General features: G+C 39.8%; 9 protein-coding genes and 2 pseudogenes across 34 annotated transcripts; 5 read left to right on the forward strand and 6 right to left on the reverse strand.

Moving 5' to 3' along the window:
• Positions 1-859: 859 nt before the first annotated feature.
• Positions 860-168,123, reverse strand: KAT6B (lysine acetyltransferase 6B). 6 transcript variants are annotated; one of them, XM_068981769.1, is made up of 16 exons: positions 167,503-168,123; positions 66,840-66,948; positions 55,889-56,004; positions 55,564-55,645; positions 53,064-53,196; positions 50,093-50,148; positions 48,097-48,218; positions 46,124-46,239; positions 44,026-44,167; positions 40,691-40,852; positions 37,450-37,543; positions 11,748-11,979; positions 11,273-11,432; positions 10,345-10,683; positions 7,928-8,219; positions 860-4,786 (listed from the first exon to the last, which is right to left on the reverse strand). In XM_068981769.1, the coding sequence occupies exons 1-16, from the start codon at positions 168,121-168,123 to the stop codon at positions 2,274-2,276; spliced, it is 5,289 nt and encodes a 1,762-aa protein (XP_068837870.1). In that variant the 3' UTR covers positions 860-2,273. The 6 variants fall into 6 exon arrangements, with proteins under 6 accessions (XP_068837870.1, XP_068837869.1, XP_068837868.1 ...); XM_068981768.1 differs by having other exon boundaries at positions 49,766-50,148; XM_068981767.1 differs by having other exon boundaries at positions 49,217-50,148.
• Positions 168,124-196,626: 28,503 nt separating this feature from the next.
• On the forward strand, positions 196,627-199,512 carry LOC138087303 (translation machinery-associated protein 7-like; annotated as a pseudogene).
• A 57,755-nt stretch (positions 199,513-257,267) lies between these two features.
• Positions 257,268-762,166, reverse strand: ADK (adenosine kinase). Its single transcript, XM_068981947.1, has 11 exons — positions 762,062-762,166; positions 743,628-743,702; positions 717,396-717,449; positions 618,411-618,489; positions 534,042-534,214; positions 530,486-530,594; positions 423,962-424,132; positions 364,533-364,568; positions 352,420-352,534; positions 288,595-288,681; positions 257,268-258,059 (listed from the first exon to the last, which is right to left on the reverse strand). The coding sequence occupies exons 1-11, from the start codon at positions 762,073-762,075 to the stop codon at positions 257,935-257,937; spliced, it is 1,038 nt and encodes a 345-aa protein (XP_068838048.1). The 5' UTR covers positions 762,076-762,166; the 3' UTR covers positions 257,268-257,934.
• On the forward strand, positions 574,761-575,744 carry LOC138087239 (axin interactor, dorsalization-associated protein-like; annotated as a pseudogene).
• Positions 762,167-792,623: 30,457 nt separating the features above from the next.
• On the forward strand, positions 792,624-814,135 carry AP3M1 (adaptor related protein complex 3 subunit mu 1). Of its 2 annotated transcripts, XR_011145470.1 has the most exons (10): positions 792,624-792,658; positions 800,601-800,876; positions 801,578-801,749; positions 805,109-805,246; positions 806,698-806,783; positions 808,974-809,107; positions 809,944-810,151; positions 811,474-811,618; positions 812,090-812,255; positions 813,246-814,135. XR_011145470.1 is itself a non-coding variant. In XM_068981892.1 (9 exons), the coding sequence occupies exons 2-9, from the start codon at positions 800,604-800,606 to the stop codon at positions 812,188-812,190; spliced, it is 1,257 nt and encodes a 418-aa protein (XP_068837993.1). In that variant the 5' UTR covers positions 792,624-792,658; positions 800,601-800,603; the 3' UTR covers positions 812,191-814,135. The 2 variants fall into 2 exon arrangements, 1 of the variants encoding a protein (XP_068837993.1); XM_068981892.1 differs by having other exon boundaries at positions 812,090-814,135.
• A 1,678-nt stretch (positions 814,136-815,813) lies between these two features.
• On the reverse strand, positions 815,814-927,570 carry VCL (vinculin). Of its 2 annotated transcripts, XM_068981703.1 has the most exons (22): positions 927,351-927,570; positions 884,542-884,612; positions 858,738-858,888; positions 858,449-858,557; positions 856,157-856,279; positions 854,587-854,747; positions 846,837-846,927; positions 845,727-845,874; positions 842,378-842,531; positions 841,429-841,604; positions 839,197-839,387; positions 837,768-837,967; positions 836,385-836,513; positions 832,661-832,810; positions 830,992-831,100; positions 829,572-829,874; positions 827,974-828,098; positions 826,089-826,274; positions 822,757-822,960; positions 820,570-820,773; positions 820,062-820,166; positions 815,814-817,841 (listed from the first exon to the last, which is right to left on the reverse strand). In XM_068981703.1, the coding sequence occupies exons 1-22, from the start codon at positions 927,516-927,518 to the stop codon at positions 817,695-817,697; spliced, it is 3,405 nt and encodes a 1,134-aa protein (XP_068837804.1). In that variant the 5' UTR covers positions 927,519-927,570; the 3' UTR covers positions 815,814-817,694. The 2 variants fall into 2 exon arrangements, with proteins under 2 accessions (XP_068837804.1, XP_068837805.1); XM_068981704.1 differs by lacking the exon at positions 822,757-822,960.
• Positions 927,571-1,004,820: 77,250 nt separating this feature from the next.
• On the reverse strand, positions 1,004,821-1,010,731 carry PLAU (plasminogen activator, urokinase). The gene is made up of 11 exons (XM_068982384.1): positions 1,010,631-1,010,731; positions 1,010,239-1,010,326; positions 1,009,755-1,009,788; positions 1,009,511-1,009,618; positions 1,008,739-1,008,913; positions 1,008,463-1,008,554; positions 1,008,056-1,008,275; positions 1,007,698-1,007,846; positions 1,006,976-1,007,116; positions 1,006,474-1,006,622; positions 1,004,821-1,005,823 (listed from the first exon to the last, which is right to left on the reverse strand). The coding sequence occupies exons 2-11, from the start codon at positions 1,010,293-1,010,295 to the stop codon at positions 1,005,647-1,005,649; spliced, it is 1,302 nt and encodes a 433-aa protein (XP_068838485.1). The 5' UTR covers positions 1,010,296-1,010,326; positions 1,010,631-1,010,731; the 3' UTR covers positions 1,004,821-1,005,646.
• A 35,096-nt stretch (positions 1,010,732-1,045,827) lies between these two features.
• Positions 1,045,828-1,100,817, forward strand: CAMK2G (calcium/calmodulin dependent protein kinase II gamma). 12 transcript variants are annotated; one of them, XM_068982522.1, is made up of 22 exons: positions 1,045,828-1,045,946; positions 1,047,301-1,047,395; positions 1,058,397-1,058,456; positions 1,065,545-1,065,599; positions 1,066,632-1,066,697; positions 1,068,879-1,068,951; positions 1,069,101-1,069,203; positions 1,069,632-1,069,715; positions 1,070,151-1,070,245; positions 1,070,793-1,070,915; positions 1,074,317-1,074,400; positions 1,074,672-1,074,714; positions 1,077,209-1,077,271; positions 1,079,174-1,079,217; positions 1,089,494-1,089,562; positions 1,090,682-1,090,726; positions 1,092,646-1,092,694; positions 1,093,861-1,093,974; positions 1,095,935-1,096,010; positions 1,096,365-1,096,459; positions 1,098,147-1,098,391; positions 1,098,873-1,100,817. In XM_068982522.1, exons 1-21 carry the CDS (start codon positions 1,045,882-1,045,884, stop codon positions 1,098,377-1,098,379), a joined length of 1,734 nt encoding a protein of 577 aa, XP_068838623.1. In that variant the 5' UTR covers positions 1,045,828-1,045,881; the 3' UTR covers positions 1,098,380-1,098,391; positions 1,098,873-1,100,817. The 12 variants fall into 12 exon arrangements, with proteins under 12 accessions (XP_068838623.1, XP_068838627.1, XP_068838625.1 ...); XM_068982526.1 differs by lacking the exon at positions 1,093,861-1,093,974; XM_068982524.1 differs by lacking the exon at positions 1,089,494-1,089,562.
• Positions 1,100,818-1,101,507: 690 nt separating this feature from the next.
• Positions 1,101,508-1,109,750, forward strand: NDST2 (N-deacetylase and N-sulfotransferase 2). Of its 5 annotated transcripts, XM_068982826.1 has the most exons (15): positions 1,101,508-1,101,623; positions 1,103,770-1,103,809; positions 1,103,889-1,105,221; positions 1,105,422-1,105,509; positions 1,105,824-1,105,978; positions 1,106,164-1,106,349; positions 1,106,637-1,106,765; positions 1,106,895-1,107,077; positions 1,107,164-1,107,260; positions 1,107,898-1,108,021; positions 1,108,151-1,108,325; positions 1,108,509-1,108,679; positions 1,108,777-1,108,886; positions 1,109,084-1,109,186; positions 1,109,281-1,109,750. In XM_068982826.1, exons 3-15 carry the CDS (start codon positions 1,104,217-1,104,219, stop codon positions 1,109,404-1,109,406), a joined length of 2,652 nt encoding a protein of 883 aa, XP_068838927.1. In that variant the 5' UTR covers positions 1,101,508-1,101,623; positions 1,103,770-1,103,809; positions 1,103,889-1,104,216; the 3' UTR covers positions 1,109,407-1,109,750. The 5 variants fall into 5 exon arrangements, with proteins under 5 accessions (XP_068838927.1, XP_068838926.1, XP_068838928.1 ...); XM_068982825.1 differs by lacking the exon at positions 1,101,508-1,101,623 and having other exon boundaries at positions 1,103,689-1,103,809; XM_068982827.1 differs by lacking the exon at positions 1,101,508-1,101,623 and having other exon boundaries at positions 1,103,689-1,103,809; positions 1,108,560-1,108,679.
• A 272-nt stretch (positions 1,109,751-1,110,022) lies between these two features.
• ZSWIM8 (zinc finger SWIM-type containing 8) lies at positions 1,110,023-1,123,962 on the reverse strand. 4 transcript variants are annotated; one of them, XM_068982677.1, is made up of 26 exons: positions 1,123,755-1,123,962; positions 1,121,203-1,121,356; positions 1,120,860-1,120,954; positions 1,120,517-1,120,689; positions 1,120,233-1,120,340; positions 1,120,036-1,120,117; positions 1,119,794-1,119,914; positions 1,119,222-1,119,423; positions 1,118,898-1,119,073; positions 1,117,530-1,118,523; positions 1,116,654-1,116,785; positions 1,116,341-1,116,520; positions 1,116,056-1,116,239; positions 1,115,747-1,115,845; positions 1,115,093-1,115,217; positions 1,114,437-1,114,677; positions 1,114,180-1,114,338; positions 1,113,850-1,114,078; positions 1,113,380-1,113,669; positions 1,113,000-1,113,223; positions 1,111,999-1,112,484; positions 1,111,596-1,111,755; positions 1,111,292-1,111,468; positions 1,111,015-1,111,134; positions 1,110,581-1,110,691; positions 1,110,023-1,110,483 (listed from the first exon to the last, which is right to left on the reverse strand). In XM_068982677.1, exons 1-26 carry the CDS (start codon positions 1,123,960-1,123,962, stop codon positions 1,110,023-1,110,025), a joined length of 5,691 nt encoding a protein of 1,896 aa, XP_068838778.1. The 4 variants fall into 4 exon arrangements, with proteins under 4 accessions (XP_068838778.1, XP_068838777.1, XP_068838780.1 ...); XM_068982676.1 differs by having other exon boundaries at positions 1,111,572-1,111,755; XM_068982679.1 differs by having other exon boundaries at positions 1,110,144-1,110,483; positions 1,110,581-1,110,759.
• A 2,285-nt stretch (positions 1,123,963-1,126,247) lies between these two features.
• Positions 1,126,248-1,127,527, reverse strand: CHCHD1 (coiled-coil-helix-coiled-coil-helix domain containing 1). Its single transcript, XM_068982957.1, has 3 exons — positions 1,127,396-1,127,527; positions 1,127,152-1,127,270; positions 1,126,248-1,126,556 (listed from the first exon to the last, which is right to left on the reverse strand). Exons 1-3 carry the CDS (start codon positions 1,127,517-1,127,519, stop codon positions 1,126,443-1,126,445), a joined length of 357 nt encoding a protein of 118 aa, XP_068839058.1. The 5' UTR covers positions 1,127,520-1,127,527; the 3' UTR covers positions 1,126,248-1,126,442.
• Between the last annotated feature and the right edge of the window lie 11,827 nt (positions 1,127,528-1,139,354).

A 1,139,354-nucleotide genomic window follows, 5' to 3' on the forward strand; every position in this document is an offset into this window, starting at 1 on the left:
GAAGGAGGAGAAGTTTCCTTTCCTACCAGAAAAGCACCTTAAACGTTCTCTTCTCCCCTTGGTGACAACAGCCTTTGCGGAAGTGTCTTCTTGGAAGCCCTCCCTCCAGCTACTACAGATGTTCCCTCACTTGCTATACAGTTTTGGGGGAGGAGGAACCAAAAGATAAAATCTTGACACCAAGCCCAGACTGCTTCATAACTGTGGGAGAAAAATAATAAGGGTGAGTGAGTGCACGAGGCAAAGCCCTCTATCAGGACCCGTGACCCCGGGCTGTGTGCACTGTCCTTTCCACGCGGGTGCCGAGTCAAGCGTTCGTTTCTAGGCTTGTCACTTAATCATCAAATGTTTTAACAGTCAGACAGGGCTTTCTCTGAATGCCATAATGTTTGTGAACAATGACTTTTCCCCCCCTAAACTTCAGACTCTAAAAATAACATCCAATCACTCATTCATGACAGAGCAAAACGTGCATGCTTATTCAAGAAAATGTTATTTCAAACATTCAAGTCCAAATTGGGTGCTTTTTTTTTCCCCTGGTATTACTGTTTATAAAAATGAAGTTTGCTACCAATGGACTAGGCCCTGAGGGGATTTTATAGACTGTACAAACGAGGCAGCTGGATATTTGGGCAGGATCCCTTTGCAAATGAAGATCAAAGTCAAAAAGAAAAAAACAAATTCACTTTATTTTAAAGACAATGATTGGCATACAGAAGGTATGCACTAGCATAAAATAAACTTTCATGAAAAGCATTAAAATCCATTATAAATTAATTTATTAAATAGGTATTTGGTATATGTGATGGTTTTATTAGATATTACTCTTATTTATTGCCAACCCCTCCCACAAAGTCAAAACAAATCAGAAAATCTCTTAACTCCGATTTACACTAAATAATTTATTTTCCCAAAATGTGAATGTGATCTGAGATGTGACATGATATACAGTTCAGTTGGTCATTCTCTATCAATCATAATATGACAGGACACAAGAGGCTAAAAATGGCTCATCATAATTTATTTTATGTTAAAATGTACAGCTTTTTTTGTTTGTTTTTGTTTTTTTTTTTTGAAGTGACTGACTAAAAAGAGAACAGATAAATACAAGAGTGTCGCTGGCTCCTATTTTATACAAGGATTATGCCTCTCCTGCTTGGCCCTTACAGTCACCCTGTACAGGTACAAAGGCTACAAAAAAGGAAGCAATATAAACAGACACAAATAACTTTTTTTTGCTTTTTTTACATGCGATTTGTAAGCTTAGTTTGAGCTATTCACAAGCTACTTCTCTATTTTTCCTTAAAAAATAACTCCAATATTTTATAAAGATAGAAAAATCTACAGATGGAATGAAAATGTAAAGTTAGAGGCATTTCCATAAAATAGCAACTTTACACCAAATTCACTATTTTTTTAAATCCTGCCAAGTATTTGGACATATATGAAATGTTTCAAAACCTGACAGATAAACACTGAGATATGCTTCATTCAATAAACAGAAGTCTGCATTTATAAAACAGAAAGCTGCCTTTTTTTCCCCAAAGAAATCTGTCACCAAAATGGAAAAGGGTCTCAACTTTACACCAAACATTTAGCAATAAAACCCTTTGACTAACCAAATGGGAATAGCTTTTATAGCTCTTTACAGTTTTATAATTAACAAAAATATAGTTTTTTTTTTTAAACCCTCAAGTTAGGGCACCCTAATCAAGGCAAAAAACTTAAGAAATGGCTTACTGTTAGCACAACACTTGTACAGTACTACAAAATGCACTGTCACTAACAAAGACATTAGCGGCATGCTGAAGTGTCACCTCAAACAAAATATACAATAACTGAAAATGGCAAAGGCATTTACATGGAGTGGACAGGGAAGAAAAAAAAAAAGCTCTAGGTTCAGTATTAAAACAGATAATTTGGGGTGGGGCGGGGCTTGATATCCACATTATTTAATGGAAGCAGTCACAGCAAGTGGCTGCCTCCATATGTAGTCCAAAGAGAGGCCTTCCTTTGCAGAGAATTTCATATAAAAGTAACAGAAACAAAGGTACCAAAAAGGAAAAAGGAAAAAAAAAAAGGATAAAAAGAAAAACAACTTTATAAGGCTTTCTGCTGCATACAGCTTTTTTTTTTTTTTTTAATAATAAATGGTGCCAACAAATGTTTTTGCATTCACACCAATTGCTGGTTTTGAAATCGTACTCTTAGAAGGTATTTGTGCAGATCAATCCGAGAGAGATGCCCAGGGGTTCTGTGACTGCCCATGTTGCCTACCGTCTCATGTAGGACCCATTGAGAGACTGTTTGGACATGCCTGTGTTCATGTAGCCATGGTGTCCGGGGGCCGTGTACATCATGTTACCGTGGGGCGGGGTCTGCATTGGCTGCTGGGCGTATGGCTGGGTCCCCATCATGCCCATCTGCATCTGCATAGGGTACTGGGGCGTCTGATTCATGTAGCCATGGTTGCTGTGGTAGCCACTATTCATCATCGGCTGGGACATGCTGTACCCGTTCATGGCATTGAGAGTGTTCATGTTCATGTTCACAGAGTTGACATTGTAGGCTGGGGATGGCATCAGGTTCACGCTCATATTCATGCCCCTCTGCATCGTTAAAGTCCGTGCAGGACCCTGCATGGCTACAGTCTGGGAGCGCCCATAGATTTGCGACTGATGGGTGGCAGCGGCTGGTGACAGAGATGCCGATTTGGTTCTCATGGAGACGTGGCCCTTGCTGGCAATCTGGGTTTGCAGTCTTTGGCTGTGGGAGATGCCAATATTTGACGCAGCCATGTTCCGTTGCAACAGAGGTGGTGGCAGATTCATTGGAGGAGGAGTCAGGTTGGGGGGTGGGGTCATGGTAGCTTGTGCTTGGGGTCCCCCAGGGACGGAGTGTGGAGACTGAGAAAGCTGAACAAGCCCTGTGTTACTTAATGGTGTGGACAAAGAGGCACTGTTTGCATAGGAAGTTACAGCAGCGGAATGGCTGTAAGGCAATGAATGATCAATAAGTGTATTAGTTAACTGCTGTAGTTTGGCAAGGCTGAAGGTGGCTGATGGCTGTGGGTAATGCCCAGCCCCAAAATCACTCTGACCCATCCGTTCATATAAGCCAAGGTTGGCATTGCCAGTCTCGGGGATCTCGGCCAGCTGCATGGGCGGCGTGAAGTTCGCAGCCATGCTGCACTGCGCCAGCTGCTGGCTGCTGCTTGGCGGCCTCTCCACCACACAGCCTTGAGGAGACTTGACGCTGCAGGTCGGGGGGGAGCTGATGCTGGTCTGCTGCAGCATGCTGCAGCTCCCACTGATGTTGGACATCTGCTGCGTCACAGCACAGCTGCTCTGGGTCAGACTGCTGGAGGTGAGGTTGCTGTAGGAGCAGCTGTTCTGTGAAGAGCCATTTCCACAAATGCTGCTGCCCATAGTAGAATCATAGCTGCTGGGGTTTTCGTAGTTCTCGGTTGTGCTCTCGATACTGCCCAGGTCACTGAACCCGCTGTCCACAACTTGCTGCGAATGATCCGAAACGGACGGGACGTCCATCATCGGACTGGTTTCCATGTTCTGCAGAGACGGCACTGAGATGGCACTTTGATCCGGGCTGATTTGGGCATAGCTGTTTTCCAGGGCAGGGACGCTTGGGCTGTTGACAGAACGTACTGACTGGCCAGGGTGGGAATGGACGGATGAAACTGGGCTGCTGTGGTCTGACTGCTGGCAGTCATCTAGAGCGGCGGAGATCTGCGGGCTTTGGTCTGCATGGGTGTAGTTCTGTAGGCTTCTACAGGCCTCTTGAGTCTCGGCACAATCCTGAAAGGTGTCGTCCTGTTCACTGTTCTCCTGGGTCAAGGACTGAACTGCTTGGACGGTCTCAGAGTCTATTTCCAAGGTGGCTGTGTTTCCCTCTTTGAACTCAGAATCTGCTTCGTCACTGTTCTTTTGGTCCTGCTTCTGTGCCTGCTCTCCTGGGGGCTCCTCATCAGATTCAGGGGCAGTTTCAGTGGCTCCAGCAAGCTCCTTAGGTTCACTATTACATGAAGCTGGGAGGTCAACACCACAGTCCATTAGGACCTCTGGGTTTGAATGACTAGGCGGGACACTAAGGTCTAAAAAAGCCCCCTGGTTTTCCAGTACTTCTTTGAAGGCTTCTCTTGGGTGATCTTCCTTCACTTCAGCAGACTCCATGTGACTGTCATCCTCATCATCGGCATCATGCCCCTCGTTGTGAGATGGCTCTTCCTCCTCTTCCTCCTCCTCTTCGTGATCATCCAAATGCACAGGGTCTTCTTTGTCCATGCAGACTTCTGGCTCCTCTTTATCCTGACTCTTGGCACCACTGGGGTCTTTGTCTACATTTCTTTCCTCTTCCTCTTCTTCCTCCTCCTCCTCTTCCTCCTCAGGTTTGATTAACTCGTCTTCAGGTTTTCCACCCGGTGATTTATTTGGACTTATAGGTGCACACGTCTCCTCCCTTCCGTTTTCGTCCTGAGGCAGCAGGGGTTCCACGGCTTCCTTGACCCCCTCCTCAATCCTGGTGGAAGTGGGGCTGCTTTTGTCTGCTGGAGTCTCCTTCTGTTCTTCCCCTGTTACCTGGTCATCAGGCTCCAAGGGTGTTTCTGGCGGGGTGTACAAGTTCAGTTTAAACCCAGTCTTCCTCTCTTTGTTTGGCCTCCACTTAGACAGAGCACGCTTTGTTCCTTTTGGCCACTGTTTGCACTTCAGAGGTTCGGGATTGTCTCTACTGGCTTCTTTCAAGTTATTTGCACCATCATCCACATTGTCTTAGCGAGGAGACAGACAGAAAGGGGGAGGAAGGAAAATAAAATCTTAGAAAGCATCACCATAAACAATTTGAATTCATTCTTCTAAATAATTTATCAAATACTGCTTTTCAATTTAGCACTTTAAGCTTTGATGCTAAAGATATAATAAAACCTAATACAAGATAATATTGTGGTTAAAAAAAAAAACTGAGGAAATAACCTAGGTCTGGAAAATAATACATGCTGCACATACCATATACCCCCCCCCCCACATAACCCATTCTTTACAGAAGTTGTGCTTTTTTATAGGAAGCACATGAATAATAATGTGCTTATATTATTATATAATATAAGCAACTATAATAAGTTCATTTCAGTTTAACAAACAAAATATTCTTTAACACAAAATCCTGGAATTCCACAATGTGAAAAGAATCATTTTGAATATTTGCAAATTAGGAAATGCAGGGGAAAGGAGTTAAAGTTAGCTCATATCCCAATCACCACTAAACTGGAGAAATGAACAGAAGCCTAGCTTGCGTATTTATCCTGAGAAAGTGAACTTCTGCTTGTGGACATTGACTGGTTTGAAATGATCTCAGATGACATTACTTTCTTTGATTTGAATATTCTCTCTGGCATAAAAATAAACTATGTACCTCTGAAACAAATGAATAACTAACTAAATAACCAAAACGTAAATACATTTCTAATCTACTCCAGGATCGTTTCTGCCTGACACACACTATAATGTAATTACCTTGAAATTATTGAACATTTAAAATACAGGTATTCTTTTTATCACTAATTCTATCCACATTGCATTTTGGATCCATGTGCAAATGTGTGGTTTGAATATTAAATAAGAAACAAACCATAACTGTTTTAGCTCAGCTCAACCCTGGGATTTCTTTGGAAGGAATGATGCTAAAGCTGAAGCTCCAGTACTTTGGATACCTCATGCAAAGAGTTGACTCATTGGAAAAGACTCTGATGCTGGGAGGGATTGGGGGCAGGAGAAGAAGGGGACGACCGAGGATGAGATGGGTGGATGGCATCACGGACTCGACGGACGTGAGTCTGAGTGAACTCCGGGAGATGGTGATGGACAGGGAGGCCTGGCGTGCTGCGATTCATGGACACGACTGAGTGACGGAACTGAACTGAATCTTATTTTTACTGTTAGTTGTATGTATGTATGAATCTAAATATATTTCTATAAAATAAAAATATATATTTTTTTATATAAATATAAGCAAGCAAACAAGTAAATATATGAATAAATACAAATATAAAACACCCAAGTCTTAATATCTTTATACAATTAATGACCATATCGATCTCCTGCATGCATACTCAGCTGCTTCAGTCGTGTCTGACTTTTTGTGACCCCTTGGACTGTAGCCCACCAGGCTCCTCTGTCCATGGGACTCTCCAGACAAGAATACTGGAGTGGGCTGCCATGCCCTCCTCCAGGGGATCTTCCCAACCCAGGGATCAAACCCATGTCTCTTATGTCCCCTGCGTTGGCAGGCAGGTTCTTTATCACTAGCACTACATGGGAAGCCCCACTGATCTCCTAGAGGGTTCAATTTAAAGAAAAAGCTTCATAAAGAGAAATGGTCTTATTAGAAACACTGTTTTGGAGAACAAAACAAGATCTAATTAATAGTCAGTGAGGAACAGAGATCCCTTTTGCCAGAATGGAGTGGTTTCTAAACCAATCAGTGCAGAGCAGGGTAAACACTGAGCTCACTTATGTAATAAAAGGGTTACACATAAACTTACCTGTATGTATTACATTCAAATGGGCTAACTGAAAAGATATGTACTATAGACTGATTCCTTCAGAAGTGCAAAGTACAATACCCAGTTAACAGATCTCTCATGATGTTCAAATGGTTTCATTTCTATTCGCACAAACAGGGAGCAGGCAGGCCAGTGACTCTGGACTCCACGTTCTCATTCCACATGCTACTAAGTCTACTAGCATTTTTAGGAAAACTCTGCTAATCAGAAGATGAAATTTCTAATAACTATTTTTTAAAGAAAGAAGATCCTGAAAGGAATCAGGTATAATACAGCCACTTGGAATTTGTTAAGGCAAGTGGCACAAAGCAGAGAATGAAGGCAGTGATGAGTCATGTATAGACTCCTGAGAACACAGCTAAAAAGTGGAATAAGGTTCAAATTCCATGCCAAAAAATGACTAATGAACAGGCTTGGTTCCTCCATACCCAGAGTGAGATGTCACTGCCTCTGCAAAACAGGTGTAGCAATAGCACTGTTGTTAATTCAGAAAGTCAAGGAGCTGCCTGCTCATGTTCTTAAAATTGTGGCTTTTCAAAGGCAAGAGTGATAACCGGTGGTTTCCAGCAAAGTGAGATGGTCTGTTCTCTAGACTAAAATAAAGTAAGGTTTTGAATAGAGTCATTTCAACTGGAGAGTAGAGAGACTGTCCCACAAATCCTCATCATTCAGCTGGGAGCTCAAGTTCCCAGCCCAACAGGCAAGGGATGGTTTCTTTTAAATAGGGCATCAAAGAGGAGTCAATAGTGTTTCTTTTTTTTAGAAGATGGGGTGGGATGTCTCTGCAACAGCAACTGTTAAACTAATTTAAAAGGAAAGATAATTTCCTGATTTACACATTATCCTATATTATCAAAGCCAATACTGATGGTGTGGGTAGGTTTAGATGATTCTTAATAAGAACATCTCCGAAGACACCATTGATTATGATTCATCATCAATTTACTAATATTTGTTTTCCAGGGAAAAACATTCAGTGCTCACATCAATAATAATATATACCCTGATTTCAGAATTATTAAATGTCCAAAAAAGTACATATTAGAATCAAGGAAGTCCAATGGGTTTCTTATTGACAGACTTCAAAGTTTTTGAGGATAAGCCAATTTCTGCAAAGTAAGATAAACCCACCTAGAGGGATGTTCTGGCCTTAGAAGTTGTTTAACATAAAATCCAATTCCAGGAAGAAGGGATAGAACCTTTTATGAATGAGAAAGGACAGATGAGCACTTATTTCTGGTGGGTCGGTATCACCTCAGAGATGCCTTTGGGTAGAATTCAGGTGCCTGGTTTTTGGCAATAACAGAGAGAAATTCACAAGGGTAAGGTTTTTATAATTCCTCCACTTACTTCTACAAGGGTCAGTACTCTTAAAGCAATGATTGTCTTCTCCTTCCTCCTCCTCTGTCTGTCTTTTCTTCCCAGGCTGATGCTGGAACGCTCTCCTCGGCACTGGCTTCCTGCTCTCCTCCTCCACTTCCGTCTCACAGGTAGGCTCCAGCTGTGGCATTGGCCTCTCTTCGTCTGAGTTGTCAAAGGGCTCATTCAGTACTTCTGTCGTCTCAGAAATGGTCTCAGTTGTTACACTGCTGTTGATCCTCCTGCGTTTACGACCCCTTTTCTTCTTTACTACAAAAGGCCTCTGAAATTAATTCAAAACATATATACATCAGAGCTCATGAGAAATTACATTGCTGAGTTGATATGCGGCAAACATGTACTGAATGCGTGTCTGAGACTTACACGTAAAGACTTCTGTAATGCCTTTGTACTTAACCTTCCATTTGATGTTTAACATCCCTCTCGGGCGCCTACTACACAGACAAGTGTTTTCCAAATAAAACAGTTGTTTACCCAAGCAGATGCTTTGAGAGGGAACATCCTAGCAGCTGCACTGTGTATTTTTAAAAGCTAAGGTTTGCTTCCCTAGCATATTATTTTCGAGTAGTACCTGCTGGCTTCAAATCCTATATGTTATAGTGATTAAATCATCATGGACATCAGCGTCTCTATGAGTGTTTCAACAATCAACTAGCCACTGGGTCACTCATTTTAAATTTGGTAACTGTTCAAGGAGCACCTACTATGTGCACAGCACTCTAAGATACGTGATGATACACAAGACTAGCCTACTCATTCCCCAGTGCACAGGAATTCAGGAACAACGAAAAGGAAAGAGTGCTTGAGGAAAGAATTACTCTGCAGACAACGTTAGAGTCATGTACTGGTGGCTGCAAGGATTTTACAAAGTATTTCACATGGACGGCATCTAAAGAAAATGTAAAGACATGTGGAATGTGTCTTACTTATGTAAAATATAACAATTTTTTTCTAATTGCATTAGAAGTTGGCACAAATGACTTTCCATAGTTGAAAACATAAAATATTTTTTCTAAGCAAGATGTACTCAATGATACAAAATCCAAGTATAACAAGTAGATTTGCTGCTATGATGTAATCTGTCAATAATGGGTCTGAAAAATTATTGAAAGTACATTGCAAAGAAGAGTACAAAATGCTTGATTAAAACTCAAACTTTACGTAAACTATATCCAAGAATCACTGCATTTCACATTTCTGACTGTCTGGATGTTGACTGAAGTGCACATATACATTTTGATAGTCATATTCTGTATTTTAGTATTTATGATTATTAATCCCTTCAGTCAGCCTGCTCTCCCTAATCCATTAGAATTTTCCCAAACATGAGTTTAGCCAATATGCAGAACTGGTTTTCTTTAGGTTGAGTCCTTTTGTGTGATGGTAGGCACTTAACACCCCTTGGATAATTCTGGGGTTTGTTATTTTTGAAGCAAATTTCTTTTGTTATATACATAATACATGGATACATGTTCCTTGTAAGAAATCAAAGTATGAGTCATAAGCCTAAAGTCCACTCTGTGGGATGTTCTTCTTGTACCTCCCCCAGCTGCCCTTCCACTCAGACACGGCCAGGAGCACCAACCACCCTGGGGGTCAGAACAGCAGGTGCTTTGACAGAAACCACACAGCGGGGCCTTGGGGCAGAGCCTTAACTTGCATTCTGACTATTAGTCTCGGCTATCCGACACTATCTGGCCCCTCCGTATGTCACAGATAGACACTGAAGACAAAGACAGCAGATCTGGGTTGAGCGGTTACCTAAAGACAAAATCAATTTTCTAACTTCTGCACCGGGAATGTGTACCTAGAGAAACCACCAGGCTACTATGACCGGAGACATGTCAAGAATATGAACTTGCACAAATGCAAAATACCAGCATTAAACGTAAGGGCTTAAAATACCTTCTGACAATTCTGTGCCAAGGACAAGAGAAGGAAATAGCATCAGGAGCACTGGGCTTGGAGTCTGAGCATTTGTCTGGTTCTGGCTCCATCTCTAATGAGTTGTGTGACCTTGGACAAGTCTCCTATCCTCTCTAGGCCTTGATGTTTTCTTCACAATTGACTGGAGAGTGGTTAAGTGCTCCCCTGGGCCCTTTTCTGTTCCCACAGCCTGATTTACTCCAGGCCTGCAAACCAGCAGGTGGCAGTAACTACCAGCCGCCTGTCCCTGGTTTCCTGTCAGAGCACCAACAAACCTCAAAGAGTAAACACAATCATGGCTGTAAGATGAATGATGAGGACATATGATCAGTGGGACTAGACACAAATAAACTACATCTAAAGAATGGAGCGTGAAACAAATACTAATAGAATGTTTGCGATGACAAATAAGATTTGATTGAAACTGACTCACAAGACAGAAAATCTAAACCGACACATACCTTTCTCTTTATGGCAACTGACTGTGGTTTAGTCAATCTTGGAGGAGAGCTTTGGATATTTTCTTCCTCTTCCTCTTCTTCCTCCTCCTCCTCCTCCTCCTCTTCCTCTTCCTCCTCTTCCTCTTCCTCCTCTTCTTCCTCCTCCTCTTCTTCACTGCTCTCTTTAGACAGCTCCATCAGCTGCCCTCGCTCCCCTGCCACTGGCCGGCTCTCCGGGGAATGCAAATATTTATTTTTCGATTGTACTTTTGCAGGTGATTGCCTACTGTTAGCTCTAGATGACAGGATTTCTTGCTCCTCTTTTTCCCAGCAGCTAGCTTGTTCCATTAGCCGCTCGGCCTAAAGGGAAGGTAAAAATGGCGGGTCAGTGTGAGGGCAGTTACAGAGTCAGAGCCTCTAAGGATCAAAGGCAAAGGATCTCTAAGTCGTTACTGATCAGGATAATCAGCCAGTCAAGCAGCATTCCAGCTGCATCATCTCAGAACTCTTTTGCATCAGTTAGGATAACAAATCAAAGAAGATTGGGTTTCATGGGATATTTAGCAGTATTAATGATGCGGCGAATTGATTTGAGTCCTTATCGCTACATTACATGCTCACTGGCATGGAGCACTTTAAGTAAGTTCATAAACACAATGAATTGATTGACACTGCAGTCTTGGAGTTCAGCACCAAATCTGATCTGATTACATGCTGTCACTAGTGAGAAATGCTGCTTTGTGATCAATGATAAACGTTTCATTTTTCATACTCAATTCAATAAAATTATCATGTCTTACCATGCAACCTCACTTAGGATAAATTAGTGCCATATCATTTCACAAGCTCTCTCTACATAACCAAGCTTTTGACCATGATATTAATGACCTTAGCTTAAAAATGCTACAAGATTGAAATTACACAACTTAGGTTGATGAACCCAAATTACCTCTTTTTCGGCTTCTCGTTCTTCTTCAGAAACTGCAGCATTAGAAATTAAGATTGGGGTCCACCTCAGACTCTCTGGATCAAGTTCATTGGTCCGGGAACAGGTTTTCAACTTTTCCATGTGGCCCAATATCAACTTTTCCCGTCTAATGATGACAAATCTGAAATGTGAGGAGGCAGAAAAAGGTGCAATCAAAAGCTGAAATTTCATTTCACCTTCAGATATTGATCTCTGCTAGCACTAACATTACCGGGGTTAGAAAAAACCAGAAAGCTCATCAATGAAAACGTGGAAGAAACTGAAATTTGACTAGCAAAGAAGTGTCACTGCCTGTTTTCTTTTTGGGAGAAAAGTTTTTATAATGTTGTTGGGAACCTCTAATATTTAAATAGAATGAATCTGCCTAACTTTAGGGACCCTTTCTGGGGTAAGATGGTTACGAGGCAGCTGGGTTGCCCAGGACACGGGTGCTCACCGGCCATCTCTCTTGTCAATCATGTGGAGGTGCTGCAGAGTGGTGGCGATGTCATGGGGGCACATGCCCGTAGCTCTGCTGATGGCCTTGATGCTGATGTGCCGCTCGTGGTGGTGGTAGAGATATTCTAAGATGACACTCTTCCAGTAGGCCAGGTAGGAGAGACGACCTAGATCGGAGAGTGGCTTTTCAGGAGACCCTGCTTGGCCCTCTCTTCGAGAAAGCAAATAGCCTAGGGCAGAAAAAGCAAAAGTCGACCTCACTGTGGTGTTCTCAGACATTGGAACAGGGGCCACTCGAAATAATGTAAGATTTACAAAAAAAAATCAGGTAAGACTTACACTGTAAGTAGCAACAAGGTACATCACATCACAAAATATCACACAACTAACATCACACTGGAGAAGTGCATTAATTTTATGTATAGTCTCTTCCCAGTTATAGCGGTCTGACATCCACGAAGTTTATGCCCCCGAATCCTTTATAGGAGCCCTGTAAGTCAGTTCATTTAGCTGATGGCAGCATTTCAGGCATACGTTGTGGCATACTTAACGAAGCTAAAGTTGAACACATTACTTCTGATAAGTCTCAACGTCCAAGTCCCCCAGCTTCAGGTCCTTTCAAAAACTAAATGTCAGGCACTTACTCAGAAATCCTGTCAAGGGACCACCCCGAACATTAATTGGCGGGGGGGGGGGGGGGGGGGGGGGTTGTTTTCCACAGGAAGAACCAAATGACCCTTTAACAGCTGAGTCTTAATAAAAGACAAGGGCCTCTGTTGACTGAGATTCCGTATTGCTTGTTACATTTAACTAGCGGCGGATCTAAAGCTTTGTTTCAGGACTAATAAAAGAATGTCTTTTAAGTCAACTGCTGCAACTCCTATCAGCTCCACTAGCTCTATTTTCACCTCTTTCATGGAAATTAATTTATAATCCAACCGTTGCTCCTACAAATTAAAACAAAACAACCTCCTTAAAACAAACTGTTTCATGTAAACGCAGAAAAGCCCTGAGCATGGTAGGCTTTTGAACACATACCCAACAGCATTACTGTGAAGGTTCCTTGGCAAAGGAACTTTAAAATGAGAAAAACTTTAAATCCACTTGAAGGTAATGAATGAAAGCTGGCGGCTGTCTCGGTAATTAAGAGCCACTTACTGAGTAGAGAGGAAATGTTATAAACTAATGATGTCTACCTTGTTCTAATTATCTATTTCAACAGCCTCACCTTCATGAACTTCCTAAATTTAAACAAACATCAACTACATACAGTAGGTGGCAGCAATTACAAAATCATGCTGCTTTGTAAACCACCCAAATCTTCAGCATTTTTCTTCTTTATCTACATTTCCAAAATGGCTGCATTTTCAAGAATTTTCTCAATTTTGGATTTTTTGTTAAAAGGAGAAAGCAATGTCTCTGGTGCATTTTCCTGCCTCTCAGAATCACTGTAAATAATGCAGAAATATACAACAAGAAATCCAGCCTTACCCTAGAAGGGTATAACCACAGCATTTTGCATTTTGATGGTTTTAATCTGTACGCCATTATGAAGATCAGGCACATATTTAACTTTAGGTTTTGCTGAAGTCTTTTGACTTGTCTCTTTAACTCATGTTTAAGCGCAAAGTATCTGACTGAATGCAAACAAGCACCACAAAATCTGACTGTCGACACGTCACTGGGCTGCACACAGAGGCTTTCTACAGCAGTGTGTCAGGAATGCTAACAGTGATGGCCACTGTGCTGAACCCAGCCCAGATTACGCCCTGTCAGTGTGCAGAAGCGCCGTCACCAGAATACAAAGGGTGCCCAAACCTCAGGACACAGATAATCGGCACATCTGTCCCCGGCCTCCTAAGTGCTTGGTACATGCTGAGAAATTTACTGGGTCAGCTGGAGGTCCCAGCTCTGTACCTCCGGGGTGGGTGGGAGTCGGGGAGGGAGGGGGAAAAGAACCACAGTGTCATGGACAGGGAATGATCCATTTTTGTCCACAGGATCCCTCAAGTAAGTCTGATGCAGTGACTGTGAAGTTCCCTAGCTCCTCACTGGTTCTCATCTGAACCCCACAGCTGGGAACAGTAAGCACCCCCACTCTGAAGCCCAGCAGACAGATTTCCGTACCACCAAAGTTGCACCCTCCCAACCTCATGTCCCCTCTGCGACGAGCAACCTTATCCAGGGAGCGCATGTATTTCTTTGTTCTGTCTTCTCTTCCCATGAGTGCTTTGTTGGGCTAAAAGGAAGCAGCCAGAAGCCCTCCAAAAGACAGCTGACACAATTGTTCATGCTTTCACACCCCGAGAGAGCAGCATACACCTTCTCAGGGCCTCAGACCAGACGGGTTAGGCAACCTGGGGTCTGTGGCGAACATCCAGGAGCAGGCCTTTCAGCACCTGCTGCTCCCACTGTGTTCAGTGGCTGTCTCCCTGGGACGCTCCCTTGGACATAGTCTGTGATCTGTGTCTGAGCCCCACTCAGCACGTGCATACCAAGCCCGCTGGACGTTCACAGAGACCACCTCTGTGCTGTGCTAGCAAAGGCTGCAAAGGCTACCCATACCTGCCAGGAAGTGATACTTTCCCTGGTGTGGGAGAGAAAAAACTGCAAGCCCAAACTCCAACCAGAACACACCAAGCAGGTTTCCAAGGATGATGGGCCCGCCCCACTGCAGACCACACAATGCCGCTGTCCCAAGACATCCCGGCACCGTCTGCAGTTTTCCTGTCTCCTCTCTGACTCATGAGCCCCTCAAGGAACTTACACCAGTGGAAGGAACTCATATTTGTGCTAAGAGCCATTTGTAAGTTCACAAAGTCTTTTCTCCTGAAGGAGAAATTTTTGGTTTAAACGGAATCCATTTCAACAAACAAAATGACCAAGGACAAATTTGTGATTCCTTGGTAGTAAAGTCAAGTCACTGGTAATATGTTAAAATATACACAACAGTTTAGCAGGAAAAGTTGCCGTGTCTTTTCCACTCCATTTGTGCACAAGGTTGAAGTAATACATAATTTAAATTTTACCTGCAGCAGGCACTTTTCCTCAAAAAAGCTGTAGCTGGTGGCACTTTATGACTCTGCCCTTCATAACATGGAATGGTTTAAATCATGCATTTCGTGCCATCTTGTGTTTCCTTCTACTTTTTCTAGGCTCCTCAAATTATCATCACTATAGAGCCCAATGACAATAATTTTTAGTAAGAACAGTTACTTATTGAGTGATTATAGCGATGTGGTGGTTAAGTTACAGCTCTTAAGTTTAACTTACCAAAAAGATTCCAAATAATTGATCTAAGATGCAGGGAAATAAAAGGCACTTATCTTGGAAGCCGGTATATTATCCTGAAGCATCTGAAACAAGTACGATACACCCGTGGTGATGGACTCCTGTGGTGCTCTAATGCCTTTCTTCAACTCAGGATACTTTGAATCAGAAAACCTGAGCTATCCCTGGGGAAACCTGGCTGTTCAGACTGGAAACAAAGTGATGTTTGGAGGACAAATCCCAGTAGCTGCAGTATAATTAATCGCTGGTGAAATTATTCCCTGTAAATTGTGAGCCAGAGGTGCTGGTGAAAAGCGCTTAACTCTGCGAGCAGGAGGCTTGTGCTTTAAAGCTGACTGGCCAACACCCCTCACCCACATCAGCTATCTTGAGGAAGCTAGCTTCTTATTTTGCTTCACTGGAACTACCTACCCAAGAGAAAGTCAGGTCTAAGTTTTAGTGTATGAACCACGCACTAAATTCAAAAGATTATCAAGGTATTTGCTTAAAGGGAAAGGAAAAATAAGGCGAGGTCTGCAAAGAAATAAGTGTTTCTAAGCTGTATTGCATGGGACCCAAATTTACCTCACCTCTGTTGAGGCTGACCTACCTGTAGTAAGATAAGCAATCCTCATGTTAACTAGCTCTGATCCCCAGTGTTTGAAGAGGTTAATTCTCTCCTAAGGGCAGGGGAAAAAAAAGTGGTAGAGAGTTGCCTTCCTGCAGGCATTAGGATAAGGAGGGAACAATCTTGACAAGGTCAAGATTTGTTTTTGCAGCCTAAATTCCCAAATTAACTGAACTCCCAGCATATTAAATGCAAGGTTAACCCTTGATTAATATGACACGCTCTTTTCTTTTAAATCAGTAATGTAGTAAATTAGAATGCAGACTAAACCAGAGTGGAGTAATGTTTTCCAGCAAGGGGGTGGGCATGGGTAAGGATTTTCCTCTCCAAGGCAGCCATGCTTACCCTTGCACATCTTTATGTTCTACCACCTGGAGCCAGACCATATGAACTTCCTCAAAGACAAAAGGGCAGACTTTGGCAACGTATTTCCAACTCCCATCTATCTGGATTATATGGGTCTGGAGTAACCAGTTGCTTTTAGGGGAAAATAATCTTTAAGGATTACACAGTTTTCATCAGACACCTGTTTAGCTCAGCAAACCCCACTAAAGGGTTCCTATCGATAGAGAGCATTGGGTTTGCAAGCCTCGGAACTGACACCAGGCCAGGGATTTATGGCAGCTCTGGATCAGAGGAAATCCAGTGGCTCTAACCATGTATCTCAAAATTGTGAACGGAAATTCACTGGTCCACACTCGGAAATTCACTGGTCCACACTCATCTATTACTGGTTTCTGGGGTTAAGCAGCTCTGTGACCAAGTGGACAAATGGCATGTTATCAGTTTAAACAGTGGAGATAAATCAGTTTGACAGGCTACTTATGTCTCCTCAGTGAAATTTTGTGGTGATTTTGCAATTAGTAAAGAAGGAGGCTGAACCTTAGCCTTCTCACTGTTTGAAGAGGAGTATTCTAAATGACTTGTGATCTGCCTGAATTCTTAACTGCTCAGATGTGTCCTCAGCGAAATTGGAAATTTTTAATTTTAAAGATATTCTGTATTTTAGGAGATTGGTTTTGAAGACATGGAAGTTTACGGCAACATTCCCATAATTTTATGGGCTTGAATAAACACTGCCTGACCTCTCAGTCTACAGCCAAAGACCAGTGGTTTTCAGAGTGTGGTCCCCCAGACCAACAGTATCAGCTATCACCTGGGAAATTGTTAGGGCTGTAAATTCTCAGGCCTATTCATCAGAACTTTTGGAGGCAGGACCCAGCACCTGTGCTTTAACAAGCCCTCCAGGTGATTCTGATGCACTGAAGTTTGAGGAGCACTGGAATAAACTCTGCTATAGGGTCGCACAGAATCGGACACGACTGAAGCGACTTAGCAGCAGCAGCAGCATAAGGGTGCTGGCTTTGATGGGGATGTTACAATGGCCCTGCACAGGAGGAGAGCCAATGAAAAGACAGTGGCTGAAGAATCTCGGTGAGAAGACCTCACCCAGATCCTCGGTGGGAGAGAATCTGGAAAGCCCCACCAGATTGAAATTTAGCCAGGGTCACTGAGTTGGAGAGTGCCTTTGTCTGTAGCTTCTGCGCCTGTGCTTCCCAACCTTCACCGTGCAAACAATCCCCTTCTTGTTACAACTGGATTCTGATTCAGTACGTCTGGAGTGGGGCTTGAGAGTCTGCATTTCTAACAAGTTCCTATACCATGAACCATGCTTGAATAGTAAGGGTTTATACATGAAGCCAGTGATTCTCAAACGTTTGGGTCTCAGGACCTCTTTACACTAAAAACAAATTGTTTAAGAGCTTCTGTTTATAAGGGCTACATATATTAATTTTAGAAAAAAATTGACAAATATTTATTTAAACCCCCATTAAACCCATTATGCGTTGACATCATTTTCTGAAATACAAAAAAATTAAAAAACAAATAAAATAAAAAGTGACAAGAGTAGCACTGTTTAACATTTTTGCAAAATTCTTCTACAATTAGCTTAAGAGAAAACAGCTAGATTCTCCTATCTGTTTTGGTATTCAATCTGTTGTGATATCACAGGTCATGAAATTCTTGACAACTCCACTGTACACTCATGGGAGAATGAGAGTGAGAAGGACAAACAGTATCTTAGTATGACTTTGAAAACACTTATGACCTTGAAGACTCCCTAAAAAGGGCTTCCGAGATCCCCGGCGGTCCCTGGACCATACTATGAAACCATCTGCATTAAATAAAGAAATGAGAAGAATTTATAAAGATGGGCAACAAGGCCGCAAGTATGAGAAAACAATCTGGCCCTTACTGCACACAGCATGACAGATCGTAAGAGGCACCACGGGTTGGTTAAGGGCAAGGGCTCTAGAGCAAGACTGCCTGTGATGGAATCCAGAGTCCACGTGTAACAGCTACGTGGCTTTGGGCAAGTTATTTAATCCCTCTGTGCTTCAGATCCCTCATCCATAAAGTGTGGAGAGTAATCAATCATACCTGTCACCTGAGGGTTGTCATAATAATAAAATGAATGAATACAAAGCACGTAGAACAGTGCTTGGCATATTACAGAAACCCTGTATGAGTGTTAGGTATTATCATTATTATTTAGCATGGTGAATGAAAGGAATCTCAAGCTGGTCATTTGATGACTGCTTATCCTTATTGTAGGGGAAAGAAAGAAAACTGGGACAGAAGGAGGCAGAGAACAGCTCCCTTTCCTTTTTCCTACTTTTGCTTGAGGCACCTGAAAACCATTCCATTCTTCCTCCTGCGCCCATCCCCATCTAACCACCCAAACATAAATTAAATTAGAGGAAGAAGCTATGATTAAATAAAAAAAAAAAAAAGGCAAACATATTCTGCCTCGGGAACGATCTCAAGAAACTGGCGACTAAAAGCTCCCAGCAAGCACATTTCTGTGCCCCCAAATTCCCTTTGGTCCTCAAGTCTTTAACTTCAAGGACTGCCCTTAGGAAACAGCAAGCACATCAAACCACAGTAACAATGATGGCTGGAGGGCTTCAGCAAGAACCCAGGGATGGTCCCAAGAGATGAAACAAAAACCCAAATGTTCTAGAAGACTCAAGAGTGTCCCTGGGAACATGGCTTGAGCCAGTGAAACCCAGAGAATGGGAACAGCAAGTCTTTGGAGAGGGAAGGCTGGCTGCCCAGGGTCACACGCCAGTCTGTCTCTCTAAGGCGCCCCTTAAGATCTCCCTTTTCAAAGATCCCACAAGCTCCTCTGCAGACTGTGCTGATGCTGGGCTCTTCCTCAGTCATGTGGTGGGGCCACTGGTCTTTTTTACTGAACACCCCTGCCTTGCTTTCAAGACTATATGGAAGAGCAGTGGTATTCCTTCAAGCCACGCCCCCACCCCCACCACCACCCTGGGGAATGTGTATGTGGGCATGCCGCCGCTGCTGCTGTGGAGGTGTGCGTGTGTGTAAGCATACAGACCATACTGGAATTTACCAGATGAGTTCCATGAGTCTGCGAGTGGGTGTGGCCTCTCAAAGTGGGTGGTCGTTCTCCGTGTATATAAACTCATTGTGTATACAAACTCACAAACTCATAAACAGGACATCAGGTGGCAGGAACTCTCCTCCCTCTGCAGTGCCCTTGTGTTGGAGAGGGTGAACATCTGTGAGTGAGTTACCAAGTTGGGGATGACCAGGGCCAGACCCTTGTGAGACAGCCCCAGGGTAAAAATGAGTCAATGGTTTTTTAATAACTGATTAATTTAACTGAGTGACGCTGTCTCTTTATTTCTCCTTTTTCTATCTTGTGGTCTTGCCCAGAGGTTCTCAACCCTGGTTGCACACTAGAATCACTCAGCCTTTTAAAAGCTCCAGATGTTCATGCTTCATCCAATCACAACCCTTGCCTCTCAAGCCAGGCTGGTCTCCGAAGTGTTCGGGCTTATATTAGGCAAAGGATCTTGGGGACTACTCCTTGGCCAGAATGTTAAATAGAGGTGGAATACCAATCCCACTTCTCATTTCTGTCTTGCCCTGCAAAGGCTGTGGTGGTAGCAATGGTGCCTAATGAGAGATCCAAGTAGAAGGTGAATCCTGGGGGAATCAGAGACACCTGAGAGTTAATGGCAGAGAGGAGAAGGGTCACTTGGCAGAGAACTCCGTGGCAGACTTTGCAGAAGCTTCACCGATTTAAACATTTAACTGAGAAATATTTGTTTACATGTGCCATGTTACCACACCACCAAGGTCCTGGTCTGGTGTATTAGAAAAATATAATTTTTCTTAGAAGGTGATCATGTATGAAATAGATTCAGTCTCCCAAATTTCTTGTTAGGAAGATGAGGCACCTCTGACAAAGAACAAAATGATCAATTTGTCACTCTCACTTATTCCCAAACTAAAACCATTTGGGGAAGGCAAGAATTAAAAAAAAAAATCTTTCCTTAACTATATCTGGGAAGTAACTAGTTTTTTTTTTTTTTTTAAATGAGGCCCTTGCCTATTGCAAATTAAGTTCAGCTCTGATTCATCACTCAGAGGCACCCTTGGTTAGATAATAGTAATACAGTACCGGTACCATGACATCTGAGGTGACAGAAATTAGAAAAACATGTCAGAAGAATGTCCTCCTTTGGGACCTTTTGTGGGTTTCCACAGTTCAAACCACTTTTAAATTCTGGAAAGTTTTGGGAAAAACAAATTTACCAAAAAAAATTTTTAAGATGAAGTAATCTGGCATTTAAAAACTATGCCCTTTCTTGTAAATAGGCAAAAGTCCACACTGGAGATTCAATCTGAAAAACTATTTCAAAAACTAAATTTCTTCCAAGTTGAAACCTGGATACAATTTTTATATCGAACTTGCAAAATCCTAGTAACAAGAATTTAACTTTGAACAGTTACATTTTAATCACTGCATTAAACCCATACACATTTCAAATAAAGCATCTGCTCAGAGCACGTAACAGTATATATTCACAATGCTGCACCTGTGTGACCATTCTCTGTAAAACATTACAACTGAACTCTTCTTTAAATACTACAAAAAACAAAAAGGGGAGTTTCTTTTGACCACTGAGCTTCTGTGGAGGGTGGCTGAAAACGTTATTCTAATAGTCTGGTCGAATCCTACCCGGCCAACCGAGGGGGAGCATTTAAACCAACATGGACACTGGCCACTGATCTCAAACCACATTTGGGAGACAAGACAGACAGAAGAACAACTTGCCTTTCCATATGTTTCTTCTCTCACAACAGCCCCACAATACTTTGTGTGTGTGTGTGTGTGTGTTTCCAGTTATAATTTTCAAAAACCGGACAAAGTATGTTATAATTCCAATCATGAGTGATGAGCTTTCTGCATTGCAAATGTAAGAATATAGCAAGACTGAAAAAAGGAAAAAGTGGGAAGCAAAATCTAAAATTTTTCTTTGTTTTTAAAGTACATTTCAAAAAGGGTCTGTCTTTGAGACAACTTTCTAAAACCAAAGCATGGCCTATCACCCAAGGTGACTTAGACAAACAGTGCTATTTCACTGGTCTATAGAAGTCGGAAACGTCTCTTTTCACTTTTTATTTATCTCCTCTAAGCTTTCAAACAGGATTGGAAGTAAAAAGCCTCTGGCAATAAAAGGTGGTCTCCACACAGGGTTACTGATGAGCCCATTTTGACAGAAGTGCAGCTTCCTGCACCTGCAGGCTGGATGGGGCAGGAAGCTAGGCTGGGATGAGGTATTCAGTCAAGTCACTGGCTGCTTTGCCAGCGGACTTGGTGTCATGTAAGTTTCTAGCCGTTAATCCTACAGGGATCTTAAAGTCCAACTGGCTACAGTTAGATATTAGCTGTTGGAAAAACAAAAAGCTATGAAGCGTCATCACTAGCGGTATTAAAAGACATCAGTAGCTCCCCCTTCAGTTAGCAGGTAATTATCTCTCAAAGTCCACCTGTTAGATTGGCTCCCTAATTCAAGAAGTGCTTAACAGCTGAGACTTCAGTAACAATATGTTAATATTGGTGGTTTAGTTGCTAAGTCGTGTCTGACTCTTGTGATCTCATGGACTATAGCCTTCCAGGCTCTTTTGCCATAGGATTCTCCAGGCAGGAATACTGGCGTGGGTTGCCATTTTCTTCTCCAGGGGATCTTCCAACCCAGGAACTGAACCCAGGTCTCATGCATTGCAGCCAGATTCTTTACTGACTGAGCTATGAGGGAACTGTGCTAATATTAATATATTGTTATTATAAATATATAGGCTTACAGGTTTAACACTAGTAATATTAATACTGTAGCAAAAACTGTGCTAACAATATATTAGTATTAGCACAGTTTTTGCCACAGTATCACTAGTATTAAACCTCTAAGCCTTTATATTCTGTGGTCACTGGTAACCAAAGAATGTCCATCCAACTTTCAAAAGGTTGGGATTGTTTAACAGTGCGTTCAGCAGTGGAATGCCCACTGTGTTCTAGGCACTTTTCTAGTTAGGTTGTGGACAGACTACATTTTCCAAATTTAATAAGGAAAAAAGCTCTGGGAATTTAATTTGTTAACCAGTATACAACTGTTGAATGCAAGAACCACAAACTACGTAAATAATAGGAATTCAAATAGATATGTTAACAGCTAAAGTTCATTTTAAAAAATCAATTCAATATGCTACATGCAAGCAATCAATTACACTGCAATCATCATTTACAAATCAAAGTATAATGCGGATACTCATGGGGGTATATACAACTAGGTGGAAGTGTGTGATTATGGACGAACAGGCTGAAACTGTAAATTATGTAACTGTCTCTTGTAATTACCCTGCTTGAGAACCAAAAGAAACTTCCTGTATAATTTTGCTGGAGAATGGGGATCAAGACACAGAATTGCTTTTTAGCTGGTTTTAACCCTTCAACAGCTATTTAATTATGTGCGATGAGGTCAAAGAAAGTTTATGCTTAATTTATGAAAACTCGGCAGGGAGGTATTTCAAAGTAATCCTCTGAAAAGCTCCAGATTATTCATGAAAACTCATGATTTCTCTTCCTCTTCAAGAAAGATTTATCTAAATTATCTGGTAAAATAAACAACATTTAAAACAAATTCACAGGTGTCATTCAATTTATTTGCTCTCTAAAAACATTCATTATGGTCTGTAAGTTCTTAACTGGATGCAACTAAAACTTGCAGGGGTAGAAGGCTGTCAGAGTCCTCAGAGGCTCTTCTGCTTTGGTAGGGAAAAAAAATCTCATTAGCTTCCTTAAATTCATGGGGAAAAGCTCCAATACTGGGCAAACCACAGGGAAGGACTTCTAATCTACAGAGAATCATCTGCTTCTTTAGAAGGAGGAAGTCTGCTTTTGCAACAAATAATCAGCAGAATCTATTCTCATTTTAAGACATTCTAGCCTTTTTCCTTACCTTTCTTAAAAATCTAATTTTTAAACATCTTTTCTCTTCTGTAAGCACTGTTTCTAGTGCCTAAAAATCTGCCCCAAATATCAGAGTGCTGAACACTTCAGCATTCTTGGTGGAAGGGCAATTTCCTACACTTACACCATCTGCCAGTATTGCTTTCCCTTATTTTGGATCAAAAAAAGGGTGGGGGGCTTCCCTAGTGGCTCAGTGGTAAAGAATCTGCCTGCAGGACACCCAAGTTTGTTCCCCGATCCTGGAAGACCCCACACGCCATGGTCAGTAAGCCCATGTGGCGCAATGACTGAGCCTGTGCTCTGCAAGAGAAGCCACTGCTCCCCAAACAGAGAAAGCCGGCGTGGGGCAACGAAGACCCAGCGCAGCCAAAGATCAAACACAAAAAAGTAAATAAAATAAACAAATTAAGTTATTAAAAAAAAAAGAGCAAGGAAAGAAGAGAGGGAAGGTGGGGGTGGAGGAAAGAAAGAAGGAAGGAAGGGAGGGAAGAGAAGAGGAAAAAAAAATCCCGAGGCTGCAGTGTCTCTTCTTCATCTCTTTGGTCTTTCCATTCCATATTCTCTCCTCAGTTCACCCCTATTCTGCACAGGCATTCCTTGCCTGCATCCTCTATTTTATCACCTGTGTTAACATACAGCCCTTCATTTATGTTTCTCTAGGTTTAAGAGTAGAAACATAATTTACAGGAATGCTGTTTTTCTAACGGACTTAACATTTGAGAGGCCATGATTCTAGTAAATTTCAGGATATTTCCTTCACATAAAAGTGATTCTGTATAGCACTGAAATATATACATTACAATGTGTAAAACAGATAGCTAGTGGGAAGCTGCTGTATAGCACAGGAAGCTCAGTCTGGTGCTCTGTGACAACCTAGCGAGGCGGGATGGGAGGGAGACGCAGGAGGGAGGGGATATGGGTAGACTTACGGCTGGTTCATGTTGCTGTACAGTGGAAACCATCACAACATTGCAAAGCAATTATCCTTCAATTAAAAAAAAAAATGATCCTGCAAAGTCTGACATAAAGGTGATGCCAATATAACAAATACACTTGTAGTGTGCTAAGTTGCTTCAGCCGTGTCCGACTTTTTGTAACCCCATGGACTGCAGCCCGTCAGGCTCCTCTGTCATGGAGATTCTCCAGGCAAGAATACTGAAGTGGGTTGCCATGCCCTTATCCAGGGGATCTTCCTGACCCAGGGATTGAACCAATATCTCTTATGTCTCTTGCACTGGCAGGTTCTTTACCAGGAGCGCCACCTGGGAATCCCCTTATATTCATGTAAAAGTCTAAGCTCTAAAACAGATACCATAGGACATTATCTCCTATTTCAAGAATATCACTTCCTTTAAAAAACAAACAACAACAAAAAAGCAAAAATTAAACAGAGACATATTAAATAAATATACACAGCTTAATAGATTATCATAAAGCAACCGCCCTTGTAACCATCCTCCAGGATCAAGAAGTAGAAGCTTGCCAGCTAGCCCGCTACAAACCTCCCACCTGTCCCATCCTGTTTGCCCTCCTCCTTTCTTCTTCTTAAGTAACCACAATCATGACTAACAGTAATCTCTTGTATTTCTTTATACTTTTATCACCAAACTATCCCCCCCCAAGGACATATGCAAATATATTGTGTATAGTGAGGTCAACGTGCATTATATTTTCCTCAAGATTTCAGCAACTTTTTTCAGTACCTTCTACTATATAATCACACTGCATATTTTTTTTCAGTGTGGACAAATGCACAACTGAATTATTCTTAATCCACCAAGCTATTTTAAAGCACTTTATAAACATTAATTTAAAACAATTTTGTTGAAAAAAAGTAGCTCCTCTGTGGTGTTAGCTCAAAGCAGGACTCAACGTGAATTAAGTATAAAATAAGGTTTTTATATTGGTAAACGTGAAAATGCAGCACTAATATTAGAGCAGAATCACATGGAACACAAATCCATGAGGGAGGAAAAAAAAAAAATCATGAGGGAGAAAAAACAAATCAGGTTTCTTACTAGTATTTTCCTAACAGAATTCAAAACAAATGTAAGAAAGTTGCTTAACCCAAAACAAATTGATATAAAAAATTTCTGCTTTACAATCAACTGAAATTTTAAATATATTTAGAAATTTCCTGGAGAGAGGATGTTATCAAACTATTATCTTACAATATTCTACTTCAAACATACTACTACAAGCTGCAAGACATGTTTACAGAGAATAGCTCCCTTGAAACCAAAACCAGGTATAGCACTAATTTCAAACAACTGGAACAAAATCTTTCTTGCTCTTGGTTTAATAATGAAAAAATGCTTCCCTTGCATATATCTTAGCTGGGAAAATGGAAACGGAAGTGGGAAGCATTTCCTCCTCTGCAATGATGCAGCCCAAGTGTGCTTCACAGCATACACTGGGTGGGTGGGGAGCATCCTTGATGTGCCCATTTCCTGTGAGCAAGAACTAGATCATTTTTCCTGATGTTTTCATCACCAAGGATAACCCCGGCAGAGTCTGTGCAAAGCCTGCTGCTGAAGGAAAGGATGAAGGGATCAATGAATGAAAAAAAAAAAAAAAAAGGCAGAAAACCAAAGATGGAGAGGAGATCTGAGATCTGGCTGGGTCAATTGGATAGGTGCTGTCACTGACAGAGAAGAGGACAGACTACATTTGGGCATTCATTACTTCTCTCCCTCAGCAAACTTTTTGTGGGCTCACCTATGCGTGTGACACTGTGCTTGTGGCTTGGGGTAAAGCAGTAAACAAGTCCTGGCCCCTGTGATGGTGCTGCCAGTGAAGTGAAAGTCGCTCAGTCATGTCCAACTCTTTGCAACCCCATGGACTATACAGTCAATGGAATTCTCCAGACCAGGATAAAGTGAAAGTCGTTCAGTCGTGTCTGACTCTTTGTGACCCTATGAATTGTAGTCCATGGAATTCTCCAGGCCAGAATACTGGAGTGGGTAGCCTTTCCCTTCTCCAGGGGATCTTCCCAACCCAGGGATCAAACCCAGGTCTCCCGCATGGCAGGCGGATTCTTTACCAGCTGAGTCACAAGGGAAGCCCAAGAATGCTGGAGTGGGTGGCCTATCCCTTCTCCAGTAGATCTTCCCGACCCAGGAATCAAACTAGGGTCTCCTGCATTGCAGGCGGATTTTTTACCAACTAAGCTATCAGGGAAGCCCTGCCAGTGTTGCCAAGTTCCCTTTATTCTTGAAGGCTAGGTTTTCTCATACTAACTCCTGGAATGGAGCTTGCCCAGTAGTGGGATTCAAAACTACTTGCTGCAAATGCAGGTCAATGTAAACAATTCAAATGGGCAAAAGACTTGTTAAAAAAAAAATCCACCTGCATGCCAAAACTTGTAACATTCTCAGCTATGTAAGGCAAAATGGTAGTTGCAGGTCATATGTTTCATATTTACAATGTTTTCATTGATGCATGAATACAAACTATTCTATAAGAGCTATTTATTTGCTCTTATTTATGACAAGCTTAGTTAAAAATAAGATACATAAATAAATCGTTAGCTGCACTGCCTCATGCAACTCATTTCAATGCATTCAGTAACAGTCACTCTGAATAAATCACTGAAGAGCTCAATTTTCAACCTTGATGTTATCTTTAGCATATTAAAATATACTGTACTTCAGCCCAGTGTAATAAAGCAGTCATGACAAAGGCTTCTAGTACCACATATTATAATGAGAAAATAAGGAAAAATAGCCATTTCCCTTATTATATTATAAACTAGAATCCTATTAAAAGATATGTCATCATTATATTTGATTACACAGGTCAAAACATGTCTTCCAAAACCCAGCCAAAGTCTGAGGATACAGCTGCTGGTTCTATCTTCCAACAAGTGTCATGGTGGAGGTGGGGGGAGCAGCTCCTATCTTAGAAAAGGCCATAAAGGACTTGAGCACCATTTCAAAAGCATAATTTATTATTCCTTAATGGTTGCTCAGCCTGTGCTCACCATAGGAGAAGAGCTGCTGGGAAAGCTCTGCAAAGAAAGAAACTGCTGTGACAATTTCTTAGGACTAAAGTTGGAATTCTCCTTCCAAAATAAATGCATGGAGAAACGAATTATCTAATGAAAGCAGGAAAAGATAAATATCTCTTTGACCAACTGTGTGTAAATGTGCATTTTGTCACAGCTCTCAATTCTCTGCTCAAGTTTTATAGTAGATAACTGACAGCTTCCTTTCTGATGCAACTTATATGATCCTAAGACAGAGGCTGCCCTTAAACAAAAATACCAGACCTCAACAGAAGGCAGGGTGTACCCATCATGTGGAAGACAGCAAACCACACCTAATTATGTTCTAATAAGATACAATTCTTCTTCCTAAGAATCACATGTGAGAAGAGAAAGAATATTAAGAAAGTTCTTCCTGAGGTAATTCATTTAACATTTATTCAATAAATAATAAAGACCTATTCAGTGCCAGGGGCTTCTTTGATGGCTCAGCAGTAAAGAATGCAGTAAAGAACACCTCCCAATGGAGGAGATGGGAGTTCGATCCCTGGATTAGCAAGAGCCCCTGGAGGAGGGCATGGCAACCCACTCCAGTATTCTATCCCAGCCCACAGAGGAGCCTGGTGGGCTATAGTCCATGGGGATGCAACAGACTTGGACATGACTGAGCATCTAAACAACAATTCAGGGCCAGGCTCTTCTAGGGGTGAGATTACAGAAGAGAACAAAGACTCTACCTCCATGATGGACAATAACCCATGAATATATAAAAGACATCTGCAACTTTCTAAATGACTTTGCACTTACTCAGCCTAGAGCACTTTTTTTTTAAATAGTCAGTGCCGCTGAAAAAAAAGAAAAACTATTAAATAAAAATCACAAAAGTAGGTAAATAGCACATGTCAAACATACAGCTCCTTCATTCAATTTGCTTAACTCCTCACAGGCGGTCAGAGTGTTTCAGTCGGATCATGTACCCTAAGACACACTGCCATGGTCTCTTAAAACATCACTGATGCTTGGCTTGTGGGGCTCATAAATAGGGGAAAGTGAAATATTTATCCTGTAACCTACCCAACAGAGTTTATGCCCCCAGGGAGTGCTGCATGGCCTCCACCCAACAGGGAGAAGATAATATTCACATGCCTGCCAGGGTAAAAGGATGAGGCTGCTCAGGGTGAGGTGACTAGCACTAGAGCTCTGGAGACTGCAACATCTCTGGCTAGCTGGACCAGTTCCTGGGTCACTCGTTGGAAACTGTAGCCCTAAGTTAACCACAATGGCACAGAGATGCCCAGAGACCCTCACTAGAGCAGTGGGTGTCTCCCCAGGGCCTGCCACACTAAGGATCCATCTCTTGGGGAGAACCTGTTTGTCCTGATATGGTACTCAACTTGGCCTCAGAGAGAAGCTAGTGACTCCCGTCAAGTCCTCGTTCTTTAGAATTTACCAACAGGTAAAATGTGTCACACTGGAACCCAACCAACTCGATTCCTAAATTAAAACTCCTATTTTCTACAGGAGACAGGCCAGTCAGTATCAGAAATTTTGTTCTAAAAAAAGCATGCAATTTTCAGGTAGGATGAAGTTACTCTAAATTTTTGTTTAATAGTTTTCTTAAGTTTTACTTAAACTGTGTTCTGAAAAGTTTGTAAGTGGTAGCTCTTTTAAAGTAATCTATTGAAGGCTGACTGTTAAAACTGCAAGTTGCTAGCTGGTAACCAGAAATACTATGAGATGTATCCTGGTATTTAGATATATAACATTTAAGCTAGTGGCTAGCATCTAAGATCGGAGAAGGCAATGGCACCCCACTCCAGTACTCTTGCCTGGAAAATCCCATGGACTTAGGAGCCTGGTGGGCTGCAGTCCATGGGGTCGCTAAGAGTTGGACAGGACTGAGCGACTTCACTTTCACTTTTCACTTTCATGCATTGGAGAAGGAAATGGCAACCCACTCCGGTGTTCTTGCCTGGAGAATCCCAGGGACGGGGGAGCCTGGTGGGCTGCTGTCTCTGGGGTCGCATAGTCGGACACAACTGAAGCGACTTAGCAGCAGCAGCATCTAAGATACAGGGGAAGACATTTTCTCTTTGAGAGAGGTAATGTGGTTAACATCACCAACATCATGTTAACTTTCAACATCACAATATTCTAGGTAGAGATGCAGCATGTGACTTTCTAATTCTGCCTGATGGACCTAGAAAGGCAGAGTAGTAGGGAGAGAAGGTGCTTTCTTGTCTAGGTGGTGCTTCCTCAAGAAATCAGCCAAGAGCTATAAAGAGGCTAAAGGAAAGACAAGACTGGGACTGGACCGTCTGAACTACCTAAGAGATCTCTGTCACTAGAACCAGATCAGGGGAAGAATGAGGGCATGGAACGTTGATCTGTTAATTCTCAGTGAGGATGAAACTAGCTATTAAATGGTACCCAGAAGCATCCTTTCTTAAAAGTTTATTGTATTTCTTATTTTCCTTAAATCCAGGTGTGTGGACTCCTTAAGAATGAGACTTAAATCCAGTCTCATTCTTAAGAAAAGTGAGCAAGTATAAGGACACTGCTAACCACACTGGTGACATGACCAAGTTCATAACTTGTAGACACAAAACTGGGTCATTTGCACACATCTTCTAGCAGCACACACTAAAGACAGATTGAGTTTGTAAACAGTATACATTCCTCATGAAAGTTGAGGGGAAACCTCTCGACATACAAGATCACAGAAAAGATCAGCAACGGTGATTTCTGAAAATAATAAGTACCTAACTCATGCCATCATTCATATTTCCTCTAGAGCAAGGTCTGTTCCATGAAGGACAACCCTGATACATCGTACAGTATTTTAATACTCAATGGAGAAAGCCAAGAATCGAAGCTGCTTACAAACTTTTATGATTAGCCTACAAATAAACAGTCGTTTTTAAAATGACTGACTGAAGGTGAAGTTAACTGATAATTTATGTAACTGAAAAGCTTGTCATCTGTACACTAGTCTCAGGAAAACCGTAGATTTGTTTGTAGACTCCTGGACCCAACTGTCATCTACTCTTTATAGCTCCCTCCCCTAAGAGTAAGTCAAGTCTGAAACAAAGAAGAAAAAGTTAATATAAGATTTAGAACTCTTATGATTCAAATGAGTACATTTGATTATTTTAAATTAGGAAAGAATACTGAATTTCATCAAATGCCTTTTCTCATTTGTACTAAACAACCCCTCTGGTTATCCTTTGTTTTCTCATTGATTTTTCTCCATCAGTGCTCTAGTCTCTCTAGCTTAAAAACAAAAAAACCTACAGCCTTTGATAATTAAGCTTTTTAAATCTACTTCTTTAAATTTCACTTATACCACAGTCCTCAAAGTATAATTTTTACACCTTATCTTAGCCTTCTTCTATGGGGTACTGAACAGTGGCTCAGGAGTGATCTTAGACAAGTTTCCTAGTGTCTCTGTGCCATCAAGAGAGAGAGAACTGTGACTAACTTCTGAGGGTATCTGCAAGGATTAAGTGAGTGTGTAATTCGGGTTACAGTACCTCATATATGGCTTTCCGGGTGGCGCTAGTGGTAAAGAACCCACCCGCCAATTCAGGAGCCTTAAGAGATGCAGGTTCAATACTGGTCAGGAAGAGCCCCTGCAGGAGGGCATGACAGCCCACTCCAGCATTCTTGCCTGGAGAATCCCATGGACAGAGGAGCCTGGCGGGCTACAGTCCATGGGGTCACACAGAGTCGGACACGACTGAGGTGACTCAGCATGTGCCTGACACACAGTAAGTGCTTTAGAAACGTCAGCTATGACTATGGATACTATTGTCGAAATGCTGACCTCTTTTGGCTTACTTTTCCTACTTCTGAACCCTTTACAATGAGGCTAAAAGCACACATCTCAACATGTGACGTGAGGACAGACTCCTATGACGGTGACTGACACATATTAGGCACTTAATAAATGTCAGTGCTGTTGCTGCCATCGATGATTTTTCCTTTTCTGCACATTTTGCGTTCATGACTTCTGCTCATTTTCCCATTAGGGTTTATGTTTTAACACTATCAAAACCTTTACTTTTATATTTGTTTAAATACTACAGATAACAAAACTGCCTGGTATATTTGTTGCAAACATCTTTCCTATTATGTTTGCTTTTAAATATTAATATTTTCCCACATAGAAGTTTTACATTATTATACAGTGAAGTCTGTCTATTTCTTTCGTGTGATTTCTTTCATTCTCTTAATGCTCAGGATGTCCACGACCATCTAAAGACCAGATAAATAATTAGATATCCTTTCTTTTACTTTCTAAATGTTCTTTTTGTTGTTAATCTCTACATCTTTAGTCTACCTGGAGTTTCTTTTGTTGTTACCTAAATGTCTAACACGATTCTGTACATGCTCACACTTTTGAATATGCTCTTTCCTCAGCCTGGAATGCTTTCACTTTTAACTTCTCATGCCATGAGCTCTCAATATCTATTGTAGAAACATACTGTCCAACAATTGATGTCTCCTCAGTGAACTTAATTAACCACCCAGCAAGAGCTGTGTCTTCATTTCTCTTGCTTGCGTTTAGCTGAATGTAGACTATGGTTTCCCAATCGACAAGGTTGAAGAGGTAAGAAATGAATCTTTTCTCATCCTTCTTCATTATCCAGTTCAGAATCAGATAAACGTGTTTACATAAACACACAAGTACGTGCTTTTGCCAGCCTGTTTCACCACTACCTGGCACAATGTTCTGCAACCTACTGCTGAATCAGCTGTGCTCCCTGGGTCTCTCCTGGGTCAGCACAGGAGCCTGGGTTTTGTATCCTGCTCCCTAGGCAGGGTTTTGGCTCTGCAGGCCTAAGTAAAAGACAGTTTGTCACTGCCCATCCATTGCCCCACCAAGCACAGTCCTATACAACTGAAAGTATATACAACAGATTATCACTGCTCCATAAGTATTTGTACCAGAGGAAACAATGAAAGGATAAACAGAAACTAGTAAGATTGGTGACCTGCAGGAAAGGCTCAGGAATGGGTCTGAGGAGGCAGTAACACTTCTTTGAGTATACCCTTTAATTCAGTTTCAACTTTGAAAATCATGTTGTTCTATATTCTTAACATTTGAAAACAGTTGTACTCAGGGTGAAGTCGTGAAGAACTATGTACAAATACTGACCTCTCATTAGAAAGTCTGTTTTATACAGTGATGTGATTAGCAATCCTAAAATGATTTAATGTGTATTCTACGACTAAGCACATTAATAAATATACTGTAGGTAACAGAAGTCAGGTTTCTCACTACCAGAGAAGAGAGGTGCAAATACAGTAATATGGAAGGATAGACTAAAACTCTGCAGAGGTGTTGATCTGGAATGCAAAGCTCAGTGAACTCATAACAGGGATGTGTGTGTGTATACATACACACACACACAGAAACATTTATCTCTTCTTTCCTGGCTCTTGCCCCTTGAGAGGCCCTAGAAGCAGTGACACCCCAGTAGCAGTATGGACACCTAAGTGCTCAGATCTTGGTTGTTACATTGTTTTTTACCATAAAGAATTAAAGACTTTTAAAACAGAAATGTGTGATTTGTACCAGAAAGTAAGGAAGGATCAGACATGTCAGGCACCAGGACGCAGGCACCAGTCTGAAGCAGTTCGCACAGAATAAATCTGGGGCAATCTGAATATCAAAATAAACAATGGCAGCTACAAGTTATAATCCACAGAATAAAATAAAAATTCATTAAGTAGTCCATAATTATATAAATTAAAGAATAACGAGATAAATCAAGTGATTTAACTAAAAAATTAATAAAGGAAGCTCTGGGCTTCCCTGGTGGCTCAGCTGGTAAAGAATCTGCTTGCAATGCAGGAGACCTGGGTTTGATCCCTGGGCTAGGAAGAAGGGAACAGCTACCCACTCCAGTATTCTGGCCTGGAGAACTCCAGGGACCGTATAGTCCCTGGGGTCACAAAGGAAGGGCCACAAAGAGTCAGACACAACTGAGCGACTTTCACTTGCACTCACTTTCCTTACAGCAAATATCAACAAGAAGTAGATGATACACTGGGATTTTAAAAATCATTATTTGGTAACTACCAAAGTAGTAACTGTTTTAGATAAGAATCATGAATAAACACTAGAGGTAGTAGGTGAAAATTGGATGAGGAACAGGATATTTACATAATTCCAAAGTCTCTTCCTAGGATATTACTGATTACAAAGGGAAAAATGTTATTCTGTAGTGAAGAAATCTGAAAGGCACCATCTGACACCAGTAATGGGACAAAGAAATGATCACGTGATCCTGCTGGGAGCTGCTCGGGAGGACCCAGCATTCACTTCTGTGTCTTCCCGCCAAAACATGGAGAACTCCAGTCTACTCATGAGGAAACATCAAACAAGCCCAAACTGAGGGACAATGTGCAAAAAAAAATGGTCTGTATACTTCAAAAATGTCAAGGTAACAACAAAACAAAACAAAAAATGACTAAGGTGTCATTCCAAATAACTCTAGAGATATAATAACTCAACATGCGATCCTGGACTGGGGAAAAAAAATTTTTTTCCCCCTAGAAAGGACATAAGTGAAAACTGGCAACATTTGAAATTTGAACAAGATAGACAGATTAGATAACAGATAATGCTGAATCAACATTAATTTCTTGGTTTTGATAATTTATGGTTTTGTATGAGAGCATCTTTTTTTTTTTTAAAAAAAGAAAAACACACTGAAATGGTAAGGGTAAAGGTGCAACAGGCCTGTAATTTATGATTACATATGACTCTCAAATGATTCTGGAAAAGACATACAGAATGACAGAGGGGGATGGGAGGGAGCAAGAGGAAGACTGAGAATAATAAAGCAAGAAACAACTGTGACAAAATGTCAGTATCTGGGGATCTGGGGTGGAGTAGATGGGAACTTTCCTCTAAGTCTGAGAGTACTTCAGAATTGAAGGGAGAGCAGTAAGCTGGAAAGGCACTGCTGGGGGGGCTCTGGCAGCAGGGACAGGGCACAGCCTGGCAGGGACATGCTAATGCCTCACCCTGGGAGACCTGGAAGCAGGAATCACAGAAGTTTTGAGGGAAGGGGGCTCTCTGGAGTTCTGAGATGCCTGGTGTGGATGGAGAGTTGTATGTGTATGTGTGTGGACACAGAGAAGGGGAGGACTGAAATTTTCTAACTGAGGGAGAGAGGGAAATCTTAGAAAGCAGGAGAGAAAGAGAAATACAGTATCAGCTTCAACCCATGACAAGTCACTCCTTCCACTATCTACTTCTGACTGAAGTTTTGGGCAGAGTTACAAAACCTATGAGTTGGTTTATGAGCAGACTGGGAGTAGGTGCCCTTAGTCACTTGGGCCAATCTGCAGATGACTTCTGGGGAAGCCCTGCTCTGACACATCCCAGACAAGCTGTCCTAGGAAGACACACACAATAGCATTATTCTAAGAACAGCATTTGGTGCTGGGATGACCATTCCATCTGTTGAGAACAGTGTTCAGAGCTTTAGAGTCACAGTTCTTTACATTCACTCATCACTTTGTGCCCATGTCTATAATTCTGTGTGCCAGTGGGCAGCTGGGCAGTGAACAGCTTTCCTTCTATTGGTGTCTTGTTTTAGCTTCCTGAACCAGTAGTTATTATAAACCAAATAAAGATTTCATGCCTTAAAACCTTCTTTAAATTACTGAAAATACCTGCCCGGACCAAAAGACCCTCAGGCTCATGTACAAGTAGAAATAAAATAAATTTAACCCTTAAAAGCTTCCTTAAAAAAAAAACAAAAAACAGAGCAGATTTTAGAAAACTTGTAACTCCAGTTATCTATTTTGCCCTGAGTTCTGAATTATAAGGTCGATAAGGATTATGCAAGGTCGTGGGGTTTATCTCCTCCTTCTGCAAAAGATTGGATCTAATCATCATAGAAAGATATTTATATACTATTATTTTAAGTAACTCCAAACGAGGAGAGGCTATCAATTTTGGCAGCAGCCTACTCTATCTTCTTTAAAACGTGTGCAGCCAAGGAATTATTTTTTGGTTTTAAATTGAATTTCTGTTTGGTTTATACTAGTCCCCATTTTCTTTGAGCGCTATAAAATTCTTCCCCTGATCTCCTCGTCTCTGAAGAAACAGCACCAATCCCCTTTCAGCTTTATTCAAATCATTCACCATACTTCTTAACCCACTGCAGTGCAGGGTGATGCCAAGGGTACATGAACGAGAAAATCTAAAATGACACCTTTTAGCACTGCATTGCCTGGCTGCACCCTAATGGATGGCATTCGTCATGATGGCTTTGAGCCATCCAGATAGATTCCACTGTGTTCCCTAGTTGTTTCAAAAAACAGAGTAGACTCTAATACAGTTTTCACTAAAATGGTTAACATAAAGATTTGCATTTGTTCCTGGGTTGTTATTTTATGCAGAAGGCCTCAGTACCAGACCATGCTGAGAAAATAAGTGGCTACTATATTTAGAGACCTGCATTTTTACCTGGTAAGTACCAGTCCCTTTTAAACTTTAGGTAGAAAATCATCATGAGCAGTGACCGTATCACTTTGGAGATTCCGTTCAAACGAGCAAAAATACATCTGCAGATTACAAGCGCTCTGCCGTGCTGAATGAAAAGAAGGTAGCCAAGGAGCTTACAGCAAGCTGGAAGCATGACACTTGTATCAAATAATTACTACAAAAGAATGAATTGAATCTAAATGCTACACTGCAGAGATATAAAGCCAAGAAAAAAACAGGATGTAATTCTGGGAGATGGGATCAAAAAGAAGAGGCTGGAGGCTCAAAAGGGAGTGGATATATGTATACTTACAGCTGATTTACGTGGTTGTGCAGAAGAAACTAACTCAACATTGTAAAGCAATTATCCTCCAATTAAGAAAAAAATAAAAAGGAAGTTCTTGAGCCAGTTCTTAACAGCGGGTAGGATTTTGAATAGAGGCTAACAAAGGAGGAAGTGGTCATTTAAGGAAGGCAGGGCACCGACGATGGAAATATGGGAATCTGCTCAAAGTATTTGAGGAAATGGAGGTTAATATACAACATAATACATGAAAAAGCCCCAAAGAGAGGCTGGAACTAGCTGTTGCAAGATCACGAATACTGAACTAAGTAGTCTGCCTTACTCTGTAAGCATGCAAATACTATCCAAAATTTAAGGCTCAAATGGCTGCAAGGCATACCCAAAATTATTAGGAACAACTTGTGAACAGTGGCCACAAAAAACCAAAAATAAAACAATTGGATTTGCCTGTAGAACACATTACAACTGGGGCTGTAAAATAAAATGGTGAACTTCTGGTAAGATGACCTTTCATGGGACAACTAGATCAAGAAAGAAGAGTAAGACTAAGGTAATGAATTAATGACCAGAAATATCATCTGAAAATATAATCAATTAAAATACTTCAAAGAAGAATACGATCTTTCAATGTCAATAAATTATACAAATCAGTCCAACACTGCTATATAGTTATATTTTACACCCAAAATTTCATATTTCAACATCTAATAATATAGATTTAGACTCAACACGTCACTTCATGGTTTTCCTTGAGCATATTTACATTTTGGTTTTGCATCTGATGTACCTTATGACGATTACATGATTTGCTGTGTTTTCCTTCTTTCAGTTTAAACTCTGGTAATGAAGAAACACACAGTTCCTAGTGACAGATTTTCACATGGTCAGATTACTATCATGAGATACCTGGTCTTCCTGTTATCTGGATATTTTGAATAAAATCTCCAAATGCAGCCTTAATACTGTATTTACACATCCAATCTAATATAAACAAAGGAGGAAAAAACGACCAACTTTCTTTAAACATTATTTTATGCATACTTTAAAGTAGTATTCCGATTTTCATCGAGGAGACTCAGCAGATACAAATGTGTATAAAAAGTATTACTTGGGGAACCTCTAAATACAAACATTTCCATAGTAATTTCCATAAGAGACAAGGGAAATTAACAAAACAAGATATTTATTTCTACTAGAGAGGCTCCAAGAATAGGCTACCTAAAGAATTGGTTTTCTAAATAGACAAACCCCTGTTTCTACTCTGTACTGCACAAGATTATAGGCAGAATTTCAGAAAGCTGAAAATCCTTTTAAATAACACTTCCTCTGGCTTTAATCACAAATAATTGCCTCTTTTGGTGCTAATGAGCATGAGCCTCACAGAATGGAATGTAATTCTGCCGGTTCATTCAGGGTAATGGCTTTGTGAGCTGGTGACTCTGCGAGAGATGGGGTCTCAATTTCCTAGAGTACAATAGTGAGCAGCAATACATTTTTCACTTGAGGAAGATTTTCTAACCTATGTAAATATAAGTAGAAAACCCATTATCTATTGATAAAAACAACAAAGTAGGTTAAATAAAGTTTTAAGTACTACTCTCCTTTAATAGCCGTCAGCTCCCTGGATCATGAAAGTAAATAAAGTACTTCACTTACTGAAATCAATGAGAAACCGTCCAAATCCTTGCCTTTGGTGCTGGGGCATGATCATTATGCAGGAGACATTATACTTCTGCTGGCAAAGTTTTTCCTGAGGGAAGGAGAAACAGATCAAGTATGTCAGAGCGCTGCTAAAGCGGGCAATTCCCTGCACCTGCCGCTGTCCATATGCCACGGTCCACTAAGGTGAGCGGCGTGTTAGGTCAGGATCAAGCAGAATAATTCGACCATCTTAATCAATCAAACTATCAGCTAACAACAAACTACGCACTCCAGGCATGCCTCTCAATTACATCTTTATTCTTGAAAGTCAGCACCACGAAATATGAATAAAGAATCCAAGGAAATGTGAGTCAAATGAAACAGCACAGTATGGAAGAAAGGTTTTCTATCCTCAAACAACCTGGGAGATGGGCGGAGGGAGTGGGGGAAGATCCAGAGAGTCCCCCAGCGGGATCAGTTAAGAACACCTTGTTAAAGGCCACAGTGAAACTGTAACAGTGTCTGTGTGGGGAGACTTGCACGATACATTTCTCTTATGAATAAACAGTCAAAGTAAAACGCTGGAGAAATAATCTATATTTCAAAGAAGGACAACAAAACAAAAAAGACAACAGCAACAAGAAATCCCCAAGCCTGCAAACCAAAGTGAGGCCAACATATTACCAACAGTCTGAAACCAGGAGGAAGACTGGAGAGAATATAGTGGAAATGGTTCTTGTAGTTCAGGGAAAATTTGCAATGTTCATGGCTATGGTTTCTTCACAGTACATAGAAGCTGCCAAAACCTACACAGAGAAGACCTGGAAAAGGCTTTTGAGGTTGTGAATGCTCTGGCCAACTATAAACCACAAATTAGATTAACCACAAATGGTACTAACCACATCAAAGAATTACTTTGGAACACCCAGATCTTTAATGAACCTATTTGAAAGATCACAGGAAATGGTGGAGGAAAAAACACTACAGGGCAGAATTAAAGATTTTGTGAAAAAGATGTGCTCCCGACTTTTGCACATTTGGAGCTGTCTGTGGAGTCTCCAAGAAATGAGGAGTAAGAAATAATGTATGTCAATTTTCCTAAGAAACTGGACGGTCCCATCACTAGATGTGTACATCCACAGCAAAGATTCAAATAATTAGTGTGTTTTCCAAAGTCAGACAAATGGGTCACTGTATCTAAAATGAGGTGTACTCTGAGCTAAAGGATTCATCCTTGACACAAGTCTTTTCTTTATTCCAAACTATTTTTACCTGTATGATATTTTTGGAAATCTAACCCAAAAGTGGTCCTTTCTCCCCATCCTTGCCCCCTGCCTTTAAACACATGTTACCACAGCTAAACTCTAAACAACTGCTCCCTCTTTCCTTCCTGTTTTGAGTCTATTACATGCTTAGAAAGATATATGCATGTAATGATTTACACTAAACTTTTCTAGGTCATCTCGGCCATCCTTTGGCTATAACATCTAGAATTTGGTTTAACATCAAAGGGCCACAGTCCCTCAGACTCCAACTGAGATGTTAGAATATGGCTTAATTTGCATCTAGTCTTTTAACATGGCTGTTTTTTAGATTTTGTTTTACTGCACTTGCAAAGGATATTTTAATACTCCGAGTATGGTAAGAAATGACAGCAGTTGCTGCCATACTATAAAAGAAACAGTGACAAGATGAAAAAAGTTTAGCTTGTTCTAAGTAAAATGTTTGGCGAAGAAAATGGCAACCCACTCCAGTATTGTTGCCTAGAAAATTCCATGGACAGCAGACCCTGGCACCCTATAGTTCATGCGGTTGAAAAGAGTCAGACACAACTGACCATGCACGCAAATAAAAATGTTGGGCGCTCTGTGACAAAGAGAAGACTCAAACCCCAAGAGTTACTGTGAACCAAAGACCTAGAGGTCAACTCAACATAAGGCAGTACAATGTCAATGGGCATCACTATTTGTTTTAAAATGGAGATAAATGTAAAGAAACACCATTTTCAAACAGAAAGGACAGTCATGACCATTATTCTTTTTAATTCTTTGGAGAAAAAAATTAAAAATTCTTTTAAATTCTTTGGACACATCTATACAGAAGGTAAAATGTTCTATAAATTATATAAATTTCCTAGCTATTGCTTTCCCTTGTATTAATTCTCTATCATCTGTAATCTATAAAAGTTAACAGTCTTCTTTTTCATTTTAGAGCTTTACCGAATACATGGATTAAAATGGTGAGGCTGTTTCCCATGAGTGTTGTTACTTATTCCTACTTTTGTTTATGGTCTCTGGGTTGTTTCTTAAATTTGGAAAAACTTCTGTATACAAAGTTTTGACCTTCCATGAAAACGACAATTCCATTAGGCATTCCATTATGTAACAGTAGATTAATTAAAATTCACTTATCACCTAATATGTAAACATATATCATAAAATAAATAAGCTATAGGATTTGGAGCATTTCTATTCTGCCCTAGAAATCTTAAAATTACCATTCTGGCATATTAAACTATTTCCTAAGTACCTAAGAAAATTTAAGGTTAGCCTGATAAATAGCTCCAAACTCAGATTCCTTTTATTGCATACGAGTTAATGTATTTCAGAAGCCTCTGAACAGAAGAATGTGAGATAATTGCTCTGAACCACGTGAAAAAGACAAACTACAGCCACTCAATATGTCAAGGGCTCCCCTATATTAACAGCTGGAGATACTTAGGCTTTCTAAAGATGAGGCTACGTTAGATCTTAAAACAATAGCGCGGAGAGTAAGAGACGAAAGAGTAAAACCAGCCATTATATCAGTTTAACTGTCCAAATGCCAGCGTTCCAACTCACTGAGATACTGATGACCACCGAGGGAAGGCAACAAGGAGAAAGGAGAATTCTCTTTTAAATGCTGCGTTATACTGAAACCTTCATGTTGATACCACTTAGGGGGAAAGGGGAACTAAGCTTAAAATTTAGAAAATGAAAGACGGTAGGTGGTCTGCAAGGCAGCAATTATAACATTACATGAATGCTGACAGTCAACACAGCAAATAGTGCTGAGGTCTTTTACACACTTCCTAGGCACAATGCTCATGGTTTTTGTGTGTGTGTTTTTCTTAATGAGCTCTGAATAAGAACCTGAGCTTTTCAGAAACATGTCATTTATTCAAATTAGAGTCATAAAAAGGCCCTGTTTAAGGAATTGGACTCTACCAAAAACATTCGGAAAGAGAAAATGAAGGTCATACTGGCTCTTGTTTTACCTTAGAGAAGTATCCAACCAGATGACAGCCCTTTTCATCATTTTTTGTAAGGACATAAAAAAGGAAAGGCTCGACATCATAATACAATGTTTTGTGGTCCAGGAAGAGCTTGGCTAACAAGCAAAGGTTTTGGCAATAAATTTTGCTCATATTCCCATCAACCTAGCAAAGAGAAACAGACAACATTATTTAACATAAAAATACCACTCAACATAAAACTGTTTCTTTTATATGGTATTTTGGAATGCATTTTTTTTTTCCAAATCCCAAAATAAACAATTAACACACTCCATTAACCGAGAAAGTTTACCAGAAAATAGCTGTCATTTGGCAAATCAGAATTCCACCTTTTCTCTTAAATTGGGGTAAATTTAAGGTAGCTTAAATTTCTCTTTACACTTCCTGAAGAAAGGCCACACATTGCTAACAAAGGAGTAATTTTTATTTACTATTTATTACAACTAAAAAAAATGATTAGGCATTCCTTCTCTATTTGAACCAAGTAAACTTGAATTAAAGAAACATAAACCAATCAAAATGCTGCTTGAGTCAGTTAAACTTTATGTTGTTTCCAAAGGGCTTCACATTAAAATAAACTATATTATTCTGATTCCTCAGAAACATGGATGCACAAAAGAGGATTCCATTTTGGTTTTATCCCAAGCATCATTTTAAATATAATTGGAAAAGATAAAATTTCTATGTTGGGAATACTTACAGAGAAAGTGAGATGAATTTTAACCTACAGTAAGCACCATGATTACAGTCTACTTCTCTTCAAAATAAAAGAATCAAGCTGTGTTACTGATGGTTACAGACAGGAGGCGAGGCACAGATGCCAATTTCGTTGATCAAATGTAGTTACTTGTTGCAAACAGAAAGCACAGCAGATTCAAGAAGAATTTCCCTAGCACTTTTCTTATGGGAAATGGATATTTGCTAACCAGAGCTCTTGGACAATGAACTTGATCATTCTTGAATCTCCTGTGGACCATACCGGTTCTCATAATGCACAGATTATTTTTAGACTTCATATAACCATTTCCCTTGGATGATACCTCGGTCCCGCACATGGCAACATGATCAAATATGGGCAACAGGCACAGAGGATACAATTCTCTCTTTAATTAAAGGAAGTTTTTCGGAGTATGGTCCTTTTGGAAATGGTAGTATGTAACAAAAAGGAAAGACAGAGATGTATGTATCCCTGAAGCAGAAAAACAAAGAGATGACAATGCTGGAAAGTCTTACCAGTTGTGAAAGGTCTAATATGAGATGCTTTCAAGAGGGATATAGAAAAGATAGGAAAGTAGTAATCTGTGATTATTATTCATTTATTTTAGAAGTTACTAAGGACACTGCAAAGACAAAAGTTCCCCACATGCTATACTCTTAGTATTAACTCAGATTCTAAAATAGGGACCTTGGCACTTCTCCAATCCAATTCCTTCAATTATTTTTATGAATAAAAAATTTACAGATCTGCTTCTGATTTCTCCCTTCTTATCTATGTATGGTCCCAAATTAGAGCATTTGGTCCTGAATTAGAGCTTTCTCATTAGCCTAACAAGATTGATTCTCTTACCCCAGAAGACTTTTCCTGGATTTATGAGAGGTTCACCCCCTCTGGCAGAGTTATGCTGATTTATTTAACAATTACTTAAAGCCAACAATGTGTTCTGTTCTTTGAGAAACAATGAGACACTGATTTTCATTTTATTTTGGTTAGAAGAAAGCTTCCAAGGCATCAAGGAAGGAGCCAACAGTTAAGATGAACTTGTGACATTCATTAATTAAGCTTCAACTGAGAACAGCTCTGTTGTCTCAACTGGTTGGGGCTGGCCTGTTAGCATCCCAAGATGAACAACAGGACAGCGACTGGCATCCGCCTTTCCCTTTAGCCCAGTGGTCTCACTGCGGGTGATTTTTGTCCTTTAAGAGACATTGGCTATGTCTGGATATTCTGACTGGAGGGGGCTTGGTGCTACTGGCATTTAGTGCGTACAGGCCAGGGATGCTGCTAAACATCCTACAATGCTCCCTACACCGAAGAATCATCCAGCCCAAAACATAAACAGCCCCCAGGGTGAGAAACTTTGTGCCCCCCGTTTAGTAAGAACTAACACATCGAATCTTCTCAGCAACAAAACCCTTCTCCCTTCAAGCTTGCCAAAAGAGCCCGATTTAACCAGGAAGAGGGGCTTCAGAAAAATCATAAGTCACAATACATGTGTTCTCTGGTGAGTCTTGGGAAAAAGCAATGGGCCCAAGACTGTCTGAGAGAGGGAGCCTGATCCATGAGAGAAACCTAGGCATGACCCTCCCCTACATTAAATTTAATGCAAGACATTATAGACCAAAATTATAGAGAAATGTGGGGTAGAATAATAGATTTCTAATCTGAACAACTCCGAAAAAGAGAACCCTAAAGTAAAATTATTTCAGAGAAAGAGGAGATCATATCTGCTGTGCAGGGAAGGCTTCTTCTGAGCACTCCAGAATGAACCCAATGACTAAGATGCGTAATAGAAATGATAATAAGGCAGGGTGATGGAAGCGTGCAACCAGAGAGAGAGAATTGAGAAGGCCTGTGAATAGGCAATAACAGGAAAGAAAGGCATGGCCTCTTCAAGAACAAGTGGCCTCTTCAGCCAAACTGGATCCCTGAAACTGACAACAGAACATGATCAAACCACGAAACGATATACCAGCGAAGACCTTCTGCTACTAAATCAATTCTGAAAACACAAAGTGTCTTCAAGAACACACAATAACAGACACATGGCCACAAGGGGTTCCTGTGAACAGCAAAGTTCTCCAGGGGTGGTCACCCACCCAGATTGGGAAGGGAGGGAGTCCCAACATCTGCTGAGGTCTCACCAAAAGGATTAGCCACCCTGCCAAGAAGTGGATGGAAACACAGGTGGTTGTGTACTGAGGAGATATGTACAGCTGCTCAATTCCCTGGAAGAGTGAGCACCTGCCAGACACTGGCTGGAGCTGCTGAACAAAGCTAATTTCTCCTGCCAAAGAGAGTAGAATTTACAAAGAGCTAAGGAGATCATAAATTCACTGGTGAATATATCTGGTGCAGACAGGGATTTGGGAGAAGACAAAAAAGTTAATGTGATGAAGTAGGAATTCATCATCAATCTCAAAGGTTGCTTAACACGGTTAGAAAAACACTTCAAAATATGGAGATATTTGAAAAAGCAGTCTGAATTTCAGTGCCAAAATTGAATAAACATTGTACCTTCTATGAACAAATCAGTACATAGTCAACAATTAGAAGCACTAGGTTTCTAGTGCTGAGTTTTTTATTTACACATGCTTACCTCAAATACTGAAAGGTCTTTCCTTCTGTAAATTTCATTTGCTGGAGGATGAAACCATCCACATTTCTTTGAGTGTCTTAATAAAATATTTTTACTTTTCATATATTTAAGACAGAATTCACACAGGTAAAGCTTTGGTAATCTGTTGAAATTTTAAAACCAAAGAATATAATCTGATTGGTTATTCCTTTCAGGGGCAAATATTATAAACATTGTTCAATTCTCTCTAAGCCATAAAAAGGCAGTATAATAGTATTTGAAGGAAGTAGTTTAAAAAAGGAAAAAGAAAGCCAGTAGTAGACAGAATGTACAAACTTTACATTATTTTTCAATCTCATAGTATTTGCTGTCTTTACTGTACAAACAAATCATTTCTTTCCTTAGAAATGCCCTATCGAAAAAAGGTTTTCAGACTTGGAACTATGACTAATAAAAACAATGCATCCTGTCAACCATGTACATTTCTCAAATTTCACACTTAATGTCATGATTTCAATATTACATATAATCAGTGGTATAACGATAACAAATCTTGTCAGAGAGAAGTGAACTCATTATTTTAAAAATGATCTGTGTACTTATAAGACAGGGAAGTCCTAGAATTTAGCTGGTCTCCATTTCTTATGGATGAGGTAACTTTAAGGTTTCTATCAGTTATACACAATCTAAAGCACTAAGTGCAGTCAAGTCAAATGACCTTATCTGTTCCTACCAATTCCACTGACTCTGAGTAACATTAGACAATCAGCTTTCTCACTTCTGCTGACTTTTTCTCCACCTTAGAAATGACACCATTTTGTTAACCAGTGCTCTGTTATGCTTAGGTGGACACTGCTTGTATTTACAAGAGAATGCCTGGAAGCATTCTCAAGGGCTTTGGGATATAAACATGGGGAGAAGGGCTTTGGGGAGAACTAGACAGACTCATCATAGAAATCTCAAATCTTGGATTCATATACAAAATTTATCCAAAGCTCTCAGAACAACATGACTTATGATTACCTATACATATAAAAGCTCACTGGTGTTTGGTGTTTTTCAAAAACTGTTTAGGAACACGGAGCTGAGCGATGTGAAACCAAAAACCCTGACTCTTAGTCTGCCACTTCTAGAAATCCTCCCCATTTTCTCCAGTTAGATGACTGGACAGATGCCCATGAGAAAGAGAAAAGGGTGATATCTATTTTAGAAGAAAAGTAAATTTGTGATTACCAAACTTTGCAGGCTAAACCATTTGAGAAGATACTAATCAAGTATGCCCTGATATACCTGCAGGAAAAAAAATCGGTTCACAAAACACCCATTTTTAGATATATTAGTTCAAGACAATTTCACAGCTAATCTTAGTTCAGGACAAAAGAAAAACCTAGTACCGTTATTTTCTCTTCATTTTTAACAAGTTAGTCACAGATGCTCTAAAAGTCAAGACCTGGGGAAGAATCTCTGAAGGCTACCCACTCCCACCTATTTCCTTCCATATTTCCTTCTTTTGCTATGCGTGCTAAGTGCTAAGCTGCTTTAGTCGTGTCTGACTCTTGCGACCCCGTGGACTGTAGCCTGCCAAGCTCCTCTGTCCATGGGATTCTCCAGACAAGAATACTGGAGTGGGTTGCCAATTCCTCCTCCAGGTCTTTTGCTCTAATTTATGTTAAAAAAAAAAAAAAGAATACTTGACAATAAAATGCCAGAAATCATGAGATAAAACTAACAGGCCTAATTAGGAAAATGAAAAAGGCAACCAAAAAGAAACTACCAAGTACTTTACAACGGCTAAATTTTTTTTCTTGATTTGGTTTCTTACATAAACAATATTTCCCCAGTTAATTTACAGAATTTCCCCAGAAATTTACAACACTGGTGTAACTAAGGAGTATAAGGTGTTTGTACAGAACAATGACTACGATAAGAAGGTGCTGACAAAAGTGATAGTTTTGGAAACACCTGAAATTGAACTGAAATTGACACTCAAAATTTATGTCTTCTTTTTCTTTTTTTTTTTTAATTTATGTCTTAAAAAATCACCTAGTTTCAGTTCTAGAAGGCTCCTTCCTACATGTGAGATGTTAAGGCTGCACACCTGCCAGGCTTATTCTATTACCTTGCATATTCCTGTGGGTAAGGCGAGGAGTACCAGGTTTGGATTTCATATTTCCCAAATTCTATTACAGAAGGGTACCGGCCACAGTCTTCCACTCCACTTTCACACTCTATTTTCTGTCAGAAAGAAAACAAAACAGAAGTCTCAGAAGAGGATTTCTTCACTTACACTTTGGTTCTTTCACCAGTGGTTATGAAAATCTACCAATGCTTTACAATGGCTAAATTTTTTTTCTTGATTTGGTTTCTTACATAAATAATATTTCCCCAGTTAATTTACAGCAGAATTTTTTTCATGTTGTTGAAAAAAACATTATAGGCCTTTGTGAAACAACAGTCAACTTTGTATCATATACATATATAAACAAATACTCTTAAGAAACAGTATTACCAATATAGGAAAAAATGAGTACTTGTTAGAACATACAAACCTCTATGAACAGTCAAGTGATCTGCTACAATGTATTAAAACAGGAAATTCTATGATGTGGCTATTACACAGTTATACTGTTAACAGTTTCTGTTCTCCACCAAGTAACATTTACCCCAACTGTAATTAAATAATCAGTTTGAAGTCTGCAGTTTGATACCCATCTCCTTTTACTCTCAAGCAGGAGGTTAGAACTTTGCCTGCCTGATTCATCCTGACATTCCCAGGGTCTAGCCCAGTGCCTGACACAGCCAAGACATGTTCTTGAATGGAAAAGCCAGGGTTACTGGGTTGGATAGAACGGCTTTAGGTTTAGCAGTAACTTTCAGGTAATTGCTTGCTGTTCATCATGTTTAAATATGAATGCCAGATACAATCTCCCAAAGTGGTAATATTTAAGGACTTCAAATCTCAGTGACTGGGGGGTGCTGGGTGGGGTGGGGGGGGTGGGTGGGTGGTGGTGGGAGGATGGGATACATTTTATCTTAGCCAAAGGGGAAAACACTACAAAGAATGCAGAATGAGGAATGGAAATATCCAATGGCCCCTCAAGGAGAAATAAGCACAAGTATTTAGTCCAAGTGGTTTCTACTAAAACTAAAGCTCAAGAGCCTTCAGACAGATCCCTACTCCCCACAAAAGGAAGTGAGGTACAGCAGGTAATCTATCCATAAATATCGTGCCCTGAGAATGTGGTCTTGTTCAGCTGCTAAATCATGTTCGAGTCTTTGTGACCCGATGGACTGCAGCATGCAAGGGTTCCCTATTTTTCACTATCTCCCGGAGTTTGTTCAAATTTATGTCCACTGACTGAGTCAGTGATGCTATCTAACCATCTCATCTTAGGCCGCCCTCATCTACTTTTACCTTCAATTCTTCTCAGCATCAGTCTTTTCCAATGAGTCGGCTACTAAATGTGGTCTACTAACAGAAAAACTCGCAATCCATAATAAATTTGTTTCTCACAAGTCCAACAGCCCTTCCTTTCAATGTTTTGGTGAAAATAAGCTAAGTAGAGTTACTATCTTAGGGAAATCATTTAAAAGAAATTACTGGACATCGAAAATAAAAGTAATTACAACTGATCATGCAACACAATATTGTCTTCACCAATGCCCAGGAGTTAAAATCAGGAGACGTTTTTCATATTGCTGGCCATCTGAGCTGGAAGAAGCACTGGTCAATTTAAAAGTGATTTCTTCTTTCAGTGAGCTATTCAAAAGGGCTGTTTTCTTAATTTGAGCAAGAATAATCAGAACTCTATTCCTTTACCCCTAGAAGCATTTTTTAAAAATCTGTCTCAACAACTGCTACTCTGGCCTATTTTGTGAGACCAGCTGAGCCATTACCAACTTGTGAGAGTGAAGACAACTCAAAGTCAGGACTTTTGAATGTACAGTCCACAGAAATGATGGTAGCAGTTGAAGAACCATAAAGGATTTTGAAGGGGATTCTTTATAAAATCAAGGCAGTTAATTTCACAGTAGTCAGATACAAAAGTCATATATTATCTTAGTTTCTGGACTGCAGTATTCTGGCCTTACCTCCCAAGACAGTTCCTGGGCCTGCTTGAAAACATCCAAATCCTCTTCAGTAACGGTATCCTTGTTTCCAATCACATTTATATCTGTACTTTCCTGTTTGATGCTTATTTTGATTTCCGTATCTGTCATTTAAAACCAGCAGAAAGTGTATTTATTGACTTGCATCATGAATAACCACCGTATAATTACCAAAATGGTACCAAATTAGCACAGTGGGCAAATAGGGAATTTTTTTTTTTTTAAAGCTTTATAAGCTTTTACATCTAAGCGCTACTCATAGATCCAGCAGTACCTTTTCCCTGCCATACCCAAATTATTTGAATTATCATTGTCATCTTCTTTTAGCTTCAGTAAATAAACACGGGAAAGTAAGAGCAATACAAAAAAAAATCATAGTTTTCAACCAAGATTAGAAGGCATAGCAATGTCTAGGTATAGAATTCCCATGATCATGTTTGAGACAATAAAATCTATCATTCTGTCCCAATGACACATAGTTTGGCTTTTGTTTCATATAAAGGATAGCAAATGTAACGGGCCAATTTGTTAAATGAAATCATGAAATCAGTTTTCTCCCTGAGGTGAATACACACACAGACACACTCACATCCAAAAAAGCACACTTCACAGAATTACAGATCAGGCTCTGTTGATAAGGAAGCAGGATGAACTTTGTCATGAGAAAGCAATGGACAGAGGGAAATGAGAAGCCGACGTCCCCCCTGCCAGAAGCGCGGACAGCACGTGGCCACACAGCACTGTGGCTGGAGAGGTGGCACGGGGAGGGGCATGGCGGAAGCGCGACGGTGGCTGCTCATGCGGGACCACAGCGCCATAAGCAACGCTATGACAGCATCTGGGGGGGCCCTAGTGTCACTACAAATGGAAGGAAATCATCAGAGTGGGAGAGTATTAGTTGAAAAAACAGTGTTTTGGAGGTTTAGTCAGCATTAGAAAAAAGTCAAAGTTTCACTGCTTCTGTATGAAAGTGAAGTGGAGAACAAGAGAAATAGCTAAGACCTATGTGACAAATAGGAGTTGATTGATTCTTTTTTTTTCCGGGGGTTGGGGAGAAAGGGACGGGACGCAGGTTTGGTTGGAGCTTTGACCTTTTGCTTACCATCATCCTGATCAGGTTTAATCCTTCCGTCTGTCAAGCTCCCCTTCCCTGGTGAGGGGGTCCCCATCTGAGGGGTCACTTTATATTTTAACCTGCCTAGCATCCTGTGCTTTTTAAGGAAAGTTGTTCGCTTGAAGTGAGCAATTGCTTTAAAAATACGCCCTCTAGCCATCCCCCAGCTAGAGGAGGAGGAGTGAGAAATAAACCTACTTCTAATATCTCTTTTTCCAAAGAAATGGGCTTTAGATTTTGCTGTGAGAGGGAATTCGGTTTTACGACGCATACGTTTAGGTGGTGCATAACTTGGGTGTCCCTTTTGGCGAGACTGTCCCTGAGTGGTATAGATATGAGAGAGTCCGTCAAAGAGTGCCTTCAGCTGGCTGTTATTAGTAAGACTGCTAAAGGAGGGCACGCTGGACTGGCTGGAAGAACTCTGGGGAGAGGTAGAAGAAACAGAAGTGCTGGACTTTTGTGAGCTGGGGCTCTGACCAGAGATGGGAGTCAGGGGTGGGAGTGAAGAAAGTGGAGGTTTTAGCTTTTGTGTGGTACCTGGAGCCAACACATGAGAAGTGCATGACTGTTTCTGAGAGACCTTTTTCCTTGGACGATAGTGCTTTGAAAAGTCTATTATTTCACCTCGTGATCTGCGACCATCAGGTGATGGTGTAAAAAACTTAGTAAGGCCATCAATGAGCCCTTTGGTTTTCTTGTTAACTTTAAGTGTAGAGGCAGAAATGTAGGTGGAGGTGGTGGTGATTTTGGTGGTGGCACCAGGCCGAGTGGGGTCTGTAACAGCCAATCTGCTGCTTGAGTCCTTCCCAGATGCAGCATGACCGGATGAAGGTGTGGTACAGACTTTAGTCTTTTGACCCCTACCAGGTGACCCCCTTCCTGTGAATGCATTCATGGATCCTTCATCACTGGTTACAGACCTAGGCAAAAATTTAGAGAATAGTATCAGCATTTAATAATAAAATTATAAAGGTATCTAACACAAGTTTATAGCAACTAGATGCAGTCAATGGGCTTAAACTTAAAAAACTGAATTGCAACCCTAAAGCCCTGCTTGTGTGTGTGTGCCTTCACTGAGGTGTTTTTCTCGGTTGAAACAGGTTGCAGCCTCTACGCTGGCAAGTCATGATTCTCCCAGGGCCTGTCCAACAGGTACTGGAAGAATCATGTGGACCCAAGGGCATTATGAGTAAGAAAATTTTTGAGGAGATTAAAAGATCACCCCATGGTTTCATTATAGTTAAATAAAAACATGTTACCCCTTGTGTCATTATACATAATTGTGATTTTCTGAAATGCCTTTTAAAAAAAGTATTAAAAGAAAGAAGTCATTAAGTATCATCTCGAAGTGAAAGAAGAAATTTATGTAATCTCTAGTTAGAAGCAATTTTAACTCAAATGGAAAATTTATAGAAATAATTATTATCTATAGTTTTTTTTTTTAAGAAAACATTAAAAAAATACCCTCTTCCTCTTAGCATTTTATGCTTAGGATGATAAGATAACCAATAATATTCTCTAAGTAGAGGAGACAATTAATTGCAGCATAAAATATTGCTGGAAAAAAGGACAACAATAGCAAAAAACTGAAGAAATGGTTAAAGAAAAGCTACAGCAGGTCAGACATGACATGGAAAGTCTGGTGGAGAAGCAGCACATTTACCATGGTCATTATCAGACACCTGGCATAGGAATCTTTACACACTGGTTCTGACTGCTATTTCAGTTCCTGTGAGGCTGGTTCTGCTCATACAGCTGTGTGCTCAGTGGAGACGGGAGGTCACTCTGCTAGCACAGCTGCCTACAGGAACGGCAGCTGCCTGCCTTCGCCTCAGGCTAGGGCTTGGAAAGCCACCCATTTTGCAGCAGAATTTTATACAGCAGAAACATGTGCATGTGAATTATGGCAGTGCTGGGGCCCGAGAACGGACCGTAAAAATTATCAGTTGAGCTGACGGCTAGTAATGAAGAAATGGAAGCCTGAAAATGATATGACCTTAAATTATAAAAATATCTTTAAGTAATTACAAAAAGAAGAGCATAGCTTAGTGGTTATCCTGTACATAGAGATTTGATGAACAATTTCAGCAGTCGCCCTAAAGGGGAGGCTGGCGTAGGTCAATGGAGCAAGCTATTAAGGCTCATCTGAAGCAGCTCAACCGCCAGGAGCTTTGTCCAACACCACCGAGTCAGCCAAATCAGGTTAGAGCTGGAGATCTCGAGTGTCAGTGAGAGTCACCAGTAAACAACTCATCCAGGATAAAATGTTTTGCATCAGAATGTTACATTTGGACTGTATCTGGAATCGATTGCCCAGAAAGGATAGCATGTAAAAAGGAAAACTCCCCAGACTGTCTTAAAAATTCCTAAGCTCAAAGGACAATTTTGGACAAACAAAAAGTTAGGATTGGTGCCAGATGTAATTTTCAGCTGTGTCCTTTGTTTAGAAAGTTTATATCCTAATTCGGTTTTTTAAATTGGGCCCTGAGGATACAGTCCCATTTCAAGAACAACGCTTAACACTGGATGAACACAAAAACACATAATTCCTACTTCAAGTGATGCTAATATGAAAGATTTTATTTATGAATATGTTTCATGTTTGCCTCTACAAATTAACACAAATTCAGTATTAGAATGTCCACCAGTTAGAAGATTTTCATAAAGTTTCACAAAACACTCTAGAAAGGAACATGCATTTTCTATTTCTCCTTTGGGAGATAAAAGTGCAGGAGGATACTGTTTTCCTGAGAGCAGGTAATAATAAAATGAATTGCTTCAGATAAAACTAAGGGAGAGGGGAGAGTAAGCAAGTAAGACACCTGGTGTTTGTTCACTGTGTGTAGAGTTCCTGTTCATTTCTACATTATAATGACCCTTTCACTAAGCCCAAAGAGAAAGGCAATGGTCTTACAGACAGAGCTGTTTCAGATATGCAAGTATACAGATTTCATTTCTAAACTCCTTACCTAATGCTGATATTCAGTTCTATATTCTATATGGGTTAAAAAAACAAACACACTCATTACACCTCTTTTCTCTACTTCTCCAGTAATTCCAGCTAAATGTTCTATTTGGCTTTAATGGCAACCACATGGCCACAGGCTAGTGGAAATGGGGCTAACATAGCATTGGGTTGGCTAAAAAGTATATCGTTTGGATTTTCCCTAAGATGTTATGCAATAACCTGAATGAATTTTTTGGCCAATCCAATAGAACTGCATGCTACTGCAAATATATTATTTTGTCTATATGTTTGTATACATGTGCACATACCAAATGGTCCTGTCTAACTCTCTGGAGACAAACATTAGGACAGTCATTTGCAGATTTCTCAGAAGCTTCTATTTCATAAAAGGGATCTTAAAAAGTTGTAATACTACAACTGTAATACTACATTACAGAAACGAGGAGTATTTTTCTAAAATGTTATCTGGGGTAACAAGAGAGAGTCATTATAGATGTGAACAAATCCCTCTCTTGTTTTAAAAATTCCTATAAAAATATTTATATAATTAAGCTCTTTTAATGTTCAGCCAGTAATAAAGTAGGCACAATGAGTGTTTCCAATTCTTACATTCTGCTTCTATCCTGCTGGTCGAAAAATGTCACTAAGCATCACAGATACTGGCAACAGAAGACCTCAAAATGCCAATTGTAATTTTAAATGTTATTTTCAAAAAGATTTCCACAGCTTATGCAAAAGAAGAAATATTCCTCATCCCTTGAGTTTGTAAAAATGATGCTAAAAAGTTAATGGGATCTAAGGGGGTTACAATCAACTGCATTTTAAAGCACAACATAAAAGATTTTTTTTGATAAGATCTCAACCTACAACAATCGTTGCTTTAATTTATTTTTCGGTCGTCCAATGGGTTTTGCATATCGTCGTTTTATTTGTGCAGCTTTCTCATGAAGTAGTTTTCTTCCCTTTTTCTTTGGTCTGCAGACTTGGCAAATCCACATCCCTGAATTAATATATATATGAGAGAAATATTTTAATGTTTCATTTTAGGAGAGAGATTAAATATAAACTGCAGCTGTAATAAGCTGCCCAAGGATGCCTGTATGCAGAACTTTACCCTAGAAGGTGGATCGTTCCCTTTTGTCATTCTCCTCAGGAAGCTGTCACTAAAGGTCAGTTTTCCCAGGGTCAAGGTGATGAGAGCAGAGGGCTGACCCATCTGAGAATTCTTCCAGTAAGGTTTTGCCCAACATGTCACCAAGCCTCCCCACCACGTAAACACACGTGAAAACCCAGTCTTGTCAGATATATATTTTTGGATTTGAGGGAGACATTTTTAAGCCAACTGGAACATCTTTAAGTCAAGTGGAACTTCTAGGAAAAAGAAGTTTCATCTCTTTTGGGGAATTTTCTATAGTAAATAAGTTATAATTCTAATATATAGTTTTGAAAATGAAAACTTCAAACGTTTAAGTACTGTGGAGCTACAATAATTTGAAGTGTGGCATATGGAAGCAGGTCAATGGATAAGAACTAAAAGGCCAGAACAACGGAGAGGTTTAGCATATCCTAACAGTCATATTTCAAATCAGTGGGGAAAGGATGAAATGATTCAGAAAGGGGTGCTAGAACAAATAGATGTCTGTCTGGAAGGAAAATAATTACTTCCTATCTTTTAGAAACACAAATTCTAGGCAGATGAATATTATGTGACAAAATTAAATGTTACATAATTTAAGCATGACTGATACTTAAGACTGAAGCCATAAAGAAAAAGATTCATGGATTTGACTACATGAAAATATAAAGAGCTTCTGCAAATCAGTAAGAAAAAGGTGAAAACCCTTAATAGAAAAATGATTAATGGATAAAAACAGGTGCTTTACAAGATGATATACAAACAGCCAATAACCAAACACAAAAAAATGTTCAATTTCACTAAAGAAAATAATTATCAGACATATTTTTTCTATTATCTAACTGGTAAAAATTTTAAGTAATAACACTGTATTACATTGAATCTAAGCTATTTATGACTACAAGATGCATCTGATTTCAAAAATGTTAAAATGTTTTTTTAAAATGTCTGTCTTAGATTCAATGAAATATAGTAATGGTGAGTGTTGATCATCATACAGGGAAACAGGTATTCTCATGCACTGCTGGCTGGCCTGAAAACTGACATGACCTTTCATGGACATAGCCTTCAATCCAGAAATTCCTCCCTGAGGAATTTATCTTAAGGCAAGAATTGTTGATGAAAAAACTGGAAATATTTGTAATATTCACTAGATGAAATTGGTTAAATTTTTTTTTTTTAGAAGAACATGGGGTTGCAAAATCAGTTATGTTCAGGAACCACCCAGGTATAATATATGAGACTGAAGCAAGCTGGAATGTAAAGCAACAGGTAGCAGTGAGACTGAGGCAGGATGGAACACTGGCAAATTCAAATTCAAAAATCTTTAAATACAGAACCAGATCTTCTGTTACACAGTTAAGAGAAGTCTCAATAAAACATTTCTGTGGCCCACAGTCATCATGCGTATAATCTTGGCTCTATATACTACGGAGTTCTACACACTCATTAAAAACTATCTTTGGAAGAATATTTAATGATGTGGGAATATGAGAATCTATTGTTAAGAGGGAAAAACCATAAACATACAGAATTTTCCATTTCTTTTTAAAAGGGTGGGTGGGGCAAGGAAGGAATTTCTAATTGATTATTCTTTCCATTCCTTTATGTCAATCGGTATTTTCTAAATTTTTCACAATGAAAATGTATAAACTTTGTAATAAGAAGGCAAAGTTATTTATAATGTTCAATATATTATCATATGAGAAAAAGAAGGCTAAACTTGGCTGACTACCCAATAAATGGAGAAGAAAATCCGTATTCTATATGGATACACCCATGTAAGATAGTTCAGATCTTCATGTTCAAGATTACCAATCGACGGCCAAGAAAATGATAATGGCTCCTGTTATAGGGCTTTTTGGGGGTCATTATCACCATCATCGAAAACAGGTAATGTTTTACCTCTGAACACTATACTGAATAACATGGAGAATACTCTAAACTTTTGACCTACATAGTCTAAATTTATTCTAATGGGAAGTGGTTTTAGGAGAAGAATGATCTTTTTAGTCCTGTGTCTGAATTACAGTATTTATTATATACATTACCCCCAAATTATAAGCTTTTACACTTCTCTGCTCACAACCTGTACTAAACCCACAAGTATAAGGAAGGTGGGAGGGACGAAAAAATGCTTAAAGAACCTATATACTCCTGAGCTGTCAGACATTAGGACTAGGCTAATGTGTACCTAATAAAGCACATTTTTTAATAGGTTTAAAGGTTCACCTTTTGGCATTCTGGAAAGTGGGGGATCACAGCACTCCATATGGAATCCTCTATCACAGGAGTCACAGAAAAGCATATTATCCTGTAATGTAGCATATTAGAGACTAATTGAGACTGAAATCAACTGTAAAAGGCCACAAATTCTTTTGTTATCTGGTTAACAATAATAAAATATGATAAAGTAGCACCACGATCCCTACTGAAATTTGGTATCACATGTACCTAAACATTTAAAAAGAAAATAGCAGCAATCTACAAAAATGAAAAACCTTAACACTGAAAGCCAACAATTCACCTGGAGATGGATACTGAGAGCCATACTTACTGCATTTTTGCCTTGGATTCTACACGCACTGCACGTCTTGCATTCGATGCACTGCCACCTTAAGGCCTTTACATTTGTTGTTAATTCAGGACAAAATTTCAAACAGGATGGGTGTCCTATAAGAATAAAAAAAACAGACTGCTTTGTGGGAATGGTGCCTTCAATTTTTTAAACTCACTAATATTTAGTGACGATGCCAGCCAAAGAACCTTAGGAACTTGAAAATACGAAAAAAATCAAAGATTCCAAATTATATTTTCCCTTCTGCCCTTCCCCCCGGCACCGATATGTGACAGAGTGACTGTACAAATGTTTTCCCTAAGAGAAACTTGGAAAATGTATACCAATTCTAATCACAAGTCTTGGAGAACCTGAAGATAATGTATGCTCAGATCATGTTCTCATACCTGTGCCTTCTGTTAAATCTCTTGCCCTTGCCCCTCTTCATCAACCACCATCTACCCCAAAGCTTTCTGGCCTGCTGGCCTGTGAGGAGAGTGCTGAAGTTCAAATGATTCCTACTTTCTGTGCGTAATGAAATCATAAAACATAAAACAACAGTTAACTAAATAAAAATCTGACGCTGCTTAACATAATACAATGAACAAATGCAAAAAAAGAAAAAAACTCAGTAGTATACAAAGACTATCCCATTGCTGGGATATACAGAGAAGACACTACTGCCATCTTGCCCCGGGTTCCTGAATTTAAAATCTGTAAGTGGGAGTTGTCATTTAAGTCGCTAAGTCACGTCTGACTCTTTGCGACCCCACTGACTGTAGCTCACCAGTCTCCTCTGTCCATGGGATTTTTCTAGGCAAGAATACTGGAGTGGGTTGCCATTTCCTTCTCCAGGGGATCTTTCCAGCCCAGGCATCGAACCTGGGTCTCCTGCTTGGCAGGCAGATTCTTTACCACTGAGTCATCTGGGAAGCTCTGTAAGCAGGAATAGAAACAGTGAATTTGGGAGTTAAGAAGTTGCAAAGTCCAGGCTACACAGAACATGTCAAGAAGCATACCCTTAGCAAGCGTCCCACATTTTTCTGAGAGTTCAGCTTTTCCATCCTGTCTTGGACACACTTTTCATCTAGCAGCTCTCACCTCACACAGGAAAACTGGAGACCCCAAGGGATAGCACCACTTAAGAAAGTCAGCCAGGCTACACTGAGTAATAGATCTCTCTGAAAGGTTTGGGGAGTGTGAGTCCAGACTCTGGAAGTTTAAAATCTGATGGTCTTTTATCATGTAAACCTGAGACCTCCAAATTTGATTTTAGTTTTCTAAATCTGGTCTTAAAATAGTATGGATGTTAGTAAGTCCCATGTGAAAGAACTTATAACCAAGCTGCAAAAGAAACCTGAGGGGTAATAAAAAAAAAAAAAAAAAAAAAGCAGATTCTGCAATTTCAAAACTGTTTTATAATTTCCTGACTTTGGCAGGCTCATTGTTTAAATATGTATTTTGGGTGGCTGCCAAAAAGGTCCTCCTTCCTAAAGCTTAACAGGTGCTTCATAAAATTCTACCCACCAGGAGATTTGGCTTTTTGAAGTAAAAACATTCAAAATCAATCATCAATACTGTTAATAAAAGCACACTATTCCTGAGGTAAAAAAAAAAAAAAAAAAAAAAAACCTAAACATCTGTATTTAAGATGTTGAGCAAATAAAATGTTGTCATAGGATTATGACCTCAGGCAGTAGACACCCAGGCAGATGCATTTAACCTATGACACTTTTCTTTTACAAGGGCTTCTCTCATTCAAATGAATGTGTGGGGGGGGGGCAAGTTTATATATATATAAATGGTATCAATCACCTCTTTCTGCTCAGGAACAGCAAACAAAGACGGCTCGCTTTTAGACTTTAAGAAGGATTCTTTGAGGAGGGAGGGGAAGGTCTACTTTGATCAGGGCTTTCCCGCCCCCACTTACATAGTGAGGGGGGTAAAAATTCAAGTTTTAAGGAACAGCAATTTAAATTCCACCCTTAAAATGGGTCCCATCAGCTTAAAAGTATACCATTTACTTCTTTTTTCTCCCTTTTTATTACTTCCTGTAAGTCATACATCACTAGCACATATGACCTCAATTTCATGCACTAAATTTTTCTCTACATTAAAATCTGCTTTTGTACTTTGTAGCTTAATATCCAGCAACTAAGGTAATTCACATCATATTATAGCTTACTATTTTTTTCTCACAGATATCCTATAAAAATAATTTTTAATAATTAATTATACTTTTGAAAGTTAATGGATTTCAGCCACTTCTTCTTCTTATTGCTTCCTCTCACTTTAAGTAATATTATATTGTAACTACTACCATTTAAGCTACCCTATCAAATTCTAAAATCTTTAGTCTATCTTTCCTTCAGGCAGCAATCTTACCTTTATTTAGCTCAAGAGAATTGGCCATAGATTCCTTCCAGCTCTAAATTTATATGATTCTGTAAAGGATGCTGAGGGATGAAGAAATATTTCCATTTTATTTTCTCACTGCCAACTTTACACAAAAGACTGTAACTGAGTCTTGATATGCTAGTACACAATCTATAGTAATTAGAAAAAGGACAACAATGCTATTAATAATTCAATTCCTTACCTCCCATTTTAGCCATTCTGTAAACTCAACAATCCCCTCTAAAATTTGGGTTCTCTCTGCTGACACAATTCATGGTGGTTTACACACACACACACACACACACACACACACTCTCTCTCTCAGGTTTACACACACACACACACACACACTCTCTCTCTCTCTCTCTCTCTCTCTCATTCTTATAACAGCAGATTCTAAGTACTGATAACTTACAACAGTTTTGTCCAGCAAAACCAAAGGAGTACTGTTTAACATTAAACAAGTACCAATGAGACCAGAAGTCAGCAGAAGCGATTTTTGAGTCAAGTATTATGGGAGGAAAAACCATGGGCTCTGTAGTAGACTGAACAGTGCCCTCCAAATACGTCTATTTGTAATCCCTAAAACACACAAATATATTACCTGACATGGCAAAAGCGCCTTTGCAGATGTGACCAAGGGCACAGGCCTCGAGACGGGAGATTATCCTGAATTATCTGTGTAATTATTCCAATCTAATCACAAGTACTTAAAAGCAGAGAATCCTCCAGCTTGGTTAGTAACATGAGACAAGAGGAGGAGGAGAGGTTCAAAACGGGAGAAGGACTGCACCCAGCGGGGAGTGGGAGGCACACAAGCCAGGGAGGGCAAGCGTCCACGAGAAGCAGGGGATGCCGAGTGTGGGACAGCAAGAAATGGGGAAACTGGTCCTGCACATGCAAGGAACTGAACTCTGTTCACAGTTTTGTGGCAATTTGTTACAGCAGCAATGGAAAAACTATGAAAGACTCAAGACACTGGGTCCCTCAGATCAGTTATCTGACCAACTACCTGTCCACTGAAGACACAATGAGGAAAAGGACAGACATTTCAGACAGCATGGTCCAGCAGGAAAGACAACCATTAGACAAGAATTGGGATAGGCTGGCTTGGAGATGTGGGCAAGTCTAGCAAGAGATTAGAGGAAGGCCTTCCTAAAAAGACACCAAAGGATGAGTGAGATCAGAGGGGAGCAGAGGCGGGCAGGGTGGGAGAGGGCAGCATGTGCAGAGTGACAGGAGAACCCAGGGACGAACATGGGGACATTTAAGAAGAGGAAATAAGCTTGATATAACCTCTTTATAACCTCATATAGTGTGATAGCGGAGAAGGCAATGGCACCCCACTCCAGAACTCTTGCTTGGAAAATCCCATGGACGGGGGAGCCTGGTAGGCTTGCAGTCCATGGGGTCACTAAGAGTCAGACATGACTGAGCGACTTCACTTTCTCTTTTCACCTTCATGAACTGGAGAAGGAAATGGCAACCCACTCCAGTGTTCTTGCCTGGAGAATCCCAGGGACGGGGGAGCCTGGTGGACAGCTGTCTATGGGGTCGCACAGAGTCGGACACGACTGAAGCCACTTAGCAGCAGCAGCAGCAGAGTGTGATAGGGATGGTGATGTGCAAAGGGGTCAACAGGAGCCCAGTCCAGAAGAGTGTTTTGGGCTTGGATTTTTCCTAAGGTTAACTGGTGGACACTAAAAATTCTGTGATTAGATTTATGGTTTTAAAAAGTAATTTATGCTGAAGTATGCAAAATGGATGAGGAGAAAGAGTATGAAGATTAAAGCTAGCTTATTATCATGGCAGCTCTGAGCAGGTCTGGTGAAGGCTGTGGATATACTGAGGACGTAGAATACATATTGGGACCTACAATCAATGCATTTTTGGTAATTTCTTGCTGTGAGAGAATAGGACAGAGAAGGGCTTGCAGAACTGAATGCATAGCTGGTGTGTGTCATTTGCTGAAATGGGAAATCCCCGAGGAGAAGCAGGATGTCGTTGTTTGCTAAGATTTCTGTCTTTGCTAGAGTGGTGGTGGTTGTTTGGGGAGGAAGGAGCAGTGTAAGGTTCATAAGCTGTTTTGGATATTATCTCTGAGGAGCCCATGAAGTGTCAAGAAGAGGAGTCCTGGAGGTGCTTATACCTAAGGGTCTGGAACCCAGGAGAAGCTATGAACCAAAGTGAGGGCACATAGGGCCAAGGATGAAAGCCTGAAGAAACTCTGAGGTGATGAAGAGAGGGCCAAGGAGCTCACAAAAGATCTGGAAGAACTGAACTGATAGAAAGAAAACAGAGAATATGAAATCACAGAAGTCAAAAGATGAGAACATTTCACGGAAAAAGATTCTCAGCAACTCAAATATGACTGAGAGGAGAATCTGTTGTATATTGAAAGATGTCCACTAGACTTTTTTTTTTTTGCCACGCCACTGGACAGCATGCAGGATGTCTTAGTTCCTCCAAAAGAGATTAACTTGTGCCCCCTGCAGTGGAAACTCAGAGACTTAACCACTTGCCTGCCAGGGAAGTCCCTAGAACGTAGAAGGCACCTTTAGAGTTTGCTACATGGAGGTCACTGTTAATCATACCAGCAGAATTTTAGTGAAAGAACAGGTCAGAAGCAAGGCTTCTGCTTCCTGTTGCTCTGCTTGGACTGTCAATCCAGCTTTGGGCTTGTGGAGAGGGGGGCTCACCAATCCTTCCTCCTCCATCCCTGTCTAGTCCTCTTTAGAGTCCATCTCGAGGTTTCTTCCTGGTTAAGGGGCTTCTTCCAAACCTAGTTTTCAATCTGTGTATAGTCAGTGTGAAGCTGGACAACGAACCAACCAATCCCTGGGGTATTTTCTCACAGTAATCTCAAGAAGCTAGTGACTACATATATATGTATATTGCACCAACCAGCTCACTGGGAGCAGAAGGCAGGCAAGTTTTATTCAGGGTTCACACCAATAAAATAAACACAGGAGAGACTTCAGGTCTCCTGAGGACAGACTGGGGCACAACTCCATGTCTCTGGAGGAGACATACTTCACTGTACAAAGGTAATCTTCCTGCTCTCCAGCTGCATCTCAGCAGCCGCACTGTCTCCAGTGTCAATGAGCTTCCACTTAGAATGATGCTGTAATTTTGAACTGTGCACTTATCTTAGATTTGCTAATTTGAAAACACACATGCACAGAACTCATCTGTAAGTAAGATTTAACCACCCAGCAATCTGAGCAGCAGACACAAAATTTCATTTGGTATAATATCTAATACTTATGTGAAGCTAATTAAAGATAATTTGGTCTTAATGAGGCAAAGAGAATATAACAGTGTTAATTTCAAAGTAGGCTGATCCATGAAAGTCAAGTAACATCACTTCCTAGTCCCAACATTTCCAAAGACCTGAAGACTATGTGATGAGCCCCACAGTCCTATTAGTGTTTCGAACAGCCCTTCGGTGTTTGTGTGATGATTTATAGATGCTGATGATCTTCATAGCATTATCTCACTGGATCCTCACAACAGCCCTGTGGATGCAGGATACAGACATCACCCTCCAAATCTCACAGATGTGTACAGTTCCATAGCCAGCAAGTAAAGAGGACTGCAACACTGCATCTGGGGCTCCTTGTACTATTTACCTCCCTTCACAGTTTTACTATCTGCAAACTTGAATAATTTTTTTCAAAAGTTTTGGCAGAAAAAACACAGTTAAAGAAAATACTGCCCATCTGCAGCACTGAGCCATCTTAAAAATACAGAAACTTCTAATTGGCTTTACTTTATGATGTAAGCAGAAGGAAACACTTATTACCCAGGTCTATGAAGTCTAAGCAGTCTAAATGTGACATCATAATTAAACGATACTTCAGATAGAAAGAAGTGACTAAAAACCAACAGGCACATGTGGGAAACACATTTAATGGCAATCCTTATGAGCTATTATCTATATTTCCTTTTTTTTGTTTGTTTAAGGCTATGATTTTTTTTTTTCACAGAAACACCTTACATTAGGGATTCCTTTGATCATTACAAGCAGTCTCAATCCAATCCCAGAACCAACGGGCTCTACAGTATGAGATAGTGGTCACTTCTGTAAGGCCAACCGGGGCTACCAGCAGCTCTGTAGTTTCCACTTCTGAAACTGAACTGGACCATGACACCAGGGCTCCCACCACTACTGGGGGACACTGCTGGGCCAGGCCAACCTGTTTGATGCTTTTTCCCTATAATCACCAACATGTCACAACAGACCACTGTAACTACAAAATCTCCCCAAGCTTTCTAAGAAGAACCATATTTTTCTTCTAGTCCTTCTATTTAAAGACCACTGCTGCTAAGTCACTTCAGTCGTGTCCGACTCTGTGCGACCCCAGAGATGGCAGTCCACCAGGCTCCCCCGTCCCTGGGATTCTCCAGGCAAGAACACTGGAGTGGGTTGCCATTTCCTTCTCCAATGCATGAAAGAGAAAAGTCAAAGTGAAGTCGCTCAGTCGTGTCCGACTCTTGGCGACCCCATGGACTGCAGCCTACCAGGCTCCTCCGTCCATGGGATTTTCCAAGCAAGAGTACTGGAGTGGGGTGCCATTGCCTTAAAGACTAGCCAATAACAAAGTCCACTCATCTGATCTACCAGATGAAGTAAATGCTTACAGTGCATCTCCCCAAGTTAGGAACTTTTTTTTTTTTTTTTAAACTAAAGTAGGTAAATCCAGACTGGCACAGTACACTCAAGGGAAGGTTCAGTTCAGTTCAGTTCAGTCTCTCGGTCACATCCGAGTCTTTGCGACCCCATAGACTGCAGCACACCAGGACTCGCTGTCCATCACCAACTCCCAGAGCTTACTCAAACTCATGTCCAAGGAGTTGGTGATGCCATCCAACCATCTCATCCTCTGTCATCCCCTTCTCTTCCAGCCTTCAATCTTTCCCAGCATCAGGGTCTTTTCAAATGAGTCGGTTCTTTGCATCAGGGGGCCAAAGTACTGGAGTTTCAGCTTCAACATCAGTCCTTCCAATGAATAATCTGGACTGATTTCCTTTAGGATGGACTGGTTGGATCTCCCTGCAGTTCAAGGGACTCTCAGGAGTCTTCTCCAACATCACAGTTCAAAAGTATCAATTTTTCAGAGCTCAGCTTTCTTTATAGTGCAACTCTCACCTCCATACATGACTACTGGGAAAACCATAGCTTTGACTAGATGGACCTTTGTTGGAAAAGTAATGTGTCTGCTTTTTAATATGCTGTCTAGGTTGGTCATAAGTTTTCTTCCAAGAAGCAAGTGTCTTTTAATTTCATAGCTGCAGTCACCATCTGCAGTGATTTTGGAGCCCAAGAAAGTAAAGTCTGACACTGTTTCCATTGTTTCCCCATCTATTTGCCATGAAGTGATGGGACCAGATGCCATGATCTTAGTTTTCTGAATGTTGAGCTTTAAGCCAACTTTTTCACTCTCCTCTTTCACTTTCATCAAGAGGCTTTTTAGTTCCTCTTCACTTTCTGCCTTAAGGGTGGTATCATCTGCATATCTGAGGTTATTGATATTTCTCCTGGCAATCTTGATTCCAGTTTGTGCTTCTTCCAGCCCAGCATTTCTCATGATGTACTCTGTATATAAGTTAAATAAGCAGGGTGACAATATACAGCCTTGATGTACTCCTTCCCCAATTTGGAACCAGTCTGTTGTTCCATGTCCAGTTCTAACTGTTGTTTCTTGATCTGCATACAGATTTCTCAGGAGGCAGGTCAGGTGGTCTGATATTCCCATCTCTTGAAGAATTTTCCAGGTAATTGTGATCCACACAGTCAAAGGCTTTGGTGTAGTCAATAAAGCAGAAGTAGATGTTTTTCTGGAACTCTCTTGCTTTTTCGATGATCCAATGGATGTTGGCAATTTGATCTCTGGTTCCTCTGCCTTTTCTAAATCCAGCTTGAACATCTGGAAGTTCACGGTTCACGTACCGTTGAAGCCTGGCTTGGAGAATTTCGAGCATTACAAGGGAAGATTAAGTGAACTTTAACACTAGAGCCAGATCACATAGGGGAGTCCAGAGAAGCACGCTGAACCATCCATCCTCTGTCCTAAACAAAGGGACCTGACGACCCCAGTTTTGAATTTCTACCAGGACCCACAGCTCAACTCCAAAGCCTCTAGCTCATTCTGTGTGAAGGGGGGGCTCACAAAATGACTCTGGATATAAGTCTTTTAGACAGCATCCTCAATCCATTCTTCCCCATGTGTTAAAAGAGAAAATAAGAGATCATTTTTGAAAAAAGAAAACACAACACTACACCTACATACCCTGGAAAAATGAGAAACTTCAGGAGTAAAAATATTTCAGTCACCTCTAACTATAAAGGAACTCAAACCTCTCTTTTGGCAGGCTTCAATCTGGGAAAGATGAAAGGAGATTGGTTACATCAGAAAATCTAAGATCTACCTGTTTAGAATTATACCTTTATACCTTGTGAAAAAAGCCTTGAAGTTATGATCTGGAAGATAATGATCTCTTATCAACTTAAGTAAGTGTATCACTGGAGGTAAGGAAATATATGAAGGGAACTTTTCTTTCCAGATTTAAGTACGACTTTAATCTGTCTAGGTGCCCAGACAAATAGACACTCAAGAAATAAAACAGTTAAGAGTGTTTTTAAAGTACCACCTTAAAAATCACAAAGGGTAAACCTTAGACAAGAGAACACTACTAAACTGATCAGGCAGTTACACAAAACAATAATTCATTCAGAATGAGCCTCGTGAGAAAACCCAAAAGATAACTACAGAGTCAGAACTGATGAGTGAGGCACTAGCTCACCAGGATAAAACAAGGAGAGTGAAGGATTGAGATTTATTAATCTGAACATACAGATAATGTTTCCATGCCCTTTTGTCACCAGCCACGATATCATGGCAGGTGAAAGAGTTTTAATGAATCTGTAAAGCCCATCAAAAAGACTGTCAGAAAGCATTTCTCAAGCAGAGTTTGAAACGTCTCATTTCTAAGGCTCTCTCCTCCTAGTCAAGTCCTGAGAGCTGTAGAACCATTTAGGGTCTATCAGGTTAAACCTTCACAGGAGGAGGAAGAATCATTACACAGCAGTGTCATTCTTCAGTGTGAAACATTTCCTCTATCCAACCATCAAGCAGCTGTCATAAACAATAAGATTTTAAATTTCTTGCAGCAATCAAGGAAAACAATCTGATCCGCCAAAAATAAAAAAAGACCAACAACTGCTGATGTGTAGAGTTCACTTACCAGAGTGTAGACCATGTGTTAGGCTATTTACTCGTGCTCTCTTCTTTAGCTTCCATACAACCCAAGATATAAGATGGTACCTTTATCTCTATGTTTCCAATAAGGGAACTGAGGCTGAGATGGTTAACTCATTCGAAGTGAAGGGGCGATGGCCGGCTTTCTAGTTTGGTCTTAACCACTATACTATATTATTGACCTGCTAAACGAGAGAATGCTATTGTGTTTTGCAGATTTGTTGATGTTTTTAAAGAATTAACTATAACTACAGCAATACTTGGTGTTAATTTTAAAAATAACATTTTTTGGGGGAAAAGTTTCAGTAGGCTAGGAGAAGAAAATTTAAAGATTAATACAGAGGTTGATTTTTAAAAGCTCAGTAACTGCCACTCACTCTCTTGTGTACGTGTGTGTATATACACATACATATAACCATATATATCTCTAGGCAACTTAAGAAGGAAAGCTGGCTGGTAAGACACATCCTTTTTAATTATCTTTCTTGCCAAGCCTTGCAGCATGTGGGATCGAGCTTGAGTATGAACCTGCACCTGCCTTAGCAGTGAAGTGCAGTCTTAACCACTGCACCACCAAGGAAGTTCCAAGACAAATTCTTTTTGTATAAGCATAATGAGACTTAATTTCCAGTACAAAAGTGGAAATGTGTGCTTAAAGTCCTATGCTGAGAAAAAGAGGTGACAGCAATCTTGAAAGCTTTTTGGATATTGCAGTGTACCAATGACCCAGTCCTCGCCAATATCCTTGCCTGGAGAGTTCCATGGACAGAGTAGCCTGGCGGGCGGGGTTGTAAAGAGTCCGATACAACTCAGCAACTAACAGTATCCCTACCCAGTAGTTCCTTGGTTTCAGCGTCACTTTCTGAGTAGGCCACTCTTTTCCTATCTTACTCTGGGCAATCTGAGTTTCTTTTATGCCTGATGATTTCTGGATTATATCAGTGCAGTTGCCAGAATCCTGTGCATCCCCTTTAGTCTGTCACACAGAGCTGGGCTGTAATATTATATTTCACCAGTAGGTGTCAGGATATATTCCTACTCAAATGTATTAAATTGAGACTTCAGGTTATAAAAAACAAGTGATTCTAGCTGCAATCAGCTTGAAAATTTAGAATTTTCTACCCTGAATTTACCTTCAAGGTAGAATATTCCACGTTGAATTACCAATGCTGGCATGAAATCTACGGTTAGTTTAAAATATGAACACATAATATTTTATAAACATATATAGAGAAACTGCACGTAGCTATAATGGGGAGTCATTGTACACACATACAAAAATAACAACTTACCACTACTGCCACAATCTGCACAAGAGAGAAGTTCTTCTGGTTTCTTTTCACGATTTGATTCCTTTGTCCCCAGACAGAAGCTACATATTGGAATGGGATCGGCACGGGGCTATGAAAAAATTAAAATGAAAAAAACACTGTTAGCTTTCCACTTCAAAATTAAAAACAAAGTATTAAAATCAAAAGCGTCTTACATATTTCTTTACCAAAGAAAGAACAGGGTATTCATATCCATATTTTCTGCTGATTAAAAAACCCCTCAAATTATTTGATAGTGAAGTACTGCCTGAATAATACATATAAGTATAATGCATAAGACTCAGAAATAATTTTTATTAAGCCAATGAAATTTAAAACCTTTATATATATTATGTATTACCTTCCTGAAATGAACATTAAGAATTCATTTGAAGTCTCAAATCGTTTCCATAATCTATATGCCTACAATAAATTGATTCATCTATTCAGTATTGCAGTCTATGAATATCATCTAGTCAGACCAGATTGCTTAAATTTCATCAAATGTTTTAGTATAGGTTACTATTATCCATCAATTAAACATATGACATAAAATACTGGCATGTTAAAAGGTGACATAATAACAGCCTTAGAACTAAAGAAGGGGTTTTCCATGGTGATTCAGTGATTAGGACTCTGCATTTCCACTGCAGAGGGCGCGGGTTGGATCCCTGGTCTGGGAACTAATATTTCACATGCTGTGTGGCATGGCCAAAAAAATGTTAAGAACTTTAAAATTCTGTAGGATCATTTAAGATGATCAAAAGACCATTAACAAACCTTTTCTAACACCAATGTCTTCAAAAGTAAACCACACCATGCCACACAAAAGGGATAAACTCTCAATCTCTGACATTCCCCTTCAATAAAAGAAACAACAAAACATTTGTCTAATCCCTAGCACCCCTTTAACTCTCACAAAGGAAACTGCTTTTAACAATGTATAACTCTGCATACATTTTAGTGCCTTCATTGTTATTTATGACTACCAGCAACACTAGTATTCCCATCCATATGAAGAGCTGACTGTGCCTACAGGTCTGGTCACATTATTTTGCACAGCCAAACGGTATGAGAACTAAAATTTTACTGCATATTCCAAGCATCACACGTTGTCTGCTAGCCATCAGAATGTAACTCTAACGCATTTATATTTGAATCTCGTGAATCAAAAATTTAGGGCAAGAAAGCTTAGTAAAATCACAATTTTTTTAATTTAAATGTAAATTTAAAACAAGATTTTGCTAGGCCTAACTTTCCAAATATACATCAGTGTAGAATAAACCTCATTTGTTCAGCCACTCTATTCCAAAAGCCTGATGCACATAGGCACACAAAATGTTTTTTGCTAACTATATAAAAATACGTGAATAAATGAAAGAAATATATGCTAGTTTAAAAAACCTTATTCTAAAATAATACTTCAAACAGTAACAGTGATTCCAACAAACATCTTGGTTCAATGTGGCATGTCATCAAAAACCAGAACTCATCTCATGACCAAGCATTTGCAAACTGTTCGATACAACTGTTAATTTCATCTTACAATATAAGCTTTCATTATCTTGCCCTTATTTTCAGTTTAATTTGTTCTTTTAATACCGACAGGCTTTACTTTCTGAGGTAACTATGCAAATATATTTTTTGTAGCCCCAGTTAAAAAGCAGAGAATAAAACTCTGTTCTAGAAAAACCAAAAAAGACAAGCTACAACAAATTGGTCACTGACTCTTGCCACCATTTTTTAAATGCCAGATAATCAGCACTGCATAATTATGGATCCATAGTTATTACTTGCAAATGCTCAACTGCAGTACCTTGGGAACACTTCTGTTCCTTTAAATAGCAATTAAAAGAACAATCTGGTTTTCAAGTGACAACATTCCCCTGATAGATTCCAGCTAAAACCCAGTCCTTGTACTAATGGGATTCCTACTTTCATTTGATATAACAATGCTCGAGCCATTGCTGCCCTCCTTGCAGTGATAAATAATTTACAAAATGTCACATATCATTCACGCAATGAAACAAATCCAAATCTGCAATCCTATTTTTCTTCCCCAGATGAATTTTTCACTGTAAGAAGACATGGCCATCAGCCAGCATTCATGCTCATTTTTCGTTTTTAACTAAAGGTAACACAAAGGACAAAGGTTGCTAGTAGTTCATGGCCAGAAAGACCGATGGTTCACACTCTGCTCAATAATAGAAAGCACAGATGATATCACTTCACGCCACATTCAAGCAAGCCCCACCATGCTGATGTATGCTCACAACCATTCATTTTAGGGATAACTATCTCACAATACTCTATAAAACCACTGTATTATACAGAAATGTCTGCTCTGCTGAATTATTGATAATTCAAAGCACTTTTTGCCAACCTCAGTATAGCCAAGTCTAATTAACTTTAAAAAACTGTCACTTGTATGAAATGAAACTTTTACAGTAAGACATGTAAACTGGGTCATGGGATTATTATGATTCACTATTCTCAATCCGACTACATATAAACTGTTTCAAAAAATAATCCCTGGTAATAGATTAAAATGAATTCCAGTCAGAAACAGGTCTGAATAAATGGCAGCTCAACTCCACTATAGACAAATCATGTTTTAGAGGTCTGAAAATGGAACCAAACATCTTCCAGTTCTGAATTCCTTTCTTTGAAATTTCAAAAAGGCATCTTACCTGTTGATCATATTTTCTTATCAACATGCAAGAATATTTCAATCTCATCTCGAGAGCAAACACTCTTGGAGAGGTATAAACTCTGCAGGCTGCTGGGGAGGCATTTCTTCCTCACTTCATACGTGATGGTCCTGGGGCAGCTGCTAGGCCAGAGGCCACTCATACACTAGCTCATTTAATCATTTTAACAATACTGCCAGGAATGTATATTATTATGCCTATCGTAGGAAAGAACTTGAGACTCTAAGGAGTGAGGTAACTTTCCTAAAGTCACACAGGTTCAAGTGTGGAGCTGGGATTCAGACACAAATCTGCCTTCAGTAAAGCCCATTTTCTTACCTTTATTACCTCCCCTCCTGTCTCTCCTCTCTCAAGAAAAACGAATGTTTAAAAGTTATTTTTTCCATTGACGGTAATAATTCTCATGTGCTCATAATCTCTGCCATCCAATTTCTCCCATGACCAAATAGCATGCTTTTAAAATTATTTAAAAAGCAACCTTTAATATGCTACAGATTATTTATTATGGGGAAACAGAAAAGCTGGGAAAATGGTACATTTACAATGGAAAAATATGGCAGACACCCCCTTAATCAAGCAACCAAACCTAGAAGCCATTATGGGACAAACCGACATCCAGTGCCTTCCAAGCGTGGCGCTGAAGGACTCAGCACTGCCTGTGCAGTATCCTTGCTGGGAACATTTACTCTGACTCCAATCATAAGGAGATAATCAGGCAAACCCAAAGTCAGGGACATGATCTAATACAACTAGCCTGGGACACTTCAAAAAATGCCAACGTCAGGTAAGACCCCAAAAAAGGGCAGAACCAATTTAGGCAACTAAAGTGTCAGGAAAATGAAATATAGTTTGTGATCTTCACTTGGTTTTCAAATTTCTCAAAAATACCCATGACCATAAAGAACATTATTTGGATAAGTAGGGTAATATGCACTAAATAGACAATACACAAACCAGACTGTCATTGATTAGACAGGAGCTGTTCTTAGGAGTTATGTGCTGAAATATTTTGGAGTAAAGTGTCATGATGTCTACCACTTGAGGTCAAAAGATGCAGGGGAAAACCCCTATGTGTATTAGTGTGTTTGTGTGCAGGGAGGGAGCGAGCAAATGCGGCAAATGTTAATGGTTGGTGGATCTACATAAAGGTAGGAGGGTGTCCATGACATGATTCTTCCAATTTTTTCAATTATCCATTCAATGTTTACAGTTTTCCAAGAAAAAGGCTAGGAAGGCACTTAGGAAAAAAAAACAAACACAGGACCTAAAATGAGTTATTATATAGTTGGATTACAGCATTTTTAAAATAAAATAACTCAATCCAATCACTGCTTCATAGGAAATGGAGAGGACAGAGGAAGGTATCAGTCTACATAGCAGAGGGACGCAAGTACCAAAACTCTTGAGGACAAATGACCCAGTTTCTTCAACAAATAAATTAAAAGGGAGACAGAATGAGTGAGAGAGGCAGAGACAGAGAAACAGATATGAAAGAAGAAACAACAGATTAAGAGAAATTTAAAAGGCTTATCAGCCAATTATAATGTATAGTCCTTGTCTTGATCATGATTCAAATATACTGTAAAACAAAATGCAATGGCCTATTGAAGGAACTGGGGCTAGTTCGCTGGGAAGAGGCTGTTGGGAGGGGACAGTGAGTGTGCTCTTTCGGGGGAGGGGTTAGGTTTGTTCTCCATGCTTCCCATGCCCCAACCCTCCAGCAACAAAATGATTTTTTTTTCTTGTTTCTTTATTTTTCACATTGTGGTTATATATATATACACACACACACACACACACACACAATTTATCATCTTAACCATTTTAAAGTGTACAGTTCAGTGGCATTAAATATGTTGTACCACCAACATTGATCTCTAGGACTTTTTCATTTTCCCAAGCTGACACTCTGTTCTCATTAAATACTAACTCCTTATTCTCCTCTAGCCCCAGGCAAATGCCCTTCTGCTTTCTGTCTCCATAAGTCTGAGTAATCTAAGGACCTCATATAAATGGAATCATACGGTCTTCATAATCAGAAGAGGCCATGAGAGGCTGGGTGGACTCTATCAGGATGTCAAGGACACCAGGGTGGAAAAAGGAGTCTCCCGTAAGTTAGGATCTGGGACCTTTTCAGAGGTCCTTTCCAAATCAAATAGTTAAATGGTTCCGTAGCTAGATAATTTCAAAGGCCCTTCCCAGCTGAGCTCTAATTTTTTATTGCTTCTATTATACTTTAAAAGACATTTTAAGAGTCTTCAGGAATCCTCAATATCAAAATAAAACAGTCTTTTCTGAGGAAACATTTTTAAATTCAAGACAACTCATTTTAGGTAAGTTTTATATTTGTTTATGGTTACTTTTATTTCTGCCCTGAAGGAAAAAAAAAAAAAAGATGCTAGCCAGTCTTGTTAGTCTAAGTAACTGTCAAAAAAAAGAAAGTTCATGCACAGCTGGAGGCAAGAGGACCCAGGCTTACATCCTCGTTCTGACAATGACACCGAAAGGGGTTCTGTCTCCACAGTCACCAGTCACAGTGATCAGGGACACAGTCTTCTCTTTCCATAATCCCTTATGGATTCTTCTCCTGGAGTCACCTACAAAATTTCTTGAATCTACTTATAAAACAGCTACTCCCTGGTAGCTCAGCTGATAAAGAATCCTCCTGCAATGCAGGAGACCTGGGTTCAATCCCTGGGTTGGGAAGATCCCCTGGAGAAGGGAATGGCAACCAACTCCAGTATTCCGGCCTGGAGAATTCCATGGATGATTCCACAGGGTCGCAAAGAGTCAGACACAACTGAACAACTTTCACTTTCATTTATGAAACTTATCAATTTAGTAATTCCAAGTGCTGGAAACAATTCCGCATTTCTCATTCATATACTCACACTTGTGTCATGAAACGACCTGAATTTATTTTCTGTTCTCTGAGTCTCAGCTTCCCCCATTTTAAAAAGAGCACAGTAGAGTCCATGCAGTCTTGATCCAGGATTGCTAAAGTTCCCATGTGAGTGAGTGTGTGAAGTACTTTGTAGGCTACAAAGTTCTGTTCAAACATTGTTAACAATTATTGCAAAATTCACCCAGGCTATAAAAACAAGCAGGGGAAACAAACAACTTCAAGTCCTTAATAAACATCAGTGCAAATAATTTGATCTGGAGTCTAGAATTTACTCTATAAAAGGTGGATGTTGTGAGGCTCTGAGCCCCATGATAAGTATTCATCTTAAAGGGTTTTCTGGTTTTTGTTTTTAATGAGTTGATCAGAGAGTACAGGGTAGAAAACGCCTCAGCTGAGAGTGAAGAGGCCTGGAACCGATTTAATAAAAGGAAAGCTCAGAGGAAAAGGAAACAAAAAGATGTCAAAGGAAGGAAAGCACAAACAAACATAAAATCTTAAACAAATATGAGCACAAAGGCAAACAAAGATGAATATAAATCTTGTACACCCCTGTCTCAAATGGTTCATCTTTGGAGAATGTTCTCTACACTTCAGCTCAGACAACTCAATTTAAAATTTCACAACAAGCTGTATGAAAGGGCTGTTTTAAGGCTGCTGCATTTATCGCTTTAATTTGTGCCCTCTTGTCGTTTCACGCTGAAATCTGAAGTCAAGGCACTGCTTTCCTGTTTCCTGGTCTCCTCAAGTGTCTCTCTTGTGCCGAACACGAACCCTGGGAAACAGGCTTGGTGACTCTTGTCTGTCGTGTCACAGGTAAGTTAAATGCTCCCTCTGGTCACAAAGCTATTAAGACATGGCGTCTTGCTGACTCTAAGCTCTTCGCTCTTTCTGCTTCCCACGGCTGGTCCCTCGTTTCCTTCGGAGGTGGATTTAGGTACCACCTTATCAGAAGGGCTATCCCTGACAGCTCTCTCCAAAGGGCACTCCAGCAGCACCTCTGGATCCTCCGCGCTTTGCTTTACTTTTCTGCACAGTGCACAGCACTATCTGACATATGCTGTATCGTTTGTCTTTTCGTTTCACTTAGTAAACATTAAAAGAGCAGAGATTTGTTGCTGTTGCTCCAGCCTCAAAGTACATTTCCGGAATAAGTGAAAGAATAAATGAAAAGACTGCTTTTGGGTTCAGACTGACTTCTCTCATTTAACAGGTCCCTAAATACTGACTACTGTTCTTTATTTTAATGTATATTTTTAATGACTACAATATGAAGCAACGACTGGTGGCAAGGTGAGTGCCATAAAGGTCTAATCTGACTGCTTTTTTCCTATTCTGATCATTTACCCTGACTGATATTTATGTTTGGACATAATACTTCTGTGGGTCTAGTATGACAAGATAGAAAATTTTAAAAATCAGCTGGGAGGAAAACTGCCTCATCACTCCCACAAATATTAACTATTGGGGCTCACTCACTAATAGGCACTATAGATTGTATGCAAGATAGATTTGGGGCCATGCTCACGTGCTAGTACCTAACACACAAAAAAGAAGTCAAGAAAGATGAATACACTGTGGTCAGAGTAACAGAATTATAAAAAAGCATTAATCTGTTCAATCTATTTTAAAAAGTATTTTACAAACTTTGGTATTTTATTATTGGTAATGAATCACTTTCCACAAAACGAACAAGTGACAGCACTGGGACAACGGAGGATGACACTGTTCATGTTGTTTCGGGGAACATACTTCCTCTTTTTTTAATTTTTTGGCTGCTCAGCACTCTACTTGCCACTTGTCTAATAAAGAGCTAGACTTCATTTCTCACCACTTAACCCACTTACTCAACTGATATCTGTCTGAACAGATCAAGCCCACTCCTAATTAGGATACAGATCGTGCACATTCAGGACTTTCCTTTACAGCTATTGGCTTAAGTCGCGGTCTTGGGAAATAGCATATTTCAGAGTATAACTCTGACAGTTTTTCCGTGATGGCTGAAATCATCTTATTTTTTAAGAGTGTTATTTTGTCCCCCTCGGTGGTCAGTGCAGCCATCCCTCTGCAAGAAGAAGGTCTGGTGACCACACCCTCACAGCGGCACCGGGGCTGCTGCAGATCCTTGGGGCACAACAGAGCTCTGCTCACGACATGTCCACCGCCATCTTCTCTACGCTCACGTACCCTTCTGCTTTATTCTAAGGCCATTCTTGCATTTCCGTCATGAATCTTAACCTGAGCAGATGCCTAAATAATTTCTTTCGGAAAATAATTGGAGATATACTTATTACAAGACTTTTCATAGGCAACAGTTTTTACCATAATTTTCCTCTGGCCATAGAGGTTTTATTATATCACCTCCCTTGCTCATTATGCTTCTCTGTGGGTGATTGGTTTTGTGAGGGAGCCCTACATCTTCCTCACTGGCTCTGGATTGAGTTTCTGTTTTACTCAGGGCAAAAGGATTTATTATGGCTAATGTATGGAGATCTTGAATGTGACTGTTGTATTTCACCTCCTTGTCACAGTCAAGGGAGTTCTCTATTTCAAGAGTGACAACAAGCAAATTAAATCTAATAAAATAAAAATATTTAAAAGCATCCCTACACATATCCATAAATACATCACTTCTTTTTTCATTTAAGGAATAACGTAGAAACAGAAACAACATCAATGACCACATACCATGAAATTTCCACAACCAAAGGCAGAGTCATAAGTATAAAATAATAAAAAGCTTAGCCACAGAGGAATAAAAAGAGGAGAGAGGGGAAGACTTTCTAAGAACACCAGTCACAATAGCTATCAATTGTGTGGAGGTAACCGAAATCCTCACACTATATCCTGCAGTCTAGAACTTGTTCTAATTAGGCAGGCGTGCCATTTGTAAGAGTGCTGATTAAGGAAAGTGATTCTATTGGAAGGAAACAAATCTGATCTTGGACACAGCATTTAACAATAGCATCTCATTTGTTCTTTTTTTTACCCCCCTAGGCAGGGGTGGGAGTGGGTGGGGGGTGTAATAATGAGTCCTACAAACTGGGTGGGGGGGGGTGGTAGGATAAAGAAACAACTGCCTTTCCCAGGGTTTTAAATTTCTTATCTGGACTGGGACTTGGTTTTTGAGATTTCATTTGAAAGTCCCTCCTACACCCCTACCATTAAAAACTGCAGATACTGCATTTATCTTCTCAAGAGGGATCAAAGTCTGACTCAACACAACTGGAAATTCAACACATGGTTATAGGAAGTCAGCTTAGGATTTACAAACTACTATTTTCAGTGAGTATGTCACAATATTAGCAATATAGTATAAACCCTACCATAGATTTTGAGAAATGGAATTTAAAAATCAATTCATATTCACGTGTCACAAATCTTTCAGTTTTCTTTTCTTTTTTTCCCCGGAGCAGTTTTAAGTTCACAGCAAAATCCAGAGGAAGGTACAGAAATTTCCCATATATGCCCTTGCCCCCACACATACATAGCATCCCCCATTATCACATCCCCCACCAGGCTCATACATTTGTTACAACTGAAGACCCTACATTCACACATTATTATCACCCAAAGCCCACAGTTTACGTAAGGGTTCTTTCTTGGTGTTGTACATTCTGTGGAGTTGGACAAATTTATGATGACATGTATCTACCCTTATATTAATAGAATCATACACAGTATTTTTCACTGCCTAAAAAAAATCCTCCTGTTCTGCCTATTCATCTTTCCCTCCCTTCCTGTAATCCTGTTAACCACTAATCTTTTCTTTACAGTATCCATAGTTTTGCCTTTTCCAGAACATCACATAGTTGGAATCATAGGACTGGTTTCCTCAGTTGCCCCAAGGAATCCATTTTAATCTAGAAGTGGTGCCTACATACAAGGCCACCGAGGCATGATGTGAATGTAAACATTCTCATTACGTTTCACCAACAGAAACCTGCATCATCTGCTCAGAAACAGAGGCAACCGAGCTGACTGTAATTGGGTACAAACAGGGAAGCAGGGTGAAAAGATGAGGCACAGGTAGATGGATATTAACATGGTAGCTGGTCACCTTCTCAATAATATTATCACCACCACCAACTCCAACAATGTTCTGCCTTCACAGAGATTTATGTGGCAGCTGAAATGCTATGCACTAGTCAACATGTTTTCGTTTCTCTTTGGAGTTACATGTTTTCATTTCTTTTTAGGAGCTAAACTGCTGGGTAAAATGGTAAGTATATGTTTACCTTTATAAGAAACTGTCAAGAGTGGTTTCTGAAGTGCATTGCCTGGTTGCACTTGGGTTTTGCCAGTCTTTTTAATTTTAACCATTTTAGAGGGTGTGTAAGAGTATCTCACTGCGGTTCTAATTTGCATGGACTTGATGGCTAGTGCTCAATGGCCATTCATACATCTTCCTCTGTACAGTCTCTATCAGGCTCTTCTACCTGTCATCATGGTCTCTTGGAATATATTGCCAAACCTTCTTCCAGTTAAAAACCTGTTGCCCCAGCTATTGAAAATGCTACCAGCAGGCAGGTGCCAGCTGTCATTCCCTTCAGGGGCTGCTTCAGTTGCAGAGTCATGTCACCAAAGGATACTCTCCTTCCTGCAGTGGCCCACATCCAAGAACTGCATAAAAAGTCAGCCATGGCCGTTACTGAGCTGCATTGCTGCTCAACCGTCTCCTCTGCCCAATGCTGCTTCACTGCATTTCCTCCCACAAGCGTCGGTATTACTAAAGGCTTCCCTTAATAAATATCCTACCATAAAACTTTATCTCAGTGCCTGATTCCTAAGGAACACACCCTATAACATCTGTTTTTAAAATGGGTTGTTTGTCTCACTATTGAGTTGCAGGATATATGTTCTAGATACAATTCCTTTATATATATATAAAGGGCTTCCCTGGTGGCTCAGATGGTAATGAATCTGCCAGCAATGCAGGAGACTGGGTTTGATCCTTGGGTGGGGAAGATCCCCTGGAGAATGGAAGAGCAACCCACTCTGGTATTCTTGCTGGAGAATTCCATGGACAGAAGAGCTGGAGCCTAGCAGGCTACAGTCCATGGGGTCGCAAAGAGATGGACACAACTGAAGGGGTTAACACTTACTTATATATAAAAAATATATGTACTTTGACTATTTCCTCTAATTCTGTGGCTTATCTCTTTATTTTCCTAACAATTCTTTTTGAGAAACAAGTTTTTCATTTTTATGAGGTCCCATTTACCATTTTTTCTACTTTTCATGTCCACTCTAAAAAATCTTTGCCTAATCCAAAGTTACAATGGCTTTATCATATATTTTCATCTAGTTTCATGGCATTCGTTTATCAATTAAGTCTATGATGCATTTTTACTTAATTTTTGTGTATGGAGTGAGGTAAGGGTCAAGATTCACTTTTCTTCCATATGTATATCCAGTGATTCCAGGACAATTTGTAGAGATGTTCTTCCCACTGAACTAGTCCTTCAACTTTGGTCTTCTTTTTCAAAATTTGTTTTGGTTATTCTAAGTTCTCTGTATCACCATTTCAATTTTTCAATCAACTTGTCAAATTCTAGAACAAAGCTTGCTGTATCGTGATTGTGTTGACTAGGTAGACTAGTTTGGGGAGTGCTGACTGTAACATTACTGAGTCTTCCAATCCATGAGCAGGTATATTTCTCCACTTATTTAGGTCTTCTTTCCTTTCTTTCAATAATGATTATACTTTACAGGGTGCATATTTTGCTAAATTCATCCCTATATACTTTCATAGTGTTTGATGCTATTACAAATGGTACTTCAATTTTTGAATGTTCATAGCTACCAAAGAGAAATAAAATTGTGTTACCTCCTACTTTCTGAAAGAATTAATCTAACATTTGTATTGTTAAATATTTTATAGACTTCACCATTAAAGTTGTCTGTTGTCTGACCTTTACAGAGTTTCCTTTGTGCCATAGTTTTAAGTTTTGATCTCAATTTCTTCAACAGATATAGAGCTATTCAGAGTTGCCATTTTGTCTGTATGTATCAGCTGTGGTGATTTGGGCATTCAAGGAATTTTCTCATTTAATCTAAGTTGCCCAATTTATTGGCATAAAATTGCTCTTGCTGTTCCATTATTATTCTTTTTATGTCTTCAAGTGATATCCTCTCTTCCATTTCTGCTATCAATAATTTGTTGTCCCTTTATTTTCTTATTGTTCTACCTAGAGGTTTCTGAATTTTATTGATGTTTTCAAAGAATCAGCTTTTGATCTCCCCTATTTACTTTCAATGTTCTTTACATGCAGAAAAATGCTGATTCTTATGCAGAAACCTGATTTGTTATCATCACTATCATCATTTTTATTCTAATACAACAGATAAGAGTCATGTGGTTATTCAGAGTGCCAATCCCTTTTCCTTGGGATGTAGAGCAGAGACATTCTACCCAAACATTCTACTCTGAGAGGCAGCGGGGAGGGAGGAGGTAACAGCTAGTGCTTTGGCAGAAGAGGAATCCTACCAATAACTGCTCTCTAGACAGGGGTTCTTAAAGAGATGTGAATATTGGGATCACCTATGTAGTTTTAAAAAAATGTACATGCCTAAGCCACACACATGGATTTTGATTAAACAGGCAACTCAAACATTTTGATTTTTTAAAAGCTTCAAAGAGACTCTGTTGGTACCCCAGGTCGAGAATCAAAGCTCTGAATGATTAGGACATCAGGCAGTTTATGCTACGAAGAGTCTGAGAAGTACAAGAGTATACACAGAACTGAGAGGCTACTAAGAATTCACTGGATACTCTTAATTACTGTGTGTCTGGGGGAAGATGAATGAGTTTATGGACATGAAGTTGCTTTAAAAGTAAAGTAAAAAAAAATTGTAAGTGTTGATAGCTTCAGTTTCTTCAATACAAGGGCCATTTTGTCGATTTAAAGTTGTGTGTGTGTGTATTTTTAAAATTTAAACAGTATAAAGACATATGGAACGGGAAATAAGTCAGTCTCCATCCTACATTTAATCTCTGGACACTCAAATCCCCTTTCACAAGGTAAAGTGAGATACCTTCATCTTATACAAATTAAAAGTTGAGGTACATGAAACCCGTTTCATTCCAACAGATATTGAGGCTATTATTCTTTTGCTTCCACAAAAATATACATATGTACATTTGCATGTGCAAATATACCTATGTGGAATAAATGCCTAGATGTGAGACTGCTGGGCCACAGAATGCAGGATTTTTAACAGCATAAAGTTGTGCCACGGTATCACTCCTACCTAACACTTTAGCAAAATTTTTCCTTGACAACAGCTGAAAATCACACCATATTTTAACTTAAATTTGTTCTTCAAATTAACTTTAAACAACAGATTCTAAGGTCATAATTTAAGTAAAAAAAACTAGCAATTTCTTTTATTCCCTAGTATGTGATAATACATGGAGCTGTTCCTCCACAACCACCCATGATTCACAGTTAATTAAAGACCAATTTTCTTATATATCTTCACAATGTTTACATAGAGGAAACAAACCAAAGGTAGAAGTACTGGCCAAAGGACAGTAAGGACAACACATGGAACTCTACTCTCCTATCCACTGGTCTTTTAGGATCGGCACAGTGAGAACACCATCTCCATATTAAAAAGGTAAATGAAGCAGGATTATAAGATGACTGCACTGTATATGTATATATTTAAGAAAATAAGGGATGCACACTAATTTTTGAGACCGTGAGTTAAAAGGAGACTTTGCGCAGTAAGTTTGACAGATCACTGGAACTTACAGAGCCAAAGAAATTTGCTACCAGCTCATAAAATTTCAGTTACTTCTTTCCATGGTCCATGTCACAACAAAAAACAATCTAAAATCAGTGAGCACAGACTCATCTACAGAATTACAGTATTAGTACTGGCAGGCATGGTTTTTCTTCCTCCCTTCTTCCCTTCTTTCTAATTAACAGCCTGTCTGTTTTGAGGGCCTGGCTCATGTGACGCTGCTTGGTGGTCCACTGCTGGTAGTCATCTCTAAGTCATTCAGATGATTTTGAGGATGATGGGGAGAGGCTGGGAAATGATGGAGATACATACTTTTCAATCTTTAATAGACAGTCTCCCTAGGTAGTGCAGTGGTAAAGAATCTGCCTGCCAATGCTGGAGACTCAAGAGACGCAGGTTCAATCTCAGGGTCGGGAAGATCCCCTGGAGTAGGAAATGGCAAGCCACTCCAGTATTCTTGCCTGGAAAATTTCATGGACAGAGGAGTCTGGCAGGCTACAGTTCATGGGGTCGCAAAGAGTCAGACACAACTGAGCACGCATGCATAAAACACCTGGAGATCTTGTTAAAATGCAGGTTCTGATTCATTAACTCTGAAGTGGGGTCAGAGTCTAAATTTCCAAGAGGGTCTCCTGTGACACTAATGCTGCTGATCTGTGGTCCACACCTTTGAACAATAAGAATATAGGTACTTTTTTAAAAGAGTAACCCCCAAGTTACTCATATTCAACTTTGGGATATGTTTTACCATTTCAATATGAGGGCTCACTGAAGAGCAGAACCCTGGAGTTAATGCCCTGCCAGAGGAACTATTTCATTAGGCATAGTAACCAGTCTTTGGTGTGGTAGCAGTTGTAGCAGCAGGAGCAGGAATAACAGTAATTAGCAGCAGCAAGCATTTGAAAAGCACTAATAACAGATATTCAGGTAAGGACTTAATCAATCATTAAAATACCAGAAGGTAGGTACTATTATCTCTACACTACAGATCAGAAAACAGAAGTTAACTTTCCCTAAACAGTTGGGCTCCAGGATCACTGCAGTCTCCAGTTATCAAGTTCACCATCACTGTGTTCTTAGTAATGAATGTCATCATTTCTCAAGCTGACACATGGGAAAGGGCAATTGTTTAAAGGCCTTATTTTCTAGCTCCTGTAAAGCCCAGCTTAGATAAACAAACAGATCATTGTAACTGATCAGCCTGGGTCAAGGTCAGGAAGAATTTAAAACTGATTTGACACTACAGACAATCTACCCTTAGATAATCAAGACTGGCTGTGAGTTCAGAGGCCAAAGAGACGATAATGTTGTTGTTTTAAATCTTCTGGCTTCATTTGCTAACTAAGGTGTGACAGAGTGGAACAGCTTGCTTTTGAAGTTATCCAAAGACTAACACTGGTTACAATATGAATTCCAGCGTATTTGGCTTCGAAGCTACATTTTACGCTTTTTAAAAAGAGATCAAGCTAAATATACAGTTCTCAGTCAAAAAAGCTCTGTAGAGTAACCCGATCTGAGCAGGGGCACTTTAACTCACTGCCAAATAAAAGAGCATGATCGCCTTATTCCACACACAAATACCATTCTAGGATAGGCCAATTAATCATGAATATAACTTTTCAGACATTACATAATTTCACATAGACTTGCTCCTAATGCCTGCCAAGGAAAACAGCAATTTGTATCACCAGGAATAAATCTACATTTGAAAAGAAATGAAAGTTACAAATATTAAACTGTGTAACTCTGGTCACCTCTTTCATGCCACCCTTCCTCATAAGTTCTCAATTATTTTACTTTATAAAACTGACATTAGTAAGATAACCTAAAATGATGTAAGCTTTAAAATTACATAAATGAAAATACAGAAATTCAACTAATTTTTACATCTACAAGAGTAACAGCCTTAAAGATATGATAAATATTAACAGCACTATGCAAAGTCATGTGCACACTGCATACTTCTGGGTCCTCCAATATTATACAGAAAAACACTGGTATAGTAAATCATTTATTATTAGTTTTAAGACATTTAATTTTCATATCTAAAATGATTTCTATTTTCTAAACAAATGTTTCACTGATACATCTCTGGTAAACCAGGAATAAACGACTAATCTGACAGCAATCCAATAATATCTACATTCAACATTTTCCAATATAAACAATCAACATAAGCCTGGTAATTATTCTATTGGAAAATATACCCATCAGCCCAGGATTACTTTCAGTATGTTTAGGAAATTCATTAACAGAATATTACAAGTAGGAAAACTCAGAAAACAAAAGCAATTAATTATCCTCATGCTAAATAACTGCTGTACCAAAGATGCATCAGACTTTAAATGGATATGTGTAAACTCATGACAGACTTATCTGAAGCATTTCCTTCTACAGTTATTTTTAAAAAGAATGCTCTCCTTCACACTATTCTTTTTTAAAAAAACTAATTTCTCGTTCATTTACTTAAGGTTGGGGTGGACTAGCGTTTGAAACTTTCCTAAGAAAAATCAGTTTTTCTTAATCATTATCACTCAAAAGCAAACAAGTGCTTACACACGCATATGGGACTCTGTTGCACATGGAACTCTGGTGCTTTAAAACAAAGACCAAACCTCTAATGCCAGACCTTCAGTAGGTGTGCAGAAACAAATGCTGTAGTGCACTTCCCCACCTCTGTTGAAACCCTTGCCTCACCAGCCAAGATTTTGTTCAACTTTATGTGTTTTGTATTTTATAATATGTAATTTTTCAATTTCTAAAAGAGAAATGATATTCTGAATGTTTTTCTCAACTATGTAACTATGTAAGTGAATGCAGATGTGTGCACACATATGCATATATGTATATACACATATATATATGTACTGTGTAGATATACAGATATATTAATAAGGTGTGTTCTTCATTCTCTTTCCCTGTTAACAAAAATAACAGCTAATATTTATTGCATGCTAACCATGTGCCAGATACTGTGTGAGGTATTTACATTATTTCAACAAACTCAGCGAGGTGTTCTTATGGTTCCAAACTTATTAGTGAGGAAACTGCAGCCCAGAAAGGTTAAATAATGGACCCCAAGGAGCCCACAGCTGCAAGCGGCAGAGCTCAGATTCCGTGTCAGGAGGCCGACCTCAGAGCCTGCCTTCTTCACCCCTGTGTGAGTCTCTAAATTAGGAACAGTAACTAGAGCAGGATGGGATACACACATAAGTCAAGGGCAAGGGTCATTCTGGAAGTGGGAAGCAAGAGTAAGTTTATAACAGGGATGGATATTAGAGGAAGAAGCCACGTGAGGTCTTTTATTGTCAGAGGAGATGAAGAGGAGACCATTGGCAATTCTCTACTTAATTCAAAATGACTTTTACAGAAGATTGGCTTTCAGGGGTTATTTAGAACTGAAGGAAAAAGGACAGTTTGTTGAGGAGAGAATCTAAGAAAATGATAGTGCTTGGGAGACTGTTCAGAAGACTAGTAATGAGTTCACAGAGAAGGTGCTACCTAGAGGAACTGAAACGAATGGAGAGAGAAGGCTAGGGACCTGAGCAGCAGATGAGGGAAATGAGATAATCCAGAGCCTGCTAGAGACTGGCTTTGATGCATGGGGCAAAGAGCCAGAGGAGATGCAAAAGGAAATGAGAAGCCCCTGTAAAGATTTAAGGAAGGGGCTGGTGTGGTCAGGAAATTCACCCGGCAGGAGGTAACAGCCCATTCTAGGAACTTGGAGGAGAAGGCCAGGAGAGGAGAATGACAGGCCTAGAAGCTACTGAGTTCAGTGGATTTCATGATGATTTCATAAAGACGGGTGTTATTCTGGACAAGTCTGTATGTTGAAGAAGGAAAGTCAGCCAGAAATTGCTCTCTAAATTTAATAAAGTTTTCAGAAAAAAATTGCCAAGGCAGAAAACTTCCCAGTGATTCTGCCAGTACAGCTAATTGCTTAGCAATTACTGGCTCTGAGCATCACAGAAACTGTAGACATTTTTAAACCCTTACGCTATGAGGAACTATGTCTCAAAGCCCTTGAAATTTTCATTAGTATTTGGGTGTCCTCTGAGCAAATTCTCTACCCATGTCACCAGAAAAAAAAAGATAATTTCCCAGAGAAAATTGTTATGCTGTCTCCTCCATTAAGCCAGAGTTATCCTCAGCTAAGATGTACATATGAATAATTTATACTCACCTGGAATGGTTAACATATGAGCATACTGTTCCAAAGATACAGCTGGTTTCTTTAACAGCCCAGATCATAGACATTCCTCACAGTCCTTCTCATTTAGTTAAAGGATAAAATACAAACATTTATGGGAGAAAAACAACTTCAGTAGCTTATTGATTTAGCTCTAGGAGTATTTTCACAACTGAGTCCTTTTTAACAGCATACAACCAGGGGCATGTGTCTAATCAATACCGAACATCTACCTTGCAGTTGGGGCTCATGAATTAATCAGAATCTACTCCAACTCAAACCGTCAGACAAAAACAGCAGTGACCTCCATCTCTTTGAACACTGTTAGAACAACTCAAACAATGTTATCATTTACTATCATGACAACAAACTTGAACCCTAACCACAACCACCAAAACTAGTGTCTCTACTCATGAGTTATTTATTTGTAGGGTATCTCTTTTTCCAGGGAATTAATAGCAGGAATTCAGGTTGTCCCATGAAACATTTCCTATATGTATTTGCCACCACATCATGTAATACTACAAGCCAAAAGCTGAAAAAGCACCTGATAAACCCCAGACCACACAGCAAAATTAGAGAGTGTGGGGAATCTGCATCTCTCAGTCAGATTTAATGATCTATTGTTAGGCCAAGAAACCTGTTTCCCTGATCAGCAGGTGAAACAATAGAGGATAAAATGGTGTGTAAGCAGAAAGTCTTCCCTTGTAAGCTGCAAATTACCTAAAGGTTTTATTTCTAATTATGGTCATATAATTACAGACACTTTAAGGAGAAGAGCCTGTTTGTTCTCCCTGGTGTGAGCAACTCACTGATTTAGGCTCTCTTGAAGCCAGCAGCCAAGTGGCCGTGGCAGAGGCCCAGGAGTTCCTGGAGAAGAACAGATGGACGGCTATCCTAAAAAAAGAGCTTCCTGATGCCACCCAGCGATGGGATGTGAGAGCCTGATAACTCTACCCTCCTCACTCAGGTGATACATGGATAAAATGAAAGGGTTCACAACATTAAGTAGACACTGTTTCACTGGGTAGTAGACAGCACTATGCTTGGTCTCCCATTCTCTCATTTTCTGACCAGGCCTTCCCAAGGCCTTCCTACTTAGCATAAATTGGCTTCACCTGAGAATTAGTATTTCGTTTTCCATTTGGTTTGGTTAAGAAAATAATCATATTTCATTAAAATTTCAAAACCTGTCACAGAAGATTTCTGAAAGCCTGCTGACACCCATTGTAGTAAAGAAACTGAAGGCCTAGAGTCTGGAATAGACTCCCTGCGTTTGAGCCCCAGCTCTCCCACTTTCTGGTTGTGTGAATGCAGGCAAGACATTGACGCCTCCTTTAGGTTCTACATCTGTAAAACGGGAATAACAGAAGTTGCATGAATTAAGGAGACCACATATATAAAGTACCAAGTGCTGCAGCATGTAGCGACTGCTTGAAAGACATGGAGGTGCCGTTGTACTTGGTGTAGGCATTTTGGCCCCTCAACACTTTTTCAGCACCTGCTTCTTACTTCAATTGTACAAGAGCACAGAGTCTCTATCCACTGTGCCATAGAAAATTCAAAGAAGGAGAACATATGACCTGTGCTTTTGGAGAGTTTACAAATGACAGGGAAAAAAAGCATACATGCACAATTCAAGAACATGTTTCAGACAACATAACCCCATAGACACATGTGTTTTTTGCTTTCTTCAACAGTATGTTCTGTGGAAGGTTGGCAAGTCACATTCTAAAAGGCCATTTCCTCCACCTCCTTTAAAGGAAAGGTATGGTGAATACTTGAAAATTAAACATCTCAACAACTGTCACATCAATTATTTCTCAATAAAACTGCAAAGAGGATGTCCAGGGGAAGAACTGTCCTATTTTATTGGTTCATATGGCTAAAGAAATATTTGAGCACTTAGTATATATACAGAATACTGTATTTGATACCAAAATTCAAAGTGTTCAAAGTTTTATTTCACTAAAGCTATATAGATAGTATACAAATTATCAATAAAAGCATAAAAGTTGGGTAGAGTCAACCCACAGGGCTTATACAAGGGGCTGAATTTTGATGCAAAATTTCAAATGGAGGGTGGGAGGTAGACACAAATAGTAGAGGCTAATGGCAGCAGACTTGGGTGGAAAGGAGAGAGGTGGCAGCTGTAACAATGAAAATACACAAGGATTCATGAGGGAATGAATGACAGGAAAAAAAAGAATGTCCTTTAGATGGAGATCCAATTTGGCAAGAGCCTCAAATTAAAAAGAAACAAAGCTCTCCCTCACTGACCACCACATCACAGCCTGCCCAGTCCAGAGCTCTTGATTTCCCCACAAAATGCTCAACACCAGGGGCTAATAAGCTATTTTCTAGGACGCCCATGCACTTCTGCTTCCACCTGTTGAGGTCTGTGCTTAACTGTGTTTGTTTTCAAATTTGTTTATGCCTGTTACTATAATTAAGCACCTTAATTAAACACTGTTATCCAATACCCAATAAACTATGTATACAAAGAGAGTTGTAGTCTCTATGGACACTTTGTTGAATGTTTTTAGACAGATCTGACTAACAGTGAAAAAAATTATTCCAACACTTAGAGGAAATTACAACGAGGAGAACTCTGCATTCTAATTACTTCACAAGTGCATCTAAGGAAACTGAGCCTGAAAGTTGTGGAGAAAAGAGGTGGGAAACTCCAACCTATCCTCAAAAACAAGACTGGAAGCTCCACAAAACAAATGGCAAGTATATATACGATACATACTTTATTACAAGTTAAAATATTAATAAAATGTTGCCACATATATAATGATACAGTTTTTTGTTTCCTACTTTTAACTACCTTTTCGGGTTAACCGGTCAATTCTTATCACATCAAATAAGAAAGCTTCTACTGTAATGAAGTCAAGTGGACCACGCAATCACACTTGAATTAAAATTATCAAAAAACTGCACCTGCAAATAGATGGGAAAAATCCTATTCAAATACATAAGTTTTCTATCTATACTCACTATATCGCATCTGTGAAGGTCAAAAGAACAGGTAAATGAAGTACAAACATCGTTAAATATTTTGCCAACAAAATTCCAGTCTGAATATTGAATTTAAATATATATTTGCATTTGTAAACCTGACCTTAAAAATTTTAATTTTATTTAATGTAAAACATTTCTAATACAAAAGAGGTCTAAATAGATATTAAGTATTCTCAAAGTACCTTAAAATAATCAAGAAAGGATAAATGCTGCAAGGATCATCAGACTCTGAAAAGCAATCATTTTTCAAATAATATAATGTACTATTGACTGATTTTAAGATCTAAATAATATAAAGAATGGTAGATACCTCCTACTTGTGCTCATTTTCTTCTTCAGTGGGTTAAAATACAGGTAAGAACCAGCCTAGGATTATTAAAAAGAATTATTTAATTTACTGTGAATTATTTTGAATACACAATTACCACCAATAGATCTGAAACTAGCAGGCCAGGAGGAGCCACATAGACTTTCCCATTAATTACTCAGAGCAGGTTATTAATCATAATTGCAAAGAATTTGCCCAACTGATAGCTCCTTGGTTTTTTCTGACATGACCATTTCACAGACGATTAGACCATAAAACCACTAAATAGGGATTGTGTCTTGGACTACGTCCTGTACACGATGATGAATACACTGGTGGCGCTCAGTCAATGTATGACTAATGATAACACTGCCATTCGTTTATTTTTCAAATACTTTATGTTCACTGAAAAATATTTATCACAGGATTTCACTGTATGCAAGAGCATCTGTAACACAGGGTAGAAACGGAATGTTTTCAAAACAGAGCGCCTGGAAACATTAGCCAGAACTCAGGCGGCCAGTATTTTGGGATTTTTTTTGGCAGGCGCATAAAACAGATCAGACATTCTGGTTGAAAACTAAATCCCCCAGCAATAGACAGAAGAAACCAATTTCATTCAAGATAAATGATCTTTTTTCAAATTCCATTAAGAGGAAGAATCTCTGTTTGGTAGAGATAGGCATAAAGTCATGAAAGACACACATCCAGATATATTAGATTGAGGCCCAAACCACCACCACACCTCGTACGGCACAGCATTTTCCCATTGCAGAGCCTCACAAGCTTTGCAAATTTTTATTTCATCAATTATAAATCACTAAACAAACCCTGACAATAATGAGAATGTGGCTTGGACAGAAACAGTCTGAACATTTCTAACTCAAGTTCTACCACACAAGAAAAGAGAAATATATTCAGCAAGGGAAAACAAAGGTTCTTGGCTAAAAGCTCAACTCACCATCTTGTACTTATCAAAGTCATCTTAAGAGGCATTATTCCAGGGTTACACTACCGTTGTTTAAAAACTAAAAAATGTACATGCATTGGCCCAAGGTCAGTATTCAACAAATACTTGTTGACTTGACGTCTTAATTTTTCAAGAAAAAGACTATGAAAAATTTAACAATTATGTATAAAAACTAAAGATTCCTTTCTCCAAAAAGACATGTTCATATGTCAAATGACATAAATCAGATAAAAACTCAAGGTTCAGAATAAAACCTAGGCTCTCTAAATCAGTGATTCAAAATGTTCTTCCTGACAGAAGAATTAAAAATATTTATTTCTTCTAAAGTAGTGAATTTTACTAAATAATATCTATTTTTCATCTCTTCCTGCACACATTGCACTTAAAGCTAAAATTAACCATACACTATTACACTTGATTACTACTCAAAATATCAAGTATTTTGCTTCACATGCATAATCTTATCCATTCAATCATACCACTAGTTTCTTGGGAGAAGATCTTATAGTTTTATATCCTCTAATGCACCATCAGGATATAAGACTTTTTAAAAAAATTACTTATCTATCAAGTAAGTGACAATCTAATCAGGGAAAAGAGAAAGCAAACTCTTGCTTCTGACATAAACAATGGATATTTGCTTTATTCAAATATCCTGGTTCATAAAGTAGGATTAACAATTTCACAAATTTTAAGCAGAGTAAAAAATTTGATATTACAGCCACACAATTACCTTTGAGTTTTGCCTTGTATACTCTTGCATTATTATTACCCTTGATGAACCAGAACTGCCAGCTAAAAGAAACGCCCAAATAATAAAATGCCAGGTAGACCAACTGTTTTTGCTAGAGCATTCTTTGTTGATGAGTTCAGATGCCTGACTCTGATCTGGGTTAGCTTGCATAAGCCTGCGGCGTCCTCCTGAGTTAAGGGTGGCTTGGAGGGTCTCTCTACATGCCAGCACTGGAAAGCAGTGCATGAAAACCTGGTCTGCATACTTCGTGGCCGGAGAGCATAGCTTCCAAGGGCAAAGATGGCTGTGGAAGCCACCAAATGGTCTTCTGGCAGCACTGCTGTAAACAGCGAAGGACACCAACAAAGGTGACTGGGTAGGAAAAACAACATCCATCCCATGCCAGCAGGGGAAAGACACCTTCTGAATCAGGGTGAGGGGTGAGGAGCTGGGGAGATGGGCTTTGAGGGGACCCAGAGCTCTCTGTGGCTTCCCCCTCCTCCTAACCCCACCAGGGAGTAATCCAGCCGATCACCAATTGCTGACATTCGGAATCAGAAAGGATCTTAAATTATCTGTTTCTTAAAAAGGAGATTTTCAATTTCCCTAGTAAGTCTGTCAGAGCCAAAAAAAAAAAAAGGTTTCTTATGGCAGACTTTAGTCAGGCAAGGAGAGGTGCCTCCTGCTGAGCTGCTGGCTCCCCAGTTCAGATTTCCTGAATCATTCAGGCTCTCCTGAGAGGCTTCTTTATACCCACGGAAACAGCAAGGTCTCTACTCCACGGGGATCTGCTTTTAGGCAGCCCCTTGCCGGTTGACAGATATGACTCCTGATTCATTAGCAGTCAGGGCTACTGGAATGGGAGTCGGGGTGGGGGTTGAAGCGATGTACTGGAGCCTGAAAAGGGGCCTTGTCAAAGACCTCTGCTCGGCCAACACACTAATTGGTAGAGAATAGTTTATTACATTAACATCTAGGTCAAACCTAGAACACTGGCGTCCTCAGTAAGATTTTGTAATTACATTTCTGGAATGCATATCCTAAGGAACAACAGCAGTGTAGTGATAATTACTGTTGATTATGATGATTCCACTGCCTCACATTTACTCAACATGCCTGACTCCCACCTCATTACTACATTTAATCCTCACAACCTTGTGTGACAAGAGCAAGAATAAACACCTCACAATGAAGGAGCGAGGCACGGAGCTGACCGGACTAGAGGTCACTCCTTCCTGGGAACCAAAACAAGGTCTTCGGGGTACAGTGAGGAAGGTGCGGAAGCAGAGTCATTAGCTAAACAAACCTCTGCCCCACGCCTCTGTGGGAAGCAGTGGGCCAAGCTCTAGGATTTTAGATAAACACTGCACGGTCTCAAAGGAGTTGTGAGATGACACGGAAGGAACAAGGTGGCATTTAGGCTGGGTCTGGAAGGGCAAGTGCCTGGCATTACTGAAGAAGACTAGAACATATATGTGAAGATGTTCAGAGGCATGGCCCCAAGAAAGAGCTTGGGTCAAGTTAACCTTTTTTTCTTTTTTTTAAAGGGACTTTCTTGGTGGTCCAGTGGCTTGCAATGCAGGGTCCCTGGGTTTGATCCCTGGTCAGGGAACTAGATCCCATACGCTGCAACTTAGACTGCAACTAAGACTCAGTACAGCCAAGTAAACATTTAAAAAAGAAGAATACAAAAAAAAAAAAAAAGCCATCATAAAATAAATAAGTAGTTTACATTTTCTCTTACAGGCAAAATACATACAATGGTATTTCCCCCCAATGTTTTTTTTAACACATTTCGACCAGTCTAAAACCTCAAGTAAGTCCCTTACATAGAAACCTTCAAGTTGCAAACTTTCAAAGATGCAAACATGTGTTCACACGTCCAGTCATGTGAGCCAGTTCCCATGTCTGACATACACTGTCACATCATGCATCCTCCACAGCGGTTGTGCTTCTGGGTACTTTACGTACAGGACTGTATAGCGTATAGCAGTACAGTAGCCTCATTTCAAGCCCAGGCTGTCTGGAAGCAAGCATAAAAGCCGCACTGATATAGCCGGTACTGCTCCCAGCCCCTGGATGCCAGCTGTTGCACTGTACTATTATACTTTTGAAGGTACTGTACTGTAAGATTAAAAATTTTTGTGTGTGTGTGTATGAATTGTATGAAAACTATTATAAACCTATGATACTATAGTACCATCAATACATAACCAGCTGTGCTAGTTAGGTACCTGGGCTAACTCTGTAGGATGTATGAACAAACTGGACTTATGAACATGATCTCAGAATGGAACTTGTTTATATGTAGGAGGCTTAACTGGTATTCATTCAATTTCAAAACCAAATTCAACATTTATTTATTGAGTCTTCACAATATACATATTAGGTGCCCAGTTCCATGCTCACTGTGCCTTGTGCTTGCTATCACAACTGCACGGCCATCTGTCCAATTACTGGTTTGCTGCCTCCCATCCCTGGACCCCACCATGGGCTGTGAACCCCACATGGCACAACCTGCATCTGGTCTGCTTACTATTGTGCCTCCAGCACACATGCCACATACATGTCTGGCACATAGTGAGCACTCAGAACATTCTTCCAATGAATTGATGATGTATATTGGGCATTGTGTTATAAAAGAATTCTCACTCCACGGAATACAGACACCTAAAATACAGACAACACTATGCAATGAGTGTTAAGAGGTATTATTAAAGAGCTTTGAAAACACAGACAAAGGAGCAAATAATCTAGTTCATATATCCTCTTACACGTCACCCTGTATAATCAGTTTCTACCCTTAATAATTTGCCTTTATAACAAATACTCACCCAACAGAAACTATGTTATTCTGTGAAGGAAATTTAAGCAACAAAAGTGACTCAATTTCCAGGTATAGGTTTCACAAAATGCTTCATTCTCTGCCAATCACTGTGATTACCAGTATCTTCATGAAGATTATGAAAAAGAAATGTTATTATATAGAAAGACTGGAACAAGACTAACCTCTAGACCTACCGAGGAAATCCTCTTCATTGAAAATTTTCAGTGGGAGAGAGGGGGCAGCTTGGGGAGAGAGGAGGTATAGAGTGATTATTCCACAATATTAGGCCTTTAGCTTTCAGATGTTAAAACACAGTTTATGCCCCAAAGGCTCAATTAAAACACAGCTGGAAAAAAAATTCAATAGAGCAAACTGACAGATTTCATCATCTGATTTCATCACAGAGCAGTGAGAAGCACTTAACTGGCCTATGGAGAGAGAAGAGCAGTTCTCTTGGCTGGAAGGCACTAAATCCAGCACTGTTTTTCTTTCTTCCTTTTTTTTTTTTTGGCAAAAGGAGAAATGTCCAATCATCATAGCAGAGGGCAAGTCACAGAATTTCTAATTTTAAAAAGGCAATTTCATGGTTAAGAAATGATGGTTTGATGGTAATGAATACCTTCTCATTTTTAAAACCTGAACATGAGAACATCCAACTAAGACACTTATTTCCAAGGATAACGTCTCTTCCTTTCAAAGTTAAAACTCTTAATATTTACTCGGCTTGGAACATGTTTTTTAGTCATTCCCATTCTTTGAATCTCTGCCTAAAACAAGCTTACGTTTGGAGACACCACTCCCATTGATGTTTATAAGAATGTCTTGCTATTAACCTCTGACCCAGTTAGTCACCAAATTGGCAGAATACACAGCTATTTGGAAACCAATAGCTTATGAAGGAAGTTTAAAAAAATCTGCAAAATGAGCTATATTATGACTACTTTATTTATAGTTTTTAAGAAGTATTCCAGGAAATCTACAGTAACAAATCCGGAATAAAGGCAAGCACAGGTCCTTTGTGTGCAACAGGGCAGGGAGTTGTGGCTATTTTAAACAAAAATAAATTTAAAATGTAAAGGTACAGTGCACTCTGTACTTTCGTCGTTTTTCCCCTTTCCTCTCCTGCCACTGTCTCTCTGCATCTTGGTAAAAGAAAACTTCATCTTTCTAGTTACTCAGGCCAATAACTTTGAGGTCTCCTTTTTTCCTAACATTGTATATCAAAGTCCATCTACAAATTCTGTTGGCTCTACTTCAGACTATATCCAGCTGCTGATCACTCCTCTCCACCATCACTCCAGTCCAAGCCATCACAGCTCCTGCTTGGTTTGCAGCCCTGCCTTCCGCCAGCCTCCCTAGTGCCGTCGCAAAGTTTCTTCTCAGCACAGCTGCCAGAACATCTGGTCAAAACGAAGTCGCTCAGATCATGGCCTTCTTTGCTTAAAACCTTGCAAGGACTCCCCTTCTCACTCACAGAAAAGCCCGAGGCTTACCCTGGTTCCTGAGGCCTGGCATAAGCTGGGGTCTTTCTTCCCCTCTGTCGTCTCTAACTACTCTCCTCCTCCACTCCAGTCACACTGGCCTCCCTTCTGTTTCCCGAATAGGTCAGAACACACTCCCATCAGCAGGGTCTCTGTACTTGCTATTGCCTTTGTCTAGAACACTCTGTCTCCATGCACGGCATGCTCTGCACATCCTTCAGAATCAAATGTCACTTTCTCAGGGAGGTCTTTCCTAATCAAACTAATTAAAATAGCAATCTTGCCTCCCATTCCTGTCACTCACTAACTCTGCTTTATTTATCTCCACAGTACTCATCACCAGGTGACATACTATATATCTACTTGTTTATTATCTGTCTCTTCCCATTAGAATGTGAAATGAATTTCATGAGGGCAGAGGACTGTCTGTCTTGTTCTTTGCTGTATCCTCATTGCCTACAACAGAGCCTGACATATAGCAGGTGCTTAGGAAATACAGGTTGATTTAATGAATAAATTAAAATGCCAGACTTCTTCTTCCACGCCTTCTCCATGCTACTTCTAGTAATACAATTATTTGCCCATGATTTAGCATTAAAATTGTTCTGAGTTCATTTCTCAAAGATCCGTTTTAAATATAACTCTTATTAACCTACCTGAGGATATATCCAATAAATAAACAGGAACTTAAGAAACCAACTTATTCACCTTCTAGCTAAACATTAGAGACTCCAATCTTTCCAATAACCTCTGCCTGCTTCCAAAAGCCTACATTTCTTCTGTGGCAGAGCACAATTTAGACGTGTTTTCCAATCCTTAGTCACTCCCAGACCATCCTCAGCAATTCTGTTTCATCTACACATCAACTGTGCAATTATTTTCCTAACAATGTCTTTAACTTGGCTCACTTTTATTCTTTAAAAAAAAAATGAATGTAAGAAGAAACTCATCTTAAGCAGTAACAACTATGAAAAGAGAAGTCTGAAGCAGGTTCTGTCCCACTAACATGTATAAAAATAAAAGTAATGACTATAGGAAAGAAGGGTTTGTCCACGGTTCACCATCAGTGGTACAAACCATACTCCAGGATTCACTGATACAAGCCAAAAACTTTATACTGAGGCATTATCTTTAGGAAGAAACACACACACACACACACACACATGTTCCCCTTTGCTTTACACCATGTAAGTTAAGAATTCAAGTCCCAAAAGAATCAGATTATCTATGGATTCCAAATATATCATGAAGAAATGTCTAAATTCCTAGTCAGATTGATTCAGACCATCAAAGCTAAGCTCCTAAAGGGAAATCTATTCAACTATCTGTTGGGTCCTTTTCTAAGATGATTATCTGCTCAAATGCTCCAGTAAAGAGCAAACCTGTATACTTTTCTAGTTAAGTTTTTTTTTTCTTTTTGAACACCCAGTCTGCCTGCATGCCTGTTTGTCTTTTTCCTTCCTACCTAACTTCCTTCCTTGTTTTCTTTTAGAAGTGGGTGGTTGGGGTAAAAAGACCTGGGACACATTTCCTAAACTTGATGATTTCTTCCTAACAGCAATTTCACAGTTTATTTCTAGTGCTTTATCAAATTTGACTTCTAAAGATTACTTTTCTACTTTAGCGATTGACAGTAAGAAATTTCTGATTGAGAACAATGATCTTTAACAAACTGAAAGGCCATTCTTATATTCAAACACATTTTAAAATGTCAGTAGTATTCTAAACTTGCTTCAGACAGCCCATACAATCACAAGGGTTATTTTAAGAAAAAGACTTAGATGGACATATCCACGGAAGCTAATACGAATGTGCTGTTCTTCCAACAAAAAGGTTACTGACCCATCAGTAGGAGTTGTCTTTTCTGGCAGAGATGACAGATTTGCCTTGTCTTATCTACACCCCCTGCTCTGTCCCCATAATGAGCCACGGCACACATGTGCAAGACAGCTGGCAAGGGGAGTCGGGGTCTGTGGCCATGGGCCAGAGCAAAGCTTACCAACCCACTCAGAGCCCGGACCTATGACCCGGGTCTCATTAGCACCTTGCTCCAAGCAACTGAGCTGCCACAAAAATCAACAGTGGCTTAAGCCATTTTGTTTACAAGTGAAACAAATCAGGTCAGTCTGACAACCAGTAGTTCAAGCAGCCACTAGAGAATTGCCCAAAGTACAGAAGAACCAATGGTGAGGGGGAATTAAAAGGGTCTTGCTGTCCTGCTTTTGCCCCCCACCTTCCAAAGTAAGGATAAATTTGGAGGGGAAGTGAGAATATAATAGGCAAGTCCATTTGTAATACACTAGGTATTCAGTGCATGTTAACGAGATAGTAAAAGAAGAAAAGCACATCTACAACTTCCTAGGTTATACCCCTTCCCACTCGGTGGTTAGGACATACTTGAAAGATGCACAAAAAAGAGCAAAAGACAGTTTGTACTTGAGAACTGCAAACCTAAAAAATCTACACTCAAAAAATACTTAGATACATTTACATTAGGAAATCATTTGGTCTTAAGGAAAAATGAAAGAAACAAAAATCCACAGCAAATCAAGCTCAAAAGAAATCATTACATAAATATTTTCATTACCAAAACTTTGGATTTCTAAAACATCTAAACAATCTTTCCTTTGATAATACATACAAATTAAAACTAAGGAACGCTCCCTGGGTACCAGTTTGTGCCAGGGTTTTATCAGCTGGTTTAATTGGGGTTATCCCACCTTGGGATGGAAAAGCAGGGGAGAAGAAAAAAATCGAAGCTATTTTTAAATTATAATAAATCTCTCTTTGAGGAACAAAAACAGTCTTATGAACAAAAAGGGGAAAACACTGGAGGTTGGAAAACTGCCCTTTAATCAGCCAATCAACCAAGTTGTAAAGAACTATCTATCTACTTACCATTATATTAAATGCTATGTGAGATAGATAAGAAATATTAGGCAAAGTCTTATCCACAAAGCTTACGATCTGGTTAAAAATCAAGGATAAACAAATATTAAAAACAACAACAACAATCCAGCTAAAATACCGAACTGCATAGTTGAGGCAGTAAATGCTGGAGGCACTCTTCCGGCGATGGGAGAATAGGCAGTTCATACCAAACTTTCTGGTAAAGATAACGTAAGATGCTGGATAACAAATACATCTTCATAAAAGCACCAAAGAGCTAACTAGATAGGGTTAGATTTGGTGAGAACTGGATGCCAGAGAGATAAGCCCAACACTCAAGAGCTGCATTTGTCCTGCATTTTTTTTTTTTAACCTATTCAGGAAGAGAGGCGGAGGTGAAACTGTGGTGGCCTCTGGGGCCTAAGAAGTTGGGGTCTTTAGTAGTCTGACGCTTACTGTAAGTTGGGCCACGCATAAGCGGGGAAGGGAAATATAAGTAACCAGCCTACATAAGGATCTGCAGTCCAATTTACAGTGGCTCACTGGTAAAGAATACACCTGCTAATGCAGGAAACTCAGGATCGATCCCTGGGTTGGGAAGATCCCCTTAAAGAATGAATAGCAACCCATTCCAGTATTCTTGCCTAAAGAATTCCATGGACAGAGAAGCCTGACAGGCTACAGTCCATGGGGTCACAGCGAGTCGGATACAAGTGAAGAGATGAACACATACATTACAACGTCTGAATTGTGACCCTGGGTTGAGAAGGCCTCAGCCTAAGGCATTAAGGCAGAGCACATGAAAATTCTAGGCCTCAAATTATTTCTATAAAAGTGTTTTTTCAAAAACAGTATCCAGCATACAATCAAGCACATGGAGAGATAAGACACCGTAAGTCAGAACTACCCGAAACATTAAAGGACAGGGTCAGACCCGCGGAAATATCAGATACAGGCATACTTTGCTTCATTGTACTTCACAGATACTGCCTTTTCTACAAATTGAGGATTTGGGGCAAACGTGCACTTAGCAAGTCTGCTGCTGCTGCATCTATCAGAACCGATTTTCCAGTCGCATTTCCCCACCTTGTGCTTCTATGTCACATTTTGATAATTCTTGTAATATTTCTAACTTTTTCATTACTATTATCATATTTGTTAAGGTGACTGGTGATCTTTGAGGTTACTAATATGCTTGGCTCCCCACTCCAGTACCCTTGCCTGGAAAATCCCATGGACGGAGGAGCCTGGTGGGCCGCAGTCCATGGGGTCGCTAAGAGTCTGACATGACTGAGCGACTTCACTTTGACTTTTCACTTTCATGCATTTGAGAAGGAAACGGCAACCCACTCCACTGTTCTTGCCTGGAGAATCCCAGGGATGGGGGGAGCCTGGTGGGCTTCCGTCTATGGGGTCGCACAGAGTCGGACACGACTGAAGCGACTTAGCAGAGTATGCTTGCTGAAGGCTCAGATGAATGGTTAGCATCGTTTGGCAATAAAATATTTTTATTCAAGGTATGTACATCAGTTTTGTATATACATAATGCTATCGTACACTTAATAGACTACTGTATAGTGTAAACCTCTTATATGCACTAGGAAACCGAATAGTTTGTGTGACTCCTTTATTTCAATATTCATTTTACTGTAGTGTTACAGAACCGAACCTGCAATATCTCTGAGGTCTGCCGATGCTGAAAATACAAGCTAAGATTAAAAAACAATTACATTTATTACAGTCAAAGAGATAAAAACCAAGCTTAAAGATTTGGCAGGGGACTGTCAACTAAAAAATGTGACAAATGCGAAAAATAACTAAAAACTTCTATTACTGAAATCAGGAACTCAGTGAATAAGTGTACTGGCAGATTAGATACAGTTGAAGAGAGAACTAGTAAACTGCAGTTGAGAAGAAAATTCAAGTATGGCTCAGAAAAAAAGATGAAAAATACAGAAAAATACTGTATGCCCTGTATGCATAGGATATACAGTAAGAAATTATAACATGTATTTTATTAGAAACCTGAAAAGAGGGAGGAAGGTGGAGGAAGATTCAAGAGGGAGGGGCCGCACGTATAGCTACGGTTGATTCATGTTGATATATGGCAGAAACCATGACAATATTGCAATTATCCTCCAATTAAAAATAAAATAAACTTTTTTTAAAACAAAAGAAAGATCTTATAAACAGAATGTTCTAGGACTAAAGAAAAAAAAGAAAGAAACCTCACAAGAGAGAATAAAGAGGATGAAGCAGGAACAGTACGTAAAAAAATAATGGCTGAGAATTTATATGAACTAAGATCCCTAGTAGACACATAAAAAGATATTCATATCTAGACATAGCACAGCAAAACTTCACAGATAAAATTTGAAGAAAATAGATGAAAATGCAGATTCCTTAGTTTAACAAATGAAGTCATAAGACAATGGACTATCTTCCACATGTTCAAAGAAAATCGTTGTTCAGTTGCTAAGTCGTGTCTGATTCTTTGAGACTTCACGGATTGCAGCACCCCAGGCTTCCCTGTCCTTCCCCATGTCAAAGAAAACAACAACCCAGAATTCTATACGTAGCAAAAATAATCAAGAAAGAATGTAAAATAAAGATTAAATTATTTGTGCCAGCAAACTTGAACTCAACAAAACTCTTTTCCTCTACATGACCCAGTCATACAGTTATTCATTGTTTTAATCCTCTGCATTACATACCGTAGGCAGGAAACAAATGCTTGACAAACTGCACTGCCATGCCACTTCAAATACATTACAACAGAAACCTCTAAGATGTATTGAAACAAGGACAGGGATTTTCCTGTTTTCTTTGTTGCTATATCCCTCACCTATCACATAATAGGTGCTTAAAGACATTATAAAATAAATTCATAATATTAATAGAACTTTTGGAAGATTTTAGATTCCATTGTAAGAGTTGAAAATGTTTCCTTTGTTCAGACAATAAAATCTTTATGCTATATATTCTAAAATTAGAAACACTGATTACAAAGTAAATGCTTATAAGTATGGTTAACTTGAAACTATTTTTTAAAAAGCCAAACTTACCTCATAAATATGAGACTCTATCTACATAATGAAAAAGCAATGAAAAAAGATAGTTCTTAACTGGTACTAGTTTCATCTCTCACTACGTTCTCTGCATACCGTATGCTCCGTATTTCAATTAAGTGATGTGCCAGTCCATGCAGTCACTGTTTTGTCTGTTATGCATTCATGCCAATAATGTTGTCTCTGTCCATAATGTCCTTCTCTTCCATGCCAGTTCTCCAAAAAGAAAAATTCTCTCATTCTTTAACAACCAAATCAAACGTCATTTCTTCAGAAAAGGCCGCCTCAACACTGTCACCCAATGAGCTAGTATGAACTCTCTCCCCGCTATTCAGACGGAACAAAGGCTTTTTACAAAAGGTATTATATGCTACATGGTGCTCAGCACTTGCGTATACCTGTCTACCTTGAGAGCTAGAAGGGAAGGGCCCTGTCTTCTCCATTCTTTCATCTTTCTAGCCCCAAGCACCAACCTTAGTGTCTAGGACATAGTGAGTATCCAAAACTGTTTGCTCAGGAGACTGAAAGAAAGAACAGGAAAGTATAACAGGCTGGAGGAGACAAAGGAGAAACAGCAGCTAAAGGCAATGTGGGATGCCAGATGGGCTCTGAGACAAGGAAAGACAGTAGGTGGAAAACTGGTAAAATTAAAATAAGGTCTATAGTGTATTTTAATAGTGTTGTATTAATACATTTCTGGCTTTAATAATCATACTACAGCCAAGTAACTGGTAAACATTAGGGGATTAGGTAAGCACAGGCTACAGTCCATGGGGTCGCCAAGAGTTGGACATGACTGAGCGGCTTCACTTTCACTTTTCACTTTCATGCACTGGGGAAGGAAATGGCAACCCACTCCAGTGTTCTTGCCTGGAGAATCCCAGGGACGGGGAGCCTGGTGGGCTGCCGTCTATGGGGTCACACAGAGTCAGACACGACTGAAGCAACTTAGCAGCAGCAGCAGCAGCAGCTGGGGGGTCTAAAGAGTATATATAAACTACACTATTTGCATAATTTTTCTGTATTATTTTTTCAAAATAATTTTTTAAAGGGCTTGCTGGATTGAGTTATTTTCTCAAATGATAGAAACGTCACAAAGAAATGTTCAGTTTTATACAAAGTGTTCAGCCATACAATGTAAATAAAAATAATGAAATAGGTCAAAGGAACCATTACCAGATATACACTATCTGAATTTTTACCCAAAATAAATTCATATACAATGTGTCAACTAAAAAAAAAAAAACCCAAGCAAATAAAGTATATAAGAACTACAAAGCAAATTTAATAGACCTGAAATTTGTCTCTGGCTAGCACAGTCAATAAAGATACAGACTCTATAAGCACTCTCTAGGTAAGATGTAACGCAGTGATACACAGAACATGGAAATCACGAAATCCAGTACTACTGGGCAGATATTTCATTCTGATTCATCACTGCACAGGAAACGAAGCTCTACATAAAGCACTGTGCCATGCTACAGAATACAACAGGAGAATATGTCCTGAATAAAAACTGCTGAGATGGTAAAAATACGAATCTGAGAGGTCAGTTTAACGTAGAGAAAAAAGCAAATTATCAAAGAAAGCACCAATTCAATAAAACACGTAGAACTATAGATGTAAGTGAAAATGCAAACAGATCTACAAGATAGATTACCATTATGGCATTCTGATACCTCTCAGGGTCATAACAACGGCAACACCACTATAAAAAAATATAGATTTTTTAAAAAACAACCATTGCAAGCAATGTCAGTGAATTTTAAATCATCTTCGGAATATTGATAACAGTGGCAACAAGCAGCAATACTGAAGTGGTGGATTTGAATTGATCTGCTAGCACTTGTAACCTTTAAATTGTTTCATTTAAGACAAAGGTAACCAGTTAATTCTTTATCTGAAAGACTAGTGATAAAGAACAGAAACAGTCTTTCATTCTATAGATAATTCATTGCAACTTAGTATGTGCCAGGCACTGGGATAGTATCGGAGACACAGAAAGATCCAGTCCCTGCCTTATTGGGGTTTACAGTGAGACCACGAATAAATGTGATGATGTTATGTTAGTGAGAATGAGGAAGCACTGGAAGCTCTGAGCCTAGTCAAGGGAGGCCTCCCAGACAGATTCCAGTTATACTGACACTGAAGGCTAAAGGATGAGGGAGAGTCAGCTAGACAAAGGACGTGAAGGCAGGAAGTGAGGTTCTTGGTGGGTGAGGCACCTTATGGGAAGAAAAGTCTTGAAAACACATGGAGCATGGCAGATTAAGGAAGTGAGGAAAATGGAGAACACTAGAGTCCACAGTAGGATGGGGTAGTATATGCATTTATCAGCCTATATAGCATGATCCTCAAGATCACAGAGAAACTTACAAGGATGTTCTTCAAAGCTACATATATATATGGTGTATCAGTATGGTTATCACTACTTTGGCCAAAGAACAGGTTTTAATAAAAAGCTGTATCTCAAAAGATATGTTCTTTGCTTCTAAGGGAACTGGATAAGCTTGATAACAAAGCAGACTATGTCAACAGGGGAAAAAAAGGATCCATTTGCACTGAGGGTACACTGGAATCATAACCTAACTATGCAGGCCTCTTAAATTGCTGAATTCAAAACAAAAATGGCTCATTATTAAAGAAATTCCTAATTTCTTGTGCCAGTTACTTTGAAAAAGTTACCAAGTTTGGCCGAAGTTCCTTATTCAGAAGATTGTAAAATTTTCCAGAAGAAATAAATCGCTTTAACCTTGGCAGTAAATAATAACCGTGATAAGTATGAAATTAACCAAATCCAAATTAGTTCTACACATCTAATACCAAGAAAATTATGTTGAAAGCTACCCACATAACAATTCTTCAATTTAAGAAGAACTCATTTAAATAATAAACCTGATTGAGTTTTATTTCTCATTTTTTGGTGAGAACAGCATCTGTTTTCTGTCACAGGTCTTTTAATTTCTGGATTAACTAATTATATGTTGAGAAAGCACAGTGACATACTACATGAAAAAAAAAATGTTATGGACTTGCTAAATAAAATAACACTTAAAGCTCACACTGGGCTTGAGGGCAGATCTACTGTATTGGTTTAAGTAGCAGGTGACTCAGGCACTGGGTGTGGGTCTCTGCTGGGGAAGGCCTGGGTGACCCCCACAGGTCCGCTTGCTTTCTGTCTCCAAATGTAGATCTATTCGCTGGCCTCGAGCATGCACGTTTTCTTTCATCTATGTGCACTTTCTCAAAGGAGCAAATTTCTAACATACAAGTTCTTGCTTGACTAATGTTGAATAATGTGCTTCTGTAGCAAGATCCAAGTCTAATTCAATCCTTGTGAAATTCCAGAAGCAATTAACATTATGAGAATATTGTGAAATCTAGTTTGAAGTTTATGTATAGGGTGCTTGATTTCAGATTTCCCTAACAAAAGTTATCTGCAGAGTTCCCACTGAATAGCTTGTGACACCAGAGAAGGCAATGGCAACCCACTCCAGTACTCTTGCCTGGAAAATCTCATGGATGGAGGAGCCTGGTAGGCTGTAGTCCATGGGGTCGCAGAGTCGGACACGACTGAGCGACTTCACTTTGACTTTTCACTTTCATGCATTGGAGAAGGAAATGGCAACCCACTCCAGTGTTCTTGCCTGGAGAATCCCAGGGACAGAGCCGTCTAGTGGGCTGCCGTCTATGGGGTTGCACAAAGTCAGACACGACTGAAGCGACTTAGCAGCAGCAGCAGCTTGTGACACCAAACTTCTCCCACTGATTACTTGGCCTACCCCTTCCCTCTCTTCACATCCCCAAATGCAAGTAACACTTCACAAGACACTTACTTATCTCTAGGATTATCATATAACTACCATTTACAGTTAGATTCTTTTTTTGCACTTGACTGAACAACCCAATCAATAGCAACAAGGACACTCTGTTGTGAAAAGCAGATGCTGCTCCAGCTGCTGGCTCCCCTGGGGCTGATGCTGGGGCACCATGTTTGGAAAGCCCTGCCAGACTGGCCCCATGTGCCATGATCACTCTGCTCCATCACACAGACACAGACATCAGGCACAGCACTAACTCATATAGGTCATTAATGAATCTGACTGTAATTAGGCAATGTTATAAACCAATACAGTATAGCCTCTTTTGTAATTCTGAAAGCCTAAAAACTAGACATGGCTGCCCATATTATAAACTACACTCATAGCGGTTATGACTGAAATTAAAGAGGGAAAAATTAGAGAAAGCAAATGCTCATATAATATATAACCTTTCTGTAATACAGGCAGCGCTAAATACAAGATACATGACTGAGCAATGTTAACAGACTTACAATATAGGAAATTATACATCTGAATGGCTACTTAATAGAAAATCTACTGGAAGTTAGGATTCATCCTCCAACTCTATCCCCTTCAGCCTTTAACTATCACATAAACATATGCAAAACAGTTGAGTAACTTGCCCAAACAGCTTAGAAATTAGGATATTTGAAGGCTGAGCTCATTAGCTACTGAAGACACAATTAGAAGGAAACCAGTTTAGAAATCCTTTGTAATACAAAAGGGAATATAATTTCAGAAAATGGAATCTGCTTTTTAAAAAGTAGTCACAAACACCTACTGTTTTTTCCCCAGATTATAGACATACACAGTCATTCAAGAAAATGTATCAAAATATTTTTAAAGGAAAGGTAACTTGAAATGGATATAAGAATCACCAAAATACTACAAAATAATAATTTAAAAATCGTGATGAGAAGAAAGACAGGGAAGGCATCAAGGGAAAAAATGACATGGTTCTATAAAAATGGCACAGAACAGCAGGGGGCCTAAATTCTAAAGTGAATGAAGACAGTTAAAAATTATGTTCCATCAACTTTAAAAAATATGTTGATACATACACACAAGTCGCACACACACATATAGGCTGCCATGTAAGAGCGTGAACCCTGGAGGAATGCAAACAGTGTTTATCAAACATCTTCACACGTTATACTCTGCTAGGCTATTCAGAGTAATCAAAGAAAAATACAGTTGCTTTCAAGATTTCAGAGGAAAGATGTTGTACATAATAAAGTGCTTATTCTCAAAATATTTATTTTAAAAATATTCTTTCAGGAATGAAGACAAATACCCAAGATTCGCTAGCAAGAATCAAAGAAGAGGGTCTTGAAAGTGGCAAAGGATATGCTAGACAAGATTGTCGGCTCAAGCCCAAGATTAGGGAAGAAACGCTAAGAGAGGACCTAGCTTCTGTATGTATGTGTATTTACTCCCTGCCTTCATCCATAAAAGATAAGTGTTGATATCTGTTTTATACAAGGTCAAGTTTCCAAACCTCAGTAAACTTCCTCTTAAAGCTGAGATGACAGCTTTAAGTGAGGCAGCAGACGTACAGTCCATTAAGGTTTTAAAGTCAGGGAGAAAGGCTGAGACGCCAGAAGTCTGATATGAGCAAACGCCAACAACAACGATAAAGTTAAGGAAGAAAATTCAGAAAATAACAGGCAAGCAGACACTATACTCCCCCTGAGCAAAAACTTTAGAAAAAATTAAACAGCTTATTTCTAAGTACCCAGAAGTGAAGTATTTTTAGACCCCAAGGTGGAGTTACTTAAGCACTAAACCTCAAAAACTAAGTTCATTTCTCCTCTTTTTAAAATACTTATGTATTTATTCTGTTTTTGGCAGTGCTGGCTCTTCCTTGCTTCAAGGGCCTTGTTCTAGCTGCAGAGAGAGGGGGCTACTCTCCAGCTGCAGGACACAGGCTTCTCACCGTTGACAGCTTCTCCTGTCACTGAGCACAGGCTGAAGGGCACGCAGGCATCAGTAGCTGCCGCACATGGACTCAGCAATTGTGGTTCCCAGGCTCTAAAGCACAGGCTCAATAGTTGTGACGCAAGGGCTTAGTTGCTTAGAGGCATGTGGGATCTTCCTATGCCAGGATTGAGCCAGTGTCTCCTACACTGGCAGGCGGATTCTTTGCCACTGAGCCACCAGGGAAGCCCCCAATTCACCCATTAATAAGGTTGTTGGACACTCAGTCAGAGGAAAATGCCACAGACCCCAAAACAAAACAAAATATAAAGGCAGGTAATAAATTCTTTTCATGTTATAACTACGGACAGAGAGAAATACAAGGTAAGGTAGTTAGGCAAACTCACTAATTTACTGAAAAACTAGAGTCTAACCAAAGCAGACAGATTACTAAAGCAACAACAATGGGACGTATCCCTTTACCTCATCTTAATAAATATATGACCTCAAGAAAGCAGTTTTTTGAATGCTGAGTTTTAAGCCAGCGTTTTCATTTTCTTCAGGCTCGACCAAAATCACTATGGACAATGACTACAGCCATGAAATTAAAAGACATTTGCTCCTTGGAAGAAAAGCTGTAACAAACTTAGACAATGTACTAAAAAGCAGAGACATCACTTTGCTGACAAAGGTCTGTACAGTCAAGGCTATGGTTTTTCTAATAGTCATGTACGTATGTGAGAGTTGGACCATAAAGAAAGCTGAGTGCCGAAGAATTGATGCTTTTGAACTGCGGTGTTGGAGAAGACTCTTGAGAGTCCCTTGGACTGCAAGGAGATCAAACCAGTCCACCCAAAGGAAATCAATGCTGAGTATTCACTGGAAGGACTGATGCTGAAGCTGAAGCTCCAATACTTTGGCCACCTAATGTGGGGAGCCGACTCATTGAAAATGACTCTGATAGTGAGAAAGGCTGAGGGCAGGAGGAGAAGGGGGAGACAGAGGATGAGATGGATGGATGGCATCACAGACTTAATGGACATGTGCAAACTCGAGGAGATAGAGGACAGGGAAGCCTGGTGTGCTGCAGTCCATGGAGCAAAGAGTTGGACACGACTGAGGGACTGGACAACAAAGAAGAAAGCAGGAGTAAAATAGAACATTAGGGGAAAGAAGAGACAGCTGAACACAACACCACAATAACCTCCTCCCTTCAAGCAGTCTGGGATCTAAGTGCTTCAGGGTGGCGCTTGGAAGCCAGGTGATCTGCTCATCTTGTAAGTATGACAACTGCTCTACTCCTCTGAAACAAGAACAGGTGAAGAACAATAAGCAGTCACAAAGTGTGCACCAAAAACTTGGGGAAAGAAATTTAAGACTGCTATAGAACTCAAGCTAGTCCAAGCAAATCAGAAAGCATCTCTGGCCACAGAACCCTTTCCTCAGAAGGCCAGTATCCACCCAGAGCCCTAGAGAACTAAGGGGCAAGATGTTTGGCCATGATGGGGAGGAGTTGAGCCACAGCCTTATGCACGTGAGGAGATTATCCAGGAAGGATGTGGGAATCCAGTTTCGGCTTAATGCTAACCCAAATTTGAGAAGTGCAGCCTGGTGTCTAGCCAATAAAGAACTAAACAGGGGATAATTCCTCTGCACAATCAAGAGGATAAACTCCAAAACTGATTTGAGGGAACAGGCCTGGCCTCATTTACATACTAACAAGGCCAAGATGGCCACATCTTATTTTACTCCTCAGATCTCTTGTGTCCCCACTACTGACTACTGGGCTTCCCAGGTAGCACTAGCGGTAAGGAATCTGCCTGCCAGTGTGAGACATGAGAGAGACATGGGTTTGTTCCCTGGGTGGGGAAGATCCCCCAGAGAAGGAAATGACAACCCGCTCCAGTATTCTCGCCTGGAAAATTTCGTGGACAGAGGACCCTGGCGGGCTACAGTCCATTAGGTCACAGAGTCGAACCTGACTGAGTCCAGCACAAATAACTACCACCCTCTAACCTCATCGTATATATACTGTGGATATTGTGATTAAAAAACCTTGGTTCAGAGTCCAAAAAGAAGAGCAGTTTGGGGAGAATTTGCAGTTGATCTGGGGAAGAAGATACAAGGCAGAATCTGCGTTGCTGTGGGTCAAAACCCTGTGGTCTACCAGAGGAAGGATATACATAAATCACAAAAAAAAAATGTAAAAAGGAACTACAAACTTATATTAAGGATTTAAGTGACAGAAAGTTATTTAAACTAGAAGAATAAATAAACAAAAACAAACAGTCAGGAGGAATATACTGGGTTGACCCACATAAAATCGCTATTTTCACAGATCCAAAAAAGTGCAGTGTCAGCAATTTTATAAGGTTCGAATGTACTTTGCATTGAAAAATTCACTGAAACTGCACTGGACAGCACCAGAATTAAGAGGAATTTCAGACTCAGTATTAAGGAAGCACCTCTGACAAGGCAAACAGTGTGCAAACAGAACAGGGTGATCCCCTCTCAAGCGATTTCTGTATTAAGTTGCTTCTAAGATCCCTTCTCTTGCCCACTTAGTCTAAGCAATTTCTGGTGGATTCGTTTCCATCTGCAGTAAGAGTAGAGAAAACAGGTGACTCTGAAACAAAACGTGTCCTGAGAAAGAAAATGGGACTAGAGAAGTTCAGGAAGGCAACAGTGACCATTTCCAACCCGTTCAGCCCCCTCTCTGCAGAACCCAGGGATCATCCTGCCTTGACCACAGTGAGATCTCAGCCAACATCTGCAGGCAGGGGAAAAAATGAGTCCTATAAACAAATGCTATAAATTTAAAAGAAGGATTTAGGACCAGGAAAAAGCAGTAAAGAGATCTGGAGAGGAAGCCTTCATTGATGCAAAGAGACTTGACCTGCAGAACTGTGACTTAGGTAGTTTGGGACACAGAGCAGAGAGCACACTAGGGGCCGAAGCCCAAGAAGCAGAGCTGGATACAACGTATGTAAGTGAACAGAGAGTCTGGGTGATGAATTAGAGAAAGGGGGTTGCAGCCAAGACTAGGGACAGGGACTATCTTGACTGCCAAGTTCAGGCTGGCACTGTAAGTCTAAGTATGGTTTATAGACAAAACGGAAGACTGAAGTAATAAGTGAAGGGACAGCTCATGTCTTCACGTACAAGTTCGAAGCATTACAATGTTAGGGGCTCAGACAAAGAAAACAGCAAAGCTATGTTTTGATTTCAGTACTGCTTCATTTTTCCGTTATTCAGGTCAGATTCTCCTATATTTTGTTCTTAATGGCTTATAAACTGTATTCAAAATGCCTTATTTTTATAACAACAATTTGTTTACACTCTACAATCACAAATGTCATTAGTCCATGTTCACCTAGCAATTCCTCTCAAATGAAAACAGCTACCTTGGCTCAAATGTGAGAAAAGCGGTAAACATTTTGGGGGCATTTATTGGCAGTGGTGGTATTTCAAGGGGCTGGATGGAAGGAGTGGTCCACCCAGGGTGCAGGCAGTAACAGGGTCTGCAGAGAATTTAAAAACAGTAATAAACTGACTAAGGTCAGTCTGCTTTTTATTATCACTCTGCACTGGCAATTCTAAACAATTCTAACCCTCCCTGCTGGGACTGATGGCTCCCATCTCAGCCGTCTCTCCTGGGTCCACCACCAGTACTAGCGCTCAGCATCATAGGAAGTGTTTTACATGAACTCTCTTTTACCCCTCATTTTACAGACAGGCAAAGAGAGGCTCGGGAGACAGAGGTAAATAGAAAATGAGGGTTTACCCCAGGCAGCCTGATTCCCAGGGTTGCATGTTTAATCTACAAACTACTCTACTCAGGGAAAAATGAGCAAAACAGCAGAAATCCCCAGTTCAGCTCACTTAAGAGTCAATAGCCGAGTCTGAATGTCGTGTTTCATTAGCCTACCACCTACCTTTTCATCAGTGAATCAACAACTGACTGCCTATAGCTCAGAGAACACTTCTTACTTACTAATTCATTGCCCATTTCTGGACTTTTCCCCGGAGAGCAAGGTAGGTTAACTGCCATATTCCTGGCCACTGTGGCCTGAGGCAAAGATCTCTCAGAATAGCCGGGCAGTGGTAAAAACCAGCTTCATGAAAACACATTCTGGACTCCTTAGCATTCATTTTAATGAACAAGGACATCTATGTTTAGGTACCGTCAAAATCCTCATAATAGAATTTTATCTTAATTGCTTTAATTTTAGACTCTGCCTTTTACCAGGAGTCTTCATAGTGAGAGAATGTAGAATAGAAATAACAAACAATACACTGGCATTTCTTCAATGGTTAATAACTTAATTGTGCAAACAACTCATTTCCTCTCCCCAGCTTCTCCATCTATTAAGCAGAATGTTAAGCTATAGTCCTCAAAAGTTTGATGAGGGGACTTCTTGGTGGTCTAGTGGTTAGGACTCAGTGTTTTTCATTGCTGTGGCCTGGGTTCAATCCCTGGTTGGAGAACTAAGATCCCGAGAACGTGCCCACAAAACAAAACTGTTTGATGAGGGCAGAATTTCCCTAATAATATAAAATCTTCAGGCCATAAAAGAGGTCACTGTTGTCAGGATCTTGGCAATTATAGTGAAGACATTTCCCTTCATTTCATTCCTCAATTACTGAAGGGAAAAGGTTAATTAATCTGCTTTATAAACTTAAAATTAAAAATCAATACATACTGAATGTGAATAGAACTATGTAGCAGTTTATGCAAAACAGCTTCCAAGCCCAGACTTCCAAACACTGGATGTATTAACACAGCTAAAGAAGTAGGAACCAGAGATCAAACTGCCAACATCTGCTGGATCATCGAAGCAAGAAAGTTCCAGAAAAACATCTATTTCTGCTTTATTGACTATGCCAAGGCCTTTGACTGTGTGGATCACAATAAACTGTGGAAAATTCTGAAAGAGATGGGAATACCAGACCACCTGGTCTGCCTCCTGAGAAATCTGTATGCAGGTCAGGAAGCAACAGTTAGAACTGGACATGGAACAACAGACTGGTTCCAAATTGGAAAAGGAGTATGTCAAGGCTGTATACTGTCCCCCTGCTTATTGAACTTATATGCAGAGTACATCATGAGAAACACTGGACTGGAAGAAACACAAGCTGGAAACAAGACTGCTGAGAGAAATATCAATAACCTCAGATATGCAGATGACACCACCTTTATGACAGAAAGTGAAGAGTAACTAAAAAGCCTCTTGATGAAAGTGAAAGTGGAGAGTGAAAAGGTCGGCTTTAAGCTCAACATTCAGAAAACGAAGATCATGGCATCCAGTCTCATCACTTCTTGGGAAATAGATGGGGAAACAGTGGAAACAGTGTCAGACTTCATTTTTTTGGGCTCCAAAATCACTGCGGATGGTGATTGCAGCCATGAAATTAAAAGACGCTTACTCCTTGGAAGAAAAGTTATGACCAACCTAGACAGCATATTCAAAAGCAGAGACATTACTTTGCCAACAAAGGTCTGTCTAGCCAAGGCTATGGTTTTTCCTGTGGTCGTGTGTGGATGTGAGAGTTGGACTGTGAAGAAAGCTGAGCGCTGAAGAATTGATGCTTTTGAACTGTGGTGTTGGAGAAGACTCTTGAGAGTCCCTTGGACTGCAAGGAGATCCAACCAGTCCATTCTGAAGATCAGCCCTGGGATTTCTTTGGAAGAAATGATGCTAAAGCTGAAACTCCAGTACTTTGGCCACCTCATGCGAAGAGTTGACTCACTGGAAAAGACTCTGATGCTGGGAGGGATTGGGGGCAGGAGGAGAAGGGGACGACAGAGGATGAGATGGCTGGATGGCATCACGGACTCAATGGACGTGAATCTGAGTGAACTCCGGGAGATGGTGATGGACAGGGAGGCCTGGAGTGCTGCGATTCATGGGGTCACAAAGAGTCAGACACGACTGACCAACTGAACTGAACTGAACTGAAAATTACTGCAGATGGTGACTGCAGCCATGAAATTAAAAGATGCCTGCTCCTCAGAAGAAAAGTTATGACCAACCTAGACGGCATATTAAAAAGCAGAGACATTACTTTGCCAACAAAGGTTCGTCTAGTTAAGGCTATGGTGTTTCCAGTCGTCATGTATGGATGTGAGATTTGGACTATAAGGAAAGCTGAGTGCTGAAGAATTGATGCTTTTGAACTGCGGTGTTAGAGAAGACTCTTGAGTGTCCCTTGGATTGCAGGGAGATTCAAACAGTCAATCCTAAACTGGAAGGACTGATGTTGAAGCTGAAACTCCAATACTCTGGCCATCTGATGAGAAGAACTAACTCATTTGAAAAGACCCTGATGCTGGGAAAGATTGAAGGCGGGAGGATATGGGGACGGCAGAGGGATGAGATGGTTGGATGGCATCACTGACTCAATGGACATGAGTTTGTGTAAACTCCAGAAGTTGGTGATGGACAGGGAGGCCTGGTGTGCTGCAGTCCATGGGGTTGCAAACAGTTGGACACGACTGACCAACTGAACTGAAAGGTGACAGGAACAAGAAGCCAGTCAGCAGTGGACACTGAGACTAAAGCAGTGGTAGGCAGAATTCCAGGATGGCCTCTGGGTGTATACAACCTCTATAATTCACGCCCCTTGGCAGGACCATGGATATTATGGGTTCTCCCCAGCCCCCACGGTTATTAAGTTATGTGACCAAGGTAAGGAAATTCTGCAAATATAATTAAGTTCCCAAATCCACTGATCCTCAAGTCTATCAAGATAGAGATCATCTAAGGTAAGCCTGCCTTCATTAGATGGAGTTTTTTTCACATGATCAGAGATTGGAGGTCTAGAACAGATTCTCAAAGGATCCTGAAAGAGCGAAAAAGTATGTTGTGGAGAAGGGTCACATGGAAGAGCAGTCTCTAGAAGCGAAGTGCCTCAACCCTATGACCATAAAGACCAGAACTCCGCCCGCATCCAGTGAGCTGAGATGAGGAACTCAAATTTCAGAATAGATCATGGCCCCAGTCAACATCTTTATTGCGGCCTGGTGAGACCCTGAGCCAAGGACCCTACCAATCCATGCCTGGACTCCTGACCCATAGAAACTGTGAGATAACAAATGTTGTTTGAAGCTGTTAAATTACAGTGATTTGTTAACAGAGCAATTGAAAACTAGTAGAGTGAGTCTCCAGATAAGCTGGCAGCATTCATTTAAACACTGTCCAGGACACTGGCATCCCTGCTATGAGACAGAAAAACTAAAATCGTCTAACTCTTCAGGCTAGACGTCATGCCCACTGATACAAGCTTGGCTTCCTACACAGGTCTGCCTTCAGGGAGATAACAGAAATCAACTATCCCTGGGATAATTACTTCTTAGGCAAATAAACAAATATACTGGCCCCCAAACTTAATACATCAGTTCTTCAGCTAGGCTAATGTGAATCTGTGTGACAGAGAGCTCTGCCCTTGATATCCAGAAAAAATAAAAATAAAATCTGACTAAGCTAAGAATTAGCAAGACTCTGGGTTATATTAGTTCTCTATTGCTACCAACAGTGGAGTAAGCAACACTCATTTATTAATTCACAGTTCTGTAGGTCAAAAGTCCAAGCAGGCTGACTGGACTGGGTTCTCTGCTAAAGGTGTCACAGAGTCAAAATGAAGGCGTTGATCAGGCTCTTATTTTGAGCCTCTGGGGAATAACCCACTTCCACGCTAACTTGGGTTGCTGGTGGAATTCAGTTCCTATTGGTTGTAGAACTGAGGTCCCTGTTTCTTTGCTGGCTGTCAGCTGGGAGCCACACTCAGCTTCTAGAAGGAATGCACATTCTGAGGCATGTGTTCCCTTCCATGTTCAAAGCCAGCAAAACACAATCAAATCCTACTCAAGCCTCAAATCTCTCTCTCTTCCCATTATCCAGAGAGTAAGCTCTGCTCATAACAGGCTCCTTTGATTACATTAGCTCACCTGGACACTGCCCACTTTCATTGTCCAAGGTAATATAATCGTGGGCATGCCAGCTCAACACATTCACGGGTTGCACCCATGCTCAAAGTGGAGGGGCTTGTTCAAAGGCCAAAGGTCATTGGGGGGCATTCTTAGCCCTCTGCCTACCATACTGGACCACAGCAAACCCAACAAGACAAAGAATCACCCTGGAAGGCCTCCTGAAAAAGAACCAGCTAGCTTTCTACAGAAGACACAGATACTACAAGGACTGTCAAAATTCCCACTAGTTTTAAAGCAATTAGTATTTCCCTGTTCCTATTCCAGATCCTCAGCATATTAGCATATATACACACACATACTTTTTATTTCTCTGAGCTGGAACCTTATCAATGTATTTAGAGCATATGCAGAAATTATTTCATAAAACAAAGCAAAAGACACCAAATATTGGACATTTATTTCATGAGTCACTGTGTTAAACACAGTGAAAGCTGGAAATATATAAAAGTTAATGCCTCTGAAGGGACTGATAAATAATGCAAGTCAAAGAAAAGATAATATAAAATGATGAAGGATGCCACACTAATATTAGTCAGATGCCCAAGAATAACATATTCACACCAAACTGCATAGCTTTTAATACAAGTCTCACAGCCTGAGTATACCTACAAATGTCACTGGTGACAGCAGTACATACGAAGGCTTTTAAAATATTACCAATATGGTTCCAAATTTGGTGAGGGTGTTTAATGTGTACATAATTTTTATGCACAAATTAGAAAACGTATGAGCGGAGATATACCAAAGTGACTAGCTATTTGAATAGCAAGAATCACAGGAGATTTTAATTGCATTTTGATTAATTTTTAATATTTCTCATTTTTTTCCAATAAACATGTAAGAACACTCTCATAACCAGAATATATATATATATATATATGTATGTGCACATTTATATTAGGAAACTCATGGTATTTGGTCCAAACAAACTTTCTTTCAAGCCAAAACCAACTGCTGTACATGTTCCAGATAACACAGTAGCTTTGACATAGCATCCCACTGTGCAGAATCTGAATAAGGAACAAACTTGTTAATGACAGAAACCACATCAGAAAGGATACAAAAAGGTGAAACTCCTAAGGATCACTACAAACCGGTGGCGTGAGAGAAAAGAAACGCTAAGTAAACAGAAGCTATGAGGTAGAGGAAAAGGTGGAAGGAGAGTGAGGAAAGCAGCAGATGAGAGTGGAGAGAGGAGCTAGACTTGCTGTGGAAGGCAGAGACAGATGCCAGAAGGAAAAGAGAATGAGTGAATAAATGGGTGGGCAGGGAAGACAGGAGATGGAAGGACAGACAGACAGACAAAGAGCCAGAGCTGGCATCTGCTTCTCTTAGGGCTCCTCCGATTTCTGAGAATTTTCCAGCCCCCTTGGTTGGAATCATTCTTAATAAATGATTTTTCATTGTTTTCAACCAAAATGAGCCCAACTACAATTACATTAAAAATATTACTTCTGTAAGGCTAAAAACTGAAACAAAAGACAAGGTCTTAAAGGTCTTCTAAAAGACAATTTCTTAATTTAGACATTTTGTTTCTTCAAATCCAGCTCCTCCCCAAAGCTGGTGAGAACCTGGCTATCTCTGACCCTCCCCACCCTCAGCACTCACAAACAGAACAATCCCAGCCAGAAAAGGATTTGCCTATTAGCCACGCTATCTCCACCAAGACAGCAGCCTTATTAAATTACAACTGTTTGAACAAGGTCAAGCACTCAGAGTTTAATTCAAAGTGTTTCCAGGTATAATGCTGTCAGGTCAACTTAAACAAGCCAACAGAGGCTTGGAGCCTGATTAAATATTAAAACAGAATCTTTCACATCTGTTTTTACCCAAGGATGAAATTACTGTACATCACTTCCACCAGCTCATTAATACACTATACACACATCTTGCCTCAAAGGTTACAGGAATATCAATGCTTCAGAGGCCTGCAGTGAAGCCTGCCCACACAGCCAGAAGTGAGGTCACTATATACTTTACAGGACGTCAATATTTCTTTACAAAATGTGAGAGATAATCAGTTAGACACAGACACATTTTAAATTAAAGGATGAAAATCTCCATGAAGTTAAGCCAGTTGCTTTTGATTTGAACCTTTTAGTCATTCATTCAGTTGGCTTTGACAGGTAACTTAATAGCATCGGTTGAACAAAAATTCTGATTCAATAGTAATTATTTTATAAAATGGAGGGGTGTCACATCCAAAGAGATGGCCATGGTGATTACCTTTTTCAACTTATAAAAGCACAAATATAAAAGGTACATATAGATATTTCAAAGCACAAACACTTGGGACACTCAGAATATATATTTTCATGGGGTATTAGGGAAAAGAGCAGTGGACGGTTTGAAAGCTTTGAAAAGTACTGTAACAGGGAATGACACCTGGACCAACCGTCTAGAATTACTCAGAGTACTCCTCTGCGTTTAATACCCTGACCTGAACCCAGAGAACAATTTAAGAACTGTTTTACAGCCCTAAGCCACAGACGATGAGTTACTACTAATACTTGTGCTGCTGTGCACACATTTCCCACTCTCTCCTCTCCCTCTAGTACATCACCCCCTTTCTTCCGGCGAACCCACTTCCACTTCTGGTCCTGGAGAACTGTCAATCATCGTGTCCTCACCCCCAGCTCACAGGGATGATCCTCAAAACCGTAGTTCCCAGGCATCTGGTGACAATAGCTGGTCTAAGGGGTGGACACATGCCTTAGGAAGGCTGTTTGTATATATGTGTTGGGAGAGAGAAGTCTCTGCAGGCTGGAACCACTTACCTGGCAGGAGGTACGGGCGGCCATTTCCCCATCGCCAAGGAGAGGGCCGATAGGCACAGTGAGCCCATGCACAGAGGGGGCAGAGCTACGGATGCAGACAAACAGCCCTGACCACATCCTCTGAGCGAGGGCCGTCAACTGAGCCCAATCCACCTCCACTTTCTGTTTTGAACATTAGATGTCTCTAGATAACATTAACATTAGGTTAATGCCAGATTTATCTGTGTTTAGATATTTGCAATAAGATAACAGAAAAAATGTTATTCTAACCAAAATGCAGCTAAGCTCACACTTCCAGGAGGACATCCTACTGATCCTTCTTTTTTCTGAAGTTCTATAGAACTTCAATTTCTACAACATTACCTTGAGATTTTTATCTGGAACTGTTTTCTTACTGTCCCACCTGTGTAATTAATTTAAAGTGTTAAATCTCTCGTTGCTACATATTGAAAAGAATACAAAGGCTGCTTAGGTCTAAGATATTTGAAGTTAGACTAGGATAAGGATGATAATTCTAGCTATGTGAAACGCATTTGACCAAAAATAACGACGCTGGTATTGATGTGTGACTTGGTGAGTCTGTTTCAATGCAACACTGTCACACCTCATATAGTCAGGGTTTTTTGTTTTCTTTTTTCAAAGAGAACAGATGATCACTCATTTACACAGCAGTGGAGGTCAACTTCACGCCTAAAGAAGAGTGGAGACAATGCACAAACCCCGAGTGATAAAACCTTCACAATCCACCTTACATGCTTCAGGCTAAGAGGCATTCAAGAACCATTCATTGGATTACAGAGTTTTAAAAACTGCATTTAGAAAGGTGATATATTATCTAGTCTCTCAGAGAAATAGTGGCTGCTTCCATAAATATATGAAAAAATATTTTCTTTCTTTGGACTAATTGACTATAAATAAAGGAATTATTGGGAGATGAAAAATCGAAGGTTCATTTTTTTCCCCAAAGATATAATTACATTGGAAAAATAAAGTGACTCTCAGCAGAGAGCTGCTTTACGCTTCTTTTTTTCCCTGCCATTTCACAGTATTAAATAGCATTTCTGTGGGAAAACCACGGGACAGGGGCCGGGAGACACAAGCTGGAGTTCTTGCTCTGTCACTGACTGCCCATGTAGAGATAAAACAGACAGGGTGGTCCAGGGGTTAAGACTCCACCTGCCAATGCAGGAGACACAGGCTCAATCCCTGGGGTCCAGGAAGATTCCACATGCCACGGGGCAACTAAGCCCGTGCGCCACAACTACTGAAGCCTGCACACTCTAGAGCCCACGCTCCCCAACAAGAGAAGCCGCCACAGTAAGTCCACGCACCACAATGGGAGGGTAGACCCCACTCGCCCCAGCTAAAGAAAGCCAGCACGCAGCAATGGAGATCCAGCACAGCCATAAAGAAATATAATTTTTTTAAAAGATAAGACAGATACAGCATAAAACTTCTCTTGAACCTGTTTTCTTAGTTGCACAAGGAGAATATCTGCCTTACCCACCATCTAAATGGGCAGTAAAAATCCAATGAGATGAAGTTTAAAAAATAAATAAAATAGCATCACCTGAAAGCAATTCACAAATATAAGCTGCTGTCTAGAGAAAATAAATTACTTAGTATCATGTGCTATGTGCAAAGATTATGCTAATCCTCTTCCAATTTATAAATGAGAAAACAAAGCTCAAAGAGGTTAATCCTAATTTGCGAAAAGTTATAGAGTGGGTAGAAGAAGCAGGTCTGTCCACAGCCCAGGCCCCATTCTTTCCATCACAACCCTGCCTCCAGTTACTAAGAAGAGGAAAGCTACATACCTTGACTGGAAAGGACCCAAATTCTAGGTGACTTTGCCTAGTTAACAAATGCATTTCATATGTTTCGAGAGGATGAACATTTTGTAAGAAGCACTTTGTTCTTTTTTACTAAACAAACATACAGCTTATTATTGACAAAGAAAAGGTCTAACAAATACACATAAGCATCTATTGCATTTTACTGAACAAAGTAATTTAAAAGTGTCTGTCTTGGTATAGTTAAAATTCTAATTTAACATGGCAAAAATATCTACAACTGAATTATACTTAATTTCCTATGGAGTTTTCAAGTTCTAAAACATAATAGCTCCCAAATTTTCAATTTTCAAAGCCAAAAACACAACACAGATCCCTGTTTATAATGTTCATTTACTGAATGTAAGCCATGAGGAATACATCTAAATTTTTAATAGAATGTTTTATAGAAAAGCTGAAATTTTTTGACTAGTAATTTAAATCATGATGCAAGCTAAAATCATTTAAAAATCAGGACCGTCTTGGATGAAGTTCACTGCTAAGACACACAAAAAGATGTTGGTCTCATCTCTTACATTCTGGAGGATGTAAGCAGCATGCCTTACGAAAAGGTAACAGGAAAAAGAAAGTCTCCAAGTAGTGATGACCTAATGGATTTTCACTGCCCATGAGCTCATTGGAAGTAAAAGGAACTGACCAGCTTATTGCAGCTGAAGATAAGAGATCTCTGTCCATGGGCCACCACAGTGAGGAGGGGGGTTGCAATACCACGGCCACTGGAATTGGGCCACTGCTCTCGGTTCTGTCAGGAGGGGGTGAGGGGCAGGGGAGGCGGACGTGCTCAGGGCTGCATGCCAGACTGTGTGTCTGTGCCTGGGCTTGTTTCAAAGGTGGAGAAGAAGGCAGCAAAACCAGAAGGTTAGGTTGCAGGATTATAATAAAAGCACTTGAGGACTTATGAAGAAAAGGCTTTTTGAAATCTTAAACCATTAAACACCAGTCGTGAATAAAACACAAAGTAATTTAAGAGAAAATAGAATTCCAATATACACAATCTTATGCCACACACAAACTCACATTTGAACAATATAATTGAGCAGAGTAAACCACACTAAATGCAAAATCAATAAAGTCTTTTCCTACCCCCACCACTACCACCAAAGAAAAGATGCAAAGGAATTTAATGGAAGGAAATTAATCCTAATACTCTGGAATCTACAGTAAAATAATTTGGGCATTAGTTCAGTTTACTTGAAATAAGATTTAAAGCAGCACATTTGAAAGAAGCAGAATTCATTAAGCAACCTCTCAAAAGGATCATTTCCTCTAATTATTGCTTTTATAACAGAAGACAAAAGCAACCCAATGTAAGTTCATAAAATCTACAATTAGCTGCCAAAATTTTACCAGATAAAATTAGAAGAGAAAGGATACTTAGACACAAAATTGGCAAAAAGTTCTGCTACTTCTAAAAAGGCATTTGTTCTCTCTAGCCATAATCATTAAGGAAGCCAAACACTATGGGCTAGATATTGTGGCCGGTCCACGGGAATGAGGACTGAAGAGACAAGAACAAGCTGGGTGCTTTAGAAGTTTACACTGCTTGCCTGGAGTGGGCAAAGTATAAAAATCCTCATAATACCTCCAGATAACCTAGACTGTATAAGAGACTCAGGTTTGACCCCTGGGTTGGGAAGATCCCTGGAGGAGGGCTTGGAAACCCACACCAGTATTCTTGCATGGACAGAGGAACGTGGCGGGGTACAGTGCACAGGGCCGCAGAGAGTCAGACAGGACTGAAGCAACTTAGCACATGGGAGAAGCTGCTGGTTGACTGGCTGAGTCTTAAAGGAGCATGAGCATGAAAAGGTAGAACACGAGGTAAAATAAGGCTCGCCTTCCGTCATACAAAAGAAGCAACTGTGTGTGAAAGGGCACAGACAACAGGATGAAACGGCATTTTTAAGGCGTCTTTGGACAGAAGAGGAGTGGAGAGAATAAGGAGGAATGAGGGGGCAGTCCACAAAGCTGGAAAGGCTGACGGCAACCAGATTATGGGAGAAGAGCATTTTAGTCAAATGACAGAATTAATTCAAGTTTCCTGCGCTACTCAATAGGCCTACTGGGAAAATGTGGAAGATCTGATCAAAGTCTGTCATATTATTTCCTGAACTTTTCAGTATTTCAAAATATTTAATCATTATAATTAATGTTTTAACTGCAAAAAAAAATATGATTAAAGGACAGAGTGAAAAGGCAACCTATGGAATAGGAGAAAACATCTTCAAATCCTATATCTGATGAGAGGTCCACATCCAGAATATATGAAGACCTGCTACAACTTAAAACTGGGCAAAAAACTTGAACAGACATTTCTTCAAAGAACATATGCAAACAGCCAACAAGTTAAAGAAAAGATACTCAGCATCACTAATCATAAAAGAAATGCCACAATCACCTCATATCCATCAGGACGGGCACTATCAAAAGGACAGGAAATAACCAGTGTTGATGAAGACGTGGATAAATCGGAACTCCAGTGACCTGTTGGTAGGAATCTAAAATGGTGCAGCCACTAGGAAAAATGGTATAAAGGGTCCTCAAAAAATTAAAAAATACTTCCATGTGATCTAGCAATTCCACTCCTGGGCACATATTCAAAAGAATTCAAAACAGGATCTCAAGGAGATACCTGCACACCCATCTTCACCAGAGCACTATTCACAACAGTCAGGAGGTGCAACCACCCCAAATGACCACCAGCGGATGAAGGAGTCAGGAAAAGGTGGTGTATACATCAAACGGAATATTACTGTTTTTAAAAAGGAAGGAAATCTTGTCGTATGCATCAATACAGATGAACCTTGAGGATATTATGCTAAGTGGAAAAAGTCAGTCGCAAAAAGATAAATACTACATGATTATTCCACTTATATGAGGTATCTTAAATAAACTCTTAGAGAGCACAAAGGTGGCTGCCATGGGTTTTGAGGAAGTGGGGAGAGGGGTAGGGGAAGAGTGTTAAATGGGTACAGATTTGCAGTTTTACAAGAGGAAAAAGTTCTAGAGATCTGTGACATGGCAACGTGCACGTATTGACACTGCTCAACTATGCGCTGTAAAAATACACTATACTATGTACTTTACACTTAAAAATGGCTGAGACGGTTCATTTTCATGTTTTTCACACACTTTAGAAATAAATAACAGCAAAAACACGCCAAAAAAGCAATGAAAAGTTGCAGAGTTTCAGGCTACTTCATAAGGGGTCCCAAATGCCAATACAGGGCCATGACTTGTCCTAGCTATAAAATTAGTTAGCAAGTTTACAATGTTCAGTTTATAGTGAAATTTCACCTTTCTCAGTTGACAAAGTAACTGTTGGCAAGCTGTACACCTGAAATCTGCAGGACACAAAGTAAGTGAAACTGCACTTAATTATAAAGTCCTTCTCTAATCTACTGGTGCTGAGAATGCTGACTGTGTCATCATGAAAGGATTTTTTTCCAAGTTCAGTGACTTAGAACTACATATTTGTAGTTACGAGTTTAAAAAAGAAATTATCTTAAATACAGTCAAACCTTTAGGTACTAAAAAGTCCAGTCTAATCCATATCAAACCTAATTTCATCTAATGTGAAACTCTTCCCCTAAGACCAGCAGAGAGGAAAGTGTGGGGAGCCAGAGAATGAAAAGAGGCAAATGGCAGAAAAAGGAAAAGGAAGTGTCCATCTATTCGTCTGTGGTCCTCTGGCCTATAAAACACCTGCTGGAGTCCAAATGCCAGCTCTCTCCAGTGAGACCTCGTCTCTGGATCCTCCACGCCGCTGAGGCAGGCAAGGAGCCCTCTGGCTGGTCTCTCTCAGCTCCTGCCCGTGGCTCATCCGCAGCCTCTTTCTGCTGGGGTCCCACACCTGGCAGGCAGTCTCCACACGCAGGGAAGTTCTTTCAAGAAGACTCAGTGGTTGCCTCCAAGCAGACCTCCTGGCCGGCAGGAAGCGTCTGGTATTTGCTGTCCCCTCTCCATACACTGCTCCCCCAACTCACCACCCAAGGTAGCTCTGGCCACACAGCTAGTTCCAGGTGAGAGGAAGACGCCAGCCTCTGTTCACAGATACCTCCAAACTCCAGGAGAGGCATGCCACACTCCCTCAGGAGTTCTTCCTTAGGACTTCATCCTAAATCCATAGCAGCACCTGGCTGGTGACTGCGATTCAATAAAATGTCAATCTCTTTTCGCCATCATCCCAATCTTTCTGTTATTCTCTTGAGAGAATGACACACAGAGTGAAATTTTCCCTTCCCTCAAGGAAAAGCATTCTCTCCTCCTAGGAGATCCGTGCATGTAACTCATTTCCAGTCTTCCTGACAGAGGCTGGGTTATAGGATGGAGGGTGTAACAGTTGCTAGACCCATTTAGACACCCAATTACAAGTCCCATGATAGATGCTTCTAGAATCTCTCCTGAGAATATATGGGTGCCTACCACCTATCGGTTACAGCTCTGGATCTTGACCAGAATTTTAGGCAAAAGAAAAACTCCCATTTAATACACTACCATATATATTTCCTTACTAATAGGACAAAAAATGAGAAGCGCTATATCAAATTGAGGTACTTGGTTATCAGGTATTCAAGGTACTTCCATGAAGTCAAAAATTCCTCCAAGAAGAGTTTAAAATTCAACTCTATTAGATATTTAAATAACTGCACAAATAAGCACTGCTTTACAGAAAAAGAAGTCAACCCTGCTGAACCCAAGCTGTTGGCAGGCAAGCAGTGTCATCACACAATAGCTTGAACTGTCTGTTTGATTGTGTACACAAAAGCAGGTTTGAGGTATCAGTGCGAAACGTACAAAAGTAAAAGCTAAGCCCATCTGTATCAACGCTGATGTGTACAATGAGGGCTATACAGGGAAGATGAAATCCTGGCCATTTTAGTAGCTCTACTGCCATTACTCAACATTCAGGAAACGAAGATCATGGCATCAGGTCCCATCACTTCATGGGAAATAGATGGGGAAACAGTGGAAACAGTGTCAGACTTCATTTTGGGGGGCTCCAAAATCACTGCAGATGGTGACTGCAGCCATGAATTTACAAGACGCTTACTCCTTGGAAGAAAAGTTATGACCAATCTAGATAGCATATTCAAAAGCAGAGACATTACTTTGCCAACAAAGGTCTGTCTAGTCAAGGCTATGGTTTTTCCAGTGGTCATGTATGGATATGAAAGTTAGACTGTGAAGAAAGCTGAGTGCTGAAGAATTGATGATTTTGAACTGTGGTGTTGGAGAAGACTCTTAAGGGTCCCTTGGACTGCAAGGAGATCCATCCAACCAGTCCATTCTAAAGGAGATCAGTCCTGGGTGTTCTTTGGAAGGAATGATGCTAAAGCTGAAACTCCAGTACTTTGGCCACCTCATGTGAAGAGTTGACCCATTGGAAAAGACTCTGATGCTGGGAGGGATTGGGGGCAGGAGGAGAAGGGGACGACAAAGGATGAGATGGCTGGATGGCATCACCAACTCAATGGGCATGAGTTTGAGGGAACTCTGGGAGTTGGTGATGGACAAGGAGGCCTGGCATGCAGAAAGTCACAGGGTTGCAAAGAGTCAGACACGACTGAGCAACTGAACTGAACTGCCATTACTAACTGTCCCTGCATTTTACACCATTCTCTCCAGTTTCAAGCTCCAGGGTGAAAGCAGTCAGCAGGCTGAGCCTAAGGAGTGAGCCCAATCCTGTAACTCCTACGAGGCAAGACCAGGAAATGAGCATTTGACTTGCACCAGCTTCCACAGCAGAAGGCAGACCCTCCCCATGGCACACCAGTGGGCAAACCATAGTGGACGCCAAATGTCTGTTATAGATACTCCTAATCTTCTTCCTTAAAGAACTCAGAATATAAGTCAAAACAACACTAACAATGATAAACAATTTTATTTCTGCAAGTCCACATTACATGCTAATAGCATTCCAACTAAAAAATAATTTATAAAAGCATATCACTACCACAGTCTCCCATCATCAGTCAGAGTCAACCAAAAATGAAAGCTCCCAGAAGGGCTAAAATCATTAATGCAACGCTGATGACAAAGATGCCAGGAGATTATTTAATTTTTTATGTCAGATCATGTTAATTGTCATGTTTAAATTTGTAAATCGCTGCTTGTTAAACTATCCATTTACTAAAGTAATAAATAATGCATGTTGTGACATATTAGTGAAATTATTATTTCTAAAAACATCATAGACACAGATGAATAACCATTTCACTGCAACTCCTTGTACTATTAAGGGGAAAACAAGAGGATTTGATAAGTTATACTGTGGCAGAAAAAGCAAGAATTGTTACTGTATTTTCCTACTCCAAACTGACCCTCCACATTTCAGGCTAAGTCCTCCACATTGCAGATACGGTCAACTCAGCTCAGCAAGGTACCTGGGGAGCCAAAACCAGAATCCAGAAAAATGCCTGGAGGCTTTCTGCCAAAGACGCCCTAGAAGCAGCAGTACCAGCTAACATCGAGGTTAAGCTGGCAACGGAAGCAGGGCTGAGTTCAAAAGAAAGGCTGTAAAGAATTGCCAGGACCGGAAGAGCTGTTCTGAATCACATCACAGCAAAGGTACAGGGATCACAGCTTTCCCTAAACAATGTGCTCAGTAAATCTTGCATGTTCAATTTCACCTCTCATACAGGGCTTGGTTCTTCACTTTCACTGACTGGAGATAAATGCTAGGATCTCTTATGATCGCCTGTGAAAGAGAAGTGGTTATTTGCAAATGCTGGAAGGCAGAGAGTAAAAACAAAGTTTATAGAACACATGTAATTTTAAAATTCAACCATGTGCATGAGGGAAAAAAACCCAAAACACCCTGTGCTCTACACACAAGATCTGAATATTTATATTAAAAAAAAAACAACTCTCAGAAACTAAATCAGAAGTGACCACTTAAAAAAAAATTAACCAATGATGATACAAAAATATTTAATACTTGGTAAACAAAGGATTCAACGTAAAATATGTGCCTACTGAGTCAAAGTTAAACTTCTAAACTTGGCCTTCTTAGCTCTTCATGGCCCAGCTGTAACCTACCTTTTAAAATCTTACTTCCTCCTGCTTCCCTTTTATCTACCTTTTCCATCTACCTATTTACATGCCTGTACCAGCAAGCGGTACTGCTCCCAGTTCCTCACATTCTCCTCTGTGCCCTTGTTCATAGCAATGAGCCCTTCTTCCCTCCTCCAGCACCGCTCCTTAAAAGTCAAGGGGTTCAAATTTCACTCTTCCTCCAATGACTACCCCAATGACATCGTGGCCAAGAAATCTCCCTGGGTTTCCCAGGGAGTGCTCTTCCCTTCCTCTGGCTCCCAGAGCCCTGGCTGACCTCTTACAAGAAACTACACTCTGTTTCTTTTTAACAGTCATTTAGTTTACAGGGGGCTTCCCTTGTGGCTCAGCTGGTAAAGAATCAGCCTGCAATGCGGAAGACCTGGGTTCAATCCCTGGGCTGGGAAGATCTCCTGAAGAAGAGAAAGGCTACCCACTCCAGTATTCTGGCCTGGAGAATTCCAGGGACCACACAGTCCATGGGGTTGCAAAAAGTCGGACACGACTGAGCGACTTCACTTTCACTTTACCTTCACAACGCAGCTCTAACTTTATGGAGAGACACCCATACCATGCTCTGTGTACAAAGATCTCCTGCTTGGGCCTCCAGAAGAGGGCAGACCCTACCTGCACCTACAGTTCCTATCTGCCTTGTTACTCCCCTCAGGTACAAAAGCTCATTTACTCCTCTGGCTCTTCATCACCAGGACTTAGTTCTCCACCCAGACAATGCACTTTCTTTCAGTAGCACTGAGTGACACTTTGGGGTTTGACCTGTTTTCTGCTTCACCGTACCATTACCTTAACCACACAGTGGAAGGGACACCACTGACAAGGCTTGTGCCAGGGAACCCCTAGTTAGTAGATGAATAACCCCACAGTACTCAGCCCCGGCTAGCCTGGCACCACCGTGTGGATTGAGCCCTTCAACCTTTCACACTGACAGGAAGGGCGACAGTGCGGACTGGCCCTGGGCCGAGTGCCCTGCTCCACGCCTCTCTTGGACCTCAGTACTCAATTCCCTCCCAGTGCATCTTCACAGCTCCTTAACTTCTTAATGAGGCTGAACAAACTCTCAGCCATGCCAGCCGTACAGCCTCAGATGAGCTGAGTGTCAAATGTAAGATAGGGAAAAATGACTCAGATGACACAGATAACTAGGCAGCTCTATCTCCCCATACATATAGACACACTGATTTAAAAAATGTTAAAATGTGAAAAACATGTTTTGGAATCCATGAAATACGTATAGAACAGAAATGAATTTATTTTATATATAGATTTCATATGCATAATACATAAAGAATCTATGAAATGCAATACATGTAGAAATAGATCTAGTTCTGAGGTTTTTTTTTTAACATAATGTGATAATTTTGTAATTTATTTTTCTCACTAAGAATGTACTTGGGAGAGTTTACCCTACCAGCTGCATACAGATCCACTCCCACACTGTTATTAGGTGTGGCGTAATATTCTATATGCTGGCTACACCACTGTGTATTTAGCTTTTCCAATATTTCACCACTGCTAACACAGAGAGAATAAGTGTGTGCTCTCGTATACTGTACTAGACACAAAATTACTGAATCAAAGATATGTGACTTTATTTTCATAGTCACTGTCAAACTGCCTTCCAAAAACACCTGAACAATTTATATATTCACTATATATAAAGTGCATCCATTTTTTCCTGTCACCAAAATGAAATATTATTAATCTTTTTACCTTCTGTCAATTTAACAGGAAAAAAAAATATCTGATTGTTCTGCAGAAGGTTTCTCGTACTCTCTACATTTATCCTTTGTCTATTACACATGGTCTATTTTCTCCTAGTCTCTTACTTGTCCTTTAATTATACTTGTGATTTTGTCTTTGGTGATACAGAGGTTTCAAATCTTTGCAAGTCCAATTTACTCATCATTTCCCATCTGTACCTGAGTTTATTTACATATAGGGAATATTTTCTTCTAACAGTAACTCATTCTTTGCAATTCCGCTGGGTTCTGGCCTGGCAGTGCTTACGGGAAGAAGGCATACACTCCCACGACCCAAACACTGGAAAATTTCCATAGCTATCCTGAGCCCACCTCTGAAAGGGGCAGGTGCCAGCCAGTGGGCACCAGGAAGGACTAGCCAGTTCCCTTGCTTAATGTCTGAGGCAGAAGCCTAACCTATTCCAGGCTTGTGTGCCAAACCGGTCAGCCTGACTCCTGACCCAAGGCCAGAGACCAAGGCCCAGATACACAGAGGCGAGCATCCCACTCTCCATGGCTGAGTTTCCGAACCACCGGTGTCTGGACATCTCGTGTGAAGACTGCCAACCCAAGCCCACACACACACACCTACCACCACTGCAGCCTCCGATGTAACAGACACCCTGACCTGGCAAAAACAAACCCAGAGTGACAATGTGTACCCACAGCAGGTAACTCTGGTGACTGGATCCTGACAGGCCCAGCTGCCCAGACAGTCTGTGTAACAGGGACTCCTGTCCCCAGGGGAAAAACCGGGCCCTTCTCCCTCCACATCTGCACCATGAGACCAGACCACTAACTCCAGCTCGCCACTGTTTACATGGCCTCCCTCTCTCAGCCTATGACCTACTGCTCCCCGCCTGCCTGAGCTTCACCCTTCAGGCCCTCATGACTCACCCAACTGCCAGAAAGAGGGCCCAGGACAGTTAGGTTCCGAGTTCCCTGCCTCCCGAGCAGTGCCTAGTGGCTCACTGGGAAGACGCAGGGCTGTGGAGGGTCACAGATTGGTGGGAACACACACCCCTCTGCTCTAAATTCATGATTAATTTAGCTAAAATCACAGAACTTAATGGGCAAGTGAGGTGGCTACACAGAGCAGGAGCAGATGTAGCCTGTTTTTCTGCGGCTTTTCCTTTGCCCCTGAGTTTCCAACTAAGAGCACAGCCAACTGAACTCAAGATCTTGTCAGTTTAAAGGGGAAAAAGCTGAGTTCTTGCTGCAAGTTTTTAAAAAAATCTGGCTTTCTTAACACTCTATACTTCTGTTTAAGGGAATATTTATATACATTAGATAATCCCAGCTGTTGAGCCAAACTTGGCATTTATTAAGAATCCCTCCTCACAGAGGTGAGGAGAAATGCGTGTACAGAGGTGGGGTGGGGGCATGGAGGGATTCATGCCCAGTATCTCTCCCTCCAGCTTTCCAGAGTCTTTCAGAAACGCTGAAGACCTGAGGGGGCTGCTCAAACACATCTGGAACTCAGCAGAGCTTCTCACAGTGCACACCTGGAGAAATCCCAGTCCCACCTCAACCCTCTCTCACTCCAGATTAATCTTGTATGTCGGGATCTTAATGTTCCCAGATGTAAACAGTTCCTTCTTGGGCTGTTACAGCCCCAGCCAGGCTGCAAAGCCCTGAAGCCGAACCCTGACTTCAACAGTCTGAAGATAATACCCTATTTGGTTTGGCATTCTGGGCTCTAGAAGGAACCCCTTTGGACAGAGCTCACCCTCTCAGCTTATCAAAACCTCCCCAGTAAGACTCAAATAGAAAGCTCCTTGAGGGGACCACCTAAGTTTAATTCACTCCTAAGGCCTCCACATTTAGTATAGTTCTTTACACACAGGAAATATTTTCTAAATATTTGTTCAATTAATTACATTGGAGTTATTTTTGGACTCATTTGCTTTCTCAAAGAAGTTCATTTCTAATATATTTAAATCTGATAAACTTACTCCTTTGTTAAATAAGGCCAAAGTATTGGAGTTTCAGCTTCAGCATCAGTCCTTTCAATGAACACCCAGGACTGATCTTACTAACTTCAAATTTAACCAGTTGAGGATGGTTCCAACCCGAAACGAGAAACCTTGACAGCCCAAGATGTCATTATACTAAATAGTGATTTTCTACATCATCTAAATCTCTGTTGTCTAATATGATAACCACTAACCAACCACCTTAGACTGCAAGGAGATCCAACCAGTCCATTCTAAAGGAGATCAGCCCTGGGTGTTCTTTGGAAGGAATGATGCTAAAGCTGAAACTCCAGTACTTTGGCCACCTCATGCAAAGAGTTGACTCATTAGAAAAGACTCTGATGCTGGGAGGGATTGGGAGCAGGAGGAGAAGGGGACGACAGAGGATGAGATAGCTGGATGGCATCACCGACTCGATGGACATGAGTTTGAGTGAACTCCGGGTGTTGGTGATGAACAGGGAAGCCTGGCATGCTGCAATTCATGGGGTCGCAAAGAGTCGGACACGACTGAGCGACTGAACTGAACTGAAGAATCAACCACCTGTGACTATTTAAATTTTAATTTAAAAAAAAACTTAAAATTTAACTCTTGGGTCTCACTAGCCACATTTAAGTGCTCCACAGCCACAAGTCGTTAATATTGGACAATGCAGACATAGAACATATTTCCATCATTCTTTTGATCAGCATCACTCTGCTGCTGCTGCTAAATCGCTTCAGTCGTATCCGACTCTGTGCAACCCCAGAGACGGCAGCCCACCAGGCTCCCCTGTCCCTGGGATTCTCCAGGCAAGAACACTGGAGTGGGTTGCCATTGCCTTCTCCAATGCATGAAAGTGAAAAGTGAAAGTGAAGTCGCTCAGTCGTGTCTGACTCCTAGCGACCCCATGGACTGCAGCCTACCAGGCTCCTCCACCCGTGAGATTTTCCAGGCAAGAGTACTGGAGTGGGTTGCCATTGCATTTTCTGCAGCACCACTCTAGATGCAATATAAATCTTGAAAAACCGAACAATTCTAAGCTTGCATCCAACAAGTATCAGATCATCAAAGTGCCATGATTAAATTAAAAATATACTGCTCCTTCAATTAAATCAACAGAAGGAAACACTCACTGATCAGCAGAGCTTTTATAATAACAGATTTGTCTTATGACAATGAAAAATTTAAACACAGCATAGTTCTCATCTATCTCTGGTTGCCAAAAGTAATATGCTAGGCAAAGGGCAATGCATACTTTAAGTTACATGTCTCTGTCTGGCCAGATAAAATTTCTGGTTAATGGTCATTTAAGGAACTAATTTTTATACAACCCTTAATGTCTTGTGCCAAGTGTGCAAACACTTAGAAAATTTTTCAACCCAGGGTTTTCACCATGTGTGCATACAAAACCAAAGTATCTAAATACTCTAAGAGTTCAGAATCTGAAACTAGGAGAAAGGCTGCCATGAATATGTTAAGTATGTAAATTAGAACAAAGGAAGCCTCGACTATGTGGGTCAATCTCCCACCCCTGCCCACTAAATGCCGCTTTCCTTAACAGATAAAATACACGCATGGGGAGTGAGAGAAAAGTGATCTTCTGCAGACTTCTAGGAACACCGAGACTTCAAGGTGAAAGATCCAGAAAGCAAAGTCACATCACTGACAGAAAAGTCTTTTCCCATGGTGAAATCAGTGAGAGGGACGCTAAATGCACAACGAAGAAAAAAAATCAAAACCACGGTGGACAGTGGGCAGACAAAAGAGGCCTGAAGGCAAAGACAAGATCACAACTCACCAAGGAGATTCAAGGTATAACACGGTACATTAGAGTCTGAATTTTACACATTTTGAGTGTATATTTGTGACATTCTTACTGGGCTGTCCACCACCCTGTCTAAGAAATTGAGCTTTATCTACTATCCAAGGTCATTTATTTACCACTTCTTACTGAGATGTACTCTACCTTAAGGACCACTCAAGTGGGTCACAAACAATTTGACTGTCTTCAGGTCAGTTTTCTGCTCTATCCTAAGGCCAATGATTTCCAACTAACTGAAATACATCCCTAAAATTCTGCCAGGAGGGCAGCAGGAGGTATGATGGGCAGGCAACGGACTGGGAACTTTTAACTTTCATCTCCCTTGTCCTGCAGCAGCACATCACAGTCCTAAAATGGTGATTATCTTTTTATGCCTGACTCCTTTGCCCTTAAAGAGCTGTTTATCATCATGAAATAAAACTGTATTTTTTCCTTTGGAAATATACGTGTTCTGTGACGGGACAGGAAATACTTAAGACCATGATGGGTAGAACCATACTGGGCTCACAGTACTGATCTTGAGTTTACTGGAATTTTTTAAGGGGTTAACATTTCATCCAGGTAAGAGAGAAACAGATGAGAAACAACTTAATCTCCCATTTTATACATCCATTATTTCAATTCCATTGCTGTCTGTAAACTTTTTACAAACTCTCAGAAACTCAAGCAAAAACAGTGTGTGAGTCACTCTCTCAACAGTGTATAAATGATGAGGAATATGTTATTATATGCACACCATCATTCACTGAAATTTTTAGTTAGCTGTTTTTAATAAAGAAAATCACATGATTATCAAAAGTATATGTATTACAAGCATGTTACAGATTCTGGTACTGATTTCTTAAAATTCAGAAGGAGGTAAATCAAAAAAGCACTAATATATCAACCTTCAGAAACCAGGTTTAAAACATTAAAAAAAACTAATGTTTTAACCTCGATTTACCAGCTATTAGGGAAGAAATTAACTTTTTAAACAAAGATAATTTTTAAAAGTAAGCAATCTTATAAAATGTTTATATAACCAAATCCCGGCATACTGGCTACAGCATCTCTATTGACATACCTAAAGAACAACAAATTACTATGAAATTGGTCTGGAAACATGTGGCCCATGGAGAAAAAGTGTTTAACAAAGAAAGGTTTCTCTCTAAATTACATTAGTATTCACAGAGTGGAACAGCTTGTTACAGATGCATGCCATTAGCCTCACGTTCAGTAATACCTTTACTAATAAGAGAATATATCCGAATATCACACTTCTTTTTATAAAACGTAATTATCAGCGGCTAGAATTGAGAGGCCCAGGGATGAGTTCCAGGATGTCAGATAAGAAGATGGCGGCAGAATGAAATTATCATTAAATATTAAGTGAAAGTCAGACATGCAAGAAAATATAAAATATGCATCAGACAGTTTGAGGAAGAAGTTGAGGAAAAAAGAGAGTAAGCCAGATTACTTTAACAGCAAGAGGAGAAACAAGAGGAATTTCTATTTGAACAGGAAAGGGAGGACAGCACAGGAAATCTTGAAGAGGGGCAGGGCTCCAGGCTCTAAGTGAGGTGAAGGGGAGGATTCTGGAAGCCCCAGTAGACACATCCAGTCTGGGTCTCAGCATCAGGGAAAGGAGTGAGAGGGTCTTTCCAATCATACCCTTCCCCCTGCAGACCACCCAGCAAGGGCCTGTCTACATTAAGACTGCCTTCAAGGTCAACCTCAGCAGGAAGCCTAGGAGAGCTTCAGGCCTCTAAAGCTCCACCCCTGCACAGTGTGCTAGCCTGCTGCATAGAGTTTAACATGTAAATGATGCCTGAGATAACATACATTTGTTTCCAGTATAATCAATCAATAAAAAGTACCAGTGAAAGGTATCAAATTATTATGTTTTGACAGAAGGACAGAAGATGGAGTCTGGGATGTCTGAAGCTGGCCAGAAGGGAAGGCGGGGAGCTAAGGGCAGTGGAAATGCCAGAAGTGAGGGATGTGCGGCTACAGGCCAGCACTTCACTTTACACAAGTTGATCTCAGGAAAGCCTCATGATAAGCCTACAGATGAAGTGGAGAGAATCAATGAGGGGAATCCTAATCTACCCCTAATCTTGGAAAACTAATGCTATCTAATGAGAGTCAAACAAAATAAGTTATGCACAGTATCCTTAAAGAATCAGAGTAAGATTTGCCTGAAGACCCAACAATTCTACTCCTAGGTTTATTCTAGGAGAATATAGGTATGTTTCAGGTTTCCCTGGTGGCTCAGCAGTAAGGAGACATAAGAGATGCAGGTTCAGTCCCTGGATAGGAAGATCCCCTAAAGGAGGGCGAGGCAACCCACTCCAGTATTCTCGCCTGGAGAATTCTGTGGACAGAGGACCCTGGAGGGCTATATATAGCCCATAGGGTCTCAAAGAGTCGGACACGACTGCAGTGACTTAGCACACGTGCACATAGATAGATCTGTTTCGAAAGATCTGAAAACATGTGTCCACCCAAAAACTTGTACACAAATGTTCATAGCAGTATTCAAAACAGCCAGAAAGTAGAAACAGCCTAAATGTCTACCAACTTATAAATGGATAAACAAAATATGACAGATCCATACAGTGGAATGTTATTCAGCAATTAAAAGGAATGAACCACTGCTCCATGCTACAACATGAATGAACCTGAAAACATTATGCTAAGTGAAAGAGGCCAGACACAAAAGAGGCCACAAACTGTATGATTCCATTCAAATGCAATGTCCAGAACAGACAAATTCCAAACAGCCAGTACATAGACTAGAAGTTGCCAGGGGCTGAGGTGACTGCAAGTGGGTACAGGGTTTCATTTTGTAATGAAAATGTTCTGAAATTAGGTAGTGGTAAAGGTTGCATGGCTTTGTGAATATACTAATAAAACCACTGAACTGTATACTTTTAAAAGGGTGAATTTTAGGATATATGAATTATATCTCAATTTTTCAAAAAAATATTTGCTTGAAGACAATAAAATATCCAAAGACTGTCTATCAGAAGGGGAGACTTGTCCACAACAGAAGCTCAGAAAGGGTGAAGAAACAAAATGGCAGCGTCCAGAGGAGAAGCCTCACCCACAGAGAGACCAGGAACTTGGTCTGTTCCCGTTAAAAGGGCTTTTTTTTTTTGCCACATGTGGCTTGTGGGATCTTAATTCCCTGACCAGGGATCTTAATTCCCTGACCAGGGATCTAACCTGGGCCCTCAGCAGTAAAAGCGCACAGTCCTAACCACGAGACCACAGGGAATTTCTTCAGTTCAGTTACTCAGTCATGTCCAGCTCTTTGTGACCGCATGGACTAGAGCATGCCAGGCTTCCCTGTCCATCACCAACTCCCAGAGCTTGCTCAAATTCACGTCCATCGAGTTGGTGATACCATCCAACTATCTCATCCTCTGTCGTCCCCTTCTCCTCCAGCCTTCAATCTTTCCCAGCATCAGGGTCTTTTCAAATGAGTTATTTCTTTGCATCACGTGGCCAAAGTATTGGAGCTTCAGCTTCAGCATCAGTCCTTCCAATGAATATTTAGGGCTGATTTCCATTAGGATTGACTGGTTGCATCTCCCTGCAGTCCAAGGGACTCTCAAGTCTTCTCCAACACCACAGTTCAAAAGCATCAATTCTTCGGCGCTCAGCTTTCCTTATAGTCCAACTTCACACCCATACATGACTATGGGAAAAACCACAGCTTTGACTAGACGGACCTTTGTTGGCAAAGTAATGTCTCTGCTTTTTAATATGCTGTCTAGATTGGTCATAACTTTTCTTCCAAGGAGCAAGTGTCTTTTAAATTCATGGCTGCAGTCACCATCTGCAGTGATTTTGGAGTCTAAGAAAATAAAATCTGTCACTGTTTCCAATGTTTCTCCATCTATTTGCCATGAAGTGATGGGACCGGATGCCATGATCTTATTTTTCTGAATGTTGAGTTTTAAGCCAACTCTTTCACTGTCCTCTTTCACTTTCATCAGGGAATTCCTTAGAAAGGCTTTTCTGAACAGCATTAGCAATACAGAATTCAACCCAGGCTGGAGTGAACAGAGCCCGCTGGAGTTGAGTAACGCCACAGCCCAAAGACCCTTTGTCAAAAGCTCAGATGTACTAAGCAGCTTCTGCTTCCAGTATGCTCCATGGATCCAAAATCACTTATTTCTTGTTGTACATTATTAAATTATTATCTAATAGTCTGATAATTATTTTGTATAATTTACAATTAAATATTTGATACTATTACATTATTATTAAAATTAAATTATTAAGCTGCCTTTCAGTCTTCGTAAGCCCAGCCAAGGTGGTTTTATCCTCAAGAGATAACTCACTTCTGTATTTTTAGACCCAAGAGAATATGGTAAGACTAGGGCAACAACCACCCTGGTTTTCCTAGGACTGTCCAGGCTATGTAGTACTGAAAGCTCTGCATCCCAGGAAATTTCTCAGTCCCAGGCAAACCAGGATAGTTGGTCACCTAAATAAGACCCTGAAGTGAGTAACTACACCAAGACAACGTCACCCTATCAAGGGCAGATACTGCACGGAATGACTGACACAAACTCATTCTCACCATCTTTTCCTTTACCTTCCAACCAGAGAGACTGCAAAGTTAAACTTGTGACCTGCCAGAGTACTTGCAGTGAGTGACGACCATGTGACTCAGCTCAAGGCAACGAAATATAAGTACAGGCTCCTGGTGGAGGACAAGAGGCCTCATTTCCTAAACAGAAAGGAAGAGCCTTGTGCGGCTACCCCTGGCCCTTTGCCTCTTTTCCCTGGTGGAACACAGCAGTGGTGACTGCACATAAAGAAGCTACATTGTGAGAATGAGAGGAGTGTGAGGAAGGCCTCAGTGCTAAAGACGGCGAAGCAGAAAGATGCAAAGGCGGAACCATGGCATCCTGGCAGCCTTGGAGCACCCACCTTGGCTGCTGCAAGAGACAAAAACCCCCTGCCTGTTCAACCTCCACTGCAGCTCTTGACTCTCTACTATCCAATGTCCCTTACCTACAGTATCTGTGAAACTTGAGAGTCATCAGACTACTCCAGGTTTAAAGGAAATCATGAGAAACAATATTAAAAAGTGAATTGTCCTCATTTTTATACCACGTATGTATATTTTATTAAAAAAAAAAAAAGCTCAGGGATGGAGTACAGCATGGATCAGACCTAGGATAGGGGTATTTGCTGGTTTGCTCGGTGTACAACTAGGTAAACGTTTTAAAGCTGAAAGGTTAATAGTTTGTTTCATAGTCAGGCAACAGGCATGGAGTTCAAATCTACAGCATCAAAATGGCCTCTTCAAAATGTCATATAGTTTTCTTGGGAATATTCCATTTTGAATCAATAAATGTTTTCTAATTTTTAAAACTTCAATAGATACTTAATCTTTCTGCTTCATGGATGAGCAGACTAAGGCTCAGAGATAAAAGTGAAAGGCCCACATTCACACAGTTAGGAGGCAGAGGAGCCAGGACCTAGCACCACCCCAAAGACTCCCTGCCTCTGACCAAGGGCTGTCAGGGCTGGGGAGGGTGCTTTGAAAGATGCACCAGCTTGCCTAAATGAGGAGAAGACAAGATGAGGCTCCACATGGTGGCACATATAACTTCACCACAGTGTCTTTAAAAAAAAAAAGGTGTAAACAAGTCTGAGTTTATTATAAAGAGGCTTTACTCTATTTATAAAGATTTATATATTAATGTATATGTGTATGTATTAGATAATAAAGTATCTTGTGGATCAAAACAGTCTGTTGAGATATCTATAATACAATTATTCAAAATAAATAAAATGAAAAAAAATTTGCTGATCAGGGAGAAAATGAAAAGTAAAATTGCTCAAAATACCTAATAAAATGAAGACCAGGTCCCCTTCCTGGGCTAATCCTTGAATGTCAGTATTCCCGGAGACCTGCCCTCTCCTCAGCAACCACTGTTCCCCAGACTCTCCTCACTCGTGCCACACAACAGACTAGAAATGTCTCAATACTCTGGTGTGTCCTCTCGGACATTGCTCCACACCCAAGACCTCGCTTCTCCTTTACCTCAGTTGCACATTATTCCCTGCCTCCAATCTCTCTGCCCCACAATCAACCTGTCACACTTCACCGGTTATGTATCTGAAATACAAATCTCTCCTCCTCCGCTTAAAAGCTTACTGACAGAATAAAATCCAAGTTTCTTCACTGGACCCAGCTCTACCATCCTCTCAGCCTCACCTTCCCTCACACTCCCCCTCCTCCGAGCCATACACTCTGTTCGGCCATCTGCTGTTTATCTGTTGCCCGAATGTGCATTCTGGATTACACCTCCAAAGTTCTGGGTTCACTATACCCTCTGCCTATAATGCCATCCCCACTTCTGGGCTGTCTAGTGCACTCTGACACTAATCTCAACCTAAAATTTCCTTCCTCTGCAAACCCTTGCCCAGCAAAACAAGTTTTTCTCCTTCGTGCTCTCAAGGTAACTTCATGGCGAGCCCACTTACTTAGAACACAGCATGAGCATGAGTTGTATAGTTAGTAACCAATGTACCCAACTAGAGTCTCCCTGGTTGGCCAGTACATACTATACCCATAATAGGTAGCCAGTAAACAGATACGAAATATTTCATGTGTCACTGACAAAGCGGGAAGCCCATTTATCCTTGAGTTTCTTAAGGAAAAGAGTGGTGTCTTAACCATTTTTGTATCCCTAATACCAGCAAATCTGAGATGCCCAATAACCATGTGCTGAACTCGTCATCACGGCTCCTTACAAGTATTACCAGTGAGTTGTGATTTAAAGCCATCCCTCTCTGTGAACTGAGAATTGTCTACTCAGACAGAGGTGTCATTCAGAGAAACTTCATTTTGATAGATATATTTTTTATTTGTTTTAAACTTTTGTACAACCAGCATGCATTATTTTTATAATTGGGTATTTCCCTTTGAGGGGAGAGGAAAGAGTGGGCTGGGAGACTCTCAATGTTATTACTCACTGTTGATTATATAGGATTAGAATCCCCAAAAAAATTATCCTTAAGTTCAGAAAAGGCTGGAGAAATATTCTCTCTTCAAAGCTCTACGCTTTTGACAATGAGAATCTTAAAAACCATGTTTCTCTTTCTCCTTAGCGTTCAGAATGGTTAGAACTAACTTATTCAATCTAGACATAGGATTTATCTAGTCTTTCATCTTAATTATTTCTGTTACTTTAGAAAAGAAGATTCGTATATTACATATATTTTAATCACCTAAGTCACCTAAAATCATTTTTTCAATCCAGGCATAGTATAACCACCATATATAAAGGTGAAATTTGGCAGAGCCACTTTCAGAAGCATCAAAACCATAGTAAAGCCTTGGAAAAAAGTACATATCTCTCAAATCTTGGCAAAATCATTCCCCCCCTTTTCTAAATTATTTCAATGAATTTTAAAGAGCTTCTTCACTTCAAATGGGATCTTAAAACCACCACATATTTAAGCATCATTAAATATCTGGTGTAAAGTATTAGACTGCCCACACTGACACATAAAACCTTAGCACTACATTATTCTGCTCCCAGAAACCCTTGCATGTGGCTTACTTTCGCCGTGGAATACAAGGCCTCCTTAAATTGAGAAATAATTCTCTATGATATTTAACAAAGCAATAACTCCTCAAAATAAAACTTTGCCTTAGTATTTGGAGATGCCTAAGAAATAGTACCATGAAAAGCATACACACAAAAGCAAAGATCAGCTTTTGATAAACAAGTCTTTGCATGAGAAACAGTAACATTGGTCACCAAAAAAGAACACTTCTATGTATCTCCCACATTCCATACATAACAGAGGAGACATGATCCTAAGAAGTCAAAGCCTATTTTTTTATTGCCAAAGGGAAAAATTAGGAGATACATTTATATTTTCAGAGCTCTGCAAATAGTGGGCAAAGTTGACATGAAGTTGCAACTGCAAATATTTGTTCTTTTCTTGGTTTAAAACTTTCATGATGATAAAAATTCTGTATAAAGAGCCACTAATTAAAAAGGAATCAATTTGTCTTATAGGATGCTTGAATTTGTATGTTTTTTAAGATGAATAAAATGGTACACACTAGAAAGCAATGGGAATTAGAATATTTAATTTTATTGGTTTAACGAGTTCCTCCTGAGATTTCAATTGTCAAATCTAAGAAGCTCCTTTACACAATAATTTGTTCAACAAGGTAGCAGTACAGTATAAATTAATATCTCCCCTGACCTTGGAAGTACAGAGGCAGAGACTTCCCTGGCAGTTCAGTGGTTAAGACTGTGCTTCCAAGGCAGGGAGCACAGGTTTGATTCCTGGTCAGGGAACTAAGATCCCACTAAGATCCTGCATGGCACAGGGAAAAGAAAAAAAAACAAAAACAAAAAAAAAAAAGGAAGCATAATGTGTGGTGAAGAAACAGCAAATTAAATGTCTGAGAAAAAGACAATTTTCTATTACTTTGACTTTAGGGTCACTTGATAGTCCCATTTAATGGTAATCGAGTAAGAAGGTCCCCTCATTGTGCAAGACTCCTTAAATTTCTCAGAGAACTAGCTAAACCAAACTGATTATCGCATAGCACACACACACAGTCATTTCTGCTACTACTTACCTCTATACTAACCTGGAATATAGACCTTAAGCCTGAATTGATTTCTTATAGTAAACATCACTGCAACAAAAAACTAGGAGTTACTGAGTTCTTATTATGTGGCAAGTTCTTATTATGTGTCCAACAGGCCTCTGTCTGAAATACTCTGTGTGTATTACCTAATTTATTCTGTGAAATGAGTACTATTCTCCCTAATTTATCAGATAAAAAATTTAAAAACACATATCTCACACAGAGAAGTAACTTCTCAGAATAAATAAATTCACTTACTGCTAGGAAATCCAGGGCTCAAAAGCAGGGAACCAGCTGTTACATAAATTGATATTGGGCCCTTCCCCCTCCCTCTACAAAACATCTTCTCCAGGTGCTCACAGAGCTCTTCTCCACCTTTCTCTTAATTGCCCTTGGGCTCTGTCCCCAGGCCTCTACTCTTCTGATCCACACTCCCACCCACCCCAGGCCCATCTAACCTCCCAGCCTCACCCTGGGAAACTCATCAAATCTCAGTCCTTTTAATATCAGTTATATACTGCTAAGTCACTTCAGTCGTGTCCGACTCTGTGTGACCCCATAGTCGGCAGCCCACCAGGCTCCCCCATCCCTGGGATTCTCCAGGCAAGAACACTGGACTGTTGCCATTTCCTTCTCCGATGCATGAAAGTGAAAAGAGAAAGGGAAGTCGCTCAGTCGTGTCTGACTCTTCACAATCCCATGGGCTGCAGCCCACCAGGCTCCTCCATCCATGGGATTTTCCAGGCGAGAGTACTGGAGTGGGGTGCCATTGCCTTCTCTGAGCTATATACTAATGACTCTCAAATTCTCCAGTTCAGACTCTGACCTAAGACTTTGACCATCCAACTGACCACCCTGGGTCTCCACTTGTGTGTCCAACAGGCCTCTGAAACTCACGGCCAGGAACAGAACTGCTGAATTACTTTTCTCTACAGTCATATTTCTACATCAGCCTCTAGTCTTTCTTACCAGTAAATGGTTCCATCATCCACCTAGATTTATCCCTGCATCCCTTTCCTCCACATCAATCCATTATTTGGTCCTGTTAGCTTTTTTTAAAAAAAATTTTATTGAAGTATAGCTGATTTACAATGTATTAATTTCCATTGGAACACAAAGTGATTCAATTATACATATATGTGTGTGTGTGTGTGTGTGTGTGTATACCCATATATATATATATTCTAAATCACTTCAGTCATATCCAACTCTTTGCAACACTATAGACCACAGTGCACCAGGCTCCTCTGTCCTTGGGATTCTCCAGGCAAGGATACTGGAGTGAACTGTTATGCCCTATATGTATATACATAGACACACACACACACATACACACACCCCCTAAAAGGAGTACTGGGACCTCAGCTTAAAACCCCTGTACTTGGTGACCTCAAAGGCCACCTGCTACTCTAAAATGTTATTCTCCAGTTGAAACTACACAATGGTTGTACTACCCTATGGCTTCCCTGGTGGCTCAGACAGTAAAGAATCTGCTTGCAATGCAGGAGACCCTGGTTCAATCATCCCTGGGTTGGGAAGATCCCCTAGAGAAGGAAATGGCAAACTACTCCAGTGATCTTGCCTGGGAAATCCCATGGACAGAAGAACCTGGCGGGCTACAGTCTACGGGGCCGAAAGAGTTGGACATGACTTAGCGAGTAAACCACCACTGCCACTATATATGTGTTATATATTTCCTTTCCGTTATGGTTTTTCACAGGATATTGAATACAGATGCCTGTGCTATACAGCAAATAGGTCCTGTTAGCTTCGTCTCCAAAAAAAATATCCTAGACCTCACTTCCTCTCTTTCCACTCTCCTTTGAATCCCTTGCCACTGTTCTGTCCTGCCAACACCCTTGGCTTGTTTCCAACTCAGGACGTTGGCCTGAGCTATTGCTTCCGCTTGGGTCATTCTTCCCTGAAGCAAAGCTGCACCTTCAGTTTCACTTGGGTTTGAACTCAAATGTCACCTTCTTAGAGAGGCCTTCCTAGATCAGTCCTCCTAAACCTTTAGAGCACCTATCACTCAAAAAACTGAAGGAATCTTAAAGTTTCACTTGGTAACGTGTTTAAAGGTAAGCTCCTTGAGGGCCAGAGCTGTTCTGCTCACTGCTGTTGCCTAGAACAACAGCCTGGCACACAGCAGGCACTCAATATTTGTCAACTCCAAGGCTGGAAGGGGAGGATGACTATGAAGTCCACAAAAAACACACTGACTTAAAAAAGCCCATCAATCATTAAGAAAATAAACAACACAGGACAGCCAACAGTAGCCACCCAAGTGAGCTTATCTTCTGCTTTCTTATTCCCATGGGGATTGTAAGACCTGTTTACAATAATCCTGTGCGTGGTGCTTCAATTTTCAATGGTAACTCAAAGTAAATAACAAATTTTATATCATGACGAGAATATACATATGTACATATTTAATTAAAACTGAAGTTTCATGAAACATTACTTATCCTTTCCACACAGGACATGCTACAATGTTTCTTTTTCACTGTTTTTTAAAGCTGCTACCAACTACTGCATCAATTTCACAACCAACTAATGGCATAGGATTCAGTTTGAAGAACACTTTTAACTCATGCCTATATGTTGTTTCTTCTGGGTAAAGACAGTAAAATTTCTGCCTACATCTGGCAACTTCAAATGAGCCACTTCACAGCCCTGAGCCTCACCTCACCTGTAAAATAAATCACTATGTTAACTCTTCATAAAGTGGCTGCCTTGAGTAGAATGGATTAGAGGTGAGAGTACCTTGGGAAGAAGATTCTTTTGGAACTCGATCTGTTACCCTAAGGAGGCAATTTCTACCTCCTGCTCTTCCCCAGGCCACCACATCCACTCCATCAGCAAGTTCCATTAATTCTACCTCCAATTCACATTTCAAAACTGTCCTCTTCTCTCCATCCCACTGTGACACCGCAATCCATGTCTCCATCATCCCAACAGCCTCCTTCTGGACTTGCCTACCCCTACTCTGGTCCCCTATAATTCCTTTCACACACAGCAGCCTCAGAGACCTTTAAAGTTTTGTTTTGGGGAAAAAAAAAAATCAAACCCACAGAAAAGTTGCAAGGATATTACAATAAACAGCCATACGTCCTCTAACATATTTGTCACCTTCTGTTCCTTTTTTTCCCTGAACTATTTCAGAATAAGCTGCAAAGACCACGACTCTTCACCCTTCTTAAGAACAAGGACACTCTTTTCATAACCACAAGGAGTTACCAAATTTAGCAAACTTAATATTGACACAATACTATTATCTAATATGCAGTTTGTGTTCAAATTCTGCCATTTATCCCAACACTGTCCTTTAGAGTTAGCATTTCCTACCTCCCCCTCCTCAATCCAGGATTGCACATTTCATTTACGTGTCATGTCTCTGGATGATTTTAAAAACATAAATCAGATTCTGTTGTTCCCCATCTTTAAACTCCCTGCTGCTCTGGTTCTCCCACACAGCTCTGGTTACAGCCACACAAGCTGCCCTTTTCTTTCTCAAACACAAGTGAGGACCCTTCCCTCCTGGAGCCCCTCAGCTCTTCCCACAGCTGACCCCTCCTCATCTTTTCATCTCTCCTCAGGAACTTCCCAGGGCACAATGTCTACAGACACATCCTTGGTTTTCCTCTCTCTCACTCCACTCTTGATTACCTTCCTGTTACTTAACAGTCTGTATATACCTTGTTGGCTTATTCGCTTATCAGCACCTGATTCTGTGAAAGGAGAACAGTGTTTGGCTCAGAGTAAGCACTCAATAAATATTTTTGAGTGAATAAATGAAAGCATAAACAAACAGCTCTTTTAAAAAAGTGGCCTTGTCAAGACCTCACTGTGTAAGATTGCACACTGGAAGGGACAAGTCAGTGAGACCCGTTCTCCTCTGAAGGGACAGCAATCGCATGTGGGCACAGCTGGGGTGCAGCCAACGAGAATGTGCACCCTCAGGTAAGCACTGTGAAGGTTTCTAAGATCAAGGGTGACAAGAGGGGTTAGCGGGCCAGCACAAGGTGGTTTCGAGTGTTAGAAAGACCCACGTCTTCAGCTTGAAAGGGGAAGGCCACAATAGTTTAGGGAAAGGGCTGGCTCTGGAGTCAGAAGACGGGGTTGGCTTCCCATCTGTGTGGCCGTAACTCTCTCTGGGCCTCAATTTCCTCAAAAGTTTAGTAAGGATAATGCCCCGCTCTTGGCCCATCTGGGAGCAGAGGGTCCTGCAGGTACTTTGAAACAAAGGGAAACAGGCTCCTGAATGGATGTGAGGAGCAGTGAACCGGGGCACACAGCTGAGCAACAGTGATTGCTCACTGCTGAACCTCAGCCTAAGTGAAATGCCGGCACTGTATCTGGCAAAGCGGGCTCTCAATAGTTCCTTCTCACTGTTGTTCATCCCTATTTGGACCCAGAGCAGAGAGCAGCTCAAATATGCAAGCATTTAGATACCAACAGAACCTAGAACAAAAGCTGCTTCTGGGCACAGGGGCTCCCATTCTCCCTGTGGCGGGAACAGAGGCTGCATGACCACTTGGGAGGATTCTGCAGAAGAGATTCAAGCGCGGGCTCAGCCCCATGACCCACAAGGTCTCTTTCAACCTCAAGAGTCTGTGATTTCTTAATTGAATTAAGTATGCCCCTGTGGTAGGCAGCATGGATGTTATCAATTTAAGCTTTAGTCTCACTCTCCAAGGAATTGACAACGAGCCTAGAATGTCAGTGCCCACAGAACTGACAAGTTACAGACAGCGCTGAGGAGCAGAATGGACAATAAAGAGCACAGTGCTACAGTGGCTCAGAGGAGACCAGGAGACTGGCCAAGAAGAGGTGAAAAGTGGCTAGGATGCGAAGGCCGGTGCATAATGTAAGGCTGTTTAAGGAGTGTATTCTCCGTTAATGAATTCAGTGGTAGTTTTCCTCTCGTGGCGCTGGCTCTGGCCTCAGCTTGACATGTGTAGCCATGTACCAACACATCCAGGACAGGAGGCATGTACGTCTGATTGTTGGTTTAACATCCAGCACAGGTACCAGAGCATGTGGCTATCTGGCAAATATCCTGCTATGCGGGGTGAGGTGGCATGGGGTGGTGGGAAGAAGACAGGAAGGGCTGAAGCATCCTCTATGGGACCTGGAAGAGCGGGCTGAGCCTGCAGGAGAAACAAGAGGGCTCTGCAGCAGGCTGTGCCCGGAACACAGCCCCCAGAACGAGGGAGGGTGGTAGCTGGGAGATGGATTCCAGTCTGTCTGCTGTCCAGACACTCTAAAGGGCAACCTTCTACCCTAAACTCAAAACTGGTTTTTAAAATGTCAGAGATTGAAAATGAACTCTGCTTTTATTTGACTCAACTTTTTTCCAGTTGCAGGAGTCTACAGATTCCCTTGCCAAGATTTTTTAATTACCAGGCAGTTGGCTTGCTTACACATTTCGAGCATCTGATTTATTTTTGACCATCCTAATAATCACTATATATCCCACAGAGTTATGTATAACATACAGAGTCACTTCTTTTATCTTACTGAAGTATAGTTGGCTTACAGTGTTGTGTTAACTTCTATTGTATAGCAAAGTGATTCATTTATACACATATATTCTTTTCATATCCTTTTCCATTATGGTTCATCACAGGATACTGAATATAGTTCCCTGTGCTATACAGTAGCAGAGTCTCTTCTAACAAAATTCTAGCCTCAGACATCGACAGATCGTGTCTTTTGTACTATAAACACCTGCACTGTTTAATTTGTTCCATTAGATCACAAGTGTTTCACAGAAGAGAAATGGCAATTAAAATCATCGCTTTCATAAGACAATTCATGTTTAAAGAAGCAAAGTGAAAATGAAAAGATCAAATGGATCTATTTGAAATGAGCTGATATGTAACTGTGAGATTCAGTGGTCATCAATCAGAAAAGAGACTGCTGCTTGCCCCTCATTCTAGATTAAGATATGGAATAGCCCAAGTGAGAAGCTACTCAACTCTAAAATGTAAACCATAGGCTGCAATTCCAAGAACCCACCTGGAGGACTTTTGCTTTTAGGTCTCATTTCTTAAATCTCTGTATGCTATCTCAGACACAGACAGGATCAGGAAACATATGACACCTCTCCTGATCATCCTAAACACACTCTCCCACAGCTCTCCAAGTCTGGTGAAAATCTGTCCAACTGTTTTTGGACAGACTCTGTGTTCCTGCAATGGAGTAAAAGACAAACAACAATTTAATATTCGCTAATAAATAATATAACTCCTTGCACTCACTCAACAGAGGTGAGCAAAGAAAAAGGCCTCCATCTTCGTGGAGCTCTTCCACCTCGGGGGACAGTTAACCAGACAAATAAATACACAATTGTCAGCTGTCATAAGTGCTGATAAGATAAAGTATCGGGGACTTCGCTGGAATTACTTAAGGGACTTCATTTGGATGGGAGGTTCAAAGAGATTAGGAAAAATCTTTTAAAAGAATCACATTTAAAATGGAAAATATTTATGAATTAATAGTATTTTTTTAAAAAAGCAGAATATACAGCTATGGATATGATTTGACTATAGTTATATAAAACGGCATGCATAAAGACAAATCTGGAAGAGAAATACAAAATATATTGGTTATGTGAGGGTGGCAATGTTATGGACAGTGTTCACATTTCAAAATTTTTCCTTAATGTTGCTTTATTATTTTTACCATAATTAAGATAAGCACAGACAGAATCTAAAGCCTTAAAGAAGTTTTTGCTTACTCCAAGGCTTGACCAAAAATCCGCGGCTTAGATCTTCATTAAAATAGCAGCATGGCGGAAGAGAGGGCAAACCTTGGAGGCTGAGAGCCCTGGACACCATTAAGGCCCAGGCACTAATGAGCTGCGTGACACTGGACGAGCCACCCTTCCTGGGAGGCTGTTTCATCATCTCTTGAGATGGAACTAATGAGATCTACCTCATAAAGCTGTTGAGCGGATAAAAGAAAAGTGCGTATGTAAAGACCCAAGTCCAAAGCCTAGCACACAGTATGTGTTTAATAAATGTTAATAGACATCATGATCATTACTAGCATATAAATCCAAATGCAAAAGTGGGCTTTGAATCAAAAGTCTCCCAGGCCTAACAGATGACCAAACTAGAGAAATCAGACGACTCGTCAATCATTGTTAAATGACTTCTCTCAGACAACAAGGAAATCAACTAAGTGGCCAGTCACTTTCTCTGAGGCCCCCTATGCTGTACTCTGAGTAAAGGCAAAAAGATGAGTCCAAGAAAAATTTTCCTAAAGAAGAAATGAGCCACACAATTTTGGCAATTTACTGAAAACAATTTAGAACCCCTTTATTAAAAATAAAGCCTCCTCAAACAGTTTCCAGAAACTGAGACTAGAATTCATATAAAAATACGGCAGATTCAAAACAAAATAGCCCTACAAAAATTATACAGCCGGAATTTGCCAAAAGATGATATCACTAAGGCATGCTTTTGGTTTCCAGGATATCTGTGAAAATAAACTAAAAAGACAACAACTCCATTAGTCTACCAAGCATTTTCAAACACAGACTCTGCCCTAAAACTAGAATGCTTCTAACATCAAATATTATGATAGGATAATTTTTCCAACTTAAAACATTAGGTTACAAAAATGCACTCATCCAAACACTCAATAAATCACTGCTTTAAATCATTTAGTTAACTGAGCAAGAAGCAAAACTGTTTTTGTTCATTTGCTTCCGTCAGAATAGAAAACAGTGTCAAAGGAGGAAGAAGGCTTTCACTCTTGCTTTGTTGAATACCTGGATTAGACTGACCACCCTTTAAGATTGTCTTTGTGCGCTTCCAAACCCAAACCAAGCCACACAGAGCAGCTGCTCACTGACCAACTGGTCTGCAGAATTCAATGAATGACAAAAGGTTACCTTAATTCAATAAGATAATCGGCACACATTTACCCACCACCCGGAGTCTAACCATCTGCAAGGCGACAGAGCCAAATGCCTATAAAACAACTGGCAGTATGCAGACATGTCCTCATGTCCCTCATGTCAATGACGTTTCTCTCTTAGCAACAGCTACAAAGAAACTGAACTTTCAGAAAAATTTCAAGATTTCATGATCCAACAACTTGTTAGTAAGTTATTTTGAGTGCCACTGAGATTTCCAGGCCAGATGGGTAATATGTTTTATTCAATTGAGTCTTGTACTGGGATAACAAAATGTGAGACAGACACGATCTGGGTCCTTTCACTGCTCAAGAGGCAAAGCGACCTAGTGGCTTCCAAATAACAGCAGGGACAATGTAGCAGGAAAGAAAAAAATAGAGAGAGAAAGGAAAACAAAAAGATCAAAAACCCAGGAAAACCCCAACGACAAGAGCAATTTCAGAGCAAGAAACCTCTAACTATTTAGACTGCAGAAGCTGACATCTGCCTTTTAGGCCAAGATGCCATTCAGCTAAACATGCATCTGTAGTGATCAAAACTACCAAATAATAATGATGATGATGATGATTCAACACAGAAGGTTTAAAAACAAAGACATAATAGGAGCTATAAACAGCACACAAGTTTCTTTTCTTTCTAACACACTACTCTAAAATCAATGGATACAGCATTTCTCAAAGATTCAAGACGCTTTGAGGTGAGATTCAAGACAATTTGAAGCAATCTAAATCACCCAGAATAGGAAAGCCCTTGTTCCCTTTTCAATTTTCTCTCAGACCTCCTTATTAAGTCAAGAAGAAAGTCTCAGTTTGGTGCTAATATATATTTAACACCTCTCTAACGTTTGCTAAATCTTTGAGAGGCCAGCCTGGGCTCCCAGCAGATAACAGTATACAAATATATTTTTAATTAAAAAAGTTTTAATAATAACTTTCACAACTATCTTCTGTTTATGATATGGAATACATATTTTCCACTTATAGTAATGAAAAGTTTCCTTTTTCAGTAGATCAAAGTAAAGAAAATAAGGCCATTTAACTTTTAACAAGTACTATTCAGTTCAGTTACTTAGTCTTGTCCGACTCTGCAACCCCACAGACAGCGAGTACTGTAATTATATTTATTTTTTCAAATTTACATTTAAAAAAAATTTCAAGCCTATAGAAGAGTATAAGTACAATGAATGCTTGTATGCCCTTCACCTAAACTCACCAATTGTTAAGATTTTGCCTCATGGCTCTATCTACATCTTCTATCTATTTAAACATACACATATGTGTGAAAATGTCAGTTGCTCAGTTGTGTCAGACTCTGCAACCCATGGACTACAGGCCACCAGGCTCCTCTGTTCATGGAATTCTCCAGGCAAGAATACTGAAGTGGGTAGCCATTCCCTTTTCCGGGGGATCTTTACCACCCAGGGATCAAACCCAGGTCTCCTGCATTTGCAGGCAGATTCTTTACTGTCTGAGCCATCTGGGAGCCACACGTACTTTTGTTATGGCTGTTGATGAACCACTTGAAAGTAAGCTGCACCAGCATGACACTTTACCATTAAATACTTGAGAAGGTACTACCTAACTCATAAGGAGATAATCTTAGATGACCAAAATACCATTATCACATGAAGAACATTAACAGTAATGCCTTAATTTCCCCTAAGTGTATGTGTTAGATGCTCAGTCATGTCCGACTCTTTGCTACCCCATTGACTGCAGCCCTCCAGGCTCCTCTAGTCCATGGGATTCTCCAAGCAAGAATACTGGAGTGGGTTGCTATTTCCTTCTCCAGGCAATTTCCCCTAAAATCTGGCCCAAATTCAAATGTACCTAATTATCCCCCAATTTCTGGTACAGAATTCATGCATGGCATTTGGTTGTTACCCCTTTAGAAGGGCAATAAGAAAGAAAATATTAAGAAAATAATTAATAGATGGTATATGAAACTCGCAAAAATTGTAATGGAGACACACTTGGATTGGTAAAACACTGAACCAACCAAACACCTGAGGGGAATAGGGGATAAGTAATCTAAATAATTAATAAAGAAAAAAAAACATAACCTCTGCTATTAAACTAAACTTACACTCACAGAATGCAAAGCTATAAGGAAAACATTTAATACCTACTCTTTTTTGATTAGGCCTTGAAAAAGGACAGTCAAAAGATCACTGTCAGAAGAGAGAGGTATATGCCAAAATGGGCTTCACTAAAAATTTCAAAGCTACAAATAAAATAATTAATTAAAAAATTTTTTTTCAGAGTTTATACATGTCCAAAATAACTAGCTCATCTCTTTTATTGAATAGGCACCAAGTCAGGTGCTCCAATGCATTATCTCATTCAATCATAATCGACGTATCTACAAAAAAATAGACATGCTGATTTCAATTTAGTATAATATTTACATTGTTTTAGTAAAAAATTATTACATTATGGTTTGTTACAACAAAGATGTGGATATACCACACATTACAATTTATTATATCATAGCCTCTAAAACCCAATATTGTGTTATAACACTCTTCCTCAAGCACCCACGTGCATGCATTCCCCCTCTCTCTCACAAACACACACACACAATACTGAATACTGTCCTCCAATACGAGCTTCACAAAAAGGCACCAGGAAATGACTTACTAATAAGAATGCTTCTTTATGGAATAGACATGTTTCGAAAATGTGTGAATGAATTTACTAAGACTGAGAATTTTAAATATGCCAGGGAAATTTGCTGTTAAAATGAATGTCACTCTTTAAACAAATAACACACTATGAACATCTGCAATTCATACTCAGAAAGCAAGAATGGTCAATATTAGAAATTCATCATATTAAAGATCAAAGAAAAATCACTCTCTCCATAAATGCCAAAAAGATATGGAATAAAATAAAAAAATCTATACTTGATAAATTTCTTTATCAACACGATAAACACATAAGACAGTATCATATTTGAGAGATAATGAAGTATTCCCCCAAAACATATCCACTGTCACCAGTACTTTTTAACATCATTAAGGAAGTACTAAAGCTGATAAAAACAGACTATAGAAAAATCTCAGATATAGAAATTAGCAAGGAGGAAATAGAATTTAAATGATCATTATTTGCCAATACAGTATTATTTGACCAGAAAACCCAAGATAGTAACTAAAAACTATTATGAACAAAAAATGAACTCAGTAAGGTGGCTAAGTACAAAATTAATACATAAAAATTAATAGCTATCTTGTTTTTAAAAAATCAAAAACTATCTTGTATTTTTAAAAGAGTCAATTAGAAAGGGTAACAAGTTTCTATTTACAATAGCACCCTAAAAATAGCATATCCAGGAATTAATTTAACAGTAAGTTAAAATGGTTCAGTACACATTGCTCATACTCTATAGTCTACACACTCACATTCACACACAAGACTTTAAATGGATAATAATGGTTATATTACAAAAATATTTATAAACAAAATGTGTTTGGATTTGCTTCAAAATAATTCAGCCGTGGCGGGGCTAGGAACAATGTGTAGGGATGTAAATGAAACCTGAGTAGTCATGAGGAATTATTGTCATGGTAATGGGTGAGCACTGCTCTTGATTTTTCATATGCTTTAAATTTTCCACAATAAAGAAAACCTGAAGTAATAAAACATATTTAAAAATGGAAGTTACATCTGTTCTTTGGTATAAGCTTCAGTATTATTATAAGAATGCCATTCTATACCCTAAAAGCTCCAATAAAATTACAAGAGCTTTTGAGAACTAAACAGCTCATTCTAAAGTATATGTGGAGAACTTCCCTGGCGGTCCTATGGTTAAGAATCTACATTTCCAACGCAGGGGGTGCAGGTTCGATCCCTGGTTGGGGAACTGAGGACCCACAAGCCGTGTGGCACAACCAAAAAGAAAACAAAATAATAATAATAAATAAAGTCTATGTGGAAAAATAAGCACAACTCACCGTGAAAATTCTGAAAAGGAGAATAAGGGAGCACTAGTTAAGAAAGAGAGAAAGAACAAGTGTTGGTCAGAATGTAGAGAAACTGGAACTCTCTAAACATTGCTGGTAGAAATGTAAAATGATGCAGCCACTGTTGAAAGCAACTGGGGAGTTCCTCAAAAAATTAAACACAGTATTATCCTATGACTCAACAATTCCATTCCTAGGTATATATCCAAAAGAAAAGAGAACACAGATTCAAATACTCTTATTCCAGTCTTCAGGGCAGGACTGTTTATACAGTATACAAGAGGTACACCTTAAATTCAAAGGTATAAATAAATAGAAAGGAAAACGATAAACCACAAAAATAACAACCAAACAAAGGTGAAGTGGTTATATTACTATCAGAAAAAAATGTTTTAACATAAAAATTGTTACTGAAAGAAAATAAAGATACTGTATAATGATAAACGGGTCAATATATCAAGAAAATATAACAATTTTAAACATGTAGAGCCTGAAAATACACTAAGTAGTAAGTAAAACTGGTAATAATGAAAGAAGCAGACAATTCAACAGTAACAGTTGGAGTCCTCAATATTATACTTTCAATAATAAAATAATCAAGCAGAAGATCAGCAAGGAAACAGAAGTCTTGACCAGCACTACAAACCAAGCAGGCCTAACAGATAGCTACGGATGTCGTCACACGGCAATAGCGGAATACACACTCCTCTCAAGCGCGTACAGAACATTTTCAGGACATATGTTTTCAGCTCGTATGTTAGGCATAAATATAAAAGGACTGAAATCATATAAACTGTATTCTCTGATCACAATGGAACAAAACAGAAATCTTAATAACAGACGTAAATTTAGGAAATTCACAGTCCAGTATGAACTTTTGGGCAATACTGAATGACAGCGGGATAGTTCAGAATGACAGTGGGATAGTTGGAAAGATCCGAAGGCAGGCTAGGAGACAGTCTGATGGGCGACAGCTCAGGCATGCCCAAGAGGAAATCCACTCGCTTCCAACTGTGGCAGGTTGAAGACAGCAAGGGTCTCTTACAAACACACTGCATGTCATTAAAAACAATAGGTAATTGGGCAAAATACACTCTTTTTTGAACCCTCAGTTTCACGAAATAATCATAAGCAATTAGTGAAATACAGGCTGACATAATAGGGCTAGCTAAGACTCTCTAGAGAGGCACAGAATTTAGACAGCAAATGATTTCAAATGATATGTATTCCATAAGTTTTTGAAAATGGGAATACTGTACCATAGAGGCCACTTGCCTTTTACCTCCTCTGTCCTCCCCTACATTCCAAAGCAAAACTGGAAGACAGTTCCACAGGCTAAATGAGGTTAAGTGAAATAAATGTTACAAAGTTAACTGAACTAAAATTGTCAAAGGTAAAAATGAAGCTGAGTATTAAGAGAGATCTAGCTCTCAGTTCAGTTCAGTTCAGTCGCTCAGTCATGTCCGACTCTTTGCGACCCCATGAATCGCAGCATGCCAGGCCTCCCTATCCTGGGGTTCACTCAGACTCACGTCCATTGAGTCAGTGATGCCATCCAGCCATCTCATCCTCTGTTGCCCCCTTCTCCTCCTGCCCCCAATCCCTCCCAGCATCAGAGTCTTTTCCAATGAGTCAACTCTTCGCATGAGGTGGCCAAAGTACTGGAGCTTCAGCCTTAGCATCATTCCTTCCAAAGAAATCCCAGGGTTGATCTCCTTCAGAATGGACTGGTTGGATCTCCTTGCAGTCCAAGGAACTCTCAAGAGTCTTCTCCAACACCAGGCTGGAACTGAACTGAGCTTTCTGACAGATAAAAAGTTATGATGTGATTTTTTTTTTTAAGGTATCATAAATTAGTGGGGAAAGTAAGAATTTTTTTATATGATCCTGGAACAATGTCAGCTATTAAAAACAACACAACAACAAGAGACCCTTACACCATTTACCAAAATAAAAACTGCACATGATTTTAAGGATTTAAGTATAAAGATAAACAAAAAATTAGAAGGAAAAAACAGTAAATGTCTCTCTGAACTCAGGATGGAGAATTTTCTAAACAAAACAGAACAGGGCTTCCCTAGTGACTCAGGGGTCAAGAATCACCTGCCAGTGCAGGGGACATGGGTTCGATATCTGATCCTGGAAGATCCCACGTGCTGAGGAGTGACCAGGTGCACGTGCCACAACTACTGAGCCTGTGCTCTGGAGCCTGGGAGCCGCAGCTACTGAAGCCCGCCTGCCCTGGGGCCCACGCTCTGCAACAGGAGAAGCCCGTGCACCACAGCCAGACAGCGGCCCCACTCACCGCAGCTAGAGGAAAGCCCACAGAGCAACCAAGACCCAGCACGGCCATAAACAAACAAATCTTTACCTATTTAAAAAACAACAAAAATCACGAAAATTGATAACAGTATACTTCAAGGCACAAGTAAATCGTATTTGCACACTGAATACAAATACTTAGGCAGAAATGATGACCTAATTACACTGAGAGGAGAAGGGCAACGGGAAAGGGAAGGGCGTATGAGAGCTTTATCCTTATCTCCCCTGGCAAGGAGCCAATCGAAAATGTCTAAAACCGAAATTCAAGAAACAGCGTTATAAGAATGCTGTTTAAAAACCAAGAACTCTAACTTCCAGAAGAAATGACTAAATATGGTTGAGGAGTTGAAGATGGTTGCCTCCACGGCACAGGAATGAAGGACGGATAACCACAATACTACAGCTATTAAGCAATGACCACTAAACAAAAACGTGCGAGTCATTTGCAATCACAGAAATACCAAGTAAAGACAGAGATCCACTCTTCCGTCTACCACACTGGCAAGGTAAAAAGTAAGGATGAGGCTGCGACTTTCCTGGTGGTCCAGGGGCTGGGACTCTGAACTCCCAATGCAGGGAGCCGGGGTCTGATCCCTGGTCGGGTAACTAAATCCCACATGCCACAAGTAAGACTCAGTGCAGCCAAATAAATAAATAAATAACGGGTGAAGAAGCAAGTTTGAGCAAGCTCTGAGATTTGGTGATGGAAAGGGAAGCCTGGCGTGCTGCAGTCCATGGGGTCGCAAAGAGTCAGACACGACTGAACCACTGAACTGAAGAAGCAAGTGGATGGATGCCCAAGGACTCTATACTCTGCCCAAGAGTATAAACCGGTACTACCTTTTGAAACATTTTTTACCATATATTTCACAAGTCACAGAAGAACTAATGTGTATGCCCCAGTATTCTCCTCTAATAATCTATCCTATGAGAAGTAATTACCCATGCGTGCACAAATTTTTAGTAGCAGGATTACTTGTAATAGCAAAAAAGTTAGGAACATCTTAAACGTTAAGCAACAAAGACACATGAAATATTACCAGTCTTTTAAGGTCACACTTCAAAGAATTAATACGGGGAAAGGTTCACAACATGTTTTAAATGTAGAAAGCAAGACACAAAATTATACAGCTAACATCTTTTTATTTAAATAGAACAAATACACAGGTAGGGGAAAAAAGACTGGAAGGAAATACAAACTTTTAATGCTAGTTATCTTTGGAGGGAAATTTATGTAGTATTATCATCCCTGAACTTTTCTGTCTTCTCAAAACCTGTACAATAAACACGTGTTACTCTAGAAAATACACTCTTTTTCTTATTATTTAAATAAAAAGAAATGAGGGAAAAAACAACAAAGAAACGGAAATTGTAGCCATTGGTGGCCTGTGTGACTACAGCGAATCTCCAGTAGGAAAGGAGGCCTTCCTTATGAGGTGATGAGGGTATCACTTTTGCTTCAAATGCAGCGAGGCCACGGGCAACTGTGCCTCCCATAGCACTAGACTCTGTTCAGCTGCCCTTTCTAGTGCAGCAAAACTACCCCATGCAGTCTGTGCTTTTATCGTCCCCATTTGCCAGCTGAGAAAACCAAGACAAGGGCTACTTGCCCAGTGGAAAAGTCGGGATTTGAACCAAAGCATTCTGCCCCCAGAGCTTCTTTTTCCTAAGACTTCTTTCTCACATGATCTCTAAGATCTCTTTTAGCAACAGTGGGGGCCCTGTCCAATTAACATATTTAGATTGTTTTCTCAACCACAAAGTAGCGCCTGTTTGCTCATCTATAAAAGAAGAAAGTTAGCCTCAGGCAGTGATTCCTAAACTTTTCCTGCAGGCTGGCTTCCCTCCAGAGATTGTTAAAAACTTCTCATGCCTGCCTCCCACCCAGACACTGTGCGTTAACAGGTGGGATGAAGTCTGGGCATGGAATTTTTAAAAGCTCTTCCAATGATTCAAACGTGCAGCAAAGTTGGGAAACCACTGGTCTAAAGTCAGGTGACCTGCTGAAGGAGGGGAGAGATGACAGGCTTCAGAAAAATACTCATAAAACATGTAAGCCTAACATTCCGTATACAATTTCAGAAGTTCACAACCCCCTAAAAGGAATACTGGGACCTCAACCTAAAAGCCCTGAACTTGGTGACCTCGAAGGCCACCTGCTACCCTAAAATGTTATTCTCCAGTTGAAGAACTACACAATGGTTGTACTACCCTACGGCTTCCCTGGTGGCTCAGACAGTAAAGAATCTGCTTGCAATGCAGGAGACTCCGGTTTGATTCCTGGGTCAGGAAGATTCCCTGGAGAAGTGAATAGCTAGCCACTCCTGTAATCTTGCCTTGAGAATCCCATGGACAAAGGAGCCCGGTGGACTCCAGTCCATGGAGTCACAAAGAGTGAGACACGACTCAGCAACTAACACTTTACTAATTCATAACACAGACAAGGAATGAAAATGATGATTTGAGGGTTTCTCTTCTGAAGCACAAACCCAAAGTCAATTAGTCAATGGCTTCCCTTGGGATGAGTATTTGGGAGAAATGAGGAAAGGACTTGGCAGTATAACCTGACATTAGCACTATCCAAACTGTGCTTAACCAAATGTAAAGATTTCTAGACAAGTGAACAGCTACTGTGAGGAGTGAGGAGAAAGAGGAAGGCCCATTATCAAACCATCTGGAGAAACTATAGGCTAAGCAAGTCAAATTCCAGAATCTCAGGAACTTTAAAACGCAGAACGTTGTTAGCATCCTTATCATCTTAAAGAGTACCATTTCCTTCTACCTCAGGATGTTTCGAAAAAGCTACATCAGATGAGGTCACACTACAAATTTTAAGTCTTTTCAGTGACTCTTATTATAAACACTTAAAAGGCATTTAGAGGTCCAGGTTTATAAGAACTTAATGTGTACTCTTTTCAACACCCTTTCTTTAAAAGAAGTTTTCTTCTAGAGGAAAATATAAGGGAATACAGCATAAGCATTAAGCGTACAGACTGTGGAGCCAAGACGCCAGGACCTGAATCCTGGCTCCACCTCCCCACACAACAGACATGTGACTTTGGGCAAGTCCTTTAACCTCATGTGCTTCAGTCCCCTCCCTCGTAAGAAGGCAAAGAAGTACTACATCACAGGCAAGTACCTAAAGCACTTTAAGTAGTGTCTGACTCACAGTAAGTAGTATATAAACGGCTGCTATTACTCATTCCTGAAGAAAATAAATTCTCCATCACTGTGAAAATGAAGATCACCGCACTGGTCGTTTGAAAAGGTACCGCACAGCTGTATGTCTAGGAATGTTTCAACTGGTTGATCTAACTACAATTTGAATACAGCTTATACTATGTAAGTTTTATAGCACTTAGTACAGAGCTTTATATGTTATAAGAATTCAATAGGTATCTGCTGGTTCCATCCAAATAAGTGAGAAGACTGGAAGGTGTGAAGTGGCTGTACTCCAAGTTGTATGCCAGGTTGAAACACTAGCTCTGACACCTCCTGTGTCCTCTTGGGCAAGGTAACATCTCTGGACTGTTTCTTCATCTGTAAAATTCCATCAATAACAGTATTTATCTCTCAGGGTTCATGTAAAGTTATTTTGTATATATTAAATACTTAGAAATTTACCTGGTACATAGTAAGTACTGAGTATCAATATTTCACACTAATATCTTCTTGCATGTTTTCTGTACAGCCTTCAAATCTGAGCTGTTTATTATGCTATTTTACAAGGTACAAGTACCAAGTTTTAACCACATTCTTTTGCTTTTGTTGTGTATCACAGACAGAACTTGGAACTGAAATAGTCACAGGCACAAACAACGTATTTTAGGAGAGTCAAGGCACTTAACTGCAAGGTACACGGTGACGTTCTACTATGTCAGATTGTAAAACAAACAACCTAGAAAGTGGTGGTCTTGATGATAACTATTTATTTCATTTTGCTCTGAAATTTTTAGCAGCTGGAAAAATACATGTAATTTGCCCCTGATCAATGTTCTGCAAACTGCCTATAGCTTGTGTTCCTACCGTAACAAGATTTATTGCTAACCAACATGCTATGCTAAATTGAAATCAAGACATTACACAATTTTCCAATAAAGAGATGATTTTATATAAGTTGGTATAAATGTTCTGTGAGGAAGTACTTGTTGGCATCTTGTTGTATTTCAGTAGTTGGTGGAAAGTAAGTTGGAAGGGAGGTTTACAGAGGGTCAGAGCTCATCAGATGAGAAGATTATCTTTTTTTATCAGCTCTAGAAAGCACATTTACAGGCGGATAACAAACAGTTTTTCTTTAACAACTGAAAAGGTCAGCATTACCAATGCATGCCAACTAATTGCAGCTACTGCAGAAGATTCTACTAAAGCACTATGGAATGAAAGGAAATGAGGGCTCAATGCCTTTGTCAATCTTGATGTGATTTTTTTTCCTCCTCAGTTTTTACTAAGAACTGAAAGAACATAATAGACATTCACCTGAATATTTTTCTTTTTTTCCCCCAACTTTATTGAGGTATAATTGACATATAACATTGTGACCAAGATATTATTTTTTCTTAAATAAATCAGTTTCTTTACTGGCCTATTTAAGACTTCTCTAACTGAGGATTCAGATTTAAATAATAGACATAAAACTCTTCAAAATATCACCAAAGAGTCTCTCACATTAAGTTGTCATATATTTTCCTGTACTCTGTGAGTATTTAAATGAAACAGCCTTATCTACAACTTTAAATGTACTCTGTTAGAAAATATTTTGGATATCTAGACTCCTATCGGTAAAAACTCTCAAGCTATTACTGCCAAACCCATTCTTCAGTTCTTGGACTCAGAAGTAAAGAAACATTAAGTGGAAGTGGGGGCCAGCCCCTGGTTCCTGCCCTCATGGAAATGATTCAGGATGTACCATCAGACCTAGAACTCAAGCTGTCTGACTCCCAGCCTTCACTCTTTTCTAAGCAGACTTAAACCATGTTATTACACTACAGCACCAAACTCTTCACACAGCACCAAACTCTTCAAAGATTAGCAACCTCTAACGTAAAAGTTGATTTAAATGAGGTTATTGAAACCACTGTGCGGCAGGCAGAATAATGCCACCCCCCTCCCAAGAGCCATTTCCTAATGCCAAGAACTTGTCAATCTGTCACTTTACATGGCAAAATGACCTTTATGGCTGTGATTAAGTTAAAGACTTTGAGATGGGGAGATTATCCTGGATTATTCAAGTAGCCCCAATCTAACCACATGAGTCCTTGAAAAGCTGCCCAGGCTGCTGGTCGAGGACAGATGTGACTATGGTAAAATGGTGAGAGTGCTGAGATGTTGCTGACGCTGAAGCTGAAGGGAGAGGCCATCAGTCAGGAAAGGCAAGCAGCCTGTAGAAGTGGGGAATGGTGAAGGAACAGAGTCTCCCCCAGAGCCCCAAGAAAGGAACACAGAACTCCTGACACCTTGACCTCAATCCTATGGGACTCATGTTAGGCTTCCAACCAAGAGAACTGTAAGACAATAAATTTGCAGTGTCTCAAGCTACTAAATTCGTGGTGATCTGTCACAGCAAGTAACAGAAAACTAATATACACTGGATGAAAGGTTATTCACATGGTCTCAGAGTATCATGAGATACTGTACAAATTACTTATTCACTACAAAAGGAAAAAGGTGCCTTGGTAAAGAGAGGTCTAACAGACACCACCTTAAGCAACTAATCAAATAAGCACTGCCAGTAATAAGACCACCTTAAAGGATGTGACCAGAAAAAGGAAATACACAACATGACCCACGTAGAATTCTTCGCAAAAATATTGACGCTGAACTTAATCATAAGGACATAATCAGATTAATTAACCGTAACTGTGGGACATCCTACAAAAATAACTGGGCGAAACTGTTGAAAAATGTCACTCACAGGAGAAGTAAAAAAAGATGGAAAACGGGTCCCTATTAAAGGAGACATGATAACCAAGTGTGATGCAAGATGCTTAACTGGATTCCAACTCAAAAACAAAAGCTATAAACGACACTTTGGGGCCATCTGAAACAATACATGGGGTCGCAAAGAGTCGGATACAACTGAGCAACTGAACAGAACTGAACTGAAGCTACGACTGTCTATTAAATGTAATACTCTCCTTTCACTGTTGAATTTCTACATGAGATAATACCATTGTGGTTACACTGGAGAATGTTCCTTGATATATAATTGTTCTTATAATTTAACATCATGTTTGCTGTTATTTTCAAACGGTTCAGCCATAAGTATGAATATGTGTATACACACATACACACACAAATGGGGAAAGAGAGAAGGGGCAAATGTGGGACAATGTTAACAAGTGGTGAGTCCAGAGGAAAGAAATACAGCACTTATTGTATTACTCTTTCAACTTATCTGCAGTATTGCAATTTCATAAATTACAAAGTTAAGGGGGAGACGTCTTCCTGGCTCCCACTGAGTGTGAGTGCATGTGTGCTCAGGTGTGTCCTTACTCTCTGTGACCCCACAGACTGTAGCCCGCCAAGCTCCTCTGCCCATGGGATTCTCCAGGCACAATACTGGAGTGGGTTGCCACTTCCTCCTCCAGGGGACCTTCCTGCCCCAGGGACTGAACTGGGTCTCTTGCTTCTCCCAACTTGGCAGGCAGGTTCTTTATCGTTGCGCGACATGAGAAGCAGCAGGCTGCCTACACTGCCTACCTTTCCCAGCCTCCTTGTGCCTGGCCAGCATTGTAGCTGGAACAGCTCATATTCTTCAAACTGCCGGCTCTTCCACTAGCAGATTTTGCATTCTGCATTCTGCTGCTTCACTCACATCCCAAGGCTCAACAGCTGCAGTTGGATTTCGATATAAGGTAGAAGCTCCTACATGGTATTAAAATACCAGTTTGGGAAACAAGTTGACCAAATACCAAACTGGAATCATCACTGCATGTCCTTAAAACCGGATTTTAGTTTGTGAATTCTTTGCTTCTCTTACTATCGTTTCTCTTGCCCAGTATAACCCTTACTCTCCTTTTCTTGAAATTCATCATTCTCATTTATGATCCGAGACGGTCACAAGCATGGCAGTCAACCATGGACAAAACTCAGGACTGGTGACATCAGAAAGTACTACAGACACATTCAAGTGTTGCCTCTGGCTCGCAGCCCACATCACTGTGAGTATCATAGACAGCCCAGACCAAGGATCACCTCCTTCCTACAGGCCTCATTGCTTTCCATATGGCAGCTTACCGACATCAAAGAAGATGGAAGACATTATCTAAATTTACCAGGCTAGTCCCATTCCATCCCTTGAACTGTGGAAGAGTCACTGATGTCTCAATTACCAATTCTGCAATACCTTTTTCTGCATGCTAAGATTCTGTAATGCTAAAATAGCAGAGCGGGGGAGGGTGTACTGGACTAACAGATGGAGGATTAAGAACAGAAGACCTCCCTGACGGGAGGAACAAGAGCTAAAATGTTTGTACACCTACTATAACAGCACAGAGGAACAAAAATTGAACTTGTAAATAAAATTAAGTTGCTCTTCTGAAACGCCTGTCTAACTACAGACAGGAAAAGGCCCAGCATGGTTTCTATGTATGCTTATGCTGTTTTTAATAGAAAGGACACAATCAAGCCAAAACAAACATCTGTTAACCAGCTAAGTTTGTTAATGAAACAAAATTGCAGCTGGTTTTATCAAAGATCAAAAGTGAAGCAAATTACAGAAAGGATGTATGAACAAAGCTGGTTTCTAAAAAATAATAGCTAAAGAGTTCTAAACCCACTTGTCAAATTAACACAAATCCTTCCTGGATTTTGCTTACGCCACTGATTAGTATTTATTTTGTATCTTTGAAGAAAACCAGCCTCACAGTTTAATATCATTCCCTCTAAAATTTTGCCTGTCTGGTCCAGTTTGCAGTTTTCAATATACTATATTTCACCAAAGAAAAAAAAGTTACACTCTAATTAATACTGTTAATTAAAAGGTTCGCTTATAAAAGGAAAAACAACAGTATACTGTCTGCAACTCCTAGAGACTTCTGTGGGAAAGCAGTCTAGTCCAAAGTATAAGCCTGATAACAGTGACTAGCATTTCACAAGGCTCACTGCGAGGCCTCCTCCTTTTACTTATATAAACTCCCCATCACTACCTGAAGACAGTGAGATAAGGGAACCCACACACAAACAAAAACTCATGGCCCTGCTAACTCCAAATGTCACAAATTACATGCATGACTCATTTGCGAACTTTAATTCAGTGAGCTAATTGATGTTTCGGAGAAGGCAATGGCAACCCACTCCAGTAATTGATGTTTATGTACTTAGAAACATTAATAGATTGGAGAAATCAAAGTACTTAAGTATGCTGATTCACATTTGAAATGCTGGTGTAACCAGAGAAGAACTATTAAACTGTAGTTTCATTAAACTGTAGTTTAATGTATAGGCCAGAAAAATTAAGTTTATACGTTTATAAACAATACCCGAAGTCATGAATTTTCCAATCAAAATTTGCTATTGCAGTGATAAAACAATCACATGTATTCTTTTTATATTACCATGTACAAAGATAAAATACACAAAAAGAATGTAAACTTTTGTTCTGAGATACATTAAAATGTACTATTTATTAAATAAAGTTTGAAAGGAAAGGATGAATAAAAATCTCTGCCATCCAAGATACAGTCAGAATAAATCAGCAAACAGCACTTAACTGTTAAACAACATCAAAGCTATAAAAATCTAGATTTTTCTTAGCACTGAAAGAAATATAGCTGTTATAACCTAAATAGGTATAAGGAATACAATAGTAAATTCCTGAAAGCTGCTCAAAACATCCAAAATTAGTCAAGAAACTACAAAACTACACCCTTAGCATCCTCAATGCTTGAAAGAAAATATCATTAGGAAATCAAGGTCAGGAAAAGGCAGCTACAATATCAAACATATCTAGGACCCAAAGAGTTAAAAGGAGTATTTCACACTCATTTTAAGAGTCCAGAATCCTCTAAGGTTTATATTTTACCTGAAATGTATTTCATTAGAAGTGTACACAAGTCCCACCTAAATATAAGCTCAAAAGTGGAACATACTGTCACTCCTGTGAGTGCGAGAAAGACGCACGTGTTCTTCATTCCGTGCTCCCCTTGACCTAACTAACTAGTCTCCGACAATTCCTGGGCTCTCAGCATCACCTCAGTAACTAGTACTATCTGCTCACAAAAGCAGCTCATGTTATTCAAGAACTTCTGAAGCTTAATCACAGGAATAACATAACAATCCTTTTCCCTCCCTGACCCTGGAAAAGCACCTAGTATGGATTCACCTAGTCGTTCACATGACAGAGCAGCTTTCTGTCTGACTTCAGTCATTCTAAAACTGACCTTGATCCATACCAACTCCAATATTCAGGTGACGTGTAAGAGTACATTTTGGTGTATTCAGGGCTTTTTCCAACTTTCAGTTGAATGCACACAGCTAAGCACTCTGAGAAATGTGCCATCTGCAATACAAAGGACACCAATTCAAAGGAGGACTGAGCAGGACAACAGAGAGGACGTTTGGACTCCATAATTAGCAGATAAAAGATACACACATTTCTGTCAAAAAGATCCAGAGTTGTCTGCAGCCATGGACAATTCTACAGCTGAGAAACTTCTGGAAGCCTGCCACATCAAAGAACAATATGGACTAGTGAATGGTCCTTCACAGAGTACAGGCAATTGAGAAAAATCCCAGAAAGGGAGGAGGAGGGCAGGGAGAAAACTGAAGAAAAGAAAAAATTAAGTTATTTAAATTATGGCATTTACACAATACAGGAAATTGATGTAGGATATCCATTAACCTTTTGTTTATGAAAACTCAAAAAAAAAGGAAATAGATCTAATATGGAGTCAGATTTGCTCTTCCCTACCACACTTCCTTTAAAAAAAAATCCTTCTATTTAAGGAACTATTTCATAGTAATAAACAATAACCATAAATAAAACAGCTTCCTAAAAGGAGTGAGGGACAAACAGAATAAACAGCTGAATAGGCCAAGAGCACAAAAAGTGATTTTTTAATATAGTTTTATCTCTCAGCCCCATTTCTGATCATCTGTGCTCCTTCTGAAACTCATTTTTTTTTTTTTTTCTTTTTGACAGTATCACTGGTGTGGTAATTATGTTTGAAGCTTTTTCATAGTATTATAATACAGGTATTTCATTTCTTCAAGAAAAAAACATCAAAAGCCCTACCTGATATTAGAAGTGTCTCCCTTTCCAACCACAGCTGCCAAAAATGAGAGCTCCTATTATAATAATATGTACTGCACTAGAAACATACCAAGATTTGACACTTAATAAATTTTAGGAAGATATTACCAATAAAGTGAAATACCGAGGAATTTGTTTAAAACTGAAACAAACTGATTTTATAAAAATGCTAAAGCCCAAATGTTCAAATAGAATCTTAATGCTACAAAATGGATACTGATAACTAAAGTCTCTCTTAGAATATTTGACTTTTCCAAAGTCCTCATAATCTGACCTAATTGAGCTTTACCATTTTTAATGAGAAACTCTAACACTATCCTTTAGGAGTTCCCTCATCAAGTCAAAGATAAACTTTTATCTTCAGTGGTTTAATTCGTTTCCATATCACCTCACCAAAGAGAGCTTTCTTAAATAAATACAAAGAAGTTATGCTAAGGAGCCAGTATGGTAATATCCAGTTTGAATTCTAGACTATCAGAAGATGTGCAATTACATGTTAGAAAGGAAGGAGCCCTTCTATTTTAACTCGCATTGTATTCCTCCTAGCAGTCATGCGTAGGAATGATGATGATGTTAAATCTAATTAGACACAGATTTACTATTTTCCCTACTGCTTTCCCATACTGCTAATATTATAAATAGTACCTGCTTTAAAAACTGTAATAAGCTCATTGCAGCTGCCAAATTTAAAATGCCAAAAATCTACTGGTTGGGGGGAAAACTGCTTCAAAGCATTTGAGGACTTGAAAGAGATACTTGTATTGCTAATGAAAAGCCCCACCTGTTGCCCAGTATACAGCCCAGTGGTAAAGAGGTCTAGAGTCAGACTGTCTCAGAATCTTGGCTTCACTGTTCACCAGCTCTGTAAGTGACCTTGGATAAACTGCTTAGGTTTTGAGCCTCCGTTTTTCATCTATAAAAGGATAATAATCTATGGCCCTCACAGTTATTGTGATAATGAGACAATAAACGTAAAGCACTTGGAAGAGTGCCAGCGTTTAACAAGAAATGTTATCACTTTCACTCTTTTTATTTTCTTTTTTACCATTAAGTGAAACTGCTCAACAAAAGTAACTAGAGTACCAGCTTCTTAAAAGATACTGGTCAGCTAAATTGTGACTGAATGACTTCATCTCTGTACAGCGGCCATTTATATCATAAATGTCCTCCCGCAGTGTGAATTCTTCAGACTTCTAGCACAAGAACAATGATAATCTGCCTTTCAAATATATTAGAGCAAGTCCTATATACATGAAGCTATAGTAGAACTAGTTAACATACAGATCCAAGTTCAACAGCTGAAGCAAAAACAATGGAAAGGTAACAATTAGTGTATACACACACACACACACACACACACATACATATATATAGGTTTTTGTATAACAAACTTAAAAATATTTTCTACAGTATAAAAATGTTCACATTGGCTCTTTGACATTTTGGATCCCTTTGAGAATCTGATAAAAATTACAGACCCTGACCCTAGGAAAACATGTGGATACAAACGACTGTTCTATTTAAGAGGATTTGTTAGCCAACCTACCCCAAACTCATTCATGGACCCAGGATAAGAATTTCTATTACACTGACTTCGAAAGTTTACAGGGTTTTAAACTATTTACCCCTTGTAATCTCAAAGGGCAATATATTCTAATGTAGTTCTCATTACATTTTTCAAGGAAAAATGCCATTGTAATATACAATGGAAGCAATACAGCACATTCTGGCCAAAGTGACTTGATCTGATTTTCATTTATGTTTATTCGTCCTCTTTTAAGAATTCGATTATGATTACTCAATACAATTCCCAAATTTCATCAAATAAAAATTACAGGACACATTTTCTCAGCATTCCTTGTTATAGGATGATGCTAACTGGACAATTTAAAGAATAGCATCACAGAAAGAGCAGGAACAATTTGCATGCTAAGCAATAAATCACTCTGTTCTCAATTCTAGACACCTCCGGACAGGAGTCTTCCCTTAGACTAAAAATACTTTTGTGTAGATGCTGTATGAAAAAAATATGATAAGAATGGCAAAAATAACGATGAGCAAGGTTAAAGAGAAGGAGAGGAAAGGGACTGTGGAAAATCTATAATGATTTCTCTACCACAAGTTAAGATATTCCCCTGGATCACAAAATTATTAAAACATGCTATTAAATTGCCTAAAGCTGCCTGAATTAGTCCATGTACCTGATAATTATAAAGCTTTAATATATTAATGCCTTAGAGTAATGCATATATTTTTAAAACAAAGACATCCAAAACCATCAAGAAATGGCTCTACATTCCCTTAAGGAATTTCCTTATGGCGTAAGCTTTTATAAAAATATTTAATGAGAAACAGAAATGCTCAATGTGGCTGTGTCAGAAACAGAAATTAGGATTTAAGTCACCCGCTGTATTTTCTTGAAACAAATGTTATTAAAAAGAAAATTTCAAAGGTTTACTTATTTCTTTCTTTATGCCCACATTCTCTCACAAAGAACTGGGGATTGGTTACACAAACACAAATACCACCCAAGGATAAAATAAATGTTGAGGAAAATTAATAAAATAGAAATACAGTTAAAAAATAAATGCTAGGGTTTAGATTAGTCCATGGAAAAGCAAATCACCTGGTCCCACTTAGTTTGCAAGGATGAGCCTCTATCAGCTTAATGCAGTGAGGGAAGCAGGGGCTATCTCAAGGGCAACAATATCCCAAGAGGAAAAACAAGTCCTCAGGAGCACAGCTTTTCCTGACACTGCTTCTAGCACTTCTGAAAATGCAGTTCGCTCATACAACAACCACCCTGTCTATCAACAATGGCTAACAGTTTACAAGATGTAAAGTTATTAATAACTGGCATCAATACATCCACTCCCTCAAGGGATAGACAGATAAACTGGAGGGCTGAAATCATTATAAACAATTTGTTGCTGCTCTATTTTGGGTTTAGTTTGGGTGGTAACTTCAATAGCTTTGAAATAAAACAAAGGATAACCCTACATAACCAAAGACTTTAAGTTGCAGCAGTAACTTTAGGAGAAATCTGCCATAAATGTATAACTATTCTAGAAATAACAGAAAGCCCAGAGAAACCAAAGATTATAAGAAAGATACAGACGAGACAAAATAAACATTCACATTCACCAGATGAGAAAAGTGAACAAGTAATAAATGACTTTAAATTGAAACAGGCAGGATTTAGGTCATATACTGTAACACTTCCAGTAATGCACAAGCTATCAGTATTAAAATAATTAGTCTTAAGATTCTTCTTCTCGGAAACAACAATAAAGAGGAAGATAAATCAATTATACCTCATAAAGCTAAAAAAAAATAAGTAATAATTTTAAAAGAGAAAAGCATGCAATGGCTTTTCTTGGATTTTTGAAATAAATATATGATCCTGCCTTGAGTAAAGAGTGAAGTTATCTATCCTGGGCCCTTCAAGTACCCACGGATTAGCAATTAGAGTTTAAAAAACAAATCACATAATCATCACATTAAATTCTTATTCAACCAATGAGGAAGCCCTCAACACATTGTAGAACAATAGAGAGCAATTTGTATTGTAAAATAATATATATCTCTTAAAATATAAAAGACTGCTCAGAGGCAAAACATTTTGATTTTATCAAACTTAACTTGCGTCTGTGTAAAACTTAACTGAAACCATACAAGTCAAATGGGCAATACTTAGAAAGTACTGACACTTCTGTCTGCACTTACCTGATCTTTCTCGTGGGGTAGAAGGCTGACAGGTGGGAGTGAAGATGGGAAAGCACTGGGGTACTTGGGAGCCCCTTTGCCATCTAAGCCTCCGTAATTGACCCTGTACTGCGGTCCGTCTTTCAGTAACCTCCCATTGTTCACTGCGCGTTTGGCCCCCAGTCGCAGCCGCTGCTGAAAGGCTGGGTTGGTGGTGGTGCTTGTGAGATCAGTTTGACTTCTGAGATACTTCTCAATGTTCTTCAGGGAGGAGCCATTTGGCTCCTCCAGTCCTTCAATTGCTCTCCTTAGAAGTTTATTCCAATCCACGTTGCGCAGATCATTGCATGATCCTCTCGACCCCTTGGCTGACTTAGGGAAAGTGCCTGGTTTAACTGATGAGAAGCGCCCAGGGTTGTCTGGGTCCTTGTAGGAGGCAAGGCCTTTGTTGGTGACTTTGAGAACTGAGCCATCCTGAACACTGAGTTCCAGCTGCTCAGAGACAGTCTTCTTATCCAACCCATGGGAAGTGCTGACGGCATGGCAGATTCTCTCTTCGGAGGGCCTTTGCTTTTGCTTCTTTATTTTCTGTATAGCTTCAAGAATCCACTCTGTATAAAGTGGGTTTGCAAGTTTTACCATGGTTGACAAATGACTTCAGTACAAAAGTTACCCATAGAGGTTCTCCTTGTATTTAACAGAACTTGCACATTTAAAAGTCACTTACAATTCAACAAATGGGCCGACTATTCCAGACCATATTAAGCAACATCTCACAAATATCCATCCTTTAGAGATTAAAAAGAGGATGAACAGGCAAAGTTGATAGTTGTCTTATTTGACCAACAGGAAAAACTGCATTCGGGTGAAGAGCATCTTTAACCAGGAAATCAAGACCTTAAAAGATAAAAAAGAAGGAAAAACTCTTAATAATGAAACTTCTAAAAATAAAGTAAAAGACTTTTTCAGATGCAAAATGACCACAGAAATAATGACAAGCAGGTATTATGTAACAAAGCCACAATGATTATATTTTCCAACCAGAAATTGGGTCACAGTCTGAAAAGGAATTTCTTTTAGGATTTTTCATTTGTTATTTATACGAGTAGTTTAGGAGCATTTAAGAGATCATATCTAAGTTATCAATATATATTTAATGGCTAACCTTCATTGAAATTAATAAAATTACATGTTAGTGGTTCAAGATATGTATCTACCATAAACATAAAATCAACACCAAAATAAATCTGTGGCGCGAAACATCTGATGGTGGGGATCTCCCCGGTGGTTCAGTGGCTAAGACTCCATGCTCCCAATGCAGGGGGCCGAGGTTTGATGCCAGGTCAGCAAACTAGATACCACAGGCTGCAACTAAAGATCCCAAATGCCAGCACAGCCAAAAAATAAAATTTTTTTTTTAAAAAAGGAACTCTGATACATTAAACGTAAAAAGAATTTTAAACTTAAAAAAAAAAAAAGAGCAATAGTCCTGACTCTTCTATTTCAGCTAAACATTCTACATATTTCTCAAGTCTCACACATAAGAAAATTTCCCACTGAGCCTCTGCTACAGAACCATGTTCCCCCAGCCCTTTGAAGAGGTTCTGTAACACTCTCTCATCCACAGGTTGGAAGAAAACTGAAACTGATGTGGTAACATAACCCGTCACCTTTTGAATAACGGAGCCCTCGAGGTGTCTCTACCCGCTTAGCTCATGAAACTGCTCAATTCGAGCAAGATTTGTACACATCCTATTCCAGGTAGACACTGATACTGCTTTCTGAGAACCTCCTGATATACACAAAAATCCCCTAGATCTCCAATCTGGTATTGAGAACACCTGCCAAGAGCACCAGCCAAAGCACCCTGGTCTGGGAGTTGAGTCAGATCTGGGCCCTAATCTTGCTCTTCACAGATAAAATCAACATCTTAAAACTCTTTTTCAAACAGTCTGAAGTTTCCAGAGTGTGCTCACATATAACTTGTAATCTGCAGGATGACTCTATGGGTAACCTGACGCTCGGGGAAAGGTGCAACACAGGATAACAGTCAGTGGTAGACTCCAGGCTCATAGGCCTTTATTCTATACTTAAGTCCATTCTGCCTTCACTTGAGCCTCAACTGCTTGCTCCAGCTAGTTCTTCCTCTGCAATTAAGACTAGTAGTTCACACGCTGGCCCTACCCATGTCAAGCAGAGAAATCTGGGTAAATGACTTAAGTTTCTGTCACTTTACCTGTAGGGCAATAATAGTATATCCTTCCAGGACTGCTGAGAGAATTAAGTGAACACATTATCTAATATGCAGCACAGAACAGCTATCATCATTTCCACTTAATACAATGCCTAGACACTCTGAAAAACGGCTCATAAAATTATAAAGTTATCTCTGATTGTTTATTTACATTTAATGTACCTCAAAGAGTAAAATGAGCTTCCCTTGTGGCTCAGCTGGTAAAGAATCCACCTGTAATGTGGGAGACCTGGGTTCGATCCCTGGGTTAGGAAGATCCCCTGGAGAAGGGAAAGGCTACCCACTCCAGCATTCTGGCCTGGAGAATTCCATGGACTATACAGTCCATGGGGGTGCAAAGAGTTGGTAAAACAATAAAAATAAAATAAAAATGAAATAAACATTTTAAAAAGGGTAAAATAATGTTTTCCCCCAAAATTTAAGCAGATACACTGAAGAATTTAACATTTGCTTTCAAAGATTCTGTTGCTAAAAAACAACTGGACCACTGAACTATACTAGTTTGAAAGTGGCAGTTTCAAAAAGGATTTGTCCTTTTTGCAATTAGTATACTATAGTTTCATTCTATTTTTCTCCATTCAGATTTAGAAACTTGGGACTAAAGAGATCTTATAGGTCATCCAATCCAACTTCTAGTTCAACAGTAAAAGACCCCTTGTTCAATTCCCCAACAGATGGGCCATAAAGTCTCAAAATACTTTCAGTGATTGCGAATTTGTCACTTCTCAAGACAGCTCATGCCACTGCTGGACAGCTCTGACTGTAATATATCTCTTGCTCAGAGGAGCCAAAATCTTTCTTCCCATAACTTTCACTCACTAGCTCTAGTTCCCCTGGAACAAACTCAAGAAATTCTTTAATAATACACTCCTTCATATATTTGAAAACAAGTATCTTTTGAAAACCACTACAATCAAATCCCATTCTACCTGCAGTCCACCTTGGACCACTCATATCCCAATTCCTTAACATGCACACATTACAGGTTTCCAAGCACCTCCTTCTCATACTCACTCATTAAGTTTGGCTAATGCTCATCTTAAAATCTGGCAGTCCAGGCATTATCCAGTTATAAATGCAACCCAGGGTTACATAAACTTTCTTACCAGCACTGCCACACAACTGGTTCATGCCAAGCATGCAGTCCAACTAAATATCTCAGATATTCTTTCAAAAAAACTGTTCAGCTGAGGATTTTCATTCTCTACCCTGTAAAAATTTAATAAATGCTCAGACTTTTAAACTTATCACGGTTCATCTTATTGGTTTGAGTCTATCTTCCAACTTGTTAAAAACTGTTTTGAATCTTGATTCTGTCATCTATGTCATCTGCAAATCTAATAAGCACTCCCCTTTGTGTCATTACATAAATCATTGACAAAAATGTTAGACTTGGAACACAGTGTGTTTAAGAACGAAATCATTGGCTTTCATCGTGCAACCACTTTCAGGACAGAACACAGAAATCATGCTGCTTTAGTAAGTTTAGAACAGGAAGCTGATCTTTCCAAAGTAAAATGGTTCGGGGCAAAATTTCATTAGAAGACATTTCACCGTGTCCAAGTAATTATTTCATCTTTCATCATTTATTCAGGATGAATCAACTAATTTAATTTGATTGCACAAAATACAACTGCAGGAAGCAGGAAAAGAGGTCACAGAAAAGTATTTAATATTGCAAAGTTGCTTTCAGGCATTTTGGTTACACAGGCCAATGAACATACCTTAAAACAAAATACATTTCATAATTAATACTCAAAATACACCTTCATGACAAGCTATTACCACAATCCTAACCCACAATCAAAAGAACTGTTCATCTCCATGACCAACACATTTCAACCAGACTGACATTTTTACATCTGAAAAATACAATGAAAAAAAAGGGAAAATACCAGAATTGGAACTCCAAGTGTTTTAACAGTCCATGACAAAAAGAAGATTGTCCAGATCGTCAGGCAAATCTGCCAAAAGAAAAAAATGTAAATGTTAATTCGGGCGTTAGGACACCCCTTAAATTCAGCAACCATCTCTGGATCTCCATGATACTCAATCCAGACACGGTGAGTTTACTGGTACACCCTATTTGGTGATAAGTTAGCTCTCTTTGACAAGAAGCCCCACAACAAGTACCTCAGGAAGTAAATTTTCAGGCTTCTTCAAAGCTAGACCTGTCCAAATTTTAAAAAATCAGGTTTGCAATAGAGACTAAGAAAGAATTTCATCATTTAAAAAAAAAACAAAAACTCACTATAACTCAAGTAGTCAGGCAGGTATAACATTTTGTCTGGATGGAAGAAAAAAAAAATAGTCAAACACTGTTTAAAGGTCAATATTAACTTTCCCAGGCAACATTCTCTCTTTATCCCAAGGGTCATCTGGTATCTAAGTACTGATTGAACTATCAAGATATGGCCAATAGCTGCAACTAAGAGAAAGATGCACCAGTTTCCACAGTATGTCAGCACAGGACACATTTCAGGGCAGTGGTGGTTAGTCGCTAAGTTGTGTCTGACTCTTGCAAACCCATGGACCACAGCCCGCCAGGCTTCTCTGTCCATAGAATTCTCTAGGCAAGAATACCGGAGTGGATTGCCACTTCCTTCTCCAGGGGATCTTCCCAACCCAGGGGTCAAAACTGAGGCTCCTGCGCCGCAGGTGGTCTCTTGCATGCAGGAAGATTCTTTACCAGCTGAGCCACCAGGGAGGCAAAAGTAAATGTGAAACAACACTATGGACGGCTGTACTCTGATACCGTGCAGAACAACCAAGTAACCTTAGAGCCTCCTTCTCTCCTCCCCTAGCCACAGACACATACCTTACTCCTCAATTTAATCTCAAAATTAGCTCTCATCTGACATCAACCAACAGAGTTAATTAGGCAGAAGCAGATGTAACTCAGCAGCTCTTTGCTACAAGCTGAATCAGTGTTAAAAACAGACACACACAGAGCTAAGAAAGGAACAAAATCATAAGTCTCTTATCTGTAGCCAATTCTCAACTAGACACATGTATATTATCCACTTTGTATATTACCCACTGCATGTTTTTTAATCTTAGGCTGGTTTGTTTCTGACATCCCACTGGCCCCACTGTAAATTGGTATATGTTAAGAGAATAGACTGAAAACCAATTTTAGTCTAAGCAATATTTAACTAGAAAGACAAATCTAAGGCAAAAAAAAATGCATAATTCATTAAAAAGCCAGTTAGAAATGCTTTCCATCCCCTGCCTCCCCTGATTCAGAATTATCCACACCATTTCTCTCTTCCAAAGCCCTAGGATTGGTCCCACAAGTAGACAGCTCATGCTATTACAAGTACGACCCTAAAAACCATTATGCTGTTTTCATTTTTTTCTATAAAAGCTTGAAAGTTGGACTAAAAGGCTATCAAAACTAAGAATGAGTCATTCCAAATTAATTCTGGGGACTCATGCTACATCAAAATTAAATTACTCTATTTTCTAAGGTTTTGAATCACTATTTTTAACTACAAAGTAACATGAGTAAATTATATGGTTGTATCATACAGTTTTTAATAAAACACTATTTACATCATTCATTACAAACTATTCTAAACAAATCTAGAGAAATGCTTCGTCCAACACTGAGCTTTTGGCTTCATTAGTATTATAAAAATATCAACACTATTCAGAAATACTCATGTCAGCATAAGAAGAGTCAAAATACCCTGGATCATAAATTCTATGTGAAGCCTCCTCTAAGCTTTTACTAAGGCTGTGTGTTTCTTCAAAATCAATGTCATAACACTCGAGTCATGAGATTGCGGATGAGCCAAAAGCAGTGGTAGAAAAAAATAAAGATTAATAGTTGAGTTTACTCTTCCGTCATACTGACAAAACAGTTATTTTTAGCTCTCCCACTTTTATAGGCTCCTGGATTTTTTCATAGCCTATTATGTAACTGAGTCAGGATCCACAAATCTTAACAATATCGTCTGAAAAAGAATATAGACTGTTTAAGGGAAGGGAACTTAACTTCTCTTCTTCTATTACCACCCAGCACAGACAACTAGCACAGTTGCTCCAAACAGCATTCTTAGTGAACAAATTTCTGGGACATCAGACCTCATCCATACAGTAATACTGGTTTAACTTTCAAATCCTGCGTGCGATTACTTCTCAAAATTAATGCTCAAGGCCCAAAACCTGTGAACTGGGAGGTGAGGTTATAAACACTATCAAAGAACAACCAGCAAATTTAGTGAGATACTGTTCTGCGTGTGCAGCCCTCTGGTAGATGCTGTGGGGAAAAGAAGCAATTCAGCACAACTTGGTAGTTCTTCAAAAATATTAAACATAAAATTACTGTATGAGCTCACACTTTCACTTTCCAGATATACACCCCAAGGAACTGAAAACAGGGACTTAGATAAGGACATGTATACTCACGTTCAGGATAGTATTATTCCCAACAGCCAAAAAAAGTGGAAACAGGTCAATGTCCATCAACAGACAAATGGGTGAATAAAATATGGTATATCCATACACTAGAATATTATTCAATCATAATAAGAAGTGACGCAGTGGGGGCTTCCCTGGTGATCCAGTGGTGGACAGTCTGCCTTCCGATGCGGGGGACATAGGTTCAATCCCTGGAGGGGACGATCCCGCAGGCTGAGGGGCAACTACGCCCATTACCGTAACTCCTGAACGTGCACTGGGGAGCCCGTGAGCCACGACTACTGAAGCCCACGCACCCTGAGCCCCTGCTCTGCAACAAGAGAAGCCACGGCAATGGGAAGCCTGAGCACTGCCACCAAGAGCAGCCCTGACTCACCGCAACTAGAGAAAGCCTGAGTGCAACAACAGGGAAAAACAGCACAGCCAAAAATAAAAGTGAACTCGTCTTTAGAAAAGAAAAAGTGATGAAGTAGTGATACATGCTGCAACACAGACGAACCTCAAATTACGTTGTGAAAGAAGCCAGACACAAAAGGTTACATATCATTTAATCCCATGAATAGGAAACTCCTAGAACAGATAAAGCTAGAAACAGAACATAGATTGCTGGGACCTGGGAAGGGATGGGGGAGATGGTGAGGAGAAACTGCTTAATGGGTAAAAGTGAAAAGTAGTGAAAGTCACTCAGTTGTGTCAGATTCTTTGCGACCCCCATGGACTGTAGACTGCCAGGCTCCTCTGTTCATGGACTTCTCCATTCAGGCAAGAATACTGAATTGGGTAGCCACTCCCTTCTCCAGGGGATCTTCCCAACCAGGTGTCAAACTCAGGTCTCCCACACTGCAGGCAAATTCTTCGCCACCTCAGCCATCAGGGAAGCCTGGCTTAAGGGGTAAGTAAAGTTGCTCAGTCGTGTCCGTCTCTTTGTGACCCCATGGACTGTAGCCTACCAGGCTCCTCTGTCCATGGGGCTTTCCAGGCAAGAGTACTGGAGTGGGCTGCCATTGCCTTCTCCAGGCTTAAGGGGTAAGGGACTTTATTTTGGAGTGATGACAATGTTTTGAAAACCGCATAGAGGTCATGGTCACATAACACTGTGACTCCATTAAATGACAGTGTGGATCACAATAAACTGTGGAAAATTCTGAAAGAGATGGGAATACCAGACCACCTGACCTGCCTCTTGAGAAACCTATATGCAGGTCAGGAAGCAACAGTTAGAACTGAACATGGAACAACAGACTGGTTCCAAATAGGAAAAGGAGTATGTCAAGGCTGTATATCGTCCCCCTGCTTATTTAACTTATATGCAGAGTACATCATTAGAAATGCTGGACTGGAAGAAACACAAGCTGGAATCAAGATTGCCGGGAGAAATATCAATAACCTCAGATATGCAGATGACACTACCCTTATGGCAGAAAGTGAAGAGGAACTAACAAGCCTCTTGATGAAAGTGAAAGAGGAGAGTGAAAAAGTTGGCTTAAAGCTCAACATTCAGAAAACTCAGATCATGGCATCCGGTCCCATCACTTCATGGCAAATAGATGGGGAAACAGTGGAAACAGTGGCTGACCTTATTTTTGGGGGCTCCAAAATCACTGCAGATGGTGACTGCAGCCATGAAATTAAAAGACGCTTACTCCTTGGAAGAAAAGTTATGACCAACCTAGACAGCATATTCAAAAGCAGAGACATTACTTTGCTGACTAAGGTCCGTCTAGTCAAGGCTATGGTTTTTTCAGTGGTCATGTATGGATGTGAGAGTTGGACTGTGAAGAAGGCTGAGTGCCGAAGAATTGATGCTTTTGAACTGTGGTGTTGGAGAAGACTCTTGAGAGTCCCTTGGACTGCAAGGAGATCCAACCAGCCCATTCTGAAGGAGATCAGCCCTGGGATTTCTTTGGAAGGAATGATGCTAAGGCTGAAGCTCCAGTACTTTGGCCACCTCATGACAAGAGTTGACTCATTGGAAAAGACTCTGATGCTGGGAGGGATTGGGGGCAGGAGGAGAAGGGGACGACAGAGGATGAGATGGCTGGATGGCATCACCAACTCTATGGGCATGAGTTTGAGGGAACTCTGGGAGTTGGTGATGGACAAGGAGGCCTGGCATGCAGCAAGTCACAGGGTTGCAAAGAGTCAGACACGACTGAGCGACTGAACTGATACTAAATGTCACTGAATTGTTCACTTTAAAATGGTTTTATGTTATATGAATTTCACCCCCAATTTTCTTTTTTTTAAGAAGTAAACTATAATAATAGCAACCACTGCCTGACACCTACTGTGAGCCAGGCACTTTACATAGATTATCACGTGCATATGTATGTCAGGTCACTTCAGTTGTGTCCGACTCTTTGAGACCCCATGGACTATAGACGGCCAGGCTCCTCTGCCCACGGGGATTCTCCAGGCAAGAATACTGGAGTGGGTTGCCATGCTCTCCTCCAAAGGATCTTCCCAACCCAGGGGTTGAACCCGTGTCTCCTGTGGCTCATGCACCCCAGGTGGATTCTTTACCGCTGAGCCGCCGGGCAAGCCATAGATTACATAATTATCAAGTAAACCTCAGAACCACCCTGTAAGGTAGCATTGTTGCCCACATTTTGCAAAAGAAAAACAGATTTCTGACTGTCAAGACCTCAGACCAGTAAGTCATGAAAGATTCTAATTCAGATGCTAAATGCTTTCCTGTCTCTCCATTGGTTTTCAAACTAGGCTCCTTGGCGCTGCTGTGAGAAAGTGCCTGGGCTTTCAGAACCACCTGCAGATGCCCTTGTGGGTTACACACTAGGGCCACCATAATCCCTGCACCAAACAAAGCATCTCTGCCTTAACTATTCTCTATTTAATGGGCTTCTCTATCATATTCACTTCAAAGAAAGGGCTCCTCTAAATACGGAAGGAACAAAGCCTGAAAAAAACCGTGACTATTCCTCGGTGGTAGTGCGGATGGGAGAACATCCCTTGGATGGATGGGACTTAAACTGGACCCTGAAAGGCAGAACTTAGATTAACTGCCTGTTCTCTCCACAGATACCTCCTCAGAAGCCCGACATCACTTTGTCTAACAGGAAACTTATCCTTTGGCATTTCCAATCTGTATTTTGCTTACCTCATCTCCCCTGCTGCTGCTGCTGCTAAGTCGCTTCAGTCATGTCCGACTCTGTGCGACCCCAGCGACAGCAGCCCACCAGGCTCCCCCGTCCCTGGGATTCTCCAGGCAAGAACACTGGAGTGGGTTGCCATTTCCTTCTCCAATGCATGAAAGTGAAAAGTGAAAGTGAAGTCGCCCAGTCGTGTCCAATTCTTAGCGACCCATGGACTGCAGCCCACCAGGCTCCTCCGTCCATGGGATATTCCAGGCAAGAGTACTGGAGTGGGGTGCTCCTGGGGCATGCTAAGATAAATCAAACATGAGTCCTGTCCTTAAGAATTTTGCAGTTATCTCCCCTAATAGACTGCAAAATTCCTAAGAACAGGACTCATGTTTGATTCATCTTGGCATGCCCCAAGATTTCCAAGGACCACAACTTGAACGTAAGAGGGGTTCAATGTCTATTTGTTAAATGGATGCACCAGTGAATGAATGAAGGGAAATCTAGGAGAAGGCACAGAACAAGAATGAGCTGTCCAAATAGAGGGACACTGAGTCCAAGTGCATGCCTGGAGAGGGGACTTGTTGACTAGGAGTAGGAAATAAAGCTGGACGTGACAAGAGCCAGGCTGAGGCATGCAAACACGACAGATGAAGTAACAGAAAGCCAGTGCAGGAGTAGCAACACAACGAGGTAGAGTGGAATGCAAGCGCGCGTCTGCACGCACGCACACACACACGCCCACACAAATGTGCTCAACGTTTGAATAATCCTGGCCATGGTACCCATCCAGTGTACGCTGAAGGGAAGGATGACTGAAGGAACAAACAAAAGCAATCAGTATTTCATCTCCCCAAATATCAATCTTGTTCAACTTATATTTATGAGCCTAATTCAGCAGCAAGCCCAGAGTAGGCATTCCATAAATGTTAGTTGAACTGAATATTTAATTCCCATCTTTTTAGATAATACTAAGTCCTTTCTCACTACTCATTAACATAGAGTTTTCAATTCAAAAGCTAATAATGTTTTCCAAGGATTTCTAACAGGCTAAATCACCATGAAAATTATAATTTCAACGAATACATATTATATTAATTGGAAGTTTAATTTTTCATGTCATGCTCTCCTAGCTGACAGTATCCTTGTTATGTCATTAAACTATAATTGTGTAAATCTGCTTCAACAAACAATAACTGAACCATCAGTAAACTATTATGGCTTCCATAATCCCCAGCAAAGATTAGTTTCAACAGCACCATCGTAAGTTAGTAGAGACGCGTCCCCAATCTCCTGGTGAAGCCTATGAATCCCGTCTGCACAGTCATCCCTAAATTTAAGTGCTCAACAGTTTCGGTCTCTAAACTTTAATTGTTAGGAACCTCACAGGAAATTTGATCCCTTGTAAAACAGGATTTTAGAGACAAGATGAAAAGTCATTCAAAGTCATCAGGTCTTCGGAGCCAGGGTACATTGATTAGCAATAACGATATTATAACTAACCACTTTCACTTAAGAACTAATCAACTGAATTTAGAGTGACGGTTTTTTTCTGACATTTAAAAATTCCTATTCAATTCTAACATATGACAAAGGCAAAAAAACAATGTATTTGGGGAAAAAATCTGACATCTTAAATTTTTAAAGATTATTTTGAAAATACACATCATTTCAGAATTCTGTATTAACTTTATCACACAGTTCCAAGAGGATATCCTTAAAACAAATTAAAGCTGCTCTCTGAGAATCTCAAGGAAATTACAGATCTATTTCTAAATAGGAACACAAGTACATACAGACATTTGTATACAATTTCAAGGGTTTACAGAATCTCTGCTGCCCATCCAAGGACCTCTAAAGGTCCACTCACTAACTTTACTTACTTTAACACACAGAGAGGTTGATCGTTTTGTCCAGTTTCACAATAATTATCTCTATATGTGCTTAAAGTAAAACATGTTATACTGAAAAAAAGAAAGTTATTATCATCGGTTTGGGATACTGTCAAACAGGCTCATGAAATCTTATTCAACAAGGCAATGTGCTACGATGTGATGGATCTAGAGAGTTCAGGAATCAAGTCCCCACTTTGTCAGCTACCTAAGCTGTGGGATATAGGGCACATTACTGAGTCAATCTAAGTCTCAGTTTTCTCACCTGTAAAAATCAGAAAAATGTAGTTTTGCAGACCTGTGAAGAGGAATAACTGAGATAACAAATATGAAAGAACCAAGGAGGAGGACACATAGCAGGAACACAATAAAATGCTAGCTCATAAAAGGAAAAAGGGCAGTGCAGTCAGCTAGAGACCTGTAAAATCTAATCTAGCTGAACTTCTGTCTATATGACCATTTTCTCCTCTGAGATAGGGAAAATCAGCACCTGGCTTAGTTATAGTTGCAGAAAAGAAAAACTCAAGACAGAGAACAGAAAAAAGTGAAGAAGAGCAAAAAGAGATTTGAAATGGTGAGGATAGGGTCAAGAAGCGTGTATTTTCCTCATGATCATACATCTTTTACAGTCAGTAAAGATTTAGAAGATAAAATTGATAGGCGAATATCTACTTAACCTGAGGGCAGGAAAAGTCTTAAAACAAGACACAAAAAGCACTAACCATAAAGAAAATACCATTAAATTTGACTCCATTAAAATTAAGAAGTTCTGTTCATTAAAAGACACCACAGAGAGTGAAAAGGCAAGCCAGAGAATGAAGGCAGGCATTTGCAACACACACAAAGGACAGAGTTTCATATTTAGAGCAAGAACTACTAAATAGCTATAAAAAGACACAAGGACCAATTTACAAAAGGGGGAAGAGATGCGGGGACAGACTTGAAGAGGAACTTTACAAGTGAGGAAATCCAAGTAGCCAATAAATAAACGAAAAGCTGTTCAACCTCCTTAGTAATAAGGTAAAGGCAAAGTGTACCAGATTGGTAAGCTGAAAAACTAACAAGACTAAGTCCAGTTGGTGAGAATAAGAAGCCAGGGAACTCAGATATAGATACAGATACATAGATATACTGGAGGAAGCATCAGCTGGTACAACTCTGGAAAATAGTCAAACTGGTACCTAGTAAAGTTGCAGACAAGTATACCCCACAACTAGGGCAACCATACAGATCATCATTCAAATTCAGACGCTTCTGAGAATTAAAGGTGCGGAGGAGCCTGGTAGGCTACAGTCCACGGGGTCGCAAAGAGTCGGACACGACTGAGCGACTTCACCTCGACCTCGACCTCGACCTCAACACTAATTCCTGGAGGAGGAAACGGCAACCCACTCCAGTATTCTTGGACAGAGGAGCCTGGGTCGCAGAGTAGGACACGACTGAGCATTATACAACCAACACCGGGCCAACAGGCATAGGCAACATTAACAATCACGCTGCCTATGAAGCAGTTCATTCCCTGTGCACACCTCAGTCGGAGGCTGTGCACACGCACACCAGGTGATGAGCACGGGAACGCTGGCAGGGAACATTAGTTCACAACTTCCCCACACCAGAAACAACTCAAATACCCAGCAAGAGTGGAACTGAGGAGACTTCCCTGGTGGCTCCTGGTTATGGTAGAGAGTCTGCCTGCCAATGCAGGAAACAGTTCGATCCCTGGTCCTGGCAGATCCCACATGCCAGGGAGCAACCACGCTCACATGCTGCAACTATTGAGCCTGCGCTCTAGAGCCCGGGAACCACAACTACTGAGCCCCTGCAGCCTGCAGTCTGCGCTCTGCAACAAGAGAAGTAACTGTAATGAGAAGCCCATGTACAAAAGCCACCATTAACCACAAACTAGAGAAAACCCGTGAGCAGCCAAAAATGAAAATAAAGAAATACAATTATTTTTTAAATGGCCACTTGGACATATTACAGCCTTTCAAAAAAAAAGAGCGGAACTGATGATAGAAAAATTGTGGAAGATTATGGGAGTCCCATGAAAAGCTGCTTAATGGCGTTCTGGAAAAGAAAATCAAAGCACTACAAAGAGGAAGTCTCCGTTGCTCACACGTCTCCCATTCACTAGTCATTTACTATTCTACATGCAAAGACTGATCACTGTAGCTCACACATACCTGCTTTCATAAAACAATTCCTTTTCTCTCACTTGATACAAATACGGGGATCTGTATACAAGAACACTGAAACTATTGCACAGAGAACTAAGAGATGAAACGTCACTTATTAGGAACCCTGGCATTTAAAAAACTGTACCAGTTGGCTAAGTCTTCTTCTGACTGGTATTCAACAGTCCATGAAAGTTTCTGAAGTACATTATTTATCCAACTTCCTCAACTACCTTCCAATATTCACCTTATTTTAACTTTCCCTCCCCTGACACCTTATATCTGACAGTTCCCACCTTATCTGCACAAGCAGTGTGAGAGATAAAACATGTGGTGTAACAGCTATGACGTAACATTCACTCTACTCAAGAGGCCTGGGCTTGACTGGCAGGCAAAATTTCAACTGACCGTGTCATCACCACCGGCCAGTCATTCTCCTAAGTTCCTCCTTTAATGTTAAACCCTCCCTCTGTCTTTATCTTCTCTTTTTAACTATCACTTCACCATCTCAATCTTTGACCCTAAGTTCAAGTTCTCAGGTAAGAATCTTATCCTTTATTGAAAAATGCATTATCCTTTCCTTCTGGGAAAAGAAAAAAAAAAAATCCTGCCCAAGTTCATTTTGATAAGTGTGTGAAGAATTTATGAATAAAAAAGAATGGAGTGTTTTACTTCAAGGTTATCCCAGAAAATCAATGAACTTTACTCACAGTCATACAAAACACACACACACACCTTTTTTGGAGTACCACAGAACTAGAACATTGTCTCGGTGTAAATTATTCCCATTAGCCACTCCCACCTCCTGTCCATATATGGAGGAGTCTTCATGTGCTCTTTCTTTTGAATTTCCAGGTACGTCCACCCAAATCTTGGTTCACTGGTTCTCTCTTCCTATTTTCCACATTTGTAATCTAGCCCCTCCTCTGCCTTTGCCCTTTGTCTCCTACCACTCCCTGCACTCAACTCAGACCGAAACACTTACAAATTCAAAAATATGCAAACACAAGGAGCCTCTTTCAGAGACAGACACCCAGTTCCCCCTTGAGCTGACTCCAGTTCAAGTTATACCCAAGAAATCCAAAGTGTGTGCCAACTTGAGTACCCATGGGTTGTAGGCCATCAACTCCTCTGTCCATGGAATTTCCCTTCCAGGCAAGAATACTGGAGTGGCATGCCATTTCCTACTCCAAGGGATCTTTCAGACCCAGGGATTAAACCTGTCCCCTACCCTCCTGCATTGACAGGTGAATTCTTTACCACTGAGCCACCTGGGAAGCCTCTAACAACTGTCTCCCACACTAACATCTTTGCCCATATGCCCTCCCGACTCAATCCAAATCACATTCGCCCAGTCCCACCTACCCTTCTTCACACCTGTCTCCTTTCCCACCTCCTGAACCCCCTGGCTCCTAAGAGATTTTCTGTTAGATATATTTTGTTCAAGGGTCACCTAGGGGCAAAATATATCTAATAATTTAGAATATATTTAAATTCTAAGTAGGCTCCCTTGGAATTTAAGTTTGCTCTTCTGTCCTCCGGAGACTCTCTAAAGAATATCCGTTTCCCATCCCTCCATGTTTTTTCCAAGCTTCTATACCCCAAAGCTAGCAAACCTTTCTATTCAAGCATCCCAATTCACCCAGATACCTCCTTCCCCCCATAGTAAATGTACCTAACCCCCCGTTTCCTCAATACTTCCTCCAAACCAGCATCTACTCTGCACCGCTTTCTCAGCACTACTCCATATCCACCACACCCAAATCCATTCTTACTCTGCCTGCCCCCAACCCCCATATCTACAAGTTCACCCTTCTGCACCGTTTCACTTGCCCCTCGGTCCTCCTTCCACTTCTCCCAATTCTGCACTCTCTTCACCCTCTCTGATGCACCTGCTTGCACATCTCGTTTCCCCTCACACCCACCCCCTCCCTGGGAGTGCACTTCCCAGACACTCACTGGCCCCCTACCGTTCCTAGTAGGTCCCTCCCACTCAGAAAACCCCTACGAGCCCTCGCCTTCCGACCACCCGAACCCCGCCCCCATCCCGATATCGCTCCGCCCCTCTAACTCGAGCCCCGCCCCCTGCCCTGGAGGTCCCGCTGAGGGGCGGGGCCTGTCCCTCCTCCCCTTTCCCCCGCCCCCTACCGTCACGCTCAGGGGCAGCCTGACCCCGAGCGGCCTCGCGGTGACCCTCGCGCAGAGGCCTGTGGGAGGGGCGTCACAAGCCCCCTATTTCCCCCCCTCCCGCCCCCCTCCCGCCCAGTCTCCTCCCCCTGGGAACGCGCGGGGTGGGTGACAGACCTGGCCGCGCGCCACCGCCGCAGCGCCTGCCGGGGGCGCTGCCGCTGCCTGAGAAAAAAGCCGCGGCTGCCGCCTGGAGGAGGTGCCGTCGCCTCCGCCACCGCTGCCGCCGCCGCCAGGGGTAGGAGCTAAGCCGCCGCCATTTTGTGTCCCCCTGTTGTTGTCGTTGACATGAATCCGACATGACACTGATTACAGCCCAATGGAGTCTCATTAAACCCGAGCCACGGTCCCGCCCCAGCGCTGCTCCATTGGACTAGACCGCAGACACTTAGGGCCACCCGTTGGCCTAGGAGTCTGTCCGTCACCCACACACTAACCACTCTGCAGCCCATTGGGGCAGGATCCTGCCGGTCATCTCGCCTCCGCATAGGCACACCCCTCGACCCATCAGCCCCCCCTCCGGTACCACCCCGGGGGAGGGCCCACTGCCAGTACCAATCAACAGAGCGCCTGGCCCGCCTATTCTGGGCACCTATTGGTCCAGCCCTTTTTCTCTCGCCCAGACACCACGCAACCTCTACTTCCACCTACCCGCCCCCTCTACCTCTAGAAAGGGATTGGGTCTACTCGCAGGAGAGGTACTTGGCCTTATTGGCTGCAGACAACGCCAATCAGAGGGCCTTTTCCCTTTCCCCTCCCCCACTCAACCCCGAACCCCCTAGCCCGCAGCTAAAGTTTGTGTGAGAGCTGATCGCTGGCGGCGGCCGCAGGATTTAGGGGTGGGCGCGGGCGGGCGCGCGCGGGCGGGCACGCGAAGTTAAAATTCGAGGTTCTCAGTCGCTAGCTCCTGCGGTGGAGCGCGCGGACGGGCGCGCCGCCTGGAGCGTTCCATCCCGCCCCCTCCTCCACCTTCTCCCGTCCTGTCCCGGGCGACTACTCGCCCGCCCCCTGGCTCGCATCCTTACCCCCCACGCACCCCTACCCTGCAAGCCGAGGCCGGGTGCAGGCAGTATGATGTCGCTGCAGCCTCCTCGCCATCCCATGCCGAGGGGGAGCAAGCCCTTACCCGCCGGGCGTGCACCCCCCGGCTCCACACTCGCCCGTGTCTGCAAGCACGTGCACCGTTCGCCGCTGCCTCCAGCCACCCCGGTCCCGGGCTAACCTCGCCTGCAGCCCGGCCAATCGCTTGCTGCCCTTTGTTGCTGCAGCCCGGGTCTCCCCGCTGCCTTCCTCAGCCTCCGCCTCGTCCTTTGCCAGCCGCCCGGGTCCGCAGCGCCGCGCTCCCCCCGCCCGGGACCCACCGCCGCCGCCTCCTTCTCCTCCTCCGCCTCCTCCTCCTCCTCGGCTCCGGGCTGCAGCGCACAGAGCCCGAGGCAGCGCCGCCCAGCCCCGCTCCCCCCGCGCCGCCAGCTAGCCCGCCCGGCCCGGCCGGGGGCGCAGCCTGGACCCCGCCCGCCCCAGTCCCCGCCCCGGGGGTACCTGCCTCCGCCCTGGGGGGCTCCGCTTGCCGCCCTCGGGGGAGGGCGGGGATGCCGGTGTCCGCGGGAGGATGGGGATGCCTGGGCCGTTTGGGGCGGGGAGTGTGCCCTCCAGGGCTGAGACTGAGAGGTGCGGTCCTCGCCAAAGCGCCCCCCCCGCCCCCGCCCCGCCGCCGTGGGCCCCAAACTTCGTCCTCCTCTGGGCCTTGTACCCTGGGCGGTCGCGGCAGTTTTGGGGTGGGGGATGCTTCGGGAGCTGTGTCTACCCTGATCAGGAGGAAGAGGGAGCAGTGACATTCAGCGACTGCGGACAGGGCACGGCGGCGGCATCCTTGGGTGGGAGTGGGGATGTCAGACGCCGCTGGAGGGGGAAGCTGCCCCTCAATGCCCTCTCCCGGTCTGCGAGGAGCTGGAGAGCTCTGAGCTGCGTTCTCAGTGCTTTCTTGGGCGATGCAGCCGGGTGGCAGAGGGGCTAGGGGCGGGGAGAGACGGCTGGGGGGGCCCTTCCCCCTCTCTTCTAGCCAGCGCTCGAAGGAAGGCTGATGGCGAAGTTCGGTTTTCCAGGCTTCCCCTGGGCCCCCCGAGTTCCTGAGGCCCACAAGAGGGAGGCTGGGGGCTCATCTGGCCGCCCAGGCGAGGCCACTTTGACGCTGCCCACATGCCTCCCAGCGCCGTCCAGACTCTGAAGAGAGACTCCCTCGTTCTTCCCAGAGACCGGCGGGATGCTGACAGGGAAGACTTCAGAAAATAGTAAAAGTAGCCTTGGGAAATGGCTCCTAGAGAGTTTGAGTACGAAGTTTCCCTTCCGAGGCGCCATTTCTTCATGAGGGGGAGGAGAACTATGACTTTGTAAAAGAACCAAGTTTCAGGCATGGTGGCCTAGGTGGCAAGCCACCTGTTGACTCCAGTCTGCCCCAGGGCGATCTTGGGCCCTGGCAGGGTGACACATGGTACCAGGGAGAGGAATCCCCAGGCTTCCTGCCCTGGTTGACTCTAGCATCCTCATGGCAGTGACTCTGCAGCAGCAGCATCTTCAACTTCGCATTAGCAACCACTGTGTAAGCTAGGTAGGTGCTTTGTTAGAGCAACTTCTCTCAAACAAACAAAAGCAGCAGCACAGCGCAGTCATCGATTGCAGAGCTAAAACACACTTCACTTTTTAAGATGGCTTGCTTCTCTAGGGTGTGAGCTGCCCCTACTTAACATGCTTCTTGGCAGCAAGGTGAGAAAAGAGCTAAGACAAAGGGTGCAGAGTTGGATGAAAGGACAGAAGAGGGGAGAGGGGAGCAGAAGAGTTGTAATACTACACTCAAAACTGTCACCGGTTCCATTATAAATCCCTTTTATAGGTGTTTTATTACTTGGTTGTTAGTTTTTAAAACACAAACCTCTTTAGATTAAATCTTGGCATTCACCGGCTCAGCTTGGGGAAACAAAACACAGGGGAAGCTCTGGCTTGGCTACTTTTGAGTTACATTACTGATAAAACAAACAAACAGCAGGCTGGGTTTCCTCATAGCCTCTCCTACCTCTTTTATTTAATATCTTCAGTAGCTGGCTCAAGGTGAATTTTTACAAGCCATTAGTTTATAATTCAGTCTAGTTCATTTAGGTATTTCAAAGAGAAGGACATTTATAAGGTATGCTTTTTTTTTTTTATAATGCACTTGTTGGGATTTTTATTCTCCAAGAAATTACTAAGTAAATCTAAGAATCCTGGCACACACTTTGGCCTTTATGTTCTGGTGCCCCCCCGCCCCCCGGCCCGTGGTCTGCCCAGATGCACTTTATTTTGTAACTTAGATTTGAGCCTCCCAGGCTGCATTTTATCTTAAGCAATAAAAATAAACCATGTCTTAATTAAAAACAAGTTTCAAAACTCCAAATCTGTACAAACTAAAGTATGCTAAAGAAGCAACCAAAGACAATTAAAGCCAAAAGTCTGCATTTAAGATGTCTTCAGCCAATGAATTGTGGGAGATTTATGAGCATCTAACACTTGTTATCACTAATGAGTTAGCCAGATGGATTTCCAGTGCATCAAGATCTGAACAGACACCTTAGATAGAAAAGGGTCTCATTTGCCTAAACTTGTGCTCCTGTAACCCCAGGAGCTGGCAAACACAGAAGATGGAAGTATCTTTATCCAACAAATTGATGTGTTTTGTTTTGTTTTGTTTTTTTGAGGTTCTTTTCTTAATATAGTTCTCTAACAGGGCATGGCAAGGAAAGGGACTGTGTTGCTTTCCCAGTGATACTCCCCTCTAAGCTTACTTGTCCTTTGAGCAATCCTGGCTCTTCAGATAAGTGGGACTGGAAAGGATAACAGAGTCACAGCCAGAGATTCATACTTAATGCTTCCTCTAAACCTCTCTTTATCTATAGTATCTCAAAGCCTCAGCTGAGCTAAACAGCTCAATTAATAACTTAATCTAGAAATAACTTGAAAACCAAGCCCAGTGCAAAATTTGCAAGCTGACTGGACTGAAGGATTATGAATCCAGGGGCCCATCTGATGAGTCCTCCCCCTTCCCCAAAAGAGTTGCCAGTGGGCACCACTGACCAGCACTGCTCACAGATCAGCAGCATCAAAATGATCTGGGAATGAGTGCTTAAAACACAGATTCTTCAGCCTAACCCCAGATTCTGATTCAGTAGGTCTACAGTGAGTCTCCCAAATCTACATTTTTAGCCCATGACTTGGCGTGAAGCTTATGATCCCTGATTTGACAACCACTGGCCTAGGCTGAATCCTTGTCTTTCCCAACTGCAAAGTAATGTTTCTTTTGTGAGCTTCTCAGCCAGAAGGTTATAGTCCCTAGTATACTGAGATGATTCCATGGTCTGACCTATCTGTCCTTCAGTCCTGAGTAAGAGTAAAAAAGAATGCAGAATAGCTTCAGGAGCTGAAGGGAACTGAAGGGCTTGATCTTTGGGGTTTGTTTACTTGCTCTGCAGCAAGTCAAACAAACACTCTGATAAGAGGGATCATATCCACAGATGCACCAACAAAACCTTATGAAAGAAACCGAGGAAGGGAGGCAGCAGGCAGAGACCCTGAGCTGATCCGTCCAGGCCAAAGCTCAAAATGAAGTCTATTTACACTCACTTAGTCACTTAAAAAAACAATGGTCTCCACTGTCCTTCCACCTGCCACTGGGGACTGGAAATTGTATCCCCACAAGGTCACAGTGTCTGGTTATGTCAGTCAAGGGCAAAGGGGGTGAGGGATGATTAGTCAAACCATTAGTTTGAAATAGGCTAGCAAAGTCAAGCTATAGGTGTGGATGAAAAGTCTGCATTGTTTTAAATACCAATATTTTGTACTCTTACCCCATTAGTTCCAGCTTAAAAACTTTTAGTGTCATTTAAAAGCATTCTAAACCAAGTCTACACTCCTTAGTCTACCTCTAAGGCTCTGTACATCTGCACCCAACCATTATCTCATCTCCAGCTTCTCCCAGCCCCACATACTCCTCCGTGCCCAGCACACACTGTTCCCTCTGCAGTCATGCCTGCCCTCTCTACCTTATCTGATGAAGACCTTGAAAAAAAGACACCTCCAAATCCCTGCTTGGCTGCCGCCTCTTCTGTGAAGTTTCCCTGGTCTGTGTAGGGAGCCCAAAGGACTTGAAGCAAACCTGGAGCAATCCAGCCCTGCCCTTGTTGAGTGCTCTGTTATTGTTTGTCAAATTACAGAATGAAAGCACTGACACTCTGTTGTCACATTTTGCCAGTCTGTTGTCCTAGTTAGCTTTTCTACTACATGGTCCAGTTTTTCCATCTGTATAACTGCCCTAGAGCCTGGCCCATAGAAGCTCCTTAACAACCACCACGCACACCTGTGGTTCCCATCCCTGGCTGCACGCTGAAGGAACTTTTGAATCAGCTTAGCACCAAGTCCCACCTGAGGACACCTAAGACTGTTTGGGGTGGACTGTTTATTAGTATTAGTATTTAAGCACCCTGTGCAGTCAACAGTTCAGAACCATTGTTTTATATTTACCAGGAGGATGCCTCAGCATCAAGTGAGAAATTCTGAAGACAGGAGAATGGTAAAAGATTATAAAATTAGCTAAATGTTGCTGAGAGGACAGGGGACTCAGGATCTTTTTGGTTTTGTTTTGAGACTTAAGAGAGTCTTAATAAAGACTCAGTTTTTAGCACCAGACTATAAAAAAGAAAAATGAAACAATACCAAGATTTAATTTAATGATTCCCAGTCCTTTGAATTTTAAAATTGGGGAAAATGACAAAGCTGCCAACTTATAATTTTGATAATAAGGACATTTTTTAAAAGACCTAATGACCATCCACTGCCTGCATTATTGGGGCTTCCCAGACAGTACTAGTGGTAATGAACCCATGTGTCAGCACAGGAGACATAAGGAGATTGGGCTTTGATCCCTGGATCGGGAAGATCCCCTGGAGAAGAACATGGCAACCCACTCCAGTATTCTTGCCTAGACAATCCCTTGGACAGAGGAGCCTGCTGGGCTACAGTCCATAAGGTCACAAAGAGTCGGACACAACTGAATTGACTTAGCATGCATGCACGCATCTGCATCGAACAAATTGTGGAAAACTCTTCAAGAGATGGGAATACCAGACCACCTTACCTGTCTCCCGAGAAATCTGTATGCAGATCAAAAAGCAACAGTTAGAACTGGACATGGAACAACAGACTGGTTCCAAATCAGAAAAGGAGTACATCAAGGCTGTATACTGTCACCCTGCTTTTTTAACTTATATGCAGAGTACATCATTAGAAATGCTGGACTGGATGAAGCACAAGCTGGAATCAAGATTGCCAGGAGAAATACCAATAACCTCAGATACGCAGGTGACACCACCTTTATGGCAGAAAGTGAAGAGGAACTAAAGAGCCTCTTCATGAAAGTGAAAGAGGAGAGTGAAAAAGTTGGCTTAAAGCTCAACATTCAGAAAACTAAGATCATGGCATCTGGTGCCATCACTTCATGGCAAATAGATGGGGAAACAGTGGAAACAGTGACAGACTTTATTTTGGGGCTCCAGAATCACTGCAGATGGTGATTGTAGCCATGAAATTAAAAGACGCTTGCTCCTTGGAAGAAAAGCTATGACCAATCTAGACAGCATATTAAAAAGCAGAGACATTACTTTGTCAACAAAGGTCCATCTAGTCAAAGCTATGGTTTTTCCAGTAGTCATGTATGGATATGAGAGTTGGACTATAAAGAAAGCTAAGCACCAAAGAATTGATGCTTTTGAACTGTGGTGTTGAAGAAAGACTCTTGAGAATCCCTTGGACAGCAAGGATATCCAACCAGTCCATCCTAAAGGAAATCAGTCCTGAATATTCATTGGAAGAACTGATGCTGAAGCTGAAACCCCAATACTTTGGCCACCTGATGCGAAAAACTGACTCATTTGAAAAGACCCTGATGCTGGGAGAGATTGAAAGCAAGAGAAGGGGACAACAGAGAATGAGATGGTTGGATGGCATCTCCAACTCTGTGGACATGAGTTTGAGTAAACTCCAGGAGTTGGTGATGGACAGGGAGGCCTGGCGTGCTGCAGTCCATGGGGTCACAGAGAGTTGGACATGACTGAGCGACTGAACTGATGCATCTGCATTATTACAAAAAAGAAAGAAGTTTCCGAATAAAGGATAGTCCCGCCCATGAAATGAAAGTGGATGACTATATCAACATGTACATTTTCTTTCTTCCTCTTTTTTTTTCCATTTCAATGCAGACATTGAAACTTTACTTCTGAGTCTGGCTACCTGAGCAGAGTGCATTCAGGAATCACTGGACTATTTTACACTTTTCCAGGGGCAAAAAGTATAGATCATGTTCGATCTAATCATTCAATTTTCTCCAACATGCCCAACTCAATGTGCTCAACTAACTGAAGATGGTTTTCTCTTATTCTATCTTTATTTTTTTTTCTTTTTTCTTTTTAATTAATACAGAAAGAAAATATACAGCTCAGAGAGATAGTGGCAAAGGAATATGGAAGAGAGCACCAAAATAAAAGTAGGCACCAGATTTTTATCCATCTCTGCCAGCAACTAATGTGTGTCCTTGGACAAATCCAGAGTGGCGACATCTTGAAACTCATCTCTGCTCTTAGTAATTTATTGTTGGCTTACCTGTGATTCCCAAAAGGTCATTGTTCTTGTATATAAAGTTTCTAAAGAACTGATGAAAGAATGAAACTTCTAAATATGTTTTTTCTTACCTCATCTTTTAATTATATCATATTTATACATATTTGTCATAGAAAGTGTGGATAATAAAGAAAAAGGGGAGAAAAGTAAACAGAAATTAGTTGTAAGTCCTGACACCGAAAGATAATATGTTGGCAAGTATTCTAACTTTTTACTTCAATCAATATTTCTATTGTGGCTGAAGTTAGGGATAAATTTTTCAGCTAAGGAAACTGCAGTAGCAAAAAAAGTAACTTACTAGGACTTACTAGAATATTGCAACTTCTCAGACAGTTTGCGTATATGATAATTATGCATATTGTATGATAATCACTCCAATTTTTTGACAGAATTGCAGACAGAGGGCCTGAATTAGCCTTTCCAACCATAAGGTTCTCAGTGCAGCCCACATCCCATCATTCAAGTCAGCAAGTCAAAAACATCTTAAAGGCAGTCGAGAAGATCAGCCTGGTGAGCAGTTTCCCAGTATTAGTAACAAAACTGCTTGTGGGAGACCATGGTTGAGAGCCTGCTTGATCATAACAACCTTGGCCAGAAACTTCAGGGTTGGGATTGGGTTCATTTGTACAGTTCCCCAATTGCCCTGTACATGGTATTAATAAATGATGTTGAGTAAAATAAAAAGGATCTGTTATCTATTTGCTTATCTTAGAAAATTCGTAAAGCAGGCTGTAAACGTCCTAAGCTGAAGTATTTCCTGTATATGGTCATGTACATCGTGTGTGTACACTCAGCTGTTTCAGTCGTGTCTGGCTCTTTGCGACCCTATGGACTGTAGCCCGCCAGGCTCCTCAGTCCGTGGGATTCTCCAGGCAAGAATACTGGAGTAGGTTGCCATGCCCTCCTCCAGAGGATCTTCCCAACCCAGGAGTTAAACATGCATCTCTGCAATGCAGGCAGATTCTTTACCCACTGAGCCACCTGGGAAGTCCCATATACTTCACAGCCATTCATTCAATATATGAAGCTTGGATGAACACATTCCCTAACCACTGTAAAACTGTACTTTCTGCTACTTAATCTAAAACCAGTTTTTCTAAGTTATGTATGTCTGTTGGAGAGTTTCTGAACATTAACATTTTTTAAACATTAATATTAATGTTCTTAAACATTTAACATTTCAGCATTTGATCAATGGGTATGTTTTATTATATACTACATTTGGTTTTATATATATATATATACACACACACACACGGGCTTCCCAGGTGGCTCAGTGGTAAAAGATCTGCCTGCCAATGCAGGAGGCTCAAGAGATGTGGGTTCAACCCCTGTGTCGGGAAGTTCCCCTGGAGTAGGAAATGGCAACCCGCTCCAGTATTCTTACCTGGAGAAATCCATAGACAGAGGAGCCTGGTGGGTTACATACAGTCCATAAGGTTGCAAAGAGTCAGACATGACTTAACAACATATATATATATACACACACACACACACACACATACACACACACAGACATACACATACGTACACACAGGTATATATATATATTTATAATGACGCTAAAGCTGAAACTCCAGTACTTTGGCCACCTCATGTGAAGAGTTGACTCATTGGAAAAGACTCTGATGCTAGGAGGGATTGGGGGCAGGAGGAGAAGGGGACGACAGAGGATGAGATGGCTGGATGGCATCACGGACTCGATGGACGTGAGTCTGAGTGAACTCCGGGAGTTGGTGATGGAAAGGGAGGCCTGGCGTGCTGCGATTCATGGGGTCACAAAGAGTCGGACACGACTGAGCAACTGAACTGAACTGAACGTACATATACACACAGACTTGAAACCACACCCATCTCAGTTTCTAAGATCAAGAACACCATACTTTGAGGAAACCCTCCTACTCCCACAACTACTTTAGCTACCCACATCTGCAGTTTGTGACCTATTATAGTGCTCCCAGTGGCTCGCTTCAGTAGCCAATGTGACTTGGCATATCTACCAGCTGGGACTGATATCTTCCTTTTTTTTCCCATTGCAGTGCCACACATCTAATGATTACCTTTAGTAAAGAGTCTATAATGGCTCCTGACTCTGCTTCCTAAATCTTAATTGATGATCTAAAATAACAACTCCAAGTTCAGTTTATTTGCTGTTTGTAGTATCTCAATCTATGGCAAGGCAAAGAGATTACTGTTCACCAAGTATTCCCTATGTTCCCCTATATTTCATAGCCTTCCTTTCAGTTTGGTTAGATCGTGTGGCTAGTTTCAGCCCATGGACTCTGAGCAGAAGTGGTATGTATTACTTCTGGATCAAGAAAGTTAAGAACCAGGGTAGTGGTTCTCCATGCCTCTCTCTCCTTGCTGAAGCATCTCAGAAGCCATGTGTTACAGACAAGAAGCTGCAAGTTGGCAGAGCCACTATCAGCCTGGACCCCTGAGTAACTAAATGGAGAAGACTCCCCAAATCCCACAGTTGGGTTTAATGTGTAACAGGAGAAATAAATTTTGTTGTGTTAAGCCAAAGAGATATGTGTTGAAGTATGTCTATTATAGCAAGCAGTGGAGTTGCAGAACCTAAATTAATGTATTTCCTAAGTGCAGTACTTTACAAATACCGTTTTAAAAATCTTAGTATCTGTGTCATTGCGGTAAAAACACGTCCCTCCTCACTAATTATCCTTTTTCTCAAGCACCCCAGGTGACTGCCCATTGGCCACGGTTGCGATGGATATATCAGATCTATCATATTATGTTGGATTTCCCCCAGAATGCTTCAGTAAAACTGTTGATGAGATGAAGGGAATTAAACAGTGGATCCAGGACTTCCCTGGTGGTCCAGTGGCTAAGACTTTGGGCTCTCAATGCAAGAGCCCCAAGTACCTTCCTGATCAGGGAACTAGATGCCACATGCTGCAACTGAGACCCAGTGCAGCCAAATAAATAAATGGATATATTTATCTAAAATTTAAAGATACCATGCTTTAAAAAAAAAAAAAAGGTTCTGTTTCTTCATGTAAATAAAAACTGTGAAAAGTCTGGGGTGGTAGTGTCATTCTCAGGCTAGAATCTACTGTATTTCTGAAGACAGTAGAAAAATTAAGTTGGAATCACTTTATTACTTTAGCATGGCTTTGTTGGCTTCCAAATAATTAATTTTGTCACCACTGTAAGTTGAATTTTTTGAAATATGGGTGTTTCTTGGAAAAACTGCTGCTTCTTAAGAGAAAGAAATTCTGCCCCAGTCCATTCAGTGTCCTTTTTTACAGTTTCTCAGCCTAGTCTTGGAGCTCTAAGAAATGACAAATGATATAGGAGCTGATTTGCAAGGTGGCTAGGAGAAGTGCATTTTGTTCCTGTCAGTTAAAGAAGGGGGACTCATGTTGGGCACGGTATTGTGTAATTCTGTGGCTCCACTCAAAACCTCTTAGGATAAACAGCGTGGGAACACGGGATGCTGAAGTGGACTGAGGGAACATGTTGGCTGAGCATGGCTTTTAAGTGCTTGGCCTAACAATATTATTAATAACAGCTACCACTTACAGAGTACTTACAGGGCTAAGTGATTTCCCTGAATTGGCTCATTTGATCCTCACAAAAATCCTCCTTAAATACTGCTATTATCCCCCATTTTACAGACTAGGAAACTGTGGCCAGGAGGTGCTGAGTGGCTGGCTGGTGGTCAGAATTCCTTTTACCTGTCCCTTGATGAAGTATGAACTCAAAGCCAGGCCTCCAGCCACTGCCCATGGGAGTGGGGCCCTGTGGGGCTGTACAGGGGGCCAGGCAGCCACTGAGCAGCCTGCCCTCCTGGCACTGCCCACTCAGCGCCTGTGCAACAGAGACAACCCCTGAGGTGCACATGACCTCACCCAGGTGCCCAGGCCCAAGGCTCTTGGCAGAGAGGAAGCTGGCTCTACCAAGAAAGGGAAGGCACGGGAACGCTGCAGGCCAGGAAGGCGAAGCGGCCTCTGGGGCAGAAAGAAAGAGTCCTGGCACTGGATGGAGAGGAGAAAGTAACAGAGAAGAACCTCCAGGTCAGGCCTCCAGGAGTCCAGAGGCCGAACCACTTCCAGGCTGTGAGAACACAGGAATAACCACTTTCTGGCATGCCAAAGCCTCTCACTTAATTTCAATAAGAATACTTTTTAGAAAGAGGAGAAATGAGCGAGGATACTAAGCTTCCAGCAGGTGGGTGCTGCGGCAGAGACTCCGGGGCGCAAACCCGTGTCCGTGGCGCTGTCCCCCACCAGCCACCGGGAGACACTCTGCGCCTTTGTCATTCTGCATCCCATGGTGCCATCTATGTCACTCCGCTGTCACCGCCAAGCCCAGGGCCGCTGGATACAAAGTAACTCCGGAGAGACCTCCCAGCGAAGGGATGCAGCATCAGCTGCTAAACTAACTAAAGTTGCTTAACTAGCCCGGTGGCTGTTTTGTCTTTTAGTGTGAACTCACGAACAGGTTGCGGATGCCTCTGCAGCATGTGAGGGAGTCTCTTTCTGAAAGAATTCACCTTGCTGAAGGGCTGATGTCTGGCACAGAAAACTCACAGGGCTCACCTGGCTTTGACAGGAGCCTTCCCTTCCCTGCTCGGTTGCCTCCCGGGAACCCCACGCCACATGCCCCCACCTACCCACAAAGGGCTTAGCCAGGCAGGGCCTGGGGCTGGCATGGCCTTACTACAGTCTGGGATCCTGAGCCCAGCCTTTCCTCCTGACCCTCCCTGGTGGACATGACCCCACTGGCTTGCACAGACGGAAGCAGGGAAATCAGTCAGAAGGTTCTGGAAACTGGCAGGCACCCTCCCAGAAAACCTCTGCTCCATTCTGAAAATATGCCTGCCCCTGGCGGGGTCCAGCCTGAGCATCATCACCAGCCTGGCATCAGCCATCATGCAGAAAGGGTCATTTCAGGGAGGATGATCCCAGATAACTGTTACTCTAGCAGAAAGCAATTAACATGTGGATGGGACATTATCCTACGTCCTATGGGTTTGTTTAAGCATCACATCCAACTCCTTTCTCAATATGAATGTACTCTGTTTCTGCCACGGTCATCCCAGCTACCTCCTGGACATGGATCTCCAGTGTAAAGCCAAGGACACGGGAGCAGGCATAAGCCATCCGGCTGCCTGGCCTGCTGCTTTAGCCAAAATGAGCCAGTGTTCTGACTGAGACTAGATAGGAATTGATGTGATACATTTTAAAAGAAAGTTTGATATATTTTAAAGAATATATAGTCCAACACGAACACTTTCTAACAAATGACAAAGGGCTTCCCTGGTGGCTCAGTGGTAAAAAATTCACCTGCCAATGCAGGGGGACATAGGTTTAATCCCTGGTCCAGGAAGACCCCACATGCCAGGAGCAACTGAGCCCATGAGCCTCAACCACTGAGCCTGGGCCCTGGAGCCCATGCTGTGCAACGAGAGGGGCCACTGCAACAAGCGGCCCGCGCGCCGCAACCAGAGCAGCTCCTGCTCAGCCCACACAGCAAGGTGAACCCGGCAGAGCCAAAAATAAGTAACTAACCAAAATGTTTAAATGAGGAAAAGCATCAATAGCTAATAAGCATGAAAAATGTCCAGACTGAAGATGTGTGAGATCCTGTTTTTCCCTTTCTAAATAAGCAAAATGAAAGCATGGGGTCCCCCCACACTGGCCTTGGTGTGGCAAGTGTGACACTCTCTCTGGGAGCATAAATTGATGTGAAGTTTCTGGAAAATAGCTGACAGCGTTTATCAAGAGCCTTAACAACGCTCCGCGCAGATGAGTGGACGCTAAAGCAGGGGCGTGGGAGCCAAGCAAGTGTGAGTCCTGATCCCACCATTCCAGCTGTGTGCCCACGGACAAGCCTCTTTGCCTCGTTTACGCTCTTCTTCTCAAGTATGAGAACGGGCGCTTCTCCCTGCCTCACAGGGCTGTTATGAGGCTGAAGGGAAAAAACAGAGGGCTTAACACACAGGGAGGCTGTAGTGGCTGTTATTCTAAATTCTCTTTGAGCCAGTAATCTGGACTGTCCCAGAGAAATAATCTGACATGTAGGCAAAGATTCATGTACAAAACATGTCTATCCAGTATTACTTTTTTTTTTTTGTCCTCCCTTGCACCCTCAGCATCTGGGGTTCCCCGACCAGGATCAAATCCATGCCCCCATGCCGGGGAAGTGCACAGTCTTAACCACTGGATTGTCAGGGAAGTCCTTCCAGGATTACTTATGATCATAAAAACAAGGGCGCAATGCATCCAGCATTAGGGGAAAGTTAAGAAAGTTATGGTCCAGATATGTGGTTTCAGATAGAAACTCAGCTGATAGCCTATGATATGCACTGCTCTCTACCTTGCCTTTTTTCGCTTAACAGTGTAACATTTCACAAATTCTATGTGTCTGTAGGGTAAGTGCCTAGCATTGGGATTATTGAATCAAGAGATGTGTATTTAAAAATGTACAGTTATGGCCAACTTGCCCCACAGAGGTTCCAATGCACTCTTGGACAAAGATATCAGAAGGACTGTTTCTGAAGCTCTCCACATCAGTGTTATCAACCTTTGTTCTTGGCCAAGGTGAAAGTGGTATTCTATTGAAATTTCAATTTGCATTTCTTTTATTGTGAGTGAGGTTGAGCACCTTTTCATATGTTTAACAGCCATTTGTGTTTCCTTTTCACTGAATTGTCTGCTTTTGGCCTCACTTTTATTGAGTAGGTCTCTTTTTTTTTCCTTCATTTAGCTCTTCAGTTGAAACATATGCAAATTTTTTCCTCCGGTTTATCACTTATCTTTTAATTTTTTGTGGGGTTTTTGCCATTCAGCTTTAAAATAAAAAACATATTGTCAAGGTTCTAGGAAATTGCTCTTTCTCTGCTGTGACACGCTGTATTGTCCTAATCCATTGACTCTTCTTTCTGTTTGAGCTCCTTGAGGGCTGGGACCACGACCATCTGCCTCATCCCTTGAACCCCTGATAAGCGCCCAAAAGATACCTGTTCAGTAACTGTGGTTCCGCTTAGTGAGTAAGTGCCAAATGGCTGTGCCTCCTAGGTAAATCTGCATAGTACACAAGGGAAAAATATTCTCCTGCCCTATCTACTTCTGCCACAAAACAGTCATGGTCAACTTGTAATAAAATGTGTGAATTTTCAAGGTATTACCCCAGCCTCTCTGGTGTCTCAGACGGTCAAGAGCCTGCCTGCAATGCAGGAGACCAGGGTTTGATGCCTGAGTCGGAAAGATCCCCTGGAGAAGGAAATTACAAGCCACTCCAGTATTCTTGCCTAGAAAATCCCATGGACAGAAGAGCCCAGCGAGCCCCAGTCCAAGGGGTCCCAAAGAGTGGGACACAACTGAGCAGCTGACACTTTACTTCACCCCAGCCTCAGATGTTGGCAGCCTCAATATTCAAGGTCACACTGAGAGTCGACCAGTCCACCCCAGCCTCCCACCTGGCCCAGCCCACCATCCAAGTGGGACACACAGCCCCTCAGGGACTCACTGTGCTGTGGCTCCCAGATGAGTGGGCTGGGGGTGGGGGTGGAGGCAAGTCTTCCCCTACAGGGCCTGGGGCAGCTTCAGAAGACTCTCTACTTCTCTTCTCACGGACCTAGGAGGAAAAGCAGAGTTCCTTTCCAACAGCAAAGAACAGGACAGCCCAGATTGTGCTGTGCAAATGATTGACTCCAATCCATAGAAAATTCAGAGCATTCCTGGACTGACAAGGAAGAATCAAGAAAATTCAACATAAAAAGGAAAAAGAAGCGTCTATAGAACAACTGTCCACCTTTGGCAGAGGTGGGTCAGGTTGCTGTCAGGGTCTCATTTACTGCTTGCTGTTCAGGGGCAATACTGGGCAGAGGCAGAAAGTTACACCTTGGCTCCAAAGCTGATTTTATTTTGCAGCTCAGCCATTGGTATTGTTTTTTTCTAACAGCTATTCTCCAAGAGCAAGGGGCACAGAAGGGCTGTGTTCAGGCATCCAATTCTGCTTTACTCAAATGGTTAGCCTCTTCTTCCCAGAAAGCATGATGGAGCCACTCTAAATAAATACCATACCAGGAATATTGGGAATATCTTTCTATCTTTACAGACCCTAAAGGCTTTCTTGGGCAGGTGCCGTGTCGGGTGCAAAGGTGGCAAGAAGCCATCCCTGAAGCAGCCCAAGAAGCAAGCCAAGGAGATGGATGAGATGAGGCATGCAAGCAGAAACAGAAGGAGCAATAGAAGAAACTAAAGGAGCTAAAAGCCAAAGTCTCAGAGAAAGGCCCCCTGGCCACAGGTGGAATCAAGAAATCTGGCAAAAAGTAAGCTGTTCCTTATGCCTGAGGCAATGATGATTCTTAGTTCCATTCCTCTTTAGACCTCTGGATTGCCTGCCATAACATCTCTTGACATCTATAGCTAGAATGAAGTGTTGTCTTGGAATCTATTGTATATTTAAGAGTAAACTTGTGTAAAAAAAAAAAAAGGCTTTTTTAATTTTTATATTTTTGGCCATGTGTCACAGCTTACGGGATCTTAGTTCCCCAATCGGGGGTTGAACCCAGACCCTGAACAGCAAGAGCAAAGAGCACTAACTACTGGACAGCCAGGGAATTCCCAAGACTTTTTAATTTTTAACTTCTTATTTTGAAAAAAAAAAGTAAAATTTACAGAAATGTTGCAAAAACAAACCCTCCTCATCTATTTTCACCAATTGTTCTTATTTTTGCTACATTTGCTTTACCATTCTGGATACAATATATTAGGGGGTTTTCCCTTGTGGCTCATCTGGTAAAGAATCTGCCTGTAATGTGGGAGACCTGGCTTCAATCTCTGGGTTAGGAAGATCCCCTGGAGATGGGAAAGGCTACCCACTCTAGTATTCTGGCCTGGAGAATTCACTCCATGGGGCTGCAAAGAGACACGACTGAGCGACTTTCACTATTCACTATACACTACATACCATTATTATCTTTTTTTTTTATTATTATCTTTTAAATGAACTATTTGAAAGCAAATTGTAAACTTTTACCCCTAAACATTTTCATCTTTGCTGTTAACAGTGAAGACATCCTCTTATAGTCACAATACAGTTATTAAATTCAGGAAACTTAACATTGTTAAATTACTGATATCTAATCTGCAGCGAAATTCCAATACTTTGGCCAATTAATGCAAAGAACTGACTCATTGGAAAAGACCCTGATGCTGGAAAAGATTGAAGGAGGGAGAAGGGGACGACAGAGGATGAGATGGTTGGATGGCATCACCGACTCAATGGACGTGAGTTTGAGTAAGCTCCATTAGTTGGTGATGGACAGGGAAGCCTGACATGCTGCAGTCCATGGGGTTGCAAGGAGTCGGACACGACTGAACGACTGAACTGAACTGACCTGAATCTATAGTTCACACTCAGATTTCACTGTATGTGTGCTCAGTAACGTCTGACAGTTTGTGATCTCATGGACTGTAGCCCACCAGGCTCCTCTGTCCATGGAATTTTCCAGGCAAAAATACTAGAGTGGGTTGCTACTGCCTCCTCCACGGGATGTTCCCAACCCAGGGATTGAACCCATGTCTCCTGAGTCTCCTGTGTTGCAGGTGAATTCTTTACTACTGAATCACCAAAGAAGTCCCTCAAATTTTGCTAATTGTCCAAATAAAGCCTCCAATAGCTCCTTCTTTCGGAGAAGGCAATTGCACCCCACTCCAGTACTCTTGCCTGGAAAATCCCATGGATGGAGGAGCCTGGTAGGCTGCAGTCCATGGGGTCGCTAAGGGTCAGACACGACTGAGCAACTTCACTTTCACTTTTCACTTTCATGCATTGGAGAAGGAAATGGCAGCCCACTCCAGTGTTCTTGCCTGGAGAATCCCAGGGATGGGGGAGCCTGGTGGGCTGCCGTCTATGGGGTAGCACAGAGTCGGACACGACTGAAGCGACTTAGCAGCAGCAGCAGCAGCATCTCCTTCTTTGCCAGACCAGGATCCAATCTTGGTTGCATTTAGTTTTTCTCTCTTAATTTCTTTTAATCTGGATGAGTTCCTCCACCTAGATTTTATGATCTTGATGTTTTCAAAGATTGCTGGCCAGTTGCTTTGTAGAATTTCCTTTAGTTTGGATTTTCTGATGTTTCTCTGTGGTTAATTTCAGTTCATACATTTTTTATAAAAATATTTTTAATTGCTCATGATCCTTGTATATTATAACCAAGTTATCAAATGAGTCATATTTTGAAATAAGTTTTTTCATTATAACTCATATTCACTTGCGGCTGACTTCTTAAAACATTATTTCTTATATTTTTGAACTATCTCCTTTTGGTAATTTTAAACACGGTAATTTTTTTCTGTTTGCATTTAGTATTTGTTCTTTTGAACACAGATCAGGGAGTGTCTCTTGCTGGTTCATTCTCTGTCAGTTTTGTTTTTTATATCTGTTTATAATAGGGATATTAACATTTTATTTTGAAATAGAAGTCATTCCTCCCATACCATACCATGCATGCATGCATGCATATGTGCTAAGTCACTTCAGTTGTGTCTGACTCTTTGAGAGCCTATGGACCATAGCCCACCAGGCTCCTCCGTCCTGGCGTTCTCCAGGCAGGAATACTGGAGTAGGTTACCACGCCCTCCTCCAGGGGATCTCCCCAACCCAGGGATCAAACCAGCATCTCTTCTGTCTCCTGCATTGGGGGTGGGGTCTTTACCACTAGCACCATCTGGGAAGCCCATACCATACCATAAGTCTCTCTTATTCTCCTTTGTATCCCTTTATCTAGCAATAATACCTGGTACTACTCAGGAAAACTCTGGGGAACACTGGTTGACTCAGTGAATGAATTTAGTGGCTACATACTGAATTTTCTGAATCCAAGTCCTATACAAAAAATAATTTTGGTTTCTCTTAATTACTGTACACATTGAGAAGTACAGGAATTCAAGTATTACAGTTTTACAAAAATATCTTCTACTAATGATTTAAGTGTCTCAATCTTAGTATGAGCCCAAAGTCCACCATCTTTGGCTGAAATTCTGCTTGAGTCCTGGTACATTTGAGGAGGAAGGGTGGGACGAGAGTACTCGTGGTCTGAAGGCAGGCTTCTCTGGGGAAAAGCCTCCTTATAGAAATGAACACAGAAGCAGGCTGGGGGCTTTCAGGCTCTCCTCAAGAGCACCAAATCTTGAATGTAGAGAATTCGACTTAGTTACTCCTTGGTCTGAACCTTATAACTTGTCATATGGTCCAGCTACATTAACCTGAAGTTCAACACACCTGCCATTGTGAGAATTTGCCCACTCTCCAGGCTCAGGGTCCCTCTACCTTTTTCCTCTGTCAGTAACATGCCATCTCCACCTCCTCCCTGGAGTTTTGATACTTGGTTAATAGAAGGAAAGAGGCTCAACTTAGAATCCTATAAATTTATATCATAATGAAATAGTTTAAATTTATCAGTTTGGCAAAGACAAGACAGATTAATTATAGGTAAGAAAATGACAAAATAAGTACTTTTATATACTTTTCATATTTTACAGCATCTGTTTAAACTTGAGCAACTCAACTTCTGGGATTCTTTCCTATAAACATACTTGCACAAGTGCAGAAAGAAATATGTAAAAGCATGCTCACTGTAACCTTTTTGTAACAATGGAAAGATGGAAACTGCTCTCTCAACTGTCCACCCATAGGGGCTGGTTAAATAGATTACAGCAAAGCATATAATATAATATAATCTGATTGTTAGAAAGAATAAGGTGGATCTACATGATCTAATATGGAATCTGTCAAAAATATATTGTTGAATGGAAAAACAATTTGCAAAGCAGATTAAATACGGTTATTTATATCATATAATATATTCACAGCAAAAAAGTAAAAAAAATCTGAAAACGTACACCAAACTGTGAACAATGATTATTATCTGAGGAATGTGGGATTATGGAAGGCTGTCACATTCTTTGCTTTGTACATTTGTGATGTGTGACATTTTTATAAGAAATATTATTTGAAAATCAGGAAAGAAAATAAAGAATTGAAAAGCTCACGAACCAAAAAAAAAAGGTAGTGTGTGGGGAGCTGGAGGGGGTCCAGATGCAACAAAACTGATCATTTGCTGACAACTGGGACAGGTCGATAGGGGTTCCTTGTACTCTCCACTTTTGCATGTGTTAGAATATTTCATAATAAAAAGAAAAAAGGGAAAATAAACACCCCAAATCCTAGGACAGGCAGGTGAAGAGGAAGCACAGCCTGTGTAAGCTGGAAAAGGATAGAGTTCCAAGAGTTCATTAAACATCCAAGTTTACATTTCAGTAGGTAGAGAACGAGACATTGGTAACTTCTTTAAAGTATGAAAGCTGATTTTATAAAGATTACTTTGTATAATTTGGGTTGGAGGAGGGAAGCCTTACAGGTAAGGAGACAGACTATTCATAGAAATCACTTTGCTACAGCAATAAGGTAGAAAGGAAGGGTCTGTTAGAGGTGGGACGGAGGCTGCATGGAAATGTCACAGTGACTGCTGCGGAGTGGGGAGGTGAGAGAGGAGTGCCACGTAACATCTCAGTCCTTCTTCAGAGCCCCTGGGATGCTGCTGGGGCCAAGAGACCCAGACAGAGATCAGTTTCCTAAGCGCCAGCTTTCATCCACTTTCCCATCAGGGAAACCTCCCAACCTCTGCAGGGGCCTTTTAGCCAGCTCTTGCCTGGCTCAAGTGTGACTGGAACAACTGGCCTCGAACCTGATTCCACTATTTCCTCTCCATTTCTCCCAACACCACCTTCCACTTCTTACAGGGCTCCCTAATGGGCTACGCATGCATGTGCGGGCTAAGGCGCTTCAGGTTCTTATCACCAGCGCCACCTGAGAAGCGCCTAATGGGCTAGAGGAGTTAGCAGAAGGATTTGTTTTCTAACGTTCATTTATTCATCTAATGTTCATTTATCCACTATCTTTAAGTAGGGGGCTTCCCAGGTGGCGCTGGTGGTAAAGAAACTGCCTGCCAATGCAGAAGACTTAGAGACGCAGGTTCGATCCCAGGTTCAGGAAGATCCCCTGGAGGAGGAAATGGCAACCCACTCCAGTATTCTTGCCTGGAGAATTCCATGGACAGAGGAGTCTGGCAGGCTACAGTCCACAGGGTCACACACAGTCAGACATGACTGAAGTGACTTAGCACACACATACAACGAGACCAAGCATGGAGTACACTCAATAATGAACACAGCAGACAAGTCACTGGTCTCCTGGGGCCTGCAGTTCCTTCTTCCACCATCACATAAGTAGATTGTTTGCTCTCTCCTTTAACTATTATTATTATTATCGTGGTAAAATACATATAACATAAATTTTACTGTCAATGGCACCCCACTCCAGTACTCTTGCCTGGAAAATCCTATGGACGGAGGAGCCTGGTAGGCTGCAGTCCATGGGGTCACGAAGAGTCAGACACGACTGAGGGACTTCACTTTCACTTTTCACTTTCCTGCATTGGAGAAGGCAATGGCACCCCACTCCAGTACTCTTGCCTGGAAAATCCCATGGATGGAGGAGCCTGGTATGTAGTCCATGGGGTCACTGAGGGCTGGACACGACTGAGTGACTTCACTTTCACTTTCATGCACTGGAGAAGCAAATGGCAGCCCACTCCAGTGTTCTTGCCTGGAGAATCCCAGGGACGAGGGAGCCTGGTGGGCTGCCGTCTCTGGGGTCACACAGAGTCGGACACGACTGAAGTGACTTAGCAGCAGCAGCAGCAGCAGCAGCCACTTTTGAACATACAGCTCCGTGGCATTAATTACATTCCTATCTTTCAAGACTGATATTCTATACCTAGTAAATAGCGACTTTCTATTCTACCCCTCCCCCAGGCCCTCAGCAACCACTATTCTACTTTCCGAATGAAAAAATTTGATTACGGGAGGTACCTCATATAAGTGGAATTAAACAATATTTGTCTTTTTATGTCTGGCTTATTTCACTTAGCATACTGTCCTCAAGTTTCAACCACACTACAGCATGTATCAGAAATTCCCTCCTTCTAAAGGCTGAATTAACATTCCATTGTACGTATATGCCACAATTTCTTGAATTGCTTCCACCTTTTGACTATAGTGATAATGCTGCTATGAACATGGGTATACAAACATTTCTTTAAATCCCTGCTTTCAAGTTTTTGGATATATACCTAGAGAAGGAATTGCTGGAATGTATGGTAATTCTATTTTTTAATTTTTTGAGGAACTGCCGTATTGTTTTCCACAGCAACTACACCATTCTCACCCACAGGGCACCACGAGTTCCAGTTTCTCACATTTTTACCCACACTTGTCCTGTTTGCTTGTTTGTTTTCAGTCGCTATTTCCTAATAGCTATGAAGTGGTAGAATGAGTTTTAAAATATAAAAATTTTTTAAAACTAATATTGCTCAAGCATATTATTTTCAATTCAAAGGGTATTTTCCTCTCCTATTAAGCCACCTTAATCAGAGATAGAAAACTCTGAGAAGGACCAGCAGTTGTAGCACCTTTGGTCCGGGGGGTCTAATTCCGCTATTCCGAAAGCAACACAGCTGGAAGGTTCAATTCACTCAGTACAGGGCTGTCCTTTAGCTTAGTTTCCTCATCTATATAACAGGAATAATGAAAGTATCTACCTCATGGAGTTATTATGAAGAGGCAATGAGTTAATTAATATAAAGCATTTAAAACAGGACCTGACATATTGTAAGCTCTGTACAAACACCTATTAAATAAAATAATAAAAAGTTTTCCAGTTTTGTGGATCCTTTGGAGGTGCTGTCTATTACACTGGAAAGAAACAGGAACTGATCAAGCCTTTACCGAAAGCCTGTGTGTCTAGGATTGTTCTGGCCACTGGGAAGGGACATGGGAGATGCCTCAGGACTCTCTAGGCCTGTGGCCACTCAGTAAGAACAGTTTCTGAACTTCAAGTTTCAGCTTCTCCAGAATTAAACACACAGAAGCTCAGTTTGCCCACCACATTCTGGGTACTGTCCTGGGCACTTTATATGCCATTTCTAATTTTTCCAACAACTTCACAAAGTAGGGATTATTAATACCAGTTTACATATAATGAAATTAAGGCTCTGAGAGGTTAAGTGACTTGCCACCATGATGGGGAGCATGGTGGGAGCTGAGTCTAGGAGGGAGGCAGGGCCGGTTCACCCCAGAGCTTGAGACCTTCAGGGCTAGTGAAGATTCATCTTTTACTTAGCCCTGCCACATGCCAGGTCCAGGTCAAGTCTTCATACATGAGACTCATCATGAGACTCACCATTCATGGAAGAATTCTTCCAGGGAAATATTTTTATAAAGAGGAATCTGAGGCAAAGAGAGGCTAAGTCATTGGTTAGCAAAAACTGGGTTCACTGCAAAGTTTTCAGATACCTGGAAGGGTGGCTAAGCACTACCAGAGGTGTTCAAAAGGAGACTTTCTGCATCAAAATCACCTGGACTGCATATCAAAAATGCAGACTCCTGGGCCCCACTCCAGGCCAATCAAATAAAACTCTGCCTAGGATTTGGAAGTTTCAGTAAAGCTTTCCTTGGAGCCTGGAAATAAGAATACAATTACCCACAGAGAGTTAAACCATGAAATCAGCATTAAAGAATCCAGGCAAGATATGCCAAGTCACCTCTGAGGGGACATATCAATCTTCCCTTTCCCTCTTAACACCAACCAGACTGACTGTATTAGCAAATATAAAGCAATAATGAAGAGGAGAAGATATCATGACCTCGGCATAGAGAAGCACTTCTTAAACAAGATGCAAAAAGCATGAGCCTTGAAAGAAAAGAACTCAAATATTCAACTGTCTAAAAATTAAAAACTTCTGTACAACAAAAGATGTCATAAAAAAAGGTAAAGACAAGTCAGAGAAGGGGAGAAGATATTTGCATTACATATAATCAACAACAGATTGTGTATACTCAACAAAAGATTAGTATCTAGAACATATTAAAAAACTTTAAAAAATCAATTTAAAAAGAGGGAGAAATATCTCTGTAGAATAGTGATCAAAGGACATGAACAGGCAATTAGAAGAAAAGCCTAAACCACAAATAAACATGTGAAAAGGTGTTCAATTTTACCAGGGATAGGGAAATGCAAATTAAAACCACAAAGAGATATTTCAAGGACTGGTTAGGCTGTGCAGCAACTGAAACGTCCACATACACTGGGAGCCAGTGTAAAACGGGATGTGCTCTTTGCAGAGCAGGCTGGCAATAGCTAATAATATTTAAGAAGAAAATACTCCCACAATCCAGTAATTCCCTTCCTAGAAAAATTCTCCCACATGTGCTCTAAGGGACAGGTTTTTAAATTTCCACTGTGGCATTTTGTATAATGAAAAAGGAGGTAGAGAATTCCCTGGTGGTACAGTAGTTAGGACTCCATGCTCTCACTGCCGAGGCCCTGGGTTCAATCCCTGGTTGGGAAGCTAAAATCCCCACAAGCCATGCAGTGCAGTCCAAAAAAAAAAGGTGGGGGGTCGGGGGGGAGAGAGAAAAACAGAGACAGTTTAAATGTTCATTGTTAACCTAAACCAAAAAAATAGCCAATTATTTTTTACCAGCAAAATGGGTTTATCCAGGAGCAGCTAAAGAACTGCAATTCAGGACATGCAACTATGGGGAACTACATGCAAGTCCAGTAAGGCAAAGGAGAGGAAACTTACAGAGAAGGAAAAGTTGGGAGGGGCTAAAACAAGTTAATTGGAGGAAACAACAAGTTTGAGGTTTTTCATTGGCTGAATTATGACAGTCTCTCATTGGCTGAGCTGTTGCCAGGCGAGGAGAAAATCTTTATCCCTCCTGCCGGCACTAGTAAAGTCATGCTACTTTCTGCTGGAGACACAAGGTGCATTTCTTCCAGATGGGATTTGTGTTGACTTGAGTGATATGTGTGTGAGTGGCCCTCTTCCTGACCTCCTGATCTGATAAATACCCAGGTGGGTAATATGGTCGTTCTATTTTTTTATTTTTTGAGGAACTTCCATACAGTTTTCTATTGTAACTGCATCAATTTATATTCACATCAACAGTGCACAAGAATTCCCTTTTCTCTACATCCTTGCCAACACTTTTTCTTATCTTTTTTGCAAAAGCCATTCTAACAGGTGTGAGATGATATTGTATTGTGGCTTTGATTTGCATTTCCCTGATGAGGAGGGATATTGAACACTTTTTCCTGTATCTTTTGGCCATTGTTTATCTTCTTTGTAAAAATGCCTGTTCAGAGGCTCTGCCCATTTTAAAAATTAGATTGTTTTTCTTGCAATTGAGTTGTATGAGTTCTCTATATATTTTGGATGTTAGCTGCTTATTAGAGACATGATTTGCAAATATTTTCTTCCACTCAACAGGTGACCTTTTCATTTTGCTGGTGGTTTCCTTCGCTGCTCAGCAGCTTTTTATTTTGATGTGGTCTCACTTTTTGATTTTTGCTTTTGTTGGTTTTTGCTTTTAGTATCAAATCAAAAAAATAAATCACTTAGACAATATCAATGAGCCTGTTTTCTTCTAGTAGTTTTATGCTTTCAGGTTTACAGTCAAGCCTTTAATCCACTTTGAGTTAATTCTTGTGGATGGTGTAAGATAGTGGTCTAGTTTCATTCTTTTCATGTGGCTGTCTGGTTTTCAGTTCTTAAAAGAGATTGTCCTTTCCCCATTGTATATTCTTGGCTCCTTTCTTGTAAATTAACTGACTATTACATGTATGGGCTTATTTCTAGGTATTATGTTACATTGATCTATGTGGTGGTGTTGTTTTTAATGCCAATACTATACTGTTTTGATTGCTATAGCTTTGTAAATACAGTTTGAAATCAGGGAATATGATACCTTCAGCTTCGTTCTTCTTTCTCAAGTTTGTTTTGGCTATTTGGGGTCTTATGTGTTTCCATACAAATTTTAGAATTGTTCCGGTTCCATGAAAAATGCCATTGAAATTTTGATAGGGATTGTACTGAATCTGTAGATTGCTTTGGTAATAAGGATAATTTAACAATATTAATTGTTTCAATCCATGACCATGGAACGTCTTTTCATTTATCTGTTTTCGATTTCTTTTCTCAGTGTCTCATAGCTTATAGTTTACAAGACTTTTACCTCCTTACTTATATTTATTGCTAGGTATTTTATTCTTTTTTTGAAGCAATTGTAAGTGGGATTATTTTCTTAATTTCTCTAATTGCTTATTATTATTATTGTTTTTGACTGCCCCCATGCAGCATGTGGGATCTTAGTTCCCTTGCCAGGGATTGAACCTACACCCCCTGCACTGGAAGCATGGAGTCTCAACCACTGGGGCTGCAAGGGAAGTCCCCTGATTATTTGTTATCAGTGTACAGAAATGCAACCTATTTCTGTTTTTTGCATTTCTTTGGCATCACTACACAGCTTTTAGGATGTTAGTTCCCTAACCAGGGATGGAACCTGGGCCCTTGACAGTGGAAGTGAAGAGTCTCAACCCCTGGACCACTAGGGAACTCCTGATTTCTGTATATTGATTTTGTATCTTGCAACTTTACTGAATTCATTTATTAGTTTTAACTTTTTTTTTTGGTGGAGTCCTTGGGGATTTCTATTTATAACATTATGTCATCTGCTAATAGTGAGAGTTTTACTTCTTCCTTTCCAATTTGGAAGACTTTAATTTCTTTTTCTTGCCTGATTTCTGTGGCTAGGACTTCCAATGCCATGTTGAATAAAAGTAGTGAGAATGGGCATCCTTGTCTTGTTCTTGATATTAGAGAAAAAGCATTCAGCTTTTTACCTCTGAGTATGATGTAAGATATGGGTTTGTCATATATGGCCTTGCCTATGTTGAGGTATGCTCCCTCTATACCCACTGTGTTGAGAGTTTTTATCATGAATGGATGTTGAATTTTGTTAAATGCTTTTTGTTCATCTATTGATAAGATCAAATGATTTTTATCCTTCATTTTGTTAATGTGGTATGCCATATTGATTGATTTATGGATGTCAAACCATCCTTGAACCCTTGGAATAAATGGCACTTATCATGGTATATGATCTTCTTTAAAAATTTTTTTTTCATTATTAAAAAAAATTTCTTTGGCTGTGCTGGGTGGCATTGGGGATCTTAGTTCTTAGACAAAGGAACAAACTCGTGCCCCCTGAGGTGGAAGTATGGAGTCCTAACCACTGGACCACCAGGGAATTCTCTTTTTCAAAAGTCTTCATTTTATTTATTTTCAAATTAATTTGATCTTTTTAATTATTGTTGAATTTGGCTTGTTGATATTTTTTCCATTCTATATTCACCAGAGATAGTGATCTGTAGTTTTCCTTTCTTGTGTCTTCGGTTTTGGTATTTTTCTCATTTCTTAAGGTGAAATGTTAGGTTATTAATTTGAGATCTTTCTTCTTTTTAATATAGGAACTTAAAGCCATTTCCTCCAAAGCACTGCTTTCATCGCATTCCATTAAGTTTTGGTATATTGGGCTTTCATTTTTATTCATCTCAAAGTATTTTGTAATTTCCTCTGTGACTTCCTTGACCTACTTGTTTTTCAAGAGAATATTTATATTTTCCACATTTTTGTGAATTTCCTAAATTTCCTTCCACTATGGATTTGTACTTTCATTTCATTGTGAAATGAAAATACAATCAGAAGCATATTTGTATGATTTCAAGCCTTTCAAATTTATTGAAAAAAATTTTACGGCCTAACATATGCTCTAATACTGGAAAATATTCCATGAGCACTTGAGAAGAAAGTGTATTCTGCTATTGTTAGAGTATTTTATAGATGTGTGCAAGTTGATTTATAGTGTTGTTCAGTTCTTCATTTTACTTGATCTTCTACCTACTCTTTTCATTATGGAAAATAGGATATTAAATTCATCAACTGTAATGATTGAATTGTCTATTTCTCTTTTCAATTATGACTATTTTGCGTCATGAGTTTTGGGGCTCTGATAGGTGTATATTTATAATTATTATGTCTCCTTTATATATTGGTCATTTTTAAATTATGTAATCTGCTTTGTCTTTAGTAACAATTTTTATTATAAAGTCTACTTTGTCTGACATTTATATGGACATTTCAGCTCTCTTTTGGTTACTGTTTGCATGGTACGTCTTTTTCCATCTTTTTTCTTTTAACTTACCTGTACCTTTGAATCTAAAGTGTATCTCTGTTAGACAGTGTGTAGTTAGTTCTTTACTCTTTTTGAAAATCTTGGCCTATTGAGTGGAGTATCTAGTCCACCTACATTCAATTACCTTATAAGGTAAGGTTTAGGCTTCCCAGGTGGCTCGGTGGTAAAGAATCCACCTGCCAATGTAGGAGACTCAGGAGATGCAGGTTCGATCCCTGGGTTGAGAAGATCCCCTGGAGGAGGAACTGGCAATCCACTCTAGTATTCTTGGAAAATTCCATGGACAGAGGAGCCTGGCAGTCCATGGATTTTCAAAGAGTTTGACATGACTGAACAACTGAGCACAATCCCACACAGGAAAGATTTACACCAGTCATTGCGATTTGCTGACTATATGTCTTTTTTTTTTTTTTAATTTCTCTATTTCTCCATTACAGTCTTCTTTTCTGCTCAGTAGATATTTTCTAATGTACCATTTTAATTTCATTTCTTCTAATATTTTTTTTGAATTATTTTCTTAGTGGTTTCCTGAAGACTGTAATTCACATCTTGAAACAATCCAGTTTGGAACAGTTCCAAGTTAATTTCAAAATTATACAAAACTTTGTTTCTACATAGCTCCAATTCCTCCCCTTCCTTTGTGCTATCATTGTCAAGCAAATACATCTTTATCTAATATATGACTGTCAACATATATTTTCAATCTTTCACAGTTAGTTTATAATTAGTGCTTTATGCAGTTGTCTTTTAAATCAGATTGGAGAGAAAAATGGTTACAAACAAACTATACATATATACTGTCTTTCATACATACTTATTTAGTTACCTCTTCCAAAGCTCTTTATTTCTTCATGTGGATTCAAATTATCCTCTGGTGTTCTTTCATTTCAGCCTGAAGAACTCCTATTAGTATTTTCCATTAGCTAGGTGTGCTACTGACAAATTCTCTCAGTTTTTGTTTATCTGAGAATGTCATAATTTCACCTTAATTTTTTTTTGCTATTTTAATCTAACATTGTATTTTTTCTTACTGTGGCAAAATATACAGAACATAAAATTTATTATTTTAACCACTTTAAAGTGTACATTCTGTGGCATTAAGTATCTTTACATTATTGTGCAACTATAACCACCATCCATCTCCAGAACTTTTTCATCTTCCCCAGTTGAAACTCTGTGTCCTTTAAACACTAACTCCTCAATCCCTCTTACCCAGCCCCTAGAGAGCACCACCATTCAACTCCGTCTATGAATTTGCCTACTGGATGTACCTCATATAAGTAAAATCATACAGTGTTCTTCTGTGTCCAGTTTATCTCAGCATAATGCCTTCAAGTTTCTTCCATAGTGTGTGTCAGAATTTCATTCATTTGTCTGTATACTACATTTTGTTGTCCATTTATCTGTTGATAGGGGCTTCCCTTGTGGTTCAGATAGTAAAGAATCCGCCTGCAATGTGGGAGACCTAGATTCAATCCCTAGGTTGGGAAGATCCCCTGGAGAAGGGATAGGCTATCCACTCCAGAATTCTGGCCTAGAGAAGTTCATGGGGTCACAAAGAGTCAGACATGACTGAGCGACTTTCACATCTGTTGACAGACATCTGGTTTGTTTCCACCTTTTGGCTCTTATGATTAATACTGCTTGAACATTGGTATACAAATATCTTTTGAGTTCTCTCTAATTTTTGAAGGATAATGTTGCTGGATATACAATTCTTGACTGATGGTTTTTTCTTTTAGAACATTGACTATGTTCCCACTATCCTTTGGCCTCCATGGTTTCTGAAGAGACATTAACTGTTAATTTTATTGAGGGCCTTTTGTATGTTACTGTGTTTTTTCCATCATGCTATTTTCCAGGTTCGTTCTTTATTTTTGTTTTCAACTGTTTATTATGAGTCTAGATTTGAACCTCTTTGAATTTATCCTATTTTGATTTTGTAGAGCTCTTAGTTACGTAGATTATTGATATTTTTCTCAAATTTTGGAACTTTTGAGCCATTATTTCTTCAAATATTCTTTCTGCCCATTTCGTTCTCTCTTCTCCTTCTTGGAATATCCTTATGCATATGTTGATATAATTGAAGGTTTCCTACAGGTCTCCGAGATTCTGTTCTTTTTCTCTGTCATTTTTCTTTCTGTTCCTTAGGTTGGATAATTTCAATTGACCTATCTTCAAGTTCTCTGATTCTTTTTTTTTAAATAACAACTTTATTGAGATATAATTTACGTATCACAGTTAACCCAAAGTATACAATTCAATGGTTTTTAGTATATTCACAGAGTTCTACAACAATTACCATAATTAATTTTAGAATCTTTTTTATCACTGAAAAATAAACCCTGTACACATTAGCAGTCACCCCTCATTTACTCCAAAGCCTCCAGCCATGGGCAACCACAAATCTATTGTCTTTCTCTGTATATTTGCGTACTGTGAACATTCCATGTCTTCAATTTAAAGGATTTTGAACAATGGATTTGCATTGTCACCATACCCAGCCCACCCCCTGCCCGAGTTGATTCGCGTTTTCCTTAATTCCCCCATCGCTGAGATACAGGTTTTCTGCCCCTTCCTTTTCCTCTTTCTTTACCTGCTTTCCTATTCTTCTCCTCCATTCCTTGACTTCTTTTTCCTCTTTGCTTCTCCTCCCTATTCCTCCTCTTTGCTCCACACGTTTCTTCCACTTCCCTACTCTCTCCCTTGCTCCTCCCACATCTGCTCCAGTGAGGCAACATGACTTAGTGAGTGTGCTCAGGTTCTGGCAGCAAGAGGGGCTGAGTTTGAATCCCAGCACTGCTGTGTGAGTTTGAGGATGACTATTCACTCACCTGTAAGATAAATTTAATGACAAGGAACTAGCCGTGGGAATAAATGAAATAATATCTGCGAAGAGTGTTACATGCTAAAGGCTCTACACTGAAACATCATCTTTGTTCATTAATATAGTATTATACACCATTAGTTTTGCTATGAATATATTATCATTCTTTTTTCTGTTAAATCTTTGTATAATTTACTATCCATTGTTTTAAAGCATCTAATTCTTCTTGACTTATCCTTGATCCTTTTTTCTCACTTACCATGGCATATGGTCCCTGTCTCTTTATTTTTAATATATTTTTTAAAATATTTATATTTATTTGGCTGCACAGGGTATTCATTTAGGCATATGGGATCTTTTAGTTGTGGCATGCGGGATCTAGTTCCCTGACCAGGCATTGAACCAGAGCCCCTTCTGTTGGAGCACGGAGTCTTAGCCATTGGACCACCAGGGAAGCCCCCCACTGTCTCTCTAATTGTTTGTATCCCCTCTAATGCGGAGCTCCTCAAGGGCAGACCATTTGTTGTTCACCTTCAGATGCCAGTGAACAGTGTCCAGACATGACAAGCACCTAAAAAACACTAGCTAAAAGCAAAATGAATGAATGAAACTCTTCCTACTCAGGGACAAAAGGACATATCCAGAAGGTCCAGGAATTCTGTTTTTGTTCTTGTTTCCCAGACCTCACAATGGGGCATCAGTGTCTCTGTTTTACCATTAGCTAAGGGGTGACCATGCTATTATTTACTAAAAGTTTTATTTAAATGAACTTGGTGCTTTACTGAAATGTAGGAGCCTGGTAGGCTGCAGTCCATGGGGTCACTAAGAGTTGGACACGACTGAGCGACTTCACTTTCCCTTTTCACTTTCATGCATTGGAGAAGGAAATGGCAACCCACTCCAGTGTTCTTGCCTGGAGAATTCCAGGGACGGGGGAGCCTCGTGGGCTGCCGTCTGTGGGTTCGCACAGAGTCAGACATGACTGAAGTGACTTAGCAGCAGCAGCAGCAGCCAAAAGGAAAATTTTATGTCAATATCATAAGCTGAAAAGCCAGTATCACTTGTCTTTGTTCATTAACATACACATTTGAATTGTTACAAAATAAAAAAAAAGAAAAATTCCTGAAGAAGTATTTCAAAAAAATAAAACGAACCCCCTAAAAACAGATTCCTTTCTGTATCCCCTAAAGTGATCTTGGGTACCATATTTGGGGAAATATTACTTTTCATGCAGCATTTTTCCACATCCAACACACTGGCCATTTACATGACATATGAGAATTTCTGATTTTTTCCTGTCCTCTTTCCCCAGGGTTGAAATGCTATATCCTATGAAAAATGACATTTTTTTTGGTTTTACCTAATTTGAATTTATTGGGGTCAACTCAGGATGGTACAGTAGAGCCACCAGGCTTTAGTGCCAGATATGCATCCTGCTGCCCATGGGGGCTTGGCCCTTGATTGTTCTTATTTCACTGCACTCCTCTGTTGCTCACCCCTGGGTGAAGTTGCCATGGCCTGCCTCTGAGCACATGAGATTTTTAAGATTTCTAAATCTGATTACCCAGAAAGATCAAGATAAGGACTCAGATGAATACTTGGATTCACTGGGGGGAACATTCATTATTATATACCATGCCATTGTTTCCAATTAGCCCTGGATTTGTGTTTTATGTTATGGAACATAAAGTATCTCCAAACATGCTAAGAGAATTTTTTCTTGTAAAATATCCTTCATAATTATATCATTGGTGCTGATTTATAATTTCCATGATGCACAAGTTTGCTGAGAGGTTCATAACTCTGCTTTAGTTTCCATAAAGTGCCTTTTTGGCAGGTGGATTGTTGAATTGGATGCAAATCCTAACTCTATATTAAGTGAAAACTTGTTAAGTCACTTTATTTAGATCAAGGAGAGATTTTGATCTGTTTTTGGAGAGGGTACAGACACTTTTTGATCTCTCCACTTCTGACAGTTATAGACGGCTGTTTTACAAAGAGAAACTCAGGAGGTTTGTGTTCATTCACAGGGATAAGTAATGCTGAACACTGGAAGGCCCTCCTCCTTCTGGGGTGCAGAGGAGCAGAACCGCTGGGCCACAGGGAGCTTAGCACCTGTTCTCCCGTGCTCTGCCAGGGAAGAGACGAAGCCTGCCTGTAACTGTGTCCTCCACCTGGGGTCCTGCCCTTCGTTCTGCCCCCACTCCCTGGCCCTGGTCACCACAGTTCAGTTCTGGCATGGAATGGCCCCAGCATCATTAGTCCTCGCCTCCTGCATAATTTGTTTGGAAAATCTCTGAGATCTTTGTGAGAGGGACAGGGCCTCTGGCCAATCGAAGTGTCTGGTTACTCTGCCAGTGTCCCAAACCAACAAGTGACGATGGCAAATAAAACAGTCACTAATCGTGAAATATAAAATCTAAAAATTCCATCCAGGGGATCCCCCAGAAGTCCAGTGGTTAGGAACCCATGCTGTCACTGCTGAGGGCCCAGGTTCAATCCCTCGTTAGGGAACTAAGATCCCATAAGCCATGAGACAAGATTAAAATAAATAAATAAATAAATAAAAATTCCTTCCAGACTTTGAAAGACTGTGAGCCAGAAAGTGTTTCTTTTTTTTTTTTTTAGGGGGCCAGTGATGTCAACGATAAAGTGGTTTTCTGCTTCCCTCGTGTAGGTCTTAAGTGGCTGAGAAGGGGAAGGTGCCTCTTGACACCTTCTGTTTGCATCTGTCCTTTTGAGCACTTTTGCTCCCGGGTGACAGCAGCTCAGTGACCACACAAAAGAGCAGAGATACTGCCTGCGATCTGAGTCGTCCTTTTGTGCTCACATTTTGGTGTTCACACAGAGTAATTTCTATGAAGAAGAATTCGCACATTCCTCATTAACACACTAGTGATTCCTTCTCCCAACTCAAGACACTAATGACCCATGTTTCAGGAGGCCACGTTTACCTGGGCTGGTGCCTTTTGTCATTCTGTTTCATCTTCCTGGAAAATCCACTCCCTGTTTCAACTGCACATGTCAGATGCCATCTTTTTCAGGTTGGGTTTCCATCTCTCCCTACTTTAAATACCCATGGCACTCTGTGAGTTTCTTCTAGTGCTTCCCTGACTCTGATACTGGAGTTCTGTGTGGCCTGCGGTCTCTCCCCACTGGGCTGTGTGCACCCTGAAAACAGGACCTGTGTTCTCTCATATCCTGTATTGCAACCCCCATCTTCTCCCCCAGAGGGCTGAGTACATTATTTGTTGAATTAAGCCAAATTGCATCTATCTTTGTTTTCCTGTTTTCTACTTTTTCCTCCATTTGAAACCTTAGCTTCCGTCGTCACTAGTTCCTGGATATACCTTCTCTTTCTCCTCATCCACCTCTTCATTTGTTGGGCATTTATCTTGTGCCTTCTAAGTGTCAGGCACTGGACTAGGCACTGGGGCGGGGAGGAAGTGTCACAGTGAACAAAACACTGTTTCAGGTGCCAAGGAGCCCTGGTCCAAGGAGAGGGATGGGGAGGGGGGACCAGAGGCAGACTTCAAGAGGGCTGAAGGTGCAATTGAGGGAAGCCAGGGAGGGTTCCTCAGGGTGCCATGTCTAAGCTGAGACCCCCCGGCATGCTCATGTATTCCCTCTGCCTGGACATACCCTTTAACCCCTGGGACCAAACCCATATGGCTGCCCTCCTCTCCATACCCTTGTCCTGGACGTGCCCTCCTGCTCCTCTGACATCTTGATCTCTCTTTTCAGTGTCTGAGGCCATTGGCATTTGTCCTTGACATTTTTTCCTCATTCTTCCTGGCTTGGTTCTCAGCTCAATGCAGATGACTTCTGAACCTATGTCTCTAAGCCCATCTTTCTTGCCTGAAATACATCGCTACCTGCCTGCTGGATCCAGCCCTCTGGAAATTCTGCTTTCTCAAACTTTGGCACATTTAGAACATGGTATTTTCCTTTTGAATCCCAGTTCCTGAGACATTCAGAGGTCTTGGGCTGGAGCTGGGGAGAATGCAGGCTTTTTTTTTTTTGGTCTTTTTACATAAACTGATACAAAGTTTGCCCTGGTCATGTTCTCCCTCTTAGATGTTCTTAGCCTTCCCTTGTGGCTCAGCTGGTGAAGAATCCGCCTGCAATGCAGGAGACCTCGGTTCGATCCCTGGGTTGGGAAGATCCCCTGGAGAAGGGAAAGGCTACCCACTCCAGTATTCTGGCCTGGAGAATTCCATGGCCAGTCCATAGAGTGGCAAAGCCTGACATGACTGAGCAACTTTCACTAACCTGTGTGAAGGGCTTCCCAGGTAGCACTAGTGGTAAAGAACCCGCCTGCCAATGCAGGAGACAAAAAGAGACCTGGGTCCAATCCCTGGGTTGGGAAGATCCTCTGGAGGAGCGCATGGCAACCCACTCCAGTATTCTTGCCTGGAGAATCCCATGGACAGAGTAGCCTGGAGAGCTACAGTCCATGGGGTCAAAAAGAGTCAGACATGACTGAAGCAATTTAGCACCAAAGCACTCAACCTGTGTGAAATCAGAGCAGGTTCCACACTTAATGAGTAAATGCATTAAAGAGCCACTGTTGAGTTTGCCTTAAACTGCAGCTGTCTCTGCTGTCACACCACACACTACATCCCATGCTCTGTTCTGAGTCTGCATCCATGGCTCATGGAACCGGGCGGCAGCCTCGGGCTTTTTCGTGTCTGCTGTCGCTCACTTCGACAAGTCAGAAGTGGCGTTTCCACCGGGGTCAGCCCTTCCAATCTCTCTCATTCCTGTTCCAACCTGCCACCAGAGTTCCAAGTCAGAAAAGCTCCTAATGGTCACACCTCTCAAACTCCAAGACAGAGAAAGGAAAACCAGGTGGGCCCACTTCTATGTGGCAGAGGACAGACACCTCAATCCCAGCCAAGGTCAGTCCTTGCAGATCCTATTCCCTCCGCCCTGGAGACTGCTTCCTTTGCCTGAGGCTGGGTGGCTGACTCTCCCATCTACAGGGCTAGTCTCCCGAGTGCGTAACCCAGCCCCTGAGATTCAAAACTGCAACCAGCTCCTCTCACCTTTCCTAACACTCTGCATCGTCCTTGCCTAACATCTTTCCTCCATAGCACTTAGTTCCTTATCACATCCATCAGTCAGTCCAGACGCTCAGTCATCTCTGATTCAGTCACCATTTACTAATTATTGTGTTTGTTCTTTTTTTGTTCCTCCACAAAAGCACTGACATTTTTGTCTTTTGGGGGAGGGTCAGTCTTTATTCGAAGGAAACAGAACAGTGGCTGGCACACAAAAAAGATGCTTGCTGAACATTTGTTGACTGAATGAACAGGGTAGAACAGGTACCTGTGATTTTGACAGGATCCCTGAGTGAGTCCAAGCAGAGTAGGGTAGAGAACTACTGTCCCATAGTCCTTAGTTCACTGGTGATGTGTAGTAATTCTTGCTCTTTTCTCGACAAGGACCTCAGTGGCCAAGCATGTTCTGGCTTATCCCTGCTTGTCAAGGACAGCATTCCTCCCACAGCTTTGGCAGAGCGAGGAAAGAGAGTTGGTTCTGTGGGAGCCCGTGAGGGCTGCTTTCCCAGCGCTTGTACTCTAGATGGACACATACCAAAAAAGAACACAGATCACGGTGACACAGAATAACTCTTAGTGACTAGGAAGTTTGGAATGAAAGTAGCGAGTGCATTTTTTTCTCCTAGTTAAATTTTTGGAGCAGAGGTCTCCCTGGCTCCCTGAGGCTGTCAGGAGAGCTTCTGATGCCTATTGTAGTATTGCTCTTGTTCCAAACATCTGAGTAGCAACAAGGAGACGCACTGCCATGACATCATCTGTCCTTTGCAAGAGGAGACACATCATAGTTGGCAAGCACATAGACTCTATTTATAAAAACACTTTACTTAGATATGATTGACATGTAAAAAAAGCTGTACCTACTGATGTATACAACTCATTGAGTTTGGGGATAAATATACACCCCTAAAACCATCACAACAATCTAAGCCATAGGCATATTCATCACGTCCCAAAGGTTCCTCTCACCCCCCCTTATTTTTGATTATTATTATTTTTGTGGTAAGAACACTTAATGTAAGATCTAGCCTCTCAGCAATTTTTGAGTAAAATATTGTTAGCAGCAGGCACTATGTTGTGTGGATTTCCAGAACTTATCTTCATAACTGAAACTTTGTACTCTTTAACCATCGCTTCCCTATTTACCCCTCTTTCCAGCCCCTGGCAGACACCATTTGACTCTGTGCTAGCTTAGACGGTACAGAACCCACCTGCAATGCAGGAGACCCAGGTTCAATCCCTAGGTCAGGAAGATCCCCTGGAGAAGGGAATGGCTACCCACTCCAGTATTCTTGCCTGCAGAAGTCCATGCACAGGGGAGCCTGGCGGGCTACAGTGCAGGGGTCACAAAGAGTTGGACACGACTGAGTGACTAACGCTTTCACTTCTACGAGTTTGGCTCTCTTAGATTTCACATATAAGTGATACTATATGGTATTGTCTTCCTCTGCTGGGCTTATTTCATTTACCATAATGTCATAAATGGCTCCCTTTCTTTCTTTTTTAAAGGGTGAATAATATTCCTTTAGATGTATATACCAGATTTCATAATCTATCCATCCATTGGTGGACATTTAGATCGGTTTCATATCTTGGCTACTGTGAATAATCTCGTAATGAATGTGAAAGTGCAGGGATCTCTTTGAGATGCACATAGACTCTGAAGAAAACTTTAAATTCTTTTTAATGTTTTTAAAGAGTACCATTTGTTCATATTTTTTGGTCTGATTTGTACTAGTCTTGTGTATTTTTAATCTGTTTTCTGTTTTCCATATTCATTCCTTGTGTGAGTGTGTCCTTAGTCACTCAGTTGTGCCTGACTCTTTGCAATCCCATGGACTATAGCCTGCCAGGCTCCTCTGTCCATGGGGATTCTCCAGGCAAGAATACTGGAGTGGGTTGCCATGCCCTCCTCCAAGGGATCTTCCTAACCCAGGGATTGAACCCAGATAGAGGTGGATTCTTCTCTACCATCTGAGCCACCAGGATAGCCCAATAATACTGGAGTGAGTAGCCCATCCCTTCTCCAGAGGATCTTCCTGACGCAGGAATTGATCTGGTGTCTCTGGCATTGCAGGTGGATTCTTTACCAGCTGAGCTACCAGGGAAGCCCATATTCATTTCTATTTTTTCTTTAATCAATAGACAGTTTTTAGATTTATACTAAATTCGGCAGATAGTAGGGAAAGTTCCCATATATGCTCTTCCAGCACACAGTTTCCCTTATAATTAGCCTCTTGCAGTAATGTGGTACACTTGCTAAAACTGATAAATCAGTATTGATACATTATTATAAACTGAAGTACATAAATTACATTCCAGCTCAAGCTTTATGTTGTATATTTTCTATGGGTTTTGACAAATGCATAATATCATGCATCTACTACTATGCCATCATAGAGAATAATTTTAGTGCCTTAAGAATCTCCTGTGCCCCACTCATTTCTTCTCTCCCTTCCACCCCCAAACTCCCGGCCACCACTGATCTTTTTACTGTCTCCATGTGTGGCAGCGACTGTCGCTCAGTCGTGTTTGACTCTGTGACCCCAGAACTGTAGCCTGCCAGGCTCCTCTGTCCATGGGCTTTTCCAAGCAAGAATACTGGAAGGTTTTTGCCATTTCCTTCTCCAGGGAATCTTCCCGACCTAGGGATTGAACCCGGCTCTCCCACACTGTGGGCAGAGTCTACCATCTGAGCCACCAGGGAAGTCCCTACTGTCTCTGTATTTTGCCTTTTTCTTAACGCCAAATGATTGGCATCATATACAATGGTGCCTCCTCCAACTGGCTCCCCTTACTTAACACTATGTATCTCAGGTTGTTCCATGTTTTTTTTGAGGCTTGGTCAGTCATTTCTTTTTATCATTAGATGCTAGTCCATTTTACAGATTACCGTTATTTATCTGCTCACCTTTTGAAGGATACCTTGGTTGCTTTCAGCTTTCAGCAATCATGAGTAAAGTTGCTATAAACATTCATGTGCAGGTTTCTGTGCAGACATTAGGTTTTAACTCATGAGGTTAAATGCCTTGGCGTGTGACTGCTGGATAGTATGGTAAGACTATGTTTAGCTTTGTAAGAAAATGCCAAACTGTATTCCCAAGTGGCTATACCATTTTTCATTCCCACCAACAATGAATCACAGTTCTTGTTTCCCCACATCCTAGCTAGCATAGCATTTAATAGTGTCTGTTCTTTGGATTTTGGTCATTTTTAGAGGTGTGGAGTTGTTTAATCTGCACTCTCTAGTGACATATGATATTAAGCATCTTTTCACATGCTTATTTTCCATTTGTGTAACTTATTTGGTGAGGATCTGTTCAGATCCTTCGATCATTTTTACACTCGTTTGTTTTCTTATCGTTGAGTTTTAAGAGCTCTTTGCATATTCTGGATATAATTCCATTCTAGGTATGCGTTTTAAAGCTGTTAAAATAGAACAACTTTATTGAGATATAATTTGTAGACTTTACAATTCAACCTTTTAAAGTATGTAATTTAATTGTTTAGTATGTTTAGAATTGTGCAAACATAACCACAACCAATTTTAGAACATCATCACCTCAAGAAAAAAACCCATGACTATTAGCAGTACTCCCCATTTCCCCCAACACCTCCACCCTTAGGCAACCACTGCTTTACTTTCTGTTTCTGTAGAGTTGCCTATTCTGGACACTGCATATACATAAATCATATAATAGGTGATGTTCTGTGAATGGCCTCTCTCATTTAGCATAATTTTTAAGGTTCATCTGTGTTACAGCTTTTATCAATACTTTGCTTCTTTATATGGCTGAATAATATTCAATTGTATGGGTGTATCATATTTTGTTTATCATTCATCAGTTGATGGATATTTAGGTTTTTCCCACTTTTTGACTATTGTCAATAAAGTTGCTATGGACATTTGTGTACAACTTTTTGTGTGGACATATGTTTTCATCTCTCTTGAATATATACCTAGGAGTGTAACTTCTGGATCATATATGGTAACACTATGTTTAACTTTCTGAGGATCTGCCAAACTGTTTTCCAAAATGGCAGCACAATTTCATGTACCACTATCAACATGGGACAGAGAAGGCAATGGCACCCCACTCCAGTACTCTTGCCTGGAAAATCCCATGGATGGAGGAGCCTGGTAGGCTGCAGTCCATGGGGTCGCTAAGAGTTGGGCATGACTGAGCGACTTCACTTTCACTTTTCACTTTCATGCATTGGAGAAGGAAATGGCAGCCCAGTCCAGTGTTCTTGCCTGGAGAATCCCAGGGACGGGGGAGCCTGGTGGGCTACTGTCTATGGGGTCGCACAGAGTTGGACACAACTGAAGTGACTTAGCAGCAGCAGCAGCATCAACATGTAAGGATTTCAATTTCTCCATATTCTTGTCAACACTTATTACTGTCCATCTTTTTATTAAGGTCATCTTAGCGAGTGTGAAGTGGTATCTCCTTGTGATTTTGATTTGCATTTCCTAAGGAGTACGTCAAGGCTGTATATTGTCACCCTGCTTATTTAACTTATATGCAGAGTACATCATGAGAAACGCTGGACTGGAAGAAACACAAGCTGGAATCAAGATTGCCGGGAGAAATATCAATAACCTCAGATATGCAGATGACACCACCCTTATGGCAGAAAGTGAAGACGAACTAAAAAGCCTCTTGATGAAAGTGAAAGTGGAGAGTAAAAAAGTTGGCTTAAAGCTCAACATTCAGAAAACGAAGATCATGGCATCCGGTCCCATCCCTTCATGGGAAATAGACGGGGAAACAGTGGAAACAGTGTCAGACTTTATTTTTTTGGGCTCCAAAATCACTGCAGATGGTGACTGCAGCCATGAAATTAAAAGATGCTTGCTCCTTGGAAGAAAAGTTATGACCAACCTAGATAGCATATTCAAAAGCAGAGACATTACTTTGCTGACTAAGGTCCGTCTAGTCAAGGCTATGGTTTTTCCAGTGGTCATGTATGGATGTGAGAGTTGGACTGTGAAGAAGGCTGAGCGCCGAAGAATTGATGCTTTTGAAGTGTGGTGTTGGAGAAGACTCTTGAGAGTCCCTTGGACTGCAAGGAGATCCAACCAGTCCATTCTGAAGGAGATCAGCCCTGGGATTTCTTTGGAAGGAATGATGCTAAAGCGGAAACTCCAGTACTTTGGCCACCTCATGACAAGAGTTGACCCATTGGAAAAGACTCTGATGCTGGGAGGGATTGGGGGCAGGAGGAGAAGGGGACGACCGAGGATGAGATGGCTGGATGGCATCACAGACTCGATGGACGTGAGTCTGAGTGAACTCCAGGAGTTGGTGATGGACAGGGAGGCCTGGCGTGCTGCGATTCATGGGGTCGCAAAGAGTTGGACATGACTGAGCGACTGAACTGAACTGAACTGAATGACTAATGATGTTGAGTATCTTTTCCTGTATTTATTCACCATTTGTATGTCTTTTCTGGAGAATTATTCTCTGTCCATTTTTAAGCTGAGTTGTTTTTCTTTTTGTTATTTAGCTATAAGAGTTATTTATATATTCTGGAAACTAGACCATTATCAGATCTACAACTTGGAAACATTTTTTCTCATTTGCTGCATTGTCTTCTTCCTTTCTCTTTGAAGCACAAAAGTTTTTAATTTTGAGTAAGTCTAATTTGTCAATTTTCCTTTTGTTGCTTGTGCCTAACCTAAAGTCTTAAAGATTAACACCTATGTGTTATTATAAGAGTTTTATAGTTTTAAACTTTACATTTAGGTCAGTGATCGATTTTGAGTTAATTTTTACATGTGGTACATGAGAGGAAGGGGTTCAATTTCACTCTTTTAGATGTGAATACCCAGTAACCTCAGGATCATCTGTTGAAATGACAGCATGTAGACTCCTAAAGAAAAAGCGGGTGTTACATTTGAAAGAGGCAGAAGAAAACTTAGCCAGTTCTTCTGACTTCATGTTTTCCTTTGGGGCCACCTGATGAATAGTCACTCTGAAGCCAAGTGCTATGGTGGTCATGACCAACTGACCTCATCTTTCAAGGCTCATCTCCTCTATTTCACACCAATTTCCTTCATCTTCTAGTGCACTTAGAACAGAACAGAATCGCCATGAAAGGTCCCTATAGGTCTAGCCTGACCCAGTCTTTGAATATTTCTCATGGAATCCTGGATCAACTTCTGGCCTCTCTCTGTTTAGATTCCTCCTAGTAAGAGGAAACTCACTAGTTTCTAAGTTATAAAGTTCAACTGGTGGATGGCTTGATAATGATAATAATAGCAACAACAACACCAACAACTATTTTTTAAGCCCTTTAATTTTGATGATACATCATAGTTTAATTCTTATAACAACCACTCTCTTTTCCTGTTGCAGCAACTCTGGAAGCAATGGTTGGAAATGGTGGAGCAATAAGGTGAAAGGTGTCTGGATTCACTGCTATTTGCCCTAAATTCACTGCAGGGCAAATAGCTACTTTGGCCTGCATTTAACCTTGCTTGAGCAAGATACAAATTTCACGTTAGGCCTCTGAGGCTTCAAGGTTGTTTGTTCTTGTAGTGTAGACTAATCCCATCCTGAGCGTTAAAGCTGAGTGCCGTAACTGCTTCCATTTATTTTCCTCTTGATAAGAGTTCTGCTTTCTAGGGTTACACAGGTGTACACAAGCATAGGCCACATCATCTCAGTTTCTGGTTCTTGCCGTATTGTTTTATTTGTTATTGTCTCCTGTGTGCTGATCTCATGGCACTGATTAGTTATAATCTCCTTAGCAGGTCAGAGATTATGTTGTATATTTCTTCTTTATCCTGGCTGCTCCAGGTACAAAATTAGTGCTAAAGCAGTGCTAGTTAACTGTTGAATCTATATTACCCATGAAAAACTATTTATATTTACTCTGGCTTTAAAAGGTTAATATTAATTAGACTTTTAAATTCAGTTGAAGGCTTTACTCTATTTATAAGTCTAGCACATTTTAGTGATTACTTTAAAAATAATAATTTGGTCCCATTTATAGATTCTGTTAAATACTTTGAACTATTTAAAACAGCACTTATAAATGTAATATACTCTATTTCCTTTTAAAAGTACTTCAGTTATTTAACTGATAAACCCTTCAAAGTACCTAAGCAATTTTTACAAATCTAATAAATTAAAAAAACACATATGGTGAACTTAATTCTTCTGAAATGTTTCACTACTATATATAAACTTGGTAATATTTCTACTTAAAAATTATAAATCTAATCAATTACCTGATAACACATTTTTAATACAAACACAAACTTATAGAAACTTTGAAAGCACAATTTAAAGAACTTTTTTCCAAACCATTTGAGAGTAAGTTGCCAATCTGATGCTCCATCACTTCTGAATATTTAGTGTGCGTTTTTCTACAAACAAGGACATTCTCCTGTGTAACCACAACAGAGCCATTAACATCTGGAAATAAACACTAATATATTCATCATTAACTCCTCAGACTTCAAAAGAATTTTGTCCATAGTCCTAATGATGTCCTTTATAGCACGCAAATCAAACTCAGAATCATGTGTTCACTCCTAGCCCTAGAATCATTTCTTCCTCCAAGAAGCCATGGAAAAAGTAGTGTTTAGAAGCCAAGATCTGGGCCTTAGGTGAGCTCTATGCCACTGGGATGCTGCTGCTCCTGGGTCCTTGCAGTAGATAGAGGGAATTCTAGCTTCCATTATGTTTAATAGGTTTCTTTGACTCATACCTTGGTACACAATTAATCTTTCCCACCTGGGCTGCCTCTTCTATTCTCTGCTGAGATTCTGACTCTCTACCCTGAGCTTCCCCTGCAGGGCTCCCTGCTCATCCTGCTGGGGCTCTGATGCTCTACCTTGGGCCACTGCAGCCCCTCACTCTTTCTGAAAGCATGACAAATTCTCATTCGAGGTAGTTGTGCCTTATAAAGTTGGCACAAACACTGAATTAATGAACTACTCTTCAGGGAAATACAGAATTAGGTTCCCGAAAGCCTCTGGTCGTAATGGTTTGTCACCTGATCCATACATACCTAGCTTTATGTGTATTTCTGTTTAAAGTACTTTATTTAATAGATGCTGTTGATTCACTAACATTGAACTCACAACCAATGGCACTATAATCCATTCCTGCATTAAGTTTATCTTCATGTTTTCTCTGTGAGGCACAGCAGAGCCTTCTTGCTCTCAGGAAGAGTGAACAGCACTTCAGGACTACACTTGAGGAACCGACCATTTTAAAAAGAGAAAGCAGCAACCAAAGGGGTAAAAATGTAAAAAGTCGGCACTTAATACAGCCACAAAGGACACTTATTTAGAGTTGAAAGCTGAAACAAGGAGGCATCACACCAACTTGTTCAGCTTCAGCTGAGAAGGTGAGCTTGTGGTAACTCAGACTTTTCACCTTTGTAACCACTTGCCCAGACTCACAAGAGCCAGCTGCGCAAGCACTTCCCAACCCCACATTCTGAGCCTTCACCAAGTAGTTTGAAATTGACCATGGTGTCTGTATTTACACCACAGAAATCTGCAAATGCTACAAGCCAGGGCTTTTTTTTGAGAATTGGTTGTTAAGCTTTAACCATCACACCATGGCTGGAATCGCATTTATAGCTGCTATACCGATAACTTCAAAACCCCAAAAGGGACAGCTCACATAGCCAGAGACCCTTCCAGCCCCTATTCACAAAAGTCTCCAACCCTTCTATCACTTGTGTGGATACTGCATTTCTTTGTCTCTAAAGAGTGGTCTCCAACCTTTTTGGCACCAGGGACCGACTTTGTGGAAGGCAATCTTTCCAGGGACTGGGGAGGGGGGAATGGTTTCAGGATACTTCAAGTGTATTATGCTTATAGTGCGCTTTATTCTAATCTAATGCTGTTGCTGATCTGACCAGAGGTACTGGTCCACAGTCCAGAGGCTGGGGACCCTATCTTAAAATATGTAACCTTTGGAATTCCCTGGTGGTCTAGAGGTTAGGGGCCTTCCCTGGTGGCACAGATGGTAAAGAATCCGCCTGTACTGTAGGAGACCCTGGTTCGATTCCTGGGTCAGGAAGATCCCCGGAGAAGGGATGGGCTACCCACTGCTGTATTCTTGGGCTTTCCTGGTGGCTCAGCTGGTAAAGAATCCGCCTGCAATGCAGGAGACCTGGGTTCAACTCCTGGGTTGGGAAGATCTGCAGTATTTTTGCCTGGAGAATTTCCATGGATTCTCCTCCCCCAGAGGGGCCTGGTGGGCTACACTCCATGGGGTTGCAAAGAGTCAGACATGATTGAGTGACTAAGCACAGCACAGCACAGCCAGTGGTTAGGACTTCACACTTCCCACTGCAGGGGGCACAGGTTTGATCCCTGTCGGGGAACTAAGATCCTATATACTGCACGGTTTGGAAAAAAAAAAAAGTAACTTCAACTCTAAAGATTTGATTTGATGGATTCCCGTCTTCTTTCACCTTCCTAGGACTGCGCAACTCTTACAACAACAGAAATAAAATCTGATTGAGTCTAGGCCATTTTTCTCAGCTTTGTCTCATTCAGTCATGACCTTCAGGTCATTCTACTTCCCCACCCCCCTCTCCCCAGCATCCAGCTCGAATCCTCATGTTATAAACTTTCCTCATTTCTTTTTTCCTGTTTAGGATCCAGATGAAGGCTCCTTTTGCAGAAAGCCCCCTGGCTTGACAGCTTGCAGCACAGGCAGCCCCTCCCCCACCTGCAGGTCTCCTTAAGCAGAGTGAGCCAGTTCCCTTAACACCTGGCACCAGCATGTGGACAAAGAACTCATGCTGCTGTGCTAGCCTGGTGACTTAGGCTGTAAAACTGTAGTCCAAGTTGTTAAACCCAGATTCAGGTAGACAGCCAAACAGGGCCAAGGCTGCCCTGAATCTGGGTTTTGGCAGACAGAGCAGTTTCCCCATCTGTGGAGCCTTAGTGTGGCCTTTCTCTCTAGGAGGCAATGCCAGTATAATTTATTGGGCCATAATTGTTGAAAGGAACAGTCCTTCAGGCCATTCATTCAGGCCAAAAAAATGTTTCTTTATTGAGCATTCTCAGTGTTCTCAGCCTTGTGCTTTGTGGGGCGCGTGCGCACATGTGTGTGTGTGTGTTGAGGGGAGACTCACAAAAAAAAGGCCAAGATCCAGACCCTCTTCTGTAGCTTACCAGTCAAGCAACAACAGAAAGCAGAACGTGCTAAGGCCAGGTAAGTGGTAGAAACAGTAAATGCTAAAGAATTTAAAAGAACTTCTCACAGTAGACTTGAATTTCACAGGGTTTTAAGGATGAATGGGATTTAGTCAGTGAAGGGCAAGGTGAGGGCTACTTACCTGGGAGATGAGCTCACAGAATGAGTACAAAAGGTCCTGGGACACATCCAGGGAGTGGCAAGTTGTAGGTAGAGAGTTCCTACAGTGAAGACCCCTGGGGAAGTTCTCCTGATGGAAGAGCTGAAGCTGTGGGCAGATAGGAGGTGGGAGAGAACCTTAAATCACAGGCAAAGGAGTGTGAACTCCATCCTGCAAGAAAGAGGAAACATTGAAAGTTTTCAAGGAGAGGAACAGCATGATCTGGTGTGTGTCATATGGAGGCAAAATTGAGATTTCAACTCTCATCATTGGAGCTATTTTCTCTAAGAGGAGCTTTAGCAATATGCCAAGGTTTCCAGGCTGAGGGGGTCACGAGTGAAGGACAAAGGCTGGAGATATTTCCAACTTCCAACTGTGCTCACTGGGTTGTTCTTACTGTCCAGTCACTACCTATAGAATGTGTCAGATATAATAAAGTGATTCATATTAATAACAAAGTACTAAGTATATAACCATAAAAGTAATAAGTATAGTAAAATTTATTGAACAATTCCTATGTGCTAGACCCTGAGCTAAGCAACCTATAGCTATGATTTTGTAAAATACTTACGTTAACTCTCTTTAGTAGATGCTATCATCCTCATTTTACTTAGAGAAAACTAAAGCACAGAGAAGTGAAGGAATCTGCCCAAAGTCACACAGCCAGGAAGTAGAAGGGGAAAGATGAGATCCCAGCAATGCCTGAACTCTGCCTACACTGTATGTATTCCCTTCTGAAATAAAACACTTCCTCTATGGAGCAGTCCCCAGGGTATCTGGGCAAGATGGCAAATGAGGGCTGGATATCATTCCAGGTAGATGACTTGATAAGTGGTTGAAGAACCACATTCAGAGGGGGCTGGGGAATGAATTCGGAATGCCTCAAAGGGTAGTTTCTAGTGATGTCACAGCCTCTAACTGTTCAGTTACTTTAGTGTAGAATTAATTGGTTGCAAACTGATGGCCTACAGGACACCTGTTCTATACTTTTATCGCATATGCTGGTAAAAAATAGTCTGTGTTTTGAAATCAGTAGACTTAAAAAAAAATCCAGAATTCCAGATTTTGAAAGAAGCTGGTGATCAGGTCATAGTGTATTTGCATTCCTGTAGAGCAACAGTCAGCTGAAGTAAGTAGTAGCTGCTCCTCTGCCAAGGGACTCTTGCTCCCCTGCTCACAGGGCCCACATCACTCACAGCGTGTACACTTAAAACCAGCCCCACTGATCCACTCCTGGGCCTCTACAGGTATTTGACTTTTGAAGTCCTGATGACAGATGCTTTCCCAAATTATCACAGATGAAGTGAAGGTGAGAGGGATAGCAAGAAAATGGATAAAAACATCAAGATCCAGAAAGATCTAGTTAACAGATGTGCGTCTTTAATAGAGATAAACGTCTTGTAATTTTCCATTGCAAGATAAACCTTTAATAGAGATAAATGTCTTGGAATTGTCTATTAAAGTGACTGTATTAGTGGGGACACAGAGATATGGCTTAACAGGAGTAAGCTTTAAGAAAAAGCCCCACAAGTTTTAGCTGATGAAAGCCTCAATGTGAATCAATAGTACAATGTGAGAACCAAAAAGGCTGTGATTTTAGGCTACATTAGTAAGAGTATAGGACAAATATTTGGCTTCCCTGTAACAGGGATTAGATATACTGCATAGCCTCCCAGGAAGAGCATGAATTAATTTCACAGAGTAGAGCCTAAGTGAGGAGAGACATTGGCGCAGTGTTAGGAAGCTGCTCAAAGCCACTCAGAAACAGAAGAACTGTTCAGGGGGTAGCGTGTTCCCTGGAACCTGGAGTGTTCAAGCATGAACAGAATGACCACTGGGTAAAAAATGGGGCAGCAAGAGAACCATCAGAGGATGGTGGGTCTTAAAAAAAAAATCTCAGGTCCATTTTGATGCTCAACATTCCATGATTCCAGGTACTAGATGTCTCTTTAAAGAAGGGACCATTTGTGCCATTTCATATGTGGGTGGGTGCTAGTTTAGAAGAAAGCATTGGTTAACTGTGACAACATATGGCAATATCTCTGAGAGCCAAGCAGGCCCGGCCCTAATCTCATCATCTGAGGTCTTCAGATGTAAGTTGGGCTGACGGTGGCATTTTGTTCCATCACCTAGGTTTGTGGGATGGCTGAACTTGCAATGGAGATATGACATATACTGAGGAGAAACACAGGTTTTGAAGAATTGACAGCTGCCATGTACAAACAGTTTGCCAGTCATTGTGGGGCACGGGTGGGGGTGGGGGAGCTGCATAGTCTCAAACCAAATCTGGAAGTCTGCTCTCTGACAACACTTGGTAACCACTGGGCTAGCAATGAGTCTGTAGTATCCAATGCACGTAATCAGCACACAGGAGGTGATGGTCTGCAGTGGAAAAGAACACAGGCTCTGGAGTCAGACAGCCTGGGTTCAAAGCAGGATCCAGGTTACTCATGTGTAAAATGAGGATAATAACACCTATGTACAGAATGACTTATATGTAATATATATATATAATGCGTGTCTGTATTTAGTAATCAACAGAAAATAACCAAAGACTTATTTTTCTTTACAGATATTTTTAAGACCAGACTTATTTTTCTTTTTTCATTCTATTGTGGGCTTTTGCCTGTGAAGCAGCTTAGATTTTAGCAACTTTGGCACTTTGAAAAAACACATGCTGAGGAGACTGGATGGAGGGATTAGAAGATGTGTGTGCACATTATGGGTAGGAGCAACCCACCACCCACATGCAGAAAGCACTAGCAATCTTAGTGAGAAACCCCTTATTCACAGCCTAACTCAGTTACCTCCTGTAAGAGGCACCGCAGGAGGAATTTCTGTCACTGGCTCCTCCGAGTGTCACCTTTGGGTCCTCAAACATGCCAAGCATATCCCTAGCCAGGACTTCTTTCTTGCTGTTTCTTGTGCCTGAAACTCTTGCGTCAGATAAGTGTGTGAGTCAGTCTTCATTCAGATATTGCCTTGTCAGAGGAAACTTGTCTAAGCAGTCTATCTAGGATAGCATCTTTCCCCTTGTCCTGATTTTTCTTTCTTACCCTGAAAACCACACAATACATGATATGATTATTTATTATTGTTCCTGTCTCACTAAGTGTGTGCTCCAGGACAGTCAGGGGCCCAGCCCCAGGACCTGGAACTTGTTGGTATATATTAGGTCTCAAGGAACATTTTTTGGGTTGTGTGGTTTACAATGGCTTCCTGGATAGCTTGATTGCTTCCCAGAAAAGGTCTACCCTAAACCACCCTGAGTTCACTCTGAGTGATGGGTCTGTAGCCAAACAGCAATTCCTAGACAGAGAACACTACCCACTTGGCACTGGGACAGGCCTGTTTTGTGCTTGGCTCTTCCACCTTTTGCTTCTCTGCTGCTGCTAAGGCTAAACAGTAACGGGCAGAGACTGAGAACAGGCGCAGAGGCATCTGAAAGAATGAGACGCTGACTCACATAATGGGGGACAGGACCAAGTGCCTACTTTTACAGAGCCACACAGAACAATCCTTGGTAATAGGCAGAACTTACCATCCTCTCTTTCACTTGTCCAATTGTCTAGCACCACAGAGCTGGTAACTATTTAGAGACAGGCTTTCATACCCGAGCAAGGAAAGAGTCTACTTTTGACTGCACCACCGAAGGTAAGACTTGAATGCGTCTCATCAATATGCAGCCACTGCAGTTCATTCACATGGAAGACCATGTTTAGCCCTCTGGCCCTTTACAGGGCTGAGTCCCTTGAAGCAGTTCTTCATCAGCAGTTCACATTCTATCTAAACTTGTATTTCAAAGCTGTGTTTGGCATAGAGATAAACTTAACTGGTTTGAAGGGTTGTTTTGTGTGTTGGCATTTGGCCTTGCTGGGCAGTGGGCGCTTTTGAGCTGACAATTCAAACAGCTATCTTCTGATGGAAAGTGGTCACATGGATAGGGCTGTGGGTCAAATGAAGAAACATTTTTGGATTAATATGAATGGAATTTTTTTTTTTTACATGACGTTGATTTTAAAAATCTGATAAAAGAAAGCAGCTCACAGGGTGGGGGAGTGAGGGCTGAAAAATAACATTTGGACTTTAAGATGATTAACTCAGCACTCAGCTATATTATGTATCCTCCATTTGTCCTTCACAACTTGCAGCTTGTGCCACACGTGCAAGCATTTCTCCTTGTCACCAGGGCTTGCTGGCTCTGGGCACATAGAACAGACGGTGAGTACCCCCTGGAAACTCCTTTCCTTCAGGATGCGGGGTGGTGGAAATGTGGTGAAAATATGTATTTGGTGATTCAGTGCATTTGCTGCCCATTTACTGAACTGTAAAAATTACTGAGGCCCAGATAGGAGACAGGCGGAGATCATGACCTTTTATTAAGGACCTTCCGGCAGGTTATAAACCAACTCTGGAGCAAGCATACACACCTGTTTCCATCTTTGTGCCACCTACCCTGACTCACTCAGTAAGACAGTGGGTCCAAGAGTCATTCTCCTGGCCCTAGAAAGTGCCTGGCACAGGATACTCAATAATAATTGCTTAAAAGAATTAAATGATCACAAAACAGAATTTCAGAAATGGGGGGACTTCAGAGATCGAGTTCAAGAACCTGATTTCATAGAGAAGTGTGTGAAGAGCTGAAATAATCTGCCTAAGATCCCATAAGGCTGACAGCCACCAACAATCAGGGCTTTTGGTTCCTTGCCAGACCTTTTTCCACTAGAAAAACAAACATTTCAGAGCTGGAAGTGGTCTTGGCACTCGTGAAATATGTTTTGTGTGTCTGTGTGTAAATGTGAGTATGCTCTGGGTCACAACTGATTTCTTTCAGCTTGTGGTATAAAAAAAGAAAAAAAGGAAGTTGTCTTTCTAATGCTCTCATTTTATAGATGAGAAGACTGAGGTCCAGAGTCAGGACTCATTCTGCAGGAGCTAAACCTGGGGTTTTCCTGAGTCAAAGTGCCAGGCTCTCCAGAGCTTAGCCAAAGTGCCTGTTGGGAAGTGAGACTATGTCACCCAAGCACAGTAAAACACTCCACGAGGACCTTGAGCTTGCGGCAGTGCTTAGCACAGTCAGTACTCAGAAAGTGTTGAATGAACATCGTACTAAGGGTATTTTGAGGTGGGCCATGTACAAAACAGCTACAACATTACAATGTCAAAATATACTTTTAGCAGAACACTTACATCTAAATGTGTTTCCAGCTATCCAGGCTGTGTACATTTATTTCAATATGCTGCTGCTGTTCAAAATCCTTCCGAAAGCTTTCCTTTGGCATTTCCTCCTGAGTTCTTGAAGACCTATAAAACCAAGGTCTCATTACTTTAGAGCCACATCTTCTTTTTGACCTAAACACAACTTTTGTAGTAAAATTTCCTATCATGTTCATCATATTTTATTTATTCAAAGATGTTTCGTTTCAGTTCCGTTCAGTTCAGTCGCTCAGTCGTGTCCGACTCTTTGCGACCCCATGAATCACAGCACACCAGGCCTCCCTGTCCATCGCCAACTCCTGGAGTTCACTCAGACTCACGTCCATCGAGTCCGTGATGCCATCCAGCCATCTCATCCTCTGTCGTCCCCTTCTCCTCCTGCCCCCAATCCCTGCCAGTATCAGAGTCTTTTCCAATGAGTCAACTCTTCGCATGAGGTGGCCAAAGTACTGGAGTTTCCGCTTTAGCATCATTCCTTCCAAAGAAATCCCAGGGCTGATCTCCTTCAGAATGGACTGGTTGGATCTCCTTGCAGTCCAAGGGACTCTCAAGAGTCTTCTCCAACACCACACTTCAAAAGCATCAATTCTTCGGCACTCAGCCTTCTTCACAGTCCAACTCTCACATCCATACATGACCACAGGAAAAACCATAGCTTTGACTAGACGGACCTTAGTCGGCAAAGTAATGTCTCTGCTTTTGAATATGCTATCTAGGTTGGTCATAACTTTTCTTCCAAGGAGTAAGCATCTTTTAATTTCATGGCTGCAGTCACCATCTGCAGTGATTTTGCAGCCCAAAAAAATAAAGTCTGACACTGTTTCCCCTGTTTTCCCACCTATTTCCCATGAAGGGATGGGACTGGATGCCATGATCTTCGTTTTCTGAATGTTGAGCTTTAAGCCAACTTTTTCACTCTTCACTTTCACTTTCATCAAGAGGCTTTTTAGTTCTTCTTCACTTTCTGCCATAAGGGTGGTGTCATCTGCATATCTGAGGTTATTGATAGTTCTCCCGGCAATCTTGATTCCAGCTTGTGTTTCTTCCAGTCCAGCGTTTCTCATGATGCACTCTGCATATAAGTTCAATAAGCAGGGTGACAATATACAGCCTTGACATACTCCTTTTCCTATTTGGAACCAGTCTGTTGTTCCATGTCCAGTTAACTGTTGCTACCTGACCTGCATACAGATTTCTCAAGAGGCACGTCAGGTGGTCTGGTATTCCCATCTCTTTCAGAATTTTACGCAGTTTATTGTGATCCACACAGTCAAAGGCTTTGGCATAGTCAATAAAGCAGAAATAGATGTTTTTCTGGAACTCTCTTGCTTTTTCCATGATCCAGCAGATGTTAGCAATTTGATCTCTGGTTCCTCTGCCTTTTCTAAAACCAGCTTGGACATCTGGAAGTTCACGATTCACGTATTGCTGAAGCCTGGCTTGGAGAATTTTGAGCATTACTTTACTAGCATGTGAGATGAGTGCAGTTGTGCGGTAGTTTGAGCATTCTTTGGCATTGCCTTTCTTTGGAATTGGAATGAAAACTGACCTTTTCCAGTCCTGTGGCCACTGCTGAGTTTTCCAAATTTGCTGGCATATTGAGTGCAACACTTTCACAGCATCATCTTTCAGGATTTGAAACAGCTCAACTGGAATTCCATCACTTCCACTAGCTTTGTTCGTAGTGATGCTTTCTAAGGCCCACTTGACTTCACATTCCAGGATGCCTGGCTCTAGACGAGTGATCACACCATCATGATTATCTGGGTCATGAAGATCTTTTTTGTTTATTAAATGTTTTTTGTATACCAGTATTATTGACTTCAACTCTGTGTATGAGCAGAGCATATTACTGACTGCCAGGCATTGTGTTTATAAGTCCTTCTTATAACTGATTTATTTGATCTCCCTCAATAACTTTAAAGGGTCAGTACAGAAACTTAGAGAGATAAAACTGATTGTCCCATGACACAAAGCTGGGAAGAGATGGATTTAAATCCAGGTCTGACTCTAGAGTTCAATGGCTTCAACATTCTGATACTTACCAAGTTAGAACATACTCTTCAACATAATTTTTAAGGGCTCTGTGGTATTCCATTGTACACATGGACTGATGTGCCAAAACAGCCTTCTTCTGTAGAACATTTCTATTTTTTCCATTAATAACATTTTAAAAATTCTGTGATGAATATCCCTGGATATAGATCTTTACACATGTCCCTTGATCTTTTCTTCAGAAGAAAATTCTAGATACATGTTTTTAAGGCTTTTTAACTGCCTTCTGCAGTAAGTATATGAGGTCATTGCTTCCCAGTAGCTGTATTATTTTAATTACTTGGGATATATAAAAAGATAACTTCATATGTTTATTAGTGAGGAAAACATTTCTTTTTTCATTTGTATTCTACTTTTGTGAGTTGCCTTTTGTTGCATGTTTTTAAAATTGAGATATATGTCTTTTCCCTTCTGCTTTGCAAGTTCTTTCTTTTGTTAATACTTTTATTTATTTATCTTATTTCTGGTTGCACTAAGTCTTTGTTGTTACATCAACCTTCCTGCAGTTGTGGAGTGCAGGCTTATCATTGTGCTGGCTTCTCTTGTAGAGCACAGGCTTCAGTAGTTGTGGCACACGGGCTTGGTGGCCTCATGGCCTGTGGGATCTTCCTGGACCAGGGGTCAAACCTGTGTCTCCTGCTTTGGTAGGTGGATTCTTTACCACTGGGCCACTGGCAAAGCCCTGCAAGAGTTTTTATTTTTATTTTATTTATTTATTTTCCCACCCCCCTTGCAAGAGTTTTTAAAATTAAGGACATTTAGCCTTTGTCTAAGGATAACATTTTATCCTTGTTTGTGGTTTAGCTTTTCATTCTTTTAAATTAAATCTGTTTCAAAGTTTTATGCAGGCAAATCTATGTACCTTTTATGATTTTTGCTTTGAAAAACATTTATTACTCAAAATTATATAAGCCCTTTCTATATTTTCTTTAAGGTATTCTAAAAAAATAACTCTATTTGAAAATTTATCTTGATGATTGGTATGCAGTGGAAACTCTAGCTTAATTTTTGCAATGAGAAACTAACTATCCCAGAACTCTTTGCTTGAATAATATTTTCCCCCTCTGATTTTTAAATTGATATATCTCATTGTATTAAAGTATACAGCATAATGATTCAGATTTGTAAATACTGCAAAATGATCACCACAATGAGTCTAGTTAACGTCCATCACCATAGGTACAGATTTTTTTTCTTTTGAAGAGAACTTTTAAGATTTACTCTCTTAGCAACTTTCAAGTATGTAATACAGAATTATCAACTATAGTCAACATGCTGTACGTTAGTTACATCCCCATGACTTACTTATTTTATAACTTGAAGTTTATAAAGGTCCGTCTAGTCAAAGCTATGGTTTTTCCAGTAGTCATGTATGGATGTGAGAGCTGGACTATAAAGAGACCTGAGTGTCAAAGAAGTGATGCTTTTGAACTGTGGTGTTGGAAAAGACTCTTGAGAATCCCCTGGACTGCAAGGAGATCCAACCAGTCCATCCTAAAGGAAATCAGTCCTGAATGTTCACTGGGAGGACTGATGCTGAAGCTGAAACTCCAATACTTTTGCCACCTGATGCAAAGAACTAACTCATTGGAAAAGACCTTGATGCTGGGAAAGATTGAAGGCGAGAGGAGAAGGGGACAACAGAGGATGAGACGGTTGGATGGCATCACCAACTCAATGGACATGAGCTTGAGTAAGCTCCAGGAGTTGGTGATGGACAGGGAAGCCTGGCATGTTGCAGTCCATGGGGTTGCAAAGAGTCGGACATGACTGAGTGACTGAACTGATGAGTGATGATACCTTTTAACCTTCTTAACCAATTTTACCCACTGCCACTCTACCTCTGATTTAAATGCTATTTTTATCATATACTAAACACATGTATATACTAATACTTAATGTCTGTTTCATGGCTTTAAATTTTATTTTACTGATCTGTCTATGCCAAATTTTGCTTCATAACAAATTTAAGAATTAAAAAAGTAAAATATTAGTTCAAGGTGTACAACCTGTTGATATGATATTCATATATGGTAGAAAATTATCACAATCAAGGTAACTGACATAGTCATCACTTCACATAGTTACTTTTTTCTTTTCTCTTTTCTTTCTTTCTGTTTTTGTGGTAAGAAAACCTAAGATCTACCCTCTTAGCAATTTCAAGTGTAAAATACAGTACAGTTAACTACAGCCACATTGTTATTCATGAAATTATCTTTTTTAATGTACCTTGGTAAAGTTTTGTTCTTTCCTTCAGGTAGATCTTCATATATTTTAAGTTTTTTATAAAGTTTATTCCCAGTGATATATATACACATGTACATACCTGCAAATATATATGCACACATATATACAGGGATACCTTGGAGATACTATGCATCCAGTTCCAGACCACTGTAATAAAGTGAAAGTCACAATAAGTGAGCAACATTAATTTTTTTGGTTTTCTGGTACATATAAAATTATGTTTACATACTATAGCCTATTAAATATACAATAGTATCATGTATAAAAATGTATATATCTTTATTAAAAATACTTTATTGTTAAAAAGTGCTATCATCTGATCCTTGAGTGAGTAGTAATCTTTTTGCTGGTGGAGGGTCTTGCTTTGATGCTGATGGCTGCTGACTGATCAGGTTACTAAAAGTTACTAAAGGCTGGTGTGGCTGTGGTAATTTCTTAAAATAAGGCAACAACAAATTTCATCACATCAATGGACTCTTCCTTTCACAAATAATTTTCTAAAGCATATGATGCCATTTGGTATCATTTTACCCACAGGAGAACTTCTTTCAAAATTGAAGTCAATCTTCTCAAGCCCTGCTATCGTTTTATCAAGTTTATGTAATAGTCTAAATCCTTTGTTATCATTTCAAGTTTTACCATTAAGGTTTTATCATGAGGTTGCAGCAATTCAGCCTCATCTTTAGGCTCTACTTCTGATTCTAGTTCTCTTGCTATTTTCATCTGTAGTTACTTTATTGAAGTCTTGAACCCCTCAAAGTCATCTATGAGGGTACAAACCAAATCCTTTGAAACTCCTGTTAACATTGATATTTTGACTTCTTCCCATGAATCACAATGCTTTTAATGGAATCTGAAATGGTGAATCCTTTCCAGAAGGTTTTCAGTTGACTTTGTCCACATCCATCAGAGGAATCATTATCTATTGTAGCTATAGCCTGACAGAATATATTTCTTAAATAATAAGACCAGAAAGTCAATTACTCATTGATCCAAGCACTGCAGAATGGATGGTGTGTTAGCAGTCATGAAAACACTACTGATCTCTGTACATCTCCATCAGAGCTCTTGGGTGACCAGGTGCATTGTCAGTGAGCAACAGTATTTTGAAAGGGATCATTTTTTCTGAGTAGTAGATCTCTAGAGTAGACTTCCAGTATTCAGTAAACCACATCGTAAACAGGTGGGCTATCATCCAGGCTTTGCCTTCCACTTACAGAGCACAGGTAGAGTAGACTTAGCATCATTCCTCAAGGGCCTAGGACTTTCAGAAGGCCACATGAGCACTGGCTTCGACTGAATGACACCAGCCGTGCTAGCTCCTAACAAGAGCATGTCCTTTGAAGATCTGAAGCCAAGCGTTGACTTCTCCTCCCTAGCTATGAAAGTCCTAGGTGGCATCTTCTTCCAATAGAAGGCTGTTTCATCTATATTGAAAATCTGTGGTTTAGTTTAGCCACCTTCATGAATTATCTTAGCTACATCTGCTGGCTAACTTGCTGCAGCTTTTATATCAGGACTTTCTGCTTCACTTTGAATTAATGCTTTTATGTTACAGAGATGGCCTCTTTCCTCAAACCTCAAGAAGCAACCTCTCCTAGTTTCAAAATTCTCTTCTGCAGCTTCCTCATCTCTCCCAGCCTGCACAGAATTGAAGAGAGTTAGAGTCTTGCTCTGGATTAGGCTTCGGTTTAAGAGAATGTTGTGGCTGGTTTGATTTTCTATCCAGGCCACTAAAACATTCTCTGTATGAGCAATAGGCTGTTTTTCTTTCTTATCATTTGTTTTCTCCGGAGTAGCACTTTTGATTTCCTTCAGGAATTTTTCCTTTGCATTCACAACTTGGCTAACTGTTTGGCTCAAGAGGCTTAGCTTTCAAGCTGTCTCAGCTCTTGACGTGCCATCCTTACTAAGCTTAATCCTTTGATTTAAAGTGAGAGAAGTGACTCTTCCCTTCATTTGAACAGTTAAGAGGCAATTTTAGGGTTAGTAATTGGCCAGATTTCAATACTGCTGTGTCTCAGAAAAGTCCAAGAGGAGGGAGAGAGATGGGGGAATGGCCAATTGGTGGAGCAGTCAGAACACACAAAACATATTTCAGTGAAGTTCAGCATCTTACATGGGTGTGTTTGTAGCATCCCCCAAACAATTACAACAGTAACATTTAAGATCACTGATCACGGATCACCATAACAAACAATAATAATAAGGGAAAAGTTTGAGATATTGTGAGAATTACCAAAATGTGATGGAATAAAGTAAATTGCAATAAAACAAGGAATAAATTTTTATGTATTTATGTAAATTATATTTATATATTTATGTATGTTTTAATATTTATATGTATACATTTTATGTATTTATATAAAATTTCTATAATTGCTACTTGAATGGGATATTTATCTTCTCATTTTATTTTCAAATGGATTATTGACAGTGAATACTAATTTAGTCTTTCAGCAAATACTCTGTGCTAGGCACAGTGCTAACCACCAAGACTATACTAGCACAGGACAGACATGGTCTGTGTACAGTATTTATAAATTGCAAAGTATTGATCATCATCCTTGTGCTTCTGGGTGATGATGGTATGTTGGAATGGAATGTTATAGAATGCTTGGTGATGGAATGTTATTTTAATATATTGTGCTAACGGATTAGATTTGGCAGTATTCCATTTTGAATATATGTTTATAAATTCCATATAAGTAGCTTAAGTCAGACTAGTCTGATCTGGCCTGTGTGTGCGTGTGTGTGTGTGTGTGTGTGTGTGTGTGTGTGTGTGTATTTTAGCTTCGTAAAATAAATTGAGTATCTTGCTTTATTTCTATAGCTTATATAGCACTGGAATTAAGTGTTTCATTCTTATTCCTTGACAATCACATTAAATCATAAAGTTCAAAGTAGAATATTAGAACTGAGATAAAGCACTGGTTTCTTGAATATCAGACATTTGAAAGAATTTATAAAATTGGGTAAGAACAGAGATTTATACAACAATAACCCAGATGACAAGAAATGTATTTCTTGTTTTGGTTTGGTCCCCAAATGGGATAACAGTGGTCTTGTATGTTTACTTCCTGAAGGAGCTAATTTTTCCATCCAGGGAAGACACCAAATATGCTCTCATCCTAGAGCTGTTCATACTCTCTGCCAGTAAACACTTGACTGATGCTTTGGGACACGAGTGATCGATTTGCTATGTATGAGGTGAATAGAAAATTCTGGTGATGACAACTTTGGGTCAAAAAGCAGCATGATCATTGTTCCTTTCTCAAAGAATCTCTCAACATCATACACAAATTAGAGTCTTACTTCTTGTCTTCATTCTCTGAGTCCTTCTGAATTTGTACAACTATAGTTAAATCTATCAGGCCAGTTCCATCCCTGCTGCAGAGTCTAATACACAACCAGGCACTGAGCCACAAACCCTGATTCTGAGATATAATATCAGTTCATTTCAGTCGCTCAGTTGTGTCCGATTCTTTGCAACCTCATGGACTGCAGCACACCAGGTTCCCTGTCCAGCACCAACACCTGGAGTTTACTCAAATTCATGTCCATCAAGTCAGTGATGCCATCCAACTATCTCATCCTCTGTCGTCCCCTTCTCCTCCTGCCTTCAATCTTTCCCAGCATCAGGGTCTTTTCAAATGAGCCAGTCCTTTGGATCAGGTGGCCAAAGTATTGGAGTTTCAGCTTCAATATCAGTCCTTCCAATGAATATTCTGGACTGATTTCCTTTGGATGGACTGGTTGAATCTCCTTGCGGTCCAAGGGACTCTCAAGAGTCTTCTCCAACATCACACTTCAAAAGCATTAATTTTTTGGCGCACAGCTTTCTTCACAGTTCAACTCTCACATCCAAACATGATACTGGAAAAACCATAGCTTTGACTAGATGGACCTTTGTTGGCAAAGTAATGTTTCTGCTTTTGAATATGCTGTCTATGTTGGTCATAACTTTTCTTCCAAGGAGTAAGCGTCTTTTAATTTCACAGCTGCAGCCACCATCTGCAGTGATTTTGGAGCCAAAAAAATAAAGTCAGCCACTGTTTCCACTGTTTCCCCATCAATTTGCCATGAAGTGATGGGACCGGATGCCATGATCTTCGTTTTCTGAATGTTGAGCTTTAAGCCAACTTTTTTACTCTCCTCTTTCACTTTCATCAAGAGGCTCTTTAGTTCTTCTTCACTTTCTGCCATAAGGGTGGTGTCTTCTGCATATCTGAGATTATTGATATTTCTCCCGGCAATCTTGATTCCAGCTTGTGCTTCATCCAGGCAGGCATTTCTAATGATGTACTCTGCATATAAGTTAAATAAGCAGGGTGACAATATACCGCCTTGATGTACTCCTTCCCTGATTTGGAACCAGTCTGTTGTTCCATGTCCAGTGTTAACTGTTGCTTCTTGACCTGCATACAGATTTCTCAGGAGGCAGGTAAGGTGGTCTGGTATTCCCATCTCTCTCAGAATTTTCCACCGTTTATTGTGATCCACACAGTCAAAGGCTTTGGCATAGTCAATAAAGCAGATGTTTTTCTGAAAGTCTCATGCTTTTTCGATGATCCAGCCGACGTTGGCAATTTGATCTCTGGTTCCTCTGCCTTTTCTAAATCCAGCTTTATAATATAATCCTGCTCATAATGTTTTTCTTTATATCCCTGAATGTGTTTTCCAGTTTTTAAATTTACTTGCCTTCTTACCTTCCCCAAGAACCTTTTCAGCACGTGGGGTTCTGAAATCCCTTTCTAATAGCTATTGTATTCATTTTCTATTGTCATGTAACAAATTGCCACAAACATAACACAACCTCCATTTATTATCTTACTGTTCTGCAGTCAGCAGTCTGGTGGGCTTGGCAAGGTACTTGCCTCCAGATCTCAAAATGTCAAAAATCAAGGTGTTAGTAGGGCTTTGTTCCTTTCTGGAGACGCTGGGTAAGAATCCACTAACACGTTCACTTTAGCTGCTAGTGAAATATGGTTCCGTGTGGTTGTAGGGCTGAGGTCTAGTTTACTGTCTGGCTGATAGCCTGGAGCCCCTCTCAGCCCCTTAAGTTTTCTGATATTTCTTGTCACATTGCTTCTACATCTTCAAAGCCAGCAACGATGCACTGAGTCTCCATGCTTCAAGTCTGTCTGACTTCTCTTTCTGTTCTCTGCTTGTAGAGGCTCATGTGATTAGACTGGGCTCACCCAGATCAAAGAGAATAATCTCTTTATTTTAAAGTTTGTAACCTTAGTCATATCTGCAATGCCCTTTTACCATTTTATATAATATACTCATATGTTCTAGGGATTAGGGCGTAGGCATCTTTGTGGGATTATTATGTTTATCGAAGTTTTCATCTCTTTATTTTCTACACAGGATATTTTGGAATCATCATGTCCCTTGAAGAAGAAGTAGAAGACAATTCCAGCCTTTTGGAAAAAAATAAAACTACTGCCCACATCATGCCCCAAACTCACACAGACATCATGCTTTCAGCTTGTCATAAAGTTGTTTGATTCTGGCATCAGGCTCATTTGGTGGATTTCAATTTGAGATCACCAAATATTGACACACCATTAGGTGGCACTTGATTAGAAGGCTCGCTGCTGTCTAAATTTTTCCAAGGCTGAGATCTGCGAGATGCAGAGGAAACTCTTCTGTAGATGGTGGGCAGATGTGGGGATGGCATTCTTAGTGACTACAGGAAGATCCTTAAAGGCACAAACTATCCAAGACATGAATGTAATTAGTATATGCAAGCTGATTTTAGATAATTTAATTATTGCTTAGCAAATGTAAATGGAGTATTTAAAATCTTTCATACATGATATTTTAAAAAAATCCTGCAGTCAAAAAATTCCCTCTAATATATTTTTATTACCTATAGCCTTTGTTCTACATTAACAATTGAGTAAATATTCATGGAAAACATAATATGTAGGGTGGTCATATAATGAGCACCACTATGCTCTCCTATCTACCTTTGGCCCATATTTTGCACCAAGCTGTGTTTCTCTGAAATAGCACTGTCCAACAGAAATAGAATGCCAGCCATATATGTAATTTTTCACAGCATGAGACATAATTTACATACCATAAAGTTCACATGTTAAAGCATATGATTCAGTGTTTTTCAGTATATTTATAGAGTTGTGCCATCATCGCATAATCTAATTTTAGAACTTTTTCATCATGCCCAACAGAAAAGTTGTACCCATAAGCAGTCACTTCCCATTCTCCCCTACACAGAGGCCTAGCCCACTGGTAATCAGTCTCTGGAGAATTTCCTATTCTTGACTTTCCATACAGATGGGATCATATAATACGTGGTGTTCTGTGATGGCTCTTGCACTTAGTATAATATTTTTAAGGTTCATTAATATTGTAGCATCCATCAGTATTTGATCCCTTTTTATGGCTGAATAATATTCCAGTGTGTGGTTATACCATATTTGTTTATCCACTGATCAGCAGAAGGACATCTGAGTTGCTTCTGATTTGGGGCTATTTTGAATATGCTACTATGGAGTATTCTTTATGTAGAATGTGGATATGTAGAAGTGAAATTGCTGACTAGAGATAACTCCATGTTTAGTTTTTTGAAGAACTGCCCAACTGTGTCAAAAATGGCTGTATCATTTTATATTATCAACAAATATGCAATTTAGAAAAGTTTTATTGAGTTATAATTGATATACAATGAAATGTACTAATATGAAGTATATAACTTGGTAAGTTTTGACATGTATGTATCTGTAAAGTCATAACCATAATCAAGATAATGATCATAAGCATCACTCCAAAATTTGCCTCATGCCTCTTTGAAATGCATTTTCCCCATCCTTTCACACTCCATAACCCTGTTATTCCCAAGCAAACACTGATCTGCTTCCTGTCACTATGGTTTAGCTTGCACTTTCTAGAATTTTACATAAGTGGAATCACCCTTTGACAGGCTTTTTGCAGCATAAGTATTTCAAGCTTCATGTGTTGAACATATCAATGACTCATTCTTTTTTATTGATGAATAGCATATATATATATTTATATATATTAATTTGTCCATTCACTCATTACTGATGGATATTTGGGTTATTTCTAGTTTTTGTTGTTGTTCAGTTGCTAAATCTTGTCTAACTGTTTGCGACCCCATGGACTGCAGCGTGCTAGGCTTCGTTGTTCTTTGCTATTTCCCAGAATTTGCTCAAACTTATGTCCATGGAGTTGATGATGGTATCTGACCATCTCATCCTTTGTCGTGCACTTCTCCTCCTTAGGGCTATTACAAATAAAGCTGCTATGAACATTCATGTATAAACTTTGTATGGACATATGTTGTATTGTAGTGGGGAAAATACCTAAATGTAATATTTGGATTATGTGGTAGGTACCTTTTAGGAAACTTCCAAACTTCTTTCCAAAATGGTTTGATTTTGTATGATTCAATGTGACTTTCTTTGTGCTTACCTTACTTAAGATGGCTGATTTAAAATCCTTGTCAAGTTTAATGTCTGGGCTTCTTTAGGGATAGTTTTATATTGACTGCTTTTTCTTCCATGTATGGGCCATACTTCCTTGTTTCTTGCATCCCTCGGGGTACAAGAAATTGGACTCAGGCAAGTTAAAATGCCACAGAGCTCACTGGTCTTATCAGGATGCTACTGCTTTTCTTAAAAAAATGCTTCCCTAGCTGCTTCAAGCTTTTGATTACTGTCCAGAGTTCTGAAAAAGTTGATTCTGACAGTTTTTGCCAGTTTATAGTTGCACTTTAGAGGGGAACCTTTAGGTGTTTCTTACTCTGTTGTTTTCACTGATGTCACTCCTCTAAATTTTAAAGATCTGGTTTACTTTATACTTGCAACCCTACTCTTCCAATCAGCCACATTTCAAGTACTCAGTAGCTACATATGGCTAATAGCCACCATGTTGGACGGTGTAGGTTTATAAGAAAATTTCTAAGCAGAGTTATTTAAAAGAATATAAATGAAAAGTAAGGTCTTTAATTGCTTTTTTATAGTTTGCCATGAAATGTTTTTCATGGCAAGGTAGGGACCCTATGAACCACAGGTTGCAAATAATAATAGCTACCACGACTTAAGCACTTTACTTAGTGCCACATAACACTTTAAGATGTACATGTATTAACACTTTTATTCTTTATAACAACCTAATGGAGCAGATATTATTGTGCTTTAAGAATGAAGAAAGCAAAACATTAAGAAGTTAAACAACTTACCCAAAGTCTCAAGTTAAAAGGTGGTAGAGCCCAGGTCCAAACCTTGAAAGTCTGGTTTAAAGTTCATGCTGTTAGCTACCACTCCATGCTACTTAGTAGACCTTAAAGGAGGAATTCAGAGAAAAATTATTTTGGCCAAAAGAGGATAGGGTGGGGAGGAAATAGTACTATTTAGAATATTTAAAAATTAAGGAAGTCTAATAGGCACTTATAAGAAAACACATTCATTGAGGGCTATATATATATACCTGTACCTAACCTATTACTTGATACTTAGTAGGCACTTAGATACTCGATACTTTTTATATCAATTTAAAAAAGTATGAATACTTAGTGAATATTTGTTGAATAAATGAGTCATTGTTGCATATACATACATTGTACTAGGTTTTCACAAATGGCTCACTCCAAGTCATTTTTAAAGGAGAGACACTAAGCTCAGAGTTGTGGAATCATTCCCCCCCTCACTAGCTAGATAGTGCAGAGATTAGATTAGAGATCAGTGCTCAAATTCCAGATCTTCTACCCTCTAGCTTTTTCTGAGTTCAAAAAGGATCAGAGTTACAAAGGATAAAAGCTTATTCCGTATCACACGATCAGGTGTCACTTATGTGCATGCAGGTTTTGTGTCTGGGGAGGTGGAGAGAAGGTGTTTCAGCTGTGGCAATCTGGATACTCTTTTCACTTGCCTACTTAGTAGACAGTCTTCAAAGAACGGAGCTACAAAGAAAGGCAGGGAGAGTTCAGTAAAGGAAAATGTGAGAAGCATAACCAGATAGTAACAATTGATAGTTGTTGTAGTAGCTGGTATCCTTGGTGACCCTGCCATCTCTAAGCTCTAACTCACTGCAGAGATCTGGAGAACTGAGAAAGGCCTTCCTTGAGCAAACATTTATTGAACATGTACTATGTGGCAGTGGATAGTTCTTAGAAGAAGACATATACACCAATAAAAATCATATGATACATTGTGATTGTATAAACTACAATAAGGAAATATGCAGTGTAGTTTGAGAGAAAAAAAGGATGGAGCAGGAACTAATTGCCTTGGAGGTTTACAGAGAACTTTTTAAAGGACACACCTATTCCAGGAGTAGAATGGCTGAGTCGAAGAATAGGTGTGTTTAACTTTATAAGAAACTTCCATGCCTTTTCCCGAAGTGGTTGCTCCATTCTGCACTCTCACTGGCAGTCCTGCTTCACATCCTCTCCAACATTTGGTGTTGTCATTTAAACTTTAGACTTCTGAGCTTGGATTCTGACACACGAGTAGTTGTAACGGGAAAACAGCAATCTGCATAGAGGCAAGAGTGTAGTTATAAGGTATATTTGGGCTCAGGTGAAGGGTTATAAAGATGGATGGCAGTAGGAAGGCTGTTAAAGTGATTAAAGGGTGGATGGTCAATGACCAGATCATGGAGTGTGACTGTTTCTTCTTAGGAGGGCAACCCCCATGGTGAGAGAAGACTAATGGCCAATAAAGGGGAAGAACTAGAGTTGGGCAAATTAGTTAGATATGATGAAAGTCCAAACTACACCTGAGAGCAGGAGGAGGTGGGGAAGAGATTTCGGAGAGGCAGAACTGACAGAACTTGGTGATCAATTAGATAAATGGGCAAGGAAGGAAAAAGTTGGGAATTACTTCTATTAATGGAGATAGAAAAAGTAGAAATAGACTGGGCTGCAGACTTCAAGAGAAGGTGAGTTGTGTTTTGATCATTAACTTGCCTGCAGAATATCCCAAGGGGCTGACCTATATAGGTTTTGAGCCTAAAGCTGGGAAGGCGATCAGGGTTAGAAACAGAGATTTGAGAGTAATTAGATGATAGGTGAATTCGTGGCAGTCACACTGAACACCTAGGAGGAGCTTATAGTGACAAAAGGCTGTGGGAGTGGAGGTTGACACAAGAAAAGGACAGAGGTGTTCTGAAAGCACGCTAAGAGGAGGTAAAGGAGGCAAGATAATGAGGAAAAAGTGGCTGGGTGAAAGTTGAGGGAATAAGTCAAGAGAGCATGGTCCTCCAAGTCAGATGCTAAGGTGAGGTAGGATGAGGACTGAACACTGGCTCTCAGGTCTGACTATTAGGAATTTTCTGGTTATCAGAAGGGATGCTACAGAGAAGGTAGGGGCAGACTGCAGTGGGTTTATGAGTCTGGGTGGGAAGAGGTCTGGTTGGTGTTTACAGAGGTGCTTTGTGAATAATCCAATTGCTAAGTGGGTTAGGGAATGAGGAGAGGGTGTTCCATACTCAGAAGAGGAGCTTGGAGGTTGCAAAGAGCCCCAAAATTAGCTAACCTTGCAGCAGCCCAAGGATTGGCTAATTTTGTCAGAGAATTCATGTGAAACTTACATTTTGAAGTAAATAATATGTGGTTTTGCATCAGGTGCTGTTTTACCTTCTTCATGAAATGTTGCTATCAATCATATTTAATAGGCAAGGTAGAAACAATCCAAGTGCCCATCAACAGATGATTGTGTATTCCATACATAATGGAATATTATTACTCATCCATAAAAGAATGAACTATCGCCACTGTATCAACATGGATGGACCTAAAGGATATTATACTTAGTGAAATAAGTGACACAGAAAAAAATGAATATTACATGATACCACTTACATGTGAGTCCAAATACAAATGGATCAATATTCCAAACAGAAAAAGACTCACAGTTACAGAAAGCTAATTTATGGTTACCAAAGATTAAAGGTAAGGGGAGAGAAAATTAATATGGGATTAACAGATACAAACTGCATAAAATAGATAGGCAGCAAAAGATTTACTGTATAGCACTGGGAGTTATATTTATATTTGATGTCTTGTAATAATCCATAATGGAAAATAATCTGAAAAAACATATAACTGACTCACTTTGTTGTATACGTGAAACTAATACAATATTGTAAATCAGCTATAGTTATTTAATTGATTTTCCTATTTAAGTACTTTATATTTTTTTGAACATTAGGACAAATTTCGACCATAAGGAAACATTGAAAAGTATTATACAGAAAACATCCATTTCCTTCTATAGTCTACAACTAATATTTTGCTACATTTGACTTATCACTTGTTTACCCATTTAACCATCCCTCTTTCCGTTCATCTTATTACTCGATGCACTTCACTGTAAGTTAAAGACATTAATACACTTCATATCTATGCACATTATTAACTGGAGTTCAACATTAGCTTAGTTTGTGTGTATGTGAGAGTTTCAAAAACCATGCAGCTTAAGTGGGACATTCCCTGAGTTTTGACAAATGAATATACCTGTGTAACCCCTATTATGACATCACTGTCAGCTTAGAAAGTCCCCTCATTTCCCTTCCCAGTCAGTTTCCACTTCTCCCCTCTCCCACAAAGCAGCTCTTGTTCTGAACTTTCTCAGTCGGTTGGTTTTACCTGTTCTAGAAGTTGATATACAGGGAACCTTACAGTATGCACTCTTTTTCGTATCTGGTTTCTTTCACCCAGTAAAGTGTTTTTGAGATTGATTCATATCATTTTATCAGCAATTTCCTTCTTTTGCTGAGTATTATTCCACTGTTTGACTATACCACCATTTTTATCTCTTCTCTTGCTGTTGAACAACTAATGCAGTTTCCAGCTTTTGGCAACAATGAATAAAAATGCTATAAATATTCTAATACAAGTCTTTATGTAGACATATGCTTTCACTTCTCTTATGTAAACACCAGGAGTAGAATGGCTTCATCAAAGAATAGGTGCATTTAACTTTTAAGTTTCTTAAAACTCACACGTGTTTTCCCAAAGTGGTTGTTTCATTTTACGCTCTCACTGGCAATGTTGCTTCACATCCTCTCCAACATTTGGTCCTCTCATTTAAACTCTAGTCATTTTAATGCAGAAGTTACCTTATTGAGGTTTTAATGTTAATTTGTCTCATGCCTAATGATGTTGAATACTCTTATCATATACTTAATGACTATTCACGTATTTTCTTTTCTGTTTGTCTTTTCACTATTGAATTACTTTTTTAGTATATTCTGGATATAAGTTCTTTGTTAGATATATGTTGTATTTTATCCTAGCCTATAAGCTTATTTGTATTCTTAATGGCATCTTGATGAACGATAGGATTAAATTTTTTTGAATGTATCAGTATCTTTTCTTTCATGGTTAGTGCTTTCAAAGCCCTCAATAAGACACTTTTGCCTATCCCCAAGCTGTGAAAATATTATTTCCTTATAGAAGAGTAATAGTTTTAGCTTTTATTACAGCTGTGATTCATTTTATTATTTTTATGTATGGTGTAAGGTAAAGGGTGAAAGGTTCATTTTTTACCCCATAAAGGTATCAAGTTGTAATAGCATTGTATATTGAAAAGATTTTCCTTCCCTTATTCGGTTGCTTTGGTGCTTTTGTGAAATATCAAACCGCATATTCAAATTTATTTTACTGTTGATAAAATGGTCTTATTCTCCTATTAACACTCTCTCACTCACTATTCTCCTCATTTTGAATTGAGAAAACCAAGGCTTAGGGCAGTTCAAGAACTTGACCAAAGGGACAGAAAGTGAAGGACTTCTGGAACTACTCAGTTCAGTTCAGTTCAGTTCAGTTCAGTCGCTCAGTCGTGTCCGACTCTTTGTGACCCCATGAATCGCAGCATGCCAGGCCTCCCTGTCCATCACCAACTCCTGGAGTTCACTCAGACTCACGTCCATCGAGTCCGTGATGCCATCCAGCCATCTCATCCTCTGTCATCCCCTTCTCCTCCTGCCCCCAATCTCTCCCAGCATCAGAGTCTTTTCCAATGAGTCAACTCTTCACATGAGGTGGCCAAAGTACTGGAGTTTCAGCTTTAGCATCATTCCTTCCAAAGAAATCCCAGGGCTGATCTCCTTCAGAATGGACTGGTTGGATCTCCTTGCAGTCCAAGGGACTCTCAAGAGTCTTCTCCAGCACCACAGTTCAAAAGCATGTCAATTCTTCGGCGCTCAGCCTTCTTTGCAGTCCAACTCTCACATCCATACATGACTACTGGAAAAACCATAGCCTTGACAGACGGACCTTTTGAATCATAAAGAAACTGTTCATTTTAAACCTACTATAGCCAGTGAAAATATTATTAAATGGACACTTTTTCTGAGGGTAATGGAGTAACAAAATTGAGTAAGTGCATGTTTTTATATTTCAATACAGGTGGTATTTTCAGACTGCTAGCCAAACACATGATTCTTTTGTAGCCTTGTGTATATCTAAAACAATCTAGGACTGCCCTGGTGGTCCAGTGGTTAAGACTCTGTGCTTCCACTGCTTCCACTGCAGGGGGCTCAGATTTGATCCTTGGTTGTAGAAGTTCCTCATGCTGCATGGTGTGGGGAAACCCCACCCCCCACCCCAAACCACCACCACCAAGCCCCCAAATAATTATCCTCCTAAAAACCCAGACAAAATAAAACAAAATCCCCCCAAACTCATAAAAACCCAATCTATAATATGCATCCCTTTTTTTGAAAAGATATAGAATTATAACAGTTGCTTTACATAATTGAGTAAGAACAACAGCTTTTAGCAAAGGTTGCTTGGACTTTAAGATAAAAAATGTATTTCTTTCACCCTGATCTAAAATGAAAATTACTTTTCCACGATTCACAGAAAGAAAACAATACTTAAAGGTATATGCCATTAAGATAGATATAAAAATGAGTTGTTGTTGAGTTGCTAAGTCTTGTCTGACTCTGAGACCCCATGGACTGCAGCACACCAGGACTGTCCTCCACTGTCTCCTGGAGTTTGTTCAAATTCACATCCATTGAGTCAGTGATGTTATCTAACCATCTCATCCTCTGCCACCCCCTTCTGCCTTCAATAAAAATTAGAAGAAAGCTCAATAGCCACTCTTACTTTTTCTTTCTCTCCTATTCCGCTATACTAATACTTGGGGGCCCAGCCTGTTTCCAAACGTTTGGTATAATTTTCTTTTCCACATCATGGTAGCAGTTTTCAAGCAAACTTGATCATCTGCTGAGACTAGGCCAGCCTCAATAATCTAATTCTCTTACTCAAAGAAATACATTTGAGTCAGTTCGAATGAGGTGGATGAACCTACAGCCTATTATATAGCATGAAATAAGTCAGAAAGAGTAAGAAAAATACCATAGATGGTACTGACGATCCTACATACATGACAGCAAAGGAAATACAGACGTAAAGAACAGACTTTAGTATTCAGTGGGAGAAGAGGATGGGATGATTTGAGAGAACAGCATTGAAACATATACATTAGCATATGTAAAACAGCCAACCAGTGTGAGTTTGATGTATGAAGCAGGGCATCCAAAGGGTGGTCTGCGACAACCTAGAGGGATAAGGTGAGGAAGGACGTGGGAGGGGGGTTTAGAATGGAGGGGACACACGTATACCTATGGCCCATTCATATTGATGTAGAGCAAAAATCATCTCACTATTGTAATTATCCCCAATTAAAATAAGTATATATATATTTTTAATCTAATTTTCCAGATCACCTAGGTTCACCCCTGAGGCATGGGTTTCCTATGTCCACCCAATTCACCCAACTGTAACATGCAAATGAATGGCTTGTAAAGACCATCTTTTCCCAGATTCAGGAAGGCAGCCTTGTTAAAATCATTCATACATAATATCCTTTAGGAATGTCACAACCAAAGCATTTATATTTTCAGTATTAATGGCTTGACCAAAAAGTTTGTTTGGGATTTTTCTGTACCATTGAACAGAAATTCCAAATGAACATTCTAGCCAACCCAATACATAAAATAAGAGAGTCACTCAACTATTGGAAGCCAATCTGAGACCAGAACCCATGTTTTCTTGACAACTTCATTATCCCTTCCCCCATTCGGGAGTCCTGTATGTCTTTCCTCAACTATCTGCTAAGTCAAGATACTATAAAGTGGAACTAGGTTAGCTATTCATCATTCCAAGATAGAAAAATTTAGCCCAGAGAAGAGGATGCTGGACAACCAGTGAAGAGGCAGTTTTCCTGAGACCTGGTCAGCAAGGCTAGCCATTATTTTCCCCTTGTCCTTTAATAAAACAGAGAACTAAAAAAAGTATGCCATAAATCCAAGAAAAAAATACACACATCCCAGTGACTATTTTGCTAATACAAGAAAGTTATGTGATCTGTGTGCATGTTGTTACTTACTACCAGAAAGCATGCTTCTGGAACCTCTTAAAAATAGTGACTGTCATAAAAGTCTAGCCAGTGAGTGGTACTTATCAATAACCTTGGGGTGAAGGACTTTCTTATCAAAAAAAGAATAGGAAAGGTTTATCAGTGTCAGAACTACTGATCTAAGAGGAAGACATTTTGTAGTAGTTTTAATATGATAAAGATAATCTAACACTCAAAAACTAATTGTCCTTGAGAGACAAAGTTAGAGGACTTTGATTTCAAAACTTACTCAAAGCTCCAGTAATCAAGACAGTCCCGACTGGCATAAGGATAATATACAGACATACAGACTAATGGAACTGAGAGTCCAGAAATAAAACCTTATATTTATGGTCAATAATTTTTGACAAGGGTGCCAAGACAATACAACTGAAGTGAAAGTAAAAGTGTTAGTTGCTCAGTTGTGTCTGACTCTTTGTGACCCCAAGAACTGCAGCCCATCAGGCTCCTCTGTCCACGGAATTCTCCAGGCAAGAACGCTGGAGTGTTCCCTTCTCCGGGGGATCTTCCCGACCCAGGGATCAAACCTGGGTCTCCTGCATTGCAGGCGGATTCTTTACCATCAGGGAAGCCCCAAGACAACACAATAGTGGAGAAACTGGTCTCTTCTAACAAGGTACAGGGACAACTGCATATCCAGAAGCAAGGTAATTAGACCTCCCAACTCAACTATAAAACTCTTAGAGGGGAATATAGATGTTAATTGTTCATGACCTTGGATGAGGCAATGGTTTCTCAGACATGAAACCAAAAGCACAATTGACAAAAAAAAAAAGAGAGAGAGAGAGAAAGTGGCTCCCATACAAACTAAAAACATCTGGGGAACTCCCTAGTGGTCCAGTGATTAGGACTCCATGCTTTCACTGCCAAGGGCACAGGTTCAATCCCTAGCCAGGGAATTAAGATCCCTCAAGCCACACATGTGTGCACCGTTGTGTCTGACTCTTTGTGATCCCATGGACTGTAGCCAAATAGGATCCTCTGTCCAAGGGATTTGCCAGGGAAGAATAGAGGAGTGGGTTACCATTTCCTCCTCAAGGGAATCTTCCTGACCCAGGGATCAAACCCACGTTTCTTGCGTCTCCTGCATTGGCAAGTGGATTCTTTACCACTAGTACCACCTGAGAAGCCCAATCACAAGCTGCAGAGCACAGCCAAAAGGAAAAAAAAAAAATGCTTTACAAGCCATGCGGTGGAAGACAATATCTGTAAATCACATGACTGATAAGAATATATAGAACATACAAAGAATGCATACAACTCAACAATAAATGGACAAACCACTCAATTTAAAAATGGACAATAACTTTGAATAGACATTTCTCCAAAGGAATCCAAATGGTCAATAAATACAATACCATTAATAAATAGGAAAATACAAATTAAAAACACAACAAGATATCACTTTATACCCTCCAAGATGGCTATAATCAAACAGAGAGTAGCAAGTGTTGACAAGGGTGTGAAAAAATTGAAACTCACAAACCTTTACAGTGAGAATACAAGATGACGCAGTCCTTTCGGAAAGGTCTGGCAATTTCCCAAAAAGTTAATCATAGGGTTACCATGTGATCCAGCAATTCCACTTCTGGTATATACCCCAAAGAACTGAAAACATACATCCATATAAAAAACTTGGACATGAATGTTAATGACAGCACGATTCATAATAGCCCATAAGGGTTAATTGGGTCATTAACAACTGATATGTCCATCAACAGGAATGGATAAACAAAATATGGCATATGTATTCAAAGAAAGATTATTTGGCAATAAAAAGAAGTACTGAAAATATCATAGGATAAGTAAACTTTGAAAACATGCTAAGTGAAAGAAGCCAGACACAAAAGAAAACATTATTATATGACTCCATTTTTATGAACATCAAGAATAGGCACATCTATAGAGACAGGAAATAGATTAGTGGTTATCAAGAGGATGGGGAGTGAATTGGGAAGAAAAGGGTTTCCTTTTGGGGTGATGAAAGTGTTCTTGATTTAGATATTGGTGATAGCTACACAACTTTGTGGATATACTAAAACCTACTGAATTGCATACTTTAAAATAAAAAATTTTATGGCCTATGAATTGTATCTCAACAATGATAAAAAAGATTAGCGTAGGAGACCTAAAAGTCTTCTTAAACATAAAACAAAAACCTGAATGCTTTTCTATGAACTCAGTTTTATAACTATGATTTTCTTCTTCTTCAGTAACAATAATCATAACAATAGTAGGTTCTTATTAGACTTGTAACAAGCATTTTGTACCTAGAATCCCCTCTTGAATCATCTCAGTGACCTCATACAGAGGGGTTATGATTCTATTTTATAGAAAGGAAACTGACGTTCAAGAGGCTAAGTAATTTGCACAAGCTCTTATCAAGGTAAGTACGTCTGACTCCAGAGGTTCCATTTTTTTTTAAGATTTTTTTGGGGTGGGGGTTGTGCTACACAGCATGTAGGATCTTCATTCCCTGACCAGGGACTGAACCTGTGCCTCCTGGAGCAGAAATATGAAGTCCTTACCACTGGCCTGCCAGGGCATTCCCCAGAAGTTATATCACACTGTTCTGTCTTCCTGAAAACAGTGGCTTACTGGTCTCCAATACTAAGTTATTTTTTGATGTGTTATGTTGTTTTTTCTATCTCCATAAACAGATCAGATATTTCAGGACCCAGGATTAGACAGTTATCTTTCTACCTTAGTTTGCTGAGTACAGGACAAAGACAGAAAAAAAGCCCTTTATGACAAGTTTTTATTTGTATCAAATACAGAGTACCATAAGTAAATATAAGATTATGACTTGAATATTGTAATATAGCTTATAATTTGGCAAATTAATTATCCAAAATTTATTACATGTTTGAGTACACACTGATGAAATTACTTGGCATAACTTGTAAAGATAAATATTTCTGTACCTTATTTAACCACTTGTCATGTATATATGTGGTACATATATGAACAAATGTGTGTGTATATGTGTATAAACACACTTCTGAATTAAATATACTTGTATAAAAGCTAAAGATTTATGTATTATCTTTAATTCCTTTAAAAAAATCTATTATATTAAATTGCATCTGCATTCAAAGCAGAAATGTAAAAAAATGATCACTTTGCTTAGTACACATGAATTTACAGTGTAATGGAAAATGAAACAAAAATTTCAACTGAAATACTATATTCCTGTTTAATTGACATTTGCCTGGCACTATCAAACTATGGAAATAAACCTCCTACTTTAGGTTGTTGAGAGAATAAAGATTCTATTGTGCATTACTGTACCCCCTAAATTAAGAATCAACATTATTATAGTAGGAAAGGTGGCATTCAGTTTTCTTCTTGATTAATATGGGAATTCTCAGGAAACAATCCGGGCAGTGTCTGTACTCCTGGGATGCAGCTTCATGCTTTTCCATCAGTGGAAGTCAGGCTTCTCAGGAAAGGTGCAGCCAGTCCTCCTAATGATGACACTTGCAGCATAGTGGCCAGCACGGATGCATTCGGTTAGGGGCTTGTCAGAGACCAGCTGAGACAGAAAACCTGGAGCACAGACAGAAGGGAGAAACCTGAGTATTGTGTAATGGCATCAGAAATGTCAGATGGGCCAGAATAAAATATGGTCTACGTACCTTTAGTCTTGACAGTGAAGTGTCAAACCTCCAAGGTTAGAGGGTTCTTCCCTAATAATTCTTTTAAAGAGCTCAAGTTGGGACTTAACAACTCATCATCAAGTCAATCTAGTCTTTCTAGGCATAAACGATCATGCTTTCCTTTAACTCTGAGAGTAAAAGGTTGTAAGAAAGAATTACTGGCCAAATAGTATTATCTTTGGTCTTTACCAAAGCTGAGTAATTATGAGCTATACCTCTGCCTATCTCTCTAAATTCCTTCTGTATTGCTGTTAGAGAATTGTTATTTGGGAAAAACTCTATCATCTGGATATCTCTCCAAGAACAAATCTGAGAGTTGAAAAGTTATGAAGGACCTTTTATATACCTTTTTCACTCCCAGAAGTATCAGGGAAATAATATCTAGAGTCAAGCACCATGGAACAGTTTGACATTAAAATAAATATGATTAGATAATAATGCTGAGGCCTTTTGCTCCCGATCAAGATGAAATAAAACAATCAGATTTACCCTTTCTTCAGAAACGACTTTAAAATAAAAACAAAGTATATGAAACAAAGTTTTTCAAATATTGTACATCAGTCACAAAAGATACATGAAAGAAGGGAAACAAATGAGGAAAACTACCAGGCCACGATTCACAGAAGGAAAACCTTGGCAGAGCCTGACAGTTACCGAGCTGAGAAGATGGAAGTAGGAATCATAATACGATAAACATTTATACAGACTGAGAAGGAAAAAAAAAGAGGAGAGACATAAATGGTCACTATTGATAAGAAGAAACATCATATCACTAGAGCATCTATACACACTAAAAGGATAACAATGCCAACGAAGTGTTATAGAACTATAAGGTGTTCAGATCTGACAAGTAAGACAAACTTCTGGAGATACACAATCTATCAAAGCTCACTCAGGAAGAAATAGATAACCTGAATAGCCTTGAGTTTATGAAACATTTGATTTTAAAATTAAAAAGCTTCCCACAAAGAAAATTCCAGTTCAGACGATGTCACTGCTGAATTCTACCAAACATTTAAAGAAGAAAAATAATGTCAATGTTATCGCTTAGTCGTGTCCGACTTTTTGCGACCCCATGGACTGTAGCCTACCAGGTTCCACCATCCGTGGGATTTTCCAGGCAAGAATACTGGACTGGGTTGCCATTTCCTTTTCCAGGAGATCTTCCCGACCCAGGGACTGAACCCGGGTCTCCCACATGGTAGGCATTGTAGGCAGACAACTTACTGTCTGAGCCACCAGGGAAGATATACAAACTCTAGAAAACTAGAAAGGATATTTTCTGACTCACTCTTTGAGGCCAGCTTTACTCTGACAGTATAATCAGAAAAGATGCAAATATTTTAGCAAATCCAATCCAATAGTATATTTTAAAAGATAATCATTCATGATAAGGTAGCATTTATCCTAGAAATGCAAGGTTGGTTTAACTTTCAAAAATCAATCAGTGTAATCTACCATATTAACCAGGAAAATCATATGGTCATCTTCATAGATACTGAAAAATCATTTGATGAAACCCAAGATGGATTTCTAAAAAAAACTTTCAACAAACTAGTAACAGAAGGGAACTTCTATGAAAACCTTGCAGTTAATATCATTCTTAATGGAGGATGATGAAGTGTTATTCCCCTTAAAATGAAGAACAAGGAAAGAATGTTTGTTCTTAAACATTGTACTGTAGACTCTAGCCCGTGCATTAAGGCAAACAGAAGAAAGAAAAGGCATCAAAATTGAAAATGAGGTAGAACTGTCTTCATTTGCAGATGGCATGACCACCTATATCTATGGTTCTCAACAGTGGTAATTCTGCCTCCTGGAGAACATGTGGCAATGTCATACTCATGCCAGAGGGTGCTAATGGCAACTAGAGGGTAGAGCCCAGGGATGCTGCTAAATATCCTATGATGTCAATAATACCCAAACTGAGAAATCCTGGTCTATATAAAAATGCCTATGGAATCTAGAAAAAAGTTAACTTGAACTACTAAGTTAGTTTAGTGAAGTTGCAAGATATAAGATTCCTATACAAAAATCAATTGAATTTTTATACTAGTAATGTGTGTATATATAGCAATTGTATATGCCAGCAGTGAACAGTTAGAAATTGATATTAAAAATACTCTTCACCATACTACCAAACATGTGAAATACCTAAATCTGACAAAAGCTGTGTAAGACCTCAACACTGAAAATGACCAAAAAAATGCTGAGAAAACAACCCCAAACAAACAAAAAACAATGCTGAGAGACAAAAACAAGCTAAGTAAGATGAAGAGCTATAAACTATTAAGAGAACAGAAGACTCAATATTGTTATCAGCTCTACTGATTCAATGTAATATCAACCAAAATTCCAGCAAGCTTTTCTAATAGAAACTGACAAGCTGATTCTAAAATTTATGTGGAAATGCAAAGAATTTAGACTAATCATAACAGAACTCTGAAAACAAGAGTACTTGATTTAAAAATTTATTATAGAACTAAAATAATTTAGACACTGTGGTACAGGTATTAAGATGGACAAATAAATCAGTGAAACTGAACAGACAATCCAGAAATAAACTTACTTCTATGTGGCCAACTGATTTTTATACAGGTATTAAGCAATTCAATGGAGAAAGGATAATCTCTCTTTTTTTCCATGTTATTACAATAGACTTCTTTTTAAACAAATGTTCTTAGAGGAGCTGGATGGGCCATATGTGAAAACATAAAAAAACACATACACTTCTACCCTTCTTCACACCAACCACAAAATTAACTTGAAATGGATCACAGGTCTAAATGCAAGAGCTAAAACTATAAAACTGAGAAGAAAACTTATGAGAAAATCTTTGTGATTTTGAACTTGCCAAAGATCTTAGGACATAAAAAGTGTAAACTTTTATGAAAGAAAAAATAATTTTGACTTTGCTAAATTAAGCACTTTTACACAAACACTTTAGTGAAGAAGATAAACATGTCAGACAAGCACAGGAAAAGACGTTCAACATTATTATCTGTTAGAAACATGCTAATTAAAGCCACCATGAAATACCACTGCCCATCCACTAGAAAGGCTAAAATGAAAGAAAACTGACAAGACAAGTGTTGGCAAGAGTACAGATTAACTGAAACTCTCAAATACTGATTGCCTCTGTGTGTGTTCAATCATTCAGTTGTGTCCAACTCTTTGCGACCCCATGGATTGCAGCCTGCCAAGTTCCTCTGTCCATGGGATTCTCCAGGCAAGAATACTGGAGTGGGTAGCCATTTCCTCCTCCAGGGGATCTTCCCAACCCAGGGATCAAACCTGAGTTTCCTGCATCTCCTGCATTGGCAGGCGAATTCTTTACCTCAGAGACACCGGAAAGCCCCAAATACTGATTATGAAACTATAAGACTCTTTTTGAAAAACAGTTATCAGTGTCTTAAAAAGTTAAACATACACCTATCAAAAGACTCAGTCTTTCTATTTCAGGTATTTAACCATGGTTTGTATATGAATGTTCAGACCAGCTTTATTTGGCATAGCCCCAAACTGGAAATAATCCAAATAGTACGGACGCAGTAAATGTGTCCATAGTGATGGTCCATGGGTGTATACATAAGTCAACATTTGTAAAACTGTACACTTTAAACATGTGCAGTTTATTGTATGTCAATTATACCGTAATAAAACTACATAAAAAAACTGTTGTAGTTACAAATAAGATAGTCAAGAACAGAAAAATCTGGGGCTACTTCCCCTCTAAGGAAAACCAGAGATGCTATAGCAGTACTCAAATACGCAGAACAGATGATAATGAGAAACTGTTCTGTAGCCAGACTTTTAGGCCTCACAGGCCCTGGGCAGCTGGGGGGTTAAGGTTAATTTAAAAGCTGTGGTATAGTGACCTGTAGAGAGCATTATAAGAGATTTATGTTCTTTCTCTTCTACCATTCTGACCACACAGGCTTCTCCCTTGTCAGATTTGGGGAATGCCGTATCCAATAAAATAAATAAGTACGCCCAACCGAAGAATAATTAATTTGGTTAATGGAGTGATGTATTTTGAAGACATTTGCTTAGAATGTGAAATCACTCTCTCAAGAGGTTTAGTAAGAGTATTTTATCATTGAGTTTTCAGGTAACAGTCAAAGGTCAATATTAACTTTCAGCCAAACTGTGAGACTAAACTGTTCAGCCCACACAGTGAATGGAGCAGATGCCAAATTCAGTCAGATCGGCTTACAATGGAAACACGTCTATTAGAAAGACTTATAAGGAACATCTGTTTTCCTCATTCCTCCTGGTATGTTCTTTCTGAGAAAAAGAAAGCTTATGTTTATGAAATATTTTTGAGAAGCATAAGTACCAGCATCCTCTTTATAATAGAAGAGCTAGTTGATGATTGAAGTGAAGTCCCCTGAAGAGACATTTGCTTTGACAAGTGGAAAACCTGCATGGAGAAAAAAAGCTTAGACCTTTGCCCTGAGTGAATATCAGTTCTTTAACAATCTATTTTTAAATTCTAACTGAGATGAACTACAGATGTTATATAATCAGTTATAAGTTGAACCTTCATAAAGTAGCTGATATGAGTCTTCACAAGTTGTACAAAATAGTTTAAAAAAATAAAGGAGCTTATATTTAAAGAATCATAGGAAATTCTTTCATAATAAGAATTAAACATCCCCAAGATACGTTTTTTATTGCATAAAATATACATAACCTCAAAGCTACCATTTCAACCATTTTAAAGTGTACAATTCAAGCCATTAAGTCTATTTGCAATGTAGTGTAACCATCACCTCTATCAATTTCCAGAATATTTTCATTACTCCAACAGAAACTATATTTATTAAACTCTCCATTCTCTCCCACCCCTGGCCTTTTGTGTCTGCCTTACTTCACTTAGCATAATGTTTTTCAGTACAATTTTTTAAGTTTAGATTTTTATTATTAGCTGGCCTAAAAAGTATTTTTTAAAAACCACATTTGGAAATAATTTCAAATTCAGAAAACTTGCCAAAAAAAGAAAGAAAACTTGCAAATAATGCAAATAGTATCCATATATCCTTTACCTGGATGTACTTATTGTCAACATTTTGCTCCTTTTGGGCCCATCTGCTCTTGTATAAAATTGTATAACACAATTTTCTCCACTGAACTAATTGAGAAGAAGTGGCATTTGTCATGCCCTTTACCTTTAAATCTATCTATGCATCTTTCCTGAGAATAAGGCTAGTCTCATGGGTAACCATAGTCATCGACTTCAGTAGTACTGTTACAACAGTGTTATCTAATTGACTGTTCATATTCCAGTTTTGTCAATGACCCATTAATATCCTTCATAGCAGTTTTCTTCCATCTAGGATAGAATTTAGTCTAGGATTTGTCATATTTTTAGTTTCCTTTATCTTGAACATTTCCTTTGACTTTTGTGACAAGGACATTTTTGAAGAATACAGTCTTCCCCTACTCCGTATTTAACAGAGTGATGCTCATTTTGGTTTGTCTGATATTTCTTCATGATTAAATTCAGATTATGCATTCCTGGCCAGAATACTAGAAAAATTATGTTGTGTCCTTCTCAAGGGTATCACATTTAGGAACACATTATGTCTGGCTGCTATTCACTGGTGATAATTTTGATCACCTGATCAAGATGTTGTCCTACTTCTCCACTGTATAGCTATATTTTCCCTTGCATCTAACAAGGAGTCTGCTGGTAGACACTTTAATACCATGCAAATATTCTGCTCCCTATAAAGAATCCCAATCCCTTCTCCCAAATTTAGTATTCACTCATAATTCCTAACTGAAGCAACTTAAACCATGATGATTTTCTAACTCCAGCACTCCCTTCACATTTACCAGTCAGCTTTCAACATTCTATATGCAAGAGCTTATCTCTTATCTCATTTACTATTTTTCATCTATTTATGTATCAATAAGGAGGCACAGACTTTTGTTTTTTAATCAATGGTTTATAATTCAATACAGCTCTATATGGTGCTCAAAATTTCCCAGTTTTTACCAGTGGGAGCACCTTAAAGCTGGCTCAGGTGTCCTTGGATATGCCCCTCATACTATCTTTGAGTACTTCCTTACTTTTGGGAATTATATTACTGGCTCATCTTAAAGTCACCCTATCTCAGCCTTAGAACCTGCCATTTTTCCAAGGATACCTATTTCCTGTTAGGGTAAAATGGTGTTAGAGACCACAGTGTGGGAGGTAGGTGCATTCTTTGCTTCTAGACCCTGACAGCAAATGGAGCTAGGAAGTATGTACTTATACACATGTACAGATACAGATACACATACATACACACATAAATGTGTACGTATGCATATACATGTGTACACAAACCTATTTTAGAAATTGAATTGACACCAATGCTTCCAGTTCCAATCCATCCTTATAGCGCTCTTTCTTACCTTTCTCCAGTCCATTATTATGATTCTGTACTTTTTTCCATAGTGAAAACCCTAGCTTTCAACAATATCAAAATATTTATTGGCTCAGTTTTATACTATCTCCAAAACAGCTTCAAAATTGCTTCACTACTAATTTTACAAAACCCCAAAACTGTTAAAAACAGCTTAGAATCTGTTTGCTGTTCTCCAATGTGCTCTAATACTGTGTTCAGTATGCTCTTTAGATTGGTTCTCCTTTTTACTCCACTTCAGAATTGACAGGTTGTTGCTGAACCGCAAAAGACCCCGGGACTCTCGGCCTCCAGAGAAGAATTCAATCCGGGCCCAGAGACGAGGCTTGATCGCTCAGAGCTTTTGTGTAATAAAGTTTTATGAAAGTATAAAAGAGATAGAGAAAGCTTCTGACATAGACATCAGAAGGGGGAAGAAAGAGTACCCCCTCACTAGTGTTAGGAATGGAGTTATATACTTTTAATTAGCTATTACAGTGAATCAAAAGAATGTCTGGAGGTTGTAAAGATCTTACTAGACCCACTCCCATAATTTACATTTTAAGATAACAGGATTAGCCAGAAGGTTTTTTCCAGAAACTGTCCTTAAGCAGGATACATTATTGTTATATAATCCTAAGGAATGTAGAGGGAAAAAAAGTTTGTCCTTTCCTCCTCCTTGAGAATTCCAGACCCCTCTCTCCCTGGGGACCCCCAAACTTCTTATCAGCCTGCCTAGGAATTGACTCTCTCAGAATGGTTCACTTACTTAAGACCGAAAAAAATGTTGGGGGTCACGATTTCAATTTTCATCCCTCACTTTCATCCTTATTAACTTAATACTTTTTAAAAAATATGTAGAATATTAAAAATTCTAAAAAAGGTATGCTCAGAGAAGTGTCACTTTCTTTTACCCTATGCTCTTTCCATTGGAGGTACCCAATTTCACTGTTTTTTGGTTTGTCTTCATGAGAAATGCTGGACTGGATGAAGCACAAGCTGGAATCAAGATTGCCAGGAGAAATATCAATAACCTCAGATATGCAGATGACACCACCCTTAGGGCAGAAAGTGAAGAAGAACTAAAGAGCCTCTTGATGAAAGTGAAAGAGGAGAGTGAAAAAGTTGGCTTAAAACTCAACATTCAGAAAACTAAGATCATGGCATCCAGTCCCATCACTTCATGGCAAATAGATGGGAAAACAATGGAAACAGTGACAGACTTTTTTTTGAGGGGCTCCAAAATCACTGCAGAGTGACTGCAGCCATGAAATTAAAAGACGCTTACTTTTTGGAAGAAAAGTTATGACCAACCTATACAGCATGTTAAAAAGCAGAGACATTACTTTGCCGACAAAGGTCCATCTAGTCAAAGCTATGGTCTTTCCAATAGTAATGTATGAATGCGAGAGCTGGACTATAAAGCAAGCTGAGTCTCAAAGAATTGATGCTTTTGAACTGTGGTGTTGGAGAAGACTCTTAAGTCCCTTGGACAGCAAGGAGATCTAACCAGTCCATCCTAAAGGAAATCAATCCTGAGTATTCACTGGAAGGACTGCTGCTGAAGCTGAAACTTCAATACTTTGGCCACCTGATGCAATCAACTGACTCCTTTGAAAAGACCCTGATGCTGGGAAAGATTGAAGGCGGGAGGAGAAGGGGACAACAGAGGATGAGATGGTTGGATGGCATCACCAACTCAATGGACATGAATTTGAGTAAACTCCAGGAGTTGGTGATGGACAGGGAGGCCCGTCGTGCTGCAATCCATGGGGTTGCAAACATTTGGACATGAATGAGCAACTGAACTGAACTCTTGTGTTTATTTTTGTAAAAGTAAGCAGATATCTGTGCATTTTCTTATTTCCTCTTTTTTTATACAAAAGGAGTGGCATAGAATATATGCCGTTTTGCACTTTGCTTTTTTTTTTTCCACTTAAAATATCTCCTGGCATCACTGCATACTAATACATAAAGATTTTCCTCATTCTTTTTTACAGCTGCATAGCAGCTTATTGTATGGATACACCATAGTTCATTCACTCCATCTCCTATGTGTGAATGTTCACCAGTTTTTAATGCTTTGAAATGACAAATAATTCTGTAACGAATAACATTTTGCATGTGTGCTTTTATGCTGTTGTGTGTTTGTGTATCTTTCGGGTAAATTTCTAGAAGTGGCATTTTGGGGGTTGAAGGATAAATACGTAAGTAGTTTTGTTAGATACTGCCAAATTCCACTCTCTTGGGGTTAAACCTTTTGCATTTCCACTGGTAATGTTTAATGAGCATTTCCCCACAATCTCAATAACAGAGTACACTGTCAAGCTTTTGATTTTTTGCCAATCTGATGGGTTAGAAACATATCTCAATGTGAATTTAATTTGCATCTCTCTTACCATGGGTGAGATTGAAGACCTTGTTCTATGTTTAAAAAACTAATCTCTTTCTGTGAATTGTTTTTTCTGATCTTTTGCTTATTTTTCTGTAGAATTTTTGGCTCTCCCACCCCAATTTTTTAAAGTTCTCTGTATTTTTAGGATATTATTTCAATAAAGTATTTTTAGGTAGGAAAAATACAATATGATGTTAGTATATACAAATACTGTGCCAGCAAGTAAACAAAGTGCTTATTCATATTTCATTCACTGAATGTGATGAATTACAAATACTGTGGCTAGAAGACACTATAGCAGATAAATATGGCTTGCAGATAAATTAAAAAAGAATTTTGTACTCTTTCAGTAAAGACTCTGGGCCAAAGAAGAAGTAAGAAGCAAAATTTTAAATAACTGACTTGGCATGGGTGTTCAATATGAAAAAGTACTTTAGAAGCTCTTTGTGGGGAGGCCATTAGCTTATGGTCCTTGTCAGTATATCATGTTAAAAATGAATAGTAAGGCTCTGTGTATATGCCTTTCAAGACAGCCATGAGAACAGGAACAGGAGGCATACACTGGTGAACGAGAAACAGCAGTACAGGTTTCCGAATCAAGAACATGCTGAGGCAGTGGTTGTACCTTTTAACTTGAGTGCCTTCTTTCTGTGACTCCTAACTTCTCTTTGATCCTTTCATGGACAGGCTTATTCCAGGGCCTCTCCCACTTTTGGTCATGTCATGGACCTTAGGTCTCGGGCTGCTGAGGCACAGTGTACCTGAAGGCTTCTCACTGACACTGAATTTGGTTCCTAGGGCTCTGAATCTTGGAGCAATCACAGACCCAGAGTTCTCAGAATAAACCTCAGTCCATTAACAACCAGTATGGTTTATTATCTTCTGGTTAATTTCATTTGGACTTTTCTTTTACTGCTATTAAAGAGAGTGGTCAATTTTAGCATTCAGTCAGCATGAATTCAGTGTCCGAGATTAGACCTGACACATAATTTAAACTGTGCTGAAAGGAGTACCAAGTTTTTTTCCCTCAAAGCATATAGAGGTGTGATGGCTAGTGTGGGCAAAAGGCAATGAGATTTTCTAGCTCAAGTTGTCCATTCCATGTAGTTACTGTAGAAAACATACAACATGTAGAATTTTCTTAGTGGCATCCATAGAAAACAGAAATATTGTCAGTAACTATGAAAGTCTTAATAAAGACACTTAGGAGCCAGGAATAGTTTAGAAGGAAATGAATGAAATCTACAAGTCAGTATTTTCTTTTTCATATACAGTTCCTTCACTAATATTTTTCATGGTGGCTGGAACTAAAAACCCAGTAGACTCCATTCCTGTTCACTCAACATTCACAGTAAAAGCATGAGTTAGCTTTTCTGATTATCATCACATATGGCTACATGGTTTATGTTAAAAAAAAAAAAATCCAACAATTCAAAAAGGTGACCAGCTAAATCCATGCAAAGGAATTACAGAAAGCAGTTAACTAAAATGAGTTAGATCTTCATTAAGGTGCTATGAGACAATTTCCAAGATAAAAGTAAATGAAAACTCAAGTAAGCCCAGTATACTCTCATTTGATGAAAACTAGGATATGTATACATATATACACTTGTACAAACACAGAATATTTATGGGTGGATTCAATAGATACCAGCAACCAAAGCTACCTCACAGAGGGGAATTAGAGGACTGGGGTGCAAGCCATGCTTACCTTTCATCACATATAAATACAGTACTTCTATATTTCCTTTTTGTGCTGTTGTATTTTCTACTGCTTACAGGTATTATTTCTGTAATAAAAACTTTATTAGAAATATTTTCCTATATCTTTAAATATTCTTAGAGACCATGCATTTTAAATGTAGATGCAGTATAATTTACTTAATCCTATTACTGGATATTCAGGTGTATTTCTAATTTTTTTTACTACTATAAATAACACTGTAGTGAGTATCTTTATAACATTTTAATAACACTTATTGTACACAATTAAAAATTTTAATTTTCTTGGGATATATTTCTTGAAGGGTAATTAATTTTTTTAATTTATTTTTTTATTTATTGAGATGCACCAGATCTTGGTATATGTGGGATCCAGTTCCTTGCCCAGGGATAGAACCCAGGCCCTCTGCATTGGGAGCTCGGAGTCTTAGTCAATGGACCACCAGGGGAGCCCCAGAGGTAATTAATTTTAAGGATTTTTATTCATATTGCCAAACTCCTTTTCAAAATGATGTTATTAACGTATATACCCAATAGCATTCTTGCTATAAAAAAATCTGTTTGATAACAAAAAGTGAAAGGCAGAATTTTGTTTTAACTTAAATTTGTTTATTAGGGAGGTTGAAAATTTTTTTGCTCATATGCCTACTGGCCATTTGTATTGCTTCTTTTTATGAGCTGTCTGATGACAGCTTTTACCTGTTCTCCTACTAGAGGATTTCTCGTCTATAATTGATTTCTAAAAGATATTCTTCCAGTTTGTCTCCTATTTATGTTGAGAGTACTTCCTGTTATTTTGTCACTCGCCTTAGATTGCCACATCGATATATTTATCTTTTAATAGTTTTTTCCACTAAATTTGAGTTGAGACAGGTCTTCCATACCATGAATTCAGATAAATATCAGCTCGTATTTTCTTTAGTTCACTTATGGTCATTTAATTATTTACTCCATCTAGAAATTGAGTGTCATGATTGGTAGTAATCAACTTTCATTTTTCCCAGAGTTACATTTTTGTTCCACCACCGTATCTTAAGTAATCCATCTTGTTCCAAACATTTTAAAACATTTTATTTTGAAATAATTTTAGATTTACATAAGAGTTGCAAAGACAGTAGAGTACATCTGTACTCATTCTGATTTTATTAAATTCCTACATGTGTTTCCCTCCATTTTTACTCTTTGGTCAGATCTTTGCAATGTGTTTTAGAAACATGTTTATTCAAAACAGTAAAAAAGCAAAATTCTTCTATGTCTGAAGAATTATGATCATTTCCAGATTTTGGAAATGATTTTTACTTCCTGTTTCCTTTTATTTCCTAAATATTCTATAGTAAGTAATATTACTTTTATAATCAGAAAAAAATCAATAAACATTTTAAAGGATAACATGGAACATTTAATTATTCAGAAAATGTTTATGAACAACTCATTCAAGAATTTCAGTTAAGTGATGTTTTATTCTGATAGTTTTCCATTCATGCTTTTAGAATTTATTAATAATTGTAGCCAGTTGGGGAACAGCTTTCTGTAAAGTAAATCAGTATGAATGTTAAGTACAATGAAATTGGTCATTATTCTCAGAAAGATTTCTCAAGAACTAAAGATCTTCACTACCTTCTATATTCTCAGGTTTAGGGAAACACAGGCAATGTTAGAGGAGGCACCTTAGAGAGTTTTTGAGGCAACCTTAGTACAGTATTTCTTCCCCACATGAAGACTTCATTTGTAGATGGCATATGCCAAATACATCAGTCTGCATCTTTTGAAATGGAAATTCAGGGACCAATGCTTCCTTAGCAGGGATTCTGGGAGAATTCCTGCCAGAATTAAGCAGAAAGGTTCACTGTACTTGAATAGAGTGGTCATTATGTGGTATCAATAGAATAAGCTTTTTTAGTAAAAACGGTGAGATCACTGGCCATAGGATACTGGCCTTAGAATCTTAGAACACTGCAACTGATGAAGTTGGGAAACTTGAGGCACACGCACAAACTGAAGATACTAGTAAAATGAGGTGGGTGGAAGAAAGGTTTTTCCATTTTGGCCTTTTTTGTCTTTTAAATTCATAGACTATTTTTGGGAGCAGTTTTAGGTTTACAGAAAAACTAAACAGAAAGCACAGGGTTCCTATATACCCTCTCATTGCTACATCTCTTATTTCCCCTATCATTAACTGTTAACAATTAATGAGCCGATAATGACTCACTGAAGTCCACGGTTTATATTAGGGTTCACTTTATGTTGTTCATTCTAGGATTCTATGTTGTTCATATAGGATTCACAGACATATAAAAAGAAAATGTCTGATTTGTTACACACCATTACAATACTACATAGAATAGTTTCACTGCTCAAAAAACCCCTGTACTCTATCTATTCATACCTCTCACCCCCCCTCACCCCTTGACAATCACTGATATCTTTACTCTCTTCATAGTCTTGTCCTTTCGGTAAAGGATTCATACAATTTGTAGCGCTTTCAAACTGGCTTTCATTTAGCGTGGTATGTCTGAGTTTCTTTTGTGTCCTTTTCATGGCTTGATAGCTTGTTTCTTTTTATGACTGCATAATATTCCAAGGAATGGATATACTACAGTTTATTTATCCAGTCATCTATTGAACGACATCTTGACTGTTTATAAGTTTTGTCAATTATGAATAAAGTGCTATCAACATTTGTGTGCAGGGATGAAGGTATAAGTAGGTATAAGTTTTCCATTCATTTGGGCAACCAAGGATCACAATTGCTAGATCTTACAGTAAGTGTGTTTTTTAAGAAACTGTCAGACTGTTTTCCAAAGTGGCTGTACCATTTTGCATTTCTATCAGCGGTGAATGAATGAAAAGTTTCTGGTGCTGTACATCCTCACCACATAGTCTGCACATACAAACTCAAGATGCTGGCTTAATGATATGTGTAAAAGAATGTCTTTTTTCATTAAAAAATAAATCTTAATACTTACTTACAACTAAAAACCTCTCAAAACATGAAAGTATATGCCTTTTGTCCTATACTCACTTATCTATTTCATTGCTCACAGTAAACTTACTATATTTTACATATGTTGTCTTCGAAGCCACATGATTTATTTTAGACACTGATGGTATTCTCCACAGCTTTGGTTCAGATCCTTGAGGAGTAGGTCAATGATCTAATGAATCATTTGCATTCTAGATATTTATAATACTATGCTTTCTCTACTATCTTCATCCCTCATCCCACCCCAACTCATCCATTAAAGTTATCAATGTTCTTTAAACATGAGTAACTGTATAGTAGTGATGAGTTAATCACATAGTTATTAAGAGATAATATGGGAATAGTAACGTAAGTTATCATGTAATTACCTTTGTTCTCAGAGGCATTACCGTGTAATTAAAGCAAACCTGATATAATATTTTACAGCAACTAAGAGTGCTGAATTCTATATTCTCCCTGTCATTTTCTTTGTAAAAATTCTGCTGTCATTTCTAGGTCAATTTGATTTTCAATATTTGGTTATTTTCCATCTTTCTTAGGTATCCACACTTCAGTGATGATTTTATGTGCTCTCTTAGACTGGTCTGCTATACCTTCTAAACCAATGGTTATCAGATATATGCTGCCACATGGCAAATGAGTCAGTCAACTTAAAGGCTGTGCTTTATTTTTATTACCTGTGCATGCTCCAAGAGAGAGAATAAGCTATAAATTAAAACACTGACTAATCTGAATCCTCAATTTATTAGACTCATGCTACTATCATGCTAACACTCATATACTTATACAAATTTGTATAAGAAGCAAATGAAAATAAAAACCTAGAATGCTATCAAAAGTATTTTGATTAATTCAACCAACAGCTACTGAATACCTGCCATTACTAGGTAAGGTGCTAGACATCAAAGGATTCAAAGATGGATAAAACAGTGTTAATCCTTGAGGATTTTAGAGTTTTTAGGAAAGCCATATAAATACTTTAAAAATAATCCTGGCAGAAGTGTGTAACATGAATTCACTAGGAAAGAAAGTGCTGGCAGAGAGATCACACAGGCTTCTACTTCAATATTCTGGGAGTGTTTCTCTAAGTGCGGTTCCTGTACCAGCAGCTTTAGCGTGACCTAACCCCCATCCCCGACGTTATCAAATCAGAAACTCTGAGGACAAGACCCAGCAACTTATCTTTTAACAAGTCTTCCAGGTGATTCTGAATTCTGATGCACGCTCAAGTTTGAGAACCACAGGTCTAATGTGACTGATAATAAGGGTAGGAAGGAGAATAAACAGTGATTTGATGTGAGTGCTGATGCAAGTTAAAAAGTTAAGAACAATTCTGTGGCTTAAAGCTTAGGTAACTGTGTAGAAAATGAAACAAGGGTTATGCCCCAGGCATATATGTATGTTCATCGGAGTCTCATTGCTACTCCTGTGGAGAAGCTACATTTCACAACACTTTCAGTAAGAAATAGCAGTAAAGGTCCTAGGTAGGACACGACAAAGCCACTGTTACTGGATGCACTGGACATTCCACTAGGCATTTTAACAAATCGGATTTAGATATCTACTGGGTAACTTCAGTCCATTCTGTGATATCTTCCTGGGAGCCTCTGACTTGTATGCTACTGCCTATTAACATCAGGAACTGATGTTCAGGATTATGATCCTGAGAATCAGGTTTCATATTCTGGCACTAGAGGTAAAGAACCTGCCTGCCAATTCAGGAGATGTAAGAGACGGAGGGTTCAGCCCCTGGGCTGGGCAGGAAGATCCCCTGGAGGAGAAATGGCAACCCACTCCAGTATTCTTGGCTGGATATTCCCATGGACAGAGGAGCCTGGCGGGCTACAGTCCCTGGGGTTGCAAAGAGTAGTATACAACTCAGCAACTGAGCATCCACACACATAATAGCAAAGTTCAATCTTTTTTTTTTTTTTTGCTTTTTCACTTTTATTTATTTTTAAAAAACTTTTAAATTTTGTATTGTGGTATGGCCAATTAACAATGTTGTGATAGTTTCAGGTGTACAGTGAAAGGACTTGGCCATACATATACACGTATCCATCCTCTCTCAAACTTCCCTCCCATCCAGGCTGCCAAAAAACACTGAGCACAGTTCCACGTGCTACACAGTAGGTCCCTGAAGGTTACCCATTTTAAATATAGCAGTGTGTACATGTCCATCCCAAACTCCCTAACTATCCCTCTCCCCTGGCAACCAGAAGTTCATTCTCTAAGTCTGTGAGTCTGTTTCTGTTTTGTAAGTTAAGTTCATTTCTACCATTTCTTTTTAGATTCTACATATAAGGGATGCCATATAATGTTTCTCCTTCTCTGTTGGACTTATTTCACTCAGTACGATAATCTCTAGGTCTATCCATGTTGCAGCAAATGGCTTTATTTTATTCTTTTTACTGGCTGAGTAATATTCCATTGTACACATGTACATCTTCTTTATCCAACCTTCTGGCAGTGGTCATTTAAGCAGCACAGTTTAATCTTAGGTGAAGGTACTCTGATACTGAAGTATGGTCTAACCTGCTATTTCCTGACTCATTCCCTTTCTGACAAAATCCCTCAATAACCAAGTTCTTATTTATACTGTTTATTTGACATAAGAGGTAAGTTTGTTGTAACTATGCATGCGATTAACTGACTTTATATCGTACAATGAATATTTACTGGCTATTCTCTGCTAGGTACTGTGGTGGATCCTGAGGATACACTGGTGAAGAAGACACATAGAGACCCTATTCTCTTAAAGCTTGTATTTTAATGGGGGAGATTTTTAAAGCAGCAATAAGTCAGTGAGTAAGATAATAAATAAGTAAGATAATTCCAGACAATGTTAAGTGCTATTAAGGAAAATGACTATGTGCAGCAGTACAGAAGAGTGAATGGAGCCATGTTAGATAGAATAATTAGAGAAAACTGTTAAGCTGAGACTGAGGATGGCAAAGACATTGCCATGCAAAGTAGGGACGAGCATTCCAGGCAAAGGGAATTCCATGTGCAAAGTGTCTAAGGCCTGAAAGAAGGCTTGCATAGCTAGAGCATGCAAGCAAAGGTGAAATTTATGCAGATTTTCTTCAGAATGTTTTTTTAAAGGTGCAAAACCCTTTAAAATGTTTACTAGTTATATTAGTTTCCTTTGGCTGCTGTACTAAATTACCACAAACTAGGTGACCTAACATATCAGAAATTTATTCTCTCATGGTTGCTGTGGCCAGATGTCCAAAATCAAGGGCCCATGATCCCTCCAAAGGCTCTAGAGGAAAATCTTCCCTTGCCTCTTCCAGCTTTGGGTGGCTATTGGCATTCCTTGGGTTATGGCCACATCCCTCTGTCTGCTCTGTCCTCACATTAACTTCTGCTCTGTGTATTTAATCTCCCTATGCCTCTCTCTTATAAGGACACTTTTGTTGTAATTTCAAGCCCACTGAGATAATCCAGGATAATTTCATATGAAAAGCCTAAACTTAATTACTTCTGTAAGACCTTTTTGCCAAATAAGGTAACATTCAAAGGTTCTGGGCATTAAGATATGGACATATCTTTATGGAGGTGACCGTTAGCCCACTACAGTCTGCCTTCTGGACCCCCAAATTTATGTCTGTCCCCTGTGCAAAATACATTCACCCTACCCTAATATTCCCCAAAGTCTCAAACCTAAAGTTTAAACTCTCATCCAAACATCATCAGTTCAAAAGTCCCAAATCTCATCCAGATCATCTAAATCAGCAACAGGTCAAAACCCTGGGGTAAAATTCCTCTGCATCTGTGAATCAGAGAAACAAGACATCAATAGGGCTCCTGCTTTCCAAATGCAGTGGTGGGATAGGCATGTGATAATAGTTACAGACATTCCTATTCCAGAAGGAAGAAAATGGAACAGACACAGAAAGGAGTTCCTTGTCTTGATTTTCAGAATTTGGCCAGGCAGAATCCCCTTCCCTGGTGGCTCAGATGGTAAATGCCGAAGACCTGGGTTTGATCCCTGGGTTGGGAAGATCTTCTGGAGGAGGGCATGGCAACCCACTCTAGTATTCTTGCCTGGAGAATCCCATGGACAGAGGAGCCTGGAGGGCTACAGTGCATGGGGCCGCAAAGAGTTGGACAAGACTGAGAGACTAAGCACATAGGAAGCTACTGTAGTAAGTAAAAAACGGGCCTGAGTTAAAGCAGTAGATCTGATAAAGCAGAAAAACAGATGGATTTGAGATAAGTTGACATGAGATATATCCTTAAAATTGAGTCAAAAGAACTCACTGAAGGTTTGAACAGAGGGAAAGGAAAGTACTGAGTATGATCCCTAGATTTCTAGCTTAAGATATAGGGTGTTTGATGTTCCATGTGTTGTGTGATAGATGGATCATGCTGTAGGGAACATTTTCAGAACTCTATGAGAAAAGGGGTAAAGACAAGGCATGCAAACATACATGTACATAGAGCCCTTTAAAGGCTCCATCCATCACCCTTTTAAGAAAAACTGCTTCACCTTCAGCATTGTTGAGGGGGTCAGTTGATGTATTTTGAGCATACAAATCAACCCCTGGATCAAGGCCAGGACATCTGACCCAAGATATTCTTCCAGTGTCCTATTTATGAATGACACAAAAAGTAAATTGAGCTAACCTAGTGTTCTCTTTTAGGAGCCAGAATGGAAAAAAAAGAAAGACCAAGAAGGAAGAAGCAGAGATACAGTGAAGCTGAGTAACATTAGTGCATAAGCACTGGAGTAAAGATCCATGAATTTCTGCTGTTGAGGTCTCTAGAACTGATGGGTTCTAGAATCATCATCTGGCTCCATTCTCAGCAAAAACTCGTCCAGTCATGGTTCTTGCTTGAGATTCCTTTTATGACAGGTAACACTCAATGAGTCCTTACTAAGTATTACGTATTGTGCTTTGTAAACATTGTTACATTCAACCTTTACAATAACCCAAATGAGAAAGGTACTTTGTCCTCTGTTCATAGATGAGAAAACTGAGGCTCAGAGATGTCAAGTAACTAGTTCCACAACTAGTTAATGGCAGAACCAGGACTCATATCTGCGTCTTTTGACCCACTGTCTTAACCACAATGTTATAATGTCCCCTTTAATGCTAATGTGCTTCCTTAAAAAACAATCCTTATTCTGAGCTAGATGAAACGGGTTTCTGTTCCTTTGACCAAAGGACTCAGATGAGATAGTACCTTGAAGCCAAAGTATGGCTGCCCTACTAGATCCTGCACCCCTCCCTGCTTCCATGACAACAAGCTTCTTCACATAGCTATCATTCTCTAGAAATGAATAGAACAAAATTAATTACTGGATTGTAGGGATTTTGAAATATAAAAAACAGAATGATATAAATCTATATCCTTTCCCTCTGTCTTTGAATACTTGAACATAGAATAAAGATGGAAATACAGCTGTGAAGAACCAGTTTCCTTCTCTACCCTCTGAAAAATTAAAAGAAGAAGCTCTAGTGGTGCCCACTTACGTAACAAAATTTTACAATCTGCTACTTCAAGGTTTAGAAGTTTAACTCGGGGTAGAATTTGGCTGATAACTATATACCATTTCAAAGGCAAAGAAAACGCTTCAATATCTTTCACTGTTTTTTTGACAGAGTCTGTTACTCCTAGGCTTTAGAAATGGTCATTCCTCAGATATCATCATTTTAATGAGTCATTTAGGTAAGCTGGGCAGTAGTGCAAGAAAGCATGAGTTTCTTATAAGGCAGCAAATAAATGACTGTAGATGATGGGAAAAAGACTAATTTTAAAAAAATCTATAATGGTAAAACATATTTTTGATAAATTTTCAGTTTTATGTTCATCATCCTAGGTATAATTCAACTGTGACTTTTTCTAGTCATTTGCAAGGAGGCAAGTAAAGTGTTTATATGACTACCTTTTATCAAATTCAAAAGCTAATATAGTTTTTATAGAAGGTAAGTAACTTCTTAATCTAACTCTTGTCTTTCTCACAGTTGTGCAATCAACTTTTATCTTCAAGATAACGACTAACTTATAGCAAGCTAGAATATTTTAGAATCTTCTTTAATGAAGGAAGGTAGCAAGAAACAAGGGTGGCATTTACAGTTTTGTGTGTCTTGGTCATGCTGCACTACAAAACCATTTAGGTTTGCTAAAGATGCTAACTGGGTATTTTTTTCCTTAATAGGATGTTTTAATTACTTTATAATTGCTTTACTATTTCTTTAAAATTGATTCTTCAGAAAGACCACGTATGTCTTTTGATATGAGTACAGATCACTGTCTCCTTACATTGTGTTCTAATGTTAGCTTAAATTACAAAAATGAAAAAAAGTCTGAAAAACCCTTAGCCATTAAATTGATATATTTAACAAGTCACGACCTTGAAATCTTGCTCTATCTGAAAGCACCATTAAAAATGCTTGATTATTATTACTAGAGGAAATTTTAAATAAAAGTTAATTAATCTACAAAACTCCCAGGCGGTTAACTGATTTTAGGGGCTAAATTTCTGGTACTTCTAATTATCCTCTGATGGCTTTACTCAGTGTCTCACAACCATGGCAGATGACAATGAAAAACTGCAGTGAAATTCATCCACCCTGACACTGTGCTAAGCACCAGCTTCTCCCTCTCCAAGTAAAATCAATACTCTGTTTGAGTAAACACATTTACAGCTTTATTAGGATGTCTTGCTTGTTCTATAACAGCTACTTGAAGCTGTGGTAACAAATCGACTCAACTCAGTTAAACCTAGAGAGCTGGGTAAGAGGCCCATCGATAAGGTTGTTATAAAAATAAACTGCAGGGGATCAGAAAGCTGGAGCAAACAGTCTGGCAAATGTCAATATTTTCCCTTACAGAGGATGACAAAAACAGTGAGATCATGTGGAAAGCCTTTTTTTTCCCCCTTAAAAATGTCTCTTGTTTCAAATGGATAAAGCATTTCTACCTTTTGTGCACAACTCTTCTGAATGAAATTTTTACTTCCTAATTCCCATGTGCATCTGAATAGAAAGCTGATGTAAATACTTGATATTTCTTCTGCCTTTTCAGAATCTTTATTTTCCTTTACATTAAGTGGCTTATTTTTGTCTTCACTGACTTTATAAAATAACCTTATTCAAGTTATCTGGAATACCCACGGTGGTTCAGTCTTACCTTCTTTTTATTGATGAAACAAAACTATCACCAAAATTTGGGAGGTCACAGTGTTCAGTCTTACCATTGTATCTGAGACCTGATGTTCTACCTTCCAAATTAGGTCTTCCAAATTAACGTATTTAACAAGAGCAAACACTGTTAGCTATAGACAGACTACACAACCTCCTGATGAGTGGCAGTACATAAAAACGTCTGCTACCTATTAGGAGCAAGCCTCCACAGTGGCTACAGCTCTACCAAATAAGAACTCATATACCCTATTTTAGATGTTCACAGGTTGCTCAAAGAACTAACATATGGCAGGAAATTCCCACTTCAATTTGGCTGGCTTAGACTACCCAGATGTGACAAAGTAATGGTTTCCCCCTGCTGAAAAAGCCTGAGACATAAGCTTTTTTTTTTTTCTTTCATTTTCTATGTAGTTTAGTTAGTAAAATTTTGTTTTGACTTCATATTGACTACCAGCTAGTCATGAACTTCAACAACAACTTGTGACTCATATGTTAAAAAACACAGATTTTTCTGGAAAAAGGAAATCAACAAACATTAAGTTTTGAAATAACTTAAAAAGCTACTGTGCCTGTCAGGGTAAGGTCTGACCTAGCAGATATTTGCATAATGAAAACCAAAGCCTAAGTGGTGTCAGATGGTGTAGTGACTGACATGGACAGGAAGTCAATTCAGAGCGAAGGTTCCTTTATGATAGCTCAGCACAATATGCTCTCCCACACAAAGACAGCGACTGACCAGTATGGTATAACACACAGGCAGTGATCAGTGCTATAACAATGAGGATAACTTATTTCCTCTCTCTGGTATCTGAAAATGGAAACTTGTCAAACTCTATTAACATGGTGTGGGATATTACATTCAAATTATTAAAAAAAAAAATCCCAAACCAAGAAAAACCTTTCAATGCTCCTAATTCAGAAAAGAAGCTCCTAAAAAGTACCAGAAAGCAGTATGTTTTACTTGTATGGATAAGTTGCCCTTACACTCCAGCCCCTTTCAAAATACTGCTGTAATGATCATTACTCCTTAAGTAACAAAAATGTACAGGATGAGATTAGAATCTGAATTCTAAACCTAACCTGTGAGCTCTTGATGTGGTTCCCAAAATAAAAGTTTAGCACATGCTTCTGTTTATTGTGAAAGCTTTAACATCTTGGATACCCACATGCCAAAAACAAAAACACTACATCAAAGGCTTCTATCCATTTAGGGTATTGACTCTTGACCTGTATATTTCCAAAAGGCCTACTTAACTGACAACTTTCATTTGGCTTATGAACATATGTAATTACTGATCATGAATTAATGAGTTAGGAGATCTAGCTTCTAGTATTGCATATTTGCAATTAACTCCTTTTCTTTGGTCTCACTTTCCTCATCCATCAAATGGGGGCTTTTTAACAGATCATGTTAGGTTTTCATAACTAATATCAACCCATTCAAGGGAGCTCTTTTATGAACTGCTAAATAAAATGTGGATAAGGTCATATGGGGGATTTGTTTAACCTAATTTCATTTTGATTCAGATAAGACCTCATTTGAACATGGTTTCACTATTGAAAACCTGAAAACCAGGAAACATGATTTAAAAAAATTCTCCCTTTCAGCACTAACATCTTAAGCAATAATAATTAAAAACAAAAAGGCATATCAGGACAAAGTCATAGCTGTAGGAGTAAGGAGATGACAGTAAGATTATTTATGCTTCAATTCATATGCAAGATAAGTAATTTTGTTACATTTTAACTCAATTCAAAAACCTGTATTTGATCAACTGACAATTCTTCACAGCAGGGTGGTTTTAAAATTCTAAGAGCACTCCATGACAGAGACTGGTTTTAATTTGCCATTTATTTCATGGGCTAGAAATAAAAGGTACATATCTTAACTTCATAAAATGTCAATGTAAACTAGATAATTAAATGAAAAATAAATTAAGATCCTGTGTTCATACCCCAGGTTTGGGAACTCATATCTGATGGGATAATAGCTGTGAATTTAGTGATCATGTCGATAAATTTTTGTTTCATTCAGACCTCTGTTGACAGTAAACAGCCATTTGACAACACAGGTTAGACTTCATACAAATTTTCATATAGTTTGGACGTTGTTTCTAATAACTTATACACCATGGCTAAGACTCTGGCTAAGTCACAAGGTGGACCAGGCTAAGCATCAGTACCACCAACATGTGATTTCATTTATTTTGATTATACTAATAACAAAGCCAATAAAGGCACATGGTAACAAATTCAAACATCACTGAGACAAGATTTTCAACTGAATATATTCAGCTTTGTGAAAACTTACTACACTGCTCCTACCTTTTTTTTTTTTTTCATTTTGTCATTGACTGATGAAATCTCTGTAGACTGGCCCCAGTCTACAGACCAGTGGTTAGAAAGGCACTTTGGATATTTCTCCTCATTTGGAGGGGAAGACAAGAGGATATACTAACAGAATGGAGTATAACAAAATAATCAGAGTTAAGAACTTTGCAGTCAAACTTTAAGTTTGAATCCTGGCTTTCACTGTGACCTTGGGCAAATTACTTAATCTCTCGAACCTCTGAGACTAGAGGAACTGCCCAATTGAGCCTGGGCCCAGCTGTCAATTCACAGATTTGTGGAGCTAAATAAATGGTTGTTCTTTCAGGTCACTAAGTTTTGAGGGTGGTGTGTTACACAGCAAAACCTAACTGATACTGGCTGTATGAATCAGACAGATAAGGTAGATAAAATTGACCAAATACATGTAATAGCAGCATAAACCGCTACTGGATTCAAATTAGTTCTATGTGACTCACAAACTTGTTAAAGGTTGGAAAACTTACACACATATATTTTGTCATGTCACACTTCTAAGAAAATCAACTTCAGAAAGTTTTGCTTATGATATTTCTTCTGCCCTCTTCTACCAAATGAAATCTTATAAATACCAACATTGTTTCCTTAGAATAAGCATTTCTCAATAGCCTTCAAATACAGGAAATGTAAGGTTGATCTTTGGGCTTTCCAGGTGACTCAGTGGTAAAGAATCCACCCGCAATCCAGGAGACGTGGGTTTGATTCCCGGGTCGTAAAAGATCCCCTGGAGAAGGAAATGGCAATCCACTCCAGTATTCCTGCCTAGGAAATCCCACAGAGAGAGGAGCCTGCCAGGCTCTTTTTGGAGTCACAAAAGAGTTGGACATGACTTAGCAACTAAACAATAACAAGATTCATATATACGTTTCAGGATCTGATAGCCTACACGGCTCAGCCTGTCTCTAAATTATCCAAATCTCCAGAAGACAAAGTCCTTTGAATTCCATTATCTATTAACAATTGCTTCTAGATGGAGGCCATCCAAGATACTGTATCTTTGAGGGAACATTTCTAATGGTGAGAAATTTCAGACTTTATCTTAAACTCATCCTGTATCCCATGTGAATGAAAGTTATTTCTCTTTTTTGTTAAGGCTCGAGGATCATCTTTACCTCTTTAGACAAAGGCTTAAATAATCTTTGGCAAGGTTCATGAAATTTGGTCCTGGTCCAGTGTCAGCTTATAGAAATCTCTAGATGAGAAACATCAGCATAGCATGTCATGAAGAATCCTAGGACTGTGCAAGGTGTGAATCTCTTTTCCCTTCCCCCTTGCATGAACTTGAGCTGCTGTCTGTGTTGTATTTCAAATTCCTAATGACCAAGTCTGGTGTGCTGCCATTCATGGCATCACAAAGAGTCAGACATGACTGAGCAACTGTACAACAAATGGCCAAGTGTATTCTATACCTCATTTAATGGTTTTAAGGGAAACTGCTTAAGAAATTAAACACCAAAGATGTCCTCCTAGAGGTAAAAGACAGAGAAGGGATTCTTGTTGCTGTGGGACATGGTAGGAATATGCAGCAATCTTCTCGGTTACCATGCACAAATAAATCTGCATACAGTGGGTCATATGAAGGTTTTGATTTTTGAGTAAAGAAGTGTGAGAAATGATATATTCAACATGCACCAAGCTATTTTCTAGTCCTCTGAGTTGACAGCAAAAGAAGGGGGTTGTGCAAAAAAAAAAGAAAATCATAAGAATTCTGCACCACTTCTTTGCATAGCATGATGAGGCAGCAGTTTAGAAAAATGGGAGAGTAAGCTATTAATACAAATGTTTGGGAACAAAAAGCAAGGGGAGAATAGAGAATATAAACATAATTTAGATTCCCTATGATTTTCAGAAATGTAGACAGGTGCTACTTGAAAAGGAAGTAGTATCTCTGCTCTAGAAACTTAAATCTTTTTTTTAAAAACAAAACATCTTTTCTGAACATAAATTAGAAAGTGAAGCTAATGTTCCTTTTTATTAGATGAGAAATAGGATAATTATTTACAGTGTGATTGCTAAGTAGCTTTAATGGTCATTTGCATGTTGTAGGTAATATCTTTTAGGAAAATTCATTTTCCTTGCAAAAGCTGTCATGAGAAATTTGAAAATATAAATATTAAAGGCAGCACAGTTACTCTACTATCATTCAAAATAAACTGTTCTAACCTATATATGGCTTTTAACCATTATTTAATGAAGCTCTTTAAATCCTAAGAATGCTGGCCCTTGAGTGAGGTCTCTAGTCTTTTATCTGAGAGTTATATTAATATATATGTGCCTGGGAATAATGTGTCAAAGGTGTACTCAGTCTAAAAATGATTAGCAGATCTAGTCCATATTCCTACAGCTGCCATGAAACATATAACTAAATCATATTAGATTAACACAAGCTCGTATTGACAGCCCACTGGGAACATATTGATTAGGTCCCCTTTCATGGTATTTGTTATGATTTTTCTTCTCAGTTTCATTTACTGGGAAGACACAGGGGAAGAGATTTCACTGGGAACAATGACAGTGCCTGTCACAAAATGTTCTCAATGTTTCCATTTGTTACTATGGCAGTGACAAAGAGGGTTCCAAATGAAAAGGCAAACCTGCTGTGACAAAGCACAGCAGGACAACAGGAAGAAATTTTCTACTGACCTGGGAAATTAGGAAATCATACTTAGAGATTATAGAATTGACTCCATTTCCAAGGGTACAATCGTAGTGCTTGGGCTTTTGAGGGAGAATGTGAAAAGGGTAGTTCCATCAGGGCTGGCTAGTGACACATAAGAAAGTGCTTAAGATCTACAAACAGAACAAGGAGGTATGCTTGTAGAGGTTGGAGCTATTTGTCACTGTCACTAAACCCTGGAGATGGAACTATGAATTTAATTTATGTCTATTTGGGGTAGTCATTTTAAAATTATACATCAGTGATGTAGTCATGTCCCTCTTATGTGGTTAATAAGAATACATGGCACTCTGGTATTGTGATATGTAATATCACCACATGGTAGGTGAAGTCATCATTTATCTAAGAACTTAAATTTGGGACTGGAATACCGTTATGCAAATTCACAAAAGAAAGAAATACTTTTAAGCCAGCAAAACTTGAAAGTAATAGGAGGAATATATTAACCATCTAAAGATAAAATGTGTCAATCAGAAAGGAGGTATATTAATCAGGCAATAAAGCACAAAAAAGAAACTACATAAGACATGCAAATGTTGCCACTGCCTCTCCATTCATGTTCAAGCCAAAGGAATATGCTTTCCCAGGTACAGAGATGGAAGTAGGGGATTTTAACCAATGGATTTTTCACTTTTCAAACTAACAAGACCATCTCTATTGTAAGACAGACGCATCACCCTGGTGCTGTTAAACAGTTGATTCATATAACTCCCTCCATTCAGATTCCATGCTGGCCAAACAAGTTAATGATCTGTCTTTCAGTATGTAGCGCCATCAATTCCACTATTTAGCAAGAAGTTTCCGGTTCAAACTCACTGGGGATTCCAGTTCTTTGATTCTCTTCCCTTTCCCTTTCTCTTTCTTTTCTGCAACAATCTTACCCTAGAGTTCTCAGAATCCTATCAGATAACAAAAGCTCCTGTTCAATAAATGAAGTCATCTATGCAGATGACAGGAAAATTCTCTTTGGCAAAACCAGTTATTATTAGTAAGGCTGGTCTGTGGTTCTGAGTCCTAATGATGAGATTTCCCTAAACATTTAGAGAAGCAGAACAGTTCATACTGCCTATCTCTGCTACTTTCTAGCTATGAGACTTTGGGCAAGTTACCCAACCCTTCTGTGTCTCAGCTTTATTATCAGTAAAATGGGGTTAAATATAACTTATCTCCAGGATCTTTTATGAACATTAAATGAGTTAATATATGTAAAGTGCCTAGGATATCGATTGGCTTGCAGTACTACGTGTTACTAATTGCTATTACTGTATAGCTTGACTTAAGTAAACAGAATGTGCTGAACTAGCCAACATTAGTATTCTTTGTTAAAATCACATTATTTATCTCATTGCATGACTCAGTCTTTCAGGATCTGATTATCTTGTGGAGCAATGAGAGTAGGGTTAAATGAAAAAAAAATGGCTACCTAATTGAGATATGCAGATGACACCACCCTATGGCAGAAAGTGAAGAAGAACTAAAGAACCTCTTGATGAAAGTGAAAGAGGAGAGTGAAAAAGTTGGCATAAAGTTCAACATTCAGAAAACTAAGATCATGGCATCTGGTCCCATTACTTCATGGCAAATAGATGGAAACAGTGGAAACAGTGGCTGATTTTATTTTTTGGGGCTCCAAAATCACTGCAGATGGTGACTGTAGCTGTGAAATTAAAAGACACTTACTCCTTGGAAGGAAAGTTATGACCAACCTAGACAGCATATTAAAAAGAACAGATGTTACTTTGCCGACAAAGGTCTGTTTAGTCAAGGCTACGGTTTTTCCAGTAGTCATGTATGGATGTGAGAGTTGGACAATAAAGAAAGCTGAAATCAGAAGAATTCATGCTTTGGAACTGTGGTATTAGAAAAGACTCTTGAGAGTCCCTTGGACTGCAAGAAGATCCAACCAGTCCATCCTAAAGGAGATCAGTCCTGTTCATTGGAAGGACTGATGTTGAAGCTGAAACTCCAATACTTTGGCCACCTGATGTGAAAAGCTAACTCATTTGAAAAGACCCTGGTGCTGGGAAAGATTGAAGGCAGGAGGAGACAGAGATGACAGAATGAGATGGTTGGATGGCATCACCGACTCAATGGACATGAGTTTGGGTAAACTCCGGGAGTTGGTGATGGATAGGGAGGCCTGGCATGCTGCAGTCCATGGGGGCACAAAGAGTTGGACATGACTGAGCGACTGAACTGAACTGAATTGAGGTTTTACCAGTAAAGTTCTGCCTAGTTTCAGCCTGCCTTCCACTTTCTCTATACTGATTTCAACTCTCTGTAGTGAAATCCAGGGTATGATGAAAGTGAATCAAGTGAGGAAGCTGCCAACATATTACAAAAGGGGTTGGCAAACCATAGCTAAGGGTCAAACCCAGCCTGTGGTCTGCTTTTTTACAGTTGGAGAGCGAAGAAAGGTTTTCACATTTTTAGAGTACTGTAAAACATGAAAAAACAAAACAAGAAACAAGCAAGAAAACAAATGAGAAGAATATGCAATATAGCCTATATATGGTTTGCAAAGCCTAACATATTTACTACCTGGCCCTTTAGGATAAAAAAGCTTGCAGGTCCCTGCTCCACACTCTTTCCTTTTTATTTACCTCACTGTACCCCAACCATAAGTATATAATGAAGTTGAGTAAGAAAAACAAGATAAACAGGCTGAAAATCCTCTAAGAGCCCAAGTGCTTTGATGACATAGTTAACCATAATACAAATGGGTAGCTGGCTGTTCCTACTTCGTATCTTAAGAATGACTTTTCTCTTCCTCAGAAAGTCTACATATTCCTACCTTGTACTAGAAACATTATAGGAGGTAGGGGCCTATGGAGAAGGCAATGGCAACCGACTCCAGTACTCTTGCCTGGGAAGTCCCATGGATGGAGGAGTCTGGTGGGCTGCAGTCCTTGGGGTCGCAAAGAGTTGGACGCAACTGAGTGACTTCACTTTCACTTTTCACTTTCATGCACTGGAGAAGGAAATGGCAACCCACTCCAGTGTTCTTGCCTGGAGAATCCCAGGGACGGGGGAGCCTCGTGGGCTGCCGTCGGTAGGGTCTCACAGAGTCGAACACGACGGAAGTGACTTAGCAACAGCAGCAGCAGGGGTCTATAACGGAATTGCTGTTGCAAGGCTAGGAAACCCAGGCCTGAGGATCAGAAGTAGTGGCTAATTAGGTCACCATCATCATATTATCATCATTATATTTATGGTGGCCTCAGGAGGTACCAAACTAAACAGCAAAGAAAGAGAATTCTGTTTTAAGTATTTTTAAATGCTTAAATAATACACACAAAAGTTATAAGTTTATAAGTTTCTGTACTAAGATTACTGGTTTAACCAATTTTTAACCAGGAAGTCAATAGTGTCTCCTTAATGTATTACAGAATTTGACCCAATTCTGGATAAGGTGTTTTTAGGTTACATGGTATTAGATTTTACATGGTATTAGAGCTCTGAAGCAGCATGGAATAGAAAAAACAGCTGCAAAATAATCAATGGTGAAAACTTTCACAGCAAAGAAATAAAAGATACATGAATGACAGCAAAGTAGTACATTATTTGTTGTGTGCACATGTACTCTTTCCCAAGAACAGGGCATGGTGCATGCAACCAGTCTTATGTTAACAGTTTAAGACTAGTAATGAAAGTTTCAAAGAAGGAAACATGAAACATTTATGCTAGTGAAATAGAATATTAAAATAAAAAGAATATAAATATTTTAAACAATACTAAGTTAAAACCATTACATAATCTCAAATAAGTTTCCCATAATTCAAATTATACTCCAAGGAAAGAAGGACAAGTTCCATTTACCTTCCTTTCCTTGATGTTATGAGAACTAAAGATCAGGAGGGACTCTTTTGGGCTATCATTCAGGAATCTAAAGCTTTCTAGAGATCTTAACCTAGCTTAACTACACTTAGCTAGAAGGAGTTCAGAACTTATGAATCAGATTTTATATCAACCTAAGTCAGGAAGCCAAGTGAAAATGAAGCTGCTCAGTTGTGTCTGACTCTTTGCAACCCCATGGACAGCAGCTTGCCAGGCTTCTCTGTCCATGGGATTTTTCATGCAAGAATAATGGAGTGGGTTGCCATTTTCTTCTCCAGGGGAATCTTCCCAACCCAGGGATCAAACTGGGGTCTCCCACATTGCAGGCAGACCCTTTACTATCTGGGCCACCAGGGAATCCCTAAGTTAGGAAGCCAAGACTCTGCCAATTTTCTTGATTTTATTCTTGACTACTCACTCCAAAAGAGACTTAGTTCTTATAAATATCCAATCATGTGTTAGAAACAGATGATACAATCAAAGGATATAATCCAAAGACATCATCCTTAGTTATTAGCATACTACTAATATTCACAACTTGTTTTAAAGAACAACAATGTATTAACATTTCAGCTTGAAGGGCTATGAATATGCTATGTACTATACTTGATGCAGCTTGTTTATGCAATATTCTGACAGACACAATTAATCTTGTGAAAATGACTGGGATATAGCATAACAGTAAATTACCTTTAAGCCCCAAATATGTATTTTTCTATAGTGATATACCCTTCATAAAAATGATAGAAGCATATGGAAAAAATATCAGGAGTTAATTCTTTAAAAGAAGAAAGTGAAAGTTATTAAATTAAAAAATCTTGGCCATGTGGCAAAGATAGGGTTAAAGGAAATGTTTAACTTATAAGTAAGAATCATATAAATGAGTCTGTACCTCCAACAAATGCATCTCCAGCTCCATTGGTATCAACAACTTCTTTCTGGTCTTGATCCAAGACAGCAAAAGCGGTGACTTCATTTTCTGCAATTAGAGCCAAAGCAAGGCAGAATGACTTCTCTTTGTAACACTCAATATACAGACTAACCCAGAAAAGCTTAAAGCTCCTACAGCATTCAAAGAGAGCGACAGAACATGAGGTCCATATTCTGCACACAGCACTTGGGAACCAAGGTGAAAGGCCAACTGTAAGCAATGTGCTTTTGGTAATTTTCAGCACACAGATGCCATATATTTTGTCAAGAGTTACACTGAGGGTGGTTCACATTTTGGAGGAACGATTGCAAATGGTAGCAGTACCTTTTTGGACAGTAAAAATACTTGAACAGAAGCTATGAACTAAAGGAAGTGCTTTCAAGTACTACATCATGGATCTCTAATAAAACACCAAGGCTGGCCTACAGTCCTGCCAGTGAAATCTTATTGTTCAGTCACTTAGCCATGTCCGACTCTTTGGAACACCATGGACTACAGCCTGCTAGACTTCTCTGTCCATGGGGTTTTCCAGGCAAGAACACTGGAGTGGGTTGCCATTTTCTTCTCCAGTAGATCTTCCCGGACCAGGGATTGAACCCTCGAACCTTCATCTCTTGCACTGGCAGGCAGATTTTCTACCACTGAGCCACCAGCAGAGCCCTGGCAGTGAAATCCTGGATATAGTTAAAGAGCTATAAATTTAAAAAATAGAAATAATGAATCTTGGGTGTTTCTGTATAGAAAATCACAATGGCACAATAAAATATAACTACTGTTCTGAATAATACTTCATGCCAATGGCAAAGATTACTTCATGCCAATGGCAAGGATTACTGATATTAGTTGGCTTATTACAAATAACCTAATCTGGTTACTTTTTACAAAAGAGCCACTATTTCCTCCAAACTATCAGTCAAACAACAAAAGGAAAAGCTACCTCTGCCTGGGCAGAACAAAAGGGACAGTGCAATGAGCTCTTGTCTTACAGCAGTCTGGACTAGGGCTTGGTTGTTTTGACTACAGAGGAACTGAATACACTACTTTAATCCTGGCAGATGACAGTGGAATGACATTACAGTAGTCTCCCTTATCCACAGTTTTGCTTTTTGTGGTTTTAGTTACCAGCGGTCAGCTGAAGTCTAATGGAAAATTCCAGAAATAAACAATTCATAAATTTTAAGTTCCATATCATTTTGAGAACTGTCCCAATTTACCCTGCCCTGGATGTGAATCATCCCTTTGTGTGATATATGCCTCCCGTATGTCATTCAGTAGCCCCCTTGGTTACCAGATTGACTGTCACTGTACTGCAGAGCTTATGTTTAAGTAACTCTTATTTTACTTATTAATGGCCCCAAAGCACAAGAGTAGCGATGCTGGAGATTTGAATATGCCAAAAAGAAGCCATGAAGTACTTCGTTTAAGTGAAAAGGTTTCTAAGATCTACAGGAAGAATGAATCTTCTGTCTGAAATTGTGAAGAAGGAAAAAGAAAATCTGTGCTAGATTTGATGTTGCACCTCAAACTACAAAAGTTACGGACATGACTGAGTGACTGATCACACCCACACACAAAGGGTGGTTACACAGATTCAGGAACAGATCTAGACTGAAAAACATAAAAATTACTGGAGAGGCTGAGTCTGCTGATGAAGAAGTTACTGCCACATTCCTGACAGTGTTGGAACTGATTAAGGAGAAAGGATACCCAAAACACAAGTCTTCAGTGGCAATGAAACTGGGCTCTTCTGGAAGAAGATGCCCAAGAGAAGCTACATTCATGAAAGTGCAAAGAAGGTACCAGGGTATAAAACATGGAAGGACAGATGAACTCTGGTACTATGTGGCAACACTGCAGGGCACGTGAGAAAGCCCAGAGTAATAAGAGTAGTGTGCAGGGCAAAGAGCTCACTTGCTCTCAAAAACTGTCAGAAAGCAGGGGTGACAGTCACCTCATTTATTGGATGGTTTTTTTACTCATGTTTCATCCCACAAGTGAAAAAATATTTGCAAGAAGAAAGTTTGGAATTTAAAGTCCTATTAATAATGGATAATGCACCTAGCCAACCTGAATTGTTATAAACATGAAAATGTTGAGGCTAGAAGTTTACAACTTCAAATACAACTTCACTGCTTCAACCCCTTGACCAGGGCATCATTCAGTTTGTCAAGGCCACATACACCTTCCTGGTATTTGATAACATTCGACCAGCAATTGATGCAGACTCCAATCTAGACACAATGCCATACTGGAAATCATTCACTATTACATACACAATAATACTCATCAAAGCTGCAGAGGATTAATTAAACTAGATATTGTAAAGGCCTGCAGTCATGAGTGATTTTAAAGGCTTCCTGGGAATCAACAAAAAAGTTAGGAAAATCATTCATACAGTAAGAAGAATTTGCCAACATGCTTGATGAAGAAGCAGAACACATAGGAAACTATGGAGAAAGAAGTGTTACTAGATGAGAAACTGTGAGAAGTTGTTGAGTCATCGACAGAGAAAGAGAAAGATTACAAAGAAGAAAGTGAAACAGAACCAGCAATTCAGACGATACCAAAATTTGCTGAAGTCTTTCAGATTGCACAGACTTTAAAGGATAAAATTAGGGAACAAGATTCATGGATGGAATGCAGTATTAAAGTTACCCTTATTATCACTGAAGGATTCAAACACGGCAGCAAAACTTTGATGTGTTAAAAAGAGACAACTTCCAACTACCATGTTCTTCTAAAAGATTTCAGTGAAACAAACACAAACAAAAACAAATACCCTTCAACCATCAAGGATCCCCAATCATGGACATTATCTGCTGCTGACACCCAACCACTGACATCAGGGCTTGATATCTTCCTTCTGACATTATCATAAGAAGGTCAATGTTAGCTTAATAATACATAATAATATGTGTCATTCATCTCACCTCATTTCATCACACAGGCACTGAATCATTTCCTGTCATCATAAGAAGGGTGAGTACAGTATAATAAGATAACTTTGAGAAAGAGAAAGAGACCACATTCATATATATATATATATATATATATATATTTTTTTTTTTTTTGGTTGTGCTTTGAGGCTTATAGGATCTTATTTCTCCAACCAGGGATCTAATGTGGGTTTCCTGCAGGTGGAAGCATGGAGTCCTAATCACTAGACCACCAGGCAATTCCCATACCATAATTTTTATTACAGATTATAACTATTATATTTTATTATTAGTCATTGTTGTAAATCTCTTGCTATGCCTAATTTATAAATTAAAACTTTACCGTAGTTACGTATGTATAGGGACAAAAAACATAGTATATATAGGGTCTGCTACTATGCAGTCTCAGGAATCCAATTTGTTGGGACATACCCCCTGCCAGTACAGGAAACTACTGTATTTGTGATGAAATCTGGCCTAGAGGACATTTGTAAAAGATTGAATAGTGCTTTTTATTGGTGTCTGGAACTTCTCAAACCACAAATTTGCATCCTTTCTGGTGATAGATGTGCCCAAAAAACTGTAACCTTCAATCTCACCTAAGAAGAAAAAGGAGAGAAAAGGAGATTTTGGAAACTTTAAGGTTTTAATGAAGAAATTAAGACTTTCAAAAAGCATGTTCTGCCTGCTTTTTGCTACCTGCTACTAATGGATACTTTCAGCAAGAGATAAACAAAGTTAAGATAATGAGAAAAAGATCCTCCTGGGAAGACTGATACTCCAGAAGAAGACTCATTCACTTAATGATCCCTATAACTGTAGATGCTAAGAAGACTTCATGTTAGACGTATCCATCTAAAAACTGTAAGTACTACCTTTCCACACTTTATAACACAAGACATACATGAAGTTGACAAGGTTTTGACTAATTGGAAGTTAAGGCATAAATATCCAGGATTAAATTTCCTAGGGAGTATGTGGTATAGACTGCTATACAGGCCAAAAAAAGAGATATAAATAGAGTTTATTGGAAATAATTAGGAAAGGAAAGGGCTACAGTCTGCTTTATGGGAAGGTCTGTACCATAAATATTTATAAAGAAATCTGATTTTATTACTTCCAAGTACAAGTCCTACTATAAAGGGAATTAACAATTATAAACTAGAACGAATAGGCACTAAACAAGTAAAACGAGCTAAGTTAATGACACCATTACAATTTATAATAGGGTTACATTATGTAATAATATGTCTATAAAACATTTTAGGTAATAGAAGAATTAATATAAGAATTAATTACTGGATTAGAGATTTGAAAATAATTATCAATAAATGGTAAGTAAGCCACAATTAGATATAATTCCTTGATTTCCTATTTAAATAAGTTATTGATTTTTAATTGGATAAATCTTTATGAATAAAGCCTAATTCACAATGGGAGAGTTCATCTGAATTATGTTCTTAAGAATCACGACTTTTGGTCTACATTAGCAAAAATTCTAAGTAAATGAAATTTTACTATACTTTTTTCTGGATGTATGTGTAGATTCTTAAAATCTTTTATCCTTAGGTGTCATGTGAAGTTCAATTTCCTAAAACAAAGTAGAAATATTTTCTACCTTCTGTACTTGTTAATATAAATAAATATATGAGAATATGAAGAATGTATAGAGAGCTGTCGTAAACTGGTATAGACACAGTCCAGGCTCTACTATCTGCTGCACTGTGTGTGCTCAGTTATGTCCGACTCTTCGCGACCCCACAGAGTATACAGCCCACCAGGCTCCTCTGTCCATGGGGTTTTCTTGGTAAGAAAAATGGAGTGGGTTCCATTTCCTCCTCTAGGGGATCCTCTCGACCCAGGCATTGAACCTGCATCTCCTGCACTGGTAGGTAGATTCTTCACCACTGAGCCACCTGGGAATCTTTTATCTGCTGTATATGGAGAGCTATACTATGAGAACTCTTTTCAAAACAATAACCCCCAAAATTCCAAGACCTTGAATGGTGTTTCAAATTATTGAAAGGGGATTAAGCAATGTTCAGTAATATTCAATTATATTTTCAGTAAATTCTTATTTTGAAATACAATGATCTAAGCTGTTTTACAGAGCTATTTTTTTTTTTAATCCACAAACTAAGTAAATGGTTTTTTTGCCAGCATGATCTATTTCATAGCCATCTAGTCAATTTATTGCATGAAAATACAAAGTACTTAACTAAATCTGAAGACCCAATTATATGCATGGGCATTATTCAGCTAATGAGGCCGAAGAAACTCACATTACTCTAACTGGGAACTAGTTTTCAAAGGTGTGAAATGGGTCTGGAGTAGCTGTGGGAAAAGTAGTAAAAATAGCCGTTTGCCTTAGTTATAGAAAAATGACACTTAGTTCTGATCAAATACGAGCTTAAGTGCTACTGTCTCTCAATTCCTCCCAATTTTTTTTTATAAAGTGAGAAGGGAAAGGGCTGGGAATTATTACTGTTTTTAATTAATTTATTTTTAATTGAAGGATAATTGCTTTACAGAATTATGTTGTTTTCTGTCAAACCTCAACATGAATGAGCCTTAGGAATTCTTAAATCCCTTCCCTTTTGAACCGCCCTTCCATCTCCCTCCCCATCCCATGGGAATTATTATTATTCCTATTTTCCAGACTTCTACAATAGCACAAAATCATGTGCTTCCCTAAACAGACAGGAAACAAACACTAACAATTCAGTTGATACCAGATTTGTTTAGTGTCAGTATCATTTATTAGATAAGACCTTAGGGTATTTTCACTCAGAACAATCAAATTTAACATACTTAAAATACAAAGCAATAAAAATCATACATTCTCTGGACAGTTTATACAAGCAGATAATTTACTCCTCACTTTACTGTGACATATGCCTTACTTCTCAAGCACTTAAGAGGCCAGTCTGGCTAGAATCAACTATAATGTTAAGTCATTTATACTAGAGATGGTAGTTCATACAAATGCCAAAATATCTAACTCAAAAATGATAATACAAATTCAGTCACTCAATGCCACACAACCAGACTAAATGTTCCTGTAGCTTTACCACTACAAAATGAACTATATATTTTAGCACTATACACAAAGTCCCAAGACAGTTAATATCCTTAGGAAATTTTGTTCAAGGTATATTAAAAAGCCACGTGTTGTCACTGTATCAAAAATGTCACCTCTAAGTTGTAGTGAAGATACAACTGAAAAAGATAGAAAGCAGGATAAGAAGTAGACAGGCAGATGATTTTCAGCCATCAAGCAGACTGTAGTCAGTCACCACTTCTGCCACTGCCTCTGACGAGCATTACCAGTCATGGAAAAAACTGAAAACTGATGGCAAAAATTTCACCAGAAAGTGATAAGCACTACTGTTTAAAAACCTGAACTTCTAAGATTCTTTGCTTGTTTTTTATTAACCTTTTTTTTGGGGGGGGGGCAGTATGTGAAGATAATTTGAAACTGGGCTTCCCTGGTGGCTCAGTGGTAAAGAATCCATGATGTGGATTTGAATCCTGGGTTGGGAAGATTCTGTGGAGAAGGAAATGGCAACCCACTCCACTATTCTTGTTTGGAAAATACCATGGAAAAAAGAGCCTGTCAGGTTAGTGTCCATGAGGTTGTAAAGAATTAGACATGACTTAGCGACTAAAAGACAATTTTAAACTAGCAGAAAAGTTTGAAGAAAAGTACAGAGAATGTTTATTCAGATCTATTAGTTTTTCATTTTGTCAAAATTTATCAATTCTCTGATATGTATGTATATACACATACATACATATATTTATTTATTCTTTCAGGTCATTTGAGCATAACTTGCATATATCATGTCCTTTATTCCTTAATAATTCAGTGTGTATTTCTTAAGAACAAACATATTGTTTTAGGTTACCATGGTATAGTTGATAAATTAAAAAACTTGCTATTAAGTTTATTAATTTATTATTATTTATTATTTCCTCTAATCTGTATTCCACAATTGAATTTTATTAACTGTCCTAATAGGCTTTTTTTTTTTTTTTTTGCTGCACCAGGTCTTAGTTGCAGCACTCAGGATCTTCAGTTGTGGCATGCAAACTCTTAGCTGTGGCATGTGGGATCTAGGTCCCTGAACAGGGATCAAATCTGGGCCTCTGGCCTTGGGATCATGGAGTCTTAGTCACTGGACCACCAGGGAAGTCCCTTAATGTTTTTATAGCACTTTTTTTTAATCCTATAAGATGCAGTCCAGAACCACACATTGCTTTTAGTTATGGTTTTTTTTTTAATTTAACCTTTCAATTTTTGTTACAAATAATATATAACCTATAGACTCCAAATATTAATCTATGAAAAGAAAGACATGGTATAAATTCCACTCCCTAGTCTCTCCCATTTCCCATTTCTAGTCCTACTATTTTCCAATCTGGTTATCACTGTTATTACTTCCCTGTATATCTTTCTATAATTTCTCTATGCACACACAAGCAAAATACATAGTTATTATTCTTCTTTTTATTTTATTTGTTTTTTAAAAAAATTTTTATTTTTACTTTATTTTACTTTACAATACTGTATTGGTTTTGCCATACATTGACATGAATCCACCACGGGTGTACATGCATTCCCAAACATGAACCCCTCTCCCACCTCCCTCTTCTTTTTATTTTAAACAACAACAACAAAAGAATAACACTATGCAGCCTGCCCTGGACCGTGTTCTTTCACTAGGTGATCTTTCTATGTTGGTAAGCAATGTCCCCATTATTTTTTATGGCGTCATAATAGTCCATTAAATGGACAGTCCTTTTGTTTACTTAAACAGTCCTTTACTGATGGACTGTTAGGTTGTTTTCAATATTCAGTTATCACAATGTTTCAAAGCACTAATGTTTTTAAGTAGACTCTAAATCTAATTATTTGACTTAATAGCCAAGTCAATAATATCATTCCTACTTTATACTGGGAACTGACACAAGGGAATTAAGTTGTTAAACAAACAGCATGAAATATGCCTGTGTCACAGAATAGGAAAAGAAGAGAGAATCTAGGAAATAATTTTTCTTTTCACTGTGATACACAAACCAGGATATGAGCAAAGACACCCTGCTCAGACTGCTCTAATAAACAGGATAATGAAACAGATGACAAATTCTGCTAATAATACAGATTTATAGAACACTCCTAATTAACAGGGACTTTGGGGGGAATGAAGAACTCTGGGCTAATTTAATTTTCTGATTAAAGAAAAAGCAGAAAGTCTCTTTAGTTGGAAATCTTTCTAAATGTACTAATATAATAACATACCATGACATCCCTGCTTTAATTAGTTTAGTTTACTGAACTCAAATGAAAATTTTCTTTGATAATAGAGAATCTTATAGCACATGTTAGTGTTATTATTCTGAACATCAATCCTTATTGTAGTTCCAAATGTATAAGCGCTTTCATGAAAGGCAGAATAAATGGAATGATGGCAAGTACACTGCATTAGGACTCCACTGTTTGAGTCTGCTTTTCGCTCAGCTACTTTACTCAACAAATACTTGCTAAGAGCTTATCATCTGTCAGGACCTTTGTTAGAGAGGGGGAATACAGAGGTGAGGAAACATCTAGTGAGGAAACACAAAAATGAAGAAGATAACTTGAAATAACAATAAATGACATTAAGGAAACAACAGGATGAAAAAGTATGACTGGGGAGGAGAGCTAATTTAGATGGGTGCTACTTCCTCACTGAGGAGGTGATGTTTGAATTGAGACTAAAGTAGCAGGAAGTAGCCACATCAGGGGTAGAATACTCAGTACAGAGGACCTGGGCTATAACAAGCTTGGTTACCCTCCACGGGCAGTATTTTGTTACACCAGCCCAAATGGACTGAAATAAATATACTCATATACATATAAGAATATGATAAATGTAGAAGTTGTCATTTTACACTGGGAGAAGAAAGTTTGTTCAACAAATTGTGATGCAACTATTTAGTAACATTCTGGAAAAAATACAAACTTGTAGAATTATTTTTCTATACCCCATAGTTCCTATATAAGTTCCCCACCTGAAGTGTGCTTTATCTACCTTTGATTGGAGAAGCCCACTTATCCTTAAAAATTTAATTCAAGACTGCCCCCCACCTTCCCCTTCTCTCTCTTGCTGAGCAACTCATCCTTATAATTAGGTGAGATTGATCAAGACAGGGATCCATGACAAGGGGGCTTGGAGCCATAGTGGGCCAAAGTGATATTAGAGGTGAAGTAGAGATGAAGAGGCAGTGATCAAGACCATTCCCAAGAGAAAGAAATGCAAAAACAAAAACTGGTTGTTTGAGGAGGCCTTACAAATAGCTGAGTAAAGAAGAGAAGCGAAAGGAAGGCAAAGGAGAAAAGGTAAGATATATCCATTTGAATACAGAGTTGCAAAGAACAGAAAGGAGAGATAAGAAAGACTTCCTTAGTAATCAATGCAAAGAAATAGAGGAAAACAATAGAATGGGAAAGACTAGAGATCTCTTCAAGAAAATTAGAGATACCAAGGGAATATTTCATGCAAAGATGGGCACAAGAAAGGACAGAAACCGTATGGACCTAGCAGAAGCAGAAGATATTAAGAAGAGGTGGCAAGAATACACAGAAGAACTATAAAAAGATCTCAGTGACCCAGATAACCACGACGGTGTGATCACTCACCTAGAGGCAGATCCTGGAGTCTGAAGTTAAGTGGGCCTTAGGAAGCATCTCTATGAACAGAGCTAGTGGAGGTGATGCAATTCCAGTTGAGCTATTTCAAATCCTAAAAGATGATGCTGTGAAAGTGCTGTACTCAATATGCCAGCAAATTTAGAACACTCAGCAGTGGCCACAGGACTGGAAAAGGTCAATTTTCATTCCAATCCCAAAGAAAGGCAATGCCAAAGAATGTTCAAACTACTGCAAAATTGCACTCATCTCACACGCTATCAAGTAATGCTCAAAATTCTCCAAAGGGCTTCAACAGTACGTGAACTGTGAACTTCCAGATGTTCAAGGTAGATTTAGAAAAGGCAGAGGAACCAGAGATCAAATTGCTAACTAACATCCATTAGATCACAGAAAAAGCAAGACAGTTCCAGAAAAACATCTACTTCTACTTTATTGACTATCCCAAAGCCTCTGACTGTGTGGATCACAACAAATGGTAGAAAATTCTTAAGGAGATGGAATTACCAGACCACCTGACCTGTCTCCTGAGAAATCTGTATGCAGGTCAAGAATCAACAGTTAGAATTGGACATGGAACAACAGACTGGTTACAAATTGGGAAAGCAGTACATCAGGCTGTATATTGTCACCCTGCTTATTTAACTTACATGCAGAGTAAGCTGGGCTGTATGAAGCACATGATGGGATCAAGATTGCCAGGAGAAATATCAGTAACCTCAGAAATACAAATGACACCTCCCTTATGGCAGAAAGCTAAGAGTAACTAAAGAGTCTCTTGATGAAAGTGAAAGAGGAGGGTCAAAGAGCTGGCTTAAAACTCAACATCAAAAAACAAAAATCATGGCATTCGGTCCCATCACTTCATAGCAAATAGATGGGGAAACAATGGAAACTGTGAGAGACTTTATTTTGGGGGACTCCAAAATCATTGCAGATGGTGACTGCAGCCATGAAATCATAAGACGCTTGCTCCTTGGAAGAAAAGTTATGACCAACCTAGACAGCATATTAAAAAGCAGAGACATTACTTTGCCAACAAAGGTCCAGGTAGTCAAAGCTATGGTTTTTCCAGGAGTCATCTATGGATGTCAGAGTTGGACTATAAAGAAAGCTGAGTGCTGAAGAATTGATGCTTTTGAACTGTGGTGTTGGAGAAGACCCTTGAGAGTCCCCTGGAATGCAGGGAGATCCAACCAGTCAATCCTAAAGGAAATCAGTCCTGAATATTTATTGGAAGGACTGATGCTGAAGCTGAAGCTCCAATACTCTGGCCACCTGATGTAAAGAACTGATTCACTGGAAAAGACCCTGATTCTGGGAAAGACTGAAGGCAGGAGAAGGGGACGACAGAGGATGAGATGGTCGGATGGCATCACCTACTTGATGGACATGAGTTTGAGCAAGCTCTGGGAGTTGGTGATGGACAGGGAAGCCTGGTGTGCTGCAGTCCATGGGATCTCAAAGAGTCGGACATGACTGGGCAACTGAACTGAACTGTGTAGTGTTAGGAAAAAATTGAGCAATCAAACATCAATGGCTTTCTCCTTCCCTCCATCCTTCCTGTCCTTTTCTTGTGGTTTAGTCCTAATCACTGCAGTAGTGGGATACAGGATACTACTGGTATTCCAAATGGACCCCTTTCCAAAACCATGTATTTCTTCCTGAGGACAACAGCAAAGATTTTCAAATGGATGTGCAGGTACAAAGCTATTCTCCATTATCAATGAAGATGCTACTGATACCACTACTTCTAATCATAGGCTTCCTATTGGTAAGATTTCCTTTTGAATTGCTGGTGGTGGCAATGGTAATGTTGTTAAGTTTGCAAAGGAAAAGCTGCATCAGATATGAGGGAACCAATGTCTCCTTTGTAATCCTATGGATTAAGAAATCTTAAGAGCAAGAAAGCATTAACGAAATATCACTAATGTTTAGTGCAATCTGGTTTGCAGGGATGGTAATGCTTTAAGGTAACGTCATAGGTTTAAAAGGAAACAAAAAAAAATTAAAGTCTATACTATACAATAAAATTAAACTTCCTCAAAGTATGGAGTGAATTTCAGAGGGCTCCCTGACAAACATTGATAGAAGTTATGAGTACTATTTACTGTCCAATAAACTAAATTGGATTCACAGATCACTTGACTACTTGGAGTACAGCGATAAGCACTAGTAAACAACGATTTTATCCAATTTAAATAGAACACTTTTCTTTATTGAGGCATTTACCAATCTCTCTTGCACTTAAAACTAGATTAAAATGTATAAACGTATGGTTAATTACCTGTTTGAAGAAAACCTCTCAATTACAATATTTTATATTGCTTTTTAAACTTGGTTGTACTCCTCACTATTCTTTATGAGCAGAATTTGTAGCATCAGATTTTTGAAAAGTTGCAGGAATAGTTTAAGGATCATACTCATACCTATAAGTAGATTAAAAAGAATGGCACAACCCTATTAAAAAATGATAAAGACCCTCTTTCCAAACAGGCTAGTGTCTGTCATCTAATACTGAGCCGATTACTGCTCATTCCTCTCAGAACTGTTTCTACTAATAATACTTAGTTGCTGCTTCCATTTTCCTGTCCAAAGTGTCATTCTAAATGTCTATTACTCTTCTGAAGTCACCAAATAATTGTCACCATGAGAGGCTAGAATAGAAGCCATTAGATGTCAAGTCTTTATACTTTGCTAGTTAGGTTGAACCACTAGATAGTTCTTCAAATAATACCAACCCTCCTCCCCCCTCAAAACCCAGCATCTTTGTTTCTGAGACTGGAAGATGAGAGAGAATTCAATTTAAGAAAACCATCTCGTACAGCTTCGGCGGATACTATTGACACTCTAGTTTATGTAAATGGCATGTGCTAGCCTTGGTCTGTTTACAGTCCACAGTATCACTTATACTTCCTCAGATGACCCAGAGACAAGATACAAATTGGTCAGGCTACAGAGGTCAGTGCTGCATGGCTGGTGTCCTTAATTGTGTGGGGTATGACTTCTTGACATTGGTTACATCTGGACAGAAGAAATTTAGGCCTTGCTATTAAAAAAAAAGAGTCTCTGTTTTAATACTGACAAATTGCACTAGTATTCCCAAAGAAATAAAGAAGCGTCAATAGGCCAGGTATGAATTTATTCACCTATTTTAATAGCACATTTTAGATAATGTTAAGTAAATGTTCCCTGTGAGCAACATTTGGAGAAGGCAATGGCACCCCACTCCAGTACTCTTGCCTGGAAAACCCCTGGAAGGAGGAGCCTGGAAGGCTGCAGTCTATGGGGTCGCTGAGGGTCAGACACGACTGAGCGACTTCACTTTGACTTTTCACTTTCATGCATTGGAGAAGGAAATGGCAACCCACTCCAGTACTCTTGCCTGTAGAATCCCAGGGACTGGGGAGCCTGGTGGGCTGCCGTCTATGGGGTTGCACAGAGTTGGACACGACTGAAGCAACTTAGCAGCAGCAGCAGTGAGCAACATTTGCATCAGCAGTTTAGTTTTTATTTTACCAGAGTGGTAGCTGATAAGGAAAGGGAAAAGCCTTCATGTTTAGCATGAAGCACATTCTGAAAGCTTAGAATTTGAGCGTCTGTGGCTATGGTTCACATTTTCTGGAAGTGATGGCAATCCCCTTAATACTTTGAGAGTGAAGGGAACACATACTGGATCATACAGGTGCCTTCTACCTATATCCAGGTACCGTGGTTTGAAAGGGAAGCAGACAGAAACATCTTTAACACTGTCAGGGAAAGTCAGGGGCACACATTTTCACCTTATTTACAGAATAAATGCCATTAAGAAATATGAAAAAGTGAAAAGCTTCCCTAGCGGTCCAGTGGTTAGGAATCTTCCTGCTAATGCATGGCACACAGGTTCAGCCCCTCGTTGGAAAGATCCTGTATGCCACGAGGCATCTAAGCCCAATGCCTACAACTACTGAAGCCCACGCACCCTAGAGCCTGTGCTCTGCACCAAGAGAAGCAACGGCAATGGGAGGCCCACGCGCTGCAGCTAGAGAGGAGCCACCACCACTACAACTGCAGAAGACTCATGCACAGCAACGAAGACTCCCGCAGAGACAGAAATAGTTTTATTAAAAAGAAAGAAAATGTGAGCATTTTATCTAACATATTCCAAGTCTATGAAGTCACTCTAGACATCATATAACAAGTCTTTCTTAATTATATGTTTACACATTTAGTGGGAAGAAATGGAGATAATTATTGAAATGTAGCAGAAACCCATTATTAGGTACATAACAAATATTTGGTGATTGACTAATGGTAGAATTAAAAGACTTCTAAGCTAGGAAACAAATACATTTTCTCATAAACTAATTTTTAGATATTATTTTAACAAAATAGAGGAAACTTCTGTATTTCTCAAATATTTTCTTAGTGGGTACAACAGGGATTACAATTAACATTCTAAATATATAACAATCTAATTTGAATTGAAACCAAATTAGTTTCAACAACACACAAAACCTATGCTTCCATATTGTTCCTTTTCCCTATTATGACGGTGCTATAAATCGCATCTTCATGCAGATGTGTCCATTAACATATATTTGTAATTACTGTTAAATTTATTGTCTTTTAAATCATGTATGAAAAAAAGAGGAGTTAGAAACTCAAAATACAATAACACTGGCTATTCACCTACGTAATTACGTTTACTGGAATTATTTCTTTACATGGCTTTGAGTACTGTCCAGCATCCTTTCATTTCAGCATGAAGGGTTTCTTATAGGGCAGGTCTACCATTAATGACATCCACTGGATCATCGAAAAAGTAAGAGAGTTCCAGAAAAACATCTACTTCTGCTTTACTGACTACACTAAAGCCTTTGACTATGTGGATCACAACAAATAATGGAAAATTCTTAAGGAGATGGAATTACCAGACCACCTGACCTGCCTCTTGAGAAATTTGTATGCAGGTCAACAATCAACAGTTAGAACTGGACATGGAACAACAGACTGGTTACAAATAGGAAAAGGAGTACGTCAAGGCTGTATATTGTCACCCTGCTTATTTAACTTACATGCAGAGTATATATATCATGAGAAATGCCAGGCTGGATGAAGCACAAGCTGGAATCAAGATTGCCGGGAGAAATATCAATAACCTCAGATATGCAGATGATACCACCCTTAAAGCAGAAAGTGAAGAGGAACTAAAGAGCCTCTTGATGAAAGTGAAAAAAGAGAGTAAAAAAGTTGGCTTAAAACTCCACAATCAGAAAACTAAGATCATGGCATCCAGTCTCATCACTTCATGGCAAATAGATGGGGCAACAATGGAAACAGTGACAGTCTTTATTTTTTTGGTCTCCAAAATCACTGCAGATGGTGACTGCGGCAATGAAATCAAAAGACACTTGCTCCTTGGAAGAAAAGTTATGACCAATCTAGACAGCATTTTAAAAAGCAGAGACATTACTTTGCCAACAAAGGTCCAGATAGTCACAGCTATGGTTTTTCCAGGAGTCATGTATGGATGTGAGAGTTGGACAATAAAGAAAGCTGAGTGCTGAAGAATTGATGCTTTTGAACTGTGATGTTGGAGAAGACTCTTGAGAGTCCCCTGGACTGCAAAGGAGATCCAACCAGTCAATCCTAAAGGAAATCAGTCCTGAATATTTATTGGAAGGACTGATGCTGAAGTTGAAACTCCAATACTTTGGCCACCTGATGCAAAGACTCACTGGGAAAGACCCTAATGCTGGGAGAGATCGAAAGCGGGAGGAGAAGGGGATGACAAAGGTCGAGATGTCTGGCTGGCATCAACCGACCTGATGGACATGAGTTTGAGTAAGCTCCAGGAGTTGGTGATGGACAAGGAAGCCTGGTGTGCTGCAGTGCATGGGGTCACAAAGAGTCAGACACAACTGGGCAACTGAACTGACTGACTGACCAGTAATGAACTCCTCTAGCTTTTGTTAACTGGAAATATCTTAATTTCTCCCTCATTTTTGATGTAATATTTTAACAGATATAAAACTCCAGTATATATAAACCCTTGTTTTCAGATGGTGAATTACAAATTACCAAAAAAGCTAATCCACCAAGTAGATTTTCCATGATTCACATTGCCTTTTAATTTACTGAAGGTCCAGGAAGATAAAATTGTAGTGTGGGCAAAGATCAATGTTGAGCTCAAGCTAGGAAAGCTTTTCAGAAATTGGTTGCTGATTGTACTTTGATAATTAAATACACAAACCTATGATCCTTTTAGGCTCACCTAATTAGTATCAAATGAGTTTACTTAATTATAGTTGTAAATTAAATGCATAGGGTTTGCCTCATCTCAAATAATTACATGTGCATTGTAATGTGAATTATGGAACATTAATTTTTAGTTTATCGATTACTCCCTAAACAGAGAACAGGACTCATTATGACAGAGTTATTATCATAGCAGTTTTGATAAATAGCTCCTAGAAAAGGTTCCTGAACAATGTTTGCATATAAGTTCTTTAAAGGAAAGGTGTGCAAGTGTCAGAATTGGTACTACACATTTACGCAAAGCCCCAGCATAGACAAGTGTTTTCCCTGAGGTATTTTAAGTGAAAGACATATATATATAGATATGCATGTATATCTATATATATGCATGCATATAAAATCTCCACTCTCATTCTTCAGAGCTAGAACTTTTTCAAAGTTCATAGCAGAGGCTGTAACTACTTAAAACTTAAAAAAAAAAAAAATGTTTCTAGGCATAATGTTACGTAATTACAGGTCGAAGCATTACCTCCAGCACATCAGTTCTTGGAATCCCTCAGGTGGAGGAAATGATAGGTCAACTGTCATGTTAAGAAAGCTTCTGTTATGTTCACTATACCCAGAACAACCAAAAATGGGACAAAAACTCTATATATTCTTCTACTCTGTGGATACTTTACTATAGCAATTTATTTTCTTCCTTATGCAATCTTTAAAAAGAAGTGCTAGAAGATGAATGAAGAATTATTACAGGTATAAATACAGACTAATCAGGGGGAGAAAATATTCTAAATATTGAAATGTTTTAGACCTAATTTCATGAATAGGCTTTTGGTTTTCCTCATATACAAAATACATCGAAGTAAAAATATGAGATTTTCTTGTTTAAAAGATACAAACTTTTCAGACCAGTCCCTTGCCTGACTTACTTCAAATGTACCTCTTATTTTTCACATTGTCCTGCTCCTGTTTTATTATGAGACAATTCCCACTGACCACACCAATAACTGTAACCGGACTTTTATTATTTCCTCTCATTTTTCTTGGCTATTTTGCAATGTGTGCCAAAAGAAACTCCCTGCTTCCGCAGAGCCTGAAGAATGCCCTTGGTTGCTTGCTACAAACACTCACATTTTGCTAGTTAGGGACAGTGATGTTATATGGCTTCAAAAAGCAACAAAGGTGATTAAAAAAAAAAAAGGCAACAAAGGCGAAGACTGAACAGATATGTCAAGTCTTCCTCTGCATTTACAATTTCTAACTTTGGCCACCAGAGTTTTTTTCTCAGTATACTTGTAGTTTTCTGCCATTTCTCCCTTTGAGTATAGAGACTTGAGAGGAAGACCTCAGCATAATAATTCTGTATTAATTCAGCCCAATTTTGGCCTAAAGCAAACATCTAATTACTCGTGATTAATTCTGAAGAACATAACCCACTTTCATGTTCAGTGGATCTATGTTAGAATCTAACTAGTGGCTTCCCCTCATTTTTCACTGCCTTTCAGTCTTTTCTGTGTTAACTTAATCCCCAAAGTGACTGAAAAATCATAAACTGCCGTTCTCCTACTGCACAAATTATCTATATTATACAACTCACATTTCAAAGGACTTACATTATTAGTCTTGAATTGTGTGTTCAAATTCAGATTGAATTCAGACCTCTCTGTAATAAATGACAAGATGCATGAGGGTTGCCTATGTAATCTAGGCAACCATAATTATACAATTATTGATGAAGCTCCTGTTGATAAACAATGCAAACATTAGGAAATACTATTTTGCAATTAAATGGTGAAGAAAGCTGTTTATTGCCTTCCATTCTCTCCACTGTTAATAAGATTGAAGTTGCAGATGTTCTTGTATGCCGCATTGATGTTAAATGGTGCATGATGCTCTAGGTGGTTCCCATAACCTTGCTTTGTCTACTATGAACTGACTCAATTGATATGATAATAGAGAAAAGAGCTGGGCTGAACTGGCACAATTTGCATAGCCTTGAAATTTGCGATCGTTGGACAGCCAACTGCTCCTAAAAGTTCTTATTCAGTCGTCATTGACAACAATGTGTTAGACAAATAATATTTTGGAATTAACCACTCAGGTGGGGACATCAGTTTACTGAAGCTTTTATTCCATCAAACAAGTTACTCATCAAGGCATTTCTAGAGCTAATGACAGGGAATTTTATGATATTCCTTGGGATCATTTATTATTAGATTTAACACAAAGAAAGCAGACATCATTCAGGGGGTCACAAAACAGTGGTAGCACTTACAGCTTTTTGACACAGGAATTATATCTCATAAAGCCTGTATTTTCATCTCATTATTAAATAAATGTTGTATTTTAGAGTAAGGAATAATAAAATCCTAATGCTGCTCAAAACTTTCCTCATTACAAAAATTATATGAGAACCCATACAAATATAGTAGGAATCAGTCTGATGGATGAAAATAAAAGGACATGTCAGAGAACCTCAAACACTGAAGAAAATCCCAATATATCACAAAAACATTTTGAATAGTAACAGGAGAACAACTAGAGAAACACTTTAACTATAAAAGAGGACTGAGAATCTCTGAGTTTAGAATTTAAGAGCATACATGATGAATGAAAAGATAAGAGACAGTAAATGGGTGCACAATGAAATAATGAAGAACAGAGAAGATATGCAAATAAATGGGAAAAATGTTATTAAAGTTAAAAAAAAAACCATAAAAATAAAAATCCTAGGAAAGCTAGGATGAAAAATTTAGTGCTAATGAAGGTATAATACAAAACAGAGAACAACTGGGCTATGCTGTATGAAAGATTTAACTCCCTGGAAAACAAATTCCATTATCACTACTGGGAAAAGAGGTGGGGCAAAGGAAGTTAGAGAAACACCAGATGGAAGAAACTGTGCGCACACAGAATTAATGTTTTAAAGAAGAGCAATGTGAGTGGCTTTTAAAGTAATTAGCCTCCAATTAAAATAAATAAATCTAAATTAAAAAACTCATTCTCTACTTTAAGGTTTAAAGAATAGCACGTTCTGACTTTTTTGTTGTCAGTGTAATTTATGATAAATTTAGGATATAACCCCAAATTACAATAAGACCATTAGTTTTATCTCAAGAAGACTAGACTCTATTTCAAGAAGACTAGAATATAAACCTGGGATGGAAAACGGGTCCACGGACACACTGTATTCAGTGCCCCTCCTTACTGGGCTCATTCCTGTGGGGGAACTATTATACATTTTGTAATAAGGACTGTACTTCCTACCTGATTATTATCAGGCCATATGACTTGTTTCAGCTAATGAAATGTGAGGGGAGATGATGCAAGACATGTAACAACTACTGTGTAGTTCTTTCATCATGCCTTTACCCCTCTAATGCAACTAACATGTCCCTGATTGGGACTGCCCTTCGGTATTGATCCCAGACAGGAGAAAACATGGAGTAGGGCCTCAGCTACCAAGTAAAGAAAAAGAATGCAAGAGGAAAAGAAATATCTGTTATTGAATGTCATTAAGAATCTGAGGTTATTTGTTAGTAGGCTGCTGCCTTAACCTAATCTGGCTAATAAATATATATACAAAAAAAGGGTAGCACTGCATTATTTATCTTAACATTCCAAAATTATGAGATGAAGACTACAGAATAACTGCTTATTTGCATTTGATAATACCGTCACTGTGTCTGAAATGAAATGCAATATCAGATTAAACATTCAACATGTGCTCTTAAAGAGCATCTGGATAAATGTGGTACAGATGGTAAAATGCGTCTATGAGGATGCCCTTTCAGGGTTATCTCTACTCCTTAACAGTTTCTCTAGCAACCCAGAAGAATAGAGAAATATTAGTATGAGTTTAAGCAGGTTTTGGGGGCTTCTGATAGTAAAAGATTAAGTAATTTGGACCAACTATCTCATGAAGAAGAATCAGAATGGGCAAAAAATATCCTTAAAATGTGCTTGAAGGTACTGATGCCATAACAAAAGAATGAAAAATTACCAGGGTAGGACATAAGGGATAATAGAGCCCAGAGAGGTGAGTCTGATGTTTGATATTGCTGGAGGACAAAACTTGGAATCTAGACCCTATAAAGTGAGATGGCCCTGGTAAAACCTCTTCATATTAAGTCTGGAACCCAAAGGACTGCAGCTAGGTTTAGGGTATACAGGAGGTAGACAGGTCTAAGCAATGGACTGTGGTTTATACTCCAATCATCTAAATACCTAAATTTAGATCAAGATGCTTCTAGTATGCCAGTGGACTCATGCTTACCAAAAGAAAACATGAATTAGCTTATACCTTGAATTATTTCTATAAAGAATTTTCCAAATACAAAGTCTCAAACACAATAAAAAAACAATAATATAAGAAGAGCAAGAAATTAAAACCACCAGAAATTATACAACAGAAAGTAGACCAAAGTGGTCCAGATAATGAACCCATCAAACAGAAACTCTGAAATGACTGTACTTACTGATTACAAGTTAAAAACGGAAGATTTTAGCAGAGGACTATAAAATATGAAAAATAGATAACAATTTCATAGGTTTAAACAAAAACTGAAAATAAGAATTCAGTGAATACTATTTAAAGGAAACTCAGATGCAGCTTAGAAAATAATTAGTGAACTGGAAGATAGGTCAGAAGAAAATATCCAGGATGAGACACAGTGAAGATAGATAAGATGGATTCTACATAGCTACTGAAAGCGAAATTAGAACCAATGCAGAGATTTATAAGAAGGTAAATTTCTGTTTAACAGAAAGAAGAATTTTCTAACAATTTAGGGTTTATAAAACCAAAATGAACAATCTGCTAGGCAGTGCATGTTTTAGAAAGGATTCTTGAATTGAGTTGGGAATGAAATAAGATGATTCCTATGCCCTTTTAAAGACCTTAGGATTTTATAAGAATTCAGAGAAAAAGTATAATATAATCCTATATATATAAGATTATGTACTGTAGGCATGCAAGCACTCAGTAGAAAGATGTCTGAAAGGATAAGCACTAAATTCTTAACATCTGTTTGCTGAATGGGGAAATCTGAGTTGACATTTTATGTATGAAAATATGCTGAGATTGTTATCAGTAACTGGGAAATATACTTTTGGGTTCTAGGACATATATAATACTTTTAAAGATTGAGGACCCCAAATGGCATTTGTTTATGTGAGTTATATTTATCAATACTTACTGTATTAGAAATTTTAAAAGAGAGTGGACAAAATTATTAATATACCTATTAAATTTTAAAATATTTTAATAAAAATAATATATTCCAAATAAAAATATTATTGAAAATTTGCATTTGCATTTTTGCTAATCACTTTAATGTCTGGTTTAATAAAAGATAGCAGGGTTTTCATATTTACTTCAGTATTAAATCTGTTGCTGTTTTACACATTATGCACTCTCTGGAAAACTCTACTGAGACTGAGTCATAAAGACAATGTCTTAGTATTATTGTGAAACAGTTTTGCCTTCATGGAAGACACTCTGAGAGTGTCCTGGACACCTCCAATGGGTTCACACCTTGAAAACTGCTGTATCAAAGTAACGGCTATTGATGTGCCTATGCTGGGATGGTACAACTGCTCACTCTGGACAAGCTGTAACTCAAAGAATATGTCAGTTCTGCTGTGCTCACAGCTGTGTTTAGTGGGATAGGCCAGTAAGGAGTTCATGCTCTGCAGCTCAGAAAGTAAAAGATCTCAAGTGTTTAGATGAAAGCAAGCTGGCTAAGAAGAATGTTTTAGACTTCCCTAGGCAGATAACGTGTCACTGTACTGATCCCTTTATATAATAATAGGCCTGAGTTAATTAACCCAACCTATGATTTCTCTGTTGTTATAGCAAACAAAAGTAAAGTTTGCTATAAATGCTCTAGATAAAGTATACTGGATGAGGCCTAAAGTGGGAGAACTAACAAAGGTCTCCAAAGTGATCATACTCTGATTTCCATGTTAGAATCCTGGTAGCTTAAGACTGAGATACACAAGCCCAACACAAGACAGATGGAAATCTGAAGCCTGCCTAGCATGGCAGTTGCCCTTTTCTAGAAAAGTGCATGCGTGCACACACACACACACACACACACACACACACGCACACACACACACACGCACACACGGTCTGAAGTGTACACTACCATGAAAGGACTGATTTACCCTATTTTATAAGAAATTATATTAACAGGCTGTTGAACTTCTCTCCTACTAGGCTGACGTTTTGAGGATTTTAAAGAATCTAGTCACAAGTATTATAAATACCATTTCTTCCTTAATTGGGAATCACAGGGCTCCTCTACTGCAGATAATTTACTATAATAGTTTGATGAGAAGGTATTTTTATCCTTTTCTTCCAAGCTGTTAAACACTGACTTTGAAATATCATTTTATTTACTTATTTTTATCTCAGTTCCCCAACCAGGGAATGAAACCAGGACATGGCAGTGAAAGCCTGGAATCCTAACCACTAGGCCACCAGGGAAATCTCTGAAGTATCATTTTATGTTTCATTGATGCTTTTGAACTGTGGTGTTGGAGAAGACTCTTGAGAGTCCCTTGGACTGCAAGGAGATCGAACCAGTCCATTCTGAAGGAGATCAGCCCTGGAATTTCTTTGGAAGGAATGATGCTAAAGCTGAAACTCCAGTACTTTGGCCACCTCATGTGAAGAGTTGACTCATTGGAAAAGACTCTGATGTTGGGAGGGATTGGGGGCAGGAGAAGGGGACGAAAGAGGATGAGACGGCTGGATGGCATCACGGACTCGATGGACATGAGTCTGAGTGAACTCCGGGAGTTGGTGATGGACAGGGAGGCCCGGCGTGCTGCGATTCATGGGGTCACAAAGAGTTGGACACGACTGAGTGACTGAACTGAACTGAACTGAACTGAACCTTAAAAGTAAAAAGTCTGAGAGAATGGTCCCTCTGATAGAAGGTTTATGTTGTAGCCCCCTAAGAATTCTTTTAACACTTATATTACATTAATATATAGACCAGGGCTTCCCTGGTGGTCTAGTGTTAAGAATCTGCCTGGCAATGCAGGGGACATAGGTTGGATCCCCCGTTAGGGAAGATCCCACATGCTGTGGAGCAACTAAGCCCATGCACCACATCTACCGAGTCAGTGCACCAGAGCCAGACAGCTGCAACTACTGAACTCCCATGCCTAGAGCTCGTGCTCTGCAACAAGAAAAGCCATCTCAATGAGAAGCCTGCACACCGCCATTAGAGAATAGTTCCCACTCAGCACAACACGGGAAAACCCGCATGTAGCACTGAAAACCCGGAGCAGACAAAGATATATAAATCTTAACAAAAAATCTAGACCAGAGGTTGTCCAACTATGGCTTATGGGCCACATCTAGCTATTTCCATTTGATTATGTACTGTTATATAGGAATACTTTCATACTAGAGGCAGAGTTAAACAGCCTCAACTGAGATCATATATCTTGACCCTGTATAGAAAGGTTGCTGACTCCTGATCTAGACGTATAGACCATTAGAGCAATCTGGACACATAGACCATTAGAATTGAAAGATACAGTAGAGATTTTCTAGTCAGTCCTTTCATTTCATAGTTGAATAAAATAAAACCCAGAAAATAAAAAAAGCAGCACACGGAGCACACAGAAGACAAGTGGAAGCTTCCTAGCACACGGAATCCCCACTTTGCTATTTTCTAGCCTACTCATTCCACACTAGGAATGCTCTGCCTAAATCAAGAGTCCTGCCGAGTCTCTTAAAAGCCACATATGGTCTTGGCACATAAATTGTTTTTTTAACACCTGGGTAACCAGGCTGTGTCGGTCCCAGGAGTACAGCAGTGCCCTTAGCATCAGCTCTAGCTAACCCCTGAGGAGTCAGATCTGAGAGAGAGCTACTTTCAAGGCCCTGCCTCATTAGTCCCTGCTGCCACCAATCTAGCTCAGAGAAAATTGATCCTTCCCTCATGTCTGCTGAACCAAGGCCAGTCTTGGGGAAAGAGGTTTTGTTCATTGAGGATTTGTTAATTAAGTCGTCACTGTACTAATGAAACCCCAGAGCTTCAGACACTAGTAGTCTATATTACTTTAGGGTAACTAAATTTGTATACTTAATTAAAAGGCTTGTGTTCTTTTAAAAACAACATAATTTTAAAAATATATAGAAATAAGATATGGAAAACACACAGTACTTATCATCTTATCCCTACCTCCAACATAATCACTTTTGCTGTTTTGATTGTAGTGGCAGGTAATTTAATATTCTGATTTTTGTATACTATTGAAAAGTCCTCAAATTTTAAGTAATGATGTTTCACAAAATGAACAAACACTTTGCATTGTTCATCTAACACAATACATAAGGATAGTCTAAAATTGCTGTATCATTTTTAATGGTAGCATTAAGTAAATGATATATTTTATCCATTCCATCAAGGTTTTGTTTAATTTTTACTATTATGCATAAAAAATGATATAGCTGTCTTCACACACTGTCTTACTTTGATTAAAGTTTAAGAACTGAAAATACTGTATTAAAGGATATGAATATTTTCACTTATTTGTATTTTAGTAACATTATATAGGCATCTGATTGACTACACCCCCGAGGATCAAATATCAATTCTTTTTAAAGATCCTCTTATACCACATATCCTCAGCTGATCTTTTATCAAAGTCCTTATGTATTCTAACACATCTATGTTCTACCAACAGAATTAACCTTAAAAGCTAGAGTTCAAAGAAAGAAAAAAAGAAAAACCAACCCACCAATCTAGAGTTCACATTAGTCTCAACCACAACTAGGATGATGGACTTTCCTGGTGGCTCAGATGGTAAAGAATCTTCTTGTAATCCCTGGGTTGAGAAATCCCCTATAGAAGAAAATAGCTACCCATTCCAGTATTCTTGCCTGGAGAATTCCAGGGACAGAGGAGCCTGGTGGGTTACAGTCCATGGAGTGGCAAAGAGTCAGACATGACTGAATAACTAACACTTTCACTTTTCACAGCTAGTATGAAACTGTGAGAAATCCATTAATAGTTCAGTAGTTTTAAAAATGCTCATTAATAAAAGCAAAAGGGTATAAAGGTAAGAAAAGTATTTAAAATATTTATTATGATCTGGGGCACTTGACACATTGATCTTTCTGCATCTCTCATAAGGAAAAACTACTCAAATAAGGTGGTACTGATGTATTATAAAACCTGCTTGAAGGCCAATTTAAATATCCAGTCTGCAGAAATACATTCTCAAGAAAAAAAAAAAAATTATCCAGAATCAACCGCTAGGCTTCTCTGTCCATGGAATTCTCCAGGCAAGAATACTGGAGTGGGTTGCCATTCCCTTCTCCAGGGGATCTTCCCGACCCAGGGATTGAATCTGGGTCTCCTGCTTTGCAGGCAGATTCTTTACCACTTGAGCCACCAGGGAAGCCCCAGCACAGATTCACAAACACACAAATCTATACTTAATAAAGCATATTATTTTAAGACTCTAGTTAAAAAATCACTACACTCAATTCATTATAATTCAGGTAACCTAGATTAGTTCAAATTGTGTATATCCACTTAAAAATGACTAGATCTTTTAAAATATGAATAATGGTGCAGGACACCAAATATTCTATCTGACCATTCTAAGATTAATTTCTTTTAATAACAGCTGCACTAAGCTATGATTTGAGACATACTGAAACCTATGGCTTGGGACCCTCTACTAGAGTTTTTGTAAGTGGACAAATGTTTCCTAGAGCAAAAAAATACAAAGAAACACTAAGAAACTAAAAATAACTGCATGCATGCATAGCTGGGGCAAATTATGAACAATATACAAAAAGGCCAAGCCCCAGTTGCTACTTCTGAGGTACCAGAGCAAAAGCAGGGTAGTGCGAATGACCCCTGCCCACAGCACCACCAAGGGGGCGGGTAGACCACTTAAGCCACCCGTTGAGCCCAGCCACTGCCCCTACCCTCACTCCATTAATGGGACCAGCTCATCCCACACTGGGCACTGGGGAGTGATAAAGGGAACTTGTTTTCATTCCCTGTGCTGCGGTATGAGTCCCAGTAAACCTTGGCCTGAATTTCTCCTCTGACCTCTTATCAATTTCTACTGATTAAAGAGTCCAAGAACGTAGGTAAGTAACAGATTGACATCTGGTAAACTGCACATTTAAAGTGTATAATTTGTTAAGTATGTAGTATGTATACATCCATGAAACTATCACCATAATCAAGACAATAAACGTATCTATTACTTTCACAATTACCCTTGTGTTTTTTAATAAGCTTCTATCTCTTTCTGCCCCCTAGTTCTTAAACAACCACTCATAATGGATCCATATTATCAAACTTTGATTTGGATTTTTAATCAATTACTGTGTTATTTTTCAGGTAATACTGACTGTACTCAGTGGATTGTGTCTCCAAAAATGGATGTGTAACCTGAACAATAGAGGTTCTTTTGTAGGAAAATTTCTGAGCTACAGATTCATTGGACCAACAGCAGATTCAAGCATCTGCTAAATGCCAGTCTTCTGTGGAGACTGCCAGCCTTGTCATATATTAACACATAATTATAGATCTAGCATTAGCTGATAATTGGTGGTTCTTGAAACAACAGTATTTTAAAACAAATGAAAGAGGAATTAATTTGATAATTTAGATCCAAACCTTTGGAACACTCATAGCAGTTCTGTTTCTCATTTAGTTACCCTATTTCTTTTCTTCTGAGTTAAGAAAAATTCAGGTAAATTTTCCTTTATTTTACATATTGTAATTTTGAAAAAAAAAAACAAAAACTATGCCAATGGTCAATAATCAATTCTAGGTTGTTTGTTGGCTTTAAAAACCTATGATGAGTGTAGGATATTCAGAATTTCACTGATGAAACACATTTAGTGTTCAAACATACATAAAAAAATACTCGCTGGGTATTTTAGGTACACTCAGATGAAAAATATCTATAGGCTACATAATTCTTAACACGGAGTTCCCATTTGTCTGTATTATCATTCTTCTAGTTACTCATACTCAGAATCTTAGGGTAATTTTTGCCTACTTACATAGTCATAATTTCTATTAAGCCTTCTTTAATGGTACCTTTTGCCTTTAGCAATGGAATCCTTCTTTTGTCTTTCTAGCTCCTTGTGCCTGTGGCTTAGCCTGGACACACAGACATACTCTATCACGCCCTCAATGCAAGATGCTCTACTCTTGTTTACTTAGGCTTTTGCTCGCCAAACTGCAAATGCTCACCTAATGTTTAATCTTGTATAAAACACTTATTAGACTCTGCCATACAATTAGTTGATTCCTCATCCTGTGTCCTTAACACCTTAAGCATTCATCTGTTAAAACTCTCCTTACAACAAACTGCGATTATTTCTCTATACTTCTGTTTCATATATTGTGAGTTCCCTACCCAGTGCCTGGAACATAGTAGGTCCTCAATCCCTGTATATGGAATAAATAGATTTTATTACCTTCTTTCTCATTAAATTTCCACCATTCTAGTTCAAATCCTTATAGGTACACATCTGAATCGCTGTTTCCAAACAAGCCTGCCTGATTATAACCTCTTTCCCCTCCATTTGATCTTACACCCTAGCATGAAATTACATCCCCTAAACTACTGTTCTTATCACATGATTCCTCTGCTAAAAACTCTTTTAAAGCTTCTTACATCCTTTGAAGTTGGAGCCATCTAACTGTAACCTAAAGTTAAATATTTTCTTTGTCATCTATTAAGTTTCCTTACAAAAACTTTACACTAGACAGATAAGAAGTACTTGTTTTCTCTGAAACATTCTGTAATAACCATTTTTGCTACATTATTCTTTAACAACTAGGTTTTCCACTGATTATACCCCATTTGAAAGTAAACTTTTTATTGAAGTATAACACATATTTAAAAGGGGTATAAACTGTAAGCCTGAGGCCGGAAGTACTGACTCTAAGACTAAATGGAGACAGAGAGGGTTCCAGGCAACCCTAACAAATCCAGCTTGCAGGCAACGCACTAATTGAATGCAGTCATACAAGTGACTACTGTCAAGACCAGTAGAAGAATTACTCACTTGAGCCTATTCTTGATTACAGAATCATTAATAAAACTTTTTTTAAAGCTACTAATTTGTGCAGTGGTATGTTATATGGTAACATTCCCTTTTTGAAATTACTAATCCCCTCCAAAGATAACCTGACTTCTATCTCCAATGACTTTACACGCACACACACGGAATCATATAGTATGCACCCTTTTGTTTACAAAAAAGTGACTTTATTTCACCTTCATACTTGAAGAAAAATTTTGTTGGACACAAAATTCTGGATTGGCAGGTTGTTTGAGTACCTGGAAGATTTCCCATTCTCTTTTGACCCTCAACGCTTCTGATGAGAAACCTGCAATTATTCATTTAATGTTTCCTCTGTATGTAATGTGTTATTTTGCTTTAGCAACTTTCTCCTCTTTATCTTTTGTTTTCAGTAGTTTTATAATATGTTTGGTTTTGATTTTCTGTGTATTTATTCTGTTTGTGGTATACATTGAGCTTTCCAAATCTTTAAATTCATGTTTTTAATCAGAATTATGAAATGTTCAACTAATATTCATCAAACATTTCTCCTGCCCCATTTTCTCTCTCCCTTCCTTCTGGGATTTTAAATACACATACATTAGGCCCTTTGATATTGTCCCACAGGTTATAGAAGCTCTGTTCATTCTGTTTCAGTCTTTTTTTCTCTCTATTCCTCAGACTTGATAATTTCAATAGATCTGTACTCAAGTTTGCTAGCTCTTTTATCATTTCTAAATTGCTCAGAGCAGGTAGTGCATTTTTAATTTCAGAAGCTGTACTTTCAGTTCCAGAATTTCTATGTTTAAAAGTTTCTATATCTCTGCTGAGATTTTCTAATTGTTCATTCATATGAGCATATTTTACATCTTGGAGTATACAGTTAAAACAATTGCTTTAAAACTCCTTTCAGCTAATTCCACATCAGTGTCATTTCAGAGCTTGTCTCCATTGATTGTTTTTGCTCTTCAGCATGAATGTTTCTTTGCAATCTGAGACTATATCCTGAATATTGTGCACGGGATATGAAACAGAGGTTGGGCAATCTATAACCAGAGGGCCAGTCATTTACTTTTCTAAATAAAGTTTTAGTGGAATGCAGCCAAGTCCATTTGTTTACAGATTTTCTATGGACAGTTTTGCATTCCAATGGCATAGTTAAGTAGTTTCAACTAAGACCACAAGGCAAAGCCTACAACTCTATATTTACTCTTGTGCCCTTTAAAAATAGTTGGTTGACCTCTATTGTAGAGAGACTTGTCATTTATGTATTTCTGAAGAGGATTAATTTTTTTTTTTTTAAGTAAGCAGTTGGTGGTGGCGGTTTAGTCGCTAAGTCTTGTACAACTCTTGCAACCCCATGGACAAGAGCCTGTCAGGCTCCTCTGTTCATGGGATTCTCCTGGCAAGACTACTGGGGTGGACTGCCATTTCCTTCTCCAGGGGATCTTCCCGACCCAGGAATTGAACCTGAGTCTCCTTTAAGGAGGAGAATTCAGTGACTGAAGTCCTTATAACAAGAGGTGAAGTGAAGTGAAATGAAAGTTGCTCAGTCATGTCCAAGCTAGTCAAGTAGCTCGGTAAAGAATTGGTGGTATTCCCTGGTGGTCTAGTGGTGAAGAATCCACCTTCCATTGCAGGAGATGTGGCTTTGACCTCCGGTCTGGGAAGATTCCCACATGCCGCAGAGCAGCTAAGCTCGTTCATCATAACTATTGAGCCTGTGCTCTAGAGCCTGGGAGCCACAATTACTGAACCCCTGAGCCACAACTAATGAAGCCCACGTGCCCTGGAGTGCTCAGCAGCAAGAGAAGTCACCGCAGTGAGAAGCCCATGCACCAGAACCAGAGAGTATCCCCTCATCGCCACAACTAAGAAAAACCACTGTTCTTTACCGAGCGATGAGGGAAGCCCATCACTATTATTACCCCATTTTTTAAATGAATGTGCGGAAAGGACAAGACTTTAGTCCCCAACTAGTGGCACTAAAGCAGCGGCAGAAAGCAGGAAATGGGTGTGGCTGTGTACCCACTAAGCAAGCAGTTAAACTTAGCTAAACTCAAATTCTAAACTCCTGGTTCCAGCAACGGACAATAACAGAAATTGTCATTCATTCTTTTAGCTCTGGTTGAGCTGCTGGAACTTGTCTGTATATGTGTAATTTGGGGTCATACAAATGTCTTCCTTCTCCATGACTGCAGGACCTTTATGCAGTTTCAGGCTACTTTGCTATGGTTCTTTCCTTTCAGGAATTTCTTTGCTCACTTTCTGCCTGATGTAGTCACCCCAAACTCTTTCTCTGCTTCTGAAGTCTGTAAGACTCTTCCAGTTTTCACCTGATTTTTCACTGTTTTCCAGTATCTCCCAGTAAATTTTTTTAAAGAATATTCATTTATTTATTGGTTGCACAGTCTTTGTTGTTGCATGAACTTTTTTCTTAGTTGTGGTGATGAGGGGATACTCTCTGGTTCTGGTGCATGGGCTTCTCACTGCGGTGACTTCTCTTGCTGCTGAGCACTCCAGGGCATGTGGCTTCATTAGTTGTGGCTCAAGGGTTCAGTACTTGTGGCTCCCAGGCTCTAGAGCACAGGCTCAATAGTTATGATGAACGAGCTTAGCTGCTCTGCGGCATGTGGGAATCTTCCCAGACCGGAGATCAAACCCACATCTCCTGCAATGGAAGGTGGATTCTTCACCACTAAGCCATCAGGAACACCCTAGTATTTTCTTTTCTAATATTTTTCCAGAGTTATAATCGCTACGTGAGAAAGGATTGGTTTGATAGGAGCTACTCCTATTCTAAGATGAAAGTTAGTATCTACTCCTTTGAGCCTGACTATAATTGGTAGGACCTCTATGAAGTAGTATGGAGCAATATTCAAGTTATACCATTCACTGAAAAAAGCAAAGTGCAAGCAAGTATCAACAGTATGCCACCTTTCACATGAAAAGAAAAGAAAAAAATAAAACATTCATGTATCTGTTCCTTTGGGCATAAAGAAGTATAAAAATGAAATTTCCATCAACCAATGAATGAATAAATAAAATGTGGTATCTTCCCAACACAGGGATTGAACCCAAGTCTCCCGCGTTGCAGGCAGATGCTTTAACCTCTGAGCCACCAGGGAAGCTCATATTTATATACAGGTGGGTTGAATAGCACCTACCCAAAATTCACATTCATTTGGAATCTCAGGCTATAACCTTATTTGGAAATAAGATGCTTGCTGATTATTTAAAATAAGATCATACTACATTAGAGTAGGTCCAAAATTCAGTGACTGAAGTCCTTATATTAAGAGGTGAAGTGAAGTGAAGTGAAAGTTGCTCAGTCATGTCCGAATCTTTGTGACCCCATGGACTATATAATCCATGGAATTCTCCAAGCCAGAATACAGGAGTGGGTAGCCTTTTCCTTCTCCAGGGGATCTTCCCAACCCAGGGATCGAACCTAGGTTTCCTGCACTGCAGGCGGATTCTTTTTTTAAAATTAATTTTTTTTAAATGAAGGATAATTGCCTTATAGAATTCTGTTGTTTTCTGTCAAATCTCAACATGAATCAGCCATAGGTATACACATATCCCCTCCTTTTGGAACCTTCCTCCCTGCCTGCATTGCAGGCAGATTCTTTACCAGTTGAGCCACAAGGGAAGCTCAATAAGAGATGAGGATGCAGAGAAATACATACAAGAAGTCCACATGAAGACAGAGGCAAAGACTGGAGTGATTCAGCTACAAGCCAAGGAATGTTAGCACTGCTGAAGATTAATTGCCAAGAGCTACCTGAAGCTAGACAGAGGCAAGTAAAGATTTTTCCCTATAGTCTTTGAACATGGCCCAACTAATATCCTTATGGCTCTATATACTGATACCTGGAGACTTCTAAGTTTCAGAACTATAAGAGAATAAATTTCTGTTGTTTAAGCCATCCAGTTAATGGTAATTTGTTATGGCAGTCCTAGGAAACTAATATGTCACAGAATGCAATATTATATGGCAATGAAAAGGAATGAAGTTCCTTTAGAAAATTAAGGAAATGAAGCTCTACTTTTAGAATTTTAGAGATACCAAGGGAATATTTCCACACTATGGAAAATTCTGAGAGAGATGGGAATACTAGACCACCTGACCTGCCTCTTGAGAAATCTGTATGCAGGTCAGGAAGCAACAGTTAGAACTGGACATGGAACAACAGAGACTGATTCCAAATAGGAAAAGGAGTACGTCGAGGCTGTATATTGTCACCCTGTTTATTTAACTTCTATGCAGAGTACATCATGAGAAACGCTGGGCTGGAAGAAGCACAAGCTGAAATTAAGATTGCCGGGGGAAATATCAATCACCTCAGATATGCAGATAACACCACCCTTATGGCAGAAAGTGAAGAAGAACTAAAAAGCCTCTTGATGAAAGTGAAAGTGGAGAGTAAAAAAGTTGGCTTAAAGCTCAACATTCAGAAGATCATGGCATCTGGTCCCATCACTTCATGGGAAATAGATAGGGAAACAGTGGAAACAGTGTCAGACTTTATTTTGGGGGGCTGCAAAATCACTGCAGATGGTGATTGCAGCCATGAAATTAAAAGATGCTTACTCCTTGGAAGAAAAGTTATGACCAACTTAGATAGCATATTCAAAAGCAGAGACATTACTTTGCCGACTAAGGTCTGTCTAGTCAAGGCTATGGTTTTTCCTGTGGTCATGTATGGATGTGAGAGTTGGACTGTGAAGAAGGCTGAGTGCTGAAGAAGTGATGCTTTTGAACTGTGGTGTTAGAGAAGACTCTTGAGAGTCCCTTGGACTGCAAGGAGATCCAACCAGTCCATTCTGAAGGAGATCAGCCCTGGGATTTCTTTGGAAGGAATGATGCTAAAGCTGAAACTCCAGTACTTTGGACACCTCATGCAAAGAGTTGACTCATTGGAAAAGACTCTGATGCTGGGAGGGATTGGGGGCAGGAGAAGAAGGGGACGACAGAGGATGAGATGGCTGGATGGCATCACTGACTCGATGGACCTGAGTCTGAGTGAACTCCGGGAGTTGGTGATGGACAAGGAGGCCTGGCATGCTGCAATTCATGGGGTCACAAAGAGTCGGACACAACTGAGTGACTGAACTGAACTGAACTGAAGGGAACATTTCATGCAAAGATGGGCACAATAAAGGACAGAAATGGTAGAGACCTAGCAGAAGCTGAAGATATTAAGAGATGACAAGAATACACAGAAGAACTATACAAAAAAGATCTTCACGACCCAGATAATCATGATGGCATGATCACTCACCTAGAGCCAGACATCCTGGAATGTGAAGTCAAGTGGGCCTTGGGAAGCATCATTATGAACAAAGCTAGTGGAGCTGATAGAATTCCAGCTGAGTTGTTTCAAATCCTAAAAGATGACGCTGTGGAAGCACTGCACTCAATATGCCAACAAATTTGGAAAACTCAGCAGTGGCCACACAACTGGAAAAGGTCAGTTTTCATTCCAATCCCAAAGAAAGGTAATGCCAAAGAATGCTCAAACTACCGCACAATTGCACTCATCCCACACGCTAGGAAAGTAATGCTCAAAATTCTCCAAGATAGGATTCAACAGTATGTGAACTGAGAACTTCCAGATGCTCAAGCTGTATTTAGAAAAGGCAGAGGAACCAGAGATCAAATTGCCAACATCTGCTGGATCACAGAAAAAGCAAGAGAATTCTAGGAAAGTATCTACTCTGCTTCACTGACTATGCTAAAGCCTTTGACTGTGTGGATCACAATTGTGAAAAATCCTTCAAGAGATGGGAATACCAAACCACCTGACCTGTGTCCTGAGAAATCTGTATGCAGGTCAAGAAGCAACAGTTAGAAATGGGCATGGAACAATGGACTGGTTCCAAATTGGGAAAGGAGGACAACAAGGTACATCATGCAAAATGCTGGACTGGGTGAAGCACAAGCTGGACTCAAGATTGCCAGAAGTATCAATAATCTTAGATATGCAGATGACACCACATTTAAGGAAGAAAGTGAAAAAAAACTGAAGAGCTTCTTCATAAAAGTGAAACAGGAGAGTGAAAGTGGCTGAACATCCAACATTCAAAAAAGGAAGATCATGGCATCCACTCCTATCACTTCATAGCAAACAGATGGGGAAACAATGGAAACAGTGACAGACTTTATTTTCTTGGACTCCAAAATCACTGCAGATGGTGACTGCAGCCATGAAATTAAAAGATGCTTGCTCCTTGGAAGAAAAGCTATGACCAACCTAGACAGCAAATTAAAAAGCAGAGACATTACTTTGCCAACAGAGGTCTGTCTAGTCAAAGCTACAATTTTTCTAGTAGTCATGTATGGATGTGAGAGTTGGACCATAAAGAAAGCTGAGTGCCAATAAATTGATGCTTTTAAACTTTGGTGATGGAGAAGACTCTTGAGAGTCCCTTTGACTGCAAGGAGATCCAGCCAGTCAATCCTAAAGGAAATCAGTCCTAAATATTCATTGGAAGGACTGATGCTGAAGCTAAGGCTCCAATACTTTGGGCCACCTGATGTGAAGAACTGACTCATTGGAAAAGATCCTGATGCTGGGAAAGATTGAAGACAAGAGAAGGGAACGACGGAGGATGAGATGGTCGGATGGGATCACCGACTTGATAGACATGAGTTTCAGGAAGCTCCGCGAGTTGGTGATGGACATGGATGACTGGTGTGCTGCATTCCATGAGGTCACAAAGAGTTGGACATGACTCAGTGACCAGACTGAAAAAGGAATGAGGTGCTGATATTACATGGATAAACCTCTAAAATACCATACTAAATGAAAGAGGACCAATATAAAAGGGAATGTATTGTTTGAAAGTAGTATACATTGAGAATACAAATTTAAAAATTTACAAAAAAATATATTGTGTATATCTTTCCATGTTAATAAAAACACCTTCATTACTAAATCAATTTCTGCCATATGGATATATTAATAAATTTAAAAACTCCTAAGACAAAAGGCATAGATAGAGAGACAGGTTATTGGTTGCCAAGGGCTGAAAGAGAGAGGAACTGAGGAAAAATGGTATGTTTTGGGGTGAAGAAAATTGATTGTAAATAATATTAAAAGTGACTGTAGTGATGATCACACAACTTTATGAATATATCCCCAAGACAAAATTACACATTTTAAATGAGTAAATGGTATGGTATGTGAATTCTATCTCAATAAGCTATTAGGACGGAGAAGGCAATGGCACCCCACTCCAGTACTCTTGCCTGGAAAATCCCATGGATGGAGAGCCTGGTGGGCTGCAGTCCATGGGGTCGCTAAGAGTCGGACATGACTGAGTGACTTCACTTTCACTTTTCACTTTCATGCATTAGAGAAGGAAATGGCAACCCACTCCAGTATTCTTGCCTGGAGAATCCCAGGGACGGGGAGCCTGGCGGGCTGCTGTCTATGGGGTCGCACAGAGTCAGACACGACTGAAGCGACTTAGCAGTAGCAGCAGCAAGCTATTAGGAAAAAAAGATAAAATACAGGAAGAATAGTCAGAAAGTAAAGAGCTCTGCTGCCTACTGGTGGGTAGAAAAAGTATGAAAGAGAGTGAAAACTGGAATGTGGAAGAAAGGATGAGTGGAGAGAGACACTTCACTCAGTATCTATGTATTCATGGTAACTTTTTACATATATACACATACATACATATATATATGTACATATATATGTATGTACATATATATGTATATGTATAAACATATATATGTATATATATACATATATATATATATATAAAAGTTAACATGAACCAGGATGTGCAGGGAAGTCTCTGGTGTTGGACTGAAGTAGACAATACCAATATGAACCCATATTTTAAACATACATATACACAGATATAGAATTAGATAGACGTGTTTATATATTCACACATTTTCTAATCTCATCCACAGAAAATGAGACAATCCAGTAGAAATGAGAATGGCCAGTGCCAATAAAAGGATCAAAGGCTTCTTAGAGAAATGGCTGATCCCATGGCCAGGGCTAAGTACAAGATGATCTTGGAATATCTTGTGTCAGAACATAAGGAAATAAAGAAATGATAGAAGCATGTTGAAAGGGTACAAGAGACAACTTGGAGGTGCTTCCAATGGCCAAATCTAAAACTATCTGAGCAACAAATAATGATACTAATGAATGTGCATCCATAGAATAAAATAAATATTTGTAAGGTCATCCTGATATAAATAAGTAAATGAATAATGGGAGAAGAGAAAGCGCCTTCTGATGACAGAATTCCAATTAATAAATATACGATGAATAATAAAAATTTAAAAAGTCATTATTTGGCTGACACTACAGTAATCATTATTACTAATCAATCAATGGATGTTAAAATTTGAGGGCAAAAATGTAATGGGGGGGAGATGAAAGATACAATCTCAAAGTATCATCCCACAAAATACTTTGTTGATTAAGAAGAGAAAAACATTAATTTACAATGGAGAAATGTGAGAGGAACCATTTTATGTAAGTGATCAAAGTTAATGTCACCACCAATGAGGCAAACTGGTATCATATGCCTCCTGATATGATGTACTGAGGAGAGCAAAATATTATCTGTGTGGTATTCTTGCCTAAAAATACATAACATGAATTTTATCTTGAGGAAACAGTCAAACTCAAATTGAGACATTCTACAAAATGGCCGGGCAGTACTTTTTATGAGTGTCAAAGTCACAAAAGACAAAAGAAAGACTGCAAAACTATGCCAGACTATAAGAGAATAAGAGGAACTGACTAATGACTAATGCAATGTGGGATCCTGATTGTATCCTATGCCAGAAGAAGAACATTACTGATAACTGGCTACATATGAATAGGCCTATAGCTTTATTAATACTATTAAATTGGTATTAGTTTCCTGGTTTTGATGATTTTACTATAAATACATGAAATATTAAAGTTTAGGAAAGCTGGGTAATTAATATATGGAAGATCTCTATTATTTTTAACAACTTTGCTGCAGAAAATGAGAAGTTAAAAAATTAAGACCAATGCTGTTACAATCATCCTTGTGTATAAATCTTTGTGCATAGGCTAAATTATTCCACAGAATCACTTCCTATAAGTAAAGATACTGAGTCATATTTATACATTTTTTAAAGATTTTTGATATGTATTTCCAAGCTATCTTCCAGGAAAGTTGTACAAAATTTCTCCCACCAGCAGTGGGTCTCAATTACTTTTCAAATTTCTAAGATGTACCACATGATCTCTAAGATCATCTCTATTTCTTATTTGTATCAAAATCTTATTTACATTCCACACCTTAGTTTACATGTTCCCTTTAGAATATATTGTTTCCATGATCACTAGAATAAAATGAATTCATGCTTGCACTATTTCTACAGTGTATTTTTGGGTAAAATTCACATAATTCTTTCTTATTCTGTTTTCTTGTATATATCTCACCTGCCTTACTCAAGAATAAGCTCTGCCATAAAGGCCGTTTATCTTTGTTTCCAACATTACCTCAGCACAGTAGGTTACACATAGCGGTGGTTCAATTTAGTACTGTAGTAGTTAAACAAGTTGCAAGTTGCTTTCTGCCATGACATGTTCGGACAGCTATCTGCTGACATTTTAAATCCTGATTTTGCTTGCATGAGGTCCTTCTTCATTTTGCTCTGTTTATATCTTTGCTAGTTCTTTGTAGTTCAGGTTGCATTTGCAGAGCTGGGTACCAAGTTTCAGCTAATTCTAATAAGGGCAGGATAGTTGTCAAGATTAGAACATGGAATAACAGACATTCAGATGTAAGCTGTGGTGGCCCAAATGTGACCACAAACCTCTTGTTCTATCTTAATAAGTTGTCTTCTGCATTAGTTAATCCTAGGAACTGAACTGAGATTCGGTCTACATTCCCTATCTTTAGCCCTGAGTATTAGCCTTCCTAACACTCTAGGCTCTATCTTCTAAATCTAGATGGCTTTCACTCCAAGGTGTTTGCTAGGAATTTTAGTATGTGCCAGCTCTTGGGAACCTTCCATTTTAGAAGACCAATGCAGCTTTTATTGGAGAAGGAACTGGCAATCCACTCCAGCATTCTTCCTGGAGAATCCTAGTTAGAGAAGCCTGGTGAGCTTCAGTCAATGGGGTCACAAGAGTCAGAGATGACTTAGCGACTAAACCAGCAGCTTTTATTTAAAAATAAACCTCTATGAATGACACTGATTGACTTCTGAGAAAGAGTTCTTCCATTTTCCTGCTACCATTCCTAGCTCATATAATATGTTGGTGGATTCATACTAGAATTCCTCAGGCTGTTGTACTCCTGTGGAGACTATACCCAAACTGACTTGACACCAGATTTGCTATAAACTTGTGTAACCAGGACATCTTATTTAAACATCTGCCTCATCTGGTTAAAGTATTTTTTAGTCCTTATTGACTTGGCTTTCCTGAGTTTCCTATGTAACTGATCTACTGTGCCTCCTTCTTGGATCATTAATCAACTTCCTATAATTTAACTTACCACAGTTTTGGCTTGTGAATTACAAAAACAGCACAAGAGGTCAATGCCCAGAACCCTCTGGTTGGCATAACTCATCTGGAGAAAAATAATCATCCAAACAGTATCTACTCAATATTCCTGTTTTCCTCTGTTACATAAAATTCAGAATAACTTGATAGAAAAAGCTATGCTTTGAAGCTGAATTGAGACCACCATATACACGGAAACACATGGAAAGTTGAGCTGCAAACAGATCTCAGATTAAATGTCAGTACTGTCAATGGTGACAAATACCTCCATGCTTTACAGATAAGCTTACAAGTGGCATGCTGGATTGGGTTCTTGCTATCATGTGTCAAAGAAACCTATTGACTTTCCTTATGATCCACTTCTTAAGTTGATATACCAATGTACAGGTTTCAAGAAGTTTACTACAGCCAACTGTTCCATTAAGGTTGAACACACACACACCCCTCCCTCTCTCTCTCCCCTCTTTCTCTCCTTCCTCCCCCTGCCCCACCCACCCAATAGTTTTCTGTACGTACAAAACATCCAACCAAAGAAACTTGAATATAGAGATTCTTTATAGAGTAGTATAAGAATAGAGATTGATGAGCCTGAGGTCATTTCCAAAGAAATCTTTTTAAATTACTCTGTGTCAAATTTTCAAAGTAGCTAGAGTCCAGGTTCTAAAAGTTTAAATCTCTATGGATTTGCTATGAGGGCTTAATCAACAGATTCCAGAATAGTTTACTTGAGAACTGTTTATTTGATCCTAACAAATTGCACTGTTGATCTTTCAAATAATCACACTACAGTCTCTAATTTATGGTAAAATCTACTGCAAGATATAGAAAGTGAAGGCCATAGTTCACTTTCTAGAGCTCATGAGCACATTCAGTACAAACAGCAGCTTACATTGAAATATGAACTTTGCTAAGGGAACTATATAATTGTCCCAGGGAACTACACTTTTTGCCTAGGCCTCCATCCACTGTTCCTCACCTAACTCCTTAAGACCTACACATCCTCCTCTAGGTATCTAAACACCATCAAGAGGGAGTAAGAATTTTATTTTATTTTTTTTTAATTTTTATTTTTACTTTATTTTACAATACTGTATTGGTTTTGCCATACATTGACATGAATCCACCACAGGTGTACATGCATTCCCAAACATGAACCCCCCTCCCACCTCCCTCCCCATAACATCTCTCTGGGTCATCACTGTGCACCAGCCCCAAGTATGCTGTATCTAAGAGGGAGTAAGAATTTTAAAATAATTCTTTGATTAAAATTTGAGTCTCAGAAAGAAATATTTCACAGAAAATTCAGTGACAAAGATTTATCTGAAAAGTTTCACAAAAAATCTACTTTGAATCATAGAATATAATCACATTATACATCATATAAATGTAGACTCTCCAGTGAAGACATATTCCTACAGCTCTACATCTTAGGTGTTTCTACCATTCAGTTCTTTTCCTAAAAAAATTTTTTAAGTGTTTATTTATGGCTGTGCTGGGTCTTTGCTGCTGTGCATGGGTTTTTTTTCTAGCTGTGGCGAGTGGGGGATACTCTGTAACTGAGGTGAATGGGATCCTCATTGCTGCGGCTTCTCTTGTTGTAGAACATGGGCTCTAGGCACACAGGCTTCAGTAGTTGTGGCACATGGGCTTAGTTGCCCTGCAGCACATGGACTCTTTCCAGGCTAAGGATCAAGCCTATGTCCTCTATATAGCAAGGTGGATTCTCAACTACTGGACCACCAGGGAGTTCCTACCATTCAGTTCTTAAAACTCTTAAACCAAGAATATCTCCTGGAAATGGAGACATTTCTAAAATGCTACCTGCTGCTTCTGTGTGGGTTTAAACATGGAAAACATATAGCTTATCTTATGTTAAACACTAAACACTATTTTGACCTTCTATATCCAACTTACAGTAATTATTAATATTATCAGAATTTCCATCACTTTATTAACAGAGACAGTTTCTCCTAACTTAGTATCAATTGCAAATTTTATTAATGGGTTACTTATATTTCCCCCCTAATTTAAGGGGAAAATGGTTAATAAAAACCAGGCCAGCAGCAATTGTTTTTGAGAGTATTTTAGTATAAACTTTCTTCATGACTGAATTAGCCTCTTGCATTAGTCTTTGTTTATCATCTTTAAACCAAGCCAATCTTTATTAATTTTCTAAGGCGTTTTCCCTAGTGCTTTCATCACAGTTTATATATAGCTTGTCTTCTCTACAATTTTTCTAACCCTATCAAATTTGTCTCACTCTAACCCCATGGGATTGTTCATCACTAATACGTTTTAGAGGGATTATTGCAGCTTTTATTCTTTGGCATTTAATTAAAAAAAAAAAAAAAGGATCTTCATCTTTAGTATTTGTTGATCCCTCTGAAACAGAGCTTTATAAACAAGTGTAAGTATAGTTCCTTTCTTTTACTGAATTATGATAAACTGACCACAAGATGTTTCTCAGCCCAAATCTCTTTCTTCTTAGTATGTACTTTAAGCACTTAATCATGTCCTGTGCAGTACAGCATTCAAAGGCCTATTACAACTTACCATTTCATGCTTACCCACACCCATCTCCATGATATGTAACTTTCTTTGTGATACATCATACCCTTTAAGGCCTCTTTGCCTTTTGATCTTAGTGCTCCATTAACTTAAATTCTTTTGTAGTATCAACTTGCCAAAACTGTAAGTATTCTTCAAAGCCTAATTCAAACACCACTTCCTCTGTGAAACTTATAAATTTCTTCATTCTTTATCCTATAAAAATTTGCTCATAAAAGTTGTATACAACTTCTCATGTTGTATTAGTGGGTTATGTCTCTTCTAGATTCCAAGGAAAGGAGATTTTGTCTTATTTTATCTCTGTAACTACAACTTTTGACATATAGAAGGCATTCAATAAAATGACCCTGACTTGAATTCGTTTGTACTGCTACTTTACTGTTTTAATCTATCGGTATCTTGCCTCTCCAACTTGTTCTTCTTGGAGTTAGATTCTCAGACTTAAATTCTGTATTATCTGGCATATTCTTAGCACATGATCAAGAGTTTGTGAGTCGGAAGAAATGTTAGAAATAACATAAGTCCAAAACATCAACCAATGTAGTAATTCATTTTACTAAATACTTTTGTTTAAATATCTATAATGACTTGCATGATCACAGAGACTGGTTTGCCCAGGATAGTCCTATTACAATTAATAGTACCCCCTTCCATTTCCAAAAGTATGTAAGTTTTAAAGACAAGTTTTATGGTTGAATAATAACCATAAATAAACAATAAATAACCATAAATAAACTTAAATAATGAAAAACTATTTCCTCACAAGTACTGGACAGCTGAACAAGCCCTAATTATTATACATTTTGAATTCTGAACCACGCGAATGTACTGCCTACTCACGAGGCATTTAAAAAATTTTTCCCTTTGTTATAGGTGAGTATGGGTGAAATTCTAGGAAATCATTAAGAGTACAGCCAAAATTTATTACAATGAGTAAATTATATAGGAGTCCCTACCTCTGGAATCTAATGCCTGATGATCTGAGGTAGAGCTGAAGTGATAACAATAGAAATAAAGCATACAATAAATGTATAGTGCTTAAAACTAACACAACATTGTAAAGCAACTATCCTCCAATTAAAAATAAAATTTAAAAAAGGGTTCATCTAAATTTTAATAAATGGAAATTAAAATTAATGTCAAAAGAATATTAATAATTAAGGTTGTAGAAAATTAAAAAAAAAAAAAGAGTAATGCGCTTCAATCATCCCTAAACCACCCTCCCACCCCTGGCCACGGAAAAACTGTCTTCCATGAAACTAGTTTCTGGTGCCAAAAAGGTTTGGGGATTGCTGATATTAAGTGCAAAATAATGAGACAAAAAAATAGGCCACTTTCTTGGGACAAGAAAAGCTCTAAATATAGGAACTTAAAATAGTTTAATAGAAACAGGGAAAAGCTAAATAAACTTTATGGACCAAGATTAAACAAAGGGGGAAAGTCCTCAGGAATACTGGCTTCTATAGGGCTACTTTAAAAATCAATGATTTAAAAATGATGTGAGCTTCTTAAGACGTTTAACTGGGATAAACTGTCTGATCCTAATAACAGGAACAAGGCAACAGTTAAGTCTGCATTTAAATAAGTTTTTCATATTAAATGTAAAAACACTTTATTCCTTTTAACTGAGTAAAAATTTAGCTGTTCAATTATCTGAATTATATTTATCTGCTACCCTTCCAAAGATTTTTATCTGAGCCAAAAACTTGCATGCGGTGTTTAAGCCAAAATAAAATTTTGCCGCCAAGTTGTAATGATCTGAAAAATGAATTTTGGTGTCTAACTGAATTGCAGAAAAATAACTTACTGGGTATAATCAATAATTACTCTGAAAAATATTTGGTAATACACTTCTTAAGTAAATATCCATTTGTATACTTTCAAGAGCTTTAAATTATAGAAATTGATTATACAGAGTTTTAAAACACAACGGATACATTCTCTAAGAACTATTTAAGCTAACGTCTATCTATCTAGGGCTTCCCAAGTGACCCTAAGGTAAAGAATCCGCCTGCCAATGCAGGAGACACAAAAGACATGGGTTCAATCCCTGGGTCAGGAAATGACAACCCACTCCAGTATTCCTGTCTGAAAAATTCCAAGGACAGAGGAGCCTGGTAGGCTACAGTCCACAGGGTTGTAAAGAATCATACATGATAGAGTGACTGAGCTCACTATCTATCTATCTGTCAGTGTGTAGCTAAACATATCTATCATCTAGATATCCATTCACATACATGAAATGCATTTATATGTACATACTCTTTTTCATCAGAATGTTTTCTAGCTCTAACAAATTCTAACTAAAGAGTATTGGAGGGTATTTGGGAGAAACTCTAAAAAGCACAGCTAACCCAGTATGGACTAGTTCATACACAGATGCTTTCTTACATTAAGGGGCCCCTGGCTGTATTCCTATATGAAGATTTATTGTTATTGATCTTACAGTTCAGTGTGTAATGGGGAAGGAGACAGTGATCATTTAAATAAACATTCTAAGGTACATTGTGAGCCAGGGGTTTTCCAATCCAGGTGCTATCCATATTTTGGGTCAGATAATTCTTTGTTGTGAGTTGCTATCCTGTGAATTAAAGGATGTCTAGTGGCATCTCTGGCCTCTTTCCATTAGATACTAGTAGAATTCCCCAACCCTCCTCTACCTATTCCATTGTGACAACCAAAAGGAAAGAGAACCACTGCTCCAAGTTGAGAACCACTGCTCCAAGTTGAGAACCACTGCTGTAATAAATACATGAGGCACCATAATACGGAATGGATTATACTAGATTAAGAATCAAAAGGTTAGGTTCTAATCTAGCTGTTTTTGCCTCTAACTTTGGGGTCATGGGGAAATTACCTAATCCAGCAGTTTTCAAAGTGGATTATGGAGGGCAGTATTACCAAATCAGCTAACAACCTTACATAACAAATAGATCAGCCCACTTAACTTTCCAGGACCATATACTTTTCAAATTTACAATAAAAGATATTTACTAAGGACATTAGGTTCTATTGCTATTGCTTGTAACAAACCAACTCATACATCATAAACAGCTAGAACAGTTGAAAAAAAATTTTTTTTTAAATAAATGAAGGTATAAGAGCTGCCAAAGTAGACAAGACTTGATGGGAGAAAACAGAACCTTAAAGAGATATGTTGATGTACTAAAAGTTGACTTTCTCCTTCAAGGCCTGGTAATTCTTGGTTCTGGTGAATGGCTAAGAATCTGGGGAACTGGCTTATGCTAAGAGGGCTTCCCCTTAGCTCAGCTGGTAAAGAATCTGCCTGCAATGCAGGAGACCCCTGTTTGATTCCTGGGTTGGGAAGATCCCCTGAAGAAGGAGTTCAGTTCAGTTCCTCAGTCATGTCCGACTCTCTGTGACCCCATGGACTGTAGCACACCAGGCTTCCCTGTCCATCACCAACTCCTGGAGCTTGCTCAAATTCATGTCCTTTGAGTCATTGATGCCATACGACTATCTCATCCTCTGTCATACCCTTCTCCTGCCTTCAATCTTTCCCAGCATCAGGTTCTTTTCCCAAAGGTCAGTTCTTTGCATCAGGTGGCAAAAGTGCTGGGGCTTCAGCTTCAGCATCAGTCCTTCCAATGAATATTTAGGACTGATTTCCTTTAGGATAGACTGGTTGGATCTCCTTGCAGTCCAAGGGTCTCTCAAGAATCCTCTCCAACACCACAGTTCAAAAGCATCAGTTCTTCAGTGCTGTTTTTTTAATGGTCTAACTCTCACATCCATACATGACTACCAAAAAACCAAAGCTTTGACTAGATGGACCTTTGTTGGCAAAGTAATGTCTCTGCTTTCTAATATGCTGTCTAGGTTAGTCATAGCTTTTCTTCCAAGGAGTAAGTGTCTTTTGATTTCCTGGCTGCAGTCACCATCTGCAGTGATTTTGGAGCCCTAGAAAATATAGTCTGTCACTGTTCCCATTGTTTCCCCATCTATTTGACATGAAGTGATGGAACCAGATGCCATGATCTTAGTTTTCTGAATGTTGAGCTTTAAGCCAGCCTTTTCACTCTCTTCTTTCACTTTCATCAAAATGCTCTTTAGTTCTTCACTTTCTGCCATAAGGGTGGTGTCATCTGCGTATCTGAGGTTACTGATATTTCTCCTGGCAATCTTGATTCCAGCTTGTGCTTCATCTAGTCCAGTATTTTGCAAGATGTACTCTGCATATAAGTTAAATAAACAAGGTGACTATATACAGCCTTGACGTTCCCAATTTGGAACACTGTTGTGTTCCATGTCCATTGCTCCATGTCCAGTTCTAACTGTTGCTTCTTGACCTGCATATAGGTTTCTCAGGAGGCAGGTCATGAGGTCTGGTATTCCCATCTGTTGAAGAACTTTCCGCAGTTTATGGAAATGGCTATCTAATCCAGTATTCTTGCCTAGAGAATCCCCACGGACAGAGAAGCCTGGCAGACTACAGTCCACAGGGTTGCAAAGAGTCAGACACAACTGAGCGACTAAGTGCACAAAAGGCAACAAAGCCAATGGAGTTTCTGGCAATCTCCAGGCCTGGTGAGACATACCTGGAGTGAAGGCAATCTGAACTGAAGTGTCATGATCATGAAGGGGAATACAGTGGAGTAAGACTGGTACTCAGGAGTTTTCTCCTTTGAGGTATCTGCCAAATTTGTAAGGCAGCAGGACAAGAGGGCAACAGATTAAGTGGAAGATCTCTAAAAGGCAGAGTAATGTTTTGGGTAGTTATATGGTGCCAAAGAGAACCTACCAGTGAGTAGGGATCCTAGCAAATACCCCAGGATTTCAAGAGACCTGCAGAATTTCAGGAGTGAGGGGGAAAAAAAACCCAGAAATAGATTGAGCCTTATAAAAACTGCAACAAACCCTGTATTGGTTCACTTTCTGATCTAGCATTACTCTAGCTGCCTTTTACAAAAAGACAGTATCACCAACAGAAATGCTATAATTTATTAGGGATAAAAGAAACATCTGCTGATAACTGAGATATAGCTTTTGGACATGCAGTTGACTATTATTATTACTGTAATTAACATGTTTGAAAATTAATGACAAGGTAGAGGATCACATTATAAAACTGAGATCAATAAAAAAGAAAATTTAGAAAAAGAAGAATGTGATTACTGAAATAAGGAAATCAACAGATGTGCTGAAATGCAGATAGGAGAAAGCAAGAGAAAGGATTCCTGAACTAAATGCCAGTTAGTTAAGTCGCTTGGTCAGTCGTGTCCGACTCTTTGCGACCCCATGGACTGTAGCCACCAGGCTCCTCCGTCCATGGGATTCTCCAGGCAAGAATACTGGAGTGGGTTGTCATTTCCTTCTCCAGGGGATCTACCCGACCCAGGGATCGAACCCAGGTCTCCTGCATTGCAGGCAGACGCTTTAATCTCTGAGCCACCAGGGAAGCTAGGTCACTGCAAAACACAAGCTGAAGCCCGAGGGAAGAAAAAGGATAAAAGATACAAATGGGATACAATGAAAAAGGCCCAAGATATGTGTGATTGGTCTCTAATTGGAAAGACAGAAATGCAGTATCTAAAGAGATAATTACTGAAAATTTCCCCAAATTGTTAAACAACATTAAGAAGACGATCCAGAGTCAAAGATGAAAGAAGCACTAAAAATCCCAACAGGATAAATACAAAACCAAATACAAAATTAAAGTCAAAGACAGAGAACAAACTTATGCTTGCCAGGGGGTAAGGATCGAAGTAACAGATAGTCAGGGAGGTTAGGACTGACATGTGAACAATGCTCAATTTAAAATGGATAACCAACAAGGTCCTACTGTATAGCACAGAGAACTCAGCTCAATGCTGTGTGGCTACCTGGGTGGGAGTATAGTTTGGAGGAGAATGGATACATGTAATATGTATCACTGAGTCCCTTTGCTGTACACCTGAAACTATCACAGTATTGTTAATTACCTATATTCCAATATAAGATAAAAAGTCAAAAAACAAACAAACCAAAGTTAAGGTCAAAGAGAAATCCCAAAAAGCAGTAAGAGAAAATGAAGATATCATGTTCAAAGGACCAAGAATAAGACTAATGTCTGGTTTCTCAACAAATATAAAAGAATCCAAAACATAATGGAAAGTGATCATTAAAGAGCTCACGTAACCCAGTATATCGAGTTCCATATTTATTGAAAGGCAAAATAGAAACATTTTCAAGCAAAAACCAAAAGAATTCACACACTGAATGAAACACTAAAAGGGGAGCTGTTTAGGCAGAAGAAAAATTATGTAATAATTTGCAAATATTTAGATGAAAACATGGAAATACAAAAGGGAAAGAAAAACAATGGAAGGAGTATATTCAACTGGAGAAGATAACAGTATTTTGTCACTACAAGGCATTAAGATATATGCAAAATTAAAATGAATGACAACAATACAAAAGATTAAAAGGTTTAGATGGATTTAAAACTTTCTAAGATCCTACTATTGTATGAGAAATGGCAAAAGTTACAGTTTATATTTGACTTTAATAGGTCAAGGATAGATTCTGTAATCTTTCACTTCAGTTCAGTCGCTCAGTCATGTCCGACTCTTTGCGACCCCATGAAATGCAGCACGTCACGCCTCCCTGTCCATCACCAACTCCCAGAGTCTACTCAAACTCATATCCATCGAGTTGGTGATGCCATCCAGCCATCTCATCCTCGGTCGTCCCCTTCTCCTCCTGCCCCCAATCCCTCCCAGCATCAGAGTCTTTTCCAATGGGTCAACTCTTCACATGAGGTGGCCAAAGTACTGGAGTTTCAGCTTCAGTATCATTCCTTCCAAAGAACACCCAGGACTGATCTCCTTTAGAATGGACTAGTTGGATCTCCTTGCAGTCCAAAGGACTCTCAAGAGTCTTCTCCAATACCACAGTTCAAAAGCATCAATTCTTCAGCACTCAGCTTTCTTCACAGTCCAACTCTCACAACCATACATGACTACTGGAAAAACCATAGCCTTGACTAGACGGACCTTTGTTAGCAAAGTAATGTTTCTGCTTTTGAATATGCTATCTAGGTTGGTCATAACTTTCCTTCCAAGGAGTAAGCGTCTTTTAATTTCATGGCTGCAGTCACCATCTGCAGTGATTTGGGAGCCCCCCAAAATAAAGTCTGTCACTGTTTCCCCATCTATTTCCCATGAAGTGATGGGACCAGACACCATGATCTTCGTTTTCTGAATGTTGAACTTTAAGCCAACTTTTTCTCTCTCCTCTTTCACTTTCATCAAGAGGCTTTTTAGTTCCTCTTCACTTTCTGCCATAAGGGTGGTGTCATCTGCATATCTGAGGTGATTGATATTTCTCCTGGCAATCTTTATTTCAGCTTGTGCTTCTTCCAGCCCAGCGTTTCTCATGATGTACTGTGCATAGAAGTTAAATAAGCAGGTGACAATATACAGTCTTGACACACTCCTTTTCCTATTTGGAACCAGTCTGTTGTTCCATGTCCAGTTCTAACTGTTGCTTCCTGACCTGCATACAGGTTTCTCAAGAGGCAGATCAGGTGGTCTGGTATTCCCATCTCTCAGAATTCTCCACAGTTGATTGTGATCCACACAGTCATAGGCTTTGGCATAGTCAATAAAGCAGAAATAGATGTTTTTCTGGAACTCTCTTGCTTTTTCCATGATCCAGCAGATGTTGGCAATTTGATCTCTGGTTCGTCTGCCTTTTCTAAAACCAGCTTGAACATTAGGAAGTTCACAGTTCACATATTGCTAAAGCCTGGCTTGGAGAATTTTGAGCATTACTTTACTAGCATGTGAGATGAGTGCAATTGTGTGGTAGTCTGAGCATTCTTTGGCATTGCCTTTCTTTGGGATTGGAATGAAAACTGACCTTTTCCAGTCCTGTGGCCACTGCTGAGTTTTCCAAATTTGCTGGCATATTGGGCAGCACTTTCACAGCATCATCTTTCAGGATTTCAAATAGCTCAACTGGAATTCCATCACCTCCACTAGCTTTGTTTGTAGTGATGCTTTCTAAGGCCCACTTGACTTCACATTCCAGGATGTCTGGCTCTAGGTGAGTGATCACACCATTGTGATTATCTTGGTTGTGATGTTCTTTTTTGTACAGTTCTTCTGTGTCTTCTTGCCACCTCTTCTTAATATCTTCCGCTTCTGTTAGGTCCATACCATTTCTGTCCTTTATCGAGCCCATCTTTGCATGAAATGTTCCTTTGGTATCTCTAATTTTCTTGAAGAGATCTCTAGTCTTTCCCATTCTGTTCTTTTCCTCCATTTCTTTGCACTGATCACTGAGGAAAGCTTTCTTATCTCTCCTTGCTATTCTTTGGAAATCTTTAGGGTAATCTGTAATTTTTAGGTTACACAGTAAAAGATATACCACTGGCAAACATATAGAGATAGAAATGAGAATTATAAATACCCGATTAATCCAAAAGATGCAGGAAAGGACAGAAAAAAAAAACAAATATGAGAAAATAGAACATGAATCCAATTATATGAGTTATTTATATTTAATATAAAGATTCCAAAAGATAAAGATTGTCAGAATTGAAAAACAACAAAAACTATATGCCAACTGCAAAAAAAAAAATCTTAAATTAAGACCAAAAAAAGGTAGAAAGTAAAGGAATAGAAAGACATACACCAATGCAAATAATAAGCCACGGAAAGTTGGCATATTTACACTAATAACAGATACCACAGACACTGAAGCAAGAGGCATTATTAGAAGTAAAGAGGGACATCTCAAAATGATAAAACGTTCAATTTATCATGAAGATAAAAGAATTCTAAACTTATATACAGGACTTCCCTGGTGGTCTACTAGTTCAGAATCTACCTGCCAATGCAGGGGACATGGGTTTGATCTCTGCTCTGGGAAGACCCCACAAGCCTCAGAGCAACTGAGCCACATGCAGCAACTAGAGAAGTCTGCATGCCTAGAGCCCATGCTCTGCAAGGGAAGCCACCACAATGAGAAGTCTGTGTACCACAGTGAAGACTAGCTCTTGTTCACCAAAACCAGAGAAAGTTCGTGCATAGCAAAGAAGACCCAGCACGGTCAAAAATAAATAAATATACATTAAACAAAATAACTTATATGCATGTAATAGGATACCTTCAAAATACATAAATCAAAATTTGATAGTACCAAAAGGAGAAATACACAAATTCAAATCAGAGTAGGACTGTTTAATAAACCTCTCTTCGTAACTGATAAAACAAGCAGACAAAAATAAACAAGAATATAAATGGTCTGAACTACAAACTTGACCTAACTGTATATATAAAGACCATATATAAGAATATCAGCATTCACATTTTTTTTAATGCCCAAAGAATATGTATAGAATTAACCATATGACATGCAGTAAAAACAAAATTACAATAAATTTTGAAGAACTAAAATCATCCAACATACCTGATCACAATAAAATTAAAGTCAGAAACAAAAAGATAATTTGGAAATCTCCAGATATTCGGAAATTAAGCAAAACTTTCTAAATAACTTAAGGATTTAAATTTCAAAGATGAAAATTAAACAAGATAATTGAGAAAAATCAATGAAGGCAGACTTGATTCTTTACAAGAATAATAATAATTGATCAACCCTGTGGAGGCCATCAAAATGCGCCTCTCAGATCTGCCATGTGCCGTAACTGACTGGTGGAACTAGCTATGTTCTGAATCCATCACTGCTTTCATGCTGGGCCCACGCTTCCCAACAGCATGGGACTGAGCACAGCAGGAAGACAGAGGAGTTCTCTTTTTCTTTCTGCTGTCGCTTCATTTATTTATTTATTTTTTGGCTGTGCTGGGTCTTTGTTGTTGTATGGGCTTTTCTCTAGTTGCAGTGAACAGAGTCTACCCTCTGGTTGAGACGTGCAGGCTTCTCACTGCTGTAGCTTGTCTTGTTATAGAGCACAGGACCTTAAGCACGCAGGCTTTGGGTGGTGGCATGTGGGCTCAGTAGCTGTGGCTCCCAGGCTCTCAGCAGTTGTGGCGCATGGGCTTAGTTGCTCCACAGCACGTGGGATCTTCCTGGACCGGGGATTGAACCCAAGTCTCCTGCACTGGCAGGCAGATTCTTTATCACTGAGTCACCAGGGAAGCCCTGGAATCCTATTCTTGAGAGGTGGGACTCCGTTCGACAGCCTGGCTTGATGAACAACTATGGCTTGAGGAATCCTCACTGATATTGTCAAAACTTTACTGTATTACAACCTAAGCCTCTTCCTACTTCCCTTCTTTCCTACTTACTTTCCTTCTCTCTAACACAGGGAACAGGCCTGCATCACAGTTTGACAAGTCTCTTTGCCCCCTCTGACTGCCATCTTATTATCCTTCACAGGTGTTTCCTTCAGTAAGTCTTTTGATGTTTAACTTCATCTTTTCAAAAATGTAAGCAATTAATTATCTGTGGCTGGCTGCTCACCAGCTTCCTTCAGTTGAGGTGAGTGGGGGCTCCTCTCTTGTTGTGGTATGCAGGCCTCTGTTTACGGTGTCTTCTCCTGTTGATAAGCACAGACTCCAGGGCACGCAGGCATCAGCAGCTGGAGCATGCTGGCCCAGTAGCTATGTTCGTGGTCTCTAGAGCACAGGCTCAGTAGTCACGGCCCATGGGCTTAGCTGCTCTGAGGCATGTGGGATCTTCTTGGAGCAGGAATCTAATTTGTGTCTTCTGCATTGGCAGGTGGACTCTTAACCACTAGATAACCAGGCAAGTCCCTCTAACTTCATCTTGGCATCTACTTCTTGCAAAATTCTAACTGAAGTAAACTTCTAGGAAATGATCATGGAAAAGAGCAGAAATTTAATTTCAAGGTCAGGAATTTTAAAAAGGATATAGGATCATAAATCCTATAGTAAGCAGGAAGGTGAGAGAATAGTATGAATAATTTTAGGCTAACAGATTTTAATATTTAGATGAAGAAAATTCCCAGAAAAAGCACAATTTATCAAAACTAGCATAGAAAGAAATGGAAGCTACACATACTGATTCAATGAAAGAAGCTGAATCTGCAATGAAAAGTCATACAACAAAGTATTTCCTAGGCCAGGACATTTTGAAGGGTGAACTCTTTATAATATTTACATAAAACTAACATCAGTGTAATAAAACTCCTCTAGAACAGAAAAAGGCGTTTATCTAATTCACTTTATAAGATCATCATAATGTACCTACCCAAAGTAACAAAATGTTACAAGAAAGGAAAATTATAAGGCAAACTCTCTCTAAGCAACGCTGCAAAAATCAGAAACAAAACATAATTAGATCAAATCCAATGATCTAATAAAAGAATATCACAATTATATTGGGATTATCTCAAGAATGCGAAGGTGGTTTTACCACTCCAAAACCAAGCTATAATTCATACATTAAAAGGAAAAGAAGGAAAGAAATCATATAGCAATCTTAATAGATCAGAACAGGTATTGGATAAAACACAACATTCCTTCATGAGTCAAAAATAGTCTTACAACAATAAAATTCTTAGTAAACTATTACTGGAAGGAAACTTCCTTAATCTGATAAAGAATATCGACTAAGAGGCTATAGCAAATATCATTTTTGATGAAGTGCTGAAGGTTTTCCACCTGTTAGAAATGAGACAAAGATGCTCAAAATAACCATTTCGACTGTACTTATATTTGACATGCTGTACTGTGCTAGATAATACAGCTGAGAAAAAGTTTGAAAGAAAGCAAACATCTGTGGGACTTCCCTGGTAGCTCAGTGATAAAGAATTCACTTGCTAGTGCAGGAGACACTGGTTCAATCACTGACTGGGGAAGATCCCACGTGCTGCGGAACAACTAAGCCTGTATGCCACGACTACTGAACCCGTGTCCCAGAGCCTGTGCTCCATAACAAGAGAAGCCACTGCACTGAGGAGCCTGCACACCACAACTAGAGAGTGGCTGCCGCTTGCTACAACTAGAGAAAGCCCATAGGGCCAAAACAAAAAGTAAATATTTGGGAAAGAAGCAAAATTGTAAATCTGTAAATATTCACAGATGATATCATTATATACATAGAAAATCCTACAGAACCAACAGATACATTACTGAAATGAATAAAACAAGGTCACTATAAAAAATCTATACATTAATTAAAAACAAATAGAAACTGAAATCTAAAATGATGTCATTTAAAGAGGGATAGCACTAAAAAACAAAAAACTTGGAATATTACAAAGATAGATATTATAAGACTATTACACTGAAAATAATAAACATTTTGAGAAAAATTAAAGACCACTTTAAATATCAGAGGGAAATACTCTATGGATTAGAAAATACAATGTTACAAAGGTATCAATTCTCTCTAACTGAAATGCAGACTCAATAGAATCTCAAAAAAAATTCTATTAAGAATTTGACAAAAAAATAAACAGAGGGGGCGATAATAAACAGAGTCTGGAATTTATGTGGAAATGCAAAGGACCAAGAAGAACCAGGAGAGTCCTGAAGAACAAAGTTAGAAAGCTGATAATAATCAGATAATAAAGGTGATTATATAAACTAAGTAAATGACAATGTAAACCAGTATAAGCATAAAGAGACAATGGAATAGAATAGCCAAGGAAAAAGAACCACAGATATAAGATCATCTGAAATATGACAAAGGTATCAATTTAGTGCAGTTAGGAAGAGGATGATAGGTCAACTGGTTATTCACATGGGTAAAATGAACGGATCATGCCTTCTAGATCACATCATATATAAAAACTAGCTCTAATTCTAGATGGACTGTGGATCTACATGAAAAATTTTTAAAAATTAAAACTTTAGGAAAAAAGAATAGGAAAATATGAAGACATGAGCTTGGCATATGCAAAGATTTTCCTCAAAAGAACATGAAAGTTTATTTACCACAGAGGAAAACACTATAAATTTGACTATATTAAAGTTAAAGGCTTTTCTAAGATACTTGCATCCTAAGGTTCACTGCAGCACTATTTACAACAGCCAGGACGTGGAAGCAACCTAAATGTCCATCCAGAGAAGAATGGATAAAGAAGATCTGGTATACATATATATATATACACACAATTTGGAATATTACTCAGCAGTCTTAAAAAAAAGAATGAAATAATGCCATTTACGGTTACACAGATGGACCTCGAGAGTGTCAGTCTAGTGTCTAGTGTCAGCCTAGGGTCTAGTCTCTACTGAATGAAGTCAGTCAGAGAAAGAAGGACAAATATCATATGATATTGCTTACATGTAGAATCTAAAAAAAAAGCAAACTTATCTACAAAACAGAAATACAGTTACACACGTAGGAAACAAAACTTAGGTTACCGGGGGAAAGGGCAGGGAAGATAAATTAGGAAATTGTGATTGATGTAACACACTACTATATATAAAATAGATAACTAATAAAGACTTAACTGTAATTGAACTCTATTCAATACTCTGTAATGGCCTTTATGGTAAATGAATCTTTAAAAGAGTGATATATGTATAACTGATTCACTTTGCTGTACAGCAGAAACTAACACAACACTGTTAATCAGCAATATTCCTTTGAAGACTAAAGACAAAACAAAATATTACATTAGTTTCAGGTGCACAACGAAATGGTTTGATATTTACATACATTGTGTGTGCTACAGGGAATAAGAATACAAAATAGAATTTTACAGTAAATAAATAAATTGGCTCAGACGGTAAAGCGTCTGCTTGTAATGCGGGAGACCCGGGTTCGATTCCTGGGTCGGGAAGACCCCCTGGAGAAGGAAATGGCAATCCACTCCAGCACTCTTGCCTGGAAAATCCCATGGACGGAAGAGCCTGATAGGCTACAGTCCATGGGGTTGCAAAGAGCCGGACACAACTAAGCGACTTCACTTTCACTTTCAAAGGCTTTTCTAACCAAAGACTTGCATGTTGACTGTAAGAATTATAGTCAATTAGACAATCAAATAAGCACAAAAACTTCAACAAGAACTTCATAAAACTAGATATTCAAACGTTAATAAGCAGATGAAAATGTGCCCCACCTCATTACAACAGGAAAATTTCAATTAAAAGCACAATGAGATACTAGTACATACTCACCAGAATGACAAAATTAAAAAAGATGGATAGTATCAAATGCTGGTGAAAATGTGGGAGGAAAAAGTCATTCTATATAAACTGGTACCATCAGTTTGGAAAATTCTGAATTGTAACTATGGTAGTGGTTACATAAACATATGCATTTGTCAAAACACAGAGAACGTGATACTATGAAGAGTAAATTTTTTACTTACTTAAAAAACAATTATCTTTCAATTAAAAAATAAATTAAAAAACCCAGATATGAAAGGAAATCAAAGTAGAATACAAATGCTAACAAATATAACTATTACAAATGAATAATGTAACCATATTAAAGTTGATGGAATAAAAAGAACTAACTTAGATTTACTTTTGGATAACAGCATCTTGACTGCAGGGAGATTAAACCAGTCAATTCTGAAGGAAATCAGTCCTGAATATTCAATGGAAGGACTGATGCTGAAACTCCTACATTTTGGTCACCTGAAGCAAAGAGCTGACTCACTGGAAAAGACCATGATGCTGGGAAAGATTGAGGGCAGGAAAAGGGGATGACAGAGGATGAGATGGTTGGATGGCATCACCAACTCAACGGACATGATTTGAACAAACTCCAGGAGTTGGGGATGGACAGGAAAGCCTGGCGTGCTACAGTCCATGGGGTCACAATGACACTACTGAATGACTGGACTGAACTGAACTGACTAGATACTGCAAGGTCAAAGACAAAAATGACTGTAAACTAACACTGTATGTCAAGGAAATATGTTTCACACAAGGGTATGGGAAAGCAATTAAAAACTACTTTGTTGTTTAGTTGCTAAGTTGTGTACAACTGTTTTGCGACCCCACGGACTGTAGACTGCTAGGCTCCTCTCTCTATGGGATCTCCCAGGCAAGAATACTAGAGTGGGTTGTCATTTCCTTCCCCAGAGGCTCTTCCTGACTGAAGGACTGAATATGCATCTCCTATATTGGCAGGCAGACTCCTTACCACTGCGCCACCAGGGAAGCTCAAAAACTACTTTGCTGCTAAGTCACTTCAGTCGTGTCTGACTCTGTGCGATCCCAGAGACGGCAGCCCACCAGGCTCCCCCGTCCCTGGAATTCTCCAGGCAAGAACACTGGAGTGGGTTGCCATTTCCTTCTCCAATGCATGAAAGTGAAAAGTGAAAGTAAAGTCGCTCAGTCGTGTCCGACTCTCAGCAACCCCATGGACTGCAGCCCACCAGGCTCCTCTGTCCATGGGATTCTCCAGGCAAAAGTACTGGAGTGGGGTGCCATTAGGATGAAACAAATAGTAAGTATAGCTTATGTAACAAAACCAGAACTTTCAATATCAGAGTAAGAAGTTATAAATAAGGAAAGGAAGAAGGTCAGAAAGAACTTTATTGTTGGACTGGCATCAAAGGTTATCAGTCTGAACTCATAGAATTTAAATATATACATGGATAGAGAAATAAATATAAACAGGAGTAGAGTCATGGGTCAGAGAAGGCAATGGCACCCCACTCCAGTACTCCTGCCTGGGAAATCCCATGGACAGAGGAGCCTGGTAGCCTGCAGTCCATGAGGTCGCTAAGAGTCAGACACGACTGAGTGACTTCACTTTGACATGACTGAAGTGACTTAGCAGCAGCAGCCAATCTATTTGTAAGAGGGCCTAGAAGCAATGATTCTTAAGTAGCAATGAGCATATCTAGTACCCAGATTTGGGCTTCTAAAAACATTTGCTAGTAAAAGGAGCTGGGGTTATTTGAAGAAGTAGTTGAAGATCTTATGTTATCAGAAAGGAAGGTAGTGCTTAAAAAAGTATGGGGACAGAGCAGGATACAAAGTCTATATATTGGGTGATTCTATTTTAAAAAGAAGCAGAACAAATTGTTAGCAGTAGAAGTGAAAATAATGGGTAAATTTGGTGGGGGTAATGATTAGGAGGGGAGCACAAGGAGTGGGTTCTGAAGTGCTAGAAGAGTTCTTTTAATTGATTTGATGGTCACTGGCGTAGGTATGAAAATCATAGGTATGATGTGCCAACATAAGGAAAATCTGAACCAGCTGTGTGTCCATACTATATTTCAAAACCATACATTTTATATTTTCATTACAATGGCTGTTCCATGTTAATTGCTAAAATATATGTGCATTCTACCATATGTAATCCATACCTTAATAAACGTGAATAAAAGTCCTTTAAAAATAAATTCTATAATAAGGAAAACATTCGCCTAGTGTAGGCCGTCTTCCATTTTGCTTTCTAGCTTTGATAGAAAGGTGGGTGTTCAAAGAAGTCTCATTTCTTGACAAGCCTGAGATCACTAAACCACACAAACCATACCCCAAAGATAATACTTTGTCAGGAACACAACATTTTCACATATGTCATTCTAAATTATTTTGAGCCTCTGGATTAATTAAAGGACTTTGTCTTTTGTAGTTACAAAAAATTTTAATTGGAACATGAGTTAATAAGTTACCTCTTTACATTAATACTTAAGAAAAATACATATTGTGTAAAACCTTATCTGGTAAGAACTTTTTCTTAAGAATGGCATGCATAGATGTTCTGAAAGAATGCTACTTAATTTGGTCCATCCACATCATTACCAGTACCTATGCCAATAAGAACAAGATTTAAAATTGGTTTGGCTATAGTGGAAAACATTTTCAAAGTGATTTATAATAATATTTTATAGCAGTAGCAGTTGTGATGATGTGCTGACATTATTCTTTCAGCTGCTGATATTGTTTTTCCTTTAGAGTTCCCATTTTCTTTTGCACACCTTCTGTGGTTTATGCCTACCAGAATTGCAAATCACACTGAGCTTTTCTTAGAGAGTAATAGACAGCCTTGAGTGTTTTCAAAGAACATGAAAACTTAACTAGCAAATGGGGTGACAAGTTTAAGGACTCAAGAACAGGAAAACAAAAAACTTCAATAACCCCATTTACTCATAAGAAAATGACAGAAGACACTATGATGTGACTATCTTAAATTACAAACTTCCCAGAGGCAGGAGACTATTTAAAGTAGTATGTATATAGATTGCTTTTTATTGTGGATGAGTCCTTGTTACTTCGTGATTTATTGAGAAGGAGAAGGATTCAACAAGGCCTGACTTATTGAGGTATTAGATGCTTAGCTGCTAAAAGATTTTGTTTCTATTATCCCACAGGATCATAGAACTTGAAGCAACGTCATCAAATCACCTTATCCAATGGCTCTCAAAGTGAGAGAAGAGGATAGTAGCATTGCTATATCACCTAAGGGGCTTCCCTGGTGGCTAAAACAGTAAAGAATCTGCCTGTAATGCTGGATATCTGGGTAAGATTCCTGGGTCGGGAAGAACCCCTGGAGAAGGAATGGCTATTCTAGTATTCTTGTCTGGAGAATTTCATGATCAGAGGAGGCTGGCAGGCTACAGCCCATGGGGCTGCAAAGGGTCGGACTTGACTGAGTGACTAAGTGTACACACATTATCACCTAAAGAAGTTTTTTCAACAAATTCACAACCTTGCACTTCTCTTCCCCCATACTCTAGCACCTCCATTCTTATACATCTTGAGGATATATATTCTAACTCCTCACAGGGATGTATCAGATTGAGGGGAAGGTGTTTTTATGAAGGGAGGGCAATATTTACCAAAAGCCCATTAGGTGATTCTAATATAACAGCACCAGTTTTCCAGTTGAGAACCCCAGACCTAGTCTGTTTTTTTCTTTTAGGGCACAACTACAATTCAAACAGATCAGAAAGCACTCTGGAAGTATTCAGAAAAGTCTACAGTTTATTCTTCAGTGCACCTATTTTATTGTCTCATAACAGGTACTGTATAAAATGTGTTATTTTCAATTCAGAACAAAAGTCCTATTGCTTCTTCCAATTTTCAGTGATATATTTAGTACAGAAACTTGGAAAAACTTAAACTTGCTACAAAGATATAAATATGTATATATGTGCATATATGTACATATTTATACATGTGTATGTAGAAAATCTTTTTTTCCACTACAATCCTTATTTTAGTAAGATGTTAATATTTGAAGACCTTATTAGCAGCTGCTTTGCGGTAGGTAATCTTCAGTCTTAGTTTTTCTAAAGTTTATAGACACAGAAATGATTTCCCTAACCTGACTCCCATGTTACCAACAGGTTCATTCAACATTTATTAAAAGGATCAAAATGGATAGAATCAACTTTTCTTTCCTGCCTTCATCCCTAGTCTCTTACTCATTATTTTCCAGTCCCTCTCCAATCCTCTCACTCCCCCAAAAGCTCAGAACTCAATTAGCCTACAAGCAATGAACCAATGATTAGTATGTGACAAAACCTCTGGGCTGGAAGGATAGAGGATGGATTCCCAAATGAAGTGACCAAAAAAAAAAAAAAAGTGGAAAAGTCTTTAGATTCACAAGCAATTTATGGAAGAGGAATTCAAAGAATTACATTTATAATATAAAAGAAAACAGTTTATCCACTCTATCGCAAAAGGAGAAAGGTCTCCAGAATTAAATACCAAGGAAACTAATTTTGTTACATTATTGCTAAATGCCACAAACTTAGCAATGATCATTTAAAAGTACTTTACAGCACAAGGTTTAAGGAACAATGATTCCTAATTAGTGTTTTAATAAGTGTGTTAGCACTGCCTTGTGCCATTCTGGAATGTCACTTATAGTAAATTAAGGGATACTTTCTTTCCCCATCTTCCATTAGTATTTTAATGCTAGGAGGTGGGAAAAAGCTGATCCATATTCAAGAGGGAAGGAGGAAAAACAATAACAAATTGGCATCTCTTCTGTGAATTGCCCCACAGGCCAAGCATTTTTATGTTCTTAATCATTATTAAATGACTTAACATGACACCCAGAGCCTGGCGAATGATTGCATCCTGACATGAGAACGAATTACAAATGAAATGAAAGATCAAGCCGTATTAGAGGATTGCCTCTGGGAAATGAAAATCTTTAATTCTCTTTTATTATTGACATTTATTTGGCTGCCATGAATAACAACACAGCAAAGAGATTCAGCTATGCTTCTGCATTGAATAGCTTATCCCAGGGCTCAAAACTGCATTAACATTTATCATGTTTGCTTTTGTAGCTGACACCACTGAACAGATTCTCTATCCATCTTGTATTTATCATGCATTGCAGATATAGTGCATCCTCTAATTTAAGTTCATTTTCATAGAGTAGGAACAGCAAAGATTAGCCAGTGTCTTTCCTCAAATAAATGCCTGCTGGTAAGCATCCCTAAGCATGGTTTAATAGATTTAATAAAGAACAAAATGAGTTGACAAGGAAATTCAGTCATAGGAAGGGGAGGCTAATTTTAAAGGTTTCAATTTTGGGAAAATTGTGCAAATTCACAATGAGGAAGACACTTGTACAATATGTAGATCTGGAATATATAAAGCCTTAAAATAAATGTCTCCATAAAGAGCAACAAATTGCATGTTTTGAATCTGAAGGCAGTATACCAGTTCCTGTAAGATAAAAAAATCTGCATGTTTTTCACTTTTCCAAAAAGAGTTCATTGCTAAGACAGGAAGAGACCACATGGTATAGGAAGACAGCAATCAAGGTAGTTATCAATGCAGGGCCATCTTTTCATGACCCTCTTCTCCCCTGTACACATTTACAACATGGCTTTTCCTGTCACAACAATTAAAGATTATACACTACCTGGTGCCTTTGTTTACACGATTCTCTTTGACTGGACTGCCCTCCTTTCTTTAAGTTCCTTCTAAAATTCAAGACTTAGCAAGGATATCAATGCATCTTAGGAAAGGTCCTTAATAACTCTGAATTTTGTCTGAAAAAAATTTTTTTTTTACTTTTCTTTCTGTTTCATTCACTTTTAATTATGGAGAGTTTAAAACATATGTAGAAGTAGAAGTAATAACATAATAACCATCCCCCATCACCCAGCTTCCACAATTATTAACTCATGACAAATCTCAACCCATTTATCACCCCACTTCACTATTTACCACTCACTGAATTAATGTTGAAACATAATTTTAAGTAAACTTCTCAGTCTTGATTTTGACAATTCTAAATTAAGAAAGTTGAAATAAATTAACCGTAGGGTTCCTTCTTCCCATAATTTGACAACAGTTTCTCTTTTACCTATTTCAGGCTTATATATTTAATTCAGTAAAAAACCATCTACATATTCTCTATAGCATCTTTCTTCAAGGTTTACTGATCTCCTTCTTTGAGTCAATACAACCCATATAGTCTGTACCAATAAATACTTATACTCTGTTGTATTCATTGTAAACAATTATACTCTGCTGGATTCACTGAGTTTTCCATGTGGCACTAGTGGAAAAGAACCCACCTGCCAATGCAAGAGACATAAGAGACATGGGTTTCATCCCTGGGTCGGGAAGATCCTCTGGAGAAAGAAATGGCAACCCACTCCAGTATTCTTGCCTGAAGAATCCCATGGACAGGGGAGCCTGGCAGGCTATAGTCCATGGAGTCGAAAAGAGTTGGACACGACTGAAGTGACTTTGCATGCATGTATTCACATTTTGATGGGTACCAACTTTATTTCTCAGCTAGATCTTTAAGTCTATCTTAAATTTCAGTGTTCTGCAGAGTACTGAACAAACACAAAACTAATAATTGCTATTGTTTATAACAGTTATTAATGAGCTGATTGGATTTAATCCTAATGATTCAGAGAATATTTAAAGGATTTTATTTTGGCTTTAACAGTAGGCAGCATCATATTGATAATATTACTCATTTCAATGAATAAATGTTTGTTTATTAGATAAAATTCCTATTCTATTTCTATGACAGTTATAAAATAGATGGCTGAGTAAAAACAGAAGTGAAGTTTTCTTCTTGAAGTTTAAAAATAAGAAAGTAACTTACTTCTGAATTCTACTTGCTCATAATCAGATAAATTTATTTTATTCAAGCATGGTACTTGGTAAGTAAAATTTATTTATTTACTTATTTATTTCCAGGAAAGATATTTCTAGACTGACAATATCTCCAAAATTACAAAACAAATAAACAAAACCAAAGTGGATTTATTCAACTGAATTTTAATAAATGTAAGTTCTTGAAACTTTTTTTTAACTAGGAGAAGATAGCTGTATTTATTAAAATAAACAATACAAGGTACATTTTTACAGACATAGAACAAACAGTCCTAAAATTTGCAGGGGACCACAAACTATCCTGAATAGCCAAAGCAATCTTGAGAGAAAGAATGAGGCTAGAGGCATCACACTTCTTGATTCCAAATGGTATGACAAAGGCAGAGTAGTCACAACAGTATAGTACTGCCGAATAACACGCACACACAGGTCAAGAGAACAGAACAGAGCCCAGAAATGAACACGCATATAAGGTCAATTCATTTATGACAAAAGAGCCAAGAGGACACAAGAGGGAAAAGATAGTTTCTTCACAATAAGTGGTATTGGGAAAACCAGACAGCCATAGGCAAAAGAATGAGACTGGACCACCATCTTACAACATACACAAGCATCACCTCAAGGTGAATGAAAGACTGGAAGCTAAGACTTGAAATCAAACAACTGTTAGAGGGAAACAAAGGGAGTAAGTCCTTGACATTGGTCTTGATGATGAATTTTTGGATTTGACACCAAAAGCAAAGGCTAAAATAACAGTAACAAGTGGGAGTTAAAACTAAAAAAACTCTTGTATAGCAAAGGCAACTATTAACAAAGTAAAACACAACCTACAGAACGGGAGAAAATATCTGCAAGTCATATACCTCATAGGGGTTAACATCCAAAATATATAAAGAACTCACACAACTCAACAGCAAAAGAGCAAATAATCCAACTTTAAAAGGGACAGAGGATCTGAATATACATTTTTTCAAAAGAAGACAACAGATGGCCAGTAAGTACACGAAAAAGGTACTAAAAATAACTACTCATCAGGAAAATACACATCAAAATCATAATGAGGTATCACCTCAGACCTGTTAGAATGGCTAAACTATCATAAAGATAGGAAATACCTGTTGGCAAGAATGTGGATAAAAAGGTACCTTTTTGTACTGTTGGTGGAAATGTGAATTGGTGCCGCTGCTATGAAAAACAGTATGGAGGCCCTTCAAAAATAAGTAGAACTAACCATAAGACTCAGCAGTTCTGAATCATGAAGGAAACAAAAACACTAACCCAAAGAGATATCTGCACCCCCATGTTTGCTGCAGTATTGTTTACAATAGCCAAGACATGGAAAAAACCTATGTGTCCACTGATAGACATTTAGGACGGACAGACTTCAGAATGGATAAAAATAATGTGGTACATATACATCAGCTCACGCATGTGCGCACACACACGGTGAAATACTATTTAGGCATATTAAAAGGAAATGCTAGTATTTGAAACAATATGGATGAAACTTCAGTACTCTATACCAACTAAGCAAAATAAGTCAAATACTGTATGATCTCACTTGTATCTAGAATTAAAAAAAAAATAATTAAAAAACTCAAAGTCACAGATACAGAGAACAGATTGGTGGATGCCAGTGGTGAGGGTTGGAGTGGGGATGACAGTGAGTAAAGTACATGAAGAAGATTTTAGAAAGAAAAATGTACACTGTTTTGAGTAATTTATAATAAAAGTATATAACATCTTAAAATAATGATTAATCTCCATAATACTGGGTTTTTCCCACAGCTTCCCCAGGTACCTGTAGCCAGTATGGTATCTTCTCTCCCTTGGGTGAAAATCACGATTCGCTGCCTCTTTGAGTTGACTTTTGGCAGAGCCTGTGTCTTTCTGGCTATTTCTTTAATGTCTTCAGTCTATTAATAGAAAGGAGGAAAAATATGCTTATAATCAATATAATAAACTAAAATTTTATAGATTAAGGATTTAGTTTCTCATGCTCAAAATAAGAGAGACTTTATCATAGAATTATTACATAAAAATTTTAACTACATACAGAAGTAAACAGAATAGTACAACAATCTTCAAGGAACCTATCATCAAGCCACAGTGATTTGAAATCTATGAACTCTTACTTCTATTTATCTACCTACCTTTCATATTATTCTTAAGGAAATCTCAAATACTACATAATGCCACATGTAAAATGCTTTATTATGTATTTCTGAAAGGTAATGATTAAAACATAACCATCTATTATCATATTTTTAATTAATGATAATTCTTTAATATCAACAAAAGTCAGTTTTCAAATTTCCAATTAATGAGAGATTTGTAAAAAAGAGTATTACTGAATTATTTTAGAGGCTTACAGAGAGAGCATAATTATGCTGGTTCTGGAAATAATGCAGTTATTATAATAAATTTTTCAAAGAACTAAAATGAGATGCTAACCATTTTCTAGAGACTTAGCTTTTTTAAAGATAAAGTTTAAAAAAGTACAAATTAGTTCTAGAAACCCTCATGCTGTTTTATCATGATCATACAGGCTGCAGTTTTACATCATAAATGTTCTTCCTTGAAATCTATTCTTGAGCTATGGCTTAGATTTTTAGAATCATGTTTTCAACTTTTTTGAATTAAAAAATGTATTTTTATTAGCTGTTTAAAAAACTAATTTATTTTATTTTTTTTGGTTATGCTGGGTCTTCATTGCTGCGTGCATGCTTTCTCTAGCTGCAGTAAGCAGTTGTGGTGTGCAGACTTCTCACTGCGGTGGCTTCTCTTGTTGTGGAGCACAGGCTCTAGGCACATGGCTTCAGTAGTTGTGGCCCATGGGCCTAGAGCTTGTAGGCTTCAGTACTTGTGGCAGGTAGGCCCAGCAGTTGTGGCACATGGGCTCAGTAGTTGCAGTGAACAGGCTTAGCCGTTCCTCAGCTTGTGGCATCTTCCAGGACCAGGGACTGAACCTGTGTCTCCTACATTGGCAGGCAGATTCTTATCCACTGTACCACCAGGGAAGTCCTCAACAATTTTAGATAATTTAAAAACTCATGTTTGAATTTGGAGGGCTGCTAAAATTGTCCATCGTCTGGAGTTTGTTGGTAGCTTCCTCTATCACTGTGCAAAGTTTTAAAAAGTTATGGAGAGAGAAATATATACCTCAGTGGAAATATATCTAATAAAAGAAATTAATTAGGATATATAGGACAGAAACATTTAGGTAAGCAAAGCAGACAAGTCACAGTGGCTACAGACAACATCAGAAACCATGATGTTTTTAAAGGTATGACAATCTTTAATGAAATATTTGTATGCTGTTTAGTCACAAAATGCTTAAGAAATTCTGGATGTTATATGAATCTAAGCTTCTCCTAAACCTAACATCATGATTCCTGAGGACTGCTATTTCTGGAAAAAAAAAAAAAAGCCATTTGTGGTTGGACAATGCTGCTGACCTTTCAAACATGCTGACTATTTCACTTTTGTTTGCTTATTTTAGAAAAGAACTGTGCCTGAAACACTGATAAGATGAGAAAAGAAATTCCCTCAGTTTGAGGGGAAAGACTATTAAAATGACCACTAACATTTGAAAGTGAAGTGGCTCAGTCATGTCCGACTCTGCGACCCCATGGACTGTAGTCTACCAGGCTCCTCTGTCCAGGGGATTTTCCCAGGCAAGAATACTGGAGTGGGTTGCCATTTCCTTCTCCAGGAGATTTTCCCAACCCAGGGATTGAACCTCGGTCTCCCACATTGTAGGCAGATGAGACGCTTTACCATCTGAGCCACCAGGGAAGTCTATCCCCCCAAATGACAATGTTTTATAATAATAATGTTTCTAATAAATATATACATTAAAATTATATATATTCTCCAAATCTCTTTACTGCTACTGCTAAGTCACTTCAGTCGTGTCTGACTCTGTGTGACCCCATAGACGGCAGCCCATCAGGCTCCCCTGTTCCTTAAATCTCTTTACTACAGACATATTTTACTAATATAGGATTTTTGCTTATGATTGAGTACAGTTCATTTTTAGTAAAGATAGGAGGCAAACTCCAGAAAGACTCACTTTAGCACCTTAGGAATGGAATTTTATGCATGTACTGGATGATTTTTAAGTAGAGATCCTTCTTAAAAGTGGTATAAGGAATAAATTAAGAGTGAGATTTGGTTGTCTTATACCAACCCTGTGAAAAAAGAGAATGTTCTGTGGGAGTTTTGGTAACCTAATCAAAGCAACATTTTTTTCATGCCTCAAGTTAAACCTTATAAAAACAGCAATTCAAGATCGAAACAAACTTTTCAAATATAAAAGATAAATCTTCACAGAAAGATTAAGCTTTATTCTGTTTGTATCCATATCTATAGTTCCATTGTGCACCAAATCAAAGTATCCCACACTAAGCTTTGAGGAGTCATTGCTTTGCCCTCAACAGACGATTCCCATCTAGTATAAAAGCTTTTCTTAAAACTTCAATTTTGTCTTCCTAACAACATATATTTCGAGTTCTGTAAAACTTGAAAACATGAACCTCTTCCTTATCTCCTGGCAGTTCTTTCTCCCATGTATCTGCTCTAACATATCTTAACAGAATGATGAAATCACAAGGGATTTTAGAGTACGACACAACTGGATTCACTAATTTTGACGTTGTTGTTCAGTTGCTCCGTCGTGTCTGACTCTTTGCAACCCCACAAGCTGCAGCATGCCAGGCCTCCCCGTCTAACACCAACTACCGGACCCTACCCAAACTCATGTCCAACCATCTCATCCTCTGTTGTCCCCTTCTACTCCTGCCCTCAATCTTTCCCAGCATCAGGGTCTTTCAAATGAATCAGCCCTTCGCATCCAGTAGCCAAAGTATTGGAGTTTTAGCATCAACATCAGACCTTCCAATGAACACTGAGTATAGGAAAAACCATAGCTTTGATTATATGGACCTTTGTCAGCAAAGTAATATCTCTGCTTTTTCATATGCTGTCTAGGTTGGTCATAGCTTTTCTTTCTATTTGTGTGACCTCAACTAGTAAATTTTTATACATGGAAGATCTGTATAAAAAAGATCTTAATGAAGTGGATTACTACAATGGTGTGGTTAGTCACCCAGAGCCAGACATTCTGGAGTGTGAAGTCAAGTGGGCCTTATGAAGCACTGCTGTTAATAGAGCTGGTGGATGCAACGAAATTCCAGCAGAACTATTCAAATCCCTAAAGGATGATGCCATCAAGGTTCCACATTCATTATGAAAGCAAATCTGGAAGACCCAGCAGTGGCCCCAGGACTGGAAAAGGTCAATTCTTATCCCAATCCCCAAGAAGGGTAGTACCAAAGAAGGTGCTGAACACTGGACAGTTGCACTCGTCTCGCATGCTAGTAAGGTCATGCTTAAAATCTTGCATGCTAGGCTTCAGCATTATGTGAACCAAGACCTTCCAGATGTCCAAGCTGGGTTTAGAAAAGGAAGAGAAACTAGAGATCAAATTGCTAACATTTGCTGGATTACAGAGAAACCACAGGAATTTCAGAAAAACATCTATCTTTGTTTATTGACTATGTTAAAGCCTTTGACTGTGTGGATCATGATAAACTGTGGTAAGCTCCTAGAGAGAAAGGAATACCAGATCATCTTACCTGTCTCCTGAAAAAACTGTATGTGGGTCAAGAAGCAACAGTTAGAACCCTGTACGGAACAAGTGATTGGTTCAAGATCGAGAAAGGAGTACGACAGGGCTGTCTGCTGTCACCCTGTCTGTTTAACCTATGCACTGAGCACATCATGAGATATGCCAGGCTGCATGAGTTACAAGCTGGAATCAAGACAGGCGGGGGAAACATCAGCAACCTTAGGTATGCAGATAATATCACTCTAATGGCAAAAAGTGAAGAGAAACTAAAGATTCTCTTGATGAGGGTGAAGGAGGAGAGTCAAAGAGCGAGCTTAAGGCTAAATATCAAAAAACTAAGATCATGCATGGCATACAGCCCCCTTACTACATGGCAAATAGAAGGGGAAAAAGTGGAAGTAGTGACAGATTTCCTCTTCTGGGGCTCCAAAATCACTGCGGATGGTGACTGCAGCCATGATATCAGAAGACGACTGCTCCTTGGCAGGAAAGTGACGACAAACCTAGACAGGGTGTTGAAAAGCAGAGGCATTATACTGCGGACAAAGGTTCGTATAGTCAAGGCTATGGTCTTCCCAGTGGTCACGTACAGTTGTGAGAGCTGGACCGTAAAGAAAGTAGAATGCCAAAGAATTGATGCTTTTGAACTGTGCTGCTGGAGAAGACTCCTGAAAGTTCCTTGGACAGCAAAGAGATCAAACCAGTCAATCTTAAAGGAGCTCAACTCTGAATACTCACTAGAAGGACTGAAGCTGAAGCTGCAGTATTTTGGTCATCTGATGCAAACAGATGACTCAGTGGAAAAGTCCCTGAATGCTAGGGAAGACTGAGGACAGAAGGAGGAGAGGCTATCAGAGGATGAGACAGGCTGGATGGCATCACTGACTCAATGGACATGAGTGTGAGTCAACTCTAGGAGTTGGTGATGGAGAGGGAGGCCTGGAGTGCTGCGGTCCACACAGTCGCAAAGAGTTTGACATGACTGGGCAACTGAACAATAAAGCAGGTAAATATACCTCTCTGAAACTCCATTTTCTCATCTACAAAACTAAGACAATAGTAATTGTGTTAAAAGATTTTGAGAGTGAAGTATGCTAAAATTAGTGGGCAAAAGTCTGAAGAGAAATGGGGTATTTGCTTAGTCTTATGGTATCTCCCTCTAAACTTATTCATTACAGAAGAAAAAATAGACATGTTAATAGTGGAGAAGGTTGACAGACATCCCTTTACCCCAGTGATCAACTTTAGTGATGCTTAAATTAGTGGGTAAAATGGGATATCTGCACAGGTATCACCCCCAAGATATTTTATCAACTACAACGGGAAAATAGTTAACTTCATAGAGGATAAATACCACCTTAACCTAGTGATCAAAGTTAACATCACCAAGAGTAAGACATTGGGATATCATGTATATCCCTATTATGTGGCACTGACAAGGGCACAATGCTGCTGCTGCTGCTAACCACTTCAGTCGTGTCCGACTCTGTGCGACCCCATAGACAGCAGCCCACGAGGCTCTGCCCTCCCTGGGATTCTTCAGGCAAGAACAGTGGAGTGGGTTGCCATTTCCTTCTCCAATACATGGAACTGAAAAGTGAAAGTGAAATTGCTCAGTCGTGTCTGACTCTTTGCAACCCTATGAACCGCAGCACACCAGGCCTCCCTGTCTATCACCAACTCCCAGAGTCCACCCAAACCCATGTTCATCGAGTCGGTGATGCCTTCCTACCATCTCATCCTCTATCGCCCCCTTCTCCTCCTGCCCTCAATCTCTCCCAGCATCAGGGTCTTTTCCAATGAGTCAACTCTTTGCATCAGGTGGCCAGAGTATTGGAGTTTCAGCTTCAACATCAGTCCTTCCAATGAACAACCAGGACTGATCTTTAGGATGGACTGGTTGGATCTCCTTGCAGTCCAAGGGACTCTCAAGAGTCTTCTCCAATACCACAGCATCAATGATTGATTCAAAAGCATAAATTCTTCGGTGCTCAGCTTTCTTCACAGTCCAGCTCTCACATCCATACATGACTACTGGAAAAACCATAGCTTTGACTAGACAGACCTTTGTTGGGAAAGTAATGTCTCTGCTTTTTAATATGCTATCTAGGTTGGCCATGAATTTCTTCCAAGGAGCAAGGGTCTTTTAATTTCATGGCTGCAGTCACCATCTGAAGTGACTTTGGAGGCCTAAAAGATAAAATCAGCCACTGTTTCCCCATCTATTTGCCATGAAGTGACGGGACCACATGCCATGATCTTAGTTTTCTGTATGTTGGACAAACCTAAATTGAGGGACATTGTACAAAATGACTGACAGGCAGTCTTCAAAAGTATGAAGATCATGAACAACAAGGAATGCATGAGAAACTGTCTGATAAGAAGAGACTAAGAAGACAAATAGATGCAATGTGACCCTGGACTAGATTGTGGAAGAGAAAAAAGAAATTAGAGGAAAAACTGGTGAAATGAGAATAAATTCTATAGTTCAGTTACTAACACTGTACTAATGTTGACTTCCAGGTTTTGATCATTACAGCTTGGTTCTGTAAGATGTTTACATTAGGGGAAGCTAAGTGAAGGTATCCAAAAATGCTCTGTACTATTTTTAAAATTTTCTGAAACTAAAATTGTTTCAAAATAGAAAGTTAAAAATTGTTTTCTTTGTGTATGAGGAGGAAAAATAAGGTAAGTGAAAGAGCTGAATGCAGTATTTAGCACATGCCAAGTACTTAATAAATATTAATGTATTTCCTATATTTACTGTCATTTAAATATACTCCAAAACTGTCAAATCCTAAGTTGCCTGAAAATCTCTAGAAAGGACCTCAAGAATTTTTTGAGTGGGGCTGTGGTGGGTCTTCAGTGCTGCTCATAGGTTTTCTCTAGTTGTAGTGAGTGGGCTCATTACTTGTAACACATTTAGTTGCTTAGTTGCCCAGCAATAGGTGGGAACTTCCTGGACCAGGGATCTAACTGGTGTTCTTGCATTCCAAGAGGTGGATTCTTAACCACTGGCCCACAGAGAAGCCTTCTGAAGAGTTCTGAGTATTGAGAATTCAATTATGTTATCCAATAAGGGAGGAGAAAGAGAAAAAAGGAAGAAAAAGTAGAAAGCCCACAATTTAAATATGAGCCATGTATGAACAGCTATGAGCACTCTAAAATACTCAGTACCTCTTAACCAGTCTAGACAGTATGTATTATTACTATGTCGCCATTTTATAGATGCAGAAAGCAAGAGCCATGTACATAGCTCTAAAGTATTCAATAAATCTTAACTACTCTAGGAAATAGGTGCTATTACTATATCCCCATTTCACAGATAAGGAAATAAGTCACAGAGAGGTTAAGTAACTTCCCAAGGTCATAAACATACTAAGAAGTGGAGCCAGGACTAGCATCCACAAAGTCTTGATTCCAACTCTTCCCTGTTATCTACAGATCATACTGCATCTATGAATTCTGGTTATGTGATTTCTGTTGTGATCACAAAACTAAAGCATCTTCATGTTAAATGATTATATGCCACAGTCACAAGTCATTGCTGATCTTGCATTTAAACATGATATTTTTCTTAATTATTCTGGATTGTATTTTACCCTAGTGAATTTCAACTTCTGAATTTCCAGATATTTCTCATTTTCCAAGGTCATTTGAAAATCTGATTTCCTCCTCCAATATGTTAGACTGTGAGAAAGAAGTGTAGTTTATAAAGATCACCAGATTCAAGACAGCTGAGCTCAGATTCTGACTCCATTATCTGTTAGCTATGTGACTCTGAACATGTTATGTAGTTTATTTTTTTTTTCTGTTCAACTGATATGGCAATACATGCCCTACCTACCCCTCCAAGGTTTGTATGAATATTAAATGTATTAATGATATGTTAGAAAATGTTTTATAAACTTTGAATCATTTCATAAATATCAAATTATGCTTTTATTGTCACTGGTGCTCACACACTTTAAATTTAGCATTGTTTTCCAAATTAATATATTGTCTTCACTCCATTTTTAACAAACTGACGATACAAATGTAAAAGAATACTGTTACCACCTATCTGCTGCTGCTGTTGCTAAGCTGCTTCAGTTGCGTCTGACTCTGGGCAACCCCACAGACAGCAGCCCACCAGGCTCCCCCGTCCCTGGGATTCTCCAGGCAGGAATACTGGAGGGGGTTGCCATTTCCTTCTCCAAAGCATGAAAGTGAAAAGTGAAAGTGAATTCGCTCAGTCGTGTCCGACTGATATTTGTGTTTTTTTAGTTTTACTTCCTCAGAAGTCACTCCAATGATCAGAGTATCTAAAATAGGAGACTCCCATCTTTTCTTTTACTGTACACTTTCATTATTTCTATCTTGTCTTCAGGGTCTATCGAAGTGTTAGGCACAAAGTAAGTGCTCAGCAAGTGGATTTGTTGAATGAGTAAGTGATTAAATCAAGAGAATCAAGACTATTCTATCTCTTTCTGTTAATTCAGTGTTTCAAAACTGTTATCATTTGGAACTCAGTCACTTAGGGAAGCAGTACTGTACTCCATCAACAAACATGATCTAATTTAGTGTCTCATTTCCAGAAACTCTTGGCAATCAGTCACTGTGAATTCTTTATATCTGTGAGGAAAACAGGAACATCAGGAAAATCTTGGAGAACTCCTTGGTCATCAACACCTTCTGAAACTCTGTGGACTTACTATCCAGGGCTAATCAATGGAAGTTTCTGTGAGGATGTCACATTCTACATCTGCTCTGTCCAATATGGTAGTCACTATCTACGTAGGCATGCACTTGAGATGTGCCTAGAGACTAAGGAACCGAACTTGTAATTTTATTTAATTTAAATAGCTACACATGGCTTTTGGATGCCTATTGGATAGCACTTTCAATACTTTCTTCTCTCAGTGGTCTAAGATGATAGAGCTGTCATCGGTCAGAGAAAGACTATAAGCCTGGAAGTCTCTGGGCAGAGTCATGGGCTGTAGGGAAGTGGGAAAATGGAAAAGGATTGCTTTATTTCCCCTATGGTTAGAAGTATTGTATTTTAGAGCTCTAAAATAAGAAAATTATAATTTGCTGCTTGGAGTAAAATGGAGTAACTGATACAACAGAAAAGGTATGAATTCTCTTCATCATTTGGCATATACTCTATTGCACTGAGAATGAGAACACAAAGAATAGTTTTATTTAGGTTTTGGAGGTATGTTCTTCACCTTAATTTAAATCAATTTTCAATAGTGCTTTTAAAAGGTTTCATAATGAAACATATTGCTAATTGCCTCATTTCTATTTAGGTTCTAAAAATACAAACCTTTAATAAGGTTGGTTGAAAAACATACTGCAGTCTGAATCGATTTTCCAAAATAATAAAAGGCCCCATGAAACTTTTTACACCAAGAATTGTCATTTTAAATTCTTAGCAGGTCTGTCATTTAAATCAGGCACTATGCAATTTTCCATCAACCTATATATATATATATACATTCCTCTCTCTTCTGCTTTGTGTTCTGGCTAGTTCCAGTTTTTATCTCATTCTCCAGTGCACTCCTAAGCTGCTGCTTCTTACTGAAAATTGCCCAATTCACTTTAAAGATTAAAGATTTTTTTCTTAAAGATTATCTGAAATTTGCAGAGAAGCTAACCAGAATATCATAAACAATGTCACTGAGGATATTTCCTGATGATAAACACTGGTTATTTTTAGATGCATTTGGATTGGTCTCTTAGCAGACAGATCACTAGTGGCAACACTCAGTGGCTTTGGGAACTGATTGGGATTTATAACAGAAAATGAAGGCAGGACTTGTGGGAAGAAAAAGTGCCCACCTTTCCTTTCTCTTTAATTTTTTCACTTCTCTCCTCTCATTCATGTCTCAAATTAAGAGGTAAAATTAAAGTTGGGAGGAAATAGATACAGATCTTGTCTAGTTTGTCACAAGACTTGAAAGCACTGACACATTCCCACAGACATTAAACTGTTAAATGATTTATTCTTGTTAGAGTCTTTAAAAATACTAAGATTCAAATCTATGCCTTCATACTACTATCTAACCAACTAAGGAAACTGTAAATGACATTTTAAAATCATTCATTTTCTCTAGATAGCGTTCAGTACAAGGATTATATTTTATTAAAAATACCGACTTCAGGGTATTCTAATCAAGGGTTTTACAGATTCTGAAGTGCTTGCAGTATTTTAGGGAACCCATGAAGGGATACATCAAGACACTGTATACTTTATACAATCTAACACACCGTTGTCAGTTACCAACTGAGTTTTGCTATGTCAGGAGGTAATAAGGTATACTATTATAATCATCACTTTGTTCATATGTTGTAATCAGTTATGGCAGATTTATGGTAAAAAGAAACAACTTTAGAGTCAATAAGTAAGAACTAATGGAAAGGTTAATATGGTGTTGGTTAGTAGAAAACAGAAAAAGTAGCTTGTTGCTAAGACTGAATTTAAACCAGGCATATTCAAAGCATGTAAGCTCAACAGGACAATAAAACTGAATTAGTAAGGTTTAATAAATTATTAAAATTATTATCAGGTACTACAGAATCATTTGTTATACATGTTACATATCTAAGCATTTATAAAAGTGGTTATTTTTTAGAACTGAAATACATTTCTAAATGTTAGCACATAAAATAGGACACAAATTTATACTCTATATATGTTTTATTTGAAGAATTTTTATGTAACAATGGAGAATATTAATTGTTAACACTGAAATTTAAAATCAGTGACACTTTATAACATGACTTAAAATATTTACTTATAGTTTCATGATCAAAACATTTGTCTTTCTAAATTGAACGTTCCCCTCATTACATTTAGCCCTGTACAGCAATTGCCAGTTTGGGAAATTACAAAGGGAAACTTAAATTAGATAAAAATTACTTGGAAATCTTTATTCCTTCTTCATGTGACTCAACCTTATATTCATGAGAATATGTTAAAATAAAAAAAGCAAACTCCCAAGAAATGATGATAGTTTCCATTAATTGAGAGCTATGAGGCAGCTTCCTGCCCTGACACAGTTTTTATATAGGACCTTGAGAGTAGAATACTTATACCACATGCTCACTATCTTCCCCCAAGAAAAAGCAGCACCTTGGTTGTCAAGTCCTATGACATGGATAACATACACATGTATCACTTTGTTGCTTAATAACGAATCTGTCTTTAGTACATTTAAATAACATTTCCTTCACAATTTTTATAAAACACCTTTCTCTAAAGAGTTCAAAGTAAGCTTACTAATATATCCAGTCAACGCTCACAGTTTCTGTACATGGTAGACAATACTGAGCATGCAAATAAGGAAAGAGTTTCTATATATTCCAGATCTAGTCAGGTTAAATTTAAAAAACTTACTTCCATCACACATTCCAGTTTGCTATATAGAACACAATATTCTACAGAGTTCTGGCTAAATAAATAAGATAGTGATAAAAGTCACACACTCATTTAATCTCTGTCAATTAGCCTGGGTTTAGATTAGTCAGTGTTTCCCAACAATCTAGCGGAAGGTAGATACTATATATGTAAAAACATGGTCTTGGCTATTATTTTAATTTTGCCAACAACAACTATATGGAGTTTGGAATCTCAACAGGATAGTATTTCTATAAGGAAAACAGAACTGATTATCTGAAAATTAAAACAATTATCAATTTTGTGTTTCAGATAATGTGTATGTTTTATGCTATCAAAGAAATGAGGAAAAAGAAAGAAAAGAAAAAAAGATTCAAACAGGAAGTTCATATGAGAAGGATTTAAACTAGTCAGTTCCTAACAACAGTTAAGTATAACCTTTTGGAAATTAATTTACATAATGATAATCTACATGTGGTAAGGTTGAAATTATTTAAATGACATTATATTTCACTATTTAGTGTTGCTCCACCACTGCTTTAGCAGTGAATTCTTATGAAATGTAATGCAGCTAATGAGGTAGCTTTTTAACTGAACAAACTGACAGGCCCCATATCTGCAGAGGCAGCTTGAAACCGTGCCCAACCTCTTGGCTTCCCAAGAGGCTTTTCAAAATTCAATAAATAACATCTGTAGGCGATGTTGGGTGCAGACCTAGCAGAGTGCGTCATAACACTGTGCTGGCAGAACAAAGAAACCATGACGACTGCCAAGTTTCCATGGCAACTGCTGCGAGGCTCTGAGAGTATAATAGCACATCAATCACTGTCCAAAAGAACTTCATTATCAGCTAGAAAAAACCTTTAGGATCTGTTTAGTGTGCAATTGTGGGTTAACTCACCTCAAAGCCTTGCTCTCTAGCAAAAGTGGCAGCTTCCTGAAATAAAAAAAAAGAACAGTTAATTATAAAGTGCTAGGTAATGAAGAAATAATCCATTTTGAAACTCATTCAAACAGTCTTCTTTTTACACAATTATCTCAATATACTCACATAGTTCAATTTTTATTCTTACACGGAAAAAAAGATTTCTTTTTTCCTTGGCATAAAAAAAAGGCAGCAAATGTCAACACACTTCACAAGCTGAAATAAAGAAGATGTAGTACATGTTTTTACTGTAGCTGTCACCATGAGTTCAGGTGTTTTGACCCCGACAAAGAAAATCATTTGAAACCTAAGGAAGATGCTGATGGTTATGTTTTTAATTAAAACAATACCTTTCAGAAAACTCTTCTGTAAGAAGAATGTTTGCTAATAAATTAGATTCAGAAAACCCACCATTTTGCAATCTCTGATTTATTCAGGCAAAGGTCATCAAAGGATGCTCAATTCATTAGGTTAAAGAATGATGGGGAACTGGTTATTTCATGGAATCAAAGTATCAAAGATCACATGCTGGTCACGAGGAGCAAAGTATAACTTTATAGCGGAAGAATCAAGCAGTCATCACTTTAACCCAGTGATCAATCTTACTACCTAATATTCTGATCACCAAATAGTCTGTGGCTTCTGTCATAATGTAGTATAAGGTACAGAGCACCATCTATAAAGTTTTTAACATGAATTAATCAAAATTTTATTCAATAACTTGCAATCTATAGGAAATGTATAGAGGATAGAAGAACAAGTTAAATGATACACTGAGAAAGCTAATAAACAAATCCATAGTGAAGTGAAGTCGGTCAGTTGTGTCTGACTCTTTGCGACCTCATGGGCTGTAGCCTACCAGGCTCCTCTGTCCATGGGATTTTCCAGGCAATAGTCCTGGAGTGGATTGCCATTTCCTTCTCCAGGGGATCTTCCCAACCCAGGGATCGAACCCGGGTCTCCTGCACTGTAGACAGACACTTTACCGTCAGACAGGACAAGTATCTTGGTCTTTTTAGTAAGTCAACATCATGATAAAATGTATAGGAGTAATGTACAGATTTTAAATGGAAATTGTTTGAACAAACCAGTTGTAAAATACATTTTGGGTAAGTTTGATTATGAAATGGAAATCAAATAATATTAGGAATTATCAACTTGATATGAAAAAATCCTAGATTTTCAGGTGTATCCTGAAGTATCCTGGGATAAAATGGCATGGTATATGTAATTTATTTTAGAAAACTTAAAAACAAAAAAAGAAAGTGAAGCAAAAATGGTAAAATATTAATGTATCTAGATGTATTCAGTATTACTATTTTTTGCCTGTTTGAAAATTTGTGTAATAAAATGTTTATCCCCACATTTCTCTCTGATTTAAGATGACAGGGTAACAAATGCTGAATATTTTTTAAAATTTAGTTAAATTTAAAACAATGTTTTTCTAGATATTAAATATATCTTAAGGACACAATCTGATGAACATTATTATATAATCTAATGCCCTTATAATAGGCTATCAAATGACAAAAAGACATCTGTGTAACCAAATCCTTCCCCTTTCTTCATTCTCTACTTTGTGCATATATTTTCATTTTAGTACTGATACAGAACATGGAGGCAATATTACTTTTCAATTCCACTTCCCTCTTGAAGATGAAAAAAAAAAAAAAACTGCAGACAACTGTCAAGAGTCTCTACATCTTAACTTACATTCCTCCAGAATTATCTTTGCCAAGAGATATTAATAGAAGGATGGGATGTGAGCCTGAGTAGTGAGCAGATCCAACTTGACTAAAATGACTGCTGCACCAAACCATGTAAGGCAGAAACTACAGTTAATGTCTCCAGCACAAATCTGGGTACTATCTACATGTTAAGGAAAACATAGAGAAAAGAAGTATGTATGCAGTTATAGTCCAATATACTAATACCCTGTAAGTTTAAAGAACCACTTTGAGGGTCTGAGAAGAGTGAAACATACTATCACAATTAAACACTGAAGTTAATAGAAAGTGATAAGCTGAAAGTACAGCTCCTTAGGCTGTTCACTAGAGAAGCATAAAACTGACTGAGTTAACCTTAGTTGATACAGATAAAACAAATTAAATCATGATCTTGACAATTGGGGTAAGGATGGTTAGCCTTCTTGACAATTTACTTCCATCAGAATCTTGTATACCAGACAGTCAATAATATTTACTAGCTTGGATGTCAAGGAAAAGGATAGGGTTCAAAAGATAGCAATGTAAAATTTTTCCAAGTTGTCCAACTCAAGAATTAACCAAGCTAATTCTTATATGAAAAAAACAACAAAACAGCTTTATGAGAACTACTTATTTATATGGAACTTTATCAGAAGCATGAAAGAAACCTAAAGGAATGTAAGACAAAGTTAATATGACAAATCTGTACGACTAAAACTGTACTAAGACATAAAAACTCAAAATTCACATACAGTAGATAAGTTGCCTTTTTAATATCCAGTTTTGCTCCCCAAAGTAAGAAGCAATAGACTGTGATCCGTTAGGGTACAACAGAACTGACTAATTGCAAGAAGGCACATTTACCAATGTCAGATCATTATTCTTCAATGAAACTGAGCCCTAGGACTCTTCCACATCTGTAAACTATTCCAAGCACTAACATATTTCTGACTGAGGAAGGACATGCTGAAGAAAAGTCAACTCAATTTTCTATCTTAGCGCCCCCTCACACAGGTTTGCAGAGCTGTGCCCTATCACTGAAAAGCTAAGCACTTGTTCTATAGCTTAAAAAGATCTTATCTCCCGACTTCCTCCCACCTTCCTTTGATCTTGCGTTGGTGCCCCCAGTCACTCCATTAGTAAAGGCAGCTGGCTCACATCACTGCAGACTTTCCCACAGCTAACCTCTGATCTGAAGGTGTTTGTAGATACAACGATGGAACAACATTTATTTTTCCCTCACAGCAAAACAAATAAAACAACACAGAGGAACAGTTTGACCCAGTAAGAATTTGATGGAGAATTTTAGTCCTAAGATTCACTGCATGGAGGGACAAAAAGAAAAGGCATTAGGTCAGAAATCAGGGAAGAAAAAAGGCATAACTGGTGGGCAGAACAGTAAGGCAGGTTCCAAATATCAGGGGTAATTCCAAGTGAACTGATCACACTAAATTGAAAAGGACTTTTTAGCGTGCCTTCGCAGTAAAAGTGAGAAAAGAAAACAAGCAAGTCCCCATCTGTGCTGCCCCAGGGCGCCACGTACTGAGTTTCACAAATCTAATGAAGCAGTCAGGTTAAAATCCAACCGCAGAGTGGATGTGACATGTGGAGAACAGCTAGGGTTAGAATAGAGAAGCATGGCGGTCCCTAATGCAGGTGATTATCCATGTGATAATCATTATATTTACAGGCTTTCCATTTTAGATCTGACATCAAAAATCACAAAGGAGGAGGGATTAAGGAAATAAACAACCGACACAGAGGCTTTCCTGCTCCCCTGAGAGTGTAGCACTTTCATTCATGCATGACAAGCAACAAAAGCAAAACGAAACAGGCCAGGAAAGAGTATTTCTGAGAAGGCTGTATTTCACATTAACACTACTTTCCATTTTGATAACTTTCACTATTATTCAGTTTCTCATACAGGTCACATTTTCAAAATCAGTTCCCATTGTTGTCTAAGCTATAATACAGTATCATTTTTGGTTTACAATGAATGATACTCACATATGTCTTTTTACAACAACAAAGTCATTTTTTTCCTTCCTGGAATTGAGTGTTGTGAATAAAATGGCATATAATTAAAGTCTTAGGCTCTCATCTACACCACGCTATTTAGGATTTGCAGTAGGCTTGCTGCTTCACCGACTAGGCTAAAAGGATGCAGCAACAACCAAGAACAGTTTTTGAGTAGAGGTTTAAAAAATAAAGCTGAAATTCATGGTTAATGAAAACTATGGAATATTTACATGAAGAACTATTTAAAGGGATTAGCAAACCACTACTAAAAAGCACAGTTCTCAGGTTATATAGGAAAGGAAGGAACAACTCCAGTGTGTGTCTGTGTGTATGAAAATACAACAATTTCCTTTCTATCTAAGAAGAAAACTATTTTCTTTGCATTTTGCCTGATAACACCTTGATTTTATGTAGAATTATCTGTAGTCATTATAAAACTAAAACCATAAATAGGCCATATTGTTAATCTCATTCTAATTATCTGTTACTAGTTACACAGAAATACAAATGATTTCTGTATTATTGGCCTTATATCCTGAGACTTTGCCAAATTAACTTATTGGTTGTAGGAACTATCCTTTTCCTTTAGGGAAACAAGATGTTCCTACTAACCAAACCACAAAGTTATTTTAAGAATTTAGCGACATGCCTTAAAAAATCATCTCTCTTTTCTCCAGGGTAATCTGAAGGGTGTAACTACAAACTACCCACCACTATCATAGCTCGTAACCCTTGCTCTCCTACTTCTACATTTCAAGGCACTGAATCCATTTAGAGCTATTATCTGCTTGCTTATGTTACCACTCTGTTTTTCGACATAGGACATGAGGGATCTTGGGTGTTGACTGAAACTTCATGGACTGAAGTAAAAAAAGAACATCCAACTTAGGACCAAAGAAAGATAACTTCTGACTATCCACAGAAGGCAGCTCATCCATTCAAAATAAACTATTTTGCTGCTCCAACGCAAACAGGAAGCAGCAAACTCACTGGAGTTTGCATGGTCTTCACTCAAGTCATAGGAGTCCAGCCAGAGCTCTGGGAAAAGCCAAGGGAGAATAGAACCACCAAAACAGTTTTATTTTGTTTGTTCATCTCTCCATCCAACTAGTATTTACCCTGCAAGGATAGTTTTAGGCTAACAGATACTATAATGCTAGAGATACATCAGTGTTACAGCTGTTATACATCTTCTTGGACTTCAACTTGCAATATTTGAAACAATACTGTAAATCCTAAATGGTGTGGTGTACATGAGAGTCTAAGATGGAATGATATCTATGTCTGTCTCTATCTATATAAATCTATGTATAAAAATCTCTGCATATAAATAAAATCCATATATTTTTATACAATTATATGTATGAAGCCTTTTTTGAAGGTTTTAAATGCAAGATAGTATTGGTCAGGAAGCAGTTACAGACAAACAGAAAGAGTAGTTGGCTTAGAAGACCTTCACTAAGGTTACCATTTTATAGCTGATTTGATATGTAATCTTGGGCAAGTCACTCAGTATATATCAGTTTATATTAGTAAAACTGAGTCCAACAAAACTGACTGGATTATTACTAGGAATAAGGAAAATATTTAATGTGAACTATAAAATCATATCACCCATTAAATTCAAGCTTTTGGTAAAATCTTAGGAAAATTTAAGCAAATGAATTTCAGAGCATCCAGAGTACATTCCATGATTTGTCCTATCTATGGATCATATGTGTAGCAGGAAGCCTCTAAAATGGTTGCCTACTGTGTAGATCCCTAACTGGCGACATTCAAATCCTTTGTAAAATTTTCTCCCCTTTGTGTGTTGTCTGGACTAAGAGACTCACTTTTAACAAATACCTGACAAAAAGTGATGGGATGCCTTGTTTGTTTGTTCTTTTGCTCACACGCTCTCTCTCAGCTCTCGCTCTAGGGGAAATAAGCTGCCATGTTGTGAGTTCCCCCATGGAGCGGCCCATAACTAACCATCAGAGAGGATCTAGGGCTTGCTAACAGCCACGTGAATGAGCTTGGAAGTGGATCCTCCCCAAGCAGTGATAGGACTACAGCCCTGGCTGACATCCTGACTTCAGCCTTGTAAGAGACTCTGAATTGAGAGGCACCAAACTAAGCTGTGCCCAGATTCTCTATCCACATCTTATACATGAGGAATCTAAGCCTCTAAGAGGTTAACTAACATGGTCCAATTCAGAAAACCTCTCTATTCAGATTATGCTAATCCTTAAAAAAATCCTCACAAAAGTCAAACCAAACAAGCGTGGCTAACAGATCAATCACAGGTGAGAAAATAAAGGAAAGATAATTTAGAAACATACTATCTAAATGGTTTTCTATACCTGATTGTGATTAATCATTTCTTAGCTGTAGCAGTGATACATCTCTGAGTCATGCTGACATTTAATGATAAGGAACTATCTGCTGTTAATTTCTTTCCTATATTCAGCTGAGTTCAGTTGCTCAGTCATGTCTGACTATTTGTGACCCCATGGACTGTAGCATTATGAAGACTTATATTGCTTAATCAAATCCTAAAAGATGATCCTGTTAAAGTGCTGCACTCAATATGTCAGCAAGTTTGAAAAACCTAGCAGTGACCATAGGACTGGAAAAGGTCAGTTTTCATTCCAATCCCAAAGAAGGGCAAAGCCAAAGAATGTTCAAACTACCGCACAGTTGCACTCATTTCACATGCTAGCGAAATGATGCTCAAAATTCCCCAAGCCAGGCTTCAAAAATACATGAACTGTGAACTTCCAGATGTTCAAGCTGTATTTAGAAAAGGCAGAGGAACCAGAGATCAAACTGCCAACATCTGTTGGATCATGGAAAAGCAAGAGAGTTGCAGAAAAAGAAAATCTACTTCTGCTTTACTACTTCCAAGCCTTTGACTGTGTAGATCACAACAACCTGGAAAATTCTTCAAGAGATGGGAATACCAGACCACCTTACCTGCCTCTTGAGAAATCTGTATGCAGGTCAAGAAGCAACAGCTAGAACCAGACATGGAAAGACAGACTGATTTCAAGTTGGGAGAGGAGTACGTCAAGGCTATATATTGTCACCCTGCTTATTTAACTTACATGCAGAGTACATCATGTGAAATGCTGGGCTGGATGAAGCACATGCCGGAGTTGAGCTTGCCGGGAGAAAAATCAATAACCTCAGATACGCAGATGACACAACACTTATGGCAGAAAGCAAAGAACTAAAGAGCCTCTTGATGAAAGTGAAAGAGAAGAGTGAAAAAGCTGGCTTAAAACTTAACATTCAAAAAATAATACGATCATGGCATCTGGTCTCATCACGTCACGGCAAATAGATAGGGAAACAATGGAAACAATGACAGACTTAATTTTCTTGGTCTCCAAAATCACTGAAGATGGTGATTGCAGCCATGAAATTAAAAGACACTTGCTCCTTAGAAGAAAAGCTATGACCAACCTAGACAGCATATTGAAAGGCAGAGACATTTCTTAGGCAACGAAGACACATCTAGTCAAAGCTATGGTTCTTCCAGTAGTCATGTATGGATGTGAGAGTTGGACTATAAAGAAAGTTGCGCATCGAAGAACTGATGCTTTTGAACTGTGATGTTGGAGAAGATGCTTGAGAGTCCCTTGGACAGCAAGGAGATCAAACCAGCCAATCATAAGGGAAATCAATCCTGAATATTCATTGGAAGGACTGATGCTGAAGCTGAAACTCTAATACTTTGGCCACCTGATGTAAAGCACTGATTTATTGGAAAAGACCCTGATGCTGGGAAAGATTGAAGGTGACAGGAGAAGGGGAGATGGTTGAGATGGTTGGATGGCATCACCAACTCAATGGACATGAGTTTGAGCAAGCTCCAGGAGCTGGGATGGACAGGGAAGCCTGGTGTGCTGCAGTCCATGGGGTCCTCAAGAGTTGGTCATGACTGAACCAAACTAACTGATATTGCTTAAGCCTCTAAATATTTCTTCACACTATCCTTCACACTATGAGTTACTTTTACCTTGTACTATTTACAAAATGTACTTTGTACTTATTTATAAAAATATTTACATATTTTCCTATGAGACTGCATTAATGTTATACTACTTTTAATACTAAATTATTTGTGAAGAGGAAAAGTTTTAACTTGTAAATAAAGTAAACAAAGGCTGGAGAATATTTTTAAGTAAATATAAATCTGAGAAACCCCTTTTAAAATGTTTCATTCATGAAAATATCTGTACTGGTTTTTCAAAGAACATACAACTTCTGGGAGATTTTCAACCTGTGCTCTGGCATTTATTACCATATGCTTCCTGCCTGCAGAATGCTGAATATAAATGTTATTTAACATTTATTGAGTGTCAAAAACTCTGTGGGGCAATGTATAAGCTATAAAGACAAGCATGGCCCCTATCCAATGATAAAAATTAAAGTGAATAAAGTATACCTTCATAAACATGATTGAAAAAAATCACATAGCTGAATTATAAGCCAAATAAATTAGGTTCAGTTTAGAACATACTTAATCCTTTCACAAAATGATTTACTAGGTGATGTGTCTGTTTTACCAAGGAAAGCTGTTCATCACTCCCACTGTTATGCATATTTAATGATGGTAGGTAAAGGAAAGCAAGTTTAGGAAAAGTATTTCATCAAAATTTGATTGACTAGCTATTTGGGCTAACTTATAGACTAATCCAAGTTTTTCAGCTGCTAAAAAAAAAAAGAGGAGAGGTGATAGGATAAGAAAACGATTAGGGGAGTAGGCCTCTTATTGGGTGTTTTATTTCCATTTCTAGTGAGATACCATGTGCATGGCATAATGAAGACACTTAACAGGTGTCAATTATTTTCATTTCATTTGATCCTCATAAAAATCCCATAAAATACGTATTCTTCTCCTTTCATAAATAAAAATCTGAAGGTTCGGAGACATTAAAGTATATATTCAATACCAAATAAAATGTATTCATAATAGCTGGCATCTGGATCCGATGATTTCTGAACGGTTTGTGCTGGTCTGCTGAACTCTTTTAGCTGTTTTGTCTCTACCTCATTTTCATTTTTGAAAGATATTTTTGCAGGGTATAGAATTTGAGATTGACAACTTTTCAGCTTTTGAGATTGACAAGTTTCAGCTTGCACTGTTTCAGATGCATTCTTTCTTGGCTCCTGGGCTCTAGAACACAGACTCAATAGTTGTGGCACGTGGTTAGCTGCTCTGCAGCATGTGGGATCTTCATGGATCAGGGATCAGACCCATGTCTCCTGCACTGGCAGGATCATCCCTGAGTGACCAGGGAAGCCCTCAGATGCATTCTTATCTTTGTTTCTCTATATAGAATATATCTTTAAAAATCTGTTTTATCACTGATTTTATGCAATGTGATTATGATGTTCCTTGGTGTAGTTTTTTTCCTTGTTTCTTTTGCGGTTTGTTGGGCTTCTTTGATTTCTGGGTTTATAGTATTCCTCAAATTTGGAACATTTTCACTCTTTTTTACTTCAAATATCTGTTTTGTTTCTCCTCTCTAGGACTCCAAATATGAATGTTAGGTCACTTGAACTTGAGCAATCCCTGTATTATGCTATTAGTAGAATACGTATAAGTTTTAAAACAGACATTTTTCTTCTTTACTGAATTACCAGTGAAGAACTGAAGGCCTATGGAGACCAGGCTACAGCTTGTTAACCTTAAGATAAGTAAAATGTATCTTTAGACAGATGTTACTTCCCTCATTTATTGGAAAAAGAAAAAAATCTAAAACTTAAGTCACTTATATTAATAAAAAAACAGTAAAAGACAAGATAAATAATTGATTCTTACCAAGTTTAGATACATGTTTACGTGGGGCAATGAGAAAGGTATTACTGATCAGTGTTAAAAATTAGATCAAAAAAGGAAAGGAAGACCTTAGGATGGGGAGAGATTGGCATTTTTATTAAGTATCTTAATCTTTTCTCTCAAATGTGTACCAATATCCTTTATTTTTTCTATATTCCATGCATTAAGCTTCTTAAAGTTCCTAAGCTTCCTATCACACCTTCCTAAGGTCAAGGTATGATAATCACTGCTACCTTAGGGTCAAGGTGTGATAATCACTGCTACATAGTTTCCACCCTCTATGGCCACCCTAATGACCCTATCAGCAGAACCTATCATAAAAGCTCCTCTATTCTTTGAGTCTCCTGGTCTTTCAAGGGAGAAATCATAATAACATTCACAATCCAAAATATTACTGAATTAACTTAAAAAGAAACTTATAGGAACACACTGTGACTTAATAACATTAAAAAAATAGTTAAAAAAAACAAACAAAAAGAAAACAAAATGAGAAGCATCTAATCTCCTAACCTCTAGTTGGGGATGGGGGTCAGGGGTGGAAAAGGTTGTTCTTCTCAGGTCATAATTTTTAAACTATGGATGTGTATATAACACATTCCATCCAAGTATCACCAAAACCCAGTATTATTTTCATTCTTGCCAGGTGACTCACAATAATTATGCAGAAAGTGTACAGTAGCAGTATGCCTTAGAAACAAGTCTAATATAGACAAAACTACAACTTTCATAATGGCCAGTGGGAAGAAACAAGGTTAGGCATGGTGGTAACCATCAATACAGGTCTCTCAAGGAAAAGAAAAAAGAAAGCGAAGAGCACACTACCACCACTAACAAAAAAAACCTCACAACAAAAATGAAACTACAAAGAAGTCAACGGAAAAAAAAGTCAGGCTATTAAAAAAAGAATTACAGAAAGAGGATAGGAAACACCCAACATAATATGTATCTCCATAAATACTTAACTGAAAGCATAACTCCCTTACCCTTCCTCTAAGATAAATATGTTTAAAAAGCTACTTTTGAAAAGCCAGTATTGCATTTGATAATGAAATAGGAGACAATCATCTTAAGTCTACAAACTAGAACCAAGAGATATTTATCTACCTTGCAAACCTTTTTTTTTCCTTTTGGGCTGCCCCATGTGTGATCGAACCTGTTGCCCCCTTGCAGTGGAAGCGAGGAGTCCTAACCACTGAACTGCCAGGGAATTCCCTTTTTTTGCCCCCTCACAAACCTTTTGTCAGAATCTGAGATAACACATTTAATCCAAGTGCTTGCCTGTGTGCTTAGGAGTCTCTGTAACAAAGCATGAGTTTTCATTAGATACCAACAACACACTGGGAAATGAAGGTAATTCAGCACAGAGGTAGTAACAAAGTACTGGCATTTTTATTGTACTGAACATTATAAAGTGACTGGCTAACAAATGGGATTTTTGTTAAAAGTGTTTTTGACTTACTGTACATAGTATTATAAATCGGCCTCAACCTCTATCCATTGGTCACCAATCCTAGCTTTCTCCTTCACCTTTCTGAATAGGACTTGATCTCTTTTCTAGAGTGATGAAGGATTTCTCCATGGTATAAAAGTTAGGAATAATTATTTTAAGAAATATTTATTTTCTCCTATTTTAAGAATAGCCATTTCCTTCTATTTCTTCAGAAGCACAGTTTTAATCCCTGTCCAAATTTCTTTGCATCACCAATTAGTCTTCATTTCCTGAATAAATATTTTCCCTCTTTCTAGTCTTTGGTCAGACTTCCTACTTACTCCTACATATTTAAGCCCTCTTGCTTGCATTTTTCCAATTTTATTTTAATTTAACAGATGAAAAACTGAGATTCTTTTTTTTTTTTTGCTTTAGAGTGTGAATTTTTCCACCCTCTCCAAGAAACATTCCTCCCTACTTTTCTGTTACATATCATCTTTCCCTTTCACTCTCACCTTCCCTGTTGCTTATCTTCAAATTCATTAACTTCCCTAAACATAGTCTTACCTAGAAATTCAGATATCAACTTTTCAATCTTTTCTCTCTTTACATTTTTTGGGGGTAATTTCCTTTATTCCTTTCATTTGGTATCATCCTCAGATATACTTCCTCACTTCCAGAGTTCCTTTGACATTTTCTTTCTCTTCACATTTGACAGCTTCCAAGTTCTGCCAAGTACATTTTATAAGCACAATGCCTATATAGTCTTGTCGTCATTCTTACCCACAGAATCCTCGGTCAGGCCTGTATTACCTCTTGCCTAGATTACTGCTATAGTCTCTTAAACAGTCATATGCATATTTGAATGCATGCTTACACCCAATCATTAGATCCACCTTCCTAAATACCAACTCTGATTAGCCTTTGTTCAAAAAGCTACCTACTGCTTCCTGATAAAGTACGGATAAAAGTTTCAAAGCCTGACTTTCAAAGGTCCTCCATAAAGTGCCCCTATTTTTTCTTCCTAGCCTGATCTTTTACTATTCTCTTATACATGTACCAGATGCCACTCAAACTAGAATACTTGTTATTCTCTGAACATGCCTCAGGCTTTTTTGCCTTCATGCTACTTTGCACATGTAGGCACTAAATGAATTAGAATACCCTTCAACCACCCTTGTCAAAATCCTACCAATCCCTCCAGGGTTAGTTCAACCATCTTCTCCTTAATGGAAGCCTTCTTGAATTGTTCATGGTCTTTCCTTCCCATCTCCAGAAGTGGCTTTCTGCATTGCAGAAGAGTTTTGCTAAAACTGTAAAGGTTTCTTTTTTTGGCAGTTATGTACAGATTGGAAATCGTTATTTGTGTAGACAGCTTCTCTCTCTTACTAGATTATAAATTCTTAGCACAGAAACTTTTTTATTTTATATCCTCAAAACATCTGATATGTTGCTCTGCCCAGAACAGATAATACATCTTTGTTGATTTACCAAATGATAAGGATAAAGTACTCACCTACATTAAGCAAAGAAGAAATACCTCTACATTAGATCAATGACTTGATTTGTTGTCCTTCATACTTCTGTTTTCGAGATCTTGGTGCTCTGTATATTTCTCTGTTATTTCTTACACTGCTTTACAATTTATTTACGCAGTGTATTTTCTCCCCTACCTTATCGGTTTCTTTGAGAACTAATTTTTATATCGTATCTTAGAATTATGCCTCGCACAGAGTATGAATTAAACAAATGAGAGCTGGAATGAGTTAAACTGTTTTAAAAGAAACACATTTTAAAAGGTAAAAGATCTTTCTATTCATGTATATTGAGCTTTTCTGGAATGAGACCTAAGATTTGGCCAGCAAATTGCTGGCCTTATGTGTTCCGTGACAGTATTCATTCAATCTGTATATCATGCTATTTCTGCAGTTGTCCTGCTCTGGGAAGTTACCATAAAGGATTTTGGCACTTGTCTCTTTCCAAGCATCACACAAATAATTGTGGAAATAGTTTTTCCTGGAAGAATGGTTAACTCTGAAATATTAAACTATGTTTTCAAAGATAGGCACAGTCGAGACATCACTGCCAGATAGTGGATATCAAAGAGTCTAATACAGCTCAACAAAGATAAGCAGCAATATTTATAATGGAAGTAGCAAGAACAGCTACAAAGAAAATCAACAAAAATAACTAAACAAAACCCACAAAACAACCTCTTCCATACAGATTAAATAACAGGGGTAAATAGCAAGTCTCAACTCAGGTTTGAAGACTTGATAAGTTATCTACTAAGTGGTTTTATGATAAGCTACTATTTTACTTTGCTGACATATATGATAATTAGAGAATTTATAGCACTTGGGATAGAAATAGAAGTCTAAATGAGCTTACAACCAGCCCCAACCCATTATGGTAGAGTCACAACTTCAAAATGCCATTTTTTTTTCTTTAGTAAATGAATGCTAATACATATCATTTTTTCACTGTCAGTGCACATATCATTATAGATACAACCCCATACATGTGCAGCTCAAGACCTAATGTTAAATTTTCTGATTTCAAAAGAAGAGAAACTGATCTTCATAAATTGATCTTATGTGTTACGTTTTCCAAGTGTTAGCTGGTTAAGCATGTCCAACTCTTTGTGACCCCATGGACTGTATGTAGCCCACCAAGCTCCTCTGTCCCTGGAATTCTCTAGACAAGAATATTGGAATGGGGAGCTCTTCTCTTCTCTAGAGGATCTTCCCTTCCCAGGGATCAAACCCAGGTCTCCCACACTGCAAGTGGATTTTTTACCATCTGAGCCACCAGGGATGTCCAAGTTTTCTAAGAACAAGCTCTAATTTAGATAGTGAGCCTCTGGAAACAGAAGCTAGAAGCAATGATAACATATCTAAAAACTTCATGGTGAAAGGAATGATCTGAGTTACATTTCTAATTAACAGGCACTATACCTCACAAACAGGAAAGACAATTCTTCACTAGACAGAGCATATTAGACATGGTTTGGACAAAACAGGGGCCTGCCTGAGATGTGCTCACCAACCCAGAAGAGTCTGGTAATTAGGCAATATTGGATTAGCAGTTGCAGGATGAAGGCAAGGGGTTGGATTAAGGAGCACATTATTGTATCACCCACTTCCACTTCAGAGTAATTCACTTTATCACTGCCATGGTTAACATTCACTTGGACAACCAACACTAAACAATGGATTGGGTATTATGGAGATTTTCAGTTATCAATAACTTCTCTTCCCACTCTGCTACCTTTACATGCAGTTCAGTTCAGTTGCTTAGCTGTGTCTGACTCTTTGCGACCCCATGAATCACAGCACGCCAGGCCTCCCTGCCCATCACCAACTCCCGGAGTTCACTCAAACTCATGTCCATCAAGTTGGTGATGCCATCCAGCCATCTCATTCTCTGTCGTCCCCTTCTCCTCCTGCCCCCAATCCCTCCCAACATCAGAGTCTTTTCCAATGAGTCAACTCGTCACATGAGGTGGCCAAAGTATTGGAGTTTCAGTTTCAGCATCAGTCTTTCCAATGAACACCCAGGACTGATCTCCTTTAGAATGGACTGGTTGGATCTCCTTGCAGTCCAAGAGACTCACAAGAGTCTTCTCCAACACCACACTTCAAAAGCATGTCAATTCATCTGCGCTCAGCTTTCTTTACAGTCCAACTCTCACATCCATACATGAACACTGGAAAAACCATAGCCTTGACTAGATGGACCTTTGCTGGCAAAGTAATGTCTCTGCTTTTTAACAGGCTATCTAGGTTGGTCATAACTTTCCTTCCAAGGAGTAAGCATCTTTTAATTTCATGGCTGCAATCACCATCTGCAGTGATTTTGGAGCCCCCAAAAATAAAGTCTGAAACTGTTTCTACTGTTTCCCCATCTATTTCCCATGAAGTGATGAGACAGATGTTATGATCTTCATCTTCTGAATGTTGATCTTTAAGCCAACTTTTTCACTCTCCTCTTTCACTTTCATCAAGAGGCTTTTAAGTTCCTCTTCACTTTCTGCCATAAGGGTAGTGTCATCTGCATATCTGAGGTTATTGATATTTCTCCTGGCAATCTTGATTCCAGCTGGTGTTTCTTCCAGTCCAGCGTTTCTCATGATGTACTCTGCATAAAAGTCGAACAAGCAGGTGACAATATTCATCCTTGACGTACTCCTTTTCCTATTTGGAACCAGTCTGTTGTTCCATGCCAGTTCTAACTGTTGCTTCCTGGCCTGCATATAGGTTTCTTAAGAGGCAGGTCAGGTGGTCTGATATTTCCATCTCTTTCAGAATTTTCCAGTTTATTGTGATCCACACAGTCAAAGGCTTTGGCATAGTCAATAAAGCAGAAATAGATGTTTTTCTGGAACTCTCTTGCTTTTTCCTTGATCCAGCGGATGTTGGCAATTTGATCTCTGGTTCCTCTGCCTTTTCGAAAACCAGCTTGAACATCTGAAAGTTCACGGTTCATGTATTGCTGAAGCCTGGCTTGGAGATGAGATGAGTGCAATTGTGCAGTAGTTTGAGCTTTCTTTGGCATTGCCTTTCTTTGGGATTGGAATGAAAACTGACTTTTTCCAGTCCTGTGGCCACTGCTGAGTTTTCCAAATTTGCTGGCATATTGAGTGCAGCACTTTCACAGCATCATCTTTCAGGATTTGAAACAGCTCAATTGGAATTCCATCACCTCCACTAGCTTTGTTTGTAGTGATGCTTTCTAAGGCCCACTTGACTTCACATTCCAGGATGTCTGGCTCTAGGTGAGTGATCACACCGTGATTATCTTGATCGTGAAGATCTTTTTTGTATAGTTCTTCTGTGTCTTCTTGCCACCTCTTCTTAATATCTTCTGCTTCTGTTAGGTCTATACCATTTCTGTCCTTTATCAAGTCCATCTTTGCATGAAATGTTCCCTTGGTATCTCTTTTTCTTGAAGAGATCTCTAGTCTTTCCCATTGTGTTGTTTTCCTCTATTTCTTTGCACTGATCACTGAGGAAGGCTTTCTTATCTCTCCTTCCTATTCTTTGGAACTCTGTATTCAGATGCTTATATCTTTCCTTTTCTCCTTTGCTTTTCACTTCTTTTTTCACAGCTATTTGTAAGGCCTCCCCAGACAGCCATTTTGCTTTTTTGCATTTCTTTTCCATGGGGATGGTCTTGATCTCTGTCTCCTATACAATGTCACGAACCTCTGTCCATAGTTCATCAGGCACTCTATCTATCAGATCTAGTCCCTTAAATCTATTTCTCACTTCCCTTGAATAATCATAAGAGATTTGATTTAGGTCATACCTGAATGGTTTATTGGTTTTCTCTACTTTCTTCAATTACCCTCTGTTAATTAATAGGTAGACAGTAATTTATTTTTCTTTTTTGAAAGGATGGCAAGAAAAGTCAAGCGTCACAAAAAAGCAACAATACATTCTTAAGAAGCAAACTACATAAACTGCATATATGCAAAAATACTAAAATCAAGTTCTATTTAAGGTTTTTCAGGAGCATCCTAAATTACTCAGTGTATTATCACACACAGCATCTGAACACATAGCTGCCACAGAACATGGCATGATTTTATGTGCAACTGCAAAGAAAAAAAGGCCTCTGATTAGTCTCCCCAAAGCAAAATATAAACACTGTATATTCTACAGATATTGCATAAAATGTGAAATTTGGTGACTGTAATAGGCTCAGAACAGGCATTTCATAGCAGGTATTTTGTATCTCCAGCCTCCATGTGATCACCATGACAATGTTAGTCAGATACTATTGATTGCTGGATAGGCATGGGAGTTGTTGGACTTCTCTTGGTTCTAATGACCTGGATAGATTTTTGATTATCTAATGTAGGAATATAGGGACGGTAGTAATCCCTATCTTTCATAAGAATTTTAGCAACCAATGAGCATATTAGAGACTTTTTAGGTACTTTTTATTTCCAAAGTTATAAGGCACTGTGCAAGACTCATCTGATTAATCAAAAATAAGGAAAGAATGAAGATGAAAGCAAAAATTAAACTCGGACTACAGTATGTTACAGTGGAAGTGAAAAAGAAAGAAAACAAAAGAAAAGGCTTTACGGTAGAAGTAGAATTTGCTATAAATCTAAAAGACAGGCAAAATTTTAGGAAGGATAGGAAGGTACGGAAAATGACAGGTGCGTCCTGTCAGCAGCAAGTGGTCCAATGTGGGTGGATCATAAGCTATGAATACAGGACTCGAAAGCACTAAGATTTGAAAGGTAGATTTACACTGCAATGAGTTAGAAGACTGGATTTAATTCATTTAACTATGTGGTAGGCAGATGGAGGAGGTGAGAGATATTATGGTTTCTGAGTGGATAGGCAGCCTAATTAGTTCTATACTTTGTAAAGACTGATTTATCTAGTGGCAATATACAGACTGGATATAACAGGGAAGACAGGTAAAGATTTTTAGATAGCAGATCAGAGAACAGGTGATGAATACAAAATAATTTAACTCAAAAAGTAAAGTATAGAAATGACAAGTTATAAAATATACACAATATAATAAATTTTGGGCAAACCTTTTTATTCAGGTTTTCCTTCCAAGTTACATAAAATAATGAAATAAAATCAAAGAATCCTGGACTTGGAATCAAGAAACTTGGATTCCAGTTCTTTCTTTGTCTCTTTCTTTACCTCTAGTGTGACTGTGGGCAAGGCAAACTCTTGTTTCCTCATCTTGAGAATGAGAGGCTTAATACTTTCTCAAGTCCGTATAAATATATAATTCAATGACTATACAACTGAGTTTTTGGAAGGTACCTAAGAACAACAGAAAGCCTATTAGAGAAAGCTCCTTAAGCAGAAAGTCCAGAGATTCTACCAAGAAATGACTGGACTAAATCAGTGAGATTTAAATATCTGTCAGTTTTTACTGCTTATATCTTTTTGCTAAAGGTAAAGCAACATTTTAGAAGACAGTAAGGGGCTTCCCTGATAGCTCAGTTGCTAAAGAATCTGCCTGCAATGCAGGAGAACCTGGTTTGATTCCTGGATTGGGAAGATCTGCTGGAGAAGGGAAAAAGCTACCCACTCTAGTATTCTGGCCTGGAGAACTCCATGGACTGTATGGGGTTGCAAAGAGTTGGACAGGACTGAGCGACTTTCACTTTTGGAGAAGGTAATGGCAACCCACTCCAGTATTCTTGCCTGGAGAATTCCATGATCAGAGGAACCAGGCATGCTACAGTCCATGGACTCGCAAGAGTCCAATACGACTTAGTGACCAAACCACCAGAAGACAGTAAAAGATTCATTCCTTCTTTCTGAAAGCCAAAATTCAAGAAACCTTTTGCCTTATTCACGTACATGAAAACAAACTCCTGCCAAGAGAAACAAATTGCAAAATACAGAGGTTGGAAAATGTGAATCATCACTGGCATTAAAATCAACATTTAATAATTATGTTGCAGTTTCAAATGACTGCTGAATCCCATTAGGTTTAAACATAAATTCAATAAGAATTTATGACTGCATAAATGGCGTTTAAATGTATTCAGAAGTAGAAACAAGAACCATCTGATAGAGAAGTGATGGTGGTTAAAATGAAAAAGAAGGTGCAAGTAAAGACATAAGGAGGCCAGGTGAAGGAGAGGAAGGATATAGAAATAGGCTGCAAGTGAATGTACTACAGTGATGATTCTGAGGCAAACGCTTACAAATTTATCTTTTGTACTATGCATTTTCATACTGTATGGATTCTGAGTTAACACTACAATAAAAGATGGGACACCTGTCATTTAAGAAGCAGAAATTATTTTAGCAGAACTTTATGCCAAGTTCTTAAGGATTTTTAGAACATATGGAAATATGCACCACATGACTGAAAATAACAATTTGGCCTTTATTTCACATCCAATTTGGATTTTAGTTAACCGTTTTCTAAAGTTTTTATTCTATCTTATTTTTAATCATATTCATTAATCTGAAAAATAGAATTGCAAGTGGTGTCTTATTAAGACAAGATTTATGCTTTATTGTTGATATGATCACTTGTTTAAAAATCGCCAGTCTCATATTCAGCAATCTTGATTGTTAAAATATTTAACTCTCTCCTTCAGTTACCTGGGAACAGTATGGAACTCAACAAGCCCATAGAAAGGATACAGTAATGTTCCTGGAGTTAGGCTATACTCTAAGTCCCATCATTTGACTTTCCAGGCTCTAACCCGCCCCCTCTTCTTTTTGAACTCCTCTACTTTCACCTGACCTTGGGGCTCCCAGGGATTTAAAACCATATTTTAAAAAATTTAGGGCCTCACAAGGACCTTTTCTCTCCATGCTACCAATACTCAGCAATTTTCTAAGGACCTTCGGGCACAAAATAGGGAAGGGAAAGAGTCAAAAGTCAATCTTGAAGGGTCAAGAGAAAATATCCAACATAGAAAATTAAATATTAGCTACTAAAGCTACCAACCTTAGCCAAAACTTTCGTGCAGAGGAAGCAGCAGAGCCGCTGAACTTCCGAAGCTAACGGCTAGGGATCTCAGCAGAGCCAATGTGGACGGAAGATAGAGGGTGGAGACTGGTGGTAATTCCCTGAGTGCTATACTTTGGGTAACAACTATGGGGAGGTAAAGGAAAGCACCCCAATAATGATGTGCATCTAATTTCCCAGGAAAGCAATTTAAAATTGCACTAAATTTAAGGAAAATAAGATTCAAGCGACAACTTTTTGGGTGGAGACAAATGTGAAATTAACGAGTAAGAATAAAACAAACACAGAAAAGCCTACATCCAGTACAAAATTATGTTTATATAACCAAGTACACGAAAGTATAGTACATAAAAATTCAGAAATATATATACCAAAATGGTGAGAAAATTCAAAGAGCTTTAAAAAAATTAGAAAGGTTTGTTGGAGAAAAAGGATTTCCCTGCTCTTTCCCTGAAAGATCATCCTGAGAAGAAAAACAAAGTAAAAGCATAAAAATATGAAGTATTATAGAATTCTAAGAAAATCACAGGATGGGGCACATGGTCCAATAAAGAGAACAGATGAAATACCATTAGCTTTCCTAGGCTTGAGAAGGTTTTCAGGTTTTGAAAATTAAAGGTAGAATGTTATACAGTGTTTCCTTTTTTTAAAGAGGCTTTCCTCCAAATTTTGATGGGCTCCTTGAACTTAAACATTAATAGCATTTTCTGGGAGATTTCTGATTTTGGCTTTTGACTCTAAGCAAACAAATGTGAGAAGCCAAAGCTGTAGAAACAGAGAGATGCCTGGGGAAGTTGATAAGTGAAATAGATTGCTTTTCTGGAAATACTTGTTAGGAAATTATTACACAACAGCATCCACTAAAGTGGTAGCTTTCAAGGTTTCTTGACAGCAACCACAGTAAAATATTCACTTTACTTTGTAACATGCCATACACAGACATAGGTATACATGCATTTACATAAATGTACATTCTTATATCTTTATACTTATTCCATTCAGAACTGGTAATTTTGTCCCATAAAGTGAAACTAAGAATGTAATTTACAAAGTAACATGGGCCTTTGGAACTCAGACTTAAGTTCCTTGAGGGCATTTTATATTGATTAGAACATAATAAGTGCTCAGTATATTAATCCATCCTTTCATTTACCACTGTGTACCAGGAACTAATAGCAACTAAAAATACAGAAGAAACTATTAAGCAGGATCTAACTAAGATTTGGTGGTGTGAATGAAGAAGGAATCTTTAAACAATGAATAATTTAGTGGGTGAATAAAAGTTAATACTACAGGTCAAGGCAGAGGGAAAAGAAGATGAAAGGAGTCTGAGACAAGAAGAGAAATAGGTCAACAGTTTTTAAAACTGGAAATAGGCCACCATGACAGGAGATTGGTTAGTGGAAAGATGGTGTTATGGATTCTGAATTTTGTTCACAAAAAAATAATAATAATAAACCAAATCCTCACAACACAACATAACCAAAGAAAAAATGGTGTCTGTTGAATATAAAACCAAATACAGAAATCAAATTTAATTTTGCCTTTGACCTGGTTTGCAAGAACAGCTTTAAAGTTATAGAGCATAAAATATAATGCAAGTGTACTTGACACAAAGGCTGGTTTAATTTCTTGCCAAAGCAGGCATTTATTGAAAACACATGCACCACACTAAAAAGGATCCTAAAATTTTATGTGCCACATTTGATAAGAGATTTAATTTATATTTTGGAATTTAGCTAGAAGCCTGGATTAGTGATGCAGCAACATAATAAGGACTTCAACTTTTTTTAGTTATGTCCTATTCACTTGGTCACTGGCAGTTTCAATTAGTTCAAACCAATATACTGATCTCAAAACAAAGGTTAAAGGTCAGGAACAATGAGACTAAGAGCATGAATGAAAGAACCAGCCTGCCAATGCAGGAAGCTCAGGAGATGCGGGTTCCATCCCTGGGTTGGGAAGATTCACCTGAAAAAGGAAATGGCTACCCATTACAGTATTCTTGCATGGGAAATCCCATGGACAGAGGAGCCTGGCGGGCTATAGTCCATGGAGTCCCAAAGAATTGGACATGTCTGGTGACTCACACACACACACACACACATCAGGAAGTGGCCAAATTAAAAAACAAAAACCATGAATCATGTCTCTATACTCTCCCAGTACAGATACTTTCCATAATTAATGCTGGTGTTTCCTGTATCATTTTCCTACTAGACTATCCATCTTGCTCACCACTGCATCAAGAGAAGTGTTAGGCACATAACAGTCATCTACATATTTTTTGAATTAATATATGGTCTTTACGGACCTTTAGTGGGAGGTTATGCAAGTATTCAAGAACATCATGCTGCTGCTGCTGCTTCTAAGTTGCTTCAGTCATGTCCGACTCTGTGCGACCCCATAGACAGCAGCCCACCAGGCTCCCCTGTCCCTGGGATTCTCCAAGCAAGAACACTGGAGGGGGTTGCCATTTCCTTCTCCAATGTGTGCAAGGGAAAAGTGAAAGTGAAGTTGCTTAGTTGTGTCCGACTCTTAGTGACCCCACGGACTATAGCCTACCAGGCTCCTCCATCCATGGAGTTTTCCAGGCAAAAGTACTGGAGTGGGTTGCCATTGCCTTCTCCGCAAGAACATCATATATACACAATTAAGCACAAAAAAACTCACAACCAAATTTCAGTTAAACTTTAATTATACGTCATAATATCAAAGGGCAAACTAGGGATCCAGTATAAAAAATTACAAGGAAAAGGCAGCAGGCAAGGCAATGGAGAAATACTAAAACTGTGTCACTAATCCTTATGAGAGTGCTTAAAACATGTTTTTAATCCTCCAAAGAGGACAAAATTCATTCTCATAAAAGCCATCTCTACAAAGTTCATTAAATATCCAGATTTTAAGCTGTATACCCAAAGAAACACATTTCTAAGTACCAAGATCTCTCATATATAATAATATTACAAACTGATAACTGAACTAAAAATGGAGTATTTTCAGTGCTCTATTTATACTCTTAGATGAATCTTGCAGGACTTTAGGTGAAAGACTAACTCAATTAAAATATATCCCTAAATGAGATATTTCAAGTATTAAAACAAAATTAAATTTCACAGTTTTTCTGGGCCTTAGATCTTACACCTGAAAAACGAAGGGATAGACTGATTGCTTCTTAAGGAGATCTTTCTACTTTAAGACTAGCAACAAAGCTTAGTTTCTGAGTGTGAATGGTGCTAATGTAAATGATTCTTGAGGTTACCAGTTGTAGGGGAACTATTATTTTTGTGAATTACAGCCAAGGTAACAATTATTGCTTAATTATGTCTAAATGATTCTGATGGCTTTTGCGAGGCGCTGGGGCACATCATCTTGCTTAGGCTGAACTATCTTTCCCAGTTATTCAACCAAGCACTAATCTATCTGCTGCTGGGATGGAATTTTGCAGATGAAATTAGAGTCCCTAATCAGTTAACTTTAAGTAAATCCCAAGTAGAACATAATCAGTGAGCCCTACAAAAGAGAGCTTGTTGTTTAGTCACTAACTTGTGTCTGACTCTTTTGCGATCGCATGGACTGTAGCCTATCAGACTCCTCTGTCCATGGGACTGTCCAGGTAAAAATATTGGAGGGGTCGCTAATTCCTTCTCCAGGGGTCTTCCCGACCCAGAGATCAAACCCACATTTCTGGTATTGGCAGGCAGAAACCCAAAAGAGAGCCTAGGCTTTCCCTAAACAGAGACTCTATCCCACATACACCCATATGATTTTAACCTGCTCATCATCTTCTGTTCTTAAGTAGACTTTAAACTTTAGTCAGCCTTCAGAACTGTATAGGCCAATTCTTTGTAAGAAATCCATATTATCTATATGGTTCTACTGGTTCCGCTCCTCTGCTTCAACTCTGACTCATACAATGATGCTGTACAAGCTATAAAGAGTGAACACTTTAAAATATTCTAACTGTTCCATCAATTTCAATGAAATGTGTAGATATGAGGAGTAGACACATATATAATGTGCAGATAAAGGGTGTATTCAGATGTCACTGCAAGGTGTACAAAGGTAAACAAACCATCTTCTCCCGAGACTTTGAATTTTCTCATTGTCTCTCTCTTTCCCTATTCAAAACTAAGATGAGGAGAGGATTAAAAGTTATTCACACTGAAGTATTAATATTTTACAACAGTTGGTATTTAAAATTTCCACAAGGTACGTCTACTTTAATAAAGTGAAAGCTTCAACACAAAGGAGTATCTGGCAAACGGTGAAATAAGCAACAAATAAGGATATTCTCCAATACATAAATTCACAAACTCTCAAACGACCACATATTCTGCCTATCTATAAACTGGCTACCTCCAGGTATCTTTTTTTTTGATGATTTATTCATTTTGTGATTCTAGAAATGATTACAGCCAAACCTTTCACACCAGTAACATTTTCTTACCATATAGTACTTCTACAGAAGAAACTTATACTTTTTTATCATTCTGTATTATTTTGGTTTGGGTAGGGAGTCTTTGTATATTATTGGGCAATTATCATTTATTTTATTATTTAACTTTTGATGTACTTAAACCATATATTCCAAACTAGATCATGAGCTTCTTGAAGAGAGGGTTACAACTCAAACTGAAGAAAAAAAAAACACACAAAACACAAACCAACTAGTGTTTTTTCTTATAAGAGTGTAGCAATAAATCAATAAGTATTTATCAATTTGATAATTTGCAGAGTAGTATGTAAAATAAGGATAATTGTGGTTTGTCTCTTATCTGAAGGAATTTTTTTCCTGTTTATGAGAAATGCTAGTACTCATGTTTTCATAATAAGACCATAACTTGGAAAGACGTACATCTTTTAGCCACAAAACTAAGAGTAAATATAAAGACACATAAGAGACAAAATCAAATTTCAGTAAAGGACAGATCATTTGTTCCATATAGGTTTTTACTTTGGCTTTTACATGTTACATGTTACCTTAACTTTAAGGCAATATTCAGAAATGACTAGTAATAATTCTTGAGAATTTGATTATGTTACAAGTTACTCTGCTTTACCATAATATTTAGAAGAAGCTACTAGTCATTCTAGAGACTTTGGTCTACTGCTAGCCTAAAACCTCACTGCTGGAAGTATGAGGATATTCCTTGATTGTACATGCAGTACTGACCAACTGTTTCCAGACACTTGGTATACGATAGGACTCGAATGATTAGATTCTGAAAATAAGTGAATAAAATGAATACTTTAGACCCAGATGAACACGATACTAAAAAGGAAAACCAACAAATGTGACTACATACAAATGAAAAATTTCCACATATAAGAAAAGCATCAAAAATAAAGTGAAAAGACAAGCTGTGAGAAATATTTACAAGTGAGGAATTTATTAGGTATTATTTCCCTAATAAACAAAGCAGGGGAGGGGATAAACACTGTAGTAAAAAACGCATCATTCAAAGGCAAGCTGAGCAAAGAATTTGAGAGATGACAGATTAAAATAGAAACGGCTCTCAAACTTATGAACTTCAACAATAACTCCAGAAATGCAAATTAAAACAAAGAGATGTCACTTTTAGTTGATCATTTTGGCCAATCTTAAAAACACACTTAAATTCAGAATATGATTTGGTAGAAACTCTCAGGAGGGCAACTGGAAAAATTTAAGAAATCTAAAAATCATTAGCAATTCTACTTCTAGAGATTGATCCTAAAGAAAAATGCACACTTAAGTACACAGACATACATTCACTACAGCACTATTTATAACAATAAAAAAATAGAAGACACCCCAATAGCCTTCAATAGGAGAACAAACTACAGTGTATGCATACAATAATATGACTACTATAAAAAAATACCAAAGAGAAATCTGTGCTAACAGGAAAAGAGGTCTATGTATTTTGTTAGGCAAAAAGCTTTAAAGCAGAATTACAGTACAACCTCATTAAAATGAACATTTAGAATACTTTACATGATAAAATATGAAGGTATTTGGAAGGGATACCTAAAAGTAACAACAGAGATTATCTCACTATGAGATGTGGTGGGATTATGAAAGAGTTTCCTTTTGGCATTATCTAGTTTTGTAAAGCTCAATTTCTAAACAATGACTAAGAAAAAAGAAAGTTTCATATAACCATGATATCCTCAGTCATTTGTTCTACCTTGTTGTATACTATTTGGGTAGGGAAGTATCTGATACTGTAAAGCTTATGGAATACTAAATCACGTTTTTTAAATTACAAGGGGGATGAAAGGGCAAACGCAAATATACCCTCAACATATATCCCGTGAGTAATAGGTAGTCAAATATTGATATATATATATGCCTATTTAGCTTTTTAAATTGACTAATCTGTGTTTGAAGATCTGTGATTCACCTCCTACAAACTTCAGTCAATAATAACTTCCTCTATTAATTATGTGCTGTGTTCAGTCGCTTTAGTCATGTCCTATCCTCTGTGATCCCATGGGCGGTAGCCTGCCAGGCTCCTCTGTCCATGGGATTCTCCAGGCAAGAGCAATGGAGTAGGTTGCCATGCCCTCCCCTAGGGGATCTTCCCAACCCAGGGATTGAACCTGCATCTCCTGTGTCTCCTGATTCTTTACCTGCTGAGCCATCAGGGGAGCCTCTACTATCTATAGTATAGCTATTTCTAGTAGTTTCAATAAAGAACTTTAAAAATTTTTAATTCATACTTCCAGTGAAATAGGTGTAATGCAGTTGCCAGTTCATGTAGAAATTCATTTTCTTATTTTATACGTGTTAGAGGTTGTTATAGAGCAGCACCATTCTCTAATGTGTCATAGTTCTTGGGACTGTTGAAAATAAATATCTGGTAAGATCCATAGTAACAAGGGTGTGCTCCTATTTTATTTCTGAGGTCTGACAGCCTTCTACATACTCTAAAGAATGTGAGAGTAGGGGAGAAGTGGAGACCTGACAGCATCAATCACAGAAATCTGAAGTCCTTTTTTTTACAGATACACTGCTGTGTAACCTACACTTAAACCTCACAGAGCAATTAATGGTCCTAAAAGGGAACTAACTGCATGCCTCCAGCTGTGCCTGGCATCCTTCTCTTCTCAAATTCTAAAACAGACTCCATTTTTTTTTTTTAGACTTAATACATAAAAGAAGACAGTAGGAGAAAAGCTAAGATTGGATAAGGACTGGTCAATAAGACTGAAAAATGTTTCCATGAATGCTATATATATATGCCCTTCTGGTCAAATCTTCTGAGTAGTAGTGATGCTCCACAGAAGATACTTGGTTAAATATACAATAGCAGAGTCCCTGCTGGTCAGAGAGAGTGAAGCTGTTCTTTTAGCTCAGTGGCAAAGAATACAAACTATATAGTGCAAGAGAGGCTGGAGACTTGAAATACACTCCTGCCAACTGCTTTTTACTTTGAAAGATTTCTAAATCAGTGATAAGCTATCTGCACTGAGAAGGGAGTGGAATATCCTCTAGTTGTATATGCCGTCCTTATGTACAAAATAAGCATGGCTCATATGGCATATTGCTGTTCTCTATTTTAGAACTAGCACAGGAACCATGTGATGTGTTCATTGCTATGGTAACTACATTTCAGTGGCGAACAGAGCAAACAGGCATGTAAAACATGTATAAGTTGTCAATATATAAGTAATTGCTGCCCTGGAGCTGCAATAACTTAAATTCCCTGTTGCATGACTTATCAGAATAAAACTCTACACCTTTTTTTTTTAATCACATTTAATAAGTGTTCACTCTCTCTAATGCCTGCTCCGTTCAAGAAAACAAATGAATATTGTCTTTCATCCTAGGGTTTCAGTTGCTTCATAAAGAACTACTGATGTAACTATTACTACCACTATTATAGATCTATGCTTCTAAAAAAGAAGTGTAATGTCCTATGTGATTTAAGGATGGATGAAGTCTCAGTCTTGGTCAAGAGGGAAAATGCTCTAACTCTCTTCTCTAGGGTTTTGAGTCTACTGTTAGGACCAACTAGGTCAGGTTTTTAGCTGATTATAGGGGAAGAAATCTCTGATTTGGCACCAGTGTTATTTAAATCTTCCAAGTGCTTTCTTATCAGAGCAACCTAGAAAAAAAAGATCATCCAAAGATTTTGACTACTTTTAGAACAGTCCTATTGTCCTGTATTTTAATGAGATATTTATAATATTGTATACTTAATTTTAAACTTTCTGTATGATGTCACTTAGGAATGTAAACCTTAAGTTTCTCTGACAATTCTCTCTCCCTCACCCCTTCCCTTCCTCCCTTCCTCTCTTTCAATCCATCATTCTGACTTTGTGGTGTTTTTGCTGAGTCTCTAAGTCATGTCTGATTCTTTGTGATCCCATGAACTGCAGCACGCCAGGCTTGGCTGTCTTTCACTATCTCTCGGAGTTTGCGCAAATTCATGTCCATTGAGTCAGTGACGCTATCTAAGCATCTTATCTTCTGCTCCCCTCTTCTTTTGCCTTCAATCTTTCCCAGCATCAGGATCTTTTCCAGTGAGCCGGCTCTTTGCATCTAGTGGCCCAAGTATGGTAGTTTCAGCTTCAGTCCTATCAATAAATATTCAGGGTTGATTTCCTTTAGGATTGACTGATTTGATCTCCTTACACTCCAAGGGACTCTCAAGAGTCTTCCGCAGCACCACAGTTCAAAAGCATCAATTCTTCAGCACTCAGCCTTCTTTATGGTCCAACTCTCACAACCATACATGACTACAGGAAAAACCATAGCTTTAACTATACGGACCTTTGTCAGCAAAATGAGGTCTTTGCTTTTTAACATTTTGTCTGTATTTGTCATAGCTTTTCTTTCAAGGAGCAAGTGTCTTTCAATTTCATGGTTGCAGTCACCGTCCACAGTGATTCTGGAACTCAAGAAAATAAAATCTGTCACTGCTTCTACTTTTTCCCTATTTGCCATGAAGTGATGGGACTAGATGCCATGATCTTAGTTTGTTGAATGCTGAGTTTTAAGCCACCTTTTTCTTTCTTCCCTCTTACCTTAATCAAGAGTCTCTTTCCTTTCTCTTCACTTTCTGTCATTCGAGTGGTATCAAGTGCACATCTAAGGTTGTTGATATTTCTCCCAGCAATCTTGATTCCAACTTGTGATTCATCCAGCCCAGCATTTTGCATGATATACTTTGCACAATTATACAGCCTTGTCATACTCCTTTTCCAAATGTGAACCAGTTGTTCCATTCAAGGTTCTAACTGTTGCTTCTTGACTTGCATACAGGTTTCTCAGGAGATAGGTAAAGTGGTCTGGTATTCCCAATTTATCAGCTTGCTGTGATCCACACAAAGGCTTTCACACAGTCAATGAAGCAGAAGTAGGTGTTTTTCTGGAATTCCCTTGCTTTCTCCATGATCCAATGAATGCTGGCAATTTGGTCTCTAGTTCCTCTGCCTTTACTAAACCCAGCTTGTACATCTAGAAGTTCTCAGTTAACATACTGCTGAAGCCTCGACTGAAGGATTTTGAGCATAACCTCACTAGCACAAGAAATGAGTGCAATTGTCCACTAGTTTGAACATTCTCTGGCATTGCCCTTTTGAAGACTGGAATGAAAACTGATCTTTTCCACTTCTATGACCATTGCTGAGTTTTCTAAATTTGCTGGCACATGAAGTGCAACAGTTTAATAGCATCATCTTTTAGGATTTTAAGTAGCTCAGCTGGAATTCTATCACCTCCCTGAGCTTTCTTTGTAGTAAGGCTTCCTAAGTCCCACTTGACTTCACACTCCAGGATGTCTGACTCCAGGTGAGTGACCATACCATCATGGTTATCTGGGTCATTAAGAATTTTTTTGTATAGTTCTTCTGTGTATTCTTGCCTTCTCTTCTTAATCTCTTCTGCCTCTGTTAGGTCCTTACAGTTTCTGTCCTTTATCATGTCTATTCTTGCATGAAATATTCCCTTAGTCTCTCAGTTTTCTGAAGAGATCTCTAGTCTTTCCCACTGTATTATTTTCTTCTACTTCTTTGCATTATTCATTGAAGAAGGCCTTCTTATCTCTCTTTCCTATTCTCTAACTCTGCATTTAGTTGAGTATGTATTTCCCTTTCTCCATTATTTTTTGCTTCTCTTCTTTCCCCAGCTATTTGCAAAGCCTCCTCAGATAACCACTTTGACTTCTTGCCTTTTTCTTTAGAATGGTTTTGGTCACTGCCTCCCGTACAATGTTATGAACCTCCATCCAAAGTTCTTCAGATACTCCATCTACCAGATTTAATCCCATCTACCAGATTTAATCCCTTGAATCTATTCGTCACCTCCATAAAGGCTTTGACTTAGATCATATCTGGAGAGCCTAGTGGTTTTCCCTACTTTCTTCAACTTAAGCCAAAATTCTGCAATGAGGAGCTCATGATCTGACCCATAGTCAGCTCCAGGTCTTATTTTTTCCTGACTGTATACAGCTTCTTCATTTTTAGCTACAAAGAATACAATCAATCTGATTTTGGTATTCACCATTTTGTGACGTCCATGTGTACAGTCATCTGTTGTGTTGTTGGAAAAGGATGTTTGCTATGACCAATGTGTTCTCTTGGCAAAACCCTGTTAGCCTTTGCCCATTGTTTCAGGTATCTTCCTACTCTTGCAGTCCTATCCCCTGTGATGAAAAAGATGTCTTTCTTTGGTTTATGAGACAGCTAAAGGGATCTCACACCAATGACTTAAATTATGCTTTTATATAATACACACTTCGGGGTTCTTCTATAAAGAACCATATTCTATGGGAAATAACACACTGCTAAATATAACAAATACTAAAAACAAGATGGACTCCTGAAAAAACCCATCAGAACGGTTTATTATTCATAGTAAATGACAATGTTATAAGCTTAACCATATCTTATAACTTGCCATTAAGTTAGATCAGGAGGTTGTTTTTTTTTAATTGTAATAAACTTAGAAAATATAGTATAATTTTATTGGAACTTGGAGAAAAAATACAGGTTAAATAAAGCAGGTTATATTTATAATCAATATACTTTATACATACAACTATCATACATAAATTAAGTTGGAAAGACAATAAACTTGTGCATAAAAGAGTAATCCACTTTCTGCTATTTCAGCAATAGGAACATTTTCTTCAAACTCATTGGTTCAGTTGCACCATATGGAGCATACTGATATTCAGACACCAAGAAATGTCTCGAAGATACACTTCATTCTAGTGTGTTAAAACTTTCTACTCTGCAGCTATTGGTAGAAGTATATAATTCATATTCCACTATAAAAATGCAAATCATATAACTGACTATACTTACAGAAATAGAAAGGATTTCTAATGGTATCTATATTTCCAAGTCATAATTTCAACTTTGTTAGAAGTTTTACATATATGTGAAATCAGTCCTGATTTTGCTGATTTAACTACTACTACAGATGTAGTTCAGTCACTCAGTTGTGTTAAACTCTTTGCGACTCCATGAATCACAGCACGCCAGGCCTCCCTGTCCATCACCAACTCCTGGAGTTCACCCAAACTCATGTCCATCGACTTGGTGATGCCATCCAGCCATCTTGTCCTCTGTTGTCCCCTTCTCCTCCTGCCCCCAATCCCTCCCAGCATCAGGGTCTTTTCCAATGAGTCAACTCTTCACATGAGGTGGCCAAAGTACTGGAGTTTCAGCTTTAGCATCATTCCTTCCAAAGAAATCCCAGGGCTGATCTCCTTCAGAATGGACTGGTTGGATCTCCTTGCAGTCCAAGGGACTCTCAAGAGTCTTCTCCAACACCACAGTTCAAAAGCATCAATCCTTCAGCGCTCAGCTTTCTTCACAGTCCAACTCTCACATCCATACATGACCGCAGGAAAAACCGTAGCCTTGACTAGACGGACCTTTGTTGGCAAAGTAATGTCTCTGCTTCTGAATATGCTATCTAGGTTGGTCATAACTTTCCTTCCAAAAAGTAAGCGTCTTTTAACTTCATGGCTGCAGTCACCATCTGCAGTGATTTTGGAGCCCCAAAAGATAAAGTCTGACACTATTTCCACTGTTTCCCCATCTATTTCCCATGAAGTGATGGGACCAGACACCATGATCTTCGTTTTCTGAATGGTGAGCTTTAAGCCAACTTTTTCACTCTCCTCTTGCACTTTCATCAAGAGGCTTTTTAGTTCCTCTTCACTTTCTGCCATAAGGGTGGTGTCATCTGCATATCTGAGGTTATTGATCTTTCTCCCGGCAATCTTGATTCCAGCTTGTGCTTCTTCCAGCCCAGCGTTTCTCATGATGTACTCTGCATATAAGTTAAATAAGCAGGGTGACAATATACAGCCTTGACGTACTCCTTTCCAGAGTTGGAACCACTCTGTATTTCCATGTCCAGTTCTAACTGTTGCTTCTTGACCTGCATACAAATTTTTCCGCAGGCAGATCAGGTGGTCTGGTATTCCCATCTCTTTAACAATTTTCCAGTTTGTTGTGATCCACACAGTCTAAGGCTTTGGTGCAGTCAATAAAGCAGAAGTAGATGTCTTTCTGGAACTCTCTTGCATGATCCAGAGGATGTAGGCAATTTGATCTCTGGTTCCTCTGCCTTTTCTAAATCCACTTTGAACATCTGGAAGTTCATGGTTCACATACTGTTGAAGCCTGGCTTGGAGAATTTTGTATATCCTAAACTTATATAATAATAATAAACTATACACCCTAAACTCATGTAATTCTGTATGTCAATTCTATCTCAATAAAAATAGAAATGTTTACCTAAAGAGCAATTCAACTACATTTGAGTATAACACATTATAAACTAAGGTTCAAATGTATATTAATAAGCAGCAAGATGCAAATTAAAAAGACTAATATTGCTATTGAAAGTGAAAAGTGAAAGTCATTCAGTTGTGTCCAACTCCTGTGACCCCATGGACTGTAGCGCACCAAGCTCCTTGTTCCATGGGATTCTCCAGGCAAGCATACTGGAGCGGTAACTTTTCTCTTCCCCAGGGGACCTTCCTGACCCAAGCACTGAACTTGTGCCTCCTTCATTGCATGCAGAATCTTTACCATCTGAGCCACGAGGGAAGCCCAACATTGCTGTTAGTATTTTCCAAATCAATCCACATTGACTCTGTCCCTATACCAATCTATTAAATACAACATACTTCTGTCAAAGCATGATCTAATAATGTTACTATCACTGCCTTAAAACCTCTAATATTTTTCTGTTGTTGATGCAAGGTGTTAAGACCTGGCGAGTGGGGAGCAGTTACTGAGTCTATTACAATAATCCAGGAAGTGATAAGAGCATCATGAACTAGGAAGAAGTTAGAAGAGATGGTATAAGGTAGTTAGATTTTCAATATAGATTGACTGTAGATTCACACACAACTATTTTGATTAATGTGACAATGGATACAAAGCTCCTTGACTGCAAACCACTGGATAGATATCTCTGACCTAAAATTGCCACTTCAGATTTATAAACTAAGAATGACAACTAGACATAAACGTCTTCAAAGAATCCAGAAACAGTCTCAATCTTAATGTACCTGGCATATCTATGGCTATTAAAAGCTCCATTATAACTTCAATGAGTTAACATACAAATATACCTATTATAGGTATAAATTATACCTCTTTGTGACAGCCCAAAGAGAGTTCTATAAACTCAAGGGGAAAGTTAATGAATGAACGAAAACTTCACAGAATAAATTACATCTATCCCTCGAGACACAACATGTCCCTCAAGACACAATGTAGACACAACTCTACATTCATCATGGTCAGGTATTTAAGAATACACCCTTATTTTATATGAATTCAGAAAAAAGTACCTTCTCTCCATAATATTCAAGTCTATACTTATAAATTAAGAAGTACCTGAATAATGTCTGTCACTCCCACTAGACTATAAAATCCTTATGGGTAGGGACCATATCTCTTCTTATTCAACTAAGTATCCCTAATATTGGATGTAGTGGACACTTAATAAATCACTGTGAAATAAATGAATAAAAAAAGGGAGGAAGTTAAAAATTTTTTGCGAGGTTTTCCAGGATCATGGAAATTTGATCCTCATCCACTTAGTTGTAACAGGTAACTCTTGTTTAAAAAAGAAAAAAAAAAGTCCCAGTTGTATTCATCATGCAAATTCATTTATTTATTCAGAAAATACTGAGTGTCTACAGTGTGCAGATGCTGTTTAAGGGGTTGGGAATACAGCAATGAATGAGACACAATGTTTTCATCCTTATGGAGCATACTCCATTCTTGCATTCAGTGCCTTTCTGAAGCCATTTTTTCTGTGTAAAACATCTTTACTCCCTACCATGAAGGTTTCCTGAACATTCAATCTTCTGGTATACTTGCCAGGTAAAATACTAGATTACCAGTTAAATCTGAATTTCATATATGCAATTAATTATTTTTTAGTTTAATTATATCTCTAACATAGTGAATTCCATCTGAAATTCAAATTTAAATGGACATCTTGCATTTTCTAAGCTGTTTCTGGCAATCTTGTTAATTAGTAATTTTCCCCCTTTCCAAATTTCCATTCTAACTATATTTAGGATCACAGAGTTTAACACTTAATCATTCTCTTCTGTAGGAATTTTGTTCTGTTGCTATATGTTATAAGCACTTAACAAATACTTGATAGATAAAGACAGAAAAAAAAATTACACTGAATATTTATTTACAGAGATGTTCTTCCGAATGGTACTTGCAATACTGAAACAATCAGAAACAGTAAAAACGTTCAGCAATACAAGACTAATGAAAATAAATGACATTATACAGCAACCTAAAATGATAACTGAAAGAACAATTAATGATACTGGAAAATAATGAAAATTTAATGCTAAGCGGAAAAGGAGAAATAAAGTTACAATAATGGAAATAATTTCAATTTGTTAAAACTTTGCATATGCCCAACAGTTTGCGACATTCTTTAAAAATGCCAATGTCATGACAGGGAAACACCAAGGAACTGTTTCAGATTAAAGGAAACCGAAGACATATGACAAACAAAGGTGATGCACAATCTTGAACTGGATCTTGGAGTAGGGAAACAAAATTACTAGAAAGAACATTCCTGGAAGACAGGAAAAATCTGAATATACGCCGAGTATCATATGCAAAAAGAGAAGACACTCAAAGCTTATGGGAGAAATTTATTTGTATTCTTCTTACAGCTTTTCTTAAATTTGAAAATCATTTCAAAATGAAAACTTTAGGGACTTCCATGTGGTCCAGTGGTTAAGACTCCGTGTTCACAATGCAGTGGATCTGGGCTAGATCCCTGGTCAGGAAACTAGATCGCACATACTTCAACTAAGAGTTTGCATACCATAACTAAAGATCCTGAATGCTGCAACTAAAAGATGCCACATGCCAAAAAGAAGACTGAAGATCCTGAGTGCCACAACTAAGATCCAGTGCAGGCAAATAAAAAGCCAAAAAAAATTTAAGCTGAAACATATGTATGAAAAAAACACTGTGAGTAAACACACAAAAATTTTTTAGAATAAGTAATGCTGAAATGAAAGTTAATTTTAATTTTATCTTTGACTGTTTCTATATTTTATTCTCTATATGAGCATGCATTATTATTATAGTTGGAAAAGTATTAAAAGTCACTTAAAGGTCATCTGATAAAATATATAGTCCATGACTTGTTAATTTGTCTTATTTATAGACTTTCAGGATAAAAATTTATTTTTAACATTAAAAAAAGATCATTACAAAATACATTAGAAGACTGAACACATTCTCAATTCTAGGGGCTTCTTTGGTGGCTCAGATGGTAAAGTGTCTGCCTGCATTGCAGGAGACCTGGGTTCAATTCCTGGGTCGGGAAGATCCCCTGGAGAAGGAAATGGCAATCCATTCCAGCACTCTTGCCTGGAAAATCCCATGGACGGAGGAGCCTGATAGGCTACAGTCCATGGGGTCACAAAGAGTCGGACACAACTGAGTGACTTCACTTTCACTTTTTCACTTCTATTTCTACTCTTCTCTCTACTATCCAAGATGTTCTATTTTCTTACGACACAGCTTTTCTTAATTTTTAAAAGCTCTACTGTAAAACTAATCTAGGCATGAGCAATCTTTTTAGAAATGTTCCCTGGACTTGTTACCTATTATACAAAGGGATAAAGGGACTATGATAACTAAATCAATGACATCATGGTAGTAATGTTCTGATTGTTTATAATAAAGAAAAAGGAAATACAGAACTCAGTACAAATTTGAGAATAGCTAGACAAATAGAGATAAAAATGTTTCTAGGAAAGGCCTCTTTAAAAAATTTTTTATTTGGAGTAATAGTTACTTTAAAATTTGGTTAAGTTCTACAGTACAGCAAAATGGATCAGCTATACTTATACATGTATTCCCTCCTTTTTGGATTTCCTTCCCATTTGGGTCACCAAAGTGCAGCTATACAGTAGGTCCTCATTAGTTATCTACTTTATACATAGTATCAACAGTGTGCATATGTCAACCGCAATCTCCCAATTCACCCACATCCTATTTCCTCCTTGGTGTGGGGTGAATCGGGATCCTCTACAGTTCCCTAGGGCCTCCCTTGTAGCTCAGCTGGTAAAGAAACTGCCTGCAATGTGGGAGACCTGGGTTCGATCCCTGGGTTGGGAAGAACGCCTGGAGAAGGGAAAGGCTACCCACTCCAGTATTCTGGCCTGGAGAATTCCATGGACTGTATAGGCCATGGGGTCACAAAGAATCGGACTCAACTGAGCAAACTTCACTTTCACAGTTCCCTACTTCTGTGTCACTATCTCTTCCTATGCTCTTGCCATGTGGAAATTAATATATTAAAATCACAATTTAAAAGGCCCTTTCTAAATCTTTCCCTCTCCTAAAGTTTTCACTTCTTTCATTTGTTATTTGAAAACTAGTGCTAAGTACCATTCAGTTGTGACAACATTGCTTCGTAGGTTTGTATCTTTTCACCTATTTTGTAGCTGGTCTACATTTTCCTGAGCAACAAACAAAAGTTCTACTGATTTATTTTCTGGTATTCCTTGCAGTGCATTTTGGGGTTCAATATATCAAGAAATGTAGACTCTGACTTTACATAACAAATGTGAAATTTGATTAGGAAGGAGTAAACTGAATTTACCTCCAAGCCAGAATTGCCCCCTTACCTCTTCAGATACTGAAGAGGTCATTTTTAAACTAATACCATGCTGAGAGAAAGAAAACTTACGTTTCCCTATGCTATAAAAAATTAATTTTGTACAAATTATCAACCCTAGTTGGCATGATGTTGTAATAAAAGAATTTTACTTGTCAAATTAAATATTCTACCTTAATATGACTAATTAGTACTAATATGAATAAATTAGTACTAATATCCACTCTATTAACAAATGTCGCCACACTTAATATTTAGTTTCATTCAGATCAATTACTGAAAACACACACTGCTTCTTTTTTTTTTAAAATCTTTAATTCTTACATGCGTTCCCAAACATGAACCCCCCTCCCACCTCCCTCCCCATAACATCTCTCTGGGTCATCCCCATGCACCAGCCCCAAGCATGCTGTATCCTGCATCAGACATAGACTGGCGATTCAATTCTTACATGATAGTATACATGATAGAATGCCATTCTCCCAAATCATCCCACCCTCTCCCTCTCCCTCTGAGTCCAAAAGTCCGTTATACACCGCTGTGTCTTTTTTCCTGTCTTGCATACAGGGTCGTCATTGCCATCTTTCTAAATTCCATATATATGTGTTAGTATACTGTATTGGTGTTTTTCTTTCTGGCTTACTTCACTCTGTATAATCGGCTCCAGTTTCATCCATCTCATCAGAACTGATTCAAATGAATTCTTTTTAACGGCTGAGTAATACTCCATTGTGTACATGTACCAAAGCTTTCTTATCCATTCATCTGCTGATGGACATCTAGGTTGTTTCCATGTCCTGGCTATTATAAACAGTGCTGCGATGAACATTGGGGTACATGTGTCTCTTTCAATTCTGGTTTCCTCGGTGTGTATGCCCAGGAGTGGGATTGCTGGGTCATAAGGTAGTTCTATTTGCAATTTTTTAAGGAATCTCCACACTGTTCTCCATAGTGGCTGTACTAGTTTGCATTCCCACCAACAGTGTAGGAGGGTTCCCTTTTCTCCACACCCTCTCCAGCATTTATTGCTTGCAGATTTTTGGATCGCAGCCATTCTGACTGGTGTGAAGTGGTACCTCATTGTGGTTTTGATTTGCATTTCTCTGATAATGAGTGATGTTGAGCATCTTTTCATGTGTTTGTTAGCCATCCGTATGTCTTCTTTGGAGAAATGTCTATTTAGTTCTTTGGCCCATTTTTTGATTGGGTCGTTTATTTTTCTGGAATTAAGCTGCAAAAGTTGCTTGTATATTTTTGAGATTAGTTGTTTGTCAGTTGCTTCATTTGCTATTATTTTCTCCCACTCAGAAGGCTGTCTTTTCACCTTGCTTATATTTTCCTTTGTTGTGCAGAAGCTTTTAATTTTAATTAGATCCCATTTGTTTATTTTTGCTTTTATTTCCAGAATTCTGGGAGGTGGATCATAGAGGATCCTGCTGTGATTTATGTCGGAGAGTTGAAAACACACACTGCTTCTTAAAAGGCATTTTTCATTATAGTTCAAAAGGAACAGTAACATTTATAACAATAGTCATGGGGGATACCATATCTATTTGGCTTAAAAATTATCTAACATCAACCCTATGAGTATCATATTTTTGAAAAAACATTAGGACACTCTTCCAAAGAAAAAGAATTAAAAATTGGAGGAGCCAATCATTTCCTAAGTGTACAAAAAGATGATAGGTTTAAATCTTGTTTCTTAGGGAGCAAAATTTGACAAGAGGGAGCTGAAGTTTCAGTTCCCTTGTCTCCCTTCTCTACACTATGAACTGAAACCAGAGAGTGACCAGAGGGCTGACAAAATACTTCTGGTGGGGACTACAGTCCCCTGGGCTTGTGAAGTTAGTACAGCGTTACCACAAAACTGAGGCTCTTCAGACTATTCATATGAACTGGGACCCCTAAGCCAGACCTGAATTTCATATTGTGAAAACATGCTGCAGATTCTTATTTTCAAAAAATTGAGAGAAAAGTGATGATGATAAGCAAGTGACTGTGTAATAGCACTGATGACATTCTAAAAGGATTTTAGAATACAGATGTAGAACACAGGACCTGATACAGAATATTCTCTTAATAAATAGTGGTCAAATTGAAGGAAAATATTTAATCACCTAAAAATATTTTAAATGTGTCAAATATAGCCTAAAATAGCTAAAAGTTTAGTTTGGGGGATTCATATTTATGACCAATTCTTAAATCCTAAATCTTCCTAAGATCAAAAGTAATGATTAAAACAAAACAAAAAAACAGCAGTGACTAAGCAGGAAAATCGTATTTAAAAAGACAACCAGTCTATACAATTTGCAAAGATTCAAACTCCAAGCAACGGGGAAAAAAAAAAACCTCACCCATTCATTTATTAAATGTTTAGTAAACGCATATTATTTGTTAGACAGTAGGACTATAATAATGAACAGAAGTCTACTGTGAATGAATGTATTAGTGTAAAAGAAAATACATAAGCATGTAATTACTAAACTATGCAAGTGTTAAGAAAAATGTGTTATAATTACACACAAAATATCACTAAATCAAATTTTAAAAATGACTAAGTGAATGGGGATGGAGGAGAAGGAAAGGAGAACGTGAGGGAAGTAATGCAAGTTTTAATGGATAAGAAGAAGTTTGCCAGAAATAATTAGAGACATTAAAGATAAAGACAGAGGACTGAAAGATGAAAAAACATGAAGGCAAAAATTAAATGGTGCAGTCTGGAAAACCTGAGTAGTTAGGAAGTTCAGGAGAAAGAGGGATTTGTAGGAGAAAAGAAAATAAAGATAAAATTATTAATATATAATGAGGATTCATTCATATTCATTGAATGATTTTAGACAAGCAAAAATGAGATTTAAGTCTTTAAAGTCCATACCTTAAGAAATGATCATTTTTTAATTTACTGGATTATTTTTTATTATGCTCAAATGATAGGCTGATAGGTGCTGAGTTAATTATATTCTTAATTCAGTTTAATTCTCGTAGCAACCAACTTTTTGAAATAAGCCTAGACTCTGACCCTTCTAATGAATTCTATTTCATAGCAGTGCCTTACAAATAGTCAATAACCAAACATTAAAATAACTCCATTAGAAACAACATTCATGTATACAGCTGTTGTGAGTGAAAAGTATTCCAAATATGGACATTTAACATAACCGTTTTAGAAACATCAAAGCTAGGAAATTACTGTTGATAACATACTATAGAACCTATTAAAAATTCCCCAATTATCCTCCTAATGTCAAACAAGAAAGCTACAGAAAAAATTCAAGCTGAGTTAAAAACAGACATTTAAAAAATTCTAAATATAATCGTAGGCTCCTTTATATGTCATATAAATTTAGTTTTTATTTACAAGTAAGTCAGTTTCATTATAATTTTAGTAATAATATTAAAATTCATTAAGTAAAAGTTATTAAGTCATTGCCTTTATATCATGGCATACCAGATAAATAATACTATAATAGTGACACATTTATAGAACAGTAACTAAAACATTCTTTGGCATTGCCTTTCTTCCAAGCCAGGCTTTAGCAATACGTGAACCATGAACATCCAGATGTTCAAGCTGGTTTTAGAAAAGGCAGAGGAACTAAGGATCAAATTGCCAACATCCACTGGATCATCAAAGAAGCAAGAGAGTTCCAGAAAAACATCTACTTCTGCTTTATTGACTATGTCAAAGCCTTTGACTGTGTGGATCACAATAAACTGTGGAAAATTCTGAAAGAGATGGGTATACCAGACCACCTGACCTGCCTCTTGAGAAACCTATATGCAGGTCAGGAAGCAACAGTTAGAACTGGACATGGAATAACAGACTGGTTCCAAATAGGAAAAGGAGTATGTCAAGGCTGTGTATTGTCACCCTGCTTATCCAATTTATATGCAGAGTACATCATGATAACAATGGGCTGGAAGAAGCACAAGCTGGAATCAAGATTGCTGGGAGAAATATCAATAACCTCAGATATGTAGATGACACCATCCTTATGGCAGAAAGTGAAGAGGAACTAAAAAGCCTCTTGATGAAAGTGAAAAAGTTGGCTTAAAGCTCAACATTCAGAAAACGAAGATCATGGCATCCAGTCCCATCACTTCATGTGAAACAGATGGGGAAACAGTGGAAACAGTGTCAGACTTTATTTTTGGGGGCTCCAAAATCAATGCAGATGGTGACTGCAGCCATGAAATGAAAAGACGCTTACTGCTTGGAAGGAAAGTTATGACCTACCTAGACAGCATATTCAGAAGCAGAGACATTACTTTGCTGACGAAGGTCCGTCTAGTCAAGGCTATGGTTTTTCCAGTGGTCATGTATGGATGTGAGCGTTGGACTGTGAAGAAAGCTGAGCGCCGAAGAATTGATGCTTTTGAGCTGTGGTACTAGAGAAGACTCTTGAGAGTCCCTTGGACTGCAAGGAGTTCCAACCAGTCCATCCTACAGGAGACTAGTCCTGGGTGTTCACTGGAAGAACTGATGCTGAGGCTGAAACTCCAATACTTTGGCCACCTCATGCGAAGAGTTGACTCATTGGAAAAGACCCTGATGCTGGGAGGGATTGGGGGCAGGAGGAGAAGGGGATGAAAGAGGATGAGATGGCTGGAAGGCATCACCGACTCGATGGACATGAGTTTGGGTGAACTCCGGGAGTTGGTGATGGACAGGGAGGCCTGGCGTGCTGCGATTCATGGGGTCGCAAAGAGTCAGACATGACTGAGCGACTGAACTGAACTAAAACATTCAAATAAAAAGTAACTGAAGTTCTGAGTAACACAGAAAAGCATTACTGCATAAAATGCGATCATCTCCATAGTAATTCAAATCATTTCAAATCACAGGATTTTTTTTTTTTAAACAAACTATTAGTTTAGGAATGATTGAAAGACCTTTCATCCTTACAGAGGCAATGTAGTTTGGCGATGAGAGGGAAATGAAGGGAGCAAGTATGTTGGTGGGGATCAGAAAGAAAAAAGAGGAAAGGAGGAAAGGAAGGAAAAGATGCACAGAGCTTACAGTTAAATAGCTTTTGGCTCTTTCAAAATCCTTCCCATTGCCCATCTTTACAACATGCCACTGACATTAGAAGACTCCCTTGTGCTACAGTAAACCTCATTTTTTCCCACGTGAGTAAAATATATCAGAAAGACCCTGAGGAGAAAGTTACATCTAGGAGCTAAGCAGCATTACAATGCCACAGCATCATCTTAATTGAAATTTCATTATTCTTAACAGAAAATAAATCAGAATCTTATAAGAACACCATATGTTCTAATATTTATGAAGGGGTTATATATCTTCTCTGAAACATCATTTCCTACTTTCCTGGACTGACCTTATAATAACCTTAGATTTTGTCTGTATCTTAGGCACCTCTCACTTTCTTTGCTTATATTGATAGAAAAGAGACAAGAATGGAAAAACCTATACGAACAGTCAGAGGAACGTGACTTCCATCTTTCGTTGGAAGAAACTAGGCACTTTTGTATACTTAAAAGGGTAGGATTACCATTTTAGATAAAGCCTTATTTCCCACATTCATGTTGGAAATACCTTAATCTGAGGAAAGAAAAGACCATCTCTTACATTGTCAGAATATGGATCTGGTGACAACCTGGCTCTCTGAAAGTGTTTGGAAATCATGTTATCTTAAAGAATTAGATTTTATAAAAAGATACAAGAACTCAAAAAGGAATTCTTTGAGGATAAAATATGCACAGACTTGAGAGAGAAAGGAAATTTTCCCCCAAATTAAAAATAATACCTTTATAAAGAAAATATTCTAACCAAACAGAGACTACGTGGATGAAGATGAATGCATGCTGCTACTGCTGCTAAGTCGCTTCAGTCGTGTCCAACTCTGTGTGACCCCATAGGCGGCAGCCCACCAGGCTCCCTCGTCCCTGAGATTCTCCACGCAAGAACACTGGAGTGGGTTGCCATTTCCTTCTCCAATGCATGAAAGTGAAAAGTGCAAGTGAAGTTGCTCAGTTGTGTCTGACTCTTAGCAACCCAATGGACTGCAGTCCACCAGGCTCCTCCATCCATGGGATTTTCCAGGTAAGAGTACTGGAGTGGGGTGCCATTGCCTTCTCCTATGTATGCATGTATAGCACTTATTATATTTGGTGCACATGATTTAAAGATTTACACAGATTTTCATACTGAAATAGCAAATGATGTCTTTGCATAGACACTGACAGAATACTTCAGATAAGATAAAGTTTACCAAAAATTATTTACAATTAAAACTATTCCTGTTTTCCAATTCTTAATTTTTATAATGTAATTTAAAAAAGAATAAAAAAATAAAAAAGAATCAATGGCTATTAGAAAGACTGTTATTTAGTCGCTAAGTCATGTCTGACCCTTTGTGACCTCATGGACTATGCCTGCAAGGCTCCTCTTGTCCATGGGATTTCCCAGGCAAGATTACTGGAGTGGGTAGCCATTTCCTTCTCCAGGGATCTTCCTGACCCAGGGATCAAACCTGTGTCTCCTACATTGGCAGGTGGATTTTTTTCTTTTAAACCAGTGAGCCAGTGAGCCACCAGGGAAGCCCATTAGAAAGATTAAGAAGAATTTAATGGTGTAAACAATAAATGTCAATAAAGATCTCCTTCCTTTCCCAGCGAAATATATAAAAAAAGAAAGTTAGCCTATTCCACCTAGTTTAGTAAAAAAATGATCAGGATTTACTTATATGGTGCTATAGCCATTATTCAAGCTTAGAAAACATGGATTCAAATAACGAAAGTCAGTTTTACACTTCTTTCAGTGTCCTGATGCCTCAAGTAGCATTCCTATTTTTGGCTGCACATCACTGACATAATATGATTTAAGAGCTGGTAAGCCACAACAAAAAAAAAACTACAACAAAAAAGTGCAGAGCTGTGTTTATTGTTTTATAATTCATTGATTAATAAAATATTTTTTAAGTTAAATCATCACTTACAAAAGAGAGTCATTTCAATTTTCCTGGTCTGCACTAGAGATTTTTAATATACTGAATCCTCTGTAGGATCAATAGGTTTAAAATGGACTTCCCTGCAAGAAAATGTACAGTGTGGGAATATTGCCAGCAAAAGGATGGATAAAACAGAGTAACATAATCTTTATAAATAGAAATCATCTGTAAGATTCAAAACACTAGGTCTATGAGTTGGAGTTTTATCTAAAATGTAGCATTAGCAATATCTATGAAATAATTAAACTGAATTCTTCTGCCCAATTTTCTACCTGTATTTCATTATTTAAACTCTATCTTAAAGCACACTGTACCGGTAATGTGACGTTTCACTGTGGAATTAAGTGGTAACTCTTGACAAAGCAGTTATTATCATGAGATAATTGACCTTATTTGAGAGTTAAGTATCCTGAAGCAAAGTTGAGGGTACTTAATCCTGGCAGGTTAATTATCCAGTGATTACAGAGACTTGAAAGGTATTATTCTTAAGAACACTTTGCAAGATGACACTATTTTAAAAAAAACCCCTTAATTTAATAAAAATGAAAACAAGAAGAAAATCAAGTTCTTTAGTCATGTACTGCTAGATAATGACTACAAAGCAGACTGCATTAGCAGGCATCAATGAATATAATTACCTGCATGCAGAATGTCCTTCATTAAGCTGATTACATGTGACTCTAGGTAACAAATGGTTGTGGCTGAAGGGAAATGCTTTAAACTTTGAAGATATCAGAAAAAAATTAAAATACAAACATTAAATAATTTATATTTTAAAACTATCTTAACAAGAACAACCAATAAATTCAGGTGTGCAGTTTAAAAGTACAAAAGGCAATTTAACAGATTATCAATATTTTTAATTAAGGTACCACAGAAATTTATCGCTATCAATTTCTAAAAGTAAATCACACAAATCAAAATTACAATGAGATAATGAGATGCTACATTACACCAATAGGATGCTACTGCAAAAAAAAAAAGGAAAATAACAAGTGCTAGCAAGGTTGTAGAGAAACAATAACCCTTGTGCATTGCTAGTGGGTATGTAAAACAGTGTACCTGCTGGGAAAAACAATTTGGTGGTTCCTCAACAACTTAAAAGGAGAATTATTAGCATATGACCTAGAAATTCCACTTCCACATATCCAAAAAACCTGAAAACAGGGACTTGAACAGATACTTGTATACCAGCGTTCACAGCAGTATTATTAACAAAAGTCAAAAGGTAAAAACAAACTGAATATCCATTAACAGATGAATAAATAGACAAAAGGGAAACTCTGATACAACACTGATGAACTCTGAAAATATTACGTTAAATGAAATAAGCTGGACAGACAACTAAGGTGTGATTCCACTTTTTGAGGTACCTAGAGCAGTCAAATTCATAGAGAAAGACAGTAGAAATGTGATAACCCAGCACTGGCAGAAAAGAGGAATTAGCAGTTATTGTTTAATGAGTACAAAGCTACTGTACTGGAAAGGTGAAAAAGTTCTGTGACTGGATAGTGACAATGATTGCACACCACTGTCAGTGTGCTTAAAATCAATGAATTATACACTCAAAAGCAGTAAATTTGTTACGCATTTTTTACCATGATAGAAGGAAAAAAAAGTCACATCAGTTAATACTTTATACTTTTTTTTTGTCATATTAATGGAGCCCTGGTATTTTTGTGATCACTTTTACTTTGTTTCAGAATGAGCTCAACCAAATATTTTCAGATATCCCTTAGAGAAGAATATTCTTTTCCCAGGGCATATCAAACAGAGAAAAGAAATAGTACAGGTAAAAGAAGGGGGAAAATCTAGCTCATAAAGCACTATAGTCGAGCCTATTAACAATGAAAAAGACTATCGAAAGTTAATGTTTAGGACTGTAATATTCTAGATTTCAGAACAAGGACTTGCTGATTTATAGCAAAACTGGTTAGTGTTACTGAATATCAGAATGTTAGATTCATTAGAAAATGAATTCATGGTTTTTGAAAAAAACATTCTTAGGTTCTAAGAAAAAATTTGAAAGATCACCTAGTATTTCTATATAAATCCCTCACTTTACCTATCAGGAGAGGAAAGAACAGTGGTTGGCTAATCAGCAAATTGATTAAATTTAAAATTTTTAATTGAAAAAATCTATAAACATTTTCTTAATATATAAAGATACATCATTTGTTAATACTTAAAGTAGGGTCAAGGATTTCAGTGTATATGCTGACTGATACTCCAGAGTCTACCTTACAGAATCAGATCCACAATTCTTAGTTCATGAATTCCACTTTCAGTTTCTTTAAAGCAGAATCAAAACTTGAAGACTTCTATGAAACACCCCTGAATGCAGATATTTATGGGTTCTTCGTCCTTTACTCTTTCAAACTTTGCATGCTCACACCTAATTCAAGAAGCTTTTTAAAAATTATTTAGTTTTGGCGCCACAGGCTCTGTTCCTGTGTGCAGGCTTTCTCTAGATCTGGTATGGGCTTCTCTTGTTTCAGAGCAAAACTAGAGGTATATGAGTTTCAGCAGTTGCAGCAAGTGAGCTCAGTAGTTGCGGTACATGGGCTTAGCTGCCCCGTGGCTTATGGAATCTTCCTGGACGAGCAATCAAACATTGGCAGGTGGATTAACTATTGGACCACCAGGGAAGTCCTCAAGAACAATTTTTTAAAGCAATTTGTCTTTATTGAGTTTTGTACCTGAACTTAATTCATTAAACTAATTCACATTCAAATCATGAACTCCTTATTGCCAAATTCAGACTTAAATTGAAGAAAGTGGGGAAAACCAGTAGACCATTCAGGTATGACCTAAATCAAATCCCTTATGACTATACAGTGGAAGTCAGAAATAGATTTAAGATCTGATAGACAGAGTGCCTGATAAACTATGGACGGAGGTTCGTGACACTGTATATGAGACAGGAATCAAGACCATCCCCAAGAAAAAGAAATGCAAAAAAGCAACATGGCTGTCTGGGGAGGCCTTACAAATAGCTGTGAAAAGAAGACAAGCGAAAAGCAAAGGAGAAAAGGAAAGATACACCCATTTGAATGCAGAGTTCCAAAGAATAGCAAGGAGAGATAAGAAAGCATTCCTCAGCAATCAACGCAAAGAAACAGAGGAAAACAATAGAATGGGAAAGACTAGAGATCTTAGCATCAGCAGCAGCAGAGATCTCTTTAAGAAAATGAGAGATACCAAGGGAACATTTCATTCAAAGATGGGCTCAATAATATTTAACTTATATGCAGAGTACATCATGAGAAATGCTGGGCTGGAGGAAGCACAGTGGCTGACTTTATTTCTGGGGCTCCAAAATCACTGCAGATGGTGATTACAGCCATGAAATTAAAAGATGCTTACTCCTTGGAAGGAAAGTTAGGACCAACCTAGATAGCATATTCAAAAGCAGAGACATTACTTTGCCAACAAAGGTCCGTCTAGTCAAGGCTATGGTTTTTCCAGTAGTCACGTACTGATGTGAGAGTTGGACTATAAAGAAAGCTCAGCGCCGAAGAATTGATGTTTTTGAACTGTGGTGTTGGAGAAGACTCTTGAGAGTTCCTTGGACTGCAAGAAGATCCAACCAATCCATCCTAAAGGAGATCAGTCCTGGTTGTTCATTGGAAGGACTGATGTTGAAGCTGAAACTCCAATACTTTGGCCACCTCATGCGAAGAGTTGACTCATTGGAAAAGACTCTGATGCTGGGAGGGATTGGGGGCAGGAGGGGAAGGGGACGACAGAGGATGCTGGATGGGATCACCAACTCAATGGACATGAGTTTGAGTAGACTCCGGGAGTTGGTGATGGACAGGGAGGCCTGGTGTGCTGTGATTCATGAGGTCACAAAGAGTCAGAGACAACTGAGCGACTGAACTGAACCAAACTATATTTTATAACTGCATAAAAATAAAATTATTCTTAGGAACAAATAAATTGACTCTTGATCAGAAAAAAATATTTGTAGGAAAAAAAAGCTGGTCGATCAGAAAATCATCTAATAGCTTAACATTTTTTCCTCATTCACCTGGCACTACGTATGATGTTTTAACAGTGGAATGGAGAGTGCATGTTTTTCAAGAAAGTCAGTTAAGTGAAACTTGAGAGACAGAGTAGCAGTACTCCAAAAGACGCCTTCAACAGTACATACCAAGACCTCAGTACAGCTGACGCTTGAACAAGACTGCTTGAACTGTGCAGGGTTCCACTCAGGGGCAGATTCTTTTCAATAGTAAATACTGGACCACTACTCGATATGCCTTTGCTTGGAACCCTGGGTACAGTAGAACCATTAGGGTGGGGAGCCAACCATAAATTATAAGCAGAATTTTTATTGCCTTTACAGTTGGCACCCCTAACCCTTGTGTTTTTCAGAGGTCAACAGTACTTACTATGAATCAAGCCAAAACTTTATGTGCATTAGAAAACCAGCCACAGTACTGATATGCAAATTAAATGATGATTATTGTGGATGCCCAATGTAATTTTAAAGTACTATTTAATGATAAAGTATGATAATTTAAAATAATCTGTCCAAATTAAAAGTCAGGACTATCAAAATACTCCTCCTCTGACTTGATTCTGCCCTTCAAATACAAGAGATCTTCTATAGAAATAACAGAAATTTGGTACATGGTGAAGCAGACAAAAAACTGGCAATTCATTTTTTAGGCAGATACCTCAATTTCTTTCACCTATTTCATGCCTTCATTTTAACATTGATTCCTTAGAGCTTTTTATTTGAACAACTCAAGGTTAATTTTCTCCATTTTTAAACTTATGTAACCAGCATCAAACAGTACGTATATTTTCAAAACAGCTTTATAAGATATAATTCAAATATAATTATCTGCACAAATTAAAGTACCTAATGTTTTGAAACAAGCGTGAAATCCTGAAACCACAACCACAATCAAGATAGGAATAAATTCATCACGTCCATTTGTGATCACTGCCTTACAGCCTAACTCCTTTCCAAGCAACCATGAATCTACAAATTTTGAATTTTCTAGAATTTAAATGGAATCATACAGAATGTACTTTTTGTCTGGCAGCTCATCTTTCACTCAGCATAAATATTCAGATTGTGTTGGTGTAAGTATATTCATCTGTGTTGGTGTATGTATAAATATATTTCTTTTATAGAGCAGTATTCTACTGCATAGATATATCACAATTTATCTAGTCACCAGTTAATGAACACTAAATTGCTTCCAGACTGAATATAATAAAAATTCCTATAAGCATTTGTGTATGTGTCTATATGCACATATACTTTCACTTCTCCTGGGTGAATACCAAGGAATAATACAGCTAGGTCAAATGGTGGGTATATACCTAACTTTGTAAGAAACCATTTTTTCAAAGTAGTTGTACCACTTTACATTTTCATCAGCAGTATCTGACAGTTCAACTAGCTTGTGCAAATATTTGGCTTGGTCAAACTTTTAAATGTTGAACACTTGAATAGCTACTGTATGCTGTATTCAGTTGTATTTTGTATGGATTGAAGTTTACTTTTTTGGATATGGATATTCAAGTGGTTATAGTATAATTTGTTAAAAAGACTATTCTCTATAGAATGGCTTCTGAAATTTTGAAAAAAATCAGTTGTTGGTCTAATGGATCTATTTGCCTATCTTTATTCTATTTTAGCATTTCTATCAAGGAGTATTTATTTTGATACAGTTTCTTTTTAAATTATTTTTAATTGAAGGATAATTGCTTTACAATATTGCTTTGCTTTCTGTCATTTATCAATATGAATCAGCTATAGATATACACATGTTCCCTCCCTCTTGAGGAAAGTGAAAGAGGAGAGTGAAAAAGCTAACTTAAAACTCAACCTTCAAAAAACTAAGATCATGGCATCCAGTTCCACCACTTCATGGCAAATAGATGGGAAAACAATGGAAACAGTGACAGACTTTATTTTCTTGGGTTCCAAAATCACTGCAGATGATGACTGAAATTAAAAGATGCTTGCTCCTTGGAAGAAAAGCTGTGACCAACCTAGACAGCATATTAAAAAGCAGAGATATTACTTTGCCGATAAAGATCCATCTAGTCAGAGCTATACTTTTTCCAGTAGTCATGTATGGATGTGAGAGTTGGACTAAAAAGAAAGCTGAGCGCTGAAGGACTGATGCTTCTGAACTGTGGTGTTGGAGAAGATGCTTGAGAGTCCCTTGGACTGCAAGGAGATCAAACCAGTCCATCCTAAAGGAAATCAGTCCTGAATATTCATTGGAAGGACTGATGCTGAAGCTGAAAGTCCAATACTTTGGCCACCTGATGCGAAGAACTGACTTACAGGAAAAGACCCTGATGCTGGGAAGACTGAAGGCAGGAGGAGAAGCGGACTTCTGAGGATGAAGTGGTTGGATGGCATCACCGACTCAATGGACATGAGTTTGAGCAAGCTCCAGGAGCTGGTGATGGACAGGGAAGCCTGGTGTGCTGCAGTCCATGGGGTCACAAAGACTCAGACATGACTGAGCAGCTTAACTGAACTGAACCTCCCTCTAGAATCTATCTCCCACCTCCCACCCAGCCCACCTCTCTAGATTGTCACAGAGCACCAGTTTGAGCTCCCAGAGTCATACAGCAAATTCCAACTGGCTAACTATATTACACATGGTAGTGTGTACGTTTTCATGCTACTCTCTCCATTTGTCATACACTCTCCCTTCTAGTGTCCAGAAGTCTGTTCTCTGTCTACAGCTCCACTGCTGCCCTGCAAATAGGTTTGTCAGTATCATCTTATGTGTTCCAGATACATGCATTAATAAAGGATATTTGTTTTTCTCTTTCTGACTTTACTCTATATGATAGGCTCTAGGTTCATCCACCTCATTAGAACTGACTCAAATGCATATCAGTACCATCTTATGCATTCCAGATATATGCATTAATAAATGGTATTTGTTTTTCTCTTTCTGACTTACCTTACTCTATATGAAAGGCTCTAGGTTCATCCACCTCATTAGAACTGACTCAAATGCATTCCTTTCTATGGCTGAGTAATATTCCTATATATATATATATATATATATACACACACACACACACACCACAGTTTCCTTATCCATTCATTTGTTGATGGGTATCTAGGTTGCTTCCATGACCTAGCTATTGTAAACAGTGCTGCAATGAACACTGAAATACATGTGTGTTTTTCCATTTATAGTTTTCTCAGGGTATATGCCCATAGTGGGATTGTTAGATCATATAGTAGTTTTATTCCCAGTTTTTTAAGGAATCTCCATATTGTCCTCCATAGAGGCTGTATCAATATACATTCCCACCAACACTTTAAGAGGGTTCCCTTTTCTTCACATCCTCTCTAGCATTTACTGTCTGTAGATTTTTTAATAATGGAAATTCTGACTGATGTGAGGTGGTATCTAATTATAGTTTTGATTTGCATTTCTCTAATAATAAGAAATGTTGAGCATCTTTTCATGTGTTTATTAGCCTTCTCTATGTCTTTGGAGAAATGTCTGTTTAAGTCTTCTGCCTACTTTTTGATTGAGTTGTCTGTTTTCTGGCATTGAGTTGCATGAGCTGCTTGTATATTTGGGGGATCTTTTCTCAGTTACATTTGCTATTATTTACTCCCATTCTGAGGGTTGTCTTTTCACCTTGTTTATAGCTTCCTTTGTTGTGCAAAAGCTTTAAATTATATAAGTCCCACTTGTTTAATTTCTATAATTCTAGGAGGTAGGTCACAGAGGATCCTGCTGTGATTTATGTCATAGGTGTTCTGCCTATGTTTTCCTCTAAGAGTTTTATAGTTTCTGGTCTAAAACTTAAGTTTTTAATCCATTTCGAGTTTATTTTTGTGTACAGTGTTACGAAGTGTTCTAATTTCATTGTTGCACATATAGCTATCCAGATAAAAACCATGTGATAATCTTAACAGATGCAGAAAAAGCTTTCAGCAAAATTCAGCACCTATTTATGATTAAAAACTCTTCAAAAATGGGCAGAGGGGGACCTACCTCAACATAATAAAGGCAATGTATGATAAACCCACAGCAAACATTATTCTCAATGGTGAAACACTAAAAGCACTTCCTCTAAGATCAGGAACAAGACACTGATCCTGATCAGTGTCCACTCTTGCCACTATTATTCAGCATAGTTTTGGAAGTTCTAGCCAAGGCAGTCAGAGAAGAAAAATAAATAAAAGGAACCCAGATTGGGAAAGAAGAAGTAAAACTCTGTTTGCAGATGACACAATATGACTATACATAGAAAAACCAAAAGATAATGTCAGAAAAGTCGTGGGATACAAAATCAATACACAGAAATCACTTGCATTCCTATAGACTAATAATAAAAAATCAGAAGGAGAAATTAAGGAATCAATTCCATTTACCACTGCAACAAAAAAGAATAAAATACCTAGGAATAAACTTAGTTAAAAAGACAAAAGAGCTGTATACAGAAAACTGTAAGACACTAATGAAAGAAACCAAAGATGATATAAACAAATGGAGAGATATCCATGTATCCATGTTCTTCCAATATTGATTGGAAGAATCAATATTGTGAAAATGAAATACTACCAAAAGCAATCTACAGATTCAATGCAATCCCTATTAAATTACCAATGGCATTTTTTACAGAATTAGAAAAAAAAATTTCAGAATTCATAAGGAAACACAAAAGACCCCAAAGAGCCAAAGCAAGCTTGAGAAAGAATGGAGCTAGAGGAATCAACCTTCCTAACTTCAGACTATACTACAAAGCTACAGTCAAGACAGTATGGTACTGGAACAAAAACAGAAAGATGGACCAAAAGAACAAGACTGAAAGCCCAGAGATAAAACCACACACCTATGGGCACCTTATCTTTGACAAAGGAGGCAAGAATATACAATGGAGAGAAGATAATCTCTTCAATAAGGGGTGCTAGGAATCTGCCTGTCTTTAGGCAAGTGCCACATTGTGTTGACTACTGCAGCTTTCTAAGTCCTGACACCATGTAGTGCAGGTGCTCTGACTTTTTTTCAATCCTGTGTGACTATTCAGTCCAATGTTTTTCCACATTAATTTTAGAATAAGCTTGTTAATATCTACAAAACAAACAAAAAAACCTACTGGGATTTTAAATTAAATTATGCTGAATCCATAGACAAATTTGAGAACTGACATCTTCACAATTGACTCTTAAAATCCACAAAGAGGCCTTCTCTCTCCACTTACTTAGCTCTTTAATTTTTCTGAACAATATTTTGTAATAACTGGTATACAGGTGTTACATATCTTTTAATTTATCCCAAAGTATGTTATACATCTTTTTGGTAATGGAAATAGTGATTAAAAAATTCTATTTCTGACTGTTTGCTGTTACTGTAATAGAAACATAACTGCTATTTGTGTGTTTATCTTATATCCCAACCTTGCTGAACTCATTTTTATTTCTAAAATCTCTTTGTAGATTTCATAGGATTTCTACAAAGACAAGCATTATGTTTAATAATAGAGATAATTTCTTTCTTTCTAATCTGGATATTTTTCATATGTTATTAGCATTGGCTAAAACATATATGACAATGCTGAATAGAAGTGGAGAGAGCAAACATCCTTGCTTTGTCCCTGATATTAGAGAAAAGTACTCAGTTTTTAATTATTTAAGTATGATGTTAGCTGTATATTTTTTGTGAATGTTTCATATTGAGTTGAAGAAGGTCCCTTCTAAGTACTATGAGGGATTTTTATCAGGGACGGATGTTGGATTTTGACATATCTTTTTTAATGTATCTATTAAGATGGTAATGCTTTTTATTTTTACTAAGTTGAATTATATTGATCAGTAAATCAACTGAATATTCCTGGTCACAATGAAGTATCCTTTTTATGTATTATTGGATTGGGTTTTCTAAAATTGGGGTGGGGTGGCAATCTCAAAATCCAAATCCATTCTAGAAAAAAGCCCTCAGTATTCTGAATATGAATAGAAGGAAACTTCATACCAATACAGGAGACCATATGCATGTTGGGATAATATTGTTATAAGGGAGAAAAGAAGACATATTTTAGACTAATTTTGCCCCAGAGATGTTCTAAGTACTCTATCTGAAGCCCATGAATTATGATAAGGGTCTCTATTCTAGCTAGTAAAATAAGGATAGTTACAGGCTCTCTGTGCACTCTGAAGATTATGCCCTAGGATCTTCTCAAGTGTTGTTTTTTTTCCTCAGCCTTCATTAGTTTCCTCATAGCTGATCAGCACTCAGGCTCAAAGACTTGGGTGGGACTCCGCAAATCTCCTGTGTTCTTTGTCTATGTGCTCCTTCCTTTCTGGTACTATGAACTGCAAACTCGCTGGCTAGCTGTTACATTTCCCAAACTTGCAGCTCCATTTCCTCAACTGAAAGAGACTGAATTCTACGTGGGTTTTCCTCTGCAATGAACTGGGAACCCTCTCCAAGTGGTAAGCTGGGTTAATCAAAGGGCACACATCCTATGAAAGAAAAAAATGGCACTAGGTAGAAAATAAGAGCCAAGTGTATTTAGTTTTGGCTAGATACTGGCATTTTGAGAATTTATATTAAACACAGTAGATTTGGGGGAGAGGTTTGAGGGATAAAGAGGTAGGGGTAAGGACAAAGCAATCCTGAATGCATACCCTCAGAAATATATTTCACACTTCACTGCAATGTATAAGTTAGATGTCCCCTTTCTTCCCTAGAGAACTGAAGATAGTTTATTATTACTAGAATATTTGAGGAAAACAAAGAAAAATGAGATCAGAGATAAACTTTATAATACCATATTTTTTATAATCAAATATGATATTGTTTTTATTTATCCTTATTAAATTTCATCACTTAACTGGTAATTCTAATCTATTAAAATTGTCGGAAGTCTCATTTTGACATTCAATTTATTTGATAATTTATTAACATGTTCCATTATTTGCATTCTCTATATCTGCATTATCCACAAACACAAGTTTATCTGAATCACTTAATAGTTTTACCTGAGCAAAGCATATCAGTATTAATTTGTCAGAAGAATTTTTTGAGACTGGTTCAATAATTATCAAATATATCAAACTGCACTATATCCAATATTCATTATTCTATAATCCATATTATGACAAATCATCTCAAATATACTATATACATCACCGCTTATTGGACTGTCATAACAAGTACTACATATCTACTGAAATGAATTCATATGAATAGCAACCATATCAGAAAAGTTAAAGTCATCCTGACATGATTTGGAGTTCTGTTGTTGTGTTGTTAGGTTGTTGTGTTTGGCCCTTTGCGACCCCATCGACTATAGCCTGCCAGGTTCCTCTGTCCATGGGATTTTCCAGGCAACAATACTGGAGTGGGTTGCCATTTCCTTCTCCAGAAAATCTTCCCAACCCAGGAATCAAGCCTGCATCTCCTGCATTGCAGGCAGATTATTTACTACTGAGCAACCAGGGAAGCCCTTTTGGAGCCATGTAGTAGCTTGTAATTTGACTACTTCCTCTTCTAGGTTAGGAAAAATAATTTCCCTAATAAGCTATACTAAGTTCTAGTCAAACTTTAAAGTTTACTGATTTGTAGAATCAATTTTTAAAACTGTGATAAAATGTACATAATGTAGTAAAATTTTACCATTTAAACAATTTTAAGTGTTAAATTAACTGACATTATATTCACAATGTTCTGCTATCATCTCCACTATCCATTTACAGAAGTTTTCTGTCATCCCAAACAGAAGCTTTGTACTCATTAAATAATAACTAATTCCCCTTTCCCCTCAGTGCCTGGTAACCACTGTTTTGCTGTCTTTCTCTATGAGTTTTTCTATTTCAAATACTTCATTTCAGAGGAATTCTTATAGGAAAATCCAATATGTGTCTGCTTGTATCAGTTCAGTTCAGTTCAGTCACTCAGTCGTGTCCGACTCTTTGTGACCCCATGAATCACAGCACGCCAGGCCTCCCAGTCTATCACCAACTCCCGGAGTTCACTCAGATTCACATCCATCAAGTCAGTGATGCCATCCAGCCATCTCATCCACTGTCGTCCCCTTCTTCTCCTGCCCTCAATCCCTCCCAGCATCTTTTCCAATGAGTCAGCTCTTCACATGAGGTGGCCAAAGTACTGGAGTTTCAGCTTCAGCATCATTCCTTCCAAAGAAATCCCAGGGCTGATCTCCTTCAGAATGGACTGGTTGGATCTCCTTGCAGTCCAGGGGACTCTCAAGAGTCTTCTCCAACACCACACTTCAAAAGCATCAATCCTTTGGCGCTCAGCCTTCTTCACAGTCCAACTCTCACATCCATACATGACCACAGGAAAAACCATAGCCTTGACTAGATGGACCTTAGTCGACAAAGTAATGTCTCTGCTTTTGAATATGCTATCTAGGTTGGTCATAACTTTTCTTCCAAGGAGTAAGCGTCTTTTAATTTCATGGCTGCAGTCACCATCTACAGTGATTTTGGAGCCCAAGAAAATAAAGTCTGACACCGTTTCCACTGTTTCCCCATCTATTTGCCATGAAGAGATGGGACTGGATGCCATGATCTTCGTTTTCTGAATGGTGAGCTTTAAGCCAACTTTTTCACTCTCCTCTTTCATCAAGAGGCTTTTTAGTTCCTCTTCACTTTCTGCCATAAGGGTCTGCTTGTATAGGTAGGGCTAATTTCACTTAACGTAAGTGTCTTCAAGGTTCATTCAGATTTTATCATGTATCAGGTAAAAGATTTTATTTATTTATTTATTCTGTATTTTACCAGAATCCATTCCTTTTAAAGACTGAATAGTATTCCACTGTATTTAATACATCACATTTATCTATTCATCCATTGAAAAACATCTGGTTTGCTTCCAACTTGTGGCTACTGTGAACAACGCTGATAAACACTGGTGTAAAAGCATTTGAATCCCTGCTTTGAAGTTGTTTTTTTTTTTTAAATACCTATAAATGGAATTGTTGGGTTATAATGTAATAGTAAAAACAAAGACTATGGCATCTGGTCCCATCACTTCATGGCAAATAGACAGGGAAACAATGCAAACAGTGACAGCCTACTTTCTTGTGCTCCAAATCACTGTGGATGGTGACCGCAGTCATGAAATGAAAAGATGTTTGCTCGCCAGAAGAAAAGCAATGACAAACCTAGACAGCATATTAAAAAGCAGAGACAGTGCTTTGCTTACTTTGCCTACAAAGGTCTATCTAGTCAAAGCTATAGTTTTCCCAGTAGACATGAATGGATGTGATAGCTAGACAATAAAAAAGCCTGAGCGCTGAAGAACTGATGCCTTCGAACTGTGATGCTGGAGAAGATTTTTGAGAGTCCCCTGGACAGCAAGGAGATCAAACCAGTCAATCCTAAAGGAAATCAACCCTGAATATTCATTAGAAGGACTGATGCTGAAGCTGAAGCTCCAATACTTTGGCTACCTGATGCAAAGAGCCAAGTCATTGGAAAAGACCCTGATGCTGGGAAAGACCGAAGGCAGGAGAGGACAACAGAGGATGAGATGGCTGGATGGCATCACCAACTCAATGGACATGAGTCTGAGTGAACTCCAGGAGATGGTGAAGGACAGGGAAGCCTGGCATGCTGTAGTCCATGAGGTCGCACAGAGTTGGACACGACTGAGTGACTGAGCGACAACAGCGGTGATAACACCGCTTAACTTTTTGAGGAGCATCAAATCACTTGTCACAGCAGCCGCATCACTCACATTCCCAGCAACTATGCACAAGGCTTTCCATTTCTCAGCATTCTTGGCGATACTTGCTATTTTCCATTTTTTGACAATAGCCATCCAAAAGGGTGTCAAGTAGTATCTCATTTTGGTTTCATTTGCATTTCTCTAATGATTAGTGATGGTGAGCATCTTTTCATGTGTGCTTACTGCCAGTCTGTATGTCTTCTCTGAAGAAATGTTTAAGTCCTTTGATCATTTTTAAATGGGGTTGTTTCCTGTGTCGAGATATATTTGAGTTGCTGAGATATACATTCTGGACATTAATCCCTTATCAGATGTATTTATTTTCTTCCATCTGTGGGTTGTCTTTCACTTTCTTGATAGTATCCTTTGATGCACAAAAGTTTTTAATTTTAATGAAGTCCAATTGCTTTTTTTGTTGATTGCACTTTTGAAGTTTTTTTAAACAATAAAGAACATTTTGATATTATCAGCATTTTCTGCAAAACTAATCATTCTTAGGCCTCTATTCTTTTCTATTCTCCTATGTCTCAGTCAAATTTTCAGCCCTGCTCCTTCGTTCTATAAATGCTTTCCATCATTTTTACATATGTTTTACAAATGTGAGCTCCTATTAAACAGTATTCTGTGTGTTCTACAGTGCTTTTTATTTTTATTAAGGCTCCTCTTCATTTTCCTTTTAATTAAGGTCATTTGAGATTCTAAAGCCATAACTGAATTTTTTGCTGGTATTCAATCCTCTCAAGTTTTCTTTACTTTCCAAATTTCATTCTTTAGAATGACATTTATCTTTTTTAAAACTTTTAAAGTTTATCTTCTTAAAGTCTAAGTATTGCCATTCTACTGTTTCTGACTATAAACGACTCTGGATTCAAGTGTCAATTTCTCCCAAGCACTCTCAGACTACTATACTAATGACCAATTCTTTAACATTATTTAAAGAGTCTAGAATAGCACTTTTCTTAAGAGCTTCGCGTACCTAGAAAATAACATTGACAATACAGAAAATCTAAAACACAGATTTCAGTCAAATGAGGCCTCTAGCAGATACCTAGGAGATTAAGGTTTTTACCACTATTTCTTGCCATTATGTCCGTTTGTTAATCATTAAGAATGTAGCATGTCCTTCAATTGGTTAAGGGCCCTTAGAAGATACTCACACCATATGATTTCCACACCAATAACCCACAAGTTACTTCCAGGTCAAATTTTGTTATTCTAGGCAGACAATATAGTTATTTTATTTAGATATAAAATTGGTCAATATAATCAAACTAAGTTAGAATCACAGAATCTGAATCAGAATGGACTTCTGAGGTAATTCACACAACTTCACACATTCATAAAAGGAAGATACAGCAAAAGTCTCCTTTTTTCTATTTCAAGGATTTTTACAAGTATTTATGGATTTTTATAGTCTACAGGTAAGACAGAAGGTATGAATATTAAATAAGAAAAAAATTTTGTTTTCACTAAATTGGAATGAAAGAAATTATTAATTAAATGAAATTTCCTTTTATCACCTTCAAATATAACAGACAATATTAGCAAAAATAATACTATAAATAAACACATCTGACTACAAATTACAATATACAACCATATAGTCATAATTTATTAAACTGACTCAAGACCTTGAAAATGTACTTAACTTCATAAAACATTTATTTCAGCTACATATCACTTATCTTAATCCATGAAAATATCAAACGAAAACATGATTTTACAGGTCAGAAAACAGTTTATGTTAAGGGCTAAGGATTAGGGGAAGGCTTGACTGACAAAGAAGATGAAAATATTTTTTATCTTGCTTATGCTTACAAGTCATATAACAGGTATACATTTGCAAAAGCTCACAGAAATGTTATAGGAGCTCATAGGAGTAATTATAAACCTGAACAACCAAATTTTTAAAAAGACTAATTGCTTATTATGTAAGGAATTAGTATATTCCAAAGGAAATACTGAAAATAATGAACTATAGTGGACCGAACTGAGGCCATGTTACTGTGTAATTCTCGTGTACTTCTGCAGTTGTTTAAGTTTTTATTTATGTATTTCTAAACACATACACAAACAGAAGCCAAAAGCAAGGTACTTTTATTTAAAAAATTACTCACCACTTCGTTTCCAAAAAGTATGTCAACAAAAGGCATAACTTTCATCAATGATTCCTTGTAGAACTGACTAATAAATGGTGCAGACAGATTCAAAGTGAAAATTCTGTTGTTTTCAGAAGCATGGTGAGCCACTTTTAAAACTGACTCTGGAGAAACTGTGAGGAAAAAACCCTGGGTAAAGAAAAAAAGGAGAAATTAGAAATGCTATCTCCACAGAATCATTCTCAGTGAGAATACAAGAAATCTATACAAAATACAGATGAATCACAAGCTGGAATCAAGACTGCAAGGAGAAATATCAACAACCTCACATATGCAGATGATATCACTCTGATGGCAGAAACTGAAAAGGAACTAAAGATCCTCTTGATGAGGGTGAAAGAGGAGAGTGAAAAAGCTGGCTTAAAACTCAACATTCAACTGATGGCACTTCATAGCAAGTAACAGATTTTTTGTCCTGGGCTCCAAAATCACTGCGGACGGTGACTGCAGCCTTGAAATTAAAAGCTGCTCCTTGGAAGGAAAGTTATGACAAACCGGGACAGCATATTAAAAACAAGAGACATCACTTTGTCAACAAAAGTCTGTATAGTCCAAGCTATGGTTTTTTCAGTAGTCATGAATAGATCTGAGAGTTGTACCATAGACAAGGCTGAGCACCAAAGAACTGATGCTTTCAAATTGTGGTGCTAGAGAAGACTCGTGAGAGTCCCGTAGAATGCAAGGAGATCAAATCAGTTAATACTAAAGGTAATTAATCTTGAACATTCATTGGAAGGACTAATGTTGAAGCTGAAGCTTGAATACTTTGGCCACCTTATGTGAAGAGCTGATTCACTGGAAAAGACCCTGATGCTGGGAAAGACTGAAGGGAAAAGGAGAAAGGATTGACAGAGGATGAAATGGTTAGGCAGCATTACCAACTCATTGGACACTATCTAAGCAAACTCCACAAGACAGTGAAGGACAGGGGAGCTTGGCATGCTGCAGCCCATGGGGGTCACAAGGAATTGGATATGACTGAGTAACTTAACAACACCAACAACATACATAATACAAAAGCCTCTACAAGTGAAAGTGAAAGTGTGAGTCACTCAGTCGTGTCTGACTCTTTGCAACCCCCATGGACTATAAAGTCCTGGAATTCTCCAGGCCAAACTACCGGAGTGGGTAGATGTTCCCTTCTACACAACCCAGGGATTGAACCCAGGTCTCCCTTACTGCAGCTGAATTTTTTTACCAGCTGAGCCACAAGGGAAGCCCAGCCTCTACAATCTAAACCTTAAAAATGCAATTATAAAATGCAAAGCAGGAAACTATAGCATTTGATCAGGAGAAAAGTTTATCATCTGAGTACTGTATGCTTATTATGTGCCATTTCTTTAGAGAAGAGTTTTGGAGAAGGTGATGGCACCCCACTCCAGTACTCTTGCCTGGAAAATCCCACGGACAGAGGAGCCTGGTAGGCTGCAGTCCATGGGGTCACGAAGAGTCGGACACGACTGAGCGACTTCACTTTCACTTTTCACTTTCACGCATTGGAGAAGGAAATGGCAACCCACTCCAGTGTTCTTGCCTGGAGAATCCCAGGGACGGGGGAACTTGGTGGGCTGCCGTCTATGGGGTCGCACAGAGTCGGACACGACTGAAGCGACTTAGCAGCAGCAGTAGCAACCTTAAGTTACAAAAGAGCTATTGAAATGCTCACTTATAATTGAGAGACTAACTACGTCCCTCTTGCAAACTCAAAAAGTTTAAAGAGAAAATAAGATTTTGAACATTAAAAAATCAACTTTCTGGCAGAAGTCATGTGTACTGGGGTATATTTTTGAAGAGTATCTTTCCCTTAAAAATCTTGAAGTATTTAGAGAGAACTTTATAATTATCTCTTACTAAAGTATTGCTAATAAAATTATAAGAAATATGTTCTCCAATCAAAATAACACAAAACTTTTTCATCATTTAAAATTCTAATGCATTCATTCTTTACCAATAGTCAACTGTTTAGAAAGGTAACATCATTTATTATTAGGTAATATCATTTAATCTTTTCATCTTCAAAATACCATGTCACCTGCGAACTACGAGCATTCAAGCTGCTTTGCTATTTTTGTCACTTGGAGAATTAAGATGAACAGTGTATATAGCATCTTGTCTCCATAGTAATATGGATGTATTTGCTCTTTAGTCTTTCATTTAATGAGGAGAGTTTAAAACTCTCCCCTCCTCCTAATTCTCCCCAAACTGTTTCAGCATGAAATAAAAACCTCCCAGAGTTAGCACTCTGCCAGCTGTGGATTAACCACAGACAGGCATAGAATGGTCTACATAAATAGTAACCTGGTCAAATAATTAGGCTTCTCACCAACTTCAGACTGAAAATTTGATCTGTGCTAAAATACATCTGATTGTAATTTAAGGTACAGAACAGTATGCCCCTGGAGTCTAAATGTGGCCTCATTTCAAATGTGTATATGTTGTATGCGTGTTTAACTTTAAAATGCAACATAAGAGCATGTGATGTGGACAGCAGAACTTCCATTTTGTCCATTTTACAAAGAATATACAAAAAAAGGTCAGTTTTTAATTGAGGCAAATTCACAATTTAAATTAATTCCATTTTTTGAATTGTTTCTTGTTTCTCTTTAAGTAAATATTTAGTATTTGAGCAATTATGGATTTGTGCTCTGTTAGAGTGCAAAGAACTAAAATTGATGCCAACCATAATTTTTCTTTCTTGATTTATATCCATTGCTCAGCCACATGTTTCAGAGTATAGTATCACCAAAAATAAAAACAGTGCCAGTATAATTTTTTTTTTCAAGTAACAGGTTTTTAATGAAAACAGACCAATAGTTTAGAGAGCTATAGTTTAGAAAAACACTCTATAGAATCAACAAAACTTTTGTAATATTCTAATAAGGAATTTCAGTCAGCACAATTAGCCCTGCTACTCTTTGGCCATAAGAACAATGAAAAGCAAAGTAGATCCTAACTCTTAGAGACTGGTTAATATTAATCAGAATTGAGGGTGAAGTGAGACAATTTTATCCATTAAAATGAAAACTGAAGCAGAACAAAAAGGCAGGAGGAAAAGGAATGGGGAAAGCCTAAGGCAGAGCCAAAGAACCGTTTTTTATCAGAGACAGACATAAAATTTGGAAATCCCAAGTATGCAGATTTTTCAGTCAGCCACTCTGAGGATTTCTCAGGGTAGCTTAAATATGGAGGAGTGTAAGGAACTGAAGTGTTTAAAATACTAAAAGAAAAGAAAAGAAACTGCTCATTTAAAATCACATCAAAAATAACATACCTACAAATAAATTTAACCAAGGAGGTGAAAAAGCTATACTCTGAAAACTATAAAACACTGATGAAGGAAAATGAAAGATAATATACACACAATAAAGGAAAGATATTCCATGTTCATGGAATAGAAGAATTAAAATGATTAAAATGTCCATATCACTAAAAGCAATCTATAGATTCATTGCAATCTTGATCAGATAACTCAAAGCATCTTGTACAGAGCAAGAACAAATAATCCTAAAATTTACATGGAATTATAAAAGACCCCAAATTGGCAAAGCAATCTTGAGAAAGAAGAAGAGAGCTGGAAGAATCATGTTCCCTGACTTCAGATTATACTACAAAGCTACAGTCATCAAAACTATATAGTACTGGAACAGAAAGAGAAACATAGATCAACGGAAAGGAATAGAGGGCCCAAAAGAAACTCATGCATTGTGTTTAATTAATCTATGAGAAAGGAGGCAAGGATAAACAACGGAGAAAAGACAGTCTTTTCAATGACTGGCGCTGGCAAAATTGGACAGCTACATGTAGAAAAAAGAAATTAGTACATACTCAAACATCATACACAAAAATACACTCAGAATGTATTAAACACCTAACACCTAAATGTAAGACTGGATGCCATAAAACTCGTAGAGAAAAACAGAGGTGAAATATTCTTTGACAGATATTATTACAATTTTGGGGGAAGCTGTCTCCTAAAGCAAAGGAAATAAAAGCAAAACTAAACAAACGGAATTTAATTAAACTTAAAAGCTTTTGTACTGCAAAGGAAACCATCAACAAAATAAAAACACAATCTACAGAATGAGAGAAGTTTGTAAATAATATGACCAATTAGGAGTTAATATCCAAAATGTTATATAAACAGCCTATATACCTCAATATCAAAAATATAAGCAATCCAATTAAAAAAACGGGCAGAAGATATGAGTAGACATTTCTAAAGAAGATATACAGATGACCAATAGGCGCATGAAAATATTCTTAATCATTCAGTTCAGTTCAGTTCAGTCGCTCAGTAATGTCCGACTCTTTGCGACCCCATGAATCGCAGCACGCCAGGCCTCCATGTCCATCACCAACTCCCGGAGTTCACTCAGACTCACGTCCATCGAGTCAGTGATGCCATCCAGCCATCTCATCCTCTGTCATCCCCTCCTCCTCCTGCCCCCAATCCCTCCCAGCATCAGAGTCTTTTCCAATGAGTCAACTCTTATTCATTAGAGAAATGCAAATCAAAGCCACAATGAGATATCATGTCACATCTGTCAAAAGGGCTGTCATCAGAAAGTCTATAAACAATAGATATTTGGAAAATTATGAAGTAAAAGAACAAGTGCACATTGTTGGTGGGAATGGAAATTAGTACTGGCACTACATAAAACAGTATGGAAGTTCCTCAAAAAACTAAAAACAGAAATACCATATGATCCTGCCATTCTAGTGCTGAATATATATTCAAAGAAACCAAAAACACTAATTCAAAATGATAAAAATACTCCAAAGTTCAAAGCAGCTGAAAGCAACTAAATGTCCATCAAAAGATGAATGGATAAAGAAGATTACTCAGCCATAAACAGGAATGAAATTCTGCCACTTGCAACAATGTGAACAGACCTAGAGTGTATTATACTTCATGAAATAAGTCAGACAGAGAAAGACAGATACTTTTTATTATCACATATGAATGTAATAATTCATAGAGATAAAAAGACAACTGTGATTACCAGAAGTGGGATGGGGCAAGATGGCAGTATGGCATTAAGAGATATAACCTACTACATATAAAATAAATAGGCTGTAAATATATGCACTGTACATCACAGGAAAATGAGCCATCATTTTCTAATAATTTAAATGAAATATAAATCTATTAAAAAATAGAATCAATATGTTGTACACCTGAAACTAATATAATATTGTAAATCAACTATAGTTCAATTTAAAAATAAAATACATAGAATATAAAATCATTGTAGTAACTTAATGATGAAGAAAGGTTGCTGAAATTACTATATTAATACTGCTGATGGGAGTGCAACTGACACTTTTCCAAGAAAATAAATTGAAAATATGATGAACTATAAAATTCATATTCTTTGATGCAATAATTCTAAGAGTCTACCTCAAGTAAATAATTCAAAATATGGAAAATATTCATTTAGGAATATATCAGTATACTATACATGTGACTTTAACATAAATATTCAATAATAGAGGAATAAGTAGTCAAGTAAGAACTGGCATATACACTCATTCTAACTTTGGCTATGGATCATTTAAAATGTGGCTAGTTCAAATGAAGAATTGAATTTCAAATTTTATTTAATTTTAATTTAAATTTAAGAAGCCACATGTCGATAATGAGCATATGCAGTGTGGTTAGTGTGACTGTGGAACTGAATTTTTTATATAATTTTTTTGAAATTTCAAAATGGAAGGAATGAAAAATATTCTTCTATTAAATACATTTTTATTGTTTTGGTACGGTTACATTTCATTTTGACCGTTGACAATTTAGTGACTGCTGTGTTACAAATGTAAAACAGATACCAATTTCAAAGAAAAAAAGGTTAAAAATATAATTAATAATTTTATATAAATATGTGTTGAAATGATAATTATTTTAGATATTTGAAGTTAAATATATTGTTAACATTATTTTACTTGTTTCTTTTTACATTTTCAATGTCTGTATTAGAAAATTTTAAATTGTGTGGGTTTTATTGTATTTCCACTGGATAATGCTCTTCTAGAGAATACTTTGAAGATAATAAAAAGGATAATTATGAAACAAAGCGGCAAAGTGGAAAATGTTTATGCCACACAAGTGTTAAATGAAACATAAGCTATATAAGTAGTATATGCAAAATATGGTTATAAACTATATTACATCAGTAGGAAAAGAATCTAGTAGGGGATACTCCAAAAGCAAATATGGTCAAATTTCAGTAGAAAAATTATGGATGATTTTCATGTTTTTATTTTTCAAATTTTGGAGAAGTAGTTTGATTATTCTCTGATAAAACTCTTTAAAAGAGAGACTTCCCTGGTGGTCCAGTGGTTAACAATCTGCCTGCAGGGGACAAAGGTTTGATTTCTGGTCCAGGAAGATCCACAAGCCACGGAACAGCTAAGCACCTGAGCCACAATGACTGAACCTGCGCAAGCCACAACTACTGAAACTATCCCCCGCCCCTTCCTGCCCCCCCCCCCGGCCCCCCAGCCTGTGCTCCACAGTAAGAGAAGCCACTGCAATAACAACAAGCCTGTGCACAGCCACTGGAATAGTTCCCACTCGCCGCAATGGAAGTCTTCACATACCAGTGAAGACCCAGCGCAGCCAAAAATAAATAAATAAATATTTTAAAAAAGAAAAAGAATATACAATAACATAAAAATATTTGGACAACTAGAAGCCTTACCAAACACAGACTAGCACTGATGAGGGATGGCTGAGAGTACCAGATGCTGTATCTCAAGATGTACAACTGTTGTCTGTTTTAAAGAACATAATTAGTCTGTTTTCCACACCATAACGAAAGTGCCATAGTAACACCAGTCAAGACTAGTTGAGAGAGTGAATAAATAAGAAGCCAAAAAGAAAAAAAAAACAAAAATCATACAGCATGTTTTCTTTCTTTTAATGGGTCCTATGTGTTCTGCAAATCTCTTATAGAGTATAAAATGTAGTTCCTTGTAGGAGTGTGAGGATCAAGTATGAATTATTACAAAGCATAGTTCCTATATGTTTGTAAGGAAAATACTGAGTTTGACTAACATTAGGATAATGTATAAATTGTTTACAATTGCAATGTTATGATATGCACTCCTTTATAGCAATGACAGGAAAAGAATCACTAAAAGAAGAAAGTCAGAAAAAATATACTAGTGATGCTGTAACGCTGATGTTACCACTGACTAAAGGTAATCCAACAATGGAACAGGATAATTCACCTGGTTCTTCTTGCCTTTTGGAAGCATAAATAAAATCACTCATTCCACAAATATATTAATCTTTTTCAGGATTAAAAAAACATGAACAGGTGAAAAGATGTCAGGTTTTCTTCCATACAAAATAAACACCTTCAAAAGCATGTAATAGGAGGAAGCAATGTAGAAAGAACATGGATTTCAGGGAGATACATGCAGGGATATTTACCACAGCTTTGCTGAAAGTAAAAGGAAATGTGAAGCATTCTGAAAGTCCCTTTCTAGGGAAAAAGACACAGAAAATGTGGTGAATACATACTGTTATACAAAGATGTAATATACTAGAAACATATGCATCAGATTGCATATAGTTCATCCTTTTGTATACTGTGCACAATAAACACACACGTGCACACACCTAAAACATGATGATTCATTTTTCAAGCATGCAAGACACATATCAAACACACTGGAGTATCCACAGAGTGAAGAATTAGGAGAGATCAGGAATGATAGGGGAAAATAAACTAATAAAAGAGAAGCCATACCTAAGCCAAATAATAATAATTTGTCAAAATCTGAGATGGATTCACTCAATTCTCAGCGCCAGAGGTTAAACAAACTAGTATATTTAAACAGTTTGCCAGTCTTAGTACTTATTATGTGACCTGAGCTATGTAACCTCCCTAGGTTTATTATCTAAAAAATGGGAATACAAATGCCGATTAAGGTTGTTGTGAAAATTAAATGAATGCTTCATATAATGCCTGGCATGAAGCATGCACTCCACACATACTAACATTTTATTAATATTGTTTCTGCAGTAATATTAAGAGCATTACAAAGCTTTGTTTTTCTATTAATGTTGAGTTCTATTTTATAGCTCTTAGTTATAATGCTGCTCAAAAATATGCTTTTAAACTTGAATATAGAGCTTGGTATTTCCTTTGAAATACAAATACATAAAACAAAATCCATCATTCCCTTTCCAAAAGCTCCTTGCCTCCTATCTCTCCTTGATTTAATCATCCTATATCCTGCTGACAGATTAATCACACCAATCAGTCTTCTTTTACTAGTAAATTAAATCCAAATGTCTCACACCCCAGCATTCAAAGCTTTCCACAATAATATTCCAACTTTCAGAGTATATCAGCTGTAACCTCTATTACTCTACAAGGTATGTCCTTCCTTCAATCATATAGAATGAATTGCTTCCCCCAAAATAAATCTTCTCAGTCATTATGTTTTGTTTTGTTTTGTTTTTTTCTGTTTAAATTATCCACCCCCTCTACCTGTTAGAATTTTACCCCTCCATCAAGGTCCATTTTAAATTGAACATTCATCCCACAAAGTCATACTGCATTCCTACCAACAGATATACTCTTTCTTCTTTGAACCTCCATAATATATACTATAAAATAAATAACCAAGAGTATTTATTTTACTTAATAATTTTAACAATTTACATTTGTCTCACTTCCTTAACTTGATTATAAACTTAAGGCTAAGAATATTTTTTTATGTTTGCTATAGCACAAAGCACAGTGTACAGATAATTTTAAAATATCTGATTAAATTTTTATTGAGAGTCTACATAAAATCCCATGTAACGGAAATGTTATTTTTTCCCATCTATTATTATTTCAAATTTTTATCAGAGTATATTTGATTTATAATGCTGTGTTAGTTTCAGGTATACAATAAAGTGAACCAGTTATACACATATTCACATTCTTTCATATTCTTTCCCCATATACATCATTATAGCAGATTAAGTAGACTTTCCTGTGGTACACAATGCATGAGAATACCTAGTTGCTCAGAGTTCAACTCTTTGTGACCCTATAGACTGTAGCCCGCCAAGCTACACAGTCCATGGGATTCTTCAGGCAAGAATACTGGAGTGGGTTGCCATTCCCTCCTTCAGGGGATGGTACACAGTAGGTGCTGATTAATTATTTTATAGACAGTAGTGTGTATATGTCAATCTCAATCTCCAAATTTATCCTTTCCCCCTTTCCTACCTGGTATCACAAAGTTTGTTTTCTACATCTGTAACTCTATGAAATGTAATTTTAGAAAGAGAAATAAAAGGATTGATGCATTTTCACATGCTAAAGGAAGAGTATATTTATTTTAGAGTTGGACAACTCTTTAGTTCAAAGAATCTGAACTTTCTCAGTTCACAACACCCTTAGTGAACAAACAACTTTTTCATGGTGCCCTAAGAAATACTTAACAGTTCTACTTTTTATAATAGTCAGGTCTAAACAACTTAACAACTACTGATAATCTTAACAGTTTATTACATGGTTTGAAAAAAGAATACATATAAACTGAAAAGTTTTTCTTACTTCATTCAAAACCCAGCACAACACTTACTAATGGGATACGGTGCTTATGGGTATTGCACAACTCTTCAAGCCTTGGATTCTAACTGAATAGTGCAACTCTCATTTCCTATTCTGCACTAATTTTCAGGATTAAAAAAAAAAAAATCACAGCAACCATTCCCACAGGACATCATCCCAAAGGAATGCATCACAATCTGATGTTAGGACTATGCATTACCCTGATAAAAAATACCCTACAGAACTCTTGAATATGCTGCAACGGGACCACGGAGTATCTCAGTACAGATTCTGCAAAACATGGCTTTAGTTGAAGAAAATACTGTGATAAGAATTTTTATTTGAGAGAGCTAAAGCCCTTTTAGCATAATTCAGAGTATTTAGAAAATGTCAGTAATTTGAGACAACAGAAGTAAATCTGAGTGTAAGGGTAGAATTCTGGAGACCAAAAAAAAACCAGGATTTTATAAAGAGATGGACCCTAATTAGGTGATGGAAATGGGATAGGCTACAATTTCATTGGTAAATAAGGCCAATGAAAAACTGCCTTTGGCTGAGATTCCCTAATAACTTTGCTACCGCTGATACCTAGTAAACAATTTTGTTTCTTACGCTATATAATGTTATAATCTTTCTCCATTAACTTAAACCTTCCATATAAATCAGTTCATCTCTAAAATATGTATAAATAATTTTCTAATTTCCTGCTCAATGAAGTTTGAGAATTATTAACTCTTTGTCCTCAAATCAAATGGCCTATCAATTTTATCTCTAGAAATTATTACAACTATGCTCTTCCTCATTAATACATTAGTATTAATTTTCCACTAATACAATCCTCATTTGGCTAGTAAACATTACTGCAACAGTATTCTGTTTTGGCAAAGCTCCTTTGCTCAAAAACCTTAAATGGCTCATTTCCTAAACAATACACCTCATTTCTGACATGCCATCAAAACCAGTAAGTATGACAGGTATCTATCTTTCCTACATTTTCTCTGATGATTCACCTTCAAGAAACTTTTCTACTGACCACACAGAACTTCTAACTAGCTTAAGTACAAATTCTATTACACTTCCCCGTATCCTCTCATATGCTGGTTTTATTTGTTCATTCTGTAGAACCTATTCGTCACCTTTTACTTGAACAACAAAACTAAAGACTGGCAAATGTTTTAAGTCCTAAGAGTAAATATTTTAGATTTGTGATCTCTGTTGCAACCACCCAATTCTGCTGTTTTAATATTAGTGCAGGTATATAAAATAACACAAAAAATGAGAATCATTATGTTCCAATAAAACTTCATTCACAAGAACAGTCAGTGAGCCAAATCTGGCCCAGATGACGTATTTTGCTGACCCCTGGACTGAAGGAAAAGAAGGAAATACAAACTACCAAATAAAAATGCCACTGTGATAAAATGAACATTGGAGAGAAAAATTAATAGGAAATCCAATATAGGATGATAATGAGAGGTAGCTTCCTCCTAAGAATGAACAGCATGAAGAAACTGAATGATAAAGTAACCTTAGAGAGAAGAAAACTATATACAGTTGATCCTGAACAACAAAAGTTTTAACAGCTCAGGTATACTTAACTACGGATTTTTTTCCCCCAAGTAATACATGTGAAAGTACAGCATGATCCCCAGTTGGTTGAATCTGTGGATGCTTATGGATGGATGTGGAGGGTGACTTTAAAGTGGGACACAGGGCTTTTTTTTTTTTTAATTTTTATTGCAATATAGTTGATTATATGTGGTTTTAGAAAAGGCAGAGGAACCAGAGATCAAACTGCCAACATCCGCTGGATCATCGAAAAAGCAAGAGTTCCAAAAAAACATCTATTTCTGCTTTATTGACTATGCCAAAGCCTTTGATTGTGTGGATCACAGTGAACTGAGGAAAATTCTGAAAGAGATGGGCATACCAGACCACCTGACCTGCCTCTTGAGAAACCTGTATGCAGGTCAGGAAGCAATAGTTAGAACTGGACATGGAACAACAGACTGGTTCCAAATAGGAAAAGGAGTATATCTAGGCTGTATATTGTCACCCTGCTTATTTAACCTATATGTAGAGTACATCATGAGAAATGCTGGGCTGGAAGAAGCACAAGTTGGAATCAAGATTGCCGGGAGAAATATCAATAACCTCAGATATGCAGATGACACCACCCTTATGGCAGAAAGCGAAGAAGAACTAAAGAGTCTCTTGATGAAAGTGAAAGAGGAGAGTGAAAAAGTTGGCTTAAAGCTCAACATTCAGAAAACGAAGATCATGGCGTCCGGTCCCACCACTTCCTGGCAAATAGATGGGGAAACAGTGGAAACAGTGGCTGATTTTATTTTGGGGGGCTCCAAAATCAATGCAGATGGTGATTGCAGCCATGAAATTAAAAGACGCTTACTCCTTGGAAGGAAAGTTATGACTGACCTAGAAAGCATCTTAAAAAGCAGAGACATTACTTTGCCAGCAAAGGTCCATCTATCTAATTAAGGCTATGGTTTTTCCAGTGGTCATGTATGGATGTGAGAGTTGGACTATAAAGAAAGCTGAGCACAGAAGAATTGATGCTTTTGAACTGTGGTGTTGGAGAAGACTCTTGAGAGTCCCTTGGACTGCAAGGAGATCCAACCAGTCCACCCTAAAGGAGATCAGTCCTCGGTGTTCATTGGAAGGACTGATGTTGAAGCTGAAACTCCAATACTTTGGCCACCTGATGTGAAGAGCTGACTCATTTGAAAAGACCCTGATACTGGGAAAGATTGAGGGCAGGAGAAGGGGACAACGTCCAACTCCAGGAGTTGGTGATGGACAGGGAGGCCTGGCGTGCTGTGGTTCATGGGGTCACAAAGAGTTGGATGTGACTGAGCGACTGAACTGAACTGATGTGGGTTTTTGACTACATGGGATGATGGCACCATTACACTCCCACACTGATTAAGGGTAAACTCTGTATTTTCTGGTGTCTTCCCCTGAAACAAGAACATATAACTATTTTCTGAGGCAAGCATCAAATCAAGGCAAGTTACCTACCTACATGTGACTATAAAACTCAGTTTCAAAGGATGTAAGTTATGTTGCGTTAGCAGTTGCTGCTGTCTCTACCCTTTAGTCCCACTCAGTGTTTCTCCCTAGGTGCCTCTGAGGACAATGGCTGAAAACAGAACCTCTAGCCACCATAAGGTAGGCAGGAACATTTAGTTTTTATACTGTGAATATTCTTCTATGTTGGAAATATAAAAATTGTCAGTGGTAAAAAGCTAACAAAAATTTAATACTTTTGAATTTTTAAAAATGAATCATAATAATGCTAGAAGCATAGGGTTCACAAACCAGGCAACTGTGGACTAGCATTAAAACACAGGGTGCCTTCTTTTATGTACTGCAGAAAATAACCCTCTCTTAACTCAAGCTCTGGCCTGCTTTTTGGCAAATTACTAAAACAAACACCTGCTATTCCTGCATTTTTAGTAAGTAGCACAAATGAAGCTATGTTTCTTTGTTGTTATTTTAATGCACAAGTAACAAGTGGAGTAGTATTTCACCTAAAGTATCTAAACTGATAAAAGATAATAAAGCAGCAAGTCATACTTTTAAAAAAAGTGGCAGGACTAGAAATTCAGACATTTCAAATTCTGGTCTATGTTTTGGACAAGGTACATTTAAATATTTGAGTGAGAGTCCTGATGAACTTCAGTTTCTTCATGACAGGAGAATGGGTAGATGATCTTGAGAAGCCCTTCCATGTCAAAAATTGTGGAATTCAGGTAGGTTTTAAGTTACCCCATTTTTTTCCTAATTGAGGTGAAATTTACATAAAATAAAACTAACCATTTTAAGGTGACCAATTTAATGTCATCTCGTATATTCATAGTGTTGTACAATCATCACCTCTATATAGTTTCAAAACATTTTTATCACTCCCAAAAAGAAATCCCATACCTGTTAAGAAGTCACTCTACAATGCCCTGCAGTTCAGTTCAGCTCAGTCGTGTCCGACTCTATGCGACCCCATGGCCTGTAGCACACCAGCCTTCCTGTCCATCACAACTCCTGGAGCTTGCTCAAACTCATGTCCATCGAGTTGGTAATGCCATCCAATCATGTCATCCTCTATCATTCCCTTCTCCTCCTGTCTTCAATCTTTCTTAGTTTTAGGGTCTTTTCCAGTGAGTCAGTTCTTCATAGCGCCTAGCTCCAGGCAACTACCAATCTATTTTCTGTTTTTGTGAATTTACCTATTCTAGATATTTCAAAAAATGGAAACATACATTATGTGATCTTTAATGTCTGGCTTCTTTTACTTAGCATAACATATATGAAGTTTACTCATAGTATAGAATGGATTTAGTACACTGATTTCTTTTATTGGCAAATAATACCACATTGCATGGATATAACACATTGTGTTTAACTATATGTTTATAGACATTTTTCTTGTTTTCATACCTGATTTTAAAATACTTTTGGAAGCATTAAATAACATAAAAAAACATGTACATATCAAAAGTGTGTTTTAAAAAAGATTTGAGGGATATTCTGAAGAGGGAGTCCCTTTCATCCAGAAACTGACAGGTCTCAATGAGCTAGAAATGCAACTTATTATAACTGCTGATTCATGTAACTAATTAATTGAGGGTTTAATGAAAAATTAAAAATTCTAAGATTAAAGTTTACGAAATACATAGATCAGGCTCTGAAACAGAAAGACTAGAGAACACAAGTGATCTGTAAGAACCTACGGTGAGACGATCGTTCCTTTTGGTTATATTTTGTCTTGAAGTGATCCTCTGTTGTTGCTTTAATGTAATGCAAACTAGTGATTTCTCCCCATTACTACTGGACACAGTTGTTCTAAATCTGAATTTAGAAATGATGAAGATGAAACTATGTGAAAATAAACAACTGCTTGCTTCTTTCTATAAAAGTATTGCTTTGTAAATGGAAAATGACTAAGCTGAAAGCTATTGCTTTATCATTCTAAGTGGTTGGTGTTTCTATTTTTGATAAAAGCCAAATATCAACCCATCTTCTGGGACATAGCAAAGAGCTAAACTGTCAGTAAATGCACTTATATTGACCCTGACATTTTTTTCTTAGGTGTCTCCAGCACGTCAATAGGAGAAGATTGCTTTTAGACTTGAATAATTGCTTTATAGCAGAAGCCAACCCAGATTGCTGCTGGATTGGTATCTATCTACTCATAACAGTAGTACAAGTCATCAGAAAGGTGTGGAAAGCCCTTGTTGCTAGATATGACAGCTTCATGACATTAGAGACTTTGCATATTATTTAAATATTATTTTACATATTATATTATACATTACTTGTCTTGGCTGTTATCAAGTTACACGATCTGACATAGTTTCTAAAATAAGGAAACTGATTAAAATGCATTTTTAACAGATATAGGGCAGTAATTCTCAAAGTGTAATTCCCAAATCAGCAGCTTCAGTATCACCTGGAACTTCCTAAAAAATGCAAATTCTTGGTCCTAACCTAGACCTATTGAAAGAGAAACTGTGGGATGGATACAGCAAACTGTGTTTTCACAAGGCCCCTATGTGACTTTGATGCATGTTAAAAGACAAAACCCACTGCTCCGGAATAATGAAATACCTACTCATTATTCTTAAGACTTCCACTCTATCACAGAGAAACTCAAAATCTTTATGAAGATGGCAAAAAGGGAGATCGCAGCAAAATATAAAACTTGGCTGTAGTGAAGTAAAGTTACGCTTTTTTGTTCCAAGAGGTAACTTATATTATCTAGATTAAGAAGATATCAAAATTAGCTTCCCTGCAGCTATGGCATATGGCTGAACACACACTGGGCTGTAGCTATGGCACTGGGCTGAACTCAAATTACATCTGAGTAATTTCCCATGGAAATACGGTTCTATAGCTAGAAACATTTGATCTATAAACCCATTCTGCAGATGTGGAAATTACAGTCCAGAGTGATTGCTCTACTTCCCTAAGGTCATACAAATAATCAAGTGAGGAGGTACTTGCACTTGTACGTCTACTGACTTGTACGTCTGCTTACTTGTTTATATGCTCCACAGTCACACTCCATAATTAAGGAGGCAACTTTGAGAAAAAGGATGAGGGAAACATAACTTAGAACAGGTTAAGATTGAGGGAGTCTTGAATTGGCTTGAATTGGCTCTGAACTTGGTTCTAAGTTTCTTGAGAGCCAAAGCTAAAAGTAAGACACTCGCTTACCTGGCTTTCATTCTTGAAGAGATGAAAAGTGCTACTTTCATATGAGAAAGAACTGAGAGAGTCAATTCCTAGGCAGGTTGATAAGAAATCTGGGGATCCCTGAGGAGAAAGGGGTCTGGGGCTCTCGAAGCGGAGACGGGGGTCTGGGGTTCTCAAGAAGGAAGAAAGGACAAACTTTTTTATTTTCCTCTACATTCCTTGGTCTTAAGTCACATAAAACACTTTTTTTCTTTAAGCCTGGAACTGATGATTACACAAAAAACAAATCAGTTTAAATTCTGTACTAAGGATTATATAACAACAATGTATCCTGCTTGAGGACAGTTTCTCCTTTCTGAAAACCTTCTGGCTAATCCTGTTATTTTAAAGTGTAAATTATGGGAGTGGGTCTAGTAAGATCTTTACAAACTTTAGACATTCTTTTGATTTAACATCTGCTGGATCATAGAAAAAGCAAGAGATTTCCAGAAAAACATCTACTTCTGCTTCATTGACTACGCTAAAGCCTTTGACTGTGTGGATGACAACAAACTGTGGAAAACTCTTAAAGAGATGGGAATATCAGACCACCTTACCTGCTTCCTGAGAAATCTGTATGCAAGTCAAGAAGCAACAGAACCTGACATGGAACAACAGACTGGTTCCAAATTGGGAAAGGTGTACGTCAAGGCTGTATATTGTCACCCTGCTTATTTAACTTATATGCAGAGTACATCATGACAAATGCTGGGCTGGAGGAAGCACAAGCTGGAATCAAGATTGCCAGGAGAATTATCAGTATACTCAGCTCTGCAGATGATACCACCCTTATGGCAGAAAGCAAAGAGGAACTAAAGAGCCTTTTGATGAAGTGAAAGAGGAGTGAAAAAGCTGGTTTAAAACTCAACATTTAAAAAATGAAGATCATGGCATCGGGTCCCATAACTTCACGGCAAATAGATGGGGAATCAATGGAAACTGTGACAGATTGTATTTTCTTGGGCTCCAACATCACTGCAGATGGTGACTACAGCCATGAAATTAAAAGATGCTTCCTCCTCACAATAAAAACTATGACAAATATAGAAAGCATATTAAAAAGCAGAGCCATTACTTTGCCAATGAAGGTCTGTACAGTCAAAGCTATAGTTTCTCCATTAGTCATGTATGGATGTGAGAGTTGGACCATAAAGAAAGCTGAGGGCTAAAGAACTGATGCTTTTGAACTGTGTTAGACAAGACCCTTTAGCCCCTGGGACTACAAGGAGATCAAACCAGTCAATAATAAAGGAGATCAACCCTGAATATTCATTCGAAAGCCTGATGCTAAAGTTGAAGCTCCAATACTTTGGCCACCTGATGCAAAGTGTCAACTCATTAAAAAAGACCCTGATACTGGGAAAGATTGAAGACAGGAGGAGAAGGGGATGACAGAGGATGAAACTGTTGGATGGCATCACTGACTCAGCGGACATGAGTTTGAGCAAGCTCCAGGACAGGGTTAAGGACAGGGAAGCCTGGCGTGCTGCAGTCCATGGGGTCGCAGAGTTGGACATGACCAAGCAACTGAACAACAGCATCTTTAGGATTTATATGAAGTAAATGCTAGTATAAGCGTATGTACATTACTGTTCTATAACATAATTTGCTCAAATAACATTTCTTTAGAAGTCTTCATCAACTACTGTACAAAGTATTACAAACTCCTCAGCCTTGTCATTTCTGCCTGGCTTAATGTATTTATTTTTAAATATACTATCCATCACTATGTAACATTATATTATATTCTTCTTTACTTTCTTTCTTTCTTCTACTGGAATGATATATATATGAGAGCAATAACATCTGCTCTGTTCATTATTACATCCCTAGAAGACTTCACATACAGAGAGAAAAATATTTTAAATATTTTTTGAATGAATGAGTCTAGAACTTCACGTGAAGACAAGCAGGGAAGAAGAGATGGTATATAAAATTAAAACAAATTAATTTCAGAAATGCCAGGTAGTTGAAGCAGTAGTTTCTATGTAAGTGTTGTCTCCCTCTGAAATATTACAGTACCAATGTAGAAAAATAAATCTACCCAAACAACATGTCCTCAGCATAAGTTGAGAAAAACAATGCCTAAAGTAGAAAATAACTTCAAGTAAAAGAAGGCTCACCATATACCACTGCAAGATTTTCTTATATTCATGCCCACCTCCATTCTACCATGAGGCCTTGTGAAGAGCAAAAGTAGTTTGACAAAAAAACTGGCTAAGAAGAAAGCTGGTAACTGGGACTAAGGTCAACATAAAACCACTGTCAGAAAGATGACCTCCATCCTAAATATGAAAATATTTAATAGGTGTCCAGGTAGATCAGAGGAGGAATTTAAAAGCACAGAAACGTGAAGGGCCATTCTATGAAATGCGTAATTTCTAAGTGAGGAAAAAAGGCAAAAAGAAAAAAAAGCAGCAGTCCCTTTGCCAATTGAGTCATGAAAAGAATAAGAATCAAAAGGGGTAAATTTTAGAGTTTTGAAAGACAGCACAAAGTAGGGGAGCTCACAATCCCTAATCCCATCTGAAACAAATCCACTGAAAACAACTCCTGTCTCTCCCAGTGTCTCCACAAATTTACTAACAAATTTGCACTTTGACATACTGATGGAAGAGGGCACTATTATACCAAGAGTTATTTAAAGGACCAGAATAAGACACTCACTCTCTCTCTCTCTTTCTCTGAATAAGAGACAGAGGGACAAATAGCAAACTGTTAGTAACAGATAGTAACAAGCTCCAGGAGATGGTGAGGGACAGGGAGGCCCGGTGCCCTGCAGTCCACAGGGTCTCAAAGAGTCAGACACAACTAGAGACTAAACAGCGGCAGCAACAGATAGCTAGGACACATGAAAAGTGAAAATCAGCAGGCATCAACCAAGGGAAGTGAAGGCAGTAGTCACTCTGTCATGTTCAACTCTTTGCAACCCCAAGGACTGGGGACCACCAGGCTCCTCTGTCCACGGAATACTCCAGGCAAGAATACTGGAGTGGGCTGCCATGCCCTTCTCCAAGGGATCTTTCCAACCCAGGGCCAGGTCTCCTGCACTGCAAGCAGATTCTTTTGTTTGAGCTACCTGGGAAGCCCCTATCAACCAAGGAAAGCTCCACAAAGGAAGACCAGTCATGAATCAAAAGAAAATAATTTAGTACCACAAAAGGAGTTAATTATACTCAAGAAAGCATTTGAAAACATGAAAACCTACCATGTAACTGAAATTTAAAAACTAATAAAAATTAAGAAAACAAGAAGAGAGAGTGGACTGAACTCAAGAATGAAGACAAAAGACAAAGACAGGTTGCTCAAGAAAGAATAAACTCAAATGAAAATGTAATAAGGGACAGTAAAAAAGGAAAAAAATGAATATTAAGAGAATGAAAATGAAATAAGCAAAAAGAGAAAAATAATGGAAAATGAAGACAGAAAAAGGAGTAATTACATTTACATTGTTTGAATCCCTAAAAAAAGTACTAGTAAATGGAATTTATTTTTAAAAATATAATCCCAGGAAACTTCTGAAAAATACAGACCTAAATCTAAACACTGAAAGAGTCCATCAGATATCTGGGCAAGTTAGTAACACACGAGCAACCTAGCAATATATCAGAGCAAAACTATTAAATTTCAAGAATAAAGACAAATCCTCCAAACATCCAGTCAAATAATGTATAAAAGGCAAAATAATTAGAGTGGTACCAGACTTTTCAAAACCAACACATAAAACAAGGCAACACTAGAACAGTAAATTTTAGAAATCTCAATGAGTCAATCAAAGATTTTTATGCCCAATTAAGGTGTCCCTTAAATATATTAAGACTACAAAAGAACTGTTTCAAGCCAGAATTTAGGGAATTGTGTACTCATAAGTCTGAAGAATTTTTTAGAGTTTTAAAACGGGGCTAAACATTAAAAATATATACACAGGTACATCTATGACTAAAATAAAAATAAAGATGAAAGACTAATGTACACATTTTACATTGGGAGAAAGTAGAAATAATGTAACTAACAAAGGAAAGAAAAGACAAACACAGAAGGAAATATATAAGCTCAAAATAGGTGACAGATGAGAGTTAAGGGGTATCAGTAAAACCAGATACACCAGATAGTAAAAGGTTAAATAAGAAGACTAATAAAAGAGCATAAGAAATTGTGGAAGTATTAAGGTAATCACTAGAACAAAACTATAAATAAACTCAGTAAACACACACAAAGTATTTAATTTTTAATTAAAAAACCCATAATTTCGTTTTTTTCATAGGCAAAACTTACTAACTGAACTGAGTGATAACATTCAAAAGTCATTTCTCTCAAAGCAGGACTGCACATACTCAAGGAATAATAAACGTCATTGTTTCTGATGACTAACAGTAGGTGATCAATAAATGCATATGGAAATAAGATAGAATATTATTTTTGGCAAATGTTAATAGCATGCTATTATTTTAATCTGGAAATGCTGCCAAAAGTAATGCCATACTTTTGCCCTGATCAAATAGAATATCACTTATCTTCAACCATAAAATATTATTGATTCTTTTTTCTCCTTCACTTTGAGGATGCTGTACTAAGAAAGAGTGAATTAGGCTAAGGGATCTCATGCTATTACAGTTAAAAATCATACACAGAGGTTGTTCAATTCAGCCTGAGTTATGCATACGGATACTTTAATACTTAAATATGACCTGCCTCATTTTTCTATCCTCCTAAAAAATCTGAAATCTGTTTCATTCTTTGGAGAATCACTTTCAATAAAATAACAAACAATTTACAAGTAAGATATACAAGAGAGAAAGAATGTATTTGCTTGAGTCTATGGAGACGTAGCATCTAGCAATCCAGAGGCTCTCATGACTTAAACAGAACTGGTTTGCGTGATCCCAGTGGTCAGTGGAGGCTTCTGGATTTCAACATAGAAAGCTTTATTGATATTATTGATTCTTAAATACTTATTTAAATGAAGTAGATTATTTAAAAGTCAGACACTAAGGAAAATTTCATTTATTATAACCATTTCCAATTATTTACAGACTTTAATGAGAGAAAATGGAAAGATATGGAGTTGGTTTTAAGATAGCAATTCTGAAGCCAGAATGTAGACATTTCTGTACATTCTTTGCCAAAAACTACCTCAAAATAATTAGAGGAGAAACTAAAACAAAACACCTTTGTAAATAAAGGTAGAAGAACCTATCACAGGTGACAATATCTGAAGGCAGAAAGCACGAAGAAAAGTAGTACCTAGGTTAGCAGAGTACAGAAAGCTACAGTAAAAATGCTGTAGCCTGCAAGAAGCAGGCTACTTCATCCAAAGAACCCTGTGAAGTTCAAAAAGTGGTAGAACCACAGTGGGGCTGAAAAACTGGGGAAGTGACTTAAGGGTTGTACTTTCAGATTCCGATTCACATCCCACAGAACCACACATTCCCTTGCCTCTGAAGGATAACGGAGAAAGAACTATGAAAGAACTAGAAGGGCTCAGGTTCAGGAACTCCAAGCAGAGATGAAGACAGGATTCAGAATGAAGTGCTAGGCTGAAAATGGGCCAAGGTGAAGGTGGTTATGTGAAAATTTACATACTACAAATTGTCAGTCCTTAAAACACTTTCCCTGACTAGCATTCAGGTTCAAGTTCACTTGAACAGAAAACTGGAGGATCCAATGTTACACTGGAGAAACTATGAATAAACAGCCCTGTTGTTATTGTTGTTTAGTCTCTAAATCATGTCCAACTCTTTTGTGACTCCATGAACTATAGCCCACTAGGCTCTTCTGTCCATGGGATTTCCCAGGCAAGAACACTGGAGCGGGTTGCCATTTCTGTCTCCAGGGGATCTTCCCGACCCAGGGATGGAACTCGTACCTCCTGCATTGGCAGGCAGGTTCTTTATCACTGAGCCACTGTGGTGGCACAAATTACCTTTCCCATGAAAAAGTTGCCTTTTACTCAAATACTCTAAGATCAAAATGTCTCAGTTGCGTAAAGTCTGATGAGGTATTTAACACATCATTCCTAAATATAAATGGACAACCAGCATTACCCGATATTTGAAGAGTCTCCAACAAAAAGTGAAGGTATAAAAAAGGAATCTGAATGAACAGAGAAAATGCTGGGGGTAGGGTGGGTGGAGGTTATCAAGAGAAAAATAATGAGAATAGTAGAGGGATGTTCCAGGAAGCCAAATTTCTATCATATATTCCAAAAAGAAAGAATAGAAAAATCGAAGGAAGGAAATTACACAGAATAGAATCTACATTTGCATTTTAAAGTGCACCAAAACTTTCTTATTGTCTAGATTTCCAGGAATCAGTAAGTTAATACAAGGAACTAAAAGAGACCTCTGCCATTATAACTTGTTAGGGAATTTTTAAAAACCAAAGATAAAGATAGATTATAAACATTTTTAGAGAAAAACCAGATCACAAACAATGGCTTACAAAATAAATGAACTCAGACTTCTCAAAAGCAACATCTGAGTGTAGAATATAATAGAGCAAATATTTCAACATTAGAAATGAAATATTCTTTCTAGAATTCCATATGCAGCCAAACTATTAATCTAGCATGAGAGTAAATGGTAGAGAATGAAATATTTAGGTTCCAAATATTTATTTCCCTCGTATTTTTCTCAGAAGGTTAACAGAGGATGTGTACTTTTCAAATAAGGATTTAACTAAAGAAGAACTCATGAGATTCTAGAAACTAAGGATTCAACACAGATCAGAGATGAAAGGAATTTCAGGATAATAGTGAAGAAAAGGTAAAAAGCTTGAAGCAAAGAAATGAAGGGCCTCAGAAGTGAGGTCTTCAGGAAAAGGAAAAAAGTGAAAAAAAAAAAAAGACTACCTTCTTTAAAATACAAAGAATATAGTATAAAAAGGATGGGGGTTATATATTTTAAGGGAAATCTTTGAGTGTAAAAACGTTTTTAAAGGCAAGAAGGCAAAATTTTAGTAACTGCTGAATCTTAGTAGTGGGTAGATGTGGCTACATTACATTATTTTTGCAATTTTATGTCTTTGAAGACTTCTGTAATAAAATAAAACTTTAAGGAAATGGAATATAGCAAATTAAATCACATTTTATTTACTTAACAAAAACTCATTATGTATCTTCTATCTACAAGGCACTGTGGACAAAAGGCACTGTATGATCTTTGTCTCAAGTTAGAACTATGAAGACTTTTATAAATAGCTTTGTAAACAGACATCTTTTCCTCATGTTCATTTTAAGCAATTTAATATTTAATTAACAAAAACTTACTATTAGAATTCTATAGGGTTATTATTTTGAGTGACCAAATGTGTCATATTTTTGAAATAGATAAATCATATAAATTTAATCACAGATCTATGAGTGCAAATATGATTGAATATCTGATATCTCAGTGTGTACAACACTACTTCCATCCTGGGAAGCTATCTGTGAGTTAATAAAAGAAAAATCAACAGAATTTTCAACCTGGAAGGAGCAATAAAAATTACTGTGTTCAACCCTAACAGTTGAAAATTAAGACAATTAAGACAAAGATGAACTGATGCCCAAGGATAAAACAAAAATAGAAAACTTCGTTATTAGGCAGAAATGAATGTATTGAAATCTTTGAACTTTTGGATCATTTCAATAAGGAGATTGACAGTAAGACACTAGATCAAAGTTTTTTTTCTTGTTATTTACTACTAATATAGCACTATGAAAATAATTTTAACTATTAGGCACTGAAGCTTTGTCCTAATTCAGCAACATATGCTGGAGATTATATACTGCATAGGGATATAATATTTCTGGTACCATCTAAATATAAAGAGAGAATGTAAAGACAAAGGACTGCATTTTCCATTGCAATTTTTTTCAGTATAATTAAGTTTGTGGCTTTTTGTAAATCTCTGACAATATTTTATGGGTTAACATAGTTTTATACTATCATTAATTATGTAATATATACCATATGTTGAACTTCTTCAACATTACTATAAAAGTACCTTTTCAGAAACACATTGATAAAATCAATATTGCAATGAATTCATAAAGGTTTTATTTTGTCACACATTTTTATCTAATTTGGAAAATCTTTTCTAACACAATTAAAAATGCTTATTTTCCTCCTTATTGATATATTTTCTAAACATAGATGCTATGAATTTTAAAAGAAACAATGAATTTTTTTTTGAAAGTAGTAAGGATTCTTATTGTCAAAAAATACAAACATAACAGAAGACACAAATAAATTAATTATTCTGATCACTGCAGACTCCAAGGCACCCCCATAGGAAGGTCAGCTCAGCTCCTTGTATAGACACATTGCTCTCCAAAGCAAAAGATAGCAGGAATGGGAGACAGTTTTCAAGACACTGGTTGTAAATGTACCCAGTGAAGAGAAACAGTGGTTTCCCTAATTAATGGAAGGAATTTTCAAGTACAGAGATTATGACTGGAAAAGCAATTCATTTTCAGAATAATTGGTTAAATGCTCCATCATGCTGAAATATATGGGTTAAAATATTATTATAACAAGGCAACATTAATGTGGGCTACTGTAATCCAAGAAACGTATAGAAACTCAAATCATTTTACATGATTCTTAAAGAATTTCTAAGAGCAATTCAAACCCCAGTATATTATGCCAATTTACACAAGACCTTTTCTCCCTGACTTTTGGTGGTTTCGGTATGTTATATATATTAGCTGTGTGTTGGGCCTAAAAAAAAAAAATCTATGAATTCCATTTTGACAAGTAAACTGGAAATAGTTTTAATTCTGAGTCTGTATTTAGTAGCTATGCACAGAACTTAGGTTGAGCCAACTGGAGAATAATCAGAAAATTATCTTCTCTTGTTCTAACTGTGGTGGAATAATAGCAGCATTTTCAGGTTATATATATATAATATATATCCCTGTTTCAAAGTATGACTTAGAAAACAGAATGCTATCAAAAACGAGATGGATATAGAAAATGAACTCTTAAAATCAGAATTTAATTCAAATGTAAACATTCTGAAGATTATTTTCCTATACAAATACACATATACACCTTCAAATCCACTGGAGGTACTACATGTATCTGTGCCCTTCCCCGAGTCATTATCCCAGCTCGCAGTGTCTCCTTTCCCCATTTCTCTAATCTTTATCCAAAAATCATGAGCTTTCTTTACTGATGCCAATTTGTTCAATTTCTCTGAGTAGCATTACTGTGACACTTAAAAACACTCTGTAAAGTATATTCTTACCTGTCTCTTGAGCTGAAAGCTATGCTTTATATTGTAGAACTGAAAACACGACTAAACAAATAAGCAATGTGCTATATGAACTTCTAATATAAAATGTAAAATTACCTACTCTCTGAGAGTCAAGCTACTGCACTGTGAACTCCTCAAAGGCAGTCCAGTCTTAACAGTCTTACTCACATTTTCTTAGAAAAGGGCTGGGTTGTAACAAATACAACAGCAGCAGGAGCAGCAGCAGCAGGTACACTTTATAAAACACTTGTTTGTGCTCCAAATACATTAACTCATTTAATCATTACTAAAACCCTAAGATATAGGTACTCTTATTACCCTATTTGATATCTAAGGGGACTAAGGCCTCACTTTATCATGAGGCTCTTCAGTTCTTCACTTTCTGTCATAAGGGTGGTATCATTTCTGTATCTGACATTATTGATATTTCTCCGGCAATCTTGATTCCAGCTTATGCTTCATTCAGCCTGCATTTCACACGATGTACTCTGCAAAAATTTAAATAAGTAGGGTGACAATGTAGAGCCTTGACATACATTGTTCGCAATTTGAAACCAGTCTATTGTTCCATGTCCAGTTTTAACTGTTGCTTCTTGACCTGCATACAGATTCTCATGAGGCAGGTAAGGTGGTTTGTTATTCGCATCTCTTGGAGACTTTTCCACAGTTTGTCTGACCCACACAGTCAAAGGCTTTGGAGTAATCAGTAAAGGAGAAGTAGATGTTTTTCTGGAATTCTTATACTTTTTCTATAATCCGACAGATGCTGGCAATTTAATCTCTGGTTCCTCTGCTTCTTCTAAATCCAACTTGAATACCTGGAACTTCACAGTTCACGTACTGTTGAAGCCTGGCTTGGAGAATCTTGAGTATTACTTTGCTAGCGTGTGAGATGAGTGTAATCGTGTGGTAGTTTGAACATTCTTTGGCATTGCCTTTCTTTAGTACTGGAATGAAAATTGATCTTTTCCAGTCCTGTGGCCACTGCTGAGTTTTCCAGATTTGCTGGCATATTGAGTGCAGCACTTTAATAGCATCATCTTTGAAGATTTGAAATAGCTCAACTGGAATTCTATCACCTCCACTAGCTTTGTTGGTAGTGATGGCTCAGTGTTTTAGGTGATATAAATAGATGATGCTTTGTACTTCTCACTGTATTCCTTGGGAAACACACTAAGTTATTATTAAAGAGGTTATACTGAATCACTTGGTTGGGGTAACTCCCTAAGTTTAATATGAGGTTATCTCATTAAATGATTACAGCATGAAGTCACTCGGTCGTGTCTGACTCTTTGCGACCCCATGGACTGCAGTCCATCAGGCTCCTCTGTCCATGGTCTCTATCATTGGAATTCTTCAGGCAACAATACTGGAGTGGACAGCCATTCCCATCTCCAGGGGATCTTTCTGACCAAGTACCCTGCATTGCATGCAGATTCTTTACCATCTGAGCCACCAGAGAAGCCCTGGCATATATATTCAGGAAGCAATCATTATATATAATGACTAAAAATTCTGCTTGATTAAAATGTATGATTGTTAGATAAGCAAAGTAATATGTTGACTGTGAAACATAATTTTCGGTTAGAGCTTCAATATACTTGTTAAACTATTCTATTTCATCCAAATTTATCTTTGGAACTTCCCTTACTTTGATTATTGAAGACCTGATAAACCTCTTCACCTTGGGACACTGCTCAATACAGTGAAGTCTTTAACAAAAGATCTGACAGGAAGCTAAACACAATGCTAATAAATATGTAATTTATTTATGTTATATTAGATCAAATTTCTTGAGCAAATACTATCTTTAGCATGTACAAAAACTAGGTTCTACTCAATTTAATTACTATAACAGGATTTATGATAAAATAGAGCTAATCCTTTTCAAGTATTTTTAAAAACATTAATCATTTTGAGGGCTTTTAATTTTCATTATGCTACGATAATCAGTGTTTATATATTGTTACCTTGCTTATTCAACTTATATGCAGAGTACATCATGAGAAATGCTGGGCTGGGTGAAAAAAAAGGTGAAAGCAAGACTGCAGGGAGAAATATCAATAATCTCATATATGCAGATGACACCACCCTTATGGCAGAAAAATAACTAAAGAGTCTCTTGATGAAAGTAAAAGATCAGAGTGGAAAAAGTTGGCTTAAAGCTCAACATACCAGATGCTAAGATCATAGCATCTGGTCCCACCACTTCATGGCAAATAGATGGAGAAACAATGGAAACAGTGGCAGACTTTACTTTCTTTGGTGCCAAAATCACGGCAGAGGGTGACTGCAGCCATGAAATTAGAAAACACTTGCTCCTCGGAAGAAAAGCTATAACCAACCTAGACAGCATATTAAAAAGCAGAGACATTACTTTGCCGACAAAGATCCATCTAGTCAAAGCTATGGTTTTTCCGATAGTCATGTACGGATGTGAAAGTTGGACTATAAAGAAAGCTGAGCACCGAAGAATTGATGCTTTTGAACTGTGGTGTTGGAGAAGACTCTTGCGAGTCCCTTGGACTGCAAGGAGATCCAACCAGTCCATCCTAAAGGAAATCAGTCCTGAATATTCATTAGAAGGACTGATACTGAGGCTAAAACTCCAATACTTTGGCCACTTGCTGTGAAGAACTGACTCATTAGAAAAGACCTTGATGCTGGGAAAGATTGAAGGTGGGAAGAGAAGGGGATGATGAAGGTTGAGATGGTTGGATGGCATCACCAACTAAATGGACATGAGTTTGAAAAAGCTCCGGGAGTTGCTGATGGACAGGGAAGCTTGGCGTGCTGCAGTCCATGGGTTCGCAGAGTCATACACGACTGAGAAACTGAACTAAATTGAATCATTGTTTACAAAACTACTTTATGAATACAAGGCAGTAATAGGCTTGTCTTAAACCATGAAAACTAATCATAAATAAAAATTGAATCTGGATTAGGAGTTCCATATAACAACCACACAACAAAAATACCCAATGGCAACCATAACAAAAGAGGCTATTTGGTAAGCTTAAATATAATAAATACTATATCCAAATTTTTGAAACATAAATTACATGAATTCTTACTGAAAAAAGAAAAATTTTCATGGTCTCTGAGAAACATAATAAGAAGTACCCATTATTAATACTGAAATGTGCTGGGAGGATTATATTTCTTATTTCTGTCACCAAAATCCTGAGAGGGAAATTTTAGTATTTCATATCACAGATGAAGAAAATCAGACTAACAATGATTAAATAACTGCCTTCACACAAATAGCTACGTTAATACATGACTGAACTGCGACCTAAACTCAGATTATATTTCAAAGGCCATAATTCATATAACTCAATTTCTCAAGGAAACAGATTTTGATTCATGTACATACTTACGATAAAATCTTAAACATTTATTGAAGGTTTTTACCACATTTATTGAAACATTTATCACATTAATAAAAATGAAAGACTCTTACTTCTTGGTGTGTTTCTAGATCCTCTACTCTCTTCCATTATCATCACGGCAGTATCAAAATTACTGTAACTTTATATCCAAAATTAACTTCTGCCATGTTGTTAATTTTTAAGAGAGTCCCTGATACTATAAATCCTTTGAATTTCTAGAAGCATTTAAGAATCAGTTTGTCAATTCATACACAGATACAGTCCGTGTGTTAGGGTGTCTACTACAATTGCACTGAATCTACAAATGAGTTTGAGAACTGACAGTACTGAATCTTTATAATACAGATTTTTAACACATAAACAATGACAAAAATTATTTATTTAGTTTATTTAGCTTTTCTTTTAGTTTAGATCAGATCATTCACTCAGTCGTGTCCAGCTCTTTGCGACCCCAAGGACTGCAGCACGCCAGGGATCCCTGTTCATCACAAACTCCTGGAGTTTACTCAAACTCATGTTCATTGAGTCAGTGATGCCATCCAACCATCTCATTCTCTGTCGTCCCCTTCTCCTCCAAACTTCAACCTTTCCAAGCATCAAGGTCTTTTCAAATGAGTCAGTTCATCGTAGCAAGTGGCCAAAGCATTGGAGTTTCAGCTTCTGCATTAGTCCTTCCAATGAACACCCACACTGATCTGCTTTGGGATGGACTGGTTGGATCTCCTTGCAGTCCAAGGGACTCTCAAGAGTCTTCTCCAACACCACAGTTCAAAACCATCAATTTTTCGGCGCTCAGCTTTCTTTGTAGTCCAACTTTCACATCCATACGTGACTACTGGAAAAAACAAAGCCTCAACTAGATGGACCTTTGTTGGTAAAGTAACAACTCTGCTTTCTAACATGCTGACTAGGTTGGTCATAACTTCTCTCCTGAGGAGTAAGCGTCTTTTTATTTCATGGTTGTAATCACCATGTGCAGTGATTCTGGAGCCCCAAAAAGAAAGTCTGTCACTGTTTCCACTGTTTCCCCATCTATTTCCCATGAAGTGATGGGACGGGATGCCATGATCTTTGTTTTCTGCATGTTGAGCTTTAAGCCAACTTTTTCACTCTCCTCTTTCACTTTCATCAAGAGGCTCTTTAGTTCTTCACTTTCTGCCATAAGGGTGGTGTCATCTGCATACCCGAGGTTACTGATATTTCTCTAGGCAATGTTGATTCCAGCTTGTGCTTCTTCCAGCCCAGCGTTTCTCATGATGTACTCTGCATATAAATTAAATAAGCAAGGTGACAATACACAGCCTTGATGTACCCCTTTTCCTACTTGGAACCAGTCTGTTATTCCATGTCCAGTCCTAACTTTTGCTTCCTGACCTGCACACAGATTTCTCAAGAAGCAGGTCAGGTGGTCTGGTATTCCCATCTCTCAGAATTTTCCACAGTTTATTGTGATCCACAAAGTCAAGGCTTTGGCATAGTCAATAAAGCAGAAATAGATGTTTTCTGGAACTCTCTTACTTTTTCGATGATCCAGTAGATGTTGGCAATTTGATCTCTGGTTCCTCTGCCTTTTCTAAAACAGCTTAAACATCAGGAAGTTCACGCTTCACTTATTGTTGAAGCCTGGCTTAGAGAATTTTGAGCATTACTTTACTAATGTTTGAGAAGAGTATTGCAATTGTGCAGTAGTTTGGACATTATTTTGCATTGCCTTTCTTTGGGATTGGAATGAAAACTACCTTTTCCAGTTCTGTGGCCACTGCTGAGTTTTCCAAATTTGCTGGCATATTGAGTACAGCACTTTCACAGCATCATCTTTCAGGATTTGAAACAGCTCAACTGGAATTCCATCACTTCCACTAGCTTTGTTTGTAGTGATGCTTTCTAAGGCCCACTTGACTTCACATTCCAGGATGTCTGGCTCTAGGTGAGTGATCACACCATCGTGATTATCTGGGCCATGAAGATCTTTTTTGTACAGTTCTTCTGTGTATTCCTTCCACATCTTCCTAATATCTTCTGCTTCTGTTAGGTCATACCATTTCTGTCCTTTATTGAGTCCATCTTTGCATGAAATGTTCCCTTGATATCTCTAATTTTCTTCAAGTGATCTCTAGTCTTGCCCATTCTATTGTTTTCCTCTATTTCTTTGCACTGATCACTGAGGAACCTTCCTTATCTGTCCTTGCTATTCTTTGGAATGCTGCATTTAAATGGGTATATCTTTCCTTTTCTCATTTACTTTTGCTTCTCTTCTTTTCAAAGCTATTTGTAAGGCCTCCTCAGATAGCCGTTTTGCTTTTTTTGTGTTTTTTTTCCTTGTGGACGGTCTTGCTCCCTATCTCCTGTACAATGTCATGAACCTCCGTCCATAGATCATCAGGCACTCTATCAGATCCAGTCCCTTAAATCTATTTCTACTTCTACTGCATAATCATTTGGGATTTGATTTAGGTCATACTTGAATGGTCTAGTGGTTTTCTCCATTTTCTTCAATTTAAATCTGAATTTGGCAATAAGGAGTTCATGATCTGACCCACAGTCAGCTCCTGGTCTCGTTTTTGCTGACTGTATAGAGCTTCTCTATCTTTGGCTGCAAAGAATATAATCAATCTGATTTTGGTGTTGACCATCTGGTGACGTCCATGTGTAGAGTCTTTTCTTGTTGTTGGAAGAGGTCATAGCAAACACTATTTGTAAGGCTTCCTCAGACAGCCATTTTGCTTTTTTGCATTTTTTTTCTTGGGGATGGTCTTGCTCCCTGTCTCCTGTACAATGTCACGAACCCCCATCCATAGTTCATCAGGCACTTTGTCTATCAGATCTAGTCCCTTAAATCTATGGATGCTATGCCCAGTGCATTCTCTTGGCAAAACTCTATTAGCCTTTGCCCTGTTTCATTCTGTACTCCAGGGCCAAATTTGCCTGTTACTCCAAAGTTAACTGTTCTTTAACTTTCCTTAATATGTTTATAACTTTCTGTATAGAGGCCTTGTACATGGTTCATACAATAAAGTTCCAGATACCAGACATAATTATTGTGTCAAAAAGTAACAAAACTTTGGGTACAATCGCAAAAACGACGGAATGATCTCAGTTTGTTTCCAAGGCAAATCATGCAAATTCACAGTAATCCAAGTCTATGCCCCAACCACTAATGCCGAAGAAGCTGAATGCTGCTGTGAAGACCTACATGACCTTCCAGAACAAGCACCCAAAAAAGATGTCTTTATCATCATAGAGGACAGGAATGCAAAAGCAGGAAGGCAAGACATACCTGGAGTAAAAGGCAAGTTTGGCTTTGGAATACAAATGAAGCAGGGCAAAGGCTAACAGAGTTTTGGTAAGAGAATGCACTGGTCACAGCTAACACCCTCTTTCAGTAACTCTACACATGCGCAACACCAGACAGTCAATACTAAAATCAACTGGTTATATTCTTTGCAGTCAAAGATGGAGATGCTCTATACAGTCAGCAAAAGCAAGACTGGGAGCTAACTGTGGCTCAGATCATGAACTCCTTATTGCAAAATTAACAGTGAAACTGAAGAAAATAGGGAAAACCATTAGGCCATTTACTTATGACCTAACTCAAATCCCTTATGATTATACTCAAAATTCTCCAATCAAGGCTTCAACAGTAATGCTCAAAATTCTCCAAGTGAGGCTTCAACAGTACGTGAACTGAGAACTTCAAAATGTTCAAACTGGATTTACAAAATGCAGAGGGAACATCAAAGATCAAAAGGCAACATCTGTTAGATCAAGAAAAAGCAAGAGAGTTGCAGAAAAACATCTACTTCTGCTTTAGTGACTACACCAAAGGCTTTGACTGTGTGGATCACAACAAACAGTGGACAATTCTTCAAAGGATGGGAATACCAGACCACCTGACCTGCCTCCTGAGAAATCTGTATCCAGGTTAAGAAGCAACAGTTAGAACTGGACACAGAACAACAGACTGGTTCCAAATTGGGAAAGAAGGACATCAAGGCAGTGTACTGTCACCCTGCTTATTTAACTTATAAGCAGAGTATATCATGAAAAATGCCATGCTGGATGAAGCACAAGCCGGAATCAAGATTGCTGGGAGAAATATTAACAATCTCAGATATTCAGATGACACCACCCTTATGGCAGAAGGTGAAGAGCAACTGAAGGGCCTCTTGATGAAAGTGAAAGAGAAGAGTGAAAAAGTTAGCTTAAAACTCAGCATTCAGAAAACAAAGATCATGGCATCTGGTCCCATCACCTCCTGGTAAATAGACGGGAAACAATGGAAACAGTGATAGACTATTTTCTTTGCCTCCAAAAATCACTGCAGATAGGGACTGCAGCCACCTTGCTCCTTGGAAGAAAAGCTACAACAAACCTAGACAGCATATTAAAAAGCAGAGACATTACCTTGGTGACAAAGGTTAGTTGCATCAAAGCTATGGTTTTTCCAGTAGTCATGTATGGATGTAAGAACTGGAATATAAAAAAGCTGAGCGTCAAAGAATTGATGCTTTTGAACTGTGGTATTGGAGAAGACTCTTGACAGTCCCTTGGACTGCCAGGAGCTCCAACCAGTCAATCTAAAGGAAATCAATCCTGAATATTCATTGGAAGGACTGATGTTGAAACTCCAATACTTTGGCCACCTGATGCAAAGAACTGAGTCATAGAAAAGACCCTGATGCTGGGAAGATTAAAGGCAGGAGGAGAAGAGGACGACAGAGGATGAGGTGGTTGGATGGCATCACTGACACAATGGCCATGAGTTTCAGCAAGCTCCAGGTGTTGGTGATGGACAGGGAAGCCTGCCGTGCTACAGTCCACAGGGTCGCAAAGAGTCAGACATGACTGAGTGACTGAAGTCAACTACAATTATACAGCGGAAGTTACAGAAAGATTCAAGGGATTAGATCTGATAGACAGAGTGCCTGAACAACTATGAACAGAGGTTCAAAACATTGTATAGGAGGCAATGATGAAAATCATCCCCAAGAAAAATAAATGCAGAAAAGGAAATGGGTGTCTGAGGAGGCCTTATAAACAGCTGAGAAAAGAAGAGAAATGAAAGGCAAAGGAGAAAAGGAAAGATATACCCATATGAATGCAGAGTTCCAAAGAATAGCAACGAGAGATAAGAAAGCCTTCCTCAGCAATCAATGCAAAGAAATAGAGGAAAACAATAGAATGGGAAAGACTACAGGTCTCTTTAAGAAAATGAGAGATACCAAGGAAACATTTCATGCAAAGATGGGCAAAATAAAGGACAGAAACTATATGGACCTAACAGAAGCAGATGATATTAACAACAGGTGGCAAGAATACACAGAAGTATACAAAAAAGACCTTAATGACCCAGATAACTACGATGGTGTGATCACTCACCTAGAGCCAGACATCCTGGAATGTGAAGTCAAGTGGGCCTCAGGAAGCATCACTACAAAGCTAGTGGAGGTGACAGAATTTCTGCTATTTCAGAATTTGAGCAATTTCAAATCCTGAAAGATGATGCTGTGTGAAAGATGATGCTGTGAAAGTGCTGCTCTCAGTATGCCAGCAAATTTGGAAATCTCAGCAGTGGCCACAGGACTGGAAAAGTTCAGTGTTCATTCCAACCCCAAAAAAGGCAATGCAAAAGAATGTTCAAACCATCACAAAATATTACTCATATCACATGCTAGCAAGGTAATGCTCAAAATCCTTCAAACTAGGCATTAACATTATGTGAACTGAGAAATTCAAGATGGACAAGCTGGATTTAGAAAAGGCAGATGAACCAGAGATAGATTGCCAACATATGCTGGATCATAGAAAAAGCAAGAAAGTTCCAGAAAAACATCTACTTTTACTTCATTGACTATGCTAATGCCTTTGATTGTGTGGATCACAACAAATTGTGGAAAATTCTTAGAGAAAATTCCTCACCTTACCTGCCTCCTGAGAAACCTGTACGCAGGTCAAGAAGCAATAGCAAAACCAGACATGGAACAATGAACTGGTTCAAAATTGGGAAAGGACTATGCCAAGGCTGTATACTGTCACCCTGCTTATTTAATTTATATGTAGAGTACAGCACACAAAATGTGAGGCTGGATGAAACACAAGCTGGAATCAAGACTGCCAGAAGAAATATCAACAGCCTCAGATACGCATATAACACCACTCTAATAGCAGAAAGCAAAGAGGAATTAAAGAGCCTCTTTATGAAGGTAAAAGAGGACAGTGAAAAACCTGGCTTAAAACTCAACATTTAAAGAACTAAGATCTTGCCATCTGGTCCTATCACACCATGGCAAACAGATGGGGAAACAAGGCAAAGAGTGACAGCCTTTATTTTCTTGGGCTCCAAAATCACTGCAGATGGTGACTACAGCCATGAAATCAAAAGATGCTTGCTGCTTGGAGGAAAAATTATGATGAATCTGGACATCATATTAAAAAGAAGAGACACTACTTTGCCGACAAAGGTCCATATAGTCAAAGCTATGGTTTTTCTAGTAGTCATGTATGGATGTGAGATTTGGACCATAAAGAAGGCTGAGAATGAAACAACTGATGGTTTCAAATTGTAGTGCTGGAAATAACTCTTGAGAGTCCCCTGGACAGCAATGAGATCAAACCAGCCAATTATAAAGGAAATCAACCCTTAGTGATGCTGAAGCTGAAGCTCCAATACTTTCACCACGTATGAGAAGAGCTGGCTCCTTAGAAAAGACCCTGATACTGGGAAAGACTGAAGGCAGGAGGAGGAAGAGGGGACGACAGAGGACAAGATGGTTGGATGGCATCACCAACTCAACGGACATGAGTTTGTGCAAACTTTGGGAAATGATGAAGGATAGAGAAGCCTGGCATGCTATAGTCCCTGGGGTCACTAAGAGTTGAACACGACTGAGCGACTGAACAACAAGTAATGGACACTGACAGAGACTCTTGGTATTCAGTAGTGAACAAGTTAGACCAAATCTCTTTATTATTGTTATCTTCATTCTATGGGATGGAGACAGACAATGAATAAATAAGAAATACATACACCAGACCACAGAGTAATGAAACTGCATAATGTAAAAGAGAGTTAACCAATGAAGAGGGAAGAAATCTACGTGAGTGTGCGGACACTTCAAAGCATCATCGAAAGATATAAGATAATGAAGCCATGACCATACTCTCCTCAAGGAAAGAAAGTCTAGCTAAGAATTTTATTTGTGACTAAATTAACATTAAGTAACCTGAAATGACAATTTTTTTGAACATAAAAGAATCAGAGGACTATAATATCTATGTGATTTTCTGAAGAAGTCATTGAGAATAAACTTTTGCAAACCAGAGATGACTACTATTAATAAAAGCCTGGCAATGAATGTTGACTCTTTTTTACTATTAAGGAAAAAACAAAAATTTGGGGTGGATGACTGGTTTTGGTTATAGAACAGAATGTAAATGTTATAAAACCTCTTTATGGATGCTTTCTCTCTCAGTAATTGAGAGTGAATGGTGAGAGACAGTGTATTAACTAAGATTTCCTCTTCTTTCATAGTCAGGGGTCAAGGAGCTTCTGAAAAGCTGATAAACCATGCAACTGTAGTCTACATTTGCTTAAAAATACAAAGGGAGGGGGGGAAACACTGTAAGAAAAGAGAATGAGGAATTTCTAAGAATCAACAGTTAATATCTTTAAAAAATTAGTTTATATGATGTTACAGATTACAAGGGAATCATCAGAATAAAAATATAAGCCTAAAAATTTATGGAAAACAAACATACACAAAATAAACCAGAGTGCAGGCATGGGGTTTAGGGGGAAGAAGAGACCACAGGAAAGATTTAAAACAAAAACAAAACAAATAACCTCAGAAACAGAAAGAATATAAAATGACAGAACTCATTTATAAAATAACTATTTCACATAATAAATACGACTGATTTCACACTACAAAAGTAAATCTTAAATGCATTTTGCCAATGTTGTTTAGTTGCCAAGGTTGTGTCTGACTCATTGAGACACCTGCTAGGCTCCTTTGTCCATGTGATTTCCCAGGCAAGAATACTGGACTGGGTTGCATTTCTTCCACCAGGGGATCATCCCAACCCAAAGATCAAATCTGCATCTCCAGCTTGGCAGAAGGATATTTTACCACTGTGCCACCTGGGAAGCCCAAAATGTAATATAAAAATGTGATAAATATGTACAGAGGAACACTATGTGTTAAGTTGCTTCAGTTGTGTCCAACTCTTTGTGACCCTATGGACTGTACCCTGCCAGGCTTCTCTATCCATGGGATTCCCTAGGCAAGAATACTGGAGTGGGTTGCCATGCTCTCCTCCAGGGGACCTTCCCAATCCAGGGATCAAATCAGTGTCTCTTCTGTCCCCTGCATTGGCAGGTGGGTTTTTTCACCACTAGCACCACCAGTGGCACACTCTTCAGCCTTAAAAAAGAATGGAGTCTTATCATATGGTGCAGCATGGGAAACTCTGAGGATATTATTCTAAGAGAAATAAGCTAATAACAACAACAACATAAAAATATGGCATGATTCCACTCATACCTGGTATCTAAAATAGTCAAACTCTTAGAAATAGGAAGTAGCATGATAGTTGCCAGGAGCTGGGAGAAGAGAAGCTGTTGCTTAATGGATAGAGTTTCAGTCTTGCAAGATGAAAAAGTTCTAGAAATCTGTTTCACAACAATGTGCTTATAGTTAATACTACAGCACCATACACATAAAAATGGTTAAGAAGATAAATTTTGTTAGGTGTTTTTGAACACAAACATACAAGACAAAAAAGCTACATGATAAACACACACACCTTACTGGATTACGATTTGAATAAAACAATTATACAATGAAAATTATTTCTACTGAGATGATATGAAAACGCTAACATGGACTAGATATTAGAATACATTAGGGATTACTGTTAATGTTAAGATATGAATGTAGGTAATGGGAATAGAGGAGTTCATTGTGCCATTTCATATTTGTGTACGATTTTAATTTTTCCATAATAAAATGTTTAAATAATTATAGTTTTTAGAGCTGAAAGCAACTTTATAGATAACCCTATTCACCTTCCAATTTTATTAGTAGTACAGGTCGAGAAAGTTTATTAAACTTGCATATATATAAACTAGTGACAAAACTATGATTAATATTTGAAACACAATTTGTCATCTAATGCTCTCTCTAGTACACAATACTGACTCCTTCATAAAAGCTCTACCAATGAACACAGAACATATATTGTAGGTTTCAATGAAAGCCTCTACAGCTAGCTAAAATACTGAAAATTGTTCCATTAACAATTATCACTAAAAACTCACATGACAGTATATCATATTTGAGAGTATTGTTAAACATTCCTTTTGAAGATCTGGAGAACACAAGTTTATTAAAACTCTGAAATTAAAGGAACTTTGGTTCATTTATCTTTGAGTTCCTCACCTCAACAACATCAAAAACAGCCCAAAGCTGAACCTAATAATGGGTGGCTTCAAAAATAAGAATGGCAGTAAGTCAGTTAAGGTACAGCCTTACTTGAGAAGAAGGTGAGAGGAGGCTCTTTTTAATGAGGTATAACAACTATACAGCTACCCACTTTCCTAATGGTCTTTTAATCCCACTAGCTATACCAACACCCACTCCCTCTCCCCAGTCAGGATAACTGACCACTTGGGACCCCTGAATAGAAGCAGTACTGAATGGAAAAGGGCAGCTGGAAAGAGAAGTATAGCTCTACTTAACAGAGTAATAAAATACAAAAAGTTAAGAGTAGGAAATTGCCTTAGAGTATAGTGCAAACTAATGAGGAAATGTGGTATAATACAGGACCTGGGTTTAAGAGCCAGCTGTCACTGTCAAGAGATCTAATCTCTGTCTAGTTCCATAAAGAACAATAGCGATCAATTGAGACTTCAGACTCATATGAAAGTAACTTTTTATATAAACTGTGAATCCAGATTATTAATAAGATCAGCTGATGTTTAAGATATAGTTTTAAACAAAAATAATAAAATTAATACTGTCCTTACTACGGTGTTTGTCATGAAAACTGCTTAAAATAGAGAAAAACATAAAATAGATTTCTTTTCCCTTATCTATCTTCTGATTTTTGCTTTATGTATCTTTGTTTCTTTCTTTGGTGTCTAATGGTTTATGATGTCTACCTTCTCTGTGAATTGTACCTTATTAAATATATTAACCTCTGTGTCATTAAAATGATTTTTAAAACCCCATAAAATAGAAAGTGAAAAATTGTCCATAATCCCACTTCCTAGAGATAACAATAAATGGCTTTACTAGTAATCCTCAACTACTGCAAAAGAAGACAAAATTTAATATATTATTTGATAACTTTTACTGTAATGTAATAGTCAATGTAATATGCCAAAATTTGTTATTTTATTCTTTTGGATTCTGAGTTATCAATGACTGACAATATGGACTGTGGAATCAAAGACAGAAGCAAAGTCCTGGAGATACAGATAAGTCATAATTTTAAGTTAATATTTGTTGTGGCTTTATGTACTATCAACTCAAAAAAAAGTGTCCAGAATAGAAGTTTATAGTTTTTTACTGTACAAAGTCTATAGTATGCTAGTAGCTCACACTTTCTTTGATTCATTAAAATAGTGATATAGGGACAGAAGGTTATTCAAAAGGTAAAGAAAGAAGAAAGAAAAGAAAGTGTTCCGACTCTTTTTGACCTCATGGACTGAAGGTCGGTCTTCAGCCCTCCTCCTCCTCTGGAATTTTCCAGGCAGGAATACTGAAGCCATTCCCTTCTCCAGGGGATCTTCCTGACCCAGGGATGGAACCCAGGTGTCCTATATTGCAGGCAGATTCTTTACAGTCTGAGCCACCAGGGAAGCCCATTCAAAAGGTAAAGGGACCAGTAAAAACATCTATGAACTTTAATTTAATGCTAAAAGATTAATGTCCTTTCTTCAGTGAAATTTACCTTCCCTGAAACAGTATTTATAATAGATAAAATATGTTTTTAAAAGAGATGGGTAATACTATGCTGGATCAATAACTTACACTAACTAAAAGGAAAACTTTGATTTCTATCTTTTCCAAAAAAAAATCTAAAATTTAAAACATATGAACAAAATCATATACATTCACTTATCTTACCTTGGTAAGATCTCCAATTTTAAAAATTAATTTCTTTTCTTTATCTACATTTGTTAAATTGGGTTGAGGATTTCATTTGTTGCATGTAAATACTAGTAAATCACTAAATGTCTCATGTAACAGATATTAAATGAAGACATGACATTTCAACTAATGAAGCAAAGCCATTTATCTTGAAATTTTCTTGACAGAAAGAGGAACCTTTAAACATGGCCTTAAGTTTGCAAAAATCAGCAAGTTTAATCTATCCACTTTCTTTTGACCTTTACACTCAACCTCAAAAAAATGTTCAGCAACATAAATTCGATCTCAAAAGGCTGCTGCAGATCTCATTTTCTGCTGTTTTTCCATTAGGTATTTATGGGACTTGCTAGTGTTACAAGGGACTAGTAAAACGCCAAAGTAATCCTGCAGTTCCTGTGTATGAATTCAGCTTTTCCCTTTGAGATGGTAACTTTTTTGCCTCTTGCCAAGACCTTTTCAGAATCAAATATAAAACTAAGCGTATAGGTATAATGTGCTTTTTTAAGAGGTAGTATGGATGAGTTGGGACAAGGCATGGGGAAAGAACATTAACTAGGTTTAGCAGTTCAACTATTGAAACAAAATAGTTTTTAAGCCATTAAGGTAGCTTGTTACACATCTGTACTAATTGAAATTACAACATGATCACACAAGATAGAAACTGAATCCAATGAATTCTGAAGTTTGAAGATCTCAGCTGTGTGCATGCCTTCTCTTAACTGCACAGGAAGCCAGCTGCTTCCATTTATGAACTGTATTGAACACATGTGCTCTAGTATACCCATGACATAACGTGTAACACTATACTTTCAAACAAGTTTGCCAAGAAGGGGGAGGGTGTACAAATACGTTAGTAAGACAAAAGACATTATATATACTTATTTTTTAAATGTTAGTAAGAAAAGAAAAGAACTTCAGGTTGTATTTCCATTAGTGTGCCTCATATTACATCATAAAATAGCAACAACAGAATCAATAAACTAAAAAAGACCCACTTCTTCATCATAAATATACAAATTTATCAAGGTCTAAGTCTAAACTAAGTTTGAGACAAAATGAAATATTGAAAGATCTATCACTCATTCACTGTGGACAAGGGACTATATTAACCACAGGCCACTGGGCTATGAGATTAAAACTTCCCATAGTTGGTGTAAAATGGAACCAAATTCTTCCCAATTCCCTCATCTCAGCTGATGGAATTTCCATCTTTTATCATGTAAATAATATATATAATACTTCCTTCTTTCTCTCATATCTTACTTCCAATCCAATAGCATATTCTATTACGTCTACCTGCAAACTATACTCAGAACCTGATCGGGTCTCACCACTTCCATTGCCAGCATCCAAGTTCACGCCACCTTATCTCTTCCCTGCATAACTGCAAAGCTCTCCAAATCGATCTCCCAATGTCTATCTTTGTCACACTCAGTTTCTTGTCCACAAAGCAGCCAGAATAACGCTATACTAAGATAAAAGTCAGGTTATGTTGTTCTTCCACACGAAAGCCTCTAAAGACATTTTATTCGTTGAAAGTAAAACAAAAATAAAGTCTTTACTATGGTGTGTAAAGTCGTTCTCAAAATGCCCCTCCAATCTCTGCCTCTGTAACTACATCTTCTACCACTTTTCCCGTTGCTTCCTCCACTCTAGCTCTATTAGTCTCCTTGCTTCTGAAATCTGCTATGCTCCTCACATGTATACTACAGACATACTTGGTTTCTATTTCCTGTGTCTAGATTGTTTTTAATCCCTAAGATGTATGTGACTGGCTCACTGAACTTCTTCAAACTTTATTTAAATTCTACCTTCTTGGGTGAGGCTTTCTCTAATGGGGCCATTTGAAAGTACAACCACTCTCTGCAGACCCCACAACACTCCTTTTTCATTTTATTTTCCTCTATACTTCTTATTACCATCTAATACACTATATATTTTGTTTGAAGTCTTTATACACTAAATCGTAAGCTCCTTGGGAACAGCAATCTTTATTTGTTTTGGTCACAGATATATTTTCAGCACTGAGAAAAACTGGCAGATACATAGTTACTCAGTATTAGGAATGAAGTAAACATACAATATTTAAATTTAACTACGGTTGTCATGGTAAGGTATCTTTTGAAATGATTTCCTGTACCTCTTGAAGACAAATGATTCAAAGTTCATGAAATATTCTCTCAAGGTATGACAGAAACAAATTTAAAACACAACTATAATATAATATCATTCCATAAATTGTTTACAGATTCTTACTTACACAGAGCTAAGAAAACATTTATGTACTGCTGTTAAAAAAACGAAACTTTCTAAAACTAGAACACAAAGGACTCAGGAGAAGGTGTCACATTTAAAATATATCCTAGGCGTATTCCTGAAAATTTTCTTGCTAGTCATTTTTAGTACAAACTCTCTATAACTTTGGAAGCATACAAATAACACTTATATACAAGAATCTTTGGGTATCTATAAGAATACATCAATTCAGAGTAATCATAACAGTAACAGTACTTTCTAATTATGTAAAGACCATGAAGCATTGCTCATGATTTTTCTCTTATATTTAGGATCTATATGTTGGCAAGTAAGAATCTAAGAACAGTCTCTTGAGTTTTGTAAGTATTTCACTTACACTTTACCGAATTCTTTGAGGATTAAGGTGGTTAAGAAGGATGTAAAAAAGATAAGACCATGATTAAAAGGTACTGGTAAAGAAAAAACAGAATAAACACAATGTCATAAGCTGCAAAACAGAGACTTACTTTTAGTTTTCTAATAACTATAGGAAAAGGAAAAATACACTGAAAAACTGAAAATGTATAAGACTAGGAAATCTGTAAATAGTATAGAGGTTCTTTGTTTCATGGCATTCAGTGCCATTGCTTCATGGCAAATAGATGGGGAAACAATGGAAACCGTGACACTATTTTCTTGGGCTCCAAAATCACTGGAGATGGTGACTGCAGCCATAGAATTAAAAGATACTTGCTCCTTGGAAGAAAAGCTATGATCAACCTAGACAGCCTATTAAGAAGCAGAGACATTACTTTACCAACAAAGGTCCATCTAGTCAAAGCTATGGTTTTTCCAGTAATCATGTATGGATGTGAGTGGGACTATAAAGAAAGCTGAGCGTCGAAGAATTGATGTTTTTGAACTGTGGTGTTGGAGAAGGCTCTTGAGAGTCCCTTGGACTGCAAGGAGATCCAATCAGTCACTTCTAAAGGAAATCAGTCCTGATTATTCACTGGAAGGACTGACGCTGAAGCTGAAACTCCAATACTTTGGCCACCTGATGTGAAGAACTGACCCACTGGAAAAGACCCTGATGCTGGGAAAGATTGAGGGCAGGAGAAAGGGATGACAGAGGATGAGATGGTTGGATGATATCATTGACTCAATAGACATGAGTTTGAGAAAGCTCCAGGAGTTGGTGATGGACAAGGAAGCTTGGCCTGCTATAGTCCACGGGGTCACAAAGAGTGGGACATGACTAAGTGACTGAACTAAATTGAACTGATGTTTATTTACGAAATTTGAGTCATCACTTTCTTGGAATCCAGGAGATACTTTGAGACCATCACAAATTCTTAAATCTGTGAATTAATGAGGAAGTTAATTAAAAATACTAAATTTTGCGTTTCAGTCATCCTTCTTTAATGTGTATCTCTAAACTTAATCAGGTTTTATCTTTACAATAATCTATTCTTCTCACTTAAAGGTAAGTTTTCAGAAAGAATCCAGGTTCTTATTATTTCAGAAGGGTAACTGATATTTGATAAGCTCTAGGGAAGAAAGTATGTCACACAGATGCTAGACAGTTTACTAGATTCATTCACTACCTAAAATCATGGTAAATGTGAGTCAAATTATGAAAGCCAAATTTGTGATGAAAGGGCAAGAACTATCTTGTTCTTTCATTTTGAAGTAGATGACTCACTCAAATATGACTGAACTGTAAGGCTCTACTTGGTAGCCAAAACACAAAAATTACTTGGATTTTTGAAACTAGATATGAACTACACATTATTTAATAAATTACTTCCCAAAACTTCAGAAGTTAGTTTTAGAAGAAAATGTGGTCTCTGTATATTTTTAAAAAATTATTTTTCTTATACTTTTTTTCTCTATAGATCAATCTATAGAATTATAGAAAAGTTCTTCAAATGTACTCTTAAAGAGATTTTATTTTTCTTGGGAGTACCATGATAAAAGAGTTTTTTAAATCTTAATATGCTGTATATCATCATTTTTCAAAACTTAAAATTTTTGTGATGTCCCCATGTCAGTAATATAGGTAGATTTTATCTAATATCAATAGTACCATATAATATAAAGCAATGTTTTAAATTTGGGAGTGCTTAGGACATCGATTTCTGATATAAAAACAAAACAAATAAACCAAAAAGACATACAACGAAGAAATTAGACTCTTCTCAAAACCTGTAGAGCATTTGTATAAGATTTAAAACAGACATACGCTTTTAAAGTCAAGAACTTTCAAACACAACAGTTAATCCACATAATAATTCAACAAGCAAGATAGGTTCAAAGTTCTAACAGATACCATATGCAACGTGTAATAAAACCCAAGTTAAGATATTTTCAAGCAACAGGATAATTTTATTTTCCATTTTAAATGGAAATGGGCTATTTTTAGTTAATGGGCTATGATACAGCACTATAAAATGCTATAATTATTGTATAATAAAACTCTAGTACAGATAAGATAGTTTACTATTAGTTAGGAAGCCACGATTTGGGGAACAATATTGCAAAAATATTTTTCTACATTTACTATAGAAGATATAGTAATGAATCTACCATACCATAATGAATTTACCATTAATTGTAAAATGTCATGAAGTCTAGTGACTGTTAAAAATAAATCTAGCTAAGTAGATGAAACAGCAGGAGGTTATATTTAGCCAAGAAAATGAGTGAGTTCCAAACCATCTTCTATTATATTGCATACCTGCTATATGTAAAGCTTTGTGTCAGTCATAAAGGGGATATGTGTTTGGAAGAGGTTATACGATCGCAATATGAATTATCAAAAAACTAGTACTCAGATAGTGAAAGATCAGAGATGTATCTAAAATAGTTCATATTTTAAATTGGAAGGAAACAATTAAATGATGTGCAAATAGTACTGTCAGGATATTTTTCCTTTCCAAAACAGAGAATCAAAATCTTTGTTCTGATAATCAGAACAATGGAGGACTACATAAATCATTCAGACTAGAATGTGAGAAAAGTTTTAAAATGGAATTAATGTGCAGATAAAATTAGATGTTAGCTGACTAAAACAAGAAGCATATTTATTGTTTTTTGCTAGGAGCTTTTGAGACAAAGAAACAAGTGTCTGGCAACTGAATTCAGAGAAGTTGGGTACTTAAATGGCATTATTAAAAGGAAATATCATTTTCTATTTTTGGCTTCTCAAGTTTAGAGTTGGTTTACTCTAAGGATTTATTTTAAGTATTTCTTACCTTAATCACATAAGATATTCTGTAAATTTAAAGACAGAAAACTGGCAACCCCCTACCAGCAGTATTCCAATATTACAACAGAGTCTTTTATTAGAATCTCAGTACTCTTAATTCATTCATCTGCTAGACAGAACTTCCTGGCTAACAGTCCATTGTGATGACATAATTTCTGACAAAGGCATTCTCAGTAAAATGGAGACTACTAGGAGTAATCATTACAGTTTCAGTTTAAATATTTTCTCAAGCTATTTGTAATCCATGGAATAAAAGGAACACTTCACTAGAACATTCACATCATATTATATTACCCTGAAGTAACAACTTCACAGAGGAAAAGATACAACAAATAAAGCTCTTGCAGATTTCACGTTTGTTAGGGACAATTTTGCTTATACTCCTCACTAGCATAGAGTGTTTAAACTGTATATGGTAGGGACAAGGCAAATAGAATAATCTGGCACTAGAGTGAGATGGAATAAATGACACTGAATATAAAATCACAACTGAAGTTTTAAGAAAAATAAAGCATCCTTGAATAGAAATCTCCTCATTATTAGAATTATACAAAACCTAATGGGGTTCATGTACATTTTAAAAAACTATAATCTTTTTACACGCATGCATCACTTTTTTTTCAGTGGCAACAATACTACGTGTGTTAGGTAAGAAATGAGCCAAATTAGCAACAAAGTAGACATACTAATATCTGAAATTTCTCAACTATAGAATAGCAGACTTATAAACATGACAAATGAAATAAGCTCCACCCTTCTCATTTGCAACAATCAAAAGGAACTTTCGGTACACAGGTATCACAAGGCTTTGTTTTTTCCATTAAAAAACAAAAAAAACCCTGCTTTATCTGGGAGAATAATGTTCAAAGAGCACTTAATACCAGGTGTTCTTTCACAGTATTTTCCCCTTGGGGTAGAGGAGCAGATAGATAGCCAGAGAAACAGATTCCAAACCCAAATCTCTTCCCACTCCAGTACTCTTGCCTGGAAAACTCCATGGACTGATGAGCCTGGTAGGCTACAGTCCATGGGGTCACAAAGAGTCGGACACGACTGAGCGACTTCACTTTCAACACATGGAAACTAAGCTAGGGGAAAAACAAATCTGCCTTATTTTAGCAGTGAAAATGTTTGACTCTTGGGTATAGAGAGCTGATTTTTTTGAACTAGTATTTCCCAGATAGTGTCCTGCTGAACCCTAGTGTCTCCTGATATGTAAAAACATGTTCTGTGAAAAAAGGATTTTGTTTCACAGTAAAAAAATCTGTTCAATTTTTGCCTATCCTTACTTTTATTTTCCCAGCAATTTGGAAATGAACCTCTTTTTTCATTTAGGAAAAATTGCTTTTCACTATATGTTAAGGTAGGGTATGTATGTATGTGTTTAAAGAAAAAAATCTTTTAAGCAAGTTTTCTTTATCATTTCTTGATCTTTCCCATTTTAAATCCTAACTAATCTAAAGAATTCTACGGTTAGGGAAGAACCATCAGGTGGTCTGTAGGCTGGTCCCAGAAGAAAGGTAGATGAGTATTCCAGAGAGAAATATGAAGGAAAAAAAAAAGCTATTTAGTTAATTGCTTTGGGAGCTGAGACAAGTGGGAGCTGATAGTACAGGTGTGGTAAATGGAACAGCCTGTACCAATCTGAAACTAGATGACCTTATTAGATGTACGGTACAAAAAAATTTTAAGCCAAGCTGATGATAATACTTTTCTTTTGGAACAGGTCTCAATGTACTCACTCCTGAATGATAGAAAAGAGCACAAACTTAAAAACTGGGATGTGGTAGAAACATGAGGAATCTGAGGGATAAATCATAAACTAAAAATTATTGGTCATCATTTTTAAAAATTATGAGAATTCTGTATTGAAATGTTTACAAACAACATTTACTCCCAATTTTATAGCCAAGAAGATGTGACATACCCCTGATATTTTTCAAGCCTGTTTGAAAGGCAAGGTCTTAAGCTGATCAAAAGAAAAGTTACTAAATAAACAATCTGTTTGTTTTTCTAGGAAAATAATGATCTGGGCCAGTGTTTCAAATATCAGTCCATAAATTCAACAGATATTTACTGGCTATGTGCTAACTACTGTTTAAAGGGCCACAAAACACTGCCATCCTTCTCATCACAAAGGCTTTTTATTCCTCAAAAATTTCAAGCATGCTGTACTGTCTATTCTATCTGCCTGGAACATTCAGATATATACATGATCTTCCCTTCAAATAACTTCTGTCTCAAGTAAACATCCTCTCCTTAAAGAGATCCAAGAATATCATGTTTAAAAGAGAACACTACCAATCCGTACCTGTCAAGTGCTAGTCAATTTCCCTAATTGATTCTTTTATAAAATACTTACTGTCAGGTGACTTCTATAAACTATTATTACCACCTGATATATATATATATATATACACATATATATGCTGTATTTGTTGTGTCCTACCCACTTCCCCTGCCTCTCTAGAATGACATATTACTGAAAGCAAAAAATTTTACATACATATGTATATACAAATATATACATGGTATCTAGTATATAGTATGGACTCATTTAACATTTGTTGAAAGTGTAAATATTGTTAGGATAACAAAAGTACATTAAATGGAACTGATGAAGGAATTGATTATTGAGACAAAATCTGATGGAACTATAGAGTTAACTAGGTAATGGAAGGTAAGAATATAAGAATTGTTTCATCAGAAAAGAATAAAACCTGAAAGAAGTCCAGTGTGTCTGAAACTCAGAACACTGTCTGAAAACAGGCAAGAGAGCTAGGTAGAAATCAGTCAAGGAAAGGCCTCTTTTGGATGTCAAAAAGATTTTTAAATTCAATTCTTGGTTAAAGAGATTTGCAGCTAAAATTAAAAATAAATAAATAAAAACCTTGGGTAAAAAAGAGATTTGCTTAGAGGAAGAGGTAGATAATAGTTTTGTGCATCTGAAAGTCATGCCACTGCAATGCAAAATAATAGAAATCATTTCAGAAATATTCCTTTAATTTAGATTAAGCAACATTTTTTAAAAAAGAAAGTTAAATATTTCCCATGATACACTAATGAAATTCACCTATGAATAATGAAATCAAACCTGAAGCTTCTGATCATGACGTTCAAATTAACAAATCACTTTATTTCTTATAAAAATGAGAATGTCGACTCTCTGAAGTGTTCCTGATCAGCCAAGAATAGATTTTTATCTACTCAATATAACTCAACCATAAGTCTAAGAGTTAACTACATTTTCTAAATTATGAGCTTCCTTTGTATACAGTTCTACTTCAATGAAGTGTAAAGAACAGGTTTTTGTTTTTTAACATAAAAACACTACTTGAAAAATATTTCTTTTAACAATTCTTTGATTTTCTTTTTGTTGGGATTCAACTTCTCTCTTTGGTATACCTTTAATTTTGGAATAAACCTGTATAAAATTTAACATATAGTCTGAATAATAAAAACATCTTCATAGCAATATTCGGAGAAGGCAATGGCAACCCATGCCAGTATTCTTGCCTGGAAAATCCCATGGACAGAGAAGCCTGGTAGGCTGCAGTCCATGGGGTCGTGAAGCGTCGGACAGGACTGAGCGACTTCACTTTCCCTTTTCACTTTCATGCACTGGAGAAGGAAATGGCAACCCACTCCAGTGTTCTTGCCTGGAGAATCCCAGGGATGGCAGAGCCTGGTGGACTGCTGTCTATGGGGTCGCACAGGGTCGGACATGACTGAAGCGACTTAGCAGCAGCAGCAGAACAATATTTGCCAAGTGTCTCCTGTGGGCCACACAATATTCTAACAACCTACACATAATTATTTTATCCTTATGAGATATGTATTATTTTGAAGTGAAGACTATGGGTTTAGAAGTTAACTTGCCCAAGAGAACACAGCTAGTAAGCAGTGATACCTGGATTTATATCCTGATAGTTTAACTTCAAAGCATACTTTCTCAACCAAAATAATATATTCTTACCTTAGCATGAAGTTCCTATTAAGTATCTATTATTTTTATACATATTTTCAAGTTAAAAAATGGAAAACATAAAGAATGTCTCTATAAATGAATATGACATTTCATATACTGATAGCAATTCCAAGTTACCCAAGATACACTCTGGTGGTGGTTTCTTTACAATAATCAAGTATACTAACAAAACAAATCGAATCATGTAATCTAACTGAAACTTTGCTACTGACAGACACCACGAAAACAACTATGATTTTTGCCACACTGCATGATATGTGGGAACTCAGTTCCCCAACCAGGTATCCAGGGATCAAATCCGCATCTATTACAGTGGAAGTGCCGAGTCTTAACCAATGGACCACCATGGAACTGTCCAAAACAACAAACAACTCAATAAATAATCTTTTAAATGGAGGAAGAATAAAGAAATAGTACCAATGATTCCTAATATGTACAAATGTAGTAAAAAGATTTTAATTTAATCAATGCAATAAGACCATTCCTTAAGACTCAGATGGTCTTCAACATTTTTTACTTCTGATGTATTCAAGAAAGGTCCATTCACTGCAAAGGTCAAGGAATGAACACAGGCAACTACTAGCTATGAGAAAATTTTAAGATATTAATACAACTCTAATTTTGAAACAAACTTGCCTCATTGAAAAACAAAAGTTTGAAATATATATGTGTATATCTACATACACACACATATATATGGTTTTGCTTTTAGCAATTACTAAATAATTCTGACCTCCAATTCCTGTCATTGTGCTCCAGATTCATTATGGCTTCTATTATGAATATCCATAAGCTTAAAATAAACAACTATTTTAAAACAATTCATTAGTCCTTTAAAATTGTTAATTAAAATACTGTTATTGAATTACAAATTTATAAATTGTTGCTTTTTATGAAATCTATCAATGAAATGGTTGTTTCAAACCTTTTTTTTAAGAGTTTTATATGTTGGAAAGGGGAGAGAAATGAGAAGGAAAGGAAATAACTATAAAATGATGAAGTAATTTTTAAAAGCAAAATCACTGAAAGGCCACTAATAATTTCAAGTGAAATGCTATATAAAAGCTTTTAATTGCCTTAAATTTGTGAAAAACTACCCAGGAGATCAACAAATTCACATCAATGAGCTGCATTATACTAATAAGAGACCCTTGGCCTCTAGCCAGAGAGAACAAACAAAATGAACCATTCTCACATGGCTGCAAATTATCCAAAAGGAAGAGAAAGAGACAGAGTCAAAGTAACATGTTTGTATGGTGGGAAAAAGATCAAATATTGATCAGTCCAAGCTGAGGTAATTAGAACCATAGTCAACGAGATGGGGTGCAAGTTCTTAGTCCTATAGAAATGAATCTTAAATGCTGAACAAATTAGCTATTCACTATTTGGATTCTTGCTTTTAAAAAAAATTCATAAAACATCTAGATGATACCAGGTGTTCAAACTTTTAAAAATTAGTAACTTCTTGACCCTGTAAGAAAGTTTTGTGTGAGTTTCAGGAAGATTTATAAAATTTGATTTTTAGTTAAACTTATCTCTGTTAGCATGAAACTAATCACCTGCTCATATGTTTAACTATGGTTTGCACAAAAATAAAAATAACTGCAATATAAAGACAATTAAAAAATCAGTGTATCTATCTGATAAAGTATCTTTATACACCTATAAAGCATAAAGCTTACGTAACTTTTTCTAAATTCTATTATAGTAAAAACCTACACACTATCACTATCATCACTGTAAACTTCAGAGATTATAGTAACCAAAAACAAGTTGAGAAAAATTCCTAATAAGTCTATGGCAAGAGGCAAACCAGAAATGTGTCCACTGCTTGTTCAAAATAAATTCTTTTAATTTAAGAGCTATTCTAATCATAATGAAGTGTATCTGGTTAAATTCAAACGTGTATTTTAAAAACTTGTGGCCAGTCATATGATAAACTAGAGTTAACATGAAAATGGTCACCCAGAATCAGCTGGCCAGGAAACAGTGTTCTTAAAAACCTCTGGAAAGAATTCTTATTATTACTATTCTGTAGCCAAATCAAGCCCTCATTTATAAATTTACCAAAATACATCTGAAGTATTTTATTTCTATATATACTTATAAATTCATGGTTTTACAGTGTTGAAATAAAAATAGAGGTTATATGCCTAATCTCATTTCTTCCTACCACATTCATGTGTGTTGATCAATTAACTACAGACTGACTTCAAACACTGTTTTAGAAATAGCAAATCATTAACAGCTATAAAGAAAGCAGCACCACAAAGCTTTATAACATAAATTCAGTACTTTAGAAGCTGTCAATAAGTAGAATGAATGACTAGCTCCACATTTCAGCTAATGATATAACCAAATACAGATAAAATTATAGGTTAATCTGAAAATTTTAAATTCATTTATCTAAAATATATCTTTCATATTTTGTCAACCAAGTCCATTTCCTCAGTTGCAAATTTACTAAAAAAAATAGCATTAATTCAAGTTAAGGTGTAGCTTTCTTTTAATTATGCATAATTACACATAGCTTAATTTTTGTGAAACATATCATGTCTATACTCTGAATTATAGCTGATACACCATTAACAAGCAAAACAGTCGATTGAGACGTTTAATCAATGTATTGGTTCTGATCAAGTACTTTTAAGTTCCTTTCCCAACAATGCCACTTATAGGAATAAGTAAGCAAATAATCTCTAAAATAATTCACTTTTTATACACTGAGTTATATTATTCTTCTTTAAAGAATACAATATTTAGTTTACTTTTTACTTCCATTCTTCCTTCATTTTAGGATGGCTTGATCAATCCTTTATTTCTTCATAAAATGAGAAATAATCACATCCGTTTGCATTAAATTTGTGATACCCAGTATAGATGGAATGAAAAACTCAGATAGTCACTTCAGGAGCTTTGCTATATATTAGGCCCCCACTCTCACCTTTTTTCTAAATTGCTAGAAAAAATGGATCAGATCATTTGTTAAGAACTGCGTATCTAGATGTCACCTCACAAAAACAGGTTTCATTTCTAAATTTTTGGTCACATTTCAACGAATGGAAATTATACCCATTTTTCTTCATTAGCATTTTTTGTATGTATCTATGATCATGTGATAAAAGCTACCAGTATTTGCCAAGGAAGAACACAGGTAGCAAATTATTCCACTGGAACACTGTTTTTATTGTCTCTTTGGGAAAAGGTGGAAAAGTAAATACACTGTTTTGCATTTTGTTACCTAGTTTCAGACAACTTTACAGAGTAAAATAAACAATAAAGCAATGTTTCACATTCTAGCAATAAAATTACTAAAAAGCCATCAGAGTAAGACATTCTTTGATCCCTACTGTTTCCCACAAGAGACTCTCTATAATATTCAATTGACTAGATATTATAAAATAAGGATAAGCTCAAAAGAAAATCATTAAATAAATAGAATTAGTATTTTACTTTTTCTACAAGATCCCGGTAAAAAATAAATTTAATTACAAAAATAGCAGTGGAGCCGTATTTCTTAAAAATTTTAAAAACAAAAAAATGTGAAAAGATGTCCAACTGTTTTTTCCTTTGATATTTTTCTGATACTTGGTCAGAAGTGAGAACAAAATGGGAAATAAAACAGTTTCTAGGTACTAACAGATAACTTTCTGCCTCCTGATGAGGGTGAAAGAGGAAAGCGAAAAACCTGGCTTAAAACTCAACATTTAAAAAACTATGATCATAGCATCCGGTATCATCACTTATGGCAAACAGATGAAGAAAAAGTGGAAAGAGTGACAGATTTCATTTTCTTGGGCTCCAAAATCACTGTGGATGGTAACTGCAGCCATGAAATTAAGAGGCCTGCTCCTTGGAAGAAAAGCTATGACCAACCTAGACAACGTATTAAAAAAAGCAAGGGCATCACTTTGCTGACAAAAGTCTGTCTAGTCAAAGCTATGGTTTTTACATTAGTCATGAATGGATGTCAGAGTTGGATCATTAAGAAGGGTGAGTGATGAAGAATTGATGCTTTCGAACTGTGGTGCTGGAGAAGACTCTGGCAAGTACCTTGGAATGCAAGGAGATCAAATTAGTCAATCCCAAAGGAAATCAACCTGAATATTATACTGGAAAGACTGACGCTGAAGCTAAAGCTCAATACTTCGGCCACCTGATGCAAAGAGCCAACTCACTGGAAAAGACCTTGATGCTGGGAAAGACTGAGGACAGGAAAAGAAAGGGGTGGCAGAGGATGAGGTGGTTGGATGGCATCACTGAGGCAGTGGACATGAGTCTAAGTAAACTCCAGAAGATAATGAAGGACAGGGAAGCCTGGTGCTCTGCAGTCCATGGGGCTGCAAAGAGTCAGCTATGACTTGGCAATTGAACAACAGATGACTGATCTGTTATAGGAAAGTAAAGAAAGTAAAAGTCACTCAATTATGTCCAACTTTTTGTGACCCCATGGACTGTAGCCCGCTAGGCTCCTCTATCCATGGAATTCTCCAGGGAAGAATACCAGAGTGGGTTGCTATTCCTTTCTCCAGATGAACTTTCTGGCCTAGGGATCGAACTCAGGTCTCCTGCACTGCAGGTGAATTTCTCACCATCTGAACCGCCAGAGAAGCTCTATAGGAAGGTAAAAAGATAACAGTTAATTCACCTCTAAACCATTTAGGGGAGGTTTAAAGGTGGCCTGGTGGTTACGATTATAGACTTCTACTGTTTTGGCCTGAGTACAGTCCCTGGTCAGAAGCAGAGGGATGTAGCAAAAATAGAAAACTATAAGCCATTTATATGATAAATCTTTAATCCCCACACAAATTAACTGCTTTATCTCGTTACACAGAAAAGCACTGAAAGATATCAACCAGAGAAACTTTATAATGCTTTAAAGACAAAACAAACTTTAAATATATAAAAGCAGAAACAATGAGAATATGTTTATTACTTCTTATTAATTTATACTTTAAACATAAAAAAGTCCACATAATACACAAAAATAAAGAGCAAATACCTTGAACTTGCTATTTCTTTCACCAAAATTTATCCTCTATGATGGTTTTTTAAATGAGATCAACTTGGCTAGGCTACAGACTCTAGTTTTTCATTCAAACGTTAACCTAGGTGTTGCTGTGAAGGTATTTTTCCGATGTAATTAAAACCCCTAATCAGTTGACATCTCATAAGGATATATTCTGGATTATCTGGAAGGGCTGGACTGAAATCAGTTGAAAGGCCTCAAAAACATGGCCAAATGTTTCCCTCACGGAATAAATTCCACCTATGGAAGACAGCCTCAGCCCATGCCCATGGAGTTCTAGCCTGGTGGTCATCATTCTGGTTGCCTGTCCTGTTGTGTTTTTGGCTGCCTTTCACTTTCATGCACTGGAGAAGGAAATGGCAACCCACTCCAGTGTTCTTGCCTGGAGAATCCCAGGGACGGCGGAGCCTGGCGGGCTGCCGTCTATGGGGTCGCACAGAGTCGGACACGACTGAAGCGACTTAGCAGCAGCAGCAGCAACCAGTTTCTACAAGGATAAAGGTAAATTCCTTGAAATTTCTCTCTTGATCTCTCTGTATGCATGCGTATCAAATTTATCTATTGGTTCTCTTTCTCTGGTTGAACCCAGACTGATGAAAATCTCATTCCAAATCACACATTATACTCATACATTTTCAAAGAATGCATGCCTCTGCTTTTTAACTGGAAAAATGGGCATTTTATCAACTAAGGAAGCCAGTACCCATTATTGTAAATGAGTATATAAAATACACCAGTCTGAATTGCAGTGAATGTGTAACAATTCTTGGCTTAAACATCAACTTTCAACTAAAGGGGCCTAATCATAGAGAAAACTGAAGAGGAGTTCTAAATTGTCAATGAAAACTTTATTATTTTATGAACAGAGCACTTCACTTGGCACTGAGGTGTGTTACAAGGCAGGAGAGGACACGGTTTTAACATAAAACTTGCTTAACACCTGGGGTAGGACAAGAAGCCTAGAAAATTTATATAGAAGAGGAAGTGGCATATAATGAAATTTATCATATGCCTGATAAATGCTGCCTCATTTAATGCTTATAATCTAATGAACTAAACATTATCATTTCTATTTCCAGATAGGAAAGCTGCGGTTGAGTTGTCCAAGGTCATATAACTAACAGGTGACAGAATTAGAATCTGAATACAAGCCTATCTAACTCTAGGAGCTCCAACTTTTTCTTCTGCACTACAGACTCTAGAAGGAAATGATTAACAGCATTATGAATCATTCATTGAGCAGTTAACATGTGTTAGGCCATTTCTATTAAGCACTTTTATAGATTTTTCTTTGTTTCTTTTTTCTTTGTAGGCCATGCTGGCTTGAGGGATTGTATTTTCCTGACATGACCTGGGCTTTAGTCAGTAAGTGTGAAGTCCTAACCACTGGACTGCCAGGAAATTCCCATGTATTTATTAACTTTTGACAACTTTTTGAGCGAACTGCTATCATCATCTCCATTTTAAAGATGAGGGAACTAAGGCTGGAAATTGACAGAGTACTAGGATATGAGCCAAATCTTGAAGTGCATCTTAATTCAGCATTCTAGTATTAATGAGTAGTCTGTAGCCGATTTCTCCTACAATCTTCTGGCAAATAGGGAAAGAGAAGGATGTTTAAATAAAGTTAGCAAATAGTACAGCTAATAAGTTAATATTCATTAGGAACATAATAATAGATGTCTGATAGAAATTATTACTGGAAGGGTAGATGATGTGAAATGCTTTCACTAAAGCATTAAGGAAACAAAAACAAAACCCCAAAGCTTTCTCAACACAAATGAGGAACATGAGGTGTTTTGACAGTAATCATTTATACTTTTGGCTTATAAAAATCAAGGTAAAAGTGTGCTTAAAATCACTGTAGTATATAAAATAGAGAAAATAATAGTTGATGAAACAGGTTTTAAAATATCTCAACGTATTTCCACACTCTAAAAGCAACAAAAAACTGAAGAAAAGCTGAAGCTTTTTCTTCTGTATTTCATTCATTTTACATATTTGGGAATCACTAGCATAAATGGTTAAAAACAAATGAACAATTATCTACTGTCTCACTAGTATTCTTTCAAATTAGTCTTATACCACATTCCTTCTAAAAAGATTTCATGGTTCCCAAATGCTTATACTTTTAACCGTTAAATATAAGGTCCTTCTAACTTTTATATTTTCTACCATACTCTATTTTTCTACCACAACCTCCTACCCATTCTTCCACATACAACCTATCTTAGTATTTCACAATCTCTTCCAGAGGACAGGTTAATAAGCTCTCTTTGGGAAAAAGGCTTGAGTGGCAAATGAATTTCAAGAGCTGCATAGGTCACTCTTACAAATTCAAAATGAATATTAGCATATTAAGGAGAGGGTAAGGTTGGAAGGATTTCTGAGAAAATAACTTACAAAAAGTTTATACAATTAGTGGCAGGATGTCCCCCCTCCGATTTCAAGTAATTAATGAGTAAGGAGATAAATTATCAATCTTAAATCAGTATAAAAGAAAAAAGAAAAAGTCAAAGCCCTTCAAAGTATGTACCATCCATTTTATGATTCATCTGGCAGAACCTATTCCCAAATTCTTTACTGGGTTTTACTAATCTACTATTTAAATAATAATAATAAAATGTTTATGCTTTAATTAATTCAAAATCACTATTGAGATAACAAAGCAAATCTTTTATGTATTTTTAAACAGCTCTTTTTCAAAAAGGTAGAAGTTTTAAAAATGATAGTTCAACGACTCAACTGCAATTCCTTTGAGAGAGGAGAGCAGTTATAACTCTTTCATTTATACTTGACATTTTCCATTACCCTTTCTTAGAATTCTCAGTAAACAATTACTTGCACTCACTTTATGATTTAGGTATAAAGCTCAACAGCCACTTCCTCTAAATAAGGAAACCAAGGTTAAGAGAGGTTAAATGCCTCAGAGCAGATCAGAGGTGGGACTAGCTATGTAACTGTGGGGTTCTCAGGAAATAATTTACTCTTTCCTTCAAGCAGGTGTAAACATACTAGGGCATGTGATATTACAGACATTCCAAGTAGCTTCTTTTATATTTCAACCACTTTTGTTCACTCAAAGGCACTTAAAATATGGAATAATAGTGGACAAATACATAAAAGAATGAATATAAAAGCATGTTTAAACTTATATATGAATTATTAGTACTACCAACAGCATCTTGCTCTTTATTAAATTTTAAAAAATATAATTGCCACTTAGCTATAAACTGGAAAATTCTTCATCTGAGGAATGAATAATAAGAAACATGAGGTGTTAATAATGAAATTAGATGTAGATACATTAATGATATTCATACTTGTTATTAAGATATTAATCACTCTATGGGGCAGCTGATTCTAATGGAAGGTTTTTTCAACAGAGGCTGTGTATTACATCTGTAATTTTCATGTGATAATAGGGAGAGAAAACTTTTTTGGGGCAAGTGTGTAAAAATTAAATGTGCATGCAATGAACTAATTCTTTAGAAAAATACCGAACAACATATTTACATCACTGCTTACTTATATTTTTCGAAATTAGCAATTATGCCAGTGAAGAAACTAATTCTACCAGGATATTTATTCTCAATGTCTTATTACTTCTTTTCTAATTCATATCTTTAATATTATGTGTGTTCAGTTCAGTTGCTCAGTCATGTCCGACTCTTTGCGACCCCATGAATTGCAGCACGCCAGGCCTCCCTGTCCATCACCAACTCCTGGAGTTCACTCAGACTCATGTCCATCTAGTCAGTGATGCCATCCAGCCATCTCTCCTGCCCCAATCCTTCCCAGCATCAGAGTCTTTTCCAATGAGTCAACCCTTCGCATGAGGTGGCCAAAATACTGGAGTTTCTGCTTTAGCATCATTCCTTCCAAAGGAATCCCATATGCCCTTATAAGCAGAAGTTATGGAAATTATTATACTCTCACACAAAATGGATTTTGTGATTTCTGGTGGGAAATAAAGTAGTCAGACAAATGAACCAATACAGGAAAAATGTCCTATTTTTCATGCAAAGTAATGGATCAGGATTAATGACCATCACCTCTTTCTCTTCTTGTTGAAAAAAAAGGATGTAACTCTTGTAACTCTGAATTTCAAATGAGTAACTTCTTTTAAAAGATCCGAGCTGGCGCTAGTGGTACAGAATCCACCTGACAATGCAGAAGATGCAAGAGATGTGGGCTCAATCCCTGGGTTGGGTGGATTCCCTGGAGAAGGAAATGGCAACCCACTCCAATATTCTTGCCTGGAAAATTCCATGGACACAGCAGCCTGGGGGCGGAGGAGCTACAGTCCATGGGGTTACAAAGAGTCAGATACAACTGAGCAGAGAAACATCAGTTAAATGGAGATTTCCTTGTGGCTCAGACTGTAAACAATCTTCCTGCAATTCCAGAGACCTAGGTTTGATCCCTGAGTAGGAAAGATCCCCCGGAGAAAGCAATGGCTACCTACTCCAGTATCCTTGCCTGGAGAATTTCACAGAGGAGCCTGGCAGGCTGCAGTCCATGGGGTCACAAAGAATCAGACATGACTGAGCGATTAACACAACAACACAACAAAATCAGTTATATGACTGGGATGAAACAGAAGACCCATGAGTTTGTTTCACTTCCAAATATGTGTTCATCACAAAACAGACAAATATTTCCCACTAAAAGTGTTAAAACCTTGGAGCCAGGATTTATCCTCAGGAAAGAGGCTTTTTTTCCTCCTCGTTCACTGCCTACCTAAATAATGCCTTAAATTAGTTATATTAAGTACTTATGAAATATTGTGGGGAATTAACCAGCTTTTGCACAGGGGGATAATTCCTGTGGTGAAATGCATTTTAAGCTCTAAACAACAAAATTACAAATACACTTTGGCTATATTGATCATATGCTCAGACTGGATAATCTGGCAAATGACTGACGAAGTGCCAAAGAAATCATGATATTAACAGTTAGGTCACCTGCACATGCCTGAAATGGAGAGGCAAGTGACAGATGTTGCATGAAGTTCTGATATGAATTCTTCCTCAATGGATTACCAATATTTGACTCATTCTAAGTACTGTAGTCTACTTAACCAAATGGGACTACAGAGAATACGTAAATTAACACCACCATGGCTTTGATAAATAAATATAATAACAATAATACTTTTACATTATACATTTCTTCAACTTGCCCCTCTCGAATTCTATGCCTTTAATACTACAAACAAGTATACTTCTAAGTACTAATGTTTTAGATACTTTGATCTTAGGTGTGCCAACAGGTCTAAGTAGTCTAAACATTCTGAACATCATGTTTTGTTTTACATTTTACTTTTAAAATCATAGCTTTATTGAGGTCTAACTCACAGACTAGACAATGCACATATTTAAAGTACACAATCCAGTGGTTTTAGCATAGTAACAGAGATGTACACTCATCACCACAGTCAATTTTAGAATGCTTCTGTAACCTCCAAAAAGAAACCCTGTACCCAGGAGTCAGTCCCCATCATCCATCACTATCTCCCCATTCCCCACAGTTCCCCTCCACACCCTCCCTGCCGGGCAGCTACCAACCTAAATTCTGTCTCTTATCAAATTCTGGAATTTTCATACAAGTGTGATTATGCATCTGTGGCACTTTGCAAACTGCTTCTTTCACTTAGAATAATACTTTTAAGGTCTCCATCCATGGGGTCGCTAAGGGTCGGGCATGACTGAGCGACTTCACTTTCACTTTCATGCACTGGAGAAGGAAATGGCAACCCACTCCAGTGTTCTTGCCTAGAGAATCCCAGGGACAGAGGAGCCTAGTGGGCTGCCATCTATGGGGTCGCACAGAGTCAGACACGACTGAAGCGACTTAGCAGCAGCAGCAGCATGTTGTAGCATGTGCCAATATCTGATCCTCTTTATTGCTAAATAATATTCCCTGGTAGCTCAGCTGGGTAAAGAATCTGCCTGCAATGCAGGAGACCCTGGTTCAATTCTGGGTGGGGAAGATCCCGTGGAGAAGGGAAAGACTACTCACTCCAGTATTCTTGGGCTTCCCTGGTGGCTCAGCTGGTAAAGAATGCACCTGCAATGTAGAAGACCTGGGTTGGGAAGATCCCTTGTAGAAGGCAACAGCTACCCACTCCAGTATTCTGGCCTGGAGAATTCCATGAACTCCATAATTCCATACAGTCCATGGGGTCACACAGAGTCAGACACAACTGAGCAACTTTCACTTTCACTCCAGTGTATAAATCCAAAGATTATAATACATTTATCAGTTTATGGACATTTCAGTTATTTCTAGCTTTTGACTATTATGAATAATGCTGCTACAAACATCTGTGTACAAATTTTTACACACACAAAAGTTTTGATTTCTCCAGGGTATATACCCGGAATGGAATTGCTGAGTCATATGGTTGCTCTACGTTTAGCCTTTTAAGGAACTGGCACACTCCCAGCAGTAGTTCATGAAGTTCCACTTTCTCCACATCCTTGTCAACACTTGATTATCTATCATTTTGATTATGGAAATGCTACTGAGTGTGAAGATGAATCTCACTGTGGTTTTGATTTACATTTCTCTGATCCTTAATGAAGCTGAACATTTTTTCATGTTCTTATAAAAATTTCTGCTTTGAGTATATGTATGTGTATGTGTTTTCAGAAAGTAGATGTAAGGCCTTGAGTTTACAGAGCTATAGATTAGTACAAGCTTGATGGAATTATACTTAACTTGTTACTTTTCACAGATTAGCTAAGGGGACCCTCACATATACTAAGTATTTGTCAATTTATATTGCAATAGATCTCATTCTTCCTAAAAAACTGGTAATCCAATAAAGACAGCACCCTTGTTTTCTACATCTTTGTACCTGTCACATTACTTAACAGAATACACACAGTAGGCAGACTCAATGAATAATGTTTCAATTAATAAATTTAACATGAAATCTCATACTAACTTCCCAAAACCCTCTAAGATAGAATGGATAGTATCCAAACCCCTTTTGAAATATGACAATCACAGACAATTGTAATTTGAATTAATGAGACCACAACAAAACTCCAAATTTCCTAATCACAAGTTTAATGCTCAGTTTATTTCTGATTGGGCCATAAATTCTTCACATTCAGATGACATTTTAAAATATTCAACAACAAAGCAATGTCTTTATTTTGGTTTATGAGCATGAATAGATAGTCCGCTTATTTTAAACAAAATGAACATAAAACTAGGTATCATCTCATTAGAATATGGAAAAGCTTTAGCAATTTTCTCATTAACTATGAAATAAGTGGTAAGTAGATTCTTTGTTCCTGTCAGGTATAAAAGGCAGATCCAGGAAATGACTGTCTACTTCTATAATTCTATAATGAGGGCATGAGTTCCAGTCCCAAATCCACCACTTACTAGTTGGGTGATCTTGAGCAAACTATTTAACCTCTTTTAACTTCAGGTTCTGTATTTTCCAAGTGAAGTGTGACAGGTGCTCAGTCATGTCCAACTCTTTGTGGCCCCACAGTCAGTCCGTGGAACTCTCCAGGCCAGGATATTGGAGTGGGTAACCATTCCCTTCTCCAGGGGATATTTCCAACCCAGGGATCAAACCCAGGTGTCCCACACTGCTTGCAGATTCTATACCGCTGAGCCACAATGGAAGCCCCATTTTCCAAGTAGGTAACAGAATTTAAAACAGAGAAGTATCAAGGGGAATAAATATGTAATATACTATTGTATAGTAAGATATGTTAAAATAAGCTATTATTATTCAAGAAAACACTGTAAATATGTCCAATGTGCAATCAGTTTTGAAATTAAAAAAAATTCTTCAACCTATAACAAAGTACTAGGATTAATCTAAACATCTTAGCCTAGTGGGGAATTAGGTGGCAGAAATGGGAAAAAGACGAACTTTTACTTTTTGAATTATGTATTATTTGCCTGCTTTATATACTCAAAGTCCATAATAACATAAGTAAACAAATAACTTTATTTGACTATTAAACAGAATACATTGTTATGAGAAAATTATTTATATAAGTTGACAGAAGACTTTATATGACCTAATTACTAATACCAAACATAAATGGTTATAGGAAATTATACATATCTATATACTAAAATTAAGTCATATTGATTCGTTTAGAGAAGTTGTGGTTATTTCAAATTGGGACATTCATTTGAACACTAAGAAAAAATGTTCTAACATTTAATTTTATGTGATGCCCTTAATATGTTGTCTTGATTTACTGTGTATTATACACTTTATAAACATGAAAACTGTATTTGCTGAATTAAGTAAACAATTTCAATATGAAGGAGAATTTTCTCTTTTAGAAGCCAAGACAGATTATAATCCATTAATATATCTTTCAACAAAAAGGATGAAATCTTCCACTGGTTAGGCTGATAAACTCTTTCGTGTCAAAACTAAGCCTCTTTATCATGATAACCCAGAATAATGGTCGGCTGCTCTAGGCACTTTATCTACTTTACAGATGAAAAATCAGCTCTACTTTCATGGAATTAGATTAATGCCATAACAGGAAATACTTCTAGGCCTGAACTTGCTTCATGCCTTCAAAGCTGCCTGTAAATTTAAAGTACTTCCTGAACTCAAAAGATAAGACAGGAGAAGGAAAAAGAAAAACAGTACAGTGACCCTTTTACTGAAGGAAAATATTGCTTCCTGAAAAAGCTGTTGAAAGCTACTTGCTACGGGCATTATGCTCTAGAAAGCCTAGGGCAAGATGGTTTTAGTTGAACATGGGGATTCTGGGCATATATCAGACAGCTGCTATAAATCTGTTCTTTCTATAATCCTTTTTGATAAACTTTAAGTCATCTTGGGGAAAGCCAAAGTAATAACTTTCTCAGCTTTTAGTAAATTCAAAATTACCTACTATTTTACATATAACATTTTATAAAGGATTACAGTTTAACACACTTGGAAAATGCTGACCCTAAGCTCTAGAATTAAAATTTTGGTTCAGAATGTGTGCCAAAGACAGCAAATTTATGTGACACCTAATTGGGCAGTCTAACCTAAAAACAAGAAAAAAACAACAGGCATTCTGTGGAACATATAAAAGGGTTCTTTAAAAGGTGATCACGATAGAAAGTTGAGAGTTTTTATTCAAAAGACACATACTTAGGGAGAAAAGAACACTGACCATAGGCATGCATTTGAACATGCCACATGAAACTGAAGACAAATCAATAATATAAATGATTGTATGACCTAAGAAGGGAGAAAGGAGGGAATAGACCCACTTTATACAAGGAAAAAACTCAAAAGAGATACAATATCTGTTGATTTATATATATATATATATATCAGTTCAGTTCAGTTGTTTAGTCATGTTCGACTCTTTGTAACCCCATGGACTACAGCACGCCAGGCCTCCCTGTCCATCACCAACTCCCAGAGTTTACCCAAACTCATGTTCATTGAGTTGGTGATGCCATCCAAACATCTCATCCTCTGTTGTCCCTTTCTCCTCCTGTCTTCAATCTTTCTTTTCAAATGAGTCAATTCTTTGCATCACGTGGACAAAGTTTTGGAGTTTCAGCCTCAGCATCAGTCCTTCCAATGAACACCCAGGACTGATCTCCTTTAGGATGGACTGGTTGGATCCCCTTGCAGTCCAAAGGACTCTCCAGAGTCTTCTGCGACACCACAGTTCAAAAGCATCAATTCTTTAGCACTCAGCTTTCTTTACAGTCCAACTCTCACATCCATACATGACTACTGGAAAAACCATAGCCTTGACTAGACGGACCTTTGTTGGCAAAGTAATGTCTCTGCTTTTTAACATGCTGTCTACGTTGGTCATAACTTTCCTTCCAAAGAGCAAGCGTCTTTTAATTTCATGGCTGCAGTCACCATCTGCAGTGATTCTGGAGCTCAAAAAGATAAAGTCTGTTACTGTTTCCATTGTTTCCCCATCTATTTGCCATGAAGTGATGGGACCAAATGCCATGATCTTCGTTTTCTGAATGTTGAACTTTAAACCAACTTTTCCACTCTCCTCTAGTTGTTAACAATGTGGTCAGCACTGGGTAGTATACAAAAAGAAAAATAATATTCTACAAATGCATACTGAATATAAATTAAATACCCAGCACTATGCTAGCCGCCAGAGTTAATGTGGTTATTAAGACAGGCAAGAACTTTGTTTACCTTCTCATCTAGTTAGGATGTTAGGAGAAATAAAGATAATTACCAACTGAGATGACTCAAAAAAGGTAACAAATATGATTATACAATGAATGGGGAGTATGTCAGAGGTATATAATAACAAAGGCAGGAAGAAGCAGGCACAGCAGTTTTACACAGGTGACCAGAAAATGTCTTGCTAAAAGAATGATATCTAGGTTGAAAGCTGAAGAGTATTGCATGAGTCGGCTCTTAGAAAATGTTACTTAAGAGCAGGGATCCCCAATCTCTGGGCTGCAGACTGGTACCTTTGTCAGATCAGAGGCAGCATTAGACTAGAAATAAAGAGCACAATAAATGTAATATGCTTGAATCATCCAGAAACCATCCACCTAACCTCTGATCCAAAGAAAACTTGTCTTCCACAAAATCAGTCCCTAATGCCAAAAACGCTGGGGACCACTGGCCAAGAGTATTCTAGGAAGAAGGAATAAGAGTGAAGGACTTGAAGAAGAAAAGAGTTCAGATATTTAAGAAATGGTCAATGACAGAAGAATGGAATAAGATGATATGACCGTTAAGAGCAATAAAACATGTAGGATCTTATATATCATTGCATAAAGTTCAGACTTTATTTTATAAGCAACTGGCAACTATGCAAGGAACTTAAACAGTAAATGACTTATACTGATGTGCATTTTAAAAAGATAACTCCTATTATTCTTTGGAGAATGGTTTAAAAAGAGTCAAAAGGTAAAACTGGGGAGACTAGTTGTTGCAGTAGGCCTACAGTAAAAAAAAAAAAATACTAAAGTTTTATAATAGAAAGGTAGTTGCAGATAAAAGAAAAAGAGATGCATTCCTGATAAACTTTAAAGACAGATACTTCTTGAAGGAAAGGGAATAAACAAGGATAAATTTTAGGATTTGGCCAGAGAGCATTGAGCCAAACCTTATAGTGATGTCATGCACAGAAATGTGTAAGATGAAAGGGAGAAACAAGATCAACGGTGTTTTAAGACTACCGTTGGTGTGTATCGACTAACCAGTGGGTATTGCTGCTGCTGCTGCTGCTAAGTTGCTTCAGTTGTGTCCAACTCTGTGTGACCCCACAGATGGCATTCTCCAGGCAAGAACACTGGAGAGGGTTGCCATTTCCTTCTCCAATGAATGCAGTGGGTATTACACTTGGAAATTAGAAAAGAGGCATACACAAAAAAAATTCATTTGGAAATCACAACCCTCTATGAAGGGTATTTATAGCCATGAGTATAGCTAAGTCTACTATGAAGATAATATATAAGATAAATGAGAAAATTTCAGAATGTATCAAATTTTTAAATATACTGGTCCCAATTTTTCCTCTCTTTACTGATTAAACATCATTTTCATTGTTAATGGGCTCTTTCCTGTTTTTCACTTTATTAGTATTAACAGATAATATTATCTACTTTGATTACTTTTTAAAACAACTAGGTTTTAGGTTTAAGTCTGTATTATTTTCTATTTCATTAACTTCTAATTTATGTTTATCATATCCTTTTCCTCTCCCCCACACCCCTCCCCCTTAGTGGATGCCTTAAAATTCTCTACATGAGAAATCACATACTATCTTCAAATCCAATGTCTTTAATCCATTCAGACTGTTATAAGAAAAAACCAAAGACTGAGTGGCTTGGAAAAAACCAAATGTATTTCTTACATTTCTGGAATTTGGGAAGAGGAAGATCAAGTGTTTGATGAGGGCGTGCTTCCTGTTTCATAGATGGGCATCTCTTCATTATGTCCTTACGTGGCAGAAAGGGCAAGGGACCCCTCTGGTGCCTCTTTTTTTAAGTGCACTAATATCACCTATGAGGGCTCTGTCCTCATGGCCCAATCACCTCTCAAAAACCATACCTCTAAATACATTGAGGATTAAATTATTAGCATTCAACATGTGAATTCTGAAGGGACACAAATAGTCCACAGCAGATAGTTTTACTTTCTCTTCTAGCTGTCTATTATTTTTCCTGCTTAATTGATTTGATTAGTACTTCTAGTACAATATAGAACAGAAATTTGCTTAGTCCTACATTGGTAAGATTTGCACCAATTTTTTCCCCTGAAAGTTTTATAATTTCCTTTCTACATTAAAGCCTGTGACCCATTTTGACTTGATTTTTATATAAGGTATGAGGATTTTTGTATAAGGCTCATTTTTGGACCTATGAATGTGCTATTTCAGCTGCAAAGTTTTGAAAAGACTATCCTTCCTCAAATGAACTGATTTTATGCTTTTGTCAAAAATCAGTTGAATACACTTACATGGGTCTTTTAATGACTTTAAATTATAATTTTTGTGATTTTCTCCTTGGTTGCCCTAATACTTAGAATATACATCTTAATTATATCTACCTCAGATTCATACTAACTTAATTCTAGTAAGATACAGAACTTTATTTCTGTACAGCTCTATTTACTCCTCTCTCTTATGCTATTATTATTATATATTAAGTCTATATGTATGTGACAAACCCAGGAATGAATTTTTATATGTATTATTTTATATACTTTTATGTCTTTCAGAGAAGAAAGGAGAGCTAGTCCTCCTCCAGGAGATCTTCCCAACCCAGGGATCTAACCTAGGTCTCCCGCATTGTAGGTGGATTCTTTACCATCTGTATCCTGGTCTCTATTCTGATGAGAAGTCAGCTTAAAATCTTATTGGTGTTCCCTTTTATATGATGACTATTTTTTCCCCTTGCTTTTTTCATAATTTCTTATCTGTACTTGATTTTCAACATTTTGACTATTACATATCTTTGCATTTATACCACCTGACATTCAGTGAAATTCTGAATGAGACATGTAGATTAGTGTTTTTCAACAAATTTAGGAAATTTTCAGCCATTATTTCTTCAAATATCTTTTCTTATTTTCAAATATGATAGTAATTATTAGCATAAAACTAGGCATCAGAATATTTCTATTCAATAACCATGTGATAATGGATAAGGCATCTGAATTTTTTTTCTTTCAGGTGGAGAGCCAGTTATTCATAAACTAAAATCATTATACCATTTATTTATAATACAGGAATGGGTAGACATTCCCTTCTCCATGGGATCTACCCAACCCAGGGATCAAACCTGGTCTCCTGCATTGCAGGCACATCGTTTACCATCTGAGCCACTAGGAAAGCCTCAAAGAACCTGAATTTTTTTCTCCATTTTCTTCCATGTAAAAAGGAATGATTTATAGAAATTACACCCTGCCTGCTGCTGCTGCTAAGTTGCTTCAGTCGTGTCCGACTCTGTGAGACCCCATAGACGGCAGCCCACCAGGCTCCCCCATCCCTGGGATTCTCCAGGCAAGAACACTGGAGTGGGTTGCCATTTCCTTCTCCAATGCATGAAAGTGAAAAGTGAAAGTGAAGTTGTTCAGTCGTGTCCGACTCTTAGCGATCCCATGGACTGCAGCCTACCAGGCTCCTCTGTCCATGGGATTTTCCAGGCAAGAGTATTGGAGTGGGGTGCCACTGCCTAACTCACTGGATTCCCGTGAGGACCAAAATAAACATCTAATAAAAACAACACACAAAATATTATGTAAGTATAAAATTTCCTCCAACAATAAAGCCTTCATCTATATGCCTTTGATTTCATTCCATCTATTAGTTATAATTCTTCCATTTCCATCATCAGACTTCTATCATATCTTATTCAGATAATATACAAACTCAGATCTATTATGTCTAAACAAACTTTTATTCTCATCCAACATTCTTTATGTAATCTGTCTACTATCACTATCTCTCTGGTGGAGTCCATATCAAACTGTGCGTGGTGAAAGACAAATTGGATTTTTTAAGCCACTCCAATATGAACTCTTATATGGCACCACAGTACAAGACTTGCTTATAGACTATACCATCAGAAATCTACCACAGGTTTTCCCAACATTTGAAGTTATCCATTCCCTATTCAATGAGGAATTAAACTGACATTTAGCAACAGTAAACTTGCTAAAAAGTTTCTAAATACTTTCTCTTGATTGCTGTATTTAATTCATTGCAGACTGAGATCAAATGTCTCCCAGACTACACTTATCTCTAGTGACTTTTTTTGTACTGCCACCAGTGATGTAGAAATCTGTAAGGGATTTCTCTGTGATGAATTCTTAGTTTTGAAACCATTCTTCTGTACCTTGTTTGCTGCTGTTGTTCAGTCACTGAGTCATGTCTGGCTCTTGGCGACTCCATGGACTGTCGTATGCCAGGCTCTGTCTTCTCAGTTGATTATTAATTTCTTCACTCACCATTTAGGAAGCACTTTTCAAACTACTGCTTTTGGTATTCTATATTTTTCTCTCTCAATCATCTCAATACTCTAGAAGCTTTACCAAATCCACCATTATGGCTGACTCACAAATCTTCACCTTTAGCTCCAACTCACTTCCCAAGAACCATAGCTGCATTGAGATTACCCACACATATTACATTGGCTCTTCTAATTCAACACGCCCTAATCAAACTTACTATGTATCTAGACAATTCTTTTTCCCTCTGGATTGCTAATGGAGCCATAAGTCTCTCAAGACATCCAGGAGGGTAATTCTATCTTGTTTTGGTCTGTCACACACTTTTTCCCAAAGGCTCTTATATTATCTCCTGCTTTCTTAACTGGTATCTTAGTTAAGGTTCCTATGTTCTTTTATCTTGACCTAGACGAAAGTAACAGTGCTGACTAATGTTCTTGTAACTAATGTCTCTTACTCCAGGTCAGGTTAATGTAGATAATGGAGATAATCTATTCAAACAAAGATACTGTATATGAAATCTTGAGACATGGAGAAAACAATAATATTCACAGAACTGATAAAGAAAGACGATCATGAATTTAAACGGCTACATCTTTATCTGAAAGAGTAAAAATTTAAAGACAGTCTTACTCAGCATTTTGTGTGTTAAGATGCACTACTGTCCTTGACAATTCTGGATAAATGATATATCACTAAACAAAGTTTCAGCAATACTAACTGCAACTGCCACAAGGAAGCCCTCAAAGCCAACTAATGTCTCTTACTCCAGGTGAGGTTAACGTAGTCAGTAAAGTTTGGATCCTACTACATTCCTACCTACTCAGAAATATTCAAAAATATTTCACTGCTTTAGCACAGCATGATAAAGCACTAATTTCAAATTTTACCACTAATTTATACTAATAATCAATTTTGAGAAGTCAACAATTACCTTAACATACCTAGCAAGTGTAAAAATCAGTAAACAGTTAATGAATAACAAGTGATTTTAAAAAATCACACCCTATACTTTATAAGATTATATCCTTTGATATTACTATTCACCTTTTATTAAAACCACTACATAACCAATGCTATTTTCACATGTCTAATATACTGCTGCTGGTTTACTTTTGAATGAACGACATTCTAGCATCCTGCTGTTACTGAGAAATGCATTAAAGCAGGTCACACGGTTTTTCCCCTCATGTCAACAAATGATGGCTCAATTAGGCAGATAAGTATCTACAGCCCTCAGCAGAATCTTCAGTCCATTCTCAGCAGTTTAGAAAAGCACTCTGGTTAGCATTAGAGCTAAGAAAAGGAACACTTATAATTCTTTAAGCATTCAATTAAATTTTTAAGTTCAAGACTGGCTACTGAATGTTTCCAAACACAAACAGTATGGAAGTAGACTTTCATCATGAATGAGTACTCTAAAATCTGTGTGTATGTAAATTTTTTAATGAAATGAGACTATGACATTTCTGACACACTGTTTGCAGCATAAACAATTATGGATGATCCAAATTGCTCATTTTCTCATCAACAGAATATGTCAGGTAGCTAATAATGGGCAGTATTTGCTTCCAGGAACCAAAGGACTTCAAATTAAACGACATATGGAGATACTGCTGACTTACTTTGTAAAGTCTTTCAGGAAAGCAGAGTACAAAAGAGAATCAGGGAGCTGAAAAGGTCCCAGAGTAGTCAAATACCTAAATCATTTCATATTTATTTCCTCTTTTCTAAAAATTCTGCCTACCTAATTAGATTTTTCATACCTACCCTAAAAAATTAGAAATACTGAAAGGAAGCTGGTTAAGGACGATCATTACCAGCCACAGAGGTGGTAACTTACTACAAAGTATCTATATACAAAAGCAGAACATATTAAGAAGAGGTGGTAAAAATACACAGAAGAACTAAGCAAAAAAGATCTTCACGACCCAGATAACCACGATGGTGTGATCACTTACCTAGAGCCAGACATCCTGGAATGCGAAGTCAAGTGGGCCTTAGGAAGCATCACTACAAACAAAGCTAGTGGAGGTGAGGGAATTCCAGTTGAGCTATTTAAAATTCTAGAAGATGATGCTGTGAAAGTGTTGCATTCAATATGCCAGCAAACTTGGAAAACTCAGGAGTGGCCACAGGACTAGAAAAGGTCAGTTTTCTTTCCAATCCCAAAGAAAGGCAATGCCAAAGAATGCTCAAACCACCACACAATTGCACTCATCTCAACATGATAGTAAAGTAATGCTCAAAATTCTCCAAGCCAAACGTTAACAGTACGTGAACCATGAACTTCCAGACGTTCAAACTGGATTTAGAAAAGGCAGAGGAACAAGTTGGAACATATTGCCAACATACATTAGATCACAGAAAAAGCAAGAGAGTTCCAGAAAAACATCTACTTCTGCTTTATTGACTATGCCAAAGCCTTTGACTGTGTGGATCACAATAAACTGTGGAAAATTCTTCAAAGGATGGGAATACCAGACCACCTGACCTGCCTCCTGAGAAATCTGTATGGAAGTCAAGAAGCAACAGTTAGAACTGGACATGGAAAAACAGACTGATTTCAAATAAGGAAAGGAGTATGTCAAGGCTGTATATTGTCACCATACTTATTTATCTTTTATGCAGAGTACATCATGAGAAATGCTGGGCTGGATGGAGCACAAGCTGGAATCAAGATTGCCAGGAGAAATATCAGTAATCTCAGCTATGCAGATGATACCACCCTTATGGCAGAAAGCGAAGAAGAACTAAAGTGCCTCTTGATGAAAGTGAAAGAGGAGAGTGAAAAACTCGGCTTAAAACTCAACATTCAGAAAACTAAGATCATGGCATTCGCTCCCATCATTTCATGGCAAATAGATGGGGAAACAATGGAAACAGTAACAGACTTTATCTTTTTGGGCTCCAAAATCACTGCAGATGGTGACTGCAGCCATGAAATTAAAAGATGCTTGCTCCTTGGAAGAAAATTTATGACCAACTTAGACAGCATATTAAAAAGCAGAGACATTACTTTGTCAACAAAGGTCCACCTAGTCAAATTTCTGGTTTTTCCAGTAGTCATGTATGGATGTGAGAGTTGGACTATAAAGAAAGCTGAGCCCCAAAGAGTTGATGCTTCTGAACTGTGGTTTTGGAGAAGACTCTTGAGAGTTCTTTGGACTGCAAGGAGATCCAACCAGTTAATCCTAAAGGAAATCAGTCCAGAATAATCACTGGAAGGACTGATGCTGAAGCTGAAACTCCCAATACTTTGTCCATGTGATGCGAGGAATGACTCATTTGAAAAGACCCTGATGCTGGGAAAGATTGAATGTGGGAGGAGAAGGGAACGACAGCGGATGAGATGGTTGGATGGCATCACCAACGCAACGGACACAAGCTTGAGCAAGCTATGGGATTTGGAGATGGACAGGGAAGCCTGGCATGCTGCAGTCAATGGGGTCACAAAGAGTTGGACTCGACTGAGCGACTGAACTGAACTGAAAATACATAGCTCTTTGGAGTCACTTAAAAACACACAACAAACCCATTAAACAATAGATACCATATATGAAATCTTGAGACATGGAGAAAACAATTATATTCACAGAACTGATAAAAAAAGATCATGAATTTATACATCTACATCTTTATCTGAAAGAGTAAAAATTTAAAGATGTTCTCAGTATTTTGTTTGTTAAGATGTAATACTATCCTTGACAATTCTGGGTAAATGATATATCACTAAACAAAATTTCAGCAATATTAATTGCAATACTAAATTTATACAAGTGAAAAACATGTGAATTGTTTATCACTATTGCCATTACAATGATACAATGTGAGACATTACTCAATAACATGTAAATAAGAAATATTCATAGCACCTTTTAGTAAACTGTAGGGAGCTGCATTAGGCATTACTGACAAAATGGATCTATAAAATAACCATTGACATTTGTTCAAGGATCTTTATAAAGAATGCCCCAGGATGAGCACGTAGGCCACAGCTTGAGGCCATGGGAAGGATTATTATCTGAGACCTGTTTGTGAGGGGAATGTTTATGGCAAAAGAAGTTTGCTGAGTTTAGGGTTTAGGATTAATTAAGAATAGCTAGAAACCACCATGACTTCCCTGGTGGCTCACAGTAAAGCGTCTGTCTACAATGCGGGAGACCCGGGTTCAATCCCTGGTTTGGGAAGATCCCCTGGAGAAGGAAATGGCAATCCACGCCAGTACTATTGCCTGGAAAATCCCATGGACAGAGGAGCCTGGTAGGCTACAGTCCACAGGGTCGCAAAGAGTCGGACTGAGTGACTTCACTTTCACTTTCAGAAACCTTTCTAGGAGATAATGATCTTAAGATACTAGGGGCAAACAGGATTTAGAAAGACAAGAAATAAACTGAGGAATGTAGCATGAGTTACAATGTAATCACAAGTTAAGTACAGTAAATCTGGGTGGGGGAAACTAAAAATGTCAAACCTCTGACCTCATGCTTTTGTCAAAGTATAAAAGAGAACCTGAAGCTTGAAATAAACATGTAGTTCCGTACTATGAGTCAGAGGCTACAGCACTGTCTGCCGACACCACTCACCCCTCCAGGCTGATTCCCTGGCTGCCGGAGCTGGATTCCGGCAGCAAACCATAAAACAACAAAATAAGATGAGAGAAGCAATACAGCTTGTTTCAATATATTAACAAATCTAGAGAAAGGTTACGTTGAAGTTAGGAGTTGTGTTAGTGCTGACAGGTCATAAAAGAGAGAGAAAGGCAAATGTTAATATTCAACAAGAGCTCAGAAACTATGGACAATGGACTTCACATTTTCAGGTCCTAATGACGAGATGAAGTTATCAAGCACACATGCTACTAAAGACTGAAAGTCTCTTTCTTCTGATTCTATGTCATCACAGAGAAAATATTGAGCTCTCAATGCCAATTTATCTATGGCTAGAGAATATGCAGGTTCAGTTCAGTTCAGTCGCTCAGTCGTGTCCGACTCTTTGCAATTCCATGGACTGCAGCACGCCAGGCCTCCCTGTCCATCACCAACTCCCGGAGTTCACTCAGACTCACATCCATCGAGTCAGTGATGCCATCCAGCCATCTCATCCTCTGTCGTCCCCTTCTCTTCCTGCCCCCATCCCTCCCAGCATCAGAGTCTTTTCCAATGAGTCAACTCTTCGCATGAGAGTATGTCCCTACAATTCTATATGCTGAAGCCCTGATTCTCAGTGCAATGTTTCTGAGGGAAGGCTTTTCAAGGTAATTAGGTCATGAGAATGGAACCCTCATGAGAAGGATTAGTGCCTTTGTAAGAATAGACAAGAGAGACAGTTCCTTCTCTGCAGCATGTAAGGCTACAGCAAGAAGGTAGCCATCTGCAAGTCAGAAAAAGACCTTCATCAGAACTCAACCATGCTATGCTGTCACTCTGATCTTAGACTTTCCAGCCTATAGAACTGCGAGAAATAAAATCCTACTGTTTAAGCCACCCGGTCTGTGGCACTTTCACACAGCAGCCTAAACTAAGACAGTGAGAGATTCTTGCGATGGGTCTGTTTGGTACCTGGATTATATTACTGTCAGTATGTTGGCTGTGCTATTGCAGTATAGTGTTTTGGGGGAACTGTGTAAAGGTATATGAGATCTATTTATATTATTTGTTACAATGACATGAATTTTCAGTGATCTCTAAAGTTTTATCTTTTTTAAAAAAGAGGGTTGGACACTGGAGCCTACACAATGTGTTCAAATTCAAGGTTGGTCATATGCTAGCTGTGAGACCTGGAGTAAGTTAAGTAACATCCCCGTGTTCCTGTTTCTTCAACCATTAAATGGAGGTGATAACAGTCCCAATACTCACAAGGTTAATTAAGGTAAATTAATTAAGATACATAAAGATCTTAGAATGGGATGTGTCACTACACAAATATGATCCATTATTAACAATTCTTCAGAGAATATTTGCTGCTATATTGTCTATTATAAATATGATTCTTATTCACAGTTATGTTCTAAGTGCCGAAAACACCGTCCAGCACTTGATAAGCACATGAACAAATGAACTGTCCTGAGAGATATATTTGCTTCCAGTGCACGGATAAAATCACTGTTCTGAATATCCAAGTTTGAGAATATCACATGTCAAACTTTCTTTTCATATTTGTATAACTTGTATAATTGATTATGGATGACCACAAAAATTCTCCTCTGCATTAGAGAATTTCTCCTCCTTTCTTTCTCATGAAATCTTCCTTGGCTTAAAATCCATTCGTATTATATCCATCTTGATTGAAAGAGCTGACAGATATATTGTTAATCTCTTCCTTCTCTATCTCTATAATATTACAGATATGAATTATGATTAATAAGGCCAGTAGTCTTTAAAGTTTATAGGTTTCTTCTAATAACTCTAATGATCTCTGTTATGCATGGAAAAATTGATTGGAATCAACGGAAAGAGTTGAGATACTTTGCTACAAGCTGTGTGTATTAACCATAGAGCCAGCATTCTGTAAATGTAGATGCAGAAATACCTTGATATTAATACCTTAATATGACAAATACCTTGACAGGACTGACTGTTCCATATCATTTTATATAAGGGATTTTAGCATCCAAGGATTTTGATGTCCTTGGAGGGGGATGTAGTTCCTGAACCAATTCCCCATAGATACTGATTATATATCTATAATATGTAGACACTAATTATATAGAACTTATAGAATATAAACATAATTTATTAACTATAAATTATATATAATATATGTTAGCTATATATAACTACACATTAAATGGTATGTTAAATCTCAAAGAGATTCTAGGTATCATAATTTAATGCTTTAAGAAGCATAAAGTCAGTGTAATAAGATATTTCACAATTAACACAAAATCAGTTTCTTAATTAAAAAGTTTGAATAATATTCACTAAAAGGATTGGCTAATTGTCAGTTGGGACTGTACACTATCTGAGTCCAATTTAAGATGGTTTTCTCCTCAATTTCTTCTCAGTAACTAAAGAATTTTGTTGTTGTTGTTGTTGTTAAGTTTCTAAGTTTTGTCCAACTCTTTGAACTGCAGCATGTCAGGCTCCTCTGTCCTCTACTATTTCCTGGAGTTTGCTCAAATTTATGTCCCCTTAGTTTGTGATGCTATCAAATTTATGTCCCATTAGTTGGTGATGCTATCAAACCCATCACATTCTTCGCCTACCCTTTCTCCTTTTGCCTTCAATCTCCTTTTGCCAGCATCAGGGTCTTTTCCAAAGAGTTGGCTTTTCGCACCAAGTACCCAAAGTACTGGAGCTTCAGCTCCAGCATCAATCCTTCCAATGAATATTCAGGGTTGTTTTCCTTTAGGATTGACTGGTTTGATCTCCTTGTAGTCCAAGGGACTCTCACGAGTCTTCTTCAGCATCACAATTTGAAAGTATCAGTTCATTGGCGCCCAGCTTTCTTTATGGTCCAGCTCTCACATCCATACATGACTACTAGAAAAACCATAGCTTTGACTATATGTACCTTTGCTGGTAAAATAATACCTCTGATTTTTAATATACTGTGTAGGTTTGTCATAGAATTCATATGAGTTTTCAGCTGGAAATAATTTCAAATGTAGAAAAGTTCGAAAAATAAAAATTGTACAAAAATACCCATATACATATGCTTTTTAGTCAGGTTCCTCTGTTAACATTTTTATTTCATTTGCTTTATTTATTTGCCCTTGTTAGGACTGTCTTTTTCTATTTGTGCGCATTTTCTAATGTTTCCTGGTTATTAAGTTGAGATAATGCACTCTAGACAGAATATTGCATAGGCAACACTGTGTCCTCCTCAGAGAACCTCATCAGTAGACATACATTGGCCATTTGACTTTCATTGGTGATAATTTTCATCACTAGGGCTTGACAACACCTTCCACATCTGCCATTCAACCTGCAGCATTCTGCTGTAACAAGATGCCTTCTTTTTCTTGTCTTCTTCCTTTTACTTCCTCCCTCCCACCTATGATTGGCATAATCTCACAAAACTCTTTTTTCCCAATGGTTCATAATTCATTATGGTATTTAATTATTTTGATGCTCAAACTGTTCAAAATTGGCCAATGGGAGACCCTCAAGCTCTTTCCTATAGAGTAACATAAACCATCCATCATTATTTTGAATGCTTCCTTTGTGACATTACACTTGGCCCTGGAACCTGCTATTTCAATAAGGAGTCCTGATTTTTTTTTTTTTAAGTGGTGTCATGGGTTGAACTGTGCCCCACAATAAGATATGTTTAAGGTCTAACTGCTGGTATTACTTGTGAATGCAGGCCTACTTGGAAATAGAATTTTGCAGATATAACCAAGAGGAGACTATACCATGTGGGACCTAAGCCAATGACTGGTGTCCTTATAAGAAAAAAAGAAATCTGGACATAGAGAAAATGCATGCGACAATGGAGGCAGAGACTAGAGCTATGTTGCCACAGGCCAAGGAACTTCAAGGATTACAGGCAACCACTAGAAGTTACGAGAAAGGCATGGCAGAGATTCCCCCTCGACCCCTCTAAGATCAAGAATTAACCAAATTCTGCCAGCACATTGATTCTGAACTTCTAGACTCTTGACTTGCGAGAGAATAAATTTCCGTTGTTTCAAGTTTCTGGTAATTTCTTACAGTAGCCCTAGGAAGCTAAAAGAATGGGACACTAGCTGTGTCATTACTACTTGAGCAACTTTCTTCCTTTGTCCACTTGGCAAGAGAACTAGGGCATAAATGTGTATATATTCACATAAACACACACGTATATATACAAGTACACACACACATAAGTCACTTACACACAGGAATGTACATATTTACACAGACACCTCTAATCCAGTCCATCCCCATAGCACTTTTTTCTGTCTTCTCTCATTCTACATTTGTATGTCCATTTTTTCCACAGTGATAATACCTGCTTCAAACAATATTAACTCAATTACTCATTTGCTCAAAATAATTTCAGGATTAGTTTGCTCAAACCACCAAAATAAACAAATGGAATAAAGAAAAAAAGTTCAAGATTTGTATGCAATACTGTTTGCCTCTCTCATTCTGCCCCAAACTGAGGATATATCATCCAATACTGTGTTAATAAAGTACTTGAATTATTCCTCCCTTCTTTCTTCTTTATCTTTCAGTATACAGCATTCATTTGACGTCTGATAAACAATCATGTTCATTTGTTTTAGTATGCTTAGTTTTAGATCTGCTATCTCACTGATACCATTTTTCTTTAACCTGTTGAATACACAGCAGTGGTTTAGTTGCTAAGTCATGTCCAACTCTTGTAACCTCATGAGCTGCAGACCACCAGGCTCCTCTGTCCAAGGGATTTCCCAGGGGGAATACCAGAGTGGGTTGCCATTTCCTCTTCCAGGGGATCTTCCCAACCCAGGGATCAAACCCGTGTCTCCTGCACTGCAGGCAGATGTTTTACTTCAGAGCTATCAGAGAAGCCCTTTGAATAGGTAGGATATTAACAAAATTTGAAACTATACTAAAAAAATAAACTTTAAGAAGTGTCATGTGAGACCCATATCTCTTCCACCACACTTTCTGCCTCATACAGATTACTGATTTTATTGTGTCTGCTTTACCCTTCCTGCACATATGCATGTTTTATTTTCCCTTTTTCTTACACACAAAAATAACACTACATGTACTCTTTTGTGCTTTCATTTTGTATCTTATTTCCTGGATATCAATTCATTTCTGTTTATAAAAAAGCTGCACTGTACTCTACAGTGTGCATGTAGCATGGTTTATTCAATCAATCTCCTATGATTGGTCATTTATATACATTCTAATATTTTTACAATTATACTGAAATAAATAATCTTTGCAAATTATTTTAATATACCATAAGGACTGGATTCCTGGTTTAAACTATTTCATATTTGTGAAGATGTTTTTCTTTACTCTTATGTAATGGGGTATGGGCATCTTGTGGAGGAATTTTTAATGACATGAGCAAACATTCCTTAAATATTAAGAAATAAAAATCATATTATGAAACAGAAGATATAGTATGATGCAAATTATATAAAAACTCAAAGGGACACATGCATGTACAAAAAAACAAATGTGTGATGGGATTATGGGTGTTTTAATATTCTTTGCTGTACTTTTTGTATGTCTCAAGTTTAACGTAATCATCATGCATTATGTTTATAATACAAAAAAAACAATAAATTATATTTGCAAACAAGAAAAAGTTCTATTTTTGGTAGTCAAACTGACTTTAGGTACCATAATAACAAAGCCCTTTTGCTGAAAACAACAAATGATGAGTTAAATAAAAAAGAAAAGAATCTTTTTCGTTTTGAAATGCATTGCTAGATTGACACAGAACACTCAGAAAGCTAAAACAAGGTAAAAATGGAAATCCAGGGAGGTAAGCAAACAGCCAAATGTCTTTCATTCTAGAGACATGTCAAATGCCATGAAATGAGCTTTACTTTTTACAGCCATGTACAGAGTTGGCAGCAGTATCCTGGAAATGGCTTGTGGGAGCAAACTATACAGATCTCTTCCCAAATTCATGCTCAATGACTTCACACTGGTAGTGTGAAATTAGTTGTAACAAAATTGAAAAATACTGCAAATCAAGACTTTTCCCCTCTAGAAAGCAAGTTTTAAAATCCTTACCAGCAAACTACTGAACCTAAGGTTTAGAAAAGAAATCTTAGGTAAACTGAAGATAGGGAGACTATAGATCTCAACATAAAGCTGAAACTCTAAAGAGTTGCACACTTAGTGTAAGAGTGAAACAGAAGTAAGCCTATCCCAAAGAAAGAGGCAGCAAGGAAATCTGCTTGTTTCAAACTTGCTGATGGGTGAAGGTAAAAATATCTTTCCTGAAAATTTAACCACAAGCCCACCCTCATAGAAGTTTATAGGTCTAGAACTCACACTACCTATGCAGCCCACAAAACTTTAAGCCTAAAATTTATCTGAATGTGTGTCCATGGTGACCAGTATTCCTAGGGTTTTGGCAGATTCCCATGCAAATCCTCTCTCTGGAAACTCACCTTCATCTCAGCCTCAAAAATACTACAAATAATGAATGTGAGCTCACACATAAAACATAAGGGAGTCTGAGTAAGAGCCAGCAGAAACAAAAAAACAACAAAATCAGAACTGCAAAAGATTTAACTATTAGGTTAGGCACAAAATAAAAAGTTTAATATATTTTTAAAAATAAAAGAAAGAAGTATAAACAGGAGAAAGGAGTCCGAGTTTACCAAAATGATGAAACAAGAAGCAAATCTGAAAGAAATAAAAATGAAAAATAAAGTTATGGATATTAAAAACCTCAAAGGAGAGGCAAAACAGAATACTAGACACTACTGAAGACATAATCAGAAACATCAGAAAATACATCATAATCCAGAAAGCAGCAAAGACAAGACAGGGAATTTATGCAAGTGATTAAAGGTTTTGCAATAAAGTGATCAGGAATACAAATATGGTTAAGTTATAAAGAAAACCACAGGAATAATATTCATAAAACTCAAGATAATGGTTACCTTGGGGCTGGAGAGAGATAGGGGATCATAAGGATTAAATAGAGGTTTAAAGATACTGGCAAATTTCTGTTTCCTAAGATAGGTGGTAGGTACACAGGTTAATTTTTATATAAAGTTTTATTTGGGAATAATTTTAGATATATAGGGAAACTTCAAACATAGTAAAGAGAGTGTCCAGATGCTCTTATTCCAGTTTGTTGTAATGTTAACATCTTACATTATCATGGTATATCTGTCCAAACAAAGAAACCAACCTGTTGTACTACTATTAACTAAAGTCCAGACCTAATTCATTTTCACCAGTTTTTATACTAATATCCTTTTCTGTTCTGGTTCCAATCCAGGAAACCACTCTGTGCTTAGTTGTTATATCTCTTTAGTTTCCTCTTATCAGTGGCACATTCTTAGTCTTTCCTGATTTTTTCAATCTTAAAGGTTCTGAGGAGTACTCAATGGCATTTCTTAAGAGTTTCCATCTGTTTAGATTAGTCTGATGTTCTCATGATTAGATGGGGGTGGAAGAATACAAGATACTACAAGTTCATTTTCCCTGTTCCAGTCATAGAATCAGCCATTTGTCCAAGGAACCCTGGGTCCTTTCAGTGGAGAATAGTATTTTCCAACACAGGTCTGGGTGCTGAGTATGTCTGTTGCTTGGGGTATCACTGCTTCTAAGCCTTCTTAGTTGACAGATCTAGGAAATATACGTATGTACACTAACTCATGCACACACATGTATCTGTAATCATTTCTATATATTAAGCTGAACAAAAATTCATACTATTATCGCCAACTCTAACTCAGTACCAAGAGTTTATTCTAGTTTCCCCTCAACCCCAGGTTATCTTTAACATCTCTCTCCGACAGTGAGAAACCTGAATCCCACCATCCATCATCTATTTCAATAGTTGTCCAACTCCAGTATATATACAAAGTAGGCTCAGAATTATTAACTCATACGCCATAAGAAACAAATCTGCCAACTACAATATTTCTATAGTGTTCCTTTGTATTTAACTTAACATTTTCCAGTCAAGACACCACTTCCCAAGTTACTTAGGTCAGCTCCTTTTTTCTGCACCCCTCCAGTAAGGTAATATTATATATTTGGAACACAGATTCATTTCTCAAAGTCTGTCCTAATTCTAGGATTCCCTACATTAAAAAATATTTTCACCTTAACTCCTTGTGATGTACAGTTCTATGGGCTTTAATAAATGCATAGCATCATGTACCTACCACTACAGTACCATCCAAGAACAGTTCTATCAGGACAAAAATTGATCTCCATGTCTTCTTCGTAGTCAATGATTTTATTTGCCCAACATGTATAATTCTAATATCTCCATGATTAAAAATGAGAATATAAGAATTAAAACTGATGATTCTTCACAGAATAAAACATAAAATTGTGAGGAAAGGCCATGCTTAAACGTTATGGGGGAGTGCTTATACTGTATCACTTTAGAGTTTTAGACTGGAGAAAAGACATGAGATCAACTTTTACATTTTTCATGGTTGGGAACTGGGGTCTAGTCCCAAGCACCTATTTTATATGTTTATAAAGTATTGTCCAGGGAAAGATTCTATAAGCTTTGCTTACACAAATGTTTAGTATTGAATTGTAAATGGTTTACTAGAGAGATATTAAAAAAAAAAAACCACCACAACTACAGTGTAAGGACAATAAACTAGAAAACTATCTTACAGACTATTCAATTTGTCATATCAATCATGTGAATATTCGATTTTAGTAGATATGCTAATATCTACCCAATGTCACAGATCTGAAGAATTCAGTTTCAGGATAGCTCAAGTAGATAGACAGTTAAGACAAAAATAATAATAAAAATCTTCAACTTGTTTATTTGTATCCTCTCTTAAAAAAAATCATGCAGTATGGGAGTTTCCATTTAATTTACATTTAGGTACTTAGTTAAGTCAGTATAGATTTCATATACATTTGATTTCATATACAAATTGTATATGAATCATGACCCCAAAGGCACTGTTATCTGGAGATATGATTAACTATATAGGTCTAAGCAGCACAAGTCACTTGCTGGCAGTGTTATCATCAAAGACTTTTTAGCTTTCTCCCCCTGGTGGTAATGTATGCATTAACACTTTAAATAATATTTGGATAGAATCTTAATGCTTTATGCTTATGGCTGCTACAGTCAATTCATAGGTAGCCAATTTTGGGATAAGAGTGGATTTAGATGAAATAGAAACAGATCTCAAAACTCTTCTAAAGGAAGCACTTTTCTCCTATAGTTCCTCTTTTGCCCCCTCAAAATGCAATTACAACCATTACATCATTATAAATTACATGCTGGAGTTATCTCAGTAGGTATCTGCCAAATGTAAAACTTACAGAAGGTATTCAATGTAACAATAATGCTTTATCATTTTAATTACAAACTCTTAAAAAAAAGCTCCCTAAAGTATACCAATTGGGGTGGTCTAAATTAACAGTAACTTAGTAGCTCAAGGGTAGTAAAAATAGACTGAACTACCAAATTTTATCATACTTATAGCAGCTGTCTTCCTGCCTCTAGGAAGCTAAGTATTTAACAAAGCAGACAGCTTGGCATTGGCATCTGATTAGCAGTGTGTGTATTGTCAGATAGAATGTGCTTGGCTCTTTTGTTTCAGGGTTTGATTAGAAATCTGGAGAGCAGTGGCATCACGTAACTTTATTCTTAAGGTTGTAAAAGGTAAATAAACTGTGATGCTTCATCTGTACATTAAAGACTGATCAATGTCATTCTGGTAATATACTTTATCAAATTCTAGAAAATGTAAAGGAATTCTTTTTCTATATATAAATACATCAAACATTTATTCTAACAGGCAGATCTTAAAATCATTTTAGTTAAATATTTTATATATTAAAAATAGTTTTACAAGAGGGTCTTTGAAGCATAATGAGTCCTATAATTAAAATACTGTTGGTGGAGAGGAAGAGTAGTCATTTTAAGTACATAAATACAAGATTCTATTCCTAAAATTATCAACAGTATAAAGGAAGATTCATAAAAATTTTTTAAATGCCTATGAACATCTTATTGGGAAAATAATGCTTTCTTGAAAGAATAATATTGTTTTGATGCAGATACCCACACATTAAACTATAAAAGGGTGACTCTCATTACCTTCTCCCCACAAATTTCTTTGAAAATTTATTACAAATGATTGCGCTTATTGGCAGAGTTCAAAATCAGTAAAGTCTATGCAAACAATCTACTTCAATGAGAAGTACATTCTTTTACTCTATCAAATCCTTCAGAGGTAATCGGACTAGATGTTTTATTCAACAGGGCTGAAGAAAATTGTTCTACAATAGGTTAATTCAAAATGGCAGCATAGAAAATGCATCTGTCAGTGGGGATCAAATTACAGGGCAAGCTCCTCTCAATGCTTAGAAAAACAAGTCTGCAGTTCTACAGATTATGTGCCTGTGTGTGTTTAAAGGGGTGGGAAAGGAGCTAAATATCTGAGCTAACCTCCAATTAAAGTCAATCATAAAAACAGCCAATTTAATGAGTGCGGATTTCTTTGGGTAATTATAACACCAACCACTTTTTTCTCTTTTAAATCTGTAATTCTGCCTTCTTGTTATTGCTTGCTTTGTCATTAATCGCCTCAGGACCTTGATTTCCTAGCAACAGACTGCCACCAAACATTTGGCTCCTGTTCAACATTTTCTTTGTGAAAAATGGCACTGCTGTTGCCGCCTGGGCTGCTGCAGCTAGACTGGCTGTGCAAGTGCTCTAATAATGTATTCTATTGGGAAAAAAAATCACATGATATGGGGTGCAATGACTGAGCTCAGTTAATTACTGAGCTGGGAAGTTTATCTACAATCAAAAAGCTGTTGAGGAAAAGGAGGATATAAGGATTAAAAAGGTGCTCCTTCTATTATCAATTATTTGCAGGTGAGAATTTACAAAGAAATATTTTATTCTTAAGTTGACAGGTTTCTGTTTAAGTTTATTTAGGAAAGGGTACACAAAAGGCCAATGTCCCTCAAATGCTGCTTGACAAATTCTTTCTCCACAAAACAGTCCCAAACACACAAAAGAATCACACAACAGTTTGCTGCAGTTTTAAAAAGGAAATTATGTATCTGTCGGTTGTTTCCCTTCTACTTAAGGCAAAAATCATATGTATATGTAAATATACTATGAGATGAGAGAATGAGGTTTTCATTCACAATATGAACACTAGACATGATAAAAACAGAAAAAGATACTGCGTTTTGATATATTATATACCTAAATAACTATTGTATAATCCATGATAAGAGAAAAAAAGATGCTTATCATTATTTTTGAAGCAATTCAATTAGAACTGAAAGAAACCAAACCTCATAATTGGAAACCCAGTGAAAACGTAGATATTTTCTCTTTTTTTACTTGGTAGATTTATCAAGATTCTCCATGTATTAGAAATACTACTGCCTCCAGAATGATAGTTATGGAAATTAACATGGCATGTCAGATATGGTTCGCTGAAACCTTGCTTTAGTTCTTAGAAACATGGCTTTATAGGACTGGCATGTTTCAGGACTGCTGTCAGGGTATGATAATTTAATAAACCCAAGGGTACACTAAGTATTACGGAAGCATCTGTGAAACTAGTAAGTTAGTGGACATTTCGATTCTCACCCATGTCTACATACTGTATTAAAAAAACTTCCCACAAAGCATAGTCCCAATTTGGCTCATATGAGGAAGTAAAAATGCTGTGGTTTACCCGAAAACATCGCAATGACCACTTTGACAGACTGAATGAATTAAAGGTATTTGAATAATTTTATAGAATTCTGTTCTTCTATCACTGGCACTAAACTATATCATTTCACCACTGGGCCTGATTCTCCATTTTAACACCTTTCTACAAAATCTAATTCTTGAATGATATAAGAAAACAAGCATATAGACACTACTAGAGAAGCTTTAGAAATCCAGAATGGACATTTTTAATACGGAACTATAACTGGAATTATATATCACTTCATTCACTATTTACTAAACAGGGGTTACTGACCTGGGCTTCATTAAATAGGAAAAAGTCTTCTTATATCCATGAACTATCAAAAACTCTACAAAAATTTTATGAGTAAATCTATCTTTCTGGAATGGTTCAAAACTCAGAAAAAATTAAAATCTACTATACTAAGCAGATACATCTGCCTGAGAAATGCTGGTCTACATTTTTAAGCAAAATAATATTTTAAAGATTTAATTTAGTTTATTATCACTATCAAATTAAATATTAACCTTAGAAGAAACTACATATCTGTAAAAATATTTATTTTTATAGGATGAATAATGGAATATATGGGGCTCTTTTAGTTTGTGTATATGTATGTCTTTCTGAAAAGACTGAGCCAAGATATTTTTGGTGAGTTACTATATATTCATATTTTGATTTGATTGTGACTATTTCTGTCATGTCCCTTAAACTTAACAATAATAATACAAGTTGGTCTTATGTTATTTATAGAATGAAGTAAGAAATAATAATTTGAAAAATAAATACATAAAAAGACTAGTCAGGACAGCAGGGTTAAACAGAGGTGAGAGATTAGACAAAATTTGTGTTTGGGTTAAAGGTATCTATAGGGGAAGATGGGAGAGAGAAAAGTGTTCAAGGGTTTATCAAAATTTAAACAAAAACTTGTACCAGTAACCTGTACATGAGGAATGCAATTTGGAAGGGTATTAATCTATCTTTTAAAACATCTTCAGTTATTTAGGATTTGCTAATGCTCCTAATTATATTAGGACAAAGTCAGTGAAAAACTTAATATGAATATATCCAAGGGGTAGGGAGAAAACACACGATAGACCCTAGAGGTTAGAGTCAAATGAGCCCTGTTATATAGTTTAGAAACCTATACTGATCTGAAATTAGATGATAGCAAATATGAATTTAATAGGTCTAAGTAAGTACTGAAAAGGAAGAAAACTTTTTCTCATCTTTTCATCCCACTTTACCAAATATGATTTTTAAAGCTTCATCTACTACACGTGATAGTACATGTCATCCACTCAGATCAGAAAAAGAAAAATTAAGTGCTATTGTAAAGAACTGACTCCAAAACATGTAATATTATATTTAGAACAAATAAATGAGAACAAAAGATTAAAAGCCACTCTTTACAGAGTATATGCAAAGGAGAAATAGGTAAAAGGAAGAAAACAAAGAATAGAACTTATGACTTCTACTACGTGTGTCAAAGAACAAAGAAATAAATTCATTATCTAATTAGGAAAACTATATAATTTATACCCATAATACTTGAATTATACAAACAACTATACCATATGGATATAAATTGAATGCTGGAACCATGGAGAGTAACTACGAATGGGTACAAAGTTTCTTTTTGTGGTGACGTTACAGTTTTAAATTTAAATTATAGTGATGGCTACAGAACTCTGAATATATCAAAACTAAAAATCACCAAATTGTACACTTTAAACAGATGAACTTTACAGGATATAAATATCTCAAAAAAGCTGCTATAAAGAGACTAAATCCAATTTTATTTATCTATTGTAGAAGAACAGACACAACAGAACATACGGCTTAAATCATATTAAGCTAGAAAGAATGTACAATAAAATTTGCTAGAAAAAAGATATACATCTACAGATACTAGACTGTTTATGTCCACTTTATATACAATATCAAAGACGTGACAACTAGCATGTAAAAATGTATACTGTCATCACAATGCTTATAAATTTCCCCTCTTAAACATCTTTATTAAAGAGATTTAATAGACATTTTCTCAAGCAATTGCTGATTGACCTGAAATATATCAACTGAAGCAGAAACACTTCAGTAGATGGTTTATTAATTCATTTGGGGTTCTGTCTAAACAATTAATTGTTATACATATACATATGGTAGCTCAGTGATAACAAATCCACCTGATGTTGCAGGAGACGCACGAGACACAGGTTTGATCCCTAGGTCGGGAAGATCCCCTAAAAAAGGAAAGGGGAACCCCTTCCAGTATTCTTCCTGAGAAAATCCCATGCAAAGAGGAGCCTGGCCGGCTACAGTTGCAGGGGTCACAAATAGTTGAACATGACTGAGTGCACACACACCCACATATAAGAACCTATTGTCTTAACAATTAACTGCTATCCATATGTTTATATTCTTACCTTCTAAGGCAATTAGCACACAGTGTGGTTTCCAACATCACATAAAATTCCAAAATTATAATTCTTAATTATAAAGCCACAAGTTTAAAACACACTTTCAACCTTTATCTTTCTATCTTTAGAGTCCAAAGCTTCTTTAATCAATACTATCTTACCTCTACTAAGCAAGTAAAAAGATTATTCTGTTTAGCTGAAGATAACTTTAATATTCCATATATTCATCCCTCCTACTATAGAGTTTTACTTTTGATACCTGCTAAAAATGAGACTCAAGAAAAATTACAGGCATATAGGAGTAAACTGGCTTTCCAGGTGGTGCTATTGAAACCACCTGTCAATACAAGAGACATAAGAGATGCATGTTCAATCTCTGGGTCGGGAACATCCTCTGGAGGAGGGCATAGCAACCCACTCCAGTATTCTTGCCTGGAGAATCCCATGGACAGAGGAGCCTGGCAGGCTACAGTCCATAGGGTCACACAGAGTCGGACACAACTGAAGCGACTTAACACAGTACAGGAGTAAACTGCTCAACTTGAAGAAAATATCTCTATATATTTTTCACAAAGTATTAATTTAAAAAGTGAAACTGTTAGAGTTTAACTTGCCAGAAAAAAATTCTAGACAAACTGAAAACAAATACAAATAGAATTTCTAAAAATCACATTCTCATTTGAAAAATATTTTAGTGTGAATCAAAGGTTCTTTCTAATAAGGAAGAAGCAAGAGCAGTAATCATTTGTGTAACTCACTGGACAGATATAACATTCAGAAAATTTTTTCAGCTTAAAAACTGAACTCCAATGCTAATGTTTAAGAAGCAAAAGAATTAACAGTCTTTTTCTTTCTCTCTATCTTGTATCCAAGTTAAAGATGGATGTCTTTTACCACACAGTTTGGGGTTTTACTTGAAGAGATGTCAAATTGGTACATAAAACTCTAAATTCCTGAATGACACAGATTCATATGTACAGCACCCCCCTTATCTGTGGAGAATACATTCCGAGAATATCAAGGTATACTTGAAATTGCCAATAGTTCTAAACACTTTATAGACTACATTTTTCTCAGCATCACTATTCTTGCACTTTGGGGCCATTATGAAATACCGGTTATTTGAACACAAGCACTGCGATACTGCAACAGTTGACCTAATAACTGAGATGGCTACTAAATTACTAACAGACAAGTAGTGTACAGTGTCAATGTGACGGGGAAAAGGACAGAGCAAGACGGCACAAGACTTCGTCATCCTATGCAGAATGGTGCTCAATTTAAATTTATTAATTGTTACTTCCAGAATCTTTCATTTACTATTTTCAGGCCAAAGATGATCATGGGTAACTGAAAGCATAAAAAGGAGAACCACAGATAAGGGTTGGGGGTGAGGTGGGGGGATTACTATACTAAATGTCCGAAATTAAACACAAACATGTAATGCTCCAGAAAGAAGGGGAGAAAATGTTTCTTATTTTATCTTTTGACTTTATAAATGTTAATAGTTAATGTCACCTATAAGGACATTGTAAAAAAATTCTTTTAAGCTTAAAAATTCATAGTTACTTCCTAATGAATTCAGTGAAGCAAAACAGAATAGTATAGTCAAAACCTTCCAATATAAAAATGCAGGAATAGGACTTCCCTGGTGGCACAATGGATAAGAATTTCCCTGCCAACGCAGGGAACACAGGTTCAATCCCTGCTCCAGGAAGATTCCACATAAAGCAACTTGGTTGCCATAAAGCAACCAAGTCCGTGCGCCACAACTACTGAGCCCACACCCTAGGGCCTGAGCAGCCCTGAAGCCTGAGCAGCTAGAGCTTGTGCTCCACAGCAAGGAAAGCTCGCAAACAGCCACTAGAGAAAGCCTGTGTAAAGCAACGAAGACTCAGCTCAACTTAAAATTGAATTCAGAAAATTTTTAAAGTTTCTAAAAAAAATGCAGGAGTAAAACCAAATGATGGTCTTTAATTTGACCAGTGCAATGGGAGTTTCAAATACATAAGCACTGAAAAACTGCATTTAGAACACTGATAAAATGAAAAGTCAGAGATAGTTCAACCATCCCAACTCCTTAACTAATGATCTCAGAAGATTATGACAAAGATTAATAAATTTCAGAAATGCCTTGAATTCATTCATAGCTAAAGGTTTTATAAACAGATTAAGTGACTTATTAAATCAATTCTTGCACACGAAATAGCTTAAATTCTTTTAAAAAATACATTTGTTTATTTACTCTGTCAAAGTTAATTCACTATAATAGCACATTTCTCAGAAGATGATATTACAAAGGCTTTTTCTATAGTATAATAAGTGTATGGTAACAAGTTTAAGTGTCCATACTTGAGCAAAATTTTTCTATTTTCACCTATCCAGATGTTTTGGGGGAAGAAGTATAAATCTCACACATATATATAATATATATTAAATAGGTATCTTTCATTCCCTTGTACATTAATTTCTATTAGGTTACAATTACAACACAAATTCATTCCTTTTCATTAGAATCTCTCTCAGATTTTCTCACATTACAATATTAGATGACACTAAATATTGAGTATAATCAAAATGTCTTTAAAATTCTAATCACGTTATATACTAAGTGTATTTTTTAGCCAATGTTATCTGAAGAAAACCAAATCCTGAAAAAAAAACAGCAATTATCTTATTCCATTATACATTCATTCTAATTTGCTATTCAACATGCACAGAAAAAATTTCTAATATGAAAAATCTCAAATATATGATCTCCTAGACTACATTTCTTATAATTTATCACACTTCATTTTAATGACTTTAGTTATTGCTTTCACAATATCAACAAAGATATTTAATTGTAACTGAGTCCAAGTAACAGTTCTATTAAGATAAATTATTACTAATGTCATTATTAAGAATTTTAGTAGAAAACTCAACCAGGCTGAACGAAGTTACAACCTAAATAATTGTCACTGAATACTAGTTGCCCTTTATGCGCAAAAGATCCTATTTCTTACCATGTATTAACTCTATTCCTTTTCTCTAAGCATGTACAATTCTTTCAAACCATGTTTCCTCCAATCATCCATAATCATATCTCCCATCATTCCAGAAGCAAACCTTACTAACATTTAAAACCTTACCTTCCAGAAAAATATACTACCCAAAATGGTAAGACTATAGGCTGTAACAGATCTATGATAAGCCATTAAAACTGACAACATCACAGAAAGACGAAAATATGCACAGGAGTCAAAGGATAATCCAAATTACTGGCCCTGCATTCTCAAACAATTACTGACAAACTATGACTCACTGTTTTTTTCATTTATGGTGCTTCAGTTTCAATCAGTAAAAAAGAACACAAACACTAGGTGACTCAGTTTATACAAAGTAAGTAACATGGCACTTGAAGCTCTTGTTAACCTATTTCTTAAATATCACTTTGATCTCTAAAATTAAAAATTCTCCCTATAGAAGCCTAAACTTGCAAGCTGATTAGTGTTTTACAATGTATTTAACATACAGAAACTTTTTCTCATTAAGAATTCTTCAGAAATAATGCATAAACTTCTATGCAAAATCCCACTGTACTCACAATGCAGGCCAAAACACTACTAAGAATTGACTGAAAATGTTAGAAAAGTTACCATAATATTTTAATTATACATGGATGACAGTTATCTATTAGCTAAGAACTTTCACATTTTTAAATGGTAAAATGACATTTTATCATTTTACAGAATTTTACAGAATCTAGAACAATAACTTACACAGTTTCTTAGGCTGAATGAACCTTAAAATTGTTCAAATTCAAAAAAGAAGCTTAGGTAATCTTACAGGAAAAAAAAAAAAAAGTCATCTAAAAAAAGGAAAAACAAAGCCAGGAGATTTCTAATTCTAACCAAGATGAAAACAGTGAGAAACGGATTTATCTTCCCATTTTAAAGAACAATAAAAATGAGCAAAACATATCAAACAACAACTTTGAGAAACTGGACAACAATCATATGAGAGACAAGATCAAGTGATCTCTACAACTATTCAAACTTAATTACTAGAGAGAATTTCCAGGTTGCAGTCAAGGCAGAGAGAACCTAAACAGAAGCCAGTAGTCTGCAATCAGGGAAGCCACGGCAGGTAGCACATGCAAGGGTAATACACTGAATAGGAGAGAGCTCTTTCAAGAAAGAGGTACAAGATGAGAACCTGAGATCTGCAAGGCTTTCCCATCAAGTATTTAGCACATGTGCATGAAGAAAAAACCCAATGTCAAGGTAAGAACCAGAAAAAAATACGATAGAACTTGCAGACAAGGGTATTAAAACAGGTAGTATAACTATATCCCATAAGTTTAGAAATGGAGGTAATTTCTAAAATTTCATACCTTTTACTCAGGTAAAAAGCATGAATATGTACAGCAGACACAGCAGGAGTTAAAAAGGCCCATTATCAAACTTACAAAAGGAAAACTACAACGTCTGAGATAAAAAATACATTGGGTGGAGAGAACAAGATGGCAGAGGAGTAGATGGATTTGGAGTACATCTCTCTCCACGAATACATCAGGAATACACCTTCCGACACAGACGTCCATGTGGAACACCAGCTGAGAGCAGACAGGAGTACCTGACCAGTGGAAAAAAATATATGGAACCATGCAAAACTCAGCAGGACAGAGGAGCTAGAGGGGAAAACAGGAGTGTTGCTAGGACTGGACATGCCCTCAGTGGGTGGAGGAGCTGAAGCAAGGGTCCGATCCCCACATCAGGGCAACTGTCTGAGTCAGAAGAGAAACATTTAAGGCTGAGAGTGAAAACGATTATCTGCAGCCTAAATGGATTAAGAATCAGACAGTCCTTGCCACAGCCACAGGTATCCCAGACAGGGACACAGGTCCCCTAGAAGGTGAAGCGGCTGGGAGCCGGAGCTTAGGGATCGTGGAGCAATCCCAAGGCAACGGCTGCTGTTGACTGTTGACAGATGGACGGAGGAGACATCAGGGAGGAGACTGAGGTAGGAAATGCCTGTGGATGAAAGCCAGGCAGCCACGGAAGCAAGGCAATACTGCTGAGTGACACACAGTGGGTGGAGCCACCACCATAGCCTCTCTCTGCCCACATGCCAGCATCAGCATCTGAACAACTGACAGGCTGGCCCATCAAGGGCCTGACATACTGAACTACAGAGTAGGACATCCCCCCCCCCCCGCTTTAAGTGCCTGATGTGCTGATCTACAGAGTGGGACCCCAGCCATGGGGGCCCCTCTATCTGCCTTATGCACTGAACAACAGATAAGGACCCCAGGTAAGGGAGCCCTCTAAGTGCCTGAACAGGCAGAGATATGGAGAAAGACTAGTCAAAGAGGCCTTCTGATCGTCAGCTACCAGAGGTTCAAAAGAAGGCTGATAGGGCCATAACTCCAGCAGCTGAGGCACTCTGTGTCCCTGCACACTTGGAGCCACCAGGGTCCCCATGACCCAAGCAGCTGCGCCACCTTCATGTTCAACCCTCACTGGGGCAGAGCTGCCACAGGCAAAAAAAAAATGCCTTGCCTCTATGCACACAGGGTCACTTTGATCATGTCCAACTCTTTGGGACCCTTTGGACTGTGACCTGCCAGGGTTCTCCGTCAGGGGGGTTCTCCAGGCAAGAATACTGGAGTGTATTGGCCAATACTGGTGCCATACCCTTCTGGAGCACTGTATTTCCTCCTGCCCTAACCACCAACTTCTCTGAGTACCTGGTGCTGCCAGAACCCCTGCGACCCAAGCAGCTATACCACCTCTGCACCTGGCCCTCACTAGGGCAGACCCAAGTCCTCCAGGGCAGCCTCAGGAGCAAACCACAGCGGACAATCCACATGCAGAGGTGGAAATAAAACTACAATTGAAACCCAGGGGCAGTGTGGCTAAGGAAGAAGACCCAAAACCTTCCCACCAGCTGTAGAAGCTACAGATTAAATCCACATGATCAACTAGGCAGACTCTGTGTCTATGGAATATATAAAAAAACACTGAGAGCTCCCACAAAAGAAAACACACTAGTTCTGATAGCTGTGGACACTGGAGGCAAGAATATGAAGTAGTAGAACCAGATTAGAATCTGAGCTGCCCCCACAGCAAGGCCAGAGACCAGAACAGTGTTGGAGGGCATCCTAGGGAGGTGAGGGGGACTATGACTCCCAGCAAGGGAAACAATCCTGACAGCAGTGACTCAAGAAAAACATTTGTTATTGTTATGTTTTGATTTGTTCTGTAGTGTCTTTTGGATTTTTTTTTTTCCTTCACTGCTAACCCTTCCCACTGTAGTTGTCAATTTTAAGGGCACTATGAAATCTATTAAGCTTTGAGTTTTTGGTGTTTTTTTTTTTCCAATCACACTTTTAATTGTTGTTATAAACCTCTGCCTCTGCATTGAGCTTTTGCAGTTCTGTGGAGTTTTCCTTTTTTTTTTTCCCTTTTAATTTTTTAAAACCTATTATTATTTATTCTACATTCAGTCCTTTGTCTGCTTTCCCTACTGTTCTTTTCTGCCGGGGGCCAGCGTGAGGAACTCCGTCCATGGCAAAGGTCATGAGGAAGGAGGCTTGGCATACGCAAAGGCGTGATCAAGCCTCAGGAAACCCCCTGTTCCCGAGCATCTACCCCAAAACCAGAGTCTGTTTTATGCTCTCACCTACACCTCTGACTTTACGGGGGGCTCTCCCCCATAACCATTTCTCTCGGAGAAGGAGTAAACGTGCAGCTCCAAGGCAATAAAAATTCTTGGGCGTGACTAGAGTGTTTCAGCTTACGGACTCCTCTGAAGGTTATCTAGCCCACCTGTATAGGTTCGTCCGGCCACATGTGATTGTTTACAGCCTCCCAATCTGAGAGGCACGAGATGTTTTAGACTTATTAAAGGCAAATTATTTTGGGGAGTTAGAAATTATTAGTATAATGGGTTGGTTAGGAATTATATTGGTGAAGGGTTTTTCATTTGTTGTGTCAATAATTGCTGCTAATTCCCTGCTCTGGGTGGGACAAGGATGTCTCAGGTCAAACCTCTCTGCTGACAGACTAGCTTGTGTGACAGGATTATCCATACTCCTGCCACATGATTGTTTACTACCTCTTAACCATAAACAGCACAGAGTTTTGGAGTATTTTGAGAGTCTTCATTAGCATAGGGCTTTTTCTTCTTGTTGAGTCAATGACTGCCGCCAGGCCTCCATATCCTTAGGCACCTGGGAATATATTAATCAATGTATTTGGAATATAGCAAAGGAAATATAGTAGTTTTTGATGTTAGCAATACTAGACTTTTTGAGTTAATGGATTTTCTCTTTTGTAATAGATCACTGTACTTTGTTATAAATCACTGTGTCCTTGCTATGTAAAAATGTAACTTTATCATATCTTAAGACTAAAGAGACCTTAAGAGGAGCATTGGTGAAAGGATTTTCATTTGTTAGGCTGATGTTTGCTGCTAAATCTCCATGTTCCCTACCCTTATAATGAATATAACTAGCATATAGGAAGAAATAAGTATTAACCTTTAAGACTAATCATGTTAACCTTGGGTTAAATAAATTCCTTTCTTGATTGTAACTCACTACACCCTCACCCCATAGGAATGTAACTTTATTTGGAGGGTGGTGCCTAGTTTAAGAAAAAACACCCTTGGAAGAAATAAGTTTTTTGGTTATCAGAAAGAAAGGATCATAAAATGTCAGCAGGTCTCACTCATGGCCAGAAGATGATGTACCTTTTTTTATACATTTATGTGAAGCACCTGATTTTGATAAAGGTCAGGACTGCTGACCCCCGCGTGACTCTGTATTCATCCCTATGTGTAACAAAAGGTATATAAGCAAACCCAAAAATAAAGAAATCGGATCAGTTTCCGGAAAGACTGATTCCCTCATGTCGTTCTTTTCTGCTCCCCATTTTTCAGGCTGAATTCCCATCTGGAGCGTGGGTGCCCTCCAAGTCTACTTATTCGCCCCGGTTTTCAAGCCCACGCGAGAAGGAGCCCAAGGAGGGGCACCTTCCGATATTCAAGTGGCACCGGTGGCCCAACGTAGATGGTACAAATTCCTTGTCTTGGAATTTTATTGGTATCCCACGTAAACCAAGTTATTCAGCCCCCTTTTTTCTCCTACTATTTTCTGGCCCAATTCCCATCTGGTGCATGGGTACCCACCAAGCCTACTAATTTTGCCTGGGCTTCTAAGATCGGACCGGGGGGGGCCTCAGTGCCACCTCTCCTTCTGGAGAACGGGAAGACGCCTGTGGCCTGCGTAGGTGGTGATTGGTATCCCATGTGAACCAAGTTATTCAGCCTCTTTTTCTCCACTAATATTCCTACTACACTATCCATTTCTAATCTCTCTATATCTGTGATTAAATACGTATTTTTCCAAAGACGCCGACTCCGTCCCCACCTTCGAATCACCCTGGATCCACCGGGGCTGGACCCGGTACTTTTCCCCATGCAGTTAACCTTTAACATATATAAATCTTCATGTACTTTTATTTAGCTTTGCATATCTAGTCCTTCTTTTCTTTCCTTTCCTCTTAACGTATTTCTTAGTTTTGCTTTCATTGCTTTATTCCCCAGCTGGCACCTTGCTTTAGTTTTGTTTTCCAGTTTGTGCTTTAGCTAGTTTTTGTTATTAACTAGTAGATATAATTTTGGGGTTCCTTTCTTTGCTGGGTCAATCTATTGTACTTTATTTTTGTTGGACTGTTTTGATTTAGCTTATGGATGTATATGTGTGTGTGTGTGTGTGTGTGTATATATATATATATATACATACACTCCATTATTTTAATAATTATTTGCCTGATTTTGTAACTATCATTTGTCTGGGGATCATCTCTGGTTTCTCATTTTTGGGTATGTGTTTTAATCTCATTTAATGCCATAACAAACCACTTGTGGAATCTTCATTCCCGACCAGAGATCAAGCCCCGAGCCTTTGGAGTGGGAGCACTGACTCCAAGGCCTGAGACTACCAGAGAACTCTAGGGAGTATCAAATAGTGAGAACTGCCACAAAGAAAACCACTTGAATACAAGACCCAGCATCACCCAACCACCAGTACCACCCTGTGCAGGACACCTCATCCAAACAACAAACAAAACGAAAATACAAACCCAATCATCAGCAGACAGAATTACCATGTCACCTAGCTTTGCCCATCAGAGGAAAAACAAACAAACAAAATAACTCAGCATAAATTTCACCCTATACGAAGCTTAAGCAAGCCACTGCACCAACCTTAGTGGGGCAGAAACCAAAAGGAAGAAAGAATTCAACCTTGAAGCCTGCAAAACAGAGACCTCAAACACAGTAAGTTTAAAAAAAAAAAAATAATGAAAAGGCAGAGAAATACTACACAAATGAAGGAACAAACCAGAAACACAGAAGTCCAAATAAACGAAGACAAAATAGGCAAACTACCTGAAAAAGAATTCAGAATAGAATAATGATAGTAAAGATGATCAAAAACCTTGAAAACAGAATGGAGAAAATACAAGAATCAATGAACAAAAACCTAGAAGAATTAAAGAATAAACATACAGAGACAAACAACACAATTACTGAAATTAAATTACTCTAGAAGGAATCAATAGCAGAATATCTGAAACAAAGAACGAATCAGTGAGCTGGAAGATAAAATGGTGGAAATAACTTCTGAAGAGCAGAAAAAATTAAAAAGAATGAAAAAAACTGAGGACAATCTCAGAGACCTCTGGAACAATATCAAACTCACCAACATTTGAACTATAGGAGTCCCAGAAGAAGAGAAAAAGAAAGGGTATGAGAAATTTTTTGAAGAGATTATAGTTGAAAATATCCCAAACATGGAAAAGGAACTAGTCAATCAAGTCCAAGAGGTGCAAAGAGTCCCATACAGGATAAACGCAAGGGGAAACATGACAAAACACATACTAGTCAAACTAACAAAGATTAAACACAAGAAAGAATATTAAAAGCAGCAAGGGAAAAGCAACAAGAAACATACAAGGAAAACCCCATACATTTAACAGATGATCTTTCAGCAGAAACTCTGCAGGCCAGAAGGAATATGGCAGGATATATTTAAAGTGCTGAAAGGGGGAAAATCTACAACCAAAATTACTCTACAGGCAAGGATCTCATTCAAAACTGATGGAGAAATCAGAAGCTTTTCAGACAAGCAAAACTTAAGGGAATTCAGTACCACCAAACCAGCTTTACAACAAATATTAAAGGGACTTATATAGTCAAGAAATACAAGAGGAGAAAAAGATCTACAAAATCAACCTCCAGACAATTGAGAAAATGGTAACAGGAACATATATATCTATAATTACTTTAAATGTAAATGGATTAAATGCTCCAACCAAAAGACACAGATTAGCTGAATGGATCAAAAACAAGACCCATATATATGCTGTCTACAAGAAATCCATTTCAGGCTTAAAGACACATATAGACTGAAAGTGAGAGGATGGAAAAATATATCCCATGCAAATGGAAAGCAAAGGAAAGCTGGAGTAGTAATCCTCGTATCAAACAAAACAGACCTTAAAATAAAGAATATTAGAAGAGATAAGGAAGGACACCACCTAATGATCAAGAGATCAATCCAAGAGGAAAACATAATAATTGTAAATATCTATGCACCCAACATAGAAGCACCTCTATACATAACACAAACACTAACAGCTAAAAAAGGAAAAATGGACAATAACACAATAATAGTAGGAGACTTTAACACCCCACTCACATGAATAGACAGATCATCAGAACAGAAAATGAATAAGGAAACACAAATCTTAAATGATACAGTTGAGATGGATCTCATGGCTATCTTCAGGACATTCCATCCATATGCAAAAGAATACACCTTCTCAAGTGCACATGGAACATTCTCCAGGATAGAGCACACCTTGGGTCACAAATCAAACCTCAGCAAAAAACTGAAATCATATGAAGCATCTTTTCTGAACACAACACTATGAGACTAGATATCAATTACAAGAAAAAAACTGCAAAAAACACAAACACATGGAGATTAAACAATACATTTCTAAATAACCAAAAGGTCACAGAAGAAATCAAAAGGGAAATAAAAAAAATTGTAGAAACAAATGACAATGAAAACACGACAACTCAAAACCTCTGGGATGAAGCAAAAGCAGTTCTAAAAGGGAAATTTATAGCAATACAAGCCCTATCTAAAGAAACAAGAAAAACACTGAATAGACAACCTAACTTTACACCTAAAACAACTGGAAAAAGAAGTCCAAAAAACAAGGCAAAATAAAACAAAAATAGCAGAAGGAAAGAAATCATAAAGATCAGAGCAGAAATAATTTAAAAATAAAGGAAAGAAACGATAGCAAAGATTAATAAAACTAAAAGCAGGTACTGTGAAAGATAAACAAAACTGACGAACCTTTAGCAAGACTCATCAAGAAAGAAAAAGAAGAATCAAATCAACAAAACTAGAAATGAAAAAGGAGAGGTTACAACAGACCACGCAAATATACAACGGATTATAAGAGACTATTACAAACAACTATATGGCAATAAAATGCATAACTTGGAAGAAATGGACAGATTCTTAGAAAAGTTCAATTTCACAAGGCTGAAACAGGAAGAAAAAGAAATTATGAACAACCAAAATTACAAGCACTGAAATTGAAACTGTGATCAAAAATCTCCCCAAAAACGAAAGCCCAGGACCAGATGGCTTCACAGGACAATTCTATCAATAATTTAGAGATGGGCTAACACCTATCCTTCTAAAACTCTTTCAAAAAATTGCAGAGGAAGGAACACCTCCAAACTCATTCTATGAGGTCACCATCACCCTGATACCAAAACTAGACAAAACAAAAAATAAGAAAACTACAGGCCAATATCACTGCTTAACATACATGCAAAAAACCTTAACAACATTTTAGCAGACAGAACTCAGTTCATTTCAGTTCAGTCACTCAGTCGTGTCCGACACTTTGCGACCCCATGGACTGCAGCACACCAGGCTTCCCTGTCCATCACCAACTCCCAGAGTCCACTCAAATCCATGTCCATCATGTCAATGATGCCATCCAACCATGTCATCCTCTGTCGTCCCCTTCTTCTCCTGCCCTCAATATTTCCCAGCATCAGGGTCTTTTCCAGTGAGTCAGCTCTTCGCATGAGGTGGCCAAAGTATTGGAGTTTCAGCCTCAACATCAGTCCTTCCAATGAACACCCAGGACTGATCTTTAGGATGGACTGGTTGGATCTCCTTGCAGTCCAACGGACTCTCAAGAGTCTTCTCCAACACCACAGTTCAAAAGCATCAGTTCTTCGGTGCTCAGCTTTCTTCATAGTCCAGCTGTCACATACATACATGACCACTGGAAAAACCATAGCCTTGATTAGATGGACCTTTCTTGGCAAAGTAATGTCTCTGCATTTGAATATGCTGTCTAGGTCAGTCATAACTTTCCTTCCAAGGATTAAGAGTCTTAACTTCATGGCTGCAATCACCATCTGCAGTGATTTTGGAGCCCAGAAAAATAGTTAGCCACTGTTTCCATTGTTTCCCCATTTATCTGCCATGAAGTGATGGGACCAGATGCCATGATCTTAGTTTTCTGAATGTTGAGCTTTAAGCCAACTTTTTCACTCTCCTCTTTCACTTTTATCAAGAGGCACTTTAGTTCTTCTTCACTTTCTGCCATACGGGTGTTATCATCTGCATATCTGAGGTTATTGATATTTTTATCGGCAATCTTGATTCCAGCCTGTGCTTCATCCAGCTCAGTGTATCTCATGATGCACTCTGCATATATGATAAATAAGCAGGGTGCCAATATACAGCCTTGACGTACTCCTTTCCTGATTTGGAATCACTCTGTTGTTCAATGTCCAATTCTCACTGTTGCTTCTTGACCTGCATATAGATTTCTCAAGAGGCAGGTCAGGTGATCTGGTATGCCCATCTCTTGAAGAATTTTCTACAGTTTGTTGTGATCCACACAGTCAAAGGCTTTGGCATAGTCAATAAAGCAGAAGTAGATGTTTTTCTGGAACTCTCTTGCTTTTTTTGATGATCCAGCGGATGCTGACAATTTGATCTCTGGTTCCTCTGCCTTTTCTAAAACCTTCTTGAACATCTGGAAGTTCACGGTTCACATACTGTTGAAGCGTGGCTTGAAGAATTTTCAGCATTACTTTGCTCTCATGTGAGATGAGTGCCATTGTGCGGTAGTTTGTGCATTCTTTGGCATTGCCTTTCTTTGGGATTGGAATAAAGACTGACCTTTTTCAGTCTTGTAGACACTCCTGAGTGTTTCAGATTTGCTGGAATATTGAGTGCAGCAGTTTCACAGCATCATCCTTTAAGATTTGAAATAGCTCAACTGGAATTCTATCACCTCCACTAGCTTTACTCATAGTGATGCTCTCTAAGACCCACTTGACTTTGCATTCCAGGATGTCTGGCTCTAGGTGAGTGATCACACCATCGTGGTTATCTGGGTCATTAAGATTTTTTTTGCATTGTTCTTCTGAGTATTCTTGCCACCTTTTCTTAATACCATCTGCTTTTGTTATGTCCATACCATTTCTGTCCTTTATTGAGCCCATCTTTGCATGAAATGTTCCCTTGGTATCTCCAATTTCTTCAAGAGATCTCTATTCCTTCCCATTCTATTGTTTTCCTCTATTTCTTTGCATTGATCTCTGAGGAAGGCACTCTTATCTTTCCTTGCTATTCTTTTGAACTCTGCTTTCAAATGGGTATATTTTTCCCTTTCTCCTTTGCCTTTAGCTTCTCTTAAACATAATTCAACAAAACTGAATTAGCTTACTGCCTTGAGAGAGTTCCCAGCCCACTAAGTTGAGGAGATAGAGCTGAGAATCAAGGAAGACCAGAGCAGGTAGACATCAGAGGCCAGATATCCAAGAAGCAAAAGCTTTACAGAGAATCCCAGAAATGTGCAAAGGGTTTGCTTTTGAACATTCACCAGACCAGAGCCCAAGAAAAAATGATCTAAAAGTATTACAGGGAAAAGGATTATACAATAGTTTTAGGCACACAGACCTCTGGAAATGGTACTTTTTTCTATCATCTAGAGCAAAAAAACTCAAAATTAACAGGGCACTGCCGTAAGTATAGATAAATCTTGCTTCAGTCATAGGGATTATTTAGCCTTAGAACAGGGTTTCTTAAACCTTGGTTGTATTGATGTTTACAACTGGATAATCCTGTTGTGTGGTTCTGTCCCATGTATTGTAGGATGTTTAGCAACATTACTGTCCTGTACCTACTAGTAGCAATCCTTAGTCATCACAATAAGAAACTTCAAGTGTCCTAATACAGAAGTACTCTGAGACCCAATAGGAGGTGATGGATGTTGAGGCAAAGAACATACTTAAAGAAATAATGGCTGCAAACATTTCAAACATAATAAAAACCATAAGTCCACAGCTCTAAGCAGTTAAACCCCAAGCACAATAAACATGAAAAGAAAACTGAAACTAAAAACTGAAGCACAATAATCAATTGATCAAAATCAGCAATAAATAGGAAATCTCTAAAAGGACACAGAATCAGGGGTGTGTGGCATGTGACATCCAGAGAATCAAAATTTAGGATATCAGATTTCTCATCAAAATAGCGCAAGTGACAAGACAGTAGAGCAACATTTCCAGAGTACTAAAAGACAAAAACCTGTCAAACTAGAATTACATACCTGGCAAAATTTTCTTTTAAAATGAAGGTGAAATAAAGACTTTTCAAGTATAAAAAAATGGAAAGAATTCATCATCAACAGACCAAAACACATGGAATGCTAAAAAAAAATGGTTTTCAGACAGAAGGAGAATCATACCAGGTGGAAATCTGATTCTAAGCAAAAGAAATGAAGAGCTCTAGAAATAGTAATTAAATGAACATATATACATTTATTATTTAAATCACTTTAAAAGATATTTGATGATTTCAACAAAAATGTTATAGTGTTTATCACATGTAAAAGTATAATATGGCTGTGTTTGGTAAGTGAATAATGTATTAATAAAGCTATTTTCAAAAATAAACACAAAATTAGAAAATAAAATGTATCACAGTGATGGCATAAAGACTAGGAGGGATGAAACTGAAGTGCACTACTGCAGGGTTCTTATACCATGTGTGATGCCATACAGCATTATCTGAAGGCAGATTACAATGTTTCAAATATATATAACACCTGAAACAATTGCTAAAATAACAACAACAGAAAGTTAGAGATATTAAACCAACAATGGAGATAAAAGTACTGGATTAACCCAAAAAAGAGGAGAAAAGAGAAAACAGACATTAAAGAACAGATGGGACAAATACCAAATCTAACCATATCAATAATTATATTAAATGGGAATGGTATAAACATTCCAATCAAAAAGTAGCCCTTGTTAGGATGGACAAAAAATAAGACTCACTAGCATGCTGCCTACAAGAGATCCACTTTAAAGAGACAAATAGGTTACAAGTAAAAGAGTGGGAAAAGATATACCATAATATCAACAGTCAAAAGAAAGTTATATTGGTTATATTAATATCAGACAGAGTAGAACTGAGGACAAAGTATATTATGAGGGATAAATATTTCAAAATGATAAATGAGTCAAATAATCAACCATATCCGTTTATGCCCCTAATAAAAGAGTTTCAAAATATATGAAGAGAAATCAGAATTGTAAGGAGGAATACACAAACGCATAATGGTAGTAGGAGGAAGATCCTTGGAAAATCTCTATATTTAGGAAAAAAACAATACATTTCTAAATAATCCATGAGTCATATACAAAAGCTAAAGAGAAAGTAGAAAGTATTACAAACTAAATGAAAATGAAAACATGATATATCAAAATTTGTGAGAGACAGTCAAAAAAATGCTTTCAGAGAATTTTACAGCACTAAATGTCTATAGTAGAAGAGAAAAGTCTCAAATCAATAAATAATTCTTCCAAAGGTGGAAGAGGGGTGGAACAGAACGAAGGAAGAGGAGTAAATGAGCGGCAAATGAAATTCAAAGTAAACAGAAAAAAAGAAAACCTAAAGAACAGAAATAAAAACCAACCTGACCTTGCACTGCCCATAAGAAGTGTTAAGGGACAATGAAGCAATGTCCACAAGGCACTTTGTTTCATAAAATATGACAGCAAACAAGGCGTCATTCACATATAAAAACAACATGAAAATAAGCTCAAGAAGAGAGTTCTTAGTCTCTCATTGGTTGGGAAATGTTTAATGAATGCAGCCAATTGAGGGACAAAGTAAACAATAAAGGAATGGGGTAAACGGGGTAAAGAAGCGAATAGTTAGCACTTAAATCATTTAAATATAGAATAAGTCTGTAACAATTATGGTTATAGAACAAAATGTAAATTTTTAAACACTTAAAATATAAGAATAATTATAAAAAACCAAGAAGGAAGATGAAATATAGCACTAATTTGCTGACTTTTCACAGCACATTAATATTGCTTAAAAAGAAAACACACGGTTTATAAAATTAATGGCTCCAATCTCATCTTTTTCATCCTTTTCATATCTTTCCTAAATATCACAGTCTTAGAGGGCTACTGTAACAATGTTTCTTTCAATAAACAGACATGTCAATCTGATTCGAAGGTAAAGAGCAACTAAGGTTTACGTTTTCAAAAATCAATTAGCTACTAATATAACTAAGAATCCCTAAATATCTACTAGGAATTTGGTTTAAACATGGAAAATTTGAGTTTATATGCCATAAGTGGGACACTTTACACCAAAAGAGAATGCTGGTGTATGCATAATCTATACTTCAATTTTTTATAAGACAATTTTTTGCTTTCAATTATAGATTCAATGCATTATGTGACAGAGAAAATGATGAAAAGTTTTAAATTTTTTTAATGCTTCAATAATTCATGGAAGAGTGAGAAAAAGTCGAGTACGTAGATTTAGATTATTTTGTGTAATGCAGACAGACATTTTACTTATGGAAATATGCTGGATATACTGAACCGCTTCTTTAGATCAAGAACCTTTTATATTTAAAAGAGCTCCCACAATTTCAACTTTTTGAACCTCCAAAGTTTACAATGATGATGTGAGATGACTACAAACCCCTACAGAACCTGAAAGTGTTAGAAAGCCCATCTGATTTCTTGAAATAAGTACAGATATATCTATCAACTCAATCTAAATTTGCAGTTTTATCACTAAGACTAGACTGGATGCTCTGAACACAAAGGAAATTAAATATTTAAAAGAACAGCTGAAAGTCTGTAGAAATAACATTACATTTCTGAAGAAATATCACAGATTTAAATGAACAGTAATTATATTCTTAGTTGTAAGCAGAATAAATATTTGTTGAATGTTCACCAAGAATATATAGCATTGTAAGTATCCAGTATGAATCTACTATTTCCAGAACTATTTAAATAGTCAAATCTGAACAAACTATAGATTTACTTGGCAATGTGAAAGAGCATTCTTTTATGAAATTGCTGACACAGAAACTAAGAGATAACAGCTACAAACAGATGAATCAACTGCAATCTGTTTCGATACTTGTTTCTGGCTGAATACACCACGCAAGTCTCAAAAGTAATTCAATTTTATTATTTTGATCAAAACTGATCACTCTACACTTTATAAAAAACTTTACACTTTATAAAAAACTTTAACACTACTAAAAAAATTCTATCTACCTGAAGTTGGCTAGATGTGTTACAGTATATAATTGCTACAATTATTTGTTGGTTTCAAATGGGTCTATACTGCTACAAAAATTTCACTCATGCAAAATTGGCAAGATGTGTTATATGTGCATAATCATTAAAATTATGAGTTGTTTCCAAGTTACCTCATAACTTGAGGTCTAATGAATATATTGACATACAAAGAATTATAACTGTCAGGGTAAAAATATTTTTGTATCATTATATATTGTCAAATTTCAGTCAGTAAATATAGCATAAATAACAACAAACTTTAAACCATGTGCTCTTTGACTTTCAAATAAGAGATGGTTTAAGATAATGCATAGACCCCCTTACAGCTATACTACAAACCCTTGCTACCAAGACATTAATGAAAAAATGTGACAATTTTGAGAAATAAAACAAAACAGAAGATAACACAGAAAATTTTTTAAATTTTGAGATGTTTTTCTTACATAGTAGCAGAAGACATAATGTGACTTTCCTCTATATAATCCTCTCAATGTAAGCATTTACTTGACAGCTATAAAGGAGACAGGATTTGCTATCCAGAAGGATCAATACCAACCTTGTAAAGCCTACAGCAGAGCACATAAACATGCTGTAGGAGACATTAACACTAGACTGAAAGAAATAATTATATTTTCAATAAACATGTTCTTACTGGATAATCAATTTTTTACACATCTTACCAGCTGTTTCACAGCTCAGGTAGTAAATGGCAGCAGCTGTTATATCAAAACCATATATGCATATGAAGTACTTGTAATTTTTCAGAGGTATCTACTTATTTTTCATCAGTCACATTTAACTCATATTAAATAAAAACAAGATTTTCATAGGGTGATTAATTCAGGAGAATTTTTATTATAGTCTTATTTTAGAAATGAATTCTTAACTAATTATTTTTATGTCAGAAGACTTAATAATTGAAATTACATGCTGCCCCTATTCTGATATTTAACAGATTTGTCATGATCAATGTCTCTGAAATATTAAATTAAAAGGTGTCATGGTAATTACTATGGAATAAATACTAATTAAGATTTTTTAGGCAAATGAGCTCAAACTGTTTGCAGTGAACAATTATATTACTAATATTTTCCCACACAACACATGCATCATTCATATGCAGCCCACAACTGGCTAATTTCCAGAATTACTTCAAAAGACCTTAACATTTAATACAGAATTTGTCACTTGGTTAAAAATATCTATATATAATGTATACAAAAGAAGGTATACTTAAAGGTAAACAGTTCAAATTATGTTACCACAGAATGATCATATTTCTGTTCTTAATTTGTAATAGTGAGCCCAAAATATGCTTTGAGATGGGTATATAATTTGCAGGATGAGACAATTATTTTTAAATGTACATCAACAAACAACTATAATCTATAGTAAAAATATGTACCAGGAATTTGAATTAGTCAAATACTTACTGCTATATAATAAACTCTTGCTTTGTCTACCAATATCCAGTTTTTCTCCATATCAAGATGTTTTTCCTTTTTGTAACAATTGGCAGCAGCAAGATTAGCTACAAGGGATCTAAAACAACAACAAAATGTAAGTAGGCTTTTACTTACAGTCACACCTGTCCTGTAACTATACAGTTAACTATTTTTGCAACTTTTGTTTTCGTTTTAATTTTTCTTTTTAAATTTTTTTAACACCAAAAACATTTTGTACTGAAGTATAGCCATTTAACAACGTTGTGACACTTAGAGGTGAACAGAGAAGGGACTCTGCCAAACATATATATGTATCCATTCTCCTCCAAAACCCCCTCCCATCCAGCCTGACACATAACATTGAGCGGAGTTTCATGTGTTATATAATAGGTTTGTGTTAATTATCCATTTTAAATATAGCAGCATATATATGACCTTTCCAAAGTCCTTAACTATTCCTGGACTATCCCATGGAACCTCCCCACAACCATGAGTTCATTTTGTAAGTCTCTGAGTCTTTTTCTGTTCTGTAAGTAAGTTCACTTGTATCATTTCTTTTTAGATTGCACATGTAAGGGATGTCATATGATATATCTCCTTCTCTGTCTGAAATACTTCACTATGACTTTCATTTTAATTCTTAATTCTTCAAACTGCTGTATATTGATTTTACTAAACTAATGTTAATTTTGTTTTAAAAATTTTGTAAGACATCTTGGTTACCTTGATAAAAACAGACATTAATCTAAATATCATCTAGTATTTCAAGAAACTAGCATTTAAGCTTCCTTTTGATACTAACATGATAAAATTATCTACCCTCTACATTTTAATAGTTCAAAACGCAGATAAGAAATAGCTACTATATAGTTATACATAAAAAATATATATGCAACTAAAATCTTCAGTTTTTAAGTATCAACAGAATATCCATTGATATTTAATGCTTTAAAAGCCAAGCATGAGATTAATTTTGTAAAACCCACATATATATGTAGACCATATTTACTATGAGAAATTAATTTGCAATTCATTACATTTTATGCACTATAACATTTAAATTATTTTTTATAGTTGAAAACTCCCTGTGCTGATCCAGTTTTGCAGCTGAAAAATCTAACCACAATACTACACTTAAAATTTTGCTGCCAAGTATCACATACAACTTTTTATTATTGTCCAACAATTAAACTTAACACAATAATTGTTTACATTACATATAAAAATACTTTTCCTTTTCCTACTGATCCAGAAATAAGAAAACACAACTTGCCAATTTTTCCAACTTTTTTTGATAACAGTTGTGATTTAAAAAATGGAAAGAAACCCACAAATATATAATCACTTAAGATTTTGATAACATGGTTAGATTCTCTTTTGAAAAAATCAATTATCTTCAAAAACATATTTCTACTCACCCATATGCCAACTGAGTGACTAACTGAAGGATACATTCTGTTTATGTTCAATTGGATTAATGAAAATAAGCATGATATGCATCAATGCATGCATATATAAAATAACTATATTACAATTTAAGAATAACCACTCAATCTATAAAATATATTTTAGTAATCGTGACTCCTGCAAAATTTTGGCATAAAATGGTTACTAAATAAAAGCAAATACTTTTAGTATGAGCTACTAAATTCTATTCTGATAATAAAACTACTCTTCGGTAGAAAACTAAATAGTCCTCCAAAAGAAAATACAGGTATTCTTACTATCCAAGTGTATCTGGTCCAGAGTTTAGAGAAAAAAACCTGGTTAAGAAAAATATTGCCTTAATCTGAGTTTGGGATAGTAGAAGTAAGGGTTTCTAGCTCTATTTAAAAGTTTATCCAAATTTATTAAGTTCTACAATTTGGAAAATGAGTTAGATAGCAAAGGTTTCCCTCAGTTTCTGACTTCCAATATTACCTAAATAATACTGATAATGCAATTCATATGAGTATATAAATTAAGCTGCTGACATCTGGAAAACCTAGTATTATCACAAATGCTCTTTAAAATAACAACATATAAAAACAATTTAGCAATTTTACTGTAGCTTGAGTGGTAAAACAGGCAAAAGTCGATCCATTGCTCACTAACAGGAAATCTCTGCACCTGCCTACTAAAGGTAATTTTAGAAAAACTGTAAAGAGGAAAGGTCTAATTAAGTATATCTCAATATCTCAACAATTGATGGTTTTATTTATTACAAATACTATTTTTTGTTGGTAGGAGAACTTTACTACTTTCCTGTAACTTTATTTTTTAAAATGGCTTTGGTGCCATAACTATTTCTGAAAGTTTTATTTTAGCTATTTCATGACTACTGTCTAGAATAGTCAAGGTTTTCATATACGTTTGCAAAGTCAAAAGTGCGCAAAAATAAATGAAGTAAAAAGAGGGAATAGAGCAAGGGGAGCAGAGATAAGGTAGGAAATAAGGAAAAGAAGACAAGAGGCGAGAAAGAAGAAAGAGAGAGACAGGAAATGGGGGAGGACATACAGCATTTCTAGTATAAGGTATGTAAAGTATCGAGTGAATTGTTATTTTAAAAGAGATCATCTTTGTGGATTCTAACAATAACAAAAAAAATCATTTTTTTCTTTTTCAATGGAGGAAAAAAGCTCGTGCTGATAAGCAACATGGTAATGTTGATGTTAGCAAAGCATGAATGTCCTGAAGATATACCCCATGAAACTGCAAAAGGCACAGAAAGAGGCAATGCATGGCAGGCTCTGACAGACAGCGTTCAAGTTCATAGAAAGAAAAATCTTCTGATAAGCAAAGCTGTTTAGAAATGTAATGGCTTGTTTTTTGAGTAGCACACTACCCATGACTGAAGTTGTTTAGTTTGGACAGATAAATATCTGCCAGAACTGCTTTAGATGATGTAATCTGTAAGAGACTGGATATAACGTAGTATTTTATACATGATAAAATACATTAAAATATATTTAATATATATTAAAATATATATGTGCAAATATTTAACATTTCAATCTCAGGATACGTAGAAAAGGACAGTCTTCTTAATGTCAGTTTGGCAAGAACCTAGCTATAAAACATTGAATAAAATGTGCTTCATTCTTAACTCTAATTCTCTGGTGGCTCAGCTGGTAAAGAATCTGCCTGCAATGCAGGAGACCCGGGTTAAATTCCTGGGTCAGGTAGATTCCCTGGAGAAGGGAATGGCAACCCACTCTAGTATTCTTGCCTGGAGAATTCCATGGACAAAGGAGCCTGGTAGGCTATAGTCCATGGGGTCTCAAAGAGTCGGACACAATGGAGCAACTAACATACACACACATAAAAAGCATCAGCAAGAACACATGATCTCCAAATTTTCATTTCATTGTGCTTCATGGAGACAATAGCAGGTTCAAGAAAGGAAAAAAAAAAAAACCTTAAGGAAAAGTGATATAAGAAGGGTTTATTAAATATTAAAACCATTATAAACATGAAATCTAAATTCCAAACTCAGATTTGAATTCAGATTTTACCAGCGGTTAAACAGTCAATTAGTACAGAGCTGCCTTCAGACAGCACTGACCTGTTGCCACCAGTGATGCACGCGGCACAAGTTCCTGTGGGCTGCTCATTCTGTTCATAGTAATGAGCATCCACATGGGCTTCAGCAGCTTTTTTCTTCAGGATCTCCCCAAATTTATCTATCCCAATGCATCCAAAAAATGTTGCTGCTTTGTGTGGCTGCTGAATCATCCACTGAAAAATGGAAACATAAATAATTTTAATGGGTCAGAAAAATGGAACACATAGTTCAGTATTCTGCCATGGATGGTGGCATAAAATGGTTTCTTTGTGAGCAGCTGTCACTGTTATGAACGGAATTCTATTCTTGTATCACCACTTATGATAACAAATTTGATATAACAACTAGAGAAAATCTTAATATACTTCTTTCAAGGAAAGAAAGAGAGCAGAGCGATTGATTAAGAACTCAGAATCAAAGTCATATAGAATGTTCGGTTACTAATTAGTCTTAATACAGAAAAATAATACCAAGTCCAATAGAAGTAGTGAAGCATTGTCATTAAAAGTCCAGAATCTATAATGAATACCGTGTGGGTTCAAATCTTGCCTTTGCCACTAATTAGCTGAATAATTAAGAGCACGTCACTTAACATTTCTATGCCTCAGTGTCCTCATCTATAAATGGCAAATAATTATATCTCATAAGGTTGCTGGAGATTAAACTAAGTAATTTAATGTATATGCATTGTTGGACAAGGTACACAGCATACAGTAAATGATGTATAGCTGTGGTTGTCCCTATGATATATGTAATTCATATATGTGTATATATACATATATATACACAAATATATATGCTAAACTATGTTCAGGTCTAGTAAGTTGCTTTAAAGACAACTTACTTATTCAGAACTAAAGAGTATTAAAAATTCTAATTCATTAGTCTCATAAACTTTAATTTGCTATAAATTAATGAAAATGTCTTTTAAAATGCATACTTTCTCTTGACTTGTTATCTTTTCTAATTAGGCTAACTCCTGAGGTTTTTAACAGTCGTATTAGTTAAAACAGTCATTTTGTTACTGTAAACATTTATTTTGTTTCTATGACTTTTTAGAAAACTACTCAATATACATAGTCATGATGTCAAAATCATACCATATTCCCAAGTATTTGGGGGAGAAAAGAAATGCATGTATCAATATATTCAGTGTAAAAGGGATGAGGAATGTAAACAGATAATGAAGAGAAACCTGTAAGATAAAGATACACTAACTGTCTAATGCTTTAGCAGTCTAATTCTACATATAGGGATTTATCCTGAAGATACACATCCACAAATACAAAACAACATATGCCTAAGTATTCTTTGAGACATTATTTGTTATGAAAAGTTATTGGGGAATAAAATGTCCCACCACAGAAGATTGGGTTAATAAAATATAATAAATTCAATCAATAGAATAAAAAAATTAAAAAAAAAAGACAAGCAAAACCATCTGAAATACAACAAATATTTAAACGCAATGTGTAATCCTTACTGGATGTTGAACTGAGAATAAAATCAAACAGCTATAAAATTATTGGAATAATCACTGAAACTGGAATATGTATAATATATCAGAAAACAGTATTGCATAAATTCTAAATTTCTCAAGTAGAGAATACAAAATGGTTCAGAAAAAATATATATATATTTATGTAAAGAAAGAGAAAGCGAAAGCTAAGATGCTAAAAGTTGGTATATTTATATAATAGGTACAAAGAAGTTCTTTTACTTCTCTTTATACTTCTCTGTGAAAAACCAAGACAGCATATTAAAAAGCAGAGACATCACTTTGTTAACAAAGGTCCGAACAGTCAAAGCTATGGTTTTTTGAGGAGTCGTGTGTGCGTTTGAGAGCTGGACCATGAAGAAGGCTGAGTGCCAAAGAACTGATGCTTTCAAACTGTAGTGCTGGAAAACTCTTGAGAGGCCCAAGGACTGCAAGGAGATCAAGCCAGTCAATCCTAAAGGAAATCAATGCTGAATATTCATTGGAAAGACTGATGCTGATGCTGAAGCTGAAAGTTGATATTTTGGCCACCTGATGTGAAGAGTTGATTTATTAGAAAAGACCCTGATGCTGGGAAAGACTGAGGCAAAAGGAGAAGGGTGCAGCAGAGGATGAGATGGTTACATAGCATCACTGACTCACTGGACATGAATCTGAGAAAACTCTGGGAGATACTGAAGGACGGGGGAGGCTGGGATGCAACAGGCCATGAGGTCGCAAAGAGCTGAATATGACTTAGTGACTGAACAACAACAAGTATTTTTCTGTAAGCTAGAAAATTTTCAAACTTAAAGGAAGGGACAAAGATATTATGACTAAATCAGTCATTAAATTTAAAAATAATAATAATTTAAAATTAACTTATTCAACTTTGATGATATCAATGTATTAAAATAAGTTAACCTCATGAAGCATTTTGATATCTTAAAATGCATCAATAGCCATACCGAATAGATTTTAAATCCTTTAAAACACTCTTAGGTAAATTATAAATTTAACAACAGAAAATATCTTTGGGGCTTTTTTATAATTTACTTTTACTCATGGAGAAGCATGATTGAATGATCAACCATGTTTGCTTTAGGTAGTGAGATAAAAAAAAGGGAAAGTCAATAGCAAATTTTACTATGATCATTTAAATAACTTAAAATGTCATTAAAACATCAATGATAGTAAGTGCAATGTAATTCAGCCTAATTATAATCAAATTTCATATGTTAAAAACTGTAGTCTGAAAAAAAGGGCTATATCACCTCACTATGGAGGTTAAATCTGATTTATAATTCTTCCTTAATCAGAATTTAAATAAATTAAAATGTTTATATTACAAATCAATATTACTTTAACCTTCAAAATAAAAAGAATGGACAAATAATAGAACTATTCAGCAGGTTATGTTATAATTCCACTACTGAATATTTCATCATAGGCAACTGGCTAACATTCTGGTAATATCTGATATCAGCATACTGACAAAGAAAAGAACTTTACTCTTGGATCAGTTATTTCCACTTAAAAGTTAGCCAATCTAAAATGAGAGTTTAGTAAGCCAAAGCGGACACATAAAAGAAACAGAAGCCATGCTCACCGCTTGAAAGTATTTAGTAAACTACCTGAATAAGTCAAGACGTTGTAATCAAGGAAGTTGGGAAAGATTAAAAAATCAATTCTTAAACATTTAATACAGTATACTAGAGAATAAAAAGATGAAAATAACAGTCCCTAAAACAAAGTCAAAATCATTACATTCTCAGAGTTTCTAGAAGAGATTAAACTTTCAATCATAACTGGATTCAATCATTACTGCTTTTTTAAAGGCAAAATAAACTGCCCCAATTTTTTGTTCTTGTAAATACAGTACATCATTAAACACATATGTTTAATTTCCAATCTAGCTCTGAGGGAGAAGCAGGGTTCCGAATTACCCTTGTGCTATAATTAACTATAAAGAAAATCAAAAGGGAAAAACTGTAGAATTTTCAAACACTGGCCAACAGGAAGAGCTGCACTGTAATCTTTGATAGGAAAGACACAAGGTAAGCCCCGACATCACGCAGTCTCTCTGCCAGTAAGCAATTTACAGACTATGGTGCAGGGAACAAGACAAACACAACCTGGCATGCTCACTGAAATGAGCAGACAGAGGTTCAAGGAGAGTCAAGAGACTAGAAATTTTGCAAAAGATTTTCAAAGAGGAATGAGCTGAAATCCATGTAGAGTACTTACTGAGGCTCTGGCTGGGGACCAATCTGTGTGTGTTTAAGGAATATCTGAGATCACAAAGAATCTCATATAAATGCTTTAGGATTAAAAAGTGACTTTATCAAGGTCTCAGGAGTCAGTTCAGTTCAGTTACCCAGTCGTGTATGACTCCTTGCGCTATAGCACGCCAGGCTTCCCTGTCCATCAACAACTCCCAGAGCTTACTCAAACTCATGCCCATTGAATTAATGATGCAATCCAACCATTTCATTCTCTGTTGTCCCCTTCCCCTCCCACCTTCTCTCTTTCCCAACATCAAGGTCTTTTCAAATGAGTCAGTTCTTTGCATCATGTGGCCAAAATATTGGAGTTTCAGCTTCAGCATCAGTCCTTCCAGTGAATATTTAGGACTGATTTCCTTTAGGATTGATTGGTTTGATCTCCTTGATATCCAAAGGACTCTCAAGAGTCTTCTCCAAAAACACAGTTCAAAAGCATTAATTTTCGGCACTCAGCTTTCTTTATAGTCCAACTCTCACATCCATACATGACTACTGGAAAAACCATAGCTTTGACTATGGACCTTTGTTGGCAAAGTAACGTCTCTGCTTTTTAATATGCTGTCTAGATTGGTCATAGCTTTTCTTCCAAGGAGCAAGTGTCTCTTAATTTCATAGCTGCAATCACCATCTGCAGTGATTTGGGAAACAAAGAAAATAAAATCTCTCACTGTTTCCAGTTTCCCCATCTATTTGCTATGAAGTGATGGGATTCGATGATATGATCTTCATTTTTTCAATGTGGAGTTTTAAGCCAACTTTTTCACTCTCCTCTTTTACTTTCATCAAGAGGCTCTTTAGTTCTTTTTTGCTTTCTGTCATAAGGGTGGTGTCATGTACATATCTGAGGTTACTGATATTTCTCCTGGCAATCTTGATTCCAGCTTGTGTTTCATCCAGCCCAGCATTCTCATTAAGTACTCTGCATATAAGTTAAACAAGCAGGGTGACAATATACAGCCTTGACGTACTCCTTTCCCGATTTGGAACCACTCTGTTGTTCCATGTCCAGTTCTAACTGTTGCTTCTTGGCCTGCATACAGATTTCTCAAGAGGCAGGTAAGGTGATCTGGTATTCCCATCTCTTTAAGAATTTTTCACAGTTTATTGTGATCCACACAGTCAAAGGCTTTGGTGTAGTCAATAAAGCAGAAGTAGATGTCTTTCTGGAACTCTTACTTTTTCAATGATCCAGCGGATACTGGCAATTTGATATCTGATTCCTCCCGTTTCTAAACCAGCTTGAATATCTGGAAGTTCACAGTTCACATACTGTTGAAGCCTGGCTTGGAGAAGCCTGAATCAGGAGTCATTATTTTAAAAAAAAAAATCTAATGTGATTCTATATACTACCAAGGAACAGCTGAAATTTAAAATTAAGAAAACAATGTCATCTACAATAATGAAACATACTGGGATAAATTTAAGAAAACGTGGAAAATCTGTACAGAGAACACTATATATGTTTGCTAACGGGGAAAAATATCTGCATAAATAGAGAGCTATATACTATGTGTATGGATTAGAAAAAAATATGTACACACACACACACATACGTTTTTGGCCATGCTGTGTGGTTTGCGGGGTCTTAGTTTCCTAACCAATAGACTCAATCTGGTCACTCAGCAGTGAAAGCATCAAGTCTTACCACTGGACTGCCATGGAATTCCCCAAAACTCAATACTTGTTAAAAAAAACAATTCTCCATTAATAGATTGAGAGAGCCACTGCAAATCATAATCAAAATCTCAATATGAGGACTTCCCCGGTGGTCCAATGGTTAAGACTCTTCCTGCCAATGCAAGGGACAGGGGTTCAATCTCTGGTCCTGAAAGATTTCACATGTTGCAGGGCAACTAAACCCATGTGCAGCAACTAATGAGCCTGCATGCCACAAGCACAGAAGCCTGCTTGCCCTAGAGCCATCCACCCCAACAAGAGAAGACATGGCGATGAAAAGCCCACACACAGCAACTAAAAAGCGCCCCACTCCCTGCAATTAGAGAAGGCGTGTGGGCAGCCCTGAAGACCCAGCACAGCCAAGAACAAATAAAGAAAAACAAACAAACAAAAAGCTCAATAGAATTTTTAAGGATATATCAAAAAGCTGGTTCTATCAATAGGAAAAGAAGTAACTAGAACAGTCAAAGGTTAAGAGGTAGGCAGTGTGACAGAAATTAACAGTGATTTAAATTTCAATGTCTCACATATAAAATGTGGATAATATAATCTGTGATCTTATAAGGATGCTTTAAGAATTAGAAGTAGACTAACGAAACACGCACTTTAGTTCTGGAAGTGATATGAAATAGCTCTTACTATACTGTAAGTAACTACATCTAACAGGAGAACCAGAAAGTCATCATTGATAACTTTAAATAAACACATGAATTCAGTTCAGTTGCTCAGTCGTGTCCGACTCTTTGCCACCCCATGAATTGCAGCACGCCAGGCCTCCCTGTCCATCACCAACTCCCCGAGTTCACTCAGACTCACGCCCACCGAGTCAGTGATACCATCCAGCCATCTCATCCTCTGTCGTCCCCTTCTCCTCCTGCCCCCAATCCCTCCCAGCATCAGAGTCTTTTCCAATGAGTCAACTCCTCACGTGAGGTGGCCAAAGTACTGGAGTTTATCAATTTTGAAAGCAGTAGTAAAGATACCATGTTACCAGGAAACACCCAGGAGGGAGATTAATTGCAGCTGAGAGGATCAGAAGAGCCTTCCAGAGATGGGTGACATTACAACTAGTCTGAAGGATAGGTATAATTTTCAAAAATAGCTATAAACTGGAAAGAAAGTAGAAGCATAGAGCACATGCCTCCTTTACTGTGTTAGGAAAAAGAAGTTTCATTTATTAAGTGGTTAGTTCTAAACAACATAGTATTTATTTCATAACAATTTAGCCCCTGCTGGGCACTACACACTTCTCAAACCTTGCCATCAGACTGGTCACCACCACACTCATTTCCTGTCTCACAATGATTTTTGAGCAGTGCTTTTTTTTTTTCTTTCAATCACAAAAACTCAATTTTACAAAGTTTATGATACCACCAAAAGAAAGATTGCAATCCAATTTTAAAATGGAAATATCTGAATTGAGTGGTTTGTACTATGTCTAATAGATATCACTGTTTCCCTAGGAAATTTAAAATATACTGTCGAACCAAACTGTCCACACATATGAGACCTTGGCATACAGTTTGAGGAATAAGAATGGTGTTAATAAAATTGAGAAAGAGAAATAAAGGAAAATAAACATTTGTCAATTAGGAATATAATTACAGAACATTATGTGTGAGAATAGTGTTATCTGCATATATGAGGTTATGTCATCTGCATATCAGATACGGAGATGACACCATCCTTATGGCAGAAAGGGAAAAGGAACTAAAGAGCTTCTTGACAAAGGTGAAAGAGGAAAGTGAAAAAGCTGGCTTAAAACTCAACATTCAGATCATGGCCTCTGGTCCCATCACTTCATGGCAAATAGATGGGGAAACAATGCAAGCAGTGACAGCCTTTATTTTCTTGGGCTCCAAAATCACTGCAGATGGTGACTGCAATCATGAAATTAAAAGATACTTGGCTCCTTGGAAGAAAAGCTATGATAAACCTTGACAGCGTTATTAAAAAGTAGAGACATTATTTTGTCCACAAAGGTCCGTCTACTCAAAACTATGGTTTTTCCAGTAGTCAATTACGGATGTGAGAGTTGGACCATAAAGAAGGCTGAGTGCCGAAGAATTGATGATTTTGAACTGTGGTGTTGGAGAAGACTCTTGAGAGTCCCTTCGACAGCAAGAAGATCAAACCAGTCAATCTTAAAGGAAATCAGTGCTGAATATCATTGGAAAGACTGATGCTGAAGCTGAAGCTACAATACATTGGCTACCTGATGCGAAGAGCTGACTCATTGGAAAAAGACCTTTATGCTGGACAAGATTGAAGGCAGGAGAAGGAGATGACAGAGGACGAGATGGTTGGATGGAATCTCTGATTCAATGGATATGAGTCTGAGTAAGCTCTGGGAGATGGTGAAGGACAGGGAAGCCTGGCGAGCTGCAGTTCATGGGGTTAGTCACCAAGAGTTGGGCATGAGAGTGCAAATGAACAACAACCAATATGTAAGGAAAGAGACTGGTGAGAGCAAATATCTAGGTGAGATTATTAAGTGCCACTTTAAGAAGTTTAGGCAACATTCTATAGGTAGAAGGGTGCACAGGAGGGATTTTTAGCAAAAACGAGAGGGTAAGAGATGATCTCTCATAAGGGAAGAAACTAGGAGGAGGAAATTTACAACTGGATTTAAACAGGAGCTGAATAAATGACATATTAAGCTTCACATCAAGAGACTTAAACAACACATGGAAAGATTTCTATTAACTTCACCTTTCAGATGAATTTTCTCTTTGTCACCTAAATGTAACATTTAGGACAGTATAAATGACAGTGATGCTCAAGAACCAGTCACTTCTAAAATAATGCTACTTTAATTCAATCCATGAAGAATGATGAAGAACAACACCTAGATACTAAAATACTTCCAAGATAAGCCTAAGATAAAAAGTTCTGTAAGAGAAAACCCAATGAGTATTTCAAGAAAACCATAAAGCACAACTATTAGAAATTAAATGTCAAAACTGGGAAATAACAGCAACAAAGCAGATTGCAAAGGGTGATGAGGAAATCAAAATTGAGGTTCAGTTCAGTTCAATCGCTCAGTCATGTCCGACTCTTTGTGACCCCATGAATTGCAGCACGCCAGGCCTCCCTGTCCATCACCAGCTCCCGGAGTTCACTCAGACTCTCGTCCATCCAGTCAGTGATACCATCCGGCCATCTCATCCTCTGTCGTCCCCTTGTCCTCCTGCCTCCAATCTCTCCCAGCATCAGAGTCTTTTCCAATGAGTCAACTCTTCGCATGAGGTGGCCAAAGTACTGGAGTTTCAGCTTCAGCATCATTCCCTCCAAAGAAATCCCAGGGTTGATCTCCTTCAGAATGGACTGGTTGGATCTCCTTGCAGTCCAAGGGACTCTCAAGAGTCTTTTCCAACACCACAGTTCAAAAGATCAACTCTTCGGCGCTCAGCTTTCTTCACAGTCCAACTCTCACATCCATACATGACCACAGGAAAAACCATAGCCTTGACTAGATGGACCTTTGTTGGCAAGGTAATGTCTGCTTTTGAATATGCTACCTAGGTTGGTCATAACTTTTGGTTAGGAAAACTGCATATATCACAAAGCTTAAAGTATTGATTCTCTGAGATGACTGCTATGCTACCAAGTGAGTCAGGGTGAAGCAAAATTTTCGTAACTATTATCAAGAATCCATTCTTCTTCAATGACTAGTAAACTATTCTCCTGTCCTGCCAAAGCTGCTTCACTTTTACCTACTGGAAGGCAATGGCACCCCACTCCAGTACTCTTGCCTGGAAAATCCCATGGATGGAGGAGCCTGGTGGGCTGCAGTCCATGGGGTCGCAAAGAGTCGGACATGACTGAGCGACTTCACTTTCATTTTTCACTTTCATGCATTGGAGAAGGAAATGGCAACCCACTCCAGTGTTCTTGCCTGGAGAATCCCAGGGACGGGGGAGCCTGTGGGCTGCCGTCTATGGGGTCACACAGAGTCGGACACGACTGAAGCGACTTAGCCACAGCATACAACCCATTAGTAAAAACTGATTCCCAATAATCCTACTATTATCCCCCAAATAGATTTTTAGTTATTTCTGTTGTTAAATACGTGTTAACATCTATTTCTCTGAAGAGATTTTGGGAAACTTTGGCCTACTAGAAAAATCAAACAAACAAGCAAACTTCAGACTCAGACATATGCAAGTTCATTTAGTCACGTGATGATAAATTATATACTTTATGAAAAATTATATTTCTTGCAGAATTATTACAAGAATTTAATAAGATAATGAAAGTAAAGTGCCTAAAGCAGTATCTATTCAAGAGTACCAGTGAGGACGATAACAGTACACTGAGATATAATAAAAATAAGTTTTAGTGTAACTTCATTTAGCTCATCTGACAAGTATTTCTGATCATTGAACACCTGCTGAACATTACTGTAGTAAATAATAGATAAAGAAAGAATTCTCTCTTTAGTAGACTTGTTTTCTTCTTCCGATCCCTGAGTATTAACCAGCCTGGAGTCTACTCTACTGATCCTATCCATTTTTATATATATAAAGTGTGACAGCAAGTGAGCAAGAGAGAATGAGAATATTACTGCAGCACATAGGAGTAGCATGTATGTTAAGACTTTGGGGAGTGACCAAAGAAGATATCCTAAGGGTAATATAAGAACCTGTGTCCAAATTGAAATTTGTAGGAAATAAGGGACATGTGGGTCTTGGTGGGCTAGTTAATTTTCAGCAGAAGAAGAATGACAGACAGGCTCAGAAGCAAACAAGAGACCACTGAAATTAAACGACTAAAAATAAATTCAGTATCCCTAAAAGGAGTTTTGTGTAAATGCAGCAAATGAAGATAAACCAGCAAAGGTCTTAATCAAAATGCTTATAATCTATTCTTTAAAACTGTATTCTAAAGATACACTATTTTCTAAAGCACACAATAAATGTAAACTGGATAAGTCCACTTGGGGATATCATTAATAATAAACCATTAGTCTGGGTTAAAGGTTTAACAGAAGATGGAGTGTTATCAATTTCTTTATTTATCAAAAATAAGTAGCCCAGATTTATTTCCAAAAGCTCCAAAATCAGATGATAAAAAGATACCACAGCACCTGAATACAGTGCTGTAACGGGATTCAGGGTTGTTGTTGTTTTTTAATTTATTATTATTTTTTTTTACTTTACAATATTGTATTGGTTTTGCCATACATCAACACGAATCCGCCACGGGTGTACACATGTTCCCAATCCCGAACCCCCCTCCCTCCTCCCCCTCAACACCATCCCTCCAGGTCATCCCAGTGCACCAGCCCCAAGCATCCTGTACCCTGCATCGAACCTAGACTGGCAATTTGTTTCTTATATGATATTATACAAGTTTCAACGCCATTCTCCCAAATCATCCCATCCTCTCCCTCTCCCACAGATTCCAAAAGACTGTTCGATACATCTGTGTCTCTTTTGCTGTCTCGCATACAAGGTTATTGCGACCATCTTTCTAAATTCCATATATATGTGTTAGTATACTGTATTGGTGTTTTTCTTTCTGGCTTACTTCACTCTGTATAATCGGCTCCAGTTTCATCTACCTCATTAGAACTGATTCAAATGTATTCTTTTTAATGGCTGAGTAATACTCCTTTGTGTGTATGTACCACAGCTTTCTTATCCATTCATCTGCTAATGGACATCTAGGTTGCTTCCATGTCCTGGCTATTATAAACAGTGCTGTGATGAACAGTGGGGTATACGTGTCTCTTTCAATTCTGGTTTCCTCGGTGTTCAATCTGCTTTTCAACAGAGGTCTTTGGGAAATAAGATTTCTACCAAACAGATAATTTATACTCTATTTCTATTTCTATATTCTCCCAAGATTTTAAAAATTAGGCCTACCTTTATTTTCTTGCTATGCACAATTAAGTCTTACTTTTAGGTCAAAATAGAGATGTCTTACAAGGAGAAATTTGATTTGTTAAAAAAAAAAATCTTACAGAAAAAGTCTTCAGAAACAGAATTCAATATAAAATTTCCACAACATTACCTGAACTTGTTATATTCCCTTACAAAGTGAAATGATGTTGTATATATATATAAATGTAGCCAATAAACTGAGGAGGTTTAAGACACACTACTCCAAGTTATGGCATAGTGGCTAAAGGAATTTGAAAAAAAAGGCAGAAGCAGGAAAATGATCCCTCTTACCATCCCTTTCCTCTCCTGAAACAGGTCATAAAACCTTCATGTGTGAAGCGCCCTCCCTCTATCTGAAGGAAAAGAGCACCTTTATCTCCAAAGACAAAGGGACACTGAGAAGACCCAACAAAAAGACCTTGCTACGTTTCCTCCAGTTATAACACTTTCTCATACTCTCTGACCTATCGTATTTCTATAAGATTTCCCTTTCTTCATTAAAGCTAGCTACACAGGTCAAACTGTTTGGATCTTCATTGCCTTAAGAAGGCTCTCGCGTCACATACAATTTATATTAAATAAATCTGTATGTTTTGTCAGTTTGATTTTCAAACCTAGCCAGGGACCCTATGAGAGTCAAGGAAAATTTTTCATCTCCTACAATTGCCAAGAAACTTCAAAGTAACAGCTGCTCTAGTTTAAAGGACATTTTATTTATCTATATTTTCTACCATAATTTAAAAATGATGTCTAAAATCATTTTAATTTTCCCCATATAATCTAAATACTTTCCTCTAACAACTTAAGAAAAAACTGCAATAAAAAAAAAAAAAACTTCAGCTAAAAAGCACTGTAATTAACAAACTATGTTGTTGTTCAGTCGCTCAGTCATGTCCGACTCTTTGCAACCCCATGGACTGCAGCACGCAAGGCTTCCTTTTAGAAACAAAAATATAATTTAGAGTTAAATTAGTGGGCCCTTACTTTCTGTTAGGCAATATGCTAATACTTTACCTACTTATGTAATCTCAGCTAATCTGAACTACCAAGCACAATATAGATACTTACTATTCCAATTTCACAGATGAGAAAAATAGGTCAGTGGCAAGTTCAAGTCTGGATTATTTTAGAAGGTATACTCTCAATCACTACTCTAGATATAGGAAAGAAAGTGAACTAAAGAAAATTTTACTGGAAAGAGTGTCATCAGTTCTCAGACATGCAGCCAGCTTTGAAAAGAGTATCCTTGAATAAGTAACTTAATCTCTCTAGCTATCACTGTTCTCAATCATAAAAGTCAGCAAATCATGATGCTTTTCTAAGATATCCATCACTTCAAACTACAAAAAAATATATATATACAGTATATGAAATGAGAAAAAAAAATCACTACAGAAGCTAATTGTGGCCAATTAAAACTGGGACAGAGAGGTGAGAATAAGAAACTTTTGGAGAAAAACCACTGAGGGTCTTTAAAGGTAAAAATGTCTCTCAGATGTATTCGTGCAGAAATTCTACAAAATCTGAAGAGAAACAATCCAAATAATAACCAAAGAGCAAGAGAAGAATTGAGAAAAATCCTTTTCCTTTACAATTTCTAGCATACACGTTATAAAAAGAAAAATCCCTCAAGGCAGTAAACATCTGCCCATCAGCGCTTATCAGAAGCAACATCAAAAACATAAGGCAAAGGTCAAGTCAAAGTTTATTGACAATGATGAACTATGACAGCTTCTATTAAATTACCCCTTCTTTCAAGGTGTATGTGATCAAAGCAGCAAAGATATTTTCACTCAGTCACATAACAAGCTATTTGTTGAGATTGAAACATCTGGTCAATATCTCCTAACACTGCAATTTCATGCACAGTTAGCATTAGGGCACATTTCTTCTCCTTTTCTTACAGGGTCCATAAGGGTGGCACATATGGCTGATCATTTCATTCGAAAAGGATTCAATTCAAGGCATTACACACAATCGTCTGTGCTTTATGGTGTTTTAAGTCTACCTGCCATCGTTTTCCATCATTGCTGCTCACTGCGGTTCTCTTCGACTATAAAAGCCTGCCAATATGACAGAGCACTTAAAGCTTAACAGCCTTCCTCTACTGGAGTTAGAAAGCATTTAAGGCAAAGGAATCTATAAAGTGGCAGGTCATTTTCTATTGTCAAAAACTCCCAATATATTAAACTATTTACCATTTAAGCAAAGATATAGTATAGGTTAGAAAAGTAATTTTTAATGTCAAATTAAATACTTAACTTTCTGTATGACAGATCTATGAAAGGATATTGTTTTGGTATAGTTTTAACTCATAATAAATGACTTTAAAACAATATTATAGGACTATTTTAATATTAATTTTAGTAGGGGATTTCAGAATTTTTTTTTACTACTTGCCAAAGAGTAATTCTATACTAAGAGAATAGGGATGCTAGAATTTTATCAGTTCCCTACATTGAAAATTTTCCATTTGAAATTCATGCATTTGTTGTCATGGTAACAGGGGGCCTTTCTTATATACTTGCAGTAGTAAACCTGAACTCACACCATAGATTTCCCTGTTTTCCTTTTCTTCCTTTAAGATAATAACTTCAAGGGGCAACAGGGGTGGGGGTAGGAAACATCTTTAAAGCTACTATTTCACATTTTCTTCCACACATCATTGCAACAGGCAGTATAACTATATGACTACAGCTATCTTCTGAAACATAAGGATTTGCCTAATTTAAATAACCAAATGAATTTCAAGGAAGAAACTTTCTTCTAGTGACAAAGAATCACGTATGATCATCTTACAATTAGCAATATGCAATGGCTGATTAAACAAGGAGAGAAGCAAAATAACAAGACGATAAAAATCTAAGTTAGGTGTAATGTCCAGGGCTGCTAGCTCTGGCATATAAAGTAAATATTTTGGTTGTTCATTTGAGCATTAATCTAGTCCGTCAATCCAACCTGAAGTATTTACTGAATGAGTCTATGGGTCAGACACCAGACTAGCACTGAAACACAAAGTTACGCAAGTTAGAATCAGTTCTTACCTCAGGGAGATACCAAAGAAAACAAAACAAACAAATGCAAAGCAAATAAAACAAAATCACTGAACAGAGAAATAAAATAATGGCAAGAAATGCCAAAAAGGAAAAAAAAAAAAAAAAACAAATGGCCGAGAAGGAGACAGGCCTGGGAGAGAGAAACAAGGAAATAATTTACCTTAAATAGGCCCGCCTAAGGAACAACAAGTGGAGACATAAAATACGTAAGTAAGCTAAATAGGTAAAAAGTGAGGTAGGAGGTGGGGACCCTTCCAAACAGAAAGAGAAGCAAGTACAAAACTTCTAAGGCACAGAAGAAGTTGGCATATATTCAAGAAACTGAAAAAAAATTGTTTATAGTAGCTAAGTTTTGACACATATGTAGGTTCCAGATAATGCACACCTTATTGGCTATGGTAGAGAGAATAAATTTTATACAGAGTGTAACAGAATGTCACTAAAGTGTTTTCAACAACAAAGCAAAATTACTGAATTTAAATGAGAATCAACGTTACTATTACATATAAAGGATTTTCAAGACATAAACAGACAGGCAATAAAGATATCAGTTGTGTGTGCATGCTCAGTCAGTAAGTCGTGTCCGACTCCTTAAGACTCCATGGAATGTAACCAGCCAGGCTCCTCTCTCCATGGGATTTTCCAGGCAAGAATATTGGAGTCAGCTGCCATTTCCTGCATCTCCTGCATTGGCAGGTGGATTCTATACCACTGAGCCACCTGGGAAGCCTAAGAGATATTAGTTAGGATGGTATAATTCACATCCTGCATCTAGCCCTTTGGAAAAGCTAATTGCTTCTATCCTCATTTTATTTCCAAATTTTAACTACTTTTTTTTTTTTTTTTTCCAAGAATTTTTAGTTGATTTCACTGCTACCACTCATCCAAGTTACCATAATTTCTTGCCGGAAATGTTGCAAAACTTTCCTGATGTCTTTGCCTCCTTTCTTGACAGCCTCCTTTTAAAACATACATCAGCAAATGTCATTCCTTTGCTTAAAACCCTGTAATGCTCTTCGGATCACTCAGTAAGAAGCAAAACTTCTTATATTAGTCTGTGAGGCCATACAGGTTCAAGCCAATCTTCTTTACCTCCTATTCCCTCTCTAACCTCATCTTCTGTTACTCTTCACATCCTGCTGCAACTACAATGAACTCCTTGCAGGATTCTGAACCATGCCAAGCATGCTCTCCCCTAGCAACTACTGACACTCTACTAGACTGGACTCTTCCAGTGAGCCAGATTTCCCAGTGATTGCCTCATCTAAAAATTCTTTACACAAATCTAAACAAAATTATTCCACACACACTCTATTTAATAAAACATTCCTTTTGTTCCAACATTCCCAATACTCTCCCAATTCTCTTTTACTTTTAATTATTTTGCTTTTATAAAACTTAATAAACAGATATCTCAGTTAAAATAAAAGTGTGGAGACCAGTAGGAGGAACTGGTCCTTTCCTTGCCTGGCAAGAGCTCAGCCAATGAGAAACTGTCATCACTCAGTCAATGAAAAGTCACTTATTCTGATCTCTCAGTTCCCCCAATTGACTCTTATTTTACTAAAACCTCCCAATTTCTTTTCCCTTCGTTAAGAGTCCTCCCTAGTGGCTGAGTGGTAAAGAATCTGCCCGCCAATGAAGGAGACACATGTTCAATCCTTGTATGGGAGGATCCCACAGGTCTCAGAGCAACTAAACATATGTACCACAACAACTGGGGCAGTGTTCTACAGGCTGGGAGCAGGAACTACTGAAGACTGCTGCGCCCTAGAGCCTGAGCTCTGCAATAACAAGAGAAGCCACCTCAGTAAGGAGCCTGCGCAGAGCAACTAGGAAAAAACCTGCACACCAATGAAGCCTGAGAACAGGCAAAAACATAAATAAACAAGAGTCCTCTCCTCCTTCCTTTGTAGGGACCTGCATAAGGCTTGTCATGGCTGCAGATCCCCACTTACAATGGTTTGTTGATCCTGAATCAACACATTTTTCCTAAAGAAAATTTTTTAAGGTCAACACCTAACACATTACATTATTTCTATTTCTTCCTCCCACAAAAATAAGTTACATGGAGGTTGTTGTTGCTGCTCAGTTGCTAAGTACAACTGCCTGCAACTCCATAAACTGCAGCACACCAGGCTTCCCTGTCCTTCACTTTCTCACAATGGATATGAGTTTGAGTTAGTCTGTCAGTGATGTCATCCAACCATCTCATCCTGTCATCCACTTCTCCTCTTGCCCCTAATCTTTCCCAGCATCTGGGTCTTTCCAATGAGTCTGCTCTTCGCTTCATGCAAAGAGCATGGAGTTGCAAGGAGTTGTAACTCCTTGCAAAGTACACAGAGGTAGAATTTTTATTTGTTCTGCTCATCAGTGCATCCTTAGAAATTGACACATAGTAGATACTCAGTTTTCAACGAGAAAATAAGAGATACCAAGGGAAAATTTCATGCAAAGATAAACACAATAAAGGACAGAAATGGTATGGACGTAACAGAGCAGAAGATATTAATAAGAGGTGGCAAGAATACACAGGCTGCTGTTGCTGCTAAGTCACTTCAGTTGTGTTCGACTCTGTGAGACCCCATAGACGGCAGCCCAACAGGCTCCCCCGTCCCTGGGATTCTCCAGGCAAGAACACAGGAGTGGGTTGCCATTTCCTTCTCCAATGCATGAAAGTGAAAAGTGAAAGTGAAGTCGCTAAGTCGTGTCTGACTCTTCGCGACCCCATGGACTGCAGCCCACCAGGCTTCTCCATCCATGGGATTTTCCAGGCAAAAGTACTGAAGTGGGGTGCCATTGCCTTCTCCTAGAATACACAGGAAAACTGTATAAAAAAGGTCTTAATAACCCAGATAAACATGATGGTGTAGTCACTCACCTAGAGTGAGATATCCTGGAATAAAAACTGAAGTGGGCCTTAGAAAGCATTACTACAAACAAAACCAGTGGAGGCGATGAAATTCCAGCTGAGCTACTTCAAATCCTAAGAGATTATGCTGCTGAAGTGCTGTACTCAATATGCCAGCAAATTTGGAAAACTTAGCACTGGGACACGACTGGAAAAGATCAATTTTCATTCCAATCCCAAAGAAGGAAAATGTCAAAGAATGTTCAAACTACTGTACAATGGTACACATTTTCAAATGCTAGCAAGGTAATGCTCAAAATCCTTCAAACTAGGCTTCAACAATACATGACCTGAAAACTCAAAAATACAAGCTGGATTAAGAAAAGGCAGAGGAACCAGAGATTAAATTACCAACATCCACTGGATTATAGAAAAAGCAAGGGAATTCCAGAAAAAACTTTACTTCTGCTTTACTGACTATGCTAAAGCCTTTGACTATGGATTACAACAAACTGTGGAAAATTCTTCAAGACACAGGAATACCAGACCATCTTACCTGCCTCCTGAGAAACCTGTATGCAGGTCAAAAGGCAACATTTAGAACCGGACATGGAACAACAGACTGGTTCCAAATTAGGAAAGGAGTACGTCAAGGCTGTACATTGTCACCCTGCTTATTTAACCTATATGCAGAGTTTATCATGTGAAACGCCAGGCTGAATGAAGCACAAGCTGAAATCATGATTGCTGGGAGAAATACCAATAACCTCAGATACACAGATGACACCATCCTAATAGCAGCCACGAAATTAGAAGATGCTTGCTCCTTGGAAGAAAAACTATGACAAACCTAGATTGCCTTTAAAATGTATTATTTGACAACTGTAACTGGTACAAACATAGAAAGAAATCAGTGGGGGGATAAAAAAGAGTTCCAATTCAGACTCATGTACCGATGGCAACACAGTATAGGCTACAGATGATATTTCACTGAGTTGGGGGAAAAGGGGATTATTCAATATACTGTACTAGGATAAGAATACAGCCTTTGGAGGGTAGGGGTGAAACCAAAAAAACGTAAAACAAACAAACAAAACAAAACAGAAAGTTAGAAAATCCAGCGACTTCCAAAATAACTTTAAGACAAAGGCAGATTTCCTTACGGCAAGAACACCAAATACTATAAAGGAAAAATCTGATACCTGTGACTTGATTTAAAGTTAAAATCATTACAAAGAAGCAAAGAAGCATGTGCATGCCGAAAGGGTGGCGAGAGGTCAGTATCCTTTATGTACAAAGCACTCTCAAAAATCAGTAAGAAAATAATATGCAAGGTTGTCACAAGCATGGTGCTTCATAGAGTAATGCTCATACATATAAGGACTTCCCTGGTAGCTCAGTGGTAAAGAATTCACCTGCCAATGCAGGAGACACAGGAGATGCAGGTTCAACCCCTGGATCAGGAAGATGCCCTGGAGAAGGAAACGGCAACCCACTCCAGTATTCTTGCCTGGGAAATCTCATGGACAGAGGAGCCTAGAGGGCTACAGTCCATGTGGTCATGGAAGAGTTGGACACAACTTAGCAAACTAAACAAGAACACCACCACTACCAGTGTTCTCCCAGCCGGTTCAATTTCTGTTTCTCAATTTGACACCTTGGGCTTCCCAAGTGGCACCAGTAATAAAGAATCCGCCAGCCAATGCAAGACACACAAGAGACGTGGGTTCAATCTCTGCTGGGTCAGGAAGATCCTCTGGAGTAGAAAATGGCAACCCACTCCGGTATTTCCGCCTGTAAAATTCCACGGACAGAGGATCCTGGCGGGACAGTCCATGGGGCCACAAAGAGTCGGACATGATATAAGCAATAGTACACATATTCCTTTAATGTAAGTAAAGAACACTATAGTCTGTAAAGAATAAGAATCAGCAGCACTCTGAAAAAACAAAAGAACTCTTCACTGGCTTTCAAATCTGCATGAAGGAGGCCACTGTTGACGTTATTAAAACTTCCTGTTCATAGTGAGTATGCCATATGTCTTTGAAGAAGGTATTCTTGCCATTCTCAACATACTGCTGAGGTACTTATGCAGTTCTAGCCCTTTTGACCGACTCTAATAAGAGACTTTAGCTTTGAGCCTGTCTATCCAGTAAGTGTTAGTGGTAACAACAATATCATAGTCCCAAGAGCAGACGTGTGAATCAAAAAACAATTTTTCAGGCATATCCGTATCTCTGGTAGACCTACATTTTATCTCACCTGTATCTATCTACACTTACAATGAAATATTCAATAGCAACGAACAATAAATGGTATTTTTTGCACAGTAATATCAGATAATTACAGAGTAGCACAAGATAATTAAAATGGACAGAATTGCGGGGGGGTGGGGTGGAGATTAACATGCAGAGATTGCAAGGAGACTCTTATTAGTAGCGGAATTATATCTTCATAAAAATGTTATTGGGCACCCACCATGGAATTATACACTTATTAATTCAATAAACTTCTATCAAGCTCTTATTATATCTAAAGTACTCTGTGAGGGAACACAATCTCAAATTAAGACCTCAAAGAGTTCATAGTCCAGTGGAGGAGGCAGCATGGAAACAGAAACAATGAGCGTTATAAAAGATGTAGACACAAAATATTCTGAGAGCATCAAGAAGTTTGGGGAGAAAGGAGAAAGTCAAATAGAAAATGACAAATAAGCTGGTTCTTGAAGGCTGAAGATCTTATCAGTTTGAGAACAAGAGAAATAAAGTAAGTTATACACAAGAGAAACATATGGGCAAAAACACAGAGGGAAACTACGTCCATGGCTTACTCAGGGGATTAGTAAAACATGGGTTCTGTAATAGCGTATTTTATAAAGGACCAGCAATCCATAACACGGAAAAGCAGGCTGCAATCACTGAGTTACATGACAAAAATGTTTTCTAGTAAGATAATTTTGGCAACAGTATCCAGAAAACTAACCAAAAAATATTGAGAGACAAATCACCATGGGTCTATCATGTCTCTATAGGTCGTATCAGATTTTGTTCTCTCTTTTTAAGGATGTTAATATAACAAACAGTCTTCAAAGATAAAGATAGTGGCTTTATGTCAGGGTAAAGTTGGGCAAGTTTCAGGGAGCATATTTAAAGATTCTGATTTCTTAAATTCAGGATTCTTCAATTGTGATGCAAACTCTGTGAACACAGCTTCCCCTCCACATTGCCTCTGTGATTGAGGAATCAAACAGAACTAATGGGAATAGAAACTTAATGCTGCCTGCATTGTTGTAAGTAAAAAAAAAAAAAATCCTCTGTCTCTGACCCAGGAGCTTCTTGCCTTCTGTTAACAACTAAGAAGCTGTGGCAGACCAATTTGCTAGCCTGCAAGAGGTATAAAATCCAAGACATTTCACAGTTATTGACAAAGAGAAGAGGATGATCAGGAACAGGATACAGGAAGACCAATTAGCTGGCCACACAGTACTGCAGAAAAGAGACAAGGATCTCACTCTCAAGAATTCTAAGGAAAGCAGGACACAGATATAAAAAAGGTTCTTTTGGAGGCAAAACGGATAAGACGAGGGACTGATTTTGAGTTCACGTGTGCTAAGTCACTGAAGTCGTGTCTGACTCTTTGTGACCCTATGGTCTTGTAGTACTCCAGACTCCCCTGTCCATGGGATTCTCCAAGCAAGAATACTAGGGTGGGTTGCCTTGGCACCCCTCCAGGGAATTTCCTGACTCAGGGATCAAACCTGGATCTTTTACGTCTCCTGCCGTAGCACGCAGGTTCTTTACCACTAGCGCCACCTAGGAAGCCCCAAAGGACTGTTTAGTTACGGCAAATGAAGGGCAGTGTATGTTGAAACTGACTATAAAGGCTCTAAATGGATGACTAAGGGGGGGCGTTACATTAGTAACAGAGAAAAACTATATGCAGAGTACATCATGAGAAATGCTGGGCTGGAAGAAGCACAAGCAGGAATCAAGATTGCAGGGAGAAATACCAATAACCTAAGATTATGCAGACGACACCACCCTTATGGCAGAAAGTGAGGAGGAACTAAAAAGCCTCTTGATAAAAGTGAAAGAGGAGAGTGAAAAAGTTGGCTTAAAGCTCAACTTTCAGAAAACTAAGATCATGGCATCTGGTCCCATCACTTCATGGCAAATAGTGGAAACAGTGTCAGACTTTACTTTTTTGGGCTCCAAAATCACTGCAGATGGTGACTGCAGCCATGAAATTAAAAGATGCTTACTCCTTGGAAGGAAAATTATGACCAACCTAGATACCATATTCAAAAGCAGAGATATTACTTTGCCAACAAAGGTTCGTCTAGTCAAACCTATGGTTTTTCCAGTGGTCATGTATGGATGTGAGAGTTGGACTGTGAAGAAGGCTGAGTGCCGAAGAATTGATGCTTTTGAACTGTGGTGTTGGAGAAGACTCTTGAGAGTCCCTTGGACTGCAAGGAGATCCAACCAGTCCATCCTAAAGGAGACCAGTCCTGGGTGTTCACTGGAAGGACTGGTGCTGAGGCTGAAACTCCAATACTTTGGCCACCTCATGTGAAGAGTTGACTCATTGGAAAAGACCCTGATGCTGGGAGGGATTGGGGGCAGGAGGAGAAGGGGATGACAGAGGATGAGATGGCTGGATGGCATCACTGACTCAATGCACATGAGTTTGGGTGAACTCCAGGAGTTGGTGATGGACAAGGAGGCCTGGCGTGCTGCGATTCATGGGGCCGCAAAGAGTCGAATACGACTGAGCGACTGAACTGAACCAAACTGAACTGATATAAGAACACAGGATGAAGTACTATGTGAAAAAACCAGAAAAAGGTGAATTTCAACATATGGAATTAGGAGAACATTCATGTAGAATATCTACTGGTATATTGGAAAAACCAGTTTGTAGTACCACAAAAGGTCACAAATACTGAAAAAGCACTGAAAATTAGCTATTCTTGAAAGAGTCTACAGACCCTTCGAAGACCCTGAAAACATGACAAGGTATTCACAAAGTCAATTCAAGTTTCAGACTATATGAAGATATTATTTGCATTTTTCACTATGCTGACATTTGCTTTTAAAGTGAATTGACAGGTAAACTGCTGGTATCTAAGATAAATAAAGGAAGTGGAGCCACAGAACAGCAGTCACTGAATTCTTCACAACCTTGTGCTCATATTAAAAAGATACCAATTTATTAAATGAACAGCATGGGTAATATATTCAATAATGTAATACCTCTGTATGGTGACAGATGTTAACTAGTCTTATCGCAGTGATCCTTTCATAATGCACAGAAACATTGACTCACTAAGCTGAGCACCAGGAACTAACATAGTGTTATGTTAGTTGTTCAAAAACAAACAAACTCAAAGAAAAAAAGATCAGATCTGTGATTATTACAGGTGGGGGAGTGGTGGAAGGAACTGGATGAAGGCAGTCACAGGTACAAACTTGCAGTTATAACACAAATAAGGGTACTAAGGATTTAATGTACAACATAATTAACACTGCTGTTTTTTATATATAAAAGTTAAGAAAATAAATCCTAAGAGTTCTCATAGCAAGGAAACATTATTTTTTTTTCTTTTTGTATCTCGATGAGATGATGTTCACTGAACATTTTGCAGTAATCATTTCATGATGTTTGCAAATCAAACCACTATGCTGCACACATTAAACTTATGCAGTGCTGTAAGTCAATTATATTTCAATAAAACTGGAAGGAATTGCTTTCTTTTTTAAATGATACCAATTTAAGAATTTTTTGAAGCAGCAAAAATCATCATTTTTATTAAGCACTAGCCTTTAAATACACATCTTTTAAATGCACTGTTTAAGAAACTGGAAAAGTATGAATGAATAAAATGATTTCCTAAGGAAAAACTCTTGTGATATTGAGTTTCTACACGAACTAAATTGCTTTCTTTAGGAAAAACTATTTTTAATTTAAATAATGATGGACAGACAAATGACAGTTACTAAAACTTGAGCATTTGGCAGATATATTCTTAAAAATGAAAAAAAGTAAGCCTGTCACATTAAAAAAAATAACTGTCAGGATTTATTCTTAATAATGAAATTTGAGCTTTCAACTGAAAATTATAATTGTATAAATCACATATTCACCACTGTGAGATTCCCAGTATATAAAAGACTGTTTTCTTGAAACTAGGAGTGATACTGACAAATGAGAGACATTTTAAAACATTTGAAAAATCTGGATAATTTAATGAATAAAAACTTTGCAAATGAACAATGCACCGTAGTAAAAGTCACACATGGGAAGAATTTCTATACAAGGAGTTAAAAAGACTGGTGGATATATATATCTTTTAACACAATATCTTGTTGATATACAGTCAACACATATACAATTTATATTTAAAGTGAACAATTCAATAGCATTTGGTATATTCAGAGCTTGCAAGGATCACCACATCAATCTCAGAACATTTTCAACACCCTAAAAAGAATTCCACATGACTTAGTCACCATACCCCTAAATCCCCATTCCCACAAATCCTAGGAAACAACCAGTGTATTTTCTGTCACTATAAATATGCATATTTAGGAAATCTCACAGAAATGGAATCATAAAGTATGTGTACTTTTGTGAGTGGCTTTTTACACTTAGCACAATGTTTTCAAGATTCAGCCACATTGTAGCATGAGCATTTCATTTCTTTTTATTGACAATATTCTATGGTACAGATACTTCACATCTTGTTTATTTATTCCTCAATTGATGGACATGTGGTTTTCTCCCACTTTTTTGCTATTATGAATAACACTGCTATGAATATACATGTACAACTCTTTATGTAAAGATATATTTTCACCTCTCTTGGGTATATACCCGGAAATGGTGAGTCATATGATAACTCTAGTCTTTTGAGGAACTGGGAGACTCTATGCCAAACCAGCTTCACCATTTTGTAATCCTACCAGCTCAACATCCTCACCACAATTTTTATATATGGTGTGAGACAGGGTACGAGTCCATTTTACTGTATTTACCTTACCCAGCATCATTTGCTGAAAAGGCCATTCTTTCTCTGTTTCTTTTGATATTCTCGTGAGAAATCAATTAACTGTAAATTTCTTTCTGAACTCTAAAATCTGTGACAACTAGATCGGACAAAGGTACAAACATAATTCAATGGAGAAAGAATAGTTTTTAAGCAAATAGAGCTACAATTACTAGATAGTTACGTACAAAATTTCCATCCATTCCTCACCTGTAAAAAGAATACTTCAGAACAGATTATAGATCTAAGTGTAAAACCCCTTACCAATGGATTCTTAAATGCACAGCTTTAATATAAAACTGACACTCTATAAATGCTAGTGGTATTATAATTTTTACCATTGGAAAATTAGCATTCCATACACAGATAACAGTATACCATAATGACTGTAATTTTCCCCTATTGCTCAATGTTTACATTTTTTCAGTCTGTTTTATTATAAAAACTCCCTTAACGTATTTACATAGTCCTTATTTAAATATCTAACTACTATTATAGGATACCAAAACTAGGAATTCCTGCATCAAAGATTATGTGCATATAAAATTTTTAAAAATACTGCCAACTGCTCCACAACAAGGTATACCTAGTTTTCACTCCCATACAAAAGGGTATAAAAGTATCCTTTGCTTTTCAATCTCCCCACACTGAATTCTAATCAAATTATTTACAACTAAGTGATATGCAAATCTGGTGACTTCTCTTGTAACTTGCATTTTTATTGTTAACTGGATTGAGGTTTACTTATTAGCAATTCATATTTCTTCTTATATGAAATGAATGACTCATCATATCCTTTGTTTACTTTTTCAGTTGGGCTTTTCTTTCCTTAGTGATGCCAAAATTCTAAGAATTGTTTAAGACTTTAGGAACATTAATTCTTTGCGAGATAAATGTTGCAAATATTTTCATTTCATCTTTGTTTATGATGTATTTCACCTACTACTTTTTGAATTTAATGTACTGTAAGACTTACAGATTAGAAACAACAGTGAGAAACTGACAGAGGAAGATAAGCCAGCAATGGGTACAGACAGCTAAAAGTCAACACGAACAAAGAGTGCTATTTATTTGTCTTGAAAGCCAACGTAAGAAAGTTTTAAAACTGAGGAACTAATCAACAAATAAAATAACCTTGAGTGGGTCAATCAGAATTCATACTTTTAAATAGTCTCTGGTTTCAGCAATTATATTATTACTGATTTCTGTAAAAAATAAATAAATAATGTTTCCAAAGAGAGATAAAGGTTGAAATCTTAAAAGTGGGAGGTAAAGCAGTGGTGATAATGAACATAAACTCTTCTACCTAGACTAGGGGTAGTGAAGGGAAGGTGGAAAGGTAACAACTTGCTGTTTCAGAGAATGAGAACGAAAATGGAATAGAACCTAAAAAATAAAATTATATAAACAGGTTTGAAGACAATGAGGAGAGAATGTAAAAAAGTTGAAACCTGATGATTTCTGTTATATATGTTGAGAAGGATATGAAGTAACTTGCTGAGAATAGTTCAGTTCAGTTCAGTCGCTCAGTCGTATTCGACTCTTTGCGGCCGCATGAATCGCAGCACGCCAGGCCTCCCTGTCCATCACCAACTCCTGGAGTTCACTCAGACTCACGTCCATCGAGTCCGTGATGCCATCCAACCATCTCATCCTCTGGCGTCCCCTTCTCCTCCTGCCCCCAATCCCTCCCAGCATCAGACTGTTTTCCAATGAGTCAGCTCTTCACATGAGGTGGCTAAAGTACTGGAGTCTCAGCTTCAACATCATTCCTTCCAAAGAAATCCCAGGGTTGATCTCCTTTAGAATGGACTGGTTGGATCTCCTTGCAGTCCAAGGGACTCTCAAGAGTCTTCTCCAACACCACAGTTCAAAAGCATCAATTCTTCGGCACTCAGCCTTCTTCACAGTCCAACTCTCACATCCATATATGACCACAGGAAAAACCGTAGCCTTGACTAGACGGGCCTTAGTCAGCAAAGTAATGTCTCTACTTTTGAATATGCTGTCTAGGTTGGTCATAACTTTTCTTCCAAGGAGTAAGCGTCTTTTAATTTCATGGCTGCAGTCACCATCTGCAGTGATTTTGGAGCCCCCCAAAATAAAGTCTGACACTGTTTCCACTGTTTCCCCATCTATTTCCCATGAAGTGATGGGACCGGATGCCATGGTCTTCATTTTCTGAATGCTGAGCTTTAAGCTAACTTTTTCACTCTCCTCTTTCACTTTCATCAAGAGGCTTTTTAGTTCCTCTTCACTTTCTGCCATAAGTGTGGTGTCATTTGCATATCTGAGGTTATTGATATTTCTCCCGGCAATCTTGATTCCAGCTTGTGTTTCTTCCAGTCCAGTGTTTCTCGTGATGTACTCTGCATAGAAGTTAAAGAAGCAGGGTGACAATATATAGCCTTGACGTACTCCTTTTCCTATTTGGAACCAGTCTGTTGTTCCATGTCCAGTTCTAACTGTTGCTTCCTGACCTGCATACAGATTTCTCAAGAGGCAGGTCAGGTGGTCTGGTATTCCCATCTCTCTCAGAATTTTCCACACTTTATTGTGATCCACACTGTCAAAGGCTTTGACATAGTCAATAAAGCAGAAATAGATGTTTTTCTGGAACTCTCTTGCTTTTTCCATGATCCAGTGGATGTTGGCAATTTGATCTCTGCTTCCTCTGCGTTTTCGAAAACCAGCTTGAACATCAGGAAGTTCATGGTTCACGTATTGTTGAAGCCTGGCTTGGAGAATTTTCAGCATTACTTTACTAGCATGTGAAATGAGTGCAATTGTGCAGAAGTTTGACCATTCTTTGGCATTGCCTTTCTTTGGGATTGGAATGAAAACTGACCTTTTCCAGTCCTGTGGCCACTGCTGAGGTTTCCAAATTTGCTGGCATATGGAGGGCAGCACTTTCACAGCATCATCTTTTAGGATTTGAAATAGATCAACTGGAATTCCATCACCTCCAGTAGCTTTGTTCATAGTGATGCTTTCTAAGGCTCACTTGACCTCACATTCCAGGATGTCTGGCTCTAGATGAGTGATCACACCATCATGATTATCTGGGTCGTGAAGATCTTTTTTGTACAGTTCTTCTGTGTATTCTTGTCACCTCTTCTTAATATCTTCTGCTTCTGTTAGGTCCATACCATTTCTGTCCTTTATCGAGCCCATCTTTGCATGAAATGTTCCCTTGGTATCTCTATGTTAAAGGAGATTAAGAGAGATTTAAACAAACATGAGGGCTTCTCCTGTGGCTCAGCTGGTAAAGAATCTGCCTGGAATGTGGGAGACCTGGGTTTGATCCCTGGGTTGGGAAGATCCCCTGGAGAAGGGAAAGGCTACCCACTCCAGTATTCTGGCCTGGAGAATTCCATGGACTGTAAAGTCCGTAGGGTTGCAAACAGTTGGACACAACTGAGCGACTTTCACTCAAACAAACACAAAGGGAATGACAGTTGGGAGTAGAAACTCAAAGTGTTGTGGATACAGACATGTCTGAGTCCTTTAAAATGCCTAGAAAATGCTTGCATATGGACAGATTCAATGAATACGTATAAAATATGACCAGATTTTCAAAAATGAAAAAATATACATGCTTCAAGAAAATTACTTTTTATATGACTTTTTAATGGAAAATTTTCATATAAATCAGTATACACTAATATGATAATTATACAGTGACAAGATTTCCAAAGAAGAACTTATAGTTCTATTTGATTTAATTTCTATAGAATAAGATTAAAACTTTCATACTAATGGGTTGGCAAACTGATGAAGTGGCACCTATTAAAATTTATATTTGTAGTATAGGATCAAATTTGTAAATATCACTAAAACTGGAACTTTTAATTTATCAAGACATAATTTTAATACATAACCACAGAATTAAAAATCTTATGATATGAAGTATAACAAATTTTTAATCAAGATTATATCTAAACTATATTACTAAGAATAATTGTCAATGAATCATTTGCATAATAAAATCAAAAGTAAGAAGTACTAAAATTGCTAATTAATGTTAAAGATTATATTTAAACAGAGTTAGAATAAAGACTTTAAATGTATTCAGCTCCTAAACATGCACTGAAAATGATATTTTTATTTAATAAACTAACACCGAGAAGAAATTAGGTGAGGATTACATAGGAACTCTCCTGTATTACTCTAAAAATTTTCTATAAATCTAAAATTACTCCAAATCAGAAGTCTACTCTCCTACTACTGTTGGTGGGAACGTAAGCTGGTGCAGTGACTACAGAGAACAGTATAGAGGTTCTTTAAAAAAATTAAAATAGAGCTACCGTGTGATCTAGCAATCCTACTCCTGGGCATACATCTGAAGTAAGCCATGGCTCAAAATGATACACAGATCCCAATGCTGGTTGCATTGCCATTTACAATATCCAAGACACAAGAGTGACCTAAAAGTCTATCAACAGATGAAAGGATAAAGAAGATATGATACTTACATATAATATAATATACTCAATCATTAAAAAGAATGAAATTATGCCATTTGCAATAAAATGGATGAACCTGGAGATTACTATACTAAGTGAAGTAAGTCAGACATCAGAACACAAGTATCATAAGATACTCTTAATATGAACAATCTTAAAAAATGATACAAACTTATTTGCAAAACAGAAACAGAATCACAGACTTAAGAGAATCAACCTATGCTTATGGTAGGGAAAGATGGGGATAGGGATAGATTAGATTGGGAATTTGGGACTGACATACACACACTACTACATTTCAAATAGATAACCAATAAGGATTAGTCCTGAATATTCATTGGAAGGACTGATGTTGAAGCTGAAACTCCAATACTTTGGCCACCTGATGCAACGAGCTGACTCATTTGAAAAGACCCTGATGCTGGGAAAGATTGAAGGCGGGAGAAGGGGACGACAGAGGATGAGACAGTTGGATGGCACCACCGACTCAATGGACATGGGTTTGAGTAAACTCCAGGAGTTGGTGATGGACAGGCAGGCCTGGCATGTCACAGTCCATGGGGTCACAAAGAGTAGGACACAACTGAGTGAGTGAACTGAACTGAAGGAAATACTATATAGCAAAGGGAACTCTGCTCAAATATTCTGTAATAACCTAAATGAGAAAAGAACTTGAAAAAAAACAGATATATGTACATGTATAACTGAATCACTTTGCTGTACACCTGAAACTAACACTGTAAATCAATTAAGTCCCATAAAAAATAATTTCTATAAAAGTTTATTTGAAAAAACTAAATATAAAATTACTTTATTTTTTAAATTTTTACCTTAAAATAATTTTATACTTAAAGAAAACTTACAGAAATAATGCAAAGAATTCTCATATACCCTTCATGTTATATTAATATACTATAATAAAATTAATATTATATAACAATAATAAAATGATCACAATCATGATATTGCTTTCTTGTTTTGAAGTCATTATTCTGCGAATCAAAAAAATCTTCTCTGTGTCATAACTATTTTTTGGCAAAATTTTGACATGGTTTGTTGATTTTCAACTCAAGTGATAAATAAAAGGATACATTTTTATTTGAAAGCAGGATAAAAAATAAGAGTAGTGTTTTCATTTAGCAATTGCAGTTGACCCTTGAACAACACAGGTTGGAACTGCATGCTAAGTCGCTTCAGTCGTGTCAGACTCTGTGTGACCCCATAGACGGGAGCCCACCAGGCTCCCTCGTCCCTGGGATTCTCCAGGCAAGAACACTGGAGTGGGTTGCCATTGCATAGGTGCACTTATATACAGATTTTTTTCAATAATAAATACTATAGTACTACACTATGCTGCTAAGCTGCTGCTAAGTCACTTCAGTTGTATCCAACTCTGTGCGATCCCACAGACGGGAGCCCACCAGGCTCCCCCGTCCCTGGGATTCTCCAGGCAAGAACACTGGAGTGGGTTGCCATTTCCTTCTTCAATGCATGAAAGGGAAAAGTGAAAGTGAAGTCGCTCAGTCGTGTCTGACCCTCAGCGACCCCATGGACTGCAGCCTACCAGGCTCCTCCACCCATGGGATTTTCCAGGCAAGAGTACTGGAGTGGGGTGCCATTGCCTTCTCCAGTACTACACTATAGTTTTTAACACAGGATGATTAAAGTCATCCAAATTTAACTCAGATGACCATTATATCTACTACAGTGGGCAAGAATCCCTTAGAAGAAATGGAGTAGCCCTCATAGGCAACCAAAGTGTCCAAAATGCAGTACTTGGGTGCCGTTTCAAAAACAACAGAATGATCTCTGATCATTTCCAAGGCAAATCATTCCACATCACAGTAATCCAAGTCTATGCCCCAACCACTAATGCCAAAGAAGCAGAAGTTGAATAGTTCTATGAAGACCTACAAGACCTTCTAGAACTGACACTCAAAACATATGTCCTTTTCATCATAAGGGACTGGAATCCCAAAGTAGGAAGTGAAGAGCCTGGAATAACAGGAAAATTTAGCCTTGTAATACAAAAAGAAGCAGGGCAAAGGATAACAGAGTTTTGCCAAGAGACCACACTGGTCATAGCAAACACCCTCTTCCAACAACACAAGAGATGACTATACACATGGACATCACCAGATGGTCAATACCAAAATCAGATTGATTATATACTTTGCAGCTGAAGATGGAGAAGATACAGAAGATACAGTCTTCAAAAACAAGACCAGGAGCTGACTGTGCCTCAGATCATGAACTCTTATTGCCAAATTCAGATTTAAATTGAAGAAAGTAGGGAAAACCACTAGACCATTCAGGTATGATCTAAATCAAATCTCTTACAAATATACAGTGGAAGTGAGAAATAGATTCAAGGGATTAGATTTGATAAAAGTTCCTGAAGAACGATGGATGGAGTTTCATGACATTGTACAGGAGGCGGTGATCAAGACTATCCCCAAGAAAAAGAAATGCAAAAAGGCAAAATGGTTGTCTGAGGAGGCCTTACAAAAATAAGGCGTCCTTATTTGTACAGGAAAAGAAGAGAAGTGAAGCAAAGGAAGAAGGAAAGATACACCTATTTGAATGCAGAGTTTTGAAGAATAGCAAGGAGAGATAAGAAAGCCTTCCTCAGTGATCAGTGACAAGAAATAGAGGAAAACAAGAGAATGGGAAAGACTAAAGATCTCTTGAAGAAAATTAGAGATACCAAGGGAACATTTCATGCAAAGATGGGCTCAATAAAGAATAGAAACGGTATGGACCTAACAGAAGCAGACGATATTAAGACGAGGTGGCAAGAATACACAGAAGAACTATACCAAAAAAATCTTCAGGATCCAGATAACAACAATGTTGTGATCACTCACCTACAGCCAGACATCCTGGAGTGTGAAGTCTAGTGGGCCTTAGACAAACAAAGCTAGTGGAGGTGATGGAATTCCAGCTGAGCTACTTTCAAATCTTAAAAGATGCTGCTGTGAAAGTGCTATACTCAATATGCCAGCAAATTTGGAAAATTCTGCAGTGGCCACAGGACTGGAAAAGGTCAGTCTTCATTCCAATCCCAAAGAAAGGCAACACCAAAGAATGTTCTAACTATTGCACAATTGCACTCATCTCACACGCTAGCAAAGTAATGCTCAAAATTCTCCAAGTGAGGCTTCAACAGTATGTAAACTGAGAACTTTCTGATGTTCAGACTGGTTTAGAAGAGGCACAGAAACCAGACATCAAATTGCCAACATCCACTAGATCACAGAAAAAGCAAGAGAGTTCCAGAAAAACATCTACTTATGCTTCATTGACCACGCCAAAGCCTTTGACTGTGTGGATCACAACAAACTGTAGAAAATTCTTCAAGAGATAAGAATACCAGACCATATTACCTGCCTCCTGAGAAATCTGTACGCAGGTCAAGCAGCAACAGTTAGAACCAAACATTTAACAATGGACTGGATCCAAATGGGAAAAGGAGCACATCAAGGCTATATACTGTCATCCTGTTTATTTAACTTCTATGCAGACTGTATCATGTGAAATGTCAGATTGGATGATGCACAAGCTGGAATCAAGACTGCAGGGAGAAATAATCAATAACTTCAGACATGCAGAAGACACCACCCATATGGCACTAAGTGAAGATGAACTAAAGACATTCTTAATGAAAGGAAAAGATGAGAGTGAAAACAGTGGCTTAAAACTCAACATTCAAAAAACCTAAGATCATGACATCTGGTCACATCATGGGAAATAGATGGGGAAACAGTGGAAACAGTGGCTGACTTTATTTGTTGGGCTCCAAAATCACTGCAGATGGTGACTGCAGCCATGAGATTAAAAGACGCTTACTCCTTGGAAGGAAAGTTGTGACCAACCTAGACCAGCATATTAAAAAGCAGAGACATTACTTTGCCAACAAAGGTCCATCTGGTTGAAGCTATGATTTTTCCAGTAATTGTGTATGAATGTGAGAGTTGGACTATAAAGAAAGCTGAGCGCCGAAGAATTGATGCTTTTGAACTGTGGTGTTGGAGAAGACTATTAAAAGTCCCTTGGACTGCAAGGAGATCCAACCAGTCCATCCTAAAGGAAGTCAGTTCTGAATATTCATTGGAAGGACTGATGCTGAAGCAGAAACTCCAATATTTTGGCTACCTGATTCGAAGAACTGCCTCACTGGAAAAGACCCAGATGCTGGGAAAGACTGAAGACAGGAGGAGAAGGGGACGACACAGCATGAGATGGTCGAATGGCATCACTGACTCAATGCACATGAGTTTGAGCAAGTGCTGGGAGTTGGTGATGGACAGGGAAGCTGCAGTCCATGGGGCTGCAAAGAGTCGGACATGACTGAGCAACTGAACTGCACTGAACTGATAGTCCTACACAATCCACTGTTGGTATACATCCAGGGTAATGGAGAGTTAACTATAAAGTTATAGCTGAAGGATTGGCAAGCCTAACCCCTAAACGTTCAGGGTCAACTATTCATCAACTTTCTAAAATGTATTCCTATGCTAGAATTCACTATCCTCCAAGTGGATGAACAACGAAGTATTTACATAAATTATATAATACTTTAACACTAATCTTCATTAGAATTTCTAAAAAGAAAAGCTACCATTTCCGAAAGTACTACAGAGAGAGCTAAGTGTGGGTTTGGTGACCAGGAATTTGAAGTAGGACCCATGCATATAACAGTGCTGTGATTTGCATTCAAGTATCTCAATACCAAGGAATAGACTGGCAGATACTAAGTTAGACTGACCTAGGGTTGGTGGCTAAGCATGGTGAAATAAAAGAACACAGAAAGTGAGACAACGTGTTTACATAAGTTTGAGAGAAACTTAAGTGTACTCAAATGCACTGTTTGATCAATAGGCAATATACAATTTTAAAATGATTGCTAAAAGAAGGGAAATGTTAAAATTTTCTTGAAAAGGTATGTTAGGACAGCATCACCATTTCCCAACAGTTTACACTGTTTTTCAAATAATGCCTAGTATTATTACCTTGAACTGAAAGTACTAAGATATTCATAAACATTTTTATTTCTTCGAAAAAGTAAGGTATGTGATTTGAAAGTATTTTAAAAGTAAAAAACTATATTCTAAAACAATGTTATTAAGAAATACTAATTATTCAATAGATGCCTGCTGACTCAGTATAGAAGGATCTGAAGCATATGTACAAAATCATGCTGGGACTGAGTATCATCATTATTCTGAGGAGAGCAAGGAAAAAAAAAACTAACAGTGTTAAGTGATGTAGAATATTCATTTAAATATGAATGGAATTTTTACTAAAATACAGAGAATACATAGAAGAACTAAACAAAAAAGATCTTTATAACCAGGATGTGTGATCATTCACCTACAGCCAGACATTCAAACAAAGCTAGTGGAGGTGATGGAATTCCAGTTGAGCTGGAATTCAAAACGATGATGCTGTGAAAGTGCTGCACTCAATATGCTAGCAAATTTGGAAAACTCAACAGTGGCCACAGGACTGGAGAAGGTCAGTTTTCATTCCAATCCCAAAGAAATGCAATGACAAAGAATGCCCAAACTACCACACAATTGCAGTCATCTCACATGCTAGCAAATTAATGCTCAAAATTCTCCAAGCGAGGTTTCAATAGTATGTGTATGAATCAAGAACTTCCCAATGCTCAAGCTGGATTTAGAAAAGGCACAGGAACCAGAGATCAAACTGCCAACATCCCATGGATCATAGAAAAGGCAAGAGAGTTCGAGAAAAACATCTACTTCTGCTTTGTCGACTATGCCAAAGCCTTTGACTGTGTGGACCACAAGAAACTCTGGAAAATTCTTGAAGAGATGGGAACACCAGACCACCTTACATGCCTCATGAAAAATCTATATACAGGTCAAGAAGCACCAGTTAGATCAGACATGGAACAACTGAAGCTCCAATACTTTGGCCACCTGATGTGAAGAGCTGACTCATTGGAAAAGACCCTGATGCTGGGAAAAATTGAAGGCAGGAGGAGAAGGGGACAACAGTAGGTAAGATGGTTGGATGGCATCACTGACTTGATGGACATGAATTTGAGCAAGCACCAGGAGACGGTGATGAGCAACGTAGCCTGGCATGCTGCAGTCCATGGATTTGCAAAGAGTTGGACACAACTGAGCAAATGAACTGACTGATTGATTATAAATGTCCCATTTATCAGATAAGGACTTAGTTAACAAATGATCACAGGACACTTAATAACAAAAATACAGTATAAAATATAGGCAACTACTACTAAGAATTATAATTCTTCATTAAGTTAACTTTTAACAACTAGAATCCCAGGAGTCAACTGATACCAAAAATTACCAATTAACAGACACCCAAAAAAGTCTATTATTCAGAGAAGCGGTTTCTAGGCAAAGTAGAAAAAAAATGGAATATTTGTTTCCAAATAATTTATTGTCCATTTGTAAGAAATAATTGGTACATGCTGAAAATTCCCTGAGAGCTAAGAAACACACCTTATTAAAAGATGAAATTAAACAAAAACCACAAAACAAACAAAAAGATGTAATTAGTCTCCAGAAATTACATGCACTGACACAGAACAGAGTCTCAAATTAAGCTTGTAAAGTAAGCCCTTTAGATAAAGCAGAAAAATGCTGTATGTAAAAATCTTTCATTTGGAAAGTGCATGCGAGTGCAAAGTCACATCAGTCGTGTCTCTCTCTTGGTGATGCTATGGACCATAGCTCACCAGGCTCCTCTGTCCATGGGCTTCTCCAGGCAAGAATACTGGAGTAGGGTGCCATTACCTTCTTCAAGGGATCTTCCTTCCCAAATCTGCATCCCTAAGGTCTCCTGCATTGGCAGGTGGATTTTTTACCACTAACACCACCTGTGAAGCCCTTGGAAAGTAGTAGATTTCAGGTTTGTTTCATCTTCAAAAAATTTGGAGGTAACACAAAAAACATTAACAGATATACGTTCTCTCTTGTAAAACCCAATCTCTTTCATACATTTAGCTTTATGGCTAAACCTTCCAATTCTATCAGAATTTAAGTTAAAATAAATATACGATCTTTGAAAATGGGGATGTTAGAAATCTAATCTGAAACATTCAGAAAGTCAAGGGAAACTATCTTTGGAGTGGTGGTCGTAGATAAAACTTCAGATTATACTTTTTCCTTGCCAAATTGAAAAGTAACAATTGCTAATATATACATTTCATTGTGAATTAACTTTTCATCATGATCTGTTGCTTGAAAAGCAAACACTATGATTTAAAATACTAGATAATCAGTAAAGGTACCCTCAACAGTTTAGCATATCTCCATGATAATAAATACAAGCTTATTTTCAAATTACCTCAAAATTACTCTATATGGTCTTCAAAAATATTAATCAAAGATTCTTATATTCACATAAGAATGACTGCAAAAAACACATGTATACCTTTTATTCACATTTATACCTGATGGTCAACTGAAATATTAACCTGGTATAAGTTTATTAGGTACTCACAAGAAAGCAAACAATATTTTTTAAAAAGAGAAAGTAGTAAACAACAGAGAATATCAGCAATTACTTCAGCACTAACCAATGACTACTAGTTAACAGACAAAGGAAATTATACCCTTTTTGTAACTGCTTATTAAGGTATGAAGAAATGCTAGGTGGAAATATTCTATATTAAATTTTCAAAAAGTCAAAGCACAAGCTGGAATCAAGATTGCCGGGAGAAATATCAATAACCTCAGATATGCAGATGACACCACCCTTATGGCAGAAAGTGAAGAGGAACTAAAAAGCCTCTTGATGAAAGTCAAAAAGGAGAGTGAAAAAGTTGGCTTAAAGCTCAGCATTCAGAAAACGAAGATCATGGCATCTGGTCCCATCACTTCATGGGAAATAGATGGGGAAACAGTGGAAACAGTGTCAGACTTTATTTTTTGGGCTCCAAAATCACTGCAGATGGTGACTGCAGCCATGAAATTAAAAGATGCTTACTCCTTGGAAGGAAAGTTATGACCAACCTAGATGCCATATTCAAAAGCAGAGACATTACTTTGCTGACTAAGGTTCGTCTAGTCAAGGCTATGGTTTTTCCAGTAGTCATGTATGGATGTGAGAGTTGGACTGTGCAGAAAGCTGAGCACCGAAGAATTGATGGTTTTGAATCAATCATTGATGCTGTGGTATTGGAGAAGACTATTAAGAGTCCCTTGGACTGCAAGGAGATCCAACCAGTCCATTCTGAAGGAGATCAGTTCTAGGTGTTCTTTGGAGGGAATGATGCTAAAGCAGAAACTCCAGTATTTTGGCCACCTCATGCGAAGAGTTGACTCATTGGAAAAGACTCTGATGCTGGGAGGGATTGGGGGCAGGAGAAGAAGGGGACGACAGAGGATGAGATGGCTGGATGGCATCACTGACTCGATGGACGTGAGTCTGAGTGAACTCTGAGAGCTGGTGATGGACAGGGAGGCCTGGCGTGCTGCAATTGATGGGGTCACAAAGAGTAGGACAGGACTGAGCTACTGAACTGAACTGAAATAGGTATTTTAGTATTAAGATGAAAAAACAATTTGCTGCATCTTAAGGACAGAGAGTCCAGAAATGCTGGTAATATTCAAGCAACTATTTAAAATGATAAACTGATAGTTGCTCAGTCGTTTTTTATTCTTTGTGAGGCATAAACTATAGCCTGCCGGGCTCCTCTGTCAATGGAATTCTCCAGGGGAGAATATTGGATTTGGTGGGCCATTTTCTTCTCCAGGGGATCTTTCCCACCCAGGGATAGAACTGGGGTCTCCTGCATTGCTGGCAGATTCTTTATCATTTCAGCCACCAGGGAAGTCCCATTTAAAATGAGACCATAATAATAAAGAACTTCTAAGGTCAAAATGTAAACTCTTCTTTGATGATCATTAAATCCAGAAATATCTTGGATCTGATCATTTAAAAGGTATTTCTGAGTCAAAAACAGAAGACAGTCAGCCTAATAATTACCCCAAAGAAAATATATAAATGGCCAACAACTGCATAAAAAGATGTTCAATACCATTAGTCATTAGAGAAATAACAGTGATGAAATACCACTGTATGTACAAGACTGGTTATAATTTTAAAGAAAAAAAGAAAAGAAAGGGTGAGGGGATAAATTCTGGCAAGGATCTGTACAAACTGGAACCCTTAATACATTTCTGGTGAGAATGTACATTGTTGTTGCCACTGTGGAAAGAGTTCGGTAGTTCCTCAAGAAGCGCAGATTTACCAAACGAGCCATCAATTAAATCCCTGCAGGTATATTCTCAAATGAATAAAAAAGAGGCATTCAAACTCTGTGGACAACCCAAATGTTCATGAACTCATGAACAGATAACAGGATACAGCCACATAATGGAATTATTATTCAGTTACAGAAAGGAATCAAGTGCTAATACATATGACAATCTACATAAATCATAAAAATATTATTACATATAAGTAAAGGAAGCCAAATAAAAAAGGTCATATAAAGCAATGATTTCATTTACATGAAACATTCAGAAATGGCAAATCCATTGTAACAGATAAACTGTCTGTGTTTGTCAGGGGCTGACAAGAGGGAATGAGAACGACTGCTTTCATTCAGGGGTTTCCATTTGGAGTGATAAAACACATCCAAGAACTAGACACGGAGTATGGTTGCACAGTATTGTGAATTAAGTACATTCTACTGAATTGTACACTTTAAATGATTTATTTTATGTTATGTGGATTTTACTTCAGTGAAAAAGGAACACACAAAAAAAGGAAAGACTCTTTATCCTGTTAACGTTACCCACTGAAGCATTCTAAAGAAGCAACATCACAAAATTTGTCTTTTAGTAGGGTTTTCAGCAGCTCTATAGAACAGAAATTGGTGGAGAGACAAATAGCTGTAGTGAGAACAGAGGGAAATCATCCTATAATTGAGTAAAGAACAAACGAGAGTAAGGGAGGAAGGAGTATCAGAGAGAGATAGAGGGGAACAGTGAAACCCAGGGGAGACTTTTCAAGACTGCCACACAGATGAAGGAGAGGCAATCACAAACAGTGCCTGTGACACTCCAGCTTAGCGTCAGAATATGTCAGAAAATGAGCTGGAATTCATGTGTTAAGGGGCTATAAGAACCCAAGAGAAAACAGTGGGTAAAGATTTAAGCAGAAGGAAAGAAACACTACAAGAATTAAAAGAAGATCCAGCTATGGAAAAGGAGGGAGAGGAGCCAGAAAAGGAAGAAAACCTAGAGAACAGGTATCACAGAAGCAAAGCCAGAGAGGACAAAAGCTTCAAACTGGTGGTAGGGTCAACACTGATAAATGAGTCAAATGAGATGAGAACTATAAAGTGTTCAGTGGATTGGATGACCAAATCATAATCAGTGGCTCCTACTACCTGAGTTTCAGAGAAGTGGTAAGAACAATGAAGAGATAAAGAAGTATAGACTACATTTTCAAGAATTTCAACTGAAAAGGAAACTAGATAGATAAGGCAGATTTTGGAGAGAGATTTTCTTATTTTATATTGGGATGGGAGAGAAATTAAGCACATTTATAACAAAGATAGTGAAGACCAGGGAGGGGATAATATTTAAAGGCAGACTCAAGGATGAGAAGAAAAGCACAAATGAAGGATGTCAGATATAAAATGAAAGCAGAATAACTAATTCTCAAATATTAGATAGAAACAATAAAATAAAGATATGGATGCAGTTAAGCGTGACTACATAACAAGACACTGAAAACACTTCTTGAAAGCCAAAATAGTTGCTTAGTTGAGAAGCTGGGAAGGTATCTCCTGGTAGGGGGATAAGAGACTGGGTAGATGTGAGGATAGGAAAAAATTATTAACATAAAATCTAGAGAAAATAAGAGAGAATGCTAAAAGCAAATTAAAGAACTGAAAAGAAGTTTCACCACCTACACGGTTGCTGAGAATGTAAACTGGTGCAGCCACTTACATGTAATGGGGAACTTTACAAAGGTTACTTAAAAAACTAAGAAGAGAGTTGCCATATAATCCTGCAATCCTACTCCTGGGAATATATCTAGGAAAACTCTTACTTAAACACCGCGATGTTCACAGCAGCACTATTTAGAGTAACTACGGGTGGCTCAGTCATTCAAGAACTTGCCCACAGTGCAGGAGACCCACGTTCGATCCCTGGGTTGGATGATTCCCTGAAGAAGGGAATGGCTACTCACTCCAGTCTTCTTGCCTAAAGATTTTCATGGACAGAGGAGCCTGGCGAGTTTCAATCCATGGGGTTGCAAAGAGTCAGACATGAGTGAGCCACTAACAAGATGTGGAAGTAACCTAAATGTCCAGGAAGTAAGTCAGATAGAGGAAAGCAAATATTACATGATGTCACTTATTTGTGGAATTTTAAAAGACGATACAAATGAACTTACTTACAAAACAGAAATAGACACACAGACATAGAAAATAAGCTTACGGTCACCAACAGGATAAATCAAGAGTTTGGAATTAACTTCTATACACAGCTACACAGAAAACAAGCTAAGAACAAGGATCTACTGTATAACACAGAGAACTATATCCAGTATGCTGGGATAAACTATAATGGAAAAGAATCTAAAAAAGAATAAATATATATATTAAACAAATTTTATTTATATAATCACTTTGATGTACACTTGAAACTAACACAACATTGTAAATTAATAACTCAATTAAAAAAAGAAAGAAAAGACATTTCAGGGCGCAACTTAGTTTAGAAAACTGAGTTACTCTGCCTATATACAAAGAGCATGGTTTTATACAAACTTCTACTGATCACTGGAATCAAGATTGCTGGGAGAAATATCAATAACCTCAGATATGCAGATGATACTACTCTAAAGGCAGAAAGTGAAGAGAAACTATTAATTAAGAGCCTCTTGATGAGGGTGAAAGAGGAGAGTTAAAAAGCTGGCTTGAAACTCAATATTAAACAAGACTATGGCATCCAGTCCCATCATTTCATGGCAAACAGAAGAAGAAAAAGTGCAAGTAGTGACAGTTTTTCTTTTCTTGAGCTCCAAAATCACTACAGGTGGTAACTGCAGCCATGAAATTGAAAGACACTTGGTAAGGCAAACGGGCTTCGGCGGCTCCTTGGCGGGTGGCAGCACTGGCCGTAGCGCTTCCTCCTGGCCTTGTTAATGTCGGGGCCAGGCCCAAGGAAGATGACACCCTAGAGCCCGGCCTTTCGTGGGGCAGGGGTGGGAGGGGACGGGGTGGGGACCAGCCATGTCAGAGGTGACTCAAAGTCTGCTGCAGCACTGGGGCGCCAGTTTTATGAGAGGCAGAAGATCTGAAGAAGCTAGAACCAACCCTAAAGAATATTCTTACATATAATAAAGAATTCCCATTTGATGTTCAGCCTGTCCCTTTAAGAAGAATTTTAGCACCTGGTGAATTTGGAATTTGAAGAAGATGAAGAAGAGGGTGGTGCTGGAGTAGGGTCTCCTGATTTCATTCCTGCCAGAGTTCACAGTACTTTATTACCAAGGTTGCCATCAGAACCAGGAACGACGTTACTATCAGAATTGAGAAAACTGGCCTGAAAGATGCCAGGCAATGCACTGATCCCTATATCACAGTTAGGGTAAAAGACCTAAATGGCATAGACTTAACTCCCGTGGCTTCAAGAAAAGAAGACACATATGCTCATTTTAATGTAGACATTGAGCTCCAGAAGCATGTTGAAAAATTAACCAAAGGTGCAGCTATTTCTTTTAATTCTAACACTACAAGCCTAAAGAAAGGTTTACCAGCACCGAGTGTTGTGACTTCATGGAGATGGACGAAATTAAACCTGGGTCAATTGTAATAGAACTATACAAGAAACCCACTGACTTTAAAAGAAAGAAATTGCAATTATTGTCCAGGAAACCACTTTATCTTCATCTGCATCAAACTTTCCACAAGAAATGCTCCTGACATGAGCATCCTGGAACTTCTGTGACTCTCACCACTCCACAGAATCCATCATAGCTCTGTGTAGCATACGCACCCCTCAACAGGCAGGAAGCAAGCCGGACACAGGTCGGCAGACCAGAGTGAGTTCATTACAAGCTTTAGCACAGAATTCAAAGTGTGGCATCACTGACAAAACAGACTCTTTCGGATACAGGCTTCTTGTAGGTCTTGAAACATTTTCACTTTCTTATTAATTGTGCAATTAATAGTCTCTTTTCTAATCTACCACTACTCCCGCCCTGATTCCTGGAACAACACTGTTGTGGGCGGGATGTTCTTGTCTTCGAACGTAATACAGCAATAAGAATGTGCTAGAATGTCCACTTCTGCTCCAATATGCTCTTTAGCAAACTGGGGTTTGCTGTGGGGAGGAGAGCATGAGCCTGCTTTAGAGGAAAGGGGACCAATTATGCTGCCCAAGGTCAGTTTGGAAGTTTATAGCCTGCTCCTTAGAGACAGCCTCCATTCACCCCGATCTCATGGCTGTCCTGCCTAGAAATCAGGTGCCTTGGCCAGTCTCCCACATGGGAGTATTTGCAGGTTATAGCTGGGATATTTCCAGATGACCAGATTGCTCTTCTGAAAATGACCATATTTTTAGTCATGTTGATTAGCTTTTTTCCTATATCACATTGTTACTCTTTCTGATACTGATTCTAGGGTTAATGATGAAACCATCTCAGAATAATTACAAATTCTTAGTGGGGTTATAATGTCTTCTAAATCATGTAATCTAAAAATAATTTGAGTCAGATGCTAATGAGATATTGCAGGAATAACTGCTATTTTTCTGACAACTGATTATGAAACCTTAAAACCTGCATACCTCTTCCATAGTGATGAGTATGCAAATCTGGAGATATTCTATTTTTTTAATATAGGCAGACAGGATTGCAGTTATTTCCTATTTAGATATACTGACATTTATCCATATGGAAATATGCAAGTCATTAGCTTATTATGATATGACTATTTACATTCTTTTGACTTAATAATGGAGCCTAGATAAAACTTTCATAGTATATACACAGTGGATATTATATACAGAACAGGAAAAGTTGGGGTAGATGTTCTGTGGGTCAGAAGTGGAGTCCACATATTTAATATTCACTATTTTAAATGACCAACGCTAGAATGCAAAAAATGCAGTGCCAGTACGTGGCCTATTTTTAAACTAGTGTAACAAGCCTTACCTTGGACGGGGGTATCTCCTCATGGTAAGGAGCAGTGGCTGCACTTTGCTGGAGCAGCCGTGTAGAGATACCCACATCCAAGGTAAGAGAAACCCAAGTAAGACAGTAGGTGTTGCAAGAGGGCATCAGAGGGCAGACACACTGAAACCATACTCACAGAAAACTTGTCAATCTAATCACACTAGGACCACAGCCTTGTCTAACTCAATGAAACTAAGCCATGCCCTGTGGGGCCACCCAAGATGGGCGGGTCATGGTGGAGAGGTCTGACAGAATGTAGTCCACTGGAGAAAGGAATGGCAAACCACTTCAATATTCTTTCCTTGAGAACCCCATGAACAGTATGAAAAGGCAAAAAGACAGGACACTGAAAGATGAACTCCCTAGGTTAGTAGGTACCCAATATGCTACTGCAGATCAGTGGAGAAATAACTCCAAAAAGAACGAAGGGATGGAACCAAAGCAAAAACAATACCCAGTTGTGGATGTGACTGGTGATAGGAGCAAGGTCTGATGCTCTAAAGAGCAATATTGCATAGGAACCTGGAATGTTAGGTCCAAGAATCAAGGCAAATTGGAAGTGGTTAAACAGGAGATGGCAAGAGTGAACGTTGACATTCTAGGAATCAGCGAACTAAAATGGACTGGCATGGGTGAATTTAACTCAGATGGCCATTGTATCTATCTCAGATGACCACTGTGGGCAAGAATCCCTTAGAAGAAACTGAGTAGCCATCACGGTCAACAATAGAGTCTTGGATGCAATCTCAACAATGACAGTACTTGGATGCAATCTCAAAAATGACAGAAAGATCCATATCGAGGCAAGAATGGCAGCAAGAGAAATATCTTAGTGCTGCCTTTTTGAGCACCAGTCCTCAGGGGACAATGCAGTAAGGACAGGATGCTACTAGTGCCAGCCAAGTGCATCAGAGGACAGTAATTCCAAAATTTAGAAACCGATCTACACGTGGTAGCTGCTCCAAAGTGAAAGATTACTCATTACTATAGTAATACAGACAGTCCTTGACTTATGATGGCTTGGTCTACAATTTTTGGACATTATGATGGTGGGAAAGCTATACTCATGCCTGGCAGTCCAGTGATTAGACTCCGCGCTTCAATCTCTGATCAGGGAACAAAAATCCCACATATGGCCGTGGAGAAAAACAGAAAGAAACTACTATGAATTCTGAATTTTCTCCAGGCTAGTAATGTTGTTCAGTCGCTCAGTAATGTCCAACTCTTTGCAACCCCATTAACTGCAGCACATCAGGCTACGCTGCCCATCACCATCTCCCAGAGCTTGCTCAAACTCATGTCCACTGAGTCAGTGATGCCACCCAACCATCTGATCCTCGGTCGTCCCCTTCTCTTTCTGCCTCCAGTCTTTCCCAGCATCAGAGTCTTTTCTAATGAGCTGGCACCTCGCATCAGGTGGCCAAAGTACTGGAGCTTCAGCTTCATCATCAGTCCTTCCAATGAACACCCAGGACTAATCTTCTTTAGGATGGACCGGTTGGATCTCCTTGCAGTCCAAGGGACTCTCAAGAGTCTTCTCCAACACCACAGTTCAAAAGTATCAATTCTTCGGCTCTCAGCCTTCTTCATCGTCCAACTGTCACATCCATACATGACTACTGGAGAAACCATAGCTTTGACTAGACAGACCTTTGTCAGCAAAGTAATGTTTCCACTTTATAATATGCTGTCTAGGTTTGTCATTGCTTTTCTTCCAAGGAACAAGCATCTTTTGATTTCATGGCTGCCGTCACCATCTGCAGCGATTTTGGAGCCCAAGAAAATAAAGTTTGTCACTGTTTCCATTGTTTCCCTATCTATTTGCCATGAAGCGATGGGAGCAGATGCCATGATCTTAGGTTTTCTGAATGTTGAGTTTTTGAGTCAGGTTTTTCACTCTCCTCTTTCACTTTCATCAAGAGGCTCTGTAATTCCTCTTTGTTTTCTGTCATAAGGGTGATGTCATCTGCATATCTGAGGTTACCAATATTTCTCCTGGATATCTTGATTCCAGCTTCTAATTCATACAGCCCAGCATTTCTCAATAAGTTGTATAATAACTCTCTCTTGATGCTGGCCAACTGCAAGGTAGTGAAGTTTTAGTTGCTTACTGCAGTGTTCTGCCTGGACTTAAAAAAATGCATTACAAATGCATATCGTAAACATAATCACAAAAAAATGGAAGCAGTGGATGAAAAATGAGAAGCAATAACATACCTAGTAACTCAACTGCAAATAGATCTTTCCCATCAATATAATAGTTGCTTTTACTTAGATTAAAAAACAATATAAAAGAAAATGGAGCAACGTCATGAAATTTGGGAGCTATATGGACCACAGAAATCAAGTCTAAAATAATTATTTAATTTATAATTATCTAGCTGATGCTGTTCACAGCACCAGTTGTCTTGCTGTTCCCACTGTGCGCACTGTTCACTGAAGCCAGGGTAGGTGAGGCAGGAGCTAAGAGGCTGGAAGAAGACTCGCGGAGACGCAGGAACTGCTGCTGTGCTTAGTTGCTCAGCCATGTCCAACTCTTTGCGACTGCATGGACTATAGCCCGCCAGGCTCCTCTGTCCATGGGGATTATTCAGGCATGAATACTAGAGTGGGTTGCCATATCCTCCTCCAGGGGATTTACCCAACCCACAGATTGAACACAGCTCTATTACACTGCAGGAGGATTCCACGCCGTCTGAGCCACCACTGAAGCCCAAGAATACTGGAGTGGGTACCCTATCCCTTCTCTAGGGGATCTTCCCAATCCAGGAATCATACCAGGGTCTCCAGCACTGTAGGCAGATTCTGTACCAGCTGAACTACCAGGGAAGCCCAGGAACTACAGACAAATTTATTCTCACCTGGCTGGCACAGCAGCCATAACACAGCCTCTCTCCTGGCTGACGCAGCAGCTATAACATAACCATAAGATAATTATAACGTAGCAAAAACATAGTCCCATATAACATAACTACGATGTAGCTCCGATGTAGCCCTAATGTAGCAGCAGCCAGGGCTTTCATGGTGAAGCTCATGTAGGCATACGGCACAGGGCCCCCGTGACCAAGTGAGGACCTCGTGATACACATGTGCAGTGTCATAAATGATCTCAGCGGTTACATAGCTGTGCAAAGTCACTGTTTCCAGAATATGGGGCGAGAGGGCATGAGAGTGGGGGGCGACAGAGCCTGACTGGCACCATCTTGCTAATTTCCCCACAATAATCATATCTAATTAATTATGAAGTATTATTAAATTATTAAATAGTTGAATCACTTGCCCAAGATCACTCAGCTACTTGCTGGCAGAGCATGGAGTAGACTTTCTACTTTGTGAGTTCCCATCAGGCCTTTGACTGTTTCTATCATCCCAGACATTTATAAAGTTTTCCATAAGACTATACAAATAATGTCTTCAGCTCTAAATAGCCATAAAAGAGTTAAAGTTCATCATGTTTTTGAAAAGATATGACATTCATTTAAAAACAATAATTCTTTTCATACCTATTTTAAGACTCCATGGATAATTATCAAAGCATACTAAGGCTGAAGGAATTGTGTTATGGGGATATCTTTACTATTTATAAAGGAGTTGTACTGAGGCCCAGAGATGCAATTTATCCAGCTAAAAAAACTCATATAGGCACTAGAATATTTCTGTGAGAGTCAATGAAGCTGTGCATGTGCTTCATTTCAGGGCAGCATAGGATCTGCTGTAAGGATAAGAATATAGAAATTACCAGCTTGCCTCTGGCAGTAAACTTACTCCAGATGCTCAAGAGAATGATGAGTTCATTTTTTCCTATTCCCATATGAAACTTCTGCTTAACAGTGGTAATCAGTAGAAAAAAACTAAAAAAGCCAAAGGTTTACTTGCCTGCATTACAAGTCTTACACTAATTTGCTGAATACATATTTTGACCACTATTTTAAAGAGAGGGTTTTTTGAAAAATGAAAATCTTTTTTAATGTAGAATGATTAACAGTGTTTATAAAATCTTACTTCTTCTCCATACATTTTTATGTATGTAATCCTGAAAAACTATTTTTTTAATACCTAAGGAACTCTATACACAAAATTAGACATTTCAAAAACAAGATTGCTTCTTTAAAACATTACGAAACACTTTTATAATTTGTATTTAAGTGATTTTAGTGTTCTCACTTTTTAAGTTTTTTTTTAAAGGAAAAAAAATGTAAGAAATGTATCTCAGAAGTCAGCTGATTAGAGACTGGAAATCAGTGAAAATTTAGACTAGCTTGCATTAGCTACAAACTAATTAAACAATTACATTGGATGAGGCCAATCCATGTTAAAATTACACACTGTTATGACTTAAAAGTGAACTCCGGGAGTTGGTGATGGACAGGGAGGCCTGGCGTGCTGCGATTCATGGGGTCGCTAAGAGTCGGACACGACTGAGCGACTGAACTGAACTGAACTGATGACTTAAAAGCACTTATCAATATGCAACAAACTGTCAATATAAAAATTTAAACTATCAGAGAAAAATCTAAATGATATATAAATTCAACTAAAAAATATGATTATATTTAACATTATAGTATTTCTCCATGCCAGAAGATCACATTATAAGATATAACTATTATACTCATTATTCAATATAATAAAAATCCAGTGATTGGGAAACTTCAAATCACTATTTTTTAATTGATTTCATGACATGAAAATAAGGGAAATGAATTTACAACTCAAAAAATAACGGAACTTTCAAAATGCAATGAAACTTAATCTTATTAAATATTTTGTCGAAGCCCTTAGTAAAAACAAGCTGAGTTTTATAGAAAAAGTAGAAAACAATTTGTGGACTAGTATACTGATTCATGGAAATAAAATAATGAGATAAATCTCACATTTTCATATCAATAGTTCTGATACTTTTATATAAAAATATTTATGTTTGTCTAGAAGAAACACACCTTACATCAAAAGCTACAAACAGATTGAATGTAAAAGGGTGGGAAGTGATGTGTCATGCAAATATCCAGAAGAGACCTGAAATGGCTATTGTAATGAAAAAACAGACATAAAATTAATTACGTAACTCAGATAAGAAGGGTAATACAGTGAATGGAATGACCACAAACTACTGAAACTGACTCAAGAATAAACACGTAACCTTTAGAAACCAATACAATCAGTGAAGGAATTAGTAATCAAAAACTACCCACAAACCAAAGATCAGATGACTTCATCACTGAATTCTAACAAATATTTAAAGAAGAATTTGAAAATTCTCCACAGATTCTTCCAAAAAACAGAAAAAGAAACAAACTCCAATTCATTTTATGGAGCAGTATTACCATGATACCAAACCACAGATAGAAATAAGGTAATTACAGACCAATACGTCTTATGAATATAATGTAAAAATCCTCAGTAAAATATTAGCAAAAACAAATCCAACAATGTATAAAAATGAATTATATAATATAACCAATGAGATTTAATCCCAGGAATGCAAGATTGGCTTAACATCTCAAAATCAACTAATGTTATATATCGTATCAACAGTATAGAAAACGAAACTCATATGCTTATGACAACAAATGCAGAAAAGACACCTGGCAAATCTAACACTGTTTCATGTTAAACAGATTCAACAAACTAGCAATAGATAGGAACTTCCTGAATATGATGAACTTTTAAGAAAAATACACAGTAAACATCATTGTGAACAACAGGACACTTTGGCCCTCAGACAAGGAACAACACAAGGATGTCTACTCTCATCACTTCTCTTCAACATTATACTAGATGCCTGCTTATTTAACTTATATGCAGAGTGCATCATTTGAAATCCCAGGCTGGATGAAGCACAAGCTGGAATCAAGATTGCTGGGAGAAATAGCAACAACCTCAGACACGCAGATGAAACCACATTAATGGCAGAAGGTGAAGAGGAACTAACGAGCCTCTTGATGAAGGAGAAAGAAAAGAGTAAAAAAGCTGGCTTAAAACTCAACATTCAAAAAACAAAGATCATGGCATCTGGTCCTATCACTTCATGGCAAACAGATGGGGAAAATGTGGAAACAGTGTCAGATTTCATTTTCTTGAGCTCCAAAATCAGTACAGATCGTGACTGCAGCCACAAAATTAAAAGATGCTTGCACCTTGGAAGAATAACTATGACAAACCTAGACAGGGTATGAAAAAGTAGAGACATCACTTTGTCGACAAAGGTCTGTACAGTCAAAGCTATGGTTTTTCCAACAGTCATGTATGGATGTGAGAAGGCTGAGCACCGAAGAACTGATGCTTTCAAACCGTGGTGCTGGAGAAGACCCCTCAGGGTCCCTTGGACAGCAAGGAGATCAAACCAATCACTCCTATAGGAAATCAACCCTGAATATTCATTGCAAAGACTGACAGTGAAGCTGAAGCTTCAATACTTTAGCCACCTGATGTGAACAGCTGACTCATTGGAAAAGACCCTGATGCTGGGAAAAACTGAGGGCAAGAGGAGACGCGGGCAACAGAGGATGAGATGGTTGGACGACATCATTGATTCAATGGACATGAGCAAACTCAGGGAGATAGTAAAGGACAGAGAAGACTTGGGTGCTGTAGTTTATGGGGTCACAAGAGTCAGACACAACTTAGTGACTAAACAACAACAACAAAGAGGCACTAGTCAAGGCAATCAGGCAAAAGAAACAAACAAATGGGTTCCAAACTGGAAAGGAAGAAGTAAAAGTATTTGTATTGTGTTGACCAAAAAGTTTGTTTGGGTTTTTCCGAACGATCTTATGGAACACTCAAATGAACTTTTTGGCCAAACTAATAGATAACATATTTAGTACATTCAAAACCGTAGGGAATTCACTGAAAAATATAAGAACTTAGTTCAGAAATACTAGAAATGAGTTCAGAAAAGCTACGGGAAATAAGATCAATATTTAAATAATGAATTCTATCTCTATACACTTGCAATGAACAACTGAAAAATGAAATTTAAAAAGTAATTCAATTTACAATAACACCAAAATGAAAAAAGATGGATGTCCTTGGTGGTCCAGTCATTAAGAATCTGCTGGCCAATGCAGGGAACACGTATTTGATCTCTCTTCTGGGAAATTCCCACATGCTTGGGAGCAACTAAGCCCAAGAGCTCAATGAATGAACCTGTGCTCTAGATCCCTCGAGGCACAACTGCTGAGCCCACAAGCAGCAACTACTCAAGCCCACGCACCTAGAGCCTGTGCTCCACAGGAGAAACTACCACAATGAAAAGCCCAGGCACTGCGATGAAGAGAGGTCCCCACTTGCCACAACTAGAGAAAGCTTGCACACAGCAATGAAGACCCAGCACAGCCAAAAACACATTATTTTTTTTTAATAAAATATATTTGGAAATACTTTAACATGAAAAACTTCTGAAAACTGTAAAACACTGTTGAAAGAATTTAAAGATCTAAATAAATGAAAAAACATCCCATTTTTTCAGTCAGAAGACTTCACACAGTTTAATACTGCAAATAATACCCACATTGATCCTAATCAGAGTCCAAGCTGTATTTTTTGTAGAAATGTGCAAGCTGACTCCAAAATTCATGTGGAAAACACATGAAGGAGAACTAGAGAGTGATAACTAAAGAGTATGTGGTTTCTTTTTGAAGTAATAAAAATGTACCAGAATCGACACTGGTGGTGGCCACACATATTTATGAATACAGGGAAAACCATGGAACTGTACCCTTTAAATGATTAAAACTATGGTAGATGAATTATACCTCAATAAAATTATTTTTTTAAGTAGCATGAGAACAAAGGTTTAAAAAGTTAAAGCACAGTTTTAAAGATACCAAGGAGTGGTAACATTTGTGCTAAGTATATGTTTTACTGTTCTCTGAGTCTTTTAAAATTTGAAAATACCCATGTAGCAACAATTAACTACAATAGCACAAACTGAGCGTGCTAGTCTTGCATTGCATTTTTCATAAGTAAACAACTGTCAAACAATTTTCAATAAAATGACAGTCAAATAAATAAATATATAAAACCCCAAGAATAGTTACTTGTATGATGTAAGGAGCTGCATGACATGGGGAACTATTAGGAGAGCTAACACATGGTGAATTTTCCAGTAAGTTAAGTCCAAACATATATAAAACTCTGAAGAGGCCACAAATAGCAAAACAAAACCAGAGACAGCAAGAAGCAAAAGTAATGATTTCAAAAATTATTTCAATGTACACAATATAGTATGGCAAGTATTAAGAAATCTTGGCAAAAGGATGATAAAAATTTAAATTTAAATGTTAAAGAAAAGAAATTAGGACATTGCATCAAATATACTTGTGTTAGTATACTATAAAAGGAAAAAAAAAACCTGTTACGTAAAAAACTGTAACTTTGGATATCACAAAGGTCATGTGTGCGCGTGCTAAGTCACTTCAATCGTGTCCAACTCTTTGCAACCGTTTAGACTATAGCCCACCAGGCTTCTCTCTCTGTGGGATTCTCCAGGCAAGAATACTGGAGTGGGTTGCCATGGCCTCCTCCAGGGGTTCTCCTCAACCCAGGGATGGAACCCACACCTCTTATGTTCCCTGCATTTCAGGCAGGTTCTTTACCACTAGTGCCACCTGGGAACTGTACCTTTGGATATCACAAAGGCCAGAGCACAAGAAAATAAGGACAAATGTTCATCATTCAGGCCAGCCATAAAATTTTCCTTATTTTAAATTTCTGACATAAAGGATAATGGTATATGTTTAATGAATAGTTTATTAAGAAATATTTCTTATGGAAGAAGGTTGTACTGTTTTTTAAAAAAGCATTTGAAAGACAGTGTCCAATGTTCTACATATCATACTAATCCTGGTATAATTAGCAAATGGATAATTAAATATTAATTAATAAATTGCTCTTACAAAAATCCAACAGTGCATTTTAATTTTTCAAAATTATGTACATACTTAAAATTCATGATACATAGCATGTTATAAAAGTGATTAAAACAGTAAGAAAGCTCATGAGTAGAAAAAAAATTCTCCCACAAATAATAATTTCTTAGTTTTCCTCCACTGGCTGCCAGTTTTATATATTTTCTTCCATAATTTCCAATGTTAGGTGTATTTATTTCTTGACTCTATTTTGGTCCCCTGGTCTTTAATCTATTGTATCTAGATATATACAATAAAACTATATATTCTAGACTTCCCAGAATAATCCATATTTCTACTCACTTTATCAAAACAAATGGTACATAGGCCCTCATTTTCATAAAAGATGAAAATGCTTAGTTTTGAATAGTAATAGAGTTCCCAAACTAGGAACCAGAATATATCTTCTGAAACCTGGTTCAAACAATATTTTTAGAATGAAAAGTCACTAGGTGCAGAAATAAAAACTATCATACTTGTCAAAGTGTCAAAAAGTGTATGAGAATATAGGGAAATAACCAAGTTTTTCCTCATATAATATAAGCAGTGCAAAATTCTGACACATGATGAAACACTGAAAACATTTCCTTAGATAATTAACCATTATCATATACCTTTTTCTTTTCACCATACCAAAAAAACACTATTTTTTTTTCTGGTCAGTAGATTTGAATCCTAAAATTATACTTAATAAATATAAACTGACAAATACTTTTTTTAAATCATAGATAATTTATAGTAATAGAATATGTCAATATCAGCTCAAATAGTTTATATTTCCTCATATGCAGGTGAAAAATGGTCCTTCAAAACAGAAGGGAATTTCATCAACTCGTTTAGAAATAACATTGAAATAAAAAAGAGAGCAGACAAGACTTACTGTTGACCTCTGGGTCCCTTCAATATAGAAGTATTATAAAGGAAGAGGAAGTTAGCATTGACATAGTAAAGAAACTTTCACTTTAATATATCATCTTTTCAGAAAAAGGGAAAGTCTGCAAAATCTGAAAAAGTGATTCATCTTCAGGTGAATAAAACGAACAGCAATTGATCTTACACTCAGGGAGTGATTGTTCTTCTACCGGTTACAAATCCATCTCTGTTAAGTATCACTAGAACAGGTTGGGTGGTCTCATCTTTTCAATAATTTATTAATATGTTTAAGATTTAGGATGTACTCTAAAATTTTATACCAAATGACACTGTTGGTTGATTAACTTTCCCATTATTTGATCACTCTGTACATATGTAAAATGAATTTGACTTGGCATAGAAGCATATTATCTAAGTAGAAACAAAGATTTTGAAAGAACAGTGTCAGAGTAAGAAAGACCTCCACAAGAATGTCACATGTAAGCTGAGATTCAAGAAATGGGCACAAACAGGTCAAACAAACAAAAAGAATGTTACAAGGAGGAAAGATTATAGATTTATATCAATGAGATGAGTGACCATCAAAGGTTTTAATTTATAACCTAGAATTCTGAAATCATGAGTGTTCTCTAATTTAGTCTATAAAGTAGATCATTTAAAAATGAAATTTTTATTTATATTTGCAACGCTGAAATTCTGTGAAAAGGTTTCAAATAGACAAGGGAAACACTTGACAAAATTAAATTTCATACAAGTAGTTTCATAGTCTTTTAAGCCCTAACTTAAAAAACATTTTAAATTACATATTATGGGATTATTCTGTAATGAAGAATCAGCTTACAAGATGTAAAAGAATGTCAATAAATAAAACATACTGAGTAACCAAATACTAATTTCAGATTCACTAGAAATTGCAAAAAATAGTATAGAAGGCTCCTACATTACCTTCTCCCAGTTTTCCCTAAAGATGATGTATTATTCAACCATAGCTCGCTTTCAAACCCAGGAACTTGACATTGGTACAATCCTAAACTACAGCTCCGATTCAGATTTCACCAAGTTTCACATGCATTCTTGTTTGTGTATGTGTACAGTTTATAAAATCTTAACAGTGTATAGATTTGTGCAACTACTACCACAATCAAGATACAGAACCCTTCCATCACCACCAAGACAGCTTTTTGTGAAAATTCTTTCTATTTACACTATCTTTCAAGTTCATCCCTAAACCTCTGACAACCATTTTAATATATTTCAAAACTATATATATTTTTTAAATCCAAGGATATTATATAATTGGAATCACAAAGAATATAACCATTTGCAACTGGCTTTTTACCTTCAGTGTGACTCCCCCTTGAAATCCATGCAAATTGTTATCTGAAGCAATATTTTATTCCTTTTTAAAGCTGAGTAGTACAGATGTATCACATCGTACAGATGTATTCATTGTACAGATGTATCACAATTTAGCCATTCATTTGATAAGAGCTATTTGGATTGCTTCCAGTTTGGGGCAATAACAAAGTGCTATGAATACAGTGTAGGAAGTTTTTGCAGGAACGTAAGTTTCATTTCTCTATGACAAATGCTCAGGAATGTGACTGCTGAGTCATGAAAATGTATGTTCAATTTTAAAAGAAATGTCAAGCTGCTTCCAGAGTGGCTGTGTCATTCTATATTCCCACCAGCAATGTATGAGAGAGCCAGTTCTTCTGTATTCTCATCAGGATTTGTTACTGTCATCACTTAAAAATGTTAGCTAATTAAAGATGTGCAATGCTTCTCATGTTTTTAACTTGCACTCTTCTGATAGCTAAAGATAATGAAAATGTATTATACACTTATTTGCCATTTTAACATGATTTTAAGATGGAATAAACAATAATATTTCTAAGTGTGTAGTTAATAAGGTCTCCCACATAAGTAAATAGTATGACAAGGACAAATAAACAAAACTTAATGAAGCTTTATGAATAAAAAGTGGAGACAGACACTTAAGTACAGAAAGTATAATCTAATTTATTTAGAAAATATCACTATAGGGATGATCTGATTGAAGTTGTTTTATTATGATAACCCAGAAAAGGGACTTAAAAATCATAGAGCATGCATAGGACACAGATGCTATCAGTGTCCCTGCCGTGTTCTTTGAACCTAATGGTTTACTCTGGCTCAAGGCTTCTAAATGCTGCAAGCTTCCTCTCTGCCCCAGAGGGATCTTCTCCTGAACTGGTGAAAGCTACTGTGCCCATGTGGGCACTAGGCAGGTGCACAGTCCTCTAAACCACACTTCACAATCAGTAACAGGAAATATACTTGCATTTTCTGTGAGTTAATTCTGAAAATGATATCAACACTGCTACTGCTGCTAAGCCACTTCAGTCGTGTCTGACTCTGTGCGACCCCATAGACGGCAGCCCACCAGGCTTCCCTCGTCCCTGGGATTCTCCAGGCAAGAACACTGGAGTGGGTTGCCGTTTCCTTCTCCAGTGCATGAAAGTGAAAAGTGAAAGTGAAGTCACTCCATCGTGTCTGACTCTTAGCGACCCCATGGACTGCAGCTTACCAGGCTCCTCCGTCCATGGGATTTTCCAGGCAAGAGTACTGGAGTGGGGTCCCACTGCCTTCTCCACTATCAACACTGATTATTCCTAAAATTTCCCCACAGGATAAAGCCCCAGTATCCTATTGTAATAGTATGCTTAATGACTTTTTCTTAGCTGCTCTGTCTTCCCTGAATCACCTCCTGCCACCCTTTCGAGAGACCTACATGTCCAAAATTGGTGTTTTAAACTTCTTGTCCTAGGTTCTGCTGCTAGGGGAACCTATAAAAATTAAACCACCTATGAAAACAAAAATAGTCTCACTAAAAATAAAAATATTTTTTAAAAGTAGTGACAATTAGCAACATGTATTAAGTTTTCCCTTTTCTATTTAATTTTTCTACTTACTACTATTAACTACAGTCACTACTACAAAATTCTCTTCAACTGTAAGTTAACGCTTTGGATATTGAAAACAATTTCTAATATGTACATTAATCAAAATTCAATAGTGAAAATTTATAGATGTTTATGACTGTAAATGGGCGTCCCCAATGGTTCAGCAGTTAAAAGAATCTGCCTGCAATGCAGGAAACATGGGTTTGATCCCTAGGTAGGGAAGACGCCCTGGAGTGGGGCATGGAAGTCCACTCCAGTATTCTTGCCAGGAGAATCCCATGGACAAAGGAGTCTGGCAGGCTACGGTTTACAGTGTCACACAGAGTTGGACGTGACCTAAGTGGCTTCCCTGGTGGCTCAGAGGTTAAAGCGTCTGCCTCCAATGCGGGAGACCCGGGTTCAATCCCTGGGTTGGGAAGATCCCCTGGAGAAGGAAATGGTAACCTACTCCAGTATTCTTGCCTGGAGAATCCCATGGATGGAGAAGCCTGGTAGGCTACAGTCCACGGGGTCGCAAAGAGTCGGACACGACTAAGTGACTTCACTCACTCAGTCTTAAGTGACTGAGCACGCCTGCACATGGATATAAATGTGAAAAAATTTCAACCTGTGAAATGTAATAATTCCAACGTTTAGACTCGATTTAATATGATTATAGAGAACACAGAAAACAAATACATCAAGGGCTACTACAAAGCTACAGAAATCACCGCAGCATACTGGAAACAGAGTAAGGCATATCGATCAATGGGACAGAACATACAGCACAGAAAACAACCACAGAATTGATTCTGAAAAAAGTACAAGGGCAATCACAGTGATTTAAAAAGATTTCAGGAAAGGTTAACCGTTGGAACAAGTGGATACCTATATGCCAAAGTGAGGATTAAAAAGAAACATTGTTACGTGTCTCATTCTACAAACACAAAAATTAACTCAAAATGGAATACAGACCTAAATATAACAAGTAAAACAATGAAATTTCTGTTAGAAAATGTAGAAGAATATAGTTCTGACCCTCAACTAGGGTCAAAAAATGAACATTTTTTTTTTTTAAAGATCTGAATATTGCTCTAAAGAAGGTATACAGATAGTAAAAAAAAAAAAAAGAAGAAGAAGAATATGCTCAAAATCATTAGGAAGTATAAATTAAAACAATGAGAAACTTCTTTACCCCTGCTACAGTGGATAAATAACAAAAGCCAACAATACCAAGTACCGGCAAGAATGTGAAGCCACCACTCTTAATGTACTGCTGGTGGGAATGTAAAATGCTAACAGCCACTTTGACAATTTCTTATGAAGCATGTGATCCAGCAATTCCACTTCTAGTGAAATGAAAACGTTTGCTAATAAAGAATATATACGGAAATGTTTATAACAGTTTTATCAGGAATCACCAAAACTGGAAACAATCTAAGTATTCCTCCATTAGGGATAGATATACAAGCTGCAGTACATCAACAAGATGGAATATTACTCAGTCACAAAAGAAACAAACTACTGATACTCAACAAAAGGTATGATAATCTCTGATGTACTTAGCCAACTAAAGTAAAGAAAATTCAACAGTTATGGACTAAATGCAGCCATGAAATTAAAAAACTCTTGTTCCTTGGAAGAAAAGCTATGACAAAGCTAGACAGCATGTTTAAAAAACAGACACATTACTTTGCCAACAAAGGTCCATCCAGTCAAAGGTATGGTTTTTCCAGTAGTCACGTATGGATGTAAGAGCTGGACCACAAAGAAGGTTGAGGGCCAAAAAATTAATGCTTTTGAACTGTGGAGTTGGAGAAGACTTCTAAAAGTCCCTTGAACAGCAAGGAGATCAAACCAGTCAATCTTAAAGGAAATCAGCCCCGAATATTCATTGGAAGGACTGATGCTAAAGCTGAAACTCCAATACTTTGGCCACCTGATCAGAAGAACTGACACATTGGAAAAGACCCTCATGCTGGGAAAGATTGAAGGCGGGAGGAGAAAGGGACGACAGAGGATGAGATGGTTGGATGGCATCACCAACTTGATGGACATGAGTTTGAGCAAGCTCCAGGAGTTGGTGATAAACAGGGAAGCCTGGCATGCTACAGTCCATGGGGTCACAAAGAGTTGGACATGACTGAGCGACTGAACTGAACAGATGGACTAAATGATTCCATTTATATGTGTCAGGAACTCAAGTGAGTTGAAGAAAGATGGGCTGTCAGATATCAGCATAATTGATTAAGACAAGCCAAGGAATTACCTGGTGATCCAGTTGATTTAGAGGGCTTCCCTGGTGGCTCAGCAGTAAAGAATCTGCCTGCTAAGCAGGAGATGCAGGTTTGATCCTGAGGTCAAGAACGTCCCCTGGAGACGCAAATGGCAACCCACTCCAGTATTCTTGCCTACGAAATCCCAGGGACAAGGCCTGGCAGTTACAGTCCATGGGGTTACAAAGATTCAGATACGATGTAGCAACTGAGCGTAGTGCTTTGGATTCTCTCTTTCAAAGCTGAGAGCAAGGGTTTAATTCCTGGCTGGGAAACTAAGAAACTGCAAGCTGTGCACACACCCCCCCCCCCAAAAGAAAAGACAACAAATCAAACTGAAACTAATTAAGTCTTTCTTCACTTACAGTGATACTATAAAAAAGAGACTAATTTGCAGCAACATGGATGGACCTAGAGATCGTCATACTGAGTGAAGTAAGTCAGATAAAGACAAATATATGATACAGATTATATACAGAATCTGTAAGAACAAAAAAAGGTACAAATGAACTTATCTACAAAACAGAGATAGAGTTACAGATGTAGAAAATAAACCAGGGGGCAAAGGGGAGGAGGGATAAATTGGAGGATTAGGACTGACATATAAACACAAGTATATATAAAATAGATAACTAATAAGGACCTACTGAGAACTCTACTCAATACTATGAAATGACCTACATGGGAATGGGAATAGATTCTAAAAAAGCGTGGATAAATCCATATGTGTAACAAATTCACTTTGCTTTACACCTGAAACAATATTGTAAACAATTACACTGATAAAAATTAAAGAACAAAAAAAAAGAGGTTAAATTATAGAAGGTGTCAGCTCCCTACTGCTCCATATGTTCCCCCCAAAGACCAGTACACTGATCAAAGATCAGGTGAATCTTAACCAATGTGGGAGTTGCTTCACTTCCAAAGGAGTCTGCAAAAAAGGCTCCAGCAGTTTTAAGACGCTGGGTCTGGAGTAAGATGGAAGGGGAGAGCTAGGTGTAGAAAAGTATTGAGTACTAAGTCACAGAACAGAAAGGTGTCTTCAAATTTCTTTAACTTCTCTAATAAGAAGGTCTTCACATAGAAATCTAAGCCAGGTCTCAATGAAAGCCCCAGTCAAGTTTCCAAACGAAGGCACTCGGCCTAGGAATACTGACATGTGTAAGAATGAGCGTGGCTGGCTAAGTGGGGCGAGTCCTTGACTGCAACTCCCTTCAGAGACAGTTGATTGGCTTTGTACCAAGTCAGGAGTAGGGAAGGCAGCTTTCTCACTTAAAGCCCTCCATATAAAACCTTTGTAGATCTCTATGACACCTTGAAAAAATCACACATAGGTTTTCAGCCAGGAGCTGGCTCTGTCAATATGAAACACTGTAAAAGGTTAAACTATAAAAACAGAAAACTACTGAGATATGGGATTTGATTTTATCATGTTTTAAAAGCTAATTAAAAAAAAAAGTCTGGTACTAATTCATTGACAGAAGACATGAGACTTCTGAGTCAAAGGGAAAGACTTTATTTTACTCAAGGCAAGGCATTCAAATATAGGCATATTTGCACTATTTCCCCTTGCTCCAAGTCCTATGGAGGTAATAGGATATGGTTCAGAGATGCTATATATGCTCTGGGTTTCCACTGGCAGGTGAGGAACATAAAGCTTGGGGACTCTACCAATTTTATAGCAAACAGTAACTAAGTCTGCTCTTTGTCTGGCAAGAGACAGTTACCTCATGTCTTAAGTCCACCAGCTGTATAAATAATACTGAGAAATGTCCCAGGAAAGAGAGCAATCAGAGCCTTATGGTCTTGGCACACCAACCAAGGAGGTCTATATCTGCCAACAAAAACAGAGCACTGATTGGTAGGAGCTGAGGTGGGGAAAGGCTGACTACAATGGAGCACAGGGGACGTTTGGGGTAGGGGAGCTAAAATATGTCTTGAACCCTGGTACTGGCTACATGACTGTGTGCATATGTCAGAGCTGACCCAACTGTACATTAAAAAGGCAGCTTTACTGCATGTACTTTACACCTAATTTTTACACCTAAAATTTTACTTTTTACACCTAAAATTTTCTAATGGTTAAAAATATTAAGGGAAAAGAAAAGGTACATCTTTTTTTTTAAAAAAAAGGAAAGATATCTAGCACCTTGTGGTAACATCCCCAGTGTCCTTTTCTCCATATGTCTTCTTTCCATTGCCAACTACTTAACAATGTTTCCAGCGTTCACTTAATTAAAACTTTTAGATATATTTAAATCACCTCTTCAGACATATTAAATCAGAACTCATAGTTTCTAAATCTCTTGTTGGCTTTTACAACAATTTCTGAGAAAGAAACAAGCTTAAATGTATAAAATAAATTAAAAACAAATATAGTTCACTGCTGTCTTTCAGCTTTCTAAATTAAGATATCCAAAATACAATAACATTTAGCAAGCTTCCCTTCACCCTCCCTACCACCAGTATTAACTGACCAATGGAATAAATTTTCAAAATCATTACATTGCCATTGTTCATATTTTTCTTATTGACCAGTGATCTAAGCATTCATTTTAGTTAAGGAGGTTTTTAATAGAACGTAACATCTGTTTTATGTTACATGCGAGACAGCAAACTTCTTCCTCTCTGACTGGATTATTAATGCTCATGCCTTCTATGGAGTTATTCTCTTCATCCGCATCCCCACACTAGCTCTCTAAAGTGCAACATACCCCCTGATGTAATACATTTTCCTGCTAACTGTATAATACTGTAGATACCATAACTCTAATGTGACATGCTGTTATTTCTTTTTTAAACCACAAATGCATTTCTTATTCTCAATCACAAATTTAAATTTCCTGTATATTCCCAGCCCACCAGGCATTTTTTTGTTTAAAATTGCTGAATAAAAATAGATGAATTCAATTTTTTGACTTGTCATCTCATTTTTTATAGACCTCTCTCCAACTCTGAGAATGGAAAAGTAAAAAGATATTTCTTTTTATCCTTTTACTATTAAATCAACTTTAGCTTAAAACACTGTAAGCTACTACTCCTGGAGAGTGACGTAAGTCCAGAACACATGTAAAATTATTTAATATAATGTTTGCATTAAATCCAAGACAAATACCTTTAATAAAGGCATTCTCATTTCTATAATTATGTTAACATGAATATATTTTTGCTTTTATTTCAAAAGCCCTCAAATTTGACATACATTCCTCATCTTATTTCTGAGGTTTACACCAAGATTTGAGACCATCCTAACATTTCACTGATTAAAATGAAAATAAAATATGCCAAATGGAGTTACTACATTTCTACGACCTTCAGTTTTTCTTGTACAGTATTTTGTTCTTTATGAATGAAATTCTGACAAAATTGAGACAAACCACATAACTACTAATGATTCTCAATTAGTTCTTTAGTTCATTTCCCAAGAAAACTACATGTGGTTTAAACCACTGGTATTTCTTGCTTTCTGCCAATACACAAACCTTCCTTTTTTGTGTGTTGAAAACACTTCCATGAATAATTATAATAGTCTCCAAAGAGACCAGATGGTAATAAACTCTAGAGCAGATTTGGAAACTAACCATAAATTTACCTTTTCATAGTCTCACCATCATAATATAGCTCTTTGTGCTATACCACTAAAAGAAAAATACTGGTGATAGAAAAAATATGAGTATATTTTAAACTTAAATAAAAAGATACACAGTAATGTTAAGATCACTCAAAACTACATATACCTCTCATTTTATATTGCTATCATCAACAATTTTTAAGAGAGCATCAGCTTAATAGAGTATGACATTACTAATCCCATTATATAGCAATTTTTTACATTAGCATAATTATTATTAAAGTAAAACTCAAGAAATATGATCCAGCTAAAGGCAACAAATGATTTCAAAGTTAAAGAAATAGAAATATAGGCTAATGTTACATAGAATTACCACTGATTTTTATTCCATTATTCTTCTGGGAAATTAAATTATTCTGGCCTTGCTACTTTGATTGAAGTAAAATGACTTAAATAATCATTTATCAATGTATTTATTTTAGAGTATCACATTTCTGAGAAATAAAAATCAAGAATGGTTTTCAAAACTAGAAGCATGATTTAAAACTTGGAAAACACATCTATAAGATTGAAATTTCCCCACATCTGTAAAGAACAAAAATTAGCCCGTGAATAGCTTATTTTTGTACTTCTTGATATAAGCAACAATAGTAAATTATAATAATAGTAGTATTTTCTGTACACGTTGTAATATTGCTATCTGTAATGTCTCTGGTATTAAATTATTCTTATAGCTGAAAGTAATGAATATATAAAGTCACACAAGAATGGGAGTAGAGAGAAAACAGAGAAATAAAAATAAGGGCAGAAAAAAAGAATGTTTAAATAAAAACAGGAAATATGAAAGAGGATTGGTGGCGAAGAGATTGCAGAAAACAAAAATAAAACAACGTCTGTCCAAAAGTTGTATTACCTTTTTGTTTGCTATCGTAAATGAGGTTTAGTTTATAGCGTCTATTAATAGAAGCACCTCAACATTTTAATTTTAAATGCAGCTAATATATTAGTTCTTTGTTGACAACAGTATTTACTTCATTCCATTGAGGTTTTACACAAAAGACCCAATAAATGTGCGCGTGTGCTTAGTCGCTCAGTCGTGTCTGACTCTCTAACGCCATGGACTGTAGTCCGCCAGGGTCCTCAGTCGTCCTTCTCCAGGCAAGAATACTGGAACGCGTAGCCATTCCCTTCTCCAGGGGACACTCCTGACCCAGGGATGGAACCCATGACTCCTGCACTGCGTGTGGATTCTTAGCAGTCTGAGCCACCAGGGAATTCCCTCAACAAAGGTAGTGCTAAATTATTTTTCCATTTAATCTATAAAATATGATACTGTCATTAGAGATAAGAGAGACAGATTGTACTAAGGAAACATATACCTGTGTTCTTTAATGGAAGTTGTTTCAGCATCTCCAGAGAAGATCCTATTTTTCCTTTGTTTTATTACTATGGGTCCAAATTATAGATTTTGTCACAATGAACCATCCTTGCATTCCCAGAATTAATCCCATTTCTCAGTTTGGTCACTGACAATTATTAATGTGGTACTAAATTTAAACTGAAATTTACTTCCAAATATTGTACTTGAGGCTTTTTTTCACAATAGTCATAAACAGTATTAATCTACGCTTTTAGTTTTATGTCTGCTTATTTCTTTTTCTTTCTGCTTTCCTTGTTGGGTTATGGTATCAATGTGAGACAAGCTTTAAAGAAAAGAATCTATAAGGTTTTTTCGCCTACATTGCTCAATGGTTTAATTATCTTCAAATAATCTACTCTTCACAAGTCTGGTATATTTTCTAAGCAAAATCATCTGGGATTTTCACGATTATGGAAAAGAAGCTTGTTGATAATCTGTATTTCTCAAAATAGCATTATACCACACAGATTTTTCTCTTTTTAGAATGAGTTTTGGTGATTTATTTCTCTCAGAAAATAGTTTACTCCGTCCAAGTAATTCATGTCATCCAGAGAAATGGAAGTGTAAACTTTCAATGAGGTCTTTTTACATAGCATATTGATAAAGAAGATCCCAATTATATTCTAAATGGTAAGGATGTACTAAAACAAACATGTTCATTCAGTTCTGATGGAAATAAAAATTGGTAAAATGTTTATGTGGGCAAATTTGCTTATTCGCATAAAAATTTACCATGCCTATGGCTCTTTCAGTCAGCAATTCTATTTCTAAAACTAAATTATTAAGACATACAAATGGAAAATAACATGTATATTAAGGCACTCCTAAAGCATCTCTATAAACCATTTAAATGTCAAGAAGTAGTAATTAATCAAATTATAATACTATCACAGAATGGACCATTATAGCCATTAAAAAGAACTAGCCAGATTTATTTCACACTGATATGGAACAATCTCCATATACTATATAAAGATATACTATTAAGAAAAAAATTCAAAATACCAAAATTGTATAGAATAACACATGAAGAAAACACACCTTGACAGATATGCACATAGTTGTAAAAGAATAACATATTTCTAGAAGGATAAAGCACTGGCACCCCACTCCAGTACTCTTGCCCGGAGAGTCCCATGGACAGGGGAACCTGGTGGGCTGCAGTTCATGGGTCGCTGGGAGTCGGACACGACTGAGCGACTTCACTTTCACTTTTCACTTCCATGCATTGGAGAAGGAAATGGCAACCCACTCCAATGTTCTTGCCTGGAGAATCCCAGGGACGGGGGAGCCTGGTGGGCTGCCGTCTATGGGGTCGCACAGAGTCGGACATGACTGAAGCGACTTAGCAGCAGCAGCAGCAGGATACAAGAAATCTGTTACAGGAATCACAACTAATTAAATGAGCTGGGTGAGCAGAGGATGGGTACAGGAAGAAAACCTGCTTTTCACTACAAACTCTTTTACATTTAAAAATTTGGACTCTGTGACTCTTAGTTATCTGTTGCTACCAAACACAGTGGCTTAAAATAAGAAACGTAACCTTATGTAGTTTTTAATGGGTCAGGAATGTGGGAGTAGCTTAGCAAAGGAGTTGTGGCTCAGAGTATCTCATTAGGTTACGGTGACTGGGGCTGGCTCCTACATATGGCTAGCATGTTGGTGCTCCTTGGTGGTGGAAAACTTTAGTTCTTTCCCACGTGGACCTCTCCATCGACTGATTAAGTATCCTCATGACACACCAGTTGACTTTGTTACTATGGGCATTCAAAAGAAAATAACATGGGAGCAACAATACCTTTAAGGGCCTAGCCTCAGAAAGAGCACATCATCAATGCCATACATTTTATTTGTTAGAAACTAGTTACTAAGTTTGGCTCATATTTAAGAACAGGGAAATTAGATCCCACCTTTTAAATATAAGAATGTCAAAGAATTTGAGAGCGATACTTTTAAAAGCCGAAACATACATATTCCATTTTGGGAAATACAAATAGAAGAATATTAGAAAATTACATAAAGAGATGCCTATAACTCTGTGTAAGACAAGCTTTATTTTTTGGTCCTGCCTCATGGCTTTGTAGTATCTTAGTTAACTGCTGCTGCTGCTGCTAAGTCGCCTCAGTCATGTCCAACTCTGTGCGACCCCATAGACAGCAGCCCACCAGGCTCCCCCGTCCCTGGGATTCTCCAGGCAAGAACACGGGAGTGGGTTGCCATTCCCTTCTCCAATGCATGAAAGTGAAAAGTGAAAGTGAAGTCGCTCAGTCATGTCTGACTCTTCGCAACCCCATGGACTGCAGCCCACCAGGCTCCCCTGTCCGTGGGATTTTCCAGGCGAGAGTACTGGAGTGGGGTGCCAGCGCCTCCTCCCTTAGCTCACTGACTAGGGACTGAACCTGGGCCCTCAGCAGTGAAAGCACTAAGTCCGAACCACTAGACTGCCAGGGAATTTCTGACAAACTTTTATCATTTACCAAAAGAATGACAGAGAGAACTGGGATTTAATTTTTATGAAACAGCACATACCTCAATCTCTACATTTGTATCTAAAATAAAAAACAGCATTGAATGTATAACTAAAGGACTATTTTGAAAATGGCTCTAAACAGTGCCAATATGTCAGTGTATACCACTTATTCACATGAATATGTTATGAAAACACTGAAAAATTAAATCACATAATCTTTATTGATGATACTGAAGTTTAATAACATCTGTGAAATGATTTTATGTCCCAGCACCTTACTGCGTAGTACATACTCTTCTTATATTTAAATTTCACTCTCACAAAGCCAAGTGTACAGTGTGCATTTTACAGTGGACAAATGAGCAGAGGGACGGGAAAAAGTGAAATCCAGTCAGTTGCATCTGACTCTTTGAGACCCTATGCACTGTAGCCCGCCAGGCTCCTCTGTTCATGGAATTCACCAGGCAAGAACACTGGAGTGGGCTGCCACTACCTTTTCCAGGGGATTTCCCCAACCCAGGGATTGAGCCCAGGTCTCCTGAATTGCAGGCAGATTTTTTTTTACTGTTTGAGCCACAGGGATACCCTAGTGGTCCATAAATATTCTTTACCATTTGAGCCTACCAGGGAAGCCTTGTTTGGATGACTTGCCCAAGGTCATCCAAACAAGTTTATCATGTAATCTAAATATATATGGTTATCAGAACTAAGCACCATATTCAAGAAATATACTGTTCTTAGTCCATTTTCCTTCATTTTCAATATTTTTTTAACATTACTCTCTCTAACATTGTGTTTGGGTGGTTCTGTAAACCTGTAAACTGAATTTGCCTTAAAAACAAAGCAAATGTTTTCTCCCCCAAGTTCTCCAATTTTAAGAACTATGTTTACACACACCAACTCACATACAACTGGAGAGAAAAAACAATTGTCATTTTCTTTCTTTTCTTTACATTTCAATTTTCTAACATGAGTTCTAAGTTTAACAAAGACATTTGAAAAAATGTTAAGGAGCCTTATGGGGGTGAGGATAAAGCATCAACCTGCCACAGCTTCCTATATGAAAGGTGTAATTATACACAGAAGAGCCCAATGGCTGAGCTTGCTACTCCACCTTCTACATAGTCAATGCAAAAGTATGAGCCCTCTCAGGTCAGCTATGTACATGTTCCAAGCAATGTACATTACTTGCAGTCACTGCTACTATAAAATTAAAACTCAACGCTTAGGTGCTTAAAGGAGATGGTTAAGAATTGATAGTTTCTGCTTTTAAAAAAACTGCAACACTGATGACAGTATTAATGACTATGATCTTTCACATTTAGTGTAATTTTCCACAGCGTAGGATTAAATCTGTAAGTTTGGGGAAGGAAAAATGAACTATTTTAAATAACTTAAAGTTGTATTCTATATACTTAGAAGTTTAAAATCTTTCACCATTAAAGATAAATGACATATTTATGTAAATCCTTCACATTTACATAGTAGTAAAGTAGTAATAAAAAGTAGTAAAGATACCACTTTTTAGTTCCCCAGTATTTTTAGATAACTCTTATGGTTCAAATATTACTTTCAAATGTGAACTGTATTAGTTTACCCAACGAACATTTCATTCAATTTTTAATAAAAGAGAAAGTGATAACTTTACATAAAGTGCAAATCCCTAGTGGTCCATAAATAGGAAAACTTACTTTTCTGAACTTAACAGAAAATAACCTGATCTATATAATGAACTATTATTTAATTGCTCATATTTGCATAAACTGCATGCCATATTCATAAAGCATAATAATCGGTATTGCTCTCATAAAATTAAACCTATGTTCCTTATTTTGTCAGATCACAATTTTTAAATTATAAAAATGTTCATATTTCTCTGTTACATATTGTTAAATCACTTCTAAATACACAAAGATTAAACAGCAAAGCTCATCAATTTAACTATATACCACCTGCAATCAACCTGCTACTCTTAACAAGAACAGAGCTTCTCAATGGTCAGCTAACTTCCAACCAACCATCCAATTTTATTCCCACTTATTTGAAAGCTGCTAATTTTCATGTAGAGACTCTATGAAAAGTTGGAAATTATAGTTCATGATAGAATGGACAGCAATTACTACCAAGTAAGATCTATGAAAATGAATCCAAGGATTGTATCACTGCATACTGGATTCTAAATGCTTTACATGGGAGGGATTCAGGTAGGAGAATAGAATGAAATAGGGTTCCTTAGGTCAGTTCTTCATTTTATCTCACCAACCCCTGTGTATACATGCATACATATTTATCTTTACAGCCAACCATACAGGTGTCTAATTTTAAAAAGAGAAAATATTCCTTATCCTATTTACCTTGCACTTATTTCAAATTCCATTAACAAAAAACTCAGGCCTTTCATTTCCTAATAATATATTGCTGCTGTTGTTTAGTTGCAAAGTCATGGCCAACTCTTTTGCGACCCCATAGACTGCACCCTGCCAGGCTTCTCTGTCAATGAGATTTCCCAGGCAAGAATAGGGGAGTGGGTTGCCATTTCCTTCTCTAGGGGATCTTCCAGACCCAGGTATTGAACCCATGTCTCCTGCTTGGCAGGCAGATTCTTACCACTGAACCACCTGGGAAGCCCAATATAAATATTCAGTTCAGTTCAGTCGCTCAGTCGTGTCCGACTCTTTGCGACCCCATGAATCGCAGCACGCCAGGGCTCCCTGTTCATCACCATCTCCCGGAGTTCACTCAGACTCACGTCCATCGAGTCCATGATGCTATCTAGCCATCTCAGATACATAATCAAATAATCTTATAAATCAATGTGAATACAATGTCCTGAAAATGTCAAAGAAGGAATGAGTATCTTGACTGGTACAGGAATAAAATTAGAAAATAGGAAGTTATTGGCTCTTAATGGATGGCAACAATGCCTCTGAGGGGGAAAGCAAAAGAAACAAGTGGGGAGTGGGGAGTTCAGAGTATGTGGTCACCTAAAAAGCAGCAATGCACAGGGTAGGTCCAAGCAAACAAACAGTTTAGTTCACTCTTTTATGTTTTACCTGTGCCACTCTGCTTGCAGAATCTTAGCTGCACAATCTAGGACTGAACCCAGGCCCTAGAAGTGAAAGTACCAAGACCTAACAACTGGACAGCCAGGGAATTCACTTAGCTCACTTTCTTAGCGTAAAGATGAGTATCAGGCAAATAAACAGAACCTGGAAAGTACTATCACAGACTCTCAATTTAACAATTCAATATTATATACTGCAAAGTTGACAGTGAACTACAATACACAGACTATATATAAAAAATGAAGAACAATTTCCTAAGATTTAATATGAACTCTAAAGATTTTAACAGATGATTCATTTACAAATTCAAAAATTTTATCAATAAGCTATTATATTCAAAAGCCTATTCATATAGTACTGTTACAATAAAAACTCTGTCTTAAGAATTTTCTTTTACATACTCTGAATTTCTTCCAGTGGAAACAAGAACATTTTGCAGTTATACTCAACTAAGATTTTTATGACCAATCTAGATAGCATATTCAAAAGCAGAGACATTACTTTGCTGACTAAGGTCCGTCTAGTCAAAGCTATGGTTTTTTCTGTGGTCATGTATGGATGTGATATTTGGACTGTGAAGAAGGCTGAGTGCCAAAGAATTGATGCTTTTGAATTGTGGTGTTGGAGAAGACTCTTGAGAGTCCCTTGGACTGCAAGAAGATCCAACCAGTCCATTCTGAAGGAGATCAGCCCTGGGATTTCTTTGGAGGGAATGATGCTGAAGCTGAAACTCCAATACTTTGGCCACCTCATGCAAAGAGTTGACTTATTGGAAAAGACTCTGATGCTGGAAGGGATTGGAGGCAGGAGGAGCAGGGGAAGACAGAGGATGAGATGGCTGGATGGCATCACTGACTCGATGGACATGAGTCTGAGTGAACTCTGGTAGTTGGTGACTGACAGGGAGGCCTGGCGTGCTGCGATTCATGGGGCTGCAGAGAGTCAGACACGACTGAACGACTGAACTGAACTGAAGATTTTTAAAAACTTCTTTTCCTACACTTAACTTTGGATATTATCAGCTAAACTGAGGGCTTAAAGGGGAACCCTAAATGAGCATGTCTTAGAAATGCTTTAAAATTCCTTATTTACATAGCACAAAATGTGTTAAGCAAAATTCAGACCTTTGATTTAACTCTCAGAAGTTAGCTTATTTGCCCACTAACATAAGTAAAAATCATGACATTATTTTATTAGGTATGGTGAATATCTTATGATATCATGTATTCAGAAAGACTATAAACATCCTGAAGACCAACTTAGATAAGAGTATTTTAGGGGTTCCACATTTTACTTTATCATATCTATTATTAATGTGATAATCACCATCACATTACATCTGTGAGTCCTTCAAATCAGAAATAGTTATGTAAAAGCTAAGTTTTTTAATTTATTTACTAGTTTTATTTGGCTTTGCCAGATATTAGTTGGAGCAGATGGGATCTAGTTCCCCAACCAAGGATTGAACTCGAGCCCTTTGCATAGCCACGGGACCACCAGGTAAGTCCCAAAGCTACGCTTTTTGATCACTTACTATGCGTCAGGCACCTTGCTAGGTAATTCATGCCTATTACTACATTGAATTTTCTTAATAAACTATAAAGTTTTGATGTTTTGAGTTATCATCTCATTTTACTTGTGAATAAATTAATGCTCAAAGAATTGAAGGCCACTCAATATGAAAGTGAAGAACCAGGTTTAAAATAAAGATCTTTGCCTCTGAAGATTATACTATTATCAACTTTATTTATATTGCAGTCAAAACATTTCAATGCATGACATTAAAAGAAAAAAATAAATAATTAGATTAAAATAAATATTTATGCTTGTAAAGATGCTATGTTTTCAGCCTGTCAAAAAAAAAAAAAAAAACACCTAAATAAAATTAGTACAAACCAGAGAATCAAGCACTAAAGAAAAATAAGTTTTCTTATACAGGGTTATGTCTCTTCATCACTTCCGTCACTCAAAATTTGTTCACTGAAAGTCTTTTAAGTCACACAGATTGCTGGAGATACTAAGGACACAGAGAAAGGACTAAAACAAAGGGCCTGCCCTCATAATGCTTATATTTTAAAGAATATGCAATAATAACAGGAGAAAAATATTACAATAATAAATTGTAGTAACAGGCTAAAAAGGAAAAATAATTATGCTATCAACTCAACAATTATTCTTTTCTAATATTTATTTATTTACTTTATCTTTGGCTCTGCTGGGCCTTCGCTGCTACAAATGGATGTTGTTTAGTTGTGGTGGGAAAGGGCAACTCTCTACTTGCAGTGTGTGGGCCTCTCATTGCAGTGGCTTCTCTTGTGGCTCCAGGGTACAGGCTCAGTAGCCGTGGCACACAGGCTTAGCTGACCAGCCTCATATGGAACCTTCCCAGACCAGGCATCCAACTCATGTCCCCTGCATTGGCAGGTGGATTCTTTACCACCAGAGAACTTGTCAACAGCTCTTCTTAATAAAAGTTGTGAAAATATAAAGATTAGAATTATTCTTCCCTAACATTAATTACAGGCTTCTCAAGTGGCTCAGTGGTAAAGAATCCACCTGTCAAGCAGGAAACGTGGGTTCAATCCCTGGGTCAAGAAGATAGCCTGGAGCAGAAAGTGGCAATCCCCTCCACAGTTCTTGCCTGGGAAATCACATGGACAAAGCCAATCCCAAGGTGGGCAACAGTTCACGGATTTGCAAAGAGTAGGACGTGACTAAATAGCAGCAGCAACATGAAGTACACATCATATTATCACCTTTGAGCTATTTCATGAGTTTATATCTATAAAAATCAAAAATTAAGATCAACCCAGTAGAGATGAAAAATGAAATGTCACCTCATCATCATCAGTTTCGTAATATTTATAGACTGATTCCATGGACCACATGTATCTCCAGTCCTAAAGTCTCCTTAAGATAAACTGCAACATCTTACCTGTACACTAATAACAATGAGTTAAATAAAATTGTTGGCATGTGTTTATTTTATATCTGAGAGTGATGATTTTACCTTCTAAGAATGTTAGCCTGTTAGAGTACTATGATTATTCCCATTTTACAGAAAAGGAAACCGAAACTTGAAAAGGTTAGGTAACCAGTCCAAGTTTACACTTCTCAAGCTTTATTTACTGCACAAAATATCACTAAGCCCCCCACCACTATATGATGTTAAGCTAAAATTTTACTTTTTTTTTTTCACTTTTACAAAATATCTTATCACCAAAAGTACCAAAGAAAACAGAAATACTCTAGAAAAGCTTGTCTTAAAAAACATGGCAGTTGACAGTACCACTATACCATTTAGTCGGCAAAGACCATCTTTACTATCCAACTAATCAAACAAAAAGTCCAGTGGTCAAATGGTTAAGAATCCACCCGTGAATGCAGGGGACACAGGTTTAATCCCTGCTTCACAAAGATCTCACATGTTACATGGCAACTACGTCCCTGCCCCACAACTACTGAACCACTGCTTGGTCTTACCACCACAACTACCGAAGCCTGTGTGCCCAGAGCCCGTGCTCAGCAACAAGAGAAGACACCACAGTAAGACGTCTGCACACCCACTTGCTACAACTAGAGAAAGTCCGCACACAGCAACGAAGATCTAGTGCAGTCAAAAATAAATATATAAATCTTAAAAAAAAAAAAAAAAAAGCCTTCCCTATTTAAAAAAAAAGTCTAGGCACTCACCTCTATACCAGAAGAGGTCCCAACTTTGTTTTTCAGTTCCAAAAAATAAATTAATTAATCAAAAAGACACTTATTTAAATGTAATTACAAACGAATAACAGGAAACAGAATCAACGCAAAAAATTTTATCCCCTGGATGAAATAAGGTCCTGCTATTTCCAGTTTTCCTTACTGAAGCACTTGTTGCTTTACTATTAGGCAGGAGAAACACAATATCAAACTGTAACCATGTTTAATTTCATACCATGGGACAATGTACCACATTAAGGTTCGTAAGTGTGAAAGGCACACTTTTTTTTTTAATGAAGTGCATGCTTTATGATATATAGGTATAGATTTATACTATAAAACCTCAGAGCACACCAAAACTACTGAGACAAAACCAAAGGCATGTTTTACTAATGGGGGCAAAAGAATCCCTGAACTTAGTCATAAAGTAAGCCTTAAAGGACAAAAAATACAGAAAGAAGGACAGAGAAAAAGAGGATGGGGAGCTAAGGAAGAAAGAGAAAATATTGGTTTTTGCTTTACATTTTGGAATCTAACTTAATATAGAAGGATGTCACAAATACATGAAAAATATCATTTAGGAAAACAAAACACTACTTTTTTCACCTTAGTTTACTACAACAGTCATTCACAGTCTAATTCAACAAAGAAAAATATTACCAAAGAAGCAAGACATTAATTCATACTTAATTTTTTCAACTGCAAGGAGAAATTCACAATATAAAGAGTCAACTTTATTTTGTAAGATTCAAGTTAAAATTATTAAAATAGGCACTAAAAGAAACCTTCTTTTTAGGGACATAAAAGTTTGACAAGATTCTGTGTTGCATCACCATCTGCCATATCCTGCTCTGATATTTATAAAAATAGTTGTGCTATTGATGTTTCTACAACTGCTCCAGGTGTAAGGCATTAGAAGGGAGAACTCTCTTTGATCACTCCAGTGTCATTTCTTCTCTTTAGATCTAAGCAGTATAGACTGTTCCCAGATTCCCTGAGATATATCTACTAAACTGCCTTTTAATCTCTAAATAGTTTTTTCAAGTGAAATTGGTCAGAAAATGAAATAATCAGAATACTACTTATTCATATAGGAAAGCCACAGATTTGTTTCTTTAAAAGAAAAAAAAAGTCTACAAAAATAAAGATGAGGATCTCAATTTTCATCAATTTTTATTTCTAAATGCTACTGTTACTAAAAAAATAAAGATGAGGATCTCAATTTTCATCAATTTTTATTTCTAAATGCTACTGTTACTAAAAAAATAAAGATGAGGATCTCAATTTTCATCAATTTTTATTTCTAAATGCTAGTTACTAAAACCCAACGCACACTGAGTCCAAACAATACTAAATGTCAGTTTGGAACAAAGCAAGGCTTACTGAGGGCCATGCAAAGAGATGGGTGCTTCATCCCTGAAAAACCCAAACTCAGGATTTCCCTGGTGGTCCAGTGGTTAAGAGTACGCCTGCCAGTGCAGGAGACCCTGGATCAATCCCTAGTCCGAAAAGATCCCACATGCACTGGTGCAACTCAGCCTGCACTCTAGAGCCTGTGAAATGCAGTTACCGAAACCCACACCTAGAGCCCATGTTCCACAACAAGAGAAGTTACTGCTAGACAAGTCTGCACACCGCAACAAGAGAAAGCCCACATGCAGGAATGAAGATGGAGCGCAGCCAAAAATAAATATAAATAAGCAATTTAAAAATATAAAACAAACAAACAAAAATCTGAACTCCCCAAAAGCTTTCAGCAAAGCCCTTTTCTGTGAAAAGTGAGGAAGAGTTTAGGTTAGTCCTAAACTTCTTGGTATTAGGTCACAGTCAGGTAACAACATTCCTATAAATCTCCACAAGAGAAACATTATTCTACGTTCTGACAAGAAAGGACCAGACCCCAAGGCACAACTCCGACCCTCTGAGATCAGGTCCTGGCTAAGAGGCGGCAGCTCTCGGTTGGTGACTCCCTCAGGGCACGGTTACCAAACCCTGCCCAGCTGACATCGCTGGGGGAGACAGGTGCCCAGGACCCAACTGGCCCTCAGGCTCCACAGGCCACCCACACAGCGGAGGCAGGTTGGCAGATGGCAGCTGCATTTGGTGGTAGAGGCAGAGATTGGGGAGAGGTTCACTGCCGCCTCAAGGCCTGGGCCCGGGCAGTAGTGGAGCCCCACAGGACACAGCCTTCAGCCTGTTCCCTGGGAGCCCCAGCTCACTCACTACCTGTTGCTGGATGAGCTGAAGAGCCCTGGGGAGAAGGCCAGGACACACTCTCATCTTACTCTCTGACTGAGGACCACCACTCTGTTGGTCCTAAGGTGAATGGGCCCACTAATGGTCCCTCAGGGGAGGGAACCAGCGCAGCACTGACCAGTGGGTGAGCAGGACCACTAACAGTTCAAGGTAACCACAGCCAGGTAACAAGATGCCGGGAAAACCTGCTGTGCGTAGCTGTGCTCTATTATGCTGTGACCTAATTGGAAATGTTACAAGGTTCTTAAAATACCAAGCTTACAATTCTGAGTTGAACATGTTTCTATTCAATCCAATATTAACTGTAAACTCTATAAAAAATGTTTTTAGGTATTCAATACATAAAGAGTTTGGGAAACCTTTAAAACAATTCTGAAAACTGATAGATTAAGTGATGTTTGTATGAAAAAAAGTACCCTTCCTAATACATACCTCTCATAGTCATACTGCATAAAACATAAAAATACTGACACAAAAATATTTCTCTCAAAATTAAACACACACACCGTGGTTAAAATTTCAATACAAAGGCTTATCTAACTGGGAGAAAGATGAGAAATACAAAGACTAAAAAGTCAATAACCAGAAAACCATGTGAAGAATTAGAAGGATATAAGAATTCAAGAAACGAGCAAGTGAAATGTTTAATGCTTATGTGAAGAAGAGAATCAAATCTATCACTGATGGATTTATATATATGATTAAGGAAGAAAATTTATAATCAGGAACATATTATACTTTCTAAAGAAAAATGTAGGAGAGAGGGCTATTTGACAAGGAACATATATAAATTTAGTAGTTTTCAATAAATGATTTAAACTACAGCAAAGAAAGAAGCACTATTTGATCCCCAAGATCTTGGCTTCAAATGAGAAAGAAAAACATATTTAGAAAAATGACAATTATTAAAGTAACAAGAAAAAGATTATCCTTTATTTTTGAAGAAAGAATTATAACAATGCATATAGCCTTAACATTTCAGGGGATGAAAGAGAGAAGAATTAATTGATTCCAAAGACATTATATTCCAGGTAACAAAGACTGAGAAGGCACTTAAAATATTTGACTAGATACCCAGAATATATCCAAAATGACAAAATTTCAGTAAGTATAGAACATTAGAAAAATTAATAAATCAATTTGTGAGGGCACTTCCCTAGTGGTACAGTGGATAAAAATCTGCCTGCCAATGCAGGGGATATGGGTGTGATCCCTAGTCTGGGGAGATTCCATATACTATAGAGCACCTAAGCCCATGTGCCACAACTACCAAGGCCACACTCTAGAGAACCTTAACTTCTGAAGCTGCAAGCCACAACTAATGAAGCCCATACACCTAGAACCTGTGCACCAACAACAAGAGAAGTTACTGCAACAAGAAGCCCTCGCACTGCAACCAAGAGTATCCCCTGCTTACTGCAATCAGAGAAAGCCTGTGCGCAGCAACAAACACTCAGTGCAACCAAAAATAAAAAATAAACAATTTTTTTAAATGTACAGGAGGCTTAAAAACAGTGAATTTATATAACTTAAAACCATATAGGAATACCACATGTATCTGGTCATCAGACTTCTGAAAAATTCAGTGAGTCTGAAAAAATATGAACTGTCAAGAAGCAAAAAAATAGCCAAACAAGAAAAACTGCTGTCCCTAAGAAGCATGAAAGAAGGAGTTGGTTTACTCAGAGCTGTATTTAAAATGATGGCTACTTGATTCTCTGACAACCTCCAGCTCTTCCCAAATTGAAGCAGACTGTAAGAAGTAGAGACTATGTGAAATGCAACATAAGAACAAGTCAAAACTAAAGTCAACTAAGGAGGAGAGAAAAGTCTCCAGTAAGGGGAAAATCTCCAGTAAGGAGAGCAATCAGATGTTTCCAGTTAGAACATCTGAGTTCTAGTGCTGATCTGCTTTGTTACCCACCATGACATTTTATCTGTGTTATTTAATTAGAATCTTATCATTAAAACAGAAACCACATATTTTTTTCTGTCTCATAGGCTGTCATGAGGCTCTAAAGGTTGAGCAAGTATACAACATTGGTATACAATAAAGATTGCAAAGAAACAATAGTTTACAAAAACCAATAGCTCCAGCATAAGAACAGAATTCAATAGACCATTGGCCTTAAAACAGTGACCAACTTTTTAGAATTGCAGCCCAGGAACAAATATACCAGATTTATATATATATAAATATATATATTTTATATATATGTATATTTGCTATATACATATATATATACATATGTATGTGTATATATATATATATATATATATACACACATACATATGTATATAATGGCAAAACAATAATTATGGAACAATTGGTGAGACAGGCAGCTCCACACTCTAAGAAGCAACAACCGTCAAGAATACCAAGATATTATGTATTATAGGAATCACAGAAAAGAGGAAAGAGCAGGAAAAAATATCTGAAGACATAATGGTCAAAAACACCCCAAATTGATGAAATACATGCACCTATACATCAAAGAAACTCAACAATGAAAGAGATTCATACCAAGATTTGACTAAACTATCAAAAGACAAAGAATCTTAAAAGCAGAGAGAAGCAATTTGTCAAGAATAAAGGGTCCTCAATAATTGTAAAAGCTGATTTCTCATCAGAAACCATGGAGACCAGAAGGCAATGATATGACATATTTCAAGTACTGAACTGTCAACCAAGAGTTCTACACATAGCTAAACTACCCTTTAAGAGTAAAGGATAGCATGCTCCCTGGGGGCCTACTGGTTACGACTCCAGGCTCTCACTGTTGTGGCCCAGTTTCAATCCCTGATCAGGGAACTAAGGTCCCTCAAGCCACATGGTGCAACCAATAACTAAATAAATGAATAAATTAATAAGAATAAAGGATAAATTAAGACATTCACAGATAAAAACAAAAGTGGAAAGAAGCTGCTAATAGTAGACCTGCCCTATAAGAAATGCTGAAAGGAGTCATTCAGATTGAAGTGAAAGCACATCAGTTAGCATTGGTTTGTCCAAAAAGTTTGCTCATGTTCTTCTGTGAGATGTTATGGAAATAACATATAATAATAACTTAAAAACATATCAAGAAATAAAAAACAATGATGAAGGTAACTACACAGGCAAATATAAAAACCAGTATTACTATACTTTGGTCTGCAACTCCTCCTATAGGATTTAAAAGGTAAATGAATTAAATAGTAACTATAAATCTATGTTAATGAGCACACAATGTATAAAGATATAATCAGTGACAATAATATAAAGATGGATCATAGAGATATAAAGGGGCAAAGTGTTCATACTACTGAAACTAAGTTGATACTATTTAAACTAGGTTGTTATAAGTTTAGAATGAAACTGTAATCCCCCAAAGTAACCACCAAGGAAATAACTAAAACAAATATAGAAAAGGAAAGAAGATGGGAATCAAAATGGTACACTACCAAAAAGGATATGTAACAAATGAGTACTTGTCCTGAACTGTCTTTCCAAAATTCATACATTGAAGCCCTAACCTCTAAGATTTCAAAACGCAACTGTACTTGGAGGTTAGGTCTTTCAAGAGGTCATTAAGTTAAAATGAGACATTTATTATAGGCCCTAATCTGTAAGGAGATCGAACCAGTCCATCCTAAAGGAGATGAGTCCTGGGTGTTCATTGGAAGGACTGATGTTGAAGCTGAAACTCCAATACTTTGGCCACCTCATGTGAAGAGTTGGCTCATTGGAAAAGACCCTGATGCTGGGAAAGATTGAGGGCAGGAGGAGAAGGGGACAACAGAGGATGAGATGGTTTGATGGCATCACCAACTCGATGGACATGGGTTTGGGTGGACTCCAGGAGTTGGTGATGGACAGGGAGGCCTGGCGTGCTGCGCATCATGTGGTCGCAAAGAGTCGGACACAACTGAGCAACTGAACTGAACTGAATCTAATCTGACTAGTGTCTTTTTATAAGAATTAATAGAAACACACAGAGACACAAGGGTATGCACAGAGGGGCAAATATGTGAAAAGGCAGGAAGAGAAGAAAGGACCCAGAAGAAACCAAGGAGCCAACACCTTGACCTTAAACTTCTAAGCTTCCTTGATCTGTGAGAAAGTTAAATTCCTTTTTTAAGCCGCCCAATCCATGATGTTATTACGGCAGCCAGAGCAAACCACCATAGTATTTAATTGAAATTGTATATTTTCCTAACTCTTTATTAGACATTTAAATTTCAATAGGCCATCCTGTATATTCTTAATGTACATAAATGTAATAAGATTTTTAAAAAGAAGAGTTAAGTACACTTGGATTAAACAGATATTACCAAAATTCAGAAAAAAATAACAATGACATGTTCCATTTTGTCCCATAAAACAAAAGAATATTTCAAATTTGTTTCTAATACTTCTCTGAACTGATTAGAACCATTAGGACATCTCCTTTAATGTGTGATAAAACTGCTGCTGCTGCTAAGTCACTTCAGTTGTGTCCAACTCTGTGCGACCCCAGAGACGGCAGCCCACCAGGCTCCCCTGTCCCTGGGATTCTCCAAACAAGAACACTGGAGTGGGTTGCCATTTCCTTCTCCAATGCATGAAAGTGAAAAGTGAAAGTGAAGTCGCTCAGTCGTGTCCGACTCTTCGCGACCCCATAGACTGCAGCCTACCAGCCTCCTCTGTCCATGGGATTTTCCAGGCAAGGGTATTGGAGTGGGGTGGTGATAAAACTGGGTACAGTTAAATGTAAATGTCACTCTGACTTACAGCGTTGCTCTTATCAAGTCCACATTCATGATGTCCATCCAACACGATGACATGAAACTAAATATCCTTTCAACAAAAGCATCTGACCATGTAATACTTTAGATTTTACTTATTAGCAATAACAGACATTGAGATATATCAGAATCCGTTTCTAGCTCTACCTTGAATCTAAATGCCTGTTTTAGTATTCCAAATGTTTATTCAATCATATCCTTTGCATCGGTAGATTCATTACATATACTATCCATGCCTAAAATGAACATTATTTCAGAACACTTCAAAACACAATGGTCACTGCAGTTTGGGCTGTCAAGCTGGATTCTAAGTAAGTTACAGTTTTAGTAAAGTCATTGAGAAAGTCCTATTTAAGTTAGCTACCCTTTCAAAGTGACCTTCTATCCCTCTTGAGATACAAAGCAGTCCTATCACACAACAGTGAGTCATTCGATTGTTGTGTGAGTTTTTCTTAGCCTCTTTATGGCCTCTTCAAGTATCATCTAACACTTCTGGAGAAATGGCACATAAATTTTTGTTTTACTGTAATCTTTCTCTGCATTCTCTTCAATGTACATTAGACAAGGACATTCTTCTTATATCACATCTTTAAAATATTATATTGCAGGTCATATTTTCTAGGTCCAGCAATAATTATAGCCATCTTTCAAGCACATGTTCAAGGAGGCAATCTTCTTCCATTTTTTTAAAGTCAAAAATCACATTAAGTGCATCTGTACATTTAAAAAAACTGAAAAGTGATCAAACGTCCACTATGAAGGTGCCAATCTCACAGGTAAGCAAATCACATCACTTTTTTGTATACAACACATGCAGGATATTTAGAAAATAAAATCTTTTTATTTTCATCAGTAAGTTTACAATGAACAGAATCTGTTAAAATTTAAATTTGCACTGCCTGTCAAATATGCAGATAAGAAAAGCCTAAAAAGTATATTTGGGCATGATATCAACAGTATTACGATATCTTATTTTATGCTGCCTGAAGTTTGATTAAAATCTTCAAAACATGTTTTAACAAATTAAATTCTCTAAGAGCTAATGGGAACATTTTCCTGTTGACGTGGTTTGTCCCATCGCTTATATCAAAGTGTGGCTGCTGATGAGATCTGACAGAATGAGTTCTACATCGTCAAATGTTACCCTTCACTCTCCATGTGACTTTCAGTTCTTCTTTAATAGCAGTGATGACTTTTCCAAGTAACTTTCCCTTTCAGTGTTTCAGCATATCTTTAAATATAGCTACCATGCAAGGTACTGTTGTTAAACTACTGAATAAGGAGAAATCGACCTAAACCTGGTGTTGTGTGGTGAAATTACCTTAAAGCCCTGGTAGACTCCAAGTACTTTATAAGCAAGCTATACCAGAGGACACAGAACAGAAAGGGCCTGCTGACCAAATTAAGCTGTTGAAATCATAGATGTATCCATCTAAAGTACACAGCAAGAAGCAAGGGAAAGTGTTGGAGCAGGTTAATGCTCACTTGCAAATAAGTGTAACGACCACACCACCTGAATGTTCACACATTATCTGCCTTTAACCTCATCCGACTGATGATAACGGTATAGGTAGGAGAACAAGGCCACAGTTTGAGCAACGGGGCCCAGAGACGGGAGTCCTTGGCAGATATTATAAAACAAGGAAACTAAATCTTGGGAAATAACTTGAGTAGTCATGGCTTTATTTACCTTTCCAAAGTTACACACCTGAGAGGCCAGAAATAAGGACATAGTAAGTTTCACTAATGAGTGATCTTTCGAGGGTAGGTATAACTGTCAGCCTAGTATTACATGGTCATAATATGTTTTTTCCATCCTTTTCTAGCTATAAGTAACACTCTTGTTTGTTATAGCATAGCTTTTTATTCCATCTTCAGCAGTCTTACAGGTTACAAATTTACTTGCTATTTATATTTAACAAATCATATCAATAATGCCTGTTTCTCAAGCTACTTGTTTACTACTTATACTTGGCAGTCCAGTGGTTAAGACATTGTGCTTCCACTGCAGGAGATAAGGGTTTGATCCCTGGTTGGAAACTAAGATCCCAAATGGTGCATGGCACGGGCAAGGGAAAAAAAAAAAAAAGCCTGTTAGTTTTATCTCAATCTTAAAAGCTATCGGTTTACTATTTATAAATTTCATCTATCTTTATTTTTCCTATCTTTACAGAAGAACTGAATTATTTTCAAAATACCTATTACAAAAGATCACACAGGAAACACATATTACACATGGTATGTACTAACAAAAACGATACAGAATTAAATTATTCATGAGTACTTTGATGACGACTGAATTCCTCTCATAGAGCTTCGCCCTATTTTAGGTCTACAGTTCACAGGGCCTGGAAGACATTCAGTTAGCACAGTTACACTAAACTGGTATTTGTTGCCCAGTATTTGCTTCTCAGTCACCTAGAATAATAAGAGAAAATGGAAGAGCAATCCAGTTGTTCTCTGAGGTAAAGGAGAACACAAATGGATAAGAAAAGAAAACCAAAGCCCAAAACCAACAAATCAAATGCACTAACAGAAAACAAAATCTGGAACCTGTCCTGATGGGCCATCTCCAGCTAGACTTTTTAAACAGCTTACAGTTCAACCTCATTCATTCATCACATTAGATTCAAGCAAGGCTTTATCAAAACTGTTCATGTTAAGGATCTAAATATTATATCAAATTTGACTTAAACTTAAGAAGACACAGCTTATGATACCAGCTACTACCGACCACAACGGTTAGCACATAGCAGATGCCAATAAATATTTACTTTGTGTATAAAGCAATCGATTATTTCCATTAATGACTGCCATGGAAAATCTGAAGAATTCTCCTTCTGAAGAAAAGTACTTCTCTAGGAACATTTTTCAAACCTCTCTGGCTACCCCAAAGATAAATTATAATTGGGCAATTATGTAGCTGAATCATCAATCAGATGAAAAGGAAAAGCACTCTTAAAATATTAGGGGAACTAAAAAGCCAAATAACATGTTTAACTGAAGACTAGATTGAAACAGTATTTTTAAGTGGATGAGAGCCACAAATCTGATTGTTCTGTCCATGGATGGGTAAGTTTATAGTTTGTTAACTAAGTAAAATGGGGGGAGGGGGAGAAGCCCTGCAACCCTAGTGGTTTCCAAACCTTCCCTTAAAGAGCAGTATAACTTTTTAAAATGTTCATTATCTCATTAATCCTTATGACCTTCATTTGAGATACACATTAAACTCCACATTTATAGATGAAAGGCCCATTAAAGTTGCTCATGGTTTCACAGCCAGTAAAGCAACAAAGTTTGAACCCAAACCCAGTTTAATGGATTCCCATAGCCACAAGAGCAAGCCTATGTTCTTGATGCCTCAGTGATTGTTAAATAAGCAAATGAAATATAAAACTTGAATAAAGTTGATACTACTTCCTATAGAAGCATTTCTAGAATCTATTTTTCAATTTATTTTTAAAATACGGTAAAAGATATACAAGATATATACAAAAGGTATACAAGATATAAAAAAGAGATACAAAATTTATATTTTTAATCATTTTTAAGCATACAGTGCAATGGCATTAGATATATTCACACTGTTGTACAACCACACTATTCACCTCTAAACTCTTCATCTTATAAAACTGAAACTCTATGCCCAGTAAGCAATAACTCTTCATTTTCTCTTCCTATAACCCCTGGAAACTACGTTCTACTTACCATCTCTATGAATTTGACTAATTTGGGTACCTCGTATAGGTGGAATCATCAATATTAATACTCCTGTGACTAAGTTATTTCATATACTGTATATACTCAAGATTCATTCATATTGTAGTATGTGTCAGAATTTCCTTACTTTTTAAGGCTGAAAAATATACCACTGTATGCATACACCACATTCTGTTTGGCCATTCAGTCACTAAAGGACATGTGGGTTGCCTCCACTTTTTAGCTGTTGTGAATAATTCTGTCATGAACACACATGTACATATATGTCAATACCCTGCTTTTAATTCTTTTTGGGTATATAACCTGTCTCAGTGTGCTCTGCCTGATGTAACAAAATATCATAGACCAGATGGCTTGAACAATAGAAAACTTTTTCTGGAGGCTTGGAAATCTAAGATTAAGAAACAGCTGATGTGGCAGCCTGAGAAGACTAATAAAAACACCTAAGTACAAAAAGTAAAAAGTCTTTTTTCTATTAACCTGAACTTACTAAATGACTACCGGAATGTTAAACAAACGAACAAAATCCACTGATAAATACAAAGATCTCACCTCCTCAGGCCACTGAACACAGTATTTTACAACCTAAAACATTTTACTACTTTAAATGATCAAATGATTAAATTTGAGCTTTGATAGTATGCAGGATAATTATAGTAAATGTCTAAATTTAATAAAAGTCCAATCTTTGACAATTCTCCACTTCTTCAGTCCATAATTAAAATTGCAAGGGAAAGCATTAATCAATGTAAAAAAAAATCAAAATGACCTGAATCCATGAGAGTTAACTTGTGACTGCAGTTACAGGGATTCTGAGCTAGTTTACAAATCACAGAGGTAAGAACAGAGATTTATAAAGCTCTTTCTGTTCTTCATAATTGGAACTTTAAATAGAACACTAACATTACCACTTAAAATTAGGTTACACTGGTAACTTGAAAGAGTACACGTCAAAATGAGTTTGTCCAATTACCCACTAGAAGATGTATATAGATACATACACAGATGCATAAACTCATATATAAATATACACAAATATATAGATATATATGTATTTATATATAAGAAAACTTATAGTATCCGTAAGAACACCCATTCTAAGTACTATAAGAAAGCCATAAAATTTAATTATATTAAAAAAACTAAGAACTTTGGCAGAGTAAAAGATGTGAAAACTCATTAAAGTACAAATGACAAATAAAAAATACTTTCAATTCCAAAAAAGGAATACTATTTATAAAATATGCAGAACTTCTACAAATTAATAACATGAAATGTTATAAAATATATCCAAAGGATTCCACAGGTAATTAAGAAATATATATGAATAATAAACATTTAAAACCAACAGAAATATTCTATAACAAAAAATATAGGTTAAAATACTTATGAACAATGGCCAAAAGTATCAAATCATTTTGAGCCAATTTCTTTTACCACCTTTAAAATAATCAACTAACCTGGGCCACTTTAATTGAATTCTGGGTAGAGCCACCAGCATGATATTCAACTTTGAATTTTTTTACAAGTTCATCAAACCTAAAAGTAAATCATAGTAGAAAAATGTTAGCATTTGTCAGTTGTCACAATGCAAATTTTTCTGATTAGAAGCTCATTAAATTACATTTAGTGAAATTTTTGAATTACATAATTATGTTGAATAAATGAATTAAAATGCTATATGAAAACAACTTTGCTAAATTTCCATACTTAACAAATTGTTTTCTACAAGTGTACAATTATGAGACTTTAAAATACATAGGGTGACCATAATTAGACATTAAATACAAGGTAAAAATAAAAATTTGTAAGTTATTAAATATTTATAAGCAATGAATATTTTCCTACTTTAAATGTTAAATTCTAAAATTCTTACAAATGTATGTCCTAATAAGTTCAAATTTTTTTAATATCATGATCACTACCATTTTATAACTTAAAGAATTACAAAACTACATGGAGTTGCATAATTCTTAGGAAAGTTGATTGGTGACAGTTTCTCTATCTGCAAAATAGAGAGGCAGAGAGAGATGATCTAAAGCTTTCATACTTCATTACTTTGGCATCTGATAAAGGAAGATATATATACTAACTACACATAGTACTTTTCATACAAGGTGATGCATGTAAATCCCTAGTATTACACTCAAAGGGCTAAATAAATTGATTAAAATGTCTCAAATTACATGGCGTTTAATAATCTAGATGACAAGTCAATATTCTCTACTACACATCTCTAACATGTTGGATGCTGTGGGAGATAACCAAAGGGCATAGGCATAAACTTTATTTTAAAGGATTTATATGTTTTGGAGGGACAAGGATGAATGAATATGCATGAAAAAAGAGAAAATTTTAAAACACCAAGTTATCCATAAACAAAATGTATGCAATACAGAAAGCAAGGGTTACAGAAGACCAAAGAAAAGAGACTGGGATGTGAATACAGTGTTCAAGAAAGACACCAGTCTTAGTGCTATTTTCACAACTTTAAAATCTTAAAGCTCAGAAGGAGGTTTTTTACTCAAATGAAACCTTTCACAAAACTTCAAAATACAAAAAGGGATAAATATAGAGATGGTTACATTAGGAATAGGGAAAACAGAGTTACTATACCCACTTCTATCATTCCAATTGCCTTCAAACCACATCTATAAAACCCTGAGATGTCAATAAATACAACTGGCAAAGCCCAAACTGTGGACAAGGTGGCTCGGTGGTAAAGAATCCACCCAACAATGCAGGAGACACAGCAGACGCATGTTCGATCCCTGGGTGAGGAAGATCCCATAGCGTAAGAAATAGCAACTCACTCCAGTATTCTAGCCTGGGAAATTCCATGGATAGAGGAGGCTGGCAGTCGCAGGAGTCAGACGCGATGGAGCACCCACTAGAAAGCTTTGACAACAGTATCTGTATACCACTAAGAAGAACTTACAAAAAGACGATCTTAAAGACCCAGATAACCACGATAGTGTGCTCACTCATCTAAAGCCAGACATCCTGGAGTGCCAAGTCAAGTGGGCCTTAGGAAGCATCATTACAAACAAAGCTAGTGGAGGTGACAGAATTCCAGCTGAGCTATTTCAAATCCTAAAAGATGATGGTGTTAAAGTCCTGCAGTCAAAATGCCAGAAAATTTGGAAAACTCAGCAGTGGCCACAGGACTGGAAAAGGTCAGTTTTCATTCCAATCCCAAAGAAAGGCAATGCCAAAGAATATCCAAACAACTATACAATTGCACTCATCTCACACACCAGCAAAGTAATGCTCAAAATTCTCCAAGCGAGGCTTCAACAGTATGCGAACCAAGAATTTCCAGATGTTCAAGCTGGATTTAGAAAAGGCAGAGGAACCAGATATCAATTGCGAACATCCATTGGATCACAGAAAATGCAAGAGAATTCCAGAAAACTATCTACTTCTGCTTCACTGACCACACTAAAGTCTTTGACTGTGTGGATGACAACAAAACGTGGAAAATTCTTACAGATGGGAATACCAGACCACTTGATCTGTCTCCTGACTTCCCTGGTGGCTCAGACGGTAAAGCGTCTGCCTACAATGAGGGAGACTACGTTCGATCCCTGGTTCGGGAAGATCCTCTGGAGAAGGAACTGGCAACCCACTCCAGTACCCTTGCCTGGAAAATCCCATGGATGGAAGAGCCTGGTAGGCTACAGTCCGTGGGGTCGGACACTCAGTCGGACACGACTGATTGACTTCACCTTAACTTACCTTACCTTTTTGACCTGCCTCCTGAGAAATCTGTATGCAGGCCAAGAAGCAACAGTTAAAACTGGACATGGAATAGAGTGGTTCCAAATAGGGAAAGGAGTACGTCAAGGCTGTATAGTGTCACCTTGATTATTTAACTTATGTGCAGAGTCCATCATGTGAAATGCTGGCTGGATGAAGCACAAGCTGAAATCAAGATTGCAGAGAGAAATATCAATAACCTCAGATATGCAGATGACACTACCCTTATGGTAGAAAGTGAAGAGAAACTAAAGAATCTCTTGATCAAAGTGAAAGAGGAGACTGAAAAAGCTGGCTTAAAACTCAACATTCAAAAAACAAAGATCATGGCATACAGTCCCATCACTTCATGGCAAATAGATGGGGAGACACTGCAAACAGTGAGAGACTGTATTTTCAGTTCAGTTCAGTTCAGTTGCTCAGTCATGTCTGACTCTTTGCGACCCCATGAATCACAGCACGCCAGGCCTCCCTGTCCATCACCAACTCCCAGAGTTCACTCAGATTCATGTCCATCGAGTCAGTGATGCCATCCAGCCATCTCATCCTCTGTTGTCCCCTTCTCCTCCTGCCCCCAATCCCTCCCAGTATCAAAGTCTTTTCCAATGAGTCAACTCTTCGCATGAGGTGGCCAAAGTACTGGAGTTTCAGCTTTAGCATCATTCCCTCCAAAGAAATCCCAGGGCTGATCTCCTTCAGAATGGACTGGTTGAATCCCCTTGCAGTCCAAGGGACTCTCAAGAGTCTTCTCCAACACCACAGTTCAAAAGCATAAATTCTTTGGCACTCAGCCTTCTTCACAGTCCAACTCTCACATCCATACATGACTACTGGAAAAACCACAGCCTTGACTATTCGGACCTTAGTCGGCAAAGTAATGTCTGCTTTTCAATATGCTATCTAGGTTGGTCATAACTTTTCTTCCAAGGAGTAAGCGTCTTTTAATTTGGAGTACATCATGAGAAACGCTGGACTGGAAGAAACACAAGCTGGAATCAAGATTGCCGGGAGAAATATCAATAATCTCAGATATGCAGATGACACCACCCTTATGGCAGAAAGTGAAGAGGAACTAAAAAGCCCCTTGATGAAAGTGAAAGAGGAGAGTGAAAAAGTTGGCTTAAAGCTCAACATTCAGAAAACGAAGATCACGGCATCCGGTCCCATCACTTCATGGGAAATAGATGGGGAAACAGTGGAAACAGTGTCAGACTTTATTTTTGGGGGCTCCAAAATCACTGCAGATGGTGAGGGAGTCCAAAAGCACAGCAGATGGTGACTGCAGCCATGAAATTAAAAGATGCTTTCTCCTGGGAATAAAAGCTATGACCAAACTAGACAGCATATTAAAAAGCAGAGACATTACTTTAAAGACATAAGTTAATCTACTCAAAGCTATGTTTTTTTCAGTAGTCATGTATGGTTGTGAGAGCTGGACCATAATGAAGGCTGAGTGCCAAAGAATTAATGCTTTTGAACTTTGGTGTTGGAGAAGACTCTTGAGGGTCCCTTGGACTGCAAGGAGATCAAACCAATCAATCCTAAAGGAAATCAACCGTGAATAATCCTTGGAAGAACTGATGCTAGAGGTTAAGCTCCAATATTCAGCCACGTGATGCAATGAACCAACTCACTGGAAAAGACCCTGATGCTGGGTTAAGATTGAAGGCAGGAGGAGAAGGGGAAGTCAAAGGATGAGATGGCTGGATGGCATCACTGACTCAATGGACAATAAGTTTGAGCAAGCTCCAGGAGTCAGTAATGGAGAGGGAACCCTGGCCTGCTGTAGTCCACAGGGTTGCAAAGAGTCGGACACGACTTATCAACTGAACTGAATGGAATAATACTAACCTATTCGAAGGACTGATGCTAAAGCTGAAACTCTAATACTTTGGCCACCTCATGCAAAGAGTTGACTCATTGGAAAAGACCCTGAGGCTGGGAGGATTGGGGGATTGGGGGCAGGAGAAGACGATGACAGAGGATGAGATGGCTGGATGGCATCACCGACTCTATGCACAGGAGTTTGAGTGAACTCTGGGAGTTGGTGATGGACAGGGAGGCCTGGCGTGCTGCAATTCATGGGGTTGCAAAGAGTCAGACACGACTGAGTGAATGAACTGAAATGAACTGAATACTTACAGGAGAGAAGAAAAAGGACACAGTCCCAGATGCGGATGTGTGGGAGTTGTGGTAGTCTAGGAAATCTTCTCTTTTAATTACTTTCTAAACTATGTATCAGCTAAGAATGATACTGGAGATTGGAAGAGAAAGGAAGAATGAGTGGACAAAATAAACATTAAGTGATTAACTGCTCTACCTGTTTGAGGTCATTCCACTTTCAAAAGCCAATTTCTCTAAAAAGATATGTCCCTTCATCAGAACCTGTGAATGTAACCTTATTTGGAAAAAAAAAAGTGGGGGATCTTGCAGGAGGTAGAGATTTGGGGATCTTCAGGAGGTAAAATCCTCCCTCTTGAATTACACAGCTAAGTCTCAGATCTCAATGCCAGTTCTTCTTACAATGGACAAAAGAGAAGACAGAGGTGAAGATGGAGACAGAGATTGGACAAATGTGGCCAAAAGCCAAGGAAGCCAAGGAATGCCAGCATCCATCAAAAGCTGGAAGAGACAAAGATTCTCCACTAGGCTCTTCAGGAGTGCAACTATGCTAACACCTTGATTTCAGACTTCTGCTTCCCAAGAACTTTAACAGAATAAATTTCTGTTGAAGACCACCCCAGTTTGTTGTTGTACAGCAACACCATCCTTTCTCACTCTCTCAAGAATCTTTCCTTAAGTTATGTCTTATCTCTTCCGTAATTAATTTCTTCCTTCCAACAACAAAGAATCAAACAGATGTAATATTTTGGTAATAACTGGGGGGTAGATTTAGTACAGATACTAAAATCACAGTAAACCAGCAACAATCTGTACTGTTTACTTTGTTTTTGTTCTCAATTCTCTCAGCACCATCCAATAGAACTTTCTGTTAATAGTGAAAAGTTCTGTATCTGTGCATCCAGTCTGACAGCCACTAGCTAGCTACTGAACGCTTGGAAGGTAGACAGTGTGACTGATGTTTTATTTCAAATAAAAATTTAAATTTCATTTAACTTTATTAACTTTTGCTTGAACATCTATAGCCTCAAGGCTAGCGGCTACCTTCTAGACTGTTATGGTTTCTTCAAGATGCTCTAGAGAAAATGGATTACAAGACCAAATAAGCATAGGAAATTGTGTATTCTATTCTCATCTTGAAGATGCATATTGTATATCAGCATACTAAAAGCACTGAGATATCTGAAATAAAGAAAAATGTTTTATTTATTAAACATATAGGATCTCAGAATCCTCTGAGGTTCTAGGGTTAGGTTCCATAGCTAACATTTATGTAATATTTACTACATGCCAGAAGCTACTGTTTTAAATATTTTATCCAAATCATTTTTTTAAATGCTCAATACAAGTTTATAACATGGGTACTACTATTAGCTCCTATTTTTTTCAATTTCTTTTCAACAAATACCTACATACTACAGTATGCAGTATTCCAAATTTTGGTCTAATAAATCCTGATGAATTCTGATGACAAGGTAGATCCATTTCAAAAATGTTTAATTTTTCATTTTGATTTTTTACTGTGTGTATGCACTGATTCTCAGTTCAGTTCAGTTCAGTAGCTCAGTCATGTCTGACTCTTTGCGACCCCATGAACTGCAGCACGCCAGGCCTCCCTGTCCATCACCAACTCCCGGAGTTCACTCAAACTCATGTGCATAGAGTCGGTGATGCCATCCAGCCATCTCATCCTCTGTCGTCCCCTTCTCCTCCTGCCCCCAATCCCTCCCAGCATCAGGGTCTTTTCCAATGAGTCAACTCTTCACGTGAGGTGGCCAAAGTATTGGAGTTTCAGCTTCAGCATCAGTCCTTCCAATGAACACCCAGGACTGATCTCCTTTAGGATGGACTGGTTGGATCTCCTTGCACTGATTCTACTAAATAGTTTAACATTCTTCAACATTCAGTCTACTTCTTCAAAGTAGACTTATACTACTGACACTTTCCATATATTTCAGTTGAGAAATATTAAGTAACCAAAATATATGTACAATATAACCCAAGAAAATTACAATATGTATGTGTATAATGCAAGCCAAATTACCCAATATACGTATGTTCTAAAAAGGACCTGGAAGGTTACAACCAAGGTGTTAACAGTGGTTTACTCCAAAGTAGAAGCAATTACAGATCTTATATACTTTTTTTTGATTGTGTAATATGCATAGAAACTGTTTATAATAAAAACATTTAAAAATCTACTTCATCTTACAATGGAAGAAAATAGCAGTTTTCCCAGTCAACAATACAAATAGAACTATATACAAATCAAAACACAGAGCAGAGAAGTGAGTGGCTCTGAATGAAAGAGGCAGGGAAAGAGTAATATCTGAAGTGGAATTTGACAGATATGGGAGAAAAAATATTCAGGGCTAAGGATAAAACAAAACTCTAACATATTCAGGGAAGTAAGTTATACACAGACTAAAATGTAGGTAAAAATCAAAGTAATAAAAACTGACAAAAGCGAACTCTCTCTGCCAGACTAATACACTTCAGTACTATTCAGTAGGCAACTAGGAATTATTAAAATCTATTTACTAATAGTGTGAAAGGTAGATTTTCTTTTTAAATGATAATAGCTCTTCTCCAAGACCAAGGCAGATTAAAGGGAGGCAGACTGGGACTTCCCTCGGGATCCAGGGGCTAAGACTCCACACTCCCAATGCAGGGGGCCTAGGGAATTAGATCCCACACACCACAACTGCGCAGCCAGATACATAAATAAAGTATTTTTTAAAAAGAGTAGAGAGGGAAAATCACATCTTTTGAGGAAAAAAAAAAATGAACAGAGAGAGAGGGAGAAAGAGAGAGAGGCACATCGCAAGCCTTTGGAAAAGTTCATAAGTCATATGCTGAGCCAAGGGGCTAGAGGGAAGTGATCAAGCTAAGGAATCATTTCTGAAGTTGAAGACAGCGCATGTGATAAATAACTGGAAGTGAAAGATGTGTCAGAGGGAAAAACAATCCTGAAACTTCTACTTTGGATGACCAGTTGGATGGTGTTAAGAAAGGAAATACAAGAAAGAAGAAAAGTCATATGGAAAAAAGGGAACTCCTAAGTATGTGATTATCAAACCTAGAAAGATTTCTGTTTAGGGAACTAACTGCACTGAGGAAAAATTTATTTTCTTTAATCTCTTGCATGGATTCGGCACATTTTTCTCTACACAATTTTCTAGTTGATACAAAATCTCCTGATTTTATATGAAAGTTCCACATTGTCTATGACAAAACTATAAATGCTCAATGGAAAATGCCAGGGAAAGAGGGACTGTATATCTTTAATGAAAGAACAAAAAAGTAGAGCTAAGATATTAATAAGCCTCAAAACCATGATTAAAATTTTATAGGGATATAATCAATTATATAAAAACCCTAAATATTTTCTAGGTTACTTAGAAATAACAGAGTTTATGATACCTTTACATTTGATAAAGAACTTCCATATATTTCAGACTGTGATTTTTGTTCCCTACAGGGAGTGATGTGTCTATTTCTGTACGTCATAGATACATTCTTACTTTTTCCTTTCTTTGAGCTTCTTTGTCTGAATGGAGTGAGTGTATCAAACACCTCAATAAAAAAAAGAATTGAAATAACAGCTGATCCATTTCATATGAAAGTATTTTCACTAAAGAAAATTTTAAATAAAAATTAATGTCACTGGGATATAATTCAGAATTTCTCAAAGATTAACCTTATGGAAAAAAGAACAATGCAATATACCATATACTGCTAAAGAATTTTAATACTTGGGTATAGTATCAAGCTGATGATGCACAGGAGAACTTAAATTTTAAGTAACACTCTCAGCCCTCATATCACATATTAAATACTTCATAAATATGCTATCTATATATATATATGCTCTGTTTTTGAGAAGAAAAGTAAAAAAACAATAGAGTAGAGAAGACTTCAAATATTAACATGGCAGGCAGAGATATGACTAAATACTAGTCTTTTAATCCTGGTTTAATATTAAACCATACCTCAGAGTGGTAGTATGCACAGAGAAGTTATCATAAGAAAATGATCAACCATGAGAATTTTAAGTCTATTAAAAGATAACACAGACCTCTGATAAAAATAATACTGATGATCCTAAGCATGCTACAGGAGCATCTAGTCAAAGCTATGGTTTTTCCAGTAGTCACGTACGGATGTGACTAGCAGGAGCAAAGAGCTTCTAATTTTGGAACAGCTGGGCAATGACTAAATGACCAAAGTAAACACAGTCAACCAAACATAATTCATCCTTTAGCATAAAAGCTCTTTTGGCATTGAGGTCAAGCCAAGTATTAATGGAAAAGAATGTAGGAGAGTATACTACAAAGAGATTCACCTTTTCAAAAACAGTAATTACTATATTAACTACAACATGGCTGGCACAGCTGCCAAGATTGCCCTGAGAAATATCAATAACCTCAGATACACAGATAACACCACCCTTATGGCAGAAAGTGAAGAGGAACTAAAGAACCTTTTGATGAAGGTGAAACAGGAGAGTGAAAAAGTTGGCTCCAAGCTCAACATTCAAAAACAGAAGATCATGGCATCCAGTCCCATCACTTCATGGCAAACAGACGGGGAAACAATAGAAACAGTGAGAGACTTTATTTTCTTGGGCTGCAAAATCACTGCAGAGGGTGACTGAAGCCATGAAATTAAAAGACGCTTGCTCCTGAGAAGAAAAGCTATGACCAACCTAGACAGCATATTAAAAACCAGAGACATTACTTTGCCAATAAAAGTCCATCTAGTCAAAGCTATGGTTTTTCCAGTAGTCACGTATGGATGTGAGAGTTGGACCATAAAGAAGGCTTAGCATCGAACAACTGATGCTTTTGAACTGTGGTGTTGGAGAAGACTCTTGGAAGTCCCTTGGACTGCAAGGCGATCCAACCAGTCAATCCTAAAAAAAAATGAGTCCTGAATATTCACTGGAAGGACTGATGTTGAAGCTTAAAGTCCAATACTTTGGCCACCTGATGCAATGAGCCAACTCATTAGAAAAGACCCTGATGCTGGTAAAGATTGAAGGCAGGAGGAGAAGGGAATGACAGAGGATGAGATGGCTAGATGGCATCACTGACTCAACAGACATAAGGTTGAAAAAGCTCTGGAAGATGATGAAGGACAGGGAAGCCTGGTGTGCTGTAGTCTGTGGGGTCACAAAGAGTCAGAAACAACTGAGTAACTGAAAAACAACTACAACATGGTCAGATAAGACTATGGAGAAGTCAATAACTGAAAAGTTTAATGGAAGAGAAATATGGTGCTACCTTGAAGACAGTATCTAGATTTTGCTGCTTATTATTATAGTAAACTATTCATTTCATAAAATTTCCAACTAGTATCCACTTTACAAAGTTGGAATGAGGAACAAACAGTGAATGATTTTTCAATGAGTTTTAAGAAATAAACACAAGCAGAGTCTAACTCAGATAATTTAGCAATCAAGAATAAAGAATAATGACCACACAAAAGTAAAAATCAGGAGTGTAAAGGTTAAGGAGAATAGTATTTGTCACAGGATGATAATTAAACAATGCATATATACTGTATCTTAGAAAAAACAATCATAAGACTCTTAATTCCACTGACAGTGATTCACACATAAGGATATGAATGATAAACTAAGTTTTATCCCTTATAATCTGAGGCTTAACATGTGTGTTAGTTGCTTAGTCATGTCCAACTCTTTGCAACCCCATAGACTGTAGCCCACCAGGCCCCTTTGTCCATGGGATTCTCCAGGCAAGAACCTAGTTCAAATTTTTAAGATTCAAAGAAAGTTTCAGAATGTAGGGCATTTTTAATTCTTATCTTTACTCAGTTTTTAGGTTAAGAAATTTCTTTCAAATAAACCTCTTTTCTAACCCTAAATAAATTACCCAAGCAGCGATGTAAATTGGTAAGACAAATGGCAAAGACATAAATGTGAGACTTTTAAAGAAAAACTTTAGAAATATGAACTTATTTCCTGACATTCCTGAAAAAAGTGATTTACCAATCTAGATATTTTTCATATTATATAACATTAATTCCTGACAAGTTTGGAAACCTACACTCAGTCTGAATATGTCATTGTGAGGCTAGTGACTAAGGATGCTAAAGCATTGTTTAGAATTTCTGACTTAAACATTAACTGACCTAGCATTTCAAAGATATACTTATTGCTATAAAAATGCTCTTCAACATTTATTATTAACTCTGAGAAGTATGTACTTTTCAGGATTGACTGCATCTGCTCTTGAACTCTGTTCTCCACATCTTTCCCTTCTTTTTCATAGGCTCTTTAAGGTCCTCCACTCTCCAACGTTTTTCTCCAGAGGTAAAGATATACAGGAGTAGTTAAGAGCTCTCTCTATTGGAACCTGATGTTTCTTCTAGTATTTATAAGAAATTTAAATTCTTAGTATGATCTGTCTCCTAGAAATTCTGAATTGCAGGTTATGTGATTCTATTTACGTGCCTTGTTTTAAGAAGACCAAGGAAACTCACTTTCATTATCCTCCAAGTCCAGTTAAATGATTTTTTATTAATTTCTCTTAGTGGTGGACTCAGGACTAGGAGATCCATCCAAAAATTAAGAAAACATTAAAATCATATAAAGTAAAAATAAGATAATTTAGAATAAAATACCTTATTAGCTTGAACCTTAGAACAGAAAAATTACACATTAACACTTAAGGAGCTATTTCTGTAACTTAATTTATTCTCTCCTGTTGTATTTTTTCCCCTTATCATTCTTTTTCTTTTTATGACTCTTTAGAAGGATTTTCTGCATGCATCTTGAAATCATGAGGAAAATTTCAGTTACACCCTATAACTTAGGACCAATCATTCTTAAATCTCCTTAAAAAAGTTCTTGTAAGTAAAATAAAAGAAATATCAACAGGAAAATGTTCACAAAACCATCCTTTATAATTTCTAGTTCTATCTTAGGGCAATTGCTTCCCACTTTCACAGCAACTAAAGTAAAGTCTCTTTTATCCCAGCCTTGGAAGGAAAAAGAGAGTGAGCTCAGAAGATAAAGAAGACCTCACAGCATAGAAACCAAACATCAAAAATTTTGAAAACTTCGTAAAGAAGACATATGAAGGATAAGATACATGCAAAATCTTTACAGTAAAACTCAAAATATTTAACTTCCTTAAGAAAGCATTCATAACTGCCAAGTAGGGTTCTGATGAAGTTCTTTTCCTAAACTTCTCATCTAAACAAATAATAAATGAAAAAAAATCACTAATTCTAAACAGGTTATACTTATTAAGACCAAATGTTAATAGAATAACACAGTGGGGAAAAATCCATAGGCCAATAGAAAGATTCAAAGCTTTGAAATCTTTTACCACAAATGTTTAGTGAGGTTCAAAAAAATTCACTTAAATGTCAGTTTGATAAAAGCCAAAAGAACATTTCCCACATGTGTTTATATTTAAGCATATTTTTAAAAGATGGAAAAAGTAACAGTCATTCAAAACCAGGGTTAAGCTATTAGCTCATGAGGATCATAATTTAAAGGTATTTCTCTAACCTCTAATTTTATTTTCCTTGATAAGAAAGCAGTTTTAAACATGCATTGCTTAGATAAGTCTTTATTCAATTCTAAAACATTTAAAAGTTTTAATTATTCCCATTTATAACTCTGAAGATGAATGAAGATGTCTGCACGTGAAATAACTGTTGAAAAGTACTTTGTATGTAAGTGTAGATGATTAAGATAAAATGAATTATTCCTAAACACAGATGCACAGCATACACATTAGGTATCCTCTCCTTATAAAAATATACAAGGAAACTTCACTAAACCAATGTACAAGTTTCTTTAAATAGTAGAACTATTTGACATTTACTTTTAAACTATACAAGAAAAAGTAATATATAACAAAGAGAAATACTGTAAGATAGTGTTTCTCAAAATGAGACAAACCTGATAAACTTAAGAGTGTCACCCATATGTCCACAGAAAGTTCCAAAACACAAACTATACTTTTTCACTCCATTACTGCTTTGTTATTTCTATCACAGAATACATGGTTTATAATGGGGCCTTAGTTTCTTTAATACAAACACTCCATAAACATATGTAACAGATATGGATATGGACAGTATTTAAGCAACAAATTCATCATTTTTCTCTATCCAACTATAAAACATGTCATTTACAAGAAACACTCAAACATTCAGATTTCTTATCAAAATATAACATAGAAATTTTGATTCTGAGTCATAAATAGCATTTCTACTGACAACAACTAGTAAGTCACACATATTACAAATCATTAAAGGTACAAGAGATCTTTGGAAGCAACAATCACCAAATGAATAAATTACTACGGAGGTGAGAACTGTTCAAAGCATTGGCCAGAACCAGCAGCTGTTTGTCTGACCTGTCCAAATTTGTACTCACCAGCTTTAGGCTAGAGAGACAAAATTTGACAATTCAGGAACCACAAACATACAGCTGGTTTGTCCCATAACACATTTACTGAATTCTGAAAATGAAATGCAAACAAAGGAGGTTAACCAAAATCACCTGAAAACCAGAAAGTCTGCCCAGTCTGGCAGTGCTTACAAAACAAAGGCCAAGAGCAAAGAAACTAAAGATATGTTAGGCAAGAAATGAACTCCATAGGAAGAGTGGAGAATAAAAACTAAAGATAGACACTCTTCTGCTGGGAAGCAGGAGAGGATGTGTGCCTATCCTGGTTCTATCTTGAAGCTGAAACTTCAAATTTTGGGTTTAGGAGAACAATGGTATGGGGATGGAAGGGAGGGGGATTAAAAAAAAAGTTGGATAATTTTATTCATTACATCGTACTAAAGTGATAAAATTGGAAACTTAGAGTCTAAAACAAAATGTCAGTTTCCTAATGTAAACCGGTACAGCCATTATGGAGAACAGCATAGAAGTTCCTGAAAAAACTCAAAATAGAGTTACCATACAATATTACAGTCCCATTCCTGGGCATAGTTCTGGAGAAAACTTTAATTCAAAAAGGTTATATATAATACACAATGGAATATTACACAGCCATGAAAAAGAATGAAATAAGGTTATTTGCAGTAACATGGATATACCTAAAGATTATCATACTAAGTGAAGTATGCCAGATGGACAAATATCATATGCTATTCTTTTATATGAAATATTAAAAAAATATACAAATGAACTTATTTACAAAACAGAAATAGACTCACAGACACAGAAAACAAATTTAGGGTTACCAAAAGGGAAAGGGGAGAGGGGATAAATTAGGAGGTTGGCATTATCATATTTAAACTATTACATATATAATAGATAACTAACAAAAAGCCCTACTGTATAGGGACAGGGAACTGTATTCAACATTTTGTAATAACCTGTAAGAGGAAAGAATTTGGGAAAGAATATATGTATAAATCACTGTGCTGCATAGGTGAAATGAACCTAACATTATAAATCAACTATATTCAAATTTTAGAAAATATATATATTTTTTAAATGTCAGTCTCCTACTTGAGATATTTGTCAAATTTTGAATGTGTACTGGGCAGAAAGCTAAAGAATTAAGCTAGAAACCTCTGAGAGAAGTTCTGGTGGACTGTTCTACAGCTGAGACAAAGACCCCAGTGGTCTAAATTAAGAATCTTAGAGAGTCAAGCTCTAGAAACAGAGGCAAACAGTGTAGACCAAATTTATTAAAACCAAAAATCAACTCTAACCTAGATTCAAATTCTTAACTTTATTAAGGTGATCAGCTCTCCTGTCACTTCACATCAGCCTCTTAAACAAACAGGTGAACAATCTGGTAGAATATACAATCTGAAGAATCAACAGCTCTTATATAAAGTGAACAGCAAACAGTGAACAACTGATAGTTATGCAAAAAGGCAAAATAATTTGACTGAAAACTAAAAATGAAAAAAACAACAAAGAAGTTTCAAAATGATTCAAATACTGGAAATAAGAAAAGAGACTTCAAGGAATTAAAGGAAAGAATGCATAAACTAGAAACACTGGACAATTTAAGAGGATTAAAATTATAAAAAAGAGTAAACATTTAGAACAATTTGATATATGTGAGTTTAAGAATTTATTGGTCAAATAACTGTAAGTTTGAATATAAGTTCAAGCTGAGACTATTTTCTCTGTATCTTCCTATTACTTAGCCTAAGACAAGTCTGAGTCTGAGGCAGAACTGGGAAAATAAAGCCCCAGATCTCTGGCTAGGAGACCAGAAAGGAGAACTCCAGAAAACAAAAATTACTAGAACTCTTGAAGTATCTAGAAAAAAGGGAATGACTCATCAAAGAAATGAAAGATATAAAGAAGATCAAATAAACATTCAATAAGTGAAAATTTAAAATTCACTAGATGGACTCAACAGAAAAATTAAAACTCAGTATACTTGAAGACCAATCAATACAGTCTGAACAATAGAGAGAAAAATGATTTTTAAAAAATGAGCAAATACTCAGATACCTATGAAATAATACTAAAAGATCTAGCATTTATGCTATCAGAGTATCAGAAGAAAAGAAAAATGCAGTGCAGAAAAAAATTTGAAGAAATAGCACCTTAAAACTTCCTAAATTTGATTAAAGACACATTCCTATAGGCTTAAGAAGCTAAAAAAAATCCAAAGAAATCTATGCCTAGACAAATGAGAAGAACCCAGAGGGTGGAACCAGATGGAGTATCAGTATTTAAAAGGAAAAAATTTAAAAGGAAGGAAGAAGGGGGTAGGGCAGATATCAATCTAGCATAGTTGAAATTCCTTACCAAGAACACAAAAGACTTGATACCAACATGGTCAGCCTATGATTTTATATAGCAAGTGATCAAGACAGACAGATTCCTTAAGCAAAAGCTCTGGTACAGACAGATCTGGCTTTAATTTCATATTCATCTAACTGTCTGAGATGGGGCAAGTAATTTATATTCTCCGAGATTAAGTTCCTCATGCGTAAAGCATGGCATTAGAGACTGTTTTTGCATTCTGCAGTATTTAAACATAGTGCCTGACAAATACTGGATACACACACACACACGCATGCGAGTCAAAAAAAAAAAGAAAGGGGAGAAGTGGATGGATGAGCTATGGAAGGATTTTATAAAAGAGTCTTTTTGCTGCTGGTGGTGTTGAATTTTCAAGAAGGTACAGACTGCCGATTTGTACACATTTTAACAAAATTAAGTTTTTCTTGAATATTTTTAGAAAAAATTTGACATTGATGGCAATTTTGCCTATGTCACAGATACCTCCTAGACATGAGGTGGAATATTAAATCAAAAGAACTAAAACAAATGAGAATGCAGAACATTGTTACAAGAGAAATTTAAGTATAAGACATAAACTTTAGGTTAATATTTAGATATGATGCCATCTAGTAAGAAAAAAATTTGATTATTTATAAACAGTAGAGATCAGATAAGGTGCTCCTACCTGCTTCCTTTACATGTTTAACATGACAAAAGTGTGTGTTTGTATGTAGTACACTACTGTACTCATTTATTAACCCCTTATTATCTTTCAATTAGTACAAATCATTGCTACTTTGTCGTGACGTGAGCAATATGCCACTGCCTTGAATACAGTAAGCACTCAATAAATGTTACCAACTATTTTTATAACTGGAGAAATACTTTCGTTGCTGATTTTGTACAGATTATGCAATTTGGCTATCCTCTAGAAAGAAAGAAAAAAGAAAAAGAAAAAAAGAACTAAATGATAGACATCATTAAAAAAAATTTAAATTCAAACTTCCCAACATTTTGGATAAACACTTGAAACAAAACATCCTCAAGCTCTCCTAAATGCTACAGCTATAAAAAACAAAAACTAACCACATAACAGTGTTGATTGAAAAGCACATACAACAGACAATATTATTTTTTACATGATTGTTAATGCAATTCCCAGTTTGATAATTACATTTTAAATGAAGGATTCTAAACATTTATCAGTAATAGAAGTTTTATCTTATGCATGCCTTTGCAGCACAAGACGTTAAAACCAGTATGAAAAGTGTTTGGAGACTGAGGAGATGTTTTCTTTCATCTTCTGAGTACTACAAACAGAGATTCCAATAAAGAAAACCACAAGTTTGCTGAAGTTTAAAACATCTGGGGTATATCTTAAGATATTCATTTTTAGAGCTCCATGTTAAAGAACAGCCTGAAGGGGAGATGATAAATCTGCTCTAACAGTGGAAGTGTGTTTTTAATCCCATTGAATATAAACAGACTTTAAAAAACAGAGAGAGAGAAAAGAAAAAAGACACTATAATTTGGAAGCAAAGTACCAAGAGACAAAAATGCTCCATAAAAGAAAACTTTAAAAACAAACACTAGTGCTCAATTATAAAATATATAAGACTTATTTATATGAGAATATACTAATTTTAGAGGGATCAGCGACCAGAAAGTAACTATCAATAATCCTTTGTAACTGCTAACAAATATATTGGGTGAAGGGTTCAGATAACAAATATTTCCTTTGGTAAAAGATGGAAACTCTCATGAGATAACAATAAACTCTCAGAAGATTATTGTAAGGAATAAATGGGTTAATTTCTATTAAAATCCTGAAGGTGCATTTTTCCTTCGCATGAAGTTAAGCTGTTAATGTAAAAGCCTGTTTCATAAACAATTATTTACCAAAATATATATTATAGAATGCATCAAGGCATGTTATATGGGGTCCTAAAATATGTATTTCTCACAGAATTTAAAATTAAACTGTCCATGAAGCTTATTAACTTGAAAGTATTCATATTGTTCTTTAAGTCAACTGCCAAAAATAGATAAATAAAATAAAACAACAATAAAATAAAACACTGGACTCAGTACAACATAGAATAAAAATCCTTTTCAGTACATACTAAACTTCAGAAGTAAAAAATTTTGAAGACCCATCATCAGTCATTTGGAAGCAAAAGCAAACAATAAAAGGTAAAGAAGGCAAAGCCTTGAATTTTAAAATTAGACAGCTACTACAGGAGAAGGGTGTTTGTTGCAAGGTACTCTACAGGACATCCTCTACTGACATAATTTACAGGTGAATTTCATTTTCAACATTTCAAAGACTGAAATTATCTTAATAGGCAATAAACTGTCCCAAATTTGAACATTTTTAGTATTTTCTAAAGGCAAGAACTCTAAAACGAGAATAAAGGACAATCAATGCATAACTGGTTTCTAACTAGAAATATATTTTTCCTTCAGGAGGAGAGTGGCTTCAGAAAACTTTCTCTGTAAAGAGAAAAACACATAATAACAGTATTACTGAGGTAGTTATAAAATAAGAGAGAGAACAAATTTCCAAAAAACTTTCGGCAATTCAAGTCTACTATTAGCAGTAGAACATAATTCTTCTGGGGGGAATAACATTTCATTTAATGGGTGTTCAAAATTACTGTTCACCATCATCAAAAATGATTGCAAATGTTCATCTGCTAACACTGATCTATAATGAGATTTTACATATTTCAACTTTGAAAATGTCTTTTCACACAGATATACTGCCAAATACCGATATCAATCCACAAGCACATGATTTTAATTGAGTATATTCATCACTTATAAGGCATTTATAGAATTCTATCACAAAAGTCTCTTGATATTTGCCTTTTAGCATGTCACTATAGGTCAATCACTTCTAACTTAAGGTTAGGTAGAGGCTCCTCAATCGCACTGTTAGAAGATTTTGAAATAAGGAAGCTTCTTTGCACCTCAATCAAGGTCTGAAAAATACTGTTGGAACTACAGTTCCAGCCTGGAAAATATGTCTGCTGTCTGTGTGAATGGAGAGATCACTCCTTGCTTTACCTTCTGACAGAATGACATATATAAAGCAAACTGACATTACTTATGATTCAAGCTGCTGTGTGTGTGTGCGCGCGCTCGCGTGCGTGCATGCGTGCGTGCGTGCGTGCGTGCGTGTGTGTGTGTGTGTGTGTGTGTGTGTGTGTGTGTGTGTGTGTGTGTGTGTGTGTGTGTGTTGCTCAGTCATGTCTGGCTCTTGTGGACTACAGCCTGCCAGATTCCTCTGTCAACAGAATTCTCCAGGCAAGAAGACTAGAGTAGGTTGCCATTCTCTTCTCCAGGTCAAGCTGCCTTCAGTTCAGTCAGTCAGTCGTGTCCAGCTCTTTGCGACCCTAATAATTGCAGCATGCCAGGCCTCCCTGTCCATCACCAACTCCCGGAGCTCACTCAGACTCACGTCCATCGAGTCAGTGATGCCATCTAGCCATCTCATCCTCTGTCATCCCCTTCTCCTCCTGCCCCTAATCCCTCCCAGCATCAGAGTCTTTTCCAAAGAGTCAACTTTTCGCATGAGGTGGCCAAAGTACTGGAGTTTCAGCTTCAGCATCATTCCTTCCAAAGAAATCCCAGGGCTGATCTCCTTCAGAATGGACTGGTTGACTGCCTTGCAGTCCAAGGGACTCTCAAGAGTCTTCTCCAACACCATAGTTCAAAAGCATCAATTCTTCGGCGCTCAGCCTTCTTCACAGTCCAACTCTCACATCCATACATGACCACAGGAAAAACACCACAGCCTTGATTAGACGGACCTTAGTTGCTGTCAAATGATTACCATGGTATAAGTTTCACATATTAGAGTTGGTCTGCCTCATAATTAGAAATATTACCAATTAAATTGGTAAGAAGCAATATGAAGATTGAAGCAAAAGGTAATGTTCAAGCTATTCAATATTTCAAGAGTAGTAAAAGGAGTGTGTTCCTGTCTAGAAAATTTTTAATCTTGACTGCAAGCTCAAAAAATTGCAATGATCAAACTTATGGGTGCTAGGTTATGTCAAACAGCTCAAACTTCTGACAAAAACTAGAACCATTTCTTCATGAGATCCGATTCTGTTCACTATTTATATTTCTGGCTCAATATTAAATGGCAGTTACAAATGTTTTCCACAATTCTGTAATCATAAAAATAGAGAATAACCATAGGCTTTAAAAACTTTACATTTTCACAAACTTTGTAAATTAGTTTACCTTTTTTTCTGCTCCACATATATTTTTATCACCATCACTTGTAACATATCTTTAGATTCTACTTCAGACTACACTGAAATAGTGTTGTCAACTTCATTGAAAATAATCTTGCCTGAAGTTGTTCTACAAACACTTCTCAGGGAGACTAATTAATTCTTCAGTCACTTGAAACTCGGCATTGCCTCTTTGAATACACAACTGAACAGTGTCAGTAAACATCTGTTGACTCATCAAAAGTCAGGAAAACCACTCAAAATCATTATCCTTTTTTAAATTTGACTACTGATGTTGCTACCAATGTCCTCAATTCTTAACGCAATTATTGTCATCAAAAGGCTAATAATCTTAAACAAATTAATTTTTTCTGAACACATTTCTTTACTGCAATAAAACACAGTTTAATTAAATTAGCTCACCACTGGTAACTGGCTCTCTTTGCCTAGCTAACAAATGAGCCACTCTAAACCTTACTTTGAGAGCCAGCTCATTTTCACCTTTTTTATACTTGTGGGGAAAAAAAATTCTGCTATGATGAAATTTTTTAAAATTTCTAATTTTTATGAGAGTTGCTTTCCTGCATTTGGAAAACTGTAATGCTTAGACTGGTAAGGGCAACATATATTATATATTCTTTTAATAGAACATAATAAACCCAATGTTTTATCATCTAATTTAATAAAATAATTCACAGTCCACACTCCCTTAAAACTGTAAGTTTCAAAGTCCCCTTTTTTCTCCTTTTCTTGTTTTGTCATAATGAGATATGCAACAGTTACAAAAAAAAAATAAAATGTTATGGTACAGCAATACGCATGACGCTTATGCCACACTGAATCTCTGCTGCAACTATTGAAGTCAGCCATAGTGGTGGGAAGGCAGTCACAGACAATACTTAAATAAATGTTTATGATATCTTTTAACAAACTAAATTAAATTTGAACTTCATAAAAGCTTCCTGTCATATAATATTATTCCCCCTCAGTCATTAAAAAATATAAAAACCATTCTTAGCTTATAGATCACACAAAAACAGGTGAAGGGACAGGTGTGGTCCACAGGCTTTACCAATCCTTGCTTCAGAGAAATCATTTATTCACTTGAGCTCAGTTCACTCTTCTGCAACATGAAAATTAAATAATGACTGTCCTATCCATCTACCACATATGCAACTATGACCAGGTTTGGAAACTGTAAAAGAAATGAATGTTTGTGTGTGAACTAATTCTATTTCGCATTCACAAAATACTGTCTGTACAACATTCAATGTATTATGACAGGCAGCATGGAGCACATAAAGAGCATGTAACATGGTCCATATCATCTATTTTCAATGAATTTGCAATATGAGTGAAAAATTATAATATAACTAAGAGAAATGCTGAATATCCTGTGTTAAATAAATACCAGATGAAGTCAATTCAATTCCACAGACATAAAACAAACACTTAGCATTTACCTTACACAGGATACACAGCTAGGCAATTCAGCAATTCCCTATGCACACACAAAACCCACACTTGACCCTCAAACTCTTTAACAAGATACATTTTTCAGCAAACAGTCTTTCACAGAGTTTGTTCCATAACAACCAGCACCTTCAAACTACCTCTTTTCAGTGGTTTCACAGCTTTACATTGCATAGCTACAACCTAATCTGTAGAATAAACAGATACTAACATGTTTTCCAGGATTTTTTTTCTTTTTGCTTTTACGGGTAATATGAGAACAAATATACATATGGATACATAAAAGTCAAAGGGCATTTAAAATTTTGCTAAATAATGTAAATTGCTCCTTTAAAAGGTTGTGGCAATTTATATCCCACCATAGTATATAAGTGCCCATTTCCCATATCCTTGCCAATAAATTATGCAAGAATTATCACAACACATTTACTGTGAATTCCCCATAGGAGAGAGGATGAACATCCTTTCATATGTTTAAGTACCACTGATTTTAACTTTTCTGTCCATTATCTGGTCATAGACATTGCTCATTATTAATATGTACTTGTTGCTCTTTTCATGTTGATTTCTAGAAGCTCTTAACATATTAAAGAACTTGGACTTGGACTCTGATTTAATTGGCAATTATTTTGATCAGTTCGTGAACTGTCTTCTGACTTTAGGCAAACATTTTGTCATATATTTAAAAAAATTATTTCTTAAGGTCAAGTAAGTGTCCATTCTAGAATACAAAACAAACAAACAAAAAACCTGCAAACTAAACCAAAAGAAAACAACAAACAGTAGAATAAGTAGATACAGAAAACAAGTAGGGGAACAACAAAGACAAAGCTGGCTCTTTAAAAAGGTTTATAAAACTGATAAACCCTTAGAAGTAACAAACAACCATTAGCAGAAATGCAAAAGGGTACATTTTGTAATCCACAGATTACATACAAATTAAGAGATCACAGGAAGACATTATGAACAAGGGTTGTATAAACAACACATCTAACTATTTAGACAAAATGTATGAATACTTATAAACACAAATCTTACCAAAGGTGGCATAAGAATAAATAGAAAACTATAAAAAGTCCTTTATCTATTTTTAATGGAATATTCACACGAAGAAAACTCCAAGTTGAGACAGCATTATCACTGAATGCTACAGAACATTTAAGAATGAAATAACACTAACAGAAGTCAAAATCACAGAGCACAGAAAGAGAACAGCACCAAAAGGGAGTATCCACATTAAAATGAAGAACATTTATTCACAAAAAGATACCTTTAAAGACTGAAAAGGCAAGTCTCAAAATCACAGAAGGCATTTGCCAACCAAAAAGGGCCATAACATAAATATATACAAAATTCCTATGAATCAATCAAATATTATTAAACACCCAATGAAAACTGGGAAAAGACCTCAAGCATGCAGTTCACAAACAAGTATACATACAAACAGTAAATAAACAAATAAGAAAATGCTCAACTTATTATTGATTATGGTCAAGGAAATACAATTAAAACAGTAATGAAATACCACTACTTATACAACCCTCTGGCTAAAACATAAGTTTTAAAGACTGAAAATAACAGTGGAAAAACTAGAATTCTCAGTCCTGCTGATGGAAACACAAAACTTTGGAAATCTTTCTGTCAGTATCTAGTAAAAATTAAGACAAGCATACTCAGTGACCCAATGCTACACATAATTCCAAAAGATATGTGTGCACATTAACGCTAGAAGATATATACAAGAATGTTTTATTAGCATTATTTATAACAGAGCCAAACTAGAAACAACACAAATTTTTATCAACAGTAGAATACAAAAGTAAATTGAGATTGATTTATACAGTGGAATAGCACATAGAAAAGAAAATGAATGAAGCAGTACTACCAGAATTGACGTGGATAAATCACACAAACAAAGACGAGCCAGAAAGGTATGAGAAAAAAAAATACACACTGTATGATTCCATTTATTTAAAGTTCAAAAACCGCAAAGCTAATCTCTGTGTTATAAGTCAGGACAGTGGATACTTCTCGGGAAACAAAGAGCTAGGACAGGAGTGCTTCTAGGCTGCTAGCCAAGTTCTATTTCTAGAACTGGATGGCAGTTAAACCAAGTATGTTTACTCAGATAATTCCTTTAGCTGGACACATGATTTGTATACTTTTCTATGTGTGTTATATTTCAATTCATAAAAAGTCAGTAAAAGAAGAATAAACATTGAGTTTTACAAATGCATTTTTGGCATCTATGAAAAAAATATATAAAATTTCTCCAAAAATCTACTAATATGGTTCATTAGTTTGGTTCACTTAAAAGATTAAAACCACAGTAGATTAAACAGGGGACTTTTAACATAAAGAATTAACTATGATAAAAGAGTAACTAAAAGACATAAGAATGCCCATATGGTATTCGAGGGGAAGGAAAAACATGTAAAGGATCAGACTTCATTTGACAAGGTGTGGTTCAGCCACCAGATAGCAGGGTTCATTAGTTTGGCTGGTCTGGAGCTGATGAGCAAATAATAGTAAGCTCTGGGAAGCAGCTAGGGAAAAAGCATGGTAAACCCTATTCAAAGATCCCCTAATTCTGAATGATCCTGTCATTTTAGAATAAACCCCACTTGTGCTAGTCTCTTTACAATCTGAGCTACTAGGGAGGAACCTCCACTTGTGCTAGTCTCTTGGTATGTAGTTGTATTCTGTTTACGTTGCTGCTAATTTATCATTTGGAGTTTGCCAGGGGCCTCAGAGGTAAAGAACCTATCTGCCAAGTAGGAGATACAAATTCGATCCCTGGGTCAGGAAGATCCCCTGGAGGAGGAAATAACAAACCACTCCAGTATTCTTGAGAGGATAATCCCATGGACAGAGGAGCTTGATGGGCTACAGTCCATGGGGTCACAAAGAGTCAGAGACAGCTTAGTGAAGTCCCTCAGTCGTGTCCAACTCTTCGCGACCCCACGGACACCAGGCTCCTCCGTACATGGGATTTTCTAGGCAGGAGTACTGGAGTGGGTTGCCATTTCCTTCTCCAGAGAACTTCCCAACCTAGGGATCGAACCCAGGTCTCCCACATTGTAGACAGACGCTTTCCATCTGAGCCACCACTTGATCTTAGCCAAAAGGCCACTAAAATACCAATTTATCATTTATGGTTCTTTGTATAGAGGAAAGTATAAAAAATGCTTTTGTGTATTAATTCTATAATCTTTTACCAAGTTCCGTTCAGTTGCTCAGTCATGTACAACTGTTTGCGATCCCATGGACTGCAGTACTCCAAGCTTCCCTGTCCATCACCAACTCCCGGAGCTTACTCAAACTCATGTCCACTGAGTCAGTGATGCCATCCAACCATCTCATCCTCTGTCGCCCCCTTCTCCTCCTCCCTTCAATCTTCCCCACCATCAGGGGCTTTTCAAATGAGTCAGCTCTTCACATCAGGTGGCCAAAGTATTCGAGTTTCAGCTTCAACATCAGTCCTTCAAATGAATATTCAGGACTGATTTCCTTTGGGATGGACCAGTTGGATAGCCCTGCAGTCCAAGGGACTCTCAAGAGTCTTCTCCAACACCACAGTTCAAAAGCATCAATTTTTCAGCACTCAGCTTTCTTTATAGTTCAACTCTCACATCCATACATGACTACTGGAAAAACCATAGCCTCGACTAGATGGTCCTTTGTTGGCAAAGTAACATCTCTGCTTTTTAGTATGCTGTCTAGGTTGGTCATAACTTTTCTTCCAAGGAGAAGGATGGCTCCTTTAATTTAATGGCTGCAGTCACCATCTGCAATGATTTTTGGAGCCCAAAAAAAAAAAAATCTGTCTCTGCTTCTACTGTTTCCCCATCTATTTCCCATGAAGTGATGAGACCGGATGCCATGATCTTCATTTTGTGAATGCTGAGCTTTAAGCCAACAACTCTCCTCTTTCAATTTCATCAAGAGGCTCTTCAGTTCTTCTTTGCTTTCTGCCATAAGGGTGGTGTCATCTGAATATCTGAAGTTACTGATATTTCTCCTGGCAATCTTGATTCCAGCTTGGGCTTCATCCAATCCAGCGTTTCTCATGATGTACTCTGCATAGAAGTTAAATAAGCAGACTAACAATATACAGCCTTGACGTACTCCTTTTCCTATTTGGAACCAGTCTATTGTTCCATGTCCAGTTCTAACTATTGCTTCCTGACCTGCATACAGATTTCTCAGGAGGCAGGTCAGATGCTGTGGTATTCCCATATCTTGAAGAAATTTCCACTGTTTGTTGCGATCCACACAGTCAAAGGCTTTGGCATAGTCATAAAGCAGAAATAGATATTTTTCTGGAACTCTTGCTTTTTCCATGATCCAGCAGATGTTGGCAATTTGATCTCTGGTTCCTCTGCCTTTTCGAAAACCAGCTTGAACATCTGGAAGTTCATGGTTCATGTATTGCTGAAGCCTGGCTTGGAGAATTTTGAACATTACTTTACTAGCGTGTGAGATGAGTGCAATTGTGCGGTAGTTTGAGCATTCTTTGGCATTGCCTTTCTTTGGGATTGGAATGAAAACTGACCTTTTCCAGTCCTGTGGCCACTGCTGGGCTTTTCAAATTTGCTGGCATATTGAGTGTAGCACTTTCACAGCATCATCTTTTAGGATTTGAAATAGCTCAACTGAAATTCCATCACCTCCACTAAGTAAATTCCTACCAAGTAAATGTTTCTAAATATTTGTTTGTTGGTATTTTTTGAGTTTTACAAAAACAGAGTTATTTCACCTACAAACTATAGTTTCCTTTCTTTTTGATTTCTATATCAGAGCATCATGATCTGACTTAAATGTTTTTAAAAATTCAACGTGTCTGCCCTGCTAAGAATATAATGAAGGTGAGAATGGTAGAAAAAGCAAGACTAATAGAGGTTACTGCAATAACCAAGGCAAAGAATGATGGTGGCATAAAGCAAGGGATATATGACAATTGTGGTATCAACGGTTAAAAAGTGACTAGACTCAGGATGTATTTCAAAGTGGTCCGGTAAGATTTGCGAAGGATTGGATATGTGCCATCAGAAAAAGAGAAGAATCAAGACTAATGCAGCCCAAAAAACCAGGATAAAGTTGTCATAAAGTGAAAAAAAAAAGGCTATAGGTGGAACAGGTTTTGGAGAAAGATCAAGAGTTCGATTTTGGATATGTTGAGTTTAGGATATGAGCTGTGCCACAAGACATTCTACTTCACTGCAAAGAAATGATCCATGAGATCCACAAAAAAGTATAGAGACTTTACAGCAGTTGCCATTTTTCCAGTTTCTTTTCAGATAGAAACTGTCCTATAGCTTGACTGCCATGTACAGGGTTGTACACATAAAGAACCAAAATGCAGGCTTTACTAAGGCAGAACCAAAAAGATAAGCTCTTCTTTATCCCATGCTATCTCCTTTCACTCCTACAAGAAAAGTCATGAGAAACAAAATATTCCAGATGAGAAAATTACAGTATGCAAATATCATGACAGGTATTAATATAAAGGTAACCAAAATTAGAATCAGTATCTTCCATATCATTTGCTACTCTCTCGAGGAGTTTCTAATATTGCAAAGCTGTCACACTAAACCAAATATGAGGTAACAAAGAAAACTATAAAAATTTAGCACATTGTCAAAAATCCTAATGACCTTTTTTTTTCAGAAATAAAGAAATATACCTTAAAAATTCATGTGGGATCTTAAGTGAAAGCAAACAGCCAAAACAGTCTTGAAGAGAACAAAGATAAAGGACTTGTATTTCCTGATTTCAAAACTTCCTACAAAGCTACAATAATCAAATACTGTGAACCGGCTTAAAGACAGAAATATAGACCAATGGAATACAATAAACAGTCCGGAAATGAATTCTTGCATATATGGTCAAATGATTTTTGACAAGGATGCCTACATCATTTAATGAACAAAAGAACAGTCTTTTCAACCAATTGTGCTAGGAAAACTGGATATCTACATGCAACACAATGAAGTTGGACGTTCATCTAAGTCTCTCTATATATGTAATTAACTCAAAATTGATCAAAGACCTAAATTTGAGAACTAAAACTGTGAACTCTTAGAAGAAAACACAGGGCAAAACTTTCATGATAGTGGATTAGGCAATGACTTCTTGGATATGACACTGAAAGAGCAGCCAACAACAACAAAAAATAGACAGACTTCATGTAAGTGAAAAACTTTAGTGCATCAAAAGAAAATATCAACAGAAGAAAAAGACAACCCACAAAATGGGAAGAAATATTTGCAACTCATATATCTGATAAAGGATTAAGATCTAGAATTTCTACATAACTCCAAGGAAAACCAAACAGCATAATTCAAAAATGGGCAAAGGACCTGAATAAATGCTTCTCAAAGAAAAAAAAAAAGACCAAAAAGCACAAGAAAAAAATATTCAACATCACTATCATTAGATAAATGCAAATCAGAATTATACTACTTCAACCTTACTATTAGGAAATAATTATTAAGAAATAGTAGTATTATTATTAAGAAAGCTACTATCAAAAAAAAAAAGAAAATAATAACTGTTTGACCAGAACAGGGAGAAGCTGGAGCCCCTGTACACTTGTTGCTGGGAATGTAAAATGGTACAGACACTGTGGAAAACAGTATAGAATTCCACAAAAAATAAAAGCAGAATTACAATATGATTCATCAATTCTACTTCTGGGTATGTATTTTTTGTTCTGTCTTTATGACCAAAACAACTGATACCAAAGAGATATTTGCACATCCATTTTCTTGGCAGCATTATTTGTAACAGCTAAAATGTGGAAGTAATTCGTGTCCATCAATAGATAATGCATAAGCAAAATGTGAAATATAAGCATAATGGACTATCATTCTGATACATACTACAATGTAATTAAATCTCAAGAACAAGAAAGAAGCCAGTCATAAAAAATATATACTATATAATTCCATTTCTATGAGGTACATAGAGGTAATCAAAACCATAGAGTCAAAAAGTAGAATGGTAGTTGCCAGAGGCTAGGGAAAGGGAAAAACAGGAGTTATTGTTTAATGGGCACAGAGACTCAGTTTTATAAGATGAAATGAAATGGATGGTGGTAATGACTGAACAACTATATTCAATACCGCTGTACACTTAAAAATGGCTAAGATAGCAAATTTTATATTATATGCATTTTACCACAATTTTTTAATATGGAAAAAACTAGGCAGATATAAGACCAAAAAAAAAAAATCAGTACATCAATAATCACAATAGTTTCCTCAATTACTAACGATTACTCAAGTTTGACCACTGTAATATATCCTGTATATCAAAGAATTTCAGAGCTAATCTGGCTTCCCACGTGCCTGTAACTGATAATAATCTATATAATGCTTTGGTAAAAAGGAAAAGAAAAAAAACCGTTTCTTTCTGTTATATGGAACATCAGGATTATTTTTTATTTTTCTCAGCTGAAGATAATAATGAGCAAAATGCTTCTATATTCTTTAGCTTATATCTTACATATGGACAATAAAACGTATTACAAAACATTTTCCATTTTAAGTTTGCAATTTGGCAGAAAATCTCCCACAGCATTTAATTCATTATTATTATTTGCTACAGACTCTTCCTAAAAGCAAGAGGCCGCCCATTTTCTCCAGATGACTCATTAACTAAAGGCAAAGTAGAATGAAGTGTTCCAACTTGAAATACCAACAGCTAAATATAACCTCTTCAACACTGGAAAATTCAGTGCCTCTCCTTAGTCTGTAAGAGCAATCTTAAAGGGTCACCTTAACAAAACACATTTAGCACATTAGTTGATCAGCAAGAAGAAAAACCTGAAACAATGTAAACTGTCTTTTTTTAAAAGAGCATTCAACAAAAATGGAGAAAACACTGCAAATTAGCAAAAAAAAAAAAAAAAGAAAAAAGAAAAAGACATTCTTTAAGTAAAACAGTTAACCTCTTTCATAAAAGCACTTTTAACACCTCAGAATATGAATACTAATGCCACAAATACTAAAATTTATCAGCAGGTCCCTAGTGTAAATTCAAAGGCTTTTTCAGCTATTAAACAAATGAGATGCCAGTCATGGTTATTTCATTTGAAATTACTCTTCTGAGGACAAATAATGAAATACACCATAAATCTCACAAAACTATGAAACCAAATTATTTTTCTGGATATTTGTTTTGCATATAAAATAAAATAAAAATGTAAAAACAGTATCTGCAATTACTAGTTAATCACCAGTACTGATAACTTTTCAAACAAACAAGATGGAAAGCTAACAGACGACCATAACACACAGTAGGTCAAAGTAAGAAAAGAGAAGTCTGACAAACTGAAGCGAAATCCTGAAGATGACTCTCAGAGGCAGAGAAAACTGAAGAAAGAAAAATCTGACAGCTTTTGAGTCTGTAAATTTAGTCATTCCCATGAAATTAAAAGACGCTTACTACTTGGAAGAAAAGTTATGACCAACCTAGATAGCATATTCAAAAGCAGAGACATTATTTTGCTGACTAAGGTTCGTCTAGTCAAAGCTATGATTTTTCCTGTGGTCATGTATGGATATGAGAGTTGGACTGTGAAGAAGGCTGAGTGCCAAAGAATTTATGCTTTTGAACTGTGGTGTTGGAGAAGACTCTTGAGAGTCCCTTGGACTGCAAGGAGATCCAACCAGTCCATTCTGAAGGAGATCAACCCTGGGATTTCTTTGGAGGGAATGATGTTGAAGCTGAAATTCAAGTACTTTGGCCACCTCATGCGAAGAGTTGACTCACTGGAAAAGACTCTGATGCTGGGAGGGATTGGGGACAGGAGGAGAAGGGGACAACAGAGGATGAGATGGCTGGATGGCATCAAGGAATCGATGGACGTGAGTCTGAGTGAACTCCGGGAGTTGGTGATGGACAGGAGGCCTGGCGTGCTGTGATTCATGGGGTCGCAAAGAGTCAGACATGACTGAGCTACAGAACTGAACTGAAGGCCCAACTTGTACCCATATACTTTTGTGTGTATGCAGTTTTAGAGACTTAAGTTGCTAAGTTCCTTTTCTAGACTAAGCTAGTGCTAATTAAGTTTCCTGTCACATGGAGCCAAGAACCCTAATAGAGTGTAAAAGTATTAAGAAAGAGTAAACTACTAACTGCCCATATATTTATAGAAGTGCATCAATTTTCACATGTATGATGACATACATATATTCTATCTTCTCTCCTTTTTCCAGGAAAGAGAACTTTATTTCCTTTATTTTAGATGAAGGGGAGAGTTTTTAAGCATCAAAATAAAATTCCCTACAGCAGAAAACTTCAGAATCAACTTTTTTGAAAAGCACCAATGTAAGAAAGTAAGTAAACAGTAACTTCCCTGAAGTACTCATCTCTTTCAAAACTGTAGTACCATTTTTTTCCTCCCAGCTTTACTGAGATACAAATGACAAACAGCACTGTATAAATCTAAGGTGTATAGCATAAGGAATTGACATACATACATCATGAAATGATTATCACAGTAAGTTAGTAACTATCATCTCATATAGATACAAATTAAAAAAATATTTTTCCTTGTGATGAAAACTCTTAGGATATACTCTCTTAATAACTTCCATATGTAACATATAGCAGTATTAATCATATTAATCATATTATACATTATATCCTTAGTATTTATTTTACTAGAAGTTTATACTTTTTGGCTATTTTCAAATTCCCCCTCCCCAACATCCTCTTCCTACACCCACCTGCATAAATCTGATCTCTTTTTCTGCTTGTTCATTTGTTTTTTTACAGTACAAGTGACCTACAACACTACATTAATTCCTGATACACAACACAGTGATTCAACATTTCTATACATTAAAAATTATCATTTCAGTAAGTTTAGTTACCATCTTTTATATTATTACTATATTATATATCAGCTATGTTACATATTATATTATTATTGGCTATGTTCCCCATACTGTAAATATCATCCCATGATTTATTTATTTTTTAACTGGAAGTTCATAGTGCCATTTTCACAGAAAAGTTAGTTGAAAGAAAATACAAAGTGGTAACAAAAGTACTCTATTCATGATGGAATTACTGATGATCTTTATATTTTTGTTGTATTTTTATGTATTTTCCAAATTCTCAACAATCAGAAAGAACAACTGCTGTTTAAGTAAGAGTATGTTTTACATAATTTTAACTTTCATCATGGTTCAATAGACATCTTTACTTAGGCTTAATCTTCACATAGCTTTCACAAATACTGTTTATTTAGTTCAATTCAACAAGTATTTATCAAATACCTACTATGTGTAAAGCTGCTGCTGCTGCTAAGTCACTTCAGTCGTGTCCAACTCTGTGCGAACCCATAGACGGCAGCCCACCAGGCTCCCCGGTCCCTGGGATTCTCCAGGCAAGAACACCAGAGTGGGTTGTCGTTTCCTTCTCCAATGCATGGAAGAGAAAAGTGAAAGTGAAGTCGCTCAGTCGAGTCCGACTCCTAGCGACCCCATGGACTTCAGCCTACCAGGCTTCTCCGTCCATGGGATTTTCCAGGCAAGAGTACTGGAGTGGGGTGCCATCGCCTTCTCCAAGCAGAGTGTCATAAAAAAGTAGCTATAAGACTTCAGTGAATGTACATGTATTGAGAGAGAGGGAGAATGAGTGTGTATCTGTGTATGTACGTGTGTGAAGCATGTTTGAGTTGTAATAAAGTTTAATCCAGAAATTAATCCACTACGTTAGGACTCAGTTCAACAACGAAGTGTAAACTGGTTCATTCTGATATTTTCATTTTCTACACATTCACATAATTTTCAAAGTACTCCCCCTCCCCCTCGTCACTTGTGATGTTTATAAAACATTACTTGCTTTTCATATAAATAATCTCTTAAACAGTTTAAGGCCAACTAACTTCTATGAATATTAATAAAGAAAAGTAACACTGTTGCCCATTTTAGATCCTACTTTCTACTACACTAGTTATCAAGGTTCCATTCTAGACATATCTAAGGAGATAGATGTTAATACAGCTCATCTTCACTGTATTTTAATAATGTATAGATTTTGGTAAAAAAAAAAACCCAATGAGACCTTCAGGTAAATGTCTTTATAGTGAAGTTTTGAAAGTTTGCTTCTATATATTACAGTCACTGGTTTTTTTAACCACAATATTGGTTTATATGATCACTAGTTAAAAAGTCTGTTTTCAGTGTTGGAGAAAATGAAAACTGAAGTTCATAAGCCGTTTAAATTCAAGCAATACAACTAGATGGACAATCCCAGAATTTCTATTGTAGCCCCCACAGCCCACAGGAACCACAGTATATGGGCCCTAGATATTTAGTTAAGGCTCGATAAATGAAAGGGTCTCCATGGTCACAGTTGTTCAGATGTTTAAAGAACGCACGCCAATAAAAAAAAACTAGAAGGCTATTTAGGAAGCAGCTTACACAAATATTTATTCAGAGCCTATTAATGCCTTAAGCATGTCTACATTACTTACTATATATTATTAACATGTTTTATCTCAGACTGACACAACCACTCTCCCACACTGAATACAACCTGAGAAATCACTCCTCTCAGTGTTTACATGAAATCTGTTGATTTCAGCTTCCAAACAGGCCTTAAATCCCACTTCTATTCCCTTCAGTCTCACTGGGACATGTAGGGCCTCCTTATTTAGTATTTAGGATATTCCAAAAGTCTGACATGTCTTTACAATTGCAGAAAGGCCTTCCTTCAATCCATTCTCACACTGTTTAATCAATTAACTCTCCTATTTAAAATTATTCCCATCACCTACTAAAAACAAATCTAAATGTTTTAGCAGGGTATTTAAACACATATAAACCAGGTTGCATTTAACATCTTTTATCTGCTAACTCACTCTTAGGTCCTTCACTCATGTCCCATGTTTCAGACATACTGTGGTGTGTCCATAAAATGCTTTCTCAAGTCTCTGCATGCTTTCTGCAAAGGCTGTTCACAACACAACCATGCCACACACACACCTTCCTATTTATCAGTTTCTTTGTCTAACTTCATACTAACATCATCATCTCTACTGCAGTCAATCTTAATCATTAATCTTCTAACCCTTTTAAACTAGATATCCCACCTCAAAGCTCTCAGAGGTAACTTTTCAAGTATTTATCATAACATTTATCACTTGTTTATTACTCAGAATTCACTGGGTCTCAAGTTTGCTCATCTACAGAGTGACTAACAATATCTACACTGAAGGACTATTATAAAGACAAATTCAAGAAGTAGCTGGCACTTAATAAAAGTTTCACTAAATGATAGATGTACTGTGACATTAATATTTCTTTCAAAGGCAAGCACCTTAGCCTTACTCCAGCAACTAATACTGTATGGCCCAAAAAAAAAAAAAGTGACTATACATTTGTAAAGTGAATTAAATCCATGTTTCAGGGAGTTCCCTGACAGTCCAGTGGTTAGGACTCAGAGCTTTCACTGCTGGAGTCTGGGTTCAATCCCTGGTTGGGGAACTAAGATTCCACAAGCCATAGTGCAGCTCCAAAAAAACCAACCAAACAAACAAACAAACAAATCCATGCTTCAAAAAGACAGTTCCTGTAGCACTACAGAAGATGGAATTAAGGAATTCCTGCAATAGACACTTTAGGACCTCAGAAGAAGAGAATCATTGTTAAGGTGTTTTCAAAATCGAATACACATGCTACTAAGACACAGAGGATTTGGCACCTCAAATGAGAATTACTACTCAAGGGACAGCCTCCTTGGTGGCTCTGTCACAAAGAATCTCCCTGCCAATGCAGGAGATCCCTGGGTCAGGAAGATCCCCTGAAGAAGGAAATGGCAGCCCACTCCAGTACTCTTGCCGGGGAAATCCCATGGACAGAGGAGCCTGGTGGGCCACAGTCCATGGGGTCCCAAAGAGTCGGGCATAACTTAGCAACTAAACAACAAAACAACAACTGACGGGTGACTCGTAATTTAGAGGGAAAGAGTTAGATGAATATCTAATCCATCATATATTGCTGAGAGAGAAAAAGTGGAAAGCAAGAACCACTGCAGAAATAAAACCAGAGATGATAGGGCTACAGTATTTAATCCAAGAGACAATATGGGCAATAAACATGAAAGGAGCAGAGAAGGAGAAATTTTAGATCCATTTCAGATGGTAATAAGAACAGTTTGCTAGTGTTGAACAACAACTGGCTAACAACAACTAGTGAATAACTTGCTTATGAAGGCTTAAGCAGTAGGATCAAAGATGGCTGAAAATGCATAGTATGACAAAATAGGTTAATTGTGATTTAAAAAAAAAAAAGTCAAAAAACAAGGCATAAAATTAAATTAACCAAGGTTTAGATATTGGCTTGGTCAAAGGGAACAGAAAGTTGAAGATAATGGTAAGAGGTAGTTGAAATAACTGTCCCTGCCGCTCGGGCTAGATAAAGAGAATAAGGTGAAAATATGAAGAAGCTAAAAAGGAAGACACAGATTATTTTGTTAAAACAGTTCTGGGGATGGCGCAGGTTCAGAATGTGAAAAGAGGGTCGCTCAAGTGAAATGAACATAAAGGTAGTTATAACAGAGGAGTTTAATGAAGTGTGATGCCTGCTACTCACGCACATGAGAACTAAGAAGACAGTAAGAAAGAGAATATTTGTAAAACAGGTACCAACGTTTTCAAAGAATGAAGGAGTCTAAAAAGGTGACGCAGATCAGAACCCCAAAAGCTTCCCAACCATCTTTTCTAGTAAGATCTAGTGTTTGCTTTATTCACTTAAAATGTTAAATAAAGCTTCTTCCTGCTTCCTCTAACCTATCACTGCCTTCCAGAAGAATTCCCTATTTTCTAATTTTTTTCAATAGATACTTGACAGTTTGTCACAACCAGAAAAGTTCATTCTACATGAGGTGGCTAACATATATTATAAAACAAAAATAGAGCAAAAAAAAAAAAATTGACTTTACACTAAACAATGTTTACTTAATAATCTTATACTAGAAAATATCAATGAAAAATTATTCATTCTACAGGTTTTATTAAGACTATGACTTAAAAGAAGAAAAAACTTGCCGTGTTTATTTGATAAAGCCGTGAACACTTTTGTAAAAATACATGTTTTCTAAGAAACTTCAGCCATTCTTACCACCATAATGTATCAAAGGTTATTCTTATCACTCTGCACAGCTTTAAATGCGGCCTCCCATGTGGTGCTAGTGGTACAGAACCCGCCTGCCAATGCTCCAGACATAGAGACCCAGGTTCGATTCTTGAGTCGGGACGATCCCTTGGAGGAGGAAACAGCAAACCACTCCAGTATTCTTGCCTGGAGAACCCTCATGGAGGAGCCTGGCAGGCCATAGTCCATGGGGTCACAAAGAGTCAGACATGACTGAAGTGACAGCACAGAGTACAGCTTTAAAAACAACAAAGCAATTTATTATTAAGGCGGTAAAATCCAACAAAGGAATAAAACTAAATCTTATGACCCTTAAAAGCTTAAGGTACTTATTACAATTTATGGCTCTTCATAATATTTTAGTACATTTTAAATGATCCAACTACAGTGTCTTTTCTTAAGTACATTGGTATCACCATGCAATTTTAATCCATATGCTTAAACCTCTTTCACAGTTTACAGGAACAAAGGAGTTTTGATTCACAAACAATGCCCTGCAGTCAAATACACTCATGAGGTATTAATTTACAACTTCATCTGTGATCAGTTAAACTGCATGTGAAATCTTAAACATCCTTAAAAAGCTCACCACAAATAGTTCAATAAGAGATTTTTTGGTAACATTACTTTAACAAAAAACATGTAGGATTAAATTCTATTGTAAAATAAAACCAAATGCCACTTGCTTTTAAGGATAAGTCACTAACAAAACAATCCTTTAGACTGTCACCTTTTGCGTTTAAATATTAATTAAAAATGTAACACCAGTATCAAAAAACATAGAATCCCAAAGCTTTGGCAAGGCAAATCACAAATTTTTTAAAAAATTTCATGAAGAAAAATGTACGTATTTCAACAAATAAGTTGTTCCTTTAATCAGTCCGAGGAGCCAGATTAAAATGTCATGTCAACCTGAATCACACCAAAACAAAAGAATAAAATTACCAGTTTTACCAAACAACTAAAATGTCAGAGTCACATAAGCTATGGGCAAAAATAGTAATAATGAAAGAATACAATATAAATTCCCAATTTGGCTTGTTTTAGTGTTGGAGGGGGGGACCTACTAACTTCTTAGAAACCTGCAGTTTTAACATTTATGTAATTTGAACTTTAGAATGTTTATTTACTTAGGATTCTTTTTTCTAACTCGCTAAGAATAATGGTTAGTTTATTTTTAAAGACAATTAGAAGAATTATCATCTCACATAAAAAGTGCCAGACCTAGAGCAGTGCTCCTGGGTTAGTGAATTTATGACTCAACATCATCATCACTGGCATAGTTTGTTTTCATCTTTCCTCCACGCCATCCTCAGTGTGGTGCGCTGACTTTTGTCCTTTAATGGCCCATGATAGCTGCAATAGTTGTAAGCATCATTTTATCTAAGGTTCAAAGGAGAAAGACTGTCTCTTTCTTATGTATCATAAAAATAAGAAAAGAAAAACCTCCCAAATAAATTTCAAGTGTCATTGGCCAGTCATTATTAAACCAATCAAAAGGAATGAAATAACGATGATTAGCTTAGACTAATTCAAATTCAATCACTGAAGGTAAAGAAGAACTTAGTCTCTCAGAAAGTACATGGGCCTTTGATAAGCGATAAAAACTGAAGTATCAAGTGAACTCTATAAAATGTGAAGAATCAAATTACACTATTTTCATGTATTACATATAATATACAATTGTCATTATTTCCTTTACATACTTCAAATGAACATTATATGTAACAATGTGGAAAATCCTTTTATATACCTCTTAAAATTCTCAAATCTAATAACTGAATGTCTCACTAGAAAACTATATAATGCAATAGTTTTTCATCTAAATTAAGAGACCAAAATAAGAAAAAGCAGCAATTCAAAACATGTGTCATACATTCAGGCAAAAGAAAAAGGAACTGTATACTTCGATGAACTTCTGATTTGTTCTGAATGCCACTAAAACTATTCTCAAGGATAAAAATTCCAGAAAAGGAAACAATGGTGGCAAAACTTTGGACACTATAAAAAAGAATGGACCCAAGGAACTCAACAGACCCAAGGAAGTTAAATCAAATAGCAGTGGAGAAAGGTAGAAGGAAACTGAAGGTTATCAAATTTACACTGCCATACTCCCCAGCATCAAACTAGATAGCTTTGGGAACCTCTACGAATGGGAGTGAAGCTACGTAAAGTCTGCTTAAGATCACTCCCTGTACTTCATTTATCAGGGCAAATGTCCTTTTTTCTCAGCCATGCAGAAGACTAGAGGTCCATTTTCTAAAATGGGTAAGACTGCTATAAAAGTATACTGAAAACATAAGGAGGATTAACCAAAAGTTGATACACTAAACTTTCGGACATCCAATTTTCTTCTCCTTCTTTGCTCCAGAACCAGGAAGTTGGGGGAAAAAACCTTCCTATAACTGATCTAGTATAAGAAATTATCTCATTAACATCAATTCTGCTACAAAACAGCACAGCAGATCATTTAAGAGTGATCAACTCTTATCCAAGCACAGTTATTATCTTTCAATTTTCCACTCTTAAAATAAGCAAAGAGGTTAATATTACAAGACATCTGAAACTCTCCGCTGTGAAAGACAGAAGTCAAAACAAAGTTAATTGCAAATTTGGAGGAAAGGGAGACATACACTAGAAAAAAACCTTGATATGAAACCTATCTTATTAAAATCCTTAGAAAGATAAGATACTGCATCCATGAGACATGAACAGATGCTACTAAAAAAATGTATCAGAATAAGTAAGAATCCTTCAAAATTAAAAACATGACAGTAAAAACCAAAATTCCTCAAAAAGGGAGAATAAAATTTTAAATTTGAAGAGAAAGTTTAGAGGACCTATCAAAGATGTCCAATATCCCAATAACTGGGGTCCCTACCCATGAAGAGAAGAATGACAAATAGGAAGAAATCATACAAATGATTAAAGAACATTTTTCAGAACTCCAAGAAAGGGACTTCCCTGGTGGTCTAGTGGCCAAGACTCTGTGCTCCCCATGCAGATGGCCTAGGTTCCATCCTCTGTCAGGGTACTAGACTCCACATGCAGCAACTAAAGATCCCGAATGCCACAACTAAGACCCAGCACAGACAACTATAAATGTTAAAAAAATAGAAAGAAAAGACTCTAGGACAAGATCCATATCCAAAGAATCCCACCACCAATGTGTCCAGCAAAATGGATAAAAAGAGACTCATACAAAGACATTATCAGGACAAGAGGCCTAAAGGCTTTTTTGCAGGGGGGAAAAAGTGTTTTGAACAAAGGATAAAGAATCAGAATTCATCAGAGCAACACTGAAAGCTAGAAGATAATGGAGCATTGCCTTGAAAATACAAAGGCAATTTTGGCAAAAAATACACTGCTGAGATTTAGAATACTTTGTACCAAAAATGTCTGCTTCAAGTAGCTGGTTATACAACAGCCAGTACTGCAAGAAAGGACTAAGAGTACTCAAATCTCAACAACTCTAAATATTTCAATTCTATACAGAGAACAGGAAAATGGAGCTGTGGTTTAATTAAGGATGCGCTCACAAGTCTGTTAGAAACTTCTGACTAGAACTTTAATGTTCATGGAACATTCTCTTCCTCGTATTGGAAATCACGCAACATCAAGGAAAATGAAAACAGCACCTTATTTTTAGTAAAAGTAGGAGACAAATATAGGCAGTGCATGCCTGCGTGCTTAGTTGATCAGTCATGTCTGACTCTTTGAGACCCTGTGGCCTGCAACCTACCAGGCTCCTCTACTTATGGGATTTCCCGGTCAAGAATACTGGAGTGGATTGCCATTTACTTCTCCAGGGGATCTTTCCCACCCAGGGGTCAAGCTCACATCTCCTGTGTCTTCTGCACTGCAGGCAGATTCTTTACCCCTTAAGCCACTGGAGAAGCTTTAATAGAGTCAGTAGGTACTACAAATTAATAAGAAAAAGCTAGAGTAATCAATGACGGTATAGAACAACTATAAATACACATGGTAAGCTGTCAAAAGCAGCTGTCATGCAGCAGGAAGAAAAGCACAAAATGTGACAAGACAGTTCACTGGTGGAAATTCACTGAATGAGTCTGTGAAAATATACTTTTTGAAGGTGGAGGAGTACCATGAAATGCACAACATACCACTCTAATTTGCTAAGTTAGATGGAAGATAAGAGAGTCTATTATCATCATTTACCATCATATTGGAATACTAGTCAACATTGCTAACAAAATGAAGGAAACTGGAGCTATAAATACTGGAATATGTTATTGCATAGTTTTAAAAAGGTGCATAGTTAAAAAATTGAAAAAAGCAGTAGAAAACTTATGAACAATAAGAGAATGTGGTAAAGGACATAGGTTAAAAAATTAATACATATAAAAGTCCATATAACCAAAGCTACAGTTTTTCCAGTAGTCATGTATGGATGTAAGAGTTGGACCATAAAGAATGCCAGAGAATTGATGCTTTTGAAGTGTGGTGTTGGAGAAGACTCTTTAGAGTCCCTTGGACTGCAAGGAGATCCAACCAGTCAATCCTAAAGGAACTCAATCCTGAATATTCATTAAAAGGACTGATGCTGAAAATGAAGCTCCAATACTTTGGTGACCTGATGCAAAGAGCCACATTAGAAAAGGCCCTGATGCTGGGAAAGACTGAAGGCAGGAAGAGAAAGGGATGACAGAGGAAATGGTTGGATGGCATCACTGATTCAATGGACATGAGTTTGAGCAAGCTTCGGGAGATGGTGAAGGACAGGAAAGCCTGACATGCTGCCATCTATGCAGTCGCTGCCGTCTATGGGGTCACAAAGAGGTAGACATAACTTAGCAACTGAACAACAACATTGTTAAGTGCCGTGTTCTATTAAGTAAATGTCAATTAGATCATAAAGGACATCTAATGTTCTGAAGAGTATGAAACAACTAAATAACCAGCTATGAAAAAAAAGGATATGCTGATCAAATGCAGAATCCACATCCCATACTACATACAAGGATAAATAACAAATCAATCAAATACTTAAGAGTAAAATACTGAATTAAGAAGTCTTAAAAGAAATAATAAGATCAATAATATAATTAAAATTAGCAAAACAAAAAATCTAAATTATAATCTTGTTAAAATGTCTCTAACACATATCTACACAGCTTATGGTTGCTGCTGCTGCTGCTGCTGCTAAATTGCTTCAGTCATGTCCAACTCTGTGCGACCCCATAGATGGCAGCCTACCAGGCTCCCCCATCCCTAGGATTCTCCAGGCAAGAACACTGGAGTGGGTTCCCACTGCCTTCTCCAGTGCATGAAAGTGAACAGTGAAAGTGAAGTCGCTCAGTAGTGTCCAACTCTTCGCAACCCCATGGACTGCAGCCCACCAGGCTCCTCCATCCATGGGATTTTCCAGACAAGAGAACTGGACCAGCTTATGGTTCCTAACATATAAAAAGCTCCCAGAAATCATTCAAAAGATCAACAATTCACCAGAAAAGGAAGTGTGGTATAGAATACATGAAAAATGTTACATAGTAACAGAGAAAGAAATGGTTTTGAAATAAGAGCCTCAACTTTACTCATTATAAAAAACACACAAATTAGCAGTAGGCTGAAAACGCTTTTTTAGTGATTAAGTTGAGGGAAAAAATCCAAAGTTTAACAACTCTGTTAGTGAGACTCCAGGTTAAAGACACTTTATTTTCTAAAGGCAAGAAAAGAGGAAAAGAAGACAAGCAAGACAAATTTTAAAAGTCACAAATATATGCTAAAGGAGAAAGATTTTAAGGTAAAGAAAAAGTTCAACTAATGGCTGTTATAAAAGATACATCAAAAGCATAAGGACATCTAATGTTCTGAAAGGAAGAAAAGGATATACTGATCAAATGTTAATGAAAAGAAGTTTAATTGTAACTGTTCTCAGATAAACATTAAAAGTAAAAGACATCGATTAGGACAGAAAGGGTCACTAATAATGATTTTTTAAAAGCTAAGTTCATAAGGAAGAACAGTAATTCTAAAAGTATATGCATCTAATAAAATGGGCAACATATATTAAACAAAAATAAAAGAATCTGAAAAAGAAATTTACTAATCTTATATTGCAACAGATTTCTACACACCTTTCTACATTATTGATCAAGCAAGCCTATACACACACGAGTGGATAATACAATGACATATGGAACACATGGATTTTTTTCATCCAACAATTAGAGAGTATATATCAAGTACACATAAAAAATTACAAAAGTAATTGTATACTGAGTAAATGTATACATAAGATAAATTACAAAAATTTCTAAGAGCAAATAGCATACATAACTTTCTAACTACAATTTGGAATTAAAAAACAAACAGATAACTTCTTTTAAGTCCATATTTCAAATTTTTAAAAAGAATTCCCACTTAAAGAATAAAAAAGAAATTGCTAAGGGAAATTTAAAATACTTACAGGTGAATGATAGTTAAAACACTATCTCAAAGTCTACATGATACCACACAAAAACTGTTCTGAGAAAAAACATATAGCTTGATTGAAAGTCTTAGAAAAAAATCTGTAAATTAATAAGCCAAGTGTTCACATGAACAAACTCTTAGTTCATATTACAATATTAGGAAAGCAACAATAGATAACCAAAAGGAAGGAAATAAAGAGTACAAATTAAGGAGACAGAAAGCAAAGGTACGACAAAGATCAATTTAGAAAATACACACACACACAAAAAAAAAACGAGAGAGAAAATACACATATATATAACTACAGAAACAATAGAGATTAAGCAGATACAAGTTTGTGGCCAAGAGCAAGCAAGCAAATGGGACCCCAGCCCTACAACTCCAAGTAACTAAACTCAGCCAACATCTTGAATGAGCATGGAAGCATTCATCCCTAGAGTCCCCAGAAAGGATGCAGTCCTGCCAATATCTGATTTGAGTCTGGTGAAAACTGAAGCAGAGAAGCAGTTCAGTGTGACACACCATACCTACTTCTGACTTACAGAACTATGAAATAATAAACGGGTGTTGCTTTAAGCTGCTATATTTGTGTCAATTTGTATGGAAGCAACAGAAAATTAATATACATTCCTTGCAGTTAAGTACTGCTCCCGAAGCTTTACTATTCCAGGATCTCATCATCTCCTTCCCTACTGGAGTCCAGTTTTATAAAAGTATCTATTTTGCCCACCTGATGCAAAAAGCCAACTCATTACAAAAGACCCTGATGCTGGGAAAGATTGAAGGCAGGAGGAGAAGGGGACGACAGAGGATGAGATGGTTGGGTTTGGGCAAGCTCCAGGAGATGGTGAAGAACAGGGAAGCTTGGTGTGCTGCAGTCCATGGGGTTGCAAAGAGCTGGACACGACTGAGCAACTGAACACAACCACCACCATCAGCTTCCATCTACAGTAAATAGCCACTGGAAGCTTCTCTATGATGCTGGTACCCCCCTCACTACTGCACTTCCTTATTACATTATTGATAAACAGCAGCTCTAACATACCGACTTCAATTAACATGGGCCATCACTTTTCCCGAGCTTCTAAGAGCCACTGCAGCAGCAAATGAGAACCAGCTCCAATGGCTTCTGCCAGGGTGCTATACTGGAGAATGTTCCCCAGTCAACAAAGCTCTGGCTCAGCTGTTAGCCAAAATTAGAAGGTCACAATATTTAGTCTGAACCTGAACCCAAAAAAACTAAAACGAAAGACTTTCCTTCTTAAATCTTGGATAAAAAATGACCTGTAGCTTTCAATCTAGCTTTAAAAATAGAATGAAAGCTGTAGACCCTCTCAGAATGACACACACACACACACACACCTGCACACACACACAAATCTGCATAAATTTTATGAAAAAGTCAAGGATGACACCCATAGACCTCCCTGTTACAACTAGAATTCTCTAAAACCAGACACTGAAAGAGTTTGGAATGAAAGATGTTTACTAGAGATCATTCCTGTGAAAGGAAGGAGGGGAAAGCAGAATTGCAAGGCAGAAGTCAAATGACAACACAGACCTCACAAAGCCTCATGCAACCTGGCAGGGATCTCTAGAAGTAGTTACTTGTCCGGGTTTTCTCAGTGTGAACAAAAAGGCTGGGCTTTTACACCTCTGCCTTGCTCAGGTGCAGGATGAGAGCTGCCCTGAAAAGGGTTGAACCTTAGGCAGGAGGTTCTCTGTACCAGAAGCCGACCAGGAGGTTCCCTGTACCAGAAGCTGACCTTGAACAAGCTGATAGCTGAAAGCTTTCTGATTACCTTCTTCTCCCCTTGTAATTCTTCCTTGAAGGATGTGGGCTGCACAACTCTATGACCACCACACTTCCACTTAGGAACCCATTTCATCCATTCTTAGAATCCTCTCCTCTCTTCCACTTCACTCCTTTCTTCTCTTTTCTACTTCTTCCAATTACACGTGTGTGCTTGCTTAAGGTAAAAGCGCAAGCGGAGGTCTGCACTATAGAGCCCTTACAGAAGGTGCACTATAAACTGTGGGCAGACTGAAACTGCATATGGGTAGAAGGAGCAACAGGAGGCCCTACTGACCTAAGTTTATTTGTAAATTGTTGGGAAAGGCTGTAAATGAACTAAGTAATTACACGGAAATAGTTGACAAAATGATCTAACAGCAAACTTCTGAAAGTAGACAACGTTTCCACCAAATCCAACTAGAATTAAACACAGGATGGCTTATAATTTATTCATCACAACAAGGAGCAGTAAAATACCACTACTTGGGGGTTATAAGATTAAGCATTTATAACAATATTTTTTAAATATAATGAGAATTAAAGGCATTTTTAAATGATTTCATCTTAAATCACTTAAATATAATCTTCCTTCATACAACAATATTTAAGGTCCAACTATGCACCAGCCACTCCTAGGAGTAGGATATAGCAGTCAGTTGGGCAGAGACCCTGCCTTCAAGGAGCTTATATTCTGGACAGATAATAAACAAGAAAACAAAGCTACTTCAGATATTGGGAAGTCCAAAGAGAAATGTCATTTAAACTGAGAACTGAAAGAAACCCAAAAGAACTATAAAGAAGAGTATTCCAGAAAAAGGAAACATATGCACAGTCCCAATATAGGAATCAGCAGCTGTTCAAGAAACAAGACACAGATCAGCGTCCTTGAAGCATTGTGAGCAAGAGCACTTTTACATGAGGTTAAGTGTTAGTTGCTCAGTCGTGTCTTTGCGACCCCATGGATTAGAGCCCACCAGGGTCCTCCTCTGTCCATGGGATTTTCCAGACAAGAATACTGGAGTGGGTTACATGAGGTAAGAGTTATACTCAAAGTGTCTCTGTCAGGATCAATCATTCTTCCTGCCACTTAATCTGCTGCTAATTGTTAAAGAATTATATAAATACTTGAGACTGAAAGCTGATGAGCTGGCACTTTCAGATCTTCCCAGAAACCAATGCTGCTTGCCACATTTGTTCTACTCTCCTTGTATTATAAAAAGATCAAATCTACATTTTCATAGAAACCAAAGAGAAGAAACAGAAATAAAGAATGAAAAAAATTCTCACATCTCTTAACAAGGAAAATTAATTTTATTTGTAACATTAAGTAATGTAAAGATATTAGCAACACTTCCCTTTTATGCAAAAATCTACATATATTTTGACTGAGTTACATTAAAGATAGTAAACAAATCATCTACACTTCATAACATAAGTGTATTCTGAATAATTAAGGCTTCCCTGCATGTTAATTCTTCACAAATAATTTAGTTATCAATGGATTTACAGTGTAGTTGAGTTCCACTCAGGAAAAGCAAGTATTTATTTGGACATATCAAAGGGAAGCTTAAGCTAATAGGACAATGCCAAGTAGCTCTGTCATAACAAGTAATCGGTTTGATAAACACTAACTATTAAGAAAACAAGTGATATACTGAAAAGAAAACTGCCTTAAAACATACTTGATAAAAATGTAGAACAGAAATACTTTGTCTTTAAGCAAGAAAACATGAATGCTTAAATTTTTAATACATAATATTAGAGCTAAAATTTCCAACATTAGAAATTACAATTATTGCAAGATACTAACCAATGTGTGTTTTGTCTCCATGCCTCAGCTGAATACCTGCCAACTGGAAGGTATCAAAATCCCCCACAACGTGATATTGGGGTGAATATAAGTTATACTAAGAAAGTTCTCTATATAGAAGCCAATGGCAACCCACTCCAGTACTCTTGCCTGGAAAATCCCATGGACGGAGGAGCCTGGTAGGCTGCAGTCCATGGGGTCGCAAAGAGTCGGGCACGACTGAGTGACTTCACTTTTTCTACTATATGTAAATAGGTTAAATCCCCTTTGTTTCTCAATCACACATGACCAGTCCCTATATGAGTCCTGTCAAATAGAAAAATACATAGTTATCCTCTATTCCTAACTTGCTCATCCATGTATTTTATTTGCTTCTTTCTCCAAAATAGTCCTGGTCTGTTCACATAAAAATTAGTCATGAAATAATTTCTCTCTTCTTGATGATTTCTGCACAAGTATCCTAAGAAACATTTTAGCAGCTATAACATCCACAATAGCTACCTTGCCATTTAACTGAGTATCAAATAAATTTAAAGAGCCTTAACCCTAAAGGACTATTCCTGGTTGCTACAAATCTGATCAGCAACTTTTACACATTGTGTTAAGACTTAAAATTCTCAAACTCCTGGTCTTTTAACATAAGATCAATAGACATCTGATATTAACTCTCAAACCTTACTGTAAATTAAGAAGAATTTCTACCAACGCCTCCCAGCGATTGTTTTCAAGTATGTAGGCTAGGAGTTCTCAACATATAGTCCATGGACCACAAGGGACCCTACAATTCTTTCAGAGAATCCGCATGCAAAATTATTTTCATTTTATAATCTATTCTTGCATGATTATATAGCAAAGTTTTGCACAGGCTACACAACATAATGACATCACTCTGGTTAGCTAATGAAATGAATGATTATATGTTTGTGTTCCATTTTGTTTTGAGAAGTTTGTTTTTTAAGGTAATAGATCTAGGATGTTAGCATGGACATTTTCACAGATTAATTACTTTGTTCTTACTACTTCTATTATACACTCTTAACTAGCTATACATGCTGTAATCTTGGTGTAAGGCCATATTTCATTCATATACTTCAATCAAAACAATATACTGCAACAGACTGAATGCAGACAGTAAGAATCCACCTGCTTCTACTAATTCAGACATTTAAAAAATTAGCAAAAATGTAAAACATAAAGTAAAACAATATCAACCTTTTTATATCATTTTCTGTTTTAGAAAACATCATTTTTCACAAAAATATGTTGCTTATATTAATATATAATGAGTTTATTACAGCTATCTTTAAATGTTTAAATAAAAATTTTTAATGTCTTCATGTTAATTTCTGACACAATAAAATATCAAGAAATATAACCAAGAAGCAACAACTCACTGTGACAAAGGAATAATACTTTTCACATATTTAATCACCAACTTTGTCTTCAAAATAATTTCTGTTATTGTATAAATCAATTTTTCACCATTTTCAATTTAAAATTTTTCTGTACTTTTAATTACCATCAAATTGATATCTCTCATTAGCACTGTTTTTTAATTGCTTATATATATATATAATACAGTGTTTTAAAAAATAAATTGCAATTAAACAATAATGAACACAGTAACCAACAATAAAAGATGGGCCACATGAGTTTTCAGTATCTTTTGGTCTGATGTGGCTTTATTTTTGGTTACAAAATTTTATACAGTTAAATATTTGTATATTTGCTATCAATACCAGATAAAAGATACCAGTACTGTGCTATATTACAAAGAACATAATTAATTCTATGTCAGCACTATTGAGAGTTTTATGTATATTGCTGGAAATGTAGGTTACCAAATAGCTAATGTTTAAATAGTTTAAAAACCATTATGAAGGTTCTTTTCTTGAGACTACACACTGGTTAACCTAAATGGATTATAAAAGTTAAGGTTGGTGAAAAAATATTATGATAAATGTAAGTAATATTTTCAAATAAAGATTAATGGTAGTTGAAAAATTAGTGTTACATTTAAAAATACATTTCTGAATACTATACACAGCAATGAAGCACCTTAATTAAAAAACAAGTTTAAACCATAATCATTCATCTTTCTCTCTTGTTGCCAACTTCTTTCTATTGTTCAAACACATGGAACAGTTTATATTATTTCCCCAAACAATAAAACCATTTATCACAATTTAACTACATTTATTGCTGTCTTTAAAGATAATTTATATTTCCCAGCATAGACTAACTACAAAAGTCTTCATGAGCTAAATCTATACATTCAACAGAATATAAAGATACAGGTAAGTCATGACTAGGACAGTGTCTATCAATTACCATTTTAATCACTGACAGTGCTAATCAATAAATTACATTGAGTTTAGAAATTTATCAATAAAAGTTACTACACTTGTAATATTTACTGATTACAGACTAATATGAGACAAGTGTTGATTAAACCCAAAAGTTTCTGGCTTAGGCCATGCTTAGAGGTGAACTAACATTTCTAAAATATCTAATATATGCCAGGCATTCGGCTACATATTCCACACTTATCATTGTATTTCATCATCACAATAACTAAAGCAATAGGTGTCATATTCCCCCTGCCAATGACAAAATGGATTCTGAGAAGTTGCACAACCGAGATATAGCCTAAACCGAATTAAAGTCAAAACAAACTCTAGCAAAACAAAATCAAAAGAATGAAAGCAGTTTTAAGTCAACTTTTTTAAAGGAATGAGTATCATTTTTATAACCATTCTTTATTCCCGTAACAATCTTCCAATCTGCTTTTAAGAAACTACCCCTCTGAAACTCTTAATCTCTAAATTTCCAGGAGAGCTAATTCTACCCCCAGTTGCAGGAGTAGACAGGCAGCCCAAGACTAGCCAAACAGATCTAACATGATTTAATGCCATAACTCTTCTTGGAGAGATTAGATGCAAATTTAGAAAGAAAAATGAAAAGGATATAAACCTGCTGGAGCCTACCCTACCTCCAGGAGATGAAAGCCTATTTGCAAAAGAAGCTAAAACCAAGAGAAACACAGTTAACAGTTGAAGAGGACCCAAAGATGTTATTTAAGCCACTGGATCAAGCTTTACCTGAAATCGGCCATGTCATATCTTTGTAATTATGTGACCCAATAAATTTCCATTTGCTTAAGCCAGTCTAAATTAGAGGTTTCTGTCACTTGTTCAAAGCACATATCAATAAAAAGTGGTATATATCATTCATAAAAGCCAAATAATGCATTTAATTATTCTCAATTTGGAATCTTAAAGGAAATTAACAGGCATCTTTTAAAAAAAACAACAGGATTTAAATTATTTTCAGTATTTTAGAAAGTTTAATGGAGGCATAATCCGATCTGAGGTAAGGTCACTAAAACTTAACACCAAATTCCTTCTGACTTTATCATCTCAAATGAAAACTTGTTATCTAGTTTCACCATGAGTTCTACATAGAAATACATTTTTATATATAATCTTTAATTTTAAATTGGAAAGAAAATGGATTATCCATCAAATAAACTATTTAAAAAGTAACAAACTACTTCAAAACAGAAACATTTTCACAATGATCACTTGAGAAGAAAACCAAGAACTATCACATTACTTTGAAAGGTACTCTTAAAAAAACAATTCACACCTTTAGTTCAGTTCAGTCGCTCAGTCACGACTGACTCTTTGCGACCCCACGGACTGCAGCACACCAGGCCTCCCTATCCATCACCAACTCATCACTCAAACTCATGCCCAGTGAGTCGGATTCCTGACGTTCTTTTACCCTGAGGCTGTTCAGCCTCCAGTGACATCAAGCAAACAGTCTAGACTAATGGCACCACCTAGTGCCCTGCTCTGGTCACTGTCTGAGATCCACTGTCTTTCCACTTCCTTCACAGCTAAAGGAACACAGGCAAGCCCCCTACTGTCTTTCTGTATTTAATAATTATTTCAAAATCCATTCCTTTGTACAAAATCCATTCCTTTATTCCTACGCACATACATGTTGTCTTAGGTCTCCTGTCATTCCTCTCTCAACAACTGTCTTGTCACCTCTGGAACAACTGTTTAGAATGCCCTTCACCTTCGCCAGGCACTTGGTGCTTAATGCAGGTCATCATCATAAAGAGTTTAGTAAAATTACTACTCTGAGTATCCCATTCACGTACCCAAGATCACAAATTACTGGACAGCCTGTAAGACTCCAAAACCCATTTGCTTAATTACTACTCACAAGATGCATATTGCTTTTCCTTCTTTTTTTCATATTATGGCCAAACCACAAACCCAATTTATAAAACTGGGAGTGAGTGATTCAGTTGCGTACCAAAAGAAAACAAAAAAAGTTGTATTTCAAAAGAAAACAAAAGTGAAAATTAATTTTAAAAAATTTAACCTACCACTTGAAAGTGTCTGACTTTCAAAATGTTATCCATTTTTTTCCATTCTTCAAAAATGTAGGGATAAGAATGAAACGTAATTAAAATCCAGAAACGGACTCACACATATACAGAAAACTCAATATATGACACTGGACTGTTCAAAAGATTATACCAAAATAACTGGTTATCCATTTAGGAAAAATTCAGTCTCAAACTCTACCTCACACCATACACAAAACTTATATTCAGCTGGATGAAAGAACAAACTCTGTCAGGCACACATAGAAATTCTTTGACTTGGAGGTAGAAGAAATTTCTTAAAGCAAAAGAGCATAAAGTATAGAAGAAAAAGATTGATAAATTTAGTTAACATCAAATTACAAAACTTACATGAAACAAAAGACACCACAAAGATAAGTCACACACAGGGCACAGAAATACGTAAATGAATTTAATCAAAGAGTTAGTATCCATAAAATATAAAAAGCTATAAATTAGTCACTTAAAATATCACAGCAGGGAAAAAAAAAGTGAGCAAATGACACTAACAGGCAATCACAAAATAGGCAAATAAACTTGTAGGAAAACATGCTCAACTACACCAGACATTTTTTAAATGTCAGTGCAAACCACATTGAGATACATTTCACACCTATCAAAGTAAAACTAAATTAAAATTTCTACTGACACCAATTCTTAGCATGACAGTTGAGAAAGGGAATGCTCAGATGCTGATGGCAAGAACAATTCAGCAATATCTAGTAAAGTATAAGATGCGCATGACTGACAATTCCACACACAGGTGGAATAAATATAAATCTGAGTCAGTGCTGTCATACAGAGCTTTCTTGAAAAAGGGATATATTTTGTATCTACAATACCCAGTACATTTAGCTGCTAGCTACATATGGTTTCTGAGCACTTGAAATGTGGCTAGTTTAACTGAGCAACTTAACTAAATGTACTAAATCTTAATTAATTCAAACATTGACATGCTACTGCAGTAGACAGTACATCCCAAGAGAATCTTCCACATGTACATACACAAATACAAGAATTTTACTTGCAGCAAAGTTTCTGAAACTGAAAAACTTCTAAGTCCTCAACCGGAGTATAAACTGTGACACATTCATACAGTACTACACACAAGAAAATACATATTTATTTTATAACATTTATGTCCATGAAATTTAAATGCATTATATAACATATAGGGCTTCCCTGGTGGCTCAGCAGTGAAAAAAAAATTCATCATGTAATGCAGGAGACACAGGTTTGATCTCTGGGTTGGGAAGGTCCCCTTGAGAAGGAAATGGCCAACCCACAACAGTCTTCTTGCCTGGGAAATGCCATGGACAGAGCAGCCTGAGGGGCTATAGTCCACTGGGGTTGAAAAAGAGTCGGACGTTAGACTAAATGACTACACGCAAAATACAACATATATATAACATTTAAATATATAAATCTCAAAAATACTGCACAAAAAACCATGAAGGATAGACACAGTAAAACAGCATTTACATAATGTTTTACAACCTTCTAATCAATTCACTCATATTGTGCATGAATACACATATGTTCACATTAAACACTAAGAGATGTATTATAGCTTAAAAACATGAAGAACAACTAATGACGGGGTAACAGGGAGAATGGGACTGCAGAGTGGTACATACGAAGTCCTAACTCTATCTGTATGCTTTGTCCCCTCTCCCTGCCACACTAAAACCTTCAACAAATATAGCACAGTTTTAATATATTGGGTAGACGGGTGTATGATTCAGTACTGTTCAATTCTTCTATATACTTATGATATTTTATAAGGAAAATCTAAAGACAAGAAAATCCATGATACAAACTACAGAACACAACCACTTCAAAAGTGCGAGAGTTCCTGTTTAATTTCTTCCCATCTCATTTAGCTTACTAACATTCATCACTAAACACAGTGAAATCAAATTTGTGAAGGCCTAAAACACTCGGTTGTATTTTCATGATGAAACATAGTCTTTTACTAAAAATGTTCTCTATGTCCTCGTTAAAGCAGTAAGAAGTCAAGGCTTCTCTTTTTTTTATGACTTTTTGACTTCTTACTCAATTCCCTTGTGCAGTATTTGTAGAAATCAAGTATTTCAGCATGAAAACAAAATAAAAAGCTCTCCTATATAAGAATTACCCTTGGGATAATTCATAGATTCCTGAACCAGGCCATTTAGCCATGAGGTCAACTATAACATATGTTTTAAATAACATTTAATCTACTTTGTTGAATGTCTTATTAAATGTTTATGTTTTGCACTAATTGAGAAATTCATAAGGATCACATATTAGGTCTTTCTTCCAAGACACTGTTCTCTCCTAGCTTTAAAAATCAAAAGCTAAGAAATGTACTTATGAAAATACAAACAAGCAAACATGACATTCCACTTTAAAGTAACCCTGTGTTTGAATTCTAAAGTTTTTTTGAATTATTCAATCCTTCTATTGTTAAGAAGTACAAACTGCATGCTTTATTGTTAGACTCCAACCAATCCCTAGGATTCTATGTTCCATGAGATCAGATATAGTGTCACTGTGACTGAATGAATAAACGAATAATCAACAAATCCAACTATCTATTATCAGTATCAAACATGTCCCCTATTTGTTTGTTATGATTCATGACTACGTAGGACAAAAAAAAAAAAGTGAAGAACTGAAAATAAACATGCTTGAAAAAGCAGTTCTAAACGTTGGAGCTTCACACCAGAATGTCAGTAGAACTGCGAAACTTCCTCTCACAGCTTTCTGCCACCCACCTTCCTTCTCTCAGAGGAAACACCAGAAAACAGGATTAAAGCCCAATCCCAATTTTAAGGTGAAAATCTCATGTCTTCTGAAGGTGTTCTGCTTTGCTTGGTACATTTACATTTGGGAACAACCCCTCTGTCTGAAAAATGACAAAGCCAGGACAAAGGGAAAATATATGCTTAAAAATGGCCAATAAAACTGTCCTCAATATCAAAGAAAATTTATTAGAACTGCTGTCATATTTTCATTTATTGAATTGGTTGCATGTGTAAATGAACACCATTATGCTCTATCATAAGTAAATGATACAACTTTTGTGAAAGACAATTTGGCATCTTTGAAGAGTTAGAATGTGCATTCCTTTAAGCTGTTGTTGTTCAGTCACCCAGTCGCGTCCGACTCTGCAACACCGTGGACTGTATGTAATACACCAGGCCTCCCTGTCCCTCACCATCTCGTGAAGTTTGCCCAAGTTCATGTCTATTGCACTGGTGATGCCATCTAGTCATCTCATCTTCTGATGCTCTCTTCTCCTGCCTTCAATCTTTCCCAGCATCAGGAAAGATGATACTTTCCCATCCAATGACTCGACTCTTCACATCAGATGACCAAAATATTGGAGCTTCAGCTTCAGTCCTTCCAGTGAGTACTCAGGGTTGATTTCCTTTAAGATTGACTGGTTCGATCTCCTTGCTGTCCAAGGGAAGTCTTCTCCAATACCACAATTTGAAAGCATCAATTTTTTGGCACTCTGCCTTCTTTACAGTCCAGCTCTCACAATCCTATGTGACCACTGGGAAGACCATAGTCATGACAATACAGGCCTTTGTTAACAGAGAAATGTCTCTGCTTTTCAAAATACTGTCTAGGTCTATTATAGCTTTCCTGCCAAGAAGCAATATGGCTGCAGTCACCATCCGCAGTGATTTTAGAGGCCAAGAAGGGTATATTTGTCACTACTTCCACTTTTCCCCCTTCTATTTGCCATGAAATAATGGGGTTGGATGCCATGATCTTAGTTTTTTAATATTTAGTTTTAAGCCAGCTTTTTCTCTCTCCTCCTTGACCCTCATCAAGAGGTTCTTTAGTTCCTCTTCACTTTCTCCCACTAGAGTGATACCATCTGTGTATCTGAGATAGATGTTCCTCCTGCCTATTTTGATTCCAGCTTGTAACTCATTCAGCCCAGCATTTTTCATGACATGCTCAGCATGTGGGTTAAATAAACAGGGTGCAAACTGACAGCCCTGTCATACTCCTTTCTCAATTCTGAACAAATCAGTTGTTCCATATAAGGTTCCAACTGTTGCTTCTTGACTCGCATACGGGTTTCTCAGGAGACATGTAAGACGGTCTGGTATTCCCATCTCTTTAAAGAGCTTTCTACAACTTGTTATGACTCACACAGTCAAAGGCATTAGCTTTGACTTTAAGTTACCGCTTACTAAAACTGACACAATTGTGTAAAGACACATGCAAAAAGATAATAATTGGCTTCAAAATGTTTATTAATAGAAAGATGGTTAATAAAGATAATTTACAGTTTGTACAGAGAAAGAACAGAGAAAATGGTAATGAGGAAATTGCCCAAAACGCTTAACAAAAATGCCAAGAGGAACATTAAAGTCTCTGGATGATAAGGTTTCATCACATGCTCCTAAGAAAAATTGCATAAAGACATTTCAGAATACTAGAGGGAAAGAAAAAATTCTATCAAAGTGTTTCCAAAGAGAAAAACAGGTTACATATAACGCTCATGGGTAACAATAGCTACCAATGAAGCTAGGCCTTCAAATTCTTGAAAAATTTGAAAATGTTTGAATAATTTAAAATAACTGAAAAATTATTTTCAATCGACAGTTCCATTCCTTGTTGAAATACTATCTAAGGTGAAGAAAGAATGAAGATATTTAAGACTTCCAAGTACTCATAAATTTCACTTTTTAACACATTCTTTCTTCAGCAATCTTTGAATAATATGATTCAGTAAAATGTGAGAATAAACTTCAGTAAAATGAGGAAATAAACTAATAAAGAAGAAAACAGCCCCAAAAGAAAATACTCCAAAAGAAAAGTCAGAGGATCAGGATCAGGGCTGTGAAACATTTTAAAAAAGACTGAAGCAGAACATTAAGCTGAGAGAAAGCTCTAGAAAAAAATTAGCTTTTAGACCTATACTTAAACTCTGGGGAAAAAATTGAGCAGTGCCTAAGAGATTTGTTGAAACATAGGGAGAAATAAGCAAATTAACTCACAGAAAACTAAGTAAATGAATAAGCAAAGCAATAAATCATAGAGGAGGGGGAAAGGACAAATGTTTAAGTAAATGGATGTAATATAGTGCATTATGTTATTCAATGCTTACATGATCATTATAATGTAAATATTAAGTATAGACTGTTCACAGATTTACCCAAAATTATTATATTTTTTTAAACTAGAGAAGAAAGAAGTCGGTGTGTATTATGATTTGACTCACAAATCAACATTAAAAAGTCAATGATTATAGTCAAAATTGGTGAGTCAAGAAGAGCTGAGCAACCATATTACTTAGAAATAAAGTGGTATCATAAGAAAGAAACTATCAATAATAGCATTAAAAAGTGGTTACTTTTAGAAAACTGAGGGGCAGAAAACCGCTGTATTTTATTGTAAACCTGGCACTAATCAAGTCTTCTACCTACATGCAACAATTATTTTAATACAAAAACATTCTTAGTATTATCAACTTTGATATTGTTAAAATTAAAGGAAATTGAAAGAAAGCAGGGAACATCCATACAATGTAACATTCCTATTGTTATTTGAAATACAAAGTAACCAATTTAAGAACTGAAATAGCTAGGGAAACAGAGATTGTATGAGATAAAGATTCATCCCATCATAGAAGAATATAAAGCAGAAATACCAAGAAATAATACACAATCCCTACTATAGGTAGAGATAACCACAACAAGCAGTCAAAACAGATTGAGTTAAAAGTAGCTGCCTTTAGGGGAGTGGGAAGGGGAAACGTGGGATATGATTTCTCTTGTTTTTCATTATAAGACCATCTGTTCTATCTGAATTCTAACCATGTGCATATATTAACTTGGAGTTTTTTTAAAGTGGTCCTGAGATATAATGGATCAAAGGCCCATGGGATTCCCTGAAACTTGCTACCAAAAATAACTTTCTCAAAAGGGTAAAATGCATTTAACGTAGTCTTCATAACCTAGAAACCCCCATCTATACAACATTCTTACAAAGAAATAATTTATTGGAAAGAAAGGTGGGCAGGGCAAGGAGTATTTCCTAATATGAACATGCAGAGAAAGAATGAGTAATGAAATGTAATCTGAATCATTTAATTCAATGAGCAGTTAATTGAGAAAAGTTATTACACTGAGTTTATAACTCATTCCTAAGACTTCTGAAGCACACTTCAGTCACTACCTCAATAAGAATAAAACCATAAAAAAAGATTACTTCACTAAAGATTTAAGTTAATTACATTAAATTATCTTATTTCTTTAATATAATTCTAGAAACAATAATTTTAGCACATGCCTACATGTTTAAAACCAGCTACTAATAAATATTCTGTGTGTGCCATGACCTGAGAAAGCTGAAAACCAATGAATTATGGTATACTCTCATATTACATATACATATAATATATATATAGTAAAACCATGGTATAGAAAGTAAGTTATTAACATTAAAAATTTAAAGGACAGAATATAAAACAAGTATGTTATTCATATCTGATGCTATTATATAATCACCCTGACAGCCCACGGCACTCAACAAGGAACATAAATGGCAGCTGCATGCTTTCACTGTAAAAGTGATAAACCACTTAGTTTAGCAGATATGTGAATTATTTGACATTATGATCCTTCACTTTTTCCCAGCTAAATAAAATACTTTAAATTTTGATTACTTCTAAATCTGTTGTATTAAGTCTGAAACCAATGAATGTGCCATACCGTACTAAGAGGAATTAGTGTATAATTGATTACTGTATAATTGAAGCAGATGTAGATTTACCAACTTTAATTAGAATGACTTACTACAGATAACTTACACTATAATAAAGAAAACAGAAGCCAGAAGTTCATCAAAACCTTAGATTATTATCACAGATACAATATCACAGATTTGACAGGGCTAAATATCTAGTACTTTGAAAGTAAGCATTTTAGCCCAAATTCTTTAAAAGGAGAAAACTGATTATTAACCTTTAGCCTAGATTTTTCAAATAAATACAGTGTTTATGGTAATCTACTGTAATAGGGGATGCTAATTTATGTGGGTCAATGAAAGTGTATCAATAATACTTTGTCTACCTATAACCCTAAATAACACTAAAAAGAAAACATAAAAATATTTAAGTGTTTCCTTTAACTCCTTTAAAGGGTATTCAAATAAGAGAAAATCTCTTGTCTTTACCTAAAAATAAACAAAAACAAATTTACCAGCAAAGCAGCAAATAAGGAGAAACAGTATCTCAGCAACAAAACACAGTAGTATCTGCAGCTCTCTCAATACCCGTGTGGGTGGTAACTACAGCCCACGAAGTCCCACATAAATTGCTAATTCCCCTGAGCTTAAAGCCATGGTAATTAGGTTCATTATCTTACATGCTAATGACACAGAGATAATAAGTTTTCAGTGAATAATTCATATGCTACCAGCTCTCACTGTGATGCTCATTACTAATAGTTTATTTACAGTACAAGTTACATTGCATTTTTTTTTCCTATAGTTTAAATATATTGCCTAAATAAGCAGGAATAATTTAGTATGGAAATCTTATTTACTATCAGTAAATGATGACAATTCTAAGCTTATATTAATGTTAGCTTGCACATTTTGAAATAAAATTTTTACTCAGTATTCATTATTGGAATAACCAAAATACCACAAAAATGTGTTACGTAAACATTAAGTTACCTATATCTATATGATTATCCTAATCATATTTTATAATGATTATCTAAAATGATTACATGATGTCAATAAAGTGTGAACTGCTTTAGTAACTCTTATGCTGTGCTCTGCTTAGTTGCTCAGTCGTGTCTTACTCTTTTGCAACCCCATGGACGGGTAGCCCACAAAGGCTCCTTGGTCCATGGAATTTCCCAGGCAAGAAGTGAAATGGGTTGCCATTTCCTTCTCCCGGGGATCTTTCTGACACACAGACTGAACCTGAGTCTCCTGTATTGGCAGGCTGATTTTTTACCATTGAAATGGTACCACTTTACCATCACAAAATGTACATGTGGATTATTTTGGCACTCTGAATATCAAAGTACAAATAAACCCCGTAAGTGTCCAATTATGTAAATACTTACTGGAAAATAATATCTAGTGTAAAATCAATGCAGTGACATAAAATTGCAGTTATCTTCAATTTTTACCCAGTTTGTAATGGATTTATATCACATTTACTATATTTATGCTAAAAATAACACCATTTTAATCTCTTTAAAATGACTTTAAATAGACACAATAACTTATAGTCTACATATATCAAGAAAACTTTTACATTATCACATATATGAATTATTGTGATTTAAGTATCTCTAAACCAGATAGGAAAATTTTCTTTACCTGTTTTTATACTTCTATAATGATTCCTTCTCAAATAATTTTATTTACAAGCTAAGACTGCTTTAATATACAGGTTGTGCATCAATGAAGACAGGTCAGGTTAGGATCAGGTAACAACTGCAAAACTTCAGTGGCTTAAGACCCAAAGGTCCTTTCCTCACCTTACTAGACGTTCATGGGTCTTCTAAAGACTCCACTCCACGTCTTTTCATTTCACTAACCAAGATGATGGAGCAATCACAATCTCAAATACTGCCTGTCATCACGATTAATAGAAAGAGAGCTCTGAAATGACCCGCATTGGTAATTAAATGCTCCATCCTAAAAAACACATTTCACTTCTGCTCACAACTCATTAGATCAATTATCTGAGAAAGATAAATCTTCAAAAAGTTTAAATTTCAGAAGAAAAATTTTTTTCTTAAAGACATCTAATTCACTCAGTAGGCTATGAAGACAGGTTAGATAATAAAGATTTCTGAAAACAAAGAGAGAATCCCAATTTTTTTGTATTAATTTACTTTCAAATCTAAACAATCAGTTCCGGCCAAAACAGCCAAAACTATAATCACGATACTACAAATCTGAACACATTACCAACTTAAGATTACTCTAATTTTCTCAGACTCACTCCCCAACTTCATGAACTGATCCCTGCCTGCTTTTCTGTCCTGTCAGAATACCCAATACAAGTTACAAAATGCTCCAGGGAGACAAAATTAGTACAAATGTTGAACTCAGTCTTCCCTGCCTTTTCACAGGCTGTCTATGTCAGAGGGCTCCCTTCCACCTCTACTTAATGAAATCTTACGCTTCTTTCAACTAAGCTTAAATCCTCCATTATGAAGCTCTGTCTGACTGATGAAACAACCGAAGACTCTGTACTCCCTTAAACACTAATTCCACATCTCCACTCTGACTGTTCACTGGCTACCCCGTAGACTGTTGTTACTGTTGTTCAGTTGTTAAGTCATGTACAACTCTTTGAGACCCCATGGACTGAGGCATGCCAGGCTCCTCTGTCCTCCACCATCTCCCAGAGTCTGCTAAAATTCATGTCCTTTAAGTCAGTGATGCTACCAAACCATCTTATCCTCCATTGCCCCCATCTCCTTCTGTCCTCAATCTTTCCCAGCATCAGGGTTTTTTCCAAGGAGTAAGCTCTTCACATCAGGTGGCCAAAATACTGCACCTTCAGCTACAACATCAGTCCTTCCAATTGAATAGTCAGGGTTAATTTCCTTTACGTTTGACTGGTTTGATCTTCTTATAGGCCACGGGACTCTCAAGAGTCTTCTTCAGTACCACAATTTGAAAGGTTCAGTTCTTTGGCACTCAGCCTTCTTTACGGTCCAACTCTCACATCTTTACATGACTACTGGAAAAACCATAGCTTTGACTATATGGAACTTTGTTGGCAAAATAACATCTCTGCTTTTTAATGCGCTGTCTAGGTTTGCCATATTTCTCCTTCCAAGGAGCAAGCATCTTTAATTTCTTGGCTGCAGTCACCAACCTCAGTGATTTTGGAGTCCAATAAAATAAAATCTGTAACAGTTTCCAGTTTTCCCCCTTCTACTTGCCATGAAGTAATGATCTTAGTTTTTTGAATGTCAAGTTTCAAGCCAGCTTTTTCACTCTTCTCTTTCACCCTCATCAAGAGGCTCTTTAGTTCTTCTTCACTTTCTGCCATTAGAGTGGTTATTATCTGCTTATCTGAGGCTGTTGACATTTTTCCTGGCCATCTTGATTCCCGCTTGTGCTTCATCCAGCCTGGCATTTGACATGATGTAGACTGCGTGTAAGATAAATAAGCAAGATGATGATATACAACCTTGATGTACTCCTTTCCCAATTTTGAACCGTCAGTTGTTTCACATAAAATTCTAACTTCTGCTTCTTAACCCACATACATGGTTCTCAGGAGATAGGTTATGTGGCCTGCTACCCCCACCTCTTCCAGAATTTTTCAGTTTGTTGTGATCCACACAGTCGAAGACTTTACTGTAGTCAGTGAAGCAGAAGTAGATGTTATTTCAGAACTCCCTTGCTTTCTCCATGATTCAACAAATGTTGGCAATTTGATCTCTGATTTTTCTGCCTTTTCTAAACCCAGTTTGTACACCTGAAAGTCCTCAGTTCGCGTACTGCTGAAGCCTAGCCAGAAGGGTTTTGAACATAACCTTACTAGCATGTGAAGTGAGAGTAGTTGTACAGTAGTTTGAACATTCCTTGGCACTGCCCAGTTTGGGACTGGAACGAAAACTAACCTTTCCAGTCCTATGGCCACTGCTGAGTTTGTCACATCTGCTGACATATTTAGCACCTACTAGACTAGGAACACTGCAAAAAGGAGACAGTCTTATCTACCTCTGAATCCCTTGCACTTGACATCATGCTGCTGTTGCTGCTGCTGCTAAGTCGCTTCAGTCGTGTCCGACTCTGTGCGACCCCATACACGGGAGCCCACCAGGCTCCCCCATCCCTGGGATTCTCCAGGCAAGAATACTGGAGTGGGTTGCCATGTCTTTCTCCAATGCATGAAAGTGAAAAGTGAAAGTGAAGTCGCTCAGTCGTGTCTGACTCTTAGCGACCCCATGGACTACAGCCTACCAGGCTCCTCTGTCCATGGGAGTTTCCAGGCAAGAGTACTGGAGTGGGGACATCATGCTGCTGCTACTGCTGCTAAGTTGCTTCAGTCACGTCTGACTCTGTGCAACCCCAGAGATGGCAGCCCACCAGGCTCCCACATCCCTGGGATTCTCGAGGCAAGAACACTGGAGTGGGTTGCCTTTGCCTTCCCCAATGCATGAAAGTGAAAAGTGAAAGTGAAGTCGCTCAGTCGTGTCCGACTCCTAGCGACCCCATGGACTACAGCCTACCAGGCTCCTCTGTCCATGGGAGTTTCCAGGCAAGAGTACCGGAGTGGGGTGCCACTGCCTTCTCCGGAAACATCATAGGTGATTAATAAAAAAAAAAAGTTCAGAAAAATAACTACCATTCTATAGTGACAAATGAACGGTCTTAAAGAAAAGCAGTATGTTTTGATAAATGAAGAGTAACTGTCTTGATAGCTCATGGAGATACAATTGCAAAAGTAAGTCATCATTTGGTGGCCAAACTCTTCGCAAAAGCAATGACACACAGTCACTGAACATTTTTTTACTTTTAGCATTGTACAGACTAGGGGAAGATGCATTTTTTAAAAAAAGCTGATACATTAGTAGCTACATCTTTTGATAATGATATAATACTAAACTACGTAAAATCTGTACTATTGCAAAATATCAAGAAACTTCTCAGCTTTAGTCTGGCATAAATTTCATGACATAACTGGATAAGAACTCCATGAATTTATGTCAGATACATGTGGGAAGACAATTTAATCTAAGATTCTTATATTGCAGCAGTTTTAACCACTCATATAACTAGCTCATTGCAACGGTGCAGGAGTGGCCAAGAGGAGCTACCCCAGGCCCAAGCTCAGGGGCGGGGGCCGAGAGGAGCTACCCCACATCCAAGGCAAGGAGCGGCGGCTGTGCTTTTCTGGAGCAGCCTTGAAAAGATACCCCATGTTCAAGGTAAGAGAAACCCAAGTAAGACGGTAAGCGCTGAGAGAGGGCATCAAAGGGCAGACAGACTGAAACCACAATCACAGACACTAGGCAATCTGATCACAGCCTTAAATAACTAAACAAAACTAAGCCATGCCGTGTGGGGCCACCCAAGACGGACGGGTCATGATGGACAGGTCTGACAAAATGTGGTCCACTGGAGAAGGCAATGGCAAATGACTTCAGTATCCCTGCCTTGAGACCCCATGAACAGTATGAAAAGGCAAAAAGACAGGACACTGAAAGATGAACTCCCCAGGTCAGAAGGTGCCCATTATGCTATTGGAGATCAGTGGAGACATAACTCCAGAAAGAATGAACAGATGGAGCCAAAGCAAAAACAACACCCAGTTGTGGATGGGACTGGTGATAGAAGCAAGGTCTGATGCTGTGAAGACCAATATTGCATAGGAACCTGGAATGTTAGGTCCATGAACTGAGGCAAATTGGAAGTGGTTAAACAGGAGATGGCAAGAGTGAACGTCGACATTCTAGGAATCAGCGAACTAAAATGGACTGGAATGGGTGAATCTAACTCAGATGACCATTATATCTACTACTGTGGGCAGGAATCCCATAGAAGAAATGGAGTAGCCATCATAGTCAACAAAAACATCCAAAATGCAGTACTTGGATGCAATCTCAAAAACGACAGAAAGATCTTTGTTCATCTCCAAGGCAAACCATTCAATATCATGGTAAACCAACTCTACGCCCCAACCAGTAACACTGAAGAAGCTGAAGTTGAACAGTTCTATAAAGACCTACAAGACCATCTAGAACTGACACTCAAAAAAGATGTCCTTTTCACTACAGGGGACTGGAATGTAAAACTAGGAAGTCAAGAAACATCTGGAGTAACAGGCAGATTAGGTCTTGGAGTACAAAATGAAGCAGGGTAAAGGCTAATATAGTTCTGCCAAGAGAAGGCACTGGTCATAGGAGACACCCTCTTCCAACAACACAAGAGAAGACTCTACACATGGACATCACCAGATGGTCAACACCGAAATCAGACTGATTATATTCCTTGCAGCCAAAGATGGAGAAGCTCTATACAGTCAGCAAAAACAAGACCGGGAGTGACTGTGGCTCAGATCATGAACTCCCTATTGCTAAATTCAGACTCCCTATTGCCAAATTGAAGAAAGTGGGGAAAACCACTAGACAATTCAGGTATGACCTAAATCAAATCCCTTATGACTATACAGTGGAAGTGAGAAATAGATTTAAGGGTCTAGATCTGATAGACAGAGTGCCTGAAGAACTATGGATGGAGGTTCATGACATTGTATAGGAGACAGGAATCAAGACCATCTCCAAGGAAAAAAATGCAAAAAAGCAACATGGCTGTCTGAGGAAGCCTTACAAATAGCTGTGAGAAGAAGAGAAGCAAAAAGTAAAGGAGAAAAGGAAAGATACAAGCATCTGAATGCAGAGTTCCAAAGAATAGCAAGGAGAGATGAGAAAGCCTTGCTCAGTGATCAATGCAAAGAAATAGAGGAAAACAATAGAATGGGAAAGACTAGAGATCTCTTGAAGAAAATTAGAGATACCAAGGGAACATTTCATGCAAAGACGGGCTCAATAAAGGACAGAAATGGTCTGGACCTAACAGAAGCAGAAGATATTAAGAAGAGGTGGCAAGAATACACAGAAGAACTGTACAAAAAAGATCATCACGACTCAGATAATCACAATGGTGTGATCACACACACTCACCTAGAGTCAGACATCCTGGAATGTGAAGTCAAGTGAGCATTAGGAAGCATCACTACAAACAAAGCTAGTGGAGGTGATGGAATTCCAGTTGAGCTATTTCAAATCCTAAAAGAGGATGCTGTGAAAGTACTGCACTCAATATGCCAGCACATTTGGAAAACTCAGCAGTGGCCACAGGACTGGAAAAGGTCAGTTTTCATTCCAATCCCAAAGAGAGGCAATGCCAAAGAATGCTCAAACTGCCACACAATTGCACTCATCTCACATGCTAGTAAAGTAATGCTCAAAATTCTCCAAGCCAGGCTTCAGCAAAACGTGAACCGTGAACTTCCTGATGTTCAAGCTGGTTTTAGAAAAGTCAGAGGAAGCAAAGATCAAATTGCCAACATCCACTGGATCATCGAAAAAGCAAGAGTTCCAGAAAAATATCTATTTCTGCTTTATTGACTATACCAAAGCCTTTGACTGTGTGGATCACAATAAACTAGGTTGGAAAAATTGTGGAAAATTCTGAAGGAGATGGGAATACCAAATCATCTGACCTGCCTCTTGAGAAACCTGTATGCAAGTCAGGAAACAACAGTTAGAACTGAACACGGAACAACAGACTGGTTCCAAATAGGAAAAGCAGTACGTCAAGGTTGTATATTGTCACCCTGGTTATTTAACTTTTTTGCAGAGTACATCATGAGAAACACTGGGCTGGAGGAAGCACAAGCTGGAATCAAGACTGCTGGGAAAAATATCAATAACCTCAGATATGCAGATGACATCACTCTTATGGCAGAAAGTGAACAAGAACTAAAGAGCCTCTTGATGAAAATGAAAGAGGAGAGTGAAAGAATTGGCTTAAAACTCAACATTCAGAAAACTAAGGTCATGGCATCTGGTCCCATCACTTCATGGAAAATAGATGGGGAAACAGTGGTTGACTTTATTTTGGGGGGCTCCAAAATCACTGTAGATGGTGACTGCAGCCATGAAATTAAAAGACGGTTACTCCTTGGAAGGAAAGTTATGACCAACCTAGATAGCGTATTCAAAAGCAGAGACATTACTTTGTCCACAAAGGCCTGTCTAGTCAAGGCTATGGTTTTTCCAGTAGTCATATATGGATATGAGAGTTGGATTATAAAGAAAGCTGAGCTCTGAAGAATTGATGCTTTTGAACTGTGGTGTTGGAGAAGACTCTTAAGAGTCCCTTGGACTGCAAGGAGATCCAACCAGTCCATCCTAAAGGAGATCAGTGTGGGTGTTCATTTTAAGGACTGATGTTGAAGCTGAAACTCCAATACTTTGGCTACCTGATGCAAAGAACAGACTCATTTGAAAAGACCCTGATGCTGGGAAAGATTGAGGGCGGGAAGAGAAGGGGACAACAGAGGATCAGATGATTGGATGGCATCACCGACTCAATGGACATGGGTTTGGGTGAACTCCAGCAGTTGGTGATGGGACAGAGTGGCCTGGTGTGCTGCGGTTCATGGGGTTGCAGAGAGTTGGACACGACTGAGCAACTGAACTGAACAACTAGCTCAAATACATTTACTGAATTATAAAATGCAGTATTGGCAAGAGAAAGACAAGAGGCTCTTGAAAGAGAGGAGGTGGGGTGTTGCCGATGGAGATAGATAGAGGTGTGTGAACTTGGAGCATTCTGAAGGAAGAATGAGTAGGCAAAACATGCTGTTGGACTGGAGGTGGGGAATGAGAGAGAGCTTTGTGCCATGGATAGCTTCCAGTTTTCTGCCCTGCAATTATCTATCAAAGTGAGGCAGACTGTGGGAGGAACAGGATTGACCTATAAAATTTCAGATGACTGGGTTTATCACAAAGGCATTATTCAGAGGTGTCTCAGCCATCTGATGGGATAAAGTCCAATGGAAACAAGAGAAATAATTCACCCAATTGCTTTGGCAACACTTGACAGCTTTATAAAAGTTCAGTTCCTTATTTGTACAACAGGATCTAAAAGAGTCTTGTTCACTTTTTTGAGCTGTAGTTGGTTTCATTTTATGAGTGACAATATATGCTAGAGAAGCATTTGATACTTTGGAGTTTCATAAAGGTAACGGGTATAATACTCATGAATATCAAAGGTCTACTAGAGATATAATAGACAAAATATTCAGGATAAATTACTAGAATAATTTCCAGTGAAACTTTATGGAAAATGTAAAAAAAAACACACAACTTTTAAATAAAGTGCACTGCTGATCAGCATAAATTAAAATTTAAAAAATTTACAGGAATTATAAGTGATGGAGCAGCAAATATGCTTGGAAAAGAACAGCTATTCTTAAAAACTACTAGGCTACTAAAACAAAGAGTTTGTTGGAATCATTATTGTATGTAGTAAAGCTTTAACACACAAATTCCATCAAATCTCATGGGTAAAAAAAATGTAATAAAATCTGTTAATGTAATGACAGGAGGTTCACTGAATAGCTAACCTTCTAAAATATTTTGTTCAGAGATTAGAACTAACCATACCCACTCAGAATTACATTTGAAGAGCACTTATTAGCTGTTGAGAAAGAAAATACTAAGAAGAGAAGATGGTATGAAATGAAGGAAAAAGATATCCTTTTCTAAATGGAATAAAAATCTTTTCAGGTAAGTACTTTTGAAAACTTGGGGGACAAAACAGGTATGTTTGATTCTGTTCAATACACTTAGAGAAATAAATTCAAACTACAGGGAACAAGTAATGATATATTTTAATACAACAGAAATAGCCATGGATAGCAAAAAGCATTGTTCCCTTACTGAAGAGAATATTAATGGAAACAAGTTTGAATTGATGTATTATAAATTCTTACTTCTCTGTGTAAAACATTTCATGATTAATTTTTGAATAAGAAATTTGAAACTTAAAAGAAAAACATTTAGAGGACAGATTCACTTTTTAAACCTTGAATCAAAAATTACATTAAATTTGATGCTCAAACAGCATGAATTATTGTAGAGTAGGACCAAAAAGAAATTTCTATTTCTATGTAGAAAGAGCATATTACCACTGACAAAAATCTATTAGTATGAACAAAGATTTCAACTTGACAATTAAAAACACCAGAAAACAACAGGTTCAACAGTATGCCAGTTAAACACTGCTCTTCTACAAAGTGAACTGAAAGCGATCTATGAATAGGAAAGAACATCCGTAATAAAAATTTCCAAAACTGTATCAGTTCAGTTCAGTTCAGTCGCTCAGTCGTGTCCGACTCTTCACGACCCCATGAATCACAGCACGCCAGGGCTCCCTGTCCATCACCATCTCCTGGAGTTCACTCAGACTCACGTCCATCGAGTCCGTGATGCCATCCAGCCATCTCATCCTTGGTCGTCCCCTTCTTCTCCTGCCCCCAATCCCTCCCAGCATCAGCGTCTTTTCCAATGAGTCAACTCTTGTCATGAGGTGGCCAAAGTACTGGAGCTTCAGCTTTAGCATCATTCCTTCCAAAGAAATCCCAGGATTGATCTCCTTCAGAATGGACTGGTTGGATCTCCTTGCAGTCCAAGGGACTCTCAAGAGTCTTCTCCAACACCACCGTTCAAAAGCATCAATTCTTCGGCGCTCAGCCTTCTTCACAGTCCAACTCTCACATCCATACATGACCACAGGAAAAACCATAGCCTTGACTAGACGGACCTTAGTCGGCAAAGTAATATCTCTGCTTTTGAATATACTATCTAGGTTGGTCATAACTTTTCTTCCAAGGAGTGTCTTTTAATTTCATGGCTGCAGTCACCATCTGCAGTGATTCTGGAGCCCAAAAAAATAAAGTCTGACACTGTTTCTACTGTTTTCCCATCTATTTCCCATGAAGTGATGGGACCGGATGCCATGATCTTTGTTTTCAGAATGCTGAGCTTTAAGCCAACTTTTTTGCTCTCCTCTTTTACTTTCATCAAGAGGCTTAAAACTATATAAATAGTTCCAAAACAAAACATTTATAAATATTCATTTTTCACTACTCATTTTGTAAATTTTAAAATCATATTGTCATTAACTTTTTATATTTATATTTAGTAACAATAAATAGTGAGTTTCAGTTGTAGGAGCATGTGTCTACATGCATGCACTGAAATATAAAATGTGTTTCTTATTCCAAGCTGTAATTCACAGTATTTTGATAAGTACTACCCTAAATAAGCTATTGCACATGTACAAGAGGAGTCGCATGTAAGATAATTTTAAAAAATTGGTTTCATAATCACAAAACAAACAGAAATGACATAAACATCCATCAACAGGTGAATTGAAAATTAAAGTGATATATGTTCATGCAATGGAACACAAGTTAACAATGAAAATCAATGAACTATATGTATCAACAACAATCAGTCAGAGAAACATACAAAAATGCATTAACTTTACAGTTTCAAAACAAGTAAAACTAAAGAACATACTATTTAGGAATATACATTTACAAGAAAACCATTCAGAAAAGAAACTGTAAAAACAAACCCCACCCTCGGGAGAATGGTTACCTCTGTAGGGAATTTGAGAGAATAAAATCCATAGGGAGTACAGAGGGACTCTCAAAGCTACTAAAAACATTTTATTTCTAAAATTGGGATGGGTTTGTGACTGTTAGTTTCATTAGTAGGCTTCACAAGATTATATATATATATAGTGTGTGTGTGTGAGTGATTTACTATTTTTATAGTTAAGCACCATACAAAATTCTTACAGTATTACTAACTGTATTCCCTTTGCTATACTGTTGTTGTTGTTTAGTTGCTCAGTCGTGTCTGACTCTCTGCGATCCCATGGACTACAGCATGCCAGCCTTCCCTGTCCATCATCAACTCCCAGAGTTTGCTCAAACTATGTCCACTGAGTCAGTGATGCCATCCAACCATCTCATCCTCCATTGTCTCCTTCTCCTCCTGCCCTCATTCTTTCCCAGCATCAAGGTCTTTCCCAATGAGTCAGCTCTAAACATCAGGTGACCAAAGTATCAGAGCTTCAGATTCAGCATGAGTTCTTCTAATGAATATTCCGGGTTGATTTCCTTTAGGATTGACTAGTTGGATCTCCTTGCAGTCCAAGGGACTCTCAAGAGTCTTCTCCGGCACCACAGTTCAAAAGCATCCATTCTTCGGTGCTGAGCCTTCTTTATGGCCTAACTCTCACATCCATACATGACTACTGGAAAAACCGTATCTCTGACTGCTGCTGCTGCTTAGTCGCTTCAGTCGTGTCCTACTCTGTGCAACCCCACGTAGTACAGTCCTCCAGGCTCCTCCGTCCATGGGACTCTCCAGGCAAGAACACTGGAGTAGGTTGCCATTTCCGTCTCCAACCGTTGACTAGACAGACTTCTTGTCCACAAAGTGATGTCTCTGCTTTTTAATATACTGTCTAGGTTTGTCATATCTTTCCTTCCAAGGAGCAAGCGTCTTTTAATTTCATGGCTGCAGTCACCATCCTGCTGGATTTAAAAGGCAGAGGAACCAGAGATCAAATGGCCAGCATCCGCTGGATCATGGAAAAAGCAAGAGAGTAAAACATCTACTTCTGCTTTACTGACATGTCAAAACCTTTGACTGTGTGGATCACAACAAACTGTGGAAAATTCTGAAAGAGATGGGCATACCAGACCACCTGACCTGCCTCTTGAGAAGCCTGTATGCAGGTCAGGTAGCAACAGTTAGAACTGGACATGGAACAATGAACTGGTTCAAAGTTGGAAAAGGAGGACATCAAGGCTATATATTGTCACCCTGCTTATTTAACTTATATGCAGAGTACATCATGCGAAATGCCGGGCTGGATGGAGCACAGGCTGGAATCAAGATTGCTAGGAGAAATACCAAAAACATCCAATATGCAGATGACACTACTCTTATGGCAGAAAGTGAAGAAGAACTAAGGAGCCTCTTGATGAAAGTGAAAGAGGAGAGTGAAAAAGTTGGCTTAAAGCTCAACATTCAGAAAACTAAGATCATGGCATCCGGTTCCATCACTTCATGGAACATAGATGGGGAAACAGTGGAAACAGTGAAAGACTTTATCTGTGGAGGCTCCAAAATCACTGAAGATGGTGACTGTAACCATGAAATTAAAAGACACTTGCTCCTTGGAAGAAAAGCTATGACAAACCTAGACAGCATATTAAAAAACAGAGACATTACTTTGCCAGCAAAGGTCCATCTAGTCAAAGCTATGGTTTTTCCAGTAGTCATGTACAGAGTTGGACTATAAGGAAGCTAAGCACTGAAGAATTGATGCTTTTGAACTGTGGTGTTGGAGAAGACTCTTGAGAGTCTCTTGGGTTGTAAGGAAATCCAACTAGTCAATCCTAAAGGAAATCAGTCCTGAATATTCATTGGAAGGACTGAAGCTGAAACGCCAATACTCTGGCCACCTGATGCGAAGATCTGACTCATTGGAAAGGCCCCTGATTCTGGGAAAGATTGAAGGTGGGAGGAGAAGGGGACAACAGAGGATGACATGGGTTAGATGGCATCACCGAATCAATGTACATGAGTTTGAGAAAGCTCCGGGAGTTGGTGATGGACAGGGAAGCCTGGTCTGCTACAGTCCATAGTATCACAAAGAGTCAGACACGACTGAGCAACTGAACTGAGTCACCGTCTGCAGTGATTTTGGGGACCCAAGAAAACAATCTGTCACTGTTTCCATTGTTTCCCCATCTACTTGCCATGAGGTGATCAGACCATATGCCTCTATACCTTTTAATCCTCTTCACCTATTTCACTCATACCCTCATGCTGCTGCCAGTTCTGGCAACCACTAGTTTGTTCTCTATATCTATGAGCCTGTTTCTCCTTGGTTATTATTTATTCATTCGTTTTGCATTTTGCATTCCACATATAAGTGAAAACACACAGTATTTGTCTCTCCCTGTCTGACTCACACATATTATTTTGTTTATATCTAATACTTTTCAGGAAAATGTTTGAAAAATATATACCAAGTTACTGGTATTGGTTATCTCATGGATAAGAAATTCTGAGGGCCTTCTGTTTTCTATATATTTAGGAATCATTCTGATCTTGCACAAGGAACATGCAATTGGCTAATATCTGGAATCAAAGAAAAATAATTTTTTATAAGTTTATAACTGTAACTTAAAACAATTAAAAATAATAAACAGAATGAGAGAGTCTCCTGCATTCTCTAGACACTTTCTACACTCTCCAGACAGAAAGATGTTAAGCCTGGTTATACTAGTATTTTTCAAAAGTACAAAAATCCTTTCACATACATGTTCAGTACAAATGCATTTAAATAGATTTTATAAAATTATATAATTTATGTAATACAAAAGTGACCTAAAAGCCCAGATATTTTAGGAAAATTATACTTAAAAATAATGATTATAGTAGCTCTTATATATTTAGACACACAGAAATAGTGAGAAAGTATGTGCAAGTGAATATACTACAGTAAAATTTTTTTTCATGTAAATATTTGCTATTTCCAGTAGAGATGGAATAATCAAAACAGTTTCTATCTTCAAGTTTATACAATTTTTAGGATGTGACAAATGAAAACAGCTTAAATATAATGCAAAAAAAAGCATTAACATGCTGTGGAAATGCAGGAGAGATTAGCATGATGGAAGGAGGTGGATAGGGGAAAGGCTTGTAATCTTTTAAGGAATTGTGAATTTTCAAGGAAAAACAGCTATGAGTCTTACAGGGAGAGGAAGAACTTCCCAGACAGAAAATTATATATAAGCACTAAAGTCGGGGCACAATCAAACTGCAAATGGAGTACCTGAGGCTAACCAGAATATGAATAAATAAGCCTGAATAAATAAGAGGTTAACAGATAGAGGATTCCAAATCATTTGAAGACTGTCCTGTTGATCTCGAATCATTGATCCTATCCCAACAAAGTTAATCGTTCCTTCCTCAAAGCTGGCTCTATATTTTATACAAATTCCTTTATTATTTCCTTAAGCATACCATATAATTATCTTATTGCTGTCCGTTTAAAGTCAATCACAGTTCTCTGATTATGTCATAGGAATTACTGCCACTTTCGCTTGCTCCTAATCTACCCTATTCAAAAATCACCTTCTCCTTAGCTGCCTTCCGCAAGAGAAGCCACTATTTGATGCCTGCTACACCTTCACTTTTACAAGCTGCTTCTTCATTCATTATAAACTCCAGGAGGTCAGGAACCGGGTCTTTTTATAGACTGCTCTAAGGACAGGAACTCTAGAAGACTTAAACATATTAACAGTCACCATAAAGAACCTGAAAATTGAAGCCAGAACAGAGAAAATAGAGCTTGGGTTCCCGGTAACTATTAAGCTCTTACACCAATATGGACTAGCTAACTTCTAGATATCTTTTACATAAAAAAAAATGAAGTTCTATCTTGTTTATGTCACTGTGATTTTGGGCTTTCCAGTACATGCAAACTCAATTCTAATTGACATAACATGTGAAAAGGAAACACTGAAACACATAATAGGCCAAAAAATAAAATGTTCCATCTCTGAGGAATGAAATTGAACATCTGTTCATACGTGAGTTGTCCGTTTATGTTTTTCGTTTTGGTGCTGCAAACCACCAAGTCCTAAATTGTGTTCAGTATTTTCACACATGGTTTCCCTGGTGGCTCAGTAGTAAAGAATCTGCTTGCCAATGCAGGAGACTCAGGTTTGATCCCTGGGTTAGGAAGATCCCCTGGAGAAGGAAACAGCATCCCACTCTAGTATTCTTGCCTGGAAAATCCCATGGACAGAGGAGTATGGCAGACTATATAGTCCATGGGGTCGCAAAAGAGCTGGACGTGACTTAGCGACTACACAACAATTTTCACACATAATTTTAGAATTTGCCTTTCTGGAGGTATTATCTGCCAATCTCAACTGGGAACTGCAACTCAATTCTGACACCAACCACCCAGAGTTAGGGCAGACCCCACAAGTTAAAAGACACTTCACAGCAGGATCCCCTCTCATCAGATGCCACACACGCTTGTGACCTACAGCCTACAAATTTGGGGATTACCATTACCCTTTCAGGCTGAATATTTCACAACAAGACTCACACCATTCAAGAAAGCAGCATACTCACAGTTAACCTATAATTGATAACACTCAAACAGTCAAATGAAGAGACATAATAAGGTCTGAAAGAATCTCAGAGAGCTTCCATGCCCTCTGCCTCTGTACAAGCAAAGCTGGACACACTCCTGGAACCTACTTTGTTTACTAACAAGGAAGTTCCACTGAGCTTCAGTGTCCACAGTTGGGATTTCATTTACAATGAATGATTAAATCACTGGCCACATGACTGAACACAACCTACAAGGCCCCTTCCCAGAGCTGGGCTGGCTCAAAGTCCCTACCCTGTAATCACATGATCTGGTCTTCCTGGGTGACCAGTGCAGGGGTTATCCAGGAGTCCACCCTTAGTCACTAGCATAATGACAGCCATAGTACAGTGATTCAAGCAGCTCTTGAATAACAACAATATTTCCATCACTTGGGAAATTCCAAGGGTTTCAGTTGCTCTGTACCAAGAACCCAGGACAAAAAAAAAAACAAATTCTGTATTATACAACAGAGAGTGATTCTGTCTAGTCGTCATTAGCTGCCACACGGTAGTGGCCTTCTTTCCACTCAGCAAATCTCTCCCATTCCAATTCCTGAAGAACATTAGCAAAGACAGTATCGTCAAGGCCGCCACTGCCATGCACCAGAAATAATCTGATAAAATGTTAAGGGAAAACATTATCATTCAAACCCACTATAGCTATTAAAACCCCCAATTCCCTGTGTTCATTTCAAACTTCTTACCTCTATCTTACTCTGCCACAATAATGAAACATGGTACTTGCTTAACTGTCATTTGACTTTATTCTTTCAACACTTCTACAAAACAAATCTTAGCTTTTGTTTCCTAAGAGAAATGGATCCATGCTTTGTGGGCCAGAATCTTTTATAACAAGGGGGATTCTTTTTAAGAAATAAAATACAAAATTAGTTATGAAGTAAACATTTAATTAGAATGTGAAAATAAATTACAACAAATTACACACTTTAAAAAACTAATGCCAAAAACATCAAAAATTTCAGAAAGAATGGCCTATTTTTATTCATTACCTGACCAACCTCTCTAATACTCATATTTCCTACATTTCTGGCTGCATAATCTATTGTCCCTTCATACAACACTTTTGTAATATCAAGAAAATAGACAATTATTTCTGCCAGTCTATTTGATCAATGATTACAATAAATAATTTAAGAAAGTTTGTATCAGTTTTACAACATACTACAGGTAAGGTCACGTGCATTGTTTAAAGTGTCAGATTGAGGAAAACTCCTATTAAGTTTCTTTCGTATACATGCTCTAAGATTTGGAAACTTTTTCCAGACAAGCTTCTGACTCCATATATTAATAGTGAAATCATATTCCCCTTTCCTTGCCTAGATAATTCTGGTGCCAGACACAAAGAACATATTCATATTGCTCTAAGACCCTTGGCCCTGCATCTGTGTATTAGTGGAAAGTAAGAATGTTCCTAGAAGTCGCCCCTATGCCCAAATGACTAGTAATAACTAAAGTATACACAGAAAAACTTCAAACGGCGCTTCCCTGGTGGTCCACTAGTTAATAACCCACCTTGCAATGCATGGGACCCCAGTTCGATCCCTGGCCTGGGAAGATCCCACACGCCGCAGGGCAGCTAAACACACGTGCTGCAACTCCTAGGCCTGAGCTCTAGAGTCAGGCAGCTGCAAATGTAAATGCGTCTCCTACTAAACTTCCCCTTAACTAGATCCCAACTCAATGAGGGTACTACTGAGCAGACGGCAGGAAGTTCAAAGTGAAAGAGACAACATTTTTAACTGTTTAAAAATACCTAACTTTTGCAAATTTTACCCGACCCCCCATCCCCCGCAAAAAAAAAAAACTATGAAAACATATTGCTTGGGATCCTTTCAGGGCCTTGGAAGGGCTTGCGTACCCCGAAACAAGTTAGCTGACTACCAAGTAAAGCCAACTCCATTCCCTACCCTAATGTGAAGACCTACTTTCTATTCCTTTTAACTACAGAAACTGTTAGGATAAACAGGCTTATTTCCTCAATGACACTTTCCAACCTTAACCTGTAACGTCTATTCTCCAGTACATAATCATCTATCATAGCTTCTACCTCAATTAGATAAGGTACATTTGCCAATAAAACTGCCTACTAGTCCTGTTTTAATTGCACCTTAATAGTAATGCAAGTCTTACAATGCTTTCTGTTGTACTTCAGATCAAGGGTAAATAATCTGACCCCAGTTAGGTTTCTTTCAGTGGAAATTACGAGAAAAAAAAAAAAAAATTCCGATCCAAAATGGCCTAACAACTCTCTCTCTTGTTTTTCACACAGCCTACGAGACTTACTCTAAGTTCATATAATACTTAGTCCTGAGATATAGGGCTGGGCAGTCTAGCAGCTCAACAAAGTCATTAAGGATCCAGGTTCTCTCCATCCTTTCACTCTGCCATACAGTGGGGGTTTTTTGTTTAATTTTATACTCAACTAGCCCTCAAATGGTTACAGAATAAACCCCACAATTCCAAGCACCCACATAGATGGATAACATCCAGAAATAAGTGGGGAAAAAACTTTCTCCGAAGCCCCTCATCAAGCATCCCCTCTCACTGGCCAGATATGTAGTCACACGCCCATATCTTAACTAATTATTAGCAACAGAAGAGCAAGAGAGAGACAAACAGGATTGGCCTAGACTGATAGGATTTTTCTCAAGTCACAGGGTAGAGGGGTGAGCCCATCCCCCCCCCCCCAACACACACATACAGAGATCTGCCACAAGGACAACAGCAGTAATGAATGGCTGCTGGGTAAGCTTTTTATTAAGTAAATTGGACAGCTAATCTTGACATTAATTACAGATTTTAGCTATGACATATATTTGATTATAGGGCAGGGCTAGATAATGTCTTTAGATCTATTACAGCTCTCATGTTCTACAAAACAGGCAATTAGCATAGTGGTTAAGAGCCTGGATTTTAAAGTCAGACTAACCTGGGTTTCAATACCCAACCCTTCATTTATTTACTCTTGATCAACAAATCATCTCTTGTGAAAATCCATAGAGTATAATATTAAATCATGCTGCTATGAGAATTAATAGGATGATGAACATAAAATGCTTAACGTTTCAGCTAAGCTTCACAGGAGCACTCAACTTTAACTCACTCAATAAATCTTAACTAATATTATTAGTCTGTAACATACATAATTATCATTATGATTTCTGCACCATTAATTTATAACTGTGATAACAAAAACATTGCTTATTTCCAAACCATAAAAATAACTGATCCCACCTGCCATATTTTATAAATCACAAACTGAGAATTTCAGAGATTCAATGACATACCTACAGCTAACTATCTCTCCTAATTCTCCTTTCTCTGTAACAGGCATTTCCTCAACTTACAACGTAAATGCCTCCAACATTCCTTTTAGGTTTACTTCTCCAAACTAACATTACAAAAACAAATTTATTACATCCCCCAAACCATGTTGCTTTTCATTTCAAATTTAATAGCACCATCATTTATCTATACACATGACAAAGACAAAAATTCAAAATCTTCCTGGATGTCCTCTCTCCTTATCCACTACTAAATTCTGTCAGTTCAACCTCTGGAGTATACTTCAAATTCATCCCTTGTTCTAAAGTCACTGCTGCTGCTCAGTCACTACTACTACCCTATAAGAGATCCTCATTATCTCATTCATATCTAATATGAGGAGTTTTAAAACTAGTACAATTGTTTATAGTCTCACCTTTGCTCTACTTCATCCTATACAGTATTCTATCAATTATCTTTGTAAAATATGGTCTAATCATGCTTGCCAGCTTTAAAGCCTTCCACAGGTCCCAAACAGCTCTCAATTTAACCAAACAACTTAGCCTAGTAGATAAGTCTATTAAATGTATGATGCTTTTGAACTGTGGTACTGAAGAAGACTCTTGAAAGTCCCTTGGACTGCCAGGAGATTAAACCAGTCAACCCTAAAGGAAATCAACCCTGATATTAAGTGGAAGGATAATTTCTGAAGCTGAAACTCTAACACTTTGGCTATCTGATGCAAAGAATCGACTCACTGGAAAAGACCCTGATGCTAGGAAAGATTAAAGGCAAAAGGAGAAGCAGGCGGCAGAGGATGAAATGGTTACATAGCATCACCGACTCAAATGGATATGAATTTGAGCAAACTCCGGTAGACAGTGGAAGACAGAGGAGCCTGGCAAGCTAAAGTCCATGGAGTCAAAAAGAATTGGGCACTCCTTAACAACTGGACAACAACATAAGACCTCTCATAATTTGGCTCTGACCTACATGTATAGCTTCTTCTGCTACTTCTCCTTCCATAGCATACCTAGAGTTATAAACAGTACAAAATAGTTTATCATTCTCTGCAAGAAACTTGCTCATTCATGTTCTGTGCATTCATGGACATCCCTCTATTAGGCATAGGGGTATAAACCAAAGAATGTTACTCACCATCTGGTTCTAAAGAATCAAATTCCCAGCCAATGAAGTGACCTTTGACATACCCTGAAAGGATTTTAGGGTGGAGATCAGGAATGAGGCACTCTGTACTCTGGGAAAAACTGGCAGAACAGGTCTTCAGTTGGTTAGATATTTTAAGGAGAAAATTCTATGAGTCCAATTTCTTGCATATTTTCATACCTAGAACAGCACTAAAATCATTAACAAAGACATCTGTCCCTCGTGACTGGCAGTAACCTTCTGTTTAGATGTGTGCTTGGTTGCATACACCCCCTTGATCAAAATCACATATATTCAATATAATGACCTTCCCTACGACCTCTTCGCAGCAGTTCCTCAGAGCTATCTGAGACTGTCTCCAGGGCTGCAGTCTTCAGCAAGTCCCAAATAAAGAGAACGCATAGCTCTCACGTCATGGGTTGTTTTTCCTGTTTGTTTTGTTTTTCAGTCAACAAGGGTAACTCCTCCTTTATTCACACTGATTCCTCTGTTCCCAAATAATTTCTAATCATCCTCAAGGCCTAGCTCAAATATCAGTCTTTGAATTAGGTTCTTGTATCCCTCATAGCTAGAAGAATGTACTACTCCTTAAGAATTTCATACATAATTCAATCACAGCATTTATCACTAGCTATTAGCTGTCTATAATCCTCGAGAGACTGAGTTTTCTTCAGAGCAGTTATATCTTACTCATCTCTATGTTTCTGGTATATACAATAAACAGTTAATAATAAGCATTAACTGGATGAAAAGCTAAACAGTGTCTGAATAAGAACTCAAATCATTAGACTCCACGTTCTAAGCTTTTTTACTTTATGTTTTACTAGAAATATTTATTGAATAAGAAATGTAATGTTCATATCTGCCTTTCCCATTAGACTATAAACTCTATGAGTGAAGAAAAATTATCATTTGATACAGTATCCAATGTCTGAAGTAGGCTTTACACACTGTAGGAGATTAATTAATGCTAATTAAATGAATAAACACATGAATTAATACATAGAAAACCTCAGCATTCTTGAAGAATGGGGAGATTAGTTAATTTGTATAATGACAATTTGACCAAGAAGTCCTTGCATTCAGTTCTGCTAGAATTTCTTAACGATTTAAATATCAAATACAATAATCTTATTTACACTGTGTAACAGAGGGCAAGATTCCACCGTGCCACAAATTTTACGTTGAAGAGGGAATACAGTCTACCTATCAACCAAAAACTATTTTTCCAACTTGGCTCATCTCTCTCATTCACTTCCTAGCTGAGCCATGTAGTTGCCAGGTCTTCAATAAATGTGTGTCGAACAAATAAATCACTGTGTACATCTGTATGTGTGAGTGCACGGATGTACAATAAGACATTGCTGCTAAGTCGCTTCAGTCGTGCCCAACTCTTGCAACCCCATAGACGGCAGCCCACCAGGCTCCCCCGTCCCTGGGATTCTCCAGGCAAGAACGCTGGAGTGGGTTGCCATTTCCTTCTCCAATGCATGAAAGTGAAAAGTCAAAGTGAAGTCACTCAGTCGTGTCCGACTTTTTGCGACCCCATGGACTGCAGGCCACCAGGCTCCTCCGTCCATGGGATTTTCCAGGCAAGAGTACTGGAGTGGGGTACTATTGCCTTCTCCGACAATAAGACATTATAAAATCTCAAATCATTTTTGAAAGTATTAAGAATACACATGTTATACAGAGAAAGATACATGCACAGACAGAAAGACAGACACCCACTCACAAATGAAAATAAAGTCAAATATTTTGCTATAATCCATTTACTAATACTTCTAATAATAGTAAGAACATGTGCTTTCCTCTAGTATACCCAAAAAAAAAAAAAAAAAAAAAGAGTTAAAAATATTACTTAGATCTTCCCCAGGCCAACACTGTTAAATTAAGAATATGTTTTAATGCTGCCATCATTTTGATTGTACTACAAAGCAGCCTATAACTTATAAAACCAGCAACAATTGAAAGAATTTCACAAAAATACTGATTATAGAATAGTTTATTTTGTTGTGATACTTGGAAAAGGAACAGACATGGAAAAAAATGGTAATAAGAGGCAGAAAATATTTGTGATAATAATAAAATAAAACATATCTCAAAGTATCCTCAATTCAAAGTACATCTTCAAAATTGCTTTCATCTTCCTTTCTAATGTTTACCATTCCTTTTGCTTCTAAACTTCTGGTACCAATCTATCATCTTTTCAAATGGCTTGTAATAAAAGGAACAAACAAAACACACAGTCCTTCTAGGAGAATCGATTATACTGCTCATGGCAACACCACAGATCCATGAAGTTTACTGACTAGTTAATATAAAAGTAAAATACATCTGCTAAGCCAATTACCTTTCTAAAATAAATTCTTATCATTTACAAGATATTTTCAACAAGTATATGCAAACTCATAATAACAGAAAGAATCTTATGAAAGATCATCTAATTCAATTAACCTTAACTTCTCGATTCATTTGCCAACATTCCCACCAAGAAATCTGGTCTACAATTTAATACCTCCTGACACAGGGCACATAATACCTCCAAAAGAAACTGATTATGCTTCTGTACTTCTTTACTACTAGAGTTTTCCTTTATCCAGCTAAAATGATCCAGTCTGTGTCAACTTCCCACTGGTTCTTCTATACTTGAGGTTTTACAAATAAATCAATAAACCTAATATTTCCAAATGAAGAAAGTCCTTCAAATGACGAGGGCTATCATATACATCTCCTGATCCTCTCTCTTCAAGCTAAAGCTACCCAGGTTTTCCACCCATCTTCATGGTAAGAATTTAAATTTCTTCCACAATTAAAAAAAAGAGAGTATCTTTTACAATTCACTCTTCCAAGCATGAAATTCAACATAAGAAATAATGTATATCCACCAAAAGAGAATGCGGAATTATTATCCTCTTAATTTTCCAAACCTAAGAATAGAATACCTCATTATTCTATGAGTAGACTGCCATAAATGTCAAGGGAAGCTTGTAACCTACGTTTTATTGTGGATGAATGGCGAAAAAACAAGTAAAGAGTAGTAAAAGACTCTCTAAAACACAAGAGGTTACCTCTTTGACCTCAATTTTTTTTTTTGACACTAAGGCTACACTTTTTCATCTATCAATTCCCTTTTCTTTCTCGAAAGTTCATACGTTATAGCAAAGTCATATTAGAAATTTAACATAAGAAAAATTTTTATTGTAGCTAAAAAATCAGGTCAATATTCCCAATTTACCCATATACTTAATAAAATCAGTTAAAATATCAAACTACAAAACAGTTTAAGAAACTCAAGAGTTGGTATTAGGTTGGAAAATATCTAAATAGCAAAACAACTAATAAAATAAATCAAAGCAGTCAGAAATCAGTGACACAAGTATCAGCTAAGCCAAAAACTGGTTGAGTATACTTGATTAAACTACTTCACCTCTCTAGACCACAGAGTACTCTCATCTGTGAAATGAAGATGAAAAATCAGCATCAGAAGTGCTCATAAACTTTGATCTCAGAACCTCTTTATACTTTAAAAAAAAAAAAGTACTGAATACTTCAAAGAGCTTTTATATCTATCCCTGGTTACCATATTAGAAAATTTTTAAGATTACTTAAATGATTATTAAATGTTTATTAATGTACTGCCTTTAATAATAGAAGCATTTAAACATCAAAACAAATAACATTTTATGGGGAAAAAATTATTTCCAAACAAAAAAACTTTAAGTGACATGAGTTACACTGTTTATTATTTTTGCAAATCTCTTTAATGTCTGGCTTAATAGAAGACAGCTACATCCTCATATGCTTAGGCATTCAATCTATCATATATCATGTAACCTCTGGAAAACTACTTACATTCATGAGAGAGTATGAAAAAGCAAGCAATATCTTACTATCATTTTGAAAACAGCTCTGCCTTCATGCCCCCCTGGAAAAGGTATTACGAACTCCGCCTCAACAAAGAGGCCCTGAACCACACTTGGAGCACTATCAGGCTAGACCATCTTAATTCTCAAGATCCACATGGAACTAGACTGATGACAAGATTTGATATTTATTAAAAAAAAACACGTGAAAATACATTATCTTCACCATGACAGAATGCATCACTAGTATCATTTTAAGAGAGTTCAATGAGATGGTCCTTTTAAAACCAACTATAAAAAGTCATGTAAAAAAAGATGTTGAAGATTAAAAATAATGCGACATAGCATACTATTATCATGGAAATCACTACACAGAGGAAATAAAATACAAAGGGAGTGATTATATTATGATGATTCACAATTTTCAGGTTGTAATATCAACTACGTTAACCTAATCATGATTAAACTATTCATTCTTGAAGTCTAAAAATACAAGAAAATCTACTATCTATATTTCCTAGCCTAAAGAGCTAAGTTTCATTCACTGACTCTGAAGTTGAAGGGGTTCAGAACAAGTCTCCCCCAAAATGTGTCACTTGAGCATTTGGATTGTTTTGAGCTGGAGACAACCAATGCCCAAAAGACTCAAGAAGAGCTTTTTACCTCTCCCTTAAGTACCTAGAAAACATTCAGATAAGGGGCGTGGCTCAGAGACACAGCTACCAGAGATAACAGTTTATCTGAATGGATGATCTGTATGACATACAATTACCAAACATCTGCTCTTCTTATTGTCCTGTGACATATCCTCCTCCCCTTTAAAGGCCCAGGCCCCTATCCCATTCCTTACCTCAAGAAGGCATCAACTACCAGGCTTGCCCTTGCGTTTCATATTTTATGGGGATCCCATACATATGTAATTAAATTTGTCTTTTTTTTTTCCTGTCATCTTTCGACAATTGAATTACCAGACCAACCAAAATAACCTAGAAAGGTATAGGAAAAAATTTTCCTCCCCTACAAAGTAATACATGTATCTTTCCACAGAAAAAAGTAAAATATAAGAAATGCAAGTTTAACCTCCAATTTCACACAGGCAAACAGAATCATTGTTGGCACAATTCTTTGGCAAATCCTTATAACAGGACCTATATACCTTTATGCTTCGATCTCAAGGCCAGACACAAATACGGAGTGATGGTAAGACCAGAAAAAGTAAAGTATATTAAAATCCTAGAAACGCTCAATGATTTTTCCTATGTCACTGAAAAGTATATTTCATTAGCTAGCCATTTTAACTACAATGGATAGTCAGTATTCAACTGCAGCAGCTAAACGACTAGTGTGCCACACGGTTGCTTTCTTGTAATATACAAATTAACTTGGATCATTTTTATCCCTTGTAAAAATAATTAATTCAAGCCTAATCCTCTCTTCTCGATCTGAGAAATATTTAAGAATATACAAAATAATCAAAACGTTTGCCTCACTTGTAAATAACTATGTAACTCAGTCGAACAGTAATACTATTTACTTCAAAACAAAAAGAAAACAGAAATATAAATTTTGTTTTCATGCTTATGGAGTTACGACAGTTGATAGATAGCATCACATTATGTAAAACCTAAGAATATCTACTTAATATTTTTACACTAAATAGAAAGTTCTCTGCCATATTAATTGTAGCAATGGTCTATAACTCTATTAAAACACATTAGTATAACTTATAGACGTAGACTTATTTTATATTCTATAAGCTTACAATACTTGAATACTTCTCTCCACTGAGCTGAGCGCTGAGATCTTTTACTTTTTTTTTTTATTTTACTTTATTTCACTTTACAATACTGTATTGGTTTATTCATCTTTCCTTTTCCCCACAAACAAAACAGGCGAAATAGCACCATCTGGTGGATATCACTAGTTTTTAAATAAATTTCTAAATTTACCTTATTAATTCTATTTTGGGAAAATTGCACAATAGGGACTCATTATAAAGTACTATAAATGAATAATAAAAAGTGGCTTGATTAGCAAGCAAAAGTATACTTGAAAACTGAAACAAGATTACAGCATTGCTTTAATTACTCAGAAGTTAGCCGTTATTCTCAGGCCATTAAGGATGACATCTCCTCAGAACCTTGGGATCTTTGTTTAAAATGAAGGAAATGTCAATTTTTAATATAAAAATAATTTTATTTTTGATATAATCAGTTCAGGTCAGTCGCTCAGTCGTGTCCTACTCTTTGCAGCCCCATGGACTGCAACACACCAGGCTTCCCTGTCCATCACTAACTCCTGAAGCTTGCTCAGACTCATGTCCATCAAGCTGGTGATGCCATCCAATCATCCTCTGTCATCCCCTTCTTCCTCCTGCCTTCAATCTTTCCCAGCATCAGGGTCTTTTCCAATGAGTTGGTTCTTTGCATCAGGTGGCCAAACTACTGGAGTTTCAGCTTCAGCATCAGTCCTTTCAATGAATTTTCAGGACTGATTTCCTTCAGGATGGTTGGATCTCTTTGCACTCCAAGGGATTCTCAAGAGTTTTCTCCAACATCACAATTCAAAAGCATCAATTCTTCAGCACTCAGCTTTCTTTATAGTTCAATTCTCACATCCATACATGACAACTGGAAAAACCATAGCTTTGACTAAACAGACCTTTGATATAATACATGTATACTAAATAAAGAGGATGAGATATGAGATATGAGATAATCTTCAGAAAAAACAGGGAATTTGTTGGCAGTCCAGTGGTTGGAACTCCAAGCTCTTGCTGCTGAAAGCCCAGGTTCAATTCTTGGTCAAAGAACTAAGGTCCCACAAGTTGTGCACCACAGCCAAAAAAAAAAAAAGTATAAAAAGAAAGATATAAAAAAGCGCTCTCTGCTGTTTGTGTTTATACTATGGTTCCCCACCCCCCATCCTGAACATGCTACAAGGTTTGTGGGATCTTAGTTCCCAGAGAATGAACCCAGGCCGCAGGCAGTAAAAGCACGTAGTCCTAACTGCACTACCAGAGAATCCCCAGCGTTGATTTTTTTTTTAATAAGTTTATCTAAATAATCAACTAAATTAGTAAGGCTGATCTCAAGGCTGATTAACAATAAAACCTTTCTGAATACTAAGTACTGTGCTGGATAATGGTCAAAACATAAACTACATCATAATTTTAGGAAGTCATGGTAACAACTATGGAAAGGAAAATAAACTAAAGACAAAAATCAGGACATTAATTATTGGCTTTTAAGGGTGAAATGGAGAATGAGAACAGGATCAAAATATTAAAAAGTCCCCAAAAGGGTAGCATATTTCTTGACGTACTTTTTTATCTAAAAAGATAAAAACGTGTTACATTTTTTCAGTAATTATTGGTTAACACACACACGAACAGTTTAACAAGAAAAAGGAACTACTGGTTACACAACGTTAAGCACTATATATACAATGGAAAGGAAACACACAAACACAGAGACATAAACCCATTTTCTCATGAGACTTACAACGCAGCTATCATTTTCCCCACTGACTAAGTATCCTGCAAATGCAGCAATTCTTTTCCCTTTTAATTATGCTGTTGTTTCCTAACATAAAGGAATTGAACATCTCAATTTATACAGCTTTTATATTAAAGACACCCCGACCAGTATTAACTTGAACTTAAATACAAAAAACTTATAGCAAAGCTCATCTTTGCTCCTTGCACTAAAATGATAAGAAACTTCCAAGGACATTTTTGGTACAAAATATCCATAATACACTGAAGTCTTTAAAGCAACAGAAATATTGAGCTGAACTATATCACCACACAAAGCCTGAGGAGGAAGACAGGAAAGAAGAAATATTCTCTCTCTCTCTCTCTCTCTTTCTCTCTCTCTCTTTCTCTCTCAGCCCCCCACACACATACTCACACATCCACACACAACTAACTCTACCCTTTTCCTTCCCCTCTCCCTACCTTTCTCTCCATCTTCCCCCTTCCCCACTTCCTGACCTTTACTTGACAACAAATAAGGTGGAAGGATGAAATCAGCATGGGAATACAATTATGCTCTAGAAATGTTCTGATAATTAATTTTGTTTTTAAAAGGATTAAATTATGGACCAATCTTTTTCATATTTTCCTACAACATTCAAAACAAAGAAATCAGAATAATTTTATGCTGTCTAAAAATCCTTCTATAAATAAAAACTAAGAATACTATCATTTTGGATATCATGCTTAAAAAACTAACACTGTTTGCCTAAAATTCCTAAAGCATCATTTTCTTGAAATTCAACTTCCAATTCAACTAACACTTATTCCTTAGTCCACAGGCATTTAATTTGACTCCACACCATTTAATAAGCAGACTTATGTACCACACACAAGCAAAACTTGGTATGAAGTAATCACAGGCCTCAAGAAGTCCAGTCTAATATGGACAACAACACAGACAAGTTTTAGTACAATAAAAAAAAGCAAATTTTTCAGGAGTGAAGAGGGAGCTTTCTGGAAGAAGCAGCAAAATTTTGAAGTTATTAGGCAGATAAGATTGGGAAAGGGTAGGACAATACATACAAAGACAAAAACAAGCGATTGGACCTTAAGGGAGCTTAAAGCAGAAGAAAGCTGCTGGCAGGTGATAGAACTAACGGGGGAAAGCCAGCTTCAGATCAACTGCTTCCGAGTCACACACTGCTGCTGTTGTTCAGTCCCTCAGTCTTGTCCACCTCTTTCCGACCCTGAGTACTGCAGCGTATCAGGCTTCCCTGTCCTTTCTCATCTCCCAGAGTTTGCTCAAACTCACATACATGATGTCATCAAACCATCACTGATGCCAACCAACCTTCTCATCCTCTGTCTTCCCTTTCTCCTCCTGCCTTCAATCCTTCCCAGAATCAGGGTATTTTCTAATTTGTTGGCTCTTTGCATCAGGTGGCCAAAGTATTGTAGCTTCAGCGTCAGTCCTTTCAATGAATGTTCAGTGTTGATTTCCTTTAGGATTGACTGGTTTGGTCTCCTTGCAGTCCAAGGGACTCTCAAGAATCTTCTCTAATACCACAGTTCAAAGGCACTAATTCTTCGGTGCTCAGCTTTCTTTATGGCCCAACTCTCACATCCATACATGACTACTGGAAAAACCACAGCTTTGACTATATGGACCTTTGTCAGCCAAGTAATATCTCTGCTTTTCAATACACTGTCTAGGTTTGTCATTGCTTTTCTTCCAAGGAGCAAGCGTCTTTTAATTTCATGGCTGCAGTCACCATCCACAGCCATTTTGGTGCCCAAGAAAATAGTCTGTCACAGTTTCCATTGTTTCCCTGTCTATTTGCCGTAAAGTGATGGGGCCAGATGCCATGATCTTCATTTTTGGATGTTGAGGTTTAAGCCAACTTTTTCACTCTCCTCTTTTCACCTTCATCAAGAGGCTCTTTAATTCCTCTTTGCTTGCTGAAATTAGTGTGGTGTTATCAGCATATCTGAGGTTATTGATATTTCTCCCGGCAATCTTGATTCCAGCTTGTGCTTCATCCAGCCTAACATTTCGCATGATGTGCTCTGCACATGAGTTAAATAAGCAGGGTAACAATATACAGCCTTGACGTACTCCTTTCCCAACTTTGAATCAGTCTGTTGTTCTGCGTCCAGTTCTAACTGTCGCTTCTTGGTCTGCAAACAGGTTTCATAGGAGGCAGGTAACATGATCTGGTATTCCCATCTCTTTAAGAATTTTCCACAGTTTGTTGTGATCTACACAGTCAAAGGCTTTAGCATAGTAAATGAAGCAGAAGTAGATGTTTTCCTGGAATTCTCTAGCTTTTTCTATGATTGAACAATGTTGGCAATTTGATCCCTGGTTCCTCTGCCTTATCTTAATCCAATTTGTATATCTGGAAGTTGATCTTTCACACACTGCTGAGGCCTAGCTTGAAGGTTTTTGAGTATTACTTTGGTAGCATGTATTCCCTGGTGGCTCAGATGGTAAAGAGTTTGCCTACACTATGGGAGACCCGGATTGAATCCCTGGATCAGGAAGATGCCCTGGAGAAGGAAATGGCCAACCACTCCAGTATACTTGCCTGGAAAATCCCATGGACAGAGGAACCTGGCAGGCTACAGCCCATAGGGTCGCAAAGAGTGGGACACAACTGAGTGACTTCACTTTCACTTTTCATTTTGCGGTAGTCTGAACATTCTTTGGCAGTAGGCAGAGAGCAATTCATCCAACAGCCAACACAGAACTATTAATGTGTCTTAACAATATGGTCAAACTAGATGGGACAAACTAGTCTCTTAGAAAGGTGGACAATCAATAGGTCAGAAAAAAAAAAATACTGCAACAAACATTAAACAAAGAATGTGAAGTGAAGAGAAGGGGTGAAGATAAGGCAGGTGGTCCTAAGGTGCTACTGTAACATTCTAGGAAGAATTATGAAAAGCAGAATAAAGACAGTTGAAAGTTGCTAAGAGAGTAGATCTTAAAACTTCTCACCACAGGAAAAAAATTTGCACCTATGTTGGTGATGGATGTTAACTAGACATGATCATTTTACAATATACACATGTATCTTCAAAATCCTGTGATAAACCATAAAGAAAAAGGATATTAAAAAAGTATACATATATATATATAACTGAATCACTCTGCTGTACAACAAAAATTAACATTGTATATCAACTATATACTTAATTTTCAAAATACACATATATTGAATCATTATGTTGTATAGCTGAAACTAATACAATGTTATATCAGTTATATCTTAATTTTTTTAAGTATCATGAAGAGTATTGCTATGTCAATAAAATAGTTCAATTATACTCTTTCAAATATTTCTGTTATCAAATTCAGTGAAGCTCAACAAATAAAAAATAAAAATCACCCCTGATGTTTTTTGTGCCACCATGATGTACACCTGTGTTTCTATAAACTATATTATACTTTAACAGAATAAATACACTCAAAATTAACAAAAAGTTCAAATATAATTAACTTATAAAATTGTTTAAAAGCCGATTCATGCATCATCCTAATAACGTCCCTAGCTTTAAAGTTGATATCGATATGCCCATTTTTCCAAATTTCATTTTGGAAGCTAGACACATTCACTTTGCCCTCATTCTAATGGGGAAAACTACCCTGAAGAGATAATTATACAACTCAGTATTTAAATATAAAATAATCTGGAAGAGAAAGGAGAAAAAGTAGAGGTGAAAGAAGTATCCACATTCCAACAAAGGAAAATTGGTGGTAGGATTTGATAATAAAGGATTTTCCCACAAGAACATAAATTTATGGAAACTATGTATGTATTTTCTGCATTCCTTTGGACTTTTTTGTTGAATTCAATTTGAAAAGAAATGAATCCTTCTAGCATGCAGAAATTTTCGTGCCCTTTCTGCAAGACCCCTCCCCCGAAAATTCCCTTAATGACCATTTTCTCATCCAATTTAACACTGAAAAAACTTTTTAAAAAGATAATTTAAAATATGATATATGGAAACCAGTTATACTTGCAGAAAACTTCTTTTTTTTTTCCAAAATCTTCCATCAGGTTTTTTCCTATCTCCTCTGGTCTTATCCAACAGACCCTACAGACCTAGAAATCAAAAGTATCTCTGGCTTTCACAAATTAAATAAACATTAAAGTAGTAGGAATATTTGGGAAAGATGGTTTCCCTTTCTACTTGCTACTAAAATTTAGTATATACAAAGTGAGACTTTTTATAAAGGTAACATTTTCACACATATATACACACACGAAAAGAAAAACACTTAGAAGTTATTAGAATATAAAGCAAAAGTTTTAAAGGAAAAATTGTTAATGCATTCTGGATAATGTTCAATCATTTTGCAAAATGATTGAAATAGCCAAGTTGCAATCTTAATGAAGTTCTACAGAGGGAGCTAACATCACAAGGAAAATTTTTATAATACACAGAACTTCAAGAAAAGACCTATTCAGTTAGAAATATTAGATTTCTATTCATCAACATTAACTTGGATTATACACTAAGGTTTTTACACCTTGGCCATCAGCCAACCCCCAAAGAAACCACAATATTATCTACAAAGTATGGCATTTCTCTGGTAAATCACATTAAACTAATGAAATATAGCATCCACCCCAACCAGAGTGTGTGAAGTAGATGTTCGTTTTAAATAACATCAATCTTCTAAAGAATTTCTTTAAATACTCTTTTTCTTAAGTCACTGCTGCTGCTAAGTCGCCTCAGTCGTATCCGACTATGTGCGGCTCCACAGACGACAGCCCACCAGGCTCCCCAGTCCCTGGGATTCTCCAGGTAAGAACACTGGAGTGGGTTGCCGAACTTAGGCAACGAAAAGGCAATAAAAGAAACAAACTGAAATCAAACTGGAGCCCATCCTTTTCTACTATAAAACAAGTAATAGAGTCTTGTCAAGCTTCAGTTTCCTGTAAAATGGGAATGATTATATCTACCTCATAGGGTTGTTGTGAAGATTAAATTAGCACATAACAGTAATTAAAATACTGCTCTCATCCCGTACTCATGTTATTCAATTTTTCAATATTTTCTAAAAAGAAATCATTATAGATACTAGAGAAAATATTAATTATAGTCAGTAGTTTTCAAGAGCTACATTAGCTGCTAACAGACATTAAAACTTCCCTGAAACTTCTAAATTCATATCATTTCCAAATAACCTGACTCAATTCTTTAGGGAACAATAGACTGTGTCAGCATAACCTTTTCATTATTTTTCAAGTTGATATCTGTCATAGCTTCACTCTCAAAATATTCTTGTCTGCTGTAGACCAAGAAGAAAAGAGAATTCAACACAGCAGTTTCTACTCTCTCAAACTCAGGTTGACCCTAGTAAGTATTTACCCAATTGATATCACATAGTAAAATGACGTCAAGTAAGTTCAGTCAGTTCAGTTCAGTCATTCAGCCATGTCCAACTCTCTATGACCCCATGGACTACAGCACGCCAGGCCTCCCTGTCCATCACCAATTCCCGGAGTTTACTCAAACTCATGTCCATTGAGTCAGTGATGCCATCCAACCATCTCATCCTCTATCGTCCCCTTCTCATGCCTTCAATCTTTCCCAGCATCAGGGTCTTTTCAAATGAGTCAGCTCTTCGCATCAGGTGGCCAAAGTATTCGAGTTTCAGCTTCAACATCAGTCCTTCCAATGAACATCCAGGACTGATCTCTTTTAGGATGGACTGGTTGGATCTCTTTGCAGTCCAAGGGACTCTCAAGAGTCTTCTCCAACACCACAGTTCAAAAGCATCGATTCTTCAGCGCTCAGCTTTCTTTATAGTCCAACTCTCATATCCATACATGACCACTGGAAAAACCATAGCCTTGACTAGATGGACCTTTGCTGACAAAGTAATGTCTCTGCTTTTTAATATGCTGTCTAGGTTGGTCATAACTTTCCTTCCAAGGAGTAAGCTGTAACTGGAGAAGGAAATGGCAACCCACTTCAGTATTCTTGCCTTGAGAACCCCATGAACAGTATGAACCATTTGTAGTTGCCTAAAATAAATTCAGTCAATGCTAGTTTGTGATTCTTAGAAAAGTCACCTGATTAGTTTAAAAAAAAAAAGGAACAAAGAATCTGAACATACATTTAGTACTTATTCCTGGAGGCACAGCTTCAGAAGCACACACGGTAATGTTATTATATGGCACCTTTTAAAGGTCAACTTAAAAAGCAATATAGTGAACAGTTACTATACAAAGATCATGACTATACATTAAAAAATCAATTAAAAAATATTTCCCAAACAACAACACAAAATGTTTCCCATGTAAGAGGAATTGGTAGCTTAGAATAAAATGTCCTATGAAAGTATTATACATGAAATCAAACAACTTGGATCAAAGAAGACTGCTGTGTCCTAGAGAAAACAGTTCTAGTGGAGATTATGAAATTCTGGATATTCAAACAAATAACAAGTAAAAAAGAAAAAATAATTTTAATATCATTTCACATAATATGTGATTGTAAAATGTATATAATGAAACTAAATTACAAGTACAAATTTGACATTTTGTGAACTTCTCTAAAAGTTTTTAGAATCAAGATGGCCAAAAAGCTTTGTATTATACCCTCTCCTTGGAAGAACAAGTGCCTTGTATTTGGAATTCAGATACACGTAGCATTTATTTGACTGACTGTCCTCAACTCACTCAGTGAGTCTGAGGTAGTTTCTAAAACCATAATACTGTAAAATTAATTAGCCATTGAGCCTTGATACAGTTGAGTTCATTATAATCAGTGAATCTGCCAATGAGTATCAACCCCTTTTATTAAAAGAAAAAATTACATTCTTAAGAAGCTTCTGGGTGTGATAAAAAAGCAATTAATTGGGAATCAGGAGATTTGGATTCTGGTCCAATGCTGTAAGTAACGGGCAGGGTAACCCAATTCTAGGGCTCATTTCTAGAATCGTGCATTCTATAATCTAAAAGATATAAAACACTAACCATGTAACCTCGTTGCTGGTCCTAGGTGTTCTTTATTTCAGTTTTGACTTTTCACTTCCCAGGCTTTCTTTTTTCTCTTTGGTATTTGCAATGAACAAAATCTATCAGCTTTATAGGCAAACATTCTTATATTACTCTTACAAAACAATCCTGATATTTTCAAAGAATTACTAAGTCACACCATTAATAATAATAAATTTAGGAACATTCAGACAGATACTATTGACTGTTTCCAACGGCTCTGAATATGTTTTCAAACGTGGCACTTAAATACTTAAAAATCTTCCCTACTGGTTAATAAACTGGGCATTGTTCTCTAAGAAATTCTAATGTTTTGACACTGAATCAAAGATTAAGGTCTAACAGTGTCCTTCCCCAGTGGCTCAGACCATAAAGAGTCTGCCTGCAATGCAGGAGACCCAGGTTTCATCCCTAGGTGGGGAAGATTCCCCTGGAGAAGGAAATGGCAACCCATTCCAGTATTCTTGCCTGGAAAATCCAGAGATGGAGGATATAGTCCATGGGAGGCTATAGTCCAAGGGGTCACAAAGAGTCGGACACGACTGAGCGATTTCACTTTCCAATACTTCTACTTCATACCTCTTACATAATTCATTCATTTTCTCCCATTTCATCATAACCCTAAACTGATAAAAACTTAAATATATTATACTTATTGCAAGACAAAATTTTAAATTCAAGGACTAATTCTAACAAGTTAATACAATTTTTGACATAAAAAATAGTCAATAAGGAGAATTCATTCAGTAACAAAAAGTAAAATAAACTCCATATCTAGAAGAGCATGAACTGTTCTCGAGGTAAAGGTAGAAATTCACCCTTTCTCTTGGCAACTATATTTAAAAGCCAAGTAAATAAAAGTGAATCTCTTCTAAAAAGAGGCTTTCCCCATGCTTAACTGAAAAACAATCCTCAGTTATCAAGTTACTTCTGTATATGCTAAATGGCACGAATTCTTTTGAATTTACTTATATTTGCCTTTGAAATTTATCTCTTACTCAAGCCAATTTTTATCTTTCCTTATCTGAATCTTTATGATCTGATCTCAATAGTCTGTTCAATGTAATATAGATTTAGATATTCATAAATAAAAACACAAGAGTTCTATTTCCTATAACTATAGATGTCCAATAGTGAGAGAATGCACTATTATAAAATCTCCAACTACAAAACTTTTAAAATGTGAACTATTAATTGGGGAGTAACCCACTCCAGTGTTCTTGCCTGGAGAATCCCAGGGACGGGGGAGCCTGGTGGGCTGCAGTCTATGGGGTCGCACAGAGTCAGACACGACTGAAACGACTTAGCAGCAGCACCAGCAGCAGCAGCAAGTCTACATTGATAAATGTTTCTCTTAAATATCGCCTAGCATAGCAACTGGTAAGTAGGTGAAAAAATATTTATTCAATAAAATAGTGATATTTTTCTCATTTAACTATCTCCACCTAGAAAACTAAAACTCTAGAAGACTGAGCAAAATCTGCAGAAGACTAATGAAACCAGTTCATTATTGGATCACATACAGTGCAAAGTATAAATTCCATAGTTTTGGATTAATCAGATCACAAACTTAATTTCTTGGCCTACCCCACTTAAAAATCACCTCTCAGTATCTTCAGTACACTGAAAAACAGCAACTTGAGAAAAGCCTCTATGCTTAAAACAAACAAGTGTCCCTTTCGTTGCTGACCAATCTTCCCTGTTTTCACGCATGTCAGTCTTCCCCAAACAAGGAAGTAACAAGTACAAGTGAGAAGCACAAGTGACTAAGCGTATATGGAGTCTGAATTATGACATCTTGGGTACTAAGAATATTTTAAGTAAAAGCAAGCTTAATATTTACCACAAAGTAATATCAAAATAATGTTATTATACTCTCCTATTGGCACACAAAGAATTAATGCAGACTTTCAATAGGTCAGTTAACTTAATGTTGCATTTTTACAACTTAAATAAAGATTTTCAGCAGATTATAATTAAGAAGCAAATAATACTGTTTTATAGGAATAAAGCATGGAATTATTAATTTGGATAATTTTATTTGTTTTATAGCTACACCTCATGATATTTTTAAAAGCTCTGTCTTAAACATAAAGAGATCTCAGCTATTTTAAGTATAAAATACAAATGAAATTATTTATAAGCAGCTTTCATGAAGGGCTAATGCTGAGTTTTTTTAAATTAATATCTGCTCTGACAGTGGCGTATTCAACTGAGTTTTCTTAAGTGTACAGGTCAAAAACTAAAGAGAACCAGCAGTCAAAAGAATTAAGATACATCAACCAATGCCAAATCAATCAAACATGTACTAACAAGTTTAAGATCCTTGTTGCATGCTGCTGCTGCTGCTAAGTCGCTTCAGTCGTGTCTGACTCTGTGAGACCCCATAGACGGCAGCCCATCAGGCTCCCCCGTCCCTGGGATTCTCCAGGCAAGAACACTGGAGTGGGTTGCCATTTCCTTCTCCAATGCATGAAAGTGAAGTCACTCAGTCGTGTCTGACTCTTAGCAACCCCATGGACTGCAGCCTACCAGGCTCCTCCGTCCATGGGATTTTCCAGGCAAGAGTACTGGAGTGGGGTGCCATTGCCTTCTCCATCCTTGCTGCATAAGCACTAGTTATTAAGAAAGAAGACTTCAAGTTGCACTAAAAAAAAATTAAGTTGTGTCATTTCAACCTTTAGACCCTCATTTTTATGTTTCCTAACTTAGATCACCAATTATGATCATAAAGTTGAAAAAGTTCATCCTGAAACAGATAATATATTTAATAACCAATTTAAATTTAGGGAATTTATGACTTCTTTTATTCTTTCTTTTTTCTGGTTAAAGAATTAACACAACCCATTAGAGAAGATTTAAAACACACATAAAAGGACAAGGAAAAAAACAAAATTCACCCATAATCCTGTCACCCACAGATCTACTATTCTACTACAGTTCTCTTCTATAATATCTGTAAACAAGCTTTTTCAATTACTTTATCACTGTGATATTAAATATTTTCCTAAAAACATGTTAACAACTGCATAATATTCTATACAGTTAACTATTTAATTTCACTGGAAAAAGAGAATAAATCATTTAAGATTAATCCAAGAGTATGGCACTTGCCTTTTAAGACAATTGAAAAATTTGTGTTTTTTGTAAAATGTGTATATATTATTTAAATCCTAACAAGATTCTAGACTCCTTTCCAACATCTTTTTTAAATTTAAATAAGTAAAGCAAAGAGTAACCTAGAAAACATGTAATTTTTTAATGCTAAATAGTGACAAAAGAAAAGGTCTAACCAAAAAATCTGCTTCAATCAATAATGCAACTGTATTTTCCTGTCATATCACACTATTTTTTGTAGAGTATTTGCATTAAATTAAAATTTTGAGCTATTAATCTTTCATCACACTACACACCTTGAAGAGTTTCTCTACTAATTATGACAAATTTGAGCTAAATACCTAATTCTCTTTTCCAGTCTCTGGAATAGCTCAATCATACTCATTTTAACCACAGCTGGCAAAGATTAGGAACATACCTAATTTTCCTACACAGCTAATTATGGGGAAATGGTAGAAAAATAATAACTCCAACATACTTTTCTTGGATAAATATATAACATTGATAAATGTTAACTTATAAAAATAATTATTATATAATATATTCAAAGAGAAATAATCTACAAGAAGAACGCAAATACAGAAGATTTTCCATTGTGAGAAGACAAAAATCATCTATTCAAATTTAACACATTCAAGGTGAAAATATAATGTGAAACCCTCAATTTTTTGTTTCTAAATTCAGTCATTAACGGGTGGTATTAAAATTTACATAGCCTAAAGTCAAGCAAAACTGCTTCACTGAGAGCCAAGAGTAATTAGGGAACTAAGCACTGTTAAGATGTCGCTTCTCTCTGAAATAGATTCAACATCCCCATGATGATCCCAAAAGGTCTCTGTGAGGAAACTGAAGCTGATGCTAAAATAAAAGGCACTGTAAAGGATCTGGTATTTTCAAAGTAATCTCATAAAAGAACAAAGTCGAAGGACTTACAGTGACTGACTTCAATATTTACTGTGCTGTGTTACTGGCATAGAGTGACAAGTAAATCAACAGAACAGAATAAATCCATATTTCTACGGTTATTTGATTTTCAGCAAGGGCATCAAAGCAATTCAGTGGACAAGTAGTCTATTCAGCAAATGGTGCTGAAGTAACTAGATATCCATCCAAGTAAAGAAAAATGAACCTCAACATCTACTTCACATCACAGACAAATATTAATGCATAACAGATCACAGACCTAAACAAAAAAAGCTCAAATCACAGTATAAGAGGATCTTCATAAATTCAGGGCAGGTAAAAGTTTTTTAGATGAACATAGAAAGCAATAATCATAAAGGCAAAAACTGATAAATCAGACTTTATAAAAATTTAAAACTTGCTTATCAAAAGAAACTATTAAGGGAAAAAGGTATGCCTGGGACTGCTGACATAGACTAGTACCCAGAATATATACAGAATTTCAACAACTCAGCAACAAAAAGACAAAAACAATCCAATGTTTATCATCAGCAAAAGATTTTACAGGTTCTTCACCGAAGAAAATACATATGGCCAATTAGCAAATGAAAAAATGCTCAATATCAATTGTCACCATGGAAATGAAAATTAAACCACAATGAAATGCAACTACATATCCACCAGAATACCTAAAATTAGCAAGACCATCGAACACCTCATGTTGACGAGGATGTAGAGCAACTAGAACTCTCACATATTGCTGTTAGGGATGTAAAACAGTCCTGCTTCCGAAGAAAATCTCGTCGTTCCTTACAGAACCAAATATGATGGCACCCTATATCCTAGTGACTCAGCAGCAAATCTACCCCTGAGTAATTTTCCATGAGAAATGAAAACATCTTCACCAAAAGACTTGTACAAAAATATTAACAGCAACTTTACTCATAGCAGCCAAAATGAAAGAAAATAGCCTAGCTGTCCACCAATGAGAACAGATAAACCATGGAATGTTAATATGCAATAAAAAGAATTAATTCATACAACATGAAAGAATCTAAAAACATTATACTGAGTGAAAGAAGCACTATATAAAACAGAACAGACATATGATCCCATTAGTAAGAAATTTCAGAACAGGAAAACCTTAATCTATGGTTGAAAAAGAATCATAATAACAGTTCCTCTCGGAGGTTAGGAGCAGAGAGTGACTACAAAGAAGAAGGGAAGAATTTTCAGGGGTGATGATACTGTTCTGGATCTTGATAGAGAACTGGGTTACAAACATTCATGTATCTGTCAAAACTCAGCAAACATACACTGAAGATTTGTGTGTTTCAATGTATGAAAATTTTTACATGTAAATACAAAAAACTTTAAAAGACTGAACTCTAGGTGATGGTATGCATGTTGAAATACTTATGGGGAAACATACTGATGTCTGCAATTTACTTTTGAGATGCATTCAAAAAGCAGATGAGTCATGGATGGACAAAAGAATGGACAGGTAAAAAAGTAAGCAGAGTAAAATGTCAATGATAAAATCTAGGTGGTGAGTATATGGTTAAATATATACTGTACATTTTTCATAATAAAGTCAAAGAAAAACATCAGTCTATCCTTGAGGGTCAACTATATCATAGACAGCTAAAGAAACTGTAAATGAATGACATTAGTATGGGTTACATATTAAATAATATGAAAATATTTACACTATGTAAGTTTTCTGCTATTTTTAATATTGGTCATAGTACTGGAGAGGGTAGCTTATCCCTTCTCCAGGGGATCTTCCCAACCAGAAATCGAACCAGGGTCTCCTGCATTGCAGGCAGAATTCTTTACTAGTTGAGCTACCAGGAAAGCCCCAAAGAACTTCTAGGTTGACTACCTAATTCCCAAACCGAAAAAGCTCCGCTATAAGACCTATAAATAACAAGCAATCAACCAATGGTACAGTTACAATCATGTACCCTCATTCACAATTTCTGGTTGTAAAGAAAAAATTATATAAAACTCCTTGACAATAAATTTGAGAACTCACTCGGAGATTATAATTAAATGAAGACATAACAAATATAAAAACACTGGTAAAAGGCTAATATTAACAATGGGATATACCAACTATAAGAACTCTTAAAGAAATCCTTTCCCTACACATTGAGCCTATCATTTTATGATTAACATGATGAAAGGCTAACATAATAATGGGATATATCAATTGTAAGAACTCTTAAAGAAATCCTTTCCCTGCACACCATTTGATGATTAACACTTTCTGCAATCTCTTCAATAAGAGAAAAGGAAGAAAATAATCTGGAAAAGATCCAGGACAGAGTTTTTTTTAAGCAGTTACAAGTACTCAGAAAAATCATTACTTAACCTTGGGAAGAAAATAAGAGTCTTGAAAAGTACTTGATCTACAGAAAGTTATTCTCCATACACATGAGCACAAATGAAGATTTCATTTAAACTAAACAGCAAGGGACTTGAATTAGATGTCAAACATTAAGGAAACAACCAAGGATGTCTGTAAACAAATTCACCAATGTATTTTAAACAGGATAGAACCTTAACTATCACTGAGAATAAGTATGGTCTGCACAACACTGTAAGTCAACTATACTTCAATTCTAAAAACATATAATAATAATACTAATAATGTTAAGTCCAACCTAAAGGTATAGTAAGCCTCAAACTCTTGGTTCTACATTATTAGTTGATATTAAATATTTGCATAATAATTAATGTTATCAGAACTTTCTTACTGCATGATGGAGAAAAAAAGGTAGACTACTAGAAAAGAGAAGCATAAACTTTTTTTTTAGCTTCCCTCCTGGAACAATCCTATAATACTGAAAAACAAGAGCTGAATTTTTAAAACTACCAAGTCTGTAATTTTTAGCTAAAAACCTTACAGTTCCTGTAACGCAGTAATTTTTTTAGACACTACCATAGGGCAGAAAAACAGCAACAGAGATATTCCAAAATCATGTATACAGTTACTCTACCTGAAAGAGAGAATCCTATGAATACTAAAAGTTTTTAAAGAAACAAAGTTATATTCACATCTACAATTTTAAAATGTTTTTTTAACCTTGTGCTAAACAAGCTTAAGCATTTACTTTTTCATAAGGTGACAAAATCATGTCTCCACCTTAAGCACAGGGTGGAAGTCAACTCAGCAAGAGCCAAAATTAACAATGACAATTTAATACTTTATCCGGGGAAAGAGAACAAAACAACTTATTTCCCAATATGCCCTTAGTCCAGATGATGGGATCAGTTCAGTTCAGTCCAGTTGCTCAGTCGTGTCCGACTCTTTGTGACCCCATGAATCGCAGCACGCCACGCCTCCCCGTCCATCAACAACTCCTGGAGTTTACCCAAACTCATGTCCATCAAGTTGGTGATGCCATCCAGCCATCTCATCCTCTGTCGTCCCCTTCTCCTCCTGCCCCCAATTCCTCCCAGCATCAGGGTCTTTTCCAATGAGTCAACTCTTCACATGAGGTGGCCGAAGTATTGGAGTTTCAGCCTCAGCATCAGTCCTTCCTACGAACACCCAGGACTGGTCTCCTTTAGGATGGACTGGTTGGATCTCCTTGCAGTCCAAGGGACTCGCAAGATGATGGGATACAATACTATTAAAACATATTTTAATGTGCATGTGGTAACAACTTTGTTAACCTTATGTAGTATAACTTATCCTAATCCTACTAGGATTAAGAGCATACTACTGGTTATATCTTTAGATTTTTAAAACCTCATGGAATTTTAAAAATCAGATTGTTTACACATCTAATCCACAGAGTATAAATTACGTATAGCCTAGGGTTTAATGCACTTACAGTTCCTTATGTTTCTCTTCAGCCAAAATCTGGTCATTAGGTTTAAGAGAATACCTGTAACACAGAAACAAAAATATGCTGGTCAAATAAACATATATGTTTGCCTCATGGACATCTGACTGTAGTCTCTACATATGCCAGTTGACCCCAAGCAAATAAACACTACTACACTGATAACAGGTCTCTATCTTAATTGATAAAACATTAAAAATATGTCTGAGTTCTTTGATGCTCTATTAGACACGTCCACCAACACCACCTCAGTAACGAAAGGGAAATGAACTTGACCATGCTTTAAAAATGTGAGGTATCTTCAATATTCTTCTGTAGTGACTCATCTATAATGTTATATTTATCCAGCAGTACAAAATTCAAGAAACTACTCCAAGGCTAAGATTTAACAGTTCACAAAACAATACAACATTATTCTTTCATTAAATATACAGTAGGGACTTCCCTGGTGATCCAGTGGTTAAGACTCCACGCTTCCAAAGCAGTGGGGTGTGGGTTCCAACTCTGGTCTGGGAGCTAAAATCCCATATGCCATGTTGTACGGCCAAAAGAGGGGAAAAAGCAATATACAGTAAACATTTATTATATATCGGACTATGTACTAGGTAACGTAACACAGGAGGAAAAATAAGCTTTGGAGTTCTTAACTAAACCATTAACTAGCTTAGTGACCATAGGCAATTCTTTCAACTAGAAGTTTCCCTGACTATAAAATAGAGGCTACCATAAATATAAGAATAGAAATATTCCAACATCATATAGTTCACACTACTAAAGGTCACAGAAATAGGCACACAACAAAGGACAGGTCTTCCATTTCCACTTGTACTCATCCTTTTCCTAAAACGTACTGTCTGACACCAGAGAGGTCATCTAATTCTCCTTTCTCGCCTCCCCTTCCACAAGTGCTTTTATTCACTTTATAAAAAGAATGGCACACATCTTTTCCATCATGAATGTAACCATACTGCAATGCCTAAGTATAAAAATCTCTGAAGTATTAAACAAGGAATGATTCACAATACTTTGTCTTCAAAGTCTTCTTAAAGTACTACAAACTGGCTTTATGGCGTCCTGTTTTATACACTATTACAGTAAAGAATGAAGACAGAAATTTAAAATGAGGAACTGGGATAGAATGTTCTATTTTCAGATATATTCAGAAGTTGATTACAATTTTCATTTTAAAAGTTCATCATTTCTAGCCCATGTTCACTATCAGAAAATACATTTCTTTTCAAGGAGAGTTCTGTGAAGCAAAGCTAAGAGAGTTTCTAAAAAGGAACAAGAAAGACAAGGTCAATTTATTTCTTCTAAGCAACACTGAACAAGTCTTCTTGCCTTACATTTATCTACATTAAGTATCAAAGATGGTTGTTACAGGAACATGAATCAAATCAATTTATTTGAATTGAAAAAATGAAGTCAGACTTCTTACATCATGAAAGTAAATCTCATTGGTGTGACAATGAAAGAACAGTTTTGCCAAAAAAGGTTTCAAGATAGACAGTGGCTTTAAACTGAATAAATGGTTTTGGTTAAAACGTGTTTAAGTCACCTGATAAAAACATCTTATCAAAGAAATATTCTTTTGACATAGGTATATTGAAGTTAATAAGATTTAGCTTTTCTCAATACTGTCTGAACAATGCCTATGAATAAAACACCAACGTATAATTACTACTTAATAGAACTATATTAAGAAGCTTTAATAGAGCCTTTTTGGTATACTTCCCAGAATTCCAAGTCTTTAAAGACTTGGCAAGTCAGGCGATTTCTATTCTTTGCTTCCAACAAAACTGAAAAAGGTCTTAATCAAATTATCAGCGGATAGATAAATAAAAATAATTCTGATGATAAATCATTTGATGTTAGAAAAGTTCAAATAATTGAGTAAAAATTTCTGAAACAAAACTGTCCATTACCATTCAATTAATAATACAGAGTACTCAAAACTTAGATCTCTAAAAGAAAAAAAAAGGGGGAAATAAAACTAATGCTGAACATTGTCTTACTGTAGCACTGAGTATTATTCATCCACAAAAGGTTCAATTAATTGAAAAAAATTAAAGATCAGCTTCATCCATCTCATTAAAAGATGCATTTCCAAAAACTTCTTATTTTCTTGTTTAATAACGATTTAACATTTAGTACATTTACATTGTTTTACTAATTGTATGCTAATTAAAATAACTAGAAAAAATATTTTAAATTTGACTTCACACATATAGTTATTCAAAGACATACGACAGGGTGATCAATATGCAAGAAAGCCTTGCATGCATAAAAATACATTGCCTTCATAATGTATACATAATATACTATATGCAAAACATAATCCATGCATAAAAAATACATCACAAAAGGATGAAACCTGGTGGGAAAAGTATAATAGAAACACAAATTTAAACAGAAAAAGAAACAAATTTTTTAATGTTAAGAAAGAAGTTGTTTGTATCTTTTCATAAATATATAACAAATGGTAGGTATCAAACCACTATGGTATTTAGACTCCAGTAAAATAATCATTTACCAGTTTTACTTAACATTAAAATATAAAAATCATAAATACTTAAATGAGTGAGGAAGTACTTACTTATCAAAACATTTTCATGGAAGTTAAAAAGTTTGAAACCAGTGGATTTGATGATATCTCTCTCTTAGCAAAGTGCTTGATATATATAAAATAGCAACTCAATTGATATAACTTTCCTTTTTTTTTTTAACATGTATTGTGTGCTTAACAATGCTGTAGCACAGCATTAAACACCTTTAATATTAGCTCCTTTTGTCAGGGGGGCATACCACGAGGCCAGTAGGATCTTAGTTTGCTGACCAGGGATTGAAGCTGTGTCCCCTGAAATGGAAGTAGGGAGTCCCAACCGTTACACCACCAGGGAATTCCCTTACGTTCCTTCTCTAGATAGTGAAAGAGAAATAACAAACATGTCTTGCCCTTATGTGTGTGCTAATCACTCAGTCGTGTCCAACTCTTTGTGACCCTATGGACTATAGTCCACCAGGCACCTCTGTCCATGGGATTTTCCAGGCAAGAAATAACAAACATGTCTTGCCCATGCGTGTGCTAATCGCTCAGTTGTGGCCAACTCTTTGTGACCCTATGGACTATAGTCCACCAGGCACCTCTGTCCATGGGATTTTCCAGGCAAGAAATAACAAACATGTCTTGCCCATGCGTGTGCTAATCGCTCAGTTGTGGCCAACTCTTTGTGACCCTATGGACTATAGTCCACCAGGCACCTCTGTCCATGGGATTTTCCAGGCAAGAATACTGGAGTGGGTTGCCATTCCCTTCTCCAGGGGATCTTCCCAACCAAGGCATCAAACCCAGGTCTCCTGCATTGCAGGCAGATTCTTTATCCTCTGAGCTACCAGGGAAGCCTGTCTTACCCTTAGGGATCTCACAATTCAGTAGACAAATCAGAATATAAGTAACCACTCATAGAGTCATAAGTATTGATATTACAATAAAGTTAAGTACAATGTAGAAGAGGGAGTACTGTCTCTTTTGTAAGAGTCAAAAAAAAGAACAACTTTCATCTGTTGCCCAACTTTCTCTTCCTCTCCTATTTTATCTCTTCTGTGCTCCTTCCTCATAAAAAACCTTTCCTCCGTTTAAAGAATTGTGGTGCTGGAGAACACTCTTGAGAGTCCCATGGATAGCAAGATCAAATCACTCAATCCTAAAGGAAATCAACCCTGAATATTCATTGGCAGGACGGATGCTGAAACTGAAGCTCCGATACTTCAGACACTTGATGCAAAGAACCAACTCACTGGAAAAGACCCTGATGCTGAGAAAGATTGAGGGCAGGAGGAAAAAGTGGAGACAGAGAAAGAGATGGTTAGATGGCATCATTGACACAATGGATATGAATCTGAGCAAACTCCAGGAGATAGTGAAAGACAAGAGAGGCCTAGCATGCTGCAATCCATGAAGTCAGACACAACTTATCGACTGAACAACAACTTTTAAAGTCTCAGGGTAAGAATTTAAAGGGAATAGCAAAAGTAACCCATAAAAAAGATCCATATTATAGGCAAGAAGAAGGCAAGGACAGCTTAACTGTGATCAAATCACTCAAAAGACATTCTACTTTGCAGATTCACGTACATCTTCAGGTCCTCAACAATAAATTTGCAAGATCCATTATTTTTCTTTCTTTTTTTTATTTTTTAAATTATGAAAGTATGATAACACATCTAGGAGACTTGGAAAGTATAGAACAAAGTTACATGTAGTTCCAGTATATATTACAATAATTTTTTTAAGTAGATAAATTAAGATTTTTAGTTGGAGTTTCAGTATCTAACTCTCAAAAACTAACAGAATGAATACACAGAAAAGTAGAAGGATAAGTAAATCTGAAAAGTACTATGAACCAAGCCAAAATAATTAAGATTCACATAATTTTCACACAACAGTACGATAAAAATTCTAGTTTTCACAGACTATAAATCAGGAGACCCTGGAACATACCCAGGGACATAAAATAAGGTACAAAAATTTCATGGTCTAATGCAGTCTATTCTGTTATCACTGAGGAATTATGTTAAAAATCAAAGATATTTAAAAAGAACCCACATATTTTTAAGTACAATGTAGCATTCACCACCTTTGATTATCCACTGAAAGCCTCAATAAAGTTAAAAGACTGAAAAAACACAGAGGGTTACTACAGAGAAGAAAGCATTTAAATGAGAAATTAATATCAAAACGCAAGATCCATTTTAAACTATTCTACTGGCAGATTACCTCTCTAATCCCAAACTTTAAAATGTTCAGTCTCTCCTTAGTATTTCTTTCTCTGATATGATTTTCCCCTGCCCCATGTCAGGTAACTTTCCATTAGATCTCAATAACCTTTTATTCTTCTTTGTCTTTGCTGGTTTAGTCAGTTTTATCTTCCTTATTTCTTCCTTGATTCTTGTACCCTTCTTCTTAAGAACCTGACCTACCACCAAGAGCAAGCCTAACTTCTAGGTTTGAGGACACAGTTATATACTTAAAACACTGCCTCAAATTCATTTTGGAAGGCAAGATAAAAATTACAATTATAAATGTAAAAGTAAATATGCCATCAGGTCCATAATGCTTACTAATAAAATGGAGCTCCTTCTCAATGAAATATTTAATGTTAATATTTGCTTTTAAAATGTCTGTTTAAATGTGGGACTAAATTAAATGCATTTCTCTTTTTCATTTAGTGGATCTTGTTCTGCCAACCTAACTTCTGTTGGCAGAACAAAAGATATACAGATTTTTTTAATCTCTTATTACATTTAACTTATTCTCTGAATATTCAATGTTTTAAATTAATAAACTTGAAAGGGAAAATTCAACTTAGTAAGAAGTAGAAAGTAGAGAGCTATACTTCAACTTTCTACTCTGTCTCCTCCAGAATAATACAACGCATAAACTATTTTTTACTTGAGTTTTGTTTCCTAAAGACATGATTAAACAGATGTTCTGCTTTCATATCATTTCTTAGATTCAAACATGAACATAGTTCCTAAAAAAGCCAGAGACAGCAAAAGTGTACCATGGTATTTCTCAACATGTTTTCTACCTGAATTTACCAGAAGGAAAAGACATACACTCCAGTCATCAGGAGATGAGGAAGCAGAAGAGGACACAGGCAAGGGCCCTCTCTCTCTTGCCTCTAGTCCCCACAAAGTCTGAGTCTTCTGTACGAGACTGAAACAAACATTATTCACTCAAATATGTTATTTCCCTGAAGATTAGCATAACTTAGAACTTAAGGCTCAGAAAGGTCTTTGGACAGATTGTTAAGCCCAAAAACAGCTCAGTCATAAATGAAATGCCCTACCAATGTCAGATAGTTAATGCCAAGCTAAGACTTGCTATAAAGGAGGATGACAATAAATAGTCCATAAATATTTGCAACTAAGATTGCCCTCTTGAGAATCAAACAAGTAAAATTCTAGAAATCTACAAATATTACCGTATAAACCAAAGAACCTTAATGGTATCCTGCAAAGTTCTATAAAGTTGACAGAATCAATCAGATAGTGTGGATAGAGCAAGATTTTAAACTTAACATGTTTAAATGGTTCTTGCAATTGAAAAATAAAGTTCGATTAAAACATATTAAGGGAATTCCCTGGTTCTCACTGCCTGGGGTTTGGGTTCAATCTCTGGTTGGGGCACTAAGATCTCCGCCAAGGTGTGCACTATGGGAAAAAAAAAAAGAAATATTAAAAGCACAGAGAACTATATTCAATATCCTACGAGAAACCATAATGGAAAGATTATTTTAAAAAAACCAATGAATATATATGTACTATTGAATAACTTTGTTGTACTGCAGTAATTAACATAATATTGTAAATCAACTATATATTGTAAAAAATACCAAAAAAACCCATACTAGAAAGGAAGAAAAAGGAGATCAAAAGTATTAATCTACTAATCACTAAGGCTGAAATTTAAGAGGCTTCTAGAGAAGGAAATTAAGAGTAAACCATGGGGTTAGAATGCAAATAATAGCAAAGTTACAAGGTTTATGAAAATACTATTTTAAATTCTCACTAGAAAACTAGATGAGTATTAAAATTCAGCTAGATGAATTCTACCAAAAATTTAGAAAGGGACTAACACTTATCCTACTCAAACTCTTCCAGAAAACTGTAGAGGAAGTTAAACTTCCAAACTCATTCTATGAGGCCACCATCACCCTAATACTAAAACCAGACAAAGATGCCACCAAAAAAGAAAACTACAGGCCCATATCACTGATGAACATAGATGCAAAAATCCTTAACAAAACCCTAGCAAACAGAATCCAACAACATATTAATAAGATCATACATCATGACCAAGTGGGCTTTATCCCAGCGATGCAAGGATTCTTCAACATTCGCAAATCGATCAATGTGATATACCACATTAACAAATTGAAAGATAAAAACCATATGATTATCTCAATAGATGCAGAGAAAGCCTTTGACAAAATTCAACATCCATTTATGATAAAAAAAACCCTCCAGAAAGCAGGCACAGAAGGAATATGCCTCAACATAATAAAAGCCATATATGATAAACCCACAGCAAACATCCTCAATGGTCAAAAACAGAAAGCATTTCTCCTCAAGTCAGGAACAAGACAAGGGTGCCCACTCTCACCACTACTATTTAACATAGTTCTGGAAGTTTTAGCCACAGCAATCAGAGAAGAAAAGGGAATCCAGATTGGAAAAGAAGAAGTAAAACTCTTCACTGTCCACAGATGACATGATCCTTCACATAGAAAACCCTAAAGACTTCACCAGAAAATCACTAGAGCTAATCAATGAATATAATAAAGTTTCAGGATATAAAATTAACACACAGAAATCCCTTGCATTCCTTTCCACTAACAATGAGAGAACAGAAAGAGAAATTAAGGAAACAATTCCATTCACCATTGCAATGAAAAGAATACAATACTTAGGAACAAATCTATCTAAAGAAACAAAAGACCTATATATAGAAAACTATAAAACACTGATGAAAGAAATCAAAGATAACACTAATAGATGGAGAAATATACCATGTTCATGGATAGGAAGAATCAATATAGTGAAAATCAGTATACTACCCAAAGCAATCTACAGATTCAATGCAATCCCTATCTAAAACTGGAACAAATAACTTCACAATTTGTATGGAAATACAGAAAACCTCAAATAGCCAAAGCAATCTTAAGAAAGAAGAATGGAACTGGAGGAATCAATCTGCCTGACTTCAGACTATACTACAAAGCTACAGTCATCAAGACAGTATGGTACTGGCACAAAGACAGAAATATAGATCAATGGAACAAAATAGAAAGCCCAGAGGAAAATCCACACACCTATGGACACCTAATCTTTGACAAAGGAGGCAAGAATATACAATGGAAAAAAGACAATCTCTTTAACAAGTGGTGCTGGGAAAACTGGTCAATCACTTGTAAAAGAATGAAACTAGAACACTTTCTAACACCATACACAAAAATAAACTCAAAATGGATTCAAGATCTAAATGTAAGACCAGAAACTATAAAACTCCTAGAGGAAAACATAGGCAAAACACTCTCTGACATAAATCACAGCAGGATCCTCTATGACCCACCTCCCAGAGTAATGGAAATAAAAGCAAAAATAAACAAATGGGACCCAATTAAACTTAAAAGCTTTTGCACAACAAAGGAAACTATAAGCAAGGTGAAAAGACAGCCTTCAGAATGGGAGGAAATAATAGCAAACGAAGCAACTCACAGAGAATTAATCTCAAATATATACAAGCAGCTCCTTCAGGTCAATTCCAGAAAATTAAACAACCCAATCAAAAAATGGGCCAAAGAACTAAACAGACATTTCTCCAAAGAAGACAAACAGATGGCTAAGAAAGACATGAAAAGATGCTCAACATCACTCAGTATCAGAGAAATGCAAATCAAAACCACAATGAGGTACCATCTCACACCAGTCAGAAAGCCTACTATCAAAAAGTCTACAAACAATAAATGCTGGAGAGGGTGCAGAGAAAAGCGACCCCTCTTACACTGTTGGTGGGAATGCAAACTAGTACAGCCACTATGGAGAACAGTGTGGAGAGTCCTTCAGTTCAGTTCAATTCAGTTGCTCAGTTGTGTCTGACTCTTTGCAACCCCATGAATCACAGCACACCAGGCCTCCCTGTCCATCACCAAATCCCGGAGTTCACTCAGACTCACGTCCATCCAGTCAGTGATGCCATCCAGCCATCTCATCCTCTGTTGTCCCCTTCTCCTCCTGCCCCCAATCCCTCCCAGCATCAGAGTCTTTTCCAATGAGTCAACTCTTCACATGAGGTGGCCAAAGTACTGGAGTTTCCGCTTCAGCATCATTCCCTCCAAAGAAATCCCAGGGCTGGTCTCCTTCAGAATGGACTGGTTGGATCTCCTTGCAGTCCAAGGGACTCTCAAGAGTCTTCTCCAACACCACTGTTCAAAAGCATCAATTCTTCAGCGCTCAGCTTTCTTCACAGTCCAGCTCTCACATCCATACGTGACTACTGGAAAAACCATAGCCTTGACTAGATGGACCTTTGTTGGCAAAGTAATGTCTCTGCTTTTGAATATGCTATCTAGGTTGGTCATAACTTTTCTTTCAAGGAGTAAGTGTCTTTTAATTTCATGGCTGCAATCACCATCTACAGTGATTTTGGAGCCCAAAAAATAAAGTCTGACACTGTTTCCACTGTTTCCCCATCTATTTCCCATGAAGTGATGAGACCAGATGCCATGATCTTTGTTTTCTGAATGTTGAGCTTTAAGCCAACTTTTTCACTCTCCTCTTCCACTTTCATCAAGAGGTTTTTTAGTTCCTCTTCACTCTCTGCCATAAGGGTGGCGTTATCTGTGTATCTGAGGTGACTGATATTTCTCCCGGCAATCTTGATTCCAGCTTGTGCTTCTTCCAGCCCAGCGTTTCTCATGATGTACTCTGCATAGAAGTTAAATAAGCAGGGTGATAATATACAGCCTTGACGTACTCCTTTTCCTATTTGGAACCAGCCTGTTGTTCCATGTCCAGTTCTAACTCTTGCTTCCTGGCCAGCATACAGATTTCTCAAGAGGGAGGTCAGGTGCTCTGGTATTCTCCTTAAAAAACTGCAAATAGAACTGCCATATGACCCAGCAATCCCATTGCTGGGCATACACACCGAGGAAATCAGAATTGAAACAGACATGTGTACCCCAATGTTCATCGCAGCACTGTTTATAATAGCCAGGACATGGAAGCAACCTAGATGTCCATCAGCAGACGAAGAGATAAGAAAGCTGTGGTACACATACACAATGAAGTATTACACAGCTATTAAAAAGAATGCATACGAATCAGTTCTAATAAGGTGAATGAAACTGGAGCCTATTATATAGAATGAAGTCAGAAAGAAAAACACCAATACAGTATATTAACGCATATATACAGAATTTAGACAGATGATAACGATTACCCTATATGCAAGATAGCAAAAGAGACACAGATGTAAAGAACAGACTTTTGGACTCTGTGGGAGAGGGCGAAGGTGGGATGATTTGAGAGAATAGCATTGAAACATGTGTATTATCATATGTGAAATGGATCACCAGTCCACATTCAATGCATGAGAGAGGGTGCTTTAGGGATGGTACACTGGGATGACCCTGAGGGATGGGATGGGGAGGCCTGTGGGAGGAGGGTTCAGGATGTGGAACACATGTACACCCATGGCTGATTCATGTCAATGGATGGCAAAAGCCACTACAATACTCTAAAGTACTTAGTCTCCAATTAAAATAAATTTATTTTAAAAAATAAATAAATAAAATTCAGCTAGAGAAAACAGGAGGAAAAATAATAAAGCTAGATTTAAGTCTCAACACAGAAATATACTTTTTGTATTTTAAAAACATCACTGATAATTATTCATAATAACTAGCTAGATATTTTCATGAAAGGAAATTTTTAATATTTGGTACTTGTAAGATGTCACCACGTGGCTCTTGAACCACTTCAACAAAGCTAGCCAACTTTGCATCACACTTTCAATATACTTCTAAGTACATTTTAATCTGGCTTCTGTCCCTCTCTATCATTCCACTGTGATTTACTTAGCTGAGGTCACCATTCATATTGTACTGCCAAATCCAGTGGACTCCCCGTAGGTTTTATATTACCAACCTGTTACATCTGATACTATTCACTACTCTGTCATACAAGCTCACTATTCTTTGTAAGACCTGGTCTTAGTTCTCCCAATAAAAGCTCACCATCTCCTGTAATTCATCTACCCATTCATTAAATGCTTTATCCTCCACCGCACTTCTCTTTTTATTTCATGTCTTTCCTCTAGAAAGGCTTATCTATTAGTTGCTTTAAACACTACCTATAGGAGAAGGAAATGGCAATCCACTCCAGTATTCTTGCCTGGGAAATGCCATGGACAGAGGAGCCTGGTGGGCTATACAGTCCACAGGGGTCACCAAGAGTGGGAGGCGACTAAAGCGACATAGCATGCAGGCTCTGGCTGTGCCTCTCTCACGGGACTTAGGCCTTCTGAGCAGTATTAAACTAGTTTTTGGAGGTTATCAAAGAAAAATCAACACTGCCTATATAATGATGGTGGTATTGGTGGTGATAATGAGGATGATAATGGTAATAGGTAACATTTATTGAGTGGCATTAGGCCAAAGTACAATTAAATATAACCTTTATTTATTATATGTCTCTCCCACCGTGAATCCTCTATCAACCAGACACATAAATCACAGATGCTCCTAAATATGCCCATCTAGACAACACATATTTATCTCATCCATGAAAAAACCTGAACCCAATCTCTTCATCACCTCTAACATGTCCTTCCTCCCATACTCCCTAATTCAGTTATAAATAACAACATCTAGTCATTCACCAAAACTAAACATTGGAACATCATTCCTGACTCCTTTGCTCTTTTCATTAAATCAATCAAATCTTACCTTTATAACACTGTATTATTGAATTTTCTCCTGACCATTTTCTAACTATAATGATTAGGTCACCATCTCTCAATACGTCTATACTACAGCCTCCTCTAATTTATCCCCTCATCTACTGTAGACACAGTGATTTACAGAATTCTAAACATGAATCTGACCATGTCATCCCCTTGCTTATTAACTCCCTGAAGTTGTCTCCACTGTCTGTAACAGACATGAGACACATTCCAAGCTCCTCAGCAGCCAATAGTATCAGCTAGCATTTGGAAAATACATAAATTATCTTGTTCAATCTTCATATTATAATATTCCTGCTATTAGGCTGGTGCAAAAATAATTACGGTTTTGCACTGCAGAACTCTGTCGTTTGATACTGGAATATATCTTAATGTGGTTATGTTATACATCATTTTAATGCACACTTCTCATTTCATGTTGTTTTTTGGGAAGTGACTTATTCAGTTCAGTTCAGTCACTCAGTTGTGTCCAACTCTTTGCAACCCCATGAATCACAGCACACCAGGCCTCCCTGTCCATCACCAACTCCCAGAGTTCATTCAGACTCACGTCCGTCGAGTCAGTGATGCCATCCAGCCATCTCATCCTCTGTCGTCCCCTTCTCCTCCTGCCTCCAATCCCTCCCAGAATCAGAGTCTTTTCCAATAAGTCAACTCTTCGCATAAGGTGGCCAAAGTACTGGAGTTTCAGCTTCAGCATCATTCTTTCCAAAGAACACCCAGGACCTATCTCCTTTAGAATGGACTGGTTGGATCTCCTTGAAGTCCAAGGGACTCTCAAGAATCTTCTCCAACACCACAGTTCAAAAGCATCAATTCTTCAGCACTCAGCTTTCTTCATAGTCCAACTCTCACATCCATACATGACCACTAGAGAAACCATAGTCTTGACTAGATGGACCTTTGTTGGCAAAGTAATGCCTCTGCTTTTGAATCTAGGTTGGTCATAACTTTCCTTCCAAGGAGTAAGCATCTTTTAATTTCATGGCTGCAGTCACCATCTGCAGTGATTTTGGAGCCCAGAAAAATAAAGTCTGACACTATTTCCACTGTTTCCCCATCTATCTGCCATGAAGTGATGGGACCAGATGCCATGATTTTAGTTTTCTGAATGTTGAACTTTAAGCCAACTTTTTCACTCTCGACTTTCACTTTCATCAAGAGGCTCTTCAGTTCCTCTTCACTTTCTGCCTTACTGTTTAATTTACATTTATTTTAGACTAGGGAAATGATGTTAGACAAAAAGCAAATTTGAGCAATTTTCTCATTCAAGTTCAAAATGGGTCATAAAAGCAGCAGAGACAACTCCCAACATCAACAACACTCTTTGGCCCAGGAACTGCTAACCAACACAGAGCATGTGGTGGTTCAAAAAGTGCTGAAGGTGAGTAGCATAGTGGCTGGACCCTGGAAGCTGACAAGGACCAGTTGAGAGGATCGTGGAAGCTGATCCTCTTACAACTACTTGAGAAGTTGCCAAAGAGCTCAATGTCAATCATTTACACTACAGGAATAAACAAGCTTATCTCTCATTAACAAAAGTGTGTTGATTGTAATGGTTCCTATTTTGATTAATAAAGATATGTCTGAGCCTAGTTATAATGATTTAAAATTCACAGTTCAAAACCACAATTACGTTTACACCAGCCTAACATAACCCATGTACTGAAAAGCAGAGACATTACTCAGCTGACAAAGGTCCGTACAGTCAGGGCTATATGGTCTTCCCAGTGGTCACACATGGTATGAGAGTTGGACCGTAAAGAAGGCAGGATGCCAAAGAATTGATGCCTTCAAAATGTGGTGTTGGAAAAGATTTCTCAAAGTCCCTTGGACAGCAAGGAGATTAAACAAGTCAAACATAAGGGAAATCAACCCTGAATACTCATTGGAGTACTACGTCCAATAATTCACTGGAAGGACTGATGCTGAAGCTGAAGCTCCAGTATTTTGGTCATCTGATGTGAGCAGCCAACTCACTGGAAAAGTCCCTGATGCTAGGAAAGAGTGAAGGCAGAAGGAAAAGAGGACATCAGAGGATGAGATGGCTGGATGCAGCACCGATGCAACTGTCATGAACTTGGGCAAACTTCAGGAAATGTTAAGGGACAGGGAGGCCTGGCATGCTGCAGTCCATGGGGTCGCCAAGAATTGGACTCAACTGGGCAACTGAATAACGACAACAGATATAGTATTCCTATTTTATTTACAGGGAAACTGAGCTTCCACAGATTGTCACACAACTACAAGTCATTCCAGAGCACAACTTTAACCTATACATTAAGATTACCTTGTGCCTCTGTGCTCTGTCACTCAGTCATGTTCAACTCTTTGCAACCCCATGGACTACAGACCACCAAGTTCCTCTGTCCACGGAATTTTCCAGGCTAGAATGCTGGAGCAGGTTGCTATTTCCTACTCCAGGAGATCTTCCTGACCCAGGGATCAAACCTGCATCTCTCTCTCCTGCACTGGCAGGCAGACTCTTTACCACTGTGCCACCTTACCTTGCCTTATACTTAACCAAATTCTATAACGCCACAGTAATGAATTGATTTCTTTCTTCATTTGTCTCCTCAATTATGCTACTAGCTGCTTAAAGGAAAGAAACTTATTTGGCAAAAAGCTGACCACGAAGTAGATGCTCAAAAAAATATGTACTGAGCTCAAATGAACTGCTAAAAACAAATCTATGCTTAGGTAAGTCTTAAGAGTACCATTTTCCTCAATATTCAAAATCAGGTCTAAATATCAGAGAAACCACAAGGAATACCATCTTATAATATCTGGGGCAAAATGAGGTCTTCATAAATGAGTCTGTGTTCATTTAGCATCCATATTTTAGGTCTTATTTGAAGAAGCCCCAGAGCAACTCAAAATCAGCTACTTAATATGAAGTAATATAAAGATTCAGAATCAAATATCAGTTTATTTCAAATTCTAAGAATACAGAATTCATTTTTTTTTAAATCAAAATGGCCAAGATCACCTTTCTTTTAACGAAAAGCAAAGATAACTGAGCTAAAGGAAATATTCAAAATTCAGCAGCATTTCCAAACACCAGCAATAATCTAAAAGAGTTAATGGATTTCCCTGGTGGTCAAGTGGTTAAGAATCTGCCTGTCAATGGCGGGGACACAGGTTTGATACCTGGTCCAGGACCATGCCACAGGGTAACTAAGCCTCTGAGCTGCAACTACTGAGATCACGCACCAGAACTGATGAAGCCCATGAGCTCCCACGCTCTGCACCAAGAGAAGCCACTGCAGTGAGAAGCCTGCAGACCACAGCTGGAGAGTAGCCCCCACTTGCTGCAACTAGAGAAAGCCCACATGCAGCAATGAAGACCCAGCACAGCCAAAAAGAAATAAATTTAAAAAATAAAAAAGACTCAGTATAAAGCTTTACCAGCAAAACAACTACAGGGCTATATAAGCTCAAGGACAGAAAGAAAAAACATTGAGAAGCTAGAAACCAAACTACAGATAAATTTTAAAATTCGCATTGCAGATCAGTGGGTAAAGGTAGACTGTTCACAATACAGTAATATAATAACCGATTCCCTATAAGGAAAACTTTTTAAAAACCAGATCCTTACTTCACATCACATACAAAAATCAATTCAGGATCAATTAAAGACCTAAATATACAAAGCATAATGATATGACTTGCAGAAGAAAATATTGCAAAATAGTTATATACAGATTTAACTACAAAAATGTCAGAGCATCTCACAATTACTTTCAAACAAAACAATGATAGCTTTTAACCTTATATACAGTCCTACTTGACACTCCAAATGTTTCACCTTTAAACTAATATACACTCATTTATTGAAGTAAGTCATCATACCTTACACAATGATTCACCTATAAATTGCTGACACTAAATAATCAGTACTGAAATTTATGACCAACTATTATTACTCTTAGTACTTTTACAGCAAACATTATGTAATACCTTTCATTTCTGTTTACATTAATCAAGATTTACCTAAGGTTCATATCATTATTAAGAATTTATATCCATGAGAGAAACATATTTCCTGAACTACTCTAGCTTCCCTTTTTAAAACTGAGTATTTTCATTGCAAATGATGATTTTTATTTCCAGTTACCATTTCATTAATTCTCTCATTTCTCTTACTTCTGTGGGTATTTATCTGGTGTCAGGGAAAATTAAGGCAAATCTGTCTTACAAACTCCTTCCCTCCGTTTTCCATCCCTATTAACACATTCCTTTTCCTTTACTCTCCATAATTACACCAATATTCATCTGGAAGTATTTATATGTTCCATATTTCCTCCCCTCCTCACACCCACTGTGTCTCTTCAAGATGCTGGAAAATATTCTTTTCAATAGTCTACTTCCTATAACAAGTGTTCCTACTTAATTTCAGTTATAATATTTACATCAAATAATTACATCAAAACAAACTAACCTAATTTTGCTTCTCTTTTAGTTAAAGATCCTAATTTTTTCTTATTCAAGGGAACACCAGCTTTATAATCTTCAAGTAAAGAACAGAAACTCTAGAAGAAATTTAATTTTTGAATATCAAATAATTATCTAGTTGATGTTTCCAAATCATGGCAATGCTTGCTCTATTCTGGAAACAGGTCAGTTGGAGGCAACATACCATCCTCCCAACACATAACTTCACTGTTTTCAAAGCTCAGCCAAAAAGAGAATTCTAGAGTCCTTCTGTTTTTGTTGTTGTTTCTTTCTTTATTTTTTTGCTTTTTTTAAAATTAATTTATTTCTTTTAATTGGAGGCTAATTACTTTACAATACAAAGAAATTATTAATATACTGATAAACTAAAACTGAATGTGAACAATGTTTAGAGCAAATAACACATCTCTCTCATCTACACTATATCTATAATTAAATGAAAACAGAATTTCATTAACTCTATGAGCCTTTACATATATACTTATTTACACTACAAAAATCTAGATGTATAATTGAGTTTTTCAATTTCAAATTAATACTTCCAGAGTAAGATAGCAGAAAATATAGAATACAAGTTTACAATTAAAACAAGCATGTATTTCAAATTACTGCACAATGCCTGATACATTTTTTGGTCATGAACAAATGTCTTAAGCTCTGTTATTTTTTATGAGGATAACTACCTCATGAAGTTGTCATGAGGACAAAACTAATATTATATAAAAAATGTACCTAATACACATTGTATAAATGCTTCATTGTCAAATAATAATTGTCAAAAATAATTATATTCTTTTCTCCTTACCCTTAAAAGTCTTTCAGATGGATTCTTTATGGCCCTTCTTTAGATTCAACCCTTTGTGTACACCAGCCCCAAATGCAAAGACCATTGGAATATGATGGTTCTTGTTCTTTAAAAAACTGTGCTGAAAAACTTGACAAACATAGCACATGAAAAATGTATCTTCACAGAAATATATGTGAAGAAAATACCAATTCCCTCATTAGCTTTCAACACTGAACACAAAACTCCACTTTAAAAAAGGCCTTTCATAAAATATTTTTCAGTCAGATGCTATCTACCAAGGTGTCTAACATATATCCAGCACCGTGCTAAGAGTCATGTAAGAAAAGTGCAATTCCTTTGCACCAAGAGCTTAGCACATACAGAAAAAATTTACAAAGATACTTTTCTTAATTGTCTCTCTCCCCAGCAATGTTTAGAAATGCTGATGTGAGGCATATGCTATAGGTATTTAATTATAAACCCATACAACAGAAAAAATACTGAGCTTCCTCTCAAGAAATGAGAAGGCAGAAGACAGTAATCAGAGTCAAGAAAGTCAAAGGAAATCGTAAATTAAAGGGAAAAAACCTCTCATTAAAACCACCACTTGTTTGACAAACTGTAAGTTGAGATCATCACATAAATTATACAAACTGCTAAATAGTTAAAGCAAAAGATAAGATCAGCAATCAAGAAAAGATTTGAACTAAAAGAAAATAAGAAATTCATTTTTATTAATCCAGAGATTGCTCTGACAAAGAAACCAGGCTTACTCATTTTGAATCCCCCAAATCTGGTATGTAGTTGTTAATTCTCAGTTTATACAACAGGTTTAAATTACCGATAATTTAATAATCCAGTTAAAAAATAAAGGTAGTGAGTGTGGCATGGTAGAAAAAGAAATAAATAGGGTCAGGACATACAGACTCCATCTCAGGCTTGCACTGCTAACTATCATCAACAGCAAAAGCTGTCACTTCACTGAGATTGTTCCTTTGCTGTAAAATGAATAAAGAGATTTAAATTATCTCCAAAGTCCAGTTTGTCTCAAAATTCCTGTGATTATATATGTCCTGCTATAGTACATACAATAACAGTGAAGTACACACAGTCATACCGCTGGAACTTCCACTTAAATATGGCAGAAAGATTATCTACTCTTCCATCTAAGACTGTTAAAATGATGGCAAAGGTACAAAAAAGAAAAAAAACATCTACGGGATCAAAAATAATATAAAAGAAGTAACTAAGCAGTACTGGTCAAAAGGTTTCCACAAATTTTCAGAAAAACAAAAACAGGTGAGCAACTCAGCAGTGCTAAATAAACAGAAATCTCAATTAGAACTGAAAGAAGCTGCTTACGATAAGCAAGCCTAGTCCATCTGCAGAAACACTAACCTCAGAAGATATACATAAGACACGGGGCCACAAGTAAGGGAATGGACTACTACCATCTCACCATTACAACCTACGATTCCTAAAATAGAGATAAATTACCAGTTTATTCCCTCAAGAAACCAAACAGAAGCATCTCTGAATTAATGGACAAAAGGCAAAGCAGAGGAAGTAAAGACGGACAGGTGAAACTGCCTACTTAATTAAGGTACCCCTCCTACCGGCCAACTCAGAATAAAGCAGCCAGGCTGAAACCTTCAGAGAGCAAAATGCAAGACTTTTCTGGAAAGAAACTGAACAGATTTTTTAGACTTCCAGATATTAACATTGAGGGTCACACACACATCTTCAGAAAAATAGGCTTTTAGCATAACCAAGCCTTTGGTCAAGCCCAACCTGAAAGGGACAGAGTAAACGGACAAAGTAGTTAAGCAGTTAATCCTATTAGAGGATTGTAAGTAAAGAAAAAAGTATGGGAGACCCTTGTAAGTTACTGATCACTCAATAAAGCAGGTTTGCTTAAGCACAAAGCTAAGCAAGCTTGATTAGCAACAGAAGCATGAAACATGCCCCCAAACAACAAAACACTGGTGGCACGAGACCCACATTCTGTCCAGTGAGCTCATTAAATTAATGATCCCTAGGGCAAAGTCTCTGCACATATAAAACACAGTAATTTATGGAAAGGTGACATTTCAAAGTGAAAGACCCTCATTGTACTGAGACCTGAAATGATTTTTCCATGGTGCCAAGACAGTCCTGGCTTGACCAAGACTGAAAACGCCCCCACCTGACAGAAAGGAGCTGATGAGGGAAGCATGATGTGCACTCACGAATGTGGAAGGGACTTCCCTGGTGGTCCAGTGGTTAAGAATCTGCCTGCCAATTCAGGGGACACGGGTTTGATCACTGGCCCAGGAAGATCTCATACGCTGTAGAGCAACTAAGCCCACGCGCCACGGCTGTGGGAAGCCCATATGGTCCAGGACCCACACAGGGCACACGTGCCACAACTACTGAGCTGTGTGTCTAGAGCCCAGGCTCCGCATCAGCAAGCCTCTGCAATGAGAAGCCCTCACACCACAACAAAGGGCAGCCCCCACTCGCCACTACTAGGGAAAAGACCGTGGGAAGCAATGAAGACCCAGCACAGGCAAAAATAAATAAATAAAATAAAATAAAATAAAAAAGAATGAAGAAAAAGGTGATCTTTTCCCCCTCCTACTTTTTCTTTGATTATAAAACTGTAGCCCACTAAGTTCTTAGGACATGATACCATCTCACTTGCCCAACTGTAAACCTCACAAGCATCCTATTCCAATAAATCACTTGTATCTACCACTTTGCCTCTCACTGAAGTCATTCTGCACTGAGACATGAACTGGAGCTCCTTGGAGGCCCCCAAAACACCACCTGGCAGTTTCAAACCCACATATATCAACATGCCAATGTGGTTCTGAATGTGGGATATGGGTGTGTGCATGTGTGTGGGTTTGGAAAAAAATTTTTTTGCTTTATTTATTGGTGCTCTTTGCCTATGTAACAAATTCACCCAAAAACTGGCAGGTTAAAACACAACTCATTATCCTGCACAGTTTCTGAGGGTCAGGAATCCAGGAGTAGTTTAGTTGAGTTTTTCTGGTTGCAGTCAAGCTGTCAGCCAGAATGGCAATCATCTCAGGGCTTAAAGGACAATGGAGAATCCACTTCTCCGGCTCACTCACATCACAGGGTTGTTGGCAAGTCTCAGTTCCTCACTAGTTATGTCGACTTCCTCACAGACAGAGGAAGTAGCCTCTATCTCCAGCCATTAAGCCTCTCACAAGATGTCTGAATGTATGAGAGAGAGAGAGTACGTTGGAACACAAAGAAAGCACCCACAGTGGAAGACAACTTTTACAATTGATTGCGGAGGCTTATAACACTGTACAAGAAGTGGTGACCAGAACCATCCCCAAGAAAAAGAAACGCAACAAGGCAAAATGCTTGTCTGAGGAGGCCTCACACAACCAAAGGAGAAAAGGAAAGATATACCCATCTGAATACAGAGTTCCAAAGAACAGCAAGGAGAGATAAGAAAGCCTTAAGAAAACAAAGAAATAGAAGAAAACAACAAAATGGGAAAGACTAAAGAGCTCTTCAAGGAAATTAGGGATATTTAGGGAATATTCCATGCAAACATGGGCACAATAAAGGACAGAAACAATATGACCTAACAGAAGCATAAGATATTAAGAAGAGATGGTGAGATTACACAGAACTGTACAGAAAAGGTCTTAATGACTCAGGTAACTGCAATGGTGTGATCACTCCCCTAGCGCCATACATCCTGGAGTGTGAAATCAACGAGGCCTTAAGAAGCATCACTACAAACAAAGCTAGCAGAGGTGATGGAATTCCAGTTGAGCTATTTCAAATCCTGAAAGATGATGCTGTTAAAATACTGCACTCAATATGCCAGCAAATTTGGAAAACTCAGCAGTGGCCACAGGACTGGAAAAGGTCAGTTTTCATTCCTATCCCAAAGAAAGGCAACGCCAAAGAATGCTCAAACTACTGCACAATTGCACTCATCTCACACGCTAGCAAAGTAATGCTCAAAATTCTCCAAGCCAGGCTTCAACAGTACGTGAACCATGAGGTTCCAGATGTTCAAGATGGATTTAGAAAAGGCAGACGAACCAGAGATCAACTTGCCAACATCCACTGGATCATCAAAAAAGCAAGAGAGTTCCAGAAAAACATCTACTTCAGCTTTATGAACTATGCCAAAGCCTTTGACTATACTGATCACAACAAACAGTGGAAAATTCTTCAAGAAATGGGAATATCAGACCATCTGACCTGCCTCATGAGAAATCTGTATGCAAGTCAAGAAGCAATAGTTAGAACCAGACATGGAACAACAAACAGGTTCCAAATTGGGAGAGGAGTACATCAAGACTGTACCCTGTCTCCCTGCTTATTTAACTTATATGTAGAGAACATCACGCGAAATGATAGGCTGGATGAAGCACAAGCTGGAATCAAGACAGCTGGGAGAAATATCAATAACTTCAGATACTCAGATGACACGACCCTTATGGCAGAGAAGCGAAGAACTAAAGAGCCTCTTGATAAAAATGAAAGAGGAGAGTGAAAAAGTTGGCTTAAAACTCAACATTCAAAAATGAAGATCATTGCATCCAGTCCCATCACTTCCTGGCAACTAGATGGGGAAACAATGGAAACAGACTTTATTTTGGGGGGCTCCAAAATCACTGCTTGGTGACTGCAGTCATGAAATTAAAAGATGCTTAAAAGACCTAGGCAGCAAATTAAAAAGTAAAGACATTACTTTGCTGACAAAGGTCCATCTAGTCAAAGCTATGGTTTTTCCAGTAGTCATGTATAGATGTGAGAACTGGACCATAAAGAAGGCTGAGCATCAAAGCATTGATGCTTTTGAACTGTGGTGTTGGAGAAGACTCTGGAGAGTCCCCTGGACAGCAAGGAGATCCAACCAGTCCATCCTCAAGGAAATCAGTCCTGAATATTCACTGGAAGGACTGATACTGAAGCTGAAACTCTAGTACTTTGGCCATCCGATGTGAAGAGCTGACTCATTGGAAAAGACCCTGAAGGTGGGAAAGATTGAAGGGAGGAGGAGAAGGGGACAACAGAGGATGATACGGTTGGATGGCATCACCAACTCGATGGACATCAGTGTGACCATGCTCCGGGAGTTGGTGATGGACAGGGAAGCCTGGCGTGCTGCAGTCCATGGGGTCGCAAAGAGTCAGACACAACTAAGCAACTGAACTGAACTATGTCAAGGCTATATACTGTCACCCTGCTTATTAACTTATATGCTGAGTGGTGGTGGTGGCTTAGTCACCAAGTCATGTCCCACTCTTATGACCCCAAGGACTGTAGCCTGCCAGGCTTCTGTCCATGGGATTCTCCAGGCCAGAATACTGGAGCTTGTTGCCATTTCCTTTTTCAGGGTAATCTTCCCTACTCAGGGATCAAACCCAGGTCTCCTGCACTGCAGGCAGATTCTTTACCGACTGAGCTACAAAGGAAGCCCTATATGCAGAGCACATCATGCTAAATGCCAGGCTAGATGAAACTCAAGCTAGAATCAAGACAGCCAGAAGAAACGCCAATAACATCAGATATACAGGTGACACTACCCTAATGGCAGAAAGTGAGGAGGAACTAAAGAGCCTCCTGATGAAGGTGAAGCAGAGTGAAAAAGCTGACTTAAAACTTAACATTCAAAAAACTAAGGTCATGGCATTCGGCCCCACCACTTCATGGCAAACAGATGGGGAAACAATGGAAACAGTGACAGACTTTATTTTCTTGGGGTCCAAAACCACTATGGACAGTGACTGCAGCCATGAAATTAAAGGACGCTTGCACCGTGGAAGAAAAGCTATGACCAACCTAGACAGCGTATTCAAAAGCTGAGACATCATTTTGCCGACAAAGGTCTGTATAGTCAAAGCTACAGTTTTTCCAGTAGTCATGTACAGGCATGAGAGGTATACCATAAAGAAGGATGAGCACTGAAGAACTGCCTTCAAACTGTGGTGTTAGAGAAGACTCTTGGGAGTCCCTTGAACAACAAGGAAATCAACCCGGAATAGTCACTGCTGAATAACTGATACTGAAGCTGAAGCTCCAATACTTTGGCCACCTGATACGAAGAGCTGACTCATTTGAAAAGGCCCTGGTGCTGGGGAAGACTGAAGGCAGGAGGAGAAGGGGGTGACAGGCTGAGATGGTCGGATGGCATCACTGACTCGATGGACTTGAGTCTGAGTGAACTCCGGGAGCTGGTGATAGACAGGGAGGCCCGGTGTACTGCAATTCATGGGGTCGCAAAGAGTCGGACACGACTGAGCGACTGAACTAACTAACTAATAATGAAAGAGAATGAGTACCTTTTCATGTGCTTTTTGCCATCCGTATATCTTTGGTGAATGTTCAAATTTCTTGCCCATTTTTATTAGGCTGTTTCTTTTCTGATTGAGCTTTAAGAGTTCGTAATGTATTCTTACCAGTAGTTCTTTATCAGATATATGCTTTGCAAACATTTTCTTCAAACCTATGGTTTGTCCTTTCATTCTTCTAACAATATCTTCCCAACAGTAAAAAATTTTCATTTTGAAAAAGTCCAGCTCATCAGTTTTTTCTTTAATAGAACATACTTCTGGTGTTCTATATTTAAGAAATTCTTGTTTAAATCACAGTCACAAAGATTTCCTGCTATATTATCCTAAAGAAGTGTTATACTTTTAGGCCTAAAATTTAGCTCTATCAGTCAATTTTGTATATGGTACAAAATACAATTTCCTTCTTATGCATGTTGATATTCAATTGTTCCAGCACTACCTGTTGAAAAAAGACAATCCTTTCTCCACTGAACTGACTTGCACCGTTGTCAAAAATCAGCCATCCATTTATGTGTGGGGCTATTTCTGGACATTCTATTCTATGCAATCAAACTTTACACTGACATCCCTGCTTGATTACTATAACTTTAAAATAATTCTTGAAATCAGGCAGTAGCTTTTTTGTAGATTCCATCAGTTATTCTACATAAATGATCATGCTTTTGGGAAATAAAAATAGCTTATTCCTCCCTTTGCAAGCTGGATGTCTTTTACTTCTTGCCTGACCGCTCTGAATAGAATCTCCAGGACCAATATACATTCTGAAGTGGTAAGGGCCAAAATCGTTGAATTGTCTCTGATCTTAGGGAAAAGTATAAAGACTTTCACCATTAGAAATTATGTTATGAGGCTTTACTCTAACCAAACTTTTATGAGAAATAAATAAGATCCCTTCTATTCTAAGAATCCTATACAAAATTGTATCAGGAATAGATAGTGGTTTTGACAAATGGTTTTTCTATTGAGATGATTACATTATTTTTCTTTTTCTACTGTTAATATAGTTAAGTATTCTAATTACATTCCAAATGTTAAACCTACCCTACACTCTAAGCACACTATTTCATTCGGCAAAAAGGAATAAACATAGTGAGACTGTCTAAGTATGGATAAGTGATTTTCAATCTTCACTACCACTTGCTTTCAAAACTGGGAATGTAATTATAGATAGCTAACAGAATGAAAACATATCAATCTTAATACTAAAATAAAAATATAATTAAACAGAATTTATAAAGCTAAAAGTTAGAGCAGTAGTCAGGAGTTAAAGTAGAAAGTTAACAAAACTTAGAAAGTAGAGGAGAAATAACAGAGGGAAGAACAGGGGCACTGGTAAATTCACTGTATATAAGGAGAAGTCAAGGGCTTCTACTGAAAGTTGATACAAGAAAATATTTTCATGTATGAATATTATGTCATTAAAAAGTACAAGGTAACCAGAAGAAGTAAAACTATTAATATAATTGTATGCAGGAGTGTTTCTGATTAGCAGAGTGTATTTTAAAATTTGTATCTGAATGTCTTACAATAAGATACATCCTCCAGTTTGTCCTTGGATCCCTAACCTATTTCCTACTATACTGCAATAAGCCAAATTCACACAATTATAAATTCTTGCTGACCCTGTGACACTTGAGTTTATACAGATAAAGAGTTAATCTCCAAGACATTAAAAAACAGAATTTGCTAAAAATGGTTATTCCTCAAAATCAATTGTATTCTACACATGAGCAATGAACAATCCAAAATTGAAATTAAGAAAATGACTCCATTTACAATACCCAGTCAGGAACTGAACCTGTGCCCCCGGAAGAGAAAGTACAGAGTCTTAACCACTGGACCTCCAGGGAAGTCCTAGGATGGCTATAATTTTAAAAGGGGAAAAGACCAAGTTTTGATGAGCATGTGGTTCTTCAAAGAACTAAACACAGAATTACTATGTGACTTAGCAATTCTACTCCGACATATAAACCCAAAAGAAATGAAAATATATATTCTTACAAAAACTTGTACACAAATATTCACAGCAGGTTTCTTTATAACAGTCAAAAGACAAAACAATCTAAGTGTCCATCAACCAATGACTACATCAACTGATGAATGCATAAAAAAACTGTGGTATATACAAACAATGGAATATTATTCTGCCTTACAGGAATAAAGCACTGATACATGCTACAACATGGAAGAACCCTGAAAAACATGTTAAGTAAAATAAGCCAGACAGAGAAGGCCACATATTGCACACTTCCATTTATATGAAATAAAATATCCAGAATAGGCAAATCCATGGAAACAAACTAAACTGGTAGACTGGGGCAAGGAAGGGAGGGCAGGTGGGAATACTGATATGACCACTTATTGGATACAAGTTTCTTTTTGACGTGATGAAATGTCCTGGGTTTAGATCGTGGTGACAGTTGTACAACACTGCCAATGTCCTAGCAGTCACTGAATTGTGCACCTTAAAATAGTTAAAATTATGAATTTAAGTAAATTTTGCATCAATAATATTTTTTAAAAGTGGTTGCCCCTGGGCATAGAACTTGGGGTGTTTAAGAGGAAGGGGTGTTAATTTCTCATTATTAAGTATTTTTTAGTACTTAACTTTTCCCTTGTACCAAATGACCACGGATAAATAAACATAAAATGATTTCTCTGCTCAATTAACAATATCAAAAGTTACTATTGGGGGAAACAGGGAAGATTCATAGTGTTAGAATTATGTCTTACATATTCTTCTTGTTCTCTATAATCCTATTCCTTTTCCCACATGGTATGGTACCATTACTGATTTAGTTCATTGACAGTTAATTTTAAAATGTGGAAATTAAATCATTAAGTAAATCACATACTTCTTCCTTGCAAAGAATAACAGAATCAACTTCAAGTGAAAGGAGCAACAGGAATGAACAAAAGTACCGAAGTTTTCCCAGGGAAAATGTGGTCAATTACTCAATAATAATGGTATTGCACTTGCCATTATCAGGATTAAATTTCCTGAATTTTCCTCCAACTGAAGATGTTAAACAGCAAATTCAACTCTAATATTTTCAGTTTTTACTTAGATGTATGTTTTACATAGTAAATATGAAGAGCTCAATACTTACTTATCAAGGAAATCCTTGTCCACTACAGCACTGATGTCAAGAAGAGGATTTCCCATTCCAAAGAGAATATTTTCACTAAAAAAAATACAAATAAAATACAAGCACAAGTTAGAAATACCTCTGAGTAAGGTGACGTATAAAACGCACATGAATGTAAAAATATCTTCACTTTACCCTGAAAATAAACCTAACATACTAGATTATTAAACCTTTGATTTGCTTATTACATACATGTAGGACAAACTTTAGAGGTAGCATAAAGCCATTCAGAAGGGAGAATGACTTTTAAATTGGACAAAATAAAACATAACAAAAGAAGAAACCAGATCATATGATTTTTTTCCACAATATTTAATAGCTAATGACTAAAGCTAAACAGTTCCATCTAGTCAAGGCTATGGTTTCTCCAGTGGTCATATATGCATGTGAGAGTTGGACTGTGAAGAAGGCTGAGTGCCGAAGAATTGATGCTTTTGAACAGTGGTGTTGGAGAAGACTCTTGAGAGTCCCTTGGACTGCAAGGAGATCCAACCAGTTCATTCTGAAGGAGATCAGCCCTGGAATTTCTTTGGAAGGAATGATGCTGAAGCTGAAACTCCAATACTTTGGCTACCTCAAGCAAAGAGTTGACTCATTGGAAAAGACTCTGATGCTGGGAGGGATTGGGGGCAAAAGGAGAAGGGGACGACCGAGGATGAGATGGCTGGATGGCATCACTGACTCGATGGACAAGAGTCTGAGTGAACTCTGGGAGTTGGTGACGGACAGGGAGGCCTGGCATGCTGCGATTCATGGGGTCGCAAAGAATCGGACATGACTAGCGACTGAACTGAACTGAAAGCTAATTAAATTCAATGTTCTTTTTTTTCAAGTTGTAACAAAGTTTTATATATTCAACCAACATGATAAATATTTAATTCTATCTAGACAGTAAAATACTGAACTAATGAAAGTTTATTGCAGAGCATAGCGCAAGTCCTGGAAAAATTCAAGCAACAGCCTTATCCTTGAAAAACTGTGAATGCCTGGAGTGGGACCTTTACAGTGGGTGTCATAGAGAGTGTCATTTTCGATTACATTTAAGGGACTTTTGAGGGAGTCTGTTTTCCATAGTACTACAGTATCGCTCAAAACTAAGGGAAAGATAGAACCCTGAGAACCACACGCAATACCAACTGACAGCAAGAAATGGACTGGAGGCATAGCTGGGTCAGCCTCGATCAGGGACATTTTTCTAGTTATTGAAATAAAATTCGCCTCTGCATAATAATTTCCCATTGGTATCTAGTTTGCTCAAGCTCTTTTCCAGTTGCTTCCAAACCAGTTACCATTCTCACCACTTGGAGATTATCATTAACACCAACAGGACTGATGCACCAAAGTTTCCTTAGGGAGAACAAAGTACAGCCTACATTTGCAGTCTAAAATGATTTAGAAGACTAAAGTAAAATCACAGATTGGGCAACTATGGTTGGATATGCAGTGGGAAATCTGTCCCTTTTTCTATTTAAAGAAAGCTGACGAGGGAGGGATAAAAGACAATGTATTTATTTATTTATTAAAAGTCTAATAAAGAAAGTGAGTCCTTAGAAAATCAAGGATCAACAGGCAGAGTAAAATGTGACCATCATTTCATTAGGAACTTCTCTGCCTAATTTGTGTATTATCAGGCAAACAATAAAAACTCTTCAGTTCACTTCAGTTCAATCGCTCAGTCATGTCCAATTCTTTGTGAACCCATGGACTGCAGCACGCCAGGCCTCCCTGTCCATCACCAACTCCCAAAGTTTACTCACACTCATGTCCATTGAGTCGGTGATGCCATCCAACCATCTCATCCTGTGTCGTCCCCTTGTCCTCCTGCCTTCAATCTTTTCCATAATCAGGGTCTTTTCCAATTAGTCAGTTCTTCCCATCAGATGGCCAAGTACTGGGGTTTCAGCTTCTGCATCAGTCCTTTCAGTGAATATTCAGGACCAATTCCCTTGAGAATGGACTGGTTGGATCTCCTTGCAGTCCAAGGGACTCTCAAGAGTCTTCTCCAACACCACAGTTCAAAAGCATCAATTCTTCGGTGCTCAACTTTCTTTAGAGTCCAACTCTCACGTCCATACATGACCACTGGAAAAAACATAGCTTTGACTAGATGGACCTATCCTGGCAAAGTAACGTCTCTGCTTTTTAATGTGCTATCTAGGTTAGTCATAACTCTTCATCCAAGGAGCAAGCATCTTTTAATTTCATGGCTGCAGTCACCATCTGCAGTGATTTTGGAGCCCCCCAAAATAAAGTCTCTGACTGTTTCCACTGTTTCCCCATCTATTTGCCATGAAGTGATGGAACCAGATGCCATGATGTCAGTTTTCTGAACGTTGAGTTTTAAGCCAACTTTTTCACTCTCCTCTTTCACTTTCAAGAGGCTCTTTAGTTCTTCACTTTCCGCCATAAGGATGGTGTCATCTGTATATCTGAGGTTATTGATATTTCTCCCGGCAATCTTGATTCCTCCAGCCCAGCATTTCTCATGATGTACTCTGCATAGAAGTTAAATAAGCAGCGTGACAATATACACCCTTGACGTACTCCTTTCCCGATTTGGAACCAGCCTGTCGTTCCATGTCCAGTTCTAACTGTTGCTTCCTGACCTGTACACAGATTTCTCAGGAGGCAGGTCAAGTGGTCTGGTATTCCCATCTCTTGCAGAATTTTCCACAGTTTATTGTGATCCACACAGTCAAAGGCTTTGGCATAGTCAATGAAGCAGAAGTACATGTTTTTCTGGAACTCTCTTGCTTTTCTGATGATCCAACGGATGTTGGCAATTTGATCTCTGGTTCCTCTGCCTTTTCTAAATCCAGCTTGAACATCTGGAAGTTCACGGTTCATGTATTGCTGAAGCCTGGCTTAGAGAATTTTGAGCATTACTTTACTAGCATGTGAGATGAGTGCAACTGTGCTGTAGTTTGAGCATTCTTTGGCATTGCCTTTCTTTGGGATTGGAATGAAGACTGACCTATCCGGTCCTGTAGCCACTGCTGAGTTTTCCAAATTTGCTGGCATACTTAATGCAGCACTTTCACAGCATCATCTTTTAGGATTTGAAATAGCTCAACTGGAATTCCATCACCTCCACTAGCTTTGTTTGTAGTGATGCTTCCTAAGGCCCATTTGACTTTGCATTCCAGGATGTCTGGCTCTAGGTGACTGATCATACCATCATGATTATCTGAGTCATGAAGATCTTTTTTGTATAGTTCTTCTGTGTATTCTTGCCACCTCTTCTTAATATCTTCTGCTCCTGTTAGGCCCATACCTTTTCTGTCCTTTATTGTGCCCATCTTTGCATGAAAATATCCCTTGGTATCTCTAATTTTATTGAAAAGATCTCTTATTTATTTAAACAAACAAACAAAAAAGCACAGGGGAAATATTATTGAGCTGCTTGGCTGTTTCTTTTTATTCACACCTTCTAAGTGTTTAGTTCAATACAGACAGTAATGTAACCACCACAAAAATTAAAACACAAGACATTTCCATCATCACAAAAAAATAAAACTGTCCCCATGTCAGTCTCTCCACCCCCAACTGGTCCCCTCCTGGTTTTAAGAAATATAACAGTGATACTTCTTTTTAAGAAGTCAGTCCTTTGCATATCTCCTGCACTCTCAAAATGGTTTATTACACCCTACTCAAAAATTAAGTAGAAATAATATTATCAAATTAATGCAACCTCTCTAGGCCCATGGCTTCTACAGTCAAAGAATTATGGTGGGAAATGAGAACAATGAATCACAATAACCATGTTTAAACTCATTTCTAAATCTATTTGTCCAACAAAACCTTTGCTTATGAACATAAATGGATAAGAATATGTGAAATGTTGATCTAGAGCTCCCTGTGTAAAGGACAAAAGAGGAAGAACTTAAATACCAATTACTGTTCCTTAGTGCAAGAATTATATGGCATAGGCCCTGATGAGAGATGCTGTCAAGCTGGCCTAGTTGGAACCCACTGCAGCAAGCATGGCTAATACAAGAGGTAGGAGACAACAGAATTTGAAACAAACATAAAAGGTGTCTTCATACAGTAAGTTAAGTTAAAAACTATACAATTATTTCCAAAAGCAAATGAGTTTGGACTACTCACATTATTTTCCTCTCCATCACTGTATATAACTGAGAAGCTATCAAATAACTTCATTGTAATATAACAGATCAACTCTGTTAAAAACACTAATGCTTTAAAATGGCTAATTTCCTAAATACACACTAGATTCCAGGCCAGTAAATACTGTACCACCCTTCTCAAATAATGAAAATACTATTTAAGTAAGCATTTATTTTGATCTTTTCCTATTAGATGTTAACAAGATGGGGCTGGTCTATGGCCAAAAACTATCTGACTCATACTAGGACTATTATTTTGTTAGCAATATAAATGTTAGCAATGTCTTTTTCCTGGAATGGATGCTAGGATGAAAGATTCTGAATGACTGGTTTTGTTGGGGTTTTTTTTTTAGTCAGTAATTTTACATGTCTCATAATTCAGATGCCATCCAACATAAGCCTATAATTATTATTGTTAGACAACCTCCAAGTTTCATGCACTGATGCAGATATCAAAGTAAAAAATACTCATAAAACTTTGTCTACTCTACTGATAGATTATTGTCGATTAGCTCTTTGGTCAGCAAAAATATTTAGTTACACTAAGAATTGGTGCTTTTGAACTGTGGTGTTGGAGAAGACTCTTGAGAGTCCCTTGGACTGCAAGGAGATCCAACCAGTCCATTCTGAAGGAGATCAGCCCTGGGATTTCTTTGGAGGGAATGATGCTGAAGCAGAAACTCCAGTACTTTGGCCACCTCATGCGAAGAGTTGACTCATTGGAAAAGACTCTGATGCTGGGAGGAATTGGAGGCAGGAGGAGAAGGGGACGACAGAGGATGAGATGGCTGGATGGCATCACTGACTCAATGGACATGAGTTTGGGTAAACTCTGGGAGTTGGTGATGAACAGGGAGGTCTGGCGTGCTGCGATTCATGGGTCACAAAGAGTCGGACACGACTGAGCGACTGAATTGAACTGAACTGATCTTAGAGAGGCAGCAGTGAGTAGTCGCAAGAAGTGAGCTGTTAGTTTCCTAAGCAGGAATTGAACCTGTGTACCCTGGATGAAAACCAGGAATGCTAGCCACCAGATGAGCAAGGGATAGAGGTTAGAAGGAAATTTTCCCTGGCTCTTGCCCCCACTGAGAGATTCATTTCTCATGGAGGTAAAAACTGTACAAGCAGGTACAAAGTTTATTATTAGAGACAAAGCACCATGACAAGTGGGCGAGCACACAGAGAAACAGTTATGATGGGAGCAAGGCAGAAATACACACCCAAAGAGAAAGTGTGGGCGTCCCCACTAAAGAGGAGGAGGGCAGTAAAGAGGTGGTTAAATCATTTATACAGGGCAGTTTTTTGGGTATTTGTTTACCTTTGGCCAATTATATGGTTTCTTTCTCCACACCTGACTTACCCAAGGACCCTCCCCAACATGCATGTGCAATTTTTTTCAAAATATATTCCAGCCCAGAGGCCTATAGGCCTTGGCATCACACATTCTGGAGTGACAAACTCCTCTTTTTGACCCCAAAGAAGCCTTTCTGTGCACATGCAATGTATCCCTCGCCCCAAGGATAGGAAATATATGACCTCTTGATCTTTTACACAAACAGGGTTTAGCCCCTTTCTGTTTCTGACTGTTGTTATCTTAAAGTGTCCTCAGGAGACAAAGCCTGGCTATTTACTCTATTTCTGTTGTTATTTCTATTTTGAAGTGCCAACAGGAGACTGGTTGTAAATATCTAACCTGGAGCCCACATATCTCTTGTCTCAAGAAATGGAAACAGTAGGCTAATTGTAAATGTCTGGACTGGAGCTCATCTGTTTTTGCCCCAAGAAATGTATACAGGAAGCCAGTTTAAATGCCTAGCCTGGAGCCCATCTTATAATAATAGCTTTACTGGTAACAGTAAAAAATTGGAAGCAACCCAAATGTCCTTCAACAGGTAACTAGGTAAACAAACTGTGGTACACCCATACAATGGACTAATATTCAGCATTAAAAAGAAATGAACTATGATACATCTTGGATGGATTTCAAACACACTGTTCTGAGTTACCATTTAGGGATAACACAAAGGAGTTTCTTTTGCTGACAGAACAGTTTAGTACCCTAATTGTGTTAATATGGAATCTGTATGTACAGATTCATGAAACTTCATGAATTATACAAGATTCTTCTGCACAAAATTTCACAGAAGTATACACCGCCACCATGCCAGTAAAACGCAGTGTAAGCAAAGACTGGTGGTGATATTCTAAAAACATTCATATTCAATTCATAGTCAGCTTAATAGTACTACACGTGCCAAGCCGCTTCAGTTGTGTCTGGCTTTGTGACCCCATGGACTGTAGCCTGCCAAGCTCCTCTGTCCGTGGGATTCTCCAGGCAAGAATACTGGAGTGGGTTGCTATTGCCTCCTCCAGCGGATCTTTCCAACCCAGGGAACAAACCCTCATCTCTATCTCCTAAAACTGGCAGATGGGTTCTTTACCACTAGCACCACCTGGGAAAGTACTATACCAATATTAATTTCCTGGTTTTGGTAACATACTATGGTTATTTAAGATTTATTACTGGCGGAAGTTGGGTGAAAGGTGCATAGGAACTCTCTGTACTCTTTTTGCAACTTCCTGTGAATCAAAAAAGAAAAAAAGAAAATCGTAAAGTATTCAAAAGAAAGAGAAAAATATTTTAAAATGTTTAAAAAACAATTAGGGTGACATCATCAGGAATGGTAGAATAAGGCCTCCAAAAATCCTCTCTTCCATAAAAGCAACAAGAACAATAGCGGAAAAAGAAAAAAAAGGTCAAAATCAACACTTTCAGAACTCTAAAGGCTTTCAACATCTGAGGAGCATTTTTCAAAGGGGAAAAAAAAGGCTGAATCTCTGCAAAACAGCAAGCTTGTGGCATTCTAACTTGCCGAATTCCCATCCCCCTCCCCAGCTCCATGGCAGCCTTAAAAGCAACAGCCCCCAAAACACAGTGGAAAGCAAAAGCCCATCAGCCACTGGAGGAATTGGAACAGAACTGGAGCTCTTTCAAAGCCTCATTTTCAGAGACTGTTGTTATCTGAGCTTTTGAGTAACCGGCAGTTACCCGAAAAATCCCTACTCCTAACACTTCTCATTATCTGACCTGACTCACAGTTTCCCCAGTGCTCACAGCCTTTTCCCCAGGGGCATTTGTCAAAAACAATCATCTGCAATTGTTTAACACTCCAGCCATTTGAAGCAGTTGGGAGCAAACCAAAAAGCTTAAAAGGAAAAGTGTGGACAGGAGATGTTGATAGGGGTTTTGAAAAGTTCTGAATATTCCTAAGAATCTAGGAGACCACGTACATGTGCCTTGGCCTGTGTGCATGTTCAAGAAAGACTTGAAAAGGCATTAAGCAATCATCTCTGAACATGAGGCTCTGCACAAGCAGGAAATAAAGGCTATGGCAGCACTGTAAGCCTGGCTAAGCATTGAAGTTACACTTTATCAAGCACAGACAGCCTCTCAGCAAACATGGGAGACAATAACAAGTATCAGAAAGAACATAGAAAAACGAATCCACACTGCTGGTGGAGATGTAAAATGATGCTGCCAGCTTGAAACAATATTTGGCAGTTCCTCAAAAGAAAAAACAAATGTAAAATTCCCAGGTGGTGCTAGTGGTAAAGAACTCGCCTACCAATGCAGAAGACAGAAGAGATGTGGGTTCAATCCCTGGCTCGGGAAGATTCCTTGGAGAAGGAAACGGCAACCCACTGCAGTATTGTCACTTGGAAATCCCATGGACAGAAGAGCCTGGCAGGCTATAGTTCATGGGTTTGCAAGAGTCGGATATAACTTAGTGATTAAACAAAATAACCATATGACCCAGTATAAGTATATACTCAGAAGAAATGAAAACACGTGACATCACAAAAACTTGGACATAAGTGTTTATGGTATCATTACTCATAATGGTCAAAAAGTGGAAATAAAAATACCCATCCACTGGCAAAAGGATAAACAAAATGTGGTCTATACACACAATGGAATATTATTCAGCCGTAAGAAGGAATGAAATACTGAAACATGTAATAACATAGGATGAACTCTGAAAATAATATGCTCAGTGAAGGAAGCCAGGCACAGAAGCCCAAATACATGGTTCCACTCATGAAACGACCGGAGTATGACAAATTCACAAAGTAGATTAGTACCTGCAAGGATATTGGCAGAGGAAATGGAGAGCGACTGCCAACAGGTGCCAGGCTTCATCTCTGCCCTGTGCTCAGTCACTATGTTGTGTCCAACTTTTTTTGACCCCATGGAATGCTGCCTACCAAGCTCCTCTGCCCATGGGATTTTTCAGACATGAATACTAAAGTGGGTTGGCATTTTCCTCCTCCAGGGGACCTTCCTGACCCAGAGATTAACCCCACATCTCCTTTATCTCCCGAACTGCAGACAGATTCTTCACCCGCTGAGCTATCAAGGAAGCCTGAGACTTCACTTGGAGATGATGAAAATATTCTGCAATTAGATAGTGGTGATGGATGCACAACACTGTGAATATCCTAAAAACCACTGAGTTGTACAGTTTAAAATGGTAGATTTTATGGCATGTGAATTATGTATCATAGTAGTCATGCATGGATGTGAGAGCTGGATCATAAAGAAAGCTGAGCGGTGAAGAATTGATGCTTTTGAACTGTGGTGTTGGAGAAGACTCTAGAGAGTCCCTTGGACTGCAAGGAGCTCAAACCAGTCAATCCCAAAGGAAATTAGTGCTGAATTTTCACTGGAAGGACTGATGCTGAAGCTGAAGCTCTAATACTTCAGCCACCTGATGCAAAGAACTGACTCACTGGAAAAAGACCCCGATGAAGGGAAAGACTGAAGGCAAGTGGAGAAGGGGAGACAGAGCATGAGATGGTCGGACTGCACCATCAACTCGATGGGCATGAGTTTGAGCAGGCTCTGGGAGTTAGTGATGGACAGGGAAGCCTGGCATGCTGCAATCCACAGGGTCGCAAAGAGTTGGACACAACTGAGCAACTGAACTGAAATGAATAATGCAGTAAATAAAATAAGGAAACGAATTGGCATTTATAGAACAATATACCCCAACAGCTGCAATATTCATTTACTGAATAAATGATTACAGAACAACTGCACTGAAAATCTCAAAACATTGCTGAGTGAAATTAAAGACTTTAAAAACACTTGTAACAGTCAGCAAAACAGGCTACAGGTAAGACCATAAAAATCTCAGTAGATACCAAAGGACTGAAACTTAACAATGTATTTTTTCTCTATACATGAAAAGGCGGCTTCCCAGGTAGCTCAGTGGCAAAGAATCCACCTGCCAACACAGGAGCCACAGGAGACAAGGGTTGGATCCCTGGGCTGGGAAGATTCCCTGGAGGAGGAAATGGCAACCCACTCCAGTATTGTACCTGAGATAACCCCATGGACAGAGGGGCCTGGCGAGGTCACAAAGAGTCAGACTCAGCTAAGCACACATGCCCACATATATAAAACACCGATGTATGCTTATAAAGTATAAGCAATATATTTTCTGTATCATGGAATTAAATAGAAAATCAATTTTTAAAAATAACTGTAAAACCCCCAAATATTTAGAAATTAGACAATGAACTTTTAAAATCTGCAGATGAGAAAAATCACAACAGAAATTAGAAAATTACCTGAATTGATCACACATGTCAAAATTTGTATGTTGCAGTTAAAGAAGTACTGAGAGGGAAACATTTATATATATGAAACATTTTATATATGAAATGCACATATCAGAAAACAAGAAAAGTTTAAAATGAATGGTCTGAATTTCTAACTCAAAAGAAAATGGAAAAGGAGTAAATTAAGTCCAAAAGAGTAGAAGCAAGAAAATAAAAATATGACAGCAAAAAATAAACAAAATAGAAAATGTAGTACCAAAACAGAAGTTCAACAAAACCCAAAAGATCTGAAAAGATTAAAAGGGTTTTGAAAAGATTAATACAATTGGTAAACCCCTAACAAGACTGAGCCCAAAAAGTTTAAAAAAAAAAAAAAGAGGAGGAGGAGGCAGAGTACCAGTATCAGGAATGAAAAAGGGGACATAAAACAGTTCCCGCAAGCAGTAATACAATACTATGAGTAACTCTGGAACAATCCAGCAATTTAGAACAGATTTCTTTAAAAATTCAAAACTGACACAGGAAAAAATGATAAATCTGAATAACCATTTATCATATCTTTAAATATTCTAGGCCCAGATGGCTTTACTGCTGAAAGCCATCAAAAATTTAAAGAAACAACACCAATCTTACAAAGCTACAATAGTTAAGTCAGTGCAGTATTGGCATAACACTATACAAACAGATCAACAGATCAGAACAGAGTCTGGGAAAAGTCTTTTATACCTATCGAATCTATTGACTGAGAATCCTTTGAAGGAAACCCTTACACTGTAGCAAAAAAAAAATTAAAAAAAAAGCTTAAAATGGATCACAGACCTAAATGTGAAGGCGCAAACTATAAGGCTTCTAGAAGGAAACATAACGGAATAGTTTCATAACCTTGAGATAGAAAAGGAAAGATCTCTTTACCTCTATTAAAAGGTAATAAACATAAAATAAGATGAATCCAATGAATTCAATATCAAATTTTAAAACTTCTGCTCCCAAAAGACACTGTTACAAAAATGGAAAGACATGCCTCAGAGAGAAAATATTTGCTAAACATGAAGATATATATGCTTATGTGTAAAATCTGACAAATAACTCCTATCTAAAATACCAAAAGAATTAACAAACCAGCAACAAAAAAGACAACCTATACTTACAAATATGGGTAAAAGACCTGAACTGACAGTTCAAAAGAAAAGATAAGCAAATGGCCTATAATCACATTATTAGCCATCAGTGAACTATAACTACAATGAAATACAATTATATACCCACCAGAATGGCTAAAATCAAAAATGCCAAACATTTTGGTATTTGGAAAGGATAGAAAAGGAGTAAAGGATGGAAAAGGAGGAAGTGACATCAAAAATGTCAAGCATGTGGAATAACTGGAACTCTTATAATACTGAATGTTGAATGTTTTCATTTTCTACTTTGGAAAACAGTGGTGGTTTCTGAAGTTAAACACACATCTACCCTAGAACACAGCAATTCCACACCTGGGCATTTACCCACGTCCACACAAAGGCTTACACAGGAAGGTTCATGAAGCTTCACTTAGGGTAACCAAACCCTGGAAACAAGCCAAAGTCCATCAGCAGAACTGTTATAATATTCATATCATACACTCTTAGCAGTGAAAAGAAACAAACTACTAAAACACACGTCAAAATGGATGAATCTCAAAACTGTCACTGAACAAAAGTAATCAGACACAAACAGTACTTATTGTATGATTTTATTTATATGAAGTTTTAGAATACACAAAACTAATCTCTACTAATAGGAGCCAGAAAATGATTGTTTGGATGGGGCAGGAGAAAGAGACTGATTGAAAAGGGGCAAGAAAAAACTTTCTAGGGGATGAACGTGTTTTGTTAAATTGATCTGGGTGGTGTTTTACAAATACGTTTCTTTCCCCCCAAAAAATTCAGTGAACTTAAGATCTGTGATTTTACTATATATGAATTACATCGTTGGCATTTTTAAAAAAGTAAACAAACTAGGAAAATCTTTGTTTCCCTTAGGCTATGGAAGCCAGTCCTTTCATTTAAGCCTGTCCATACTAGCATGCTATCTTACACACTCAAGGAAAAAATCTCTTCCTTCTGCCCAGCATCACCTATTTTTTTCTTCCCCTTCATCCCCAAAATCCTCAACCATACATATATCTCTAAGTATTATTTCCCTACTCCCCATGACAGCTAACACTTCTAAAAGACTGTGCTATGAAATTGCAAGGTTCCCTAAAGTAGATAAAATTATTCATTTTAAATTCAATTTTCAGAAGCGTATGTGTGAGATACTAACACACAGCAATTTAAAGCTTACAAAGCATTTTTATGTATGTTATTGCCTTTAAATCCTCACAAAAACCCTACAGTATAGGTTTTGCTATTATCTGTGTTTATGGAAGCCTGGCAGGGCTACAGTCCATGGGGTCGCCAGAGTCAGACATGACTTAGCAACTAAACCACCACCACTGTTAAAGAGAATAAGAGGCTCAGCAAAGTTTATAACCTGTCGAACATCATACAACAAATAAATGATACCTAACTTCATATCACATTCTTTTTGTTTAATATGCTACTCTGAGACAATAAGAATTCTGTTAATAAAAATGTCTGACTGATGAAAAATATCCAAATCTAGCCAAAATAAGCTAATATTCCATTATCTTATGGTACTATGTCAAGTAACATTTAACAACTCAAATCTACTACCACAAAATTACTATAGTGTGTTAAGTAGGTGACCAGATAACTTATTATCCAAGTGGGACACTTTTGAGAATAAAGGAAGAGCTATTAATAATTATGCCAGGATAACAGGCATGATCCAAGACTGTCTTGGGCAAACTGGGACATATGGTCATTCTATTTATAAGCTAGCTATGCTATGCGAAATTAAGAATTCAGACTTATATTTTATTACAATATTTTTTAAAGTAATTTTAAAACCAAGTAGAAAAGGTAAATAGTCATGAGCATTAACCAATGTTACAAGAAAGGGTTAACATTTCAAACTGTCTAGACAATCATTCTGGTTCCATTTCATCTTTGACAGTTCTGCTTAATGTAGCAATATTGTGGCTGGAAAGATCTGGAGTTATAAATCCTTGTATGCCTTTTCAAACAAAGATGACCTATTTATAAATATGAGTATTAACAGCTGACAACACTGCAGTTCTCCAAGGAAAGGATTCCTGCTTTAGTTCTTCAAAATATTTCATAAATGAAACAATTTCATTTTATTTTAAAAAGCTCATTAGCTTCACTAAGAATCCTCATGGCATAAAAAATTTGTGTAATAATATAAAATTTATAATTCTTATAAAAGACACAAGCCCTGAAATGAGTTTGAAAAAGTGTTTAAATATTCTAAAGAAACCAATTCAACAAAGTAATACACTTCAATCTCAGCCAGAATTCAGTCTCCGTATGAATGTTCTCCATTTGAGTAGCTTGGCAGATCCTACCAGACGTACCTCAAAGTCTTGAGTGTTACGAGAAAAATATCCCAGGACTCTACCCACAGCCCACATAAATTTTCCAATGTAGGCTTCACCCACAGAAGTGGTTACAGAATTATCATGTAGGTCACAGTCATGTCTAGTCCCAGAATAGTCTTAAACCAAATCTGACCTGTCTGCGCAGGCCAAAGAATAGGCTCCTCAGCTCTACAGCAAACATGGCACAAACTCAAGCTGTAAGCAATTTTCAAAACCAGACTAGATATTCATGCTGGAAAAACAAGGCAATATTCATAAGAGTATTTTGAAATACTGTTGGCTTAGTACCTATAAAAAGTACATAAAGTAGAAGTCAGGAGACCTAAATTACCTCTTAAGTTCTACTGCTGCCAAACTAGGACATAGCTCTTCTTCTGGGCCTGAAGGTCCAGTATCAAGAAAGAAAGGGAAGTGCTCTCTAAGGTTCTCTTATACTCCTAACATTCTACATTTTCCTATGTGTCCTGAATTTTAACCCAAGCATCAACTTTCCTGTTAGGCCAATTAAAAATGACAAAAGCATCAGTTTATCGGGTAGGTTTCATCATTTCTCAGATGAAGACCAGCTGGAATCTGATCTATTGGAATGGCCAAAAAGTTTGTTTGGGGTTTTCGTTAGCCATCATACAGAAAACACCAAATGAACTTTTTGGCCAACCCAATACATACTCTGATAATTGGTTTAAGAGGCTGCAAACTTGGACTCTTCATTAGTAATGGTGTAGCAGAGTAGAACATAAACAATAAAAGTCAGAGTCAAATTCTCCAGCCAAACTTATTCAAAAATCATAAGCTTTTTTTAAATTCTTTTTATGTAAATAGTTATTCAGGAGTTCCAGTTGGAATGCTGCACTGGAAAGGGCACTGAATCAGGTATCTAGAGATCTGGGATCTAGTTCAAGACATGCAACTACTTGGTATGAACCTGAACAAATCACAGCATCTCTTGCCTTCAGTTTCTTCGACTGTAAAATGAGGAAATTAGGTAAGTTCGCTTCCTATTTAAAAATCTAAGATTTAAACATTTATTTTCAGATGACATCGTTCTCTAAGGAGACCAAATTGCATTCAACAAGTTAATATTCCATTTAAAAAATGCCTTAAAACATAAAAAAGTTTCATATCTACGCAAGAACACTGTGGAATACATATCTGTATTACCATCACAACGGGCCCCATGGTGTGATGATTAACACTCTGGTCTCTGAATCCAGCAATCTTAGTTCAAGTCTCAGTGGAACCAGAGATCTGTTTGAGGGCTTCCCCAACGACTCAGTTAAAGGATTTGCCTGCACTGCAGGAGATGTCAAGATGTGGGTTCAATCCCTGGGTGGGGAAGATCCCCTAGAGGCGGAAATGGCAACCCACTCCAGCATTCTTGCCCAGAAAATCTCATGGACAGAGGAGCCTGGCGGGCTCCAAGAGTCACAAAGGGTCACAAAGAGTTGGACACGTCTGAGTGACTGAGCGTTGAGCACACATTACCATCACTATTTCATAAAACAAATGTTCAGAGAAAAAAGAAAAAGATCACTCAATCAGAAAAATACTGTCAATTAGAACCCAGGTGTATTGACCACTGGCCCTCACTGGTTCCCATTTCTCTATTCTGTCATAGTCACTATGAAGAGTAACATATTACTATATTTACCAGCAATTATCTTAAGTGTGGTGTGAAAAACAGCACTGGGCATGACGTCAGCACAGTGACCTTGATCATTCTCTTCATCAGTACAAGCAAGTCAACAGTTCCATTCTCTGGGCTACTGTCAAACTGAGTACAAAATGGGAACGCACGCAACATCATAAATGTGAAAATTAATAAACATAAATGTGCAAGGTATCATAAAATTGCACTAAGTGTTGTCTTCTTTGGGAACCAGCTGGTATCTGTAGGATTACCAACCCATTTAAAACTGTCACCACATATACAAAGTTGCTTCAACTTCAGCAGTCCCCACATCTACTCTTAAACCTAAGTTATTAAGTTCTTTGGAGGACTATAGGAAAGCAAGAAAGTTACTATAGTTGTCCCTCACAATACTTTACAATTTTTGTTCCCAGAAGCAGTTTTTTCTTTATTTTATATATATAATTTTGTAGTTTTTTAGGCTGTGCCATGTGGAAGCACTACCTTAGTTCCTTAGTTCAAATTAATGCCCCCTGCACTGGGAACACAAGAGTCTTAACCAATGGACCACCAGGAAAGTTCTAGAAACAGTCTTTTCAGGAAATTTAAGTGGTATGTTGTTTCGATAAAGGTATCTTGCAGAGCACTAGATTACGGATATCTGGATTCAGTTCCTAACTCTGCCACTAACTGATTTTACTCAAGGCACTCAATCTTTCTTAGCCTCAGGTACAAATGTGGCAACTGGTTTTAGGTAATATCTAAAAATCTTCGAGTAATGTCAATGTAGCTGAATTCTATAAAAATGTAGACTAATATCTGAAGATACAAGCATAAATGTAACTATTATTAGTTATCTATGAAGAGCCTGAGCTACTCCATCTTGTAAAAGAACTCCATTTTGCAAAGGTACCGGGCAAACAGACTTAGACTTTGGATATTGCCTAAACTTGCCCCACTGTGCATGAGCCAATCAGCCCTTAGGTTAAACCTTCTGACTTTAAGTTCAAGAATTTGTGATTTACCTTGGAAGTAATGATTTGTGACATTTGTGATTTACCTTGGAAGTAATGATCTACCGTGGAAGTAAAAAAACCAATCAGAAATCCAAACACAACCCTATAGAAGAGGGTAACCAACCAGTAGTCCTTCAGCCTGAACACCCCCTTTGTTACCCTTTCACCTGAATATTCCCTATATAAGCAGCGTAACCCAAAACTCGGGGCTCCTCTCCTTAGCCGCTGCGTCGGTAACGGTGTGAGCCCCAGCTTGAGCTTGGTAATAAAAACTCTCTTGCTTTTGCATCGGATACTGGCTCCCTGGTGGTCATTGGGAGATTTCGTGACTTGGGCATAACAATCTACCCTTCCAGGAGTCAAATAAGACTAGCAGCAACCTTTAAATCAATCTTTTTGGTACTTGCCTGGTGGTCCAGTGGTCAAGAATCTGCCTTCCAATGCAAGGGACATGGATTTGATCCCTGGTTGGGGAGCTAAAATCCCTCATGCCTCGGGGCAACTAAGCCTGCCACTACTAAGCCTGTGCTCTCTGGAGCCTGAGCACCACCACTAGAGAAAAGCCCATACACCCTCAATTAAGACCAGAGGCAGCCAAAAATACATGTTTAAAAAAAAAAAAAAAATCAAGTGTTTTTAATACAACCACCATTCAACTTCTACATTAAAAAACACATCCTGTTGTCACTAGCCAAGAAGCAGAAGTTTTAGATTTGGGTGTTTCTCCACCAAGGAGTAGCCAGGATTATGATGATGGATTAAAATTAAGTCCACACAAGAAGAGACCCTTAACATGGAAAGTATTTGCCCCACACTCCTAATTAGTAGCAGACTGAAATGATGCGATTTGAAAGTGCAAATGGGGAGATGGAGCATAAACCAGGTTTAACAGCATAATCCTAATTCCCCCTAAAATACTGTTAGCATTAAAAGCTAAATTTATACATCCCAATATAATTTACTGGGAAATCTTTCCATGTGGATCTCCACATTTCAGTGTGTGTGTGCTCAGCTGTCAGACTCTTTGCAACCCCATGGACTATAGCCCACCAGGCTCCTCTGTCCTTGGAATTTTCCAGGAAGGAATACTGGAGTGGCTTGCCATTTCCTCCTCCAGATGTTCCCTACCTAAGGATCAAACTTGCATCTCCTGGGTCTCCTGCATTAAGAGGCAGATTCTTTACACTGAGCCACCTGGGAAGCCCCCACATTTCAGTACTGTATTTCCGTCCTCCTTCTGCAGAATGAGGTAAGTACTCTGAGTTTACATAGAATTATGCAATTTAAGAGAAACTGCATCCAAGTTCAACAGTTACATCCTAAATTACCTGAGGGTTAGGTTCTAAAGTAATTTCTAAAATACTGTGTAGCCAAAATCACCAGTGAGAAACCATTAAATCACCAGGACTTAGGCTGCTGGAAGCTCGCAGAACAAAATTTAATTTCATTTATTCTCTTCACATTTGTGCTCGGGCCTCCCTTTCACTGGCACAATGAAGATCGAAAAGTGAAAAGTCACTTAGTCGTGTGGGACTCTGCGACCCGATGGACTATACAGTCCATGGAATTCTCCAGACCAGAATACTGGAGTGGGTAGCCATTCCCTTCTCCAGGGGATCTTCCCAACCCAGGGAGAGAACCCAGGTCTCCCGCGTTGCAGGTGGATTCTTTACCAGCAGAGCCACCAGGGAAGCCCATGAAGGCCACGGTCTACTTTAAAAGAGGCTGTTCAGAACACTGGGTAAATAAGGCAATTTATCTCTTTTTTTTTTAGATTTATCTCTTTTTATAAATAGTTGCATTAGCATGAGGTAACCATTTGGTCAATGCTACCCACAGACACTGGACCGGGCCATTAACAATAAAGAACCTTTATTGTTGCTCTGGAAGAGCAACTGAGGTGAAGTTTTTCATTTACTGCTCTCATTGAATACTATGAAACTCATTCTGCTGGGGCTCTCAGATAAAAGTAGGTAAACAGATGGTACCCTGGGAACCAGAGTACTAATTCCAGTCATAAGCAAACACTGTGAGAACACACAATTTCAAAACTTGGGGGCAATCTACCTGCATCAAAGGGCCAACACTGCAGGTCTGCACTGGGCCACCAACGAAGTTGTCAGAAGGCAAGACACGCGGGCATGGACACGCCCGGTGCACGTCACACTTCCCCAGGCCTCAGGCCATTCCGGGGGTGGGGGGAAGACAGCTACATTTTTCATGAGAAATCCACTAGACTCATCAGCAAGCTTCAAATCCTGGAATCTGGGCGAGGGTCACCTCAGCTCTGCGGCTACTCAAAGGTCTCCGCCATGTGCCTCGGCCCCAGAACTTCTGAGGAAGGCATAAACGACCAAATGAAAAGTGCAGAGAGCCTCCACATGCGGGGGACCGGGAGGCTCCAGAACACCCAAGAGAAGGGGCGACAGTTCTCAGCAGCCGAGAGGCTAATGCCTACCCAGCGCGCAGTCCAGGCTGCCGCCCAGACTAATTACCTGATGGCCGTCATAGCTTCACCTTCCAGCCCCACGCGACAGCGCTCGCGTCCGATGCTCTGCGTCCGCACGGGTGGCGGCAGCAGGTACCACAGCCACCGCTTCTGGGCTCACTCAGCGACCCGGGAGCGCGTCCTCACACACCCCGCGCGCGGGCGGCCCCCGCCTCGGTCGCTCACGCTGATTGGCCGCGCCCGGAAGGGGCGGGCGCTCCGCCCCGTGCCGGCGGCCCGAGGACCTGCCCAGGGCGCCGCCGGCCACGGCAAGCCGCCCGTGCGTCTCGTGCCGGCATGCGGGCTAGCGGGCTGGCTAGCGGGCTCGGTGGCCATCTTGAGTCCTGGTAACTGGCTAGCCCCCGCTCCCGGCTCACGGTGCACGAGGTTGGGTGCCCGCCTCAAAAATGGCCGCCCCGAAAGGCAGCCGGTTTATCAGTCACATGGCGCGGTCTACCTCGGCCAGCCCAGGTCGCTCTAACAGGGCTTGGGACGGGGGCGATGTCAGGGCAGTCTTCGGGGAGCGGGTTTAACAGCCTGAAAACCCATCTGCAGAAAAACAGCAACCGCCTGGCAACCTCAGTCCGGGTAGAGTCGATCGCGTGGCAATAGCAGCACGATGTGTTAAATTAGAACTCGCAGCCTTTTAAGAGTCAAATGCTGAGTATGGTGGTCCCCTAACGTTTTGGACTTTAAAAACACTTAGGACAGCTTATAAGGAAGTGTCCAGGGTCTCAGTGTAAACTTGCGAATCAGAACCTAGAAAAGTGAGGCCCGTACAATGGTATTTTTAGCAAGTTCCCGGGTTATCCAGGTACACGTGTAACTTTTAAAACCTCCAGGCCAAACTAGCCCAGACTGTCCTGCTTGACACACTAATTGTCTTACGTCCTCGCTTTCCTGAAAAGGATGCAGCGCTCTGAAGTAAGCATCTAGTCATAGGGAGAAAACTGGAAGAACCTTAACTCTTGGCGCTAACCTTGCAATTTAGCGGGGGTAAAAGGACTTAAGAAACTGAGTCTGAACCACTAATAAAAGACAGTATATCAATTCCACCTGCGGGAAGGACTGACATGGGGGCGTTAGAAAATAAACGTTTTATGATCTAAATAACTTGTTTATTCCCTCTTTATTCTGTGTACAAATATTTATATAAACAGACCATAACCTCCAGTGGCATTCATTTACTAACCATTTTGGATGGGGTTCAATTCCATAATCTGAAATCCGTTACATTAGAAACACACCCCAACACATAACATTGAAATGTGCATTCTATGACTGAAGGAACTAAATATTTATTTCCTTTTAATTAGTTTAAATTTTAAAACCAAAAGCAAAGTAAAACATTATTCCATTAAACAGTATTTTTCACTGCATACATTTCACTGTAGAAAATTTAGCGTCCAAATTGAGACACTGCACAGATAAATATGTACTTTTTCAAGACAGTACAAAAAAATACAGAATATCTCAAATAGTTTATATATATATATGTTGACTACATGTTAAAATAGTACTTTGCTACACTGAGTTAAATAAAACCTATTAAGATTAAACTTTACTTTTTAATATGGCTACTAGAAATTTAACTTTGTCTTACATTACATGTCTACCTGACAGTGCTGTTCTACTAAGCCACCCTTGCTTTTCTTACCCATCATTGCCCCTGTGACAGAATAATTATGTTCACAAAATGAAATTAGTAGATCAATTTACACAAATCTGTGGTTTCTTACAATCTAAAATATAAGTATTCCAAAAGATTTCAAGTTTTCTTCAAAAATGTTTTTTTTAACATTATTTTCTTTAATTTGGAAAATGCCTATCTAGAAGGAAGCCCTGCACTATAAGTCTGATGTGTTCAGTCCATGAATAAACGCTATTAAAAACAAGAGCCTCGGCTGACTGAGACTTTGTCCGAATGTCCACAACTAGTCAGTTGTTCCTCAGGAAGTGAATCAAAGCAGCAGCAGGATAGCAATTTGAAGTAGTGGAGACACTGACTAATTCAACAGTTTGCCTTCTCCACTAATGGAAAATGTTAATAGATAACCCACATGAGTCAGACACAAGTTAGCGACTGAACAACCACCATAACCCGGATGAACTAAAGCAAAACCAGGAATAATACTCAGAGCAAACTTCAAAATCTCCATGCAACTTTTAATATGGGATGTACTATGGTGCTTTTCAGACTTTAATACACATCACTTGAGAGATCTTATTATTAAGGATTCAGCAAGCTCTGTGGTCAAGATTTTGCATTTCCTTAAGATCCCAGACGTTGCCAGTTGCTTCTCCTCTGTGGGCCATGCTAAGTAGCAAGGCTGAAAAGTAAAGTAGCAAGATTATAAAGGTAGCAAGACAGAAGTGACTTGGAACCCCTACATGACTTCCCGCATGAGTTTACACATTACATGCTTTTCATGGCATCGAAAAGATTAAAAATTAATTCATTCTAGTAAAGTGTCTAATACAGTCCTTAGCACAAGACATGAGTATTACTTTGTTATTATCACACTTGTTAAAATTATATCTCTGAGAAGCATGATATGAAAGCTAACATGAACTTGGCCCTGTGAAAAATAAATGAACTTTCACTCATGCTTTTGTTGACACTTACTTTTGATTTTTAATAATAAAGGTAAAGAAAAAAAGGTGGTACACAAAAAAGCTAGATTTGAAATGCTGCTTTTAAACAAATATAGTATATTGTATGTTATTAAGGGATGATAAAAGTCTGCAATGTTCAAATATTCAATATAATTAAAGTCATATCAAATTCAAAGATTTTTTTAAAAAAAACAACCAACTCTTGAGAAGTGACACTTTGCATCTAACAACCAATATTTTGTTTTTGGGGGGTTTTTTTTGTACTCATAACCAGTCAACACAACTTTTTAAAAGTGTATTATCTAAAATGTACTTAGGTAACAGTTCATTTCTGCAGGTATAGATATAAAGATGTTATTTCAGTAAACAGGGTTCATGTGTGATCCTTCTTTTAGAGTCAATCAGGTAAAGATAAAAGACACGTCTTTCCAGATAAAGACAGCAGCTTTTTCCATTCGTGGCATGTTCCTTTCCTCAGCTTTTCATGCTCCTTTTCTAATCTTTCCCTACCCTCTCGTCCACCCAGTTTTTTTCAACCATACACATACAAATAAACACATGGTTAGCTACTGAGTAACTACTAAAAAACTTTGATCAATTCTCTAAGCAATTTATTTCAATCCTATTCGTCACTCTAGGGAAAAGCAGTCAATCGGAACTTTTAACTTTTGCAGCCAAAGATGGAGAAGCTTTATACAGTCAACAAAAACAAGACCAGGAGGTGACTGTGGCTCACATCATGAACTGCTTATTACCAAATTCAGACTTACATTGAAGAAAGCAGGGAAAACCACTAGACCATTCAGGTATGACCTAAATCAAATCCCTGAAGATTATACAGTGGAAGTGAGAAATAGATTTAAGAGCCTAGATCTGATAGACAGAGTGCCTGATGAACAATGGAATGAGGTTCGTGACATTGTACAGGAGACAGGGATCAAGACCATCCCCATGGAAAAGAAATGCAAAAAAGCAAAATGGCTGTCTGGGGAGCCCTTACAAATAGCTGTGAAAAGAAGAGAAGCGAAAAGCAAAGGAAAAAAGGAAAGATACAAGCATCTGAATGCAGAGTTCCAAAGAATACAAAGAAGAGATAAGAAAGCCTTCTTCAGCAATCAATGCAAAGAAATAGAGGAAAACAACAGAATGGGAAAGACTAGAGATCTCTTCAAGAAAATGAGACATACCAAGGGAAGATTTCATGCAAAGATAGGCTCGATAAAGGACAGAAATGGTCTGGACCTAACAGAAGCAGAAGATACTAAGAAGAGGTGGCAAGAATACACAGAAGAACTGTATAAAAAAGATCTTCATGACCAAGATAATTACGATGGTGTGATCACTAATCTAGAGCCAGACATCCTGGAATGTGAAGTCAAGTGGGCCTTAGAAAGCATCACTACGAACAAAGCTACTAGAATTTATGGAATTCCAGTTGAGCTGTTTCAAATCCTGAAAGATGATGCTGTGAAAGTGCTGCACTCAATATGTCAGCAAATTTGGAAAACTCAGCAGTGGCCACAGAACTGGAAAAGGTCAGTTTTCATTCCAATCCCAAAGAAAGGCAATGCCAAAGAATGCTCAAACTACCGCACAATTGCACTCATCTCACACGCTAGTAAAGTAATGCTCAAAATTCTCCAAGCCAGGCTTCAGCAATACGTGAACCGTGAACTCCCTGATGTTCAAGCTGGTTTTCGAAAAGGCAGAGGAACCAGAGATCAAATTGCCAACATCTGCTGGATCATGGAAAAAGCAAGAGAGTTCCAGAAAAACATCTATTTCTGCTTTATTGACTATGTCAAAGCCTTTGACTGTGGATCACAATAAACTGTGGAAAATTCTGCAAGAGATGGGAATACCAGACCACCTGACCTGCCTCTTGAGAAATCTGTATGCAGGTCAGGAAGCAACAGTTAGAACTGGACACGGAACAACAGACTGGTTCCAAATAGGAAAAGGAGTACGTCAAGGCTGTATATTGTCACCCTGCTTATTTAACTTATATGCAGAGTACATCATGAGAAACGCTGGACTGGAAGAAACATAAGCTGGAATCAAGATTGCCGGGAGAAATATCAATAACCTCAGATATGCAGACGACACCACCCTTATGGCAGAAAGTGAAGAGGAACTAAAATGCCTCTTGATAAAAGTGAAAGTGGAGAGTGAAAAAGTTGGCTTAAAGCTCAACATTCAGAAAATGAAGATCACAGCATCCTGTCCCATCACTTCATGGGAAATAGATGGGGGAACAGTGGAAACAGTGTCAGACTTTATTTATTTGGGCTCCAAAAAAAATCACTGCAGATGGTGACTGCAGCCATGAAATTAAAAGACGCTTACTCCTTGGAAGAAAAGTTATGACCAACTTAGATAGCATATTCAAAAGCAGAGACATTACTTTGCCGACTAAGGTCTGTCTAGTCAAGGCTATGGTTTTTCCTGTGGTCATGTATAGATGTGAGAGTTGAACTGTGAAGAAGGCTGAGTGCCGAAGAATTGACACTTTTGAACTGTGGTGTTGGAGATGACTCTTGAGAGTCCCTTGGACCGCAAGGAGATCCAACCAGTCCATTCTGAAGGAGATCAACCCTGGGATTTCTTTGGAAGGAATGATGCTAAAGCTGAAACTCCAGTACTTTGGCCACCTCATGTGAAGAGTTGACTCACTGGAAAAGAGTCTGATGCTGGGAGGGATTGGAGGCAGGAGGAGAAGGGGATGACAAAGGATGAGATGGCTGGATGGCATCACTGACTCGATGGACGTTGAGTCTGAGTGAACTCCAGGAGTTGGTGATGGACAGGGAGGCCTGGCGTGCTGCGATTCATGGGGTCACAAAGAGTCGGACACGACTGAGCGACTGAACTGACTGAACTGACTGAACCTTCTTCCAATTCAAAGAGTTGAATCAAGATCAGTGGGTCAGAATAATTTTCTCATGGAAAGATAGATAAGCAAATATTCTATTTATCTAATCATGTGGCTAGTCTGCCACTATAAGCACGTAGATAGCTAATCCCCAAATAGTTAAATAAGTACATTTACGGATACCATAACAAATATGCAGACTTACCTTTTCAACAAATGCTTCCAACCCCAAAACAATAGCAAAGTTCTCTTCCAACACAACCAGTTTGTTGTTAAGAGTTCAATAAAACAAGTATTTCCATATAATGGTACATTTCTAGAAAGCTTTGTAGTAATACGTGTCACCAATTCCATGTTTTAGCCAACTATCAGATAAAATAGAGCAAATGTAAACAAGGATTTGTATACTATTCATTTCGCATTAACAGTAGCAAAAATTTATTACATCCCTAACTAAGCAAAAATAGAATGCCTGCGTGCTAAGTCACTTCAGTCCTGTCCAACTCTTTGTGACCCTGTGGACTACAGCCTGCCAGGCTCCTCTGTCTATGGGATTCTCCAGGCAAGAATACTGGAGTGAGCTGTCATGCCCTCCTCAAGGAGATCTTCCATACCCAAGAATGGAACCTGTGTTTCTTACACCTCCTGCCTTGGCAGGCAGGTTCTTTACCACTAGCGCCACCAGGGAAGCACAGGAATAAGGAGGTGGGAATTCTAAGACTAGGCCTACCAAAAAAAAAAAGTATGTCTTTTGACCATTAGTTTCCTTATCTGAAATGCAAGGTCATTTGTTACAGTCAACATCTCAGGTCCCTTTCAGTTCTTACTGGACAGTGGAAAAAAAAAAAAAAAACTGTCCACTTGTGACTCAGTACAAATTGGGTAGACTTTTTTTAAGAATTGGTCAGTTTTAATGAAAATAAAATGTGTACAGTTTTACTTAGCTTTCATTATGGTCAAGGTTATTCAAAGAAACATTGCTAAATGTATTACCTCAAAAGATATAAAAGGTTCGCTATTTTTATTTCCTTTAAATTATTGTCTGTAGATTCTTATGTCACATTTCACTTTAATATGACATATTCAAACAGAACCTAATCTTTAAATGGAAACTGACAATTTACTTCCCAGAAGAATCTGAAGAATATAATAACATTTGATTGATTGAACTTTATTTAGTAAGAATTCTGAGCAAAACTCCCTCCCAAGAACACCCACAAATGTGCTTCTTTATTTTCAGTGAACCACAAATCTCTAAAAGTCAAAGAAAACTTCCAATCTAAAAGTACAGGACAACACAGCTTCCCAATTATTTATGCTGCCAAGAATATATACTTAAATTACATAATTGAATACAGCACTATCATTTCATAAAAGGGCATTTTAACATAAAAATCTAAAAAGGACATCACAGAATAAATAGCACTACTCAAAGTATTGCTGGTAATCTGGTGAAGTATAGTTTCTATGTAAAAGATTTTTTCTTATTTTTATTTTACCATAAATCTGGTACTTCACAAACAAGCTTTTAGGACCCAATCACTCGGGAATTTCCTAGTGGTCCAGAAGGTTAGGACTCCATGCTTTCCCCACTGAGGTCAGGGGTTCAACCCCTAGTCAGAGAATTAAGATCCCACAATCCAAGGCATAGCCAAAAAAGGGGGGAGGGGGATCAATCTCTCATTAGCTCAACAAATATTTCCTGAGTTCTGCTCTACTACTCAAAACACTGGAGACTTAGCAACGACCAAGAATATGTACTGCCCTTAAAGAACTTGCCTTCTAGTGAGTGGATAGGGATGAATAATAAAATAAATAAGATCATTAAATGCTCATCAGTGCTATTCAGAGAATTAAAGCCAGCAGATCAACACAGAGAAAGGCTCATTTAGAGTGGGTAGTCAGTGAAGGCCCCCAGTAGCAGGGAACTGAATAGCAAAGAAGAGCAAAGTGGGGAAGGGATTCCAGACAGACATGACTAAAGTGACTGGAAGGCCAGTGTGAAGAAAGGCAAGGAAGAGATGGAAGGCTGTAGTCAGAGAAGAAGCAGACTGTCTTAGTTTTGATGAGCCTCAGAAGTTTAGATTTTGTTATAAGCAAGACAGGAATTAAGTTTTAAACACAGGAATGACATGATCTGATACTGTTTTAAGAGAGAATGTGGTTATGGTGCAGAGAATGGATCACAGGAGCATGAAGGCAGAAAGACTAAATTAAAAGCCTGTGACACGGATTTCCCTCATGGTTCAGTGGCTAAGACTCTGTGTTCACAATGCAGGCGGCTCAGGCTCAATCCCTGATTGGGGAATTAGATCCCCCATGCCGCAACTAAGACCTGATGCAACCAAATAAATAACCTATTACAGTATTAAAGATGACAAATAATTCTGATTTGAACCACAAGAATAGTGGTGGACATAGAAGTAAGTGGACATTTTGGAGGTAGAATGACAGGACTTGCAAAATACAGGGGAGTACGGAAAACAAAGGAATCAAGAGTAACTCCTAGATTGTAGACTACGTTGGGTAAATTTGGACTAAATTGAGTAATGGTGCTACTATTACCAAGATATATGGAAAAGGCAAGAATCAAGTTCAAAGGACAAGTTCTAGGAGTGGTCAGGGATAGAAATAAAAACTTGGGAAACAGATTTTTCTTTCTAGTCGTTCTTACTCTGTAGTGCCTACTGTTTTCTATTAATAGACTAAATAGTTGTCCATAATTGTATATGCAGTTTCATTTGAACAGCACCCTAAGAGGGGAACCATTCTACCTTAGCAGTCACCTGCTAGCAGTCACTCTCTAAGTTGCTAAGTCGTGTCCGACTCTTGCAACCCCATGGACTGTAGCCTGCCAGGCTCCTCTGTCCATGGGATTCTCCAGGCAAGAATACTGGAGTGTGCTGCCATGTCCTTCTTCAAGGTACAACTTAATGAGGGGTTAGTATGTGCCAGGAACCATGCTATATATATCTTTCAAGTACTATCTCATTTGAATTTATAACTGCAATAGAAGACATTTTATTATCATCATTTACACTTAAAGAAACTGAAACTCAAAGAGGTTAAATAATTTGCTGTAAGTCATACATTATAGAGCAGAAATCCAAACTCTGGTAGTATGACTCCAGAACTGGGACTAGTTACCACTATACAGTGTTTGATCAGAGTAAACCCAAGATAGACTGACGTAAGTTTGCTGCTGCTGCTGCTGCTGCTAAGTCGCTTCAGTCATGTCCAACTCTGTGCAACCCCAGAGACGGCCTCCTACCAGGCTCCGCTGTCCCTGGGATTCTTCAGGCAAGAACACTGGAGTGGGTTGCCATTTCCTTCTCCAATGCATGAAAGTGAACAGTGAAAGTGAAGTTGCTCAGTCATGTCCGACTCTTAGCGACCCCACGGACTGCAGCCTACCAGGCTCCTCCGTCCATGGGATTTTCCAGGCAAGAGTACTGGAGTGGGGTGCCATTGCCTTTTCCGGAGGTAAGTCTGAGACTTTTATAAATATCCAAGTTTCAGACCACTATACTATGACTTCAACACATACAATGTAATAGTCCATTAACAGCTTTCTTATTAACTGGAGTATCATAGGAAATACTTTCAGAAGTTGCTTCTTTTTTTTTCCATGTGTACTTATAGTTAAATCTAAGCAGACAATGAATCTGCCATTTTTATCTTTAATTTGGCCAAGACTCCTAATTGCCACCAAGAAATATCTGTTAGAGCTCTTCATTTTTTAAATTTCAACCACAATTTCATTTCTGTCAAAATCACAAGACTGATTTCTGACAAAGAAAAATATCTTTTTTACCACTCTGCAAGAATTCAGAGGCACACAATGAATACAAGGGTTCAATTTACTGTAAAACTAAAAAAAATCCCATCTCAGCCATTCACCTTGTGCAAATCAAATTTAGGCTTTAGGAAAATTACAAATTATTTCTTAGCAAGATCTTTCAAGACTCAGAAATTGAAACCACAAATGTCCACAAAAGGCTCCACTGTAAGAAAAAAATTTTTTTATATATTCATGCTATCCTTGGGTATGTCCTCTAACTAACTGGTGCCTATCATTATCTAAATAAGAGTATAAAATATGCAGCTTTATCCAAAGCGTTCTAAGGAACAATAGTTTCTATTGAGATTTTTAGAAATTATGAAACTGGTCTCTTATTCAGTGTTTTGGGGCTTTTTTTTTTCCTAACAGTGTATTCTAACAACGGTAACCAGCAATCTCCTAGTTTCCACTTATGAGGACTGATCTAGATCTGAAGGCCCTGTCTTCGACCCTACTACATGGGCAGAGGGCCATCTTCTCCCACAGTCTTTAGGACAGGACAGACTGGCACTGGCTCTCATCAGCCTTAAGACTGACCTGAAATTGGATTTCAGGGTGCAGAGAGACAGCACAACCCCTCCTTGTAGAAACAGGGTAGACTGCTTTCCTACAATAACCAAGCATTTAAAATGGAAACACTTGGAAGTTTATACAGCAGTGATGCCAGTGGAGGTGGTAATGATAGTAGTCTCATTGTTACTGGGAAACCTGGGAGGGAGAAGGAAATGGCAACCCACTCCAGTACCCTTGCTTGGAAAATCCCATGGACAGAGAAGACTGGTAGGCTACAGTCCATGGGGTCGCAAAGAGGACAGGACTGAGCGGTTTCCCTTTCTTCTTTCAAGCATCTATAACATATCACTTTGCCAGGGGTTGAGATAAGACATCTATCTTCACAAGCCTATTTACAAGCTTAAAATATACCTAAGTATTCCCACTCCCATTTCATTTGAGGGTGGGTTTTAATATTTATTTTTAAATACTGGCATTTTAAATGCACAGAATTTCATTCTAAATTCTTATCGTTTTCCACATACTCCTCCTTTATCACTTTGAAGGAAATCTTGATTATCTTCATGTCTTTCTTGGTAGGAAAGAATAGTCTGAGGTGGAGGAACATTTAAAATGAATGTGGTTTATGTGAAAAACAAGACATTTGTCTGCAGACAGAGGCAAAAAAATAATCACTCTCCAGTGTAACTAGTCAAATAACCAGCCCAACCCATTCCCAAAAAGCCAGGGGTTAAACTCAAACACTGCTTCAAGATCTGGGATTCTAAATAGCCAAGGGTATGGTAAGATAAATCCCTTTTACTTATGTCCTAAGAGACTGCTATTAATATTCCAAATATGGGCAGATACGCTGATATGGACATTTCTTCAAATCCCTACAGCTTTTGGGAAGAAGGATGGAGGGAGGTGATAGGGAGTTTGGGATGGAAATGTACACACTGCTAGATTTAAAATAGATGAACAATAATGACCTATGCATAGCATATGGAACTCTGCTTAGGGTTACCTGGCAGCCTAGATGGGAGGGGAGTTAAGAGGAGAATGGATGCATGTGTATGAATGACTGAGTTCCTTTGCTGCTCACCTGAAACTAACACAACATTGTTAATTGGCTATTCCCCAATACAGAATAAAAAGTATATATAAAAAAATCTCTACAATTCCATCATAGGGAATAGTCCTATTCTAGAAAGTCTCTGTCAGCTAAAAATACATCACAAAATCTACATTTTACAAAAATGAATATATTTTTTGCAAGTATAATTGACACCTAACATTGTATTAGCTTCAGATGATTCGGTATTTGTATATATTGCAAATAATCACCAAAATGTCTAGTTAACATTCGTAACCATACACAAAGATTTTTTTTCTTGTGATAACAACCTTTAGATTTATAACAAAAACATTTAATGGCTTTGTTTTCTTTACTGTGAAGTGGAATAGGGGTTGGTGGGAACAGATTTCGCACTTTTTCAGATTTCAACAAAAGCATAACAGCTCCAGACTGACTATATGTGAAGGGAAGAAGTAATTAAATCCAAAGGGAATCTCCAAAAATTATAAGAAGGCAGTTCTTTTAGGTAGCATTAGGTAACAAACTTAGGACTCCACAAAAATGGTTAGACCTTAAATTATTTCTCCAAAAACCTAAAGTTCACTATATACCATGTGAAAATAATATACATATTTAAACTCTGCACTTCGAAACCAAAAGTTGACACATTTTTCAATGTTATTTGTGCAAGTGGCAGGGTAGGGGAGTAGATTATTGAAATGAATCATCATTCAAAGGACAGCAGCAGAATTAAAAGCTTAGATAGACAAATTCGGTCACGCTTTAGTCATAAAGCACTGCCAGCTCCTTCCTTGGTCTCTTGGAGACCTGAGCTTCTCTCAAGGAGATCCAACTACCAGGATGAAGAAACCACATGGAGAGGAACTCAAACTACACAAAGAGGAATCCAGCCAAGATTTCCAGTCACCTCTACCAAAACAGACCAGACCTATTATCAGCTGCTGCTGCTGCTAAGTCGCTTCAGTGCGACTCCATAGATGGAAGCCCCCCAGACTCCCCCGTCCCTGGGATTCTCCAGGCAAGAACACTGGAGTGGGTTGCCATTTCCTTCTCCAATGCATGAAGGTGAAAAGTGAAAGCGAAGTCGCTTAGTCGTGTCCGACTCTTAGCTACCGCACGGACTGCAGTCTACCAGGCTCCTCGGTCCATGGGATTTTCCAGGCAAGAGTATTGGAGTGGGGTGCCATTGCCTTCCCCATATTATCAGCTAAATACTTCCAAGTGATCCTAGCCAGCTACTCCTGACCTACAAAACCATTAACTCTAATAAAATGGCTGCTCTTTGAAGCCTCTAAATTTTAGGACAGAAAAATCAAACTCATTGTGAAAATACATTTTGCACTGCAACTAACACTCCGTAAATACACATAACAGAAATATTTCACAAAGCAGTATTTATCCTTACCATATCCAATACACTGACACTATTTTCCTTTTATAAAATACCACTTTTTCTACACCCAAATTGATTCATGATCTAGTTTGAAAAGCTTTTTAATCTAGACTACTCACTTCACAGGTGTATACACAAACCTAGACAGAAACCTTAATAGGACCCAAGTGTTCTGATTAATAATACAAAGCTCTTTTTCCTTATACCATCCTAAGAGACCACAGGTATTACAGTTCATAACAAGAAGTTTCTCACAAACTCGAATACACACTTCAGAGCTGAGTGAAAAGCTGAAAAGCAGAGATGTCTGATGTCGGAAGTGATGCAGAAATCAGAAATAGCTAAGAGGAATTGAGTCCTTTTTTTAAATCACTTCCTTTTACTTCCCCTCTTCTTTTCACATATCTGCATTTTCTTACTCCTACTTCCTTTTTCCTATGGTTCTCAAGCATTATAAAATTGACCTTTTAAGCATCAGTTGAATTTAATGAAATGTTATAGTCATATCCTTAAAAGTAGGCTAACTGAACATTTTATCATTTCTTTAAAAATGTTGCTTTTTTTCTGAATGAGGTCCAAGACTAATTGTGGCTGCAGGTCTTTTCTAGTGAAAAAGAATCCTCACCACTGCCATCTCAGATTTGGTAGAATATTTTTATGAAATTTTAAATTATTAATATTAAGATTAATTGATATTTAGATTACTAGTAATAGTTTCATATATAATTTAGGAGTATTTTTGAAGCAAAGGGCTTATTTTTTTTAATCCCACAAATCACTATTGATTCCTGCTGTACTGTTTATATAATACCTGAATATTTGAGCTAATTACTAAACATTAAGACAGATTCAGGTTTGAACCCTATCTCTGCCATTTATTGTATAATCTTGAGCATATTAAATTCTGTGGACAATAATGGTTATTCCATATTATTATAATTAATAATGCTAAGTCATAACATTCAAATCATCAATATCAGAGAAAAGTACAAAATCTCCAAAGTAAATAAAAACTTACCAGAGATTGTTCTCTTAGTTGGAACATTTTAACTCTCAAAACATAAGCAAAATTGGCTTATGCCAAGCAAAAAAGGCTTTTAATGGAAAACACAACCTGCTCAAAACTGAAGTTCAATGAGTTAATCCATTGCAAAGCATATAATTAAGTATATCACACAAGTTTATTTTAGGGTGTGAGGAGGGCTGGACACTTCCATATGTGAATAAGAGAACTTGAAAGACGAAGATCTAAACAAGGTTACCAAACAGAAAACAGAATTTCCTTAAATAGTGTGCTTATCTCTCACACACAGAATTTATTTTGACAAGTTCTCAATTTCTGTCTTCAGAGTGTAATACACACACCAAGAAATGTGAATCAGATGTCCTGAGTGTGAAATGGGAGCTTACTACTTAGGGACGCTTAACCTCCCTGGGTCTATTTCCTCAGCAAAAAGCAGTTACCTGGTGGCCTTGAGAGGATCAGTAAGAAAAGGTAAGTGAAAGTTATTGACGTATTCATATGTTATTTTTATCTTTAAAAAAAAAGAATGATACTTCATTTCCTGTTCTAAAAAGTAGGACCATGAGAAATTATAAGCCTTGGCATCAAATTTCATTTCAGATACTTAATAGCTATGTTACACGACTCTTATTTAACCTCTGCTGCTGCTAAGTCGCTTCAGTCGTGTCTGACTCTGTGCGACCCCATAGACGGCAGCCCACCAGGCTCCTCCTTCCCTGGGATTCTCCAGGCAAGAATACTGGAGTGGGTTGCCATTTCCTTCTCCAATATATTTAACCTCACTGGGCTTCAATTCTCTAAACACAAGGTAAATATGAGACTGATTTTAAGTACCTCCCCAGGCACTAACAACCTAAAGGGTCTAAAACATGTTCAGAGTTAAAAAAAAAAATCATGTGGAAATGGTAAATTATCATTTTGAAACCACATCTGGCTAATACTGAGATTTGCAGGAAACTTCAACTCTATGAGATCCTACCCTACCTTAGAGTCTGCACACCTAGACATCTCTTCCCACCCCTGTTCCTACTCCTACCCACACCAGCATTCCCTGGCATTCTTGGGATATACCAAAATAGCTCCTAAAAGGGAAGCCTAAGAAAAGCAGCTAAAAGCTCCTAAAAGCAGTCTAAGAAAGCCTGCTTTAACCTGTTTTATGAGTAAAAAGAAGCAACATCTTGTTCAACAAGAGAGCATTTAAAGAGCTTTGAGTCTGACGTGATAGTTACAGGATACTAACAAGTCTTCTCAGGAATGTAGCTTATTCAGGCTTCACATAGAAGTGAAGTCGAAGGAGTCTCTAGTGAGCTCTGCAAAGAAAAACAGTTTCTAAAAAACTCTATTTTAGGAGGAACCAAAGACTTCCTCAGCCATGCCTACAAAATAAGAAAATGTTCAAATCTCTAATCTGGTTAACTTCAAAGACAACACATTTGAACTGTTTGTTTACAAAGATAAAATTTTCTTGTTTAACTTGCTTAACTCAGAAACTTAACATGGCTTTCCAAACTTTAGCTCAAGGGTTCAAAGGGTAAAACTATTTACTTTGCTACATCAAGCTTAAAGGAATTTGAGAACCCTAAGACATCTGAATTTGATTATTTTGCTCTATTTCAATAGTTTTCAAGTGACCCCTCTTGGATGAGTCAATAGAGACAAATTTCTTAAAAAGACCATTTTGGGATATCACTTATTGGTTACACAGTACATTGTTACACAGTATGTTATGAAATCAAGAACAATACTGCTAACCTTCAAGTGCTTTTGGAGTTCATTACAATGCAAATAATCTCACTAAATATGGACTTGCAAACCCAGAGGGAAAAGACTGACCATTCTGATCGGTCACTGAGTTCTGTGTAAATTCACTCTTTCAGAAAATTCATTTCTCCACCAAATAAGCAGTTGTACTGTATTTATTTTAAGAAAGAAAACACTGACAACATGGCCTTAATAATACACTTCTGTTAATATAGGGTTGTTGGTTGGTTGGTTTTGTGTGCTTAGTTGTATCCAAATCTTTGCAATGCTATGGACTGTAGCCCACCAGGCTCCTCTGTCCATGGAATTTTCCAAGCAAAAATACTGGAATGGGTTGCCATTTCCTCCTCCAGAGGATCTTCCGGACCCGGGATGGAACCCGAGTCCCTTGCATCTTCTGCACTGGCAGGCAGATTCTTTACCAACTGTGCCGCCTAGGAAGCCATTAATATAGGAGAAATATATTTATTTTGAGGTAATTTCCCCTATGGACAAATGCATGAAATGATTATTATAGTCAAAGCTCACTACAGTCATCAGTAAGAACAGAAATGCAGTCTAGAGTGCATCTCTTGGCCTCTGTCCTCCAACATTGGATTTATTTCACACACAAGCTCACTCCACATGACAATAAAAAACAAAGGTCCAAGAACCATGAAACATTTTCAGGTAAGAGTTCTATCAACTCTTCTGAACAGATAACAATTTACAGTCAATATATTATTCCATTTTGCACCACTGAATACCACAAAGATAAGCTTCAAACCTCTTTAAAGAGTTAATTAATTCATTGAACAAAAATGTAGTGGCTATGTTGCAATGAAGTAATTAGTTATAAAGCATTGAGAGTTATTCAACTAGTTTCCTGACTTCAAGTAGCAGTAGACAAGATAAAACACGCACATACTGTGCACTGCAATAATACCAAGAATAAAGTACCAAGCACCAGAGAGAGAGCCATTCCCAGGCTGGGTGATTAGGAAAATTTTATAAGGAAGATAGGCTTTGTCTAGACCTTGAGGAATGAGGTTTCCAGTGGCAGCAGGAGACAGGAAAGGATTGTTTGTTCATTTTAGTAAATATTTTTTTAAGTGCCATAATGAATTTTTCTCTTGCTGAGAGAATGACACCACCTCCTGCACCCTTCAAGTTCCTGGTAGAGCTGTTAATTATAGTGTCTTCCTCAACATCCATACACTCCCCAACATGTATAAACACTCGCACACAGAAAAAAAAGTAAGAGTACATCCAAGGCTGGCCAAAATCCCCACCTCTGAGACACTAACTGGTTCAATGATGGGTATGTAACCCAGGCAGGGCCAATCAGAATATTCTCAAAACCGTTAAACAGATGTGGAAAGTCTTGCCTTTGGGCTCATGAGATTGTGGGCTTAGGGATGAAAAATGCTGTCTTTCTTACTACATTTAAGATGGCCTGTGTGAGAAATAAATTCAATACCAGAGGATAATAGAAGCTAGGGATGCACTCCTAGAATGAGTCATATTTGGCTAGTCTTCCCACTCTGTGAGTCAACTGAGTCTCTTAGAGAATTAGAAATGGTTCTTGCCGGGAGCCAGCACGGGAGATCCCACCCATGGCAAAGGTCATGTGGAAGAGAACTGTTAAGCAAGGCTTCAGGACTTGAGGGTCTCCCTGGGCCTTCTCGAGCATCTACCCCAAGACCAGAATCTGTCTGTCTTACTATCTTGTGTCTTTCACCAACTTTCCTGACATACAGGGGGTTATCCCTGACCACCTTTCTCTGGAGAAAATCAACTTAGGGCTCTAGCTAATAAGTCTCCTGGACATGAGAGGAATATTTCAAATCAAACCCCCTCTGTTAGCATTCTAGCTTGCTTGGCAGGTATATCCAGACTCATGCAGCTACGCATATGATTATTTACAGCCTCCCAACTGTGAGAGGCACAGAAAGCCTAAAACATAGAGCCTTTCAAAGAGTTAAAAGTTATTAAAGTAGTGCTGGTATAGGATTTCATTATAGGGCCAATGTTTATTGCTAAGTTCCCATATCTCTTATCCACTGTGCACCTGGGAGTGCATTAGTTAACATAGTTGGAATGTAAGAAAACAAGTGTAGCCTTGAAATTAACCACATCAGACTTTTGAGCTAATTGGTTCTTTCTTGTAACTCACTGCACCTTGACTCTGTGAAATGTAACTCTGTTTGGCATTTTCTGAGGCTGACATAGATTAGAAATAAAAAGAAAAAACACTTTGAGGGAAAATAAGTTTTCTGGTTGAGCAGCCTTTATCAAAAGAGGGTCATAAAATGTTCACAGGCCTCCAAGGCCAGAAGATAATGTACACAACATCATTTGTGGTAAAGGTTTGCAGAAAAAAATCCAGGTTTCGATAAGGGCAAAACTGCTGGAATGTTTGAGCTGACTCTGTATGACCTTGCATCTTTCATTTCCCTCTATGTATAAGGCAAGGTATAAAAGTAACTTTTGAAAAATAAAGCTTTTGGGCCTCGCTCACCGAAGCAGCTTGGTCTCCCCGTGTCAATCATTCTCTCTCGCTCCCTCTCTTTTTCAGGCTGATCCCTTGGAGCATAGAGGCTCCCTGCGTTCACTTATCTGCCTGGGTTTCTAAGACCTGAACGGGAAGACATTCTGCATCTTCACTTCCTCGGGAGACCGGGAGGGCACCTGTGGCCTCCATGAACAGGGCAAACTTCTTGTCTCGGAGTGTTATTGGCTTTCTATGTAAACCAAGGAATATCAGCCTCTTTCCCTCCTCTATTTTCTTATCTACAATATTCTTTCCTTATCTCTCTCTAAATCAATCACCAACGCCGTTTTCCCTTCGGGTTCCCCTGGACCCTGCGGGGGCTGGACCCCGGCAGGTTCTACTAGGGATACAACAAAGTCCAGCCTCAGCCTCCAGAAGGCAAAAAAGTCAAGTAACTGCTTCAATATCATTTCCAATAATCGCTAATTTTGTGAGTGATCAGTGATCACATAGGCTACTTCCAGATCTATAATCTTGTATTTGCAGCTAACACAGAAAAATAGCAGGGTTTGCTAATGACTAAGTGCGGCTTGCAGACAAAATTGTGAGAGTCTGTTAATAAGTAAGCAAACTGGGTTTCTTACCTAATTGCTATACACAATTTCTTATTCTACAGAAGGTGGTGAAATCGGCATGCATGCGATGAAAGCCAAATTCCAAGTGGAAATTCAGATGTTCTTACGTTGAAAGCTAATTATTGTTTTCTAAATGGAAACATTTTTAAAGAAATCATGTGATGGCACAAATACAAACAAAAACACCAGAAGTAAAACATAGAAGAGAGGGCAACAACTTTAAATCTGCTTTGGAAAATACTCAAAAGGTATCATCTTCAAGTAGTACCTGAAACTTCAGTTCATGAGACCACTTCCAGTGAAATACGCCTTCTAAATCGTGAAATTCAAAAACCTGAAGTCTTTACCTTAGTCAGTTACTATCAGAAAGGAAAAAAAAAACCTAATAACTCAATGACATAACCAGCACATGTACTATGGTAGAACTAGCCAAACAATACCTTTGAAACAAGCATTGATTTAGAATTATTGACATGTAGAATGGGGACCCGGAGAAGGCAATGGCATCCCACTCCAGTACTCTTGCCTGGAAAATCCCATGGACGGAGGAGCCTGGTAGGCTGCAGTCCATGGGGTCACTAAGAGTCGGACACGACTGAGTGACTTCACTTTCACTTTTCACTTTCACGCCTTGGAGAAGGAAATGGCAACCCACTCCAGTGTTCTTGCCTGGAGAATCCCAGGGATGGGAAGCCTGGTGGGCTGCCATCTATGGGGTCGCACAGGGTCAGACATGACTGAAGTGATTTAGCAGAATGGGGACTGCAGGAATATTTTAGCAAGTGATTCTGATGAGAAACTGTTGTTTCCTCATAATAGTAAACTTTAAAAAACTGAATTTTTGAAAACAGAGTTTGATGAGATGGTTGGATGGTATCACTGACTTAATGGACCTGAGTGAGCAAACTCCAGGAAATAGTGAAGGACAAGGAAGCCTGGTGTTGTGCAGTCTATGAGGTTGCAGAGTAAGACACAATTTTGTGACTGAACAACAACAACAAATTGAGTATTTAAATTTTTCAAAAGGCCCTCAATCCTTTTATTGAATCCTTGGGGCAAGGTATGTTTTAGGGCCAGAATTTTATGAGATTCAGAAGTTTGTGAATTTTAGGAAGGTAATACACTCTATGTACTATATTTTGTAAACTGCCCAGGAAGGTTTCATGCAGCATGCCATTAACAAGCAGATATATCTACAGCAAAACACACACATTTGTGTCAACAAATAAATACTATAGAGAGCCTCACAACTGTTCCAAGTTTTGCTGGCAAATTAATTCTATCTCAAACCTTTTTAATTTCCAGTTTTCAGAGCTTTGGGGACCTCAGAAATAAAGATGAAAAGACTATAACCTATATGAAAATCTTAACGCTTATTTTACAAAGTTTCAGATTTACTTAGTATCCCAGAGGTCCATTCTATAATGATACTCAGCCACTCAGCACTTGACCAAAATATGTATTCAGTATACATCAAGTTCGTCCAGCTTAAAATCAAGTCCTAATATATATGTTCAATGTAGAACAGCTGGAAAATACAAAAAAAGAAAAAGTAATAAACAAAAATAACCCACCATTTGAATGTAAACTGGTATAGCCAGTAGGCAAAACAAATGGCAAAACCAATACAATATTGTAAAGTAAAAAATAGATAAATAAATAAAAATAAATTTCCAAGAAAAAAAAATAGAGTTACCACATGATCCAGCAATTCCACCCCTAGGCACATATCCAGACAAAACTGTAATTCAAAAAGATACACACACCCCTATGTTCATAGCAGCACTGTTCAAAATAGCGAAGACACGGAAACCAAAATGTCCAGTGAGAAAAGAATGGATAAAGAAGATGTGGTGTGTGTAATGCTACTCAGCCATTAAAAAGAATGGAATAATGCCATTGTCAGCTACACGGATGCCCAGAGATTATCATACTAAGTGAAGTCAGTCAGAGAGAGAAAGACAAATACCATATGATGCCACTTAAACACACCTGGAATACCCTTTCAACCTGAGGGCTTTGCTCTTTCTTAAACTCTGGGCAATTCTCAGTCATCATTTCTTGTAATATGTTTTAGGGGAATTAAAATGGAGGCAGTCTTGTTCAGGCTTCAGAAGTAAGGCAGCAGACCTCTGACCAACTTCTGATCTTGCCTGGACCCTGCCTGGACTACATGCCTACTTGTAATCGCACAATTGTTACCAGCAAGCCAAGTGGCCTGTGACCACAAGCAGGAGCCTCCAAAACTGCAATATGAAGTCTCACCTATAGGGTCAACACATCGCCCAGGACCCTTTGCACCACTAGGACTCCAGACTGCTGTTACTCAGGACCTCCACATGCTGTTCAAGTCTGGATGTAGAATTTGGCCAATTTGGTGATGCATATGCTACTGCCTCTATTGTTTCTATTTCTTTTCTTTTAATGACCATATGGACTCTAGTGGTAAAGAAATGACTGTATGTTGAGATTAAGTCAAATAATCCTGTGTTAAATACTGAAATTATTTACTGTGTGACTTAGCAGCAGCAGCAGTGGTTTATTAATGAATCCTTCAATCCTAAATTGAAAGAAAGCTTTCAGCAAAACAACATTGCCTCTCCACTATTCACACTCTTTCCTCTTTTTGGAACTCCTAATTAGACATTAGTTGGTGCCTCAGTTTTTACACATATCTATGTACTGCCAGGGAGAACTTCCAAATGTACAAGCTGGGTTTAGAAAAGGTAGACGCATCAGAGATCAAATTGCCAATTTGTTGGATTATAGAGAAAACAAGGGAATTCCAGAAAAACATCTTCTGCTTTATCAAATACTGTAAGTCTTTGACAGTGTGGATCTCAACTAACTGTGGAAAATTCTTAAAGAGATGGGAATACCAGACCACTTTACCTGTCTCCTGAGAAACTTGCATGCAGGTCAAGACGCAACAGTTAGAACCTTACATGTAACAATGGACTGGTTCAAAATTGGGAAAGGAGTATGACAAGGCTGTATATTGTCACCTGTTTGTTTAACTTACGTGTGGAGCACATCAAGTGAAATGTCGGGCTAAATAAATCACAAGTGGGAATCAAGATTTCCAGGAGAAATATAAAAAGCCTCAGATATGTAGATGATACTACTCTAACGGCAGAAAGTGAAATGGAACTAAAGAGTCTCTGGATGAGGGTGAAACAGGAGAGTGAAACAGTTGGTTTGAAACTAAACATTCAAAAAACTAAGATCATGGCATCCGGTCCCATCACTTCCTGGCAAATACATGGGGAAACAATGCAAACAGTGGCAGACTTTATTTTCTTGGGCTCCAAAATCACTGCGGATGGTGCCTGCAGCCATGAAATTAAGACGCTTGCTCCTTGGAAGAAAAGCCATTACAAACCTAGACAGCGTATTAAAAAGCGAGACATCACTTTACCAACAAAGGTCAGGATAGTCAAAGCTATGGTTTTTCCAGCAGTCATTTCCAGATGTGAGAGTTGGACTGTAAAGAAGGCTGAAAACTGAAAAATTTATGCTTCTGAATTGTGGTGCTGGAGAAAACTCTTGAGCATCCCTTGGACTGCAAGATCAAACCAGTCAATCCAAAAGGAAATCAACCCTGAATATTCACTGGAAGGACTGATGCTGAAGGTGAAGCTCCAATATTTTGGCCACCTGATGGGAAGAGCTGACTCAGTGGAAAAGACCCTGATGTTGGGAAAGATTGAAGGCAAAAGAAGAAGGGGGTGGTAGATGATGAGATGGTTAGATAGCATCACCGAATCAATGGACATAAATTTGAGCAAACTCCAGGAGATAGTGAAAGACAGGGATGCTGGCATGCTGCAGTCCATGGGATTGCAAAGGGTCAGATACGACTTAATGACGGAATTTAACACACGTGTATATATACATATATATATTCTCTTGATTTTTCTTGATTTCTCTGTACTACAACTGGGAGAATTACTCAGTACTATCTTCCAACTCCAAAGAATTGATGCTTTTGAACTGTGGTGTTGGAGAAGACTCTTGAGAGTCCCTTGGACTGCAAGGAGATCCAACCAGTCCATTCTGAAGGAGATCAGCCCTGGGATTTCTTTGGAGGGAATGATGCTGAAGCGGAAACTCCAGTACTTTGGCCACCTCATGTGAAGAGTTGACTCATTGGAAAAGAGTCTGATGCTGGGAGGGATTGGAGGCAGGAGAAGGGGATGACAGAGGATGAGATGGCTGGATGGCATCACGGACTCGATGGACATGAGTCTGAGTGAACTCCAGGAGTTGGTGATGGACTGGGAGGCCTGGCATCCTGCAATTCATGGGGTCGCAAAGAGTCGGATACGACTGAGCAACTGAACGGAATTGATCTTCCAACTCATTAATTTTCGTTTTAAATGTGTTTGAACTGGAGTTTAACCAACTTTTGCTGTTTAATTTCAGTAACTATTTTTTATTTTATATAGCCATTTACTTCATATTTACTATTTTTTATTTATAACATTTTTAAATTAACTATTATTTATCTTTTTAAGGATCTTTAAAAATACTTAAAATCAGTTTGAAATTGCTCTAACAATCCATTAGATTTTAAGTGAGTTTATCTCCTGGTGGTTGTGTTTATTTTCTAAGTAATAGTCTTCTTTATCTGTTTGCAGGCTCAGACTTTCCCTTCCTTTTTCCAATGGTTTTGAGGTAAGCCACCCCTCTTCTAGATTCATGACCTCCAAGTTTGGTGCTCTTGTACCAGTTGATAATGGAGAAATTACAGTTCCCAGCTTTGAGCCATCTGGCAGCTCAGCCACTTCTGTATCACCACTTCAGATTCACAGCTTTTTAAAGCAACAGCCAGGAACAGAGGCTTTCAGCCTTCTTTTCAGTCAGCCCCAATCCAGCTACAAGATTCATTCAGGGTATCTGACTCCAGCTCCCCTGCACAAAGTTATTTCCACTTGCTCCTGAACCCAGAATCTAAATGCATGTTTCCTTTTCATTTCAGTCCCTGGAGATGTTTATCTTGTTCTTGAGTATACCTGCATCTTTTCTTTTTCTGCTTAAATGTGTAATTGCAGAGTTTGGAACGGGGTAGGGAGCCAAAAGCAGGATAAACAGTACCACAACAGCAACAGCTAACATTTACTGAAGACATACTATGAGCCAATTTTTTTTTTTTTTAATTCAGGGCAGAATTTTAAAAATCATTTATTCATGAATCTGGAATGGATTCCCTCTCCTCCAACCCCCACACGCATGATGACAAGAGGAAAAGATGGCAAACAATGGTGTCCAGTCTTATTACACAGTGAGGATACGATTCTCAAGTCAGTCTACTGATCACAACAAAGAGGACACTACCATCAATGAACTCAACACGACCACGTTTAAGAAGTTCATCAAAATCGGGTCTTTCTTATGAAAGAAGATCTGGAGTACAACCTCAGACAAGAATAACAGCACAGTTCTCTCTTACAATGTCTATTTCACCACACTCTGCCTAGAGAGGAGCTAGCTAGTCAAGTTCAGAGTTCACTGTGGGGGTTGCCTTGCAAGTTTCAACCTCAGGCTCTTAGTCTCCTGGAGGTCAGATCAGCAAATGTCCAGGTGTGTGTGTGTGTGTGATCAGCTAATGTCCAGATCAGCTAATGTCCAGGTGTGTGTGTGTGTGTGTGTGTGTGTGTGTGATCAGCTAATGTCCAGATCAGCTAATGTCCAGGTGTGTGTGTGTGTGTGATCAGCTAATGTCCAGATCAGCTAATGTCCAGGTGTGTGTGTGTGTGTGATCAGCTAATGTCCAGATCAGCTAATGTCCAGGTGTGTGTGTGTGTGTGTGTGTGTGTGTGTGTGTGATCAGCTAATGTCCAGATCAGCTAATGTCCAGGTGTGTGTGTGTGTGTGTGTGTGTGTGTGTGTGTGAGATCAGCTAATGTCCAGATCAGCTAATGTCCAGGTGTGTGTGTGTGTGTGTGTGTGTGTGTGTGTGTGATCAGCTAATGTCCAGATCAGCTAATATCCAGGTGTGTGTGTGTGTGTGTGTGTGATCAGCTAATATCCAGGTGTGTGTGTGTGTGTGTGATCAGCTAATATCCAGGTGTGTGTGTGTGTGTGTGTGTGATCAGCTAATATCCAGGTGTGTGTGTGTGTGTGTGTGTGATCAGCTAATATCCAGGTGTGTGTGTGTGTGTGTGTGTGATCAGCTAATGTCCAGATGTGTGTGTGTGTGTGTGTGATCAGCTAATGTCCAGACGTGTGTGTGTGTGTGAGATCAGCTAATGTCCAGGTGTATATGTGTGCGCGCGTGCACGTGCATGCGTGCACACGTACTCAGTCACTCAGTCCTGACTCTTTGTGACCCCATGGACTGCAGCCCACCAGGCTCCTTTGTCCATGGGATTTTCCAGGCAAGAATACTGGAGTGGGTTGCCATGTCCTTCTCCACAATTATTTTTTTTTCATGAAATCCTCTCAACAATCTTTTGAGGTAAGTATTTTTATTATACCCATTTCAAAGGTGAGAAAACAGAGACATGGGGCCATTAAACAATCTTACCAAGATTACCAGCTAATAAGGACCAAGGACCAAAGATCTGATTCCAGAGACCATGCTCTTAACTGCTCCTCTTCTGGCTTCCATCCTGACCAGAATGCTCGAGAATTTTGATTTAACTCTGAATATTTTGCATACAGACAGGATTTTATTGGCTGGAAGGGAAGTCAAGCCATATTCCAGGTAGAAAGTAGCAAACTGGCCTCATGTTTTGTTTAGTGTTGTTCAGTCTAGGCCTATACCTAATACCAGAAACTTAGTTTTCAATGCCTTTTTACCAAAAGTCCTTCCGACTTTGCCTGGGCTCTACACATTTCATGTTTATCTCTAGATACCTAGGACCATCCATGGAGGCTTTCATCTGACTCTGCCTTTTCACCACCCTCTTTCTGCCCTAATTTATAATGCCTAGGAAAGGACTTTATTAAGGCATTCATACAAAGTACCTCCAAGAGTTCCATTTTTCATTTTACTTCATAGTCAAAAGCTTTAATATTAAAGGATTAAATTTGTAATGTAAGTCAACAACATGCAATGTCACCTAAAAAGAGCCAAACTTGATTTTAGGCTGCACTGTTAAAAGCATAAGATCTAAAAAAGTAAAACTCATTAGTCTCACTCTACGCTGTACTGCTAATTCACTCAACAAACATTAACTGAATAGCTCCTAAGGACCAGGCACTGAGCAACACACTACTGACACATGATCAGTCATCCTTTCTCTTTTCTACTATGCATACATTTTCCACATTTAATCCTCACAACAGGCCACCCCAGGAACAGTATGCTCCATTTATAAAAATCATATTCCAGGGAATTTTCTGAAATTTAAAAAAAAAAGTGTTTTAAAAAAAGAGGTTGCTAATACTGTTGCTTTGTCATCCAAAATACTTACAGACTTTTCCAAGGTTTAATACACAATTCTAAAACAGAGAGATTAGTGAAGTAAAAGACAGAAGGAAAGACTAAAAGGACCCCATAGAAGAGCAATGGTTAGGCAACAATAACTTGAGAAAAGTTCAACATTTGCTGACTGGAGAAGTGCTGTCTGTTTCCTTTTTAATAAAGATTAAAATTATATATAATTTATATGTATAAGTTATATAAAAGTCATGACCTAGAACAATGTGTAATTATTAAACCATGACCCAGAACAATGTGTAATTACTAACATCAGAAAGAGTTACAATGGCTCTTCAGATTCAGCCTTTCCTAACATCAACTTCAGAGCTTACAAGTATTTTCTATGATGAATAAGTTGAGCTATTCTTAATGAAGCTTAGGCAGAACTTGAGACTGGTGAGAAAGTCAACACAAAGTCTAAGCAAAATAAAGTCTTAAACTTGAGTTGTGGCAGCAGGATGGAAAAGAAAAGGAATTTATCAGACATAATTGAAGAAGAAGACCAACTTTGATAACCATATACAGAGGGAAAATGAACCAAGTGTCTAGGCTCCAAACTTTGGAATAAGAGAAGTTAGTGGCGCCACTAACATACGTACAGACCATGGAAAAAGGTGCAGATTTAGGACAACAGGTGAATTTAGTTTGATACATACAACTTTGAAGTGTCAGCAAGGCACTGCGTAGGAGATATTCAGCAGTTAAAATTAGGTCTGAAGGACATAGAGATAGAAAGATCACACAGGGGAAAGTGTTCAGTACAAAACCTGGATCCCTTTATACCTTCCAGCTTCAGTCAGACCAAACAGATGTAGTTCCCCAACAGAGGCAGCTCTCTCCCATTTCTACCTCCAAACAAACTTTTCTTTAAAGCCAGACACCCTATTTTCCACCTGGCTAGCGCTCTGTCACCTTTTGGAGTGCTCAGGTGTCATTTTCCCACCAAGAAGATGGTACCAGTTCTTCGCTCTCTCACCTCGTGTACCTAGTTTTCAGCACCATGCCTAAAATAGCAGGCACTCGAAAGACTAAAAGAATAGACTTGGCATGTGCTCAGAAAGCCTGGGAAGGAACTCTATCCTCTCAGATGGATCAAGAAATGAACTTGGATGACATTCCCAAAAGAGAGAAAAGAAAGTGGTCCTAAATACAGGTAATCATCATGGAACACCTTTATCTAGGGAACAGTTCCCCAAAATGCTTCTGGACTTCTTTCAGGCCTAAATACACCACTGTAACACAAGGCTCATTTACAGGTGGCTTGAAGATTAAATGAGATAGCATATATAACGCACCTAGTGTGCCTGGCACTCAATTAATGTTCCCTTCTGTTCCTCGGCCCAATGTGAAAACATGATAGAGCTAGCTTCTTTCCAACTTCAGTAACCTTAAAAAGCCTAGAAAGATATTTTTTGAGAAAGGGAAACTAGACTTGTCAGATGCTCTCTCTGGAGCAGAGTTTTTACAACCTCCACATTATTGTCACTTTTGCCTGGATAATTTTTTGTTTGGGAGGCTTCCTGTGTAGGAGGAGAAGGGGGTGACAGAGGATAAGATAGTTAGATAATATCACCAACTCAATGGACATGAGTTTGAGAAAACTCCAGGAGATAGTGAGGAACAGGGAAGCCTGGTGTGCTGCAGTCTATGGGGTCATGAAGAGTCAGACATGACTTGATGACTGAACAACAGCCTTTATAAGCCATCCTCTTAAAAGTTAACCAAAACTGGTAGCTAGCCTCTTAAATGTCAAGCAAGTCATCGTAAATAAGGCACACAATCTAACCACTCAGTACATTATCACACTGAGATCCTTAAAGACAAATGAATATAATGAAAGTACGAATAGCCAATCACAAAAGGCCTTCACACAAAATGAAGAGATTTATTCCAGTACTCAAGTGTCTAATCCTACCTTCATGTCTACACTTAGTAAAGACTTACAAGTTTTAGGTAGACAATCACTGCTGCTGCTGCTGCTAAGTCGTTTCAGTCGTGTCCGACTCTGTGCGACCCCATAGATGGCAGCCTACCAGGCTCCCCCGTCCCTGGGATTCTCCAGGCAAGAACACCAGAGGGGGTTCCCATTTCAAGTTTTAGGTAGACAGACACTAATGACACGTAAAATAACATTATACACATTTAAGAATTATTAAGTATCATATGCTCATGTATTGCAACAACAACAAATTATACACAGTGACCAAAAAACAAAACAAAAAACAAAAGCTGAGTTAACAGTTCACTAGGGCTTTTGATCAAAATGTGAAGTTAATAAAGTTGACCTCGATAAAGTTAACTTCTCTATACCTGTTTCCTCCTTGGTAAAATGGACATATAGTGTCTACCTTGAAGGGTGGTTGTGGGATTGAATGAGTTAAAATAGGTAAAATGCTGAAACAATACATATTAAACATTATTTTTTATGATTACTTTTAAGGCTGCATAGTCAGAAGCATATCTTGGGTGACTGTATAAAAGTAGGTACAGTAAAGTCAAATAACAACGAACTTGCACCCAGATTCTTTGTGTTCAAACTTCAGTTCCTTTACTGTTTCATCTGGGCTTCCATTTTCTCATCTGTAAAACAGGAAAGCACTTTGAAAATGGAGGAGCAGAAGAGAAAAATCTAAGGGCTGCATCTTCAGTAGGATAGGAGGGGGAAAAGTTGGAGCTGTCTTCCAATTTGGTACAGGAAACTTTGTTAAGAAGGTGCTTTTCCAGGAAAGCATATGCCTTTCTTGCAGGAAGGGGGACCCCTTCCAGGGCCCAAAAGTGGGCTCCTGTCTAACACTCAGAGATGAATTATCTAAGGAGACGCACATGCTGACCAAGCAAGGGACTTTATTGGAAAGGGACGCCTGCCGGAGAGGAGTAGGTTAACAGAACCCAGGAGAACTGCTCTGTCACAGTTTCTTGAAGTCTGAAGTTTTATGGTGATGGAATTAGTTTCCGGGTTGTCTTTGGCCAATCTTTCTGATTCAGGGTCCTTCCTGGTGGAACAGGCATTGTTTAGCCAAGATGGATGCCAGTGAGAAAGATTCTGGGAGATGGTTGGACACGTGATGTCTCCTTTTAACCCTTCCCAAATTCATCTGGTTGATGGTGGCTTGTTAATTCCATGTTCCTTACCATGACCTCCTATGGTAAAATAACTCATGGCAAATGGTTATTATAGTGCCTGGCCAGGGTGGGCGGTTTCAGTTTGCTTCTCCTAACAACTCAAATTCAGGTAGGTCTGACTTAAAAGCCTTTGCTTTAGTCTGTAGTTTGAAAGCTTAAAACGAAAACAGACAACCTGAGTCGTGGGGGGTGGGGGGGGGAGTTTATTTTCTTTATATAAGGTAGGCACACTAACACTTTGGCCCTTTGAAGGTAATATGACTATATTAAAGATACTGGCAGGGATTTCATAACTATCCATTGAAAACAGCGTGAACAGACCACCGGACTCCTAAGTGATCTTTTCAAACATGAAAGATTAGTTCTTTCAAAAGTGAAGAAGGGTCATGTTGGAAGAAACGAAATTTGTATAATCAGGAGTGTCCCAACAGTTTTAAATCAGTTTTATATATCTAGCTTTACATAGAAAACCCACTGCCTTCCAAAGAGCATTGCAAAATCATCAAGAAACGCGCATACTCCACTTTATACTTACCAGAAACGAATATTTTAACCAGTAACGTTTTGTAAGTAAAAGTTGCAACATCAAATCATATGTTAGGTGCGGAACTATCTCCACTGCTGCCAAATGTGCAAAGAAGAAAAATTAACCTTTCCTAACCATTTTGGCAAACGCCATCCCCACGCCCCCGACCCCACTCCAGCAAAGCCTCGGAGGCGGGGTCTTGGTTCCCGGTAGAGGATTTGCAAAGGTACCAGCATTCAGATCTACCTAAGTGCTAAAAGGAAGGTCAAAGCGCCCTTCCGAGACCTTTACGAAAAATACCCAAGAATTCTATCTTTGCCTCAGGGTAGGCCAGTCGCTGGGCATTCTCCTCGTCATCTCCCAGGGAAGAGGAGGTGACCGCGGTTGACTCGGCTCAGATCGGGTCCGGTCGGGTCCTCCCGGGTCGCACAGCCAAGTGGGGGCGGGCTCCCACGTGGCGCCGGCAGCCTGCCCAAAGCCGGCTCCGCACCCCGGCCGGCGCTCTCATTGGTCAAGGGCGGCGGAGCGTCTCAGGAGCCTGCGGCGACTGGGCCAAACTGAGCGGACAGCGGGCAAAGGGTCGCAGGCAGGCGGGCAACTACCAGAGCTACCCGTCCCGTGCGTTGGCCTCATGCCGGGGGTTGAGGTTACCACGCAGCGCCTCTGTCGCGCAACCCTACGTGGCCCCTGGCTAGCGGCAGGCATCGTCGCCCTCCACCCTATGTCAGGTAGGGCTCACCTCAGCGCTGGAGGCGCCTCCACCTTCAGCTTTTTGGGCTTTGGCTCCTCCTCAGCCGCTGCCATCTTCGCGCTCCTACCTCACTTACGCTCCAGGGCTCGCCCCACCCCTTCGGCTCCCTCTCCCCGCCCCCTGGCCGCATCACCGCCTCCTTGTCACTAAACCCCGCCCCTTTGGCTCCTCCCAGTTTGTGCCTCTCCCAGCCCCAGTCTTTCGGCCCTACCTCTTGGCCTTACCCATTGGCTGGTACACAGCTCTTCCAGATCCCGCGCGCTCGACTCCAGGGACACCCCAGACTGGTTTAGGCTGCAGATGAGCGCCTGAGTCCAAAAGAGGTGGAAGCTCCCATTCTTCTAGACCTGGATGATTCAGAAGATGATATCCTAAAATTCAAAAGACATCTTCTCATTCAGCGTCTTCCCGCTCGTTTACTCTTCCCGAAACTATTGGTTATATTGATGCTGTTACTCAGGCAATCTACTGGGCATCCCAACTGCAGGGTCCTCGCGGCTTTCTCAGCTGTCTCAGCCTCGGTCCGGAGAGGACCCCGCGTCTAATCACTGACGGGCCCAGGAGCCGGGGTGAGTGTGAGGGCGGGGGAGAGGGGGGTGGTCTACGGACAGGGGACATCACGAAAGCTGGGAAGTAAACTGAGTAGCTAGAGCTCCGGCTTCCAGCCAGGGGTGTGGAAGCGCCTCTGGTGCTGTGAACCGAAGCCGCGCCTTCCTCCCGGCCTTCCGGTCTCTCTTGCTAGCTAGGCCGGAAGGGAACGGTGCACCTAACATCCCAGTGTTTTCAGGCCTCAATCTCAAGAGGTTCAGGCTCATTGGGGTCGCTCGTCGTGCTTCGGCGCGGGAAAAAGGTCTTGTCACGCACGGAGAGCTGGAGTACCAACATCTCGGACCTCAACCCCAGGCTTCTGCTTTGGAGGACAAAATCCCTAGCTGACGCGAGCGGGCCTCCTGTTAGAGGGTGGCACCTGGATGAGCCTCGGGGAATACGGTGAGAAGGGTGTTGCAGTTCTTCAAAAATGAGTTAGTAGGAATCTAAACTGAGGAGGTGACAGCTGGATTTGGGTTGAAGTTGGAGCTTGATTGAGAAGTTGATAGTGTAGTAGTAGTTGCTCAGTCGTGTCCGACTCTTTGCGACCCCACGAACCCCCCAGTCTCCTCTGTCCATGGGATTTTCCAGGCAAGAATACTGGAGTGGATTGCCATTCCCTTCGCCAGAGGATCTTCCTGATCCAGGAATGGAACCGTGGTCTCCTGCATTGCAGGAGAACTCTTAACCCTTTGAGCTACAGGGAAGACTTGTTGATACTCGTTTCAAATTAGTAGTCTTCACCTGAGAAGGGTTTCCCAAGTGGCTCAGTGGTAAAGAATCTGTCTGCCAATGCAGGAGACCCGGGTTCGATCCCTGGGTCAGGAAGAAATGGCAACCCACCATTATTCTTGCCTGAGAAATCCCATGGACAGAGGAGCCTGGCGGGCTACACAGTTCCATGAGGTCGCAAAAGAGTCGGACACGACTTAGCAACTAAACACCACCACATGAGAAGGAGGAATTTTGTAGGACTTGGGCTATATCCATTTTGAGACAGTAGTTTAGATGGAGATGAAAGGTTGAAAAAAAAAAACATTCTGATAAGCAAACCAGAAAGAAACTTTCCAGGTGAGAACCAAAACAGGTGAAGTTTCATATAATTTGGTAAGAAGTATTTGTTTTGTTTGGCAGACACCTAACAGCGACATGAAATGCTGCAAGGATCAAAGGAGGAAGTTGAAGTCTAAGAATAGGTTGTTGGAATTGATGATTAAGAAGTCATTGGGTCATTTGCAAGAACTGCTTTAATAAGAGTCAGTTATTGAGAGGAGAGACTGCAAGTGTAGACTAATGCTTCTTCATGTGGAGCATGAAGAGAAAAATTGTTTGCAAGCTCCCTAAAATGTTTGGGGTTTGTTTGCTTTAAAGGATACAAGGCACTTTATGAGCAAGTAACTAATGTATAAGATTAAAGATTCAAGAAAGAAGTAAGACCTTGGAAGAGAGGAGAGGGGATGGGATCAGAATTAGAGGTGAAAGGATTACTGTTGCAAAGGACAGAGGACACTTTCAGTTGAACCATAGGAAAAGTAGAGGATTGAGATGAGAGAAAAATTACCGGAATCCTAATATCCCTTTAGTTGGGAAGCTCTCTTGGCAACAAGGTTTAGCTTTTCTTACTGAATATTAGGATTTTATAGGGTTTCTAAACAGTCAACATAATAGACTGTTGGAGTTCCCTGCAGACTAGATATATTTAAGTAGCTCTTCACACATAACAAATGGTATTTGTAGAGAGGAGAAATTCACTTTCTCAACAAATGACCTTTTCTTCTTTTGGACAGAGAAAATAGAAGCCATCATCTTGCAGCCAAGTATACAAATCTGCTTTCCTTTTGTTTAAAGAAGGAAAAGTGCCCCTTCTCCTTAGGAAAGACACATGCTTTCACTGAGTTTCCCAATGCCATCGTCCCCTACCTTCTCAGAGTTCCTTAACTTATTCCCTCTCTCCTACATCATCAGCCTCCCTTCTACTCACATTTTTCCTTCAGCATTTAAAAATATCCTTCCTTAATGAACTATTCCCCTTTATTTTCGTGCCTTTTTATCTCCTTCACAGCTATAGTTCTTGACTCTTATCATCTTCTCTCCTTATCTCTGTTTTTCCCATTTCTTGCTATGTCTTCAGCCCACTGTAGTATATCTTTTTGCCACTGTTCCACTGAGCTACAGTGAAACTTCTTTCACTGAGATCACCAATAGCCTCTAAATTGTACATTCTCATCAGGGACAAAATTTGCTTCTTATGAGGAAAAAAAAAATCATACTTTTTATGTATAAAGCACAGATATTTATGGTACATAGAGAGGTGTACAGAAATATTCTATGATTTTAATAATTTTATGGAGGAATGGGGAATTAATAATGAATGGGGTTCTGAAAAGGCCTCTTCAGATGCAATAATGAAAAAAAAAAAGTTGAGGAACACTGTAAAATAACAGATATTTTAAGTTTTTCTTATAGCTTGACCTCTTTGTGCCATTTAAAATGTTTACCGCTCCATTGTTCTGGAAACACACTGACTGACATACTCTAGTTACTAAAAACTCTGCCCCCTTTTTTTTTCTTACCCATCTTCAGCCACATTTTGTCACTCTTTTTGTAGGCCGACTTGACCCACAGACTTCTCAAATGTTGAAGTTCTTTCTCTAGGTTCTCTTCTACTATGCACGTTCTCTGTTTGCAGTTTTAGCCTCCTTTTGTTATAATTTCCATTAATAAAAAATCATAGTTACAGTACTCACAAATCTGTCTCCAGTTTGGCTTCCCTCTGAAGTACCAGACCTCTGTATACAGTGGTGTTTTGAATATATCCATTGGGGTCAAATATATCCAGAATTGGGTCAGATTATATAGGACCAGAATTAAATTCCTCCTTTTCCCTCTCATGTCCACTGCCCCGTCTCTACCCCCAAAACTTTTCTCAACCCTAAATGTTTCTCTTACCTTTTCATTTTGCTTCATCTGTATTGTCAGCACTCTAGTGTAGGCCACCACATAAGTCATCTCTCAGCTAATGTCACAATATTCAGTTGCCCAATTATCCAGTTTCCATAGTGTGATCTTTCTTAAAACTATAAATTGGATTGCATGAATCCCCTGCATAAAACCATTTTAAAAATGACTTTTTGCATTGCACTGGGAACAAAGTGAACCAATATCTGCTTTTCTCCATTTTTATCTCACCACCTCCATCCACCTTCTGAAGTTGCTAAATTTGTACTGGATTTCTTTATCTTATGTTCTTTCTCACCTTGAAGCCTTGTGGATTTTTATAGCACACTGTTTTTCCCCTGTTATCTTACTGTATTAAATTGTTTGCCTTCTTTGCTGAACTCTGAATGCTTTGAGTTCAGAGACTCTGTTTTATTCAACTGTATCCCCATTGCTTGATATAGAAAACATACAAAACTTTGTTGAATGAACAATGGTCCAAATATTGTTTAAAAATCAGAATGACTAAAATATTTTCTGGTTTCATTCTCTCACCTTAGATACATGCCCTTCTGTGCTTCCATTCTGTTATGTACAGAAGGAATACATTTTCTTTTTTAGTCACTCTCTTCCAAGGGTATTTTGACTATTGTGATTGCATTGTTTGTGAATCATCAGGCTGCATGTGTTCAACATTCAGTAAAGAGGGTTTATGAAATATTTAAGCTGCAATTGAAGCTCTGATGGAACTGCCTCTAAACACAGTTTCTTAAGTGGCTTTAATATAAGCTGGGAGAATTCTGTTTTCTGACTCTGAAGTCACTAGGAACAAAATGATAGTTGTGGTAGCTTTCCCAGAAAGTTTATTAAAGTAATGGAAGAAGCAACTGCGGCTACGCAAAGGATAAGAAGCTAAAGAAACAACTTAATTTACACAGCTGCATGTAGTATTTGTTTTTTGCACTAGGCCCTTGGTCTTAATATGGATAGAAGAAATAAGCTCTCTTTCCCTATAATAGAAGATTAAGATCGGTTTTAAAGATGCGCGCTATTGAAAGGTGCAAGTACTATGCTTTCATCTCAGCACTCAGGACAATAGCAGTTAATCCAGATGGTGGTTTGACTTACTCTATTCTTCTGAGACCTGGACGGTGCCAATAAAAACAACTTTGGTGGAAACTTTTCCTGGAAAGAATTTTTCACCAGCTTAAGATGACAAGTAGGAATCTGGCCCTTCAAATAAAGAAACTACGAAGTCACTTATTCAGCAACAAGCAGCTTTTTTAGGGTATATTGTAGCAGTAAAGTACCAAAGATCCATGCGAACTATACTTTCTTTAGGATAAATAGGTGAAGATAACTATGTCAGCTCTCTCAAACATAATTTCTGCTCTATGTAATTTATTAGAATACATGTGGGGACTTCCCTGGTGGTCCAGTGGCTAAGACTCTGAGCTCCCAGTGCAGGGGGCTCAGGTTCAGTCCCTGGTCAGGGAGCTAGATCCCACATGCTACAACTAAGACCCAGAGCAGCCAAATAAATAAATAAATAAATTTTTTTTAAAGAATACATTTGGCTTCTAACTAAACAAGAAACATAACCTTCAACTCATTCTCTTAAATTTTAAGTTCAAACAGCACATTTGCTGCCCAGTCCAATATGATAACCATTAGCTCCATGTAGTTACTTTAATTTAATTAAAATTAAAACTTCAGTACATCAGTTGCATTGGCCACATTTCAAGTGTTCACATGTGACTAGTGCCTGCTATATTAGACAGCAGAGGTAGAGAACATGGCCATCATTACAGGAAATATTACTACGGTAGAGTGTGTTCGTGATAATTAGCTTCTAAGAGGCAAGTAAGAACAGGAGCTCAAGATTCAACAGGATGTGGGTTTGAATCCTAGCTCTGATACTTAACTGCATGACCTTAGATAACTGACTTATTTCCAGACATTCTTGTCTAATCTGAAAAATGGGGATAAGTATTTATAGCATTGATTATGAGGATTAAAGAAGATAATGTAAGTAAAGTGCCTAGGATAGTGCATGGCCCACAGTAAGTATTCAGTTTTAGATATTATTAATTCATTTATCTTTAATGAATAAAACACTTTGAGGCTGAAAATTAGTTATTGTGAAAGATGCTATATTCCATAGATGGCTCACCTGAAGTGCTCAAATCTGAGTCTCATTGCGTTGATTACAAAAGTTCTACTTTAATCCATACTTTATATTTCAGATGAAAATTTTATTCCACAAAAGGTATCATAATGCAACTTTAATCGCAGATCTTATTTCTGGATACCCCTTTTCCTTTTTTTTTTTTTTAAACATATCAGAGAGCAGAGGTAATAGTTAAAAGTCAGTAGGTTCTGAATAGCAAGTCTCTGTATTCCAGTGGTGCTACTCAAATGGCAACTGACACAAAGCAAACTTATTAAACAAGGCATCTGACTAGATAAAGTGGAACCATTTAGCAGGTTCCAGATATTTATCTGGAAATGGCTACCCACTCCAGTGTTCTTGCCTGGGAAACACCGTGGATTGAGGAGACTGACAGACTATAGTCCATTGGGTCACAAAGAGTCAGGCATGACTGGGTGACTGAGTATCGGTATTAATCTGGAAAAATTTAGTAGGTCCAAAGCCTCCGGCAGTTGGTGATGGACAGGGAGGCCTGGCGTGCTGCGATTCATGGGGTCGCAAAGAGTCGGACACAACTGAGCGACTGAACTGAACTGAAAGCCTTAGCTGTCAGGGTTTATTGCTGCCAACTCAATCAAAGTTGACTACTTGGCTAAGTAGAGATGCCTTTGAACAAAGAAACATTTTCTCTTTCTAATAAATAGGAAGCCTAAACTATTAACAGCACCCATATTTATTAATACAATAATTACTAAAGCACATCTTATTAATTAGTATTATTTAAATTAATAACTATTGAACATGCACCACATGGGAAGAGGAAATCATCAGATAGTCTTTAAATGTCAACTGCTTTCATTAAGTAAATGACTTCCTCTGAAAAGAACTGGTCAGGTTGTCATCGTTTTCCCTGTCGATAGAATTGAATTCATTCTGGAAAACTCTTCCTTTCCTCTTTGCAATTGGTCTTCATGCTTAGAAACTATATTAAGAGATTTTACATTCTTTCTCCTTAGGTTACATTTATCATTCAGCACTGTAATTTTGAATGAATGAACCTCTAGACTAAGTTACTGGTACTGATATTATTCATATAAAAGAAAGGAGCGAGTTAACGTAATTAGATATTTGTCCACTGTCTCCCACATTACAAGGACAATAAACTCTATTTGAAGTATAACTAACACTCAGGAAGGTATTCAAGCTGTTAACATAAAACCCAATAAATTAACACAGAATGAACACAACTTGTAACCATCATCTAGATCAAGAAATAAAACATTACCAGTACCTTAGAAGGCCAACCTTATGCCTCACTTAAGTCACCACCCCATTCTCCTTCATAATAGAAACCACTTGATTTCTCTTAACTATAGAGTAGTTTTGTCTGTTCTAGAACTTAATATAAATAGAATCATACTGCATGTATCCTTTTGTGTCTGGCTTTGTTCAGTATTGTAAGATTTGTCCATATTTTATTTCATGTAGCAATAATTCATCATTTTCATTGCTGTTTCATTTTAATATATTAGTTTATTTTCCCATTTACTGTTAATAACTAGTAATAGTCTTCACTACTACAGTGTATTTTTATGCATGTTTGTTGTGTACATTTGTACATATTTCTGTTAATCCATCTGGGGGTAGACTTGTGTGTTGCAGAGTATTAAAGAATACTTTGTGTTAATTGAAATAAATTAAAACTTACCTCTTTTAATACTTAAAACTGAACTGCACAGTATTCTAAAAATGTGAAGTTTAGTAGTTTTTAGTATAGTCACAAAGTTGTACAACCATCATTTCTAATTCCAGAAGATTTTTATCACCTCAAAAAGAAATGTAAAACCAGTAATTCCCCATTCTTCTCCCTCTACCCGGCCCCTGGCAACGGCTAATCTACTTTCTGTCTCTATAGATCTGCCTGTTCTAGACATTTCATACAAATGGAATCATACAGTCTATGGTCTTTTGTATCTGGCTAGCATAATGTTTAAAGATCCATTCTGCTGTAGCATGTACTAGTACTTCACTCTTTTTTATGGCTAAATATTTTATTTCAGATATTTATCAGTATTATTTATCCATTATTTGATTAATGAATCCATTCATCAATTGATATACATTTGAATTATCTCCACTCTTTGGCTGTTATAAATAATGTTGCTACAACCATTTTTGTACAAGTGTTTGTATGGACATATGTTTCCAGTTTTCTTGAGTATAAAGTAGAATTGTAGGGTCGTTTGGTAACTCTGTCTTTAACTTTTTGAAGAACTCGACACTGTTTTCGCACATAGCTGCAGCGTTTCATTTTCTTGCTTGGTTGTTATGGCTAGAGCCTCCAGTACCATGTTGAAAAGAAGTAGTGAAAATGGAGTATTGTTTGTTCTTTATATTAAGGGAAAGCTTTTGGTCTTTAAGCATTAAATGGTAGCTAAAGGATTTTCACAGATGCTCATTATCGGGCTGAGGAAGTTTCTTTCTGTTGCTAGTTTAAATGTTTTTATCACAAAGGTGGTTGGGTTTTGTCAAATGATACTCTGTACCTTTTGAAATAATTATATTTTTGTCTTTTATGAGAATTGTATATTGATTGATTTTCTTATGTTGAACCAGCCTTGCATTCTTGAATAAATCCCACTTGGTCAGGTTTATAATCTTTTTTTATATGTTGCTAGATTCAGTTTGCTAGTATTTTATTGAAAATTTTTACCTCTGTCTACAGATGTTGGTCTGTAGTTTCTTGTATTGCCTTTGTCTGGTTTTGGAGTCCAGATAATACAAAGATACTTTTCTCTGATACATACTAAATTTAAACATTTTTCCTCCCACAGAAAATGATCCACAGTCTGTTTCTCATAAACTGTTCCGGTGACATATTTCTAGAGAAGCACTGGAAGAGCGTCGTGAGCCAGTCTGTCTGCGATTATTTCTTTGAAGCTCAAGAGAAAGCTGCTGATGTTGAAAATGTACCACCTGTTATTTCAACACCTCACCACTACCTCATCAGTATCTACCGGGATAAGCTCTTCTTTGTCTCCGTCATACAGACTGAAGTACCACCTCTCTTTGTAATTGAGTTCCTACATCGAGTTGCTGACACTTTTCAGGTTCGTTATTCATCAAGTCTTTTGAATTTGGATTATTCAAGTTAGTTGGAGGTGGGACATAATTATATTCTTTAATTTTGATATATAGTCTGTTTCCCTGTCTCTCTGTCCCTCTTCTTTCCAACTAAGCATAAGTTCATAAAACGTAAACCTTTTTAATAGGGTATACAAGTAGTACACATGGCTGCCCCTGTTTTAAGAGAACAGAACAATCTCATGGTCATAGAAACTGTATTTTTTAAATGTATTATAAATTATGTCATCAGGAAATAATAGTGCCCTCCGCATGCAATTCTTTGAATGGCACCGCAGTTTTTATAGGTTATGAAATCTTGCGTTACTTACATTTTTTTTTTTTGTCTTGTCTTGCTTAATGTACCAGTAGTTTAAAACTGATCTGTGTCTTTTGGAGTACCTAATCAGGGAAAATGAAGTTTATAGTTCTTATTCTGTTTTAACATTTCAGTGTACTTTCTGGCATAATTTGTAGTAGGAATTCAGTTCAACCCAAAAATATTAAGAAAATATTGAGAAATAGTATATAGAATTATAGAGGGCTTTTTTCCCTCTGGTTTGCATATTTTCAGCATCTTAAACAGTGAATTATGCTACTGTAAATATACCCTTTATAATAGAATAAAAAATATTTAGCAAACCTTTTTCATGCCTTCCATTGTGCAATACTATGTGTGTTTTATTAGGACTACTTTGGTGAGTGTTCAGAGGCTGCAATTAAGGATAATGTGGTCATAGTATATGAGCTCTTGGAAGAAATGCTGGACAATGGATTTCCACTGGCTACTGAATCTAACATCTTGAAAGAATTGATTAAACCACCAACAATTCTGCGTTCTGTTGTCAACTCTATTACAGGTAAGGTAAAACAGTCTATTAGGAACTAAGCCATTAAAACTTCATAAACACTTCAGTTTTGCTTATGATCTGGCAGATTATTAAGGTAGTCCATTTTGGCCAGAATTCTAGTTAGTGGTAATGTTAAAATGGATATATCAGTATATTTCTTTTCTTGAAAAGAGCCTATATCTTAAATGATAGAGTTTTTGGTTATTACTCTTTTGTTATAAGTTTTGCTTCAAAACTACAGCAATATTATTACTATTGTTTAACACTGAATAGTAACACTGAATAAATTATCCCAGTTAACCATAAGCCAGTGTAGTGGCTGCTGTTAACTATTGTAGTAATCACTTTGTAATATATATATCAAATAATTATGTTGTATACCTTAAACTAATACACTGTTCTATGTCAATTACGTCTCAATAAAGCTGGGGAAAAAACAAAAACTAAAATTTAAAAAGTAGCATTTTAAAACTGGCATTACCCTGTGTCAGGCGCTAACTCACGTCCAAACTCTTTGCAACCTTATGGATTGTAGCCCTCTAGTCTCCTCAGTCCATGGGATTTACCAAGCAAGAACAGTGGAGTGGGTTGCCATTTCCTTCTCCAGGGGATCTTCCTGACCCAGGAATTGAACCCACGCTGCCTGCATCTCCTGCATTGGCAGGTGGATTCTTTACCACTGCATACCGCACAATTACTAGAGTATAGAAAGTTTAGGATTCTGCACCATAGAGTATATGTTACCTCCTTCAGGTCTTTATTTTACACATAAAAAAGATGCATTAAAGAGAAAATAAGTGTATTTGTGAGATTTCATGCATTATGGGCCCTTGTACTTGTGTTGCAAACTTCTAATTTTGCTTTAATTCTTAAGTATAGCTAGAAATTAGAGCTATTCAGATGACAATACTCTTTTGAAAGTATCAAAGTCTTCTAGAGAAAAATTTCTATGAACTGTTAAGTACCACTCCATGTATATACCCCATACATACTCCATGCATACTATCCACCATTGCAAACTCCTTTCCAAGTGCACTGGCCTAAAAAATGGGTAAGCAAGGTCTATAAGAAAGTGATCTTTCCATTATTCATCCTCATCCTCAAGAATAAGTGTCAGGAGAAATTTAAGGAAAGATAAGATGAGATTTCTTTGCTCCTAAAATGTAAACTCTGGATGAGAAACTGAGGGGAAAAAATTAAAACATATAAATAACAGTGTAAGATTCTGAAAAACAATTCCATAACTTTATAGACAGTGTCATGACATTAGAGGGTACACATCATGTGCTATTAAATGAAAAAAAGAGGGAGTGTGGAATACCTTGTGGGCCAGTGGTTAGGGCTTGGTGCTTTCACTGCTGGGACCTGGGTTCATTCCCTGGTTGGAGAACTAAGATCCCACAAGCTATGCAGCATTGCCAAGAAAGGGAAAAAAAACGCTCACAATCATAACAAGTTCCCCATAATTATAAATAAATATCCCCACAAAAAAAATTCTAAAGTTTATAATACACAATAAAGATCAAGAGAGTGGTTCAGTGGGTGAAGTAATCTCTCTTGAACTATAATGGGTGGCCCTAGGGCAGGGATCTGGAGAATCAAAAGAATTTAGGAAGGGAGGGAGGAATAAGAACATTCTTCATAGATAGAGCCATATGAGAAAAAACACACAGTGGAAAAATCTTGAATTGTGTTAACCTGTTTAATAGAAGCAGAGCTGTTTTTCAGTTGAGTCATGAGATAAAAAGTTAAGTTGAGGAAGTCCTTGAATACTAGGCTAAATATTTAGCTTTTATCATAAAACCAGTGGGATAGCATTTCAAGGTTTTGAGAAGGAAGATTAAAGCAGTATTTTTTAGAAAATTCTGGAAAGCAGCAGCGTTGGAGACAGGATCATTAGCGTAATCACACTACAAAGTTGTATGTATGATTGGACTGCAGCTACAACCAGACATGGGTTTGAACTGCAAGAGTCCACTGAAATCTAGATTTTTTCAATAAATACATGTTATAGTACTACACAGTCCATGCAGTTGGTTGAATCTGTTAATGCAGAACCACGTTTTGAGAAGGCCAACTATAAAATCATATATGGATTTTCATCTGCACAGGAATCAGCACCCCTAGAGCCTGTGTTGTTCAAGGGTCAATTATATATTTTACAGTGAAATCAAAAAGAAAGCAAAATTATCAAAATAGAAGAAAAATAATAGATGCATCCTGCTCTGAGGGAGAGAGAGAGAGAGAGAGAGAGAGAGAGAGTGTGTGTGTGTGTGTGTGTCGCTAAGTCTTGTCTGACTCTCTGCGACCCATGGACTGTAACCTGCCAGGCCCCAGGCTCCTCTGTCCTCTGTGTGTGTGTGTGTTGTGTGTGTGTGTGTGTCGTGTGTGTGTGTCGCTAAGTCATGTCTGACTCTGCAACCCATGGACTGTAACCCGCCAGGCCCCAGGCTCCTCTGTCCTCTGTGTGTGTGTCGCTAAGTCATGTAACCTGCCAAGCCCCAGGCTCCTCTGTCCATGGAATTTTCCAGGCAAGAACACTGGAGTGGGTTGCCATTACTTTCTCCAGAGGGAAATGTTTGAAGAAATACATATACCAAAATGTTAATAGTAGCTATATTTCTATAATAGGAAGATAGTTTTTAGCTACTTTTCTTAATTTTTCACATGTCGTTGTTGTTGTTAAACATGTACTACTTTTGAATTGGAAATGTAAATTAACCAGAATGTTAAAGTGTCACAGCTCAAGGGTATATGTTTTGGACAACCAGACTTATTTTCAGACATATGTCAGTTTACCAGGAAATTAGCCAGATTTTGAATATTTTCCCTATCACATATGGGTACCATATGAATGTGCTGACCTTAAAATGTTAAAAGGCCAGAGTATGTTCTTCATCCAGTTACTCCACATCCAGTTACTTTCCACATGAGAGACCTGTTTGGCAGCATCTCATATATAATTCAAGCTGAACACCAAATGGCCTACTTATCACTCTGTATTCTCAGTGCAAACATTTAATCAGCGAAGGATTTTGAAACATCTCGCCTGTTTTCATTAGTGGCAGCAGGAGGAGATTCCGTTGTTAAGCCACTGGAATTAGGTTAGGTTACTGTAGCACACAGGAAGCAAAAGATAAGCAAATGAATTTAACCTAGCTTGGCAGACAAACACAGGACCATGTGGCCTACTTCTGTCTTCTAGAAATTTGATCATGTTGATATGGGTATGTCTCTGACAATTCTGTAAACCATTTACAACTTCAGTGGAGAGAAACCCAAACATTGAACTAGCAGCTAAACTATTTGAGGTTTTTTTTCTGACTGTTTTATATGTTAGCTTTGCTTTCTATTTTTCTGATTTCTAGGCAGTAGTAACGTTGGGGACACACTCCCCACTGGGCAGCTGTCCAACATTCCGTGGCGCCGCGCAGGGGTAAAGTACACAAACAATGAAGCCTATTTTGATGTTGTTGAAGAAATAGATGCAATTATAGATAAATCAGGTAATTGGGTGCATGTTTTCTTATCGGGGGAAAACTATTCAGGTGACAGAAGCGGAACAGAAAACTGATATCCCTTGGCAGTATCATTTACCGGAAAGGCATTCGTTTTCAAATCTGTTTATTTTGCCCAGGGGTTACATACAATTTTCATAACCACTAGTTGAGAAATGTCAAACGTTTGTAAATCAGAGTAAATCACCTTACTTTAAGCCAATTACCGTGTATTCATTTATCTTGCCATTTATCCAGCCTGATATGTAATGTATGTCTACTATGCACCATACTTTTTACAACCACTTTGTGTGCAGTCCTTCTAGTAAAGACCCCAGACTGAAGAACAGTACTGTATTAGAATCGTAATATTTTATTAAAAATATCTACTCCAACTCTCACATGTTATGTATGGGGAAACTGAGACTTAGAAGAGTTAAATAACCTGTTAAAGGTCACACCACTAGTTGGTATGTGAAAATGACTTACTGTGAATTACAGACAATTATCTCTACAGTGAGTTTCATTTTTATTATAAAAATTCCATTGTATGGAATAGTTGCTGTACTGTTAAAGAATTATGGTTCCTACTTTTTAACATTTCATTAGAAACTTGGCTAATTTTATTGAAAATATTTGAACTTCAAAAAAAAAATGTTCAAACAAACATTATTTACAGTTGCCAAGATGTGGAAGCAGCTTAAGTGTTCATCAACAGCTAAGTGGATAAAGAAGATGTATATATATACACAATGGAAAATTACTCAGCATAAAAATGAATGAAATTTTGCCATTTGCACAACATGGATGAACTTGAAGAACATTATGCTAAATGAAATAAGCCAGATAAAGAAAGATAAATACTATATATCACTTATATGTGGAATCTAAAAAATACAGCAAACAAATGAATTTAACAAAAAAAAAGCAGACTCACAGATACAGAGGACAAATTAGTGTTTACCAGTGTGGAGTGGGGCAATAAAGGGGTGGGAGAATGGGAGGTACAATCAGCTGGGGGTAAGACAGGCTCACAAGTGTACTGTAAAAAACAGGGAATATAGCCAATGTTTTGTAATAACTATAAATGGAAAGTAACCTTTAAAAATTGAATAATTTTTTTTTAAATTTGAAAAGTCAGTGGAAAAAAAGTATTTTAACTTCACATCCAGCAGTCTTACAAGGCTGACTCTATAAAGATAAGGATGGGTTCGATTTTCCTTAGAATCATCCTGTTCCAACCGGAGATAGGAACAGCCTTGGCACTCAGTAAAGAAGTTGTCTAAACTGGTGTAATGGATGCTCTGTCCACTAACCTTTTAATAGATGTGCAAAGCTTCAGTATGTCTGACACCTGGGAGATATCTCCATTACTTCAGATATAGTGATAGCTCTAGTAGGGTAGAGCTACTTCACTAGAATGCATGCATATTCCAGTGATACCTTTATTATTCCTTTAGGATCTACAGTCTTTGCAGAAATTCAGGGGGTCATCGATGCTTGCATTAAGCTCTCTGGAATGCCTGACCTTTCCCTTTCTTTCATGGTAAGTTTTGCTCTGTTTTGTAACTCCTTCGTGCCTAATATATATGAAGTACTAAATGAAATGATAAATACTGATACATGCTTCTTTCAGATCACATTGGATTATGTAAGAAGTATTCCTAGCACAGCTTCCAAAGACAGTAGCTTACATGATGAGCACTGCCTTTATGGATAGGCTGCGGAGAGGCTTTGCCTCTGAGTATGTTAGAAGTAGCTTAAATGGCTGGCTGGCTGCTGCGGATATGTAGTGCTGCTTTTACTGAGTTGTTATATGCTCTGTCGGTATGAAAAGGCATTGATCTTTTCATCATTTTATTTTTTTTTTTTTTCTTTTTTTTTTTTTTTTTTTATTAAATTTTAAAATCTTTAATTCTTACATGTGTTCCCAAACATGAAACCCCCTCCCACCTCCCTCCCCATAACATCTCTGTGGGTGATCCCCATGCACCAGCCCCAATCATGCTGTATCCTGCGTCAGACATAGACTGGCGATTCAATTCTTACATGATAGTATACATGATAGAATGCCATTCTCCCAAATCATCCCGCCCTCTCCCTCTCTCTCTGAGTCCAAAAGTCCGTTATACACAGCTGTGTCTTTTTTCCTGTCTTGCATACAGGGTCGTCATTGCCATCTTTCTAAATTCCATATATATGTGTTAGTATACTGTATTGGTGTTTTTCTTTCTGGCTTACTTCACTCTGTATAATCGGTTCCAGTTTCATCCATCTCATCAGAACTGATTCAAATGAATTCTTTTTAACGGCTGAGTAATACTCCATCGTGTATATGTACCAAAGCTTCATATAGATCAATGGAACAAAATAGAAAGCCCAGAGATAAATCCACACACATATGGACACCTTATCTTTGACAAAGGAGGCAAGAATATACAATGGAGTAAAGACAATCTCTTTAACAAGTGGTGCTGGGAAAACTGGTCAACCACCTGTAAAAGAATGAAACTAGATCACTTTCTAACACCGCACACAAAAATAAACTCAAAATGGATTAAAGATCTAAATGTAAGACCAGAAACTATAAAACTCCTAGAGGAGAATATAGGCAAAACACTCTCAGACATAAATCACAGCAGGATCCTCTATGATCCACCTCCCAGAATTCTGGAAATAAAAGCAAAAATAAACAAATGGGATCTAATTAAAATTAAAAGCTTCTGCACAACAAAGGAAACTATAAGCAAGGTGAAAAGACAACCTTCTGAATGGGAGAAAATAATAGCAAATGAAGCAACTGACAAACAACTAATCTCAAAAATATACAAGCAACTTATGCAGCTCAATTCCAGAAAAATAAACGACCCAATCAAAAAATGGGCCAAAGAACTAAATAGACATTTCTCCAAAGAAGACATACGGATGGCTAACAAACACATGAAAAGATGCTCAACATCACTCATTATCAGAGAAATGCAAATCAAAACCACAATGAGGTACCACTTCACACCAGTCAGAATGGCTGCGATCCAAAAATCTGCAAGCAACAAATGCTGGAGAGGGTGTGGAGAAAAGGGAACCCTCCTACACTGTTGGTGGGAATGCAAACTAGTACAGCCACTATGGAGAACAGTGTGGAGATTCCTTAAAAAATTGCAAATAGAACTACCTTATGACCCAGCAATCCCACTGCTGGGTATACACACCGAGGAAACCAGAATTGAAAGAGACACATGTACCCCAATGTTCATCGCAGCACTGTTTATAATAGCCAGGACATGGAAACAACCTAGATGTCCATCAGCAGATGAATGGATAAGGAAGCTTTGGTACATATACACGATGGAGTATTACTTTTCATCATTTTAGAGTCAGCATGCTACACTACTGAGAACTGCTAAGAGAACTGAGCCCTGATGCTGTCTGTGCCTCTAACTCGTCCTGGCCTTGAGCTTTCTTTGAACCTCAGTTTTTTCTTCTATGAAGTGGAAATGAAACCACTCACATTGTCTACCTCATGGGAATTACTGGAATTGAATTATTGAAATTCAAATAATAATGTATATAAAATATTTGTACACTTGAAAGCATTGTGAAACGATAAGCCTGAATAAACTTACATGACTGCTTTATCTTAAGGAAGCATATTTCTCAGATCTCATAATATATCTGACTAGAGTTGCCATATTCATTATACTTTATGAATATGCTTGTCTTCTCTTTTCCGTGGCAGAATCCAAGGCTTCTAGATGATGTCAGCTTCCACCCCTGCATTCGGTTTAAGCGTTGGGAATCTGAAAGAGTTTTGTCGTTTATTCCTCCAGATGGAAACTTCCGACTCATATCATACCGTGTCAGCTCACAGAAGTATGTTGTTGTATCAACCATAATCTCCTGTCATCTATCAGTGTGCTGTGTAGAACTCACTTTTTCCCTGTTTCATTCTAACAGTTGGTTACTTGAATTCACCATTGCTCCCTTTAGCCATTGCTCACCAGGAGACCCAGAACAAACTGGTGAAAATATATGCGGAAAATATCATTAGTATACTTTGAATCTTAAGAGTATAGAGTAATAGTAAATATATACCTGAGAGCAAGCACTTGGGACCATGCATAACTTGGATGAAACCATGAACCCATGCCATAATTTTACTATGATCTGTGGACATTATGGCTGATAGAAGGAGACAGACTTACCTGTAGCTCTCCAGGACATCCCTCAACTAACTGGCTTGAAGTCACTCTTCTCTGCACTGAGGTTTAAATGAATGATTTAGCATCCTGGGTTGTAGCTGGTTTGTCCCTTGAAAACATCAGAAAGTATCTGGACATCAGAACAGAACTTAAAAGCAGAGCAATTTTTTCTTGGCTCTTAACACAAAGAAACTGATATATTTAGTTTGTGTAATTCTAAATTATCTTTCTCTGGGATCTTAATTCATTTCTTGAAACCAGGACTGTTTGTGCCAGTTATTGATGCTATAATTTTATATCTTGATTTGTATACTTACTGCTCAGAAATTGTATAATTTCTGGCACAGTGGTTCCACAACACTGCTATGCTCAACTGCCCTGGCTCAGACACTGAACCTGCGGTTCTGCGGGTGTTGGATAGTCTATACTAGGGTTTTCGTGCCACCTCCAGAGCTCACACTATTAATTGTATGTTTTTTGTGGTTGTGTCTGTCTTTCTCTTTTTAGTCTAGTGGCAATACCAGTATATGTGAAACATAGCATCAGTTTTAAGGAGAACAGTTCTTGTGGTAGATTTGATATTACAATTGGACCAAAGCAGAATATGGGGAAAACTATTGAAGGAATCACAGTGACCGTTCACATGCCAAAAGTTGTGTTAAATATGAACCTGACACCAACACAAGGCAGCTATACATTTGATCCAGTTACCAAGGTACAGTCACCTAAAATCAAGAGTGAGCAAGTGTTTCTGCAATCCTTATTTTGTGATTTGGGGACATGGGAGGACAGAGGGAAGGGTCTAATATCTTGGTTGAAATTAAAGCTCTAACAGCCTAGAATGCAGATTGTGCTGTGCTCTGCCACAGGAGAGAATCTTGCATCTGCTGCTAAGTCGATGAGCAGAAAAGTGAGATTCATTCCTTCTTCCTTCAGAATCTGCCTTTTCTTATACATTGATAATCCAGAGGTTCACTAACTCTTCAATGAGGAAGATATAAAAACTTTCTAAAAAGAGAAAAGCATTATGTGCATATAATAATCTATTAATGGTTAATAGATATTACAGTGTATTAATGGTTAAGAAATTAAGACCTTTCTCTTCCTTTTTAATTTTAAAGCATTATTTCATACTCTTCCACAGAGGATGCTGACTAGGAAAGTTGCCTTCTCACCCTCTATATATTTGCCTCTAGCAGAGGGAGTTCAGAGAAACTGTAAAAGCTGATTTTTCTCTCTGCTTCCTGCTTGGGTAAAGAAATGATTCTTTTCCTCAATAGAGTCATTGAGCTGCATAGTAAATGAAAAGTCTTTTTTTATTTAACTATAAAACCATTGAATGTTAAAGATCATCTAATCTCTTCCTAAGGAGTCAAAGAATCTCCCCAGAGACCACACAGGGCTGAGAAATTAACCAGGAGCTCCAGATCCCTAGCCTTCACCCCAGCTTCAACCATAACAGCTTTATTTTCTCATCTGTTACTGAGCTCCCTCACTAAGTATTTCATTTGAACAAAGGGTTCCATCACTAAAAGTTTAAAAGCACTGATTTAGGCCCATCTTCTCATTTTACAGAAAACTAAACTTAAGCCCAGAGAGAAACAGTAAAGATGGCATAGTGGAAAGGATGTTTGATACCAGATAGCCCTAGGTTCAAATCCCAACCTTTCCTCTAGCTATGTGACCTTCAGCAAGTCATCTGACTCCAGCTTTAGTTTCTTTGTTTGTCAAAATTAGACAGTTTTACATCACAGACTTCCGAGACAGCGTGTGAACAGTGCTGAGCACAGTATTATATCCAAAAGTAGATGCTCAACAAATGCATCTACTCCTTTTTTGACTCCCCATTCAGAGTCACAGAACTAACTAGTGGTAAAACTCAGTGGGAATCCCAGGTCTCTTATTCCAAGACACTGTGCTTTATTTTCTACAGAAGTTTATGGTCTTTGAACCTTGTCTTTGAACATTTTTCTTTAATAAATAGTTCCAAAAAATAAATAAATAGTTCAGAATGTTTTTTGTTTGTTTCTTTCTAAGGTACTAACGTGGGATGTAGGGAAAATCACTCCACAAAAGCTCCCCAGTCTTAAAGGACTGGTAAATTTACAGTCTGGGGCACCCAAGCCAGAAGAGAATCCAAGCCTCAACATACAGTTCAAGATCCAACAGCTTGCTATTTCAGGTAAGGAGAAATCTGATGTGTGTAAGGGTTAACTGAGTTTTGCTGAGGTCAGCTGCTAGGAGCTTAGAAGAGTAACTGACATTCCGTCTCTTCAAAGAGCAACAACTCCGGTATGCTTCTCACTCTCCTTGATTTTTGAGAGTGATTTTGGAGAGCACCTTATTTCACATAGCTTCCCTTCACCCCTACCCTCATTCAGGCACAAAGAAAGAAATCATTTATACTCAAAGAAAGTAGAATTATCCTTAAAAGACATTGCTTGTCCATATGGGAATCTGAACTAAAATCATACCCTCCTAGTACTTGAATCTGTGAATGCTAGAAGGAACATCGCTTCCAGATCTTGAAACGGACACTGGCTAATGTCAGATTTACTGTATAGTAAACTCTGTTTCTTAAGCAAATATTGTATTGGTTGGTGTGACCAGGATTGTAATTTGTTCCTTTCCTTATGTGTTCTTTTTAACACAGGCTTAAAAGTAAACCGCTTGGACATGTATGGGGAGAAATATAAGCCATTTAAAGGAGTCAAATACGTCACAAAAGCTGGAAAGTTCCAAGTGAGGACATGAGAAGAGGCCAGAATTGCTGAAGATTTATTTGTTTTCCAGGCGTCATCACAATGTATTACTATTAGGTACCAATTGGGTGGGAATACATATTCTAGTTAAAGCATTTGTGTCTAGCCACACACCGCTAACAAAGTTGCTTAGTTATCGATGCAGGGTTCTTAAGGAACTTTAAGCTAAGGAAACTTCTGAATGACTTAGCTTATTTATACCTTGTCACTTAGGAAAGTTTTAGAGGTGATTTCCTCCATAGGAAGGCACCAGCTAGAGGCTGCACATTTTAACAGTCAAGGCAGAAGTCTACAGTGATAACCTCTCCCCTAAAACAAGTGAACCGGTCTCAGCCAGCAGACGCTGTCTTAGTCTGTAACATGATGTATCAAGTGGAGCCAAGTGTCACACTTGATCGTAGCCATCCCCAATCATCTGTCCCACAGAGGAATAATTCCTCCCACCCAAGAAGTTTACAAAAAACTGCCTCTTCAAGTGTTTGCCTTATTCAGCTTTTCACTTGTGCCATTAAGCAAGCACTGTAGCAAAAGCCACTCCACATGGCCCTGGCAGGGAGCATTGCTGCTCCATGCTCCATTCTCACTGTACTTGGTATTATATTTTTTATAAATAAGATTTTTATGTAAAGCTGATTTTGATTTATAGGGACCTTGCTGCAGGAAGTACACTCTCAGTTTTGTGCCACTTAGCTCATCTGTTAGCACAGAAAAAGTCATTTGTATCAAAGGGGCAAATGCTCTAAGGTAATAAAAGGGAATACTACTTCTACTTCTGCTTTTAGGAAGTTATTGCAAGCACAAGCATTTGAGATTTTGAGCAAACTAACGTAGTAAAAGAGAAACTTAAGTGAACCTTTGCCGTCTTCATGTTTTATAAAGCTTGTCTAATACCACTTAGAACCAATTAGCCTAAAGCCCTCATGCCCTAGTTCAGCTAAAGGAACAAAATGTGCCTGCATCAATACTGTCAAATTATTTTTTTAATCTTTTATCTTCTTTCTTTCCTTTTCTTAATGGATTCAGTTTGCCTACATTCTTTGCTTTCAGGGGGATTCCCTTTACATAGTGTGTGCTACCCAAGGCTATAGTCGAAAGATTCTTCTCTGAAACTATTGTTGAAACTGTCACTGGAATACTTAAATATCTCTACTGACCAAGTAGGTGAAAGTACATATATAATGAGGCAGAAACAAAATCCTCAGTAACATTGATAAACCTGTATTGATCTTTGTGGTTGGCGAGTCAGCCCGCAGTTATCATTTAACTTGGATGACTTAGAAGTCCTTGCCCACTTATTTTGGTTCATTAGACATGAAGAATAAAGTTAAGATCTAAGTGCTTGTTCTTGCGATTAGTTTTCTCCCTATAACTCCATTCATTTTGTTATTCTCAACTTATAATTCCCTTTCCCATAGGCTAACAGTAGCCCTTCCACTCACCCCATTCTCCTGTCAAGGGCTGGTGGTTGGTGCTGATACAGGGAGCCCACTGCACAGCAGCATTCTTTGCCTGCCTATGGCACCAAGCCTGCCTTCCATCTAATCTGAAAGCTCACGTTTTACAATTTATAGGACAACCAGTATCAGCTTGGCAGCTAAAATTAAGATGTTGCCAAATGTTTATTCCCTTTGCATAAGGTTGGTTACCAAGTTCAGTTGCTTTTCATTTTAATGTCTTCCTTTTCAGAGTTCATACCTCAAAAGCACGATCAATACATTTGTTCTTCTTTCTGCAGAATCCCTCAACCATCCATATATGGACTAATTTTCTTTCTCTACTACCCTCCCAAATCCCAGCAGATTGTATGCCAAGAGTCCCTTGCCTCTAGTAACTTCTGCTAAAACTTCCAAGGAGACTGTTTCCTTTTACAATTAAATTATTGTATTTATTAATTTGATGGAATCCAGTAAGTCCTTTCTCCAGCTCTGGTTACACTGTCAATAAAAAGATGAAAGCAACAAGTTGACTTTTTTTAGCTTGACTGTTAATTGAGCGTTCTCAGATGCGCATGCCTCAGTGTTCAAACAGGCTGAAAATGAAACTCGCTCCGTTGTGTCTGACTCTTTGCAACCCCATGGTATACAGTCCATGGGATTCTCCAGGCCAGAGTACTGGAGTGGGTAGCCTTTCCCTTCTCCAGGGGATCTTCCCAACCCAGGGATCAAACCCAGGTCTCCCACATGACAGGTGGATTCTTTAGCAGCTGAGCCGTGATCCCGTTTTACCCAGCATCATCACACGAGGTGTGAAGGCTGCAGCAAAGCACTTCCAAATGCTCCTCTCCTGACTGACTATGTTGATAGCCCGTATCTAAGATTCACCCTTCCAGCCCAGACTGAAGAAGTGATCGGAGCTCCTCTCCCTACCACCACCTGCTGACAACTAAGATCCATGAGTACTTAATCGTAATGAAGTATTTTTCAAGCGCAGAATTCCAGATAGTTCAAGAATAGCTTCTTGTTCTAACTTCTTAAGGGAGTATAACCCAAAAGCTTATTTTCTGCATAAAGGAGTCACCATCGTTTTATTCAAAGGGAGTTCATGTGATGGGTTCTCTTTAAGTGCCACTGTAGAAGAATCCGTGGAAGATAGTGATCCTGTAGTCCTTTGAGTCATGTGATTTGAGAAGAATGAGAATGCAGGAAGAAGGCCGCACCAGTGAACATATGGTGAGGAGCAAAAATGAGGCCATGACTACTGTTTCCAGATATTGCTGAGCTAATTCAGTAGCCTTGGACATTTCCCTGTAAGTTGAACACCCAGAATCTGCCTCCCTTGTCAGCAGCTTTTCCAAGTTAAAGCAGTGATAAATGTAGTCAGCAGTCCTCTCCCTCTTTAGTGATATTTGGATCTAGAAAATCAATCAAAAATACTGATGTCCCAGCTCCACTTCAAGAACCTGTTCCTACTCTTTGAGCTTCCTCAAGCAAGACGAGGAATATGTCCCCAGAAGCTAGCTCTGCCTCACAGCCCTGTTTGGATCCCTAGACTTCAGACCCTGACATGTAGACTCGCAATATTCCTGCACATGTAACAGCTTTAGCTTCTTAGGGGATAGTGATGGCCTCCACATACAGCTGAACTCTTCTAAGACAGACTCCTTCAACCAGGGGATGGTCTGTACCGTCTGCCTGCTTTCCTCCTCCTGTTAGCCTTGTCATTTCTGCTCCTTCTAGTGTATAATCCCCCGAGTTGTCCTTTATTACACAGAACTTGTGAAGTCAATGTATGACCACTGGTTTCTACTTCTTCCAGTACAATACTGGGTTAAATAAAAATCTTTCGTTTCTTCACTTTTGAGGATTAGCTTCACTTGCTGTTCTTCAGAACAAAATTGAAGCCTGATCTAAAAGTTCTTGCTGAAATTAAGCCTATGTACCACAACGATGAGAGCCCATGCCCGCTCCAGAGCCTGTGCTCGACAGCAACAGAAGGACCGCAGTGGCCTGCTCAGCGCAACCAGAGAAAACCCCCGTGCAGCAACGAAGACCCAGCACAACCAAGAGATAAATACGTGGATTTTTTTTAAGTTATTGCTGAAATAACATACCCATCATTTAAAGCTTTATACAAATGTACTTTATTGTTTTAAACAGAAGAGGCAGAAAATATTTGCATATAACAAATTCTGGCTTATAAATGTAGTTTTTCAGTGGTGATATCTCTAATCAGCATTCAGGGATTTTTTTTTTTTTTTTAATTTGTTTCACTGTGTCTTGAGCACTGATATTAGAGAAAAGCACATTGGCGTAAAGTGTAAACCAGTGTCTCAAAACACTGGAAGAACTTGGAGAGCAAACATGATTTTTCTTACTTCCTCTAAGTAGTCTTAGTAAAACAAAAGGTGATCTTTGGCATAGATTCATACTTTAAAGGCATTAATATTGCATTTATATCAGTTAAGCAACTATACAAAGATGCCGAGGGCCTTGAAAATCATTATCAGTTAAAAGGTAATAGAGGAAGCCTGAGTGTACAGTACCAACTTAAGACAAGTTTTACACATTCGATGTTAGGATCTAACACACATTTGAGGTGAGGAGGACATTCAGGCAAGGGTCTTACTCCTTTACTCATCCAGTTCTGGCTTTGGGAAGAAATACAGTTTCATGTGCTGGGGAATGCTTAGACAGCAGTGAAAAGTACAGGAAAGGAAAAGCTCCCTTCTCTCACTTTGCTAATAGGAAACTTATGGTGATAAATATTATACCCATTACTCCCTTGAACAGCTGTACTTGGGAGGGAGGGGAGGTTGCAAGGGACTTGGTTGTTGTTGGCCAAGGGAGGTAGGAATTTCTGAGGACTATTTCCCATTGACTCATCCCCCAGAGTGCCAGAATTCCAGTCTGCAAGTACCACCTCCCTTAGGTAGGAAGCGTCCTTCAGACAGGATTGCCTTTCCATTAAACACTCCTGGGGGCAAGCACCAATTCTCAGGACTGAATTTCAAAAGGATAAAAAGGATCTTCCAAAATTACAAAACAAACATTTATCTTTAAAATCTTGTCTAGGAAGGGTTTGAGGGAAGAATACAAAAGCCAGGACAGGAAACATGATTCGGTTAAAAATAAAATGCAGCATTTCAGCTCAGAAAGAACAGTAAGAGCTAAGAATGAATGAATAAGGCCTCAGCATAGACCTCTGCAGGCAGTGACAAAGCGTGGAGTGGCCCTGCCAGGAGGGTGGGCAGAGCCACGCCCCGGCTACTCTGCCTCTCCAGTGGCAGAGAGCACCAGGACACACAGTGTGTTCTTGGGATGGCTGCCTTGGCGGGTCAAGGCAGGGGATGGGACGGAAAGGTTTCCTAGCACAGACACTGCTCTGGGGTGAGGTAAAGACAGAACCACATGATACAGTGATTTCCTCCTGACAAAGTGAAATTTGGCTGTGTTCTGTGGGAAACTAGAAGGATTGAATTAGGGAAAGGAAGCGAGTGAGTTCAGGCCCCACGAGCTGGGGCTCCCCAGAGGCCACCTTCCCCTGCCACAGTGAAGCTCACATCTGAAAAAGACCCAGGAAGCACAGCCAGGAGAGGCAGGCAGGGTCAGCAGCAACATGGAAAGCCCAAAACAAATGTTGGAGGCACAGTGATTTTCTTAACTGACTTGCCTGGCCCTGGGTCTTGGAAGCCTAGTGGAAAGAATGAGAGGGTAGAGGCGGAAAGGGAGCTGTCCTCTAGGGAACAAGGGCAGAGCAGGGTGTCAGGCTAGTGTTCACTCTTGGATTTTGAGCTTATGTGAAGTCCATGGGCTAGAAACCCAGTCTGCCTATTGGGAAAGAGTGTGCATAAGTAAAGCCGTGTTTGAGAATACAGGCCTTATAATGGAGACACGTTTCAGTGTCCATAACAAGAGTGTAAATGTTTTCTAATTTGTATGTCAGGCCAGGATGGTGGCTTTCAACCCCCCAGCAATCTTGGGTGGCTCCTGGGACCAGATCATTTTCGTTCTGTGCAGCAGGGGCTTGCTTCTGTGTTAGCCAGGTTCAACCAGGTGTCTACTGGTACCAGGGAGTCTTTCTAACCCAGCGCAGAGTAAACCCAGCATCTGTTCGAATTTTGATTGAAGCTGCTTCTGCTTCTCGAACAGTCTCCTTCACAGACTGCATGAGGTTCTGGGCATTGTGAACCAGCATCTCTGTGGCCTGCAAGGAAAGAGGAGCTCTCCATTACTCAAGAGTCCCTGATGGAGCCCTGCCTCTGAAACAGGCTTAAGCCAGGAATGGAATGCAGTCTACCCCATCTGCACGTGGCGTCACTGGTGGTTTATAGCTGGATCACCAAAAAGAACCCCAAACTGGACCATCGCTGATTGTGGACTGTACTCTCAGATGGCATCTAGTGTATACTCCTTTGCCGATGTTTGAAGAAGCCCCTGCCTTGGGCTCCCCCTCTGCCTAGAATGCTCTTCCCTCAGGTATCCCAATGGCTCACCTCTCACCTCCTTCAGATCTCTCTGCCCAGTTATCACCTTGCTGAGGCTTTTCCTGCTCACCTTATTTTAAGTCACAAAGCACCTTCCCAACTCCCAGTGTGTCTCATCCTCCAGTTCTGTCTTCATTTTTCTCTATAGAACTCATCATCACTAGCTGATATACTGTGTTTTATCTAGGTTGTTCATCTGATGTTTTATCTAATTTTATCTAAAATTTAAGTAACATGAGGGCAGCAATTTTTGTCAGTTTTGTTCTCTACTGTATTTTAGTGTTATGTCAGTACCTGTCACATGAGGCATTTCATAAATATTTAATTAATGGATGAAAAAGTAATCACATCAACCAACCACCTTATAAATCCATGAAAATCTAAGTAAGTCTTCTAAACATAAAAAATACAGGACTGAGATCACATTAGTAACATCAATCTATTAACCCAGTAGTTTTTTAAATTCTTACATATTTTTGAGCTACAGATCCTTTGAGAAATTAATGAAGACTGTGGATTCTCCCCAGAAGAAAAAGCTCACAAAATTTGTGAATGCAATATCAGAGGGTTTATGGGCTCTGAGAGGCATGACTATGGACTAGAAGTCCCAATCAGTTAATCTTTTCACTTGGTCAACAAAGAGGCTGAGGCCCAAAAAGATTCAGAGACTTGCCAGCCAAACTCACACAACAGTCAGGATAAGGCCTCAAATTTCTAACTTGCAGTCCTGTGTCTCTTCCATTCTACCACACTGTCAGTTTCTTCTTTTTCTACTAGAATATTTAATGGAACATAGTAGACACTCCCAAGATACATTTTTGTTGGTTAACTGATTACATGATAAGGTCGGAAACTCTTGAGTCTTACCCTTCCTTCCTTGTCTTTTCTATTTCCTTTCCTTGGGGCAGAAGAGATCACCTGACAGGAAATAGCCAAGTGCCCAAACCCTGCCTAGAATACACGGAAGTTACAGGTGAAGATCCAGTTTGCATGGTTTAGGGGACGAGAGGGTTAAGGTGAGAGCTAGTGAATTAAAACATGGTAGTTAAGGCAGCACTACTGACCCTAAGAGAAGTAGCCTCCTTGCCTCCTGTCAAGTGCTCCTACCCTCTGTCTCCTGGCCCAGACTTCTCCAAGGAGAGGGACTGTGTCTTTTGTTAACTCCTCTACATAGCACACTATACGGTGCCACATACATATTCCAATGTATGATAAGCCTTGTCTGGGCAGTTCAATAAAAGATGTGCTGTCTTCCATAAGAAGAAACTGGAAGTCCGGCTCACAGCACAGCCTACTGGAGGGAGTTTAGGAGAGGAAGAGGTGTCCAAATGATGGCTTTCTGAAAGACCTGAGCCACATTTCCAGGAGGCAGGGAAGAGAACAAACTGTGATTGCCAAAATACATACAAGAAACACTTTAAGCAAACATTCCCACCATCTTTATTTCAATATCTGTCAAAAAAACAAAAGAGAAGCACCTCCTTTGAGATGTCATTTCCACCTCACCACAGGCCTAACCACCTCATGCCCCTGAAAAGATAGCACTGTGCATCCTCCCTGAGGTACTTATCATCCAGAGGGCAAGGAAGCAGAAATTCTCCAGCCGAAAAGGTCCAGTGGGCAGGACTGAACACACACTAGAGGCCTCTAAAGAGCCAAGCCTATTCCAGGTAGAAAAAGAACTGAGTGGAGTCTTAACTGCTGCTGATTCACTCAACCTCCCTAACTCTCATTTCTCATTTGCAAAATGACAAAAGTTGCACAAGAGCTTTTCACTTCCCTTTCCAAATTTCTGATGCATCTCTCCAACATAGATGCCCTTTTGAGAGAGTTGAAGACTCCGTCCCATGTCCTGAATACTCATTCCTCAAGGCTGAATTAAATCACCATAAAGAGGCACAGAAGCTACCGGTGAGAAATCAGAAGCAGCAGGTACGTACCTGCTCAGACTCCTCGTCGCTTATGTTGGTCCGGCCCAGCATGGTGGCCTTCACCGTGGACAGGATTTTGAGCTGGGTGCTTATGGTTGGGATTCGCTCGCAAACCTAAAAAAGAAAACTTAATTGAGTATGTTTCTATGTTTTTCTTGCCTGCAAGCTCCTTGAGGGCAAGACTTATCTACCTCTTACTCTCAGTGGCTGGCATGCAGAAGGCATTCAATATATCAGCAGCAGAATTCCATTTGTTTTCCCCCTAGAATAAGTCTAGTCTCTCTGTCCAGAAATGGAAGCATTAAAATTCTTTCATTTGATTCAGAAATAAACTTTTCCAACTCTGTCTTTCCCAAACTCACATGCATATTTCCCCTTTCTGCTATTTCTTTCCATTCTGAGGTGCCTCCTCCTCCTTGCTCACCCGGATTTCTCTCTCCTGCTTTTCTCCCCAGCCCTGCCACTCCCCCTCTTCCCCCCCACCACACACACACATACACACACTTTTCCTGAGTACCTGTAAAAGGTTGGTTCTAATCCGCTTATCTGTGCACTGCTTGGCAACCTCCTTGGCCAACCGAGTCACCTCATCTGAGGCCTTGGCGATGTCCTTGGCACACTGAATCAGTGCCCGCTTGGTGCCGCTGCCCCCTCTGACCAGTCGAGACATCTCAGCCATCAACAGAGCCATGCGCTTGGCTGCTGCAATGATGTCATTGCCCTGGAGAGAAGCAAGACACAGAGTGAGCTCAGCCCATACTCTGGCCAAGTTAGGGAGCGAAGTAGAAGCAGAGAGAAGAGAGGAGGGAGCCTGCTGCTCTAGCAGCCCTCTGGGAGGTGAGAAGAGAATACACAGACAGCAGAGGAGAAGAGAAGAGTGAGCCAGGGCACTCACCCTAGCATTCAGTGAGAGTGAGAGAGAGAGAGAGAGATCACTGGACCGAAAAAAGGAGGACTTGGATATTAATCTGAAAGGGCAACATGTGAGCCCCAGGCATAGCACTAAACAAACACTTCAGCATCTCCAGGTTAATCATGTCAATAAAATGGGAGTGGGCCCAAGGAATTGGTCAAACAGGCATTTTCCTTTCTGTGGGGGGAAAGCAGTAAAGTTGGCCTGAAGGGAAAAATACAGATGAGCCTTTCCAGATGCTGAAATCATCCTCTTCATCCTTACCCTTGTTACAGATAGCAGCCAAGGATTGCCGCTGCTGAACTAGAATTTAACCCAAGTAACTATTATTAGCCTTGGTGAAAAATATTTTTTTCTGACCGAGACAGCTCCTTCCCTCTCTCTACTGCCTCTTGTTTGTACTGTCAGCCTAAAGGAACATGTTATTTTCATTCTTCACGTTTAAAAAGACCCAAAATCAATTCTTCGGTCCCCTCAGCTAAGTGGCTTCAATTAAAGAAACTTTCAGCTAAGAGGATGCTAGGGGAGGCTTTGGGAAAATAAAAATCATGTAAGCTGTAACTGGAACCCCTGCAACTAATCACAGCTTATCTTAGATTTGGCATTTTGGTTCATTATAACCCTCATGGGTCATAATGTACAAGTAATTTACTTTATGCCTTCAAAAGGCTCATCTTTTGGCTGATAGCAAGCAAAAATAATAAATGCAGTGTTCAAAACTACCTAAAAGGCCAGGCCCTATGCATTTTTCCCCTCATGCTTTCCAATTTCTAGACAATGCAGTGAGGCATACGCAAACCATGCCACAGCAGGGTGCTCTGTGAGAGGCATCCACAGGCACCATGAAGTGGCTGCTCATTTACACAGGAGGGTGTGTAACCTCCCAGGCAGTCATCGAGGCCAGAGAGAACACAGTTACGGGAAGAACTCATGAGAACAGGAGGACGTTAGACAAGGTTGGCTAGGCCCACCTCTTCCACTGCAGACCTGGGATCATTCCAGGATTTCATGACCTTGGTTAGAGGATAGTGTTGTGCCAGGGTTAGTTATTTATCACGCATCACTCCTCAAAACCTTTCTTCTTGCAACATGCCACCTTCAAAGGGGGAAAATGTAATGATCCCATCCTCTACTCCCTAAGGCCAGAGCTCTGTTGGTTCCTGTCCTGCCTTGAGCCCTCTCTCTTCCCCACTCCCACACCCTGGCCCACTGAAACCCCTGATCAAGCAGTCAGTGAAGCTCCCTTCCCTGTGGGTACCCAATAAGGCCAGCATCTGCCACACAGCCAAGTGCAGGACAGCAAGCAGTCCTCCCCAGAAACCCTGCCATGTAAAGCTGCTTCTCCCACTGATCAACTCTGCCAGAGCCATCAGTGAGAGGTCAGCGGAGAGGAGCTGGGGGTGGGGGGCAGGCAAAGCCCAATGATCAGGCCGGATGACCTCTTAATGGTCTACAGTGGTTCCTGACCTGAAAGTCACTGAGAGACGCATCCACAGCTTCCCAAGGGGTTTAAGGTTCCAATGTCGGCCACAAGATCAGTAAGAAAAGGAATCCTTTCAAAAAGTGACCCCATCTCTCTCTAACCCCCAAACATGAATGCAATCCAATTAATCTGGCATTAGCAGACCTATGAAACTTGTGAAGCCAGCCCTAACAACAAGGTGCAAACAGACAGATGCCCGCCCGGCCCAGACTCACAGGACCCGCACAGATCATGAGTGATGCAGTGTGTCAAGGCTGCACATGGCCGGATGCATAGGGAGCAGCCCACTGGGGGGCGCTCATCAGTACCTTACTAGACCACTTGGTAGCTTCCCGATGCAATGACTGAGCCGCGGCCAGAATGGGCTGGTTGACCGGCTGATTGGATGGCATTAACAGCAGCTCAGGTTCGTAATCGTCTTCCATGTCAGGGGGGACAGGGAACCCAACAGCATCAGCCGCCTCTGCCTCAGCTACAACACTTATACCCACCTTAGCGGCTGGGTTACCGGGCTTGGTCGATGGCAGGAAGGATGAGAAACAGGGACAGTGTTAGTAAGAGCAGTAGGGCTTGGGAAACTGAGCTTCAGCTGGTTTAGTAACCCAAGCTGGCCTAGGATGGGAAAGAAAACGGATTCCCTCCAGGAGTCAGATGAGCCAAGCTCCGCAGAAAGGGAATTCTCAGCCTCCAGCACCAATCTGCTCGTAGCAAGGGAAAGAGGCTTGCTTACTCCAGTAGCAAAGGTTTCCAGAGACATATTTATACAAAGAAAGAAAGTGGCATTCCTTTTTAATACACTTACTACCAAAGAGTAATTCTCGGGTCAGAACATTTTTTAGAAGCCAAACAAACAATCAACAGTAGCCTATTAACTTTAAAAGGAATTCAGAGGAGAAAAGTAAATGCGGCCACACAAGCTGCTTTGAAGAGAACAAAGTGAAAACCCTGCTGGCTCATATGGACACTGTCCTGCAGTTTCCTGGACACAGGAGGTGTCTTGGGTCAGCTCTGCCAGAACAAATTTTTTTTTTCTTGCTGAGGTTAAGAGTCCTAGAATCTAAAATGATAAACTGGAAGCAACAGATATCAACTCAGGAAAGAAGAAAGGAAAACACAACTCTGAGTGAAGAGGGCTTATCAAATACCCCCCAGTCACTCAGCTAGAGGGAGCCTCGGGAAGACACCTCACCCAGCATCCTTAGGGAAAACATACTTCAGAGCACTCGTCCCTGTCTGAGGTCCTCAGAGACAGCACTTTACAACCTCACTTTGCATCTATCACTAATGGTGCCCCAGCAAGCTATTCTTTGGGTACAACCTAAATCTCTCCAATCGCTCTCAGCCTAAACTCAGTTTACACAGTTCACAGATAATTAACGCATGGACTTGTCAACTGACCAAGGCTGAGTTCAGAGGAGCTCTAAGTTGATGCCCATGAGACAATGGGACCTGTGTGTGTTGGGGGAGACAATTAATTTAATACCAGGGATGGGATTCTGAAAGCCCAGGGAGGAAGCAGGGAGATCAGATGCTAAAAATAGGTTGAGGGAGACAGAAAATGAAAGGAACTGCCCCCAGTGAAGCCAAACCACTGATATAAAGAATGGCAAAAAAAATAAAAAATAAAGAATGGCAAACATGGGTTCTTTATATCAAACATCTCAGGGTATGTAATCTCAGACTACAAACATCTCTAACCAAAAGAAAGTAAGAGTTTGTGTCATATTTTATTTGAGGTTGCTACAACTCCTAAAAATCTTTATCTGCACAGGAAGACTGCCTCCAAAAAATGACTATTAACTTGGAGGACTCAGCACCAACAAGTGGTGTAGGTACCTTCTAAATCCTTTCACCTAAACTGTCTCAACCAGGACTCATCCCCATTCCTTAGAGGCAAGGCCAGCCTACTCCTTCTGGGTGGGGTTCAGAGTCCCAAAGTGTACAAAGACAGACTGATAGAAACACAAACACAGCCCACTCCCCACCTCCCTAAACACACATGGTTCAAGTAACTACTGACTTCACACAGCTTGAAGTCAGCAACCCCCAGAGGCAAACGACCAGACACAGTCAGATTTAAGGATTTCTGGTGACAAATAGCAGAGTAGGATAAAACATCTAGGCCAATGCTGTCCACCCCTCAAGTTTTATGTTTATCTTTACAATTCATGTATATTTTGTGTTCCTCTGAACAATGTATTTGGGTTTATTGTAATGAAATTTAAATTTTCTTTAGGAAATTCCCTGGCAGTCCAGTGGTTAGGACCCAGCGCTTTCACTGTTGGGGACTGGGTTCGATCCCTGGTCAGGGAACTAAGAGCTCACAGGCCATGAGGTATGGCCAAATAAATAAATAAATTTTCTTTAAAATCTTTAAGTAAAACCAACCTTCACTGTCACCCCCACTCAACTCCCCACATGCACTGGGACTCTGCTAACGGTCCCAGGGGTATGCATGCCCCAGTTGGAGAGACATGACTGTAAGTAAGTCCACAGGTCAGGTCCAACACCAGCAAGGTCACCATTCCTTCTGTGAAGCTGGACTCACAGCTAACAGTTCAGAAAAATACAGAGTTAAAAAAAACAAGGTCAAATTCCCAGCCTGAAAAAAACCCAAGATCAGCTGCATGTGCGGGAGGTCCCTTGGGAACTACATTCAATACGAGAGCTTGAGATGACAGAGAGTGTAAAAAGAAAAAAGGAAAATAGGTGTTGGGAATAAAGATGTAGGGTCATAGTAGAAACACAACTAACTTAAAACTAACAAATAAATTTAACTCTTATCTAGAAAGGCTACCACCCACTTTTCATCATTTAGAGCCAAATAGGGGCTTCCCAAGTGACTCAGTGGTAAAGAATCCACCTGCTAATGCAGGAGACACAAGAGACACAGGCTTGATCCCTGGGTGGAGAAGATCCCCTGGAAGAGAAAATAGCAGCCCACTCCCGTATTCTCTCCTGGAAAACTGAAAGGGCAGAGGAGCCTGGCAAGCTACAGTCCATGGGACTGCAAAGAGTCAGACACAACCGAGCACACACACACACGCAGGCAAAAGTTATTCATGGGGCACGACTGCTATAGCATCCACATTTTCACCGACCACGTTAACATTACACTTCCAGATCTGCTGGAGTTACCCTGAAGCTGTCTTGAATTGAAGGGTAAGATGATTCTGATAACAGGACAAAGGACAAAGCTTTTAAGAAACCAAATATCTGCTTCTAGGAGAAAAGAGAAGGAAAATGAAACTATTTCATATAGCTCTAGCAGAGCCCACAGAAGACTGTGCCATCTTTGGAGTGTGGAGAATTACCAAGAGAGCCTCTAAAAACACTCAGTGACCCCAAGAAAGAAGAGAAATTTCTTAGAGACTAAATGTCCACCGTCAGGGGAGCTGATACTCCAGAGGAAAGAGGAAAGGAACCTTCGTCTCAAACACAGGTGTCCTCTCACTTGAGCTGCTAGAAGGAGAAACCATCAAGTACCAGAAACATCTCACTAAGTCACAAGAAAGAAGATGATCCTGCTACTGGCAACAATACAAACCAAAGCAGAGAGAGGGTGATTTTCCAAAGACTCTTCCTAGGCTGTGTGTCTGGCTTTTCATCCTTTCTCAACAAGAAGAGCTTCACTACTTACCTTGCTGGACCACTTGCGAGCTTCATCATGGAGCTGCCTGGCAGCCATCATCATTGGCTGGTTAATCACCTCCCCGGCTTTCTGCTCAGGGAATTCTTCATCCTTCTCCTCTGGTGGTGGGGGCCTGGGTGGAGGGACCTCACCCTCAGGCAGAGGTGGTTTGGGAGGAGCAAGCTCATCTGTCAGCTAAGAAAGAATTGCTAGGTTATAAGCAAAGCCCTAGGAACTACCCTACTAGAATTCTTTCCTTTCCTCTAAAAAGCATCCCCAGCAAATACCCTGAGAAAACCATAACTGAAAAAGACACATGTTCCCAAATGTTCACTGCAGCACTATTTACAATAGCTGGGATATAGAAGCAACTTAGGTGTCCATTGACAGATGAATGGATAAAGAAGCTGTGGTACATATACAATGGCATATTACTCAGCCATAAAAAGGAACACATTTGAGTCAGTTCTAATGAGGTGGATGAACCTAGAGCATTATCACACAGAGTGAAGTAAATCAGAAAGAGAAAAACAAATATCATATATTAACACATATATGGAATCTAGGAAGTTGGTACTGATGAATCTCTTTGCAAGGCAGCAGTGGAGATGCAGACACAGAGAACAGACTGTGGACACGGGGAGGTCGGGATGTGTGGACATGGGATGAATGGAGAGAGTTGCGTGGAAATATATACTACCGTATGTAAAGTAGATAGCCATGGAAATTTGCTGTATGACTCAGAGAACTGAAACTGGGGCTCTGTGACAACCTAGATGGGTGGGATGGGGTGGGAGGTAGGAAGGAAGTTCAAGACGGAGGGGATATATATATACCTATGGCTTATTCATGTTGATGTATGACAGAAACCAAAACAACATTGTAGAGCAATTATTCTTCAATTTAAAATAAACAAGTTTGTTGTTTTTTTTTTTTTAATAAAAAGCATCCCCAGAAAAGTCACCCACATTCACAATCATCCACACTGAGCATGAGGACCACCTGCTTCAATCTCAACAGAAGCATATTTTCTTCCTTTTTTCTTCACAAAAAACTAGCAGCTACTGTTTTGGACATATCCCAGGGAGGTATGCATGGCAATACCAAGCCAAAGATCCTCAAAGAAGATATAAGTTCTGGTCTTAATTTCAGACCAGAGTTGAGGGGCAGCTGCATAAGCATGGAACTTCTCCCCAGCGCCTTGGGTTCCTCATTTACCAATGAGGGGTGTCTAGACCAAATGACTTCTAAGTTCTTGATTCCAAATCTCAGGACTCTGTTGATCCCATAAGAATCCATTCCCCAGAACAGCCATCTCCTGACTCTAACCACCCACCCACAGTCCATCAGATGGAAAGAATCAAATCATATCAAAAAAGAAGTGTTGATGGGGAAGCACTGGTCATTAGCTATGGGCACAATCACCCAAATTTGTTCCTCAACAAATTTAGAAACTTAAATATGGGAAAGCAAACTTGGGACATTAAATATGGGAAAGTAAATCAGGACATTAAATCAAATTATTGCCTTGATAAGCTATTCCTAAGGACAAGCTATTTCCAATACGGCTATTTTCCCACTCCTCACCAGCCTACCCCACTCACTCATTACTCATTACATTCACACTGACCATAGCCAGCTCCTCTGCTCCAGCCACTCCCCATCAAAGCAGACCAACACCGCAGACTCTCCACTTACCCAGCACACCCAATGCATAAGCACTGGGTTAGGACTCCCCTAGATTCAAGAATGAAAGCTGAGTTGTGCCTTTGAGATTCAAGTAAAATAAAACAAAGCTACTCAGTGACAGAGGCTCCAGAGCAGACTACCTCTCTGCCTCTACAGTCCCAACACCCTGCTGCTCAGTTCTCCCCATGTATCTGGATCTACTTACTCGGAGCTGTTCAAGGTCTGGTGGAGGAGGTGGGAAGTCAGGCTCCTGTGGTTGGAAGGCTTCTCTGACCTTGGCCACAGCTCCTAGGATCCGGTATCCCGAGTCCAGGAAGCTCTTTTGCAGTCCTAAACACAGACACCCTCACTTTCAGTTGGGTAGGTCAGTACCCTGGAGCACTGTCTGTCCAGCAGAAGAACTGGTTTCCAATAACAAAAGCTGAGTGTGAAGCTGCCAGTAAGTGGCACAGGCAGCGACTGAAAGGGAAGGGAGGTAAGAGCGAGGCAGATGCCCTGAGTCCTGCAAAGAGTCAGAAGCAGCACAAACCAGCCGTTCCCTGTAGTGCTCAGGGGACCTTCTTGCCTGGACAGTTGACAAGCACTCGGGACATTCCTGGGCAGGAACACTTTGGGATCAGGTGGTGCTCATCACCTCTCATGATAAAGCAGTCAAGAGATAACCATGGCCCACTCAGAACAGGGGAGATGTCACTTTCAGATGGGGCAGACTTTCCCTGAAGTACTTCTCACCTTTCTCCCTACGTAATCCTTTGCTCCACTTGGCATTCAGCATATTAACCCCTACACTGAGCTGCTGCTACTGTATCCGGTCATCTAGAATTAAAGAATTTACTCAAACTATTGTTGTTGTTTAGTCACTAGGTTGTATCCAACTCTTTTGCAACCCCGTGGACGGTAGCGTGCCAGGCTCCTCTGTCCATGGGATTTCACAGGCAAGAATACTGGGGCGGTTTGCCATTCCCTTCTCCAGAGAATCTTCCCAACCCAGGGACTGAACCCATGTCTCCTGTATTGGCAGGCAGATTCTTTACCACTGAGTCACCTGGGAAGCCACTCGAACTATTAGAAACTCCCATTAGGCACCTGAGCATGTCTTTAGTGATGGTGGGCTGAGAAAACGAGGTGGACTTTGCCTGAGCTAGGGATGAAGAGGACAGCCCCTTCCTCCCACTCTCTCACACTGAGTGGATCCTACTCAGAGAAGAGGCTAGAATCACTGGAGGTTCACAGAAGGAAGGAATTCAGATGTTTCCTACCAGAAAGGAGTGAAACATCTTCAGCAGCAATGAAAACATGACCAAAATTAGGTGAAAGAAAACCCAAATTCTTTGGTGTAGGATCAAGATAATCACCTAGGAAACCCACAGGTCAACTCAGGTCCTCCCAATTTGACAGAAATAAAGAATGTTGTCTAGAAAAAAAGCATTTTAAGAAAAGCAGAAGTTATGCAAGTGACATAAGTTAAGTGGTTGATAAATTGGTTATTATGCATCTTTTGAGAAATTCCAAAATAATGATTCAACAGGAGAAGGAACTATTTTGTCAGACTACATGAAGAAAGTGCAGAGAAGTTGCTCCAGAGAAACTAACTTACAATAACCCTGCCAAGCCTGCAGGAAATATTCTGTCCAACATATTTTGAACAGAAAAAGATTAATCTAGCATTCTCAAACTAGCAGGCTGTAGTTTTTCCTCCAAGACTTTGTATGTGGGGGTTTTGGGGTGCATCTTCTTTTTCCTCCCTGTCAGCTGCCTGAATTAACCTCTCAGGTGAGGTGAACCACACCATGCATTGCTTACCAGGGTCAGAAATGTTTCCTGCCACGGCCTTTGCATCCACCACCATTGGGGAGATGGTTTTGCTCAATTCGTCAGAGGCAGCTTTCACGGCCTCACGGAATTTGGGATCCTCAGAGTTCTCCACCTCCCTCTTAGCCACCAGCAGGATCCGGTTGGCCCGACGAGCAATGCTGGTTGCCCCAGCGACCAGCATCTGAGGCTGAATGTTGGCCATGGCAACTTTACACTTGTCCAGGTCTTTTTTAATTGCTTCTTCGGAAGCATCCAACAGAGATTTAGTGTCAATGGCTTCGTCCACCAGCCCTGTCCGGAGAACAGAAATGGAATTTAGTTTCTATTTTAGAATAGAGACTCCTAAACCCTGATGCCCACTCATGTGAAAGTACAACACTCATAATTCTCGCCTTCAGCTCAAAGTCCTTCTTACACAATCAAAAGCAGCACTGGAGGGTGGGTGGGGGGTGGGGAGTGAGAATGTAGCCCAGGAGGCCAAACAGATTCAGAGCATTTTTACCAACCGTGGTTCCAGCCTTCTTATATCTACCACAGACACCCAGTAACGCTTTCACATCAGGAGGAAACCAGGATTGTGTCTGAAACCTTTGCTGCATCAGCACCACATTATCTGTTAAGAATGCTTTCTCCTCCCGTCTCACTCCCCAGCCATCTGTTGCTTGTTGGCAGCTTGTAGTGCCCAAGATGAGCCACACGGTGGATTCCGGTAACCTTAACAGCCTGTTTCTTGTTTCTGTTACCTGTCTTCATATGCCCAAGGAGCTCCACTTTCATCACTGGCTGCTATGGACCCCTGTCCCAGCAGGTCATGCAGGGAAGCTAAAGCGCCTACCTCCCTCATCTCTTCCTCTCCCATCCCTCCCTCCACGGAGAATGAAGAAGATTCAGAGATGCCACTTCAGCTGCACAGACACAGGTCTGTTGGTTGTTGGTGTCTCCTTTTAAAAAAAAAAAACAAACTACGTAGTCGATAAGTTGGAGGAAATTCTGAGACAAGTTGTATTAAATGGTAGCTATTGTGGTTCCTTGAAATGTGAACCCGTTGAAAATGACAGGGACACTTACTGTATCCACAAACACTGCCTCTCAGCCTCTGAAACCAAACCCCAGCTCAGACAGAGAAAAGACACTATTCAGAGAAGATAGAAGCTGTAACAATAAACATCACACTGGGAGGGCGGCATTAAAATCAAAGGGGCTCAAAGAGTCTCTCTTTGGACAAAGTTGCAAGGCTTGAATGAGAAGCTGCCGCTGCTCAGAGGCCTTAATCAGGGCCAAGTACACTGTCAGGCACATGACAGTCCCTTTATCCAATTACAGCTTAGTAACATAACCGGTCCTGCTTGAGTTTCTCAGAACTTGTTTTTCATGGATTAGACAGCAAGATTTTTGCACACAACTCTACCTGTCATTTTTTCAACATTATCGATCCACTGGTTCTTCATGGTCTCAAAATGTTCATAAGCAGCTTGATTTCCAGGATTCCTAAGTAAGATGCGAGCGGCTGAGACCACCTGGGAATGACAAAACAACCTTGAAACACCAAGAGTACCTTCCCACTCAAATATAAGCCTTGAGTGAAGCTTCCTCCTTTTCACCTGCAGGTGGCACTATAAGGCCAAAAGTCGGCGAGTCTCCTTTAAGGCCAAACTTTAGTTTTGGTCTGATAAGCAGCTCAGCTAATAAAGTAACAAAGTAAAGGAGTGTTTCCTTGATAGTTCCAAACATACACAAAACAGACAAATACTTAAGCCCTCCATGTCCTTCCATCTTAAAAAGCACCATTTAAAAAGATACTGATTAACAGATTTGTGAATATTTACTAACAACAACTGTCTATAGTTAACAAAGTACTTTCACATCCATTATCAGGCTGAATCCTCACAACAAGCCTGTGAGAGAGACAGGATAGTAATTTCTCTGCTTCACAGCTGCAAAAACCAAGACACAGAAAATTGAAGTCACTTGCTCAAGAGCTCTTAGCTAGTCAGTTACAGCTCTAGGGGAAAGACTAACATTTCTAACATTTACTGAGTATTTGATAAGTTATAGGCTGTATAACATATAAATATCTGAATTTTCAAAGCAATCCACTAGGAAAGAGTTACCTCCGTTTACATATGAGAAAAGGATTAAAGTCCAGATCTGTCTCCAAAGTCCTGATTCTTTCTACAGTTAGTGTGTTAAGCCTACTGCTGTGTTTCTGTTTTTTAGGAATCTCAGTTTTATACAGAAATTCTATATTTTTATTCTTCATGTTTTATGGAACTTTTTCAGGAAAGTTCGATACACTCATGTTTTACAGACATGTTTAAAAAAGCTAGACAAGTATGACTTTTCAAGAGAATCTAACTTGTTAACATGCCACATGGATAAAAGCTGAACAATGAAGGGACATGCTAAATGTCCCCTGTCTCTGCTTACATGCTCCTACTAAATCTAGTATCACAAATCTGTAAAGCCAGGACAGTTTCTAATGTCACAGGCATTTAAGAAATATATGCAGAGTAAATAAGTGAAAAAATAATAAATTTTCTATAATTCGATTGAAAGAAAAAAATGCACAAACATCACACTAAATGACATTGAACTGATTTTTTTTAAAGAACGTCTATCATGTACTAGAACTTTAATTCCTACCAATTTGTTTTCTTTTGTTCCCACTCTTCCAATATTCTGTTCAGTCTGCTATATCTTGGTTATATAATTAAAGAAAAAAGAAAACTAAGTATAAACACAGCTAAAAATGTTTAAATGCCATCAAAGAGATGTGCAGAAAGGCATAAACTCTAAAATCAAAGCCAACTAACCTCTCAAGACTATCAAATTTTTCTTTAATTCTGCATAGGAGCGGGGTACTTTACTAGTTTCTTCTACTTTCAAAACTAATCATATCATTGTAAAAAAATTCAAACAATATAAAAATGATTTTATAGACACTAAAGGTAAATGTGGGTTTTTTCATGATATTTTATAATAATAAGTGTTCAAAAATCTATAGAAACTGTTCTGTAGTTAACCTCCTTTACTCACTAGGGTATGAACTTACATGATAAAAAGGGAGTGAAACTCACCTGGGGTGTGAGTTCTCGGGCTGTCTTCACTGAGGCCTGAATGCCTTCCACTGTTGATTTATTAGCAGTTCCAACAGCAGCCGCCTTCTCTGCTGTGGCCCCAAGCCTTCCTGAATGGTTTTCAAAGTTAGCTGCCCTCTCATCAAACACCTTCAGGAAAAAAACAAAGATACTAAGTAGTTTTATTTCAATAAAACAGGTCAGACAGCCTAAGGGAAAAGTCTCTCTTTATAAGTAGAGGCAGCAACTGCTTGAGCAAAGACTTCAGGAGATGACATCAAAACCCAGCTAATAAGACAACAGTCACACACTGAGTCCTGGCCTTGCCATATCTCCTCAGAAATTTGGTCATTAGCACCACATGTATGCAGACAAGTGCACACACACCCTTGAATTTCAGTTCAACTAATGCTTACCAAGTGCAAACAAGACATACAGAGCTGTGTGGTCTACAAGAAGTTCACAGGATCCAAAGACTTAATTCCCCTTTCCCAAAGGCTTATCCTCCAGTTTGAAGAGGTCAGAGAAACCTACTCCAGGTTGGTGGCTGAATGCGTTAAAGGCCAAGACTATCCACGGAGTCCTAACAAGAGCCCCCGCCTCCTTAGGGCAGCTCACATATCCCATTACCATTAATGTTGTAAAAGTTCTGCCCCTGACCTCCGTAGGAAAAACGATAGCTGGTGCTCACACCCAGGCCTGACGCAAGGGAGATACGGCTGATTTCCATCACCCCAAAGCAAAACTATCTACTGAATTGTTCATTCAGGTCACACATCTGCTTCAGCATGGATATTATTCAAAGTCGCATACCTCGAAGGGGACAAATGAACTTAGAGGACAGAAGTTCCTCTGTCATCTGTCTGAACATTATGAGGACTGACGCTCAGCAGCAGTCCTGGGTGACACTTATACACAGAGCACGTCAGGACTGCCTAGCAGAATCTACCCTCCTCTTTACCTCCTCCAGAAGGTCTACGTGCCTGTACTTGGAGTCAAGTTCTGCCTCCTAGCAGACACTCTCTAAAGGTCTCCTGGCCCAAAAACAGACTCCTCATTGCCAGGGTTCTGTGTTTACCCAACTCAAGTCTTCTCCATCCTGGCCTCTTCTTTGGATTCAGCCGTTAATGGGTTCTTGCCATTTAATGCTCAGAATCTCCTCCTAATTCTCTCGTCTTCTGGTCCTCTTCTCCTGGCCTCCATCCTTGTTTCTCTCCTTGTCTAGTCTCCCTACTCTGAATACACAAGGCTTTTGCTGACTTTGTCAACCATCTCAATCCCAGACCACGTCCACTGCTCCCTCTGACTTAATCTACTGCTTCGCTTGCTTTTCATGTCATGAAACCAAAATTTACTGAGCACTTACTATGTGCCAGACTCTGGAACAGCTGCTAAAGATACAAAGATGAGTAAGACATTATTTCTGCATCTCAAGGAGCTCACATCCTAGCAGGGTCTAAAAGGCCCACAAACAGATGCCTACAATAGTTGTGTGCTATCTGAAATAATAAATTTAAGCATTGATACTTGGGAGGAAAAAGGCACATAACCTATCCAGGAAGAAAAGGATACTAGAATAAAGGATAAATAGAAATTAGCCAAAAGAGATGATGGGGAAGATAATTAGGTAGAGAGATAGAGAGAACAAAGACATGGAGAAAAGAAAGGACAGAGTAAGCAGGAAACTATAAGCAAAGAGGTATTTATTGCAGGGACATGAACTGAGAAGCAGGGCTTTGTGCGAAACAGGGGTAAGGAGAGTATTAGAAGCCAGATCACAGAGCCCTGGCTTTGTCCTATGCGAAAAGGAAGGACCACTGAAAGGTTTAAGCAGGAAAATATCAGGCTCAGACCTTTAATTTTATTTTATGTGTCCCTTAGTGACCGATTCAAAGACCAGTCACAGCTGCATAGTCACACGCAAGGGACAAGGATCAGAATTACAGCTATGGCAACATGAATAGAAATTAGAATTCAAGACATATTTGTGAGATCAAATTAGCTTGTCTTACTTTATTGATGAAGGGAAGAGTCAGTGGCAACTCACAAATTTCCAATAGGAAAAAAACAGGACAATACATGCTGTGGTACCCAGCAGTATCTAGGTAGAGATTACCAACAGAGTTTGCCTACTCATCCGACACCAAGAGATGTCTGGAATGAAAAAATAGCAAATTACCCCAGCCTAAGTGGACCATGAGCTGAACTGCCCAGGAATCAAGGCCACAGAACAAAAATGGGGATCAATAGCAAATAAACACAAACTTCTGCCCACCTGTTCTACACTGTCTTGGGTGCCTGACCCAACTCCTTCTCCTTCATTGCCAGGACTACAGAGTCTAGAAAACCAAATACTTGCTTTCCTAGATTCCTTTGCAGTCAGGTAGCCTTGTGACAGAGTTCCAGTCAATGAGACATACACAAAAGTCTCCTGGAGGATTTCTGGGAGTGTTTACTTTCGTTTATTCAGTGCCAACGATGTGCCAAGAATTGTGCCAAGAAATGGGAATAAAGTAATGACAAAACAAAATCCCTGCCCACATGGAGCTTTCATGCTAACATGAGGGAAACATACAAAGAAAAATGAGGTAAATATGCAAGTGTTGATAAACACAAAGGAGAAACAGGATGTGGAGATAAGGAAATTCCTTGGGCTGGGGTTGCTCTCTTAGGTGGTGACCCCAAAGTGATGTTTCAGTAGAGAGCTGAAGAAAGTGAGTAAACAGTATTTGCAGTTATCTGTAGGAGGACCAGAGAAGAGCAAGGGCTTCAAGATTAGAACATATAAACACAAATAAGGAATACTGGGAATACAATACAAGAAGGTCAATGCAGAGAGAGGAGCATGAGAGGGATGAGAGGTACCAGATGAGGTCAGAGAAGTAGATGGGGACCATCTCAGATGCAGTGGTGTGACGAAGATGCTGGTATCAACTCACACAAACTCATAAGAGCCAGAAGTGCCCATCTCTTCCCAATTCTGCTTACAGTGACTTCACACTGAACCAGTCATCATGGGAGTATTTACATCATGAAAGTCAACAAACTTTACAAATCAGAGTCTTTTGTTGTTTGTTTTCTCCTCAAGAGCTGGTCTACCAGCACATCACTGCCCTTACTGTTCATTGTAAGGACTCTGGCTTCACTCTGGGACAGAGAGGAGTAATCTGAAGGGTTTGAGTAAAAGAATGACATCAAATGACTTAAAAGAAGTGTCCTGACTTTGGCGTCAAGAATAAAGGGTCCTAAGGACACACTGACTAGAGGGACTAGAGGGACTGTTATGGCAGTTATGACCGGGGTGTCCCCATTCCTCATTTCTTACTGCCTTGAACATAATGCCCAGGGCTGCATCAGCCGTCTCTATCAGGAAAGATCATGAAAATCACAGAGATGCCAGCTTTCAAGGTATCAAGCTGCTGAATCAGTGTCAAGGCTACCTAGCTCCCTGTTTCTTGTTATGTGATAAAAATAAAACCCATTGTTTTCATCTCTGATGGTCAGGTCTTCCACTACTTGCAAGTGAAGACATGTCCTAAAGAGATTCCTAGCTGAAATACGTGGTGACTGAAATAAGAAGTGGCAAGGCCTTCCTTCCCTCTTCTTCTCTTCATCCACAATTTCCCAACCACCCCGATGTACACTGTAGTCACATTTTACCTTCACACATGCACACACACACACGGATGGCCAATAGAAGAAATGGAAGACCTCAGACACCCACCTCTTCCCTGTTGGGCGCATCAGGAGGAGCAGTGGCTGCCACCGCCAACAGCTTGATGGGAGTCGTGGTATCACTGAAAACATCTGACACCTCCTGAGTCATGGCCTCCTGCATCCGGGCTTTCAGATCCTTAAAAACATTGTTTACAAATGAAGTTTTCCGTAAATATCCAAAAAGCACATCTGCCACTGTCTTCTCTTCCCATTCATTCCTTCAGTGTTTCTTTCAATGTTATCAACTGTGAGTATCAACCATGTGCAAAGCACTGAGCTAGCATAAAACAGGTATAAGAAGTGAATTTTACCCTCTAAGCAATTAAGGACATAACCCACATTGCTCTAGAGACTGTTCCATCCAAGTAAGAAATCTTATTTCATTTCTTGATGGCCTCTAAGAAATAATACTAAGAATCACAGGGATGAGCCCAAAGAAGACCATGAGATGAGATAATCCCTCACCAGTCCCAATGCTGGAGGGGCCTGACATGATCTCAGTAACTGTAAGATACTGTGGATACAGTGCCAAATTTCTAAGTAATTTCTTATATTTAGAAGAAAGAAATCAATAATGGATTTTTTTGGATACATGATATTTCAAATAAATTTCAAGAAAAACTCAATAACCATTATATGTATCCATTTTCTAACATGGATCTAAAGAAGAGAATTCTCAGAAGTCATGAAAAAAACTCCTTTTTATAATTCACATTTAGGCCAACCTAAGGTTTTTCTTTGTTTGCTTTTTAGTTGCACCATAAGGCATATGGGACTTCTCTGACCAGGAGAACAAGGGATTGAACTCGTGACCCTTGCAGTGGAAGTGTGGCGTCTTAGCCACTGGACCACCGGGGAAGTTCCAGTCCAAGTCTTAGAACAGATTTATACTCAAAAAAGTTTCAGTCACCTCCAGTTTCTCAAAGTGGATGGCATGCACTAGCTGGTGATATCTAAGATTTTAGGTGTTGTACAGAAAAATGTTTTTATTTTAATAATTGTTTCTTTTACAGAATATTAGAAAAAATATAACCAGCTCATCAAGCTCCTGACTTCAAAATTATTATACACTTTTCTTTTAAATAAATTTAAGTTTAAAAAAGGAGTCCATTTTAAGAAAAAAAGCTGGCTGACTAAACAAGTGTAAGTGATACGTGGTAGAGCAGATATGAAAGAGCTCTTGTATTTCTTGGGAAACACAATTTTAACTCCTATCACACACTGATAAGCTTTTTCCTAATAAACTCTGGATTTTCTCATATTCTTGATCACATCTTTTTCACTTTCCCTAGACTCAGGAAATTATGTATTTTAAAAACTCTCTCCCTCCCTAGTTTTTCAATTATAGTTAAGCATAAGAAATGCAATGATACACGCTCCCGAGCTCTACCTTTAAGGAGTCTTGGAGCTGAGATGCAAGAGCTCTCGCCTGGGGGCTCTCCCCTTCCCCTCTGGCAGCCAGGTCAGCCAGCTGGGCTGTCAGCTGGTCCACTCGGTCACACTGTGCAAGAAGATCCTGGCGATAAGGCCCCATCATGACATTAGCCAGACGATGTCCTTCGGCTACAAGCCCTCGGATGGCAGCCTGACCTGTACCAGGAGGGAAAACACTGACACTCACATGGATATGGAGAGGCCAATCACTGTGCCATTCTGGTAAGGATTTATTTTTTTAATAGTAACATTTAGTGGTGTGTTCCTCCCCCCCACTAAAAAGACAAAACATTTGAGAAATATAAAAAATGTAAAAAAATATAAACCACCCATAATCCCATCTCTGGGAGACTAATATATTTGAACATTTCCTTCCAGTTTTTTTTAATGCATTGCATGCTCCTCTATATACATACATACATTTCTCTTTTATAAATCTGGGACAAACTATACATTAACTTTTATTCTGTGCTTCTTTTTATTTAACATGAGCATTTTTCTACATCATTAAATATTATTCAAAAATCATGATCTAAAACTTATGTAATATTTTATCATATGAACCTAATTGTTGACAATTTACTTATTAAATATTTATATTGTTTATATACATTATTGTAACTCCTTAGAAATATCTCTAATTATTTCTTAGAATAAATTCCTATAAGTCAAAATGCTGAGTCAATGGGTATAAACTTTTTTTAAAGCTCCTGACATATAATAATTCCAAATTGCCATTCAGAAAATTTGTACCAAGTTATTCCTCCACCAGTAAATTATACATCTGCCTGATCAGCCAACACTGGATTAATTAAAATAATTAAAATTTTTCCAATGAATGCAGCAAACAAACTAAATATATCTTTCAGCTTCAACAGGCTTGCTATCATAATATGCCCTAAATTCTTATAGTTCCATTCCTAAAATCTCTCAAAAATCAAAATTTTAGGTTATCAATTCTACAGGTGATTGTGTGATACAGGAGACTTCACAACTGAAAATAACGTTGGTAGTTAAGTACCTTTTATTTAGTTTTAAAAATTATATTTAACTGTCAACTTTCTAAGGACTGTAATAACAGAAAGAAATATAATAGAATGAAAGTACACTTAAACTGGAAATAATCAGCTCAAAGTTTCAATTGCAACCTGAGGACTTTTCTATTTGCCTGCAACAAAATCACTTATTTGCTAATACTTTTGATTAAATCAAAGAAATACTACTGGCTACATTCAGAAATGAAGTCCTACTGTGGAATTACTTACTCACCAGTGACTAAAGAGCCCCTCTGTACCTAATCACAGATGACACAGGATCTCTAGCAACAACTTGCTTATCTTCACTGAAATAAGTTTAATGAGGGCTAAGTCCACTAATAGCCTTACCAACTCCCCGGTCATCCACAGTAGGATTATCAATCCACCGCTGCGCTTGCTCAATCTTGCCTTCAAGGTGGACAGCTGCTTTGGCAGGTCTGCTGTTGGCCACAGCCCTGTTTGTTTTAGTCTGTAAATTCTGTAGGGCTGTGGCTACTTGTTTGGCTAATGCTCGGGCCTCTGGGGAATCTCCTTTTCCTCTGCAGAGAAAAAAATAGTCACCTTGTTACACCAAGATACTCTTTACATTGAGATGACTAAACTGATAATAGGAATGCTAATGAAATGATAAATTGCTAATGATTATTATTAACTTGACTTGAAAGGAAAGGGATTTATCTATTTGGCCCTTAAATAAGAAATTAATACTATAAATTCTGATTGTTTTTCCTAGTCAAGATAGTTAAATATGAGTTTGGTCATTCTGGCTCAACCAAGCTCAACCATTTGGTAAGCTGAGCTCAGTCATCAATAGATTAGCTGACTGATCCTTCCCTCTAGCCTGCCACCTCAAGAGTATGACTCATTCTATAGCTCAAATCCAGTAGGCCATAGAAAAGTAAACCAGGAGAAGTGTACCTGTCTCACTAAGAAAACCACAAATATTAGCCTACCTGATAGAATGACTAACTTAGATACCATCTTAAGAGCTCCTTTATGATTCTAAATTTTTATACTTTCTCCATTTTTGTAAAGCTGGACAAAAAAGGTAACTGCCCTGTCAGGAAGTTTTATATAAATACATATATTAGATAGATATTGTAAGTAATGATGGCATGTGACCAAACATGAAGGTCTGCTATTATCAGTGTCATCATTAACTCTCTCTTCATTAAGAAACATTAATGAGTGCTTGCTATGAATATGGGCTTGTGTTTAGATCCTGAGAACACAGTTTCCTCTCTGTGTATTTTTGTATATAGTAAAAATGTAAGCAGACTGCACTAACAGGCTAATGTTAATAAACAGATGCCTAAATTTGTCGATATTGTATTTTGCGTGTGTGGGTGCTCAGTCGCTTCAGTTGTGTCTGACTCTTTGAGACCCTATGGACTGTAGCCCACCAGGCTCCTCTCTCCTTGGGATTCTCCAGGCAAGAATACTAGAGTGGGTTGCCCTGCCATACGCCAGGGCATCTTCCTGACCCAGGAATCGAACCCACGTCTCTTATGTCTCATGCATGGATAGGCGGGTTCTTTAGCACTACCTGGGAAACCCATTGTATTTTACAATTGTCTAGTTATACATTTTCCCACCTACATAATTTAAGATTTGGGGTATAAAGCAGTGACCCCCAATTGATTGAGCTTGATACCAAATCAAATCTTAGCTATTACATAACCTGCCTAAAGTATGTCCACCCCGCTCTCGCTCATTTCTATTTCATGGTCTGAGGCAGGAGTTTGCTTTCTTAGCCAATATTGCTCTCTTAGCCAACGTAAGATTTGAAAGAACTCTAAAGTACCTCTTTGGGAAAAAGGTAGGCACTCTCCCATGGAAGAACAGGAACTGAAACATACAAGTTAAATGAAACACAGAAAAACAGGAACTGAAGCATTCAAGTATCTTAAATCTCTCAAGATACTTGACTATCGTTATCCCTAGAGAAGTGGCTAGATGACTGAGTCGGGAGAGAGAATCAACTCTTAACTTTTGCTATTGTACACTTTCTTAATGTCCTTTTAGCATGTGATCCAGTTGCTTTCTTAAGACAGAAAAATATCTTTCAAAAGGAGAAAGCAACACCTTTTTTCAATATAATCAAAGTAGGTGCTAAGGCGGCCTTATCTGTCTGATTTAAAAAAAAAAAATCTTCAAAAGAAGCTGTGGTGAGAATATCATATTTAAGGATCTTTTATAATTGCTACATAAAAAATACACTGCTTAGGAAGGAAGAAAATATTTTCTTATGTCTCCTCAATCCTACCCCACACACACCCCTATCTTTTCACAGCTAGCCACAAGTTATTTTCCTCATATGCCTGCAAAACAGAAAAGTCACAAATGTGGTGTAGCAGGATGTCCTAAGAAATTTAAAAAACAGATCCCAAAAAAGGTGTTCTTAGTATCCTAAATTAATTAATAATTTAAAACCATCTGCCCTTACCATGTCACACAGAATCAATGAGAATACAGGAGAAGAGCATCATATGTGCCTTTAACCTATAAAATTTAACTACGTATGTGCTCAGGGGGGAGAAGGGAGGAGGTAAAGCATCATTTAACTGATTAAAAACATACTGTCTCCGTAGATCTCCTAATTTAGAAGTCAGAGCAGATATTTCTCCAAGAGAACGCAGAATGTCATCTCTCTCTTTAGGATCATCACATAATTCTGCTATTTTCCGAGCTTCAGCCAAAGCCCCTCGAATCTGTTCTTCTCCTTCTGGTCCACCATTCGGATCTGCAAGCCAATTCTACACACACAGAAATGAAAAAGAAGCACACTGTGATTTACTCATGAACCAATTTTATTCAACTTAACAAGGGCATCAGAAATATTTCAAAAGTAATCACAAGGCATATCAGCAATAATGCTAGTCTTTATTATTTTACATTGGTTCTTGCTAAGGGAAAATCAAATCAATCCATCTTGTTAAAACTGACTTTTTTATTCTCATCAGGATAAAATATCTTCATGAGTTTTATCTTATCTTTGAATTAATCATACCTTATTAATTCTTCAGTTTCTTAAACATTTTTCTTCATGAAATACTTGAAAATCATTTTACAGTAGAGTAGTATCAAAAACTTTGAACCCTTTAACATTGCTATGACCAAATATAGTTGTGAATTCTGAGATGAAGAACAGGTTTAACATACTGCCTGGAGAATCCCAGGGACGGGTGAGCCTGGTGGGCTGCCATCTATGGGGTCGCACAGAGTCGGACACGACTGAAGCGACTTAGCAGCAGCAGCAACCTCCATCAGGAACTAGGAGAATGGTACTCAGAACACTTATTTCTAACTAACTGAAGTATTCGAAATTAAGATCTCCATTTCAAAATATAGATAAACATTAGTCTTAAGCCTGTGGTAGTAGGAAACATGTTAACAATGACAGCTGCTGGGAATCAGTCACCACTTAGAAACACCCACAGAAAATCGGGAGGAGGGAGATATAGGATATTTATAGAACATTTCTCTTTGTCTTTTATTTCCCACCCCTCCTGAAAATCACCATCGCTACCTGAGCAGCATCGATCTTCTTTGCAATGCTCTGCTTTGAGTTGGTCATGGCTTCCAGCTTGCGGGCTGCATTTTCCACTTTTGCTGTGAGCACATCCAGACCCTGAGACACTTGCTGGGCTTTCTGCATGGCCACGGGTGAGGCTCCTTGTCCTCTACTCAAACAGACAGATTGTTGCTGTTGTACTCTCTCAAAATCTTAATGGCAAAATAATACTAAAAGCATAGTGTATATCATTTTGCATATTTGCCCTTTTTCCTTTTCTCCACTAAATCTGGGATAACACAAGGAAACAGAGAGAAACAAAGCAAAACATCCAAACCATCTTAAAACCAGTAGCAGGGACTTTTCTGGCAGTTCAGTGGTTAAGACTCTGAGTTTCCACTGCGACAAGCATGAGTTCAATCCCTGGTTGAATTATTAAGACCCTACATGTTGTGCAGCATGATCAAAACAAAACAAAAAAGAAAACAACAATATCATACAGAAGCTTTAAGGAACTGAATAACCACTTGAAGACTAGACCTGCAAATTTTGATAATTATAATTTTCCTCTTGGTGATTACATAACCAAACCTAATCTTTAGAGGGGCAAACCCACTTGTGATCTTATTGCTATGGAGGGTTTGTTACCATAGTAGGTATGCTTTAGAAATAAACAGCCCATTAGATTGTCTTATTTATGGGCAAATATACATTGAAAATGTTTCAGGAGGCAGCATGCATGGTATTACTGAAAGCACACCGCACCAGGACCAAGGAGATCTGTGTTCAAATCCTGGCTCCTGTACCTGTGGAACCTTATGTTTAACTTCTTTGGGCTTCAGTTTTCTAACTTAGAAAATGGAGAGTGGGTAGGTAACAATACTTGCCCTGCTTATCAGAGTGGTGCCACACAAAAAGAAATAGCTGAAAACAGTTTGGCAATAAACCAATACACAGATATAACTATTATTACTACAGAATTGTCATTATCATAACCTAATGGTAATCTTAAACATTGACCTTCCATCCCTATGTATCCTGTACGTATCAAAAGCAGTTAGTACTGAGGGAAAGGGCACAGAGTGACAAGTTCTCGCCAAGTTCCTAAATAACTAATTTCTTTATTTTCCTTTCTCAGAAGTAGTATGCTGCTACTACAAAAAATGATGCGAGTTAGTGGAAACTTATTTTCCCTTTGTAAGAGACTTCCCAAGTCATAAGAAAGTAAGACACGCCATCTTTTTATATTCATATTTTTTAGTCTACCCAGCCTGGTAAATTCAATGATAATGAGCAACAACTCCATCATTTGGTCCAACAGCATGGCTAATCATAACCCAAACATCTTTGCTTCCTTTAATGATAGTATGGATTATGGACTTATCATTCATCTATCTAACCTCTTTTTTAAACTTATGTTTCTCATGTACACCAATATTTGAGGTAGTGAACTCAATAATATTTATTGCCAATAATATTTGTATATAAATATATATACGTTTTACTTATGCTTGACACCTCCGTTTTATGGCAAAGGATCTGAGACTTTTGGAAAGATACTTTTTATGTTTTAACTTGCTTTTTTCTTTCAAATCTAATAATTCATGATGAGGAACCTTGTTTGTGTAAGAGTCCAGCTGTAAAAAAGTAAAAATATTTACAGGCTACATAATTTTTCATTCAAAAGAAAAAGCTTATTGAGTCCCATGGAGAGGAAAATATACATTTACAATCCTAGGTGACTGAATAAAAGAATACTAAAGAGGAAACTGTTATTGAGTTTCAGCCACTAAACTGTTAGAAAGTTAGGCATATCCAAGAAAGGATAACAGGGAGACAGCTTTGCACTCTTTCATTGTGAAAGGAGATTGCAGGCGCCAGTGTGAAGCAGACTCACTGGGGCTCCTCACTGCTTCAACCTTTTCTCTTTATAAATTTATGGTCGATCCTGTACAGAAACTACCTCATTCTCTTGTTCAGATTCATCTTTCTCTAAATACATATAACTGTGTACTTGAGAATTCCAACCGAAAGCTGTCTACCACACTGTGAAAAGGCTGCAGACAAAAGAGGCAGCAGAGACAAATTAGAAGAGCCAAGAGAAATTAGAAGAGCCAAGAATCTTGTCAAAAAGGCATTGGCATTTCTCCGAATGGGAACAGGACTTCTTTTTGTCCTTTCTGTAAAGTTTCTGTCAGGCTCATGACAGAGGAGACTGCTTTACAGCAGGAAAAAAGGCCCACTGCACTCAATGAGATCACATTTATTTATGCAGTTTCTTCTTTCCTTCAAGGTAAAGACTCTTACCCTGAAGCCCATGGAGCTTCCAGGGCTACAGTGAATCCATGAACTTCTGGAAATTACACATAATATTGTATAAGCATGTTTATATGCATCTTTTTTAGGTAGAGATTGATAGTCTTCATCAAATTATAAAAATGACCTGGGTCCAAAACAGGTTAGGAACCATATTTAGGACTTCCCTGGTCGTCCAGTGGTTAAGACTCTGTAATGCAGGGGACACAGGTTCAATCCCTGATTGGGAAATGAAGATCCCACATGCCACATGGCATGGCCAAAGAAAAAAAAATAACTATATTCTGGATTCCATTATGTTAATACATTTGAGGCCATGTGTAACGGTGTGCAACACATCAAGGAGTGTTCCTGAGGTCTCAGTTTGTAGGTAATTCCAATTACCTCGAGATGTGTCATGACCATCTTGAAGCAAAATTAAACTCTATCTATACCTCAATTTTCTCAATTTCCATAGTACAAAATTTCATAAAAATTGAAGATCTTTTAGAACTTCATTAACTATATGTATGAGTTCCAAACAAACCTATTATACTGAGTTTTCTTATCAGCAAACTAAACACAGTTTGGAGGAATGGAGTTGGATTCTAAAAGCCAAAACTTGAAGTGGCTAAGAGATAGATAAAAGAATTATAAAACTAAATGAATAATACTCAAATAGAAACTCAACAGAGCCTAGATATGACCAACACAGAGGATAATCTATTTAACTGATTTTTTAAATTCCAATTTATGTTTCTTTTTCTCTCCATCATCCTTCATAAAAGACATCTATCCACTATACCTTGTTTTGCATAAGCCTATGACTAGAAACTATAAAAACATATTTCTGTTTCAACGTCAACTTTACTACAAGGCATCTACATATTTTAAAAGTTCATCAAAAGGAAAATTCACTCCAATTCCAACACAGAATGTAATACCTATGTTATCTATTAGCCAAAGAGAACTCAGTAAAATTCACAGAAACTTGCTTCTGAATCACTCCATCAGAAGCAAGATCCCAATTGTTACCACCAGTGCTCTGGTGAGAGCAGAGGAACTTTACCTGGCTCGGAGGTCAGCCACTTGGTCAGTCATCTGCCCTAGCATTTTGCAGGTTCCCAGGATCTCCCTGCGTTCTTTGCCTGCACAGAGTTCACCAACTTTTCCAGCTTCATCTAAGATCTGCCTGATGGCCTGTTCACCAGCATCACCTAAAATAAAGAGATATTCAAGGGAGTACCCTGGTAGCCTAGTGGTTAGGATGTTGGGCTTTCACTGCCATCACCTGAGTTCAATCCCTGGCTGGGGAACTGAGATCCCACAAGCCAGGGGCAGCCAGAAAAAAAAAAAGAGAGAGAGAGATTCAATATCTACATTATAGATCTATTAATTATTTAGAGAGGATGCTTTACAAGTCATTTCATTCATGAAGGAATGGATGATTTTAAATGACTAGTGAAATAGAAGGCAATACATCTGATAGTTAATAGCCAAGCAATGCCCTTAAACCGTAGGGTGAGGTTTCAACCACAGAGACTGCTGAAAAAGATCCTTGGAACCATAAACAGCTGGAGATAATAAGCAGCTTGTGGTAAGTATGGATGAGATGAAAGTAGGCTCTAACAATTTAATAGTACTTAACACCTCCAAACTCTATTAGGCTTTATACATTCATTCAAATATTAATCTAAAACTGAGTAAATATTAGATTAGAAAATCCATAAAGCCTAGCTCAATAACCTATTTAGGTCTTATCTTTATACAAGTCAACTTTGCTTCCCAATTCTTATTAGCATCATCATTTCATCTGCTTAATTAAGTATTCTGTTGGCATAAATGGAAATCTGCCCAATGGGAACTAGAAGAGAAGAGCTTTTATTCAAAATAATTACCTTTCTGATTCAGGGAAAGGGTGAACCAATAATCTGGCAAAGAATGCCCAGTTCACTATGGTTTATTCCTCTGTGATGAGAGGTAATTAATTCATGCCCTTCATCCTTTAGAGGACCAGAAATGCTTCAATTAGTCAAAACTATCAGAGAATGGCATATGCCCCTAAATGTTGCAGTAGTTATCTCAGAATTATGAGATTATGAAATAAATTCTTTTTTTTTTTTTTTCTTTCTGCCTGCTTTTTGATGTATCTATCAGAAAAGTAAAACCAGAGGGTTACCTGGGGAGGCATTGGGATCACGGAGCCAACCTTTAGCCTGGTTCAGTTTGGAGTCTATGGAGGCCAGTGCTCTCTTCATGGCTTCAGTGTCCTTTTGAAGAAAAGTATAAATTATTTTCTTTGCAAAAACTGAAATACCATGATACAAAGTAAGACAGAGAAGAAGTTACACCATTAACATACAATAGCTACAGTAGTCCTACAACAGCCTTAAAAATATTCTCATCACACCATAACGCTTATTTCTGTCAAAATGCAACATCTTGCATGCAAATCTTCAGTTAATTCTATCTTCTGGTCTCCCTATTGCTAAACTATGAAAACTGGTAAAACTGCTCAAGTCAAAGCAGTTTTATATCATTAGCAAGAAAAAGCCCTTTTGTCACATGCCTCATTATCAGCCTTTCTACTAGTCAACATTCATATACTGCAGCCCTGCCAAAGCCTTCCTGGCTTCAGAGAAGCCTCATTAGGATGTGGTGCCACAAATCAGTTTCTCTTACATCTTGTTTTGAAATATACACACTGGATGATATTTCACTATGTTTAATTAACCCAAGGAACCTGAAATTACTGGTTAGAAGAAAACTGAACATTTTAATCTAGCAATTTAGTTTTAATTCCACAAATAAACCACTGAATGTATCACAAGAAAATACATTCACCCTTCTCTGCCACTCCTCATCCTTAGTTCCCTTACCATCCCTAACCTGGAAGAATAAGGATAGAATAAGGGGGTCTCAATCTATTGTTTACAATCAGGATTCATAGTGACTAGCATAAAACCTCCCAGGATATAGCATGAGAAGTCTAAACAGACTAATCACTTTTAAAATATACACATATTTTAATAGGGTTTTTTAAGCAAATAAAAATACAGAAAACAATATAACAAATATGTATGAACCCATTCTCACAACTGAATGACTGGCCATCTCTTAAGTCTCTAACATCTTAAAAGTCAGTCTCCCTCTCTCTGTTATTAACACTCAGGGAACTGGCTGTTACAGAGTCCATCCATCAAAGTACAGAGTTACCCTCTGAAACTCTACGGAATGTCTTAAATCCCCACCTCTTTTCAATTTCCACTGTTGTAAATTTGGGTTCTTAAAGGTGTGGTGCCACCAGTTTTCCACTTGGAGGCACTAAGAGCACCCCACTTTAAACGCAAACAAAACCCAGCACTAGCACCAGTAAGTATAGGGAGCATTCATAATTAGGCTTAGAGTTTCAGCAGAACTGACCCCAGCTTTTCCAAACTACTCAGTCAAACTATAGAACTCGCAGCTTTAGACTCCCTCTTTCCCCATCTAAACAGATACAGACTGTTCTCCTGTTATAAACTTGTCTACTTCAGGCTCTAAAAAACACATTCTCATCCACAGCAACGAAAAAGTGAACTAAATTACTGAAAAAAATGGAAATAAAATAGTTTTATTATTGAGGTGTATGAAATTATGATAGCTATCTATCAATAAAAGTCTGAGTTGTAGGAGGATCTATTTTTAAATCCATTTGTATTTAGTGCAAGTAGACAAGTGGCATTTAAGTGCTTTGATTCTCAAATATTTGTTCCTCCTCCATCTTGTTCTAATTACTCTGTACAGCAAACCTTGCCTTCAAAAGTCAACTTTAGTTTAATTCCAAATTAGCAAGACCCAAATTAATATCGTTTTAAAGAAAGCCTCAGGCAGTACCCAACCTCCGAGCTGGATAGCCTTCAGGGTCTAATACAAGTTGTAGGACTTTGTCTAGATATAGATTTTTTAAAAATTCACAGTCTCTCACCTAGGAAATACTGTGCACATGCTGAAGAGGAGAAACTGAAATCATGTAAAAATACTTAATTTAAAACCTCTTAATAACTATTTCTCTGATACACATATATATTTAGTGAAAAATTCAATAGATATTTATTATATTTCAAAATCTAAATTTAAGAGGAAACAAAGATCAGAAATTTTGTAGTGTCTACTCTAGCATGAACAGCTATTAGTTAGGAAACTAACCTTAATTGAGCATTTCTTGCACGTTTGGTTCTACTTTAGCCATTTTTTCCCTCACTGCTTCATTTAACTTCAATTTTAAATTAAGGGGCTCAGTCCTAGAAGCCCCATTTGATCTCAAATCTCATTATTTTCTGATGGATGAAATTTAAGAATTTTTTTTTCTTTTACCAAAGAGAGTTGTCAAAGATTCCACTAACCTTTTACAGTAGTCAGCAAATCTTTTGCTTTGCCAGTTTGGATTGGTTAATACAGTCACTGCCCAGAAAATTAGCTCTATAAATCAAATTCATAATTCTTACTAACCTAAATAACTGCCTTTACTCACCACTGCCCAAAAATGATTTGAAACACAATAGAAAAACCGGTTTTGCTCAGCATTCAGTGTCCTCAAAAGTCACTGTTTTTTCTCTCCCTAATAAAGCATGGCTACCACACTTCAAGGAAAGAATCCAACTCTAAGGATGTGACTAATTTGGTCCTGAGAAGATGTGACAATATGAAGAAGTTAACATTATTTCTTATAATTAGTATCATTTTCTCTTAAAAAGAATCAGTGGCAAATATGCAATGAAGATGCATTTTTAAACTGGGAAATTCAATTAGTTAGCAAAAATTTTAACAGAATCAATTTTAGACAATTTTGGAGATTTAAACCTGGGAGGGCCACATTAAATTCTTTCTGGAATAAGACAAGAACATAGAACATTTAAATGTCATATCTATTGGGTTGACCAAGAAGTTTGTTCAAGTCCCCAGCAAACTTTTTGACCAACCACATTAAAAGCAAAAGTGTCTATAGGAACATAAATTGTGATGTCCTAAGAATGTCGTAAGAATTTCTTTTGAAGGGGAGTGTTTATTATGGAAGTAACAGAATTCTGACATAAGCAACAATAGAAGTATACTAACACTAGATATAATATAAACAAATTCAACTAGGACTAAGAAGCAATTTTGAGATATTTATAAAGGATGAAAATAACCATAACTCTGTGGCCAACTACATTATGTACCACAGAGCTTTTAGTTAAACCTTGCCATGTAGGTCTAAGTACCCAGAGTACACTATGGGTATGAAACACAAGAGAAAAAAACTGCACCTTCACTAAGTACTTTTCTCTATAATATCTCAAATTTGGGAAAGAGAAAAGTCTTCAACCTATTCTCTGTTTATTGTTGTTGTTGGGTTTTGTTGTGTGTTTTTTTTTTAGTGAATATAAAAAAGATCAGATATAGTTGTGCAGCTCTGGGGACAGCTGGCAGGGTTCTGGCCCCTCTTGCTCTGGTTCCTTTTATTGTAAAACTCTTAGGAGTTCAGGTTTTAAATGAAGAAACATAGTTCCTTGAAACTCCGCCACACATACTGAAAGTCAGAAGGACAACCTAAAAGACTTCTTTTTCCATGCTTTTCCAGGAACTGAAACACTTCTGAAATTTAATACAGTTAGACCTAAAGAACATTGAATAATATTAATACTAAGAACCACTGAGTTTCTCCCACAAACAGTCAAGAGGAAGTGTGGTAGGAAAGGTGAGCTCCTGCAATCCCATGCTCTTGAAAATTTTAAATATGTGACTAAGGACCCCCTCTCATTCACTGCCCAACCTACTCTCCTTTTTCCACTAACACCTCCTGTCCCCACCCTTCCCACTCCATTCCATTTCTGACCACATTTCTAACTCCAAATCCATATTTTAAACAAAGATGTTTTTGGAAAGTTAAATTGGGCAGTAACACAAAATCTTGTAAACTACATTTAACCAAGGAGATCAAGTTGTCTAGCCCTGAACCTCCAGGCAAGGCTCCCAGGCATCAGTTTGCCATTTCTAAGAATACCTTCTTAGTGCTACAATTCTGCACCACCTATGTGAACACAATCAGTTGTATCAACTAAAAGATCACTTGGATCAGAAGGGAAATGTCAATTTAACATGGTGGGCTTTTCTCCTTTGGTTGGGGGAGAGGGTAAGATATATAAACGCTTAAATTAACTATTTATCTCAGACTCTAAGAGATAAATCCTTTGTTGTGTTAGCTGCATACTAGAATACTAATATTGCATCACATTAAAAGACTCATAAAAACTCATAGATAACCTTATTTTTTCAAAATTGAAATAAAAATCAACACTTAAACCCCAATGGTCTGCAGTAAGGGAAAGTGTTATAGAATCACAGGTTCTAAGCAGTATTTCCTTCTTTGGTACTCTAATCTGCACAAAGACATCTGAGTCACTCACTTCATTTACCCACCACCAACCTAGGCCCACAGTGGGAGGAGATATACCACAGGGACAAATTCTGAATAACTGACTCAGGGTGCAGTTACAGGAACACCTCATAGGGTTCAAAAATTCTCAGTAATGAAACGTTTTTAAAATTTTTCTCATTTCCTCTTTATTCTCAACATGCATCAAAATACAAGTAATATAAACACCAAAAAAGATTAATATATATTGCTAAATTTACAAAGGGTAAAATGTGAATTCTGTTTAATCCCTAAATTTTTTTGTCTCATGATGTATTCTCAGGAAAAATGCCAAACTAGTTTTTAAAAATCATTATAAGATGATTATTGATTTAAGGGGGGAGAACTTTTATTTTCAAAATAAAAGGAAGGGTTTTAAGTCAAAATACTTTTAAATTTGTAAATCTGCCATCTGAATGTAGGTATAAAACATAAAATAGTCAGCTATTGCATTGCCTCTTTAAAATCTTAATTTATTAGGCAAGACGCACTTTTACCAAGAATTTTTTCCACTTACTTTCTTCCCCCACTTTTCTAGAGGAATCATCACTTTCCAGGAGAAAACTGCACCAATGGGGAGGCATGAAACAAGTATGGTAAGACAAAGTTAATTCTTTATTGGTAAGGGGTGAGAGGAGGTAAAAATATTGCATGTATTAAACAGAATGGGAACCCAGGGGTCACAGACAGACACAGGGTCTGATTAATTCACTGCTTACAGGCGAGCAATGAAAGATGCATAATGCTACTGAACTGAAAAATAACTAAAATCCTAGTTACCAACTTCCATTTTCAGGGTAAAATTTTTTTCTAAATATTCTTGCCACTCATAAAAACAATTACTCTTAGCGGGTAAGGGAGATAGAGTGGAAAGGGATTGGGATGAGAGTTAGCTATGTCATATATATCTTTTTACAGCATTTTGACTTTTGAATCAGGTAAATGTATAACAAAAGCAAAAGGAAGTTTAAAAAATAAATATTCATTGCTCATTCTGATGTCATTTTGTACTTAAGCTTCTTTTGGCTGAGCTAATTTTATTTATTTCCTTTAATTCTGATAGTTTTACAGTATCCTAACAGTCTGATTCCTTCCAGATCAGCATAAAACTGAGATGGCTATTAGACTGTGACACAGTGGGGACCAGGTCTATTTCCCTTGTATGCGCCCCCAAGTGCCTAATCTTCCTCCTGAAAACCTCAACTGACCACAGTTTTGGTTTTGGTCTTTAAAGAAGCAGCTCTCAAATTTTCACAAAGTAAAGCTCAATGACTTATTCTAATTGATGGATGACTTTTCCCCTCTGAAAACAGAAACACGACGGTTGCAGTGCCTGCTCCTCATTTTTTACTATTTCTCATCTGCTAGAAGCAAAGGGAAGAGAATAAGGAAAGAGATTAGGTTAGGGGAACATGAGGTCATAGAGAACGATGGCTGATTCACAGCTCACACAGCAGAACATGCAGTGAGCCAGGGACTGAAGTTAGGAAAAACTTTAGGTACACCTGACTTTTTCCTTTTGATTCTGCAGGCTTGGATTACTGTGAAGGACAGGTGCCTCATTGAGACTCTCTAGCCTACCTATTTTCATTATGGCTTAAAACCTCAATGATGCATCTCCAAAAGCCAAGCTCCAGAGCCTGCAAAGGAAACTGGCACGAGAGACAAATACAGAGATGGCATCAGCTGGAAGTTTCCTTTGCTAAGAGCAGGATCCACAGATAACTTAGGGATCACCCACATGGGGAAATCTGCCCCTCAAAAGAAGTCAGTGGGAATGACCAGGTCAAAGCAGTTCCCAGGAGCCTGCTCAAAGAGAGGAATTGTTTAGTTGCTCAGTCGTGTCCGACTCTTTGTGACACCATGGATTATGGCCCATCAGGCTCTTTTGTCCGTGAGATTTCCCAGGCAAGAATATTGGAGTGGATTGCCATTTCCTTCAGGAGATCCTCCATCTCCAGGAGATCTTCCCGACCCAGGGACTGAACCCACATCGCCTGCACTGGCAGGGGGATTCTTTACCACTGAGCCACCAGGGAAGTCCCCAAAGAGAGGAAAGCGCCCACCAAATATAGAAAGCCTGACATCCCATATTAATGTCTTTCCTCTTGCTTCCCCCCAAAAAACAGCTCCTTTTGAGCTAAACAGTCCGCCCAGCACAGCCCCAAGTCCCATATTAAGTCACATTCTGACGCATAATCGAGCACAGTGCTACACACCGGCACACAGGATAAGGCATGGCACACAGCACAAGAAAACCTCACAGACATGCTTTTTCTCTTTTTAAGCAAGAAACTAAAAGGCAAGAGAAAGCTTACCTTCTAAACGTGAGAAAAAGAATAAAACAAACAAGAGAACAAAAAAAGATGCATAAAGAAGTCATAACAGGGAAGTGAAAGTTGTCAAACATGCAAAAGCAAAATTAAGTAAAATATCAAAGACTTTATATGATTTTACCATATGGATTTAAAATATAGTCTCAGGACTTGTTCAATAATTTCATGCCTCTGAAAACAAATCCATGGTTAAGATAATCTAACTAATTTCTTCTACACATTTAGTTTAACTTCCTGAGCAACAAAAGAGACAGAATTGGTAATTTTAGGCCCAGCTTCGACCTTAACTTTTAGGTGTCCTAGAGGACAAACAGAGCCCTACTGTACACCCAGTGGAAATCATACAACAAAATCCATTCTGCAGTCTGCTCTCAGACTGCTGGGTGGCCCTGGAGATCACATTTGGGTCCACACGGTAGGGGAAGCTGGGTCCTAGAGACAGTGGGTTCCCCCCACTGTCTGCATCTTGGGCTCCTATAAGAGAAGTGTCTCTGTTTCCAGTCACTAAACAGGGAGAAGCAGGCCAGAGCAGCACCTCAAACCCCTGCTGCTGGGGTCTAGGAGGAATCCACCAGCCCTTGTGGAGTCCAACAGGAAATTATAGACCAAGGGGAAAGGGACCCCTCAAACTAACAGACAATGTGAAAACTAATATTTCAGTGAAGCTTTCTTTAGGGAGAATGGAATGATAAAGAGACACACTTAGAAATGCCTATATTTTCCTTTGTAGATTTCTCTGGGTCAAAAGCTGATTAAGAAAAGTTTTCCATAAAATTCAGCTGTAGGCATATTCTGTATCTTACTTAGTAACCTAGCAACAACCACCCATGTGAAAGGCAGGGCTCCTACCCAGGGGAGTATACACCACAGCAGAACTCCTCCACCAACTCAATAAACGAGACTCCAGTTTGAAAGAAAAGCTACACATCTCAGCTTTTAACCAACATTCACCTCACATACCTATTTATTTGTTCTACCTGAAAACAAAGGAAAAGTGCAAAAGCAGCACTTTATTTCATGAAATAAAAATGAAATTACTTTCATAATATCTAAGTAGTCTTATGCTGCACGAAATTACAAGATAAAATGTGAGACAATCACAACCCCAAGAGGGGAGAATTGGGGATTTTGCTTATTTCTTCCCCAATAACACTTACCTTGCTGGCCCAGGCATCTTCGTCCCAGGAAGTGAGTTGTAATACACGAATGATCTCATTAATTTCAGCACTCATCTTTTCTACAGTAAAATTGCGATTTTTCAAAGCTTCTTCAATTCCTTGGTTTTTGGAGTTTTTAGTTGTTACAAAAATCTTCATAGCTGTAAAAATAAACAAAAGATCAGAAACTAAATTTGGAATGTAATCTTGCTGTATTACAATAGTCACACAAGATGTTTCACACTTTGAACATGTTTTGGGCTTCTAAGGTCTTAAAAAGAATATGAAAATAAACACTACAAGTCTGCTATTAAAATTCCACTATCAGCAACCTTCACTGTAAAGAAAACTGAAGGTACAAAACATCACTACATCATGATCAGGGAACTAATTTAACATGCATGTACTGAAGATCCAAAATATCCACTATTTCTAAATCAGTTACCATCCCAGGCCTAACACTGGTCCCATCTAACACGAACCTAATGGGACAAGATAAAAACAGTCAGTTAAACTGTAACCAGAGTATGCTGCTGCCTCAATCCTAGTGGAAGATCCCAGTGTTGAGTTTATCTTCCATGATTTCTCTTAACATATAGGAAGGACTATGTAACCCCTACAAGTAAAGAAGAAAATAATAATGAAACATTGGAAAAGAAAATATCTTCTCATAAACTAATAAAATTATAAAAACAAAGATTAATCAACCTTTTATTGAGTTACCCAAATTAGAAAGAAATATTTTTCCCAAAAGCCTTTCTGCCACATGGAACAGTTGGCCTCAAAAACATATTTTTGAGAAGACTATAAGACTGTATTTACAATTTTTTATTTTCTAGTTTATATAAGGGCTTTCTGAAGTCTTATACTCACATCTCCTATTTTAATCACTACCTGAAAAATGACAAAGCAGGAAGGCAGTAGCTGGGGGGTTACAGTGACATGCCTTCAAAGATTTTGAAAATAAAGAAACCCTCTTAGAGTTAAACCAACTAACACATAACTTGACTAAGAAAATTTACATAAACAACAAGATATGTGATACATACTAGAAATATCTGATACATACTAGACTCTTAATAAGCACAATTCTCTTTTGCTAGTTGAGAGAGTAGCCATCATGTTTGCATTTCTGGGCTTTGCCCAATGGGAAGGTGATCCTAGTTGGTATAGACCATCAGCTCTTCAACATAGAGAAGAGCCAGGAAAGGGATGTGGACTCAATTCTCTACTATATAGTGTTCTAGATCTAATCCAGCTCCTAATTTTTTTTTCCCAAGTACAAATAAAGGGGTCAAGATCCATACATCCAAAACTAGAGTTCCTAGAGAAGAAAAGGAGCCTGTTAGAACTTCAAGGGAACAGTAGTATGCAATAGGAGGGCAGTTTCACACAAAGAGCAGGAGGAGAGCATTAAAGAAAGTGAATCCTGGCTCTTAGCTAACCAGCTGCATTTTTACCTAGGCTGAAGGACATGTAACTAAACAGAAAATAAAATGAACACCAGAGTTTAGAACATATAAAGACTTTTTTTTTTTCTTCTGTAAGATAAAGTACAGACAGAAAATACCTGAAATGAGAACTGGCAGCAACTCTTTCACAGTGTTCATTGAGTTCACCAACATCACTCGGTGTTCCTGGTGAGTCAGTTCCTGCTGCCTCTCGTCAATCATCTTGGCCATCTTAGTCATTCCTGGGGCACAGGGAATAAATTGTACAGGGTGAGTAGTGAAACAATCCAGAGTCAGGCTTTCTGAGCCTATATTCACTATGAATTACTATGAAAGTCCAAACTGCCCACTTATTTAAACATACATACTATCAATGAACTCTATCATTTATAACATTGAATTTTGCTGAACAGTTCTAACTTAAGGCAAATGTATTCTTCTCATTAAAATTAATTTAATAAATATAAATCCTAAATGTGACATAATTTTCACACATCTGACACACATTTACAAATATGTTTAAACTGTTGAAATTAATAATTATATATTTGAAAAAAAAAAAAACAATTCACAAGTGGTGAGTGGGGGAATACCTTGCCTGGCTTCCATACCAGTTTTCATGTCATGTACCTGGCCACTGAGCCTATATGTGTAAGAACCTCATGTGAGCCTACTAGAGGCACGCCTCAAAGATACTGTAGATTCAGGTCCAAACCACTGCAACAAAGTGAACATCACAATAAAGTGAAGACATAGGAATGTTTGAGTTTCCCAGGGAATATAAAAGTTATATCTCCACTGCACTGTAGTCTATTAAGTGTGCAATAACACTATTTAAAAACACAAAGTACATACCCTAATTTAAAAATACTTTATGGCTAAAACATGCCAACTATCATCTAAGCTTTCAACGAATCATGATCTTTTCAACAGTAACGTCAAAGATATCAGTGACCACAGGTCACCATAACTAATATAATAATAATGAAAAAATTTGAAGCGTTGTGAGAATTACCAAAATATGACACAGATACATGAAGTAGAAAAATGGCACCAAATGACTTGCCTGAGCTAGGGTTGCCATAAACCTTCAATTTGTAAGAACGCAGTATGTGTGAAACACAAGAAAGAGAAGCACAATAAAATGACGTGTGTCTGTACTGAGAATCTAGCAGCTGAAAAAAATCTTAGGAATTACAATAACATGTTTTGTTTTCATCTTTAAAATTTTCTCTACTTTCCAATTTGCCCAAAATAAGGAGGGGGGTCTCACTGTCATAATTAAAAACCAACAAAAATGTTATAAATGTAATTATGGTGATGACAGCATTTGAAACAATCTGGTATTTCAGAGTTAGCCTACTAGAAACTTTTGTTTACTTTGGTTATTATTCAAAGGTGCTATGTGAGTCTCTAATACTTTGATTTTCAAGCTGCTCTTAGAATTTCTTAAGTAGTTTCACGGATTCTCAAGGGTACCCAAAGGGAGATGGAAAGGTGGGGATACCCCTGCTTGATCCACAATGGTTCCATTTTTGTCTTTCATATGTTGAGATTTTGCACTAGATTTCATCTGAAGAAATAAGGTTTCTTCATAGTGCTAGGAACAAGTTTAAAGGGTACTTCTCTAAAGCCATTTCTCAGAGATCTTCAATGATAGCTCAGAGAAATTCTTAACTGCCGTTTACAGAATGACTGCACTGGAACCTCCAGAAAATGCTATTAATTAAAAATCATTTTATGTAAGAAAAAAGAATTTTATAAAACACGTGATCCTTAATACTAACAAATTAAACATCTAATATGTCTTATCATTAGTCTCATTTATACTTTAAGGAGCCTCAAGTTCATGTTATGTAACACCAAAAGCTGGTACTGTTCATGTATTTTGAATATTTAATTCTCAGATGACTACACAATCAGAGATTTAGCTACAGAAGCTCTTCTCTCCTTCTAGGTCTGATTATATTATGCAGTCTTGGGCAAGGGCATGAATCCATAATAGCAGGCGAGCTAATTAGCAAGCTAAGAGGTCACAGAGAGCTCAGGCCAGCTGGCAGACAGTGAAGAAATGCCGTATAATGTGGAATGAAGAGGTCAGGATTCAGGGTGGCCTTAAGCATTGCAGTAATAGAAAAGTATTTCCTACATTCTCCAGCAACATTTGCAATGTCTAGTTCAGTTCATTAGACAGGGCCAGGATTTGCAGAAAGCAGATTCAGCTTTCAGAGACAATGATTTCTCTTCAGTAGAAGCACAGAGTCAGCTCCATCAAGAGAGCAGAGACAACTAAAAATCCAAAGCATCATTACCTACCTTCCACAAAAAAAGCAGGGAGGAGTGCCCCTTTCCTCCTGATCAACCAAGGACAATTCATAGAACATTTATTATAAAAGTAGCATATGACTAACCTGGTCCAAGATTCTTCGTGTAAGTGACCAAATCTTCCATAGTTTCTACCACCTCTGCCACTGTAAGATATTCCAAAATTCCTTTGCAAACTCTAATAATTTTACGAACCTGAAAATATATTTCAGAGTATTCAATCAATTGTGTTAACGATAAGTAGAAAACACAGTGATTCAGATGTGTAGCTAGTCAACGTTTTCTCATCCTAAACAATCCTCAATCCTCCATTATTATCTTTACGACTGGGCTTTTTGTCAGGAAGAGGTCTGCTTGGACTTCGGGGTGCCTTACCTCAGCCTCGTCGAAGGTGAGGAGCAGGTCTGATGTGCCGGAGAGGATGCCTCTTGACCCATCAATTAGATAATCTCGAGCAGGCACTGAGTAAGGGTCTGACTGAAGCATCTGGGCTGCTTGGACAAGCTTGGTGCAAGCATTCTCCACCCTGTGGGGAGGAACATGGAGTTAACTCACTGGCAGAACCAAGCAGAGGAATATCACATGCAAATTCAATGGATGTAAATGGAGATGAATTCATATTTTTTTCCTATATGGAAAATGCACAAGAGTTTACAGCTTTTAAAATGGGCAATTAAGGGCAGCATATTCATTCACTCACTGCATTAAGCCTTTGTTCTTCATTATTTCCTGACTACAAAACAGAATGAAAAGGAGTTCTGGACCTTTTACTTTAGGGGGCTATATCTCTGTAACTCCTTTGTTTCCTTACTACTCACCCGATACACACTGTCATTAAAAGACACTGACAACAGTTTCAGATTCAACATCTGGAAACAAAATACCAAAGCACTGTGCTAAATGAAAAAAATAATAATCAGACAAACCAAAGGAATAGGAGGAAACGCAAAGAAAAAGCATGAGGTAATGTACAAATTTTTCATTCATCTAGTCAAATGGATTTGTTTGACAAACTAGACTGTTTGAAAACAGCCCTATAAAACAGTGGTGTTCATTAAAATGTCACTGGCATTAATAACCAGTAATTAATAGTTTGATATAATTTAGTTTAATAGCATGGATGACCTGATCAGTGAAGTCAGGTGTCTTTTGGAGGTGGGAGATCATTTTAAAAAGGAACCCAAAATGCATAAAGCAAATATTCACCTTGATCCTCCTGTACTACTAATATGTATTCATTCATTCAACTGTTCTTCTATACAGAGGTGAAAAGGACTTACCGGATCATTTCCTCTAATTCCATACTGAATAAACGCATTATGTTATCACAGAGTAACTTATAAACACATGCAATAAATTACTTTAAGTTAAAATATTTAGCCAAAATTACACATTCTTATTTGAAAACACAAAAAAATGTCCCACACAAATAAAAGCCCACTCCACAGGCAGTTCTGAGGATCAAAAAAATAATATAAAATTCCACAAGTACAAGGCAGTCTTGCACTGTTAATAAATAGAATTAAACCAACATATCAATTTCAATTACATAAAAAGCACTGGGCTATGGATACTATAACTATGTATATAAAGATGCAAAAAACACTAACTCTCAAGAAACATACTCTGGTAAGTCACAAACATCAGAGCCATAAGGCAGCACATTATAAATATCAGCAAAGAGCAAGACCTCACTGACATGGCTTTTGATCAACAATCTTAGGTGACTGGTTATATATAGTTAAAAATTTTAAGTTAAAATTAAAATTTAATTTGAAATTACATAATATATATATCTATACATATGACAAAAACATATACACATATATAAAACACTAAGGCATACAGTGAAAATTTTTCTTCCCTCCACTATCTCCTAGGCATTCAAATTCCATCTACTTGCAACCAATGTTACCCATTTCCTCTGTATTCTTCAATAAAAAAGATATTTTATGCACAAAGAAACAAAAACACAGACTTCCATTTTTTAATATAAATAGGATCACACTATGCATACTCTCTGCATTCTGATTTTTTCACTTAATTTAACTTGAAGATGTTCTAATAGACGTATCCAAAGAACCTCCCTATTCTTTTACACAGCTCCGTAAGTCCATAATTTACTAGACTGCTGCAATGAACCACCTTGAATAAACATCTTTTCTGTTGTTTGTGCTGTGCAGCTTCCAAAATGTTAGTCTCCTGACCAGGGATTGAAGTTGGGCTCAGAAAAAGAAATGCAAAAAAGCAAAATGGCTGTCTGAGGAGGCCTTACAAATAGCTGTGAAAAGAAGAGAAGTGAAAAGCAAAGGAGAAAAGGAAAGATATACCCATTTGAATGCAGAGTTCCAAAGAATAGCAAGAAGATATAAGAAAGCCTTCCTCAGTGATCAATGCAAAGAAATAGAGGAAAACAATAGAATGAGAAAGACTAGAGATCTCTTCAAGAAAATCAGAGATATCAAGGGAACATTTCATGCAAAGATAGGCTCAATAAAGGACAGAAATGGTATGGACCTAACAGAAGCAGAAGATTTAGAAGAGGTGGCAAGAATACACAGAAGAACTGTGCAAAAAAAGATCTTCATGACCAAGATAATCACGATGGTATGATCACTCACACTCACCTAGAGCCAGACATCCTGGAATATGAAGTCAAGTGGGCCTTAAAAGCATCACTATGAACAAAGCTAGTGGAGGTGATGGAATTCCAGTTGAGCTATTTCAAATCCTAAAAAATGATGCTGTGAAAGTGCTGCACTCAATACGTCAGCAAATTTGGAAAACTCAGCAGTGGCCACAGGACTGGAAAAGGTCAGTTTTCATTCCAATCCCTAAGAAAGGCAATGCCAAAGAATACTACTGCACAACTGCACTCATCTCACATGCTAGTAAAGTAATGCTGAAAATTATCCAAGCCAGGCTTCAGCAATACGTGAACCATGAACTTCCAGATGTTCAAGCTGGTTTTAGAAAAGGCAGAGGACCCAGAGATCAAATGGCCAACATCTGCTGGATCATCGAAAAAGCAAGAGAGTTCCAGAAAAACATCTACTTCTGCTTGATTGACTATGCCAATGCCTTTGACTGTGTGGATCACAATAAACTGTGGAAAATTCTGAAGGAGATAGGAATACCAGACCATATGACCTGCCTCTTGAAAAATCTGTATACAGGTCAGGAAGCAACTGTTAGAACTGGACATGGAACAACAGACTGGTTCCAAATAGGAAAAGGAGTACGTCAAGGCTGCATATTGTCACCCTGCTTGTTTAACTTATATGCAGAGTACATCATGAGAAATGCTGGGCTGGAGGAATCAAGATTGCCGGGAGAAATATCAATAACCTCAGATATGCAGATGACACCACTCTTATGGCAGAAAGTGAAGAACTAAAGAGCCTCTTGATGAAAGTGAAAGAGGAGAGTGAAAAAGTTTGCTTAAAGCTCAACATTCAGAAAACCAAGATCATGGCATCAGTCCCATCACTTCATGGCAAATAGATGGGGAAACAGTGGCTGACTTTATTTTTCTGGGCTGCAAAATCACTGCAGATGGTGACTGCAGCCATGAAATTAAAAGATGCTTACTCCTTGGAAGGAAAGTAATGACCAACCTAGACAGCGTATTAAAAAGCAGACACATTACTTTGTCAACAAAGGTCCATCTAGTCAAAGCTATGGTTTTTCCAGTAGTCATTTATGGATGTTAAGAGTTGGACTATAAAGAAAGCTGAGTGCTTTTGAACTGTGGTGTTGGAGAAGGCTGTTGAGAGTCCCTTGGACTGCAAGGAGATCCAACCAGTCCATCCTAAAGGAGATCAGTCCTGAGTGTTCACTGGAAGGACTGATGTTGAAGCTGAAACTCCAATACTTTGGCCACCTGATGCGAAGAGCTGACTCATTTCAAAAGACCCTAATGCTGGGAAAGATTGAGGGCAGGAGAAGAAGGGGACAACAGAGGATTAGATGGTCGGATGGCATCACTGACTCAATGGACATGGATTTGGGTAGACTCCGGGAGTTGGAGTTGGCCTCCTCCTCCTCCGGGAGGCCTGGTGTGCTGTGGTTCCTAGGGTTGCAAAGAGTCGGATGCAACTGAGCAACTGAACTGAACTGAATGAAAACCAAGTACTAACTCACTGGATCACTAGGGATTTCCCAATAAATATCATTTTTAAATGTATATATCTGTAGGACACTATCTAGAAATTGAACTGCTGAGTCATAGGTGTGGCTGCTGCTGCTGCTAAGTTGCTTCAGTCGTGTCTGACTCTGTGTGACCCCATAGACGGCAGCCCACCAGGCTCCCCCGTCCCTGGGATTCTCCAGGCAAGAACACTGGAGTGGGTTGCCATTTCCTTCTCCCATAGGTGTGGACATTAATAGTTTTGACAAACATTGCTATATTGCCATCCACAGAAATTATCAGATTACATTTCCACCACAATGGATAAGAGTACCTGCTTCCTCAGAGTTTCAACAACTCAATGTATAATCAAACTTAGGCATCTTCACCAATATGACAGACCAAAACTGATAAATCTCAAGAGTTTGAGATGATACTTATATAACATACAATTAGTAATTTTAAAGGGTATAATTTTCTATGTGCTTGAAAAAAATGTTTGCTCTTAATTTTTAGGTGAATTATTTTATATATTCATTAACTTAAGCTTGGTAACTGTGCTGTTCATATCTTTTATATGTTTGCTGATACTTTTTTGGTCTGTTTTATCTATCAATTACTGAGTGATAAAAAATCCCACCAGAACAACAGATTTGTCCATATCCCCTTGCAGCTCTGTTTTTGTTTTACTGAAGCTAACTTATTAGGTACATATAAATTTGTAATTATTATATCTTTCTTATAATTTGAACCTAAAAATCATTAGGTGACACCTCTCTATATCTCCAATAATGTTTTTTGCTGGTTTATTGTAAACCAGCTTGCTCTGACTATTGTATTTGATTGGATATAACTTTAACTCTCTGTTTCCTTATATTTTCAGATCAAAGGTGGCTCAGTGGTAAAAAATCCATCTGCCAATGCAGGAGACGCAGGAGACTTGGGTTTGATTCCCAGATCAGGAAGATTTTCCCTGGAGGAGGAAATGGCAACCCACTCCAGTATTCTTGCCTGGAAAATTCCATGGTCAGAGGAGTCTCGTGGGGTACAGCCCAAGGGTTGCAAGGAGTCAGACACGACTGAGCACATACACACACATCCTTGTATTTTACATGTGTCTTTATGAGTCTGCTAGTGACAAAATGTATTCATTTTGGTTTGTTTGAAAATGCCTACTTTGTCTTCATTCTTCAAAGACTACTTCAGTAGTACAGAATTCTATTTGATCATTATTTTATCAACACGTTGAAGGTATCATCTCACTATGATCTGAAAACTGAACCAAAAAGAGATGTAATAGAAGTAGAGGTTGGAGTGAGATGGGGCTATAAGCCAAGGAATTCGGACAGTGTCGCGGCTGGAAAAGGCAAGGAAATGAATCCTTTCCTTAAATCTCCAGAAGGAACCAACTCTGCTAACCTATTTTGGACTTTAGACCTCCAGAACTGTAAAATAAAGCATTTGTATTGTGCTTGTTGTGAGAGTAATAGGACACTGGCATCCAACTGAAATTCACTAGGCATATAAAAACACACGAAAATACTACCTGTTATGAACAGAAAAGATATAATCATTCAAAACCAACCCAGAAATGACACAGACGACAGAATTAGTAGACAAGAAGGTTAAAACAGTTACTATGTGTTTCATATGCTCAAAAGCTAAAAGAAAGAGAGTAGATAAATGAAAATTATATTTAAAAAAATACTCAGATAGATCAACTAGAGATGTGTCTGAGATACAAAACTACACTGGAGAGATTACTATTAGATAAGATATAGCACGAAGATTTTTTTTTTCTTTTTTCTGTTTTGCACGAAGATTATTGAAACTAAAGTCATAGCAATGAAAATTATTTAAAATAGGAGAAAACAAAACTTAAAAGAAAATGAGCAGAGCATCTGTGAGTTGTGGCATAATTCTAAGCAGCCTGTATGTCTGTAACTGAAGTTCCCAAAGGAGAGAAAAAGGGACAGGGGAAAAAATTGAAGAAAAAATAGCTATAAATTTTTCAAATTTAATGAAAAGAATAAAGCACAAGGTTCAAAAAGCTTCATTAACCCCAAGCACAAAAATCATCAAAGGACTCACAACAAGCTACATCATAAGAAATTGCTTAAAACCAATAATGAAGAGAAAATATTAAAAAGCAGCCAGAGAAAAATGAGACACTTTATATTACAGGGAAACAAAGATAAGAATAACAACAGACTTCTCATTGGAAGCAATACAAGCCAGAGAAGACTGGAGCAAAGCACTGAAAGCACTTTGGGTGGATACAAAGAAAATATTTCAAAAATTAGGGCAAAATAAAGACTTTTCCAGCTATGCAAAAGTTAAAAGAATTCATCACCCAGCAGACATGAACTATAAAAAAGTTAAAGGAAGTCCTTCAGGAAGAAAATTATACCAGATAGAAGTTTGGATTTACAGAAATAAAGGAAGAGCACAAAACGGTAACTATGTGCATAAATATAGAAGCACATTTTTTTCTTATTTTTAAATCTTTAAAAGATAATTGACTGGCTAAAGCAAGAACTTTTTAAGATACAAAGTTCAAAGAAAGTAAATCTGATTTGGCTGACTAGTTAGAAAATGAGGACTGGTTTCGCCAATATTGTGGCAAATGTTTTCCACAAATTAAATTAGCATGGAAACATTTGAGATGTGTACAAAATACATAATATGGCAGAAAATACATGTTTTGCAACTAAACTTATGATTTTAAATATTTAAATTTAAAGTAATTAAATATTTAATTAAATAAATATTTAAATTTGGAATATTCAAGGTATTCACAAGTATTCAAAGTATCTCAAAAGTCCTTTAGGAATACTCAGGCTTCCTCTATGGCTCAGCTGGTAAAGAATCTGCCTGCAGTGCAGGAGACCTGGGTTCGATCCCTGGGTTGGGAAGATTCTTTGGAGAAGGGAAAGGCTACCCACTCCAGTATTCTGGCCTGGAGAATTCCATGGACTCTATAGTCCATGGGGTCGCAGAATTAGACACGAGTGAGTGACTTTCACTTTAGGAATAGTCAGATGCTTACTAAAGACCACTAGTTGAAGAGCACTGGCCATCTGCTTCAAGGTTTGTTTGTTTGTTTTTTTAATAGCCATTCCTTCTAGCTGAAATGCCTCTTTCTCTCTCCCCGCTTTTGCTTGACTAACCCCTATTTATTCTCTTAGGTGCTGCTTTTTTTTTTTGAGTTTTCAAAAGTTTTATTTTATATACAAAGAGCTAGTATTGTTTCTGCATATGGTACATGTGCTGGATGATCCATTAAAGGGAGTTCATTTAGGCCAAGTTAATGAAGCTCATGTCCTTCAAGTACTGGCTGAAGATCTTAAGTTTGTATTTCCAGATCAGACCCCGCTGGTTTGATTAGGCCAGCAAGAGTGAGAACCCTGGCCAAATTTTCTCGAATGGTTCCAGTAGAGCTGCTGGTGACCCACATTGCTTTCTCGGTGGCAACAAAGCAAAAGGAACAAGACAGCACACACATGTGCTCTTCAAAATTTGAGGACACAGTTTACCCAGAAGGCAGTGTTGACAAATGCCTAGATGCTGCTTTTAAACAACTCTTCCTTCAGAAAACCTACACAAATCTATAAGTGTCTCTCTTATATGTTCACGAGACAAACCCTCCTGGCTTTGTTTTTCCTATCTCCCAGAAGAGTATAAGTTCAGCAAGATCAAGGACCTTATTGTTCCTGTATTCACAGGGTACAATCCCTGACACATAAGAAATATTCAGTAAATACTCAATAAACACTTGTTGAATGAAAGAATGCATTTTTTTCAAGTACAGGATATCATGAAATCATCTGGCCATCAAAATCATTAACTTTAAAAGGTCACAAACGTACTTCTAGGTTAACATGAACCTTGATGAAATTATAGCAAACATATAAACACCACAGAATGCAACTACTGCCTACATCTATTTGAAAAGATAGTTTCTGCACAAGTGTTTCAAATTTGGAAAAAGCAAAAAATAAATGAAAGGAATAACCATCATGGAGAAAGGAAACAGGAAAAAGAAAAGCTGAAATGGAAAAGCTTTACAGGAATCAATTTGATTCTCCACTAATGGTTCCCTTGTGTGGTAAAATGATAGGGCCAAAACAGACACCGCATCCTTTCCTTTTACCTACAATAAGACATCTGATCTGTACATTAAAATTTAATGAGATTCATAAAGCCAAACAAATCCCACCATGACTAACCAGTAGGCAGAAACAGGAAGGAGTCTGTCTTGTCTGTGGAAAGTGAGACTTTTTTCAACCTGCCTGGCTTCTTAAAGTGATCTGCTTTTTAATACAAATCTTTTTTAAAAAACATGTTAGAGAATGACAGCAGGGATAAAGTCTATATCTTATAAAATTAAAAAAAATAAATCTTGACTATATATTAATCATAATGAGTTAGCTACTTTAAATCAATCCGCTAACACATTTTAAGGTTTCTCTCTGCCTTTGAGTCTTCAATCTAAATTAGTAGAAAGCTCTTCTGCTTTAGATCAATGAACCAATGACAGCCTCACAGGACCCACTCATAACCCTCAAGTCCATTCTTCATCAAATTACTACATGATATAATACCATATCATTTAAGAGATGGAAAGGTTCCAAACTATTCAGTTCCATGTGATTTCAGTTATCACTAATCAAGATGTTTTAACTTATGATGAATTTTTTTATTTAAGAAAAATAAGAGAAAAACAGATTTAGAGATTATAAAGACTCAATGCCACAAGACATTTTTTTTGGTATTTTTATTTTTAATTTTTTAAATTTTTTTAAATATAAATTTATTTATTTTAATTGGAGGTTAATTACTTTACAATATTGTATTGGTTTTGCCATACATCAACATGTATCCGCCACAGGTACACACGTGTTCCCCATCCTGAACCCCCTTTCCTCCTCCCTCCCCGTACCATCCCTCTGGGTCGTCTCAGTGCACCAGCCCCAGGCATCCAGTATCATGCATGCTGGACTGGTGATTCGTTTCATATATGATATTATACATGTTTCAATGCCATTCTCCCAAATCATCCCACCCTCTCCCTCTCCCACAGAGTCCAAAAGACTGTTCTATATATCTGTGTCTCTTTTGCTGTCTCGCATACAGGGTTCTCATTACCATCTTTCTAAATTTCATATATATGAGTTAGTATACTGTATTGGTGTTTTTCTTTCTGGCTTACTTCACTCTGTATAATAGGTTCCAGTTTCATCCACCTCATTAGAACTGATTCAAATGTATTCTTTTTAATGGCTGAGTAATACTCCATTGTGTATATGTACCACAGCTTTCTTATCCATTCATCTGCTGATGGACATCTAGGTTGCTTCCATGTCCTGGCTATTATAAACAGTGCTGTGATGAACACTGGGGTACACGTGTCTCTTTCCAAAAGTCTACAAGCAATAAATGCTGGAGAGGGTGTGGAGAAAAGGGGACCCTCTTACACTGTTGGTGGGAATGCAAACTAGTAAAGCCACTATGGAGAACAGTGTGGAGAGTCCTTAAAAAACTGGAAATAGAACTGCCTTATGACCCAGCAACCTCTCTGCTGGGCATACACACGGAGAAAACCAGAATTGAAAGAGTCACAAGACATTTTTAAAGATTCTTCTAGACTGCACCCAGAAGTGAGTTCAGGTCAATTCAGTGGCTCAGTCGTGTCCAACTCTTTGCGACCCCATGGACTGCAGCATGCCAGGCCTCTCTGTCCATTACCAACTCCCAGAGTTTACTCAAACTTATGTCCATTGAGTCTGTGATGCCATCCAACCATCTCATCCTCGGTCATCCCTTTCTCCTCAAGCCTTCAATCCTTCCCACAATAAGGATCTTTTCAAGTGAGTCAGTTTTTTTGCATCAGGTGGCCAAATTATTGGAGTTTCAGCTTCAGCATCAGTCCTTCCAATGAATATTCAGGATTGATCTTTAGAATGGACTGGTTGGATCTCCTTGCTGTCCAAGGGACTCTCAAGAGTCTTCTCCAACACCACAATTCAAAAGCATCAATTCTTCAGCAGTCAGCTTTCTTTACAGTCCAACTGTCACATCCATACATGACTACTGGAAAAACCATAGCTTTGACTAGATGGACATTTGTTGGCAAAGTAATGTCTCTGCTTTTTAATATGCTGTCTAGGTTGGTCATAACTTTTCTTCCAAGGAGCAAGTATCTTTTAATTTTAAGGCTGCAGTCACCATCTGCAGTGATTTTGGAGCCCCAAAAAATAAAGTCTGTCACTGTTTCCACTGTTTTCCTATCTATTTGCCATGAAGTGATGGGACCAGATGCCATGATCTTCATTTTCTGAATGTTGAGCTTTAAGCAAACTTTTTCACTCTCCTCTTTCACTTTCATCAAGAGGCTCTTTAGTTCTTCTTCACTTTCTGCCATAAGGGTGGTGTCATCTGCATATCTGAGGTTATTGATATTTCTCCCGGCAATCTTGATTCCAGCTTGTGCTTCATCCAGCCCGGCATTTCACATGATGTACTCTGCATATAAGACAAATAAGCAGCATGACAATATAAAGCCTTGACATACTCCTTTCCAGATTTGGAACCAGTCTGTTGTTGCATGTCCAGTTCTAACTGTTGTTTCTTGACCTGCATACAAGTTTCTCAGGAGGCAGGTCAGGTGGTCTGGTATTCCCATCTCTTGAAGAATTTTCGACAGTTTGTTGTGATCCACACAGTCAAAGGCTTTGACATAGTCAATAAAGCAGAAATAGATGTTTTTCTGAAACTCTCTTGCTTTTTCAATGATCCAATGGATGTTGGCAATTTGACTTCTGGTTACTCTTCCTTTTCTAAATCCAACTTGAACATCTGAAAGTTCACAGTTCATGCACTGTTGAAGCCTGGTTTGGAGAATTTTGAGCATTACTTTGCTAGCATGTGAGGTGAGTGCAACTGGGTGGTAGTTTGAGCATTCTTTGCCATTGCCTTTCTTAGGGATTGGAATGAAGACTGAACTTTTCCAGTTCTGTGGCCACTGCTGAGTTTTCCAAATTTGCTGGCATATTGAGTGCAGTACTTTCACAGCATCATCAAAGAAGTGAGTTACTAATCTTAAATTCCTTTAGTTTAATTCTTTCATATATTAGTTCATCTAACAGATTGAGGACCTACTACATGCTACATGAGCCCTAGAACTAGATTGGAAGGAAGGTGTGCTACACAGCTTGCAGAATCTTAGTTTCCCAACCAGGGACTGAACCCGGGCCCATAGCATTGAAAGCATTAAGTCCTAACCACTAGACTGCTAGGGAACTTCCTAGACTTTTTTTTTTTAAGTCCCTATTTTTAAGGGGTTACCACCTTGGTAAGACGAGGCATATAAATAAACAAATAAGAATGAGTATTTAGAAGTATGCCCAGCACATGCTGAGGGGATACAAAAGTAGAAGTAGTCTTCTTTCTTAACTGAGAGATGATAAGAGTTGTGATAGAAAAGTGCTCCTTCCCTCAGAAGCTCAGTACTACTTATAATGACAGGTCTAGTAGCATCTCTTTGAGTTGTTTTTTCCATGGAGCAATATTCTCCCCATCTCCTTCTCTCCCTCCCTGTCTTTCTTTCTCTCTGTGTGTGTCTCTCTCTCACTCTCTCACAGGGACACAGTCAAGTGTCCTTTCTGTGAACAATAATAAACATTTGCAGTAGACCTGCTTTGACAAGGGAAGGGCAGTTAACTACTACAAAGGACAGGTAAATCCCTCGCCCTGAAGCCAAATAATCTCAATCTACTCTGTCAAAATCAATTATCATATCCCAGCTCACTGATTTAAATGAAGAAGGGAGAGAAAGAGAGCTGGAAAAAATAACACAAGCACGCCCTGGAGATATCGAGGGTTTGGTTCTAGACCACCAAAATAAAGCAAATATCACAATAAGGTGAGACACACAAATGTTTTGCTTTTCCAGCACATATAAAAGTTATGTTTATACTCTACTGTAGTCTATTAAGTATGCAATAGCATGATTCCCAGAAGAAAAACTACATTAATTTTAAAATACTTTATCACTTAAAAAAAAAAATGCTAACCACCATCTGACAATGCAGGGTTCCCATAAACCTTTGTGAAAAACACAGTATCTGCAAAGCATAATGAAGTTAAATGCAATAAAACAAGGCATGCCTCCCTAAAGGAGAGAGTCTTATGGGCCTATTTAGACATATATTGCTCCATAACTTTAAACCAGGAAGCTCTCTAAAACACTCAGCAAGTTAAACTTTCACCCTACCCCTAAAACACATGTTGAGGGGTGGTGGAAACTATCCCATATCAAACTCACTATTTGAATAAAACCTAACCTTAGACAGTACAGTCACTTAGGTTATAAACACTATTACAAAAAATGTGTTCTGTTTGCTAAAGACTGCAGTGCTGTGGAGGAGAACACCTGAAAATATGATTTCATGCAAGTCGGATTAGCCTGGAGCACATCCAAGGAAGCAGGTCTTTACATCTTGGGACCTGTCCTCTGAAGAGAGAGAGAGCTGGTCAGATCACAAGCACATCCGATCAGTCAAAGCACAGACAACACTTGGTAGATGGGAAGGAAACAGGCGGGAGGAAGAAAGAACACAATCTGCTCATGGATGAGGTTTCTGCCACGGTAGCCATGGCACCCAACATGACCATTTCCAACCAGGCTGACCCTGGCGTGATGACCTCACAGGCAAAATCGACTGGCCAGGCTATTCCTGCTGTCTTCTTAATGCATGTTCAGACCTCCCCTCCCTTCTTATCTGGGCAGGGTCTCTCGGATATCATGAAAGGGCCAGATCACTTCCAAGTTTGAGAAACCCATCATATATAAAAATAAAGAAATGCCAAAACAAGGTTATAAACACAGTAGAATATTCAAGTCTTTACACTGAGTAATTTTAATTGCATGATAAAGATTTTCTTTTAAGACTGCCTTTTTTTCTCTGGGACTATATACATGGTATCATTTGAAGAAAATATTGAAGTCCAGGCCCTTCACAAATATAAGGCCTGGGTGAGAGGCCAGGGGGTTGAGGGTAAGGGGTAAGCACTTAATACCCTCTGCTTTCCTAAACTTAGAACCTAACCCAAGATCGGTAAAAATGACTGCTGATGCCTCAAAGATTCTCCCTTTCCTAGGTATTCAAGCATTTAAACTGTTAACCTGATGAATGAGCTCTGATGAAATTCCAGGCATAAGCAACGAGAGTGCAGTCTTTCTAGTACCCCTCAAACAGGAAGTATGGCCTCTAATCAACCCATTGTATCTTCATCTCTTTTGTGCATATACATAATATTTTTAAGAAATGATAATAATATATAGAGAGATTTCAAAAGACTCATGGAGTATGTGAAAATATTCTTTTATATACTCGCCATTTGGCACAAATTTTACTTTAAAATAGCAAAAGCTAGACTCATTCTGTGGCAACCCAGGACAAACCAATATGCTTTGCTCCTGGCATTGCCATTTTGAGAAAGGTCAGGGAGCCTTAGCCATTAGTCATCCAGAAACCTGAGTGAAGGCCACAAGCAGTTACAGTTTTTAGGAGGGAGTCAGGAACACTGAGTACAATGATAAACTCTAATCTAGCTCAAGTAGCAAATGCCCAGCATCAACTGACCCATGTGTACACTGAATGGTAACACACTGTTCCAACCCTGGGCTCCTAGATTTAAAGATCCTACAGGGCTTATCCACAAATCATTCCTTTCCTGACCTAATTCAGTGACAGTAATTTCGACTAAAATTAAAAACCACAATGAGTCATGAGTCATACTGAAAAAATTCAAAACCCTTTAAGGGCAACACCAAACTGTTTTTGCTAGAACATGTACATTGAGATAACAGAGCTAAAACACACATAAACATCAAAGGCTCACTAATTTCTTTTATTTCATATGATATTAGAAGGCTATGCAGCCAGTTTCAACTTCCCCTTCAAACAAAACCAAACGCCAGAGATAACTGACAGAGAAGCAGCATGGAGGGGATGGGAAGGTCTGAAGTGTCACTGCTGCCCAAGTCACATCCTCCTCAAGTCTCGGTGGCAGGTTATTTGAAAGACAGTATGAGTCACAACTGTATACTTTAAAGCCTGAATGACTAGTCCTAGTCTTTCTCCCCACCTTCTTCCACCTCCTGTTCAAATCTAGCATCTGTGAAGGAAGAGGAGATTCAGAGCCTGCAAGGTTCAATCAAGAACGCTGCTATTTACAGGTCCATCAGTTCCACTGGTCTTTCTTCCATCTCATGCTAGGGTTACGGCACAGATAAACACAGAAACAAGTGTGTCTTACAGATGCTGCTGCTGCTGCTAAGTCACTTCAGTCGTGTCCAACTCTGTGTGACCCCATAGACAGCAGCCCACCAGGCTCCCCCGTCCCTGGGATTCTCCAGGCAAGAACACTGGAGTGGGTTGCCATTTCCTTCTCCAATGCGTGAAAGTGAAGTCACTCAGTCGTGTCCGACACTTTGCAATCCCATGGACTGCAGCCTACCAGGCTCCTCCGTCCATGGGATTTTCCAGGCAAGAGTACTGGAGTGGGGTGCCATCACCTTCTCCGTTACAGATACTAGTAGTTTTCAAATAGTAGTTTTCAAACGTATGTTGATGTTGTCATGATAAATAAAATCAAAATCTACTTTAAAACATTATAAATTCATTGTAACCTTTATTCTTATATATTCTTAATTAACTAGTAATAGTTTACCATTATTACTTGAAGGTCTTATGCTGAAAAAATGTCAACAGTCACTATTCTACAGCAGAATGTAATGACTGCTGATGTAATGACACAGCAGAGGTGTTAATACCTAAAAACAAATGAAGTGGAATAGACACAATAAGAGATTCCTAGGTGGTTCAGTGGTAAAGAACCGGCCTGCTAATGCAGGAGAATCCAGTGGGTTCAATCCCTGGATTGAGAAGATCCCTTTGAGGAGGAAATGGCAATCCACTCCAGTATTCTTGCTGGGATAATCCCGTGGACAGAGAAGCCTGGCAGTTTACAGTCTATGGGGTTGCAAAGAGCCAGACATAACTGAGCACAGACACATAAGAAAATATTTTTAAGAAAACTGACAAAATCTAAGATGTGGTTTAAAAAAGAAAAAAAGAACAAAATCTGGAAATAAGTCAATAATAGGCTTAACATCAAGCAACAGTCATTCTTAAGAAAGGCGAGTAACAAAATAATGAACATAATTTAGGACCCAGAGAATCATTAAGCTTATAACGACTAAATAATACTGCTTTGAAACATATAAAGTCAAAATTGACAATTATGAGGAAAACTGACAAATCTACAATTATTGTAGATTTCAACAGACCTTAACCATAAACAATTTATGATCTATAGTAAGACTATAGAACATGTCAGATCAATAATATTTATATGTTGGTCTAATTGATAAAAAGAGAACTCTACACCCAAGCAGAAGAGAATACACTTTCTTTTTAAACACACACAGTACACTTACGAACACTGACCACTTATTATGTCACAGAATTTCCAAGAATCAATAATACATCTTGACTACTAGGCATAACACAATTAAATCAGAAATATAACAATCAAAAAATACAGGCATATCTCATTTTACTGTGCTTCAATTCACTGCATTTAGCAGATACTGAGTTTTTTACAAATTGGAAGGTTTGTGGCAGCTCTGTGTTGAACAAAACTATAGGCACCATTTTTTCAACACCATTTGCTTACTTCATGTCTCTGTGTCACATTTTGATAATTATAATAATATTTCAAGATTTTTCATCATTATTATATTTGTTATGGTGAACTTTTATGTTATTACTGTAATTGCTTTGGTATTTTTTAGTAATAAGATATTTTTAAATTAAGGTATGTACATTGCTTTTTTTTAGATATAATGTTATTGCACAATTAACAGACTATAGTGTAAATGACTTTTATATACACTGGGGAAAAAAATTCATGTGACTTGCTTTATTGCAAATACTGCAGTAATCTGGAACTGAACCCACAATATCTCTGAAGTATGCCTGTAGTAAAAATAATTTTTAAATGTACTACTAGATAATACACATAGGTAAGAGGAATTCACATCAAAATTACAAAATATTTAGGGTTGAACTACTATATATAAATGGGCTTCCTTTGTGGTTCAGCTGGTCAAGAATTCGCCTGCATTGCAGGAGACCTGGGTTCGATCCCTGGGTTGGGAACACCCCCTGGAGAAGGGAAAGGCTACCCACTCCAGTGTTCTTGCCTGGAGAATCCCAGGGAAGGGGGAGCCTGGTGGGCTGCCATCTATGGCATCGCACAGAGTCAGACATGACTGAAGCAACATAGCAGCAGCAGCAGCATAAGTACCTATAAACTGTTTACAAGCTTGTAGTCAGACTAAGAGCAAAACTGAGAGCTCAAAATATATTTATTAAAAACAAGAAATACTGAACATAAAAGACAGAAATATTGAAAATAACATATTCATATAATAAACAACTAAATAATGAATATAAGAGTAGAATTTAATGAAATAGACTTTGGGAAAAAATAATAAAATATAAATCCCCCCATAAGAGTGATAAGAAAAAAAGCACAAGTAAATAATACTAAACAAAAAAGGAGAGATGAAAGGGATAATTTCTTAGAAAAGAATCAGATTGTTAAAGGTAACTCAAAATGAACTTAAAACTTGAATTAGATAATAAAAGGAATCTGAAAGAGTACTCAAATTTCTTCCTCTAAAGGACACCAGACCCAGAGAAAGTTTGCCAAACTTTCAAGGATAGACAATCCTTTTGTTATATAAAATGTTTCAAAGACTAGAAATTTTATGAGACTAAAATAACCTTGATAACAAAACAGGGTAAGAAACAGAATAACAAAAGAAAATTATAGATCAAGACCCCTCATGAACTAAGAAGCAAAGCCTTTTAAAAATATTAAAGTTGAATTTAGCACTGCATTTTCTTTTCTAAATCACAGTCACATAGTGTTTGTCTCAGAAATGCACAGGGGGGATAATTCCCTGGGGGTCCAGTGATTAGGACTTCACACCTTGACTGCTGGGGCCTAGGTTTGATTCCTGGCCTGGGAACTAAGATCCAGCAAGCCACGCAGGGTGGCCAAATAAGAAAAAGAAATGCATATACAGGTCACCATCAGAAAAGCTGATATTTATGGAGTAGACTAAAGACCATCTTACAGAGTAAAGGATAAAAACTGCATGATTATCTGAAAAAGTAGTATATTATACAGAAAAAGTATTAAATAAAAACAAGCAATCATGACTTTCATTTTTAAAAAAGGTTTTACTACAGGAGAATAAATTAGAGGAGACTCTTCTATGAAAAAAAGCTTAAAAAGTAACTGAGTTTATTTGGAGGAAATGATTGAGGAAAAAAACATCGAGAAGTTCAAGAAGGAAGCTAATAATCATAAAAAAAATTTTTCAGGTATTTTCACATATATTATCTCACTCATTTAAGCCTCACAATAACTAATATGTTACAAGAAGAGACTCTTATAAGCAAGGGCAAAAAACATTCTTAGCATGCTAGATTGAGTACAGCCTGGAAGTCAGATAGTTTAGGGTTTGAATCTTAACTCTGCCATTTATGCACTGGGTAACTTTCAACAAATTAACTGTGAACTACTCTGAGTCTCAGCTTTCTCATCTGCAAGATGAGGTGGATTAAATAACAAAACAAAATACCAGTTCATAAAAGGTACTCAAGAAATAGAGCTATTTTTTTTTCAATTTGTTAATGTTGGAATTTTATTTATTTTCCATAGCTAAAATGTATTTACATTATTTATATACGCATTTCAAAGGCATTTTATTTTGTAGCACAGAAAATACACAAAACAATTATCCTCCAGGTATAGTTTCTGAATATTATTTTATAAATAAATCTTGTCTTGTTTTTATGCACATTGTCCATAACAGAAATAGAGCTATTTTTATAAGGTTCTATTACAAAGAAAAGAACAATATAGATTTTAAGTAGATAGAGGAAAAAAAAACTAATTTTGCAAGCATCTTAATTTGAGAATGGACCTTTATAGCAATAGTGAAGGTAATAATTAAGGGAATTTCAGTCGCTAACTACTTTTAGTGTTTCTGTTTATATTTGCAGGGTAGTGTTGGGGTAGCCAATGGCCTCAATTCATCTATATAATAAAGCAGTTGGATTAAATAATCTCTATGATTCTTTCTAATTTTAAAATATTATGACTTTAACTTCTATATAGGTTAAGAACTGTGTGTGCAGTACATGACAAATTATATCTGTAAAATTCCTCCTTTGGAAATACTTAGGAAAACTGTAAATAGTTATCCTCAGAGTGGTATACAGTTAAAGAAAAAGGAAAATGTGAAAGTCACTCAGTCGTGTCTGACTCTTTGTGACCCCATGGACTATAGCCTGCCAGGCTCCTCTGTCCGTGATTCTCCAGGCAAGAATACTAGAGTGTGAAGTCATTCCCTTTCCCAGGGGATCTTCCTGACCCAGGGATCCAACCAGGGACTCCTGCATTGCAGGCAGATTCTTTACCATCTGAGTCACCAGGAGAGCCCATAGTCATTACTGCCTAAAAAAGAGATGGGTGGACTACATGACTTCTTGGAAGTCAGATTATGGAAAGAACATGCACCTGGATACCACAAGACCATCAACAGGAAATATGCTTTCCCATTTACATGAGCAAACTTAGGTGAGTTAACGTTTGTCAAACCTTAGTTTTCTTACCTATAAAATGAATGTATTAATACTTTGAAGTTGGTGTTCTTAGAATTACATGAGAAAATAAAAATACGTAAGTACCTCACCCAATAATACATACTCAATAAACGTGAGTTCCCTTGGCCCCTTGAGTTTTCCTCAGTCATGTTACCATGACTAGTCTCTTGGCAATGGAAACCAAAGTATTACATGTTTAAAGTATTATTTGTTTACTTCTTAATTATTAAGGTATACAAAGTAAAATAAGGATTAAATCCTTGCCAACATGTTTAGAACTCTCCCACGAGTTAATAAAATACTCAGAGTTCATTACTGAGAAAACTCAAAACTTAAATCATTTTTGTTTGAGAAAGTCTATGAAAAACAAGTAGTACTCAACTATGGTTAATATGGCAAGTTCAAAGGTGAACTATTTAAAGTCTAAATGCTTGCTCTAGGTCAAAGGTGCAACAAATCAGCTGGCAGATGTGAATGATTATCTCACAACTACTTGGTCATCTATGTTAAGTGACAAAAATCTCTTAAAGCAGCAATGGAAAGGATCACAAAAAAACTTGGAAAAAAAAAATTAGAATTACACATTAGCCCCAGAGAAGCAAAGTGCACTGAGTATTAATCAAAGAATTAATACTTTAAAAAGATGTGCTGGCCACTTTCACCAAGAAGAGTCTTTGAAAATTCAGATTTTGTCACAAATTATTCAGAGTGTTCAAGATCAAAGCAATGAAAAAAGCTAAATATGAGGGCTTGTGATCTAAAAATACAGCACTACTACTTTTGGTCAGAAGTGACCTAGATTAAGTGTGCTAAGTCACTTCAGTCGTGTCCGACTCTGTGCAACCCCATAGACGGCAACCCACCAGGCTCCCCATCCCTGGGATTCTCCAGGCAAGAACACTGGAGTGGGTTGCCATTTCCTTCTCTAGTGCATGAAAGTGAAAGGTGAAAGATTAAGTGTAAGCATGTTTAAATCCTTTAGAAAGTTCTTTGTACATGAATATCAGTCCAGATAAAATTATATCAAATACAGATTCTAACTGTGCTTAAAGACTTTAAGGGTTAAAACAAGACAGTTTCCTAGGAAATATGATTAATGGCCATTCTGTACATTTCCAATACTACATACACCCTTTTACAAAGTATTTTAGGAACATTCTTTTATTTGATAGGCATAAACATTACAATATGTTTCAAAAATAGTCCAAACTAGTGACTCAATCCAAGTTTTGATGATTTCAAGCAGACTGTGCAGAGCAGCACTGAGACAGAGTGGCGGCACTTCCCAGCTCTAAATGAAACTGTCATCTGCCTGCCAACAGACAAAATGCATTATGCCCATTTAAATAAGTTCATACCACAAGGCCACCTCACAAGTGACACTTTTTGACATGCTCAGACACTGAACACCCCAGGATCAGAGTCAAGAAATGCCTTCCTTATCCATTTCTGCTCCATTGCAGAAATAAGAATGAAATTCCACTGCATACTGCAACAGCAATTTTTCTGAGGCAAATAAAATAGTTTGCCATAAACATTTTTTTTTACCTATAAGAAATCAACCTGAAGCAAATCCATGCTGACAGAAAATGAATCTGGTCGTTCTGACATACAGCTTCCTCTCCTTCACTAACACCTACCTATTATTCACCTTGTATTGGCTATGAATCTTCCTGAAGAACCACCTTCATCTTGTCATTCTACTTACTGTTCAAGAAGTGCAAAGTTTCCCTGCACCCAACTCCAAATTCCTCACCTGGCCTCCAAGGGCGCATCACGTGGCCCAGCTACCCAAGCTGAGTTCCCATCACTCCCACTGTGACTTCCTTTCCTCACAGCCCCCATGACTGACTCATGCTATTCATTCCACCTGGAGTGTTTTCCTTTCTCACCACACCTATCCCCATTTCCAGTATGCTCCTTTTTCCCTCCCTCCATCCTCCCAAGTCCCACTTCCTACATGAAACGTCTTCCTACTATTTCTACCTAAAATGATAGCACTCCTCAGAACTTCTATTACAGTTGAATCAGTCTGTTTTACAGCTCTTCAATTTGAAAATTCTTGAAGCATTTTCTCAAAAACCTCTTTGAGGGACTTTCCTAGTGGTCCAGTGATTAGGAATCCACCTTCTAATGCAGAAGATACAGGCTCAATCCCTGGTCAGGGAACTAAGATCCTGCATGTCTCAGGCCAACTAAGCCCATGGTCAGCAACTGGAGAGCCCTCACACCACCAACTAGAGAAAGTCCATGTGCTGCAACAAAGACCCAGTACAGCCAAAATAAATAAATATTAAAAAAGGAAATAAAAAATCTCTCTGTAATAGCAGGTCACCTTATTCACTCCATGATACACAGAAGAATAAAACTCTCATATATGACCTACCCGCTTGGGTATACCTGGAATTATGCACAGTTTTCAGCCACAATATCTGTATTTCCACTAATTTCTCCCCCACTAAAGAAACCATAATAAAAAGCTGGTGAACATATTATACTTCAATAAAGGTAAAAGGAAAAAACTGACACCTAGTGAGTTGGAATGAGAGGGATGTTATTATATATGTGATCTTGAATATGATCAATTTATATTGAAAAAAAACCAAGCACTTGCAAACTTTGGCACTTTATCACTATTAATAAATAATTTGTAATATATCTTACAAGTAATCATTCATAATAAAAATGATAAAAACTACTATTCTGTGTAGCACTTAGCATGCTACACACATAAAAAGTCATCAGTAAATACTCAATTAACCAATTAGTGTGTCTAGCCCATTAATCAATCAATTGCACATAAATATTATCACTGCTGCCACTGCCTGAAAACAATGATTGATGACGATGAAACAAAATAAAAACATGGGGTACAGCAGCTGAATCTCCTGCTGCCAGACTCTAAGGGAACAAATGACTTCTTATAGGGTGAGTCTGACCAATATTGTGACAGTATAGCATGACCACGGCACTCCTGAAGTCTATGAATATCACAGTTTCTGTGGCAATCCTCATGCAACCCTACACCTCTTGTGCAACAGTGTGGCTATTAATGCAATCTTCGGTAAAATTAGTAAACTGTAAACTCTATCTGCCAGTGCAGTCAGGGATCAGATAACGTTTGGTCCACCCAAGAACAGGTCCTTCCTGTGACAAAGCAAATCTTGTTATATATTAAAATGGCCCTCAGTTTTACAATAACAAATTGCCAAGCATTAGAAGTCCCTTATCAACAGTTACAACCCGAATGTATAATCTTTAACAGATACTAAAACATTCTATAACATCCCAGCATGCCCCCTTAATTGCCAGTCACACAAATAGACTATGATTTTATTTTCAGACCCCCCCCAACCCTGATAAAGTCAAAGAATCTGAAAATGACATATCTTTTCCTAAAAAAATCTCTATATCTACATCAGATTGCTTAGGTATAAATCCATCTATAGATCATCAGTCTTCTGTTTTCTTTAGCCCTTACATTTTAACAATCTAGAAGAGACTGATCTAAGAATAAATTTTTTAACTTATTTTTCAGTGTTCCCAAAACAGACCCTATTTAGAAATCCTTGTGAAAGTGGAGGCAGAGGAAGCACCAGTCTATCATGCCCTGGAAACTTCCAAACATCAACCAAACAGCCCAAAAGAATGTCCTACTCAACAGTTCCAAGGATGTCATTAATTGCTTCCATCTGTTTCCCTCTCTGTCCCCTCCCCATCCTAGTCAAGGCATCTACTAAAGCTATTTTTTGCTTCATTTTGCATTCTAAAGGAAAGCATAAAGAGGCCTGATGTTTTAAACTACAGAATATTTATTTTTCCCCATATCTGGTTGATAACCACGGTCATATTATTTCTGTACTCCAGGTTATTTTCAGGTAACATTTCAGAGTGTGGCATATTAAGACATGTACTTTTTAAAAACTATGCAGTAATTATTTCAGTTGGTCATAACACAATGTTTTCTCCCGACTCCTCAAGGAAACCAGGGATTTCCCCCCATAGTATGATAAAGGTTAAAACCTCTAAATGGTTTCATCCATTGATGATCCTTTCCTAAATCAATGGTTTCATTAAATGTTACACAAAGATGATCTCTAAATTGTCATTTATTCCACATTTATTGGTTAGAATTCCCCTCATCAATTAGGGCTATTAGGTTACTGAGAAATAAACTACACATAGGAGAGAAAGGATAGTTATAATTTTTTTTCTCTTTTGATAAGAACTTTTAAGATCTACTTTCAGCAACTTTCAAATATACATTACAGTACTGTTAACTATATTCACCATGCTCTACATTATGTCCCCATGACTTATTTATTTTATGACAAGAAGTCAGTGCTTTTTGACACATCCCTCCACCTCCCCACCTCTGACACCCACCCATCTGTCCTCTATACCTATGAATTCATTTTTCAAAAGATTCCACATATAAACCATACCATATTTGTCTTTCTTTGACTTATTTCACTTAGCATAAGCCCTCAAGGTCCATCCATGTTGTTACAAATAGCAGACTTTTCTTCTTTTCTATGGCTGAATAATATATATCTCACATCTTCTGTATCAATTCACCCACTGATGAATACTTAGATTGTTTCCATATCGTGACTATTGTAAACAATGCTGCAATGATCATGGGGTGCAGATAGATTTTCAAGATGAGTAATTTTGTTTCCTTAACATAAATACTCAGAAGTTGAATTGCTGGATAATGTGACAGTTCTATTTTCAATTCTTTGAGGAAGCTCTGAAGATAGGATAAACGCTTAACTCTTTTCTTTAAATTTTCCATTACCAGAGTAAGGGGCTGGGGACTTAGTTAACACCAAGGGTGATCAATGAAGTTTTGTTTAAAGTTACTCACTCTTTTGAGAATGTCATCACAACTAGGGTACTCCTTAATTTTTCTAAGTCCCCAAGGAAGCCTGTGAAACAGCACACAGCGTATTTCAAAAGTTTATCTCTGGAAGTAAAGTGTGAACAGTTAGTTGCTCAGTCACACCCGACTCTGGAACCCCGTGGACTGCAGCTCGCCAGGCTCCTCTGTCCATGGGATTTTCCAGGCAAAGATACTGGAGTGGGTTGCCATTTCCTTCTCCAGGGGATCTTTCCAACCCAGGGATCGAACCTGGGTCTCCTACACTGCAGGCAGATTCTTTACAGACTGAGTTCTGGGAACAAGCAAAAATCAGTTTCCTGAAGAAATTCATTTACCAATCAAATGATATTCATAGACTTGAATGTGAAGGATTGAAAGGAACTTTTTATAGGTTCATCAAGTCCAACTTACCAGATACTGAATCTCCCTATACACTATCTCACCAAGCTCTGTACCTTCCAAAGGGTGAGGGATAAATGGGTATCAGCTAGAGTTGTGTTTTTATTATAAAGTAAATGCAAGTTTACTTATAATACATTTAACTGTCAGCACTGAACTCTTAATTATTACCATGATGATGAAATGGCACATAAAGTAGGCTCATACTGGTTAGACCTGGAAGAAACCTAGGAGGCCACCCGAGTCCAAGGAAGGCAAGTTTGAAAAGATATTCCCACAAAACAGACTGCAAAAAACAGATGCTTCTGGTACCTTACTTCCTAACACATGAACATTCTGCAGAATTAACAAAAACATGGTTCTGTAGAAGCACCCACTCAAGTAAGTTAGAAATAAGGCACCAATATGGGTAAAATTTTGCATCTGTTCAATGAAAATAATAAAACATAAGGAAGATAAAAATAAAGGAACACTTTTTGCTTTATTTTGAATTGTGATATATCATATAGATACCGAAAACTGCAAAAGCCTATGTATAATTACAAAATAACCACTCATGTAACTGAACAGTTAAATCAAGAAATAGAACATTAGTAACACTTTAGAAGCCCCTGCATTCCTCTCCCTCATATAGCCCTCCTTTTTCATCCTCGAAACACTACTATTCAGACTTCTGTGTTCATTATTTCCTTGTTCACCTTTATCTTTTTACCTTACAGGCATCCTTAAACAACACAATTAATTTCTACATGGTTTTGAACTTTAAATAATGGAATCTACCTACATATGATGAATGAGATGGTTAGATAGCATCACCAACGCAACGGACATGAATTTGAGTAAACTCTGGAAGACATGAAGGACAGGGAAGCCTGCCATGCTGCAGTTCATGAGGTCGCCAAAAGTCGGACAGGACTTAGCGACTGAACAACAACAATCTATATATCTCTATCATTCACTTCCCTAATTATTTTTGAGATTCATTTTTTTTTAAATTCATAAAATTGACCATTTTAAAATGAGATATTCTCCTTCCTTTTTACTACCAATATTCAACTGATGATTATACCATGATTGCTTTTATCCATTCCAATGTAGGTAGACAAATGATATCATGAACAATGTTGATATCAGTATTCTTGTATATAGATCCTAGTGTACAAGAGTATAAGGTTCTTTAGGGAACATATTGGGAGACAGTGAAACTGCCTATCTTCTACTTTACTAATGACACATTGTTTCTCAAAGTGGTTGTACCAATTTACATTCCCAACAACAGCATATGGGTGTTCCAGTTACTCCACATCCACACCAACAACTGACAACATCAGACTTTTTAATTTAGGAGTTTATAATAGAACAATTTCTACTTTTCTGGTGGCTAATGACATAGAGCACTTTCTCACAGGTTTACTGGCTATTTGGATTTCCTCTCCTTTCAATTGCCTATTCAAATTCTTTGCCTCTTTTGTTTTTTAACAGAATGGTCATGTTATTCTTAATGACTTGTAGAGGTTCTTTTTCTTTTTTTTTTTGTCTTATGCATCAGCCTTTACTTTTACTTAGGACTTGACAAGAAGCTTTAACTAATCAAAAGTTAATAACTCTGCTTACTTTACATAGGATGGGTCAAAATGCTTAGAAATTTAAATTTAAAATGCTGAAATATGTTACAATATTTTTTTAAGTTTTTATCTACTGTTATTGCTGAGCAAAAGTACTTAGTACATAATCCAGACTCATGCATGCTAAGATCAGAATGTTTCTAAATCATTTCCACTCTGAAAAACAAAATTCAGAAGTCATAGTTTGATTAAAAATTATGTCAAAAATGTTTAACACCAATGAATAAAATCAAGAATAGAAAACTTGAGTGTTGAAAAATGAAAAGCTGAAATTTCAACTATAAACAGAGCTTTATATATTTTAAAATTTCCTTCTATGATCACTATTTTTCCTTTTATAACAAAAAGACTATTCTGCTTAGCAATAGAAGAATGTTTAATTACTTACTTAATAAATGCTGGTGGCATATCTCTCTTCAAAATCTGATCCTCAGTGGTTTGAACAGTCTCTTTTCCAACCTACAGGGAAAAAAGATTCACAATTCAATTATAAATTCTCAGACTTTTAAAACTATTACTTAAACAGATGGGAAATATCACAAACAATCTATCATTTAAGCTTCTGGATTCAAAGATAATTTCTAGTTTTCTTTTTTAATTATCAGGATTGCTCCTATATTTCCTTCCATAATACAGTTGCATAACAATATGGAGTGCAAACATAAAATATAACCCCTTCTCTAGAGTAATTAATTTGAAGGCATCATTGAGCACACTGAGTGAAATAAAGAAATTCATCATTGAGAATATGTATGCGTGTACTTATTTATGTTTAATCATAAACTGCCACATCTCTGAAAGACTACACGAAGTACATGAATCCAGTTAGGTAGGTTAAAATGTCTATTCAGAAAATAATTGACATTACTGGAACTGGGAAAATATATAAAGCAATTATAACTCTGAAACTAGAACCAAATACATGAAAATACACAGCTTAACTAGTAATCAACATGATATTTTCCCTAATCATCAGTTCAGTCGCTCAGTCATGTCTGACTCTTTGCAAGCCCATGGACTGCAGCACACCAGGCTTCCCTGTCCATCACCAACTCCCAGAGCTTACTCAAACTCATGTCCATCAAGTCGGTGATGCCATCCGACCTCTCATCCTCTATCGTTCCCTTCTCGCACTTTCAATCTTCCCCAGCATCAGGGTCTTTTTCAAGGAGTCAGTTCTTCCCATCAGGGGGCCAAAGTACTAGAGTTTCAGCTTCAGCATCAGTCCTTCCTTTGAACATTTGGGATTGACTGGTTTGATCTCCTTGCAATCCAAGGGACTCTCAAGAGTTCTCCAACACCACAGTTCAAAAGCATCAATTCTTTGGTGCTCAGCTTTTGTTATAGTCCAACTCTCACATGTCACACATGACTACTGGAAAAACCATAGCTTTGACTACTGGAACCTTTCTTGGTAAAGTAATGCCTCTCTGCATTTTAATATGCTGTCTAGGTTGGTCATAGCTTTTCTTTCAAAGACAAAGGGTCTTTTGATTTCATGGCTGCAGTCACCATCTGCAGTGATTTTGGAGCCCAAGAAAATAAAATCTGTCACTATTTCCAGTTTCCCCATCTATTTGCCATGAAAGATGGTACTTCGTTTTTTGAATGTTGAGTTTTAAGTCAACTTTTCACTCTCCTGTTTCACTCTTATTAAAGGCTCTTTAGTTCTTCTTCGCTTTCTGCCATAAGGGTGGTGTCATTTGCATATCAGATGTTATTGATATTTCTCCTGACAATCTTGATTTCAGCTTGTGCTTCATCCAGCTTGGCATTTCACATGAGGTACTCTGCATATAAGTTAAATAAGCACGGTGACAATATACAGCTTTGACGTACTCCTTTCCAGATTTGGAACCAGTCTGTTGTTCCATGTCCAGTTCTAAGTGTTGCTTCTTGACCTGCATACAGATTTCTCAGGCGGCAGGTCAGGTGGTCTGGTATTCCCATCTCTTAAAGAATTTTCCACAGTTTGTTGTGACCCACACAGTCATAGAGCAACTTGAAATCATAAATAATGCTACAGGCTGTAATGGAATAGACAGTTTTACCCCTTGCTAGTGGCAATGTAAACTGGTACATTCTCTTTGGAAAAGCATTTGCTAACATGTGTTAAGCGAAAACCAAAGGAGAAAAGGAAAGATATTCCCATTTGAACGCAGAGTTCCAAAGAATAGCAAGAAGAGATAAGAAAGCCTTCCTCAGTGATCAGTGCAAAGAAATAGAGGAAAAGAACAGAAGGGGAAAGACTAGAGATCTCTTCAGGAAAATTAGAGATACCAAGGGAACATTTCATGCAAAGATGGGCTCGATAAAGGACAGAAATGGTATGGACCTAACAGAAGCAGAAGATATTAAGAAGAGGTGGCAAGAATACACAGAAGAATTGTACAAAAAAGATCTTCATGACCCAGATAATCACGATGGTGTGATCACTCACCTAGAGCCAGACATCCTGGAATGTGAAGTCAAGTGGGCCTTAGAAAGCATCACTACAAACAAAGCTAGTGGAAGTTATGCAATTCCAGTTGAGTTATTTCAAATCCTGAAAGATGATGCTATGAAAGTGCTGCACTCAATATGCCAGCAAATTTGGAAAACTCAGCAGTGGCCACAGGACTGGAAAAGGTCAGTTTTCATTCCAATCCCAAAGAAACGCAATGCCAAAGAATGCTCAAACTACTGCACAGTTGCACTCATCTCACACACTAGTAAAGCAATGCTCAAAATTCTCCAAGCCAGGCTTCAGCAATATGTGAACCATGAACTTCCTGATGTTCAAGCTGGTTTTCAAAAAGGCAGAGGAACCAGAGATCAAATTGCCAACATCCGCTGGATCATGGAAAAAGCAAGAGAGTTCCAGAAAACATCTATTTCTGCTTGATTGACTATGCCAAAGCCTTTGACTGTGTGGATCACAATAAACTGTGGAAAATTCTGAAAGAGATGGGAATACCAGACCACCTGACCTGCCTCTTGAGAAACCTATATGCAGGTCAGGAAGCAACAATTAGAACTGGACATGGAACAACAGACTGGTTCCAAATAGGAAAAGGAGTACATCAAGGCTGTATATTCTCACCCTGCTTATTTAACTTATATGCAGAGTACATCATGAGAAATGCTGGGCTGGAGGAAGCACAAGCTGGAATTAAGATTGCCAGGAGAAATATCAATAACCTCAGATATGCAGATGACACCACCCTTATGACAGAAAGTGAAAAGCAACTAACAAGCTTCTGGATGAAAGTGAAAGAGGAGAGTGAAAAGTTGGCTTAAAGCTCAACATTCAGAAAACGAAGATCATGGCATCTGGTCCCATCACTTCATGGGAAATAGATGGGGAAACAGTGGAAACAGTGTCAGACTTTATTTTTCTGGGCTCCAAAATCACTGCAGATGGTGACTGCAGCCATGAAATTAAAAGATGCTTACTCCTTGGAAGGAAAGTTATGACCAACCTAGATAGCATATTAAAAAGCAGAGACATTACTTTGCCAACAAAGGTCCATCTAGTCAAGGCTATGGTTTTTCCTATGCTCATGTATGGATGTGAGAGTTGGACTGTGAAGAAAGCTGAGCACTGAAGAATTGATGCTTTTGAACTGTGGTGTTGGAGAAGAGTCTTGAGAGTCCCTTGGACTGCAAGGAGATCCAACCAGTCCATCCTAAAGGAGATCAGTCCTGCGTGTTCAATGGAAGGACTGATGCTGAAGCTGAAACTCCAACACTTTGGCCACCTCATGCAAAGAGTTGACTCATTGGAAAAGACCCTGATGCTGGGAGGAATTGGGAGCAGGAGGAGAAGGGGACGACAGAGGATGAGATGGCTGTATGGCATCACCAACTCAATGCACAGGAGTTTGGGTAAACTCCAGGAGTTGGTGATGGACAGGGAGGCCTGGCGTGCTGCAATTCATGGGGTCGCAAAGAGTCAGACACAGCTGAGCGACTGAACTGAACTGAATATGTGTTAAGAAACGAATCTGTCCTATCTAAGAATTCCAGTTATGAGAATATACCCTGTAAGCAATAATACCAAGTGTGGTAATCACAATATTTCTAAAAATATTCACTATCATGCTAGTTAAAAAAGTAAAAACATTTTAAAAAAACTTATCCAACAATGCGGAACAGTTAATTAAATTAAGATATATCTTTAGCCTTAGTACTATGCAGCCATTAAAACAATGGTTATAAAGACTCAGCACTATGGGAAAATGTTTATTATGTTATAATTCATTCAAAAGGATAAATAAAAAATCATAAGTACACTATGATTAAAACAAACCACAAAATCACTATCATAAGGCCAAAACCCTGAAAGAATATAAAACAAAATGTGTTTATTAATGCTTGCAAAATTTTGAGTGAATCTGTATCTGTATGCTCTGTCTTCTAATTTTCTGAAATGTGAATATAAAATTTTTATTTTTTAAAAAGTAATATTAACATATTACTCTGGGTTACTTAGGTGCAGTTATTTCCTATCAAATGATTTTAGTAATTATCTGTCATTTTATACCAAAATCTTTCCAAAAAGTAATGGTTAAAAAAATTTTTTTAATTTAAAATACTGTCACATTAACCAGATTGTGTGTATCTGTACATGTATTTACTATACTACAAATGATATGTATACTTACCCTCTCTTCAAAATCATTCCTATGTAGGGCTTGGATGTCAATTATTCTTTAACTATATCATATTATAATATAGAAGAAGCAAACTTTGATATAAGGGGTAGTGAAATTTACCCTATTATCAATATAAAATTATTTAGGAATGTTAAATCACAAAATACAAACCAGATTTCAATGCAGAAGTTTATGAAATTTTTAAAACCCAGATGGAAATTTTCTCAATCATATTATTTAACTTTTTATTGAGTTTAAAGAAGAAAGACTAGTTTAAAAAATCCCAAATGCACAGTAAAGAAGCTAAAATAAATAATAAATAATTCTCAAGAATTACCAGTCAGGCATGAGTTAATGAATACAAGTTTTTTCTCTCATATTAATAGCTCAGAAAAAAGAAAGACACATATACCACTGTGTAATAGCCAGTGCTTTTGTAGACAATAGACAGTCTGTATCATAATAAAAGCCTTTCAGATCAGCAGCTAGTTCTCTAGAGTTTCTCAGATCAAAACATGACAGAATATTTCCAGATGTATTGTTCACCAGAGTTTCCAACAAAACTTAGCCATTCAAAAAGCTGTAGGCCATGACTTCAAGAAGGAAAAGATGAAGTTCAGCAAAAAAGTCACTAGTTCATTCTAAGCATAAAGGGCTTAGAAAGATACTCACACTTAGATAAATGGCAATCCCTTTTATCTTATACACCATGTGTACACATACAGAGCAAGCGCCAGAGAGAGGCAAGAGCAGAGAAAGAGTGAGCGAACTGGGGGAATGCGGGGAGTTCCTCTTTTATTTCCTTTAGAAAGTATTCAGTTATTCAACATTATTAACATTTACTGAATGCAACTGCATGTGCAGTCACTGTCTAGGTACTTTACACAAAGCAGAAGTAAAAATAAAGTTTCCTGCCCTCATGGAAGTTATATCCTAGTGGGAGTAGACAGAGATAGCACAAAAGTAAACACATAAATAAACAACAACAAAAGAAATCATGCCAGGTATTAGTAAAGATGATGCTATAAAGAGTATGTGGTTGGAGTGAAAAGAGAAAGAAAGTATAAAGTGAAAATGTTAGTAGCTCAGTTGTGTCCAACTTTTTGCAACCCCATGGACTACAGTCTACCAGGTTCTTCTGTCCATGGAATTCTCCAGGCAAGAATACTGGAGTGGGTAGCTGGGAGCCACAGAGAGGACAAAGAAGTAACACTGGAGCTGAGACTCTGAGGCTGAAGAAGAGCTACTCATGCAGGAGCTGGGAAAGAATAATCCAGAGCGGGAAGCAAGAAAAAGACCCAACGCAGGAAAGTTTGGGTATACCCAAAGAGCCCTAAACAGGCCAGAGTGGCTAAAGCTCAGTGAGGAGGGGTGTGGTGATAAGGCTGGGTTTTCAGAAGAAAGCAAGAGGGTTAGATCACAAACAGCTTTTCAAGGTCAGGTTAAGATATTTGGAATCTTCTAAGTATAACAAGAAGCAGGAGAGCTAAACAAGAGACTGACTTGATCTGATTTCTTTTTTAAATTTTGGCTGCACTGGGTAGAATCTTCCCAATCCAGGGATCAAACCTGTGTCTCCTGAACTGGCAGGTGGATTCTTATCCACTGGGCAACCAGGGAAGTCCTGATTTTTTTTTAAGGTCATTTTGCCTGTTATAAGGAAAAGCGATCTTTGCAGGCAAGAGGAAGCAGAATGACCAGTTAGGAGGCTACTGTAGTCATCCAGAGGAATGATAGCAGTGACTTAAAACAAGACGTGAAAGTAGAAATGGAGAATTCATTTTCTTGGAGAGTTAATGGGACTTGCTCTTGGAACGGGTGAAGTAGGAGTTAGGGAGTGGACTGAGAGAAAAAAAAATTTGAAATGACATGTAGGTCAATTAAGTAAAATGTCTCCAAAGGCAGCAATGCCAGAAGGCTGATATATAGCGAAGATTTAAGATAAAAAGATAAAACAGTCATGAATACACCAGGCAAAACAATGAAATAGCTTTTCAAATAGCAAGTATTCTGACCCCAGTAGAGGTAATTACTAACGAATGAATTCTATTGGGACTTCTTTGGTGGTCCAGTGGCTAAGACTCTGAGCTCCCGATGCAGGTGGCCTGAGTTCAGTCCCTGGTCAGGGAACTAGATCCCACATGCCACAGCTAAAGAACCCACATGCTTCAGTGAAGACAGAAATCACACAGGCTGCAACTAAGACCTGGCAAAGCCAAATAAATAAATTTTTTTTTAATGATTTCTATTAAAATATTTTGTCTCTTTTGTAAAGAAAAAGGTAAATGAAGAAGAGAAATAGACAATATAAACATACTCAAGGGCTACTTATTTAAAAGCTATTTTTAAGTACTTAAGTGATGGGTACTAAATCTGATTATTTTAAGCTGCATTCATAACCGCAGTGATAGTATCCACAATTGCTCTCATCTTCAATACACTCAGCTTATAATTAGGTTACATACAATGAATGGTCCTATTTTTAAGGTACACATAAAACATGTTTATGTAGAATGCCATTTCTACTTGGGGAATTGATTTTTGGCAATGCTGTCCAATAGAACTTTCCGTTATGATGGAAATGCTCTATTTATGTTCTATTTAATTTGTGCCACCCAACACAGCAGCCATTAACCAAGTGTGGCTACTGAGCACTTGAAATAAGGCTAGTGTAAGTTAGGAACTGAATTATTATTTTATTTCACTTTCATTAAATTTAACCTTTTTTATTAAGACTTTTTCATTGGAATATAATTGCTTTACGATGTTTTGTTCCAAACTGGGAAAGGAGTACATCAAGGCTGTATATTATCACCCTGCTTATTTAACTTATATGCAGAATATAAGAGTACCTCAGAGTACATTTCACAGAGTACCTCATGTGAAATGCCAGGCTGGATGAAACACAAGCTCGAATCAAGATTGCCAGGAGAAATAACCAATAACCTCAGATATTCAGATGACACAACCCTTATGGCAGAAAGTGAAGAAGAACTAAACAGCCTCTTGATGAAAGTAAAAGAGGAGAGTGAAAAAGTTGGCTTAAAATTCAACATCCAGAAAACTAAGATCATGGCATTCTAGTCCCATCACTTCATGGCAAATAGATGGGGAAATAATGGAAACAGTGACAGACTTTTATTATCTTGGGCTCCAAAATCACTGCAGATGGTGATTGCAGCCATGAAATGAAAAGATGCTTGCTTCTTGGAAGAAAAGTTATGACCAACCTAGACAGCATATTAAAAAGCGGAGACATTACTTTGGCAACAGAGGTCCATCTAGTCAAAACTATGGTTTTTCCAGTAATAATGTATGGATGTGAGAGTTGGACTATAAAGAAAGCTGAGCGCCAATGAATTGATGCTTTTGAACTGTGGTGTTGGAGAAGACTCTTGAGAGTCCCTTGGACTGCAAAGAGATCAAACGAGTCAATCCTAAAGGCATCAGTCCTGAACATTCATTGGATGAAGGACTGATCCTGAAGCTGAAATTCCAATACTTTGGCCACCTGATGCAAAGAACTGACTCATTTGAAAAGACCCTGATGCTGGGAAAGATTGAAGGCAGGATGAGAAGGTGACGACAGAGGATGAGATGGTTGGATGGCATCACCCATTCAATGGACATAAGTTTGAGCAAGCTCTGGGAGTTAGTGATGGACAGGGAAGCCTGGCGTGCTGCAGTCCATGGGGTCTCAAAGAGTCGGACACGACTGAAGGACTGAACTGAAACTGTTGTATTAGTTTCTGTTGTACAATGAAGTGAATCAGCCCTGTGTATACATACATATAACTCCCACTTGGACCTCCCTCCCACTCCACCCCACCCATCTAGGTCATCGCAGAGCACCAAGCTGAGCTCCCTAGGCTATACAGGGAGCTATCTATTTTACACATGGTAGTGCTTTACGTCTGGGATGAATTGGTAGATGTGACTATTTTTTAAACAGTCATTTTAGGTTTACAGCAAAATTAAGGAAAAGATACAGAGATTTCCCATACACTCCCTGCCCCCATACCAATTCAGTTCAGTTCAATCGCTTAGTCATGTCTGACTCTTTGCAACCCCATGGATTGCAGCACACCAGGCAGCCCTGTCCATCACCAACTCCCAGAGCCTACCCAAACTCATGTCCATTGCGTCGGTGATGCCATCCAACTACCTCATCCTCTATCACCCCCAAACCAATAGCCTCCCCTATTATCAACACCCCCCACCAGAATGGTACATTTGTTAAAACGGATGAGTCTACCACTGACACATCATAATCACCCCAAATTCATAGTTTACATTACACTCCTCTCTTGGTGTTACACATTCTATGGATTTAGACACATGTATATTGACAGGTATCCATCATCATGGTATCAAGCAGGGTATTGCCCTAAAAATCCTGTGTTCTGCCTTTTCATCCCTCTCTCCATCCAAAACCCCTGGAAAACACTGACCTTTTTACTGTTTCTACAGTTTTGCCTTTTCCTGAACATCATATGCTGGGAGGGATTGGGGGCAGGAGGAGAAGGGGATGACAGAGGATGAGATGGCTGGATGGCATCACGGACTCGATGGATGTGAGTCTGAGTGAACTCCAGGAGTTGGTGATGGACAGGGAGGCCTGCCATGCTGCGATTCATGGGGTCGCAAAGAGTCAGACAAGACTGAGTGACTGATCTGAACTGAACTGAACATCATATAGTTAGACTCACATGGCACGTAACCTCTTCAAACTGTCTTCTTTCATTTAATGTGAATTTATGGTAGCTGTGGCTAGCAGCTACCATACTGGACCACTTAGGACTATGGAACTTGCACTGTTTCCTAAACTGGTCTTCCTGCCTCCAGGCTTCCTTAATTCACTCTTCATACATCTGGTAGATGAATGTTGCTTTTTGCCTTTGCTACTTGGTGTCTTCACAAAAGAAGCGAGCTGGGCCTGGAGAGACCGCAGTTGCCAGGTGGAGGAGAGAGGGATCAGACAGACCAAGCACAAAGAAGAGCACAGGTCAAGGCTCAGAAGTGTTTGAGCACACAGTTGGTAACTAGACAAGAAAAACAGGCTGGTGTGGCTTCAGCAAAGGAAATGAAGTTGGAAAGGCAAACTGGAGTCAGCCTAGGAAGGGCTTTGTATGCCAAAGTGAAGGCAGAGAGGATTATGTAACTTAACCTGCCCATGTATTCAAAGGCTGTCATCCTTTGTACTAGATCTGGATCTTTTCAATTCGGTGTTCCATCACTTTATCAAATATCAAGTCAGAACTTCAAAGAAGCCAGTTTCTAAAGATATGCAGGACCAGAAAGGCATCTCCTATGTGTCAACAGCTGACAAAGTCTTCAGAGGAGAGCCAGAGACAAAACTTCCTGTTTTTAAGCCATCAACCAGGAGATAACACTTTCCTTCTCTCTCCCCACACTACCAAAACAGAAATAGTTTCTACAGGAGCCATAAAAAGAATAGAACAATTCAGAAAGGGATTCACAAAATGCCCTTTGTTAACTAGCAAGAATCTTCACGGCTTGTAGGAAAACATTATTCCTGGAGATCAACATTAATATGGGGAAGTGTATGATTTCCTAATACAGGCTACAACTGAGCAAACAGGAGGGTCATTGGTAATCTTGACAAATGCTTCTTGAACCTGTACAGTACCAGGTCATCAAAATTCTTGACTAATTATGTCAAATGTTTGCTACATACATGTTAAGAGCACATGTGTGGGAATTTGATTTGATTACTACTTACAGCTTTTCCCAGGCAAGAATACTGGATTACCATTCCCTGCTGCAAATAAATGACTATGTGACCTCAAATAAATCATTACATTACTCAATTATTTCTTCCATACTACATGATCTCTTTAAGGGTCTCCCTACTTGTCTACTGTGTGTTGACCAAACTCTCTTTTAGCTCTCTGATACAGAAAAAATTTTTCTCTACCTTACAATCTCATTTTCTACCTCAAATTCTTTTGGTGAGCAAGAGAAGGTATAAAACGATTAATAAATACAAAATAAAAGCTCTCATTTCCTACACGTTTTATCTGTATGCTTTATGACTGTGAGATGCCTAAAGTAGATGCCTGATTTTTTTAACCTTAAAATAAGCCTTATTCCCTCTGGAAAAAAAAGACCTGTATGGTAAGGTATTTTTTCAAAATGAATAAAAAAGAATGACATGTAAGGTCTTAGTTTTATATTATAGTCTTAAATCCTGAGCAGGTTTTTCAGGTTAGCATTCAACAACAACCCTTTCAAAGTAATCCAGCTTTACAGTAAATACATTTTATGGCTTCCAAACTGGATTCCTTTGCTTAAACTCAGATTTTTTGGTTCTATTCAATGCTAAAATAATTTCTTTTATTTTCTTCTTCAGAGAATTGCCTCTAACTCTTGAGGCCCAATTCCACTTCATTCAATGAATAGGCAGTAAGTGCCAACTATGTGTCTGCTAGGTGGTGAAAGAGAATGAGATAAGAAATAAAGCATTCTTAGACATATAAACTGAAATAATGGTAGTGAATGAGTAAAAGACCTGGGGGCATTTTTAAGGGCTTGGCAGGAAGCCTTGTTTCTTTTGAAGAGCTCTTACTTTGTTCCATAGTTAATTTAAATATCTTTTGTTCACTCTGTGACTTAAGTTCCAAGTTACTTGCAAGAAGCCTTTTGTCTTCAGCTGTTCTTATACTCTTTTATCACTATTTATCTCAATTTGGTTCAATAATACAGAGATATGGTTTCTTTTTAGCAAAAAATAAAAAGCTTGGCTGATGCAAGTCACTTCCCAGACTAAAAAGTATGTTAATGTAGATGTCTCCCTTAGCAAGACTAAGTGTAAGAAAACGGGAAGACAAAACACAGCAAGTTGGACTTGTGTTAGTGATTTGTACTGTACAAGTGGTAACTATAGAGCATTATATTAAAATGGTGGCAGGGAGATGGTAATCAACAGAAGTTGCTAACATATTTAGACAAGAAGATACAAATGATGAAAACGTAACACTAACTTACAGTTAAGGTGACAGTGGGCCGAGCCAAGGTATGAGGTCAACTGACTGACCTATTGATTGTGACCAGACAAGGGAATATGCATTCATCTGCCTATGAGTTTGGCTCAGTATGAGGCTGATCAATCTATTATTTGGAACAGCCATTTTGATAGGTTGTTGTTGTTGAGTCACTAACAAAATGAAAAAGCTGATATGACACCAGAACAACAACATGTCCGATTCTTTGCGACCCTGTGGACTGTAGCCCACCAGGATCCTCTGCCCGTGGGATTTCCCAGGCAAGAATACTGAAGCGGGTTGCTATTTTCTTTTCCAGGGGATCTTCCCAACCCAGGGATCGAACCTGCATCTCCTGCTTGGCAGGTGGATTCTCAACTACTAAGCCACCTGGGAAGCCCATTCTGATACGTTGCCATGTCCAATACTATGTGTGGGTCATACAAGGGTAGTGAAAATGTATGTGTCTCAATATCAGCAACACTTTCGATTGTTTTCCTACAATGGTTGGTGATGGACTTGTGATCCATCCACTCACTCACTGGTTCCTTTTGTATCATTCAAAGATGACACACCAGGGACTTCCCTGGTGTCCAGTGGTCAAAACTCCATGCTTGCAATACAGGGACTGGGAACTCAATCCCTGGTCAGGGAACTAAATCCCACATGCTGCCCAGAATGGCTAAAAAATAAAAAAAATAAAAGCAGAAGCAGGGTTTAAAAAAAAAAAAAATGACACACCAGAGCCAATGTCTGTTTATTTCGTTTTAAAATTTATTTTTGGCTACACTGGGTTTTCCGTGCTGTGTACAGGCTTTCTCTAGTTGCAGTGAGTGGGGGCTACAATCTAGTTGAGCAGGCTTGTCACTGCAGTGGCATCTCCTGTAGAGCATGGGCTGTGGTAGTTGTGGCACAGGGACTTAGTTGCCACGCGGCATATGGAATCTTCCCAGACCATGGATCTGGATTCCTAACCACTGGACAAACAGGCAAGTCTCAGAACCAAGTTTTTTAAAAGCCACATATACCAGAAAAATTAGGACTCTTTAACCTATTCTGATTTCTAACTCATTCATTTAATCAAGCACTAACTGAGAACTTCATACATAATAGCCATGCACAACACTGTGTGTGACGGGAACACAAAAAATAAGGGAGACGCAGGCCTTGCCCTTCACAGGCAAGACAAATGCTTAAATAAATCACTGTAAGACAAGGTAATGCTCTAACAGAGTTACATCCTAGTTTCACAGAGGAAAAGAAACTCTAAGAAGGCTGATAAGAGTTCTCCAGGAGTGATGGGATTGGGGGAAGAAAGAAGAGGTTTCCAATGATGGAGAAGCATATGTGAAATTATGGCCAGTTCAGGGGACACAGACCCACCCAGCTGGAACAAAGGGTATTGGGTGGAGGAGAGGGATAGAGAGTAGGAAGCTGGAGAAACAAAAAACGCCACATCAGGGAGGGTCCTATGTGCAATGTACTTAGACTTCACTCTCTAAAGCAGTGGGAAATTATTTTAGGTTTCTAAGCAAAAGACATATCAGGTTTATATTTCAACAAGAAAAACTCAGGAGAAACAATGGACCAGAGAAGAAAAACTAGAAATACAAGTTCATTTATTCAATCAAATATTTATATAACATACCATGTGCCAAGTATTAAGACAGTGACGAAGAAAATACACATGGCCCCTGATCTGAGGGAGCATAGCGTCTCAGTAAAAGATAAACTAAAAGTGAACCAAAGCAGCAGCAGTACAGATGGATATGAGGGCAGATGTAAGAAATCCATCTACATGACACTCAGTCCAAATAGAGGGCAACGGACACGCCCAGACTTCTGAATCAAGTGACTTGGTAATGTCAGGGGAAGCACACTGACTGAAACTGCCCACCCTGGCCAGGCACCATAGTAAACATTTACGTGAGTTATTTTATGACAGGAGGTCTCGGAACATGGAACTAATAAGCCACCACCAAACAGAAGAATTCGGGAAAGGCCAAAAGGAGAACCACGTTTCTGACCACCTCCCAAAATCCTTCTTGCTGGCATCCATTTTGGCTAAGCAATGTGTGTGCCACCAGGAAGGCCTCTAAGTCAGAATGATTGGCCAAAGACGACTAGGAAACTAATCCTATCACCATAAAAACCGAGGCTGCGAGCCATGTGGCAGAGCAGTTCTGGGTTCCCTTACCCTACGGCTCTCCATCCGGGTGCCCCTTCCCAATAAAATCTCTTGCTTTGTCAGCTCATGTGTCTCCTTAGACAATTCACTTCCAAGTGTTAGACAAGAGCCCACTTTTGGGCCCTGGAGGGGTCCCCCTTCCTGAAACAGTAATACCTGTAATGGAGGACGACAGCCAGCTCCAAGAGAGAAACTAATTCTTATCTATGGGATGTTCAGATGCAGATAAGCAAATGTTCAAGGAGAAACCATACAGATGATTCCTCAGTTTAATTGACTGGGTTGAAAAAATAGGTTGTGGCTGGTGGAATCAGCTGATGAAAAGAGCTGAGAAGGCAATGTGTGAGTGCAGGGTCAGGGAGTGGTAGAACTGTGTCATGAAAGTCAAAGGGATCGAGTTTAAAGAAAGTGAAAAATAGTGTCAACTCTAGAGAAAGGTTAATGGTTTCCAGTACATTTACAACCATCACCTGTATATTGTCATTCTGCTTATTCAACTTACATGCAGAATACATCATGTGAAAGGCCGGGCTGGATGAAGCACAAACTGGAATCAAGATTGCCAGGAGAAATACCAATAATGTCAGATATGCAGATGACACCACCCTAATGACAGAAAGTGAAGAGGAACTAAAGAGCCTCTTGATGAAGGTGAAAGAGCAGAGTGAAAAAGTTGGCTTAAAACTTAACATTCAGAAAACTAAGATACGGCATCCAGTTCCACCACTTCATGGCAAATAAATGGGAAAAAATAGAAACAGTGACAGACCTTATTTTCTTGGGTTCCAAAATCACTATGAACAGTGACAGCAGCCATGAAATTAAAAGACACTTTCTCCTTGGAAGAAAAGCTATGACAAATCTAAACAGCATATTAAAAAGCAGAGATATCACTTTGCCAATAAAGGTCCATATAGTCAAAGCTGTCATCTTTCCAGTAGTCATGTATGAATGTGAGAGTTGAACCATAAAGAAGGCTGAACACCAAAGAATTGATGCTTTCAAACTGTGGTGCTGGAGAAGACTCCTGAGAGTCCCTTGGAAAGCAAGGAGATCAAACCAGTCAGTCCTAAAGGAAATCAGTCCTGAATATTCATTGGATGCTGAAGCTGAAGCTCCAATACTTTGGCCACCTAATGCGAAGAGCTGACTCACTGGAAAAGACCCTGATGCTGGTAAAGACTGAGGGCAGGAGCAGAAGGGGGTGACAGAGGATGAGATGCTTGGATGGCATCAACTCAATGGACATGAGTTTGAGCAAACTCAGAAGACCGTAAAAGACAGCAAAGCCTGACATGCTACAGTCCATGGGGTCGCAAAGAGTTTGACAAGACTGAACAACACCACCACAACCACCACCACAATCAATTTTTGAACATTTTCATCACCCCAAAAAGTATACTCCCTATATGGGACATTTGGGGTTCCTACACGTTGTTTTCTTACTGAGATTCAGATCTCATATGGCCAAAGCTTTTGATACTTTAAAAGATGTCAGTATGGAATTAGGATTTGTAGGATACTCAGGGAAACTGTTCTAAGCTAGAAGTTGCAAACTAGTGGCCTTTGTGCAGAATTTGAGTCAAGGGTGATTTTTCTTTGGTCCTTAAAAAAAAAAAAACACAAAGATTCAAATTTCTGACATCTCTTAAAATATCAAAAGCTTTGGCCATATGAGATCTGAATCTCAGTAAGAAAACAATGTGTAGGAACCCCAAATGTCCCATATAGGGAGTATACTTTCTGCATCACTCCCTAAAATGTTAACAGCCAGACCATTTCACTCATTTATGTCACTGTCTGGTCCCTGTGGGTATCAGAGTTTTTCACTCCTATACTAGGCAACCCTCTCAGTGTCTACACAGAGTTAAAAGTTCCTAAAGCCACTCTCAGAAATTCCTTATCCAACTCTTCTCTAAATATTTTCTAAAAGTGCTCTTATGAGAGCTATGAGAAAGACTGAGAAGTATTTATATCAGGAATGACAAAATGGGAGTGCATGGAACAAGTGCAACCACAGACCTATTTTGTTTGATCTGCTCTGTATTCTTTTTAAATGGAAAATTTCACATAAAAAGAAATATAGATTTTTAGATTTTATTGACTATCAGGAAAATCTGGAAACATTAGGCCCTGTTTCCATGTGGCAACAATAAGCTAAAGATAATAACAGTATTCTTCAATCAGGGTCTATACTTTTCAGTTGACCAGTCTCTCTGGTCAACCACTCCCTGGTGCCCTATAACCCACCTGATTCACTCATTTTTTGTTTGACTCTGCAGGTATTTGAGTTTGCAACACCTGATATAACAAAAAGATTCCATTCTTAATTAGCACAGTACACAAGGCAAACTCCCCAATATCAAGAGAGTCATGTAAAATTTTACTATGCCTCAGATATTTCACTAATAATGAAACACCTCAGTCGCTCCCCAATATATATCCACTTCAAAAAACAAAAGAAAATGACTGGAAGGAAATACAGTATGGAAAGTAGAACTTCAGATGATTTTTATTTTCAGATTTTTTAAAAAATGAGTATGCAATGCCTTCATAATCAGAAAAATACCAATTAAAATTTTAAAACATGTCAACAATATTGTTGGTGTGAAACAGTCCATAAAGTAATGAGACAACACCAGCACCTAAAATGTTCAAATTTTGACCAATTGCCCAAAACTTAAATGTGCATCAAAAAGAATACAACAGAACAGGTTAAAGAGCAGGTGAACTACATCAGTGGCAAATTCTAATGTCAAACAAACTCACTTGATGCAACATAGTTTCCTTAGAACTAGGGTTAAGCTGCCTTGGCAGCAGTTGCTTGTTTTAACACAACATGAGATTGAGTGTATCAATTAGGCTAGATAAATGTTAGCAGAGGAGCCTTGCTCACCAGATCTCTTATTTATGAAGATACTGTGGACAGTCTTCCAATTTGCAAATACTGCATTCTCTCCCTCAACTCCAGATTCTTCTGTGGACACAACCATGGACACCTGTGCACTGGGTGGCCACCAATTCTTAATAACAAGAAAGCAGGTCATCAGCACAGATAACTTTCCACCACCCACTTTCTCCCACAATGAATTCAAAAACATCTTTCATTCTTTTCATTATTTCTTCGACATATCTATAAACTAGTCCTCTATGGCTCTATTAAGGTGACAAGCTCCATGGATTAAAAACATGAAAAAAAAAAAAAAAAGGAAAGCTAAACACTGCTAAGAAAAATTAGGTCAACTCTACCGCCTATCCTATGTATCTCAAACAAGATTATAAGGAAATAATACATATGAATATGCTTTGTACTCTATGGAAATGTTATCAAATGTAGGCTGTCTCTGTGTCATAAATGTTTAATCCCTTAAAGTACCCTAGAGGCCCCATCAGCATCAAAACAGTCTTTAGGACTTCCCTGGTGGTCCAATGGTTAAGAATCCACCTGCCAATGCAGGGGACATGGGTTCAATCCCTGGTCTGGGACGATCCCACATGCCGTGTGACAACGAAGCCCAGGCGCCACAACTACTGAGCCTGAGTATCCAGAGTCCCTGCTCTGCAAACAAGAGAGGCCACCACAATGAGAAGCCCTCACACCTCAATGAAGAGTAGCCCCTGCTCACCGCAACTAGAGAAAAGCCCTCACAGCAACGAAGACCCAACACAGCCAAAGAAAATAAATAACTTCAGAAAAAAAAAAAAAAAAAACCAAAACAGTCTGTATTTCCCTCACTGCCCTCTAACTAAATCTGCTTTTCCCAAGCATTCCGCAGAATACACTCTTATTTTTCCTGTTTTTCTACTTTAATAGCTAGAATTGCAAATGCGCTTTTTTCCTAACAGATTTAGTTCATTTGTAATACTGTCCCTACGGAAAAACACTGTCTCCAAACCAATTTGTAAACGAATTTCGAAAATTCACCCATTTTTATGTTTGGAAAACTGGGACCAAGGGCCCATCCTAGACAGTAGCATGGAGATGTAGGAAAAGCACTGGGGCTTTGGAAGGAATCTTCAAAGTTTTAGCTGCTTAGTCACGTCCGACTCTTTGCGACCCTGTGGACTGTAGCCCACCAGGCTTCTCCGTCCATGGAATTCTCCAGGCAAGAATACTGGAGTGGGTAGCCATTCCCTTCTCCAGGGGATCTTCCTGACCCAGGGATCAAACCCAGGTCTCCTGCATTGCAGGCAGATTCTTTACCACTGAGCCACCACGGAAACTGTTAAAACTAGTTCTGTATCCTGGGGCAAGTAATAATCTCTTTGAGCCTGAATCTCTTTATCTGTAAAAGGGAAAAAGTAAAATGTCTCTCATGGCTGAAGAATGTAGTAATACAGATATAAATCACCTAATATATATATGCACCTGGAAAGATAACAGATACTAAATAAACATTAGTCCCTTTTTCTTCCCCTCTGCCATTGCAGCACTCATTTGTGACTTCCATTTTATCCTTAAAAAAATTATTTTTAAATTAAGAACATGCTACAAGTCAGGACCCCTTTACTATCTCATTAAATCCTTTTAAACAAGCCTATGAAGGAGGTACCACTGCTAAATCATTTCACAGATGAAGAACAGAGGCACGGAGTGATTAACTGACTTGCCTATAATCACTCAGTTCAGTTCACTTGCTCAGTTGTGTCTGACTCTTTTGAGACCCCATGAACTGCACCACACCAGGCCCCTCTGTCCATCTCCAACTCCCAGAGTTTACTCAAACTCATGTCCATTGAGTTGGTGATGCCATCCAACCATCTCATCCTCTGTCGTCCCCTTCTCCTCCTGCCCTCAATCTTTCCCAGCATCAAGGTCTTTTCAAATGAGTCAGCTCTTCGCATCAGGTGGCCAAAGTACTGGAGTTTCAGCTTCAACATCAGTCTTTCCAATGAACACCCAGGGCTGATCTCCTTTAGAATGGACTGGTTGGATCTCCTTGCTGTCCAAGACTCTCAAGAGTCTTCTCCAACACCACAGTTCAAAAGCATCAATTCTTCGGCGCTCAGCTTTCTTCACAGTCCAACTCTCACATCCATACATGACCACTGGAAAAACCACAGCCTTGACTAGACAGACCTTTGTTGGCAAAGTTATGTCTCTACTTTTTAATATGCTGTCTAGGTTGGTCATAACTTTTCTTCCAAGGAGCAAGCATCTTTTAATTTCATGGCCACACTCACCATCTGCAGTGATTTTAAAGCCCAAAAAAATAGTCTGCCACTGAGTTTCCACTGTTTCCCCATCTATTTGCCATGAAGTGATGGGACTAGATGCTATGATTTTAGTTTTCTGAATGTTGAGTTTTAAGCCAACTTTTTCACTCTCCTCTTTCACTTTCACCAAGAGGCTCTTTAGTTCTTTGCTTTCTGCCATAAATGTGGTGTCATCTGCATATCTGAGGTGACTGATATTTCTCTCAGCAATCTTGATTCGAGCTGTGCTTCATCCAGTCCAGCATTTCTCATGATGTACTCTGCATAAAGTTAAATAAGCAGTTGTGTCCTACTCTTTGAGACCCCATGGACTACAGCCCACCAGGCTCCTCTGTCCATGGAATTCTCCAGGCAAGACTACTAGAGTGGGTAACCATTCCCTTCTCCAGGGGATCTTCCCGACCCAGGGATCAAACCTGGGCCTCCTGCATTGCAGGCAGATTCTTTACCATTTGAGCCACCAAGGAAGCTGGCTTAAAACTCAACATTCAAAAAACAAAGATCATGGCATACTGGTCCCATCACTTAATGGCAAATAGATGGGGAAACAGTGGAAGCAGTGACAGACATTAGTTTTGGGGGCTCATCACTGCAGATGGTGACTACAGCCATGAAATTAAAAGACGCTTGCTCCTTGGAAAAAAAGCTACAACCAACGTGAACAGCATATTAAAAATCAGAGACATTACTTTGCCAACAAAGGTCCATATAGTCAAAGTCATGGTTTTTCTAATAGTCATGTACGGATGGCAGAGTTGATCCATATAGAAGGCTGAGCACCGAAGAATTGATGCTTTTGAATTGTGGTGCCGGAGAAGACTCTTCAGAATCCCTTTGACAGCAAGGAGATCAAACCGTCAATCTTAAAGGAAATCAACCTTGACTATTCATTGGAAGGACTGATGTTGAAGCTGAAGTTCCAATACTTTGACCACCTGATGTGAAGAACACTCACTGGGAAAGACTCTGATGCTAGGAAAGATTGAGGGCAGGAGCAGAAGGGGGCAACAGAGGATGAGATGGTTGGATGGCATCACTGACTCAATGGACATGAGTTTGAGCAAACTCTGGGAGATAGTGAAAGACAGGGAATCCTGGCACGCTACAGTCCACAGAGTCGCAAATATCATTACTCTGTGTTTTTCAAAAATGTGGAAGACACATTCAATGATGTCTCAAGTTTTCTGCTGTAAATCTGCATGATTTTACAATTCTTTGGAACTTTCAGATGGCAAGAAGGACAAGAAAAACTTCAAGCTCACAACAGGCAAATATAAACCATCAAGATGAAGTTTAAACAACTTATGTTGTTTGATTTTCCTTCCCAGAAGTTGGAAATTTTACACAGCAAACAGGGGTCACGCTCATTAGGGCTTCAGTTGCTTAAGCTTCTTAACTGTTACTTGCTTAGAGATGATCAACTGAGTCAACCTGGCTACAACTAGCTTTCAAAATTGAACCAGGAATGATCAACAATATAGCCCTTTAAAAAAAAAAAACAAACAAACAGTGCACTCAAACTTGAAGTAGTAACCCAATAGCAAAAATAAATATTGTTACTACTGTTGGGAACCATCCTGCTTGGTAACTGGAAATTATTCAGAGTCACTTTACAGTATATAATTTAATTTGGCTCTAGGCTATAAAAGACACTCTGATCCATTCAATTAGGGCCATAAGTAAAACTATTCTATTTCTTACCTCAAGCTACAAACACACTTCTTACAAGCAACCAGAACTGGAAATTCAATGTTTTGTAATATTAATGTGTCAAATGGTTAAGGCTCCCAATATAAAGCTTATAGGAAAAACTCCTGTGTTATAGTACCTATAAAACCCCCAAAGTTTTACCTTTAGGCTTTTCTTTTTTTTCTTCTCAACTACTATAAATATAACTTAGTGAGATTATATACGGGCTGAGCACACGTAGTTTTAAACTTGTTGAAAAGTGAAATAAACCAGCCAAGATGTATAGATAGAAAAAAGTTATCAACCATCTACAGCAATACTAGTCATGTGTATGCCTTTTGCACATTGCATTTCATCACTGTTCTTCATGTAACAATAACAAATTAGACAAAGCCTCAGTCTAATCAGTCTAATCAAAAAGACTTTGACAAGAATATTAAAGTCAATGTCCTTTTGTTTCATTTGCTTTCTAATACAGACTATCTATACTGCAGCCTAGATATCTATCTGTTCAGCAGTTGCCACAGACAACTAAACCCATTAGTAAGTTCTGGCGCTATCATTTTAGGTAACTTATTCCCAGTTGGGCAAAAGGAAGAAATAGAACTAAAAGAATTACACTATAATGAGTCCATTCATCCATCTAGTTTGACTTTTTTTTGGTAGTTTTTTTTTTAACAAAACTAAAAACAATGCTGGCAATGCACCTGAACATTAAATTACAATCTTTTTCTCTTCAGTCCTTACTAAACATCAAGTATTCTCCTAATGGTTCATTACAGGGCAATAAATGTCTATATTTAGTTCATAAATAGAAGTCATCCAAATTGAGAGTTTGTATGGAAAGTATGATGAAGAAAATCCCTGGAGATTGAAAGAGAACATGGAAGGATTTTATTGTTGAATTTGTGTGCATTCCTACCTTAGCAGCAAGTTTCTATAAGCCTATGGCTATGCTTAGTCGCTCAGTCGTGTCCAACTCTTTGAGACCCCATGGACTGTATGTACCCTGCCGGGCTCCTCTGTCCATGGGGATTCTCCAGGCAAGAATACAAGTGGGTTTCCAGACATCTTGGAATGTGAAGTCAAGTGGGCCTTAGAAAGCGTCACTACAAACAAAGCTAGTGGAGGTGATGGAATTCCAGTTGAGCTGTTTCAAATCCTGAAAGATGATGCTATGAAAGTGCTGCACTCAATATGCCAGCAAATTTGGAAAAAGCAGTGGCCACAGGACTGGAAAAGGTCAGTCCCTGACCTTTTCATTCCAATCCCTAAGAAAGGCAATGCCAAAGAATGCTCAAACTACCGCACAATTGCACTCATCTCACACGCTAGTAAAGTAATGCTCAAAATTCTCCAAGCCAGGCTTCAGCAATATGTGAACCGTGAACTCCCTGATGTTCAAACTGGGTTTAGAAAAGGCAGAGGAACCAGAGATCAAATGGCCAACATCTGCTGGATCATGGAAAAAGCAAGAGAGTTCCAGAAAAACATCTATTTCTGCTTTATTGACTATGCCAAAGCCTTTGACTGTGTGGATCACAATAAACTGTGGAAAATTCTGAAAGAGATGGGAATACCAGACCACTTGACCTGCCTCTTGAGAAATCTGTATGCAGGTCAGGAAGCAACAGTTAGAACTGGACATGGGGACCAGTTTCTTGAACTAGACTCTCGGCCTGGTTTCTTGGGAATCTGGCCCGCCCCCCCGTGTCTCTCTCTTTCTCTCTTTCCCTCCCTCCACTCTTTACTTTAATTTCAGGCTGAATCTCCACCTGGGGCGCGGAGGCCCGCCAAGTCTATTTACTTGCCCTGGCTGTTAAGACCCGTGCGAAAGGGAGCCTAAGGTGAGGCACCCTTAGATATTCAAGCGAGCGCCGGTGGCCCAACGTAGATGGTGCAAATTCCTTGTCTGGAATTTTATTGGTCTTCCGCATAAACCAAGCTATTCAGCCCTCTTTCTCCGCTTAATCTTCCTACTACACTATAGTTTCTTAATCTAATCTTATATTAATAAATAAACAAGTCTTTCCACGCCAAAAAAAAAAAAAAAAAAAGAACTGGACATGGAACAACAGACTGGTTCCAAATAGGAAAAGGAGTACATCAAGGCTGTATATTGTCACCCTGCTTATTTAACTTCTATACAGAGTACATCATGAGAAACGCTGGACTGGAAGAAACACAAGCTGGAATCAAGATTGCCGGGAGAAATATCAATCACCTCAGATATGGAGATGACACCACCCTTATGGCAGAAAGTGAAGAGGAGCTAAAAAGCCTCTTGATGAAAGTGAAAGAGGAGAGCGAAAAAGTTGGCCTAAAGCTCAACACTCAGAAAACGAAGATCATGGCATCCAGTCCCATCACTTCATGGGAAATAGATGGGGAAACAGTGAAACAGTGTCAGACTTTATTTTTGGGGGGCTCCAGAATCACTGCAGATGGTGACTGCCGCCATGAAATTAAAAGACGCTTACTCCTTGGAAGGAAAGTTATGACCAACTTAGATAGCTTATTCAAAAGCAGAGACATTACTTTGCTGACTAAGGTCCGTCTAGTCAAGGCTATGGTTTTTCCAGTGGTCATGTATGGATGTGAGAGTTGGACTGTGAAGAAGGCTGAGTGCCGAAGAATTGATGCTTTTGAACTGTGGTGTTGGAGAAGACTCTTGAGAGTCCCTTGGACTGCAAGGAGATGCAACCAGTCCATCCTAAAGGAGATCAGCCCTGGGATTTCTTTGGAGGGAATGATGCTAAAGCTGAAACTCCAGTACTTTGGCCACCTGATGCGAAGAGTTGACTCATTGGAAAAGACTCTGATGCTGGGAGGGATTGGGGGCAGGAGGAGAAGAGGACGACCAAGGATGAGATGGCTGAATGGCATCACGGACTCGATGGACGTTGAGTCTGAGTGAACTCCAGGAGATGGTGATGAACAAGGAGGCCTGGCATGCTGGGATTCATGGGGTCACAAAGAGTTGGACACAACTGAGCAACTGAACTGAACTGAACTCCAGGGGATCTTCCCAACCCAGGGATCAAACCCAGGTCTCCCACATTGCAGGCAGATTTTTTACCATCTGAGCCACCAGGGAAGTCCTAGTAATCAACAAATATACTAAAGGCTCAAATAATCATCACACAGTTAGATAACCCTCCTTAGGATAAACCCAAGTTCCTCTTCCCAGGGTGTATATACTTTATTAATAGCCAGGTGAATACGGTGTAGGTAAATTCCCTATGAACTCTTCTATATAGCTGATCCCATCAAAAATACTACTCAGTGCTGTTTCATTTTTACTCTTTCTTTTTTAATAGAAGAGAAGTAAATTAGAGATCTTGAAAGTGCCTCTGGATCTTGACATTTTAGATTGGTTCATTATGTCCTAAGAATTTTGTGAGTAAGGCAATGTGCTGGTGACACTTCCTCAGGTGACATACAGACGCACTGATACTAAGTTTATGGCCTGGAATAGCATCAGAACTAAATGACTCTCGTGAGTTCTATCGGGGAGCTATAACTTAGTATTACTAGGCGTAGGTGGACAGAGAGCTCAACCAGTTGCTGAGATAAGGGCAATCTTCAGTATTTGAGATGAGCCTTAAGGTATGAATGGATAAAATGTCTGGAGGGAGGAAGGCATCTTGGAAGGAAATTCAGCATAAGCATAGAAGCAGAGGTGACACAAACTGGAGTTTGTTCATGAACAGCCAGCAGTCTCACCAGGCTGGTACAGACTTCATGGAAGGGTACCATGGGAAAGCAGGACCAGCAGTAATTCTGATCTTGGCTTTTCCGCTGCCAAAGGGACCCTGCTTTAGACATACTGTTGACTGCATCTGAGAATACATTTTCTCATTTTTAAAATGAAGAGTTGGAGCAGAACATCTCTGAGGTCTTATTTCCAACTTTATAAATCTATGACTCTAGGTCGAGGGTTGGCAATTTTTTCCAAGAAGAGCCAGAGAGTAAACCCTTTAGGCTCTGTGGGTCATACAGCACAGCACTTCTGTGCCAGCACTTCTCACCACTACTGTAGTGTGAAAGCAGTCATAGAAAACATGTAAATAAATGTGCAAGGCTGTGTTCCAATATAATTTTATTTATGGATATTAAAATTTCAATTTTATATAAATTCATGTGTCACAAAATCTTCTTCTTCTGACTTTCCAAATACTTCAAAATTAAACACTATTCTTAGCTCCGGGCAGTACAAAATTTGGCCCACAGGCTGTAATTTGCCAGTTTCTCTACTCCATAGAGAAATACGAACAGAAAGGGGGTAAAGTGTAATAACCATCAAGAGCTAGAGTAAGATAGACAAGACTGTACTATAATTATATGTGATAAATAATACTAAACAGCAACATATTATAATACATGAATATATAAAATATCTTTCTTTGATAAGAAACATTGTATAACCAAAATTTTAACAATGTTATATGTAAAATATATTCAATTTTTAAAAAGAGCTGGAAAAAGGAATTTAGATGAATTTAGAAAACAATGGGAAGAGATGCCGGTTTCTGGACAGAAAGTGTTGAGATCAGAGTTGTACCTAGAATCTTTACTTGCCAGTAATAGATGAGAGTGAGAAATTAGTAGACAACTCTCAAGAAAAGGTAATATTAAAGCCTAATCTAGGCTGGTAGCTTTAAGAAAAGGCAGCAGGGGTGGGGGGGTGTGGGGACACTATATGGAAGGATCAACAAAACACTACTTTAAAAAATGATGAGGAAAAGGTTTATTTCACAAAGATAATAAAAGAGGTCAATTTCCAGGGAAGGGGGGAAAAGGTGATTTTTGCATTCCCATTCCTCAGTGTCTGCAGTAGAGTTCATGACTGCAGTCGACTGAGGAATTTGCCTTTCTGTGGAAGCTTTCAAACAAACAACCCAAGTTAAAATTTCCAGTTCCAAGATAAAAGTTCTCAGGTAAAATGTAGCTTTTGTGTTTTGGTTTTAGAGATGCAATAGATACGGCAGTTATAGAGGTAATTTTCAGCGGCCTTCTCAAATTAGGAAAGAGTATACATCCAGTGTACATAGATATATCATTGCCCTCAGAATTTAAAAATCACCCTGCCGATTGTGACTCAGAATTTATATGTATCTTTGCTTTGCTCTGACAGAGGAAAATATTGCACTGCTAGAAATACAACCAATTCAACATTCTAGGGTCTATCAAGCGTGAGCAATCCGAGTCAATGGGAACACTCCATGTTTCTAGAAATCAAATTTGGAAGCTGGGTGGAGCTGGAAGAAGAGGGGTGCAAGGAGACATGCACGCATTGCAACAGCTCTAATTCATGTTAGTATTCGATAGGAAACATGGCCATGCCTCATGGGAACAGCAAATTCAGAGATTAATTTCAACTAAGCAACCTAAATGGAGCTTCATGGAGGAAGTGACATCAACACTGGACCCCTTATAAACAGGAGAGGAAAAATAATTCCAGGCAGTGAGAATAATGCAAACAATAATGATAAAAAGATGTGGGAAAATACTTGCTTATCTCTTTTTTTTACTTCAAAAGTTGTACATGTTCACTGTTAGAAGACAAACATGAATTATGGTAAGAAAAACAAAAAATTTTAACCTGAAACCCCACGACTCAATCCCACCACATTTTAGTATATGCTCTCCCACATATAAAATAATACAAAATGGAATCATTCTAAACATATCCGCCTGCTGTTTTTTGGATAACATCTTAGCATGCAAATCTTTCCATGCCATCTGGGGATACACATTGGAGTAATTAAAAACCACTGGCATACCTGAGTTCAACGTAAGTATAATCCTTCCTTTACAGACCTTTCTTTGAGCTTCCAATTTCAATTAGATCTTTTCCTTCTGTCTTCTCTAGAGAGTTTTCCTGCTTTCACATGAGATCAAAAAAGTTTGGATACAACTTGCTGTGTCAATAAAATCGTTGACTTCTTTGAAATTTGATAAGGATTCTAGTTATTCTGTCATGCAGTTCAAAGTGATTTTATTTGCAAAATTAAAACTGGCCCTGCCACTTATGGGAATGATAAGCACATAGTATAACCAGTGAATCATTATGTAACTATCAAAAGAAGAGAAAGCTTGTATGGAGCAAGTAAAAGGATATACTATTCAATACAGAAAATATTCCCAATATCTCATAATAACTGTAAATGGACTATAACCATTAAAAATTATAAATTACTCTACTGTACCTATAACATATAATATTGTACATCAACTATAATTAAAAAAAAAAAAAGGAAGATAGGACTTCCTTGGTGATCCAGTGGTTAGAACCCTGTACGTCCACTGCAAGGGGTTCGATCCCTGGTCAGGGAAATAAGATCACTCATGCCATGTGGTATGGCCCAGAAAGAAAAAAATGTAATTTAAAAAAAGAGAAAGTTCTATATAAACTGATAAGAAATGTTCTTCTAAACAGGTTAAGGGGGAAAAAAATCAAGGAACAAAACAGGGTAATAGGTCACCATCTGCATAAAAGAGGAATACAACTGCCTGAATATGCATAACTATCTCTAGAAGCACACTCAAGACATTTGGTCTCCTGTGTCCATTAGTTTCCTCTGAGGGAACCAAGGTGGCTGGAGTTCAAGGGTGGGACGGAGACAATTCACTATTTTAAATTCTGAACCAGGGTAAAATTTTCACTTATTCAAAAACTGGAGGTTTCAGTGATTAATATGGCATGTAAGTCCCTTCACAAACTAGCACAATCTACCTTAACAGTATCATCACTAAAGCTTCCCCACTCCCTACGGCACACTCACACTCTTCTATCTTTTCATTCTCTCTGCTCAGAAGGCATTCCAGGCTTTCTCTGGCGGGCGCACTCTCTCATGCTTCAAACACTGCTTCTCTGTAACACAGAATGAACTTCCCCTCTTGTCTTCTTTCCACCTTACTCTTTAAAAGGTCCTTCAGACTTTGATTACAAGTTTGCTCCCTTGTATTAGAAGTTGGGTTTGCAGTCCCCCATGAGTTCGTCAGTTTATACCCCTTGGGGACAGAGTCCAGACCTCAGAAAGCATTAAAAGTGTGATGAAATAGCAGCATTACTCGCCTTAGTCAAACGCTAGAAGCCAAATGTGATAAAATGGAATATTATTCAGCCTTACAAAGGAAGGAAATTTTGACACTTGCTACAATATGGATGAAATCCAAAGATAACATTGCTAAGTGAAATATGCTACTCACAAAAGAACAAACACTGTTCTTACTATATGTTTATACTTGGAATGATGCTAAAAGGTGAAACTCCAGTATGTTGGCCAACTCATGCGAAGAGTTGACTCATTGGAAAAGACTCTGATGCTGGGAGGGATTGGGGGCAGGAGGAGAAGGGGACAACAGAGGATGAGATGGCTGGATGGCATCATGGACTCGATGGACGTGAGTCTGTGTGAACTCTGGGAGTTGGTGATGGACAGGGAGGCCTGGCGTGCTGCGATTCATGGGATCACAAAAAGTTGGACGCGACTGAACTGAACTGAACTGAAGGTACCTAGAGAAGTCAAATTAAGTGGGATGGAGAGTGGAATTGCAGTTACCAAAGAAAGAAATGGGGAGATAGGGTTTAATGAGTACAAAGTTCCAACTGAGAAAAATAAAAGATTCTGGAGATCATGGTGTTGGCTAAAGAAAAATGTGAATGTACTTAATGCCACAAAACGACATACTTAAAAATAGTTAATACAATAAATTTTATGTATATTTTACTACAATAAAATTTTTTTAAAAGAGTAAAAAAAAAAAAACGAATCAGTGACTTCAACAGTAATGCTTTCCTGGCATTTATAACTGCCTTTCTACTCTCATAGTTCCTTACACTCCAAGATGTTTTTCATCAAACAAAATGAAAACAAAAGCAATCTTTTTTAAAAAGTATGATGAAACAACAAGAGACTACCAATACTGACAAGATTTTGAAAAAGATACAATTCTAAAAATGAGAAATATTGCCATTTAAATTAAAAACTCAATGGCTGAACTAAATGGCATATTAGACCCAGTTGAATGAGAACGAACAAACTGGAAGAGATGAAGAAATAACAAAATGGAAAATATAAGCAGTTCAGATATACAGAGGATAGAGTGAGAAAATCTCTACACATCCAAAGGATGAGAATAAAATGAAGAAAGGCAAAAATTCAAAGATATGATTCAGTTCAGTTCAGTCGTTCAGTCGTGTCCGACTCTTTGCGACCCCATGAATCGCAGCATGCCAGGCCTCCCTGTCCATCACCAACTGCCAGAGTTCACTCAGACTCACATCTGATGCCATCCAGCCATCTCATCCTCTGTCGTCCCCTTCTCCTCCTGCCCCCAATCCCTCCCAGCATCAGAGTCTTTTCCAATGAGTCAACTCTTCGCATGAGGTGGCCAAAGTACTGGAGTTTCAGTTTTAGCATCATTCCTTCCAAAGAAATCTCAGGGCTGATCTCCTTGCAGTCCAAGGGACTCTCAAGAGTCTTCACCACAGTTCAAAAGCATCAATTCTTCGGCACTCAGCCTTCTTCACAGTCCAACTCTCACATCCATACATGACCACAGGAAAAACCATAGCCTTGACTAGACGGACCTTAGTCGGCAAAATAATGTCTCTACTTTTGAATATGCTATCTAGGTTGGTCATAACTTTTCTTCCAAGGAGTAAGCGTCTTTTATTTCATGGCTGCAGTCACCATCTGCAGTGATTTTGGAGCCCCAAAAAATAAAGTCTGACACTGTTTCCACTGTTTCCCCATCTATTTCCCAAGAAGTGATGGCACTGGATGCCATGATCTTCGTTTTCTGAATGTTGAGCTTTAAGCCAATTTTTCCCTCTCCTCTTTCACTTTCTTCAAGGGGCTTCTTAGTTCTTCTTCACTTTCTGCCATAAGCGTGGTGTCACCTGCATATCTGAGGTAATTGATATTTCCCCTGGCAATCTTGATTCCAGCTTGTGCTTCTTCCAGTCCAGCGTTTCTCATGATGTACTCTGCATATAAGTTAAATAAGCAGGGTGACAATATACAGCCTTGACGTACTCTTTTTCCTATTTGAAACCAGTCTGTTGTTCCATGTCCAGTTCTAACTGTTGCTTCCTGACCTGTACACAGATTTCTCAAGAGGCAGGTCAGGTGGTCTGGTATTCCCAACTCTTTCAGAATTTTCCACAGTTTATTGTGATCCACACAGTCAAAGGCTTTGGCATAGTCAATAAAGCAGAAATAGATGTTTTTCTGGAACTCTCTTGCTTTTTCCATGATCCAGCGGATGTTGGCAATTTGATCTCTGGTTCCTCTGCCTTTTCTAAAACCAGCTTGAACATCTGGAAGTTCATGGTTCACGTATTGCTGAAGCCTGGCTTGGAGAATTTTGAGCATTACTTTACTAGCGTGTGAGATGAGTCCAACTGTGCAGTAATTTGAGCATTCTTTGGCATTGCCTTTCTTTGGGATTAGAGTGAAAACTGACCTTTTCCAGTCCTGTGGCCACTGCTGAGTTTTCCAAATTTGCTGCCATATTGAGTGCAGCACTTTCACAGCATCATCTTTCAGGATTTGAAACAGCTCCACTGGAATTCCATCACCTCCACTAGCTTTGTTTGTAGTGATGCTTTCTAAGGCCCACTTGACTTCACATTCCAGGATGTCTGGCTCTAGGTGAGTGATCACACCATCATGATTATCCAGGTCGTGAAGATCTTTTTGGTACAGTTCTTCTGTGTATTCTTGCCACTTCTTCTTAATATCTTCTGCTTCTGTTAGGTCCAAACCACCTCTGTCCTTTATCGAGACCATCTTTGCATGAAATCTTCCCTTGGTATCTCTAATTTTCTTGAAGAGATCTCTAGTCTTTCCCATTCTGTTCTTTTCCTCTATTTCTTTGCATTGATCACTGAAGAAGGCTTTCTTATCTCTTCTTGCTATTCTTTGGAACTCTGCATTCAAATGCTTATATCTTTCCTTTTCTCCTTGGCTTTTCACCTCTCTTCTTTTCACAGCTATTTGTAAGGCCTCCCCAGACAGCCATTTTGCTTTTTTGCATTTCTTTCCCATGGGGATGGTCTTGATCCCTGTCTCCTGTACAGTGTCATGAACCTCATTCCATAGTTCATCAGGCACTCTATCTATCAGATCTAGGCCCTTAAATCTATTTCTCACTTCCACTGTATAATCATAAGGGATTTGATTTAGGTCATACCTGAATGGTCTAGTGGTTTTCCCTACTTTCTTCAATTTAAGTCTGAATTTGGTAATAAGGAGTTCATGACCTGAGCCACAGTCAGCTCCTGGTCTTGTTTTTGTTGACTGTATAGAGCTTCTCCATCTTTGGCTGCAAAGAATATAATCAATCTGATTTCGGTGTTGACCATCTGGTGATGTCCATGTGTAGTCTTCTCTTGTGTTGTTGGAAGAGGGTGTTTGCTATGACCAGTGCATTTTCTTGGCAAAAGAGATGATAGTTAAGAATTTTCTAGCATTGATAAAAGAAACTGATCCTCAAAATCAGGGAGACCAAAAAATCCCAAGAAAGATAAATAAGGACTTTAAAACTCACTAAGGAAAAAAATCATCATCTAGAGCAAAATAACAATTAGACTGATGGCAGATTTGAACACAGAAAACACTGGAATAATATTTTAAAGGTGCTAGAGAAAAATTACTACCTGCCTAGTTTTGTATATCCAATCTTTCAAAAAAAAGATGCCAAAATAAAAGATATTTTCAGATAAAAGAACTAGAGTGTGTACTGCCCAAAGACCCACCTAAAGATATTAGTAAAGGAGAGACTTCAGGAAGAAGGGAGATTTGTTCACTGTTTCTCTTATATCACAAAGAAAATGGTGAACACATAGGTAAATGAGGGGGAAGGCAACAGTATAAGAGAACAACATTATCTAATTTACAGGGTGAAAAAAATCAAGAGAGAAACAAAATCTTGGACAACCATATATAAGGGGACAGTGGGATTACAAATACTTTGCCATTTTATTCAAGTAAACAGTAAAGGTGCCAATTATTTTAAGCCTTTGAAGCTAAATATGCATGTTAAAAAATTTCCAGAAAAGCACTGAAACACCAGAAATAATATAGTTTTTTCTAACTCACTATTCCTTTTGGCGGGGAGGGGGCGGGGGTGAGGGAAGGGCTGTGGTGGGTCTTTGGTGTGGCACAGGGGCTCAGTAGTTGCAGCACACGGGCTTAACTGTCCCAGCCCATGTAGGATCCTAGTTTTCCAACCAGGGATCAAACCCACATCCTCTGCATTGGAAGGTGGATTCTTACTCACCGGGAAGTCCATCTATTACTCTTATATTGATGGGACATTTGAAGAGATTCTATCCTTCCTTTCAAGCTAACCTTTTCCAGTATCCAGCATAATATGTAGTCATTAAGAGGTCACAAAGAGTTGGACATGACTGAGCAACTGAACTGAAATATTTGTTAAATCAATTTGGCTGTTCCAGAACAAGATGAATTCTATCTCACAAATGCATTATACTTTTCAACTCTACCTGTAAATAGCCAATTCCATTTATTTTAGTGACTACCCCTTCAGTGTTTCTCTTTTTTAGAAAATAGGATAATGAATGCTTGGAATACAGCTCAAATCCTAAATTTCAATTTTTGCTTTTAAATTGGGGTGGGTACCCTCACTATTGCTCCAAATAAAGGAGAGATATCAATCATAAATTTAGACGTCTGATTTACATCACGAGAAACTTGCAGTCAAAGGCTCAGGCACCTAAACTGTGAGATATATTTTCCCCACAGTTGATAAAACTGTATATTCCACAACATATGGAATTCTATGGAACGCTTTCACTGGCACTTTGCCTTGTTGAGTCAAAGTCAGGAGTTATACTTAGACATTAAAAAAAAAAAATCAACAATGCCTTTTCATTAGACTAACATTTAAAATATGACTTAAAAATCATGTGAAAATATATTAATATATCTAACACTCACTGAGCTCTTACCTGTCAGGCATAGTTCTAAACATTTTTATGACCTCATTAATCTTCACAATACTACACTCTAAGTCAGATACTAATATTAGCTTTGTTTTACAGCAGAGGACTATGAGAAACAGAAATTAAATACTTTCCCCAATGTTATATATGTTGTAGGTATCAATCAATGGCAGGATTTAAACCTTAAGAGTTTACTCTTAACCATTATATTCTAGGCTGAATTACCTTGTGTGTGTGCATGCATGCTAAGTCACTTCAGTTATGTCTGACTCTTTGTGACCCTATGGACTGTAGCCCACCAGGCTCCTCTGTCCATGGGATTCTCAAGGCAAGAACACTGGAGTGGGTTGCCATACCCTTCTCCAGGGGAGTACCTTACATCTATATCTAAACTCTGATTTTGGTATTTGCTAACTCATACTAGATGCTCATTGCCAAAGCTGTTCATTTGCAAAGCATCAAAACTATAGAGAATCCCAAACCCATGCTATATTTTTATTTACATTTACATACCCTGCATGATTCTATGCTGAAAAAGATTATCCCCATCTGCACTCCAGGACTCTATGCCTAGAATTTATTCATTCAGGAAACATGAACTGGATGATCCTATTGCATGCAATACCCCATGCTAAGCAATGATTTACAGCTGCTTTCCTAATTGGCAGCTAAATTTTGCCAAGATTCACCCACGCGTGAGATACATTTTTCCAAAAAGCATAGAACAGTCTGGGGGTAGGGAAGCAGCAAGTGGTCTTCCCTCTTGTTCATTCAACAATCATTCCTTAAGACTCTTCTATGTGTCAAGCACTTCGATGGATGCTGGAAATTCAGGGGCAAACACAGCAGAGCCAGTATTTGCCCATGGGACTCTAGAGGGGGAAAGATGTTAAAGAAGTAATCGTCACACAAATAATGGCTTACAATTATAAAAAGCACAATCAAAAAAAAAAAAATCATATGATAGAGGGACCTAACATAGTTTTGAAGGCAGAGTCAAGGAGGTCAACCTTTGACTTTTTAGAGTCAACCCTAAAAAGCTGATATTTAATATGGAAGTCGAGGATTAACAGAAATGATCAAAGTAAAGAACAGCTTTACTTCAAAATCCAAGTAAAGAGTAGCTCAGACAGAGGGAACAGCCCATGTGATGGCTCACAAGCAGCACCCGGCTTTAAGGAAACGAATACCCACTGTGCCTTGAGAATCACAGGAAGAGGGAAGCTGAAGCCAATGCTCAGTTCTTTTCCTAACTGGGGGCATACCACCTGAGCATTCTACCGCTAGACCACTCACATTTTCTCCATGGCTCCAAGGAATAAAAACTATTGTTACCAACACACAACCCTTTAAAGTAAATAATTTAAATTCCACAACAATTTGATGCATGGAGAATGTAGATAAGCTACATCTTTTATAAGATCATAAATTTCAGCTGTGTTTTAACAATTTGAGGCCACAGACCCTATCTGAGAGTTGGACCATAAAGAAGGCTGAGTGCCAAAGAATGGATGCTTTTGAATTGTGGCACTGGAGACTTCTCTTGAGAGTCCCTTGGACAGCAAGGAGATGAAACTAGTCAATCCTAAAGGAAATCAACCCTGAATATTAACTGGAAGGACTGATGCTGAAGCTGAAGCTCCAATACTTGGCCATCTGATGTGAAGAACCAACTCATGAAAAAAGACCCTGATGCTGGGAAAGATTGAGGGCAGGAGGAGAAAGCAGACAACCAAGGATGAGATGGTTGGATGGCATGACTGACTCAATGGACATGAATTTGAGCAAACTCTGGGAAATAGAAGGACAGGGAAGCCTGGCATACTGTGGTCCATAAGGTGACAATGAGTTGGACACAATTTAGTGACTGAATGACAGCAAATCATTCAGAACACCAGGCAATGTGCATAGCTAAAGTCTGATAACTAATTTTGCTGTTGGGTGACAGCCACAGAATAAGAAAATTGAGTGTTACTAGAAATTTACCAGCACATTCAGATATGCTTATCTATTTGAATTAAATGAATAGAAACATGTTGTCCACCTTACAGATAAAAGATGATCTAGTTCTCCAGGGATGGGGTGGGGACAGAGAGAAGGCTGGAAATACAGGGAAGCTAAATAAGTTGCTACTTGTCCCTCAACTTTCAAATCTAAGAACAAATATACCATTTTTCTTTCTTCACAGAAAGCCTACCTATGGGAATAAAGTTAAGCTTATTTCAAAAGAAGGAATGACTTTGGCTTGGACTGTGGCCAACAGCAATGAAATTCAGCCACTTTCCCTTTAAAAATCATTCAACTGGAAATCTTATCAGTGGGAAATTCTCTAAGGGCCACGACTCTATTTTCTGCAACTTAACAATACTTGTAAAACATTTTTAGCTCTAAGATTCACTACCTCTCATCCTCTATACATACACACACCCCACATTCATACCAATCCAATAAGCTGACTTCTGATAGAAGTAACAGTTTTTGGAATCTAAAGTTCCAATTATGTAACCAATACAATATAATATTTATGAATCTGTTTATCTTTGTGATTACATAGGCATTTGTATACAGCAACATTTAAGGGCAGAAGAGAATACCAAGTTATCCAATGCAGGCAAAGAAGATCTACAAAGTTTTACCAAGGGACTGGAAAGAAAGCAAGGACTCCCTAACTGCCCATATCTAATTATACAAGTCCTCTTTTATTCATTACTCTATCATACCTTATCCCTTTGTGTACATATAATGCACAAACTTATTCAGTGTAAAGACCCCATATCTTTAAAGAGGATGTTGAGATTAGAAGTTCTTTCCGGACCCAGCCCATTATTTTGAACTTATTTCATTCGCCACTCACTTAAAGAGCTGTTAGCTAAGCATTATGGCTCCCCAAACAGCACACGGCAGTGAAAATCCTGGGTAGTTATAACAGACTGAGTTTCCTTGCTTTTGTTTGCAAATTTTTGAGCAGGAAAGTGAATTAAATGGTTTGAGAGGAGGGGTGTTAGTGGTGGAAAAGGGATAAGAACTGGTGCACCTATATACAGTTAAGTTTGTATTTATGTCTGTGGAAACAAATTGGTTTGGAGTAGAGGTAAAAGACTGGAAAAGGCTGAGAAACTCTGTAAGAAGACTGTGACTATAGATTTTTGTAAATTTCAACAATAAAAAGTATACTACTTTTGTAACAAGAAAAACTGTTCTTTTTGAAAGACTATATGAAGGCTCAGCATGACAAAAAATAATTATTGATAGTATACTATTCACTAGTATTATTTTAAATGAAAGATGAAACAGTTTTAACTATGTTAAAAATATAAATGAACAAAAATCCTCTACTTATATATTTATTTCAACTTCCTTCCCTAATTAACTTTTTTGTAAATTATTAAGGAGAAATAGATAAGATAGCCTTCCTCTCATAACCATTCCCAACAGAAACTGAATAAGAAAATTACAGAAAAAAAATCAGAGGAGTAGTCACCTAGATAACTCAAAACTTACGTTATCTGAACTTAACTGTCTGTGTGGCCCAATATACCCAAACGTATACTATAAGGATTCTACGGGTCCAGACAAGTAACAGAAAGACAGATGAAAGCCTCCAATGGAAGGTACTTCCTCACATATATAAACTTTCATCTCTGGGTGTTTCAGAGTCTTATTACAGATTTGAACTTTACCCCTTAAAGCTCACTCTGAAATATTTATACTACAGAGCACTGAAGGCTGGTGGAGCTTAAAAAAGCCAAGGCTAAAGTTTGTTTTCTTCTTTTAGTCCTTTCTATATGGGAAGATTTAAAAGCAGACTGGCCTGAAAGCAACATGAACTGACAGAATGACCCTTTCTCAGCAAGAGTCCTGAGCACAGAGCATTATCCTAGAGAGAAAACTTGCTGGGATACCAACTGATCTCTGACATTTGCTCTTTCCATACTGCTACTTCTTTTGATATTGCTCTAATGCTGGTTTATTATATAAAAATATACCCCACCGTCATGACCATGACATAAGGATCACTGAAAAAGTTGGGCTGCAGATCAGCCAAAACACAAAAAAAGAAGCAGATCAACTTTCTGAAATCTTTGTCTTCTGCCATATAGTTCAAGGAAATAAAAATCTTTTAATGAGGCATTGATGACTCATGGTATGATACTGCACTGTAACTAGCAGAGCTCCAAACAATATATCAACCCCTGGACTGAAATGTTAAATTTTTAAAAGACAAAAAGAGTTCAAAAAGAATGCAAAATCTCAATGCCACTTTCAGACAGGAGGCAACATATTCACACATTATGAATTTAGTAAGTGGCCTGCATAGTTGAAATGACTCTGAAACAGAGAACCACAACCCAAAATAGCCTAACACTTTTGTTATCTCAAACAATGGGCAGTTAGCCATTCATTCCTCCCTCTCAGTATACATTCTACTTGTTTCAGATGAGGCCTATTATAAATTTGAAGAGACTGTTCAAATTCAGTACACTAGATGTTTAAAAGCTGGGGATGGAAGATATTTGCCACACAAAAATTCCTATTATAATATTTTGTGCATAAAAAATGAATGCTATGTATTTAGTATTTTTTAAGTTATATTTCATACCTATTACCAACTTGACACTGGAAATAAAGAAGCAAACACACAGACATGGTCCCTGCCATTGAGAAACCTTCAACCCAGTGAAGACAAATACTGACCAAGTATGATGGCTGTCAAAAGAGAAAAACAATACATGTTATGCTGCTGTATACTGTGGATAATTAAGATGTTCCCATGGTACCCTCTTTCAAGGTGTGCCAGCAAAAGACCAGGAAGTTGTCAGAAAACTTTTAAAATAATGACCCTCTCAGTTGTGATACATATAAAACATAAGTATTATGTGTGTGTGTGTCTGTGTGTCTGTGTAAAAATAACCAGTACTTAAGTATATAAAATTACCAGACTACTCTTTTAACAAATATACAAGAAATATTAAAATCCAAATTAGTCCCATATCCATAAAAGCAGTTGCCTTAAAGCTGTCCTTACTCCTAACAAGGGCAAAAGGAGTCAGCATAGAATACTGTGGTTGACAGCACAGAACTTTATCTTTTATTTTGTCCATAGAATATAAAATAACTTTTATTTTGTCCATGAAATATAAAATAACTTTTATTGTATCCACTGTTATACCAGTGCTATTTATAAAACAGCTTTAGAAAAGCCCAACTTTCTATAGTGTCAGTACATATAAACAAATACTTATTGGGACTCCACTAAAATTATAAACACAGTTGTAGAAACACAGTCTCCAAAACTCTTCCATTCTCTCAGTCATGAGCAGATTTAAGTCCCATTTGTATATCTCTTTTGATCTGTTCCAAATGAAACTTCATAATTCCCCAAAGAACCCACAAGCCTACTTTAAACACTATTTAAATATAAAGAAATCCTACAAACCTACTTTAAATATTATTTAGTTCTAATAGACTTCAAGCTAAGCAGCTAAATACACTAGAAAAAGTCTTTATCTTTTACAGACATAGATACTTTTCTATTATCTGTATCTATTTTTTTTTAAGCTGCAGAATTAAATGTCGCTGTGAAACAGAATGCTATCTTCACATCATTTTTTTAATATATACCCTTCACACAGGCCATGCCAAAGCCAGGCTTTAAACAAATAATCTTGCCAGATCCAGGACAAGTGGACACAGCATGGTAAAGTGAAAAAAGCAGAGGGTCCAGAGTGAGAGAAACCGAGTTCGAGTCCAAGCTCCACCACTAAGCAGCTGTGCCACTGTAGGCAGGTTACTTAACTGATTTACAGTATCTTCATCTGTAAAATTAGGACCATAGCAATATCTGCCTTAAAGAATTGCTATGAGATTATACACATGTTCATATGAAAGCATTTTATAAACTGTAAAGAATTATACATTCTTATTATTTACCTTAACTTTTCCTTAATATAGGAATGAATATTTTCATTTTAAAAATTAGAAAATACAGAATATTAAGAAGAGAAAAATCACCCATAGCCCTGTCACCCAAACATTGCTATTTATTTTAAATGAAGTAAGTCCAACATCAACCAAAAGAAATTAAAGTAGGAATAATTTAATATGTTAATACAGGTAACGTATTAACAACAAAATAAACTGCTGATTTCTTTTTAAGAACAGAACAGTCTTTCCCATCTATCAGTTTAAAGACAGTGCTGCTGTTTGTTCCAGAGCTGGTCCCAACAGGGTATGATATATGGGTGAAGCTCATAAAAGTCAAAGCCACAAAACTCCCAAAATAAATATTTCATGAGCCCCAGGAGTAATTACAACACATGCCCTCAGATGCAATGGAGAAGGCAAAGTGTATGAACCCCATTAACAAAACTGGCATGACTTTACGGTCACAAAGACTCAGATTTCTATGGGCCACTTCAATGGGAAAAAAGAAAAATTTATATACCATGCTACAACACAGACAGCCTAAGACTTCTGAATTTTTCACATTGCTTTTAGAACTTGTACCCCTCCTCCATTTCTCCTTTCCCACCCTTCTTTCTCCTAGGTCCCCTCCTTGTTTTATTACTGCATTAGAATCACTCTCTGTGTTTAAAATGGCCTTATTTTATACAATGGAATATTATTCAGCAACAATAAGGAATGAATTTCTGACACATACTACACCACAGATGAAAACATTATGCTAAGTGAAAAGTCAGACACAAGAGGCCACATATTTTATGATTCCATTTACATGAAATGTCCAAAATGTGCAAATCCATAAAGACTGAGAGCACACTGATGGTTGCCTAAGGCTGGGGTATTAGGGGATGGGAGAAAACCAGTGAATGTAATGGGTATGAAGTTTCTTTCTGAGGGAACAAAAATGTCCTAAAATTAGTCTCTGGAGATGTTGTACAATTCTATAAATACACCGAGAAACACTGAACTGTACACTTTAAATGAGTGAATTGTATGGTATGTAAATTATATATCAACAAAGCTGTTTTTTAAAAAATGATCTTATTCACTAGAAAAAAGGACATGTAAATAACCTCATCCTACCCTCTCTCTAAGGGTGGAGTAAAAGTGATCACTCAATTGTGATGATACATATATAAAGTGACCAGACTACTTTTATTTAACAAATTACATGAAAAATTACAAATCCAAATGTTTTGCTTAATGATTCCCTAAGTCAAAACGTGGTCCTCCCTCAGATTCTCAGTAATTCTATCCCCTCTGTTTAGGCAGTTCTTTCTACCTATAATGCCTTTCTTACCACATCTTTAAATGTTCAAATACCACCTTCTTTAAGGCCAGTTCAGAGGCTACCTTCTCCATGCAGTCTTCTCCACGCTCTCAAGAAAAGTGACCTCATCTTCCTCTGAACTTCCATACTTCACTTTCTCTGGGCCACTTATGACTTTCAATCCAATATTATACTTACTCTGGCCAACATAATACTGCTTTGATGTTAAAAGGGGGTTCTCAATAAACACCGATCTGATAAGTGGGTGACCACTGCTTAACAATGCAGAATTTCATCATCATTGGGTATATTTTCATTTTGGAAATATTCAAGTCACTTTAGACTCAAAAATGGTAGTAAGGTTAAGTAATATCCACTTCAGACAAAATTTTCTTGACCAAAATAAAACAAATGTATTTGTATGCAAACAATCTGTAAAAAAAAAAAAAGAAAGAAAATCCCAAAGAGAAACATTGGAATAGGGATATAGCCTCCCAAGGTAACTGAAAGAAATGTGAGTTGCATACATTTTGGAATACTTGTTCAAAAATCAGATTCATTAGAGGAACATCACATTTCTTCACTAGCTGAGAGTTCTATTATCAGGCTCTACTAATTCTTCTTCTACTGTATTTCTAATATAGTCCTATTTCCTGCTCCATTTTGCCTGCCAAACCCAAAGTCCTCTCATTTTCTTCATGACCAACCAATTTTTAGTCTTCTAATTTATCTGCCTTCCCATAGTTCCTTCTTTCCTTCAACAATATCAAGCCATCCCATATGCCAATTTAAGGGTAGAAACTGGGGAGCACATACATATCATATGAGACACAATCTAGTTAGGAACTTGATACATGTACACAATTCATCACAATATTCAGTAGCATATACCCAAGGGCCACAACAGACACCCAGAATTCCAAGCGATGGGTAAATCCTCTGGGCTCCCCAGAACACAATCTATACAGTTTCCCTCACACACTCTTATCCTCTCCCTTCCATTCTTTTTCATTTTATTGGACTTCTGTTAAACTGCCCATACAGCATGCACCAACTTCAGCTCCAGTTTCTCTCCACCTTGCCTCCCTGAGTGAGTCAAGATAATCTACTTGCTGTAATCTGGAAGTGACTTAATCACAAGTACTTTTGTTCACCACTGACTATTTATCAACACAATCCTCCTCACTTTCTCTCTGCTAACTCCTATCAAATTTCTTCTTTTGTGGAAAGTATGTAATAAATAATTTTGTTTTTAGCTTATCACTGCCCTCGTTTCTTTTGTGTTTGTCTTACAGAATCTATTACAATGTTTACTAAGGGACTGTATCACAGCCACCTATGGAGCTTCTTAAAAACACAAAGACCTTGACCCAACCTCCTCAGTAAGTCTGGGATGGGAGCTGGACATCTTTATTTCTAAAAAGCCCCACTGGTGATTCTAATGCACATTTCAACCTGAAAACCTGATTTATTAAAATGTTCCCTATACAACAGACATTCAATTCTTATTAATTCATGCACTGAAGCTCATAAATAACTTTTCTCTAAATAGCCTAGCCAGATATCAGCCCCTAGACTACACCAGCTCTGTTCCAAGTGCAACATGTGGTTTTAAGATTTCATTTCCTGAAGTACTCCTTGGAGGGACACTATTACCTTGTCTCTTTACATTGTTTCCTATTTGTTGAAAAATGGAGGCCTGGAATGCAGCCATGTTAGACAACACTACATAAGAATGTGCTCTGGAGCCTTAGATTAAAATTAGTTATAAAAAAAAATAAAAACAATGTAGAACTAGACATTTTGAATGAACACAGTATTCTTCCTGAATACAGTCTAATTAAATCTACAGGGAAAACAGATGGGGAATTTGGTCAGTAGTGTCTTCCTAGTTACCAGTCTCCTGAACTGTCTCCTGAACTGGGCCCCTGAAGACTGAGGAAGACTTTCAGCAGCTGAAGTACATTAAAGTGCTCTAATCAGATAAGGAGCCCAAGCCGCACCCAGACCCACAGTGGCCGCCCAGCCTCCTAACTACACACAATATTTACACCGCTCGGTGGGGAAGCCTTATGAACTTTTTCCGAAGTTGCTTCTCACAGGCAACAGCCTTCTGAGTCACCCACCCAGGGTGGGAAAGAAAAGTGTGATATTAGCCAGCAGGGTTTTAGGAGACTGGGCACAGCACCTCTTTTCCCATTTCAGAAGCGGGTTCCGCCTCCTCCAGGAACCACCTCAGTTACGAGTCACCGCTGTGGGCGACAGGGGTCTGCGGAGCCACTTAGCCATCTAGGAAAGTTGTGGCTTGGGGAGGACACGCCCCGTTCTTTTCTCCGGCAGGGGCCGCAGATCCCAGATTCCACAGGCCTCTCCCGGCAGCTCCATCTTGCTTCCTGTCAGGAGGAGGGGCCGAGGAGGAGGGCCCCCGAGTCTGGAAAGGCCCCAGGGGGAGGAAGTCGTGTGACAGCAGGTAAAGCCAGGTGGAAATCTCCACAGGAGTTGGGGGTGGGAGCGGGAATGAAAAGCAGCGGGGTTAAGCGAAAGGGGGAAAGGGATTCGTGCTCACGAATTACTGCATAAAGAAGTCACCCGGCGTTTGTGAGTGCCAGAGGTGTGAGCAGAAGTAGACTCCTCAGGAAGGGAGGAGACAGACAGGAGGGGTCAGTAAGACAAGTGGACAAAAGGGCCGGACCCGCGGAGCTCTGGGGAGGGGTGGTGGGTGAGGCAGGTTTCAAGGTGAGGGGCGGAAGTATCAGAACAACGTGGCTCCTATGTAAGAATCCCTGGAAGGAGAGGCAGGGAGTCAGTAGAGAAGCCCGCCAACCCAGAGGCCAGGCTGGGCAGGCCTAAAAAGGAGCTGAGAGCAAGGCTGTCAACGGGAGGGGCGACAGCCAGCTGAAGGAAAGGGCTATCAGACATCCTTACACCTACCATTTACTGAGCGCTTACTACAGGTCATAAACTGCGCTAGGCACTTTATAAATACCACCTCACTGAATGTTCACAAGAAACCCGCGAGGCAGGCATTATTAGGATTGTCCCCATTTTATAGATGAGGAGACTGAAGCTCAGAGAGGCCCGAGGGCTCGCTCAAGGTCAGACAGCGGGGGAGTCAACATTCAAATCTGAGGCGATCTGGCTCCCGAGTCCACGCGCAAACTCAGGCAGTGACCGGGAACCGTAAGGCGAGCCAGGACCTCAGGAACGTCTCCCGCCCCCGTTCCCCATCCCAGGCCCAGCGCGCTCACCCGAACGAGGTTGCTGACCGCCGCCTGCACGGCGGCCACAGGCGCGGTGAGGTCAGGGATAGCTTTGCCGTCCACCTCGCCTTCCTCGTGCATAATCACCAGGTGCGAGATCTGCTGCGCCACCGGCTCCAGAATGCTCTCAATCGTGCGCGTATGAAACACCGGCATCGCGGCGGCGAGCGGGGCGGCGAACCGCGGGCTACAGAGAACTGAGAACCAGGGGCCGGGAAGCCGCACGGAGACGGACTCGGAGCAGCGACTACTGAGTCGGGGCTTCCCTCAGCGTAACCAGCCTCACGGGCGCCCCGCCCGCTCACGTCGCCGCGCCCAATGGAAGCGCCGCTCAGACCCAGGCCTCCACTCCTATTGGTCCCTCTTTGATATGCTCCGCCCCCGCAACCGCGCCGCCAAGACCCCGCCCCGCCCCCATTCCCAAGGGAGGGGCCTGGGATTGGGGCTGCGCCGCAGGGATTGCGACCGGATTCCCGAGCCCTAACGCCGGGCGCTCCTTATAAGGGCATGGTGGGAGCGGAGCGAGCGGCTGGAGCCGGGGGCCCCGCCCCCGAGGCCGCCTCCCGCGTCGGCCCTGCAGAACTCCGCCCCTCTGCAGAATCACCTCAGTGGGGCGGGGTCTCCTCACCTCTGGCGGCGCTGGAGTCTGAGGAAACCCGAGAGCCCTTAGTCTGTTCCCTGCTCCCCAAGTTTCCCTTCACACGACGCCCTAAAAATACGTTTTCCACTTCCTCTCAGTAATGCTTTCAAACAGCAGAGGTGCCCAGAGGAACATGTGTCCCATTCATTCACACACAGCGCAGGCACACACACACACACACACACACACACGCACACACACACTTCACCCACTCCCGTCACATACACACACACACACACACATACACACTTCACCCACTCCCATCCTCAGAGATAGTCACTGTTAACAGTTTGGTGTGCAGGATTTAGACCTTTGCTTTAGACCAGTCTACTCACTATCTTGTACATATATATTTTCTGACTAAGCGGGGATTAAACATTTTCCAGGAACTTGATATTTTTCCCCTTAAATAAAATCCCCTTGGTTATCTCTTTCTTGGTAAATATAAGTCTAGGTGGACCTCATTCTTTTGATGGCTGCATGATATTCCATTGCATGAAATCAGTTTCCTAGTAATGGACATTTTTATTTTTCCCTATTCAACAGTTCTGCATGAATCTAATGGTACTTACTTCTGTATTGTTATTTTTTAGTCACTAAGTCATGTTTGACTCTTTTGCCACCCCATGAACTTCCAGGCTCCTCTGTCCATGGGATTTCCCAGGCAATAATACTGGACTGTGGAGAAGGAAATGGCAACCCACTCTAATGTTCTTGCCTGGAGAATCCCAGGGACGGGGGAGCCTGCTGGGCTGCCGTCTGTGGGGTCGCATAGAGTCGGACACGACTGAAGCGACTTAGTAGTAGCAGTAGTAGTAATACTGGACTGAGCTGCCATTTCCTTCTCCAGGGCATTTTCCCGACCCAGGGATCAAACCCACATCTCCTACATTGGCAGGCAAATTCTTTACCACTGAGCCACCAGGGAAGCCCATAGATGTATTTAAGGAGAACCTAGAAATGAAGTGAAAAATGCAAAAATCCATACATTTTGATAGATATGACCAAATTGCCTAATCTTCTCACAACATGCTGTGTAGAAGACATCTTCTAAATGTCTTCCTCACCTCAAAACTTCTTGCCTAAGCTTCCCCATTCCAAGATGAAACACTTTCACTGATACCTCCACGCAGAAGATGCTCGAGTCAAAGGCAAGTATTTTTCAAGAACCCACATTTTGCAAAAAGCTAAACTAGTGTGTGTTGCACTGTGCAATTCTTGAAGTTGTTTTTGCCTAGTAGTATACATCTTGTTTCTACCTTGTGTTACTAAGTCCTCTACTTTTCCTTCTCATAGTAGCTATACTTTTTTGTTACTGCTTTCATGTCCCTATAGGCAATGGATTTCTCTATTTTAAACTAACATTTATTTGTTACTTTCTAAGTTCTACAAGGAGATCCAACCAGTCCATCCTAAAGGAGATCAGTCCTGGGTGTTCATTGGAAGGACTGATGCTGAAGCTGAAACTCCAATACTTTGGCCACCTGATGCGAAGAGCTGACTCATTTGAAAAGACCCTGATGCTGGGAAAGATTGAGGGCAGGGGGTAAAGGGGATGACAGAGGATGAGATTTGGATGGCATCACCGACTCAATGGACATGAGTTTGGGTGAACTCCAGGAGTTGGTGACTGAACTGAACTGAACTGAAGTTCTAAGAAACTTAGAATTTGATACTTTGTAATTTCTAAGATTACACACAGGACCAGCTACTAAATTTGTGGGGCCCAGGGCAAAATAAAAATGTGGATCAAAAAACAGGAAAAAGTGCAGTTAAAGATGCTAAAATGTAAAGCTTACTCCTTTCTTTGGTGGTCTCTCTCTCAACCTGTCATAGTATTTTTATCTGCTATTTAATGTCACACTCCCTGGGCAGGGGTATATCTTTGGCATAAATGCAGATCCCCCCACAGGAAATTGGGGGCCCACGCAACCTAATGGCTGCCTGAAGCCCCCTCCTGCTAGCTACTGGACTAACATGCTATTCCCAGCGAAAGACAAGAAGGCCAAGTCAAGCATCTCCCCTTCCCATAGGCCTGCCTCCTCAACTCACAGCAAATGGGTGACCTCCAAAGGTATTACAACATCCACACTGAGACCCTCTCTGTAATGATAAAGAAAGGCAAGAAGCTCACCCCCACTGAGTGAAATGCTGTGGCATTGATATTAAATAGCTTAGGTTGAGAATAGCCACCCACTTGCCTAACCCTAGATACTATTGGTGGAACACACAAGAGCCCTGCCCAAGCAGAGTAAGGCAGAGTAGTACATAATAGTCACTAAACAGGACAAGGGAGCCTGACTGGGGTCTAGGGACCAGCTTCAGAAAACCCATGCAAGGGATGTGGTCAAAGGGAGGACCATGCAGTAACTGAGTCTCCTAGCCCCTGGTGTCTGTTCCAATTTTCCCACTGGACTTCTCTGCTAAAGTACAAACTCACAGATAAAATTATTAAGAATCAAGACAGTGACTGCAAAGCATGTGGCCCCAAATATGAAGTTCTGAATAACTTCATATTTGTGTAACTGCACTGATTATGTACCCATGAACCTGGCCCTAGTTACACAGCTGGTAACCTACATCTGACCATGACTGACTTAATTATGAAACAGCTCCCTAGGAACTCCCATTCCTTATGGAGCCTGTTATCAAATCTATTAAAACTGTTATCTAGTCCTACCACAGTTGGGCTTCCCTGGTGGCTCAGAGAGTAAAGAATCTGCCTACAATGTGGGAGACCTAGGTTCTATCCCTGGGTCAAGAAGATCCCCAGGAGGAGGGAATGGCAACCCACTCCACCATTCTTGCCTGGAGAATTCCATGGACAGAAGTCTGGTGGGCACAGTCCACGGGGTCCCAAAGAGTCAGACACGACTGAGCAACTAACACACACCACAGCTACCAAAGCTGTTTTCCCTGTTCATTATTTCACATTAGTAATAGTAATATTTGGGTGATGAAACTGTATATGAATTGTTATCTGTAATCCTCCTTTTGCCTCCATTCTACTGATTGTATCAGTTCAGTTCTGTTCAGTTCAGTCGCTCAGTCTTGTCCAACTTTTTGCAACCCCATGAAACGCAGCACACCAGGGCTCCCCGTCCATCACCAACTCCCGGAGTTCACTCAAACTCACGTCCATCGAGTCAGTGATGCCATCCAGCCATCTCATCCTCTGTCATCCCCTTCTCCTCCTGCCCCCAATCCCTCCCAGCATCAGGGTCTTTTCCAATGAGTCAGCTCTTCGTATGAGGTGGCCAAAGTACTGGAGTTTCAGCTTTAGCATCATTCCTTCCAAAGAACACTGGGACTGATCTCCTTTAGAATGGACTGGTTGGATCTTCAAAGGGACTCTCAAGAGTCTTCTCCAACACCACAGTTCAAAAGCATCAATTCTTCAGCACTCAGCTTTCTTTACAGTCCAACTCTCACATCCATACATGAGTTTTGCCAAGCGAACACACTGGTCATAGCAAACACCCTCTTCCAACAACACAAGAGAAGACTCTACACATGGACATCACCAGATGGTCAACACTGAAATCAGATTGATTATATTCTTTGCAGCCAAAGATGGAGAAGCTCTATACAGTCAGCAAAAACAAGACTGGGAGCTGACTGTGCTTCAGATCATGAACTCCTTATTGCCAAATTCAGACTTAAGTTGAAGAAAGTAGGGAAAACCACTAGACCATTCAGGTATGACCTAAATCAAATCCCTTATGATTATACAATGGAAGTGAGGAATAGATTTAAGGGACTAGATCTGATAGATAGAGTGCCTGAACTATGGACGGAGGTTCGTGACATTGTACAGGAGATAGGGATCAAGACCATCCCCGTGGAAAAGAAATGCAAAAAAGCAAAATGGCTGTCTGGGGAGGCCTTACAAATAGCTGTGAAAAGAAGAGAAGCGAAAAGCAAAGGAGAAAAGGAAATATATAAGCATCTGAATGCAGAGTTCCAAAGAATAGCTGATTGTATACTTATATGCGATTTAACATGTTCCTCTGTTCTGTGAATTTCCTGCAAATTAGCAGTGAGATTCAGAGGCTTGGTCACGCAGTAGTCAGCTGGAACATATCATCCCTGTCTACAATCTTGTAATCCAGGATCCTCCTGACTGATCATACTGACCTCCCTAAAATACCATACTGCACATCCAGTCCACGTGTTTCCCTCCATCCACATCCATGTCTACTTTTGTCCCCTTCCTCTCCCACAATTCACATGTTCCTTCTAAAATCTTCCATGGCACCTGTTAACACATTTTAACATCCATGCCTCCACAGACTGAGCTCAAACCAGCATGACTGACTTCTGCTTTTCCATCCAGACCCACCGTCAGGTGGGTTAAGCAATGGAAAGAGCACAAACTTGGAAGTCATCCAGAGTTCAAGCCATAGTGCCAGCTTTACTACTTGATTGAAATAGAACTGTGATGAGTGGCTTTTCCTCTCTCTGCCTGAATTTCTTTCTTTATAAAAGTGAAATAATACCACCCTCATAAAGCTGATATAAGGATTAGTGAATGAATTTGTGTCAAGCACCAAGGAGACCTCAGTAAAAGGAAGCTATTATTATTGGAGCCATCACAAACAGACATTCTAATATCCAAGAATCTGTGGTGCAGTTTCACTTTTGAGTTTTGCCTGCTTTTCTTCCCCACATAGAAAGTTCTCTCTGCTTGTCTATTATGGGGCTTCCCTATAACTAAGTGGGTAAAGAATCTGCCTGCAATGCAGGAGACCCAAGTTCAATCCCTGGGTTGGGAAGATCCTCTAGAGAAGGAAATGGCAACCCACTCCAGTATTCTTGCCTGGAGAATCCCATGGACAGAGGGGCCTGGCAGGCTGCAGTCCATAGGGTCACAAGAGTTGGACACGACTTAGCGTCTAAACCACCACCAAGTAAAATTCCGAGATGTTCCCCTAGATTTATGGCCCCTGGTATAATCCCCAGTACTATGACTATAATAGGTTTTACTTACATGATTGACATTATATAATACAGCTGAATTTAAGATAGGAAGGTTTTCCAGGCAGGTCTCACCTAATTACATTAACCCCCTTAAAGCAGAGAGCTTTCTCCAGCTGATCACGGAAGACGAAGTTAAAAATTAGAAGCACAAGAAGGATTTGACAAGCTATTGCTGCATTAAAGATACAAGAGGCCACATATCAAGAAATGTAGGCAGCTTCTAGGAGCTAAGCCTGGCCCTGGCTGACGGACAGCAGGGAAATACGGACCTCATTCATACAGCTACAAGGAACTGAATTCTGCCAACAAGAAGAATGATCTCAGTAACAGATTTACCCCAGAGCTTCCAGATGAGAACTCAGTCCAGTTGGCACCTTGATTATAGCCTTGTGATGCTGAGCAGAGAACTCAGCCACACCACACAGGACTTCTGACATATACAATTTTGAGATAATAAGTGGGTGTTGTGGGATAATTTGTTACATAGCAATAGAATAACTAATATACCTGTCTTCAAGGCCCACGTCTAGTTTTCTCTCTTTGACTTCTTTCAAAGCCTGAACTGTTTATACAATCCTTCCTCCTTCATAGCACTTATCACAATTGTCCTTCTATTAGATGACCATTTTACATTTATCTCCCATCTCTCTATAAGAGAAGTTATTAGATGTCTCCCAATATCTGTTTTGCTCTTCCTCTACAATAACAGACCCTAGATTCATAGCTAGGGACTTAGCCACATGGTTTCAAATTGACACTTGGCAAGTTACAAAGCTTCAGTTTTCTCATCTCTAAAAGAGGATAAAATGTTTTCAGTCTTATTGAATACAAAGGATTGGCACATAATAGCCAATCAAACAGAGAAAGCAATGGTACCCCACTCCAGTCCTCTTGCCTGGAAAATCCCATGGACGGAGGAGCCTGGTAGGCTGCAGTCCATGGGGTCACTAAGAGTCGGACACAACTGAGCGACTTCACTTTCACTTTTCACTTTCATGCATTGGAGGAGGAAATGGCAACCCACTCCACTGTTCTTGCCGGGAGAATCCCAGGGACAGCGGAGCCTGGTGGGCTGCCGTCTATGGGGTCGCACAGAGTCGGACACGATTGAAGTGACTTAGTAGCAGCAGCAAGCAATCAAAAAATGTTGCCAGAGAGAGAGGTCAATTCATGTAGGCAGCTTCTAGGAGCTAAGCCTGGCCCTGGCTGACAGACAGCAGGGAAATATGGACCTCATTCGCACAGCCACAGGAACTGAATTTTGCCAATGGTGGACTGGAGGAACCACAAGCTGGAATCAAGATTGCTGAGAGAAATATCAATAACCTCAGAAATGCAGATGACACAACCCTTATGGCAGAAAGTGAAGAAGAACTAAAAAGCCTCTTGGTGAAAGTGAAAGGGGAGAGTGAAAAAGTTGGCTTAAAGGTCAACATTCAGAAAACGAAGATCATGGCATCCAGTCTCATCACTTCATTGCAAATAGATGGGGAAACAATGGAAACAGTGGCTGACTTTATTTTGGGGGGCTCCAGAATCACTGCAGATGGTGATTGCAGCCATGAAATTAAGACGCTTACTCCTTAGAAGGAAAGTTATGACCAACCTAGACCACATATTAAAAAGCAGAGATATGACTTTGTCAACAAAGGTCCGTCTAGTCAAGGCTATGGTATTTCCAGTAGTCATGTATGGATGTTAAGAGTTGGGCTATAAAGAAAGCTGAGCGCCAAAGAATTGATGCTTTTGAACTGTGGTGTTGGAGAAGACTCTTGAGAGTCCCTTGGCCTGCAAGGAGATCCAACCAGTCCATCCTAAAGGAGATCAGCCCTGGGTGTTCATTGGAAAGACTGATGCTGAAGCTGAAACTCCAGTACTTTGGCCACCTGATGCAAAGAGCTGACTCACTGGAAAAGACTCTGATGCTGGGAAAGATTGAGGGCAGGAGGAAAAGGGGACAACAGAGGATGAGATGGTTGGATGGCATCACCGACTCGATGGACATGGGTTTGGGTGGACTCTGGGAGTTGATGATGACAGGGAGGCCTGGCGTGCTGTGGTTCATGGGATTGCAAAGAGTCAGACATGACTGAGCGACTGAACTGAACTGAACTAAACTGAGATGAGACTGAGAACCATCATGAGAGTAAGTAAAAAATAATGTGGAAAAGAGCATGTGATCAAGTTCCAACAAGAGGAAATCAAATCTGTCCTCAAAAGAAGAATAATGTTTGGTTAAGCAGGCAAGATGCAGACATTCCAGAATGAGCAAGACCTGGACTGGAGCATGCTCCAGGACAGTGATTATGTTAGTCAGAAGAAAGTAAATGTTCATACAACTCAAAGATAAAGATCAAAAGGTAAATTTCCACAAGATTATAACATACAGAGGTTAAGGACTCTGTGACAGTTTGCTCATGGTTGTGGCTAGCTCAACATCACTGTTTGCCATGTAATTAGTCTGAAGACCACTAATGATAGGGAACATTGTAAGATATGTAAAAATTTAGCATTGACAGTGGCAATTATTTTACACAGTGTCCATGACATGAGAAACTTTAGATTCTTTTAAGTTCATAACAGTTCTCTGAGGTAAGTGGAAAACAAGAAGTACCCGTTCTCTTTTGTTACACAGACTGGAAAATTGACACACAATAGCAACTGTCAGTATGAGCACAATTTATAGCAACTTTAATCAGGGATAGAGAGACTTCTATATTCAGTTGGGATGCTCAGTTTTGCTCCATGTTTTTGTGTTCTCCTTCTGATGAGCTTTTGGACTGCTGTATGTTGGTCATGTGTCTAAGGATTTGCTTACACCTTCTCAGTACACTCCAGTGCACTTCACACCCACACGGGTGAATCTACAACTTACATATAGACACACACACAGCATTCCTCCAACTCCCCACAGATGTACCTTCTCTCTCTAGAACACATTACCAACCCCTTCCCCAGGCCATCCCCACATACGAACCACAAAGTGGCTCAGTCAGTAGTCCTTCCTTCCCTTCCTCAAATGCTGCATGTACACCCCACCCCACCCACCATCCCCACCCAAAACCACAACCACTTCCACCATCATTTTGAAAAAAATGTGGTTCTTTTTCTTTTTTTATTCCTAGCTTTGAGGTATAATTAGCAAATAAAATAAAAACTATTTATTTATTTACTTATATAAAGCATATGGTATCATATATGTATATATACATTTATAGTATGAACTGTGGTGTTTTGATATACAGATATATTGTGAAATGATTACCACAATCAAGCTAATTAACATATGCATCATCTCATTTATTGATCCTTACCATTTTTCATGTGTGTTGAGAATACTTAAAGATCTACTCTCAGAAAATTTCAAGTATACAATACATTATTATTAACTATAGCTAATAGGCTGTACATTAGGTCTCCAGAACTTATTCATCTTATAATTGAAAGTTTGTATACTTTTACCATGGAGAAGGAAGTGGCAACCCACTCCACTCTTCTTGCCTGGAGAATCCCAGGGACAGGGGAGCCTGGTGGGCTGCCATCTCTGGGGTCGCACAGAGTCGGACACAACTGAAGCGACTTAGCAGTATCTCCCCATTTCTCCCATTCCTTCCAGCCCTTCCCATAGTAAGTACCCTCTACCCTCTGTTTCTATGAGTTTGACTTTTTTAGATTCCACATGTAAATGAGATCATGCAGTATTTATCTTTCTGTGTCTGGCTTATTTCACTTAGCATAATGTCATCCAGTTTCATCCATGTTGTTGCACATGGCAAAGCTTCCTTCATTTTAAATGCTGAATAATATTCCACTGTGTACATATACCACATTTTCTTTATTGTTGGGTGGACACTTCGATTCTTTACATGTCTTGGCTATTGCGAATAATTCTGCAATAACATGGGAGTGCAGATACCTCTTCAAGAACTAGATTTTGTTTCCTTTGGATATATTCCCAGAATTAGGATTGCATTTCCAAAGAAGACATCCAAAAAGGTGCTCAGTATCACTATTCATCAGGGAAATGAAAATCAAAACAGCATTAAGGTATCACCTCATATGTGTTAGAATGGCTCCTATCAAAAAGTAAAAAAAATAGAGTGACATGGAAACATATACATTACCATATGTAAAATAGATAGCCAGTGGGAATTTGCTGTATGACACAGGGAGCTCAACCCGATGCTCTATGACATCCTAGAGCGGTGGGATGAGGTGGGAGGTAGGAGGAAGATTCAAGAGGGAGAGTATATATGTATACCAATGGCTGATTCATGCTGATGTATGGCAGAAACCAACACAACATGTAAATTATCCTCCAATTAAAAATAAATACATTATTTTTTTAAAGGTAGGGTGAGAAATAAAAAAATAGCAAGTGTTGGTGAGGATGTGGAGAAAAGTCAATCCTTATACACTTTTGGGAATGTAAATTGGTACAGCCATTATGGAAATCATGATGGACGTCCTCAAAAATTAAAAACAGAGGGTCTTCCCTGGGGGTCCAATGGTTAAGACTTCATCTTCCAATGCAGGAGGTACAGGTTTGATCCCTGGTCTGAAAGCTGAGATCACAGATGCCTCACAGCCAAAAACCAAAGAAACCCATAAAACAGAAGTAATACTGAAACAAATTCAATAAAGATTTTTTAAAAATTAAAAATAGAACTACCATATGATCCTATTCTTTTTTAACCAATCTTTTAAAAATTCAATGTGAATTGAAATCATTTTCCAGTTTTACACATTTTTTAAGTTTTCTCACTTTTTTATTGCATTTCAACCTTTTTCACTGTGTGAGAAAGCTACAAAGAAGGTTATTAAATATTATGTAGAATTATAGCTCCCAGAGATAACTACTAATAACATTTAAAATATCCCCTTTTAGCCTTTGTTTCCTGTTATCACATATTTTGTGTGTGTTTAATTTTTTTCTCATACAAAAATTTTTTTTAGATAATTTACATACTATAAAATTCACTCTTTTAAAATAAAGTGTTCCAGGAAGCCCAGCCTGGCTGTGCTCTGTGATGACCTAGAGGGGACGGGATGTGGGAGGGGAGGGAGCCTCAAGAAGGAGGTGATGTATGTATTATTATGACTGATTTGTATTGTTGTATGGCAGAAATCAACAGAATGTTGTAAAGCAATTTCTCCCAATTAAAAACAAATTTTTAAAAAGTAAAAAAAAATAAATGATGGTGTTCAATTTTTATTCTTGATATTTTCACCTTAACATTATTATGCCAAGAACTATGCTTGTAACACTGAGTATTCATCAAACATTGATTTTTTTTTTGTGGTTGTTTTATAGACATATTACATTTAAAGTGTACAAGAACCATAAATTATTTAATCAACTTCCTATTTTTGGAGAGTTACGTTGTCTCTTGTCTCCAACTCTTTATTATTGTAAATAGTGCTTTAAAAAATAGCCTTGAATTTTTATTTTTATAGGCATCGAATTGTTGCTTTAACATCTTTGCTACTTATGAGATGAACAAATATCTATGCCTATTCGTTACCTACTCAATAGGCATTCTCTCTTTCATCCTTAACTTGCAGAATCTATTAATTTGGAGCAATATATCAGTTATCTATTACTGCATATAAATTACTCCAAAACAATAATGTTTTATTCTCCCTTTTGTTTTCTGTGGCTCAGGAATTTGGAAGTAGCTTGGCTGGGAAGTTGTAGCTCAGAGTCTCTCATAAGATTGCAGTCATATAGTACCTATAGCTGGGGTCATTTCAAAAGCTTCTTCATTCATAGGTTTGATAACTAGACTAGAAAGACTCAAAGAGCTTGAGGGCTTAAATGATGAACCCATCAGGCATCTCTTTCTATTTCTGTGTGATCCCTCCCATGGTCTCTCAAGCATGATGACTTCAGGATAGCCAGACTTCAGAACTCCAAAGGCACATCTCCCAAGGAATTAAGAGCTATGCAGAAGCTGTATTGCCTTTTCTAACCTAGCCTTGCAGGTAGCTAATATCACTTCCCACATGAATCATACATGAGTCTGCCTAGATTCCAGGAAGGGAACATAGACTCACTTCTTCATGGAGAAGTATCCATTTAAAGAGAACATTTGAAAAGTATTATCTGCCAAAGAAGGCAAATATGCTCAGAGAAGGTGGGCCCCTCCCCAAACCTAAGGGGTGAACCATGCTTTGTCTGAACCAACTATGATAACCCCAGTATATGTTGTTAATATGAAAGACACTGCTAGAGACTTCCCTGGCAGTCCAGTGGTTAAGACTCAATGCAGGGAGCTCAGGTTCAATCCCTGATCAGGTAACTAAGATCCCATATGCTTTGCAGCATGCTCCCACCAAGAAAAAAACACTACCTGTTGCTTACCCCAAATTAATTTTCCTCTTCCTCCTATCAGAACTCAGCTAACTATACAAAAGTACTCAGACTTTCTTGCAACTAGAATAGCCAAGTGATCAATTCTGCTCAGTGAAACCAAACTCAGAGATCTAAAGAATCTTTTGCTTTTCTGAGGTAGATACAAGCCCCTTTCTGATGCACAGGAACACCACTCCCTTGATGGGCACAAGCCAATCACTACAGTCTCTCCACCTGTTCATAGAGATTGGCTCAAGAATAAGCATTTGATCCAATTTGGTCCATTGTGAGAAAGAGGTATGACTCCCAGGTATAGGAGCTACCAAAGACATGCTTTCTTTTCCCTCAAGCTATGGTGTAAAAATGGAAACATATGCAGCCATTTCACTTCCATGATCGGAGAATCTGGAACTCTGAGGAACACCATAAGGAGCTTAAATTTGAAGGCAACAAGGTGAAGAAAAGAGAGAACTATGTCTTCAGTGAAACTTTTTATTTTGGACTCAATTTTCACCTGAAGCCAGACTGCCCTGAGGATTTTTCAGTTACTGAATATATTGATCAAGATTCTCCTAAGAAACAGAGCTAATAGGAACCAAAGAGATTTATTAAAAGGAATTGATTCATCGTGGAGGAAGAAAAGTCCCAAGATCTACCAGTTGAATTGGCAGTCTGGAGACCCAGGAAAGTGATTAAGTTCTAGTCTGAGTCCAAAAGCTTGAGAACCAGAAGAGCCAATGATATAATTCCTGTCAAGGGCTCAAACTCAGAGAAAGCCCATGTTTCAGGCAGGGAAAAAATTCCTATCCCAGTTGGAAGGCAACCAGGAAGAATTCCCTGTTTCCAGGGTGGTTACCCTTTTTGTTCTATTCAGGCTTTTAATTGATCGGATGACACCCACTCACATTTGGGAAGGCAATCTGTTTGACTTAGTCTACCAATTTTAATGTTAATCTCATCCAGAAACACTCTCACAGAAACACCCAGAATAATGTTCACCCAAATATCTGGGCACCTCATGGCCCAGTCTAGATGGCACAAAATTAACCATCACACTGAGGAAATTAATCTTGTGGTTTAAGTTAGTTTGATGTAGTTTCCTTTTCTTTCTTTCTTTTTAGTTTTTTGGCTGTAGATCCCGATAAGGGATTGAATTTGTGCCCACTGCAATGGAAGCATGGAGTCTTAACCACTGGACTGCCAGGAAAGTCCTTGATTTGGGTCTTCTATCACTTGCAATTAAAAGAGGCTAACTTGATATAGGCACATATTGTGTGCCAGACTGTGTCTGGTGCACAGAAATAGTAACTAAGACAGAGCTTATAGTCTAGCAATGTGTGTAGGAAGGCCGTGCGTGTGTTCTAAGTCGCTTCAGTCATGTCTGACTCTTTGTGACCTTGTGGACTGTAGCCTATCAGGGTCCTCTGTTCATGGAGACTCTCTAGGCAAGAATACTGGAGTGGGTTGCCATGACCAGGGATTGAACTTGTGTCTCCTGCAGCTCCTTCATTTCAGGTGGATTCTTTACTGCTGAGCCACTGGGGAAGTCCAGAAAGGCTATTGCTTTAAAACAAATTGTTATTAAAGCATAACATCCAAGTAATTGCAGCCTGGTTGATATTTTGAATGCAGTCTCACAAAAGACCCCGAACCAGAACCACCTAGATAAGCTGTTCGTAAATCCCGGACCCAGAAAAATTTATGTGAGATAATCATTTTTTTGTTGTTGTTTTATGCCATTAAGATTTTAGGTAATTTAATACATAGAAATAGATATCAAGTACACGCCTCCCCCAGAAGTCTTCACTAATCTGATTTCTATCATTATCATAGATTAGTGTTGCCTGTTCTTAAGGTTTATACAAATAGACTCACACAGTATGTATTCTTTTTGTGCCTGGCTTCTTCAAGTCATTGTTATACCTGTGAGATTCATCCAAACACATCCAGCAGTAGTCTGTTCTTTATTACATGGTATCTCATTTCATGAATATACCAAAATCTATCCTTTCTGCTATTGGTGGACATTTGATTTTTTAAACAAAATTTGGTCGTATATGAGTGAACACTCATATATGTCTTTTGATTAGACAGATAGGCTCATTTTTCTTGGAAGCCATTTTTTCATGTAGTATTTCTCGCTTCTTCTAACTTCCCCAAGCAACTGCCTGATCCAGTACTTTACTTGTTAATTTGTCCTGCTGTTATTTTTAAAATGACTATAAACTCAATCATACCTTTTGAACAGCCCCAAATAACCCTTAATTTGTACATTTTAAGTACTTATAATGGTAAAGGAATAATCAGAGGACACTGTTTTTTTAGCTGTGCAGATGAGTTCTTCATATCTTATTCATTCCCATGGGTTTTCTTAACCCATCAAGTGGAACTTTCAGTCCTGGATTTTTATGCAGAGAACTTCTTTCAGCAATGTTTTTTGCAGATCCCAGATTAACCCTAGTGAGTAAAGCAAAAATGTTGGTTAGCTAATTTCTGCATGTGCCAGTAGCTTGGGTCTCAGGACCTCTATACACTCCTAAAAACTGGTGAGGACCCCAAAGATTTTTTTTGTTTATGTGACTACATTTATCAATATTTACTGCTTTAAAGAAATCATCAAACTTTTATATGTTTTATTAGTCATTGTAAAATAGGCCCACCATATGTTAACATAAAAAACACATTTTTACTGTTAAATTAATGTGAAAAATAATGTGGACCCCCTGAAACTGTTTCAGAGACTCAGAGGGATCCCTACACTACACCTTGAGACACTGGTCCATGCTGATGAGTTCCTTGTCCATACTGTAGCTATCATCTCTTATTTTTGACTTCCCAGCATCACATTCATCTTTATTTGGTGACAAAACCTTTCTTTCCTAAAGAGATCCTATTTAAGATGGTCCAAATGAGGCTGAACACACCCCTTTTCCAACTCAGTGATACACATGTGACTTCTGATCGGCCAAAGATTCTTGGAAACTCTCATGCTGAACTATTAGATAATTTCTCTCTCTCCCCACCGCCCCCCCACCAACCTGCCCACATTGTGAATCATGGCCTGACAACAGCTTTCTTCCCCATTACTTCAAGAGCTGGAAAGACCCAATCCTTGATGACATCATTTGAATCACTAAAGCAAGCCATGATTGAAAAACCTCTCCTTCCTCCTCTCAGTTGTGTCCGCCAGTTCACTTAAATTGGGTTTCTATCATTGACAACTGAAAGATCCCTAATTAAAACATACTGATAACGTTTGCACGTCAATTATAATCTTCAGTATTTAAGTGTTACATGAGAATTTCAAGCATTGTGGTAGGACAACAGGCAAAATTTTCAAGGGGATGGAGTCTTCCAGACATCTAGGTCAGTGGTTCTAAAATTTGACTACACCTTGAAATCAACAAAGGGAGCTTCTTCAAAATACAAATTTCTAGGCTCTGCCCAGAATACTCTGACTCAGTAGTTCTGTAGAAGGGGCCAAAGAATCTGTATTGTTAATAAGATCCCTCAGTGATCCCAACATGAGTCCCAGATCTGGCATTTGCTAAACACTAACCTAGGAAGCTACCCACTCCATCTGTAAGAACAATACTTGCTACAGTGTGGAGTTCTATGTGCCTATAAATAAAACCTCTTTGGCTGGTACAGGAATGCCATGATTTTCAGAAATTCATTTAAGAGAAAGCCTGAAATTTATAAATTTGGTAAAATGTTCACACACAGCATAGCACCCCCATGCTTGCCATTATTGCCTTTTCTTGCTTCTTTTCTAAGTAGCATTTGGTCAAAGCAGAAGGAAAGTTCAAAAACTTGACTAGGGCTCTAAAATTAAAATCCAATTCATTTCTCACAGATTTTGTATCTTAACTTTAGATGCCACTGTCTCTTCAAGTCCAAAGGTAATAAGTTATATGGTTATTTCTAAGCTGCAGCAAGCTGAGGAATCTGGAAAGGGCAGTAAGTTCAAAAGCTATAGGAAGAAAAAGGAAAAGAGTATTTTATCATGTTGTTTGGAACTGAATCTCATCAGCTTAAGCAAATGAACTTATTAGCCTAAGAAACTGAGACAAAGGGAAAACCAAAGGTAGAAAAATCTAGATTGGGCTCTGCATCTTACCTTCTGTGAGCTGTAATATTTGACACTCAATATGTTTCTTATCCTTCTAATGTACAAAACCTTTTGCTTTGGCATATTCCTCTCCTTCTTCATGTGACTGGTGTGCGTGCTCAGTTGTTCAATTGTGTCTGACTCTTTTCAGCCCTTTGGATTGTAGACTGCCAGGTCCTTCTGTCCATGGGATTCTCCAGGCAAGAATACTGGAGTGGGTTGCCATGCCCTCCTCCAGCGGATCTTCCTGACCCAGGGATCAAACCTGCATCTCCTGCATCTCCTGCAATGCAGGTGAATTCTTTACCACTGAGCCAATGGGAAAGCCTTCTTCATGTGACCAGGTGAGGCTCCTACTTACAGTTATCCCTTTTCTCCAACATTTTTCCTTCACCATTACCAAAGTAGAGTGACTATGACCCAGGATTGGCCAATCATAATATCCCACCTCTTTGGTAACAGTCAACCATTTAAGAATAGACACACTATCCTGGCAGAGTCAATCAAAATCCTTCCCTGAAATTGACATATGAGAGAAATGGACAAATAGAGAGAGAGAGAAATTCTCCATTGGACTTACTGAACTTGAAAGATGTGAAATTGGAGTTGAAGACAGTTTCCCCAGAGGTCTATGTAATGTAGAAAAAAATAAATAAAAAATAAGGCCAAACCATGGAGAGAAGCAAGGCACAAAGACAAGGAAAGAAGAAAAACTTGTCCCATTGTTTGAGACCCTGAATCTAGTTATGCTTAAAGCCAGAGGCTGCTCTAAACCTCTCCAATGTAAGGACCAATAAATTCCCTTTGGTTTTAGCTCAGTTAAGTTAGGATTCTCTCATCAGCACTCAGAAGTGCCCTGGTTAACACTCACTGCTATTCCCCAGTCTTGTCTGTGTCCCTAGCCTGAGAAAAAAGAAGAAACAGTATACCAAATGGTTCGCACCAGTTTGAGAAGATAAAGGTATTCAATTCACTCGAAGAGAAGAGGTCTTTTTTCCCTTTTCTTACCACTCCCAATACACACCCTTCAGCATCAGGCACATGTTTAATATTTTTATTTGGGGGCTCATTTTGAGAACAGCACAGTATTATGGTTTGGAGTATTGTGAATAACTATATTACTATCTTTTCTAGGCTAACTCTTTTTTTCTTTCCAGTAACCTATACAAATGTTGCTTTTTTATAAATAAATTTTATTTTTATTTTGCCATGTTTTGTAAATACTGTTATAATCAGCGCATTTTAGAGACCCCTGATTTGGCAATTTTTTAATGGAAATCAGTGAGAGAATGTAAGCCACCTAGCAGAATTCCTAAAATGCTATTTATTCTCCTAAGCAAGGGGGACTTGCACTATCCTTTATGTGCTCAGAAGTGATTTCTCCAGAAATTAAAGTACATTTGTATATAAAGCAACCCTGGAGCATGGCATTTTATAGAATGACAGAGAATCTTGGATAGCGGGTGGAAAATAAGTAGCATTAATTGTGGGCCTGTTATGAAACCCTCACTTTATCTATCTAGGAAACCCAAATGCTTGAGCTTCATCAGCCTACGGTTACAAATTTCAGCCATGTGTCCATTAATACTAAAACAAATACTCAATACTCATTCATTACCAAGAAGTCACCTTTTCAATATGACCTGCTGAGAAGGACTATCTATTGAGGGGTCAGGAATAGATCTGTAGGACTCTGTGACTTTGGCCTCCTTACCTTGTGGTCCCTCTCAGGGACCTTGACCAGATCATCAAGGCAGGGGACACCTGTGTGCTCCCTCCCCTGCCTGCCACAGTTCTCTCAGTGGGTATCCACAGTCTGGCATCAGAAAACGGGTGTTGCTCTGCTCTTAGCTACCTCTCTCACGTGTGGTGGTTCTCAGGAGTCAAATGCATTTAAATAAACAAACCCAGAAAAGGCAGCTGTTGCGCAGATAGAAGATTATCTCACAGAATCAAAGTTAGGAGGCACAGCCTACGCGCGTCAGCCACAGAACAAAAGGAATATGGAGTACCGAGTCCAGTGGCAGAAATCTCTCTATATATCTTCCTGGGCTCCTGCTTCATTTCCCCCTCTCTGTACTCGCTTTCCTTTTTCATCCACAGTATGAAACATGACTGTCCCAGCTCTCAGGGTTCCCTCCCCATTTTCTCTCAGACATTTTCCTTAATACATTTCTTACACATCGAATACCATCTTAGAGGGCCTGGAATAACACATCCAGCATCAATACATTCTAGATTATTCTGTCTTAACTACTGTGTGAAAGTCTGTCACTGTGTACAATTTCTCTTCTGACCTGAGGTAAAGTTATGCCCACAGTTCCTCCTACAGTTCTCAGGGTTCCCTCATAAAAAACAACTGGGAAAAAATTACGCTGTTCTCCAAGAATGAGGAATAATTTGTAAACAAAAATTATATTTTATTTGCATTATCAAACACATAATTTCTTTATGGAAAACCACTATATTTGCGTTCTATTACTGTTTTCAATTTTTTTCCCCAAGACCAGTGGATGGCTAGTTTGTGTATATTTCCATAGTTTCAAGACAAAGTGGCAACTTTTCCAGAAAATAAGGGCAGTGCATTCTCAATGTGTATTCAGATCTTCACTTCTTATCAGGAAGGAACTGCTTGTAAATTTTAAGTTACAGTTTTCATTCTGCTTTTCAAATTTCAAAATCCAGTCTCTATCAAGACAATCCATTGCATATGTATTGTCTCAGTTAATCCTAAAACAATTATGTCTTCATCTCCATTTTACAGAAGAGGAAATCATTTCAGAGAAATTAGGGGATTTACCTAAGATTTTTCCACTAAGTCTTAGAGACAGAAATTAAGCCCAGCTCCTTCTAGCTCACAATCTCATGTCTTTCCACCGCTTTCAGAGATGCCATTAAAAATCTTGTTTGCTGGGACTTCACAGGTGGTCTAGTGGCTAAGACTCTTGTGCTTCCAAAGCAGGGGGCCCAGGTTAGATCCTTGATACCTCACCTAAAAGTGTTGAATGCTGCAACTAAGACAGGGTTCAGCAAAATAAATACTTTTTAAAAAATCTTGTTTGCTAAAGCCTTTATTAATTATAATATATGGAGACTTAAGCAAATTTAATTGTATTTTTTTGTTGTTTAACAAAATGAGTGATCTGTGAACTGCATGGTCAAAATGGTTGAATATACATAAATATTTTTTTAAACTTCTGGCACATTGGGGGGAAATGTCTTTTTTCCTTCCTCTTACCCTTCATTGATGGAAGAGTCTGACAGGCTACAGTCCATGGGGTTGCAGAGTCAGACACGACTGAGCAACTTCACTTTCACTCGCCTTCACTGGGGCCAACTTTTGCACTGGTATCCAGTAAGGGGTGGAGGTTGGCATGTCTGGGGTTAAGCAAATAAATAAATATAGATTTTTCACTGGGAAAGGAATTACAACTATGAAAACTGAGAAATCTAGATTATACCCTAGAATGTTGCATAGACATTGGAGATGCTGGTATCTCCTGCCTCTGATTAGACAGACAAATATAGCTGTATGTGAGTGGGTGTGTATGTGTGTGTGTGTTTTGTTTGTTTGCTGGCAAGTTCTAGAAGCAATGACATTCCAATAACAATAAGCATATTTAGATCTTGGTTTCTTGATATCATTATCCACTAAAAAGAAACAGGGCTCTTATTAAAAGGCTGACTCCAAAACTGGAGCAGAGAAAACACAAGGTGTGTTAGTAACATTTTATAACACTAGAAAGTAAAGATATCCCCAAAGAATAATGGGAACGTGTCTACAAGTAATCAGTTTGAAGGGGCTCTCACTGGCAAAGTCTGGAACAATTGGAATATTAAAGCAAAGGAATAATAACAGATTGTAGCCCTATGAGTGAAAGAGAAATCATGAGTCTCTACTGATGATTAAGACCAAGCATCTTTTAATTTCATGCCTGCAGTCACCAACTGCAGTGATTTTGGAACCCAAAGAAATAAATTCTCTCACTGTTTTCATTGTTTCTTGGTCTATTTGCCATTGAGACATTAGGGGATGTTTAAATTGGGTCCATAGATTACATAATATTGTTGGATCAATGTTAATTTCATGATTTTGATTGTTGTACTGTATCCTTACACTCAAGACATACAAACTGAGATGTTAAAGCATAATATAGCACATCGTGTCTACAACTCCTTCTCAAATGGATCAGAAATAATAAGCAGAGAACCAGGGTGAAAGGTATATGGAAGCTCTGTGTACTATTTTGCAACTTTCCTTTTTTGGTAAATTTGGAATTATTTCCAAATTAAAAGTTTTTAAAGTGAAAAACTGTGGTAGTTTATTCCCTGACTAGCTCTAAGAACAATAAAGCCCACAGACACTTGTGGGATTAGGAGGCTTAGGGAAAACAAAACAGAAATATTCTTTCAGTTATTTATGGCTGCATAATAAACCACTCCAAAATTCAGTAGCTTCACTGTATGATCTGTCATTATTCTGTGGATTGATTGGTATCAGCTGGGCAGTTCTGCTCCGTGAGGTGTCAGATGGGACTGCCATTATTTGGGGGATGCTTGAGGCTGGAACATCCAAGACAGCACAGCCACATGTCTGGTTCCTTGGTGATTATGGTTGGAAAGCTGGACATGGACTGCTGGGATGGTTGGGCCTCTTTTTCCGTTCAGTCTCAGGATCTCTCCCTTTCTACATGGCCTTTCTAAGTCACTTCTCTAAGTGACCTCTCCAGTGGGTAGCCAGATTTCTTGCAAGGCAGTTCAACACTCTTCAAAAGTGCAAAAGCAAGAATTGCAAAGTAATCTGAAGGCTTATGTCTAGAACTAGTCATCACTTTCGCTGTACTGGTTAAAACAAAAACAAAACAAAGTGGGGAAATATTCAAATATACTATATAAGTATATGAGCTTTCATGTACTCATCACCTAGCTTCAAATTTTTGTATAACATCTAAATCAAATTTAAATTATTAGTAATTGGGACTTCCCTGGTAGTCTAGTGGTTAAGAATCTACCTGCCAATGCAGGGGACACAGGTTCCATCCTTGGTCCCACATGTTGTGGGGCAACTAAGCTGATGTGCCACAACTGCTGAAGCCTGATTGCCCTAGAACCTGTGCTCTGCAGCAAAAGAAGCCACCACAATGAGAAGCCAGTGCACGACAACAGAGTAGCCCCCAGTTGACGCAACTAAAAAAAGCCCAAGGGTAGCAGCAAAGATCCAGAACAGCCAAAAGTAAATTTTTAAAAGAATTATTAGTAGTTAAAAAAAATGAATTACGGGGTCAATCCAGATTCTATGTGGGAGAGGACTACACAAAAGCATGAATAGCAGGAGGTATATCAGGGTCTGTCTTTGGGGCTTAGCTGCCACACCATCCCGGTTCATATACCAGCCATCTTGCCAAAAATGTGTTATTTTAAAATCATATTAAATAAGTATATAGTCTGTTGAAAGCCAAATGTGATCTTGTACTAGTAACCTCTTCTTCCTTCTACGTGACCAGTATGTAAGTTGTGGTTGCTTCTTGTGGTTTTTAAATTTTTGCTTTCTCTTCTCATTATAACCTTGACAATCCGAACAGCAAACTAATTACCTTAATTTATGAAGGTGTTCTTGATTACAATTTTATTAATTATTTAAGTTTCAAGGACAGGTTAAAATAATCAAATGGATTTTGATTATAATTCACTATCATGAATGAAGTTTTAGCAGCTTTAATGAAATATAATTTAGGGCTTCCCTGGTGGTTCAGATAAACAATCCACCAGCCAACGCTGGAGATACAGGCTCAACCCCTGATCCAAGAAGATCCCCCAGGCTGCAGAGTAACTAAGCCCTTGCACCTCAGCTACTGAGCCTGTGCTCTAGAGCCTGAGCGCCTGAATACTGAAACCTGAGCACCCTAGAACCTGTGCCCCACAACGAGAGAAGCCACCCCAGTGAGCAACTCATGCACCACAGCTAGAGAGAAGACCCGACTCACTGCAGCTAGAGAAAAGCGCACGCAGCAACGAAGGCCCAGCACAGCCAGGAAAAAGGTAATAAATACACATTTGGAAAAAGCTACTTTCATCATTTAAAAACAGAAGTATAATTAAATATTATAAAATGTATATATTTAAACTATATGATTCAATGGTGTTTTAATATGTTTACAGAGTTGTGTAACCATCACCACAATCAATTTTGGAATATTTTCATGACTCCCCGAAAGAAACTTGCTACCTGTTTTTAGTCTCTCCCCATTCAACCATTCCCACCCACAGTTGTAGGCACCACTAATCTACTTTCCATTTCTACTGAGTTACCTGTTCTACACAGTTTATATAAATCAAATTATACAATATGTAGTCCTTTGTGACTTAGTTCTTTCAATTAGCATAATGTTTTCAAGTTTTTACCCTTGTAGCATGTTATCAGTATTTCGTTCCTTCTCATTGCTGAATAATATTCCATTGTTTGAGTACATCACATTTTATTTATCAATCAGCGTTTCGTGGGCATTTGAATTGTCCCCACTTTGGGGCTGTTATAAATAATGCTGCTATGAACATTCACATTTTTGTGCTATGAATATTTTTGTGTGAATCTGGTTTTTCATTTTGGGGGTGTTGCTATCTGGGCCTGGGAATATTGTGATGTATTTTATAATACATTTAATTAACTTTACACAATTAATTATATATAGTTAATTATATTTAATTACATTTATATGTTTAATTAGTTTTATATATTATATGATATATCTGGATCTATATACTGGATCTATATATCTGGATTTGAATGAGAAAGCTAAAGGTTATTTTCCAGTTATTAAATTTCATCTTTCTAATATATGGTAAACTCCAAATAATAGTTAATTTGGAGGAAGGGGATTGGAGAAGTTAATAAGAACTTCACTCAATGTATAAAGGAACTTAGCTTAGATACTGAAGTATATAATTGCCTGGTTTAAAATCATGATTCTATCACTTGGAAGATATGTGACCTTCAACAAGTTACTTAACCTCTTTTTAGTTTCTTTGTCTGAAAATGGAGGAAAATATGCCTCGTAGATGGTTGTGAGGATTAAAGTAGCTAACTCTAAACCTAGTGCTGGGCTCAGAGTAAATATGTGTTCATTGTTGGCTGCTGCTGCTAAGTCACTTCAGTCGTGTCTGACTCTGTGCGACCCCATAGACGGAAGCCAGCCAGGCTCCCCCGTTCCTGGGACTCTCCAGGCAAGAACACTGGAGTGGGTTGCCATTTCCTTCTCCAATGCATGAAAGTAAAAAGTGAAAGGGAAGTCACTCGGTCGTGTCCAACTCTTCACGACCCCATGGACTGCAGCCCACCAGGCTCCTCCATCCACGGGATTTTCCAGGCAAATGTACTGGAGTGGGGTGCCATTGCCTTCTCCATCATTGTTGGCAATTATTATTAATAATGTGCAAGCTGCTGCAGTTTTACATTTCTAATATGACCATGCATTGCATTTGAAGTTTTAAAAGCAATTTTAAAATGTGTGAAGTCAATCTTAACTTTGTGTGTTTACTAATTTAAATACACTCATATTACCAAATCATGTTTCAAGCTGAAAAATAGAGATTTGATACTGCTTACTTGGTATCTGCATTTTAGAGTCACTGAGGAAATGGAGACTAATGACATAAGGTCTGCACTGTGCTTTAGTTACCCTTTTCCATTTTACAAATCAAAGAGGGAGAATTTCTTGGGCAAAACAATAAAAATTCATAAAGATGGGGTGCCATTTTTACCAAAATTGATCCTGAAACACATACTATTAAATTTCCTAGTGTACAAAGAATTACTTTTATTATCCCATCAATCACTTGAATCTTTGAAACAAAGCAATTATAACTACTTTTGCTGACCCCTAAGGCTTTTTGTTTTAATGCAAAAGAACTCTGTTAATAATTTAGCATCTTGCCAAAGATCCTTTCTCATCTCCCTATAGCTGATTTGAGTGTTCCATTTTAATTCGTTGCCTGTGGAATTAGTAATCATATGATTTCTCTAGTGACTTCAATCTTAAATAATAATATGCCTCTAATAAGGCTTATTCTATTTATAGGGCTTACAGAGAAATTAGATTTTTAAGAAAAAACAGTAGCAATACTAGAAGCCATTTTCTGGCCTATTTCCTACTGTTGTATACATGTTTCCAGCCAGAAGACTAGAAATACAGGACGCGGAACTTGTGAAGTCTTCATCCTGTTCCTCCCATCCATGCTTGGACTCATAAGAGGTCACTTACTAGGATCTCCAGACAGGACACCAGGTTCATTTTCTAGAGTTTAGGAGACCTGTAGCCTTTTAACCAACCAATCTGGTAGTACCTACAAGGTAACAAGTGCTATCTTTGTGTGTGTGTGTGTGTGTGTGTATGTGTGTGTGTGTGTGTGTGTGTAACAGCTTTATTGAGTTACAGTTTATATGCTTTGGAGAAGGAAATGGCAACCCAACTCCAGTATTCTTACCTGGAAAATCTCAGGGACAGAGGGCCTGGTGAGCTACAGTCCATGGGGTAACAAAGAAATGATACAACGTAGCAGCTGAGCTGGAGACGGCAATGGCACCCCACTCCAGTACTCTTGCCTGGAAAATCCCATGGATGGAGGAGCCTGATGGCTACAGTCCATGGGGTCACTAAGAGTCGGACACGACTGAGTGACTTCACTTTCACTTTTCACTCTCATGCATTGGGGAAGGAAATGGCAATCCACTCCAGTGTTCTTGCCTGGAGAATCCCAAGGACGGGGGAGCCTGGTGGGCTGCCATCTATGGGGTTGCACAGAGTCGGACACCACTGAAGCGACTTAGCAGCAGCAGCAGCAGCAGCGACTGAGCACTTATATGCTATACAATTCACTCATTTAAAGAGTACAAGTCAGTGGTTTTTACTTTATTCACAGAGTTGTGCAACCACTACCACACCAATTTTAGAACATTCTCTTCACCTCACATAGAAACCCCATACCAATTAACAGTACTCCTGTTTTTGCCCCAGCTCTAAGGCAACCACTAATTTTCTGTCTCTATGGATTTACCTGTTCTAGAAATTTCTTACAAATGGCATCATATAGTATGTGGTCTTCTGTGTCAGGCTTCTTCCACTTAGCATAATGTTTTTGAGGCCCATCCATCATATTGTAGTATATATCAGTACTTCATTCCCTTCTAAGTCTGAATAATATTCCATTGTACAGATGTACCACATTTTGTTTATCCATTCATCAGTTGATGTTTCTACTTAGCTATGGTGAATAATGCTGCTGTGAACATTCACATGCAAGTTTTTGTGTGAACATATGTTTTTATTTTTCTTGGGTATATACCTAGGAATGGAATTATTGGGTCATATTGGCGTCTCTATGTTTAACCTTTTGAGAAACTGGCAGACTGTTTTACAAAGTGTACCATTTTACATCAAGACTGTCTTAAGAGCTACTTGTACTGGGGCTAATATTTTTTCCATTTGGGTATGGAATTGAGAACAGGTCTTTGCTGTTCAGGTAAGAAACTTCTGTCAAAGATACTTACTCTAGAATGGTCTGGATTTACCAATCTAAAAGATTATGTGTTTTTTAAAAGTTTTTAAAATAAGATGATTAGCATTCCTCTATCTAGAAAAAAAAATAATGATTTTATTTATCAGATTTCCAGAATACTATAGACTTTCATGGAGCACTTGCTTCTTCTCACCTTAAGAGGTTGACTAGGCTTCATGGCAAGTGGACAAGGCATAGTGGTATAAATTAAGGGCATTGCAAAATTAAATTTCCCCAGTGTTGCGAGGGAATTCTTCATCGCATTTACAATAACATCCCTGGTTATGGAAGTTCATATGGGCTAATATATTTTCACTGTAGTCACTCACACCTTAGCACAAATTATTTTAGTAATCACATTTTCCTCCTAATCCCTAGTTAAGTACTAAGTCAAACTAAGGTGTTTCTGATCGTAGAGGAGGTACTAGAGAAAGGATGGAAAAGGAAGACAGTTGATCCCTGAACAACATGGTTTGAGATGCACAGGTCTTCTTATTCACAGATTTTTTTCAATAGTAAAAACTACAGTACTATAGGATCTGTGATTGGTTGAATACAAGAATGGAACACTGAGGATACAGAGGAACCGCATACACAGAGAGCTAACTATACCCAGATTTTTGACTGCGTGGAGGGTCAGTGACCTTAACCTCTGAGTTGCTCAAGAGTCAACTGTAATTTTAAAACCTAAAAAGGGGAATTGGGAACATACTATACACATTATGTTTATTTATTTACTCCTCATAACAACTCTGTAAGATAAGCACCATTATTTTTGCTTTTAAAGAAAAGTTGAGCAAATTTATAAGGTCACAAAGATTCTGTGTGAGGAGCTAGGGTTTTAAACTCAGATCTATCTGATTCCAAAAAATTGGAGTATCCTCTTTCTATCCTGAATAAAAGGTAGACCCAAGCAGGACTTGTGGGCTGGGAAAGAGGGAGTGAGGAGAGCAGGGCTGTACCCAAACCAAACTATGCCTTCTCTACAAATCTTTTTTGTGTCCCTGCCACAATCACTTGCTGGCAACACCCCCGGCCCCCATTGGCTCAGCTGTGCAGTAGTGCTAATGAGTCCCTAAGTGCTTTCCGGCTTAGTGGAGCTACTGTATTTGACTAAGTTAAGACTCCAACAACTGCGGCTGCCTGGGCCACACACACTCCAGCAAAACTTCCTTATTTGGAAAAGTCTTCGATCCTCTTTGGGCAGAAAGAATACAATCTCACATTTAAGAAAAACAAAATGCTTTGACCTGAATCAGAAGGGGTACTTGAAAACACTAAAACACAGAGAAATGCAAAAAAAAAAAAAAAAAAAAAGTATATTTCTAAATGCTTTTTTCAGGTGGAAGCTGGGAGCAGCGTGAGGGTGAGAATACTTCATCAGAGAGTTAAAAGAACATTCACAAATTCCTTTTTCTTTATTTCCAGAAGTTATTCCAGTTAGTAATGTTTTAAATCTCAGTTATATGAAATTTGGGCTTCTCTCATGGCTCAGACTGTAAAGAATCTGCCTGCAATGCAGGAGACCAAGGTTCAATCCCTGGGTCAGGAAGACTCCCTGGAGAAGGGAATGGCTGCCAACTCCAGTGTTCTTGCCTGGAGAATCCCCTGGGCAGAGAAGCCTGGTAGACAACAAGTCCATGGGGTTGCAAAGAGTTGGACACACCTGAGCAACTAACATGTGAAATTTAGCATACTTTTTAGTGGAGTTAAGAAAAAAATGCATTTTGAAATTGCTAATTTATGTCAGGAGGGACCTGAGTCCCAGGAGACTACTGCCACTATGAAGCAATGTTTTAGCATTGCTTTTTACACCCTGGGTAGAGGTTATATTTGAAAAGGCAGGACAGATATTTGTAGATATGGGCCAGTGAGATCAACCTGAGTATTGGCTCGTGTCATCCCTGGAAAGACAAAACAAGGAGACTTAAGTCTCAACTCTGCCGCTAACCTGCTGGGTGAAAATGAAAGTCGCTCAGTCATGTCCGACTCTTTGCGACCCCATGGACTGTAATTCTCCAGGCCAGAATATTGGAGTGGGTAGCCTTTCCCTTCTCCAGGGGATCTTCCCAACCCAGGGACTGAAACTTGGGCAACTTAATCAGCCTCTCAGATTAGACCTCAGTTTGCTCTTCTCCAAAGAGGAGTTGGACTAAGTGACTTCCAGCAGCCTTTCTAGAATTGTCTTTCTAGTTTATGGCTTCCATGATTGAGAAAAGGGCTTGTCTAGGCTAAGATATGCTACGAAAATCATGGTTTTCAGTGCTGTCTAGACCCACCCCTCATTTCCTAACTTCCTTCTTGGTACCCTTATCCCCTCAGCCCTTCCTAACCTCAGGGCCTTAGTTGCTTCCTGGCTTCTGGGAGGAACCTCCCAAAGGGCCCATTGGTATGCAAAGCACAATAAACTGGATGTTATCCTCAATGCTTATGAAATCTTATCTATCCCATGTTCCATTCCCCCAGAATCTGCTTTCAACCACCTGGCCCTCAGCGATGATGGATTAAATCAGATAAAATAACCCTCATGGATATTTGCTAACATGCAACCCCACTCACAAATATACCTTAAAAGTAATCAGAATATAATCTCTCCCCATCGAGGTCCTCATTTCTGCATTATTTATTTACATAGGAGGGGAGTGTTGATGGAAGGGTCTTCCTGTACCCCTCAAATTTCGTGAAGGTTGGATTGTGCCTTCTCTGATCAGTGACACTTGGGAAAACTGTCTTATCTTGGCAGAAATATTGTAAACTCGAGATGGAGATTTTGTTTTTCTCTGCATTAATCTGCAGCTAATGCCAGTGAACATTATCCTTGTTTAATTACATTCACTAACCAACTGACACAACTTCCCCTGGGAAGAAGCTTATCCGACTCTGACTCATGCTTTACAGCATGTTGGATCTGAGGAAATGGATAATATACGCCCCGCTGGCTTTGGAATTTTAAACAGAAACCCACATGCCGCCAAGTCTCCGGCTTACTCCCAAATATGGGAGAATGTGTGCCCCAGCGTGGTTGCAGAAGGCATGCTCAGTGTGACAAAAGGCAAACTTAATGGTGTATGCTGAGCACCAGGCCAGATGTGAAGGGACAGAGTCAGCATCCACTTAGCAGAAAATGAAAAGCCTTAGGAAAGGGGAGAGAGGCTACCACAGCTAAGGACTATCTCCTATCTAGAGTTATCTTGATGATATCATGGCAGTGGCTATCTTATTAAAAGCAAGATGAATCCTGAGCTTCAGGGACTAACGAGGAGAATCTTCAAGGAACTAACCTTTTAGGGCAATTTTCACAGACACAGCCTGTCAAACCAGGAGATAAAATCATACCAACTTTGTGCTGAGCTAGCCAGGTTACCCTGGACCCAGATATGGCAAGAAACCCTCTGCTGGCCAGTGTGTCTCAGGGTTCTACGAGAATCAGAGAAGTTGCCAAGGCAGAGCTAACTGCAGCAGTTTGTCTCGTTATGTCTTTTTTTTTTTTTTAATTTTAAAATCTTTAATTCTTACATGCGTTCCCAAACATGAACCCCCCTCCCACGTCCCTCCCCATAACATCTCTGTGGGTCATCCCCATGCACCAGCCCCAAGCATGCTGTATCCTGCGTCAGACATAGACTGGCGATTCAATTCTTACATGATAGTATACATGTTAGAATGCCATTCTCCCAAATCATCCCACCCTCTCCCTCTCCCTCTGAGTCCAAAAGTCCGTTATACACATCTGTGTCTTTTTTCCTGTCTTGCATACAGGGTCGTCATTGCCATCTTTCTAAATTCCATATATATGTGTTAGTATACTGTATTGGTGTTTTTCTTTCTGGCTTACTTCACTCTGTATAATCGGCTCCAGTTTCTCGTTATGTCTTTATGTCTGACCTGAGAGAGCAGGGGGCGGTGTCCCAGAACAGAAAGAGACGGCTCCTCAGCTAGAGGCCAAAGAAAAGGCTCACCCTCCCTTCTCCACATCCGAGCCCCACCCACCTGCCCAGATCCCTACTGCGTCTGCACATGCCCTCTTACTAACTCTCTTCCCCTAACAGCTATACAGCTATCCTTTACTTCTCTTTTAAAAAAAAATTTTTTTTACTGTTTTTATTTTAAAAATATGTTTGTTGAAAAAATTTTCAAATAATATAGAAATGTAACACCCAATGGCTCAGTGGGTAAAGAATCGCCTGCAATGCAGGAGACACAGGCCACATGGGTTTGATTCCTGGATGGGGAAGATTCCCTGGAGGAGGAAATGGCAACCCCCTCCAGTATTCTTGCATGGAGAATCCCATGGACAGAGGAGCCTGGCAGGTTACTGTCCATGGGATCGCAGAGTCAGACATGACTGAGCGACTAACATATACCGAGAAAATACTCCATAAATGGGAGCTGCTATTGTGATCATCTGTGTGTGTTAGTCGCATCATTTTGTTCAAACTTTGTAATATCCCTATGAAGTAGGTTTATTTTCATTCCCTCTTACAGGTAAGAAGATTCAAGTTCATACAGGGGAAGTAACTTGCACAAACTTACAATGCTACTACAGAGCAAGGCAGAGATTTGAACCCTAGTGTTTGCTCTCTGAAGGTTGTGGGCTTAAAAGACTTCCTTGGTAGTTCAGTGGTAAAGAACCTGCCTGCAGTACAGGTGATGCAGGAGACCTGGGTTCGATCCTTGGGTCGGGAAGATCCCCGGAGGGCATGGCAACCCATTCCAGTATACTTACTGGGGAAAATCCCATGGACAGAGGAGCCTGGCAGGCTAAGGTCTATGAGGTCGCAAAGAGTCAGAGTAAGCATGCACTCATGCTGCCTTAAAAAGTATAAAGAAGAGATATATCATCCTCACACCAGGACTCAAAAGACAACCTCTGCTGTTGTACTTCGAGACTTCTCTTTATATACATGTTCTTAGTATTTAATCTGATTTAAAGAAAATAAAATCTGATGCTGGTTAGGCTTCTAGGAAGAGGGAGAATGAGTCACCCACTGTAATTGATCCAGATTTCTCTTGCCCTTAAAAAGCTCTAGCTCAGGGAACTTTGGCTGAGTCCCAAGCCTTCTGCTGGTGTCTGAGAAGCTCAGATGTCTTCCTGGGAGTGTCATGCCAACCATACAGTAGGCACTCAATTAATTTTCTCCAGGTACTGTTAGGGATAAATTCTTCTGGGATCCTTGGACTCTGCTACAGTGTAGGTATTTAGGAGCTGTGGGTTGCTTCCCTCTCCAGTTGGTGCTGGTGCTAGTGTGGGAGCTGAACAAAGAAAGAGCTGCCCCAGTGAGCCTAGAAGTGCAGACATGTCACAAACTATACAGCAAAATGACAGCTACCATGCTGGATGACTAAAGCCCTTGCTGAACTTGTCATCCTGATCTGTCTCATGACTACTCATGAAGAAAAGAAGCTTTGAGGACAGACAGTCACAGGTGAAGCTAAATCCATGTTGTTGGACTAGAGGGAGCAGAGTGGGGCCTGGATTCAGTGGCATTTCTGAAATTTGTAGTCACTTTTATCATTTGGTCCAGCCTGGTTTCGGGGGATGAAGAGTCACCTCCTAGTCAATGAAGGGACTGACTTCAGGGGGAGCAGTGACATTTCCCTGTTTGGTCACAAGACCTTAGCTTAGCAAGCAGAGCAGATGCTTGTCACATCAGGGCAGGCCATGGCCAAAGCTAGTCAAGAATTTAGGAAACCTGTCTTTCCTTCCCACTTTTCCCCAGCAAGTATCGTCCCTGCCACACACACAATCACACACATTCTCTTTAAAAAAAATTTGTAAAGAAATGGATTTTGTGTTGTGGAGATTCTACCTTTTTAAAAGATACCAACCCAGATTAAATATTCCATTTTCTCTCTTCATTCCTGTGTCTACATATTCATCAGGGTTTCTTTTTCTTTTTCTATCTGAGCACATTGTGGAATTTGATCTGTTCAACTTGTGATATAACAAGAGTAGTTATCTTTAGTTCCCTAAGCTAGGGATTACTAATTCTTAAAAATTTTTGTGGAAGTATAACTTGTATACAGAAATGTGCACAAATTATTAACATACAGCTCTATAAATTCTCAAAAGGCAAATACTGCTATGTATCCAAAACCTAAATGAAGAAACAGAACACCTCTATATCTCAGAAGCCCCCCTTTTTTAATATAAATTTATTTATTTTAATTGGAGGTTAATTACTTTACAATAATGTATTGGTTTTGCCATACATCATCATGAATCTTCCACAGGTATACACGTGTTCCCCATCCTGAACCCCACCTCCCTTCTCCCTCCCCATACCATCCCTCTGGGTTGTCCCAGTGCACCAGCCCCAAGCATCCAGTATTATGCATCAAACCTGGACTGGTGACTCATTTCGTATATTATATTATACATGTTTCAATGCCATTCTCCCAAATCATCCCACCCTCTCCCTCTCCCAGAGTCCAAAAGTCTATTCTATACATCTGTGTCTCTTTTGCTGTCTCGCATACAGGGTTATCATTACCATCTTTCTAAATTCCATATATATGCATTAGTATACTATATTGGTGTTTTTCTTTCTGGCTCACTTCATTCTGTATAATAGGTCCAGTTTCATCCACCTCATTGGAACTGATTCAAATGTATTCTTTTTAATGGCTGAGTAATACTCCATTGTGTATATGTACCACAGCTTTCTTATCCATTCATCTGCTGATGGACATCTAGGTTGCTTCCATGTCCTGGCTATTATAAACAGTGCTGTGATGAATGTTGGGGTACACGTGTCTCTTTCAATTCTGGTTTCCTCAGTGTGTATGCCCAGCAGTGGGATTGCTGGGTCATAAGGCAGTTCTCTTTCCAGTTTTTTAAGGAATATTCACACCGTTCTCCATAGTGGCTGTACTAGTTTGCATTCCCACCAACAGTATAAGAGGGTTCCCTTTTCTCCACACCCTCTCCAGCATTTATTGCTTGTAGACTTTTGGATCGCAGCCATTCTGACTGGCGTGAAATGGTACCTCATTGTGGTTTTGATTTGCATTTCTCTGATAATGAGTGATGTTGAGCATCTTTTCATGTGTTTGTTAGCCATCTGTATGTTTTTGGAGAAATGTCTGTTTAGTTCTTTGGCCGGTAAATTTCCAAACTCATTCTATGAGGCCACCATCACCCTAATACCAAAACCTGACAAAGATGCCACAAAAAAAGAAAACTACAGGCCAATATCACTGATGAACATAGATGCAAAAATCCTTAACAAAATTCTAGCAATCAGAATCCAACAACACATTAAAAAGATCATACACCATGACCAAGTGGGCTTTATCCCAGGGATGCAAGGATTCTTCAATATCCACAAATCAATCAATGTAATACACCACATTAACAAATTGAAAAATAAAAGCCATATGATTATCCCAATAGGTTGTCTCAATAGACAAAATTCAACATCCATTTATGATAAAAACTGTCCAGAAAGCAGGAATAGAGGGAACATACCTCAACATAATAAAAGCTATATATGACAAACCCACAGCAAACGTCATCCTCAATGGTGAAAAATTGAAAGCATTTTCCCTAGAGTCAGGAACAAGTCAAGGGTGCCCACTTTCACCACTACTATTCAACATAGTTTTGGAAGTTTTGGCCACAGCAATCAGAGCAGAAAAAGAAATAAAAGGAATCCAAATTGGAAAAGAAGAAGTAAAACTCTCACTGTTTGTAGATGACCACCTACATAGAAAACCCTAAAGACTCCACCAGAAAATTACTAGAGCTAATCAATGAATATAGTAAAGTTGCAGAATATAAAAATCAACACACAGAAATCCCTTGCATTCCTATACACTAATAATGAGAAAATAGAGAAATTAAGGAAACAATTCCATTCACCATTGCAACGAAAAGAATAAAACACTTAGGAATATATCTACCTAAAGAAACTAAAGACCTATATATAGAAAACTATAAAACACTGGTGAAAGAAATCAAAGAGGACACTAATAGATGGAGAAATATATCATGTTCATGGATCAGAAGAATCAATATAGTGAAAATGAGTATACTATCCAAAGCAATCTATAGATTCAATGCAATCCCTATCAAGCTACCAAGGGTATTTTTCACAGAGCTAGAACAAATAATTTCACAATTTGTATGGAAATACAAAAAACCCTGAATAGACAGGGCAATCTTGAGAAAGAAGAATGGAACTGGAGGAATCAACCTGCCTAACTTCAGGCTCTACTACAAAGCCACAGTCATCAAGACAGTATGGTACTGGCACAAAGACAGAAATATAGATCAATGGAACAAATAGAAAGCCTGGAGATAAATCCATGCACCTATGGACACCTTATCCTTGACAAAGGAGGCAAGCATACACAATGGATTAAAGACAATCTCTTTAACAAGTGGTGCTGGAAAAACTGGTCAACCACTTGTAAAAGAATGAAACTAGAATACTTTCTAACACCATACACAAAAATAAACTCAAAATGGATTAAAGATCTAAACGTAAGACCAGAAACTATAAAACTCCTAGAGGAGAACATAGGCAAAACACTCTCTGACATAAATCACAGCAGGATCCTCTATGACCCAGCTCCCAGAATATTGGAAATAAAACCAAAACTAAACAAATTGGACCTAATTAAACTTAAAAGCTTCTGCGCAACAAAGGAAACTATAAGCAAGGTGAAAAGACAGCCTCAGAATGGGAGAAAATAATAGCAAATGAAGCAACTGACAAACAACTAATCTCAAAAATATACAGAAGCCCCCTTTTGACCCATTCCAGTCACTAATGGCTCAAGGCCAATCCCTGTTCATAGATTAAAGGCATCTGTTAATTTTTCTTAGTTTTTTAACTCGACATATATGGAATTAGAAGTATGAATTCTTTTATGTCTGGTTTCTTCCACTTAATGTTATATTTATGATATTCATCCTTATTGTCGTATGTAGTTATAGGTTATTATTCTCATTGTTGGATAGTGGATTATGTAAGTTCATCATGAACTATTTATCTATACTATTATTGGTGGACATTTGAATTGTTCCAGATTTTCAGCTATTACAAATAGTGCTGCTCTGAATATTCTTGTATGTGTCTTTTGGTGAACATATGTATTTCTAGAAATGTAATTGCTAATCATAAGGTACACATATGTTCAACTTTGGCAGATATTGCCAAACAATTTTCCAAAGTATTGATAGTTGTACTGATTTACACCCCCATGAGCAATGAATGCAAGTTCCAGTTGCTCATAGTTTCACTAGCACTTAGTGTTGTCTATCTTCTTCATTTTAGCCATTCTGGTGGATGTGTACGGATATCATGTTGTACTTTTCATTTGCATTTTCCTATTGGTTAGTGAATTGAGTATCTTTTCATATATTTATTAGCCATTCGAATATTTTAGGGACTCAAAGATTTTTCTGGTTATTAAAGTAATATGTGTTAATTGAAGAAGGTTTAGCAAATACAGAAAGGAATTATGGTAAATTTGTACTATGTCAATCTAGCTAAATTTTAAATTTACCTCTAGCTAAATTTTAAACTATGTTTTTCAGAATTGCTTTCCTTGTCTGGTTCTGGGCTAGGATTAGCCACAAACACATTTGCATAAACTCAGAAGGTCTGTGTAGAATCAGGTGCTGTCATAATTCACACACATTCTCACATCTGCTGGCTTGCCTTGTTAGCCCCAGGTAGCAATTAGGCCCACAGTTCCTTCAGTTCCCACTAAATCTCATGTGAAGGTTTTTCAACTCCTGGGCCCAGTGTGTGTTTAGCTCTATGACAAAGGACCCAGTAAGAGATTGACAGAGCTTCCAATTCACCCTTGTGAGCACCATATATATATATATATTTTTCCAAATTTGCTTCGCCTTTGCTCTCCCACAGTTCACATCTAGCTATTCTTCCTGACCACCTGCCCTCCTAACTTCAGGCCCAGCATCAGAAGCATACTCTACAGTCACACACAAGTTGTTTAACCAGCTCCCACAATTGCAAAATGTCAAGTCATTATAATAAACTCATTCTATGACATTCCTAGTAGTGTCTCTGACTAAACACTGGCTGATACAGACATTAAGAAAAAAACTAAATCCACCTGTAATCCCACACCCAGGGAGGACCTCTGTCAACATCTCAGTGTGTGTTCTTCTTGCCTGGAACATTTTAACTGAAGAGAACAAACCCCAGAGATGTTGAGGATTGCTCAGGGTTTGGCTAGCTGATGGCTCAGCCTGGCCTTGAGAAGGCCGTTTTTGTCCCTGTTAATCTGGTGTTGCTTCCACTGCGTCTCAGAACCCCTTGAATGCATTAGTTGCCCAGTCATGTCCTACTCTTTGCAACCATGGACTGTAGCCCACTAGGCTCCTCTGTCCATGGAATTCTCCAGGCAAGAATACTGGAGTGGGTTGCCATGTCCTTCTCCAGGGGATCTTTCTGACCCAGGGATCAAACCTGGGTCCCCCGTATTACAGGCAGATTCTTTATCAGAACCTGTTAATAACCACTTACTCCTCCAGCTTTCCTAGGGGCCTCCTAGCTCTGAGCACAAACTCTGGGCCTGTGAGAGGAGCTTTTGAACACATTTCCCTGTGTTTTGAAGCCACCTGCTTTTATAGTTTCCCCATTTTGTTCCGATTGCAGGAGTTCTACCTTCCTGTTCCTCTTAAGAAAAAAAAAAACAGTCTTCTGAGACTAGTCATTCTGTGTCATCTCCATCTGGAGAACTGACCAAGAAGTGATGGCCACCAGGGGGCCAGAGAGAGCCCAAAGGCCTTCCCCTCCTGCCAAATACAGCTCCCCAGATGTCAGTTAGAGATGTAGTCCTTTGATTTAAGCATTACTATCTTGAGTTCTCTTTTAAAACATAAGCACTCCTGAGAGAGGGTGCACCTGAAATCCTTAATTCTTCAGAATGAATTATTCCCCAGATGGTGAGTATTGGTATCATAAAAGCTTTGGTGAAGAACAGGCTGGTCAGAGGAGAGCCAAGGGAATGAGAAGTCAAAGACAAACTTTCCCTCCTTTGCAGTTTGTCCAAGAGCCTCCTGGGCTCTAAATTCTACAAGAACAAGAGTCAACAGGGCTTTCCTGCTCAAGCCTGAAGCTTGGGCCTGCACTTTACTCCTTACCCGGACTCACCAAGAGGACAGTTTTGCTTCCCTGAGGAGAACAGAACCAGAGAGAAGCAACTAGAGGCAAAGAGCAGCTCAGAAACTAATGATGATCGGAAGAAACTGGCGGCACCCTCTCGCCCAGCGTGGCAGTTTTGCCTGGCTGGTTTCTTAAACAGGAACAAAAAGGGGATGTTGTGGTAAAGGTTTCTTGCTTTGTTTTGTTTTCTCTTCCAACGGCTATAGATACTGTTGGCTTCTTTCCCTGTTTGCTCATGACACCACCCTCCTAAGTAGAGGGGACAGTTACCCCATAGGTTGATGGCTGAGCTGAGACCCCCAGGCTGGAAGGGAGTCCCCAGCCCAAAGTGCAGGAGTGCCCAGGGGTAACTTCATCCTGGCAGAGCTAAACAAGGAACTGAGTGTTTAGAATAACTTCAAGAAAGTCGTAGGCGTTTCCTCTGTCAGGGAAACAAGAAACCACAGTGAGATAATGGATAGCTATATTCAGGTCACAGATTATCAGCTGCCACTGCTGCTTCCTGTTCAGAACTCAATGAAGCATCTTTCTAGTCACTAGAGCCTCATGGGTTCTGCGAGCATGACAACATTCAGTGTTGTTAGGGCTTGGGAGCACTGCCCGGGGATCTGACACTCCAGTGGTGAAACTGTTTTTTGAGGGGTGAGGCTTCAGGGGCCTGTTCCTGGTTGGGTAAGTGGTGGATGAGGAAGCAACAGTGAGAATAACTTTTGCCAAACTCTTAGTTTTTTTCCAGGCTCTTGGACTAAGAGAGTTTTGCGCATCATCTCATTCCACTCTTAAAACCACCTTAAGCAAAGAAGAGTTAGCAAGGATGTGGAATTAACCCTTTGTACACTGTTGGTGGTAATGCAAAATGGTATAGCCACTAATGGAAAGCAGTGTCAAAATTTCTCAACATTTAAAAAGAGAACTGCTGTATGATCTAGCAATCCCACTCCTGGGTAGCTATCTAAAAGAATTAAAATCAGTATCTTGAAGAGATATTAGCACTCCCATGCTCACCCAACACTGTTCACAGTAGTCAAGTTGTGGAAACAATCTAAATGTCTATTAAAGGATAAATGGATTAGGAATATGTGGTATATGTATATACAATGAAATATTATTAAGCCTTAAAAAAAAGGAAATCCTAAAAATATGCTACAACATGGAGGAGCCTTGAGGTCATTGTACCAGTGGTACCCAGCCTTTTTGGTACCAGGGGCTGACCTCATGGAAGACAACTTTTCCATGGACCAAGGGCAGGGAGGGGTTTGGTCTTGGGATGATTCAAGTGTGTTACATTTATTGTGTTCCTATGAGAATCTAATGCCACCACTGGTCTGACAGGAGGCAGAGCTCAGCCAGTAATGGGGAGTGGGCGTGACAAGCAATGCAGAGTGACTGTAAATACAGATGAAACTTCACTTTCTCATCCACCACTCACCTCACCTCCTGCTGTGCGGCCCAGTTCCTAACTGGCCACAGGCCAGGGTCCTTGGGGGTTGGGGACCCCTGCATTATACTAAAGGAAATAAGTCAGATGAGAAGGACAAATACTATATGATTTTACTAATATAAGGAATTTAAATAGTCAAATTCATAGAAGCCAAAAGCAGAACATTGGTTGCCAAGGGGGAGAGAGAAATGAAGAGTTGCTAATCAATAGGTTTAAAGCTTCAGGAATACAAAATGAATAAGTTCTACATCTGTTGTATAGTGTTGTGACTGTAACTATATTATACTTTACACCTAAAAATCTCTTAAGAGAGTAGATCTCATATTAAGTGCTGTAATCATAGTAAAATTAAAATGTAAGAACCACCTTGTGTGAGAAGTACTATTGTTATCCCCATGTTATGGTTGAGACAAGGGAGTCATAAGTGTTAGCTAACTTGCCCAGAAGCCACAGTGGTAGAACTGGGAACTAGAATCAAGCCTTAAATTCTCTGTCTCTCTCTGTCTCTGTCATCTATCTGTCTCTTTCTCACATACACACATGCACAGAATACTTTATTACACTGTCACTTATATATACTTAACATGCATACACCTATGTGGCTGCCACCCAGATCAAGATTAAAACACTTTCTTCCCTCTCACACTTTCCCTCATGTCATTTTCCAGCAAATACCCATGCCCCATAAATTTCAAGTAACCAGTAATCTGACTTCTATTCTCATAGATTTGATTTATCTATTCTTGAACTCGTATTAATAAAATCATGCTCTTGTATCTGGCTTCTTTTGCTCAACATAGTATGTCTAGGGTTTGTCCATGTTATCATTTGTATCAGCAGTTTCTTCCTTTTTATTGCTGAATAGGATATGATTTTATGAATATACCATTCAGTTTATTTATTCACCAACTTGTTGATGAACATTTACATTGTTTCTAGTTTTAGGTCATTTTGAATAATACTGTCATGAACATTTTTCTTAGGTAGGAATGTATTTAATTTTATTAAATAACTGCCAAATCATTAGTTGCTCCACATTCTTGTCAACACATGGAATTGTCAATCTTTTCATTTTGCCATTAGAGTGAATGTGAGAATTAGCTCTTTCTGATTCCAGAGCCTACACAGCATCACCAAGCTCTGGATCTGAGCTACTGCTACATCCATGACTCTCTGGCTTTGGTGGGAACAAGAGGCCTAAGTACCACTTTCTTACATGCTGGCAGCAAGAATGGAAAGTGGCTCCCCAGGACAGCTAGGTTCCAGGAAGCTGCCTCCTCCATCGTTTCTAAGGGGTACCCAGCAACTTCCAGACTGAGTGTCCATGTGTCCTTTTCCAGGAAAATCCCTCTAGAAAGCTCTCCTATGGCTTCTGGTACAAGGATGTGCCAAGTGTGTAGCCACTGTGGTCAGACCCTACTGTGAGGTCGGCCCTGTTCTTCTTTGCTAAGAAACTGGAGTGGTTCAAGCCAGAACATCAGAAGGCTCTCAAGGATAGAACCTGGCCCAGGAAGCCCTGTAGCCTGAAGCATGGAAGCCCTAGAACTATGATGCAGCTTGGCCTCCTACCCTAATGTGGCCTTGGGCATGTCATTTCTGTGACACAGTTTACTCAACTATTAAATGGGACAACAATGCCAGCTCTATAGCTCACACAATTTCTTCAAAGGCTTCTTATTTTTCTGAGGGTGTCTTTCTCTGGCCCGTCTTCTCCCCATATCCCCTGTGTTTCCACCATGCTGATCCATTTAATATTCATGAGCAGGATAGCCTCTTAGACTTCTCTAGATTTTTATAAAAGGTGTTTTCATGCAAGATATCCTCCTTCTCTGGAATACCCTTCCTCACCTTGTCCAACTGGCAAACACCTCCTCATTCTTTAAGATTCAGCAGAAGTAGCATATCCTCTCTGAAGCCCTCCCTGGCCATTCTATGGCTCTCCTGGCAGATGGGGGCCTGCCTAATACTTGGCATTATATATCCTCTCACATCACATTGCTTTTTTAAAAAATTGGTTAATTAATTTCACTGCTCCAGGTCTTAGTTATGGCATATGGGATCTAGTTCCCTGACCAAGCATCAAACCCTAGCCCTCTATATTTGGAGCACAGTCTTAGCCACTGGACTACCAAGGAAGTCCCCACATTGCTTTCTTGTGAGTCTTCTCCGCCAAACCATGAGCTCCTTAAGAAGACAATGTTTTAGGGAATTTCCTGCTGGTTCAGTGGTTGGGGCTCCATGCTCTCACTATGAAGGGCCTGGGTTTGATTCCTGGTCAGGGAACTAAAATCCCACAATCTGGATAAGAATCTGCCTGCCAATTCAGGGGACACAGGTCCAATCCCTGGTCTGGAAAGATTCCACATGCCAAGGAATAACTAAGCCCGAGTGCCACAACTACTGAAGCCTGCACACACAGAGCCTGTGCTCCACCACAAAAGAAGCACCACAGTGAGAAGCCTGTGCACCCAGCTAGAGAGCAGCCCCCATTCTCTACAACTAGAGAAAGCCCATCTAGAGCAACAAAGACCCAGCACAGGCATAAATAAATAAATAAATATAGCAGTGTGTACATGTCCGAAAAATCCCATAGCCTAGTTTAAAAATGGGCAAAGGATTAAATAGACATTTCCCTGAAGGAGACATACAAATGACCCTAAGAATATGAAAAGATACTCAACATCATTAATTATTAGGGAAGTGTAAATCAAAGCTAAAAAATGACATACTACTTCCCCCTACTAGAATGGCCAAATTTAAAAAAAAAAGAAGAAAAATTTCTAGCACTGGGTCAAGCTGATAGTGTTTGCTCAATAAATATTTTCTGAATGAATGAATAAATCTTGAATGAAAAGGAAGTATGGAATAGTAAAAAAAAAAAAAAAGGAACTTAACCCTTCATTTTATATATATATGTATATATATATGCTGCTGCTGCTGCTGCTAAGTCACTTCAGTCATGTCCGACTCTGTGAGACCCCATAGACAGCAGCCCACCAGGCTCTGCCATCCCTGGGATTCTCCAGGCAAGAACACTGGAGTGGGTTGCCATTGCCTTCTCCAATGCATGAAAGTGAAAAGTGAAAGTGAAGTCGCTCAGTCGTGTCTGACTCTTAGCGACCCCATGGACTGCAGCCTACCAGGCTCCTCCATCCATGGGATTTTCCAGGCAAGAGTACTGGAGTGGGGTGCCATATATATATATATATATATATGTGGCTCAGATGGTAAAGCATCTGCCTACAATGCAGGAGACCCGGGTTCGATCCCTGGGTTGGGAAGTTCCCCTGGAGAAGGAAATGGCAGAAGGAGGAGCCTGGTAGTCTACAGTCCATGGGGTCACAAAGAGTCGGACACGACTGAGCGACTTCACTTCACTTCACTTCATAGATATAGAGAGAAATAGATACAAATTGCAAAATATTCAAGCAATAGAAGTAGAGGTTTCCTCTAATACACCCCATACCCAGGGATAGCTCTGTAAGCAGTTTGCTCTGAGATCCTTTTCTCACACAAAATTTTCCCAGGTTTTCTGCCTGTCTTTTACTTATTGTATCATGAGCACCCTTTGGTAATTTTTTAAAAATATTATTCAAACAGAGATTGAAAGAACAAGTCTTAGACTTGGTAAATAGATCAGGGAGAGGAACTTACAGACTGAGTTTTATTTTCCATTCAGCCCTCTGAAAATCCTAAAAATTCCCATATTCATTCATTCCTTCATTCATTTTAATTACAAAACTCACATCTGTGCACTGTAACATTCAGACAATGCAGAACTGTATAAATAAAAACATAAATGTCTTCCATATATGTGTGTACACAATTTTTACAAAGAAAAGACTGTCCTAAATGTCTTCTGTAGCTAGCATTTTCCACCTAATAGCTTATGGGCATCTTTCTACATCAGTAAATATGTATCTACCCACCCTTTTCATGCTTGCATAGTATTCCATTAAATGATGTACCATGATTTAGATATTTTCTACCTTCTGCTAATACAGTGTATCTGTTCAGTAAACACTTACTGAGTGCCAGTGGGAAAGATTAAGCAACACTGTGGACCTTGTGACAACAGGTTTATCCCAGGATACAGTGGGACGCGCAGAGTGAAAGGCCTGTATTTGATAACACCACTCACAGCATCAAGGGTGTATCTAGGAAGCGTGACTTGAAAAGGCCAGCTGCCCAGCTGCCTCTTCCTCCCACACAGGCCTTGCATTTCATTCGCTAGAACAAGGCGGATCCAGGAGCCCCAGAGGGACCTTCTGGAACATGAGCTGAATGGAACAAGCACTGTTTGCTTTAGATGAAGAAATTGGTTTTACAGAAAAAAACAGGAAATTTCTTTCATACTTTAAGTCCTAAAATAGAATAAATATGCTGGGATATGCAGGGATTTGGGGAATTTGGTTAACTTTGTGAAGTAAATTTGATGTGCATATTGAATCTGACAATCTCTACGTGAGCTGTTACACACTTCTCAAAAAGGCTCATGTTGAATGTTCATGTAATTATAGAATGGAGGGATGAAAGCACCTTTAAGCATTGCTGGTCTCAAGGATATAGGAAATGGAAGCTTCCTGCTCTGTTAGGGAGACTGATCAGGCAGCCTAGAACAAGCATGGCCTGGTTCAGTCTTCCTCTCAGCTCCACTTCCAGATTTTCTCCCCAACACTGGCCATGGTGTTCTTCCAACTCAGCCCGCTATCCACCTCAAGGCCTCCACATAGGCCTTCACCTTTTCTGGAAGGCTCCTTCTCCCTCAATCGTCTCCCAGACCCTCACTCTTCCTAGTGTATTCCTATTTATCTTTTAATTCTCAGCTTGATGACGCCTGTCTCTGAATCCTCAGTATAAAGTAGATTCCTCCATATATGTTCTCCAACAGCCTTTTCTTTTCCTTCAGAGAAGTTACAATTGCAGTAATATATTGGTTTGTGTGGTTGTTTGTTCAGTGACAACAGTCCTCTACTAGAAACTGTATCTGTTTTAATTCATAGCTGAGTTCCTAGGGTCTGATACAAAATAATACCCTATAAATACTTGTTGAATGAACAAATGCTTTTAGAAGGAAATCTCTTCCAACATTGTAAATATGCAATTCACATTTACAGGGAAAATATTTCTCCCCCAGAAATAGCAAAACTGCACCAGAGGTATGTGCAAGTGTTGGTGTGGATGCATTTGTACTAGCAGAGGCTTAGAAAATGCTTGCCGCATGCTTGTTGTTGCTGTTGGTGTTTGGTTGCTACACTATGGTACAACATTCAGTGGAACAGCATGTAACCATTCAAAGGAATGAATGGTTTACTGAATGAATTATTTACTGATATGAAAAATGTCAAGGAAGAGATGAATAGGTAGAGCACAAAGGATTTTTAGGTCAGTGAAATTACTCTGTATGATATGAAAAACATACGGACATGTGTACATAATGACACGTGTACACATCATTGTACACTTGTCAAAACCCACAGGCTCATTGATCGTAACAAATGTGCCACTCTGGTGAGGGGTGTTAATACTGGGTGTATGGATGGGGCTAGGGAGCGTATGGGAAATCTCTACCTTCCACTCAATTTCATTGTGAATTTAAAACTTTTGTTTAAACAGTCTATTTTTGAAAAAGTTCCTGAGCCATATATCGGGAGATTTCTTTTTTATTTACACATTTATGCTTTCTGAATTTATTACAGTGCACATATATTGATTACTTTTGTAATAAAAAAAATACTAAAGATCAGAAAAGAAAGAAACACTATCAGTCTATACATACAGTCCACTCTCTGCATCTCCAAGTCCAGTATCAGGCAGAATGTGAACATGCTCAGAGCTCTCTGACCACCAATAAGAGCATCAGTGCTTCTCCCTAAACACTGGCAGGACCACACATTTTCATTGACAACCTCACAGAAGGAGAAGAAACCTGCTCATCTGCTGGAGATTTGCTCAAACCAGGCCCTGGGAGAGCAGGGGCCTGGGACCTAATGCGGGTTGGAATCTATGCAAGACATGCAAGGAAGTTTCTGAGTGTGGCACCCTGTTCTTTTGGCAGACCCAGATGAGGTTTTTTTCTCATAATTATGGCATTTATGTAAAACATATAGAGAATACAAAAAGGTATAAAGAAAAAAAATCAATAAGCTATACACATCCACATCCTAGTTATAATATGATCTAGAGGTAATAATATTTTGGTGTAAATTCTTCCAAATTTTAAAATTGATACATATATAAACATGTATGCATGTTGTTATGGTGTTGTGCTCAGTTGCTCAGTCGTGTCCAAATCTTTGTGACCCCCTGGACTGTAGCCTGCCAGGCTCCTATGGAATTTTCCAGGCAAGAAAACTGGAGTAGGTTGCCATCTCCTACTCCAGGGAATCTTCCCAATCCAGGAACTGAACCTGCATCTCCTGCATTGGCAGGCAGATTCTTTAGCACTGTGCCACCTGGGAAGCCCCAGGTGATATGATGTATGCACGCATCTTAGATATAATATATACCTGATTGCTATATTTACTTATTTCCATTTCCTTTTAAGTGTCTTTGGACTGGAGCTTTAACTTAAAAGAATTTTTTTTTATTTTGGAATAATTTTTGATTTACAGAAAATTTGCAAAGACAGAATTCCTGTCTAAACTTCACTCAGCTTGCCCTAATACCTTATAGACACTTAACAATGGTCCATTTGTCAAAACTAAGAAATTAACATTAGTACTATACTATTAACCTAAATTCAGACGTTCTGGTTTTATGAGTTTTTGCACTTCCGTCCTTCTTATATCCTAGGATAGTACATTGCTTTGGGCCAAAAAGTTTTCACAAATTTCACCTGCTTCTTAAGGCTGCTCCTTTTCTTTCCCCACACATATCACTAGCCTGGGGTCACAGTGCCTTCCTTCGTTTTTCTATCACCTTGCTTTCAGGCCAGTCATTTGCTGTCCTTTTGTTCTTCTCCATTGACTGCCTTTAGGAACCTCAGATATGAGATCTCTGGAAGGACTTCTTTAGTAAAACAAATCCTGCTCACTCTGAGCAGGTTGATTCCAGGAACCAGAGAATTCCCATCAGGAGACATGTCACCCAAGATTAGATTAGATCCATTGTGTTCTCGCTTCCCTCAATGTACATCTTCCCTTTCCACTGTAATTTTATCCCATGACTCCCTTGGGCATGCCACGTGGGGGCCTAAGCCTTTACCTGCCTTCTCATTCATACAATTCCTGGGTCACCTTAAAGTGCCTCTAAGATGCCTGAAGAATTTTGTAACAATCTTTGTGGTCTTTCACTTGAAATGTCTATCCAAACTTTATACAACCACCAGCTATCCTTAGAGGAAGCTCCAGATGCCCCTTATTTTTGACAGTCTGTATGAAAAGTTTTGACAGTACCCTTTTTTTTTTGTCTCTGGAACAGAAAGTTGGACAAATCTCTTCAGCTGATGGTACGTCATTTCATCATTAGTAAGTAAGTGCCTCTCTGTTGGAGAAGGCAATGGCAGCCCACTCCAGTACTCTTGCCTGGAAAATCCCATGGATGGAGGAGCCTGGTGGGCTGCAGTCCATGGGGTGGCTAAGAGTCGGACACAACTGAGCGCCTTCACTTTCACTTTTCACGTTCATGCACTGGAGAAGGAAATGGCGGCCCACTCCAGTGTTCTTGCCTGGAGAATCCCAGGGACAGGGGAGCCTGGTGGGCTGCCGTCTATGAGGTCGCACTGGGTTGGACACAACTGAAGTGACTTAGCAGCAGCAGCCTCTCTTTTATTTTATTTTTTTCCTATTCATTCTCCTAACCATTTATTTTTCTCCCCACCCCAAAAGGGGCACTTACTATAATATGTGTAATGTATATCCACTGGTATATAGGTATTCCTAAAAGATACATAGTGCTCTTTTGTGGAGAGATATGATTTCAGTCTACGTAAATGATACTGTACCATAGATTTTATTGTATTTCTTCTTTACATGACTCGTGATTTTAAGATTGCTGTGTGGCTACAGGTACCTCTGGTTCATTGTGTCTGGTGTCTACACAGTGCATCCGCTCATTTCACTGCTCCATCTCTCCAGTGATGACACCCAGGTTTGCCTCTTTAAACAATTCACTGATGAATACATTTGTTTATGTTCCATTATGGGCTTGTTTGAGAGTTTGGGGGAGCAATACACCCAAGAGTGGGATCTCTGGCTCTCAGGGCAGAGCATATTTAAACTGATGGAAAAGAGTCAGATGGCTTCTAGAACGGTCTACAAGTTTATACTCCACCACCACCATTTCCCTTTTTCCCACATTCTTGCCAACACTTGGTAAGTGATACATGACTTGCCTAATTTTTGCTAATCTAATGATAAAGTGATATTATGTTTTAATTTGCTTCACTCAGAATGCTTCTAAGGTTGAACATCTCTTTACACACTTGCTAGCTTTTCTAATTTCCCTTCTATGATTTTCTAGTCTGTCCATTGCTTACTTTTCCATTGGATGTCTGGTCTCTTTTCTTGTTAATCTTTGGGAGTTTTCTGTACATTGGAGATAGTAATCCTGAGTCTGAATAGATCTGACTCCTAGATACAGACTACTCTAGAAATGGGCTTGTTTTCGGTTATTCCAGATATGCTCTTCCTCTTTACTGTCCACTGATAAAAACCAACCACCCTCTTGTGGTTGAACCATCATGTCTGTCTTGTGCAATCCACAACCCTGATAAGGCCCTGTGCCATCAAGCAGCCCAGGCTGACCTGGGCATGTGAGTAGAGGAGGGGCATCATTTCAGGAACCTCTTAACTTCCCCATGGCCTTGAGGGGTTAGCTCTGCAGCAGCCCTCACCAGCCCTGTGCATGTGTGTGTTCCAAGTCACTTGAGTTGTATTCAATTCTTTGTGACCCTATGGACTGCGACCTGCCAGGCTTCTCTGTCCATGGGATTCTCCAGGCAGGAATACTGGCGTGGGTTGCCATGCCCTCCTCCAGGGGATCTTTCCCACCAAGGGATCAAACCTGCGTCTCTTATGTCTACCTGCATTGGAAGGTGGGCTCTTTACTGCTAGCGTCACCTGGCAAGCCCCCTCGGCAGCCCTGGATAATAAACAAAGAAAGAGAAAGAGGAAAGAACTGGGGGAAGCTGCTACCACTAGCAACTTAAGGGCCCAAAGTTCACACATAAGTGTTCTTAGACCAGATAAAACTAAGCAGCTTTGTCTGCAGTATAAAGTTTCCATCTGCACTGTTAAATGAGAAACAGAGTCGAGGGGGAAACAAGCTATCGAGATATAAACCGCTTTACTCATGATGACAACAGCCTCTGTCTGTTTGAAGTGAGCCTTTGCCAGGCCTAAAAGACTGTTTTCTCAATAACCTAATACCAGCTTCTGTCACTAGCCACGGCAGCTGCAATAAGCTGTGGGCTTCCGTGTGCTATTTTTATTCCCAATACTCACTGGGACTCACTTGGTCACCAGTAGGTTCAAAGAAGTGATCGGAGGCCTGAATGTTACCTTCTACCTCACAGGAATAAATGCCGTGTGCCTAAGAAAAAGGATTTTCATTAACTGCCTGGGCAAGGCTACTGCTTGCCCTCAAAACAAGGTCCTTTAGTAAAAGCTTCATCAGAGAACTCAGCTGTGGCCAGAGGCCTCTGGAGGACTTCCTGTTCTCTCTCTTTGAATCAAAGAGGTCATGATCCAACCCTGCTGCATAGAGGAGAAGGGCTGCCCTTTTCAGAGAGGCCAGGGCCTTTGTGGTCACCATATGCAGCCAGAGCTCAGAAAAGGAGAAACTGAGTCAGGAATCCCCACTCAGCAACAGAGCATTTCTCTCCCTGGGCTCAGCCATCTTGCCTTCTTATCTAAACTTGCCTCCCATCCTCAGCACCGCTAACAGAACAGTCTGTTCCAACAAAGCATAGTATAAACAACCTTGAAGTCTTCGGATCTTATCTTCTTAATATGATCACCAATGTCCTCACACTGCCCACCAGAGCATCCCACTCAACTTCCCAACCAGGGTTCTGAGTGTCACCCCCTTCTCGGTCGCTTTTCACCCCCAGCCCAGCAGAGGCCGCTAGAGTGATGCAGATGAAGCCAGAGTTGGCAGGAGCTGTGAAAGAAGGGCCCAGGAGCTGGCAGAATATCCTGTTTGCTAGAAGCTGAATCCCAGCACACAGCTGGGAAGGCTCCCTGAGCCTCCTGCCTGGGGCTCCCCTTATCCTTCTCAAAGGTGAAGAAGCACCAGACTGTTTCCATTTTGTTATTTTAAAATGTTTACTACTTCCATTTTTATGGATCCTGGTGTTTTTTAATTGCCAAAAAATAGTTACTAAATTGTAACCTAAAAAATAAATAAATAAATTGTAACCTATTTCAAATGTTTATACTTAGCAAATTAAAGCTTATGGCTCCCCCAGACACACACACACACACACATACATACGAATATATAATGTACCATGTGCTTAGTTGCTCAGTCATGTCCAACTGTTTGGGACCAGGCTCCTCTGTCGTGGGGATTCTCCAGGCAAGAATACTGGAGTGGGTTGCCATGCCCTCCTCCAGGGGATCTTCCCAACCCAGGGATCGAACCCAGGTCTCCCTCATTGCAGGCAGATTCTTTACTGTCTGCGCCACCAGGGAAGCCAGTGGTGCAATTGACAAACCATATGAAAATAATAATAGTTTACAGCACTCCTGGAGATAGTGAAGGACTGGGAAGCCTGGAGTGCTGTAGTTCATGGGGTCACAAAGAGTTGGACATGACTTAGCAACTGAACAACAATAAGAAGAAAGGTCCATTCATCAAAACTAAGAAATTAACATTTATACCAGTAACCTAAATTCAGACATTATTCAAATTTTAAGAGCTTTTGTACTTTTTCTGGCCCAGGTGGTTGGTCTGGTAATGGGACAAGTTTGGGATGCGTGTTTTCTGCTAATCTCGGTGAATGAGGCTCCTCATTGGATATGCAACCCCACACATTTAAGGTCGGTATTTGAGACCCTTCATAAATGTGAGGCCCTAGCTAAATGGCCCTCTGATTCACTGTCCCCTCTCCACCTCCAACCACCATGGACCAAGCCATAGCGAAATATTACACCAAGTGCAGAATAGATAAAAGAGGAAAGTGAGGAGGGTTCAAGAGTTACTGGTCCCTCTCCTCAAGCTCCCAACCTTCACCCTCAGTGGAGAAATGCTCTCAGTTGGCTGGAGGAACATAGCTGGCTAAGGAGGGGAAGGCTCCTCTGTATCGGCTTTCCCATTCCAAAGTCTCTACTCTGGTCCACTATTCCCTCCCCTTAGGCCCCAAAGCCTTTTCCTGTGTTTGTGTTGTTTTTGTCAGAGCAGGAAGTCTTCCTGGAAATCTTCCAGAAATCCAACATCCTCCTCCTTACCCAGGGGACATTGGCCTTAGGCGTGCACCCTACTCCACCCACCCCCACCTCAGCTCTGGGCTGGGATGATGATGCCAGAGCAAGGGGAAGCCTTGTTCCCAAGGACCCAGCATCAGCCCTGGGCCTGCCTTTCTCCCTCAGCAACACTCAGAACAATAACTCCTTGCAGTAGAGAAGAACAATCAGGGAGAGAAAAAAAGCGAAGTTTTTTAAGGAAATGAGAAAAATGTGGAAGAGTGCTAAGAGGCAGACTCGAGCCTGTGTCTCACAGCGCTGCTCTTCCTCATGCTGTGTTTTCCCACCCAGGGCTTGAAGGTTGAGCACCAGGACTATCTGCCCAGATCTGCTATGTCTGGTCGGAGCTTCGTCTTTTAATCTCTTCCTCCTTATTCAGTTATTAGAATCCCCATCTCATCCAGTTGTCCCCAGAGATGATGAGACTAATGTGAGTGCCCAGTGAGACCGCAGTGTGTCCCCTCCCCTGGGAAGGTTGCAATGTAGACCAATAGCTTGAGTGTCCTCCAGAGTCTGTGGATCCTGTTCCTGCGGGATGCCCCCGGAAAACGGGAATTCTGTGGTCAAATATGTTTGGAGTGGGGGGCTTCATATACAGGTTCACAATCTTTTATCCATAATGTTGAAGTCAAAAAAGTCCTGAAAAATAAATGGTTTTTCATAACTCAGGGACAGAACCTGACCTAAATTGATGTGTAATTTTCAGATTCTTTATTTAACCTACTTAGTGTGAATATCCATATGTTTTGTTACAGAAATATGTGATTACAGAGCCTCTCCCACTCTGCTGGGGATGCTATGGGATAAATCATATATTCACCAAAAAATTTGGAATTTCAAATACATCTCATCCCAAGGGTTTGGGGTACTGGATTGTGAACTGTATAAATGCCCTTATTGGATCTTTATCCTGAACATAATATATCAAGGGGTCTGAGAAACCTTGTTTTAGACAAGAAACTAAGACTACAGAGCATTCCCTAAACTTATTTGGCTACAAACTCTTTTTTCCACTTAATATAAGTTACTACAGAATTTTTGTGTGGATGCTTTGATATACACAGGATGTTTAGAAGAACTTAACTCTCTAAGAATGGACTCTCAGATGTAGGAAAAGGTGGATCTTCCTGAGCGCTCTTAGAACCTAGACCCTGGGGATGATTTTACCTCACTCAGCACTACAACTATGGGCAAGATGGAAAATTGTAATGGGAAGACAGAGGCAAGGCTTTGATGATTCACATAGGCCTGGAACAGAGATAAGGCCTGCTGGAAAGCCCAGTAATTAACAGGACAGATACCTCTGTCAAAAGTCAAACCACAGAGTCAGACAAGAACCAGGAAGGAAATAGTTAAGAGTTCAGCTAAAGGTCAGAAGGGGCTTCCCAAGTGGTACTAGTGGTAAAGAACTCGCCTGCTAATGCAGGAGACGCAAGAGACGTGGGTTCAGTCCCTGGGTTGGGAAGATCTCCTGGAGAAGAAATGGCAACCCACTCCAGTATTCTTGCTTGGACAAACAGAGGAGCCTGGGTGCGCTACAGTCCATGGGGTTGCACAGAGTCGGACACAACTGAAGCGATTTAGCACACAAAGATCAGAAACCAAGAGATATGCAGGATCAGGAGACCAAGTACCCATCATGAAATATCCTGGAAACTAAGGCAATATTTTGTCTCATCCTCTGAGCTTTTACAAGCCTCCTATAAAGATCCACTTTATAGGAATGTGAAATTTACAGGTAGAAAGATGAGTGGGCTCCCAGCCAGTGTGTTAAGTCAGTGAGCAGGCAGCTAACCCATTTAATATCCTCTCTTGACCAAGGTGGATGGGATACTTGTAAGAGTATTAGATTCAGGCAATAAGGTTTGCAATATTCTTCTTATGTCTTTGTTCTCTTGGCTGCTGCTTGTTATCGTTTGCTAAAATTATGCATTGACCAAAAATGTTGGGCTCCAGTACCATGTGTCAGCAGGACCAGACCTGGGAGCCCTGGCCTGTCACAATAGGCTTGTGAGGAGGTGGTCATCTTGACTAAGACCCCTTAACAGTCCTGGATCTATCAGAAGGCAGGAAACTCTTCAGAGTTCTGGGTAACTCTGGGATAATTCGTGATTGGTTATCTCTGAGCTCTTAAGGCTGGTGCTTGGAAGTAGCTGGAACATGCTGGGAAAACAATATGCCAGATGCATCCAGAGCTTTGATGCAATTGAGCTCTGTCTCTTGCTGCTATGAATACAGAATATACAAGTCCTTTAGAAAAAAAAAACTTTTTTCTAAAACTCTCACACTCAACCTCTGGCTACCTCCCTGTGTCTTGCCCTCTACAACTCATTCTCTATCTCAAGTTTTCTCAGCCGTGGTGCTGTTGACCATGGTTTGGGACCAGATAATTCTTTGCTGTGTGTGACTGTCCTTTGTAGGATGTTAGTTACCCACCAGATGCCAGTAGCATCCCCCAAGTTGTAACAACCAAAAATGTTTCCAGACATTGCCACATGTCTCCTGAGGGGCAAAATCACTCCCTGTTGAGAACCACAGCCCTATCTGAATGAAGAAGTAGTGTGGCAGACTAAGTGAGTGCCTTAGAGACACCAGATCTCCCCTGGTCTAGCTGTGTGCTTGGCATTCCCTGGTGGCTCAGCCGGTAAAGAATCTGGCTACAATGCAGGAGACCTGGGTTTGGTCCCTGGGTCAGGAAGATCCCCTGGAGAGATGAATGGCCACCCACTCCTTGCCTGGAGAATTCCATGGACAGAGGAGCCTGGTGGGCTCCAGTCCATGGGGTCGCAAAGAGTCGGACATGACTAAGCGACTAACACACACAGCTGTGTGCTTAAACATCTATACTATTTCCTGTGTGACTCTAATATTTCCCACTGCATTTAACCTTTCTGAGCCTCAGTTTCCTCACTCATAAAATAGAGAAAAAATGATAGTAAATATCTTAGGCTTGTTGCAAGGATTAAATGAAGAAACTTACATAAAAAGATTATGGTACCCTGGCAGAAAAGAGCATTCCAACTCTTCTATAGGTTATTATTAACCTGTCCCTTGGTGCTCCACCCCTGCCTACAAAGTGACCACTAACTCGTCTTAAAACTCACTTATAAAACACATCATGATCTGACTTTACATCTCCAACTTCATTTCTCCAACACCTCCTCCAAACTCAACATTCCAGACCTATCGAGTGCTTGCAATTCCAGGGATGTAATGAAGTTTCTTTTTATGGCCCCTACAGTCTTTGTACTTGGGTTGGTTCCTATGCCTCTCTTTCTCTCTTCTCCCCTGGCTAACTCCTATGTACTCTTTGAGTTTCAGCTTGGACGGCACCAGGTCCAAGAAGGCTTCCTCTCCCCAAGTCTGGGCAAAGAAACCTTCTTTGCACCTTCCCCGTCATCACGCTTCTGACACTGCGTGGTCAATGCCTGGTTCTCTGTCTCAATTGCTCTCTCAACTGGAATCTCTGTGAAGCAAGGAATGCTGTGTTGCTCTCTGCAGCATCTCCAGAACCTAGTACAGTGCCTGACATCCAACAGGGATGCCATAATGTTTATCCAGTCAATGACTAACATTGTGAATTATTTTAGCACTAATATGGAAAAAGATTCTCTTTGTTCTCTTCTTTCTTGGGTTATCAAGTATTCTTTCTGTTTGAAATTGGAGTACTTGCAAATGGAACAAAATTTAAAAGTTATCAAAGGAGAGTAAGAGAGAAGAGTAAGGCTTGGTTTCCTGTTGCCCAACCATCCACTTTCCCTTCCTAGAGACAACTACAGTAGCAGCTAGAGAGATGTCCAATGATGCATTTTTAACAGAGCCTTTGTAATTTAATGCTGTCTGGACTCCATCTTGGGCAATCAGCCAGAGTCCTCCTGATTTCCTAAATCCCACTTTACATACTCAAGAAAATTGACTCACTGAAAGCAGGAAACAAACTATAGAAGGGGAGAAACTCTGGTAGATCCCAGCATGACCACTACCCTCAAATCTCCTAAACTGCACTCATGTGTGTGTACACACACACATACAGCCATGCGCGTGTGCAGGGTAAATGCAGATGTATGGGGCTGCTCCAGGGGACTGCCCCTGGCGTGGTCACCTGCAAAACGCAATCCTCTCGCTCACTCTCTTGAGACATCTGAGTGAGCGAGAGGGCCAGGCCCAGCTTCAGGCTTCCTCCTCTCTCCCCAGTAAGAGGAAGCAAAGTTCAGTGCTTAGTCACTTCCCATTGGGTTGGGCTTTACCTGGGGGTCTGAGTCACACACAGGTGCCAGGGAGGGAAAGGTGCTGCCCCACATGACACATCCGCCTACTCGGGAAGGAGAGTGGCCGTTGGGGGTTTCAAGGACCACCGCAAGCCTGATCATGGATGTTAAGAGCCCCTGATGCTCTGTGAAGGGCTTTACAGTCCCAGGCCAGGGGCAAGGCCTTAGGGTGGAGAATTATCAATCCAGGGCTCCTTTGCTTATCTGAGTTACAGGCACTTAGTGGGCCCTCAACAAATGTCACTTCCTTTCTCTCTCTGAATTGAGGGGAAAGTCTAGGGCCTGAGGAACACCAGTGAGCATGTGCGACTGGCCAAACATCTCAGTCAGCCGGATATGACCAACCCAACCCTGGGAGAGGCTGGACTCCAAACTGGGCACCTTCACCTCTGCTTGACTTTCACTGTCCCTGAAGCAACTGTTTGCACTCCCATTAAGCTGCACTAACTATAAAAGGTTAAATAGTGACCTCCAAAGAGGTCAACATTCTAATCTCTGGGACTTATGAATATGTTACCTTACATGGCAAATGAGACTTTGCAGGTATGATTAAACTGAGATGAGGAGATATTCCTGAATTATCTATCTAGACCCAATTAGTCACCAAGGTCCTTAGAGGGAAACAGTGACCAGAGTGAGAAGAAGGGATGTAATGAAGGAAGCAGAGATCAGAGTGATACGGGACCCTGAGCCAAAGAACGTTGGCAGCCTTTAGAAACTGGAAAAGACAAGGAAATAGATTCTGCCGAAATGGCAACCCACTCCAGTATTCTTGCCTGGAGAATCCCATGGATGGAGGAGCCTAGCAGGCTACAGTCCACGGGGTCACAAAGAGTCAGACATGACTGAGCGACTTCACTTCACTTAGACCCTTGAGTTCTGCTGGTTCATTTTGGACTTTTGACCTCTAGAACTATAATGCTACTGCTAAGTCGCTTTAGTCATGTCCAACTCTGTGCAACCCCATAGAAGGCAGCCCATTAGGCTCCTCTGTCCCTGGGATTCTCCAGGCAAGAACACTGGAGTGGGTTGCCATTGCCTTCTCCAATGCATGAAAGTAAAAAGTGAAAGTGAAGTTGCTCAGTCGTGCCCAACTGTTAGCGACCCCATGGACTGCAGCCTACCAGGCTTCTCTGTCCAAGGGATTTTCCAGGCAAGAGTACTGGAATGGGTTGCCATTGCCTTCTCCTAGAACTATAATGCATTTGTATTATTCTAAGGTACTAAGTTTGTGGTCTTTGTTATAGCAAAAGTTGGAAACTAATGTAGATTTTGGTACCAGAAGTAGGGTACTGATGTAACAAATACTAAGAGGCTTTGGAATTGGGCAGTAGGCAATGAAAGGAAGCATTTTTAGAGTTATGATAGGAAAAGCCTAGGTTGGGACTTCCCTGGTGGTCCAATGGTTAAGAATCCACCTTATAACTTAGGGATGTGGGTTCAAACCCTGGTTGGGGAACTAAGATCCCACATGCCTCAGGGCAAATAAGCCTGCATGCCACAACTACTGAACCTCCTGTGATGCAATGCAGACCTGACGTAGTCAAGTAAATATTTTTTTTAAAGAGTCTGCTACTGCTACTGCTAAGTCACTTCAGTCGTGTCCAACTCTGTGTGATCCCATAGACGGCAGCCCTCCAGGCTCCCCCGTCCCTGGGATTCTCCAGGCAAAAACACCGGAGTGGGTTGCCATTTCCTTCTCCAGTGCATGAAAGTGAAAAGTGAAAGGGAAGTCACTCAGTCGTGTCCTACTCTTAGCGACCCCATGGACTGCAGCCCACCAGGCTCCTCTGTCCATGGGATTTTCCAGGCAAGAGTATTAGAGTGGGGTGCCATTGCCTTCTCCGTTTAAAAGAATCTAGTTGTCTTGAATAGCCTGTTAGTAGAACTATGGATGTTAAAAACTCTACTAGTGACGGATAAGAAGGAAGTGAAGAGCAGATTTTAAAAAATTACATTGTTTTAGATAATATTTAAATCATAAACACAATATTGGTGAAAATATGGACATTGAAAGTATAGTGAGGGCCAGGAAGTGAGGAATATTTAATCGGAAACTGGGGAGGAGGGGCCTTTGTTATATAATGACAGAAAACTTAGCTGAATTTTATCCTAAACTTTTATGGAAAGCAGAATTTGTGAGAAATGAACTTGAGTATTTAGCTTAGAAGACTTCCAAGCAAAGTGTTGAAGGTACATCCTGGTTTCTGTTTGATCTTTGTAGTAAAATATGAGAGGAAAGAGGGAAATTGAGGGAAGAACTCTAAATAAAAAGGAACCAGGACTTAGTGTTTGGGTAGTTCTCTTATCTAGATTGGAAAAGATATTAAAATATTAGCATATTCACTGTCAGGAAAGAATACTCTAGAAAGAAAGTCAAAGTTGTGGCTGGAAAACCTTTTGGCAATGCAAACAGTCAGCGTATTTATTACTACAAAGTGCTCTTACAATGGATTGGGTACGTTACTCATTGGATCCCCACAACTATCTTAGCAGAATCCAGAAACAGAAGGGATCATCCAGAAAAACCTGTGGAGGAACTTCTTATCTAATGGAGAGAATGCTTACGACATATGTGGAAGACCCATGAGACTCTTGAGAATTTTATACCAGCAGAAACACTGCCAGTTTGGACTGAAAGTGACAGAGAGAAAACAAAATTAAAGATTGTCAGACTCCCAACATTCTACAGTTAAGAAACAGGGTGACAAAATTTCTTGCTGGGAATATGTTATCCTTCAAGTAGAAGAAAGAATGACTCTGAGAGAGGAGGAGCAAGCCCAGAGGACAGAGCTTTGAGCCACAGACGCTTATTCCCAGACCTTGAAACCTAAAGGAGTTTGTCTAGCAATAGTTTGAAATTTCTTGGGACCAGTGACTTCTTTTTTCCTTGGATTTTCTCCCCTTTTGAATGAGAATATCTATAACTATTATCCTATACCTATTCCTAGAAGCAGATAACCTGTTTTTTGAGTTTCAGTGGCTCATAGATAGAGAGAAAATGGGCCTTAGAATTGATTATATCCAGTGCCTCACTCATACTGTTGCAGAAACCAGTACACCAGAAACCAAGCACAACACTTAGAGAGTTGGAGAACTCAGGTTTATTACGCCAGCGGGCCCAGAGGAGTTAACACTCCAAGCTCTGAGGCCCAAACAAAGGGATTACAGAGCTTTTATAAACAAACTATAGTGGGCAACACCAGCTGTTAATAGGCTGGTTTAAACTAAGGGGTTTTGCCCATGTGGCAATAGCAGTCAAGATGGGGAGGGGCATGCCTGGCTTGGACAGGCATGATTAAGCAGGTTTGCAGGGGCTGGACAATTGCAAAGAGCAGGACAAGAGGGAGTGAGATAAACTCCATTTCCTAGTTTTGCAAGTCCCCACTTTCTGAGACTATGTGATTTAGACTTTGCAAGGGGCAAGCTGAGTTACAGAGGCAGAAGGAGGAGTTTATGTAAAATTTTAACTTTTCCTCTTCACTCCCCCCTCTTGATGCTTCTATCACTCGTTGTAGAAAGCATCATCTCATGTTTCTGGTAGGACATTCAGAGCTCCCCATCATTTAGGGGGCTATTTTGAACTATTACCATTTGTAATTTTATGGATTCAATCTGAGAGGTTATGAACTGGGTAATTGCATTGAGACTACAAGGGCCAAACAAGAGCATTGCAAAGAACATGAAGAGAGGACCTGCTAAAAGGAGAAATCACGATTCCCAGCTCCAGATATTGTTCCAATTACCCCAGGAATTAGTTAGTTTCTCTCTCCTTTTTGGAGAAGGAAACAGCAACCCACTCCAGTATTCTTGCCTAGAGAATCCCGTGGACAGAGGAGCCTGGTGGGCTACCGTCTACGGGGTCGCACAGAGTTGGACACGACTAAAGCGACTTAGCAGCAGCTCTCCTTTTTATTATTTGTTCCCTTAGCGGTTGGGCCATGTCCCTGACTATCTTTGATTGTTTTACATAAAAGCAGTATTCTTCATTCAAGAAGAGGCAGAGTCCTCCCTTTTTCAGCTGTCGGTAGGTCTAGCCCTCTCCTCTTCTGTAAACTCACCTCATCCAGTGAGTCTAGCTGGTCCTATAAGGCCACTAAAGATTTGGTTACTCTCTCAATGTCGTCTGTGAAGTCTTTGGATAGTGCATGGTAAAAGGTGGTTGATGAAGCCATTCCTCCTATTCCCATACCTATCCCAGCGATGATTCCCAGACCAACTAGTAGGGGTATAAACTGGATGGCTCTTTTTTGACCATGTATGTGCTGCCAAAGGTACTGTGAGAGTCTGGTTGTTAGGGACAATATTCATCTGGGGAGTGAGGAAAGCTAAGGTGCAGATACTCACCTAATTGACAGGTAGACATAAGTAAGCATCTGTCCCACCAACAAAGAAAAAGCCTTGATAGTGGCAGCACCATCTGTCACAGCAAGGGACACCAAAGGGCTGCAAAGCAGCCTGCACGTAACAGATAACTGAACACTAGCAAAAAGTTTTCTCCCCATCTTTGGGTCGTCACGGCTATAGCAACTAAGGCTATCATGAAGGGGGTTCAGCTATCCTGTGGAGCAGTTTAGTTAGTAAGGAGAATAGCTCATAAGAGACATCTAATAAGAATGAGACTTCCCACTGCAGTGAGATAACAGTTCACCACAGCTTCTGACCCAAATCCCAGTCCTGGCATACGACTGAAGCTAGTCCTGTAGCGAAGAGCACAGGAATAATAGCAATCAGGGATAGGGTCCAGGATTGACAGTGAAAATCCATTAATATTTTGATAGCTGGATCCTCAAGCTTCACACCATGCGTTGACCAGCCAGCTGCCAGAGTGTGGCTGGAGCAAGGCTGAAGAATCTCAAGCTTCTGCAGGGCATGGACTAGTCAGCTTCCGGAGTGACTAGAGCAGGGCTCAGCGTCCTTCATGGGTGAGGGCCATTGTTTTTGGAAGCAGACCTAGAGGGGGTTTTTGGGATCCCAAACTGCTTTCCAGGTGTCCTCATTATAGGAAGCTGCTGCCTTCTTGACTCTGGTGTAGTGGATCCAAGGGATGACATCTATAATTTTAACAGCAGTAGGGGTTGCCAGGAAGACTGTGTGATGGCCTGTCCAAACTGGCTGAAGTGGTTCCTTTTTCCAATCTTTAACCCATACCTCATCTCCTGGCTGACAGGGATGAACCCAATTGCCCAATGGAATGGATGTCCTTTCTCAGGTGATATGGCGGAAGACTTTCCCAGGGCCTGGAGGTGTTGGGACATCTACAGGTGAGCTAGTTGTTCATGGTCTCCCTTGAGTTTTTTATCACTGGAGGTGGTCTCCCGTATAAGATCTCAAAGGGAGAACAGCATGAGGACCTCAGGGTGCGAGGGCGATGAGAATTCACAGAATAAGGCAGCTTGTTCTAGCATTGCTGGACATTGGCCGGGGGATATTCTTGTCGTACTGCTACTTGGAGAAACAAACTTAACAAGAAAGTTAAAGATATTTGGCCCCAAGATTAATAGAAGTAGAAAAGCTGCTGAGGGGCTAGCCAGGAGAACCAGGTCCACACATATAGCTAGCAGTTATTAGTAAGGTCACAAGCAAAAATTTAAGTCAAGAAGTTTCATTGGTTACAGCCCAGTATACCCCAGGTCACCTGCCTCAGTTAAATGATTAGAGCCAAATGTTAATCTCCTGGTTGTACATCATAGAACATCTGACCTTTATCCAAAGACTGGTTACTGAGATAAGCTTTAGAGTGTCCTTTTTAATAACTCAATTAAACCTTTTAGCAATATAACATAACAAGGATCTATCTCAGAAGTGAGTCATAATAAGCACAGCTTAGTTCAGTTCAGTTCAATCGCTTAGTCGTGTCCAACTCTTTGTGGCCCCATGAACCGCAGGACTCCACGCCTCCCTGTCCATCACCAACTCCTGGAGTTTACCTAAACTCATGTCCATTGAGTCGGTGATGCCATCTAACCATCTTATCCTCTTCATCCCCTTCTCCTCCTGCCTTCAATCTTTCCCAACATCAGGGTCTTTTCAAATGAGTCAGCTCTTTGCATCAGTTCAGTTCAGTCGATCAGTCGTGTCTGATTCTTTGTGACCCCATGAATCACAGCACGCCAGGCCTCCCTGTCCATCACCAACCCCCAGAGTTCACTCAGACTCACATCCATCAAGTCAGTGATGCCATCCAGCCATCTCATCCTCTGTCATCCCCTTCTCCACCTCCCCCCAATCCCTCCCAGCATCAGAGTCTTTTCCAATGAGTCAACTCTTTGCATCAGGTGGCCAAAATATTGGAGTTTCAGCTTTAACATCAGTCCTTCCAATGAACTCCCAGGACTGATCTCCTTCAGAATGGACTGGTTGGATTTCCTTGCAGTCCCAGGGACTCTCAAGAGTCTTCTCCAACACCACTGTTCAAAAGCATCAATTCTTCTGCATTCAGCTTTCTTTATAGTCCAACTCTCACATCCATACATGACCACTGGAAAAACCATAGCCTTGACCAAACAGACCTTTGTTGACAAAGTAATATCTCTGCTTTTGAATATGCTATCTAGGTTGGTCATAACTTTCCTTCCAAGGAGCAAGTGTCTTTTAATTTCATGGCTGCAATCACCATCTGCAGTGATTTTGGAGCCCAGAAAGATAAAGTCAGCTATTGTTTCCACCATTTCCCCATTTATTTGCCATGAAGTGATGGGACCAGATGCTATGATCTTAGGTTTCTGAATGTTGAGCTTTAAGCCAACTTTTTCACTCTCCTCTTTCACTTTCATCAAGAGGCTCTTTAGTTCTTCTTCACTTTCTGCCATAAAGGTGGTGTCATCTGCATATCTGAGGTTATTGATATTTCTCCTGGCAATCTTGAGTCCAGCTTGTGCTTCTTTCAGCCCAGCGTTTCTCATGGTGTACTCTGCATACAAGTTAAATAAGCAGGGTGACAATAGACAGCTTTGACGTACTCCTTTTCCTATTTGGAACCAGTCTGTTGTTCCATGTCCAGTTCTAACTGTTGCTTCCTGACCTGCATACAGGCTTCTCAAGAGGCAGGTCAGGTGGTCTGGTATTCCCATCTTTTTCAGAATTTTCCACAGTTTGTTGTGATACATACAGTCAGAGGCTTTGGCATAGTCAATAAAGCAGAAATAGATGTTTTTCTGGAACTCTCTTGCTTTTTAGTAAGCACAGACCTTAATTAACAAAACTAGAACTTAATATTTAGTGAAACATAATTTTTTCTTTTTTTGGAGAACTCATTGTGAGGGCATTAACACCGTAGCCAGGTAAGGCTTTAACCCATCAAATAAAAATGAGGTCTGTCAGGGAGCCCGGAATAACCAAGCAGCCATCTTGGATTTCCTATAGCCCTGGCTCTTTGATTTTTAGCTGTTGTTTATTTATTTTTAATTTCCTGATTTAAGAGCAGACTATTAAGGACATCAAGATAGCGAAAGTCTAACCATGAGGGGTTATTTTTTGTAGAAGCAGAATGAGCTTTGTCTACATGTTCCATAATCTTAAATAATGTTTATTTCCTTTACCAAAGTAACAAAAAGATTTTAAAAACAAATATAAATCATTTAAAGGCAAAGAAATTTATAATCTGTTATCGAAAGCTGGATTTTAAGAAAACTTTGTCTTCTAAACAGAGAGAAGACAAATTCCAGACTGGTTCCAGCTTACTGCTAATAACAACATTTTTTTATCTGTTTAGTCTTAGAAAGTCTTTTCCATGAATCTTGAAGAACTGGCAGTATTCTTCTAAAGGCATGAGAGTGAAACCATAGAAGGTATGTTTAAATTCTGATTCTATTGCAATTGACAAAGAAAGATGGTCATAACACTTTAATATGATAACTAGAACTATTATTGACCATATTTTATCAGGGCATATCAGAATCATATGAATTTCACATAATTTTAGGATATCTTTATTAGTAATATCAACCATACAGTATAACCTGAGAAGATTTTTCACCCCTTTAACAATACTTCCCACATAATTTAACATGTCCAATGAACCCAGGTAGCTTAATAGCTCTTTGGGATGTCTCAGGGGCCCTCTGAAACATCCCAAAATTAGTTAGAAGTCAAGTTATTTAGGAATTTTTGTCAATAAATATCAAAAGGGTTTATACCACTCAGTCAAGAAGGATGACATAAGTTACTGTGAAATATTTATTTAGCCAAAGTTAAAAAGATTTCAAAAATTTCAAAGGTAAATATAGAATAGATCAATTAAGAGGTAAAGAAACTTACATCTATTATTAAAAGCAGCTCAACATTTGAAGAAAGTATGTCTTCTTAACAGAGAGAAAGGCCGAATTTAAGTTTTTGCACTAGCTTGCTTTAAACTCATTTAGGTAAACTTAATTAAATTTATTTTAAATTAGTTAGTCCTAAACATGCACAGAAGGCAATGGCACCCCACTCCAGTATTCTTGCCTGGAAAATCCCGTGGACGGAGGAGCCTGGTAGGCTGCAGTCCATGGGATCGCTAAGAGTTGGACACGACAGCGAGTTCACTTTCACTGTTCACTTTCATGCGTTGGAGAAGGAAATGGCAACCCACTCCAGTGTTCTTGCCTGGAGAATCCCAGGGATGGGGGAGCCTGGTGGGCTCCCGTCTATGGGGTCTCACAGAGTCGGACATGACTGAATCGACTTAGCAGCAGCAGCAGCAACCATGCACAAAACTTTTTTTCAGGGTCCACCTTCCACACACCTTTTAATCACTTTCTGTAACAGCCGCCTGGAAGTCAGACGTACTTTCTTTATTTTTTTATATGTTTTATTAAAACATACATCCTACTTTCTTATTAGATTAGCAAACAAACATTAATACTAGATATTTAATATTGACTATTTCCCATTTTCTGGATTCAAATGAATCTGAAATTTATTTAGTTAATTTTTCTTGTATTTAGAATTATTTGATTTGTAAGCACTTACTTTTCTTTAGGCCAATTAGAACTCATTTACAACTTCAACAATATTATCGGAAAAAAAGACATACACTGAGACAAACATAAATCCAGACAGAGTGACAGATCTTATAGTTTTCTATCTGAAATTTAAAATATCTCTTTGACCCCCTCCCTTTTTTTCTCTTTGCTTGAAGTTCTAATTTGCCCAAGGCTGAGGTCTCAGGCAAAGTTGGCTGTGTATTTTAAGGACATGGAAAGTGTTAACTTCAAGCTTTTCCCTGGGCAGGCCTTATAACAAGCTAAGTAAGTAAGTGTTAGTCACTCAGTCGTGCCCAGTTCTTTGCAACCCCTGACTCTTTGCAACCCCACGGACTGCAGCCCACCAGGCTCCTCTGTCCATGAGATTTTCCAGGCAAGGATACTGGAGTGGGTTGCCATTTCCTTCTCCAGGGGATCTTCCCAACCCAGGGATTGAACCCAGGTCTCCTGCACTGTAGGCAGATTCTTTACCGAGTGAGCTACAAGGGAAACCCCTTATAACAAGCTGCTGCTGCTGCTGCTGCTGCTGCTAAGTCGCTTCAGTCGTGTCCGATTCTGTGCGACCCCATAGACGGCAGCCCACCAGGCTCCCCCGTCCCTGGGATTATCCAGGCAAGAACACTAGTTGTTTTTAATTGCACGTGCAAAAATAATTGATTTTGCAGTTTCCAAAAATAAAAATTTCTCTCACTTCATTCAATCAGCAATCACACACTCACAATCATTCAGAGGCTATCTCAATGCCTCCCTTCTCCTGAGTCCCCAGGTTTCCTTAACGGTTGCTCCCTTCCTAGAAGCCCCAAGGAGGTTATCAGTCATGATGCTTCCCTTCCTCCTGAGTCTACAGGTTTCCTTAATTGTTGCTCCCTTCCAGGGAGCTCCAAGGAGGTTACCATTCACGATGCCTCCCTTCCTCCCAAGTCCCTAGGTCTCTCTGTCTGATGCTCCCTTCCTGGGAGCCCAAGGAGGTAACCAGTCTCCTCTTCTACCAGTTAGGGTAGGTTCCTGCCTGAGGACCATCCCCTGGGCCTCACCTTATCCTATGGCCGTTCCTGGTGAGTTGGTCTGTTCCTCCAATGAGTTCAATTGGGGCTCAGTCATCCGGAGAGTAGGAACACCGGTCGGAAAGAGAACCCAGAATACCGTCAGGTGGCGTGCCTCCTCTTTCGTCTCGGGGTTCCTTCACTCCAGCCCTACCAAGCCACCAGTCTGGTGGCTCAAGGGGCTGGCACAGTTGGAATCTCACCGGGGCCTCCAGAAATGTTGCAGAAACCAGTACTTGAGAAATCAAGCACCACACTCGGAGAGTTGGAGAACTCAGGTTTATTACACCAGCGGGCCCAAGGGAGTGAACACTCCAAGCTCTGAGCCCCAAACCAAGGGATTACAGAGTTTGTATAGACAGACTGTAGTGGGCAACACTAGCTGTTAATAGGCTGGTTTAAACTAAGGGGCTTCACGCAAGTGGGAACAGCAGTCAAGATGGGGAGGGGGATGCCTGGCCTGGACAGGCATGATTAAGCAGGTTTGCAGGGGCTGGGCAGTTGCAAAGAGCAGGACAAGGGTGCATGAAATGAACTCCAGTTCTAGTATTGTAAGTCCCCATTTTCTGAGACTACGTGACCTACATGATCTAGACTTTGCAAGGGGCAGGCCGAGTTACAGAGGCAAAGGAGAAGGAGATTATGTAAAATTTTAACTTTCCTCTTCGATACCATATTTAAGAATATTTAGATGGTGAAATTTGGGGCTTTGGGGGTGATAACTTCTGAGCCACCAGGGAAGCCCAGAAGATTATCTGGGTAGGACCCATGTAATCACACGCATAAGGGGCTCTCTTTATAAGAGGGAAATGGGAGAGTCAGAGGGAGAGAAGGAGATATGATGCCAGAGCAAAGGTCAGAGTGATATCAAGGAATGTGGGGGGCCTCTAGAAGCTAGAAAAGGTAAGGAAATGGATTCTGTTCCCCTAGAGTAGAATAAATGCACCCTCCAGCGGGAATGCAGCCCTACTGACCTATTTGGATTTCTGACCTCTAGAACTTTAAAATAATAACTTTGTGTTATTTTAAGCCACTAAATGTGTGGTAGTTTGTTACAGCAACAGTAGAAAATTAATACACTAACCCTTTTCCTACACTGAGTTCCACACCATTTGAGCCAACCTGCTCGCCCTCCCACCTGAGGCCCTGTCCACCTTTCTGTTTCTAACTAACCTCCCCGACAGGCTTCCGCCAAGTGTTTCGTAGGCACTCCTTCACTTTCTCTTGTTTCCTCATTCTTTCCAGATCTGAATCATCCTTTTAAAAAATTATTTAGTTGTTTATTTGGGGGCACTGGGTCTTAGTTGTGGCATACGAACTCATAGTTACAGCATGTGACTCTAGTTCCCAGACCAGGGATGGAACTCAGGCCCCCCTGCATTGGGAGTGTGGAGGCTTAGCCGCTGGACCCCCTGGGAAGTCCAGCACCATCCGTTAACCTGATGGTTCTTAACCCTAACTATATGTTAAAATCACTTGGGTGGGGGTGGGAGTAACAACTTGTATAGAGTACTGAAGCCCCGTATCACCAATTGTATCAGATTCTCTGGAAGTGGGGTTCAGATATCAGGTCACTGTTAAAGCTCCCCAGGGGATTCTAACGTGCATCCATCATTGAGAATGCCTGCCGACCTATCATCTAGAATTGTCAAACATTCACATGCATAGCAATAACCTACAGAACTCTGAATGTGGCTGCCAAGGCTTCAGGGCCAGAGAGTTTGGGTCACCACATGTGATACTCAGATCCTGCTTCTCTAACAAGCTCCCCAGAGGTTCTGATGCAGGTAGCATTAGGAACTTTGAGACATTTCTACAGCCTTCTGTCTCCTCCCTCCCCAGGAGATTCAGCTAACTGATAAAATGAATTCCTTAGATTAGTGATTCTCAATCTTTGAAGAATATCAGGAAGCTTGCTAAAAATACAGTTGCCCCGGTACCAATCCAGTTTTAACTAGGCTATTGTTAACAAGCTCGGTGGTTCAGATATGTGCTAAAGTCCCTTGGCTTAGAGAATAAATGGCTTAGATGGGTGGTTCTCAAACTTGAGTGTGTGACAGAATCATTTGGAGAGCTTGTTAAAACACAGATTGCTGGAGTTGCTCATTCAGTAGGTCTGAGTGGGGCCCGATAATTTTGCACTTCTAACAAGAGCTAAGTCATCTGAAGTTGCTATTTGAAGGACAATACTTGGAGAACCACTGCTTTAGATGGATGTTTTAAGAAGTGTTTACCCCACCCCTTGCCTGTATCCATGCTCCCTCCTCATTCTTTCAGCCGTGAAGGAGTCCAGCCAGGGGGAGAGAAAGAGTTGAGGTAAGTGCATGAGGGAGTCTTGACTTGACGGGGCTGCTAGAGAGGGCTGTCAGAGCAGGACTTCCAATAAGCTCACCACTGGGGCATCCTGGCAGAATTCTAATAACTCTCCAAGGCCAAGGATGGTAGCCAAATTACAGTGGAGAATAAAAGTGATCTTATCAATAGCTGTTAACTCCACATATACACCCAGCTCCCCTGAGGCTCAGAAGCTTAGAGTTTCCCTGGCAGAGCCTCTCAGCTCATGATAGTAAGAGGTATACAGGTGTGCATGTGTGCTTTGTTGTGGCTGACCCTTTGCGACCCTATGGACATAGCCTGCCAGGCTCCTCTGTCCGTGGAATTCTCCAGGCAAGAATACTAGAGTGGGCAGCCATTCCCTTCTCCAGGGGATCTTCCTGACCCAAGGATGGATCCTGGGTCTCCTACTTTGCAGGCAGATTCTTTACCATCTGAGCCACCAGGGAAGCCAACAGGTGTAGTGAGAACTCAGAGAAAATCTGAAGTAGGGGTTGACACTTACACTCACACTGCTGCCGCCGCTAAGTCACTTCAGTCATGTCTGACTCCATGAAAACCCATAGACGGCAGCCCACTAGGCTCCCCCATCCCTGGAATTCTCCAGGCAAGAACACTGGAGTGGGTTGCCATTTCCTTCTTCAATGCATGAATGTGAAAACTGAAAGTGAAGTCACTCAGTCATGTCCGACTCTTAGTGACCCCATGGACTGCAGCCTACCAGGCTCCTCTGTCCATGGGATTTTCCAGGCAAGAGTACTGGAGTGGGTGATAGTCAAGCTAGTTAGGGGGAAAGTCAAGTGGGAGCTAGAGTCCTGTTCACCCATGGTGTTGATACCAGCTCTGGAGAGAGAGAGCTAAAGAGACTACAGAGCAAAGATGAAAAGAGCCAAGGGACAGAAGAAAGTCATTTCCTTTCCTTTATATTAACAGGGAGTGAGAAAGTAAAGGCAATTGGCAGGTCACAGAAAAGGAGGATGGAGGGATTGGGCTGAAAACGCTATCAATAGGAGTTCTTACAAAATCCACTTCATTTTTACACCTTGAGTACAGAACTTGGTTATGTGCAAAGTGCGTATGATCTTCCCAAACACCAGAAGTCATGCCTCAGCTTTGGGAAGCCGGAAGGCAAACAGCTAGACCCAGCATCTGCTAATCCCCTTATATATACCACAACCCGTCCACCAGTTCACTGACAATGCATCACAGGACTGGGAGGTTTGGGAGAAGTTCCTTCATTTCAGAACCACAGTCACAGTGTTGAACAGACCTGGGAAGTTTAGGGAACAAGTGTCAACCCCCACAGGTTTGGGCACCACTTGCGGTTATGATGATGAGAATTTTTCTGATTGTGTGGACAGTCACAGAACTCATCAGCAGGTCTAGCTTGCCCTGTAGATGCTGATTCCCAAAATTGCACAAGTAGTAACTCAAGTGTTGTCAACTACCTATTAGATGTGAAAGTGAAGTAGTGAAAATGTTAGTCACTCAGTTGTGCCCAACTCTTTGCAACCCCGTTGACTATAGCCCACCAGGTTCCTCAGTCCATGAAATTCTCCAGGCACGAATACTGGAGTGGATAGCCATTCCTTTCTTAGGGGATCTTCCCAACCCAGGGATCGAACCCAGGTCTCCTGCACTGCAGGCAGATTCTTTACCATCTGAACCACCAGGGAAGCCCTACTTACTAGATATGGCTTTAGGGAAATCACTTACAGTGAAACCTCAGTTTCTCACCTGTAAAATTATGCAATATCTTACTTATCCAAAGGCTGGAGGCTAAATCAAATGATACGTCCTTCTCCTCCTTTCACCTTAGCCAGACTCCAAGTCTACCCTGTCCCCCCCACCCCAACAAATCTCCCATATCTATACCCTCCACCCCCACAGCACTGCCATTGCCCTGGTTCAAACACTCTTCAGCTTCTACTTAGCTGATTGTACTCATCTCTAAGCTGCTTTTCTCTTTCCACAGTCTCATCTAGGCCAAAAAATCTTTACTCAGTCTTTCACACTGCTACCACATGCAGCAAACTTTCTAAAGACTCTTCATTACAATAAAGTCCAAAGTCCTTCACGAGGCCAGCAGAGTCTTCTCAGTTCAGTTCAGTTCAGTCACTCAGTCGGGTCCAACTCTTTGCGACCCCATGAATCGCAGCACGCCAGGCCTCCCTGTCCATCACCATCTCCCGGAGTTCACTCAGACTCACGTCCATTGAGTCCGTGATGCCATCCAGCCATCTCATCCTGGGTCGTCCCCTTCTCCTCCTGCCCCCAATCTCTCCCAGCATCAAAGTCTTTTCCAATGAGTCAACTCTTCGCATGAGGTGTCCAAAGTCCTGGAGCTTCAGCTTTAGCATCATTCCCTCCAAAGAAATCCCAGGGTTGATCTCCTTCAGAATGGACTGGTTGGATCTCCTTGCAGTCCAAGGGACCCTCAAGAGTCTTCTCCAACACCACAGTTCAAACGCATCAATTCTTCGGTGCTCAGCCTTCACAGTCCAACTCTCACATCCATACATGACCACAGGAAAAACCATAGCCTTGACTAGACGGACCTTAGTCGGTAATGTCTGCTTTTGAATATACTATCTAGGTTGGTCATAACTTTTCTTCCAAGGAGTAAGCGTCTTTTAATTTCATGGCTGCAGTCACCATCCGCAGTGATTTGGGAGCCCCCAAAAATAAAGTCTGACATTGTTTCTACTGTTTCCCCATCTATTTCCCGTGAAGTGATGGGACCAGATGCCAGGCCCTCAGATTTCAGCTCTCGCCAATCCCTCCACCCAGATTGTCTCTCCAGCGTTGGCCCTCTAGCCCATCCAGTTGAATTCAGTTCCTTGAGTGCCCTGTGTGTCCTCCTTCCTCTTTACGTTCCATGTACTGGTTCCTCTACTCAGACTGTCATTTGTCCCTTCCATATTTGCCCTTCAAGATCTGGCTTCAGCCCTCCATGACCATCTCTTACATTGTCCTATAGCTGTGCTTTCACTGTGCTCTGTTATTTGCACGTCTGCTGCTTACTTGACTTCTAGCCCACTGAGGCAACAACTAGGGCTTTCATCTCTACACTCAGTACATAGCACAGTGCCAGGCCCATGACCAGCCCTTGATAAACAGTTGTTAAATGAATGAGAGAAGAATAAGTCAGCAAGTGTCTTGAGTCCTTTCCTAGCCCCCAACCCTCATCGACTTGGCCAGAATGCCCTTCTTTTAGAAAACCTTCTAAACTCTTTGGGCTGGTAGCTTGTTAAAGTTAATGAGTTACTTTAAACCTTAACTATGTGGTCAGGCAGAACAAGGACAACAAAAAAACAAAAAAATGCCCAAGGTAAAGAGGTATAAGGGTAAGGGTGGGGAGGGCACCAGAGAGAAATTTTACCTCCATTTCCTTTTAAATGAAAATAGTACTGTCTCATATGTACATACAGATTACAGATAACTTTCACATACCTTATCTGTGATGCCTCAATCCAGAAAGGTAGGTTGGATTAGTGTTATTATTAACTACACTGTACATAATAGGCTTGGAGAGATTTGTTATACCACAGGAAGTGTCTTATGATAAAATATGACAAAGGCAAAGGATAAGATACAAAATTATGTGTAGAATGTGAACATGACTATGTAAAAAAGAAGCAGAGAAAAAAATGGAAAGAAACGCATCAGAATGCATTCATTCAATAAACAGTTGTTAAATGTCTGCCATGTTCTAGACATCATGCTTAGTGCTGGGGATATAGTGGTGATCAGGAATTCCTTACCTCATAAATTACTTTTAATATTTGCTATTCATCATATTGATTTATTAGTAAAATAATAAGAAACAATATACTAATTTATTAGCTTTCTAAATTGTAATAATAAATTAACTACTAGATCTTAACACTGCTTTTGACATAATGCTTTTCAAAAAAAAAAAAAACACATTGTCCCTCATGGAGGTTACGACTTGGTAGGGCAAAGCAAACGTTGGTCAGATATGATACAGCAAAAGTAAAATTGCACCCGTGACAAGTGCGTCAGAGAGGCAATGCATAGTGTAATGAGATTGTAGACAAAATAGTGGGATCATCTGTGTGTGTGTGTTAGCCACTTAGTCATGTCCGAATCTTTGTGAGCCCCTTGGACTGTAGCATGCCAGGCTCCTCTGTCCATGGAGTTCTTCAGGCAAAAATACTGGAGTGGGTTGCCATTTACTCCTCCAGAAGAGCTTCCTGACCCAAGGATCAAATTCATGTCTCCTGCTTTGCAGGAAAATTCTTTACAGTCTGAGCCACCAGAAAAGCCCTGGGATCATCTATAGACAGAGGCAACCCAGGATAAACTTCCTTGGCAAAGTGATCTCTGAAGCATAGAAAGAACTTAACCAGCTGAAGAAAGTCCCAGGCAGAAGGATCAGGATGCACAAGGCCCCGTGGTGAGAGAGGAACCGATGAGTAAGAGAACGGTTGAGTAGGGCAAGCCTGGAAGAGGCTGGTGTCTGGCAGAGCTGGAGAAGAGGGAGAGGCTGGACCATGCCCCAGCTAGACAGCAGGAGCAATGGGAGTTAGTAAGCACATGTGCAGTTTCAAAATATTTCTTACTTCCAATGAGCAGAATGGATTGGTGGGGGTGTTCAGTTCAGCTCAGTTGTTCAGTCGTGTCTGACTTTGCGATCCCATGGACTGCAGCATGCCAGGCTTCCCTGTCCATCACCAACTCCCAGAGCTTGCTCAAACTCATATCCATTGAGTCGGTGATGCCATCCAACCATCTCATCCTCTGTTGTCCTCTTCTCCTCCTGCCCGCAATCTTTCCCAGCATCAGGGTCTTTTCAAATGAGTCAGCTGTTCACATCAGGTGGCCAAAGTACTGGAGCCTGAGCTTTAGCATCAGTCCTTTCAGTGAATATTCAGGATTGATTTCCTTTAGGATTGACTTGTTTGATCTCCTTGCAGTCCAAGGGACTCTCAAAAATCCTTCCCAGCACCACAATTCAAAAGCGTCAATTCTTCAGCACTCAGATTTCTTTATGGTGCAACTCTCACGTCCATAAATGACTAATGGAAAAACCATAGCTTTGACTAGATGGACCTTTGTGGTAAAGTAATGTTTCTGCTTTTTAATATGTTGTCTAGGTTGTTCATAGCTTTTCTTGCAAGGAGCAAGCATCTTTTAATTCCACGGCTACAGTCACCATCTGCACTGATTTTGTACCCCAAGAAAATAAAGTCTGTCACAGTTTCCATTGTTTCCCCATCTATTTGCCATGAGGTGATGGGACCAGATGCCATGATCTTTGTATTTTGAATGTTGAGTTTTAAGTCAGCTTTTTCACTCTGCTCTTTCATGTTCATTAAAAGGCTCTTTAGTTCTTCTTCACTTTCTGCCATAAGGGTGGTGTCCTCTGCATATCAGATGCTATTGATATTTCTCCTGGCAATCTTGATTCCAGCTTGTGCTTCATCCAGCCTGGCATTTCACATGATGTACTCTGCACATAAGTTAAATAAAAAAGGTGACAATATACAGCCTTGACATACTCCTTTCCCAATTTGGACCCAGTCCATTGTTCCATGTTGGGTTCTAACTGTTGCTTCTTGACCTGCATACAGATTTCTCAGGAAGCAGGTAAGGTGGTCTGGTAGTCCCATCTCTTTCAGAACTTTCCACAGTTTATCGTAATCCACACAGTCAAAGGTTTTAGCATAGTCAGTGATGCAGAAGTAGATGTTTTTCTGGAATTCTCTTGCTTTTTTCAATGATCCAATGGATGTTGGCACTTTGATCTCTGGTTCCTCTGCCTTTTCTAAATTCAGCTTGAACATCTGCAAGTTCATGGTTCGTGTACTCTTGAAGCCTCGCTTGGAGAATCTTGAGCATTACTTTGCTAGTGTGTGAGATGAGTGCAGTTGTGCAGTAGTGTGGTAGTGGTGGGAGTGTGGAGGGAGTGAAAGAAGTGATAGAGTCAATGAATCAAATCGCCTCTAGAGTCACAGCTAGAAGTCAATAGCTTCCCAGCCTGGGGAAGTTTGGAAGCTTCCCATTAGGGAAGTTATTGTGGTGGTCTAAGCAAGAGTGGATGGTGGCAGGGGCTCAAGTAATGGTGGTAGTGAAAATGGAGAGACTTGGATGACCTCAACAACTATGAAACAAAATGCCAGAATTTGGAGATGGATGGGATGAAGAGGGTGAAAGGAGAGACGCATTGAGATGACTCTTAGCTTTCTGGATGTGAATAGAGGTGGTGCCATCACCTGAGACAGAGAGCAATAGAAGCCAATCAGGCTGGGGCCTGAAGACAGGGCTGATTTGGGACAGGTTGAGTGTGAAGTGCCCTGTATGTGAAAACCAAAAGGAGTGTCAAGTAGACAATGAAAACTAAGGGTTTGTAGCTCAGAGGAGATGTCTGGCTGGAGATAAGCATCTGTAAGTCAACTGTTGATTGATGGTAATTTACACATGAGTGTGAATAAGACTGTGTGGGAGAAAGTTTAGGGCGGGAAGAGGAACTGGTCTTGGGTCTGATCTTGGGGACCCCAATATTCAGGGCCAAGTGGAGGAGGTTGAGATGGCAAACCATTAATATGAAATGTCCAGAGTAGGCAAATTCAGAGACAGAAAGTAGATTAGCAGCTGAGGGAACTGGGAAGAAAAAAGGGAGTGATTGCTAACAGGTATGGGATTTCTTTTTCTTATTATAGTTGATTTGTGATGTGTTAGTTTCAGTTGTACATAGATTCATTGTTTTTCGGATTCTTTTCTCATATAGGTTATCACAGAACACCACGTAGAATTCCCCGTGCTATACAGTAGGTCCCTGTTGGCTATTATCTTATCTAGTAGAGTGTGTATGTTAATCCCAGGTTCTTGATTTATCCCTCTTCCCTGGTATGGGGTTTCTTTCTGAGGTAATGAACATGTTCTAAAACTGATGGTGATGATAGTTGCACAGCTCTGTGAATATACTAAAAATCATTGAGTTGTACACTTTAAATGGGTGAATTGTATGGCATGTGAATTAGTATGTCCCAATAATACTATTATTTAAAGTACAGCTCAGCAAACTCCTCTCACTGTGATTCAAAGGGCAGGCTCAAGTGTCTGCAGCTGGGGAAGGAGGAGGACAAGTTGGGGTGAGGGTGGAAGGGTGGAAGAAAGCAGGGGTGTGGTTGCTGTGGGAGGCTGGCTTGGGAAAGGCAGAGCATGAGTGGAAATCAAGTCAGGCCCTGATAATACAATGGGCCACAGACTATTTCAGAAGGTGGGGTTCTGGTGAAAGCAAAAACCACTTCAATGAAATCAGGTGTCAACCAAAAAGGCTGAGGTTCACTTGAGAAGGGTAAAGTGTTACTTTGCAACTGGTGGTTGAATGTGATCTGCTCACTTGGCCTGGGAGTCTTTTAAGAGAGAAGAATTATAATCTAGGCCAGGGTTGAAATTCTGACACACCTAGCCTCCCCAAAGCCAGCATCCCTGATGTAGGGAGCTTGAAAAGAGGGCTGCTAACTTTCCCTGAGGAGGGGCCCTGCTGAGAAGTCATACGTCACAGTGCTGCGCCTGTGTGCTCTGCAGCCAGCTGCCTGGATCAGAAGCCTGGCTCCACAACTTACCGGCCACACTGCCTTGGGCAAGCCACCCAACCTCTCTGTGCCTCCATTTTCTCTACTGTTATATGGGGCTAAGGATGGCACCTTCCCCCATCAATAGGATAGTTACAAGGATTAAACCAGATCCCTGGGGAAGGACCTTTAGCACGAGGTCCAGAACATGGGGACACTAGAAGAAGATATTCCCTAAAGTGAGTGACAGGGTTATATCTGGAGCTACAAAACTGGTTGCTGGAGAAGTGGCTGATCCTTGCTAACCCCGAGTGAAGTCTGTGACAGGGAAGAGACAACAGCTGGCTGGGGGTCAGTCAGGTGGCTGGGAAATGGTCTGAAGAGTGTTAGCAGTACATTGCTCAACTTGCCAGTGGGGCTTATACTTCCTGTTTTCCGTGTCTGGAGCCCTGATGCTGGCGCTGCTCGTGTTGGAACATGATCTTTCTTAGCCCCTGGCAGGGAATGCAGAGGCTGAGAAGCAACTCAGTGTGGGCTGGGCTCTTTAGCTTCACACTGTGCCTTTTCTCTCCTAGCAGGTTTCAGCTTCCACAAAACACACGTATTCAGTCCTGGTGTGGAAGAGGGGAGGGGGTTCCTAATTCAATTCTACAAGAATGTACTGAGTTTTATGATAGTAGGCACTGTTTTATGAGCCTTTACCAGGGGCCAGGGTAATGGCTAAGAGATTTCTGAGTGCATGAATCCTTATAACAATTCTGGGAGGTAGATACTTCTTTTATACCAATAAAGAAGTTCAGCTCAGTTCAGTCACTCAGTTGTATCTGACTCTTTTCAACCCCATGGACTGCAGCATGCCAGGCTTCCCTGTCTATCACCAAGTCTCAGAGCTTGCTCAAACTCATATCCATTGAGTCAGTGATGCAATCCAACCATCTCATCCTCTGTCGTCCCCTTCTCCTGCCTTCAATCTTTCCCAGCATCAGGGTCTTTTCAAATGAGTCAGCTCTTCGCATCAAGTGGCCAAAGTATTGGAGTTTCAGCTTTGGCATCAGTCCTTCCAGTGAATATTCAGGATTGATTTCCTTTAGGATTGACTGGTTTGATCTCCTTGCAGTCCAAGGGACTCTCAAGAGTCTTCTCCAACACCGCAATTCAAAAGCATCAGTTCTTCAGTGCTCAGCTTTCTTTATAGTCCAACTCTCACATCTATACATGACTACCGGAAAAACCATAGCTTTGACTAGATGGACCTTTGTTGGCAAAGTAATGTCTCTGTTTTTTAATATGCTTTATAGGTTTGTCAGGAGAAGGCAATAGCAACCCACTCCAGTACTCTTGCCTGGAAGATCCCATGGATAGAGGAACCTGGTAGGCTGCAGTCCATGGGGTCGTGAAGTCGGACACGACTGAGTGATTTCACTTTCACTTTTCACTTTTCACTTTCATGCATTGGAGAAGGAAATGGCAACCCACTCCAGTGTTCTTGCCTAGAGAATCCCAGGGACGGGGGAGCCTGGTGGGCTGCCGTCTATGGGGTTGCGCAGAGTCAGACACGACTGAAGCGACTTAGCAGGTAGGTTTGTCATAGCTTTTCTTCCAAGGAATAAGTGTCTTTTAATTTCATGGCTGCAATCACCACCTACAGTGATTTTGGAGCCCCCCAAAACAGTCTCTCACTGTTTCCATTGTTTCCCCATCTATTTGCCATTAAGTGATGGGACCAGATGCCATGATCTTAGTTTTCTGAATGTTAAGTTTTAAGTCAGTTTTTTAACTCTCCTCTTTCACTTTCATCAAGAGGCTCTTTAGTTCTTCTTCACTTTCTGCCATAATGGTGGTATCATCTGCATATCTGAGGTTATTGATATTTCTCCTGGCAATCTTGATTCCAGCTTGTGCTTCATTCAGCCTGGCATTTCACATGATATACTCTGCATATAAGTTAAATAAGCAGGGTGACAATATACAGCCTTGACGTACTCCTTTTCCTATCTGGAACCAGTCTGTTGTTCCATGTTCATTTCCATGCTTCTTGACCTGCATACAGATTTCTCAGGAGGCAGGTAAGGTGGTCTGGTATTCCCATGTCTTTTCACGGTTTGTTGTGAACCAATCAGGAAACTGAGGCACAAAAAGTTAAGAGTTGTTCTCAAGTTATACAGGAATCTAGTCTGGGCCACCTGACTCCAAAACCCAGGCTCTGAACCACTGCATCGTACTGAATGAAACATGCTAGGTTATGGGAATTAAAAACTGAATACTCTGGGTCCTTGCCTTCCAGGGGTCCATGGTCTAGAGATTCTCTGAACAGGAAGACTAGGAGACCTTGTATCTTCAAACCCTACTCAGAAATCTAACTGTTCAAGCAGAGAGCATATCCTGACCACATCCTGAATTTACTGAGTTCTTCACATTATCAGGCTAATTGTCCCCAAAAGATCTGCATCAGGGCTGCATATCAGAAATACCTGGGGAATTTTTCTAAAATCACGAGCCCTGGCACCAGTCCTGACCTGAGTCACAGCCTCTGTGGGTGGAGCATAGACTATCTATTTTTAAAGTTCTCAGGTGACTTAGTAAAGAAACACTGCCAAAACTCACTAACATAGCTTGCAAATTTCAGTATTTTGGCATCCAGCTATATATAACTCCTGGTTTGCCTTCTACATCCAATCTTTAAGAAGCTGATGATTGGTTCAAAATACGTGTACACATACATCAGGATATCACTCAGCTTTATATTCTGAACTTTCTGATATTGGGGATAGGAAAGGCTAGTAACGAACTTCATTAACACACCAGGTAAACTCAGCACCATCCTCATACACAAATTATGGGAAATTACATTTTCTGTTTCCTGAATGCCACCAAATCAAGCTGGGCTAGGTTTTGGATCAGCAACTTGTGCAAGTCTCCTGCTTTGGTGAATTCAGCCCAAGGATCGTTGGGGATAGAATGAAGAGAATATGGTGAGACTAATCCTGAAGACCCTGGAGCAGAGCATGGCAACCCACTCTGGTATTCTTGCCTGGAGAATTCCATGAAAATAGGAGCCTGGCCGGCTACAGTCCACGGGGTCTCAAAGAGTTGGACACAACTGAAGCGACATAGCACACACGCAGTTCTAAAGAGGATCACCGTGTAAAGTTGAATACGATGTGCACTGCCCAAAGGCATCAGGCTCAGGAGGAAGCTGAGAACTGACACAGCCTGCACACCATTTATCACGCTGGGGACTTCTGGCTTGGGGCGCCTTTTTTTTTTTGGCCACACCACCAGATGTGGGACCTTAGTTCCCCAGGGATCAAACCTGTGCTTTCTACATTGGAAGGTAGAGTCTTAATCAGTGGACTGCCAGAGAAGTCCCTGGGGCACCTTTTTGTACCTTATGTGTTATGGAGGATCTGCCCTACAACTCTCCTAGTTTCTCCTTCCCAAAAGCCCATTAAGTCCAAGATATAGCCCCATGGGAAACCCTGGGATGCATTCCACCATCATCATCTTCTTTTTATGCTCCCAACTCCCTCCCATACAAGCACCAGCAAAGAGCCAAAATCTTCAGAAATATCACATTTGATTGATCATATTTATTCAAAATTACAAAAATAGATATAAATAAAAATACCAGAATATAATTATTAAATATTCAGTGTACAGGAGTGGTCCTCACCTCACTCAGTGAATATTGGATGAATTCAGTTAGAAGGTCAGAAGGGAAAACTGGCCAAGAAAACATCTATGTGAAACTGAAACTGCAAATTTAGTGCTTCTCACAGTCTGTGCCCTAGAATGATACATTTATACATATCATCACCTGGGAGGCCCAAGAGGCCCCAGGAGTGACCCACGACTTCTCCAAACAGGCTATTCTGTATGACGTCACATCCAGACAATTTGGGGAAGTATCTAGACTTGCAGTCAGACACAGAACACCAGCTCTTACACTGACACAGCTTGCACACAAGTGTGCAAACATACACACGCATATGTCACGTTTCCTGATACATTCATGGAATGTCAGAGCCCTTCCCTCAAGTCATTAGTGTCTCTACTCTCCAGACCATTGTTCTTTCATTGGTTGAGCTCTCTCAAGAGACCTCAGTTGTGTCATACTTCCTAATTGGGAAATTATTCATTTCCCAACCGTGGCCCTCATGAATGGCCCACTGCCAGGGAGCTGGGTCTCCTTCCACCTATGCACAGGAGATGCCATTTTTAACTCCAGGAAGCTTTAGTCCAGAAATGGACAATACCATCCCGGTTCAGGACCACCCTTCCATCCTGATCAGGAAGGATCTGGGCATCCAGCACCCAGACCATATCTAAGGGTAAGTCTACTGTCGTTCACCCTGGGGGTAGCACAAGCAAAACCACCTCTGCAGGGTCCATCTTCCTCAGTCTCTTCCTTAATATAGCTGTGCAGCTGGCCCTACTGCAAAATTGACGGTCAGCATGGGAGTGGGTGGTGCTTTCCTTGGTTGTCTGGGGTCCTTCACAGGCCAAGGTCAATCTCTCCCCTGGTGTGAGTGTAGATCCAGGGCAGGAATTTTGAGACCCTTGTGTAGACTCCTGGCTTGTCCTTCATGGCACATTCACGGCCCCAGCTCACAATCCCAGTCAGGGTCAGGCGGCCTTGGATGGTACAGACCAGCGGGCCCCCTGAGTCTCCCTGTTAAGCCAAAGACACAAAAGGTGAGTCCTAGGAGAAGTGAGAAGGGGGCTGATCATGCCAAAGACAGAAAAGAGAGTTTCCTAGAGTCAAAGTCCTTAGTGACTCCCCATTTCCTACCACATCAAGTTTAAAAATCCTCTGCTTGCCTTTCAAAGTCCTGTTATCTACAATTCCATCTACATTTTCAGACCCTATACTTCTCCTTCCCCATCCCAAGATATGCCGTAGTCATTCTCATTTTTATATCTTGCAAACTGAAATGCTCCCTAGTCTTCCCTCTGCTTCCCTATGGATTAAGAGTTACATTCTTTCTCTCTAAAGCGCCCCCCACCATGGCCATGACCTTCTAGTTGGTGCTCACCTCCTTCTTCTAAACAGCTGATCAATTATAATTCACCTGACACTCTGAGCACTGCATTGTAGTATGATTTTCTATTGTTTTCTCTTTCTTATGGACTTAGTCCCTGTCCCTTTCTGAGTCTGAAGTGCCTAGCACAGAGCCAGGCTCTTGACAAATGTTTGGAACCGCGGTCCTGGTCCTGGCTTCTTGGGACTTTGGCTGGAGACAGACTCCCCAAAGTTGATAGGAAAAAGCCCAGAAGCCCTGGGAGACCAGGGTGATGGAGAGAGATGCTTGGAATTCTCACCTGGCAGGAATCTGTTTCCCATTGTGGGTCAGCCGCACACAGCATTTTGTCAGTGACTTCAGTGCCATAGTAGTGGGGCTGCTGACACTCCTCATGGGAAACCAGATTCACAAAAGTCATTTTCAGCTGCTCTGGGTAGAGATAGTCAGCTGGATGGAGGAAACAGGGAGGAATTTATGTTAAGATGTGTCTGTCCAGTCTGCACACTGGGGCTCTGTCAGGGAGGGGGCCAAAAAGTGTCCCTACCAGGGAAAGCCCTTATTTTTTCCCCCACCCAAAATCTAGGTCTTTACCCCACCTGTAGTCCCTCACCCCTCACCCATTTAACTTTATGGCTCATCAGTTCCTAAACAATGCTCCCTACTCCATCCCTGGACCTATGTGCTGCTTCCACCGTGCTCCCATCTCTTTCTCCACAGTCCTCCCTTGATCAAGCTGAGCTCACTTCCAGGCTACAACACTTTCCCGAGGACCCTCTTAGCCAGACCCAAATGTCACTTACAGGGATTCTCTTTTCCGAAGCCAGTGATCTCACACCTTGTGCCAAAATGGGCATCTCCATATAGTGGGGGCAGGCAGATGGTCTGTATGGACCGGGAGGGCTGTGCACATTGGCCTCTGCTGGTACGGATCTTCAGCAAGGCTAGGGGAGCAGGAAGGAGGCAGAGAAGGACGATCACCACATGGTCAGGTGGTTACCATCACTCCCCTCCAAACCCTGAAGCTGTCTGTTCCTGCATCAGTTAAGGTCAGAGGCATCCTGGGAGGTCTGCTGGTAGCCTGTTACCTAAAACAAGCCTATTCTGTTCCATGCTTCAAGAGTTTTGTTCCAGTTGCTGACAGAGGCTTAGACAGCCAGGGCTAATGCATACAGCTGTATGGATTTTTTCCTGCAGAACACCCTGGCAGAGGTTGTTGGGCTGAAACCAGCCCCAATACCCTCTCCAAGTTCTATATCCTGGTACAGACAGAGACTCCATCCCACAAAGGAAAGGGCGTCCCAGTCCAAGCTATTGCCACCCAGCGGAGGCTCCCTGTTTGGAAATTCAGGGACTCTATAGAGAAGCAGCAGACCCCTCATGTTTTTCACTCTGAACCCTTCCCTACCTCTCCCTTTAAAGCAGGGTCTTCAAGTTCCCCTACAACCGCAACCTCCCACTCAGGTCTCTCCAGATCCCCTTCCCCCAGCTATCATCACTGGGCAGATGAGGGTTCTCCACTCACCAATATCGTTGTGGTGAGCGAGGCTGTCTGCACTGTAGTCCTCATGCAAGATGAGCTTTTCCACCTCAAACGTCATCTCCCCAAGTGTGTCGGAGTTAAGCTTTGACCGACCCAGGTAGACAATGTAGTCCTCTTTCTTTGGGTGATTACTGTGGGGAGATTTGTCAGACAGTCTGACCCTATGAGATCCTGTCAATTTCCCCTCCCCACCACAATGACCTGGGAGCATCACCTCTCCCCAGGGCCTGGGCCATGTAGAGAGAGGCTGAGGGATTAGAAATAAGGGGAATCTTTTGCTGGGAAGGGGGAAGGGATTCGTTTGGGCAGAAGGGTCAGGGACAAAAAACAAGGAACATACATGAAGCAGTGTGTGGCGCTGACCACCCAGCAGGGACTGATGAGACTGCCACCGCACAAGTAGGTAACAGAGCCTCCTCGATGTCTCCTATAGATGGCTGCAAACCAAGGCTGGCTCTCGATGGTGGTGAACTCTCCCCCAACAATCTTAAAGCGAGGCCTCAGAGCCTTCTGGCCACATTGAAACTCTACTTTCTCCTTAGGAGGGGAGGGACTTTTTCCTGGAGGAGAAAGAAAGGGATGTCTTGGGCAGGGAGGTAGGGTAAAGTGTTTTGCTCCTGGTCCTCTGACCACCCAGTTTTCAGGGCCAGGCAGGCCTCCCTCCTCATCCCTCCTGTGATGCAATAAGGGAACGTAGGAGTTTGTCACCTTCCACTCCACCATCATAAACAGGCCAGTGACACTCACCAGCAGAGCAGTCCTGCACCATGCACTCCTGGACAAACTGCTTTAGGCCAACCTGCACATAGCACCAGGGCCTTCTCTGATTGTCTGGGTTCCTGGCAACATAGAGGGGAGGAGGGTGTCATTCCAAGCCAAATTGCCTTTTCTGTATCTTCCCCTTCAGAGAAGACTCAACCAATGGCCTTGATTTTCTCATACTATGGCCAGCACTTGGCAAACAGGATAATAACAAGGATTTCTGTGAGGCCAAGGTCCTTGCTACCCCCACTTACCACTTACCTGCAATAATTGTGTTTCCCCAGGCCCAGCTGAATGGCATCAGATCTGTGGGCATGGTACATTTTCAGAAGGACGGTAGCAGAGTCCCAGGCCAGGCAGGGCCGGCCTCTGAGGTCTGTGTTGGCCTTCCCTCGGTAAGAGTGACCATTCCCCTGATAGCAGGTTTTCGATGTATCTGTGGAAGAATGTGAGGATGAGAATATTAGAGAAGGAAGTTCAGACAGGCCTTTTAGAGAACTTGCCAGGCCTCAGATGATTTCAGTGAGGCAGAAGATCCTAGAAAGGGGCTTTTTCCACCTTCATCTTACATTTGTGCAGCCCCAGCTTCATGAGCTGAGAAGGCAATGGCACCCTACTCCAGTACTCTTGCCTGGAAAATCCCATGGATGGAGGAGCCTGGTGGGCTGCAGTCCATGGGGTGGCTAAGAGTCAGACACGACTGAGCAACTTCACTTTCACTTTTCACTTTCATGCATTGGAGGAGGAAATGGCAACCCACTCCAGTGTTCTTGCCTGGAGAATCCCAGGGACGGGGGAGCCTGGTGGGCTGCCGTCTGTGGGGTCGCACAGAGTCGGACACGACTGAAGCGACTCAGCAGCAGGAGCAGCAGCTTCATGAGATGGTGTGTGTTCACTGTACATCACATGGGGGTGAAGATGCCCTCTGCTCCACCTCATAACTCCTGCCTGCTTTTGCATCCTACCCATGTCTCCCTGCCCCCAAATCACTGGCACCCCTGCCCCCTCCCAGTTAGAGTCAGGACCCCCATACCTATCTCACAGTATTCCCCTTGGAATTTCTTTGGGCAACTGCATCGCTGAATGTTGGAGAAGTACTTGTAGGACACACATTTTCCTCCGTTCAGACAGCCACAGTCCGCTGGAAAACACAAAGGTTGGAGGGTAGGCAAGGAGCGTGGGAGTAGGCCAGGGGAGAGCCAGCCTTGAAGCAAGAACAGGGAGGGGCTGCCCCCTGAGGCTTTCCCAAGATATCTGTGCAAGGGGTAGATACTCACATACACCAGACTCTTTATGAACTTCATTGCTGCCCTGGAAGAGATAGGGGAGTGGGGGAGAGAAAGTTCATCAAAGGTTCCATGTTCCTGAGACCCCAGAGTGAAGATGAACTGGCTCCAATCCCAAAACTCACCCTCCCTTCAGTTGCCTCTCTCCTCACCCTGTTCATGTCTAACTAGCCCTCATATGGAAGATCACAGGTTTCCAGCAGGGAGAAATGGACTGACTCAAATAAGCTTCACAAATCAGGTGCCAGCAGGTTGGGGCAGTCCCTGCGGCTTCTTCTTCCCCTGGCAGCAAGTGCAAGCTCCCCAGTTCTCAAGGCCCCAATGCCACGCCTGTCCTTTTTCCCTGTTTGGCTCTACTGTTGATGAATTTTGGAGGATTCCGGCTCCCTATGCAGCCCCTTCCTTCCCCTGCGCTGTTCGGGGGTCTTGCAAGCCGCCTCCCTCCACCTACAGTCAAAGCAAGGAAGCCACTCACATCAGAGTCGCTCACGGCCAGGGCACAGACGAGCAGGCATGCCAACAGGACCCTCATGGTGGCAAGGCTGGGGCTCTAGACAGGAGCTCTGCATGGGAAGGAGAAGTCAGGGGACGAAGCGGAGGAGCGTGAAGGCGGACGGGGTGGATTACTGTAGTTCAGGGCTGGAGCCCTTAGGTTCCCTCCCAGACCTGGCCCGTCTCCCCTCTCTGGAGGTTCAGGGGGTCGTGGCGCAGCCTGGACCAGCCGCTGCAGGGGGATACATGGGCACGGGGCGCGGTGACTCAGCGCGCAGACGCAGCCGAGCCCGGGCAGACGGTAAGGGGAAGTAAAGCCGGCACGAGCGGGGCCCCCCACATCCACTCTGCGCTCTCAGGGAGGCTCACACTCACCCGCGGCTACGGCCAGAGGGGCGCAGGACCTGGACTGTGGGGACTTGTAGGCACTCTGATGCTCCGCCGGGGTCTAGGGCTCCAGTCTCTGCGCTGTGCTGCCAGCCGGCACTGCAGGCTCTATATTAGGACTCGCCCCAGTTCTGGCCCCGCCCCAGCCCGGGATCGCCCCGTCCGCTCCTTTCCCTCCCCTGCCCTGCGGGCCCGCGGCCACTTGGGCCCCGCAGGCTTCCACAACCGAAACTGCGAGGGGCAGCGCGGTCCCCAGTGGAGGGGACGAACCAGGTCTGAACCTAGAGATGGAGAGGTAACTAAATTCACCGCCCCCTCCTTCCATTCACCTGGCCTGGGCCCGCCGGGTGCAGCACCCCTCCACCTCCCGAACTGCCAAAAGGAGAGGCGCTAGGGCGACTCTCCCCTCCAGTAAACCAGCTCTTCTCCACCCTCGGCCTCCAACTGCCTAGGACAGAGATTCGGACCCCTGGGCTTAGGGGCATAGCTCGCAGCTCACACAGCTGTGAAGTCTTTCTACAAAAAAAACCCCCAAAACCCTGCTTACTGGGGCTGCCCCTGTAGTATGCCGGCTTCTCCAAAATCAACACAACCAGTGGATAAGACAAGCTGAGTTTATTGCTTACTGCAGTAAGGCAGGTTGGTCGTGACAGGGGGTCGGGGGAGGGCGTCGGATTTTATTGAGAATTTGCAGTTTGATTGGGCTTTCCTTGTGGCTTAGCTGGTAAAGAATCCGCCCGCAATGCGGGAGACCCAGGTTCGATCCCTGAGTTGGGAAGATCCCTGGAGAAGGGAAAGGCTACCCACTCCAGTATTCTGGCCCGAAGAATTCCGTGGACTAGTCCACGGGTCGCAAAGAGTCAGACACGACTGAGCGACTTTCACTTTTGCACTTTGATTTAAGGGAGGTCTTTGAAAGTGAGGGCTTGATAAGGACTGGATGAGAATCCTGCTATGATTTTGTAGGATTGTGAGAACAGGGCTTCCAAGGGCTTCCCACTCGCATGAGTGACATAGTACCTATCCGCCAATGCAGGAGACAGAAGAGACTTGGATTGGATCCCCCGAGGGCATGGCAGCCTCTCCAGTATTCTTGCCTGGAGAATCTCCATAAAGACACAGGAAGGTTAGTCCATAAAGTTCCAAAGAGACAGGACTGAGGCGATTTTACACTCACCCACGTGAGAATAATGTCTTAGGGCACAAACTGTCGATGCTTTCTGTTGAAGTTTTGATGTATCTTCCAGGAAGTTCCTCTAATGAACCATCCATAGTATTGTCACTTAATAAAGACAATATAAGAATAAAGCCTTCTTAATGTAGAAACTTGTTTTCACCTCTGAGGAAAGGAATTGGGAAACTGGAGGACAAGAATAAGAAGATTTCTTTTTCACTATATGGCCTTTTACACTGTTAAATTTTTGAACATATCCTTGTATATCACCCATTCCAAAAAGATAATTACAGTTTTAAATGCATGTTTATTTAGTATTCTATATCATAAAACCTTGTTTCTACTAACATAAAATAATTGCTCATCAAGTAAGATTGGTCTTCAGAAAGACCATGTGTAAAGAACTCTACTTATGCTTCCTGCCTGACGGCAAGTGCACAGTTGTGTACACACACACAACTCCATGCATATACACCTATCTCTCAGGCAGAGCTGAAGAACCGCAGTAGGGACTCTGGAGTTCAGTCACCCCCATCCCTTTCCCCTAGTGTTGGGAACCAGGGCTTGGGGTCACCTGAATCCACCCTGTCACCTCAGTGGAAGGGGAGGAGGCTGAATCCTCCCAAGGCTTAGGAGAAGGGGCCACTGGGAGGCTCAAAAAGGCATAAGGTTTGGTCCCTCTCCCTGCCTAGTGTTAAAGGCTCAGTCATGTCTGACTCTTTGCCACCCCATGGACTGTAGCCTCTGTCTATGGGATTTCCCAGGCAAAAATACTGGAGTGGGTAGCCATTCCCTTCTCCAGGGGATCTCCCCCAATCCAGGGATTGAACCTGGGTCTCCCGCATTACGGGCAGATTCTTTACCGTCTGAGCCACCAGAGGCCTACAGCATTTTGCTGCCTGGCAAACCTGGACCTTGGGTCTGGGTTCACCTGAGAGGGGTAGGAGAGAGTACCAGGAGAGCAGGAAGAAGGAAAGCCTCTTTGCTCTGATCCAGCCAGAAGTCTCAGGATTCTGGCCTCTGCCTGGGGAAAGTAAAAGCTCACTATCCAGCTCGTGAGGCCAGTGACCCATCATCTTCTGGAGAGGTTTTCTGTGCCCAGCTCTGAGCTACCAGCCTCACGTTCTGAGTCAGAATGCTAGAGCCTCCGAACCAGCTTTGCTACTTCCTCTAGAAGATCGTGGTATGTTTTGTTTGGAGTTAGAACCCACTAATTGTAAATAAATGTGATCAAAATGTAAACAGAGATGTTGCTGCCTGAGGACTTACCCCGAAACTTGTAGGTTAGTTATCAGGAAATTCCCAGCTGACTCTTGTGATTCACAGCACACTCCCGGCAGCTCTCATGACTTCAGATTACTTGGCTGGAGGCTGTCATGCTGATGCTGAGAGCAGGATGACCTCATTTCCTCCCGGACAAAGAGACTTGGAGACCGTTATGCACCATGACACTCCTCTTCCCCCTCCTTCCTGTTGTGGCCTCTTCACCTAGTTGAACAATCCTAGAGCCTCTGTGAAGACAGAATTTCTTTTCCACTTTGTGACCTTTGGTGCTCTCTGAAATCTGTGTTCATCTTTTGGTGCAGTCATCTTGTAATTCTTTTAGGGCAGACACTGCGTCGTAAGCATCTTTCTCTCCCTCAGCACCTGATGCACGCCTTGTTCACCTAGGTGCTTTATTATGAAGGAATCCATGAACAAGTGAGAACAAAGCATTCTGGGGCTCCCTAGAAGTTTCCCTCCTCCTCTTTGTCTTTTCTTTTTTGCCTTGCCATGAAAAAATAGTCCTGACATAATTTCTGTCTTTTGCTAAAAAGCACCTGGATGCAAACCCTTCCTCTTTAAACTCAGAGCCGCCTTACATAGCTGGGAATTGTTTTTCCCATTCTGTAAATGAGGAAAATGAGGTGGAGAGAAGAGACATAACTGATAAGTGGCAAAGCAAGCACTAGAATCTAGATTTTTCTCATCCTCGGTCCTGTGCTCTATACCTCACTGCTTCCAAAGAGAAGGATTCAGAACAGAAGACTCTGAAGAGAAGGATCAGATGATGTAAGATGTTCCCACTCAGGTGAGCCCTCTTACTGGCTTTGGAGACTTGCTTCTAGAAACACACCTCAGACTATGGACTCTGAGCTCCTGGGAGGCCCCGGCTATAATATGAGTTAGTCTCTTGCCTGAATTCCTGAAACTAACTTAGTGGTCTAAGGTATCTGAGGTTTCTATCCAGTGTGAGAAAATAAGGAACTGAATATATGTGGTTTCATTCTGTTCCTGACTCTCAGAGTAAAACCACCAACCTCCTGCTTCCACATCTCAGCAGTCCAGATCCCTCAAGTTAGATGTGGCAAAAGAGACTAATGGAGAGGTGCTGTTTCCTGGAGAGACTCATAAAAAAAGCAGGCAGATGCCAAATGTGCAAGGAGGACCAGGATACCGAACTTGGCCCTGAGACTGTGTCTAGGAAGCTAGCCCACTGAAGGGCTATTTTCTGACTAGCAGGACCCAAAAGGAAGTTCATGTCGAGTCACAGGATGTTTTCCTGGGTTGCTCTACCAAGAGTATTCAACTTGGTACTGTGTATAAAGTACAGTGTCTAGCCACAGGTCAGCCACATCCAAGCTGATTGACCTCAGGGCAAGATATTTAATTCTTTGGGTCTCAGTTGCCCATGTACAAAAAGAGGCAACGCCTGCCCTGCCTGTGCCTCACTTTGCCGATTGAATGAGGTCACAGACGTGTGTGAAATCATTTGTTCATTCTTTTATTAAATCACTCAGTATTTATCATGGGCCTTGCGTGTGTCAGGCAGAGTTCTAGATGCTAGAGACTCACGGATGAAATTTGTAAACTATAATTCCTACCTCAAATGCTTGTCTTGCCTTCCTGTCTATGACTCTCCTGGCTCAGAAGTCCAGATCATTCCTGGGACTTCATCCCAGGATTCCAGTCAAGTGGCAGTGCTACGTCCTTAGCCAACAGTTCCCAGCAACCGGCCAGCTGTGTTCGCTGCTCATCCCCACAGCGCTGACTCCCACTCTCTCCTTCTCCTCTTTAGTCGTCCGTGGACTGAAGCTCTTCTTTCTCTCACACTCATGGGACCGACAGATTCCTCTGCAGTTCTGGTAAGGAGGTACTGAATGCTGGTCGCATAATTTCCTTGGGTCTGAAGACATGTTGGGTCTCTCTGCATGTTTAATGGTAAGGGGGAAGATACTGTTTCACAGTAGGCACTGGAAGCCACGTCTGGGGCCTGTAACATGATAGGGGAGTTGCTGGAGCTGCTAGGCCCCCAGTGGCCTGTGGAAAGAGTAGGGCGGGGGAAACCACATACTTGCTTTCTTACTCATAGAAAGCAAAAAGCCCAGGGGCTATACCCTGAGGTTATACTCTTTCGTCAGTGAACAAAGGGGCCAAGTTGGACCCTCCAGCATCATCTTATGAACCCTACCCTTTCTCATCATTTCTGCCTCATCATCTCTGGTCCAATTCCTAGCCCCACCCAAGCCAGTAAGCTCAGACGTCTGAATGAATTATTTTGAGCCTTGGCCAGATTTTCCTTTGTCCCTAATTTAAATCTGGTTACTTCCTAAATCAGGAACTTATTACTTCAAAGAGTGCTGGTCATGGCTTTCCAGACCTTTTGGATTCCGAGGCCACCTACCAGAAACAAAGCTAGGCCCTGGTCCTAGGACTTCTGCTTGGAGCCCAGAACACCTTGCTGGATGGCAATAGCTTCTTGCTGCTGCTGCTGCTAAGTCGCTTCAGTCGTGTCCGACTCTGTGCGACCCCATAGACGGCAGCCCACCAGGCTCTGCTGTCCCTGGGATTCTCCGGGCAAGAACACTGGAATGGGTTGCCATTTCCTTCTCCAATGCATGAAAGTGAAAAGGGAAAGTGAAGTTGCTCAGCCGTGTCCGACTCTTCACTACCCCATGGACTGCAGCCTACCAATCTCCTCTGTCCGTGGGATTTTCCAGGCAAGAGTACTGGAGTGGGTTGCCATTGCCTTAGCTGGAAGCTAAAAGGGATTCCAGAAACAAAGGACTAGAATGGGAAACCAAAAACTGATGGGTTTGCTAAAAACTGCCAAGAAGTCAATGCCGTTAAAGGAAGTACATTCAACTAGGAGTTAGCATACTCAAAAATATTGTTCAGAAGAAAACCAACATAACATCCACAGCCTATATGAGGTATAATTTCATGAGTTTAGGACACTCATAAGCTGCATCCTATAACTCTGCCTTTAACACAAATGCAGCACTTCCCTTTCCATTACACAGAGAGGAAAATAGAGGGCTGAAGAAAGGAAGTGAATCATCTGAGTTCATTCACTGAAAATGATGAGATTCAGAATTCACCAATTTTGAGGAACCTCATGACACATTTCCCCCCCCTCCCCTCCTATTCTGAATCTGCTCTCCTCCCTTCCTGACCACCCTCAATCCCCACCCTCAGTCTCTCTGTCTTCCTACCCACCTGTGGAAGGTGTTTCTTTTCTCCAAACGGTGATTGATAACAGTGTGATGAGGCAGCCAAGTTCTGGGGAGAAGTCAGTCCCCTTTTAGAAGATACTAGAGGATGAAATGTATGGAAGTCTGTGAGAAGAGGGGGCAGGGGGCATGGCAGAGAGCCCCGAAAGAGATCTGTGTGCAGAGTGAAGAGAAGGAAGAGTACATAGATAATCTAACCAGGAGGCTCATGTTTACTCTGAGAACAGTGTTGGTAGTAATATGACAGAAACTAAAGAGGAAGTCTTTTCTCTCCAAGGGGATGTTACAATCTATCCCTTGTTGAAGATAGATTATAATAGCCAACTTATACTGCTTACATTCATTTTATTTTTCTGGCTTTTCCAGTGGCTCAGCGGTAAAGAATCTATCTGCAATACAGGAGACATGTGTTTGATCCCTGGATCGGGAAGATCCCCTGGAGGAAGGTATAGCAACCTGCTCCAGTATTCTTGCCTGGAGAATCCCATGGACAGAGGAATCTGGCAGACTACAGTCCACGGGGTCACAAAGAGTCGGACACAACTAAAGCGACTGAGCCGCATCAGCATTTTTTCAGTGTTATCAACAACCTTTAAGGAAGGTACTATTGGGACTTCCCTGCTGGTCCTGTGGTTAAGACTCTCAGCTCCCAGTGCAGGGGGCCCAGGTTCGCTCCCTGGTCAGGGAACTAGATCCCACGTGCTGCAACTAAGACCTGGTGCAGCCAAATAAATGAATAAATATTTTTTTAAAAAAGGAAGGTACTGTTAATATCACCCTTTTATGGATGAGAAAACTGAGGCTCCCAGAGTTTAAGCAGTTTACCCATGGTCACGCTGCAGGCAATTGGTAGAGCTCAGACTCACACCCGGGGTTGGTTGATTCCCAGGTTTGGAGAACTACCTCTGAGGCAATATCATATTCAGTCAGGAAGGTGGAGATCCTAGTCCTTATACCTAATATCCCTATTCTAACCCCATGGTGCCATCCCAGAGTGTCCCCAGTAGTCCAAGTCATGTCTGGGTTGAGTCCTATCTGTGCAGCTTGAGCCAGACTAAAAAAATGTTCCTCCTTTTGCTTAATAAACCCAGCCGTGGCTGTATCTGCAGGGTCCAGTCAGAGAAGTTCATTGGGTCTTCTGCGTGTGCTTATTTTTCTGTGTAGCTCTCTAGAAGCATCAAAGGTGAGTTTTTTTCTTTTTCAAAACTGTTATTCACCTATATTTATATGATGGAGATACCTAGGATTTTTCTGTGGCGAAATAACAATAGCATCTCTACACTGAGCATGCATTTTATTTAGCAGGCATTGAGTAATCATCCTGTGTGCATTCTCTCATTTAATCCTCAGTGAAGGAGATACAGTTTTGACCCCTCAGATAAGGAAACTGAGGCCCTGAGAGGTTTAGAACACACAGCCAAGTCAATATCAGTAGTGTTGTCCCTTTACCTCTTTCTGAGGGGAAAAAAAAATACCCTGTTAGTAAGTTCCTTGAAAATCTGTAGTAATAAATATTACTAATGTTATGTTTTCCCACCTTGTCTTAAATGTTTTAAGAATTACAAAATCTCAAGTAACTTCTTAGGAAATTCTGATTCATTAAGTCCAGAAGTGGGTTCAGGAATCTTATTCTTTATATACATCCCAGAAGATTTTTACCATCAAACAAGTTTGGAGAAAATGTCAGTTAGGGCATGCCTAGGGAGTGTTACTTTATTTTTTCACCTAGGAATGCCCAACTAAATGACAAATTTTCTATCGACTGAGGCTTCGACTCTAACCAGTCCTTTGAGATGGGGGCCTGAAGAGAGCAGAGGTGGGAAAATCCAGGGCTGGAAAGCTGACTTTGGGACAGAGTTTCACAGACAGAGATGAATCAAGAAGGGGATGTACACCTGAGAGCATTGTGCCAACCCAGTCACCCTGAGGCAATTTTTCTAAAGAATCTGTTCTCTGAAAGCTAATTGCTTCAGCACCTCTGTACTTGTTCTTTTTTTTTTAGATATAATGATAGTTTCATTTTAAAAATGCCAAACATATGGCTAATGGAGGGACTTTTTCATGTAGAAACTAAAGGAGTTTGGGGAATCAGAGTAACCCTCAAAGTCATGGGAATGGATAAGAAATTGACAACTCAAGGCTTCAGAAAAATTGGGAGAAGCTGAGTAACCCTGAGAACAAAGAAGAATTGAGAGTACTTGTACTGACTGGTGCTTTTCTCTTTAAAAATCTGTATTTGTCTTTGTTGCGTTGCCAGTTTTCTCTAGTTGCAGTGTGCAGCCTTCTCATTGCAGTGGCTTCTCTTGTTGCAGAGCATGGGCTCAAGACACACGGGCTTCAACAGCTGTGGCCCATTGGCTTAGTTTCCCCCGCGGCATGTGGGATCTTCCTAGACCAGGGATCAAACCCGTGTCCCCTGCATTGGCAGGCATATTCTTGACCACTGGACCACCTGGGAAGTCTCTTACTGGTTTTTGTCTATCTGTGATATTTCCTCACAGATCTTATGCTGGCCCAACTTCTGAGCTTCCCAAGGCGAGTTTATTTGTTTATTTTCTTCTGGTTCCACATGAATAGAACTGGGTTTCCAGAGCATCATCCCTTTGCAGGGAGTGTGGAAACTATGCCTTTCAACGATGGACCCAGCAGCATATGGGATGACCGCAATGCTTGCGTCTGTAGTCAAGAAGGAAGCAACAGTGTCGTTCTCCCCATGCACACCCTCTGCTCCTTTGCAAAGCATCCTAAAGACTTATTCAGTCTGCATTGTGACAGTCAGCTTAGTCTAATCATAAAGAAAATTCAGTGCCAAGTTCTAAAACTAAGAGAACTGAACTCAACTCAAACTGCTCATTTCATTCAATGAACTAAAAATTACTTTCAAATACCTAAGGCATGCCAAGCACGACTCTGGGCCCTGAGACATGATCCCTGCCCTGAAGAAGTTTAAAATCTAGTAAAGAAGAAACAATGAATATACATGAAATAATGTATGATGACTTATTAAAAAAAAAAGAAAGTAACAAATGTTGGCAAAGGATATAAATTAGAACTCTTATGCACTATTGGTGGGATTGTAAGATGTTGCAAACCACAATGGAAAACAGTATGGCAGTTCCTCAAACATTTAAATCTAGAACTAGCAAATGTCCAGCAATTCCACTTCTGGGTATATATCAAAAAGAAAATTTAAAACAGAGTTCAAAGAAATTTGTATACCCATGTCATAGCAGCACTACTCACAATAACTGCATGGTGAAGCAATCTGTATCCACTAACAGATGAAGAGATAAGCAAAATGGTACAAACATACAGACAAACATTATTCAGTCTTTAAAAGGAAGAAAAGCTTGTCACTATATAACATGGATGAATCTTGAGGACACTGTCGGGCTCATGCTTACTCACTCAGTGTGTCCAACTTTGCAACCCTGGTAGCCCACCAGGCTCCCCTGTCTATGGAATTTTCCAGGCAAGAACACTGGAGTGGGTTGCCATTTCCCACTCCAGGGACTCTTCCCGACCCATGGACTGAACCTGAATCTCTTGTGTCTCCTGCATTGGCAGAAGAGTTCTTTACCACCGCATCACCTGGGCAGCCTTGAGGACATTGTACTAAGTGGAATAGTTCAGTTCAGTTCCGTTCAGTCACTCAGTCATGTCCGACTCTTTGCGACCCCATGAATCACAGCACGCCAGGCCTCCCTGTCCATCACCCACTGCCGGAGTTCACTCAGACTCATGTCCATCGCGTCAGTGATGCCATCCAACCATCTCATCCTCTGTCGTCCCCTTCTCCTCCTGCCCCCAATCCCTCCCAGCATCAGAGTCTTTTCCAATGAGTCAACTCTTCGCATGAGGTGTCCAAAGTCCTGGAGCTTCAGCTTTAGCATCATTCCTTCCAAAGAAATCCCAGGGCTGATCTCCTTCAGAATGGACTGGTTGGATCTCCTTGCAGTCCAAGGGACTCTCAAGAGTCTTCTCCAACACCACAGTTCAAAAGCATCAATTCCTCGGCACTCAGCTTTCTTCAGTCCAACTCTCACATCCATACATGACCACTGGAAAAACCATAGCCTTGACTAGACGGATCTTAGTCGGCAAAGTAATGTCTCTGCTTTAATAAGCCAGTCACAAAAATCATACATAGATATATAAGATTCCACACATATCTATAGATACAGAGGTATCCAAAGTAATCAAATTTGTAGAGACAGAGAATGGTGGTTACCAGAGGCTGGTGGGAGGGAGAACTAGGGAGTTGTTGTGAAATAGCTATAAAGTTTCAGTTTTTCTTTGTTTTTAATGGCAACATAGTGGTATACAATGTTATGTTAGTTTCATCTGTACAACAGTGATTTAACATTTAAATACATTATGAAATGAACACCATAATAAATCTAGTAACCATTTGTTCTCATACAAAGTTATTTTAATATTATTAATGATATTCTTCAATCTGTATATTACATCCCTGTGACTTATTTATTTTATAACAGGAAATTCAAAACCTTAATTCTCTTCCCCTAGTTCCCTCAAACTTTCCCTCTCTGGAAACCACCCATTTGATCTGTTTCTAAGAGCCTGTTTTCTTTTTTTTAATTAATCAATTATTTATTTTTGGCTGCACTGGATCTTTGTTGCTGCCTGTGGACTTTCTCTAGCTACAGTGAGCAAGGACTGCTCTCTATTGCTGTCCACAGCTTCTCATCGTGGTGGCTTCTCTTGTGGAGCATGGGTTCCGGGCATGCGTTTTCAGCAGTTGTGCTGAGTGGGCTCAGTAGTTGTGGCACATGGACTTGGTTGCTCCTGGCATGTGGGATCTTCCCAGACCAGGAATCAAACCTGTGTCCCCTGCATCAGCAGGCAGATTCTTAACCCCTTGAAGGAAGTTCCAAGCCTGTTTACATTTTCTTTTTATTTATTTGTTTGTTTTGTTTTTTAGATCCCACTAAATCCCACATATAAGTTCAATCATATGGTGTTTGTCTTTCTCTGACTTATTTCTCTTGGCATGATACTCTCTAGATCCATCCATGTTATTGCAAGGGGCGAGGTTTTTTTTTATGGCTAAGTAATATCTCATTGTATAAATACTCCACATCTTCTTTATCCATTCATCTACTGATATGGACTTAGATTCCTTCCATATCTTTGCTATTGTAAATAATGCTGCGATGAACATAGTGTGCAAGTATCTTTTTGAATTTGTGCTTTTGTTTTCTTCATGTAAGTACTTGGAAGTAAAATTGTATAGTAGCTTCTTTCTTTCTTTTTTTGAAGAGCATGCATACCATTTTCCATAATGGCTAACCAATTTACAGTCCCACTAACAATACCTGAGGATTCCCTTTTCTCTGCATCCTCGCCAACACTTGTTATTTATTGTTTTCTTGTTAATAGTCATGGTCCTTCTGACGGGTATCAGATAGTATCTCGTGGTTTTGATTTTCACTTCCCTGACAGTTAGTGCTGTTGTGCATCTTTTTATATGTCTGTTGACCATTTGTATGTCATCTTTGGAAAAATGTCTATTTAGGTCAATAGACATTTTGCCAATTTTTTAATTGAATTATTTGACCTTTTTTTTTAAAAAAAATACTGAGTTGTGTGAGTTCTTTATATATTTTGGATGTTAACTCCTGATCAAGTATATTATTTGCAAAAATCTCTTCCCATTCCGTCGGAGAAAGCAATGGCACCCCACTCCAGTACTCTTGCCTGGAAAATCCCATGGGCGGAGGAGCCTGGTGGGCTGCAGTCCATGGGGTTGTGAAGAGCCGGACATGGCTGAGTGACTTCCTTTTCACTTTTCACTTTCATGCATTGGAGAAGGAAATGGCAGCCCACTCCAGTGTTATTGCCTGGAGAATCCCAGGGACGAGGGAGGCTGGTGGGCTGCTGTCTATGGGGTTGCACAGAGTCAGACATGACCGAAGCAACTTAGCAGCAGCAGCTTCCCATTCAGTAGGCAGTCTTTTCATTTTTTGGTGGTTTCTTTCACTGTACAAAGCTTTTTGTTTGAAGTAGTCCCATTTGCTTATTTTTACTTTTGTATTTCTTCCTCGAGGAGACAGATCCAAAAAATATTGATAAGACTGTTCTTGAAGAGTATACTGCCTATGTTTTCTTCTAGAAGTTTTATAGTTTTAGGTCTTACATTTAAATCTTTAATCTATTTTGAGTTTATTTTTGTATAGGGCTTGAGAAAGTGGTTCAGTTTTATTCTTTTGCAAGTAGCTGTCCAATTTTCCCAACACCATTTATTGAAGAGGCTGTATATTCTTGCCTCCTTTACATGCTGAGTCGATTCAGTCGTGTCTGACTCTTTTCGACCCTATGGACTGTAGCCTTCCAGGCTCCTCTGTCCATAAGATTCTCCAGGCAAGAATACTGGAGTGGGTTGCCATTTCCCTCTCCAGGGGATCTTCCTGGGATTGAACCTGGGTCTCCTTCATTGCAGGTGGGCTCTTTACCATGGCAGGTTCTATACCATGGGCCATCTGGGAAGCCCATGCTTCCTTTGTTGTATATTAACTGACCATATAAGAATAAGCTTATTTCTGGGATCTCTATTCCATTGATCTATGGGTTTTGTTTTGTGCCAGTGCCATCCTGTTTTGATTACTGTATTAGTAGTGTGGTTTGAAACCAGGGACTGATATGATCAGCCTTGTTCTTCTCTTTTAAGATTGCTTTGGCTAATTGGGGTCTTCTATGTTTCCATAAAAATTTTAGGATTATTTATTCTAGTTTGGTGAAAAATATTTTTGATATTTTGGTAGGGATTGCTTTGAATCTGTAGATTTCCTTGGGTAGTATGGACATTTTAATAGTATTAATTCTTCCAGTCTATGAGCATGGCATATCATTCCGATGGTCTGTGTCAGTTTTAACTTCTTTCACCCATGTGTTACGGTTTTCAGAATACAGATCTTTCACCCCCTTGGTTAGATTTGTTCCCAGATATTTTATTCTTTTGATGCAATTATAAATGGTATTATTTCCTTAATTTATCTTTCTGATAGTTTGTTATTAGTGTCTCAAATTGCAAGAGGTTTCTATATATTAATTTTGTATCCTGCAAGTGTACTGAATTCATTTTTTAATAGCTTTTGGAGGAGCCTTTAGGATTTTCTATATGTTGTATCATGTCATCTGCAAATAGTGACAGTTTTACTTCTTCTTTTCCAGTTTGGATGCCTTTTATTTCTGTTTCTTGTCTGTTTACTGTGGCTAGGACTTACAATATCATGTTGTCTTGTTCCCAAACTTAGAGGAAATGCTTTCTGCTTTTTATCATTGAATATGATATTCACTATGGTTCTGTTATATATAGCCTTTATTGTGTTGAGGTATGTTCCTTCTGTACCATCTTTTTAAATAGTTTTTATCACAAATGCATGTTGAATTTCGTCAAAAGCTTTTTCTGCATTTACTGTGATCCTTATATGATCTTGAGTCTTCATTTTGTTAATGTGGCGTATCACATCATTTCATCTGTGCATATTGAACCATCCTTGTGTACATGGCATAGGGGAGTATGATCCTTTTAATGTATTGTTGTATTCAGTTTGTTAATATATTGTTGAAAAATTTTGTATGTATGTTCATCAGTGATATTAGCCTGACATTTTCTTTTTTATTTGGTGTCTCTACCTGGTTTTGATATCAAGATGGTGTTAGCATCATAGAATGAGTTCAGAAGTATGGCTTTCCTACCAACTTCTTGGAATAGTTTGAGAAGGGTAAGTGTTAAGTCCCCTATAAATGTTTTGTGAAATTCACCTGAGAAGCCATCTGGCCTTGGACTTTTGTTTGTTTTTTGATTACTGATTCAATGTTATTATTGGTAATCAGTCTGCTCATATTTTCTATTTTTTTCTGATTCAATCTTGGGAGATTGTATGTTTCTAGGAGTTTATCCATTTCTTCTAGGTTGTCCAATTTTTGCAGCATGTAATTTTTCACAGTAATCTCTTATGATCCTTTATATTTTGGGGTCAACTGTAACTTCTCATCCACCTCTGATTTTATTTACTGGGGCCCTCTCTGTCTTAGAGCTTAAAACATAGAGCTTAATATTGCAACATGAAGAGGTTCAAGAGAGCTGTTGCACAGTAAAGTAAATATACTTAACACTACTGAACTGTACACTCAAAAAGAATTAAGATGATAAATTCTATGTTATGTGTTTTTAAAAATTATTTATTTATTTATTTGGTTGTGCCAAATAAAGTTAGTTGTGGCACATGGGATCTTAGTTAGTTGTGGCATGCAGGGTCTTTAATTGCAACATGTGAGCTCTCAGTTACAGCATGTAAAATCTAGTTCCCTGACCAGGGATCAAATCCCAGCCCCTTGCATTGGGAGCACGGAGTCTTAGCCACTGGACCACCAGGAAAGTCCCTGTGTTGTGTGTTTTGTTTTGTTTTGTTTTGTTTTAACCACAATTTAAAAAAAAAAAAAACCTGTTAAATTAAACATTATGTACACTGACCATAAATGAAGTAAAAACTTAGAGAACAGAGACACTGAAATTAGAGATTTCCTGGACCTGAACAAATCGTAAAGGATGAGTCATGTTAGGATTGGTAGAAGACAGGAAAAAAGAAGTTCTAAGCAAGATGGGAGCTTAAATAAACACTGTATATATTATGGAGAGTACACTTTGTATGTGTTTAACTCTGTGTGTGTATGTATGTGTATACACGTGTACATAAGCAGTGATCAATCTTGCCCAATTAGGGAGCATTTACATCGGAGAGCAGTGAGAACCACGTACAGATAGGTAGGGTGAAGTCAGGTTATAAAATCTCTTAAAAGCCAAATAGAAGTCTATACTTGATAACACAGACTCCAGGAAAGCACTGTAAGTTCTTGAACAAGGATGTGTATAAGATTTTTAGTAAAGCTGAAAATTCCCACTGGTCTCAATGAAAATAAATGAAGTTAAGAAAGTAACTTGAATTTTGTCTGGGGTTGGGCTGGAGGGAATGGGGAAATGATAAACCCCCAGTGTTGGGTGAAGAAGGGGAGTAAGAACTGAAATAAAAGGACACCAAGGGGAAGTGAGAATTCAAGGAGGAAACAGGACCCAGACTCGTGTATAGCTGTCATTGTTCATATTCATTAGGGACTTTTGTTTTTCCAAACTTGCAGGGTCATATGTTTTACTTTATAAAGATCTTTAGAAAGTTCCGTTAAACGGCTGAACCATGAAATCCACATTTGAAGGTCAGAACAATAGTTTCAATAATAGTTTCAACTGAGGGCAGAGAGTCCCACTGTCCAATCCCAGAGGCACCTGTCAAGTACAAAGGCCGTGTCTCCAAGCATGAGCCAAGAGCTTCCTCTTAAGGAAGTGGTTGACTGCCGTGCTGAGAGCTGTGGTTTCAGAGTCAGAGAATGGAGTTCCATTCCCATCTCAGGTTCTGAATCCGCCTTTGAACCTGGGTGACTCCCTTCCCTCCACGGGCCTCTGTTTCCTATTTTGTGAAAGCAGAAGGATGTCCTTTCCACCTGCTTCCATGGAAGAAAGAAGTGGCTGAAAGAAAAAGAATTTAAGTGAAGGGGTTAGGTCTGGGCTGAAGCAAAGCCTGAGGACAGGGGGCCAGGTTTGACACACCCATGCCCTTGACATCAGAAGTCTATGGGGAGGATGTAAGCATTAAACAATATAAACAAATGTTGCCCCAGAGAGTTTGGGTTCTGGGAATACGAACAGGGAATCATGACCAAAATTCCAGGTCTCCAAGTTCCCCTCAAGGAGTCACGAGGCTCGTGAGGAGGTGAATCACCACACCCACTATCTATCTTGAAGCCCGAAAGCACCAAATATGAGCCTTAGCAAAGGAAGGGGCTCAGGAAAGTCCTGATTTAGCTAGCCCCCAGGGTGCAGCTAGAATGTAAATCGTTCCCTTAGGTCCTGGTAAGAGCAGTAAACAGTTTTGCTTGAGGCAGCTGGGTGGTGTTCTAGCGCTGAGGTCAGTGGCAGGTCAAAGTCATAAAGTCGGTCGCGTGGAGCCAGCGCAGTCGTCTCTGGTCTGGAAGCTAACGTGGAAAAAGCAGCTCAGAAGATTGTAGGGCTTAAAGAAATCTAATTTGTATTCTTCCCAAAGTCTGTCCTACTTCTGGGTCCAACTCTCCGTAAGCAAAAGGCAGAGACAAGGGTAGTGTCTTGTCAGAGCCCGGAAGAGAGGCCAGAGGGCATGGAAAGAAAGAAGTGTGTTGGCTGGAAAGACCATTCTCAGAGCCAGGGAGCCTCGTGGGAGCCCCAGGGAGCAAAGCAGACCTTGGGAATCTGGAACACTTGGACTTGTGGAGTGCTGTGGTCCAAAGGGATCTCACATACCACTTCACATCCATTAGGATGGTTTTTATCAAAATAGTGGAAAACGACAAGTGTTGGTGAGGATGTGGAAAAAATTAGGACGCTTGTGCATTGCTGGTAGGAAAGTAAAATGATGCAGACACTGTAGAAAACAGTTTGGCAAGTCCTCAAAAAATTAAACATAGAATTACCCTAGGATCGAGCAATTCCACTCCTAGGTATATACCCAAAAGAATTGAAAGCAAGGACTGAAACAGAATACTTGCTCAGCCACATTCATGGACTTCCCTGGTGGCTTAGATGGTAAATAATCCACCTGCAATGTAGGAGACCCAGGCCGGATCCCTGGGTGCGGAAGATCCCCTGGAGAAGGAAATGGCAACCCATTCCAGTATTCTTACCTGGAAAATCCCATAGACACAGGAGTCTGGTGGGCTACAGTCCATGGACTCCCATAGAGTCAGACACGACTGAGCGACTGAGCATAGTTCATAGTTCATGTTCATAGTGGTATTATTCACGGTAGTCAAAAGCTGAAGCAACCCAAGGGTGCATTGACATTGAAGGAATAAACCAAAGGTGGCATAGGCATGCCATGGAATATTTTTTAGCCTTAAAAATGAATGAAATTCTGACACATGGGATGATATGCATGAACTTTGACAACATTCTTTAGTGAGATAAGCAAGACACAAAAGGCTATATATTGTATGACTCCACTTCTAAGAAGTATATAGAATAGGCAAATTCATACAGACAGAAAAAACAGAGGTTAGCAGGTGTTGGGAGGAAATATTGTTTAATGGATACAGAGTTTCTGTTTCAAATGATGGAAAAAGTTCTGGAAATGAACAGTTGGTTGTACAACAAACCAAATGTATTTAGTACCACCGAGATGTAAAAAGTGGTGAAAAATGGAAAACTTTATATTATGTGTATTTTACAAAAAAATAATTGCAAAAAAGGGGGACCTTAGGACTCAGGGATCGACAAGGCACTGAGAATAAGACACAGAGAAACAGAACATGAAAAAGTGGCAACACAGATGTTCAGAGTCTTGAGCTGAGATGGGCAAGGAACTGGGACAGAGACAAAGCAATCTGTCCATGAGGAGAAAGTGTGGGAGTCAGAGATGAAATGCAGAGAAGCTGGCCGAAATGGAGCCCTATTAGGGGGTAGAGCTGACTATGGAGAAAGAAACGGGGATTGGCTGGTCTGGTTTTTAAAATGAGTCTTAAGTCTGGGTGCTTCTTTGGCATGTGAGTTTCCACGTTTAACCGCCACAGGGCTTGTGGTGGATGCTTCTGGGACCTTCATCCACTAGGCAGTGGTCAGCTGGCTGTGGCCCACTGAGGCTTCCTGTCTCCTTGTAGAGCCGACAGACACCACAGTGAGTCAGTCCTACCAAGGCTTGATTCATTTTTGACACAGTTTTGGTAATCAAACACAACACTCTGGAATTGGCAATGCAGCCCAGAAGGTGGGAACATGGTTGCAGGACCCAGGCTTCTTGCCGCTCCTCGCTGCCATCTCAATTCTTTGTAAAGGTTGACGTGAACTGCATTTAAGGTCAGAAAGACTTGGGTTCAAATTCTGTCTTGCCCCTCATTAGCTATGTGACCTTGAGCAAATTACTTAACCTCCAAAAGCCATGATTTCCTCACTTGTAAAATGGGGTTATAGAACTCCATAGCCTTGTAGTGTGTACTAAGTAATATAACCACATGGAGAGAGTTTTTCACTTGTCACAGAGAAACTGCCCAGTAAGTTAAGGTAATTATAATTATCAGCACTACTATTAATACCCTGAAGTCTTTGATTATCTAGGATTGCTTTGCCACAATGGAGACCATATGTGGACCTTCAGTAACCCACACTCCTATAGCCCTGAATTTAGACCAGGAAGACTGGAATTTCATCTGGGTTCCCTGATTTACTAGGTGTGTGACCTTGGGCATTTTTCAGAGTCTCAGTTTTCTCATTAGTAAAATAGAGATGATTACATAGAGCTGTAAACATCAAATTAAATAATCTGTATAAAAGTTCTATAAATAAAGCCAAAAGAGCATAGGTGTATAATATGATAATATATTCAAGATCAGAAGCAAGGATGTGTCTGGGCCAAGGTTAGGGTCAAGATGAGAGTCAAGGTCAGGACTGGCATTAGGGCTGTAAAAACAACTGGGATCAAGATCAGGGCTGGAATTGGGTCAAAGCAAAGTTCTGGGTTAGGGTAGGAAGGGAGTCATGAGCAGGGTCACAGTAGGGGGTTATGTGGAAATTTTGATTTGGCCTAGGAATCCAAGCCAATGGATGGTATGCACTGTCTGAGCCCTAAGGGCTACAGCAGTGTTGTGCAGTGACTCACAGGTGGCTGAGCTGTCTGGGATAAGGCTCTAATCCAGAAATCTTGATTTGGGGGAGAGTAGAGTGTGAGATTTACTGTAGAAGTGCAGGCCTTTAGGGAGACTGTTCAATTGCAGTAGTTCAGCCACGTCAATGCCTTCATCAATTCTCCTCCCAAGCAGGTAGATCATTACATCACATTAAGTTTCAGCCTATTTCCAGGTGCATTTCCTACAGTTCTAGTCCTTGAAGTTCTGATCATCCTTTCTCCATCATCCATCCATCCATCCATCACCCATCATTCCATCATCCATCACCCATCATTCCACCATCCATCCAACAAACATTTATTGAATACTTACTGCATGTTAAGCATTTTGCTAGACTCAAGGGTCCAGCAATGATGGAGGCAAGCATCTTGTCTGTCCTCATGGAAATTCAATCTAGAAGGAGAGACAGATAGTACAGTGTATTTCCATCTTCTGTGTGTTTGTGGGGTGGTAATAGATTCTAAAATAAGTTCATGAGTCAAAGATTGCAAAATTATTCCTGAAGATCCCTTAATTCACCAGAACCTTGACATTTAGAAGCACAAAAGTCAAGCAATAACATCTATTTCTCTTTGCACTTTGTTCATGATCCTGGGGCAATAGGTGCCAAGATCTGGTTTTAATGATGGAAAGTGACTTTAAATAAAGTAATTGCTTTGTTTCTGGCTCTTTTAGCTGAGTATTTATAGTTGGGTTTACATAAGCTAACTGCATGTACGATGGGACTCCAGTGTAAATACAGATTTTACCAATAAGTATGTAACCAGGCTTCCCTGATGGCTCAGACAGTAAAGAATCCCCCTGCAATGTGGGAGACCTGAGTTCAACCCCTGGGTTGGGAGCATCCCCTGGAGAAGGGAATGGCTACCCACTCCAGTATTCTGGTCTGGAGAATTCCATGGACAGAGGAGCTTGGCAGGCTATGGTCCATGGGGTTGCAAAGAGTCAGACACAACTGAGCCAGTTTCACTTTCATGTAATTATTGTAAATATGTTAAAGAGCAACACAGTGATTATAAGAATGTATGGTGGAGGACATAACCTAGTAAGGGGTGGAGGGATGAATGATATGGAAGGCTTCACTGAGGAAGTGAGGTAAGTCGTAAAAGGGTGAATATGAGTTAGCCTACCTTAAAGAGTAAAAAGAACTTTCCAGGCAGAGGAACTGACCTGAGGCAGATGAAAGCCAATCAGTTTGGAGATGTTGAAGAGATAACCAAGGGCCTCCCCAAGTCAGTCCCCAAAGTGAGGGTCTGTTTCACATGCTCTGAATCAGCACGTGTAACAACATGCAGGTAAGGTGGTCTAAGACTCAGCACAGAGAAGTTAACAATTCAGAGTACAGGGCTATAGAAACAGAAGTAATCAGTCAGTGTCTGTTGGAATCACTGGGCTAGCTTCCCTGTGGGAAGCTTCTCTCAGGAAACAGAGACAGTGGGATTCACAGCCCACACACAGACATAAACCAGAGGTCACAAACACAAAAACTAAAGCTAAGCAGGCAATGTAAAGAGTGAAGCAGGCTGAGGGTAGGATGTTGGGGTTGGGCGGGGAGTAGAGACTCTGGCAGCCTGGAGACTTCTTGTCTCCTTTAAAGGAAGCAACTGCTATTCAGCTACCACGAATTGTTGCCAAGTAGGAACTGAGGACCAATTTTGCTAGATCTTCCCTTTTGCAGCAGTTGTCAGTTTCATCTTCCTCTGGCCTTTGGAGCCCACTCCTGGACTATGGCTCAGACGGTAAAAGCATCTGCTTGCAATGAGGGAGTCCTGAGTTCGATCCCTGGAGAAGGAAATGGCAACCCACTCCAGTACTCTTGCCTAGAATTCCATGGATGGAGGAACCTCGTAGGTTACAGTCCATGGGGTCGCAAAGAGTTGGACACAGCTGAGTAGCTTTAGTTTTACTTCCACTTCCCTACTGTACAGCAGGCTGGATATTCCCCAGGAATTAACACCACCAGTACCCCACCTCCCCCACACAGTAGCAGCTCCCAAGCAATGAATGACTGATGGGTGCAGTGGATAAATATACTATGCCCTTGCCCCTCAGTTGAGATAACTTTGAGACACGTGTTCTACACTGTTTCCCTGAGTTCCCCGGGAAGAATTAAGCTCCAGATACCCATATGGTAATTTCCTTGATAACTTGCCCTGGATCCCTTTCTTCCTCTGTCCCACTTCTCCACTCCATGACGGGACTTTCCCAGGATTACTTTCCAAAATTAACTACTTGTGACTGAAGTCTTGTCTCAGGGTCTGCCTCTGGAAGAAACCAAGGACACAAAATGTTAAGAAAGATTTGAAATGCAGGTTTTTATTTATGTTAAAACTTCCCAGTTAGAATTGTGCATGTCAACAAAAACAGGTTTAAGGGTTAGATTTAGCCAACAAACCATCAGTTTGGGATTCCTGATGTAAGCTAAGACTTCATCAATCACCCAGGAAAGGGAACCTGTTTGCTAAAGGATGTTTAAGAAAAGAGTTGAGTGAGAAATTTCCTAAGGGTGGAAACCCATGGCAGGTGGCAGTGACTGCTTAAAATACGGGGTATTAGAGGGGGGTTGGGCAGTGCTGCGGCAGCTGGAATGGCAGCTCCTGCCCGCAGCTCCCTGAAGTGTGCTTCCTCATTTGAATGTGCCGGCAGCCACCACTCCCACCAGGGTAAATCACGTGAAGGCCCCATGGGAAGTCTCAGAGCTGCACAGCAGGCCCAGCAGCCGCCTACACCAAACTGGTTCTGCAGCAAGAGTGACAAGCCCGAGCCTGCCAGCTCCAGGGTCCTCAGAATCACACTCTCCTGGTTCCCAGTCAGCAATCCACCCCAGAGCCATGAGACAGCTGCTGCTCTGCACCATCTTGGTCCAGCTCACCTGGCCCCCTGGTGCAAGGAGAGGTCCTGCGACTGTGTGTGAGGAGCTTATGCAGGAAGCCGAGAGCCCCTTCTTTTGGCACTTCTCACCAAGCCAGCTTGCTGGTAGTCATCCAGCTCAGGCACCCAAAGTGCTGACTGGAGGCACTGTCATCCTGGTGCTGTACAGAGGAAGACACACCAGGCCCCGGAGGGCAGAGGGCTCTGCCTGGCTGAGATGCCCAGACAGGTCCACGGGTGACAGGCACCACCTTACGCCAAGCCGTCTCTAGCAGTGTTTGCAGAACCTGTGCTATTTTAAGTTCTTTTGTCATCACTGCAAGCAAACTGGACTGAGGGAGTCTGATTAGAAGGGAAAGAACCGGTTTAACAGAGCTCGGGTAGTGGGAGCTGCATCCCTGAGCTGGCAACATAGCGCCAGGCAGAAAAGCTCAATGCTTCTTGGGCTCAGGACTCAGGTGTCAGCACTGGCTTCTGAGCAACTTGTCCGACAAAAGAGCAAAGAGGAAGACTCTCAGATTCAGGGCCTAGTGGCTACAATGACCAACACAGGAATAACCATAACAACAATATTACGCTATAAATGTGCTTCACAGTTTATGTTACCTTCACGGATGTGATCTCATTTAATCCTTACTGCAGTCCCATGAGGCGGGCAGGTATGATTTGTCCCACCTTAAATATAAGGAGTCTAGGATTCACCAAAGTAAGTGACTTGCCCAAGGTCATAGTCAACAAAGTGACAATGAGTTGCCTGAATCAGTTGCAGAAGGGAGTTTGGGAACCTAGACCTGTACATCTAGAGGTCTTTATAGAGAGAGAGGAGTATATAGAGAGAAGGGGAACCTTGGCCTTCTGTTGGTGGTCCCAGGAAATGTGGGGCTTAGTGCATCAGTGGCTGAGGGATGGACCTGCCCCACATCCTGTGGGTGGTCTGGCACTACAGGGTGGTCACAACAGGCATCAGGGCAGCTCCATCGTCTCTCTTAGCTGTCGGGGTCAAAGGGTTTTTCTCTCCCCTCATGCCGCCCCCCTGAGTCAGCTCTTTGGGATCGCCCTGGCATGTCTTGGGCCCCACGCCCAGGCAGTGAGGAGGCACTGGCAGATTGCCCCAGGGAACGCTGCTGTCTTAAGCCAGTTCCCAGTTAAGGCCCCCTTTCTGGAGGGCAGTCCAACAATGGCCGGATTGGGAGCTGCAACTTATAGGCAAAGGATGAGTCTCCCTCATCCCTGGATTTCCTGGCACAGGTGGCATTGGGAACATGCCTTAACCTGAGGGCCGCCGCCCAGGAGGGGATGTGGGGACCAAATGCATTTTACAGACTGGCTGTGCCAGGCTTCTAACCAGATCCCTGCTTGGGTTTCTGGTCACATCCAAATAGCTAGGGAGGGAGTTGCTTTTGGACAGAAAAGGGGAAAAGAGAGCCAAGACTCCAGCCTGAAGCTGCCTCAGCTGTTTCTGGGACTCTGACTCAGAAGCTGCTTCTCAGGAATGTTGAGCACATGGGCCTCTGAGCCCTTGTCCATGCACAGCGGAATGAACAGCTGGGGTGTGGGGAATGTTTCACCCTTCTTCCTCTTCTCTAAGGATGCCTTTTCCAGAGAAACTTCACCACTGGGCAGAGTGAGGGCTTATCCTTAGCCTGGTCACTTTGTCCATGAAGGAAAACTCCCCCACCTCCAGGGATCAACCCTGACAATGACTGCCTGCAGCTACCAATTTGCCCTTATCAAAATGCTGCATTGCCTGGGTGTCTATCTCTACCCCTCTCTCTATCTACTCAGATCTGTTGCAATTTCCTTAATCTCATGTTTCCTGGTTTAAAAAAAAAAAAAAAAAAAAATGTGCCCTGAACATACTATTCATCTGGTAAATATACTGATTTGCTGATAACCTGAGGACCAGGAACAAAGAAAAGAAAGAGGTAAAGAGAAAGCAATGAGAAAGCCAGAAGTCTGGGTCACACTCCAAAATCTGGGGAATCTACTTCCCTTCCCAAGCAAAGCTCCTAGGCTGCTTGGAGAAAGGAGACCAGAAAGGCTGTGGTGATGTGCCCTGGAAATTCCTTGCCCCTAGACATCCTCAGATGTGCTAGGAGCCACTGGGAATCGTTCCACCTCAAGAGAGGAGGGGGCCCTGCAGTGATTCTCCAAATACAGGCAAAGGTTCTTTTCTCTGTTTCTTGCCTTTATTTCCTGTCTCTGGATTAGGTAGATATCACATAGGTTGATCCACAGTGAACTGAAGACACAAGGAAAATTAATCCTGGAATTTAAACCATGTTCGCAGCTTATTTTTAGATTTTATGTTTAATTGTCTCCTTAGATCATAAGAGCAGGGAGGGCAGGAACAGAGTCTATCTCATTTACCGAGGTAGATCCGGAGTCTGGGACACTGCATGGTACCGGGCAGGAACTCAGTAGGTTGCTCCATATACATTCCTTGATTTGGCTAATTCAGGGGCATCTAGAACTACTTGTTGCTTAGCCTGCTATCTAGCTGCCATCAGCAACTTTTTCTGGAGCTAACTTGTCCCAGGTCTGGGAATCTGATGACCTATCAGAAGAAACTGAAGCCAGAGACACTGATAGGCCCTCTCTGTGGCCTTGGGTTCTAGAACAGACTTGCTGTTGGAAATGACTCCTACGGGTGGGGTCGACTGAGCAAGCCACAGCCCTGCTGGCTCTCTAAAAACCAGGCCTACCGCGGCCTCTAGTGGACAAGCAGAATCACTGCCTTTTTGGGGGTAGAGGTCCAACTTCCACACCTCTCTGCCCCCAGGATCGCCAAGTTCTCCATCCTTAGACTCATGGTCAAGAGTACACAAAATGGCACCACTACCAAGAAAATGGACCATATCAGAACCATAGACCAACCATCCTTGTTGTATTTGGGTGTCCAGCAGGACATTCAAGTGGGAATATCTGATGTGTGATCATCTGTAACTCAGGACTGGGATCTAAGAGCCTTGGGACCTGCTCTGGAGTCCAGAAAGTTGGACATTGGTCCTTCCTGAGGCCATCCCTGCCTGACCTGTAAGCATTTCCCCAGCCAGACACTATTTTCATCTGGCTGGTTCCTGTTGCTCTCCTTTTCATGCCCTCCCCTGACCACACAGTCGCCCAAACATCTGCCGGGCCCTCCGTATCTCAAGACCTGATTCAAATTCACTTCTTTTTTTCTCCTCAGTTCGCTGACCAGGGATTGAACCCTTGAAGCCAGGCCGTGGCAGTGAAAGCCAGAAAACTAACGTTTAGGCCACCATGGAACTCCCTGCATTCTCTTCCCTGCCAGCAATGCCCTCCCATCTCCACCCCTATCTGCCAACATCCTTTCCCTTCTTCTTTCTCTTCCATTAAGTCTGTTCTGATTATTCCAACTGATCTGATTATTCCCCCTTTAAAAATCCCATGCATGCATGCGAGCTTCAGTCATTTCTGACTCTTTGTGACCCAATGGAGCCCTCCAGGCTCCACTGTCAACGGGATTCTCCGGGCAAGAATACTGGAGTGGGTTGCCATGACCTCCTCCAGGGGATCTTACCCACCCAGGGATTGAACCCACGCCTCTTGCATCACCTGCATTGGCAGGGGGTTTCTTTACCACTAGCACCACCTGGGAAGCCCCAAAGTCCGATAGCACTTTGCTTTTATCTTCTTTGCATTTACTGAGTACCTACTACATCCCAGGCGCTTTAGACATGGAGGATACCAAGATGAACATAAACATCCTACACAAAAGAGGTATAATCATACCGACAAATGTGAGATCACACTTGGGACAAGTGCTTTGAAGGAGGGGGTGTGTGGACTTTGAGGGGCTGTCATGATAGGGATTTGATCTGGTCAAGAGGCCAGGGAAAACCTCTCTGAGAAAGTGACAACTGAGCAGAGAAATGGAGGATAGACAGAGGAGGGGAAATGTGATTCAGGCAGCCCTTTGTACTGGGGTACTAATCTTTCATATTGTCCTTTTATTACCATGCCTGTCTTCTTGTCCCCAGTGAATAAAGCTCCTTTAAGGCAGGAACTATTTCTGGCCCATCTTTCTATCCCTTAGAAGAATTAGGACTGAAGCTTACCCATTCTGGGGAGATGGTTATCTAAATGGACTGAGGGGATGTTGAAACTGAACAAGACTCTAGAGCCTTCCTGGGTACAAGAGACTCTCTGTGTCTACCCATTTCTTGTTTATAGAAAAAGCTTTAGTCTCCTAGGCCTTCCTGGAATTTCAAAGAGCAGATTCGAGCAGTTAATGATTAGAATAATCACAGGACTCCTGGATCCTCCAGAAGAGATACAGATAACAATCTGATGCATATCTTTGACTTGTTCTGCAGAAACTATCCCCCACCCTGACCCAGGTGGAGGATGGTGACTATACTCTGACCACAAGCTCTAGACCCCAGACTGGTTGGAACCAGAAAGTTAATGACAGAGATTCCCAAAACATCACCCTGTTACCTTCAGTTCAGTCACTCAGTCGTGTCCGACTCTTTGTGACCCCATGAATTGCAGCACGCCAGGCCTCCCTGTCCATCACCAACTCCCGGAGTTCACTCAAACTCACGTACATCGAGTCGGTGATGCCATCCAGCCATCTCATCCTCTGTCATCCCCTTCTCCTCCTGCCCCCAATCCCTCCCAGCATCAGAGTCTTTTCCAATGAGTCAACTCTTTGCATGAGGTGGCCAACGTACTGGAGTTTCAGCTTTAGCATCATTCTTTCCAAAGAACACCCAGGGCTGATCTCCTTCAGAATGGACTGGTTGGATCTCCTTACAGTCCGTGGGACTCTCAACAGTCTTCTCCAGCACCACAGTTCAAAAGCATCAATTCTTCGGCACTCAGCTTTCTTCACAGTCCAACTCTCACATCCATACATGACTACTGGAAAAACCATAGCCTTGTCTAGATGGACCTTTGTTGGCAAAGTAATGTCTCTGCTTTTGAATATGCTATCTATCTATGTTGGTCATAACTTTCCTTCGAGGTCAGGGGCGGCGGCTGAGAGGAGCAACCCCACGTCCAAGGAGCGGTGGCTGCATGGGCGCAGGAGGGCCGAGAGGAGCTACTCTACGTTCAAGATCAGGAGGGGTGGTGGTGAGGAGATACCCCTTGTCCAAGGTAAGGAGCAGCAGCTGCGCTTTGCTGGAGCAGCCATGAAGAGATACCCCACGTCCAAGGTAAGAGAAACCCAAGTAAGACGGTAGGTGTTGCAAGAGGGCATCAGAGGGCAGACACACTGAAACCATACTCACAGAAAACTAGTCAATCTAATCACACTAGGACCACAGCCTTGTCTAACTCAATGAAACTAAGCCATGCCCCTTGGGGCCACCCAAGATGGGCAGGTCATGGTGGAGAGGTCTGACAGAATGTGGTCCACTGGAGAAGGGAATGGCAAACCACTTCAGTATTCTTGCCTTGAGAACCCCATGAACAGTATGAAAAGGCAAAAATGATAGGATACTTAAAGAGGAACTCCCCAGGTCAGTAGGTGCCCAATATGCTACTGGAGATCAGTGGAGAAATAATTCCAGAAAGAATGAAGGGATGGAGCCAAAGCAACAACAATACCCAGTTGTGGATGTGACTAGTGATAGAAGCAAGGTCCGAGGCTGTAAAGAGCAATATTGCATAGGAACCAGGAATGTCAGGTCCATGAATCAAGGCAAATTGGAAGTGGTCAAACAGGAGATGGCAAGAGTGAATGTCGACATTCTAGGAATCAGCAAACTAAAATGGACTGGAATGGGTGAATGTAACTCAAATGATCTGTTACCTCGCTGCTGCTGCTGCTAAGTCGCTTCAGTCGTGTCCGACTCTGTGCGACCCCATAGACGGCAGCCCACCAGGCTCCCGCATCCCTGGGATTCTCCAGGCAAGAACACTGGAGTGGGTTGCCATTTCCTTCTCCAATGCATGAAAGTGAAAAGTCAAAGTGAAGTCACTCAGTCGTGTCCAACTCTTAGCGACCCCATGGACTGCAGCCCACCAGGCTCTGCCATCCATGGGATTTTCCAGGCAAGAGTGCTGGAGTGGGGTGCCATAGCCTTAGTTACCTTACCACCAACCAAATAGAGCAAAGTTGTTGAGCTGATCACACACCCTCCAATCCTCACCCCTAATGTTGCCTTTAAAAACCATTCCCTGAGAGCCATTAAGAAGTTCGGATATTCTGAGCATGAGTTGCCTGTTCTCCTTGCTTGGCATCCTGAAATATTTGCTGTACTATCCTTCAGCAGAACTTGGGGTCAGTAGATGGGTTTGTAAGAAGCAGAGTAACAACACTAGTTATTTCTGTAAGAACCCCTCTGCACACCACTCCCAGAAGCCCTAGAGTGCTGAGAGGTCATCCTGTGCTCATCTCACCACCCTCCTTTATGGTATGCAAGGAATGTCATTTCCAGCTTCAGGCCCAGATTTATGTCCATCTCTGATCAAGGGACCCTCTCACACTGAGTTGGGGTTTGGGGTCTTGTGCCTCTGTGAGCACAGAGGCAGCCCGTCCTTGTGGAAGGAGCACTAGCGTGGTCGTACTAGACAGCGGGCTTTGACAAGGCTCTGGGTCCTAGTTTCCTCCTTCTTTTCCACTTGCCCGCTCTGCTCCCACCGTACCAGCCTTCTTCCCGCCCCTTGAATAATTTTTCTCCGACTATCCCTGCTCTTTCTTCCCCCAGGAATGGTCTTGTCCCAGATCTTGAAGTGACCAGCTCCTTATCGTCATTTAGGTCTCCCATACAAGTCACTTTCCGGGGGCAGCCAGAGCTAAGAACTTCAGCGAAAGGCGTTTTCTAGTCTCTCCCCAGTCCTGGCTCTCTGATCCGTTGCTTTACTTTCTCTGTAGAATTCCAATCTAAAATGACCTCTTTCTAGTTTCATCGCCTGCCCACAAGAATGTAGTTCTCTGAGGGCAGGAGTTTTGTCATATTGTGGGTTTGTTCTCTTCTGCTTCCCCAGTGACTAGAAGAGAAAAAGTGAAAATGTCAATCGCTTAGTTGTGTCCGACTTTTTGCAACCACATGGACTGTAGCCCTCCAGGCTCCTCTGTCCATGAAATTCTCCAGGCAAGAATACTAGAGTGGGTAAGCATTCCCTCTGGAGGGGATCTTCCCAACCCAGGGACCGAACCTGGGTCTCTTGCATTGCAGGCATATCCTTTACCATCTAAGCCACCGGGAAACCCAGGGAAGAGAAAAGGTGCTTAATAAAATGAAGAAATGAAAGGATGGATCAGTGTCCCCTATGAGTAAGTGCCTGGATTCAGGACCAGGTCTACATTGGGATAAATGTGGGTTAGGTTTAAGAATACAGTCTAGATCCTGTAGGTTGGATATGAAAGTTGCTCAGTCATGTCTGACTCTTTGAACAGTCCATGGCATTCTCCAGGCCAGAATACTGGAGTAGGTAGCTGTTCCCTTCTCCAGGGGATCTTCCCAGCCCAGGGACTGAACCTAGGTCTCCTGCATTGCAGGCGGATTCTTTACCAGCTGCACCAGGGAAGCCCCCATAGGTTGGATGAGCACATTGAAACTGAACCCCCATGCCACCGCACATCTCTTTCTATTCACTTCCCTTCAATCACATTATCTCAGCTCTACCACAGAGTAGCTATTTGCCCTCAGGCAAGCTGCTTTCCTTTTCTAAACTTAGTTTTCTCTTCTGTAAAATGGGGCTGCTGGCTCCTACACTCACAGGGCGGTGATGGGGGTTAAATGAAATAGCTCCTGCTGGGTGCTTTGTGCCTGTGTCTTCTGTGTAGCAAGCTCTCTCCAAAGTGCTATTCAGTTCAGTTCAGTTCAGTTCAGTCGCTCAGTCGTATCTGACTCTTTGCAACCCCATGAATTGCAGCACACCAGGCCTCCCTGTCCATCACCAACTCCCGGAGTTCACCCAAACTCACGTCCATCGAGTCGGTGATGCCATCCAGCCATCTCATCCTCTGTCGTCCCCTTCTCCTCCTGCCCCCAACCCCTCCCAGCATCAGGGTCTTTTCCAAGGAGTCAGCTCTTCGCATGAGGTGGCCAAAGTACTGGAGTTCTGTCCTTTTTATTGTCTTCTCTGGTTTTCCTGTCTTTCCCTCCAAGCACCCTGTGCACCTCAGGTCTGCCCACCAGGGGGCCCCACATGCCCAAGCCATGCCTGGCTGATGCAGGCCGCCAGCCCCCCATCTCAGTTCCTCCCTTTCTTTCTATGATGACAACCCTGTCACCTTTCTACCAGTGCTCCCTCTTCACCCCAACTATCTCAGCCCCTTGCCCCAATACTTCATTCATTCCACAATACCTGTTGAGCACCTAGTGTATGCCGGGCTTTGTGCTAGGAGTTGAGGATACAAGGGAGAAAGATCTGATACCCTCTGTCCTCAAGGAGCACAGAGTCTATGGGGGATAGTGGAGGATAGAGTGGCTGAGAGGCCAAGGGAGCCCTGATCTGGACTTGCAGGATCCAAAGGCAGGATCTGCTTGCCTTTCAGAACCAGCCCTCTAGCTGGAAAATAGAAGGCATTTCCTCCCTGCTGACCCCTCAGCCCCTCACTCCAATTATTTTGACTCCTCATAACTCACCTGAAATTCTGAGCTCCAAGCTCAGTATCTCAGACCATAGGTATTACAAATACCTCAGTTCTTCACACCAAATGCTTTAGCCCTCACCTCAAACATTCTCAGATTTTCAACCCAAAATCTCATCCCCCGTGCCCAATAGGAATTGAGTCCCACACTTTAAAATAACCTCAGCTTCTCCATTAAGAAATACTGCAGTCATTGATTTAGTCTGTGGTTCTTAACCCTTTTTTTCAGCTCTCAGTCATAGGGGGGATGGGAAAACACTCTCATCAAGGTCAGTGGCTTTGTTGGGAGTAGTTCTCATTGAGGATGGGTCATATCAACATTTCTGTTCATGGTTGTGATATGAAGTGTCTTCCAGGGGAGAGGGGCATCCCACATCCCCTCCTAGCTTGGGAATTACTTAAATGTTTTCATTTGTCTTTCTCATTGTTACCTATGCTCATTATCACATCTCACTAGTTTCAAAAGCCTCTAAATAATAAAATTTGTCAGAGTCCTTGGAGAAAGGCCATGAGCTCATCACTCCTAATTCTCCAAAGTTAATTGTAGAATCTTAGAGTTGGAGGGGACCTCAGAAGGTCCAGTGGGTTTCAAACTTCTTTCAGGGACTTCTTTTAGCCAGGGACTCTTTTCTTAACAAAATCTTACATAGAACCCCAGTATATTGAGCAGCTGCTGAGGCATGACCATGTAACTCATAGGGTTCTGTGGATTTAAAAACCCCTTATAGTACGAGTGAATTCTCTTCAAATTTATTTTATAACAACCCCTAACAAGCAGGTAATTATTCTTTGTTTTCAAGAGTGTCATCCCTCTTGCTTTGGTCTCCTACATTGGCAGGCAGGTTCTCTACCACTAGCACCACCTAGGAAGCCCTCTCTTGCTTTTAAATACTTTGTTTTCATGCCCATCAACAGAGGATTGGTTTAAGAAGATGCGGTATATATAGACAATGCAATATTACTCAACCTTAAAAAAAAGAATGAAACATTGCCATTTGCAGCAACATGGATGGACGTAGAGATCATCATACTAAGCGAAGTCAAAGACAAGTATCCTATGATATTTGTCTAAAAAATAACCTAAAAAATAACACAAATGAATTTATTGACAAAACAGAAACAGACTCACAGAGAAAACACATAGAAAACAAATTTATGGTTCCCAAACTAGAAAGGAAGAGCAGAAGGGATACATTAGGAGTATGGGATTAACATATACAAACTACTATACATAAAATAGATAAGCAACTAGGATTTACTGCATAGACAGGGAACAATATTTGGTATCTTCAGCAATACGTGAACCGTGAACTTCCAGATGGTTTTGGAAAAGGCAGAGGAACCAGAGATCAAATTGCCAACATCCGCTGGATCATGGAAAAACCAAGAGAGTTCCAGAAAAACATCTATTTCTGCTTTATTGACTATGCCAAAGCCTTTGACTGTGTGGATCACAGTAAACTGTGGAAAATTCTGAAGGAGATGGGAATATCAGACCACCTGACCTGCTTCTTGAGAAACCTATATGCAGGTCAGGAAGCAACAGTTAGAACTGGACATGGAACAAGACTGGTTCCAAATAGGAAAAGGAGTATGTCAAGGCTGTATATTGTCACCCTGGCTACTTAACTTCTATGCAGAGTACATCATGAGAAACGCTGGACTGGAAGAAGCACAAGCTGGAATCAAGATTGCCAGGAGAAATATTAATAACTTCAGATGTGCAGATGGCTCCAAAATCACAGCAGATGGTGATTGCAGCCATGAAATTAAAAGACGCTTACTCCTTGGAAGGAAAGTTATGACCAACATAGACAGCATATTCAAAAGCAGAGACATTACTTTGCCAACAAAGGTCCATCTAGTCAAGGCTATGGTTTTTCCAGTGGTCACGTATGGATGTGAGAGTTGGACTGTGAAGAAAGCTGAGCGCCGAAGAATTGATGCTTTTGAATTATGGTGTTGGAGAAGACTGTTGAGAGTCCCATGGACTGCAAGGAGATCCAACCAGTCCATTCTGAAGGAGATCAGCCCTGGGATTTCTTTGGAAGGAATGATGCTAAAGCTGAAACTCCAATACTTTGGCCACCTCATGCAAAGAGTTGACTCACTGGAAAAGACTCTGATGCTGGAAGGGTTTGGGGGCAGGAGGAGAAGGGGACAACAGAGGACAAGATGGCTGGATGGTATCACTGACTCAATGAACATGAGTTTGAGTGAACTCCGGGAGTTGGTGATGGACAGGGAGGCCTGGTGTGCTGCAGTTCATGGGGTCGCAGAGTCGGACACGACTGAGTGACTGAACTGAATTGAACTGAATAATCTATAATGGAAAATAACCAGAAAAAAATACAAAACTGAATCACTTTGCTGTTTACTTGACACTCATATATCATTGTAAATCAACCACACTTCAATAAAAAGAAACCATCACTTTGAACTGCTCCATTTTCCTCAGCTCAAGAGTAAGTACCTTTATGGGGCAATGGTAAAGAATCCACCTGCCAAGGCAGGAGACACAAGAGATGTTCAATCCCTGGGTCAGGAAGATCCCCTGGAGTATGGAATGGCAACCGACTCCAGTATTCTTGCCTGGAAAATTCCATGGACAGAGGACTGGGGGGCTACAATCCATGGGGTCACAAAGAATCAGACATGACTGAACATGTATGTATAAACCTACTCTAAACTTGCATTCCAAAACTAGGATGGGAAGTGCCCCTCAGTCAGGGGGCAGTGCTTGGTGTAATTTTCAGAGCCTTCAAAAGAAAAATCACCCACTAAGTGACAGAGGGTTCACTTAGTGGGGCCCCCTGTGCTGTGGGGGACTGAGGGCTGAACCTGCCAGGGGCGGGGGCAGGGGGTGGCGGGGATCAAGTGCAATGGAACATCACAAGTCTTGGACCCCATGGGGTTGCCGTAGATACTGTTGAAGAGGGAGCTGGCAAGCTTGTTATTATTTATATGTATTTGCCCTCTAAGTGCCCTGCGGTGGCTGGAAGTTGTGTGGATGCGACAGCAATGGGGATCAAGGAAGGTGTGTGCCAGGGTGTGTTTGTGTGTGCACATGAAGGCATTTGTGGTCTCCAAATCACCTCTGAGGCCACGTCAGAGAGGCTGTTGAGAGCAGCTAGGGCAGGAGAACCGAAGTAGTAGAGCCTTCCCTTACCCTCTGTCGAGAACAGGTCAGGTTTGTGATCCTGTTTTTCTGTCTGCCCCTGGGATACCCTAGGGGCCTCCTTAGAAGCCTTGATCTGTGCTTGCTCTGTGAGAAGTGAGAAGATGTCCCTCCATCTTCTCACTCTGCCTTACAGTAATGAATAAAAGTTTCAGCATCTGGAGGTCAGGAATCAAGTTGCCTTGAGGGCTCAGGCAGGACACATTGATGATTAACCAGCACGCAGGCTGGAGTGCAGGCTAGCCTGCACTTCTGCCTTTAAGGTGGATGATTTACACATCCCTGTGTGTGCAATCTCACTGCCCTGCCCCACACTGGCACTTGGAACCAGGCTCTTACCCCTGTGCTTCAAGATAGGAAGTGGCCTTACTCCCCAGCGCCTTACTTCCTGTTGCCCTGGGGAGGGGTGGGGCATGATATTCAGTCACCTCACCCCTTTCCTTCGGCCCTCTGCCCTTCTCCCAGGCAATTTGTTAATTCTTTTCCTATCCTATTCCCTTAATCACCCCTACTGCGCAGTCTGGTTCTCAAACCAGCTCCCAGGACTGTTGGGTAAGGAGAGGCGAGTAGCCCTCCCGGAGAGCTTTGCTCCACCCACCCCCTGGGGGAGGAGGCCTGGGAGGCTGGGACACCTCTCAGCCTCTCAGCTGCCTTCTCCAGGCAGGCGAGTTAGCCTGCTGACAATGGAAGCCCGACTCCCAGTGGGCATCCTGCTGTAATCAAGACTGAACGGCAGCAGTTGGCTGAGCTCCGCCCTGCCCAGTGGGGGCTGGCCTCTAGACTTGGGGGGTACAGCTGCCCAGGCAGGTCAGGAACCTGCCCAGCCTGTTTCTCTTCCTCCAAAACAGTTATGTGTCTTGTTCCTACCATCCTCTGACAGTGGAGACAGAGAAAGAGCTGGTAACTCCCTCTGCCAGCATCCCAAGGAATCCCTTCATCCCACAAATATTTACTAAGGGTCTGAGGCTGAGTAGAGAGGTGAACAAAGGCAGCCCTGCCCTATCACAATTTACTGGGAAGCCAAATATTAAATAGCGAGCACAGTTCTACTTAGGTACCAGGTACTATTCTGAATGCTTTATGTGCTTTAGTTCATTAATACTCAAAACTCTGTGAGGTAGTTAGTTACTATTCTTCCCCGTTTTCAGATAAGGTAACTGAAGCACAGATAGACTAATTGACTTGCCCAGTGCCACATAGCTGGTCAGTGAGTTGTCCAGAAACCCAAGTCAAGCAGTCTAACCCGAGTTCACACTTAAGACAGTCATGCTCTTGTGTGCTGCCTCTCATACCAGTAAACACATCATTATACAATGTGATGAGCCATAAATAAAAACAAAGGGTGCCTGAAGAAAAATGGGGTTATTTTCTCCTTGCTTCCACTTGCTCTTCTAGCCCACACTGCACTAAGCCTTTTCTAAGTGGTTCCCACTTCATCCCTTTCTTTGCTGGCCAGAGAGAGAACGTTCTCTCATCTCTAAGGCTGGAGTGCAGGAAGGAAGGCAGAGTTCCACCTGCATCCTTCGCCCTGGCCTGGTCTCCCTGAACAAACCGTGCCTGAAGGATTTTATCTAATAATGGCCCTGACGCTTACACAAGTCTAGACTGTCAGCTTCCCGAGGGAAGGCTGCTGAGCTGGCTCTGGACAGATTGGGGGCGTCTCCCAAGTGTTCAGTGTGACACGGGCGTTTTTGACCTTGGCCCTCTCTCGTCGTGTGAGCCGGACTCGGGGCTTAGGACACGAGTGTAGAGCTCCTCCGCCAGAGAACTCGGTGGTCCAGACCCCTACACGTTCCCAACACATGCATACTTGCACTCACATCCTGAGCACTTGTAGGGTCTGCCCTGGGACAAGCCCACAGGTCAGGAACCTTCTAGCCCCGTCCAGGTGGCCGGGGTCTGAGACCCCCACCCGCACCCCCGCTTTCGCTCCCGGGTGCCTCCGCCCAGCCCCAGCGGCTCCCCGGGCGGGGCGGGGCCGGTGGCGGAAGGCCCCTCCCCCGGGGCGGTCCGGGGGCCGGGCGGGGGGGCCGGCGGGGCTGGGGGCGGGGCGGGCGGGCGGCGCGGGGGTGTCCCTCCCTCCCTCGCTCTCCCCGGTAAAGTCTCGCGGTGCTGCCGGGCTCAGCCCCGTCTCCTCCTCTTGCTCCCTCGGCCGGGCGGCGGTGACTGTGCACCGACGTCGGCGCGGGCTGCACCGCCGCGTCCGCCCGCCCGCCAGCATGGCCACCACCGCCACCTGCACCCGCTTCACCGACGACTATCAGCTCTTCGAGGAGCTCGGCAAGTACGGCTCGTCCGCCGCCAGCCGGGCCCCCCCACACCCTGCCCCTGCCGCCCGGGCGCTATGCGGCTCCTCGCCCCGCCCCCCGGCCCTGCACCGGCCGCTGCAGCGCCCCCTCGGCCCGCCCCACCCCCAGCCTTTCCCGCCAGCCGCCTCCCGGGGCCCCCTCGCCCCCAGCTCCCTGCCCCGCAGCCCCCTCCGCGCCCTGCAGCAGCTGCCCGGGCTGCTGCACCCCGCGCTGCCGCGGGGACTGCAGCCCCCGGAGCGCTCCTGGGCGCCCTCCAGCCCCGCCCCTTCCGCACCCTTCTGGCGCCCCCCCTAATCCCAACGCCGCCTGTTTGCTGCCCCCTCCCCACTCTGTTCAAGAGCTCACTCAGCACCCGGTCCCATGTCCCACGCGCCTGAGACTCAGGACCCTCCCCGGCCCTGCAGCTCCAACCCTGCTGCGGTGCCCGGGTGTGGGGGATGCTTGGTACCCGGCCCCGCCCCCGGCTAGTGCCGCTTCCAGGATCCCAGCCCCGCTGCTGGGCAGTGCTGCAGCACCCCCGTCCCCTCCCCCCATCCCTGCAGTGGTCCCGGGAGCCGCGCGCCGCAGCCGCAGCATCCCCCTCCCCTCCGCACTGAGCCGGCCGCTGCACCAGCCCCGGCCCCCCACCCCCACCCGCGGCGCCGAGCCTGGCCACTGCAGCCCCCGCCCAGCCCGTCCCCCTGGATGTTTCCAGAGCTGGAGAGTGCGAGCTCCCATTGAGGGCTGGGGGGCGTGTAGAGGGAAGAGTCATGGGGAGGGGGAGTTGTTGATGTCTGAGACCCACAACTGGGTCCTCTCTTTCCCTGCTATCAGTTGAGCTAGGACGCAGTGGGATGAAGCCGGCTGGGGGGATTTGAGTCTCACTTTCCTCCCCATGGTTGAGGGAGACATGTATTAGAAAGACATACCCTCTTTCTAATGTTTCCTTCCCCTACCCCAACTATTCCTGCTGAGAAAAGGGCAGGGTCTTCCTTTCTCCGGTCTTCTTGGCTGGGACTGCAGGGCCGTCCGTGAGATGCAGCAGGTGTGTGTTTTAAGCATCTCCCACCAGCTCTTGACGCACAGCCTGAGGTTAGGGCTGTTGCTTTACCCAGAACAGATGTGGGTGGGCGTGGGAGTAGCGTGGTCCTCCACCCGCATCTGTTGAGCGGCCTGCAGAGGCCACATCCTTCTGCCCCAGGTTGGATGGTAATAGTCACCACACTGGTGTGTGTGTGTGATTTTGACTAAAGGTCTGGTGATGGGAGCATCACTGTCCTCAGACCTGAAGTGTGTTTGTGTCACTCTGCTCTGCTCCGTGTCCCAGTTCTTTCCCCCTTCTCCCTCCAGGGGTGCTTTCTCTGTGGTCCGCAGGTGTGTGAAGAAAACGTCCACGCAAGAGTATGCAGCAAAAATCATCAATACCAAGAAGTTATCTGCTCGGGGTGAGTATTCCCCGTCTCAGTCTCTCCATAGGGGTGCCTCCAAGGGCTAGTGTTCTTCTGAAGAAAAACCAGCAGTTGGGGGTTGTGGCTTTAGCTCTTGGAGAAGAGTTGGAATTTCAGGGTGGGTGAAGCTAGGCAGAGAATTATACAGGAAACAGATAGAAAAGAATGAAGATGTAAGAGTTGTTGATTGCTGCTAGGAGTGGTCCCTGAAGGCTCAAGGGAGCTTGGTTTTTATGGAGGGGGAGGATATCGGGAGTGGTGGGTGGCTAGCTCTTCGTTTGGGGCGTTTGGAATCTCTGTGTTTGGGGCAGTGGTAGCCACTCCAGGCTTGACTAGTCCCTGCGCCCCAGTGGTGACTTAAGATGGAAATGCAGTAAGTGAACAGCTCTGACAAACCCAGCCTCCCCCTACCCACCAGGCGGCAGAACAGACTCCCAAGGGAAGGGAATCTGTAAACATCAAGGGAGGCTGCTACTGGCGAGGGCTTCTCGGGAACAAATCCTGCCAGATGAACTTGATTGCTTTTTTGATCAAATTACAAAGTTGGTGGTGCAGCAGCAGATGCAGTCTGTCCTGGGTGGAGGGTGATGCCTCATGGTCTGGAAATCTCAATGGCCTGGTCTGAATACGAGCAGCTGGGCCTCAGGATCTGAAGATCGTGGAGGCCCAGCCCTGAGAGCCTAACTTGTGAGATGCTCCCAAGTGCCTGGGGCTGGGGAGGGTCAGGCCCTGTGCCTCACACCTTGAACCTTGTCTCCCTGCAGCTTGTGCTGGGTGCTTGCCAAAGTCAACTCATCTGATAGGTATAGACCCAGCAATGTGAAGTCCTCTTCATAGCTGCGGCGAGTAGGGAGGTATGTGGATGGGTCAGGTCACTGAGAGCTGCAAAGTGTAGCCCTGGGACAAAGGTTAATAAGACTCAGAAAAGAGTTAAGACCGGGCAGTAGAATGCCCTGGAGAAGATGTGGGCCATGACTCGTAATGACCTGGGCGTCTCTGGAATGAGAGATGTAATACATGTTTCTAAGCATTGGAGAAGCTATAAACTGACAGTGGGCTTCTTGTCAGTTATTCTGGGACCTGTTTAGCAGGTCTGTGTCTGCCTCCTGGCTGGGAGCACCGCTCTCCATCCCCACAAGCAGGGGTTGACTCGCTGTCTTCCTCCCAGCCCCTGCCTCTTGCTGTTCCTCTACACTGGCTATTAAGTTGACTTATTTGTTTGTTTTCTTTCTCTCTGGGTACCTTGAGTCGGAGGCGATCGTTGCCATAGAGATATGTGGGCAGTCAGATGCCCTCCTCCTTTGAGGAGGGGGGACGGTGCAGTGGGCTGGGCTCTTTGGCAGACATCCTCTGGCCAGGGATGCAGGGTGCAGGCGGGGATGGCGGTTTGAGAATGGATACCGCCCGGTGCCCACACAGCATAGCCCGTGTGCATCAGTAACGGGGCTGGTGTCTGATGTCTCCAGTTAATGATGCAATGCTTTGCTTTCCCGGTCTCACCGCTGTCCTCTGACCCAGGCGTGAGGGTGGGAGAGACAGCTGCGAGCTGAACTCTAGGGTGAGGAGAGCTGGTGTGGTGACTTTGTGGAGTTGCCTGCCTTAGGCTATCTTCTTCTGTTCCTTCCCTACCCACCTGAACTTCCCTAACCTGTGCGGTCATGTCCCTTTCCAGGCTTCACCTTCTTTCAACCTTGTCCCATCTTTGCCAGCTGATATCTTTTTTCCCTGCCCAAACTGGATGAGGTTTTATTTCCCTTTGATTTTTTTTTTCTTCAAGAAGATTCTTGTGTAAGATCATATGCTTCAGGCAGCAACTCCCCCTCTCGAGATGGTTATGCCAAAACTGGGGCTCTGCTGTGTGGCCTGTGTGCCAGGTTGACTTTGGCCTGGTCCTGGCTGGTAGGTACAGATGCCAACAAGAGAGGTCAGGGATGTGTAAGTGCCAATACTGTTTGGAGATTGAGAGTGGGAGGCTGTTGTCTTGGAGATGGAGGGAGTCGTCCGGGGGTTGCACTGTAGGTGTGGGTGTAGGGGATTGAGCTCCCGGGGAGAGTTGGGCCAGGGTGCCCACTAGGCTAGTGCCCATGGGGTTAGTGAGTGAAGGCCGTGGCTTTCCTGCAGCCTCTCAGTTTACGCTGTATATTTTATAAAGGTGCAGCGGCTGGGGCTGGGTTTCACTCATCGCTGTCTGTCTGTCTAGGGCTCCACAGGTGTTGGATTTCTGTATCTGGGAATGTGGTGGGCCCACCAGGGTCATCCATGAAAGTCTGAAGGGCGTTTGCTGAGTCTCCCTGCCTGTTCCTTTCTTGTTTGTGATTCTCTGTGCTGCAGAGTGAAAGAGAGACTGTCAGGCTGCTTCTCCTTGCCCTCCGTGGTGAGGTGGCCCGGAAGGCATGGGGAGAGATCACCTGGTCTTCTGGGGGGTCAGCTCTGGATAAGAATCCTTTTGCTCTGTTGTTTCTTGTCATGGTGGCCTCAGGGGCCCATGATGGTGGCTGTGTGACAATGTAGAGAGCTCAGGCAGCTGAGTGTTGAGCACTGTCTTCGTCTGCGGGTCTGTCTGTGTAAAGTCACTGAAAGTCACATAATGTCACTCCATTTGCTTTGGAACGGCAATAGGTGTGGAGTTGGGGCTCTTGAGCCTGTGATTCCAAGCTTAGCTCTCAGCTAGGCTGAAGGAGGCATTTAAAATAGGCTTGGATGCAGAGCTAGTGGGCCAGGTGATGGCAATGATAAGTCGTTATTTTAAGATTTAAGAGCACCCCCTCCCCCAGGAGCCTGAGCCCTTATGTCTTCTTTTATTTTTAAATCTTCAGATTCCCTTCTTATCTTTATTCATATGCATATAGATTTTCACCTCGTGGAACATAACATTTCATATCCCACTCTCTTGCTTATATCCAAACCATTTCCCATATTGCTACAGTTGAAGGGCAAATGGTCCTTTCTTTTTTCTACATAGTTTAGGATTTATCCTTGGAGCAGTTTACATCATAAGAAATTTCTCTGTTTGGACCATTTATCTGAATTCCAGTTGCTTTCACTGGGAAGGGATGCTTAGCCTTACTAAAAGGTGCTATGGGAAACAATATTATGAAATCTGTTAATAACACTTGCCTTGTTTGTTTATTTATTTAATCTGTATACCCCATGTGAAGAAATTTCTGTTGAAGTTAAATGTAAGCAAAAGCCTTCCCCTTCCCCAGGACCTGGGAGGTAAGGATAGGAATCATATCTGTTTCTTTAGGTATATGATTGATACATATTGATACAGGGGCCTGATACATATTGATAGAACAAAGTGCCTGGTACATACTACAGGTTGAATGAATGGACTGTGTAACCAGCCATGTTGCCTTTTGGCTTTGGCTCTCAGGAAACTCATAGCCAGGTTGCTGGAACCCTTGTACCCTGGCATTGGCTTGGGTTCTCTCTGATCCATGGACTAGGCTGTAGTCCTGACACAACTGTAGGAGAGAACAGATGAAGTTAAAGACTTGTGCTTGGGGAATAAGACAGGTGGGAGATATAGGAGGATATTGCAGCTTATCATCTTCCTTCCCTGTCATAAATGGCCTTTTAGGGCAATGTCAGGACTTCCTCTAAGCAGCAGTTTTCAATTTTAGTGTGCAAGAGGATCACCTTGAAGACTGGTTAAGAATGCAGATTCCTGGGCTCTAGCCAGAGATTCTGCTTTGGGAAGTCTGGGGTGGAGCCTCAGAATCTACACTTTTAACAAGTGCCTTAGTGAGTTTCATGCAGGTGGGCCCTGAGCCACATGTTTAAGAAATGCCGTCTAAAAAGCGGCAGTCATGACAGTTGCTCTTGCCATGCTCTTTGATATTTACCAGACACACCTTGGCCCAGCCTTCTCCAGGTGGTGTCTCTGCTGCTCTGTGACCATCTGTGCACACGGGCTGTTCTGTGATTAGGGGCCTCTTCTGAGCCCCCAGATTGGGGTGTCAGTTCACATCCAAGGCTGTGGCAAGCTGAGTGGCTGTAATTGTGGCATGTTGGCCACCAGAAGGGCAAAGGCTGTGCCTTTCTTGGTCCAGCTGGCCCTGGGGACTGAACTTTCTTGGTCCAGCTGGCCCTGGGGACTGAAATAGGATCCCCCCCGGGTGGTGCCAGCTGAAAGTCTCCGCCCCCTTAGTGTTGGCCTGAGTAGCCCCCATGACATTTGTGTCCCCTGTGGTATCGCCAAGTGAGACTTTCCTGTTAAGGATGAAGAGAGGGGAGGGTGACGCAGCAGTGAAGGGGGGCAGGAGTAAGAGAGATCTATACGGCACTGGAGCACCGGGACTCTGGGACTTGAAGCATTTGAGGAGGTTAGATCCGAAACGGTGCTTTTCCTTGGATAAAACAGACCAATTTCTGTGGACAGAGAAGTGAGCATCCTGTGTAGAGGTGACTGAGCTCCTCTGACTCTCCCCGCTGGATGAGGAAACAGCTTGGAGGCCCCTTCTTTGTGCTAAGGGTTGGTTTCATCATCCAGCCATGCTGTGAGCTGTGTCATTTAGCTCCTACAACAGTGGCCTGCCGTCCTGCCCACCCGCCCCTTCCCAGAGTGATTTTGGGTGCTAGCATCATAGGGTGGTGATGCAGGTTGGAAGGGGCCCCATCCTGTAGGAGAAGCCCGTGCTTGCTTCCTGCTGCTTGCTCTGGGCCCTGGTCAGGAGCTGTGCTCCAAGCTTTGAGGCTGTGCTGAAACCCTAGAGGTGAGTGGCTGACCCCATTCTCTGCGGAGGCTGGAGGCAGAGAAGGGGTGGAGTGGGTGTGACCAGCTCCTGCCCCATCTCTGAGTGTGCTGCTCTCTGGACAGCCTTGGCAGGCTGACAAGGGCCTGATCCCATGGGTGCCAAAAGGGTGGTGACAGGAAGAGATGGGCACTTTGCACCTTTCGAGTGCCTCTCGGCAGAAGCCCTTTGTCTTCTGTCCATGGGCCAGACAGATCTCCCTTACAGCCGGTGGGGAAACCAGAACGCAAAAGACCGGTTTGTTCATTGTGAGCCGTAGGCATGCCGGTGATATTGCCAGTGCTCAGATCCCAGCATCTTTAAGCAGTGTGGTCATCATTTAGCCTTTGGCTCTTCCCTTTAAAATACAGATTCTGGATATTTTGTTTCTGTGCTAAATCCTGATAGATCACCTCCACGCCTCTCCATCTAGACCCAGAGCTCTGAGCCCAGTGGAGCAGATCCCTCCCTTCCACTGACGAAGTCTCGCTCTCATCTGAACATACCTCTGTGGGTAGAGACTGCTGTATGGTAGGGATGTTTCCAGCCACTTCCCCCCCAAACACCACCTCTACTTCCTGGGCCCTATCAGCAGCAGCTTCCCATCTGCTCCCCTCTTCTCTCCTCCCTCTCTTTCCCCTCCCCCAGCTTGCTGCTGCCCTGGGAGGAGCTATTTTTAGGGGCTGCTTCCTGGGATGTTTTACTTGGGGCTGGTTACCATGAAGGAAATGTCACCAAAACAGTGGGCAAAGGCTGCAGGCACCCAGAGCCCTGCTGAGGGCATGGAGAGCTCAGTGGCTGACCCTGTTCTGGCCTTGAGAGTGTCCAGAGGCAGAGCCTTGCCTTCTTGGGGCTTGCTAGTGACCCCATGGGGATTTTCTCTGTCCAAGCTGGTTTGGGAAGACTTTCACTATGGGCCTCTTCTTGGAGCCTCTCTCCTTGTCCTCCTTAGTTAAAGCTTCTGTCTTAAGATCCAGAGACCAGAGTAAGGCTCAGGTCTTCGTGTCACCCAGTTCAAACTGCTTGATTTAGGGCTAAAGAGAAGGAAAGGACACCAGTTCAAAGGACAGAGCCTTGGGGGTTCACATGGCGACTTTTCAGGCCCCACTGGGCTGTATTCACAGCCCTCAGCTAGTCCCCAGGTGTATGGATATGAATTAGAAGCTGTGGCCCCTGCTCTTATGTGATACACAGACTTTTGCTCTTAATTGGGGACTTTGCACCTTTAGAGTGAGATTCAGAGAGGAAGGGCTATGGCATCACAATGTCAGGGTGAGGTCAGTGGGATTGTAGCTTGGGATTCCCAAGGCCAGGGGCTGTTTATAAGCAGCTGGGGAATGTGGATTATGACACCAAATCCCTGTGCTGCCCTTGTTTCTTCTCCTCCGAGCGATGCCTCAGAGGGCCAGAAGGGGGAAGCAAGAGGAGACGCCCACACAGAGCATCTGAACTGGGTGGGCTGTGGGAAGCTTTTCCTGATCCATGTTGGGACCACAGGCACAGACCTTCAAAATAACTCTGAAAAGTTGAGGATGTCATTGAGATCAGAACCTGGGGAGGGTCCCCCTAGCCAGAGCAGGGCTTTGTGTCTTTGCCCACTTACAGTGGGCTGTATGTTTAGATGTCAGCAGGATCTTAGTTGAAGTCCGTGCTAGCATTTGTGGTTTTAGAGACGTCACTGAATCAGCCAGTGTGTCTCTGTAGGGCTGTGGAGAACCTGGCTGGCTTTCCCTGCACTCCATCCTGGTGGGGCAGGAAAGTGAGTTTGGAGCAGGCATCATCCCTCGGGGAGAGGTGTTTCGAGGTCTCCTCACCGTCTGCTTCCTCTGCTCTGCATCTGGTCATGCCTTTGCTGCCCTTCTCGTCAAGGGTTTTCAGCCTTTGTGGTGCCCTGACTCCAGTCTTAAGCTCTTGTGCAGAAGGCGGGGGAGGCAAGGGGTCCTGGTGTCCAGGGCCTGGCCCTCACCTGAGGGTGCTATCAGGAAGGCCTGAAGGGGGATCTTGGTAATGGCCGCTTCTGCTTTCTGCTCCTGTTACCATCTAGCTCTTGAGGTGGAAATCCTTGCAGAGGGCTGTGGTTGGAGCTGGGCTGAAGGCCGGCAGGGGTGGGTCTCTCCATGGCAGTAGCACACAGGCAGGCAGGAAGTGGCCCTGTGCAAAAGCGGGAAGTGGCTGTTGTCAAACAGGAAGGGGGGGCTGGGCCGTGTGAGGGGGTGGGGACGAGCCCAGTCGAAAGGTGGGTGGGAAGAGGGTCAGCCTTGAAGAAGGTCTGGAACAGAGCTCAGCGGTCACTGGAAGGAGGAGTGTCTCAAGGGAGAAGGCCGCCTTCGTGACGGGAGCACTGCTGATGTGTTAGCACCTTGGGATGTCAAGCCAGGGCCTGGACCTACCACTGTGGACCAGGCCAGGTCAGTGGCCTTAGCCGTTCGGGACTTGGGGATGCTGAGTTTCGGACTTCCCTGATAGCTCAGTTGATAAAGAATCTGCCTACAATGTGGGAGACCCGGGTTTGATCCCTGTGTTGGGAAAATCCCCTGGAGGAGGGCATGGCAACCCACTCCAGTATTCTTGCCTGGAGAATCCCTGTGGACAGAGGAGCCTGGTGGGCTGCAGTCCATGGGGTCAGAAAGTCAGACACGACTGAGCAACTAAGCACAGCACAGCATGCTGAGTTTATAGGACAAACCCTGCAGCTGGAAAAGATGTTCTGCAAACCTGACTTGTTCCTGAAACATTGCTGCTGCTTGTACGGAGCCCTGTGCTTCTTCCCAGACACACAGTGGAGAACAGGACAGGAAGTGAGGGGGAAAGGGATGGGAGACAGAGGTTGGGGTGCTGGCCGGCTGAGCGAGGATCCTCCTCAGGAGCAGGGAGAGCGTGGTAGGCAGGAACCACACGGCTCATTGAGCATTGTTTCAGGATGGCAGGGCGCCACAGCCCATAAGGCTGGGGCCGAGGATGACCAGGGCTCCCACAGACAGTGGCTTTAACTGGGCTGTCCTCTCGCGGAGGTTACCCTGCTGGTAGCCTTCCCCTGCAGGCTGCAGACACCAGTGGGCCCCACCCAAATGGAAGGCTGTGATGGAGCCAGGTCAAGGGCTTGGTTAGTGTTCCAAGACCCCGTGAATGCCCAGGCTGATGGAGAGTGGGTCCAGCTCTCTCGTGTCTCTGGTGATGGCCGTGGGCACAAGCCCAGCCTGGGAGACCTCGTCTGTCTTACTGCTGGACCCTTGGAAAGGAGGCTCTCCCTGAGTACCAGGCACTGTGCGGAGCATTTACTCAAATATGTCATTTAAGCCACAGACATCCCTGCCTTCATTTTAGAAGTGAGGAAACTTTTTCCCAAGCTGTGTACCTGGCTCACTGTCACCTCCGTTCTATCACATGTCACTCCATGCCGAGGCTGTCCTTGACCATGCGGTTTAAGGGTGCACTCTCCCACTGCCCTGCTTTATTTTTCTTTACTGCACTTGCCGTGACATCTAACATGCCATCCGGTTCTTACGGTCTGTCCTCCGACCAAGCTCCACTAGCGTATCAGCTTGCTGAGGGTGGGGACTGTTGTCTGTTCTGTTCACTGCTCTATCCCCAGCATCTGAAACAGCACCTGTCGCATAGTAGGCCTCAGTAAGTATTTTCTGAATGAATAAATGAGACTCAGATGGGTTTGGGACTCGCAGCTCTAGGGCTCCATCTGGGGCTGTCTGATTCAAAACCAGTGGGTTAATGGCCAGACTCCATGACTGAGGGTCAGACCAAGGACCACGGCACAGCCTGGGGTTCAAAGAAGACTTGTGCAGAATGTGGTACTCAGCTCCGTGGAGTTAGGGTCAAACTGCATGACTGTCTAGGACCCTCTGGACCCTGGGCAGCTCCTTCGAGGAGCTGGGAGTGTGACTGTGTCTCTTCTCTTCCCACTCTGAGTCACTGATAAAGCCAGAGCTCCCTTATTTTTAGTGCCGTTGCTGTTGTGGAACTGTAACCATTAGCCAGTAAGAGACTTAAGGGAGGAGATAAACATTAATCTTCTGGGCCTTCCCCTCAGCTGCCACCTCCGCATCGCAAGATACTGCTCTCCTGCACCTGCCCGGGCAGCCCAGCCCGAGAGTTGCGGGTTGGAGGGTGTGAGGTGAGTGGTGAGAGAGAGGGCCAGGAGGTCTTCAGCTTTAGTGTGGCTTGCTTGGTACCACCATCCCACGACCAGGGCTGGGGAGGAAGGTGGGGTCGCCCTGACGTCCCCCAGTCAGGTCTGGAAGAAGCAAGCCCCCTGTCACCAGGCAACGCTAGTGCCGCTTCCCCAACTGCACTGCCTTCTGGAGGTCCCGGCCCCGAGGGGTCACAGGCAGTGTGGGATTACCTAGGGCTTTCCTGGCTGCATCCTGGTCAGTCCCCATACCGAACTCAAGGATGGGACGGAAGGCCTGACCCAGATCTATGGGCATAGATTAGCTGGGCAGCAGGAACTAATCTCTGCCTGTCCCTACCTCCTTCTTCCACAGAGCAGAGCCATCCTTAGAGGGAACGTTGAGGATAGAGCTGAGGGTGCTTGGTGAGACAGTAAATATGAGTTCCTTCTCACCTATAATCCGTGCGTTATCTCAGGCAGGCCTGGGTTTGAATTCGCACTTCTCTCCCATTCCTGCTGTAGGACCTTGGGTGAATTATTTAACTTCTCTGGGCCTGTTTTGTCATCTGTGAAATGTGGACAGTCAGTGCACCCGCCTGGTAGGATGGTTGTGAGGGTCCTGGGAGGCTTTACAGAGGCTCTTTGCTGTTTAGGTGGAGATGGGGTGGGCACAAGCCCCTACCAAGGGACGCAGGAATCGCTTGGCAGCTATGGAAGGGACAGTACCTGCCTAGACCTGTAGGAGTGGGGCTGAACTGGACTGTGCCCCTAAAGCCTGGAGTCTTGACTTGATGCTCTCATTTTTCCTGATCCTGTCATCATATCGTAGCGATGGAGAAAGCGGGCTCTAGGCTCAGACCACCTGCCTCTGGGGCCTGTTTGTGTGACCTTGGGCAGGTTACTTGAAACTTTTAAGTCTCAGTTTCCCCCTTTGCAATGTAACTGAGCAAATCAGATCCTCCGTTTCACTGGGTTTCTGTGAGGATGAAATAAGATTGTGCCTCTGCCCAGCATATAGTAAATGCTTAATAAAGAATAGTTTTTACTAGTACTGTCAATGCTATTGATAAACCATTATGAAGCCTCTGATGTGGAAGGAGCTCTAGGAAGCATCACACAGAGAGGTGCCACTCTGAAGGGCTTGTGACCGAAAGATAAGTGATTTAAATGTGTGATGTGAGAACTATAAGAGGTGCTGTGGGAGACAGAGCTTGGTCATGGGGAGATAAATCACAGTCTACTGGGAGAAACAGGGAAGACTTTGTGAAGGAGGTGGTTTTGGTGGAGTTCAGCAAGTAGAGATTGGGGGTAGAGTGGCTGGGGCTTCTAGGCTACCTTGTTTAAAGCAGTAGCAGCCTCTCTTTCTGTGCCTGGAACTCTGCCTTCCTCTGGAAGGAATCAACTACCACATCTTGCTTAGATTTGTGGGCTCTTGGATTCTGGTCGTTTCAAAGCAGCGTGACCTCAGAACATGCATGGCAATAGGTCAGAGCTCCCAGCAGTAGGCAGCCGAGCAGGTCCTGGGAAGAAGCAGGATTTCTGCAAAATGGGCATCGTAATACTACCAACCTGCAAAAGTTGTTTTGAGACTAAATTAAAAGATGTATCTGCCTGGTGTAGAAGTAAGCACTCAATAAACATTAGCAATTCTTTTTTTCAAATTATCATGTCTCCATTGTCAGCATGGTTATGTTTCAGGATTGCCGTGAAGACTGCATTAGGGAATGTATGCAAAACTCCTAGCACAATATATGTTCATGTAGTAGGTGTTCAGTAAAACTTAGCCATTATTATTAGTATTTTCAACAAGGAAGAGATTCTGGACACCCTGGCCCAGTGAAATCCCTGCTGTGGTGGAAAGAGCACCAGAGTTTTAGTTTAAGACTTGGATTTAAATCCTGGCTCTGCCGCTCACTAGCTTGGGAAGCTTTCCTAAGACACTGCTTCATGGCCAAAGGTTGTCATTAATACCTGTCTCCAGAATTGCTGTGACCTGCTATGTTAATTCAGCAAATTGTTTTTTTTTTTTAAAAAGGGCCATAGTAGGTGCCTCAGAATTGAAGGCATATGAATAACCAAGTGGCCGCAAATAGAATGGATGTCTGATCGCTTTTGTTTTCTCCCTTCCACTTTTAGATCACCAGAAACTAGAACGTGAGGCCCGGATATGCCGACTTTTGAAACATCCAAACATCGGTAAGTGCCCTTATATAGAGCATGTCTTGGGTATTTTGTAGAAGGTGGCGAGAACAGAGATCCACTGTTTTTGTGTGGGGAACCACTTCTGTCCCTGGGCGTCTGCCTGGTGTCTTTTTTTACCCAGGCAGCATCGCAGCTCGGAATTCTGGGGTGTTCTAGTTTAGAGACCTGAACGTCTCCCTCCCTGTGGTGCCATCTCAGGGCTGGGAGTGAGGTATCAGAATATGTTTCAGGCTCCCTTTCTTCCCCTCTCCTTCCGTCTTTGGGCTGAGGGCCAGGTCTTCGGCGTGTGAGGCTCGGGGCGAGTGGCCTGCCAGCACCCCTCGCCAGGGGCCTTCCGCGGCCGTCAGGAAAGGGTCTGCACTTTGTTCCTGGACTTGAAAGAGTTTTGTTCCTTGTTGCGGGATCATGTGCACTCTGGGGGTTTCCATGGCACTCCCATTTGTACTCCCCGGAGCCAGGAAAGCAAGCTGCCCACCCGCCTGGCTTCCCTGAAGAAGGGGTGGCAGGAGCCACTCGGCTGGAGAAGGAGAAAAAATTAAGAGGATTTCTCCCTGCTCCCACCCTGACTCGGGGGACAAGAGCACATTGTTGGTTGTTCTAAAGCCTGAGGAGGTTTGCCTGCCACAACCCACTCTAGCTCAGTTTTACATTGTTCAGCTGAAATAGTCTTTGCCAAAAGCGTTGGCCCTGATTTGGTGCTTCTCTCGGAGGGGACAGAAACTGGGCTGGCTTCAGCATCTGAGCAGAAACCCCAGGCTTGACTTGAGGTAGAAAAACAGGGACCATCTCCTAGGTTTTCCCTGAAAGCTCCAATTATCACAAAGGATAGTGAGTTTCTGTGCTCCTCAGGCATGGCCTAGATATTAGGGGTGTCCCGAGGCTGCCCGCTCTGCTGGGTTGGTAGCCAGCACCGTGAGGTGACTTGCTGAAGTTCAGCGCTCCCTCCTGAGCTACTCGGCCTCCAGCTTCACAGACCTAGGACTGGGATTTTCACCGTGAGCTCTGACACGGGAGAGCGGGGTCGTACCCCAGCCCGAGGGGAAGGGAGCTTTGAGGTAACCAGAACTGAAGCCATGCACGGCTTTATAGATGGCAATCAGCAGCTTGGCTTACACGCGACACAGATTGGGGTAGCTGGTACTCAGTTCTGCCTGGTGCAGTCTTGCACGAAGCCAGCCCCTCTCAGCCCACGAGTCCTGGGCTGGGAACCCCTGAGCTCTCTGAAGTTCAGCCCTCCCCTGAAAACAGCATAGTGGGGACCAAATTGTCGCCTTGGGTAGGAGAGAAACGACTGAAGGAACAGCTAAAACAGCAGTTACCAACTCAGGCATGTTTTGTTTGGCTGGCTTAGTGGTTTAAAAATATTTTTATTATTTGCCAGTATTTTAAAATGAGATTTCACATTTTGAAAAAAAAAAATTCTATTTCCCAATCTTTCAAATCAGATTTGGCTCTGCCGAGCCCACATCCATGCATGGCCAGAATCAGCTGGACCTGGGCAGTGACTGCCCCCTTAGCCTGCTGGCCACTCTCTATGCTGTTAACTTTCTACCGCTTACCTGGTCCCGCTTACCTGGTCCCTCTGGGCTTTACGAGCTTGTCACTCTGAGCTAGCCGTGCCAGAACTGGAGAAAAAAAGCGGGTGGGTGACTAAAGCCACCCACAAGCACAGAAGTGTTTTGGTGTTCCAGTCCCAGGTCTCAGGGTCTGAGGACAACAACTTCCTTTCCTTACACCCCAAGTGACCAACTCGTAGAGCAATGATGAATCGCCCACCTGGAGGGAGGGGAGAACAAAGGGCGGGGTCGATGGTGCAGGAGGTGGAACCATGTCCTTATTACCTGCAACATGGGTGTGGTTGACCACAGAAGGGTTAGGGTAGAACAAAGACAATTGAGAATCAACCAGGAAGTCCAGAACTGGAATTCTAGCTGGGAAATACTCTAGCCTTCTTTTTCTGTGCTTTCGAAAATTAGATATATACTTTTGAACCTTTTAGACTTGGTTTGGTAGCCCCTTTTTCTTTAACCACCAGTCCCCAGCACAGAATCAGGGCAGATGGAGGGACTGTCTCCCCCAGCCATCTGCTCTGTTAGGGAGACAGCAGAACCCAGGGAAGGCCAGGCAAGGCTCTCTCCCTTTGTCAGCGTCTCATTGCCTAGAACTGCGCTTTCATTTCATGCTTGCTCCCAGACCCCGGGGGCATTGGTCTGAGGCCCTATTTGGGGTCAAGGGAAGGGAGAAGGAAGGATGAGTAGTCAGGACCATGTCCTGGGAGAATGATCTGGCCAGGCTGTCCCACTGTCCTCCAGTGGGAACCGGGACTCCTAGAGATGAAGGGGAGCTGTGGGTCCAGGAGATGGGGGTTGCCATGGATCTTGACCTGGCTTGCGGCAGAAGAGGAGCCCGTTTTATCTGCTTAATTCGCTATCCCTCTTCTCTCTCCACTGCTCCATCCTTCAGAGCGGTGGCCCTTTTGGCTGTAGCTTCTAATTCCATCCCACGGGGATACCAGTGGACCAGCCTAAGAGTGGTGCAGAGGTGAGGAAGCAGAGAGCACATGGTCCACCCCTGATCATTGTCAGACTCACCAGCACTTGCATTCAGAAGGGTATTTGGTACAAGGAGCCAGGCATCCCCAGTTTTTTCCCTTAACCCCAGGAGTTGACAGTCTGTTGGAAGAGTGACCCCTAATGTAAACCATGGTCTCTGGGTGATAATGCTGTGTCAATGTAGGTTCATCAGTTGTAATGAGCTTGCTTCTTTTGTGGAGATGGCTGTGCGTGTGTGGGGACAGCGGGTAGGTGGGAGCTCTCTGTGCTTCCCTCTCAGTTTTGCTATGAACCCAAAATTGCTTTAAAAGATAAAGCCTTTTTTTTTTTTTTAAAGCCTGTTGGTTTTGAGGCATACTGCAGAACCTAAAACAGCCCTGGGAGAGTGGCCAGAGGTGCCGAGTTGAGAGGAAGAAACGGCAGTAGTGCTGACCGTCTAGAGTCTGAATGAAGTGTCTTCTACCTGTGATCTGCTTGCTCCCTGCTCTGAATTCCTCTAATGAATAGACTCTGTCTTCTTTCGTGCTGAGCTGCCCCAGCAGTTTCGATCACAGCCTAGCATTGTGGTTTAGAGCAGTACTTCTCAAACTTTCATGTGCTTGTGAATCACCTAGGGATCGTGTTAAAATTCAGATTCTGATTCAGTAGGTCTGGGGTGGACCTGAGCTTCCCTATGTCTCCAGGTGAAGCTCATGCTGCTGGTTCAGCACGTGGAGAAGCAAAGGTCTGTGGCCTTGGTTTCCAGTCCTCCAGGTCTGAATCTGGGATTTGCTGGGCAGCTGTGACCTGTGGCACGTGATTTTCCTACCCGTGCCTCCGTTTTGTCATCTGTGCCTCTTAATGGAGTTGTTCTAAGAAGGTTGAGCAAGCGAACGAGGCCTAGGAAATAAATGGAGGTGATGAAACTGGAGATTCCAGCTCCCAGAAGTAGTCCCTCCAGCCCCAACTCAGTTCACACATGTCATTCAAGCCTGGCTGCCTTTTATGTTGGGCCCAGGCCACACACAGCTAATAAATAGTAAGTGTAGCAATAACAGTTGCAAAGAAAGAGATGGAAAAGTTGTAGCATAGGTGAGCAGCTCCCAGATCATGCCCACCTGCTCCTCCCTGCAGGGCAGCCTCCACTCCCCTGCCAGCCCCCTGGGATGACACTACCTCCTCCCCGGCCCTGTATCTCCATGGACATGAACAGTGATAGTTGTGGGTGCTTTTTTGACCAAAGTTTGTTAGTTAAAATGTGGCATACTGTCAGGTGGTTTTTAAAGAGTTGGAAATAGCCACAAGATTGGGGTTGTGGCTTTGTCAGTACTTGAAGGTATAAGACACTGAGTGCGTTGTTTTTGGCCTGTTCTTCCTTCCACAGTTTGTAAAGAACAATAACTAGGTTTACGACTGTAATGCTCAAATGCTTCATGCTTCTCCCAGATCTTCCTGTCTAGGGTTGGTCTGGTTCTCCTTGGCCTCCATACCCTCTCATGACTATGGAATGGCCAGGGTATTGGATTTTCTTCCCCCCAACACATCCTTTACTTTTCCCCAACAGCCCCTAATGCTTGGTTATGTATTCGTATAAGTGCTTCTTTAAAGCCCGTCCCCCCCGCACAGGCTGCTGGATCTCTCTTGTTCACAGCTGTGTCCATGGCATGTCCAGCCACGCCTGCTTCAGGGGGGGTGCCACGTGGACATTGTTGAGCAAGTTGGAATGGCCAGGGCTAATAGGGACAGGTTAGAGTTTCTTTGCCCAAGAGGATGGAGAAAGTGACTCCTTCCAGGCAGTTCTACAAAATTAGGGATCTTAATATTGGCCGGCTTTGGCCTCAAGTCTCAGCTCTGCCACTCAGTGTAACTTTGGGTGAGTTTCTTTTGGAGCCTCTGTTGCTTGTCCTGTTACACAGACGCTAATAGAAGTACCTACCCTACAGAGCTAATGCGAGGGTTCAATCAAATAACATGTGTAAAGCTCTTGGCATAATGCCTGGCACATTGAAACAGCTCAACTAAGTGTTAGGTATTATAATTTGGATCTTTATTATTGCGAATCTGCTAGGTTGGCACTTAGAGTGGTGCAATCAAGTTTCTCCTCTTGTTCTCAGGCCCCTGTTCATTTTCTCTACAAATGGAAAGAGAAAGATAGCAGTCCTGCTCAGTGATGGAGCCTTCCACACCCATCCCTCCTTGCCTTGGCGGTGCCTGGCCCTGGGACCCACATCAAAGTGGAGCTCTGGGCTGGGCGGCCTGGGAGGACTAGTCTTCCCTCGCAGCTCTGCTCAGCTGACTCCCCTCCCAGTCTGCTCACACCTGGACTCTGTGTGTGGTCTTCATGGGGAAGGGCAAGTGCCCATGACTCCGTGTCTGCGCAGAGGCATGGGTGCCTGCCCTTTCTGCCCTTCTGGGCTCGAGGCCGTGGGGGCGGGATGTGTAGGTCTGGGGTCAGGGGTCCTGGGGAGGACAGCCAGGTGCCAGGACTCCCCTGAGAATCCCTGTTAGCACGGTGCCTGCTGCCCTGTTGGTGCCTCCTGCTGCTGCTGTTAGTCACCTCCCTAATGAAGCTCGTCTTTAGCTTCTGGGACAGTTGATTTCCAGGGGATTATTTGTATTACACACTTTAATGCGTTTTAATAGCAAATTTTTAATTAAATGGAAAGTCCTTTTGGAAGCAAGGGAGCAGCAGCTGCAGCAGGGCTCAGCGTGAGCCACCCATTCCGGCCAGAGAAGGCAAGTCAGGAACGAGGGTGGCAGGGCTTTGGGGGAGCTTGCCAGAGCGCGCCTGGGTTAGTGAGGGGGAGCGGGGAGCAGGGGTCTGGCTGTATCTTCTTCATTCTGTCACCCACAGGCCTAGAGAAGTAGGAGCTTGTTCGCCCAAGTACAGGAGAGAATCATTTGAGGAGGAGGGGTTTTAGGAGTACCACCCGCCTTTGATTCCATTGGTAAATCGCAGAAGTACTGAGTTCTGGTGGAATTTTGAGGTTGAGTAACCAGATCAGATCTAATAAGGTCGGCAGTATGAAGCATAAACAATTGCTGGGCCCTGGTTCTCGCCCTGGCAGGCCCGAGTCCTCATCTGTCGAGTGAGGAAAAGCACAGGGCTCCAGTGATGGCTGAGGGCCTGGGTTTTACATTCAGCTCATCTTGCTGTGGGGCACAGGGGGGCAGGGAAGTGCCTCAGTCCTGAGGAGACGCCCTCGTCCTGGAAATGAAAGGTATCTTTCGAGCTGGTGGGGGCCTGACACACTAGAGATTTCTTTGTATCTAAGAACTTCACTGGTCAGTTTGGTGTCAGGCCATTCCTGAAGTGCTCCGTGAGGAGCTCCTGGAACTGCGTGAAGGTCAAACAGAGGGAGCCCTTTGGGACACAGGCTCTCCATGAGTGCAGGTGAGGGAAGGGACCAAGCAGGAGTGTTGATCGGAGCAGAGGTGCGTTTGCATTAGAATGATGCTGAGGGGGGCGTTGGCATTTTAACCCCCTGAGGTGGCTTTGTGGGCAGAAGCTTGAAGAGGAGACCTCAGCAGCATCAGGTTGGGCTCTTGCCCAAGAGCTCTGGAGGCTGTGAGTGGGAAGAGATTCTGCTCACCAGCCTTTTCTTTCGCCTTTACTGCAGCTCCATGCAGTAGCCTCCCGTCCCCATCTTGTGGGCACATTTGTGAGCGGTTTCTCTCCAGGCTCCACTGCTTTGTCGCCTGGGTGTGTGGGCTCCTCCACATTTCTTGTAGGAAACAGTGGTATAAACCAGTCTTTGGAGTCAGAAAGAACTGGGTTCACATCTGGACCCACCAGATCTTTGGCCTTTGGCAAGAAACTCTATGCGTTTGAGCCTTCATTGTCCTCATCTGTGGAATGGGAGAAATACTTATCTCAGAGTGGTCATCAGGAATAATAAACTCCTTGAAGTAGACACTATGTCCTTCCTAAATCCTACCATCTACCACACACAGTCAGCACTCGATACATACTTGTAGCTTAAGTAATGTACGCAAAGAGCCTAACTCAAGGCCTGGCACGAAGTCAGCACTTAATAAATGGTTATTGTCGTTGCCTGAATCCGTGTGTTGCCTGCTGGGCTGTGCCTTTGCCGCTTCTTCCCCTCCCCCTAATTCTTCTGCTCCCATTTACTCCAGGGTCTCCCATCTTGTCATTCTCTGTCCCTCTGCGGTCTGCATCCCTAGGGGCTTCTCGCTCTGCACATCACCCTTACACGTCACATCCCAGGACCACCTTCGCTGGGACCAGCCCCTCTCAGAAGACGGTTCCTGCTTTTCTCCATCTTGCCTTACTTCTTAGCCACAAAACTTCTGTCTCTCGCCTACATCTGAGGCAGTCTGAGATGGCGACCCGAGCCCTGGCCCTAGGGTCTGGTCATCTCTGCTCTGTGGCCACATCTTGGACCCAGGGATGCTGGGCATCTGCCCCTTCTTGGGAAAGAGCCTGTGGGGCTGACAGGATGGGGCAGGGCTGGGGTGGCCAAGGAGGAGAGGAGCAGGCTTTCCAGGTTTTCTCTCTGTTAATCTCTGTCCCCATCTCCTCTCTTGCAGTACGCCTCCATGACAGTATTTCTGAAGAAGGGTTTCACTACCTCGTGTTTGACCTGTAAGTGCCACTTTCTGAGGGTGTGGGGGCCTTTCCCTCCAGCCGGCTCAAGAGGAAGGCTGGGAAAAAAAGCCCTAAACTGGGTCTTCAGCCTCTGCCAAGGGTCCCTCTCCTTTGCCCGTGGCTGCTGCTAAGTCACTTCAGTCGTGTCCAACTCTGTGTGACCCCATAGACGGCAGCCCACCAGGCTCCCCCGTCCCTGGGATTCTCCAGGCAAGAACACTGGAGTGGGTTGCCATTTCCTTCTCCAGTGCATGAAAGTGAAAGGTGAAAGTGAAGTCGCTCAGTCGTGCCCGTGGAGAGGGGTTTGATTTTGACCATCCGCTGGGAAAGACCAGATTGCCGAGGGTCTCCTTCTCACTCAGTGTTTCCCCAGGGCTCTGACCCTGGGGTGGCATTGCTCTTGCACTTTCTGTTCTGCAGCACACCTTGTGCAGATGCTTTTTCCCCCTTGTTTCTCAGTGTGTTGTCCTTAGTGGAGATATACAACGTAGCTCTTTGCCTGACCTTAAGAATTCTGGGAAATTGAAGGCACCTTTTATTAGTTGTAAACTGGGCTCCCATTGGTCTCTCCCACTCTGGTTGTGGTTTAATGTCTTAAAAGTGGTTCTTCACCTAATGGAAATGCCTCTCTGGTATTTTCAGGGTTGGGTCTCTGTGTCCTTGGTCTCATTGTTCTTCAGCTTCAGTAGTAGGTCAGTCCTTCTTGGGCAGCTGGATCTTAGTATTCATATTGGTCTCAAATAAAGCTAAGACTGTTTGAGTAAGTCAGTTATTTTCTCTTAACTGCCTGTACATTCATCTTTACCAGAGTATTAGGTAATCTACAAATTATAGACACAGAAATGTGCAGGGGGTGGGGAGGGCTCACATTGTCCCAGGAAGAAGCTCCGTTTCATTGAAGGACTGGTGTGTTCTGAGCTTGCAGGCGAAGCCCATGGAGAGTTGCCACGTCTATAAAAGCCGCTATGCAGTGTGGCTGTTGGTTACTTGTTGGATGCTGCCTCCTCTGACCCTCTTTGTTGGTTGCAGTGTTACCGGCGGAGAGCTGTTTGAAGACATTGTGGCCAGGGAATACTACAGTGAAGCCGATGCCAGGTGAGACGAGGCCCTGAGGTGTAAGTGTGCCTCTTAACCATCTTAGGGGGCAGGGCATTGTGCCTGTTGGAACCGTCTTTGGGAGCGGTTAGAAGAACTCTTACCTGGACAAAGATTCTGTAGAGTTGGACCCAGGCTACATTCCGTGGGCATGCTTAGAAGTTAATAATTCAGCACTCCCAGGTCAGTTTTCTGCAAAGCTCTTACAAATCTCTTTCACCCTGTCACACCAGAAATGCCTTTCCTTTGCCCCACTGTATACTCATGAGGGCCCTCCCCTATCTCCACTTTCTCCTTCTGACAAATTCTACTGCATACAAGGCATCCTGGGAATGATCCAGAGATGGGGAAAACATGGTTTGTGTCCCAAAGGAGTGTAAACGTCTGGGTTAATAATCCAACCAGGGAACCTCCTGGGAGATTTCAGCCACTATCACCTTGTGTCTTGACCACTAGGACCAGCTTTTCAGGTTGGAAGACCATTCCTCGGCCACACCCCTCAGCCCCCAGCCCTCTGAGAAACCCTGGCAGCTTCTCCACATGACACAGCAGAATTCCTCCCACACCACAGCTCTTGGGCACTTGTTTGGCCTGCCTTTCCTGCCCCGGCTCCTCCCCAACCCCAGATCTTTTCTGAGGGTGATGTCCTGACAACCTGATTTTGGGTGTCCTGCCTGCAGCCTTCTCAGGCATATGTGCCAGCTCTGGCTGCCTCTGGGGGCGCGGAGGGGGAAACAGCTTCCTCACAGATTTCTCAACCCTCAGAGGCCAACGTTTGCTGATCAGCTTCAGATGCTTCAGCCTCAGGAAAAATTCTCAAGTGGGAGATGAATTCCAGTGCCAGCAGGGGAGGACCAGGCTCTGGGGCGGTGGGGGGGAGGAGGCGGTGATAGCTCAGGGAGCCTGGCGGGGAGGAGGGGGAGCTGGGGCGGGTGACGGTACCAGTGGGCTTGGCCTGGCTCTGCTGGGACACTTCGCACTTTTGCCATTTTTGGCCAGAAGGCTCTCCCTGCTAGCTTGGCTCTGTTCTAATTATATATTTCTGTGGAGACTCGCCTCTTCAGCTCAGTCTTAAAGTCTCTTCGGCCTACTCTTGGACCATGTCCTTATGGGGAGGCCTAAGCCTCAGCCTCCAGGAACCCAGCGAGACACTTTGGCTCTTGTGGAAGCCCCAGCCTCAGATTTCAGAGGAAGGAATACTGTCAGTCCAGGTTACTGACGTTCGGGCTGGATCGTTTCTGGTCATGAGGGCCCCTGTTGTGCATTATAGGTTTAGAAGCATCCCTGGCCTCTATCTGCTAGATGCCCATAGCACCCTCCCTCTCAGTGGTGACAACCAGCAGTGTCTCCAGGCATTGCCAGATGTCCCCTGGGGGGCCAAAATCATCCTCTGGTTTTCTCCAGTGCCCTGGACTGCTGGTGCACTCCACCGGGAGTTGACCACAGGTGTGGAGGATGGTTTGGAAGGTGGATGGCCTTTGAGAATTTGAGAATCAGCAGCCGAATGTGACTCTAGGCTGGTTTGTCTTTTTCTGTGCAAAAGCATGATGAGAAATGCTCCTTGGGGTGCCTCTTTGAAACTCTCCTAAGTGTCTTGTTTCTCGATGATGCCTGTGTACTCATTTCTCTCCCCTGCTAGATGATAAACTTCAGGGCAGGCACTGGGTCCCCTATACAGCTGGTGTGATACCCAGCCCAATGCTTATAGGTGCTTGATAAATGTTTCCCTACCCCCAAAACAACTTGGGCTTGGTTGGACTCTCCTTCCTGAGTTGCCACCACAAGCCTCTTCTCCAAGAACACAGTTACTATAGGGGGAAAGAGGAAGGAGGAAGGGGTTGTTGGATGGTGTCTCTTTCTCAGGAGTCGGAGGTATTCTTCCTTGGAAACAAATCGGATATGTTGAGCCTTCACAGTCTAAGGAGGCTTGGTGGACCCTGTTCTAGTCTGTCCTCTGCTGTAATCTAGTGGAAGACCCTGGACAAACCACTTAGTCTGCTTGGGCCTCAGTTTCCTCTTTGGTAAAGTAGGTTGAACAGATGGTGTCCAAAGTCCGAGGTTTTAGCTCCTCATTCAGTGATTCTGTGTGAATCCATTACCCAGAGTTAAGTGCTTTAGTCTACAGCATGTGGTCGTGGATGGTTTTACCCTGCACTGACCTTTCTTTTCGTGCTTTTGCAGCCACTGTATACATCAGATTCTGGAGAGTGTTAACCACATCCACCAGCACGACATCGTCCACCGGGACCTGAAGGTACTTTTCTGCCCGGGTCCCCTCTGCCTCTTGTTTGTGAACCACTGGCGCCACCTGGTGCCAGATGGTAGTACTGCATGGTCCCAAGCTAAGCTCCCTCTGGGCTGCGGGATTGGTGCCTCACGAGGCTCTCTGTCTTCCTTATACAGCCTGAGAACCTGCTGCTGGCGAGTAAATGCAAGGGTGCTGCTGTCAAGCTGGCTGATTTTGGCCTAGCCATCGAAGTGCAGGGAGAGCAACAGGCTTGGTTTGGTAAGAGTGACCCTGTCTTCCTGGAATGCAGCTCCCGCCCTTCCTCCTCTTCCTGATCTGCCTTCCTCTTTCAGAACTACAGGCCAGACCCTTAATGGTCCTGGCCTCCTCAGAGGCTGGAGGAAGGGCGGGCACAGAGCTCCCCCTGGCCCTCTGTGACTCAGTACAGTGAGACTAGCTGCTGTCAGCACTGCGTTCTTGCTGCCTCCGGGGACAATGGAAGTTCCTTTAAGGCACATGCATTCACTCTCTGGTTTAGATTCCGGGCACTGCAAGAAGCCCAGCCCGTCGTCTCTTGCTGCCCAGGTGCTGAGAGCTTATGTAGCCAAATCAACAGGAGTAAGAAGGGACTTGGGGAAAACTGCTGATGTGGATTTAATGAGAGAGAAAGTGGGTTCAGTGTGCCTCCGCTCTCTCTTCCGCTACAGGTTTTGCTGGCACCCCAGGTTACTTGTCCCCTGAGGTCTTGAGGAAAGATCCCTATGGAAAACCTGTGGATATCTGGGCCTGCGGTAAGCCCATTCCACACACTCAGCTTTTTGGTGTTAAGGGCGCTCAGCTTCCAGCGATGACAAGAAAGAGGCATTGCTATTCCCTGCGGGTCCCACAGGCATCTGGTATATGTGAAGTCACAGCATTTGCTCTGGTGTCCCCCGGGATGGCTGTTCCCTTCACAACCTCCTCCCCAGCTTCCTAGATGATGATGTCTCCTTCTCAAAAGAGGGATTTACCCATACCTTAGTGGGTGGGTTGTGCCTGAAGAAATCCCAGACATGGCGTGGTTATGTGGGGTGTGAAGCACAGTGGCACAGCATTGTCGGCTGCCATCCACCTCTCTCTCTGGGATGGTCCTTGACTTTCTGGGTGGCTCGGAGCCCCATGTGGCTTTTCTTGGTTCTTTAGCAAAGCAGGTGACTGACCCCAGTGACCTGTGTTCTGTCTTGTAGGGGTCATCCTGTATATCCTCCTGGTGGGCTACCCTCCTTTCTGGGATGAGGATCAGCACAAGCTGTATCAGCAGATCAAGGCTGGAGCCTATGATGTAAGGACAAGTTTGTTCCTGCCCCACTGTTTAGGGGAAGGGGGTGTGCTGAGTGTGTTGCAGGGTGTGGGGAGTGTTAGGGATTTTGAGGACCATATAGGACTCAATTCTTGTCACCACCTGTCGCAGGGAGCAACTTTTTTGCACAGCCATTGTTGGTGGCTGCAGAATCAGGGAGTCTACTAAAGCCCTTTGTTCTGTTATTTGCAAAGAATGGTGTGGCTGTGTAGTGTGCCGTGTGACATAGAGATGAGAAGTATGGCGGCTCCTCCCACTGCGGTGGGGCCTTGGGCACAGTGTTGAGCAGCAGGTTCCTCCTTGTAGGGAGATGGAGTTGAACCAGAAGATGTCAGGGTCCCTTGGTATGATATTCTGGCATTCTAACCATGATTGTTCTGTTTTTCTTTCCCAATCTTTAAGTTGACTCCTGGGATACCCAGTGCTTAGCCCACTTCATGCTAGGCAGCTTTCGATAGTTAACCCTGGTTTCAAGGGGTATAAGGTACACAGATTTTATATCCCTCCTTCTCCTGTTCCCACTTCTTAGTTCCCATCACCAGAGTGGGACACAGTGACTCCAGAAGCCAAGAACTTGATCAACCAGATGCTGACCATAAACCCTGCAAAGCGTATTACAGCTGACCAGGCTCTCAAGCACCCATGGGTCTGCGTAAGTGTCTTCTCCTGAGGTCAAGGAGATCCAGGATATCAGCTCTCAATGTGCTCATAGCACTGTCTTTACCCTCCTTCTTGTGACTAGAGAATAATCATGTGGGGCCTTGAGCTAAGACAGTGCAGAGGGGACAGGGGACTGGGTCGAACCCAGGGGCAGCAAATGTCACCAAGAGAAGCCAGGGAAGCTATTGTGACTAACTGACCTCTCCCTGACCTTCCCCACTCATTTGGCAGGTATGACTTAGTTTTGCTGTTGAATGAGGGCTTAGGTTGACCCTTGCAGACTCTAGTTGATGACAGAAAGCAACCAGCAGAACTCAAAAGTAAATTGCCATGCCTAGAGTGCATATCCAGATTCCAAATCAGACAACTCTAATGGGAAGGTGACGAGACCCAACAAATAAACAAAAGGGGCCTGTGAGTAATGAAAAAGAGCCCCTGAAGTTCAGTCACAAAGCTCATCCTAGAAGAGCCCCCAGGCTATCGATGTGGGTCGTCATCATGCTCTGTTTTTGTGTAAGCTTCTATCTGGCTGCAATATCTTTTTTCAAACAGGGTCTGCTATAGTCAGGCCTCCTGACAACCATGATGCATATATTTATTTGTTCTTTTCCATGTTTACTGAATGCCTCTTTGGTGCTGGTCCCTGTGTGCTGGAGATACAAAGATGAATAAGGCCTGCTGCCTTCCCCCACAGATCTCAGACATGATCTGGGGAGACAGGCACTCAAGCAGGCAACCAGTCTGCAATGTGACAAGTACGTAAAAAAAACCTAACGAGTGTATAGGAGCCCCTGCCATCTCTGGTGGGCAGTGGGATTGCTGAATGTGTGGAGGAGGTGAGCTCTGTCCTGGTTCTTGGTAGATTACTGGAAGTTCCCCAGGATGATAACCTGCAGACTGAGCTTAGCACGGGCTAAGGTGAGAGGCCATGGGGAATTACGGCGAGATTAAGGAATGTTAAGCAGTTTGGTTGTAGATGAAGGTAGGGCTGCAGGAATATAAGAGAACGAAGCCAAAAACGATTCCAGTGACATACAAGTTTCTGCCTAAGGAGTTTTGGTGTTATTCTAAAAGCATAGGGAACCATTTAAGAGTTTCAAAGAGGGAATGAAATACGCAATTAAGAAAGATCGCTTTGGAAGCTGTGTAGAAAATGGAATTGAAGAGGCAGGGGCAGAGAGAGCTAAGGAAGCTGTTGTGGTTGTCTAAGCAAGGCCAGACAGTGTTTCAGCTAAGGGTAATGATAGGATAGGTGGTGTGGCAAGGAGTGGACACATTTGAGAGATATTTGAGAGAGAAAATAAGAAGGACTCTGTGACCAACTGGATTTGGAAAGTGAAGGTCTTTTGAGAGAGAGAGATCTGTGGGAATTGCCAGGTTTTGAGTTGGTAACTGAGTTGGAGGGTTGTACCATTCACTGACCCAGAGGAAACCTAGAGGAGGAACCCTTTTATGAGAAAAGATGATGATTTTAGTTTCATACACGTTAAGTATGAGGGCCTCCAGCTGGAGATATCTCGTGGGGAGTTAGAAGTATGGAGAAGAAGTTAAAAATCAGGAATACAGGTTGTGGTCATTTCTGTATGGATGGTGTTGGGGCTATAGAAATAGATGGGATTGGTTCTCTGCTAGTTGAATCCTTACTGTGAGCTGTTGTAAGAGAAGATATGGCCACCAGCATTTAGTGGCCCGGAGAGGAGCCAGCAAAGGGGGCTGTGAATGAGAATGTCCATGGCGGGAGGAAGATCAGGAGATCCTAAGAAACATGAGGTCTCAGGAAGGGAGGGTCTGTAATCAGATGCTTCAGAAAGTCCATGATAAAGATGGAAGAGAGCCTGTTGGCTGTGACCAATTAAAACCATTGTTTCATTATTTCACTGAAAGAGGCAGTGGAGGCAGAGAGACCGGTGATACTGCTTAGAGAAGATGGATGAGTCAGGGGAATTTTTAAAACCTCGCAATTGATTATATTGTGTTGACTGCAGAGAAGAATATGATGCAGAATAAAGGGTTAAAAATATTGGCTAAATTTTGGCTCAATGAGACCTGTAGAAGGTGTCCTATCTACTAATCTGGAAGATAATTTGACTTGTTTTATGTAAAAAACAAGATATATATATAGGCTAATTGAAGAACCAGTGTTTGGAAAGCACAAGAGAAGGGCTCTGGAGCCCAGGGCAGGGGCCAGCACATGAGTGGTGATGCTTCTGAGACCTGAGATTAGGTTGCAGGGGGGTGAAAATCAGCTTGTGGGGGCTGGAACTGAAGAAGTTCTTTCTCAATCATCTCTTATTTCTCTTGGTTTAGAAGTTTACACTTTGGAGGAGGAAAGGAAATATGATACATGCACACCCCCACTCCAGAAGGTAGACAGAAGGGAGAGTTGCTTCGGGAACCAGGAAAGGGAGAAGCCAGGGATGAGGGCAGAGATGGCAGGGTGGTCCCAGGGGGGAGTGGGCACCAGGCTATGTGTTGTAGGTTTTATTTTTCTAGCAGACTAGCCAGGATGCAACAAGAGCAGAGTAAAGGGATGAGCCACTTAAAACGGGTACTCAAGAATTGTGGGAATCGTATGTTCTGGGGGCATGTTTATGGGCCCTACTCCCTATCATCCTGTATATCTCAGTAGCCCCTGAGGACATCTCTATATTAGGATATTATGTAATAATTGATGCTTGTATTGCTGACCCTGAGTCATCAGGGAAATGTAAATCGTGTCTAAGGGACTCTGTTTAAAAGTTAGCAGTAATACATTGAAGAAAAATTCCCATCCCAGAATTGATGCGTCATGGTAAAGATCCTCAGTTTCTCAGATCACAACTTCATTTAGGACCTTGTAGGGGGCCTGGAGAATCCCAGGGACCGGGGAGCCTGTTGGGCTGCCGTCTCGGGGGTTGCACAGAGTCGGACACGACTGAAGTGACTTAGCAGCAGCAGCAGCAGCAGCAGGGGGCTGCTGAGAGGAGCTTTTGGAAAGAATGAATGCTCTCTGTAGAGAGCAAGACCCCTTCCTGTTTTCTCACTGCCCAGAATCTGGAGTGCTTTAGGTGCTCACTAAATAGTAGGTGAAGGAATAACTGCGTGAGGATCACAACACAGAGAATACTCACACTTTCCATAGCCTCCATCCCCTAAGGAAGATCAGAATGCTCTCTCAGGCACCCTCATCCAGCATCAATTACCAGTGGTGTTTTCATGTTCAAATTATTGTCCTTACATAACCTTGAGTTTTGGGTAGAGCTTTTATTGTAAAAGCATTTTTCACCTCTATGACCTCATCTTATCTTTGGAGCAACTCTCGAGTGGCTGAGCACAAGGCCACTGATGCTGGGACTCTGGTGAGGGGCAGAGGATGTGCCTGGGGACTCATAGGGCTGTCTGTTTCGCTTCCAGCAACGGTCCACAGTGGCATCTATGATGCATCGTCAAGAGACAGTGGAGTGCCTACGCAAGTTCAATGCCCGGAGAAAACTGAAGGTGAGTTGTGCCTTCTGGGCCAGGCTGCCAGCATCCTGAAATCATACCCTTTGGCAGTGCGCCCCCTGCCCCATCACAACAGGAGAGAGAGAGTGAATCTTCCCAGTCATCACCCCCATTAATCGGCCAACTGGGACAATCTCATGGCTGGAGCTGAGCTATGAACATGGTACCCAAGGAGGGCCCCTAGCCAGCAGTTGCACTCTGCCTGAGAACAGAACGCGCTTCTGTAGAGCCCGATGGAATTCACAAGACCCTCTTCTTTTTCCAGGGTGCCATCCTCACAACCATGCTTGTCTCCAGGAACTTTTCAGGTATGTGTTCGACTGTGCACTTTCATTCTTTGAGGTGAGTGGGTCAGGATGGGCCGTTCCCAGGTATCATGCCATCCTGATGCTGGGTATCTCAGGCAATACCTTGACCAGGATGGTGAGGATGCTGTTTGGAGGCCCTGCTACAGCTGAGTCTTGTAACCTGAAATTCTGGGGGGCTTTACTTGACTTCAGATTTATGATCGGTGTTTCCTAGAACCTCACAAAGAATAGCCTACCCAGTCTTCCATTTATGCTGTCCTTGGGGATTCTTAATTCTCTGAAGACTCTCAGCACTTTAAGATTTTAGACAGTCTCAATGGCACTGGAGGATGTGCTTGGGAAAAGAAAGAGAAGAGATAGAGTGAATTTTCCCAGTTACCCCCATTAATTGGCCGACTGGGACGATCTCTACGTTGTTGTGTCCAAGTAGCGATGACTAATAGAAATCATTCTAGATGTCTAAACCATTTACAGCGACTATGCTTAAAATATTCTCTGTGATACCAACCGTAAAAATGAAGAAACAAGCCAGCAGGATGGAGGGAAAGGAACTTGCTTAAATTTGTATGCGGAATTGGGAATCTTGGGATCAATAATTTGTAAATCACACTTGACATTTCTTTTTAAGATGCAAGACACTCCACCTTCCCTCCCCACCCCCACCCCCGCCCTCATCATTGTTGGCTTTCAGTTGGGAAGCATTGTGGCTTTTCTGTGAGGAAAAGAGCAATGACAGGACTTAAAAGACTAGACAGGTGTCTTCCCAACTTGCCTTTTCCCCTGGTCCTCCCTCCCCCTCCCCCCGAGCCCCACTGGCTTGGTTCAGAACTTCCCCTGCTTTCTCATAACCAGACTCCCGCCCTTGCTTTCCTTCTGCACAGCCATAGTGTGGGGGAGGGGGTGTGCAGGCGGCTCAGGTGGATGGCTCCCTGGGCAGAGATTGCTCCCTTGAACTTGAGTCCATAGGCCTGGCCCTAGTAGTTCCTGGTAACCTCCAGCCTTGCCTCTGGGGTTTCATGAACTCTAGACTGCGAGCCACAGGGCCCCGGAAGGTCAGGACTAGACAGTGAGCTGGAAGACTGTCCTCCTCAGAGGGACCTGTGGCCCTGGCTGGGGCTCAGTCTTGCGTTGTGGGCACCCGTGAAGGAAAGGCTGTGTGTTGGATTCGCCTTGCAGATGGGGATAGGAGGGCGCAGTGAGCCACCTCCAGCAGAGGTGGAGCTGTTACCCCCCTTGGGCCTCTGGTCGGCTACTTCTGCTTACAGAGTCTATGTTCTGGGTTTAAGAAAGCCCTTTGAGAGGATGCTCAAGGGCAGTTCTGTGCCCACCCTAGAGTGGGGTGATCTGTTCTCTCTGAGTAGAAGAGACGTGAAACAGGCTGCTAGGAAATCGATAGCATGTGCCCGGCCATGAGACAGCCTCCGCGTCAGCTTCTTCTTGTCCATTTCAGGAAATTGGTGTCCTAGTTTCAGGAACTCGGTCTCTGTTAGGACACAGCACCTTCCCTGGTCCCTAAAGAGCCTCCTGTCCTTGCTGCTCAGACTCTGTCTGGCCTTCACACTCACTTTGCCCTGGCTCAAGAGACCCAAAAAAAAAAAAAAATGTTGCAAGCATTCCAGGATAACCTCTTCTGCCCTGACTCTGGGACAGGTGAAGACAGCCTGTCTCCAGAAGCTTCTGTAGAAAGAGGTGTGTACAGATATAATCAAGAAGAAAGGGCACTTGGTGTGCTTCTTCAGGAACAAGTGAGACTGTTTGCTGAGTTGATCCCAAGTAGAAAGTTCAGCTTATCCCTGGATTCGAGCAGGCTGGCTAATGGTGAAATAGGGGCTTCTAGAATGTATTGCTTTAGCAGCCTTGATTTTCTTTCTGGGGGCTCATTTTTTGGGCATCTCCACCTTTGGAACACTGTGAATAAAGCCTTTCCTGGCCACCTGCCTTGAAGAGGGAAAGTGACCTGTGTCTCTGAGAAGCTGCGGGCTGTGAACTAGGGCCACAGACCCTCCCCGGGCCCCAGGTGCCTGTCTCTCTACCATTTGGAATGTGGGCAAAGGAAAGGGCTGCCATCTGGAAATGCCCTCCTTTAGGTCCCCTCGAGAGGAAGGTCTGCAGATAAGATTCCGACTGCTCCCAGCCTTAAGCTGGGGCAGGGCTGCCTCGGAAAGGACGGCCTCCTCTCTCCAGGTCAGGTTTGGGCCTGCAGACCTTCCACCCGAGGTGGTCATGGGACAGGTGGAGCCCCGGGATTTCCCCGCGACCTGCCCGAGCCTGGCCCTCTCAGGTCCCCAGACTGCTGCAGGGCTGGCTGCACCTGCTCACCAGCCTGCCCCTGGCGCCTCCGCTCCCCCAGCTCGGCCGGCTTGGCCACGCCGCCCGGATCCTGCTGTGCGCGGCGGCAGCGGGTTCCTGCGCCTCGCGCTGGGGCATGCTCGCTGCTGACTGGCCCCCGTGGCTTTGCGGCAGCTCTGTGCACTGAGAGACTGTATCCCCTCAGTTGGCAGGCAGAGCTCCGCCCCCGCCTCGCCTGCCGCGAGCGCCGCCGGCCTGGCCGGGCAAGGTACGTGGCATGAGTCCTCCCCGACCGCCTGCCTCGGCTCCCTGCCACCCCACCAGGAGGGCCAGCATGCCAGGCCCGCTCACCAGGGAGGCGAGTCCCATGCTTGCGGGCTGAGATGGGCATGCCGGACGGACCACCTAACTTGGCATCTGCGAGCGCCTCGGTGTTACGGAGCCCCCTAACCAGCCGTGCATGCTGGGCGCTTGCCAACTCTCAGGAGGCAATAGCCTGGGGACGTGGAGCTGGGCAGCAGGAGGCTTTCCTCCCAACGCGCCGCCCGCCTGACAGCCTGGCCTACCTGTGAGGGCTGCGGCCAAGGCGACCCGAGACAACCCTGGCCTGGCTGGGACCTGCGCTGGGGGCCAGGACTAGGCTTCAGCCGCACTGGTAGGCCCCGCCCCGCCGCGGGGGCAGCCACGCCCCTCAAAATTATGAGGTCTGGCCTTGCAAGCCTCTGGGTCTGGAAGGCAATAGAGTGCAGAAGCTATGCAGACAGCCGTCCCTGGGTTTGGATCCTAGCCCTGCCTCACCCTGAGCAAGTCACAGCAGCTCTCCCAGCCTTAGTATCCTCATCTCTCCAATGGAGCTAATAATATGACAATTAAAATCATTTTTGGCTAAGGCTCTCAACGCTGCCTGTAGGAGAAGACTTGTCCAAAAAATATATTCCTGTGGCTGAGACCCCACCCCAGATAAATAAAAGCAGAATCCCTAAGGCATGGGATAGGTATAAGCTTTCCCCCCCACCCCCAAATTCCCAAGTGATTCTAATGTACTATCAGAGTTGAGAACTTTGATGTAGGTAAAGCACTTAACACAGTGGCTGGTCAGGCATAGTAGTAAGCGCATTAAAAAAAATTATTTTTCAGATCACCCCAGCATTAACTGGAGATAGGACCGAAGTCTGTTTTTGGAGGTCAGAGTTGTTGTGATTCTCACGGGAGACCCAGATTGGATAGGAATGGCCACCTGAAGGGAAGAATGGCAGCAGTAGTGACAGCTGTTAACACTTGCTGAGTGCTTGCTGTGTGCCAGGCACTCTGCTAAGTGCTTTTCATGCCACGATCCCATTTTATAGATAAAGAAACAGGTTCAGAGAGATTAAGTAACTCACACAGCTAGCAAGCGGTAGACCCTAGATGCAAGCCCATCAGAGTCAAGGTGGACAGACAGTTGGACTGATTCCATCTCCCTGGAATCTCCCATCCACTGCCTGCCACCTTCCTGTGGCCTTTGTGGCCAACAGACATCACCATCCTTCCTAGTGGAGCTCATCAGCATCAGCCTGTCCCTGGCTAGAGTCTGTCTGCCCAGTCCTTTCTGCTCAGTGGATCCAGAGACTAGACTCTGAGGAAAGGGTGGCATTGAGGACCTGCCCAGTCAAGGCTTCAGCCCCCCGGCAAAACCCTCCTGTAGGTGGTCCTGGTCTCTGTGTCTGTGTCTGTCTGTCCTCACGTCTGGTCTCCTTCGTGAACTGTGCCACTCTTGTTTCTTGAGAACACTCAGGAGATGTCTTGCATCCTTGCAGCTTGGCCGTCCTGAGAATTTCCACGGCATCTAGGGGTGGAGCCCTCACTTTTCACCCTGGCACTCTGCTTCCAGGCCTAGGTGGAAGCTGTTGAAGGCAGAGTTCCCAATCGCCCAGGCAGCCCCAGTGTTGACTGTGGTTTTCTCCCAAGCCCGGAGTGTCCTTGTTTCTGCTGAGTCCTCTTCCATGGCAGAGGAGATCCTGGGGTGCCACCCTACGGATCTGACGCTGCCTGAGATGCCCTTCTTGCTTTGGGGCCTCAGGAAGGACCTCATTTGTCAAATATGTCAGTCTCTTGCGGATCCAGCTGCCAGACTTCAGGTTGAAGAGAGGGTACAATGCAGGAGACTTGATTTTTCTCTTTGTTTTCACAGCTGCCAAAAGCCTATTGAACAAGAAGTCGGACGGCGGTGTCAAGGTAGGTGTCTCCACTCCTGCAGCCCAAGTGTGGCCCCTCTCCCTGAAAAGTCACTCCTGGGACTCCTTGGCACTTTGTCTCCCCTTTCCCCAAGAACCTCCCTATCCTTGCTTTTTGCTTTAAGCCAGAAACCTCTGTGCTCAGAACAGCAGGTTCCACTGGCCTGGGAGGGCAGAGGGATACATGCTTCACCTGACCCTAGCTTGATTGGAAAGACTCAGGGGAGGTGATTCAAACTATAGTTTGCTAGGACTGAATCCTGAACTTGACTTCCAGACACAGGTTTTATCTCCAGGGCTTGACTCTCTGGGTTTTTTAGGTTATTGGTTAATCTTATTTTCTTTTAAAAGTAGAAACCCATTTAATCAAAGGAAAACAAAGTTTGCCTGGTTGACTCAAGGCACAAGCCTTGGCACCTGAAGCTACTATCCTTTTTCTCTTTTTTTTGATCTCCAAAGCACTTCCAGAACCCAGCTCAGATACCGTTGAGGGAAAGCTTCTTGAACTGTCTTGAGACATAGGTGCCTTAGAAACAGGCAAGGGACTTGGTTATCACAGCTCATCTTCATTTGGTGAGGGAAACTTTTCTGGGGGATCAAGGCAAGAGGAGGGACCAGGCCCCATAAACAGGAAGTCTCAGTGAGGGTGGCTGCTTGGCCAAGGTAGAGGGGTCCACACAAAGCTCAAGGTGTTCTTAGATGCTTTGTGGGCAGAAAGCGCCCTGGGCTGGGGAGATAGATAGGAGTTCATGCTATCTTGAAACCTACCAACTTATATCGCAGAGAATTTCAAACCATTATCATGCAAACCTTTAAATTAAGACATAAGTTTAAATTAGACTTTTCCCTGGGATCTTATGTTCCCCGCTGAGATAGACCTGTGCCCCTTTCCCTGCCCCTATCCCTTCCTTTGTCTCTCATTCTTTGCATGCCTGCTTCCGTGTACTTCTGCCCTAAGGAGGGGAGCTTGGGCTCCACACATACCTGCTGACATAGAGCTGGGGTTAATTGGCAGCCCCTCAGTTTCAGGGTTGTGGACTAGATGGTGGAGCCAAGTTAGGGAAAAGGTGTGTGTGTGTGTACTTAGTTGCTCAGTCGTGTCAAACTCTCTGTGACCCCAGGGACTATAGCTGCCAGGCTCCTCTGTCCATAGGTTATCCTGGCAAGAAAACTAGAGCGAGTTGCCATTTCCTCCTCCAGAAGATCTGCCCGACCCAGAGATTGAACCTGTGTCCCTTGCATTGGCAGGTGGATTGTTTACCACTCAGCCACCTGGGAATCCCTAGGAAAAGGTGGTTAGTTTATTTAGAGATTTTGCATGTGTCTTTCTGGAGAAGAAGCTAGAATCTGTCTTCACAAAGTGTTTATTAAATACCTATCAGAGGCTCAGTGCTAGGGGCACATAAGAGGTATAAAGAGGAGATGCAGATCACATTCAACCTCAAGAGGTTGCAAGGTTAATTGAAAAGGAAAGTGGACACAGCTGGGATCAGTTAAGCACTGAATGGTACATGGACCCTACAAGGGATGGTTCAGTCCAAGAAGCTTCTGGGAAGAAACCTACTGGAGGAAGCTACAGGATGTAGGGAGATTGGACCCAAGTCAGTGATTGCCTTTAGAAAATGGAATTGGAGGCAAGGGCAGGATGGGGAGACACACCATTATTTTTTTTTTTTTAACTTGTACACGTTTCTTTAAAATGGGAATGTATTACTTCTGTAACTTAAAAACAACAAAAAAATATTTTTATAGGTTCTATTATACATGTTGATGTTCTCTGCTCAACTGAAACATGGAATATATGGTAAAGGGATACAGAAAACACAGCTGGATTGGTCTGGTTGGGCAGAGAAATTGGAGGTTTGTGTGTTAGACCACAGGAAACACCGTAGGCCGCTGAGCAGGGAAGGTTAAGAGTGATGTTTTCGAAAGACTTGGCTGAGTGTGTAAGGGTAAATAGAGGATGGTAGTGTCAACCACAAATTGGCACTTGCCATTGGTACTTAGCATCTACCTCTACAAGGATTAAATCATATGCTGCTGCAGCTACTAATTTTCAACACCCCCTGAAAGGAGTTCAGGGTGGAGAGCTGCAACGAGGCACTCTGTGCTCTGGTAAAAACTGGCAGAACAGCTCTTCAGATAGTTAGATATAATCAGGAGCCAGTTTTATGAGCCCAGTTCATTCTTATAACTTCCCATATCTAGAAAACCACTAAAATCTTTCATGGTGACAAGTGTTCCTCGTGACTAGCAGAAACCTTCTGCAAAAAAAAAATATATGTGTTTGATTGCATGTGCTTCCTCTTTACCGAAATCACACATATACTGACCTTCCCCTCTACTTCTTTGGAGCAGTTTCTCAGAGTTATCTGAGGTGCTGTCGCCTGGGCTATCGTCCTCATTTTTGCCCCAAATAATACTTAATTCACAATTCTCACACTGCATTTTTTAAGTTGACAGTAGGAGCTAGACACAGAAGTATCAACTAGGGCTTATTATAGTCTGGGTATAGGGTGAAGTGAAGACAATGAGAAATATAGAGTTAATATTCAAACTAACCAGAGGAGCACAAACCGACCAGCTGGAATAGGTGCTGCCTATGGGTCATTGGTCCAGCTCTACCCATGAGTGCCAGGCTTGGATTAGACATTAGCCCTGATAAGGGGTATGACAAAGGATGTTCCCATTGGTTTCAGGGATTAAAATAGGGTCCATCAAAGGTAATGTCAAAGTTTCAGGACTGTTAAAAGAAATGGTGGTATTTCTGCTGGAATGGGGAGTAGTGAAGGAATGTTTTAGAGGGAAGAGACATTTTCTTTTGAACCACATTGAGACTCAGAGACAGGTAGAGATGTGGGTAGAGAGGTCTTTTTTTTTTTTTTAAGATTGATTTATTTACTTTTGGTTCTGCTGGGTCTTCATTGCTGTGCACAGGCTTTCTCTAGTTGTGGCTGCCAGGAGCTACTGTTCGTTACGGTGCACGAGCTTAACGCAGTGTTTCTCTTGTTGCAGAACCCAGGCTGTAAGCGCACTGGCTTCAGCAGTTGCAGCGCAGGGACGCAGTAGTTGTGGCCCGCGGGCTCTGGAACACTGGCTCAGTAGTTGTGGCACATGGGGCTTAGTGGCTCCCCGGCATGTGGGAACTTCCCGGACCAGGGAGTGAACCTGTGACCCTCGCATTGGCAGGCAGATTCTCAATGAGTAGACCGCCAGGAAATGGGTGGAGAGGTCGTTAAGGCTGCTGGTATAGCCCAGGGAGGTCAACACCGGATGTGCAAAGGGGGACTCACATGCGTGAATCTCATGAGTCCATTTACTCAGCCAGTTCTGGGTCTGAGGAGCTGGGAAGGCAGCAACATGATCCATCCTTTAAAATGTTCCCTGTGGGAGAGAAACAGGGAAGCCATGAGTTTTGGTGTGGTCTGTTAAGGTCAAGCAAGGAGGGAGGTGCATGCAGGATAGCCACTGGGGAGCAGAGAGACCAGCATCTGAGCCAGAACAGGAAACTGAGTTTGAAGGACTAGTTGGATTTTGCCAAGTTAAGGGGAGGGAAGAGAAAGACATTCCAGGCAGAGGGAAAAGCACATGTGAAGATACATGAGTTTGAAACAACATGATGATTCTGGGAACTCTGTTAGCTTTTGTATGGCAGAAGCAAAGAGTGGTTGCACAAAATAGGACCTGAAATAAAGCAGTGACAGCTGAGATGGTGAGAAGAAGGTTAAAGGTGTCATTAAGGAATAGGTTTCTAGCAGAACTTTGTAGTTCCTTGCCTCAGGCACAGCTATGTAAGACTAGCCTAAGGAGCTAGGTAAAATACACAGATGTCAGGGTCCAGCCCGGATTTCAGATTCAGGAAGCCTTGGGTGGAAGGAAGAATCTGACTAATTCCATTCCTCCATAGGAATCCAAAGCACACAAAGGTTTAAAGAGTCCAGAAAAGGCAAAAATTTCAGGGTTAAACAAGAGGCTGGAAGAAGAATCAGCAAGGGAAATGAAGAAAGAGGTAGACAAAGAACAGAAGTGTACAACAAAGCCAGTCCTTACAGGAACACAGAAATGCAGGCTAGGCAAACAGAAACAGCAGTTAAATTGCTTTGGGGAACCTAGCCCAGGGTCTGACCCTGATTGAGTGCTCCATAAATGAGTTTTATGCTTGAGAAAAGACTTTAAATATAGAGGTGGGACCAGAAACTAAGATGCAAGTTTTTAAGAAGGGCATGACCAACCAAAATTCAAAGGCCAATAAGAGATTGGGGAAAATATTCTCAGCAGGTGTGATGGGGTGTGCTGTGCTTCATTGCTTCGGTCATGTCCTCCTCTTTGTGACCCCATGGACTGTAGCCCTCCAGGCTCCTCTTCCCATGGGGATTCTCTAGGCAGGAATACTGGAATGAGTTGCCATGCCCTCCTCCAGAGGATCTTCCCAACCCAGGGATTGAACCCAGGTCTCCCACATTGCAGGCAGATTCTTTACCACCTGAGCCACCAGAGAAGCCCATTGATGGGATGAGTTAATATTTTTATGCAAAAGAGCTTTCTGTAATAAATAAGAATACCCCCTAAAACCTGGCAGATAAATGGTCAGCGAAGATGAACTAACAATATGAAAGAGGAAGTAACATGGGTCAACAAATGTGGATGTTTAGTCTCACTGATGTCAGAGGCAGGTTGAAATGCAGTCCCATTTTCACTTTTTTTTTTGGCCACACCACGCAGCATGGGAGGTCTTAATTACCCAACCAGGGATCGAACCTGTGCACCCTGCACTGGGAGGGCAGAGTCTTAACCAGTGGGCTACCAGGGAGGTCCCCATTTTTTGACTCTTTAGTTTGTGGTAGTGGTGTAAATCAGAATGACCCCCTCCTAAAACAGCCTGTGTGTCAAAAGTCATAAAAGTGTTCCTATTTTACCCTCTAGTTCTAATTCTGGGAATTTTCCCTAAAGGAATCATTCAAAATATGGAAAAACTGAAAGCAGAAAGATGTTCAACATGATGTTATTTATAACCATGAGAAGATGAGAAACATCAAAAGCTGACAAGATAATGACATAGGGAACATCAAAAGCCAATAAGATAATGATGAAATAATTATGGGAAATTAATTGACCATTAAAAAGTTATTAATTTTTATGACTATATAATGACAGAAATGTTTTAAGTGGAAAAATGAGGTACAAAGCTATGCATACACTACCATCTAAATTTTGTTTAAAAAAACAAAGTTTTTTAGAGTATATTCAGTGTATAATAGGTGAATAGAAAAAGAACCAGGAGAAAACCCACTGAAGTGTTAATAGTAGCTTCACTGGGTGATGGGAATTTGGAAACTTATTTCATATACTTTTCTGTATTTTCTACATTTTTCACCTAGAGTGTGTATTACTTGGATAATCAGAAGAAAAATTAAGATGCTTTTTATTTTTAAAGTAAGGTATTAAAAGAAAGGAAGGATAAACTCAGATACAGCTTACAATGATATTTTTAAATTGGATACACAAAAGACTAGCAAGACTGATAGGATTCTGGGTGTTTTTCCCCCTCTTTTCCAAGCTGCTTGTAATGTGGTTGCGGTCCTTTTATAATGAGGAATAAGTATATAATAAGGAACAGCGTGGTTGGATAAAAGTGCCCCAGAAGCGGAAGGAAAGGACAAGGCAAGGTGCAGGGTTTTTCTTTTCTGGGCCTTCTTGAACGTCAAGGTGATAACCTGTGTCATGAGGGAGACCTGTGAAGCTGCTCAGAAGATCGTGAGCTGTCAGCATCCCAGACCGTTCTTTTAGACCCCATGCTGCTTTCCCAGCCCCACCCCACTCCCCAGTTCCTGCTGGGAGTCCATAGGGGGATTTCTTTCTTGCTGTCCAGAAGCTTTCACAGACGCTCTCGGATATTAGCACTGGTTTGAGCAGCGAGTCTTCCTTGTGCACTTGAATATGGGGACTTCAGGTTCTGTTTAGGTTTCTTCAAAGGTAGATGCCAGTGACCCGGGGTCTGTGGAGGAGCAGAGCCGCTTATGAGGACAGACTTCTCACTGAGAATAATATATGCATTCCACTAGTCCCAGGCCAGCATGGCCATCCAGTCTTTAAGGAGAGAGAAGGAAGAAAAGGAGGGAGAAATAAGGAAAGAAGGGAGAGAGGAAGGGAGGAGAAAGAAAAGGGAGAGAGGTCCTGTTATTTTCCTTAAGTACTGTTTGAATGTTTCAGTGTGGGAAGGACACTTGAACCTTCTTTTGGTTTAAAATTTTAAACGTTTAATTGTTAAACATAAGTGAGGTGTGGTTCTTTAAAAAATGATCTGGAAATTAAATAGTACTGCTGGCTACAGGGGAGGAGGCCAGCTATGCACAGCTGCGGGCAAAGCCCTAAAGGAATGGAGAAAGAAATGGAAAGAAGTCTGCTTACCTGGTAGAAACTAACCCATGAGTAGAAAGGATTATCTTGGGTTTTCCTACAGGGCAGTTTAGGAAAAAAAGAGCCAGTTGGGAGCAAATTGGGAACTTATTCCTCATTAGTTGAAGCAGACGGCAGAAAGTGAAGGCAAGAAGTGAGTGAAAGCAACCTGCATGGCTTTTGACAAGACCAGCCCTGGGCTGTGCCCCCACAGAGTTTTTGGTGCTGGGATTCCAGGCTAGTTAGAAGCCTGTGCTCTGCTTTAACCCAGGAGAAAACCACAGTAACAGTCAACAAACCCAGTTTAACTCTGCAAACATTTGTTGATCGAATGTTAACTCTAAGACATTTTGCTCAATTGCCAAGACAAATAAGATACAGACCTTCCTTCAAAGTGTTAACCCTCTGGTTGGATAAAGTGATAAACATATATGAATGTAAAGCAAATCGCTCTTTTTTGGATAACTTGGAAGTAAAATCTCCTATGTGAGTACATATGAAAGGGTAAAAGCAAGAGGCCTCATTATATTTAGACTTTCTTTTTCCTTAGATCTATTTCTAAATTGTGAGCATCCTTTTAAATACTTGTAGTCCCCTTCTTTTGGAAAAAAAAAAAAAAAACACATTCTCAAAAATGTCTTCTCAAGTAGAATATCAACTTCTCGAGGGCAGAAACATCTATCTGTGTTCACCATGCCTAGAATAGTCCTCAACAAGCATTTGCTGGGTATGTTCGTGAATATGCAAGTCAAAAGACAGACATGTTCAAAGAGGACTCCTGTCTCCCGGCAAGCTGATGATAAAATTCTTAATTGCCTTTCAATTTTTAGACATAGTCTTCTGAGATGTATTTTCAGTGTTCCATACAGTCTTTATTTTTCTCTGCTTGTTTATATCTGAACATAAAGTTTTTGAGCGTCTAGTTGAGACTAAGGCATCCGTGCTTTCAGCATTCCCTGTGGTTGGCATCTTTGTGTCCGTGTGATCACTGCACTTTTAATCACCTGCACTCCTGGTGTTCCATTGCCCCCTAATTGCAAAATGCAATAAAACAATGAAATCTTATAAATGAGCATGGCCATAGCAACAGAGAAATGGGTGCCAAAATATGATGTTTGTCAAATGATTTTCAAAAGCCCAACATCTTTATCTGAAAAGTTATCGATGTGCAGTGAAAAAGTCAAGGTTCCGAAGTGAAGCATTGTTAAAGCAGCTTTGGCTCTTTACCTAGTAACTGTTCACTCAGCTCTCAGGCAGACGTAGTAGTGAGAAAAATAATCCTATAGGTGAGCTCAATAAGCTGAAACCTATAACTTTGCAGCAAAATGTTACTCACTTTCATAGACCTGTGACTTAATCTCCATGAAAGAAGTTTCTGAGCAAAGCTGAGACACCTCAGAATATACTCAGTGTTTGTGAACCTCCCTTTCTCTGGGTCTGGAGGGATGTGTGTGCCTGTCCAGCTAGATGCTGTTTTAACCCTTCTGGTGCTGGACTCCAGGTCTCCTCCTCCTCCTCCTTTCTCCTGAGGCAGAGCCCACGCTGGCGCACTAACCTGCAGCGTCTCTGTGCTTCTCTTCTTACCTCCTCTTTCCCCTTCTCTTTCCCTTTCGCTGTGGTGTGTCCAGAAAAGGAAGTCGAGTTCCAGCGTGCACCTAATGGTGAGCCTTGCCTGCCCACCCATCCGCCCGCTCCATGCTGCCTGCGCCCGCCTGCCAGCCACGCAAACCCATTCTGCCATGTGCGTGTGCTTCCCTCATCCTCACTGCATGTCTGTGCCGTGCGGGCAGGTGCGGCCTGTCCTGCCAGGCGGGGTCCAATGCCCGAGGTCACCCGGCAGCCTCAGAACTAGGCATTGGAAGGTGTGGTGTGGCACTCCCTGCTGCAGCGCTTGGGCTGCCCCCAGCAGCCCCGGGGCAGGATGTAAATCTGGTAGGGATTCGGGGCCAGGTGGCAAGCACAGGGGGAGACCCTCACTCATGGTCGCTCGGGAGGAGAGGCCCTGCTCACTGGGCACGAGCATTATTTCCTACGGATCGGCAGCCAGGGGCCCTCTGTGTGGAGTGTCGGGGAGCCAGGTGGAGGCTCTGAGCTTCACTCTCATTCTCTCAGCTTTCCCCTGTGCTGGTGCCCATTAGCCAGCTGTGCCCAGTGTTTGTCCTTCCCACCCCACCCACAGGGGCACCAGCTGAAAGGCTTCAGAGCTTGTCTTCTTTCTCAAGGGACACAGAGCACCCAGGGGAATACAGCAGCCTGAATCTTTATGAAACATCTATTGGGTTGGCCAAAAAGTTCATTTGGATTTTTCCATAAGGTATCATGAAAAACCCAAATGAACTTTTTGGCCAACTTGATACTAAAGCCAGAGGTGGGGCTACCTGGGTGACATCTCAGCCCTCCACAGACATGGCAGGTTTTACAGACACGATCCAGTCCTTTCCCCATGCCAGGGTCTTTGTCTCAACTTTGCAAACAGAATGGCTTTGTTCAATCAGCCCCAAATAGGTCCATGTCAGCAGCTGAGTGAGGAGGGCTCTGCACTTTTTGGGGGATATGGAAGAGAGCAGAGCTTTTGTGAGATTAGGCCCACATTCTGTCTATTCCTGGGGCCCCCTTCTCCAGCCTGCAGAGTTCAGCAGAGACTTAAAGCACCTGGTACCTGGCTTGAGGTTCCATGCCGAGCCCCAGATTTGGGAACGCCTCAACCACTGATAACAAGTTACAGCTTCAGGTGTGGTCCGAGGGGCCACAAAAGAGGCTTCCGGGCAAGAATAAGTAGGACAGTCTGGAGAGCTTCCTGGATGTGTTCTGGGGGAGAAAAAGCACGTCCTAGCTGCCAGTGTGCCGTCATTGGCACCCCGCACACTGATGGCTGCTAGACATTTGTGTGTCTGCATGTTGAAGACCTCACAGGCATCAGGCTTCTCCTTAGTGGCCCCCGGTTACACAGAGACTCCCAGTGAGACTCAGTGTATTTATTGGTCAGGGGATTGTAAGAGGCAGAGAGCATCAGTATGGCTCCTTGCCCTGGAGATCGGCCTCCTTTCTTCCTCGCCATCTTCTTCCTGCCTCCCTTGCTGTGCCGCTCAGTGTAATATTCTAAAAGGCAAGGAGATAGCCTAGTGGTCTGCTGCTATTGGCCTGCTAGGCAGCCTGCTGTTTCCTGAGGACTAGGACTGCTGACACAGCTCCCACCTGGACTCACCTGCTGTTCTCTGGAGTTCTGCCCATATTCCCAGCTGATCCTGTCTAAGATCAGCCAGGCAAAAAGGCCAACAGCACAGCCCTGTGTCTGCCCCCCCGGGTCAGTGGTTGCCTTTTGTATCCAGAGTCAAATTCCACCCCTTTCCTCTGTGGATACTGTCTCCTCGACCAAGTTTTCTTTCTCTTCTTGCTCCTCTTCAGATCAGGCTTCAATCTAGTGTTGTAAGGGGAAGGAAATGCAGGTGGCAGATTGAAAGGGCAGCAGGGGACTGCCCACAGGGACCCAGAGTTTCTGAATTTTGTTCTGCTTTCTCATAAACTACATTTCTTTCCCCCTATAAAGTGAGAAGATCTGAATTTCTCTGCATCAAGTGTGATTGTACAATGACAGGGCACCTAGCATCAGCAAAGATTTCTGGAGAGATGCTTTTGAAACGAGTCTTTGGGCTCCTTCCACCTTGAGGATGCCTCCAGGGCTAGGTCTCTGGGTCCCTCCAAATAATCTTCTCTGATCATCTATCCAGCCATTGTTCCCACCCCAGAGTGTTACGGGAGTGTTAGCCCACCTCAGGTCTAGCGCCTCCGGACCAAGCTAGGGGACAAGGGAGGTCTGGGAGTCAAATCCAATCTACTTCGGTGACTCTAGAGGAACTAAACCATCTGTTTTCTTGTCTCAGCCACAGAGCAACAACAAAAACAGTCTCGTAAGCCCAGCCCAAGAGCCCGCGCCCTTGCAGACGGCCATGGTACCTCCTGACTACGGCTTCTCCGCCCCTGCCCCTGGCTGCCTCCCGCTTCTGCCCGCTTCCTTCTCTTGCCCCCGCTGCCAGGCCTCCTTGGCCACTTCCCTCCTCATCCCTATAGAGCAGGTGGCTCTGTGTACTGCCCCCTCATGGTCCTGCTTGGCCATGCTCCCTCCTGCATGGTATAACTCTGCTCTCTGTGCTCTTGGGGGGGAAGAGTGATCAGGGCTCTCAGCTAAGCCTCCCAGCCCCGAATGGGTCTGCTGGGTGGCCAGGAAGGTGAGCTGCTTCTAAAGGGAGAGGGTAGGAGCTTCCCTGGGCTCTGTATCTCAGTTCTTGAAGGCCTCCTTGTAAAATCTGCCTCAGCCCCTCCTTGACAAAGCAATAAATAGGAAGGGGGCCTGGAGTCCCCCACCTCTGGATGGTGCTGAGGTCTCTGGGAAGCCCCCATGCTGTCTGAGTTCTGTCCTGGCTCAGTCAAGGGCACTATGTGCTCTCAGGTCCCCCTCTGCTGCTAAGTGGAGATGGTAGGGGGGTAACTGGGAGGGAGGGAGGGGAACCAGTGCTGCTGCCCCCCCGCTCCTCCTCCTTGCACTCTGTCCCCCAGAGCTGCCTGCTGAGGACAGGAACTTGGAGAGAGGCAGGGGTGGGTGGAACAGGCAGCAGTCTGGGCTCAACTCGCTGAGGGCCTCCTGTAAATCTTTCTGGGAGACCTCAGTCCACTCTCCCAGTATCCCTGTCTCCCACACAGCCCCTGACGAGCACTGTTGGCCAGGCCCAGCCTGTGCCCTCAGCCCCACAGCTGCTCCAGGGTACTTGTCCCATGGGAGAAAGGACACTCAGGTCTGGCTGGATTTGAGAGCAGGGGCCCTTGTCCTCAGCTTCCGCAGTACCTGCTTCCATTAAGTACTAGGCCTCTACTCCTAACCAGCCAGTGCTGTCCCCTAAATCTGGGGCTTCCAGCTGCCTGGTACCCAGTTGAACCAGGATATTTTGTAAGAATGACTGGCGAGCAGGCCTCAGTGGTCATCATAGGGTCAATATTCGAGGGCTGGGGTCCCTCAGGGGAGAGCCGTAGGTCCGTTCCCAGGTCAGGAGGGTAACTGTCATCTTCTCTAACAGGAGCCACAAACCACCGTGGTACACAACGCTACCGATGGGATCAAGGTGAGTGGCTCCCGAGCTGGCCTCCTGCTTTCCAGGTCAGCAGGGAACAGGTGGGCTGGGCCACAGGGTCTCAGGGTCCTGGAGACGGCTGCACCTAGGGGCCACGGTGTTTGCAGTCTTGGCTGGGGGCAGCATATGGCCTGTCGTCACTGTGTTCCTGGGAAGGACATCGTACCTCAGTGATTCTGAGCTCAGGCTCTAGAGGCACCAGGTCTGCATTTGGATCCTGGCCCTGGGCCACTAGACAAGTCACCCTCCCACTCTGCACCTCAGTTTCCTGATCTGAAAACTGGGGATGCTAATAATAGAATCTTCCTCCATGACTGGTGAAGCTTAAATGAGAGTAAACATGAGCTAGTTAAACAGAGGCAAAAACATACAAATCCTAGAGCATTAGCTGTCCATTGCCTCACTCCTTGATGCCCTCAATATCCTTGTCTCCTTATTTTCATTACCATTAGTAAATATTTATTGAATCATCCACAGCTCTGGTTTACAGAGGTGACAAGAGGAAATCTCTCTCCACAGGTGTAAGGGAAGCAGATGATAAACCAAAAACTATACAAATAAGATAAAATCCAGTAGCGATAAGTGCTATGAAGAAAATGTCACAAAGTAAATAGAGAATGAACGGGGGCTCTAATTGAGTGGTCGGGAAGGGCCTCCTTTAGGAGGTGATCGTTGAGCTAAAACACTAAACAACTGGAAGGTGGCAGCTGGGTAGACCCTGAGGCAGAGTGCCCTAGACAGTGAGGATGCAGGGGTCAGGGCCAGGCGCAGAGGAAATCAGAGCTCAGAGCATGGTGAGCAAGGAGAGGGAGGCAGGAGGGGGGTGAAGCCTGAGGGGCAGGCGGGACCTGCTGTCAGGCTTGATACCAGTTTGTATTTTTTCCAGCAGCAACAAAAAAGCTGTTAAGAGGCTCTTAGCCTGGGAGTGAAAGAAAGTGAAAGTGAGGTTGCTCAGTCATGTCCGACTCTTTGCGACCCCATGGACTGTAGCCACCAGGCTCCTCTGTCCATGGGATTTCCCAGGCAATAGTACTGGAATGGGTTGCCATTTCCTTCTCCAGGGGATCTTCCCAAACCAGGGATTGAACCTGGGTCTCCTGCATTGTAGACAGATGCTTTACCGTCTGAGCCACCAACGAGGTCCTGGTGGAGTCCTGCGACGGTGCACATAGCGCGGCCGAGAGGAGCTACCCCCCGCCCGAGGTCAGGGCCAGAAGCCAGGAGGACCCCATGGCCGAGGGGTGGCGGCGTGATTGTGACCCCATGGACTATAGCCTGCCAGGCTCCTCTGTCCATGGGATTCTCCAGGCAAGAATACTGGAGTGGATTGCCACTTCCTTCTCCAGGAGATCTTCCCCACCCAGGAATCGAACCTGGGTCTCCTGAATTGCTGGTAGATTCTTTACCAATTGAGCTATGAGGGAAACCCATAACGGAGAAGTAATGGAGTCCAATTTACACATCGGAAGGCTGGCCGTGTTATGGGCAAGAACTTTGGGGCAGAGGCAGGTGTGGAGACAGGGAGGCCAGGCAGCTATGGTAGGAGTTCAGGTTCCAGATGTTAGTATCTTGGGCTCAGCTGTGCATTGGAAGAGAGGAGGTCAGACGCGATTTATTTTGGAGGTAGAACTGACCGATTTTTGGTTTTCGATTGGATAATTGGGACATGAGGGGAAGAAAGAAAGGCATCAGCATATTATAAAATCAGACCTCCAGATTTTAGCCTGAACAACTGGATAAGTGGTACATTTACTGAGTTAGGGAAGACTTAGGAGGGTGTTTGGGAATCAGAGTTTTATAAGAGTCACATTGCAGCTCCCATAGGAACACGTACTCTGCTTTTGTTCTGCTTGGTTCCTCTGGTTTCCAAGGGCCTGAGTTTATAGAAACTTGTTCTTTTTGGCCCGCAGGGCTCCACAGAGAGCTGCAACACCACCACGGAAGATGAGGACCTCAAAGGTAGGTATTGGCCCATAGTGGGGAAGGGGCCCCAGCAGTGTCCCGAGGGGGCACCTGCCTCATCTGCCCCCAGAACTGAGATTGGTGGCTCCTTGTACCCCAAGAGAGGGTTTGGCCTAAAAGCTACTTTCCATGGGCCCAGGGATGAGGCCCCTATCTCGTGTTGCTGGGCTGGGCAGGTGGCTTCTCTTCTTTGACCTCATGTCCAGGATAGTTAAATGAGGGCTTTTCCCAAGCCTGTCGAGGCCCAGGGCTCAGAGAGCTGCTCCTGTCTGCTACAGTGTGATATCCCAGATCAGGGACATCTTGAGTCCCCGCAGAGGTGGCCTGCAGATGTCATGAGCCATTAACAAGGTCACTAGTGATCCCAGTTTCCCGAGCACTAAGGTAATTCCCCAGAATGTAGAACTTTGGGCTCTAAAACTAGAACAGTCCTGGACACATTGGGGTTGGTGGGTCACTCTCGTCACAAAGCCTTGGCATGAGTGACGGAGTCAGAACCGCATTTGGCCCTGCCCCAGTGGTCCCGTGAGGACACCAGCTTAAGTTTGGGCCTGGCCAGAGTGCCAGGGGACGTGGGAAGGCATGGCAGGCTAGACCACTGTGAATCTCTGTCCGACTCTTTGGTTTGGCCTCCTGGGATTGCTCCCTTTGTCCTAAGTGACCTTAGGACAGGTTCTCAGAAAAGTCGGAGGAATGTTGCAGCTCACAGCTGAGAGAGCACACCCGAGGCAATAAGGGAGCAAGCAAACCTTTGGTAATCAAGAAGAGAAAGCAGAAACACACAAGGCAGCAAAGAACAGTGCCTTCAGGGCTGCCGGGATTGAGATCAGGTCATTTCAGTTCTGGTGATACTGGTAGAGTCAGCGGCTCCGTCACTGCTGGGCTTTCGACCCTGCAGCGTGGGTCCCTAGAACATCTTCCCTGAGACTAGGGCTCCTTGTACAGGCTCTTGGAAGGCTCCTCTGGAAGCCGCAAACCCAGGTCTGTGCCCCTTCCGGGGCTTTCAGCCGGGAGGCCTCTCTGGCAGCATGGACGTGGCCCCAGGTCCATGCCTCGGTTCTTCAGTGCCACGGGCTCGGGTCCTGTCCGGCTTGCTCGCTCACCTGCCTTGTTCTGTTTGTTTTGGCTGCTCTGCCTTGCCCTGCCCTGCCCTGGCTGGCTAGCTGCCCCGCTCCGCACTGGGAATGGCAGCTCGATGCCTGAAGGACGGAGCTCCCGGGACAGGACAGCCCCCTCTGCAGGCATGCAGCCCCAGCCTTCTCTCTGCTCCTCAGCCAGTAAGTGTGAGGGAGGCACATTCTGGCTTCGGTCTCCCTGGCTCGTCCTGAAGCCCCTCAGGGATCCCCCCACCCACCACCCAGAGCTGTCAGCCCAGCCCAGCTGTCATCTAGTGACTACAGCTTCGGGAGCTCAGCCTCTGCTGGGTGGGGGAGCTGAATGGAGGTGCTGTTAAGACCAGACAGGGGTCCTTGAGACTGGGGCCCAAAGACATGAAGAAAAGTGGGTGGAAGAAAGTGGCAGGAGGGAAGGAGTAGAAAGCCAGTGGGATATGCAGAGGGCCTTGTCTCAGCGCTGAGCGGGAAGAAAGGTGGAGTCAGAAGTCAGGCCCATGGTAGAGTGGGTGTGAGGTGGTGGAGAAATTCATAGTCAAGAAAACGCGTTCCCCTCAGTGGTTCTTGAGGGTCAGCAGAATATCATACTAAGAGCTTGGGGTGAGACTGACCTGAGTTTAAATCTAGCTCCACTACCTTCAAAAATGCGTGAAGTAGCTTAACCTCCTGGAGCTACAGTTTCTTTATCTGTAAAGTGGTAATCAAATGACACTCACCTCAGAAATATAAATGGGATAGTGGAATGTCTTGATACGATGCTTAGCTGGTTAGTGGTAGCTTGTATTTACATCTTCAGTTGTGTTTTTGTAGAGGATGCCTTCGTCTGCTGCTTTCCCTCCTACCATCGATACTTCTAGAGTTTCTAAACACGAGCCTCTTCACCCATAGGGCCCCAGTCAGGTCTTGCAGATGGGCTTGGTGGGGTTGGAGAGAGAGAGAGAGTGTGTGTGTGTGTGTGTGTCTGCGTGTGTGTGTGTCTGCGTGTGCATATACCTGCTTGCCTTTAGAAAGTGGATGAAGCCCTGTGGTTCCCCTACCCTCCTGCTTATTCACCCGAGCCGCCCTCCTGATGGTGCCAATGCCTGTGGGGCCCTGTGCTGGCTGCACTGTCCTCTCCCAGTTGTGCCCCTTGGCTGTGCTGTTCTAATGCTCACATTTGTCTTGCAGCCTCTCGCTCATGGCCTGGGCCAGCCTGGGGCTCCGGTCAGGGTTAGCCTGGGCCTCCCTTACCCTGGCAGCACCCTCTGCTAATAGTGGCGCTCCCTGTAAGTGAGCTGCCCACGAGAGCGAGGTGTCATCAGCAGTCCCTTGGCTTGGAATTGGGGTGGGGGGCACTCTGAGGGCACCAACTCTGCCTGCCTGTCAGTCTGAGCCTTGTCCTTGGTTTTCCTGAGGGACACATCCTAGCTTGAGAGCTGGTGTGAGATTTAGAGTTTTTCCAAGGGTAAACGGAGCTGGTAGGAGGCTCCATTTAAAAAGAGTGTTTAAGTTCCAAGGCCCTTTACCCCAAAAAGCCCTGTGGAGGAGATGAATAAGGCGAAGAGAATTAAGCATCCATCCCAGGGGTCTATTCATTCTTTGGAGCCCTCCTCAACCCTGGCTAGAGTCTGATTTCAGGCTGGCTGGTGCCCAGGGCTAAGTTTTGGACCACTGTGTGAGGGCTGAGGGGATGGAGGGTGGGCTGGTAATTGAGACCTGACTGAGCCCCTTCAGGTGAGAGAAATGAGTGGTGGAAACAGCCATATCCAGGAGATGCTTCTTTGAGAGCCTGAACCTGTGGGGATGGGATACAAAGACTGAGGGCAGAGTATTCACAGGGTGTCAGGCTCCTTGCTTTAAAGACAAGAGTGTTTTCTGCATCCTGGTTATTGATGGAGAGGGAGGCAAAGGCCAGAGGATCATAAGGCGGGCTTTAGGACAAAAGGGTCATTAGGTCTGTGGACAACAGAGGGCGAAGGGAGAGAACGGTAGGCTCGCTTTTCCAGAGAAGGGCCTTAAAGAGAGAAGAGGGATGTCTTTGTCAAAGAGATCACAGGGGATTCTCTGATGGATTCGGGAGGGCTTTGTGTCACCTGGGAGAATCCCAGTCTCACATGGGTAAATTGCTGGATTTTTCCCCCTACAGTGCGGAAACAGGAGATCATTAAGATCACAGAGCAACTGATTGAGGCCATCAACAATGGGGACTTTGAGGCCTACACGTGAGTAGAGACCCATTTCCTTGAGATCCAAGTCATCTCTCAAGCCCTTCCTGCCTTTCAAAAAGCAGCTGGGACCCAGGGAAAAGAGAAGGCTGGGCCTTGGGCACAGCATCTGAGTTAAACACCAGGCCCCTGAGAGCCCTTCCAGGTAGATGTTGGTGATTGAGCCCACCCATGGTGCCTGGGCTGGTGGGTTGCAAAGGTAGAGCTAAGCTGCTCAGCTGGCAGGGCCCTGAGATCTCAGCCATCTTGTCAGGCCCAGCCTACAGCTCACCTGCTGCCCCTGGAGGAAGATAGATAATAATTCTCATATAAGACTGACAGGCTGCTTTTTTTTTTTTCCCTCCCCTGTAGGAAGATTTGTGATCCAGGCCTCACTTCCTTTGAGCCTGAGGCCCTGGGTAACCTCGTGGAAGGGATGGATTTCCATAAGTTTTACTTTGAGAATCGTGAGTGGGTTCGTGCTGCTGAGATACTCCTGCCTGCCCCTCACCCCCTTGCCTCTGTCCCTGCTCACCTCCTCTTTCCAGCCACCCGCTTTTCCCTTACTGGGCCTGCCTGCTGCACCCTGATCTGTGTGCTTGCCTCCAGGGGCCTGAGGATGGTCTTCAGCTGGCATCTCCAAAGGCCCTCCTCCCAGAGCCCCGTGTGCCCCTCTGTTCTGCAGCAGTGCCGCTGTATAGTAATCAAGGCCACTGTATTTGTTTAAGCCTTACCTCTTTCCAAGATACTTGGAAACCGTGAGAGGTTAGATTGAAATGATATCAACGACTAATAATGAAGCTCTGTGTCTGCAGGTTTCACAATAGAGGAAATTAAAACCAGGATAAGAATGTGCAAACGGCACCGTTGGCGACTGTGAGATCGGAAGTTGTGGCTAGGGTCCTCCTTCCAGCCACTGAGGGATTCAGGAGTCCTGGCTAGGGGTGGGTGGCTGGGGTGTTGTGCTCCAGACAGTTCCTGGAAGTCCCAGAGGATAAGAAGCTAATTCATCACCTCCTCCCATCTTTCTTTCCACTAAGACCATCCCCCTCCTTATTTTTTTTCCTCGTCTTTCCCACTTTATCCTGGGCCTTCCCCATCCTGCCCTGAATTTTATTTTCTCACTGTTTTCTCTGCTAACTACCATCCTCTCCATGTCTCAGCTGCAGTTATAAACCCTAGGTTATCTAAGTAATTCTATTAGCCAGAGGCAATTCCAGAGCGCACAGAAACTCTCTGAAAGGTCTCGTGTAGCCCCTGACATTCGAATTGAACTAAACTGTGAATCTCAGTAAAAGCAACACAGTTCATGGTGTTTGCTGATAATGGCAACACATCTTCTTTTGGTTTCCCCCCAGAGGATCCTGGGGGCTCTGGGAGTACCCTCAGCTTGGTGCTTTGCTTTTTTTTTTTTTTTTTAACTTTGGGCCTTTATAAAAATCAAAATCAATTTTGAATATTTTAAGTTCTTGGTTTTGCTCTACAGTCTTAATTAGGGACAAGCCAACCCTTATGAGGGCTTCCCAGATGACTCAGAATGGTAAAGAATCCACCTGCCAAGACAGGAGACAAGGATTTGATCCCTGGGTCGGGAAGATCCCCTGGAGAAGGAAATGGTAACCCACTCCAGTATTCTTACCTGAGAAATCCCATGGACAGAGGAGCCTGGCCTGCTACAGTCCATAGGGTTGCAAAAGTGTCAGACGCGACTGAGCACACACAAGGCTTATGAAATCTAAACCCACCTGTCGGGGAAGAAAGATCATCATAGTCTTTCGTTAAGATAATCTTGAGTTCAGATGTTGTGTGGGCAAATTACTTACTTAACCTCCTTGAGCCTATTTCCTTATCTTATAACGAAGAAAATAATATCGACCAAGGAATATGGCTCATGCATGTAAAACCCGCAGTACATTGTCTGATTAAAATACTAGCTGCTGTTAACACTGCTCCCCACCTTTCTCTTCCTTTTAAATAATTGAAACTAATCTAATGGGGTTTCCCAGCCTCTGGAGAGTGTATGGGGGAACTTGGCGACTCCCAGAATGGTTACTGGAGAGAGGGTGAGACTTGGGAAGTGCAGGCTGGGAGGAAAATGCCCGTCCCCAGGCCTGACGCCCTCCTACCTACCTCACCCCACCCTGCCCACTACAGTCCTGTCCAAGAACAGCAAGCCCATCCACACCACCATCCTGAACCCACACGTCCACGTGATCGGAGAGGACGCGGCTTGCATTGCCTACATCCGCCTCACCCAGTACATCGATGGGCAGGGTCGGCCTCGCACCAGCCAGTCGGAGGAGACCCGGGTCTGGCATCGCCGGGATGGCAAGTGGCTCAATGTCCACTATCACTGCTCAGGGGCCCCTGCCGCACCGCTGCAGTGAGCTCAGCCACAGGTGCACCTGGTGGGGAGTGGGGGGCTGGGACACGTGGGGTCAGAGGAGGAAGAAGGGGCTGAGAGGTGGCCTTGGGGGAGGACATTCGGGCCAGCCCAGAATCGCAGTGAAGGCCAGACAGTGTGGTGGTTGCAATAAGTTATGCTCTCAAGTCAGACAGACTTGGGTCTGGCTCCATGACACTACATTGGGTGACCTTGAACAGGTTACTTCCCCTCCCTAAGCCTCATTTTCCTCAACTGTTAAAAAGAGGGAAGGAGCGGTGCCTGCCTCCTTTGTTGTGAGATTTAAATAAGGTCCTTGTAAGTAAATCAGTAAGTGCTCAGCAAATGGGAGGCGATGTTATGTTTAAATACTAGCTTCTCCCCCATCCTCCACCTTCTCGGGCAGAGTTGGCCACGTGTGTAATGTGTTTAAGTCTCTGGAACTCCAATGTGCGTACTGTCCTCTGTCCTGTTACCACGTCTGTCCTGTTTGACAGGGGCATGAGGAGATCCCAGCCGGAGGTCAAACCTTCGCAGCCAGTGGCTCTGGAGGGCCTGAGTGACAGCGGCAGTCCTGTTCGTTTGAGGTTTAAAACAATTAAATTACAAAGCGGCAGCAGCCAATGCACGCCCCTGCATGCAGCCCTCCCGCCCGCCCTTCGTGTCTGTCTCTGCTGTACCGAGGTGTTTTTTACATTTAAGGGGGAAAAAAAGAAAAAAAAAAAGATTGTTAAAAAAAAAAGTGGGATCCATACCATGATGTGTTTTAAAACCATCGGCAGCCCTTGGGCTGGCAAGAAGGCAGGAGTCTGTGTGATGCCCATCCTGGCACAAGCAGTGGGCTCACCCACCAGCCCTGAAGAGGTGAGCTCGGCCTCTGGCCTCCATGGACTCGGGACCAGGCAAGAACTCTGACAGAGCTCTGGGGGCTGTGTGATGTGACTGCAGCCTCTGAGATGGCCTGCCTGCCCCAGGTCTCGGAATGGACTTCTTCAGAATTTGTATACGCGCCTAGAATGAGGCTTATGAGAACACCATGGCCAACAGACCTACTTGGGAGAGAATGCGGAGCTCCCAGCCTGCCGTGGAGGCAGCTGAGAAGCAGTGGCCTCAGGACTGAGAAGCAGGGCCCGGACGTTGCTGTACTCTACCATTTAGCGTAGAAGGGAAGAGAATTGGTGCTGCAGAAGCGTGTCTGCTCCGAAGCTGATGAGAAACCTCGTGTTAGTCTGACATGCACTCACTTGCTCATCCATTTCTATAGGATGCACAATGCACGTGGGCTCTGATCTTGAGGCCCAATCCTAGCAGCTGGGAAGTGGGAGGGGTTGCCGCTTTGCTTTGTGTTTGTTTTCTTATAACTTAGCAAGGAGAGAGCCAGGCCTTGGTCTGGGCTCCCCCTGCCGCCTTTGGCAGTTCTGTTTCCGTGCTGACTTGGACCATCTTTGTCTTGCCTTCTCTTGGTGGTGGTCCCTGTGCTGACTCTCATCTGGGCCTGGGCCCTCTGCCAAGTGCTCCTGTGGGATGGGAGGAGTGAGGCAGCGGGACTGAGTTGATGGTTTCTATGCATTCAGGCTGCCCTCAGGGCTGCCTCCCTTCTTACTCTTCCCTTGCTGCACGCCAATCTCTTTTCCTGTCTTTGAGACTGACTTGGCTACTCTGGCAAGAAGAGGTATCCTCTATAAAGAGACTTCTTTACTGACCAACTGAAGTTTAGACTTACTGCTGGACAATCTGCATGGGCATCACCCCCGTCTCACCTGCATGTACCCAAAAGAGACGTCCAGAGCCAAGGCTCCTACCTTCGTTGTCCCTCTCTGTGCTCAAGGAGTTCCATTCCAGGAGGGAAGAATGTATACTCTAAGCAGATAGCAGAGATGATAATGGAGGAGCAACTGGTCATGGCTTTGGTTTCCCCCCAAACAACTGTGCAGGTCTGTCTGCACAAATGTCTGCACTATTCGGGGAGAGATGGGTAGACCCCAGCTCCCTGGACTGCCTTAAGGAGGCACAGGAGCTGGGAGAAGAGGCAAAGCTACAGGTTTACCTTGGAGCCAGCTGAGAAGAGAGCAGACTCACAGGTGCTGGTGCTTGGATTTAGCCAGGCTCCTCAGAGCACCTCCTGCATGCCCCAGCCCCCGGGTCCCCGCCGTCTCCCGCCCAGCAGCCTGCAGTACCAGCACGCAGACACCTTCACCACAGGGTTTGGTTTTGCTGGCTTGAAGACAAATGGTCTTAGAGTTCATTAAGACCCATAGCTTCATATGGCTGCTCCAGCCCCACTTCTTAGCATTCTTACTCCTCTTCTGGGGCTAATGTCAGCATCTATAGACAATAGACTTAAAAACAACAACACCACCTTTTAAACAGGAAATGGAAGGCATTTGATGCAGAATTTTTGCATGATGACATAGAAATAATTTAAAAATAGTGTTTGTTCTGAATGTTGGTAGACCCTTCATAGCTTTGTTACAATGAAACCTTGAACTGAAGATATTTAATAAAATAACCTTTAAACAGTCCATTGTGTTACTGCTGTCGGAGGCTTATGGCCAGAGGTTTAGATTTAACAGCCTGGGTTACAAGGCTTCTGGTGGAGAGCTGGACCTTCTCCCATTCCTTTTGGACCCATTTTAGAATAAAACTTCCTCCTAAGTTCATCAGCCTCCAATCACCCCACTGTATTGCCGGGGCGAGTTTGGGACTGGGGTTGGGGAGAACTTGCGCTCTCAGGCGGTGAGCTCGGAGACTCGCCCCGCCCCCGGGCCCCGCCCCCGTCTAGGGCCGCCCAGCCCCCTCCCCCGCCGCCCCTCAGTGTGCCGGCCCGGCTCCCCCTCCGCCGGGCCGAGTGGAAGATCCCGCCCCGGCCTCGGGAGCCGCGCCGCCGACGCTCGCCAGGTTGTGCCACCGCGCGGGAAGGAGGGGGGCGCCTCTGCCGGGGCCGCGCGCAGCCGGCTGTCTCTCAGGTCGCGGCTCAGCCGAGCGCTGGGGAGCACCGTTCCGCAGCCCGGCGCCTCGGCCGCGCGGCTGGCCGGCCCGGAGGCGGCGGGGGCCCGAGCGGGGCCGCGAGCGGCAGCGCGCCGCCTCCCCCCGGTGGGAGCGGTGGTTGGGCCCGGCTGCGGCAGAACGTTCGCTCGGAGATGGCGGAGCCGCCGCGACGCGGCCCGAGGCCCCGAGAGCAGGGAAGCCGGGCAGCCCCGGGACGTGGCGGAGCCCGGGGACCGCGGGGACGCCGCCCAGTCCGCCGGGTGAGCCGCCCTTGAGGAGAGCCCCGCTGAGTGTGGCCCCCGCCCACGGGCCCCGCAGCTCTCCCCTCACAGACTTCCCTCAGTGTGGCCACCGAAACCGCCCGCAGGGGCGGCCCCGCGGCCCCTCGGGGCGGCCCGCGCTCCCCTCCCCCTGTCCCTTCCGCAGGCCGCCCTGGTCGTGGCCTCATTCCTCTCGGCTGGCCCCCTTTGCCCCGGGTGCCTCCCCGCCTCGGGGCTCTTCCAGCCCGACGCCCGCCCCGATGTCACCGCAGACTCTCCTCCGCGCGCCCCTAGCCCCTTCTTTCCCCTTGAATGCTTCACGCCCTACTCTGCAGACCCACCTGTGAACCCGCGTCCCCCCTAGCTGGGCCTTCCGTTCGTGACCCCATGTGCCAGCGCCCCACGCTGCTGTCGCTGCTAGGTCCCCCTCCTCCCGCGGCATCTGCACTGCTGGTCTCCCAGCGCGGGGCCCACACCCCCGGCTTCTTCAGCCCGCACCTCAGTTGCTCTCCTGCCGCTGTTGCGCACACGTTCAGCAACCCCTCCCCGGCCGTGGTCCAGCTTCGGTATTTATCCCACCCCGCGCCCTCCCCCAGGACTTTCTCATCACCCCTTCTCTGAATATTGCTGCTTCTTCTAGGTCCGAAGCTAAAATGCAGTGGTTAAGAGCAGGGCTGGAGCTTGACAGGCCTGACTTTGAATCCCAATTCCTCCATTGACTGAGCTGTGTGATCCTGGGCAAGTTACTAAGCTTCTCTGGACCTCAAATTACTCATATGTAAAACGGGGATATTACTTACCTCTTAGGACTGATGTGAGCATTAAATATAGAGAAAGCTCTTAGAAGAATGTCTGGCAAAGATAAGCCCCCAGTAAATGTTAACTATTATCCCTAACATTATGAGTGATCACCCCTCCAGTATCTACTTCCCCCATTCTACAATGATTTCTGCTCACTACTGTGTTTACCCCAAAAAGTTTCCTCTAGGTCTTAGGATTCACCCCTTCCCATCACCATTTTGATCCTTTCCCAGCTGTCTTCATGCCAGTTAGTTTTACTCAGGCGAAAGCTGAACTGTTCTTAAACTGTCTTTCTTAATTCTGAAGGACCCTTATCTCTGCTTAATCACCCCAAAATGTGTATGTGTGTGTGTGGGGGGGTGAGTGGTAGAGATTGCCAGCCACTGGCCTTACTAGAAATGATTAAGATGGGGAGAGTGACAGTAAAGCTTCTAGTTGGTCTACTTAAAGGAAAAAGTCTCTGAAACGTAGATCTCTTTAAAACTATTTTCCGACGGTACCGACGGTACTTTCTCCTTTCTCTGTTATTGATTGGATACTACTTAAGCTCCTGTTGCTCTCTGCCACCCAGCCCTACTCAAGCTTGCTCTGTTTCTGTAGTAGGACTCAATCCCTCATGTCTGTCTAGGCTGGCTCAGGACCCTTCTGAGCCGTTTAGGGATGAGGATGTAGTACCATCCAGGCTAAGTTAGGAAGGAGAAGTAGAGTGGATAGGGAGACAGACTCTGGTCTCACCTCTCTAGCTTTTCTTAGGTGCCAGTGATGTGGCCTGCTCTGGGGCTACATTTTTATCACCCCTCCTGACATTGGCACAGGTGAGGTAAAGAGCAGGGGTGAGTAATTTTTCACAAGGAGTGGGGAAGAGAATCCTCAGGTTCTGGGCTTGGAAGGTAATAGAACCATTAGTTAGCACCATTTGTCTTTCCTCTTAATTCCCCTACCATAGTGTCCACCTGACTGCAAGTTCGTTAGTGCTGTTAGCCTGAGATGTTGGGTTTGATAGATGAGGGAGATTAACAGACACACGAGTTTCCTCTTATCTGATATTTCGTTGGAACATGGGACTTCTGGGGCTTTCCTTCCCTTCTTCACAGGAAGACCAGAACCCCTACTGGCTGACCAGTTGCTCAGTCACAGGCTGGGAACTCCTTTCAGAGCAGGTTCATTTTCAGCGTCCTGGGCTATTTGGCCTCATACTGATGGGAGATTTGTTCTCTTCCAGACCTTGGATATACTGCTTCAGTTCTGAACTTAGTTCAGGGAGGAGAATTTAGTCAGCATTCTAAGAAAGGGAACAGGCTGTGAAGCTAAGGTATGAGACTCAGATTGTGTTGTTCTTCTACAGGAGCTCGTTCTTGGAGAACAAACCATCCTGTGAGCCGGAGGTAAGAGAGATGGGGTGCATGGGGGCATGGATTAATGACAGTTTCAAGGAGAGAAGTAATGCACCAGTTTCTCTTACAGGTTGTGAGGAACTCTGTCTGACATCTGATGTGACGAGCTCAGCCAGGACCAAAGGTGGAGCCTAACTAGATTTGCATCCCGAAGGCATGGGCCAGTGGGCCATGGTGACTTGAGACCGATGAACTCTGTCCAGTTGCCCCCTGTTGCCCTTTCTACCTCCTCTACCCTATACTAAGGGGACTTGTTTCCACCTTTGCAGGGAACTGACCCTGCGGGAATCCCTTTCCCCTCTTTTCATATCCTTCTACCCTCCCGGAGAGCCTCAGCCTATAGAACTCCTACCTCCCATCCCCTGAGGTGGTCCCCATCCCTGCCTCACCTCCCCGCCATGCTCAAGCTGTGGAAGGTGGTACGCCCAGCTCGGCAGCTGGAACTGCACCGCCTCATACTGCTGCTGATTGCTTTCAGTCTGGGCTCCATGGGCTTCTTGGCTTACTACGTATCCACCAGCCCCAAGGCCAAGGAACCATTGCCCCTCCCCTTGGGAGACTGCAGCAGTGGCGCGGCAGGTGGTCCTGGCCCGGTACGGCCTCCAGTCCCTCCCCGGCCCCCCAGGCCTCCAGAGACAGCGCGAACTGAACCCGTGGTCCTTGTGTTTGTGGAGAGTGCATACTCGCAGCTGGGGCAGGAGATCGTGGCCATCTTGGAGTCTAGCCGTTTTCGTTATAGCACTGAGCTGGCACCTGGCCGAGGGGACATGCCCACACTGACTGATCATACCCGTGGCCGGTATGTCTTGGTTATTTATGAGAACCTGCTCAAGTATGTCAACCTGGATGCCTGGAGTCGGGAACTGCTAGACCGGTACTGTGTGGAGTATGGTGTGGGCATCATTGGCTTTTTCCGAGCCCATGAGCATAGCCTACTGAGTGCCCAGCTCAAGGGCTTTCCCCTTTTTCTCCATTCAAACTTGGGGCTTCGGGACTACCAAGTGAATCCTACAGCTCCACTCCTGCATCTCACACGTCCCAGCCGCCTGGAGCCTGGGCCACTACCCGGTGATGACTGGACCATCTTCCAATCCAACCACAGCACTTATGAACCAGTGCTTCTCGCCAGCCTTCGGCTGGCTGAGCCCCCTGTGCCAGGACCAGTGTCTCGCCGGGCCCGGCTTCCCACTGTGGTGCAGGACCTGGGGCTTCACGACGGCATCCAGCGGGTACTCTTCGGTCACGGCCTCTCCTTCTGGCTCCACAAACTAGTTTTCGTCGATGCCGTTGCATACCTCACTGGCAAGCGCCTCTGCTTGGACCTTGACCGTTACATCTTGGTAGACATCGATGACATCTTTGTGGGCAAGGAAGGTACCCGCATGAAGGTGGCTGATGTTGAGGTCAGTCTTTCTTTTTCCTGACTTCGATTTCTTTCCTTAGAAGCTGTTTCAGGCTCTGTCCTTTCAGACTCCCTCCCTTGATTGTAAGCTTGTCATTGGTAATGTTCCCTGCCCTTTTACAGGCAAGAAGAATGTGACTTCTCAGTTTTCTCCTTAGATTGCTCTCTCCTGATTTCTCATGTTCCTGCTACTCTTCCTAGGCCCTGTTGACCACCCAGAACAAACTCAGGACCTTAGTCCCCAACTTCACCTTCAACTTGGGCTTCTCGGGCAAGTTCTATCATACTGGTGAGCTCGTTCGCTTGTTCCTTCAGCATATCAGTCTTAGTTTGATCTGTCCCTTCACTGCCCATCCTCCTGGGCAGACAGGCTGGAGAAAGGGGGCAAGGTTTGGGGTCAGAATGCTGTGAGGAGCTAGCAGTGGCTGGGAATTTCGGTTTAGCATGGGTGGCTGGAGGGCAGGTTGGCAATGGGGAAAATAGTCCTAGGTGGGCAGAGGTCAGCTGTCTTGTCCCAAGGATGGAAAATGGTCCATGTTGGTACAGAACGAAGGAGGACCAGGGTCTAACTGGCTGTGGTCAGTGGTCAGTGTGTGGTCATAGGGACAGAGGAGGAGGATGCTGGGGACGACATGCTGCTGAAGCACCGCCAAGAATTCTGGTGGTTCCCCCACATGTGGAGCCACATGCAGCCACATCTGTTCCACAATCGCTCCGTGCTGGCTGACCAGATGAGGCTCAACAAACAGTTTGCTCTGGTGAGACCCCCTTGGATCTCTTCCCCATACTTTTCCCCAAAGATAATGTTTCCTTTTCGACCTTTCCCTAGCGGAGTACCTTTTCCTTGTCCTTTCCTATTTTCTTTCTGTGGAGGCATCCCCCCTTTACCCTCTACTCCCCAAACCTCACCAGATCCTGGTGAGAGTCTATGCCCCATTCCCAGGAGCATGGGATTCCCACGGATCTGGGGTATGCTGTGGCCCCCCACCACTCCGGCGTGTACCCCATCCACACACAGCTCTATGAAGCCTGGAAATCTGTGTGGGGCATCCAGGTGACCAGCACTGAGGAGTACCCCCATCTCCGCCCTGCCCGCTACCGCCGTGGCTTCATTCACAATGGCATTATGGTGAGGGACTAACTCCGAGTACAAACCTGAATCAAACTCCCACAATCGGCCAGCCTCCAACCTGCATTATCCAAGCTCGTCCATAATAATAGGGGGTAGAGGGGTGAAAATGCATAATGCATAGAGCAAGAGCTTTATTGCTGTAACTTCAAGCTGTTCTCTGTAAACCCAAGGAATCCTAAAATGCCTCAAGTCTTCTGTCTAGTCTTCTGTAGAGGCCTCATCTAGTTCTCATTCTACCTTCCAATCTCATCTCTCCCTGTTTTTTCTCTTTTTTTTTCCTTCAGGTGCTGCCGCGGCAGACGTGTGGTCTCTTCACTCACACAATCTTCTATAATGAGTATCCAGGAGGCTCTCGTGAACTCGACCGGAGCATCCGAGGTGGAGAACTCTTTCTGACAGTGCTGCTTAATCCGGTAAGGTGCTGAGAGGAAGGGCTAGAAGATGGGACAGCCAGTGTGTTTGCAGGCTGAGACTTGCTCACCAAGCCAGCTTTTGAAGTGGGGTAGGCTCTCCAAATCTGACATGCAGGCACCCCCTTTCAGATCAGCATCTTTATGACTCATCTGTCTAATTATGGAAACGATCGGCTGGGCCTGTATACCTTTGAGAGCCTAGTGCGCTTTCTCCAGTGCTGGACGAGGCTGCGCCTACAGACCCTTCCTCCTGTCCCTCTCGCACGAAAGTACTTTGACCTCTTCCCTCAAGAGCGAAGCCCCCTTTGGCAGGTAGAAGTGGAGCGCAGGCTAACCTAGAGACGTGATGGGGGTGGCTGCTGAGGAAAAGATTATCTGATTATTGGCCTCACCTTCAGAATCCCTGTGACGACAAGAGGCACAAAGACATCTGGTCCAAGGAGAAAACCTGTGATCGACTGCCCAAGTTCCTCATCGTGGGACCTCAGAAGACGGGTGAGTCGTCCTCAGCCAGTTTCTGTCGCCTTGCCTTAAACCCAGAGAGTTCTCTGGCCGAGGAGTCCCCTTCTCACACCACCCCTCATCAGTCCAGTCCCTTGAGTGACGCTTTCGTTTTTGGCTGTGCTGCGTCTTCGTTGCTGTGCGGGCTTTCTCTAGTTGCAGCAAGTGAGCAGGGGACTGCTGTCTAGTGTGATGCGTGGTCTTCTCATTGTGGCTTGTTGTGGAGCACAGTCTCTAGAACGCGTGGCAAGCAGGTTTAGTTGCTCCACAACATACTGGATCTTCTCCAGCCAAGAATCAAACCGGTGTCCCCTGCACTGTGAGGCAGATTCTTAACCACTGGACCACTAGGGAAGTCCCCTTGAGAGATTCTTAGCCTGGTTGTATATCAGAATTATGTCTTTTTTTGTCGCCGTTGTTTTTTAAAGGTCCACAAGTGATTCCGATGCACAGTCAAGGCTGAGAACCATTTTGACCCTTCCCTGGACCTCTCTTTGGCTTTTCTTTTCTCGCTCTAGTTTGGCCAAAGGGTGTTTTACTACCCAGAGTGATTGTTTTCTGACCTCTTTCAAGCTGATGTTGTTGAGCTGGGTTCTCTCCCACCATGGTCTGGACTTTCTCTCCCGTTTAGGGACCACAGCTATTCACTTCTTCCTGAGCCTGCACCCAGCTGTGACTAGCAGTTTTCCTAGCCCCAGCACCTTTGAGGAGATTCAGTTCTTCAATGGCCCTAATTACCACAAGGGCATTGACTGGTGAGACCTGGGATGCTTCTCAGAACATTCCTTTCCTCTTAAACCCCCCCGATTCCTGCTTCCACCAGCACAGGCATCTGGCCCCTTCTCTCTGCAAATTGTCTTCCTCTCCTGTCTACTACTTCCTAGGTACATGGATTTCTTCCCTGTCCCTTCCAATGCCAGCACTGATTTCCTATTTGAGAAAAGTGCCACGTACTTTGACTCAGAGGTTGTACCACGGCGGGGAGCTGCCCTCCTGCCACGAGCCAAGATCATCACTGTGCTCACCAACCCTGCTGACAGGGCATACTCCTGGTACCAGGTGAGTCTAAAACTCAGGACACACTAGAACATAAGAGGTGGTGACTGCTGGAGAGACTGGAAGGAATGAGGGTAGGGAAAGCAGGCTAGTGCCTTGGGGAGGGGTCTGTTCACCAGACCAAGAGGAAAGGCAGAATAATTGTCAGGTCACCGATTCCTTCCCTTCCTGTTCCTTGTCCTTCAGCATCAGCGAGCACATGGAGACCCAGTTGCTTTGAACTATACCTTCTACCAGGTGATTTCAGCCTCCTCCCAGGCCCCTCCAGCACTTCGTTCCCTACAAAACCGTTGTCTTGTCCCCGGCTACTATTCCACTCATCTACAACGCTGGCTGACTTACTACCCCTCTGGACAGGTACAGTTCCCCAGTAGCCCTCATGGGGGTCCCCTCCCTTTTCCGGTCAGCCCAGTGGCTTTTAAGGAATATAGAGGGAACATCCCTGTCCCTTTAGTTGCTGATTGTGGATGGGCAAGAGCTGCGTACCAACCCAGCTGCCTCAATGGAGAGCATCCAGAAGTTCCTGGGTATCACACCCTTTCTGAACTACACACGGACCCTCAGGTGGGAGAGCATGACCCAGGGGAGGATGACTCTGGGGGAAATGGGGACGCAGGTTGACCATGTCTGTTTGGAAGAGAAATGAATTTACCCTGTCTTGCAAGGAGAGGCATGTGCCCTGTGGGCTGGGAGAGGTTGTAGTGTTCATTTATGGGGCCTGGATTTCTTTTGTTACTTCATGGCCTTTTCCTGTTGAGCAGGTTTGATGAAGATAAGGGATTCTGGTGCCAGGGACTTGAAGGTGGCAAGACTCGTTGTCTAGGCAAGAGCAAAGGCCGGAAGTACCCAGATATGGACGCTGAGGTAAGGAAAACCAGGGACAGGGTTTCCCTCTCCATGTCTAAGATCTGATCCTGTCCACTCCTTACCATTCTGACTTCATTTTTCCTCCTGTTAGTCCCGCCTTTTCCTTATGGATTTTTTCCGGAACCACAATTTGGAGCTGTCAAAGCTGCTGAGCCGGCTTGGACAGCCAGTGCCCTCATGGCTTCGAGAAGAACTACAACATTCCAGTTCGGGCTGATGTATCAGCCTCTTGTACCAGCAAAAGCCCCCTGCTTCCCTAAGGGGCAAGCTCCAGAGCAGGGCGGTCCCTCCCCCTTCTACCTCAGTGGCCTTCAGGCCTGGGATGGCTGAGAAGGGTAGGGCATCCCTTTGCCATAGTTTTGGGGTATAACAAAGGGGATTCCCTTGATACCCTGCAAGGTGGTACTAGGCACCTCTGGCCCATGGTCTTGGAAGGTGGAGGGAATGAGAGGGTCCAGGCAGAGGGTAGAGGAACGTATTAATCCAGTGCTTTCCCTCTTCATCCCCAGCAGTGTATCTATCTATACTGGCTATGGGAGGGACCCCTTACCGTGGGATCAATGGGATCTACCTGTGGCCCGGCCTCCCTAATGTCATTCACATTGAATGGGGATGAGGTCGGACGATGGCTCATAGAGCTGAGTATGAGCCCTAGCTGTGGGCTAGAAATGACTTTAATAAACGTCCTTATTTTTCTGTTTTGTCTGCCTCGCTGGAGTGGGAGAAACCTAGAACAAAGGAAGTATCCAGCTTTTCCTCTGCCCTAGTTCAGGGTTCATCCACACATGGAGGGAAAGAAGGGAAAGGCCCAGGCAGACGAGAGTAAAAAAAGTTTATATATTTATAAATGCCAAATAAATACCAGAGGCCACCCAATGCCCGCTCCCAGACAGGGCTGTCTCTCCCAACCCTAGGTTTCTAGGGTCTGAGGCATCTTGGCCCCAAGCTACAGCCCAAGAGCAGCTGCCAGTCTGGGCTACTGGGGAACTGAGTGGGGATGATCTGTCCAGCCAAGACTCATTCCCCCTTGGTGAGGGGCCCCCATAGCCAGAGGCCTGTGTCCCTGTATAGGGCCCTATGGGGGTCAGACTCAGGGGGAGAAGGTGGTCATCTCGAGTGAGACCCGCTGCCACAGCTCCTTGGTCTGCTTGCTGCGCTTGAGGTTCTGCAGGATGTCGTTGAACTGCATCATACCCATGGGGGTCAGGCAGAAGGCGCTGCGAGCGCTGCGGATGGCATTCACAAAGTCGTCGTAGTCGGCGGGGGTCAGGTGAATCAGGCGGTGGTGGATGTACTGGACGGAGTGAGGAGAAGCCACTGAGCACAGGATCAGGCCCCTCCCCCTGCCTGCCCAGGTGCTTCACCCTGCTCCATACTGCCCAGGTGGTCACCTGCATGTATGCCTGCTGGCAGCGCTGCACCAGTTGGTGGAAGGCCGGGGCACGCAGGTGGTTGTGGGCGTGAGCAGGGCTCAGCCGCTGCAGCGTCTCCATGACGATCTCCTGCAGCACAAACGGGCTCAGCACCCCCTTGGCTGCCCCCACACAGAACTGGTGCACGTAGTTCACTCCTGGGGGGCAGGGGGAGGGGCATGAGACGGGGGTGGCCACCTCTGCCCTAGGGACCCAGCTTTGCTCTCTCAGCTCTGGCCTGGCAGAGAGCCTCCCTCCACCCCAGGAGCTGAGGTCGCCCCCCGCCCCCCGCGCACGCACACATACCCGACCAAGGCCTCAACTCTGAGCAAGAGCTAGGAAGGAGGTCTGGGATAGGAAGGTTGGGGAAGCAGGTGAGGGCGGACAATGGTCCTGGGGAGGGGAGGTGTTACCCAGCTTTGCCGCCAGCCCCAGCAACCATTTGACATCATCAGTGTAGGGAGGGGAGCGAGAAAAGTTGTTGGGGTGATCGTTGTGTGCCCGGCGACCCAGCATCTCCAGTGCCAGCATTCCTGGGAGAAAAGGGTGGGACCGTGGTGAGGATCCATCCCCTACCCCTTAGCCTATCACCTAGCCCCCCAGTAAACAAACGAAGAGACAGGGTGGGGAAGGGCCACTAAAGAGCCTCTGGCACTGCTGGTGGGGGTGCCGAAAGGGACCTCCTCTCACCGACGCGGTAGGCAGCGTGCAGGTGGTGTAGGCTGTGTGGGTTGACAGGCTGGCTGTGGGTCTCCTCCTCGGGTGGTGGAAAACCCCCGCTCACCAGAGGGCTGGGCTGCGTGGTCAGGGCAGGCAGTGAGGCACCCTGGATGGCTGGAAACGTGGAAGCTGGATGGACACTGCTCACTGAGGGTAGGATGGAAGCCGTGTGAGGAACTCAGAGCCCGAAGAGGGACAGAGAGGATTCCCTCCCCACCTCCCCTGCCCAGCGTGCCACCCCTCCATTCACCTGTTCCCTGTCCCCACAACTCACAGGCCACACTGGTGGGCAGTGGGAGGCCTGGCTCTGTGTGGTAGGGATGTACTGTGATGGGTGCCATGGAAGGGACGGGGAAAGACACAGCAGTGGCAGCAAGTGAGGGGGGAGTCACCGAGTAAGGGTACTGAGCCCCTAGGAATGCAGGATGCACACCCTAGAGGTGGGGAGAAGAAACGGGAGAGAAGCAAATTGTGTTAGGATGGAGCTCTCTCCCGTTCATCCAGATCTGGGCATCCCTGCGTTCCTTAGTGTAGTCGGGCTGGTCCCCTGACTCCCGCCCCCTCACCAGGACTCTGGGACAGCCCCATCATCCTCCCAGAGTGCCCTTCTCCAACCCCTGTGAACCCCCAGGGAGCTCCCCCACATGCCCAGCCTCCCAGCAGAACACTGGTCTCACCTGCGGGTATGCAGAGCTGGCCACAGGGAAGACGGCAGGCCGGGGCATGTGAGGCATGGGGTGGGCGGGGTGAGCTGGGTGGGTGAGGTATTGAGGGCTGCAGGGCAGGTGGGGCTGCAGAGCAGTGTAGGGGTGCAGGCCAGGGGAATGACCGTGCCCCAGGCCTGGACCTGGGTATAAACTGGACCCCACCGAGATGACTGGCACCACTGTGGCTGCTGTCACTGCCGCCGCCGCCACCGTAACCGGCTCAGTCCCTGGGCCCCCCCTGCCCTCAGGCAGCCCCCGCCCAGCCTCCCCAGCTGCCCTGATCCCACTGGCACTACAGCTTGTAGCCCCTTCACGGGCTGTGGATGAGCCACCTGCTGTTTGCTCATATAGCCAGAACCACTGGTGAGCAACCTCAAACAACACTTCGGGGTATACGCCCCCACCCTTAGCCGCCTCTTCCACTGCCATGCAGGCCTTCTCCAACATCAGGTTATCCTGAAAGGGAGGGGCAAAGAGGGTTAAGGATGAAGAGGTTTACTCAGGGACAGTTCTAGATGACAAATGCTGACGCTTCTTCAGAGTTGGCTGGTTCTGGGGAGGCAGCCAAGGTCAGAGCCAATGTTCAGAGTCTGTCAGCGCGGTGAATGCTTCACACAGACAATGAACAAATCTCTGTTGACCAGCAGAAGTTAAGACCCAAGTTGCAGTCCCAGTTCTAACCTAATTCAGCTACTCCCAGCCGAGTTCCATCATCTCCCTCAGGCCTTCCCCAAGGACTCCACCCTCAGTGAGAATCTCTCTGGTATAGGAATAGTCCTATCCTTAGAGTTGTAAAGGATGTAATGGATATTAAAGCACGTTACTATGTCAGTTGTCACCATGAGAGGACCAATCGGATAGTTCATGAATGCCAGGCTTGTGGAATCAAGACCTGGGCCATCAGTTTTTCCCATGCCCAACCTTCCTGCCCAGATGTCCCAAAGCAGGTCCCCAGTGGCCTCTAGAAATACCTGCTCCTTGCACTGCACCAGGGCCCGCTGGATCTCATTGGGGTTCAACGCATGGGCATGAGGCAGGCAGCTTAGGGCGAGTTCCGCCGCTGCCCTCACCATGTTGGAGTCTCGTGCCCGTGATGCCCTGTCAGCCAGGGACGCAACCTCAGGGGGCGTCAGGTGCCCATCCCAGCATTCTACCAGTATAGTGAGGGCTGCACTCCCAATCTCCATTGCCTGGCCTTCAGGAAAAGGAGAGAAGAACAGGATGTGGTTAACACAGGCAGTGGGAATGGGAATGGTGTCTCTCCTATCAGGTCAGGAACTACGAGGATAAGGCTTTTACCACCGTGCATTAATTCCCTTCCCATACCCAGATCACAAGATACTAGATTTACCTGTAATCCAGGAAACGTGGGAAGAGTAAGTACGTGAAAGCCAGTTGGGAGAAACAAAGTTGTGCAGGCCAAGGGCATAAAGCCCAATCTCAAAGGCGCAAAGGTGCAGGTTGCGGTGAGGACCCTGGTGGCCCCCTGAGGAAGATGGGTGTGTGAAAATGGAAGTGCTGCTGTTGCCCCCTGCCTTGATCAGCACTGTCTTCGCCAGCTCGAAGTAGAAGTGTGCAGCTGCCTCTGATGGCTGATTGGGTACATGGGGGGCATGACTCTCAGGACGGCGGCCCTTGTACCTGAAGGGGCAATGGGGTAGGGACCGGGATTGGGGTTTCTCTGAAATGGGTGTCCAGGGAGGCTGGAAAAAACCAGGGTTAAGTGAGGACACTGAGGGGGATTGGTTGCATGACCCTAGGGATGTGGCTCTCGGGGTGGACCAGGGCAGAAGAGAAGGGTATTTATTTCTTCCCACTGACCTGCCAACTTCAACAGTCTTCGCCCGGGCCCCTCCACTGGCACTGGCCCGGCGACTTCCACTGGAGGACGAGGAGCCAAGGGAGTCTGAGGAAGAGCTGCTGATGCTGTCACTGTCTTGGCCTCGACCCCAGGAGGTAGGGGCCCAGCCCCCTCTCAGCGGCCTCCTGCTTAAGGTTGGGGAGCTATCCGACGTTGTTTCAGGGGCACTGCTGTCAATGCTGGCCATGCCTAACCCACAAGACAAGTCAGTCTCAGAAATCTGCTCCAGAAGTCAGACTCCAACCTTTAGGAACCTCCTCCCCTCCACGTCATCCCATGGGTTGTCATACCTGTGTGCTTCTTCTTAGGCCGCCCTGGTGAGCCCCAGCCCCGTCCGTTGTAGCCTCCACGGCTGCCAAGTGCCAGGCGGCTGGGAACCTTCCCCTCTGGCCTTGGGGTCAGAGCTGCTTCAGGTGGAAGGCCCTCACAGGGGGAATGTGGGGAACTCTCTACATCAGGAAAATAGGACACCAGGATGAGCCTGGGAAAGGGGAACCCAACATGGCTCCAGACCATTCATCCCCCCTGCCCAGTGCCCCCACCTCACCAGGCACATTCTTCTCTGTGAAGCCCTCAGTGGGGCCTGGCCCAGCCCCTGCCACACTCCCTGGCTGAGCAGGCCCTGCAGAGCCTGAGGTCAGAGGCTGCAGGGCCCCTGGGGCAGATGGGCCCCCATGCTTTGAAGGAGACCTCTGGCTGGCTGTGGCCGGGCGGCTGGATGAATAGAATGAACTCAGTGTCTGTGGTTTATGCGTCTGGCTCTCTCGGTCCAAGAGTTTGTCTAAGATCTGAAAGAGAAGCGGTGACAGGAGGACCTTTATCTCCTGTCTTCTATTACTTTTCTTTCTCCTTGTAGAGCTTAAAACTTCCTCCTCAGCAAGGCTTTTCTCCACAGGAGAACCTTCTAGAAGAGAGGGGCTGGCTTACATGTCTTGGTATGCCCTGTAACACTGACCACAGGACTGAGTATGTTCATATTCAATATTGAAATGAATGAACGATTTTATGCCCTCTTCTCTTCTTCCACCTCGAGCCCAAGCATTCCTATAAGAACCAATGGTCTCTCGTGTTCCTGATGAGGTGTTCCAAGATTCCCCCGTTATCTCCTTAAAGAACAGCCCTTTTCTCATCATACTGGAACTCTCTGAGAAAGGTGGTAAAATCTGCTCTTTGCCTGTGAACCCCAGTGCCGCAGCCCCTCACCTTCTTGAGTCTGGCCTGGTCGTCTTTGTAAGTGATCATCAGGGCCAGGGCAAGGTCGCCCTTCTCCCGGCGTGTGCCTTCACACAGCAGCGGGTGCTCTGCCTCACTCACTGTTGTCTTCATGCCTGTGACGAAAGAGGCGCCCAGGGGGTTGTGAGTGGCCAGAACTCCCAGGACAGGGCTCCCAGCCACCAGTGTGTGAAATAAGGGGTTCTGGTTCAACCTGTATTCCCTGTGGAAGGTGCCCACTGCCTACACTCTGGTCTGCTTTCTGAGGCTTTCATAGTTTGGCCCCTCTACTGTCCTGACACATCCATCACTTCAGGGAAGCTGGGCTCCTCACTCTCATGGAGACTTGATTGCCCCTGGGTCTTTACTCAGTGTTTTGTCCACCTACCTGGAACTTAATGGATCTTTTAACTCACATCCCATACTCCATCCCCTTCCTAGAGCTTTACCCTGGAGTTTGATTTTGCTGTCCTTGTAACACCCAATGTTCATAGCACACGTCTTTGCCCTAAATTCTTGACAGTCTTGTAGGCCCTACATCTTATGCTAGCTTTCCCCTTTCCACAGAGGGCCCATGTCTCGACGCCCTTCACGGCCTGGGCCAGGCTTAGCTCACACGTGGGCTCAAGACACTGACAGACTCACCCAAGGCAGCAACTGCTGCTTCAAATCCCAGCTCCTCGTCCCCGGGCATCTCGTTGTTCCAGTTGCGACTTGGGGGTCGGGAACCCGTGGGAGAAACCACTGGATAAAAGTTGGGATAAGTTACACAGGCAGAAGTAACATGGGACAGAATAAAAGGGAACAAACCCAAGATGTTCGTCTTTCTAGATTCTTCCAAGAAGCTGCCCGATGTGTCTTAAAGGGAGCTCAAAGCCTTGGGGCTCTTGGTTTCTCCTTACAGAAAGCTACCCTGCTCCAGTTCCCCACTTTCTGTCGAGTCAGGCATCATACCTGGAGCACAGAGAACATCAAAGATGAAACTGGCCAACATGAGAGGCAAAACTGGCCGATAATCACAGAGCGTCCCCTCACGAAGCTCCTCTGCCCGGCAGCGCACGGTGCTCATCTCACTTGGACCCAGAGGGATCTTCTTGAGCAGAGTGGCCACCTCAGACTCCTGATAGGCCAGCTTCACCTGAGGGCACAGGGAGGAGCTCAGACCGCTCACACCTGATGGATATCAAGGTGCAAGGCTCTAAGGAGATGGCAGTACAAGGTCCAGACAGAACCTCTGACCTCCAAGGCCTTGGTAGAAGCTGGGGGCCGTTGGAGCTCCAAGGCGAACATGCCCACTCGGAAGGCCAGGTTGTGGTGCTCTGGACGCTCACTTAGCACTGTCAACAGGAAAGCTGCCTTGGTCAGTGTGTTCGTAGCCACCCAGGTCTGACGGCTTGTAGATACCTTATTCTTCTTGCCCTAACGAGGGAAGCACAAGGAGGCAGGCGGATGAGTCTGACTCACCTTGGTGGAGGGAGGAGGAGACTCTTGCCTGGGGGTGTGGGAGAGGGTTGGGGGTGACGCGGAGGGAAGGGTGAGGGGTCTCTCTCACCTTGGCAGGGGGCGGCTCTACCTTGAGGTCAGGCGGGTTGGCTAGCAGGTCCTGGGCAAGTTCCACGGTGAGGCGGGAGGCCTCGCTGCTGTAGCCGTGCGCATGCAAGGCCTCAGCACAGGCAAACAGTATCTGGAAAAAGGACACAGGCACCAGATGCGTTGAAGCCCTGATGCTCCCGAGGGGCAGGACACCATACTCACTCAGGCAGCACATCTCCCGTGAGCACCGACTATCCACTGGACCCTGTGCCAGTCCCACCAGAAACTCACAGCCAGTTAGAGACACAGACACACGAACACACAGAGGTGTGCAGCCAGCTACTATTTGGGAAGGTCCAGAGGGGAGCAGATGGGGAGGATACCTCAGTGGGCCCTGGGGCAGTCTCAGAGAAGACCTCCCAGAGGACATGATCTCTAAGATCTCTGAGGCATGAAGAAGGAACAGTGGCTAACCAGATGAGGGAAAGACCCTCCAGACAGGCAGACCAATCCATGCTCAAGTACAGATAGAAGAGAGCATGGCAAGCTATGGGAATGGCTCAACTGAGTACAGTACGATAGCAGCTAGATGAAGCTGGAGAGGCAGGCAAAGATCAGAACAAGTGAAGCCTTGCAGGCCATGCCGAGGCCCTTCATTTTCACCCTAAGGGCAACGGAAACCACTGAAGAGTTAAAGCACCAGTGACACAACCAAACAGTCCAGGAAAATCAGTAGACAGAAGAGAATGGACTGTAGGCAGTGAGGCCAATGAGGAGCCTGCCACAGGATTCTAACCATCGCACAACAGCCCTCTAACTCCCAAACAGAGGCTGATGGTCCCTCTCCCTGCTGTGGCCATGGGGCACCCTCAGAGTCCTGTCCAAGTCCCCTCACCTCCATGCGGCTCTCCTGCTCCAGCGGCTTCAGTCCAGCGAACAGGTCGTGCTCCTCCCCAGCCCCACCCTCAGCCTTCTCTTCCTCGCCCCCAGCCCCATCCTGGGCATTCAGATAGTATGCCTGGTAGTCGTCATCCTCCTCGCCAACCACAGGGGCTGCCTCTTTGGTTTTAGGGAGTCCATTGCCACTCTCGTCTGTGGAAGGGAGGTCGTCCCGGGTGCAGAGCTCCCTGGGCAACAGGCCAGGGGGGCCAGCAGAGGCTGTGGGAGGCTCAGGCCCTTCTGAGAAGTACACGCCACCATCTTCTTCGTAAGTATCTGGAGGTTCAGGAAGGAAGGTAGAAGGGCCTCGCGAGCCACCAGGGATGGGGCAGGGTGGCGGGCTCTCAGGGAATCCGCCGAAGGTGCTGGCCTCTGCACCCAGGGCCAGGCTGCTGTCGTCCAGGCTCATCTCAGCCAGATCCGGCTCCAGGGAGCTGTCCTCACTGCTCAGCCGTCGCTTGCTCCCGGTGCCCACTGAGCCCTTGCCCCCACAGCCAGCCCCACCCAGTGTTTTGGCTTTGCCCCCACCTGGACCCATTTTATGCAGTGCCTTATCTCCCCCCTCTGCCGAGAGGCGGCGGGGACCCCGCTGTGACGTGGGGACCCCCTCACCCAATCCCTTGCGTTTGGCCCCTGGCTCCTTGGGCCGCACAGCTGGCTCGGCAGGAAGAGGCCGGGGCCGCTCCCGGGATTCTTCCAGGCCCCCAGCACGCGAGGCGCCCGGCCGAGGGGGCAGGGCTCGGGCCCAGCACAGGGCCAGCTTGCGGTCCGTGGCGCTGTAGGTGACACCGGGCAGCGGGTAGGCCTCTTCCCAGTTGAAGTAGCAGGCCTCCACCGCCGGCCGGAAGCCAGGGAAGAGCCGCTCCAGGGTCTTCTTGTGCTGTCCCCGCTTCACGTTCTCAATCACCTTCAGCTGCCACTGGCGCAGCTGTGCACACAGTTCCCGGCGGCTGAGGGAACAGAGGGGGCGCGCTGCTGGGAGGTGGGGGCGGCTACACTCTGTACCAAGGAGGGAGGGGTGCAGAGGGGAGATGACGAACCCCAAAAGCAGGTTACAGGGAAGGACCCTGGGAAGCATTTCTTGAGCCAGCCCCATAGACGTCACTTGAACAATCAGGGATTTGGGAGAGTGGGCTACTTACGCAAGGGAAGGAAGAAAGCCTCTCAGAAAAAGGACTCATAAATCACTGGAAACCTAATGCTCAGCACCTCCCGTGTCCCCAGGACTAGAAGAGTGGTAAGTGTGTGTGCGTGAGGAGACGAAGGCTGGGTCATCCAGGGCTGGGGCGCCTCCAGACCGTAGTGAGCCTTGGGGGAGACTTACCGCTGGGGGCTGAGCGCGGGGTCCAGCACGGCCAGTCTCCACAAGGTGACCATCTCATCACACATGCTGGCGCAGGCATGGGCCGCCACCTCAGACTGCCCATTGCTCCGGCCTGTGTGCCCACTGGCGCTGCTGTGAGAGGCTGAGGTGCGCACACTGTACCACCAGCCTGTTATCTGGAAACAAAGAGGGCTCTGAGATGAACCTGCTAAGTTGGAGAAAGACAGAGTAGCCTGCTCCAGTGTTCCTGTCAGCAAGAAGGGGTGCGGCTGAGAAAGAGAGAGGATGAACCAGCATGGGGTTACCTGGCTCTGGGAGAATTACCTGCTCATAGGTGAGGCACTGGTCAGTGAGGATTTCCAACAAGGGGGCAGCATTACTGTCCCTTCGCTTGAACATCTCCCGCACGATGCTAAGCAAGTTCCAGACGCCCTCTGGCTCGCGGCCCCTCAGAGGGCGCAGTAGACATGCCCATTCAGCGGCGGCCGGAGGCTCCGTGGAAGACAGATACATGGAGTTCACGTCACTGTGAAAGTCGCAGAGTGGAAAATGATGACCCTAAGATGGGGCTGAATAAAGCAGGTGAAAGAGCAATACGACTTTGACTCCCACGTCAAAACACAAAGTACAGGGGGAAGTATGACCCTGACAAAAATTCTTAATCGCTCTCTGCCTCAGTTTCCCAGTTGCTGAAAGGAAGAAAAATAACGCATGCCCTACCTGAGGACAGACCACCCTGTGACTACTTAAAATTCTCATCACCCGCTGATTTCACTAGGCAGGGAACCGACACAGGCAATGGAGGTGGGGGAGGCGGGCACTGACAAAGGATCTGTCCACAGCCTGAAGGAGGTGCCCCTTCCACCACAGACATGGCACGAAGAGACCCAGTTCACCTGAACACCACAGGGGAGGGGCCGCAAAACTTGTGCAGCGTCTTCTTGATGTTGTCGGTGAGCGTCGATTCATCCAAATACCACGTACTCTGATCGGAGGCGGAGGGCCCTGCTGTGGGGTCTGGGGGTAACAAGCAGTCCATCACCTGGAGGCAGGGGCTTGGATCTGCCTTTTTAGTAAGTGGCGCTCTGCAACCCCAGCTTGCTTTCTTCCTGCTACCCTTCTTCCTCACCACACTCACCCGGGGCTCCACACACTGTATTGATGGCTGTTGACTGGGAGGAGAGGAGTTCATCCAGGAGACGCTGGGCTGTGGGGAGGATCTGACCGGAGAAAGGGACACAAAGGCAGAAGTGACCCGAGGAGGCCAGGGCCTCACAGGAAGGCTGATACGCAGCCCTAGAGCTGGTTGGAGAAGGGTGTGCCAACCTCCCTCACCTGTTGTGGGAGCTCACTGATGAGGTACTGAGCAAATTTCTGCAGCTGGTCCCTCTGCAGCCGAGACAGGGACTCTGACACGGGGGCCCGCAGGCAGACTGCAGAAGCCTGAAGGGAGCACCGAGAGAAGTGAAACAATCTGAGGAAAGACTTGCCGACACCGGAGCTGGGGACAGAGAGGCAGAGTCCGGGAGGCGAAGGGGTTCACACTGTGGCCAGGGACGCAGCAGAGAAGGAGGGGATGGAGCGGAGGACTGGGCCAGGATAGGTGGGGAGGGCCTCACGTTGTGGATGCGGAAGAGGCAGAGGGCCACGACGTGGGTGCACCATTTGGCCCCAGCACCACAGGTGCAGCTGCAGGAAGTGACTCGGCAGCGGTCAAACATCACAGCCACGTTGTAGGCTCCTTTGGGGGGGACCATCTGAGGCGGCACCACTGTAGCACTCAGGTGGAACCCTGGGAAGAAACATGGGTATGGCCGGGGACAGCCGCCAAGACGCAGGCCTCTGCGCTTGAACCTGTGGTTATTTAGACAACCCGCTCCAGCTTCTTGCAGTAGTTCCTGAACTCTTCACACAAGGAAAGGGAGGAGCCAGAAGAACCACAAGGCAGGACAGGACCCGTACCTATCTGCAGAGGGTCCTTCACAGCCCTCATGCGGAACAGCTGATCCCCTCGCTGGAACTCATCCGCACTGCCGTTGGCCAGGCAGGAATAGAGTCTGCGAGTGAAAAAGAGGACATGGCCATGTGTATCAAATACCCTTCTACAGATCCTGTCAGACACTGCCCTGCCCCGGGCACTCTCCCCAGTGTTACACCCTCTTCGGGAAAATTCCAGGTACTCCCTGCCCCTGCTGTCTTTTTACCACAGTCCCAAGCACAGCATCTCCTTTGCTCCTTGGGAAGCCTGGCACACAATGCGGAACTTCAGGGCCCCACCCCTCCACCGTCAGTCCTTTAGCCTCACCGAATATCTTCTTCATTCTCAGGGAAGCTCCAAAAAGCAATTCGGAGTTGTAGCTGCTCAGGCACCGGGGGGTAAACTTTCTCCACCACTTCAAATGGGATGTGAAATGCCACCTGCTTTGCTGACAGCTCCACCAGTGGGATCACCAGTCCATCTGTGGAAACAAAGGTCAAGGTGAGGAGAAAGAGGAAGGGAAATGAAAAGGGCCATGATCATTCAGCACCAATACCAGTGCCACATCTTGGGGTCTCCCACTTTCACCATGAAAGGAGGACATCTGGATGAAAAACCAAGGGACCCCCTCTGTCAGGATACATTAACCTTTAAGACTTTATCTGAGGAAAGGGAGCTAAACAAACCCCAGGCAACAGCCTGCTGGAAGATGCCTGGGATGTCCCAGAAACTCCTGGCCAAACAGGTGTGTTCCAGGGTCCCAGAAAGTAATGAGTCTCACTTGGCTTGGCATCTAGTTTTCCATATACCTAGCACTTTAGATTCATATTACACTGTTAATATATCTCACCAGCCATTCTCTTCTCTAATTGATTTTTTAAAAAAACTATCCTTTTTCTCTAGATGACTCCGTGCCTCCACCTAAGGAGGAAAGGCAGTCTAGAACCTAGAAGAGTTCAAGAGAGGAGCCTCCGGAAGCAAGAGAGTCTGCCCTTTCTTTGGCACACTTGAACTCTGGCTTTCCACAACAAACGCCCTGGGGTGGGGGATTGGGAAGGGGTTAGGTTATCCTAAGGTAACCTGACTGCTGCTCCTGGAATCACCTGGAGTTGAATGTAGTTACCATTCAAAGTGTGACACATTGTTTTAGTCAAAAAGATACAAAAACTGCATATTTTACCAAACTGATAGATTAAAACACATATTAGAAAATGATGGAGCTGAAAGGAACTTTTCTAAAAAATGTTAGTTTCCTCTGGTTCTTTCAGTCAGCGACCTAAGAAGAGTCGGGTCGGGTTAGGGTCGGGTTGGGGAGGGGTGGAAATGACGTGTTTTCCTAGATTTTAACCTGTTCAAGAAGATACCAACATGTTGGAAACTTTTTTTTTTTTTTTTTAACTGGAGTATAGTTGATTTCTGGTGGCTCAGAGGTTAAAGCGTCTGCCTGGAATGCAGGGGACCCAGGTTCGATCCCTGAGTCGGGAAGATCCCCTGGAGAAGGAAATGGCAATCCACTCCAGTACTCTTGCCTGGAGAATTCCATGGAGGGAGGAGCCCTGTTAGGCTACAGTCCATGGGGTCGCAAAGAGTCGGACACGACTGAGCAACTTCACAATATCACAGTATAGCTGATTTATAATATGTTAAAAATCTTCACCATCTTCAGTTATTTTCCTCAAAATGAGGGAGCTCTAAGCCCCAAGACTACCCACACATGCAAATATGTAAGAAGCAGAGCGGCCACTGAAGACCCACAGTGAGACTGCCACCGTGCACGTGGGTGTCTGTGTGTGTACAGGGCATATGGTATCTAAGTGAAGATAAATAGTATCACTTCTAAGTAGTGACACATGTAAGTTTCTCTCTTTCCCTAAGGAGTGCTGGAAATCTCTGCAGGGCAGTTTGAAAAACAGGACCTTAGAATGTCCAGAATAGAATCACAAATTAAACCCCTCAACTGGTGAAAAAAGTCCACTTGCAATGAAACCCAGGACAAAACTGCCTTGAGGAAGGCAAAGAAAGAATGTCCTGAGTCCTGAGCCTTCAGGACTTCTGCTATCAAGACTCTTCTCTTCCGTCCTCTTTAATAAAAACAAATCCTTCATAGCATTAATCAGTTAACTCACTGAAAGGCCCAAGGATGGAAGAAACTCAAACGAAAACAAGAATGTTTCATGAGACTCTGGAGACAAGTATCTACACTCCTCCCCAGGCTCCAGGTGATGGAAATCTAAGGTTTTAATACATTGGTCCCAGCCATGGTTTCTGAACACACGGCCAGGAACCAAGCCTCTGATCTAAACCTATGTGACATCTGCTCTCACCAGCCAGTTCACCTCCACTTTCCTCCGGATGGAATCCCTTCTTGGTGCAGCTGGGATGAGAGATTATCACCTTGAAGAAGCAGCTCCAAGTGCACTTTGCAATGGGGTGACACTTCAAGTGGCCACTTCTTCACAATCCGCCCCCTACTCATATTCATTTCTATTTTCTGCCCTGCCTCAGGCTGAACTGGATAAGTACTCTCAAGTCAAAGTGGGAATTCCCTTTTACTCTATCTCTAAGGCCAATGAACGACAAAAGATCTACTTTCTGTTGTTAATCCTATCCAACTCAGGATTCCCCAGTCATCACTCCAACACACACACACACACATACACGCAGGTGTGGAGAAGACAGCCCCAGGAAGACCGGAAAAGCGCGCGCGCGCGCACACACACACACACAGACAGACAGTTGTGGAGAAAGCAGCCCCAGGAAGACCGGAAAAGCGAGTCCTGAAGTCCGTTCTAAGCTTGGGACAGCTCCCGGTCCGGGACAGCTCCCGGCCAGGGACAGCCCTAGAGACAGGCCCGGGCACGGCCAGCCCACTCTCTCACCTCGCATTCTGGTACCGCCACTGCCACCTCCGCCACCGCCGCCAGTGGGGGAATTGGGCCCCGCTGACTGTTTGCGCCATCCCCGCCAGTTCTGGCAGAGGCTCTCAGCCTCGGAGATGAAGGAACAGAGCGAATCCTCCTCAAAGCGGTCCGAATCCTCGAAGGAGAAGCGCTCTCCGTCCTCCCACTCGGCGAACATCAGCTCCATGGGGCCCGCACCCCCCGGAGCCGGGTCCCCCCCCGCGGATCCGGGGCCTGGGCCGCCGGCCGGGGACTGTGGGGAGGCCCGGGGCCTGAGGGGCGAGCCGGGGCTGGGGGTGGCCGGGGCGCTCAGGGCGGCCGTGCCGGGCGAGGATCTCAGGCCTGGGAGAGATATGGGACGGGGCCTTGCCCAACTGCTCGGTGTGAACAGGGATCGCAGCCAGACTCGGAGACTCAGGGCCCGGACGAAGCGCTCGGCAGCCGGGGCCTCTTAGAGGCTGCGGCGCCGCCTCCCCCATCAGCTGATCTGAACTTCCGGCCGCGCCGGCCACCACCACTTCCGCCCTCGCGCGCCCAGGACCCCGACCCGGTGCGCGCGGACAGAAGAGAGCGGTTTAAATGCTACTTTTATTTTCTTTCTGGAGCTCACCCCCAGTACCGTTAAGAGAAAGCCAACCCCCAAACGTATACGAAATGACTATAGATCCCAGCAATAAGTCGGCGCCCGAAACACTCCCAAGGAATAAACAGCCACCACGCATGTCGGGAATTGTAGGCTGTCAAGAGACAAACACAGGAACCATTGGGTGGGGTTATTGTCCTAACTCTGGATAGGCCCAGGGCCGCACCACCTTCTGGGAATTGTAGTTCAGAAGCCTGCATTCCAGAAGACTTTTTATGGGGTCTAATTGGCGAAGCACCAGGAAAAGAAGGCATTTGATATCGGGAGGTGATAGAACTGTTGTCAGTGGGGCTTTTGAGTCTAGATGTTCCTAACCTTTTTTATGTGTGTGCCATAGCAACCTGGTGAAGACCTGGACACCCCCCCCCGCCCCCCGCAATAGTTTTTTTTAAGTATTTATTTATATATTTTTGGCCACATGTGGAATCTTAGTTTCCTGAACAGGGATTGAACCTGCGCCCCCTGCACTGGATGCAGAGTATTAATCACTGGACCACCTGGGAGGTCCCTCAGATTGTTTATAAATAGATTAAATCAAAGAATTATAAAGAAAATATGTTGACATACAATTATCAAAATATTAGTAAATGTGTAAGACAGTAATTCTTTGTACATTAAATAAAGTCTAGCTGCAAGTGTAACTACCATAATTTTGAAGTTCAGTTCAGTCGCTCAGTCGTGTCTCTTTGCCACCCCGTGGACGGCAGCACACCAGGCTTCCCTGTGATGAGTATAAATGTTGAGACATCTGTAACAAACTGTAATGTATAAAATATTGTGGTTTCATATAGGTATTGCTAATAATACTGTTGTTTCCCAGTGTTAACTGAAATACCCAATTTCAGTTGTGGTTAAAAATAACTTTTTCTCGTCTCATCCATATTCAGAGAACTTTTACTGGGAGTCTGTTGACCAAACGTTAAGAACTTCAAGGCTAGTCCACAGTATCTAAGCACTGAACTTCTTCCTATCAGCCTCAGCTGGCAGAATAGGCAGTTGTCCAGTACTCCATCAATGGGGTATGTGGTGGTATGGGGTATGCGGTTCAAGGAGGCATGGCCCCTTCTTTTATCTTATTATCCCACTGGGGCTTTAAACCCCCGCTGATCCCTTTGTACATTCAACGGGGATATATGTGCTGTAAAGTACATAGAAAAAGTTAACTCAGTTATGTCTGAAAGGGCAGGCTATAGAATATCAAGAGGTCACAAAAGTAAATGCCTTCAGCAACTAGGCAGATAATGACACTACTGAACAGGTAATACATAAAGATAATTGCCAATTAAGTCTTAGTCTCACCACTTGGGGGAGTCCCATGACCAGATCTCTGGAGAATGAAGATAATCAACTCTATTTGATTAATCTTTATTTCCATGTGGGGATAAGAAACTAGGGTTGTCAGATCTTTTGATTTTTTAAGGGAAGCTAAAAAGTGGACTTTTTGTGACAGTTTTTCTATTGTGGTCAGCTAATTTAAATTTTAACTGTGTGGGCCAAATAAAATTCATCTGCAGTAACTGTGGGTTATTAATTTGTGGACCTCTGATTATTCCAGCAGCACCTTACAGGGGCTATGCACAAAAATAGGTCATCTCTAAATATACTTACAGATGACGGCAAAAAATTGCACATACGGATAACAACCTAATGCATCCAAAGGCAAGGGCACTAAATGGTATAAAGGACCTCAATTGCAGGACAACACAAAGGTTTTTGTCCTCCTGGTGCAAATCATGGAGCAAAGTCCTTTCAGAATGTAGGGGAGGACACAAGGTGCAACTATGGTGGGAGTACCTAATCCATGACAAAAGGCCAAGTTCTCTTCAAAAGATTTTATTTCAAAATAAAGCAAAATTTCCACCCACATAATGTTTCCAAAGGGGGGAAAAAAAAAAAAAGACAAAAAAAAGAGTGTTTTGCCTCCTTCTACTCTTCAAAGAGAGCATGGCAATGCAAATATCTCTAAAATGCTTCTGTTTAGTTCTCAGAAGCTAAGTCCAGTCATTGAAAATGCTTCTCCGTTTTCAGCTGACGTGAGGCTTGTTAGGAAACCTCTGTAACAGCTTATTCAATTTCCTGGGGGGTAAACTCCCCAACTGTCCCAGATCCTCCTGGATTGATCTCATTTTTCGGGCTGCCTGAAAACACAGAACAAAAATTAAAATGACAGCTCTGAAGTTGGCCCTGACCTAAACTAATAGTTCTCACACAACCCAAATTACACTAAGGTGTTAACCAGACTGGAGATCTATCTCATCTTCCCAGTTCCCTTTCATTCATAGGACTTGGGATCCACGAATGATTGTAAAATCTGAATTATACAATTTAGTATACAATTGCCAGCTGGCAATTTAGTCTGGAAACCAAACAACCTGTCCTTTACTGTCTCTAGTTTAAACAATAATGTCTATTTGAAAAGCAATTTAAATTTTAACAAGTGGCTTTCCCATGCATGTCTTCGCTTGATAAAAAAAATTCTGTAAAGCGAGTATTAATTATTAACCTCATTTTGCACCCGGTGAAGCTGAAAGCAATGAAACAAATCACTCAGCATCACAGCGATTTCAAAACAGTAACCTTTCCCACTCTGGCGTGACTCAAGCAGCTTCTAAAAATCTCCTCTCCCTTTCAGAATGAGAGAGACTTTCCTATCACCAAGCAAGAACAGGAAGAACCGCTACTGAATGCCCTCTATTTTCCTCCCAAAAGGGCACCCCAGAAGCCTCCTGTCACCTCAGCCCTCGAAGCACAATCGAAGAAGTCGCGGATCTCTTTTTTGCACGCTTCGTCGCGGAATTCATTCTGCTTCCAGCAAGCCATCATTATCGACATCTCCGTGATACAGGTCGCCTCTGGAGGGGCAGAACGGGAGGATCCTCAGTCACAAAGAAACCCTTACTTTCCGACCCTCCCACCCAGTAGCCTTCGGCACTATTCCAGCTTCCGCTCTGGGGCCTCCAAGGCTCAGACGACTCACCGCCCTTCTCCCGGCGCCGTTCCCCGACATGGTCAGCTAGGATGAGGGGCTTATTGGGCTTCAATATAGGCTTCCGCGGATTCCCAAGCCGTGCTAACCGACCCCGGAGGCTTGGCGTCGCCATTGCGCACGGAGCTCCCGGCAGGCTCTGCGGCGCCGTGCGTGACCCTGCGTGACCCCTACGAGCCCGATGAGGCTCAGCTGCAACCCACCCACCTCCCGCCCCAGGATGCTCTTCTTTCTTTTTTTGGCGGTGTCGCCTTGATTCCGGTTTCGGACCCTGGCTCGTGTAGACACGTGCAGGTTAGGAGGAGAATCTTTGGGGCTGTTTTGTGGGTCCACGCTGACTTTTGTGAGCTCTGGGCCCTGAAGTCTTGGGCAGTACTGGGCCAGGAACGCCCAGGTAAGAGCGCAAGTTTCGGGTGGTAAAGTCTGCATTAGAGAGTGATTGACATAGGCAAGGACAGAGAGGATGGGAGCGGATCAAAATGTGAGACTTAAAGATGCTAACTAGGGGATGATTTAATTTTAATAAACCTTAAAGAACTGTTGGTTTTGATTACTTTTAGAGCCACTTCGAAGCCGCGAAGAAAAATAGGTTCATTTATTTGAACAGCTGCTGCTGCTTAAAGAATCGTTTTTGTACGAGACAGGCCTACTAAAAGGGCTGACAAAAGAATTAAACAATCTTGCTGAGAGGAAATGATTCAGTATGTGACTCCTGAAGGAATCCAAGAAGGAACAGCGAACATCTTGAAAGCAGGATGGACGGCTGGGGATGGAAAGCCATCAACAGACTGTTCCTGTCCTTGGTGCCTGAGAGGCGCATAAAGATTACCTGGGTCTCTGTCCTTGAGGCAGAAAAACAGGGATAAATGTTAACTGCACAGGATTATCATTGAAGGCCACCTGGCCTGCTATGCTCATGTAAACACGTACAAGCAAGTCTCAAAAAGTATAATAAAGCAGACTTGAGATCAGTTTGGGCACCTTCACCTCGTGGGGGTGTTGGTCCCCTGATCCCCGCTGTAACTTCCTTGAGTATTTATCATTCTTTCGCCACTGTGGCGCTTTGGGGAACCTGTACTGTCGAGCTGGACTCGACAAGTGACACCCCAACAGGGACCTTAAACGGAAACCAGTTTTCGAAGCTTCTCCTTAGGAGGCAAGGAACTCGGGGAATTCTGACCGAAGAGGTGGATGTGGAAAGTACCTGGTGAGTACACCCCGTGGATAATTCAATCAGGTTAACAATGGGGCATGGGTTGCCATTTCCTTTTCCAGAGGATCTTCCCGACCTAGGGATCAAACCCTGATCTCCCGCATTGTAGGCAGACACTTTACCGTCTGAGCCACAAGGGAAGCCCTAAGCATACCGAGTATATGCAAGTCTTAAAAGACTTTGTTGAAAAGCTCAGGAGTGCAAGTTTCTCATTCTGCTTTAAAAGACTTTCTTTCTGCTATTGGAAAACATTGCTATTGACTTGATCCAGATAGAGGGACTTTAAGGTATAAAGAATAGCAAGAAGTTATGCTTTGCCTACGCAGAGCTTATAGTGGGGAATGTATTCCTTTGTCTGGTCACTGGGGAATCTTATTAGCACTACGCTAGGACCTTTACATTCAGAAGCCTCCGATTCTGAAAATTCTGTAGAGACAACACATGAACAGTCAGAGAATGAATCTCGTTTATATGAGAATAGTGATTCTGAAGGGGAAAAAGCACCTCTGCACCCCAAACGAAAAGAGCAAAAGAAAACAAAATCGTATGGGAGTAATGATTCTTCCCATGGTTAATGTGGCTCATCCTTCAGCACCCTTAATGGAGCCACCCCCTTTAGATCTGGAGACTCCGTGGGATGATGGCATTTTGAAACCTCGTCTGACAGTGCCCAACCATATTTCTCCCTTTTAAAGGGTAATTAGACAGGCACAACTTCAAGGGGGTGAAGATGCCCTAGCCCTCCCTGTGGTAGTCACTCAGGTTTCCCCTGGTCCACAGGATCCACGAGGTGCTACTACTAATGATTATCATCCTCTTCCTTTTAAGACAGTCAAAGAGATAAAACAAGCATGTACACAATATGGTACTAACTCTTCATATACTATGGGTTTGATTCAAGGACTTTCACAAGCTGAAAGGCTGATCCCTTTTGACTGAGATATGGTTGCAAAAACTTGTTTTTCATCCTCTGAATTTTTACAATTTAAAACCTGGTGGCAAGATGAAACAAATCAACAAGCTCATTAAAAATGCTGCTTCAAATCCATCTATTAACATTTCCTTGCAACAGCTGATGGGGTCAGCAGGATATTTTGGAATACAGGCTCAGTTACAATTTGATGAGCAGGTCCTCTCCCAAGTACGATTTGTATGTTTAAGAGCTTGGGAAGAGCTTAATCCTCCTGGACATACTACTCCATCATTTACACAAGTTAGACAGTCTAATGGAGACCCTTATGTTGACTTGATAGCCAGACTTTGAAAACATTTAATGAGCACGGTATCTCAGCCTGATCTAAGGAACATGCTTTTACAGCTGTTGGCTTATGACACTGCTAACTCTGAATGCCAAAAGTCTCTCCAACCTTTAAAAGCTTGGGGGTGGGGTGGGGTGGGAAAAAAGCTCGGGGGAAAAAACGAAAAAAAAAAGGAAGAAAGAAAAAAAAAAGCTCAGGGAAGCAACTTGGAAGATTATATAAAGGCGTGTCATGATATTGGATCAGAACCCTATAAGATGCAGTTATTGGCACAGGCCCTTTCAAAAGGAAAAAAGGACAATAAAATTAAATGTCATGGATGTGGAAAACTGGGACAAATGAAAAAAGATTGTAAAATAAAAAATAATAATGATCGAAAAGGGGAAGCTAAAGCCCCTGGATTATGTTCTAAATGTCAAAAAGGAAATCATTGGGCTAATCCATGCCATTCCAAATTTCATAAAGACGGGACTCGTCTGTTGGGAAATGCCTTTCGGGGCCGAGCTAGGGGCTCCCAAAACAATCCAAGCTTATAGAATGCAGTCCCATTCACATATCCTACCCAAATATTAGAAAATAATCAATCTATGATTTACTCCCAACAACCTCAGGCAGTGCAGCAGTAGATATTCCTGCCCTAGGTAATCAATTATTGATGCCATCTATGGGAATATGTAAAATTCCTACAGGAATATGGGGTCCTCTTCCAAAAAATACTGTTGGGCTTATGATTGGTAGTAGTCATCTAACTATAAAGGGCATTCAAGTACAAATTGGAATCACTGAAGATTTTGAAGGGGAAATTCATGTTATGATGAGTGCTAGTATTCCATATGAAATAAATAAGGGAGACCGAATTACATAACTCCCTTCTCTTGCCTTACATAAAGATTAATAATTCCCCTAGGAAAAGAGAGGGAGGATTTGGAAGTACGGGAAAACAAGTATATTGGCAGACCTGTGTTACTGATGAGAGACGAAAACTAGATATAGAGATAATGGAAAAGAGATTTTCTGGGCTCATGGATACAGGAGCTGATGTTTCAAAATAGCTATAAAACATTGACCTCATTCCTGGCCACTAAAATCAGTTCCTACTGTTATAACAGGAATAGGGACTATGAATAATATCTCTCAAAGCTCTCAAACTATGCTCTGTAAAGGCCCAGAACAACAAACTGCCACTTTGCAACCTCTGGTTGCAGATATTCCGATCAATTTTGTGGGATGAGATTAATGCAATGGGGAGCATATGTAACCATACCCACTATATCCCCAGAAGCTAAACAAATTATGTCCAGTATGGGATATAACCCTTTCCAAAATCCAGATTTATCCTAGCGGCCACTGCTTCAAAAAAGACTGCGTTAAAACTGACTTGGCTTTCAGAAAAACCCATTTAGATGGAGCAGTGGCCCTTAACCAGAGAAAAATTGGAAGCATTATATGAGCTAATAGTAGAACATAAAGAACAAGGACATATAATTGAATGTACTGGCCCCTGGAACTCCCCAGTTTTTGTTATAAAAAAGAAATCAGGTAAATGGAGAATATTAACAGACCTAAGAAAAATTAATGCAGTAATGGAACCCATGGGAGCCTTACAGCCAGGTATTCTCTTACCATCTATGATTCCTAAAAAATGACATCTTACAATAATAGACTTAAAAGATTGGTTTTTTTACTGTTTCTTTAGATTCTTCTGATGCTCCTAATTTTGCTTTTACTGTCTAGTGTTAATACTAGTCAGAGATATCAATGGACTGTCTTACCTCAAGGAATGATGAACAGTCCTCAGTTCAGTTCAGTTCAGTTGCTTTGCGACCCAGTGAATTGCAGCACGCCAGGCCTCCCTGTCCATCACCAACACACGTCCATTGAGTTGGTGATGCCATCCAGCCATCTCATCCTCTGTCGTCCCCTTCTCCTCCTGCCCCTAATCCCTCCCAGCATCAGAGTCTTTTCCAGTGAGTCAACTCTTCTCATGAGGTGGCCAAAGTACTGGAGTTTCAGCTTTAGCATCATTCCTTCCAAAGAAATCCCAGGGCTGATCTCCTTCAGAATGGACTGGTTGGATCTTCTTGCAGTCCAAGGGACTCTCAAGAGTCTTCTCCAACACCACACTTCAAAAGCATCAATTCTTTGGCGCTCAGCTTTCTTCACAGTCCAACTCTCACATCCATACATGACTACTGGAAAAACCATAGCCTTAACTAGATGGACCTTTGTTGGCAAAGTGATGTCTCTGCTTTTCAATATGCTATCTAGGTTGGTCATAACTTTCCTTCCAAGGAGTAAGCGTCTTTTAATTTCATGGCTGCAATCACCATCTGCAGTGATTTTGGAGCCCCCAAAAATAAAGTCTGACACTGTTCCCACTGTTTCCCCATCTATTTCCCATGAAGTGATGGGACTAGATGCCATGATCTGCATTTTCTGAATGTTGAGCTTTAAGCCAACTTTTTCACTCTTGACTTTCACTTTCATCAAGAGGCCTTTTAGTTCCTCTTCACTTTCTGCCATAAGGGTGGTGTCATCTGCATATCTGAGGTTATTGATATTTCTCCTGGCAATCTTGATTCCAGCTTGTGCTTCTTCCAGCCCAGCGTTTCTCATGATGTACTCTGCATAGAAGTTAAATAAGCAGGGTGACAATATACAGCCTTGATGTGCTCCTTTTCCTATTTGGAACCAGTCTGTTGTTGCATGTCCAGTTCTAACTGTTGCTTCCTGACCTGCATATAGGTTTCTCAAGAGGCAGGTCAGGTGGTCTGGTATTCCCATCTCTTTCAGAATTTTCCACAGTTTATTGTGATCCACACAGTCAAAGGCTTTGGCATAGTCAATCAAGCAGAAATAGATGTTTTTTCTGGAACTCTTGCTTTTTCGATGATCCAGAGGATGTTCGCAACTTGATCTCTGGTTCCTCTGCCTTTTCTAAAACGAGCTTCAACATCTGGAAGTTCATGGTTCACGTATTGCTGAAGCCTGGCTTGGAGAATTTTGAGTATTACTTTGCTAGCCTGTGAGATGAGTGCAATAGTGCAGTAGTTTGAACATTCTTTGGCATTGCCTTTCTTTGGTATTGGAATGAAAACTGACCTTTTCCAGTCCTGTGGCCACTGCTGAGTTTTCCAAATTTGTTGGCATATTGAGTGCAGCACTTTCACAGCATCATCTTTCAGGATTTGAAATAGCTCAACTGGAATTCCATCACCTCCACTAGCTTTGTTCGTAGTGATGCTTTCTAAGGCCGACTTGACTTCACATTCCAGGATGTCTGGCTCTAGGTGAGTGATCATACCATTGTGATTATCTTGGTCTTGAAGATCTTTTTTGTACAGTTCTTCTGTGTATTCTTGCCACCTCTTCTTAATATCTTTTGCTTCTGAACAGTCCTACTTTATGTCAAATTCTTATTAATCAGCCCTTATCTATCATTAGACAAAAATATCCCCAAGCTTTTGTTATACATTATATGGATGATATTTTATTGACTCATCCAGATAATCAGTTATTGCACTATATATTTTTAGACACTCAAAATATATTGAAAGAATTTGGCTTAATAATTGCCCCGGATAAAATACAGAAAATAATTATTTGGGATACATTCTTAATCGTCATACAGTATCCTCTCAAAAGATACAAATTAGAACTGATCACCTTGATACTCTGAACAACTTGCAAAAATTATTACGAGATATTCATTGGTTATGACCTACACTGGGTATCTCTAATTATGCTTTGACAAATTTATTTAATAAATTTTATTTAATACTCTAAAAGGAGATACAGATCTCAACAGTCCATGAACACTTACAGCTGAAGCCAATTGAGAATTACAAGAAATGAATCAAAGCATACAAGAAAAACAGTTATCTTGAATTGATATTCAGCAACCTTTAACTGCTTTAATTATGCCTAAACCTCATTCCCCTACAGGAATAATATGGCAAAATGAATTTATCAGAATTTATAATTAGAATGGGTATTTTAACCCCATAAACAAACCAAATTATTGACTACCTATGTAGACTTATTAGTAAATTGATTTTTAAATTGAGGACTCTTATTCGACAAGTTTCAGGATATGATCCCAAATATATAGTAGTTCCTTTGGCTAAAGATCAGATAGAATGACTTTTTCCACAAAGCGTGGAATGGCAGATAGCATTATCTGATTTTATTGGTACAATTGATTGTCATTACCCATCTTCTAAATTAATTAATTTTCTTAAAAAACAAGCTTAACTAGATGCCATAATTATTGTCCTATCAGACATTCTAATACCCATTAATAGTATCTCAGATTCTCAATATGCTGTTAAGGTAACTTTCCAGATAGAAACTATTCATATTCCTGTCTTGGACTTTCCCATTCTTCAATTATTTTTGAAATTACAAGATATAGTTAGAAATTGACAATTTCCATTTCATATTACTCATATCTGCTCTCATTCTCAATTACTAGAACGTTTATCAGAAGGTAATGACCAGATTGGTATTAAATTAACTACATTCCTTACTCCCACTCAGTTTCATGATTTAACTTACATTAATGTCAGAGGATTACAACACTGATTTCAATTATCCTGACAACAAGCTAAAAATATTGTTTTTCAATGCCCTACCTGTCAGACTTCTACAGTAGTGCCCATGAATCAGGAAGGCATAAATCCCTGTGGATTATATCCTAATGACTTATGGCAAAGTGATGTTACTCATATGCCCTGTTTGGTAATTAAGGTTTAATACATGTTTCCATTGACACATATTCTGGAATGATTTTTGCTTCAGTTAATAACAGAGAGTCAACTGCTCAATGTATCCCTCACTTACGACAAGCTTTTGCCTATATGGGCCTACCAAAAACTATAAAAACTGACAATGGGCCTTCTTATAAAAGTCATATCTTTCAAAAATTTTTAGCTGACTGGTCTGTACAGACATTTCTTATAATCCTCAAGGACAAGCCGTCATTAAACGTACCCACTGAACTTTAAAACTTACACTACAAAAAAAAAAGGGAGAACAGTATGGCTTGGGACCTGTTTCCCCTAAGGATAAAATAGCTCTAGCTCTTTTTACTCTAAGTTTTTTGGACATAAGGGCCATATGAGAAACCAGCAGCTGAGGTTCACTGGAACTTTTCACAACAGACTAAAGATACTTCCCTTAAAGTTTCTTCCTTATAGGAGGTTTGGCAAAAAATATTGTGGGAAGAGGACAGGGAACAGAAGCAGGGTGTCATGCTTAAATAAGGAAGAGGGGATGCTCTTGTCTTAATAGAGGAAAATGAACACCGATGGATCCTGAGGAGGAGAATCTGGTACTGGAAAGAAAAAAAACATGATTTGATATAGACCCACCCTCCCGACCTCTGACGCCTGCCATGCCGTACCTTACATTAGAACTTGGGCCTGCCAAGACCAAGCGAACGTGAACTGCTACAATACCCACTTGGGGTCAGATAAAGAAGTTATCACAGGAAGCTGAGAGCCTAGTTCATCATCATGGCCTTCCAAAAACATCTGCCAATCTACTACTGGCTATGGTAACCCTTATCACAGTGTCGGTAAGTGTTCAAGCTGATTCCAGTCATTATTGGGCATATATTCCCAATCCTCCTTTATTAAGACCCATTACATAGGAAGATTCAGTATTCCTATATTTGTCAATGATTCAGCCTGGCTTTCCTGGTCCTTATGATCAAAGCCTTCCTTTACAAAAGGAAGAAGAAGGACGATCTCTAAAAAATTATACAATAAGAACAGACAGCACATCCATTTGTATAGGATTTGGAGAATTCTGTTTAAAGATAGGATTCCAGGGATGGCTTTCTATTGTAGAAAAGCCTGGAGAGAATAAGAACACTTTTTTCTTATTAACAGCACTTACTTTTAAAGAAAGAGAAAATTCCACCATACATTATAGTCCTCCTAATCTTCCAGGCTATGCTTTAAGAATAGGACATGGTGTGGATGGAGGACTGGATCCAGTGGAAAAATGGTAGACAGTCTGAAGGTCATCTGTCACTAAAAACTCCTGAGGGACAGACTATAGATTGGGGCCCTAGAGGAACCCCTAAGATTAAAGGAACAGATATCTCTAGCCCATGGATATATCATAATGACACACTTAGTACATATGGAAATGCATCTTTGATATGGCAAGTAGAGGGATTTGCTCCCCCCATTCCTCAACTTATCCATCACCCAGTACATAATGAGATTTGGAAGACACCTATGGCTTTAAAAACCCTTAAGGCTTGCAATGGCCATTATACTGAATATATCTTAAACGATCCTAAGGCAACTATTCAGGCCTGTGTAAGATTACCTTTTGTATTTGTGTTAGGGCCAGCGATATAGAACATCTCTACTGGTCTTATAAATTGTATAAATTGTTCTTTTTATACTTGTTTAAACAATACCATTCCTTTCAGTGAATCTTGGCAAAGTATTTATGTTTTAAAAACTCAGGTATTTGGATACCAGAAGATTTACAGAGAGGCTGGCAAGAAAGCCCTACTCTATGCCATAGAAGAAATTATAAAAGCAACTTTTAAAAGAACAAAAAGATTTATTGGTATGTTAATAGCAGCTATTCTGGGAATTATAGCAATAACCGCCACTACAGCAGTGGCCAGAATAGCATTGCATCAGTCTGTTCAAAGTGTTCATTTTGTACAAGAATGGCCTAAGGATGCAGACGTTCTTTGGCCCGCTCAACAAAAAATAGATGAAAAATTGGCTTCACAAGTGGCTGACTTACAACATTCTGTTATTTTATTAGATAAATTGGTAAGTCTACAAAAACAAGACTAAAAGTGTGACTGGAATTACACATCATTCTGTGTGACTGCACATAAATATAATCAACTTTCAACTGGGATAAGGTTAAACGACATTTACTAAATCAAGGAAATATTACATTAGATATACAAGAATTACAACGTGACAATCTAGACATGTTTAATAAAAAACTTGATGTGATTACTGGCTCTTCTTTGCTTAATGCTCTAGCTGATGAACTGTCTTCCTTAAATCCTCGCAAATCAAATCCTATGGTTATGACTTATAATTAGTTGCAGTGTTTTATTAATCATTCCGCTTTGTCTCTGTATAGTCTGGAGAAGAATAAGAAAGAAGCAGCAGCAACAATTAGCCTTCTTGACTATATTCAGTTATCTACAGAAACAAAAAGGGGGAGATGTAGGAGACAGGCCTACTAAAAGGCCTGACCAAAGAGTTACACAATCCTGCTGAGAGGACATGACTCAGTATGTGACTGTGAAGGAATCCAGGTGGGAACAGCAAACATCTTGAAAGCAGGATGGCCACCTGGGGATGGAAAGCCATCAGCGGACTGTTCCTGTCCTTGGTGCCTGGGAGGCGCATAAAGATTACCTGGGTCTCTGTCCTTGAGGCAGAAAAACAGGGATACAAAAATATTAAATGTTAGCTGCACAGGATTATCATTGAAGGCCACCTGGCCTGCTATGCTCACGTAAACACGTGCAAGCAAGTCTCAAAAAGTGTAATAAGGCAGACTTGAGGTCAGTTTGGGTGCCTTCACCTCGTGGGGCTGTTTGTCCCCTGATCCCCACTGTAACTTTGAGTGTTTCTCATTCTTTCGCCACAGTGGCGCTTTGGGGAAATCTGTGCTGTCGAGCTGGACGTGACAGTTTTCTCATTTGTAGTGATCTCATTGGATAGGGTGAGGTTTAAGCACTTTTTCACATTCATCGTTTTATTTAATCTTCTCGCCAATCCTGCAAAGATACTTTGCAGTATCATCTCTGTTTATACACTTGGCCGTTGGATTGTAATGCCTAGCTTTAACTAGACTTGGTTCTGAGTGACCTTTTCCCCCTGCCCCTCTGAAGTGACTTAGCTGTTTACAAAACTCAGTCCAAAGATGTACCACTGATGCTCAAGGCATTTACACATGATCTCCAAGAAATGTTTCTGGTAATAGAAGGATAACTTGGACAGCCTTACAGTTCATAAGATGATTACTTTGGAGGAGCAGTGTTTATTTGGTTATGTAAATTGAGTGTGCGCTAATCACTTGTCACAGATATTTAGAATCGTCCCATTTATCTCTGCATGACTGGTTCTTTTTGTTCCGTTGAGTCTCACTTCATGTCAAAGAGGAGTTCCCTGATTCCATCCAAACCACCATCAACATGTTTTATTTTCTTCATTATACCTATCATAGTCTGGATTATTTTATTCATTTATTGTTTGTTTACAGCTTTAACCCCAACACCCAGTTAAAATGTACACATAGTGAGAGCAGGGACCTTGTCCGTCTTGCTCAGTGCTATATCCCAGGGCCTAGAGTAGTGCCAATACATACTTGTTAAATGAACAAATGTTTGAAATATTTTTGCAAGTCTCCAACTTTACCATGTTCACCCCAGAAATAAAATCAAGCAGGAGACACTGTTTAAAAAGAAGCCATTTATTAATACAAAATTAAACCTGAGATAATAGAAAATAGCAACTCTTGGGAATTATAAAGGCATCAGCCCCATGCTCTACCCCCACTCCAGCAACACAAATAAAGTTGATTCCTACTGGACACTTCTACCACTAATAACCTCAAGCCTGCTGAGGCATACAGAGCAGACTGGGCCCCAAACCACAGAAAATTCACATTACTTGCTTTCTCCACAGAGAAAGTGAAGCCCTTAGTTGGAGAGCCATGTGGCGGCTACTGGTTCTGCTTTCCCTTGTAGAAAGGTAGCACCTGGCTTACCTTGCTCTTCTGTGAATACTTTTGTGGTAAGAGGAATAAAGAAGAAAGTCTCGGAAGCACTGACCACAAACCAGGGATGAGTCCCCATCCACAATCGTTCCTAAACAACTGGCCTACTTTGTACATAAAAGTGCTAAGGTAATGCCAGTTGAACTGGTGTAATTAAACAGAAGTAAGAATGATTCTACACCTTGCATAACCATTGCCTACCCATTTTATTGCACATAATGAAATGTGACTCCTAACTTTAGTTTACGCTTGGGTAATACTGTATTTTGTATACAATATAAACCGGTGTCTGGATTTAAATAGCTTGCATGCTTACAAATCAGAGTCCTGAATTTGGCTTTTGTAAGAGTCCGTACTGTATCAAATTTTAACGTAAGTATTTTCAAAGGTCTGTCTTGTTCTTTTCTGCAAAAGTCCATATTGTTATGAAGGGCCCTTCTTTTTCTTGGCTGTTCCTTGGAGCATGTGGGATCTTAGTTCGGGACCAGGGAACTAAGGATCAAACTTAACCCGCTGCATTGGAAGGCAGAGTCTTAAACACTAGACTGCTAAGGAAGTCCTTGAAGGGCATTTTTTATTGAATAAAATGAAAAAAGGGAGTTCCCTGGTGGTCCAGTGGTTGGGACTCTGCTCTTTCACTGCCATGGGCCCACATTCAGTCCCAGGTCAGGGAACTGAGGTCCCACAAGCTGTGTGGCAC

Source organism: Capricornis sumatraensis, chromosome 10 (genome assembly GCF_032405125.1).
Source record: "Capricornis sumatraensis isolate serow.1 chromosome 10, serow.2, whole genome shotgun sequence".
NCBI classification, from domain to species: Eukaryota; Metazoa; Chordata; class Mammalia; order Artiodactyla; family Bovidae; genus Capricornis; species Capricornis sumatraensis.

Bases quoted from the DNA above. Each gene is read 5' to 3' on its own strand.
- KAT6B (XM_068981767.1), bottom strand. From the start codon at position 168,123: ATGGTAAAACTTGCAAACCCACTTTATACAGAGTGGATTCTTGAAGCT. The intron at 56,005-66,839 runs GTAAGTTGTTAT...TTATTCTTATAG, and splicing joins TGCAGATTGTGGCAGTAGTG to GACACCCATCCTGTTTGAAA. The intron at 55,646-55,888 runs GTAAGTATGGCT...GCTACATTACAG, and splicing joins GAATCCAAGGCAAAAATGCA to GATAATATGCTTTTCTGTGA.
- ADK (XM_068981947.1), bottom strand. The intron at 618,490-717,395 runs GTAAGTGCATTA...ATTTACTTTTAG, and splicing joins GAAGAGAAACATAAGGAACT to GTTTGATGAACTTGTAAAAA. The intron at 352,535-364,532 runs GTGAGTTAACCC...TTCTATTAATAG, and splicing joins CTAGAGAGCAAGGCTTTGAG to ACTGAAGACATTAAAGAAAT.
- AP3M1 (XM_068981892.1), top strand. From the start codon at position 800,604: ATGATCCACAGTCTGTTTCTCATAAACTGTTCCGGTGACATATTTCTA. The intron at 806,784-808,973 runs GTAAGTTTTGCT...TTTCCGTGGCAG, and splicing joins ACCTTTCCCTTTCTTTCATG to AATCCAAGGCTTCTAGATGA. The intron at 809,108-809,943 runs GTATGTTGTTGT...TTCTCTTTTTAG, and splicing joins TACCGTGTCAGCTCACAGAA to TCTAGTGGCAATACCAGTAT.
- VCL (XM_068981703.1), bottom strand. From the start codon at position 927,518: ATGCCGGTGTTTCATACGCGCACGATTGAGAGCATTCTGGAGCCGGTG. The intron at 856,280-858,448 runs GTTAGTCATATG...CCTGTGCCCCAG, and splicing joins CACGAAGAATCTTGGACCAG to GAATGACTAAGATGGCCAAG. The intron at 828,099-829,571 runs GTAAGCAATGCA...GTCTGTGTTTAG, and splicing joins AGGAAACATTTCTGACCCTG to GACTGCAAAAGAGCTTCCTG.
- PLAU (XM_068982384.1), bottom strand. From the start codon at position 1,010,295: ATGAGGGTCCTGTTGGCATGCCTGCTCGTCTGTGCCCTGGCCGTGAGC. The intron at 1,008,555-1,008,738 runs GTAAGTGGTAAG...CTATGTTGCCAG, and splicing joins GGGAAACACAATTATTGCAG to GAACCCAGACAATCAGAGAA. The intron at 1,008,276-1,008,462 runs GTGAGTGTCACT...TTTCTCCTCCAG, and splicing joins GGTGCAGGACTGCTCTGCTG to GAAAAAGTCCCTCCCCTCCT.
- CAMK2G (XM_068982522.1), top strand. From the start codon at position 1,045,882: ATGGCCACCACCGCCACCTGCACCCGCTTCACCGACGACTATCAGCTC. The intron at 1,089,563-1,090,681 runs GTACCTCCTGAC...CTTCTCTAACAG, and splicing joins CGCCCTTGCAGACGGCCATG to GAGCCACAAACCACCGTGGT. The intron at 1,096,011-1,096,364 runs GTGAGTAGAGAC...CCTCCCCTGTAG, and splicing joins GGGGACTTTGAGGCCTACAC to GAAGATTTGTGATCCAGGCC.
- NDST2 (XM_068982826.1), top strand. From the start codon at position 1,104,217: ATGCTCAAGCTGTGGAAGGTGGTACGCCCAGCTCGGCAGCTGGAACTG. The intron at 1,105,510-1,105,823 runs GTGAGCTCGTTC...GTGTGGTCATAG, and splicing joins GGGCAAGTTCTATCATACTG to GGACAGAGGAGGAGGATGCT. The intron at 1,108,887-1,109,083 runs GTGGGAGAGCAT...CCTGTTGAGCAG, and splicing joins AACTACACACGGACCCTCAG to GTTTGATGAAGATAAGGGAT.
- ZSWIM8 (XM_068982676.1), bottom strand. From the start codon at position 1,123,962: ATGGAGCTGATGTTCGCCGAGTGGGAGGACGGAGAGCGCTTCTCCTTC. The intron at 1,120,690-1,120,859 runs GTACGGGTCCTG...GTTTCTTCCCAG, and splicing joins GAAGGACCCTCTGCAGATAG to GGTTCCACCTGAGTGCTACA. The intron at 1,110,484-1,110,580 runs GTGACCACCTGG...CACTCCGTCCAG, and splicing joins GCCAGCAGGCATACATGCAG to TACATCCACCACCGCCTGAT.
- CHCHD1 (XM_068982957.1), bottom strand. From the start codon at position 1,127,519: ATGGCGACGCCAAGCCTCCGGGGTCGGTTAGCACGGCTTGGGAATCCG. The intron at 1,127,271-1,127,395 runs GTGAGTCGTCTG...CTGCCCCTCCAG, and splicing joins ACGGCGCCGGGAGAAGGGCG to AGGCGACCTGTATCACGGAG. The intron at 1,126,557-1,127,151 runs GTGACAGGAGGC...CTGTGTTTTCAG, and splicing joins ATTGTGCTTCGAGGGCTGAG to GCAGCCCGAAAAATGAGATC.